The 1,040,405-nt window shown below is 44.1% G+C and overlaps 3 protein-coding genes and 1 long non-coding RNA gene across 6 annotated transcripts; 2 read left to right on the forward strand and 2 right to left on the reverse strand.

Annotated features, from left to right (window-relative positions):
• Positions 1–619: 619 nt before the first annotated feature.
• TERT (telomerase reverse transcriptase) lies at positions 620–154,148 on the reverse strand. 2 transcript variants are annotated; one of them, XM_040432957.1, is made up of 16 exons: positions 153,908–154,148; positions 137,479–139,075; positions 112,165–112,360; positions 109,980–110,166; positions 94,316–94,498; positions 89,299–89,460; positions 64,045–64,140; positions 63,625–63,710; positions 51,028–51,141; positions 27,424–27,495; positions 26,331–26,516; positions 21,384–21,510; positions 21,221–21,282; positions 20,238–20,362; positions 5,215–5,352; positions 620–761 (listed from the first exon to the last, which is right to left on the reverse strand). In XM_040432957.1, exons 1-16 carry the CDS (start codon positions 154,118–154,120, stop codon positions 658–660), a joined length of 3,648 nt encoding a protein of 1,215 aa, XP_040288891.1. In that variant the 5' UTR covers positions 154,121–154,148; the 3' UTR covers positions 620–657. The 2 variants fall into 2 exon arrangements, with proteins under 2 accessions (XP_040288891.1, XP_040288892.1); XM_040432958.1 differs by lacking the exon at positions 64,045–64,140.
• LOC121001755 lies at positions 71,825–72,052 on the reverse strand. The gene is made up of 2 exons (XR_005779129.1): positions 72,012–72,052; positions 71,825–71,954 (listed from the first exon to the last, which is right to left on the reverse strand). It is a non-coding gene; the product is annotated as an uncharacterized LOC121001755 (long non-coding RNA).
• A 394-nt stretch (positions 154,149–154,542) lies between the features above and the next one.
• Positions 154,543–257,302, forward strand: CLPTM1L (CLPTM1 like). The gene is made up of 18 exons (XM_040432482.1): positions 154,543–154,642; positions 157,898–158,125; positions 160,477–160,577; positions 171,066–171,255; positions 189,334–189,479; positions 202,997–203,075; positions 203,585–203,702; positions 204,251–204,345; positions 210,702–210,786; positions 222,714–222,817; positions 228,844–228,909; positions 235,908–235,958; positions 238,388–238,470; positions 240,439–240,473; positions 243,251–243,306; positions 245,700–245,744; positions 248,415–248,530; positions 256,492–257,302. The coding sequence occupies exons 2-18, from the start codon at positions 157,964–157,966 to the stop codon at positions 256,574–256,576; spliced, it is 1,617 nt and encodes a 538-aa protein (XP_040288416.1). The 5' UTR covers positions 154,543–154,642; positions 157,898–157,963; the 3' UTR covers positions 256,577–257,302.
• A 32,057-nt stretch (positions 257,303–289,359) lies between these two features.
• On the forward strand, positions 289,360–781,781 carry PKD1L1 (polycystin 1 like 1, transient receptor potential channel interacting). Of its 2 annotated transcripts, none has more exons than XM_040432599.1 (65): positions 289,360–289,441; positions 340,723–340,843; positions 370,601–370,753; positions 373,118–373,299; positions 400,531–400,689; positions 405,655–405,938; positions 406,703–406,756; positions 412,363–412,705; positions 413,943–414,196; positions 417,570–417,670; positions 423,631–423,780; positions 425,044–425,161; positions 431,193–431,725; positions 433,178–433,509; positions 433,593–433,814; positions 433,903–434,022; positions 435,213–435,381; positions 442,552–442,791; positions 443,647–443,779; positions 458,636–458,842; positions 459,010–459,191; positions 459,599–459,823; positions 460,969–461,129; positions 461,321–461,701; positions 472,342–472,434; positions 474,260–474,325; positions 476,809–476,961; positions 478,783–478,860; positions 484,837–484,979; positions 488,722–488,842; positions 489,223–489,346; positions 489,420–489,615; positions 490,349–490,405; positions 504,488–504,712; positions 507,330–507,569; positions 512,964–513,074; positions 513,401–513,558; positions 544,359–544,459; positions 573,512–573,704; positions 576,630–576,713; positions 585,308–585,515; positions 587,667–587,773; positions 590,859–591,075; positions 617,836–618,009; positions 621,042–621,161; positions 621,378–621,450; positions 626,293–626,390; positions 633,592–633,775; positions 641,766–641,898; positions 642,954–643,038; positions 656,330–656,497; positions 656,694–656,812; positions 658,613–658,723; positions 666,655–666,778; positions 673,941–674,024; positions 685,208–685,377; positions 685,493–685,727; positions 700,998–701,102; positions 710,502–710,642; positions 719,668–719,802; positions 726,964–727,203; positions 730,753–730,917; positions 739,032–739,208; positions 757,056–757,123; positions 781,037–781,781. In XM_040432599.1, the coding sequence occupies exons 3-65, from the start codon at positions 370,638–370,640 to the stop codon at positions 781,710–781,712; spliced, it is 10,926 nt and encodes a 3,641-aa protein (XP_040288533.1). In that variant the 5' UTR covers positions 289,360–289,441; positions 340,723–340,843; positions 370,601–370,637; the 3' UTR covers positions 781,713–781,781. The 2 variants fall into 2 exon arrangements, with proteins under 2 accessions (XP_040288533.1, XP_040288532.1); XM_040432598.1 differs by lacking the exon at positions 289,360–289,441 and adding an exon at positions 298,451–298,568.
• Positions 781,782–1,040,405: the final 258,624 nt, after the last annotated feature.

Below are 1,040,405 nucleotides of genomic sequence, written 5' to 3' on the forward strand. Positions count from 1 at the left end.
AAAATAATAAACTCAAATATTTACCTACATTCTGTGCCTTGAGCTCTATGCAGCCTGGCTCAGTTAGCGCGATAATGACACCGGCATCTGATAGGCTACAGGAACTAGGACTAAAGCCTACTACAGGAAACAGTGGGCCAGGGAGACATCGCTCCTGTTCCCTGTCGCAGCATTCAACTGTATTACTGTCCTGATTACAGCAATGCAGTTGAATATGTAGAAATGAGTGTTTCCACAATGAAAGCGCTAATTGCCCGAAGCTCTTCTGCTGCCCCCCTCTTGCCCCTACCTCGTGCTGCCTGAGGCAGTTGCCTCACCTGGCCTCATTGGTGGTGCACCCCTGTAGGTAACCAGTGAAATATATTTAACAATTGATTTTATAAGAGTTTTACATTTTTGTGTATTTTGACCTGTGTATTGATTTGTACATTGAGGTTTTACACCGGTTTAATAACACTACCTTTATATAAAAAATGTTTATTGCCTTGCTCTGCAAGGCCTCAAATAACACACCATGAACTGTTTCTAAACACACATTCTTAAAAAACAAAATAAGGACATATCAAGAGACAAAAACTTTATTTACACATTTGCTTCAAAATCCATTTAGGTTCAAAACAGTAAAAAAAAATTGTATCTTTATAAATATTGCAGTAATTAGTCCATTATAGTTGAAAAATCTTTATGGAGGGATGTATCAGTCACTTCTTTTAGAAGGCTAATTGTTTCATATGGCAAGCTTCTAGAAAGCTGCTTTTTGCCTAAAGAAAAAAAAAACCTTTGTCAATTTTAAACTTTTAGGTTAAAATTAATCATTATTCCAATACGAAACATTGGCACAAAAAAATTCACTAGTGACAAATTTAAGTAAAAATTATTACACTGGCCTCTTCTGAGAATTTAATTCAAATACAATTTCAAATTTTTCTCTATATTGTAAGCTAGTACTAGTTGTGCTATCATTCCTTGCGACAGGTCAGTGTGTCTCAGTATTTTTAATACACGTATCCGCTAGTAAAACTTAAAAATCACATCAGTTGGAAAGTCTTCAGACCCATTCACTATTTTCACAATTTGTTATGATGTGGTCTTGTGTTGCCTACAATAATAAAAAAAATTCTAGTTTTCCCCCATCAAATCTGAATTCAATATCCCATAATGAGAAAGTGAAAACAGAATGTTCAAAATCTTTGCTAATTTATAAAAAAAAAAAAATATATAGCATTGATGTAACTATTCAGACCCTTTACTCGGTACTTAGTTGAAGTACCTTTGGCAGCGATCCAGCCTTCTTAGGTATGATGCCACAAGGTTTGAACACCTAGATTTGGGAATTCTCTGACGTTCTTCCATGAAGATGCCCTCAAGCTCTATCATGATGGATGGGGACCGTCAGTGGAAGATATTTTCAGAGATGTTCTATTGCAGGGATCAGCAACCTCCAGCACTCCAGCTGTGGTGAAATTACCACTCCCAGCATGCACTCTTGCTTGACTGATGTCAGAACACCAATAGAAGTAAATGGAGCATGCTGGGAGTTGAAGATTCACCACAGCTGGAGTGCTGGAAGTTGCCGTTCCCTGCCACAGTGCTCTGGCTGGGTCACTCAAGTACATTCATGAGTTGTCTCTAAGCCATTCCTGTGTTGTCTTTGCTGTGTGCTTAGGGTCACTATCTTGTTTGAAAGTGAACCTTCAGCTCGGTCTGAAGTCTAGAGCACCCTGGATCAGGTTTTAATTGGTCTTCTATATACACTCAAGTAACGATAAATTGAACTTGGTCTCTTCTTGTGTACTGTAATATGTATCTTATTGGGATATAATGTGTGTACGATTTCTTAACCAGTTCAGTTATACCTATGTACTGGAGTATTTTATTATTATTATCTGAATGCCTGTGTAACCCTGTAATTATGCATTTCCTGTTTGTTTAATAAAATTCAAGATTATTTTGAAAAGAAAAAAGAAGATCTCATTCAGCATTCCCTCAAGCCTGACCAGTCTCCCTGTCTCAGCCGCTGAAAAACACCTACACAGCATGATGCTGCCACCAGCCTGCTTCACTGTAGGTATGGTACTGGGCAGGTGATGAGCAGTGTCTGGTTTCCTCCAGACATGATGCTTAGATTTAAGGCCATAAAGTTCAATCTTGGTTTCATAAGACCAGAGAATCTTTTTTGTCGCAGTCCTGTTTGTTCCAAACTTATTCCATTTAAGAATTATGAAACGCACTGTGACCTTGGGACTCTCAGTTCAGCGGATATTTTTTGTACTCTTTTCCAGATCTGTGCCTCCACATCCTGTCTCTGAGCTGTACAAGCAGTTCTTTCCTCTTCATGGCTCGTTTTTTTGCTCTGATATGCATTATCAGCTGTGAGACCTTATATAAACAGGGGTGTACCTTTCCAAAATCAAATCCAGTCAACTAAATTCATTATGGAGTATTGAGTGCAGAATGATGTGGGCGAAAATTTGAATTTTTAAAAATTATAGCACAAGAGTGCAAAATAAAAAAATGTTAAAAAAGACTTTTCAAATGCATTGTAAGTACTCAAAGGCTATTCCTGCACTGTGCTGCATATTTAATGCACAGCATAAAGACAGAGCAGGTACACCTAGAGCAGGGGTGCACAACCTGCAGCCCCCAGAGCCATGGTTTGCGGCCCCCCGCCCTGCTGGGCAGAAACACAGCTGATCCTGCAATAAGCTGTGTTTCTGCACAGAGAGCCGCACAGCAGATGGATCACAGGTTTTGCTTCTTCACTGTAGCAAAAGCGGAAAAGGGTATTAGTGAGAGTGGGGAAGCCGAGGAGAAGACAGAAGCGCTTTATTAGCGCTTCTGCCTTCTCCTCTATGAGCGCTCTGCAGTGTGGACCCGGCGATCACGTAATCGCTGGGTGTCTCGGGAACAGAGGAGCGCTGCCCTGGTACAAAGCCCCCGCAGCAGGCTGGTTTCCCTGTAACTGGGGCTCCAAAGGGAGACAAATTATGTGGTAAAAATATATTTAAAAAAAGTTAAAAAAATTATTTTTAAAAAAATTTGAAAACTAAATAAAAATATAATAAAATATAGATAAAAGAAAAGACAAATAAAATATTATGTGGCACAAAAAAATAGAACATTATTTAAAAAATAAATACAATAAAAAGGAAAAAGTGCTAAATAAAAGTGTTCACTGTCCCATAGCAGTCTTTTTATGACCCCTTTGGGGACATATTATGTGGCAAAAATATATAAAAAAAATTTATAGAAAATTATAAAAAAAAATAAAAAATTATAAAATTATAAAAAAATAATACTATAAAATATTAATAAAATTCAAATAGAAGTAAAAAATAAAAATTAAAAAGTGCAAAATTTTTAAAAGTGACAGTGTCCCCAAGGTCTGTTTATGACCTCTTGGGGGACATATTATGTAGCAGAAATATATTAAGTTAAAAAAAAATACATAAAAGAAAAAACACCCACACCAATCAAAACCGTCACCATTACTGCCCCATTCACGTGAACAAAATGACAACTAAATGACAAAAAAGTGTCTGATCATTAAGGCCTTTTCGGGCCTGGTCATTCAAGCGTTAACCAATAGGCGCCTTCCCCACCAGCAAGATAAAGTGCTTACTGGTTACTGCAGGGTGCCTATAACTGGATTGACAGGAGATGGTAATAACCAGTGAGCTCTGCCCTCTGCAGTGAAGGAAAACGCTGATTTATAATTAGGAGGCAGGATGGAAGGAAATGTCGCAATTTTTCTGGTAAAAATAATTTTTAACAAGTTCCTGCAGCATGGCCTCTGAAATCGAAGATTCATAATTACCTGCTCCACTCTGCTCCTCTGCGCTGCCCCCATCTTCTGGTTCCAGCGCTGTTTACACCTAGCAGTGCATGGACATGGTCACTTGCACGGCTCCAGTCAATGACTGGCTTCAGCAGTGACACGCTGCTTGTGGCCACATCACCGCCTAAGCCAGTCATTGGCTGGAGTGGTGTATGACTATGTCCATGCACTGCCAGGTGTAAACAGCGGGGGCAGTGCGAACGACTGGAGCGGTGGGGAGCAGGTAAGTATAACTCTTCGGTTTCAGGGGCTATGCTGCAGCATGATATTTGGGACAATTACTGGGAACAAGTGTTCATAGGAGCGCTCATATCTTATATCTGGCCGGTATAATCGTGCAGCTGATCAGTCGATAAACAAGGAATTGCTCATTTGTCGGCTGATTTGCATATTTTATCAAGATGAAAGATGTACGATTATCTGCAGCACATCTCCCTGTGTAATCTAAATGAAGGCGGAATGACTGTGGCAGCGATCACTCCTCCCCAGTCACTTTGCACTGGCTTGTGTAATAGGCAGATGAGCGCCAATCAATATTTTTTTTTATTTTCGACCCCTTGAAATAGATCGATGTGACAATGCGGCCCCCAGACAAAAAAAGGTTGTGCACCCCTGACCTAGAGACAGTGTCGGACTGGGATACCTGGGGCCCACCAGTAAAATGTATTTTGGGGGCCCACCGTACGGATACATTTGAATATAATAAATAATCTAACAAGATTTTTATGTGAACATCGGCTGGTGGAGGAGCTGTACCCTGAATATGTGTATGTAGTGCAGCAAGTCTAATGTTATGTGCTAAGTGTGCAGGGGATGGGGGGCTAGGGGCCCACCTTCCTCAGGGGCCCACCGGGGGATTCCCCTGTACCCCTGTGGGCCAGTCTGAGCCTGCCTAGAGAAATGAGTGAGAATTCATCATGCCCTGCTCTCCAGAAATCTTGCTTTAAAAAGTCACAAAACAGTGACTTTGCAACTTTTTTTTTGCATTTTTACACCACTAATTCCAGTTTTGAAAAGTTGGTGGAAAAGTGGGTGTGGTTAGTTAGTTAATGAGTTTCACTCCAGGTTTATCACTGAGACTTTTTAAAGTCACAAAAAAGTTTCAAACTCACTCCAGAACAAGGGTAGTGTATGAAAACTGGAGTATCATCTTTAGAGAAAAGTGTTAGATTTAAAGACGCAATAAATTTAACAAAACACCATGCGATATTTGATACATTTGGTGCAAAATACGCCAAAGCAGAATACTGCAAAGCTGACTTCAAATATTACCCTCATAATAAATTCCCTCCATGGTGTGTACCCCTGGGATACATATACCACAAGTAAAGAACAAGTAAAGAACCTAGGCTGTACATCACATACCACCTACTTACAATGGTGAAGAGGGACAAGCAGGGTCTTGTACAATATATTATAAATAGACAGCTTTGTAATAAATGCATGACAAGTGAGCCATTGGGCTGATTCAAAAGGAAATGGTCCAGATGCATCTTTGGCTCCAAGAGTAAAATCTGCAGAAAAATTCATATTTAACATTATATGCAGTATCTATAATATATGCAGCATAAATACCATACTGTATAAAGTAAACAAAAGAGAAAATATAAAATGTACATAGCAGCAAGACACTCATGCTAGGACTATGAAGCTGCGTGATAATTATGGTGCTTACACAACTTCAGTTGTTCCCCAACAGTGAAAAAAGATTTGAAATCCTGTATGACTACGATCAGAAATTTTGTGATACTCAAAAACACAGGAACAAACCTTGTATTATGCTAGGTAACATGAAGTTGGAAACGAATAGCTCTTCTGCTGTTGTTATGTCATGCATGGGAATGGATTAGTATTCTTTTTGCAGGCTGTTTATACACAGATTACTTCCCTTGACTTGAGCCAAAAGACCTTCTGTTCCAGATGGAACTTAGAGAGTTTGTCAGCAGTTTTGACACCTTAAAGATGCCAAAAGTGCCACATAGGTGAGGTGTTAAAACATACTGAGGTGGCTGGTCATATTAGCATATGATCAAAGAAAGGAGTTTGAAACCACAATCCAAGTGTTGTGTGGGAAGTCCTATACTGTGAAATGACCTGTGATCACTGAACTGAACGTCCCCCTACAGCTGTGTCATCATCCATCCAGGTGACTGTTCTAGTTGTAACTCAAGAGCAGAGGGGAGGAGTTCAAAAGCATTAGGGAACACGGTGTGAGATGGATTAAAATTCCTTTTATTTTGTCCTAAAACGACCAGCCACCTAGGCATGGCAATTTTGCTTTGCTGGCTGCCTTAAAGAGGACCTTTCATCAGTTAAGCTAATTATGGTATTACCTTGTAGGGCGGCCCCCACTGATTTTTTTTTTCAACCCAGTTCATCCGCTGGGGCCCCCCGATGACGCGCTGTATTATAGTGAGCATTAACCACCTCAGCCCCCAGTGCTTAAACACCCTGAAAGACCAGGCCACTTTTTACACTTCTGACCTACACTACTTTCACCGTTTATTGCTCGGTCATGCAACTTACCACCCAAATGAATTTTACCTCCTTTTCTTCTCACTAATAGAGCTTTCATTTGGTGGTATTTTATTGCTGCTGACATTTTTACTTTTTTTGTTATTAATCGAAATTTAACGATTTTTTTGCAAAAAAATGACATTTTTCACTTTCAGTTGTAAAATTTTGCAAAAAAAACGAGATCCATATATAAATTTTGCTCTAAATTTATTGTTCTACATGTCTTTGATAAAAAAAAAAATGTTTGGGTAAAAAAAAAAATGGTTTGGGTTAAAGTTATAGCGTTTACAAACTATGGTACAAAAATGTGAATTTCCGCTTTTTGCAGCAGCTCTGACTTTCTGAGCACCTGTCATGTTTCCTGAGGTTCTACAATGCCCAGACAGTACAAACACCCCACAAATGACCCCATTTCGGAAAGTAGACACCCTAAGGTATTCGCTGATGGGCATAGTGAGTTCATAGAACTTTTTATTTTTTGTCACAAGTTAGCGGAAAATGATGATTTTTATTTATTTTTTCTTACAAAGTCTCATATTCCACTAACTTGTGACAAAAAATAAAAAATTCTAGGAACTCGCCATGCCCCTCACGGAATACCTTGGGGTGTCTTCTTTCCAAAATGGGGTCACTTGTGGGGTAGTTATACTGCCCTGGCATTCTAGGGGCCCAAATGTGTGGTAAGGAGTTTGAAATCAAATTCTGTAAAAAATGGCCAGTGAAATCCGAAAGGTGCTCTTTGGAATATGGGCCCCTTTGCACACCTAGGCTGCAAAAAAGTGTCATACATCTGGTATCTCCGTATTCAGGAGAAGTTGGGGAATGTGTTTTGGGGTGTCATTTTACATATACCCATGCTGGGTGAGAGAAATATCTTGGCAAAAGACAACTTTTACCATTTTTTTATACAAAGTTGGCATTTGACCAAGATATTTATCTCACCCAGTGTCGGGATTCGAACCCGTGACCAGCCACATCCCAGGCGGTAGCCCTGCTTACTAGGCTACCGTCCTCTCTGGACATTCCTCCCTGAAGCCTATTAGTTAACCTCAGTCTTGCCTAGCCTTGCTCATTACCCTTGATTCCCCACACCTGGTACTTCCCTATATAGTCCAGCCCCTTGCACTCCAGTTTGCTGATTATTGAGCTCCTGAGCCTTGATCAAGCTTCTCCTCATCTGTTGCTCCTGCTACTGCTGGAAGTCCACTGCTGACCAGGAATTGCCTACCGACTACTCTTCTGCCTTATCCCTACCTACTGAACTGCTACCACCGTTGCCATCCGGATTGTCTGACCACGCTTACTGCCGCCTGCCCTGACCCACCGCCTGCCTACCGACTACTCTTCTGCCTTATCCCTACCTACTGAACTGCTACCACCGTTGCCATCCGGATTGTCTGATCACGCTTACTACAGTAGGTGTTTGTGACATTGTGTTTTCAGCACGACAGCGTCGCGCTGATACTCGGCGACGTGGTGCCGAGATCTCGCACTCACTGGGATAGCGACAGCACATCCCAGCAAGCGCGTCATAGAAGAGGCGGGAGATCCGACTTGGATTCCCGCCAATTCTACACGTGTGCGGCGTTTGTTATGAATCCTGAGGGGGAAGTCCCCGCCGGATTTTAAATAAAAATCCGGCCTGGGTCCCGCCCTCAGGAGCATACCGGGCCCTTAGGTCTGTTATGGGTTGTAAGGAGAGCCCCCCCTACGCCGAAAAAAACGGCGTAGGGGGTCCCCCTACAATCCATACCAGACCCGTATCCAAAGCACGCTACCCGGCCAGCCAGGAAGGGAGTGGGGACGAGCGAGCGCCCCCCCCCCCCCCTCCTGAGCCGTACCAGGCTGCATGCCCTCAACATGGGGGGTTGGGTGCTCTGGGGCAGGGGGCGCACTGCGGCCCCCCCACCTCAGAGCACCCTGTCCCCATGTTGATGAGGACAGGGCCCCTTCCCGACAACCCTGGCCGTTGGTTGTCGGGGTATGCGGGCGGGAGGCTTAACGGAATCTGGGAGCCCCCTTTAATAAGGGGGGCCCCCAGATACCGGCCCCCCACCCTAAGTGAATGAGTATGGGGTACATCGTACCCCTACCCATTCACCTGCAAGAAAAGTGGTAAAAACACAAATAAACCACACAGTGTATTAAAATATTTTATTTTTCTGCTCCGGAGGCCGCCCCCTGTCTTCTTTATTAGCTCTTTTACCAGGGGGGGCTCTTCTTCTTCCGATATCCCGACGGGTCTTCTCCGCTATCCGGGGGGTCTTCTCAACTCTCCGGGGTTCTCCTTCTGTCTTCTCCTTCTGTCTTGTTGTCTCCTTCTGTCTTCTGTCTCCGGGGGGGGGCTCTTCTTCTTCCGATATCCCGACGGGTCTTCTCCGCTATCCGGGGGGGTCTTCTCAACTCTTCGGGGTTCTCCTTCTGTCTTCTCCTTCTGTTCTTCTTCTGTCTTCTCCTTCCTTCTTGTTGTCTCGGCGCACCCCGATTCTTCTCTCTGTTGTTGACTCGGCGCACCCCGGTTCTTCATCTCGCGAGACGAAGAATCGGGGTGCGCCGAGTCTCGCGAGACGAAGAACCGGGGTGCGCCGAGTCAACAACAGAGAGAAGAATCGGGGTGCGCCGAGTCTCGCGAGACGAAGAACCGGGGTGCGCCGAGACAACAAGAAGGAAGGAGAAGACAGAAGAAGAACAGAAGGAGAAGACAGAAGGAGAACCCCGAAGAGTTGAGAAGACCCCCCCGGATAGCGGAGAAGACCCGTCGGGATATCGGAAGAAGAAGAGCCCCCCCCGGAGACAGAAGACAGAAGGAGACAACAAGACAGAAGGAGAAGACAGAAGGAGAACCCCGGAGAGTTGAGAAGACCCCCCCGGATAGCGGAGAAGACCCGTCGGGATATCGGAAGAAGAAGAGCCCCCCCCGGAGACAGAAGACAGAAGGAGACAACAAGACAGAAGGAGAAGACAGAAGGAGAACCCCGGAGAGTTGAGAAGACCCCCCCGGATAGCGGAGAAGACCCGTCGGGATATCGGAAGAAGAAGAGCCCCCCCCGGAGACAGAAGACAGAAGGAGACAACAAGACAGAAGGAGAAGACAGAAGGAGAACCCCGGAGAGTTGAGAAGACCCCCCCCGGATAGCGGAGAAGACCCGTCGGGATATCGGAAGAAGAAGAGCCCCCCCTGGTAAAAGAGCTAATAAAGAAGACAGGGGGCGGCCTCCGGAGCAGAAAAATAAAATATTTTAATACACTGTGTGGTTTATTTGTGTTTTTACCACTTTTCTTGCAGGTGAATGGGTAGGGGTACGATGTACCCCATACTCATTCACTTAGGGTGGGGGGCCGGTATCTGGGGGCCCCCCTTATTAAAGGGGGCTCCCAGATTCCGTTAAGCCTCCCGCCCGCATACCCCGACAACCAACGGCCAGGGTTGTCGGGAAGGGGCCCTGTCCTCATCAACATGGGGACAGGGTGCTCTGAGGTGGGGGGGCCGCAGTGCGCCCCCTGCCCCAGAGCACCCAACCCCCCATGTTGAGGGCATGCAGCCTGGTACGGCTCAGGAGGGGGGGGGGGCGCTCGCTCGTCCCCACTCCCTTCCTGGCTGGCCGGGTAGCGTGCTTTGGATACGGGTCTGGTATGGATTGTAGGGGGACCCCCTACGCCGTTTTTTTCGGCGTAGGGGGGGCTCTCCTTACAACCCATAACAGACCTAAGGGCCCGGTATGCTCCTGAGGGCGGGACCCAGGCCGGATTTTTATTTAAAATCCGGCGGGGACTTCCCCCTCAGGATTCATAACAAACGCCGCACACGTGTAGAATTGGCGGGAATCCAAGTCGGATCTCCCGCCTCTTCTATGACGCGCTTGCTCTCCATCGCGGCAAGCCAGCTCGGCGCTGGCTCCCGCGATGGGGCTCGTATGTGCTCAATCTCGCCGAGAAATACGGCGAGATTGACACAAAATCGGGTTCACCTACTGTACCTGCCTGCGGTCCTTGCCACTGGGCTCCACTCCTACCTCCAGCCAGCGGTCCTCTGACTCAGGTGAGCCTGTAGGACTGTTACAGAATAATCAGCCACACTATGGAGTCCGCAATGGCCACTTTGCGTAAGCAGGTCTCCGAACTTCAAGAATTTGGTACTACATATCAGGAGAAATTTGCCCAGCTCCAAGGCGTAGTCCAAAGCCAGCAAAGGGAGATTATTGAACTACAGAGGCAACACCTGGACGTCCGCGGCGCGGCCGCAGACACCCGCATGCCACTCCCATCAAGATTCGGCGGCGACAGACGCCAGTATCGGGGGTTTCTAAACCAATGCCGCATCTATTTTCAGATGTACCCGGCCCCCTTCACCACCGAGAAAAAGAAGGTGCTATTCATGGTCAATCTCCTGACGGAAGAAGCATTAGCATGGGCATCACCTTACGTGGAGACTAACAGTCAGCTCCTGGACGACCTAAGCAACTTCATCACCGCCATGAGCCAAGTCTTCGACGACCCCAACCGCTGTGCGACAGCTGAGGCGCGACTACATGGTCTGCGGCAAGGGAGACGCTCCGTCGCCGAATACACCGCCGAGTTTCGCCGTTGGGTCACGGACACCACCTGGAACCCAGCGGCACAGAGGAGCCAATTCCGGCGAGGCCTGTCAGAATTAATAAAGGACGAACTCGCCAGAGTTGAGGCCCCGGACGTTCTGGATGACTTCATTCAGTTATGCATCCGGATAGATCAAAGACTCTCCGAGAGGAAGAGAGAAAGACTCTGGTCCTCGGACCACAGACCCACTTACTCCTTCTCTTCCAACGCCCAGCGCGACCCCCAATCAGCAACTGAACCTATGCAGGTCGACGCTCTACGTAGGTCTCTATCTACAGCTGAGAAGGAGAGACGGCTGGCCGAAAACCTCTGCCTCTACTGTGGGGAGCCGGGTCATTTTGCCATCAAATGTCCTCATAAGATCCGAAAGACTATTGCCGTCACGGAACTAAAGGAGCAACCACAGACTCCAACCCCGTCAGCAGCCCCGGAAAATAACAATACGGCGGCTCATGGATCCCATTTCATCATTCCCATCCTCATCGACATTGAGGGGCGACAACTCCCCTGTTCAGCGATGTTAGACTCCGGGGCGGGAGGCAACTTCATGGACTTAACCTTCGCCCGCGAAAAGAAGATTCCACTGACAATCAAGGCAGCCCCCGTTGACCTGGAAACCGTCGACGGATCCCCACTCTCCTCGGGGCCGGCCACTCACGAGACCACCGAACTACAACTCCTCATAGAACCCGATCACCGCGAAAAGATCCACTTCTCGCTGATCGCTTCCCCGAAGTTCCCGGTGATCTTGGGCATCCCTTGGTTGGCCACCCACAACCCCTCGGTAGACTGGGAAACCCGCTGCATACGATTCCCGTCCGAGTTCTGCTCGCTAAATTGCTCCCACAGACCCGTCCTTCCACCCGAAGACACCACCATCTCAAAGCTATCCGTCAAGGATCTGCTACCCCCTCAATACAGCGAGTTCCAGGATGTCTGCGACAAGAAAAACGCAGACAAGCTGCCACCACACCGACCCTACGACTGCCCTATAGAACTGTTGCCCGGGGCCGAAATACCCTTTGGCAGTATCTACTCCCTCTCAGAGCCTGAACACAAGGCTCTGAAAGAGTACCTGGACGAGGACCTGAGGAAGGGGTTCATCCGGCCCTCCACCTCCCCCGCGGGAGCCCCCTTTTTCTTCGTAGAGAAAAAAGACTCCTCCCTGCGTCCCTGCATAGACTACAGAAAGCTTAATGACATAACCGTAAAAAACCGGTACCCGCTCCCACTGATTTCCGAACTCCTTGAGAGACTCCGGGAAGCGAAGATCTTCACCAAACTCGACCTTCGAGGGGCCTACAACCTCGTCCGAATCCGCCCTGGGGACGAATGGAAGAACGCCTTCCGGACACGTTATGGTCATTTCGAGTACCTGGTCATGCCTTTCGGACTCTGCAATGCTCCCGCCACCTTCCAGCACTTCATTAACGACGTCCTCAGGGACATGCTGGATCTGTTTGTAGTTGTTTACCTGGACGACATCTTGATCTTCTCTGAAGACCTCGAGCAGCACCGCGAACACGTCCGCAGGGTACTGCAGAGGCTCAGACAGAACTCTCTCTATATTAAGCTAGAGAAATGCGAGTTTGAGCGAACCACCACTCAGTTCCTCGGATACATCATCTCCCCAGCGGGCCTAAGTATGGACCCGGGGAAGGTCCAAGCTGTGATGAACTGGCCCGTTCCGAAAAACGAGAAGGAGATACAAAGATTCATTGGCTTCGCCAACTTCTATCGGAAGTTTATCCGGAACTTCTCCAAGGTCAGAGCACCAATCACCCAACTCACCAAGAAGGCAGTCCCCTTCTCCTGGACACCCGAGGCCCAGGAGGCCTTCACCAAGTTGAAACTCCTCTTCACTTCTGCCCCAATCCTAATCCACCCGAACCCCGAGCTCCCATTTACAGTCGAAGTGGATGCATCAGACTCTGCGGTGGGGGCAGTTTTGTCACAACGGACAGGGGAGAGGATGCTATTACACCCGTGCGCATATTTCTCCCGCCAGATGTCCCCCTCCGAGAAGAACTATGACATCGGTAACAAAGAACTACTGGCGATCAAGGATGCCTTCTCCGAGTGGAGACACCTGCTGGAGGGAGCCACCAACCCCATAATCGTACTAACTGACCACAAGAACCTCGAGTTCATCCGCAGCGCTAAGAGACTCTCAGCCAGACAGGCCAGATGGAGCCTATTCTTTTCCCGCTTCAACTATCTCATCACCTATCGCCCTGGATCAAAAAACGGCAAGGCTGACGCCCTCTCCAGAATGTTTTCCGAGCCCTCACAGAGTAACAAGGGCCAAAATAACATCTTACCCGAGAGAAGGGTCGTAGGGGCCACCTACTCTAAAGAACTCCTGGGCACAATCAAAGAAGGATATGAAAATGACCCCTTCCTCTCCCACCCCACAGACAATGTCAGCCTTACGTTTAAGAACGGTCATTGGTTTCATCAGGACCTACAACTATATGTACCAGAAATCGCACGGCTCGAAGTGCTCAAACTCAACCATGACTCCAAGGTGGCCGGCCATTTTGGCACAAAAAAAGACCCAGGAGCTTCTCTCCCGCTCCTTCTGGTGGCCAACATACAAGGAGGACATCAAGAGGTACATCTCCTTGTGCACGGTCTGTGCCCGCAATAAGACTCCTCGTTCCTCTCCCGTGGGTCTGTTACAACCCCTCCCGATTCCCTCCCACCCCTGGGGCTCGATCTCCATGGACTTTGTGGTAGACCTTCCTCCTTCAAAAGGGATGAACACCATCCTGGTCGTGGTCGACCGTCTCACCAAGATGGCCCATTTCATCCCCTACAAAGGCCTACCCACAGCCAAACAGACGGCCGATCTTATTCTCAGAGAGGTCTTCAGGCTGCATGGGATCCCGGACGACGTGGTCTCCGACCGAGGCGTACAATTTGCCTCAAAGTTCTGGAAGAACTTCTGCCTGGCGCTCGGGGTTAAAGTGAACCTGTCCTCTGCTTTCCACCCTCAGTCAAACGGGCAGACGGAGAGAACTAATCAGACCCTAGAGCAATACCTACGCTGATTCAGCTCCCACCTGCAGGATGACTGGCTTGATCATCTCCCCACGGCCGAGTTCGCCTACAACAATGCTGAGCACAGCTCAACCAAGCACAGCCCCTTCTTTGCTAACACAGGCTCGCACCCGGTGTTCATTCCCCACCTACCCGTTGCCTCCACCCTCCCAGCAGTGGCCGAACGCCTAACAACCCTACAGGAGGCACAAGAGAACATTATAGACAACCTCCAGCTTGCCCAGAGGCGCTTTAAACAGGGAGCAGACAGACGTCGCAAACCCACCCCGGGCTTCCATGTGGGAGACAAGGTGTGGCTGTCCACCAGGAACCTCAGATTGAAGGTCCCCTCCAAAAAATTTGCCCAAAGATACATGGGTCCGTTCCGGATCACCGCACAAATCAACGAGGTCACGTTCCGGCTCGACCTCCCGGACTCCATTAGGGTGCACCCTGTCTTCCATTGCTCTCTCCTCAAGCCATACGTGGAGAACACCTTCACAGGCCGCCACTCGCCCCCTCCACCACCTGTGAGGGTACAGGGTGAAGAAGAATACGTTGTCGCAAAGATTCTCGACTCCAGGATCCACCGGGGAAGACTACAATACCTAATTGGGTGGGAGGGTTACCCTCCCGAGGATAACTCCTGGGAGCGAGAAGAAAATGTCCACGCCCCCAGACTGGTAAAAGAGTTCCACCAACGGCACCCCGGTAAGCCTGCCCCTGCGGTGCCCGGAGGTCACCTTGGAAGGGGGGGAAGTACTGTCGGGATTCGAACCCGTGACCAGCCACATCCCAGGCGGTAGCCCTGCTTACTAGGCTACCGTCCTCTCTGGACATTCCTCCCTGAAGCCTATTAGTTAACCTCAGTCTTGCCTAGCCTTGCTCATTACCCTTGATTCCCCACACCTGGTACTTCCCTATATAGTCCAGCCCCTTGCACTCCAGTTTGCTGATTATTGAGCTCCTGAGCCTTGATCAAGCTTCTCCTCATCTGTTGCTCCTGCTACTGCTGGAAGTCCACTGCTGACCAGGAATTGCCTACCGACTACTCTTCTGCCTTATCCCTACCTACTGAACTGCTACCACCGTTGCCATCCGGATTGTCTGACCACGCTTACTGCCGCCTGCCCTGACCCACCGCCTGCCTACCGACTACTCTTCTGCCTTATCCCTACCTACTGAACTGCTACCACCGTTGCCATCCGGATTGTCTGACCACGCTTACTACCTGCCTGCAGTCCTTGCCACTGGGCTCCACTCCTACCTCCAGCCAGCGGTCCTCTGACTCAGGTGAGCCTGTAGGACTGTTACACCCAGCATGGGTATATGTAAAATGACACCCCAAAACACATTCCCCAACTTCTCCTGAATACGGAGATACCACATGTGTGACACTTTTTTACAGCCTAGGTGGGCAAAGGGGCCCATATTCCAAAGAGCACCTTTCGGATTTCACTGGTCATTTTTTACAGAATTTGATTTCAAACTCCTTACCACACATTTGGGCCCCTAGAATGCCAGGGCAGTATAACTACCCCACAAGTGACCCCATTTTGGAAAGAAGACACCCCAAGGTATTCCGTGAGGGGCATGGCGAGTTCCTAGAATTTTTTATTTTTTGTCACAAGTTAGTGGAAAATGATGATTTTTTTTTCTTTTTTTTCTTACAAAGTCTCATATTCCACTAACTTGTGACAAAAAATAAAAAATTCTAGGAACTCGCCATGCCCCTCACGGAATACCTTGGGGTGTCTTCTTTCCAAAATGGGGTCACTTGTGGGGTAGTTATACTGCCCTGGCATTCTAGGGGCCCAAATGTGTGGTAAGGAGTTTGAAATCAAATTCTGTAAAAAATGACCAGTGAAATCCGAAAGGTGCTCTTTGGAATATGGGCCCCTTTGCCCACCTAGGCTGCAAAAAAGTGTCACACATGTGGTATCTCCGTATTCAGGAGAAGTTGGGGAATGTGTTTTGGGGTGTCATTTTACATATACCCATGCTGGGTGAGATAAATATCTTGGTCAAATGCCAACTTTGTATAAAAAAATGGTAAAAGTTGTCTTTTGCCAAGATATTTCTCTCACCCAGCATGGGTATATGTAAAATGACACCCCAAAACACATTCCCCAACTTCTCCTGAATACGGAGATACCAGATGTGTGACACTTTTTTGCAGCCTAGGTGGGCAAAGGGGCCCATATTCCAAAGAGCACCTTTCGGATTTCACTGGTCATTTTTTACAGAATTTGATTTCAAACTCCTTACCACACATTTGGGCCCCTAGAATGCCAGGGCAGTATAACTACCCCACAAGTGACCCCATTTTGGAAAGAAGACACCCCAAGGTATTCCGTGAGGGGCATGGCGAGTTCCTAGAATTTTTTATTTTTTGTCACAAGTTAGTGGAATATGAGACTTTGTAAGAAAGAAAAAATCATCATTTTCCACTAACTTGTGACAAAAAATAAAAAATTCTAGGAACTCGCCATGCCCCTCACGGAATACCTTGGGGTGTCTTCTTTCCAAAATTGGGTCACTTGTGGGGTAGTTATACTGCCCTGGCATTTTCCAGGGGCCCTAATGTGTGGTAAGTAGGTAAATGAACTGTGAAATCCTAAAGGTGCTCTTTGGAATGTGGGCCCCTTTGCCCACCTAGGCTGCAAAAAAGTGTCACACATGTGGTATCGCCGTATTCAGGAGAAGTTGGGGAATGTGTTTTGGGGTGTCATTTTACATATACCCATGCTGGGTGAGAGAAATATCTTGGCAAAAGACACCTTTTCCAATTTTTTTATACAAAGTTGGCATTTGACCAAGATATTTCTCTCACCCAGCATGGGTATATGTAAAATGACACCCCAAAACACATTCCCCAACTTCTCCTGAGTACGGAGATACCACATGTGTGACACTTTTTTGCAGCCTAGATGCGCAAAGGTGCCCAAATTCCTTTTAGGAGGGCATTTTTAGACATTTGGATACCAGACTGCCAGGGCAGTATAAATACCCCACATGTGACCCCATTTTGGAAAGAAGACACCCCAAGGTATTCAATGAGGGGCATGGCGAGTTCATAGAAATTTTTTTTTTTGGCACAAGTTAGCGGAAATTGATATTTTTTCTTTTTTTCTCACAAAGTCTCCCTTTCCGCTAACTTGGGACAAAAATTTCAATCTTTCATGGACTCAATATGCCCCTCACGGAATACCTGGGGGTGTCTTCTTTCCGAAATGGGGTCACATGTGGGGTATTTATACTGCCCTGGCATTCTAGGGGCCCTAAAGCATGAGAAGAAGTCTGGAATATAAATGTCTAAAAAATTTTACGCATTTGGATTCCGTGAGGGGTATGGTGAGTTCATGTGAGATTTTATTTTTTGACACAAGTTAGTGGAATATGAGACTTTGTAAGAAAAAAAAAAAATAATTCCGCTAACTTGGGCCAAAAAAATGTCTGAATGGAGCCTTACAGAGGGGTGATCAATGACAGGGGGGGTGATCAATGACAGGCGGGTGATCAGAGAGTCTATATGGGGTGATCACCCCCCTGTCATTGATCACCCCCCTGTAAGGCTCCATTCAGATGTCCGTATGTGTTTTGCGGATCCGATCCATGTATCCGTGGATCCGTAAAAATCATACGGACATCTGAATGCAGCCTGACAGGGGGGTGATCAATGACAGGGGGGGGTGATCAATGACATGGGGGTGATCAGGGAGTCTATATGGGGTGATCACCCCCCCCTGGAAGGCTCCAGGGAGACGCCTGTATGTGTTTTGCGGATCCGATCCATCTATCAGTGGATCCGTAAAAATCATGCGGACATCTGAATGGAGCTTTACAGGGGGTTGATCAATGACAGGGGGGTAATCAATGACAGGGGGGTGATCAGGGAGTCTATATCGGGTGATCACCACAGTCATTGATCACGCCCCTGTAAGGCTCCATTCAGACGTCCGTATGCGTTTTGCGGATCCGATCCATCTATCAGTGGATCCGTAAAAATCATGCGGACATCTGAATGGAGCTTTACAGGGGGTTGATCAATGACAGGGGGGTAATCAATGACAGGGGGGTGATCAGGGAGTCTATATGGGGTGATCACCACAGTCATTGATCACGCCCCTGTAAGGCTCCATTCAGACGTCCGTATGCGTTTTGCGGATCCGATCCATCTATCAGTGAATCCGTAAAAATCATGCGGACATCTGAATGGAGCTTTACAGGGGGGTGATCAATGACAGGGGGGTAATCAATGACAGGGGGGTGATCAGGGAGTCTATATGGGGTGATCACCACAGTCATTGATCACGCCCCTGTAAGGCTCCATTCAGACGTCCGTATGCGTTTTGCGGATCCGATCCATCTATCAGTGGATCCGTAAAAATAATGCGGACATCTGAATGGAGCTTTACAGGGGGTTGATCAATGACAGGGGGGTAATCAATGACAGGGGGGTGATCAGGGAGTCTATATGGGGTGATCACCACAGTCATTGATCATGCCCCTGTAAGGCTCCATTCAGACGTCCGTATGCGTTTTGCGGATCCGATCCATCTATCAGTGGATCCGTAAAAATCATGCGGACATCTGAATGGAGCTTTACAGGGGGTTGATCAATGACAGGGGTGTAATCAATGACAGGGGGGTGATCAGGGAGTCTATATGGGGTGATCACCACAGTCATTGATCATGCCCCTGTAAGGCTCCATTCAGACGTCCGTATGCGTTTTGCGGATCCGATCCATCTATCAGTGGATCCGTAAAAATCATGCGGACATCTGAATGGAGCTTTACAGGGGGTTATCAATGACAGGGGGGTGATCAGGGAGTCTATATGGGGTGATCACCTCCGTCATTGATCACTCCCCTGTAAGGCTGCATTCAGACGTCCGTATGTGTTTTGCGGATCCGATCCATCTATCAGTGGATCCGTAAAATTCATACGGACCTCTGAATGGAGCCTTACAGGGGGTTATCAATGACAGGGGGGTGATCAGGGAGTCTATATAGGATGATCACCTCCGTCATTGATCACTCCCCTGTAAGGCTGCATTCAGAAGTCCGTATGTGTTTTGCGGATCCGATCCATCTATCAGTGGATCAGTGGATCCGTAAAATTCATACGGACCTCTGAATGCAGCCTTACAGGGGGTTATCAATGACAGGGGGGTGATCAATGACAGGGGGGTGACCAGGGAGTCTATATGGGGTGATCAGGGGTGATCAAGGGTGAATAAGTGACAGGGGGAGGGGGGGGTGTAGTGTAGTGGTGCTTGGTGCAACATATTACTGAGCTACCTGTGTCCTCTGGTGGTCGATCCAAACAAAGGGGACCACCAGAGGACCAGGTAGCAGGTATATTAGACGCTGTTATCAAAACAGCGTCTAATATACCTGTTAGGGGTTAAAAAAAACACATCTCCAGCCTGCCAGTGAACGATCGCCGCTGGCAGGCTGGAGATCAACTCTCTTACCTTCCGTTCCTGTGAGCGCGCGCGCCTGTGTGCGCGCGTTCACAGGAAATCTCGCGTCTCGCGAGATGACGCGTATATGCGTGATTGTGCGCAGCGCTGCCACCTCCGGAACGCGAATCTGCGTTAGGCGGTCCGGAGGTGGTTAAACTAGCAACGGGGAGGAGACGCAGTCTTCTGCTGTGGGCGTCTCCTTTTCCCAGGCTGTGAGCGCGATCCAATCAGAGCGGACCGCTCACAACCAGGGAGAAGGAGCGAGATTCCTTCTCCCTGGCTGTGAGCGGTCTGCTCTGATTGGATTGCGCTCACAGCCAGGGAGGAGGAGACTGTGTCTCCTCCCCGTTGCAAGTTTAATACTCATTATAATATAGCGCACCAAATCATGGGGGGGCCACAGCGGACGAACCAGGGAGTTTTAGTTGGGGGTTAAAAAAAAATAATAATACACAAATGGCATCAGTGGGGGCCGCCCTACAAGGTAATACCATAATTAGCTTATGTCAAAACTGATGAAAGGTCCTCTTTAAACATACTTTAGGGCTGTAGTTTAATAAAATCTCTTGTTTTTTACAGGACAAGCCTTCATATAGCTTTGTGAAGTTATGGCTCCAAGAAGGCAGGGAGTAAAAAATGAAAACACAAAAACGGAAAATCGCTCTGACAGGAAGGGGTTAAACAATTGAAACTGTACGGAACTATAAAATTATAAGACAGAATGTGAAGCACACAGAAAAAGTTAGTGTTTTTCAGTTCATGAAATAACATACCTTTATTTTTATATTTTAAAATCGTGTAGAAACATGGTGCCATATCAGAAATTACAGTAAGAAAGAACTGTGGATTATTCTTTATGCTCTGACCAAATGGAAGCTGTATAACACAGGCATGGAACCTACGACAATAACCACAATATTGAGTATTTTAAGCAGACAATGCATAAAGCCTGTATTCTAAAATATTTGTATTCCCAAGCTTAGAAGAATCAAATAGCTGATTGAGGAACAGCCGAAAAGAGATTTAGGCTGAGATTTATCAAAACTGGTGCAAAGGATAACCGGCTTAGTTGCCCATAGCAACCAATCAGATTGATCCTTTCATTTTCCAAAGTAGCTCTGAAAAATGATTGGTTGCTATGGGCAACTACGTCGATTTTCCCTTGCACCAGTTTTGATAAATCTCCTTAGTGCTGTTCTTCGATCTGTTGCTGAGCTGCAGCAGGTTGGTCTGAGCCTCCACAATCCTATCAGGCTGACTGAGCATATTGCTCTTGTCCAGTCAGCCCTACCAGGAAGATATATTACAGCTTCCCTCTTCACAGCTGATAATAGAACTGTCTCCCTTCCCACACACACAGGTTGCAAGTGCCCTACTATTTAGATTCTAAGACAGGTCTCTTACTGTGTAAAACAAGGTGGCAGCCATTTTAATTCACTATATTGATTACCCCTTATTAGAAAATGAGCACTTTTTGAAAAATAAATGTATTTGTAATATTTATGTCCCCCCCCCTTCCCCGTGAAGAACCCCTTCATGTCCTATATGCCAAAAGAAGCAGAGGAACTAGATCTATAACCGCAGGAGCAGTCTACTGATCACTCAATAAACCATGAATGTTTGCATTGGGAAAACCTGTTAGATTTTATTTTTGTAATAATGTCAATAATCCAGTATAAATTGCTTTTCAATACCAGTTACACAGTTGTTTTTGAAATATACTGTGTTATCATAGTTATTAGACTCTGCTACATACCTGTATGCCTGAAGTAACAGAATCTTGTAGGCATTAATGTACACAGTTCGCAGACTGTTAACCTACAGATACAAAAGAAAATGTTTCCATGCTCTAACGCACAGTAAAAAAACAATCTACCAATTTTATTGATCCCCCAGACATTTAGAGAAATAAAAAGTACCTGAAGGTCAAGGAAAAGACTGTGGCATTTCAGTTGTAGGACATTCAACAGTTTATGTCTCAAATTTTCCCCAGCTTTAGAACTGTGGCAAAACGACAGACTGGAACGAACAGACGTACAGGAAAAGCTGTGGACACAAATAATGTGACTTAACATTGAAACAAGTTATAGGTCTTTCTGTTGCTCAGCATATATGTAAAGTCGTGGGAAAAGAAAGCAAATCCTCCCACCTTGCTTCTGAATGTTGGTTTGCTTTTTTGAAAAAACACGACGGCATATGCTTATAGAAGTCGGCGAGCATCACACAACAAAAAATGCAGAACTGATGGAGGGTGCGCCTTCTTCACATTATTTATGGAATTTCAGTCCCTTAAAGGGGTATTCCCATAACAGACAATGGAGGCCTATTGCTAGGCTATGCCCCCATTGTCTGATAGGTGCGGGTCCCACCACTGGGACCCGCACCTACAATGTAGAACAAAGCAGGGAAATGAACGGAGGGGGCGCACTGCGCATGCACAGCCGCCCTCCATTCATTTCTATGGGGCCGAGAGCTGACTTGGCTATTTCCGTCTGCCCCAAATAAATGAATAGTAGCAGTGGCTGCGCATGCGCTCCCATTCACTTCTATGGGAGCAGCGCTTGGTGGTGGACGGACCCCGGGAAATTACAGCTCTCCCCTCTCCGTTCCTGTTGTAGGCGCGGGTCTGAGAGATCCCTAGCGATATCCCCCCATTGTCTGTGATGGGAATACCCCTTTAAATAGTATGCACCCCCATATAATGGGAAAAAGATGCAATGTGTTTCTGCACCTTGTGCTTTTATTTAATAGGCAAAAAGAAAAAAAAGGGAAACAATGCTAGTTCTTCACTTTTTTATGTTTTTCATAGCACAAAGTGCAACTACAATACTTTATTTAAATAGTGCCCCTTTCCATTACAGTCTTTCCTATATAAAAGATACATAATTTGTAGTTGTCGAGGCAGGGCTAGAAGCTGTGTTGCGTCCTAGTTGTGAAATTTTTCTTTAAAGGGGTTTTACCATCTCAGAAAATGGGGCATATCGCTAGGATATGCCCCTATTGTCTGATAGGTGCGGGTCCCACCTCTGGGACCCGCACCTACAATGAGAACGGAGCGGGGAAATGAACACAGGGCGCACTGCGCATGCGCAGCCGCCCTCCATTCATTTCTATGGGGACGTCGAAAATAGCCAAGAGCTGGCTCGGCTATTTCTGTCTTCCCCATAGAAATGAATGGGAGCAGGGGCCGGGCGTGTGCGGTGCGCTCTCATTCACTTCTATGGGAGCAGCGGGCAGCAGCGCTTTGTGGTGGACGGACCCTGGGAAATACGGGTCCTCCAGCCACAGCTCTCCCCGCTCCGTTCTTGTTGTAGGTGCAGGTCCCAGAGGTGTGACCCGCACCTATTAAACAATGGGGGCATATCCTAGCGATATGCCCCCATTATCTATGATGGGAATACCCATTTAATTTAGTTTTTGTCTTTCTATATTTTTTAAGATCTTTGGGGAGGGGGGCATTATACTGAGTACTGAGATAACAGCCTCATCTAGACTGTCAGCTCCACTGGGACAGAGAGTGTTGATAATTTCTGTAAAAGACTGTGGTATATGTTAGTGCTATATAAGCAACTAAAATAAATAAAAAAATTGAGCATCAAATATACAGTGATCAATAAGGCAGGAATGGTAATAAAAAGTTGCTGCCTTCCCCAATGGGAGTCTGTCTGTCACCGAAAACTAGCTCCTGTGAGAAAAGGTAAGAATAAGGCCTCATGCACAGGGCCATTGTTTTCGTCCGCATCCGAGTTCTGGCGGCTCGGGTGCGGACCCATTCACTTTAATGGGGCCGCAAAAGATGTTTACAGCACTCTGTGTGCTGTCCGCATCCATTGCTCCGTTCCGTGGCCCCGCAAAAAAAATATAGAATGTCCTGTTCTTGTCCGTTTTTCAGACAAGAATAGGCATTTCTACAATGGGCTTACGTTTTTTTCACACAGTGATCATGTTTAGTTCGTAGACCACACAAGGTGCTCCTCATGTGAAAACTATTTTGGCTTTGACAAAAACAACTACACTTTTGCAGGAATTTTTGGCTTTAAAAAAGTCACAATTTGTGCAAATTTTTTTTTTAGCTGTGCTTGACAAAAGTTGAAAAGGTGTGCAAGGCTTAGGTGTGCGTGGTTTTAACTTTTAGACATTGTGATCTAATCAGGAATAACCCTATACAACCAGGCATATAGCCTGGTAGAATTGATTAAGCTGAGTAAATCGTTACCTTTCTTTTGATTGTCAGTGCTGGCGTTCAAGAGAGATTAACACTTTTATTTTTATGCAAAGAGCTATTGGAGCACCAGGAAGCGGGCTTATGCGGCTTACGCACTGCTCTAGCGACGCCCCTGGTGCTCCATACTGATGCCTCCATTCTTATAAACATGACCCACCCTAGATTGACAGTAATAGATGTGAGTCTAGCGCTGATCTCTTACACGCCTTTGCACTGGTTCCCTAGAATGGCTCATGTGCACCATGTCTTTTGCTGCTTGCCGAGCAGTGAAGATAATTAGTGTGCATGCGCCGGTGACATTGCTGAACCTGGAAATAGAGGTGACTGCATATGTAGGGGACGGCACCTTCACTTCCGAGTTCAGTGATGTCACCGGCGCATCTGCACTAATCATCTTCGATGCTCGGCACGCTCCATGCAAAGGAACCAGTGCACAGACATGAGAGATCAACACTAGACTCACGTCTAGAGCTGTCAATCTAAAGGGGGGGGCGTACTTATAAGGATGGAGGTGTCATTATGGAGCACCAGCGGCGGCGCTGGAGCAGTGCTCAAACTCCATAAGCCCACTTCCTGGTGCACCAGTGCCTCATTTGCATAAAAATAAAAGCGCTAATTTCGTTTGAATGTCGGCACCTACACGGCAAAGAAAAGTAATGTTTTACTTAGCTTCATCAACCCTACCAGGCTATATGCCTGGTTGTATAGGGTTGATTCTGGTGACAGAGCCTCATTAAAACCAGTGAAATTAGATAACTCTTATTCCCTGCATTCTGGCAGGCATAAACTGTTAAATCAATGTAGCAGTGTATATACAAATGCCAACCTATGGTCGTGTCAATGGACCCATATTCTTCTTCAAATATAGTTATTGTACTTTAATTCTCATTTTATTTTTTTATTTTTAAAGGGAATCTATCACCTCCCTAAAGAACTAATAAATAGTCACTGTAATTTCACAAATCAATCTTATAACAGAAAAATGCACGCCTTGCAGTTATCAGCCCCACCCAAAATAATTGTTTCTGAGCAGTAGATTGTACTCTGTAAACTGTACAGAGATGAGCAATCACAATAGCAATCGTTTGTTCCCCTACAGCGAGGACGATTGCTGCACATAAATCACCACTGCCCACAATCAGGAAATTACTGGGAACGTTTGGTTTGTTCCCGATAATTGCCTTTGAATCAGCCAGTGTAAAAGGGAGCAGAATCTCCTGTCCATTTGAACTAATTGGCAAACATTATAGCGGTTTATCTCTACCCACCTCTCAGCAACAACTGAGAATAACAGATCAAGCCTGTATGTCATACATAAGTCATACAATGGTCAGATACAGTGTTATCACACATGGCCGCTTATTCTGCTAAATAACGTTCTTTTTTCCATATCCTCACCACAATGAAGGGGTTAAAGAGACCAGTATAAAAGAAATCCAACACAATTCCATAGCAGATTCATTAAGATGAAGCTTTAAGATCCTTTACTATGCATCACTGCTGGTATCATATGTTTGACCTTCTTGCCTTTTAGATATAAGTTTCATTTTTACCTTCTTCCTATTAGTATCTTGATGTGTTCCTGCCCAAACATGTATTTAAAACTCAATTTTTTATCTTGACTATTTCTACCGGAAAAAGACAGCAGTTTGGCTATGTAATGCAAGGTATTTAATAAAAGACCTTAACCATCATCTTCATGTAACTTCCTGTGTACTTCTACTTGTGTTGAAACTGTCCTTGACCATTCTTTAGATTGTAACTTAATACAACCCCAGGGAATGGGCCAAGCAGCGGTGGAAACAGGATTATTTAAATATCAAGCCTACGGCAGGATTGTGCGTGCACTATGCAATATCATAAAAAGATTACATAGTGCATGCACAATCCTTTAGAAACATAGTGTGCACCACGGAACACCATACTCTTTTCTTTTACATATCATTAAAGTGAATCTGTCATATAAGTATAAGTTGCGATCACATTCTGTGCAGTGACTTTACATGGTACAGATGCATCCAGAGCTTTATAAGGGTTGTCGCACTTCAGCAAATGACATTTATCATGTAGAGAAAGTTAATACAAGGCACTTACTAATGTATTGTTGCTTCCTTTGCTGGCTGGATTAATTTTTCCATTGCATTATTCACTGCTCGTATCCAGGGGTGATGACCACCCTGCAATCACACAGCGGTGGCCATACTTGCTCACTATAGGAAAAAGGCGACAGCCTCTCTGGTGGCCTGGACTGCAGGGGTGCACATAGACTGGAGATTTTTTTTATAGTGTCAAGCACGGCCATTGCTGCTGGATTTGCAGGGTGGTCGTAAAGCCTGAATACAAGCAGTGTACAATGTGGTGGAAAAATGAATCAAGCTGTCAAAGGAAGCAATATGGACAATCACAATACATTAGTATGTGCCTTATATTAACTTTCTCTACATGATAAATGCCAGTTGCTGAACTGAGACAACCCCTTTAAGCTCACTGGGGCAGTTACTAATCCCATCTAATATTTAGACAGTGTAAATTTAGACAGGAATAAAAGAACATAAACTCACTTAGAATAATTGCATCTGATAAAGCAAACTTGGAACAAGACTTTCAATGTATAAAACGGGGCAACATCATTAAATTTTACCTAGAGTAATCACAGAAAACTTCCAAAGTTTTAGTGTCAAGCAGAAGACCGCACCAACGCAACAAGGAGTGGCCTGGTAACTGCTCTACTGTTGAGCACTCTGAAATGTCATCAATAGGGAAATTCACGACAGTCTTGTCGAGGCTTATTGAGCAGCCATAATCAGGAAGCCCTTCTGCCAGAGTTCTTAAGAAAGGATCAGAGCAGAACATTAGTACAATTAACAGAAACACAAACCATGCTTTAAAAGAATTTATTTGGTATTAGTGAACATAATGAAAATGTTACTTTTTATTAAACTGTAATTTAAATAACCATTTTTTTTCCAATACAGGAATAGAAAAACAATCATACCATGACCACATGCAAATCATAGTTATTGCAAAAACCAAATAACAAGCAGAGATGTGAGGGGTAATATCTGAAACAATTTAAAATAGGTTCTATTAAGCTGAACTAGAAAAATTCCTAATATCAGTTATGTAGTAACATTAGACATTAAGTGAATGATATGCAATTGGAACAGACAGTAAAAACAAAGGCAATAAATATTAGAAACACGAGGGAAACAAATAGTAGATGAGGGAAGCACTCCATCAATATAAGAAATCAACATCAAGTGTGCGAGATCTCTCAAGGAGGGGGCATCATGTTGAGTCCAGGACGATGCAGTGACAAATTTTGCTGCCATTGTCAAATGGAGGAGCAGTCTGCCCGGAGCTTTGGGTACGGTGTTAAGGGACATTCAGCAGGTATTTCCATCCAGAGGACGACGTGCATATAGCACCTGTTGTACAAAATTGACTTCTTTCCAAAAAGGGGCAATTATTGGGCAGTCCTAAAAACCATGCTGCAGAGTGCCCTCAGATCTGCAGCGTCTCCAACAAAGCAAGAAAACAATGTGTAACAATGTGGGAGTATTCCAATGCATTAAAATTGGTAAACTTCCATGCTATTACACATTCTCTTTTCCTGCTGTTACACAGTCTTTTTCCTTAAGGGTTGTCCATAATGAGGTCTTGGTTGCTCACGACCAAATGATTAGCTTAAGAGCGGCAATGATAATTTAGCATTATTTACTAAAAAGATTTACCTTAAAAATCGTTTTGCTTGTTCTAAGTGAGGTGTTACCAGCAAGAAATCATCGATAAGTCGCATGAAAACTCTGCAATAAATGAAAAGCTTACATGAAATAGATGCAAAATATCATCCACTGGCATGTTTATAGTCAGGGTCTGTAAACATTCAGATTTTATTATGTACTATTTCTAGTTAAAAAAACTAAAAACAGGAGACACAGTTTACATGTTATTAAATGGGTTGTCTCAATGTCAGATAAACTAAAATCTTGCATTGACATAAGTATTCAGTATTTAGCTTAACCACTTTTGGCTGCCTCCAGTCTTCTTGGGTATGATGCCACAAGGTTTGCACACCTGTATTTGGAGATGTTCTACCATTTTTCTCTGCAGAGCCTCTCAAGACCTGACAGGTTGCATTGGGACCATCGGTGGATAGCCATTTTGAGGTCTCTCCAGAAATGTTATAGTTGGTTTAAGTCAGGGCTCTGGTTGGGCACTTAAGGACATTCACAGAGTTGTTCCTAAGCCTTTCCTGTGTTTTCTTGTCTGTGTGCTTTTCTTGTTGGACAGTGAACCCAATCTGAGGTCCAGAACACTCTGATCAGAATATCTTTGTACTTTGCTCTATTCAGCTTTCCTTGAACCCTGACCAGTTTCCCTGTCCCAGCCACAGCATTATGCTGCCATCACCATGCTTCACCAGTATTGGTCGAGTGATGAGCAGTGCCTGGTTTCCTCCAGACATGACGCTTAGAATTTAGGCAAAAAAATTCAATCTCTGCTTTTTGCAAACTCCAGGAGGGTTTTTGTGTGTCTTTTACTGATTATAGGCTTCTTTCTGGCCACTCTACCAAAAAACCTGCAGTGATGGTTGACCTTCCACACACAGGTTATTTGGAGCTCTGCCACAATGACCATTGGGTTTTTGGTCACCTCTCTTACCAAGGCCCTTCTCCACAGATTACTTAGTTTAGTGGGGCCGCCAGCTCTAGGAAGAATCCTGGATATTTCCAAATGTCTTCCATTTAGTAATTAAGGAGGCCACTGTACTTTTGGGAACTTTCACTGAAGCAAAAAAATGTGTACCCTTCTCCAGATTGGTGCCTCCACACAATCCTGTCTCTGAGCCCTACAGGCAGTTCTTTCCATGTCATGGCTTGATTTTTGCTCTAATGTGCATTGTCAACTGTGAGACCTTATATGGACAGGGGTGTGTCTTTCCAAATCATGTTCAATCAATTTAATTTAGAACAGGTCCAATCAAGCTGTAGAAACATCTCAAATATCAAGAGAAATGGGAGGCTCCCAGAGCTAGATTTCAAGCATCATAGCAAAGGATCTGAATACTTATGTCCATACAAAATTTTAGTTTTTCTTTTTTAATAAATTTGCAAACATTTCTAAAATTCAGTTTTCATTTCTGATTATGGGGTATTGATGGGGCAAAACTTTAGATTTTTTTAATTTTAGTACAAGGATGCAAAATAACAAAATGTGAAAAAGTGAAAGGGTCTGAAGACTTTCTGAATGCACTGTATCATCTTCACTTATACTACTGAGTTATGAAAAAAACTGAAAAATGTACTCTTTAACTCTATCCATATAGAGGGGATTTGGCTTACTGTAGGGCTGGGCAATTAATCAAATTCATTTGATTAAATGCCATTTCAGTGAATGTCAATTCAGATTCTATCAGAATTGTGAAATCGATATAAGCCTCACTGCTGCAGGCAGGGCTAATATTGGATCAGAATAACAGCACACACGCATTGAAGCTGGGTTCGCACTGTAACTACTATCTACTGGATTCCCACTGTAACGTCCAGTATCAGAGATAATTCTGATTCCAGCTTTTTAAATCACTAGATGCAGCAGTCAATAGCAACAGCGGAATCCAGGCAATTAGTTAAGGGAGGGGGCTCCTTTTGTACCCATTAGCAACCAGAAATGCAATGGCAGGATGCTAATACATTACTGTGGCAGCCTGGAGGGCTTTGTTGGGCACCATGGCCTGCCATGACTGTGTACCGCAGGCTCACCCTAACAGACAACCTGTCAACCTTATATTGATAGACTATAATGCACTGGTATACAATGCATCATAAAAGCAATTGAATGACTGATTTGTTAGGTCCCTTAGTGAGACAAAAAAAAAAAAATCATTAAATGGTCACTAACTTTTCATACCACTTTGCATAAATCTATGTAATATATCCTATCAGAGAAAATGTCTTACTCTCCTGTTAGCAGCTCTTTTCCTCCCCTCTCCGCTTCCTGAACACTTTTTCTCTGAAATTTCTCCTGAATCCATCTGGAAATAAACCAGCTCAAAGAAGTATTTGATTACACAATAGTGCAAGTCTATGCAGAGTAGAGGGGGAGAAGTGAGCTGAGTGAGACAGAAGAGCCAGATAGACTGCACAGGCTAAATAGACAGTTTCTCTCTTAGCCCAAGTGCTTTATTTACATCAGTACAGAACAGTACTTCTCTATAATGCCTGAGTGATAACATTTTAGGAAGCAGATTCTCCTCTACTTTTTCTGTGAGCTGGATGGGAGCTTGTCTGTGCCCACCAGCTTTGGGAGAACTGCAAACTATAGATATAGCATACAGATAGGAAAACTACAAACAAATGCCGGGTACAAGTCATTTAATGGCAAGAAATAGTGTTATTTTTCATGTACACACTCTGTACTATTGATTAATGCAAATTGTGTCAAAAGGTTAAGTAAGCTTTAATAACGATTTCCATCGTTTTATTATATAATTGGTAAAAAACAAACAAACACATACACATGTATACTATCAACTAATTTGTAACAACCTGTATAATATAGATAACATGTTGTTAGGGAAATTTGGAAAAGATATATTGTAATATATGTGGATGTCAGAATAGAAAAATGTTGAACTATGGATATTAAGAACTTTTATATGGTGGGCATATTGAGTGATAATTCAAAAGCATCTATTTAGTTAGGGAAACTGCAGTCACCGTCCAGACTAGTGTGCCCAAAACCTGCTATCAACCTTCTGAAATCTCTCCAGGTAGTATGAAACTAAGGCTACCCCTTAGGTGTTCAACAGAGCCCGTCGCGAGGCAGGATGGACGTGCTGCTAAGGACCCAGGATACATCTGCGGAACCAGATTACTGGTGCAGGCACACTGATAGCAGAACTCTCAGAATAACTAGTTAAGTAAAAGAAGTGTCAGCAGGCAGGGTCAGGGTCAGCAAACTAAAGGAAATCCAGGTACAAGCCAGAGTCAATGCCAGGAGGGTCGATATGAGCAAAATCAGCAGCAAAGGATAATCCAAAAACAAGTTACTAATCAAAACCAGAGAAAGCAATAGTATTCACGCAGTACAGAGCCTAGACAAACAAAATACCAGACACTGATGATTGGGACCAAATGATTTAACCCCTTAATACATATGCCGACCATGTATGGCATATGTACGGCATTATGTGCCAGGAATTGTATAAAGTGGGCTGCTGTGGTGAAAAAAAAAATCATAAAAATATTAAAAGTTTAAATCATATCCGGTATCGCGACATCAAAAACTTTTCCTGCACGGTGAACGCCATAATGGAAAAAAAAACAAAATCATGAGATTCACCATTTTTTTGTCACCTTGTCCCCCCCAAAAAAGTTGAATAACAGTGATTAAGAAGTTGTATGTTGGCAAAAAATGGTACCAATAAAAACTACACTTTGTCCAGCAAAAAACAAGCTGTCATACAGAATTGTAGAACAAAATATTAAGTTATGGATAGTGGGGCTGCCGGAGTCCATTCCGCCAAATCAACTCTCTCAGATATGCGCCATTGAAATACCGCAGGCACTGGGCCTGCAGGGCGTATTTACGGTGGAGAGGGCGCACAGACTGGGCCCCCAAAGGGCACAAAGCCAAGAGGCGGGCAAATTCAACTCCCACGTTGAGGCCTAGAAACTCGATAGCGCGATACCTGAATTACGCGGCAAAAGAGGAGATCCTCGCTCCCCTCAACTCCTGCTCTTTGGGTACTATTCGGCAGAGGTGGCTAGGCGCAGGAGAGCTTTTTCAGATATTTGCTCCACCCTAGCAAAGAAAAAAGTCAAGTTTTCGCTCCAGTATCCTGCACTGCTAAGAGTGTTTCGAGAGGATGGTACCGTCCTGACTTTCCAGACACTGAAAGAGGTGCAAGAAGAACTGTGGGTCGAAGATGACACCGGCAACGCGCGCTCCAGACCATCTGGGAGGTTTCAAGGAACAGGTCGGGGACGAAGAGAAGGCAGACCTCCTCGAAGAGGATCTCCGCGAGAAACTGGAGTTTCTGGAAGCCAGGAGACTTTTTCATCTCGGAACCAGGATCCTTCCTGGGGATGACGAAGCGGCTTTTGGCCTTCTTCTTTTTCGGGACACGTGAGAGTAATGCTACACAGAACATTTTTAGAGCCGCTAGGCTAGTGATACATTGGGGATGGTTAGATGGGTAGGGAGGCTAAAGGTGAGCTGAGATTTTTTTGCAAAGGGTGAAGTGGGCACATGCTCGGGGTTATGTTGTCTAGCAAGCCAGATAGTAGCAACGGCTATGCAGATGTAGTGAAAAAAGAGAAGTCAAAATGTTTTGTTATAACGTTGCATTGGAGGGTAACGGGTGGGGTTCGTATGAGAGAGGGGAGGGAGGGGGGGCGGGTGCTTCTGATCATTCCAAGATCCTTTGGTTCGCTCAGCAAACTAATATCAAGTGAAGCAGGGATTCCTAATATGGGACAGCCTCTGTCTCCACGGGATGTGTCTCTGTTAGATCGAAATCACTATCCCATATCACGCGGATAGTAACATGGAATGTAAAGGGATTGAGGTCCCCATTAAAGCGGACTTCTATTCTCCGCCACCTTAAAAAATTGGATGTGGATGTGGCCCTGCTGCAGGAGACGCATCTTGAGGAGACGGATCTTTGGAAATTGAAAAAATTGTCGGTGGGAAAGGTAGTTGGCTCTTCTTCGGTAGGGAGAAAGGCGGGGGTTCTCATGCTTCTCCACAAATGACTAAATACTACCATAACCTCAGTTGACACACTAGTAGAAGGGAGGATTCTAAGGTTGACATTACAGTCGCAGTGAAGTACCCTAACGATCTACAATGTGTATGCCCCAAACTCCTGTCAAGCCAAGTTTTATAAGAAATTGGGTTACAGTATTTTGCAAGAGGGCCCAGGACCTCTAATAGTGGCAGGCGACTTTAATAGAGTTCATAGAGTAAAGGAAGACAGATGCCAGAGTACAGTGAAAGGAAACCACGGCACTCGTTTAGGTAGTTTTGAAAATTTATATTTTCATTTCATTTCATTATTCATTTCATCATTTATCATATCATGTTTGTCAGCATCCAGGAATGAAATATGCACAAACTGGCCAACGTTTCGGTCCTAATATGGGACCTTGGTCACGGCCTGGAGTAAGGTAAATACAAAGCAATACATTAGGGTATTTTTACATGATAAATAGATGCATGGTCAATTCATAATATTTACAACAAAATAATGTCCAGTGTCTAATGTACAGAGACACAGAGGGTAGGTACAACATTGTGAGGCGAAGCAATTTCCATTAGAGAAATATATAGACCTACATAGCTATAAGTCTCAGTAGATGACAAAATAGAAAACAGTAGAAAAAAGCAGAATAATCTGTAGTAGCTGGGCAGTCGATAAGCTTGGTTCAGAGTTAGCAAATGTTGAGAATGATAGATAGAAAATGTGATGTATCTAATAGGAAGGAACGTGTCTTTTTCACTAGTGGAGTCAGAATTTTTTCAAGAAGGATGGACAGAGGGGAGAGTATGGAATCTGTGGAGGCTACGATGGGTCTACCTGGTGGGTTGGATAAGTTCTTGTGTATTTTGGGTAGTGTGTAGAAAACTGGGGTGACTGGATTTTCGTTGGTGAGGAACGTGTAAGTGGCCTTGTCAATGGTGCCTATCTGGAGGTGGTGATCAAGGAAGCTACCGATTTCTTTTTTGATGCGGAAGAGGGGGTTAAGTGTCACCTTTTTGTAAGTGGAGACATCTGCCAATTGCCGTCGAATTTCGGCTATGTAGGCTGTGGTGTCCATTACCACAATGGCTCCCCCTTTGTCTGCTGGTTTGATGGTTATTGATTTGTCATCTTGGAGAAATCTAAGTGCCATATGTTCCTCACTTTTCAAATTTTGGGGAGTATGTATAGCACCTGTTTTAAGGTCATTTATGTTCTTGTTAATCTCATTCTGTACCAGATTAATAAATGTTTCTGCAGCGTGATAGTATTTAGGGGGCATGAATTTACTTTTATTGCTAAGGTTTAAAGATTTAAGGGAAAGTTCTGAGGTGGTAGTAGGTATTGGAGCCGGTGACGGTACTGGTAACTGTGTAGAGAAATGTGCCTTGAGTCGTATAGACCTGTAAAATCTTTGCAGTTCCTGTTCAAGTGTGAAGCGGCGTAGGTTACCATAGGGGCAAAAGGATAAACTTTTTGAGAGTGTGTTGAGTTCAGCAGGGGATAATGTGCGTGAGGAAATGTTCACAATCATGTTCCTACCTGTGAGCGAGTCTGGATGCCCGTCTGATTGCGGTCGGTGGGAACCTCGTCCTCTGCGTATGCGGCGGGTCTTCTTCTCCCGGGTCGGTATCCTCGTTTGTGAAAATAACGTTGATTGCGGTAGTTGGTTTGTCTGTCGCTTCCTGAAGAAGAGGATGCGTATCCTAGGAAGGAGGAGTAGTCGGAGCCCTTGGAGGTACTTTGCCATTGCCAACGGTAGATCTTTTGTAGATGGTAATCCTCAGAGTCACGGATAAATTTATTACGCTTGGTATTTTCTAGGAATTTCCGGTGTTCTTCTAAAATGTTGTCAGTCTTCTTCTTGAGCTCGGACCACTCATCGGATGAGATTGTAGAGACCAGTTGAGTTTCAATAGCTGTTAGTTTTTCTTGTGATTCTTTAATTGATTGCTGTAGAAATTCTATGCTTAGAACAATGATGTCCAAAGAACATTTGTTAATGATGGACTCGAATTTTGCGCAGTATTCAGTGTTTGAAGGGAAGAGAGTCGGGCGGAGATGGACTCGTAGGCCCCTTGGGATTTTCTTTTGCCTGTGGTACTCTGCCAATGTTGTGCAGTGTAGTTCAGCGGAAAGTAGTTTTTTAGATTCGCGTTCCCAGTCACGTGATTTTAATTCACTATGTGAAACGTGTAGGAAATTGCTAGAAGCGTTCACCCGGGAAACGATCTCCTCTGCGATTGCGTTATCGTACGAGAAGGTGGTTGAAGACATTTGGAGGGTGCTCAGTCACAAAATTCATATAATCTTGTAATAGCTTGGGTTGGACGGCACTCCTCTGGTGTCGTTTGGTACGGTGCTCAATGGTAATTGAGGTAATACAGTGAAAGGAAACCACGGCACTCGTTTAGGTAGTTTTGAAAATTTATATTTTCATTTCATTTCATTATTCATTTCATCATTTATCATATCATGTTTGTCAGCATCCAGGAATGTGCAAGCTAGCGCATCCCACAGGCAACATGCAAGATACGACTAAGGTAATTATGAAACCCTTCTAAGTACCCGCACACCGCCGTTCTACCTGCAGCTTTGATGTTCTCTTTATAACTGGCACCGTTAGACAGATCTCTATAGATGATTGGGCTACGACTCTGCTGACCCTTACATACTGTATATTTACCTTTGTCTCTATATACCTATCTTCATCATTACCCATCATGCAGTTACCGATATATGCTATAATCTGTGTCACACTCCACAGGCCACATTACCCTTGAGACGCTCTATTGACCTGCACCTCTCTGCATTTGACTGCATTTGCTAACTCTGAACCAAGCTTATCGACTGCCCAGCTACTACAGATTATTCTGCTTTTTTCTACTGTTTTCTATTTTGTCATCTACTGAGACTTATAGCTATGTAGGTCTATATATTTCTCTAATGGAAATTGCTTCGCCTCACAATGTTGTACCTACCCTCTGTGTCTCTGTACATTAGACACTGGACATTATTTTGTTGTAAATATTATGAATTGACCATGCATCTATTTATCATGTAAAAATACCCTAATGTATTGCTTTGTATTTACCTTACTCCAGGCCGTGACCAAGGTCCCATATTAGGACCGAAACGTTGGCCAGTTTGTGCATATTTCATTCCTGGATGCTGACAAACATGATATGATAAATGATGAAATGAATAATGAAATGAAATGAAAATATAAATTTTCAAAACTACCTAAACGAGTGCCGTGGTTTCCTTTCACTGTATTACCTCAATTACCATTGAGCACCGTACCAAACGACACCAGAGGAGTGCCGTCCAACCCAAGCTATTACAAGATGCCAGAGTACCACGCGAGGGGCTCCAAAGGGGTGTGAGTCTTCCACTCTCCTACCGCTACTGCAGGACATGAGTTTGGTGGATGTCTGGAGACATCGACATCCGATGGAAAGGGAGTATACGCACTACTCACACTCACAAATGTCCTGGTTGCAAATAGATTATATATTGATCTCCCTAAACATGCTATTAAAAGTCCAGAAGGTGGCGATATCAGACATGGTCATTTCCGACCATGCTCCGGTTCTGTTACGTCTGGTTGACGAGGTGCCACGTGGACCGGATTATATATGGAGACTCCCCCAGCACCTCCTATTAGATGAAGACTTCACTAACAGACTTAAGGGGTGGTGGTGGGAATATCTCCAGGACAACAGGGAGCATGCCCCTCAATACGCCCTGCTATGGGACGCGACTAAGGCAGTACTGAGAGGACGTGTCATGTCATACACCGTGGGTAAAAAGAAGGAAGCTAAAATAAAATTTGACAAAGCCACTAAAAGCCTCCGAGAGGCATACACGGCCTTCCTAGACCATCCCTCAGAACAAAATAAAACATTTTGGGTAACGGCCAAACACTCCTTTGATTACAGTTTAGAGAAGATAGCCAAATGGCACGAAGATCGCAAACGGGCAGATTTATTCCAACACGGCAATAAAGCAGGCAAGCTACTTTCAAATTGAATCAAACCTTTTGCTCCACAAACCCATAACCAACCCCTGAAAGACAATAAAGGGAAGCTCTGTACCCAACCGAAGAACATAGCGGGGATCTTGGGAGACTATTTCCAGACCTTATACTCGCGAGATGCTTTCGATGGAAGGTAAGGCCGACGACCTCCTGGATCAAATTCAGTTACCAACGTTGACTGACGAAGCTAGGACATTACTCAATAAGGAAATATCGGAAGAGGAGCTAGAAACGACGATAAAATCCCTCCCAAACGGTAAAGCCCCAGGAGCCGATGGTTTCTCGGCAGGATTTTACAAAATTCTGCGAGATGAAATAACTCTGACACTTGTCCCTTTATTCAATAATATACTAGAGGGTGGTAACCTGCCAACGTCGGGACACCTGGATTATAATAAGGTCATACCCAAACCTGGTAGGGACTTGACACACCCAGGCTCTTATAAGACCATATCGCTAATTAATCAGGACATTAAATTACTAGCAAAGCTCCTAGCCACCAGGCTGGCCTCAGTGTTACCGGCAATAATCGGGGATCATCAGGTAGGCTTTATGAAAGGCAGGTCCGCCGTCACTAATATAAGAAGGGTTCTAGCAGTGCAGGACAGCCTGAGGGGGCAATCAGCAATGGGAAATCCGGCTCTTTTGGCAGTGGATGCCGAAAAGGCTTTTGACAATGTGAGTTGGGAATGGCTTGCAAAAGTTCTAGACATTATAGGCCTAACAGGAGAATTTCGGAACTGCATAAGTGCCTTGTACTCCCAGCCCCAAGCAAAAGTGTCCATTCCAGGTTTTCTTTCAAATACAATCCGCCTAGAGAAGGAGACACGGCAGGGATGCCCTCTATCCCCCCCTACTTTTTAACTTAGCAATAGAGCCATTGGTGCTCTTTCTCAAAGAGACTAACCTGTTCCGGGGAATCAAAATAGGCCAGGAGGAGGTAAAACTTACATGTTTCGTGGACGACTTACTGTTGTTCATTGATTCCCCGGACACCCAGCTTCAGGGAATTTTAGGCTCCTTGGCACAATATGGCTCAGTCACGTGATACAAAATAAATGTGTCCAAAAGCCAACTTCTTTTTCTAACCCGCACACCATCTAACACATCACACCATAATGGTGTGGAGGTCCGAAAGGACTACATGACATACCTGGGAATTAAGGTGGGGCGGGATTCGGGGAAACTTTATTCCCTGAATTATGCACCTTTGATACAAAGGATAGTACAGGACTTGACCAAATGGAGGGACCTCCCACTATCCTTGAGCGGTAGGGCTCATTTAATCAAAATGGCTTGCTTCTCACGACTATTGTACCCTCTGCAGACTATCCCCCTATTATTGAAACACACAGACATTATGAGGTTGCAGTCAGCTTTCACGGCTTTTCTTTGGAAGCACAAAAGACCCCGGATAGCATACAGCAAACTCACAATGCTGAAGTGGGAGGGAGGGCTTCAGCTGCCAAACATTAGGCACTATAATTTAGCGGCCCTATTCCGCCATGTGAGGGACTGGATATGGGGATCCTCTCACTTCTCGGCATCAACATTAGAGAGGGAATTGGCACATCCATGGCACCTGGGAGCGCTTCTTCACTTGAGGTTACGGGACATCCCTCCCCGAATTAAACATAGCATACTATTGAGAGACACGATGATGGCATGGAAAGCTACAAGGAAAATATATAGACTCCCATTCTATGTGTCACTGCAAATGCCCCTGTGCACATTGCCGGCATTCCCCCAGGGTAGGGACAATAAGATGTTTAAAATATGGAGACACAAGGGGATACATCGATTACGCTATATTTTAGATTCATCAGGTCAGGCCTTACTTCCTTGGGAAGATTTAAAAACCAAATATCAACTGACGAATTCTCATTTTCTCTCGCACCATCAGGTAAAATCTTATTGCAACTCACAGGCAACTAAACTGGGAGAGGTGGACAAGCTGTTATGGTTTGAGGCACTTTTGGGGGGAGAAACGGCACCGATATCCCTGTCAGAATTATACTTTAAGATTCATAATACACAAATGATAGGATTGGTGGAGAGAGCTTTTCAAGTCTGGGAGAGAGAGCTGGGTGACCAGAACATAACGAAAAAGAGACGGTCTTGAATTCGTCAGAAAAGCCATCCAAAACAAGCAGTGGAGGGAGACCCAACTATGTATACTCCATACGGCCACCTACGCTTTCAACTTGTCTTATAGGGATGCCCCAGCCCATTATCTTAGCCAAATGTACCTTGTCCAAAGCTGGTCTGACCCATAGTCTCCTAACCTGCCCGCGACTACAGTCTCTTTGGTCAAAAGCAGCAGAATTTGTGCGTCAGGTATGGGGGGTCGAAGTAGTTGTCAATCCACAACAGTGTATCTTTCAATACATCCCCAAAGATCAATTAGATGATCAGGGGATAGGAGTGTCAGACGGAGGTATTCATATCTTGCTTATGTCTGTCAAGAAATCAATCTTGAGGAAGTGGCTACAAACGGAGACACCCGAATGGGAGGAGGTCATAGACACAATGAAACATGTGCTTTACATGGAAAGGTTGGAGATTAAGAGACATAAGGAAAACACCATAGGCAGGTTCATGAAAAAATGGAAACAGTTTATAATTGCAGTTCGGTCTGATTCAGAAATAGAGGAACTGATGTCACCTTTCCGACAGACAAAATGGTACCTCACATCTCAACTAAGAGGTGATCTGGGCAGACTAGGTATTGGGAAAGATTGAGAAGGCACCAGTCCAGAGCGACAACTTGTGCACTAATCTGATAGACGAGCCATTTATTTGATAAAGAGGAAATTGATGGTCAGTAAATGGTGATGCAATATTTATTTATTTTTTACAGGTTTTTATATATTTTTAAATAATAAAAGAAAATAAAAACTATACAAATTTGGCATCGCTGTTATCATATTGAGCCGCAGAATAAGGACGTAGTCATTCTTAGCGCACAAGGAACGCCATAATGTCAAAACCCCAAAAACCTTGGCAGAATTGTGTTTTTGTTTTTCAATTTTACCCCCACAAAGAATTTCTTTCTCGTTTTCCATGGTAAATTAAATGGTGCTTCTAAAAAAAAACGCATCTTGTCCCGCAAATAATAAGCCCTCATATGGCTTTGTAAATTGAAAAATAAAAAAGTTATGACTATTGTAATGTGGCGAGGAAAAATAAAAAATGAAAATAGGTTCAGTCCTTAAAGGGTTAAACTCACTCTATGATTGGACCCAAATTGTCTCGGTTTCCAGTCATACTGACAGGTCCAGCAGCTAAGGCTTGTCTGGTCAGCACAGCAATGCTCCCAGACTGACCCTGCACAGCAATACAAGAAGAGCTCCTGATAACTTCATTCTAGAATTTTGGTTTGTCAAAGACGCAAAATAGGGCTTTTGCTACTTTTTGTGCTCACTTGCAAAAAAATTTGGTGACTTTTTGCATTTTTACACCACTTACTCCAGTTGTGAAATATGAGTGGAAAGTGGGTTTGGTTAGACATGTTAATGACCTTCAATCCGGATTAATCACTGAGACTTTTTTTAAAAGTCATAATTTAACTCCAGTAGGAGTGTGGAATAAGAAAACTGTAGGAGCTTTTCTAGACAGTGTTAGGTTTAAGGTCAAACAACATGCAACATTTGATAAATGTAGCATAAAGTACGCCAATACAGACTAAAGCAAAACTGACTTCAAATATTCTCCTCATGATAAATTACCCGAATTGTTTGAGTGGTGAGGCATTTTTATATAAATTTATTTAAAATGACAACATAAAAAAAGCACAAATTAACAATGGAATTACTTTTTTTTCCCCATTCCCCTGCACCACCCCAAATAATAATAAAGTGTTAATCAACTCCAAAATGATACCAATGAAAACTACGTCTCAGTCCACAAAATACAAGCCCATACAGTCAGGTCCATAAATATTGGGACATCGACACAATTCTAAAATTTTTGGCTCTATATACAACCACAATGGATTTGAAATGAAACAAACAAGATGTGCTTTAACTGCAGACTGTCAGCTTTAATTTGAGGGTATTTACATCCAAATCAGGTGAACGGTGTAGGAATCACAGAGGTTTGCATATGTGCCTCCCACTTGTTAAGGGACCATAAGTAATGGGACATAATAATAATTATAAATTAAACTTTCACTTTTTAATACTTGGTTGCAAATCTTTTGCGGTCAATTACAGCCTGAAGTCTGGAACGCATAGACATCACCAGACGCTGGGTTTCATCCCTGGTGATGCTCTGCCAGGCCTCTACTGCAACTATCTTCAGTTCCTGCTTGTTCTTGGGGCATTTTCTCTTCAGTTTTGTCTCCATCAAGTGAAATGCATGCTCAATCGGATTCAGGTCAGGTGACTGACTTGGCCATTGCATAACATTCAACTTCTTTCCCTTAAAAAAACTTTTTGGTTGCTTTGCAGTATGCTTTGGCTCATTGTCCATCTGCACTGTGAAGCGCCGTCCAATGAGTTCTGAAGCATTTGGCTGAATATGAGCAGATAATATTGCCCGAAACACTTCAGAATTCATCCTGCTGTTTTTGTCAGCAGTCACATCAATAAATACAAGAGAACCAGTTCCATTGCAGCCATACATGCCCACGCCATGACACTACCACCACCATGCTTCACTGATGAGGTGGTATGCTTAGGATCATGAGCAGTTCCTTTCCTTCTCCATACTCTTCTCTTCCCATCACTCTGGTACAAGTTGATCTTGGTCTCATCTGTCCATAAGATGTTGTTTCAGAACTGTGAAGGCTTTTTTAGATGTCGTTTGGCAAACTCCAATCTGGCCTTCCTGTTTTTGAGGCTCACCAATGGTTTACATCTTGGGGGGAACCCTCTATATTCACTCTGGTGAAGTCTTCTCTTGATTGTTGACTTTGACACACATACACCTACCTCCTGGAGAGTGTTCTTGATCTGGCCAACTGTTGTGAAGGGTGTTTTCTTCACCAGGGAAAGAATTCTTTGGTCATCCACCACAGTTGTTTTCCGTGGTCTTCAGGGTCTTTTGGTGTTGCTGAGCTCAGCGGTGCGTTCCTTCTTTTTAAGAACCTTCCAAACAGTTGTTTTGGCCACGCCTAATGTTTTTGCTATCTCTCTGATGGGTTTGTTTTGTTTTTTCAGCCCAATGATGGCTTGCTTTACTGATAGTGACAGCTCTTTGGATCTCATCTTGAGAGTTGACAGCAACAGATTCCAAATGCAAATAGCACACTTGAAATGAACTCTGGACCTTTTATCTGCTCATTGTAATTGGGATAACGAGGGAATAACACACACCTGGCCATGGAGCAGCTGAGAAGCCAATTGTCCCATTACTTTTGGTCCATTAACATGTGGGAGGCACATATGCAATCTGTTGTAATTCCTACACCGTTCACCTGATTTGGATGTAAATACCCTCAAATTAAAGATGACAGTCTGCAGTTAAAGCACATCTTGTTCATTTCATTTCAAATCCATTGTGGTGGTGTATAGAGCCCACATTTTTAGAATTGTATTGGTGTTCCAATATTTATGGACCTCACTGTTCATGGCTTTATTGGCAGAAAAAGAAATAAAAACTTTTCTCAAGAGATGTGATATTGTGCAGTACTGAAAATAAAAACAACAAAACTATAAATATTTGGTATCACTGTAGTCTTAGGGCTCTTTCACACCTGCGTTCTTTTCTTCCGGCATAGAGTTCCGTCGTCGGGGCTCTATGCCGGAAGAATCCTGATCAGGATTATCCCCATGCATTCTGAATGGAGTGAAATCCGTTCAGGATGCATCAGGATGTCTTCAGTTCCGGAACGGAACGTTTTTTGGCCGGAGAAAATACTGCAGCATGCTGCGCTTTTTGCTCCGGCCAAAAATCCGGAACACTTGCCGCAATGCCGGATCCGGAATTAATGCCCATTGAAAGGCATTGATCCGGATCCGGCCTTAAGCTAAACGTCGTTTCGGCGCATTGCCGGAGCCGACTGTCACGGGGTTCCGAAGGTGCACTCGGTCCCCCATTGCCCGCAGAACTGTTGCTTAGCTTTTGGAATGAGGTTCTGTGTTTGACCTCATTCCCAGGGCGGCTTTACTAGCTGGGTGGCTCCTTGCTCCTAAGTCTGCCTTGAGCGCCGAGCTGATCACTCGGTGCTCGACTGGTTGGTCTGTCGGTCATGTGACGCTGGCCACGTCACATGACCCTCACTCCCCACTATAAATACAGGCAGCCTGCTGGCTACAGGTTGCCTGTTAATTTCTAGGTTCCTGGTATTTGTTGGACTGCTGAATACTTACCTGATCCTGTTCCTTGACCATCCTTTTGCCTGATCCTCCTGTACTGCGCATTCGTCCTGGTATTGTGACCTCGGCTCCCACCTGACTACTCTCTTGGGACTCCTCTTGTACTTCTCTGCTCTCCTGGTATTTATGACCCCGGCTTCTCCTGACAATTCTCTGCTTGCTCCATTTGTACTTTGCAGCTTTCCTGGTATTGACTCGGTCCGTTCACGTCCTGTTGTTTGTCTGTCTGTCATCCCTGCACTTACTCCAAGTTAGGGATTGCCGTCCAGTTGTCCCCTGTCATTAGGACTCGCGAGGCAAGTAGGCAGGGCCAGGGGTAAGGGTGGAGCACAGTGGTCACTTCCCCCCCCCCTGTGTGTGTGTGTACGCGACCGTTACAGATTAACAGGCCCAATAACCACTGTATTATGAATCCTCTGGTGACCCTGACTGACTATGTCTCTAATCTGACGCAGATGGTGCAGGAGTTAGGGGAAAAACTCAGCTCTTTTGAGTTAGGGCAAGGCTCTTCCACTCCTCAGGCCTCCAGTCCGCATTTTGAGCCCCAGATTAAGCTCCCAGAAACCTTTTCTGGAGACCGGAAGAAGTTTCTCTCTTTTAAGGAGAGTTGCAAACTTTACTTCCGTTTGCGCCCCGTGTCCTCTGGCCCCGAGAGTCAACGCGTGGGCATTATCATTTCCCGATTACAGGGTGATCCCCAGGACTGGGCGTTCTCTTTACCTGCTGGCGCCAGTTGTTTATATTCTGTGGAGGGGTTCTTTCAGGCCCTAGGTACCCTCTATGATGAACCAGACAGGGCTCTAGTAGCCGAGACGGCTCTAAAGGCACTGGTTCAGGGCAATTTACTAGCGGAGGATTATTGCACCCAATTCAGAAGGTGGTGTGTCCCATCAGGATAGAAAGAACCAGCCCTGAAGAGTCAGTTCAGGTCAGGTCTGTCTGATAAATTAAAGGATCTTCTGGTCAGTTATCAACTTCCAGAGACCTTAGAGGAGATGATGACCCTTGTTGTCCGACTTGACCGACGGGTTAGAGAGAGACGACAGGAACAACAGTTCTCTTCCCAGATGGTGGTCCAGCCAGAGGCCTATCCCAGAGACAATGCTGAGGTCTCCACCGAGGAACCCATGCAGGTTGGCATGACCCGAGGGAATCTTCACCGCAGACGTGGAGAATGCTTTTACTGTGGAGATTCTGACCATTGGATCAACCAGTGTCCTAAGAAGGTCCTCTCTGTCAAGTCTCCTAAGGCAAGGCAACCTAAAGACCAGGTACACCCTGAATTTTCTAAATGTAAGCTTTCGGTACCCATTACGATTTCTCTGGGAGTAGATAAATGGGCGGGTAAGGCCTTTATTGATTCTGGCTCAGCGGCTAGCTTTATTGACTCTGAGTATGCTGTTAGATTGGGTATTCCTATGTTTGCCTTACCAACTCCTATCCATGTCATGGCTATTGATGCTACTCCTCTTATTGGTGGTACGGTGAGCTTATGTACCTCGGAGATTTCTCTAACCGTGGGTGTGTGCCACTCAGAGAGATGTTCGCTTCTAGTCCTGGAGAACCTACCTGCTGAGGTGGTACTAGGGTTGCCTTGGCTCCGACTACATAATCCCACTATAGATTGGTCCAATGGGGAGTTGGTGAGATGGGGGCCTAAGTGTGACTCGTGCCTGTCCGTGGTACAGGCTGGGGTCTCCGTAAAGTCTGATACTTTACCCTCTGTTGTTAGAGAATATTCTGATGTATTCTCATCACCAACCCCAGAGGTTCTACCCCCCCATAGACCTTATGATTGTACCATAGAGCTAGTAGAGGGGGCCAAGTTTCCTAAAGGACGAATTTATAATCTTTCTATGCCCGAACGCAAGGCCATGGAAGATTATATTAAGGAGAGCCTTGGTAAAGGGCATATTAGACCTTCTGTCTCTCCTATGGGGGCGGGGTTTTTCTTCGTTAAGAAAAAAGATGGTGGTCTTAGGCCATGTATCGATTACCGGAGATTAAATAAAATCACTGTCCAGAATAGATACTCCCTCCCATTGATTCCGGATTTATTTAACCAGGTCCTGGGGGCAACCTGGTTTTCCAAAATTGACCTGAAAGGGGCATACAATCTAATCCGAATCAAGGAAGGAGACGAATGGAAGACGGCGTTAAATACTCCGGTAGGACACTTTGAATATCAGGTGATGCCTTTTGGACTCAGCAATGCCCCAGCTGTGTTCCAAAACTTCATGAATGACATTCTTAGGGAATTCTTAGGTAAATTTGTTATTGTCTATCTTGACGACATTTTGATATTCTCTCCTGACTTCGAATCCCATGTGTCTCATGTTAGACAAGTATTAGAGGTGTTGAGGGAGAATCAGCTATCCGCTAAACAAGAGAAATGTGTCTTTGGTGTGCAGGAGATTCTGTTTCTAGGGCATGTTCTGACTCCTCACGCCTTCAAGATGGATCCTGGTAAGGTACTAGCAATTAAGGAATGGGTAAGACCTTCATCCTTAAAGGCCTTACAACGGTTCTTAGGTTTCGCCAATTACTATCGCAAATTTATTATGAATTTTTCCGTAATTGCTAAACCGTTGACCGACCTTACTAAGAAAGGGGCGGATTTGGAGAATTGGTCTACTGAGGCCATTTCTTCATTTGAAAAATTAAAAAAGGCATTCAGTAGCGCTCCCATTCTGATCCAGCCTGATCAGGAGAAACCTTTTATTGTGGAGGTGGATGCGTCCGAGGACGGCGCAGGAGCAGTCCTTTCACAAGGTCCTGCCAGCCTCACTAATCTGAGACCATGTGCCTTCTTCTCCAGGAAATTCTCTCCCACGGAGAGAAACTACGACATAGGGAATAGGGAGCTGCTGGCCATTAAATGGGCATTTGAGGAGTGGAGGCATTTTCTGGAGGGGGCAAGGCATTGTGTAACTGTTGTCACTGACCATAAAAACCTTATGTTTCTCGAGTCTGCTAAGAGGTTGAATCCCCGTCAAGCCAGATGGGCTCTGTTTTTTACTCGTTTTGATTTTTCCATCACGTTCAGGCCGGGAAGTAAAAATGTGAAGGCGGACGCATTATCTCGGAGCTTCCAGGCTTTTCAACCTACTGAGGTACCACCTGAATCCATCCTACCAGCAAAAATCTTCTTAGCAGCTCTTACCCAGGATATCTCGGCTCGCATTAGGTCGGAACAACATCTGGCACCGGTATCCACCCCAACAGATAAGTTGTTTGTTCCCGTACAATTTCGTCTCCAGCTGTTGGGTGAGTGTCACGATTCTGCCTTTTGTGGACATCCGGGTGTTGAGGGCACTAAGGATCTGGTTTCTAGATCTTATTGGTGGCCCACTCTAACTAGGGATGTCAAGTCCTATGTGTCAGCCTGTGAGGTTTGTGCCAGGTCCAAGACACCTAGGACTCGCACTGCTGGTAACCTACGACCCCTACCCATTCCCAGTAGACCCTGGTCCCATATCTCGATGGACTTTATAACTGACCTACCGCTGGCGGAGGGTAAGACTGTAGTGTGGGTAGTGGTGGATAGGTTTAGCAAGATGGTCCATTTCATTCCCCTGTCTAAACTCCCGAATGCCAAAACCCTGGCGTCTATTTTTGTGAAAGAAATTGTTCGATTGCATGGTATCCCGGAAAATATTGTTTCGGACAGGGGTGTGCAGTTTGTGTCCAAATTCTGGAGGGCCTTCTGTCAAAGATGTAAAATTTTGTTGTCTTTTTCTTCCGCCTACCATCCTGAGAGTAATGGGCAGACTGAACGCCTTAATCAGTCTGTGGAACAATTTCTGAGGTTGTATGTTGCTGATGACCAGCAATTATGGGTCAAATTCCTTCCGTTGGCTGAATTTGCTCTGAATACCCGTGTCAATTCTTCTGCTGGGGTCTCCCCTTTCTTTTGTAACCATGGTTTTCATCCCCGTTTTCATTCTGGGTCGTCCGTCTCCTCCTCTAACCCTGAAGCTGATAAACTCTCCTCCGAACTGTGCACAGTTTGGGCCCGGGTTCAATCGAACCTAGAAAAGGCTCAATGTTCTCAAAAACTCAAGGCCGATAGGAGACGTTTAAGGGGGGTAAACTTTCAGGTTGGGGATAAAGTATGGTTGTCCTCCAAGAATCTATCTCTCAAGGTAACTTCTAAAAAATTTGCTCCTCGTTTTATTGGACCATATAAGATCACGGAAGTGATTAACCCGGTATCTTTTAGGTTGGAGCTGCCTGAGTCATTCCACATTCATAATGTGTTCCATAAATCTCTGCTTAAAAAATATTTTGAACCGGTAGTACCATCAAAAGCCTCGCCTCCGCCAGTTCTTGTTAATGATGCTGTCGAGTATGTGGTGTCTAAAATAGTGGACGTCAGGAAGGTGCGTAATTCCTTGCAGTACCTGATTCACTGGAAGGGGTATGGACCTGAAGAGAGATCTTGGGTACCTGCCAGGGAGGTTCATGCTCCTAGACTTGTTCGTAAATTTCATTTAGAACACCCTGAAAAGCCATCGCCTGAAGTCTTGGGTCCGGTGGCCCCTCGTAAAAGGGGGGGTACTGTCACGGGGTTCCGAAGGTGCACTCGGTCCCCCATTGCCCGCAGAACTGTTGCTTAGCTTTTGGAATGAGGTTCTGTGTTTGACCTCATTCCCAGGGCGGCTTTACTAGCTGGGTGGCTCCTTGCTCCTAAGTCTGCCTTGAGCGCCGAGCTGATCACTCGGTGCTCGACTGGTTGGTCTGTCGGTCATGTGACGCTGGCCACGTCACATGACCCTCACTCCCCACTATAAATACAGGCAGCCTGCTGGCTACAGGTTTCCTGTTAATTTCTAGGTTCCTGGTATTTGTTGGACTGCTGAATACTTACCTGATCCTGTTACTTGACCATCCTTTTGCCTGATCCTCCTGTACTGCGCATCCGTCCTGGTATTGTGACCTCGGCTCCCACCTGACTACTCTCTTGGGACTCCTCTTGTACTTCTCTGCTCTCCTGGTATTTATGACCCCGGCTTCTCCTGACAATTCTCTGCTTGCTCCATTTGTACTTTGCAGCTTTCCTGGTATTGACTTGGTCCGTTCACGTCCTGTTGTTTGTCTGTCTGTCATCCCTGCACTTACTCCAAGTTAGGGATTGCCGTCCAGTTGTCCCCTGTCATTAGGACTCGCGAGGCAAGTAGGCAGGGCCAGGGGTAAGGGTGGAGCGCAGTGGTCACTTCCCTCCCCCCTGTGTGTGTGTGTACGCGACCGTTACACCGAGCTTTTTCTGAATGGTTACCATGGCTGCCGGGACGCTAAAGTCCTGGCAGCCGTGGTAAAGTGTAGCGGGGAGCGGGGGAGCAGTATACTTACCGTCCGTGCGGCTCCCGGGGTGCTCCAGAGTGACGTCAGGGCGCCCCAAGCGCATGGATCATGTGATCGCATTGGACACGTCATCCATGCGCTTGGGGCGCTCTGACGTCATTCTGGAGCGCCCCGGGAGCCGCACGGACTGTAAGTATACTGCTCCCCCGCTCCCCACTACTACTATGGCAACCAGGACTTTAATAGCGTCCTGGCTGCCATAGTAACACTGAAAGCATTTTGAAGACGGTTCCGTCTTCAAATGCTTTCAGTACACTTGCGTTTTTCCAGATCCGGAGTGTAATTCCGGCAAGTGGAGTACAAGCCGGATCCGGACAACGCAAGTGTGAAAGAGCCCTTACTGACCCACAGATTTTACATTGTAAAATGAAAGTGCAAAAAACCATGTCGGAAAAAAATAATTGTCCCTAAATTGGAAACAAATGAAGATTTTAATCCTAGCCTACCTCAGTGTATTAGAACAAACCACCATATTAACCTCCTAACAGTCACGTTAAAATTGGAAAAACCCTCCCAAAAATGTCACTTTTTTATTGTAGCTTTTTAATGTGTGTCTACAGTAAAGCTTGTTGGTGCACAACTCAGGGAACACTATTGCATTTTTAACCCCTTAGTGACATAATTAATTTTAGCCTTAAGGACCAATAATATTTCCCCCCTTTGTGTTCTATCTAGCAGTCATAACTTTTTAATTTTTTCTTAAAATTTTTTATTTTATTTAGTGGGATTAGTTGTAGGTTTTTTAGGAACCATTTTGGGTTATATAGCGTATTAACCCGTAGGATACCAGTGCCGTACATGTACGGCGCTGGGAACAGGGTCACAAATCCCAGCGCCGTACAGCTACGGCGCTCTTATCGGGCAGGAAATTGGGATGCTGTGAATGCAGCTGAAAATGAAAGTAAAAGCAGATTTTACATGCGATTATTCCTGACTCGATTTCTAAGGCCCCTTTCACACGGGTGAGTATTCCGCGCAGATGCGATGCGGGAGGTGAACGCATTGCACCCGCACTGAATACTGACCCATTAATTTCTATGGGGCTGTGCACACGAGCAGTGATTTTCACGCATCACTTGTGCGTTGCGTGAAAATCGCAGCATGCTCCTCTTTGTGCGTTTTTCACGCAACGCAGGCCCCATAGAAGTGAATGGGGTTGCGTGAAAATCGCAAGCATCCGCAAGCAAGTGCGGATGCGGTGGGATTTTCACGCATGGTTGCTAGGTGACAGTCTATAAACTGTATTACTTTCCCTTATACCATGGTTATAAGGGAAAATAATAGCATTCTGAATACAGAATGCTTAGTAGGTGGTCAATTGAGGGTTAAAAAAAAATAAAAAAATTAACTCACCTTCTCTTGTTCGCGTAGCTCCCGGTCTCTTCTTTACTTCTCAAAAGATGAACTATCGGCTAAAGGACCTTTGGTGACGTCAGATCACATACTCCAATCACATGGTACATCACCGTGGTGATGTACCATGTGATCTGACGTCACCACAGGTCCTAGCCGATAGTTCATCTTTTGAGAAGTAAAGAATAGACCGGGAGCTTCGCGAACAAGAGGAGAAGGTGAGTTAATTTTTTTATTTTTTTTTAACCCTCAATTGATCACCTACTAAGCATTCTGTATTCAGAATGCTATTATTTTCCCTTATAACCATGTTATAAGGGAAAATAATAAAATCTACACAACACCTAACCCAAACCTGAACTTCTGTGAAGAAGTTCGGGTTTGGGTACCAAACATGCGTGATTTTTCTCACGCGAGTGCAAAACGCATTACAATGTTTTGCACTCGCGCGGAAAAATCGCGGGTGTTCCCGCAACGCACACGCACCATTTCCCGCAACGCCCGTGTGAAAGAGGCCTAACAGTGATTTCTCCTCTGTTGCTTGGACTAATGCTGTCATTAGCTGGAATGTCGACTTTCAAACACAACATGTTTCTAGCTGCTACCATTCAGGAGATAGCAGCATCTAAAGCAGCCCTCCCCCCTCCATTTTCTGCCTGAGCCCAGCTCTGGCAGAGCCGTTAGGGTCCATTCACACGTCCGTATGTGTTTTGAGGATCCGCAAAACACGGACACTGGAAATATGCGTTCCGCATTTTGCGGACCGCACATCGCCGGCAGACACTCTCATAGGAAATGCCTTTTCTTGTCCGCAATTGCGGCAAGAATAGGACATGTTCTATTTTTCGGTGGAACAGAAATGCGGATCCGGAAGTGCGGATGCGGAAAACCTATTCCAGCCCCATTGAAAATGAATGGGTCCGCAACTGTTTAGCAAAATTGCGGAATGGAAGCGGACCCATTTTGCGGATGTGGACCCTTAGCTACTTTTCCCACTGCCCGAGCTGGACTCGGGCAAAACAGTTAGGTGGTTAAAGAGAATCTGCCACCCTGATTTTGGACTATTACCTGTAGTAATACACGAGTAGTACTGAAGATATGGAGTCTAGATCATGCATTACTGTAGATAATAGTACAAAGTTGGACTATTAAGAAATTAATGAACACAAACCTTTGGGACTAATTAAATTAAAAAAATGCAGCGATATAGCAAACCATATAAAGCACATATTCACAACTACATTCCTGATATAATTACTTATTCACTGAATTCACTGCTTGCTAAGTGGCGATCCACTCATGTAGAGGTCTCATGTGCCATCATTTGCATTTAAGTAACTCCTGGGTGGATGGTTGCAAAATAATTCTAATCAGTAGCTGGCAGACACTACTCTTACTACATGTAGGTACTACTTTAAGTCAACAAGGACATTATTACCTACCCATGCTTTTGTATTCCACAAAGACATTATTACCTACCCATGCTTTTATATTTCACAAGGACATTTTTACCTACCCATGCTCTTGTATTCCACAGAACAATTTATTTTCCATATCACCATAGCATAAACTACAGAGTAATGCTGACAACATTGAGCCCTGAGGTATTCCACAACACTGCATATAATATCTGAAAAGAGAAACAATTCATTTAAATTACATCGATTGCTTAAAGGGGTTCTCCGGGAATTAAGAAAATGAAAATACATAAATATTACTTTATTAAAAATATATTCCCAAATACCTTAAATTAGTTATAATGGCTCGTTTTGTCTATGGAGCAATGATAAGGAGAAACAAAATGGCCGCCGTCCTATTAGTACACGCAAAACCTGTCCTAATCACACAGGAGGACAAGTTACTTCACAACACTGAGGTAAAGAGCTGCCTCAGCCTCCTCTCTTACTTGTCAGGAATTATGATCCTGAATACAGATGATAAGATCTTCAGCTGAATCTCTGTAGGAATGGAGTTCATGAGGAAGCATGAAGTACAGAAAGGATGGACAGGACAGACTGTGGTAATGGAGACTGCATACAAGTGCTGCTACTCATTAGCCACATCTGCTCACGAACTCCATTCCTGCAGAGATTCAGCTAAAGAACGTATAAGCTGTATTCAGGATCATAATCCCTGACAAGCAGAGGAGAGAGGAGGATGAGACAGATCTTTAGCTCAGTGTTGTGAAGTAACTTGTCCTGCTGTGAATTAGGACAGGTTTTGTGTGTACTAATAGGACAGCTGACATTTTGTTTCTCCTAATCATTGCTCCCTAGACAAAACAAGCCATTATTACTAATGAAAGATGTTTGGGAATATTTTTATCATGAAGTAATATTTAAAGGGGTTGTCCAAGTTATATTTATTGATGACCTATCCTCAGGAGAGGTCATCAATATCAGATCGGCGGGGGTCTATACAGCGATCCGTACCATTGAAATGAATGGGAACGCTTGGGTGTAATTACACCTGCTCACCGCTGCAGATGCAACGGCTAGAAGGTAAACAGTGAAGGGGAGGCAGCGCTGGCTGCTGATCGGTGGGGGTGCCGGGTGTCGGATCCCCGCCAATCTGGTATTGATGACCTATCCTGAGGATAGGTCATCAATAAATATAACTGGGACAACCCCTTTAAAGGGAACCTGTCACCGGGATTTTGTGTATAGAGCTGAGGATATGGGTTGCTAGATGGCCGCTAGCACATCCGCAATACCCAGTCCCCATAGCTCTGTGTGCTTTTATTGTGTAAAAAAACCGATTTGATACATATGCAAATTAACATAAAAGAGTCATATCTTACTTGTGTGACCAGAGAAGAGTCATATTTTCAAGCTCTGACTCATCTCAGGTTAATTTGCATATGTATCAAATCAGTTTTTTATATACAATAAAAGCACACAGAGCTATGGGGACTGGGTATTGCGGATGTGCTAGCGGCGATCTAGCAACCCATGTCCTCAGCTCTATACACAAAATCCCGGTGACAGGTTCCCTTTAAGTATTTTCATTTTCTTAATTCCCAGAGAACCCCTTTAAAGGGGTTGGCCACTTTTTGACCAATGTTTTTGTAAGATGATTTTATGGTTCTTTTGCACTTTTCACACAGATGTCTTGGAGGTTCATATGATCTGGCAGATCACTCAGTCTCCTCTCCTCTGTTCAAATACACTGCACCTGCCATCTGTACTTGCACTGTTGCAAGCTTAGTGCAGGTGCAGTGTGTCTGAATGGAGGAAGCTGATTGATGTGTCTGGTCATCTGACCTCCTTCAGCGGTCATCTTATGGACAGGATCTCTATGCAGACAGCACAGAAGATTTGCCTAACAAGGGAGCATACCTTATGAAATATAGCAAACTGCACAGAATATCAACAAAGGCTATATTAGTAAGTGGCATACAGTCATCTTACATATACATTGGTCAGAAAGTGGCCAACCGCTTTAATGCTATTTATTTACCTGAGAATAATGCAACTTCTATTCTATATTCATTACTGAACACAAATAAAGCAGAAAACCTAATATACATATTTATGTTCAAAGGAATTCAACATTTAGAAACCTTAATCATATAACAATATGTTTTGTTCCATCAAAATAAGACCCTTCATTTATCGAGAAACATAATTAGAGCATATTTGAGGTCATCCATGAAGGAGGATCGGACCAAGGTAAGAGCAAATTACTCTAACCTGGTAATTGGATTTTCCAATAACCTCCACAATGGCAGTTACATGAGAGGAGTCCCCGCCCAAGGACAGGAAACAACGTAGAAGCCCACATTTAAAAGCCTCATTCCCTTTACCTGCTTCAGTTAATTACAAAGAACACGGAGTGAAAGAAAATATGCTTGTATTAGACAAAATAATAACCAAAATGAAATCATTAGGGAGGGAATACCAGCGCCATTGTGGAGGCTATTGGAAAATTCAATTACCAGGTAAGAGTAATTTGCTCTTTTCTCCGACGCCTCCACAATGGCAATTACATTATGTCCAAAGGATAGATCCTGGTTGGAGATTACATCTTGTTTATAATGTTCAAAAAAGTCATTGGCTTGGCCCAGGTGGCTGCTTTGCAGCTGAGGCTGCTTCAGCCCAAGATGCGGAAATGACAGGAGTGAAGTGAGCTTTAAGTCCTGATGGAGGAATAAGGTCCCTATGTTTGTAGAAAAAGAAAAAAGTGTGGCTTTAATCCAACCAGCAACAGTAGTTTTACTGGCTTTTTGGTCTTTTTCTTTCCTTGGAACTGGAGGAGGAGATAATCTGACTTCCTAAAGGATTTGGTTACCTCCATATAGGTAAGGGTACATCTACGGACATTAATATTATGATATTTTACTTCTTGGGCCGAAGACGGATTTGGGCAAAAGGAGGGTAAGGAAATTTCTTCCCCACAATGAATCTGGACTTGTTTTTCTAGCAACAGGCCCACCTCCAATTCCAAAGCAAACTAATGCTAAGGAGGGGACAAAAGAATGTTTGACATGAACCGATTAGGAGGAGGGGAGGCAAACTCAATAAAATAAAAATTTTTAAGTGTATTTAGGACCCATGGGGAAGAAGTAATAGATTCCCAGACTCTGCCTCTTACCTGAATTCTGGCGTCATTGTGAGGGTCGTATAACAAATTGAGAAAAAAAGCTGCTCTCACCTGCTCCTTCTCTGCTGTGAGCACGGAAAAAAACACACCTGGATGCGGGTAACTTGAAGTCCAAACGAAAAGCAAAATCCAGCTCAGTCTCGCAGAGGTAAAATCGATATTTTATTGACGCGGTATAAAAATACTAGGGATCGACCGATATAGATTTTTTAGGGCCAATACCGATACTTTTCAGGCCGATAGTCGATAATTTATACCGATATTCTGGGAATTTTCATTTTTGAAAAAAAAAACATTTCCTACACAAATCTGCTGAAAATTAATATGTTTATTGTTAACGTGTATTTATTAATTTTTTGTAAATCTTTCTTTTTCATTTATACTTAATATTTTTTATCTTTTAACTCTAACTTTTAGCCCCCTTAGGGACTAGAACCCTTGTCCTATTCACCCTGATAGATCTCTATCAGGGTAAATAGAATCTCACACTGTCCCTGCTGCTCTGTGCTTTGTGCACACAGCAGCATGGAGCTGAACATGGAAGCCAGGGCTTTAGTACCGTCCTGGCTGCCATGGTAACCGATCGGATCCCCAGGATTACACAGCTGGAGCTCCGATCGGAGGAGCAGGGGAGAGGGGATCCCGTGGCCACTGCCACCAATGATTAATACTGGGGGGGGGGGGGCTTGGGGGGGGGGGCGCACTGCGCCACCAACGTTTTTAATACTGGGATGGGGTCGGGGGCGCACTGCGCCACCAATGATTAATACTGGGGGGCGCACTGTGCCACCACTGAAGAGAAATCTCTCATTAATTCATATACAGGAGGCGGGAGCTGGCTGCAGAATCACATAGCCGGCTCCCGACCTCTATGAGCGGTAGCTGCGATCCGCGGCACCTAAGGGGTTAACTACTGCAGATCGCAGCTACCGCTCATAGAGGTCGGGAGCCGGCTATGTGATTCTGCAGCCAGCCCCCGCCTCCTGTATATGAATTAATGAAAGACTTATCTTCATTGGTGGAGCGGTGGCCACAACCCCTCCCCTTCTTTTGTCCTCTCTCCTCTAATTGGCGGCAGCAGCAGCAGCAGCAGCACAGGGGGAGGGAGACACTGCTTCCTTCTCCCCTGTGCTGCTGAGGGAACACGGAGAGCGCTGAGAGCAGCACGTTCTGTGTTCCCAATACGTTATCGGTATATCGGCAAAATAGATGCCGATACCGATAACTGTCAAAATCCTGAATATCGGCCGATAATATCGGTAAAACCGATAATCGGTCGATCCCTAAAAAATACATCCAGGAAAAACAAACAATCTTAGTCTACATGTTTCGGGCTACTTAGAATGCGAGCCCTTACTAATGACATAGTAAGATACAAATGAATGCAGTAGATATAGTGGACTCCCACCTGTGCTCTTAATTGGGTTATCACATGGCCTAAATTCCATGCTGCCATTCACATGTGTCAATCTTCAAATAAAAAAGCAGTTTACATTGTGTTAAAAACATAACATTATTCAACCATATATCGGCGATGGAAAGAATATTCTACATATTTATTATCTTACAATTGCAGGATTAAATCCAATCTTTTGTTAAGTCCCTCAGGGTGACGGGTGCTCAGCTGAAATATCCAGAAGGATTCCCTGTTCAGGAGTTTTCTCCTGTGATTGCCTCCTCTCGTGGGTACTTTAACCCTCTCAATGCCTTGAATCAACATGCCGGATGTGTCCCCATCATGGAAAACCGCAAAGTGCAAGCTCGCCGCAGACACTCCGCGGCTTCCATGATGCGGCACATCCGAGATGTGGTTACGTATTCTCACCTTGATGGGATTTGTAGTGCAGCCTACATATTGCAAGCTGCAAATTCGACATGTGATTAGATATACTGCATAAGTGGTGTTGCAATTGAGATAAGATTTCACTGGGAAGACCTTGTTATTAGTTGTGGACCTAAAGGTCCTAGCTACCACGGTATGGTCACAGCATATACATTTGTCATGTCCACATTTGTAGCTGCCCTTTGTCTTTAACCAATTAGGTTGTGATGTCTTCTATGCTGAAAAAGGCTTGGACTAACATAGGTTGCTACCGTGGGGGCTCTGCGGGCCGCACATCCTACACCCCCCCTGCTATTTTTGCCCATTGTTTATCGAATGCCAGGACCGGAAAATGTTGCTTAATGATCTTACAGATCTCAGGAAACTCCACGCTTGTGAGGGTCGTGTACTGTTTTCGGGATTAAAAAGAAACCCTTTCCCTCTGCCTTTAGACTGTTGCCATCTTGAACAATTTTCCTTCTTTTTGAGGTCCTGTCTTGGTCTTCTTTGATTACGAAAATTCCTCCTGGAGTTGTAAAGCCTTGTCTCTTGGGGAAATCTCTTCTTTTTATCTGAGGCTTTGTCAAGGATGTCATCAAGAGTGAAGCCAAACAGATGGTAACCTTCACAGGGAATGGAGCAAAGACTTTTTCTTGATCCAGCATCTCCTGACCAGGAATGGAGCCAAACAGCATGGCAGGTAGCATTTAAGAGAGCCACAGATCTAACGGATAACCTAACCTAAAGTCAGCAAAGGCATCAGATGCTTGTTTGAGGGTAGGAATGGAAGCCAAAATTATATCCCTAGGAGTACCTGAGGCCAGTTGTTTTTCTACAAACCGGATTCCAAAAAAGTTGGGACACTAAACAAATTGTGAATAAAAACTGAATGCAACTGAATGCGTTGTTATCAACGCTCAGTTCAGAAGCCTGCATCTCTGATGGTATGGGGTTGCATGAGTGCGTGTGGCATGGGCAGCTTGCATGTCTGGAAAGGCACCATCAATGCAGAAAAATATATTCAGGTTCTAGAACAACATATGCTCCAATCCAGACGTCATCTGGGAAGACCCTGCATTTTTCAACAAGATAATGCCAGACCACATTCTGCATCAATCACAACATCATGACTGCGTAGGAGAAGGATCCAGGTACTGAAATGGCCAGTCTGCAGTCCAGATCTTTCACCTATAGAGAACATTTGGCGCATCATAAAGAGGAAGGTGCAACAAAGAAGGCCCAAGACGATTGAACAGTTAGAGGCCTGTATTAGACAAGAATGGGAGAGCATTCCTATTTCTAAACTTGAGAAACTGGTCTCCTCGGTCTCCAGACGTCTGTTGAGTGTTGTAAGAAGAAGGGGAGATGCCACACAGTGGTGAAAACTGTTGTATATTTTCATACGTATACAATATTATCTAATGACATTATGATCAAAATGAATGCTCATATCATTGCCTTTAAGAATAAAATCAGCCTGAACCAAAGGTTTGTTATATGGCTGAGGAAGCCAAGATGAGTTCATGGCAAGTTCAGTTTATATAAAAAAAAAATAATTGTGAACATAAACGGACATTGTATTTAAAAGCTATTACTAAAGATATGGGACCATCTGTAAGGAGTATGCCAACTCCCTAAAACATGTCTGTCTGGAGGGAACAAGGTTACTTGATAAGGACTTATGTCCGTATCACACACCTGCTGTATGAGGTTCAATTTATATATTCATAATTATATTATATATATCTTTGCATGGTATATTTAGTTTACAACATATGTTAATCAATAATTCATATAATGTGTTATCTATGTGTAACAATGTATCGATTTATATATATATGTTATACCATGTATTTACCATTTAGAAGGTACAGAAACAAGTAAGTTTAAGTTAATTGGATTTCAAAACAATAGTTATTCATGGACGTAGATAAGTGAAATGTACAAGTTACGATGCCAAGCATCAAAGCCGCTATATAAAATTTTCATCAAGTCAACCTATATTTTAAAAAGATAGGAGAAGACAGTCTACTCCAACAAGTCCAGGATATAGGTAATTAAAAGTGTCAAGGAAAGACCTTCCTCAATGATTTATATAGAAAGGTCAACGAAGTCATGAGAACGTATTATTAGATATTTAATTTTAATGCTTAAAAGTTGGGATGCTCACCTACAATACCGCAGTGCCATCTGGAGACAGATGGACATCATTATTTGTTCTATACCATATTACCCAGTTGATATAACGTCATGATGTTATTAGCATGCGAATACACCCACCCTACCTGATTGGGAATCCCTAATCTAAGGGGATGATTCTTAGATAAGGGGGGGAATAATTACTCGTGTGCAGAGTAGCATGAAAAAAGTTAGCAAGAGAAAGAAAGGCGAGAGCTGGAGATTAAGGGAGGAAGAGAGAGAAGTGGAGCTCTCTAGAGGGGTCTATCAAGATGAAAGCCATAATGAGATGCGCTATGATGGACCACCCAGCTTTCCTAGGAGCAGAAGTGAGATTCCTACTAGGACTTGGTAAGAGATACAGAAAAATGATATTTCATTTTATTAAGACTAATTTGATAGTGTGGGTGAAATTATACCATCTAGATTGGCGAATAAATAAATGATTAAATAAATTGATCATCTCCATATTGAGATGTAGTCTTAGGATATTGTGAGGCTTCATTCTACCTGCAGAAGAATCTAGGCTCATAATCTAGCAAAGCATTAAATGATTGCTTTTATATATATATATATATATATATATATATATATATATATATATATATATTGATAGAAAATTCTTCGCCAAGCTAAGTGATGGATTCCCACAGGAAAGATTTATTTCAAATCCTTCCCATTTAAGATCCTAGATACCTGTTATTTGTCTTAATAGTCTTACCAAAGTTATATATGTGAAAATAGTCCAGGATGGGGCGGAAGGATACAATTGTCTCTTCTAAGTTATATCCTTGGATGGAAGTGCCCATCTTGAAGCCATATGATGTGTAGTTGGTTAGGGGGGGCAGAATGTATTTAGCATTCTATATTGATGTCTAGGATTAGTCATGCCCATCCTGATATCATGTGGTTTTCTCTGAACAGAAGTAATGTGTATAACTTATGTTCCTACTTTGATATCCTAACCTAATAATAGCTTGGTTATAATGTGACAAGTTATTTCCACTCACATGTATTGTTAAGCTTGTAATGCTTTATATTAACGCTATATATATTTATTTGCATGTATCATTGTGTTTATTTACTTATATATGTTTATAACCTTGTAACCAATAAATCTGCATATTTTTATAATACCTGTGTATTATTGTATAATGTAGAACTACATTTTATCATTAACGTCATCTCACGTCAAAAAGAACTTATTTATCTGAGGAAATAGTCGGACTCAGATGTGAATTGTATCAATTAGGTTGTCTACAATTCACCAGGTCATGATTTTAAGAATTTATGACAAATTTAATAAATTTAATTTTTTTTATGGTTAATTATTTTTATGACCATAATAAATAATTCTTAATTGAATTATTACCCCCCGACAAAATGGCCTTGTCCCAACTTTTTGGGGATTTGTTGACACCATGAAATTCTGATTCAACATATTTTTCCCTTAAAATGGTACATTTTCTCAGTTTAAACTTTTGTTCCATGATTCATGTTCTATTCTGAATAAAATATTAGAAGTTGGCACCTCCACATCATTGCATTCAGTTTTTATTCACGATTTGTATAGTGTCCCAACTTTTTTGGAATCCGGTTTGTAATTACCCAAGCCAAACCGACAGAGATCTTGCTGTACAGGTGATGGCAATGCTGGGCTTCAGCACGACTGTGTTGATTTCCCACGAGCGTTTTAGGAGACTTTCACATTTTTTATCCATGTTATCTTTGAGGAGGCCCATGTCATCAAAGGGTAATGAGGATTTTTCGGAGATACAGGCTACAGAGGAATCAATTTTCCATGTTTTATCCCAGAGCGCAGAATCCTGATCCGTAAAAGGGTATTTTCTTTTGAATGATCCAGAGATGGCTGTTGTTTTCTCAGAGTCCTTCCATTATTTAGATATTAGGGTTTTAATATTGTTATGGATTGGGAAAACTCTTCTTTTTATTTCACCTAGCCCCTGAAACATGTGATCCTGGATAGAATGAGGCTCCTTAATGTCTTCAATTTGCATCGTTGCTCTAGCTGTTTTTAATAAAGAGTCTGTTTCTTCAGGTAGACAAAAGGGTCGACCTGAACCATATTCAGAGGAATCTGAGTCTGGTTCAGATAACACTTCCCAGTCTACATCTCCTGTGATTTCAGGTATAGCAGTACTAGAGGTAGACGGATGTGCCGACACTGTAGGCAATCTTAAATCTATTGCAGAGTTAACTTCTTCTTTAATCAGGGACCTCATTGAATCCAGGAGGGACGGTGTCTCCTCTGATACAACTTTTTCAGTACATTTGGTACATGGTGGTTTCCTATAGCGAGGAGGTAGGGCTTTTTTGCAGATACCACATTTTTTCTTTGAGACTATTGCTGCTGACTTACAGGCCAATTCTTTCCCCTAGAACAGATTTAATATAGGGTAAGGTACTATGCAGGATTCATAGCTATGGACCCACTAGGTGATTCAAATTGCACACAACACCCTGAAGTGAGATACAGTCCTGTTCAAAAGTTTAAGACCACTTGAAAAATGGCAAAAAAATCATATTTAGCATGGCTGGATCTTAACAAGGTTCCAAGTAGAGCTTCAACATGCAACAAGAAGAAATGGGAGTGAGACAAAACATTTTTTGAGCATTCATTTTAATGAAAACAAGAAATAAACTAAAACAGGCTGTTTTTCAGCTGATCAAAAGTTTAGGACCACACCTCCAAAAAAAACTAAACCCCCCCAAAACAGAAATCCAACTTCCAAACATGAACTCAGTAATGAGTAGCTCCGCCGTTATTGTTTATCACTTCAAAAATTCGTTTCGGCATGCTTGATGCAAGCGTTTCCATGAGGTGAGTGGGAACATTTCTCCAAGTGGTGAAGACGGCCGCACGAAGGCCATCTACTGTCTGGAACTGTTGTCCATTTTTGTAAACTTCCCTTGCCATCATCCCCAAAGGTTCTCAATTGGATTTAGATCAGGGGAACACGCAGGATGGGCCAAAAGAGTGTTGTTATTCTTCTGGAAAAAAAAGTCCCTTGTCCTGCGGGCATTGTGTACTGTAGCGTTGTCCTGTTGAAAAACCCAGTCGTTACCACACAGACGAAGGCCCTCAGTCATGAGGAATGCTCTCTGCAACATCTGCACATAGCCAGCGGCCGTTTGATGCCCCTGCACTTCCTGAAGCTCCATTGTTCCACTGAAGGAAAAAGCACCCCAGACCATTATGGCGCCCCCTCCACTGTGATGCGTAGAAAAGATCTCAGGTAGGATCTGCTTGTCATGCCAGTAACGTTGGAAACCATCAGGACCATCAAGGTTAAATTTTTTCTCATCAGAGAATAAAACTTTCTTCCACCTTTGAATGTCCCATGTTTGGTGCTCTCTTGCAAAGTCCAAACAAGCAGTTCTGTGGCGTTCAAGGAGACGAGGTCTTTGAAGACGTTTTTTGTTTTTGAAGCCCTTCAGTCTCAGATGCCGTCTGATGGTTATGGGGCTGCAGTCAGCACCAGTAAGGGCCTTAATTTGGGTCGAGGATCGTCCAGTGTCTTGACGGACAGTCAATTTGATCCTCCGGCTCAGTGCTGATGAAATTTTTTTGGGTCTTCCACTTGAATTTTTTGTTCCATAACCCTCAGGATCATTTAAGAAATTCCAAATGACTGTCTTACTGCGTCCCACCTCAGCAGCGATGGCGCGCTGTGAGAGACCCTGCTTATGCAGTTAAAAAACCCGACCACGTTCAAAAAGGGAGAGTTTTTGCCTGACAGAAAATGACAATGAATCCACATCTTTGAACAGATTTGGCCTTTTAAAGGCATGTGGTCCTAAACTTTTGATCAGCTGAAAAACAGTCTGTTTCAGTTTATTCGTTGTTTTCATTAAATTGAATGCTCAAAAAATGTTTTGTCTCCCTTCAATTTCTTCTAGTTGCATGTTGAAGCTCTACTTGGAACCTTGTTAAGATCCAGCCATGCTAAATATGATTTTTTGCCATTTTTCAAGTGGTCTTAAACTTTTGATCAGGACTGTATATGGAGGAGGCTTACCGAGCTAAGGGCTGAACCAGGATCCCAGGACCTGTGAGGAGTATCAGTATCACCAGATGCAGACATGATGCAGGAACGCTGCGAACTGCATGCTAGTGGTGCCATGAATGAGCTCCTGTGCCCCTTATATCCAGTTCCCGGCCTTGCCTGTGATGAAACCAGAAGCAGTAAGGCTGGGATTCTCTTGCCCAAGGAGAATCCCGTCTGAAGTCTCGCGATGAGACGAATCCCGCTTGGTCCCCGCCGGACCCGCATGGAAAAACCCGGGGCTGCCTACATAGTAAAGAAACCAGAGGGGGAGGCAAATGCAACCCTGCTCCCTGCAACAGCCCTCCCGATCGGGGTTAATATCCAGACTGTTGTGGACCTGATGTTGAGAAGAGGACTTCCACGCCTCCCCTGAGGACAGGAAACAACAAATTGAAGCAAGTAAAGGGGAGGAGGCTTTTAAATGTGGGCTTCCGCGTTGTTTACTGTCCTCAGGAGGTGGGGGACTCCTCTCATGTAACTGTCATTGTGGAGGTGACGGGGAAAATACTATTTCCGAGGACAATTTAATACACTTTTTAAAAATATTAAGTGCATGATAATGTTGAGGTTCTTTGTTATTATGCTGTGCATAAGTTTCTTTACCAGTTGTGGATTGCCCACAGACTAAAAACCTTCAGGCAATCTGCATTTAACTCTGCAAGGATGTTTCTAAATGTCCTTGCAGAGTTTGCAGCTGCATGAATATTGGTCAAGTTAGGGAGCGGAGACCCGGTTGTTCATTTCTGCCAGGCTCCTCATAGAGAAAGCAGAGAGGTTTTATTACTGTCCCTTCATTCAATAAAAAGGATTATTATTAATGTTGAGCCATATTTAACATTTTGAAAAGTTTTTTCTTACATAGTGTATTTCGATAAATTAATAAATTAATGTTCTAAGTAGCTTGATTATTTACATGATGCTGATGAAATGTCTAATGTCACCATTTGACTATAGTAAATTTGCCTTCAAATGTAGCAGAAAAATCCACCTGAAAATACGCCACATAAAGACTTCCCCTAAGTGTCAACACCCCTGCCCTGTGTTCCACTGCAGAATAATATTATGTAGCATAATCATGTGTAGCAGAATGTCTCCATTCATTTAAACTGGGGATGTAATCCGTACAGAAATACAAAAAGAATATTTACAAAGGAATCTGCATCCTAATCAGTGAGTAAAAATCCACACCACTGTAAAAACCTGCACCTGCGTATTTTCTGGAGGAATTTTCTGCCAAGTGTGAAGGCATCTTAAGAGGGAGGTAGAAATATACTTTCTAACACCAAAAGGGTGTAACAAAATCTACCTGCCTCATATGACAATACTTATCACTGCTAGATATGTTGGTGACCTAAAGACGATGCCTCAGCTCAGTTTTACCATATTACCAAGTATACAAGGAATATTTCCCAAAAAATAGGAAAGCGAAAAGCACACTTACTGATCATTAAGTCTCAGAATATGGTTAAAGATGATTTGCTGGGAGAAGGCTAGCAGTTTGCTTGAGTTCTGATTCAAAGAAAGGTTCTACAAATATGGAAGAAGGTAAATTAGTCACTAAGCAGGGGGTAGCAGAGGGTTTTCTGTAATCAAAAACAGGCAACAAGTAAGGCCACATTCTTCAGCAAAATCCACTGGTGTCACAAGAGGGTTTTGCTGTGGATTTCACCCATATATTTTGAACGGGTGATATCCTTGGTGAATTTTGGTGACATTTCCAAAACAGAATGAGAATGCTGGGGATTTCAAAATCCACTGCATTCAAGTTTCAAGATTTTTGCATGAAAATCTCCAACTTTTCTGAACCTACCCAACAAGTTATTCAATGAAAGGATTCCAGAAAATAGAGAATAAATAATACCTGTTCCACGAGGATGGAATTCTGAATCAAATCAACCTCCTGAACATGTTTTAAAAAACATTTCATATTAGGAATAAAATCAACAAAATTCGAAACCTACCAAAAATGAAATAAAAATAAATTATATATCACTTCAGTACAACTGAAATAAGTGACAAAATACAGCAAAATTAATTGTCCAGCATCCCACAAATCCTGATAATCTGGCACTTTAGCGCAGAACTACAAGATCTTGATTCCCAAAGACTAAAACAGAAGAATGAAAGGAGACTCAATGACAAGAATTCAATGGTTACGAATTAAAAGGATAGTGAAAAGGTAGACATTGAGGGTCATTTGCCATGGCCATACGCATGATTTTGCTTGTTTGAGACTTTTTAAACACACCTGCCACTAAATTTAAGTGCAACTGGCATTTTAATGAACCCCCACCACATTTCAAAAAGTGGAAGTGGCAGGGGCGTGGTGTCAGTGGCACCAATGACACATTTACCATCATGTACTCAAGTTTACTGATGTAAATGATGACCGAAATGTACGAGCTGAAGTAGAGTTTAATTCTAGGAACAAGAACTTGAGGAAGATGTGCTTAATTTATGCACCTCATGAAAAATTTAATGCATCCTCCAGCGCCGTAGGGGAATATCAAGACAGGCGTAGAAATGCCGGTCTTTATAAATGACCCCCGTTATCTCAAATATTTATTTTAATGTTACATTAAAGGGGTTCTCGGGGGGGGGGGGGGGGGGGGCGTGGCTTGTGAGTGCATGGAGTAAGACGCACTGTTCACTGCTCCTGCTAGAATCCTGCTCATTTACACTGGAAGCGAACTCAAACTGCCTGAAAATACTTTACCTGGGGAGAGGAAGGTGTCCGGTGATTGTGGTGACAAAATCGGGAGCCTGAAAATGCCGAGGAAATCGTCCAAACTGGCGAAACAAGACCGCCTGGAGAAGGGCCAAGATGGCGCCGGAAGTGGAGAGGTGTCGGCGCTGCAGGAGACGGTGAGCCAGAGCGCGGCTGCTAAACTCAGCAAATATGCCAGACTGGACGGTGGAGTGGGCGATTCGGCTAGCGATAAAGGGACTGATATACCTACCTCCTCTGATCAGGAGGACGGATCCATGGACGGTGAGGACCGGTTTTTGCCGGTCAGCCGGTACTCAAATCTGCAGCCCCTGCAATAGTTCCAGTAGACCTGCGGATTGATTCTACAAGGGAGCCCACATTGAAAGATATAATGGTGGCTGTGGCAAGCTGCAACAGTACCCTTAAAGTGCTCACAGTACAAGTTGGCAGCCTGCGATCAGATGTGTCCATAATCAGGCACGACCTGCACAAGATTTCTGAGCGCACTTCTGATTTGGAAAAGAGAGTGTCCTCACTGGAAGACGTTATTCAACCTCTGCAAATGGCGTCAAAAATGAATGGGAAAGATATAGCTGCCTTATACGCCAAAGCGGATGATTTAGAGAACAGATCGCGGAGAAATAATCTGCGAATTGTTGGAATGCCAGAAAAAACAGAAGGGGCCAATGCTACAGAGTTTGTGGAGAAATGGTTGCACCAGTTATTCCATGAGAAGGGCCTATCTTCCCTGTACGCGGTTGAGCGGGCGCACAGAGTCCCTTCGCGGCCGCTCCCGCCAGGCAGGCCTCCTCGCCCCATACTGGCGAAGATTCTACACTTTAAAGATCGGGACACTATCCTACGCCAGTCAAGGGACAATGATGAGATGGTCCTGAATGGGGTCAGAGTGTCCATTTTTCCGGATTATTCCAATGAGGTGCAGCGGAGGAGGAGCAGATTTATAGATATAAAGAAAAGGCTCAGAGTGCTACAAGTTCCGTACGCCATGTTGTTCCCGGCTAGATTGCGAGTGGTGGCATTGGGATCCACCAGATTTTTTGAGGACCCTGAAGAAGCAACACAGTGGCTGGACGTCCATGAGCGGCAACTGAGAAGTGGAGCCCTGGACACTTGAAGGAAATAGTTTGCAGTTTGTGTTCACTTTATATGCATAGGATTGCACCCTAATGTCACTTTAATGTTATACCAGTTATAAAGTGTATTGAGTGTTGCTACCACATGGTAGATCCTGATGCAGGAGTAGGAAGTTGGGATAAGAAATGTATTTCCCAGTTGTGGAGAGGATTCTCTACCTGAGGGAGAGTGTTGGAATCAGAAATGATTTTTGTTCAGCATTGGGCATGGTGCTTACAGATTGCCCTGAGTTAGAGTTGGATGTTTGGGAGTGGGGGGTTGGGGTTACTGTTCAAAGTAGCCTGATCACTGGGGAGGGGGAGGGATGGGGGGGGAGGGTGACGGGTCAGAGATGGGTGAGGGGCGTGAATTATGAGAGAGTGACATTAGTATGGGGTGTGAGATTCAAACATGCCGTAATCTTTCATCATGACACAGGTGATTAAAGTGTTGAGCTGGAATGTGAGGGGAATGGCTGATGCACGAAAACGACAATGTATATTTCAATATTTGGGTCGGTTTCAGCCAGCTATCTGCTGCCTGCAGGAAACGCATTTGTCCAATGATAATGTGCAGTGGCTGAACAAAAATTGGGTAGGTCATGTGGTACATGCAATCCATTCCTCTCACTCCAGGGGCGTAAGTGTGATTGTGCATAAAAGTATAAGGTATGAACATCTGAAGCAATGTGTGGATGCTGAGGGCAGGTATGTGTGTGTAGTGTGCAAGATTGATGGGATCCAGGTGGTGTTGGTGTCAGTGTATGTGCCTCCACCGTTTGCTTCCCCTTTAATACGGGATATTATGACCTTTGTGGCGGACTTCCCTGGACTGCCGTGGCTGCTAGTGGGGGACTTCAATTGTACATTGAATGACTCCATAGATAGATGTCGGGTAGAAGGTGCCCGTGGATCACCGGGGAGTGTGGCTCTTAAGAATATTATGAGGGAAACTGGTTTACTTGATGCTTGGAGGCTGCGCAACCCGGATAAGCGGGTGTTTTCATGTAGATCTGCTACGCATCATTCATTATCACGCATAGATCTGGCTTTGGTTAATGATGTTATGCTGCCATTGATAAGAGATGTTGTTTATCACCCTCGGTCGTTGTCTGACCATTCCTTGGTGCAGGTTGATTTGTGCCTGGGCGTGCTTAGGCAGGGATCGAGGTTGTGGAAATGTAACCCGCATTGGTTGAATGTACTTGGTGATTTGTCTGAGATTACTCTGGAGGTCAGGGAGTACTTTATTAATGGGGGGACGGCTTCAATTCACGGAGTCTGGGATGCCATGAAAGCGTTTTTGAGAGGGGTACTGATCAAAGAAATTAGTAAACATAAATCTAAAACCAGAGAGGCAGATGTTAAAGCTCATGTACAAGTAACTGAGGCTGAAAGGGAGTTTGGTAGAATCCCCACCATGGCTAATAGTGAGGCGCTGGAGGTAGCTCAGGAACAACTGAGGTGTCACCTACTACAGGCTGCAGAGAGGAAGCGTAGTTTTTACCGCCAAAGATCTTTTGAGGAGGGAGAGAAAGTTGGGCATCTGCTCTCAGTGGTTTCTCAGGCACAGAGGGGTTCTTCTTGTATACAAGAGCTAATGGATGGAAATGGGAATAGTAGCCAGGTTACAAAAGGGATATTAGATATTCTAAAAGGTTTTTATGTCTCTCTCTATGCTTCCAAGGCGTCTGGCTCTGAGGAGGCCTTGTCCGCCTTTCTGGCTGAGTCTCAGCTATCAGTGTTATCAGAGGAGGATAGAGAGAGACTGGAAGAGCCGATCACGCTGGAGGAGTTAGAGGTTGCTCTTGGGGGGATGGCGAACGGTAAGGCGCCGGGGGCAGACGGCATACCAGTGGAGGTGTATAAAAAGTTGCAAGGGGTACTTCTTCCTGAATTACTTAAGGTTCTTGAACATTCTCTGGAGACGGGTTCGCTACCACATTCTATGCAGGAGGCTATCATAGTAGTTATTCCTAAGCCTGGGAAAGATCCCAAAGTTCCTGATTCCTATAGACCAATTTCGCTATTAACAGCAGATGTGAAGCTCCTGGCGAAGGTGTTGGCGAACAGGCTGTCCAGGGTAATACTAACTATAGTGCACCCGGATCAAACGGGCTTTATGCCTGGGAAATCGACTGCTATAAATATCCGTAGAGTATATGCCAGTCTGAATATTCCAGCAGATAATGGAGGAGATAGGGCCTTACTTGCGTTAGACGCCGCCAAGGCGTTCGACAGTGTCGAATGGAACTACCTATGGGAAACCTTGAGAGTCATGGGCTTTGGTGCTCGATTTATTCAGTGGGTGAAAGTGTTGTATTCAAGTCCAAAGGCATGGATCAGAGCTAATGGGGGGCTGTCAGATAGCTTTTCTTTGACCAGAGGCACCAGACAGGGGTGCCCATTGTCAGCCTTGTTGTTTGCGTTAGCAATTGAACCACTTGCAGCCCTTATCCGCCTGTCACCTCATATTGTGGGGTTTAGATATGGTGAGACGCAAAATAAAGTGGCAATGTATGCTGATGACACTATGTTATTTTTGGGTGACACTGGGGGCTCTTTGGAGGCGGCCATGGCTTTAATAGATAGATTTGGTGGCTTCTCTGGGCTTCGGATAAATTGGCAGAAGTCTGCCTTGATGCCGGTAGACGGACAGGCACTCTCTGGTGTGCAGGCAGATAGTTTGATACCCTGGGTGGGCAAGTTTAAATATTTGGGGCTATATATAACACCTAGACTGCTGGATTTTGAAGAACTTAATTTAACTCCTTTGCTAAATACTTTTAGGCTGAAGGCAAGGACATGGGGTAGACTCTTTTTGTCGGTGGTGGGCAGAGTGAATCTCTTAAAAATGGTAATGATGCCTCAGTTACTATACATATTGAATAATGCCCCTGTATGGATCCCAGTTGAGAGATTTAGGAAAATACATTCGATATTCAGAGATCTTATCTGGAAATATGGTCAAGCTAGGATTAAGCTAGAGACGCTGCAATATCCCAAGTCTGAAGGTGGCTTGGCTGTCTCTAACGCCTGGATTTATTTCTTAGCCTCTCAGTGTCAACATTTTAAGGGTTGGATGGAATTTCAGCTACCAGTTGTGACGGGGAAGATACTGCAACACTGGTTGGGTAGTAGGGACCTTATGGGTATTCTGGAGGGTGCAGGGATGCATGGGGGGAGAGAGAAAGTATCGCTTATAGAGCTTATGAAAAAAGTGTGGACAAAGGTGAAATTGATCAGGGGTGTTGGTGGGGTAGGTGAGCTTTCCCCAATATGGAACAATAACTTGATGCCAGAGTTCATTTCTCTATCAGGAGTCCGAAATTGGGAATCCCATGGAGTAATGAGGATAGGTCAATTGATCGAGACTAATGTATTTAAATCATTTCAAGGCCTACAGCAGGAATTCAACATTCCTAAAGTGTGGTTCTATCAATACTTGCAACTGAGACACGCCTATGATGTCACGATGAGGAAGGGTTGCATTATTGCAAAAATGGATGTGGTCCATAAACTGGTTCTTCCAGCTGGAGGAAAGAGAGGTTTGATATCACAGGTGTATACTCTGCTTTTAGACAAATTTTTGATAGGATTCCCTCTTACAAGGATGAGGAAATGGGAAAAGGATCTGGGGGACATCCCTAAGGAACAGTGGGAAGATATATTGGAGGCAGTCCCGAGAGTGTCTGTAAGTGAACAGGGCAAGTTGTCACAACTGTTTATCATCCACAGAGTCTACAAAACTCCAGTGTTTTTACGGAAAATTGGGGTTAGAACTGATGACAATTGTCCAAAATGTATGGCGGAAGGTGCAGATCTGTTTCATATGCTTTGGTCTTGTCCAGTGCTAAGTAGTTTTTGGGATGAGGTGTTGACTTTGATTAATCGTAACCTGGAGTTGAGGGTGCTGAAGGACCCAAAGATCTGTGTGCTGGGATATGTGAAGGAGATTGGTGGGGGAGAGGCGGTCAAGGTGGCAGTTGGGAGACTATTGTATGTGGCCAGGAAGTTGATTGCTTTTAGGTGGATCCAGGGGAGTCCGCCAACAGTGGAGGAATTTGTGAGAAAGGTGCATGATATGTTGACTTTAGAGAGGGGAGTGTTTGTTAGGAGAGGATGTCCTCAGAAGTTTGAAAAGTTGTGGAATGAATGGTTGTCTCACACTCATGTCGTAATATAAAAAGGTCTTGAAAATTCATGCTCTGATCTGGGGGGGGGGGTTGGTAGTTGGGGGAGGGGGGGGTGGGGGTTGTTGGGTTTTAACAGTCAAATAACCTTGTAACTGTTTTTTCTTTGTATTGGTATATTCATTATGTACAATGACTGTGGGAGATGTATCAAATATTTGGATATGTGATAATGTTTTATACAATTCTGTGTATATGAGATGTGGAGGGGAGAAAATTACAGAAAAATTGTAGACGCAAACTGTCTTGTAATATGCCAATTTTATTTGAATAATAAAAACGATTTGATTGAAAAAAAAAAAAGGGGTTCTCGGGGAATTAAGAAAAAGAAAAAATACTTAAAGGGTTTCTGTCACCCCATTAAACCGTTTTTTTTTTTTTTCTTTACTAATAATCCCTATAGTGCGATCTCATGATACATAAGCAAATTAATCATTTTGGTTCAGTAGAATTTGCTAAAAATCGATTTTTTAAATATGTTAATTACCTTGCTACCAGCAAGTAGTGCGGCTACTTGCTGGTAGCAGCCGCATCCTCCGATGGTAATGACGCCCCCTCGGCATGCTGATTGACAGGGCCAGGGAAGGGAATTGTTCTCTGCTGGCGCTGTTAGAATTTGAAATCTCGCGCCTGCGCCGTACCTGTCTTCAATCGGCGCAGGCGCACTGAGAGGCGGCCGCTCTCTCGACCGCTCCATCCTCAATGCGCCTGCGTCGATGACGTCATCAAGTACACCCGGAAGAGATTTATTTTTAATAATCGTTGGTGGTATAGTGTTAATAACGGTCATTTTTATAAAATTATTTATTCCCATTTCGTTGGTGGTTTTTGTGGCAGCATGCTTATTATGTACATACTTACCTGATTCGAGCATCCAGCGACGTCACCAGACTCTCCGCCTCCTTCCAGCGATGCCGGCGTCTTCTCTTCCGGGTGTACTTGATGACGTCATCGACGCAGGCGCATTGAGGATGGAGCGGTCGAGCGAGCGGCCGCCTCTCAGTGCGCCTGCGCCGATTGAAGACAGGTACGGCGCAGGCGCAAGATTTCAAATTCTAACAGCGCCAGCAGAGAACGATTCCCTTCCCTGGCCCTGTCAATCAGCATGCCGAGGGGGCGTCATTACCATCGGAGGATGCGGCTGCTACCAGCAAGTAGCCGCCCTACTTGCTGGTAGCAAGGTAATTAGCATATTTTGAAAATCGATTTTTAGCAAATTCTACTGAACCAAAATGATTAATTTGCTTATGTATCATGAGATCGCACTATAGGGATTATTAGTAAAGAAAAAAAAAAAACGTTTTAATGGGGTGACAGAAACCCTTTAAATATTACTTTATTATAAATATATTTCCAAATACCTTTCATTAGTTATAATGGCTCGTTTTGAGCATACATCAGGGGAAATAAAATGGCTACCATCCTATTAGCACACACAAAACCTGTCCTAATCACACAGCAGGACAAGTTACTTCACAACACTGAGCTAAAGATCTGCCTAATCCTCCTCTCTGCTCTACTTGTCAGGGATTATAATCCTGAATATAATTTAATATGATCTTCAGCTGAATCTCTGTAGGAAAGAAGTTCATGAGGAGACAAGAAGTACAGAGAGGATGGACAGGACAGACTGTGGTAATGTGGGTCTGTGGTAATGAAGACTGCATACAAGTGCTACTGCTCATTAGCAACATCCCCACCCTCCTTTCAGTACTTCATGTCTCCTCATGAATTCCTACAGAGATTCAGCGGAAGATCTTACTAAACTGTATTCAGGACCATAATCCCTGACAAGTAGAGCAGAGAGGAGGATGAGGCAGCTCTTTACCTCAGTGTTGTGAAGTGATGTGTCCTGCTGTGTGATTAGGACAGGTTTTGTGTGTACTAATAGGACGCCGGCCATTTTATTTCCCCTGATGATTGCTTCCTAGACAAAATGAGCCGTTATAACTAATGAAAGGTATTTGGGAATATAGTTATAATAAAATAATAAAGTATTTTCAGTAATTTTATTTTCTTAATTCCAAGAGAACCCCTTTAATGAAAGCAAGTGGGAAATGATTGCTATGGTGGAATATGGTTCTCCCCTAGATTTCTCTTTTTCACTTTTGCAGCTGTGATGGTTAGTGTATGTTAAAACAGATAGTGGATATGCGCAAAAAACATTACATTATCTTAACCCTTTAAAAGTTATGTACAACTTTGGGGGCATTTTTTTTTTTTTGCATTGTACTCATTTTGAGCTAAAAATCTTTTTTTAAATGGTCTTTATTAAAATATGGATTCCTTTTTTCTGTACAGAGTTGAGATGCTTTAGTAGCAGCCTGTGGGTTTTCTGTCTTTTCCATCATTTGGGGAGCTGACGGGAACCTTATCTCTGCTCTCTGACAATAGAAACACACATTATAGCTTAGTTCTTATCTTACTGATAAGAAAGTGGCTTAGAGAAGTGTTTAAGTGAAAATACCAGTCACACAGTTAAAAAAAACAGTTAACCTTTTGTTACACAGTGGCTCAAAATTTTTAACAAAGGCCAACTTAAAATATGATTTTTAGACAAAAATGAGTAAAATGCTTCAGAATGTGTACATAGCCTTTAAAGGGAACCTGTCATCGTGATTTTGTGTATAGAGCTGAGGACATGGGTTGCTAGATGGCCGCTAGCACATCCGCAATACCCAGTCCCCATAGCTCTGTATGCTTTTATTGTGTAAAAAAATCGATTTGATACATATGCAAATTAACCTGAGATGAGTCCTGTCCCTGAGATGAGTCAGATGTTCATATATGAGGGCTTATTTTTAGCGGGACAAGATGCATTTTTTAATGGCACCATTTAATATACCATGTCTGTTATTGGAAAACGAGAAAAAAAATGTATTTAGGGGTTAAAATGAAAAAAATAAATAAAAACTATTCCTCCAAGGTTTTTGGGGTTTTGACATCACTGTGTTCACAAAGCTTGTATACTTTTGCATAAAAATAAAAACCTTTGGAAAAATCTACACTTTCTTTGCATCACCATTTTCAGACAGCCATAAGTTTTTTATATTTCCTTCCACACATCTGTATGAGGGCTTGTATGAGAACGAACTATAGTTTTTATTGGTACCATTTTTGTGGTACGTACAACTTTATGATCACTGTTATTCAATTTTTTAAGGGCTCTTTCACACTTGCGTTGTTCTGTTCCGGCATAGAGTTCCGTCGTCGGGGCTCTATGCCGGAAGAATCCTGATCAGGATTATCCCCATGCATTCTGAATGGAGAGAAATCCGTTCAGGATGCATCAGGATGTCTTCAGTTCCGGACCGGAACGTTTTTTGGCCGGAGAAAATACCGCAGCATGCTGCGCTTTTTGCTCCGGCCAAAAATCCTGAACACTTGCCGCAAGGCCGGATCCGGAATTCATGCCCATTGAAAGGCATTAATCAGGATCCGGCCTTAAGCTAAACATCGTTTCGGCGCATTACCGGATCCTTTTTCTGAATGGTTACCATGGCTGCCAGGACGCTAAAGTCCTGTTTGCCATGGTAAAGTGTAGTGGGGAGCAGTATACTTACCGTCCGTGCGGCTCCCGGGGCGCTTCAGAGTGACGTCAGGGCGCCCCACGCGCCACGTCATCCATGCGCATGGGGCGCTCTGACGTCATTCTGGAGCGCTCCGGGAGCCGCACAGACTTTAAGTATACAGCTCCCCACTACTACTATGGCAATCAGGACTTTAATAGAGTCCTGGGTGCCATAGTAACACTGAACGCATTTTGAAGACGGATCAGTCTTCAAATGCTTTCAGTTCACTTGCGGTGTTACAGATCCGGCGGGCACCTCCGGCAGTACACGACAGATCTGGACAACGCAAGTGTGAAAGAGCCCTTAGGGGGAAAGGTGACTAAAAATGGTGACTCGTGTTTTTCATTTTGTTTCGATTACAGCGTTTACTGCACAGGAATTTTTAAAAAATATTTCAATATTTCAGACACACTGATACCTGATATGTTTATTTTTTATTGTTAATATATTCTTATATGTAAAATTGGGAACGAGGCCAATTTAAATCTTTTATATAAAAAAAATTTAAAAAAGTTTTTTTCTCTCTTTATTTAATAACTATTAGTCCACTTAGAGGGCTACAACATGGGATCTTTTGATCCCTTGTCCTATTCACCCTACTAGATATCTATTAGGGTGAATAGTATTTTTAAACTGTCCCTGCTGAGCTGTGCTTCGTGCAAAGAGCAGCAGAGAACTTAACATGGAAGCCTGGAAGGCTTCAGCAGCGTCCAGGCTGCCATGGTAACCAATTGGAGTCTTGGGGTTTCACTGTTGGGGCTCCGATCGCAAAGCAGAGGGAGACGCATCCCTCTGCCTTACCTCACAGCTGCCGTTATAAGTGTTGATCGCCGCACCTGAGGGGTTAAATTATGCGGTTCAGTGGGATCGTCGTTTCCTGTCATTGTAGCCGGGTTTCGGCTGTGAAATAGAGCCGGCACCCGCTGTCTATAGATGGGCTCACCGCAGCAGTCCGCTCCGTACGTTCCCACTGTGGCATATGGGTAGGTCATGGTGGTTGAAGGGGTTAAAGCATCACCAAGATCAACCCTATCAAACCAGGAATACTGGTTGTTCGGACTCATCATGCTGATTAAAACAATATCTTTCTTTTGTCTGGATGCTAAATAGCTGCAGAGATATCTGCATTTTATTCATATGTAAATGAGAACTTTGAGCACCAGGAGGCGTGCTGAATCCTCTGAGCACCGCTTTGTAACACCCCCTGTGCTCTGCACGCTCTCCCCTCCACTTGATTTACAGGGCTAGACATGCTGAGGGCTAACTGTGTCCTAGCATGTAAATATCATATACTCTATGTATTATATCTTCAACCCATTAACATCTGCTCAGAAAGCCAATATGCATATTACAGGCCTCATGCACACGGCCGTTGTTGTGGTCCGCATCTGAGCCGCATTTTTTGTGGCTCGGGTGCGGATCATTCACTTCAATGGGGCCCAAAAAGATGCAAACAGCCCTCCGTGTGCTGTCCGCATCCGTTGCCCTGTTCCATATATATAGCATGTCCTATATACAATGGGCCGTCCGTTCCGTAAATTGCGGAAGGCACACGGGCGGCTTCCGTTTTTTGCGGATCTGAGGTTTGCAGACCGCAAAAAATGGAACGTTCGTGTGCATGAGGCCTTAGGCTACCTTCACACCTGCGTTGTTAATTCTGGTATTGAGATCCGGCAGTGGAACTCAATACAGGAATTAAATGGATCTGTTTTTAATTTTGAACATCAGGATGCATCGGTTCCGTTAGGATACGGTTGTGTGAAATCAAAACAAAACAAAAAATGGATCACTAAATACATTGACAAATCAGTTTTTTTATGCTCCTAAAAACGGATCCGTCACTATTGACGTACTGTCACGAGAGGCAGACGGCGGGCTTCTTGTCCCCCGCGCCTTGTTCTCGCGGCAGCCAGGACATTCACGTCGTCTGGCTGCGCTCTCCTGTCTGCGGCGTCCCGGTTGTCATGGTGATGGGGAGGCGGGACGTTCGGCCGCACTCCTCCTGCAGGAGCGGCCGACGCTCCCTGTCACCATGGGGGCCAGCTGGGGCTGAGCACCGAGCTAGGTACTCGGCTACTGTCAGAGAGGAGGGATCATGTGACGCTGGCCACGTCACATGACCCCTTCCCTCCACTATTTAAACAGGCAACCTGCTGGCCACAGGATGCCTGTGATTTTCGTCCCTTAGGCTGGGGGACCGGATGGCAGCTCAGGGGGTGCACTTCCGCTCTATCTTGCTACCCGTGACACTACCCCTTGTGACAGAATCAAAGGCCCATTATTAAGCATGGACCCTCTACAGAGCCTCACCGAACATGTGCAGGGTCTTGCTCAAATAGTACAGGAACTTGGGGAGAGGCTACAGGTACAGGAGACCATCCGAACTCCGAGGGTTGGTATTATCATCTCCCTGCTTCAAGGGGACCCCCAGGAGTGGGCCTTTTCTTTGCCACAGGATTCCCCTTGTCTTAATTCTGTGGACCTCTTTTTCCAGGCCTTAGGGGTTCTTTATGATGAACCCGACCGAGCCTCTGTTGCAGAATCTAAATTAAGGCCCTCACAGTTATGCAAGTGGTGCGTTCCCTCGAGCTGGAACGAATCAGCGCTCAAATGTCAATTTAGGGCAGGCTTGACTGAGAAGTTAAAAGACATGTTGGTTTGTTATCCCTGTCCTGACTCTTTTTTTTTTTTTAAACCAAATTTTATTTATTTTGATTTATCAAAAAGTTCTTTTACAGAATCCAATGTTTACAAAGTAGTGTTACATACATTTCTTGATAAAAATTTATACTGGTTTGACAAAATGTCATGTTCAATGAAACTTCAGTTCAAACTCCCCCCCCCTCAGCTTCAAGAGGATCAGGTCCAATCCTATCAACAAGGTATTAGATATTAGATAATCTATTGTTCCAATTTGCCTAAAGTACCCTTTAATTGTTCCTGTAAGTACCAGCTGTCCTGACTCTTTAGAGGAGACCATGACGCTAGCCATCAGACTAGATAGACGGATCTTCTTCAATCTGAGGCTTCCCCCATTGAACCCAAGATGGAGGCCCACTCGGACGAGCCCATGCAGCTCGGGATGACGCGAAGAGTACTACGCCGTCGTCGGGGCTCTTGTTTCCTAAAGCTCCGCCTTCTGGAAAAGGATCCAAGGACAAGGTACTCCCGGAGGTGGTAAGAAGTAAATTATTGCTGCCGGTTTCAATTGCCTTTGGGGTCTTAAAGGGGTCAGGAAATGCCTTTGTGGATTCAGGGTCAGCTTTTAGTTTTATTGATTGCAAATTTGTTGAACAGATGGGAATTCCTATACTAGAATTGTCCACCCCGATCCAGGTAGTCGCCATCGATTTTACCCCCCTGCTAGGGGGCACAGTAAAACTCTGTACTCCGGAGGTTACCCTGTCTGTAGGGATCTGCCACTCAGAGAAATGTTCTTTCTTTGTTTTAGAGAATCTTCCTGTTCAGGTAGTCCTTGGTATGCCCTGGCTTCAGCAGCACAATCTGGTCATTAACTGGAGTTCGGGCGAGTTAGAGAGATGGGGGCCTAACTGTAGTTCTTGCTTAACCGTAGTTCAAGCTGGGGTTTAATCAGATATTATTCCTCATTTTATTGCTGATTATTCTGATGTTTTTTCCACCACTGAGACCGATACTCTCCCTCCCCATAGGTCTTATGACTGTGTTATTGACTTGGTTCCTGAGTCCAAATTTCCTGAGCGCAAGGCCATGAAAGACTATATCCAGGAGAGTCTCAAGAAGGGACATATTAGGCCCTCCACCTCTCCCCTCGGAGCAGGATTCTTTTTCGTTAAAAAGAAGGACGGTGGTCTCAGGCCCTGCATTGACTATAGAAATTTGAATAAAATCACTATTAGGAATCAGTATTCCATCCCGTTGATTCCTGATTTGTTTAACCAGATTTTGGGTGCTTCGTGGTTTTCTAAATTTGATTTGAGAGGGGCTTATAACCTTGTTCGTATTAAGGAGGGAGATGAATGGAAAACTGCTTTTAATACTCCAGAGGGACACTTTGAGTATCTTGTTATGCCATTCGGTCTTTGCAATGCCCCAGCTGTATTTCAGAATTTCATGAATGACATTTTTAGAGAACTTATCGGCAAAGTTATGATTGCTTATCTCGATGATATTCTTGTCTTTTCACCTGACTGGGATTCTCATGTGTCTCACATCAGAGTGGTTCTTAAAATCCTCAGGGAGAATCATCTGTCTGTTAAATTAGAAAAATGTGTGTTTGGAGTTCAAGAGATTCCCTTTCTCAGCTATATTCTTACTCCTCATTCATTTAAAATGGATCCCAGTAAGGTTCAGGCTATCCAAGACTGGGTAAGACCATCCTCCTTAAAGGCACTCCAATGATTTTTAGGATTAGCCAATTTTTACCGTAAATTCCTAAAAAAAATCTGTTATTGCCAAGGCCCTTACGGATTTAACTAAAAAAGGTTCTGATTTGGTTAACTGGTCGTTGGAGGCCTGTCGGGCTTTTGATACTCTAAAAAATTGATTTCAAATGGCCCCAGTCTTGGTTCAGCCCGATACCGAGGAACCTTTTGTGGTGGAGGTTGATGCCTCAGAGGATGGTGTGGGGGCCATCCTTTCTCAGGAGTCTTCTAACCTCATTAATTTAAGGTCATGCACCTTCTTCTCTCGCAAGTTGTCTCCTTCGGAGAGAAATTACGATATTGGAAACCGCGAATTACTGGCCATAAAATGGGCATTTGAGGAATGGAGGCATTTTTTAGAAGGGGTTATACACCGTATTACTGTCCTCACCGATCATAAGAACTTAGTGTTTCTCGAGGCGGCCAAACGCCTTAATCCTGGACAAGCCAGATGGGCCCTGTTTTTTACTTGTTTTAACTTTTCTGTTACTTTCAGACCCGGAAGTAAAAATATTAAGGCAGATGCCTTGTCCCGGAGTTTTAATGCCGTCCAACCTCCTGACACCCCCCCGGAACCCATCTTGCCGGCAAGCATCTTTGTGGCAGCAGTTTCTGTGGATCTTTCCTCTGAGATTCAACGGGCTCAGAAACTTGCTCTTCCACAAACACCGGCAGATAAGTTGTTCGTTCCTGAGTGCTTTCGTTTTCAATTATTGTGTGAATGTCATGACTCCGTGCTGTGTGGTCATCCAGGTATCGCTGCCACTAAGGATTTGCTGCTGAGGTCTTTCTGGTGGCCCACTTTGTCTAAAGATGTACGGTCTTATGTTTTAGCTTGCGATGTATGTGCCAGGTCTAAGACCCCGAGAACACATCCCACTGGTGAACTACAACCACTACCCATTCCCTGCAAGCCATGGTCTCACATTTACATGGATTTTATTTCTGATCTGCCTCCTCTGAGGGGAAGTCAGTGGTGTGGGTAGTGGTTGACCGTTTTAGCAAGATGGTGCACTTTGTTCCCTTAAGTAAGCTCCCTGATGCGAAGACCTTAGCATCCTTGTTCATTGAACATGTGGTACGTCTGCATGGTGTCCCTGAGAATATCGTCTCTGATAGAGGCGTTCAGTTTGTTTCTAGTTTCTGGAGGGCTTTTTGTCGAAGACGCGACATCTCTTTGTCCTTTTCGTCTGCTTTCCATCCACAGACCAATGGGCAGACGGAACGGTTAAATCAGGCAGTGGAGCTTTTTCTAAGGTGCTATGTATCACATAATCAACTCTTATGGGTGAGATACCTCCCGTTGGCAGAATTCGCCATCAACAATCGGGTTTAATTCTTCCACGGGGGTGTCTCCTTTTTTTTGTAACAGTGGTTTGCATCCTCGCTTTAGTTCTAATCCCTCCGCATCCTCACTCAACCCGCAGGCAGATTCTTTTACCTCTAGACTGTGCACTGTGAACCTGGAAAAGGCCCAGGAAACTCAGTGGAAACATGCCAATAAGAGACGTTCCAAGGGGGTAAATTTTGTACTCGGCGATAAGGTGTGGTTGTCGACTAAGAATCTTGCTTTGAAACAGTGTTCTAGGAAATTCTCTCCGCGTTTCATTGGACCATACAATATTATTGAGGTTATTAACCCAGTGTCTTTTAGACTTAAGCTACCCGATTCCCTTCGTATACATGATGTGTTTCATAAGTCGTTACTTAAGAGATGTGTCACCAGTGGTTCCAGTTAAAGAACTTCCTCCACCTGTGGAGGTTGAGGGTCAGGAGGAATTCATTATTTCTAAAATAATAGATGTCAGAAAGGTTAGAAATTCCTTTCAATACCTGGTCCACTGGAAAGGTTTTGGACCTGAGGAGAGGTCCTGGATGCCTATGTCTAGTATGCATGCTTCCAGGTTAATTGCTAAATTTCACCGGGAACACCCTGAGAAACCCTGTCCGCAATTGTTGGGTCCGGATGCCCCTCGTGGAAGGGGGGGGTACTGTCACGAAAGGCAGACGGCGGGCTTCTTGTTCCCTGCGCCGCCGTTGGCCTCCGATCTCGCGGCAGCCAGGACATTAACGTCGTCTGGCTGCGCTCTCCTGTCTGCGGCGTCCCGGTTGTCATGGTGACGGGGGAGGCGGGACGTTCGGCCGCACTCCTCCTGCAGGAGCGGCCGACGCTCCCTGTCACCATGGGGACCAGCTGGGGCTGAGCGCCGAGCTAGGCACTCGGCTACTGTCAGGGAGGAGGGATCATGTGACGCTGGCCACGTCACATGACCCCTTCCCTCCACTATTTAAACAGGCAACCTGCTGGCCACAGGTTGCCTGTGATTTTCGTCCCTTAGGCTGTGTATTGTTATTATTAGCTGACCTCTGGTATTGACCCTTGATCTGCTTTCTGACACCTCTTCTGCCTGCTCCTTGGACCTTGACGCTACCTCCCGGATTTTGACCTCGGCTTGCTTTCGGATTTTGTCTTTGCCTCTTCCCTGGTACTGACGTGACCTCCCGGATTTTGACCTCGGCTCGCTCTCGGATTTGTCTCTGTCTCCTCCCTTGTACTGACGTGACCTCCTGGACTGACCTCGTCTAGTTGACCCGCCTTGCCCTTCCGTTTTTGGAGGTACCTTGTTTGCTCTACCTCTCTGTCCGCTCGAGTGCTACTTCTCGTTGGCTGTCCGCTTTCCTGCTGTCTCTATCTCTCTGCTTGCACTTACGCAGGTCAGGGACCGTTGCCCAGTTGCGCCCCGTCACCTAGGGCGGGTGGTGCAAGTAGGCAGGGACAGGGGACCGGGTGGCAGCTCAGGGGGTGCACTTCCGCTCTATCTTGCTACCCGTGACACTACCCCTTGTGACACTTACATTGTTTTCAGTGACTGATCCGTTTTTATGACCGGACACAAAACCGCAGCTTGCAGCGGTTTTGTGTCCGGTCAAGAAACAGAATGTTTATGGAATGGAAGACATCCTAATGCATCCCAAGCAGATCTAATTCCGTTCAGAATACGTGAAACGTTTTTTTCCAGTATTGAGATCCTCTGCCGGAAAACAACAACGCAAGTGTGAAAGTAGCCTTATTCACAAGCACAATATATAATATGTGTTAGCTTAGAACTATATTAAAAGGATGCATCTCTATGTGGTAATGCTATAGTTTTGTGATAAGTGCATAGCTTTGCATGTAGAGATCCTAGGTTTGAATCCTTGGAAAGATTTACATAAACTTGTTTTTCTGTTATTTTTTTCTCTCTCTCTCATTTAACGCATAATTAAAGGCTATACTACAATAAATGATATAAAATCATATAATAACAATAAAATGCCTTGCTATATTGAGAATAGTGTTTTTTTGCTTAGAAACCTGAATAATATTACTGGTTTATTTACAGGTCCAATATATGATTATAAAGAAACCAGAAATAGGCCTAAGCTTTTTAGGCCTAAAAACATTATTTTCAATATGGTAAAGATATATGAGGTAATTTATCAAACTGGTGTAAAGTAGAACTGGCTTAGTTGTCCATAGCAACCAACCAGATTCCACCTTTCATTTTCCAAATGAGCTGAATCTGTTTGGTTGCTATGGGCAACTAAGCCAGTTCTACTTTACACCAGTTTGATAAATTACCACAATAGACTTTTATTATGGGTAAAGGGAACCTGTCACCTGGATTTTGGGTATAGAGCTGAGGACATGGGCTGCTAGATCACCTCTAGCACATCCACAATATCCATTCCCCATAGCTCTCTGTGCTTTTATTGTGTCAAAAAAAGATTTTACATATATGTAAATGAGGCTACTAACGTTTCCGGAGCCCAGCCACGCCAACTATGCCCCTTAACACTGACCATAGGTTACAGTCTCCTTAACTGACCTCCACCATTCCCGGACCCCTTAACCACTTGCCATCTGGGCCATTTGCCCCCTTCCTGACCAGGCCTAATTTTGCAAAACTGACATATCTCACTTTATGTGGTAATAACTTTGGAACGCCTTTATTTATCCAAGTCATTCAGAGATTGTTTTCTCGTGACACATTGTACTTCATGATAGTCATAAATTTGAGTCAAAATATTTCACCTTTATTTATGAAAAAACCCCAAATTTACCCAAAATTTTGAGAAATTCGCAATTTTCTAAATTTCAATTTCTCTGCTTTTAAAACAGAAAGTGATACCTCATAAAATATTTATTACGTAACATTCCCCATATGTCTACTTTATGTTGGCATCATTTTGGAAATGTCATTTGATTTTTTTAGGACGTTAGAAGGCTTAGAAGTTTAGAAGCAATTCTTCAAATTTTTAAGAAAATTGCCAAAACCCACTTTTTAAGGACCAGTTCAGGTCTGAAGTCACTTTGTGGGGCCTACATAGTGGATACCTCCATAAATGACCCCATTGTAGAAACTACACCCCTCAAGGTATTCAAAACCAATTTTACAAACTTTGTTAACCCTTTATGAGTTCCACAAGAATTAAAGGAAAATGGAGATCAAATTTTTTAATTTCACTTTTTTGGCAGATTTTCTATTTTAATCCAATTTTTTCTTTAACACATAGATGGTTAACAGCCAAACAAAACTCAATATTTATTACCCAGATTCTGCGGTTTACAGAAACACCCCACATGTGGTCATAAACTGCTGTATGGGCACACGGCAGGGCGCAGAAGAAAAGGAACTCCACATGGTTTTTAGATGCCATGTCCCATTTGAAGCCCCCTGATGTACCCTTACAGTAGAAACTCCCAAGAAGTGACCCCATTTTGGAAACTAGGGGATAAGGTGCCAGCTTTATTAGTACTATTTTTGGGTACATAGGATTTTTTGATCATTCATTATAACACTTTATGGGGCAAGGTGACCAAAAAATTGGTTGTTTTAGCACAGTTTCTATTTATTTATTTATTTTTACAGCGTTCATCTGAGGGGTTCAGTCAAGTGACATTTTTATAGAGCAGATTGTTACGGACGTGGCGATACCTAATATGTATACTTTTTCTCATTTATTAAAGTTTTACACAATAATAGCATTTTTGAAACAAAAAAATTATGTTTCCATGTTCTGAGAGCTATAGTTTTTTTATTTTTTGAGAGATTTTCTTATGTAGGGGCTCATTTTTTGCGGGACGAGGTTACGGTTTTATTGGTACCATTTTGTGGAACATACGCGTTTTTGATCACTTGGTGTTGCACCTTTTGTGATGTAAGGTGACAAAAATTGCTTGTTTTGACACAGTTTTTTTTTTTTTTTTTTACGGTGTTCACCCAAGGGGTTAGGTCATGTGATATTTTTATAGAGCTGGTTTTTACGGACGCGGCAATACCAAATATGTCTATTTTATTTTATTTTTTCTATTTTTTTAAAAAAAAATATATTCCTTACTTGGGGACTTTTTTTTATTTTATTTTTTCAACCCTTTATTTTTATTTTTTTTTATTTTACACTTTTCGTCCCCCATAAGGTCATACAAGACCTCTGGGGGACATTTGCTTCACTTTTTCTTTTTTTTTTCACTGTTGATTTCTCCTGTAACTGGGGCTGACATAGTAGCCCCAGTTACAGAAGAAATGCACCCCCCAGAGAGGCTGTACAGCATAATTCTGCGCTGTACAGCCTCACAGCAGGGCTGATCGAGGTCTGTGGATGACCTCACACAGCCACTGCACTCTCCGGTCACGGCGGTCACATGACCGCCGGGCCGGAACAGGAAGCGCACAGCGCTTCCTGCTCTGCATACACAGCGCTCGGTGAGCGCTGTGTCTGCAGCGATCCAGAAGGCAGGGACACCTGGGAACTGTCCCTGCCTTCTCTCTGGGTTGCCCTGCTGTCACTGACAGCGGGCAACCCGATCAGCAGCTGCACGATTAGCGTGCAGCTGCGATTTCTGAAAGGACGTTTTAAAACCTGCTTTCAGAAATAGAGGTTCACCCATAGGACGTTTATATCCTATGGGCGGACGGAAAGTGGTTAACAGAGACCTCCACATTGACTGCCCCCATAATAGTGACTGCCACAGTACCACGCTCCCTTAACAGTGACCTCCACTGTACCCTGCTCCCTTAACAGTGACCTCACAGTACCCCGCTGCCTTAACAGTGACCTCACAGTACCCCACTGCCTTAACAGTGACCTCACAGTACCCCGCTGCCCCTTTAATAGTGGCCTCCACAGTCCCCTCCTCCCTTAACAGTGACCTCCACAGCGGCATGCCCCCTTAACAGTAACATCTGCAGCGCCATTCCCTTTAACAGTGACCTCCACAGCGGCCGCTCCTTTATTAGTGACCTCCACAGTACCCTGTCTCGTTAACATTGATTTCCACAATAACTCGCCCCCTCCACAGAGCTCCGTTCCCTTAAGATTTGACTTCCACGGTTTTAGGCCGGACAGTCCGGCTTTCAGACTCCCTGTGCTCCGTGCGGTGCAGGTCCTTGACAGACACAGCTCACTCTCAGACAGCAGCACTGTGCTATCTGAGCATGAGCTGCAGGGAGAAAGTCACCCTCCCTCCCAATTCTGCAGCTGCCAGAAGTTGATTTTTACCTTTGTTTTTTCAATCCCTGTCGGGTGCGGAGTGGGAGGGGCATGGCCTAAACGGGGCGGAGGCGGGGTTTTTAAGTCCGTCTTTTCGGGGTGGCTTGAATGGCCACCCTACCTGCCCCCTGAACTGTGACCTCCACAGCACTCCACTCCCTTAACATGAATGGCCACTCCCGTGTCATTCACAGCGCCCTGCCCCTTTAAAGCTGACCTGCAGCAGTGAAGAAAAACTGCTGGGTTGTTATGGAAACCTGGTGTAAAACGGTGTGTATGAGGAGACTAAGGGCCTGCCAGCTTCTATTGGCTAATAAGGGACATGTGACCGTGGCCATGTCAGTTGGGATATGACGAGAAAGACCTGCAGGCTTCTATTGGCTAATGTAGGTCATGTGATGTGCCATATTTGCATTTGTTGGGAATATCTCAGGAACTAGAGAGCTAGAGAGCTGAGACCTGGTCTAAAACCTTCCCGGACACCTGATGTACCCGTGTGCCAAATATCGTGATTGTAAATGCGACGGTGCAGATTCCTTTAGTGGACATACACACATACATTTAGCTTTATATATTAGATATTGTGACTGTGAACACAGCAGTAAAATGTATATTAGCTTTCTGTATATTAGCCCTCACAGGATTCAGCCCCGCCTCCTGGTGCTCGAACTTCTCATTTGCATATGAATAAAAACACAGATATCTCTGCAGCTGTTTAGCACAGACAAAAGAAAGAAAGGTATTGTTTTAGTCAGCACGATGAGCCCTACCAGTTCATCCTGGTGACAGAACCCCTTTAATTCACCTCTATTATCAGGGTTGTTCCAGAAGGACAACTATAGGACAACCTATCCACAGATAGGACAACCTATCCACAGGACAGCTGATAAGTGTCTGGTGGGAATGTCTGACTACCAAGAATCCCACCAATTATAAGAAATAGAGTCTTCTATTCACCATGTCAATGAGCAGTGATTGAGTATGTGCACTAGCACTATATTCAAACTGTATGAGTCTGCTGGAGATAGCCAAGCACTGCAGTCTGCCATCTTCAATAATACCACAGACCGTGAATGTAGCTTCAGTGTGCATGCTCGAGCAACAACCCATTCAACCTGAGTCTAGTGGTCAGATGATCATTTTGGAACAACCACTTTAACCTACGATGTTTCCTTGTCTTAGCACTCATTAACAGGGCTGTCCATATGCCCCAAAGCATATCCATAAACTAAAAGGTTAAATGTTATGGCAAAATACTATTGCCCCGGCCTAGGGGTTGCCAACTATTTACTTTGGGTGAAATTCAAACTGTTATGAATTAATATTAAAAATAAGTTGACAAGAATTTCACAAGACTCTGCTCAATTTGATGAACTTTGTCTCTGTGGATACCTAATTAAAGGGGTTGTCTGGGTGTGTGATGCCCTATCCTTGTACATGTACGGCGCTGGTAGCGAAAGGGTTAAAGGTTCTTGTTGGAAAAAAGTAGTAAAAATGTAAAAAGCAAGAAAGAATAAAGTTATGTTATTTATGACAAAATGTGAAAAAATAAAATTCGGTTCATTCCCCTCAGAAAGTTATTAACAATAAGTATTGTATACCCCAAAATGGTGCCATTAAAAACTACAATTTATCCTGCAAAAAATAAGCCCTCATTCATCGATGGAAAAAGAAAACAGTTATAGCTCTTTGATTGCGACATCTAAAAAAAAAAATGCTTGGCCATTAAGGTGCAAAACTAAGGGGTCACTAAGGCTGGTTTCACACGGGCGTTGCGGGAAAATGTGCGGGTGCGTTGCGGGAACACGCGCGATTTTTCCGCGCGAGTGCAAAACATTGTAATGCGTTTTCCACTCGCGTGAGAAAAATCACGCATGTTTGGTAACTAAACCCGAACTTCTTCACAGAAGTTCGGGCTTGGGATCGGTGTTCTGTAGATTGTATTATTTTCCATTATAACATTGTTATAAGGGAAAATAATAGTATTCTGAATACAGAATGCATAGTAAAATAGGGCTGGAGGGGTTAAAAAAAATAATAATAATTTAACTCACCTTAATCCACTTGCTCGCGCAGCCCGGCATCTCCTTCTGTCTCCTTCTTTGCTGATTGTAGGAACAGGAGCTGTGGTGACGTCACTCCGGTAATCACATGGTCCATCACATGATCCATCACCATGGTAAAAGATCATGTGATGGATCATGTGATGACCGGAGTGACGTCACCACAGGTCCTGTTGCTGCACACAGCTAAAATGAAAACAGAAGGAGATGCCGGGCTTCGCGATCAAGTGGATTAAGGTGAGTTAAAAAAATTTTTAAAAAAATTTAACCCCTCCAGCTCAATTTTACTATGCATTCTGTATTCAGAATGCTATTATTTTCCCTTATAACCATGTTATAAGGGAAAATAATAATGATCGGGTCTCCATCCCGATCGTCTCCTAGCAACCGTGCGTGAAAATCGCACCGCATCCGCACTTGCTTGCGGATGCTTGCGATTTTTACGCAACCCCATTCACTTCTATGGGGCCTGCGTTGCGTGAAAAACGCAGAATATAGAGCATGCTGCGATTTTCACGCAACGCACAAGTGATGCGTGAAAATCACCGCTCATGTGAACAGCCCCATAGAAATGAATGGGTCGGGATTCAGTGCGGGTGCAATGCGTTCAACTCACGCATCGCATCCGCGCGGAATACTCGCCAGTGTGAAAGGGGCCTAAGGGGTTAATGCTAATTGCTTTTTATTTTACTCAGTCTTGCTCACAACAGTCCTCTGCTATTTCATTCTTTTTTTGGTTAGAGCACAGAGCTTTTACAGAAATGTCTATCATAGAAGTGACATACAATAAAACTGCAGATAAGGGCCCATTCACACGACCGTATGAACGGATCCGCATCCGTTCCGCATTTTTGCGGATGGTATGCGGATCCATTCATTTCTATGGGCTCTGAAAAGATGCGGACAGCAGACCGTGTGCTGTCCGCATCCGTAGTTCCGTTCCGCGGATCTGCAAAAATAAACTTACATGTCCTATAGTTGTCCGCATTACGTTCCGTATCCCCATTCAAGTCTATGGTTCCGCAAAAATGCGAATCATGCGGAAGTGCAGAATCACGGAAGAACGGATCCGCATATTTGCGGATCCGCAAAACACATACGGTCGTCTGAATGAGGCCTTAAAATTGCAACAAATACAGTACATTTGTGGACACATCCATTAAATATGCCATCAATGTTTGAATGGAATAGGTCCAATCTTTCAGAACCTGCACTGGTTCAAAAAACAGAACTGCAGTTCTTGTGCCTTTTCTCACTACAGCCCACTCCCAACAATGCTCTGTTTTGTGAATTGCAATACGGCCCCATAAATGAATTAGTACACAGTGCCAGGTCTGGTGATTTGCCAAGCACTACAGCTCCTGCATTCTTGGGGATGATGGGGGTCCCTAGCACTGGTATTGGTGAGAAAACAACTTTAAAGAGGACCTTTCACTAGATTAAAAAATCGAAACTGACTATACAGACATGGAGAGCGGCGCCCAGGGTTCCCCCTGCACTTACTATTATCCCTGGGCGCCGCTCCGTTCGCCTGGTATAGGCTCCGGTATCTTCATATGTTAGGCTCCACCCAGTGGAACCTGCCGGCGTCTCTTTCTCCCATGCTGTAGCGCTGGCCAATCGCAGCGCTCAGCTCATAGCCTGAGAGAAAAAAAAACCTCTCAGGCTATGAGCTGAGCGCTGCGATTGGCCAGCGCTACAGCATGGGAGAAAGAGACGCCGGCAGGTTCCACTGGGTGGAGCCTAACTATGAAGATACCGGAGGCTATACCGGGCGAACGGAGCGGCGCCCAGGGATAATAGTAAGTGCAGGGGATCCCTGGGCGCCGCTCTCCATGTCTGTATAGTTAGTTTAGATTTTTTAATCTAGTGAAAGGTCCTCTTTAAAGGAGACCTGTCACTATGAAAATGCACAGCCGTGGATGGAAGGCCGCCACTGATAGGACCGCCTCCTTGACTTCACAGCCCAGAATGAGCAGGAATATACATGAATGAAATGCAAATTATACTGAATCTTTTCCCATAAAACAATATATCAATCAGCCTGCAGCTCAAACACCATATTCAGTATGGTAGATTCCCTGTAAATGGCATCTGTCAGCAGATTTGTACCTATGAAACTGGCTGACCTGTTACATGTGCGCTTTGCAGCTGAAGGCATCTGTGTTGGTCCCATGTTCTTATGTTCCCAGATTGCTGAGAAAAATGAAGTTTTAATATATTCAAATGACCCTCTAGGAGCAACAAGGGCGTTGCCGTTACACCTAGAGGATCTGCTCTCTTCAGCTGCTGCACATTCTGCAGCCCCCATTGCTCTTAGAGGCTCATTTGCATATATTAAAACATTATTTCTCTCAGCAATGGGGGCACATATGAACATAGGACATCATAGATGCCTTCAGCTGCCAGGCGCACATTCAACAGGTCAGCCAGTTTCATAGGCACAAATCTGCTGACAGATGCCCTTGAACACAAATAAAACCATACTTCAATGAAACAATTCTTACATGTCTTTTAAAAGATTTCCTAATACGGCCACACGAATCCATCCACAACACGGCATAGCGTCGTATGCAATAAACTTCTTCATTATCTGGTTTTATTACTTTTGAGATTACTTCCTCAAGTTTTGGATGAGGAATTGTGTCATATGCCTCCTTTATATCAGTCTACAAATAAAACACAAATAAAGATCATTTCTCAACCACAGAGCAAAGCGAACAGAAAACACAGACACAAAGTACGATTGTTTACTTCACTTCCCCAGAATTCAACTCACCAAGAAAACCTCGGTGCAGACATTTAAACTAGCAAGGAAAAGTTCTGAAAGTTTAGGTCTATAGCCTGCAACACTGTCAATGGGATTATCATACAGGCTGAAACCGAATACAAGATAAGTAATGCAAAGCATTTACACAATTACATTTTTTTCTTCCAATATCTAAACTGGTGTCAGAAGGTAGACATGTGCTTTATAGTTCAATGTTAGAAAAGTCTTGAGAATAGTGCCAGTGGCAAATACACCAGCAAATGCTTGAAAAAATTGATGCAAACCAACTATCTAGCCACAAATTGCTTAACGGGGTTGTCTGAGATACTGTATTTTCTGATACATAAGAGTGGGGGAAAAATGTCAGTGCATCTTATAAAGCAAATACTAGCGAATGATTTCATTTTAAAAGTGCTTGCTGGTATGCAGGAGGCACGGGGAGTGGTGACTGTAGCGCTGTACTGGCCTTACCGCATACAGCGTCAGGAAGCAGTGCGTGCACTATGACGTGATGTGGTAGGCAGTCAGGTCACAGAGCAGCGCAGGCTCAAAAATGAAAAGGGAGTGGCGAGTGCTGGAGAGAGCTCTGGATATGCAGAGTGGTGGTGGAGCAGGAGAAGTAAGTTACCGTATTTTTATAAGACGCACTTTTTTCTCCTCAAAGGTGGGGGGGAAATGGCCGTGCGTCTTATGAAGCGAATACTAGTGAGCGCTTCCTTTATGGAAGCGCTCACTAGTATACATTAGGTGCCAGGAGCGGGGAAGAAGTGCAGCAAGCGCTTTTGGCACTCACCCTCCTCATGTCACGGATGGTGTTGCAGAAAACTAGAAGTCACAAATAAAGATCCAACTGACTTGATCCCAAACTAAGGAACATATGGGTGAGCCCTACAAAAGCCCTAGAGCTCTCCCTGACTGCTCAGCCCATGCAAAGATCTTTATGATAGAAAGTTGCATGCCCCCGTACCTAGACTGAGTGACACCTGAAAACCCTATAATAGTGAGGGGACACAACCACCGGCTCCCTGCACTCAATACAGAGGGAGTCAGGGTCACCTAGAATCAAGCCAACAGGAATACACAAATAAAGGAATAGACTTATCTGAGGAACCAACAGTTGCAGGATCTAGCAGTGAGCACAATCCAGGAAGTGGTATAAACCGCAAAGTGAAGCAGTATGGGAGGGGATATAAAGGGAGGCGATCACTGCTAATAGATGACAGCTGGGAGAGGGAGGAGAGATGACAAAACGAAACCAAAACAAAAGAACATCATGCAAGAGGTACTGAAGAACGTCTGTCAGAACTTCTCAGAGATCTGGCGGTGACACCTCAGTCTTTTTTGCTGCTGCCAGCGCTGCACTGTCCTGACCCTGTACAGCGTCAGAACGTAGTGTGCGCACTATGACCTGACGCTGCACGCTGTCAGGTGACAGTGCAGCGTGGGCCGGAGATGATGGGGGAGCGAGACGCCGGACCCGGAGCGGAGCCATGGCGCAGGAGAGGTAAGGAAGTTTTTCATTTTATTATGTGAGGTCTGATAGGGGTTAATAATAAAGGGCTGATTTAAGGTCTGATGGGGTTCTGACATGGAGGGCTGATATGATGTCCTGATATGGGGGTCTGATCTGAGGATCTGATATGAGGTTTGATGAAAAATATTTTTTTCTTATTTTCCTCCTCTAAAATCTGGGGTGCGTCTTATCATTTGGTGCGTCCTATAAAGTGAAAAATACGGTAATTTATTTAATCTGTAATGAGAATCTGATCTTCGACAAGGGGGTCTGATCTGAAATCGAATGTAGGGGTCTGATATGAAGTCTGATGAAAAATAATTACTTTTCTTATTTTCCTCCTCTAAAACCTAGGTGCATCTTATCATCAGATGTGTCTTAAAACTCAAACAAGTCCTGCAATTGCCTAAAATAAAAAAATAAAATAAAACATCTTAACTTATCGTACCCCATTCTTCACCTCTGTTCCGTGCAGTACTGATGCAGTCTTCCTTGCTGCTACTTATTTTGCAAACCAAAGCGGTTATGTGCAAGTATATAGAACATCGCTGCTGCAGCAGTCAGTTGCTGTATGGAAGCAGCAGGAGGACACCAGTGCCGCAGATGCTGGTTTAATCCTGGTCTAGGGGAAAGAGGCTAGTATAAGATGATTTTTGTTTTAGGCTATTGCAGGGCTTGTTTGAAATTTGAATTGTACCACACATCCCCTTTAAGAATCCATACACACACAAATTATGTCTGGTGCTTTTAGCACTAAAAAAAAAAAGCGCCATACAAATCGCTTTTGTTTTTTTACCATCTCATGCATTACCTATGGTGTCCTGTATTTCATATTTGCCATAAACTTTCAGGTAACATCTGGAGCTGGAGTTTATGCAACAAAACCACATAAACAAATGCAGGTTAAAAAAAGCCACCAAAAAGTAAAAGTGCTGAAAAACACCATAAAATAACTACGCGAGAAACAGTGAATTCTGGGGTTGTCTGGCCAAATATATACAGTACAGACCAAAAGTTTGGACACACCTTCTCATTCAAAGAATTTTCTTTATTTTCATGACTATGAAAATTGTAGATTCACACTGAAGGCATCAAAACTATGAATTAACACATGTGGAATTATATACATAACAAACAAGTGTGAAACAACTGAAAATATGTCATATTCTAGGTTCTTCAAAGTAGCCACCTTTTGCTTTGATTACTGCTTTGCACACTCTTGGCATTCTCTTGATGAGCTTCAAGAGGTAGTCCCCTGAAATGGTTTTCACTTCACAGGTGTGCCCTGTCAGGTTTAATAGGTGGGATTTCTTGCCTTATAAATGGGGTTTGGACCATCAGTTGGGTTGAGTAGAAGTCAGGTGGATACACAGCTGATAGTCCTACTGAATAGACTGTTAGAATTTGTATTATGGCAAGAAAAAAGCAGCTAAGTAAAGAAAAATGAGTGGCCATCATTACTTTAAGAAATGAAGGTCAGTCAGTCAGCCGAAAAATTGGGAAAACTTTGAAAGTAAGGGCTATTTGACCATGAAGGAGAGTGATGGGGTGCTGCGCCAGATGACCTGGCCTCAACAGTCACCGGACCTGAACCCAATCGAGATGGTTTGGGGTGAGCTGGACAGCAGAGTGAAGGCAAAAGGGCTAACAAGTGCTAAGCATCTCTGAAAAATCCTTCAAGACTGTTGGAAGACCATTTCAGGGGACTACCTCTTGAAGCTCATCAAGAGAACGCCAAGAGTGTGCAAAGCAGTAATCAAAGCAAAAGGTGGCTACTTTGAAGAACCTAGAATATGACATATTTTCAGTTGTTTCACACTTGTTTGTTATGTGTAACGGTCGCGTACACACACACACAGGGGGGAGGGAAGTGACCACTGCGCTCCACCCTTACCCCTGGCCCTGCCTACTTGCCTCGCGAGTCCTAATGACAGGGGACAACTGGACGGCAATCCCTAACTTGGAGTAAGTGCAGGGATGACAGACAGACAAACAACAGGACGTGAACGGACCGAGTCAATACCAGGAAAGCTGCAAAGTACAAATGGAGCAAGCAGAGAATTGTCAGGAGAAGCCGGGGTCATAAATACCAGGAGAGCAGAGAAGTACAAGAGGAGTCCTAAGAGAGTAGTCAGGTGGGAGCCGAGGTCACAATACCAGGACGGATGCGCAGTACAGGAGGATCAGGCAAAAGGATGGTCAAGGAACAGGATCAGGTAAGTATTCAGCAGTCCAACAAATACCAGGAACCTAGAAATTAACAGGCAACCTGTAAGCCAGCAGGCTGCCTGTATTTATAGTGGGGAGTGAGGGTCATGTGACGTGGCCAGCGTCACATGACCGACAGACCAACCAGTCGAGCACCGAGTGATCAGCTCGGCGCTCAAGGCAGACTTAGGAGCAAGGAGCCACCCAGCTAGTAAAGCCGCCCTGGGAATGAGGTCAAACACAGAACCTCATTCCAAAAGCTAAGCAACAGTTCTGCGGGCAATGGGGGACCGAGTGCACCTTCGGAACCCCGTGACATTATGTATATAATTCCACATGTGTTAATTCATAGTTGTGATGCCTTCATAGTCATGAAAATAAAGAAAACTCTTTGAATAGGAAGGTGTGTCCAAACTTTTGGTCTGTACTGTATATCTATAAAAAAATGTTTTAAAAAAAACTACAAAAAAACTAAATACCTTTCAAAATTCCCCCTGTTCCATTGTCACATCTCCCTAGTCCTCCCTAGACCAGAAGTGACAGGGACCTCCTCTTGTTTATGAGACCACTGCAGCCACTCACTGACCTCAGCATCATGTGTGCAAGAATGGTATGTCATTGCCATTTTAATTTGGTCTTTTGTCATAAAGGTTCTCTAAACTTAAAAGGGTGCACCTTTGTTTGTTTTTTTGGAAAACTGCCTCTCTTGGGCAAAACTGCAAAAGGAAGCATATTTATCAGTTTCCCAGTGCTGGGTCTCCGCTTCTCTCCCTGCCTCAGCTACTATTTTTTAAACACATTCCAAAGAAGGAGCGGGTTCCTGGCACCAGGAAGCAGGTAAAATAAGTAAGCTACTCTTCGCACTTCTGCCCAAGGAGACACAACCCTTTTAAAAGTATATTAAATATTTGATATTTTTCCATGACTTCAACTTTCTAGCACCTATCAGATATTAATCATCATGGGTTTAGGGAATTTTACAGTATCATAAACTGCAATAATGCATTTCCCATTATAATAACACTGTACTAACCTTTACAAAGTAAAACTTGACATTTTCAGAATTTGATTCTTTAAGCCACAGCACATATGTTTTCCATTTCTTATATATGTCATCAAGTCCAAATACAGAGGAGCCAATCAAGTTGGAAGACTTGTTTCTTTCATAATTGAGAATACTGAAGAGGTTTCTGACTTGAGTGTTAAAATATAGAATCTGTAAAAATATGAAAAATAGCAAGGGAAATAAATCTTCGCAGTTCACTAGCACTAATATCAGTTGCTGGTGATGAGTGCACTGGCAGTTTTAGATCACCGCAAAAAACAAAATGACAGCTGAAAAAACAGTCTACCTAGCCATCAATATAAAAATGAATACACCCTACCATAATATTCAAAATAAATATACAGCATACTCGGAAAGTCTGCAGACGCTTTTACCTTTTTCACATTTTGTTATGTTGCGGCCTTGGGCTAAAATTTTTAAAAAATCAAGTCCCCCCCATTAATCTTCACTTAAAGGGGTTAACCTGTCCTATAAAATGCCCCCCCCCTATATGCCGGGCCCCTCACATTGAATCTACTTACCTGGATCCTGGTCCCCGCACCTCCACAGCTGCAGGGACCAGGAGCAGCGCAGGGAGCCAGGTAAGTATATTCAATGTGAAAGGCCCGGCATATGGGGGGCATTTTATAGGATTGGATAATCCCTTTAATACTCCATAATGAAAAAGTGAAAATAGAATTTTACAGTTTTTGCAAATGTATTAAATACATATTGCATGGACATAAGTATTCAGACCCTTTGTATGACACTTGAAATTTTGCTCTGGGTGCCTCCCATTTCTCTTCATCATGTTTTATTATTTTTTATGTTTCTAGACCTTAACTGGAGTCTACCTGTGGTAAATTCAGTTGAAACTGTATATGATGGGGGGCGGAGCCTGACTGCACTGCTGCATAAGTCTGAACTCCTCGTGAGAACTAGCAATTTCACCCCTAAAATAAGCACTCCTTAGGTTTTGAGGATTCTATTCTACTAACTCAATTGGGTTACTACTGTATACTGTAAGCTTCAGCAGTTAGGGAAGGGGGGAGGATAGGGGTTTGTGTTGTATACCTGAATGATCTGTACTACACGATTGTCTTGATCACATGAATATATGTAATCTTATGCAAGCTATGTATTACTGATAATTTTATGGAAAATTTATAAAAAGTATGTTTAAAAAAAATAAAAATAAGCACTCCATCTGAACTGCAATGGGAAATGTAACGGAACGCCTAGCACCCCGACCGGGTACCTCCGTTGATAGATGCTCCTAGTGCTTCCAGAGGACTCCAAGCACTCCACTTGACACCATCAGCACTGCAGACCCCACGAACCGCCGAAGCTTGGTGGAGGTCTCGCCGTCTCCTACCCACCCTGGACCTACGACAAGGCTCCAGGCTCCAGTGGGTGAACCTCTCCTAAATGCAGAGACAGGAACCAGGAACAAGCTCTTACAAGAGCTTATACTCAAGGGAGTATTATGATATAGCAATCCCCAAGAGTGTAGTTATCCCATCCCCCAAACATGAGCCAAGACTTCATAAAGGGGCAAAGCAGGAACTCTTTAATGGGTTATTTTTCAGCCTTTTATGCAGGTCTCCTAGCAAGGGACACTCCCCCTGGGGCCCTTGTAAAAGACTGTGACAGTTTATATTTTAGCCAATCACATGCATTTACAGTATTGAAACCCTCCCAGCAATTGTACACAAAATCCCCTTCCCTCTGTCTGTAACGCAATCAACAAAATACAATGAGCATTGTCTGAGACGCAATTAACTAACACACTGGCATTGTCTGAGACGCAATCCACAAAATACAATTACCAAACGTAATGGGCTAACTTAATCACTACCAGACAGAAAACACACATTTTTCCCAACACACAGAAAACACCTCAAAACCCCACAGATCCCCATAATGTATACATCCATGGATAGCTCTGATCTAGGTGAACAACATATCCAAAAATCACCCAGATCCGAGCAGGGGTTCCCGAATTCCATGGAAGTCACATTTGGCCGGCCGCAAGCATGGCTTTCCTGCCCAAAACAGTTCCACAGATTTAAGCTGTGTGGCCGGTCTGTCTTCTCCTTCAAAGTTAGTATGGGCCATAATCCTGGGGCAGGAGGCTGGCAATCAGCCCCCTCCAAAACACCGTGGCGAGGTTGATTTCGCCACAGGAAAGATCGGCAAAGAAAAGCAGGGGGACATTGTTGAGGCAACTCCGGTCTGCTCAAGACAACCGGAGAAATTCCTGAAAAAAAACTCTAAACCAGCCACATCTAGCGGGACCAAGATAGCGCCGAGCACCACACGCGACTCTGAGGAGGAAGAGCTCTCCGATGCAGGTAGAGCTCCAGACATACCGGAACGCAGATATGCCCAGAGAGAACCCCCAATATAAAAAACAGCCCTCAGAGATGTGTTAGAAGCCGCTCTGTCACCACTAAAGAAGGACTTAACAGATATAAAGGAAGACCTACGCCACATAGGTCACAAAGTGGTAGCATTAGAGAACACTCAGGATGCCATATTGTCCTATGGCGAGAAAACCAGTGAAGCGCTAGCAGCACACAAAGCCCTACTAAATGAAGCTCTCCTCAAATTAGAGGATCAGGAGAATCGCAGACGCCGGCGCAATTTGCGGATACGTGGAATCCTTGAATCAGTGGCAACTGAAACGCTACCAAAAGTCGCCAGGGAATTATTCGCTTCATTATTAGGCCCGGAAAGGGCAGCTCAAATTATCATTGAAAGAATCCACAGGGCCTTGCGCCCTAGGCCCAAGACGAATGAGGCGCCACGCGACACGATATGCCGCTTGCTAAGCTATGTCGATACTTCAGACATCCTGAAAAGCTGCAGAGAATCCAACTCACTCAAATATGAGGAAGCCGACATCTTAATGTTTCAAGATCTGGCCCCCTCTACCCTGGCCAAACGCCGAATCCTCAGACCCCTTCTAGATGTGCTGAAAGCTTTACCAGTTTGGCCTCGCAATCACAAAAAAATGGCAAACAAATAACGATCAGGTCGCCACAAAACTTTACAGCTGCCTGGAGCACTTTGTGACTTACCCCCATAGAGATCCCCTCCTGGATGCCTGTGGACCAAGGTGAACCGCGCTGCCATGCCCACCTCGCTCAGACCCTTGGAAACTTGTGTCGCCAGGGAAGATGGATAAAACCCAGAAGGGCCGCACACCCAGAAACACGACCTGATCCTCCCGCTTCACCTCAAGAGACTCCCATATCCACGCTGCGAGAAAAGTCTGCGGTAACCCTCCAATACTCTGTCATTCTAACCTGGACCTACCACGGGGCTCTTTCCGCTAAGGTATCATACAGCTGCCCGTGTGCCACCAGACCACTTCGACGACCTACCATTTTACCAGTCCCCCATTGCGGTTGTGACACCCAGATGTACACATATCTTTTATATTTTCTCACTTTTTCTTTACTTTTCCTTACTTTATAGTTGTTATATTACTTGCACTATGTTGATATACATGATCTAAGGGAGTATAGCCAGTCTACCTCCAGTTCTGGTCCCACCATTACTTTACTGGTCCATAAGAGACCACAGGGCACTCTACGGGGCCCCCCACCTGAGAACATTTCTACACTCGCCTCAAAAGCAGTGTTACCGTATGCTCCCAGGTGCTTAGTAGGGCGCTCACCTACCCCAGTTATGTGGTTGATTGCCAATATTGTTAAGGTTTAAAAATTTTCTCCCCCTCGTCCTCCCCAATTATCATTCTCCAACTACCATTACTGAACCCTATCCCTTGGAGATCTCACTGAATATGCAATCGAGTGTGTTGTTATCATGGTATCTATTGTAGTGTCATCTTTCAATGCACAGGGTCTGAACGAGCCACTCCTTCACAAAGACAAAGTCTCCATAGCTTTCATCCAAGAATCTCATTTTAAAACGGGTAAGATTCCTAACTTACCTCACAGATGAATCTCCCAATGGTTTCATAGCACATATTCATCAGCAAACAGAGGAGTTAGCATTGCCATTCATAACTTCCATTCAAACACCGTCTCCGTTGCTGACCCTGAGGGTCGCTATATGTTTATCAAGGGCTCAATCGCAGGCACCTGGGTCACACTGGCAAACTTATATGCCCCTAACAAGGGCCAAACACAGTGGCTCGTTCGGACCCTCAAACTACTTAGCACCCTGAAAAAAGGTGTGGTTATTTTGGGGGGTGATTTTAATGTCTTACTAGAACCAGAACTAGACTCCTCCACTAAACGCACACATATCTCCTACAAACTCCTTGGCCAATTAAGAGCAGCCCTGAAAAATTTATGAGTTACGGACGTCTGGCGTACCCTCAACCCTTTTATGCCACGATTACACATTTTACTCCCATGTGAAATCTTCTTACCACAGAATAGACTACCTATCCACTGCCCATGCCTCACTTATTATGAAAGCCAGTATTGGTAAGATTACCCTTTCGGACCATGCCCCGATCTTACTCCACATTTTCCTAAAAGACCTACTCAAGAGAGAATGGAATTGGCGAATAAATGATACGCTGATAGCGGACCCATTAACCTCTTGGGGACACAGGGCGTACAGGTACGCACTGATGTCCCGGTACTTAAGGACACAGTCAATCATTCAGCAGGCACTCTGTGACAATGCCGAGGGGGGTCCCGTGACCCCCCTCCCCCCCCCCGTATCGGCAATCGCTGCAAACCGCAAGTCAATTCAGACCTGCGGTTTGCAATGCTTTCGGAATTTTCTGATCCCTGCGGTCCGTGACCGTGGGGATCAGAAACTTCAAAATGACAGATATTTTCATTTTAACTATACTATAGTGTAAATATTGTATTATACAGACATCAAACCCACTGGATCTTCAAGAACCAAGTGGGTCTGGGTCAAAAAAAAGTAAAAAAAAAAAGTGAAAAAAAAAAAGGAAAAATAAAAAAAACACATTTATCACTGATTAAAAAAAATAAAATAAAAAATGCACTACACATGTTTGATATCACCGCATCCGTAATGACCTGATCTATGAAACGGTCATGTTAATTTCCCCGCACGGTGAACGCCATAAAAATAAAAAATAAAAACTATGATGAAATTGAAATTTTGCCCACCTTAGTTCCACAAAAAGGTAATAAAAGTTATCAAAAATGTCGTATGTACGCCAAAATGGTATCATTTAAATCGGCACCTCATTCCGCAAAAAATGAGCCCCTACATGAGACAATCGCCCAAAAAGTAAAAAACAATATGGCTCTCAGACTATGGAGACACTAAAACATAATATTTTTTTTTGTAAAAGGCTGTTATTGTGTAAGTAAAATAAATAAAAAAAAACTATACATATGAGGTATCGCCGCGTCCGTAAGAACCTGCTCTATAAAAATATCACATGACGTAACCCCTCAGGTAAAAAAATATCACATGACAATATGTCTCTCAGACTATGGAGACACTAAAACATTATTATTTTTTTCTAAAATGCTGTTATTGTGTTAAAGTAAAATAAATAAAAAAAACTATACATATTAGGTATCGCCGCGTCCGTAAGAACCTGCTCTATAAAAATATCACATGACCTAACCCCTCAGGTAAATCCCGTAATTTAAAAAAAAAAAAAAAAACAGTGTAAAAAAAACCATTTTTGTCACCTCACATCACAAAAAGTGTAATAGCAAGCAATCAAAAAGTTATATGCCTCCCAAAATAGTACCAATCAAACCGCCATCTCATCCCGCAAAAAATGAGCCCCTACATAGGACAATCGCCTAAAAAAATATGGCTCTCAGACTATGGAGACATTAAGGCTCCATTCACACGTCCGCAATTTCATTCCGCATTCCGGGTCCGCACTTCCGTTCCGCAAAAAAATAGAACATGTCCTATTCTTGTCCGCAATTGCGGACAAGAACAGGCATATACTATTAGTGCCCGCAAAATGCGGAACGCACATTGCCGCTGTCCGTGTTTTGCGGATCCGCAAAACACGTTGCGGACGTGTGAATGGAGCCTTAAACATGATTTTTTTTTTTGTTTGTTTCAAAAATTATATTATTGTGTTAAACTTAAATAAATAAAAAAAGTATACATATTAGGTATCGCCGCGTCCGTAAAAACCTGCTCTATAAAAATAACACATGACCTAACCCCTCAGGTGAACACAACAAAAAATATATAGATAAATACGGTGTCAAAAGCCATTTTTGTCACCTTACATCACAAAAAATGTAATAGCAAGCGACCAAAATGTTATATGCACCCCAAGATAGTGCCAATCAAACCAACATCTCATCCCGCAAAATGGGGTCACTTTTTGGGAGTTTCTACTGTAGGGGTGCATCAGTTGGGCTTCAAATGGGACATGGTGTAAATAAACCAGTCAAGCAAAATCTGCCTTTCAAAAAACATATGGTGTTCCCTTCCTTCTGTGCCCTACCGTGTGCCCGTACAGCAGTTTATGACCACATATGGGGTGTTTCTGCAAACTACAGAATCAGGGCAATAAATAGGGCAATAAATATTGAGTTTTGTTTGGCTGTTAACCCTTACTTTGTTACTGGAAAAATTGGATTAAAATGGAAAATTTGCCCAAAAATTTAAATTCTGAAGTTTTATGTCCATTTGCCATTAACTCTTATGGAACACCTAAAGGGTTAACAACGTTTGTAAAATCAGTTTTGAATACCTTGAGGGGTGTAGTTTCGAGAATGGTGTCATTTTTGGGTGGTTTCTATTATGTAAGCCTCACAAAGTGACTTCAGACCTGAACAGGTCCTAAAAAAGTGGGTTCTGAAAAATGTGGTAAATTTGGTATTTTTTTATAAATACATTTTTTTAACTCCATTTTACCAGTGTCATGAAGTACAATATATGACGAAAAAACTATCTCAGAATGGCCTGGATAAGTAAAAGAGTTTTAAAGTTATTCACACATAAAGTGACACTGGTCAGATTTGCAAAAAATGGCCTGGTCCTTAAGGTGAAAATGAGCCTGGTCCTTAAGGGGTTAAATATATTGAAGCTTAAGTTCTCCCTGGAAGAGTACTTTAGACTCAAGCAGACTGATCAGACTTCGCCATCCATACTATGCGATGCGCACAGTAATTAGGGGTGAGCTTATTGCCCTAGGCTCCCTAACAAAAAAGAAACGCCTATGACCCTTGACACCCTAATGTCCCAGATTTACAAACTAGAAAATCTCACATAAGCAATCCAGAGCCAAAATAGCAGCTCAGGAGCTTCTAAAGCTACGCACAGAGCTGAAGAACCTTCTGAATGTAACTTCAGCAAAGATCCTCCTCTGCTCCAGACTCAAGGCTTATGCACATGGAGACAAGGGTAACAAATTAATGTCGGCAATGATTAAACGACAACAATCTGACTCCTTCATACACTCCATTAGGGACATGAAGGGAACTCAACACAACACCACCCCAGAGATTCAAAAGCCTTCTGTGCCTTTTACGCCGAGCTATATAATTTGCCCCCCTCTGACCACCCACTCCCGTCCACTATCCCGGAAGCCACCACAGCATTCTTTTCCTCCCCTGACTTACCATCCATCTCAATCCCCCAATCTGAACAATTACTTGCCCCATCACAGAATTAGAAGCACGTCAAATACTATCCTCTCTCCCTTCTGGGAAAAGCCCAGGACCCGATGGGCTTTCTATCCAATACTATAAAACCTTCCGTGACAACTTGGTCCCCCACTTTACAACGCTCTGTAACCACCTCCTTAAAGGAGGTTCCCTCCCAAGCCAAGCATTAGAAGCCCACATCACAGTAATATATAAAGGCAAAAAGGATCCATTAGAATGCGGCAGTTACCACCCTATCTCCCTATTGAACACAGATGTTAAGTGGTGGTCGAACATATTGGCACAGCGCCTCCAATCAATCCTGCCCAAAATAATTAATAGGGAGCAGGTGGGATTTGTCTCTGGCAGACAGGGTAAAGAGAACACAATACGTTTACTGCGCCTGATTACTTGGGCACAAAACTCTCAGACCCCTCTAGCGCTTTTCAACACCGATGCTGAGAAAACTTTTTTTTTGAATCAAATCATTTTTATTGAATCAATAAATACATAGTGTTACAAAAATCAATACGTTGTTTTTTCTTTCTTGCTTTATCCACCATGTGGAGTCAGAGTACAACAGTAACCGTACAAATAACGACACACAGTTTTATCCAGTATCAGTACATAACGTGTATACATGTTAAAACAAATATTTGAAACAAAGGATTATACATATCTAAATCCCCCCAAATCCCTCCCCCCCCCACCTTGCCTAACGCCCCCCTCCCTGATAACTAGTCTTGATCTTGACGAGCCTATATAACCACGTGAGTATGAGATAACCAATCACTCCACAATTTATCAAACTTTTGCGGACACCCTCTCTTCACATACACCCCTTTTTCAAGTATCATCATGTCATGCACCTTCCGTTCAAACTCACCCAGTGTAGGCGGACTTCCCTGGATCCACCTCATAGCAATCAGTTTCCTGGCCACATATAGCAACCTCCCCACAGCTACCTTGACCGATTCAGTCCCTCCAATCTCAGACACATATCCCAGTACACACACCTTTGGGTCTTTTTGGATTCTCAATGTCATTCTGCTATTAATCATATTTCTTACCTCCTCCCAATAATTACCAATTACTGGGCAAGACCACAGCATATGTAACAAATCCGCACCCTCTTCCATACACTTTGGACACCTGTCATCAATTCTTACTCCAACCTTTTTTAGAAACACCGGTGTTTTGTACACTCTATGTATAATAAATAGCTGGGATAGTTTGCCCTGTTTGCTCAAGGACACCTTGGGGACCCCTTCCAATATATCTTCCCACTTATCTTTAGACATAACCCCCACGTCAGCCTCCCATTTTTTCATTCTTGAGAGCGGAAACCACTCCAGGAATTTTTCCAATAAAAGAGCATACAACTGTGATATCAGCCCTCTTTTACCTCCCCCTGTCGGGAGAACAAGCTTATGAACCACCTCCATCTGAGCTATCACACATCCTTTCCGCAGTGTGACCTCAAGGGCATGCCTCATTTGGAGATATTTATAGAACCACCCCCTAGGAATATTAAATTCCTGCTGCAGGTTTTGAAATGACTTACATATCTTGTCCTCAATTAATTGGCCAATTCTCGTCACTCCATAAGTTTCCCAGTTCCTAAGTCCTGGTATGGCAAAAAATTCGGGCAACAGATGATTCTTTCCAATAGGGGAAAGTTCACTAATTCCACCTACACCTCTTAGCTGCTTCACCTTTGCCCAAACTTTTTTCATAAGTTCAATAAGAGGGAGTTTTTCTCTCCCAGCATGCGTTCTGAGAAAACTTTTGACCGGGTTAGCTGGCAATATATGTCGGCTGCTCTGTCAAGATTCGGCACACCAGACCAGTTCATACGGTCAATTTTCACACTTTATTCGGCCCCCTCTGCCAGGGTCAAAATAATGGTACCCTATCTCCCCCCTTCCACATACTCAATGGCATGAGACAGGGTTGCCTACTATCACCGGCCTTATTCGTACTAGTTATGAAAACTCTGCTCTGTAAAATTAGACAGGACCCACTGATCCAAGGACTTACGGCTGGACCTCACAATCACCTTACAGCCGCCTTTGCGGATAAGTTCGGCTTCATTTCCAATTTTAAAATAAATGATAGTAAATCAATTGCCTTCAACATTTCCTGTCAAAACTCCACTGTCAATGCACTGAAACGTTCCACCCCCTTCTCCTGGGCATCTAAAAGCGTACAATATCTGGGAATTCATATTTCAGCAAACACCAAGGAACTTTTCGCCCTCAATTACACACCGCTCTAAGGCTGGGTTCAGACCTGAGCGTATTTGATATGCGCGTTTAAGTCGCACGTTTTTGTCCATAGTCAACGCACGTATTACGCGCGTTTGTGTGATTAACAGCAGTGTCCTATGGCTGCAAACGCGCGACAAAACGCCCCAAAGAAGCTCAAGAACTTTTTTGAGCGTAGGGCGTTTTTCAGCGCGTTCAAACGCGCTGTAAAACGCTCAAGTGAGAACCAGGGCCATAGGGAAGCATTGGTTTTCATGTGTTGAGCGTTTTACAGCGCGTTTGAACGCGCTGTAAAACGCTCAAGTGTGAACCCAGCCTTAAAGTCAAAACGCTCACACCGCAAGTCCTTAAAAATCCTGTTCATTTCCTGGATAGGTAGAAAAAACTACCGTAAGACATACATAGTGCCAACATTTACATACCTACTCCAGAGGTCCCCCAGAATCGCATATTCCCTTCTGATGAGGGAGAAAAGGTTTGGTGAATTTGGGCTCCCAGACATCCACCAATATTACAAAGCAGAACAACTGAGTAGAAGCCTAATCTTACTCTCTCCACATCCTTCAAGCCTATGCTCACAACTGGAGAGGTACCTCCTGACTAACAAGGAGAAGCTTGCACTTTGGGGGATCCAAAGCCACTCACACAACGACTCTTCCTCGACAATTTTGATGCGGGGCATGTTAGCTGAGTGGTCCAAGATCTATAAGACACAGGAGATCAGGTTACCCCATCCGAACCTTCCCCTGAATCTTTTGCAACCATATATTTATACCAATATGACGGAGCCCTCCGGTGTGTAGTCTCCCCTAACCAACCACACATTCTGTGAGGTCTCTATGCTAGATGTCAGAACCGACTAGAACGGCATCCTCAACCTCCCCAGTGTGCAGAGAGCCTCTTTCATACATCTATCGGCCTTCAAAAGGGACATCAGACACCTTACTATACCCCCTGCTCACCAGGGAGAAGTGTCCTGGGGTTGACAAACTATTAGAAGCACCCCAGCTTCCTAAACGACTACTCTATCATATAAACTACTCCTATCAGCCTTACCACCTAAATTAACCTTCCTAAATGCGTGGGAGAGGGAGCTCTCGATCAAACTCACAGACCCGGAAAAGGCCTTTATTTTGTCCAACTCACATGGATTTAATAAAGTTTTTAAAATACAAGAAAACTCGTACAAATTGCTATCTAGGTGGTACAATACCCCAGAATACTTACATATGATCAACCCGAAAAAATATATTTTTTATGTTGGAGATGTGGTTTGGAAGTGGGCTCCCTCTCTCATATATGGTGGATTTGCCCAATCATGAAGCCCTTCTGGGAAGAGCTGAGCTCAACTATAAACAAAATTTGCTACTCACACATCACTAGATCCCAAACTGATACTACTATGGTGCCCAAATGAGACTATCACCCCACCCAAACATAACCTCCCCACTATGCTCATTACAGCAGCTCGCCTACTCATCCCATTCTTGTGGAGGAGCTGTTCTGCTCCCACCACTTCAGCATGGACCGAAAAAGTTGACCAAATCTACCGCTTTGAGGAACTCGCCCATTGGGAAATCCACTCACGCGATAAGTTCCTGAAAATATGGGGACCCTGGAAGGTGTACAGGGACTTCCACTAGCAGCTGTGTTCCTACCTTGGCTGATGCATAACCCTATGATATACCCAGGCCTCCACCCTGGTCTCTAGAACCAAAGACCAGCAGGTGATGAATACTCCTGACCATTCTGCCTAATATCTTTAAAACAAAGATGATACCATCATTCCCTACATATTATGCCTCCAATCACACCAGAAGGACTTTCTCTTTGAGTTGATATCTCCAACAGACATCCCCCCCTCCCACACCCACTCCCCTCACACCCGTCCCCCCTCACTGCTCCCCTGTTATGTGCAAATAGCATCCACCTTTCAGATCTACTATTATACTTGCATCCATCTAGGATGGGTTAATCTAAGATTTCAGTAGCCTTCTCCCACCTCCGAATCTACATTACACCCGGAGGGATGTAACAACACCCAGGAAAAAGCTTACTGAATACAAACATCTTTCCAACTGTTGTTGGATCCATAATTGTAAGTGTAACAAATTCCTATTTCAATAAAGAGAGATTTGGTAAAAGAAACTGTATATGATTTGGAAAGACACACCCCTATCTATATAAGGTCTCATAGCTATCAGAGCAAACTGCCTGTAGAGCTCAAAGACAGGATTGTGTGGAAGAACAGGTCTGGAGAAGGGTACAAACAATTTCTGTTGCACTGCAAATTCCCAAGAGCACAGTGGGCTCCATAATTCTTAAATGGAGGAAGTTTGGAACAAGTAGGACTCTTCCTAGAGGTGGCTACCCCATAAGAAACCATGTAATCTGGGTAGACGGCTTTGGTAAGAAAGGTGACCAAGAAACCAATGGTCACTCTGGCGGAGCTCAAAGATCCTGTGTAAAGACGGAATAACCTTCCAGAAAGTCAACCATCTCTGCAGCACTCCACCAATCTAGTATTTATGAGAAATTGACAAAGGGAAAATGGGAGCTTGTGGCGGCGCTGTTATGGATGACAACCCTGGGAGAGAATAAATTGTGGTTTAATTTAAAAACACCCCTGTGAGCTTTTATTCTACTGCCAAAATGTGCCATTAAACTTTGTGTATCAACTTATGGTGTATCTATAGTAACATATAGTTTGATCCAGAGGAAGGCAAAAAACAAAACAAAAAAACTGTGAGGTAGAAGCCAATTTTCCTCATTTTAGGGGAAGAAAATTCCTTTCCGACTCCCATCAGGCAATCAGAATAACTCCCTGGATCAATGACTTTTCTCCAGAAATCTAATAACTGTAACGTCTAATATTATTACACTCCAGAAATACATCCAGGCCCCTCTTGAACTCTTAGTGAACTCACCATTACCACCTCCTCAGGCAGAGAGTTCTATAGTCTCACTGCTCTTACCGCAAAGAATGCTCTTCTATATTGGTTTAGAAACCTTCTTTCCTCTAAACACAGAGGATGTCCCCTTGTCACAGTCCTGGGTATAAATAGATCATGGAAGAGATCTCTGTACTGATGAAGAATCAGTACGAATTTGAAACGCAGTGAAGAGAGCATTTTTTTTCTCCTATAGTTATCAATGTTATCAGCCCTGTCACCAGCTCCAGCTTTCCCTTCTTCAATTTCTAGTAGCAATAGTTTCGGATTCCACCCAGGACCAGACAGACGGCAAGCAGCAGTGGGGACAACTCTAACATACAGTGCTATAGGTTGTTGTACCCTGAGCACAACAACCAAAGTTGAGCGGCCACTTATCTAAGTGTTTTCTCCTAATTCTACCTGATGATGCTCTCCTTCCTTTTTCATATCTGACAATTCGGGCTTTAAAGCAGAGTGGTCATAAAGAAGCTTCTCCTTTGCAAAAAAACAAGCAAAAAAAAACAAACAAACATGTAAAGGGTACTCAGACGGTGAGAAACAAGATTCTCTGTTCTGATGAAACAAAGATTGAACTTTTTGGCATCAATTCTAAGCATGTCTAGAAGAAACCAAACACACCTCATTGCCTGCACAATAACATCCATGCAGTAAAGCATGGTAGTGGTTGCATCATGCTGTGGGAGTATTTTTCTGCAGTTTGGACAGGGAGATGGGTGAGGGAAAGCTGAATGGAGCAAAGTACAGAAACATTCTTAATGAAAACCTGATCCGGGGTGCTCTGTACCTCAGACTGGGCCAAAGGTTTACCCTCCAAGAAGACAATGACCCAAAGCACACAACCAAAACAACACAGGGCTAGCTAAGGAACAACGGTGAATGTCCTTGAGTGACCCAGCCAGATCCTTGACTTGAACCTAATTGAATATCTTTGGAGAGACCTGAAAATGACTGTCCACTGACAGTCTCCATCCAACCTGACAGAGCTTGAGAGAATCTGCAAAGAAGAATAGCAGAAAATCCTCAAATCCAGGTGTGCAAACCTTGAAGAAGATTGGAGTGCAAACTCCGTCTCCAAGAAGACTGGAGTACAGAACGATGGGGAAACACTTGCATTTTTTTTTTTTTAATTTTAGCAGATGGCCACAACAAAATGTAAAAAAAGTGAAAGGCTGGTTTCACACGAGCGAGTTAAACACAGCGTGTGTCTGCTGAAGCTCCAGTACTGACCTCCATAGCACTGAGGGGGTCACACAGCATCATAAATCAATATAATGCTATGTAACCCTTAGAGTTCTGGAACATACTGAATAACACTGACAGCATTATGTCAGTGTTATAAAATACATTCCAGAACTCTACGGGTTACATAGCATCGTAAATCAATATAATGCTATGCGATCCAATCAGGATCAGGACGGTACCTTCCGCAGACACACACTGCGACTTTGTGTGAACTCGCTCATGTGAAACCAGCTAAAGGGTCTGACTTTGTGAATGCACTGTACTTGAAATTAAGGATGTTACAGGTGTGATTTTCTACTACAGCATTACCCCAAATTCGAAATTTAGTATTATTATTTACCCTGCCCGGCCCTGTCAATTAAAGTGCAAAGGAAGCAGCAGTTACAGAGAAAGCTGATTCTCTTGGTGTAACGACAACGCCCCCATTGCTCCTAGTGTCTCATTTTCATATATTAAAACTAAATTTTTTTCAGTGGTACAGGAACATATGAACATGAGACCAATACAGATGCCTTCAGCTACCATGCATACATGTAGCAATTACATAGGTACAAATCTGCTGACCCTTGATGCCCTTTAACTTACTAGGAAATACATTATCTCCATTGTTGGATAATTAAACAGCCAAATAAATTGATGGGACTCATTTGGGACATAACAATTTGAACAACCTCAAAATAGACAGTAAAGTGAGGAATGATTTACCCTACGACACATTGCATTTTCATTTGTTTACAGGGCTGACTTGTAGTGGATTTAACACATATACTGTGAATCATGTCTAATTTCCATTTTTACATCAATCATGGCCTTGCAATAGCCAATGATAAGCCAGGGTGTGCGCCTCACGCTACCTGTAGACACTGTAACTAAACTGTAGTCACAAATTAATGCTCTGAACTAATAAAAAAGAAGCAGCTTGCCCCATCTTGACATGGAATCGGCAATGAATCTCCCCCTGAAATAAATGGGAAGTGGAAAAAACGCTACGTACACTTTGAGCAGATAACCTCTATAAACTGCAAGCAGAATTTCACATTTGCATTGAAGTATACACCCCCCAAAAAACGTGTCTTTAAAAATCCACTTTTTAAATCAGCGTGGATTTGATGCTTTTTTTCCAAATCCATCATGTGAACATACCCTTACTGGTTATGAATATAGTGTACTGAAGTTTTTTAACCATTTTGTGGCTGTAATATAGCCCCTTCGTTCACTAATGCTGTATACTTTTATATACACATCGTATTCTCTTTTGTATATATTGCATGCATTTCCTTGCCACCCACTAACCTCGTGGCCATAGGGTGCAGCAGTTCATGGCTGTGATATCTATCAGCACAGAATTCCGTTGACCACAACCATGTGGTATCTTTTAAACAGTTTTGGAGACATTTTAAGCAGCTTACATTCTGATCAGTTATAAAGCGACGGCAGCCATGTTTGTAGATTTGGCAACTTTTATACGTTCACATAGTAAACATCAGTTTTCTGCAGATACACTCTGTAAGTCACTTATAGTACTGACAAGGTGATTCTGTAAAGAGTTCAGAAAGAAATACAGTAGATACCGGCTACATACTACATCATTTACCTTTCTTTGCTTAATCTCTTTACTTTGTTGGGATCCCAAAGTATCACACATTTTCACAATTGGACGCAATCCATTTGTTTTTGGTATGAAACGTAACCTGGAGACCAAAGGGGTCTTCTTTTGCTGCTTCATATTCTCTATTTCATCAGTCGACATTAAGCGTAGCTTTACATTTGTCATGTGTTTCCTTTGAAAATAAAAATACAAGACATAGAAAGTGAATGTCTAAAGGCCACAAAGCTGTAAAAGCAACATAATAGGAAAAAGTGGCCGTACCTAACAGACACTTGGGTCATTTATCAAACTGGTGTAAAGTAGAACTGGCTTAGTTGCGCAACCAATCAATTTCGACCTTTCATTTTTCACAGTTCCTTTGGAAAATAAGAGGAAGAATCTGATTTGTTGCTTTGGGCAACTAAGCCAGTTCTACTTCATACCAGTTTGAAAATGACCCCAACCGTTTCTATGTATTATGTAATTCTTTTAGCCAAACGTAAAAAGATTGCATTGTACATGTCACTCACACCTAAACCACTCCTTCTCCTTCCATGCACTCCACCCCCACCTCTTAAATATTCATATTCTGTTTGACAAAGGCACAGTTTGTGCCGAAACGCATCACAGATATAGCTATGTGGCAATAAAAAGAATATTTGTAAAACTACGAACAGCGAGTGTCGGTCCTTTATTGCAATTTTTTCTGTGGGACGCCAACCCTAGGACACGTGCACCAGCACGCTACACCTGCAGTGTCGACTGATTCACAGAATATTCATAGTCAGCAGCTGCTGGGCTGGGACGGTGTATATCAGGGCATATGAGTGAGCCTGAGCACTGCCTATCTGTATAACAGAAATGTTGAGTCAATAGGAGGACTCATTGGGACTCGTCGGAGGAGAATAATTACATGATCAGTGGGGGTTAGAAGGTGAGTTTTACAAACATAATTAAAATCTTCAGAACCAGGGCTCTCCCAAATATTAAACAGTGGTATTAGCTGGGGGTGCCAAAATGTGGTGACAGTTCTCATGAGATGAACATTTAATATCAAACAGCTGAGAAACATGAAAATCATACAGCATACATACGAAAATCAATGCAGTTATTGCCTAAGTAGAATTTGACTGGTTGTTGCTTGAAGTAATGTGTTCACAGCGAATGTGAACGGGGGAAATATGGCATAGGCTGCCGAGCGGAGTCCCGCTAGATATGTGGCTGGTGTCAGCTGTGTTCCAATCCCGTTCATTTAACTACCCACTAATACCATGACTATAATGACTGTGGCACCTGGTTGTCTTGAGAGAGGTGAGAGGTTCCCTCTGTTGCCTGGCCTGCCATGTAAATATTTCTATTATACCCTACCAGGTTCCAGGTGTAATAGGATCATGGTAAAATTGACAATACACTGCAATATATTATAAGTACAAGTCGCTTAGATGGACTAATGAAAAAATAAATAAAAGTAAACCGTTAAATAAAAGTTTTCAAAAATATCTACTCCCCCAATATTAACATTTCTAAAATGAATGAAAAAAATCTTACTATTAAAAAAATAAACTATTTGCATGCTGCATTTTTAAATGTGTGAACTATTAAAATATAATTGTTATTTAGCCAATATAGTGAACACTGTAATGAAAATGCCCAAAGATTGAATTGATGTGTTTTAGTCACCTTTCCTCTGAAAATAATTAGAATAAGAATTGATCAAATAGTCACATGTTCCCCAAAATGGTAATAATAAAAACTACAGCACACCTCACAAAAAATACGGCACCACATCTGTGTCGACAAAAAATTGAAAGTTAAATGTCTTAAGATATGAAGACACAAAAATATTAGAATTTTTGAAAGTAATAAAACATAACAAAAACTAGAAAAATGTGGTACTGCCATATTTGTACTGATCCACAGAATAAAGGCAATGCAATAAAAAATGAAGCCCAAAAAACAATGCTGAAATTGTGGGGGTTTTCCCATTTCACCCCACAAATTTTTTCACAATAAATAATATGGTATAGTACATACAGTGATTCCAAATAAAAAGTACAACTCATCCCGCAAAAATCAAGGCCTCATACAATTATGTTGACAGAAAAATGAAAAAAGTTATTGAAAGCGAGGAGAAAAAACAAACAAAAAAGCTAAAATTGTCTGTGTTAAAAAGAAATTTTCACACTCCTACCGTACACCAATCTTTTGAAGCTGTCCCCAGATGCAGTTCCTATAAAAGAACAGTCTATTTTTCTGAAAGCTGGTTTCTGTGATGTAATAAAATGCTTTCAGTAACTGTATAACATAGGTATCCATAAGCCAAAATAAGAACTTAGAAAGTATTTTCTCTCGCAGCAAGTGCTCTGACGCAGGAACAAAGTGATTACCTACAATTATATAAAAAAGAAAAGAAAATGACTAATGACCGTCTAAACAGAAAAAACAACAGAGTTTTCAATCTGTTCTAGAATAAATCATTTTTAAATAATCGTGTAAATTCTTTCTCAGTAACTTAAAGGCTATAGAGACCATTGTACTGATTGTATTGTTCAGTTGCTTCCAAAATGTAAAATGAAAGAAGTATTCCATTTAGTTCCAGACTTACAAAGCCAGTGTACGCGATGTGTTATGCAGTTTCTAGGAAAGTGTAGTACAACCCACCACTGTTTCCAGAAATTGGGCCATCCTGGCTGCCACATAAGACAGGAATTCCAATCTCAGCAATGAATTGCTTACAACAGAATATCCCTTTAGAGTACAGCCAGACAGGCGTAAAGGGTGAAATCAGAGGTGGACATGCTGCAGATTACTCTGTGTGGATGCACCCTAAAGCAACACTCTAAATAGTCCCTTTATGCTAATTATTCTAATAAAAAATTCCCACTCATTTTGCTTCTGCAGAGAGGGTAATTAACCTAGCTGCTGGTGTTGCTGAACTGGACATGGAGCCATCAGAGCTCTCGCTCTCCTCTCAGTGTTCGGGCTTATGCACACGACCGTTTGTATTTTGCCGCCCACAAAGAACGGATCCACAAAAAATAGGAATGACGTCTGTGGGACATCTGTATTGCATTTTTTGAGGATCCATTGTAACAATGCCTATCCTTGTCCGCAAAAAAGACAAGAATAAAACATGTTCCATCTTTTTTGCGGAATGGCCATGTGGACATACGGAAACGGAATGCACACGGAGTAATTTCAGTTTTTTTTGTGGACCCACAAAAGTGAATGCACACAAACGTATTTGGTTTCCGTGTCCGTTCCATTTTTTTGTTTTTTTTTGCAGCCTGTATGCAGAACAATTTACTTCGATGGGACCGCAAAAAAAGGAAATTACTCCACAAAAAATAGAACATGTGCTATTATGTCCACATTACAGACAAGGATAGGACTGTTCAATTATGGGCCAGCTGTTCAGTTCCGCAAAATACGGAACGCACACGGCCATCATCCGTATTCTTTGCAGATCAGGGTTTTGCAGACCGCAAAATACATACGGTCACGCGTATGAGCCCTTTAATAGAGCAGCAGGGAGCAGAAATGTTGTATACAACAGGTCAGAGTGTGGAGTGGGGGCTAAAACATCAAAGATGGGCAGTTCTCACAAGCTGTAGATAGTATGGATAGCGCACACAAGGCATTTTGGAGGGGTAGAGTTGTGCATAAGTGTTGAAAGACATAGGAGCATCCATAGCAAACTCTGCAGGGTGGAGAGGAATACACTCTTAGGCATTAATGGCACTCAGTACAAGCAAGAAGAGATACTAGAAATGGAGTTGTGCTGACATATTTTTTTTTTATCAGAATTTTTTATTGATTGACTTATTTTTTCAAACAAAAAACAGGTACATACAAAAGTGTCAATATCATAGGCTACTTTCACACTAGCGATTTTGCTGAATCCGGCAGGGCTCAGCAAAAACGCTTCCGTTACTGATAATACAACCATCTGCATATGTTATGAACGGATCCGGTTGTATTATCTTTAACATAGCCAAGACGTGTCCATCATGAACTCCATTGAAAGTCAATAGGGGATGGATCCGTTTTCCATTGTGTCAGAGTTAAACGGATCCGTCCCCATTGACTTGCAATCTATCAGTGGTGGCCATGCGTGCACACTACAGAAAAAAGCACCAGCCTACGGTATGTCAGCTCCCATGGTCTCGGCCAACAAAGGCCAGCACTTTTTCCTATACTATGCAAGCACGGCCACCTATGCTGGGTGGTCGTAACCATGGAAACAAGCAATGTATAATGTGATGGAAAAATGAATCCAGCCAGCAAAGGAAGCAATATATATATAGATTATAACAATACATTAGTAAGTGGCTTGTATTAACCTTCTCTACATGATAAATGCCACGTGCTGAAGTGACACAACCCCTTTAAATGCCCTACTATAATATAACTGTAGCGTGAACTTTTTAAGTTTTCCATAAATTTCACCTGAAAGCCAGATATCTTTCTGCGAGTAGTGTATGAGAGCTAGTGAAGAGAACAGCATCCTGGACACATAGACCTCAAGTCTTGTATGTATAAAGCTGGGGTGGTATGTGCTGAACGGCAGCAAAACTCACAAAAGTTGGGTGACCAAATATATTTGTGCAACTTGTTGTTGCCTATTTTAGACTTGTGATTTGGCAGCGAAAAACACAGCCAAATAGCAAAAAAGTTGCAGGCAATTCAGAGTTCCATGTAACTTGCATTGTTGCAGTCAGTTTGTTCACCAATGTTCTGCTGACTCAATAACTGCAGGTTTCCAAACCTCCTCTGGTATTAACATCAGTGCAAAAACTGTGTGCTGGGACCTTTATAGCATGGGCATCCATAGTCGAGCAGCTACATGCAAACATTACATCACCAAGAACAATGCCAAGCATTGAACAGAGTGGTGTAAAGAATGCCGCCACTGGCTTCTGGTGATGTGGAAACGTGTTCTGTGGAGTGACAAATTTCTGTTCTCTATCTGGCAATCAAAGGCTAGTTTCACACTTGCGCTAAAATGGTCCGGTAGAGGAACAGCCTTCTGTAGTTTATCAATAGTGATGGACGAACATCGGCCGGGAATGCGATCAAGCAAGTTTGCGGCGATTCACTTTAATGGCAGGCGAACCTAAAAAACCTTCAGGTCATATTTGCAGCCACCAAATACTTACAAGAAGTGCACAAATCATCCCAAAACATGGACAGTGAAATAACAGAGGGGGATCAATGGCAAAAATTCCCCCCAAAAATATGTATTTTAATCAGGGGCCATTTTTAAGCGTCATAAAGGGAAATTCATAGAAATGTGCCCTGCTGGAGCCTAGAAATTTTTTATTTTAGGCCACGGGAGTACGGTCTTTAAAAATTAGGCATTCACCTGACATAAAAGAAATTGTGATTATGTGGCTCGAGGTACATTATGCGGTCAATGGATAAAAATATTAATGTAGGCCATTGGAGTACAGGCCCCAAACATTAGGCATTCACCAGACAGAAAAGAACAAGTAATTATGTGGCTGGAGGTATATTAGACAGTCATTGGATATCAATTTTACTGCAGGCCAGTGGACTACAAGCCCAAAACATTAGGCATTCACCGGACAGAAAAGAACAAGTAATTATGTTGTGGCTGGAAGTATATTAGACGGTCACCGTATAACAATGTTACTGTTGGCCAGTTAGATTACAGGCCCCAAAAATTATGCATTCACCGTACATAAAAGATCAAGTGATTATGTGGCCGGAGGTATATTAGACGGTCAATAAATATCAATTTTACTGCAGGCCAGTGGACTACAGGCCCCAAATTTTATTAATTCACCGTACAGAAAAGAACAATTGATAATGTGGCTGGAGGTACATTAGGCGGTCACCGTATAACAATTTTACTCTTGGCCAGTTAGATTACAGGCCCCAAAAATTATGCATTTAACGTAGATAAATGATCAAGTGATTATGTGTCTGGAGGTATGTTAGACGGCCATTCAATATCAATTTTACTGCAGGCCAGTGTAGAACAGGCCCCAAACATTAGGCATTCATTGGACAGAAAATAACAAATAATTATGTGGCTGGAGGTATATCAATTTTACTGCAGGCCAGTACAAATAGATGTCAAATACATATGTTTAAAAGAACAAAAAATATATAAAATTGGATTAAAAACAGCTAACGAAATCGCCCCCTCTTGAAAAAACTCCAAAATGATAATAGTTAAAATTTGATAACATGTGGTCGTCACAGGTGTTAAATTCCTTTGAGGTCCCAAACATTAGGCATTCACAGGACAGAAAAGGCCTTTTATGCCGCTGTATTTAACCAAGACAGGGACCATGAGGAAATTCAATTAAACGTGGTCGTTGAATTCCTCCGAGATCCATGCCTCATAAATTTTTAGAAATGTGAGGTAATCCACACTGTTGTGAGATAGGCGGGTGTGCTTATTGGTCACGATCCCCCCTGCTGCGCTGAACATCCTTTCGGACTGGACACTCGACTAGGGGCAAGCCAAGAGTTCCATGGATAATTGTGCCAGCTCTGGCAACAGGTAATCAAGGGGTTCTGCGCTTCTCAGAGCGTCCACATCAGCCGTTAACCCGATATAGTCGGACACGTGTCGGTCTAGGCTTTCCCTGAGGCTGGATCCGTACGGCGGCTGTCGATGGGTTGGCTGCAAGAATGATCTCATATCTGAAGTGACCAACACATCTTCAAACCGCCCTCTTCTTGCATGAGCTGTAGGATTTGTACTCGCAACTGTTTCTCTGTGGATGGAAATTCCTCTGCCAGCGCCCGCAACAGCAGAATGCATCATCTCTCGCAGCAAGGCCTGGAAATGCTGCATTCTGACAGCCCTCTGTGATGGTGGTAACATGTCCACCATTTTGTGTTTGTACCGGGGATCTAAGTACGTTGCCACCCAGTACAGGTCCTTGCCCTTTATGCTTTTTATACAGCGGTCCCTCTTCAAACACTGGAGCATGAAGGCCCCCATTTGCACTAAATTGAAAGAGGTGCAGCGGCCTGGCTCCTGCTCCTCGCCAATGATAATGTCATCCTCGGTCTCCTCCCCCCAACCACTGACAACACCAGGGATCCCCGAAAAGTTTAAAGCCTGCTCTTCTTGCTCCTCCTCCTCCCCCAGGCACCATCCTCCTCTGACTCCTCTTCAGACTCCTGCTGACTTGTCTCATATGGAGTAGCCCCCCTGGGAATTTAGTCAGCATTGGGACTTCCTCATCTTCCTGCTCCTCGACGGCTTGATCAATGCAACAACGCAATGCACACTCCAGAAAGAAGCATAAGGTACGATGTCACTGATGGCGCCCTGGCTGCCACTGACTAGTTTGGTGATCTCATCAAATAGCTGCAGAAGACTGCATGTGTCGCGCATGAGCAGCCACTGGCATGGTGGAAAAAAAGCTCCCCAGAACCTGTCCTGCCACAGAGTTCGTACAGGTAGTCGTTAACGGCACGTTTCTGCTGGAGAAGCCTTTCAAGCATATACAAGGTGGAGTTCCAGCGTGTTGGGCAGTCACAAATCAGACGTCTGACAGGCAAGTGGTGTCGCCGCTGAATGTCAGCAAGGAGAGCCATGGCCGTGTAAGATCTTCTAAAATGGCCAGAGATTTTCCTGGCTTGCAGCAAGATGTCCTGGACCCCAGGGTATTTGGCAACGAATCGCTGCATGACTAAGTTCAGGATGTGTGCCATGCACGGCACGTGTGTCATTTTGCCCTGTTTAAGCGAGCTCAGCAGATTGGCACCGTTGTCGCACACCACTTTACCAACTGTCAAATTGAGCGGGGTTAGGAACTGATCGGACTGTGACCGCAGAGCTGAAAGGAGTGTAGGAACGGTGTGGCTCTTGGCTTCCAGGCACAACAGCCGCAGCACACATGGCAACGTCTCATCTGGCATGTCGAATAGGTTCTGGAGGTGCAGCGGAAGAGGCGGTAGCAGTGGAAAACGAAGAGTCAGCCGAGGAGGAGACAGAAGATGGAGTAGGAGAAGGGGCAGGCCTGCATGCAATCCATGGCGGTAACATCAAATCCACACGGGTGCCACGGGTTACATGCTTGACTGCCGTCAGTAGGTTCACCAAGTGGGCAGTAAAAGTTATGTACCTTCCCTGCCCGTGTCTATGGTCAGATGTATCTTGGCACCGACACTGTGTGCCAGAGATATATTAACTTGCCGCTGAACTTGGCCATATAGTTCAGGGATGCATTTCTGGGAGAAATATTTCCTTCCGGGGACCTTCCATTGTATGCCAATGGCCACAAATATTCTAAAGGCCTCCGAGTTCACCAATTTATACGGCAGAAGTTGGCGGGCTAGCAGTTCCAACAAGCCAACAGTCAGCCGTTGGGCAAGGGGATTATCCGGCGTCATCATTTTATTATGCTCGAACATTTGGGCCATGGAAGCCTGTCTTGTGCCAGATGAACGCAACTATGGCATGCTGGAAAGTGCAGTGGAGGACAAATGCGAGCAGAGAAGATAAGGAGAAGAGGCAGGACGTGGAGCGCCGGGAGTGTGGCTTTGTGGGTTCTGACAGCGTTGCTCCCACTGGGCTCGGTGATGGGAGGCCAGGTGCCTTCTTAAGGTGGTCGTCGCTAGGTGAGTGTTGGGCTTACCGGGACTTATGCGTTGACAGCACAGGCTGCAGATGGCAACACTATTGTCAGCAGCTGACACGTTAAAAAAAGCCCACACTGCGGAGCCATGTGCCGGCGTCCTGTGAGCGCAAGATGTGACCGTGCATGGTGGATGACTTGCTCCAGATACATTTGCAGTCTGATTTTTGCCTCCTGTGCACTGCAAGTTCTGCCTGCTTCTCTTCCCTATCTGCTGCTCCGTCTCTCTCTCTGAACTCCCCTCCTCTTCCTCTCTTGTGGGCACCCACGTGACGTCCATCGACACGTCATCATCGTCACCTTCACCAACACTAACATTAGAGATCTCGGAGTAGACAGCAACAGCGGGGACCACCCTACTTGGGCTGATCTGGGTACTATCGTCAGACCAATGGGTGGTGGCCGTTGCTACCTCCTTATCCGATGCCAAGAATGGCTGCGCATCGTAAGGTCTGGAAATGGATAGGAGAAAAAAATACCTCTGACTCGAGTGGAGGGGCTATGGTGGTGGTGTCTTTGGGGGTGCACACAGCAGAGAGTGAGGAGGGTGCTAATACAGAGGATGAGGAGGGTGCAGAAGCGTAAGGGTGAGTGAGCCACTCAACCAAATCTGGTGCGTCCTCTGACGTAATCACACGCACCTTCTCCAACTTCCCACTTAGGCTCCGGCCTGGTGCACCTGCCCGTCCCCTACCACCCCTGCGGAACGCCGTGCCTCTTCCTCTGCCTGTCATTTTTAAAATAACCCTGTGCCAAAGTCCCTAGAGAAGAGCAGTATTTGTGGAAGCAGGTTGTAATGACCGGCGTCACGCACAGGGAGGAAAAAGGGAAAGCCCTGCCCAAGGGAGAGGGAAAGGTGGTGACCCCTAACTCACCTTGCGGCTGGCACCTGACTGCCCTGACGTCCCTAGACGGGTTCCTCACCCGTGCGGTGATCACGTGCCTAAACCCTGGCTTTCCCTAAAATGAGCCCTAGATAGTGAACGGGCCGGTGGGATCGCTAGTCCGCACCACTGTCACTAAGAGGGAAACACCAGGGAGAGGACAGACAAAACAGACAAACACATTCACCCAGGTGGGCGACCACAATAGACCACAAAGGTCCAACAGGGATCTGGAGGGTAGCGTTCTGGACCAACTACCAGAGAACGCAGCAACACAGCTCCAGAAGGTCAGAATAGATGTCCAGGCAGGAAGCTCTATATCTGGCAACCAGAGAAGTGTGAGAGGGGAATATAAGGAGGTTGGGAGTGCTGGACAAGGAACAGCTGAGGAGAAGGAGCTACGGATCCCTGAGTGAGCCAAAAGGGTTTGCAAAGCAAACCCAGAAAGCTACCATAAGGAAACAGTCCTATCTACATAGAGCGTGCAGCCAACCGCTGCGACTTCCTGACCCGGGGTATAACGGAGTCAGGCGTGGTTCTTGACACCCTCGTGACAGTACCCCCCTCTCTACGAGGGGCCTCCGGACACTCAGGACCAGGTCTCTCAGGATGAGAGGCATGAAAAACCCGAACTAGCCTGTCGGCGTTTACCTCAGACGCAGGAACCCACATTCTTTCCTCGGGACCGTAACCTCTCCAATGCACCAGATATTGAAGAGAGCGGCGGACCCGACAAGAATTAACAATTTTGGATATCTGAAATTCTAGATTACCATCCACGACAACAGGAGGGGGTGGCAGCGGTGACGGTTCTAGAGGTGGAACATATTTTTTGAGTAACGACTTATGAAAAACATTATGGATTTTAAAAGTCTGAGGTAACTCCAGGCGAAAAGCCACGGGGTTGATGATGGCTACAATTTTGTAAGGGCCAATAAACCTAGGACCCAGTTTCCAAGAGGGAACCTTCAATTTAATATTCCTAGTAGACAACCACACATAGTCATTCACTCCTAGGTCCGGACCTGGCGACCGTCTCTTATCAGCCATGCATTTGTATTTACCTCCCATATTTTTCAAGTTAGCTTGCACCTTGCCATACAGATGAAAGAGATGACGAAAACCGTTCCTCTTCGGGAACCCCAGAATTGGGGATGAAAACCATATGCACCAAGAAATGGTGACTTGCCAGTGGATTCCTGACGACGATTATTTATGGCAAACTCAGCTAATGGTAAATATGATGACCACAACTCTTGGTTTTCAGACACAAAACATCTTAGATATGTCTCCAGGTTTTGGTTGGTACGCTCAGTCTGTCCATTCGACTGAGGATGGAAAGCTGAGGAAAAGGACAAGTGTACCCCCAAACGGGAACAAAAAGCTTTCCAAAATTTAGAAATAAACTGGGTACCCCGATCCGAAACAACATCGGAGGGGACCCCGTGAAGCTTCACGATTTCACTGACGAATACCTGAGCAAGAGTCTTAGCATTAGGTAGTGCGGGTAACGCAATGAAGTGTACCATTTTGCTAAACCTGTCCACTACTACCAAAATAACTGTTTTACTCGCAGACAAAGGTAAGTCAGTGATAAAATCCATTGACAGATGTGTCCATGGTCTATTGGGAATGACGAGTGTTAATAGAGACTCTGCAGGACGTGTATGTGAAACTTTTGCGTGCGCACAGGTAGAACAAGAAGACACAAAATCCAATACATCCTGACGCAACCTTGGCCACCAAAAACGACGAGACAATAGCTCCAAGGTTGCTTTACTACCCGGGTGCCCAGCAAGTGCTGAATTATGATGTTCCTTTAATAATTCAAAACGTAGGTTCAACGGTACAAACAATTTCTCTGAGGGGCAAGAGACCGGGGCGTCCCCCTGGGCCTCTAACACCTTCCCCTCCAGAACAGAGTGTACCGCAGAAACAACCACTCCTCTTTGAAGAATGGGCACCGGATCACTCACATTACCCCCTCCAGGGAAACAACGAGATAGTGCATCAGCCTTGGTATTCTTTGCCCCAGGACGATAGGTAATCACAAAGTTAAACCTGGTAAAAAATAGCGACCACCTAGCCTGTCTAGGGGTGAGACGCTTAGCTGATTCAAGGTACAGAAGATTTTTGTGGTCCGTAATCACAGTGACGGGGTGGACTGCCCCCTCTAAAAAGTGACGCCACTCCTCAAACGCAAGTTTAATAGCTAATAGTTCCCTATTGCCAATATCGTAGTTCTTTTCTGCTGCAGATAGTTTTTTAGAACAGAAAGCACAAGGACGCCATTTGCCAGGAGACGGACCCTGAGACAGAACCGCCCCCACTCCCACCTCTGACGCATCGACTTCAACAATAAAAGGCTGAGAGACATCAGGTTGGACTAGTACAGGTGCTGAGGTAAACCTCTCTTTTAGAGAGGAAAAAGCAACTTTAGCGGCGTCAGACCATTTAGAAAAATCAGTCCCCTTCCTAGTCATGTCAGTAAGGGGTTTTACAATAAGTGAATAATTTTTAATGAATTTCCTATAGAAATTCGCGAAGCCCAAGAACCGTTGTAGTGCTTTGAGGTTCTCAGGAAAATCCCAATCTAAAATTGCCTGGACCTTCCTAGGATCCATACGGAAACCTGAAGCAGATAAAAAATAACCTAGGAATTGTATCTCCTGAACAGCGAAGACACATTTTTCAATTTTAGCATATAATTTATTCGTCCGTAGGACCTGCAGTACTTGTCTGACATGCACCTCATGTGTTCTCAGATCAGACGAATAAATTAAAATATCATCTAGGTATATTACCACAAACCTGCCGATTAGATGACTAAAAATGTCATTAACGAAATGTTGAAAGACGGCAGGAGCATTGGTCAGACCGAAAGGCATAACTAGATTTTCATAATGCCCCTCAGGGGTGTTAAAAGCTGTCTTCCACTCATCCCCCTCCTTAATACGAATCAGATTGTAGGCCCCCCTAAGATCAAGTTTGGAGAACCACCTAGCACACGCAATCTGGTTAAACAGGTCAGGAATGAGAGGAAGAGGGTATGGGTCTCAGATGGTTATCCGATTTAATTCGCGAAAATCTAGGCAAGGACGCAGGCCCCCATCTTTCTTTTTAACGAAGAAAAACCCTGCAGCCACGGGTGAAGAAGAGGGTCTGATGTGTTCCTTAGCCAAGCTCTCAGGGATATATTCTTTCATGGCTTGTCTCTCTGGACCCGAAAGATTATATAACCTGGTCTTGGGTCATTTTGCGCTTACCCCGGGTATAACGGAGTCAGGCGTGGTTCTTGACACCCTCGTGACACAGGTATATAGCAAGGCTGTGGAGTCAGAGTCGAGGAGTCAGAGGCAATTTTGGGTACCTGGAGTCGGAGTCGGCAAAAAATGAACCGACTCCGACTCCTACTAGATTTAAATTGGAATAAATTTTAAAAAAAGCAAGTTTAAATTCACAAAAAAGTTATAATTAATTTCGCCTATATAAGATGCACCTGCACATAAGACGCACCTAGGTTTTTGAGGAGGAAATAAGAAAAAAAATATTTTGAACCAAAAGGTGTGCTTTTGGTGGGTTTTGAACTAATGGTGGTCTGTGGATGACACTATTATGGGGGCATCTGTGGATGGCACTGTTATGGGGGCATCTGTGGATGGCACTGTTATGGGGCATCTGTGGATGGCACTGTTATGGGGGCATCTGTGGATGGCACTGTTATGGGGGCATCTGTGGATGGCACTGTTATGGGGGCATCTGTGGATGACACATATATAGCATCTTATCTTATGTGTCATCCACAGATTTCCCCCATAACAGTGTCCCTGTGTAGTGAATGGGGGCCATCTGTTTCCGTAATGGCAGCGGGGCCCGGTGCCTGCTTCATTCATAAAGTGGGCGGAGCAGGCGCGTGATGTAGTGAGCTACGCTACGAGCGCCCACCCGGCCTCCTGACTGCAAAGAAGTTAGTAGTAAGTAGTACAGCGCTAGATTTAAGATGATTGGAATACTTTAACAATACCACAAGTTAGATATGATTACCGTATACTACAGTGAGCGGGGCCCGGTGTAGTCGAATACAGTGACTGCACAGGGCCCCGCTGCCATTACAGAAACAGGTGCCCCCAGCCCCAACTCCCTCTCAGCCTATTCACCGGACGGTCGCAGCATTCGCACCATAAGACGCACTGCTATTTTCCCCCACTTTTGCGAAAAATACGGTACTTCTCTACTGTAAGAATAAAGGCCAATGCATGCAGTGCGTCACGTTACCGCAAAACGAACACGTTAAGTGACCATGAAGAAGCACGCTTTTCATATGCTTCACTATATGGCACGCAACGCACAGTTAAGGAGCGGCAATACTTATACTTTCCATTGTGTTGTGTTCCGCTGTTACAGGGAACGCAGCGCCCATGGTTAACCTAGCCTCTCACTGTCAACTGATTAGGTAAATATGTTTTTTGCAGGACTAGACACTTGTATAAGTGAAGGGAATGGATAGTCAATAGTTCAAGACTGAAGCTGTAAACCATTTGAAAAACTGCTGTCATTCAGCTAAGGCTATAAAAACTTGTAAACTCAGATTGTTATCTTAAACTTTAAACATGACTATGGGATTCTACTAGGGAAATCATGTTTTACAATAAATGCCCCTTCCCCTGCCCCTTCCTGGATCCTCCCACTGCCCTATCTTCAGCAGAAGATCAGCACACAAAGGAGAAGGCAGCAGCTTCCTAGACAGTAGTTCTGTGGTAATGACATGTATGTTGCCTTTCTTTCTTCAAGGAATGTATAAAAATACATTCGCATATTAAATACAGAGGAGTCGAAAGTACCAAAAACTGAGGAGTCGGAGTCGGACCATTTATCTACCGACTCCACAGCCCTGGTATATAGAACCCCTTAATTAGTTATTTTTGGGGGCAACTGGTATATCACACCAGTTGCAATTAGTTGTTTCAATGGCGTTTGACCCTCTGTATAGATGCCGTATCTCAGCAGAACTGCACACAAATGCTGCACTATACAAATGCACTATATAGAAATTAAAATATAGGCATATCACACCCCTGCCTCAGAATTTTTTTGGGGGCAACTGGTATATCACACCAGTTGCAATTAGTTGTTCCAATGGCATTTGTCTCTCTGGATGGCTGCGGTATCTTAGCAGAACCTCACACAAATGCTGCACTATACAAATGCACTATATAGAAATTATATTATAGGTATATCACACCCCTGCCTTAATCAGATTTTTTGGGGGGCAACTGGTATAGCACACCAGTTGCAATTAGTTGTTCCAATAGCGTTTGTCCCTCTGTATAGCCGTCACGGTAAGTAGGGATAAGAGGAACACCAAATAAACAAACAGCGACAGGAAAACAGACTAGGCCTCACAGCTAGGGAAGAAGGAATGGTAACCTCCTAATAATCCCTGAGCCTCTCCCTGACTTCTGACAGTATGAGCAAGTCCTGATGGTAAACAAACTCATACGCTGGAACCTATGCCCTGCTGATACTGTCGCAAACCCTAACTTAGGGAATGAGACAGCCGGTACCTTTCACCATGAAGGGACCAGCGTCTCCCTGAGACCTAGAAACAACACACACACCAAGGAGAAAGAGGAGAACTTAGCTTGAGACGAGAGGGAAGCAGATGATCCACAAACAACCAGCATAGAACTCCAGAAGGAAAATATCAACCGCAAAGTCAGCAGTAAGAGGTGGACTTAAATAGAGCCTCTTCACAGATAACGAGCAGAACCTGTGGAGAGGTGGGATCCTGCCAGCAACAACAAACAGAAAGGAAACACAGAAATACCTTTCAGATAGACTCACGTGCCGCAAGTCTATCCGATCTTCTCAGACCTCTCACAGAGGAGGCAGTGACAAAAGCTGCAGTATCGCAGCAGAACCGCACACAACTGCTGCACAATACAAATGCACTATAATATACACTTTCTATGTTAGAAAGTATATTATAAGTATATTACACCCCTCAGTATGTCGCACCTATCGATAGCACATCTATACCAGTCCTTAAAAGGACTTTTGTGGCCCTATTAGCTACCATTTGATGTCTCTAACAGTCTGTCCCTGCTCCACAAAGCAACCTCTCCCTACACTGGCAAAAAACTGAATGTAAAATGGCGGCCAGATTGGGTTTATAAATAGGGTAGGGGGTGTGTCCATGTGCTGAAACTTCTCAATTGGCTGTCCTGTCCCACCTGATGGATGTGTCATGGGTCAAAGTTCTGCACAATGCAAAGAATATGGCATCAGCGGACATCGCCATATGTTCGACGAACAGCGATTGAGCAAAGTTCGCAGCGAAACGACCACCGGGCAAACCGCAAGGCCATCTCTATTTATCACATCTTGCATAGCCAGAATGAGCCGGAGCACCACCAGGCCCCATTGACTATAATGTGACCCGGCCTGTTTCCGACATTAGTGCCAAGATTCGGACAAATACCGAGGCAAGCAGTGGTTATTGTCCTTCCAAATTCCGCAAAGAGGCCAGATCCCCGCCAGGTCCCATTATAGTTAATGGGCTCCAGCAGCGAAAGATAGTATCTGAAAATGACGGATACAATGAACTCTCGTACACTGTTCCTCTACCTGAAAAGCCTGACGAAACTAGCCTAACTGAATCTCGGTTTGGTTAATGCCAGTGTGGCAATGCTGGAGGGTGCTATATGTCAAGTTCCAAGATCCTTACTTTACATTCAGATGTTCCACAGAATATTTTTGTCTGACAGCACTGTTTTTCATTTTTTTCTTACAAAACTGTTGATTGGGTGTTGTTGAAGTGTTCTCTATGGCAGCTACATGAAGGCGTGCAAGATTTGTATGTTACGGCAGTGGTTGTTTTTTTTTTAACCATAATTTTACTCAGTCCATGGTAATCACTACATAGCCAGAGGAAGCCATCCTTTTTATTGAAGAAACCAGCGCCCGCCTTTGAAGAGGACATCTGAATGAAGCCCCTCTCAAGGTTCTTTTTAATATAGTCTGACATCGCTTGTGTTTAGGGCAGAGACAACGGTAAACTGAATCTCACCGCATGACAGGGACACAGGAAGTATTCGCCTTGGAGAGAACTTGAATTTGCATAGGGTCGTCTCTCCAATCAACCCTAGGCAGTGGAGTTTCATGCCTTGAGGGGACAGGTATGCACAAAGGGGGGGGGGGGGGTCATCATTCCCCTATAGCAGTTATAAGTAATAAATAAAATAAAATAAAAATGACAAAACCTAGTTTTGAAACATTTTACATGTCACTGCGACTTTATTAGTTGCAACTGTCGTTGTTACACTTCCCTCAACATTTTCTATAAAAAGGTTATGGTGAGTGTGGGGTGTCTATACCAGTACATTTATCATTAATTACACCACAAACTAGTGTAATGTGATGTACTGTGGTGTGCACAATGGTCAAAGGAGGGCTGGATTTTGGATTTTCGAGACAGCCATGTTAAGATGCATGCCAAGATCCTCATATAAGAAGAGCTGATGTATGTCAAAGAACAGTCACAGCATCACAAATTGGCTCTGCAGAAGCCCCTGCTGTGACTGCCTGGCGCATAAGAAACCATCTACTTGAAGTAGCACTGCATCCACGCACTCCAGCAGCTCATTTGCCACTGACCTCTCATCATCGTCAAGAGTGCCTGCAATGGTGCCGCAAGAGAGCCAATTGGAGGCATGAATGACAAACTATGGTGTTTAGTCATAAAAGCAGGTTCTGGGGGAAGGTGGATGGGTGATGCAGCCAATGCAGGCCGCGATGGGGATGAGCCTCTCTAGCATCGCGGGTTCCCGTTCTGGAGATAGAAGTCAGTCCCAGAGGGTGAACCTGCACCCATCTGACAGTGATGGCGTATCCTAGCGATATGCCATCAATGTCAAGGATATTTTAATATAATTCAGCATGAAAAACTATTTAATTTGGTAATTTACTTTCGCATCATTTTCTATATTGTGCATTTATTATTCTATATTGTGTGTTTCTCATGCAGCTCTGACTTCACAGACTTGAATGGGGCAGTGCGGTTATCACTGATTGCTGGGAGATGTTGTTATGCAGTGTTATTCTCCAGTTTTTCTACACACACGTGAAAAACGCATGAAAAACTGATCGCATCCACGTTGTGGGGATTCGCTCTGGTAGACAGGGTGTGCGGACACAGTACAGGAGGCAAACTGCCAGTTCTTAAATGAAACTTCCGTGTTTATTCACACATAAAGCCTAAACAAAACATCACTTTGTAGTCTTGGTGTTAGTTCACACACAATGGAAAGTCCACATAGCAAAAAAAATCACCTTATTGGCAGTTCTGCCTCAAGCAGTCCATAGCAGGCTTTTAGGGGGCCCATTTCCCTTACAGACAGGTCTCAGCCCTCCAGCACGGCACAAGCCTCAGATCCCAGCACACACACCTCCTGAGCTCCACTGTCAGACTGAGGTAATCCCCCTCACCTGGAAGTGCTGGCTGATTTTTAGGCCTGGAACATGGGGAGTAGTCAGCCACCCAGCACTTTGACTACTCCCAGTAAGAGCAGTCCCGGATCAGCTATACAGCCATACTAACTATTAAGGTGTCAAATAGCAACTGCTGCTCACACATAAAAACCGGCTCTTACTCCACTGAGGCCAAGAACCTCGGTGACACGTACCTATCATCCATGATGATTCCTTGTACCTTCTTACATACCTCTCCCCTTTGTTCAACCCTGAGGGGGTGAGCACTTGCCAGACAGTGTACCCGGGACAGGGCATCCGCGTTTCCCTGCAAGCGGCCTGCCCGGTGTTTCACTGAGAACTTGAAGTTCTGTAATGACAAGAACCATCTGGTGACCCGAGCATTCTTCTCTTTGGCCTGGCTCATCCACTTGAGAGTGGAGTGGTCGGTCACCAGACGGAACTTTCTCCCCAACAGATAATAGCATAGGGACTCGAGTGCCCACTTGATGGCCAGGCACTCTCTCTCCACTATACTGTACCTGGTCTCTGCTGTGGTGAGTTTGCGGCTCAAGAAAACAACGGGATGTTCCTCCCCATTGATTTCGTGAGAGAGTACAGCTCAGAGGCATCGGTCTGTACCACAAACTCCCTCTTGAAGTCGGGCATCACCAAATTGGTGACCCGCACAGGACCGACCATAACGCTGAAAAAGTCTCTTCCGCCTGGTCATTCCAGCGGACCATCATAGGCTTCAGTCCCTTCAAGAGCCCTGTCAACGGAGCCACTAAAGTGGCAAAATGGGGAACGAACCTCATATAATAGCCCACCATTCCCAGGAACTAATTTACTTGCCTTGAGGTGACAGGTCGGGGCCAATTCCGAATCGCCTCTATTTTATTCACTTGAGGTTTGATAACTCCACGTCCAATGACGCACCCCAGGTACTTAGTGTCCCTTAGTCTAACCCTATCGTGCATTTCTTTGGGTTAGCGGTCAGTCCAGCCTTTCTAAGGGAGTCCACTACAGCCTGCACTTTGGGTAGATGACTTTCCCAGTCGGTACTGTGGATGACAATATCGTCCAGGTAAGACGAAGCGTACCGACGATGTGGACGCAGCACAATGTCCATGAGCCATTGAAAAGTGGCGGGGGCACCATGCAGACCAAAGGGTAGCACCTTGTACTGATACAGCCCTTCAGGTGTGATGAAGGCAGTTTTCTCTTTGGCAGCCTCCGTTAAGGGCATCTGCCAGTACCCTTTTGTGAGGTCCAAAACATCGGGCTTGTCCTAACCTCTCAATGAGCTCATCCACCCGGGGCTTGGGATATGCATCGAATTTGGAAATCTCGTTCAGTTTACGAAAATCGTTACAGAACCGGAGTGTCCTGTCTGGCTTGGGTATTAGCACTATAGGACTAGCCCACTCACTTTTAGACTCCTCAATGACGTCTAGCCTCAGCATCATCTGCACTTCCTCTGAGATGGCTTGTCCCCGAGCCTTGGGTACCCGGTATGGTTTTAGCCGGACTTTCGCCTGAGGCTCAGTGACAATGTCATGCCGAATTGTGGAAGTGCGTCCATGGAGATCCAAAAACACATGTGTGCCGGCTAATAAACTCCCTGGCCTCCTGAGCCTGCTTAGAGGAGAGGCTGTCAGCAATTCTTACTGTGGCAGCCGCTTCCTTTGCTTCAGACAGAGGGGCCGAAACCGCTTCCCCTAGAAAACCTGGCCGTGGGCTGTCTTCAGTACAGGTTTCCCTATCTTTCCACGGTTTGAGTAGCTTTCGGCTCCCTGGCTGGTGTACCTTGCAATTTACCTCTCCAATTTTTTCAAGTACCTCGTTGGGCCCCTGCCACCTGGCCAGGAACTTAGTGTCCACGGTCGGCACCAGAACCAAAACCCGATCACCCGGGTTAAAGATCCAGACCCGATCCTGCCGATTATAGATCCGACTCTGGGCTCGCTGAGCGGCCTGCATATGCTCCCTGACAAGAGGCAAAATGGTCTCTATCTGCTGTTGCATCTTGGTAACATACTCAAGGACACTTTTATGCGGAGTGGGTTGCTGTTCCCACGCCTCTTTGGCTACGTCCAACAAAACGCGAGGATGTCTGCCATATAGCAATTCGAAGGGCGAGAACCCAGTAGAGGCCTAGAGCACCTCTCGCACAGCGAACATGAGATAGGGCAGAAGAACCCTTTTTAACATTGTTTTTAATGTATTATTAAAGCTTTCAACCAGACCGTCCGTTAGCGGATGGTAAACAGACGTCTGTAACTGTTTGATATGAAGCAACTTACAGAGCTCCCTCATGACCTTAGACATAAAAGGGGTCCCCTGGTAAGTCAGAACCTCTTTAGGCAGCCCCACTCGGGAGAAAATTTCCATTAGCTCCTTAGCTATCAGTTTAGCTGACGTATGTCGCAGTGGCGCCGCCTCCGGGTACCAAGTGGCGTAATCTAGGACGACCAGGATGTGTTGGTGTTCTCTAGCAGACTTCGGTACTGGGCCTACGAGGTCCAACGCGATTGGCTCAAACTGTACCTCGAAGATCGAGAGAAGTACCAAGGGACTGCAGAAAAGGTGCTGGGGGCAAGTTGCCTGGCAGGTCGGGCAAGACTTACAAAATTCGACCACCTATCTCAACACACTGGGCCAGTAAAACAGTTGTAGTATCCGGTCCTGTGTTTTCTGCATTCCCAGATGTCCCCCGAGAACATGTTGGTGGGCTAACTCTAACACGAGTTTGCGATAAGCCTGGGGCATCACTAACTGTTCAATATGTTCACCCGGCAGTTGGTTTACCCGATGCAACATATCCTGATGAACCACAAAATGGGGAAACACCGACTCTGCCCCTGGTTGTTGTGGTTCACCATCTACTATTAATACATTTCCCCAAGTTTGGGATAGGGTTGGGTCTTGGTGTTGTGCAGTACCAAAATTATACCCAGAGATATTAAAGTCGCCTGCTCAGGCCCCGGCGGCAAGTCCTCTACATCTCCCACCATTACATTCAGTGGGGTTGCCCCCCCTTTTCCACCGAAGTGGCGGTCACCCCTACCGCTGGCCCTCCCAGGGTTCTGGCCTCCCCCTGGAGCCTGGCCACTCTTCTGGGGTTACCCCTATCTCATAGGGATCAGTCACTCTCGTAGCAGGCTGTAGTGCCGGGAAGTCTCTCCCTATTATAAGTTCATAGTGTAAATTTGTGGCAACTGCCACTTCGTGAGTCCACCTGCTGGCCCCTGTGGTTAGAAATACCAAGGTGGTGGGATAGTCTTTTAAGTCTCCATGGATGCACATGACCCCCGACTTTCCGGCCAGTATACTCCATGGACCATACCAGGGGAGCCCTTACTAGGGACACCAGACTTCCTGAGTCCAGCAGAGCCTCTGCTGGAGTGTCTCCCACTTCCAACCGGCACAAGTGGTTTATAGTTTCTGGGGTACCTGCTGCACACAGCTTCCTGGCATATAACGACTGACGGTACCCATAGTTAGTATCCATGGGCTCCACTTGATGTGGACTGTCAGCTCTTACATGGCCAAGCTCCTGACATCGCCAACAGACTATTGGAGCCAGGTTCGTAGGGGGTACTTACCGGGTGGGTTTGGTTGGTACAAGTCGCCGGGTCTGGGATGGAGATTTATGGGGTTTGACTGCCCCCCTCCCAAAAGAACCCCCTGTAAGAGCAATCCACCAGGTCCACCATTTCCAGGGCATTGCCAGGAGACACCTGGCGGATCAGCCCTCCAAAACATATCAGCCAATAGTCTATCCAGCATAGCCGTAGGACTCAGCACATCAGAATGCAGCCACTTTTGCAAGAGGTGAAATAAATCATAATACTGGGGTCTCGCAGGCTCCGCCGGCTTAAACCCCCACTGATGTACCCGTTGGGCCCAGACCAACACATTCACCCCCAGTCTTGCCAAAATTTCACCCTTAACTTTTTGGTAGGTCGGACGCTTTATTGTCCAGCAAGTCAAAATATACTCTCTGGGAATCAGATGCCAGAAACGGAGTGATGACCTCAGCCCACTGGTCTCAGTGTAGCTTCTCCCTGATGGTCACTTTCTGGTACATCGCCAGGTAGGTTTCAATGTCGCCTGCGGGGGTCATCTTAGGAATCACGGCACGGAGTGCTTTCCGGGCATCGTGGACGTTCAGGGTTGCTCCTGCTGCCTGCAAAACCATCACATGTTGTAGCAGCAACTGGTTGGTCTCCTGCTGCTGCTCATTAGCCTCGCGTTGGTGTAGGTTTGTCTCTCGCTGCTGCAGATTAGCCTCCATGAGGGCATTCACAACAGCCTCCATTTTGTCGGGGGGCACTGGTTGTAATACAGCTGGTTTAATTTACGACATACAACAGTGCCTGGAAAAATGCAGAACCCAAAAATATCGGCATTTATGCCAGCCTCACTGCTCTTGCCTGCATCCTCCAACAATTGTGGGGATTCGCTCTGGTAGACAGGGTGTGCGGACGCAGTACAGAGGCAAATTACCATTCTTAAATCAAACTTCCGTGTTTATTCACACATAAAGCAAAACATCACTTTGCAGTCTTGGTGTTAGTTCACACACAATGGAAAGTCCACATAGCAAAAAAATCACTTTGTTGGCAGTTCTGCCTCCAGCAGTCCATAGCAGGCCTTTAGGGGGCCCGTTTCTCTTACAGACGGGTTTCAGCCCTCCAGCAAGCCTCAGATCCCAGCACACACACCTCCTGAGTTCTCAAACTGAGGTAATCCCCCTCACCTGGCAGTGCTGGCTGTTTTTTAGGCCACGGCGCACATGAGTATAATGCTGCTCACTAACATACCATGGCAGCCAAGACTTCAGTAGCGTGACTCCTGGCTGCCATGGTAACCGATCGGAGCCCCAGCATTACACTGCTGGGACTCCGATCGAAACTGCCCACTGCCACCAATGCAGACAAACATTCCCGGCACCCGACCTCTGACAGGCCGCTGTGATCCGCGCGATTAACCCCTCAACTGAGGGGTTAATCGGGTGGATCACAGCGTGCAGTCATAGGGGCAGGGATATGGCCGGCACATTGGTATTCAGGCATTCATTGGTGGCGCAGTGGCCACAGTCCCTCCCCTCCTGCCCACTGCCACCAATGATGGGGGAGAGGAGGGGGACCCTGTGGCCACTGCCACCAATGATTAATACTGAGGAGGGAGGGTGGGTGGGTTTGAGTTACCAGAGGGGGCTGATAAGAGGGAGAGGCTGGGGGGCACATGAGAGGCTGGGGGGCGGATCAGGGGCTGGGGGGCACATGAGTGGCTGGGGGGAGGATCAGAGGCTGGGGGGCACATGAGTGGCTGGGGGGGCACATGAGTGGCTGGGGGGCACATGAGTGGCTGGGGGGCAGATCAAAGGCTGGGGGGCACATGAGAGGCTGGCTGCCATGGTCAGCTCCCTGCAGCTTTTTTTGCAAAAAAATCGGTAAATTTCGATTAATAACAAAAAAAGTAAAAATGTCAGCAGCAATGAAATACCACCAAAGCTCTATTAGTGAGAAGAAAAGGAGGTAAAATTCATTTGGGTGGTAAGTTGCATGACCGAGCAATAAACGGTAAAAGTAGTGTAGGTCAGAAGTGTAAAAAGTAGCCGGGTCATTAAGGGTGTTTAAAGGGTTTCTACCACTTCGTTTTCACATAATTAGCTTTCAGACACTAGCGATCCGCTAGTGTCTGCTCTACCAAACAATCCTAATATAATAGCTTTTTGTGCAACCGTTTCGCTAAAAAACTAACTTATATTGATATGCTAATGAGCCTCTAGGTGCTATGGGGGCGTCATTAGCACCTAGAGGCTCGGTCTACCTTCACAAAATGCCGCAGCCCAGCGCGTCCCTCCAGCCCGCCCATCTCCTCCGGAATGCGATCCTCCCTGTGAGCCAGCGGACGAATTCTCGCGCATGCGCCGTGCGCGTCTGTATTTGGCGCAGGCGCAATTAATGTCTGACCGCTTTCTGCACAGACATCTCCACTGCGCCTGTTCCTCGGAGCACTATGACATCATCGGCGCAGTGGAGATGTCTGAGCAGGGAGCGGTCAGACATTCACTGCGCATGCGCCGAATACAGACGCGCACGGCACATGCGCGAGAATTCGTCCGCTGGCTCACAGGGAAGATCGCATTCCGGAGGAGATGGGTGGGCTGGAGGGACGCGCCGGGCAGCGGCATTTTGTGAAGGTAGACCGAGCCTCTAGGTGCTAATGACGCCCCCATAGCACCTAGAGGCTCATTAGCATATCAATATAAGTTAGTTTTTTTGCGAAACGGCTGCACAAAAAGCTATTATATTAGGATTGCTTGGTAGAGCAGACACTAGCGGATCGCTAGTGTCTGAAAGCTAATTATGTGACAACGAAGTGGTAGAAACCCTTTAAGCTAGGGGGGCTGAGGTGGTTAAGGTGGAAAATGGCAGGGTCCTGAAAGGGTTAAACTTGCAAGCAAAACTATCAGTATTTCCTTGAACAGACCCTGACTCATTCCGAATTGCTCATGTGACAGGGGCTTTACTGTCATTTATTTCTTTGAAATGTGTAGGGGAAATGAGAAGGAAAGTCATATCATTGTAATATACAGTCAGGTCCATAAATATTGGGACATCGACACAATTCTAACATTTTTGGCTCTATACACCACCACAATGGATTTGAAATGAAACGAACAAGATGTGCTTTAACTGCAGACTGTCAGCTTTAATTTGAGGGTATTTACATCCAAATCAGGTGAACGGTGTAGGAATTATAACAGTTTGCATATGTGCCTCCCATTTGTTAAGGGACCAAAAGTAATAGGACAATTGGCTTCTCAGCTGTTCCATGGCCAGGTGTGTGTTATTCCCTCATTATCCCAATTAGAATGAGCAGATTAAAAGGTCCAGAGTTCATTTCAAGTGTGCTATTTGGAATCTGTTGCTGTCAACTCTCAAGATGAGATCCAAAGAGCTGTCACTATCAGTGAAGCAAGCCATCATTAGGCTGAAAAAAAAAAAAACTCATCAGAGACATAGCAAAAACATTAGGAGTGGCCAGAAGAAGAAGAAGCTGAGCTCAGCAACACCAAAAGACCCGGAAAACCACGGAAAACAACTGTGGTGGATGACCGAAGAATTCTTTCCCTGGGGAAGAAAACACCTTTCACAACAGTTGGCCAGATCAAGAACACTCTCCAGGAGGTAGGTGTATGTGTGTCAAAGTCAACTATCAAGAGAAGACTTCACCAGAGTGAATACAGAGGGTTCACCAAAAGATGTAAACCATTGGTGAGCCTCAAAAACAGGAAGGCCAGATTAGAGTTTGCCAAACGACATCTAAAAAAGCCTTCACAGTTCTGGAACAACATCCTATGGACAGATGAGACCAAGATCAACTTGTACCAGAGTGATGGGAAGAGACGAGTATGGAGAAGGAAAGGAACTGCTCATGATCCTAAGCATGCCACCTCATCAGTGAAGCATGGTGGTGGTAGTGTCATGGCGTGGAGATGTATGGCTGCCAATGGAACTGGTTCTCTTGTATTTATTGATGTGACTGCTGACAAAAGAAGCAGGATGAATTCTGAAGTGTTTCGGGCAATATTATCTGCTCATATTCAGCCAAATGCTTCAGAACTCATTTGACGGCGCTTCACAGTGCAGATGGACAATGAGCCAAAGCATACTGCAAAGCAACCAAAGAGTTTTTTTAAGGGAAAGAAGTGGAATGTTATGCATCGGCCAAGTCAATCACCTGACCTGAATCCGATTGAGAATGCATTTCACTTGCTGAAGACAAAACTGAAGGGAAAATGCCCCAAGAACAAGCAGGAACTGAAGACAGTTGCAGTAGAGGCCTGGCAGAGCATCACCAGGGATGAAACCCAGCGTCTGGTGATGTCTATGCATTCCAGACTTCAGGCTGTAATTGACTGCAAAGGATTTGCAACCAAGTATTAAAAAGTGAAAGTTTGATTTATGATTATTATTCTGTCCCATTACTTTTGGTTCCTCAATAAGTGGGAGGCACATATGCAAACTGTTATAATTCCTACACCGTTCACCTGATTTGGCTGTAAATACCCTCAAATTAAAGCTGACAGTCTGCAGTTTAAGCACATCTTGTTTGTTTCATTTCAAATCCATTGTGTTGAATGTTAGAATTGTGTCAATGTCCCAATATTTATGGACCTGGCTGTACATTAAGTGAACTTTCGTTGTCACTTCCCCATCACATTTATACTTTAAACATATCCATTCACCCAGTGGAGGGAAAAAGCATGTCCTTTTGTCCTCCATCGGGCAGATACACCTTTTTTGCTGTAGGAAATGGCTTTGTATGCTGTGATATTCCATACAGAGGCAACCAGTAAAAATATGCATACCGTATGGCTAACTAGGCAGCCTATGGAGCAAATGCTTTTGTTTTAAAGGGTTTCTACCACCAGATTTTCACCTATTTAGCTGTCTGACAAATGAGCCTCTAGGTGCTGAAAAGACGCCCCCATAGCACCTAGAGGCTCATTTGCATATCAATAAAACTACGTTTTTAAGCTTAACCGCTCCAGACAAAGGTAATACATGAACACAGTTAGGTACAGAAGACACTAGCAGATCGCTAGTGTCAGACAGCTAAATAGGTGAAAATCTGGTGGTAGAAACCCTTTAAACCCCTTTCACATGACTTTCATTTCTTAATAAATCAGCTATAAAAACAAGCAGTTGCTGACCGCATCTTTTATGCTGGGATAAAAATGACTGCTTGTCAGGGGCTCATCTCTCTGTGTAATCTGGCATGTGCTGCCGATATTCTGCAAACTTTTCTGGAGACGAACTATGCTAATGATCTAAAACATTTAAATAGCATTTGTCAGCAGGATCAATCTTAATAAACTTAAGGACGGGTAGGGTTGATCCTGCAGTATGAAGAGATACCTCAATTATGTAACTCCATTCGGCCGTTCTTGAACAATATTGCTTTTTATTAATATGCTAAATTTGTTGTTCTGTGCACCAAGGGATGAGCTTGACTGACATCTCGGCTAGCTCTGTAATATCATGCCTGCCACGTAGATTACACTATCGGTGCGTGCACAATAGCCATCCGTGCTGCTGACGAATCAGAAGACTACTGCACATGTGCCTATAATGTAGTCTACTGTGCAAGCGCGAGATTACAGGGCAATGTGAAATGTCAATCAGGAGCAGGAGGAATGGAAGTGAGTAAAGACCATAGGAACTCTGCCCATCGTAATTTTCAAATTAACAAGGAGGAAAATTGCTCAAGAACGGTGCAACAGATCTACATAACTGAGGTGTCATTTTATTCAGCTGGATCCCCCCTACCAGGTCTGGTTGAATAGGGTTAATCCTGCAGACATGTGCTTTTTAAATGTACTACAAGATTGCAGATCATGCTATATCGCCGATCGTCTTTAGTTTATGGGCCAAGTTTCTGACCATGTAAAAGGACCTTTACTGACCCATCAGTTTCAACCAAACTGAACCCTGTTTAACTCACGTTTCTTGAGACGCAGCCAAGGACAGTCTTCTACCCTCATCTTGCACATCAGTTCTGACAAAGAAATTTTCTCATACTTGACGGATTTTATCAACATTTTGACGTTTCTGAAGAAGCGACACTTGTTGTGACTGGAGCCCCACAAGCCTTTAGGCACTACTATGTGCAGGCATTCCCTGACAAATGTATAGACTTGCCAGGCGCTGCTATGTTGCTTCAGTAACGCATATAGTTTATCTATGAGCCTCGTGTTCTCTTTTTCCTCCCAAACATTACTTTGGCGTCTAACAGTACAGTGCACAGCTGTGTTACTGGATTTCCAGTCAGTTTTGGCTGTGTCTCTATGGTCACGCTGTGTCTTGCTGCTTGGCAGACCATCTTCATTGCCTTTTCCTTCTATCATCTCAGTTCTATTCTTTACAGGAAGTTTGACAGGACAATGTTTCTTTAACAGTGACATGTAAGGACATCGTTTGTGGTTTTCTATCAGTTCCTGAAAAATGGGTATCAATTGCCAATAACGCTTGCAAACTTTTTTCTTTCTTTTGCCTTGAGAAGGAACCTGTAAGTCAATGTCTTGCTCGAACATACCGGTATTCAGAAATATCCTCTCAATAAGATTTAGACTGCCGCGGGTGTTACTGTCCAACATATTCAGTAGAAAACTTTCCAAAAAGCCTTCCTTAGAAATTGGATTTGTGCACAACATTTTACCAAAGTCGACAAAAACGTTAGACGGTGAAGTTCTGCCTGAAGGTGTACAAAGAGAATCGTAGGACGCTTTGTCTTGAGGCTCCACAAAATCACTTAACCTAAAGTTTCCAGTTGTTACAGCAGAATGCTTCTCGGATTCACTTTGACTGGCACACTGCCACACTATGTGATCCCCTGGTATTACGGAAGGTGCTTCTGCTGTCACACTAGCAGACGTGTGAACGTCAGTTTGTTTCAGTTCTGTTTTACGTCTTTTGGCCGGGATGTCACAATTTTCAATAAGAGGAGCTCTTTTTGTGTGCCTATCCTCAGTGGTAAACGTACCAACATTTTCCAAATGTTTCAATGGTCCAATGCTGGAGTGTATATCTCCTGCTTCCACCATAACCTCAGTGTGTACTTTTTTTACTTTAACGTTTCTTTGACTTTTGATTTTTTGCCTTAATGTGGTCATTTTCCGTGAACAAGTATTAGATGTGAAAGAACGTCTCTGAATATATTGAGATAAAACATTTCCTTTATAGATAGAACAGTCTTTTTTAAGCCAAGGTGATGGAAGAGTTTCCTCTTTGGTTACATTATAGATAGGCTGACCACACATTTGATAGCAATTGGGTGGCACCCTCATAAAAAGAGAACAGTTTTCCAACAAATGCATCATAACATCATCTCCCACCCTACTTAGCAGGGTTTCCCAGAGGACACTGGTGCTGACAGTTGCCGTTGTTGGATTTGGAAAGTAATTGCAAATACTTGGTGCAAATGTAACACGTAGTGAACTCTTTTCAGCAGCCAGTCCATATCCAAATGCTAGAACGTTCTTCTTGTTTTTTTCACAGATGCGTTGAATTACTCGAGCTACGACTTCTCTTTGAGTTGATAGCTAGAGAACCAAAAAGATTATGCATTAGGTACCAACCTTCTGAACACATATAGCAAGAATAAAATAGCAAAGGTACCATGGCAACTGTGCACAGAGTTTTCATGGACAGTTAAGAACCTAAAAGGGTTGTTCACATGTATGCCACCACAAAGTAACTGTAGGTTGATAAGCAGAGAATACATGGTGCGGACTTATGAGCCGAGTCCACTCCACACACGGTGGGTGTCGGCTGTGCAATACAGCTGACACCCAACCGCAGTGACAGATAACTCCAATCCCGGCCATTTATCCTCTCAGATGCCACAGCAAATACCACCATCTAGTTGGTTAAACAAAAGGAGGGGGCTTCTTCTGTCCACCAATCAGAGCCCCCCCAGTCAAATTGCAGGGCTTCAATAGGTTGCTTTGACAGCATGGGGCCTTGTAACGGTTTCCAGGCATGCCATAGCAATCTGCCTGTTAACCCTTGCCTGAAGCAGGCCTTAACAGGAAGCCAGTAAAAATTCCATAGGCAAAGCTTTTAATATTTTTCCAGTTTTCCAATACAAACTGGATCCACACTATATATATATATATATATATATATACATACACTGTATACCCCCACTATGCTTATACTGTATACCTCACTTTCTCCTCCACTCTATATACTGTACAACCTCACTGTCTGCCATCACCCCCACTCTGCATATACTGTATACCTCACTATCTCCACTCTATATACTGTATACTCTCACTATCTCCTATCACCTCCACTCTATATACTGTATATTCTCACTGTCCACCATCACCCCCACTCTGCATACTGTATAAATCACCACTCTATATATGGTATACCCTCACTGTTTGACATCACCCCCACTCTGCATATACTGCATACCTTACTATCGCCTATCATCTCCACTCTATATACTCTCACTATCACCTCCACTCTATATACTGTATACCCTTACTGTCCACCATCACCTCCACTGTGCATATATCCACTCTATATACCCTCACTGTCCACCATCACCCCCACTCTACATACCTTACTATCTCCTATCATCTCCACTCTATATACTCTCACTATCACCTCCACTCTATATACCCTTACTGTCCACCATCACCCCCACTCTGCATATACTGCATACCTTACTATCTCCTATCATCTCCACTCTACATACGGTATACCCTCACTGTCCACCATCACCCCCACTCTGCATATACTGTACTGCATACCTCACTATCTCCTATCATCTCCACTCTATATACCCTATCTCTTATTACCTCCACACACAGTGGGTGTCGGCTAGGGGTGGGCGATATGGCCTAAAATCTATATTGCAATATAATTTATAATTTTAAGCATGTGCGATATGCGATATATATATCGCGATATATTGTTTTCTATATTTGGGGGGGGGGGTGTTTAAACTTTATTTTTTTTTACTTTTTATTTAATAACTATTAGCCTCCTTAAGGACTAGAACCCTTGTCATATTCACCCTAATAGAGCTCTATTAGGGTGAATAGGACTTTACACTCTCCCTGCTGCCCTGTGCTTTGGCAGCCAGCCTCTCATGTGCCCCCCAGCCTCTGATCAGCCCCTCCGGCCTCTCATGTGCCCCCCCGCCTCTGATCTGCCCCCCAGCCTCTCATGTGCCCCCCGCCTCTGATCAGCCTCTCCCTCTTATCAGCCCCCTCTGGTAACAAAGCCACCCCCCCTCCCTCCCCAGTATTAATCATTGGTGGCAGTGGCCACAGGGTCCCCCTCATCATTGGTGGCAGTGGGCAGTTCCGATCGGAGTCCCAGCAGTGTAATGCTGGGGCTCCAATCGGTTACCATGGCAGCCAGGACATCCTGGCTGCGATGGTATGTTAGTGAGCAGCATTATACTCACGTGCGCCGTGGCCGCCGCGTGCTCCTTCTTCTCATAGGTCTGTGCGGCGCATTGCTAATGCTATAAGCATTAGCAATGAGCCGCACAGACAGAAGAAGGAGCGACCGGCGGCCACGGCACACATGAGTATAATGCTGCTCACTAACATACCATCGCAGCCAGGACTTCAGTAACGTGACTCCTGGCTGCCATGGTAACCTATCGGAGCCCCAGCATTACACTGCTGGGACTCCGATCGGAACTGCCCACTGCCACCAATGCAGACAAACATTCCCGGCACCCGACCTCGGACAGGACGCTGTGATCCGCGCGATTAACCCCTCAACTGAGGGGTTAATCAGGTGGATCACAGCGTGCAGTCATAGGGGCAGGGATATGGCCGGCACATTGGTATTCAGGCATTCATTGGTGGCGCAGTGGCCACAGTCCCTCCCCTCCTCCTCTGTTCTTAGTGGCCAGCGGTAGCCGCGCACAGTGGGGAGGGAGGGACTCCCTCCTTCTCTACTGTGCCGGCTCAGAAAACCATGGTGCGCGCCGAGAGCGCGATCATATCGCGGTCTGGCGATATGCGCAAAATCCATATCGTGGCACAAATTTATATCGCATATCGCCCACCCCTAGTGTCGGCTATGTAATACAGCTGACTCCCGGCCCCTTACTGTCCACCAGCACCTCCACTGTGCATATACTGTATGGACATCCTCAATGTCCGCGATTACCTCCACTTTGTATATACTGCATACCTTCACTGTCCCCACTGTACTGGATCTGCTCAAGCAAGCTACGCATACAGTACAAAGTCTTTTATTTTTTTTCATTTCTGACTAGAAAGGTCATGGGATGGAGTGCTTCACATGACTGTGACTGGTAGAATAACTGGCAAAGAGAGCTGTCAATGTGCTGCTAACAGTCAGGAAAGGGGACAATGCTGCTGCCAGTGGAGAGTGGCACAAGGTTGCAAATACGCTCCTGTAACCTGCTTGGCACTGCTAGAGCACTGCTGTAACCTGCTTGGCACTTTTGTTGCCAGAAGTTTAGACATTAAAGGCTGTGTGTTGAGTTATTTTGAGGGCACACCAAATTTACACTGTTATACAAGATGTATACTGACTACTGTACATCAAAGTGTCATATCTTCAGTGTTGTCCCATAAAAAGATATAATAAAATATTTACAAAAATGTGAGTGGTGTACTCACTTTCGTAAGATACTATATATACACTACTCACCAGAAGTTAGAGATATTTGGCTTTCGGTTGAAATTTATAGAAAATGTAAAAAGTTCACTCTACTTTGTACACTGCTCAAAAAAATAAAGGGAACACTTAAACAACACAATGTAACTCCAAGTCAATCACACTTCTGTGAAATCAAACTGTCCACTTAGGAAGCAACACTGAGTGACAATCAATTTCACATGCTGTTGTGCAAATGGGATAGACAACAGGTGGAAATTATAGGCAATTAGCAAGACATCCCCAATAAAGGAGTGGTTCTGCAGGTGGTCACCACAGACCACTTCTCAGTTCCTATGCTTCCTGGCTGATGTTTTGGTCACTTTTGAATGCTGGCAGTGCTTTCACTCTAGTGGTAGCATGAGAAGGAGTCTACAACCCACACAAGTGGCTCAGGTAGTGCAGCTTATCCAGGATGGCAAATCAATGCGAGCTGTGGCAAGAAGGTTTGCTGTGTCTGTCAGCGTAGTGTCAAGAGCATGGAGGCGCTACCAAGAGACAGGCCAGTACATCAGGAGACGTGGAGGAGGCCATAGGAGAGCAACAACCCAGCAGCAGGACCGCTACCTCCGCCTTTGTGCAAGGAGGAACAGGAGGAGCACTGCCAGAGCCCTGCAAAATGACCTCCAGCAGGCCACAAATGTGCATGTGTCTGCTCAAACGGTCAGAAACAGACTCCATGAGGGTGATATGAGGGCCCGACGTCCACAGGTGGGGGTTGTGCTTACAGCCCAACACCGTGCAGGACGTTTGGCATTTGCCAGAGAACACCAAGATTGGCAAATTCGCCACTGGCGCCCTGTGCTCTTCACAGATGAAAGCAGGTTCACACTGAGCACATGTGACAGAGTCTGGAGACGCCGTGGAGAACATTCTGCTGCCTGCAACATCCTTCAGCATGACCGGTTTGGCATTGGGTCAGTAATGGTGTGGGGTGGCATTTCTTTGGTGGGCCGCACAGCCCTCCATGTGCTCGCCAGAGGTAGCCTGACTGCAATTAGGTACCGAGATGAGATCCTCAGACCCCTTGTGAGACCATATGCTAGTGCGGTTGGCCCTGGGTTCCTCCTAATGCAAGACAATGCTAGACCTCATGTGGCTGGAGTGTGTCAGCAGTTCCTGCAAGACGAAGGCATTGATGCTATGGACTGGCCCGCCCGTTCCCCAGACTAGAGTTGTTGCGATACCAAATTTTTGATTCGGTTTCGATACCATGAAAAAGTATTGCGATACTCGATACCATTCGATACCACGCGAAAAAAATAAACAAAAAAAGCCACGTGCATTCCTCATTTTTAAAAATGGCGAATCGCGCAGTTTTTATTTTATTTTTTCTGTTCCGGCATTCACCACCTAGATTTTTTTTTTATATTTTAATAGTTTGGACTTTTCTGACGTGGCGATGTAATATGTTTATTTATATATTTTATATGTGAAATTGGGAAAAGGGGGGTGATTTATACTTCATATTTTAGTGTTTTTTTTTTTTCACTTTTTATTTAATAACTATTTCCCCCCTTAGGGGCTAGAACCTGGGATCTTTCATCCCTTTTCCTATTCACCCTGATAGATCTCTATCAGGGTGAATAGGACTCCACACTGTCCCTGCTGCTCTGTGCTTTGTGAACACAGCATCAGGGATGTTACCATGGCAACCAGGGCTTCTGTAGCGTCCTGGCTGCCATGGTAACCGATCGGAGCCCCAGGCTTACACAGCTGGGGCTTGAATCAGAAGCTGCCACTGCACCACCAATGAGGGGGAGTGGAGAGGTCCCTGTGGCCACTGCCACCAATGATTTTAATACTGGAGGGTTGAGAGGGGCCGGCGCACTGTGCCACCAATGATTTTAATGGGATGGGGGGATTGAGGGGGGGGGGGCACACTGCACCACCAATGATTTTACCCCTTTATACAGGAGGCGGGTACTAGCAGATCAGCGGCAGTTAACTGCCGCTGATCGCAGCTCCCTGTCAGGGGCAGGGTGCCGGCAATGCGATTCTGCTGCCGGCACCCGCCTCCTGTATGTGTTAAAGACTGACTACTGTATATGAGTCCAGACTTTCACTATTAGGCCACACAGAGCGGCGCCCAGCGATGTCTCAGCACTCACCATTTAGTCCTGGGCGCCGCTCCGTTCGCCCGCAGTGCCCCATTACTGTCTCCTCTCTTGCTCCACATGCTGCTGATTACTATCGGAGCGATGGGAGGAGACATCAGCTTCACTAGTGGGCGTTCCTTCTCCCTGGCTGTAGCGCTGTCCAATCGCAGCGCAGGGAAAAGGAACGCCCACTAGTGAAGCTGATGTCTCCTCCCATCGCTCCGATAGTAATCCTATCATTGGTGGCGCAGTGCGCCCGCCCCTCCTCCGCCCCTCTCTTCTCATTGCCGCCCCTCCTCCACCCCCTCTCTTCTCATTGCCGCCCCTCCTCCGCCCCTCTCTTCTCATTGCCGCCCCTCTCTTCTCATTGCCGCCCCTCCTCCGCCCCTCTCTTCTCATTGCCGCCCCTCCTCCGCCCCTCTCTTCTCATTGGTGGCAGCGGCAGCAGCACAGGGGGAGGGAGGACAGCTTCCTTCTCCCCGTGCTGCTGAGAGAGAACATGAGCGCGCCTATAGCAGCGCGCTCATGTTCAGAGATACTAGACTGCGCAGAAGCGCAGCCCAGTATCGAAAAAACGGAAATCCCGGTATCGTATCGATACCGGGACAAAAGTATCGATTGGGTATCGAAATTTCGATACCCGCAACAACCCTACCCCAGACCTGAATCCAATTGAGCACATCTGGGACATCATGTCTCGCTCTATACACCAACGTCACGTTGCACCACAGACTGTCCAGGAGTTGGCAGATGCTTTAGTCCAGGTCTGGGAGGAGATCCCTCAGGAGACCGTCCGCCACCTCATCAGGAGTATGCACAGGCGTTGTAGGGAGATCATACAGGCACGTGGAGGCCACACACACTACTGAGCCTCATTTTGACTTGTTTTAAGGACATTACATCAAAGTTGGATCCGCCTGTAGTGTGTTTTTCCACTTTAATTTTGAGTGTGACTCCAAATCCAGACCTCCATGGGTTGAAAAATTTGATTTCCATTTTTTTTTTTTTTGTGATTTTGTTGTCAGCACATTCAACTATGTAAAGAACAAAGTATTTCAGAAGAATATTTAATTAACTCAGATCTAGGATGTGTTATTTTTGTGTTCCCTTTATTTTTTTGAGCAGTGTATATACTGCATACCACTTTGTATATACTGCATACCTTCACTGTCCCCACTGTACTGGATCTGCTCAAGCAAGCTACGCATACAGTACAAAGTCTTTTATTTTTTTTTTCATTTCTGACTAGAAAGGTCATGGGATGGAGTGCTTCACATGACTGTGACTGGTAGAATAACTGGCAAAGAGAGCTGTCAATGTGCTGCTAACAGTCAGGAAAGGGGACAATGCTGCTGCCAGTGGAGAGTGGCACAAGGTTGCAAATACGCTCCTGTAACCTGCTTGGCACTGCTAGAGTACTCACTTTTGTTGCCAGAAGTTTAGACATTAAAGGCTGTGTGTTGAGTTATTTTGAGGGCACACCAAATTTACACTGTTATACAAGCTGTACACTGACTACTGTACATCAAAGTGTCATATCTTCAGTGTTGTCCCATAAAAAGATATAATAAAATATTTACAAAAATGTGAGTGGTGTACTCACTTTCGTGAGATACTATATATACACTACTCACCAGAAGTTAGAGATATTTGGCTTTCGGGTGAAATTTATAGAAAATGTAAAAAGTTCACTCTATAGTGATATTATATCATGAAAGTACAGCATTTAATTTAAGTAGAAGCATGCCATGGTGATTTCCTTATCTATAACAATTTATTGAAACAAAAGCCAACAACAGTGGTGGGTATACCCCCACAAAAAATGTCAATGTCTCAATAACTTGTCATGTGGCCTTCAGCATCAATTACAGCCTGACAATGTCTCATGCTGTTCACAAGTCGACTTATTGTCTGCTGAGGCATGGCATCACACTCAGGTCATTAAGGTACAGAGTTACGAGTCTCTATAGAGCGACTCAGTTGATCCCATAGGTTTTCAATGGGGTTCAGGTCTGGAGAAAGTACAGGCCACTCCATTTGAGGTACCCCAGTCTCCAGCAGCAGTTTCCTAATGATGCGACCTCGATGAGCTGGCGCATTGTCGTCCAAGAAGATGAAATTCGGCCTGTGTTGTTCATGCAGAGGCACAATGACTGGGTTAATGATGTTATTCAAGCGGTATGGGCTTGTCACTGTACCATTCACAAAGTGTAGGGCAGTTCTGTATTGACTAGACACACCTGCCCACACTGTAACAACACCACCATCACAAAAGGCTCGTTAGGTGTCAACAGTAGCTGATTCATAGCGCTCTCCTTCACGTCTCGAACATCGTTGGTGGCCATAATTTCTGCTCAGCGTGAATCGACTTTCATCAGTGAACAGCACTGAGGCCCACTGGTCCCTCGTCCAGCGTAGATGCTCCCTGGCCCATGCAAAACGATGACGCCTGTGGTCAGGTACTCCTGCAGGTCATCTAGCACGCAGACCACACTGATGTAAATGGTTTCTAATGTTCTGACGTAATACTTGGGTGCCTCTCACCTCCCTTAAATGTGCCTGGAGATGTGTGGCATTCATCATCCAGTTCCATAGGACACTGTTCACAATGAAACGGTCATCAGTGTGGCATGTGGCCAAAGGACGTCCACTTCTATGCCTTTCTATGACTCTTCCAGTCTTTCTGTTGCAACCTTCTCATGACACTAAGCCCATTGACCACTTCCGTCTGAGAACATCCTGCTTCAAACATTGAACAGTTGGACATGTGTATTCAAAAGTTTAGAGGTCACATTAAGTTCACCTGTAAAGGTTAGAGTGTATTTAGGTTCATCCTGAAATTTCACTCACAAGCCAAATATCCCTAACTTTTAGTGAGTAGTATGTATGTATGTATATATATATATATATATATATATATATATATACACACACTGCTCAAAAAAATAAAGGGAACACAAAAATAACACATCCTAGATCTGAATTAATTAAATATTTTTCTGAAATACTTTGTTCTTTACATAGTTGAATGTGCTGACAACAAAATCACACAAAAATAAAAAAAATGGAAATCAAATTTTTTAACCCATGGAGGTCTGGATTTGGAGTCACACTCAAAATTAAAGTGGAAAAACACACTACAGGCTGATCCAACTTTGATTTAATGTCCTTAAAACAAGTCAAAATGAGGCTCAGTAGTGTGTGTGGCCTCCACGTGCCTATATGACCTCCCTACAACGCCTGCGCATGCTCCTGATGAGGTGGCGGACGGTCTCCTGAGGGATCTCCTCCCAGACCTGGACTAAAGCATCTGCCAACTCCTGGACCGTCTGTGGTGCAACGTGACGTTGGTGGATAGAGCGAGACATGATGTCCCAGATGTGCTCAATTGGATTCAGGTCTGGGGAACGGGCGGGCCAGTCCATAGCATCAATGCCTTCGTCTTGCAGGAACTGCTGACACACTCCAGCCACATGAGGTCTAGCATTGTCTAGCATTAGGAGGAACCCAGGGCCAACCGCACCAGCATATGGTCTCACAAGGGGTCTGAGGATCTCATCTCGGTACCTAATGGCAGTCAGGCTACCTCTGGCGAGCACATGGAGGGCTGTGCGGCCCTCCAAAGAAATGCCACCCCACACCATTACTGACCCAATGCCAAACCGGTCATGCTGGAGGATGTTGCAGGCAGCAGAACGTTCTCCACGGCGTCTCCAGACTCTGTCACGTCTGTCACATGTGCTCAGTGTGAATCTGCTTTCATCTGTGAAGAGCACAGGGCGCCAGTGGCGAATTTGCCAATCTTGGTGTTCTCTGGCAAATGCCAAACGTCCTGCACGGTGTTGGGCTGTAAGCACAACCCCCACCTGTGGACGTCGGGCCCTCATATCACCCTCATGGAGTCTGTTTCTAACCATTTGAGCAGACACATGCACATTTGTGGCCTGCTGGAGGTCATTTTGCAGGGCTCTGCTAAAGGCGGAGGTAGCGGTCCTGCATTTTGCAGGGCTCTAGGCGGAGGTAGCGGTCCTGCTGCTGGGTTGTTGCTCTCCTATGGCCTCCTCCACGTCTCCTGATGTACTGGCCTGTCTCTTGGTAGCGCCTCCATGCTCTTGACACTACGCTGACAGACACAGCAAACCTTCTTGCCACAGCTCGCATTGATTTGCCATCCAGGATAAGCTGCACTACCTGAGCCACTTGTGTGGGTTGTAGACTCCTTCTCATGCTACCACTAGAGTGAAAGCACTGCCAGCATTCAAAAGTGACCAAAACATCAGCCAGGAAGCATAGGAACTGAGAAGTGGTCTGTGGTGACCACCTGCAGAACCACTCCTTTATTGGGGATGTCTTGCTAATTGCCTATAATTTCCACCTGTTGTCTATCCCATTTGCACAACAGCATGTGAAATTGATTGTCACTCAGTGTTGCTTCCTAAGTGGACAGTTTGATTTCACAGAAGTGTGATTGACTTGGAGTTACATTGTGTTGTTTAAGTGTTCACTTAATTTTTTTGAGCAGTGTATATATATATATATATATATATATATATGTATCTAAAGTTTGGACACACCTTCTCATTCAAAGAGTTTTCTTTATTTTCATGACTATGAAAATTGTAGATTCACACTGAAGGCATCAAAACTATGAATTAACACATGTGGAATTATATACATAACAAACAAGTGTGAAACAACTGAAAATAGGTCATATTCTAGGTTCTTCAAAGTAGCCACCTTTTGCTTTGATTACTGCTTTGCACACTCTTGGCATTCTCTTGATGAGCTTCAAGAGGTAGTCCCCTAAAATGGTTTTCACTTCACAGGTGTGCCCTGTCAGGTTTAATAAATGGTATTACTTACCGATAATTTTATTTTACGGAGCCCATGACAGCACCACCAGAGAGAAGGATCCGCCCCCTCGAGACAGGAAACCTGCAGAATAAAAAGGGCGGACACTCTCCTCCCCTTCAGTGAGTTTTCCAAGTATCGGAGGAAGGCCGCCAACATATATTAGACGTGTAAATAACCTTTGAGGATTGAATTCTCTGAAGGGAATTCCAACGGCCCTGACAGGAAGAACCTTGAATGTGGGGCCCCCCACCCCCAAGGACTTGCATCCGTAGTCAGGCAAACCAAATTTTCGATCTTCCACGGGGCCCCCTTTGTGAGATTTTCTTTTTCTAGCCACCAGGCTAGTTCCTGGATAGTCTGGGAAGAGACTTCCAAACTGGCGTCCAGTGATTTGCTCTTCTCCCAACTGGCCAGAATCTCCCACTGTAAGGCCATGGAATGAAATTGTGCCCACCTTACTGCTGGAATACAGGACGTGAGGGAGCCCAGGGCTGACATTGCCTTCCTTATGGATGTCACTGGTCTTTGGGTTAGACTTGTAATCTTGCTTTGAACGGTCTGTATCTTCTCTATAGGCAAAAAACATCTCTGGAGAGAAGAGTCCAAAATTAAGCCCAGGAACACCTGTTTCTTTAGTGGACGGGATCTTGATTTCTCCTCGTTTATCATCCAACCCAGCTTTCCTAAAATGGTACGGACCTCTAGAACTGCTAGACTGCAAGCCTCTTCTGACTGATCTATGATTAAGAAATCGTCTAGGTAAGGGATAAAAAGAATATCCCTTTCCCTTATGTGGGCCGACATCTCTGCCACCAATTTTGTGAACACTCTCGGAGCCATGGAAAGCCCGAAAGGGAGAGCCTGGTATTGAAAATGTTGAAGATGACCGTCTAAAAAAACTGCTACCCTTAGGAACTTCTGATGTTCTACAGCAATGGGGATGTGGTGGTATGCGTCTTTTAGGTCGATAACTGCCATAAAGCACTGAGGGTATAAGAGATTGATCGCTGATTTTATCGTTTCCATCTTGAATTTCTTTGGCTGAAGAGGTTTAGCTTCTTTAGATTTATGATAGTTCTCCAGGAACCGTCTGGTTTTTTGACAAGAAAAAGCGGTGAATAGAACCCTTTTCCTCTTTCCTCTTCCAATACCGGGATTAAAATGGATTTTTCTACTAATTTCAACACCTCTTTTTCCATGATGGATCTTCCCTGCATGGAACAAGGAACTATGGTGGGTAAGAATCAGGCAGGAGGAGACTGAAGGAATTCCAGATAAAGGCCTCTGGATATGGTATCGAGTACCCAAGGGCTCAAGGAAAACTTCCTCCATTCTAATGCGAAATCCTTCAGTCTGCCCCCTACCGGAGTGCTGGCGTCATTGTAGGTCTGACTTCTTTTTATCCGAGGAGGGCTGGCTAAAGAAAAAATTCCTGCTCTTCCTTTGACCCCTAAACCGGTCTTCTCTAGGTTTTCTATCTTGTTCCTGGTTTCCCTTAAAGGGACGAAAGGAGCGACTAAACCTGCTTTTACTGGGGAAGAGCTCTGAAATCCGGGAAACTTTCTCTTTTTGTCAGCCGCCTTATCCAGGAGGTCATCTAAACTAGGACCAAAGAGGTACTCCCCCTCACACGGAACTCCGCAGAGCTTTGTCTTGGAGGCAGTATCGCCACTCCAATTTTTTATCCACAGTGCTCTCCAAGCCGAATTGGATAGGGCTGCTGACTTAGCGGCTAGTCTGACCGAGTCAGCAGACGCATCCGCCAAAAAGTCAGCTGCTTTTTTAATCGTAGGGAGGGAGGCCAGAATCTCCTCACGGGGACTCCTGTTTTTTAGTTGAGTTTCTAATTCAGACAGCCAAACAATTAAGGAACGGGCAGTACAGGTGGAGGCTATACTGGGTCTAAAAGATGAAGTTGATGCCTCCCAAGCTCCCTTAAGGAAAGCGTCTGCTTTTTTATCTAGAGGATCTTTCAATATACCGGTATCCTCAAATGGCAGGGCCATCTTTCTTGAGATCCTGGAGATGGCCACATCAATACGGGGAGCCTTATCCCAGGAGGCAGAGTCCTCGTCTTTGAAGGGGTATTTGAGATTTTTGGAAATAAACACTCTCTTATTGGGTTTCTTCCACTCCCCTTTAATCAAAGCTGCTACATTTTTGTGTACTGGAAAAGTACCATGTTGTCTGGCCTCTAACCCCTCGAACATAATGTCCTGAAAGGATAGGGGCTCCCGGGTCTCTTCTATGCCCATAGTAGAACGAACGGCCTTTAAAAGCTTCTCCGTATTTTCCACAGGGAAACACGGTCTCTGCCCTTGACCTTCTTCCTCATCAGGAGAGGATTGATATGAGATATCAGAAAGTTCAATTATTGAAGAAGGAAAATCCTCCTCTTCTGAAAAAATGGGATTTCGCCGGGTCTCTATACGAATAGGCCTCTGTTCCTTTTTAGCGGTTAAGGAGGAGTTAACCTCTGACCGAACCAAAGCCTGTAGACATTTATGAAAGGAAGGAGATTCTTCTGCAACCGTTTTGTCTATACAGGTCTGGCACATCTTTTTATCCCAGCCAGAGGGAAAATCTACTTTACACAAAACACATTCTCTATTCTTCTTTTTGGCCACCACTTTCCTAGGCTTAACCTGTAAATAAACAGTAATGCCTATCAGTACAAGAGTATCTAGGTCATAAGACCCACACTCACCCCTTCAGAGGTACCGGAGCAGGAGGGACAGCAGGCTCCTCAGAGGGCTTGTCTTCCTCCATGATGCAGGCAGCTCAGCCAGGTCGTAAACAGACACCGGCAACGACCATCGCGCTCCTTCTCCTAGGGCGCATGCAGATGACGTCACTGCTGACGCTTACGCCGGTCACATGACTACAGGAGCGCTATCCGGCACTCACTGCCGAAGCCCCTCCTCTTCCTCCCCCGGTGGCCGGCGTTCCATCTTCGCGGCACCTCCATGGAGGTGCCGGCTTTCCCCAGCTCCAGCACACTGAGTACCCCCTCCGGAGTTCAGCTGTGCCTCTGCTCGGCCCTCAGCGCATCTCGATGCCGCCAACTTCCAGGGACCGCAGGTCAGTAGCGGAGCGCCACCAGAGAGAAGGATCTTGTTGCATCCATGCTGCAGGCTTCCCACCAGAGACAGGAAACCACACTGAAGGGGAGGAGAGTGTCCGCCCTTTTTATTCTGCAGGTTTCCTGTCTCGAGGGGGCGGATCCTTCTCTCTGGTGGTGCTGTCATGGGCGACAGGAAAAAGTGGGATTTCTTGCCTTATAAATGGGGTTGGGACCATCAGTTGCGTTGAGGAGAAGTCAGGTGGATACACAGCTGATAGTCCTACTGAATAGACTGTTAGAATTTGTATTATGGCAAGAAAAAAGCAGCTAAGTAAAGAAAAACGAGTGGCCATCATTACTTTAAGAAATGAAGGTCAGTCAGTCAGCCGAAAAATTGGGAAAACTTTGAAAGTAAGGGCTATTTGACCATGAAGGAGAGTGATGGGGTGCTGCGCCAGATGACCTGGCCTCCACAGTCACCGGACCTGAACCCAATCGAGATGGTTTGGGGTGAGCTGGACCGCAGAGTGAAGGCAAAAGGGCCAACAAGTGCTAAGCATCTCTGGGAACTCCTTCAAGACTGTTGGAAGACCATTTCAGGGGACTACCTCTTGAAGCTCATCAAGAGAATGCCAAGAGTGTGCAAAGCAGTAATCAAGGCAAAAGGTGGCTACTTTGAAGAACCTAGAATATGACATATTTTCAGTTGTTTCACACTTGTTTGTTATGTATATAATTCCACATGTGTTAATTCATAGTTTTGATGCAGTCATGAAAATAAAGAAAACTCTTTGAATGAGAAGGTGTGTCCAAACTTTTGGTCTGTACTGTATATATATATATATATATATATATATATATATATATATTTTATACACACACTCCTAATTACTGATATACTTCACTTTGTGTGGAGCAGTAAATAAATGGCCAAATTCAGTTTTACTTATTCGGGGTTTGATTGATTAGATTGGGGAATTTGGGTGTGTGGCAGAGATAATATATTGGGGAATATGTCAGTGAAAATTCTAGTTGTCCAGATATAATTGAAGAGGAGGTAGGTGACCCTGCAGGTCCAGACTAAAATGCCTTCACACATGGCAGATTTTTGCTACAGAACATTTCTGTGACTCACAATCAGTTCCATTCATTTGAATGGGGTTGTTTTGGTGGGACGCACATGCAGGAATGGGATTCAGCCAGTTCCCTCAGGTTCTCCAGATCCAGTCGTCAAAATTACAGCGGCAGCTGAGCATTTCCATTCCATAGTTTTGCTCCTTAGGCTTATTAAAAGTTGGGTGGTATGTGTATATATGGTGTCTTTATGTGTGTGTACCATGTACATATGGTGCATTTATGTGTGTTGCATATATATGGTGTATGTATATGTAAACGCTGCGCGTCCGCTGTTGAGTAGGGAACCTGTTAAAAATTTGAATCCCACCCCTGCGCACACGGATTTCTGCAAGGCCCATAGAGTTGAATATAGCTGTTTTTCAGTTGCGGAAGTTTTCTAGAACAAAATCTGCACCATGTGAATGCGACCTACGAATCCTACTCCATGCCACATTCATAAAAAATGGTGGATGAGGTACAATGATAAATACCTCAGGTCGCAACCCCAATCAGTTTGGGTTTATGGGGTCAGGCTTCACAGGACATGAGCCAGGGCCATCATGTCACTTCTCTTGGCTTACCTGCAGGAAAGAAATGGGGGAGCAGATTTTCTTGGCCTTTCGCGGTATACAGACCAGCAGCTCCGACAGGAACGTCTTATATCTGCCAATATCCCCCTCCTGCAGCAGAGAAAGCTTTGGCTCGCTGCCCGTCTGCAGGACGTAGACATAGTCACTGATAGTGAACACCTTCCAGTACACGGCCTGCAGGAGATGAACCCCCGCAGCAGCCATGTCATACCGCGCGCCAACCTCAAGCTCTCACCCAGCGGCGCACGGCAGTATCTCTCTCTCACACCAGAGGGCGCTCTCCTATCACCGGTATTGTAGTGACGTGCGGTGAAATGGAGTGAACCTGCTACTAGTATTGAGAAAAAACTGCCCCAGAAAGATTGCAATGATAAGCTGCTGCCAGACAAAGAACTTATCACCCGGGGAAACAATGTGAAAATGTAACATGCCCAATATTTGTTTTGGCCAGAATCACTGCGGAGAGTCTAAAGCCAGTAGGACAGCTTGTACGGTGTACATGAAGATACTACACTTCGTCTCCCACAGATTTCCGTAAAGCAGCCATCATTCCCAGCACTGACTGGGAACCACCATGCCTGCCGCCTAGTTATGACAGCGCAGCTCTAAACAGCATCACGTGGTCTTTATCGCTGACACGCCTTACGTCACTTCCGGGCCCGGCTGATTTCCCGGTTTCTGCGCTGTCCCTCTCGGTTAGAGAGAGATGCTATATACCGGCGATAGGTGAGCCCGCCCGCTTATTGCAGACGTATCTGTGGTGACACGGCAAACCCGGGGATCGGGCAGAGCCGGTCCCTTAGTGAATAGCGCGTGGGCCAGTATGTTCTGCCCGGGGTGGTCGGACTCCCCGGATCTGATGAGTGCATTATATGGCAGTGTGGCCTTAGTGTCTCCTGTCCTCCTCAGAGACAGGGCTTTCTACATATGGTATGTCCTGTGTACATGGCTGCTGCAGCTGTCACTCAGGGTTCTATACATATGGTATGTCCTGTGTACATGGCTGCTGCAGCTGTCACTCAGGGACAGGGTTCTATACATATGGTATGTCCTGTGTACATGGCTGCTGCAGCTATCACTCAGGGCTTTATACATATGGTATGTCCTGTGTACATGGCTGCTGCAGCTATGACTCGGGGACAAGCCTTTATATATGGTATGTCCTGTGTACATGGCTGCTGCAGCTATCACTCAGGGACAGGGTTCTATACATATGGTATATCCTGTGTACATGGCTGCTGCAGCTATCACTCAGGGACAGGGTTCTATACATATGGTATATCCTGTGTACATGGCTGCTGCAGCTATCACTCAGGGACACGGCTTTACATATGGTACCTCCTCTGTACATGGCTGCTGCAGTTGTCACTCAGGGACAGGGCTTTACATATGGTATGTCCTGTGTACATGGCTGCTGCAGCTATCACTCAGGGACAAGGCTTTACATATGGTATGTCCTCTTTACATGGCTGCTGCATCTATCACTCAGGGACAGGGCTTTATACATATGGTATGTCCTGTGTACATGGCTGCTGCAGCTATCACTCAGGGACAGGGTTCTATACATATGGTATGTCCTGTGTACATGGCTGCTGCAGCTATCACTCAGGGACAAGGCTTTACATATGGTATGTCCTCTGTACATTGCTGCTGCAGTTGTCACTCAGGGACATGGTTCTATACATATGGTATGTCCTGTGTACATGGCTGCTGCAGCTATCACTCAGGGACACGGCTTTACATGTGGTACGTCCTCTGTACATGGCTGCTGCAGCTATCACTAATGGACAAGGCTTTACATATGGTATGTCCTGTGTACACGTCTGCTACAGTTATCACTCAGGGACAGGGTTCTATACATATGGTATGTCCTGTGTACATGGCTGCTGCAGCTATCACTCAGGGACAGGGCTTTACATATGGTACCTCCTCTGTACATGGCTGCTGCAGCTATCACTCAGGGGTAGGGCTTTCTACCTATATTACCTCCCCTGTACATGGCTGCTGCAGCTATCACTCAGTGACATGGTTTTTCATATGGTATGTCCTCTGTAAATGGCTGCTGCAGCTATCACTCAGGGACAAGGCTTTATACATATGGTATGTCCTGTGTACATGGCTGCTGCAGCTATTACTCGGGGACAAGGTTTTACATATGGTACCTCCTCTGTAAATGGCTGCTGCAGCTATCACTCAGGGACAGGGCTTTATACATATGGTATGTCCTGTGTACATGACTGTAGCAGCTATCACTCACGGACAGAGCTTTATACATTTGGTGTGTCCTCTGTAAATGGCTGCTGCAGCTATCACTCGGGGACAGAGCTTTATACATTTGGTGTGTCCTCTGTACATGGCTGCTGCAGCTATCACTCAGGGACAGGGTTCTATACATATGGTACGTCCTGTGTACATCGCTGCTGCAGCTATCACTCGGGGACAAGGTTTTACATATGGTACCTCCTCTGTAAATGGCTGCTGCAGCTATCACTCGGGGACAAGGCTTTATACATATGGTATGTCCTGTGTACATGACTGTAGCAGCTATCACTCAGGGACAGGGTTCTATACATATGGTACGTCCTGTGTACATCGCTGCTGCACCTATCACTCAGGGATAGGGTTTTATCCATATGGTATTTCCTGTGTACATTGCTGCTGCAGCTATCACTCGGGGACAAGGTTTTACATATGGTACCTCCTCTGTAAATGGCTGCTGCAGCTATCACTCAGGGACAAGGCTTTATACATATGGTATGTCCTGTGTACATGACTGTAGCAGCTATCACTCAGGGACATGGCTTTACATATGGTACCCACTCTGTACATGGCTGCTGCAGCTATCACTCGGGGACAGAGCTTTATACATATGGTGTGTCCTCTGTAAATGGCTGCTGCAGCTATCACTCACGGACAGAGCTTTATACATATGGTATGTCCTCTGTAAATGGCTGCTGCAGCTATCACTCACGGACAGAGCTTTATACATTTAGTGTGTCCTCTGTAAATGGCTGCTGCAGCTATCACTCTGGGACAGAGCTTTATACATATGGTGTGTCCTCTGTACATGGCTGCTGCAGCTATCACTCGGGGACAGAGCTTTATACATATGGTGTGTCCTCTGTACATGGCTGCTGCAGCTATCACTCGGGGACAGAGCTTTATACATATGGTGTGTCCTCTGTACATGGCTGCTGCAGCTATCACTCGGGGACAGAGCTTTATACATATGGTGTGTCCTCTGTACATGGCTGCTGCAGCTGTCAATCATGACAAGGCTTCATACATATAGTACGTCCTCTGTACTTGGCTGCTAGGATATGCCCCCATTGTCTTATAGGTGCAGGTCCCACCTCTCTGACCGGCACCTACAACGAGAACGGAGCGCTTGCTCGGCTATTTCCGTCTGCCCCATAGAAATGAATGGGAGCAGGGGCCGCACGTGCGCTGTGCGCTCCCATTCACTTGTATGGGAGCAGTGCTTGGTGGTGGACATATACCAGGAAACCCGGGGTCCTCCAGCCACAGCTCTCCCCGCTCTGTTCTCGTTGTAGGTGCGGGTCCCAGAGGTGGGTCCTGCACGTATCAGGCAATGGGAGCATATCCTAGCAATATGCCCCCATTGTATGTGATGATAATACCCCTTTAAGCCATAAAACGTGTGTGACGGCCAAATTTGCTGTGTGGCCCTAGCCTTACGAAAACTGTATTAAAGTAAAAACCACCCCATGAATGATTGTTCTCTTCTCCGCCCGCAAACAGGACTAAAATAGTCCCATTCTCGGGATTAGTGGGGAGACCCCATAGCAGTCAGTGTTTTCTGAACTATGTAGAGGTGAGGAAGCCCCTCAGAGGACTAGGTTTAGTTCAGTAACTGTAGTTGTGCATTTCTGCTTCTGTGTTTGGATGTTCCTGCTGATGCTACATTCAATGTAATTTATAGGTATCCCGGGCAGATTCATGCTTTGTTTTTCCCTACAGATCTTTCCTTCCTCTACCAGTTTTGGATCCCAAATTGCTTTTGTGCTGCACTTTTCTCCATCTACGATGCTGAACAGAAGCTCCTTCACTACCCTGGTGGTTGGCGTGTTCATTGTATATGTAGTGCATACCTGCTGGGTAATGTATGGCATCGTCTACACAAAACCCTGTGAAAGCCACAGTGACAACTGTATCAAGCCATACCTATCTAAGAGACCGAAGCTTCAGGTATGCATATATTATGTACACATATGTATATTATGTGTCTGGAGATACACTATGTAGACACCCCTCCTAGCTTCAGCGGTGGAAAGCACACCACCGCTGGGCTCTGGGCTGAGGAATCTACCAGACTATCACAAAGCCCAGTGCCTACTGTCAAATTTAGTTAAGGAATAATTTGATAGAGTTGTCTATCAGTATTTGGGCTAGGCTTGTTATTTTAGTGAAGAGTAATGTATGGGTTTATCCCACAAATAATGTGAAAATATAAATAAGACATCATATAGTACATGGCGATCTCTTTCTAAGAACCTTAGAATCAGCCCTGTATCTCAAATGGATCCAGAGATTTGCCCATTCATTGCTGCAATTGATCTGCTAGAATTATTTCAAGCTGGCAGCTTGGGTGGAGGGGGTGTTTGGGTGCAATATCTCAGGGGCGTTACCTTTCTGCTCTATCTGGTGGCATTTGAGTAATGGAACTGAGCATGTAAGTCAACCTCAATGAGCTGGACAGAGAATTAAAAAAAAATAAAAAGGACAAACAGCAGGTGGCACTATACATATAGTTATCAACAAGGTCCCTTTTAGGTACCCTCGGGCTATTATTTAATTATATTCTAATGGTCTGTAGGACCATAAATCCCTGTAGGGGTCCCTAACTAATATTTAAAATCTTATCTTTATTATTTAACTACAAAAAAACATATAAGAAATGTAGGGGAAAAAAGAACACAATTAAAATTGTCAGTTATCAATGGAATGTGAGATAATTATTGTTTCTGCTGGTTGCTTGCTACAACCATTATAGCATATTATTAACTGTGGATTACAGAGTGCGTGGGGATGTCTGTTCCATATATGTATTAACATTTATCCTCTGGGGGTCACAGGTTGGTGTTTAGCATCCAAACCGTCCTAGGGTTGACATAGACGCGAGTATTCCAGTTTTATTTGTGCACCAAGGCGTTACCTATTCACAAGGTCACACTTTCAGAGTACTTGTGTCAAAAGGATGCAGAGAGCTACCACTGTCTAGCCCAAACACTAAGGGCAACAATTTAGTTGACAGTGTTGCCACCCCTTAGGGCTGACACTATTATAGCAATCCGCAATTGGACACACTTTGCTAGTGTAGTTATACTGTTACCTCCATTTATATTTATGGAGGTCAGTGTGACATCGCTCTATGTCCACTCCCTTTTTGTATGCGGCTCGGTCTGTATGCAATTCTGTCTCAGCTCTATACTATTGCTAGAGCGCAGCTCGGTTTGTATGCAAATCTGTCTCGGCTCTATACTGTTGCTAGAGCACTGTGAGTCAGTTGTACACCACTCTGTATTAATTACCTCACTATTATACAGCTCGAGGTCCCTACGCTACTCATGAACTCTCCACTAAACTTTTCTCACTTGCTCCGTAACTGTCTAAAAATAGATCGCACTATACAACCCCTCCCGACATGTTTCGCCACAGACTGTGGCTTCGTCAGGGGATATGGGGTATGGAACGCCTTGGTGCACAAATAAAACTGGAATACTCGCGTCTATGTCAACCCTAGGACGGTTTGGATGCTAAACACCAACCTGTGACCCCCAGAGGATAAATGTTAATACATATATGGAACAGACATCCCCACGCACTCTGTAATCCACAGTTAATAATATGCTATAATGGTTGTAGCAAGCAACCAGCAGAAACAATAATTATCTCACATTCCATTGATAACTGACAATTTTAATTGTGTTCTTTTTTCCCCTACATTTCTTATATGTTTTTTTGTAGTTAAATAATAAAGATTTTAAATATTAGTTAGGGACCCCTACAGGGATTTATGGTCCTACAGACCATTAGAATATAACTATACATATAGATTACAAAAGTATTCGGATCCAGGTCCTGGTTTGAAAAATGTAGAATATTTTTCAGGGGACAAATCCTTTAAAGGTGTTATCTGAGATGATTAAATATCTGAGATAGGCCCCCAAATGGCGTAAAAAAAAAATTCAAAAAAAAATGAATGTATAGCTATCTCTTTCTCTAATGCCACTCCCTGTGCTGCTGGTTCTGCCCTCCTGGCTTGTCACTAGGCCTTCTGTGGAGCTCAGTCCTATTGAAGGGAATGGGATTGAGCATCAGCACTAAGCACACACAGTGCTGATCTTGATATGGTAGGCAGAGGATGCAGCGCTCATCAAATCACTGCGGCACCTTCAAACAGCTCGTCGTCAGGGGTGCTGGGAGATGGACTCCCACCAGTCTAATATTGATCACTTGTCCTGAGGATAGGTTACCAGTCTGTAAGTCCTGGAAACCCCCTTTAACACCACATGCATTTCTCTTCTCTTCCCTTTCAGTTGAGTGTATATACTACTACAAGGACTAGTATTAGCGCGGAGAATAACGTTGATTTGGTTTTGAATGTTGACAACTTTGATGTGGAGACAAGATTTGAAAGGTAAGTTCTAACAGCATAACTTACACATTAGTACTGTTTTATTTACTTTTACATTGGTAAAACGAAAAGACATCAACAGAGAAATCGAAAAAAAGGAGCAATGATACGGAATTGCCAATTACTGTTTTAGAGTGCACTCACAAGGTGTGGATTTTGCTGCAGAATTTTTCCCTTCGTCCTATGACAGCACCAGGAGAGAGGATCCTCCGCCCAGGACTGGAAATCCACAGATATTTAGGAAGGAGGTGCCTCTCTATTCCTCAGTGGTTTTACTGTGCTAGGAGAGGATTCCTACGAGCATCTGCTGGGGCGTAGTTTCTCTCCAAGTTAATTCGCCGGCTGGGCTGGCGAGCGTGCCGGGTGAGTTCCCCGCTATGCGCTCCTTTGAAGACTGTGGAGGAGGTGACATACCTTGGAGCCTTCTGGGGATCCTTTTTTTATTTTTTTTTATTTCTTGCTTGACGCAAGTTGGGCTTCGGTGATCATGATAGCGGGCACAATCGGGCAAGAGGACGGGAGCGCGGGTGTTTGGAGAGGAAGCATCTCCCGTACGTAGTATCGCGAGACCGCGGTGAGCAGGAAGTGAGATCCTTTGTCTCCTAGTACGCTGGAGATTTGAATTCCGGATGCATTTAAGCCCACCTAGAGGGGCCTGTGGATCCTTGTCGTGAAGGACCAGATCCAAGGCGTGCATTGGACCTCTGGCAGTATGGAGAGGCACAGAAGGACCCGTCTGCACCTTTGGTATGGTTGGAGGTTGGAGGGTATTTACTGCAGGATGTTCTTTCCCCCTTTTGGTTTCCTTGACATGTGAGTTTATTATGGCATATTGTCTTTTAGGATAAACCCAGGAAGGTATCTGCTAAGACAAAGCATAAGAAATGTGGAAAGCCAAATTACCCCCATCCTATGTTAAACTACTCTGTTGTTCCTGCATAGAAAACACTATGGGCCAGATTTATCATTAGCTCAAGTCAAAATAATGGAGGGAAAAAGTCACAAATTTTTTCGCAATCGTTAAAAGTGCGCAAAATTTTGTGACTTTTATTGGCTCTGCGTTATGCTCGCCAGTTTTCTGAAAGTGGGCATGTTTTCTTATGTAAATAAATCTCTAGACAGATTTACTATTGCAACAATTTTAAAAGTCGCAAAAAATTGCGCAATATTACTCCAGTTAGGACCATGCTTATCTTATGCAACTTTTTAATAGGACACGTGACTTTTTCGTAAAGACGTGCGATTTTTGTAAAGCCCCTTACTGAAGGATAAACTGCTACCGTCAAACCTCATTTATCACAGTATTAAAGGACCATTAATAAATCTGACTTTGGACATATGTAAAAGTGGAGTAAGATGTAAGTGTAATGATAAATCTGGCCCAATAGTCGAATGTGGACCCAATAGTAGTAACTGCAGATGCCAGTCCAGTTGGCTGGGGAGCTCACGTCCAGGGCAGGGTTCTGCAGGGCACCTGGGACGGATCGATATGTGCAGCTTCTTCAAATGTAAAAGAGTTGATGGCGGTTCTAGCCTTGCAGGAGATTTTGCCCTTGCTCGAGAATCGTCATCTAAAAGTTTTTTCAGACAATGGTTCCATTGTAGCTTATCTGAATCATCAGGGAGGGACCAGGTCCATAGATTTAACTCAAATAGCTGCTCCGATTTTTTTCCTTACTAGAAGGAAGAGTCCTGTCTTTGTCAGCCATTCCTATCAGAGGAGTGGACAACCGACAGTTGGATTTTTTGAGTTGCCACAAGCTAGACCAGAGAGAGTGGTCTTTGAATCAAGGGGTTTTCTTCCAGCTAGTACACCTTTCTACCTTTCTGTTGGATCTCTTTGCTACAAGATCCAACAGAAAGGTAGAAATGTTTTTTTCCCACTCTCCTTTTGGCGGTGGATGCCTTTCTACAGCCGTGGGACCAGGGTCTTCTCTATGCATTTTGTCCTCTTCAGTTAATCTCCAGGGTTCTCAAGAAGATAAGGGAGGACAGGGCTGCGGTGATCATGATAGCACCTTTTTGGCCCCGTCGTGCTTGGTTCACTTGGCTGAGACTTCTTTCAGTAGGGGAGCCTTGGGTGCTACCAGAGATCCCGGACTTATTAAGCCCGGGGCCAGTCATCCACCCTCCGGTAAAAGGCCTTCACTCGACAGCCTGGTTTTTGAAAGGTCATTGCTAATGCATAGAGGTTTGTCTGAATCCGTTATTTCCACCTTGCTTAAAAGTAGGAAACCGGTAACCACCAAGATCTATGCAAGAACCTGGGCGGCTTTCTTTGCTTTCCTGGGAATTGATCCTGTCCCGCAGTGTAGTCTCTCTGTTCCCAGGATTTTGCATTTTCTTCTGAAGGGTCTAGAGAAGGGTCTTTCCCTTAGTACTATAAAGGTCCAGATTTCGGCTTTGAGGGTTTTGTTTGACGTTAGATTAGCTGTTCATCCTCTTATCATGGGGTTTTGTAAAACAATTGCTAGGGAGATTCCAGCTAGGATTTTGCAAGTTCTTCCCTGGGACTTAAATCTAGTGTTGCAATGTTTGATGATAGGACCCTTTTGAACCGATTTCTGAGATCTCTATCAGGATGTTGACTCATAAATGTGCTTTTTAGTAGCAATCACATCAGCTAGAAGGATCTGGGAGATCCAGGCCTTGTCCATCAATCCCCCATATAGTTCCATCCAGAAGGATAGAATTGTCCTTAGACCAGACCCAGCCTTCCTTCCTGCAGTAGTGTCGAACTTCCATAAGTCTCAGCAGGTGGTGCTTCTGTCCTTTGGTACCAATCCCAGGTGTCAAAAAGAGTTGGAGTTTAGTTGCTTAGATGTCAGGAGATCTGTTCTAGCTTACCTGGATGCTACTAGGGAATGGAGGAAGTCTTGTTCATTCAGTATTCAGGTCCTAATAAGGGAAAGGCTGCTAGCAAAAGTTCCATAGCCAGGTGGATTAAGCAGGCTATCTGTCTAGCTTATGTTTCCTTACAGAAACCAGTACCTATGGGTTGGACAGCACACTCCACAATAGTGGTATCTACTTCATGGGCAGAGAGAGCGGATGTGTCTATCCACGATATTTGCAAAGCGGCTACCTGGTCTTCTGCTCTAACCTTTTATAGGCACTATAGACTGGACCTCTCTTCTGTCTCTGACCTTTCTTTTGGTCGTAAGGTCTTTCAAGCTGTTGTCCCACCCTAAGGCCTCATGCACTCGACTGTATGTATTTTGCAGTCCACATAAAACGGATCTGCAAAAAATAAGGATGACGTCCGTGTGCATTCCATATTTTGTGGAACAGAACAGCTGGTCCCTAATAGAACCGTACTATCGATGTCCGTAATGCGGACATTAATAGGACATGTTCTAGTTTTTGCGGAACGGGAATATGGAAACAGAATGCACACGGAGTAACTTCCATATTTTTTTGCGGACCCATTGAAATAAATGGTTCCGTATACGGTCCGCAAAAAAAAAAAAATGCAGGAGGCCTAACTCTCTATCTCTGTTATCTCTGGGAAAAAATTATGATTACACTTACCGGTAATTAGATTTTTCAGAGTCCATGACAGCACCCTTATATTCCCTCCCTTGCTTGTTGGTGGTGGATCTTGGTTATGGTGCACAGGGTATGCAAGAAAAAAAAAAAAATATATATATATATATATATATATATATATATATATATATATATATAATAAAGTTCGAGGAACTAAACTCAATGGATTCGGGTGAATCAGAAGAATGGATATCGGGGATGCTCTCTTTTGTCTCCGAAGACCACTGAGGAATGGAGAGGCCCCTCCTTCTTAAATATCTGTGGGTTTCCTGTCCTGGGCAGAGGATCCTCTCTCCTGGTGCTGTCATGGACTCTGGAAAATCTAATTACTGGTAAGCGTAATCATCATTTTCCATCACATTAGGGTACTTTCACACTAGCGTTAAAGTTCTCCGGTATCGAGTTTCGTCATAGGGGCTCAATACCGGAAAAAAAAGCTTCAGTTTTATCCTAATGCATTCTGAATGGAGAGCATTCCATTCAGTATGCATCAGGATGTCTTCAGTTCAGTTACTCTTACGGTATTTGGCCTGAGAAAATACAGCATCATGCTGTGTATTTTCTCCGGCCCAAATTCCGTAACACTTGCTGGAATGCCGGATCCGGCATTAATTTCTATTAAAATGTATTAATGCCGGATCTGGTACTGTGTTCCGGTGATCTGCGCGGACCTTTAAGAATGAGAAGAAAAAAAAATACCGGATCCGTTTTTCTGGATGACACCGGAGAGACAGATCCTGTGTTTCAATGCATTTGTCAGCCAGATCCGGAAACAAATGCTATCCGTTTGCATACGGATTTCTGGATCCGTCAGGCAGTTCCGGATTCGGAACTACCTGCCGGAATACAACAACGCAAGTGTGAAAGTACCCTAATACACTGCTTATATCCAGGGGTTATGACCACGCTGCAGTCGGTGGCCGTACTTGGACACTGTAAGAAGAAGCACTGGCCTCTCTGGTGGCCAGGATCCTTGGAGAGCACATAGGCATGTATATGCAGCAGCTCCTGTCCCGGCCGGCCCACATCTGCACTGGAAAAGAGCAGTGTATAATGCGATATCAATATGGACAATCACAGTACATTAGTAATTGCCTTGTATTAACTTTCTCTACATGATAAATGTCATTTGCTGAAATGAGACATCTCCTTTAAGGTCACAGCAGAGGTGACCGGAGTGTACATGCCTAAAAGTCCAGAATCCACTTTGCTTTTCATGTTCAGTGTGGCTCAGTCTTCCTATAAATGAAGGGGTTTTCCCATTATCAGAAGTTGTCTAAATAGTATGTGTGCCTTATAAGCTGTTCAGAGTTCTGCTAATGGGCTGATTTTGGGGGGAATAAACTTCTATTTCCCTATGAGATCCTGTCACTTCCACAACCTGTATAGGATTGTGTGTGGAAGGTGCATGGTTCAGCGTACAGCAACGCTCCCACAACTGAACAAAACCTGTCCCCTGAATTGTTGGTAGAACCTTTCCTCTTCTTTTATTATTATCCTTGGAAAACACATGGTTAATACCCTTTTTTCCACTTGTTTTCTTGGTCTTTTAGGGCCCCCCCCCCCCCACAATAGCCTTCTCCTTCATTCTTTCTTACTTTTTCTTCCCTCCTTAACTTTTTTCCTTCTTATCTTGTCCCCTTTCTCCTGTTTTCATCATTGTCTCCTCTGAACCTCCTTCCTACCTCTTCTACTTCTCTACTTCCTTCTGTTTCATTCTGCCCTTTTCCTTTCCCTCTCTTTGTATGATTTTATGTTTTTCTTCCAGGGCACCTTTAGGAATCTTAAAACTTAATGATGGTCTTAATTCATATGTGAATACTTTCTCGTTGATCCGTTCTACTTTGTTTTATTCTCTTGGAATTTTTTTTCCCCAAAATTCTATTAGAAACGCCAACAGTACAATTCAATGCAAACAACAAAATTATATTCTTTTTTCCCCCCTATTCATACCCAAGCAACCCTTGCGATGCGTCTCCCGCCCCCCAATCGATAAACGTAAAAAAAGGGGGATAATGAGGGAATAGAGACAGGAAAACCTTAAAACTTCAATTCTCCCCAAATTTTAATCAATTTTTCCTCAGGGTTTCTGTTTTTATACAGAATATTTTCATATCTCTTAATCTTATTAACAAGGTTTAGCCATGTGGTAATACTTGGAGTATTTCGAGAAAACCAATCCCGAGTAATCAAAAGTCTTGCCCCCCCCCCAATATTGTTTCAGCTCTGTACATAACCCAAACATATGCAAGTGATCCGCGCCCGGTAAATCGCACCGTGGATAGTTAGCAGTAACCCTTAAGCCACATTTATTTAGCCATAGCAGTGTGATATCAATTTGGTGCAAGATATTATATTCAAGCAAAACGTGATTAAAGTTATGAGCAGGGTGGATTCGATTTAAATCAAAATGATTTAAATCACTAGTCAGTAAGGCTTGATTTAAATCATAGTTTTCTACATAAAGACTAATTCTTGCTGGTATAACTTATAATATGTAAGTAGATGAAGATTTAAACAACTTTTCATATTAGTTTGATTAGGTTGATTCTGCATTCATAGGTTTGTAGAAGTTAGGATTAAGGTACTTTTCTCAACTCTGTTCATGTTATAACATTTTTGCTGTGAAGAAGAGGCATGTGATCTCTGCTGAGTCAAAAGTAAACCAAGCATCTGTGATAATATCTTGTAGGCAGAGAAACTGCCCAATAATCTTACAAAAACCTCTGGAAGAGTATGACATTGTGAATGGATTAATGGAATTTATTTACCCAAAAAATTACACATATAGAAACATAGAATGTGTCAGCAGATAAGAACCATTCGGCCCATCTAGTCTGCCCAATATACTGAATACTATGGCCCTATCTTATATGAAGGATGGCCTTATGCCTATCCCATGCATGCTTAAACTCCTTCACTGTATTTGCAGCTACCACTTCTGCAGGAAGGCTATTCCATGCATCCACTACTCTCTCAGTAAAGTAATACTTCCTGCTATTACTTTTAAACCTTTGCCCCTCTAATTTAAAACTATGTCCTCTTGTAGCAGTTTTTCTTCTTTTAAATATTCTCTCCTCTTTTACCTTGTTGATTCCCTTTATGTATTTAAAAGTTTCTATCATATCCCCTTCTGTCTCGCCTTTCTTCCAAGCTATACATGTTAAGGTCCTTTAATCTTTCCTGGTAAGTTTTGTCCTGCAATCCATGTACTAGTTTAGTAGCTCTTCTCTGAACTCTCTCCAAAGTATCAATATCCTTCTGGAGATATGGTCTCCATGGCTGAGCACAATACTCCAAATGAGGTCTCACTAGTGCTCTGTAGAGCGGCATGAGCACCTCCCTCTTTCTACTGGTAATGCCTCTCCCTATACACCCAAGCATTCTGCTAGCATTTCCTGCTGCTCTATGACATTGTCTGCCTACCTTTAAGTCTTCTGAAATAATGACCCCTAAATCCCTTTCCCCAGATACTGAGGTTAGGACTGTATCACTGATTTTATATTCTGCTCTTGGGTTTTTATGCCCCAGGTGCATTATCTTGCACTTATCAACATAAAATTTTAGTTGCCAGATTTTTGACCATTCCTCTAGTTTTCCTAAATCCTTTTCCATTTGGTGTATCCCTCCAGGAACATCAACCCTGTTACAAATCTTTGTGTCATCATAAAAAAGACACACCTTACCATCGAGGCCTTCTGCAATATACACTGCTCAAAAAAATAAAGGGAACACAAAAATAACACATCCTAGATCTGAATTAATAAAATATTTTTCTGAAATACTTTGTTCTTTACATAGTTGAATGTGCTGACAACAAAATCACACAAAAATAAAAAAAATGGAAATCAAATTTTTTAACCCATGGAGGTCTGGATTTGGAGTCACACTCAAAATTAAAGTGGAAAAACACTCTACAGGCTGATCCAACTTTGATGTAATGTCCTTAAAACAAGTCAAAATGAGGCTCAGTAGTGTGTGTGGCCTCCACGTGCCTGTATGACCTCCCTACAACGCCTGTGCATGCTTAGTGGTGAGCTGGCAAAACCGCTAACAGATTTATTTAACCAATCATTAGTAACAGGAGTCGTCCCGGAAGATTGGAAATTGACAAATGTCGTGCCCATTCACAAGAAAGGTAGTAGGGAGGAATGGAGCAACTATAGACCAGTGAGTCTGACATCAATAGTAGGCAAATTAATGGAAACCCTATTAAAGGATAGGATTGTGGAACATCTAAAATCCCATGGATTGCAAGATGAAAAACAACATGGGTTTACTTCAGGGAGATCATGTCAAACAAATCTTATTGGTTTTTTGTTTGACTGGGTGACTAAAATAATAGACGGTGGAGGTGCAGTAGACATCGCATATCTAGATTTTAGTAAGGCTTTTGACACTGTCCCACATAGAAGACTTATCAATAAACTGCAGTCATTGAGCATGGACTCCCATATTGAGTGGATTAGGCAGTGGCTGAGTGACAGACAACAGAGGGTTGTAGTCCATGGAGAACATTCAAAACAAGGTCATGTTACCAGTGGGGTTCCACAGGGATCTGTACTGGGACCAATTTTGTTTAATATCTTCATAAGTGATATTGCAAAAGGCCTCGATGGGAAGGTTTGTCTTTTTGCTGATGACACAAAGATATGTAACAGGGTTGATGTTCCTGGAGGGAAACGCCAAATGGAAAAGGATTTAGGAAAACTAGAAGAATGGTCAGAACTCTGGCAACTGAAATTTTATGTGGATAAGTGCAAGATAATGCACCTGGGGCATAAAAACCCAAGGGCAGAATATAGAATATTTGACACAGTCCTGACCTCAGTATCTGAGGAAAGGGATTTAGGAGTAATTATTTCAGAAGACTTAAAGGTGGGAAGACAATGTAATAGGGCAGCACGAAATGCCAGCAGAATGCTTGGATGTATAGGGAGAGGTATAAGCAGTAGAAAGAGTGAAGTGCTTATGCCGCTGTACAGAACACTGGTGAGACCTCACTTGGAGTATTGTGCGCAGTACTGGGGGCCATATCTCCAGAAGGATATAGATACTCTAGAGAGAGTTCAGAGAAGAGCTACTAAACTAGTACATGGATTGCAGGATAAAACTTACCAGGAAAGGTTAAAGGACCTTAACATGTATAGCTTGGAAGAAAGAAGAGACAGAGGGGATATGATAGAAACTTTTAAATACATAAAGGGAATCAACTCGGTAAAGGAGGAGAGCATATTTAAAAGAAGAAAAACTACCACAAGAGGACACAGTTTTAAATTAGAGGGGCAAAGGTTTAAAAGTAATATAAGGAAGTATTACTTTACTGAGAGAGTAGTGGATGCATGGAATAGCCTTCCTGCAGAAGTGGTAGCTGCAAATACAGTGAAGTGGTTTAAGCATGCATGGGATAGGCATATGGCTATCCTTCATATAAGATAGGGCCAGGGGCTATCCATAGTATTCAGATATATTGGGCAGACTAGATGGGCCAAATGGTTCTTATCTGCCGACACATTCTATGTTTCTATGTTTCCTGATGAGGTGGCGGACGGTCTCCTGAGGGATCTCCTCCCAGACCTGGACTAAAGCATCTGCCAACTCCTGGACAGTCTGTGGTGCAACGTGACGTTGGTGGATAGAGCGAGACATGATGTCTCAGATGTGCTCAATTGGATTCAGGTCTGGGGAACGGGCGGGCCAGTCCATAGCATCAATGCCTTCGTCTTGCAGGAACTGCTGACACACTCTAGCCACATGAGGTCTAGCATTGTCTTGCATTAGGAGAAACCCAGGGCCAACCGCACCAACATATGGTCTCACAAGGGGTCTGAGGATCTCATCTCGGTACCTAATGGCAGTCAGGCTACCTCTGGCGAGCACATGGAGGGCTGTGCGACCCTCCAAAGAAATGCCACCCCACACCATTACTGACCCAATGCCAAACTGGTCATGCTGGAGGATGTTGCAGGCAGCAGAATGTTCACCACGGCGTCTCCAGACTCTGTCACATGTGCTCAGTGTGAACCTGCTTTCATCTGTGAAGAGCACAGGGTGCCAGTGGCGAATTTGCCAATCTTGGTGTTCTCTGGCAAATGCCAAACGTCCTGCACGGTGTTGGGCTGTAAGCACAACCCCCACCTGTGGACGTCGGGCCCTCATATCACCCTCATGGAGTCTGTTTCTGACCGTTTGAGCAGACACATGCACATTTGTGGCCTGCTGGAGGTCATTTTGCAGGGCTCTGGCAGTGCTCCTCCTGTTCCTCTTTGCACAAAGGCGGAGGTAGCGGTCCTGCTGCTGGGTTGTTGCCCTCCTACGGCCTCCTCCACGTCTCCTGATGTACTGTCCTGTCTCCTGGTAGCGCCTCCATGCTCTGAACACTACACTGACAGACACAGCAAACCTTCTTGCCACAGTTCGCATTGATGTGCCATCCTGGATAAGCTGCACTACCTGAGCCACTTGTGTGGGTTGTAGACTCCGTCTCATGCTACCACTAGAGTGAAAGCACCGCCAGCTTTCAAAAGTGACCAAAACATCAGCCAGGAAGCATAGGAACTGAGAAATGGTCTGTGGTCACCACCTGCAGAACCACTCCTTTATTGGGGGTGTCTTGCTAACTGCCTATAATTTCCACCTGTTGTCTATCCCATTTGCACAACAGCATGTGAAATTGATTGTCACTCAGTGTTGCTTCCTAAGTGGACAGTTTGATTTCACAGAAGTGTGATTGACTTGGCGTTACATTGTGTTGTTTAAGTGTTCCCTTTATAAAGCAGTGTGTATGTATGTGTGTGTGTGTGTGTGTATATATATATATATATATATATATATATCTCCCGCAGCACAATCAGAGCCAAAATTCGCTTGTCACTATATTAAATACACTTATGTTAAATAAAACCTTGTCATTGTAAAGTTTATTTTGATGTTTTATTGCAGAACTGTGAATGTAACTGTTCCAAAGAAAACCAGAAATAATGGGACGCTGTATGCATATATATTTCTGCACCACGCTGGAGTTTTACCCTGGCATGATGGTAAACAGGTGCACATAGTGAGCCCATTAACTACTTACATGATTCCCAGGCCTGAAGAGGTAAATCTCATCACAGGGGAAACTGGCACCCAGGTAAGGAATTGGGCAATTCTGTTGTGTTCAGCTAAGGCTACTTTCACACCTGTGTTAGGTGCGGATACGTCTGGTATCTGCACAGACGGATCCGCAACCATAACGCAAACGATTGTATCTGTTCAGAACGGATCCGTTTGCATTACCATGAAAAACGGATGATGTTCATGATAATGCAAACGGATCAGTTTTGACTTACATTGAAAGTCAATGGGAGGCGGATCCGTTTTCAATCGTCAGGCGGACATCAAAATGTTGCAAGCAGCGTTTTGGTGTCAGCCTCCAGAGCGGAATGGAGACTGAACGGAGCCAAACTGATGCATTCTGAACGGATCCTTATCCATTCAGAATGCATTGGGGCTAAACTGATCCGTTTTGGGCCGCTTGTGAGAGCCCTGAAACGGATCTCACAAGCGGACCCAGAAACGCCAGTGTGAAAGTAGCCTAACAATGCTTAATATTAATGTTTTGTAAAATAGCGTTCAGTTCACTGCTGCTAATCTCCTTTTTCCCTCTATTGTAACACCTGTCATTCTGAAATGTAACTACATACAGTGAGGAACAGAAGTATTTAACCCTTTCACGACTGCAATCTGTATATATATGTGATAGCTGCACATGCCCCGTGCAGCTACCACGTGTATAGACGTCAAGCCAGCTCTTTAATCCAAGCACTGCAAAGCGCTTGGATTAAAGCTTCTGCCCCTGCCCTGGTGCTGTCACGGACAGCATACAGGCCAGTAATGCCAGCAAGGGGCCAATCAGAGTGGCCCCTTGCCGGCAATCGATCCGATTGGTTAGTCTGTGCAGACTAACCAATCGGATCGCGGCAGTGTTAAAATGCCGGTTTCAGGCTCTGATCTGCGCTCTGCAGATCAGAGCCTGAAAGCCGATAGTGTTCCTCATGCCCCCCCCCCCCGATCTGTGCCCCTCCAAGCCCTTAGTGCCCCTCTGTGCCCCGACGATCTGTGCCCCTCTCCTGCGCTGATGGCATGCGGTCCGCCCCCTGCATTATCTAGCCGCCCCTCCTGCCCCAGCCTTCCTCGATATTGTGGGCAGCCTCCCGAACCCCCCCCCCCCCTTTCCAGCGCTGCCCCCCCCCCGCTGTTGCGGCATCCATGGGGTTAACAGAGGGAGGGAGCTCCCTCTCTCCACCATCGGGGCTGCAGCGCTGTGATTGCAGCACCCGATGGTTGCCATGGCAACCGGACGCTTTGCAAAAGCGTCCGGTTGCCATGGCAAAGGCGTCCAGTGCTGCCACCTACAGGCAATCTGGAAGTACTATACTTTGGAATGCAAGAGCATTGCAAAGTATAGTACAACTATCAGCCCCACTGGATCTTCAAGATCCAAGAGGGAACTGATAAAAAAAAAAGTGAAAATAATAAAAGTAAAAATAAATAAATAAAAATGTAAAATTAGAAAAAAGAAAATTGCCTTTTCCTATAAAAAAATGAAAAAATAAAATACACATATTAGGTGTCACCGCGTCCGTAACGACCATCTCTATAAATATATCACATGATAGACCCCGTCCGATAAACACCATAAAAATAAAATTAAAAAAACAGTGCACAAAAAGCTATTTTTGTCACCTTACATCACAAAAAGTGCAACAGCAAGCGATCAAAAAGGCTTATGACCCCCAAAATAGTACCAATCAAACCGTCACCTCGTCCCGCAAAAAATGATACCCTATTTAAGACAATCGCCCAAAAAATAAAAAAGCTATGGCTCTCAGACTATAAAGACACTAAAACATCATTTTTTGGGTTTCAAAAATGCTATTATTGTGTAAAACTTAAATAAATAAGAAAAAGTATACATATTAGGTATTGCCACGTCCGTAACGATCTTCTCTATAAAACTATCACATGACCTAACTCCTCAGATGAACGCTGTAAAAATAAATAAATGAAAATTGTTCCAAAACAGCCAATTTTTGGGTCACCTTGCCCCATAAAGTGTAATAATGAATGATCAAAAAATCCTATGTACCCAAAAATGGTACCAATAAAAACCTCAACACTTTCTGCAAAAAACGAGCCCCTGCACAAGACGATCGGCACAAAAATAAAAAACATATGGCGTTCAGAAAACCAATCCAGCACAATCTACCTTCCAAAAACCGTATGGCATTCCTTTCCTGCCGTGTGCCCGTACAGCAGTTTACGACCACATGTGGGGTGTTTCTGTAAACCGCGGAATCAGGGTAATAAATATTGAGTTTTGTTTGGCTGTTAACTCTCAATGTGTTAAAGAAAAAAAATTATAAAATGGAAAATCTGCCAAAAAAGTGAAATTTAGAAATTTCATCTCCATTTTCCTTTAATTCTTGTGGAACGCCTAAAGGGTTAACAAAGTTTTTAAAATCAGTTTTGAGTAACTTGAGGGGTGTAGTTTCTACAATGGGGTCATTTATGGGGGTATCCACTATGTAAGCCCCACAAAGGGACTTCAGACCTGAACTGGTCCTTAAAAAGTGGGTTTTGGAAATTTTCGTAAAAATTTTATGACTTGCTTCTAAACTTCTAAGCCTTCTAACGTCCTAAAAAAATAAAATGACATTTCCAAAATGATGCCAACATAAAGTAGACATGTGGGGAATGTTAAGTAATAAATATTTTATTAGGTATGACTTTCTGTTTTAGAAGCAGAGAAATTGAAATTTGGAAAATTGTGAATTTTTCAAAATTTTTGGTAAATTTGGGATTTTTTCATAAATAAAGGAGAAATATATTGACTCAAATATATGACTATCATGAAGTACAATGTGTCACGAGAAAACAATCTCAGAATGGCGTGGATAAGTAAAAGTGTTCCAAAGCTATTACCACATAAAGTGACGCATGTCAGATTTGTAAATTTTGACCTGGACACTGGGGCATCAATGACCCTTGGTCATGAAAGGGTTAAACACCCTGCGATTTTGCAAGTTCTCCCACTTTGCATTCCCACTCTGAGAGACAGAATAAAAAATAAAAAAAATTCAGGAAATCACATTTTATGATTTTTTTTAAAGAATTTATTTGTCTTGCACTGCTGAACAGAAATATTTGAACACCTGAGAAACAGCAAGAATTCTGTCTCTCAAAGACCTGTTACTGTGCCTTTAACCCCTTAGGCCTCTTTCACACGGGCGTTGCGGGAAAATGTGTGGGTGCGTTGTGGGAACACCAGCGATTTTTCAGCGCGAGTGCAAAACATTGTAATGCGTTTTGCACTCGCGTGAGAAAAATCGTGCATGTTTGGTACCCAAACCCGAACTTCTTCACAGAAGTTCGGGCTTGGGATCAGTGTTCTGTAGATTGTATTATTTTCCCTTATAACATGGTTATAAGGGAATATAATAGCATTCTGAATACAGAATGCATAGTAAAACAGCGCTGGAGGGGTTAAAAAAAATAAAATAATGTTTAACTCACCTTAGTCCAATTGATCGCGTAGCCCGCCATCTCCTTCTGTCTCCTTTGTTGAATAGGACCTGTGGTGAGCATTAATTACAGGAACAGGACCTTTGATGACGTCACTCCGGTCATCACATGATCCATCACCATGTTAAAAGATCATGTGACGTACCATGTGATGACTGGAGTGACGTAATCAAAGGTCCTGTTCCTGTATTTAATGCTCACCACAGGTCCTATTCAACAAAGGAGACAGAAGGAGATGCCGGGCTACGCGATCAAGTGGACTAAGGTGAGTTAAATTATTTATTATTATTTTTTAACCCCTCCAGCGCTTTTACTATGCATTCTGTATTCAGAATGCTATTATTTTCCCTTATAACCATGTTATAAGGGAAAATAATAATGATCGGGTCTCCATCCCGATCGTCTCCTAGCAACCGTGCGTGAAAATCGCACCGCATCCGCACTTGCTTGCGGATGCTTGCGATTTTCACGCAACCCCATTCACTTCTATGGGGCCTGCGTTGCGTGAAAAACGCAGAATATAGAGCATGCTGCGATTTTCACGCAACGCATAAGTGATGCGTGAAAATCACCGCTCATGTGAACAGCCCCATAGAAATGAATGGGTCGGTATTCGGTGCGGGTGCAATGCGTTCACCTCACGCATCGCATCCGCGCGGAATACTCGCCCGTGTGAAAGGGGCCTTAGGGACGCATGACGTACCGGTACGGCATGTTTCCCGAGTCCTTAAGGACCCATGACGTACTGGTACGTCATGGGTTTAAACCGCAATTGCGCCGCGGCAGGGGTTAATCGGGACAGGAAGCCCGCTGAAATCATTCAGCGGGCATCCAGTCACAACGCCGGGTGAGGGTCATGTGACCCCCCGTATCGGCAATCGCGCAAACCGCAGCTCAATTCAGACCTGCGGTTTGTGGCTTTACCTGCGGTTGCGGCGGCGATCGGGCAGTGCCATCGGGTCCCCATGCGGCTGTAGCGGGGACCCGATGGCATGGAAGGCAGCGCGATGTCTAAGGAAGGCATCGCGCTGCCTTCCGGTGAAGAGCCTGTGAGATCCAGCCCCCTGGATCTCACAGGCCGGAAGCTGTATGAGTAATACACACAGTATTACTCATACAGCCAGTGCATTCCAATACAGAAGTATTGGAATGCATTGTAAAGGAATATACCCCCCAAAGTTCAAGTCCCAAAGTGGGACAAAAAATAAAGTAAAAAAAAAGTTTTCCCCACAAAAAATTAAAGTTTCAAGTAAAAATAAACAAAAACGTCATTATCCCCAAATAAAGTTAAAAAAAAAAATGGTAAAAAATAGGGGGGGGGGGGGGAGAAAGTATACATATTAGGTATCGCCACGTCCTTATCGACCGGCTCTATAAACATATCACATGACCTAACCCCTCAGATAAACACCGTAAAAAATAAAAATTGTGCTAAATAAACAATTTTTTTGTAACCTTACATCACAAAAAGTACAACAGCAAGCGATCAAAAAGGCGTTTGCCCACCAAAATAGTACCAATCTAACCGTAACCTCATCCCGCAAAAAATGAGACAATCGCCCAAAAAATAAAAAAAACTATGGCTCAGAATATGAAGACACTAAAACATCATTTTTTTTTTTTTTGAAAAAAGCTGTTCTTGTGTAAAGCTTACATAAATAAAAAAAAAAGTATACATATTTGGTATCGCTGCGTTCATATCGACTGGCTCTATAAAAATATCACATGACCTAACCTCTCAGATGAACACTGTAAAAAATAAAAACTGTGCTAAATAAACCATTTTTTGTCACCTTACATCACAAAAAGTGTAATAGCAAGCGATCAAAAAGTCACACGCACCCCAAAATAGTGCCAATAAAACTGTCATCTCATCCCGCAAAAATCATACCCTACCCAAGGTAATTGCCCAAAAACTGAAAAAATTATGGCTCTCAGACTATGGAAACACTTAAACATGATTTTTTTTTTGCTTCAAAAATGAAATGATTGTGTAAAACTTACATAAATAAAAAAAAAGTATACATATTAGGTGTTGCCGCATCCGTGACAACCTGGTCTATAAAAATATCACGTGATCTAACCTGTCAGATGAATGTTGTAAATAACAAAAAATAAAAACGGTGCCAAAACAGCTATTTCTTGTTATCTTGCCTCACTAAAAGTGTAATATAGAGCAACCAAAAATCATATGTACCGTAAACTAGTACCAACAATACTGCTACCCTATCCCATAGTTTCTAAAATGGGGCCACTTTTTTGGAGTTTCTACTCTAGGGGTGCATCAGGGGGGCTTCAAATGGGACATGGTGTAAAAAAAAAAAAAAACAGTCCAGCAAAACCTGCCTTCCAAAAACCGTATGGCATTCCTTTCCTTCTGCGCCCTGCCATGTGCCCATACAGCGGTTTATGACCACATATGGGGTGTTTCTGTAAACTACAGAATCAGGGCCATAAATATTGAGTTTGGTTTGGCTGTTAACCCTTGCTTTGTAACTGGAAAAAAAAATTATTAAAATGGAAAATCTGCCAAAAAAGTGAAATTTTGAAATTGTATCTCTATTTTCCATTAATTCTTGTGGAACACCTAAAGGGTTAACAAAGTTTGTAAAATCAGTTTTGAATACCTTGAGGGGTGTAGTTTATAGAATGGGGTCATTTTTGGGTGGTTTCTATTATGTAAGCCTCGCAAAGTGACTTCAGACCTGAACTGGTCCCTAAAAATTGGGTTTTTGAAATTTTCTGAAAAATTTCAAGATTTGCTTCTAAACTTCTAAGCCTTGTAACATCCCCAAAAAATAAAATATCATTCCCAAAATGATCCAAACATGAAGTAGACATATGGGGAATGTAAAGTAATAACTATTTTTGGAGGTATTACTATGTATTATAGAAGTAGAGAAATTGAAACTTGGAAATTTGCAATCTTTTAAACATTTTTGGTAAATTTGGTATTTTTTTATAAATAAAAAAGAAATTTTTTTACTTCATTTTACCAGTGTCATGAGGTACAATATGTGACGAAAAAACAATCTCAGAATAGCCTGGATAAGTCAAAGCGTTTTAAAGTTATCAGCACTTAAAGTGACACTGGTCAGATTTGCAAAAACTGGCCAAGTCTTTAAGGTGAAATAGGGCTGAGTCCTTAAGGGGTTAAAAAGTCCACCTCTACTCCACTCATTAATCTAACTTAGTAGCACCTGTCTGAGCTCTTTAACTGCCTCCCGACCACGTAACGCAGGGATGCGTCCTGGCAGTGGTCGATTCATTCCTCCTAGACGCATATACGCGTCATCTTGCGAGACGCGAGATTTCCTGTGAACGCGCGCACACAGGCACTGCAGGTAAGCGAGTGGATCTAAAGCCTGCCAGCGGCGATCGTTCGCTGGCAGGCTGTAGATGCGATTTTTTTTTTTTAACCCCTAACAGGTATATTAGACGCTGTTTTGATAACAGCGTCTAATATACCTGGTCCTCTGGTGGTCCCTTTTGCTTGGATCGACCACCAGAGGACACAGGCAGCTGTGTAATAAGTAGCACCACTACACTACACCCCCCCCCCCTGTCACTTATTAACCCCTGATCACCCCATATAGACTCCCTGATCATCCCCCTGTCATTGATCACCCCCCTGTCATTGATCACCCCCCTGTAAGGCTCCATTCAGACGTCCGTATGTGTTTTGCGGGTCCGATCCATTGATCCACAAAACACACACGGACCTCTGAATGGAGCCTTACAGGGGGTGATCAATGACAGGGGGGGTGATCAGGGAGTCTATGTGGGGTGATCACCCCCCGTCATTGATCACCCCCCTGTAAGGCTCCATTCAGACGTCCGTATGTGTTTTGCAGATCCGATCCATTGATCCGCAAAACACATACAGACCTCTGAATGGAGCCTTACAGGGGGGTGATCAGGGAGTCTATGTGGGGTGATCACCCCCCCGTCATTGATCACCCCCCTGTAAGGCTTCATTCAGACGTCCGTATGTGTTTTGCGGATCCGTGTATCCGCAAAACACGGATACCGCGGATCCGCAAAACGCATACAGACGTCTGAATGGAGCCTTACAGGGGGGTGATCACCCCATATAGACTCCCTGATCACCCCCCTGTCATTGATCACCCCCCTGTAAGGCTCCATTCAGACATTTTTTTGGCACAAGTTAGCGGAAATTGATTTATTTTAATTTTTTTTTCTTACATAGTCTCATATTCCACTAACTTGTGACAAAAAATAAAATCTCACATGAACTGAATGGAGTCTTTTTACATATACCCATGCTGGGTGAGAGAAATATCTCGGCAAAAGACAACTTTTCCCATTTTTTTTATACAAAGTTGGCATTTGACCGAGATATTTATCTCACCCAGCATGGGTATATGTAAAAAGACACCCCAAAACACATTGCCCATTTTCTCCTGAGTACGGCGATACCACATGTGTGACACTTTTTTACAGCCTAGGTGGGCGAAGGGGCCCACATTCCAAAGAGCACCTTTAGGATTACACAGGGCATTTTTTACACATTTTGATTTCAAACTACTTCGCACGCATTAGGGCCCCTAAAATGCCAGGGCAGTATAACTACCCCACAAGTGACCCCATTTTGGAAAGAAGACACCCCAAGTTATTTCGTGATGGGCATAGTGAGTTCATGGAAGTTTTTATTTTTTGTCACAAGTTAGTGGAATATGAGACTTTGTAAGGGAAAAAAAAAAATCATTTTCCGTTAACTTGTGACAAAAAATAAAAAGTTCTATGAACTCACTATGCCCATCAGCGAATACCTTATGGTGTCTACTTTCTGAAATGGTGTCATTTGTGGGGTTTTTCTACTGTCTGGGAATTGTAGAACCTCAGGAAACATGACAGGTGCTCAGAAAGTCAGAGCTGCTTCAAAAAGTGGAAATTCACATTTTTGTTCCATAGTTTGTAAACGCTATAACTTTTACCCAAACAATTTTTTTTTACCCAAACAATTTTTTTTTATCAAAGACATGTAGAACAATAAATTTAGAGAAAAATTGAAATAGAAATGACTGAAAGTGAAAAATGACATTTTTTTGAAAAAAAATCGGTAAATTTCGATTAATAACAAAACAAATAAAAATGTCAGCAGCAATGAAATACCACCAAATGAAAGCTCTATTAGTGAGAAGAAAAGAAAGTAAAATTCATTTGGGTAGTAAGTTGCATGACCGAGCAATAAACCGTGAAAGTAGTGTAGTGCAGAATTGTAAAAAGTGGTCTGGTCATTAAGGGTGTTTAAGCCTGGGGAGCTGAGGTGGTTAAAGACACCTGTCCACCCCACAGTCAGTCAGACGCCAACTACTACCATAGGCAAGACCAAAGAGCTGTCGAAAGACACCAGAGACAAAATTGTGGACTTTTCACAAGGCTTGACAGGGCTACGGGGCAATTGCCAAGCAGCTTGGTGAAAATAGATCAACTGTTGGAGCAATTGTTAAAAAATAGAAGAGGCTAAAGAAGACTGTCAGTCTCCCTCAGACTAGGGCTCCATGCAAGATCTCACCTCGTGGGGTATCACTGATGATAAGAAAGGTGAGGAATCGGCCCAGAACTACAAGGGAGGAGCTGGTCAATGACATGAAGAGAACTGGGACCACAGTTTCAAAGGTCACTGTCGGTAGAACACTACGCTGTCACGGTTTCAAATCATGCATTGCACGGAAGGCCCTGCTCAAGTCATCACATGTCCAGGCCGTCTGAAGTTTGCTAATGACCATCTGGATGATCCAGAGGAGGCATGGGAGAAAGTCATGTGGTCAGATGAGACCAAAGTAGAACCTTTTGGGCTAAACTTCACTTGTCGTGTTTGGAGGAAAAAGGATGAGTTGCATCTAGGGTTGAGCGATATACCGCGGTATTAAAATGGGGCGCTGACCGCTTCTAAATCTGCGGCCGCCCGCCCCAGCATGAACCGATACGGGACATTTGCAGAGTACTTGTACTCGTGCAAATGTCCCCGATACCTGCTGGCCGCTTGCGGCGGCTCTCTCAGCAGTTCGGCCAGCGTGGGGGAGGGAAGGAATTCTGTGACTCGCATTTCCTGCACCCGACCTCTGAGAGGACGTTGTGATCCACGCAATTAACCCCTCAGGTGATCACAGCGTCCTCTCAGAGGTCGGGTGCCGGGAATGTGGGTAGTGCCCCCCTCCTCCCTCCCTCCCCAGTATTAATCATTGGAGGCCACAGGGTCGTCCGCCCATCATTGGTGGCAGTTTTCAGTTCCGATCGGAGTCCCAGCAGTGTAATGCTGGGGCTCCGATCAGTTACCATGGCAGCCAGGACGCTACTGGAGCCCTGGCTGCCATGGTATCTTAGTGAGCAGCATTATACTCACGTGCGTCGTGGCCGCCGGGCGCTCCTTCTCATAGGTCTGTGCAGCGCATTGCTAATGCTATAAGCCTTAGCAATGCGCCGCACAGACAGAAGAAGGAGCGCCCGGCGGCCACGACGCACGTTAGTATAATGCTGCTCACTAAGATACCATCACAGCCAGAGCTTCAGTAGCGTGACTCCTGGCTGCCATGGTAACCGATCGGAGCCCCAGCATTACACTGCTGGGACTCCGATCGGAACTGCCCACTGCCACCAATGATGGGGACGACGACCCTGTGGCCTCCAATGATTAATACTGGGGAAGGAGGGGGGGGGGGGACCCGGGCCCACTGCCACCAATGATTGGGGGGATGACCCTGTGGCCTCCAATGATTAATACTGGGGAGGGGGGGGGCCCCACTGCCACCAATGATGGGAGGGGGACCCTGTGGCCACTGCCACCAATGATTAATACTGGGGGGGGGGCGCACTGCCCACTGCCACCAATGATGGGGGGGGGGGAGACCCGGTGGCGACTGCCAGCAATGATTAATACTGGGGGGAAGGGGCACTGCCACTAATGATGGGGAGGGGGACCCTGTGGCCACTGCCACCAATGATTAATACTAGGGGGGGGAGGTTACCAGAGGGGGCTGATAAGAGGGAGAGGCTGGGAGGCACATGAGGGGCTGATCAGAGGCTGGGGAACTGCCCGTCTGCCCCCATACAGTGTAACGTCTCCTTGTGGCTGCCCCCATACAGTGTAACGTCTCCTTGTGGCTGCCCCCATACAGTGTAACGTCTCCTTGTGGCTGCCCGGTTGCCCCCATACAGTGTAACGTCTCCTTGTGGCTGCCCCCATACAGTGTAACGTCTCCTTGTGGCTGCCCCCATACAGTGTAACGTCTCCTTGTGGCTGCCCCCATACAGTGTAACGTCTCCTTGTGGCTGCCCCCATACAGTGTAACGTCTCCTTGTGGCTGCCCCCATACAGTGTAACGTCTCCTTGTGGCTGCCCCCATACAGTGTAACGTCTCCTTGTGGCTGCCCCCATACAGTGTAACGTCTCCTTGTGGCTGCCCCCATACAGTGTAACGTCTCCTTGTGGCTGCCCCCATACAGTGTAACGTCTCCTTGTGGCTGCCCCCATACAGTGTAACGTCTCCTTGTGGCTGCCCCCATACAGTGTAACGTCTCCTTGTGGCTGCCCCCATACAGTGTAACGTTCTCCTTGTGGCTGCCCCCATACAGTGTAACGTCTCCTTGTGGCTGCCCAGCTGCCCCCATACAGTATAACGTCTCCTTGTGGCTGCCCCGCTGCCCCCATACAGTATAACGTCTCCTTGTGGCTGCCCCATACAGTATAACGTCTCCTTGTGGCTGCCCTCATACAGTGTAACGTCTCCTTGTGGCTGTCCAGCTGCCCCCATACAGTATAATGTCTCCTTGTGGCTGCCCCATACAGTGTAACGTCTCCTTGTGGCTGCCCCCATACAGTGTAACGTCTCCTTGTGCCCCCCCCCCCATACAGTGTAACGTCTTCTTGTTGCCCCCCAAACAGTATAATGTCTCCTTGTGGCCCCAAGTGTTTTTTCCTTCTAAATGGGCATTTATCGCGATATATATCGTTATATATATGATGGGGGGGGAGACCCGGTGGCGACTGCCAGCAATGATTAATACTGGGGGGAAGGGGCACTGCCACCAATGATGGGGATGGGGACCCTGTGGCCACTGCCACCAATGATTAATACTAGGGGGGGGGGGGGTTACCAGAGGGGGCTGATAAGAGGGAGAGGCTGGGAGGCACATGAGGGGCTGATCAGAGGCTGGGGGGGCTGATCAGAGGTTGGGGAACTGCCCGTCTGCCCCCATACAGTGTAATGTCTCCTTGTGGCTGCCCCCATACAGTGTAACGTCTCCTTGTGGCTGCCCCCATACAGTGTAACGTCTCCTTGTGGCTGCCCCCATACAGTGTAACGTCTCCTTGTGGCTGCCCCCATACAGTGTAACGTCTCCTTGTGGCTGCCCCCATACAGAGTAACGTCTCCTTGTGGCTGCCCCCATACAGTATAACGTCTCCTTGTGGCTGCCCATATACAGTATAACGTCTTCTTGTGGCTGCCCCCATACAGTATAACGTCTCCTTGTGGCTGCCCCCATACAGTATAACGTCTCCTTGTGGCTGCCCCCATACAGTATAACGTCTCCTTGTGGCTGCCCCCATACAGTATAATGTCTCCTTGTGGCTGCCCCCATACAGTGTAACGTCTCCTTGTGGCTGCCCCCATACAGTGTAACGTCTCCTTGTGGCTGCCCTCATACAGTGTAACGTCTCCTTGTGGCTGCCCCCATACAGTGTAACGTCTCCTTGTGGCTGCCCGGCTGCCCCCATACAGTATAACGTCTCCTTGTGGCTGCCCGGCTGCCCCCATACAGTATAACGTCTCCTTGTGGCTGCCCCCATACAGTATAACGTCTCCTTGTGGCTGCCCCCATACAGTATAACGTCTCCTTGTGGCTGCCCCTATACAGTATAACGTCTCCTTGTGGCTGCCCCCATACAGTGTAACGTCTCCTTGTGGCTGCCCCCATACAGTGTAACGTCTCCTTGTGGCTGCCCCCATACAGTGTAACGTCTCCTTGTGGCTGCCCCCATACAGTATAACGTCTCCTTGTGGCTGCCCCCATACAGTATAATGTCTCCTTGTGGCTGCCCGGCTGCCCCCATACAGTGTAACGTCTCCTTGTGGCTGCCCGGCTGCCCCCATACAGTATAATGTCTCCTTGTGGCTGCCCCCATACAGTATAACGTCTCCTTGTGGCTGCCCCTATACAGTATAACGTCTCCTTGTGGCTGCCCCCATACAGTATAACGTCTCCTTGTGGCTTCCCCCATACAGTGTAACGTCTCCTTGTGGCTGCCCAGCTGCCCCCATACAGTATAATGTCTCCTTGTGGCTGCCCCATACAGTATAATGTCTCCTTGTGGCTGCCCCCATACAGTGTAACGTCTCCTTGTGCCCCCCCCCCCATACAGTGTAACGTCTTCTTGTTGCCCCCCATACAGTATAATGTCTCCTTGTGGCCCCAAGTGTTTTTTTCTTCTAAATGGGCATTTATCGCGATATATATATCGTTATCGCGATAAATTTCTTAATATCGTTATCGTGGGAATATTTTTGATATCGTCCAACCCTAGTTGCATCCCAAGAACACCATCCCTACTGTGAAGCATGGGGGTGGTAACATCATGCTTTGGGGGTGCTTTTCTGCGTAGGTGACAGGACGACTGCACTGTATTAAGGAGAGGATGAATGGGGCCATTTATTGTGAGATTTTGAGCAACAACCTCCTTCCCTCAGTCAGAGCATTGAAGATGGGTTGAGGCTGGGTCTTCCAACATGACAACGACCCGAAGCACAGCCAGGATAACCAAGGAGTGGCTCCGTAAGAAGCATATCAAGGTTCTGGAGTGGCCTAATCCGTCTCCAGACCTAAATCCAATAGAACATCTTTGGAGGGAGCTGAAACTCTGTGTTGCTCAGCGACAGCCCCGAAACCTGACAGATCTAGAGGAGATCTGTGTGGAGGAGTGGGCCAAAATCCCTGTTGCAGTGTGTGCAAACCTGGTCAAGAACTACAGGAAACGTTTGACCTCTGTAATTGCAAACAAAGCCTTCTGTACCAAATATTACCACTGATTTTCTCAGGTGTTCAAATACTTATGTTCAGCAGTGCAAGACAAATACATTCTTTAAAAATCATACAATGTGATTTCCTGAAATTTATTTTTTATTTTTTTATTCTCTCAAGTGGTAATGCACCTACAATGTGAATTTCAGACCCCTCCATGATTTCTAAGTGGGAGAACTTGCAAAATCGCAGGGTGTTCAAATACTTCTGTTCCTCACTGTATGGATTAAAAGCCTCATAAACTGAACACAACTAGATATAATATGGCTCATGTATAAATAGTAGTCAATGATGGGAAACACAAAAAAAATGATGTTCTGGTGGGACTGGAGATCAAATCAATTTGATTAATATACTCTTTTAGTGTGTCTGATGATATTGTTTTAAAAAAAAATTAAATAATGAAATTTTTTAGTGCGGAGCAGTAGCCTGTGTTCGGTTCCTGCTGCCCATGCCATTAATCCTGTTGTAGGCAGCAGGGACTGAAGATACCCCACTTGGGTTGTGCTGATACACTGCTCCAGTTCGCTGCAGGAGCCTGATACCGACTGAAGCAGCGCACCTGCTGTAGGAGATAACTCCTATCATGGCTGCTTACCCCCCTAGATGCCGTGGTTATTAGGTCTGACAGCATCTAGGCATTTAGACTAAGGGATTGGGCTCCCTATGTTATCATCGACTCCCCCTTGGGAACACAATCGTGGGGTGCTGATGCATTTCCATAGCAGCCAATGTCTGAAATTGCCACTGGCTAGCAGAAGCAGCTGCCTGTCACTCTGACAGAGATAAGCTATAATGCATTGGTATAAAAGGTACACCATGTCTCCTAGTGGGACTAAAAGCATTAATCAATGGTTTATAAAGTTCGTTTGAAAAAAAATAAATCATAAAGTAGTAAAAAGAGAGTACACTTTACCTCCACAAGATAAATTATTTGAACCACCCTGTGAACAACATAAAAAAATAAATACATTAGATTTTTTTTCTAGCCCCCAGAAAATAATAAATGTTTATCAAAATGGTATTAATGAAAACCAGATCTTGTCCTGCAACAAAACTAGCCCTTGTACAGCTACATTGGCAGAAAAATAAATAAGTTATGGCTCATGGAATGCTGTGACAGAAAACTATTGTGTTTTTTTATTTATTTATTTTTTATGAGACCTGCAATGATTTGTGCAAAAACAGTAAAAAAAAACAAATAAATCTATACAAATTTAGTACCGTCGTAATCGTACTTCCCCCTTAGCATAAATGTAACAAGCTGGTTATGCCGCGCGATGAACATTGTAAATTTAAAATCGAAAAAGAAAATTGTGGAATCACTTTTTTTTTTTTTCATTAGCCCCCCCAAAAAGTTATAGATACCTCAAAATGCTGTTTCTTATAAAAAATAAATACATATGGCTACTAAAAACAAGCTCTCTTACGGCTACATTGTCCAAACAGTTTTAAAAAAAGTGGACAAGGAAAAAAATAAAACAAGAAAATAAATCAATAAACTAGCCCAAAATGACCCCATTTCAGAAACTACACCTCTCAAGGTATTCAAAACAGATTTTACTAACTTTGTTATGCCTTTAGGTGTTCTACAAGAATTAAAGGAAAATGGAGATAGAATTTCACTTTTTTAGCAGATTGTACCAATAAAATCGTCATCTCATCCCGCAAAAAATGAGACCCTACATAAGAGCCACCAATGAAGATTACTCGGCCATTAATTCAAATACAGGAGGTGGGTTCTGGCTGCAAAAAGCGCACCCGACCTCTATGAGCGGTAGCTGCGATCTGCGGCCGTTAACCGCTCAGGTGCGGCAGGGGTTAACTGCCACGGATGGCAGCTACTTGTCATAGGTCGGGTGCGTCTATATGATTCTGCAGCCAGCTCCCACCTCCTGTTGAATTTGAATGAGTGAGTTAAAATCATTGGTGGCACAGTGACCACAGCCCCCCCCCCCCCCTCCTGTCTCTTTTCATTGGTGGCAGCAGCGGCACAATGGGGAGAGAGACACTGCTTCCTTCTCCCCTGCGCTGCTGAGGGAACACTGATCGCGCTGACAGCAGCAGCAAAATAGATGGCAAAACCGATAACTTTGAAAATCCTGAATATGCCGATATTATCGTTAAAACGGATAATTGGTTGATCCCTACTTGGTATTACACTTTTTGTGATGTAAAGTGGCAAAAATTTCTTTTTTTTTTTTTTTTTTTTTTTTTTTTACGGTGTTCATCTGAGGGGTTAAATCATGTAAAATTTTTATAATGCAGGTCGTTACGGACGTGGCAATACCTCATGTCTACTTTTTTATTTATTTATTAAAGTTTTATACACTAATATTTTTGAAACATAGTTTTTTTTGGGCGATTGTTTTAGGTAGGGGCTCATTTTTTGCGGGATGAGGTGAGATTGGTACTATTTTGGGGGGCATACACCTTTTTGATCACTTAGTATTGCACTTTTAGTGATGTAGTGACAAATTTTTTATTTTTTTTATTTTTTAGCACATTTTTTATTTTTAACTTTTTTGACAGTGTTCACCTGAGGGGTTAGGCTACTTTCACACTTGCGGCAGAGTGATCCGGCAAGCAGTTCCATCGCCGGCAAAACGTATGCCAACTGATGGCATTTGTAAGACTGATCAGGATCCTGATCAGTCTTAAAAATGCCTCATCAGTCAGAAAAATGCATTGAAGTGCCGGATCCGTCTTTCCGGTGTCATCTGGCAAAACGGATCCGGCGTTTTTTTTTTTCACCTTTTTTTTTTCGGTCTGCATTCCGGTATTTTGAATGCCGGATCCAGCACTAATACATTCCTATCGGGGAAAAAATGCCGGATCCTGCATTCAGGCAAGTTTTTTGGGCCGGAGATAAAACCGTAGCATGCTGCGATTTTATCTTTTTGCTGATCAGTCAAAATGACTGAACGGAAGACATCCTGATCCTGATGCATCCTGAACGGATTGCTCTCCATTCAGAATGCATGGGGATATACCTGATCAGTTCTTTTCCGGCATTTAGCCCTTTTGCTGGAAAAGATAAACGCTAGTGTGAAAGTACCCTTAGGTGGTGTGATATTTTTATAGAGCCGGTTGGGGGACAGCGCTCATCAAATAGCAAACGCTACCTGACATAAGGAGTGAGCGCTGGTATCCAAACAGACCGTCCACACTGGGTCCCACACAGGGATTCTCCTTGGAATAGAGCCTTGGCAACATTTAGACTTAAGTCTGCTGTTTGTTAAGAATACAGTTTTTATTACTATTGCCATTTTTTTTATCTATTCTATCTATCACATTCATCGCTATTGTAGTTCTTTTATATCGTATTTTAGCATATATCAATAAATAAGGTTTTTATTTGAATGAAAGTACCAATCTCCATTTGATCTCCTGGTAATTGAGGCCCTCCAACTTCAAATTCTAACCACTTTTGTTCATTCTATTGGGCTTGGGGTGTGAGACACTGATATTTACTGAAATTGTAAACTAAATACATGGCAAAGGGCTGCCATGCGAACCTAGAGTCTAAAAAGACAACCAGGACTACTATGTATGTAGATGATCTTATTAGGCTGTGCTTAAAGGGAACCTGTCATCAACTTTATGCTGACCTGACTGAGGATAGCATAAAGTAGTGACAGAAATGCTGATTTCAGCGGTGTGTCACTCATGAGCTAATAGTAAGTGGTTGCTGAGAACCAGCATCATAATCATTGCAGCCCAGGCCTTGAAAAGAGTCAAATCTACCTGAGAAGAGTCCTGGTTATTCATATTCTCCTGCTATCCCTGCTGATGATTGGCAGTTCTCTCCTAGAGAGAAAGGGAGAAAACTAGGTGGAAGACTCAGTCATCAGCAGGTGGACAGTTATTTTTTTTTTTATAACCATGACTCTTTTCCAGGCCCAGTTTGCAATGATTGTGATGTTCGTTCTCGGCAACCACTTACTTTTAACTTTTAAATGACAGACTGCTGAAATCAACTCGCCTGTCTCTACTTTATTCTGCTGTTAGTATGGGCAGCACAAAGTTGATGACAGGTTCCCTTTAAAGGGATTCTACAGTTTGTTTTAACTGATAATGTATCCTCTGGATAGATCATCAGCATCTGACCGGCGGGGGTCCGACACCCGGGACCCCCGCCGATCAGCTGTTTGAGAAGGCAACGGCGCTCCAGGAGCATCACGGCCTTCTCACTGTTTACTGCAGGCCTAGTGACGTCACGACTTGTATCAATGGCCTGGGCGCGGCTAACCTCTGTTCACTTGAATGGAGCTTAGCCCCGCCCAGGCCATTGATACAATTCGTGACGTCACTGGGCCAGTGGTAAACATTGAGAAGGCCGCTGCCTTCTCAAACAGCTGATCGGCGGGGGTCCCAGGTGTTGGACCCCCGCCGGTCAGATGCTTATGATCTATCCAGAGGATAGATCATCCGTTTAAGCAAACTGCAGAACCCCTTTAAGGCAGAAACCCCTACTTATGCTGCAGAAATATTCCCATTTGGAATATAATTTCTGCAATGAATGTGCCATTTGTCAATGTACCTCTGAAATAATCTGTCCATTCTAAGAATCCAGTTCCCTTTCTTTTTGTCTCTTCAGCAAATTGATACAGAAAAGAAAGATTCCAATGCTTTGGATGAACCTGTCTCTCATTGGAGGTCACGGCTCACGTTGAACGTTATGGTGGACGATTTCATTTTTGATGGTTCCTCACTACCTGCTGATGTTCATAGATATATGAAAATGTAGGTATCTTTTGTGTCGCAATTAACATTTTTACACTACACTGAGACCTCTTATTTGCTGTACTTAGGAGTAGGAGTACAGTCGTGGCCATAAGTTTTGAGAATTACATAAATATTGGAAATTGGAAAAGTTGCTGCTTAAGTTTTTATAATAGCAATTTGCATATACTCCAGAATGTTATGAAGAGTGATCAGATGAATTGCATAGTCCTTCTTTGCCATGAAAATTAACTTAATCCCAAAAAACCTTTCCACTGCATTTCATTGCTGTCATTAAAGGACCTGCTGAGATCATTTCAGTAATCGTCTTGTTAACTCAGGTGAGAATGTTGACGAGCACAAGGCTGGAGATCATTATGTCAGGCTGATTGGGTTAAAATGGCAGACTTGACATGTTAAAAGGAGGATGATGCTTGAAATCATTGTTCTTCCATTGTTAACCATGGTGACCTGCAAAGAAACGCGTGCAGCCACCATTGCGTTGCATAAAAATGGCTTCACAGGCAAGGATATTGTGGCTACTAAGATTGCACCTCAATCAACAATTTATAGGATCATCAAGAACTTCATGGAAAGAGGTTAAATTCTTGTTAAGAAGGCTTCAGGGCGTCCAAGAAAGTCCAGCAAGCGCCAGGATCGTCTCCTAAAGAGGATTCAGCTGTGGGATCGGAGTGCCACCAGTGCAGAGCTTGCTCAGGAATGGCAGCAGGCAGGTGTGAGCGCATCTGCACGCACAGTGAGGCGAAGACTTTTGGAAGATGGCCTGGTGTCAAGAAGGGCAGCAAAGAAGCCACTTCACTTCTCTCCAAAAAAAACATCAGGTACAGATTGATCTTCTGCAGAAAGTATGGTGAATGGACTGCTGAGGACTGGGGCAAAGTCATATTCTCCGATGAAGCCTCTTTCCGATTGTTTGGGGCATCTGGAAAAAGGCTTGTCCGGAGAAGAAAATGTGAGCGCTACCATCAGTCCTGTGTCATGCCAACAGTAAAGCATATGAGACCATTCATGTGTGGGGTTGCTTCTCATCCAAGGGAGTGGGCTCACTCCCAATTTTGCCCAAAAACACAGCCATGAATAAAGAATGGTACCAAAACACCCTCCAACAGCAACTTCTTCCAACAATCCAACAACAGTTTGGTGAAGAACAATGCATTTTCCAGCACGATGGAGCACCGTGCCATAGGGCAAAAGTGATAACGAAGTGGCTCGGGGACCAAAACGTTGACATTTTGGGTCCATGGCCTGGAAACTCCCCAGATCTTAATCCCATTGAGAACTTGTGGTCAATCCTCAAGAGGCGGGTGGACAAGCAAAAACCCACTAATTCTGACAAACTCCAAGAAGTGATTATGAAAGAATGGGTTGCTATCAGTCAGGAATTGGCCCAGAAGTTGATTGAGAGCATGCCCAGTCGAATTGCAGAGGTCCTGAAAAAGAAGGGCCAACACTGCAAATACTGACTCTTTGCATAAATGTCATGTAATTGTCGATAAAAGCCTTTGAAACGTATGAAGTGCGTGTAATTATATTTCACTACATCACAGAAACAACTGAAACAAAGATCTAAAAGCAGCAAACTTTGTGAAAACTAATATTTGTGTCATTCTCAAAACTTTTGGCCACGACTGTACATTGAATGGCTTGAAGATCATAGATTTGAGCGATTTCAAACAGTAGTAGCTACGTTTTTAGTGTCTGTATTTTTTACATTCTGTGAGGTAGTTTTGTACTGTATCTGTTATAATATTGTCATGAAAAGAAAGTTGGGCCTTTTGGTGGTGCCTTAACCCTTAGGATACCAGAAGTTTTTCAGTTTTTGCATTTTGATTTATCTTACTAGAGCCATAACCTTTTTCATTTTTCCGTTCACATAGCTGTATGAGGGCTTATTTTTTGCGGGACAAGTATTTTCTATTGCCACCATTTAATATGCATTGCAGTGTAGTGGGAAGCGGGAAATACAATTCCAAATGGGGTGGAATTGGGGGGAAAAACGCAATTCCTCCACCGTTTTACGAGTTTTGCTCCCACGGTGTTCCGTTTGCGGCAAAACGGAACGCTGTAATGTGTCCTTCATTTTCTGGGTCAGTACAATTACAACCATACCACATATGTATAGGTTTTTATGTCTAAATGGTGTAAAAATTAATTTATACTTTGAAAAACAAAAATTATCACCATATTCTGACCCATATAACTTTTTTATAGTTATAGCTACTGAGCTGTGTGGGGGTTCATTTTTGTGGGACAATCTGTAGTTTTTATTGATACCATTTTGGAGTGTATGTGACTTTTTGATCACTTTTTTGGGGTAAGAGAAGCGATAAAAAATGACAAATTGGCTATTTTGATCCTTGTTTCTGTGTCTCCATTTGTCATATTGGAAACATACGTGGTTATACCCATGATGTTTGTTATTTGTGTATTTATTTTTTTATTCTAGGGAATCAATTATTTGTACAGAATTGCTCATTTCTTAATGTTGGCCTGCCACCTGCTGGCCAAAAAAAGAATTGCAGCCTCAATGCCCTGAGTCTCTTTAGAGAGACCCAGTGCATTGAAATCAATTACTGGCATCCTCATTGGCCGCAGAGGATGCCGTTGAGAAGCCCGGATGCGCAAGCTTCTGTGTTTTTTACCCTTTAGATGAAAAACTAAAGGCTTTAACGACCGCAGTTAAAGAGAATGTGTCATTAGTAAATAACCTATAACCTTATTCCAAGGAAAACACTCTGAAAACCCTTTTAACCACTTCACATCCGCCCATAGGATATAAGCGTCCTATGGGTGGATGTTTATCTCTGAATGGACGCTAACCATGCAGCTGCCGAGCGGGAGGCCGCTGTCAGTGACAGCAGGGCAACCCAGGGAGCGCGGTGCATACAGATCCGCCGGAGCCGGGAGAGTGCAGGAGCTGTCGGGTCTTCCACAGACCTCGATCAGCCCTGTACTGAGACGGTACAGCAGCTGTGTTATGCTGTACAGCCTCTCTGGGAGGTGTATTTCCCCTGTAACTGGGGCTACTATGTCAGCCCCAGTTACAGGAGAAAAAAAAAAAAAAAAAGTGAAGTTAAATGTCCCCCAGAGGTCTTGTATGACCTTAAGGGGGACGCAGAGTGTTAAATAAAAAAAAGGTTTCACATGTAAAAAAAAAAAAAATTCCCAATTAAGTAATTTAAAAAAATATTAAAAATAGAAAAAGAAAAAACATAGACATATATTTGGTATTCACGCGTCCGTAACGACCGGCTCTATAAATATATCACGTGATCCACCCCGTCCGATAAACACCATAAAAAAATAATAATAAAAACTGTCAAAAGCCATTTGGCTTTTTCTGCCACATTGTTTTTATTTTTTTACGGTGATCACCTGAGGAGTTAGGTCATGTGATATTTTTATAGAGCTGGTTGTTACGGACACGGCGATACCTAATATGTATACTTTTTTTATTTTATTTCACTTAAACTCACTTATAACACAATAATAGCATTTTTTAAACAAAAAAAATTATGTTTTAATGTCTCCATGTTCTGAGAGCTATAGTTTTTATTTTTTGAGAGAGTTTCTTATGTAGGGGCAAATTTTTTGCGGGATGAGGTGATGGTTTTATTAGTACCATTTTGTGGGACATACGCCTTTTTGATCACTTGGAGTTGCACTTTTTGTGATGTAAGGTGACAAAAATGGCTTTTGGAAAACAAATGAGTTGTCTCACCAGGAAAAGTAAGTGTGTATACACTTCTTTCTTGATACTGCTCAAGGATAGTCGACAAAATCAAAAGGAAGGTGAGCAGTTACATAATAAAACTTAGCTTTTAATATATTCAAAAAATACTCCCATAACCGGGAGTTAAAATACCCCTTACAACATATATAAACATACAGGTGCAGGACCTAAATTAGTGTGCCATCTAGAAAGCAGCGACACACCAGGCTAGGTGTATACCACCCAGGGCCTAATAACACGCCAAACTAGGTCCCTGAATCCAAGTCCCAAGATTAGATGCCGGGACGTTAGGGACACTATGTAAAAACACGGAATGGTCTTACCGGTTTAGTTGAGAACCTCACCATTCACAAAGTGTGGAATGTCCGTAGAGAAAATGGTCATTCCCTGCGGGCTTCTCGGTACCAGAAGTCCAGACAGTGGTGCAGGCATCCGGTTCTGAGGTCAATTGTAGCGGTGGGGAGACGTCAAATGAGAGAAACTGTCTCTATTACATGAACAGTTACACTTTGAGTGCTTCTTATGACCCCCCCCCCCCCCCCCCCCACCACTGTTTAGCCCTTTTACCATATCTTTGGGCTAGCGATATATGTACATCACTTTTTCATCATTATTTTTCATTATTATTCACTAAGGTCTGGTCTATAGATACAGTAATTTCCCTATTTTGGTAGGTGCGTCTTTACCCCTGCCAATAATGTCCCTTTTCTCGCCGATATTCATTGGGGGACACAGAAACCGTGGGTATAGCTATGTCTTCTATGAGCCGTTGACACTAGATAAAGTTGTTAGCTCCTCCCCTGGCAGCTATACCCCCTCCAGCCTGGAGAGAGAGCTTCAGTTTTTTCTAGTGTCAATAGGAGGCAAGACCTCCCTGCTCTGCAGGGAATCTCCTGAAGATTTTTTATTGTAGTTTATTTTTTTCCTTCTTTTTCAGATGGGAAAACAGTGGACGCCTCGCCTCCCTGTTCTCCCGGGGTCGAGTTGCGCCAGTGCCGGTCACCCGCACTGCTGCCTCCCCCACAGAAGACAAGGTGGACCAGGGCAGCCTCGCTCCCCTGCATCCCGCCAGCCAAGGGGTCACCCATGAGGTGAGTACACGGGACTAGGTGAGTATTAACCCCCTCCCTCCCTTCCTCTTGGCATGGTTCTCCCCTGGTGTTTCTCCCTCTAGGCATAGTTTTCTCCTTCTATGGGGACTCCTTCCATTGGTCTGGGTGTACTAACAGTATCCACACGAAAGCTCCCCACCTTCTCTCCCGAGCAGGAGTTCTGAAAACATACGACATGGATGCCCTGACATCTCCTTGGCGGGAGTTTTCCCTCCTTACGTGTTTCTTCTCTCCTACCCAGGGTTCTACGGAGGATCAGATGGAGGGAATTCCGACAAATTCTAGTCGCTCCGGATTGGCCCCGTTGCGCGGGTACGCCGATCTCGTTCTCCTTCTGGAGATGTCCCTTGTCACTGCCACTTAGGGACGACCTTCTTTTAGGTTCCGGTCTTACATCCGCAGTTAGGGTCTTGGTTGACGACGTGGCTTCCCCTGGTGCCCATGGTAACCTTCCTTCAGGGAGTGGCACATATAATTCCTCCGTACCGTCCTTTACCGCCTTGGGATCTGAATGTAGTTCTCTCATCGTTCCAGTCTTCTCCCTTTGATCACTTGGGGAGATATCTCTCCAGCTCCTGTCCTAGAAGGTAGTTTTTTCTTGTGGCTCTCACATCCATCAGACAGGTGTTCGAGTTGGCGGCGCTCTCTTGCACAGAACCCTTCCTGGGTCTTCACAAGGATAAGGCGTTTCTCCGGCCCATTCCTTGGAACCCCTTTTTTTTGTCATCCGGAGCTTCCACGAAAAGGAATGGCGGCATCCGAAGTGGCAATTGCACGATGGATTCGGTCTGCAAATGCTGTACCTTTCCGCACCGGTGCGGGGTTCCGCCCTTAGGTGTCACGGCTCGCTCCATTGAGCTGTGGACGCTTCTTAGTCTCTGAGACATCGCGCCTCGGCTGCGCAGTTGTGTAACGCAGCTATCAGTCCTCCTTACACACATTCACAAAAGCTTTCCAGGTGCATTCTTATACATCGGCGGCCGCTGCTTAGCCCGCAAGGTCTTGCAGGCAGCAGTTTCTTAGCTACCAGCAGGGATGCTTGCTTCCATGGGTCTGTGGTTTTTCCCTCCCTGTGGTCTGCTCTTGAACGTCCCACGGTTTCTGTATCCCCCAATGAATATGGGCGAGAAAAGGAGATTTTTGTATAACTTACCAGTAAAATCTCTTTCTCGCTCTTCATTGGGGGACAGAGCACCCACCCAGTATTGTCGTTCGGCCACAGTGTGGCAGTTGCTGGTTAGAACCCTGTTGGGTCTTTTGGCATGGTTGGTGTTCCATGTTTTTTCGTTGGTTTACTTGCTTCTCCTACTGCTTCTCACAAACTGAAGCTCTCTCTCCAGGCTGGAGGGGGTATAGCTGCCAGGGGAGGAGCTAACAGCTTTATCTAGTGTCAACGCCTCCTAGAGGACATAGCTATACCCACGGTTTCTGTGTCCCCCAATGAAGAGCGAGAAAGAGATTTTACTGGTAAGTTATACAAAAATCTCCTTTTGTCATGTACTGGTGGGTTTTTACCTATTTCCCCTGGTACCTTAGGGTGGCAGTGTAGCAGCTGTGGGTTTTGACATTTTATCCCAACAGCTCCACCCCCCTACCGGCAGCTTCAGGACTCTGACAGGTATTGGTACGCATACCTTGGTGACGTGGCTACGTCCACACGTCACTGAGGCTGCGTCTGTTGTTGGCAGTCCTGGTGCCGCCCGGCCGCATGCGCCTGCGCACTGGAGCTGAGCGCCGAACCTCCGCTGACCCGATCACCTGATCTGGCGTGGTCACGTGGGTCGGCGTCGCTCATGTGTTTATATGCTCTTTGCAGGTGATACTGTCGAATAACGCCATACGCCTCACTACAGTAGTACTTTGTCTTGCCCTATGTTGTGGGGCTGTGCCATACGCGTTGGGACACGCGAACATATTGTGGCCAATTTTACTTTATGTACCACTCCATTACCATGATTGGGCACCCAGTTTAGCCTCTGGACACTTTGTGGAGGGCTTGATCGGGACCCTTGATCAGGGTGAGGTTACGGACGGGGCCACCCCTTGCGGGGCACGGACCCCGTGTTAGGTCACTAGGGCTGAATAGGTCAAGTAGGGTGTAATAGGGACAGTTTCTCTCATTTGAGGTCTCCCCACCGCTACGATTGACCTCAGAACCGGATGCCTGCACCACTGTCTGGACATCTGGTACCGAGAAGCCCGCAGGGAATGACCATTTTCTCTACGGACATTCCACACCTTATGAATAGTGAGGTTCTCAACTAAACCGGTAAAACCATTCTGTGTTTTTACATAGTGTCCCTAACGTCCCAGCATCTAATCTTGGGATTTGGATTCAGAGACCTTATGCCCTGGGCTTCATGCACTAGTTTGGCGTGTTATTAGGCCCTGGGTGGTATACACCTAGCCTGGTGTGTCACTGCTTTTTAGATGGCACACTAATTTAGGTCCTGCACCTATGGGAGTATTTTTTTAATATATTAAAAGCTATGTTTTATTATGTAACTTTTGACTTTGTTGACTATCCTTGAGCAGTATCCAGGAAGAAGTGTATACGCACTTACTTTTCCTGGTGAGACAACTCATTTGTTTTCCAAAAGCCATTTTTGTCACCTTACATCACAAAAAGTGCAACTCCAAGTGATCAAAAAGGCGTATGTCCCACAAAATGGTACCAATAAAACCGTCACCTCATCCAGCAAAAAATGAGCCCCTACATAAGAAAATCTCTCAAAAAAAAATAAAATAATATATAGCTCTCAGAACATGGAGACATTAAAACATCATTTTTTTTTGTTTCAAAAATGCTATTATTGTGTTAAAGTGAAATAAATAAAAAAAGGGATACATATTAGGTATCGCTGCGTCCCTAACAACCAGCTCTATAAAAATATCACATGACCTAATTCCTCAGGTGAACACCGTAAAAAAATTAAAACAGTGCCAGAAAAAGCAATTTTTTGTCACCTTACATCACAAAAATTGCAACACCAAGCAATCAAAAAGGCGTATGGCCCCCAAAGTAGTACCAATCAAGCAGTCACCTCATCCTGCAAGAAATGAGACCCCCTAACTGACAATCGGTTAAAAAATAAAAAAAGCTATGGCTCTTAGACTATGGAGACACTAAACCATCATTATTTTGGTTTAAAAAATGCTATTATTGTGTAAAACTTAAATAAATAATAAAAAGTATACATATTAGGTATTGTCACATCCTTAATGATCTGCTCTGTCACCTTGCCCCATAAAGTGTAATAATGAATGATCAAAAAATCATATGTACCCAAAAATGGTACCAATAAAAACGTCAACTCTTCCTGCAAAAAACCGAGCCCCTGCACAAGACGAAAAAAATAAATAAATATGGCGTTCAGAATATGGAGACACAAAATTATTATTTTTTTCCCAAAAATGCTTTATTCACTCCTATAGGACGCCTCTGTAGTGTTCAATTGAACAAACAGAGGCGTCCTATAGGAGTGAATGGAGACACCATACTTGTAAACTACAGCTGCTCACCAATGCAATTGCTGCGACCAGCAGGTAAACACAGCAGAGAAGGCAGTGCTCGTACGAGCGATGTATTCTACTCAAACAGCTGATCGTCTGGGGTGTCGGACCCCCGACGATCTGATATTGATGACCTAACCTGAGGACAACCCCTTTAAGTGCTACAGTTGAGAGGGTCATTTTGAGGTGCTTTTTATCTCCTTTTTTTGAAGTTGTTGAGGTGGGCAAAAATTGTTTATCTGTCATTGTCTTTTTTATTTTTATTTTTTTATTGGGTTCACCATGTGGTATAATAATGTTGTTCTTTAGGTTGATACATTTAAGACAATGCAAAGTTTATAAAGTTTTGTTTTTTTTGTGTTTAAAACTATTAAGCCTAAAGCTGGGTTCAAATCACGTTTTTGTCTTGCGTTTAACATATACAGTGGTCCCTCAAGATACAATGCCTTAGGATACAATATTTTCTACATATAGTGGTCTTTTCTGACACATTGTAAGTTGAAACTAGACTCAACATACAATGCCTCGGATCCAACCAATCAAGGCCACTTCTCTGGTACAATATCTGTTTTAGTTGCTAGTTATCCGCTATTCCCGACTGTTACGTGTAAGGATCTGTCTTGGTTATCTGCTTATTTTTCATAAATCTTAATTTTTTCTAATCTTGGATGACATTTTGCGACTTTGGAACCGATTACTCAGTTTTTAACTGGACTCTGTAGGAAGGAAAAGTATAGTGTACTAAGCTTTTGTATTCTTGTTTTTCCAAGCTTATGTGTTAAAAGGTAAAAACGGGATGTGAACCCAGCCTTAAAATCACTTTATTAAAAAAATATCCTATATCCATATTCTTACATCCATAACATTTAATTTTTTCATCGAGGCAGCTGTATGAGGTCTTGTTTTTTGTAGGATGGGATGTAGTTTTTATTGGTATCATATTAGGGTACATGTGATTTCTCAATCGTTTTAAAAAAAAAAAATTGGGGTGAGTTGAGCAAAAAAAAACTATCCTGTCAGTGTTGAATTTTTTTATGGCATTCACTTTGCAATATACATATCATGATAAATTTAATTTGCTGTTTGATACGATTATGGTGAAGGTTCCCCGGAAGAAGCTTGTGTGGCGAAACGGCGTTGGTAGGAGGCGAGTCAGATGTACAGATGGTACTGACATGAATTAACTTTGTATCCTGCCCTCATATAGGTATTGTGAGTGACCCATATGTGGCCACTGTGCCCTGGGTGCTAGTAATGTTTTCTGTGGGCATATTGTGATAGTGTTATCATTGCTGGATTATATTCTGAGGCTGACGGACTCTGCAGTTTCCTCTTTGCCCTCTCTTGGGGTCCCACCTGCTGCTATTTTATCTAGTACTCTATGAATTCAATAAAGTATATATATTTTTGATGGAAGAAACTTTTCTTTGGTGGGACGATTATGGTGATACCAAATTTTATAGATTTTTTTTTTTTTTTACATGTTTTACTACTTTTGCATCATAAAATCACTTTTATTAAAAAAGCTGTTTTTTGCATCTCTGTATATTTTTCATCGAGGCAGCTGTATGAGGGCTTGCATTTTGTGAGATGGACTGTATTTGTATTGGAACCATTTTGGGTTGTATATAGCATGTCTATCACTTTTTATTCCATATTTTTGGAGGCAAGGTGGCCAAATAATAGTGATTCTGTTATACTAAAATCTTTAAAAAGTATTAAAAAGTGTGTAAAACATAAAAATTGTCAGTCTATTTGATAGGTAATCCTGGTCTGGTAGTAGCCAAGCAGTGCCCTTACATATATGGCTACTAATCAGTATAACTGCATGAGATGAGGCTTAAAACACGGGAAGTAATGTGTAATAACGATGTATGATAAGTTAGTTGTACTGCAGAACAACACTGTATTTACTGTAGGTGCTTAGCAGTGGAATCCGCTCCACTAGTAGTAGTACAATGCTGTACATAACCATGCGCTGGTTAAAGTTTCTCATCTATGCTGGTGATGCAGTCCGTACTACTATTTAATTGAAAGATCTGCATTGACAGTGTAATATGCGCTAGTTGCATGGTAGAACAACACTATGGGGGTCATTTATTAAGCTATATTAGACGTATTTCAGGCTCAGATTCTCCCTGCTCACACCAGGTCTAAAAAAGTGGGCAGGGAAAGAGACGTGCTGGGAGGCCCGTCTCATTTACCATTTTCTATGCCTGTTTTAGGCGTAGAAAAAGGTCTAAATGTAAGACAACTCGGAAGCGGTCTTACATTTAGAACTGGGGGAGATTCCGCTGAAGTTATGGAGAGGCCGGCACTTCTTCATAACTCCGGCAGATCCACCGCCACATAGGGCTTTATTAAGACCGGTGTCTAAAACGCTGGTCTTAATAAATGTGCCCCTGGTATGCAGATCAACCCTTCTCAGTAATGGAGTCCGCATCACTAGTGGTAGAAAGCTGTACATGAACATGCGCTGCTTAAGGCTTCTTGTCCGTACTTGGTGATACAGTTTGTACTATTATTTAAATGGAAGATAGCTGCACAGCAAAATGTGTTGTAAGTATATGTGTGCTAGTTGGCTCTTATTACCCACTCCTTGTTATCTTGGTTACAGGCCGGCCTGTGTATGGTGTATATGTGGCTCTACTTGTCATGCCATTCATTTACGGCCTGGTATGGGATGGTATTCACAACAGCCCAGATAAGCTGGTTGCCCTATTATAATATATGGAAAATAACAGTTTAGAAAAAAAAAGAAATCGCCATTTGTTTTTGGTTGCCAGAAAAAGTATAGGTGACACATTCTCTTGAATGAAATAATCTAAGGCCTCATGCACACGACTGTATGTACAGTATTTTGCGGTCAACAATTTGCGGATACCGTCTGTGTTTTTTTGCGGACCCATTTACTTCAGTAGGTTCTTAGTCTGCACTTTGCAGCCTAGCATAGGACATGTTCTATCTTTTTGCGGAACGGACATACAGATGTGGAATGCACACGGATCATCCATGTGCCTTCCGCATCTTTATGTCCATACATCAAAAAAGAGAATAGGTCCGCAAAATGCTTACCACAGATTCATTAAAGTCAATCAGTCCTCAAAAAAATATAAATAATGCGAACGACACACAGAGTACCAGAGTCCATGTATTAAAAAAATAAATAAAAATAATGCTTCATTGGATAGTGTTTATGGATAATTTTTTATTTTTTTTTAATCTCTAGAAGCTTTAGGCGTTATTTATTAATACCTGCGTTTTAGACACCAGTCTTAATAACCCCTATAGCTGGTGATGGATCCTCCGGAGTTATGGAGACGCAGGCCTCTATACAGGGAGTGCAGAATTATTAGGCAAGTTGTATTTTTGAGGATTAATTTTATTATTGAACAACAACCATGTTCTCAATGAACCCAAAAAACTCATTAATATCAAAGCTGAATATTTTTGGAAGTAGTTTTTAGTTTGTTTTTAGTTTTAGCTATTTTAGGGGGATATCTGTGTGTGCAGGTGACTATTACTGTGCATAATTATTAGGCAACTTAACAAAAAACAAATATATACCCATTTCAATTATTTATTTTTACCAGTGAAACCAATATAACATCTCAACATGCACAAATATACATTTCTGACATTCAAAAACAAAAACAAATCAGTGACCAATATAGCCACCTTTCTTCGCAAGGACACTCAAAAGTCTGCCATCCATGGATTCTGTCAGTGTTTTGATCTGTTCACCATCAACATTGCGTGCAGCAGCAACCACAGCCTCCCAGACACTGTTCAGAGAGGTGTACTGTTTTCCCTCCTTGTAAATCTCACATTTGATGATGGACCACAGGTTCTCAATGGGGTTCAGATCAGGTGAACAAGGAGGCCATGTCATTAGATTTTCTTCTTTTATACCCTTTCTTGCCAGCCACGCTGTGGAGTACTTGGACGCGTGTGATGGAGCATTGTCCTGCATGAAAATCATGTTTTTCTTGAAGGATGCAGACTTCTTCCTGTACCACTGCTTGAAGAAGGTGTCTTCCAGAAACTGGCAGTAGGACTGGCAGTTGAGCTTGACTCCATCCTCAACTCGAAAAGTCCCCACAAGCTCATCTTTGATGATACCAGCCCAAACCAGTACTCCACCTCCACCTTGCTGGCGTCTGAGTCGGACTGGAGCTCTCTGCCCTTTACCAATCCAGCCACGGGCCCATCCATCTGGCCCATCAAGACTCACTCTCATTTCATCAGTCCATAAAACCTTAGAAAAATCAGTCTTGAGATATTTCTTGGCCCAGTCTTGACGTTTCAGCTTGTGTGTCTTGTTCAGTGGTGGTCGTCTTTCAGCCTTTCTTACCTTGGCCATGTCTCTGAGTATTGCACACCTTGTGCTTTTGGGCACACCAGTGATGTTGCAGCTCTGAAATATGGCCAAACTGGTGGCAAGTGGCATCTTGGCAGCTGCACGCTTGACTTTTCTCAGTTCATGGGCAGTTATTTTGCGCCTTGGTTTTTCCACACGCTTCTTGCGACCCTGTTGACTATTTTGAATGAAACGCTTGATTGTTCGATGATCACGCTTCAGAAGCTTTGCAATTTTAAGAGTGCTGCATCCCTCTGCAAGATATCTCACTATTTTTGACTTTTCTGAGCCTGTCAAGTCCTTCTTTTGAACCATTTTGCCAAAGGAAAGGAAGTTGCCTAATAATTATGCACACCTAATATAGGGTGTTCATGTCATTAGACCACACCCCTTCTCATTACAGAGATGCACATCACCTAATATGCTTAATTGGTAGTAGGCTTTCGAGCCTATACAGCTTGGAGTAAGACAACATGCATAAAGAGGATGATGTGGTCAAAATACTCATTTGCCTAATAATTCTGCACGCAGTGTATAACTTCAGCGCCAGTCTAAGTGTAAATCAGCTTCCTAGCTGTCTTACATTTAGACCATTTTTTTGCAATCTGCACCAGAAATATGCCTATATAGTAAATGACCCCCTTTCTTTTCACTGAACTATACAGCCCCCAGTCTGGTTCTATGGGCTGAAAAGCACAATGGTCGTTTGTATGAGAACTAAGATGTTTATTTATTGCTGTATGTTGATTTATTTTACAGTGAGTGTATTTGACTTACATGCATATTTTATCACTTGTAGGATACAGCTGGGGAAATCTGTTCATTACCTTCCCATATTATTTATCGATCAGCTAAGTAATCGAGTAAAGGATTTAATGGTAGGTTACTTTTCTGCTTTGCAGTGGTTTGGGTTGCAAAATGTTATTTCTAATTTCCAAGGTGTACATTGTGCGTTTCTTGAATTAACTGTAGCCTCATTCATTGGTTGTGGTATACAGTCACCTGAACATGTATACCATTAGCAGGTTAGTTTTGATAGTGAGCATGTACATAGCAAGAAAAGTAAAGATTTAGCTGAAAGTGTTCATGGGTTTTAAAAATGGAATATTAAACATGTCTTTTCCCACATGGACATCATAGCTTGTGTTTTTACAGGATGCCTATCTTCAATAGGCTGCCCATATCTACTGCTCAGTTATGGTCATGTTTTTACACTACATTTGTTGTACATGCTGGGAATGATGTCTGGAGGGCGGGAACCAAAATCTGAATAACTATCCAATAATGTGATGCTTCTGGAAGAATTACTAGGATGTACTGTTTGCCATTGTATTGTGTTTCCTGTCGCTCATTGCAGGTGTACAATCTCATACTCTTCTCCTTTTAGATGATAAACCGCTCCACAACAGAACTTCCTCTGACCGTTTCTTATGATAAGATATCATTGGGAAAACTTCGCTTTTGGATTCATATGCAAGATGCCGTTTACTCTTTACAGCAGTTTGGTATGTGAAAAACCCCACCCTAGTCATTCTGATATGTTGCTATAACCCTTGCAGTTTAAATCTGCCCCTTAATTTTATTTGTCTCACTTATGATTAAGGCCGGGTTCACATCACTGTTTCGTTTTCCGTTCCGATTCGTCAGAAGAACAGAGAAATAAATAAAAACGGATCCTGTATTTTAAGCATCCGCTACTTATATTTTGCATCTGTTTTAGCCATTTCTGTCTGAAATCCGTTATTTTAGATGGAAAAAAAGACCTACACAAAGTTTTTTTTCTTCCATCTAAAATAACAGATCTCAGACAGAAATTGGTAAAACAGATGCAAAATGTGCATAAATGAGCATAACGGATGTTTAAAATACAGGATCCGTTTTTTGTTTATTTTTCTGTTCTTTTGACGGATCAGAAGAACGGAAAACTGAACTGTCATGTGAACCCGGCCTAAATTTTAACCTTGCCGTATCCACTAGAAGTCTTCCTGCACTGATTTGTACATTTCTGCTTATGTGGTGTGCATAGAATATGACATCTTTTTTCTTTTGGCAGGTTTTTCTGAAAAAGATGCAGATGAAGTAAAGGGGATATTTGTTGACACCAACCTTTATTTTTTAGCACTCACTTTTTTTGTTGCTGCTTTTCATGTAAGTCTTTTGTCAATGCAAATAATATATAAGATTTATCAGAACTGGCAGGATAGCTCGTGTTTAACCACTTCACATCTGCCCATAGGATATAAACGTCCTATGGGTGGATGTTTATCTCTGAATGGACGTTCTGGAACGTCCATTAAGAGATGGCAGCTGCACTCTAATCATGCAGCTACCGAGCGGGGGGGGGGGTTGGCTGTCAATGACAGCAAGGCAACCCAGAGAGAAGGCAGGGACAGTTCCCAGGTGTCCCTGCCTTCTAGATCGCTGTATACACATCGCTCAACAAGCGCTGTATATACAGATCAGGAAGCTAGGCGCTTCCTGTTCCGTAACGGCGATCATGTGACCGCCGGGGCCGGGTAAATGCAGGAGCTGTCGGGTCTTACATAGACCTCGATCAGCCCTGCACTGAGGCTGTACAGCGCTGTATAGCCTCTCTGGGGGCTGTATTTCCTCTGTAACTGGGGCTACTATGTCAGCCCCAGTTACAGGAGAAATCAATAGTGAAAGGGAAAAAAAAGTGAAGTTAAATGTCCCCCAGAGGCCTTGTATGACCTTATGGGGGACGAAGAGTGTGAAATAAAAAAAAAAAGTGTAAAAAAAAAATCCCCAATTAAGTTAAAAAAAAAAAGTTAAAAATAGAAAAAATAAAATAGACCTATTTGGTATTTCTGCGTCCGTAACGACCGGCTCTATAAATATATCACATGATCCACCGAGTCCGATAAACATCATAAAAAAAAAAAGTTAATAAAAACTCAAAAAAAGCCATTTGTCACCTTACATCACAAAAATTGCAACTCCAAGTGATCAAAAAGGCATATGTCCCACAAAATGGTACCAATAAAACCGTCACCTCATCCCACAAAAAATGAGCCCCTACACAAGAATATCGCTCAAAAAATAAAAAATAAATATAGCTCTCAGAACATGGAGACATTAAAACATTATTTTTTTGTTTCAAAAATGCTATTATGTTAAAGTGAAATAAAAAAGGTATACATATTAGGTATTGCCGCATCCGTAACAACCAGCTCTATAAAAATATCACATGACCTAACCCCTCAGGTGAACACTGTAAAAAAATAAAAACAGTGCCAAAAAAGCAATTTTTTGTTGCCTAACATAACATAAAGTGCAACACCAAGTGATCAAAAAAGTCGTATGCCCCCCCAAAATAGCACCAATAAAACCGTCACCTCATCCCACAAAAAATGAGACCCTAACTAAGACATTCGGTCAGAAAATAATTAAGCTATGGCTCTGACTATGGAGACACAAGAACATTTTTTTGGTTTCAAAAAATGCTTTTATTGTGTAAAGCTTCTATAAATAAGAAAAAGTATACATATTAGGTATTGCCACATCCGTAACAATCTGCTCTAGAAAAATGTCACATGACCTAACCCCTCAGGTGAACGCTGTAAAAATAAATAAATAAATAAAAACTGTGCTAAAACAACCAATTTTTTGGTCACCTTGCCCTATAAAGTGTTATAATGAATGATCCAAGAATCATATGTACCCAAAAATTGTACCAATAAAAACATCAACTGCAAAAAAACATGCCCCTGCACAAGACGATCGGCAGAAAAATATAAAAAAATTGGCGTTCAGAATATGTAGACACAAAAACATTTTTTTTTTCTTCAAAAATGCTTTCTTATGTAAAACTCAAACAAACACATAAAGTAGACATATTTGATATAATTGCGTCCGTAACAACCTGCTCTATAACAATAGCAGAGATCTACTCTGTCAGATGAATGTTGTAAAAAATAAAAACAGTGCCAAAAGAGCTATTTTTTTGTTACCTTGCTTCACTAAAAGCATAATTTAGAGCAATTAAAAATCATACCCCAAAATGGTACGAATAAAACTGTCACCTTATCCCCTAGTTTCCAAAATGGGGTCTCTTTTTGGGAGTTTCTACTGTAAGGGTACATCAGTGGGGCTATAAATGGGACATGGCATCTAAAAACCAGTTTAGCTAAATCTGCCTTCCAAAAACCATATTGTGCTCCTCCTACGCCCTGCCGTGTGCCCTTACATCAGTTTACGACCACATCTGGGGTGTTTTTTGTAAACCGCAGGATCAGGGTAATAAATATTGAGTTTTGGTTTGGCTGTTAACCCTCGATGTGTTAAAGTAAAAAATTGATTAAAATGGAAAATCTGCCAAAAAAGTGAAATTTAGATATGTAATCTACATTTTCCTTTAATTCTTGTGGAACACCTAAAGGGTTAACAAAGTTTATAAAATTAGTTTTGAGCATCTTGAGGGGTGTAGTTTCTATAATGGGGTCATTTATTGGGGGTTTCCACTATGTAAGCCCCACAAATTAGACATATGCGGAATGTTAAGTAATAAATATTTTATGAGGTATCACTTTCTGTTTTAAAAGCAGAGAAATCGAAATTTTAATATAGAATTTTTCAAAATGTTTGGTAAATTTTGGATTATTTTATAAATAAAGGTGAAATATATCGACTCAAATATACCACTGTCATGAAGTACAATGTGTCACGAGAAAACAGTCTCAGAATGGCTTTGATAAGTAAAAGCATTCCAGCGTTATTACCACATAAAGTGACACATGTCAGATTTGCAAATTTAGGCTCTGTCAGGAAGGGGTTAACACTTTATTTTTTTATTTTACACTTTTCATCCCCCATAAGGTCATACTAGACCTCTGGGAGACATTTAACTTATTTTTTTCTTTTCACCATTGATTTCTCCTGTAACTGGGGCTGACATAGTAGCTGCGATATCTGAATGGACGTTCAGAAACGTCCATTCAGAGATGGAGAACCACCTGCCGGACATTTATGTTCAACGGGCGGACAGGAGGTGGTTAAAATAAAAAAATGTAAAAAAGGTTTCACATGTAAAAACGAAAAATTCCCCAAGTAAGGAATAAAAAAAAAAAAAATTGAAAAAAAAAAATAAAATAGACATATTTGGTATTGCCGCGTCCGTGATGGTCGGCTCTATAAATATATCACATGATCCACCCAGTCCGATAAACACCATACATTTTTTTTATTTTTTATAACTGTGTTTAAAAAAAGCCATTTTTGTCACCTTACATTATAAAAAGTGCAACACCAAGTGATCAAAAAGGTGTATGTCCCACAAAATGGTACCAATAAAACAGTCACCTCATTTGGCAAAAAATGAGCCTCTACATAAGAAAATAGCTCAAAAAATAAGAAAACTATAGCTCTCAGAACATGGACACATTAAAACATAATTATTTTGTTTCAAAAATGCTATTATTGTGTAAAACTTAAATAAGAAAAAGTATACATATTCGGTATCGCCACATCCGTAACGATCTGCTTTATAAAAATGTCACATGACCTAACCCCTCAGGTGAACGCTGTAAAAAAATAAAAACTGTGCTAAAACAATCAATTTTTGGGTCACCTTGCCCCATAAAGTGTTATAATGAATGATCAAAAAATCATATGTACCCAAAAATAGTACCAATAAACCTGGCACCTTATCCCCTAGTTTCCAAAATGGGGTCACTTTTTGGGAGTTTCTGCTGTAAGGGTGCATCAGGGGGGCTTCAAATGGGACATGGCATCTAAAAAGCATTGCCATTTTGACAGTTTTTTACAGTTACACCATTCTTTTTATGGGATAAAATTTGTAATCTTTAAATAGTGCAGGCGTTTTTGGACGTGGCGATGCTGATGATGATGATTTTTTTTTATTATGGGGAAAGGGAGGTGATTTGAATATTTTTATTTTTTATATTTTGAATCTTTTTATTTTTTTTATTTTTTATTTTTAAACTTTTTTTAAGTCACCCTAGATGACTATAAGAAACCAACCGACAGCTCCGACAGCATCTGAGGGATTGAATGTCTGCAATCGGCATTAGTCCTGGGTGTCTGCTGTGTGAAACTGCAAACATTAGTAAATTGCAAACATTAGTCCTGGGTGTCTGCTGTGTGAAACAGTAGTCTCTCGGCAGCTATGGCGCCCCCTCAGGACTGGAGTGGGCACTTTCTTTAAAGTCCCTACTGCCAATGTATATAGTCATGCAGTAGGAAAGTGGTTAAACAAACCATAACAGGGCTCGACAAATCCCAGGTCGCCATGGCGATCAGGAATTTTGTCCTGGCGCCTGGGTATTTGCCCTTACATGGCTGCCCCCCAGTAATCCGGGGCGCTCCCGGCACTCCGCCGCCGCCTCTAAGTGGACTTCTCGGACAGTCTGGCAGGGAAGGAGTTACCCGGATCCGCCCCGCCAGCTCACTAGATGCTGCTCCTAGCTAGAGACATCAGCTTCTCTAGTGGGCGTTCCTTCTCCCTGGCTGTAGCGCTGTCCAATCGCAGCGCAGAGAGAAGGAACACCTAGGAGAGAAGCGGATTTCTCCTCCCCATTGCTCCGATAGTAATTAACATATGGAGCAGAAGACAGTAATGTGGCACGGCGGGCGAACGGAGCGGCGCCCAGGAATAATAGTAAGTGCTGGGACATCTCTGGGCGCCGCTCTGTGTAGACTGGTACTGTAAATCTGGACCCATATAAGGTCGTCTTTACACATAATACAGGAGGCAGGTGCCGGCAGCAGAATCGCATAGCCGGCACCCTGCCTCTGATAGGGAGCTGCGATCAGCTGCAGTTAACCCCTCAGGTGCGGCACCTGAGGGGTTAACTGCCGCTGATCTTCTGCCAGTACCCGCCTCCTGTATTAAGGGTTAATTATCATTGGTGGCGCAGTGCTCCCTCCCCCCCCATCCCATTAAAATCATTGGTGGCACAGTGCGCCCGCCCCTCTCAACCCCCCAGTATTAAAATCATTGGTGGCAGTGGCCACAGGGTCCCCTCCGCTCCTCTTCATTGGTGGCAGTGGCAGCTTCTGATCGGAGCCCCAGCTGGGTAATCCTGGGGCTCCGATCAGTTACCATGGCAGCCAGGACGCTACTGAAGCCTTGGCTGCCATAGTAAGCTTCCTGCTGCTATGTGCACAAAGCACAGGGCAGCAGGGACAGTGTGAGGTCGGTCCTATTCACCCTGATAGATCTCTATTAGGGTGAATAGGACAAGGGATGAAAAGATCCCAGGTTCTGGCCCCTAAGGTGAGAAATAGTTATTAAATAAAAAGTGTAAAAAAAAAAAAATGTAAAAAAATACCAAAATATAGTATAAATGACCCCCTTTCCCAATTTCGCATATAAAATATATAAACAATAAATAAACATATCACATGTTGCCATGTCAGAAAAGTCCAAACTATTAAAATATAAAAAAAATCTATGCGGTGAACTCCGGAACAGAAAAAAAAATAATAAAGCTACGCGATTCTCCATTTAAAAAAAAAATCGGAATGCACGTGGCTTTTTTTGTTTATTTTTTCGCGTGGTATCGAATGGTATAGAGCAGTGATAGGCAACCTGCTGCTCTCCAGCTGTTGCAGAACTACAACTCCCAGCATGCAAAGACTGCCTACAGCTTTCAGCCTACAGCAGTGCATGGTGGGAGTTGTAGTTTTGCAACAGCTGGAGAGCCGCAGTTTGCCTATCACTGGTATAGAGTATCGCAATACTTTTTTATTCGAAATCAAATCAAAAATTTGTTATCGCAACAATTCTACCCTGTACACTGCCACTGTATATGTGTGTGCGGTTCTGTACACTGCCGCTGTATATTTGTGAGCGATTCTGTACACTGCCACTGTATATGTGTGTGCGGTTCTGTACACTGCCGCTGTATATTTGTGAGCGATTCTGTACACTGCCACTGTATATGTGTGTGCGGTTCTGTACACTGCCACTGTATATGTGTGTGCGGTTTTGTACACTTCCACTGTATATGTGTGTGCGGTTTTGTACACTTCCACTGTATATGTGTGTGCTGTTCTGTACACTGCCACTGTATATGTGTGCGGGGTTTTGTACACTGCCACTGTATATGTGTGCGGGGTTTTGTACACTGCCACTGTATATGCGTGTGCGATTCTGTACACTGCCACTGTATATGTGTGCGGGGTTTTGTACACTGCCACTGTATATGCGTGTGCGATTCTGTACACTGCCACTGTATATGCGTGTGCGATTCTGTACACTGCCACTGTATATGTGTTTGCGGTTCTGTACACTGCCACTGTATATGTTGTTAATGCCCATGTTTGGTTCTAGACTTCTTTATATGTTAATTTAAGAGGTGTTATTTTTGTCGCTGAAAATAAGGCTTTATAAGCAAAAAAAAACGTCTCCTAGATTCCAAGGAAATTTGTCAAGCCCTGCCATAATAGCCTATTGAAATGATGCCAATCTTGAAATATGATGTAATTTAATATCTGCAATATGTTTGTTTTCTACATTGCAGCTTTTATTTGATTTTCTTGCATTTAAAAATGACATTAGTTTTTGGAAAAAGAAGAAGAATATGGTTGGGATGTCAACAAAAGCAGGTATGGTCACTATTTCTGTTAAAGTGGTTAATTTCTGATAAAATACCATAAAAAAATCAATGGGTTTTTCATCATTAAAGTTAGTAAATAATTAAAATGCTATATTAGGATTCCAGGGCTTGTCAAGAGTCTAATGAGATTTGACTTCTGTCACCGGGTCTGTGATGTCTGCTTTATTAGATAATTGTATTCTCTATGAAATAACAATTCTGGAGCATCTTTTGTTTTAACTGCTAATCCTCCTGAATATTTATTAATAATTTGACAGCAGGGTGTTACTAAAGGGTGTGTCCCTGTGAAGTCTGAATGGACAGTGTGAGAGTATGCTGTGAGACACCCCCAACTGGTCACATCCAGTTATCAGTGTATTTGGAAACATGTAGCACAAGTAGCAAGTCTGGCCGAAATCAGCTACTGCAGTCTGAATGTTCTCCTGCCTGCAGCAGGCGTCATGGCCGGCAAGCCTCTGCTGTTTCAATAATGCCGATCGCGATATTTAAAGGCTTTAGATGCCGTGATCGCGGCATCTAAGGCTACTTTCACACTAGAGATTTTGTTTTCCTGTATTGAGATCCGTCATAGGGGCTCAATACCGGGGAAAAAACGCTTCAGTGAACTGAACAGAACGGAATGCTCCAAAATGCATACCATTCCGTTTAGTTGCGTTCCCATACCGGAGAGAAAACAGCAAGATGATGTAGTTTGCTTTCCGTCCCGGGGACGGATCCGTTTTCTCTGCCACAATAGAAAACGGATCTGTCCCCCATTGACTTTCAATGGAGTTCATGACTGATCCGTCTTGGGTATGTTAAAGATAATACAACCGGATCCGTTCATAACGGATGCAGGCGGTTGTCTTATCAGTAACTGAAGTGTTTTTGCTGAACCCTGCCCGATTCAGTTAAAATGCTAGTGTTAAAAGTAGCCTAAAGTGTTCGCGCTTCCGGGCATCCTACCAACATCCCCTGCGGCCAATGAGGATGTCAGTAGTTGCTTTGAATGTGCTGGGTGTCGCATAAGAGACCTCGAACATTCATGCTGCGATTCTTATTTTGGCCACCAGATGGCAGGCCAACATAAGAAATGAGCAATAGACAGTAATAAACAAATTTTAAAAATACATGATTGGTCAAAAATAAAACAGATTTTGTAGGCTCATATATGAGCTTCAAAATCATTACAAAAAATTAAAAAAGTTAAAACATATATAAAAAATGTAAAAAATATAAACGTTTAAATCACACCACCCTTTCCGTATAATAAAAAAGAAATACCTAAATAACAAAAAATCAAAACATCATGTGTATCACTGCGACCGAAAACGCCCGTACTATTAAAATTTAAAAATATTTTTTCAATACATCGAATGTCAACGGAAAAAAGGGTCAAAATGGCCAATTTGCCATTTTTTCATTGTTTCTCTTACCCAAAAAAATATAATAAAGTGTGATCAAAAAGTCACACACACTTTTGATCAATAAAAACTACAGATTGTCCTGCAAAAAAATGAGCCCAGACACAGCTCAGTAGACATAACTATAAAAAAGTCATGGGGGTCAGAATATGGTGATGTAAAAGAAAAATAATTTTTTCAACGTTTAGGCCTCTTTCACATGGGCGAGTTTTCCGCGCGGGTGCAATGCGTGAGGTGAACGCATTGCACCTGCACTGAATCCGGACCCATTCATTTCTACGGGGCTGTGCACATGAGCTGTGATTTTCACGCATCACTTATGCGTTGCGTGAAAATCGCAGCATGCTCTATATTGTGCTTTTTTCACGTAACGCGGGCCCCATAGAAGTGAATGGAGCTGCGTGAAAATCGCAAGCATCCGCAAGCAAGTGCAGATGCGGTGCGATTTTCACGCACGGTTGCTAGGAGACGATCGGGATGGAGACCCTTTACACATAATACAGGAGGCAGGTGCTGGCAGCAGAATCGCATAGCCGGCACCCTGCCTCTGATAGGGAGCTGCGATCAGCTGCAGTTAACCCCTCAGGTGCGGCACCTGAGGGGTTAACTGCCGCTGATCTTCTGCCAGTACCCGCCTCCTGTATTAAGGGTTAATTATCATTGGTGGCGCAGTGCTCCCTCCCGCCCATCCCATTAAAATCATTGGTGGCACAGTGTGCCCGCCCCTCTCAACCCCCCAGTATTAAAATCATTGGTGGCAGTGGCCACAGGGTCACCTCCACTCCTCTTCATTGGTGGCAGTGGCAGCTTCTGATCGGAGCCCCAGCTGTGTAATCCTGGGGCTCCGATCAGTTACCATGGCAGCCAGGACGCTACTGAAGCCTTGGCTGCCATAGTAAGCTTCCTGCTGCTATGTGCACAAAGCACAGGGCAGCAGGGACAGTGTGAGGTCGGTCCTATTCACCCTGATAGATCTCTATTAGGGTGAATAGGACAAGGGTTGAAAAGATCCCAGGTTCTGGCCCCTAAGGGGGGAAATAGTTATTAAATAAAAAGTGTAAAAAAAAAAAATTTAAAAAAATACCAAAATATAGTATAAATGACCCCCTTTCCCAATTTCGCATATAAAATATATAAACAATAAATAAACATATCACATGTTGCCATGTCAGAAAAGTCCAAACTATTAAAATATAAAAAAAATCTATGCGGTGAACTCCGGAACAGAAAAAAAAATAATAAAGCTGCGCGATTCTCCATTTAAAAAAAAAATCGGAATGCACGTGGCTTTTTTTGTTTATTTTTTCGCGTGGTATCGAATGGTATAGAGCAGTGATAGGCAAACTGCGGCTCTCCAGCTGTTGCAGAACTACAACTCCCAACATGCAAAGACTGCCTACAGCTTTCAGCCTACAGCAGTGCATGGTGGGAGTTGTAGTTTTGCAACAGCTGGAGAGCCGCAGTTTGCCTATCACTGGTATAGAGTATCGCAATACTTTTTTATTCGAAATCAAATCAAAAATTTGTTATCGCAACAATTCTACCCTGTACACTGCCACTGTATATGTGTGTGCGGTTCTGTACACTGCCGCTGTATATTTGTGAGCGATTCTGTACACTGCCACTGTATATATGTGTGCGGTTCTGTACACTGCCACTGTATGTGTGTGCGGTTTTGTACACTTCAACTGTATATGTGTGTGCTGTTCTGTACACTGCCACTGTATATGTGTGCGGGGTTTTGTACACTGCCACTGTATATGCGTGTGCGAAAAATACATGATTGGTCAAAAATAAAACAGATTTTGTAGGCTCATATATGAGCTTCAAAATCATTACAAAAAATTAAAAAGTTAAAACATATATAAAAAATGTAAAAAATATAAACGTTTAAATCACACCACCCTTTCCGTATAATAAAAAAGAAATACCTAAATAACAAAAAATCAAAACATCATGTGTATCACTGCGACCGAAAACGCCCGTACTATTAAAATTTAAAAATATTTTTTCAATACATCGAATGTCAACGGAAAAAAGGGTCAAAATGGCCAATTTGCCATTTTTTCATTGTTTCTCTTACCCAAAAAAAATACACTGCTCAAAAAAATAAAGGGAACACAAAAATAACACATCCTAGATCTGAATTAATTAAATATTCTTCTGAAATACTTTGTTCTTTACATAGTTGAATGTGCTGACAACAAATTCACACAAAAAATAAATATGGAAATCACATTTTTTAACCCATGGAGGTCTGGATTTGGAGTCACCCTCAAAATTAAAGTGGAAAAACACACTACAGGCTGATCCAACTTTGATGTAATGTCCTTAAAACAAGTCAAAATGAGGCTCAGTAGTGTGTGTGGCCTCCACGTGCCTGTATGACCTCCCTACAATGCCTGTGCATGCTCCTGATGAGGTGGCGGACGGTCTCCTGAGGGATCTCCTCCCAGACCTGGACTAAAGCATCTGCCAACTCCTGGACAGTCTGTGGTGCAACGTGACGTTGGTGGATAGAGCGAGACGTGATGTCCCAGATGTGCTCAATTGGATTCAGGTCTGGGGAACGGGCAGGCCAGTCCATAGCATCAATGCCTTCATCTTGCAGGAACTGCTGACACACTCCAGCCACATGAGGTCTAGCATTGTCTTGCATTAGGAGGAACCCAGGGCCAACCGCACCAGCATCTGGTCTCACAAGGGGTCTGAGGATCTCATCTCGGTACCTAGTGGCAGTCAGGCTACCTCTGGCGAGCACATGGAGGGCTGTGCAGCCCTCCAAAGAAATGCCACCCCACACCATTACTGACCCAATGCCAAACTGGTCATGCTGGAGGATGTTGCAGGCAGCAGAACGTTCTCCACGGCGTCTCCAGACTCTGTCACGTCTGTCACATGTGCTCAGTGTGAACCTGCTTTCATCTGTGAAGAGCACAGGGCGCCAGTGGCGAATTTGCCAATCTTGGTGTTTTCTGGCAAATGCCAAACGTCCTTCACGGTGTTGGGCTGTAAGCACAACCCCCACCTGTGGACGTCGGGCCCTCATATCACCCTCATGGAGTCTGTTTCTGACCGTTTGAGCAGACACATGCACATTTGTGGCCTGCTGGAGGTCATTTTGCAGGGCTCTGGCAGTGCTCCTCCTGTTCCTCCTTGCACAAAGGCGGAGGTAGCGGTCCTGCTGCTGGGTTGTTGCCCTCCTACGGCCTCCTCCACGTCTCCTGATGTACTGGCCTGTCTCCTGGTAGCGCCTCCATGCTCTGGACACTACGCTGACAGACACAGCAAACCTTCTTGCCACAGCTCGCATTGATGTGCCATCCTGGATAAGCTGCACTACCTGAGCCACTTGTGTGGGTTGTAGACTCCGTCTCATGCTACCACTAGAGTGAAAGCACCGGCAGCATTCAAAAGTGACCAAAACATCAGCCAGGAAGCATAGGAACTGAGAAGTGGTCAGGTCACCACCTGCAGAACCACTCCTTTATTGGGGGTGTCTTGCTAATTGCCTATAATTTCCACCTGTTGTCTATCCCATTTGCACAACAGCATGTGAAATTGATTGTCACTTAGTGTTGCTTCCTAAGTGGACAGTTTGATTTCACAGAAGAGTGATTGACTTGGAGTTACATTGTGTTGTTTAAGTGTTCCCTTTATTTTTTTGAGCAGTGTATAATAAAGTGTGATCAAAAAGTCACACACACTTTTGATCAATAAAAACTACAGATTGTCCTGCAAAAAAATTAGCCCAAACACAGCTCAGTAGACATAACTATAAAAAAGTCATGGGGGTCAGAATATGGTGATTTAAAAGAAAAAAAAAAATTTCAACGTTTAGGCCTCTTTCACATGGGCGAGTTTTCCGCGCGGGTGCAATGCGTGAGGTGAACGCATTGCACCCGCACTGAATCCGGACCCATTCATTTCTACGGGGCTGTGCACATGAGCTGTGATTTTCACGCATCACTTATGCGTTGCGTGAAAATCGCAGCATGCTCTATATTGTGCGTTTTTCACGTAACGCAGGCCCCATAGAAGTGAATGGAGCTGCGTGAAAATCGCAAGCATCCGCAAGCAAGTGCAGATGCGGTGCGATTTTCACGCACGGTTGCTAGGAGACGATCGGGGTGGAGACCCGATCTTTATTATTTTCCCTTATAACATGGTTATAAGGGAAAATAATAGCATTCTTAATACAGAATGCATAGTACAATAGCGCTGGAGGGGTTAAAAAAATAAATTAGACTCGCCTTAATCCACTTGCTCGCGCAGCCCGCCTTCTTTTCTGTCGTCTTGTTTGCTGTGTACAGGAAAAGTACCTGTGGTGACGTCACTCCGGTCATCACATGGTCCATCACATGATCCATCACCATGGTAAAAGATCATGTGATGACCGGAGTGACGTCACTACAGATCCTTTTCCTGTACACAGCAAAGATGAAGACAGAAGAGAAGCCGGGCTGCGTGAGCAAGTGGATTAAGGTGAGTTAAATTATATTTTTTTTTTTTAACCCCTCCAGCGCTATTGTACTTTGCATTCTGTATTAAGAATGCTATTATTTTCCCTTATAACCATGTTATAAGGGAAAATAATACAATCTACACATCCCCGATCCCAAACCCGATCTTCTGTGAAACCAGCCTTACATTTATTTTTACACTATTTGGACATAAAAACTTGTACATATGGGGTATTTTTGTAATCGTACTGACCCAGACAATGAAGGGCATGGGTCAGTTTTGCCACAGACGAAACACCTTAGGAACAAAACCCGTAAAATAGTGGCAGAATAGCGTTTGGAATTTTTTTCACTACTTCCTACTGCATTGTATGCCATAATTAATGGTGACATTAGAAAGTACAACTTGTCCCGCAAAAAATAAGCTCTTATACAGCTATGTGAACGGAAATATAAAAAAGTTATGGCTCAAGGAAGATAGGGAAGTAAAATGTAAACGCAAAAATCAAAAAAACCTCCGGTAGTGAAAGGGTTCAAGAGTAACTAAACCAACAATGTTTAATATAATATCCCCAATGCCCTAAAAAAAACTATTTCTAGTGTACTTTATTAATTTAGTTTTTTTCTTACTCTTCTCTGTACCTAAAGCGCACCATACCCTGCGCTTAAACTCAGTCCTGCATGTCAGCTCTTAGCTTAGTCAAGCAGGCAGAAGCAGGAGCCCGTTCCGCTCAACTAATCCTGGCATAGTACATGGGTACAGAGTTCCCATGTGCTATGCCAGGAGTTAGTAAACCTCCATCGGACAGGAGCAGCAATATGTGCTCCTGCCCGTACTCATAGCGCTGCCGCGGCCCCTTTCATAAATTTCACAGCCAGTAATCCGTACCCACTGAGCTGTCAGCGGTGTACGGAGAACTGACTTTTAAGCACACAGTGAATGGTGAGCGTTAGGTAGTGAAAAGAGTAAATAAAATACAAAATTAATTAATAAACTATATTAGAAATAGTTTTATTAGGGACATCAAATAAAAAATTGTTACAAATGTTTAGTTACTCTTTAAAAAAAAAAAAAAAAAAACAATCTCTGGAGTACTGACAGGTCTTCATTAAAGGGTTTGTCCCTCACGTTTTCCATAGGCCCCCAGGTGGCCGTACTTGGGACATGTTCGCATCTGTGGCATGGCTAATCTGGCACAAATGAAGCTGTCAGATGTATAAAAATCATTGCATTCAACCGTTTTTGTCTGTCCAAAACCCAGCATTTATGCTGGAAAGCGGCAAGATCACCGCCAGACCTCATTATAGTCCATGGGGATCCAGCCGTGGACTGTAGAATCTGGCAAAACAGTCTGCCGGATCCACTGCCGCATATGCTAATGTGCCCTTATGAAAACAGCCTAGTGGACCTTCGCTCTGCTATTTCCATAACACCCATTTTAGTGAATGATAACTACACAAACAGCATAGCAGAACAAGCTTTGCTGTTTCCTTAAGTCCAGGAGATGGGACACCCCCTTTAACTGGGTCCCACTGAGTACTGTGCTATTACGGTTTGATAATAGGCACTGAGATGGTGCAGACTTGGAAGCTGTGATACGCTGGCACCCTGCTCTCACTGATTTGATAGGGGATGACTCCTATCCCGGCAGTTTAACTGTCCTGATGCCAGGGTTAGTCAGAGGGGACGAACGTAGTTATGCAGTGCCAAGTAGTTGTTATGGCAACTGAGGGGCTACTGAGAGTCCCACCCCTTCCATGTCACAGCACCTATTACATCCTCCTCTGGAAGGATTTAATAGACTGTTGGTTTTATCCCTATACACTATAATACAGTATAAGGGTCCATTCACATGTCCGCAAAATGGGTCCGGATCTGTTCCGCAGATCCGGACCCATTCATTTTCAATGGGGCCGCAAAAGATGCGGACAGCACACAGTGTGCTGTCCGCATCCGCACTTCCGTTCTGCAAAAAAATAGAACATGTCCTATTATTGTCTGCAGACACGGACAAGAAAAGGCATTTGCGGACCGCAAAACACTTACAGACGTGTGAATAGACCCTTATACTGTATAGTTCAAGTAAACAAGCCGGTTCAAAAGGCGATTAAAAGAGAGTGTCCAAACTATTTAAATATATTGTTATTTATTATGCAGTGTGAACTCCGTAAAAAAAATCCCTAAAGTTAGAATTGTTGTTTTTTCAATCCCTTTGACTCTCAAAAATAATTGAATTACAAATGGTTGCATGTCTGATAAGATTGTAGGATTTCCCTGTGGGACCTGGGAGGAGAGGGTGTCCCTATATGCTGATGACATGTTAATATATTTGGGCAATGTGGAACAGTCCTTAGGTCCTGTCATGACACTTGTACGGGAGTTTGGAGATAGGTCTGGTCTCCGTATAAACTGGGATAAGTCCACTCTCCTACCGTTAGATGAATCTGCTATGACTCTCCTCCCAAAATCTAGCCCATTGCAAATTGCGCATCAGGTCAAGTATTTGGGGATAATAGTTACAGCAAACCCTAACAGTTATATTAAACTTAATATAGAGCCGCTTTTGATCACAATGTTGGATAAGATTAAGGCTTGGTGCAAACTGCCGCTATCTGAAATTGGGAGGAGTAACCTTCTTAAAATGATTCTCATGCCCAAACTCATGTATCTCTTGCATAATTCCCCGGTATGGATTCCTCGCAGGATATTTATAAAAATCGATAGGTTATTTAGGAATCTGATTTGGCGCCATAAAAAAGCACGGATTAGACTAGACACTCTGCAGAGAGGGAAAGAGGAGGGTGGGCTCTCAGTCCCGAATGCATGGTTCTACTACATTTCGGCCCAATTGCAACAGCTGAGGGGATGGGGGAGGATACCGGGGGACGTTGCCTCAGCCAGACTGGTGGCACACATTATTGGTCCCAATTCTCCGGTGGCTTTATTGGAAAATAGTGGAATTGTTGGCAAGCTGACAGGGCATCCCACACTTTTCATGATGCACAAGGTTTGGCAGAAATGTCGGGAGCTGTTATCAGTAAAAGGGTTTACACAGTTTTCCCCTATATGGAAAAATCCGCACCTTCCTGAACTATTCCAATTAGATGGCTTTTCACCCTGGGAGCGCAAAGGAGTGAGGTATTTATGTCAACTACAGAGTGTTGGTGTCTTTAAGTCCTTTGAACAGTTTAGGCTACTTTCACACTTGCGGCAGTGTGATCCGGCGGGCAGTTCCGTCGTCGGAACTGCCCGCCGGATCTGCCGCTGACTGAAAGCATTTGTGAGACGGATCCGGGTGCGGATCCGTCTCACAAATGCATTGCAAGGACGGAATCGTCTCTCCGCTTGTCATGCGGACCGACGGATCCGTCTTGTACATTTTTTCACATTTTTACCGATCTGCGCATGCCGGAACGACGGATCCGGCATTCCGGTATTCTGAATGCCGGATCCGGCGCCAATTCATTCCTATGGGAAAAAATGCCGGATCCGGCATTCAGACAAGTCTTCAGTTTTTTTTCGCCGGAGAGAAAACCGTAGCATGCTGCGGTTTCCTCTTTTGCCTGATCAGTCAAAACGACTGAACTGAAGACATCCTGATGCAAACTGAACGGATTACTCTCCATTCAGAATGCATGGGGATAAAACTGATCAGTTCTTTTCCGGTATAGAGCCCCTGTGACGGAACTCTATGCCGGAAAAGAAAAACGCAAGTGTGAAAGTAGCCTAAGAAACGAATTTGGTCTCCCACACACGGCCTTCTATCAATTTCTGCAACTACGGCATGCCTTTCAGACACAGGCTAACTCTGTATCATTGAAATGTACTATGGTTCCGTTGTTTCAGCAACTTCTTACAAACAGCTCCTCGAGCGGTCTGATATTATCTACCTACAGGAACTTGTATGTGAAATCACTGAAACAAGACGTTTTAGCAGTTAAATCTAAATGGGAAAGTGAGGTAGGGCCGATCACAGAAGAGCAGTGGAAAGCGCTTTTAGCGCTCACTCCGCAATTGTCAGTCTGCGAGGGGCAGCGTATGTCCCAGCTGTTTTTAATACACCGGGTGTATAGGACTCCAGAGTTTTTATGCCGGATAGGTGTTCGGGAAGATGCGGATTGTACTAGATGTGGCAGGGGCCCTGCATCCTTGTTACACATGTTCTGGGATTGTGCGGAGCTCCGGAGCTTCTGGACCGCGGTTCTGGCCTCAATAAAAGAAGCATTTAATATTACGGTTCCGCCTGGACCGAGAACATGTATAGTCGGGATATTAGACATCAAAAATCGCCATCATGGTCTGGGAGTACAGCGTCTGTTATTTCAAGCTAGGAAATTGATAGCCAGATATTGGCTTAGACCTCAATCTCCGACTAGGGGAGAATTTCTCAATAGGATGTCAGATATACTACACTTGGAAAAAGGTGTATATGTTAAAAGACAACATGTAATGAAGTTTAACAAAATATGGGAAAATTGGGAGAAATTTAGGATACAGTGTCCGGACTAGCTTCCTTTCTTAATTGGGCTTTGTGGTGGGTAGAAGCAAAGTCCTTGTTTGTTTGTGCTTTCTTTCTCCTTTATTCTGTCTAGTTTTGGATGTATGCTGTCTGAAGGTGTTTAGTACGATATAGGATGGCAGTGTACTGGCATGTCAAACAGATAGGAGAAGTACACCAATGGCTATTCTTTTGAAATATTAATAAGGTAACAGATTTTGGAGATCAGACCCGTTCCATCGCTCGGGTAGTGGGGGGGGGGGGGGGGAATTGGGCTTTAGTTGGGTAGGGAGGGATGGTCTTTTGTCTATAAACTATATTGGATGGGAAATTTGATTTGTACAAGGTATGCTGTATAACTATAGTACTTGATCTCATATACGTCTTCTACTATGCTTGATGATACATAGTGTACTCATGGAATTAACTATATGACCGATCATGTAAGGCTTTGGTACTACTTTTATTATCTGTTACATGTATACTGTGCAGACTATTTTCTTTATCTGTATTTTTTGTGATTTTCAAAAAAAAGTCAAATAAAAATTATCTGATTTAAAAAAAACAAATGGTTGTATGGATCCCAAAGTATCAATCAAATTTGTAGATTGTGCTGAAAAAAATTAGCCCCCACACAGCTCCAGCAGCAGAAAAATTAAAAAGTTTTGGGTGTCTTAAAATGGCGACGGCAACGAAACAGAACAAAAACTATATAAATTTGATATTTCCGTAATTGTACTTGCAGAATAAAGTTATACGTTAGAGACTCCCCCTCTCCCCCCCAAAAAATAAATACATCTAGTCACACAAATATTACTGTTTGTACGGCTATGCTGATAGGAAAATAAAGTTTTGGCTTTTAAAATGCGGAGATGAAAAAAAAGACCAGCAAAGTGAATGAGAGCCAACTGCGCAGGTGCTGCTGCCCTCTATTCACTTCTATGGGAGTTCTGAAAATGGCATCCGGTGGGTTTCCGGCATAAATGGCAGATTTCTCCCGGAATAATGCAGCCGTGTTTTTCCAACAGAAAGCTGGAACACATTACCAGCATTACAAAACAGTCATAATGCATTATCCCCTCTTAGCAAATATGTAATTGTCATCTTGTTTGGTAAGCGGCAGGTGATGAGAAGCCTGGGGGGGTTCACAGCTGCACACTGTCTCTAGGGTGTACATACTAGCGGGTACAATTGCACTCAGTAAATGCCCCCTTAGGGGGACGTACACACAGTTGATTTTATAGAGGAATTTTGGCGCCGACAGCTGTGACAAAAATTTCACAGAAAACCCACCAGCAGCCACATCCTTTCTGCCTTTCTATTCATTTCAGTGGCAGGAGCGGTGGCTTAAAGTGGCCCTAAGAAGGCCCTCTGTAGTTCCATGGATTGTTCCACACATAGTCAATCTTACACATTGTCTGATATATCTGTTTGGATATGTCCCTTTCCTAATAGGCATATTGACTCAAAAACCTTCCAGTGAGTCTCTGTGCCTCTATGGGGTGAACTGTATTTTACTAATCACTGAGTCATTTTCGTTTTCTTTGGCAGTATTGTGGCGTTGCTTTAGTACTGTGGTAATCTTCCTTTTCCTTCTGGATGAACAAACCAGTTTATTGGTATTAATTCCCGCTGGCATTGGAGCTGTAATAGAGGTCAGTATTAATCTTTAACATATTTCTTTAAGCTAATAACATGGTCATTTTTGTTGAATGTTTTCATGTGATTTAGTGAAGTATGACAATTTTGAAAATCTTGGTAAACGCAGTTTAAGGAGCCTTAAATGCTATGGACACCTTCAGAGGCAATTTATGATTGCATTTTACTCATTTTTGGCAAAAAAAAAAATTGTCAAAGGGTTAACAGTTTTTCCAGCTGTGTTACTGGTACTTTCACTTTGTGCTGGTCATCTAATAAACCTTATCTCTAAACTAATAAGAGGTCATAAACACTTATTTAAGCCACGTTATTATCAGTAAGATAAGAACTGAGCTATAATCGTGTTCATGAGGTCAGAGAGCATAGATGTGAAGTCCGTCTGCTCCTGGTCTGACAGAAAATCCAAAGGGTGCTAGTAGACCATGTCAGCTCTGTACAAAAAAAGTACACCATATTTTTAATAAAGACCAATTAAAAAAATATATATTTATTAGCTCAAAATGAGTATAATGCTATAATAAAAAATTTCCCCCAAAGGTGTACATTTAAAGAGGACCTTTCAGATTAAAAATGAAGTCCAATTTGCAGGCACCACCTTACAGAGCAGGAGGAGCTGAGCAGATTGATATATACAGTTATAATGTGGGAAAAGATTCACTATAGCTGCTAATTATTTTTATATAAATCCTTGCTAACTGAGGGCTTAGGAGTCCAGAGGTTGGTATTACTTGGCGATTGACTGCTATCTTTGCATGCACAGTTATACAGGAAAGGCTGCCAGTAACGGAATAGAACTACCTGGCTTGGCTTCTGAGCCCAAAATGAGGAGATTTAAATAAATTACAAGTTATACTGAATCTTTTCCCACAAAATTATGTATCAATCTGCTCAGCTCCTCCTGCGTTATAACCTGCTGTCGGCAGATTTCGATGGGTTTTCTTTAAAATATTCTTCAAGGGATATTCTGATTAGAACAAGTTATCCCCCATCCATTGGATGAGGGTCAACTGCTGGGACCCCTCAACTTATCATGAGAATGGAGAGTCCCATGCCCCCTGTTTAAAGGGTAACTGTCATATTTTCTGTAATTGCTAGTTTATTAGAGCTAGGCATGTACACCTGAGTTAGTCTGTCACTGTCAAAAGATCTGTAATTACCTTATAATAACAGCTTTCATTAATGTCCTCTGTCCCTTTCCACTGCTTCCTTAAAAGACGGTTGCTATGTCTTGTCTGTCTCTGGCTAAGAAGACAGGAAGATGGAGGGGCTGTCCTTCACATTGCATGCCTGCATTAGGCTTCACTGTGAGGAGGCATGTCTCTCAATAATCCAATCTTATTGGCTGGCAGGGAGCTGCTGGCTACAGCAAGTGTGTATGGGAAGTGAGGGAAAGCAGGTTTGGCCTCAGAGAACTGGCAGAGGAGCCATCTTGAGAAGGTCCTTATATTGTAAATGTTTAAACAGACGTAACTAAGGGAAAAACTCAAAGAAAACAGTGGTATGTGAAGAAACTAAAGATTGCTTTATGCATAATGCTGCTGCAGCAGTAATATATGCTAAAATAGATTATTTTTATGAAAACATGACAGTTACCCTTTAAATGGACCAATGGTCTACCATGCTCACCACCACAGTTCCATTCAATGCCTATGGTACTGCTGGAGACAGCTGAATACAGCTGAATACAGTGCTGTGCTATCTTCGACAGTCCCATTGAGACTAAAGGAGTGCCACTGCACATGCCCGACCTGCCGCTTCATTCATACAGCATTCTCGTGATTGGTAAGGGTTCCAGCGATCAGACCCCTACTGATCTAATAGTTAAAGAGGACCTTTTACCTCTCCTGACATGTCTGTTTTAATAGTTTCATGCATTTCCCATGTAATACAAATTATGGAACATCTATTCTTATGACTCTATGATGGGCCATTCCTTTATTATTTCTACTAGAAGTTATAAATGAATTGCTATTAGCCTTCAGTAAGGGTACAGAGGGGAGGTTACCAGTTGGGGGTGTGTACCTGTGCAGCAAAAAAAATGCACCACACGGATATGCCACTGACTATACTGGCTAGTCATAAATGCAGATATTAAAAGCTGAGACTTTCGCCAATATATTCCTGTCAGTAAAATATCGGAGCCCTTCATGGACCGCGCCGACATCCTCCACCGTATGCATTTTTTGCTGGGGATAGTCGTTTGCTGCGGTCCACATGCGGTGGGGCTGCTCCCCCAATGAAAAACACGCTACAGTGTTAGGGGTTGAGCAGCTCCTCCAGTATTGCCACTATATTTCTGTGTTTTTGTCGTGTGTACCTGTGCAGTCTGAAAATGGCAGCACTGATTGGATAGAGTCAGTATGTGCAGGTTCACACCTCCAACTGGTTGCCTCCCCTCTGTACCCTTACTGAAGGCTAATAGCAATTAATTCATAACTTCTAGTAGAAATAATAAAGGAATAGCACAACATAGAGCCATAAGAATAGATGTTCCAGAATTGTTATTACATGGGGAATATATGACACTATTAAAACAGGGATGTCAGGAGTGGTGAAAGGTCCTCTTAAACTTATATCCAGTGGATAGAGGATAGCTTGTTCTCACTGGAATACTGCTAGTCTCAATTCTTGTTTCTTGTAGCACATGTCATATTTTTTGTCACTGAGAATGACTGACAGTAATTTATTTTTAGATTTAATCATATTGGCATTTTTCATTTTCCTCTTGGGTTTTAGTATTTTCGAATGCAAGAATAGTGTAGTCTGCTGCACGGTCTTGCCTTCCAAAATGTCAGAACTCTTTTGGAACGCTAAGGACCCCATTTAAAGTCAGATGGATCCATCAGAATTAGTTGGGATTGTTTGGGCCTCCGGACCGCCTAACGCAGGATTGCGTTCCGGAGGCGGCAGCTCCAGGCAGAGTCACGCATATATGCGTCATCTCGCGAGACGCGAGTTTTCCTGTGAACGCGCGCACACAGGAACTGCAGGTAAGCAAGTGGATCTCCAGCCTGCCAGCGGCGATCGTTCGCTGGCAGGCTGTAGATGCGATTTTTTTAACCCTTAACAGGTATATTAGACGCTGTTTTGATAACAGCGTCTAATATACCTGGTCCTCTGGTGGTCCCTTTTGCTTGGATCGACCACCAGAGGACACAGGCAGCTCTGTAATAAGTAGCACCACACTACACTACACCCCCCCCCCCCCCCCGTCACTTATTAACCCCTAATTAACCCCTGGTCAACCCATATAGACTCCCTGATCATCCCCCTGTCATTGATCACCCCCCTGTCATTGATCCATTCAGACGTCCATATGTGTTTTGCGGATCCGATCCATGGATCCGTAAAACACATACGGACCTCTGAATGGAGCCTTACAGGGGGGTGATCAATGACAGGGGGGTGATCACCCCATATAGACTCCCTGATCACCCCCCTGTCATTGATCACCCCCCTGGTAAGGCTCCATTCAGACGTCCGTATGTGTTTTACGGATCCATGGATCGGATCCGCAAAACATACGGACATCTGAATGGAGCCTTACAAGGGGGGTGATCACCCCATATAGACTCCCTGATCATCCCCCTGTGATTGATCACCCCCCTGTAAGGCTCCATTCAGACGTCCGTATGTGTTTTGCGGATCCGATCCATGGATCCGTAAAACGCATACGGACCTCTGAATGGAGCCTTACAGGGGGGTGATCAATGACAGGAGGGTGATCACCCCATATAGACTCCCTGATCATCCCCCTGTGATTGATCACCCCCCTGTAAGGCTCCATTCAGACGTCCGTATGTGTTTTGCGGATCCGATCCATGGATCCGCAAAACACATACGGACCTCTGAATGGAGCCTTACAGGGGAGTGATCACCCCATATAGACTCCCTGATCACCCCCCTGTCATTGATCACCCCCCTGTAAGGCTCCATTCAGACGTCCGTATGTGTTTTGCGGATCAGATCCATGGATCCGCAAAACACATACGGACCTCTGAATGGAGCCTTACAGGGGGGTGATCAATGACAGGGGGGTGATCACCCCATATAGACTCCCTGATCACCCCCCTGTCATTGATCACCCCCCTGTAAGGCTCCATTCAGTCGTCCGTATATGTTTTGCGGATCCATGGATCCGCAAAACACGGACACCGCGGATCCGCAAAACACATACGGACGTCTGAATGGAGCCTTACAGGGTGGTGATCACCCCATATAGACTCCCTGATCGCCCCCCTGTCATTGATCACCCTCCTGTAAGGCTCCATTCAGAATTTTTTTGGGCACAAGTTAGCGGAAATAGATTTTTTTAGTTTTTTTGTTTTTTCTTACAAAGTCTCATATTCCACTAACTTGTGACAAAAAATAAAATCTCACATGAACTCACCATACCCCTCACGGAATCCAAATGCGTAAATTTTTTTAGACATTTATATTCCAGACTTCTTCTCACGCTTTAGGGCCCCTAAAATGCCAGGGCAGTATAAATACCCCACATGTGACCCCATTTCGGAAAGAAGACACCCCAAGGTATTTGCTGAGGGGCATATTGAGTCAGTGAAAAATTGAACTTTTTGTCCCAAGTTAGCGGAAAGGGAGACTTTGTGAGAAAAAAAAAAAAAAAATCAATTTCCGCTAACTCGTGCCAAAAAAAAAAAAATTCTATGAACTCGCCATGCCCCTCATTGAATACCTTGGGGTGTCTTCTTTCCAAAATGGTGTCACATGTGTGGTATTTATACTGCCCTGGCATTTTAGGGGCCCTAAAGCGTGAGAAGTCTGGGATCCAAATGTCTAAAAAATGCCCTCCTAAAAGGAATTTGGGCCCCTTTGCGCATCTAGGCTGCAAAAAAGTGTCACACATGTGGTATCGCCGTACTCAGGATAAGTTGGGGAATGTGTTTTGGGGTTTCATTTTACATATACCCGTGCTGGGTGAGATAAATATCTTGGTCAAATGCCAACTTTGTATAAGAAAATGGGAAAAGTTGTCTTTTGCCGAGATATTTATCTCATCCAGCATGGGTATATGTAAAATGACACCCCAAAACACATTCCCCAACTTCTCCTGAGTACGGCGATACCAGATGTGTGACACTTTTTTGCAGCCTAGGTGGGCAAAGGGGCCCACATTCCAAAGAGCACCTTTAGGATTTCACAGGGCATTTTTTACACATTTTGATTTCAAACTACTTTCCACAGATTAGGGCCCCTAAAATGCCAGGGCAGTATAACTACCCCACAAGTGACCCCATTTTGGAAAGAAGACACCCCAAGGTATTTCGTGATGGGCATAGTGAGTTCATGGAAGTTTTTATTTTTTGTCACAAGTTAGTGGAATATGAGACTTTGTAAGGGAAAATAAATAAACAATCATCATATTCCGCTAACTTGTGACAAAAAATAAAAAGTTCTATGAACTCACTATGCCCATCAGCGAATACCTTAGGGTGTCTACTTTCCAAAATGGGGTTATTTGTGGGGTTTTTCTACTGTCTGGGCATTGTAGAACCTCAGGAAACATGACAGGTTCTCAGAAAATCAGAGCTGCTTCAAAAAAGCGGAAATTCACATTTTTGTACCATAGTTTGTAAACGCTATAACTTTTACCCAAACCATTTTTTTTTATCAAAGACATGTAGAACAATAAATTTAGAGAAAAATTTATATATAGATGTCGTTTTAAAAAAAAAAAATTACAACTGAAAGTGAAAAATGTCATTTTTTTGCAAAAATTTTGTTAAATTTCTATTAATAACAAAAAAAGTAAAAATGTCAGCAGCAATGAAATACCACCAAATGAAAGCTCTATTAATGAGAAGAAAAGGAGGTAAAATTCATTTGGGTGGTAAGTTTCATGACCGAGCAATAAATGGTGAAAGTAGTGTAGTGCAGAAGTGTAAAAAGTGGCCTGATCATTAAGGGTGTTTAAGCTAGGGGAGCTGAGGTGGTTAAGCTGTCTATACATCTAGAATAGCAGCTTGGATTAAGATCAGTGAATTCTCTGTTCTGATTTCAGGTGTGGAAGGTTAAGAAAGCCTTGAAAATCACATTCCAGTGGAGGGGTCTGATGCCACTAATCAAGGTAAACTATTATGAGCTGGGCGCAGTATACATGGTACATGGTTCAACTGTGGCCAATTTCTCCCACACTAATTGCATGTATGTTGAACTATCACATGATAGACCATGTCAGTCAAATGCAGCATTGTTCACATACAAGAGCTGATGTACAGGCCTGTGGTAGGCATAGTAGAGTACCCGTAAGGGTGTATGGGCCCTCTATTATACTTTTGCTCATAAGAAGGCATGCAAAGGCATTTTTTTCAGATTCTATATGAATCTGACAGGGTAAAAATTGTGCCATTGCATTCTGTATTATGGAGGTATTTTCACCAAGCAGGCATTGCATGAAACCCAAGCATAATTAAATCTGAAATGAATCAGATAATTAAATCAGTGTGACAAGCTTGTCAATAAGATCTTTCAGCTTTTGATCCTTAAAGGGGTTGTCCCATCTAGACATTTATGGCATAACCACAGATTATACCATAAATGTCCAATAGATGTGGGTCCCACTTATGGCACCCGATCCTGTTTCAAGATGGGTCCCATCTCTCGCTGTTGGGAATGGCCACATCTATCGGACATTTATGGCATCCCTTTTTAAGGCTTCATGCGTGCAGATGTGTCCCTGTTTCGGTCTAGAAAACATGGATACCGTTCATGTGCATTCCATATTTTTCTCACTTCCATTAATAGACAATTTATGTCAGCAATACAGACCAGAATACGACATATAATAAAATTGCAGAATGTCCGCACGATCTGCAAAAAATATATATGTATGCATGGCACATAGAATTAAATCGGTCAGTATGCTATAAGACCCTTTTCTCGCCCAATTCCTTGGGGGACACAGGAAACCTTGGGTATAGCTCAACTCCCTAGGAGGCGTGACACTAAGTGAAAACTGTTAAGCCCCTCCTCCAGCAGCTATACCCTCAGCCTGGAGAGAGAGACTACCAGTTTTTGCTTAGTGTCCAAGGAGGCAAGACACTCCCTGCTCTGCAGGGCTGTTTTTTTTCCTTCATTTGAAAATTTTAATTTTTATTTTTATTGTTCTACTTTTCACAGGGACAACAGAGACGCCTGAACCTCTGTTTCTCCCGGGGTCGAGCTGCACCAGTGCCGGCCATTCGCACTGCTGCCTCCGCCACAGAAGACAAGGAGGACCAGGGCAGCCTAGCTCCCCTGCATCCCGCCAGCGCAAGGGTCGCCCGCACGCCAAGTCCCTCTTCCAGCGTCCTGCCACTACGGTGCCAGTAGCTGAAGGGGCGACCCTGCTGGAACGGACAAAGGGTGAAGTCATCAGGTTGGTGAGAGTGGCTGTTCCAGCCCTGCTCTTTCCCCCTTCTCCCTCCCTCCCCCCCCCTTCCTGCACCCAATGCCTCCTTCCCTGACGCTGGGGCAGATGTTCTGGGGCTACAGGGACCCCCACTCCCTGAAGTGGGGCGATATACAGGGGGGTTGAGGGGAATGAATGGGAGAAGCCACATTCCTTCTGCACTGTGATGCAGAAGCTATGAGTTTGAGTCCCCCGCTCTCCAGGCTCCTTCTGCAGCGGGACTAAAGGGGTTATCACTGAGATCCCCAGAGCAACCGCAGGGGGATAGTGAAGACCGGCACCCCTTAACTGCTGGCTGGCAGCGCGACGGCTGCACAGAGATCGCGGTGTCGCTCTTGTGCTGGTACAGCCAGTACCTCTCTACGGCCATACCATTCTAGATAACCTGTCCAATCCCTCAGGGGCCTCTGGGCCCTGGTATCACGCCTGCACCGCCTGTGATGCACCCTTCCCACGGGGGCAATCAGACCCGCATTGCTCTGCATGCCAGGTCCCAATACAGGGTCCACCACTTGCTGTGCCGCCCCCTGTCCTCTTGGATCCTCCTGAATGGGCAAGATCCCTGTCCCAGGCCGTGGAAAGCCTCACTAATGTCGTGGGCCGCCTTGCGAATACACAGCCTGCCACGCAGCCTGATACACCCCCTGCCGTACCCTCCGGGTCCGCTACTTCGGCTGATCCGTCTGGGTCTCTCGCTCCCAGAAGCGGTCTAGGGCGGAGTGCGTGTCATCCTCGGATGCATCCCTGTCACCTCCAAGAGTGCGGTCTCAGTCGGGCCCCTCCTCCTCACAGGACATGCCCTCAGAGGGAGAATTAGTGGATTCGGATTGGGATATGGACTCTGCTTTACCGTCCAAGCTGGCCTCTGCTGTGGGCCATCTCATTACCAACATTCGTGACACCTTTAAAATTCACGATGACCCTCCCAGCTCTGACAAGGCCGGTGTGTCCTTTTTCCGCCCCAAGCAGGCATCCACCGTTTTCCCTCTCCATGCCGACTTCTCGTCGGTAGTTTCTAAGGCCTGGTCTCGCCCTGATGCCCGTTTTACCCCCTCTAAGAAGTTGGATATCTGTTATCCCTTCCCAGCGGATTGCATCTCCACTTGGGCGTCTCCGCCTAAGGTTGACCCTCCCGTGGCCCGCTTGTCCAAAAGTACGGTCCTGTGGCGGACGGCTCCTCTCTTCAGTCCGCTGAGGACCGGCACATGGAATCCCTTACAAAGGCCATATTTGCCGCCTCCGGTTCAGCCCTCAGGCCGGTCTTTGCTTCCGCCTGGGCTGGGAAAGCGGTCTCGGAATGGGCTTCCCAGCTGGATCAGGAACTTGATTCGGACGTCTCCATTCAGGACCTCCGTGCTTTAGCCCAGCTCATTGTTCAGGCAGGAAAATTCATTTGTGAGGCCTCCCTTGATTCAGGGGCCCTCATGGCTCGTTCCTCTGCTCTGGCCATTTCAGCTAGAAGAGACCTTTTGGCTAAAGGTTTGGACGGCGGATGCCGCTTCCAAACGGTCACTTGCTCGCTTTCCCTTCACGGGCTCCCGCGTATTCGGGTCCCGCCTGGACGAGATCATTTCTGAAGCCACGGGGGGGGGAAGAGCACCCATCTTCCCCAGCCTAGGACCAAGAGCGCCATTAGAGGGCGTCCTGGTTTCTCTCGCTTTAGGTCCTCTCGCAGGGCCGCCGGTCCTCAATCCACGTCCGGTCCGTCATCTAACTCTTCCCAGGATAGGCGTAAAAAGCCTTTTTTTCAGACTCAACCCTCCTGGCGTAAGTCCCAGCCTGCTCGCCCTCCCACGGCCAAGCAGACCCCCGCCTGAAGGTGCGCCCCCACCCACCCGGGTGGGGGGACGACGACTCCTGTTCAGGGACATCTGGCAGGCGCACGTCTCCGACGCCTGGGCTCTCAAAGTTGTATCTTCCGGATATAAAATCGAATTCGCGTCCCTCCCTCCGGTTCGTTTTTTTCGCTCCCGTGTCCCGAGGGACCCCCAGTGTGCGGCCGACTTCTCCGAAGCCATTCGCACCCTTCTGGAAAAAGGAGTGATCACTCCCGTTCCTCTAAGGGACCGGTTCAAGGGGTTCTACTCAAACCTTTTTGTGGTCCCCAAAAAAGAAGATCGGTAAGACCAATATTGGACCTCAAGCGGTTAAACCGTTTCCTCCGTCTCTCTGGAGAGAGGGGAGTTTCTGTCTATCGACATCCAGGACGCTTACCTCCACGTCCCGATCGCTCAGTGTCACCAGCGTTTCCTTCGCTTTGCGGTGGGGAACGATTATTATCAATTTGTCGCCCTCCCCTTCGGCCTGGCGACGGCTCCTCGGGTGTTCACCAAGATCCTTGCCCCTGTCCTGGCCTTGCTCCGCTCCAGGGGTGTTTTTCTACTTCCCTACTTGGACGATCTGCTCATCAAGGCACCCTCCTGTTCCCAGACGTCCACCAGCGTGACCCTCACGCTGCAAACCTTGGAGCGGTTCGGTTGGATTATCAACCTTCACAAGTCCTCGCTTACCCCATCCAGACAACTCGTCTTTCTGGGGATGTTACTGGATACAGAAGCGGCGGAGGTTCGGCTCCCACCGGAAAAGCGTCAGCTCCTTCACCGTTCGGTTCGGACCCTGCTTCTCCACCGCCGTCAGTCCTTCCGGTCCAGCATGCGAGTATTGGGACAGATGGTGTCCTGTTTCGAAGCGATTCCTTTCGCGCAATATCACTCCCGCACCTTCCAGATGGCAATTCTGTCTGCCTGGGACAAGTCTCCGAGGAGTCTGGACCGGCCCTTCCCCCTTCCTCCCCATGCTCGGACCTCCCTCCTCTGGTGGTTACGGACCCCCCTTCTGGGAAAATCCTTTCTGCCAATGACCTGGCTGGTGGTTACCACCGATGCCAGTCTGCAGGGTGGGGGGGTGTTTCCTCCCCGGTCCGTCCAGGGCACTTGGTCTCCATCGGAACATTCTGGAACTGAGGGCGATTCTCCTATCGCTCCGGCATTGGACTCCACTACTTCGGGGTCATCCCGTCCTTGTCCAGTTGGACAACGCCACGGCTGTGGCGTATATAAATCATGTGTTTCCGCCCCTCCCTCTTCTGCCATGGGTCCTCCAAAAAATCGCGTCGGAGGGCGTGCCTACGGTTCTCATAGCCCCGGATTGGCCTCGCCGGCCTTGGTACGCCGACCTAATGCTGCTCCTGGGAGACGCGCCTTGGCCGCTGCCTCTAAGAGAAGACCTCCTCTCTCAAGGGCCGATCTTCCACCAGCATTTAGGGTCGCTACGTTTAACGGCATGGCTATTGAGAGGTTTTTCAGCAGATGTGGTTCGTACCATGATCCACGCACGAAAGCAGGCCTCGTCCAGGATTTATTACCGGACCTGGCGGTCTTACCTGGGTTTTTGCGAAACTCTGGATGTTCATCCCCTTCGTTTTTCCCTTCCCACGATCTTGTCCTTCTTGCAGTCTGGTCTGGACCTGGTTTGGGTCTCAGCTCAGTAAAGGGTCAAGATCTTGGTGCTTTCCATCCTCTTCCAGCGTCCTCTGGCCCCTCTCGGGCCTGTCAAAACCTTTATCCAGGGAGTCGCTCACTCTGTTCCCCCGTATCGCTCTCCCATTCCACCCTGGGACCTTAATGTTGTGCTAACGGCACTCCAATCTACCTCCTTCGAGCCTTTGCGGAGGGTTTCTCTTCGCCTTTTGTCCTGCAAGGTCATGTTCCTTGTGGCCATCACGTCCCTTCGACGGGTGTCTGAATTGGCGGCACTTTTGTGCGCGGAGCCCCTTTTGGTCTTCCACCAGGATAAGGCGGTTCTCCGTCCGGTTCCTTCCTTCCGAAGGTGGTCTCCGCCTTTCACCTCAATGAGGACATCGTCCTCCCTTCCCTTTGTCCGTCTCCTTCTTATCCTTGAGAACGGGAGCTTCACCGCCTGGATGTTGTTAGGGCCCTGAAGATTTACCTGGAAGTCACCGGACCCTTTCGGCGCACGGACTCTCTCTTTGTGGTTCCGGAAGGTCCGCGCAAGTGGTTGGCGGCGTCCCAGGTGTCTATGGCCCCTTCATCAAGATGGCTATTGTCGAGGCTTACCGCGCTAAAGGCAAGGAGACGCCTTTTGGTGTTACCGCTCACTCTACCAGAGCGGTCGGTGCTTCTTGGGCTCAGAGGCATCGGGCTTCGGCTGACCAACTATGTAAGGCGGCCACCTGGTCTTCCTTGCACACCTTCACCAAGTTCTACAGGGTGAACACCTATGCATCGGCGGATGCTGCTTTGGGCCGCCTGGTCTTGCAGGCGGCGGTTTCTTGATGCCTCCGGTGGTTTTTGCCTTGGGCTGTAGTCCCTCCCCTCTTGGACTGCTCTTGAACGTCCCAAGGTTCCCTGTGTCCCCCAAGGAATTGGGCGAGAAAACAAGATTTTTGTATAACTTACCAGTAAAATCTCTTTCTCGCTCTTCCTTGGGGGACACAGCACCCACCCATTGTTCTGGTTTACCGTTACGGTTTAGTTGCCCCTGTCGGGTAGTTGACTTGTTTGGTTTTATATGGTTGGTCATTACCTTTCTTTCACTACTTGGACACGCAACTGGTAGTCTCTCTCTCCAGGCTGAGGGTATAGCTGCTGGAGGAGGGGCTTAACAGTTTTCACTTAGTGTCACGCATCCTAGGGAGTTGAGCTATACCCAAGGTTTCCTGTGTCCCCCAAAGAAAGGCGAGAAAGAGATTTTACTGGTAAGTTATACAAAAATCTCGTTTTACATGGGCTGAGGATCAGATCAGTTACAGTTCCTACAAATACTCATTCACAATAATTAGATTTTAAGCTCTCGCGTGCATGTACATGTACATGTACAAACAATTATAAGCACTGCGGAGTATGTTGGCTATATATATATATATATATATATATATATATATATATATATATTAAGATGATGATTGTTATTAATAGTTGCCGCATGTAAATGTGCCACCGATCATCCGACAAAAGAAGAAAAAACCCTTGTTTTTTGGGAGATCCGATTGTTTATATGGCACCTAAAATCACAACTTGTCAGCAGTGCATCTCCCTGTGTAAACTGCTGCCAAACAATGAATTAGTTTTAGGCCACATTCACACGGCGACATACCGCAGGTTTGCCATGTGAAATCCAGATCGCAATGCGGAGCCATTAACTGCAATGGGTCTGCGATCCACAAGACGTGCGGCACGGCAGCACAGACTGGGAAGCCCACAGGAACACACAAGGGCTTCCAGGTCCATGCCTCCGCAGCAAAAGATAAAACATGTCTTGTGTTGTGGACCCATTGAAGTCACATGGCTGGTGCCTCTGTTTTGGGCCTAATGATGAGGGATCATAATAGTGATCATCATGCCCATACAAAGGCGATAATTGCTAGATGTAAATACAGCTCACACAAGTGGGCCATGATCAAGAAGAAAAGAGTTCCCAATTATTGATGATGGGCCCTTAAGACCAGTCATTGTTATCTGTGTATAGAAGTTTATAGGTTTGCATTTTTATGCTCTTTTGAATCTTCTCTTATATATTTAATTTCTTCTCCCTGTACTTCGATACAAGATTGTCTCCTGTTAGCCCTGTGCTGTAGTCAAGTACATTTAGGACTTGTTAATTTCTTTGAAGATGTTCTTTATATTTCTTCATTGTGAAACTGTTTCTTTTCATAGTTCGGAGCCTGCAGTGAATCCGAAAAGAAGACTGAAGAGTATGATACCCAGGTACGTATATGGAATGCATGGTTTTGTTGAAGTTTTAGATTACTGTCTCGAAATATAAAGCAAGGCCATATGCTGGAGGTTTTGAACAGCTAAATAGGTCAACTTAGGGGGGTCATTTATCAAACTGGTGTAAAGTAGAACTGGCTTAGTTGCCCATAGCAACCAATCAGATTCCACCTTTCATTTTTGACAGCCCCTTTGGAAAATAAAAGGTGGAATCTGATTGGTTACTATGGCCAACTAAGGCAGTTCTACTTTACACCAGTTTGATAAATCTCCCCCTTAGTCCATTTCCTGACAACCGTCAATGCCTTGTTGTGAGACAGAAGCCACTGATGGGCAGATATATTATTTGTTGTTTGTGGTTTGAAAGTGGTTCATCCTTAAAAGGGTTTTCCAGTAATAATTACTTTTATGTAATACCTGCTTCCTGAAATCCATACTTAGGCTATTTTCACACTAGCATTAGTGTGATCCAGCAGGCAGTTCCATCGTCAGAGCTGCCTGCCGGATCCGCCGATCAGTGTGACAATTGACAGCATTTGTAGACTGATCCGGGTGCGGATCCGTCTACAAATGCATTGCAAGAACGGATCCGTCTCTCCGCTTGTCATGCGGATGGACGGATCCGTCTTGCAGTCTTTTTCACAGTTTTCCCGGTCTGCGCATGCGCAGACTGGAAGGACCGATCCGTCCTTCAGTTTTATTTGCAATGCCGGCACTAATGCAAGTCAATGGGAATTAATGCCAGATCCGGCATTCCGGCGACTGATCAGGCATTTTGAACGGACATAATACCGCAGCATGCTACGGTATTATGTCCGGCCAAAACGTCTGACAGTGACTGAACGGAAGGCATACTGTTGCAAACTGAAAGGATTTCTATCCATTCAGAATGCATTGGGATATACCTGATCAGTTATTTTCCGGCATAGAGCCGTTTTGACGGAACTCTATGCCGGAAAAGAATAACGCTAGTGTGAAAGTACCCTGACCTGCTCCCCTCTTTGCTTATGCTGTGTCCATATTCCGGTCCCAGGAGTGTTTTACGTCCGCCACTGCATGGACATGGTCAAATTCGCCATTGCAGCTAATCACTGGCTTTAGAGGTGATGTGCTGCTTGTGGCCACATCACCACTGGAGCCATACCGATCCACTGCCAGATGTAAACACTCCATCTACCAGAACATGGACGCAGCAGAGAACAGGAGTGGTGGGTAGCAGGTAAGTATGAATTTAGTTTTTCAGGAGGTAGACTGCTTACATTATACAAAAAGTAATTATTATCGGAAAACCCATTTAATGACATATCTACAACCCATTTAATGACATATCTACATCCCATCAGTGGAAGCCCATACTAGGCTACAGGCCACGTTAGAGATTGGTTAATTTTCATTTTAACATTTGTCATCCACAATGACAGTCTTCACATACCAAAGATAAATGACAAGTTATTTAGAAAATAGTTCTCTGAAACCTCTGGATATTGGCCACTTTCTGGTTACTGTTGAGCAATGTGTTTTTAAGATGACTTTATGGTACTTGCTAATGTAGCCTTTGTTGATATTATGACATTTTCTATATTTCATAAGGTATGACCCCTTTATGTGCTAAAAATGGCAAAAGTCACAGCAGCATGTCCGGTGCGTCTTGTTTATTGGAAGCCATGAGTGCACACACAAACAAAGTACTTTGTTTGTGTGTGCACTCATGGCTTCCAATAAACAAGACGCATCGGACATGCTGCTGTGACTTTTGCCATTTATTGCTGTTCCTTGGACTGCTGTGGATCTGCGGTCCCATCGCGGCTGTTGCATTCCGGTTTGGTCAAGAGGTCCGGTTGTGCTGCTCTACTACTTTGTTTATGCCCTTTATGTGCTGTCCACATCCATAAAATGGCTGCTGATGGAGGGTCATGTGACCAACCACATCAGTCAGCCTCCTCCATTCATATACACTGCGCCTGTCTTCTGAACTTCCATTGTTGGGGGTTTAGTGCAGGTGTAGTTTGCTACAATGGAGAAAGCTGATTGATGTGTCTGGTCACATGACCCACCATCTTATGGACAGGACCTCTGTGTGGACAGCACAGAAGATTTGTACAATAGGACATGACTTATGAAATATAGCATACGGCACAGAATATCAACAAAGGCTATATTAGTAGGTGCCATATACTGTAGCCATCTTCCATAATAAATGATTAACAGTAGCCAGAAAGTGGCCAACCACTAAGTATGCACAAATAAAGTCAACAGTTTGCTAGTGGGTTTGTCTGTGTTATGGGCTACAGTGGATTACGTTGTAAGCTGTGTGCTTCGTTATTTATTCAGACCCTGACCATTTCTTTTGGTAGAGCAAGCTGTTGTATGTCATATATGAATGCTCAGAAATCGTATAAGAAAACATTCTTCTTTCTTTTAAGGCCATGAAATACCTGTCATACTTGTTATACCCTCTGTGTGTGGGGGGAGCCGTTTATTCGCTCCTAAATATAAAATACAAAAGGTAAGATCCTTGGCTTTGTTTTTTTTAAATCAGATCATTTTTATTGAACATTTTACAGTGTAAATACACGTTTTATCACATTACGTACAAGGATGACATAGAGACATACTGTCCATAGGGCTAATAACAAAAAGGACACCAAACTATGTGTAGTAAACAAGTTTCAATCCCACTCCCCCACCCCTCCCATCCCACCCCACCCTAACCTGCAAAATACAAAGGCACATTGTTAAACATTTCTATTCAGACGTCGAAACGACAGCCATGGATCCTACAATTTTTCAAATTTCGCTGGGCATCCACGCTTCTGGTACACCATCCGTTCATAACTCAGCATCGTGTCAACCGCACTTAGGAATTCGCCTAGGGTTGGCGGCGCTGTCTGTATCCAATGTAGGGCGATTAACTTCCTAGCGACATATAACATTCTACCTATAGCTATTTTTTGCACCTGACCGGTTGCCAATTCAGAGACCTATCCTTACACACACACACTTTCGGGTCAGAGGGTATTCGTACTTTGTAAACGTCCTGTGTTGTCTGACGTACCAACTCCCAGTATCTCCCTAACCTCTCGCACGTCCACATCATATGCAACAAATCTGCAGACACCACAGAGCATCTTGGACATTCATCCGTGGGTCTAAACCCTATACGGAACAAAAAAAACGGTGTTTTGTAGACTCTATGGACAATAAACAGCTGCGAGAGTCTACGTCCTTCACTCAAGGAAGAGAGAGTTATCGCCTCCAGTATGTCAGACCATTGGTCATCAGTTAGTTCGCCCACATCTTTCTCCCATTTACTTTTAGCCGCAAGCGGATGTGACATTAGAAACTTATCAAGCAACAGCTTGTATATACAGGAAATCATACCTCTCCTCGCCCCCCTGGACAGGATCTGGTGCAATGCAGCATCTCTCCCCGCCACCATAGTCGTACCTTTAAATGTGGAGTTGTATGCGTGTCTCACCTGAAGGTACTTATAAAAGTGAGTTCTAGGCAGTTCATACTTCTCCTGAAATCTGGTAAATGACATGAACTTCTTTTCCTCCAAAAGATGGCCCAACCTCAGAATACCCTTCCTTTTCCATGCCCCAAACTCAGACAGGGAGAGGAATTCCGGCAGCACGGGATTGTCCCACAGTGGAGTGTATTCTGTATTGCCGAAAACCCCCCCTCAGGAGCTTGACCTTATTCCACACGGACTGCATCAAGTGTCCCAAATCACCCATCGGACCACTCTTTCCAGCCCCCTTAGTCTCAAGGATCAGCAGTAGGTCATTAGAGGACAAGCAATGCTTAAAGGGACACTGACAGGCCAAAACAGCATATATAGTTAGATATATGACATTACAGGTCTTATACAGTCTTTTAAAAGCATATAAGTATCCCCCCTGTCCACCTTATAAAGAGCGAAATATAAAGTTTTATAACCTGCTTCTTCGGTCAGCAATCTGCCCAAGGGGCGGCGTTTCATGTGAAAATGCGCCCAGCCAGCCTTCCCAACTGCCGTTCTTAAGCCCCGCCCAGCTCATCATTATTCACTTCGCTGGGCGGCGGCTAGAACTCTCCCCAGTCCCGATCCTGCGCAATTCAATCCTCCGGGCATCTGTTAATAGTCAGACCCGACAGATCCCTGAAGCAATCAATGATTTTCATAGCCGCTTCCAACGATGGACCAGTATCCCCCAGAAAAAGCAAAGTGTCCTCTGCATACATCGCCACTTTATTATTAACTGTCCCATATTGGAACCCCCGAATGTCCGTTGATTTACGAATCGCTGCGGCTAATGGCTCAATCGCAACTGCAAATAGCAGAGGCGACAACGGGCACCCCTGTCTAGTACCCCGGCCCAGACAGAACTTGGGGGACCCTTGGCTTTGTTAGTACACCTCTGCTTATGGCAGCCATCTTGCCATTTTATTCGCTGATATGCCTTTAACTTTTTACATGTTTTATTTACAGCTGGTATTCTTGGCTAATAAACAGCTTTGTGAACGGTAGGTGATCTTTTTATTTTCCCTCCACATTCAAATAATGGCCCCGTTTTACTGATGTGTTTGGCCCTAAAATCTGTCTAAAAAGATATCTCAAATTGGTGTAGTTTGGAGCAACTAGAGTGTCTACACTATTTTGCAACTTGCCGGAAAGCAGGAGGGGGCTAAGATGTGCAAAACAATTCTGGTGTAAAAATCTTTCTCAAAGTAAGCCTGCTAATTTTTGGTATACAACAAGAGGCACTGTGATAAACCTGGTGCAGGTCTAGACAGCCTATCTAAGCTTGCACCATCTGTAGGATTAGTAAATCTGGACCATTATATCTAGAAATGTTAAAGGTGTTCCATGTTTGTTCTAAATATGGAAATAAGGGTGGGTTCACATCATGTTTTTTCCATCTGTTTAACGTATGTAAAAAAAAAAAAGGATGCATTAAACGGATACCTCAGACTGATGATGTTCAGTGGCATCCGTCCACCATGGTAAATAAAACGTATGTTTTTTTACCGGACTGTGCAGAATACAGGAACGTGGTGTGCTGCGTATTTGTATCCTTTTTTTTGTAAGGTAAACGTCAAACCGAGGCAGTAAACGTTATGTGAACCCACCCTAAAAGGGAAGACTTTCTTAGCAGTTGCATAAAATTTTATTATATTTTTGGCAATAAATTTGACCTGTCTTGTCCCTTTTTATAATAGTCAAGAGAAAGGGTCATGCCCAAATTGTATAATCTGACAAATTATGTAAAACTTTCCAAAATTATCACTGTACACGTACACCAACCATGAGGTGGCATAAGAAAGAAGTGTGTCTAACATGACTTGATATGTTCATGCATCTTAAACCTATATTAATCTTTTGCAATGTGCAAGCGCTAACGCATACATTTGATAAATCAAATTTAACATTCTAATTTTGGCTAAATACGCAGATAACAGAAACGCAAGCCAACATGATCCTGCTGTTCATATGTAGTTCACACTTGTTTTTCTTCTTCAGATGTAGTGCTGTATCTGTTCTGTTAGCTGTAATTCCCAAAATTTTGCCACATACAGTGGAGGAAATAATTATTTGACCCCTCACTGATTTTGTAAGTTTGTCCAATGACAAAGAAATGAAAAGTCTCAGAACAGTATCATTTCAATGGTAGGTTTATTGTAACAGTGGCAGATAGCACATCAAAAGGAAAATCGAAAAAATAACTTTAAATAAAAGATAGCAACTGATTTGCATTTCATTGAGTGAAATAAGTATTTGAACCCCTACCAACCATTAAGAGTTCTGGCTCCCACAGAGTGGTTAGACACTTCTACTCAATTAGTCACCCTCATTAAGGACACCTGTCTTAACTAGTCACCTGTATAAAAGACACCTGTCCACAGAATCAATCAATCAAGCAGACTCCAAACTCTCCAACATGGGAAAGACCAAAGAGCTGTCCAAGGATGTCAGAGACAAAATTGTAGACCTGCACAAGGCTGGAATGGGCTACAAAACCATTAGCAAGAAGCTGGGAGAGAAGGTGACAACTGTTGGTGCGATTGTTCGAAAATGGAAGGAGCACAAAATGACCATCAATCGACCTCGCTCTGGGGCTCCACGCAAGATCTCACCTCGTGGGGTGTCAATGGTTCTGAGAAAGGTGAAAAAGCATCCTAGAACTACACGGGAGGAGTTAGTTAATGACCTCAAATTAGCAGGGACCACAGTCACCAAGAAAACCATTGGAAACACATTACACCGCAATGGATTAAAATCCTGCAGGGCTCGCAAGGTCCCCCTGCTCAGGAAGGCACATGTGCAGGCCCGTCTGAAGTTTGCCAATGAACACCTGAATGATTCAGAGAGTGACTGGGAGAAGGTGCTGTGGTCTGATGAGACCAAAATAGAGCTCTTTGGCATTAACTCAACTCGCTGTGTTTGGAGGAAGAAAAATGCTGCCTATGACCCCCAAAACACCGTCCCCACCGTCAAGCATGGGGGTGGAAACATTTTGCTTTGGGGGTGTTTTTCTGCTAAGGGCACAGGACAACTTATTCGCATAAACGGGAAAATGGACGGAGCCATGTATCGTGAAATCCTGAGCGACAACCTCCTTCCCTCTGCCAGGAAACTGAAAATGGGTCGTGGATGGGTGTTCCAGCACGACAATGACCCAAAACATACAGCAAAGGCAACAAAGGAGTGGCTCAAGAAGAAGCACATTAAGGTCATGGAGTGGCCTAGTCAGTCTCCGGACCTTAATCCAATCGAAAACCTATGGAGGGAGCTCAAGCTCAGAGTTGCACAGAGACAGCCTCGAAACCTTAGGGATTTAGAGATGATCTGCAAAGAGGAGTGGACCAACATTCCTCCTAAAATGTGCGCAAACTTGGTCATCAATTACAAGAAACGTTTGACCTCTGTGCTTGCAAACAAGGGTTTTTCCACCAAGTATTAAGTCTTTTTTTGTTAGAGGGTTCAAATACTTATTTCACTCAATGAAATGCAAATCAGTTGCTATCTTTTATTTAAAGTTATTTTTTCGATTTTCCTTTTGATGTGCTATCTGCCACTGTTACAATAAACCTACCATTGAAATGATACTGTTCTGAGACTTTTCATTTCTTTGTCATTGGACAAACTTACAAAATCAGTGAGGGGTCAAATAATTATTTCCTCCACTGTATATATAGTTTTCTTTTAAGTAATTTGTAGAGATAAGATCTTTGGAATACATTTATTTTGTATGTATACATACATTTTGCATCCAATTTAGTTAATGTCTTGTTTTTTACAGGTGTTTATGCATTCGGATTCCTCTTCATGTTGCCTCAGTTATTTGTAAATTATAAGGTAAACATCTATTATATGTATGTGTGTGCATATAGACTGAATGGCCACATTATTAGAGACTCCTGCCCTTTCGTGATTGGGGCTTTCCTGTATGGAAATAAGATGTGTAACCCCAAGATACACCATAAAACTAAGTGAGCACATCAGTTTCAGTAAAAATCCACGTTAGAAATGGAAAATTGAGCAATGTCAGAGGCTTTAAACGGAGCATGGTCATCGGTGCTAGGTTAGCCAGGGCCGGTAGCGGACCTTCAGGATGTAAATAACTTGACAGATTAAGGGGGTCAGAGGAGGTCAAGAATTGTTCTGATGAACAGGCAGTGCAGAGTCAGGCATATAGCATCCAAATCCAATGCTGGTGCTCCAACTAATATGTCCGAGAGCACAGCATGACTACATCAGCAGACAAGCAGTTCGAGTGTCGTTGCTACCTAAGGGAAACAGAGAAAGGTAAGGCTCCTGTGGGCACAACAGCATCAACTGACGAATCCTTGCTGTCCAACGTTAGCAGTTTAGGCTGGTGGAGGTGGATTAATGGTATAGACAGTAGGGTTGTTGCGGGTATCGAAATTTCGATACCCAATCGATACTTTTGTCCCGGTATCGATACGATACCGGGATTTCCATTTTTTTTCGATACTGGGCTGCGGCACCTGAGGGGTTAACTGCCGCTGATCTGCCAGTACCCGCCTCCTGTATTAAGGGGTAATTATCATTGGTGGTGCAGTTTGCCCCCCTCCCCCCCATTAACATCATTGGTGGTGCAGTGCGCCGGTCTTATTCACCCTGATAGAGATCTATCAGGGTGAATAGGACAAGGGATGAAAGATCCCAGGTTCTGGCCCCTAAGGGGGGAAATAGTTATTAAATAAAAAGTGTAAAAAAAAATGAAACCCCCCCCCCCCCACCAAAATATTAAGTATGAATCACCCCCTTTTCCCAATTTCACATATAAAATGTATAAATAATAAACATATTACATATCGCCACATCAGAAAAGTCCAAACTATTAAAATATTAAAAAAAATCTATGCGGTGAACGCCGGAACAGAAAAAATAAATAAAAACTGCGCGAATCGCCATTTTTTAAAATGCGGAAGGCACGTGGCTTTTTTTTTTTTTCGTGTGGTATCGAATGGTATCGAGTATCGCAATACTTTTCATGGTATCGAAACCGAATCAAAAATTGGTATCGCAACAACTCTAATAGACAGTGTTTTCTAGTGACACCCTGGATCCTCTGATACCTGTGCATGGACTTTTGAACATTAGAGCTTACCTAAGTATTTTGGCCAACCAGGTTCATCCCTTAACTTTATCTGTTTACCCTATGGCAGAAGGACACCTTCAACAGGATGCACTGTGCCAACAGGGTTGTATAGTCATGGATTAGATACAGGCACTTGACAGCAAGTTCTCTTTGCTTAAAGGGGTATTCCTGACTTGCTATTTCATCCTCACCTGCAGCCAGCTCTGCTGTTCACTTCCTGGTTACCTGCTTCTAAGGCTGGATGGGCTTAGGCAGTTTGAGTGAAGGCCGGCCACGCCTCTGTATGACATCACTGACCACTCAGTCCTTGCGTGCTTGTTCGAGGGGATTATATGAGTCGTCATATTGCAGAGGAACCCCTTTATTGTCATATATTGTAAAATTGTTGGTGGATTTGGTGGTGCACTTATTCATGTAAGAATAATGCTCACCTATTTTGAACTTGTCCCGGTCCTCTCATCCTTGTATGGCACGTCCTCAGTCTTTCATGTATGAAGACTTCAGGCGGCCGCGCATGCGCTGATCTATATTCTTTTGTGCCGCGTCTAAAATGGAGCTGCGCATGCGCGGCTCTGTTTTAGACGCGGCACTTATGAATAAAGATCAGCGCATGCGCGGCCGCCCAGCGCTCTGCTTGTTCACGATGGCAAGGAGAGGCCGGCCACTGGTCTCATCTGCACAAGTGCAGCCCATGGATGCGAGAGGTGGCCGTATCTATGGGAAACCAAAAATAACGAATTTTATGAGGAAGGGTTGGCATTTGTTGATAAAAAATATATACAGAAATGATCAATGGGACATCCTTATCAAAATAAACTATGATCAATGAGATGGGAATACCCCTTTAACTGACCTCACAGTTCCATGAGTCTATATCTCAGTACCGTCATCTAATTTACGACAACCGCGAGAACCTATCCTGTCCGCATGGGTCAATACTTCTGCACCTAGGGAAATATATGACATGATGACTGGAGGCCTAAAAGAGGTCCAACACACTACTAGATGTTTCTCTCTAAAAATTCAAAAGTGGCCATTCGGTGTGTATTGCTTATTATGTAATACTGTATGTATGTAATATCGCTTCTTTATGGAGACATTGCTATTGCTTGCTTTTTTACAGATGAAATCTGTGGCACATTTACCATGGAAGGCATTCACCTATAAAGTGAGTAGCACATAATTGCCTAATATGTAAAGTTTACCGAATAGTTAAACCTATTTGAAAAGTTACCAGTAACATCAAGAAGAGTATTGTCTCTTGTAGACTGTATTTATGTGAACAGTTGTTTGTGCCTTTAATGCATAGAGTGAAGCTAACATTGCCATTTAACCATTTATCAATTCACTTTTACCAGTTATCCCACATATACGTGCTGCATGAATAGCTCGTGTTAGGCTTTAGAGACTGAACCATTTTTGTATTGCTTTTATCCATAAAAGTCATGAAACGTTGCACATTAACTCCATGGGTCTCCACGGCTACATATTACAAACAAACTCGATGTGTAATCTAATCCTGCTTTCTGCTCCCTTACATCTGTCCCCTACTTCTGGCTTATCGAATTTAAGTCTGCAACTAATAGAGGACAGATTAAAAGGAGTATGACTGGGGGGTCTGACCACGCACAGGGTTTATCATTAGTCTGTAATCATAGAGAGGTGTTTTCAAAGGATCTGTACTCTTAGGCTACTTTCACACTAGCGTTCGGGGCTCCGCTTGTGAGCTCCGTTTGAAGGCTCTCACAAGCGGCCCCGAACGGATCCGTCCAGTCCTAATGCATTCTGAGTGGATGCGGATCTGCTCAGAATGCATCAGTCTGGCTCCGCTTGGCCTCCGTTCCGCTCAGCAGACGGACACCTGAACGCTGCTTGCAGCGTTCGGGTGTCCGCCTGGCCGTGCGGAGGCAAACGGATCCGTCCAGACTTACAATGTAATTCAATGGGGACGGATCCGTTTGAAGTTGACACAATATGGCTCAATTTTCAAACGGATCCGTCCCCCATTGACTTTCAATGTAAAGTCAAAACGGATCAGTTTGCATTATCATGAACAAAATAAAAAATTATTTTTTTGTTCATGGTAATGCAAACGGATCCGTTCTGAACGGATCTAAGCGTTTGCATTATAGGAGCGGATCCGTCTGTGCAGATACCAGACGGACCTGCTCTGAACGCAAGTGTGAAAGTAGCCTTAAATAAGTACATTTTTAATCATGGGAATTTACAAAGATGCTTAATTTTATTTTATTTTTTATGCATATATACAAAAATTGGTTGCAATGGGTGACATACCCTTTACAGTGCCTTGCAAAAGTGTTCACTTCCTTGCATTATAACCTGGATTTAAAGAGGATTTTAATTTAGAATTTATGTAATGGAGCTTACAAAATAGTCCAAATTGTTAGAATGGAAAGACCAAAAAAATAACTTTGCTTAAAACAATAAATGCAAACTAGAAAGTTGTGGGTGCATATGCATTCACTCCCTTTTCAATGAAACCTTGAACTATTGTCTGGTCTAGCCAATTCCAAACTCATATGATTAATTGAATAAAGTCCCCTTGTATGGTATGTCACATGATGTGAGTATAAACGCACCTGTTCTGAAAGATCACAATACTACTAATCCTAACCAAAAGAAAGATCAATGGGACTATGACTATAAAATGTATAATAATCTTTATTAGTCAAAATATATAATTTAAATACAATAATAAGGAGAAAGAGGTACAATGGAAAGTGATCCAGAATAGATATACAGATGCTGTATCTGATCTACGTACCCCATGTATATATTTTCTGGATTACTTTCCATCGTACCTATTTCTCCTTATTGTATTTAAATGATATATTTTGACTAATAAAGATTATTATACATTTTATAGTCATAGTCCCATTGAGCTTTCTTTTGGTTAGGATCTATGTTGCGTTTTGATCTGGGGACAACTTGGATAATATGAGGTGGTTGTAGGTTTTGATCACAGTACTACTAAGTAAGCATCATGAAAACCAAGGTGAGATCAGGGTTGAACATGGAATAAAATTAAATCCATTCTAACAAAATGCAAAGTATATGGCACAACTACTGACAAGAGAAGGCCAACCACCATACTTGTGGTCCAAGCGGGGGGGGGGGGCAGGGCATTAATTAGGTTCAACAGCAGTAACACTAAAGGGGCTCTGAGATCCTCAGTGGACATGAAAGTTACTGTCTATAGGACCACTAAGGCCTCATGCACACGACCGTTGTTTTTCTCAGCCTCCGTTCCGTTGTTTTTTTTTGCGGATAGGATGGGGACCCATTTATTTCAATGGGTCAGCAAAAAAATGCTGATAGTTCATCCGTTTGTGTTCCGCGTCCGTTGTCAGTGTTTCCCTTCAGCAAAAATAATAGTGCATGTCCTACTTTTTTCACATTTGCGGACAAGGATAGGCATTTATTACAAGGGATCTCGTGTGCATGACGCCTAAGTCATACACAGAGAGGGGCTTTATGGAAGAGTGGCCAGAAAAATATAGCCATTGTTGGTGGCAGCATTATGTTGTGAGGGTGCTTTTCATCCTCGGGGACTGGAAAACTGGTCAGGACTGAAGGAAAGATGTGCCAAGCTAATGGAGACATGCCCTAAGGGAATTGCATCTATAATTGCAGAAAGATGGCTGTATATTATTTTTAGTTTTTTTGTCTTATTGTTTGTGTACAAATATATTTAGCATCTTCAAAGTGGTAGGCATGCTGTGTAAATCAAATGGGGTAGCCCACAAAAATCCAGTTCAGTCTCCTGATGGTAAGATGTTTATCTGTGCCTCATAACATTGTATTTTTTTCCTAACAGGCATTTAACACCTTTATTGATGATATCTTCGCTTTTATTATAACCATGCCAACCTCACACAGATTAGCATGTTTTAGAGATGATGTGGTCTTTCTAATTTATTTGTACCAAAGATGGTAAGTAAAAAAAAAATTTTTTTATCATTTTAACATGTTTCCTTATATAGTTGTCATATAATTTTACTCCAAAACTCACAGGGTAGGTGATAAGTTCCGCATCAGTGGCAGTCTGACCACACTGATCACAAGAAGGGTGGTCCTGTGTCCTCATGTATGATGGGAGCAGTGGTCAAGCATCTGTTCTGGTGCTCCATTTTACTCCATGGGACTGATGGAGATAATCAAGCGCTGTACTTGGCTTCACTTTAGAAGTCCCATAGAGATGATTACAATGGTAGCGAGGTACTTGATATAAGGCCTCCGCTGATCAGAAACTTATCACATATCCTATGTTTAAATCTTGGAGCAGCCCCTTTAACCACCTCAGCTCCCCTAGCTTAAACCCCCTTAATGACCAGACCACTTTTTACAATTCTGCACTACACTACTTTCGCGGTTTATTGCTCGGTCATACAACTTACCACCCAAATGAATTTTACCTCCTTTTCTTCTCACTAATAGAGCTTTCATTTGGTGGTATTTCATTGCTGCTGACATTTTAACTTTTTTTGATATTAATCAAAATTGACGGAAATTTTTCACTTTCTGTTGTAAATTTTTTCAAATAAAACTACCTTTCTATATAAATTTTTCTCTAAATTTATTGTTCTACATGTCTTTGATAAAAAAAATGCAATAAGTTTATATTTATTGGTTTGGGTAAAAGTTATAGCGTTTACAAGCTATGGTGCAAAAAATTTAATTTACGCACTTTGACTTTCTGAGCACCTGTCATGTTTCCTGAGGTTCTACAATGCCCAGACAGTAGAAACACCCCACAAATGACCCCATTTCGGGAAGTAGACACCCTAAGGTATTCGCTGATGGGCATAGTGAGTTCATGGAAGTTTTTATTTTTTGTCACAAGTTAGCGGAAAATGATTTTTTTTTTATCTTAAGTCTCATATTCCACTAACTTGTGACAAAAACTAAAATTTTACATGAACTCGCCATGCCCCACACGAAATACCTTGGGGTGTCTTCTTTCCAAAATGGGGTCACTTGTGGGGTATTTATACTGCCCTGGCATTTTAGGGGCCCTAAAGCGTGAGAAATAGTTTGGAATCCAAATGCGTAAAAAATGCCCTGTGAAATCGTAAAGGTACTCATTGGAATTTGGGCCCCTTTGCGCACCTAGGCTGCAAAAAAGTGTCACACGTGGTATCGCCGTACTCAGGAGAAGTACGGCAATGTGTTTTGGGGTGTATTTTTACATATACCCATGCTGGGTGAGATAAATATCTCCTGAGTACGGCGATACCACATGTGTGACACTTTTTTGCAGCCAAGATGCGCAAAGGGGCCGAAAACTAGTACCTTTTTAGGAGGGCATTTTTAGGCATTTGGATTCCAGACTTCTTCTCACGCTTTAGGGCCCCTAAAATGCAAGGGCAGTATAAATACCCCACATGTGACCCCATTTTGGAAAGAAGACACCCCAAGGTATTCCGTGAGGGGAATGGCGAGTTCATAGAAGATTTTTTTTTTTTTGGCACAAGTTAGCGGAAATTGTTTTTTTTTTTGTTTTTTTCTCAAAGTCTCCCTTTCCGCTAACTTGTGACAAAAAGTTCAATCTTTAATGGACTTAGTATGCCCCTCAGCGAATACTTTGGGGTGTCTTCTTTCCAAAATGGGGTCATTTGTGGGGTGTTTGTACTGCCCTGGCATTTGAGGGTCTCCGCAATCATTACATGTATGGCCAGCATTAGGAGTTTCTGTTATTCTCCTTAGGCCTCATGCACACGACCGTTGTTTGGGTCCGCATCTGAGCCAGACAAGAAGGACAAGAATAGGCATTTATATTACCGGCGCCCGTTCCGCAAATTGCGGAAGGCGCCTTCCGTTTTTTTTTTTTTTGCATCCGCGGACCGCAAAAAACGGCACGGTCGTGTGCATGAGGCCTTATATTGAGCATACGGGTAATAAGATTTTTTTTTTTCGTTCAGCCTCTGGGCTGAAAGAAAAAATGAACGGCACAGATTTCTTCATTCGCATCGATCAATGTGGATGAAAAAATCTCTGCCAAGAAATGTGCAAAAAAAAAAAAAGCTGCGATCGCTAATAAAGTTCCAAAAAGCTCAAAAGTGATCTTTATAGCGCCGCAGCAATTTTACTGTGTTTTTGCAGTGATCAGAAAAAAAAAACATTTCTGTCACTGCGGTGGGGCGGACTGAACGCAAGTTTGCGCACAAGATCAGGCCTGATCGGGCGAACACTGTGTTTTTTGTAGAGCCTAATGTGACCCTAATATACTGATATAGATCTGATTGCGATCAGTCTTGATCACTTAGGCTACTTTCACACTAGCGTTCGGGGCTCCGCTTGTGAGCTCCGTTTGAAGGGGCTCACAAGCGGCCCCGAACGCATCCGTCCAGCCCTAATGCATTCTGAGTGGATGCGGATCCGAAGATGACACTATATGGCTCAATCTTCAAACGGATCCGCCCCCATTGACTTTCAATGTAAAGTCTGGACGGATCCATTCAGGCTACTTTCACACTTAGAAATTTTTCAAAGTTATAATGCAGACGGATCCGTTCTGAACGGATACAAATGTCTGCATTATAGGAGCGGATCCGTCTGATGAAACATCAGACGGACCCGCTCTGAACGCTAGTGTGAAAGTAGCCTTACAGATACTATATAGTACTAGTGCTGATTAGCGACAGCGATGAGGCTAATCAGCGACTGCGGTGCGGTGGGCGCTAACTACCTAACAAGTGGCTAACTAACTGGCGGTGATAAGGGACCCTTAGGCCCCATTCACACGTCCACAATTCTGTTCCGCATTTTGCGGAACAGAATTGCGGACCCATTCATTTCTATGGGGACAGACTTTGTCCCGCTCGGATCCGGAATTGCGGATCTGCACTTCCGGGTCCGCACTTCCGTTCCGCAAAAATATAGAACATGTCCTATTCTTGTCCGCAATTGCGGACAAGAAAAGGCATTTTCTATATAGTTCTGGCAATGTGCGGATCCGCAAAATGCGGAAAGCACATTGCCGGTGTCCGTGTTTTGCGGATCCGCAAAACACATACGGACGTCTGAATGGAGCCTTACAAGGAGGGTGATCAATGACAGGGGGGTGATCAGGGAGTCTATATGTGGTGATCAGGGGTCAATAAGGGGTTAATAAGTGACAGGGGGGGTGTAGTGTAGTGTGGTGCTTGGTGCTACTTACAGAGGTGCCTGTGTCCTCTGGTGGTCGATCCAAGCAAAAGGGACCACCAGAGGACCAGGTATATCAGATGCTGTTAACAAAACAGCGTCTGATATACCTTTCTGGGGTTAAAAAAATCGCATCTACAGCCTGCCAGCGAATGATCACTGCTGGCAGGCTGTAGATCAACTTGTTTACCTTGCGATCCTGTGAACGCGTGCTCCTGTGTGCGCGTACACAGGAAGTCTCGCGAGATGACGCGCCAATGCGTCAAGGAGGAATAACCCGGCCGCCCGCAGGACGCATCCCTGCGTTAGGCGGTCGGGAGCTGGTTAAAGGGAACCTTTCACCTGGATTTTGGGTAGGGGTGGGCGATATGGCCTAAAATTTATATTGCGATATAATTTTAAGCATGTGCGATATGCGATATATATTGCGATATATTGTTTTCTATATTGGGGGGGTGTTTAAACTTTTTTTTTTTTTTACTTTTTATTTAATAACTATTAGCCTCCTTAAGGGCTAGAACCCTTGTCATATTCACCCTAATAGAGCTCTATTAGGGTGAATAGGACTTTACACTCTCCCTGCTGCCCTGTGCTTTGTGCACACAACAGCAGGGAGCTGACCATGGCAGCCAGCCTCTCATGTGCCCCCCCCCAGCCTCTCATGTGCCCCCCCAGCCTCTCATGTGCCCCCCCAGCCTCTGATCTGCCCCCCCCCAGCCTCTTATCTGCCCCCCCAGCCTCTTATCTGCCCCCCTATGGTAACTCAAACCCCCCCCCCCTCCCTCCCCAGTATTAATCATTGGTGGCAGTGGCCACAGGGTCCCCCTCCTCCCCCTATCATTGGTGGCAGTGGGCAGTTCCGATCGGAGTCCCAGCAGTGTAATGCTGGGGCTCCGATCGGTTACCATGGCAGCCAGGACGCTACTAAAGTCCTGGCTGCGATGGTATGTTAGTGAGCAGCATTATACTCACGTGCGCCGTGGCCGCCGGTCGCTCCTTCTTCTCATAGGTCTGTGCGGCGCATTGCTAATGCTATAAGCATTAGCAATGCGCCGCACAGACAGAAGAAGGAGCGACTGGTGGCCACTGCGCACGTGAGTATAATGCTGCTCACTAACATACCATCGCAGCCAGGACTTCAGTAGCGTGACTCCTGGCTGCCATGGTAACCGATCGGAACCCCAGCATTACACTGCTGGGACTCCGATCGGAACTGCCCACTGCCACCAATGATGGGGGGAGGAGGGGGACCCTGTGGGATATGGCCGGCACATTCATTGGCCCTCCCCTCCTCCTCCTACTCTGTCCTCATTGGTGTTCAGCGGCAGCAGCGCACAGTGGAGAGGGAGGGACTCCCTCCTTCTCCCTCCACTGTGCCTGCCGGCGGTCTCGGGAGAAAATGGTGCGCGCAGAGAGCGCGATCATATCGCGGTCCGGCGATATGGCGAAAATCCATATCGTGGCCCAAATTTATATCGCATATCGCCTATATCACCTATACCGCCCACCCCTAATTTTGGGTATAGAGCTGAGGACATGGGCTGCTAGATCCCCGCTAGCACATCTGCAATATCCATTCCCCATAACTCTCTGTGCTTTTATTGTGTAAAAAAAAACGATTTTATATATATATATATATATATATATATATATATATGTAAATAAGGCAAGTAAAAAGCCCAAGGAGCTGTTACTAACATTTCCGGAGCCCAGCACTGCCCCGCATACCTTGAATCTCCTCCTTGCTCCCCGACGTCACAAAGCTAGAGCGCCGTAATCTAGCGATGCGCGAGCTAGCGCAAGCGCAGTGTCGGCATAGTGTTCCTTTCCTGTGCTGGCATCAGCCTCAGGAAACGAACTGCGCATGCGCTAGCTCGCGCATCGCAAGATTACGGAACTCTAGCTTTGTGACGTCGGGGAGCAAGGAGGAGATTCGGAGTATGCGGGGCGGTGCTGGGCTCCTTCACAGTGGTTGTGGCTGGGCTCAGAGTCGGAGAACGCTGGACTCATCTCTGAAGCATGGAGGAGACAGGACTCATCTAAGGTTCATTTACATATCTATAAAATCGTTTTTTTGACATAATAAAAGCACAGAGAGCTATGGGGACTGGATATTGTGGATGTGCTAGTGGCGCTCTAGCAGCCCATGTCCTCAGCTCTATACCCAAAATCCAGGTGACAGGTTCTCTTTAACTTCCTTCCATTGCCAGTTTGTACACATGTCCTAACTGTCAGTGCCCAATGCAGCTAACCTATGTGGAACAATTCAAATACTGTTCCCAGTTTTGCATGTGGGTTGCAGTGTGAACGACGGCTTGCATATAAAACTGCATATGTATCTTTTGAAAGTGTAGTGTAAACAGCGACTTATATGCAGACTGCATATGTATCTTTTGAAAGTGCAGTGTGAATACCGGTTTACATGTAAAACTGCATATGTATCTTTTGAAATTGTAAAACATACATTTTCATAATATATAAAGACAATGCAGAACAAAATATTATCTCCAGTGACAAAGCTCGATTAGTATGTGGTAGTAGAATATTTGTTCTTATGTTATTTTGTTTTTCACCAGTAACGCCTGTATTAGGCTGGGTTCACACGAGCGTGTCCGGATTAGTTCCGGATGCGTCCCGGTGTGTTGCGGCAAACCCGCGCGAGTAGGAATGCAATTGCAGTCAGTTTTGACTGCGATTGCGTTCCGATGTTCAGTTTTTATCGCGCGTGTGCAATGTGTTTTGCACGCGCGTGATAAAAAACCGACTGTGGTACCCAGACCCGAACTTCTTCACAGAAGTTCAGGTTTGGGTTCGGTGTTGTGTAGATGTTATTATTTTCCCTTATAACATGGTTATAAGGGAAAATAATAGCATTCTGAATACAGAATGCTTAGTAGGTGATCAGTTGAGGGTTAAAAAAAATAAAAAAAATTAACTCACCTTCTCCGTTTGTTCGCGTAAGTCCCGGTCTCTTCTTTACTTCTCAAAAGATGAACTATGGGCTAAAGGACCTTTGATGACGTCAGATCACATGCTCCAATCACAGGGTCCATCATTAACCCTCAACTGATCACCTACTAAGCATTCTGTATTCAGAATGCTATTATTTTCCCTTATAACCATGTTATAAGGGAAAATAATACAGTGTATAGACAGTCACCTAGCTACCGTGCGTGAAAATCGCACCGCATCCGCACTTGCTTGCGGATGCATGCGATTTTCACGCAACCCCATTCACTTCTATGGGGCCTGCGTTGCGTAAAAAACGCAGAATATAGAGCATGCTGCGATTTTCACGCAACGCATAAGTGATGCGTGAAAATCATCGCTCATCTGAACAGCCCCATTGAAATGAATGGGTCCAGATTCAGTGCGGGTGCAATGCGTTCACCTACCGCATTGCACCCGCGCGGAAATCTCGCCCGTGTGAACGCAGCCTTACACAGGCCAATTATGCAAGTGATTGTCGGGAGGGATCGCTAGCGGAGGAGACCGCTGCTATTACAGGCAACGATCTCTTCCACAGCATGGGGATGACCAATTGTTAAGCGTGCCTAAAAATAACTTGTTCATCGGGCAATCGACCGCAGTATTACACTGCAAGATGATTGCTAACGAGCGTTCATACGAATACTCGTTGGCGATCATCTGACAAAAAAATGGCAGGTGTAATACAGCCTTAGGGCTCATGCACATGACCATATATATTTTGCGATCCGCAAAAAATACGCATGTGATGCACGTTTTTAATGTACTTGAGAGCTCATTAATCCATGGATACCAGTGTAGCATGGGGTTGTACATTTTTTATTTTGATTTTTTGATTTTACTAAAGAGCTGAGAGCCTCGTGATAAAATAGAAAACTTTTTACCCTTCCTGCACCCACTCCAATCCAGCTCCTGTGCTCTGTCATCTTTCCCAGACTGCAACAGTGACATTCTGTATACCGCTGAGGCCAGTATCCAAACAATACGTTACTGGTTGCAACCTTGGGAAAACATGACATATTCATGTGTTCCTACTGCTTATTCAGTCGAGTACTTGTAGTTGAGAGCCCTTCCGTACTACACCTTGTGATAGAAATTTATTTCCAATGAAATCAATATAAATTGTAGGCATATGGTGATGCAGTATAGCAGCCATGAGAATGACGCCTAAATACTAACTAGGCACACGTAGGTGCAGCTTTACTTTAATTTACATTAGCTTTTTCTCTCTTTCGGTCTACGCACTTTGTCATGGTTTTTAAATGTTCTAGTTCTATAACTTGGTGAACTGGACCAAAGTAAAATCAAATAATATGAAATTTGTCATTTTTTAAATCAAATTCATACATTTTAGCCACTTTTAGATAAGCAAGTTGCAGCATGAGTATGTGACAGCTACCGTCCTAACCTCCCAGCACTGACGGAGGTCGCATAGCATTATATTGGTTTTTAGTTCTTTGTAACCCGTAGAGTTCTGGAATGTATTGGATAACACTGACATAATGCTGTCTGTGTTATCCAATACATTCCAGAACTGTAAGGGTTACATAGCATCATAAATCAATATAATGCTATGAGACACTCCCCCCTCCCCCCGCCCCCCCCCCCCACCCCACCCCCACGTCTCGTACGAACGCAATGAGTCTGGAGTGTGGAACTCACTTGGCTAAAGTGACCTTTAAAGCACTGTCCTAAAAATCACATAGTTATGTGAACCTGTATTCTCAGTCAGTTAATTCTATCGTTTGTCTCCCATCCAGGCTTTATCCTGTGGATAAGACTAGAGTAAATGAATATGGCGAATCCTACGAAGAAAAACCGAAACGCAAGCCACATATAAACTAGATTTCATTCATATGGACTACCTTATCTCTTACTTGAAAGATATGGTGTGCAATGAAGAAAACCGTGAAATTATCAATGAGTATTTTGAATGCTGTGGCAAACCTATCTGGACATTGCACTGTCCGTGTTGCCAAAATCTTAAAATGTGTTTCATTAACAAAACGTTTCCCACAGCTTTCCTTTCACTTTTATCTTTAATTTATTTTATACCAGTCAAAATGGAGTTACCATAAGAAAGCAGTAATGCTGTTTAGTTTACTTTTTTAAGAAGGAATACATTCCATTTACATGCAGAGACTATGTGCATTCCTCAATATTTGGGACTCTGGTACTCTGAAGCTCTGGCTGACTGTATATAATACTTACAAGTAATGTTTCGTAAGGTAGCACATGGTGTCATCCACATTCCGTTGCTCTTATTTACATGAGATGTCTAAAACATTGCTATAATCAAAATCGGATATGTCAAGAAATGAACAACGGGGCCCAAGCTTGAAGAGTAATATGCATTTATTACGGCACTTTGCATTTTTGTTGAAATGATGTGCACCCGATTCAGGTTTCATAAGCATGTTTTGACCAGAGCAGCATGTTTTGGGATATATGTTTTGGTCATCAATGTCAAAGTTGAGTAACTGTCATTTACTGTTCTGTTTCTTTAAAAGGGACCGTTTTATGTTTCTTTTCTGTTTTATCTGGTTTAAATAAAATCTAAATTGCATAGACCAAAAAAAAAAAAACACTTGACATTATGTAAAATAAAGGCTATAGGGTTTAATGAATCAAAAATACAAACACATCAGTCCACCTGAGAACCTGAATGTTTGGCTGTTTTGGTTGCAGAGCATTCAGTGACAGCGCACAGACACTCTTAGGGTACTGGAGTACGGGATATATCTAATAGGTAAATTAACATTTCAGCACCCCAACATTTTTTATTCTCCTATCTTTATTGATTCAAATACATAGATTAGTGCACATTTGCTTACTCGTTTTGGACAGTTCTTGTCCTTGAGTAAGAACATGAACTGTCTGAAATGCGTAAGCAAACATGCACTGATCTATGTATTTTAATTCGAATCAATAAAGATGGCAGATTTTAACTTTTGATGTGCTGGAATTTAAATGTACTTGTTTAATTTATAGAGCTTCATGACAGACTTTCCGAAGTGCAACTAGAGTGGTATTTTAAAAGGGGTATTCTGGTATACAAATATGATTTCTGTTGAAAATACAAAGTAAAAGTGCTCAGTCTATAGAGATTTAGGGGGAGATTTATCAAACTGGTGTAAAGTAGAACTGGCTTAGTTGGCCTTAGTAACCAGATTCCACCTTTTTATTTTTCATAGGAGATGTGAAAATTTAAGGTGGAATCTGATTTATTGCTATGAGTCAGTTCTACTTTACACCAGTTTGATCAATCTCCCCCTTAGCTAGCATTCACACGACCGTGTTGGTTTTGCGGTCCGCAAATCACGGATCAGTGGGTTCCGTATGTCTTCAGTTATCTTTCCATTCCGTAAGTCCGTATAATACGGACGTGGTGCTTCCGTGTGTCATCCGTTTTTCACGGTCCGCAAAAAACTGAAATGGGGTTTCCTAGAATGTTATCAGTCCAGGGGTCCGCAAAAAACGGATGACATACGGATGCATTTCCGTGTGCTATCCATTTTTTACGGACCTATTGACTTTCTATGGGGCCAAGGACTGCAATTTGCGCCCAAGTATAGGACATGTTCTAAAATAAAAGGAACGAACACACGGAACGGACAGCACATGGATGACAATGAAAGGCATTCTGCAATTTTTGCGGACCCATAGAAATGAATGGGTCCGTGCATTGTCCGCAAAAATTGCTGAACGCATGCGGAAGAAAAACACGGTCGTGTGAATGCTCCCTTAATCTTTTCAGCCCAAAAAGTGGTGGCCTACGGTTACGACCTGTAGTTCAGCGTGATGGTCTAGCATACTCTTTTCCAGCTCTAGAAGTTATAAGGAGGCTGTAACTGGAAACTAATGTAAAAGGCTCAACCGCGAGAGAGGACAATATGAAATACACAAGAGCCAGGAGAAAACAAGGAAAGAAGAACAGCCTGGAATAGATGTCAGCAATACATGATATGAACTGTAGCCTGTTACCCACATGGGGCGGCAGAAGCCAAGCTTTCTGCAACAAGGAGGGGGTGTTATACTGTTACTGCTCTTAGAGTGATGTAGAATGTACTGTTGCTGTGTGTGTAATGACCCTGCAGCCTTCTTTCAAGTTTTTTGTCCAAACATCAGTATACCGCTTTAAGGTTGTCTTAGATGTGTCTGACGGTTGTACCCATATCTGTCAGTTATGGTTGTGCCTCCTGCAAGATATACTGTGGAGCCTCTATGATATGTTAACATGGCGCATTACTGCAAGTGACCAACTGATGTCTTACATTTATAGCAGACACTATGCTGCTATGCCAAGATGTTTGTCTGTTCCTGACCAAAATCAAACATGGGAGATTCTACATTGTAATGACTCAAGCTGAATGCTTAGTCTCATGATGGTACCACTAGATATTTTGTGTCAGTTAAAATATTTTATGTTTTAATGTTCTGACAAATTGTTGCTTTTGAACAGAAATATAAATGATATGCTTGAGCGTGTTGTGTTTTATATAAAATCTTTAGCCTTGTTCATTCATATTTGTACTTAAACGATTCCCGTGTGTTCTGTTAGGGAATTCCTTTTGTTAGTCTCATACTGTAACTGTTCTTTTCTTGCTGCGTCTATCACTAGATATCAGTTTTCCTGCATTCGGTAACATGCTGTCTCTTCATGAATCAGTTTCACTCATGTAGGCACCAGAACGTCCTGCATGATGTTAATCACACAGGCTCTCCCTAGGGGTGGGACGTAGAAACTTCTATCACAGTTACTGAAATGGATAAAACAGACTCCTGGCACACTGTTATAATAATGAGCACATTTCAGCCTCTTTATCTGAATACTAATGATCTCTTATATTATTTAGGAGAGTGTAGCGGTTAAGTATAATTGCACTGTCCTACACAGCAGGCTGAGATGGTACTAACTGCTCATGTGTGGCCATGCTGAGGAAGATAGAAGAAAATCAAGATCGCTTCTAGTGAAGAGACTGGACTGTAACATAGTAATCAAGGTTCTTCACCAGAAGAGCGGTCAGGATGCATAGGGCCAAAAGATGAGACTGAGCATAGCCAGGGGTCAGACAAAGCAGGAGCATAGCCCAGGACCAAGATCAGAATCAGGAGTCAAAATACACCGGAACAATAGCCAATGAAAGCATAGTGGCCTGGAATGTGCAGGACTTGAGGTCATCTTCGGGCACTGGCTGTCTTGGGCAACCCAATGCAGACAGAGGAGAGCCACTGTCTGATCCTGCAGAGCTGCAACGAGAGACATCTGATTATCTGGCAAGCAGATGTGGTAGGCTGTTGCCGTGACCATATATGGGGTCAGGTATGACCTTTTATACCAGCAGTGATTGTTAATACAGCGACATTTTGCCATTGTACAAATATGAAACATAGGATGGGCACCACCAGCTAACAATACATATGGGTGCTATCAGCATGTATGAATAGTCAGTGACAATTTAAGAACCATTAAACACCACAAAAGACCTGGCGGTCTTAAAGCTACATATGTATGAGAACCCTCCCCCACAGCACCTTTCTCAGGTTTTATTGTAAACTGTGCTGTGGGGGAGGTTTTCACACGTGCATATTTTTAGACCTCCATGTGTTTTGTGGAGTTTTTAATTGTTTTTCAATTTTCCAATTAAGCTTTATATGGGTGCATCCGTTTTGGCAGGTTTCCTTCCTTTTCTGTATGTCTGTGACATTTCATCATATGGTTTGTTGCTGGAGACTAGTATTTAGGAGTGTAGTGACCACAGTTATGAAGGATAACAATATCATGTGATAAAAGCAGGAAAACTGACACCTACAATGTGCCATCTACCAGTCTAATGGCAGTGTCTCTTGACCGCTGGCAACACCTGCTCCCACGCGACTGTCATCGACACTAGCACGCCTACAGTAGGAAGCGGCACTCCTCCAAATCTGGGCTGGCCAGTAGCTGCTGACTGTCCTCAATAATCTCTTCCTCGCTGAAAAGCAGTGCAGAGCTGGTGGCATACATTACGTGCCTGGCAGAAGGAGCAGCAAAGGAAAGAGGCAGGTTCAGAACAGGTGAGGGCACAGAGCTTGTTCCTGGGCCATGCCAACGAAGTGTGATGACACCTGGCTATGGGTGTCTGATGTTAGTTGACATGATATTTAGGAGGGCTTTGGCAACTGGCTGCCAGACATACTGTACTGTAATACTAACTGTAGTGTACGGGAGCTGTAATGCCCGTCACTGCAGAAAGGTCACTTGGTGTGCTGTCATTCCCCTTTGTTTATGGGGAGGTTGGTATGAGTCATCTTTATAAAATATAACGTAATGTAATGCTATGTACTTCCCTGTTACTGTAAAATGTGCATGTACAGGCCTGCTAGGGGTGTCATTCCAGCTCTTAGTCACTAGAGGGAGCTAGGGAGCCCTAGGTTATATAAGGCCCAGTCAGGGAAGGGAAAGAGAGTCGGTAGTCTAGTCTAACCAGAGTGAGAACCAAGTTGGAGACTAGACAATGTCAGAGTCAAGCCCAGGCCTGAAGCCTGCAGACCAGGAGAGGGTATTGCAGTCCCTGTAACCGGGTCCCTGTTCCAAGGAGAAGGTTCCCCTCCTGAGTTCATATATGCAGAAGCAGGAACACCACAGTTAACCAGCCTGAGGAAACTGGGAGAGACAGAGGCAAGACCAGCAAAGCAAAAGGTACTAAGGACAACAGAGGAGGTACTTGAGGATTAAAAAGCCAAGGATATACGCCAGAGCTAGGGCATTGGGCCTTGGAGAAGAGTTTCTATGTTCCAGGATCAGTCAAGAATAGAGTGCAAGCCGCCTGTACTGCAAGTCCTGTGTTTAACACTCTGAAGTCACCTTGCTATATATGTATTGCCTGTATCAACCGTATTGAGATCAACTGTCTTCAAGGGAACTGTGCTTCCATGGATGTTCATGTATGATGACTACTAAAGTTTGAGTTCTGTTTTAACATCACGTGGTTCCTCAGTTATTCCTGCTATCAGCAAACGGCGTGCCACCGTTTAATTGGCACTGGCGTCACGAACATTACTTATCATCACCTGCCCTTGCAGAGCGTCAGCTGTCTCAGGTTAGTGTCATGATTGCACTACAACACCCAGGAACACTTTTAAACCTAACTTGAGTACGCTGCACTAACTGTATATGTAAAATAAGTTATTTATTGTCAATGTGAACACCCCACTAACATTAATTTGAGAATCGAGGAGTAGTATAATTGTTTATCTATTAAACAAGGTGGGCACGCCAATAACCGTACAATTAGACAGCTTATTCACCCCAATGTAAGAATCAAGGTCTAATAGAACTGCTTATCTATTAACCTCCTAACACTCACGTTAAAGTGCTTCTGTCACCCCAATAAAGTAACAATTTTTTTTTGGGCTAGTTAAATTCCTTATACTGCGATATATGAAAATATAATGGTGTTACTTACTTTCCTTCAGCAGTTTCTTATAAAAACGAACTTTTATAATTTGTAAATTAGGTCTCTACCAGCAAGTAGGGCGTCTACTTGCTGGTAGCCGCCGCAAAAAAACGCCTCCTCGTCGTGTTGATTGACAGGGCCAGCCGGGATCTCCTCCTCCGGCCGGCCCTGTCAGCATTTCAAAAATCGCGCGCCTGTGTTCATTCGGCGCAGGCACTCTGAGATGAGGAGGCTTTCCTCCTCAGCATGCCCTCAGTGCACCTGCGCCGATGATGTCTTCTCTTTCGGTGATGTCATCGCTGCAGGCGCACTGAGTGAGTTCTGAGGAGGCGAGCCTCCTCATCTCAGAGCGCCTGCGCCGAATGAACACAGGCTCACGATTTTTGAAATGCTGACAGGGCCGGCCGGAGGAGGAGATCGTGGCTGGCCCTGTCAATCATCACAACGAGGGGGCGGTTTTTTGCAGCGGCTACCAGCAAGTAGACGCCCTACAGTTACAGTTTTTTCTCTCCTCCTGCAGCCTGTCAGTTGCTCTCTCATTCTCCTCCAGACTGAAGAGGAGGGGGGACTGCTTTAACAGCTCATATCTCTGACAGCAATACATTCAGTACAGGGGAAGATATCACTGATAGAAATCGGGAAGCTGTGAATGCAGCTGAAAGTGAAAACAGATTTTACCCGTGATTATTCCAGACTCTATTTCTAACAGTGATTTCTCCTCTGTTTCCTGGGTTAATGCTGCAATTTTGGTCTTGTATGAAAGCCTGGAATGTCAGCTAGCTTCTACCATTCAGGAGACAGCAGCATCTTAAGCAGCCCTCCCCCATCCACTTTCTCCCCGAACTGGACTCCGGGAAAACAGGTGGTTAAACAAGGGGGACACTGTTTAATTAGATAGCGCTGTACCCTACACATGGATTGATGCAAACTGCGCTGTCTCCTGTGGATCCCTTCAGCTTCAGATTACAGTCCCTGAAGTCTCCCTATGCTCTCCCTACAGTTGTATAAAATTCACCCTTCAATCTCCCTGCACTCTCCCTATCCAATATTCCATAATTAAAAGCTTTTAGCAACAGTCTCTAGCGCTTTTCACGTTTCTCCCTATTCTCAGCTCATAGTGAAATGGCGGAGACCGAGCAGGATGAGGCTTTTAAAGGGCTGTGACATCACGAGGCTGGCCAGCTTCTGATTGGCTGTCTGCATGGCATTCTGGGTGATCTCGCATTCCAGGCTTCTTACTTTTACTTTGCAACTTGTGTAGTCACCATTTTAGGGTAAAAAAATGATTCGTTACCACAAAGCGCAAGAAAATTTGAATTTGTTATAAATCTAATTTTTTCCTAAAGTTTGGATCAAATTCCACTTCAGATGCTTTGATTTGCTCAACACTAGTCATTATAGATAATTATGGAATATGAAGGAATAAAAAAAGGGAAGGGAAAAACAAGTGCACACCTTAGCTACTATTATAATAATGCTGAAATGTTCACACGTAAAGGAATTAAGCTCACATACCTGGGTGGAAATAACTGATCAAATAACTGAAGTGTGAAATAAGCCTTACTTTTATAAACCAACAACGGATCTACCTGTCAACAGTTGGAACCACATCAATAAACAGAAAATGACCAGACTAATTCCACAACAACTGGGGACATATACCCACTCGTCTCTAGTATCAGTACCCACAGATGTGAGTCAAGCCCAGAACACTTGGAGATGTTATATAGGGCCAGTTCCAGGTTCATGTGGGCGATGAAGTCTCAGTGGGACCCCTTACACTTTAATAAATTTCTGAGTACAGATAATATAGTAGATGTCCCCTGCAGTCCTATGTAACAGCACAGGTAACAGTGATGGCTATGTGAGTACAGAAAATGTAGTAGTGTTACCTGCAGTACTATGTAAAACCACAGATAACACTAGTGTAGATAATGTGGTAGTGTTACCTACATCCTTAGGGAACCTCCCTGTGGCTCTGCCACAGAACTCCATGCTGGCGGCAATACCTCCAATTCCTTCTTGCCCCGCACAGAACGTCCTGATGCAGCTGTGTCAAGACATAGGAACACTGGGTATGGTGATGGTGACACACACATACAAGGACAGACACACACAGCTAGGCCTCACTACATTCCAGTCTGGCTTCTCCACGTACAGGAACACAGCTCTCTGCTCCTCCCCCACTGGTCACATGGGCTGATGACATCAGGAAGGTCCTTTACCCCCGTATCCTGTTCTGAGTCCTGGGACTGCCCACCCCAGCAGTGCCTTCGGCGAAAATTGTCTGCATTGCTGGGGTAAGCTGCCCTAGAATTCAGAAAAGGCAGTTTGATGAAGTCCAGGACGCGGCTGCAGGAGTGAGTGGGCACAGTGGGCCCCCTCAGGAGCACTGGGCCCTGGCACTTGCCCGGGTGCTGATGCAAGTCCTGGTTATACCGGTAACCTGGAAGACAGTGGCGTTACTAGAAATGACTGGGTCCCACAGCAACTTTTTTGCAATCTTCTGCAGTGCAGCCTCTACTCCTATGGCTAGTCAAGATTGCTGTCTTAGACAAGGCCCATCAGCCGCTCTCTCCATTTCCTATACGTACAGTATATACTGTATGAAATGTCACTGTATATAATGTAATTGTATAGTACTACTGAGGGGGCTTTAACAATAAAATCTTTTGAGGCCCCTTCTGATTTCAGGCCCCAAAGCAGTTGCTTCCCCTGCTTCACCTATAGCTACACCCCTGCTTGAAGATGTTAACATAACCATACAGGGTCACATATTCAACAGGTGTGGTTCAAGGCCCAGGTCCAGGTGCTTGAGCCTTCAAAAACTCTGCATGATAGGCAGGAAGAACTAGCCCTGCTAGTCCCTAAGGCCCCTTTCACACGGGCGATATTTCCGCGCGGGTGTGATAGGAAATCTCAACGTCCCACTTGGTACCCCTGGTACCGAACTTCTAGTATCGGCTTGGTTTGAGTCTTGTTCTGACGTCAGGAGAGCGCTTCACTCAGTAGGGAATAACAGACACAACAAAGATGTACTGAATGAACGCTCTGAAGTTTATTATTAGTGCACACAGGTTATATAGAGGGGGTTTTCCCCTCTTTATTAGCATATCAACGTAAGTTATTTATTCAACCTATCATATATTAACACGTTCTATTCTACAGGCAAATAGAGCAAAAAGCGGAACTTCCATATTTGGGGTATTGTCCGGGAGTAGTGCCAAAGAGATAAGATTCATGGTTACAGAGAACAGATACTTAGCAGAAAACAGAATTAGTTTTAACATATAAAAACATGGATTCCTTTCAAATCCCCTCTTAGAACCTTTAGTGTGTCACACTACATGGTTCTTTCCTTTCTTGTCCTTTTTCTCTCTATATGATATTAGGTAATTTTTATACCCATCTGGGCTTCGATCCTCCTGGGGTAGAGTAGTCTGATATAATGACATATTAGAGATCCCCTTTTCTAGCATTCGTCTCACACAGGGAATAACACATAATGCTACTACACCTATTGCTACAATTACTATTAGTATGACAATCCCTAGTTGCATGAGACCTCGTTTCCAACTTGTGAACCACCCAAAGTATTGATCCCATGGATTATTTATACCTGAGTTCTTTTTCAGTTCTATTGACAGATCTTCAAGCTTTTTTATAGCTATTGTGACCTTACCAGTGGGACCAGTATTATTTGGTATGTATGTGCAACAGGAGGTTGGATCAGTCAATACTCGGCACACTCCGCCCTTCTCTGCGAGAATCATGTCCAACACCATTCGATTCTGGAATGTCATGATTGAGTCCGCTTGTAGTTCTTCTGCTACCCCTTGTAATGCATCTCTGGTATAGTTTACAAACCTTTGCTGATTGTAGTATATGTAATTTATCCAATCCACATTTTTATTCACAGTAATAATGGGAAATATTGATTCAAATCCGGCGGCTACTTGATCTCTAGCTTTGAACTCATCCTGGGACCCCTCTTGGAACACCTATTGCATCTATATACACATGGGGATCAAAACTTGAAAGGGGGCTGCTTCTTTTGTTTATCTTTAGCACCCCTTTGTCTGTAATATCTGATTCAGTAGAAATGTGCATGTTCATTATAACTTTGGCAAGCGCACATTCACCTTTCCAGGCACCTTCCAATCTGGATCTTATTTTTCCATCTCCACAGATCCAGTACACATCTCCTATGGAGTATACTTGGTTCTGAGTGAGGGATATATTCAGATTGCTGTATTTATAACAATAACCTTTGGTGAAATTCTGTACATTCCTCCCATGTGTACTCCCTTTGTAACATGTGTATTTACCTGGATATACCTGGATACCTGCTCCTGGGCGAGGAGTTTTTAACAACAGGGGGTATTTTGACTTCCACTCTATACATGCACTGTGGTTCTAAGACATATTAACAAAAAGAGTCAAAAAGCATTCTTCAACACTTTCTGGTAACACTAGGGGTACGGTACCTAGGTGTGGTTTGGCAGCACCGCATATGTAACAGTTACTTTTATTCACAGAGGCTGCACTATACTTCATCCACTCTAGCCACAAATTAGCATCAGAAAAACCAGTCTCCATGGCTAAAGTATCCTCATATGTGGGATCAGATATGGCCTTTAGGTTTTTTAGAGAAACTATATGTGGGGCCAGTGGGTTTTTAGGGACATTCGTAATGGGTTGATATTCTTTGGATTTATACATATCTCTAAGTCTGAACATTTGTGTTTATGGAAGTACCACCCTAGTACATAATCTCCTTTATCCAGGGTTTTCTATGGTTAGTATAAGTTTAATTTCCTGTGATTTTTTTTTGGGCAATATCCTACACCGGAGAATGACGAAGTGTCAATATAGCATGTCCCTCCCTCAAGGAGTGTCATTCTAGTTAGAAGGGACTTAGAATTTCTATCCTTTTTCTTGAGGGCGCTTTCTGGTTTATATCCCCATTCTGTCCCTGTATTCCATCCCACCGACTCCCAGTATCCACAATTTTTTCCCCAATATGAGTCTGTTACGCAAACATAGGCCTGTCCTTGTATATAGGCTTTAGAGCAGTACTCATAGTAAAAACATGTTTTTAGTATATCATAAAGACAAAAGGTGTAGGTAGCTACGTGGGTGTTAGATGAATTATACCAAAAGGTGATGACGCCGCCCTTACTAGTTGCGGCTACTTCTCCCATACTACTAATTGGTAAAATCAAAAAGATTATTAAAGCAATCTTAGTCAGTACATTCAACCATTTCCCAGAAAAGAGTGAGGAGCTCATCATGTTGGAGGTCAGGGCTGTCTGCCCCCGTTAGTACCTCTTGTCCGTCTTCAAGGCCAAGGCTATCTGCCTCCATTCCTGCCTCCTCTCTTGCTCTCACAAGCTTCACTCGGGTGGCGTGGATCCAAGTTGAAGATTGTTCAGTCAACACAGCTGTTCTGGTTACTGCAACCACGGTAGTGGGTGGGCCATATGCGAAGTCACCTTGGGATTTTCCTTTCTTCAGTGTTTTGACCACTACCTCATCCCCCACCCTGTATGGGTGGGTGGGTTCCTGTGGAAGAGAGGGAGACTTACAAGCAACTTTTTCCTCAGTTTTATCAAGTACCTGTATCAACCTGGTAACATATTCTTCCCTTATTAAATCAAGGTCCCCTTTCTGCACTATCACTGGGCGTCTTGCCCAGGGGGTGGGGAAAGGCCTTCCCATGAGTATCTCGAATGGTGATAACCCTAACTTCTTATTAGGTGTCATCCTTATTTCTGCAAGTATTATGGGTAGGATCTCTTTCCATTTTTCAAAGGTACCTGCAGTGGCCTTCCTCAATTTATCTTTGATAGTCCTGTTCATGCGTTCCACAATGCCTGAGCTTTGTGGGTGATATGGAATGTGAAATTTCCATTCTATCTGTAATGATTTAGCAATTTTCTTGTTGAGTTTGGAGGTGAATGCTGGCCCTTGGTCAGATTCAATCATCAGAGGGCATCCCCATCTAGGGATAATTTGTTGAGTAATTATTGTTGCTGTTGTTTTTGCATCCTCTGATTTGGTGGGGAATTCTTCAGGCCATCTGGAGAACATGTCAACAATCACCAAGGCATATTCCTGTCTACCATGAGTTTTGGGAATATGTGTGAAATCTACCTGTAGGTGGGTGAATGGAGTAGTGGGATAGTCAAGGTGTTGATGGACTACCTTCAAGTGGTTGTTGGGGTTGTTCCTCAAACATGTAATGCACCTGTGTACATATTCTGTTACTAACTTTCTGATGTCAATAATGTAAAAATTTTGACTCAATAATGACTGAGTTGTCTGTATGCTGTTATGTCCTACTCCTTGGAAATGTGCTATAAAGATGGAAGCACTGTGTTGGGGAATGCATGGCTTCCCCTCTTTGCAGACTAATCCTGTCTTAGGATTTTTCTGCAATACTGGATAACACCAGTCTTGCCGTTCCTGTTCAGTGGCGTATCTTTGAAGATCAGTAAGCATTTGTGACATCTCAGGGGTTGGAGGTGCCAGACATGGCATCTCCCAATGGTTACATGGACCTGTGGGGTTGCATTTGGCCACTCGTTTCGCCTCCTTATCTGCCAGCGCATTGCCCTGTGAGACATGATCCTTACCATTGGTGTGTGCCTTGCAGTGGACAATTGCTAATTGTGAGGGTAATCTGATGGCTTCAAGTAGATCTGCAACCAACTGTGAGTGTGAGATGCGTTTACCATCTGCTACCGTGAAACCTCTCCTGTGCCAAATCATTCCATGATCCCAAACTACACCATGTGCGTATCTACTGTCAGTATAGATGGTGACAGGTTTGTCAGCATGTAGAATACATGCCCTAGTAAGGGCGATGAGTTCAGCTGCCTGTGCAGACTGAAACTTTATGGGCTTTGCTTCTAGTACAACATCTGGGAGCATGACAATGGCGTAGCCTGTACAGTATCTGGTGTCATTTGGTCTGGTGCATGACCCATCCACAAAAACCTCTGGAGCACCTTCAATGGGTGTGGATGACAAATCATGTCTTGGAGAAGTTTCGTGTTCCAAGACCTGTAAGCAATCATGTGTGTCTGTGAGGCAATCTTCTTGTCCTTTAAGGCCTAAGAGAGCATTTAGTATTGGTGCTGGACCTGAGGTGTGGGAAGCATATTTGATTTTGAGTGAGGGGTCACTGAGCAGTATTACCTCATATCCTGAAAGCCTTTGTGCAGACATGTGTTGTGTGTGGATGCCCTTGAGTAGGCCTACAACATCATGGGTGGTGTGCAAAATGGTGTAATGTCCCATTGTGAAAGGAGTTGCCAACTCTACCATCATAGCACAGGCTGCAAGAGAACGCAGACATGCCGGCATCCCTTAGACAGAGGTGGGCATTACCTTCGAGAAAAATGCACATTGGCGCAACTTGCCTCCATGTTCTTGTGTCAGTACGCCCGCCATGGTTTTACAATTTTGTCGTGCAAACATGTGGAATGGCAGTTTGTAGTCAGAGAGGCCCAATCCTGGACTTGACATTAATGAACATTTCAGATAATCAAATGCATTGTACATTTCTGAAGACCATCTTATTAAATCTGGTTTGTCCTCCAATGTTGCCTGCCTCAAGATATTGTCATAGTAGGAACAGTCTGGGATCCATTGTCTGCAGTAGTTTATCATTCCAAGGAAGGATAGCATTTCCTTCTTGGAGTGCGGGATGACCAGGCCCGCTACAGACTGGACTCTCTCTGGACTGATCCTCCTTTCCCCCTTTGTGAGGACAAACCCCAAGTATTCGACTTGCTGATTACACCATTGCATTTTCCCTAATGACACTTTGTGTCCACATTCAAACAACCATTGTAACCGTGATATACCATCCTCAATGTTGGCCTCCACTGACATACTGCATAACAGTAGATCATCCACATATTGCAACAACACGGAACCTTGGGGGGGTGCCATGGTTTTAAAGTCATTTGGAGGACGATGCTGAACACTACAGGTGAGTCAGCATATCCCTGTGGCATTCTTGCCCAGGTTAGTTGTCACCCCTCGAAAGAAAAAGCAAAAAGTAATCTGGTCTTCTTGTCAACTGGGATAGAAAAGAATGCATTTTTCAGATCTATCACACTGAACCAAACAGCGTCTGCTGGAATGGCAGATAGTAATTGAGTGACATCAGGTACAATGGGGGCTATAGGCACAATGATACTGTTGATGGCCCTTAAATCCTGCACAAAGCGAACCGAACCATCTGCTTTTGCCACAGGATTTATGGGGGTGCTGAAGGGTGAAATCACCTCTTCTAAAATGCCCTTCTTCAAAAATTCCTCGATCATTGGCCTTAAACCCTCAATTTTCTCTGTGGACAACGGGTACTGTTTCTGGAACACTGAGATGACACCTGGTTTCACAGTAGCCTTGTAAGGTGTGCAATCTATGAGCCCCGTGTCATATTCATTTGAAGACCATAATGCAGGATTAATGTTGTTAAGCTCTGAATGGTCCTGTATGTTTGCAAGAATCAGTGGCACGGGTGTAGAGATTGGAATAAGGTCTGAGTGTACTCTTATGCCCTGATTTTTGGCTGACACTTGTAAGTCAAGTTTAATGAACAAATCTCTCCCTAACAGGCTGACTGGGCAATCTGGTATAATGCTGAAAGCATGGTCTGTGATGTACTCCCTTTCCATGGTCTCAAGGGGTAGTGAGTCAGTTTTGAAAGTTTTTGTCAAAACCCCATTAATTCCCATAGAGGGCTCAGATTTTCTCAATGGTCCTTTGTACAAATCTTTACCTAACACACTTGAAGTTGCACCGCTATCTACCATAAAACCTACTCTCCTTCCTCCCACTCTCAGTAGAATAACAGGTGTGTCTTTCCAGTGTGTGGTGACCTGTGTGAAAATCGGGGTACCTCCCTCCTGGCAGCATCAGTATGATTGTTGTTGCTGATTCCAGTCAATGGGGAATCTTGGTTGTTGGCCTGTCTGTTGGGGTCTTTGTTGAGGGAGATTAAAAGGCTGTGTATTGGTGTTTGGTACCTGACCCTGACCCTGTCTACCCTGGTTCCTCTTGGGTTGTGTACACTGTCTTGCCCAATGTCCTTCTTTTCCACAGTTATCACAACAGTTGTTAGGTATCTGTTCTTGTGGTGGTCTCTGTTGCCACTGTGTGTTCTGGTTATAACTAGTACGACCTCCTCTTCTCCTTCCCCGCCCCCTTCCCTGTTGTTGGCATAGGCATGTGTGCGTGTGATTTTCCACACTTCAAAACATCCTGCTGATTCCTTTTCATAAAGGTGTTTTTCAAAGGTGACAATATCATCTGAGGTCCATGAGGATACACCTTGTTTCACTGGAAGGGTTAATTTGTCCGACAGATTGTTAATGAATGTGGAGATAATCAGGCTGTCGTTTTGGAGGTTAGGGAGTCCCGCCTCCAGTCTCCAACAGTCCATGAATCTCTTCCAAAACTCAGTAACAGACTCTGTGGGTTTTTGTTTACAAGCTACAGCAATAGGCAGAGATGAATTTTGTTTGAATACCTTTTTCATGTGACTCTCGACTTGTGTCCAAATCCTCTCCATTCCTCCTTCTGTATTGCATATGTACTGGCTGGCATCAACAGCTCCATCTACTATTGTAGAAATGGATGGGACTTCATCCCAATCCCAAGTAGTGTGTGTCCCTATGATGCCATCTATTATGAGCCTCAAATCTTCTTGTGTACAATTCCTGCCCTTGCAAGTCTTTTTAAGATAGGTGATGGTTCCTAAAGGCACCACTGTGGGTTTGGGGCAGTGTTTGATAATTTTATTAAGGTCCTCGATGTCCATAGGTTTCTTCATTAAGTGTTTTCCTATTGTTATGAAGGGTGCACTGAGTTCTACCTGTTCTTCTTTGGCTTCTATTCTCTTGCTGCGTGTATTGTACTTATGTTGTTCTGCAGCTTTCTGTTGTTCTAAACTGTATTTTGTTTTCTCTAAGTCGTCATGGATCTGCGTAAATGTAGCACCTATATCTTCGTCCTGCATACTTGGATATATGTGTACAGGGTTTAGTGTCAGATGGGGTGTAGGGGCGGACGGGACAGTGTAAGATGGTGGGTTTGCCTTCTCGGGCACGTCCTTTAATTCTCTTCTTTTCTCCATTTTATGTAACTGACTGTCATCCTTTGGGGTCTTATTAGTTTTCCCTTTCTTCTTATTTGATTCTACATTATACCAATGTGGGGCTATCTCCAACCACTGTTTTCCCCCTTGTATCATGTAATCCATATCCCAGGACGGGTCATGGTCAAAATGTGGCCATGCTTCTTTGTCTCCCAAACAAAGACCCTTTATCATGTCCATGTGGTACGGGCTATTATCGCCGTCCCTGGCAAAGAGGCTAGCAGCTTGCATGAACTCAGTCCATCCAGCTAAGTTATCTACCCATGGATTAACTAAGAAGTAATTTGTGGGACTACACCGTGCAACATAAACTTTGCATGTTTTTCCCGTCTCAGGTTTGGGGTAATCTGTTTTAGACCCTTGTGCCACCATTCCGTCTGATATTTTAATGATGCTGCTTTCCTAGGACTGGCTGTACTGAACTGTAAAGGCTCCGAGAAATCCTGTCAACTAGGCAAAGGACTCAGGTCTGATCACAAAATATCAGAGAGTTTCATCAAACATATAATTTGTTGTTTTGGTCCGCCACTTGCGTTCACCTATCCCCGAGTCAACGGATTTCTCCTAGCCGGGGGGGTGGGGCGTCTTGCAGACCTCCGCAACACAGTAAACAACAATACAATGTCCTTAAAACTCTATGCAAATAGTGAACTTCAGTCCGTACACTTACCACCCGGACATCAGTATCCTTATATCAACTCTAATATTTTTATATTTTAAAACAACTTTAAAAAGAGTCAAACCAAGCTTCGTCCTTGTCTCCCTGAGACAATATTTTCTAGTGCGCACTATATTTTCTCTGAGTGATCCTCACGGCGGACTCCCGGAGTCCCCGGGTCACTCCGCCAGACTCCCGGAGTCTGTTCCCTGTATCCCTGATACAGTAATTATACTAGAAGTTGTAGGTTCTACTTACTAGATCGAGACGTGGTCCTCGGATCGGTCAGAGGACAATAACAGATGTCTTTCTTACCGGACCCGAGGATGACCTTCTCGATCACGGACACGAGCCCCCAAACTGATAGGAAATCTCAACGTCCCACTTGGTACCCTTGGTAACGAACTTCTAGTATCGGCTTGGTTTGAGTCTTGTTCTGACGTCAGGAGAGCGCTTCACTAAGTAGGGAATAACAGACACAACAAAGATGTACTGAATGAACGCTCTGAAGTTTATTATTAGTGCATACAGGTTATATAGAGGGGGTTTTACCCCCTTTATTAGCATATCAACGTAAGTTATTTATTCAACCTATCATATATTAACACGTTCTATTCTACAGGCAAATAGAGCAAAAAGCGGAACTTCCATATTTGGGGTATTGTCCGGGAGTAGTGCCAAAGAGATAAGATTCATGGTTACAGAGAACAGAAACTTAGCAGAAAACAGAATTAGTTTTAACATATAAAAACATGGATTCCTTTCAGGGTGCAATGCGTGAGTTGAACGCATTGAACCAGCACTGAATCCTGACCCATTCATTTCTATAAGGGCTGTGCACACGAGCGGTGTGCAAGCAAGTGCGGATGTGGTGCGATTTTCACTCACGGTTGCTAGGTGGCGATCGGGATGGGGACCCAATCATTATTATTTTCCCTTATAACATGGTTATAAGGGAAAATAATAGCATTCTGAATACAGAATGCTTAGTACAATAGAGCTGGAGGGGTTAATAAAAAAAAAATTTAACTCACCTTAATCCACTTGTTTGCGCAGCCGGCATCTCTTCTGTCTTCTTTTGTGAAGAATAGGACCTTTGATGACGTCACTACGTTCATCACATGGTCCGTCACATGATCCGTCACATGATCCATCACCATAGTGATGGATCATGTGATGGACCATGTGATGAGCGTAGTGACGTCATCAAAGGTCCTATTCCTCACAGAACAAGACAGAAGAGATGCCGGCTGCGCGAACAAGTGGATTAAGGTGAGTTAAAAAAAAAAATCTTTTTTTTTAACCCCTCCATTCTATTGTACTATGCATTCTGTATTCAGTATGCTATTATCTTCCCTTATAACCATGTTATAAGGAAAAATAATACAATCTACACTACACAGTCAGTTTTTTATCACGCGTGTGCAAAACACATTGCACCCGCGCGATAAAAACTGAACATCGGAACGCAATCGCAGTCAAAACTGACTGCAATTGCGTTCCTACTCGCGCGGGTTTGCCGCAATACACCGGGACGCATCCGGACCTAATCCGGACACGCCTCCGTGTGAAAGAGGCCTAACAGTTTGTAGGGAACCCTAGTATACCCTATCTATCCTAAACACAGAACATCCGCCCTAAGAAGGGTGACTCCATCTTTAACTGCATCTAGAATGGCCACTGTAACTGTAAACTGCACACCTGGGGTGATATGTATCTTTAGGACTTAACGGGGGATTAGGAAAATTAAGGGGATGCAGCCAAAAGATTATAAAAGTGGTCAGTGGGAAGCCACTTCTCAATAAGTTAGTAAGAGGGGAAGATAGAAGATAAGACTATTCACCTAGCTACAATATATGAGGCGATACAGACCAAACAGCAAAGAGGCTCGCTGCCAAATCTATGACAGGCCCCTGCCCACTGCGTCCTGACATCAGTGGCATATGATGGGGCCCTGTAACGGGGTTCCGAAGGTGCACTCGGTCCCCCATTAGCCGCAGACCTGCTGCTTACCTTCGGGAGCAAGGATCTGTGTTTGACCTAGTTCCCAGGGCAGCTTTACTAGCTGAGTGGCTCCCTGCTCCTAAGTCTGCCTTGAGCGCCGAGCTGATCACTCGGTGCTCAACTGGTTGGTCTGTCGGTCATGTGACGCTGGCCACGTCACATGACCCTCACTCCCCACTATAAATACAGGCAGCCTGCTGGCCACATGTTGCCTGTTAATTCAGGTTCCACCTGTGGTTTTGTCTTTCCTGGCGTACTTACCTCCTGCTGAATTCCTGACGATCCTCTGCCTGCTCCTTGTGTACTTTGCTGCTCTCCTGGTATTCTGACCCCGGCCTCCTCCTGACGATCCTCTGCTGACTTCTTTGGTACTACACGACTCTCCTGGTATTTATGACCCCGGCTTCTCCTGACAATTCTCTGCTTGCTCCATTTGTACTTTGTAGCTTTCCTGGTATTGACTCGGTCCGTTCTCTTTCTGTTGTTTGTCTGTCTGTCATCCCGCCTTCCAGTTGCCGTCCAGTTGTCCCCTGTCATTAGGACTCGCGAGGCAAGTAGGCAGGGCCAGGGGTAAGGGTGGAGCGCAGTGGTCACTTCCCTCCCCCCTGTGTGTGTGTGTACGCGACCGTTACAGATTAACAGGCCCAATAACCACTGTATAATGAATCCTCTGGTGACCCTGACTGACCATGTCTCTAATCTGACGCAGATGGTGCAGGAGTTAGGGGAAAAACTCAGTTCTTTTGAGTTAGGGCAAGGTTCTTTCACTCCTCAGGCCTCCAGCCCGCATTTTGAGCCCCAGATTAAGCTCCCAGAACCCTTTTCTGGAGACTGGAAGAAGTCTCTCTCTTTTAAGGAGAATTGCAAACTTTACTTCCGTTTGCGCCCAGTGTCCTCTGGCCCCGAGAGTCAACGCGTGGGCATTATCATTTCCCGACTACAGGGTGATCCCCAGGACTGGGCGTTCTCTTTACCTGCTGGCGCCAGTTGTTTATCTTCCGTGGAGGGGTTCTTTCAGGCCCTAGGTACCCTCTATGATGAACCAGACAGGGCTCTAGTAGCCGAGATGGCTCTAAAGGCACTGGTTCAGGGCAATCTACCTGCGGAGGGTTATTGCACCCAATTCAGAAGGTGGTGTGTCCCCTCAGGGTGGAACGAACCAGCCCTGAAGAGTCAGTTTAGGTCAGGTCTGTCTGATAATTTAAAGGATCTTCTGGTCAGTTATCAACTTCCAGAGACCTTAGAGGAGATGATGAGCCTTGTTGTCCGACTTGACCAACGGGTTAGAGAGAGACGACAGGAACAACAGTTCTCTTCCCAGATGGTGGTCCAGCCAGAGGCCTATCCCAGAGACAATGCTGAGGTCTCCACCGAGGAACCCATGCAGGTTGGCATGACCCGAGGGAATCTTCGCCGCAGACGTGGAGAATGCTTTTACTGTGGAGATCCTGACCATTGGATAAACCAGTGTCCTAAGAAGGTCCTCTCTGTCAAGGCTCCTAAGGCAAGGCAACCTAAAGACCAGGTACACCCTGAATTTTCTAAATGTAAGCTTTTGGTACCCATTACGATTTCTCTGTGAGTAGACAAATGGCCGGGTAAGGCCTTTATTGATTCTGGCTCAGCGGCTAGCTTTATTGACTCTGAGTATGCTGTAAGATTGGGTATTCCTATGTTTGCCTTACCAACTCCTATCCATGTCATGGCTATTGATGCTACTCCTCTTATTGGTGGTACGGTGAGCTCATGTACCTCTGAGATTTCTCTAACCGTGGGTGTGTGCCACTCAGAGAGATGTTCCCTTTTAGTCCTGGAGAACCTACCGGCTGAGGTGGTACTAGGGTTGCCTTGGCTCCGACTACATAACCCCACTATAGAATGGTCCAGTGGGGAGTTGGTGAGATGGGGGCCTAAGTGTGACTCGTGCTTGTCCGTGGTACAGGCTGGGGTCTCAGTAAAGTCTGATACCTTACCCACTGTTGTTAGGGAATATTCTGATGTATTCTCATCACCAACCCCGGAGGTTCTACCCCCCCATAGACCTTATGATTGTACCATAGAGCTAGTAGAGGGGGCCAAGTTTCCTAAGGGGTGAATTTATAATCTTTCTAAGCCCGAACGCAAGGCCATGGAAGATTATATTAAGGAGAGCCTTGGTAAAGGGCATATTAGACCTTCTGTCTCTCCTATGGGGGCGGGGGTTTTCTTCGTTAAGAAAAAAGATGGTGGTCTTAGGCCATGTATCGATTACCGGAGATTATATAAAATCACTGTCCAAAATAGATACTCCCTCCCATTGATTCCGGATTTATTTAACCAGGTTCTGGGGGCAACCTGGTTTTCCAAAATTGACCTGAAAGGGGCATATAATCTAATCCGAATCAAGGAGGGAGACAAATGGAAGACGGCGTTCAATACTCCGGTAGGACACTTTGAATATCAGGTGATGCCTTTTGGACTCAGCAATGCCCCAGCTGTGTTCCAAAACTTCATGAATGACATTCTTAGGGAGTTCTTAGGTAAATTTGTTATTGTCTATCTTGACGACATTTTGATATTCTCTCCTGACTTCGAATCCCATGTGTCTCATGTTAAACAAGTATTAGAGGTCTTGAGGGAGAATCAGCTATCCGCTAAGCAAGAGAAATGTGTCTTTGGTGTACAGGAGATTCTGTTTCTAGGGCATGTTCTGACTCCTCACGCCTTCAAGATGGATCCTGGTAAGGTACTAGCAATTAAGGAATGGGTAAGACCTTCATCCTTAAAGGCCTTACAACGGTTCCTAGGTTTCGCCAATTACTATCGTAAATTTATTATGAATTTTTCCGTAATTGCTAAACCGTTGACCAACCTTACTAAAAATGGGCGGATTTGGAGAATTGGTCTACTGAGGCCATTTCTTCATTTGAAAAATTAAAAAAGGCATTCAGTAGCGCTCCCATTCTGATCCAGCCTGATCAGGAGAGACCTTTTATTGTGGAGGTGGATGCGTCCGAGGACGGCGCAGGAGCAGTCCTTTCACAAGGTCCTGCTGCCCTCACTAACCTGAGACCATGTGCCTTCTTCTCCAGGAAATTCTCTCCCACGGAGAGAAACTACGACATAGGGAATAGGGAGCTGCTGGCCATTAAATGGGCATTTGAGGAGTGGAGGCATTTTCTGGAGGGGGCAAGGCATTGTGTAACTGTTGTCACTGACCATAAAAACCTTATGTTTCTCGAGTCTGCTAAGAGGTTGAATCCCCGTCAAGCCAGATGGGCTCTGTTTTTTACTCGTTTTGATTTTTCCATTACGTTCAGGCCGGGAAGTAAAAATGTGAAGGCGGACGCATTATCTCTGAGCTTCCATGCTTTTCAACCTACTGAGGTACCACCTGAATCCATCCTACCAGCAAAAATCTTCATAGCAGCTCTTACCCAGGTTATCTCGGCTCGCATTAGGTCTGAACAACATCTGGCACCGGTATCCACCCCAACAGATAAGTTGTTTGTTCCCGTACAATTTCGTCTCCAGCTGTTGGGTGAGTGTCACGATTCTGCCTTTTGTGGATATCCGGGTGTTGAGGGCACTAAGGATCTGGTTTCTAGATCTTATTGGTGGCCCACTCTAACTAGGGATGTCAAGTCCTACGTGTCAGCCTGTGAGGTTTGTGCCAGGTCCAAGACACCTAGGACTCGCCCTGCTGGTAACCTACGACCCCTACCCATTCCCAGTAGAACCTGGTCCCATATCTCGATGGACTTTATAACTGACCTACCGCCGGCAGAGGGTAAGACTGTAGTTTGGGTAGTGGTCGATAGGTTTAGCAAGATGGTCCATTTCATTCCCCTGTCTAAACTCCCGAATGCCAAAACTCTGGCATCTATTTTTGTGAAAGAAATTGTTCGATTGCATGGTAGTAGTAAGAGGGTATATGTTTCGTCAAAGTGACAGGTACCACGCCCCCTTTTATACGCCCCCTTTTATATCGCTTGATATTAATTTTATATCGCTTGATATTAGGTTTATATCGCATGATATTAGGTTTATATCGCGTGATATTACCGGTAGGTTTATATTGGTTATCACTTCTCAGATTCCTGCTAATATCAGTCAGTTCACAAATGCATGTAAAAGCACATTGCTTAAATCAAGACTTTCTCAGACCCGTCACAGGATGTGCTCTACAAGGTCATGACATCTTACTACAAAGGCCGTGTTCTACAAGGTCGTGACAGCTGTTTAGACTTTCTACAGACAGGCTCGTGAAACCGTCTGGACATGCCACAGGCTGTATTCTTGTAATCGAGACACTTCTAATGCAAAGGTCATGACATCTTACTACAAAAGCTGTGTTCTACAAGGTCATTTTATCTATCTATGTATCTATACATCCATATACCCCATCTATCTAAATTATATCTATCCTTCTATCTATTATCTATCTATCAATTATCTATCTATCTCTCTATCTACCTATCTATAGTCTATCTAGCCATCTACCTGTTTTCTATCTACAAACCGGATTCCAAAAAAGTTGGGACACTATACAAATCGTGAATAAAAACTGAATGCAATGATGTGGAGGTGCCAACTTCTAATATTTTATTCAGAATAGAACATAAATCACGGAACAAAAGTTTAAACTGAGAAAATGTACCATTTTAAGGGAAATATATGTTGAATCTGAATTTCATGGTGTCAACAAATCCCCAAAATGTTGGGACAAGGCCATTTTCACCACTGTGTGGCATCTCCCCTTCTTCTTACAACACTCAACAGACGTCTAGGGACCGAGGAGACCAGTTTCTCAAGTTTAGAAATAGGAATGCTCTCCCATTCTTGTCTAATACAGGCCTCTAACTGTTCAATCGTCTTGGGCCTTCTTTGTTGCACCTTCCTCTTTATGATGTGCCAAATGTTCTCTATAGGTGAAAGATCTGGACTGCAGACTGGCCATTTCAGTACCCGGATCCTTCTCCTACGCAGCCATGATGTTGTGATTGATGCAGAATGTGGTCTGGCATTATCTTGTTGAAAAATGCAGGGTCTTCCCTGAAAGAGATGACGTCTGGATGGGAGCATATGTTGTTCTAGAACCTGAATATATTTTTCTGCATTGATGGTGCCTTTGCAGACATGCAAGCTGCCCATGCCACACGCACTCATGCAACCCCATACCATCAGAGATGCAGGCTTCTGAACTGAGCGTTGATAACAACTTGGGTTGTCCTTGTCCTCTTTGGTCCGGATGACATGGCGTCCCAGATTTCCAAAAAGAACTTCGAATCGTGACTCGTCTGACCACAGAACAGTCTTCCATTTTGCCACACTCCATTTTAAATGATCCCTGGCCCAGTGAAAACGCCTGAGCTTGTGGATCTTGCTTAGAAATGGCTTATCTTTGCACTGTAGAGTTTCAGCTGGCAACAGCGGATGGCACGGTGGATTGTGTTCACTGACAATGGTTTCTGGAAGTATTCCTGAGCCCATTCTGTGATTTCCTTCACAGTAGCATTCCTGTTTGTGGTGCAGTGTCGTTTAAGGGCCCGGAGATCACTGGCATCCAGTATGGTTTTACGGCCTTGACCCTTACGCACAGAGATTGTTCCAGATTCTCTGAATCTTCGGATGATGTTATGCACAGTTCATGATGATAGATGCAAAGTCTTTGCAATTTTTCGCTGGGTAACACCTTTCTGATATTGCTCCACAATCTTTCTGCGCAACATTGTGGGAATTGGTGATCCTCTACCCATCTTGGCTTCTGAGAGACACTGCCACTCTGAGAAGCTCTTTTTATACCCAATCATGTTGCCAATTGACCTAATTAGTGTTAATTGGTCTTCCAGCTCTTCGTTATGCTCAAATTTACTTTTTCTAGCCTCTTATTGCTACTTGTCCCAACTTTTTTGGGATTTGTTGACACCGTGAAATTTTGAATCAACGTATTTTTCCTTTAAAATGATACATTTACTCGGATTAAACGTTTGATCTGTCATCTACGTTCTATTACAAATAAAATATTGCCATTTGCCATCTCCACATCATTGCATTCAGTTTTTATTCACAATTTGTTTAGTGTCCCAACTTTTTTGGAATCTGGTTTGTATCTATCAATTTATCTACAGCTCTATCCTTCTATCTATCAATTATCTATCTATCTATCTATCTATCTATCTACCTATCTATAGTCTATCTTTCCATCTATCTGTTAGCTATCTATCTATCCCTTTATCTATCTATCTATCTATCTATCTCTGTTTCTATACATCCATATACCTCATCTATCTAAATTCTATCAATTTATCTATTTATCTATCTATATTTCTATCTACATATCTATGTATCAATTACCTATCTATCTATCTATCCTGTCTATCTACAGACATGTCAGGACATGTCCTAATATAAAGTCTATACATATATCTATCCATCTATCTGTTATCTATCTATGTAGCTAAACAACCATATACCCCATCTATCTAAAATGTATCTATCAATCTATCTATCTATCTATCAATTACCTATCTATCTTTCTATCTACCTATCTATAGTCTATCTATCCATCTACCTGTTTTCTATCTATCTATCAATTATCTATCTATCTACTTATCTGTAGTCTATCTTTCCAGCTATCTATATTTATAGTGCTTGATATTAAAATGTTATATTGCTTGATATTAAAATGTTATATTGCTTGATATTCAATTTATATTGCTTGATATAAAATGTATATACTATTGTGCACTGTCACAGATGTCCTAAGACATATCCTACACAACCAACCCCCAACACTCTGTGTCAATACACACCTTAGTATTTCTCTGTGCCAACCATCCCCACCACTCTGTGGCAATACACATTGCAATGTTGCAAAGTTGTATTCATTTAAAATGTTTACACAATACAAAATTTCAAAAATGTTGTACAATATGCTGTAAAAATGGCAAAATGATAAATTTATCCGTATATCTATCTATCACAATCTAACGTTTCAATAGATAAATATTTTATCTATTTATCTATCAATCTATCTAACAATTTATCCATTTATACATCTATCTTTCTATCTATTTCTAACCATCTAGCTACTATAACATGGTTATCTATCAAACATCTATCTATTTACATTTCTATCTATCAAACATCTATTTATCTTTCTATCTATCTAACTGGCTGTCTTTCTATCTTTCTTTCTATCTATCTATTATCTATCTTTCTATCTATCTATCTATCTATCTATCCATTTTATCTAACAATTTATCCATTTATCTATCTTTCTATCAATCTTTCTATCTATCCATCTATCTAACAATTTATAATTTTTTTTGTCTAGCTACCACATATCTATTTATCTAATTATCTACCAATCTATTTTATCTATCGATTTATCTAGCTGCTAATATCTATCTAACGTCCAATCATTCTATCTATTTTCCTATCAATCTATCCATTTATCTAACAATTTATCCATTTATCTATCTATCTTTCTATCTATTTCTAACCATCTAGCTATGAAAATGATCAATTTATCCGTATATCTATCTACCCCAATCGAACGTTTCAATAGATAAATATTTTATCTATCTACCTATCAATCAATCTAACAATTTATCCATTTATCTATCTATCTTTCTATCTATCTATTTCTAACCATCTAGCTACTATAACATGGCTATCTATCAAACATCTATCTATTTACCTTTCTATCTATCAAACATCTATTTATCTTTCTATCTATCTAACTGGCTGTCTTTCTATCTTTATTTACAGTGGGATGCGAAAGTTTGGGCAACCTTGTTAATCGTCATGATTTTCCTGTATAAATCGTTGGTTGTTACGATAAAATAAAATGTCAGTTAAATATATCATATAGGAGAGACACACAGTGATATTTGAGAAGTGAAATGAAGTTTATTGGATTTACAGAAAGTGTGCTATAATTGTTTAAACAAAATTAGGCAGGTGCATAAATTTGGGCACTGTTGTCATTTTATTGATTCCAAAACCTTTAGAACTAATTATTGGAACTCAAATAGGCTTGGTAAGCTCAGTGACCCCTGACCTACATACACAGGTGAATCCAATTATGAGAAAGAGTATTTAAGGGGGTCAATTGTAAGTTTCCCTCCTCTTTTAATTTTCTCTGAAGAGTAGCAACATGGGGGTCTCAAAACAACTCTCAAATGACCTGAAGACAAAGATTGTTCACCATCATGGTTTAGGGGAAGGATACAGAAATCTATCTCAGAGATTTCAGCTGTCTGTTTCCACAGTTAGGAACATATTGAGGAAATGGAAGACCACAGACTCAGTTCAAGTTAAGGCTCGAAGTGGCAGACCAAGAGAAATCTCGGATAGACAGAAGTGACGAATGGTGAGAATAGTCAGAGTCAACCCACAGACCAGCACCATACCCTAAAACATCAACTTGCTGCAGATGGTGTCACTGTGCATCGTTCAACCATTCGCGCACATTACACAAGGAGATGCTGTATGCGAGAGTGATGCAGAGGAAGCCTTTTCTCCGCCCACAGCACAAAAAGTGCCGCTTGAGGTGGGCTAAAGCACATTTGGACAAGCCAGCTTCATTTTGGAATAAGGTGCTGTGGACTGATGAAACTAAAATTTTGTTATTTGGCCATAACAAGGGGCGTTATGCATGGAGGAAAAAGAACACAGCATTCCAAGAAAAACACCTGCTACCTACAGTAAAATATGGTGGTGGTTCTATCATGCTGTGGGGCTGTGTGGCCAGTGCAGGGACTGGGAATCTTGTCAAAGTTGAGGGACGCATGGATTCCACTCAGTATCAGAAGATTCTGGAGACCAATGTCCAGGAATCAGTGACAAAGCTGAAGCTGCGCCGGGGCTGGATCTTTCAACAAGACAACGACCCTAAACACTGCTCAAAATCCACTAAGGCATTTATGCAGAGGAACAAGTACAACGTTCTGGAATGGCCATCTCAGTCCCCAGACCTGAATATAATTGAAAATCTGTGGTGTGACTTAAAGAGAGCTGTCCATGCTCGGAAGCCATCAAACCTGAATGAACTAAAGATGTTTTGTAAAGAGGAATGGTCCAAAATACCTTCAACCAGAATCCAGACTCTCATTGGAACCTACAGGAAGCGTTTAGAGGCTGTAAATTCTGCAAAAGGAGGATCTACAAAATATTGATTTCATTTATTTTTTGTGGTGCCCAAATTGATGCACCTGCCTAATTTTGTTTAAACAATTATAGCACACTTTCTGTAAATCCAATAAACTTAATTTCACTTCTCAAATATCACTGTGTCTGTCTCCTATATCAGTGGTCCCCAACCTTTTTTGCACCAAGGACCGGTTTCATGCAAGACAATTTTCCCAGGGACCAGGTGGGGGGGAAGGGGGTTCTGGGGCGGGGCTTAGGGGGTGGGTGGGGCTGACTGATTCACGCGCATAACAAAACACAAGGTGCATATTAAAATATATAACACTATATAATAACTATATAAACTGTCTATGGTCTCTGCTGCACTGGTCTCTTCTGCACTGGTCTCTGCTGCACTGTACCGTATTTTTCGCCCTATAAGATGCACCTAGTTTTAGAGGAGAACAATAAGAAAAATATATTTTTCATTACACCTCAGGTCAGACCAGCAATCAGACCCCCAATGTTAATCAGACCTCAGATCAGACCCCCAATGGCTCAGATCAACCCCCAAACCTTTAGCCATCTATCAGCCCCCAATGTCAGGCATAACCCCCCCAATGTCAGCCATAAACCCCCCCCAATGTCAGCCATAAACCCCCCCCAATGTCAGCCATAAACCCCCCCCAATGTCAGCCATAACCCCCCCCAATGTCAGCCATAAACCCCCCCCAATGTCAGCCATAAACCCCCCCAATGTCAGCCATAAACCCCCCCAATGTCAGCCATAAACCCCCCCAATGTCAGCCATAAACCCCCCCAATGTCAGCCATAAACCCCCCAATGTCAGCCATAAACCCCCCCAATGTCAGCCATAAGCCCCCCAATGTCAGCCATAAGCCCCCCCAATGTCAGCCATAAGCCCCCCAATATCAGCCATAAGCCCCCCATTAGCCCCTCATGTCAGCCATAAGCCCCCATTAGCCCCTCATGTCAGCCATAAGCCCCCCATTAGCCCCTCATGTCAGCCATAAGCCCCCCATTAGCCCTTCATGTCAGCCATAAGCCCCCATTAGCCCCTCATGTCAGCCATAAGCCCCCCATTAGCCCCTCATGTCAGCCATAAGCCCCCCATTAGCCCCTCATGTCAGCCATAAGCCCCCCATTAGCCCCTCATGTCAGCCATAAGCCCCCATTAGCCCCCCATGTCAGCCATAAGCCCCCCATGTCAGCCATAAGCCCCCATTAGCCCCTCATTTCAGCCATAAGCCCCCCATTAGCCCCTCATGTCAGCCATAAGCCCCCCATGTCAGCCATAAGCCCCCATTAGCCCCTCATGTCAGCCATTAGCCCCTCATGTCAGCCATAAGCCCCCATTAGCCCCTCATGTCAGCCATAAGCCCCCCATTAGCCCCTCATGTCAGCCATTAGCCCCCCATTAGCCCCTCATGTCAGCCATTAACCCCTCATTAGCCCCTCATGTCAGCCATAAGCCCCCATTAGCCCCTCATGTCAGCCATAAGCCCCCCATTAGCCCCTCATGTCAGCCATATCTCCCCCAGGTCAGCCATCAGCCCCTAGTGCAAATAAAATAAAAAAAACACTTACCTCTCCTGCTCCTGGTCACCATCGCGATCCTCTTCATTCTGCTGTCGGCTGGCTGTGTATAGCGGCGCACAGGTCTCTCTGTGACCTCACGCTGTGCGCAGCCCTGCACTGCCGATAGCCGAGCCGAGGACCAGGAAGTGGTGAGTACAGATCCTTCACCGCTTCCTGGTCCTTCTGTACTAATGAAGCGCTTCCATAATGGAATCGCTTCATTAGTACAGAGTTAAAGACTGCCCTGATCGCCGCGGCCCGGCTAACAATCCTCCACGGCCCGGTCCTGGGCCGCGGCCCGGCGGTTGTGGACCTCTGTCCTATATGATATATTTAACTGACATTTTTTATCGTAACAACCAACGATTTATACAGGAAAATCATGACGATTAACAAGGTTGCCCAAACTTTCGCATCCCACTGTATATCTATTATCTATCTTTCTATCTTTCTATCCATTTATCTAACAATTTATCCATTTTTTTTGTCTAGCTACCACATATCTATTTATCTAATTATCTACCAATCTATTTTATCTATCTATTTATCTAGCTTCTAATATCTATCTAACGTCCAATCTTTCTATCTATTTTCCTATCAATCTATCCATTTATCTAACAATGTATCCATTTATCTGTCTTTCTATCTTTCTATCTATCTTTCTATCAATTTTTCTATCTATCCAGCTATCTAACAATTTATCCATTTATCTATCTATGATCAATTTATCTGTACATCTGTGCCAATATAGACTGTTGTACAATATGCTGTAAAAATGTCAAAATGATCAATTTATCCGTATAGCTATCTATCTTTCTATCCTTCTATCAATCTATCTATTTATCTTTCTATCAAACATCTATTTATCTTTCTATCTAACCGTCTATCTTGCCACGATCTTTCTAGCTATCACATATCTATTTATCTATCAATTTATCTATCTATTCATCTATTTGCCTATTTATCTAACAATTTATCTAGGCATCTATCTATCTATCTATCTATCTATCTATCAATTTATCTATGAACAATCTAACTATCTACCAATCTATCTATTTTATCTATCTATCCATTCTATCTGTCTTTCCATCTATCTTTCTATCTATTATCTATCTTTCCATTATCTTTCTATCTATAACATATCTATTTATCTATCTATCAATTTATCAATCAACAACCTATCTATCTATACAACTATTTATCTAGCTTCCAACAGCTATCAATTTATCTATCTATCTATTTATGCATATATCTATGTATACGTATATCTATATCTTTCTAACAACATATCTTTCTATCTAGCGATCTATCTATAACACGGTTATCTATCAAACATCTATTTATCTTTCTATCTATCAAACATCTATTTATCTTTCTATCTAACTGTCTATCTTTCCACTATCTTTCTATCTATCACATATCTATTTATCTAACAATTTATCTATCAACAATCTATCTAAATATCTGCCAATTTATTTATCTAGCTTCTAATATCTATCTAACAGCCTATCTTTCTATCTATCTTTCTATCAATCTATCTACATATCGACCTATCTATTTTAGCTGTCTTTCTATCTATCTTTCTATTATCTATCTTTCCATTATCTTTCTATCACATATCTATTTATCTATCTATCTATCTATCTATCTATCAATTTATCTATCCATTTATCTTTATATCTAGCTTGCCATTAAGCTGTCTATATATCTACCTATCTTTCCACTTTCTATCTATCCAGCTATCTAACAATTTAGCTATCTATCAAACTATCTATTTATTTATCTAGTATCTATCAGGTTTATTTGAAGTACACAGTTTTCCCGAAGCTATTAAATCCCAGCAAGTTATTAAAAGCCTATGAAGCCATTAATAAAAACGTATGAATCGCACGAATCTCCAATTTTTACAGCGTATTTTCTTATTCCAAATTTTGCACTGCTCTGAATAAGGTTCAACGACTCCATAAGAACCGATAGTGGCTGACTATACATTGGGGACGTGTAAACTTGGCAGGTGTTTGTACAAAATGATCTCCAGATCTTTTAAAGATTCTAAGAGATTCGTGCGATTCATACGTTTTTATTAATGGCTTTTAATAACTTGCTGGGATTTAATAGCTTCGGGAAAACTGTGTACTTCAAATAAACCTGATAGATACTAGATAAATAGATAGATAATTTGATAGATAGATAGCTAAATTGTTAGATAGCTGGATAGATAGAAAGTGGAAAGATAGGTAGATATATAGACAGCTTAATGGCAAGATAGATAGAAAGATAAATGGATAGATAAATTGATAGATAGATAAATAGATATGTGATAGAAAGATAATGGAAAGATAGATAATAGAAAGATAGATAGAAAGACAGCTAAAATAGATTGGACGTTAGATAGATATTAGAAGCTAGATAAATAGATAGATAAAATAGATTGGTAGATAATTAGATAAATAGATATGTGGTAGCTAGACAAAAAAAAAAAGGATAAATTGTTAGATAAATGGATAGAAAGATAGAAAGATAGATAATAGATATACACTCACCTAAAGAATTATTAGGAACACCTGTTCTATTTCTCATTAATGCAATTATCTAGTCAACCAATCACATGGCAGTTGCTTCAATGCATTTAGGGGGGTGGTCCTGGTCAAGACAATCTCCTGAACTCCAAACTGAATGTCAGAATGGGAAAGAAAGGTGATTTAAGCAATTTTGAGCGTGGCATTGTTGTTGGTGCCAGACGGGCCGGTCTGAGTATTTCACAATCTGCTCAGTTACTGGGATTTTCACGCACAACCATTTCTAGGGTTTACAAAGAATGGTGTGAAAAGGGAAAAACATCCAGTATGCGGCAGTCCTGTGGGCAAAAATGCCTTGTGGATGCTAGAGGTCAGAGGAGAATGGGCCGACTGATTCAAGCTGATAGAAGAGCAACGTTGACTGAAATAACCACTCGTTACTCGTTACAACCGAGGTATGCATCACTAATGGAGATCCTGTGCCCCATGAAGCTCCCAAAAACGAACGGACAGCTGTTTTTATTTCCATGGGAGTTTTGGAGATAGTCGAATCCAGCATTCGGCTATGTCCAGCATTCCCATAGAATGAATGGAGCGGCCGCACGCATGCACGACCGGCCGCTACGGGTTCCCTTTTCTCATAATTGGTGGGGGTCACAGCGGTAGGACCCCCACATATCAAATAGTTATCCTCCCTTATGTGGATAGGGAATAACGTCACACAACTGGAATGCCGCTTTATGCTTACAGGAACTTTGTTTCACCTACAATTTATATAACCTTATAAAAAGGTTTCATCAGCTATTCATTTTTTTTAGCATTAGAGGCATAGTAAGCACATACTACACTGCAGTGCTTGCAATGAAATATAACATGGCAATTGATATCTAATAATGAGATTCTGTGAATAAATACTACTGCAGTATAGAAAGCTGACATGCTAGGTGATAGTGCTGCATAATCAGTGAGTAGCAGCACACAGCCCTGGGAAGAGGATCCTGAGGCTCCAGGTGTCAGTAAGGGGAGGGGCCTGACCCGTCCCTGCATCCCGGGTATCAGTGTGAGGTGAGCGCTCGCTGTGCTCACACTCTCTCCAGCCTGAGATGGCGGCAGCACTCTTCCAGCAGCGGGGAACCCGAGACGTCCATTTCTTGTTATTCCACTTACTTCTCTGTGTCGTCCCATGGAGCTCGCAGACGGGTGAGTGCAGCTATGTCCGCCTTTCTCTAGTATCTGTGCTCCCGTAATATAAGGTGTAGATATCATTACATGCAGCATCTGTGCGCGCAGCAGGGAGCTTTCCCCGGTAGACATGGCCTTGCGGTTCGCGGCAAACTTTGCGCGTTCGCGATTCGCCTAACATGACAACATATGGAGATATTCGCGTCCGCTATATTCTTTTACATTGTGAACAACTTTGACCCATGACACATCCATCAGGTGGGACAGGACAGCCAATTGAGACGTTTCAGCACATGGACATACTCCCTACCTTATAAATAGACCTGATCTGGCTGCCATTTTACATTCAGTGTTTTGCCAGTGTAGGGAAAGGTTGCTGTGGAGCAGAGACAGGCTGTTAGGGACAGAAACGCTATCAAATAGGTCCACAAAAGTCCTTTTAAGGACTGGTATAGGTGTACTATTGATAGGTGTGCAGTACTGAGGGGTGTAATACACTTATATTATACTTTCTAACATAGAAAGCATATTATAGTGCATTTGTATTGTGCAGCAGTTGTGTGCGGTTGTGTGCCAAACGCAATTAGAAAAAATAATTTCTACTGGTGTGATATACCAGTCGCCCCCCAAAAAAACTGATTGAAGCGAGGTGTTATATACCAGTAATATACTTTCTTTATAGTGCATTTGGGTACTGCAGCATTTGTTTGCTGTTCTGCTGCGTTCCCTCTGCTACACACAGTGACAAACGGTATTGGAAAAAATAATTATAACTGGTGTGATATACCAGTCGCCCCCCCAAAACAGCTGATTGAAGCGGGTGTTATATACCAATATACTTTCTTTATAGTGCATTTGCGTGCGCAAAAATTATATTACCAATATTTTGCATTGAAAAAAATAATGAATGGAGGTCACAAATTCGAATAATACATCTGGTATGTCACTGTCCATGTTGTGGGACTATTTGTGCATTTCTAGTAATTATTTCTTGGCTGCAAATATGAGCTGAAGGTTTTTCAGGTTCGCCTGCCATTAAAATGAATGGGACCCGCCGCAAACTTGCGGTTCGCGAACATTTGATCGCGTTTGCGAACCGTCCCGGCAGATGTTGGTCCATCACTATTCCCCGGGCTGGAAGGTATCTGAGGTGGAAGTGGTTACACTGGAGGAATGACCTGCACATGCTCCACCAGTGATACTGCCACTTAACGAGGTGTGAGGTGAAACTTGGACTATGCTAATGGTGTCCCTTGGCCACTTCTGTGGGTGACATTTCTACAAGGTCAGCTTTTACTGCCAGGCAAATGGTGCAAATGATTATAATTCTGCTTCTTTTATTATTACACACTGCTCCTGCCAAGAAGAGTCCCCCAGAGCAGGACAGAGGACGCCCCTTTCCAGTACTGGGGGCCACTGCAATGTGGGAGAGCCATGGCAGTCCCTCAGGGTTTGTTGGCTGCAGAATTTCAGTTGTGATTCACATTTTTCAATGTGACCGTAAAAACAGGGCGAAGAATCCCGCAGATGTTGGTGTGGCTTTCCAGGCTGCTCCACAGTCCACGGTGACATTTGTATTAGGGCCAGTTCACACCACTAAAAAAACATACTTAAAAAATTAACCATGGATTTTAAAGCATTTTTGATGCGTTTTTGCAATGTCTTTTTTTTAACCAGTGGGTGTTCACTTCAACACAAAACTGCATTTCAGCTTGAGGTTTTTGACGCAGATCTGCGGCAAAAAACGTACAGTAAATGCATGAACTTACATGGAATGTTTTTTTTATGCTTCCCATTCATTTTGATGGGAGTCTCAGCGATGATTCTTCTCCAAGATCGAGCATGCTGCTTTATTTTTACAAGTGCAGAAAACGCATGAACTAAGGCTACTTTCACACTAGCGGCAGCCTTCTCCGGTAGGCTGTTTCGGTGGGGGAACAGCCTGCTGGATCTGTGCTGCCGCACTCTATCCTGTGGATGGGGAATAACGTCGCACAACTGGAATACCGCTTTAAAGGGGTTGTCTCACTTCAGCAAATAGCATTTATTATGTAGAGAAAGTTAATAGGAGACACTTACTAATGTATTGTTATTGTCCATATTGCTTACTTTGCTGGTTTAATTCATTTTTCCATCACATTATACACTGCTCGTTTCCATGGTTACAACCACCCTGCAATCCATCAGTGGTGGTTGTGCTTCCACACTATAGGAGAATGCGTCGGCCTCTCTGGTCGCCGGGACCATGTCACCGCACATAGACAGTGCAGTGATGGCTAACCTTCGGCACTCCAACTGTGGTAAAACTATGACTCCCAGCATGCTCCATTGATTTCTGTGGAGATCTCAGGACAGCCAAGCAAGTGGGAGTCGTAGTTTTACCATAGCAGGAGTGGCAGAGGTTAGCCATCACAGGACTAGTGCTTTTTCTTATAGCGTGCAAGCACGACCACCTCTGATGGATTGCAGGGTGGTCATAACCATGGAAACGAGGAGTTTATAACGTGATGGAAAAATGAATCCAGCCAGCAAAGGAGGCAATATGGATAACAATACATTAGTAAGTGCCTTGTATTAACTTCTACATAATAAAAGCTATTTGCTCAAGTGAGACAACCCCTTTAGGCCCCTTTCACACGGGCGAGTATTCCGCGCGGATGCGATGCGTGAGTTGAACGCATTGCACCCGCACTGAATCATGACCCATTCATTTCTATGGGGCTGTGCACACGAGCGGTGATTTTCACTCATCACTTGTGCATTGTGTGAAAATCGCAGCATGCTCCTCTTTGTGCGTTCTTCACGTAACGCAGGCCCCATAGAAATGAATGAGGTTGCGTGAAAATCACAAGCATCCGCAAGCAAGTGCGGATGCGGTGCGATTTTCACGCACGGTTGCTAGGAGACGATCGGGATGGAGACCCGATCATTATTATTTTCCCTTATAACATGGTTATAAGGGAAAATAATAGCATTCTGAATACAGAATGCATAGTACAATAGCACTGGAGGGGTTAAAAAAAATAAAAAAATAATTAAACTCACCTTAATCCATTTGATCGCGCAGCCGGCATCTCTTCTATCTCCTTCTTTGCTGATTGCAGGAAAAGGACCTGTGGTGACGTCACTCCGGTCATCACATGATCCATCACATGATCTTTTACCATGGTGATGGATCATGTGATGGACCATGTGATGACCGGAGTGACACAGGTCCTTTTCCTGCAATCAGCAAAGAAGGAGACAGAAGAGATGCCGGCTGCGCGATCAAGTGGATTAAGGTGAGTTTAATTTTTTTTTTTTTTTTAAACCCCTCCAGCCCTATTTTTGTCATGCCCCACTCTGACGATGTGCGGAGGTCAGCCAGGATAGCAGCACGAGTTTAGTATTTGTTTTGATGCCGTGCTGGATCCGCCTCTCATCAGGTGCACTGGGTGGAGTCATTAGTTTAAATGGTCTCCAGCTAAGTGCTCTGAGCGGATTATACTGATCATTTTGGTCTGGGAAGGTTGGCTGTCAGTTCCTGCTCTCAGAAGATAAGTGTCATTTCTTGTTTGGTTGTTGTTGTCATCTATCCCATCCAGGTTCTGTGCGAGCAGGCTGCTCCTATCTCCCCACTTCACCATCTCAGGGAGTTCAGGGTTTTGTCAGTTCAGGTTGGAGGACACAGCACACCTACCTTCAAGGTCTGCCTGTGGGCTGAGCAGTGCAGGGAAAGAGGTCAAGGATAAACTAGGAGGTGACCCTTCCCCTGTCTCTCGTCCAGAGCCTGGTTGGTGTGTTATCTTTTATACTGTGCACGTCCGCCGTGACAATTTTACTAAGCATTCTGTATTAAGAATGCTATTATTTTCCCTTATAACCATGTTATAAGGGAAAATAATACAATCTACAGAACACCGATCCCAAGCCCGAAATTCTGTGAAGAAGTTCGGGTTTGGGTACCAAACATGCACGATTTTTCTCACGCGAGTGCAAAACGCATTACAATGTTTTGCACTCGCGCGGAAAAATCGTGCATGTTCCCGCAATGCACCCGCACCTTTTCCCGCAACGCCCATGTAAAAGAGGCCTTAGGCTGGTTTCACACGGGGGCGTTGCGGGAAAAGGTGCGGGTGCGTTGCGGGAACATGCGCGATTTTTCCGCGCGAGTGCAAAACATTGTAATGCGTTTTGCACTCGCGTGAGAAAAATCACGCATGTTTGGTACCCAAACCCGAACTTCTTCACAGAAGTTCGGGCTTGGGATCGGTGTTCTGTAGATTGTATTATTTTCCCTTATAACATGGTTATAAGGGAAAATAATAGCCTTCTGAATACAGAATGCATAGTAAAATGGCGCTGGAGGGGTTAAAAAAAAATATTATTTAACTCACCTTAGCCACTTTAGGACCACAGGTTTATACCCCCCTAGGCCCTTTTTTACAAATCGGCACTTCACAACTTTAACGGTTTATTGCTCGGTCATGCAACTTGGCACCCAAATGAATTTTACCTCCTTTTCTTCTCACAAATACAGCTTTCTTTTGGTGGTATTTGATTGCTGCTGAGATTTTTCGTTTTTCTGATACTAATCAAAATAGACCGCAATTTTCTCAAAAAATGTGTATTTTTAACTTTTTCTGGTAAAATTGTTCAAATATAATTACATTTCTATACAAGTTTGTGTCAGAATTTATTGTGCTACATGTCTTTGATAAAAAAAAATCCAATAAGTGTATATTTATTGGTTTACGCAAAAGTTATAGCGTTTACAAACTATGGTACAAAAATGTGAATTTCCGCATTTTGAAGCAGCTCTGACTTTCTGAGCACCTGTCATGTTTCTTGAGGTGCTAGAATGCCACGATAGTATAAATACCCCCCAAATGACCCCATTTTAGAAATAAGACACCCCAAAGTATTCGCGGAGGGGCATGGTGAGTTCATGTATGATTTAATTTTTTTTCACAAGTTACCGGAAAATGACACTTTCGGAGGAAAAATTTTTTTTTATAAAGTTTCCATTTCTGCTAACTTCTGGCAAAAAAATAAAAATCTCCCACGGACTCACTATGCCCCTCAGTGAATACCTTGGGGTGTCTACTTTCCAAAATGGGGTCATTTGGGGGGTGTGTTTACTGTTCTGGCATTTTGGGCAGGGCTAAATTGTGAGCAACCCTATAAAGCCTAAAGGTACTCGTTGGACTTTCGGCCCCTTTACGCACCTAGGCTGCAAAAAAGTGTCACACATGTGGTATCGCCGTACTCAGAAGACGTAGGGCAATGTGTTTTGGGGTGTATTTTTATATATAGCCATGCTGGGTGAGAGAAATATCTCTGTAAATTGACAACTTTGTAAAAAAATTTTTTGAAAGTTGTCATTTACAGAGATATTTCTCACACACAGTATGGATATATGTAAAAATACACCCCAAAACACATTGCCCTACTTCTTCTGAGTACGGCGATACCACATGTGTGACACTTTTTTGCAGCCTAGGTGCGCAAAGGGGCCCAAATTCCAATGAGTACCTTTAGGATTTCACAGGGCATTTTTACGCATTTGGATTCCAAACTACTTCTCACGCTTTAGGGCCCCTAAAATGCCAGGGCAGTATAAATACCCGACAAGTGACCCCATTTTGGAAAGAAGACACCCCAAGGTATTCCGTGAGGGACATGGCGAGTTCATAGAAGATTTTTTTTTGGCACAAGTTAGTGGAAATTGTTTTTTATATTTTTTTTCTTACAAAGTCTCATATTCCACTAACTTGTGACAAAAAATAAAATTTTACATGAACTCGCCATGCCCCTCACGGAATACCTTGGGGTGTCTTCTTTCCAAAATGGAGTCACTTGTGGGGTATTTATACTGCCTGGCATTTTAGGGGCCCTAAAGCGTGAGAAGTAGTTTGGAATCCAAATGCGTAAAAATGCCCTGTGAAATCCTAAAAGTACTCATTGGAATTTGGGCCCCTTTGCGCACCTAGGCTGCAAAAAAGTGTCACACATGTGGTATCGCCGTACTCAGGAGAAGTTGGGCAATGTGTTTTGGGGTGTCTTTTTACATATACCCATACCGTGTGTGAGAAATATCTCTGTAAATGACAACTTTAAAAAAAAATTTATACAAAGTTGTCAATTTACAGAGATATTTATCTCACCCAGCATGGGTATATGTAAAAATACACCCCAAAACACATTGCCCTACTTCTCCTGAGTATGGGGATACCACATGCGTGACACTTTTTTGCAGCCAAGATGCGCAAAGGGGCCGAAAGTCCAACGAGTACCTTTTAGGAGGGCATTTTTAGTCATTTGGATTCCAGACTTCTTCTCACGCTTTAGGGCCCCTAAAATGCCGGAGCAGTATAAATACCCCACATGTGACCCCATTTTGGAAAGAAGACACCCCAAGGTATTCCGTGAGGGGCATGGTGAGTTCATAGAAGATTTTTTTTTTTTGGCACAAGTTAGCGGAAATTGTTTTTTATTTTTTATTTTCTCACAAAGTCTCCCTTTCCGCTAACTTGTGACAAAAAGTTCAATCTTTCATGGACTCAATATGCCCCTCAGCGAATACCTTGGGGTGTATTCTTTCCAAAATGGGGTCATTTGTGGGGTGTTTGTACTGCCCTGGCATTTGAGGGTCTCCGCAATCATTACATGTATGGCCAGCATTAGGAGTTTCTGCTATTCTCCCTAGGCCTCATGCACAGGACCGTTGTTTGGGTCCGCATCCGAGCCGCCGTTTTGGCGGCTCTGATGCGGACCCATTCATTTCACACTCTGTGTGCTGTCCGCATCCGTGGGTCCGTTCCGCGGCCCCGCTAAAAAAAATATAACATGTCCTATTCTTGTCCGCGCTTTGCGGACAAGAATAGGCATTTATATTGCCGGCGCCCGTTCCGTTCCGCAAATTGCGGAAGGCAACACGGGCGCCTTCCGTTTTTTGCTGATCCGGGGTTTGCATACCGCAAAAAACGGCACGGTCGTGTGCATGAGGCCTTATATTTAGCATACGGGTAATGAGATTTTTTTTTTTCGTTCAGCCTCTGGGCTGAAAGAAAAAATTAACGGCACAGATTTCTTCATTCGCATCGATCAATGTGGATGAAAAATTCTCTGCCAAAAAATGTGCAAAAAAAAAAAAAGCTGCGATCGCTAATAAAGATCCAAAAAGCTCAAAAGTGATCTTTATAGCGCAGCAGCAATTTTATGGTGTTTTTGCAGTGATCAGAAAAAAAACATTTCTGTCACTGCGGTGGGGCGGACTGAACGCAAGTGTGCGCAGAAGATCAGGCCTGATCGGGCGAACACTGCGTTTTTTGTAGAGCCTAAGGTGACCCTAATGTACTGATATAGATCTGATTGCGATCAGTCTTGATCACTTACAGATACTATATAGTACTAGTGCTGATTAGCGACAGCGATGACGCTAATCAGTAACTGCGGTGCGGTGGGCGCTAACTACCTAACAAATAGCTAACTAACTGGCGGTGATAAGGGACCCTTAGGCCCCATTCACACGTCCGCAATTCTGTTCCGCATTTGCGGACAAGAAAAGGCATTTTCTATATAGTTCTGGCAATGTGCGGATCCTCAAAATGCAGAAAGCACATTGCCGGTGTCCGTGTTTTGCGGATCCGCGGATCCGCAAAACACATACGGACGTCTGAATGGAGCCTTACAGGGGGGTGATCAATGACAGGGGGTGCTCAGGGAGTCTATATGGGGTGATCAGGGGTTAATAAGTGACGGGGGGGGGGGGTAGTGTAGTGTGGTGCTTGGTGCTACTTACAGAGTTGCCTGTGTCCTCTGGTGGTCGATCCAAGCAAAAGGGACCAACAGAGGACCAGGTAGCAGGTATATCAGATGCTGTTAACAAAACAGCGTCTAATATACTTTTCTGATGTTAAAAAAATCGCATCTACAGCCTGCCAGCGAATGATCGCTGCTGGCAGGCTGTAGATCAACTTGTTTACTTCGCGCGTTCACAGGAAATCTCGGGTCTCACGAGATGACGCCTATTGGCATCATCGAGACCTGAGAGAGCCGCCGCACTGACGCACTGGCATTAGTGTGACGGAAAGAGGTTAATCCACTTGCTCGCGCAGCCCGCCATCTCTTCTGTCTTCATCTTAGCTGTGTGCAGGAAAAGGACCTGTGGTGACGTCACTCCGGTCATCACATGGTCCGTCACATGATCTTTTACCATGGTGATGGATCATGTGATGACCGGAGTGACGTCACCACAGGTCCTTTTCCTGCACACAGCTAAGATGAAGACAGAAGAAGATGCCGGGCTGCGCGAGCAAGTGGATTAAGGTGAGTTAAATTATTTATTTATTTTTTAAACCCCTCCAGTGCTATTTTACTATGCATTCTGTATTCAGAATGCTATTTTCCCTTATAACCATGTTATAAGGGAAAATAATAATGATCGGGTCTCCATCCCGATCGTCTCCTAGCAACCGTGCGTGAAAATCGCACCGCATCCGCACTTGCTTGCGGATGCTTGCGATTTTCACGCAGCCCCATTCACTTCTATGGGCCCTGCGTTGCGTGAAAAACGCTGAATATAGAACATGCTGCGATTTTCACGCAACGCACAAGTGCACAGCCCCATAGAAATGAATGGGTCAGGATTCAGTGCGGGTGCAATGCGTTCAACTCACGCATCGCATCCGCGCGGAATACTCGCCCGTGTGAAAGGGGCCTTAGGCTTACAGGAACTTTGTTTCACCTACAATTTATATAACCTTCTAAAAAGGTTTCATCAGCTATTCATTTTATTAGCACATACTACACTGCAGTGCTTGCAATGAAATATAACATGGCAATAGATATCTAATAATGAGATTCTGTGAATAAATACTACTGCAGTATAGAAAGCTGACATGCTAGGTGATAGTGCTGCATAATCAGTGAGTAGCAGCACACAGCCCTGGGAAGAGGATCCTGAGGCTCCAGGTGTCAGTAAGGGGAGGGGCCTGACCCGTCCCTGCATCCCGGGTATCAGTGTGAGGTGAGCGCTCGCTGTGCTCACACTCTCTCCAGCCTGAGATGGCGGTAGCACGCTTCCAGCAGCGGGGAACCCGAGACGTCCATTTCTTGTTATTCCACTTACTTCTCTGTGTCGTCCCATGGAGCTCGCAGACCGGTGAGTGCAGCTATGTCCGCCTTTCTCTAGTATCTGTGCTCCCGTAATATAAGGTGTAGATATCATTGCATGCAGCAGCAGGGAGCTTTCCCCGGGCTGGAAGGTATCTGAGGTGGAAGTGGTTACACTGGAGGAATGACCTGCACATGCTCCACCAGTGATACTGCCACTTAACGAGGTGTGAGGTGAAACTTGGACTATGCTAATGGTGTCCCTTGGCCACTTCTGTGGGTGACATTTCTACAAGGTCAGCTTTTACTGCCAGGCAAATGGTGCAAATGATTATAATTCTGCTTCTTTTATTATTACACACTGCTCCTGCCAAGAAGAGTCCCCCAGAGCAGGACAGAGGACGCCCCTTTCCAGTACTGGGGGCCACTGCAATGTGGGAGAGCCATGGCAGTCCCTCAGGGTTTGTTGGCTGCAGAATTTCAGTTGTGATTCACATTTTTCAATGTGACCGTAAAAACAGGGCGAAGAATCCCGCAGATGTTGGTGTGGCTTTCCAGGCTGCTCCACAGTCCACGGTGACATTTGTATTAGGGCCAGTTCACACCACTGATTTTAAAAAAACACACTTAAAAAATTAACCATGGATTTTAAAGCATTTTTGATGCGTTTTTGCAATGTCTTTTTTTAACCAGTGGGTGTTCACTTCAACACAAAACTGCATTTCAGCTTGAGGTTTTTGACGCAGATCTGCGGCAAAAAACGTACAGTAAATGCATGAACTTACATGGAATGTTTTTTTTATGCTTCCCATTCATTTTGATGGGAAACTCAGCGCTGATTCTGCTCCAAGATCGAGCATGCTGCTTTATTTTTACAAGAGCTGCTTCCCATTGAAGTGAATGGCAGGGTGTTTTGAGGTGTTTTTGGATGTATATGGGAGAGTTATAAAAACTAGTGTTAAGTAAAACTGGTTTAGCTGCCCATGACAACCAATCAGATTAGACCTTTCAAATTGTAAAGGAGCTCTGAAAAGTGAAATGTGGAATCTGATTGGTTGCTATGGGCAACTAAGCCAGTTTTACTTTACACCAGTTTGATAAATGACCCCAATTGTACCTGGAGAGACTATAAAATGTCTTTATAATGCAACCCAAATTTCTTTTTATTTTCTGTCAAAAACTTAAAGAGAGTCTGTAATATCATTTCCACCAATATAAGGCTCCATTCACACATCTGCAATTCCGTTCCGCAAAATTGCAGAACCATTCATTTTTATGGGCCGCACGATGTGCAGCCCCAATCCGGAAATTTGGACCCGCGCTTCCAAGTCCGCATTTCCGTTCCCGAAAAAAATAGAACATGCCCTATTCTTGTCCGCAATTGCGGACAAGAATAGGCATATTCTATTAGTGCCAGCGATGTGCGGTCCGCAAAATGCGGAACGCACATTGCCAGTGTCCGTGTTTTGCGGATCTGTGGATCCGCAAAACACACACGGATGTGTGAATGGACCTTTGCTAGGAGCTCTGCCCCACAGAAGACTGCAGACACAATCCAGACGTACCTGTGTGCACTTTGTGGGGCACATTTATCAAGCGTGCCTGTGTTTAGACATAAAATTAGACTGGCATTTTTGATTTGGCTGTCAACCTTTTGCCTAGTACTTATTAAAAGTCGCACAGCCGTTGATGAATTTGGCTGGGTTCACATCTCCGGTTTTGTCACAGCCGGATACAACCGTGCACCGCTGAATCCCCATTTACTGTAATAGGATCCGGTGGCGATTCGGCTGGACAAAAATTGTTGCATGTACCCTAAATACAGTCAATTCAGTCTGTTCCGGAATTAAGGATGCAGATGTAAACACAGCCTTAGGCCTCATGCACACTAACGTATATTGTTTCCGTGTCCGTTCAATTTATTTTGCAGATAGGATGTGGACCAATTCATTTCAATGGGTCTGCAAAAAATGCGGATGTCCGTTCCATAGTCCCACAAAAAATATAGAGCATGTCCTATTCTTTCCCTTTTTGCGGAAAAGGCTAGGCATTGTTACAATGGATCCTCAAAAAAATGGATGCAATACAGATGCCAAAAGGATGTCAGCCGTATTTTTTGTGCATCAGTATTTTGCGGACCGCAAAACACATACGGTCGTGTGAATGTAGCCTTAGACTAAGGTCGCTTTCACACTAGCATATTGAAATCCGTCAGTATTCTGGCTTTGGATTATGCACAGATTCGAGATGATTTATCATTAGTATTGTTTCAGTATTTCATCAGGATTTACAGTACAGCCCAAAAGTTTGGACACACCTTCTCATTCAAAGAGTTTTCTTTATTTTCATGACTATAAAAATTGTAGATTCACACTGAAGGCATCAAAACTATGAATTAACACATGTGGAATTCTATACATAACAAACAAGTGTGAAACAACTGAAAATATGTCATATTCTAGGTTCTTCAAAGTAGCCACCTTTTGCTTTGATTACTGCTTTGCACACTATTGGCATTCTCTTGATGAGCTTCAAGAGGTAGTCACCTGAAATGGTTTTAACTTCACAGGTGTGCCCTGTCAGGTTTAATAAGTGGGATTTCTTGCCTTATAAATGGGGTTGGGACCATCAGTTGCGTTGAGGAGAAGTCAGGTGGATACACAGCTGATACTCCTACTGAATAGACTGTTAGAATTTGTATTATGGCAAGAAAAAAGCAGCTAAGTAAAGAAAAACGAGTGGCCATCATTACTTTAAGAAATGAAGGTCAGTCAGTCAGCCGAAAAATTGGGAAAACTTTGAAAGTAAGGGCTATTTGACCATGAAGGAGAGTGATGGGGTGCTGCGCCAGATGACCTGGTCTCCACAGTCACCGGACCTGAACCCAATCGAGATGGTTTGGGGTGAGCTGGACCGCAGAGTGAAGGCAAAAGGGCCAACAAGTGCTAAGCATCTCTGGGAACTCCTTCAAGACTGTTGGAAGACCATTTCAGGGGACTACCTCTTGAAGCTCATCAAGAGAATGCCAAGAGTGTGCAAAGCAGTAATCAAAGCAAAAGGTGGCTACTTTGAAGAACCTAGAATATGACATATTTTCAGTTGTTTCACACTTGTTTGTTATGTATATAATTCCACATGTGTTAATTCATAGTTTTGATGCCTTCATAGTCATGAAAATAAAGAAAACTCTTTGAATGAGAAGGTGTGTCCAAACTTTTGGTCTGTACTGTACATGCTTTTTCTTTCCTCCCTGAATTTGTGATGCCCTCCCATAGACTGTGATGTGTATATTTGTAAGCCAATCCATACAAATTCGGACATGCTGCGGATTTCAAATACTGATAGAAATTATACGCCCATGTGAATACATAAAATCCAACATATATGGATTGCAAATGCGCTCGTGTGAAAGCGGCCCAATCATCTGTTTGTTAGTCTGGTGCTTCTTTTCAGTTAGACAGGATCATATTCACTTAAGACTCATGCACACGGCCGTAGCCATTTTTGTGGCCCGAAAATTGTGGATCCACAAAACACGGATATCTGCCAAAAGCCTGCAGACATTTTTATCCTTGTTCACAAAACGGACAAGAATAGAGCATGTTCTATTTTAGAAGTGAATGGGTCCGCATCTGATCGCAAAAAATGCAGATTGGATGCGGGCAAAAACCATAGTAGTGTGCATGAGACCTTAGACTGGTCTAATTTGTTTGCGCATGAAAAATAGTCGCTTCTGTGCAAGAAAAAGTCACATTTCTCCCTGAAAGTGTGACTTTTAATGCAAAAAAAGTTGCGCTTTACCACTCAAAACTGTCAAAGCCAGCCCTGGAGGGGAGTAAAGATTATTTATGATTATTTATGAGTAAAAAAGGCGCACCTACATAAATAGATAAAAAAAAAAAAGTAGCAAAAATTAGAGAACTCTTGAATTATTCTAAAACATCAAAATAGTCGAACGAGGCTCAAAAGCCTCCAAAGCAGGGGCAATTTCAGTAGTAAATGCGACAAATAAAATCAGGCGCAAACACTATACTAGATAAGCGTTGGGCTTGGGCACGTGGAACAGCTAAGCCCACTCCAACTTGGGCACGTGGAACAGCTAAGCCCCCTCCAACTTGGGCACGTGGAACAGCTAAGCCCCCTCCAACTTGGGCACGTGGAACAGCTAAGCCCCCTCCAACTTGGGCACGTGGAACAGCTAAGCCCCCTCCAACTTGGGCACGTGGAACAGCTAAGCCCCCTCCAACTTGGGCACGTGGAACAGCTAAGCCCCCTCCAACTTGGGCACGTGGAACAGCTAAGCCCCCTCCAACTTGGGCACGTGGAACAGCTAAGCCCCCTCCAACTTGGGCACGTGGAACAGCTAAGCCCCCTCCAACTTGGGCACGTGGAACAGCTAAGCCCCCTCCAACTTGGGCACGTGGAACAGCTAAGCCCCCTCCAACTTGGGCACGTGGAACAGCTAAGCCCCCTCCAACTTGGGCACTTGGGAGCTGCTTTTTAGCAGAATAAAGGCACTTTTTCTAGACACTGAATAAATACACGAAGTACACACACATGTCTGGAATGGGTTTACAATCTTCTGCGTGGCAGGGCGTTAGATTTGTGAAAATGACATTACAGACTCCCTGTAAACTAATCAATATTAGACCACTGTGCAACTGGGGGTCATTTATCAAACTGGTGTAAAGTAGAACTGGCTTAGTTGCCCATAGCTCCAAAGGAGCTGTGAAAAATGAAAGGTGGAATCTGATTGGCTGCTATGGGCAACTAAGCCAGTTCTATTTTACACCAGTTTGATAAATCTCCCCCCTGTTTACTCCAAACCAGCTTCATATCTATCATTCCCCCACAGGGGAGTAAATTTCCATCCTTAGGGCTCATGCACATGAACGTATTTTTGGTCCACATCCAATTTGCATTGTTTGCAGGTCGGATGTGGGCCCATTTACTTCAATGGGGCCACAAAAGATGCGGACAGTGTGTATGTCTGCATGTCTGTTCCTCAGCACTGCAAAAAAAAAATAGAACACGTCCTATTCTTGGCCGTTTTATGGACAAGGATAGGACAGTTCTACAAAGGGCAGGACGTTCTGTTCCGCAAAATGCGGAATGCACAGTGCCCTACGGTTGTCTGCATGAGCTCTTACTCTATTCCCTTACGTCCTAACCAGCAGCACAAGTGGGGAGTTCTCCCCTGTGAAACTAGTAGGACAGGTGGAATTTTTGATGACAATAAATTTCCTACCAAGCACTAATTTAATAATTAGTAAAAACCCACCCCTATAAAGGGCAGACTGCCCATATTCCAGTGCTTTTTTTCTCTATCCCTGTGGACAGTAGGACGGGTCAGGCTGCGGCCTCTTACCTTATAGAATATTCTCTTTCTCTTTTCCTACCACATTAATCTTTGTTCCGTCCTCACCAACTTCCTCCAGCCTTACTGCGTCGCTGGTCCGTGCGATCGCCGCCTTGCTCGGCGGTCCGCGCTGGAGGGGCGGAGCCTAACGCGGCGCTCTGTCTCCTGCTTGCGGGGCCGGCGTCGGGGCGCTGGCGTCCCAACGCCGACTCCTTCTGTGCTGCGATCGGTGCGTGGCCCGGCAGGAAGTACGTCAGTGGACGATTTCCGGGTCTCGCGCCGGTCCTATTTCTAAAGTGATGAGTATAACTAGAAAGTGTGTCCCGGGTGCTACTTTGTTTTAATACATATTTATTTATATGTGTATAATGACCTAATATTCCTGTGGGATCAAGAGAAAATGTAGGTTTTGAGGCAGGGCTATCGGCGAGCGGAGCTAAGGAGGAAGGTGGAGTATGTCCACCCATATAAACCCACAACAAGAGAAACGCTTCCTCTTTCTGAGCAGAGAGCTATTGCTACACTTCTGTGGCTACTGCTACTACTACTACTAAAACTGTTTAAAGTTTTCTTTTCTAGATGGCGTCTCCTAATGGTGATCACGTGGGAAAGCTTCCCACAAGCAGAGACATCTAGTCTGCGCTTCTTGCGAGATGCCAATGCCGGACTCCTATGAGTATAATAGGTGTCCGCTGTGTCGTCCTCCTCAGTCACAGCCCACCATAAGCGACATGTTTGGCTGGATGAAAGACTTTATGGGAAATTCCATTTCCGAAATCAAGAGTGCCCTCGCCTCCAAGAGAGCAATAGTATCTTCACCGGGTTCGGTGCCTATGGCGGAGGACGTTATCTCAGTGGACGACCATTCCTCCTCTTCCTCGGATGATGAAGACTCGCTGTACTCGTTTCCAGCCAAAAAAAACAAAGGCTTTTGCGCTCCATCCGGTCAAGGGATCGTGATGTTGAGCAAGGGGAAGCTCCGCCGTCCACCTCTAGGGGGTTAAGGACCTTCAAAGTGGACGAGAACCTTAAGCGATTCATGCTAACCGAGTGGAAGCATCCGGAAAAGGGTCTAGTCCTCAACAAGAGGTTTGTTTAAACCAATGTTTCCCCTCCAGGAGTCGGAGTCAGACCTTTGGGTACCGCCTCCAAAGGTCAACATGGCGATTCCCAAATTGTCTAAAAGGACCCTAGTCCCGTTAGATGACGGTAGTAACCTCCAGGACCCGTTAGATCGGAGGGTTGAATGCACCCTAAGGCGCAATTACTCCACTGCGGCAGCCTCCTCGTCGGTGGCTGTTGCCTCTTCTGAGACCGCGGATCAATTTAAAACCCTCCTGCTAGGAGCAGACTTTTTATGCGACGCTTCAGCGCAGCATTTAAAGCTGGCTGAGAAAAGTATGGCGCTTTCTTCTGCCAGCCGTAGACCCCTCTGGCTGAACGCCTCCAAGTTTAATCTATGCGGCCTGCCCTATGAGCCAGGGAGGCTATTTGGTTCTGAGCTGGACAAGCTCATGGAGAGCATGGCAGACAAAAAAGGGAAAAATCTCCCTCAACAGTCCTTTTGGGGCCGCAGCAGGTCCGGGAACACAAGACCCTAGGGCCTCTCTAGGTCCCAGAGACGTCAGGGGTCCTCCAGACGCGGTCGTGGTCGGGGCAGAGATCGCAAGGCGGACCTATGACTCTCCCGCTAACCTTCCCCCTTCCCCTCCAGGCCCTCCGTGCGATGCACAACTTCTAAGTTCTCCGGTCGGTGGTCGTTTAAGTTTTTTTCAGCAAGCCTGGCTGCAAGAAATTCCGGATCAGTGGGTCCTAAATATAATTTTGTCAGAAGTTTGTGTTAACCCGGCCTCTACCTCAAACCAAACAGATCCTGGAGGACGCGGTCCTCCTTTACCTTCACAAAAGAGCCCTAGAGGAGGTTCCCTCCCACGAACGAGGGGGGGGGGTATATTCCCCCATTTTTCTAGTCCCAAAGCCTTCCGGAGACTGGCGCATGATAATAGATCTGTGCTACCTGAATCGCTTCATAAGGCAAAAGCGCTTCAGAATGGAGACCATCCGCTCCTTAATCAACATTCTTAATCCCGGAGACCTTATGGTCACCATAGATCTAAAGGACGCTTATCTTCATGTCCCTATTCATCCAACTCACTGAAAGTTCCTAAGAGTTGCGGTCTCCATAAAGGGTGTTGTAAAGCATTACCAGTTTGCTGTTCTACCCTTTGGCATCTCTTCCGCTCCCCACACCTTTACCAAGGTTGTGGCTCCGGTTGTTGCCAAGCTCAGGCTTCAAGGACTAGAAATCGTGCCATATCTAGATGACTGGCTTTTAAAAGCCGCGTCTCTAGACGTTCTTCAAATCCATCTTCAGCTGGCTCTTCAGACTCTCCAGCGGTTAGGCTGGTTGATAAATTGGGAAAAGTCCCAGATCCTGCCTTCCACTTCCAGGGTATTCCTGGGGTTCATAGTAGATTCTCAAAGAATGACGCTCTCTCTCTCACCAGAGAGGAAAGATCGAGTTATGAGAGCCGCTCGGTTCCTCATGGCACCTCGTTGAGTGTCCATCAGAACACCTATGAAGATGTTGGGCCACATGTCAGCATCTGCGGAAGCAGTTCCTTGGACCCTTTGGCACCTTCGTCCACTTCAAGAAGAAGTGTTAGCAGTCTGGAACCACAACCCCAAGGGGTTGGACAAGACTCACTCCCTGTCTGCCAAAGTCCGGTCCTCACTCAAATAGTGGGAGGTCCTTGATTCAACCTCGTTGGATCACGTTGACCACAGACGCCTCCCTTCTAGGTTGGGAAGCCCATCTGGAAGGCAGTCCAGTACAGGGTACCTGGACTCCACAGGAGAGGCTTCTCTCATCCAATATGAGAGAACTAAGAGCCGTATGTCTAGCTCTTTATTATTTTGCTCCTCTCATCCGCGGGAAGGCGGTGAGAGTCCGTTCGGACAGCACGACTGTTGTCGCTTATATCAACAGACAGGGAGGTACGAGATCTCGACCTCTTCTCCAGGAAGTTGGTCTAATCCTCTCTTGGGCAGAGCTCAGTCTATCCCACCTTTCCGCGGTTCACATCAGGGGAGATCTCAACATAGTTGCGGATCGACTCAGTCGGGGTCTACCAGTTCCAGGCGAATGGTCACTGAACAGAGACATCTTCTCCCAGATCACTCTACGTTGGGGCACTCCAGAGATCGACTTGATGGCGACCCGGTTGAACGCGAAGGTGGACAAGTTCTGCTCCCTCTACAAGGAGGACAACCCTTTGGTGATAGACGCCCTGTCCATTCCATGGAGGTTTAGGCTGGCATACATATTCCCTCCACTTTCCATGATACCAAGGGTATTGACGAAAATCAAACAAGACCAGACCCCGGTCATTGCAATAATACCATTTTGGCCAAAGAGGTCTTGGTTCACCCAGCTCATGAAGATGAGTCAGGGCACATATTGGAGACTTCCCCTAACACAAGACCTTGTGTATCAGGACACAGGCCCCTGCCTAGATCTGAGGAAACTCAATCTGACAGCCTGGAGATTGACAGGTCCCTACTAGAAGCTAGAGGGCTTTCTGCGGAGGTCTTGAGAACTATTTCACACTCCCGTGCGGAGTCTACAAACAAGGCATACTCAATTCACAAGATCTTTCTTCAGTGGTGTGCTGTAAAAGAGGTAGTACCCTCAGATCCTCCTCTTAACGCTATTTTACAATTTCTGCAGGACGGCCTGGACAAGGGTCTAAGCCCGTCTACTCTCAGAGTCCATACCAGTGCTCTCTCTGCCTTTTTAGGTAGACCACTATCTCAAGACCCCCTACTCAGGAGGTTCCTCAAGGGAGACGAAAGATTAAAACCTAGAATCCTGAGACCTATCCCTGAATGGGATTTATCCATTGTTCTAAAGGGGCTATCCTCTTCCCCCCCTTTGAACCCCTAGAGAATGTAGACCTTAGATTCCTGTCTTTAAAGGTCACATTTCTACTGGCCATAACATCGGCCAAAAGGATTGGAGAGTTACAGGCCTTAGCGGCCACTGAGCCTTATACCCTCTTTCTCCATGACTGTGTCCTGTTGAGATTTTTGCCGACCTTTGCTCTCAAAGTTCCTTCTTTCAGTAACCGAAATCAGACCATCTCCTTGCCGGTCCTATGTCCCACTCCGTCATCTCCTGAAGAGGAAGCTCTTCACTCCTTGGACATTTCCAGGAATCTCAAAATCTACCTGAGCAGGATTGCGGACTTTAGAAAATCAGAGCACCTACTGCTCTCCTTCTCCGGTAAAAGCAAAGGTCTAAAAGCCTCCAAAGTCCAAACCCTCTCTAAGTAGATGCGTAAAAGAGGCAATCCGGGAAGCCTTTCTAACCCAGGAATTGGCTCCTCCATCCTTTGTCACCGCCCACTCCATGAGGGCAATAGCGACTTCCTTCGCGGAAAAAGGTCTAGTTCCGCCCTTGTTTTAGTTTCTACTTGATATAAAGCACTGGAATATGGGCAGTCTGTCCTTTTTATAGGGGTGCGTTTTTACTAATTATTTAATTAGTGCTTGGTAGGAAATTTATTGTCATCAAAAATTCCACCTGTCCTACTAGTTTCACAGGGGAGAACTCCCCACTTGTGCTGCTGTTAGGACTAAGGGAAAACAAATTTACGTTAAAAATTAACGCTTCCATACTCTCTGCAACTATCTCCCTGTCAAACAGAGCTTCCATCTTCTCTTAGAAAAACCCTGTAGTTCAAGTGCACTAATTGCATTAACCATATCCCCAGTCTCTTGAAGAACCAACTTTATTCTCACTGTAGAATGATATGAGCATTATGGTGCATACATAAAAATATACATACTGATTGGAGCCAGGCCTCATGTACATGATCGTAGTTTTGGCATGCGTCCAATCCACATTTTTTGCAGATCATTCGCAGAACTTTAGGTCCATAAAAAATGCAGAAAGTACATGGATATCATCCAAGTGGTTGTCCTATTCTTGTCCGTTTTGTGGACACGAGTAGCCAGCTCTAGTAGAAAAATGTTTTGTGCACATGGTCAGTATCCGTATTTTGCTGATCTGCTGTTGGCGGCCCCCACAATGTATTTTTAATATATAAGAACAACATTTTTCTTTCAATATATGAATTGTTCTGTATTTTATATGTATATAAATTTTGGTCACGCTATTCACTATGACGTTTTATGTATTCACTTATTTATAATATAACCTTACAGGTTTATTAGTGATTTCATGCATTTCCATGATCATATTCAATTCACTTTTATATAATATAAATTTATGATATGATTTTTTACCAATTTTATTAATATTTAATATTTAATTTTCAGTTTTTCCATTCACTTTTTCCACTCACTCTTTTGTTCCCTCTCTATATTCACCCTTGTCACCACTTTTCACTCACTTTGCACCTTTGCACGACTATTGGTCTTAATTATACTTCATGCAATCCTGTGGTTTGTGCTGTTCGGTATACGTGGGAGGTCACTTGCATGTTGATGTTCCGATCACGTGATCTACGGACTCGGCACGGCATCACCCCCCCCCCCCCCTCTTTTGTATTTAGGGATGTCCGCGTCCAATATTATATTTTAGAGAGAGCCTCCCTCTTAAGCGGACTTGAAAATTATTATTATGATTACTGCTATTGCCGCTTTTGTTATTTATTCAAACATGACATTTGAGTGGCCTATCAGTATGCATTATCTGTGTGCTGGTAGGTGTGGCCGACGTGACGTTGTGCTTACGTATTGGTCACGTGTGCTTCACGTGACCTGTGTGTCATGCTGACCGCGTGCCGAACTTTATACTACTGTGATCAATTGACTTCCCCTCTTTGACCACCTGACCCACGATGTGAGTTCCCATTGGACAGTTAAGCTCCATGACACACCTAACGATGATAATGTTACCAATCTGCACCTGTGAGGACGATATAAAAAAGTGGAGTTTTTATGAGTTTCTCATCCCCGGAAGAAGCCAGTTCACTGGCGAAACGACGTTGGGAGGAGGAGACTGAGGGATCGGCGCGCACTTTGGGGTATTTTATCATATTCCTTGATTTCCACATTTTGCCTACCTAAATTCCTATCGGATGTTTATGTCCGGGACCTCTTGTTCCTGGTCTTCATGTGGCTTCTCTTGTGTTCCTGTATACCCTTGTGTGTCGATCCCCCCAGTCCCCTCCAGGGTTCTTTTCTCGCCAAAGTATGCCTGTTTACTGCTGTTTTTATATGTGACAATAACTGTCCAAATGTTTATTCAATAAAGATTTTTCTTATTATCTATATGGTGGAGCCGTAGTTCTAATTTTTGGCTGTTAGCCCAAAATGGATATGGTCAAGTGCATGAGGCCTTAGGCATACATGTTTCATCCGTGAAGGATCCCGTTTTTATCATCCGTGTGTCATCTGTAATTCACAGACGTTGCTCCAAAGAATCTCCTATTAATCTTCAGTAAAAGACGGACAGAACAGGGATGCCATCCCGGATCAAAGTAGTGCATGTCCCCTTGATTTTTTTACAAAAAAAATACTGAAATGTGAACAGACAAATTTAAATCAATGAGTACATGTGCTGTCCACAGAAAATGCGGACAGCACACATCAGGGAAAAACGGAAATGTGAACGAGGCCATAGGCTGCTTTCACACATGCAGTGTTTGATCTGTAATTTCCATTAGTGATTGCGAGTCAAAACCAGGAGTGGAGCCTCCACAAATAAAATATAATGGAAAGATTTGCTCTTATTCTGTGATTTTGATGCACACCTGGTTTTGGCTCACAATCACTGATGGAAATCAGCGACAAAGGCCTCTTTCACGCGAACGTAAGGGCTCCGTGCTGCGGACCTCATACGGCGGTTCCGCAATACACGGGTCACCAGCTGTGTGCATTCCGCATCACGGATGCGGACCAATTCACTTGAATAGGTCTGCAAATCCGGAGATACGGAACAGAACCCCACGGAAGCACTACGGAGTGCTTCTGTGCTGTTCCGTAAAAAAATATAAGTTCTCTCTTTTTGCGGAGCGGACGGATTGCGGACCCCATTCAAGTGAATGGGTCTGCGATCCGCATGCGGCTTCTCCACGGTCAGTGCCCGTGCATTGGGGACCGCAATTTGCGGTCCGCAGCACGGGCACGGAGCCCTTATGTTCGTGGGCAAGAGGCCTAAAACACTGACTACATGCAGGTCTTTTTTTCCATCTAAAATAATGGATCAAAAATTGCTAAAACGGATGCCAAATGTGTATAAATGAGCATAGCGAATGCTTCAAATACAGGATCCGTTTTTCTCTTTATTTTTCAGTTTTTCTGACGAATCACAAGAACAGAAAAATAAACAGTAATGTGAATCTGGCCGAAGAGTGCTGCCACAAGTGGTGGCGGTGCTGCATTTTCTGATGCAACAATGCATCAACAAACCCTGTGAGGTTTTTGAAACATATGTGTTTATACTGCACTTTCTTCCAGTAATAGATTAATTAGGGAGTTAATGCAACTAAATTTTGTGATTAATGGAGTTCCGTTTTGCTTATGCGATCTTACTTATTTATTTTTTTACATTCAGGTTTTTGAGGCAGTTTTTAAAGCCTAAATAAACCAGGAGTGCTTAATATTTCTTCTCTAGATCCACACCTGATTTTGGCTTCAAAAACTGCATAAAAAAACCTGAACATGTGGCAGCACCCTTCCTTCTCTGCAAGGAAATGCAGTATAAGGGCTCAGTCACATGACCGTGGTTTGGTTTTGCATCCGAACCAAATTTTTTGCTGCTCGGGTGTGGACCCATTCAATTCAATGGGGCCGCAAAAGATGCGGACAGCACTCCGTGCGCTGTCCGCATCCGTTGCTCCGTTCCATGGCCCCGCAAAAAAAAATTGCGGACAAGAATATGTATTTCTAGAAAGGGCTGTCCATTCCGTTCCGCAAATTGCGTAAAGGCACACGGGCGGCATCCGTGTTTTGTGGATCCGCACTTTGTGGACTGCAAAAGGGCTCATGCACACGGCCATTGCGCGGCTGTGACTGTATTACGGCCCACAAACAGCGGGTCCGCAATACACGGGCATCGGCCATGTGCACCCCGCATCACGGATGTGGACCCATTCACTTGAATGGGTCCGCAATCCGGGAGATGTGGTGCGGTGCAGAACGGAGGCACGGATCGTAAGCCCACAGAAGCACTAAGTGCTGCCGTGGGTTTTCTGTCCATGCCTCTGCACCACAAAAAAATAGTTCATGCACTACTTTTTTGCGGTGCGGACAGTCGGATGTGGATCGCAGACCCAATTCAAGTGAATGGCTCCACGATCTGCATGCGGCGGCCCCACAGTCGGTGCCCGTGCATTGCGGACCACAACCTGCGGTCCGCAGCACGAGCCCGGCCTGCACACGTTCGTGTGCATGAAACCTAAATGTGGATATGTTGCAAAAACACATACTTTTTTGGTACATTTCTTTTGCCACATCCAAGACGCAGCACTGCCGCTAATAATAGAGGTCGAATAAGTTTATGGCTACTTTGTACCTTTGACGTTGGCATCACTTAAGGCTCATGCACACAAACGTATTTTGTTTCCATGTCCGTTCCGGGTTTTTTTGCAGACCGCATGCGGAACCATTCACTTCAATGGGTCCCCCAAAAAACTGAAATTTACTGTTCCATTAGGGGCCAGCTGTTCGATTCCGCAAAATATGGAATTAAAACGGACGTCATCTGTATTTTTTGCGTATCCGTATTTTGCGGTGTGCAAAATACATCCGGTCGTGTGAATGAGCCCTTAAGCTCATGATTGAAGTCACATGTCGGGAGCTGGCTTGGTGGGTATATAATTGTGTGATAGGCTGTCTGCACAGATATTCCTTCTTGATGTCATGAGTAAAAGAGGCGATTTATCAGAGTTGTAAAAAGAGATGATTATTATTGGTTTTCGGGCCAAGGGGGGGCAGTATTTCTGAAACTGCGCAGTTTGAACTGTTCACATGCTGCTGTGGTGAAAGTGTATCATGAGTGGACAATTGGTGCCAATGTGGAAACTGCCACCTCTCTGACATCACATGACATTGATGTGAGAGGTGAACATCAGCTATGAAGGTGCACGAGGGTGGATCAACACACTACAGTGGAGCAGCTCACCACCAAAATGAACCAGGGGGGTACCAGACATGTCTAAGGGCTCGTTCACACGACCGTTGGTGTCCCGTTCCCGTATTGCGGACCCTCAATACACGGGCACTGTTCCGTTGTCATTCTGCATCCGTGGAAAATGGAACGGATACGGAAGACATACGGAGTACATTCCGTGATTTGCAGGCAATAATAGGACATGTTCTATCTTTCAACGGAAATATGGAAACGGAATGCACACGGAGACACCAGTTTTTTTTGCTGACCCATTGAAATGAATGGTTCAGTATAAGTCAACTCAAAAAACGGCGAGTATACTGAACGCTAAAAATGTTCGTGTGCATGAGCCCTTACTAATATATCTTCTTAGAACTCCTGCACACGACCGTAGGTGTCCCGTTGCCGTGTTGCGAACCGCAATACACGGGCACCGTTCCGTGTGCATTCCGCATCACGGATGCGGACCCATTCATTTCAATGGGTCCGCAAATCCGAAGTTGAAGAACGGAACATTACGGAAGCACTACGGAGTGCTTTCTGGTGTTCCGTTCCGTGCCTCCGCACCGCAAAAAGAACATGCTCTATCTTTTTGTGTAACGGAGGGATCGCGGACCCATTCAAGTGAATGGGTCTGCGATGCCCGTGCATTGCGGACCGCAATTTGCGGTCCACAGCACGGGCTTCACACGTTCGTGTGAACGAGCCCTAAAACAACAGTACAGTGAATCCTGCTACATAGGGGGCTCTGAAGCAGACAGATGGTCTCTGCACCTCTGCTAACAAAATTGCAGTATCTGAATAGGATCTCCACTGATTAGCAAAACATTGCCTTCTCCAATGAGTCACGTTTTTTTAGCTTCATTGAACAGGTGGACGTTGTCCTGTCAGGTGAGAAACATCTAGTACATACATCCTGCAACCATTGCTGGAAGAACACAAGCTGGTGATGGCAGCGTTATGGTGTGGCGAATGTTTTTTTTTTTACATTTTCTGGGCTCACTCATCCATGTGAAAAGCACTCTGTCTCAACCGATTTGGGTATGAATCCATCCTTGCAGATCACGTACATACATACGTGTTGATTGTCTTCTCTGGGGCAGATGGGATCTTCCAGCAAGACAATGTGACATGTCACGCTGCTAGAAATGTCCGAAATTGGTTGGAAGAGCATGACCAAGACTTCCAAGTACCACTCTAGCCCACTAGTTCCCCAGACTTCAATCCAATTGAGCTTCTCCTGGACCACCTCAAACATTGTGTTTGCTGTATGGATCCTCTGCCACACACCCTCCAGTAGCTGTGGGAAGCACTGCAGTCAGCATGGCTCTAAATACCTGAGACAACCTACCAGGACCTTATTGAGCCCGTCTAGCTGATATCTGTCTGCACATGGCGGTTAGTCTGGATATTAGCTAGTGGTCCTAATAATGTGACTATGTATAATCACATTTATCATAGTCAGTGGCTTTTTAATCACAGCATGCAGGAGTTTATGCAGTTGAGTTTCGCCATAGGCCTCATAGAATTTTTAAGTCAGGTGGAAAAATGCTTGTAGAAAATGACACAAATATAAAATTCTTTAAAATTTCACCATTCTTTGTTAAAAAAAAAAAAAAAGAGACTCAAAAATTAAAGGGCTTCTTTGGGATACAGATATTGATAACATATCATCTGGACATGTCAGCAATATCAAATGAGTTGGGGTCTGACTTCCGGCAAGCCTAAAATCAACTGCATAGCAGGACTTTTTCTCCCTTCTAAAAATGATGGAACTGTCAAAAATGGATGCTAAATGAGCACAACGGATGCTCAAAATAAATGATCCGTTTTTTCTTTTTCTGTTCTTCTGATGGATCAGATGAACAAAAAACAAATGCTGATGTGAACCCTGCCTTAGGCCTCTTGCACACGACCGTATGGCTTTTTCAGTATTTTGCGGTCCGCCAAAAAACGGATCCGCAAAAAATACGATTGACGTCCGTGTGCATTACGTTTTTTTACGGAACAGCTGGCCCCTGATAGAACAGTACTATCCTTGTCCGTTATGCGGATAATAATAGGACATGTTCTATCTTTGAATGGAACGGAAAAATGGAAATACTGAAACGGAATGCATACAGAGTACATTCCATTTTTTTTGCGGACCCATTGAAATGAATGGTTCCGTATACGGACTGTATGTGGAACGCAAAAAACGGAACGTAAATTGAAAAAAAAAAAGGCCGTTGTGCAGCCGTTCCGTGCATTGGGGACCGCAATTTGCGGTCCCCAATGCACGGGTAACGTCCATGTGGCAGACGAGATGGATCAAGACCCATTCAACTTGAATGGTTCCGTGATCCGTCCGCACCCCAAAAAAAATAGAACATGTTCGTGCATTCCAGCCCGCAATTTGTGGCCCGCAGCACGACCACGGGGCGCACACGTTCGTGTGCAGGAGGCCTAATAATGTTGTGTGTCCCTGTTAGACCTGTATTACTGAATCAGGGCTCATGCACATGACCGTTGTTGGCCGGTGCCCGTAGTGCGGCCCGCAAACAGCGGGTCCGCAATTTACGGGCACTGGCCGTTTGTGCTCCACATCACGGATGCGGACCATTCACTTCAATAGGTCCATAATCTGGAAGGTGTGGTCCAGAACGGAGGCACGGAACCCCAAGGAAGCACTACTTGTTCTATTTTTTTTGCGGTGCGGACAAACCACGGATGGGTCTGCGTCTGTCTGCGCCAGGCAGGTAGACGGTGCCCATGCATTGCAGTCCCCAATGCCCAGAACGGGCGGCACACTTTGTGCGCATAAGCCCTCATACTGACAGAATTATACCAGTTTAATTTAATAGATTCCAGGTCTCACAGGGACATACAGTCTTATAAATCATTATAAAGGCTCATGCACATGGTGCGCCCCATGCCTGTGCTGTGGACCACAAATAGCTGTCCGCAATGCACGGGCACCATGCTTGTGCATGCTGTTTGCGGATGCGGACCCATTGATTTGAATGGGTCAGTGATCTGCAAGAGACGGTCCGCACCACAAAAAAATAGGACATGTTATAATTTTTGCAGCGTGGAGACTGAAATCCCGATTCATAGTGCTTCCGTAGGTTTCCGATCCATGCCTCCGCTCTGCACTGTACCGCTCTGTATCTTGAGGATTGCAGACCCATTCAAGTCAATACGGTCCACAATACAGGCATGGGGCACACACATTTGTGTGCATGATCCTTAATGCTTTGCGATCCTGTCAAAGGAGCAGAGGTCGGAATGGGAACTCGCAGTACCACAGGCAGCAAGTTTATTGCACTGAACTTGCTCGTCTGGCCTAAGGCCCCTTTCACACGAGCGAGTATTCCGTGCGGGCGCAATGCGTGATGCGAACGCTTTGCGCCTGTACGGAATCCGGACCCATTCATTTCAATGGGGCTGTGTACATGTGCGTTGGTTTTCACGCATCACTTGTGCGCTGCGTGAAAATCGCAGCATGTTCTATATTCTGCGATTTTCACACAACGCAGACCCCATAGAAGTGAATGGAGCTGCGTGAAAATCGCATCGCATCTGCAAGCAAGTGCGGATGCAGTGCGATTTTCACGGATGGTTGCTAAGAGATGTTGTTTGTAAACATTCAGTTTTTTATCATGCGAGTGCAAAACGCATTATATCGCATTGCACCATTCTGAGGGCGTGGCCTAGCGGAGTATGTGAGCGGACGTGCGGCACAGAGCTCCTCTGCTACCTCGGCTATTTATCCTGATAGACTCCTGATTTCGGCTGATTCTGGTTATACCCTGTCGGTAGAACTGCGGAGGATTCATCTGCGTTGGTGGGGAGGCAAAACCCGAGCACTATGACCCGCAGAAAAGATCAGAAAAGTTTGGAGAAGGAGAGCCAAGATGGCGCCGGCGCCACTCCTGGACGCTCTGGCCGCGTCACAGAACTCCAGAAAGGTGCGGCTAAACTAGAGAAATATGCTCGGCTGTCATCCGCGACCCCTGTGAAAGACACCCCGAGAAAGCCTGCAACTAAAGGTGGGCTGTCTGATGAAGACTCTGATATTGAGGAACCTGATCCAGAGGATATTCTGACGACGCGGTCTAACCGATTTGGCGCTCTGGCTACTGTGAGTGACCCCCTACCCTTAGCAGCGCCTGATTCTGATACAGAGGAACCTACTCTGAAGGATGTCATGCAGGCTATATCCAGGTGTGGCAGGTCGCTCAACACCCTTACCATGCAGGTGGGGGCCATTAAGGAGGATGTCTCCATAGTGCGGCACGATATGCGAAAGTTGGCAGACCGCACGACTGCCCTGGAAGGCCGGATGGGTGAAATGGAAGACGCCATGACACCTCTGACCGCAAGTATGAGGAATTATTCCATGAGATTGGATACCATTGCTGCGAAACAAGATGATCTTGAAAACAGATCCCGACGGAACAATGTGCGTGTGGTGGGGGCACCGGAGAAAGCGGAAGGGGGAAACCCGTCTGAATTTTTCGAATCCTGGCTGAGGGACAACTTTGGCGCAGATGTTCTAACCCCCTTATTTGCTGTGGAGAGGGCTCACAGGGTCCCTATGCGTCCGTTGCCACCAGGTGCCCCACCTAGGACAGTCCTGATCAAAATCCTGCATTTTAGAGACCGGGACATTATTCTGAGGAAAGCGCGGGATAAACCTGATCTGTCGGTTGATGGACATAAAGTAGCACTCTTCCCAGATTACTCCTAAGATGTTCAGAAACGGAGGGCTAAATTCGCGGATGTGAAGAGGCGTTTAAGGGCACAAGGGGTGTCATACTCTATGATGTACCCGGCCAAGTTACGAGTAGCTGCAATGGGGACCACACATTTTTTCGAGGATCCTAAAGAGGCGGCAAGGTGGATAGACCGACATGAGAGGCAGCTGGCGGCGGATCATGAGTGACCCACGTATTGAGGGGTGCCGTGGTGTTTACTGAATCAGGTCGTATGATTGATGTGGCCTGGTTGTGTCTGGGTGTGAGTGCTCAGGAATGCTATTCTGTGGGATGTGGGTATGCGAATGGAGATCCTGTTGTAATGTCATTGGAAAGCATAGTGTTAGGGGTATAACCAGCACTTACTCTGTTCTCACTTATGTTTGTCCGAGGAGCAAGGAGAGGGGAGGTTCTGTGCACCCGTTTAGTGTGCTCACTGTATAGTAATTGTATACCCACGTTCTGTTCTATTGGGTATGAATTACTCTTTTCTATCTGAGACAAGAGAAGAGAGTTTGGGCACTCGTCTGCCTTTAATGGCGGGTACGGTGTTTTCTTCCCACAGGCCTTTTTTAGGTGATATAGTGTGACCCGTTATAGAGGTGGCCGCAGTGTTAAGTATTAATGTTTACACTGTTGGGGGGTACTTTTCAGGGAGGGGGGTAGGGGGGTGGTTATGTTTCACCTGAATGCACACACTGTATATAAACATGAAGGTATTGGTCTACTGTCTGCATGCATTATGAGCTGCCGCTGTATCTGTTCACCGGATGCTAGCAGTCTAATTGCTGTATTTGTGTATTTCCTGATATCTAAGTATGGCGGGGAGGGTTAATGTGCTTAGTTGGAATGTACGCGGGGTTAAGGATGTCATAAAAAAACGAGCGGTTATGGATTGTTTGAATCAGCATCAGCCGTTGGTTTGCTGCATGCAGGAGACTCATCTCACCTCTGACCAGATTCAATTGCTTACTCCTAAGTGGGCAGGACATTTCTATCATTCTACTTTCTCGTCCTATGCAAGGGGGGTGAGTCTCCTGATACACAGATCAATTGCATTCTCCTGCATCACTAAAAAGGTGGACAAAGAAGGGAGGTACGTGTGTTTACACTGTGTGATATATGCAACTACCTGTGTTCTGGTGGGTGTATACATCCCGCCGCCGTATTCACCTGGGGTGCTTAGAGAGATATTGCAGTTTATTGCGGATGTGCCTGACGCTCCTGTTTTATTAATGGGGGACTTTAATAATGTCCTTGATTACAATCTGGATAGGATGGGGGTGGGTCAGATTCCTCCTGCAAATGGAATGTCGCCTTTTGGAGTCTTGATGCAGGAAGCTATGATGTTAGATTTTTGGAGGCTAAAAAATCCGTCTGTGAGGCAATTTTCTTGCTGTTCAAGTACTTATAATTCCTTATCTAGGATTGACCTCATTGTTGGGAATGCTCTTATGGGACAGTATATAGGAGACATACAATATTTGCCGCGCAGGGTTTCAGATCACTCCCCGGTGGTGGCGGTGCTGGACTTTAGTGCATCACGTAAACATGGTGGTGGGGGTTGGAAGTTTAATCCTTATTGGCTGCCTCTCCTGCCGGATGCTGGGGGAATTGGTGTAAGACTTGCGGAATTCTTCCAGATTAATCTTCCGTCTGCGTCTAGATTGGTGGTATGGGAGACTATGAAGGCGTTTTTGAGGGGTCTGCTTATTGCAGAAGTTAATAAAAAGAAAAGTGAGTCTAGGGCGCGCACGCAGAAGTTAATTGCGGAAATGGAGGGGGCGGAGGCAGAATATATTTTGAGACCGCAGGAGGAGACTAGGGATAAATGGAAGGAGGCCCAGCAGAAATTAAATGACCGGTTGTTAGAGCAGGCAAAAAATAAAAGTTTTTTCCAGAAGCAGACCTTCTATGAGGAAGGGGAGAGGGCAGGTAGACTTTTGGCATTGGTGTCTAAGGCTCAGATGCAATCTACGTACATCGCGGCCCTGAGGGATGTGCATGGTGTTATCCAGAAGGAACCGCCCAATTTGCTCCAGGTCATGTACTCATTTTATTCCACACTTTATAAATCCCGGCTGCGTGTTTTGGACACAGAAATTGATCTTTTTCTGCAACCCCTAAAATTGGGCACTTTATCAAACGAACATAAGGCGCGGTTGGATGGCCCAATTACCATTCAGGAGTTGGAAGTCGCATTAAGAACAATGTCCAATAACAAAGCCCCGGGCAGGGATGGCTTGCCGGCTGAGGTATACAAGCGATATTCTGACATTTTGCTTCCCCAGCTACTTGAGGTCTGTAATGAGGCTAAGCAGAGGGGACGGCTCCCTGACTCCATGAATGAAGCGGTCATTGCCCTCCTGCCTAAACCAGGTAAAGATATACTTGAAGCTGAATCCTACAGGCCCATTTCTTTACTTCCAGTTGATGTTAAACTTTTAGCAAAGGTGTTAGCGAATCGTCTGAATTCAGTGATAATTACTTTAATATGTCAGGATCAAGCAGGCTTTATGCCTAATATGTCGACAGCGGTTAATATCAGTCGTCTGTTTCTGAATATTCAAGCGGCTCATGTCCACACCTCGACCGCGGCGGTCGCATCTCTTGATGCGGCCAAAGCGTTCGACAGTGTGGAATGGCGTTATTTATGGTTGGTGCTCTAGAAAATGGGTTTTGGAACCGAATTTATTTCCTGGGTCCAATTGTTATATGCATGTCCCAGAGCGGCTGTGAGGGTTAATGGTGATTTGTCTGACCCATTTATGCTCTTTAGAGGTACGAGACAGGGGTGTCCACTGTCGCCGCTGCTTTTTGCGGTGGCGGTGGAGCCCTTGGCGGAGGCGTTGAGAATGTCAGTTGTAGTCAAGGGTCTCCAATACAGACCTAGAACAGAAAAAGTGGCGTTGTACGCTGATGACTTGCTTCTATTCATGGATGACTGGGAAAGTTCCCTTCCTGCCGCAATGGAAATCATTAATCGATTTGGGACTATGTCAGGATTGGTCATCAATTGGTCAAAATCCGCCCTATTACCCTTAGATAGCGAGAGTATTAGGCCCTTACCTGATACAGGAGGGTTGCAAGTAGTGTCATCCCTAAAGTATTTAGGAGTGTGGGTTACTACGAATCTAAGTGACTATGAACGTTTGAACTTAGTGCCCATGCTAGGTGAGTTTCGAATGAAGATACGGGCCTCGAGCAAGTTGCCTTTGTCAGTCATTGGTCGAGCCAATCTCTTTAAATGATACTAATGCCGAAACTTCTATATCTCCTCCATAATGCGCCGGTTTGGATCCCGCTTAGGTTCTTTCATACTGTAAATGCAATTTTCAGAGATTTAATTTGGAGGGGAGGTGTGCCGAGGATTGAACTTTCAACCCTGCAGAGACTTAAAACACAGGGAGGTTTGGCGGTGCCAGATCCATGGTCTTACTATATTGCAGCCCAGTTGCAGCATCTTAGGGAATGGGGAGATGAGTCCAGATTGAATAATTCAGGTCGTATTATTCAACATTTAATACTACGCACTTGCTTATTGTCTGCTTTGGAGGATGGATCTTTTCGTTCTCATGGCGCTCAATATCCTGTGCTATCCATGATGCACAAAATCTGGTGGAAAGCTAAAGAGAAATTGAGTATTACGGGGTATACTGCCACACACCTATATGGCCAAACTATTTGTACCCTGAACTGGATAAGGTTAGTGGAGAGCAGCAGTGGAATCAATATGGGCTGGGTAAGATGGCTCAATTGTTTCTGGGCGGGGCATTAAAAAGTTTTGAAGTGTTGAGGCAGGAATTCAATATCCCTCATAGGTACTTTTATGTGTATCTACAGCTACGACATGCTGTTCAGACTCAAGAGAGGAGGGGGAAGATACGGCAGGCAGCTAGATGCGTTCTCATTGAGTATACTGCACGGGCAGGGACCACTGGTGGGGTGATTTCCCTTTACTACAGCACGCTCAGGGAGGAAATTGATAAATCCAATCCACTGCAGTTGTATGACAAATTGAAGATGGACATTGAGGGCCTGACGGAGGAGAATTGGGAGAAGACTCTCACTGATTTGCCAACGCTGTCGCTAAGCGAATCTTCTAGGATTTCTCAATTGTATCTCCTACATAGGGTCTATAGAACGCCTACATTGCTGTTAAAAATGGGCTATAGGAAGGATAAGTGTCCACGTTGTAATGTATCGGGTGCGAACTTGATCCATTTAATGTGGAACTGCCCGCGTTTAAGGAGGTATTGGGTGGAGGTGTTGGAATTCATCAATAGAGTTTTTCAGGTGAGCTTGGAGGTTAACCCACTAATTTGTTTACTGGGCCTTGTGGAAGTGCCTAGGACCATGGGGAAAAGGAAAATGGCTATTATGAGAGTACTATACCAGGCAAGAAAGTGCATAGCGTTTCATTGGATAGATGCGGTGGCCCCCACTAGCCAAGAAGTAGTGAGTAGGGTGCATGCATTGGTTAAATTGGAGGAATATGTTTACCTGAAAAGGGATTCGAAGAAGAAATTTGAAGCAATTTGGTCTTCATGGATCTCGTATTATGAGCTATCTTAGATATGGCTGTACACTTTGACTGGAATGAAGGACTTGAGGGATGTTGATGTGGGTGAATGGTGGAATGCTGGATGATGGTTGATGTCTGAATGCTTGTGCCTTAAAGTTACGTGAGGAATATGGAAATCCATGAAGTTGGATGCCCTGCCCTAGAAGATTGGACGGTGATACCTTCAGAAGAATACCACGAACTTACAACTACGGACCGTACCTGACTTCTTCTTCTAAGTGACTGTGCTTTGGGAAAGGGGGGAGGGATGGAGGGGGGGGGATGAGGGGAGGGGGGGAGGGGTTATAGTTGTGTATTTGTTAATGCACTTACTTGTAAAAACAAAATAAAAATTATTTGATCAAAAAAAAAAAATCACATTGCACCCGCGCGATAAAAACTGAACAACTGAATCGCAAACAAAACTGAATGGACTTGCTTACGAAATTGCGCATTTTTCACTGAATGCATCCGGGCCTAATCCGGACACGCTCGTCTGCAAGGGGCCTTAATGCTTTGCGATCCTGTCAGAGGAGCAGAGGTCGGAACGGGAACTCTCACTACCACAGACGAGCAAGTTTATTGCACTGAACTTGCTCGTCTGTGTCTGGCCTAAGGGTGCTTAGTGTAAGTCTTCCTGGCTTTTTTTGGCTTGTGAAAAACACCCATGAAATTCACGGGGTTTTTTGCCAACAATTTTTGGGGTGACGTTTAGGCCTCATGCACACGACCGTTGTTGTGTTCCGTTCCGCAAAATGGGGTTCCGTTGTTCCGGGTTCCGTTTCCGTTTTTGTTTCCGTGTGTCTCCTTTTATTTTTTTGGAGGACCACCAGACATAAAGGAATGTAAAAAAAAGTCTAAGACAGGTTTGCCATGCAAATGATAGGAAAAAAACGGACGCGGATGACAATCTTGTGTGCCTCCATGTTTTTTAGCGGTCCCATTGATTTGAATGGGTCCGCAAACCAATTTCCGCGAAAATATTAGGACAGGTTATATTTTTTTGACGGACTGGAACCACGGATCACGGACGCGGATGGCAAACGGTGCATTAGCCGAGTTTTCAACGACTCATTGAAAATCAATGGGTCCGCAGAAAATCACGAAAAACGGCGCAACGGACACGGAATAAAACAACGGTCGTGTGCATGAGGCCTTATAGTTACACAACATTTTTTCAGGCTTCTTTTTTACAGAGAAGTTGATGGTAAAACGTAAAAGTTCGGTTTCAGATAAATGCCAATGAGGCAAAAATGCAAGAAAACTATCTTGGCCAGCATGTAACATCTTTTGCTAAGAAAAAAAAATGCTGACAAAAAAAGTTGTAGTGTGAAACCACCCCAAAGGCTGATATCACACACAGGTTTTCTTGGGTATTTTAGATTTATTTAAATTCTTTTGCTGCAGTGCATTTTTTGCTGGTATTTTGGACAAAAAAAAATCTACTTCTTGATGTTTTTGTAGCAGTGTTTTTACACCCTTGAGGTGTGTTTTTTTTTTTTTTTTTTTTTTTTTTTTTCAATTTGCAGCAACTAAGGGCTCATGCACACGACCGTGCCGTTTTTTGCAGTCCGCAAATTAGGGATCCGCAAAAACGGATGCCGCCCGTGTGCCTTCCGCAATTTGCGGAACGGAACAGGAGGCCCATTATAGAGATGCCTATTCTTGTCCGCAAAACGGACAAGAATAGGACATGTCTCATAATTTTTGCGGGGTAACGGAATAGAGCAACGGATGCGGACAGCACACAGAGTGCTGTCTGCATCTTTTGCGGACCCATTGAAATGAATGGTTCCGTATACGGACCGTATACAGAAGCAAAATACGGTCCGTATACGGAACGCAAAAAACATTCGTGTGCATGAGCCCTAAGTATGGTGTTTTTTCCCTTATTGCTAGGCAGTTTTCTCCCATAGAAATTTTTTATTTTTTTTTGCTCCTTCAAAACAAAGAAAACAAACAAATATGCAATTGGTGTTTGTGATTTTTATTGCCATTTTTGCAATCAAAACAATCTGGCGATGGATGGAGCAGCCAATAGCAGGCTGCGACAGTGATCAGCCTCCCTCTCGCTAGCGTCACCTGTGCTTATTTTTAAAAAGAAGCCAGAAAGACAAAAAAATTCCACCTGATTAACAAAAACACCAGTGGCAAAAAAAAAACAACAACTTTTATTATCCCGCGTTTCATATTTCTCATAGACCTTCAGCTAAAAACTGTAGCTGGTGCAAGAAACACACCAAAATACATTTGCAAAAAACTTGAAAATTCATAAAAACACCAACAAAAATCTTTGCGTCAACCCACCCTTATCAAGGAAGGACTTAGGCTGGGTTCACATGGGCTTCACGTTTTGACTCCGGATGTGTCCCGGGTGCATTGCGGCAAACCCGTGCAAGTAGGTACGCAATTACAGTCAGTTTTGACTGCGATTGCGTTCCGTTCAGTTTTTATCGCGCAGGTGTAATGCGTTTTGCACGCGCGTGATAAAACAATGAATGTGGTACCCAGACCCGAACTTCTTCACTGAAGTTCAGGTTTGGGTTCAAGGTTGTGTAGATGTAATTATTTTCCCTTATAACATGGTTATAAGAGAAAATAATAGCATTCTTAATACAAAATGCTTAGTAGAAGGTCAATTAAGGGTTAAAAAAAATAAAATAAAATTAACTCACCTCCCATAATTGATCGCGTAGGTGCCGGTCTCCTGTTCTTTCTTCAGGACCTGTCAAAGGACCTGTGGTGACGTCACTGAGCTCATCACATGGTCCATCACCACGGTGATGGACCATGTGATTGGACCATGTGATGTGATGTCACCACAGGTCCTTTAGCCGACAGCTCATGGTTAAAGAAGTAAGAAGAGATCGGCAACTACGCGATCAAGAGGAGGAGGTGAGTTAATTATTTTTTTTTAACCCTAAATTGACCTTTTACTAAGCATTCTGTATTAACCACCTCAGCCCCCTTAGCTTAAACACCATTAATGACCAGGCCACTTTTTACACTTCTGACCTACACTACTTCACCGTTTATTGCTCGGTCATGCAACTTACCACCCAAATGAATTTTACCTCCTTTTCTTCTCACTAATAGAGCTTTCATTTGGTGGTATTTCATTGCTGCTGACATTTTTACTTTTTTTTGTGATTAATCGAAATTTAACTATTTTTTTGCAAAAAAATGACATTTTTCACTTTCAGTTGTAAAATTTTGCAAAAAAAAACCGACATCCATATATAAATTTTTCTCTAAATTTATTGTTCTACATGTCTTTGATTAAAAAAAAATGTTTGGGTAAAAAAAAAAATGGTTTGGGTAAAAGTTATAGCGTTTACAAACTATGGTACAAAAATGTGAATTTCCGCTTTGACTTTCTGAGCACCTGTCATGTTTCCTGAGGTTCTACAATGGCCAGACAGTACAAACACCCCAGAAATGACCCCATTTCGGAAAGTAGACACCCTAAGGTATTCGCTGATGGGCATAGTGAGTTCATAGAACTTTTTTTATTTTTTGTCACAAGTTAGCGGAAAATGAGGCTTTTTTTTTTTTTCTTACAAAGTCTCATATTCCACTAACTTGTGACAAAAAAATAAAAACTTCCATGAACTCTCTATGCCCATCAGCGAATACCTGGGGGTGTCTTCTTTCCAAAACGGGGTCACTTGTGGGGTAGTTATACTGCCCTGGCATTCTAGGGGCCCAAATGTGTGGTAAGTAGTTTGAAATCAAAATCTGTAAAAAATGGCCGGTGAAATCCGAAAGGTGCTCTTTGGAATGTGGGCCCCTTTGCCCACCTAAGCTGCAAAAAAGTGTCACACATGTGGTATCTCCGTACTCAGGAGAAGTTGGGCAATGCCAACTTTTATACAAAGTTGGCATTTGACCAAGATATTTCTCACCCAGCATGGGTATATGTAAAATGACACCCCAAAACACATTGCCCAACTTCTCCTGAGTACGGCGATACCAGATGTGTGACACTTTTTTGCAGCCTAGATGCGCAAAGGGGCCCACATTCCTTTTATGAGGGCATTTTTAGACATTTGGATCCCAGACTTCTTCTCACGCTTTAGGGCCCCTAGAATGCCAGGGCAGTATAAATACCCCACATGTGACCCCATTTTGGAAAGAAGACACCCCAAGGTATTCAATGAGGGGCATGGCGAGTTCATCAAATTTTTTTTTTTTTTGGCACAAGTTAGCGGAAAAAATTTTTTATCACAAAGTTTCCCTTTCCGCTAACTTGGGACAAAAATTTCAATCTTTCATGGACTCAATATGCCCCTCACGGAATACCTTGGGGTGTCTTCTTTCCGAAATGGGGTCACATGTGGGGTATTTATACTGCCCTGGCATTCTAGGGGCCCTAAAGCGTGAGAAGTAGTCTGGAATATAAATGTCTAAAAATTTTTACGCATTTGGATTCCGTGAGGGGTATGGTGAGTTCATGTGAGATTTTATTTTTTGACACAAGTTAGTGGAATATGAGACTTTGTAAGAGAAAAAATAATAATTTCCGCTAACTTGGGCCAAAAAAATGTCTGAATGGAGCCTTACAGGGGGGTGATCAATGACAGGGGGGTGATCAGGGAGTCTATATGGGGTGATCACCCCCCTGTCATTGATCACCCCCCTATAAGGCTCCATTCAGATGTCCGTATGTGTTTTGCGGATCCGATCCCTGTATCCGTGGATCCGTAAAAAACATACGGACATCTGAATGCAGCCTTACAGGGGGGTGATCAATGACAGGGGGGTGATCAATGACAGGGGGTGATCAGGGAGTCTATATGGGGTGATCACCCCCCTGTAAGGCTCCATTCAGATGTCCGTATGTGTTTTGCAGATCCGATCCATGTATCAGTGGATCCGTAAAAATCATACAGACATCTGAATGCAGCCTTACAGGGGGGTGATCAATGACAGGGGGGTGATCAGGGAGTCTATATGGGGTGATCACCCCCCTGTAAGGCTCCGTTCAGATGTCCGTATGTGTTTTGCGGATCCGATCCATGTATCAGTGGATCCGTAAAAATCATACGGACATCTGAATGCAGCCTTACAGGGGGGTGATCAATGACAGGGGGGTGATCAGGGAGTCTATATGGGGTGATCAGGGGTTCATAAGGGGTTAATAAGTGACAGGGGGGGTGTAGTGTAGTGTAGTGTAGTGGTGTTTGGTGCTACTTCACTGAGCTACCTGTGTCCTCTGGTGGTCGATCCAAACAAAAGGGACCACCAGAGGACCAGGTAGCAGGTATATTAGACGCTGTTATCAAAACAGCGTCTAATATACCTGTTAGGGGTTAAAAAAAATCACATCTCCAGCCTGCCAGCGAACGATCGCCGCTGGCAGGCTGGAGATCCACTCGCTTGCCTACCGATCCTGTGAACGCGCGCGCCTGTGTGCGCGCGTTCACAGGAAATCTCGCGTCTCGCGAGATGACGCGTAGATGCGTGACTCTGCGCAGGGCTGCCGCCTCCGGAACGCGATCCTGCGTTAGGCGGTCCGGAGGCGGTTAAGAATGCTATTATTTTCCCTTATAACCATGTTATAAGGGAAAATAATACAGTGAATAGACTTTCATCTGAGCAACCATGCGTGAAAATCGCAACGCATCCGCACTTGCTTGCGGATGCTTGCGATTTTCACACAGCCCCATTTTCTTCTATAGGGCCTGCGTTGCGTGAAAAATGTACAGTATAGAGCATGCTGCGATTTTAAGTGATGCGTGAAAATGACCGCTAATGTGAACAGCTCCATAGAAGTGAATGGGTCCGGATTCAGTGCTGGTGCAATTTGTTCACCTCACGCATTGCACCCGCTCGGAAATCTCGCCCGTGTGAATCCAGCCTTAAACTTCTTCTTGATCCACCTCTGGCTTTTGGTCAAAAAAGTCATGTGTGAAGAGGGCTCAGGGCAGTGTCACCTGTCTGCATACAGGGATCAACAACCTCCAGCACGCCAGCTGTTCTGAAACTCCAATTTCCAGCATGCTCCATTCACTTCTATGGGAGATACAAAAACAGCTAAGCAAGTGTGCATGCTGGGAGTTGTAGTTTCATAGCAACTGGAGTGCTGAAGGTTGCTGACCCTGTGCTAGAAGATACGCTATATGGGAATTTCTCTAGATTCATTTTAGATGTACCCTTTGTAAATAAATCCTCAACTTTGTAAGACAGTATACTTTTTCTGTTTGTGCTTTTTCTATTCAGTTTTATTACTTTAATTTAATGTAATTTTTATTTAACCACCTCAGCCCCTATAGCTTAAACACCCTAAATGACCAGGCCACTTTTTACACTTCTGACCTACACTACTTTGACCGTTTATTGCTCGGTCATGCAACTTACCACCCAAATGAATTTTACCTCCTTTTCTTCTCACTAATAGAGCTTTCATTTGGTGGTATTTCATTGCTGCTGACATTTTTACTTTTTTTGTTATTAATCGAAATTTAACTATTTTTTTGCAAAAAAATTTCATTTTTCACTTTCAGTTGTAAAATTTTGCAAAAAAAATGACATCCATATATAAATTTTTCTCTAAATTTATTGTTCTACATGTCTTTGATAAAAAAAAAATGTTTGGGTAAAAAAAAAAAATGGTTTGGGTAAAAGTTATAGAGTTTACAAACTATGGTACAAAAATGTGAATTTCCGCTTTTTGAAGCAGCTCTGACTTTCTGAGCACCTGTCATGTTTCCTGAGGTTCTACAATGCCCAGACAGTACAAACACCCCACAAATGACCCCATTTCGGAAAGTAGACACCCTAAGGTATTCGCTGATGGGCATAGTGAGTTCATAGAACTTTTTATTTTTTGTCACAAGTTAGTGGAAAATTATGATTTTTTTTATTTATTTTATTTTTTTCTTACAAAGTCTCATATTCCACTAACTTGTGACAAAAAATAAAAACTTCTATAAACTCACTATGCCCATCAGCGAATACCTTGAGGTGTCTTCTTTCCAAAATGGGGTCACTTGTGGGGTAGTTATACTGCCCTGGCATTCTAGGGGCCCAAATGTGTGGTAAGTAGTTTGAAATCAAAATCTGTAAAAAATGGCCGGTGAAATCCGAAAGGTGCTCTTTGGAATGTGGGCCCCTTTGCCCACCTAGGCTGCAAAAAAGTGTCACACATGTGGTATCTCCGTACTCAGGAGAAGTTGGGCAATGTGTTTTGGGGAGTCATTTTACATATACCCATGCTGGGTGAGAGAAATATCTTGGCAAAAGACAACTTTTCCCATTTTTTTTTTTATACAAAATTGGCATTTGACCAAGATATTTCTCTCACCCAGCATGGGTATATGTAAAATGACACCCCAAAACACATTCCCCAACTTCTCCTGAGTACGGCGATACCACATGTGTGACACTTTTTTGCAGCCTAGATGCGCAAAGGTGCCCAAATTCCTTTTAGGAGGGCATTTTTAGACATTTGGATCCCAGACTTCTTCTCACGCTTTAGGGCCCCTAGAATGCCAGGGCAGTATAAATACCCCACATGTGACCCCATTTTGGAAAGAAGACACCCCAAGGTATTCAATGAGGGGTATGGCGAGTTCATAAAAAAAAAAAATTTTGGCACAAGTTAGCGGAAATTGATTTTTTGTTTTTTTTTTCTCACAAAGTCTCTCTTTCCGCTAACTTGAGACAAAAATTTCAATCTTTCATGGACTCAATATGCCCCTCAGAGAATACCTTGGGGTGTCTTCTTTCCAAAATGGTGTTATTTGTGGGGTGTTTGTACTGCCCTGGCATTTGAGGGTCTCCGCAATCATTACATGTATGGCCAGCATTAAGAGTTTCTGCTATTCTCCTTATATTGAGCATACGGGTAATGAGATTTTTTTTTTTCCGTTCAGCCTCTGGGCTGAAAGAAAAAAATGAACGGCACAGATTTCTTCATTCGCATCGATCAATGTGGATGAAAAAATCTCTGCCAAAAAAAGAAAAAGGAGGGGAAAGGCGTCTGCCAGGACATAGGAGCTCCGCCCAACATCCATACCCACTTAGCTCGTATGCCCTGGCAAACCAGACTTATCCATTCACATCAATCGATGTGGATGAATAAATCATTGCCGGGATTTTTTTTTTTTTTATATATATACAAAGTGTTTGCCAAAGCATATGAACACCGCCACCTCCTCAGCTCATATGCCTCGGCAAACGTATCTTTTACTGCAGAGGAGAAATCTCGTCTTGCAGCGCCGCATACACCGACTTGTGTCTAATCTGACAGCAGCACAATGCTTCAGTGCTGCAGCTGGTTCATCGGTTGGTCCACCTGGAAGGTAAAAAAAACAAAACAAAAAAGAAAAAACCAGGCCGCAACACAATAAATTTTATTAACTTTATAATAACTTTTGAACAGAACATATAAACTTTTTTTTAACTTTTTGAACTGAAGTTAACTTTTTTGCCTACCTTTTTTTTTTTTTTTTTTTACCTTTTTATAGGACAAACCTCTCCTTCCCCATGGGACAATGTGCAAAGCGCAAATCGCCCAAAGATGTGGCGAAGTACATTATGCACTTTATCCCAGGTGAAAGGAGAGGTTTGCAGTAGCTGTGAGTGTAAGGGCCCTAATAGCCCTGTGTGCCTGTCCTGTGAGATGCAATCCCTATGCTAAGTGTACCTGTGTGTGGTACTTCCGGAAACACTCTCCAAAGCATAGGGCAGGGTAGTCAGGACAGAAATAGCGGGTGTCACGCCTTATTCTACTCCTGCTACCGACACAACATCTTTTTCGGGGTGACGGTTGGGTTGAGGTACCAGGAACGACACTGGGGAAATGTCGCTCGTGTAGACGGCTAACTACACTGGTGGATGGGGCCACGGAACCTTCTGGATACAGGAGGTTCTCGATGATCTCTTCCTGAAATTTGAGGAAGGATCGTGTACTCCCAGCCTTACTGTAGAGAACAAAACTATTGTACAGAGCGAATTGAATTAAATATACAGACACCTTCTTATACCAGCATCTGGTGCGTCGGGAAACTAAATACGGAGACAACATCTGGTCATTGAAGTCCACCCCTCCCATGAGCAAATTATAGTCGTGGACACAGAGGGGCTTTTCAATGACACGGGTTGCTCGCTCAATTTGGATTGTCGTGTCTGCGTGAATGGAGGAGAGCATGTAAACGTCACGCTTGTCTCTCCATTTCACCGCGAGCAGTTCTTCGTTACACAAGGTAGCCCTCTCCCCCCTTGCAAGACGGGTGGTAACGAGCCGTTGGGGGAAGCCCACGCGACTAGTTCACGCGGTGCCACAGGCACCAATCTGTTTTAGAAACAAATGCCTAAAGAGGGCCACACTTGTGTAGAAATTGTCCACATAAAGATGGTACCCCTTGCCAAATGAGGGTGACACCAAGTCCCAGACTGTCTTCCCACTGCTCCCCAGGTAGTCAGGGCAACCGACCGGCTCCAGGTTCTGATCTTTTCCCTCATAGATCCGAAATTTGTGGGTATAGCCTGTGGCCCTTTCACAGAGCTTATACAATTTGACCCCATACCGGGCACGCTTGCTTGGGATGTATTGTTTGAAGCCAAGGTGCCCGGTAAAATGTATTAGGGACTCGTCTACGCAGATGTTTTGCTCTGGGGTATACAAATCTGCAAATTTCTGGTTGAAGTGGTCTATGAGGGGCCAAATTTTGTGGAGCCGGTCAAAAGTTGGGTGGCCTCTGGGACGGGAGGTGGTGTTGTTGCTAAAATGCAGGAAACGCAGGATGGCTTCAAATCGTGCCCTGGACATAGCAGCAGAGAACATGGGCATGTGATGAATCGGGTTCGTGGACCAATATGACCGCAATTCATGCTATTTGGTTAGACCCATGTTGAGGAGAAGGCCCAGAAAAATTTTAATTTCGGAAACTTGGACTGGTTTCCACCGGAAAGGCTGGGCATAATAGCTTCCCGGGTTGGCGGATATAAATTGTGTGGCATACCGGTTTGTCTCTGTCACGACTAAGTCCAAGAGCTCCGCAGTCAAGAACAGCTCAAAAAATCCCAGGGCCGAACCGATCTGAGCCGTCTCAACCCGAACTCCAGACTGGGCGGTGAAAGGGGGAACTAATGGTGCGGCTGAAGTTGGTGACTGCCAATCAGGATTTGCCAGCACCTCAGGGACTCTAGGGGCTCTACGGGCCTGTCTGTGCGGTGGCTGCGACGGGGTAACTACTGCACGTGCCACCGTACCAGCTTCAACTGCCCTTCTGGTGCTCGCCATTTCACCATGTTGTACGGCAGTGCTGGTACTAGGTCCAGGGAGGGCTGCGCTGCTGGTGTATGCCTCACCACGTGATCCGACAGCGCCAGCCCCACTCTGCTGCTCTTGAAGCAGATTTTGCGTAACCTGTGGTCTAGCGACACGGGGCCGGGTACGCCTGGTGCTATCAGGGACCTCCACCTCCTCGTCCGAACTTTGGGTCAGAGTGCCACTGCTTTCTACAGGTTCATATTCTGACCCGCTAGATTCGTCAGATGAGGGTTCCCATTCCTCATCCGACTGGGTCAGAATCCTGTAGGCCTCTTCAGAAGAATACCCCCTGTTTGACATTTGGACTACTAAATTTAGGGGTATTCCCTGAGACTACCCAAGATAAAAAGCAAGCCTGTCTTACAAAGGGGAGGCTAGCGAAGTACCGGAGGCCGCTGCGGTTGATAAAAAATTTCAAAACTGATTTTTTTATCGCCGCAGCGCTTGGAAAGTGATTGTGCAGTGATCAAAAAAATATATATTTTTTGTCACTGCGGTGGGGCGGGTGTGGGTGAACGCACGTGTGGGCGACCGATCAGGCCTGATCGGGCAAACACTGCGTTTTGGGTGGAGGGCGAACTAAGGTGACACTAATACAATTATAGATCTGACTGTGATCAGTTTTGATCACTTACAGATACTATAAAAGTACAAATGCTGATTAGCGATACGCTAAACAGCGAATAAGTGACTGCGGTGCGGTGGGCTGGGCGCTAAACAATCGCTAAACTACCTAACCAAGGGGCCTAAACTATCCTAAAACCTAACAGTCAATACCAGTGGAAAAAAAAAGTGTCAGTTTACACTGATCTCTTTTTTTCCTTTCACTAGGTGATTGACAGGGGCGATCAAGGGGTGATCAAGGGGTTAATTCGGGTGATGGGGGTGATCTGGGGCTAAGGTGTAGTGTTGGTGGGTACTCACAGTGATCTCTGCTCCTCTGCTGGAACCAACCGACGAAAAGGACCAGCAGAGGAGCAGACAAGCCATTTAACACATCATATTTACTAATATGATGTGTTATCTGGCTTGTGATTCGTTTTTTTGAAAATCGCCAACCTGCCAGCCAATGATCGTGGCTGGCAGGCTGGTGACGAACTTGTCCTCTAACTTTTGCCGGCCCGCGATGCGCATGCGCGGGCCGGCTTTGAGCGAAATCTCGCGTCTCGCGAGATGGCGCGTATATGCGTGACTCTGCGCAGCGCTGCCGCCTCCGGAACGCGATCCTGCGTTATGCGGTCCGGAGGCGGTTAAAGGGGTATTCCAGTTATTAATTTTTAGAGGATAGGGGATAACTATAAGGCTAGGGCTGCACAGCGACATGTGTCGCTGAAAAGTCATGGAACATTTTTGTATAATGATCGTCAATGGTATCACACTGCGACATAGGGTTAAAAATGCACCAAAAAACAAATAAGCTTCTTATTTATATTTCTCTATCAAAAATACTTCACATTATAGTGCATACATAAATGACTCACATATTGACACATATTATCACAAAGTCCATACTTAGCAATAATGTCCTGTGTGCATAGGGTCCTTCTGAGGTTCAGCATATATAGTGCTTAGCAAACATCCAAGCATTGGATTATTGTGTGACTGTCACGTCACACAAAAAATGTTGTACACGTCGCAGTGTAGTTGTTCCCTATTTGTCACATGACATTTCGCCGTGTAGCCCTAACCTAAGGGTATGGTATTTACGCCGATCATCTCTTTGAAGCTTTTGACAGTTTACTAAACACAGTGCTGTATATACAGTATAGCGGCTGTGCTAGGTACAGTCAGGTCCATAAATATTGGGACATTGACGCAATTCTAACATTTTTGGCTCTATACACCACCACAATGGATTTGAAATGAAACAAACAAGATGTTTACTGCAGACAGCCAGCTTTAATTTGAGGGTATTTACATCCAAATCAGGTGAACGGTGTAGGAATTACAACAGTTTGCATATATGCCTCCCACTTGTTAAGGAACCAAAAGCAATGGGACAATTGGCTTCTCAGCTGTTCTATGGCCAGATGTGTGTTATTCCCTCATTATCCCAATTACAATGAGCAGATAAAAGGTATAGAGTTCATTTCAAGTGTGCTATTTGCATTTGAACTCTCAAGATGAAATCCAAAGAGGTGAAGGAAGCTATCATTAGGCTGAAAAAACAAAACAAACCCATCAGAGGGATAGCAAAAACATTAGGCGTGGCCAAAACAACTGTTTGGAACATTCTTAAAAAGAAGGAACGCACCGGTGAGCTCAGCAACACCAAAAGACCCGGAAGACCACAGAAAACACCTGTGGTGGATGACCAAAGAATTCTTTCCCTGGCGAAGAAAACACCCTTCACAACAGTTGGCCAGATCAAGAACACTCTCCAGGAGGTAGGTGTATGTGTGTCAAAGTCAACAATCAAGAGAAGACTTCACCAGAGTGAATACAGAGGGTTCACCACAAGATGTAAACCATTGGTGAGCCTCAAAAACAGGAAGGCCAGATTAGAGTTTGTCAAACGACATCTAAAAAAGCCTTCACAGTTCTGGAACAACATCCTATGGACAGATGAGACTTGCACTAGAGTGATGGGAAGAGAAGAGTATGGAGAAGGAAAGGAACTGCTCATGATCCTAAGACTACCACCTCATCAGTGAAGCATGGTGGTGTGGTAGTGTCATGGTGTGGGCATGTATGGCTGCAAATGGAACTGGTTCTCTTGTATTTATTGATGATGTGACTGCTGACAAAAGCAGCAGGATGAATTCTGAAGTGTTTTGAGCAATATTATCTGCTCATATAAAGCCAAATGCTTCAGAACTCATTGGACGGCACTTCACAGTGGAGATGGATAATGACCCAAAGCATACTGCAAAAGCAACCAAAGAGTTTTTTTAAGGGAAAGAAGTGGAATGTTATGCAATGACCAAGTCAATCACCTGACCTGAATCCGATTTGAGCATGCATTTCACTTGCTGAAGACAAAACTGAAGGGAAAATGCCCCAAGAACAAGTAGGAACTGAAGACAGTTGCAGTAGAGGCCTGGCAGAGCATCACCAGGGATGAAACCCAGCGTCTGGTGATGTCTATACATTCCAGACTTCAGGCTGTAATTGACTGCAAATGATTTGCAACCAAGTATTAAAAAGTGAAAGTTTGATTTATGATTATTATTTTGTCCCATTACTTTTAGTCCCTTAACAAGTGGGAGGCACATATGCAAACTTTTGTAATTCTTACACCGTGTTCACCTGATTTGGATGTAAATACCCTCAAATTAAAGCTGACAGTCTGCAGGTAAAGCACATCTTGTTCGTTTCATTTCAAATCCATTGTGGTGGTGTATAGAGCCAAAAATTTTAGAATTGTGTCGATGTCCCAATATTTATGGACCTGGCTGTATTGCAGCCCAGTCCTATTCACTTGAATGGGACTGAGCTTCAAAAAGGCCATGTGACTGGCCCCTTCAAAGAGCTAATCCCCTGGGGTTCCTGAGGATGAGGATACGCACACCATGTGACTATATCCTGATTGGTAGGACAAGTAGAAAAGTTTTATAATTCAGCTTGTAGTTTTGCTTTGTGAACATGTCCTAAGGACTCTTTCTCTGCTATATAACTGCTATACTGAGTGCTATATAACTGCTATATTGAGTGCTATATAGCTGCTATACTGAGTGCTATATAGCTGCTATACTGAGTGCTATATAACTGCTATACTGAGTGCTATATAACGGCTATACTGAATTCTATTTAACGTCTACACTGATTGCTATATAACAGCTATATTGAGTGCTATATAACGGCTATATTGAGTGCTATATAACTGCTATACTGAGTTCTATATAACAGCTATATTGAGTGCTATATAACGGCTATATTGAGTGCTATATAACTGCTATATTGAGTGCTATATAACTGCTATACTGAGTGCTATATAGCTGCTATACTGAGTGCTATATAGCTGCTATACTGAGTGCTATATAACTGCTATACTGAGTGCTATATAACTGCTATACTGAGTGCTATATAGCTGCTATACTGAGTGCTATATAACTGCTATACTGAGTGCTATATAACTGCTATACTGAGTGCTATATAGCTGCTATACTGAGTGCTATATAGCTGCTATACTGAGTGCTATATAACTGCTATACTGAGTGCTATATAACTGCTATACTGAGTGCTATATAACTGCTATACTGAGTGCTATATAACTGCTATACTGAGTGCTATATAGCTGCTATACTGAGTGCTATATAGCTGCTATACTGAGTGCTATATAACTGCTATACTGAGTGCTATATAGCTGCTATACTGAGTGCTATATAGCTGCTATACTGAGTGCTATATAGCTGCTATACTGAGTGCTATATAGCTGCTATACTGAGTGCTATATAACTGCTATACTGAGTGCTATATAACTGCTATACTGAGTGCTATATAACTGCTATACTGAGTGCTATATAACTGCTATACTGAGTGCTATATAACTGCTATACTGAGTGCTATATAACTGCTATACTGAGTGCTATATAACTGCTATACTGAGTGCTATATAACTGCTATACTGAGTGCTATATAACTGCTATACTGAGTGCTATATAACTGCTATATAACTGCTATATTGAGTGCTATATAACTGCTATATAACTGCTATACTGAGTGCTATATAACTGCTATACTGAGTGCTATATAACTGCTATACTGAGTGCTATATAACTGCTATACTGAGTGCTATATAACTGCTATATAACTGCTATACTGAGTGCTATATAACTGCTATACTGAGTGCTATATAACTGCTATACTGAGTGCTATATAACTGCTATACTGAGTGCTATATAACTGCTATATATGGGACATTTTTCCACTACCTCGTTTGCTAAAAGTTGTTTCTTTAGAGGGTAGAGTCCTGACCAAGTTTTCACCCCCAGTAGAAGAAGAGATGAACCCAACTAGGCCCCCTCTTGCCCTGGGCCCCATAGCAGTCGCATGGTCTGCCGCTATGGTAGTTACTCCCCTGGATACTGCAGATATAACAAGAGAGATGTAAAGATGTCTATCTACCTAAAGACAAGAATATCCTTTTATCAGAATCATACATCATAGCAGGAGCATGTAAGATGCACATCACTAGTTATTTGGTCAACAGTCATCTGTCATTATGACAAGTGACTAGAATACCAGCCTGTTGTAACATGTTTTCTTAATCCAGATCTTATGTGATCATGTAAGCAGCCGTGACAGTATTGTGCTAGGTTGGCCGCTCTCCTAGGAGATACATTCCCAAACCCTAATGAGAAACTAATCATCAAGCAGAACACAGAGTTAAACAGTGTCTAGGTACAGTGGGAGGTGAATGTCTTTACTACAGATTATCTCTGATTTTATATCGCTGTAATAAGACTGATACGAATAATTAACTTTGCTTTTACATCTGTTTTTATCTAAATGTCAGACTGCTTCAATTAAGGTAATAAGAAAATGGTATCTATTAACTACTCTTTTAAGGGCTCGTTCACACGAACTTAAGGGCTCTGTGCCTGTGCTGTGGACAAGCCGTGTGAATGGGTCTGCAAATCCGGAGATGCGGAACGTAAGCACAAAACGGAACCCCACGGAAGCATTATAGAGTGCTTCTGTGGTGTTCCATTCCGTGCTTCCGTTCCTCAAAAAGATAGAACTTGTTCTATATTTTTGCGGAACAAACGGATCGCGGACCCCATTCAAGTGAATGGGTCTGCAATCCGCATGTGGCTGCCCCACAGTCAGTGCCCGTGCATTGCGGACCGCAATTTGCAGTCCGCAGGATGGGCACGGAGCCCTTATGTTCGTCTGAACAAGTCCTAAAAGAGATATAGGGCATTTGTCACACCCTGTACTCCAGAATTGTAGGTTGAAACAGTGACAAAATAGGGTTTTTGCAATTTTGGGTATTTACTTGCACAAAATATTTTGACTTTTTGCACTTTACACTCACTCCAGTTTTGAAAATTGGGTAGGAAAATGGTGTTGTTAGCTATGTCAATGAGTTTAATTCCAGATTTATCAGTTGGACTTTTTAAAAAGTAAAAAAAAAAAAAAATATCTCAGACTCACTCCATTAGGCAAGGGCTACACAGGGACACTGGTCGCAGCCAGGATCGCTGAGTAGCGGTGATCTCGTAGAAATGAATGGGATCACCTTGGCAGGATTTCTTGCGACTGCCTTGGCAATCCCATTCATTTCTATGGAACCACCGCTGCTCAGCGATCCTGGCTGCGACCAGTGTCCCCGTGTAGCCCTTGCCTTAAGGGGGGAGGGGCGGGGGTTGTACAAAAGCTGGAGTAGCTTTTCTAAATAAAAGTTTCAGGCTTCAAAACAAGCCAAATAAATTACATCCAAAGAACAACAACACAGACTTAAGCAAAATGGACTTTAAGTATTGCCTTCATGATCGATTTCCCCTATATAGCAGTGTAGATGGACAGTCGACACAGTTTCAAAATGTCACAAAGTGTCAAAGTGTAATTTTTCATAAATATTGCAAAAAAGTTGATATTAATGGGTAAAAGTTTATGGCCTCTTACACACGGCCATAGTGCTCCCGTGGTCGTATTGCGGGCCGCATACGGCAGTTCCAGAAAACACGGGGCACCGACCGTGTGCATTCAGCATCATGAATGCAGACCCATTCACTTGAATGGGTCCACAAATTCGACAGTGTGGAACGGAAGCACAGAACGGAACCCCACGGAAGCACCACGGAGTACAGTCACACAGGGAGAGAGAAGGCTCTGTGTGTCCCTCTGTCTAGCCTGTCAACATATAGCCCACTGCTCTTCCCCCTCCTCCACCACCCTGGCTGACACCTCAGCTGGCTGAAAGGGGAGGATGGCTGCTTTCTGTTGGCACATCTTGGGCTGTGTGACAGCTAGAGATTCATGCCAGTTTTTGTTTTAAAGCTGAAAATCTCAGTGAGTTAGAAATTGGGTTGGGAATGAAAGCTGCAGATATAGGGCTGTTTCACACGAGCGAGTCCTTTGCGGGGCTCACGCTCCGGGTGTGAGTGTGATCCTCCGCTCTGGACTTGCAGGAGCGCACGGCATTATCATGATTTATAATGCTATGTGTCTCTGCATGGCCTTTTTTCCACAGAATAGTGACATAAAGCTGTCAGTATGATTCTGTAGAGATAAGGTCAAGCAGAGGCACATAGCATTATAAATCATAATAATGCCGTACGCTCCTGCAAGTCCAGAGAGGAGGATCACACTCGCACCCGGAGCATGATTCCCGCAATGGACTCGCTCGTGTGAAACAGCCCATATGCTTCTTTTCACCGAGACACATTTCAAAGGCCTCTCGATATATCCTCGATCTTCATCTTGTTTTACAGCTGAGACTGTCAACTCTAAAACAAGACCTGGCTTGAATCTCAAGCTGTTGCCGAGCCCTCAGTACTAATAACTCCTACACCAGCATATCACTGTTTTAGTCCCTAAATTCCAGAGGTACTGTGGCTTGTGGCACTGTACACAAAAATCAGAGAGGCCTCCCTAGGTCTCTGCTTGGGCAGCCATTTAGGAAGGGCAACAGCAGGGGTCTCCGCAAAGAGAACATGTTGGTTAACTACAAGGACAAGAGGGATGACGTTGTACTGATAACAGTTCACGGTAACAGCAGCTCACTGCCCCTGTATGATGTGTCACTACAACTACCCCCTAAGCAGGGCTGCATCCAGGACTACCATACGTACATGGGAGGGGTTGATTCTTCAAATCAAGTTTTGGGGCCATTTATTAAGACCAGCGATTTAAACACCGGTCTTAATACCCCTGCACTGGCACTTGATATACCTAAGTTATGTAGAGACACCTTAAATCTACTACATGTACTACACTACTACACAAAAACTGGCGTAGAAAATGATAAATGAGATGGGCCTGCTGGCCTGCACTCTTCTCCGCCCACGCCATGACCATTTTTTTTTAGAGTTGGCGTACATGCCGTGGAAGGGGAAGAAGTAAAATCTGCGAAAAAGTGGTGTGTATCTAATCATAAATGACCCCTTTGTTTTTTAAACAATGTTAATTTACTATGGCTTGAAGTAATCCATCAATTTATTTAATTTTTTTAGATCTCTGGTATATCGGATGCTACAATCGCAGCTTGCTCAGTTTTCAAGAAAAGGGATACAGGACTTTGTTTCTTCATCAGGGAGATTTACCAGCTTGTTCCAAATTTTGTCTGCAGAATAAGTAAGTTTTCTTGTTCAGTTATAAAAATACATCATATTAGAGAGCTAGAAAAGGTTAAAAAATGCTACCAGACTGCTAGAGAGTGGCATCGAAGGGTCTTCTCCTAATAAGAGGCTGCTTAGAGCAGAAATTGGCTCTCCTTAAGGGGGTCATCCATTATAATGTAAAAAAATATATAATCAGGCATCATATAGTACATGACAATCTGTCTCCCCATTCATTGATCCAGTTGTACTGCTAGGTTTATATAGAGCTGGCAGCTCAGGGGATGTGTCCTTTCTGCTGCAGCGCTCTCCATGTTATCCATCTATCCACAGATAGCTATTTTGGGTTACTTGTCCCTACTATATGATGTCAGTACAGAGCAGGATTCTGTCTGGATTACCAAGATGCCTTGGATGCAGCTTAGGGCTTGTTCACACGAACGTGTGATGCCTGTTTTTGTATTGTGGACCGCAGTTGCAGATCTGCAATACACGGGCACCGTTCCGTGGCCACTCCGCATCACGGATGCGGACCCATTCATTTCAATGGGTCCGTAAATCCGGAGATGCGTAACGGAGGAACGGAATGGAACACTACGGAGTGCTTTCTGGGGTTTTGTTCCGTGCTTCCGCACGACAAAAAGATAGAACTTGCTCTATCTTTTTGCGGAACGGAAGGATCGTGGACCCATTCAAGTGGATCCCCATGCGCCTGCCCCAGAGACGGTGTCCGTGCATTGCGGACTGCAATTTGCGGTCCACAGCACGGGCACGGCCTTCACACGTTCGTGTGAACGAGCTCTTAGGGAAGGTTCTAACTCTCCTTAAGGCCTCATGCACACGACTGTTGTGTGTTTTGCGGTCCGCAAATTGCGGATCTGCAAAACACGGATGGCGTCAGTGTGTGTTCCGCAATTGGTGGAAGGGCACAGACAGCCATTAATATAACTGCCTATTCTTCTTCGCAAAACGGACAAGAATAGAATAGGTTATATTTTTTTGGCGGACCACGCAATGGAGCAACAGATGCGGAGAGCACACGGAGGGAAGGTCCACATCCTTTGCGGCCCCATTGAAGTGAATGGGTCCGCATCCAAGCCACATAAACTGCGGCTCGGATGCGGACCAAAACAACGGTCGTGTGCATGAGGCCTAAGGAGACAGCTGTCTGTGGATAGATACTGAATATGCTTGTGTATTATTTACCACCACACAAAACACCCAATTGCATGGGGCCCCCTGACTGGCGAGTCAAACAGCGTCACAACGAGGGCCGCATCCTGCCTCAGCGGCCATCCACTCTCATAGGCCTCAGGCTGCTATGTAATTTGTAATCCCACAAATGATATGAAAATTGGTTGTCAATTTACAGTTCATGTCATGATGATGGTGCACATATAAATTACTTATGCCAACCACACTGGAACAGATTAACTAGTGAAACTGAGTCAGAATTCTGAGGAGACATTTGAAACAGCAGTAGTAGAATATTGTATCATCATTAACCATCTATTCCAGACGTTGATCAAACAACTTGAAGCTGTATAAATGGTCTTTGTCTAAAAAATCACTGCCTGTCAGGTCATTGCTGCAGCCAATGATTGGTTGAGCAGGAAGCACTCCCAGCCATTTCCTGTCATGTCACATACTGAAGTGGGAAGCAAAGCAAATTCAAGTATAATTAGAATGGCCGTGATGGGGAATGGATGAGGTGAGTATAAGATTTTTTTATTTCTTTGTAACCATTTGCAGCAGATAGAACAGCATTTTGTTTGAGCTGGAATACCCCTTTAACTCTAGTAATAACCTGGGCGTATTTTGGGTAATTATAATGTTTTACTTTACAATGTTCCTGTGGTGACTGAACTTGGGTCACATGTTTTAGGCCTGGGGTGTCACCCCACAAAGGAAATGACACACCATAACAGTATTTCACAGTATTGACGGCACAGTCTTTTACAGTAAAAAGGGTACATTCTTACCCACTAAATTATGGATACGGTCACATGAAGCTTGCAAGAGAAGGGAATGATGTCTTTCTGTAGGGTGCATTGCTTCCCCGGGTATTTTTTATAAATTTTTTTGTCCATACTGATATTTCTTTAGTAAGATATGACTTAACCCTTTTGTTCCCGGGGGTGTTTGAACATTTCACACCTTTGGTAGCCAGGACAATTTTCACTGTTTTTACTTCTACAACTAAAACATAAATGACATTACAAAAATCAAACTAACATCCCCCTTCCCCAACACCGATATATTTTCTGAAAGTAAACACCCAGCACATTGTGAAAATGCCACTGAGCACTTTATACACATAGACACCTTTATGACATTTTGCATCAACGTGTAATTTTTCATAAAAATTGCATGAAAGTTAATATTAGTGGGTAATTAGTGACCCAAGCAGAAAGTGATATGGACCACACTTCTTAAAAGTAACAAACATTTATTATGTGCAGCGTTCCCACATGGCAGTTAGTCCTAAAGTTACATGCACATATCTTCATAAAATCACCAGAACTGGAAAGACCAAAAATCGGGTTTCAAGTTGAAACTTACTTTTTATGTAACTTTATTTCAAAAAAATGCATCAAAACAAAGCATTTGCAATTTGGCACCTAAAACACACATCCAAGCAGAAGTTTATACATAAAAGCAAATTAAGTGTGACATATAAAGGTGTGCAAATTATATATATAATATATTATATATATATATATATATATATATATATATATATATATATACACACACACACTGCTCAAAAAAATAAACACTTAAACAACACAATGTAACTTCAAGTCAATCACACTTCTGTGAAATCAAACTGTCCACTTAGGAAGCAACACTGAGTGACAATCAATTTCACATGCTGTTGTGCAAATGGGATAGACCAGTGTTTCCCAACCAGTGTGCCTCCAGCTGTTGCAAAACTACAACTCCCAGCATGCCCGGACAGCCTTTGGCTGTGCGGGCATGCTGGAAGTTGTAGTTTTGCAACAGCTGGAGGCACACTGGTTGGGAAACACTGGGATAGACAACAGGTGGAAATTATAGGCAATTAGCAAGACACCCCCAATAAAGGAGTGGTTCTGCAGGTGGTGATCACAGACCACTTCTCAGTTCCTATGCTTCCTGGCTGATGTTTTGGTCACTTTTGAATGCTGGCGGTGCTTTCACTCTAGTGGTAGCATGAGACGGAGTCTACAACCCACACAAGTGGCTCAGGTAGTGCAGCTTATCCAGGATGGCACATCAATGCGAGCTGTGGCAAGAAGGTTTGCTGTGTCTGTCAGCGTAGTGTCCAGAGCATGGAGGCGCTACCAGGAGCAGGCCAGTACATCAGGAGACGTGGAGGAGGCCGTAGGAGGGCAACAACCCAGCAGCAGGACCGCTACCTCCGCCTTTGTGCAAGGAGGAACAGGAGGAGCACTGCCAGAGCCCTGCAAAATGACCTCCAGCAGGCCACAAATGTGCATGTGTCTGCTCAAACGGTCAGAAACAGACTCCATGAGGGTGATATGAGGGCCCAACGTCCACAGGTGGGGGTTGTGCTTACATCCCAACACCGTGCAGGACGTTTGGCATTTGCCAGAGAACACCAAGATTGGCAAATTCGCCACTGGCGCCCTGTGCTCTTCACAGATGAAAACAGGTTCACACTGAGCACATGTGACAGACGTGAAAAAGTCTGGAGATGCTGTGGAGAACGTTCTGCTGCCTGCAACATCCTCCAGCATGACCGGTTTGGCATTGGGTCAGTAATGGTGTGGGGTGGCATTTCTTTCGAGGGCCGCACAGCCCTCCATGTGCTCGCCAGAGGTAGCCTGACTGCCATTAGGTACCGAGATGAGATCCTCAGACCTCTTGTGAGACCATATGCTGGTGCGGTTGGCCCTGGGTTCCTCCTAATGCAAGACAATGCTAGACCTCATGTGGCTGGAGTGTGTCAGCAGTTCCTGCAAGACGAAGGCATTGATGCTATGGACTGGCCCGCCCGTTCCCCAGACCTGAGTCCAATTGAGCACATCTGGGACATCATGTCTCGCTCTATCCACCAACGTCACGTTGCACCACAGACTGTCCAGGAGTTGGCAGATGCTTTAGTCCAGGTCTGGGAGGAGATCCCTCAGGAGACCACCTCATCAGGAGCATGCACAGGCGTTGTAGGGAGGTCATACAGGCACGTGGAGGCCACACACACTACTGAGCCTCATTTTGACTTGTTTTAAGGACATTACATCAAAGTTGGATCAGCCTGTAGTGTGTTTTTCCACTTGAATTTTGAGTGTGACTCCAAATCCAGATCTCCATGGGTTGAAAAATTTGATTTCCATATTTTAATTTTTGTGTGATTTTTGTTGTCAGCACATTCAACTATGTAAAGAACAAAGTATTTCAGAAGAATATTTAATTAACTCAGATCTAGGATGTGTTATTTTTGTGTTCCCTTTATTTTTTTGAGCAGTGTATATATATATATATATATATATATATATATATCTATATCTATATATCTATCACAAGCATATATACCATAACATGTATCAACAAGAGCTTGTACTCTTAAAAACTCCAGAACAGGGGCCAAGCAATACAGTGGTCATCATCCACATATGTGTTAAAGATGTATAGTGCACACGGCAAACCGCTTGTAGATGACCAAACTCTACATTTTATGAGCGAGCAAAACATACTGGGGGTTATTTATCAAACTTTTGGAAAGTAGAACTGGCTTAGTTGCCCATAGCAACCAATCAGATTCCGCCTTTCATTTTTGACTGCTCCTTTGGAAAATGAAAGGTGGAATCTGATTGGTTGCTATGGGCAACGAAGCCAATTGTACTTTACACCAGTTTGATAAATCTCCCCAACTGTGTATAAAAATCTACCCTAATAATGAATACACAAACACCTTCATGCTACTTTGTAGCAAGGAATGATTATTGACAAATATTCAAAAATTGTAGTTTACGACTAAAATACATATTGTACCAGAGTCTGCAACAAACTGTAATAGATGAGGACTTCATATATGCCACATCTACATTTAATGCTGCATGTGTTAAATAAAAAAACACAGGAATGCACCAAAAATGTATGTAGTTATTGGGAATTATGTAGGATATAATTTTCAGTCTCCTATACAAAACTATAATCCTAAATAACAATGATAAATCCCTGAGCCTCACATTATGCATTTACTAAGGCCACTTTTAGAAATGTACAAAATAGGTGCTTTATTATTTCTGTATTATAGACACAATACCGGAACCTCCTGTACCTTAGAAAATTAGTTGTATCGTCATACCACTGGTTCTGATGAATGGTGGGAGTTCCAAGTATTGCATCTATATTATAGACACAAAAAAATCCCTGTATTACACCTAAAAATCGTTTGAATACTGTTAAAAAAAAAAAAACACTACAGTAATTAAAAACAATCATTTATGGCGACTGACTTGTGAAAATCTTTTCCATCTGTCAGAAATATATCAGATCATCCTGTCTAGTGATAATCGTTATCACTATTACTGCAGCATGTAACAGACATCGCTAGAGAAGTGGTCTGTCTATTTTACGCTAAAGATCAGGTATGGACAGGACAGGGACTGTGTAAACTTTATTGACGTTTGTAGTGTGTTTTGTGCACCCTGATCTGGATGCTGATCAATGTCTTGGTCATGGCGTTAAAATGCACTTTAATTAATGATAAGATGTGTAAGTGCTAATCTTCACTCTCACTCTTGCTGGAAAAAAAAGACACGCCGTCTGTGACAATCCGAAAGCAAGTATTCTCCTGGGGACATTAAGGGTACCTCTACACACAGGTGGGGGTTTAGAAACCGAGTATCCACTCGGATACTCTCTCCGTACCAAAACCGCATATGTTTCTTGCGGATTTTGACACAATTTCCTGCCAAAAAAAGCTAAGTGTACATGAGATTTGTAAAATCTCATTCACTTTGCTGGAACTGTATTACGCTGCGGATTTTCCACATGAAAATCTGCATGGAGAGACAGTGCGTAATCTGCAACGTATTCAGGTAGCCTTACAGTTACACAGAGGAGAGGAAGGCTCCGTGTGTGTCTGTCTTTCCCTGTGTAGCCCGTCAGCACTCTTCCTCCATGCTGGTTGACATCTCCGGTCTTTCTGCTGACATATCTTGGGCTGTGTAACAGCGTGTTTTAAAGCTGCCATTTTCACCTTTTCAGTCACATTGTATCATGAGCACAGCCTGAGATTCACCCATCACTATCAAGGACGTCCTTGGCTACTGAACTGACTCTCTGAAAGGAAATATGACATATGCCCTTGGCCGGGAAAGGGAAATACAATATTGCTAACCTTTCCTCAGGATATGTCATCGATATCTGATGGGTGGCGATTTGACTCACACCACCCCTGCTTATTGGCTGTTGGAAGAGGCACCCCAGTGAGTGCTGCGGCTTCTTCCTAGTCCAGTGACATCACGTTCATCAGTCACAGCCCATTTGTAAGTGGACCTGTGATACAATAGCAAGCACAGCCGCCTGTCACGGATCAGTGTGGGAGAGGAACTCCACACTGAACCATAAGTAAACGGGAAGAGAAACTAGGCCTGCACACCAAGGTAAAGGGAGCAGGTCACCTCCTAAAGCATCCCTAATCCTCGCCTCCTATCCATATGAGCGGACCCAGATGGTAGGAGGGCTCATACACAGGAACCTGGGCCCTAGCTTACCCTGAATATCCCTGGAATAAAGTGAGGACTGAGACGCCCTGTTCGTCCACAACAATGATGAACAGGAGTCTCTACAGGCCTAGCAGCAAGAAGAGGAGAAGACAGTGAACAGCAACTGGATCGGCAGGTAAGAACCCAGTGATACAACAACACACCAGAACAACTAGCACTTACCTGCCGCAGCAACAGGATGGAACACTGAAACCAATAACTATCTGGACCCCCATGCGGACAGGATGCATGATGGCACCAGGCAAAGCTGCTCACTGACTTTTGTTTCCCCCCCTGGGGAACCCACTAACCGAAGGCACAGACAGACACTGGAAATGTCTAGCAACCATGGTGGACTACAAACACTAAACAGACCAGACATGGAACACCAAACTAGACATAACACACCCTGAACATAATCCACACCAAACAAAACAACAGGTGAGGATGGGTAAAGGACATAGAAACAAGGGAAAGAAATAGAGACATTGATGTCAAACTATGCTCCAGCACAGGAGCATAACTCCAGCACACACCAAGGCTGGAGTACAACTAAACTGCTACTACCAGCCACATTCAATATAAGCACCTAGTGACCACACCAAGCCAGGTAGTTAACCCCACACACACCAGACAGGGAAGGGAAACCAACTATAAAGGGGAAGAGTACACACATGCTGCAAACAACACGTTGCCCCAGGCAACCAGCATGCATGGCAATCGTGTCACGGCGAACAACAACACGACCGTGACACAGCCGTGACACCGCCATACACTTTGTGTGTACACCATGTGCTGATTATGGTAGGCTGTAAGAAGGCTTCAGCTTTCCCCAGAGTGCCACAACCTCTTCAAACAGCTGCTCAATGCTGGGTCCTCTTAGAATTCCCCCAAAATTTGTCTTACAAATGCGATTCCATTTATATAAATCACTCAAAATAGCATCTACCGTTTTATATCACAATACAGTAGTGAGCACAAGTGGTCACAGAAGATGAAGATGGAGGATCAGCTGACCCCAGGTGGGTTCCTGGTTGGTGGACTTGCCCATAATGCCTTGCAGTGAGCCTCAGCTAATCAGTAGGAATGATATAGACGTGTCATAGGCACTAACAAGGAAATTACCATATTTTTTCTTACTCCATAAGATGCACCAGACCATAAGACGCACCTAGAATTTAGAGGAGGCAAATAGACCTCAGATTGGACCTGCAATCTTCATCAGACCTCAAATTAGACCCCCAGTCTTCATCAGACCTCAGATCAGAACCCCATCAGACCTCAGATCAGACATAAAATAAGTATTGAACTTGCCTCTCCTGCTCTGGACAGTGGTACTACTCATGAGATCCAGAGCACTCTTTTTGCACTCACTGCTCCCTGATCTGCCAGCACGGCGCTGCACTGTGACCTGCCATTACACATCATATAAAATGACTGTATAATAGATTTTTTTAACAACATTGTGGAGGTTGGCAGAAATTTTTAATTATCTCATCCGTTATCCTTTAAGGACAAAGTTGACCTCCCTCTGTTGATATCAGGTGATTTCAACAGTGTAATATCTGAAGTGATAGGAAAAGGGAAAATAATCCTTAAAGGGGTTGGTCACTTTCCGGCTATTTGTTACGAATATGTAGGTAAGATGATTATATGGCACTTACTAATATAGCCTTTGTTGAAATGCTGTGCAATTTTCTATATTTCATAAGATATGACCCCTTGGTTATCACATCTTTTGTTGTGTCAACACAGAGGTCCTATCCACAAGATGGACGCTGATGGAGAATCATGTGACCAGGCAAATCATTTCCATGTGATGTCTGCTTCATTCAAACACAGTACACCTGCACCAAACTCCTACCAGTGCAAGTGCAGGTGGCAGGGGCAGTGTGTTTAGATGGAGGAGACATTACATGAGGTGATTTGCGTGATCACATGACCCTTCATCAGCAGCCGTGTTATGGACAGACAGAACAAAAGAAGTGGGGCAACCAAGGGGAAGTGGTTTATGAAATATAGCAAATGACACAAAATTTCCACAAAGGCTAAATTACTAAGTGCCATATAATAATGTTACATACACATTGATAAACAGTAACCAGAAAGTGGCCAACCCCTTTAATAATAATAATTAGCCCACTCTCCTCACCCAGTCCCTGAATGGTACATCTCTTGGTGCAACGGGCAGCTTCCCCCTAGGGCCCTATATATAAAGTGTCCCAGGTGTAAGAAAGGCCGCACTATACCACTCGGCAATCTGTGTGTTTATGTGTATCACGGTGGTCCTACCTGGATGCCGCTGGACCCCAGGCTTTGGCTCCGAAGCAATAAATAGGGGGAATAATGGAGGGATTTGAAAGAAAGATTGAGTCCAGACCTTGTATGTAGTTGAACAGCAGCTTTACTTGAGTAAATGTTTCTCTAAAACAGATTTCAGACTTTGTCTTGGTCCCAGCAGGCTTTAGCATGAAACTGGCAGGCAAACTCGACTCTGTTACATCAGTTTCTCTCTGGCTCTGCTGTACTGACAGGCTGACTGTATAACTTTGCTTCTTCTTGTATGCTGCACTTCTCTTTGTATGGTCTGTCTCTAGATTAGGCCAGGGAACTTTCCTCCTGGCTCCTGAGGCTCTAAGCTTTGGCCTCCATGGCCAGCAGAGCTGAGGGTGCTCTGGCTGGCTTGGGCATGTCCAGCAGAGACGTGCCCCAGTACACCCTTCCCCTAGCAGGGGGTAAGCTAGACTGACTCTAACCTGTCCCCATCCTTCCTGCAGGAAGTGGGACTCGCCCACTTCTCTCCAGAGGGGGGTTAGAATGGAATGGTAAGTTCCATTCTATCTAAGTATAGCTCTGCCGTGTTTGCTGCCACCTGCTGGTGAACCAGGCACATTACATATTAACATAACAGTTGTATAACAAAATAGGAATGCTCATTGTGGAGGACATGGAATAAAAACACAAGATGACGTGAGGTTAGACCAATAAAGACAGAAGCAGGGTGCAGGAGTGGTAACACCACTCTGGGGTGTTACATTGGCACATCATCAGCAGTCTGTCCAGCATCTCTATAGCAGCTCCCATACTTCCTCTGCCTATGACAGTCATGGCAGTTTCTCAGTCTGGTAATCCTGCAGGTACAGCATGTAATGCAGCTGCAGAAATTCAGTCATTTCTCCTTACTGTATTCCTCACAGGCTCCCTCCAACATCGCTCCACAACAGGGGTAAATCTCTACTCCCCGCTGGATTGGACGCTCAGCAGTAGCCATAGTTCACTCTCCCTGCACTCACCTGTAGCATCCCACCATTCTTCTTTGCCTCATCACCAGTCCTCATCCCTAGCAGGGGTGTGCTCGTACAAATCAGCATATATCCAAACTAACTGCTGTGCTGCCCAAACCTACATATATACAGGTCCTACCACCAGCTATAAGCAATGCGGCGCTGCACTCTAGTGTCTACAGACTCATGTGTCCTACTACACACCAGGTCATCTCCATTGTGCCCCATGACTTTATCTATAATTAACACATGACATGTCAGACACCAACATAATACACAGCAATAATCTTAGTGGTCTTAAAGGGATTCTGTCATGAGATTTGAGCCCTATAAGCTAAACATATGGCCAGGTCCGTACTAATTACATGAATCCTAAACTGCCCTTATTAAACCTGCTTGTGGCTCTATTAGCCCAAAAAACAGGTTTTTATAAGCTGTCACTCACCTACCTAAGGTGCCCAAGGGGTTTTACGTTAACCCAGGGTGCCCGCCCGCACCCCTCGCCGTCTGGTGCCCAGCGACGCCTTCCTCACCTCAGCCCTGCCTCCGCAATCCTCCCGTCCCTCTGCTAGATCTGGCGCCTGCGCACTAGGCTCAGCCTGATGCGCCGCGGACTCCTGGCAGCGGCTTCGTTGAGCGAAGTGAGCATGCGCATCAGGCCGGCGCATGCGCACTTCGCTCAACGAAGCCGCTGCCAGGAGTCCGCGGCACCTCAGGCTGAGCCTAGTGCGCAGGCGCCAGATCTAGCAGAGGGACGGGAGGATTGCGGAGGCAGGGCTGAGGTGAGGAAGGCAGCGCTGGGCACCAGACGGCGAGGGGTGCGGGCGGGCACCCTGGGTTAACGTAAAACCCCTTGGGCACCTTAGGTAGGTGAGTGACAGCTTATAAAAAACAGTTTTTTGGGCTAATAGAGCCACAAGCAGGTTTAATAAGGGCAGTTTAGGATTCATGTAATTAGTACGGACCTGGCCATATGTTTAGCTTATAGGGCTCAAATCTCATGACAGAATCCCTTTAAAGTGTAACTAATTTTTTTTTGTAATGTGTAGGGGCAGTGATACTGACAATTTTTTTTATATATATTTTAATTTGTGAAATTGTATATTTCTATTAGAAAATAAACTGGCCAAGTTTGTGCCTTAGGGTACTTTCACACTAGCGGCAGGACGGATCCAACAGGCTGTTCACCCTGTCGGATCCGTCCTGCCGCTATTTCGCCGTGCCTCCGGACCGCCACTCCGTCCTCATTGACTATAATGGGGACGGGGGCGGAGCCCTAAGTGTAATATCTCCCTACTTTCTTTATAGTTTTAATAAGTGCTAACAGAGTGGCCAACCCCTTTAAGTAAACAGAAGACAGGGAGTATTGCTAAGGCTATTTTCACACTAGCGGCAGGACGGATCCGACAGGCTGTTCACCCTGTCGAATCAGTCCTGCCGCTATTTCGGCGTGCCGCCGGACCGCTGCTCCGTCCCCATTGACTATAATGGGGACGGGGCGGAGCTCTGGCGCAGCACGGCAGTTCGCGGTGAGAGGCCGCCGGACTAAAAAGTCGGACATGCAGTACTTTTAGTCCGGCGGCCTTTCGCCGTGCACTGCCATGCTGCGCCGGAGCTCTGCCCCCGTCCCCATTATAGTCAATGGGGACGGAGCGGCAGTCTGGTGGCAGGGCAAAATAGCGGCAGGATGGATCAGACAGGGTGAACAGCCTGTCGGATCCGTCCTGCCGCTAGTGTGAAAATAGCCTTAGCAATACTCCCTGTCTTCTGTTTACTTAAAGGGGTTGGCCACTCTGTTAGCACTTATTAAAACTATAAAGAAAGTAGGGAGATATTACACTTAGGGCTCATGCACATGACCATATGGCTTTTTCAATGTTTTGCGGGCCATTTTTAACAGATCCGTTTTTTGCTTCAGTAGTGTTTCTGGTTCCGTTCCATTTTTCTATTCCGTTTTTCCGTATGGCATATACAGATAGAGTAATTACATAGAAAAAATTGGGCTGGGCATAAAATTTCCAAGAGATGGTTCCGCTAAAACGCTACGGATACAGAAGACATACAGAGTACATTCCGTATGTGTTCTGTTTTTTTTTTTTTGCGGACCCATTGACTTGAATGGAGCCACGGAACGTGATTTGCGGGCAATAATAGGACATGTTCTATCTTTCAACGGAACGGAAAAACGGAAATATGGAAACTGAATGCACACGGAGACACTTCAGTTTTTTTTTGCTGACCCATTGAAATGAATGGTTCAGTATAAGTAATCCATACTGAACTAAAAAAAACGGCCAGTATACTGAATGCAAAAAACATTTGTGTGCATGAGCCCTTACTAATATATCTTCTTAGGCCTCCTGCACACGGCCGTAGGTGTCCCGTTACCGTATTGCGGACCAATACACGGGCACCGTTCTGTGTGCATTCCGCATCACTGATGTGGACCCATTCACTTCAATGGGTCTGCAAATCCGGAGATGCGGAATGGTGCGGAACGGAAGCACGGAACTGAACTACGGGGTGCTTCCGTGGGGTTATGTCCCGTACTTCCGTTCCACAAAAAGATAGAACATGTCACATCTTTTTGTGGAACGGCCGGATCGCGGACCCATTAAAGTGAAAGGGTCCGCGATCCGCTGCGGCTGCCCTACGGTCGTTGTTCGTGCATTGCGGCCTGCATTTTGCGGCCACGGTTCGCGTTCAGGAGGCCTTAAGCAGATCTGGCTATTGGCAGTCACGCCCCCTCCTGTCCTGCTCCTACCACGCCCCCTCCTGTCCTGCTTTCACCACGCCCCCTCCTGTCCTGCTGTAACAGTCACGTCCACACACACACAGGGGGAGGGATAGTGACCACTGCGCTCCACCCTCACCCCTGCCTACTTGCCTCATGAGTCCTGATGACAGGGGACAACTGGACGACAGTCCCTAACTTAGGATACGTGCAGGGAAGACAGACAAGACAAAATACGGAACATGAACGGACCGGGTCAGAACCAAGAGAGCTACGCAGTACAAAGGGTTAAGCAAAGAATGGTCAGGAAAAGCCGGGGTCAAATACCAGGAGAGCAGAGAAGTACCAGAGGAGACCTAAGAGAGTAGTCAGGTGGGAGCCGAGGTCACAATACCAGGACGGATGCGCAGTACAGGAGGAGCAGGCAAAGGATCGCCAGGAAACGGAATCAGGTGAGTAATCAGTAGTCCAACAAATAGCCAGGAACCTAGAAATTAACAGGCAACCTGTGACTAGCAGGCTGCCTGTATTTATAGTGGGGAGGGAGGGTCATGTGACGTGGCCAGCGTCACATGACCGACAGACCAACCAGTTGAGCACCGAGTGATCAGCTCTGCGCTCAAGGCAGACTTAGGAGCAGGGAGCCACCCAGCAGTAAAGCCGCCCTGGGAATGAGGTCAAACACAGATCCACATTCCCAAAGCTAAGCAACAGGTCTGCGGGTAATGGGGGACCGAGTGCACCTTCGGAACCCCGTTACAGTAACCCCCCTTTTACGAGGGGCCACCGGACCCAAGACTTCAGGCGATGGCTTTTCAGGGTGTTCTAAATAAAATTTACGAACCAGTCTAGGATCATGAACCTCCCTGGCAGGTACCCAAGATCTCTCTTCAGGTCCATACCCCTTCCAGTGAATCAGGTACTGCAAGGAATTACGCACCTTCCTGACATCCACTATTTTAGACATGACATACTCGACAGCATCATTAACAAGAACCGGCGGAGGCGAGGCTTTCGATGGTACTACCGGTTCAAAATATTTTTTAAGTAGAGATTTATGGAACACATTATGAATGTGGAATGACTCGGGCAGCTCCAACCTAAATGATACCGGGTTAATCACCTCCGTGATCTTATATGGTCCAATAAAACGAGGAGCAAATTTTGTAGAAGCTACCTTGAGAGATAGATTCTTGGAGGACAACCATACTTTTATCCCTAACCTGAAAGTTCACCCCCCTTGAACGTCTCCTATCAGCCTTGAGTTTTTGAGAACTTTGAGCCTTTTCTAGGTTCGATTGAACCCGGGCCCAAACTGTGCACAGTTCGGAGGAGAGTTTATCAGCTTCAGGGTTAGAGGAGGAGACGGACGACCCAGAATGAAAACGGGGATGAAAACCATGGTTACAAAAGAAAGGGGAGACCCCAGCAGAAGAATTGACACGGTTATTCAAAGCAAATTCAGCCAACGGAAGGAATTTGACTCATAATTGCTGGTCATCAGCAACATACAACCTCAGGAATTGTTCCACAGACTGATTAAGGCGTTCAGTCTGCCCATTACTCTCAGGATGGTAGGCATAGGAAAAATAAATTTTACATCTTTGACAGAGGGCCCTCCAGAATTTGGACACAAACTGCACACCCCTGTCAGAAACAATATTTTCCGGGATGCCATGTAAACGAACAATCTCTCTCACAAAAATAGACGCCAGGGTTTTAGCATTCGGAAGTTTAGACGGGAATGAAATGAACCATCTTGCTAAACCTATTGACCACTACCCAAACCACAGTCTTACCCTCCGCCAGCGGTAGGTCAGTTATAAAGTCCATCGAGATATGGGACCAGGGTCTACTGGGAATGGGTAGGGGTCGTAGGTTACCAGCAGGGAGAGTCCTAGGTGTCTTAGACCTGGCACAAATCTCACATGCTGACACGTAGGACTTGACATCCCTGGTCAGAGTGGGCCACCAATAGGATCTAGAAACCAGATCCTTAGTGCCCTCAACACCCGGATGTCCACAAAAGGCAGAATCGTGACACTCACCCAACAGCTGGAGACGAAATTGTACGGGGACAAACAACTTATCTGTTGGGGTGGATGCCGGTGCCAGATGTTGTTCAGCCTTAATGCGAGCCGAGAAATCCTGGGTTAGAGCTGCTAAGAAGATGTTTGCTGGTAGGATGGATTCAGGCGGCGTCTCAGTGGGTTGAAAAGCATGGAAGCTCCGAGATAATGCGTCTGCCTTCACATTTTTACTTCCCGGCCTGAACGTAATGGAGAAATCAAAACGGGATAAAAACAGAGCCCATCGGGCTTGTCGGGGATTCAACCTCTTAGCAGACTCGAAACATTAGGTTTTTATGATCAGTGACAACAGTTACTCGATGCCTTGCCCCCTCCAAAAAATGCCTCCACTCCTCAAATGCCCATTTAATAGCCAGCAGCTCCCTATTCCCTATGTCGTAGTTTCTCTCCGTGGGAGAGAATTTCCTAGAGAAGAAGGCACACTGTCTCAGGTTAGTGAGGCTAGCAGGACCTTGTGAAAGGACTGCTCCTGCGCCGTCCTCGGACGCATCCACCTCCACAATAAAGGGTCTCTCCTGATCAGGCTGGATCAGAATGGGAGCGGTACTAAAAGCCTTTTTTAATGTTTCAAATGAAGAAATGGCCTTGGTAGACCAATTCTCAAAATCCGCCCCTTTCTTAGTAAGGTCAGTCAATGGCTTAGCAATTACAGAAAAATTCATGATAAATTTACGGTAGTAATTAGCAAAACCCAAAAACAGTTGTAAAGCCTTTAAGGATGAAGGCCTTACCCATTCCTTAATTGCTAAAACCTTACCAGGATCCATCTTAAAGGCATGAGGAGTCAAAACGTGCCCTAGAAACAGTATCTCCTGTACACCAAAGACACATTTCTCTTGCTTAGCGGATAGCTGGTTCTCCCTCAACATCTCTAATACTTGTTTGACATGAGACACATGAGATTCGAAATCAGGAGAGAATATCAAAATGTCGTCAAGATAGACAATAATAAATTTCCCTAAGAACTCCCTAAGAATATTGTTCATTAAGTTTTGGAACACAGCTGGGGCATTGCTGAGTCCAAAAGGCATCACCTGATATTCAAAGTGTCCTATCGGAGTATTGAACGCTGTCTTCCATTCATCTCCCTCCTTGATTCGGATTAGATTGAATGCCACTTTCAGGTCAATCTTGGAAAACCAGGTTGCCCCCAAAACCTGGTTAAATAAATCCAGAATCAATGGGAGAGAGTATCTATTTTGGACAGTGATTTTATTCAATCTCCGGTAATCAATACAAGGCCTAAGACCACCATCCTTCTCTTTAACAAAGAAAAACCCTGCTCCCATAGGAGAGACTGAAGGTCTAATATGCCCTTTAGCAAGGCTCTCCTTAATATAATCTTCCATAGCCTTGCGTTCGGGCCCTGAAAGATTATAAATTCGCCCTTTAGGGAATTCGGCACCCTCTATTAGCTCTATGGCGCAATCATAAGGTCTATGGGGGGGTAGAACCTCTGGAGTAGGGGACGAGAACACATCAGAATATTCTTTAATAACAGAGGGTAATGTATTAGACCTTACTGAAACCACAGCCTGGACCACGGACAAGCATGAGTCACACTTAGGTCCCCATTTCACCAACTCTCCTTTGGACCAATCAATTGTGGGGTTATGTAAACGGAGCCAAGGCAACCCTAGTACCACCTCAACCGGTAGGTTCTCCAGGACTAGAAGAGAACATCTCTCAGAGTGGCACACACCCACGGTCAGAGAAATTTCAGAGGTACATGACCTCACCGTACCACCAATCAGGGGAGTAGCATCAATAGCCATGACATGGATAGGTGTAGGTAAAGCAAACATTGGAATACCCAATTTACTAGCAAACTCAAAGTCAATAGAGCTGGCCGCTGAACCGGAATCAATAAAGGCCTTACCCGGCCACTTATTAACCCCCAGAGAAATTGTTATGGGTACCAAAAGCTTACATTTAGAAAAATCAGGGTGTACCTGGTCTTTAGGTTGTCTTGCCTTAGGAGACTTGTCGGAGAGGACCCTCTTAGGACAGGATCTCCACAGTAGAAGCATTCTCCGCGTCTGCGACGAAGATTACCCCGGGTCATGCCTACCTGCATGGGTTGCTCGGTGGAGACCTCAGTGTTGTCCCTTGAAAAGGCCTCTGGCTGGACCACCATCTGAGAACAGAACTGTCGTTCTTGTCGTCTCTCTCTAACTCGTCTGTCAAGTCGGACAACTAGGGTCATCATCTCCTCTAAGGTCTCAGGAATTTGATAATTGACTAATAGATCTTTTAAATTATCAGATAGACCAGACCTAAACTGACTCTTCAGGGCTGGTTCATTCCATCTTGAGGGGACACACCACCGTCTGAATTGGGTGCAATACTCCTCCGCAGGGAGATGGCCCTGAACCAGTGCCCTAAGAGCCGTCTCGGCTACCAGGGCCCTGTCTGGTTCGTCATAGAGGGTACCCAGGGCCTGAAAAAAAACCTCCACCGAAGTTAGACAACTGGCCCCAGGAGGTAACGAAAATGCCCAGTCCTGGGGATCACCCTGTAGCAGAGAAATGATAATCCCCACGCATTGGCTCTCGGGACCGGAGGACACGGGGCGCAAACGGAAGTAGAGTTTGCAACTCTCCTTAAAGGAGAGAAAGCTCTTCCGGTCTCCTGAAAAAGGTTCTGGGAGCTTGATCTGGGGTTCAAAATGTGGACTGGAGGGCAGAGGAGTGGAAGAACCTTGCCCTAACTCAAAAGAACGGAGTTTCTCTCCTAGCTCCTGCACCCTCTGTGTCAAGTTAGAGACATGGTCAGTCAGGGTAGTAAGAGGATTCATGATACAGTGGTTATTGGGCCTGTTAATCTGTAACGGTCACGTCCACATACACACAGTGGGAGGGATAGTGACCACTGCGCTCCACCCTCACCCCTGGCCCTGCCTACTTGCCTCACGAGTTCTGATGACAGGGGACAACTGGACGACAGTCCCTAACTTAGGATACGTGCAGGGAAGACAGACAAGACAAAATACGGAACATGAATGGACCGGGTCAGAACCAAGAGAGCTACGCAGTACAAAGGGTTAAGCAAAGAATGGTCAGGAGAAGTCGGGGTCAAATACCAGGAGAGCAGAGAAGTACCAGAGGAGTCCTAAGAGAGTAGTCAGGTGGGAGCCGAGGTCACAATACCAGGACGGATGCGCAGTACAGGAGGAGCAGGCAAAGGATCGTCAGGGAACGGAATCAGGTGAGTAATCAGTAGTCCAACAAATAGCCAGGAACCTAGAAATTAACAGGCAACCTGTGACTAGCAGGCTGCCTGTATTTATAGTGGGGAGTGAGGGTCATGTGACGTGGCCAGCGTCACATGACCGACAGACCAACCAGTTGAGCACCGAGTGATCAGCTCGGCGCTCAAGGCAGACTTAGGAGCAGGGAGCCATCCAGCAGTAAAGCCGCCCTGGGAATGAGGTCAAACACAGATCCACATTCCCAAAGCTAAGCAACAGGTCTGCGGGTAATGGGGGACCGAGTGCACCTTCGGAACCCCGTTACACCTCCTCTCACCACGCCCCCTCCTGTCCTGCTCTCACCACGCCCCCTCCTGTCCTGCTCTCACCACGCCCCCTCCTGTCCTGCTCTCACCACGCCCCCTCCTGTCCTGCTCTCACCACGCCCCCTCCTGTCCTGCTCTCACCACGCCCCCTCCTGTCCTGCTCTCACCACGCCCCCTCCTGTCCTGCTCTCACCACGCCCCCTCCTGTCCTGCTCTCACCACGCCCTCCTGTCCTGCTCTCACCACGCCCCCTCCTGTCCTGCTCTCACCACGCCCCCTCCTGTCCTGCTCTCACCACGCCCCCTCCTGTCCTGCTTTCACCACGCCCCCTCCTGTCCTGCTCTCACCACGCCCCCTCCTGTCCTGCTCTCACATCTCCCCTGCAGGTGCCATGGAGGAGCTACCTCGTCCATACCTGAAGGAGTGTGCTGCTGTCTGGGTCCTAAAGCACCCTGCTTGTATCAGAGGTGCTTTCCTTCTGTGACTGTGTGCCCTCTCCTTCCTGCACTCTGTATATGGTGATATGTGACCCCCACCACTGCATATAGAGATCCGTGATCCCCTGTACACTGTAATACAGTGGTCCGTGCTAATGGTAGCCCACGATGTCCGCTCCGGCCCCATTCACTTTAATGGGGACAGGTCAGAGATGCGGCAACAGCATGGCAAACATGCCGAGAGGCGGCCAAATAAAAAATGCAGCGTGCTAGGCATCAGTGAATGTGAATGGGGCCGGAGCGGACTTCTGACGGCACTTGCAGGATAGCGTTAGCACGGATCCGGCAGGGGAACAGCTGCCGGACCGTGCTAACGCCAGTGTGAAAGTTGCCTTAGTCGTGATGATAGACAGGATGCTCCTCTATGTGAGCAGATCAATTTGTACAAATGTATTCATCAGAGCTCTTGTGCACCAAAGATCTGTCCCCCCGCTCAACAGCCCCCCTCCTATGGCAGTCCATGCACCTAAACGGAAATCTATGACAGCTCAAAGCTGCCGTGGAGTTCTGGCTTCATTTGAGTCAGAAAACTGGTGAAAATTAACATAAATTTGTTGGGGCGACTGGTTACGCCCATCCCGGCCATTGTCACGCCCCCCCCTTTTTTTTAAGGCACAGTTAAAAAGTCGCAAACACATAGTTACTTTTTTTCTAGATACAAGGGAAATGATAAATCTCCCCCTCTATTCAATTTTTTCATGGCTTAAATCTAATGGTGCAACTAGAAATGACTAGGCCCTACAGCAAGTTTATGAACAGCCCCCCCCCCCCCCCCCCCCAGTAACATATGTATGATATATAAGCATCATATTCCTGTGTGCTGCTGGGACTGGGGCGTATTTCCAATTGCTATATCTGTACAGCAGTTATTCACTGATGACTGAGTTATTGATATTATCTGAGGGGCTCTTGTCTCTATGGAAACACAGGTGGGCGGGGATGTCATGTGATTGCTCTTGTGAACATGCTTGTTGCAATGCATGCTGGGATTTTTACTTTCACTTTACAGCTGCTCCTCCCACACAGCTGGTCTGAGGAGCTCCTCCAGGGAGGCATGTCATGGTGAACAGATTAGAAAAATGATATATAGCCAGTACATGTTACATGATATAAATACTTCATGGTTTTGGCTATTGTCTAGGGCACTTTGGATTTTTGATACCTAGTGTGGCCAACCCCTTTAACTGTGGAGACATGCTCCACACTGACTGCTGCTGCCCTCACTGCCTCTCTCCACATTTATATATAAATACAGTACATACATGGAGAGAGGCAGTGAGGGCAGCAGCAGTCAGTGTGGAGCGTGTCTCCACAGTTAAGTAAACAGAAGACAGGGAGTATTGCTAAGGCACAAACTTGGCCAGTTTATTTTCTAATAGAAATATACAATTTCACTAATTAAAGTATATTACAAAAATGGTCAGTATCACTGCACCTATACATTACAAAAAAAAACTAAAAGTCCCGTCCGCAGGTTGACTATAATCGTCCGGGAGGTGGATCGCTGTCTCTATCTCTGAATGGACGTTTCTGAACGTCCATTCAGAGATCGCAGCTGCACACTAATTGTGCAGCTGCAGAGCGGGTTGCCCGCTGTCAGTGACAGCAAGGCAACCGTGGGAGAAGGCAGGGACAGTTCCCAGGTGTCTCTGCCTTCTAGATCGCTGTATACACAGCGCTCAGTGAGCGCTGTTTACACAGAGCAGGAAGCGTTATGCGCTTCCTGTCCTAGCCCGGCGGTCAAGTGACCGGTGGGGCCGGGAGAGTGCAGGAGCTGTCGGCTCTTCTACAAACCTTGATCAGCCCTGCACTGAGGCTGTACAGCGCTGTATTCTGCTGTACAGCTTCTCTGGGGGGAAGGGGGGTATTTTCCCTGTAACTGGGGCTACTATGTAAGCCCCAGTTACAGGAGAAATCAATAGTGGGAAGAAAAAAAAAGAAGGTAAAGTTAAATGTCCCCAGAGGTCTTGTATGACCTTATGAGGGACGCAAAGTGTAAAATAAAAAAGAAAGTGTTAAAATAGGTTTCACAAGTGTAAAAAAAAATCCTCACGTAAGGAATAAAAAAAAAAAAAGTTTAAAATAGAAAAAAAAAAATACATATTTGGTATTGCCGCGTCCGTGACGGTCGGCTCTATCACATGATCCACCCAGTCCAAAAAACAACATAAAAAATAAAAACAGTGTAAAAAAAAAAAGAAGCCATTTTTGGCACCTTACATCACAAAAAGTGCAACACCATATGTCCCACAAAATGGTACCAATAAAACCGTCACCTCATCCCGCAAAAAATGAGCCCCTACATAAGAAAATCGTTTGAAAAGTAAAAAAAAACTATAGCTCTCAGAACATGGACACATTAAAACATATTTATTTTTGTTTAAAAAATGCTATTATTGTGTTTAAAGTGAAATCAATTTTAAAAAGTATACATATTAGGTATCGCCGCGTCCGTAACAACCAGCTCTATAAAAATATCACATGACCTAACCTCTCGGGTGAACACTGTAAAAAAAAAAAAAAAAAAAACACGGTGCCAAAAAAGCTATTTTTTGTCACCTAACATCACATAAAGTGCAACACCAAGCGATCAAACAGGCGTATGCCCCCAAAAATAGTACCAATTAAACTGTCACCTCATCCTGCAAAAAATGACTCTAACTAAGACAATCGGTCAAAAAATAAAAAAGCTATGGAGTCAAAAATGCTTTATTATATAAAACTGAAACAAACAAACAAAGAAGGTAGACATATTTGTTATCATTGTGTCCGTAACAACCTGCTCTATAAAAATAGCACATGATCTAACCTGTCAGATGAATGTTGTAAAAAATAAAAACAGTGCCAAATCAGCCATTTTTTGGTTACCTACCTTGCCTCACAAAAAACTTAATATAGCACAATTAAAAATCATATGTACCCCAAAATAGTACCAATAAAACTGGCACCTTATCCCCTAATTTCTAAAATGGGGTCACTTTTTGGGAGTTTCTACTGTAAGGGTGCATCATGGGGGCTTCAAATGGGACATGGCATCTAAAAAGCAGCTCAGCAAAATCTGCCTTCCAAAAACCATATGGCCTTTTCTTCTGCGCCCTGCCGTGTGCCCTTACATCAGTTTACAACTACATGTGGGGTGTTTTTGTAAACCGCAGAATCAGGGTAATAAATATTGAGTTTTGTTTGGCTGTTAACACTCGATGTGTTAAAGAAAACAAATTGATTAAAATGGAAAATCTGCCAAAAAAGTGAAATTTTAAAATTTTGATCTCCATTTTCCTTTAATTCTTGTGGAACACCTAAAGGGTTAACAAGGTTTGTAAAATCAGTCTTGAGTAACTTGAGGGGTGTAGTTTCTTCAATGGGGTCATTTATGGGGGAATCCACTATGTAAGCCCCACAAAGTGACTTCAGACTTGAACTGGTCCTTAAAAAGTGGGTTTTGGCAATTTTCCTAAAAATTGTAAGAATTGCTTCTAAAATTCTAAGCCTTCTAACGTCCTAAAAAAATAAAATGACATTTCATGATGCCAACATCAATGGATTAAAATGGAAAAGCTGCCAAAAAAGTGAAATTTTGAAAAAATAAAGTGAGATTTCCAAAATGATGCCAACATAAAGTAGACATATGGTGAATGTTAAGTAATAAATATTTTATGAGGTATCACTTTCTGTTTTAAAAGCAGAGAAATGAAAATTTTGAAAATTGCAAATTTTTTTAAAATTTTTGGTAAATTTGTGATTTTTTTTCATAAATACAGGTGAAATATATTGACTCAAATATATTCATAAAGTACAATGTGTCACGAGAAAACAATCTCTGAATGGCTTGGATAATTAAAAGCGTTCCAAAGCTATTACTACATAAAGTGACATACACTCAGCTAAAGAATTATTAGGAACACCATACTAATACGGTGTTGGACCCCCTTTTGCCTTCAGAACTGCCCTTAATTCTACGTGGCATTGATTCAACAAGGTGCTGATAGCATTCTTTAGAAATGTTGGCCCATATTGATAGGATAGCATCTTGCAGTTGATGGAGATTTGAGGGATGCACATCCAGGGCACAAAGCTCCTGTTCCACCACATCCCAAAGATGCTCTATTGGGTTGAGATCTGGTGAATGTGGGGGCCATTTTAGTACAGTGAACTCCTTGTCCTGTTCAAGAAACCAATTTGAAATGATTCGAGCTTTGTGACATGGTGCATTATCCTGCTGGAAGTAGCCATCAGAGGATGGATACATGTTCTCATTCTGTTTACGCCAAATTCGGACTCTACCATTTGAATGTTTTAACAGAAATCGAGACTCATCAGACCAGGCAACATTTTTCCAGTCTTCAACAGTCCAATTTTGGTGAGCTCGTGCAAATTGTAGCCTCTGTTTCCTATTTGTAGTGGAGATGAGTGGTACCCGGTGGGGTCTTTTGCTGTTGTAGCCTATCCGCCTCAAGGTTGTGCGTGTTGTGGCTTCACAAATGCTTTGCTGCATACCTCGGTTGTAACGAGTGGTTATTTCAGTCAACGTTGCTCTTCTATCAGCTTGAATCAGTCGGCCCATTCTCCTCTGACCTCTAGCATCCACAAGGCATTTTTGCCCACAGGACTGCCGCATACTGGATGTTTTTCCCTTTTCACACCATTCTTTGTAAACCCTAGAAATGGTTGTGCGTGAAAATCCCAGTAACTGAGCAGATTGTGAAATATTCAGACCGGCCCGTCTGGCACCAACAACCATGCCACTCTCAAAATTGCTTAAATCACCTTACTTTCCAATTCTGACATTCAGTTTGGAGTTCAGGAGATTGTCTTGACCAGAACCAGACCCCTAAATGCATTGAAGCAACTGCCATGTGATTGGTTGACTAGATAATTGCCTTAATGAGAAATAGAACAGGTGTTCCTAATAATTCTTTAGGTGAGTGTTAGATTTGCAAAATTAGGTCTGGTCAGGAAGGGGACAAATGGCCCAAATGTAAAGTGGTTAATAAACAGAAACCTATACAAAAATAACTACGCAAAATAACAACATGGTCCATGGGACATGGTCAGTCCCAATCTTTAACCCTTAGTCCTCTTGTAGACGAGAGTTCCTCCCGCAGTGAGTCCGCATCGCAAGGGAAAATAATAGCATTCTGAATGCAGAATGCATAGTAAAACAGCGCTGGAGGCGTTAAAAAAAAATAAAAAATCATTTAACTCACCTTAGTCCACTTGTTCGCGATGCCGGCATCTCCTTCTGTCCCCTTTACTGAATAGGACCTGTGGTGAGCATTAATTATAGGTCAAGGACCTTTGATGACGTCACTCCGGTCATCACATGGTACGTCACATGATCTTTTACGATGGTGAATCACCATGGTAAAAGATCATGTGACGTACCATGTGATGACCGGAATGACGTCACCACAGGTCCTGTTGCTGCACAGAGATCAGATGAAGCCAGAAGGAGATGCCGGGCCGCGAACAAGTGGACTTAGGTGAGTTAAATTTATTTTTAATTTTTTAACCCCTCCAGCGATGTTTTACTATGCATTCTGTATTCAGAATGCTATTATTTTCCCTTATAACCATGTTATAAGGGAAAATAATACTATTTACAGAACACCGATCCCAAGCCCGAACTTCTGTGAAGAAGTTCGGTCTGGGTACCAAACAAGCGCGATTTTTCTCACTCGAGTGCAAAACGCATTACAATGTTTTGCACTCGCGCGGAAAAATCGCGGGTGTTCCCGCAAAGCACCCGCACATTTTCCCGACACGCCCGTGTGAAAGAGGCCTTGCAGTTCTGGAATGTACTGGATAACACTGGCAGCGTTTATTGTTACTATGACATCGATCTACTAATAAAGATTTATATTTACTAATACGTATTGTCAGAAGCCACTAAAAGTGTAGCACATAACAATACATTGCGCAACGTAGTTCAGGGCCACTTCTTACACAATAATACCATTACTTTCCTCTGTATTCTCTGCCATACACAACAGACGTAAATGCTTTTGTAATCCTTAAAGCACTAAAAGGATAAAGCTTATCAAATTTAGTTACTAGTTAAAACAAAAAATAATGAAACAAAACCTTTCTGGATTAAGACAGTTTTGAATATTTTCCTTGTTAAATGTTCTACAGGGTAAAGTTGCACATGATGGATGTACATATCAATGTAATACCAACACAAAAAAGATATTCACAAGATGTCGTGAAACAATGCATCTCTTCAGGTACACAGTTCAGGGAGCAAGGATGTGCATATTATTTTCTCCTCTTTGCAACTTAAACCTTATTGGAATAATGATAACATTACGTTTTTAACTTGGTTTTAGGGCAATTAAGATGGCATTTAGTAAAATACAATCTCCATGAACTCTAGTGGCATTTTAAGAGGTCTGGGAGAACTGCATTCTGCTAATAAAGATGTTATATCCTGAATTGTAAGCTATATAAGTTATATCTGAGAAGGAACCAGTAGTCTCATTCCCTGCCACCATTCCTAGGGCCTTCCACGGTCTTCGGGACCTAGGTATCACGACCGGCGTGCTTATCACATACGTGACGCAAAGGGAGGGAAAAGGGAAGGCCCTATCCAAGGGAGAGGGAAAGATGGTGACCCCTAACTCACCTAGAGGCTGGCACCTGACTGCCCTGACATCCCTAGACGAGTTTCTCACCCGTACGCCGATCACGTGCCTAAACCCTGGCTTTCCCTAAGATGAGCCCTAAGTAGTGAATAGGGCGGTGGGCACACTAGTCCGCACCACTAACACTAAAGGGAAACACCAGGGAGAGGACAGACAATACTGACAAAACATATAATCCCAGGTGGGCAACAACAGTGGACAACAAAAAACCAACAGGGATCCGGAGAGTAATGCTCTGGTACGACAACCAGGAATACCAACGACGCAGCTCCAGTGGGTCAGTATAGAAGTCCAGGCAGGAAGCTCTATATCTGGCAACCAGAGATGTGGGAGAGGGGAATATAAAGAGGTTGGGAGTGCCGGACAAGAAACAGCTGAGGAGAAGAAGCTACGGATCCATGAGTGAGACAAAAAGGATTGTAAGGCAAACACAGAAAGCTACCATTGAGTAACAGCACGATCTTTAGACATAGAGCGAGCAGCCACCCGCTGCGACTTCCTGACCCCGGGTATAACTGAGTCAGACGTGGCTCTTGACACCTTCGTGACAGTACCCCCCCTTTCCACGAGGGGCCTCCGGACACTCAGGACCAGGTCTCTCAGGATGAGAGGCATGAAACGCCCGAACTAACCTGTTGGCGTTTACCTCTGACGCTGGAACCCACATTCTCTCCTCGGGTCCGTAACACCTACAGTGCACCAGATATTGAAGAGAGCGGTGGACACGACGAGAATCAACAATTTTGGATATTTGAAACTCTAGATTACCATCAATAATAACAGGAGGGGGTGGCAGCGGTGACTGTTCTAGAGGTGGAACATACTTTTTGAGTAACGACTTATGGAAGACGTTATCAATTTTAAAAGTTTGAGGTAGCTCCAGGCGAAAAGCCACGGGGTTAAGGATGGCTACTATTTTGTAACGACCAATGAACCTAGGACCCAGTTTCCAAGAGGGAACCTTTACCTTAATATTCCTAGTAGATAACCACACATAGTCATTCACTCCTAGGTCCGGACCTGGTGACCGTTTCTTATCAGCCATGCATTTATACACTGCTCAAAAAAAATAAAGGGAACACAAAAATAACACATCCTAGATCTGAATTAATTAAATATTCTTCTGAAATACTTTGTTCTTTACATAGTTGAATGTGCTGACAACAATATCACACAAAAATAAAAAAATGGAAATCTAATTTTTCAACCCATGGAGGTCTGGATTTGGAGTCACACTCAAAATTAAAGTGGAAAAACACACTACAGGCTGATCCAACTTTGATATAATGTCCTTAAAACAAGTCAAAATGAGGCTCAGTAGTGTGTGTGGCCTCCACGTGCCTGTATGACCTCCCTACAACGCCTGTGCATGCTCCTGATGAGGTGGCGGACGGTTTCCTGAGGGATCTCCTCCCAGACCTGGACTAAAGCATCTGCCAACTCCTGGACAGTCTGTGGTGCAACGTGACGTTGGTGGATAGAGCGAGACATGATGTCCCAGATGTGCTCAATTGGATTCAGGTCTGGGGAACGGGCGGGCCAGTCCATAGCATCAATGCCTTCGTCTTGCAGGAACTGCTGACACACTCCAGCCACATGAGGTCTAGCATTGTCTTGCATTAGGAGGAACCCAGGGCCAACCGCACCAGCATATGGTCTCACAAGGGGTCTGAGGATCTCATCTCGGTACCTAATGGCAGTCAGGCTACCTCTGGCGAGCACATGGAGGGCTGTGCGACCCTCCAAAGAAATGCCACCCCACACCATTACTGACCCAATGCCAAACCGGTCATGCTGGAGGATGTTGCAGGCACTAGAACATTCTCCATAGCGTCTCCAGACTCTGTCACGTCTGTCACTTGTGCTCAGTGTGAACCTGCTTTCATCTGTGAAGAGCACAGGGCGCCAGTGGCGAATTTGCCAATCTTGGTGTTCTCTGGCAAATGCCAAACGTCCTGCACAGTGTTGAGCTGTAAGCACAACCCCCACCTGTGGACGTCGGGCCCTCATATCACCCTCATGGAGTCTGTTTCTGACCGTTTGAGCAGACACATGCACATTTGTGGCCTGCTGGAGGTCATTTTGCAGGTCTCTGGCAGTGCTCCTCCTGTTCCTCCTTGCACAAAGGCGGAGGTAGCGGTCATGCTGCTGGGTTGTTGCCCTCCTACGGCCTCCTCCACATCTCCTGATGTACTGGCCTGTCTCCTGGAAGTGCCTCCATGCTCTGGACACTACGCTGACAGACACAGCAAACCTTCTTGCCACAGCTCGCATTGATGTGCCATCCTGGATAAGCTGCACTACCTGAGCCACTTGTGTGGGTTGTAGACTCCGTCTCATGCTACCACTAGAGTGAAAGCACCGCCAGCATTCAAAAGTGACCAAAACATCAGCCAGGAAGCATAGGAACTGAGAAATGGTCTGTGGTCACCACCTGCAGAACCACTCCTTTATTGGGGGTGTCTTGCTAATTGCCTATAATTTCCACCTGTTGTCTATCCCATTTGCACAACAGCATGTGAAATTGATTTGTCACTCAGTGTTGCTTCCTAAGTGGACAGTTTGATTTCACAGAAGTGTGATTGACTTGGAGTTACATTGTGTTGTTTAAGTGTTCCCTTTAATTTTTGAGCAGTGTATTTCATAAACCAAGTCCCTTTGATGTGGAGGTCACACATGTATTCCAATATAAAAGTAAAAATAGGAATATTTTTTTTAAATTAATATAAGACACAATTTCCTCATTAGTTGTTACGCTCCAGACGTGTGATTGATGGTTTTAGTTGTTATTTGATAGTATAATCACATGCACACAGTTCGTTAGGTTGGATAATGCACTGTAGTACTTTGTAAATATCAATGGTAACGTGAACCACGTACTGCCCCATATTAAATGGCTCGTTTCTCATTTAGATATAAGACCATAAATGTGAAGCTTTCAACTCAGTTTGTTTATCCGGCGTGTGGTATAGCTGTTACTCACTATATCCACAATAGGTCGGCATTGTTGTGCTCTCACCCGGTCTCTGGTTACGTTGCTCTCAATTGTATCACTCCTTCACTGAGCGTCTCTTCGCGTATGCGCATTGAGTTCACTGGGACGCCAATTTGTTTTCCAACTGTGTGCTGTGTTCTGGATGGATGTTCATTCACACTGTCTGAAGCGGTAATGCCACCAGACGTGTTTTGGAACACGTAGTTCCTTCCTCAGTGGTAAAAAGGCACTATAGACTTACACTTGCATTGTTGGATTCCGGCAAGCAGTTCCGTCGCCGGAACTGCCTGGCGGATCCGGCAATCTGTATGCAAACGGATACCATTTTTAGACGGATCCGGATGCTAATCAGTCTCACAAATGCATTGCGATACTTTATCCGTCTTTCCGGTTGTCATCCGGAAAAACGTATCCGGTATTTATCTTTTTCAAATTTTTAAAGGTCTGCGCATGCTCAGACCGCAAAACCGGATCCGTTTGTCTGGAAAACTTGGGGCCGGATCGGGCATTAATGCATTTCAATATAAAATAATGCCGGATCCGGCATTCCGGCAAGTGTTCCAGAATTCCGCATGCTGCTGTATTTTCTCCATCCAAAAACTGTACAGTGACTGAACTGAAGACATCCTGATGCATACTGAATGGATTGCTCTAGATTCAGAATGCATTAAGATAAATCTGATCAGTTTTTTTCCGGTATTGAGCCCCTAGGACGGAACGCAATACCGGAAAAGTTTAACGCAAGTGTGAAAGTACCCTTAGGATGGGATGTTATAAAAGTTCCTGCAGGTATAATGTGCAGGTGTCCTGATACGTTTTTTCATATACTTTATGTGTAAAAGTACCTTTTTAATGATTTGCAAATACTTACATTTCACTCGCATTATTCAATAAACTAAGGCTACTTTCACACCTGCGCTTTCCCTTTCCGATATTGAGATCCATCATAGGATCTCAAAGCCTGAGGAAAACGCTTCAGTTTTCTCCCCATTCATTGTCAATGGTAACAAAACTGAACTGGAGGGAACGGAGGGCACCAGAATTCCATTTTGTTGTGTATCCTTACCGCACACAAAAGGGCTGCAGGCAGCAAGTGCTTGTTCATTTGGGAGATAATACAACCGGATCCGTTCTGAACGGATGCAGACAGTTGTATTATATACTGGATGCGTTTTTGCAGATCACCATACGGATCCAGCAAAGACGCAAATGTGAAAGTGACCTAATGTACTTTAAAGTAAGAGTGATGTTGTTTCGTAATATTCATGTATCATGTTCTCTTTTTATATTTTAGGTTTGATTTGACCATCCGGATAGATGAAATAGATTGCATGTGTGCCAACATGAGTATTTTTGATGAATCCTTCTATGGCTCAGTTATATCACGTGTTAATGCTACAAAAATTAATGGAACATGGAAGAGTCCAGAAAGGAAATGTGCACCTAGGTATTTCCCTTTTATTGTCCTATGCATAGAATTATGTGTAAATATAAATCGTTTCCTTCTTTATGGATTTGTTTATTTCAATATGTATTGTACTAATACATATACATTTTACCAACTTTTATAGCTCATTTATATATTTAAGTTGAATTACTTATAATAGTTTGCATGTGAGATTGTCACATGTAGTATGTCAGCTTACTACAAAGGGGTTGTCTGAGGCTGAGAATTTAATTTGCAGGGGGTAAAAAATTACCTGGTCAAAGTATCGTGGTTCTAGTGCCATGACTCCCATTACCAAAGCTTCAGGTCGCTACTGTATTGGAAGTGTGACTTACCATATACATGCAAGACACTGGCCAATCAATAGCCTCAGTGATGATATTTGCAGGAACAGCATATGACCACTGAGTTGCTTTGCGGCACCCTGATGCTTTGACCAGGTGAGTTTCTTTATTTTATCTTTTTTCTTTTATTACTCCCTGTACCTTGTAAATATTTTTCTCTTTCCAAGACAAGCACTTTAATTATTGGACTATGGTAAGTAGCCATTTATGTAATGGATGAAGGAGCCAAAATACAACATACAGTACAGTTAAAATCGGGGGTAGGCTTGGGACCATAAAGTGGCCCTGGAAATAAATGCAAATAGTGCCCCCATGTTGTAGGTGGATCCAAATTAACAAAAGGCAAGGGAAAACACAAGTAGGCCTGACCAACACAAGTAGGTGGGTCTAGCAATACCACGATCATACAGGAGAATATACAGGTAGCACTACCTACATCCAGTGATGTCTCCTCTAATATAGACATTCTCCTCCCCATCTTCTCCGTTAAGACCAGACTCCTGTGCCACACTGTGTTCTCTGTGCTCCCTATTGTCCCCAAATAGTGACATAGTAACAGTTTATAAGGCTGAAAAAAAGACATTTGTCCATCCAGTTTCGCCTGCTATCCTGCAAATTGATCCAGAGGAAGGCAACAAAAAAAAAACCTGTGAGGTAGAAGCCATTTTTCCTCTCTTTAGGGGGAAAAAATTCCTTCCCAACTCCAATCAGGCAATCAAAATAACTCCCTGAATCAACGATCCATCTCTAGTAACTATAGCATGTAATATTATTACACTCCAGAAATACATCCAGGCCCTTCTTGAACTCTTTTAGTGAATTCCCCATCACCACCTCCTCAGGCAGAGAGTTCCATAGTCTCAATGCTCTTACCGTAAAGAATCCTCTTCTATGTTTGTGTACAAACCTTCTTTCCTCTAGATGCAGAGGATGTCCCATCATCACAGTCCTGCAGAACAAATAGTGCCCACAAAATGTCCCCCAGTAATACTAATGCCCCCTATAGGCCCCCCATATTAATAATGCTCTATATAGTGCCCTCTATAATGAAAAATTATTACCTCATCTTATTTCCCTAGTAATAGTGTCCCTATAGTGCCACAAGTATTAATAATTCCCCTATAGCATCTCCAGCAATAGTTATGTCCCCTATTGCTCCCCCAGTAATAAAAATTCCCCCATAGTCTCTCCAGTATAAAAAATGCCTCCAGGAACAATAATGCCAACCTAGTGGGCCCCCCGGTAATAATAATGTCACCTATAGTGCCTCCACCAATAATAATGCCTCCACCAATAATAATGCCCCAAATAATGATCTGCAATGTGTCCAGTATTAAACATGTCCCCAGAGTGACCTCAGTGCTGCCCCATAGTTCCCCCAGTAATGGGCAATATAGTGCCTCCAATACTAGACATGGGCCCCATAGTGCCCCAGTAATATCCTATATTGTCACCAGTATTAAACATGTTCCCATAGTGCCCACATGCACCTATGATCCCTTCTGGTCTCTTCCAGTCTGCGGCCTAAGATGCATGTGTCCCTGTACATGACATCATCACAGCTTCTGCATCTGAGCTCAAGTGGTCACTATGAGGTCTTTAGGCCACCTGAGACCCAGCACAGGTGGTTGTGATAATATTATTGCTTCATGACCATATTCGCTGTTCTGCTGCCTCGTTGGCTTTAGGCCTAGGAGCCTGAGACTTATGAGGCATATGATACCTAGGCAGAGAGCCATCTACTCCCATTCCCCGCTACAGTGTTCAATTGTTTCACCGTCCTGAAGATGGCCATACAGTCAAATCTAGGAGGGAACCTGCAGCCAGCAGCCAGGTAAATCAGTAAGAGTTAATAAATGCCTGAGGCATTAGAATGTTATGTAGCCGTCTGGTGGCCTAAGGAGGGCTTGGATGGCCCAATGGGCATCAGCCTGGGAATAGGGTCTATGTCCAGTCCACCCCTGGTGAAAAGGTACATATGATTCTATGTGTTTTTTTTATGTTTTGTATATATCTTCAGGTGCGCAGAACTTATGTGCTTGCCCCATGGAGATGGAAATGAAACGCTGGCTATTTTCACCAGTGCTGGTCCTTATATCAGTGATGTCAGCATGCGTTTTCGCAATGACCAAATTCAAATAGGGAAGACTATCATTTTACAGATATCTGGATATTTGTCAGCTTCATTGGAGAGGATAACAGGTAAACTACAATGAGATAATCCTGTTTATATTTTGCAATAAAGTGAAGCTTATTAACCCTTTAATGGCCAGGCCTGAAAAGGCCTTAATGACCAATCCAGATCCAGAAAATGCGTGACTATATGGGCTCACTTTTTGGGCTCATGCACACGAATGTGTGCCACCCGTGCTGTGTCGTGTCCCCAATGGGTCCGCGATCCATTTACACCACAAAATAATAGAGCATGTTCTATTTTTTTTTGCGGTGCGGAGGCATGGACCGAAATGAATCACTCCATAGTGCTTCCATGGCCTTCTGCTCTGTGCCTCCGGCCCATATCTTCCGGATTGCTGACCCTTTCAAGTGAATGGGTCCGCATCTATGAAACGCAATACAGGCACGGTCGGCACACGTTCTTGTTTATGAGCCCTATCAGAGAATAACTTATTAAAGGTATTACACATCAAAGTAATTCTGACATTTTTTTTTTCTCACATATTGTACTTTATTTAGGTGGTAAAAGTATACCTGTACTATTTGCATATATTTACTATATATGGTGATTTTTTAAAATGCATTTTTCTCTATTTTTAACTGCAATATGTCACATATATACATACATACAAAAATGTTTTCAGATATATATTTCCATATATATCTGAAGACGCACTTTTTTCCTCCAAAAGTAGAGGGAAAATGGCCGTGCGTCTTATAAAGCGAATACTAGTGAGCGCTTCCATTATGGAAGCGCTCACTAGTATGCATTAGGTGCCAGGAGCAGGGAAAAAGCGATGCAAGCTCTTCCGATACTCACCCTACCTGGTCTTTTTGCTAGGGCCCACGCTCCACTGTCCTGACCCCGTACAGCGTCAGGACATAGTGCGCACACTATGACCTGCCGCTGCATGCAGTCAGGTGACAGTGCAGCGCGGGCCGGATAAGACAGGGGAGCGCAACGCCGGACCCAGAGCTGCAGCGCAGGAGTGGTAAGAGAAGTTTTTTATTTCAGTCTGATGGGGGTCTGAAAGAAAAGGGCTGATCTGAGGTCTGATGTAGGTCTAAAAGAAAAGGACTGATCTGAGGTCTGATGTAGGTCTAAAAGAAAAGGACTGATCTGAGGTCTGATGGGGGTCTAAAAGAAAAAGGGCTGATCTGAGGTCTGATGGGGGTCTGAAAGAAAAGGGCTGATCTGAGGTCTGGTGGGGGTCAGAAATAAAAGGACTGATGGAGGCCTAAAATAAAAGGGCTGATCTGAAGTCTGAAAGAAAAGGGCTGTTCTGAGGTCTGTTAGGGGTCTGACATGGAGGGCTGATGGGGTTCTGACATGGAGGGCTGATATTGGGGTTTCATGTGATGTCCTTATATTTCTCGGGGTCTGATATGAGGTCTGATGAAAAAAAATTTTTTCTTATTTTCCTTCTCTAAAATCTGGGGTGCGTCTTATCATCGGAGGCATCTTATAAAGCGAAAAATACGGTACTTTATTTTAAAAGCCCCAACAAACAAAGTTTTTGGGGCACACAGGTGTCAGAATGATTGAAAACCATCAAAGTGACAACATTTTGAATACTAGACCCATTAGTATACTCATCTAGGGGTGCAGTGAGCTTTTTGGTCCCAAAGTTTTTTTGGTAGAAATTAATGAAAAGAAAGTGAAAAAAATGTAAATAGCACTTTTTTCCACAAATGTATCAATTTAAAGACAGATGTTTTGCACAGTGCACATACAAATGAAGTAATACACCCCATATTTTATTACCCTAAAATATGGCAGGGCCCAAATGGCAAGGTGCATCCAGTTTTTCTCAAGGTACAGATTTTGCTTAAAAATATTTCAGGGCCCATTGCACACTTATAAAGTCATAGTGCTGCTAAAACAATAAAAAAAAACTAAACAAAACATAAAACTGTGGCAGAATTGTGTTAATTTTATAATTCTACCCCTTTTGGAATTTTTTTCCTGCCTCCCACTACATTGTATAAAACCGTAAATGGTGCCATTAGAAAGTACAACTTATCCCGCAAAAAACAAGCCATTATATGGCTTTGTGAATGGAAAAAGTTATGGCTTTGGGAAGGCTGGGATTAAAAAACGAAAATGAAAAGAGAAAAACAAATATGGCCTGATCCTGAAGGGGTTAAGTGATTTTGTAATATACTTTATTAGGGAAATATGGAAACTTTTATTTAAAAAAATACCTTGTTGGGCAAAGAATTTGCCTGTAAAGTGTCTCATTTTTTGTGGGACGATCTTTTGTTTTTATTTATACTATTTTGGAGTGTGCATGACTTTTTGATATTTTTTTATTCATTTTTTTGGAGGGGAGGTGAAGTGACAAAAAAATGGCAAATCAGCTATATCTCTAACTTTATTTGACCCGGAGTCAACAGCAACAGGTAAAGACTACTCTTTATCGTAAACAAACTGCAACAAACAGTTTATTAAAGTGGGAAGCTTCCATCCTAAACCTCTTAGGAGAGGCATTCCTAAAGATCAGTTTTTAAGAATTCGACGTAACTGTTTGGAGGAATTTGAATAAGAAGCATCACAACTGTTCAATAGATTGAAACAGAGAGGCTACCCTGATAAGTATCTAAAAGAGTCATGGAATTTTGCACGTGAAAGTAATCGAGTGGCACTTTTTCAACCACGGGCAAAAAAGGAGGATAACTTACTGCAAATAATCGGGACTTTTGACTCCGGGTCGAATAACGTTAGAGATATCTTGAATCGGTATTGGTCCCTCTTAAAAACAGACACTGACCTTAAGGACTTTCTACCTGGAATATTGGTGATGCCCTTGTACATAGTAACTTTGAACCACCAAGGAAAGAAAGTTGGTTTCAGAACCGAAAAAATGGTACTTTGAAATGTGGTCACTGTAAAGCCTGTCCCTTTATAAAAGTTGGTGACACCTTTGGGGATAGCTCAGGAACACAAGTCTATCAGGCATGGAAATTTGCGGATTGAAATACTGGAGGTGTGGTTTATTTCATGTGTTGTCAATGTGGGTCCCTATATGTGGTTAAAACATGTAGGGAGTTTAAAATACGAATCTTGGAACATCTAGGTGATATTAGAAACGAACGAGATACACCGATAGCAAGACATATTCAGTTACAGCTTGGTGGAAATTTGGCCGTTATTTCCTTCTCAAGGATTGAGATTGTCCGTACATTGATCAGAGGAGGAAATATTGATCAGATATTAAAGGGAATCTGTCACCTGCTTTTACCATTTTAAGCTGTCACCATTGCCATGTTCACTAAAGTACCTTATTTCCTGCAGTCTTCTTCTTACTTTATTTCGTTTTGTCCTTTTGATTAAAAAAAAGCCCATTTTATTATATGCTAATGAAGCTCCAAGGTGCCTAGAGGGGCGTTTTTTTCCCTCTCTGGTGCCCAGTGACGCCCCCCTGCAGTGCCCAGCCCACCTTAATTTGAATCCCAAGAACGCCTCCTGATCCTGAAATAACCTCCCACAGCCCCGGCAAACGGTTCCGCCCCCTCCCCACGTCATCGTCTACCTTCTAGAAATGCCCCGTCCTTCCTGTCGGCGGCCAGAAAACTCGCATCAAGCTCCTGAGGGCAACAGCCTCAAAAGTCACACTGGGCATGCGCTGAGCCCAGTAATGTAATCTGAGCACTGTTGCCCTGAGGAGGTTGATGATCGCGCAGGCCGCAGGCGGTACTGTGCCTGCACGAGATTTCTGGCCGCCGACAGGAAGAAGGACGGGGCATTTCTAGAAGGTAGACGATTATGTGGGGAGGGGGCGGAGCCGTTTGCTGGGGCTGTGGGAGGTTATTTCAGGATCAGGAGGCGTTCTTGGGATTCCAATTAAGGGGGGCTGGGCACTGCAAGGGGGCATCACTGGGCACCAGAGAGGAAAAAAAACACCCCTCTGGGCACCTTGGAGCTTCATTAGCATATCATAAAAAGGGCTTTTTATCAAAAGAACAAAACAAAATAAAGTAAGAAGAAGACTGCAGGAAATAAGGTACTTTAGTGAACATGGCAATGGTGACAGCTTAAAATTGTAAAAGCAGGTGACAGATTCCCTTTAAAGGAAAAACAATCATGCTGGATATACTGTTTAAATACTGTTTCTCCCGTGGGATTAAATGAGAACATTGTCAGGCTCGTGCGTGGGAGGAAAACACCACACTGAGCATAGGAGGGTAAAGGGAATATCGGAATAAGGCCTGGAAACTAGGGAAGGAAAATGGACACCTCCTAGACAAAACCCTAACTCCAGTCCTGACAGACTACTAGTATGAACAGGCCCCAAAGGTATGCAAGTTCATACACCAGAGACTAAACAGGGGGTCGCTTCAGGGGCGTTCCGTGAATGCTAAGTGTAGCAGCAGCGGTATCACGGCAGAACCACACAGACTGCCGTACAAGGAAAGGTAATGTATTAAATACTTATGATACTGCGCTATGGGACGTGTTGTGATTAATATACAGGAATCACAGATGAGCTAAATTTATGCACATGGGATTACATCAATGTACAAGTATTCAACTGGCTTAACCAGTGTACCTGAAATGTAGACTCCTGTTTGTGCGCTCATGCTCCTCCTCGTGTTCCCGTACTTGGTGCAGAAGTTTTACTTTCCTGCAGTTAGTAATTGTCCATTCGGTGTGCGTTGTTCACCGGATCATCGATGCTTGAATCCAGAATCAATCCAGGTATTGTGTAGCTTGGCGTGCTGCCTCGTGCCCCGGCCGGTGGTGTGATGCTACAGCAGGTGGAGATTTCCACTGAAAGTGATTAGCGCTCGCTCTGAGCTGTGAGTGACGTCACTGCAGCGGTCATCAATGAACACCGGTGCCAGGTATCTCTGTACCACATAAAAGGTTAGTATATAAAATGAGAATGCTCGGACTGGGAGAAAACGTCTGTATGTGGGTAAGTAACTGGCTCAATGATAGAAAACAGAGGGTGGTTATTAACGGTACACACTCAGATTGGCCACAGATCCCCCATCAGTGTAATCCACAGATCCCCCATCAGTGTAATCCACAGATCCCCCATCAGTGTAATCCACAGATCCCCCATCAGTGTAATCCACAGATCCCCCATCAGTGTAATCCACAGATCCCCCATCAGTGTAATCCACAGATCCCCCATCAGTGTAATCCACAGATCCCCCATCAGTGTAATCCACAGATCCCCCATCAGTGTAATCCACAGATCCCCCATCAGTGTAATCCACAGATCCCCCCCCATAACAGTGCGTCATCCACAGATCCCCCCCCCCATAACAGTGCGTCATCCACAGATCCCCTCCCATAACAGTGCGTCATCCACAGACCCCCCCCCATAACAGTGCGTCATCCACAGATCCTCCCATAACAGTGCGTCATCCACAGATCCTCCCATAACAGTGCGTCATCCACAGATCCTCCCATAACAGTGCGTCATCCACAGATCCTCCCATAACAGTGCGTCATCCACAGATCCTCCCATAACAGTGCGTCATCCACAGATCCTCCCATAACAGTGCGTCATCCACAGATCCTCCCATAACAGTGCGTCATCCACAGATCCTCCCATAACAGTGCGTCATCCACAGATCCTCCCATAACAGTGCGTCATCCACAGATCCTCCCATAACAGTGCGTCATCCACAGATCCTCCCATAACAGTGCGTCATCCACAGATCCTCCCATAACAGTGCGTCATCCACAGATCCTCCCATAACAGTGCGTCATCCACAGATCCCCCATAACAGCGCGGCATCCACAGACCACCATTAGTTCAAAACCTACCAAAAGCACACCTTTTGGTTCAAAATATTTTTTTCTTATTTTCCTCCTCAAAACCTAGGTGCGTCTTATCAGGTGCATCTTATAAAGCGGAAAATACGATAATTGCAACTGGTGTGATATACCAGTTGAACCCCAAAAAAACTGATTGAGGCAGGGGTGTGATATACCTATTATATAAGTTCTATATAATGCATTTGTATTGTGCAGCAGTTGTGTGCATTTCTGCTGCGATACCGCAGCTATACAGAGGGACAAACGCTATTGGAACAACTAATTGCAACTGGTGTGATATACCAGCTGCCCCCCCAAAAAAACTGATTGAGGCAGGGTTGTGATATACCTATAATATACACTGCCTGTCCAAAAAAAAAAGTAGCCACCTGGATTTAACTAAGCAAATAAAAACATCCTAAAATCTCATTGTGAGAGGTACATACCATATGGGAATGAAAGGTTAAGGAACAAAAAGAAACAAATGTGGATAAATAGAACTGTAAAGAAAGCAATAAATGACAAAAAGAAAGCATATAAATCACTAAAACAGGAGGGTAGCACGGAAGCACTGAAAAACTATAAGGAAAAAAATAGAACATTTAAAAAACAGAGACCAAGAGATTAATTGCCAAAGAGAGTAAAACTAACCCTAAAATGTTCTTCAATTATATAAATGTTAAAAAGTATAAATCTGAAGGTGTCGGCCCTTTAAGTAATGAGGGGGGAGTCGCAGAGAGCGACGAGGAGAAAGCAAATCTGTTAAATATTTTTTTTCTCCAATGTATTCACTGAGGAAAATAAACTCTCAGAAGACATGCAGAATGTAAAAATAAATTCCCCATTAAAAGTGTCCTGTCTGACCCAGGAAGAAGTACATCAGCGACTTAAAAAGATTAAAATAGACAAATCGCCAGGCACGGATGGCATACACCCCCGTATCCTAAGGAAATTAAGTAATGTCATAGCCAGACCCTTATTTCTGATATTTGCGGACTCTATACTGACAGAGAATGTCCCACAGGATTGGCGCATGGCAAATGTGGTGCCAATATTAAAAAAGGGTCCAAAAACAGAGCCTGGAACTATAGGCCGGTAAGTTTAACATCTGTTGTGGGTAAACTGTTTGAAGGTTTTCTGAGAGATGCTATCTTAGAGCATCTCAACGGAAATACGCAAATAACGCCATATCAGCAGGGCTTCGTGAGGGATTGGTCATGCCAAACTAATTTAATCAGTTTCTATGAGGAGGTAAGTTCTAGACTTGACAGCGGCGAATCAATGGATGTCGTATATCTGGACTTCTCCAAAGCATTTGACACTGTACCACATAAAAGGTTAGTATATAAAATGAGAATGCTCGGACTGGGAGAAAACGTCTGTATGTGGGTAAGTAACTGGCTCAATGATAGAAAACAGAGGGTGGTTATTAACGGTACACACTCAGATTGGCTTACTGTCACTAGTGGGGTACCTCAGGGGTCAGTATTGGGCCCTATTCTCTTCAATATATTTATTAATGATCTTGTAGAAGGCTTGCATAGTAAAGTATCAATTTTCGCAGATGACACTAAACTGTGTAAAGTAATTTACACTGAAGAGGACAGTATACTACTACAGAGGGATCTGAATAGATTGGAGGCTTGGGCAGATAAGTGGCAGATGAGGTTTAACACTGACAAATGTAAAGTTATGCACATGGGAAGGAATAATGCAAGTCACCCGTACATACTAAATGATAAAACACTTGGTAACACTGACATGGAAAAGGATCTAGGAATTTTACTAAACAGCAAACTAAGCTGCAAAAACCAGTGCCAGGCAGCTGCTGCCAAGGCCAATAAGATAATGGGTTGCATCAGAAGGGGCATAGCTGCCCGTGATAAGAACATAGTCCTACCACTTTACAAATCGCTAGTCAGACCACATATGGAGTACTGTGTACAGTTTTGGGCTCCTGTAAACAAGGCAGACATAGCAGAGCTGGAGAAGGTCCAGAGGAGGGCAACTAAAGTAATAACTGGAATGGGGCAACTACAGTACCCTGAAAGATTATCAAAATTAGGGTTATTCACTTTAGAAAAAAGACGACTGAGGGGGGGATCTAATTAATATGTATAAATATATCAGGGGTCAGTACAGAGATCTATCCCATCATCTATTTATCCCCAGGACTGTGACTGTGACGAGGGGACATCCTCTGCGTCTGGAGGAAAGAAGGTTTGTACACAAACATAGAAAAGGATTCTTTACGGTAAGAGCAGTGAGACTATGGAACTCTCTGCCTGAGGAGGTGGTGATGGTGAGTACAATAAAGGAATTCAAGAGGGGCCTGGATGTATTTCTGGAGCGTAATAATATTACAGGCTATAGCTACTAGAGAAGGGGTCGTTGATCCAGGGAGTTATTCTGATTGCCTGATTGGAGTCGGGAAGGAATTTTTTATTCCCCTAAAGTGGGGAAAATTGGCTTCTACCTCACAGGGTTATTTTTTTGCCTTCCTCTGGATCAACTTGCAGGATAACAGGCCAAACTGGATGGACAAATGTCTTTTTTCGGCCTTATGTACTATGTTACTATGTAAATAGTTATGAGCCTCCTATTGGATAATTACTGCATGGGTGATTATCTTTCAGCTGACAATAAGTTATTTAACCCCAACTGGTGCAATGAGTTGCTTCTCATTTCTTAAACAATGGAAAAGATGTTAGTCTGTTTGAGAAGGGTCAAATCATTGGCATGCATCAAGCAGAGAAAACATTTAAGGAGATTGCAGAAACTACTAAAATTGGGTTAAGAACTGTCCAATGCATTATTAAAAACTGGAAGGATAGTGGGGACCCATTATATTCGAGGACGAAAAGTGGCGGGGAAAAAATCCTGAATGATCGTGATCGGTGATCACTTAAACGTTCTGTGAAATCAAATCGAAGAAAAACAGTAGAACTCAGGGCTATGTTTAATAGTGAAAGTAAGAGCATTTCCACACGCACAATGCGAAGGGAACTCAAGGGATTGGGACTGAACAGCTGTGTAGCCGTAAGAAAACCACAAATCAGTGAGGCAAACCAGAAAAAAAGGCTTCAATTTACTAGGGAGCATAAATATTGGACTCTGGAGAAATGGAAGAAGGTCATGTGATCTGAATCCAGATATACCCTGTTCCAGAGTGATGGGCGCATCAGGTTAAGAAGAGAGGCAGATGAAGTGATGCACCCATCATGCCTAGTGCCTACTGTACAAGTCTGTGGGGCAGTGCTATGATCTGGGGTTGCTGCAGTTGGTCAGGTCTAGGTTCAGCAACAGTATGTGCTCCAAGAATGAGGTCAGCTGACTTCCTGAACATACTGAATGGGCAGGTTATTCCATCAATTAATTTTTTCTTCCCTGATGGCACGGCATATTCCAAGATGACAATGCCCGGATTCATCGGACTCAAATTGTGAAATAGTGGTTCAGCGAGCGTGAGACATCATTTTCTTACATGGATTGGGCACCACAGAGTCCAGACCTTAACCCCATTGAGAATCTTTGGCATGTGCTTTGCGCAGCAGTCAGACTCTACATCATCAATGCAAGATATTAGTGAAAAATGAATGCAACACTGGATAGAAATAAATCTTGTGACATTGCAGAAGCTTATCGAAACAATGCCATAGCGAATGCATGCTGTAATCAAAGCTAAAGGATTTTTTTGGTGGCGACTTTTTTTTGGTCAGGCAGTGTAATTTCTATATAGTGCATTTGTATTGTGCAGCAGTTAGGTACGGTTCTGCTGAGATACCGCAGCTATACAGAGGGACTAACTAATTGCAACTGGTGTGATATACCTGTTGCCCCCCAAAAACTGATTAAGGGGTGTGATATACCTGCTTCCAGCAAATAATCATTAAGGGGTTCTATATACCTGCTTCCACAAATACTGCTCTTCTATAGGGACTTTGTCACAGGGTCATTTTAAAAATGACAGGCAGAAGAAGCGGCAGGCCATTCCGCAGGGATGGTAGGGGTCGGGCAGGTGCACCAGGCACCAGAAATTGGAGAAGGTGCGTGCAATTATGTCAAAGGACGCATCAGAGTTGGTTGAGTGGCTCACTCAGCCTTCTGCACCCTCCTCATCCTCTGTATCAGCACCCTCCTCACTCTCTGCTGTGTGCACCCCCAAATACACCACCACCATAGCCCCATCCATTCCCAGACCTTACCGATGCGCAGCCATTCTTGGAATCGGATGAGGAAGAGGAGGTAGCAACGGCTGCAACCCAGCGGTCTGTCAACAGAACCCAGATCAGCCCAAGGATGGTGGTCCCCGCTGTTGCTGCCTACTCCGAGATCTCTAATGTCAGTGGTGGTGAAGGTGACGATGATGACATGTCGATGGATGTCACGTGGGTGCCCACAAGAGAGAAAGAGGAGGGGAGTTCAGAGAAAGAGATGGAGCAGCAGATAGGGAGGAGAAGCAGGCAGAACTCGCAGTGCACAGGAGGCAAAAAGCTGACTGCAAATGTATCTGGAGCAAGCCATCCACCATGCACGGTCACATCTGGCGCTCCCAGGATGCCGTCACATGGCTCCTCAGTGTGGGCTTTTGTTAACATGTCGGCTGATGACAATAGTGTTGCCATCTGCAGCCTGTGCTGTCAATGCATAAGTCGCAGTACGCCCAAAACTCACCTAGGGATGACCGCTTTAAGAAGGCACCTGGCCTCCCATCACCAAGCCCAGTGGGAGCAACACCATCAGAATCCACAAAGCGACACTCCCGGCGCTCCACGTCCTGCCTCTTCTCCTCTCTCCACACATTTGTCCTCCACTCCACCGTGCTGTCGTCGCATTCATCTGGCAAAAGGCAGGCTTCCGTGGCCCAAATGTTCAAACGTAAAAAGTTGATGTTGCCGGATAACCCTCTTGCCCAACAGCTGACCACCGGCTTGTCGGAACTGCTAGCCCGCCAACTGCCGCCATATAAACTGGTGGACTCAGAGGCCTTTAGAAAATTTATGGCCATTGTTACACCGTAATGGAAGGTCCCCGGAAGGAAATATTTCTCCCAGAAGGGCATCCCAGAGCTATATGGCCATGTTCAGATGCAAGTGAATGTATCTCTGGCACAAAGTGTCGGTGCCAAGATACATCTGACCACAGACACTTGGTCTAGCAAACACGGGCAGGGAAGGTACATAACTTTTACTGCCCACTGGTTGAACCTTCTGACGGCTGTCAAGCATGCAACCCGTGGCACCCGTGTAGATTTGGTGTTACCGCCACGGATTGCATGCAGGCTTGCCTCTTCTTGTAACGCTCCAACGGGTGTGGACCCGCTGTGCCACTTACCGGTTTGGCTTTGGGCCAAACTTGGGAGCGGAATCTAAGTGTTCCCAAAGTCTTCACCCTTTATCCCACTCCAGAATGCGGAAGCTGGTCTTGTGACTGCCCTACATGCAGGAACTCCACCTTGTATATGCTTGATAGACTACTCCAGCAGAAACGTGCCGTTAACGACTACCTGTACGAACTCTGCGGCAGGACAGGTTATGGGGAGCTTGTTTGTTTTTCACTGCGCCAGTGACTGCTCACATGCGCTACGCATGCAGATTTCTGTGGCCATTTGATCACCAAACTGTTCAGTCGCAGCCAGGTCGCCATCAGTGACATCGTACCTTAGGCCTTCTTTCTGGAGCATTCATTGCGTCGTGTCATTGATCAAGCCGTCGAGGAGCAGGAAGATGAGGAAGTCGCAATGCTGAATAAATTCCCAGGGGGGGCTACTCCATCTGGGTCAAGTCAGCAGGAGTCTGATGAGGAGTCAGAGGAGGATGGTGCCTGGGGGAGGAGGAGCAAGAAGAGCAGGCTTTAAACTTTTCTGGGATCCCTGGTGTTGTCCGTGGATGCGGGGGAGGAGACCGAGGACGACATTCTCCTGGGCGATGAGCAGAAGCCAGGCCGCTCCACGGCTTCCAATTGAGTGCAAATGGGGGCCTTCATGCTCCAGTGTTTGAAGAGGGACCCCCGTATAAAAAGCATAAAGGGCAACGACCAGTACTGGGTGGCAACGTATTTCGACCTCCGGTACAACCAACAAAATAGCAGACACGTTACCGGCATCACAGAGGGCTGTAAGAATGCAGGCCTTGCTTCGAAAGATGCTGCATTCTGCTGTTGCGGGCGCTGGCAGAGGAATATCCACCCTTAGAGAAACAGTTGCGGGTACCAATCCTACCGCGCATGCAAGAAGAGGGTGGTTTGAAGATGTGTTGGTCACTTCGGATATGAGATCATACTTGAAGCCAACCCATCGACTGCCGCCCTCCAGATCCATCCTCAGGGAACGCCTAGTCCTACAGGTGTCCGACTACATCGGGTTAATGGCCGATGTGGACGCTCTGAGAAGCTCGGAACCCCTTGACTACTGGGTGTGCAGGCTTGACCTGTGGCCAGAGCTGGCACAATTTGCCATAGAACTCTTGACTTGCCCCTCGTCGAGTGTCCTGTCCGAAAGGACGTTCAGCGCAGCATGCGGGATCGTGACCGATAAGCGCACTCGCCTAGCTCACGACTACCTGACATTTCTAAAAATTAATAAGGCATGGATCTCGGAGGAATTCAACACCTGTGACGACCGTGTTTAATTGAATTTCACCTATTACCATTGTTTTTTTTTCGTTTTCGATTTCGTTAGCCATGTTTTTAATCCAATTTTATATTTTTAGTTCTTTTAAACATATGTATTTGACAGGAATTTGTACTGTAATGCAGTAAAATTGATATCCAGTGACCATCTAATATACCTTCAGCCACATAATCACTTGATGTTTTCTGTCCGGTGAATGCCTAATGTTTTGGGCCTGTACACCACTGGCCTTCAGTAAAATTGATATACAATGACCGTCTAATATACCTCCAGCCACATAATCACTTGATCTTTTCTGTACGTTGAATGCATAATTTTTGGGACTTTTAATGTAACTGGCTAACAGTAAAATTGTTATACGGTGACCGCCTAATGTATCTCCAGCCATATTATCAATTTTTATTTTCTATAGTGACCACCATTCACAGTAAATCCAGCTCCCCTGCCGCTGTATCTGGTAGCACTGACCCCAAACAAGACTGCATTCTGGACTACAACAGGCACATGGGAGGGGTTGATCTTTCAGATCGAGTTCTGAAGCCCTACAGTGCCACACGAAAAACATAAGTGTGGTACAAAAAGCTGGCCGTACACATTGTACAGACCGCAATGTACAATACGTATGTGCTATAGCGGACAACACAGGAAAATTTCACTTTCAAGAATTGTAGTGATCAAGGCCCTAATTCTCCCAAACCAAGCAGAAGATTGCCTCAGTACTTCTGTAAGTCACAGTGGCCGTGTTGTACCAGGACAACATTTCCCAGCTGAAGTCCCTCAGACAGCAAGAAAGGGAAGCACCCAAAAAAGATGCAGTGTGTTCAAAAAGGGGTATTAGGAAGCACATGATTTACCACTGCGAAACCTGCCCTGAAAAACCTGGCCTGCACATGAAGGAGTGTTTTAAAATATACCACACAACACATCCATGGAGCATTAATTTAATTTCATCCTTTATGTTCCCTGTAATATTTACACTTTATATCTCTGATTTAGTCCACCTCGCTTGCATATCGACTTTCCAACAACCACTACATATTTTCTGTGAGACAACCGTGCACTTTCCACCCCTTAAAAGGTTCGTATGGGGGTGCACGTTCCAAAAAGCGGTCACTTCTTGTTTTTTTTGTTACTTTATGGGGACCTCAGGAATTTTTTAAATGCAACATGGCACCTAAAATCCATGTTTGTTTATTCAGGCCTGCAAAAAACATATTTTGCACTTTGTCTCTAGAGCCCTGCTGTGCGCCCATACAGCAGGCTACAAGCACATATTGGGTGTTTACAAAAAGGGGAGAAAATAGGGAACATACACTGGGGTGCATTTTCTCTTTAACCCCTTGTGAAAGTTCAAAATTTGGGTGTGCTATTAATTTTTTATTTTTACAAATGTTTTCTTTGAAATCCTTTCTCTAGAATTTCTGCCTTCTGTGAGACACCTGTTTGCTGAAAAGTACCCTTTTCACCACTTAAAATGTTTGTACGGGGGTGCTCTTTCTGAAATGGGGGCACTTCTTGGGGTTTTTAATTTCTGGGGACCTCAGGAAATTTATTTAATGCGACATGGCAGATAAAATCCATGTCTGTTTATTCAGGCCTGCAAAAAACAGTTTTTGCACTTTGCCTCTAGAGACCTGTTGTGCGCCAATACAGCAGGCTACAAGCACATATCGGGTGTTTGCAAAAAGGTGAGAAAATGGGGAACATATACTGGGGTGCATTTTCTCCATTAAACCCTTGTGAAAGTGAAAAATTGGGGTCTGCTAGTAATTTTTCATTTTTACAAATGTGTGCTTTGAAATCCTTTCTCTACTTTTTCTGCCATCTGTGAGACACCTGTTTGCTCAAAAGTACCCTTTTCACCACTTAAAATGTTCGTATGGGGGTGCTCTTTCCGAAATGGTGTCACTTCTTGGGGTATTTCATTTCTGGGGACCTCAGGAAATGTATTTAATGCGACATGGCAGCTAAAATCCATTTCTGTTTATTCAGGCCTGTCAGCAAAATTCATATTTTGCCGTTTACCTGCTGTGCGCCCAGCAGGCTACAAGCACATATGGGGTGTTTCCTTAATGGGGAGAAAATGGGGAACACAACCTGGGGTGTGTTTTCTCCTTTAACCCCTTGTGGGAAAAAATTGGGGTCTGCTAGTAATTTTTCATTTTTACAAATGTGTGCTTTGAAATGCTTTCTCAAGTATTTCTGTCTTCTGTGAGACACCTGTTTGCTGAAAAGTACCCTTCCTACCACTTAAAATGTTCGTACGGGGGTGCTTTTTCCAAAATGGTCACTTGTTGGGGTTTTTCATTTCTGGGGACCTCAGGAATCTATTTAACGCGATATGGCACCTAAAATACATGTCTGCTAATTCAGGTCAGCAAAATCCATATTTAGCTGTTTGACTCTAGAGCTCTGCCATGCGCCCATTTTTCATTTTTTGAGCACATATGGGGTGTTGACATATTCGGGGGGAAATGGGGAACAAAATTTAGGGTGCATTTTGTCCTGTTACCTCTTGTGAAAGTGAAAAATGTGGGTGTAAAGCAACTTTTTCTGGAAAAAATGTTAATTTTTCATTTTCACATCCAAGCGTTTCCTAATTCTGTGAAACGCCCAATGGGTCAAAGTGCTCACTACACACCTTGAAATATTCCTTGAGGGGTGTAGTTTCCGGAATGGGTCACTTTTTTGGGGTTTCCACTGCAGGGCCACCTCAGGGTGTCTTCACATGCGACACAGCTCCCTATTACCATTCCAGCTACAGTGCCTTGCAAAAGTATTCACCCCCCTTGACTTTTTTTTGTGTTTTGTTACATTACAGCCTTAAGTTCAATATTTTGTTAATCTGAATTTTATGTGATGAACACAATAGTCTAAGTTGGTGAAGTGAAATGAGAAAAATATATAAATAAAACTATTGTTTAGAAATAGAAAACAGAAAATTGGCATGTGTGTATGTATTCACTCCCTTTGTTAGGAAGCCCATAAAAAGCTCTGGTGCAACCAATTACCTTCAGAAGTCACATAATTAGTGAAAGATGTCCACCTGTGTGCAAGTGTCACATGATCTGTCATTACATATACACACCTTTTTTTTAAAGGCCCCAGAGGCTTCAACACCTAAGCAAGAGGCATCACTAACCAAACACTGCCATAAAGACCAAGAAACTCTCTAAACAAGTAAGGGGAAATGTTGTTGAGAAGTAGAAGTCAGGGTTAGGTTATAAAAAATATCCAAATCTTTAATGATTCCCAGGAGCACCATCAAATCTATCATAACCAAATGGAAAGAACATGGCACAACAGAAAACCTGCCAAGAGACTGCTGCCCACCAAAACTCACAGACTGGGCAAGGAGGGCATTAATCAGAGAGGCAGCACAGAGACCTAAGTTAACCCTGGAGGAGCTGCAGAGTTCCACAGCAGACACTGGAGTATCTGTACATAGGATGACAATAAGCCGTACGCTCCATAGAGTTGGGCTTTATGGCAGAGTGGCCAAAAAAAAGCCATTACTTTCAGCAAAAAACAAAAAGGCACGCTGTGAGTTTGTGAAAAGGCATGTGGGAGACTCCCAAAATGTATGAAGGAAGGTGCTCTGGTCTGATGAGACTAAAATTAAACTTTTCGGACATCAAAGAAAACGCTATGTCTGGCGAAAACCCAACATATCACATCACCCAAAGAACACCAGCCCCACAGTGAAACATGGTGGTGGCAGCATCATGCTGTGTGTATGATTTTCAGCAGCCAGGACTGGAAAACTGGTCAGAGTTGAGGGAAAGATGGATGGTGCTAAATACAGGGATATTCTTGAGCAAAACCTGTACCACTCTGTGCGTGATTTGGGGTTAGGATAGAGGTTCACCTTCCAGCAGAACAATGACCCCAAACACACTGCTAAAGAAACACTTGAGTGGTTTAAGGAGAAACATGTAAATGTGTTGGAATGGCCTAGTCAAAGCCCAGATCTCAATCCAATAGAAAATCTGTGGTCAGGCTTAAATATTGCTGTTCACAAGAGCAAACCATCCAATTTGAAGGAGCTGGAGCAGTTTTGCAAGGAGGAATGGGCAAAAATCCCAGTGGCAAGCTCATAGAGACATATCCAAAGCGACTTGGAGCTGTGATTGCCGCAAAAGGTGGCTCTTCAAAGTATTGACTTAAGGGGGGTGAATAGTTATGGACACTGACTTTTTCTGTTATTTTGTCCAATATGTTGCTTCACAATAAAAAATAAATAAAAATCTTCAAAGTTGTGGGCATGTTCTGTAAATTAAATGATGCAAATCCTCAAACAATCCATGGTAATTCCAGGTTGTGAGGCACCAAAAAATGAAAAAAGTCAAGGGGATGAATACTTTTGCAAGGCACTGTAAATCCGCTCTCCTAATGCCATATGGTGCTCCTTCCACGCTGAAGCCTGCTGTGCGCCCATACATCACTTTTTGAGCACATATGGGGTGTTGGCGTATTTGGGGGGAAATGGGGAACAAAATGTGGGATGCATTTTGTCCTGTTAACCCTTGTGAAAGGGAAAAATGTGGGTGTAAAGCAACTTTTTCTGGAAAAAATTAAAATTTTCCATTTTCACAGCCAAGCGTTTCCTAATTCTGTGAGTGCTCACTACACACCTTGAAATATTCCTTGAGGGGTGTAGTTTCCAGAATAGGGTCACTTTTTGGGGGTTTCCACTCTAGGGGTACCTCAGGTTCTTTTCAATTGCAAGATGGCGCCTGTCAATTATTCCAGTGAAATCTGCCTTCCAGAAGCCATTTGGTGCTCCTTTCCTTCTGACCCCTGTGGTATGCCCATATAGCAGTATTCAAGCACATATTGGGTATTGCTGTAATAAGGAGAAAATGGGCAATAAATTATGGTGTACATTTTCCCCAGTTCCCCCTTGTGAAAGTGAAAAATTGGCCTAAAGTAAATTTTTCTGGAAAAAATTGAAATTTTTCATTTTCACAGCCAATTACATGAATCACCTTTTGAGGACAAAGTTCTCACTACACATCTTGAAAAATTCCTTGAGGGATGTAGTTTCCAGAATGGGGTCACTTTTTGGGGGTTTCTGTGACTAATACCGCACCTGGCTGCCCACCGGACGTCAACTACAGCGCTTTCTCAGCCTGGGTAGACTGCCACCAGTTTCTCGTTTGATATAGGCCCAATCCGCTAACAGGATTATATAGAGTGAGAAACCAACCCGCAGTAGCATATAACTAGGCCGAAACACAGACGTGGGAATTTGTGGATCGAGATACCACAACAGCACAAGATTAAATTATATAATTAATTGCCTTAAGGACACACTAGATATAACACTATACACACAGAGAATATATACAGTGGTCTAAGGTTACAAATACAGATGATGTGGTACAAACAGGGTTAAGCAGAACAAAAGTAAGTTTACCAGATGGATGAGTCCTTTGGGTGGAGAGGAATAATGGGTTGCTGTAAAGCTTGGCTGTAGTCACATGGTAGGCAGCGATGTCAGCAGTTTCCAGGTCCCTCCAAACACATTACACGACGTGATCCCTCCTCCAGAGAAAGGCGCTGGACTCTGCCTGTTTGGGTAGCTCCAGACCAGAAGGTCACAGGGAGATGGTTCTGGAACCAACAGATCCGCCTGGGTTACGGCTACAGGTAAAGCCCAAGCATGGTACCATTACTAGGTTTCTGTGGGGAGATCTGTGTATCTCCCCTTTCTGGCACCCTACTACCAACCTACGCCCAGGGACAGGTCAGTCTTGGCCCCGGGGTCGCAAATATATAACTGACTTGTGCCTGTGATGGACGGGCAATTCATAATTTTTTATGAATCGCCGATTCCATGATGTCTGAGGGATCTGATTGAACTGAATGGACTTCGCTCATGCCCAGCTGGCACTTTTCCGGCTTTATGGTCAAGCCTGCCTGGCGGATTCCACCCGAGCATCTGCGTCAGGTGCTCTAGGTGATCCTCCCATGTGGGAATGAAGATGGCAATGTCATCCGGGTACGCGGCCGCGTACTCTTCAAGTCCCTTAAGCAGAGTGTTGACCATTCGCTGAAAGGTGGCAGGGGCATACTTCATGCCGAACGGCATCACAGTGGACTCATACAATCCAAAGGTGTGATAAAGGCAGAGCGTTCCGTGCCTCACAGGTCAGGGGAATCTGCCAATACCCCCGGCTCAGATCCATGATGGTCAGTTACTGGGCCCCAGCCAACTGATCGAGCAGGTCATCGATGTGTGGCATTGAGTACATGTGCTGCTGCACCTCCAAGGAAACCAGATATGCTGAACGCTGGATTGGGGGGTGATCCACGGTGTCCACGTGATGGATGGCCAACTCTGTCCGTCCAGGTTTGTTGCTGAACAATTCCCGGAAGCGGTGAAGGGTGGCCCACAGCTGGGACTGTTGGCCCTTCAAGAGCTGTTGGCCTACCTCCACATCCTCAATGGACCCACCCACCTTAACCTGGGCGAGCATGTCCAAGAGGGGCTCCTTTCACTCTTCTGGAAAGTTGCACACAGGGAGGGCACATGCCTCCCTCTCATGATGTGCCTTTATCATGTTCACATGGAAGGCCTTCCGCCTTCCCCGGGCGTGGTCCAGGGTGACCAGGTACCAGGGCTGGGACAAGGCCATTTGGTGCCCAGGGCGAAGATGGCAAACTGCGCCCCCCCCCCCCCCCCCCGTTTTTAAGAAAGAATCAATGTTGTTTCAAAACAAGAATATACTTAAAGCAATAGAACAAAGGACTGTGGGACTTTGAAAGTATTCATTTTAAAACACGTGTGTAAACACGAATATGAACTTTGCCCCACGATAGCTCTTTTGTAGAACCCCCATAAAAACTTACAGTTACTTGACTTGGCCCTTGGGGATCTCGGACGCCACTTCAACACTTGGCCGGGGGCTCGGCGGAGCTGATGTTGTGCTTTATCCTAATGAGAAAGATTTCATAATAAGGATTTGGAGAAGGGGCAGAGGAATAGCAGAGCAGGGAGAGGCTGGTGCTGCTACTAGGGGGTCATACCATGGGGGAGTAATAAAGCCCACCATAATGCCCCCCCCCAGTAGTAATAATTCTCCTTATAATATGCAAAACATACCCCTTTGTAATGCCCCCAGTTGAGCTAATGTTCCCATAATGTGCCAACATAAAATACCCCTTCTCAGTGCCCCCGTAGATGACCCCCATAGTGCTCCCCCCTTCCCCATAGTACCCACCATAATGTGTCCCAGTATAAAATGCCCCTATACAGAGCCCCCCATATAAAATATCTTCTTTTTAGCCTCAGTAGATGCCCCTAAATAATCTGCAGTAAGATGTGCCCCCATAGATGCCCCCATATCATGTGCCAGTAGCCAGAGCCCCCCCCCATATCATGTGCCAGTAGCCAGAGCCCCCCCCCATATCATGTGCCAGTAGCCAGAGTGCCCCCATATCATGTGCCAGTAGCCAGAGCCCCCCCCCCCATATCATGTGCCAGTAGCCAGAGTGCCCCCATATCATGTGCCAGTAGCCAGAGTGCCCCCATATCATGTGCCAGTAGCCCCCCATATCATGTGCCAGTAGCCCCCCTTATTGCCAATAGCCCCCTTATGTGCCAATAGCCCCCCTTATGTGCCAGTAGCCCCCTTATGGGCCAGTAGCCCCCCTTATGTGCCAGTAGCCCCCCTTATCATGTGCCAGTAGCCCCCCTTATCATGTGCCAGCCCAGTAGTCCCCCCTTATCATGTGCCAGCCCAGTAGCCCCCCCTTATCATGTGCCAGCCCAGTAGCCCCCCTTATGTGCCAGCCCAGCCCAGTAGTCCCCCCTTATCATGTGCCAGCCCAGTAGGCAGCCCCCCTTATCATGTGCCAGCCCAGCCCAGTAGTCCCCCCTTATGTGCCAGCCCAGCCCAGTATTGTACCTATATAAATAAAAAAAATAATAAAAAAAACTTATACTTACCTCCAGCAATGTGATGCGATGCAGGCCGCCTCTTCCGTCTGTGTCCCTCGCTATACGGCAGTCAGGCGACGCGATGACGTCATCGCGCCGCCTGCACCGGCCTCTGATAGGCTGCCAGCATTAGGCCGGCAGCCTATCAGAGGAACAGGAGGGGACACACCTCTCCCTCCTCTGCCGCAGCGCAGGCATCTGTATTGCAGTCCTGAGGACTGCAATACAGATGACTATGGAGATGAGCGCTTCCGCAATGGAAGCGCTCATCTCCTGCTCTGCCCTGCCGCCGGCCGCGGCCGCCCCCACTTGTCACCAGGGCCGCGGCCTTGCGGCACTCAGGCTTGCCGGCCCACCTGCGCCCCCCTCCTTGTAGCGCCCAGGGCACCCGCTCCTTCGGCCCCTGCCTTGTACCGGCCCTGCCAGGTACGTTACGGCGTTGAGGCGCTGGTGCACAAGGTATGGGCCTTCCCAGGCCGCCTGAAGCTTGTCCTGAGGTACGGGGACCAGTACCCATACCTTTTGATCCACCTGGTAGGTCCTCTCACAAGCGTTCGTACCATAGTTTCTGGTCAGTACCATAGTTTCTGGTCAGCCAGGGCTCACTCCATATTATCGTGCACCAACTGTGACAAGGCCTGCATCTTGTCCCGGAAACGCACGACATACTCGACGACCGACACTCCAGGGGTGGCTACATCTCCCTCCCAGGCCTCTTTCACCAGAGCCAGGGGCCCTGGCTCGACCAACATCTTAAGCATCTGCTTTAAGGTGCCATTAAACCGTTCGCACAGGCCGTTAGTCTGTGGGTGGTAAGGGCTGGTCACCAGATGTTGCACCTGCGTCTGCCTACAGAGGGACTCCATCAATTGCCACATGAACTGGGTCCCCTGGTCGGTGAGCATTTTCTGGGGAAAACACACTCTGGAGATAATCTCCAGCAAGGCGGTGGCCTCCTTGTTGGCCCACATGGATGACAAGGCTACCGCTTCCAGGTACCAGGTGGCATAATCTACTACCATCAATATGAAGCGTTTCCCGGAGCTGCTGGGAATGGACAGCGGTCCAATCAGATCCACAGCCACCCTCCTGAAAGGCTCTTCAATTATGGGCAGCGTTACCAGTGGGGCTTTGGGGTGCGACCCCACCTTCCCCACCTGCTGGCAGGTGTCACATGAACGTCAGTAGGCAGTAGAAATGCTGGGATAATCTGGCCTTTGTCTTAGTGACCCCTAGGTGTTTGGCCATCGGAATCTCGTGCGCAACCCGCAACAACTACGTCCAGAATGGAGAGGGTACCACTAGCTGTCGATCCCTAGGCCACGCCTCCGGTGAGCCCTACTGGACCCTGACCCGGTACAGCCGTCCTTGGTCCCAGACCACCCGCTCGAGGTCTGATTCCGAGGGAGGCTGTGTCGCCTGCTCCTTGAAAGCGTTCAGGCTGGCGTCAGCCGCTATCGCCCCCTGAAACCCCTGACCGGACGTGGCCAGAATAGACAAGACTGTCCCCCCGGGAACTGTCTCCTGGCCTCTGTCTGACTCGGCAGCCACTTGGTCGGAAGTGGGAAAGCCATCAGACCCCTGAGGGGCCCCCAGGGCCCCAGCACTCTCACTGCGCGTGACAGCAGCTATGGCCACTGCCTGCTTCCCTTCAGCTTCCAACCAAGGCACCAGTCCAGACGGACTAACCTGGCCCTCTGACATCCCTGTTGTGGAGGAACCCTGCACTGACGCTTTACTTGGGAGCCCTACTTCTCCTGGGACAGCCCTGACCTCATTTGCATCCTCCTCCTCCGCAGCTGTCTGCCTCCTGCTTGTCCCCTCAGTAGCCACACCTGAGGACAACAGGTTCCAGCATGCTTGCTGGCCACACCCTGAGGTCTCAGCACAGCTGGCGGGAATGACCCCTCCCCACTGAGGGGAGAGGCACACATTACATCCCCCACATCTCCATCAACTGGCATGTTATGTACATTATCAGTACCAACAGGGGTGGACATGGCATCACATTCTGAGGGATTGGACCTTGGGGTGTCAGTGCCTACGTACTTAGACACAAGCCGCCCCAAGTCCGTCCCCAGCAAAACACTGGCAGGGATATTTGAGGATACCCCCACCTCCCTTACTCCTCGACCTGCGCCCCAGTCCAAATAGACCTTGGCGACGGGCAGCGGCGGTTCTACTCCTCCTATCCCAGAGACAGTAAGGGATCTCCCGGGTAATAAATATTGTGGTGCCACTAGTTCAGGCCATACCAGAGTCATCTCAGTGCCGGTGTCTCTAAGTCCCATGGACATGGCCTGGTCCACGGTGACTGGTGAAAAAATTGTCAAGGGACCTCCCACCACACCCACCCACACACAACACAGTAGACGGTTTCTGGGTCTATGACTGGGACGGGTCCCTCAGGCGCTGGGGACAAAAGGCTTTGAAGTTTCCTGGCTGCTTACATAGGTGGCAAAGTCGGGGTTCCCCAACCGACGTGGAAAGTGAAGCAAAGGGCCAGTGCCCACTTGGGCCTAGGGGCAGGGGTAACAGGTGCAGCGTATGTCTTATCCCTTTTCCACTTGACAGGTTTCAGGGCCTCTGAAGTCCTGTTGTTGGTGTACTCATCAGCCAGGGCTGCTTTTGCGGAGGCCCCCTTTGGCTTCCAGTCATGGAGGTACTGCTGGAGGTCCTCCGGGCAATTCCACAAAAACTGCTCTGTGACAATGAGCTCCTTCAGCTGCTGGACGGTGGTGAGCTCCAATCCCGTGGTCCATTGGTCGACCGCTCTCAGCAAGGCCCACATGTGATCGGCCCAGCTCTGGGTAGGGCCCCACTGCAAACTCCAGAGCTTTTTCCGGTACGTCTCAGGGGTTAAGTTGTACTGCTGGACCAGAGTCTGCTTGATGTCCTCATAGCTCAGGATGGTCTCGCTGGGCAGGTACCTCCCTCCTGGCCCTGGCAGCCAAACAACTCACAAAACCCATTAGGGCCCATAGCTCCAGACCAGAAGGTCACAGGGAGAGGGTTCTGGAACCAACGGATCCGCATGGGTTCTGGCTACAGGTAAAGCCCAAACATGTACCATTACTAGGTTTCTGTGGGGAGATCTCTGTATCTCCCCTTTCTGGTACCCTACTACCAACCTACGACCAGGGGCAGGTCAGTCTTGGCCCCGGGGTCGCAGATATATAAATGACTTATGCCTGTGATGGACGGGCGATTCATAATTTTTTATAAATCGCCGATTCCATGATGTCTGAGGGATCTGATTGAACTGGATACTAGCTGAGACCCCCTGCAGGGAAGTTTTCCTGTAGGATCCGTTCTGTCTAAGTGGAGGTGTGAAATGTAAACAAGTGTGGCCTGCTAGTACACAGGACCCCTGCAGAGTTTGGTCCCTCTGCTATCTGGTTGCGCTTTGAAGCAAGGACCCCTGTGGAGTTTGATTTCCTCTACCCACTCCTGGAGCAAATGGCAGGGATGAAACCATAACTCCATATTCCTCACAGTTTCCACTCTAGGGGTACCTCAGGGTGTCTTCATAAGAGCCAATCCTGCAAAATCTGTCCTCCAAAAGCCCTATGGCGCGACTTCCTTTTTGAACCCTGCCATGCACCCATACATCATTTTTGAGCACATATGGGGTATTGCGTATTTGGGGGGAAATTGGTAACAAAATGTGGGGTGCATTTTGTCCTGTTACCCCTTGTGAAAGTGAAAAATGTGGGAGTAAAACAAGTTTGGGGTCACTTTTTAGGAGTTTCCACTCTAGGGGTACCTAAGGGTGTGTTCAATTGCAAGATGGCGCCTGTGAATTATTCCGGTGAAATCTGCCTTCCAGAAACCATTTGGTGCTCCTTTGCTTCTGACCCCTGTGGTACGCCCATATAGCAGTTAACAAGCACACATGGAGTATTGCTGTAATAAGGAGAAAATGAGCAATAAATTAGGGGGTGCATTTTCTCCAGTTCCCCCTTGTGAAAGTTAAAATTTGGGCCTAAAGTCAATTTCTGGAAGAAATTGTAATTTTTCATTTTCACAGCCAATTCCATGAATCACCTTGGAGGACAAAGTTCTCACTACACATCTTGAAATATTCATTGAGGGGTGTAGTTTCCGGAATGGGGTCACTTTTTGGGGGTTTCAACTCTAGGGGTACATCAGGGTGTCTTCATATGCGACATAGCTCCCAAAAGCCAGTCCTGCAAAATCTGTCCTCCTAAAGCCCTATGGCGCTACTTCCCTTTTAAACCCTGCCATGCACCCATACATCATTTTTGAGCACATATGGGGTGTTGGCGTATTCGGGGGGAAATGGGTAACAAAATGTGGGGTGCATTTTGTCCTGTTACCCCTTGTGAAAGTGAAAAATGTGAGCGTAAAGCAACTTTTTCGGGAAAAAATTGTAATGTTTTATTTTCAAAGCCAAGCGTTTCCTAATTACATGAATCTCCTGATGGGTCAAAGTACTCACTACACACCTTGAAATATTCCTTGGGGGGTGTAGTTTGCAGAATGGGGTGACTTCTTGGGGGTGTCTATTTTAGGGCCACCTCAGGGTGTCTTCATATACGTCATAGCTTCCAATTACCATACCAGCTAAATCTGCTTTCCAAAAGCCATATGGTGGTCCTTCCACTCTGAAGCCTGCTGTGCGCCCATTCAGTTTTTGAGCGCACATGGGGTGTTTCTGTAAACTACAGATTCAGGGTAATAGATTTTGAGTTTTGTTTGGCTGATGTGTTTCAGAAAAAAAATAGATTAAAATTTAAAATCTGCTAAAAAAAAAGAAGTGAAATTTTGAAATTTCATTACCATTTTCCTTTAATTCTCGTGGGGCACCTAAAGGGTTAACAAAGTTTGTAAAATCAGTTTTGAATAGCTTGAGGGGTGTAGTTTCTAAAATGGGGTGATTTCTGGGTGGTTTCTAATATGTAAGCAGCAGAAAATGACATCATAACTGAACTGGTCCTGAAAAAATTTGGTTTTGGAAATGTTCTTAAAAATTTAAAGATTTGCTTCTAAACTTCTAAGCATTCTAACATCCCAAAAAAAAAAAAAATGTCATTTTCAAAATGATCCAAACATGAAGTAGACATATGTGGAATGTAAAGTAATGACTATTTTTGGAGTTATTACTATCTATTATAGAAGCAGAGAAATTGAAATTTTTGGAAATTTGCTAATTTTTCCTAATTTTTAGTAAATTTTGTATTTTTTTTATAAAAAAAAGAAAATTTTTGGACTCATTTTTACCACTGTCATGAAGTACAATATGTGACTAGAAAACATTCTCAGAATGGCCTGTATAAGTAAAAGCGTTTTAAAGTTATTGTCACATAAAGTGACACATGTCAGATTTGCAAAAAATGGACTGGGCAGGAAGGTGAAAATTGGCCCGGGGTTGAAAGGGTTAGTATGTTTGTACACATTAGGCCTCAATGTATGGGCACCATCTTTGTGGCTGGTGCAGACGGATCCAGACCTATTCAACTTGAATGGGTCCGTGATCCGTCCACATCTCAAAAAAATAGAACATGAAGTGAATGGGTCCGCATTTGTAATGTGGTGCACAAACGGCCAGTGCCCGTACATTGCGGACCCTCTATTTGCAGGCCGCAATATGGGCACGGCCGGGCAATGGCCGTGTGCATGAGGCCTTAATGTGATTGTTGGCAGTCCATGTGTCCACAAAAAATCCACAGATGCATCTACTACTTTCATCCATGCCCCGGACTGCACACATCCATTGAATTCTATGGGTCCATGAAAATCACGGAGACAACACGGATGGCATCCATAGTGTGTCCGTTTTTCACAGAAGCAAGATAGAAAATGCTCATGAAATTAATTTTCATCTGTGCAACGTCCGTGGATTACAGATGATACAGGGAGTGTAAAAGTCTTCAAAGATATGTTCACGGATTATATAGGGATGTTTTAATTCACTCATGTCATGCTGACATGGAAGTGTGGACGAGGCCTAACATGAAGTACAATGTGTCACGAGAAAATCTCAGAATGGCTTGGATAAGTAAAGTATTCCAGAGTTATTACCACATAAAGTGACACATCAAACTTGCAAAAATAGGCCTGGGAATTAAGGTGAAAAGTGGCTTGGTACTGAAGGAATTAGTAATATGGTGATTTTTGCATGGGTGATGCCTATGATGTTTATTTTTTTTTTAAATGTTGATTTTGATTTTAATTTTGGAGAACGGGTGGGTGATTCAAATTTTTTAATTTTTAAAAATTTTATATTTTTCATTTTTTTTTACACTTTTTTAAAAAAAATACTTCCCCTAGGGAACTTGATCGAGCATATAACACAATATAAATGAACACGCCTTATAATGTGTATAGTTTCTGTATAGCCCATCAGTAGCTTTTACACCACAGGATTAGTATAATCTATGTCTCTGAGTACAGGGCCCCATAGACATATGTTGTTTATGTTGGTTTACTAATTAACTGTTTGCTTATTCTTACAATCATGTAATTTTTGTATTTATTTTTTGGTAATTTAATCACCTAGGGCTCATGCACACGAATGCGTGCTAGCCGTGCCTATGCTATATAGGCACCAGCCTTGTGCGCACCTTGGATCCGCAAGATACGGAGCAGAGACACGGAGTAGAAGGCCACGAAAGCACTATTGAAGCACTTCTGTGGCATTTCGGTCCATGCTTCCGCACGGCAAAATAATAGAACATGCTCTATTTTTTTGCAGTGCAAACGGATTGCGGACCCATTGGGTCTGCATCCATCAGGCAGGCCACACAGACGGTGACTGTGCTTTGGGGATGGCAATTTGTGTGCATGAGCCCTTAGTATTAGTTCTTTTGTTTTTGTGAAGGGTATAAAATCATACAGCATTGTTAGATTATTGGAATTGTGTTCTATTGTCTGCTTCATTTCTAGGTGTTCAGAATTTGAACATAGAAAATCTTACAACAGTTACAGTGACAGTGCATTGGTCTAAACATAATACAAGCTCCTGTGTTGCACATGTTGGACATAATGGGTATTTTGAAACTACTTTTAGTTTTATGTATTCAGATCCAGGAAAGCATTCAATTGGTAAGTGTAAATTTATTTGTTAAACAGTTTTGCTCCGTTTACCCTGTATTACCTTGCACCAGTGAAATAAGACATCAAGTATGTGGAATTTTAATTGCTACAGGTAGTATCACTGCATAAAACATAACTTTTTTTAATCCATCTAATAACTATTCAAAGCAAAACCCCCTAATAAAATTTAATTAATACATGAATAAATGAAACTCAAACAAAATGCCAACTGATTCCAAATACCAGATAATACACAGTAGTCACTCCACCACAGCCGCATTTACAATTAGGCACCAAGGGGCATGTGCCTAGGTCACCGCCCAGTGAGGAAGTTGGTGCCAGAGAGGTTTTTGTTTTTTATTTTTTTTTCTCACTCCCCCCTGCCAACCTGGTCACTGGGGGTTGGATGGGGGGATTTGCTATGGCGCTCTGCTAATGGCCGATAACAGAGAACAAAAGTGCCTTGTCAAACAGCTGATCAGCAGGGGCCCATGTTTCTGATTCCCCCAAAGATCAGATAATGATGACCTGAGAACAGATCATCAGTTAGGCCCCTTGCAGACGAGCGTGTGCAGATTAGGTTCGGATGAGTTGCAAATGCGTTCAGTGAAAAATGTGCGATTTCGCAAACAAAGTCATTCAGTTTTGTCTGCGATCACATTCAGTTGTTCAGTTTTTATCGCATGGGTACAATGCGATATAATGAGTTTTGCACACGCGTGATAAAAAACTGAATGTATACAAACAACATCTCTTAGCAACCATCCGTGAAAAACGCATCGCATCCGCACTTGCTTGCGGATGCAATGAGATTTTCACACAGCTCCATTCACTTCTATGGGGCCAGCTTTGCGTAAAAATCACAGCATGTTCTATATTTCACTAAACGCACAAGTGATGTGTGAAAACCAACGCACATGTACACAGCCCCATTGAAATGAATGGGTCCGGATTCCATGCGGCCGCAATGCGTTCGCATCTCGCATTGCATCCGCGCGGAATACTCGTGCATGTGAAAGAGCTGAAAAGGCCATTAAAATTGTCAGCTCTAGGTATTCCACCTATATTTGATAGGTAGGGGTCCAAAACCCAGCACCTCTGTGTCCAAAATTGGGTAACTTCTGGGAGGTTCAATTTGATATTTCACCCTAGAGCCTCTACAGTTGACAGCACAAGATTTGTAAATTACCACGTTGGGCTTCAAATGCGCATGCTGTTCATTTACTCCTGAGCTCCGTTGTATGTTAGGGCCACATGTAGGGTGATTCTAAAACCAGGAAGTACAGCATAATAATAAGAGGTCTTACTTTTTACTCTGGCATACACTGGACACAGCATATTGGGCACTGATATTTGGCATGCCTCTGTAAAAAATTGTATCTTTTTTTACTTTGCACAATCTGCTGTGAATTAATGTTTTCAAAACACCTGTGGGGTCAAAATGTTCAGTTCACCCCTGTACTATGAGGGGTGTGGTTTCTAAAACAGGGTCACTTCTTGGGGGTTTCTTTTGTTTATTTAACCTCAGAACCTTTGCAGTTGTGTATAAAGGTGTAGTTTCCAAAATGGGGTCACATTGTTTTCATCCTGTTACCCCTGGGCTAAAACTCTGGGCTAAAGCAAAAATATTTTTTTTTAATGTCATTTTTCATTTTCACAACCAAGTGTTTCTAATTTCTATGAAACACCTATGGGGGCCAGAGCACTCGCTAAAACCCCCCCACACACAATACATTTCTTGAAGGGTGTAGTTTCCAAAATAGCGTCACTTTTTAGGGGGTTCCCCTGTAGCGGTACCTCAGGGTCTTTTCAAATGCGTCCTGGCAGCTCAAAACCATTCTAGCAAAATCTGCCCTCCAAAAACCATATAGCACTTCTTCACTTCTGATCCCTGCTTTGTGCCCATACAGCAGTTTATGACCACATATAGTGTCTTGCCATGTCCAGGAGAAAATAAATAAATTGAGGGCTTATGCAACATTTTATTGGAAGAAATTCAGGTGCCATTTGGTTATCAACTAGTTGGTTTGCTTGATGTTGGGTTGTTTTGATGTGCACCCTGGGAAAACTATACAAACTGTCCTTTTGGTTTAACCCCTTCAGTACCGAGACAATTTTAATCTTAAATCCCAAATCGATTTTTGCAAATCTGACATGTGTCACTTTTTGTTGGAATAACTTTCGGAAGCTTTTTCTCATCCAAGCCATTCTGAGAATGTTTTCTAGTGACATATTGTACTTCATGTTAGTGATAAATTTGAGTAAATATATATTACCTTTATTTATAAACAAAAAAAAAAAAAATTAGAAACAATTTGGAAAAATTCACTATTTTCTAAATATGAATTTCTTCTTTTATGGCAGATAGTGATACCTCAAAAAATAGTTATTACTTTACATTTTCCATATGTCTACTTTATGTTGGCATCATTTTGTAAATGACGTTAGAAGGCTTAAAATTTTAGAAGCAATTTTTCACATTTTCAAGAACATTTTCTAAACCATTTTTTAAAGGACCAATTCAGTTATAAAGTTATATTGAGGGGATAGAAACCACTGATAAATGACCCCATTTTAGAAACAACACCCCTCAAATTATTCAAAACTGATGTTACAAACTTTGTTAACCCTTGAAGTATTCCACAAGAATTAAAAGAAATGTCGGGCTGCCTTCCCAGTCATCCCAGACACTAAACAGATATCGCATGTGCCGTGGTCCGTGCTAACCGCAGCACAAAAAGGGTTAATGCGCCAGCATCAGTGTTTTCACCAATGCCGGAGCATACAGCAGCGGCAGGCTAATGGGAGCAGCCGGACCCCTGCTGCTGATTGGGCGGGAGCAGCTCCTGCACCCGCCCGATCAACACGCCGTAGCTGTACGGAGCTGGGATTTAAGTCCAAGTCCCCAGCGCCGTATAGTTACGGCGCTGGTATCCTACGGGTTAAACAAGCTATTAATGATACCAATGGAGAGCACAGTTGTGAGTGAGTATGACAGTTATTGTTTTGAAAGAAAAGAGAGAATAAAAACAATATCTCCATTATAAAGTTATTCAAAACACATTCTCAGTCCCTATAGGTATTTATAATGCAGAGCTCATGCATAAAACCTTTAAATATTGCAAAATGTGGCATTATGATCTTTATAGTTCCTTGTATCTATGTATCTAATGCTCATTTAATTGTATCTTATATAGATGTCTTAATATCCACTTTTGAATGTTCGGTAATCTAGCGCTTCTGCGCTCAGGCTGGGACTTGTTGTTCTAATATGTTGTGAAGGAATTGTCCCACTTTGATTAAATGTTCAATAGTCTAGCGCTCCTGCGCTCAAGCCGGGACCTGAAAATAATGCCCTGCTATGTCCCGCTTCAGCCGATCAATTTGTAAGTTTTATAGTGTCTCGTTCTATGTTAGTACTGATTAGTTACTCACGAGACCCACAGCGCTGTGTCCGTGTTGCCGACTCGTCTCGGCTGTGCGTCTTTCTGTATTAGATGGTCTTCTCGCGCATGCGCCCTTGTGTTGCAGGGATACCAAAACATTGTTGGATCTCCACATGTGGATTAGTTTAAGCTGTTATCGTGCGACTTGTATTTTTTCAGGCCATATATACCAATATACCAGATGCATTTCAGAACAGTGACGTTTTTTCCTCAGTGGTAACAAATAATGGTTGTTCTAGGCACTTCTTTCCTCGGTATTTAAAGAGGACCTTTCACCTGGATAGCTTTAATCTAATTATTATCCTACCTTACAGCGCGGCCCCCACTGATGTCTTGGTACATTTTTATTTTTTTCTAAAGAACCCCCCGTTCGTCCGCTGTGGTCCCCGTATCTTTTGGCGCCTCATATGCTAATGAGGCGACTCGGTTACACTATGCATGGATTTCTCCTGGGCGCTGTTATCTTCTCCCTGGCTGCGAGCGCATCCAATCAGAGCGCCCCGCTCTTGGCCAGGAAGAAGGAGCTTAAGTTCACACGAGAATCGGAGCAGCGCCATATTCTCGCGAGAAGTCAGCAAGAAGGCCGGAGAATACCTAAGTAATGGGTGGAGTTGTGGGTGTGATTGGGAATTCCTTTTTGGTATGTATGACTGTATATAGACAGCTAATTAGATACTTACTTTCTTTCTTACCTCTCACCTGTATGTTCCCTTTGTCCCTGTCCTTTAGGGCTCATGCACATGAGCATATCCCGGCCGTTCCAGTATTCCTGCCTGAAAACAGCAGGTCCGCAGTATATATGCACCGGCCGTGTGCACAGCGTATCATGGTTGCAGACCCATTCACTTGAATAGGTCTGCAATCATGAAGATACCGAGCGGAAGGCCACAGAAGTACTCCAGTTCAGTCCATGTCTCCATGCAGACCAATCATGGACCCATTCAAATTGTGAATGGGTCTGCATCTGCCAGGCGCAGGCCACATGGACGGTGCTATGCATTGGGGACTGCAATTTGCTGTCCCCAATTCATGGCACAGGCAGCACTCGTTTCGTTCATGTTCATGAGCCCTTAGTCAGATAGTTAACCTTCCATTATAACTAAGCAGATTCTACCTCTTCAAATGTCACATTTGCAAAATTAGGCTCTGTCTGGAGGGTGAATACTTCTTTGTTTATGTATAGAGTATATTTGGAAAGTCTTCAGACCCTTTCTCCTTTCGAGGTTATTACCACATAAAGCTATACATGTCAGATTTTGAAAATGAGGCTGTGTTAGGAAGGCAGAGTGAAACAGGGAGCCTAAGCTGCAGGCCCGGCTCAGCCGGCCCATCACATTTGTCATAATCTGTGCCAGGAAACTGGCATGGATTGTAGTGGAGACCTACACCAGCTCCCTTATTAGTTTATATTTCCACTTTGTCGCATGAACCTCTAAATAATTGTGCCGAATCTGACTCCTGTGAACACGGGTTTAGACCACATCTTCTGAAGGACAGATATAACTTATCTTTGATTTTTACTTTGCAGAAGCACATGTCAACAATATTATTTCAGAACAAGGATGTGAAATAGATGTAGAAATACTCAACAAGGTACCATGGTCTTTGGGAATCAGAAGTATAGAAGAACCCCAGACTTCGTCCAGCACTAATGATTTAGGAGCAGTGAATTCTATAATGATTGCTTTTCAAAACACACCCCACCAGTTTCATGCTTTTGTGTTGTGTGGATCAGATCTGAATTTTCCTTGGCATTTTATGGATGACAATTACACATCCACACAAAATCAGACTGAAATATCTTGTGATGTGGTAAGTGATTTGAATTGAGGAGTAAGGTACCATCTGCTATATTATAATATATACAGTATTTCTTTCCCCATAACCCCCCCACCCACCACCACCACTACCACTAGTATAGCCAAACAGCTGCTGGCTTGGGGCCACCTGATAATACTGGATGCCAAGGAACTGCACTGTACATGACAACAGTCTTTCAGCAGGCAGAGGCAATATCATATGGTATTGCTGCATAAGTGGCCATATAGTGTCTGAGAAGCTGTAGCAATGAGAGGAGAACTCTGTGGCCCTGCAAGCCACACTAGTATTCAAGAAGGTCATTCCAAGCTGATTGGGTTTTTCACATTGTTAATGGCCACATAGTTTCACAGGTTACTGCACAGCCATTGTGATCCGTGTGCTATCTACATCCGTGTAGCTGTTCTGAAAATTATAGAATAGACTTGCTAGTTCTAGTAGGAAAATGTCCCATGGACATGGCCGGAATCCATATTTTGCGGATCCACTGTTTGCTGTATTGTTGTGTGCTTGAGGTCTTAGGGTGCAGATTGCTCAGATGCAGATTTGTCAGACAAGAACTTAGGGCAGTTTCTAGTTAATTTTGCTAACATGTTGCAAAATTAAAAAAGCACCCTACCCCCAGCAGCATTCACATATGAAAGTCTTTGTGCAAGGGTGCTGAACCAAATTTTTCAGTAACACTCCAGATAAATTTATTACCTAAACCTTTGTAATATAATAAATGTAAGATGTGTAATACTATGTATACTTTACAGAATGACACGTTTACAAATGAAGACGCACATGAAGAGAATGCAAATGTTTATATGGTAAGCAGAAAATAGTTCTCAATATTTAATACATTTTTTTAATTTCAAGAGTAAATGGAAATCAATTATACCCATACCTGTATTTGTTGTATATCAATCTGAATGATCATATGCAAATATATACTGGATGAAGTGGCCATGGTCAACATGTTTTACTGTGTTACAATTAAAAAATGACATACCGTATTTTTCTCCCTATAAGATGCACCTGCCCATAAGACGCACCTGGGTTTTTGAGGAGGAAAATAAGAAAAAATATATTTTGAACCAAAAGGTGTGCTTTTGGTGGATTTTGAACTACTGTAATGGTGGTCTGTGGATGACACTATTATGGGGGATCTGTGGATGGCACTGTTATGGGGGCATATGTGGATGGCACTGTTATGGGCGATCATTGTGGGGGCATCTGTGGATGGCACTGTTATGGGGGGCATCTGTGGATGACAGATATATAGCATCTTATGTGTCATCCACAGATCCCCCATAACAGTGTCCCTGTGTAGTGAATGGGGGCCGGCATCTGTTTTTTGTAATAGCAGCGGGGCCCAGTGCAGTCACTGTATTCTACTACACCGTGCCCCGCTCTCTGTAGTATATGGTAATCATATCTAACTTGTGAGTATTGTTTAAAGTATTCCAATCATCTTAAATCTAGCGCTGTACTACTTACAACTAATTTCTTGGCAGTCAGGAGGCCGGGCGGGCGCTCATAGCATAGCTCACTACGCTCACTGCGCCTGCGCCGCCTGCTTCATTCATAAAGTGGGCAGCGCAGGCGCAGTGAGCGTAGTGAGCTACGCTACGAGCGCCCGCCCGGCCTCCTGACTGCCAAGAAATTAGTTGTAAGTAGTACAGCGCTAGATTTAAGATGATTGGAATACTTTAAACAATACCCACAAGTTAGATATGATTACCGTATACTACAGAGAGCGGGGCCCATTGTAGTAGAATACAGTGACTGCACCGGGCCCCGCTGCCATTACAGAAACAGATGCCGGCCCCCAGCCCCTCTTCCCTCTCAGCATATTCACCGGATGGTCGCAGCATTTTCCCCATAAGACGCACTGCTATTTTCCCCCCACTTTTGGGGGGGGGGGGGGGGGACGTGCATCTTATAGGGCGAAAAATACGGTAAACGTTTTAAAGAGAACCTGTCACCACAAAATGCAATGTAATGTGAAACCACTAAATGCTCCATGCTATAGAGCAGGAGGAGCTGAGCAGATTCAGTAAAACCTGCATTTTATATTTGTAACCTTTTTAGGACACAGCCTTATTTAATTTTTAGATTTTCGTTTTTCCTTCTCCACCTTCCAGTAGCCATGATTTTTTTTTTAATTTTCTGCTCAAATAGCCATATGAGCGCTTGTTTTTTTTGTGGGATAGGTTGTACTTGTTAATGGCAGTGTGTATTTAACCATAGCTGGTATTGAAAAACAGGAAAAAATTATTTGTGTTGTGAAATTGGAAAAAATGGCATTCTGGGTTTTGTTTCTATGATGTTCACTGTGCGCTAAAAATGAAATGAATTATACAGCCTTTTTCTGTGGGTCAGTTTGATTACAGTGATATTGAATTTATAGAGTTTTTATTATGTTTTACTACTTTAAAAAAATAAAAACCTTTGAAAAAAACATTTAGTTTTTATTGCCTTAGGGCTCATGCACACGACCGTGTGCCCCCCGTGGCCATATTGCGGCCCGCATACAGTGGGTTTACAATACACGGGCACCGGCCGTGTGCATTCCGCATCACAGATCGCAGACCAAGAAAATGTATTTCTAAACAGTGCCTGCGTCTTATAAATGGCAGTCAGGGAGATCCAGCATGGCCAGACCCCGTGACTGCTTCCTTAATGATCCGGCAGAGGGCACATTCAGTGCTTTGCCTGATCAGAGAGAGAGCTGTGCATCTGTACTCACCTCTCTCTCCCTGCTGACACAGATCTGTATGATCAGTGGCAGCAGGAGAACACATTGGGAGTAAGGTCCTACAGCTGTACTGAAAGGCAATGAGGACTCCAAGTACCGTTTAAGGACCTTTGGTGATGTCATCAATGGGAGGAACCAGAACAGAAAAACCATATAGCTGGCACTGGGGCAGGCAAAGAGTTTTTATTAAAGATAAGCGTGTGTGTGTGTATATGTATATGTGTGTAGCAGTGCTGTATAGATGTAGCAGAGCTGCATGTATGTAGCAGTGCTGTATAGATGTAGCAGAGCTGCATGTATGTAGCAGAGCTGTATAGGTTTAGCAGAGCTGTATGTGTGAAACAGAACTGTATGTGTGTAGCAGACTAAAAGATGTAAGTCCCCAACCAGCTTTGCCGCACCCAATGACTGGCTTCAGCAGTAATGTGTTACCCCTGCATCATGTCACCCACGTGATGCATGGGTGCATCAATGAGAATGAGGTACTAAGTTCCGCCTCCCATTTTATCATAAATCCTGCTTTGTGCATTATACTGTACCTAGTGTAGACAAAATCCAGACACCAAACGATGCCCAGCTGGCTGAGACCCAATAAAAAGAAAAAAAAAAAAAAAAAAAATCTTATTGAATGAACTGGCAAAATACAGAATTTGGGATGGCACACTCCTTATGAAACTTCTCAAATGTCACATAAAGAGAACACTCAGATGGTAGAACCTTTTTCAACATTCCTTAACGTACAAGTTAGGCCCCTTTCACACGAGCGTGACGGATTAGGTCCGGGTGCGTTCAGTGAAACTCGCACTACTTTGCAAGCAAGTTTAGTCAGTTATATCTGCGATTGCGTTCAGTTGTTCAGTTTTTTCCGCGCGGGTGCAATGCGTTTTGATGCGTTTTTCACGCGCTTGATAAAAAACTGAAGGTTTACAAACAACATCTCTTAGCAACCATCAGTGAAAAACGCATTGCACCCGCACTTGCTTGCGGATGCAATGCTTTTTTCACGCAGCCCCATTCACTTCTATGGGGCCAGGGCTGCGTGAAAAACACAGAATATAGAACATGCTGCGATTTTCACGCAACGCAGAACTGATGCGTGAAAAACAACACTCATGTACACAAACCCATTGAAATGAATGGGTCAGGATTCAGTGCGGGTGCTATGCGTTAACGTCACGCATTGCACCCGCGCGGAAAACTCGCTCGTGTGAAAGGGGCCTTAGGTATATGGTACTTTCATGCAGTTAGGCCCCTTTCACACGAGCGAGTATTCCGCGCGGATGCGATGCGGGAGGTGAACGCATTGCACCCGCACTGAATACCAACCCATTCATTTCTATGTGGCTGTTCACAGGAGCTGTGATTTTCACGCATCACTTATGCGTTGCGTGAAAATCACAGCATGTTCTATATTATGCGTTTTTCACGCAACGCAGGCCCCATAGAAGTGAATGGGGTTGCGTGAAAATCGCAAGCATCCGCAAACAAGTGCGGATGCGGTGCGATTTTCACGCGCGGTTGCTAGGAGACGATCGGGATGGAGACCCGATCGTTATTATTTTCCCTTATAACATGGTTTTAAGGGAAAATAATAGCATTCTGGATACAGAATGCAAAGTAAAATAGCACTGGAGGGGTTAAAAAATAAATAAATAATAATTTAACTCACCTTATCCACTTGCTCGCGTAGCCCGGCATCTCCTTGTGTCTCCTTTGTTGAAGGACCTGTGGTGAGCATTAATTATAGTTCAAGGACCTGTGATGACGTCACTCCGGTCATCACATGGTACGTCACATGATCTTTTACCATGGTGATTCACCATGGTAAAAGATCATGTGACGTACCATGTGATGACCGGAGTGACGTCATCACAGGTCCTTGAACTATAATTAATGCTCACCACAGGTCCTTCAACAAAGGAGACACAAGGAGATGCCGGGCTACGCGAGCAAGTGGATAAGGTGAGTTTAATAATTTTTTATTTTTTTTTAACCCCTCCAGTGCTATTTTACTTTGCATTCTGTATTCAGAATGCTATTATTTTCCCTTATAACCATGTTATAAGGGAAAATAATACAATCCACAGAACACCGATCCCAAGCCCGAACTTCTGTGAAGAAGTTCGGGTTTGGGTACCAAACACGCACGATTTTTCTCACGCGAGTGCAAAACGCATTACAATGTTTTGCACTCGTGCGGAAAAATCGTGGGTGTTCCCGCAACGCACCCGCACATTTTTCCGCAACGCCCGTGTGAAAGAGGCCTTAGAAGAATTTCTGAAAACTGTGAAACATACATCCTACGCTGATATAAAATAGTTCCACGGGCAGTATAAGTGGCAGCTTGCAAAGTCTCCAGTGGGAATGTAGGGACAAACTTGTTGAGATATTGTGCTGCCAAAAAGGCCCTAAGTTGAGGATTCTTTAATAGAAGCTTCCTCAATAGAAATCCATTTTTGTGGATTTAGCTGGAGCCCACCACTCCTTCACCTGGTAAATAAGGCTTGCTCTATGATATCTTGCTATATCTGGCACTAATCCACCATTTCTAAGGGATGGAAACAATGAAGATCTATAAATCCTGGGTCTCAGATTGCCCCAGATAAATTGTAGCAAATTCGGCATTAGTCGTTAGGCTACTTTCACACTGGCGTTTTTGGGTCCGCTTGTGACATCCGTTTCAGGGCTCTCACAAGTGGCCAAAACAGATCAGTTCAGCCCCAATGCATTCTGAATAGATAAGGATCAGTTCAGAATGCATCAGTTTGGCTGTGTTTGGTCTCCATTCCGCTTGCAGCGGTTTGGTGTCCAACTGACAATATGGAGCCAAACGGATCCGTCCTGACTTACAATTTAAGTCAATGGGGACGGATCCGTTTTCATTGACGCAATATAGTGCAATTGAAAACGGATCTGTCCCCCATTGACTTTTTTTTTAAAGAATAATGCAAACGGATCCGTTATAAATGGATACAAGCGTTTGCATTATCGGTGTGAGATCCGTCTGTGCAGATACAAGACGGATCCGCACCGAACGCAGATGTGAAAGTAGACTTAGTGATACACTGACAGAATTTTTTATGCCAATAAAAACTTCCCCCTTTTCCATACTGCTGGAGAGTGATGCAATATAGGAAATAATTGATTTGAACATGGATTGTTAACTTACATACAGTTTTAACAATGTACAGTAAAACCAAGTAGACACAGAGTTAAGGGCTCATGCACACGACCATGTGTATTTTGCGGTCCGCAAAAAAACGGATCTGAAAAAACACAGATGACGTCCATGTGCATTCCGTATTTTGCGGAACAGAACAGCTGGCCCCTAATTGAACATTACTATGCTTGTCTGCAATGTGCACAATAATATGACATGTTCTATATTTTTGCGGAACGAACATACGGAATACACACGGAGTAACTTCAGTTTTATTGTGGACCCACTGAAATGAATGGTTCCGTATATGGTCCACAAAAAAAAAACGGAACGGACACGGAAAGAATATACGTTTGTGTGCATGAGCCCTAATACCATATTACTCAGTGTTTTATGGATCTCCACTATTGGTAATACATTACAAAAACTTCATTCGAATGTGACTGACCACTTACTAGCATTATACACATTATGTATTTATTCAACTTTGAAACAGTTTTATTCTCTTATTACAGACTACTGTTGGACAAATCACCATTACATTACCAGACGATGCCTCTATTACTCTTAAAACTTCCATTAAACTTACTCTTGAATCTGGAAGAACCCTGTATATAGAAATGTTAGTCAATGACAAGATCACTGTGCAAAACCTAATATGTTTCCCTGATAATGCTGTAAAGGCCCATAATTTTACAATGACTGGAGATCTTGAAGCACCAGTAATAATTTCACTTGAAGAGTCTAAACGATCTCTCCAGTTATATGCAACTGATGTTGATGAGCTGTATGCCTCCATAAATATATTACACCAACCCACGCTTGGAGAAGAGGTTATACTGGTTGCTAGAATAAACGGTAAGATAAGATGTAAACTATTTTTACTACTTTTATTTTTGTTATAATTCTTATTAAAAAAATTATATTCTAGAAAAAATAGAGCAGCCAATTGACAATATTGGACTCTTACATTTTTAAGTGGAATTAATGGAGTTGAAAAAACCCTTTTAATATACTTTTATCATTCTACAGCAAGAGAGTGTAAAAGTGCTGCCTCCACTGCACTATATAAAGACTCTCAGAGGCTACCTGTGGGTAGTGTACTTTTTGTTGAGAGATCGTTGACTGCTAGACATGCCTCTTTGACACATTTGAAGACATTTTGCCCAGTTTACATTTTTAAGGGGGGGGGGGATATTATTGGTTTGAGAGCAGCAGGATGGTCTTTTCAACAAAATGCACACCATCTTGGCTGTTCTGACCTTGCTGTTAGGAGGGATTGGGAGCAGTGGTTACGTGAGGGCGCACACACAATGAACAGGCTCTGGGCTCCTCAGACAGACCACCAGTAAAAAGGATTGTTTTATCCACCTATAAGCACAACCAGCTCCCACAGTTTAATTGACCTCCATCCAGACACCTTTATCATGCACCCCTGTGATGGCTCAGACCATTTCCGAGCACTTAGTAGAAGGAAATTTAGTGTCATGATGCACATTATGCACATCTAGGTTTGGGTTTCCCATTGTTTGGGATTCGACAATGGTTGGGTTTTAGTATGGAGGCCTTGTGCTGAGCGCTTTAATCCTGCCTTTTCTGTAGAGCAACACACTGCCTCAACTGCTGGTGTGATGATCTGGGGAGCCATTGCATATGAGAGTCAGTCACCCCTAGTAGTGATACAAGGGTAACTAACAGCTCAGCTAAATGTGCAGAAAATACTTCAGCTATATATATTGACTCTCATGGCAGAGCATCTAGCTGCCATTTTTAAGCAGGATAATGCTCAACCACACACAGCAAGGGTTTCTTAGGAATGCCTCCACCTCATTGCATCACTTGGCCTGCCCAGTTGCCAATAGAGCATTTATAGCACCAGCTGGGATGCCATCTTTGGCAACCTACCTGTGCAGGATCTACGGGCCCAGCTGTAACATCTGTGGGCAAATGTGCTGCAAGATAACATAACAAAAAGTATCCTTTCACGCTAATAATCACATACAGTATATCATTATTACATAGAGAGAGAGAGAGAGAGAGAGAGAGAGAGATAGGACTAATTAAATACTTCATAATTACTTTTCTTTCTTTTCAGGCCAGGTTTCTTGGGATAAAGATTATGTCTACACATGGACCTTTGAGAACAATGTGTCATATTCATCTGGAAGTCCCCTGATAACTGTTACATGTACAAAATTAGGACTACATTTAGTTAGGCTTACTGTTACTAACTATGTAACCACTATAAACTGTTATATAGAGTATTATGTAGTAAAAGAGGAATGTGTTCCTCGGTTTAGCCACCCTTCAAATGCGTTGCTTGAAGAACCAATTCTGTTCCTACTGAAGGTAAGCTAGCCACTTTTTAAATAAGCACATGATTACTGTATCAACTGGACTAACCAAATGTATTATGTATGTTCTTTGCGGCATGTTTGCAGTTTGTGAAATCATGTTGTGGATTTGGATAGTCGTCATCTGGTATCTTTTTTATCTTTTTTTTTGTGTGTTTTAGATATAATTAGGGATGAGCGAATCAACTTCGGATGGTAAATGGTGGTGCCTTGGAACCACACCCGAGTTCGGGAAATGTTTTTTTACAGTACAAATTAATTTATAAAGTTATGGACTTCGAAAGCAATAACTTCGGCTCATCGGAGCCAATACATTCTAATACTGTATGGAGCTCCTGCTCCGTACAGTATTAGAACGGAGTTTTATGCGAATCAACTTCAGATGTTTCATCCACAGTCGATTCGCTCATCCCTAGTGTGGGGTTTTGCTCTGGTAGACAGGTTAGCGGACGCAGTATCGAGGCAATCATAAAGTCTTTAACTTAAACAGTTCGGTGTTTATTCGCACATAAGGAAAAACAAAATGACCGTTCACAGTCTTGGTGATTGTTCACACCATGCAATGTCTATAGAACAAAATCTTCACCTGGTTAGCAGTTTTTCATCCGCAATCCACAGCAGGCTTTAGGGGCCTGTTTGCCGGCTTGCGGCTCTCAGCCCTTTAGCACGGCACAAATTCATAGGTCCCAAAACACAGAGACTCCCCAGCTTCTCTGTCAGATGGAGGATAAACCACACCCAGCTGAGACTGCTGGCTGGGTTTTATATAGGCCAAAAAAGACCCGGCCTGGAGCGTGGGGAGAAGCCACCCACCCAGCACTTTGGCTACTCCCAGTAAGAGCCGGCCCAGATCGGCTTTACAGCCATACTAACAACAAAATAGTGTCAGTCGGCACTAGCTGCCGCTGACACTTAAAACTACTGGCTCTTACCTCACCAAGGCCAGGAATCTCGGTGACACATACCTTCCATCAATGATGGCCCCTTGTGCCTTCCTACACTAGATATAACCAAATGTAATATAAAAGACAAAAATAAAATATAAACAGTAACTTGACAGCCACAGTAAAGGTGGCCACTCAAAACAAACATTTATACATACAAATCAAATTTCGCATGTATAAATTTCACTGTATGTATAAAGTATCTTATAAAAGGGGAAATATAGGTTGTACATTGGTTGTACATAGGTTGTATCTGATGGCTTCCAGGCTACAATTAGTTTTATATGCATGATGTAACACAAAAGCTAAATAGTCTTTTGACGGGTACTAACTAATTTATCTAATATTTCTGAAAACACACTTGAGGGACAAAACTCTAGAAAATCCAAAGCAAAAAATAGATAATATTAGAAAAAGAAGCACATCAGATAAAAATGGTTCCATCCTGACAGATGTCCATACCACATTCAGAAAAGTACTCTGGGCCCCCGGCATTAAAGACATAGATCACTGTTAGTAATAATCACTGGGGACATTTATCAAAACCAGTGTTTTTCCCATGTGCCGCTGGAAGATGAGCCAAATTTATTTTGATGCACATGTCTCATAGATTTGGCACATCCTCCCGCTGGCCATGCAACAGACTAAAATCTATGGCAGCCATCTTTCTGCCAAAGATTTGTCTTTGTTCATGCTAGAAAACTGACATAAATAAAGATAAATATGGCAAGCCTGGGGCAACGCCCCGTGCCCACTCTACCTATGACCCCTTTTCTCTCCACTTCTAAAAAGTGCGTTGTGAAGTGGGGAAAGTCACAGATTTTACGGCAAATATGGCGTGCAACAAAATCTGCTTGTTTATTATGCCAAAAAAGTGGCATATGTAGAATGTCCTCTATTGTTTTTAACCTGATGATACCTTACACTCTATGAAGGACTTTGAGTGGATCAATAAATTCTGGCATTAATCACTAAAGAAATGAAATGTCAACTACTTCCTCCTAATCATTTCAAGAAAGACTGTGTTAATTTGTAAAGGTCTCTCTTTATCAAACAGCTTGGTGTTACTAATTTGTAGTGAATTATAAATGCATGTTAGGAGCTAAGGGCTTACACCAACAGATTATCTGACCAAGTTCTGTCCAATCAGACCAATAGTTAGTGTGTATAACAAAAGATCTAATCTAAATGGCCATCTGACCAATGATTGGTCAGAAAATGTGCCAGATAATCTATTGGTGTAATAAGGCCCTTATGTTGGTTGATTTTTTTTGGGCTTTCAACTTGGACCTAGATAAAGAGACTTATAAAGTCACAAACTGAGATTGTAAGTATCTACAAAAAACAGAATTGGGTAAATTAATTTGTTGCCTACAATTTATGTATAAAGCGAAGCAGTAAAGGGTATATTAGACGGCCAGATTTTCTGCCCGATAATGACAGCGTTCATAGTAACACTCGTTAGTGATCATCTGGCAGTCTAAGGCCTCATGCACACCGCCGTTGTTTTGGTCCGCATCCGAGCCGCAGTTTCACTTCAATGGGGTCGCAAAAGATGCGGACAGCACTCCGTGTGCTGTCCACATCCGTTGCTCCGTTCCGTGGTCCTCAAAAAAAAAAAAAATAACATGTCCTATTCTTGTCCGTGTTTTGCGGACAAGAATAGGCAGTTATATTAAAGGCTGTCCGTGTCGTTCCGCAAATTGTGGAACGCACACGGACGCCATCCGTGTTTTGCGGATCCGCGAACGGTTGTGTGCATGTAGCCTAATACTGCCTCCGGTTGCCGATGAACGAGCAAACACTCGTTCATCAAGCAATTTAGATTTGTCAACGGCAGATTGTGCTGTGTAATCACGATCTGCGGCCGGCACACCACTATCCTGCATGGGGACGAGTGATGGCATAGCGATCGCTCCTTCTCATGCTGCGGAGGACATTGCTGCATGTAATAGCAGTGGTGTCTTGTGCTAGCTACCTGGCGACTGCTGGGAGGGAACGCTTCCCTCCCAACAGTCGCTTGCAGCATCGAGGTGCCTAATACAACCTTAAAGGGGTTATACAAACATGCCCCTCATATAGATTTTACTCGCTCCCTGGCACCCACACCGCTCCTGATCCCTGCACGGCCGGCGCTGCATCATTCCTGTTGATCCACGTGACGGGAGTGGGGTATAAGTATAATCTATATGAGGGGTCCATGCATTGGGGGGCATGTTTATATACTTTGGATAACCCCTTTAAGTGTCAGGGAAACAAGAAAGGTCAAGATAGAGGTGCCCTGAGTGCATTAAACTCTTCTCCTCAAAGGTTTAATTTGCTATCTTTATATACTCTATGATGCATGGACATCAGTTTTGCTCTGAAGCAGTTATAAATTCAACTTGACCTTATATAAACCAATTTTCTATTTCTTTTTCTAAGCCTCCACTCGGACCAGCCTTACAACAAGATGAAAGGATAACATTTCATTTTGGTGATAATACAAGCATTTGCTTAACTGGACCTTATTTGGAGAAGTATGGGTATGTATGGATTAAACAAGAAAGGATATGAGTTATCGACTTTTATCATACAAAATGTTAATTTGTATATCACTGAGGTACAGGAACGCTATGAAAATCAGTTAAAACTAATACTTTATTGGTACACAAAAACTTGGGGAAGAAAGGAAACCTACAAACTATAACTAAAATTCTAGTGATCTAGCCACAATTCTGAACAGGTATCAGATGAGACCGCACAAAGCGGTACCACTCAGGTGTGGTTAGAATCACTAAAAAAGCCACTATTGGTGCACTACTAGTGCCTGCACCACCAAGCCAATCGGCCGTAGTGAACTCGTGCAGCGCAGGTGTACACCTTGGCACGGCGAGGTGCTATGCTCAAAAGAACCCAGCTTGTAGGACCCTGGACTAAGTTTAACAAACTAATCCATTGATAGACATCTGCCCATAGAGACCGACCTGCTGAGGCACCTGTTCGTGAATGAACCAGGTGTCCGAGTGTCGGTCCTACGAACACGAATCAAGGGACACTGCACTAGCTGGGTATGAGCAGAAAGATGCTTGATGGCGACTGCTCACATACTACAGAGGGCTGGACGGACACAGACCACTACTGAAGTGTGAGCGCATGGCAAGCAACATATACAAGCAACAGTTTGCCCCCACTAGCGCTCGACGCGTTTCGCCATAGATGGCTCGTCAGGAGCATATAGTGTGGGTGACGACAAACAGCAAAGTGAGCTGCTAGCCTCCGTGACAGAGGCTGCAGCTGTCAGCACTAAGTGGCCGGCATTTTGGAATTTCCGACCAAGACCGCTAGAACCCTTGAGGTTGAGACAGAACCGTCATCTTCAGAGGGAGAAACGGAATTAGAGGGTACCTCCTATCAGAATAGTCAATATTCCATCTTTCAACCTTCCAATAGAGGACCTAGAGGCAGAGGTGCAAGGGGTAGGAGTCCCCGATCACGGGGGGGGGGGGGTTTTAGGAAGCCAGGCCTCATACAGTTTGAGGGACAGAAAGAAACGGTAACACACCATCAAAGGATGGGTGTAAACTGTCCCCAACCTCCTGCTACCACAGCCGAGGTTATGTCTATGGATAAACTGCAAATTATTAACGTATCGGATAGGACCCTTACAGAAACTTAGGTGGAACTCCTCAGTAAGGGTCTATCTTTTGTTCCTACTTGTTCATTTAGCTCCTTTGAGTGGGTAAAGGATTTGACCCTATTCATAAGGAGACTTAAATGGAAAAAGTTTTTTGCAACACACAATCAGCGACAATGCAGTGAGCTTGGAATTGATATCCAGGACCTGCCTGACATCCAATTATTGGTTGACCTGATGGAGGAGGGAGATAGGGATCCGGGAGAGGGTCCTTTTACGGACCTCAAGTTGCCCTCTACAAAAAATCCACCCTTGGGTGATGGTACACCCCCTGACTTTTTTCTTAATGTTGTGACTGATCAACTGAGAATGCTAGATAAAACTAGAGGGACTGCGTCAAATCTCCGGAGAAGAGAGATTGATGCACTACTCTCTCTGGAACGTGATACCTCCCTTGTCATTAAACCATCTGACAAGGGAGGGAACACTGTTATAATCACGACCAGTATAGGACCATGTGTCTCAGTATTCTCAGTGATACCCTATGCTATCGTGTGCTAGAGACCAATCCAACTGAATTATTTAGGAAAAAACTGAAGAAACTCTTGGACACAGCACAGGATCATGGTTTGATCAGCCGAACTGAATTTGAATTTCTGTTCCCCAAACACCCCCCGATCCCATGCTTTTATGGGTTGCCCAAGGTACATAAGGGCCTTTCACCGCTGAAGGGGCGTCCCATAGTGTGTGGGATTGGGAGCTTGACACATCCGATCAGTACATACGTGGATAGGATTTTGCGACCATTTGCGGTGGCCCTATCCTCGTATGTACGTGATTCCATGGATGTGATCAAGAAACTAGAGGGGATTCACATTGGTGAGAACATTATGCTGGCGAGTTTGGATGTGGAGGCCCTATACAGCTCTATACCTCATGAAAAGGGGTGTGGAGTTTTGGCCTCATTCCTTTTACAATGTGGCATCCATCTCTGGCAGCATAACGAATTTGTTCTGGAACTAATGAAATTTATTTTGGAACACAATGTTTTCATCTTTGATCACCGTATATACCACCAGCTCAGGGGGGTGGCGATGGTGAGCCCGTGTGCCCCTACTTTCGCCAACCTCTACCTGGGCTGGTGGGAACGGGAAGTTGTGTTCTCTGATAACAACCAGAGATGGGCTGACCATATTAATTTATGGTTACGCTACATCGATGATGTGCTGATTCTATGGTCAGGAAGTGTAGATGAATTTAACAGCTTTGTCACGGACCTGAACAACAATACGATGGGCCTGTTCTTTACATCTGAGATCGAGGAGTCACAAATTACTTTCCTCGACCTCACCATCTTTAGGGACAGGGATGGCAATATTGGCACACGGTTATACCGTAAGAAGACTGCCACCAATAGTCTCCTCAGGTGGGACAGTTGCCATCCTCTGCCTCTGAAGAGAGGAATACCAAAAGGACAATACCTGAGGATGAGGCGCAATTGTTCGAGGATGTCTGATTTCAAGACTGCATCTAATGACTTACAGTCAAGATTCAGAAGCAGGGGGTACCCGCAACATGTGTTAGCCAAGGCTTACCAACACTCCTTGGCCCTGAATCGGGACACCCTGTTGACACCTAAACCGATATCATCAAATCCTGAACAATTGCGCATCGTAGCCACTTACGATGAGGCCCACAATACTGTAAGAGAGCTGCTCACCAGTTATTGGGGGATTCTTAAATCTGACCCCGATATTGGGCATCTGGTAGGAGATACACCTCTCATCACATATAGGCTTGGACGAAACTTGAGAGATCGTTTGGTCCACAGTTTTTTTCCAGGCCCCCACTACCACCACTTGGCTGAGCACCAACCTTAAAGGGACCTTCCGTTGTGGAGGCTGTGTGGCATGTCCTGCTATTCAACTGGGTGCAGCATTTACCTGCAGCATTACTGAGCGGACATTCACTATCAGATCCTTTGTGAATTGTAAGACCAAAGGGTTGGTATATTTGGCGACTTGTATGTGTAGAAAACAGTATGTGGGCAAAACTGTCAGAGAATTCCGCAGAAGAATCGCAGAACATCTGAATGACATCCGTAAGGGCGCTGATACCCCTATTGCGAGGCACATATCCACCCTACATGGTGGTAATGTGGAGGCGATCAAATTTCAGGCCGTTGAAGTGGTGAGAAGATCCCCAAGAGGAGGTGACTTTGACAAGCGGTTACTGCAAAAGGAGACACAGTGGATTTATCGTCTGCATGCACTCCAACCACAGGGACTTAATGAGTACAATTCTTTTGTTTGTTTTCTTTGAGCCCCGTTATACATATGACGTTCCTTATAGGTCTGCGGGGGGTTAACCAGTCGGCATATGAGTAAGGGTATGATCTAAATTGAATTGCCTAGTATTCATGATGCCTGCCCCTCCGCAGTCACTTGTGGAATTTAGCGTGGTCATATAAGTACAGTCATGATATGTAACATCTCGTGCAGTTAACCGCTATGGCATTGTTAATATCACCCCCTACGTGATCTTTTGTAGGACCTTCTCGCCCCTGCTGTATTTGTATTTGATCTATAGCTGACAATACAGTAAGTCAACACTGTAATCATCACACTAGTTACCATCAGAAGATTCTCATTCCGGGTCCCTCAACACCATGCTGTCATATTTATGTAAGCCGCTGTATGATCACTCTTACATTTGAATATACGAATGTTTTGACATTCGTCTGAGATCGCCTCATAGAGGAGGCGGGTAGATGGGGCGGGTTGGATGACGGCGCCTCCTGCCTCTCTATTGGCCGCTCCAGGGGCTGGATCCAGCGAAGGGGAGGGGTTTCCTCCTTATATAGCGCGCGTCCTCGCGGCCGCGTACGGCCACTTAAAGCCGGCCACTTAGTGCTGACAGCTGCAGCCTCTGTCACGGAGGCTAGCAGCTCACTTTGCTGTTTGTCGTCACCCACACTATATGCTCCTGACGAGCCATCTATGGCGAAACGCGTCGAGCGCTAGTGGGGGCAAACTGTTGCTTGTATATGTTGCTTGCCATGCGCTCACACTTCAGTAGTGGTCTGTGTCAATCCAGCCCTCTGTAGTATGTGAGCAGTCGCCATCAAGCATCTTTCTGCTCATACCCAGCTAGTGCAGTGTCCCTTGATTCGTGTTCGTAGGACCGACACTCGGACACCTGGTTCATTCACGAACAGGTGCCTCAGCAGGTCGGTCTCTATGGGCAGATGTCTATCAATGGATTAGTTTGTTAAACTTAGTCCAGGGTCCTACAAGCTGGGTTCTTTTGAGCATAGCACCTCGCCGTGCCAAGGTGTACACCTGTGCTGCACGAGTTCACTACGGCCGATTGGCTTGGTGGTGCAGGCACTAGTAGTGCACCAATAGTGGATTTTTTAGTGATTCTAACCACACCTGAGTGGTACCGCTTTGTGCGGTCTCATCTGACACCTGTTCAGAATTGTGGCTAGATCACTAGAATTTTAGTTATAGTTTGTAGGTTTCCTTTCTTCCCCAAGTTTTTGTATACCAATAAAGTATTAGTTTTAACTGATTTTCATAGCGTTCCTGTACCTCAGTGATATACAATAATTGTTCAAGGTGGAACGTATACCTTTATACCAGTTTTTTCAGTGATTTGAAAATGTTAATTTGACTTGAAAGAACAGGGGCACTTTGCAGTAAAATACAGCCTAATGTGAAACAAATATGATTTGAGCATTTAATATATATATATTTCATTCATAGCTTCATTTAGATTATAGTATGTCAATTGCTTACCTATCATGCTATAAATCTTGCAATCTACAATACATTGAGGTTCTTGGTTCATAGAGATTTTACTGCTATTTAAGGGGTTGTCTGGTAATACTCTCCTTACCGATTCCCCTCCACCCCTATTCCGACACTTCCCAGTTATCTGCAGATCTCTGTACTGCCTTGTACCTGACAACACAGGTCACTGCTGTTGGAACTATAATGAAAACAAGAGAATAATGCTCTAAAAAGGTAATAAGAAGACTAATTGTTGTTGTACTCACCTTAATAGATTGTGCATTGCATGTGCAATCCTGCTATAGGCTTGATATTATAATCTTCCTGATTTCACCACTGCTTGGCCCATTAAGTGGAGTCATAGTAAATTACTTTTGTGCTCAGTATAGTATAAAACTGTATTCCCGCTGTAACGGTGGCTAATATACCAGCCCCAGTTGCAGAAAAAATCAGCAAATAAAAAATGTTAAATACACCCCAAAGGTTTTGTACGACTTTATTGGTGACACAAAGGTTACAAAATGAAAACAAAAAACAAAAACATACACCATGTTGCAGCTTGTAGCCTTGCCCCTGTGAACATAATCCATATATCCCTTATATAAAAACAACCATTGTGGAAGGGGACCATAATTTAAAAACTAATATTGGTTGCACATTGTGTTATTGACAAAAAATATGAAAAGCAGAATGTTTTTCATATTACTGAAAAAAAGCTTAAAATGGTTTACATAACCAAACAGAAAAAAGGTATGGCTTTCACGAAACATGTACTAAAAATAATGGAAAATGCACCTATTTAGCAAGGGGGTAAATGAGCCAGTTTTAAACCGGTTGAGGAAAGTTAATTTTTTTAACAATACTATGTGAATGTAATATCTATATCTTATTCACTAAACTGTAATATCTGGCAGCTGTAGTCATTTTCTAAGTTGTTTCCTAAATATATGGATTCACATAGAGTACAATAATTACAGAATGTTTTACCTTTCAGATAAGAAAGGGAATATTATATATTCTTAAAGTTAATACTGCTTTCAACTTTTAACTGATTTATATAATTTTTTTTCATTAGGATTAATTTCACACATAGCTATAAAAAAGCAGGTCTCTACAACCCAACTTTAATTATGGAGAAAACTGAAATAGAACTCTCTTCACTTCTACTAATCAAAATATCTCTTCAACGTTTAATACTTTATGGATCTACTATACATCGTTTAAGGTATGTAGGATAAGTAAACCATTATACAGTACTAAGGTACTGTAACCTTATGGATCATATCCATAAGTACTGAATATCTGAATATACAGTACAGACCAAAAGTTTGGACACACCTCATTCAAAGAGTTTTCTTTCTTTTCATGACTATGAAGGCATCAAAACTATGAATTAACACATGTGGAATTATATACATAACAAACAAGTGTGAAACAACTGAAAATATGTCATATTCTAGGTTCTTCAAAGTAGCCACCTTTTGCTTTGATTACTGCTTTGCACACTCTTGGCATTCTCTTGATGAGCTTCAAGAGGTAGTCCCCTGAAATGGTCTTCCAACAGTCTTGAAGGAGTTCCCAGAGATGCTTAGCACTTGTTGGCCCTTTTGCCTTCACTCTGCGGTCCAGCTCACCCCAAACCATCTCGATTGGGTTCAGGTCCGGTGACTGTGGAGGCCAGGTCATCTGGCGCAGCACCCCATCACTCTCCTTCATGGTCAAATAGCCCTTACTTTCAAAGTTTTCCCAATTTTTCGGCTGACTGACTGACCTTCATTTCTTAAAGTAATGATGGCCACTCGTTTTTCTTTACTTAGCTGCTTTTTTCTTGCCATAATACCGATTCTAACAGTTTATTCAGTAGGACTATCAGCTGTGTATCCACCTGACTTCTCCTCAACGCAACTGATGGTCCCAACCCCATTTATAAGGCAAGAAATCCCACTTATTAAACCTGACAGGGCACACCTGTGAAGTGAAAACCATTTCAGGGGACTACCTCTTGAAGCTCATCAAGAGAATGCCAAGAGTGTGCAAAGCAGTAATCAAAGCAAAAGGTGGCTACTTTGAAGAACCTAGAATATGACATATTTTCAGTTGTTTCACACTTGTTTGTTATGTATATAATTCCACATGTGTTAATTCATAGTTTTGATGCCTTCAGTGTGAATCTACAATTTTCATAGTCATGAAAATAAAGAAAACTCTTTGAATGAGAAGGTGTGTCCAAACTTTTGGTCTGTACTGTATATAAGTATCGAGTACTTTTTTTTAAAAGTATACTCAAGGTTGTGAGTTCAGGTACTATTCATGTATTTCCTGTAATAAATTGTTGTTTTTACTTTAGTTGGATACTGGATCATGTATGGGATGGGATATATGTAGTTATGCTATAACAGTCTCCAATTAAACATTGCTAATTCATTGACAACTTGAATTGCCTTTATTTAATCAAACATAATTTTAACTGTCTTTCTTTTTTCTTAAGTCGTGATGTTCCATCACTTCTGACCTATATTGCTAGGACTAACAGTGATTCCAATGGAATATATCGCTGGTTCTTCTCAGATGGTAAAATTAATAAAACTATAATCAGCAAACCTAAGGTAATTTATTTATCTAACATTTGTATTCTAAATATCAGTTTGTTTATTATCTGTTCATATTGAAATGTTTGCTACATTGATGAAGAATTGCATATAGACTCTAGACATGGTGTCAACAACCGTCATGAGCACAAGTTGTATCAATATAGCAGTCAAAAGAGAAGCATGAGGCAGATGTACATGAAAGCATAAAACCAGAGCAATAGTATTTGACACTATAAACATACTTATACTGTTTTTCATGTTTTGTACCCACTCCAATATGAAAAGCTGTGAAGGAGTATATTAGTGATGTGATATAACAGCCTGTGTGACACACAGAAAGTCAAGCTACCTGTACCAATGGATAGTGGTTTACAGCTGCATTCTTGTGCACTAAATGCTGCTTCCAGGCATTCCATATTATATAACATAAGATATGTATAATAGCTGGAAAGGAGGGTTAAAGAGCCTGGAAATATTGTCCATTTTTCAAATATCATATCCATCTGAAACATGTTTTAATGACTTAAAGCATACCCGACTTTTCAACAGACTCTTCATAAATCAATAGTATAGTGTGTGTACATGAGCTAAAACAGTATACCCTGTCATAATATGACTTGTATCCTTCATTTTTACCAGTTTTCTCCTGTGCATGCTATACATCTAGTTTGCAATTCTCCCACAGCTGGAGAATGAAGACTTCCATACACTGCACACTGAAAGTAGAAATATTCACTTTGCAACCCCATATCATAAAAGACATTATAGACATTATAGAGAAATGCTGTCCTGTTCAGATGTTAATAAATCACTTGACCCGAAATATAAACTGTGGGGGACATTTATCAAGACGCCGGTCTTGATTCCCTCTATGCTGCTGAAGTATGGGCCAAATTTTTAGAGAGGTGCTTCCCCACCTGCTCCCTGACATGCTACCTTTTCTTGTCACTTCTGAAAAGTCGAATATGGCAAAAAAATATGGGAAGGCTCTCATAGGATAGTATGATTATTAGAAAATATTTAAAAGTAAGACATCAATGGTTGTGCTCACCTTTTGGTGTTGTGCATACGCAGGCACAACACTCGTGAGGACAAGGGGTCGGTGCAGCCGGTATCTCTCAATCCTCGTAGGTGGAGTAGCCAGTTCTCCAGAGGAATGATATGAAACACAATTGGGGGTGTGTGTACTGTGACAGTACACAAAAAGTGATACCTTCTGGCGCAAAGACACGACCTCAGTAGATATGTATAGGATCTTTTATTAATAAATGACAACTCGTTTCGGAGTCAATGTACTCCATTTTCAAATCTAAAAAATCACAAAGTTAATAAAAAGGAAAAATTGGTAACCAAAAAGGAAGATATGTAGAAAAAAGTTGTATATAACAATACATAAATACGTAATTAAAAGGATTTAAAAGTATATAGATACATATCGCAGTATGGAGGAGGAGAATAAATAATTAAAATGCTGTCAATAAAATACTATATGTCCAGATATGATAAAAGATAATATAATATATTCAAATGTTTTATATTATATTCTCTTTTATCATATCTGACCATATTATAGTATTTTATTGACAGCATTTTAATTATTTATTCTCCTCCTCCATACTGCGATATGTATCTATATACTTTTAAATCCTTTTAATTACGCATTTATGTATTGTTATATACAACTTTTTTCATACATATCTTCCTTTTTGGTTATTAATTTTTCCTTTTTATTAACTTTGTGATTTTTTTTTTGATTTTTTTTGATTTTCTACATACCTTCCTTTTTGGTTACCAATTTTTCCTTTTTATTAACTTTCAGATTTTTTAGACTTGGGAGTACTGAGGTTGTGTCTTTGCACCAGAAGGTATTACTTTTTGTGTACTGTCACATAACACACACCCCCAATTGTGTTTCATATCATTCCTCTGGAAAACTGGCTACTACCCCCCCCCCCCCCCCAATTGTACATCTGAAAAGTGGCCTGAAGGGAGGAAATGTCCCGCATTTTGCCACACAAATGGAACCTATTTATGCCATCCCATCTCCATATATTTCTGTTGATTTGTAATTAATACTTCTGTGAGCTGCTCCATTTTGAGAAGGATTCAGCATACATTTTTAGAGAAGAAGTTAGTTTAGGAAGTGGGAGTGGGAGGGACATCTGATTAAAGGAGAACAAGACATTTTTCTCTGCTAAGATATGTTACAAAGTTTCTTATAGTCCCTTGTGCTATTAATTTATACAAAGTTGTGTGAAAGGTTAGTGTCCATTTAAGAGTTTTTGAAATTAAAGGGGTTTTCCGGTACTTAGATATTGATGGCCTATCCTCAATATCACATCAGTGGGGGCCGACACCTGGCACTTCCATCAGCTGTTTCAGGTAGCCGTCAAAACTGCAAACTATACAGTGAATGGAACAGGAAGTACACGGTTCTGTTCACTGTATAGTGGCCTTGTTGGCGTAGTTCAATTCAACTCAACTCTATGGAAGCTAGTCTGCAGAATGCCAGCGCCAAATACGACATAGTGGACAGAGTACGTCTTGGGCAACCCCTTTAAGCAAATGATATAGTTGATTTCCTAAAAATAACAATTATATAATGGAATAGAGTCTCCCTCAGTCCACCAGTGTAGACATTCTATATTCCTAATATCATTCTTTCACCTGATCTTCTTAGATTATGCAATATTTTGTTTTGAACAAAGGTAAGCTGTAATAAATTATGACATATTGCTTTTACTAGACCTCTACTAACTCAAAAATTGCGCTCAAAGTATCAAGGATTTTGTCTTGAGAAATTGGCATTGGTTATGTTGGTGTATGAGTACTGTAGTAACAAAATAGGCAGAGAAATTATGAATGGACTGGGATGTAATGGAAAATAATGCCAGATCCTGTACAGCAGGGATGGTCAACCTGCGGCCCTCCATTTGTTGCAAAACTACAACTCCCAGAATGCCCTAATAGCTGTAGGCTGTCCAGGCATGCTGGGAGTTTTAGTTTTGCAACAGTTGGGCATCGCTGCTGTACAGTATACTGTATCCTTTAGATTGTGAAACTACTGAATGTGTTGGTCAGCGGGCCCTGGTTCACATGCACATCTGGACCCAGGAGCATCATGCTATATGTATGCCTATGTGTGAAATAAACACTCTATAAAGAAGTCTATCTGTATATATACAGTACAGACCAAAAGTTTGGACACACCTTCTCATTCAAAGAATTTTCTTTCTTTTCATGACTATGAAAATTGTAGATTCACACTGAAGGCATCAAAACTATGAACAACACATGTGGAATTATATACATAACAAACAAGTGTGAAACAACTGAAAATATGTCATTTTCTAGGTTCTTCAAAGTAGCCACCTTTTGCCTTGATTACTGCTTTGCACACTCTTGGCATTCTCTTAATGAGCTTCAAGAGGTAGTCCCCTGAAATGGTTTTCACTTCACAGGTGTGCCCTGTCAGGTTTAATAAGTGGGATTTCTTGCCTTATAAATGGGGCTGGGACCATCAGTTGCGTTGAGAAGTCAGGTGGATACACAGCTGATAGTCCTACTGAATAGACTGTTAGAATTGGTATTATGGCAAGAAAAAAGCAGCTAAGTAAAGAAAAACGAGTGGCCATCATTACTTTAAGAAATGAAGGTCAGTCAGTCAGCCGAAAAATTGGGAAAACTTTGAAAATAAGGGCTATTTGACCATGAAGGAGAGTGATGGGGTGCTGCGCCAGATGACCTGGCCTCCACAGTCACCGGACCTGAACCCAATCGAGATGGTTTGGGGTGAGCTGGACCGCAGAGTGAAGGCAAAAGGGCCAACAAGTGCTAAGCATCTCTGGGAACTCCTTCAAGACTGTTGGAAGACCATTTCAGGGGACTACCTCTTGAAGCTCATCAAGAGAATGCCAAGAGTGTGCAAAGCAGTAATCAAAGCAAAAGGTGGCTACTTTGAAGAACCTAGAATATGACATATTTTCAGTTGTTTCACACTTGTTTGTTATGTATATAATTCCACATGTGTTAATTCATAGTTTTGATGCCTTCATAGTCATGAAAAGAAAGAAAACTCTTTGAATGAGAAGGTGTGTCCAAACTTTTGGTCTGTACTGTGTGTGTGTGTATATATATATATATATATATATATATATATATATATCCCCACTGCTCAAAAAAATAAAGGGAACACTTAAACAACACAATGTAACTCCAAGTCAATCACACTTCTGCAAAATCAAACTGTCCACTTAGGAAGCAACACTGAGTGACAATCAATTTCACATGCTGTTGTGAAAATGGGATAGACAACAGGTGGAAATTATAGGCAATTAGCAAGACACCCCCAATAAAGGAGTGGTTCTGCAGGTGGTGAAGACAGACCACTTCTCAGTTCCTATGCTTCCTGGCTGATGTTTTGGTCACTTTTGAATGCTGGCGGTGCTTTCACTCTAGTGGTAGCATGAGACTGAGTCTACAACCCACACAAGTGGCTCAGGTAGTGCAGCTTATCCAGGATGGCACATCAATGCGAGCTGTGGCAAGAAGGTTTGCTGTGTCTGTCAGCGTAGTGTCCAGAGCATGGAGGCGCTACCAGGAGACAGGCCAGTACATCAGGAGATGTGGAGGAGGCCGTAGGAGGGCAACAACCCAGCAGCAGGACCGCTACCTCCGCCTTTGTGCAAGGAGGAACAGGAGGAGCACTGCCAGAGCCCTGCAAAATGACCTCCAGCAGGCCACAAATGTGCATGTGTCTGCTCAAACGGTCAGAAACAGACTCCATGAGGGTGATATGAGGGCCCAACGTCCACAGGTGGAGGTTGTGCTTACAGCCCAACACCGTGCAGAACGTTTGGCATTTGCCAGAGAACACCAAGATTGGCAGATTCGCCACTGGCCCCCTGTGCTCTTCACAGATGAAAGCAGGTTCACACTGAGCACATGTGACAGACGTGACAGAGTCTGGAGACGCCGTGGAGAACGTTCTGCTGCCTGCAACATCCTCCAGCATGACCGGTTTGGCATTGGGTCAGTAATGGTGTGGGGTGGCATTTCTTTGGAGGGCCGCACAGCCCTCCATGTGCTCGCCAGAGGTAGCCTGACTGCCATTAGGTACCGAGATGAGATCCTCAGACCCCTTGTGAGACCATATGCTGGTGCGGTTGGCCCTGGGTTCCTCCTAATGCAAGACAATGCTAGACCTCATGTGGCTGGAGTGTGTCAGCAGTTCCTGCAAGACGAAGGCATTGATGCTATGGACTGGCCCGCCCGTTCCCCAGACCTGAATCCAATTGAGCACATCTGGGACATCATGTCTCGCTCTATCCACCAACGTCACGTTGCACCACAGACTGTCCAGGAGTTGGCAGATGCTTTAGTCCAGGTCTGGGAGGAGATCCCTCAGGAGACCGTCCGCCACCTCATCAGGAGCATGCACAGGCGTTGTAAGGAGGTCATACAGGCACGTGGAGGCCACACACACTACTGAGCCTCATTTTGACTTGTTTTAAGGACATTACATCAAAGTTGGATCAGCCTGTAGTGTGTTTTTCCACTTTAATTTTGAGTGTGACTCCAAATCCAGACCTCCATGGGTTGAAAAATTTGATTTCCATTTTTTTATTTTTGTGTGATTTTGTTGTCAGCACATTCAACTATGTAAAGAACAAAGTATTTCAGAAGAATATTTAATTAATTCAGATCTAGGATGTGTTATTTTTGTGTTCCCTTTATTTTTTTGAGCAGTGTATATATATATATATATATATATATATATATATATATATATATATATATATATATATTCACAGGCAATTTAATATTACTTGTAGAAAAAGTGTATGTTATAAAGAGTATATAGGAGTTTTTATTATTTATAACTTCTTCTCTCTGAGGTACACATTTTTTATAATTTAGCATGTTCTTGGTAATTTCCGAAGGAAAGAAGTGAAACTAATTTAAGGCAAAACAGATATTTCCATCTTATTTAGCTAGGACTAGATTTATAATGATTAATATTTTTGTTCTTTATTTTTAAATTCAGTTGACTCTAGATATTGAAGCTCCTTGTTCTTTGACTGTGAAAATTGAAGTTGAAAACCATGCAGGATGCCTCTCAGCAAGCATGAAAACGGTTGTCCAATACCCCATATTTGATGTTACAGTGACTTTACAGGAGGCCTTTGTGGGCCATTTTACCAGATTCATTGTTACTGTGGAGCCCTTCCAGCAGTATGCAGTGCTAATGAATTTTGGAGATGGTGAAAGCATCCAGGTCCAATCACAAGAAATGGCTAAGGGCTGCTTGGATAAGCAACATTTCTGCTCTGTTTTTATTCACCTCCACAGATATAGTCACATGGCGGTCTACAATGTGTCAGTGGAGGTCTCCAATTTAGTCAGCACAGTTAGGAAGAAGGCAGAAGCTATGATAGAAGAAGCTATTGAGATTATATTGTTCACTCCACCTATAATAAAAGTAGGCGACTTCATCAATGCTACTTTATCTCTGAATTCAAGGGCCTTATATTTATGGACTGTCTATAGTCCATTAAATAACCATTCTCTCCTGGGAAGGTAAGAAGATGAATACATTTGAAAGTGATCATAAGTGTATAAAATGGAGTCTCATGTGCAGTAAGTGTTATCTGTACCTCAGTAAAGTTAAGGCCCTATTACACGGGCAGATTATCTTTAAGATGATAGCTAATAAGCGTTCGTATGAACGCTCGTTAGTGATCATCTGGCAGTGTAATACTGCCACACGAGCGTTGGCTCGTTCATCGGGTAATTGGGATCTTCTAACATTTAAAAAAATCCTGGTTTGCCAAATCGGGCCGTGTAAAAGGCACTCTGCTGCCGGCAAACAATGACACAGTATAGCGATGAGCGATGCATTAGTGATCACTCGTCCTTATACTGAGGACGAGATTGCTGCATATAATAGCAGCGGTCTCCTCTTCTAGCGAGCTTCGCTCCCTACAATCTCCTGCTCTATCTGCCAGTGTAATAGGGCACTTAAACCATCCTGTAATAGTTTAAACTTTTTTCAGTCTGGCAGAAAAAGATAACCTTATTTTTATTAGGTTACTTTCACATTAGCGTTTTCAATTCCGCTATTGAGATCCGTCATAGGATCTCAATAGCGGAAGAAAAAGCTTCAGTTTTGTCCCTATTCATTGTCAATGGGGACAAAACTGAACTAAACAAAACTGAGTGCACCAAAATGCATTCCTTCCATTTGGTTGCGCTCCCATCACGGACAGAATAACGCTGCAAGCAGCGGCTTTCTGTCCGCGATGTGGTGCTGAGCAAAACGGATCCGTCCTGACACACCATCTAAGTCAGTGGTGACGGATCCGTTTTCTCTGACACAAGAGAAAACAGATCCGTCCCCCATTGATTTTTAGTGGTGTTCATGACGGCTATAGAAGACATAATACAACCGGATCATGACGTATGCATTTGGTTGTATTATGGTAACGTAAGTGTTTTAACAGATCCGTGATTGATCCGCAAAAACGCTAATGTGAAAGTAGCCTAACAGAAAAAGATGTAATGAATGATTAAATGAATAATAAAGTACTTATCTCCCATAACACTTGTTTTACTGAAAACGGATTTATCTCACCTCCTCTATAAACATGTTTTGTTCACAGAGGAGAGGGAAAAAGCTGTTGCCACATCTCTCTGGAGGTGACATATGTCAACCAGGGAAAATGAATCCTACATGTTCAAATTCAGCTTGCTGGCCTATCTTTGTTTCCCCTGACATTTGTCATTAGATAAGAGCCATTAGGATTCCATGCACAACAGGTTGCCGATCATGTTGATCCCAAAAACAAAAATTTAAAGTAAAATAAATAAACTTTTTTTGTAGAATCCTTATTGTTCTACATATAAAATTTACTGCCTAATTATTCAGACAAATACAGATATCAAAACTATTGATATTTGAATATAATTAATTATGATGTGAAAGTTCTGGATTTGCATTTTATTCATGTATGCTTCCATTTTGTTTTTCAGCTCTCTAAGTGTAATTACAAATGTTTCTGGGACGCATTACATAACTGCATCAGGAAATAGTAGCCCATGGACCCAGTCACCTGGCAAACATATTAAAGTCTTAGATGCCATAGACAATGTCACAGTCTTTATTGCGACTGGAATTGATTATGCTAATCTTGTAGAAAATGCTAATGGGTCTTACTCAACGGAACTCATAGAGTTTAAAGCACTTACTGATACTGAGGCCAATTTCATATTTGATTTTGGTGATGGGACCCACATTGTGCCTGTTAATGGAAGTGTGGAGGAATCTGGATATGGTGCCTCTGCTTTTCACAGATACAGTAAAGGTAACGTTCGGCATACTGCTGAAATACTGTATATCATACTAAATTACTCTGGGTGTTTATATTATTATTATTATCTCTTCTAGCTGGTGATTACATTATTAAAGTGATGGCATATAATGAGCTGTTTAATGCCACAGATGAGATTGCGTCTTACTGTGTACTGGAAGCTCCAGCAGGTTTGTCAATAGTGATGAATTCCAATAGTGTATATAAAGATGACACCATATTATTCAGCGCTACACTCAGTAGGGGCACAAATGTGTTATATCTGTGGAATTTAGGTGATCAAACAACCTATAACAAAGGTAAGTTTCCACATATCATTTCTCCGGTTTATAAATTATTTAATTTGATTCACTTTTTGCGTTAAAATATTTTCTCTCATTTCTTCAGGGCCAGAGATTAATGCAACATTTTCCAGGATATCATTTTATAATCTAACCGTCACTGCTTGCAATAAAGTGGGAATACAAAAAGCTTGGAAAGTTGTTAATGTTTTGCCAAGGAAGAAATGTATGTATTGTAAATATATTTGTTTTATTTTTATTGTGTACATTTTATTGATGTATGCAAGAAATAAAGAAATGTCTAATCTTGCCCCTAACTCTAGGAAGTCATATAGATTGTAATATCTCTCTGTCTATCTCTATTTGTCTGTCTGTCTACAGCAGGGACCAGCAACCTCCGGCACTCCAGCTGTTCTGCAACTACAACTCCCAGAATCCTCCTTTTACTTATGTGGGAGTTACAAGAACAGCCAAGTTTGTGTGCATACTGGGAGTTGTAGTTTCACAGCAACTGGAGTGCCGAAGGTTGCTGATCCCTGGTCTACAGTATCTATCTATCTATCTATCTATCTATCTATCTCACAATATATTTATTTAAACGGCAAACACATTTTGGCATGTCATAGATCACTGGAATAAAGGGGCAGAGGACCTTACTTTTGTGCTTTACCCATTGCTTGCTAATCAACTTCATTGATTTCTCCTAGGAGAGTCAGTGTTATGCCTCATTCACACATCAATGTTTGGTCAGTGATTTCCATCATTGATTTTGAGGCAAAACCAGGTGCGGCTCTAAACACAACAGGTGCAGATCTTTCCCTTATACCTTATGTCTGTGGAGGCTCCACTCCTGGTTTTGGCCCATAGTCACTGATGGTAATCACTGACCAAAACACTGACGTGTGAATGAGGCTTTAATGGTGTATAAACCACAGAGTCTGTACAGAGCTCCACAGTAAATGCGGAAGGGAGACACTACTGAGCCCTTCTTGACCCAGAAGTCTAACAGCACCCCTGATGTCAGGCCATGCCACTTTCATTCTGTGCCACACCACTAAGCACAACAGTAACAACAGTCACCAATCTAACACATTTTCCCTACATTTACAAACATGCTTTCATGGTGCTGCACTGGTACTGTATCTAATGACTTGAAGAAATGCATAACTCATTTGAGGGCGTGGTATACAGTTTCTCTATTGTTCTCATGCTGATACACAGTAGTTGCCTATGAGGTACAGTGGTCATCTGATCAGAATAAACTGGCAAATAAGGAACTAATGATAGCACACTGTTTCTGTTTCTTTAGGAGAATATATGCAGATTGGGAAAAAAATTTACTAATAGTGATATTATACAAAAGATATTTACATATTGTAAACGATAATAACATGATATTTGCAAACTGTTTTTCAGCTATATACATTTATACTAATGGGACAATTTTCTCAACGGAAACATACATCACGTTTACAGCAAAGATAGAGGAGACTGGACCATTGGAGTTTATCTGGCACTTTGGAGACAGATCACCTGAAAGAACAGTCCGAAGAACTATAACTAAAAGATTCACTGTACCAAACAGGCATGTAACACATTGGCCTATATATTATGCATAAGTAATCATAGTCATGTTTAGTGTTGAGCAAATCGAAGTATCCAAAGTGGACTTTGATTCGAATTTCAGGGAAAATTCGATTCGCTGGAAAGCCGAATTTATTTGTGCTTTGTGGTAACAAAGTAATTTTCAAATGGCAGTAAAAAGTAAAAAAAAAATCATACCCATCTCAACCTTTTCACTGCGAAGAACCCGCTGCCATCTTGATTGAAGATCCCACGCAAAATCTCATGCGAGGTGATGTATGACGTCACCACACAGAATCAAGATGGCTGCGGCAACCACTTTGCACTCAAATGGATAAGGTGAGTATTTTATGATTAACCCCTGAATGCCCTAATTTTTCATCGCAGGTGGCGCAATCAGTGATGAACGCGGCATCTGAGGGGTTCAATGAAGGTATAATCGGCATTTCCCATCATTGTGTCCACTACTTACAAAGAAATGTGCTTCGTGACTAAGTAATTTGTCACGAAGCAAATTTCTTTGTGAAATTCAGCGAAGCAGCCGAATGGAATTTTTGTAATCTTGGCTCATCTCTAGTCATGTTATTTAAAATGAAATAAACATTCATTCTATCACAAATGGTCTGGAGATTCTAGTTTTCCAACATTGGACTATTTTAGCAGATGGTCTTGTGGCTTGGTGTCCCCTAAAGTACTGCTATGCAATGAACTGGGCATTTTAAGTTAAGTATTTTTTCAATATACATGCAAATTGAATTTTTTTATTTAAAATAATAACGTGCAGGGGCGTGGCCTTCTGCCAGCATGAACGCGCACACTTGAGAGCTGCTCCGTTCCCCGCACAGAATCCTGCAATATACTGGCATACTAGCCACTTCAAACACAGAGTGACAAGTGCACAGAGGGAAAAGGGGACCTGGGAAGTCGGCGATGGGCTCCAGCAAGGCACAGTCAGCGGCTGAAAAGCTAAAAGAATATGTGAGGCAGGATCCTAAAAATGGCGCCGCCGCTCCTGCTACACCGCGGGCGGCAGTCACGCGAGGTCAAACAGTGCAGCAGTCAGAGGCAGAAGGTACGGGGGAGCCTGAGATAACCTTAAAAACTGTCTCTCATCAACTTCTTACAGCGATATCCACATGTCAGACCTCACTCACCTGCAAAATCGAGGAGGTGAAGGTGGACCTGGGCCTGCTGAGGCAAGACGTGCAGCAGCTCAGGGAGCGGGTGCGTCACACAGAAGACAGGGTCTCGGCTTTAGAAGACCACACTAGACCACTTGTTGTGAAAGTGCATGATGTGGAAAGGTCTGTGAGCCTATGGCAACAAAAGTGTGATGACCTTGAGAACGGAGCCAGGCGCAACAATGTCAGGATCCTGGGATTACCAGGGAGAGCGGAAGGCTCGGATCCGGCTACATTCCTGGAACTTTAGTTTAAGGCGCAATTTCCTGAAGCGCCATTTTCTGCCACCTACGCTGTTGAAAGAGCGCATCAAGTTCCTGCCAGGAATCCCCCTCCAGGGGCACCTCCAAGACCCCTTTTGGCGCGGATGCTTAACTGGAAAGATAGAGATCTCATCCTGAGTCAAGCAAGAAACAAGCGTGACATCAAACATGAAAACGCGAATATATCGCTATTTCCCGATTTTTCGGCTGAGCTGCAAAAGAAGAGGGCCACCTTTATTTCAGTCAAGAGACAACTACGTGATTTAAACCTACAATACTCCATGGCTTATCCGGTGCGTCTTCGGTTGGTAGATGGCGAAAAGACCGTATTCTTCGTTGATCCAAAGGAAGCGGAGGAATGGATCTCTAAGAGACCAAGTCGCCTAGGACCTCATTGATGCTACCGTCTTCGCAGATGTCGCAAGTATCATGATCACACTGTTAGGCCCCTTTCACACGGGCGAGTATTCCGCGCGGATGCGATGCGTGAGTTGAACGCATTGCACCCGCACTGAATCATGACCCATTCATTTCTATGGGGCTGTGCACACGAGCGGTGATTTTCACGCATCACTTGTGCGTTGCGTGAAAATCGCAGCATGTTCCTCTTTGTGCGTTTTTCACGTAACTCAGGCCCCATAGAAATGAATGGGGTTGCGTGAAAATCGCAAGCATCCGCAAGTAAGTGCGGATGCGGTGCGATTTTCACGCACGGTTGCTAGGTGACGATCGGGATGGGGACCCGATCAATATTATTTCCCATTATAACATGGTTATAAGGGAAAATAATAGCATTCTGAATACAGAATGCATAGTAAAATATGGCTGGAGGGGTTAAAATATATATTTTTTTAAATGTAACTCACCTTAATCCACTTGTTCGCGCAGCCAGCATCTCTTCTGTCTTTAACTGTGAGCAATAGGACCTTTGATGACGTCACTACGCTTATCACATGATCCATCACCATGGTGATGGATCATGCGCTGGACCATGTGATGAACGCAGTGGCTCAATGCGTAAAGAACTAGAATTACATACTAATTGTAAGGAGGCTTAAGTCTGATCCCTCTGAGGCGAATAGACAAGAATGGATGCTTAAAGGTAGGCTTTATATGATGCATCTCAGGGAAAATAATAACGTGCTTTTTTTTGTGTGATAATGTCTTTATTTACAGCAGACCTCTGCTATAGAAACATATGCTTCATGGTTGTCACTGTGTTAGCGCCAATTTAACCCCTTCCCGACCTATGACGTACTATTACGTCATGGGAACCACTGCGTTCCCGCAATTTGACGTAATAGTAAGTCATAGTGATTGCGTGGGCATCGGAGCGGTGCGCGCGCGATCACTGCAGGGGCCCGGCAGTCCATGGTAGCCGGGCCCCTGTTGTATCCACCGGCATCACTGTAAAAGCTGATGCCGGCGGATTAACCCCTTCTATGCCGCGGTCCGCACTGACCGCGACTAAGGAAAGGGTTTGTGTCAGGTGAGTGATCACATTGAGTCCCCGCGCTGCTGTGGCGGGGACCCGATGTGTCACAAGGCAGCCCGATGCCGTGCAGAGGCTGCCCAATGCCTTGCACGGCATCGGGAACTGCCTTCTACGGATGCCGAGGAGATCCAGACTCAGTGTCATACACTAGCAGGCAATGCAATACAATACAGATGTATTGTAATGCATTGCAGAGGTGATCAGACCCCCAAAAGTGAACATCATAAATAAAGTAAAGAAAAAGTTAAAAAAGTGTTTTTAATAAAATTTATAAAGTAATTAAATGAATAAAGTAAAAAAGAAAAAACGCCCCTTTCCCCTTATTTTATAATAAAAAACAAACAAAACCCACACATATTAGATATCTGCCCGTCCGTAATGACCGGCTCTATAAATATATCACATGATCCACCCTGTCCTATAAACACAGTAAAAAATAAAAATAAAAACGGTGTAAAAAAAAAGCCATTTTTGTCACCTTACATCACAAAAAGTGCAACACCAAGCGATCAAAAAGGAGTATGTCCCAGAAAATGGTATCAATAAAACCGTCACCTCATCCCGCAAAACATGAGCCCCTACCTAAGACAATTGCCCAAAAAATAAAAAAAACTATAGCTCTCAGAACATGGAGACACTAAAACATAATTTCTTTTGTTTCAAAACTGCTATTATTGTGCTAAAGTGAATTTTTTAAAAAAAAAAGTATGTATATTAGGTATCGCCACGTCCGTAACAGCCAGCTCTGTAAAAATATCGCATGACCTAACCACTCAGGTGAACACCGTAAAAAACAAACAAAAAAAAATCAACTGTGTAAAAAAAAAAAAAGCAATTTTTGTCACATTACATCACAAAAATTGCAACAGCAAATGATCAAAAAGGTGTATGCCCCCCAAGATAGTACAAATCAGACCATCACCTCATCCCGCAAAAAATTAGACCTACCTAAGAGAATCGGTCAAAAAATAAAAAAGCTATGTCTCTCAGACTATGGATACACTAAAATATCACTATTTCGGTTTCAAAAATGCTATTATTGTGTAAAACTTAAATAAATAAGTTACCTTACGTAATATAAAGCAATTAAAAATCATATGTGCCCCAAAATAGTACCAATAAAACTGGCACCTTATCCCGTAGTTACCAAAATGTGGTCACTTTTTTGAGTTTCTACTGTACTCAGGGGGGCTTCAAATGGGACATGGCATCTAAAAACCAGTTCAGCTAAATCTGCCTTCCAAAAACCATATGGCGTTCCTTTCCTACTGCGCCCTGCCGTGTGCCTGTACAGCAGTTTACGAGCACATGTGGGGTGTCTCTATAAACCGCCTTGCTTTGCTACAGTAAAAAAATTATTAAAATGTAAAATCTGCCAAAAAAGTGAAATTCTGAAATGTCATCTCCATTTTCCATTAATTCTTGTGGAACACCTAAAGGGTTAACAAAGTTTGTAAAATCAGTGTTGTATACCTTGAGGGGTGTAGTTTCAAAAATGAGGTCATTTTTGGGTGGTTTCTATTATGTAAGCCTCACAAAGTGACTTTAGACCGGAACTGGTCCTTAAAAAGTGGGTTTTGGAAATTTTCCGAAAAATTTCAAGATTTGCTTCCAAACTTCTAAGCCTTCTAATGTCCCCCAAAAATAAAATGTCATTTTCAAAATGATCCAAACATGAAGTAGACGTATAGGGAATGTAAAGTAATTACTATTTTTGGAGGTATTACTATCTATTATAAAAGAAGAGAAATAGAAATTTGGAAATTTTTCTAAATATTTGGTAAATTTGGTATTTTTTTAATGAATAAAAATGATTTTTTTTTACTCATTTTTACCACTGTCATGAAGTACGATATGTGACGAGAAAACAATCTCAGAATGGCCTGTATAAGTAAAAGCGTTTTAAAGTTATTAACACATAAAGTGAACACATGTCAGATTTGCAAAAAATGGCTTGGGCAGAAAGGTGAAAACAGGCCCGGCGTTGAAGGGGTTAAACAAGTTTGTAGTAGTTAATATAGGCCTCTGCATATTTATTTACATATATATACAAACCGGATTCCAAAAAAGTTGGGACACTAAACAAATTGTGAATAAAAACTGAATGCCATGATGTGGAGATGGCAAATGTCAATATTTTATTTGTAATAGAACGTAGATGACAGATCAAACGTTTAATCCGAGTAAATGTATCATTTTAAAGGAAAAATACGTTGATTCAAAATTTCACGGTATCAACAAATCCCAAAAAAGTTGGGACAAATAGCAATAAGAGGCTGGAAAAATTAAATTTGAGCATAACGAAGAGCTGGAAGACCAATTAACACTAATTAGGTCAATTGGCAACATGATTGGGTATAAAAAGAGCTTCTCAGAGTGGCAGTGTCTCTCAGAAGCCAAGATGGGTAGAGGATCACCAATTCCCACAATATTGCACAGAAAGATAGTGGAGCAATATCAGAAAGGTGTTACCCAGCGAAAAATTGCAAAGACTTTGCATTTATCATCATCAACTGTGCATAACATCATCCGAAGATTCTGAGAATCTGGAACAATCTCTGTGCGTAAGGGTCAAGGCCGTAAAACCATACTGGATGCCCGTGATCTCCGGGCCCTTAAACGACACTGCACCACAAACAGGAATGCTACTTTAAAGGAAATAACAGAATGGGCTCAGGAATACTTCCAGAAACCATTGTCAGTGAACACAATCCACCGTGCCATCCGCCGTTGCCACCTGAAACTCTACAGTGCAAAGAAGAATCCATTTCTAAGCAAGATCCACAAGCTCAGGCGTTTTCACTGGGCCAGGGATCATTTAAAATGGAGTGTGGCAAAATGGTTCTGTGGTCAGACGAGTCACGATTCGAAGTTCTTTTTGGAAATCTGGGACGCCATGTCATCCGGACCAAAGAGGACAAGGACAACCCAAGTTGTTATCAACGCTCAGTTCAGAAGCCTGCATCTCTGATGGTATGGGGTTGCATGAGTGCGTGTGGCATGGGCAGCTTGCATGTCTGGAAAGGCACCATCAATGCAGAAAAATATATTCAGGTTCTAGAACAACATATGCTCCCATCCAGACGTCATCTCTTTCAGGGAAGACCCTGCATTTTTCAACAAGATAATGCCAGACCACATTCTGCATCAATAACAACATCATGGCTGCGTAGGAGAAGGATCCGGGTACTGAAATGGCCAGTCTGCAGTCCAGACCTTTCACCTATAGAGAATATTTGGCGCATCATAAAGAGGAAGGTGCAACAAAGAAGGCCCAAGACAATTGAACAGTTAGAGGCCTGTATTAGACAAGAATGGGAGAGCATTCCTATTTCTAAATTTGAGAAACTGGTCTCCTTGGTCCCCAGACGTCTGTTGAGTGTTGTAAGAAGAAGGGGAGATGCCACACAGTGGTGAAAATGGCCTTGTCCCAACTTTTTTGGGATTTGTTGACACCATGAAATTCTGATTCAACATATTTTTCCCTTAAAGTGGTACATTTTCTCAGTTTAAACTTTTGTTCCGTGATTTATGTTCTATTCTGAATAAAATATTAGAAGTTGGCACCTCCACATCATTGCATTCAGTTTTTATTCACGATTTATATAGTGTCCCAACTTTTTTGGAATCCGGTTTGTATAATTAAATAGATATTATGGTTTCAGCAAATTAAAGATATTGTATAATCAAAAATTATTTAGTTTCCTGACATGCTTTCTGTATAGTCAAGCATATTCAATAATCTGGCACCTTGTTTGTACTGATGATGCTAACCTACGGAAGACTCTTTGCGGTACCATAAGTAGTAAAGACCCTTAAAGAAAGTGGCATTGTCTCACATCACATCTGATCATTGTTCTGTTTTCACATTCTACACCATAAAAGTGATATGTGGATGTGAATTCAATAGTGGATATACCATATATGCAACCTGATATATGGGTCCACTGCCTCCTTAAAAGTAACTTCCTACTGTCTATTAGATTTCAAGGGAATGAGCTCATAATTACCTGTGGATTGTTTGAGCCCCATAATTAGTTATTGGAAAGCAAAGGGCCTATAAAATATTATTGCACAGGGGCCCCTGCAGCCTGTGTCCGGAGCTGCACAGATTTATTAATTATTCATGTCTTGTATCAGTGACAATGATGTTAAATGTATGCTCATACTAAAATGCTGAATATTTTTCTGAAACAAAATACATAATTAATGTGTTTGTTTCCTTTAACCAGATATGATGTTACCGTTAAGGCTTCAAATCAACGTATCTCCTTCACATCTGATACGCACACTATATTTGTGCAGAGAAAAGTAATTCCGAATCGTCTTGTTGCTAGTTCCTCAGTACTGATGAACTCTAGTTCGAACTTTAATTGCAGAATCAATTCGGGAACAAATGTTAGTTATTTTTGGAATTTTGGAGATGGTATAGAAAGACTTGGAAATAACAATGATACACATGTATACATAAGGTAAGCATAGCTTTTACAACTGATTGTATTCCTCTGTGTCTATACAGTATCTGCTGTGCCTACTATTTATATTTTGCACACAAGCACTTCTGCCTAAAACTCTGTTACTCCTCCGTTCTTATAGCATATCATTCATATTTAACCATGAATCTCTCTTTTGTGGGTTTCTCTATTAAATGTCAGTGTCTTACACTACTGTACATTAGATGGGAACTTGAGGCCTCTATATTTGTGTCCTCAAAATCAAAAACAATAGGGGGTGCTCCCTCGTGAAATACCTTAGGGTTCCCAGATAAGGACTCAAGGTGAGAATACTTTATCGAATAATGTTGTGCAAATCCAGGCACAACACTAGGAAATGGCGGGGTCTCTCCTGTAGAGAGGATAGGTCAGGCTGCTGCACTTGTTCGCTGGGATCCTCCAGATGGAATCCAGAATATACATAGGAACATGTTCACTCAACAAGGAGCAGAAAAAGAAAAACAAAAGAGCGCTGCTCTGCTATGTATAAAATTATTTATTAAAAACATACATAAAACACTATAAATACATTTATTTATAGTGTTTATGTATGTTTTTAATAAATAAGGTGTTTGCGTATGTTTTTTATAAATAATTTTATAGATAGCATAGCAACGTGCTTTTGTTTTCCTTTTTCTGCTCCTTGTTGAGTGAACATGTTCCTATATTTGTGTCTTGTCCCCACATATTTTTCTCTTGCTCCTGCCACCCAAATAATAAGTCAAACATGAATTTGGGCTTTTCAAATTCATCATCAAGACACTGATCAATATGAACATTTTAGGGTATGTGTAAGTAATTAACTTATGAAAACTAACTCTTGTTTTATTTTAGAGAAGGAGAGTACACAGTGAAAGTTTTAGTTTTTAACAATGTTAGCTCTGCGTTCTTGACCAAGCAAATATTTGTTGTAAAGGAGCATTGTCAACCCCCACCAGTAAAAAATATGGGACCACCAAAAATACAGGTTTGATTTTATTTTTTATTCAGCTTTAATCCTTAGTTCTCTTAAATGAAAATGCAGCAAAATTTTGTATATCATTATTAATGTAATAATGCATTTGTATATGTTAGTGTAGATGACATATAAATGTAAAGTGCAATTCCCAGTAAATTGACAAGAGTTATTTAATGTACAAAGAAAATTAATTCTTCAAGGTATTGAAAAGCTGCTCCTGACAGAAAACTGCTCTGCCCAGCATGCCACTCAAGGATGGAAAAGTGACTCACATTGACACTGCAATGTTTCTCTGAAAATTCATTTATAAACCTCTAGACATTTTTGAATGGATTTAAAGCTGTCTGCAATAAACGTCCATCTGGTTACCACAATCTGGGAGTGTGTCCCTGCACAGTCTGACATTGGCAGCACTGACTGGATAGTGTCAGACTTTGCTGGGACAAACCCCCAACTGGTAACACAGATATGAGTAGCACAACATAGAGTCATAAGAATACATACCGAATTATCATTACATGAAGAATGCAACTAGTTACTAAAACAGATATGTCAGGAAATGTTAAATGACTCTAGTAGCTTTTATTTTATGAATTATGAAAATGTATTCACTGCAAAAAATGCAGTACTAAATATTAACATTGAGGCATATAACTATAGAACAAGTTCTGTTCTATGATCACATTAGAATTCTTAAACTGCTGAAACATGGAGGGAGACATACTTATTTGTGAATACTGGTGTACTGCACTGTAGTGTTCAATATATTCTAAAACATGACACACACTTGTTGAGAATACGACATACCGTATAATCAGGGGCGGACATATAGCCTGTGCAGCTGGTTCAGCTGCAGAAGGGCCCAGAGAGGGAGGGGGGTCATTCCCAGTGCCAGCTGAGGTGTTTTTTTTAAATTTATTTTATTATTTTTGTCCCTCCATTCCTCTGCCAGGGTAACCTGGTCGCCTTGGGTTGGAGGGGGCGTTTGGGGGGGCTCTGATTAGGACTTACTTTGTATCTGCTGTAGGTTCTGCCTATACTCCATAGCTGAAGGACCTGAGATGACATCATAGTCATGTGATCTTTTCAGCACTGGAAGTGGTGGTAGGACCTGTGATGAGGTCACCATCATGTGACCAGTGCAGAAAAAGGCAGCACTCAGCAGTGGAGACCAGTGACGCCATGGAATGAATGTAAGTGCCAGAGAAATGTTGGGAGATGTGGTTCTTCAGTATTATACCTCCTCTCTGCTTAGTGGGAGGGAAATATGTTATTTAACTGGGACTGTATGTTAAAGGGGCTGAAGGGGGGGATGGGTGTTAGTTACATGGAACTGTATGTTAATAAAGATTGGGGGGAGATGACTAGTGTTATTTACATGGGACTGGATATTATAGAAGACTGGAGGGTAAGGAGTAATGTTATTTACATGGGACTATGTGTTGGAGGGGCTGAAGGAGGGGATTTAAGTTATTTACATGGGACTATATGTTATAGAAGACTGTAAGGAAGAGAAGTTATTTACATGGGACTGTATCATATAGAAGACTGGTGGGAGAAGACTGGTGTTATTTACATGGGACTGCATGGTGTAGAAGACTGGAAGGAGAGGAGTGATTTTATTTACATGTGACTGTATTGTATAGAAGACTGTAGGGAGAAGACAGGCAATATAATATATGGGGGCACGACAGAGAAGATTATAACTCCAGGGGGTACTGCAGGGGGCATTATAATTACAGGGGGCACTGCAGGTAACATTATAAATACTGTGGGCAGTGGTGGTGGGCATTACTACTGAGGGCTCCATAAGAGTGCCTTATAGATTGGCCTTATTTCTATTAGGGGTGCCTTTTTAGTACTGAGGGCACTGTAGGGGTACTATGGTTGGGGGGCCATTTCCCCTAGCAGTGAGCCCGATGACGTCACCGACACTAATGGACGGGCTTTAGAGCTGTCTTAGCCTGTAAAGCCACCCATCAGTGCCTGTGACATCACCGGGAACATTGCTAGGGTTATAAACAAAACAGCCCTTGCCCTATGCTTTACAGCACAGGCCAAGGGAGAGCATCAGAGTATGAAATGTCAGAGGGGCTGAGGGGGGAGAGTTAAAGGGCATCTGTCAGCAGTTTTGAACCTATGAAACTGGCTTACCTGTTACATGTGCGCTTGGCAGCTGAAGACATCTGCGTTGGTCCCATGTTCATATGTGCCCACATTGCTAAATAAAATGATGTTTTAATTTATGCAAATTAGCCTCTAGGAGAAACAGGGGCGTTGCCATTACACCTAGAGGCTCCAGATTCTTTGCAACTGCGGCTCCCTGTCTACTTTGACAGGGCGTGGCAGTGAAAATGTCATCACACCTGGCTATGTCAAAGTGCGGAGCCTTTAGGAGTAATCATAACGTCCCATTTGCATATACTAAAACATCATTTTTCTCAGCAATGCAGGCACATATGAACATGTGACCAACATAGATGTCATCAGCTGCCAAGCAAACATGGACCAGGTCAGCCCTTTAATTGTGCAAGCGTATGAGGGAGTCCTCAAGGATAGCTGAAAGCGTAGAGAGCATTTTACAGTCAGCTATCTAAAAAATATGGACTTCAGTGGGGGGGGGGGGGGGGGAACCCAGGACTAAATTGCCTAGGGTAGCATAAAATCTAAATACGACCCTGGCTCCAGCAGCAAAATGTAGTGTCAGACATCACACTGCTAATGTGAAGGGGGGACAATATCTGGGCATAGCTACTGTGAAGGGGGCACATATCTGGACAGAACTACTGCGAGGGGCAAATATCTGGACATAACTACTGTTAGAGGCACATATCTGGGCATAGCTACTGTGAAGTGGGCACATATCTGGGCAATAACTACTGTAAAGGGGCACATATCTGGACATAACTACTGTTAGAGGCACATATCTGGGCATAACTACTGTGAAGTGGGCACATATCTGGTCATAACTACTGTAAAGGGGGCACATATCTGGGCATAGCTACTGTGAAGGGGGCACATATCTGGACAGAACTACTGCGAGGGGCAAATATCTGGACATAACTACTGTTAGAGGCACATATCTGGGCATAGCTACTGTGAAGTGGGCACATATCTGGGCAATAACTACTGTAAAGGGGCACATATCTGGACATAACTACTGTTAGAGGCACATATCTGGTCATTACTGTAAAGGGGGCACATATCCGGGCATAACTATTGTGAAGGGGGCACATATCTGGACATAACTACTGTTAGAGGCACATATCTGGCCATAACTACTGTGAAGGGGGCACATATCTGGGCAATAACTACTGTAAAGGGGCACATATCTGGACATAACTACTGTTAGAGGCACATATCTGGTCATAACTACTGTAAAGGGGGCACATATCCGGGCATAACTATTGTGAAGGGGGCACATATCTGGACATAACTACTGTTAGAGGCACATATCTGGCCATAACTACTGTGAAGGGGGCACATATCTGGACATAACTATTGTGAAGGGGCAGATATCTGGCATAGCTACTGTGAGGGGGCACATATCTGGACATAACTACTGTGAGGGGGCACATATCTGGCCATAACTACTGTGAAGGGGGCACATATCTGGCCATAACTACTGTGAAGGGGGCACATATATGGGCATAGCTACTGTGAAGGGGGCACATATCTGGCATAGCTACTGGGAGGGGGCACATATCTGGACATAACTACTGTGAAGGGGGCACATATCTGGACATAACTATTGTGAAGGGGGCAGATATCTGGCATAGCTACTGTGAGGGGGCACATATCTGGACATAACTACTGTGAGGGGGCACATATCTGGCCATAACTACTGTGAAGGGGGCACATATCTGGCCATAGCTACTGTGAAGGGGGCACATATCTGGCCATAGCTACTGTGAAGGGGGCACATATCTGGCCATAGCTACTGTGAAGGGGGAACATATCTGGCATAACTTCTGTGAAGGGGCAATATCTGGGCATAACTACTTTGAACGGGCAATATCTGGGCACAACTACTTTGAAGTGGCACATATCTGGGCATAGCTACTGTGAAGGGGCACATATCTGGGTATAAGTGCAATGAAGGGGGCACATATCTGGACATAACTACTGTGAGGGGGCACATATCTGGGCATAACTACTGTGAAGGGGGCACATATATGGGCATAACTACTGTGAAGGGGGCACATATATGGGCATAGCTACTGTGAGGGGGCACATATCTGGGCATAGCTACTGTGAAGGGGGCACATATCTGGCCATAGCTACTGTGAAGGGGCACATATCTGGCCATAGCTACTGTGAAGGGGCACATATCTGGGTATAAGTGCTATGAAGGGGGCACATATCGGGACATAACTACTGTGAGGGGGCACATATCTGGGCATAACTACTGTGAAGGGGGCACATATATGGGCATAGCTACTGTGAAGGGGCACATATCTGGCATAGCTACTGGGAGGGGGCACATATCTGGACATAACTACTGTGAAGGGCCAATATCTGGGCATAACTACTGTGAAGTGGCACATATCTGGGCATAACTACTGTGAAGGGGCACATATCTGGGTATAAGTGCTATGAAGGGGGCACATATCTGGGCATAACTGGTGTGAAGGGGCACATCTGGGTATAGCTACTGTGAAGGAGGCAGAGTGAGGGCATTACTACTATGTGCTGGTACAAAGAGGGAATAATTACTATGTGGGGGCATTAAGGGGACTGGGTGTTTGTTGTTATGCTTTGGGCGGAGTAAGAGGAGTGGCCTAGTATGAAAAAAAAAATGTACTGTACATACTGTTAACATATTGACCCATATTCACATGTTTTGATGTTTTGTATTTGCACGTAGTAGTTTATATTAGTATGTGTGGTTGGGAGGGGGCGGTACATGCACAGGGGCCCTCTGCTTTCTGTGTCCGCCCCTGAATATATTAGATCAATATCAGATTGTACCTGACCAGAGGAGAATAGAGGATTGTATACCTGGTGGGGAGATAATGGCTTTGGAATAATAGTGGAATCCAAACGTGGCATGGCATTTGGTCACGAATATATATTTTCTGGGACAGGTGTATGCTACCACTATACAAGCACCAATATAGCTAATAATCATAGAGTGATCATATATTTGTCAGTTATTCACATTGCAGGCATTTATGGCATATTAATAGAAGTGAATGAATAAAGCTGTGTATATAGAGTACTTTACTCTTCACTCCTCTAAAAGTATTTACAATAATACGGAGGCTGGAAGTGGCCAATGTTCAGCTCTGTGTATAGTGTGTCATCAGTAGTGTTGGGCGCGAATATTCGAAATGCGAATTTTAATCGCGAACATCACCACTTCAAGAATTTGTGAAGATTTAGAATATAGTGCTATATATTCGTATTCACGAATATTCAAATATTTTTTTCATCACTAACCTCCCTTCTTGCTTGTGGGCCAATGAGAAGGCTGCAATGTCTTTGTCTGAGCATAGCAACATCCCTAGCAACCAATAGGAAAGTTGCCTACCCCTTACTATATAAGAACCTCCCCAGCAGCCATTTTTACTGTTTAATTACATTAGATAGTTAGTTAGCTTATATATATAATACAGATAGTGGGAGATAGTCAGTGTAGGTTAGGCTACTTTCACACTCACGTTTGGTGCGGATCCGTCATGGATCTGCACAAACGCATCCGTCCCCTATTGACTTACATTGTGTGTCAGGACGGATCCATTTGGCTCAGTTTCGTCAAAGCGGAAAGGAGGCGGAACGGAGTCAAACTGAGCCAAACTGATGAGCGGATCCTTATCCATTCAGAATGCATTAAGGGCCAAACTGATCCATTTTGCAAATTTTTGAACAGGCCCCCCCCCCCCCCCCGAGCAACTTCTATGCAACCCCCTCCTCCCATGTAACCCCCTACTCCTGTGGCCTGTCAAGTACACTATCTCAAATGAGGCCCGGCAACTGCTCCGTCCGTTTCCTACAGTGTCTCTGTATATAATGTAATTTTATAATACTGTTGAGGGGGCCTTGACAATAAAATCTTTTTAGTCTTTCTCCTGGATGGGCCCCTTCTGAGTTGGGGCCGCAAAGCAGCCGCTTCCCCTACCATCCCTATAGCTACGCCTTTGACCAAATCCTACCATTATATACCTGCTGTGCCACTAGCCCCAGAATCAGACCATCATACCTCAAGTCTCATGCAACCTCTCACAGTCATATGTCACCAGTCTCTAGTAAGATGTCTCTCCTGTCCCATCAGCATTATGCCACCCTATCACATTAGCTTCCAACACTTGAGCGCCCCATTACTTGGCAACTCAGCGATGTAGACAGGATCACTGTCTGAGTGAGTGAGGACTTCCAGCTGTGGCTACGTGCCATGGATGTCAGATGTTGGCCTTTTCCACATAGATGTGTGTTGAGTAGATGTTGTGTAGATATTGGAGAAGTGAATGCGACCTTTTTCTTTATGCTGAGCCACAGCTGTTAGTCTGCTGAATCTGGAACATGCACTCAGCATACAGTATACCGGAGAAGAAAAGGATAAGAGAAAAAATGTCATGCCTACTATTCCTCTCAAACATGATAGGGATAAGGGGAGTAGTGGAGATTGCTGCTATGTGCTTTGCCAGGTTAAAAACATCTATTGCTGGAACAAAGGCACATCTTGAAATAAGGTACTATTAGGCCATGTCTTTACTTCAATAGCAATTATCCTTGTGACAGATTTCCTTTAACCACTTCAGCCCCCCTACCTTAAACACCCTTAATGACCAGGCCACTTTTTACACTTCTGACCTACAGTACTTTTACCATTTATTGCTCGGTCATGCAACTTACCACCCAAATGAATTTTACCTCCTTTTCTTCTCACTAATAGAGCTTTCATTTGGTGGTATTTCATTGCTGCTGACATTTTTACTTTTTTGTTATTAATCGAAATTTCACTTTCAGTTGTAAAATTTTGCAAAAAAAACGACATCCATATATACATTTTTCTCTAAATGTATTGTTCTACATGTCTTTGATTAAAAAAAAAATGTTTGGGTAAAAACAAAATGGTTTGGATAAAAGTTATAGCGTTTACAAACTATGGTACAAAAATGTGAATTTCCGCTTTTTGAAGCAGCTCTGACTTTCTGAGCACCTGTCATGTTTCCTGAGGTTCTACAATGCCCAGACAGTAGAAAAACCCCACAAATGACCCCATTTCGGAAAGTAGACACCCTAAGGCAGCGGTTCTCAACCTAGGGGTCGCGACCCCTTTGGGGGTCGATCGGCCCTTTCCGGGGGGTCGCCTGAGGCTTCCTTGTGGGTCCAGGCCTGTCGCTAACAGACAGTCAAAACAAGCAATTGCTTGGGGCCCCGAGCTGGTTGGGGCCCTGAGCTGGCCCGGGGCCAAGCAGAGCCGGTGTTTGTTTTGCGGCTGAGTAACTCAGAAGATCCGATGGTATATTCTAACCCCCCGGCGTTCCCATGGTGACGGGGACGCTTGCCTGGGGGTTAGAATATACCATCGGATCTGAGTTTTACAAGCTCAGTGAGATCGTAAAAACTCAAATCCGATGGTATATTCTAACCCCCAGGCGTTCCCATGGTGACAGGGACGCTTGCCTGGGGGTTAGAATATACAGGGCCACGCCGCTCACAGCAGTATATTTATAAACTAATCAGTAACTACTTTAACTTTAATCATTGCTCATTGCTGAGCTCTTTACTTGGATTATTTGGATATCTTACTTTGTCTTAGCTCCGGTAATAGCAGGCCGTGCGGGGGGCGGCGCTCACTCACTGACGTCACGCGCCTGCTCCTCCCACTAGGCGGCGCAGGCGCGTGACGTCAGTGAGTGAGCGCCGCCCCCCGCACTGCCTGCTATTACCGGAGCTAAGACAAAGTAAGATATCCCATATCCAAATAAATTATAATCCAAGTAAAGAGCTCAGCAATGAGCAATGATTAAAGTTGAAGTAGTTACTGATTAGTTTATAAATATACTGCTGTGAGCGTCGGGGAGGGAGATCTGTGGATGGCACTGTAGGGGGATCTGTGGATGGCAGTGCCATCCACAGATCCACCTACAGTGCAATCCACAGATCCCCCCTCCCCTAAACAGGGCCATCCACAGATCTCCCCCCTAAACAGTGCCATCCACAGATTCCCCCCTAAACAGTGCCATCCACAGATCCCACCCTAAACAGTGCCATCCACAGATCCCCCTCCCCTAAACAGTGCCATCATGGCACTGTTTAGGGGAGGGGGGATCTGTGGATGGCACTGTTTAGGGGGGATCTGTGGATGGCACTGTTTAGGGGGGATCTGTGGATGGCACTGTTTAGGGGGGAGATCTAAGGATGGCACTGTTTAGGGGAGGGGGGATCTGTGGATGGCACTGTTTAGGGGGGGATCTGTGGATAGCACTGTTTAGGGGGGATCTGTGGATGGCACTGATTACGGGGGATCTGTGGATGGCACTGTTTAGGGGGGAGATCTGTGGATGGCACTGTTTAGGGGAGGGGGGATCTGTGGATGGCACTGTTTAGGGGGGGATCTGTGGATGGCACTGTTTAGGGGAGGGGATCTGTGGATGGCACTGTTTAGGGGAGGGGATCTGTGGATGGCACTGTTTAGGGGAGGGGATCTGTGGATGGCACTGTTTAGGGGAGGAGGGATCTGTGGATGGCATTGTTTAGGGGTGAGATCTGTGGATGGCACTGTTTAGGGGGGAGATCTGTGGATGACACTGTTTAGGGGAGGGGGATCTGTGGATGGCACTGTTTAGGGGGGGATCTGTGGATGTCTTTGTGATTAATTACTCTGCTTTAATTATGTTCAATTTGTAGCAATAAAAATACATCCTGCATATCAGATATTTACATTACAATTCATAACAGTAGCAAAATTAGTTATGACGTAGCAAGGAAAAAAATGTAATGGTTGGGGGTCACCACAACATGCGGAACTGTATTAAGGGGTCACGGCTTTAGAAAGGTTGAGAACCACTGCCCTAAGGTATTCGCTGATGGGCATAGTGAGTTCATAGAACTTTTTATTTTTTGTCACAAGTTAGCGGAAAATGATATATTTATTTTTTTTCTTACAAAGTCTCATATTCCACTAACTTGTGACAAAAAATAAAAACGTCCATGAACTCACTATGCCCATAACGAAATACCTTGGGGTGTCTTCTTTCCAAAATGGGGTCACTTGTGGGGTAGTTATACTGCCCTGGCATTTTAGGGGCCCAAATGCGTGCGAAGTAGTTTGAAATCAAAATCTGTAAAAAATGGCCGGTGAAATCCGAAAGGTGCTCTTTGGAATGTGGGCCCCTTTGCCCACCTAGGCTGCAAAAAAAGTCACACATCTGGCATTGCTGTACTCAGGAGAAGATGGGCAATGTGTTTTGGGGTGTCATTTTGCATATACCCATGCTGGGTGAGATAAATATCTCGGTCAAATGCCAACTTTGTATAAAAAAATGGGAAAAGTTGTCTTTTGCCAAGATATTTCTCTCACCCAGCATGGGTATATGTAAAAAGACACCCCAAAACACATTGCCCAACTTCTCCTGAGTACGGGGATACCAGATGTGTGACACTTTTTTGCAGCCTAGGTGGGCAAAGGGGCACACATTCCAAAGAGCACCTTTCGGATTTCACCGGCCATTTTTTACAGATTTTGATTTTAAACCACTTCTCACGCATTCGGCCCCTAAAATGCCAGGGCAGTATAACTACCGCACAAGTGACCCCATTTTGGAAAGAAGACACCCCAAGGTATTTCGTGATGGGCATAGTGAGTTCATGGAAGTTTTTATTTTTTGTCACAAGTTAGTGGAATATGAGACCTTGTAAGGAAAAAATAAATAAAAAATCATCATTTTCCGCTAACTTGTGACAAAAAATAAAAAATTCTGAGAACTCGCCATGCCCCTCACGGAATACCTTGGGGTGTCTTCTTTCCAAAATGGGGTAACTTGTGGGGTAGTTATACTGCCCTGGCATTCTAGGGGCCCTAATGTGTGGTAAGTAGGTAAATGACCTGTGAAATCCGAAAGGTGCTCTTTGGAATGTGGGCCTCTTTGCCCACCTAGGCTGCAAAAAAGTGTCACACATGTGGTATTGCCGTATTCAGGAGAAGTTGGGCGATGTGTTTAGGGGTGTCTTTTTACATATACTCATGCTGGGTGAGAGAAATATCTCGGCAAAAGACAACTTTTCCCATTTTTTATACAAAGTTGGCATTTGACCAAGATATTTATCTCACCCAGCATGGGTATATGTAAAATGACACCCCAAAACACATTGCCCAACTTCTCCTGAGTACGGCGATACCAGATGTGTGACACTTTTTTGCAGCCTAGATGCGCAAAGTGGCCCACATTCCTTTTATGAGGGCATTTTTAGACATTTGGATCCCAGACTTCTTCTCACGCTTTAGGGCCCCTAAAATGCCAGGGCAGTATAAATACCCCACATGTGACCCCATTTTGGAAAGAAGACACCCCAAGGTATTCAATGAGGGGCATGGCGAGTTCATAGAAATTATATTTTTTTTAGGCACAAGTTAGCGGAAATTGATTTATTTCTTTTTTCTCACAAAGTCTCCCTTTCCGCTAACTTGGGACAAAAATTTCAATCTCTCATGGACTCAATATGCCCCTCAGCGAATACCTTGGGGTGTCTTCTTTCCGAAATGGGGTCACATGTGGGGTATTTATACTGCCCTGGCATTCTAGGGGCCCTAAAGCGTGTGAAGAAGTCTGGAATTTAAATGTCAAAAATTTTTTACGCATTTGGATTCCGCAAGGGGTATGGTGAGTTCATGTGAGATTTTATTTTTTGACACAAGTTAGTGGAATATGAGACTTTTTAAGAAAAAATAAATAAAATTTCCGCTAACTTGGGCCAAAAAAATGTCTGAATGGAGCCTTACAGGGGGGTGATCAATGACAGGGGGGTGATCAATGACAGGGTGGTGATCAGGGAGTCTATATGGGGTGATCACCCCCCTGTAAGGCTCCATTCAGACGTCCGTATGTGTTTTGCGGATCCGATCCATGTATCAGTGGATCCGTAAGAATCATACGGACGTCTGAATGGAGCCTTACAAGGGGGTGATCAATGACAGGGGGGTGATCAGGGAGTCTATATGGGGTGATCAACCCCCTGTAAGGCTCCATTCAGTGTCACGGCCACGGTTATGGCCGTGACTCCTTGGGAGCCGCATACTGTTGCCCGCGGTTTTGGGTTGTAGTGTCAACCGCAGCTTGAGGCATAATGTAGTTGGCCTCAGGTGCGGTTGCCGCGGACAACAGCTATGTGTGCGGTTCCCTTGGAGTTATGTGCACGTTTGTAGCACTTTTGTATGTCTGTGTGCACTTTGTTTATGTTTGGTGTGCACTGACATTTTCCCTGCACTGTGGCTGTCCGTGGCAACGTTTGGTTGTATGATGTACATGTGGTGGCAGTGTCCCGGCCTTCGGGCTGACTCCCAGGACACGCTTGCCACCCATGTCGTTGCCTGCGGCAACAGCCACAGTGTGTTTATTGTTTGGACACTTCCCCTTTAAGTTATGTTTTCCCTTCTGTGGTTTTGGAAGGGTTAACTCCCTTTCAGTGTGTGTGAGTCACGGGGTGTGTCTGATTGTTGGGTGTGGCCTCTTGGCCCTATATAGCCTCAGTTGTAGGCAGTAGCCAGAGAGGGTGTTTCAGCCATGCTGGCTGTAGACATCCTCCTGGTTACTTACCAACTGCCAGTGGGGGCCAACCTTCTGGTCATAAGCAATTATATATGTCCTTTGGTGTCTTTTTATGTTTCTTTATTGCACATACGTGTGTTGTATGTTTGTGTGCTGAGTCCTGCTGTCTGTGGGCATTACACCCACATGGGTTCCAGGCTTGGTTGTCTGTGGCAGGTCAGTGTGATGTTTGTGGCAAGTACCTGCCACTGCCATAGGTTGCACTTGTTCTCCCTTCATAGCAGCTTGGCCAGTGAGACTCCTGTTCCTCCGTATCCAGAAGGAACAGGATGTCTTACTTTGACTCCTAGCCTAGGGACCGGCGGAGGGCGAGTAGGGATCCGAGGTTCCTGCGCATGGGTCCTCCTACCTTCAAGGTCGGCCCATGCAGGTAGGAGTTAGGGTCAGGTTAGGGACGCTGTAGGAGGTGACCTGCTCCCTAATCCTGTTTGTCCTGGTCAAGCAGCGACCATCTTCCTTCCGGCACACGGCTGAGGGTTTCCCCCATTCTCAGCCGTGACATTCAGACGTCTGTATGTGTTTTGCGGATCCGATCCATGTATCCGGGATCCGTAAAAAACATACAGACATCTGAATGCAGCCTTACAGGGGGTGATCAATGACAGGGGGGTGATCAGGGAGTCTATATGGGGTGATCACCCCCGTCATTGATCACCCCCCTGTAAGGCTCCATTCAGACGTCCGTATGTGTTTTGCGGATCCGATCCATGTATCAGTGGATCCGTAAAAATCATACGGACGTCTGAATAGAGCCTTACAGGGGGGTGATCAATGACAGGGGGGTGATCAATGACAGGTGGGTGATCAGGGGTGAATATGGGGTTAATAAGTGACAGTAGGGGGGGGTGTAGTGTAGTGTGGTGTTTTGTGCTACTTATTACTGAGCTACCTGTGTCCTCTGGTGGTCGATCCAAACAAAAGGGACCACCAGAGGACCAGGTAGCAGGTATATTAGACGCTGTTATCAAAACAACGTCTAATATACCTGTTAGGGGTTAAAAAAAATCGCATCTCCAGTCTGCCAGCGAACGATCGCCGCTGGCAGGCTGGAGATCCACTCGCTTACCTTCCGATCCTGTGAACGCACGCGCCTGTGTGCGCGCGTTCACAGGAAATCTCGGCTATCGCGAGAGGACGCGTATATGTGTCCACCCAGAAGAGCAGGGCCGCCGCCAGGACGCAATCCTGCGTACGGCGGTCCTGAGGCGGTTAAAGGTGACCTACAGCAGTGAAGATAGATGGCTGGGTTGTTATGGAAACCTGATAAGGGTCATGTGACCAAGCTTCTATTGGCTAATGCATTTTTGGGGAATTTCTCAGGAATGGTACGTCCTAGAGAGCTTAAACCCAATCTAAAATCTTTCCGGACACCTGATTTACCTGTGTGCCAAATTTCGTGAATGTAAATGCGACGGTGCGGATTCCTTTAGCGGACATACAGTACAGACCAAAAGTTTGGGCACACCTTCTCATTCAAAGAGTTTTCTTTATTTTCATGACTATGAAGGCATCAAAACTATGAATTAACACATGTGGAATTATATACATAACAAACAAGTGTGAAACAACTGAAAATATGTCATATTCTAGGTTCTTCAAAGTAGCCACCTTTTGCTTTGATTACTGCTTTGCACACTCTTGGCATTCTCTTGATGAGCTTCAAGAGGTAGTCCCCTGAAATGGTCTTCCAACAGTCTTGAAGGAGTTCCCAGAGATGCTTAGCACTTGTTGGCCCTTTTGCCTTCACTCTGCGGTCCAGCTCATCCCAAACCATCTCGATTGGGTTCAGGTCCGCTGACTGTGGAGGCCAGGTCATCTGGCGCAGCACCCCATCACTCTCCTTCATGGTCAAATAGCCCTTACTTTCAAAGTTTTCCCAATTTTTTGGCTGACTGACTGACCTTCATTTCTTAAAGTAATGATGGCCACTCGTTTTTCTTTACTTAGCTGCTTTTTTCTTGCCATAATACAAATTCTAATAGTCTATTCAGTAGGACTGTGTATCCACCTGACTTCTCCTCAACGCAACTGATGGTCCCAACCCCATTTATAAGGCAAGAAATCCCACTTATTAAACCTGACAGGGCACACCTACTGTATGAAGTGAAAACCATTTCAGGGGACTACCTCTTGAAGCTCATCAAGAGAATGCCAATAGTGTGCAAAGCAGTAATCAAAGCAAAAGGTGGCTACTTTGAAGAACCTAGAATATGACATATTTTCAGTTGTTTCCCACTTGTTTGTTATGTATATAATTCCACATGTGTTAATTCATAGTTTTGATGCCTTCAGTGTGAATCTACAATTTTCATAGTCATGAAAATAAAGAAAACTCTTTGAATGAGAAGATGTGTCCAAACTTTTGGTCTGTACTGTACATACACTCAGCTTTATATATTAGATGAGGTATCTCTATAGCCCCAACATTCTATACAATAATTATACACTAATTGGTGAAAAAAAGTTTAAAAAAATTTGTGTTGTCCCACCTCAAGAACTATCCACAGGAAAGGAGATAAGGATCTGATTAGTGAGGTTCCAATCCTTGGAACCCCCATCAGTCACAAGAATGGGGTCGCATGTGCACTGCCATGACTTGCATTTCTGTGGTACCTCGAGAGGTAACCACACACTGTCTTCGGCAGTCCCATAGAGTTAAATGATGCATTCATGACCATTGCATCATTCATTCTGGAGACTCGGAGATTCCATATGTGTTTATTAGTAGTCTTCCCAGTGTTCGGTGGATAGTTTTTCATGGTGGAACAACCCCTTAAAAACAATGGCAAATATTATTACTTCTGCATTTCTTCCATAATATGAATTAATAGTAATTAATCTCCAACGGATATGTACCCCAGAATTGTGCCTAGAAAGTACAGAGTGGTCCACACAAAACAAAGTATTATATGCTGGAGCAAAATATTAAAAAGTTTTGTGTCAGAATGTGAGGAAACAAAATGTCCTCGAAATCAGCCCTGTTCATCACTAGTGCCTTCTGACTTTTTCTCTGTACTGTATAATTTTGTGAGTATGTGGAAAGTAACAGAATACGTTCTGCACTGAACAAATATCCATTCTACTGTTTTAGATTAGAAGAAACGAAGAACTACATCTTGGAGTGACATTTGAAGCAGGAATACTATGCAATATTTCTCTCGGACTTTATTACCTCTGGTCATTTGTAAAATCCAATGGCGCTGTTATTCCATTAACACCTCATATTGACAACAGAAAGCAAACAATTACATTGCCAGCATTCTCCCTAGATTATGGGAACTACATAGCTCTAGCTCGGGTAAGTACACAATATACCTGCTTAATATTCCACCAGTGACATGAAGCTCCTTTCTGGCTGACTGAATTTAACAGCAGAGCACTTAGTATATAATGCATAAATAACAACCTTAATGTGCAGACATGATGCATTTTATCTATCAAATTAATTGCAGTTTTATCTTTCAGGTTCAAATAGTTGGAACTGTGGTGTACAGCAATTACACAGTGCCAGTGGAAGTTCAACCTAGTGATCCAGTGAGCGTGATTGCAAATGGGCATCATTTTTTCATCGATAAAACCACAGTTAAATATTTCACACTAAATGGGACGCCATCTTTTGATCCAGATAATCCTGGAGCTTACTTAAGGTGAACAAATAAATGCAGTTCTAAATATAGAAAATACCTGGACACTTCATTTATACAATAAGCTCCACATTATGTTTGTTCACAGCCTTAATTTCATTCATACTGTATGTGTTTATATTCTCTTAAGAAGTTTGGACTGTTTTTCTGTACTATTAGTCTACTACTAGTTTGTACTCTACCTCCAAGAACCACATAAACCTGCTAGAAAATCCCAGATGAAATTCATAACTTTAAACACACTCATGTCAAAGAATCAAATGGGGCACTGGAATTTCATGAACTGGAATTCAAAGCTAAAATCCACACCATAAGATTTCACTAAATGAAAAATTGTTAGGTATAAGAGATAAGCCTGAATTTATCATTCATTTTATTTATTTCTGATAAATAAATATTCTTGTTTTCAGGTTCCATTGGGACTGTACTGCAGTGTCTATCCAGGAGCATTTATGCTTTGACTCAAATGTGCCAAATCCTCTTCATGAAAATAATGATTCGGTTATCACCTTCCCTACTGCTCTGCTTAATGACAGATGTGATCAGTTTCACTTCACTTTAACTGTGTCTAATGGAGATCGCAAGTCTTTAAAAGCTGAAACATTTGTATCCATCAGTCCCAACACAAACTTTAGGTAAGTGTAACGGCAATGTGTGGAACCACTGTGTCAACAGATTTGGCTTTGGGCTAATCATAAAGGTGTTATACTGGCAGTCCCCAGGTATTCACCCTTTAACCCCTGTACAGGGATCTGGTCTTTGCAGCAGGGGAACCACCAGACTACTATCTTCTGGAGTACTCACTGTAAGGTTGACAGCTGACCCACCAAGGGGTCAGGCACAATAGTAGTCAAGTTCAGGGCAGGCAGAGCTTATGCAATACGGTCAGTGATCCAAGGAGAGGGCAGGTATCGAAGGGTCAATATGGAGGTCAAGATCAGGTCATGTCAGGCAGCGAAGGGTCAGAATCCAGTAAACAGGCAGAAAGTTGGTACATGGGCAGACAACAGAATAGACATCTTCGCAGCATGCTAGAACGCCCATTGCTCAGGCACTCTCCCACAGAGAAAGGTGCCTTAAGTTTCCCAAGGTTGCTAAGATGCGTGGAAGGCTGGCCCTGGAGCTCGAAGATCGCTGATGCACCCTACGGGCAGACGAGGAAAGGCCTTAATGGCATGTAGAGCCTGTGTAGAGGGACAGAGTGTACCCTGTGGCAAGACCCGCCAGGTAGAAGACAGTAGGAGCGGGTTTGGCCATGAGCTACCACTGTGACAGTAATGCTGATTTTCTTTGTAGACACTGAAGGGGTCATATATACGCCCCTTTTTGTGTATATCTGTCGCAGATTCAGTCACAAAGAGGATTTGTGGCCGAATCTGCGACTTCCATGCCAGGTAGGCCAGCTCTAAAAAAGGGAGCGTGGGTGGGGAAGAGGACAGGCCAGAAGGCCTGTCTCATTTATCATTTTCTACTCAATTTTTTGGTGTAGAAAATTATCTATATCTTTGCCAGCAAGGCGCTGGCGTTGGATGCACCTAGGTTGGTGCTTCTACATGACTTAGGCGCATCAAACGCTAGTGCAGGGGTATAAAGATTGGCGTCTAAAATTCCAGTCTTAATAAATTATCCCATTAGTGACTAAAGACTGGTCTAATGTACATCCCGTAACTGGTGTCAAAGATGTCAATTATGATTCACTTCTACCCATTCATGTTGTTATAGACGTTTTCACTTTATAGATTTCATAAGGGTATAAACTCATTATCTTTGTTTATTTTAGGTCTGTTCACATGACATGCATTGAATGTAGAGGACTTTCGATTAACTGGAATCAACAATTTTCAGTGCAAGCTGTTTGTGCAGATTGCGGAGACGCAAATGATATCTCTTATCAATGGAACCTATACTGGATTAATGCAACAGAAAGCAGCTCAACAGATGGTAGGACTGTGCCTCCAGCCCCTAATTATTTTTAGTAGGCAAAACTACGGTTAACTACCAAAAGTTTTGTGGGGTGGTACTGTGCTCAATTTGTTCTGTGTGGCATAATACAATGTGTAATGTAATACATGCAAGCTCTGGTATGAATAAATGAACTGGGCTGTAATGAACATAAAATATTTTTTTTTCAGTTCCATTTTGTCGATTAAAAGAAAGCATGGGAGCTCCAAGTGCACTTAGTGAAAACGTTCTCTACAATGGAACTTCTAAAAAAGTCCCAACATTACAGATTACATCAACTACAGTTTCTCCTGCGTCATTTACATCAAGTACAGTTTCTCCTGCATCAGTTTATACAGAAAAGCAAGTTGCTGAACATTTGTTTGAATCAGCTGACTCACAGAGAAGGGTTTATGGTAATGCTGAAAACACAGAATCATCACATGATTTCTACTCCATGGAGTTCTCGGAATCATATGTGGATATCCTAGATGAAGGGTCTCCAGGTGATAGAGATGTAAGTCGTGTGTCAACAATGGACATTTCAAGTGATTCAGATCTCAATTACAAAGGTAATTTACTAAATTATTAGAAAATTATATACCATTGTTATTATGTTCAAGCCATTGTTTTAAAGTGCATTTTCAGGATCCCTGCCTTATTAAGCCCTCCAGAGCGAGTTCCTATCTATGTAGTGTCTCTCTGCTCTAATACAGGAGGATTCTAAGCCGGAATGTCAATGAGAGGCATAGCTTGGATTTCCTGAATTCTGGTGGCCAAACATTACACTCCCCCCCCCCCCCCCTCCTCAAACAAATCTGAAATGTAACACGTAATTGCTGTAACATAATCTTTTTAAAATTAAAAATACATCATTGTTCATATCTGTCAAGTTCTAATGAATAAAAAGGAGACATCAGGCATTGCTCTCCATGACAGATTTTATTTTCTCTAACCATGCCTAATCCCCATATAATAGTCAGTCATGCTCAGTAAGGGATGGTACAGCTATGGTTTTTAATACCTCATAAGGCTCTAGATGTTAGGCTAGGAGACCTTTGTCTTGTAAGAGGGACATTTGGGTTACAAACTAACACAAGAAAGTGGAAACAGGTAATACAGCACCGTGTTCCTTATAGCCTTCAACATCCTAAGAAAATTATTACTGGTGCAGCAGTCACCAAATTTTTACTATCCAGCTGCATCAATTGAATAAAATACCTGCCACACAAAGCCACCCTCGCCCAGCACACAGAACACTTCTGTGAGTTGAAAAAGACAGCGTATTACTGCTGACATAAGAGTTCTGTGTGTCTGACAGCTTCCAAAACAATCTTCAGCAGAAACCAGGTTTACAAAGATTTGCTTACAATATACATACTTTGAAGTATTTTTATCATCTTGAACTTGGTCTTTAAATTTCTTCACACTTTTGCATTAATTCTGTGAGAGCACAATATATTATGATTAGAGATGAGCGAATTTCTCAAAAATTCAATTTGACCGGTTCACGGCGAATCACGTTAAAAAACAGCTATTTCCTGGCTGCAGAGAGCCTGTGTAGTGGTGTAGAACACTGTGCCTTACAGTAACATGCTCAGGGAGTCTGCTGTGATAGTGAAACAGTATTGTGAGTCAGTATGACACGCACATGACAGGCGTTGCTCTTAGAATCACTGCACACTTCACTTATTTGGGCAGTTATGGGCCCAAAACTGACCAAATAACTCAAGTGTTACAGGTCGATATTAGCGCCAGGTATAAAGAACCATGCTGAGTGTTGAGTTAGCAGCAGCATGAGGAGGCCACAGACTGGCAAGGTGACATAGTGTGCAGGTGACAGCAGCAGCAGCATGAGGAGGCCACATAGTGGCCCAGTGACATAGTGAGTTAGCAGCAGCATGAGGACACCACAGAGTGGCAAGGTGACATAGTGTGGAGGTGGCAGCAGCAGAATGTGGAGGCCACATAGTGGCCCAGTGACATAGTGAGTTAGCAGCAGCATGAGGAGACCACAGAGTGCCAAGGTGACATAGTGTGGAGGTGGCAGTAGCAGCAGCAGCATGAGGAGGCCACAGAGTGGCACAATGACAGAGTGTGGAGGTGGCAGCAGCAGCATGAAGAGGCCACAGACTGGCAAGGTGACATATTGTGGAGATGGCAGCAGCAGCATGAGGAGACCTGAGTGGTCAGGTGGCAGCAGCATCAGGAGACCACAGAGTGACCGGGTAAGATAGTGGGGAGGTGGGTGGCATAAAACGCTGCTGATGGTGGGTGTAATTAGGAGCACTTGGCATCAGATTTGTGGCATCAGGCGGGTGGCAGCATCAGAATAGTAGCTGAGGCAGGTAGCCAGAAGAAACCGGTCTCTTTTGTCAAGGTTTGGGTGAGGCAGCATGGATGATCTAATCTGATGCATCAGGCATTGGTGGGTCGAAATCCTGGCTGATCCACACCTGATTCATCTTGACAAAGGTCAGGTGCTCCACATTTTGGGTGGACAGGCGAATTCTCCTTGCGGTAACTATGGCCCCCGCTGCACTAAACACCCGCTCTGATGCCACACTACCGGCCGGGCAGGACAGCTTTTCCAGGGCAGACTCGGCCAGTTGCGGCCACAAAACCAGTTTGGCTGCCTAATAGTCCAGCGGATCTTCAATGCGGGATGGTAGGGTGCTTTCCAAGTACAAACCGGATTCCAAAAAAGTTGGGACACTATACAAATCGTGAATAAAAACTGAATGCAATGATGTGGAGGTGCCAACTTCTAATATTTTATTCAGAATAGAACATAAATCACGGAACAAAAGTTTAAACTGAGAAAATGTACCATTTTAAGGGAAAAATATGTTGAATCAGAATTTCATGGTGTCAACAAATCCCCAAAAAGTTGGGACAAGGCCATTTTCACCACTGTGTGGCATCTCCCCTTCTTCTTACAACACTCAACAGACGTCTGGGGACCGAGGAGACCAGTTTCTCAAGTTTAGAAATAGGAATGCTCTCCCATTCTTGTCTAATACAGGCCTCTAACTGTTCAATCGTCTTGGGCCTTCTTTGTTGCACCTTCCTCTTTATGATGCGCCAAATATTCTCTATAGGTGAAAGATCTGGACTGCAGACTGGCCATTTCAGTACCCGGATCCTTCTCCTACGCAGCCATGATGTTGTGATTGATGCAGAATGTGGTCTGGCATTATCTTGTTGAAAAATGCAGGGTCTTCCCTGAAAGAGATGACGTCTGGATGGGAGCATATGTTCTAGAACCTGAATATATTTTTCTGCATTGATGGTGCCTTTCCAGACATGCAAGCTGCCCATGCCACACGCACTCATGCAACCCCATACCATCAGAGATGCAGGCTTCTGAACTGAGCGTTGATAACAACTTGGGTTGTCCTTGTCCTCTTTGGTCCGGATGACATGGCGTCCCAGATTTCCAAAAAGAACTTCGAATCGTGACTCGTCTGACCACAGAACAGTCTTCCATTTTGCCACACTCCATTTTAAATGATCCCTGGCCCAGTGAAAACGCCTGAGCTTGTGGATCTTGCTTAGAAATGGCTTCTTCTTTGCACTGTAGAGTTTCAGCTGGCAACGGCGGATGGCACGGTGGATTGTGTTCACTGACAATGGTTTCTGGAAGTATTCCTGAGCCCATTCTGTGATTTCCTTTAAAGTAGCATTCCTGTTTGTGGTGCAGTGTCGTTTAAGGGCCCGGAGATCACGGGCATCCAGTATGGTTTTACGGCCTTGACCCTTACGCACAGAGATTGTTCCAGATTCTCTGAATCTTCGGATGATGTTATGCACAGTTGATGATGATAGATGCAAAGTCTTTGCAATTTTTCGCTGGGTAACACCTTTCTGATATTGCTCCACTATCTTTCTGCGCAACATTGTGGGAATTGGTGATCCTCTACCCATCTTGGCTTCTGAGAGACACTGCCACTCTGAGAAGCTCTTTTTATACCCAATCATGTTGCCAATTGACCTAATTAGTGTTAATTGGTCTTCCAGCTCTTTGTTATGCTCAAATTTACTTTTTCCAGCCTCTTATTGCTACTTGTCCCAACTTTTTGGGGATTTGTTGACACCGTGAAAATTGGAATCAACGTATTTTTCCTTTAAAATGATACATTTACTCGGATTAAACATTTGATCTGTCATCTACGTTCTATTACAAATAAAATATTGACATTTGCCATCTCCACAACATTGCATTCAGTTTTTATTCACAATTTGTTTAGTGTCCCAACTTTTTTGGAATCCGGTTTGTATGCCACCACCTCCTGGTTCAGGTTCTGCTCCAGGTCTAGCTGCTGCTGGTGGTGAATAGTTTTGTTCACTAGGCTGGTTAAGTAAGCTGCTCATCATCGACTCTAGACTCATACTGCTGCTGATGGAGCTGGTACTGCTCCTATCCCCCACCCTGCCACAGCAGCCATGGCAGTCTAACGAGAGTGCAGAGTGCCCCCCTGGTAAGACCTGTGAGAGGATGGACAATGGTGCAGTTAGGCAGCGCCAACTGACTACATAGGATGTCTATATAGTTGTTCAGTTTGACCTCCCTCTAAGCAGGTGTCCCCATTTTAGCGAGGGTCCAACAAGGTGGAGAGCTAGAAGTCATCCCTCTGCCGAATGGTGACAATTAAGCGGTCACTACCCAAGCAAGTGAGCATGCAGCGGGCCATTTGCGCAAGTGACAAGGGACTCCCTGCCTCCATCTCCACTGCATACTGCCACGGTGTGCCTGGGTCATCTGCCTCATCTTCCTCATTTCCCTCTTGCTCCTCAGGCTGCTCCTGCTCCTCCTCTCCTGTCACCTGTGTAGAAAAACCACCCATTTCACTACACATTGCTTGTGCTCCAATGTCCTCCTCCAGTTCATCCCCCACAAGGCTCATGTGGCCATGAGATGTAGGCGCCATGCCTCCAGTCCCCCTGACCAGCCAGATTTACCAGCATCTGTTCCAGGATATGAAGCATTGGAATGACGTTCATCCCGTAGTCCTGGCGACTGACAAATAACGTGGCATCCTCAAAGGGCCTGAGCAAACGGCAAGTGTCACGCATGAGCTGCCTCTGGCTGACATCGAAGTTACACAGGAGAGTGCTAATGTCCGCTTGGATCATCAAGAAATCGTTTATGGCCTTTCTTTGTTCATATAGTCGGTCGAACATATGGAAGGTGGAATTCCAACGGTTGGAAACATTGCATATAAGCCTATGTTGGGGGACGCCGTTCTGCTGATGCAGCTCAAGGAGGGTGTGCTTGGCGGTGTACGAATGGCTGAAGTGTATGCAAAGTTTCCTGCCCATTTTTAGGATGTCTTGCAGATGGTGGAAGACTGCTTGACAACCAGATTGAACACATGTATGGCGCATGGATCAGCCCTCCTTGATGCAGCGCTGACACCATGTTCTTCCCGTTGTCGGTCACCATGGTTTTGATTTTGAGCTGTCGTGGAGAAAGCCAGGATTCGATTTCTTGATGATGGACATGGAGGCGTTCCTCCCTTGTATAACTCCGTTCGCCCAGGTAAACGAGGTGTAGAACAGCATGACACCGCCGTGCCCTGCACATGTGGTATGCTGGAGGAGCACTGTGAATTGTCCCTGCAGTGGAGGCTGAGGACAAGGTGGTGGATGAGGAGGCAGAGGCGGACATTGTCGCAGGACCAACGGCGTGAGAACGTGGAGGCGGCAGCGGCGTCACCTGGCCAAGTTGCTGGTTTGGCTTGGCAGGAACCACATTTACCCAGTGCACTGTAAAGGACATATATTGTCCTTGACCGTTGTTACAGCTCCACACGTCGGCGCTGCCATGCACTTTGGCAGACACTGACAGGCCCAAGGACTGCTCCATCTTCTGTTCTATATATTTGTGCAGGGCTGGTACTGCCTTTTTGGCAAAGAAATGATGACTTGGAACTCTCCAAATTGGCTCGGCACAAGCCATCAGTTCTCTGAAAGATGCAGAGTCCACCACTTAGAAAGGGGGGGGGGACTGCAGGCACCAGCAACTTGGCCAGGAGCACGTTCAGCTCCTGCGCGGTTGGATGAGTGTATGCATTCTGTTGTCTCTTGGCAATCGCTTCGGTGATCGATTGCTGATGGAATGACTGACAAGGAGTAGGAGGGCAAGGAGAAGGAGCATCAGGACCGGTAGATGATGGGAAGGACAGACAGCTCCATTCGGCTGAGGTGGTGGAGCCTTGACTGCCTGAAACCGCGTGCGTGCCACTGGGTGAGGCAGCGGTTGCTGCTACAGGCTGGACCACCACATTGGAGCCACGGTTCTTCCAAGCAACTTTATGGTGACGCTGCATATGTTGACGCAGGGCCGTGGTGCCAACATTGGCACCCTGGCCACGCTTCACCTTCTGCCCAAACATTCGGCAAATCGCCATGTTCACCTCCTCTGGCGGCTTAACAAAAACCTGCCACACCGCTGAGTAGGTGATTTTACCCCCAACACTCCGCACTGACTGACTGCTACCGCCACAGCCTCTGTAAACCCCTGCACCCAGTGGCGTAGCGTGGGTTGCCAGCGCCCGGGGCGAGCCAAATATTGTGCTCCCCCAACCTGTGACCACGCCCCTTTTTACAAATGATGCAGTAGATGTCACCTGCAGTCCTATGTAACACTACAGATAGCACAGTGATAACTCTCTGAGTACAGATAATGTAGTAGATGGGTGTGAGGCCACAGAATTCAGAACATGTGTGACCTGAAGTCTGGAGCCAAGCTTCGGCAGTCTGGCCCAAAACAGATATTTGAATGGACATTACATACATTGCTATGAAATATACAGGAGAATACAACACCATACCTGTTAGATCCAGTGACATCTCCTGTGATGTAGACTTTCCTCAGCGTCTTTATTCGGAGATAGGACCGTCATGATAACTTTTTTCAGCTGCGTCTCGTCTCTGTAGAGTTTCCCAGATTTTTTTTTAGATTTCTCACTTTACTATCATCCTCAGATAACAGACCGACCCTTCCCCCGTAGTGCCCATAACTATAATGCCCTCTGTATAATTATAATATATCCTGGCCCCTCTGTATTATTATTTCCCCCTCTGTATTATTATTATTAGTATTAATAATATTATAATGGCCCCCTCTGTAGTATTATAGTAATAATTATGCCCCCCTTCAGCCCCTCCAGCATACAGTCCAATGTAAGATACAACCTTCCCCCTGCCTTCAGCCCCTCCAGCATACAGTCCCATGTAAGACACATCACTCCCCGCCTTTAGCCCCTCCAACATACCAACATACAGTCTCATGTAAATAATATCACACTCCCTCTCTTTGTCGTCTGCCTTCAGCCTCTCCAGCATACAGTCCCATGTAAAATACATCACTTTCCCTGCCTTCAGCCCCTCCAGCATACAGTCCCAATGTAAGATACCTCACTCTCCTGCCTTCAGCACCTCCAGCATATAGTCCCATGTAAGATACAACTCCCCCTGCCTTCAGCCCCTCCAGCATACAGTCCAATGTAAGACACATCGCTTCCCTGCCTTAGCCCCTACAGCATACAGTCCCATGTAAAATACATTACTCCGCGCCTTCAGCCCCTCCAACATACAGTCCCATGTAAAATACAAAACTCCCCTGCCTTCAGCCCCTGCAGCATACAGCCCATATAAATAATATCGCCCTCCCTCTCTTCGCCACTGGCCTTCAGCCCCTCCAGCATACAGTCCCATAAGATAGATCACTCCCCCTGCCTTCCAGCCCTTCTCGCAAACAGTCCCATGTAAAATTCACCACCAAAATACAAAACTCCCCTGCCTTCAGCCCCTCCAGCATACAGTCCCATGTAAATTATATCACCCCCACTACCCCTACTTCAGACCCCTCTAACATACAGTCTCCAGTACAAGGATTATTCTTCCTCCCTTCAGCCCCTGCAAAAAAAGCCCTCCAAGTAAACATATCAGTCAATATTCTCCTCCACACACTGACCTGCAGCCTCTGCTCTTCTCTCCAACAATGTGCTCTGTAGAATCTCCTGCAAATATTGAGGCCCGGCCCCCGGATGACACGACCCTGCCTCTTCCCCCGACATCATACCTTCTAGGAGCAACTCCATTCTAGCCACTACGGTCACTCTACTGCCTCTTAGGCTTCAGGCCACTAGCCTGAAGCCTACGAGGAAGAATGGAGGGGACGGGAGCCATAGGCTTCTGTGGCCCTCATTAAAGTGCTTGCTGCCTGACGCCCCCTGCAATTTTACGCCCGGGGCAATGGCCCCCACGTTCCCCCCCCCACGCTACGCCACTTACTGCACCACTACTTTCCGGGCAGATAAGCTCCTGCAAAGTGGGTGGTCTACCCCGGGCACGTTTGGCTCTCGACCTCCCACTGCTGTCACCCTGCTGACTCCCGGCCATGCTACCGACTTGCTGGCTCCACCTCTGCCTCACGTGCAAGCTGCCACCCTCTTCTCCCGATGATGATGAAGCCCCTTCGTGACCTGGCTCCTAATTGCGATCGAATAAATCATCATCGAGTACTGTCTGCACGTCACTGATGTCCTCCTCAGCGGTCTCTGAGCCAGAAGCCTGACCACTCGCAACACCAGCTCCCACTCCACTCTCCTCATCACTACTTGCCCGCCTACCGGAGGAAGCGGCGGATGTCTCCTCCAGATCTTGGCTGGGCAGTAGCTGCTGACTGTCCTCTAGTAGCTTGTTTTCGCTGTGTAGTGGAGCTGAGCTCACAGCATATAATACTTGTCTGGCTGAGGGAACAGAAAAGGACAGAGGCAGGTTGAGGACAGGTGAGGGTACAGAGCCTGCTCCCGGGCCATGCCAACTAAGGGTTGTGTCTGACGAACCCACCAACTTTTGGCTGGGGGTTTCTGATGTCACTTGGGATGAAGTGGATGACCGAGACAACGATTAAAAAACTGCTGGGTTGCTGGTCAAGACACGACCGCTAGATGACACTGGGAGCTCAGGCCTCTCAAAGTGCCTCTGCCCCCCCCCCCCCCCTTTGTGCAGGGCCTGTCACTTCTCTGTCTGGCATACTGTTAGAGCAAATAAGTAAATAAAAAGAAAATTAATACACCCCAAAAAAGGCTGTAATTTTGCCACTTCACCACACAATGGCAAATAATACTTTTTTGCCACTAATACACGCCAAAAAGGCTTTAGAATATATAACTGCACCGCTGAATGGCAAATACTTTTTTGCCACTAATAAATGCCAAAAAGGGCTGTAATTTTCTCATTTCACCACACAACGGCTAATAAGTTCTTTTTTTCCCCAGTTATACACGCCAAAAAAGCTTTAGAACATATAACTGCACCGTTGAGCGGCAAATAATACTTTTTTTTGCCACTAATACACGCCACAAAGGGCTGTAATTTTCTCACTTCACCACCATACTTTAGAACATATAACTGCACCGCTGAACGGTAAATAATGCTTTTTTTTGCCACTTATACATAACAAAAAAGGCTTTAGAACATATGCAGTAACTGCACCACTGAACTGCAAATAAGCTCTTTTTCCACTAATACACACCAAAAAAGGCTTAGAACATATAACTGAACGGCAAAAAATATATTTTTTTGCCACTAATACACCCCAAAAAAGGCTGTAATTTTCTCACTTCACCGCACAACGGCTAATAAGCCCTTTTTTGCCACTAATACACGCCAAAAAAGGCTTTAGAACATATAGCTAATACACGCCAAAAAGGGTTGTCATTTTGTCACTTCACCACACAACGGCTAATAAGCCCTTTTTTCCCACTAATACACGCCAAAAAAGCTTTAGAACATATAAGTGCACCGCTGAACGGCAAATAATACTTTTTTTATGCCACTAATACATACCAAAAAAGGATTTAGAACATATAACTGCACCGCTGAACGGCAACCAATACTTTTGTTTTGTCACTAATACATGACAAAAAAGGCTTTAGAACATATAACTGCACCGCACAAGAGCTAATAAGATGTAGAAATATTTCCTAGTAATACACCCTGTTAATGGCTGCATCACAAAGCACTTGCACCCCAATAAAAAGAACGGTTTGCTGGAATTACAGAGGTATCATCTATTGCAAACCTTAAAGCAGCAGTATAATGGCAATTTGGAGCCGCAGTCAGTGCAGCAAGGTGCAATATGATTTGTTCCTATTACCGAGGCTGTAAACTCCCCTACTGAACCCTGTTCTGCTTCAATACTGTGGAATAATTCCTCCCTATCCTTTTCCTACACTTCTAATGCTCTTTCCCTGAAGTTCTATACAGCAAAATAAAAGTTTTGAAATCTTTCCTAGCACTTTCCCTAGCGCCTGCTGATGTCTCTCCCTGCACTAAGCACACCGGAAAATGTCTGAATCCAAGATGGCTGAGGCTATTTATAGAGCTGTGACATCACAGAGCTGGCTGAATGCTGATTGGCTGCATGCATGGATGCATGGCATTGTGGGTGATACCTTGTTCCCAGAGTTCTTTGCTCCATGTCCTAACACGTGCAGCAGCCATTTTTCCTGAAATTCGGATCGAATTCCCCTTCGTAATCTTCAATTCGTTCATCTCTAATTATGATCAAAACATGGGTATATTTGTCTGTATGACTGAAGCTGATGCCATGCATTACCCCCTTCAGGACCCTGCCATTTTTCACCTTAAGGACCAGGCATTTTTTTTTGGTAAATCTGACATGTGTGACTCTATGTGGTAACTTGACTTATCCATGCGATGCAAAGTAGGCTCGACCCCATCCCCGTCTGCCATTGGCTGCTCCCCTCCGACACCGGATGTTTTCATCCGCGCAAGGGGGGAGAAGCAGCAGCGGCGATGCGGGGACCAGGAGTGGAGCAGGGAGTGGGGTAAGTATATTCCATGTGAGGGCCCGGCATATGGGGGGGCAGTTTATAGTATTGGATAATCCCTTTAAGAGCACCACAAGAAATCCCAGTAAAGAATGAACAATATCCCCTCCCCCTTCCCCGATATTTCAGATCAATCAGTAAGTATCTTTGCCCGGCAATAGCAGAAACAGTGGGACATCTAATCACCATTTAAAGTATATATGTGCATCTTTTATCATCAATATCAGGGTTTTATACTATATTTAGGACATGTTTAACAATAATCTGCTAATCATTATGTAATTACTATTTGTGCGTCATTATCATTACATAAGTATATATATATATTTTATATTAAAACCCAGAACTACATACATATGAATCAAGTGGCTTCATAAGTGGAGATGGAGAAGGAGGAAATCTGTTATTGAATGCTACCAAAGGCCAGACATCTAACGGTAAGTTAAGGCACATTTGACAAAACCACATCTAGTGAAGATGATTGGACCACAAGGATTCACCTTCATCATAGAATTAGTTTTTTCTATAGTGCTACTTGCACATGATGCATGTTGCGGAAGAGATCATCAGTGAATGGAAACCCACATGTAAATACTTGCAGTTTTTGTTGTAGTTATGCAACAGATTTTTTAAAGGAACAGTTCTAATAAAATATTTCTAAAACGGTCTTTGTGGAATATTGCATTGTGTTACTGCACATAAAAACTTGCGATCACAAGCAGTTTGGTATATTGAAATAAACGGGGAATTGTGGGACAAAACCACAAAAAAGCAGCGTAATTATTTGTGTTAATCATTCATAATATAATCATATTATTATTCATAAGTCATTCATCAACAGAGCAAATTTATAGTAAATTACAGCAGCGCCAGAAATAACTTCTCAGTTGTATCCTAAAAAAGCACCATAAGAGCAGTGAGACTAAGGGAATTTATTTTCTTTCCGTGTCCGTTACGTTTTTTTGCGGACTGTGTGTGGAACCATTCATTTTAATGGGTCCTCAAAAAAAAACATTATTTACTCCGTGAACATTCCTTTTCCATATGTCCGTATTCCCGTTCCGCAAAAAAAATAGAACATGTCCTATTATTGTCTGCATTACGGACAAGGATAGGACTGTTCTATTAGGCTGGGTTCACACTTGAGCGTTTTACAGCGCGTTCAAACGCGCTGTAAAACGCTCAACACATGAAAACCAATGCTTCCCTATGGCCCTGGTTCTCACTTGAGCGTTTTACAGCGCGTTTGAACGCGCTGAAAAACGCCCTACGCTCAAACAAGTTCTTGAGCTTCTTTGGGGCGTTTTGACGCGCGTTTGTGGCCATAGGACACTGCAGTCAATCACACAAACGCACGTCAAACGCGCGTTTACTATTGCAAAAAACGCGCATAAAAACGCGCGACAAAAACGCGTGAACCCAGCCTTAGGGGACAGCTGTTCCGTTCCGCAAAATATGGAATGCTCTCCGGCGTCATCTGTTTTTTTTTGCGGGATCGTGTTTTACAGACTGCAAACTACATATGGTTGTGTGCATGAGCCCTAAAGGACAAAGTATTGTAATTGTTGCTTCTTTGAGAGATTGTAAAAGGGGTTGAATGCCTTTATACAAAGATATAGGGGCACATTTATAAACCATACACATCAGTATGCCTGCTTGCAAAATAATCTGCAACTTTCTGATTGGTTCTAGATTATGAAACTGCCAAGCTGCACCACAATTATGAAGAAGTATGTTCCTCTTAATAATTATGGGGCATCTCATGCCAGCCGGACACATTTTTACACACTCCTGTAGAATTGTACAACCCTTGCCTGCAAAATGGACAAGTATAGGACATATTCTATCTTTTTTTTTGCGGGGCCACAATAGCGCTGACCTAATACATACCAAAAAAGGTATGTATTAGGCTGTTTTGGAGGTAGGTACTATGCAAAGTAGCATAGTACCTGCCTCCAAAACAGCCTCCGTTAGTGCTATACACCGCCCATCTGTGCCGCTAATGTCACCAGGCTCACTGATAGGCGGAAGTCTCCGCTTAGCATAGTGATGTGAGCCTTGTGCGGCATGATGCAGCATGACAAGGGGGAGCATCGGAGCAAGGAAATGCTCCGTTGCTCCATTCATATATAGTAAAAGAATAAAGAAGATTTTATATCAGCCCAGAACCCAGAGAACCCCTTTAAGCATTATTGGAAGTATAAACCACTGCTGTTGCCTGTATTTTATCAATAATATAAATTATATCACATTTCTAAACAGATTTTTTCACGCATTTCTATGGTAATATTATGGAAGGTATGGGAGGCTCTGGAACAAGGACAGACAGTAAGTCCACATTTTTTTTTACAATTCAATAACACAACTCGTTGATTTTAAAACTCAGCTTGACTGTAAAATATTGCAGAAAGACCTAGATAAGCTGGAAGCATGAAGAAGAGGGCATATGAATTTAAATAATGATAAATGTGAAGTAATACATCAAGGCCTCACTAATCATATTACTTCATGTACATTAGATAGAATACATCTGGGGATAATGGAACAAGAGAAGCAGTTTTGGTTACAAGTAACTAAGCAGCAATACTCAGTGCCAATCCATTCCTCTATAATTCCCTTGTAAAGCCACATCTTCAATATGAGATTGAGTTTTGGGCTTCACATTCTAAAAATGACATACAGGTGAAACTCGAAAAATTTGAATATGGTGCAAAGTTCATTTATTTCAGTAATGCAACATAAAAGGTGAAACTAACATATGAGATAGACTCATTACATGCAAAGCGAGATATTTCAAGCCTTTATTTGGTATAATTTGGATGATTATGGCTTACAGTTTATAAAACTCCAAAGTCTCAATTTTGAGGTACGGTACCCTTTGCTCAGGGGTATGGATTAGCTGACTAGAGTGTGACACTTTGAGCCTGGAATATTGAACCTTTTCACAAAATTAAAATTTTAAGCTGCATTAATGCAATTCCTTTTAATTTGCATTACTGAAATAAATGGACTTTTGCATGATAATCAAATTTTTCGAGTTTCACCTGTATATGAAAGGATTGACCTTAGAAGTGATCTTATGAACATGCAAAAGTCAATTTATTTCAGTAATGCAAATTAAAAGGAATTGCATTAATGCAGCTTAAAATTAGAATTTTGTGAAAAGGTTCAATATTCTAGGCTCAAAGTGTCACACTCTAGTCAGCTAATTAATCCATACCCCCTGAGGGTACCTCAAAATTGTGACTTTGGGCTTTCATAAGCTGTAAGCCATAGTCATCCAAATTATAACAAATAAAGGCTGGGAATATCTTGCTTTGCATATAATGAGTCTATCTCATATGTTAGTTTCACCTTTTAAAGGGAACCTGTCGCCAGCAGTACCTCGTAGCAGCCTGTTAATAATCCTATATTTCTTCCTGTAGTCCGATGCTGCGTAAGTTAAAAAAACACAGTTTATTTCTCCATCAGCACTATAGTGCCGGCCAGCTTGAAGTCAAGGGGGCAGCGGTCTCCTTGCTTCAAGTCAAGGTAACCACGCCCCCTAACTGTCCCCTATTGCCTGAGAGTGACAGCCTGCAGTGCGGCTGCGATTCCCCAAGTCTCGCGCATGCGCATTGCGCCGCTGAAGTAATCCGGTGAGTAATCTGGCTGTGCAAGAACTGGGATGTTTTCCGATTCCAGAAATTGTGTACAGATCCGTGCAATATGGGACTGTGCATTATCATGCTGCAACATGAGGTGATGGTCGTGGATGAATGGCACAACAATGGGCCTCAGGATCTCGTCACGGTATCTCTGTGCATTCAAAATGCCATCAATAAAATGCACCTGTGTTCGTTGTCCAAAACATATGCCTTCCCATACCCTAACCCCACTGCCACAATGGGCCACTCGATCCACAACGTTAATGTCGGCAAACCGCTCACCCACACGACGCCACACACGCTGTCTGCCATCTGCCCTGAACAGTGAAAACCGGGACTCATCCATGAACAGAACACCTCTCCAACGTGCATGACGCCATCGAATGTGAGCATTTGCCCACACAAGTCGGTTACGACGACGGACTGCAGTCAGGTCCAGACCCCGATGAGGACGACGAGCATGAAGATGAGCTTCTCTGAGACGGTTTCTGACAGTTTGTGCAGAAATTCTTTGGTTATGCAAACCGATTGTTGCTGCAGCTGTCTGTGTGGCTGGATGTGGAGGTCCTGGGCTGGTGTGGTTACACGTGGACTGCGGTTGTGAGGCCAGTTGGATGTACTGCAAAATTCTCTGAAACGCCTTTGGAGATGGCTTATGGTAGAGAAATGAACATTCATTGCACGGGCAACAGCTCTGGTAGACATTCCTGCAGTCAGCATGCCAATTGCACGCCCCCTCAAATGTTGCGACATCTGTGGCATTGTCCTGTGTGATCAAACTGCACATTTCAGAGTGGACTTTTGTTGTGGGCAGTCTAAGGCACACCTGTGCAATATTCATGCTGTCTAATCAGCACCTTGATATGCCACACCTGTGAGGTGGGATAGATTATCTCGGCAAAGGAGAAGTGCTCACTAACACAGATTGTGAACAATATTTGAGTGTAATGGGTCTTTTGTGTATGTAGAAAATGTTTCAGATCTTTGAGTTCAGCTCATGCAAAATGGGAGCAAAACTGAAAGTGTTGCGTTTATATATTTTTGGTCAGTGTAATTACTCTAATGTATAATTTATCTGGGAAAGTTTGAACTTAATGAATCTGTGTAATTTTTTTACCTCATATAAAAATATATTTTTATTTAATTTTTTATATCTTTTCCAAGGTGAATCTGATGTTGCATATGGCTTTTCAAATGAATATACAGCTGGTGATAACTTTGTGGATCTGTTATTTCCAGCACCAAATATTTCACCTATGATTAACTGGTTAAAACTTCCAATTAGTCATGACATATTTAGCAGTTATACTACATCAGGTATGCTGTTTTACGTACTTGAAATGTAAATGTTTTTTCTATTATAAATCAGAAATCTACTTTGTGTTAACTAAAAGCTTGTTTTAGGGTTTAGTGTACATACCAGCAATGGTCTGTAGATCTCTTCCTTTCTGTTGATGATGCAGTGTGCCCTTATTTTTGGGTGATCACTTATAAATGTACATTCACAGATATTTGTGAATAGAGATGAGCAAATCTGTGACAATTTGCTTGGTGAGTGTTCTCCCAATCGTGCAGGCACACATATGGGTCCTTTCACACTTGCATCAAAGTTTTCCGGTATTGAATTCCGTCCTAGGGGCTCAATACTGAAAAAAAATGATCATTTTAATCCTAATGCATTTTGAATGGAAAGTAATCCGTTCAGGATGCATCAGGATGTCTTCATTTCAGTCCTTTTACGGTATCTGGACAGAGAAAAAACCGCAGCATGCTGCATTTTTCTCTCCGGCCAAAAATCCTGAACACTTGGATCCGGCATTTTTTTCCATTGGAATGTATTAGTGCCAGATCTGGCATTAAAATTGCCGCATTGACGGATCCAGTCTTCCGGTCTGTGCATACGACTACCTTTAACAATGTAAATGTAAAATAAATAATTTCCGGATCCGTTTTTCCAGATGACACCGGAGAGACGGATCCGGTATTGCAATGCATTTGTGAGACGGATCCGCATCCGGATCCGTCTACAAATAGTGTCCATTTGCATACAGATTGCCTGATCCGGCAGGCAGTTCTGGCGACGGAACTGCTTGCCGGAATCCAGCAACGCAAGTGTGAAAGTACCCTTACTTTATGTGCATGCACCACCTGTGATCTTCTGTTGCCAGCGGCTTCGTTAGGCTACTTTCACACTAGCGTTCGGAGCGGATCCGTCTGATGTGTCATCAGACGGATCCGCTCCGATAATGCAGACGTTCGCATCCGTTCAGAACGGATGCGTCTGCATTAAAACTTAGAAAATTTTCTAAGTGTGAAAGTTGTCTGAGCGGATCCGTTCAGACTTTACATTGTAAGTCAATGGGGAACGGATCCGCTTGAAGATTGAGCCATATGGTGTCATCTTCAAGCGGATCCGCCCCCATTGACTTACATTGTAAGTCTGGACGGATCCGCTCGCCTCCGCACGGCCAGGCGGACACCCGAACGCTGCAAGCAGCGTTCAGGTGTCCGCTCACTGAGCGGAGCGGAGGCTGAACGCTGCCAGGCGGATGCATTCTCAGTGGATCCGCCTCCACTGAGAATGCATTAGGGCCAGACGGATGCGTTCAGGGCCGCTCGTGAGCCCCTTCAAACGGTGCGCACGAGCGGACACCCGAACGCTAGTGGGAAAGTAGCCTTAGCTGAATTGCTCATGCTGCTGGTTAGAAACATTTTATATAATAAATGGTTACCATATGTCTTTTCACTTAGATTAATTACAGTATGTACTGTACCTATGAGGCCCCATATACATAAGAAAAACATTGGCAGAACCTGCTGATTTCTGTGGGACTGGCTAATGATGTCAGGGCAAAAATGGAATTTCAATTCAGATCCATCTAATAGGATATAAATTACTACCTACTGGTTTCTGGCTACCACTTACTCTCCAGAATGCAGTTAGTTGAACCAAACATGTATGTGTATGAGGGAGTCACGAGAGATGCTTGTTTGGCTGATAGCTGTTGAAGGTGTATAGGTACCTTACACAATTTCTAAATGCCCTTTAATAACATTTTATAAAAATAAAAAAAAGACCTGAATAGACGTTTTGTTTCACTGAGCTTTTGTAACAATTATTAATCATTCTTTTATCAGGTATTTCTTCTCAGATTATTAAACTCAGACCCTTTATTTTGAAGCCTAGCAAGATGTATATGCTGGATGTTACTTTGGGTGAGTGTCTTCCTCAATCATTGTCTTTAAGCCTGACATTTATCAGGTAATCAATAGAAGTATAATTTCTTTAGTAATGCCATCATATATGTCCCTGTCAATCAAGGGGAAGTGCCCAGATCAGAGGGGTGTTACAAAAGTGGTTCTCAAAGGGTTTCATCCAGCCCCTTGATGCTCAAAATCGGCTAATTTACATATTGGCAAAAAAAAAGCAGATATCTTGAGAACCGTTCTACGCAGGAGCGGACTGGCCCACAGGGGAATCCCACGGTGGGCCCCTGAGAAAGGCGGGCCCCCTGTCCTCCAGCATAGCATCTCAAATAACCTATATCAATAAATGTGAAGTGACCCACGCCTATTTTGCGAGCATTACGCGAATATTACATTGCCGATTTTTCGCAATCAAGAAAATAATCTCGAATTCCCGAATATATGACGAATATTCACCCAAAAATTTGTGAAATATCGCAAATTCTAATATAGCCCCTGCCGCTCATCACTATTTTGAAGTTGTTGCAGAGACTTCCATAATGAATCATCTTGTAGCGTCTTGTTGCTGTCTGCCTCTGTGTGGGCAGGTAATATTTGCATGTCGCTGTACAGTGGGCCCCCAGAATGAATTTTACTGGTGGGCCCTAGGCATTCCAGTCCGACACTGGCTCTACCTATAGTGGGGACGAAAGTATTGTTTTGATCAGCGTGCTCAACCCTACCAAGCAATGTGCCTGGTTTAATATAGTTGATCATGCTGACAGATGATCTTTAATCTCTTAAACTCCACTTTTATACTTTCTGTGCCTGCCCTCGGTTACCTCCTGTGCAGAAATATTTGCATAAAAACCTCCATAACCTAGGAATTCAGCAGTCTTCAGAACCATTGTTCTGACCTCACATTCTAGCCCTAGAACAGCAGGAGGGAACCATACACACTGCCATAAACCAATAGCTGAATGGATTTTGTTGCCCATCCTACAGATATATCCCCTCATCATGCCAGAAAACCTTGGCACATACAGCAGACTAAAACCTACTATACACATGAGAGAATGGTCGCATTGCAGCAACATGTCAGACCAAAATAGGTGACCAGGGAGTCCGTTTTTAAAACAAACATATTCCCTGGTTCCCTCTAACAGTAATGACAAGCATTATCACGGCTAAAAGAAAGGAAAGAAGTAATTATAAAGATGGCATAGAAGGAGGGCATTTGTTATAATGGATGGATGAAGAATTGCTCCTAGATAGTGGCTATGATGGATGATTCGGATACATATCTAAACTTGGTAGCTAATTCCACCTTCAGATTTCAACTAGCATTGTCATCATGACTGTTAGATGAGTTTTCCATAGGTGTTATAACACAAAAAGAGAATATCTTTGTTTAGGACCCAATAGCCCACATACAACATGCCCTTCCTAAAATTCATATGAGAATTTTTCCCCCTCTTCGATGTGTCCCATAGTGTCTGGGATTGGCTGTGAGAGTGGCCTGATTCCCACTTACAGCCTCTTTTACAGAGGTTACCTGGGCACACAGGACACATGGGAAACATTTTGTGTGTTTTTTATAATATGTAATGGTTAGAACAATCATTGGTTAAAAGAGTTGTTGAGTCTTTTAAAACATAATTAAAGCAGTGGTACTGCTGGTTTATTGTTTTATATCACTGTTGTTATATTTTTATGTTTGTTCAGTAAAAATGTATATTTACTAATAGCTGTCAAATCCAAATAGATAATCTTGCATACACATGTTTAATATGTTTGAAACAGTACCTGATGTGGGACTGAGGTTCCCTCCTCTTGGAAAACATAAGGGGCAGTTATTGGTAAAGTGTTTTTAAGTATGTAAGAAGTAGATACATTTACCGTTAAGAATGTGTCCTACGTTTGAAATGTACCCAGGGTCTTCAGCCACTATGGACTTGTTTCTGTGGATTTTAATTCTGATTAAATAAAAATTGGCAACTGCCTTTTATCATATGCTGGATCATGTTACATTTTTAAATATTGTATTAATAGTTTAACCCTTAGGATACCTGAGGTTTGTGCGTTTTCATTTTTCATCCCTGTCTTCCTGGAGCCATAGCTTTTGTTTTATTTTTCCATTCACATATCCTTATGAGGGTTTGTTTTTTGAGGGACAAGTTATACTTGGTTTTTTTTTCCGACTCCTTGGGCTCGCTTGTGAACAAATTTGTACTTTCTGCATTTTTACACCACTCACTCAAGTTTGAATTATGGGTGGGAAAATTGGTGTGGTTATCTATGTTAATGAGTTTTTTTAACCCCTTTGCAACCTCCAGCATATATGTACGCTGAAAGTGCGTCTTTAAACATGGCGTCCACTAACGTATGCAGCGGATACCATAGCTGCTAGGTTTATGCTGTTTCAAACAGCAAAGACCCTCAGTACATGTATGTGATCAGCCATAATGCTGATCTCATACATTTCACCTCTCGGATGCCATGGTCAAATGTGACCACAGCATCTGAACAATCCGGAAGCAGGAGCCACCCGCTTCTGCTCCCGTAACAACGTTCCCCGTCTGAGATCGGGGAACCTGTTATGCTGAACTAATAGACTGAAGCCTCAAGCAGGCTTTCGCAGTTGTTAGTGAAATATACCAATACAGGCCACTAGGTGACAGCACTGTATTGTTATATTGAAAATTAGGTGTTGAATGATGGCTATATAGCCATCAATGAACACAATGGGCAATCTAATGATTACCAGTTATAGTCACCCAGGGTAAAAAAAAGTATATACAGTAAATTTATATATGCAAGTTCAAATCCGCCCTTTCCACTAAATAAAAATACTTAAAGGGTTTCTATCACTTCGTATGCCATAATTAGCTCTCAGACACTAGCGATCCGCTAGTGTCTGCTCTGGCCAACCATCCTAATATAAGAGCTTTTTGGGCAGCCGTTTTGCTAAAAAAATAACTTTTATAAATATGCTAATGAGCCTCTAGGTGCTATGTGGGCGTCATTAGCACCTAGAGGCTCCGTCTACCTTCATACACAGCCACCGCCCAGCGCGTCCCTCCAGCCCGCCCATCTCCTGATGAATGCGATCCTCCGTGTGACGCAACGGACGAATTCTCGCGCATGCGCCGTGCGCGGCTGTATTCGGCGCATGCGCAGAGAATGTCTGACCGCTTCCCTGCTCAGACATCTCCACTGCGCCTGCGCCGATGATGCACTATGACATCATCGGCGCAGGCGCAGTGGAGATGTCTGAGCAGGGAAGCGGTCAGACATTCTCTGCGCATGCGCCGAATACAGCCGCGCACGGCGCATGCGCGAGAATTCGTCCGTTGCGTCACACGGAGGATCGCATTCATCAGGAGATGGGCGGGCTGGAGGGACGCGCTGGGCGGTGGCTGTGTATGAAGGTAGACGGAGCCTCTAGGTGCTAATGACGCCCAAATAGCACCTAGAGGCTCATTAGCATATTTATAAAAGTTATTTTTTTAGCAAAACGGCTGCCCAAAAAGCTCTTATATTAGGATGGTTGGCCAGAGCAGACACTAGCGGATCGCTAGTGTCTGAGAGCTAATTATGGCATACGAAGTGATAGAAACCCTTTAACCAGTAAAAAAAAATACATATCATGGGCATTGCCATGTGCAAAAACGTCCGTACTATTAAAATATAACAATATTAATCCCATACAACGAATAACATAACGGAAAAAAAAAGTGCCCAATTCACTAATTTTTGTCACTGCAACTCCTCAATTTTTTTTAATAAAAAGTTAGGAAAAAGTCACACTTACTTCAAAATGTTATCAGTAAAAAGTACAGATTGCCCCGCACAAAATTAGCCCTCACACAGCTCCATACGCATAAATGTAAAAAAGTTATAGCGGTCAGACTACAGTGATAAAAGAAGGCATTATTTTTCCAATTCCACCCCATCTGGATTTTTTCCCCCACTTCCCACTATATTGTATGCAACCATAAATGGTGTCATTAGAAATTACAACGTGTCCCGCAAATAATAAACCTTCATAAAGCTATGTGAATGGAAAAATAAAGCGGGGAGTGAAAAACAAAAATGTTAAAACGGAAAATCGTCCAGTTCTCTAAGGGTTAAAGAGAACTTTTCTAGACAAAAGTGTTAGGTTTAAGGCCTCATGCACATGACCGTTGTTGGGTTCCGTGTCCGTTGTTCCGTTCTCCGTCATTTTCTGCGGACCCATTGACTTTCAATGGGTCCGTTGAAAACTCGGAAAATGCACCGTTTGTCATCCGCGTCCGTGATCCGTGTTTCAAGTCTGTCAAAAAAATATGACCTGTCCTATTTTTTTCACGGACAATGGTTCGTGGACCCATTCAAGTCAATGGGTCCGTGAAAAAACAGAGGCACACAAGATTGTCATCGGAACCCTGTTTTGCGGACCGTGAAAAAATACTGTCGTGTGCATGAGGCCTAAAGATAAGCCAAATTTATTAAACACCATGCAGTTTTTGATAAATGTGATATAAAGTATGCCAAAAGAGAGCTTATTTTGAGATGCAAACTACTGGTAGCACTCGAACAGAAAAGCAAGATTAAACTTTGCTAAAAAAATTCAAAAAAAGCTCGGGAACAAAACTCTTTGGACAGATGAAACCAAGAATAACTTGTAGCAGAATGATGGGAAGAGGACAGTTATAAAGAGGGAAAGAAGAGCACATGATACAAAGCATACCCCATAATCTGTTGAGGTTGAGGCAGCATTATGCCATGGATGTATATGGCTGCCAATGAAACTGAGTCATTGGTGTTAATTGATGATGTGACTGAATATTGATATAGTAGGATGGATTCTGAAATGAAAAAAAATAATAATACTGATGGATAGCATACAGCTAAAGCAACCCAATATGGAAGACTCTTTAATGGTCAAGTCAATCAATTGATTTCAATCTGATTGAGAATACATTTCAATACCTGAAGACAAAATTGAAAACAGAAAGACATACAGTAAATAGCAACTGAAGATGGCAGTAGTAAAGGCCTGGCAAAGCATCTCAAGGGGAAAAAATAAGCATTTGGTGATTTCCATGCTTTTCTGGCTTCAGGCAGTCCTTAACTGCAAAGAATTAGCATCAGAGTGTTAAAAATAAATGTTAGTGTTAAAATTAAATATTATATCTTTATAATTATATTAATGTACTTTTTTTTTTAAATGGCGGTACGATGTAAAAATGTCTATAATTCCTAAAGAGTTAATGCAATATGTTTGTAAAACCTTTTGAACTAAAGCTGAAAGTGTGCACTTCAATCAAATTTGATAGCTTAAAGAGGACCTTTCATCAGTCCAAACATTGTGAACTAAGTGTCATGATATATACAGCGGCACCCAGGGATCTCACTGCACTTACTATTATCCCTTGGCGCTGCTCCGTTCTCCCGCTATGCCCTTCGGTATGTTCGGTCACTTGGTTATAGTAGGAGGAGACTGCCCTTGTTCTCCTGGGCGTCTCCTTCTCCCAGGCTGTAGCGCTGGCGAATCGCAGCGCAGAGCTCACAGCCTGGGAGAAAAAAACCTCCCAGGCTGTGAGCTCTGTGCTGCGATTGGCCAGCGCTACAGCCTGGGAGAAGAAGACGCCCAGGAGAACAAGGGCAGTCTCCTCCTACTATAACCAAGTCCCCTAAGTCTCCGCCTACTAAAACCAAGTGATCAAAGATACCGGAGGGCATAGCAGGAGAATGGAGCGGTGCCCAGGGATAATAGTAAGTGCAGTGAGATCCCTGGGCGCCGCTGTACAGATCATGACACTTAGTTCACAATGTTTGGACCGATGAAAGGTCCTCTTTAAGTTTCATATCCACTGTGGTCGAGTATAGAGGCTAAATTCAGAGAATTCTGTCACTATCAAAAAAATTCTAAATCCGACTGCATTGCATCTAAGTAGTTTCAATTTTTTTTTAGGCCACATGGCCCTGCTGAAGAATGACTTGTTTTTCTAACTTTTTTAGAATCACGTGGACACAAGATGGGAAGGTCACAATTATACTTTACAGTAAACGAAATGTCACACAAAATGACTTGTCAGGTGCAACCCAAAAGCGGTATTGAGGTGTTCACAGTTTTTAGCATCTTCTGCACATCGGGAAAAGAGGTATATGACTTGAATGTATATAGAGGTGTATGCCAGTACATTAGTCTGTTTACTAATAGTACACATTCAGGTGTTAGGGCATAGCCAAATAGGTATAACAACAGGAAATCTAGTCAGAAGGGTCTCCTTTAATTCTCATGGTAGATATGGGTCTCAATTGGATTATGGGGTTCCCACTTAAAGGGGTATTCTGGTAAGTTCAAGTTTCCTCCTTTCCACAGGATAGGGGATAACTTTAAGATCGGTGGGGGTCCTACAGTTGTTTTTGCAGTGTTCAGTGTGAGCTAAAAATGAAAAATGGCAACCTTATTCTGCAGTCCAGTATGATTATGATGATACCAAATTTAGATTGTTTTTTTTATAGTTCTCTACTATTTTTAAAATATCATTTTATGACTTTTTAATCACTTTTTATTCAGTTTTTTTTAGGGGGTGAGGTGCCTAAAAGCAGCCTCGACGCCTTCACAAGGTTAGAACCCTGTGATTTTGCTGCAGGGACTACGATTGAAAGATAGAATGAGCCCCCTCCCACTGTGTGACCACTCAGGTGCTGAGGTCACTATTGACCATGGCAATCTGAGGAAATGGCTGGGTTCTGAGTTAGAGATCATGATCCTTGTAGCTGACAAATGACCTTTGAGCTATTTGGTTGTTGCTAATAAATGTTGTGATTGTAGCATTTAATCAGCTAATAATAAAAAATGCATATGCAGCAAAGTACCCAAAAAATGATTGCAGCAAAATCATTCCTACTTTTGTATGCAAGCACATACAGTATGTATAGTAATGAGCCTGTAAACAGTAATAAAAGTACAGTGGTGTTTGAATTGTAACTATGCTTGTTTGTAAAGTTCAGTATTCAGGAGTATTAAAGTAGTGCATGGAAGTTTGTGAACCCTTCAGAACTTTCTGTATTTCTGCATAGATTTGACCAAAAGCTACAGCACATTTTCACAGAAGTTAGACTTGGTCATTTATTTATTGAAGAAAAAGATTAGAGATGAGTTAATTTCATATTTTGAAATTCGTTCACGCTTCCTTTACTGGTAAAAGGTGAATTGCGTTATGGATTCAATTCTATGACTGAATGCATAACGGAATGCCTTTAGAGGAATTTCATTATTCATGCCGTCATAATAGAAGTCTATGGGCTGCATAACGGATCAATCCCGTTTCCGTTATGCAGGGGAGTCCTCTCCTGCATAACGGGACGGATCCGTTATGCAGCCCATAGACTTCTATTATGACGGCATGAATAATGAAATGCCTCTAAAGGCATTCCGTTATGCATTCAGTCATAGAATTGAATCCATAACGCAATTCACCTTTTACCAGTAAATGAAGCGTGAATGAAATTTGCTCATCTCTAAAAATGATCCAATATCACATGTACGTAAGTGGCCATTCTAAAACATTAACTTTATTATTCTTTATTAATTCTTTGGTAGATTGTGTTCTCTTGAGATTTAGCTCACGAACAGATGTCTTGACATTTTCCTTTAACCCCTTAGTGACCAGCCTGTTTTGGGCCTTACTGACCAAACATTTTTCTTCCTTTTTTCATTGTCGCGTTCCAAGAGCTATAACTTTTTTTTTTCCGTCTATATAGCTTGTTTAGAGCTTATTTTTTGCGGACCATTTTGGGGTACACATAACTTTTAGATTATTTTTTATTAACGCTTTCTGGGAGGGAGATGGGAAAAACAGCAATACTGCCACTGCGTTTTTGCATTATAAATTTTATGGCGTTCATTTTTCAGTATAAATACCATAATATCTTTATTCTCTGAGTCAGTACGGTTACAGTGATACCAAATACATATAGATTTTTTTTACGTTTTACTACTTTTTTGCAATAAAACCCCCTTTTTTTTTAAAGAAAAAAATGTTTTTGCAATTCCACATCCCAAGACCCATAACTTTTTTATTTTTCTTTATATGGAGTTGTGTGAGGGCTTGATTTTTGGGGGACGACTTGTATTTGTTATTGGTATCATTTTGGAGTAAATGGCGCTTTTATCGCTTGTTATTAAATTTTTTCGGTGGCAACTAAGAATAAATTAGCAATTCTGTCTTTTTTTTTTTTTTTACAGCGGTCACCGTAGGGGATAATTTACATGATATTTATGTAGTCTGGGCTGTTACGGACACAGCAATACCAAACATATGGGGATTTTTTGTTTGCAATTTTTTTTCATTGAAAAGCGTATTTTCAATGGAAAAAAAGCTTAATTTTTTAATGGAATTTTTGAATTTAGTTTTTTTTTTTAACCTTTTTTACCACTTAATAGTCCCTTAAGTCCCACAAGGACAGCTTTTTAATTACTTTTAAAATGCAATGCACTATCCATATAGTGCATTACATTTTAATGGCAATGCTATTCTGACATTGACCAGCAGGCTGCGCTGTAAATTACTGAAGGCTGGTCTGGGGCCTATATCAGACCCCAGGCAGCCTTCACACACATCAGCACCCCGCGATCGCATTTGCGGGGTACCGATGGAAGACAGAGGGAGTCCGCTCCCTCTGTCAGCACTTTACATGCGGCGGGCGCCATTGCCCACTACATGTAAAGTGTTAAACAGCCCGGATTAGCACTCCTGCTGGTCCAGGCTGTTAGAGCAGGGCCGCGGCTATCTTGTGAGAGCTGGGTCCCCACTCCCCGCTGCACGGGGGACCCGTGAAGCGCTTAGACTGGGCCAACGTAAAAAGCATAGGCCTAGCCTAAGGCCCTTAGTGACCACCATTAAAAAGGCATATGGGTGATCACTAAGGGGTTAAAGTTTGCTGGTATAATTGAGAATTAATTGTTCCATCAATGGTGGCAAACCTTTCTCAGCCAAGATGCAGCATAATAGGCCACCCTATAATACCACCACTGTGTTTCATAGATGGGATGATTTTTTAATGCTGGAATGCAATGTTTTCCTTTCTCCAAACATAATGCTTCTCAGTTAACAAAAATATATTTTTTTTTTCTCATTTGTCCACAAAGCATTGTGCCAATTGCCTACTGGCTTGTCCAGTGATCTTTAGCAAACAGCACATGAATATTAACATTACCTGAAGCGAGAGAGGCTTTTAGTTGCTTAGAGGTTACCTTGGCTTCTTTTGCGAACTTGCGGACTATCACACCCCTTGCTTTTGGCTTAATATTTGTTAGTTGACCACTCCTGGGAAGGTAATAATGGTCTTGATTTGTACACAATCTGTCTGACTGTGGATTGGTGAAATCCAAACTTTTAAGAGATTATTTTGTAACCTTTCTAAGCAAAATGATCATCAACCCGCTCATACCTGATTGTCATCCCATTGATTAAAAAACAGCTGACTCTAATTGCACATTCAAATCATCTGCTAATCCTAATGGTTCACATACCTTTGCCACTCTCCGACATGTGATATTGGATCATTTTCCTCAATACCGGTAAATGACCATTCTAATACTTTGACACATTTGTTATCTTCATCTACTTTTAGGACTTGTGTGAAAATCTGATATCGTTTTCAGTCAAATTTATGTAGGAATATAGAAAATTCTGAAGGGTTCACAAACTTTCAAGCACCACTGTATTCATTGTTTTGCCTCCAAGCTATAAGGACGTATAACAGTTTAGACCTTCTCACTTTTACCACACCAGTAATAGCATTGCCAGAAGAAAAAAAATTATATTTGATGTGTAAAATAAGGAGTATCAATAACATGGTGATGATGCATATCTTCTTGCTATTTCTGTTTAGGATCTCAACTATGAATTTAGTTACCAAGTAGGGGAATTATCAAGAAAGACTCTGTATAAAGGAAGAGACATTCAGTATTATTTTAATTTGCCCTCTGGTGATCCGTCTAGTGGATACCAAGGTAATAATTTTTATAATTCAATATATATTATGTATTTCCATCGAATGTTCAACCTGTTCTTTACAGCCTAAAATATCATGGTTTATATGGGGTGAGAGTGAGGACTGAAAATATAGTATGCCATCAAGGAAGTGTCTTATCATTTAAAACATAAAAACAAACATACAGTTGTACACTTTTGCATGATTTTTTTTAATAACATTATCTTTTTTATATAATGGCAAACATAAGCCAGTTGCGCACCCTTCCAAAAAATTAGAGACTTTAATATATCAAGAATATCAAGTATAAGGTGTTATGTAATTCAAGTAGATCTTTTTTTTTCAAAATTACCCCCATATACCTGATTTGTCCTTTTTTAAATGTGTCTTGTTTTTCAGTTACTGTTTTCACACAAATAACAAATATATATGGATCTCAAACACAGCAATGCCCAGTAAACGTGTCTGTGCTACCTATTGTCTTCAGCAACACATCTGATAACCTGTTGCCACAGCTGGAACTGTAAGTCTCTCGGAAGTTGTAAGAGGAAGTATCAAAGTTTGCTATTATCTTAACTTTGTTTTTCTTTGCATAGATTTCAAGAGAGCTTGACAAATCTTTCTACACTTGTGTTAATGGGAAATCACATTGAGATTCGAAACTATGTTGTATTGTTAACCACAGTCCTTAATCGACTTTATGAAGAGAACAGTAAAATGGCTTTTGAGCTACAATCAAAAATTAGAAACAAACTAATTTTCGTTGTTGAAGGCTTATCTTTTAGCAACCAGGTAAAGTGTTCTAATCTAGCTCTATAAATATATATGTATAGAACATAACAAGTATTGTGGAATTTCAAAATATTAAATGAATATATATTAATTCAACAAAATAGATAATTTTATTGTAACATTATAATTCTGATACCTTAAAGGGACTCTGTCACTAGGTAATTCATTGTTAAACCAGACCCAATACTCTGTAGGACTGGCTCAGCTGAAAGTAATGATACTTTTCAATTATCAATCCATTGCATCATTCTGGGGAAAAAGTACTAATATTTTAATTCATATGCAAGTGAGCAGTTACATACACCGTAGATGGGCCCAAGCCACCCTGTACAGGTTTGCTCCACTTACCTCTTCTGCCTGCCCCTCCCTCTCTTTCTGGATTGACAGGGCCAGGGGAGATGGCTATCGAGGAACCTGGTCGTTTAAATCAGTAAGGAGAGGAAGGGGCTGGCAGATTAAGCAGGAGAAGCAAAGGTACACAGGGTCTTGGACGTGCTCTCAGTGCACTTTTTCTCCAGAATGAAACAATGGATTAGAGAGTGAAAAGTATAATTACATCAATGAAATTCCCTACAGGTATACTTTAAAAAATTATGTGTTTTTAACAGAGATTATTTATTGGTACTGAACATATAAATCCCCAAAATAAGTAATCATAGTGAGTACTACTATATTGTAATAATTTAATTACAAACAAAACATCTTAATTTTTTGTTCAACATTTCCATTGTAGGATGAACTAAATGATATTGTCTCAATGCTGAGAGATCTCCTTAATACTACAAACCAGGTGCGTCTAACATTATAGCAAAAAAATTAAAATATGGGCTATCATAATATGGTGCCACCAAGGTCATTTCTGTGACAGTTGCTTCTCACAACAGCTGAGCCAAGATATACTCATGCTGGTGATGCTACGGAGGTTCGTCCCTGTCCCCGCCTGCCATTGGCTGCTCACACCGACACCGGATGTTTTCATCCGTGTGCAGGGAGAAGCAACAGCGGCAGTGCGAGGACCAGGAGGCAGCGCTGGGAGTGGGGACCGGGGTAAGTATATTCCGTGAGGGGACATTTTATACTCTTGGAGAACCCCTTTAATTCTGGTTACTCAATTCTCCAGGCTCCAACACTGTTCTGGCAATAATTTCCTGTTTCCATCAGCCCTGCTCATTACAGGGGTATTCTGGTTGTTAAACTGTGAGATCGGTGGGGGTCCTACTGTTGGGACCACACCAATTCCAAGAATGGGGTCCCCTGAAAGCCCCCTGAAATGAATGGAGCGGCAGGTTGGACATGCAAACATCTTTATAGGAGTTCCGGAAATAGCAGAGTACTGTACTCGGCTGTCTCCAAAACTCCTGTAAAGATAAATGGAAAGGCACGAGTGGCAGTGCACATGCTCAACCTGCCACTCCATTCATTTTGAGGGGTTCAGAGGCATAAGACGTTTCCATTTGAATTGTCATGATTGGTGGGAGTCCCAGTTGTAGGACCCAAACCAATGTACTAGTTATCCTCTAATTTTTAGCAACCGAATATGGAAAGTGTGCATGCTGTGATATCTATGACTAGGCCACTGTATATATACGTAGATAGATATAGATACATATCTCTCTCTCTCTACCTACATGTCCATATGAACAAAATGCTGGAATATGATACACACTACTCACAAAAATGCTTTTTACCAGTCGACTTATTGTCTGGTGAGGCCTGGCATCCCACTCTTCTTGAAGGGTGTCGCTCAGGTCATTGAGGTTCTGGGGTACAGAGTTATGAGCCTTTACCTGGTGACTCAGCTGATCCCCCAGGTTTTCAATGGGATTCAGGTCTGAAGAAAGTGCAGGTGACTCCATTTAAGGTACCCCAGTCTCCATCAGCTGTTCCCTAATGATACGACCTCGATAAGCTGGCACATTGTTGTCCAAGAAATTAGGCCTGTGTTGTTCATGCAGAGGCACAATGAATGGATTAATTATGTTATTTAAGTAGTATGGGCTTATCACACCACCAAAGGCTCGTCTGGTGACAATAGTTAGCACTCTCCTTGACATCTCCAATATTGTTGGCGGCCATAATTTCTGATCAGCGTGCATCAACTTTCATCAGTGAACAGCACTGAGGCCCCTGGTCCCTCATCCATTGTAGATTCTCCCTAGCCCATGCAAGATGATGACTCCTGTGGTCAGGTCGTCTAGCACGCAGACCATGCTGATGTAAACGGTTTCAAAAAGTCTGACATGACACTTGGGTGCCTTGAGTTGTGTGGCATTTATCCTCCGGTTTTGCAAGGTATTGTTCACGATGAAGCGGTCATCAGTCTGGGATGTGGCCAAAGGATGTCCACTTCTATGCCTTTCTGTGACTCTTCCAGTCTTACAGTAACTCTGTTGCAATGTGCTCATGACACTCTGTGACACTCTAAGCTCAATGTGTCACGGATGCGGTGTGGGTGGGAAACTCCACACCGAGCACAGGAGGAAAGAGGATAGGAACTAGGCCTGGAAACTAGGGTAAAGGAGAAGGTCACCTCCTAGAACAACTCTAATCCAAGTCCTGACTAACTATCAGTATGAACTGACCTCGTTGGTAGGAAAGTTCATACACAGGAACCTAGAGCCCTAACACACCCTGTAGGGCCCTGGTATAGTGACAGGACTTGAGACAACCTATTACTCCACCAGAAGGATGAACAGAAGTTTACCTCAGGCCAAGATCCAAAAGACAGGGAAATACAACAAACAAAATACAAATAGGGAAGACGACACTTAACTTCACGAGAAGCAAAGGCAGCGCCAATAGCTCAACCGAGATCCAACAACTAGATAGCCCAGAGTCCATAAACTGAAGCTAGCAGTAAAAAATAGGGGAAGTTAAATGACAAAACCAACGACACCTGCCAAAGGTGTGGTCATTAGAGATGGCCTTGCGGTTTGCCTAACGGTAGTTTTGCGGCGAACTTTGCTCGTTCACGATTCGGCGAACATATGGCAGTCTGCCGGCGCCATATTCTTTTGCATTGCGCCAAAATTTGACCCATGAAACATCCATGAGGTGGGACAGGACAGCCAATTGAGACGTTTCAGCACATGGATACACACCCTACCCTATAAATAAACCTGATCTGGCTGCCATTTTACATTCAGTCTTTTGCCAGTGTAGAGAGAGATTGCTGTGTGGAGCAGGGACAGACTGTTAGGGACAGCAAATGCTAGATAATAGGGCCACAAACATCCTTTTAAGGACTGGTATAGGTAGGTGTGCTATCAATAGGTGTGAAATACAGAGGGGTGTGATATACTTATTATACACTTTCTAACATAGAAGGTATATTATAGTGCATTTGTATTGTGCAGCAGTTGTGTGCAGTTCTGCTGCAATACTGCAGCTATACAGAGGGACAAACGCTATTGGAATAACTAATTGCAACTGGTATGATATACCAGTTGCCCCACAAAAAAACTGATTGAGGCAGGGGTGTGATATACCCATAATATAATTTCTATATAGTGAATTTGTATTGTGCAGCAGTTGTGTGCGGTTCTGCTGCAATACCGCAGCTATACAGAGGGACAAACGCTATTGGAACAACTAATTGCAACTGGTGTGATATACCAGTTGCCCCACAAAAAAACTGATTGAGGCAGGGGAGTGATATGCCTATAATATAATTTCTATATAGTGCATTTGTATTGTGCAGCAGTTGTGTGCGGTTCTGCTGAGATACCGCAGCTATACAGAGGGACAAATGCTATTGGAACAACTAATTGCAACTGGTGTGATATACCAGTTGCCCTCCAAAAAAACTGATTGAGGCAGGGGAGTGATATACCTATAATATAATTTCTATATAGTGCATTTGTATTGTGCAGCAGTTGTGTGCGGTTCTGCAGCGATACTGCAGCTATACAGAGGGACAAACGCTATTGGAACAACTAATTGCAACTGGTGTGATATACCAGTTGCCCCCCAAAAAACGGATTAAGGGGTGCGATATATACCTGCTTTCACAAAATACTGATTGAGTGGTGTGATACACCGGCTTCCACAAAATATTGATTGAGGGGTGTGATACACCAGCTATCACCAAATATAGATTGAGGCCTGCGATACACCAGCTTCCACCAAATATTGATTAAGGGATTTAATTTACCGGCTTCCAGCAAATACTCATTATTGGGTTCTATATACCTGTTTCCACAAAATACTGATAGAGGGGATTGATATACTGGCTTCCGCAAAATATTGATTGAGGCCTGCGATATACCTGCTTCCACAACTACTGCTCTTCTATAGGAACTTTGTCACAGGATCATTTTGAAAATTACAGGCAGAGGAAGAGGCAGGCCATTCTGCAGGGGTTGTAGGGGTCGGGCAGGTGCACCAGGCCGGAGCCTAAGTGGGAAGTTGGAGAAGGTGCGTGTGATTACGTCAAAGGATGCACTAGAGTTGGTTGAGTGGCTCAGTCAGCCTTCTGCTTCGGCACCCTCCTCATCCTCTGTATCAGCACCCTCCTCACTCTGCTGTGTGCACCCCCAAAGACACCACCACCACCACCACCATAGTCTCTCCACTCGAATCAGAGGAATTATTTTCCCATCCATTCCCAGACCTTACCGATGCGCAGCCATTCTTGGCATCGGATGAGGAAGAAGAGTTAGCAACGGTCGCCACCCAGCGGTCTGACGACAGTACCCAGATCAGCCCAAGGAGGGTGGTCCCCGCTGTTGCTGCCTACTCCGAGATCTCTAGTGTCAGTGGTGGTGAAGGTGACGATGATGACCTGTCGATGGACGTCACGTGGGTGCCCACAAGAGAGGAAGAGGAGGGGAGTTCAGAGGAAGAGAAAGAGCAGCAGATAGGGAGGAGAAGGAGGCAGAACTTGCAGTGCACAGGAGGCAAAAAGCAGACCGCAATTGTATCTGGAGCGAGCTTTCCAACATGCACGGTCACATCTTGTGCTCCCAGGATGCGGGCACATGGCTCCGTAGTGTGGGCTTTTTTTAACGTGTCAGCTGCTGAAAATAGTGTTGCCATCTGCAGTCTGTGCTGTCAACGCATAAGTTGCGGTAAGCTCAACACTCACCTAGGGACGAAGAAGGAACCTGGCCTCCCATCACTGAGCCCATTAGGAGCAACACCGTCAGAACCCACAAAGCCACACTCCCGGCACTCCACTTCCTGCCAAGAAGAGCAGGCTTTAAACTTTACTGGGATCCCTGGTGTTGTCCGTGGATGGGGGGGGGGGGGGGGGGAGACCAAGGACGACATTCTCCTGGGTGATGAGCAGGAGCCAGGTCGCTCCACCGCTTCCAATTTAGTGCAAATGGAGGACTTCATACTCCAGTGTTTGAAGAGGGACCACCGTATAAAAAGCATAAAGGGCAAGGACCAGTACTAGGTGACAATGTAAGACCCCGGTACAAACACAAAATGGCGGACATGTTACCAGCATCACAGAGGGCTGTCAGAATGCAGCATTTCCAGGCCTTGCTTCAAGAGATGCTGGATTCTGCTGTTGCGGCGCTGGCAGAGGAATTTCCACCCACAGAGAAACAGTTGCGGGTACCAATCCTACCGCGCATGCAAGAAGATGGCAGTTTGAAGATGTGTTGGACACTTCGGATATGAGATCATTCTTGCAGCCAACCCATCGACAGCAGCCCTCCGGATCCAGCCTCAGGGAACGCCTAGCCCGATAATGTCTGACTACATCTGGTTAACGGTTGATATGGACGCTCTGAGAAGCGAGGAACCCCTTTGACTACTGGATGTGCAGGCTTGACCTGTGGCCAGACCTGGCACAATTTGCCATGGAACTCTTGGCTTGACCCTCGTCACAGCAGGGGGGATCGTGACTGATAAGCGCACTCGCCTAGCTCACGACAGTGTGGACTACCTCACATTTCTAAAAATGAATGAGGCATGGATCTCGGAGGAATTCAACACCTGTGACGACCAGGTTTAATTGAATTTCACCTATTACCATTGTTATATTTTTTTGTAGGGATTTCGTTAGCCATGTTTTTAATCCAATTTTATATTTTTAGTTTTTTTAAACATATGTATTTGACATGTATTTGTACTGGCCTGCAGTAAAATTGATATCCAATGACCGTCTAATATACCTTCAGCCACATAATCACTTGATGTTTTCTGTCCTGTGAATGCCTAATGTTTGGGGCCTGTACTCCACTGGCCTGCAGTAAAATTGATATACAATGACTGTCTAATATACCTCCAGCCACATAATCACTTGATGTTTTCTGTCCGGTGAATGCCTAATGTTTGGGGCCTGTACTCCCGTGGCCTAAAATAACATCTTTCTAGGCTCCAGCAGGGCACATTTTTGAGAGTTTCCCTTTAAAACGCATAAAAAATGGCCCCTGATTAAAAATACATCTTTTTTGTGGGAATTTTTGCCATTGATCCCCCTCTGGTATGTCACTGTCCATGTTGTGGGATGATTTGTGCACTAAGTATTTGGTGGCTGCAAATATGACCTGATGGTTTTTCAGGTTCGCCTGCCATTAAATGTTAGAAAAGTAGAGCACCGCACACCGTTGTTGCCAGTGCCAGCAAGGACTTGTCAGTCGTAGCAAATTAAATAGAGAATTGCGGCACACGGCTTTTCATTTGCAATTTAAGGCATTTTATTCACGTCACATTACACAGAATTTATGATCCAGTAATTTCTCAGAAGCGCAATTGATTATGGGTATTAGATTACGTGACCGTAATCTAATACCCATAATCAATTGCGCTTCTGAGAAAACATTTGATCGCGTTCGCGCATCGTCCCGGCCGATGTTCGTCCATCACTAGTAGTCATTACCAAAACAACACAGGCACAAATGATCCACAAGGAACCATTCAGATTAACCCACATGTTGCCATTCTCTCTGATCTCCTGGCACCTGTCACGGGAGTGTCCATGACACAGAGTCTGATTACATCCTGCTTGAAGCAAGGCAAGGTACTGTTGATCAATTGTTAAGTGGCATCTTGGTCTCATCATGTCAAAATGTGAACAGCATGATGAAGAGGACTATTTAAATACCAATTTTAGGTGAACCAGGAAATTTATTGGACGATTCATGGATCAAACACCTGTTGTGAATATTGACAGCAAGCTCCTTGTTAAAAAAAACATCAAGTTGTGCAAAAATTACTGAAGCATTGAACAGTTGGACATGTGCATTAAAAAGTTTAGAGAGGGTCATATTAAGTTCATCTGTAAAGGTTAGAGTGCATTTTAGATTCATCCTGAAATTTCACCCACAAGTCAAATATCCCTAACTTTTTGTGAGTAATATATATATATATATATATATATATATATATATACATACACTGCTCAAAAAAATAAAGGGAACACAAAAATAACACATCCTAGATCTGAGTTAATTAAATATTCTTCTGAAATACTTTGTTCTTTACATAGTTGAATGTGCTGACAACAAAATCACACAAAAATAAAAAAATGGAAATCAAATTTTTCAACCCATGGAGGTCTGGATTTGGAGTCACACTCAAAATTAAAGTGGAAAAACACACTACAGGATGATCCAACTTTGATGTAATGTCCTTAAAACAAGTCAAAATGAGGCTCAGTAGTGTGTGTGGCCTCCACATGCCTGTATGACCTCCCTACAACGCCTGTGCATGCTCCTGATGAGGTGGCGGATGGTCTCCTGAGGGATCTCCTCCCAGACCTGGACTAAAGCATCTTCCAACTCCTGGACAGTCTGTGGTGCAACGTGACGTTGGTGGATAGAGCGAGACATGATGTCCCAGATGTGCTCAATTGGATTCAGGTCTGGGGAACGGGCGGGCCAGTCCATAGCATCAATGCCTTCGTCTTGCAGGAACTGCTGACACACTCCAGCCACAAGAGGTCTAGCATTGTCTTGCATTAGGAGGAACCCAGGGCCAACCGCACCAGCATATGGTCTCACAAGGGGTCTGAGGATCTCATCTCGGTACCTAATGGCAGTCAGGCTACCTCTGGCGAGCACATGGAGGGCTGTGTGGCCCTCCAAAGAAATGCCACCCCACACCATTACTGACCCAATGCCAAACCGGTCATGCTGGAGGATGTTGCAGGCAGCAGAACGTTCTCCACGGCGTCTCCAGACTCTGTCACGTCTGTCACATGTGCTCAGTGTGAACCTGCTTTCATCTGTGAAGAGCACAGGGTGCCAGTGGCGAATTTGCCAATCTTGGTGTTCTCTGGCAAATGCCAAACGTCCTGCACGGTGTTGGGCTGTAAGCACAATCCCCACCTGTGGATGTCGGGCCCTCATATCACCCTCATGGAGTCTGTTTCTGACCGTTTGAGCAGACACATGCACATTTGTGGCCTGCTGGAGGTCATTTTGCAGGGCTCTGGCAGTGCTCCTCCTGTTCCTCCTTGCACAAAGGCGGAGGTAGCCGTCCTGCTGCTGGGTTGTTGCCCTCCTACGGCCTCCTCCACGTCTCCTGATGTACTGGCCTGTCTCCTGGTAGCGCCTCCATGCTCTGGACACTACGCTGACAGACACAGCAAACCTTCTTGCCACAGCTCGCATTGATGTGCCATCCTGGATAAGCTGCACTACCTGAGCCACTTGTGTGGGTTGTAGACTCCGTCTCATGCTACCACTAGAGTGAAAGCACCGCCAGCATTCAAAAGTGACCAAAACATCAGCCAGGAAGCATAGGAACTCAGAAGTGGTCTGTGGTCACCACCTGCAGAACCACTCCTTTATTGGGGGTGTCTTGCTAATTGCCTATAATTTCCACCTGTTGTCTATCCCATTTGCACAACAGCATGTGAAATTGATTGTCACTCAGTGTTGCTTCCTAAGTGGACAGTTTGATTTCACAGAAGTGTGATTGACTTGGAGTTACATTGTGTTGTTTAAATGTTCCCTTTATTTTTTTGAGCAGTGTGTATATATATATATATATATATATGAGATATGGAAATCCAGGGCAGCACACCAAGTGAAGTAACCTGTAGCAGGGGGTGCCAGCCGTATTGCACCTTACCAAGGTGATAATCAATAAAAAATAAATACACCGCAGCACTTCCAGTAGGTGAAAATAGTGGGATCCTTTTATTCACCTGTGAAATGTTTCGTTCCACTTGCTGGGACCATTTTCAAGCAATGCATCTCAGTACAATGTGCGTATTTATGAGGTCACAACATATTTGCATAAATAGGTGTCAGTTAAATATACATAGAAAAATATACTGGAAAAAAACTTGTATGTACGTATGAAAACATAGTGCTATATAACCAATATCATTCTGCACATAGACAAATACAAAAGAACTTCCCATATACTTTAGTATTGAAAAAACGCCAACATTTTTCATAAGTGATAATTAATAGTGATTGGTAGTCACCTGTGTGTTCTGAAAAGGAGGGCCAGGGATGGAGTTTTTTTTAATTATTTTTTATATATATATATATATATATATATATATATATATATATATATACACTCACCTAAAGAATTATTAGGAACACCTGCTTCAATGCATTTAGGGGGGGTGGTCCTGGTCAAGACAATCTCCTGAACTCCAAACTAAATGTCAGAATGGGAAAGAAAGGTGATTTAAGCAATTTTGAGCGTGGCATGGTTGTTGGTCCCAGACGGGCCGGTCTGAGTATTTCACAATCTGCTCAGTTACTGGGATTTTCACGCACAACCATTTCTAGGGTTTACAAAGAATGGTGTGAAAAGGGAAAAACATCCAGTATGCGGCAGTCCTGTGGGCAAAAATGCCTTGTGGATGCTAGAGGTCAGAGGAGAATGGGCCGACTGATTCAAGCTGATAGAAGAGCAATGTTGACTGAAATAACCACTCGTTACAACCGAGGTATGCAGCAAAGCATTTGTGAAGCCACAACACGCACAACCTTGAGGCGGATGGGCTACAACAGCAGAAGACCCCACCGGGTACCACTCATCTCCACTACAAATAGGAAAAAGAGGCTACAATTTGCACGAGCTCACCAAAATTGGACTGTTGAAGACTGGAAAAATGTTGCCTGGTCTGATGAGTCTCGATTTCTGTTGAGACATTCAAATGGTAGAGTCCGAATTTGGCGTAAACAGAATGAGAACACATATCCATCCTCTAATGGCTACTTCCAGCAGGATAATGCACCATGTCACAAAGCTCGAATCATTTCAAATTGGTTTCTTGAACATGACAATGAGTTCACTGTACTAAAATGGCCCCCACAGTCACCAGATCTCAACCCAATAGAGCATCTTTGGGATGTGGTGGAACGGGAGCTTCGTGCCCTGGATGTGCATCCCTCAAATCTCCATCAACTGCAAGATGCTATCCTATCAATATGGGCCAACATTTCTAAAGAATGCTATCAGCACCTTGTTGAATCAATGCCACGCAGAATTAAGGCAGTTCTGAAGGCAAAAGGGGGTCCAATATATATACACTCACCTAAAGAATTATTAGGAACACCATACTAATATAGTGTTGGATCCCCTTTTGCCTTCAGAACTGCCTTAATTCTATATGGCATTGATTCAACAAGGTGCTGATAGCATTCTTTAGAAATATTGGCCCATATTGATAGGATAGCATCTTGCAGTTGATGGAGATTTGAGGGATGCACATCCAGGGCACGAAGCTCCCGTTCCACCACATCCCAAAGATGCTCTCTTTTTACACCATTCTTTGTAAACCCTAGAAATGGTTGTGCGTGAAAATCCCAGTAACTGAGCAGATTGTGAAATACTCAGTCCAGCCCGTCTGGCACCAACAACCACGCCACGCTCAAAATTGCTTAAATCACCTTTCTTTCCCATTCTGACATTCAGTTTGGAGTTCAGGAGATTGTCTTGACCAGGACCACCCCCCTAAATGCATTGAAGCAACTGCCATGTGATTGGTTGACTAGATAATTGCATTAATGAGAAATAGAACAGGTGTTCCTAATAATTCTTTAGGTGAGTGTGTATATATATATATATATATATATATATATATATATATATATATATATAATTATATATATTTTTTTGGTATTGATGTAATTGTACTGACCTAGAGAGTAAAGTTATCATGTTATTGCTAAAAAATGAACACTGCTAAATTTGTAATGTAAAAATTCAGTGTTGATATTGCTGTTCTCCCCCCCAAAAAAGAGTTTATAAAAGTTAATCTATAAGCTATGTGTACCCCAAAGTAATGCCATTAAAAATTACAACTTGTCCCGTAAGCCGTCAAATGGCTACATCAATGGAAAAATAAAAACATGATAGCTCTTGGAATGTGACAAAGAAAAAATAAAATAAAAATTAAAAAAAAGATGCTTGGTTACTAAGGCCCAAAACGGGCTTGTGACTAAGGGGTTAATAGCAATCAAAAAAGCAAAAATGTATTAATTTGTGTTACTAGTCAAGCTTAACATCATTAGCTTAATATCTAGATCATGAGGTGATTAATCCAGATCAGTGCTGAGGACTTCAAATAAGGGAGTTGGCCAAGAGAAAAAAAATACAATAAGGCCGAATGCACGGTCCGTGGTATGCCGGCCTGGATTCCTGCTGACAGCAGGAGCGCACGGCGTCATTGGTTGCTATGACGCCGTGCGCTTCATGCCGCCGCTGCACTACAGTAATACACTTGTATGATCTATATGAGTGTATTACAGTAGTGCAGCGGCGGCATGAAGCTGTCAGCGGGAATCCAGGTCGGCATAATATTTTTGGAAGTAGTTTTTAGTTTGTTTTTAGTTTTAGCTATTTTAGTGGGATATCTGTGTGTGCAGGTGACTATTACTGTGCATAATTATTAGGCAACTTAACAAAAAACAAATATATACCCATTTCAATTATTTATTTTTACCAGTGAAACCAATATAACATCTCAACATTCACAAATATACATTTCTGACATTCAAAAACAAAACAAAAACAAATCAGTGACCAATATAGCCACCTTTCTTTGCAAGGACACTCAAAAGCCTGCCATCCATGGATTCTGTCAGTGTTTTGATCTGTTCACCATCAACATTGCGTGCAGTAGCAACCACAGCCTCCCAGACACTGTTCAGAGAGGTGTACTGTTTTCCCTTCTTGTAAATCTCACATTTGATGATGGACCACAGGTTCTCAATGGGGTTCAGATCAGGTGAACAAGGAGGCCATGTCATTAGATTTTCTTCTTTTATACCCTTTCTTGCCAGCCACGCTGTGGAGTACTTGGACGCGTGTGATGGAGCATTGTCCTGCATGAAAATCATGTTTTTCTTGAAGGATGCAGACTTCTTCCTGTACCACTGCTTGAAGAAGGTGTCTTCCAGAAACTGGCAGTAGGACTGGCAGTTGAGCTTGACTCCATCCTCAACCCGAAAAGGCCCCACAAGCTCATCTTTGATGATACCAGCCCAAACCAGTACTCCACCTCCACCTTGCTGGCGTCTGAGTCGGACTGGAGCTCTCTGCCCTTTACCAATCCAGCCACGGGCCCATCCATCTGGCCCATCAAGACTCACTCTCATTTTATCAGTCCATAAAACCTTAGAAAAATCAGTCTTGAGATATTTCTTGGCCCAGTCTTGACGTTTCAGCTTGTGTGTCTTGTTCAGTGGTGGTCGTCTTTCAGCCTTTCTTACCTTGGCCATGTCTCTGAGTATTGAACACCTTGTGCTTTTGGGCACTCCAGTGATGTTGCAGCTCTGAAATATGGCCAAACTGGTGGCAAGTGGCATCTTGGCAGCTGCACGCTTGACTTTTCTCAGTTCATGGGCAGTTATTTTGCGCCTTGGTTTTTCCACACGCTTCTTGCGACCCTGTTGACTATTTTGAATGAAACGCTTGATTGTTCGATGATCACGCTTCAGAAGCTTTGCAATTTTAAGAGTGCTGCATCCCTCTGCAAGATATCTCACTATTTTTGACTTTTCTGAGCCTGTCAAGTCCTTCTTTTGACCCATTTTGCCAAAGGAAAGGAAGTTGCCTGATAATTATGCACACCTAATATAATGTGTTGATGTCATTAGACCACACCCCTTCTCATTACAGAGATGCACATCACCTAATATGCTTACTTGGTAGTAGGCTTTCGAGCCTATACAGCTTGGAGTAAGACAACATGCATAAAGAGGATGATGTGGTCAAAATCCCCCTTTGCCGAATAATTCTGCACACAGTGTATAACCAGTTAACCTAGTATGTTTGTTTACAGATTTTTTTCAGGGTGTACAGGGCTTCATTTGCGACTGTACCGCTGTGCTCCTGCGCAGCCTACGTTCTCTTCACTTGCACAGTGGAGAAGGAAGGAGTCCCTCCCTCTCCACTGTGACGCGACTGCCACTACCACCAATGGGGAGATAACAGGGAGGAGGAGAGGAGGAGCTGTGGCCACTGTGCTACCAATGAATGTGAAACATATTAATACAAGTGTCTACAGCGGTATCACAGACCCGGCACCCGGTCTCAATAACAGGGCATGCGATCCGCGGCAATTAACCCCTCAGGTGCCACATCTGAGGGGTTAATTACCTCAGATCGCATGCCCTGTTATTGAGGCCGGGTCTGTGATACCGCTGCCGACACTTGTATAAATGAGTTAAAGAGGACCTTTCATGGGTCCAAAGAATATGAACTTAGTAGCAGGCTACATAGAGCGGCGCCCAGGGATCTAAGTGCACTTACTATTATTCCTGGGCGCCGCTCCGTTCGCCCGCTGTGGCCCCTGGTATTTTCAACATTCAGAGCAAAGAAGGAGGAGACGCCAGTGTCTCTTCTTCTCCCTGACAGCAGCGCTGTCCAATCACAGCGCAGAGCTCAGAGCCAGGGAGAGAAAAAAACTCCCTGGCTCTGAGCTGTGATTGGACAGCGCTGTTGTCAGGGAGAAGCAGAGACACTGGCGTCTCCTCCTTCTTTGCTCTGAATGTTGAAAATACTAGGGGCCACAGCGGGTGAACGGAGCGGCGCCCAGGAATAATAGTAAGTGCACTTAGATTCCTGGGCGCCGCTCTATGTACCCTGCTACTAAGTTCATATTCTTTGGACCCATGAAAGGTCCTCTTTAATTACATTCATTGGTGGTGCAGTGCGCCCTCCCAAAGCCTCCTCGCCCCCCATTATCACTGGCCACAAGCCCCCCCCCCCCCCCAATGTTATATGGTGGCCACAGGGTCCCCTCCCCTCTATTGCTGGCAGTGTCAGATTACACTTGTTACCATGGCAGCCAGGACACTACTGAAGTCCTGGCTGCCATGTTCAGCTCCCTGCTGCTGTGTGCACAAACCACAGGGCAGCAGGGAGAGTGTGCTATCAGGGTGAATAGGGCAAGGGATGAAAAGATCCAGGTTCTAGTCCCTAAGGGAAGAAATGGTTATTAAATAAAAAGTTAAAAACAGAATACTAAAAGTTTAAATCACCCTTTTTCCCAATTTTACATATAAAATTTACAAACAATAAAGAATAAACATATTACATATTGCCACGTCCGAAATAGTGTGAGCTATTAAAATATAATAAAATATTTTCGCTCGGTGAAGGCCGTAAAAGAAAAAAAAATCAAAACTGTGCAATTCGCCATTTTTAGTCACCTTGTGCCCCAGAAGATATAATTGAATGTGAGAGGTATGTAGTGCTATATTCTCCTATATGTAGTGCTGGCTCACTACTCTGACCTGCGTCTCATCTTCTCCAAGTCCTTTTTTTTTTTATTATATGCATTTTAAATTTGGCGACTAAAAAATTTAATTTGGGTCCTAAAGTTTTTAGATTAGGAGCCAATGGCTCCTGGTTATTTTTTTTTGTCTGGAGCACTGGTGTATATGCAGAAAATGTGACTATTTTGTTAATTAACAGGACTTTACTTCATGCACAATAGGTAACCGCTGAGAGTGCCATGCTTATTATGAATTATACACGATCAATAGTCAAAAAGAAATTTGAGCACACAGAGCCTGGAAGTGCAGAAGAGCCTGTAGTGCAGAAGAAACTGGTAGAAAATATAATATTTTTGATATCTAGTGCAATGGAGATATATTCCAGATGTCCTGAACTGAAAACTCTATTTGAAGATGGACTGGAATGCATAAGTGATTTGGTTGTGGTAAGTTTGATTAAACATATAGGCTCTGATTTATCATTCCTTCACTCCAGGCGTCAAAAAGTTGCAAAAATAGGGTCTTTGCGACTTTTTACACTTTTTACACCCTTTTTTTTTTTTGTAGTTTTACACCACTCACTCAGTTTTGAAATATAGGTGGAAAAGTGGGTGTGGTTACTATGTTAATGAGTTCCACTCCAGATTTATCATTGAGACTTTTTAAAAATACAAATTTGTCAAACAACATGAAACATTTGATAAATGTGGTATACAGTACTCCAACGCAGACCAAAAAAAAAAACTGACTTCAAATATTCTCTTTATGATAAATTCCCTTTCCAAGCACAGTGTTAAAGGCATGAGCTCATGAATATGAATATGAGGACTTCCTGGCTCGTGCGCTGTTTTGAGCGAACTCCAGTGCTTAGGAGTTCCTACAGCTGATCAATACCGATTTTAGCTCCACTGGCTGGGTCAGTTAAAGTGATTGACTTAGCATTTGGCTTATGTTATCTGTCACCAGTTTATGCTGCCCTCAAAAAGGGAAACTTCCCAGTGGGTCAATGCCCAATAAGGTATTGCTGGCTCCTCCTACTTGTGTTCACCCTGCTTTCTGTCAGTTTGGGCTACACTACAAAACTTTGTTTTTTCCAGGGCCATTTTAAAGGGAACCTGTCACCAGTTTTATGGTGTCCTAACTAACGGCAACATAAATAAGTGACTGATTCTCTTAGCAAAATTCTGGGTCACTTTCTTTAATTGACCCAGTCAATCTGCCAACATCTTGTATTGAAAAGCTCCAGCTCATAATGATGAGTCCTGAATATTCATGAGATCCTGACTCTCCCTGCCTACCTGCTGCTGATTGACAGTTATTTTCCATATGAATCAGCAGCAGGTGGGCAGGGGAGTGGCTATAGCTCTGAATTAAAAAAACGCTGGACTCACTGACATCACGCTGGACTCAAATCAGCTCATTAGCATGCGGCATCTTTTGTGTGTATATTATGAGATAACCATCTGTCACACCGGTAAGTGAATACATCTAAGGTACTTTTTAGTAGTTAATGATTGTATTAGTTAGATTATAATCAAATATCCACATGACAGGTTCCCTTTAAGTTCCAATCCACTCCTGGCCAAGTCTATGAGATAGATAGTCTATGATAGAAACAAATGCCATTCTGATTGGTGATTGCAGAGTTTTTTTTTATTATTACTACTCATATGGATATGGATACTTGGCAGCAGACTCATGGCAGCATCACTTTCAGAGACATTCTAATTACAGGGACATTTCCATCTATAAACACCCTTACACCCCCACCTCCACCCTTGTCCAACCTGTATGAGCCGGCTTTGCTAGCTACATGGTTTCTGTTGCTCACATTATTTTTTAGTGTTGCGCCAAGTTTTGAAAAATTTTATTCAGCTGCTTCGCCGAATTTCACAAAGAAATTCACTTCAAGACGAATAACCTTGTCATGAAACTCATTTCTTTGTAAGTAGCGGACGCAATGACTGGGAACGGCAGGGAATACTCACCTTATCCGTTTGAGTGCAAAGAGGCCGCCGTGGCCATCTTGATTGAAGACTCCACGTAAAATCTTGTGCGGTGCGTGACAACGTCATCATAGTGGACGACGTGGTCACATCATATGTCACCGCATACGAGATTTTGCGCAGGATTTCCAATCATGGTGGCTGTGTGGGCCTCTTCACGCACAAATGTTTGAGGTGAATATATTTTTTTTACCGCCATTTTAAGGAAAATCAATTAGTTTCCACAAAGCGCGAGTTCAGATTAAAGTCCACTTTGGGTTCTTTGTTTCCCTCAACCCTAATTATTTTCATAATTTGTGAGATGCAAAAACAGCATACCTCGCTGCGCTGTGCTATTTCAGTAATTCCCATTCACTTGTATAGGAGCTATGAAAAGCACAGCCCTTAAGGCTGTTTCTGCAGTTGCAACCACCTCTAACTGCCACAACCAGGCACATCGATGGGGAATGCCGCATTTTAGAGTTTAGTGCCATAAATATTTGCTATTGATAAAGTAAATTATGTTTTCAAACACGTCTCTGTGTAGAGAAAGGCTCATTTGACTATATTCTGCTGTCTGCAGTAGTTTCAAACCTTTATAAAGTAGTTGTACTTTCTGTTAGGCAAATTTATATTTTGCATAGGCTATTGCAGTGAACATTGATTTTGTACTACACGTACTACACGTACAACAACTACAACTATAAAACAAAAAAAATCACTATGTTCTAATCCAGGGATCCGCAATCTCCATCTGTTCTGAAACTACAACTCCTAGAATCCTCCTTTCACTTCTGTGGGAGTTACAAGAACAGCCAAGTAAGTTTGTATGCTGGGAGTTGTAGTTTCACAGCAGCTGGAGTGCAGAAAGTTGCTGATCCCTGTTCAAATATGTACCTTTTGGCCGCAGCGTAAAATCGTCACAGCATTTCACTTTCCAAATTTGTCCTGCTGTTTGTTTTTGTTTTTTTATTAATTTAGCATTTTATTTATTCCAATTTGCAACATCTTAATTCTTGGAATTTTGGATGCTAATTTTTTTTTTATTTCTTTTTTTTTTTTTTTATCTTGTTCTCAGAAATTCATTACATTAAATTATGAACGTCATTTTACGATTAACACACATTTCTTGGAACTACAGACCAGTGTGCATGAAAATGTGGTCAATAACATTCAAAAGATTGGTTCTTCAACATTTTACTTGCCAGAAATACGAGATAGTCAGAACAGAAAACAGAACACTAGCATGAAATGTTACATTAGCCAGCTGAAATCTTTCAAGAAAAATCCTTACTTTTGGGCCAAATTGTCATCTGAGGTAAGTGCATGTGTATTCAGCTTCTTATCTGTGGATCATAATTAAAGTCCAAGGGTGGTATCGCTAATCAAAACTAAGAATACTGCAAAAGATTTTTGACAAGCACTGAACCACCCATAGATTTAAAATCTGAGAGATTCAGATGTATCTGTCCAAGAATGTATCTGAAGTTCCTTGCATAGATGGCAGCTAGCTGCAGATTGCGCAGCTGCAGGAACTGGGACCTGGTTGTCAGTGACAGTCGGGTTCTCATACAAAAAGGCAAAGACTTTTTTTTGCTGTTCCTGCCTTTCCCATTGCTCTATATACAGTGCTCAATGAGTGCTGTGTACTACAGTTCAGTAGGCAGCAATGCTGGGTAACTGCAGTTATAAGGGACGCAAAGTGTAAAATATAAAATAAGTGAAGATAAAACTAATAATTAAATATAAAATGCAATACATGCGACCACTAGCCCACACCGCAGCTTCTAGCCCTGCCCCTAGTGACTATAAACTATTGTAACGGAAAAAGGACACCTTTTAATCATGTATTTTCACTATACTTTGTGCTATTAACAAAAAATGAAGACATTTGTAAAATGGGCAGATTTTTTTTACATTTTCCTGGGTAAACAAAATTCCCACTAAGTAAAAAATTTACAAAAAATATTTAACTGACGAACCGAAAAAAAGTTATGGCTTTCAAAGCACTTAAAAGAGACTTAAACTAAAATGTGTCTGGTTATGTAAGGGGGTAACTGGAACTGGTTATGTAGGGGGGAAACTTGGCCAGTCTTTAGGGTGGTTTCACACACTGCATTTTATTTTATTTTTTTGAAAAAAGCCACTGCAGTTTTTTGAGTCAAAGCCAATAGTGCCTTAAGAGAAATGGAAAACATAATGCAAGGACCTTTACTTTTCTTTCCTGTTTGAACCACTTCTGGGCTTTGCATCAAAAACTGTAGAGGCGAATTTCTTAACAAAAAAAATGGTGTGGTGAACCCACCTTAATTGTTAGCACTGCATTTATAGTGATGATTTATGTGTTTTTCTTTCTTCCATTTTTAAATGTATTAAAAATATTACATACTATGTTATAGGTAATTTATTCTCTAGGCTGGGATGGGGGTTAAAGTGGCAATAAATGTCATGCTTTCTAGGGAAAAAACAAACATTATGGAGTTAGTTTCACTACATGGGGTTACTATGCAGTACCTATGTTTTCCAGAATGTAAATAAACATGCTGTGAGAAACTGCAGTTCTGCACTGTAATACAGGCTATTGCTCACCGCCTAGGAGACGTAGGAGATGGGATATCTTATAGCAGTGTCCTGTTCTTATTATCACCCCTCTATATGACCTGATTCCCACTTACATGGGTGAAAAGAGGCAGTGAGTGGCCAGTTTAAAGGGGATGTCCAAAATAATTAAAAATCCCCAGAATTGCTGAAAATAAAAATTTATGGTAAACTCACCACTTTCTCTGGCACTGTTCTCTGCAGTGCTGGTCTGGTCCTGCTAATCATCAATATTGTGACACACACAGTGACGTACGGGTGTATGGTCATATACTAGCCTAATGGCAAACAAGCAGCAGGATAGGACCATTGCTGCAGAGACCACCGCTGGTGAACTGATTTTTCAGCAAGAGCCCACATCCTGCTTCTGTAAACAGAAGGTTCATACTTACCTGCTCTGGACTTTTCTGAAAGGCTCACCAAGCTGCTACCTTTTTGAGTAGTCCCCATGCAAGAGACACTGGTGCAGGGCACCAAGGAGACAAGCAAGAGTCAGGACATGCAGAGTTTGTGTAGTATGGTAGTCAGGCAGTACATCAGTGCAGGTAGCACAGGGGGTTAGTTGTCACACTTGTGTGTGGGAGGAAAACACAACTCTGAGCATAGGAGAGAAAGGGGATAACGGAATAAGGCCTGAAAACTGGGGACGAAGATGGACACCTCCTAGTGAAGACCCTAACTCCAGTCCTGACAGACTACTAGTATGAACAGGCCCCAAAGGTAGGCAAAATACAAAAGGGAAAGGAAACACTTATCTTCAATGAAGCTTTGGTAGCACCAGGAACTCAGCCGAGAACCTAACACAAGTTAACCACAAGTCCAACAGAAGCTATAAACCGCATAGCATAGTGGGAGAAACAACAATAAATAGAGACCAAAATAGCCACACCTGGGGAAAGAAGGTATGGCAAGCACCAGAAACAACACAGACGTCATTTGATCTAAAAGGAAAACATGTCAGATCAAACCACATGTTGCCAGTCTCACAGGTCTCCTGCCACCTGTCGCGGGAACGTCTGTATGTCTCGGTACGTCCGTGACATTAGTATGGTCAATACAGTGATCAGCAGTGGCGCACCTACAGGGGGGGTCCAGCGGGTCTGGACCCCCCCCCCCTAGAACAACCAGCCCAATTTTTTTTTTTTTTAAATCCTTCAGGGCCGCACCGCCGATCACCACAGGCGGCGCGGCCCTGGATGTAATTGCGGCGGCCGCGGCGGTGGTGGGGGGGGGGGCAGTGGGAGTACTAGGAGATGAGCGCTTCCATTGTGGAAGCGCTCATCTCCATATATAATCCATCTGTATCGCCGTCCTTAGGACAGCGATACAGATGCCTGTGCTGTGCTGCGGCAGGGGAGGGAGAGGTGTGTCCCTCCCCTGTTCTTCTGATAGGCCGCAGGCACTAATGCCTGCAGCCTATCAGAGGCCAGCTCAGGCGAGATGACGTCATCATCACGCGCCTGAGCCGGGCAGCACACAGCAGGGACACAGACCACAAGAGCCTGCATCGCATCGCTGCTGATGGAGGTAAGTATCAGTGTATTTTTTTTTTGTTTTGTTTTTTTGGAGGGGGGGGAGCTGGCACTATGGGGGCACTAAAGGGGAGAACGGCACTATGGGGCATCTGGTGGTACTTTTTACTGGCACATTATGGGGGGGGGGACCATGGGGGAGAGGAGCACTATGGGGGCTCTAAAGGGGCTTTTTTTTTTTACACATTATGGGGGGCACTATAGGGGAGAACGGCACTAGGGGGCATCTGGTGGCACTATAGGGGCATTATTTGGGGGCACCATGGGGGAGAGGAGCACTATGGGGGATCTAAAGGGGCTTTTTTTTTTTACACATTATGGGGGGCACTATAGGGGAGAGCGGCACTATGGGGCATCTGGTGGCACTATAGGGGCATTATTTGGGGGCACTATAGGGAAGTGGGGGTTCTAAAGGGGCTTTTTTTCTTATTGGCACATGGGGGCATTATGGCATCTGGTGGCACTAAGGGGGCATTTTTTACTGGCACATTATGGGAGGCACTATAGGGGAGGGCGGCACTATGGAGGAGTGGAGCACTATTAAGGCATATGGTGGCACTTTGAAGGGGCATTTTTTACTGGCACATTATGGGGCGGCACCATGGGGGAGAGGAGCACTATGGGGGCATCTGGGGGGTCTAAAGGGGCTTTTTTTATTGACATATTATAGGGGAGAATGGCACTATAGGGGCATTATTTGGGGGCACTAAGGGGAAGTGGGGGCTCTAAAGGGGCCTTTATTCTTATTGGCACATTATGGGGGCATTATGGCATCTGGTGGCACTAAGGGGGCATTTTTTTACTGGCACATTATGGTAGGCACTATAGGGGAGGGCGGCACTATGGAGGAGTGGAGCACTATTAGGGCATATGGTGGCACTTAGAAGGGGTATTTTTTACTGGCACATTATGGGGGACACTATGGGGAAGGGGGAGAGGAGCACTATGAGGGCATTTACTGGGGCACTATATAGGGGTATTTTATACTGGCATACATTATGGGGACATTAGCTCAACAGCGGGCACTAAGCGGGGGTATTTCATGTACTGTCATATTGTAGGGAGAATTATTAGTACTAGGAGGTATTATGCGGAGCTTTGCTAATACTGGGGGGCTATGAGGAACATAATTACTAGTATGGGCACTATAGGGGCATTATTACTACTAAGTGTGCTCTGGCAGAGAATTATTTCTATTTTGGGGAGCCCTGTTACTTTGGGGGGCACCCTGCCACAGTATCAGCTTAGCACAATAATTTTTGGGGGACATTATCTTTATACTATTAGTGTCTGGGCGCAGTTATTTTTTTAGAGCACTGTGTGCCAATAATTGTTGAGGGGGGCACTATCTGTGTGGTAGTAGTATTTCCAGGGGGACTGTTTCTGCAGTATAGTATTGGGGGCACAGCGGGCACAGTATTGGGGGTGGCAGGAAAGGGTGTTCAGAAGATGATGGAAATGTGGGAAACTAATGTCTGTTTGTTAATCTCTGCAGAGATGGGAGATGGCTGAAAAATCATCATGGCGGTCTGGTCTGAATGGAGAAGATGAGGAAAGAGAACGTCTACAACAAAGGTGACATCACTGGATGTAAGAGGTATGTGGTGCTATGTAGGAGAGGAGATGCTCCGGCTCCTCCCCCTGCCATTTGCAGAAGGAGGATTCAGAGCTTGGGTGAGGACGGTCAAGGGGGGCAGCAGGCCACGGGCGGGTGGCAGATGATGGGGGGGAACCACAGGCCTTGAGCAGGATCAGGGGAGGGAGGAGAGTGGAGGAGCTTCCTGGCTGTAGCTTGTTATATAAGCAGGCAGTGCAGCCAGGACAGACCCTCCCCTCTCCATATGATGTGTAGAGACAGGCCGCAACTATAGAATGTCAGCTGTACAGTGTTTGTTGGGAGTGGCCTATTATATGTAGGAGGGGCTTTTAATAATGGGCGGGGCCAAAAAATTTGCCACATTGTTATTTTCCTGCAGGGCTTTTAGAATCGCCAAGTAAAAGAATCAGCGCAACACACTACATCCTTCCCCCTGCATTTTTAAATATAAAGGGGGCTTTGAAAAATTTAATTAGCACAGCGCACTACATATGCCACATTTTTTTGCCTTTCGGACCCCCCCTAAACAAAATTCCTGGGTGCTCCCCTGGTGATCAGTCAGTGGTCATGGCAGGCAATACAGGGTCAGTCTGGTAAACAGGCAGAGGTCAGGTATGGAAGGCCAGAATCACACAATAGTAAACATTTACAGGGCTATACAAGCTAGAATGCGATACCTCAATCACCTACCCATAAATGAAGGTACCCTATATACCTCTGGTAGCGCTGTCATTGGATGGGGACATATTAGCCCGTGAGGAGAGTGTGCATGGCACCAAGGGGACAAGCAAGAAGCTGCAAGCTGGCATGTACGGCCTGCAACAGGAAACGACAAGGAGCAATGGGAAGGGTAACTACTATGGTGGCTGTGCCCACCATGAGATAGGAGATGCTGACTGACATCACAGTTGCATTCTCTGTATGACTACAAATTGACATTGCTTGCAAGTGAAAATAATGTATTTTTCTGTTCATGATTTCTTAGGTTAATGGTGATTTCACAAGCCTTAGCCTTTTTGATTGCACTACTAGAAAAAAAATGAGTGCTCGAGATATTATAACACCAGTTACCATAGGAATTGGAAACAAACATCAGGTCAGATTTTTCTTGTCTCAGAAAACTGTAATTGAACTTCAGTTGTGAAGAATGTGTTAATGCTGTAATGCCTTAAAAATAGTGTTGGGTTTTAGAGGGTGTATCCTACAAAAGGCATGTACTCAGTCAGACCCATAGAGAATGGAGACGAACATGTGTAACCACCACTCATTGATCTCCACAATGGAGGCTAGTTACAATGAAATCAGTTAGAATAGTAGATCATCATTGTGTTGGGTTGCTTAATTGTGAGAATTTGTATATCATGCAAATTACTACTGTAATATGTTATTTTTACCTCTATTAACAACATTATTATTTTACAGAGTGTAAATTTTAATAAGACTCAGTATACTTTATCTCGGGACAAAATAAATTTCCACCGGTTAAATATGATTTCTGACAATAAACAATCAGCGCTGAAGATAACAGTTAGCTTCTCCAAGCCCCAAACCAGGACTTTTCCTGTGATGCTTTTAATTGGGTATGTATATAGTTTTCTATATTCTGAATTAGGTACCACTGTACTACTATGACAGTATTACCACTACTATGTCATTTTCATTATAGATTTGCTGAATATTTTAAATAATATAATTTCTTAACTGACATTTAAAATTCAGGTTATTCACTATACTCTATTTTCTTACACATATTTTAATCTTAGTAATAGTTCTGCCAACAAAATACTTAGCATGACAAATGAAAAATAGCAATTATATTTAATTAAAATGGGCAGCATAGTGGCTCATTGGTTAGCACTGGTGCCTTGCTGCTAGGTTTGAATCCCACCAAGGACAACATCTGTTTAGAGTTTGTATGTTATCCCCTTGTTTGCGTGGGTTTCCTCCAGGTACTCTGGTTTTCTTCCCTACTCCTAAGTTATACTGATAGGGAACTTAGATTCTGAGCCCTATTGGGGACGGCATATGATTATAATGCCTGTAAAGCACTATGGAATATGTCAGCACTATTTGAATGAGTAAATTAAATAGATGTCCTTTACATTGTGTACTGAATATGGCACACATGTAAATTTTTACTAATATAGGGTTCCTTTAAAATGACCAGTGAGTGATAGTAATAGATGTGCATATGGATCTCTCTGTATTACATACAATCTTGATTACCATATTTTAATTTAAGAGAGGGGTTGCATGATGAATACAACCCATTTCCGTATGTCCTTTTAGGGCATATGGAAATCATAGAGAGGTGTCTATAAGCCAGAATGGAGAGTAGCTCTTAGTCAGGCAGACCATAATTGGCCTTCGTTTACTACAAGGCTTCCCACTGAAAATAACAGCTAATCACATCATGACTAGTGATGAGCGAGCATGCTCGGCTGAATACCTGTTCAGCAGCCAATAAACGTGCAGGTAAGTACTGCCATCACTGTAATGCCAGTAGCCATGTTGGCTACTGGCTTACAGTGATTGGCTGGCCGAAACGCGTCATCGGATGCTTTATAGCACCCGATGACGTGGGTTCGGCTCATTGCGAGTCAGGGAGAGCTGCGCTTAGGAAGGGACAGATAGTGTAGTGTACCTTTGAATAACATTTCAAAGACCCAAAAGTTAAGGACTATTGTGTGTGGTGGCAGCAATTTAATTGTTCAAAGTTGTACTTGAATTATTTTTTTTATACTTTTCGAAATAGCGATTATTTTGCTATATAGAAGGTGTCTGCAGTGACTTGTGACATCTGTGCAGCAATACCTTCTATGTGTCAGGGGCAGAGATAGGAAGAATATTAGTGAAAACAATAATTTTTTTCCCATAATCCACATTTTTGCTGTCAACAGTGTAATCCGTGAATTGTGTGATCTGCGCTTCAATACCTTGTGTGGTTGTCAGGCCCATATATAGGGAAAAATTGAAAATACAGAAAAATTTTCTCCCATAATCTGTCCAAATTTTTGCTGTCAACGGTGTAATCCGTGAATTGTGTGATCTGCGCTTCAACACCTTGTGTGGTTGTCAGGCCCAGATATAGTGAAAAATATAAATATAAACTACATCAGAAAACAGTGTCTGTACCACAGATTCCAATAATCTGGGCCTAAAATAGTGTCCATATTCTGTGGTGTTCTGTGACATATACAGTACGCCATCCGAAAACTGTTTCTTTAGCGTAATTTAAATAATCAGGGGCCAGTCCTCATCTACTGTCTCTGTAGTGTGTGAGTGTAATACACATCCGTGACATATACAGTACTCCATCTGAAAACTGTTTCTTTAGTGTAAATTTAAATAATCTGGGCCTAATCTAGTGTCCATAGAGTGTGGCTTTCTGTGACATATACAGTACGCCATCCGAAAACTGTTTCTTTAGGGCAAATGTAACTAATCTGGGCCCAATATAGTGTCCATATTCTGTGTGTTTCTGTGACATATACTGTCCTGCATCCGAAAACTATTTCTTTAGGGCAAATTCCAATAATCTGGGCCTAATATAGTGTCCATATTCTGTGGGTTTCTGTGACATATACTGTCCTGCATCAGAAAACTGTGTCTTTAGCGGACTGTAAAACAATCTGCGCCACATCTAGTGACAAAACCATTAATATGAAGAAGGCGAGCACTAAGGGACGGGGAAGTGGGCGTGATGCTGATGGTGCGCACAGAGGCCGTGGCCCTGGGCGCAATGAAACTAAACTGTGCCTGCTGCCAGTGCACCAGAAAAAAAAAAAACATCCCCCGTACCCAGCTTCATGTCCAACTTAGCTGGGCGGCGTAGGACAACACTGTCTAAGTCGGAACAGTGCAAACAGTTGGTCGGTTGGATTGCTGAAGATAATGCTTCCAGTCGGTTAAGCACCACCCTCTCTTCCACCAAGTCCAGTCTCTGTAGCCAAGAGTCTGGTCAACCAAATCCTTACTTTGATCATCTTTCCTCCCACCATGGAGAGGCTTGCCAAACGAGTGATCCCACACACTGATATTCCGAGGAGCTCTTTCCAGCACCACTATTACATTTGGCCCTCACGCCTGGCACGCTTGAAGAGGGACTTGAGATATTGTGCTCTGATTCCCAACCTCTTGAGCCTTCACAGTCTGAAGAAGATGACGGTGGTGAACTGCAATCATTCGTTCATGAGGTGGATAATGATGAGACACAGTTGTCAATCACTGATGTTGTGGTTAGGTCAAGTCAGGAGGATGAGCAGAGTGAGGAAGTGGAAGAGTTGGTGGTTGATGATGAGGTCACTGACCCAACATGGGAAGGTAAAAAGCCGAGCAAGGACCGCAGTACAGAGGGGGAGGGATCCGCAGCACCGCAACAGGCTGGAAGAGGCAGTGGGGTTGCAAAAGGGAGAAGTCGGCCCACAACAAACAGGCCCGCAACCGTTACAATGAGCACCCCTATGTGTAAATCTAACTTGCCAAGGGGTAAGTGTTCCGCAGTATGGCGCGGTTTTGATGAAAGTGCAGATGACAAAAGTGGTAGTTTGCAACCTGTGCCGTACTAAAATCAGCCGCGGCGTGAACACTAGCAACCTCACCACCAGCAGCATGATCCGCCACATGGCATTCAAGCACCATAATAAGTGGGCCGAACGCCTGGTTCACAATCTAGGTCTGCGGGTCACACCACTGCCTCCTCTTCCCCTGTGTTACGCACTGCTGGCCAATCTTCTGTCGGAGGCGCAGGCCCGGAAGCCCCTAACCCTGCACCTGGACCTTCGCATGAACCATAAGCAACAACATCCTCTTCCCTGTCCCAGCGCAGCATCCAAATGTCCATAACACAGTCATTTGAACGCAAGCGCAAATTCCCATCCACAGGCCATAGCACTAAATGCACAACTTTCAAAATTACTGGCCCTTGAAATGTTGCCATTTAGGCTTGTGGAAACTGAGGCCTTTCCTCAGCCTGATGTCGGAGGCCGTCCCTCAGTACGCAGTTCCCAGCCGCCACTATTTTTCACGGTGTGCCAAGCCCGCCTTACACCAACATGTGTCCCAGAACATCACCCGTGCCCTGACCAATGCAGTTACTGGGAAGGTCCACTTAACCACGGACACATGGACAAGTGCTGGTGGCCAGGGACGCTACATTTCCCTGACAGCACATCTGGGTCAATTTTGTGGGGGCCGGGAGTCAGTCGTACCCTGGGATGGCACAGGTGCTACCCATGCCCAGGATTGCGGGCCCTACGTCCATCAGGGTCTCTGCTAGCAGCTATGTTACTGTCTCCAACCCCCACTTCTCCTCCACTTCCTCCTCCTCCACTTCCACCTTCAGCAGCAGTCAGCCATCAGTCGTTAGCTGAGCGTCAACAGGCTGTGCTGAAGTTGATCTGCTTAGGGGACAAACAGCACACCGCGGCAGAGCTGTGGCAGGGTATAAGGGACCAGACCGAGCTGTGGCTGTCGCCACTCAACCTACGACGAGGCATGGTTGTGTCTGACAATGGCCGTAACTTGGTGGCGGCTTTGGAACTTGGCAACCTGACACACATCCCATACCTAGCCCACATCTTAAACTTAGTGGTTTAGCGGTTTATCAAAACCTACCCCAATTTGCCAGAGCTACTAGTGTGCCCAATTCCGCAAGTCGTCCACAGCTTCAGCCGGTCTGTCAACACTGCAGCAGCGCTTGCGGCTTCCAGCTCACCAACTGTTATGTAACTTGAGCACGCTCTGCAACTCTACGTTCCACATGTTGGCCAGGCTTTGTGAGCAGCAGAGGGCAGTTGTGGAATAGCAGCTGCAACATGGTCGTCACCTTTCGAGTCAACTGCCACTATTCACAAGCGAGGAGTGGGCATTGATGTCAGACCTCTGTGAGGTTTTAAAAAACTTTGATGAATCCACACAGATGGTTAGTGGTGATAACGCTATTATCAGCGTAACCATCCCACTGCAGTGTCTACTCAAACGATTGCTGCTCACAATTAAGGACGACGAATGTGGCAGACGAGGAAATGGGGAGGACATTGCACAGGGTGATAGCCAGCCCACCCTCAGTTCATCTTCTCAGTGCGAATTGCACCATGAAGAGGAGGAGGAGCTGGAGACAGTTGCCTCTGCTACAGAGGCTAGTACCCATAGAACTTTAATTCCATCTGTTCAGCGTGGATGGGCAGAAGAGGAGGAGATGGAGAGTCATCCTGATGTTGACATCGACATCTTGCCAGTTGGCTGACTTCATGTTAGGCTGACCCTCGCGTTACACACATTTTAGATAACACGGATTACTGGGTGTTCACCCTTCTCGACCCCCGCTACAAAGATAACTTCTCATCTCTCATTCATCTGGTGGAGAGGACGAGCAAAACGGTGCAATACCAGAAGATCCTTGTTGGAAAATTGCTCCAAAATTTCCCATCTGACAACGTTGGTGGCAGAGACTATACTTCCTTGGCCAACCAAGGAGGGGGAGACAAGGGGAACACACAGCAGTTCCAACAGAGGCAGGGCAACACTCTCCAAAGCCTGGGACGGTTTCATGAAACCCCGCCAGCACCCTCACCCTGATGTGCGGCCTACTGCCACAAGGAGAGAAACATTTTGGAAGATGGTGAAGGAGTACATAACAGACCGCTTCAGCGTCCTCAATGATCCCTCAGTGCCTTACAACTACTGTGTGTCCAAGCGGGCACAAACTGGCGCTCTACGCTTTGGAGTTGCTGGCCTGCCCTGCCGCCAGTGTTTTGTCTGAGCGTGTATTTAGTGCTGCTGGTGGCATTGTAACAGATAAGCGTATCCGCCTGTCAACTGAAAATGCTGACAGGTTGACTCATATAAAAATGAACAAGGCCTGGATTGACTATGCCTTCTTGACTCCACCAGAGGAATGCTGATGAACATAAAGGCACTTTACATGTGTTGTTTTTAATGTAGTTAATAGACTGTATTCCCATGCACCCCTTTCACCACTAACAAGGGTATATGATTGAACCTTCCTTTTCTCATCCTCCTCCTCCTCTTCCGTCATATCAACATGCATTGCTTATTCGTCACATAAAATGCCCTCACATATATGGCCTTCGAATATAATTTTTTAGCGGGTCCGTTTAATGTGAATGAGGCCCTCCTTTATGTGATATACAGGTTGTATGGGAGTGCCTCTCCCTTGTAATTTTTGGCAGCACTTGCACTTTATATACAAGTAAATATACAGGAAAGAATGTTTTCAATCATTTTTACCTATAAAATCAATTTTTTACTTTGGTTTTGTGCGTAAAACCTTAATTCCTTAATTAGATTGTGGGCCTGGTGATCACTTTAAGCCTGTTTAAGCTGCATCAGCAGCAGCATAGTGATAAAAATGAGTGGCAAGGTGACATGTTGTGGAGATGGCAGCATGAGGAGGCCACATAGTGGCACAATGACTAAGTCTGGATAAAAGGCTAAGGCCACAGATTGTTTAGAAAGAGGCAGATGGAAACAATCTGTGGAGCTGTATCACGGTCACGTGCAGATTGATGCAGACCAGGGCCGTAGCTATAGGGGAAGCTGCAGCTTTGGGGCCCTGACCACGAAGGGGCCCATCCAGGAGGAGGAGGACTAAAGGATATGGTCAGGGCCGCCTCAACAGTATTACACAATTAAGTTAATTAAAGTGACAGTATAGACAGTGTATAAAACGGATGGAACAGCTGCCGGCCCTGGTCTGAGAGAGCGATCTTTACTAGCCACAGGACTGGGGGTGGCATGAAAGGAAGGGGTCGCTAAAAAATTACTGTGGGATGGAGCCCCATTCAAAAATTTGGTGTGCTGCCCAGTTATTTCTAGCTACGCCACTGATGCAGCCCACAAAAGCAAGTTGGGTTTATCGATTGCAAAACCATGATTAAATTGTTGGCCTGGTGATCACTTTAAGCCCTTTTAAGCTACATTAGCAGCAGCATGGGGATAAAAATGAGTGGCAAGGTGACATGGTGTGAAGATGGCAGCATGAGGAGGCCACATAGTGGCACAATGACAGAGTCTGGATAAAAGACTAAGGCCACAGATTGTTTAGAAAGATGCAGGTGGAAACAAATCTGTAGAGCTGTATGACGGTCACCTGCAGATTAATGCAGCCATCAAAATCAAGTTGGGTTTGTCGGTTCCACCTCAGCTCACCAGCAGGCCCGCACCTAAAATCTTTTACAGGGTCAGCTCACATGCAGGCCCTCGCATAGAACTTTTTAGAGGGTCAGCTCAGCTGTAGGCCCTTGCAAATAATGTTTTACAGGGTCAGCTCACCCACAGACACTAGCATATAATGTTTTACAGGGTCAGCTCACTAGCAGGCCCGCAACTCCAAATCTTTTACAGGGTCAGCTCACCTGCAGGCCCGCAACTCATGCTGCCTTGCTTTGAAGTAGTAGCCGTAGCCGTTTATCAGGCTCCCTCTCCGAAATCGAACAATGATTCCCCATTACCGGTGGTCACCATGTTAGCGCATAAAAGAACATCGAAAGTTGATAGGAAAGATATCCAAATGGATCGTGGACGTCACGGGGACGTGCGATCAGGCAGAAGTTATCTAGAGTCAACAAAGCGGCAGCAGGGCCTCTCCTGTATAACGTTTCCTCATCCAAAATACTGCAGTGACATTTCCCGTCATTTTTTTATTACTCATTCCAATAACAGGGCAGCTTAAGAGTTATTTATCGTCACTACTTCCACGAGTCGGGAGTATGTGATTTGAGCGACACCCGCTTGCCTTCCTTGGATATGTTAGCCGTTTCTCAGGCTCCCTCTCCAGCATCGAACCCTTATTCCCCGTTACCCGTGATCACCATGGTAGGCGCAGAAAAGAACATCGAAAGTTGATAGGGCAGACATCTAAAGGGATCGTCGCCATCACGGGGACATGCAATCGCCCAGAGGTCATCTAGAGTCACCAATGCAGCAGCAGGCCCTTGCCCGTAAGGTTTTAGATGGTCAGATCAGCAGACCCTTGCTCCAAATGTTTTTGAGGGTTACCAGCAGGCCTTCAATCATAATTTTTCAAGGGTGTGTATGATGCCCTCCTTTATGTGTAACAAAGGGTGTTTTGGAGTGCCGGTTCCTTGTAATTTTTGGTAGCCCTTTAACCTGTTTGGGACACATGACGTATCGGTACGGCATGTTGTCCCAATACTTAAGGACACATGACGTACCGGTACGTCATGTGTAGTTCCGATCACCGCCGCCCGACGGGCGGTGATCGGAACTGGGTGCCTGCTCAAATCATTGAGCAGGCACCCGGGGACAATGCGCCGGGGGGTCCTGTGACCCCCGATGTCGGCGATCGCAGCAAACCGCAGGTCAATTCAGACCTGCGGTTTGCTGCGTTTCTGGGTTATTCGGGTCTCTGGGGACCCGATAACCGGGAACAGGATGGTGATCGGTGGTGTGATAATACACCACCAATCACCATCCTGCGATCCTGAGAGGTGATGGTGACATCACCTCTCAGGATCACCTCTCATTGGTCGGCTGGGCGGGCGGCAGAATAAATTACAGCTGCACATCGATCACCAGAGCCAGCACCCCCATCTGTGCAAGGATCATCAGCCAGCACCCCCATCTGTGCACCAGCGCCCCCAAGGTATTTAGGGAAATGTTCGGTTAGGCAGGGATATTCAGGGAAAGTTAGTGAACTGTGTGACCCTAGACCCCCCAGGGGTGCTGCACCTTTTCCCCCTGCCCCTCCCCCCACAACTTTTTTTGGGGCGCAAGCATTTTTATTTTATTTTTTCTGCGTATGCTGACTGTGGCCGGAACTCTTAGCGTCCGGCCATTGTTAGCGCATCGCACGCCCCACCGCTGGTCAACTTCGGACGGTTGATCAGCGAGTTAGAATTTTTTTTCACATTTTTTGTCCTTTTTTTATTTCGTTTTTTTTTGTCTGTTAGGTTTAGGGTAAGTTCGTGAACACCCTTGCCCCCACACACACTCACACCAAATATAGTTTAACACGCACACACACACTCCCCTATGGCCCGCCAGATGTTCTCGGCCGAGAAGGCATACGCCCAGCTTGCCTCCGAGTCCGAGAGCCCCAGTGAGGACGAGTCATCCACGTCCTCCTCATCATCTAGCGATGATGAGCCCCCAAGGCGGCGGAGACGCCGCCAGGCGGAGCAAGGGGACCGCCAGACGCCCTGTGGCCCACACTAGTACGAGCAGCTCTGGGGCTCGTACTAGTTTTCCGGCCCACCAGTTAAGTCCACCTGAGCCCCCTGCTGGTGAACGAACTTGTGTGGTGTACCCCAGAGCATTTTGAGCCCGCGATTCCTGATTTTGTAGGCCAACCAGGAATCCAGATTTCCACAGTGGGCTTCACTGTATATGACTATTCTAGTCTTTTTTTCAGTGACCACTTTGTAAATCTGATGGTGGAGCAAACAAACCTGTACGCCTAACAGTTAGTTGCTCAACACCAGGGCTCCTTTTTGGCTAGGGCCGGTGGCTGGACTCCGGTCAGTGCAGCCGAGATGAGGACGTTTTGGGGCCTCGTTCTGCACATGGGCCTAGTCAAAAAACCTAGTGTCAGGCATTACTGGAGTGGGGACGTCCTCTACCAGACCCCACTTTACAGTAAGGCCATGACACGCTCCCGGTTTGAGGCCATCTGGAAATGCCTCCATTATGCAGATAATGCAGCATGTTCCCCCCCAAGTTGATCCTGCCTATGACCGCCTGTACAAAATCAGGCCGGTCATCGATCACTTTGGGGTCAAATTTGCGCAGGCCTATGTACCTGGAAGGGAGGTCGCAGTTGATGAGTCTCTCATTGCTTTCAAGGGGAGACTCATTTTCCGCCAGTATGTTCCCTCTAAGCGGGCGAGGTATGGCGTGAAACTGTACAAACTTTGTGAGAGTACCTCAGGGTACACTTACAAGTTTCATGTGTACGAGGGGCGAGATTCCCGTATTCAACCCCCAGAATGTCCCCCCACTCTGGGTGTTAGCGGGAAACTTGTGTGGGACCTTATGCACCCACTGCTAGATAAGGGTTACCACCTGTACGGTGGCTAACTTTTATACTAGTATCCCCTTGTTCCAGTCCCTCGCCGCCAGATCCATGTCCGCTTGTGGGACCGTGCGGAAAAATCAACGTGGCCTCCCTACCCACCCCCTCAAGGTACCTATCCCCAGGGGTGAGACCCGTGCCCTTACCAGTGGAAACCTGTTGCTGGTCAGATATAAGGACAAGAGGGATGTCCTTGTACTGTCCACAATTCACGGTAATGGCATCACCCCTGTCCCTGTGCGAGGTACCGCAGCAATGGTCGTCAAGCCCGATTGTGTCGTCGACTACAATCGGTATATGGGAGGAGTTGATCTCTCTGATCAAGTCCTCAAGCTATATAATGCCATGCGCAAAACCCGGGCATGGTACAAAAAAGTTGCGGTCTTCTTGGTGCAGGTTGCCTTGTACAACTCTTTTGTGCTGTCCTGGAGCGCTGGCAACACAGGGTTTCTTCAGTTCTATGAGTCAATCCTCAAGGACCTGATCTTTTCTGACCGGGAAAGAGCAGGCCGGAGTACCTCGGGTACCCCGGATCGTCCCTGGCCAACACTTTCCAGGTGTGGTCCCCCATACTGGAAAGAAGGGACGGACCCAAAAAAGGTGCAGAGTGTGTCACAGGAGGGGGATACGGAAGGACACCACTATTCAGTGTGACATGTGCCCCAATCATCCGGGCCTCTGCATTATTGGTTGCTTCAGGGAGTACCACACTTCCATGGAGTATTAAATTTATATTCCTCTTCCCCAATTTAGCCACTGACAATCGGATAAAAAACAATGGTTCTCACACTTAAGACACTAATACAAAAAAAAAAAAGGTTTTCAAAAATATTAGTTAGTAAAACTAAAATAAATAAAAAAAGTTTTAATAGCAAGCGATCAAAAAGTCTTATGCCCCCCCAAAATAGTGCCAATAAAACTGTCCTCTCATCCCACAAAAAATGAGCCCCTACCTAAAATAATCGGCTAAAAACAAAAAAAAAATGACTCTTAGACTATGGAGATACTAAAATGTTTTTTTTTGTTTATAAAAAGATAATATAGTGTAAAACATAAATAAATAAAAAGTAGACATATTAGGTATCGCCGCGTCCGTAAGAATCTGCTCTATAAAAATACCCCATGACCTAACCCCTCAGATGAACACGGTCAAAAAAATAAAATAAAAACTGTGCCAAGACAGCAATTTTTAGGCAAATTTTCCATTTTAATCAGTTTTTTTTCCAGTAACAAAGCAAGGGTTAACAGCCAAACAAAACTAAATATTTATTACCCTGATTCTGCAGTTTACAGAAACACCCCATATGTGGTCGTAAACTGCTGTATGACCAAACGGCAGGGCGCAGAAGGAAAGGAACGCCGTATGGTTTCTGGAAGGCAGATTTTGATGGCCTTTTTTTTTTGGCACTATGTCCCATTTGAAGCCCCCCTGATGCACCCCTAGAGTAGAAACTCCATAAAAGCGACCCCATCTAAGAAACTTCACCCCCAAAGGTATTCAAATCTGATTTTACAAACTTTATTAACCCTTTAGGTGTTCCTCAACAGTTTATGGCAAATGGAGATGAAATTTCAGAATTTCGATTTTTGGTAACTTTGCCTTGTAATATAGATAAACCAAAAATCATATGTACCCTAAAAATAGTCCCAACATAACTGCCACCTTATCCCGTAGTTTCCAAAATGGGGTCACTTTTATGGAGTTTCTACTCTAGGGGTGCATCAGGAGGGCTTCAAATGGGACATGGTGTAAATAAACCAGTCCAGCAAAATCTGCCTAAAAAATGGATTAAAATGGAAAATTTGCCAAAAAATTGAAATTCTCAAATTCCATCTCCATTTGCCAATAACTCTTGTGCAACACCTAAAGGGTTAACAAAGTTTTAAATACCTTGAGGGGTGCAGTTTCTTAGATGGGGTCACTTTTATGGAGTTTCTACTCTAGGGGTGCATCAGGGGGGCTTCAAATGGGACATGGTGTAAATAAACCAGTCCAGCAAAATCTGCCTTCTAAAAACCACACGGCGCACCTTTCCCTCTACGCCCTACCGTATGCCCGTACAGTAGTTTACGGCCACATATGGGGTGTTTCTGCAAACTACAGAATCAGGGCAATAAAATTTGATATTTGTTTGGCTGTTAACCCTTGCTTTGTTACTGGAAAAAATTGATTAAAATTGAAAATTTGCCCAAAAATCTAAATTCTGAAATTTTATCTTCATCTGCCATTAACTCTTGTGGAACACCTAAAGGGTTAATGATGTTTGTAAAATCAGTTTGGAATACCTTGAGGGGTGTAGTTTCTAGAATGGGGTCATTTTTGGGTGGTTTCTATTATGTAAGCCTCACAAAGTGACTTCAGACCTGAACTGGTCCCTAAAAATTGGGTTTTTTAAAATTTCAGAAAAATTTCAAGATTTGCTTCTAAACTTCTAAGCCTTGTAACGTCCCCAAAAAATAAAATATCATTCCCAAAATGATCCAAACATGAAGTAGACATATGGGGAATGTAAAGTAATAACTATTTTTGGAGATATTACTATGTATTATAGAAGTAGAGAAGTTGAAACTTAAAAATTTGCTAATTTTTTGTACATTTGGTATATTTTTATAAATAAAAATGAATTTTTTTGACTCCATTTTACCAGTGTCATGAAGTACAATATGTGCCGAAAAAAAACTATCTCAGAATGGCCTGGATAAGTCAAAGCGTTTTAAAGTTATCACCACATAAAGTGACACTGGTCAGATTTTGGTCCTTAAGGTGAAAATGAGCCCGGTCCCTAAGGGGTTAACTTAGTGCATAGGCTTTATGAGTGTAGGAGTCCCCCTGCCTGAACAATTGTACCACAATGTGAATGAGGCCCTCCTTTATGTGATATACAGGCTGTTTCGGAGTGCCTCTTGCTTGTAATTTTTTGCAGCAATTGAACTTTATATACAGTTGAATATACAGGAAAGAATGTTTCCGAACAATTTTTCATGTAAAATAAAAAAATTTTGTTAGGGGTTTTGTGCTTATTTTTGTCAGTCTGTAAAAGTGGCGTACGACTTGGACAACATGGTTCCCAGCAGCGACCTGGGAGTCCAAGATGCATCCAGACATCGTCCCCATGGTGTTCCTGATCCATTTTGGTGGTGTTTCTGTCACTTTCTGACCTTTTTTAATGGACCAGGCACCCTCCCCTCTTCAGAGCAGGGGGTGCCTGGTAGTCTCCCATTTACTTCCATTATACTCGTGTGCTCGGCTGAGCACACGAATAAAGCAATGTGTTTGGGCCGAACACCCGAATACTTTGGTGCTCGATCATCAATAATCAGGACATCATTCTTTTAGCCACTTTCAGCTGTTCCAACTCATGAAATCATAGTGATCTATGATAGTGATCTATGGATGCTTTGCATTCCAGTCTGTCCATTGGTCTACTGTGATTTTCCTGTGCTAAAATGATGCTATGACTACCAGACAATCGACCCACAGTTAGGCCGTAACTAACAGCATTAGTGAATCTCTGTTATATAGTGAGCTAGGGTCAGCCAAATCATGGGTGGTGTGAGCAGTATGTCCTTTATATGGTCCTGTTTTCCTGGATCACACAAGGCAATCTGAAACAGGCCTAAAAGCTGTTATCTTATCACAATATAATTATATTCCCCCTAAACTATAAGAAGCAAACTCTGTCAGGCAAAGCAAAGACACAGAAATTTAAAAAGGCTAATTTCCCTGGGTTGAGGGCAGCATTTCAGGGCATAAACTGGGAGCAGCTACTGTCACATAATAATACTGAGGATAAATGGGAGAGCTTTAAATCCACATGAGTAATTGCACAAAAAATGTGTTCCTTTAGGTAACAAGCATAAATGGCTAAAATTAAACCCCCCATGGTTTACAGCTACTGAAAAAAGGGCATTAAAAGACAAAAAAAAGGGCATTTAAAAAATTCTAATCTGAGGGGTCAGCTGTAGCCTTTGAAGTTTGCAAAGGGCTTAAAAAATCTGTAAAAAGGAGATAAAATTAGCAAAAATACTAAACGAACAGCAGGTAGCAAAAGAGATCAACACAAATCCCCAAAAATTATTTAAATATATAAATGCTATAAAACCAAGGTCTGAGCAGGTAGGTCCCCTAAATAATAGTAAAGGGGGGGTTAGTTGCTGAAGATAAGGAAAAAGGCAGAGTTACTAAATATTTTTTTTAGCTCTGTTTATACAAAAGAAGAGAAAGGAGCTGATATCTGTGGTGCTGGGGCTGTTAGTACATCCAGTAATATACTTAATTGGCTAACTGTAGTTCTGGTCCAAGATAAGTTAAATAAGGTAAATGTTAACAAGGCTCCGGGTCCAGATGAATTACACCCAAGAGTGCTTAATGAGCTCAGTTCAGTCATTGCTGTGCCCCGTTTATAATTTTTTTAAGATTCTCTAGGTACTAGTACAGTGCCAAGTGATTGGCGCAAGGCAAATGTGGTGCCCATACTGAAAAAGATCTATGTCCTCCACAGGTAATTATAGACCAGTTAGTTTAACTTCTGTTGTGGGAAAAATGTTTGAAGGACTCTTAAGGGACTATATACAGGAGTATGTGACTGTAAATAATATTATAAGTGATAACCAACATGGGTTTACCAAGGACAGAAGTTGTCAGACTAACCTGATTTGTTTTTATGAGGAGGTGAGTAGTCGCCTGGACAGAGGGGCGGCTGTGGATGTAGTGTTTCTGGATTTTGCAAAGGCTTTTGATACTGTCCCTCATAGATGTTTAATAGGTAAAGTAAGGTCTATAGGCTTGGAAAGTATAGTTTGTAATTGGATTGAGAACTGGATAAAGGACCGAGTCCTGAGAGTTGTGGTCCATGATTCCTATTCAGAATGGTCCCGGGTTATAAGTGGTATACCCCAAGGTTCAGTGCTGGGTCCTCTATTATTTTATTTATTTATTAATTATATCAAGGACAGGATTAATAGCATCATTTATATTGTTGCAGATGACACTAAGTGTAGTACTGTACAGTCTATGGAAGATGTCCATAAACTACAAGCTAACTTGAACACTGAGTGATTGGGCATCAACTTGGCAAATGAGGTTCATTGTGGATAAATGTAAAGTTATGCATCTTGGTAGTAATCTATGTGCTTCATATGTCCTAGGGGATGTAACACTGGGGGAGTCACTAATAGAGAAGGATTTGGGTGTCCTTGTAGATCATAGATTGAATAACAGCATACAATGTCAATTAGCTGCTTCTAAGGCCACCAGGATATTGTCATGCATTAAACGAGACATGGACTCGCGGGGCAAGGATGTAATATTACCACTTTACAAAGCGTTGGTGCGGCCTCATCTGGAATATGTAGTTCAGTCCTGGGCACCAGTCCATAAAAAAGACGCTCTGCAGCTGGAAAAATTACAGAGGAGAGTGACTAAACTGATAAGGAACATGGAGGGTCTTAGTTATGACAAAAGATTTAAAGAATTTAATTTATTTAGTCTTGAGAAGAGACGTCTAAGGGGGCACATGATTAACCTATACAAATATAAATAGGCCATACAAAAAATAAGGTGAAAAACTGTTCCATGTAAAATGCCCTCAAAAGACAAGGGGCACTGCCTCCGACTGGTGAAGAAAAAGTTCAGTCTCCAGAAGCGTCAAAGCTTCTTTACTGTAAGAACTGTGAATTTCAGGAATAGACTTCCTCCGGACGTGGTCACAGCAGGAACAATGGACAGTTTTAAAAAGGGTTTAGATGAATTCTTAAACATAAACAACAATGCTTATGAAAATGTGTAGAAATCTTAATTCCATTTCCTTCTGGGATTCGCGTCCCCACCTATCCCTTGGTTAAACTTGATGGACTTATGCCTTTTTTCAACTGTATTAACTATGTAACTATCTTGGCGTGACAACCCCTGTAAATTTAACAGCGGTCAACATCATGGCGGTCAACATCATGGCGTGGACACCAATTATAGTGAGGAACAGAAGTATTTGAACACCCTGCGATTTTGCAAGGTCTCCCACTTAGAAATCATGGAGGGGTCTAAAATTCAAATTGTAGGTGCATTTCCACTTTGAGAGACAGAATAATAAAAAAAAATCAGGAAATCACATTGTATGATCTTTAAAGAATTTATTTGTCTTGCACTGCTGAACATAAGTATTTGAACACCTGAGAAACAGCAAGAATTCTGGCTCTAAAAGACTTGTTACTGTGCCTTTAAAAAGTCCACCTCTACTCCACTCATTAATCTAACTTAGTAGCACCTGTCTGAGCTCTTTAAAGACACCTGTCCACTCCACAGTCAGTCAGATGCCAACTACTACCGTAGGCGAGACCAAAGAGCTGTCGAAAGACACCTGAGACAAAATTGTGGACCTCCACATGGCTGGAAAGGGCTACGGGGCAATTGCAAAGCAGCTTGGTGAAAATAGATTAACTGTTGGAGCAATTGTTAGAAAATGGAAGAGGCTAAAGACGACTGTCAGTCTCCCTCGGACTGGGGCTCCATGCAAGATCTCACCTCGTGGGGTATCTCTGATGATAAGAAAGATGAGGAATCAGCCCAGAACTACAAGGGAGGAGCTGGTCAATGACATGAAGAGAGCTGGGATCACAGTTTCAAAGGTCACTGTCAGTAGAACACTACACTGTCATGGTTTCAAATCATGCATTGCACAGAAGGTTCCCCTGCTCAAGTCATCACATGTCCAGGCCTGTCTGAAGTTTGCCAATGACTATCTGGATGATCCAGAGGAGGCATGGGAGAAAGTCATGTGGTCAGATGAGACCAAAGTGTTTGGAGGAAAAAGAAGGATGAGTTGCACCCCAAGAACACCATCCCTACTGTGAAGCATGGGGGTGGTAACATCATGCTTTGGAGTGCTTTTCTGCGAAGGGGACAGAACGACTGAACTGTATTAAGGAGAGGATGAATGGAACCATTTATTGTGAGATTTTGAGCAACAACCTCCTTCCCTCAGTCAGAGCATTGAAGATGGGTTGTGGCTGGGTTTTCCAACATGATATTAACACTGATTTTCTCAGGTGTTCAAATACTTATGTTCAACAGTGCAAGACAAATAAATTCTTTAAAAATCATACAATGTGATTTCCTGAATTTTTTGGGGAATGCAGCTACAATGTAAATTTCAGACCCCCCTATGATTTCTAAGTGGGAGAACTTGCAAAATCACAGGGTGTTCAAATACTTCTGTTCCTCACTGTATAAAGAAGAGTCTACTTAAATTTAAATTTATTCAGGGAAAATGACATGCATGCACAGAAGTGAAAGTGATGCCAGAATACATCTGGTATAGCGTAATATAATTGTCTTACTGCTTTTATATTTTTAGCTTCATTCAGAGCTTTCTTTAGCAATCTATAAAGCACCTCTCCTCCATGAAGAAATAAACTGCCACAGTTGTGCTCCTTATTGTCTAGGTACTAGAGAGATAGTTTTTTCTTTGCCCATTGTCACTCTATTTCAGCTAGATCTCTGAAAGGAGAATCTATACTTTGCAAGACGTATTAGTCTACTTTCACACTCGCGTTTTGGCTTTCCGTTTGTGAGATCTGTTCAGGGCTCTCACAACTGGTCCAAAACGGATCAGTTTGCATTCTAATGCATTCTGAATGGAAAAGGATTTGCTCAGAATGCATCAGTTTGCATCAGTTCAGTCTCCATTCCGCTTTGGAGACGGACACCAAAAAGCTGCTTGCAGCGTTTTGGTGTCCGTCTGATAAAACTGAGCCAAACTGATCCGTCCTGGCACACAATGTACACAATGTTTTCACTGACACAATCTGGCACAATAGAAAACGGATCCGTCCTCCATTGACTTTCAATGGTGTTCAAGACAAATCCGTCTTGGCTATGTTAAAGATAATACAAACGGATCCATTCAGAACGGATGCAGACGGTTGTAATATCTGAACAGATCCGTCCATGACGGATCCACACAAAACGCGAGTGTGAAAGTAGCCTTAGAGAGTAGAATTGAAACGACTCTGCTCTAAATGCTAAATCAACTTAACCATCTCAGCTCCCCTAGCTTAAACACCCTTAATGACCAGGCCACTTTTTACACTTCAGCACTACACTACTTTCACTGTTTATTGCTCGGTCATGCAACTTACCACCCAAATGAATTTTACCTCCTTTTCTTCCCACTAATAGAGCTTTCATTTGGTGGTATTTCATTGCTGCTGACATTTTTACTTTTTTTGTTATTAATCGAAATTTAACAAAATTTTTGCAAAAAAATGACATTTTTCACTTTCAGTTGTAAAATTTTGCAAAAAAAACGACATCCATATATAAATTTTTCTCTAAACTTATTGTTCTACATGTCTTTGATAAAAAAAAAATGTTTGGGTAAAAAAAAAATGGTTTGGGTAAAAGTTATAGCGTTTACAAACTATGGTACAAAAAAGTGAATTTCTGCTTTTTGAAGTAGCTCTGACTTTCTGAGCACCTGTCATGTTTCCTGAGGTTCTACAATGCCCAGACAGTAGAAAACCCCCACAAATAACCCCATTTCGGAAAGTAGACACCCTAAGGCAGGCATCTCAAACTCGCGGCCCTCCAGCAGTTGTAAAACTACAACTCCCACAATGCCCTGCTGTAGGCTGATACCTGTAGGCTGTCCGGGCATGCTGGGAGTTGTAGTTTTGCAACAGCTGGAGGGCCGCGAGTTTGAGATGCCTGCCCTAAGGTATTCGCTGATGGGCATAGTGAGTTCATAGAACTTTTTATTTTTTGTCACAAGTTAGCGGAAAATGATGATTTTTTTTTTCATACAAAGTCTCATATTCCACTAACTTGTGACAAAAAATAAAAACTTCCATGAACTCACTATGCCCATCACGAAATACCTTGGGGTGTCTTCTTTCCAAAATGGGGTCACTTGTGGGGTAGTTATACTGCCCTGGCATTTTAGGGGCCCTAATGTGTGGGAAGTAGTTTGAAATCAAAATGTGTAAAAAATGCCCTGTGAAATCCGAAAGGTGCTCTTTGGAATGTGGGCCCCTTTGCCCACCTAGGCTGCAAAAAAGTGTCACACATCTGGTATCGCCGTACTCAGGAGAAGTTGGGCAATGTGTTTTGGGGTTTTATTTTACATATACCCATGCTGGATGAGATAAATATCTCGGTCAAATGCCAACTTTGTATAAAAAAATTGGAAAAGTTGTCTTTTGCCGAGATATTTCTCTCACCCAGCATGGGTATATGTAAAATGACACCCGAAAACACATTGCCCAACTTCTCCTGAGTACGGCGATACCAGATGTGTGACACTTTTTTGCAGCCTAGGTGGGCAAATGGGCCCACATTCTAAAGAGCACCTTTCAGGTTTCACAGGGCATTTTTGACACATTTTGATTTCAAACTACTTCTCACACATTAGGGCCCCTAGAATGCCAGGGCAGTATAACTACACCACAAGTGACCCCATTTTGGAAAGAAGACACCCCAAGGTATTTCGTGATGTGCATAGTGAGTTCATGGAAGTTTTTATTTTTTGTCACAAGTTAGTGGAATATGAGACTTTGTAAGAAAAATAAAAATAAAAAAAAATCATCATTTTCCGCTAACTTGTGACAAAAAAATAAAAAATTCTAGGAACTCGCCATGCACCTCATGGAATACCTTGGGGTGTCTTCTTTCCAAAATGGGGTCACTTGTGGGGTAGTTATACTGCCCTGGCCTTTTAGGGGCCCTAATGTGTGAGAAGTAGTTTGAAATCAAAATGTGTAAAAAATGCCCTGTGAAATCCGAAAGGTGCTCTTTGGAATGTGGGCCCATTTGCCCACCTAGGCTGCAAAAAAGTGTCACATATCTGGTATCGCTGTACTCAAAAGAAGTAGGGCAATGTGTTTTGGGGTGTCTTTTTACATATACCCATGCTGGGTGAGAGAAATATCTCAGCAAAAGACAACTTTTCCCATTTATTTATACAAAGTTGGCATTTGACCAAGATATTTATCTCACCCAGCATGGGTATATGTAAAATGACACCCCAAAACACATTCCCCAACTTCTCCTGAGTACAGCGATACCACATGTGTGACACTTTTTTGCAGCCTAGATGCGCAAAGGGGCCCATATTCCTTTTAGGAGGGCATTTTTAGACATTGAGATTCCAGACTTCTTCTCACGCTTTAGGGCCCCTAAAATGCCAGGGCAGTATAAATACCCCACATGTGACCCCATTTTGGAAAGAAGACACCCCAAGGTATTCAATGAGGAGTAAGGGGAATTCATAGAAATTTTTTTTTTTTGGCACAAGTTAGCGGAAATTTATTTATTTTTTGTTTTTTCTCACAAAGTCTCCCTTTCCGCTAACTTGGGACAAAAATTTAAATCTTTCATGGACTCAATATGCCCCTCACGGAATACCTTGGGGTGTTTTCTTTCCGAAATGGGGTCACATGTGGGGTATTTATACTGCCCTGGCATTTTAGGGGCCCTAAAGCGTGAGAAGAAGTCTGGAATATAAATGTTTAAAAAAATTTACGCATTTGGATTCCGTGATGGGTATGGTGAGTTCATGTGAGATTTTATTTTTTGACACAAGTTAGCGGAATATGAGACTTTGTAAGAAAAATAAATAAATAAATAATTTCCGCTAACTTGGGCCAAAAAAATGTCTGAATGGAACCTTACAGGGGGGTGATAAATGACAGGGGGGTGATCAGGGAGTGTATATGGGGTTATCACCCCCCTGTCATTGATCACCCCCCTGTAAGGCTCCATTCAGACGTCCGTATGTGTTTTGCGGATCCGCGGTGTCTGTGTTTTGCGGATCCACGGATCCGCAAAACACATACGGACGTCTGAATGGAGCCTTACAGGGGGTGATCAATGACAGGGGCGTGATCAATGACAGGGGGGTGATCAGGGAGTCTATATGGGGTGATCACCCCCTGTCATTGATCACCCCCCTGTACGGCTCCAGACGTCCGTATGTGTTTTGCGGATCCGATCCATGTATCCGTGGATCCGCAAAACACATACGGACCTCTGAATGGAGCCAGCCTTACAAGGGGGTGATCAATGACACTGGGGTGATCAGGGAGTCTATATTGGGTGATCACCCCCCTGTAAGGCTCCATTCAGACGTCTGTATGTGTTTTGCGGATCCGATCCATGTATCCGTGGATCCGTAAAAAACATACGGACGTCTGAATGGAGCCTTACAGGGGGGTGATCAATGACAGGGGGGTGATCAGGGAGTCTATATGGGGTGATCAGGGGTTAATAAGGGGTTAAAAAGTGACAGTGGGGGTTGGTGTACTGTAGTGGTGTTTGGTGCTACTTATTACAGGGCTGCCTGTGTCCTCTGGTGGTCGATCCAAGCAAAAGGGACCACCAGAGGACCAGGTAGCAGGTATATTAGACGCTGTTATCAAAACAGCGTCTAATATACATGTTAGGGGTTAAAAAAAATCGCATCTATAGCCTGCCAGCGAACGATCGCCGCTGGCAGGCTGTAGATCCACTCGCTTACCTTCCGATCCTGTTCACAGGAAATCTCGCGTCTCGCGAGATGACGCATAGATGCGTGACTCCGCCTGGAGCTGCCGCCTCCGGAACGCGATCCTGCGTTAGGCGGTCCGGAGGCGGTTAAACCAAACTCTTCATGGAACTCATCCTTATTGAGAAGTTAAATAATGGTAATGAAACCAATAATGGGTGTATTTATTTAACAGGAATCGTTCTTAACAAGTTCAAGACCAGGCCATTTACCCCCTTCCTGACTAGACGCATTTCCTTTTTTTTGTTATTTAACCCTTTGGCTACCAGCGCCGCACATGTTCGGCGCAGGTGCGATGTGTAAAGATGACGCCCGTTCGCATGTCCAGCGGGTGCCATGAACGGCAGATCTCTGCTGTTTCATACAGCAGAGACCTGCGGCTAATTACCGTGATGCCGATCGTGGTAATTAAATGCTTTAGATGCCGTGATCAAGTGAGATCACGGCACCTAAATGCACAAGAACCCGGAAGCTTGCGCTTCCGGGCTTCCTACCGATACCCTGTGTGTCCAATCTGGGCATAGGCCGTTGCACTGAATACTGTAAGCATTACCGATAAGGCGAACAGTAATCAAGCTGCAATTCTTATTTTGGCCACCAGATGGCAGGCCAGGATAAGAAATGAGCAAAAGTACCGTATTTTTCGCCCTATAAGACGCACCTGCCCATAAGACGCACCTAGGTTTTTGAGGAGGAAAATAAGAAAAAAAATATTTTTAACAAAAAGGTATGCTTTCGGTGGGTTTTGAACTAATGGTGGTCTGTGGATGACACTATTATGGGGGATCTGTTGAGGACACTGTTATGGGGGATCTGTGGGTGACACTTTTATGGGGGATCTGTGGGTGACACTGTTATGGGGATCTCTGGATGGCTCTTATTGGGGTCTCTGGATGGCACTGTTATGGGGATCTGTGGATGACACTGTTATGGGGGATCTGTGGATGACACATATATGTGTCATCCACAGATCCCCTCCATAACAGTGTCCCTGTAGTGTGAATGACCCCCAATACAGGGGGTGGGGGTCGCATCTGGTTTTATGACAGCGTGGCCCATGCAGTGACTGTATTCTACTACACGGACCCCGCTCACTGTATATACCGTAATCTTATCTATAATTGTAGGCATTGTTAATATATACAAATTCAGGGTAATCAGCGCCTGTATTACTTACAACAAGCGCTCGGTAGCAGAGAGGAGGGAGGAGGCAGGCCGGGAGGATTGGCGCTGGCAGCGTGAGTCACTACGTCATGCGCCCACGCCACCTGCTTCATTCATAAAGTGGGCGGCGCAGGCGTGTGACGTAGTGACTCACGCTGCCAGCGCCCGTCCTCCCGTCCTGCCTCCTCTTTGCTACCGAGCGCTTGTTGTAAGTAATACAGGTGCTGATTACCCTGAATTTGTATATATTAACAATGCCTACAATTATAGATAAGATTACGGTATATACAGTGAGCGGGGCCCGTGTAGTAGAATACAGTCACTGCACGGGCCCCGCTGTCATTATAAAACCAGATGCCGACCCCCAGCCCCTCCTCCCTCTCAGCTGATACACCCGCGGCGCGGCGTATCATTGACAGTTCGGCAAAATGCAGCATTCGCCCCATAAGACGCACTGCTATTTCCCCCCCCACTTTTGGAAGGGGGGGAAAGTGCGTCTTATAGGGCGAAAAATATGTAAGCAAAATAAGCTAATAAAATATTTCTGATAGACCAAAATTAAAAATTTAAAAAACTAAATGTAATAAACTCATACACTCACCTAAAGAATTATTAGGAACACCATACTAATACGGTGTTTGGACCCCCTTTTGCCTTCAGAACTGCCTTAATTCTACGTGGCATTGATTCAACAAGGTGCTGATAGCATTCTTTAGAAATGTTGGCCCATATTGATAGGATAGCATCTTGCAGTTGATGGAGATTTGAGGGATGCACATCCAGGGCACGAAGCTCCCGTTCCACCACATCCCAAAGATGCTCTATTGGGTTGAGATCTGGTGACTGGGGGCCATTTTAGTACAGTGAACTCATTGTCATGTTCAAGAAACCAATTTGAAATGATTCGAGCTTTGTGACATGGTGCATTATCCTGCTGGAAGTAGCCATCAGAGGATGGATACATGTTCTCATTCTGTTTACGCCAAATTCGGACTCTACCATTTGAATGTCTCAACAGAAATCGAGACTCATCAGACCAGGCAACATTTTTCCAGTCTTCAACAGTCCAATTTTGGTGAGCTCGTGCAAATTGTAGCCTCTTTTTCCTATTTGTAATGGAGATGAGTGGTACCCGGTGGGGTCTTCTGCTGTTGTAGCCCATCCGCCTCAAGGTTGTGCGTGTTGTGGCTTCACAAATGCTTTGCTGCATACCTCGGTTGTAACGAGTGGTTATTTCAGTCAACGTTGCTCTTCTATCAGCTTGAATCAGTCGGCCCATTCTCCTCTGACCTCTAGCATCCACAAGGCATTTTTGCCCACAGGACTGCCGCATACTGAATGTTTTTCCCTTTTCACACCATTCTTTGTAAACCCTAGAAATGGTTGTGCGTGAAAATCCCAGTAACTGAGCAGATTGTGAAATACTCAGACCGGCCCGTCTGGCACCAACAACCATGCCACGCTCAAAATTGCTTAAATCACCTTTCTTTCCCATTCTGACATTCAGTTTGGAGTTCAGGAGATTGTCTTGACCAGGACCACACCCCTAAATGCATTGAAGCAACTGCCATGTGATTGGTTGACTAGATAATTGCATTAATGAGAAATAGAACAGGAGTTCCTAATAATTCTTTAGGTGAGTGTATATGAGGCACATAATGATCACAAAAAAAAAAGTTACATTTGCACACACTATAGGGAAAAAAAAGGAGGCTAGGAAAAAATACGAGGAGGCCACTACATTGGTGCGTAAGGCATATACAAGTTTTTTACAGAATCCCACAGAATTTAATAAAATTCTTTGGGTGACTGCTAAACATAATTTTGACTACTGCCTGGAAAGGCAGGAAAGATGGTTCGGAGACTACCAAAGGGCAAATTTTTTCGTCATGGTAATAAGGCAGGGCGGTTGCTAGCCAACTTAACTCGCCCGTTTAATAAGCAGGCACTATTACATCCTCTAAGGGATAAAACAGGACAATTGTGTACTCAGCCGAACGACATAATGGAGACTTTGGGAGAATTTTTCCAGACGTTGTATACGAGGGACCCCTTTGATACCCAGAGAGCATATTATCTCCTGAGAAAGGTTAAACTGCCCCAGCTTTCGACGGAAGTGCTAGAAACGCTTAATAGGGAGGAGGAATTAGTAACAACCATAAAAACCCTTTCAAATAACAAGGCGCCGGGCCCCGACGGGTTTCCCGCAGAGTTTTATAAGGCATTAATACAAAAGCTGTCACCGACGTTAACTAGTCTATTTAACGCCATTATGAAGGGAGGGAGCTTACCAGAGGCTGGCAAAGTGGCCTATATAAAGATACTCCCAAAACCAGGAAGAGATTTGACTCAGCCGGGCTCATATAGGCCGATATCTTTGATCAACCAAGATATTAAGATCCTGTCCAAAATCTTAGCAAATAGACTGGCTCTCTGTGTGTCTGAGTTAATAGGCCCCCACCAAGTAGGATTTATGCGGGGTAGATCGGCGGTGACCAATATTCGCAAGGTTCTAGCGGTTTTAAATAGCAGCGGGAGCAGTGGTCAGGAGTATAAATCAGCGCTGTTAGCAATTGATGCCGAGAAGGCTTTCGATAATGTAAGCTGGCAGTGGCTGGACATGGTGCTAGACAAGGTCAATATTAAAGGCAACTTTAGAAACTATTTAGGGGCGTTATATGAAGATCCTCAAGCGAGAGTGTATGTACCGGGCTTTTTATCGAAAAAATTATACTCAGCAAGGGCACGCGACAAGGGTGCCCTTTGTCCCCCTTACTTTTTAACCTGGCAGTCGAACCCCTAGCTCGATTGTTGGTAAACTCTGATACCTTTAAGGGAATAAAAGTGGGTAAAAATGAGTTGAAAGTGACTTGTTTCGCAGACGACATCCTGATATACCTAGAGTCTCCGGAACTTCATTTAGACCAGGTGCTGGAGACATTGATCTCATATGGGAAATTAACCGGCTACAAAATCAATGTGGCCAAGAGCCAGCTTTTGCTCCTGGGCCAGGGGACATATCAAGATAATCAAAATCAATTTAGGGTTGAAATCCGAAAAGATTATCTAACTTATCTGGGGATCAAAATAAGGGTCACACCGAAATCGGTGTATACGTTGAACTGCCCCCCTCTTTTCTCAAAGATAGAGAGGGAATTGGAAAAATGGCAGGATTTACCCTTGTCTCTGTGCGGAATGGCGCACCTAATAAAAATGGTCAGCTTCCCAAAATTGCTTTACCCGCTACAAACGATCCCATTGCTATTGAAGCACACAGACACTTTGCGGATGCAAAAGGCATTTAACCGCTTCCTGTGGAAATCTAAAAGGCCCCGCATTGCATATGCAAAACTGATGATGCTGAAATGGGAGGGAGGGTTACAACTGCCAAATATTCGCCATTATAACCTAGCGGCTCTTTTTCGCCATGTAAGAGATTGGGTGTGGGGGACAGGACATCACTCGGCAATTAAGATAGAACAGGAATTAGCCGGCTTGTGGAACCTGGAGGCCTTGCTGCATACAAAATTGAGAGATGTTCCTGCATCAGCCAGACAATCTATTCTGTTAAAAGACACCATAATGGTGTGGAAGTCGGTTAGGAAGATATATGGGCTCCCTTTCTATATATCGCCCATGATGCCATTATGGACACTGCCTTCCTTCCCGCAAGGTAGAGAGAACATGTTGTTTCGGGAATGGAGGAATAAAGGGATTACCAAACTTAGGGACTTGCTGGGAACCTGTGGCCAGGAATTGCTGACATGTGAACAGCTGAAAGAAAAATATGACTTGGCTGATGCAGACTATCTCCCTTTCCAACAAATTAAGAGCTACTGTAAAGCTCAGTCAGGTTCGTTAGGTGACTCTGAAAAACGTACGTGGTTCGTGGCTATACTGGGCAGAGATGGCACATTTATGTCCCTCTCAGAGATGTACTGAAAACTACATACCATACAAACGATAGGCTTAGTGAAAGGAGCTTTCAAAACATGGAAAAAGGGAATTAAATGATCAAAACAAATCAAAAATGAGGGAAGGTCTTGACCTAGTAAGGCGAGCGGTGTACAATGAGCAATGGAGGGAGACACAACTAAGGATTATCCACAGGGCGACGTACGCCTTTAATTTGTCATATCGTGATGCCCCGGCCCATTACCTGCGACATTGCCCCAAGTGCGACCTCTCAGGGGCTGGTCTTCTACATGCTTTGTAGGAGTGCCCGAGGGTGCAACTGCTATGGCAATGGTCGGTAGAAGCAGTGAAAGAGATATGGGGAGAGACAGTGGGACTAACACCACAATTTTTCATTACATACCTAAGAATCAGGAAGAAGAAATAGGGACAGTAGTGGCGACAAGAGGGATACATATCTTATTGATGTCAGTGAAAAAATCCCTTTTACGACACTGGCTGCAAACAGAAATACCGTTATGGGAAGAGTTGGTTGGTACTATGAAGAATGTGCTATATCTAGAAAGACTGGAGATAGAGCCGGATAAGGAAGGATTGATCGAGAAATACCTCAAGAAGTGGAGGGAATTCATTGAGAAGCAATTGTCTACTTGTGAAATCAAGGAACTTATGGCCCCCTTCAAGTTGACTAAATGGTACTTGTAGGCACAACTGGCGAATAGATTGGGGAAGTTGGCAGTATAGAGTAATACAGGATAGGTCTAAGCTGAAGACAGGATGTAGTATAAGACAGAAAGGATAAGAGATTACCACAGACTCAGACTAGTGTTCACGGTGTTGGGCAAAGTTGGGGGAGAGGGGTTTATGGGGGGGGGGGGAGCAACAAATTGAAAAATTGTGAATTGAGAAACATAAAGGATACCCTGTTGTATTGTTATAAGCTGATATTTGCTGGAAAACGCTAACTTTGTATGTTGTTATATGCTTATAATATACCGAATATATGAAAGATTCTCAATTCAATAAAGAGAATAAAAAATAAATAAAAAAAGTAAAAAAATTATATAAAAATTCAAATCACCCTCTTTCCGTATAATTAAAAAATAAATACCTAAATAACAATAAATATAAACATTATGGGTATCAACGTGACAAAAAAATGCCCATACTAATAAAATAGAAAAATGTATTCCAATACGCCAAATGGTGTAACTGAAAAAAGAGTCAAAATGGCCTATTTGCCATTTTTTCATTGCTTCTCTTACCCGAAAAATGAATAAAAATGTGATCAAAAAGTCACGCATACTCCCAAATGGTATCAATTAAAAGTACAGATTGTCCTGCAAAAAATTTGCCCCTAAACAGCTCAGTAGACATAAGTATAAAAAAGTTATGGGGTCAAAATATGGTGATGTAAAAAAAAGTTTAAATTTATTTTGACACTATTTAGTCATAAAGAATCTATACATATGGGGTATTGTTGTAATCGTACTGACCCAGAGAATGAAGGGCATGGGTCAGTTTTTCCGTAAACAAAACGCTGTTGGAATAAAACCTGTAAAACGGTGGAGGGATTTATTTATTTTTTTTCCAATTCCACCCATTTGGAATTTTTTCCCCACTTCCCACTACATTTTATGCCATAATTAATGGTCACAAAAAATATGCCCTCATACAGCTATGTGACCGAAAAGATAAAAAAGTTATGACTCACGGAAAATAGGGAAGAAAAATTAAAACGCGAGAACGAAAAAACCTCCGGTAGCCAAAGGTTTAAATAATTGTTGCTGTTTTTATGATGATAAATGGGACTTTTAGCAGACATTTTGGGAGATTCTGAGTTAGGGTACTTTTACACTTGCGTTGTTTGATTCCGGCAGGCAGTTCCGTTGCCTGAACTGACTGCCTGATCAGGCAAACTGTATGCAAACGGATGTAATTTTTTCTGACTGATCAGGCATTTTTCAGACTGATCAGGATCCTGATCAGTCTGAAAAATGCCTGATCAGTCAGAAAAATGCATTGCAATACCGGATCCGTTTTTCCGGTGTCATCAGGCAAAACGGATCCGGTATTTTTTTTCTTCTCATTTTTAAAGGTCTGCGCATGTGCAGACCGGAAGGACGGATCTGGCATTCCGGTATTTTGAATGCCGGATCCGGCACTAACACATTCCTATGGAAAAAAATGCTGGATCCAGCATTCAGGCAAGTTTTCAGTCTTTTTCGCCGGAGATAAAACCGTAGCATGCTACGGTTTTCTCTTTTGCCTGATCAGTCAAAAGGACTGAACTGAAGGCATCCTGATGCATCCTGAACGGATTGCTCTCCATTCAGAATGCATGGGGATATGCCTGATCAGTTCTTTTCTGGTATAGAGCCCCTGTGACGGAACTCTATGCCGGAAAAGAAAAACGCTAATGTGAAAGTAGCCTAACCCAGTTGTGCTTGGTTCTGTTATTTTCAACTCAGTTACTTTGGTAGTAAGGCTACCACTAATGAAAACCTGTCTAGAGTCTTTACTCCCTTTGAGGTTTTATGTTTGTAATCATCTGCTCCATTTGGGGATATCTTTGCACTTATGGGCTGTCGCTTGAGGAGATAGTGGAAACTCTTCTACCTTATATTTCAGCTTTACAGCAGAATGTAGTGAAGTAACTATCCTCCACTGATTGGGTAAGGGCCCTCCACTTGACACAAAATTCTTACCAGATGTCGCTAGAATCCAGTCTGGTTGCATTTGCTATTCCCTTCTTATTGGCATCTATGCTGGAGATGAAGGAATGATAACAGGGACATATTTGGTGTAGTTGTTTCAAAACTGTTCTGAAATGATGTTTGTTCTCTATTCACACTGTTCAACTTATGTTTGCTTCATTGACTATTATACCTGACCCTTGAAGTCAGACATACTATACTTTGCTGCTACCTGGTTAATGAGCTGTAGGGCTTGGAAGGCCTGATTTCCCTCCCTCCAGGGCCCACTTGCCTGCAGAGTTTAACTGCATTATGTTTGTGGAGGACATGATTGCAACAGAGATGACCAGTTATTCTGCTCTGACTCAGTAGCAGTCTTGGGTTAGTTTCATGCTTGGCTCTCCTATGTTTTGGTACCTAGAAGTTCTTTCTAGACAAACCTCTACAATTTGAGCTCATGAAGTATCGTTGTATTTGTCACCTGATTATGCTCCTTCATGTTCTCTTTCCTTATTTTATGTTGTCTGTATTGTTGTCACAGCCTCTGTTGTGTGCGCCGTGACACCATTGCCGTGCATGCTTGTTGCAGCATGTAGGTGGCTCCTCCTTTCCCCTGGGTCCTTCCCTGTCTGGTGCCAGAGGGGTTAATTATCTGGCTGGTTTGGTTTTAGGTGTGCCTTGGGTGTGGCCTTTTGGCTCTTTATATGTTGTGTTGTGAGCTTGAGATCAGTTGCCCTTCAGCCTTTGCGAGAGCTGGAGTGCTGCTCCTATCCTGGATATACCATCTGTCCAGTGGGAGGGCCTCCTAGCTAGACATCGATATCACCATGATGTCTCCCCTATGTTCCCTCTGTCCTTTTCCCATCCTCACCTGTTTGTCTTGTTTGGTGTGGTTGGTGTTTTCGGTGTGTGTTTATGTCTAGTTTGGTGTTCCATGTCTGGGATGTTTGGTGTTGAATTCCAGCATGGTTGCTAGACATTTCCACTGTCTATCTGTCGTTCCTCCGGAATGTGGTTTCTGGGTTCCCCGGAGGGGGAATCACAAGTAGGTCAGCAGCTTTGCCTGGGGCCGCCATGCTTCCTGTCTGCATGGGGGTCCGGTGGTTGTTGTGGCCGCGGTGATAAGTGCATGTTGTTTCTTGGCTCTTACCTGCCGATCCAGTGGCTGTTCACTGGCTGTCCCTTTCCTTGTAGCTAGGTCAGTGGAGACTCATGTTCATCTGCGTCTGGGATGAACAGGTCGTCTCCTGCTCCTAGCCTCATTGCAGGGATCTTCAGGGTGACTCAGGGTCTGAGGTTCCTGTGTATGAGCCCACCTACCATCTGGGTTTGCTCAAACGGTTAGGCGTGAGGGCCAGGATTAGGGCGGCATTAGGAGGTGACCTGCTCCCTTTTCCTGGTGTCCAGGCCTAACTGCTTCCTCGTTCTCCTCACTTTACGGTGGGGAGTTTCCCCCCACTCCCCACCGTGACAATTGTCTTGTCGTGTATTTTCTTGTGTTTATAATTTTTGTTTTTTATGTATTCGGAAAGGTTGTTACTCAGGTTCTTTTTTCATGGGATTGGGTTCTATAAATCATGTACAATCACTTTCCTTGCCGTTTCTCTCTATGTATTTAATATACTTTTGCTGCATAAGCTTGTACTCTTGACTTTCAATAAAACTTGATTTAACAAAAAAAAAACAAACACATGGTACCCCAAGAATTAAATATAATGATTACACTATCCTGGCAATTAGATTAAAATCAGTTTTACACAATTGGAATGATTCCAATAGTAGTAATCGAAATTGTGAAAGCTCTTGGCTAGAATATAATGATGTAAATCAAGGTAGTACATGATATGTAAAGAAAAATATATGCACATATTTTTTTTTTTATGAAGATCATACATCTAGATGTAAAATAAAGAAACAGAATACAAACAATATGAGAAAAGTATGATAAATGAATTTCCTGAGTAATACATTTACAGTTCTTACCTTACCTCTTCTTACCTTAATGTGCACAGGCATTCCAAGAAACCCTCTCCATCTAGCTTCAACATAAAGCAAATCCACTCATTCAATGAACTTTCTACACAAGTATTTATTCCTGTGGATTCCTTAAGAGGTTTGTTATTTATTTCAAATTGATATTTATTGTCCTGCCATGAGAGATTTTGTTTGCCAGCATTTTCTGCAATATAATTGTTCTAATTATTCTTAGGGATATATTTCTTCTTTTTTTTTTTTTTTATGGAAAGAATATTAATGTGTGTCCTGGTCCTAGTCAAAGCCATGATATTGCTTTTAATTCGAAAAGTTTCACATCTGTATCATGGCCATATGTTAGCATCTGCATTGATGACCGTAACGCCAGACCCTAGTGAAGTTCTACTAGACCAAAAAGATCAACAACATATTGAACAATATCTTTTGATCTATTATGCAACTAGTTTTGTGTTTAATGTATTTAACTAGATGGCCAAATTCATTGAATTGTACAATCTTCCATATTTCAATGATCACAAACAAGATGCTGACAGATTTATCTTTATTATGTAATATTTAATTTATTGCTGACATTTTATTGCTTAGTTTACAATTTTATTCTGTTTTATGCATTACACTAAAATGGGTACTGGAGGAACATTTAAAGGGAATCTGTCACCAGCGACCACCTTATTCAAGTGTTTGCATAGACACATAGCTGTGATTCACCGGATTTAAAATGCTATTTTTATTTTGTTGATCCAAGGCTCCATTCCCAAGTTAAGATGCTTTTTCTTAACTTGCAAATTAGACCTTTGGTGCAATGAGGATGTCACTGTTGCTCTTGTTACACCCAAGCTCCACCCACGCTCCACTTATTTCTATGGCCAGCCCCTAACTGGCTGCTTTGATTGACAGGGCCAAGCAGTGAAAAAGCAAGGGAGGGGCTGTCAACAGAAAGGAATAGAGCTTGTGTACAACAAGGACCAGGGGCAGATTAAGTGCATGATAGGCCCGGGGCTGTCTACCCAACTTGGGCCCCCCCCCCCCCCCTCCATTTTAGTTTAGTTTTTTTTTTTTGTATGAAGAGGCTGTGGTGCTTCATGGGCGCCACAGTCTCTTCTTAGGCCATATGACATCTTCAGACCCCAAAATACCCCAAATTGGGTCCTAAACTGAAAAATTTGGTCGCCAAATTTAAAATACATATAATTGTAATAAAAAAGACATGGAGGAGAATACAGCACCACATACCTCTTACATCCAGTGACATCTCCTGTCATGTAGACCTTCTCTTTCCTCTTCTCCTCCATTTGACCCAGACCACCATGGCAAATTCTTTTAGCCGCATCTCGTCTCTACAGTTTGTAACACAGACACGTTAGATTTCTAAATTTTTCCATCAACCTTCTCATCCTGGTGTCCCCACAATGTCATCCTGCCACCCCCAATACTGTGCCCGTTGTGCCCCCCAATGCCCCAGGAACTATACTGCTGAAAAAATAGTGACCCTAATAGACATAATTGGGGTAATTTATCAAACTGGTGTAAAGTAGAACTGGATTTCCAAAAGAGCTGTCAAATATGAAAGGTGGAATCTGATTGGCTGCTATGGGCAACTAAGCCAGTTCTGCGGTACACCAGTTTGATAAATTACCCCAAATGTTCCTATAGTGTCCACAGCAGCTATAATGTCCCCTAGAGTGCCCCGAGTAATAATACCACCCTCTATTGTCCTCCAGGCAATAATCCCTGTATAGTGTCCCCAGAAATAATAGAATTGCCCCTACAGTGCCTCCCCAATAGCAATACCCCCATATAGTAATTTCCACCACACTGCCCCCACATAGTAATCCCCCCATAGTAATTTGCCCCCACAGTAATTTTCCCCCACACAGTAATTTGCCCCCACACAGTAATTTCCCCCAAACTGCCCCCATATAGTAGTTTGCCCCCACACAGTAATTTGCCTTAAACTGCCCCCACATAGTCATTTTCACCACACTGCCCCCACATAGTAATTTTCACCACACTGCCCCCACATAGTAATTTTCCCCCACACTGCCCCCACATAGTAATTTTCCCCCACACTGCCCCCACATAGTAATTTTCCCCCACACTGCCCCATATAGTAATTTTCCCCCACACTGCCCCCACATAGTAATTTGCCCCCACACTGCCCCATCTAGTAATTTTCCCCCACATAGTAGTCCCTCTCATAATTATTTGCCCCACATAATAATTTGCCCCCACATAGTATTCCCTCCCATAATAATTTGCCCCCACACTGCATCCACATAGCAATTTGCCCCCACACTGCCCCCACATAGCAATTTGCCCCCACACTGCCCCATCTAGTAATTTGCCCCCACATAGTATTCCCTCCCATAATAATTTGGTCCCACACTGCCCCCACATAGCAATTTGCCCCCACACTGCCCCCACATAGCAATTTGCCCCCCACACTGCCCCATCTAGTAATTTGCCCCCACATAGTATTCCCTCCCATAATAATTTGGCCCCACACATAGCAATTTGCCCCCACACTGCCCCCACATAGCAATTTGCCCCCACACTGCCCCATCTAGTAATTTGCCCCCACATAGTATTCCCTCCCATAATAATTTGGCCCCCACATAGCAATTTGCCCCCACACTGCCCCCACATAGCAATTTGCCCCCACACTGCCCCATCTAGTAATTTGCCCCCACATAGTATTCCCTCCCATAATAATTTGGCCCCACACATAGCAATTTGCCCCCACACTGCCCCCACATAGCAATTTGCCCCCACACTGCCCCATCTAGTAATTTGCCCCCACATAGTATTCCCTCCCATAATAATTTGGCGCCATACAGCCCCCACATTCTCCCCCCCTGTACTCAATTTATCTTCCCTAATATGTCATCCTGTGTGTCCCCCCCAAAGTAGGCACATGAAATAAAAAAATAAAAAATGAACAAAAAATTAAAAGATAAATACTCACCTATGTCCAGGGCCAGGCACTTGCTCGCAGAAGAAGGCAGGATGAGTCAGGCGCGTCACAGTGCTGCGTCCCGGCACAGGCGCGCGATGACGTCATCACGCACGCCTGCGCCGGGATTTCACTACCGCATAGGCCTCAGGCCTACAAGGCCTGAAGCCTATGGCGGTGATCGGCGACGGGACAGGGAGCTATGTGCTCCCGTGCCCCGCCGCAGTATGTGGGCGTTCGGGTCAGCGTTGGGCCCCCCAGCGGTGCTGGGCCCGGGGCTGCCGACCCGAACGTCCCTATTGTAATCCGCCACTGACAAGGACCTAATTTGCATATTACGGGAAAAAGTATCATAACTTTGGAACAGAATCTCAGATCAACAAAAGAAAACCAGTGTTTAACCAGGTGAACTATTGGGGTCATTTATTAAGACCAGTGTTTTAGACTTAATAACCCTGTGCGGGTGCTTGTTGTGCCAGCCTCTACATAACTTAGGCTACTTTCACACTTGTACTTTCCCTTTCCGCTATTGAGATCCATCATAGGATCTGAATAGCGGGGGAAAACGCGTCCGTTTTGTCCCCATTCATTGTCAATGGGGACAAAACTGAACTGAACGAGACGGAATACACGAGAATGCATTCTGTTCCGTTTGGTTGCATCCCCATCGCAGACAGAATAACGCTGCAAGCAGTGTTTTTTTGTCTGCGATGTGGTGCGGAGCAAGACGGATCCGTGCTGACACACAATGTAAGTCAATGGGGACGGATCCGTTTTCTCTGACACAAATAGAAAACGGATCCATCCCCCATTGACTTTCAGTGGTGTTCATGACAGATCCGTCCTTGTTATGTTAAAGATAACGGATGCAGATGGTTGCATTATCAGAACAGAAGCGTTTTTGCTGATCCATGACTGATCAAGCAAAAACACTTGTGTGAAAGTAGCCTTAGGCTACTTCCACACTTGTGTTTTTGCCTGATCCGGCAGGGGTCACCAAAATGCTTCCGTTACTGATAATACAACTATCTGCATCTGTTATGAACGGAAAGTCAATGGGGAACGGATCAATGTTCTATTTGTGTCAGAGAATACGGATCCGTCCCGTATGGGAACGCAACCAAACGAAACGGAATGCTTTTTGGAGCATTCCGTTTTGTTCAGGTATGCTTTGTTCCCATTGACAATGAATGGGTCCAAACTGAAGCGTTTTTCTCCGGTATTGAGATCCTATGACAGATCTTAATACCAGAAAAGAGAAACGCTAGTGTAAAAGTAGCCTTAGTTGCTGGCTGTGCGACTTGCTTAAATCTACGCCAGCTACCTTGCTGGCGTAGATTTAGAAATCATAGAAAAATATGCCCAATTGCATAGATAGGTTTAGAGTAGGTCCTGCCTGACTAAGACCACCTTGGCGCTGGTAGGTGGGCACAGATGTGTTTTGATCAAAAAATTTCTTAGCTGAGGGTCTCAGATTTTATAATATCAGAATGAGGGCTTAGTCCAGATGTTTGCATCTATTGTGTTAGTGCATTATTTTCTGTGATTTTTCTTTTATAAATGTAGCCATGCACATTCGCATATTTATTGATTAGATGGTGCAGGATGTTTTTTTTTTTTTATCTTTGATTTTTGATTATTTTCTAGTATACACTTGAGGGAGTGGCACCTTTAAGTGTGAATGCGCTTCTATTTTATCTTGGGAGTAGCATTTTTGTGCACTTTTGCCCTGCTTATCCCACAGATGACCTTGATTAGGTGGTACATATAGCTGTGAGTGCTCTTCCTCTCATTGGTTGCTTGGTGCACACAGAGGTAACAAGAAATAGCACACTGTATGTGCAGGGTCTGCTCTCCTGAATGTACAGTAGATGCCCAACGGCATAGATAGGTTTAGAGTAGGACCTGCCTGACTTTGATAGGCGGTCACAGATGTGTTTTGATCAAAATATATTGGCTAAGAGTCTCAGATTTTATGAATTGAATAGAATGAGGGCTTAGTCTATACATAATGTTTGCATCTATTGTGTTAGTGCATTATTTTCTGTGATTTTGGTGTAGTCATTTTCTATGCAAAGAACAGGCGTAGAATATGATAAATGAGACGTGCAAGCCGGCCTGCCCCCTTCTCCGCCCATGCCACGACCCTTTTCTCCACCATCTCGAAAAAATGGCGTGAGTGGGGTAAAGTCAAAGATTTAGCAGCAAATCCCTTTTGTGACCAAATCTACAACAAAAGTATGCCAAAAAGTGTTGTACTTCTCATCATAAATGACCCTCTATGTGTCTATGAAGAGTCCTTAGTAGGGAGGATGCTGGTGACAGATTTGCTTTAAAATGGTATCACTAAAGTATAATGCAGGGCTGGGACAAGGTCCACCACCAACAGATGCTGATCTGCGCAAGTGCGCCCCCCCCCCCCCCCCCCCCCCCCCCCCGTCTACCCCACCAGACATTTAGATGTTATTTATTCCTGCAGCTCTGATGATCACTGATCAGTAGATGACTCAAGTCAAGCTTTCCCCCCGCCATTTAGATATGTATGTTTGTTATTAATCAGACATCCACCCCAACCTCCCGGGGCGTTCCTTGTAATTTTACCCCATCCAGAACCCCATCAGACCTCAGATCAGACGGAAAAGAATATTATCTTTATTTAAGAACTATCTTACTTCACTTCAGGGCAGACTCTCACGCTCTATCCCTGCTGGGGCCTGGGCTGGGTCGTGACAGAGTGCTGTGCTGCTGCCCGCGCTGCTCCTGGTCTCCAGAGGGCACACATGTGACCTGACTGCATACATCGCGTCAGGTCAAAGTGCGCGCTGTACGCAGCCAGTCAGGCAAGTGACTGAGCAGAGACCAGAGCAGCAGAGCGGCCGAGCCAGGAGGCGGAGTGGGGAGGGAGCACGTAAGTCAGTGCCAAGTGCTCACTACTCCCTCCGTCCTCCAGCGCGGCCCGCAGGCGTGGCAGCAGCAGCGACGTGGTTAGTGGCCTGCCTGCCGCCCAGAGGCTGGGAGCTGGCCTGCGCCCTGAGGCTGGAGCCTCCCCAGCCTCTGTGTCGGCCCGGCCCTGGTATAATGACATACTTTTATTTAGAGATTACATTTTTTTATGTCTAATTCCTAAAAAAAAAAAAAAAATTCTGAATCAATTCTACTCAAATCAGATACACTCCAATTGGCCCGAAAATTGGTATATAACACACTGAGGTCTCTTAGGCTTTTCTTTATCTTTTTTTAAATTTTTTATTATGAATTCTTTCTCTCCCCTCCTCTCCCCCCTTTAAGTTTTTGAACGCAAATACATCAATAGCAAGTAATGTCAGAGTGCACTGGCATAACTATAGGGGTCGCAGTTATAAGATGCACTGCATTCTATAAAGGGAATACTAGTGAGCGCTTCCATAAAGAAATCTCTCACTAGTCTGCAGGAGGAGGGGCGAGAGAAGCACTGTGAGCGCTGTACAGTACTTACCCCTCCTCCTGCTCGCTCTTCCCGGGGCCGGTGCTGCTGTGTCCTGGCTGCCTGCAGCGTCAGGACGTACATAGCGCACTCTGACCTGATGCTGCAGGAGGTCAGGTGACTGCAGCGCAGGACCTGAGAAAAGATGAGAGCCCAGGAGACAGCCTGACCGGAAGAGGAGCGGCACAGCAGGAGAGGTAAGTTTGTTTATTTATTTTATAGTCAGATCTGAGGTCTGATATGGGGGTCTGAAGAGTCTGATTGGGGGTCTGAAGAGTCTGATTGGGGGTCTGATTATGGGGTCTGAAGGGTCTGATTATGGGGTCTGAAGGGTCTGAGTGGGGGGTCTAAAGGGTCTGATTGGGTGTCTGAAGGGTCTGATTGGGGGTCTAAAGGGTCTGATTGGGGTCTAAAGGGTCTGATTGGGGGGCTGAAGGGTCTGACTGGGGGTCTAGAGAAGTTTAATGGGGATCTGGAGGTCTAATGGGGGTCCGATTGGGGGTTTGGAGGTCTAATGGGGGTCTAGAGATCTAGTAGGGGTCAGATATGGGAGTTTTTGAGGTCAAATGGGGGTCTGGAGGTCTGGTCTGAGGTCTAATGAGGGTCTGGAGGTCTAATAAGGGTCTTATATGGGGGTCTGGAGGTCTAATGGGGTCTTATCTGAGGTGTAATAATGGGGCTGGGTCTGACATTGAGGTCTAATGGGGGTCTTATATGGGGGTCTGGAGGTCTAATAGGGGTCTTATCTGAGGTCTATTATTGGGGCTGGGGCTGACATTGAGGTCTGATATGGGGTCTGACAGAGGTCTAAAGGGGGTCTGGTCTGAGATGGGGGGGTCTCATCTGGGGTTTGATATGGGGGTCTGATCTGAAAGGTAAGGGGGTATTTTTTTGTACTGGCACATTATCTGAAACGAGACACAGCTGAAAGAAGTCACCATGGCAGTCTGGTCTGAAGGAGAAGATAAGGAAAGAGAATATCTACATCAGAGGAGACATCACTGGATGGAAGAGGTACATATGTGGGGCTGTATTACCCTGTATGTTTTGAAGCACTGTATGTAATGTTTTCCAAGTATGTCTTTAAAGGGGTTGTCCACTTTATTTTTCGTACGAGCGCTGCCTTCTCTGCTCTGTTTACCTGCTTACCACTGCAGTTGCTGCGGTGAGCAGGTGAACAGAGTAGAGAGTGCAGCTCTCATATCAGCACTGCCCTCTCTTCAAACAGCTGATCTCCCGGCACCCCTGCCGGTCTGATATTAATGTACGGCATACATATTAGGACATCATCAGACATCATCCTCAACTCCATCCTCCGTCAGGCAAAACTCCATCAGACCTCAGACAAAACTCCGTCCTCCCTCAGACATCAGCCAAAACTCCGTCGTCCCTCAGCCAAAACTCCGTCGTCCCTCATCCAAAACTCCGTCGTCCCTCATCCAAAACTCCGTCGTCCCTCAGACATCAGCCAAAACTCCATCAGACCTCAGACATCAGCCAAAACTCCGTCAGACATCAGCCAATACTCCGTCAGACATCAGCCAATACTCCGTCAGACATCAGCCAAAACTCCGTCAGACATCAGCCAAAACTCCGTCAGACATCAGCCAAAACTCCGTCAGACATCAGCCAAAACTCCGTCGTCCCTCAGCCAAAACTCCGTCGTCCCTCAGCCAAAACTCCGTCAGACATCAGCCAAAACTCCGTCAGACATCAGCCAAAACTCCGTCAGACATCAGCCAATACTCCGTCAGACATCAGCCAATACTCCGTCAGACATCAGCCAATACTCCGTCAGACATCAGCCAAAACTCCGTCAGACATCAGCCAAAACTCCGTCAGACATCAGCCAAAACTCCGTCAGACATCAGCCAAAACTCCGTCAGACATCAGCCAAAACTCCGTCAGACATCAGCCAAAACTCCGTCAGACATCAGCCAAAACTCCGTCAGACATCAGCCAAAACTCCGTCAGACATCAGCCAAAACTCCGTCAGACATCAGCCAATACTCCGTCAGACATCAGCCAAAACTCCGTCAGACATCAGCCAAAACTCCATCCTCCCTAACTGAAAATATGCCCTACTACACACACTCTTCACCTGACAGAGCTGCTAGCTGCTGGAAAGGCAAAGGACCTGTGATGATGTCATGACCATGTGACGAGTCACGTGTGTGGGAGGGGTCAGATGTGCACAGCAGCTGGTAGAGTGTACAGAACTGTAGCCATCAAATAGAGCTCTGTACTAGAGATGTGTGTGTAACCTGCATGTAGCAGTGTTGTGTATTGTGTAGCAGAGCTGTATGTGTAACCTGCATGTAGCAGAGCTGTGTACTGTGTAGCAGAGCTGTATGTGTAACCTGCATGTAGCAGAGCTGTATGTGTAACCTGCATGTAGCAGAGCTCTGTCCTGTGTAGCAGAGCTGTATTTGTAACCTGCATGTAGCACAGCTGTATGTGTAACCTGCATGTAGCAGAGCTGTGTACTGTGTAGCAGAGCTGTATGTGTAACCTGCATGTAGCAGAGCTGTATGTGTAACCTGCATGTAGCAGAGCTCTGCACTGTGTAGCAGAGCTGTATTTGTAACCTGCATGTAGCACAGCTGTATGTGTAACCTGCATGTAGCAGAGCTGTATGTGTAACCTGCATGTAGCAGAGCTCTGTACTGTGTAGCAGAGCTGTATTTGTAACCTGCATGTAGCACAGCTGTATGTGTAACCTGCATGTAGCAGTGCTGTGTACTGTGTAGCAGAGCTGTATGTATAACCTGCATGTAGCAGTGCTGTGTACTGTGTAGCAGAGCTGTATGTATAACCTGCATGTAGCAGTGCTGTGTACTGTGTAGCAGTACTGTATGTGTAATCTGCATGTAGCAGAGCTGTATGTGTAACCTGCATGTAGCAGAGCTGTGTACTGTGTAGCAGAGCTGTATGTATAACCTGCATGTAGCAGTGCTGTGTACTGTGTAGCAGTGCTGTATGTGTAATCTGCATGTAGCAGAGCTGTATGTGTATCCTGCATGTAGCAGAGCTGTATGTGTATCCTGCATGTAGCAGAGCTGTGTACTGTGTAGCAGAGCTGTATGTGTAACCTGCATGTAGCAGAGCTGGTTACTGTGTAGTAGAGCTGTATGTGTAACCTGGATGTAGCAGTGCTGTGTACTGTGTAGCAGATCTGTATGTGTACCCTGCATGTAGCAGAGCTGTGTACTGTGTAGCAGAGCTGTATGTGTAACCTGCATGTAGCAGGCTGTATGTGTAACCTGCATGTAGGAGAGCTGTATGTGTGCCCTGCATGTAGCAGAGCTGTGTACTGTGTATCAGAGCTGTATGTGTAACCTGAATGTAGCAGAGCTGTGTACTGTGTAGCAGGGCTGTATGTGTAACCTGCATGTAGCAGAGATGTGTACTGTGTAGCAGAGCTGTATGTGTAACCTGCATGTAGCAGAGCTGTATGTGTAACTTGCATGTAGCAGAGCTGTGTACTGTGTAGCAGAGCTGTATGTGTAACCTGCAGGTAGCAGTGCTGTGTACTGTGTAGCAGAGATGTGTACTGTGTTACAGAGATGTGTATGTAACCTGCTTGTAGCAGAGCTGTGTACTGTGTTACAGAGATGTGTGTGTAACCTGGGAACTATAAAAAAGTGTAAAAAAAATAATAATAATTAGATCACCCCCCTTTTCCCAAAATGAAAATGAAAGAACTGAAAAAATACACATCATGGGTGTCGCAATGTGTAAAAACACCCATTGTATAAAAATATATTCCCCATACGGCAAACAGCAAAACAGAAAAAAAAAAGAGTCCAAATGTCCGATTCGTCGTTTTTGGTCGCTTCATTTGCTACAATTTTTTTTATAAAAAGTGATCAAAAAGTCTTAAACACCCCTGAATGGTATGAGTGAAAAGTTCAGATTGCCCTGCAAAAAATGAGCCCTACTCAGCTCCGTACACATAATTACAAAAAAGTTATAGGGGTTAAAATAAAAATTAAATAAATCAGATTCTGGAAATCTCCTGTCACTCCGAGTTACTCAGAATTGGTAGCCCTAATTAATAAATACATGCAACATGAATGCATATATGCCGCTTCACACAAAACTAGATCACAACTGTTAAGCCTCTTGCACATAAACGTTGTTGGTCCATTCCGTGCATTAGGGACAGCAATTTGCAGTCCCCAATGCACGGGCAACGTGCGTGCAGCAGCCGGGACAGATCCAGACCCATTCAACTTGAATGGGTCCGTGAACATGTTCTACTTTTTTGCTGTGCGGAGGGACGGCCAGAAACACCACGGAAGCACTCTGTAGTGCTTCTATAATGATCCGATCCATGTTTCCATTCCGTTCAAGTGAATGGCTCCACATCACGGATGCGGGATGCACACGGCTGGTGCCCTGTGTATTGCGGAACTGCCGTATGTGGTCCACAATACAACCACAGGCACACAGCGGCCATGTGCAAGAGGCCTTACAAAGATGGGATTTATGGTGCACATCCTCTTATGCTTCCCATATTCCACAGATTTATATCACACAGCTACTTACAGTTGTGCTGATAAGTTTACATACCCTTGCAGAATTTATGATTTCTTAAAGGGGTATTCTCATCTTCCCTTTTTTATACTTGCCTTTCTTGAGCGCGACGTTCACTTCCTGGATTCTTCTCCCGGCCGGGCCGTGCTTGCGCAGAAGACTGAAGATTTTCTCCCGGCCGGGGCGCTCAATGTCCTGAACACGCACGCCGCCACGCATGTGCCATGGTGACTTATTCCTGGCCTGTATAGTATAGAGTCGGCGTGCGCGTTCGCGGCTCTGTACTATACTGGCCAGGAAGAAGTCATCATGGCGCATGCGCGGTGGCATGCGTGTTCAGGACATTGCGCGGCCCGGCGGGATTCGACAGGAGAGGTGGCCGTAACCAGGGGAGACCAAAGACAACATCAGGTAAGAGGTGACTTACTTTCTAAAAAAGGGTGGGAATTGGGTAATAAAATGTATTTAGAAAAATGATCACTGTCAAATCATTAACAGATTTAACAGTGATCAATGTGATGGGAATACCCCTTTAACCATTGTTCAGAGAATATGAATGATAACACGGACACTTTTCTCTCGCTCATGGTTAGTGGTCGGCTGAAGCCATTTATGTCAAACAACTGTGTTTACTCTTTATAAATCATAATCACAACACAAACTCCCCAAATGACCCTGATCAGAAGTTTACACACCCCAGCTCTTAATACCATGTATTGCCCCCTTTAACATCAATGACAGCTTGAAATCTTTTGTGGTAGTTGTGGATGAGGCTCTTTATTTTCTCAGATGGTAAAACTGCCGTTTCTTCCTGTTGAAAATAAAATAGCAATTCCACCACAGTTTTACAGGATTTTTATTTACGACATTCGATGTGCGATAAAACTGACTGGTTACTTTTATTCTACAGGTCAGATCGAATCCGGCGATACCTTATATGTATAGTTTTTCTTGCGTTTTAATAGTGATAAAAAAATAAAATAAAAATCCGATTTTTTTTTTTGTCGCCATATTTTGAGCCCTATAACTTTTTTGCAATTATGTGTACGGAGCTGGGTGGGGGCTCATTATTTGCGGGGCAATCTGAACTTTTCACTGATACCATTCTGGGGTGTTTAAGACTTTTTGATCACTTTTTATTTAAATTTTTGTAGCAAATGGGCGAATCGGACATTTGGACTCTTTTTTTGCTGTTTGCCTTATGGGGAATATATTTTTATACAATGGGTGTTTATACACATTGTGAAACCCATGATGTGTATTTTTTTAGTTCTTTTATCTTCATTTTGGGAAAAGGGGGGTGATCTGAATTTTTATGTTTATTTTTTTTTTTACACTTTTTTATAGTTCCCAGGTTACACACACATCTCTGTAACACAGTACACAGCCCTGCTACATGCGGTTAGACACACTGCTCTATATACACAGTACACAGCTCTGCTACATGCAGGTTACACATACAGCTCTGCTACACAGTACACAGCTCTGCTACATGCAGGGTACACATACAGATCTGCTACACAGTACACAGCACTGCTACATGCAGGTTACACATACAGCTCTGCTACACAGTACACAGCTCTGCTACAGCCAGGGTACACATACAGCTCTGCTACATGCAGGGTACACATACAGCTCTGCTACACAGTACACAGCACTGCTACATGCAGGTTAAACATACAGCTCTGCTACATGCAGGTTACACATACAGCTCTGCTACACAGTACACAGCTCTGCTACATGCAGGGTACACATACAGATCTGCTACACAGTACACAGCACTGCTACATGCAGGTTATACATACAGCTCTGCTACACAGTACACAGCTCTGCTACAGCCAGGGTACACATACAGCTCTGCTACATGCAGGTTACACATACAGCTCTGCTACACAGTACACAGCACTGCTACATGCAGGTTATACATACAGCTCTGCTACATGCAGTTTACACATACAGCTCTGCTACACAGTACAGAGCTCTGCTACATGCAGGTTAGACATACAGCTCTGCTACATGCAGGTTACACATACAGCTCTGCTACACAGTACACAGCACTGCTACATGCAGGTTACACATACAGCTCTGCTACATGCAGTTTACACATACAGCTCTGCTACACAGTACACAGCTCTGCTACATGCAGGTTAGACATACAGCTCTGCTACATGCAGGTTACACATACAGCTCTGCTACACAGTACACAGCACTGCTACATGCAGGTTACACATACAGCTCTGCTACATGCAGTTTACACATACAGCTCTGCTACACAGTACACAGCTCTGCTACATGCAGGGTACACATACAGCTCAGCTACATAGTACACAGCTCTGCTACATGCAGGTTACACATACAGCTCTGCTACACAGTACACAGCTCTGCTACATCCAGGGTACACATACAGCTCTGCTACATGCAGGTTACACATACAGCTCTGCTACACAATACACAGCACTGCTACATGCAGGTTACACATACAGCTCTGCTACATGCAGGATACACATACAGCTCTGCTACATGCAGATTACACATACAGCACTGCTACACAGTACACAGCACTGCTACATGCAGGTTATACATACAGCTCTGCTACACAGTACACAGCTCTGCTACATGCAGGTTACACATGCAGGTTACACATACAGCTCTGCTACATGCAGATTACACATACAGTACTGCTACACAGTACACAGCACTGCTACATGCAGGTTATACATACAGCTCTGCTACACAGTACACAGCACTGCTACATGCAGGTTACACATACAGCTCTGCTACATGCAGATTACACATACATCTCTGCTACACAGTACACAGCTCTGCTACATGCAGGTTACAAATACAGCTCTGCTACATGCAGGTTACACATACAGCACTGCTACACAGTACACAGCACTGCTACATGCCAGTTACACATACAGCTCTGCTACATGCAGGTTACACATACAGCTCTGCTACATGCAGATTACACATACAGCTCTGCTACATGCAGGTTACACATACAGCTCTGCTACACAGTACACAGCCCTGCTACATGCAGGTTACACATACAGCTCTGCTACACAGTACACAGCTCTGCTACATGCAGGTTACACATACAGCTCTGCTACATGCAGGTTACAAATATAGCTCTGCTACACAATACACAGCTGTGCTACATGCAGGTTACACATACAGCTGTGCTACATGCAGGTTACAAATACAGCTCTGCTACACAGTACACAGCTCTGCTACATGCAGGGTACACATACAGCTCTGCTACACAGTACACAGCTCTGCTACATGCAAGTTACACATACAGCTCTGCTACACAGTACACAGCACTGCTACATGCAGGTTACACATACAGCTCTGCTACACAGTACACAGCACTGCTACATGCAGGTTACACATACAGCTCTGCTACACAGTACACAGCTCTGCTACATGCAGGTTACACATACAGCTCTGCTACACAATACACAACACTGCTACATGCAGGTTACACACACATCTCTAGTACAGAGCTCTATTTGATGGCTACAGTTCTGTACACTCTACCAGCTGCTGTGCACATCTGACCCCTCCCACACACGTGACTCGTCACATGGTCATGACATCATCACAGGTCCTTTGCCTTTCCAGCAGCTAGCAGCTCTGTCAGGTGAAGAGTGTGTGTAGTAGGGCATATTTTGAGTTAGGGAGGACAGAGTTTTGGCTGATGTCTGACGGAGTTTTGGCTGATGTCTGACGGAGTTTTGGCTGAGGGACGACAGAGTTTTGGCTGAGGGACGACGGAGTTTTGGCTGAGGGACGACGGAGTTTTGGCTGATGTCTGACGGAGTTTTGGCTGATGTCTGACGGAGTTTTGGCTGATGTCTGACGGAGTTTTGGCTGATGTCTGACGGAGTTTTGGCTGATGTCTGACGGAGTTTTGGCTGATGTCTGACGGAGTTTTGGCTGATGTCTGACGGAGTTTTGGCTGATGTCTGACGGAGTTTTGGCTGATGTCTGACGGAGTTTTGGCTGATGTGTGACGGAGTTTTGGCTGATGTGTGACGGAGTTTTGGCTGATGTCTGATGGAGTTTTGGCTGAGGGACGACGGAGTTTTGGCTGATGTCTGACGGAGTTTTGGCTGATGTGTGACGGAGTTTTGGCTGATGTGTGACGGAGTTTTGGCTGAGGGACGACAGAGTTTTGGCTGAGGGACGACAGAGTTTTGGCTGAGGGACGACAGAGTTTTGGCTGAGGGACGACAGAGTTTTGGCTGAGGGACGACAGAGTTTTGGCTGAGGGACGACGGAGTTTTGGCTGAGGGACGACGGAGTTTTGGCTGAGGGACGACGGAGTTTTGGATGAGGGACGACGGAGTTTTGGATGAGGGACGACGGAGTTTTGGATGAGGGACGACGGAGTTTTGGATGAGGGACGACGGAGTTTTGGATGAGGGACGACGGAGTTTTGGATGAGGGACGACGGAGTTTTGGCTGATGTCTGATGGAGTTTTGGCTGATGTCTGAGGGAGGACGGAGTTTTGGATGAGGGAGGACGGAGTTTTGTCTGAGGTCTGATGGAGTTTTGCCTGACGGAGGATGGAGTTGTGGATGATGTCTGATGATGTCCTAATATGTATGCCGTATTAATGACCTATCTTTAGGATAGGTCATCAGTAGTAAAAAGAGGACAACCCCTTTAACAGTAAGACTGGAGGGAATGGGTTAGGTTGAGAATTTGGCATGGGGGGGTGTTTAAATATTTGCCTCAGGCCCCAGAAAGGCTAGGTGCACCCCTGCCCCTTGCCATAAAGCACTTGAGGGAAGGTGGTGGTGGGGGGCCCAAGCTGAACTCCTGCACCAGAGCCCATGAGCCTTTAGCTACGCCCCTGTCAGAGTGACATATATAGCTATGGGTAAATGCATGGTTGATGTTGTTCACAAACGGTGTGTTTAACCCCTTAATGGCTGGGCCATTTTGCACTTTCATGACCAGGCTTATTTTTGAAAATCTGACATGTATCACTTTATGTGGTAATAACCTTGGAACACTTTTACTTATCCAAGCCATTCTGAGATTGTTTTCTTGTGACAGATTGTACTTCATGACAGTCATAAATTTGAGTCAATATATTTTATTTATGAAAAAATCCCAAATTTACCCAAAATTTAAAAAAAATTTAAATTTTCAAAATGTAAATTTCTCTGCTTATAAAACAGAAATGATACCTCATAAAATATTTATTAATTAACCCCTTAGGGATCGGGTTCATTTTCACCTTAAGGACCAGGCCATTTTTTGCAAATCTGACCAGTGTCACTTTATGTAGTGATAACTTTAAAACGCTTTGACTTATCCAGGCCATTCTGAGATTGTTTTTTCGTCACATATTGTACTTCATGACACTGGTAAAATGGAGTAAAAAAAATTAATTTTTATTTATAAAAAAATACCAAATTTGCCAAAATTTTTTAGAAATTAGCAAATTTCCACGTTTCAATTTCTCTACTTCTATAATACATAGTAATACCTACAAACATAGTTATTACTTTACATTCCCCATATGTCTACTTCATGTTTGGATCATTTTGGGAATGACATAAAATTTTTTAGTGATGTTACAAGGCTTAGAAGTTTAGAAGCAAATCTTGAAATTTTCAAAACCCACTTTTAAAGGACCAGTTCAGATCTGAAGTCACTTTGTGAGGCTTACATAATAGAAACCACCCAAAAATGACCCCATTCTAGAAACTACACCCCTCAAGGTATTCAAAACTGATTTTACAAACTTTGTTAACCCTTTAGGTGTTCCACAAGAATTAATGGAAAATAGAGATACAATTTCCAAATTTCACTTTTTTGGCAGATTTTCCATTTTAATATTTTTTTTCCAGTTACAAAGCAAGGGTTAACAGCCAAACAAAACTCAATATTTATGGCTCTGATTCTGTAGTTTACAGAAACACCCCATATGTGGTCGTAAACCGCTGTATGGGCACACGGCAGGGCGCAGAAGGAAAGGAATGTCATACGGTTTTTGGAAGGCAGATTTTGCTGGACAGTTTTTTTTACATCATGTCCCGTTTGAAGCCCCCCTGATGCACCCCTAAGGTAGAAACTCCAAAAAAGTGACCCCATTTTAGAAACTACGGGATAGGGTGGTAGTTTTGTTGGTACTATTTTAGGGTACATATGATTTTTGGTTGCTCTATATTACACGTTTTTTGAGGCAAGGTAACAAGAAATAGCTGTTTTGGCACCGTGTTTTTTTTTTTTTGTTATTTACAACATTCATCTGACAGGTTAGATCATGTGGTATTTTTATAGACCAGGTTGTCACGGACACGGCGCTACCTAATATGTATACTTTTTATTTATTTATGTAAGTTTTACACAATGATTTAATTTTTTAAACAAAAATAATCATGTTTTAGTGTTTCCATAGTCTGAGAGCCATAGTTTTTTCAGTTTTTGGGTGATTATCTTGGGTAGGGTATGATTTTTGCGGGATGAGATGACGGTTTGATTGGCACTATTTTGATCGGCACTATTTTGATCGCTTGCTATTACACTTTTTGTGATGTAAGGTGACAAAAAATTGTTTATTTAGCACAGTTTTTATTTTTTATTTTTTACGGTGTTCATCTGAGGGGTTAGGTCATGTGATATTTTTATAGAGCCGGTCGATACGGACGCGGCGATACCTAGTATGTATACTTTTTTTTATTTATGTAAGTTTTACACAATAACAGATTTTTTTTCCCTCCATATTCTGAGCCATAGTTTTTTTTATTTTTTGGCCGATTGTCTCAGGTAGGGGCTAATTTTTTGCGGGATGAGGTGACGGTTAGATTGGTACTATTTTGGTGGGCATACGCCTTTTTGATCGCTTGCTGTTGTACTTTTTGTGATGTAAGGTAACAAAAAATGGTGTATTTAGCACAGTTTTTATTTTTATTTTTTATGGTGTTCATCTGAGGGGTTAGGTCATGTGATATGTTTATAGAGACGGTCGATACGGATGCGGCGATACCCAATATGTCTCCTTTTTTCTTTTCCCCTATTTTTTACCAATAGTTTTTTAACTTTATTTGGGGGAAATTACGTTTTTGTTTATTTTTACTTGAAACTTTTAATTTTTTGGGGGGGGGGCGACTTTATTTTTTCAACTTTTTTTTTCACTTTATTTTTTGTCACACTTTGGGACTTCAACTTTTGGGGGTCTAATCCTTTACAATGCATTCCAATACTTCTGTATTGGAATGCATTAGCTGTATGAGTAATACTGTGAGTATTACTCATACAGCTTCCGGCCTGTGAGATCCAGGGGGCTGGATCTCACAGGCTCGTCACCGGAAGGCAGCGCAGATGCCTAAGGAAGGCATCGCGCTGCCTTCCATGCCATCGGGTCCCCCCTACAGCCACATGGGGACCCGATGGCACCGTCGCTCCCTACCGGTAAAAGCCGCAAACCGCAGGTCTGAATTGACCTGCGGTTTACGGCGATCGCCGACATGGGAGGGGGTCACGGAACCCCCCCGCGCATTTACCCAAGGTGCCTGCTCAATGATTTGAGCAGGCACCTTGTTCCTATCACCGCCCGCCAGCGGTGGCACGGCAGGGCGCAGAAGGAAAGGAATGCCATACGGTTTTTGGAAGGCAGATTTTGCTGGACTGTTTTTTTGGACACCATGTCCCATTTGAAGCCCCCCTGATGCACCCCTAGAGTAGAAACTCCAAAAAAGTGACCCCATTTTATAAACTACGGGATAGGGTGGAAGTTTTGTTGGTACTAGTTTAGGGTACATATGATTTTTGGTTGCTCTATATTACACTTTTTGTGAGGCAAGATAACAAGAAATAGCTGTTTTGGCACAGTTTTTATTTTTTGTTATTTACAACATTCATCTGACAGGTTAGATCATGTGGTATTTTTATAGACCAGGTTGTCACGGACGCGGCGATACCTAATATGTATACTTTTTTTTTTTATTTATGTAAGTTTTACACAATGATATGGTTTTAGTGTTTCCATAGTCTGAGAGACTAATGCCAACCTGTCTTCTTAGTTTGTATACATAGTCTGAGAGACATAATTTTTTCAGTTTTTGGGTGATTACCTTGGGTAGGGTATGATTTTTGCGGGATGAGATAACGGTTTTATTGGCACTATTTTGGGGTGCGTGTGACTTTTTGATCGCTTGCTATTACACTTTTTGTGATGTAAGGTGACAAAAAATTGCTTTTTTTACACCGTTTTTATTTTTATTTTTTTACGGTGGTCACCTGAGGGGTTAGGTCATGTGATATTTTTATAGAGCCGGTCGATACGGACGCGGCGATACCTAATATGTATACTTTTTTTTAAATTTATTTAAGTTTTACACAATGATTTCATTTTTGAAACAAAAAAAAACATGTTTTAGTGTTTCCATAGTCTAAGAGCCATAGTTTTTTCAGTTTTTGGGCGATTATCTTGGGTAGGGTATGATTTTTGTGGGATGAGATGACGGTTTGATTGTTACAATTTTGGCGTACATGCGACTTTTTTGATCACTTTTATTGCCTTTTTTTGGGAAGTGAGGTGGGCAAAATTTCAATTTTATCATAGTTTTTAATTTTTTTTTCAAACATGTGTAGAAAATTTTATTTTTTCATTTTTAATCAGTGATAAATGTGTTTTTTGATTTTTACTTTTTTTTACTTTTTTTTTTTTTACCCAGACCCACTTGGTTCTTGAAGATCCAGTGGGTCTGATGTCTGTATAATACAGTACAGTACACTATATAGGGTACTGCACTGTATTTTACTTTGTCTGAACAGATCTCTGCCTTTAGCACAGATCTGTTCAGCACCATGGACAGCAGGATGCCTGAGAAAGCATCCTGTTGCCATGGGAACCTTCCCCGTCTGCCACAACTTCGCAGACGGGGAAGGGTAAGGACGGGTCTGTCGGGGGGCTGTCTGGGGGCTCTCTCCATCGGGGGGCTGCAAAGGCACAGCAGCCCCCCCGATGGGAGAGGGAGGGAGCTCCCTGCGCTGTTAACCTTTTCCATACAGCGGTCCGTACGGACCGCGGTATGGAAAGGTTTAAACGGCTGACATCGCAGCACAGATGTCAGCCGTTTATACCAGGGTGCCAGCAATGTGCTGGCACCCTGGTATACCCACTAGCCACCAACGATTATTCAAGGGGAGGCGGGCGGGGGATCGCGATCCCTCCTGCCGCACCGCCCGCAACCCTCCCCCTGCACCTCACACTGGGCTAAAATCATTCAGCGGTGCAGGGGGAGGTGAAATATATATATTTTGGGCGGGGATCCGCGGGGATCAGAAACTGCAAAAAGCACATCAAACCGCAGGTCTGAATTGACCTGCGGTTTGTTGCAATCGCCGACATGGGGGGGGTCACGTGCATTTAGCCTAGGTGCCTGCTCAATGATTTGAGCAGGCACCTTGTTCCGATCACCGCCGGCCGGGCGGCAGTGATCAGAACAACACATGACGTACCGGTACGTCATGTGTCCTTAAGGACTCGGGAAACATGCCGTACCGATACGTCATGTGTCCTTAAGGGGTTAAGAGGTTAACATTCCCCATATGTCCACTTTATGTTGGCATCATTTTGGAAATGTTATTTTATTTTTTTGGGACGTTAGAAGGTTTAGAATTTTAGAAGAAATTCTTAAAATTTTAAAGAAAATTTCCAAAAACCCACTTTTTAAGGACAATGTCAGGTCTGAAGTCACTTTGTGGGGCTTAAATAGTAGAAACCCCCGATAAATGATCCCATTTTGGAAACTACACCCCTCAAGTTACTCGAAACTGATTTTACAAACGTTGTTAACCCTTTAGGTATTCCACAAGAATTAAAAGAAAATGGAGATGAAATTGTCTAAATTTCACTTTTGTGGCAGATTTTCCATTTTAATCCATTTTTTTTCTTTACACATCGAGGGTTAACAGCCAAACAAAATTCAATATTTATTACCCTGATTCTGCAGTTTACAAAAACACCCCACATGTGGTGGTGAACTGATGTAAGGGCACACGGCAGGGCGCAGAAGAAAGGGAGCACCGTATGGTTTTTGGAAGGCAGATTTTGCTGAACTGGTTTTTAGATGCCATTTGAAGCCTCCCTGATGCACCCTTATAGTAGAAACTCCCCAAAAGTGACCCCATTTTGAAAACTAGGGGATAATGTGGCAGTTTTATTGGTACCATTTTTGGGTACATATGATTTTTTGATCATTTATTATTACACTTTATAGGGCAAGGTGACCAAAATTTTTTTAATTTTAGCACAGTTTTTGTTTATTTATTTTATTTTTACAGTGTTCACCTGAGGGGTTAGGTCATGTGATATTTTTTTATAGAGTAGATCATTACAGATGTGGCAATTCCTAATATATATACTTTTTCTTATTTAAAGGGAGTCTGTCACCAGTATTTCACTTTTTTAACCCTTCCCACATCTCCCTAGCATGCTTACAGTTAATAAAAACGTTACCTCTGGCATCAATCCTGGACTTATAGAACCCTCAAAAACGATCTTTATAAGATATGCAAATGAGGGCTCGCAAGTGCCCAGGGCGGCGTTACTCTCTTAGGTGCCCTGCTTGCTCAGCCTTCTCATTGCGTCCCCCTGCCCCTTCATACCCTCTGCCTGCCCATCCTTTCCCTCTGACCGCCTTTGTACTAACTTGTTATGCTGCCGATATCCCGCGCCGGTGCACTCATTCCTTTGGCCGGCGCATGCGCACTGCGATGCCCATTCCTTGTACGGTATCACAGTATTGCGCATGCGCCGGCTAACGACGCGAAAATCGGCGTCGTTAGCCGGCGCATGCGCAATAGTTACTGTGATGCCGTACAAGGAATGGGCATCGCAGTGCGCATGCGCCGGCCAGAGGAATGAGTGCACCGGCGCGGGATATCGGCAGCATAACAAGTTAGTACAAAGGCGGTCAGAGGGAAAGGATGGGCGGGCAGAGGGTAGGAAGGGGCGGGGGGACATAATGAGAAGGCTGAGCAAGCAGGGCACCTAAGAGAGTAACGCCATCCTGGGCACTTGCGAGCCCTCATTTGCATATCTTATAAAGATCGTTTTTGAGGGTTCTATAAGTCCAGGATTGATGCCAGAGGCGTATGTCTCCAAAAATGGTACCAATAAAACAGTCACCTCATCCCGCAAAAAGTTAGATCTAAGGGTCCATTCACACGTCCGTTGTTTCTTTCCTGATCTGTTCCGTTTTTTTGCGGAACAGATCTGGACCCATTCATTTTCAATGGGTCCTGAAAAAAAAAAATCTGACATTGAGCTGTCCGTTTTTTTTCAGGACCCATTGAAAATGAATGGGTCCAGATCTGGTCCAGATCTGTTCCGCAAAAAACGGAACAGATCAGGAAAGAAACAACGGACATGTGAATGGACCCTTAGACTATCGGTCAAAAAAAAAAAAAAAAAGCTATGGCTCTCAAATTATGGAGATACTAAAACATCATTTTTTGGTTTTAAAAAATGCTATTATTGTGTAAAACTTAAAGGGAGTCTGTCACCAGCATTTCACTTTTTTAACCCTTCCCACAGCTCCCTAGCATGCTTACAGTTAATAAAAACGTTTTATTAACTGTAAGCATGCTAGGGAGCTGTGGGAAGGGTTAAAAAAGTGAAATGCTGGTGACAGACTCCCTTTAAGTTTTACACAATAATAGCATTTTTTTAAACCAAATAATGATGTTTTAGTATCTCCATAGTCTGAGAGCCATAGCTTTTTTTTTTTTTTTGACCGATTGTCTAAGATCTAACTTTTTGCGGGATGAGGTGACGGTTTTATTGGTACCATTTTTGGGGACATACGCCTTTTTTATCGCTTGGTGTTGCACTTTTTGTGATGTAAGGTGTTCACCTGAGGGGTTAGGTCATGTGATATTTTTATAGAGCTGGTTGTTTCGGACGCGGCAATACCTAATATGTATGCTTTTTTTTTACATTTATTTCACTTTAACACAATAATAGCATATTTAAAAGAAAAAAATGATGTTTTAGTGTCTCCATGTTTTTTTATTTTTTGAGCGATTTTATTATGTAGAGTCTCATTTTTTGCGGCATGAGGTGAAGGTTTTATTGGTACCATTTTGTTCGACATACATTTTTTTGATCCCTTGGTGTTGCACTTTTTGTGATGTAAGGTGACAAAAATGGCATTTTTTTTACACAGGTTTTATTTTATTTTCTATTGTTTATCAGACTGGGTGGATCATGTGATACATTTATAGATACATTTATAGAGCCGGTCATTACAGATGCGGTGATACCTAATATGTGTGTTTTTCCTTTTTTTCCCTATTTTTTATTATGAAATCTGGGGAAAGGGGCGTTTTTTTTTTTATTATGAAAACACTTTTTTTTTTTTTACTTTATTTAGGTCCCTCTCTGGGACTTCAACTTTTGGGGGTCTGATCCCCTCTGCAATGCATTACAATACACCCGCAGCAAACCACTTCTATGTCACGGTCAGCGCTGACCGCGGCACAGAAGGGGTTAATCTGTTTACAGCGATGGTGGTGGATACATCAGGGGCCCAGCTATCAGGGACTGCCAGACCCCTGCAGTGATCGGGCGCGCACTGCTCCTGTGCCCGCCCGATCACCATGGCATACTATTTCGTCAAAATGCGGGAAGTCACTGACTTCCATGACGTAATAGTCCGTCACATGTCGGGAAGGAGTTAAACACACACAATGTTGAGGGGAAAAGAACAGTGGCTTGTTGGGACCAAGGGTGCCACACAGCGAGAATTGCAAGGAGTGAACCATGTTCTCTGCCACTTGAGAGTATAAGGCAGGGATGTTTTAGTTTTTTTTAGAAATATTGGCAGCTAGGTATCTTCTTGCGAGGTTAAGCACTCGCCACCAGCTCCTTAAAGTCCACTGTGGTACAATAGCAACTGTCCCACCATCGATTTGGCTAGGTGGAAGTTAAGTTTGCACACCAACAGATTGCTAGGCAAGTAAAGTTGTTTCCTGGCCACACGTTTCATTACTGATGGCTAAGAATGGAGCTTAGGAGGAAGAGAAAGAGAAGTAGTCTGAGCAGGAGAAGAAACAAATGATGATGATGACAAGTACTGCATGTGGATGTGGCTTGATTGCTGCAAAGGAGATCAGGAGAACCCTTTAATTTAGCACTAGCTGGCGGTCACTTCTATTTTTCCACAGTGACTTTTGATGCTGCTCCATGTGCTGCAATGGATCTGTGGTGCCTGCATTTGTATTTGAACACTCACGTCTTTTTTATTCCTACAGATCTTACACATGGGAATGCTTTTGTCTTCTGGCACTGTGGAGAAAAACTGCCAGACAGGACACACTAGAAAACTGCACAGAACCAGCGGCAGTCAAATTTGGCTTAGCTCTGGCATGTTTTCAGCCTGCGTCCACAGTATCAGCCACCCCACCAGTTCCCGGGTGCCTATACTTTTTATTGCTGCCACTGCCACTGCCACCACCCTCGTCCTCTGATGTTGCCTCCTCCTTAACACCCCAATCCAGCTCCCAGGTCCTGTTCAACACATTATTATCATCCTAACCCTCCATGCCACTTTTATCAGACTGTGATATGTCATTGTGGGCTCCTTTGCCACCCTTCTGATTACCTGATCTGTATTTGTCCCAACCAGTACCAGCTATTGGGGTGCTGGCAATAAGCCTGTAGAAACATGAGGTTTTTTTAAAATATGTTTTTCTTTATATACAGAAAAAAAATAGTTTATTTTTCTTGCAGAGGGTTTTGTAATGCGGAACTAGCTGACTAGCTGTATTAAACACACAACTGGATGACCAGTCCCTCACTCCCTCAAAGCTTTCCCTGATCAGATTTCCTGAAATCTACCCAATTATATCTTTTTTTTTTCTCCCTATACTCTGCTTACAGTGTACCTTTCACACTAGTGTCTTGTTTCAGTAATAGCCTATTGTCAGACACTGCTACATGACACCCTTCCACATTAAATGTTGAACACAGAATGGCGTTCTATGACGTTCTCAGCTAAGGACATTGCTAAATTCTGCCGCTAATTGTCAGCCTCTGAGCCAATCCCAGCCCTCCCCTCCACTTCCTCCCAGTGTCATATGATCCTCAATCTCTTTTCTTACTTGTGGTTTTCCCCACCAAGTGTTGTTTTTATGCAATTCATCTGAAATTAAAAAGCTTCAGATTCTTTTGGCAGATGATATTTTGTTAAATTTGTAACAAATCTGTAATAGGTCCCGGCACTGTTACTGTACTTCATGCCGGGCGCCCTCAGAGCACTCCTCTCAACTGCATCACATGCGGTCCAGGATCTATCATATCTAACAGATGTTAGTCAGGTTCTGCCCAACTGCTTCATTTGTGAATAATACTAGAAGGGCAGCGCTGGGGCCTGATAGATCTTGGACCACATTGGATGCAGCTGAGATGAGCGCCCTGGCAGGACCCGACATCAAGTACAGTGCCAGACCTGTTACATGTGAGTAAAACTGGGGCAGTGGGGGACATTACTGGGGACAGTGAGGGACATTGCTGGGGCAGTGAAGGGACATTACTGGGGGCAGTGAGGAACATTACTGGGGGCAGTGGAAGGGCACTACTGGGAGCACTATATGGATATTACTGTAGGAACTATAGGTACATTAGTGGGGCGATATTATTGTTACCAGAGACCAGGGGTGTTACGATCGTGGTAATTTTTGGACCCGTTCCAAAGTTTGCCCTGGAGCCCATGAACTCTAGTTATGCCACTGCAAGTCTAGATTAGGTATTTTCTATCTTGGTTTTACTGAAACCCTCTACAAAATGCTAGAGGGCATCCAGTTCCTTTTTCACTTACTATGGACTACCCTGAAATCAGATGTTGTTGGAGTACTGTTTGTCATTACAGAGACATAGCAGTGTATGGTGAATTATATTTCAGGCAGTGCTCCATGGGTAAAAGTATGCTAAACAGATCATACGAGCCAAACCTAAGACACCCATCTGTAGGCAGCTGTTTTGGGGTTATTGTCCATGATCAGTACAGTAATGGTTGGCTGGATAAAATGCCCTAAGTTATAGCTAAGAAATTTCATGCAACCATCTGATCAAGAACTCTGGTATTTCTGATACTTCTTTAAATAACAATCTCTTGTTTCGTTGAGATGTAAGTTTTAAGAAAGTTTATTTCGTTTAAGAGATCTTTAAAGATATTTAAGAGATTTTTGAAAAATAGAAATAAATAGAAATGTGCTGCAGGGAGAACCTCAATCAAAGACAGATGGTCAGAGGTTTGGCTCATTGCCTCAAACAAGGGGCTTCTAATACACTTTTCTGGCCACCTGCCATTTGGGCATTTCCTTACAATTTGTACACTCACAGTGAAAGTTAACCTAATGTTAATATATTAACAAGAATGTTATTGTCTAACAGCAGCATAACTGTCTCTGATAGGCCTCATGCACACGACCGTTGTGTGCATCCGCGTCCGTGGTTCCGTTTTCATTTTTTTTTCGCGGACCCATTAACTTTCAATGGGTCTGTGGAAAAATCGGAAAATGCACCGTTTGGCAGCCGCATCCGTGATCCGTGTTTCCTGGCCGTGAAAAAAATAGGACCTGTCCTATTTTTTTCACGGTCAACGGTTCGCGGACCCATTCAAGTCAATGGGTCCGTAAAAAATCATGGATGCACACAAGATTGTCATCCGCGTCCATGATCCGTGTCCGTTTTTTCCTATCATTTCAATGGCAAACTTGACTTAGATTTTTTTTTCATTTTTCATGTCCGTGGATCCTCCAAAAATCAAGGAAGACCCACGGAAGAAAAAACGGACACGGATCACGGAACAACGGAAACCGTTTTTTCAGACCGCAAAAAAAAACATCCGTGTGCATGAGGCCATATTTTGACTAATTTCCCTGAAACTGGACTTTCCTCGGCTGCCTTTCTGCATTGGAGAGTGTAGTGGCTGTCACACCACAACAAATTCTATTCTAGCGCAGCCAGATACAGTATGTGAAGACCTCCCTTTTAATAGGTCAAAGGTGTCTGAATGGAATATAACTCCTTAGTGAGCAACCGGCTTTGGCCTTTAGTGACCAGTCCAAGATCTATAATTTTTTTCTATTTTTCCGTGGTTGCCGAATGTGGAATTGTTTTTTGCAGAATAATGCCTCATTCAAATGTTGATGTTTTGGTCAGTGATTTCCATCAGTGATTGTGAGTAGAGATGAGTGAAGTTTTAAAAAATTAGATCCGAATTTATTTGCGACAAAGTGTGTTAAAAATCAGCTATTTCCCAGCTGCAGAGAGCCTAGCCTATATATTGGTGTACAACACTGTGCATTGCAGAAACATGCATAGCTAGTCCGCTGTGGTAGTGAAACTGTTACTTTGCGTCAGTATGACAGGCAGTTAACAGGCATCACTCTTAGAATCACTTCACATTTCACTTATTTGGTCAGTTGTGGGGCCAATTGTGACTTTATCCTTACAGGTCAATGTTAGCGTCGGGTATAAAGAATGTGCAGTAGCCCAAGATTGTACTATAGAGTAAAAGAGCGCACTCCTTTTACACAGTCAGCTAATTTCATATAGATTTCTACAGAACCTGCTCTGGTACACACTGATACAAGTAGTGGCCCCATGCCACAGTGGAGAGGGTGTCAGCAGTAAGTTTGTGTTGACATCACTGTTTATTTTTTCCTTTCTTCTGATCCATCATAGGAACAACCCCCAAAAAATTGATCCTGTCTTTTGAGCCTCTGCCTCCACACGAGGCCAAAAAAAAAACAGGAGAGAATCTAAAACAGAGATGACATGTGACATATCATGACAAATCATGAGCATATCCTGATGCAATATAGGAACCATGTGATACAGGCCATAAGGATGCTCCAAAGACATGATCCGTTGTGTTTTTTATTTTGCCGTCCTTCTGACGGATCAGAAGAAGGGTAAAATAAATAGTGATGTCAACAAGGTCAAACAGGGACACTAGTGGCCCCATCACAGAGTGGAGAGGGTGTCAACCACATGAAGAGTGAACATAGACGCCCAGTAACAAAGTAGGGAGGGTGGCAACTGCATGAGGAATCAACATAATGGGCCAGTCACAGAGTGGGGAGGGTTGCAATTGCATGAGGAGTCAAAATAGTGGTCAGTCAGAGTGGGGAGGTGGCAACCACATGAGGAGTCAACATAATGGCCCAGTCACAGAGTGAGGAGGTTTGTAATAGCATGAGGAGTCAATATAGTGGCCCAATCATAGAGTGCTGAGGTGGCAAGAAGCAGATCTCTCCCCAACATCTTGGCTGGGCAGTAGCTGCTGACTCTCCTATAAGCTTGTCCTCTCTGAAAAGTGGAAAATGTGGTAAATGTTTAAACAGCCATAACTAAGGGAAAAACTTAAGGAAAACAGTGGTATGTGAAGAAACTAAATATTGCTTTATGCATAATGCTGCTGCTGCATTAATATATGCTAAATTGATTTTTTGATGAAAACATGACAGTTACCCTTTAAAGTCGTTATCCGAGGGTGGAAATGCCCTCCCATATGCCCGGTCCCTTCACACTAATTCTACTTACCTGGTCCCCGCACTGCCGCAGCTGCTTATCCCTGTGCACGGATGAAAACATCCGGTGTCGGGGGGGGAGGGAGCAGCCAATGGCAGGCGGTGACGGGGGACGAGCCTCCCTAGCGTCACCTGCAAAATCTGTAGTATCAGACCGCAGTTCACACACTTTTTGTGACCACTCTTTAACCCCAATTAGTGCAGCAAGGTGTAATAGAATAGCTCCTATTAGCCAAACTTTACCCTGTTCAGTTTATCCCTGCTCTCTTCCCTATAGTGTGGATAATGCCTCCCTAATATATTATATATATATATTATATTGTTGTATGTCATTTGGAGAACACTTTGTTGATAAATTATATATTTGCTTTTTGATGTATGATGTTGATGTTTGATGTTGGTTCTTACTCTGTTTAGGAGGTTAAAACTGGTAAAACTTTTAGTTTAGTATAAAATAATTAACATTTATAACATTTCTAATTTCTTGAAAAATTACCAACATATATGATTGTGTGCAAAATGACTTTTAAGATGATTTTATCATGATTTTATTTACAGTGGATTAAAAAAAAATGTCTAAATCTATTTTTTCAGTGTGATATGTCAGTATTTAGATATATACATGACCTTAACTTTTTGAATATAGATGCAGAATACAGTTACATGGCATTGATGGATGCAGACTACAAAAGACACCCTAAAAATAAATATATTTCCAATATGATTAATTATACTGTGGATGTGCAATGGACACAGTGCCTATATTGGCATAATAAACAGTGGAATTCAGAAGACTGTTCTCCTCAGAAAGGAACCAAAACCTCTGTGTTTACCTGCAGGTAAGGCACTTTATTGAAAACCCATGTAGATGTACTGTACATGTAGCAACATTTTTGGCATTCAACAATTCTGTAAGTGCCAAAATGTTTATATTTTCTTTTATAATTACTATGTTTCAAATCTGTTCTTTAAACATTATACTGTCTGTTTCTGTGGAGCCAGTGAATTCCATCGATTTAGGCCTCATGCACACGACCGTTTTTCTTTAAGGTCCGCAAAAACGGGGTCCGTAGGTCCGTGATCCGTGACCGTTTTTTCGTCTGTGGGTCTTCCTTGATTTTTGGAGAATCCACGGACATGAAAAAAAAGTCGTTTTGGTGTCCGCCTGGCCGTGCGGAACCAAACGGATCCGTCCTGAATTACAATGCAAGTCAATGGGGACGGATCCGTTTGACGTTGACACAATTTGGTGCAATTGCAAACGGATCCGTTCCCCTTTGACTTTCAATGTAAAGTCAGGAGCACTTTTATACCATCGGATCGGAGTTTTCTCCAATCCGATGGTATATTTTAACTTGAAGCGTCCCCATCACCATGGGAACGCCTCTATGTTAGAATATACCATCGGATTTGAGTTAGATCGTGAAACTCAGATCCGACAGTATATTCTAACACAGAGGCGTTCCCATAGTGATGGGGACGCTTCAAGTTAGAATATCCTACGAACTGTGTACATGATTGCACCCTGCTGCCTGGCAGCACCCGATCTCTTACAGGGGGCTGTGATCCGCACAATTAACCCCTCAGGTGCCGCACCTGAGGGGTTAATTGTGCGTATCATAGCCCCCTGTAAGAGATTAGGTGCTGCCAGGCAGGAGGGGGCAGACCCCCCCTCCATCCCCTGTATTACATTCATTGGTGGCCAGTGCGGCCTCCCCTCTCCCCGCCCCAATTAAAATCACGTTTCGAATCCCCCATCATTGGTGGCCAGTGCAGCCTCACCTCTCCCCCCCCAGTTAAAATCACGTTCCGAATCCCCCATCATTGGTGGCCAGTGCGGCCTCACCTCTCCCCCCCCCCAGTTAAAATCACGTTCCGAATCCCCCATCATTGGTGGCCAGTGCGGCCTCACCTCCCCCCCCCCTTGTTAAAATCACGTTCCGAATCCCCCATCATTGGTGGCCAGTGCGGCCTCACCTCTCCCCCCCCCCTAGTTAAAATCACGTTCCGAATCCCCCATCATTGGTGGCCAGTGCGGCCTCACCTCTCCCCCCCCTAGTTAAAATCACGTTCCGAATCCCCCATCATTGGTGGCCAGTGCAGCCTCACATCTCCCCCCCCCCTCCCTTGTTAAAATCACGTTCCCCCATCATTGGTGGCAGTGGAGAGTTCCGATCGGAGTCCCAGTTTAATCGCTGGGGCTCCGATCGGTAACCATGGCAACCAGGACGCTACTGCAGTCCTGGTTGCCATGGTTACTTGGCAGTTTTTAGAAGCATTATACTTACCTGCGAGCTGCGATGTCTGTGACCGGCCGGGCGCTCCTCCTACTGGTAAGTGAAAGGTCTGTGCGGCGCATTGCTTATAGCACAGACCTGTCACTTACCAGTAGGAGGAGCGCCGGCCGGTCACAGACATCGCAGGTAAGTATAATGCTTCTAAAAATTGCTAAGTAACCATGGCACCCAGGACTGCAGTAGCGTCCTGGTTGCCATGGTTACCGATCGGAGCCCTAGCGATTAAACTGGGACTCCGATCGGAACTCTCCACTGCCACCAATGATGGGGGAACGTGATTTTAACTAGGGGGTGGGAGATGTGAGGCCGCACTGGCCACCAATGATGGGGGATTCGGAACGTGATTTTAACTGGGGGGGGGGGGGGGAGAGGTGAGGCCGCACTGGCCACCAATGATGGGGGATTCGAAACGTGATTTTAACAAGGGGGGGGGGGAGATGTGAGGCTGCACTGGCCATCAATGATGGGGAATTCGGAACGTGATTTTAACAAGGGGGGGGGGAGATGTGAGGCCGCACTGGTCACCAATGATGGGGGATTCGGAACATGATTTTAACAAGGGGGGGGAGAGGTGAGGCCGCACTGGCCACCAATGATGGGCGATTCGGAACGTGATTTTAACAAGGAGGGGGGGAGATGTGAGGCCGCACTGGCCACCGATGATGGGGAATTCGGAACGTGATTTTAACTAGGGGGGAAGGATGTGAGGCCGCACTGGCCACCAATGATGGGGGATTCGGAACGTGATTTTAACTGGGGGGGGGGGAGAGAGAGGGGAGGCCGCACTGGCCACCAATGAATATAATATTGGGGAGGGAGGGGGTCTGCCCCCTCCTGCCTGGCAGCACCTGATCTCTTACAGGGGGCTATGATACGCACAATTAACCCTTTAGGTGCGGCACCTGAGGGGTTAATTGTGCGGATCACAGCCCCCTGTAAAAGATCGGGTGCTGCCAGGCAGCAGGGGGCAGTCATGTACACAGTTCTCAGTATATTCTAACTTGAAGCATCCCCATCACTATGGGAACGCCTCTGTGTTAGAATATACCGTCTGTGTGAGAGTTGCCAACGGCCACGGATCACGGACGCGGATGCCAATCTTGTGTGCATCCGTGTTTTTTCACGGAACCATTGACTTGAATGGGTCCTTGAACCGTTGTCCGTCAAAAAAATAGGACAGGTCATATTTTTTTGACGGACAGGAAACACGGATCACGGCCGCAGATGAACAACGGTGCATTTTCCGAGTTTTCAATGGACCCATTGAAAGTCAATGGGTCCGCAGAAAATCACGAAAAACGGAACAACGGCCACGGATGCACACAACGGTCGTGTGCATGAGGCCTTAGAGAGTTTTGGTTAGTGGTATATGCAGTAATAAGGCATGTACCACTAATTAATTGTTTTCAAAATGGATTTGTATAATTTGAAATGACAACCCATAACAAGTTTTTTTTCTGTTTTAAGCTGTGCACGCCTAGGTTTGTACACCACTGCAAATAGACATGCATCATCTCATTTTAGCATGGAAGATATCTCACAGTTTTTAAGGTAAATAATATGTATTTAAAACTGAATAAACCCTTTTATACCCTATAAACTTTATGGCGCGCATTTATTTAGGCCGGCGTTTTAGACGCTGGTCTTAAAGGGATTCTGTCACCTCTTTTTACCCTATAGAGATGCGGACGGAGCCCTGTGAAGGAGCCCAGCACCGCCTGTATCCACGAATCTCCTCCTTGCTCACAAAGTCAGATCGCCGTAATATCGCGATTCGCGAGCTCGCGCATGCGCAGTGCCGGCATAGTGTTTCTTCCCTGTGCTGGCATCAGCCTCAGGGAAGGAACTGCGCATTCGCGAGCTCGCGCATCACAAGATTACGGCGATCTGACTTTGTGAGCAAGGAGGAGATTCCTGGATACAGGCTGTGCTGGGCTCCTTCACAGGGGGTGTGTGGCTGGGCTCCAGAACGGTTAGTACAGCCCCTTGGGCTCCATACCAGGCAGATTTACATATATATCAAATCATTTTTTACACTCAATAAAACCACTCAGAGATATGGGACAGGTATATTGCGGATATGCTAGCGGTGATCTAGCTGTGCATGTCCGTATCTCTATAGGGTAAAAAGAGGTGACAGAATCCCTTTAAGTCCTATAACTGACGCCAGCGTCTACATAACTTCGGCGCATTCAGTGCTGATTCTAAATGTAAGACAGCTTCCTAGCTATCTTACATTTAGACCATTTTCTACGCCAAAACCAGGTGTAGAAAATGATGAATAAGACGGGCCTGCCGGCCCGCCCAAGCCGCGCACATGCCACTTCCACTTTTGTAGACCTTGGCGACAGAATCTGTGCCAGATATTCGCCACAAAAGTGGCGTATATCTGGGTATAAATGACCCCCTATGTTTTTTTCTTTTATATGCAAATAGGTCTATGCAAGAAGGAGCACAATTTTCTCTTTTATAGGCTCTTGATTATTTTCTCACTCATAGGGAGTCTTTGAGTACCTCCATATTGAAAAATACAGTGGAAAAGTCTGCTATGAATTTTGCCACTGATCCGCAGTAAAGATATATGGGTGTACCCTGGCAGATGTAAGAGTAACTGGGAATTTTGGATTTCAGCATATCAGATCCTTTGTTACTGTGAGAGGCAAGGTGCTGCCAGAGGTGTCTGACAATGGCTTAGTCTACTCTCCCTATTAAAGGAAACCTGCAATCTGCAGGCAGCTTGTTATAGAGCAGGTGGACCTGAGTAGATTGATATATAATTTTGTGGAAAAATATTCAGCAAAACTTGCAGAACCGTGTTTGTAATACACAGGTTTGGTCCTGCTTTGATAAGAGACCAAAGAAAGTTCAGATTTTTTTTTGTTTAACCCCTTGTATGTTGAAAGATAGTTGTGGCATACAAGGGTAAAACAATGGAGGGATCACCTTTTGATCACACCACAAGGATTCCCAGACACAATTCATACCCATACCTTCATAAATGGACCCTAGAGCTGTGTGTTTGAGGCCCTACCACAGCCTTTGTACTTAACCACCTCCCGTCTGCCCGTTGACTATAAACGTCCGGGAGGTTTCTGAACGTCCATTCAGAGATGGCAGCTGCACGCTAATCGTGCAGCTCCAGAGCGGGTTTCCCCCTGTAAGTGACAGCAGGGCAACCCAGAGAGAACTCAGGGACAGTTCACAGGTGTCCCTGCCTTATAGATAGCTGTATACGCTTCCTGTCCCGGCGGTCATGTGAGTGCAGGAGCTGTCGGGTCTTCTACAGACCTCGATCAGCCCTGCACTGAGGCTGTACAGTGTTGTATAGTGCTGTACAGCCTCTCTGGGGGGGTGTATATCCCTGTAACTGAGGCTACTATGTCATCCCGTTACAGGAGAAATCAATAGTGGGGGGAAAAAAAGTGAAGTTAAATATTCCCCAGAGGTCTTGTATGACCTTATGGGGCACGCAAAGTGTAAAATAAAAAAATAAACAAAGGTTTCACATGTAAAAAAAAAAATTCCCCAAGTAAGGAATTAAAAAAAAATCTTAAAAATAGAAAAAAATTACTAAATAATTAAATAGACATACTTGGTATTGCTGCGTCCATGACGGTCGGCTCTATAAATATATCACATGATCCACCCAGTCCGATAAACACCATAAAAAAAAAATTATAAACTGTGTCAAAAAAAGCAATTTTTGTCACCTTACATCACAAAAAGTGCAACTCCAAGTGATCAAAAAGGCACCAATAAAACGCCACCTCATCCAGCAAAAAATGAGTCCCTACATAAGAAAAAAAATAAAAATATAGCTCTCAGAACATGGACACATTAAAACATCATTTTTTGGTTTCGAAAATGCTATTGTGTTAAAGTGAAATAAGTAAAAAAAAGTATACATATTAGGTTTTGCCGGGTCTGTAACAACCAGCTCTATAAAAATATCACATAACTGAACTCCTCGGGTGAACACCGTAAAAAAAAAAAAAAAAACTGTGCCAAAAAAGCCATTTTTTTGTCACCTAACATCACATAAAGTGCAACACAAAGCGATCGAAAAGGCGTATGGCCCCCAAAATAGTACCAATCAAACTGTCACCTCATCCCGCAAAAAATTTGACCCTAACTAAGACAATCAGTTAAAAAATAAAAAAAAACTATGGCTCTTAGACTATGGAGACACTAAAACATCATATTTTTTTGTTTCAAAAATGCTATTATTGTGTAAAACTTAAATAAGAAAAAGTATATATATTAGGTATCGCCACGTCCTTAACAATCTGCTCTATAAAAATGTCACATGACCTAACCCCTCAGGTGAACACTGTAAATTAAAAGTACAACTAGAGACAAAACGGACGGCACTCACCATTTTGCTCTATAACAATCTTCTCTTTATTTTCGGTGGGTATACAAGAGTGTACCAGCTGAATAGGCGACGGCCGTTTCGCACCTTAGTGCTTCTTCTGGCCCTTAATCAAGTGATCCCTTCACCTGCTCTTTTGAAAGAGTCAGCCTGTGTCGCGGTATTACCTGCGCCCAACAGGTACTACACCGGCCCGGCGCCTGCCCCTGTGCGTCAGCGTAAGCCGCGTCACAACTGAAAGACAACACAATAAAACACAACTTTAAAATAGTACCATTATTTTTCAATTCTACATGCAACATGTTAGCAAGAGAAATTGGGTCCCTATAGGAATATCCCCATTGCGTCTGCAGGGGTCCCATTGCGTCTGCAACTTGCAGAGAAAGAGGTCCGCCTATATTGGACTATCAGCTCTTTAAGATCATACCAAGAGAGCAGGCGGGTCCCAAGAGGGCTCAGAATATACAAAGAGATGTCGCAATTTCAAGACGACACGGATTTTGCTCTGGAATGGCAGAATATGCATCTGGAGTTCTCTCTGAAGATACAAGATACAGTATTAAAAAGAAATGAAAAAGAATATCAAAACATCAAGATGGAGCTAGATAAAGCTAAGGTAGAGCTGGCAACCCGCCTCACTGAAAAGCAGTTCAGCGCCTTTGAAAAACGCCTGGAGACCAGACTGATTACCACACAGAGTGATGTCAAAGAAAAGAAAAGGGACAAGTTCCTGCGAGACAAACAGGACTTTGACGGAGATAGGGTGTTTAATTGGAATCCCAATAACCGCACAAAGAATCGCAGGCAGCCGCGGAGGAGGAGTGACTACTGGACCACTGACTCGGACTCTAGTCACTCTGATGACACTATGACACAGGCTCCCACAGTGCGGAGTAATAGTCAAGGGGCCCAGTCCCCTTTGGGTCACACACAAGAAGGGGGAGGAGCAAAGGGAAAAACATACAAAAAACAGGGACACAAAAGAAAGCAGGTGTCCTGGAGGAACTAGGAGATCCATCACCCCCACATGCTTCACAGAACCTGGTGATCAACCTGACCGGCTCCGTGCTTCCACCAGTCCTCAATCGGGGGCTCAACTACAGCCTGGTGGAGCAGTTTGACCCGGTCGGGTTTGAGATAGACCTGTACAAGGCAGTTAGAAAGCTCACTTTGAATAAGTTATTCAGCAGGATCCCACCTACTAAGAAGGAAGTAAGGGAGGGGGAGTCGCCAGCAGTGATAGGACCCCTGGGGTTTAGTACCACGGCCAATTTTAACCCTACAGAGGTAGAGTGTCTGGAATGGATGACGGGATCATCACTTGACACCCCTGCTCCACAACAGGAGAGAGAAAGGGTTGATTTTCGGGGAGGCATCAGGTCCACATTTAATCCCCCCTTGTCGGCTGGCAGTTCTATTGACGTGTTCCAACAAAAGGTCCTAGAAGGGGTGAAGGCTTTAGTATACCCGAGGGCAGCCAAAAATTTGGATGTTGGAGAAGAAAAGGCCTTAAAATGGCTACAAACACGTGAAGACATCATTATAAAGCCAGCAGACAAGGGGGGTAATGTGGTCCTGATGACGAAAGAATACTATGTGACAGAGGCTCAGCGGCAGTTGCACAATAAGGAGGTTTATGAGGTGGTACAAGTAGACCCCATACATCAGATGCAGGGACTGTTGAGGAGGTTACTCCACAAACATTGCGAGTGCAATACCCTGTCGCAAAAAATGGCAGAAAAATTACTGCCACTCTTCCCCTCGAAGCCATCATGGTATTTTGTGCCCAAGGTCCACAAGTCACTGACCCAGCCTCCTGGCAGACCCATTGTGTCCGGGGTTGGGTCAGTGACTGAACCCCTGTCCAAGTACGTGGATTGGCTGCTTAGACCCATGGTGAGCAACATACCCTCATACGTCAGGGACACGTTGGACCTCCTCCAGATGCTAAGGTCTATACCTTGGCAGGAGGGTTTCCGACTGGTGTCCCTAGACGCTGAGAGCCTGTATACGCGCATCCCCCAGGATGAAGGCATCGGAGTAGTCACGGACATTTTGTCCAGGACGGGCAAAAGTGAGAAGTTTTCCAGTTTCATTCGTGATGCACTGGGATTCATCCTCAAGCACAATGCCTTCAGGTTTGGGGATGCGTGGTACAGGCAAAAGTTCGGGACCGCCATGGGTACGCCGGTATCATGTACTTTTGCGAATTTGTATTTAGCAAAATTCGAGGACAGGTACGTGTATGCACTCTCTAATCCCTTTCTTTCATGTATCCACACATACTTGAGATACATCGATGATGTGCTCATAGTGTGGACAGGGACAGAGCTGGAGTTTACCAATTTTGTACAGTATCTTAACCAGGTGAACGACATGAACATGTTGTTCACGCATAAGTTTGGTGGTGACCGACTGGAATTTCTAGACGTTGAGATCTCCGTGAGGGATGGCGAGCCAACGGCCACCAACTCGCTTTTACATTTCTCCAGTTACCATGCACCCAGTGTCAAGAGGGCGGTACCCTATGGCCAGTTTGTCCGTTTAAAACGGATTAATAGGTTTTAGGTTGATTACAACCGTCAGGCCTTGGAGCTAAAGAATAGACTTCTGGCCAAGGGGTATCCCCTTAGACTACTGAATCAGGCCATGAAGAAGGCCGACCACATCAAACCCCAAATCTGCCCTGTACCCATTGGGAATGTGCAGATAGAGAGAGCAAGGCCTGATGAGGGCTCCCACCCCTTTGTCTTCTCTTTCAAGTATGGACCCATGGCCTCTCTTATTAAAAGGTCATAAAGGACAACTGGTCCATACTTGAAAGAGACGAATCATTAAGGGGGATAAATAACGTGGCACCGATCATAGCGTTCAGAAGATGTCACACTTTGAGGGACAAGTTAGTCCACAGCAGGTTCCTAGAGAAGAAACCTACCACATGGTTAGAGAATTGGGGACCAAAAGGAAACCGCAGGTGCGGACATTGTTCGTGCTGTAGGTTTAATCCCCAATGGAGCACTTTAAGGTTTGGAGGGATACAGTATAAAGTGAATACCCTCATCACCTGTAAAAGCAAATACGTGGTGTACCTTATTAAGTGTGCATGTGGTAGGTTTTATATAGGCAAAACGATCAGGTGTTTCCAGGAGAAGATTAGGGAACACATAAACTCACTGTCCACGGGAAAAGGTTGCATACGACTGATAGATCATGTGAGGGAGGAGCAAGCAGGTAACCATCTCACCCTTAGCTTTGCCGGTATAGAAGTAATACAGAGTCTACCACAGGGGGGCGATAGACACAAGGAACTCCTCAGAAGAGAGAGTAAATGGATCCTACGTGCAGACGCAATGGGACCCCTGGGGTTAAACGATAAAATCGACATGGGGATATTCCTATAGGGACCCGATTTCTCTTGCTAACATGTTGCATGTAAAATTGAAAAATAATGGTACTATTTTAAAGTTGTGTTTTATTGTGTTGTTTTTCAGTTGTGACGCGGCTTACGCTGACGCACAGGGGCAGGCGCCGGGCCGGTGCAGTACCTGTTGGGCGCAGGTAATTACCGCGTCACAGGCTGAATCTCTCAAAAGAGCAGGTGAAGGGATCACTTGATTAAGGGCCAGAAGAAGCACTAAGGTGCGAAACGGCCGTTGCCTATTCAGCTGGTACACTCTTGTATATATTGTCCGCTACCCACCGAAAATAAAGAGAAGATTGTTATAGCGCAAAATGGTGAGTGCCGTCCGTTTTGTCTATAGTTGTACTTGAAATTATTGATTCGTAACTGTCTTGTTACACGTGGGACAGAGCACCACCGGTAGCACGATCTTAAAGGTTTCTATCACTTCGTTTCACCTATTTAGCTTTCAGACACTAGCGATCCGCTAGTGTCTGCTTTATCTAACCATCCTAATATAAGAGCTTATTGTCCTGCCGTTTAGCTAAAAAAAGAACTTATATAGATATGCAAATGAGCCTCTAGGTGCTATGGGGGCGTGATTCCGGAGCATTGCATTCCGGAGGAGATGGGCGGGCTGGAGGGACGTGCTGGGCGGCGGCAGTTTGTTAAGGTAGACGGAGCCTCTAGGTGCTAATCACGCCCCCATAGCACCTAGAGGCTCATTTGCATATCTATATAAGTTATTTTTTTAGCTAAACGGCAGGACAATAAGCTCTTATATTAGGATGGTTAGATAAAGCAGACACTAGCGGATCGCTAGTGTCTGAAAGCTAAATAGGTGAAACGAAGTGATAGAAACCTTTAAGATCGTGCAGACTCACCTGCTTATTTCCCAATTGACGAGCTGCTGCTACAGGAAAAGGGGCGTATCTTACTCACATGCAGTGCCACTCTGTCTTTTTCTACAGCCTTTATTGAACACTGTAAATTAAATAAATAAAAACTGTGCTAAAACAACAAATTTTTTGGTCACCTTGCCCCATAAAGTGTTATAATGAATGATCAAAAAATCATATGTACCCATAAATGGTACCAATAAAAATGTCAACTCTTCCTGAAAAAAACGAGCCCCTGCACAAGACGATCGGCATAAAAATAAAATGTAGATTTTAAACAAAAAATGCTTTATTATGTAAAACTGAAACAAACGAAAGTAGACATATTTAATATCATTGCGTCCGTAACAACCTGCTCTATAAAAATAGTACATGATCTACCCTATCAGATGAATGTTGTAAAAAATAAAAACAGTGCCAAAACAGTCCTTTTTTGGTTACCTTGCCTCACAAAAAATGTAATATAGAGCAATTAAAGGGTTAACAAAGTATGTAAAATCAGTTTTAAGTAACCTTAAGGCTTCATGCACACGGCCGTGTTCCGCGGCCGAGAGTGGTCCGTGGTAACCCGGCCGGGATTCCGTCTGACAGCAGGAGCGCACAGCGTCATTGGTTGCTATGACACCGTGCGCTTCATGCCGCCGCTGCTGTACAGTGATACACTCGTATAGATCATACGAGTGTATCACTGTACAGCAGCGGCGGCATGAAGCGCATGGTGTCATAGCAACCAATGACGCCGTGCGCTCCTGCTGTCAGAAGAAATCCTGGCCAGGTTACCACGGACCGCTCTCGGCCGCGGAACACGGCTGTGTGCATGAGGCCTAAGTGTGTAGTTTCTACAATGGGGTCATTTATGGGAGGTATCCACTATGTAAGCCCCACAAAATTACTTCAGACCTGAACTGGTCCTTAAAAAGTGGGTTTTGGAAATTTTCTTAAAAACTTTAAGAATTGCTTCTAAAATTCTAAGCCTTCTAACGTCCTAAAAAAATAAAATGACATTTACAAAATGATGCCAACATAAAGTAGACATATGGGGAATGTTAAGTAATAAATATTTTATGAGGAAGTGTAGTAGCCAGCTACATTTGTACTCTGCTCAGAAATGAGCCTTTAGTTACGCCCCTGTCAGAAGCCCAAGGCAGATGGGCGTTGCTCAGTCTAAAAGAAGCGCTACCCTCAATATATACTACAAGAAAATTTAGACTAGCACATTCATATACATAGTCACAGGTGCATATCTATAAAGCAAACATGGTTGAAGTAAATGGGGCAAAAGAGTGCATCTAAGTGAAGAGTGAGATTCACAGGTGCCAGTACCGGGAAATGACGGGTTGTATCGATGCAATCTCTCTGTTGTTTGATCTTTGCCTATACAACAGCGAAGTCAGACTGTGAGAAAAAGGATAATGTGCAAACACACAAACATCTGTATGAATAGGAGCTAACAATTTGTATTTCTCTTTTTCAGTACAAGTAAAAATGTGGTCCCAACCATCGTTGTTGTAATTTGTACTTTGCTCTACATTGTACTGATGTTTTTTGGTAAAATTAAGGACCAACATGAAGATCAAAAAGATGGCTTTGTGTTTCTTCAGGATAATTCTCCAAACGACCAACAGCAGTATGCAATTATGGTTGATGTAGGTTTTAGATCTAGACCGAAGACTACAGCTAAGGTAATGTGATATTGATACTGAAGCTCTAGGGATCCGATGTTGCAGGTTTTTCTTAAACCCAGGTCTAGCAGTTTAAGGCCTCATGCACGCGACCGATCCGCAAAAAACGGAAGCCGCCCGTGTGCCTTCCGCAATTTGCGGAACGGAACGGGCGGCCGTCAATATAAATGCCTATTCTTGTCCGCAAAGCGCGGACAAAAATAGGACATGTTATATGTTTTTTAGCGGGGCCGCGGAATGGAGCAACGGATGCGGACAGCACACGGAGTGCTGTCCGCATCTTTTGCGGCCCCATTGAAGTGAATGTAATTGTCCAGCTAAATCAATATAAATCAATAAAGAAGGATCACAGAGTCAATATAATGTCCAGCAGTATTGATCCCTTTAAAACATAACTTTTACTATTCAAATTATAAAATAATACCACCGTAGTGGTTCACCAGTGAACAATGATAAGACGAACAACAATAATCAAGGATACAGAGTGTTCCTGGGAGCCAGCCGTGGATACACCTATAGAGTGGTGAGTGAACACAAGGCAGCTAAGGGGAGCAGTGGGCAAAACTATACTCTCCCTATGCTCACCCTGGCTAAGACCTCAGCCCAGGGACGTCCCCTGATGGTGGAGACTCCCTGTTCTCGTTCCTGGGCTGACTGCCCTGCGTTTACCCTCCTCTCCAAAAATAACAAAATGTGCTCCCCAGGAAGCTGACGGGTGTAGTAATGCGTCCCTGGTAACTAAATACCCTCAGGGACACCAATAGATAAAGACCAGATCAATATGCAGGTGAATTGGATAGATATCACCTATATATATAAGGGACCAAGCACAGGGGCATCATAACGGTGCGTTCCCAGGCTGGTTCCACAAAAGCCCCTACGCGTTTCCCCTATTGCTAGGTTCATCAGGGGGCATTCATGGTCAAAGATACAACCATCAATCAAATGATAAATCAAAGATACTTAGGATATAGTTGAGGCAACAGGACCAGAGACGCAGATGATATTAAGCATAGGACCAAGGGACCCGTTTGATATGTCCCACTTAATATCCTGTGCAGTCAGGAGGCTAGAGGGCCCACAAGATAAGGGCCAGCACTTCACCCAGGAAGCTGTGAGCAAAAAATTGTATGCAGTATGAAACACACTACATGCCATGATGTAGTGGCGGCTCGGATGCGGACCCAAACAATGGCCGTGTGCATGAGGCCTAATAAAAAGAACCATTGCGGACCCATTCATTTCTATGGGGCCGCACTATGTGCTGCCCGGATCCGGAATTGCGGACCCGCACTTCCAGATCCGCAATTCCGTTCCTGAAAAAAATAGAACATGTCCTATTCTTGTCCGAAATTGTGGACAAAAATAGGCATTTTCTATTAAGTGCCGGCGATGTGCGGTCCGCAAAATGCGGAACGCACATTGCCGGTGTCCGTGTTTTGCGGATCCGTGGATCCGCAAAACACTTATGGACGTGTAAATGGACCCTTAATGCTGTATGCACTCCAGATGCATTCAAGTTTCCCAGAATAATGGTTATATGCAAGTCCACTTTCACGCTCGCGTTTTGGCTTTCGAGATCCGTACAGGGCTCTCACAAGCAGTCCAAAACGGATAAGTTTGCATTCTAATGCATTCTGAGTGGAAAATGCATCAGAATGCATCGGTTTGCATCAGTTCAGTCTCCAAACGCTTGCAGCGTTTTGGTGTCCGTCTGATGAAACTGAGCCAAACGGATCAGTTCTGACACACAATGTAAGTCAATGGAGACGGATCCGTTTTCATTGACACAATCTGGCACAATAGAAAACGGATCCGTCCTCCGTTGACTTTCAATGGTGTTCAAGACGGATCCGTCTTGGCTATGTTAAAGATAATACAAACTGATCCGTTCTGAAGGATGCAGATGGTTGTATTATCTGAACGGATCCACCATGACGGATCCGCACAAAACACGAGAGTGAAAGTAGCCATAGTACAATGTGTAATGAATTAAAAGTTATATAAATCATATGAAGTTACACACATTGGATTATAACAATAGAGGAGCAGTTTGACAAATATTAAGCTGTGCAATGTTTAACATTTTATATTACTACCTGAATGGACACTTAGTAAGGAATACTCACTTATTCAATAATCTTATTATAGGTTCACATTATTTTACATGGTGAGGATGGTGTTTCTGAAACTCGTGAACTGTATTGTCCAGATAAGCCTCTGTTTGAAAGAAATTCACGACATATATTTATAATGAGGTAAATAAATATATAGTCATGTTATATTACTGTACCTTTGCAGTAGTGATATTTATTACATATTGCTCTATGTTGTACAGATGTAGCAGGGTTTACACACAAACTCTTAACTCATTGCGTTATCTTGAAACAAAAGCCATTGAAAAGCTATTGAAGGTGTTTACTTAATGCATTTAGTTTAGATAACACGTCTCATAAAGCATGTGTGTTAACTCTACTACATCTTTAAATCTCAATTTTTTTTATTAAGTGTTCTTGCATGGCAAGACCACTTACTGTTATCTCACATATATATTCTTATTATAGCCAAATTTACCACCCTAACTCCTCCCACAGTTTTTACACTACATAGACAGTAATATACCGAAACATGCAGATTGTTCCCGATTGGTGTGCTATTACTTTGTGGAAAGCTTCGCTGAATGGTTCACGAAATATCAGCGTTTTTGTGACAAAATTGGTCCCATAGGTATGAATGGCATAATGTTCAAAACTAGAGTGGGAGCGGACAAAAACTGAGCTGAAAAATCAGGGCATGATTTCTAAACTGCCACCACTCCCTCATTTTCAAGCCCACCTACACAAATCTTATATCAAAACGTTCAGCTATCCCTGCTGCCACTAACTACGACTAACCCATAGTCCTGATAGTTTTCACAATATGACCATTTGTTTGCAACTCACGCCACCCATCGACATTCATTGAAACTCCACTCTAGCCACCTCAAATTTGAAGGGCAATTTCTAAACTGCAACTGTGCCTTCATTTTTAATACTTCAGAGGTCTGGGTCTTGTGATTCTCACAATATAAAGCTCTTCGCTGTAGGATTTATAATTTTTAAACTACAACCGTTTGAAGATGGCAACCGCCAGTGAAGTGAGCACGTTGGAGCAGTTTGTTTTTAACCGCTCTTCTCTGCCCTTGCTGTAGAGTGAGTTGCCATAGGAACCTAGGTGTGTGAGCAGCCAGCAGAGTGGCAAAAGCTAGAGTGTGAGCTGAAAAATCAGGACATGATTTCTAAACTGCCACCACTCCCTCATTTTCAAGCCCACCTACACAAATCGGCTGCTAATGTTTTTATAAATTTATGTTTTAATGTAACTGTGAAGCACTTTGGGCAACAACATTGCCATTAAATGTGCTATATATATACACTGCTCAAAAAAATAAAGGGAACACTTAAACAACACAATGTAACTCCAAGTCAATCACACTTCTGTGAAATCAAACTGTCCACTTAGGAAGCAACACTGAGTGACAAATCAATTTCACATGCTGTTGTGCAAATGGGATAGACAACAGGTGGAAATTATAGGCAATTAGCAAGACACCCCCAATAAAGAAGTGGTTCTGCAGGTGGTAACCACAGACCACTTCTCAGTTCCTATGCTTCCTGGCTGATGTTTTGGTCACTTTTGAATGCTGGCGGTGCTTTCACTCTAGTGGTAGCATGAGACGGAGTCTACAACCCACACAAGTGGCTCAGGTAGTGCAGCTTATCCAGGATGGCACATCAATGCGAGCTGTGGCAAGAAGGTTTGCTGTGTCTGTCAGCGTAGTGTCCAGAGCATGGAGGCGCTACCAGGAGACAGGCCAGTACATCAGGAGACATGGAGGAGGCCGTAGGAGGGCAACAACCCAGCAGCAGGACCGCTACCTCCACCTTTGTGCAAGGAGGAACAGGAGGAGCACTGCCAGAGGCCTGCAAAATGACCTCCAGCAGACCACAAATGTGCATGTGTCTGCTCAAACGGTCAGAAACAGATTACATGAGGGTGATATGAGGGCCCGACGTCCACAGGTGGGGGTTGTGCTCACAGCCAAACACCGTGCAGGACGTTTGGCATTTGCCAGAGAACACCAAAATTGGAAATTCGCCACTGGCGCCCTGTGCTCTTCAAAGATGAAAGCAGGTTCACACTGAGCATATGTGACAGACGTGACAGAGTCTGGAGACGCCGTGGAGAACGTTCTGCTGCCTGCAACATCCTCCAGCATGACCAGTTTGGCATTGGGCCGCACAGCCCTCCATGTGCTCGCCAGAGGTAGCCTGACTGCCATTAGGTACCGAGATGAGATCCTCAGACCCCTTGTGAGACCATATGTTGGTGCGGTTGGCCCTGGGTTCCTCCTAATGCAAGACAATGCTAAACCTCATGTGGCTGGAGTGTGTCAGCAGTTCCTGCAAGACGAAGGCATTGATGCTATGGACTGGTCCGCCCATTCCCCAGACCTGAATCCAATTGAGCAAATCTGGGACATCATGTCTCGCTCTATCCACCAACGTCACGTTGCACCACAGACTGTCCAGGAGTTGGCAGATGCTTTAGTCCAGGTCTGGGAGGAGATCCCTCAGGAGACCGTCCGCCACCTCATCAGGAGCATGCACAGGCGTTGTAGGGAGGTCATACAGGCACGTGGAGGCCACACACACTACTGAACCTCATTTTGACTTGTTTTAAGGACATTACATCAAAGTTGGATCAGCCTGTAGTGTGTTTTTCCACTTTAATTTTGAGTGTGACTCCAAATCCAGACCTCCATGGGTTGAAAAATTTGATTTCCATTTTTTTTATTGTTGTGGGATTTTGTTGTCAGCACATTCAACTATGTAAAGAACAAAGTATTTCAGAAGAATATTTAATTAACTCAGATCTAGGATGTGTTATTTTTGTGTTCCCTTTATTTTTTTGAGCAGTGTGTATATATATATATATATATATATATAAGTTGAAATGCATTTCTCACTCTATCAAGCTTGCCATGTGCAATTTTTAAATTTGATCAATCAATTGGTTAGTGTAATGTTTACTATCTTTACTCACTCCAAACACTCCACACAGTTACTCTGCCCACTCCATAAAGTTACTCTGCCCAGTCCAACCTTTCCACAGTTACTCCAGCTACTCCAAACACACAACAGTTACTCCGCCCACTCCAGTTGTAGACTACTGGTGGAGGCAAAACACTTCACACAATTTCCCCAGAAATTGTAGCTTTTCTAGTTACTATTAAAATACTATTGGATGAACATTTACAGTGATCTATATGTTTTGCTAGCAGATGTTATTTATTTTTCCCAGTGTATCGGAAAGTCTTGGGCCATTGTGGAAGATTCATATTTGGCATAACAACAATGGTTACTCTCCTAGCTTATACCTTAGCCATGTGATTGTCAAAGACCTGCAGAGTGGAACCATTTGGTTTTTCTATGCAGAATGTTGGCTGGCCATTGACGAAGGAGATGGGAAAGTTGAGCGTGAACTGACATCTGTAGGATATGGATTAGGATTCAGAAGGGTATGTGTGCATTAATCACTCGCAAATTCAAATAAGATTGTTTTCCTTTGCACTGTCTAAGAAAAAATAAAATGTACCAGAAGGTGTAAGTAACATGCATAGTATGTTAGAATCATATGAGCACTCAGTGTTGGTTACAACAGTTTTAGAAATGGTGAATACATTGGGTGTACACAGTTCTTGCACCAGATTTCATATAGACATGTATTAACCCCTTAACTCAAACTGCTGTGCATGTACGGCGGGGGATGCATTGACAGAATGCATTCCGCCGTAAATGCACGGTGGGCTGATCGGGCGGGCACTGGATTGGTGCGCGCCCTATCACTGCAAGGGTCCAGTGTCATACACTAACAGGCAATGCATTACAATACAGATGTATTGTAATGCATTGCAGAGGGGATTAGACCCCCAAAAGTCCCAGAGTGGGACAGAAATAAAGTTTAAAAAAAGTTTCAAGTTAAAAAAAGAAAAAAAAAAACGCCCCTTTCCCCTGATTTTATGATCAAAAATCAAAAAAAAAATAATCTATAAATATATCACATGATCCACCCCGTCCGATAGAAACAAAAAAAATAAAAACGGTGTCCAAAAAAGCAATTTTTGTCACCTTACATCGCTAAAAGTGCAACACCAAGCGATTAAAAAGGCGTATCCCCCCAAAAATAGTACTAATCTAACCGTCACCTCATCCCGAAAAAATTTGTCACCTCATCCCCAAAAAATAAAAAAAACTATGGCTCTGACTATGGAGACACTAAAACATGATTTTTTTTTGTTTCAAAAATGCTTTTATTGTGTTAAATGTAAATTTTTTTTTTTAAAAGTATACATATTAGGTATCGCCGTGTCTGTAACAACCTGCTGTATAAAAATACCACATGACCTAACCCTTCAGGTGAACACCTTAAAAAAATAAAACTGTCAAAAAGCAATTACATCACAAAACGTGTAATAGCAAGCGATCAAAAAGTCATATGCACCCCAAAATTGTACCAATCAAACAGTCATCTCATACTGAAAAAAATGAGCCCCTACATAAGACAGTCGCCCAAAAAAACAAAAACCTATGGCTTTCAAAATATGGAGATACTAAAAAATATTTTTTTTTAAAATGCTTTATGTAAAACTAAAACAAACAACCAAAATAAGTTGTCATATTTTGTATTGTCTCGTCCATAACAACCTGCTCTATAAAAATAGCTCATGATCTAACCTGTCAGGTGAACGTTGTAAATAACAAAACTATTAACTATAACTATTTTTTTGTTACCTTGCCTCAAAAAAAGTGTTATACAGAGCAACCAAAAATCATCTGTACCCTAAAATAGTACCAACAAAACTGACACCTTATCCCGTAGTTTCCAAAATGGGGTCACTTTTTGTAGTTTCTACTCTAGGGGTGCATCAAGGGGTCTTCAAATGTGACATGGCAAGTTAAAATTATCCCTGTGAAATCTGCCCTTCAAAAATCATATGGTGTTCCTTTCCTTCTGCGCCCTGCCGTGTGCCCGTACAGCAGTTTACGACCACATATGGGGTGTTTCTGTAAACTACAGAATCAGGGCAATAAATATTGAGTTTTGTTTGGCTGTTAATCCTGGCTTTGTTAGCGGAAAAAAAATATTAAAATGGAAAATCGGCCCAAATAAGTGAAATTCTGAAATTTCATATCCATTTTCAATTAATTCTTGTGGAACACCTAAAGGGTTAATAAAGTTTGTAAAATCAGTCTTGAATACATACCTTGAGGGGTGTAGTTTCTAAAATGCGGTCACTTTTTTGGAGTTTCTACTCTATGGGTGCATCAGGGGGGCTTCAATTGGGACATGGTGTCAAAAAACCAGTCCATCAAAATCTGCCTTCCAAAAACCATATGGCATTCCTTTCATTCTGCGCTCTGCTGTGTGGCCACCCACATGGAAGAAAAATATATTTTAAATATATGTAAAAAAAAACTAATATATTTTTTAAAAGTATATTGACATATATTTTTATTTGAAATACTACAATTTTGGCGGTTTTCAATATATTTCAAAAATATATTACAATATATTTGTGGATATATTTTTCAATACATGTTCCAATGCATGCTGAAACATATTTTAAAAATATATTTAGGCATGCATTGTGAAATATGCTGTGAATATATAATAGAATATATATCACATGCATTTATAAATGTATTTAGTAATATATTACTTTGGCCATAAATATATATCAAAATGTATTTTGGAATGTACTGTGAATATGTTCTGGAATATTATGTTAAATGTACTTCTGAATGCAAAATATGTGAGGAAGAAATAAAAAAACACTTTACTATTATATTCTGAAATGCATTTGTAATGTATTTTATATATCATAGGCCTATAAAATTGTCAAGTATTAGGCCCCTTTCACACGGGAGAGAATTCCGCAATGGTGCAATGCGTGAAGTGAACGCATTGCACCCACACTGAATCCGGACCCATTCACTTCAATGGGGCTGTGCAGATGAGCGGTGATTTTCATGCATCACTTGTACATTGCATGAAAATCGCATCATATTCTATATTTTGCGTTTTTCACGCAACGCAGGCCCCCTAGAAATGAATGGGGCTGCGTGAAAATCGCATAGCATCTGCAAGCAAGTGCAGATGCAATGCGATTTGCACACATGGTTGCTAAGGAGATGAAGCATTAATGACCCGGGACCCCATTTACTTTATTATTTTCCCTTAAAACATGGTTATAAGGGAACATAATAACATTCTTAATACAGAATGCTTACTAAAAAGTGCCTTGAGTGGTTAAAAAAAAATTAACTCACCTCATCCAATTGTTTGCGCACCTGTGATCCTCTTCTTTGTTCTTCTTAAAGGACCTGCAAAAGGACCTTTGATGACGTAATCGTGCTCACCACGTGGTGAGCGAGGTGACATCAGCGCAGGTCCTGCTGAATGAAGATAGAAGGACCTTACGTCATTAAAAGGTCCTTTTGAAGGTCCTCAAAGAAGAAGAAAGAAGACAATGCCTGGCTGTGTGATCAAGTGGATGAGTTAATTTTATTTATTTTATTAACCCCTCAAGGCATATTTTAGTAAGCATTGTGTATTAAGAATGTTTTTATTTTCCATTATAACCATGTTATAAGGGAAAATAATAAAATCTACACAACACCGAATCCAAACCCGAACTTCAGTGAAGAAGTTCGGGTCTGGGTACCACATTCAGTTTTTTCCTCACGCGCGTGCAAAATACATTGCACTCGCACTGAAAAAACTGAACAACGCAATCGCAGTCAAAACTGAATTGTGTACGCACTCGCACCCGGGATGCATCCAGAGCAAATCCGGAACACCCGTGTGAAAGAGACCTTTCTGGTAGTTTTTATAATATATTTCCAATGCATTTCAAATATAATCCACTATGTTAAAAAATGTATAGTATTCAATTCCAAAACATTTTTTGAATGAAGACAAAAAACAGTACAATAAACTAATCTTGTATTATATTATTATCATGTAAAAATGCAATAGAAAAACACTTGTACAACACTCTGTTAACATTCTTGAAACTTAATTGCATTATAAAAATTATTTCTGTAAATCTGCTGAGGTCTTCACTGTTTCCTTCCGTCGATATTTTAATTCTGCAATTCTCCTGTTAACGGCATCACTTATGACACTTTTTGAAGTCCCCGGAAATTTTTCTAAAGTTGCAGCTTTAAGAAGTAAATGGAAAATAATAAACTTATTAGATATTCAAAAGCACTGTAACAGATGCAAAAGTAAAGTAAACTAACAATTAGGGATGCACCGATACCACTGGTTCTAGACCAAGTACGAGTACAGATACTTTACGATGCCAATTACTAATACTTTTCATACTTTGTTTATAAACAATGCAGACTAATGATTTTAGAACAGTGATGGAGCACCAGGGACCAGTCCTAGCTGCAAATGTTGCACCACTAGTAGTTCGCCACTGACTCCAACCTGTAGGGGGACTACAAATCCCAGCAATGCATTATACATTAATGCAGAGTAATATGAAACTACATACTATGTGTTCCAGGATGCTTGCCTGATATCCCAGGAGGCTAGGACTCAGGAGGGCTCTGTGGGATCTTAGTGGGCTGTGCAGGGTCTCCGGACCAAGGGTGTTGAATTTCTACCATCCAACATCAGGTTAACAGCAGGCTAAATGTTCAGCAAGCAGCAGCCAGGTCCATGCTCATCTGGAGGACCTGGGAGCATGGCAAACATTTCAGGATGGAGAGCGGCGGGCAGAGCAGAGAATGTCTGTTCTCCTTGCTGCTCTCTGTGATCAGTGAGTGCTGTGCTCATAGTGCCAACTCCCTCCTATATTCCTTTGATGCTATGTTAACCGATTGCCATCTGCCCACTGTAAATTCTGCAGACACTTCCCAGCGGGTGGACTGCAGACACTTCCCAGCGGGTGGATGTGCCTGTATGTCATTTCTTTTCTGTAGGCGCGCAAGCAGAATTCCGCCGGGCATGTAAACAGCCGGTACTGACTGTTACATACACTGGCGTAACTATAGGGGTCGCACCCCTGGTCCCTAAGCCATGAGGGCCCAGAGGGCCCCCTTGCCAGTGGTGCTGTATATTTCCCTTTATAAGATGCAATGCACTGTATAAAGGGAATACTAGTGAGCGCTTTCATTATGGAAGCGCTAACTAGTCTGCAGGAGGAGGGGGAGAGAAGTTCTGTGAGCGCTGTCCAGTACTTACCCCTCCTTCTGCTCGCTCTTCTCAGGACCCTGAGAAGAGAAGACAGCCGGGAGACCGCCGGACCTGGAGAGTGGCTGCAGAGCAGGAGAGGTAAGTTAATTTCTTTATTTTTAAGTCTGATCTGAGGTCTGCTATGTGGAGGCACACAAGGGGGCATTATACTTTGTGGAGACACACAAGGAGGAATTATACTAGGTGGAGGCACATAAGGGGGCATTATACTATGTGGAGGCACATAAGGGGGCATTATGGGGGGGGTTTGGAGGTCTGCTATGGGGGTCTGGAGGTCTAATTGGGGGTCTGAAGGTCTGGTCTGAGGGCTAATGGGGTCTGGTCTGAGGTCTGATATGGGGTCTGGAGGTCTGGTCTGAGGTCTGATATGGGGTCTGGAGGTCTGGTCTGAGGTCTGATATGGGGTCTGGAGGTCTAATGGGGGTCAGGTCTGAGAGGTCTAATGGGGGTCTTATCTGAGGTCTGATATTTGGGGCAGGGTCTGATCTGAGGTCAAAAACTGGGGTCTGATATGGGGTCTAACATAGAGGTCTAAAGGGGGTCTGATCTGAGATGGAGGGGTGTCTCATCTGGGGTTTTATATGGGGGTCTGATCTGAAAGGAGTTTGTTTTTGTACTGGCGCACAATAAAGGGGTATTTTTGTACTGGCACACTGTGTGGTACCAGAATTTTCATGGGGACTGTTTCTGCAGGATAGTATTGGGTGGCACAGTATTGAGGGGGGGCAGGTTGGGGTGTTGAGAAGGTGGAAGGATGATGGAAAAGTAGGAAACTAAGCTACTTTCACACTAGCGTTCGGGTGTCCGCTCGTGAGCTCCGTTTGAAGGGGCTCACAAACGGCCCCGAACGCATCCGCAATGCCCTAATGCATTCTCAGTGGACGCGGATCCACTGAGAATGCATCAGTCTGGCAGCGTTCAGCCTCCGCTCAGCGAGCGGACACCTGAACGCTGCTTGCAGCGTTCGGGTGTCCGCCTGGCCGTGCGGAGGCAAGCGGATCCGTCCAGACTTACAATGTAAGTCAATGGGGACGGATCCGCTTGAAGATGACACTATATGGCTCAATCTTCAAACGGATCCGCCCCCATTGACTTTCAATGTAAAGTCTGGACGGATCCGTTCAGACTACTTTCACACTTAGAAATTTTTCTAAGTTATAATGCAGACGGATCCGTTCTGAACGGATGCAAACGTCTGCATTATAGGAGCGGATCCGTCTGATGAAACATCAGACGGACCCGCTCCGAACGCTAGTGTGAAAGTAGCTAGATGTGTTTGTTAAAGGGATTCTGTCACCTCGTTTTACCCTATAGAGCTGCGGACATGCACGGCTAGATCGCCGCTAGCATGTCCGCAATATACCTGTCCTATATCTCTGAGTGGTTTTATTGAGTGTAAAAAATGATTTTATATATATGCAAATCATCCTGGTAAGGTGCCCAAGGGGCTGTACTAACTGTTCTGGAGCCCAGCCACACCCCCCTGGGAAGGAGCCCAACCACGCCCCCTGTGAAGGAGCCCAGCACCGCCTGCGTCCGCCAAAACTCCTTCTTGCTCGCGCATGCACAGTGCCGGCATAGTGTTCCTTCCCTGTGCTGGCATCAGCCTCAGGGAAGGAGCTGCGCACCGCGAGATTACGGCGATCTGACTTTGTGAGCAAGGAGGAGATTCGTGGATGCAGGCGTTGCTGGGCTTCTTCTCAGGGGGGCGTGGCTGGGCTCCAGAACGGTTAGTACAGCCCCTTGGGCACCTTACCAGGCTGATTTGCATATATATAAAATAATTTTTTACACTCAATAAAAGCACTCAGAGATATGGGACAGGTATATTGCGGACATGCTAGCGGTGATCTAGCTGTGCATGTCCGCAGCTCTATAGGCTAAAACGAGGTGATAGAATCCCTTTAAACTTTGCAGAGACGAGACACAGCTGGAAGAAGTCACTATGGCTGTCTGGTCTGAAAGGACAAGATGAGGAAAGAGAATATCAGAGGAGACATCACTGGATGTAAGAGGGGCTGTGGGGCTGTATTAATCTGTATATTCTGTAGCGCTGTATGTAATGTTTTCCAAGTATGTCTTTAACCACTTACCGTCACGCTAACGCCGAAAGGCGTCATTTCTGCGGCGCTCCCAGGTCACACTAACGCCAATAGGCGTCATCTCGCGATGGCCGAGATTTCCTGTGAACGCGCGCACACAGGCGCGCGCGCTCACAGGAACGGAAGGTAAGAGAGTTGATCTCCAGCCTGCCAGCGGCGATCGTTCGCTGGCAGGCTGGAGATGTGTTTTTTTTAACCCCTAACAGGTATATTAGACGCTGTTTTGATAACAGCGTCTAATATATCTGCTACCTGGTCCTCTGGTGGTCCCCTTTGTTTGGATCGACCACCAGAGGACACAGGTAGCTCAGTAAAGTAGCACCAAGCACCACTACACTACACCCCCCCCCCCCCGTCACTTATTAACCCCTTATTAGCCCCTGATCACCCCATATAGACTCCCTGATCACCCCCCTGTCATTGATTACCCCCCTGTCATTGATCACCCCCCTGTAAAGCTCCATTCAGACGTCCGCATGATTTTTACGGATCCACTGATAGATGGATCGGATCCGCAAAACGCATCCGGACGTCTGAATGAAGCCTTACAGGGGCGTGATCAATGACTGTGGTGATCACCCCATATAGACTCCCTGATCACCCCCCTGTCATTGATTACACCCCTGTCATTGATTACCCCCCTGTAAAGCTCCATTCAGACGTCCGCATGATTTTTACGGATCCACTGATAGATGGATCGGATCCGCAAAACGCATACGGACGTCTGAATGGAGCCTTACAGGGGCATGATCAATGACTGTGGTGATCACCCCCTATAAATACTCCCTGATCACCCCCTGTCATTGATCAACCCCCTGTAAAGCTCCATTCAGATGTCCGCATGATTTTTACGGATGCACTGATAGATGGATCGGATCCGCAAAACGCATCCGGACGTCTGAATGAAGCCTTACAGGGGCATGATCAATGACTGTGGTGATCACCCCATATAGACTCCCTGATCACCCCCCTGTAAAGCTCCATTCAGATGTCCGCATGATTTTTACGGATGCACTGATAGATGGATCGGATCCGCAAAACGCATCCGGACGTCTGAATGAAGCCTTACAGGGGCATGATCAATGACTGTGGTGATCACCCCCCTGTCATTGATTACCCCCCTGTAAAGCTCCATTCAGATGTCCGCATGATTTTTACGGATGCACTGATAGATGGATCGTATCCGCAAAACGCATCCGGACGTCTGAATGAAGCCTTACAGGGGCGTGATCAATGACTGTGGTGATCACCCCATATAGACTCCCTGATCACCCCCCTGTCATTGATTACCCCCTGTCATTGATTACCCCCCTGTAAAGCTCCATTCAGACGTCTGCATGATTTTTACGGATCCACTGATAGATGGATCGGATCCGCAAAACGCATCCGGACGTCTGAATGAAGCCTTACAGGGGCGTGATCAATGACTGTGGTGATCACCCCATAGACTCCCTGATCACCCCCCTGTCATTGATTACCCCCCTGTCATTGATTACCCCCCTGTAAAGCTCCATTCAGACGTCCGCATGATTTTTACGGATCCACTGATAGATGGATCGGATCCGCAAAACGCATCCGGACGTCTGAATGAAGCCTTACAGGGGCATGATCAATGACTGTGGTGATCACCCCATATAGACTCCCTGATCACCCCCCTGTCATTGATTACCCCCCTGTCATTGATTACCCCCCTGTAAAGCTCCATTCAGACGTCTGCATGATTTTTACGGATCCACTGATAGATGGATCGGATCCGCAAAACGCATCCGGACGTCTGAATGAAGCCTTACAGGGACATGATCAATGACTGTGGTGATCACCCCATATAGACTCCCTGATCACCCCCCTGTCATTGATTACCCCCCTGTAAAGCTCCATTCAGATGTCCGCATGATTTTTACGGATGCACTGATAGATGGATCGGATCCGCAAAACGCATACTCACGTCTGAATGAAGCCTTACACGGGCGTGATCAATGACTGTGGTGATCACCCCATATAGACTCCCTGATCACCCCCCTGTCATTGATCAACCCCCTGTCATTGATCACCCCCCCTGTCATTGATCACCCCTCTGTAAGGCTCCATTCAGACATTTTTTTGGCCCAAATTAGCGGAATTATTATTATTTTTTTTTCTTACAAAGTCTCATATTCCACTAACTTGTGTCAAAAAATAAAATCTCACATGAACTCCCCATACCCCTCACGGAAACCAAATGCGTAAAATTTTTTAGACATTTATATTCCAGACTTCTTCTCACGCTTTAGGGCCCCTAGAATGCCAGGGCAGTATAAATACCCCACATGTGACCCCATTTCGGAAAGAAGACACCCCCAGGTATTCCGTGAGGGGCATATTGAGTCCATGAAAGATTGAAATTTTTGTCCCAAGTTAGCGGAACGGGAGACTTTGTGAGAAAAAAATTAAAAATATCAATTTCCGCTAACTTGTGCCAAAAAAAAAAAAAATTCTATGAACTCGCCATGCCCCTCATTGAATACCTTGGGGTGTCTTCTTTCCAAAATGGGGTCACATGTGGGGTATTTATACTGCCCTGGCATTCTAGGGGCCCCAAAGCGTGAGAAGAAGTCTGGTATCCAAATGTCTAAAAATGCCCTCCTAAAAGGAATTTGGGCACCTTTGCGCATCTAGGCTGCAAAAAAGTGTCACACATCTGGTATCGCCGTACTCAGGAGAAGTTGGGGAATGTGTTTTGGGGTGTCATTTTACATATACCCATGCTGGGTGAGAGAAATATCTTGGTCAAATGCCAACTTTGTATAAAAAAATGGGAAAAGTTGTCTTTTGCCAAGATATTTCTCTCACCCAGCAAGGGTATATGTAAAATGACACCCCAAAACACATTCCCCAACTTCTCCTGAATACGGCGATACCACATGTGTGACACTTTTTTGCAGCCTAGGTGGGCAAAGGGGCCCATATTCCAAAGAGCACCTTTAGGATTTCACAGGTCATTTACCTACTTACCACACATTAGGGCCCCTGGAAAATGCCAGGGCAGTATAACTACCCCACAAGTGACCCCATTTTGGAAAGAAGACATCCCAAGGTATTCGCTGATGGGCATAGTGAGTTCATGGAAGTTTTTATTTTTTGTCACAAGTTAGTGGAAAATGATGATTTTTTTTTTTTTTTTTTTTTTCATACAAAGTCTCATATTCCACTAACTTGTGACAAAAAATAAAAACTTCCATGAACTCACTATGCCCATCAGCGAATACCTTGGGGTGTCTTCTTTCCAAAATGGGGTCACTTGTGGGGTAGTTATACTGCCCTGGCATTCTAGGGGCCCAAATGTGTGGTAAGGAGTTTGAAATCAAATTCTGTAAAAAATGACCTGTGAAATCCGAAAGGTGCTCTTTGGAATATGGGCCCCTTTGCCCACCTAGGCTGCAAAAAAGTGTCACACATCTGGTATCTCCGTACTCAGGAGAAGGTGGGGAATGTGTTTTGGGGTGTCATTTTACATATACCCCTGCTGGGTGAGAGAAATATCTTGGCAAAAGACAACTTTTCCCATTTTTTTATACAAAGTTGGCATTTGACCAAGATATTTATCTCACCCAGCATGGGTATATGTGAAAAGACACCCCAAAACACATTCCTCGACTTCTCCTGAATACAGAGATACCAGATGTGTGACACTTTTTTGCAGCCTAGGTGGGCAAAGGGGCCCATATTCCAAAGAGCACCTTTCGAATTTCACAGGTCATTTTTTACAGAATTTGATTTCAAACTCCTTACCACACATTCGGGCCCCTAGAATGCCAGGGCAGTCTAACTACCCCACAAGTGACCCCATTTTGGAAAGAAGAGACCCCAAGGTATTCGCTGATGGGCATAGTGAGTTCATGGAAGTTTTTATTTTTTGTCACAAGTTAGTGGAATATGAGACTTTGTATGAAAAAAAAAAAAAAAATCATCATTTTCCACTAACTTGTGACAAAAAATTAAAAATTCTAGAAACTTGCCATGCCCCTCACGGAATACCTTGGGGTGTCTTCTTTCCAAAATGGGGTCACTTGTGGGGTAGTTATACTGCCCTGGCATTCTAGCGGCCCGAATGTGTGGTAAGGAGTTTGAAATCAAATTCTGTAAAAAATGACCTGTGAAATCCGAAAGGTGCTCTTTGGAATATGGGCCCCTTTGCCCACCTAGGCTGCAAAAAAGTGTCACACATCTGGTATTGCCGTACTCAGGAGAAGGTGGGGAATGTGTTTTGGGGTGTCATTTTACATATACCCATGCTGGGTGAGAGAAATATCTTGGCAAAAGACAACTTTTCCCATTTTTTTATACAAAGTTGGCATTTGACCAAGATATTTATCTCACCCAGCATGGGTATATGTAAAAAGACACCCCAAAACACATTCCTCAACTTCTCCTGAATACAGAGATACCAGATGTGTGACACTTTTTTGCAGCCTAGGTGGGCAAAGGGGCCCATATTCCAAAGATCACCTTTCGGATTTCACAGGTCATTTTTTACAGAATTTGATTTCAAACTCCTTACCACACATTTGGGCCCCTAGAATGCCAGGGCAGTATAACTACCCCACAAGTGACCCCATTTTGGAAAGAAGAGACCCCAAGGTATTTCGTGATGGGCATAGTGAGTTCATAGAAGTTTTTATTTTTTGTCACAAGTTAGTGGAATATGAGACTTTGTAAGAAAAAAAAAAAAAAAAAAAAAAATCATCATTTTCCGCTAACTTGTGACAAAAAATAAAAAGTTCTATGAACTCACTATGCCCATCAGCGAATACCTTAGGGTGTGTACTTTCCGAAATGGGGTCATTTGTGGGGTGTTTGTACTGTCTGGCCATTGTAGAACCTCAGGAAACATGACAGGTGCTCAGAAAGTCAGAGCTGCTTCAAAAAGCGGAAATTCACATTTTTGTACCATAGTTTGTAAACGCTATAACTTTTACCCAAACCATTTTTTTTTTTTACCCAAACATTTTTTTTTTATCAAAGACATGTAGAACAATAAATTTAGAGCAAAATTTATATATGGATGTCGTTTTTTTTGCAAAATTTTACAACTGAAAGTGAAAAATGTCATTTTTTTGCAAAAAAAATCGTTAAATTTCGATTAATAACAAAAAAAGTAAAAATGTCAGCAGCAATAAAATACCACCAAATGAAAGCTCTATTAGTGAGAAGAAAAGGAGGTAAAATTCATTTGGGTGGTAAGTTGCATGACCGAGCAATAAACGGTGAAAGTAGTGTAGTGCCGATTTGTAAAAAAGGGCCTGGTCTTTAGGGGGGTATAAACCTGTGGTCCTTAAGTGGTTAAAGGGGTTGTCCGCTTTTTTTCTGTACGAGCGCTGCCTTCTCTGCTGTGTTTACCTGAGTAGGTAAACAGAGCAGAGAAAACAGCTCTCATATGAGCGCTACCCTCTCTTCAGACCCCTGCCGATCTTATATTGATGACCTATCCTGAGGATAGGTAATCAGTATTAAAAGCAGGACAACTCCTTTAACAGTAGGACTAGAGGGAATGGGTTAGGTTGCGAATTTGGCATGGGGGGTGTTTTAATTTTTACCTTAGGCAGCCGAAAGGTTATGCCATACCCCTTGCCACAAAACACTGAGGGAAGGGGGGAACCAAGCTGAACTCTTGCACCAGGGCCCATGAGCCATTAACTATGCCCCTGGTTACATAGAAGTGTTTGGCCAGCTCTACAGCCAGCCAATCACTTGTATTACATTGTAGAGTGTGCCAACCCTCTGCTCCCATGGCCCCCCTTCACGATCAGTTACCAGCACAGCGACTTTCTATACAGAGAACGGAGGAGAGATCAACATTCCCCTACTGCGGATCACTCTTCTCTCCCTGAAGAGGGAAGCAATGTGTATTATATCAATTCCTCCTTTAGCTATCATCATCATGGCTGCTATAGCCAGAGAAGAAGCGGATGGAGCAGATCTCTGCTTCATCAGCTTCTTTGGGGGTCCCAAGGTTACATAGGTGTCTTAGAGAACCTTATCTCCATAAAGAGGACCTGTCGGTGTATATTGGCTATCACATAGGGGGCTGGTTAAAAAAAACCATTTAGGTTCATATAAAAAAAAAGGGTATTCTCATCTTAGACAATGGGGGCATATCACTAGGATATGCCCCCATTATCTGATAGGTGCAGGTCCCACCTCTGGGACCCACACCTATATCGAGAAAGGAGCAGGGAATGCTGTGGCTGGAGGACCCCAGATTTCCCGGGGTCCGTCCACCACCCAGCGCTTCTCCCCGCCTCTCCCATAGAAGTGAATGGGAATGTACCGCGCATGCGCAGCCCATGCTCCCATTCATTTCTATGAGGCCGATGGAAATAGCCAAGTCAGTGCTCGGCTATTTTCGGCGGCCCCATAGAAATGAATGGAGGGTGGCTACGCATGCGCAGTGTGCCCTCCTTCACTTTCAGGGCTCCGTTCTTGATATAGGTGCGGGTCCTAGCGTTGGGACCCGCTCCTATCAGACAATGGGGGCATATCCTAGCAATATGCCCCCATTGTCTGAGATGGGAAAACCCCTTTAAGTAAAAACACACCCCAAAAAATTTATTCCCCCACCCCTGCATATAAAAACGTAAATATGCGTTTAGTGTGCCAATGTGTGGTGATTAAATACCACCAAAAGAAAGCTCTATCTGTCCCCAAAAAATGAATCAAATTAATTTCAGTAAGGCTACATGCACGCAATTGTGTGCCCCCCGTGGCCATATTGCTGCCCGCATACGGCAGGTCCGCAATACATGAGTACCGGCTGTGTGCAGCCCGCATCACAGATCACAGACCCCTTCACTTCAATGGGTCTGTGATCCGGGAGATGCAGTGCAGAAGGACGGAGCGGAACACCACGGAAGCACTACAGAGCGCTTCCGTGGTGTTTCTGGCCATGCCTCCGCCCTGCAAAAAAGTAGTGCATACACTACTTTTTTGTGGAACGGATGGATCGTGGACCCATTCAAGTTGAATGAGGCAGGATCCGTCTGTGGCAGCCACACGGATGTTCCAGTGCATTGGGGACCGCAAATTGCACGGAACGGTCATGTGCATGAGACCTTAAGCGTTATCTGACTGAATAAATGTCAAAGCACCGCAGTGCTGAATACTGAAAAATGACCGGGAAAAGTCAGTAAGTGGTTAAGGCTACTTTCACACTGCCGTTTCTGGGTCCGCCTGTGAGATCCGTTTCAAGGCTCTCACAAGCAGCCCCAAAAGGATCAGTTTAGCCCCAATGCATTCTGAATGGATAAGGATCCGTTCAGAATGCATCAGTTTGCCTCCAATCAGTCTCCATTCCGCTTTGGAGGCGGACACCAAAACGCTGCTTGCAGCTTGCAAACGCTGCTTGTAAGTCAGGACGGATCCGTTTGACTTACACTTAGACTTAGACTTTTTTTTTTTTACTTAGTTATGCAGACGGATCCGTACTGGACGGATACCAGATGGATCCGCACCTAACGCAGGTGTGAAAGTAGCTTTAGATTTATTTTTCTTTCAAAATGTCTGCTGGGAGGGGATGAGTGACTAAATCCTACCTGGGCACCAGTTTGTATTATAACAATATGTGTGATGCACCAGTCCCCCTGCCCTTTCATAACCTCTCTACATACAGTATAATGCATTCACTCTATTGAGATAAAGTCTGTACTATATACATATGAGGCTATTGACTAAACTGTTAGAAGGGCGAGGGATAAATATTACACCACTGGAACACACTATATACTAGCACTTAGGGAGATGGAATCACTAGACTGAACTGGGAGCAGGGCAGAGAATAATATATACATTAGGGAGACTGTGTGCACAGCTCATGCTGTATGGTGACTGGAGGGACGCCATCTTACAGGACTGTGTGCACAGCTCATGCTGTATGGTGACTGGAGGGACGCCATCTTACAGGACTGTGTGCACAGCTCATGCTCTATGGTGACTGGAGGGACGCCATCTTACAGGACTGTGTGCACAGCTCATGCTGTATGGTGACTGGAGGGACGCCATCTTACAGGACTGTGTGCACAGCTCATGCTGTATGGTGACTGGAGGGACGCCATCTTACAGGACTGTGTGCACAGCTCATGCTGTATGGTGACTGGAGGGACGCCATCTTACAGGACTGTGTGCACAGCTCATGCTGTATGGTGACTGGAGGGACGCCATCTTACAGGACTGTGTGCACAGCTCATGCTGTATGGTGACTGGAGGGACGCCATCTTACAGGACTGTGTGCACAGCTCATGCTGTATGGTGACTGGAGGGACGCCATCTTGCAGGACTGTGTGCACAGCTCATGCTGTATTATGGTGACTGGAGGGAAGCCATCTTGCAGGACTGTGTGCACAGCTCATGCTGTATGGTGACTGGAGGGACGCCATCTTACAGGACTGTGTGCACAGCTCATGCTGTATGGTGACTGGAGGGACGCCATCTTACAGGACTGTGTGAACAGCTCATGCTGTATGGTGACTGGCTGTGATAGGGAGGTGAATTAACTACTGAGCAGGGAATAAACACATTTTCATAAAACTTTAATCATTCACCTCCCTTCTACCATTCTAATATAAGACAAAGTGTTACCTTTGATCCAGGAGAATGGAGGATTTTGACAACAGAGTGAGAGCTCTCAGCCATGCAGTGCAGATGAAACACAGGAAGTGAGAGGTGACAGTTTTCCCTCTCTTGCCTGGTAAGCTGAGCTCCTCCCACAGAGCTGCTGAGCTCCTCCCACAGAGCTTCTGAGCTCCTCCCACAGAGCTGCGGAGCTCCTCCCACAGAGCTGCTGTACTCTGTCTGAAGTCTGTGCTGTTTTTATGCACTGTGGGAATTGTGCAGCCAGGGGGGATTTTATATTATAAGAGATTGTCTGAAGGCACAGAAATCTGATCTCCCCCCACCACACACAGTAAAACTAGTATAAAAAGAAATTATTTTATATCTACTGTATATAAGTGATATGGGAGATGCATTTTTGATCTCTCTTTCTCTTTCTCTCGCTCATATTTATATACTGCATCTATCTATCTATAATTTATCTATGTGTGTGTGTGTGTATATACTGTATCTTCTATCTATCTATCTATCTATCTATCTGTGTCTCCTCTCTCTCAATTTAATATATATATATATATATATATAAAGCTGAGTGTATGTATATGTGTATGTCCGCTAAAGGAATCTGCACCGTCACATTTACAATCATGTATCCATTTTGCGATCCACATTTTTTGCAGTCCCATTGAGTTCTATGGATTTGAGGTCCTCATTTTGAGGACCAGAATAGGACATGTTCTGTTTTTACTGGAACTAACATACGGATGTAGAAAACACACTGACGTCCATGTGCTTTCCACATCCATATGTCAGTTCTGCAAAAGATAAAACATGTCCTATTCTGGTCCTCAAAATGCAGATTGAAAACCCATAGAACTGCAAAAAAATGTGAATCGCACATGGACAGTAACCTCATTTAGTGGATCCGCGACTTGCAGACCGCAAAACAGATACGGTTCTGTGCACAAGCCCTATCACTTATACTGAGCGCCCATAACAGTGACATCCACAGTGCCCCCATAACAGTGACGTCCACAGTGCCCCCATAACAGTGACGTCCACAGTGCCCCCATAACAGTGACGTCCACAGTGCCCCCATAACAGTGACGTCCACAGTGCCCCCATAACAGTGACATCCACAGTGCCCCCATAACAGTGACATCCACAGTGCCCCCATAACAGTGACATCCACAGCGCCCCCATAACAGTAACATCCACAGCGCCCCCATAACAGTGACATCCATAGCGCCCCCATAACAGTGACATCCACAGCGCCCCCATAACAGTGACATCCACAGCGCCCCCATAACAGTGACATCCACAGCGCCCCCATAACAGTGACATCCACAGCGCCCCCATAACAGTGACATCCACAGCGCCCCCATAACAGTGACATCCACAGCGCCCCCATAACAGTGACATCAATAGCACTGCCATAACAGTGAACTCCACAGTGCCGCCATAACAGTGAACTCCACAGTGCCGCCATAACAGTGAACTCCACAGTGCCGCCATAACAGTGAACTCCACAGTGCCGCCATAACAGTGAACTCCACAGTGCCCCCATAACAGTGAACTCCACAGTGCCCCCATAACAGTGAACTCCACAGTGCCCCCATAACAGTGAACTCCACAGATGCCCCCATAACAGTGAACTCCACAGTGCCCCCATAACATTGAACTCCACAGTGCCCCCATAACAGTGTTATCCACAGCACCGCCATAAAACTGATGTCCACAGCACCCCAATAACAGGGACCTCCACATCGCCCCAATAACAGGGACCTCCACATCGCCCCAATAACAGGGACCTCCACATCGCCCCAATAACAGGAACATCCACATCGCCCAATAACAGTGACATCCACATCGCCCAATAACAGTGACATCCACAGCGCCCCTCTTGTGCCATTCTGTGCAATCTTACATTTTTGGAATGCATTCCCAAATACAATTCAAAATATATGTTGAAATGTCTTTTTTTACATGTTAAAAAATCTAAGTACATTTTAATTACATTTTTGGAATGCATTCTCAAATACATTTCACAATATATCTTGAAATGTCTTTTTTTACATGTTAAAGAATCTCAAAAAATATTTTAAAAATATATTTTCAAATATATGTCTTTGGAAAATACATTTGAAATACATTTTGGAATACATTCCCAAATACATTTCGAAATGTGTGCTAAAATGTGTTATTTTCCATGTTAAAAAATTCCTTAAAAATATATTTTTTAAATATATTTCCAAAGATATGTCTTTCCCAAATACATTTCAAAATATATGCTTACATTTATTTTATTCCATGTTAAAAAATAGCTACAAAATATATTTTCTAAATATATTTTCAAATATATAACTTTGGAAAATATATTTTCATTTAAATTTTTTTAAATATATCTTAAAATATATTTGAGTCAGACAATATATTGTAAATATATGTCACATATATAAATTATTTTGATAAATATATTTGAAATATATTTCTCTTCCATATGGGCATATAGCAGTTTATGACCGCATATGGGGTGTTTCTGTAAACGACAGAATCAGGGCAATAAATATTGAGTTTTGTTTGGCTGTTAACCTTTGATTTGTTAGAGTAAAAAAATTATTAAAATGGAAAATCTGCCAAAAAAAGTGAAATTCTAAAATTTCATCTCCATTCTCCATTAATTCTTGTTGAACACCTAAAGGGTTAACAACGTTTGTAAAATCAGTTTTTAATAACTTGAGGGGTGTAGTTTCTAAAATGGGGTCATTTTTGGGTGGTTTCTATTATGTAAGCCTCACAAAGTGACTTCAGACCTGAACTGGTCCTTAACCCCTTTGGGACACAGCCTTATTTCACCTTAAGGACCAGGCCATTTTTTGCAAATCTGACCAGTGTCACTTTAAGTGGTGATAACTTTAAAACGCTTTGATTTATCCAAGCCATTCTGAGATAGTTTTTTCGTCACATATTGTACTTCATGACACTGGTAAAATGAAGTCAAAAAATTTTATTTTTATTTATAAAAAAAATACCAAATTTAGCAAAAAATTGTAAAAACTAGCAAATTTCCAAGTTTCAATTTCTCTACTTCTATAATACATAGTAATACCTCCAAAAATAGTGATTACTTTACATTCCCCATATGTCTACTTCATGTTTGGATCATTTTGGGAATGATATTTTATTTTTTGGGGATGTTACAAGGCTTAGAAGTTTAGAAGCAAATCTTGAAGTTTTTCAGAAATTTTCAAAAACCCAATCTTCATGGACCAGTTCAGGTCTGAAGTCACTTTGCGAGGCTTACATAATAGAAACCACCCAAAAATGACCATATTCTAGAAACTACACCCCTCAAGGTATTCAAAACTGATTTTACAAACTTTGTTAACCCTTTAGGTGTTGCACAAGAGTTATTGGCAAATGGGGATGAAATTTGAGAATTTTTTATTTTTTTGCCAAATTTTCAATTTTAACCCATTTTTTCCACTAACAAAGCAAGGGTTAATAGCCAAACAAGACTCTATCTTTATTGCCCTGACTCTGCCGTTTACAGAAACACCCCATATGTGGTCGTACACTACAGTACGGCCACACAGTAGGGCGTAGAGGGAAAGGTGCGCCATATGGATTTTGGAAGGCAGATTTTGGTGGACTGGATTATTTACACCATGTCCCATTTGAAGCCCCCCTGATGCACCCCTAGAGTAGAAACTCCCTAAAAGTGACCCCATCTAAGAAACTACACCCCTCAAGGTATTTAAAACTGATTGTACAAACGTCGTTAACCCTTTAGGTGTTGCACAAGAGTTATTGGCAAATGGGGATGAAATTTGAGAATTTAATTTTTTTGCCAAATTTCCATTTTAACCCATTTTTTCCGCTAACAAAGCAAGGGTTAACAGCCAAACAAGACTGTATCTTTATTGCCCTGACTCTTCCGTTTACAGAAACACCCGATATGTGGTCGTACACTACTGTACGGCCACACGACGGGGCGTAGAGGGAAAGGAGCGCCGTGTGGTTTTTGGATGGCTGATTTTTATGGACCGGTTTATTTACACCGTGTCCTGTTTCAACCCCCCTGATGAACCCCTGGAGTAGAAACTCCCTAAAAGTGACCCCATCTAAGAAACTACACCCCTCAAGGTATTCAAAACTGATTTTACAAATGTCGTTAACCCTTTAGGTGTTGCACAAGAGTTATTGGCAAATGGGGATGAAATTTGAGAATTTAATTTTTTTGCCAAATTTTCCATTTTAACCCATTTTTTCCACTAACAAAGCAAGGGTTAACAGACAACCAAGACTGTATCTTTATTGTCCTGACTCTGCCGTTTACAGAAACACCCAATATGTGGTCGTACACTACTGTACGGCCACACGGCAGGGCGTAGAGGGAAAGGAGCGCTGTGTGGTTTTTGGATGGCTGATTTTTATGGACCGTTTTTTTTACACCGTGTCCTGTTTCAACCCCCCTAAAGCACTCCTGGAGTAGAAACTCCCTAAAAGTGACCCCATTTTGGAAACTACGGGATAAGGTGGCGGTTTTGTTGGGACTATATTTAGGGTACATATGATTTTTGGTTGCTCTATATTACATTTTTGTGAGGCAAGGTTACCAAAAATTTTAATTCTGAAATTTCATCTCCATTTGCCATTAACTGTTGAGGAACACCTAAAGGGTTAATAAATCAGTTTTGAATACCTTGAGGGGTGTAGTTTCTTAGATGGGGTCACTTTTAGGGAGTTTTCACTCTAGGGGGGCATCAAGGGGGCTTCAAAATGGACATGGTGTAAATAAGAAAGGCCATCAAAATCTGCCTTCCAGACACCATGTCGGTCCTTTCCTTTTGCGCCCTGCCTTTTAGTGATACAGCAGTTTACGACCACAAATGTGGCGTTTCTGTAAACTGCAGTATCAGGGTAATAAATATTGAGTTTGTTTGGTTGTTAACCCTTTCTTTGTTACCGGAAAAAACTAATTGAAATGGAAAAGTGGCAAAAATAGCTGTTTTGGAACCGTTTTTAAAATAAATTTTTGGGACCGTGTTAATCTTGGGGGTTGGGTCATGGGGTATTTTTATAGAGGAGATTCTTACGGATGAGGTGATACCTAATAAGTCTACTTTTTTTACAATTATTTAGGTTTTAGACTATATTATCCTTTTTGATACCAAAAAAATTGTTTTGTATCTCTAAAGTCTGTCATTTTTGTTTTATTTTTTTTAGCCGATTATCTTATGTGGGGGCTCATTTTTTGCGGGATGAGAGGATGGTTTTATTGGCACTATTTTGGGAGCTATATGACTTTTTGATCGCTTGCTAATAAACTTTTTGTTATGTAATGTGACAAAAAAAAAACTTTTTTTGCACGTTTTTTTTTTTTTTTGGACCGTGTTAATCTGGGGGGTTAGGTCATGGGGTATTTTTATAGAGGAGATTATTACCGATGCGGAGATACCTAATTTGTATACTTTTATTAAATTATTTTCGTTTTTACAATTTTTTGGGGTGTCTCAAGTCTGAGAACCATTTTTTTTATCCGATGTCAGTGGCTAAATTGGGATATAAATTTAGTACTCCATGGAAGTGTGATACTCCCTGAAGCAACCAATAATGCAGAGGCCCGGATTATCGGGGCATGTGTCACATTGAGTAGTGGTTCGTCCCTTCTTTCCAGTATGGGGGACCACACCTGGAAAGTGTTGGCCAGGGATGATCCGGGCGCCTCCAGTTCCCGAGGTACTCCGGCCTGCTCTTTCCTGGTTCGAAAAGATCAGGGCCTTGAGGACTGCTTCATAGAACTGAAGGAATGTCCCTGTGTTGCCAGCGCTCCGGGACAGCACAAAAGAGTTGTACATGGCAACCTGTACCAAGTAGACCGCAACTTTTTTGTACCATGCCCGGGTTTTGCGCATGGCATTATATGGCTTGAGGACTTGATCAGAGAGATCAACTCCTCCCATATACCGATTGTAGTCGACGATACAATCGGGCTTGAGGACCGTTGCCGCGGTACCTCGCACAGGGACAGGGGTGATGCCGTTACCATGAATTGTGGACAGTACAAGGACATCCCTCTTGTCCTTATACCTGACCAGCAACAGGTTTCCAGTGGTAAGGGCACGGGTCTCACCCCTGGGGATAGGTACCTGGAGGGGGAGAGTAGGGAGGCCGCGTTGATTTTTCCGCACGGTCCCACAAGCGGACGTGGATCTGGCAGCAAAAACTGGAACAAGAGGATACTAGTATACAAGTTATCCACGTAAAGGTGGTAACCCTTATCTAGCAGTGGGTGCATAAGGTCCCACACAAGTTTCCCGCTAACACCCAGAGTGGGGGGACATTCTGGGGGTTGAATACGGGAATCTCGCCCCTCGTACACACGAAACTTGTAAGTGTACCCTGAGGTACTCTCACAAAGTTTGTATAGCTTCACGCCATTCCTCGCCCACTTTGAGGGAACATATTGGCGGAAAATGAGTCTCCCCTTGAACGCAATGAGAGACTCATTAACCGCGACCTCCCTTCCAGGTACATAGGCCTGTACAAATTTGGCCCCAAAGTGATCGATGACCGGCCGTATCTTATACAGACAGTCATGGGCAGGATCACCTCGGGGGGGACATGCTGCATTATCTGAATAATGCAGACATTTCCGGATGGCCTCAAACCGGGAGCGTGTCATGGCCATACTGTAAAGTGGGGTCTGGTAGAGGACGTCCCCACTCCAGTAATGCCTGACACTAGGTTTCTTGACTAGGCCCATATGCAGCACAAGGCCCCAAAATGTCCTCATCTCGGCTGCACTGACCGGCGTCCAGCCACCTGGCCTAGCCAAAAAGGAGCCCGGGTGTTGAGCAACGAACTGTTGGGCGTACAGGTTCGTCTGCTCCACCATTAGATTTACCAGTTGGTCACTGAAAAAATGACAAAAAAAGTCATATTCAGTGAAGCCCACTGTGGAAATCTGGATTCCTGGTTGGCCTACAAAATCAGGAATCACGGGCTCATATCGCTCTGGGGTAAACCAGACAAGTTCACTGGCAGGGGGCTCCGGTGGATTTAACTGGTGGGCCGGACAACTAGTACGAGCCCCAGAGCTGCTCGTACTAGGGTGGGCCACAGGGTCCCTAACATGGCGGTCCCCTTGCTCCGCCTGGTGGCGTCTCCGCCGCCTTGGGGGCTCATCATCATCGCTAGAAGATGAGGAGGACGCGGATGACAACAGGAAAGTGGGGTCATCCTCGTCCTCACTGGGACTCTCGGAGACAAGCTGGGCGTATGCCTCCTCGGCCGCGAACATCCGGCGTGCCATAGGGGAGTGTGTGTATGTGCGTGCGTGTAAATCTTTATTTGGTGTGCGTGTGTGTGGGGGCACGGGTGTTCGCGAACTCACCCTAAAAAAATAAATAAAAAAAAGACTAACTAAAAAAAAAGGGCAAAAAATGTGAATTTTTTTTTTCGAAACCGTTGATCAACCGTCCGAAGTTGATCAGTGGTGGGGTGTGCGATGCGCTAACAGTGGCCGGACGCTAAGAGTGCCGGCCACAGTCAGCGTACGCACAAAAAAATTTAAATAAAATAATCTTGCGCCCCAAAAAAGTTGGGGGGGGGGGGCAAGCGGCAGCATCCCTGGGGGATCTAGGGTCACACAGCTGTGCTAATTTGTCTGATACATTGTTGGGTGACATATCCCAAATTTTCTGCTCTGCATTGTGGACAGGGAAATACATTTCACTAATTTGTTGTGTTACATTGTCGGGTGAAATTCCCAAATTTTTGGCTGTGATATGCCCCTGCTCTACATAGTGGACAGGGAAATACATTTCACTAATTTGTCTGTTACATTGTTGGGTGAAATTCACCAATTTTTGTCTGTGATATACCCCTGCTCTACCTAGTGGACAAGGAAATACATTTCACTAATTCATCTGTTACATTGTTGGGTGACAAATGCTTATGTTTTGCGCTGGAAAGTACATTTGCGGCCTACACTGCATTTGAGACAGTACGAATGGTGAGGCCAGAACAAGTACAGACGATAGTAGATTGGGGTGCTGACAGTGCCTACAGTTCCTTCGCATTGTCTCCCACCCAGTCCCCTGCTGAAAGATCAGAGTTGGCACCTACAGCCAATGGCCATCTGTCTGTCAACTCACCCCCTTGCAAATCAGGCAAGCAGTCTGAGCCCCAAGTCATGCAGCAGTCTCTTATGCTTTTTGATAACTCTGCTGGCAGGGTTTGCATGGGCCATCCACATAACCCTGCACCAGAAGTGGAAGAGATTGAGTGCACTGATGGCCAACCACTTATGTTTCAGGATGACATGGGAAGACCACTGCAGCACGTCTCTGATGATGACAAAACACAGGTGCCAATTGCTGCGGCTTTCTACAGTGTGCACACCGACAAGGAGGTAAAGAATGGGTGGAAGATGATGTGGAGGATGATGAGGTACTAGACCCCACAAGGAATCAAGGTCATGCGAGTGACCTGTCTAGTTCGGAGGAAGAGGCGGTGGTCGCACAGAGGCACCAGCACAGCAAAAGAGGGAGCAGGGTGCAAAAGCGTCTGTTATATTATTGGGTGACATTTTACCATTTTTGCCGTGAATAAACCCCTGCCCTGCATAGTTGACAGGGACCGAGCTTTTTAAAAATCGTCTGTTCCATTGGTGGGTGACATTAATCCATTTTTGCAGATGAAAAACCCCTGCTCTGCATAGGTGACAGGGACTTAAATTTCTAAAATTCATCTTTAATTGACGCGCGCCCCCTCCTTTCATTCGATACTTTCGCTTTAATAACTTGTCCCACATTTCCGCTCGATCACATTTCATCCCTTTCTCAAGCTACCTCTCCGGCCTGGAACCCTGATTCCCCGCTACCTGTGATCACCATGGTAGGCGCACAAAAGAACATTGAAAGTTGATAGGGAAGATATCCAATTAGATCAAGGCTGGGAACGTGCGACATGGTTGAGCATTATGTGTGCACACGCCTACACGTACTGACTGATGGGTCTGCAAATTCAACTTCTGGGTCTCCAAATTGGGCACATGGCCTGAGCTTGCCTTTTACGCCTGGGAGGTGCTGGCCTGCCCTGCAGCCAGTGTATTGTCTGAACGTGTGTTTAGCACGGCAGGAGGGGGTTATCACAGACAAGCGCAGCCGCCTTTCCACAGCCAATGTAGACAAGCTCACGTTCATTAAAATGAACCAGGCAGGGATCCCACAGGACTTTTCTGTACCTTGTGCAGAATAGACATGTATACCTGCCTCACCCAGCGATTGTTGAACTCCAGCACACTTTCTCTTTGTTTTATTTTTTATATTTCCCAATGTTTTGGAGTCTACCAAAATTTGAAGAAAAAAAAAGCCCTCTAGCCCATTCCATGACTTTTTTTAGAGCCATTTTAGTGCTCCAAAGTACGGGTCCCCATTGACTTCAATAGGGCTCGGGGTCAAGTTAGGGTCCCGAACTTGAACTTTTTTGGGAAGTTTGGCCGAACCTGTCGAACCCGAACATCCAGGTGTCCGCTCAACTCTAGTGGCTAACAATGGCTACATTTTTTGTTCCTTTCAGAATGAAATCTACAGTATATTTGCATACCCAGAGGAGGCTTATCTAGCCTACAAGACTTCTCATGCAGCTGAATCTCTCTCTCTCTCTCTCTCTCACTCACCATCCAAACAAATGTAAAGACATTCTGATTCTATCAAATCAGCTTTTTTCAGGTTGAATTTTGATTCTAATGAATCAGTTCACTTATCTCTAATTCATTTGAATTTGATAAGTCCTTGATGGAATGGGAAGTAAAAACACCAGTAGTTATGAGCCTGCTTAGTAAGCAATGTACTTTAATCCAAATGTAAATTTAAAGTAAAAAATATATATAAATGTATAGATTTCTGCTTAGTATAATCATGTAGCTTCTGAAGTGTTGTATGTTACAGATTACTTTATAAAGTGATTGTGCAAACCCATCAGTAAAATATATGCAAGTTTGAAAGACATCAGTGTGAAGTATGTGCTCAAAGGGAACCTGTCATGTGGATATTTGATTATAATCTAACTAATTATATACAATCATTAACTACTAAAAAGTACTTTAGATGTATTCACTTACTGGTGTGACAGATGGTTAGCTCATAATATACACACAAAGATGCTGCATGCTAATGAGCTGATTTGAGTCCGGCGTGATGTCATTGAGTCCAGCGTATATTTAATTCAGAGCTATAGCCACTCCCCTGCCCACCTGCTGCTGATTCATATGGAAACAAACTGTCATTAAGCAGCAGGTGGGCGGGGAGAGTCAGGAGCTCATGAATATTCATGACTCATCATTATCAGCTGGAGCTTTTCAATACAAGATGTAGGCAGATTGACTGGGTCAATTAAAGAAAGTGACCCAGCATCTTGCTAAGAGAATCAGTCACTTATTTATGTTGCCCTTAGTTAGGACACCATAAAACTGGTGACAGGTTCCCTTTAAAGAAAACCTCTCACCACAATAAGCAGTGCAACCTACAAGAAGCATGTTACAGAGCAGAAGGAGTTGACCAGATAGTTTTGTAGGAAAAGATTCAGCAAAACTTGTAATTTATTCATTTAAATCTCTGCTATTTCTTAGCTCAGTCAGGGCCGGATTGGCCATAGACCTTACAGGGAAATATCCTGGTGAGACGATGCCCAGGGGGCCGGACAGTGGAAGTTTTTGGGGATATATGATAGACTGTGGTATTTGGCTCTTTTGGGGTGGTATAATGCGTCACAATATGATATTGCTGGTCCTGCCTTCCATCAATTTGGACCCAACTACAAAACGGGGCCACTTTTAGTATTTTTTCCAGGGCAACTTTAAGTTCCCAGTCCACCCCTGAGCTTAGTTGTACACGGGGTCCGTCTTATCAGTGACTGACGGCTCGCATCAGAGAATGCGAGCAATTACTGAGCTCAGTTGCTTAATAGCTGAATAAACAGCTTAATAGCTGAACAGAGATTTAAATTTATAATTTACAATAAATTACAAGTTTTTTTCCAAATCTTTCCCTAAAAACTTATATATCAAACTGCTCAGCTTCTCTGTTTGTCGGATTCAGTTTGGGGATGAAAAATCTGATCGGAAGTGCTCTAATTGTCTAGAAAACTCTCTTTTTCTAACCTCTCTCTTGAATCTCTCAAAACAAATCACAAAAAATCAATTTCTTTTGGACCTAACCTTTTTGGAAAATAACCAAATTTTAGAATCAGTGCTCTCACCTCTAGTAGTTTAACATGTATATCTGTTACATGATGTCTTTTTTTTTGTGTACCAGCTCTTCTACTGCAAATTTACTGAATATCTGGAGGACTTCCATTTCTGGGGTTCTGTTTTTAGCCAGCCTTCTTACAGTTGGTTTTCCAATACACAACGTATAACGACATGTTTTGTCTTATTATTGGGATACATGTGCTTGAATGCTTTACTTATTCACTTGGAAGAAGATCAGGTATGTAACTAATCTATACAGTCCTATATACTGTTTTAAGATGTATGAAGTTACAGTATGTGAAGTTTTTCTTCAAACAATGCCTTTTTGCCTTTTTACAGAATGCTATTTCAATAATATTTACAAATAAGTGTTTTTTACATTATGTGACATACATGTTACATAAAAAAACACGAACATTTGGGAAGGATATACTTTGATATATTGCTTATGTAATATAGTATGCCTTCAGTGTTGCAGTTTCCTAAATAAATGTTCACAATGCTGTAAATGTTTGGATGTCAAAAAGTAATGTTGTCACATGTATGGTGGCAAGCTAGTAAACAGCTTTGAGACACATACAGTTGCAGGAAAAAGTAAGTGAACCTTTTGCAATTACCTGGATTTCTGTATTGATTACTAAATAAATGTGGTCTGATTGTTATGTTAAGCTTAGATGGGCAGATAACTTTGCAGATCATCGCTAACAAGTGTTCGCATGAATGCTCGTTAGGGCTGCAGCTAGCGATTATTTTAGTAATAAAACTAATTAAAAGGACATTTTCTATTAAAAAAAATCATCCGTCCCCCATGACATCAGTCCTCAGAGCCATCAGCCTCCCAGTGCCATCAGCACCCCCCAGTTCCACAGTTCCATCGGTTCCTCTGCTAGTGCCACCAGCTACCCCCAGTGCCATGAACTCCCTCATGCCATCAGTTCCCCCAGTCCCCTCCTAGCCATCAATCCCCAGTGCCAGTCAAATCAAATACTTACCTTTCCTGCTAGGGGTGCCACCGACACTCCAGAGCTCTTCCGCTGTCCTCTTCATGCGATGCACTGGGACCTGACGTCACACACCATCAGGTCATAGTGCGTGCTTAGGTGCACTACATCCTGACAATGTGTGTTTCCTGCTAGCGGTGCTACCAACACACCACAGCTCTTCCACTGTCCTCTTCATGAGATGCACTGAGACCCTATCACACTGCCTGATATTTGGCCAGTATAAGGGCTGATGGAAAAGAAACGCATCTAATGGTGCTCGTTTACACAGGCCTATTAAAGCTTTTTCAGACGAGCAAGTCCATTGTGGGAATCACGCTCCGTGTGTTAGCGCGATCCTCTGTTCTGGACTTGTAGGAGCGCATGGCATTACCATGATTTATAATGCCATGTGCCTCTGCTTGACCTTACAGATACACAATCATAGTGACATAAAGCTGTCAGTATGATCCTGTAGAAGTAAGGTCAAGCAGAGGCATATAGTATTATAAATCATGATAATGCCCTGCACTCCTGCAAGTCCAGAACAGAGGATTGCGCTTATACACATAGCGTGATTCCCACAATAGACTCGCTCATGTGCAACAGCCCTAACACAGGTCAATGCAAAGTGAATGTGGGAGGGAAGATAGGTACTGCAGGCATTCCTCCCTCATTCAGTTCTACTGATTACAGCAGTATGTTTCTGATTGCAAAGGGAGATGTGCTGCCGATATGCATTTATATCTATCATCGTGATGAAAGATGCCAATAAACAGACAAAAGAGCATTTGCTCATTCATTGACTAATCGGCCACATGATTATACAGGCCAATTACACTTCCCAATGAATGGCATGAACATTGTTCAGTCTTATGAACTCTGCAGGATGAAAAAGCGTGTACTATGCTTTTGCATCCTTCCCCCCCCCCCCCCAATGTGTATGTTAAACGCAGGACAAAAACATGGTGTGAACAGCCCCTTATAGAAATGCATGAAGCTGGAAAAAGATCTGTGTGTACAGTACATCAGTACAACAAGACAGTGACCCAAAGAACACAGGTAAGTCAACTAAGAATGGTTGAAAAATAAGATTTGTATTGGAATGACCAAGTCAGAATCCAGACTTTAACCCTATTGACATGCTGTGGCATGACCAGGCTTTTTTTTTTTTTTTTTACACAAGGCATCCCAGAAATATTGATGAACTGAAACACATTTGCAGGGAGGAATTGTCCAAAATTCCTCTTCAATGTTGGCCAAATCTTATATCCAGTTACAGAATAAATTTGATGGATATATTGCTGCTAAAGGGCGATCTATAGGTTATTATATTCAATGGTTCACTTACTCTTTCCCCCTGTGGATGTTTACTCAATGTGTCCAACAAATCACATGAAAGGTACAACTTTTTGTGTGTTATTAGTGTAGTAAGATTATGTTCACAATTGTAACATGTTCTCAAAGCTTTACACAATTTGATATGTACCGGCTGGAAATAAGTACAATTTTCAGAAGAGAAATGTAATGAGATGATGAGGGCCACCCTCAGTGCTAAAAAGAACTAAAAAAAACATGACCTTAAATGAGTTCTACACCCTGCTGCACTGAGCATCATGTGTGTGCTTTATCCAGACCTCTAAATCCTTTCTTCATTTGACATGTTGTGACCAGTGTCCTGGCCGGACCGAAATATACATTTTATTCAGTCACCGTGCAGACACTCTGAATTGTTTATGAATTTATGAATGGTCAATTTTGCTAATTAATTGTGGATAAATAAATTGTTACTGAATTGCATTTGAACTTGGAGAGTGCTGTGGGTCTTCTATCAAGTATTAGGGTATGGCCACACGGTCAGGTTTTTGCATGCAGTTTTACTACTGTAAAATCAGGAGTGGATCATAAAAGGAGAGAAAGTATAGATATGACAGAAAGGACAGATATGATCTCTCTTTTTTGAATTGACTCTTGGTTTTGATTTTCAAAACTGCATTTATAAACCTGACTGTGTAGCTGTACCCTTATGGAAATATATCAGCTACTTATTTTACACACAATCATGTATTTGCATAATAGCAGATAATACTTTTCCCTCAGAGCAACAGTAAAATAACATTGAGACCCCAACTATATAGGAGTTTTATCTCTCTGTGCTGACTGATCGAGTGACAATATTTTGCCTTTAATTTTTAATGATCTATATATATATACATACTCTGGAAGTTATTAGTGACTTTGGATGACAGTTTTTAATTGTTCACTTTTTTCTTTTTTGTGCAATTACAAGTATACTGTTGAGATCGGCCTTATTGAAATTTCTACCATTTCTATGGCATGTGGACTGAAAGTTACTCTTGCTGTATATCCTGTTATCGTAGTATTATCTCTTCTGTTTAGATTTAGTCAGGTAAGATACAAATTTTACAGAAACGTTTTGATGATGGTGATGATTTGTAGTAATAGTAGTAATATGTTATAAATTATACAACTACTAATATTAATCACATTAATGTATGTTTGTTCCCGTTAATAAAAAAAAATCAGTATATAAAACTTTTGCAGAATGTATTACATGTATATGTTTGCCATGATTTTTTTTTATTTCTTTTTCATTTTCTTATAGAAAAAGTTCACCAAAGATTCTGGAGAAAACCAATTTAAAATGGTAAAAGGCTCTCAAATAGACACTACTGAAGGTGAGAGGAAAAAAATCTCTGGGATGCTTAGTAGCTTCCTTATTTTTTAGTTCTGCTTGGCAGCTAGCTAAAAGAAATGAGTATGGCATAGCCCTTTATTAGGGCTGTCAGTGTGATCACTTCAAAGCACACTGTTTCTCCATATGCAAAAAGAGCTTTTATTGTACATTTTGGAGCAAGAGTGGGAAGGCGACAACACCAAGGAAGGAAGCCTTTCACACAGAGTCACCAGTGAAGCCTCCGACATCCAGCTCTCTGCATTGAATCTGTACGTCAGTGCTCACTAGGCAGACAACATACTTGAGATATATGTGCAGCTGCTGGCTTATGTGTCTGGGTGGGAGTAAGCAGTGGTATACACTAGGTGAATGGAGCAGGGCATCACTCTTCCATTTGTGGCAGTGGAATCAGTAGTATGTCAGTATGAGGTAGATGAGGAAGTCTTCTCAAGTCTGGAGATATAGCTTTGAGGAGCAGGCTGCATATGAAGTGGAAGCTGCACCGTATACTGTATAGGTAGGAAGTTCTCATGTATGCCTGGATTGCACAGATGGCTAACTGGGTTGGCTTTTCTGAAGATGAGCTCAGGAAAGTAAGATCTCGGAAGGTACAGACAGACCAGTGTGGATGTGAAAGATTATCTGGGGCTCAGAAGTATAAGCATATTTACTGTCTACTGTATATACATTCTCAGTCTATGCGTTTCTCCCTTTCATCACACTTTGCAAATCCTGAAGCCTTACAGTATAGCATCTTTTGGAGCATACACCCAGAGCCCTGAAGAGGTTTATACTTGTCATGTGATAACAACATACTGTATGTAGCTTTGCCCACATAACAAGCGCATCAGGGGAACAAGAAGTAGAAAGGCAGCTGAAGAAAATACTGAAGTGGGAGATGGGAATATCCCTTTAAAGGGGTTTTCTAGGTTTTTAATATTGACAGCCTATCCTCAGGTTGGGTTATCAATGTCAGGTCAGCTGGGGTCTGACACCCTGGACACCCACCAATCAGCTGTTCCAGAGTAGCTCAAGTGAATAGGAACACTGCATTAATCAGCTCCATCCACTACACAGGGGATGAAGCTATATAGTACTGGTGCTGAAGCTACTCAGGACCAGCTGATCTGTGGGAGTGCAGGGTGTCTGACCCCCACCAGTCCAATCTTGAAGATGTATCCTGAGGATAGTTTTTGTTTTTTATAATTCCACCCAGTTTGACATTTTTTTCCAGCTTCCCATTACATTGCATCTAATAGTAAATGGTGCCATTAGACTGTACAGCTTGTCCAACAAAAAACTAAAGAACTAAGAATAATAAAAACATTATGCCTATGGGGTGGCTGTGATTAAAAATGAAAAGTGGCCTAGTCCTGAAGGAGTTAAAGGGATTTTCAAGTGGGTGCTATCCTATGCATGTTGTACATACAGTAAGTAAGGCTCCCAAACTTAATAAAGGAGTGTTGGAGACAGCAATTATCACACACAATGCAGCAGGGACGCTAAGAAGCCCAATTACTATAGCTTGTAATTGAAGAATCCAATAAGCAGCTACAGTGAAGTTAGTGAACCCTTCAGAATTGTCTATATTTCGCCATAAATGAGATTTTCACAGAAGTCCAAAAATAGATGTAGATAACTATATAAAATTAATGAGTCAAAAATATTAGACTTGGTTATTTATTTATTGAGGAAAACGATGCAATATGACATGTCTGTGAGTGGCAAACGTATGTGAACTTTTAGGATTAGCAGATAATTTGAAGGTGAAATTAGAGTCAGGTGTTTTCAATCAATAGAATGAGTGGGCAACCAGGTTTATCGAAAGAACAGGGAGCTTTCACAGTCTGATCTTCACAACACATGTTTGTGAAAGTGTATCATGGCACAAACAAAGGAGATTTCTGAAGACCTCAGAAGAAGTGTTGTTGATTCTCTCTAGAGATTAGAGAAGTTTTTAAAATTTTAATTTGTCAGCTTCGCCAACGTTCGACAAGAATTAGATTTGTTACAAATTAATTAATTGCGAATTGCTATAAATCCTGTATACACAGGCCAATCTGCTTAAAAGTAACAATGGCTTGTAATACTGATACACAGTAAATCTACAGTTAACAGAACCGATTAACTATGACTCTTGGTGCACTGCACAGTTATGTACACGGTGATAAATTGTGATCCATGGGAGTGCAGGGTGTCTGACCCCTGCCAGTCTGATCTTGAAGGCGTATCCTGAGGATAGGCCATCAATATAAAAATCCTGAAACTCATTACCACGAAGTGCAACGAAATTTTCATTTGTGTAGAATTGAAGTTTTCCTGAACTTTGCACCGAATTCCGCTTTGGATGTTTCGCTTCGCTCTGCACTAATTCTCTCTGTAAAACTCTCAACTCCTCACACAGAATGAGGCTATTGAATACTGAAGCGCATATTGTCTGTTCTCTGTTGCATAACCAATGGACTGGAGCAATGCATAGATGTTTTCTGCAGTGATAAGTAACATTTCACTTTATGGCACTCTGAACCAATAAGTTTTTATTGTGTACTGGAATGTACAGTATAATGCCTGGTATGGGACTGTTTTAACGGTTTGGACAGTTTTTTTTCCAGTGAAGGGTATTGTTAGTGGTATGCTTGAGTGAAAAGGGGTCGAATTTCTCTATCTGGACCCAATCTGTTTCAAAAATTCGTTTACAATATCTCCTCCATAGTGCGCTAAAATTCATGGGCTCCGCTGCGGCCTGGAAAATCTTGCTGCAAATAACACAAGACTTCAGTTGTATGCACATAAATTACTGTTCCAAAATCCGAAGCTTCTCTAATGAGATTTTGAAACAGTAAATTAAATAATTTATATGCGTAAACCTGAAGTAACGTCAAAGATTTTCCAGGCCTCAGGAGAGCCGATACATTTTAGTGCAGTACATAGGAGATATTTAGGAGATAAAATTTTCAAATGAATCAGGTTCGGATAGAGGAATCCGATTAGCTCAAGCCTAGATAGTGGTAAAACAGACATACAGATGCATTTTAGGTAATTGTAGGTTTCCAACTTTCTGCCAAATGCTTGGGAAAGACCGTATATAGAAAAAAATGAACATCAAAGCACACCTGAAAATAGTGCAGTTTTATTGAATGCACCTCAAATATGCAACAAAAACTGACAAAGGGTTAAAAAGACTTAATACAAAAAGCAATACTATGGAGAGGTGCAGGCAATAATCACAAACAAGGCAACCCGGTCACCCATTTAGAGCATGGACAATGTAAAATTGAGACAAATAATTTAATGTCCCCTCTATAGAAACCTTGACAATTAGCAATAATGTGTGGCAAAATTATTATTTCATAATTGTTGGACTTTATACATGTACTAGCAGAAGGACCCGGCTTTGCACGGGTATATTTCATCTATTTTTTAATTTAATGTTTATGTGTGTCGTTAAAAGATATCGACAGTATCCACTATAACAGTTACATCTGCAGTACCCCGCCCCTTTAACAGTGACCTCCACAGCGGCCTGCCCCCTTAACAGTAACATCCACAGCACCCTCCCCTTAAACAGTGACCTCAACAGCGGCCGCCCCTTTATTAGTGACCTCCACAGTACCCCGTCTCATTAACAGTGATTTCCATAATAACTCGCCCCCTTAAAGGATAACTCGTATTATATTTTTTTTTGGAGTATTGGATTGTGGTGATTAATATCACCTTGGTGGCCCTATTTCAACTTTTCACTGTGTATTCAATTACCTCTTAATTCCAGATTTTTGTTCCCTGTACTGCCTACTTTTACCTATGCTTAAAATAGGGTTGCTAGGCATGGTCCGTCTATCTGTTGATGCAGCGTGCAGGCTCACATTACTGACAGCCAGGGACTGTAAGTAAATGATTAAAGGGAACCTGTCACCTGCAAAACGCATATTAAACCGACGACAGTACCTTACAGTATCCCCCAGTGTGTTGCTAATCATATTTTTCTTTGCGTTTCTTCATACTTGTTAAAAACGCTGTTTTAATGTCGGTTGGCGCTGTCTCCGAGTCAGGCTTGAAGTCAAGGGGGCAGCGGCCTCCTTGCTTCAAGTAAAGCTAAGCCCGCCCCTTACCCCTCCTCTACAATTAGATGGACGTGCTGCCGGAATCCGCCTACATTTTGCTGACTGTGGATGCTCCGGACAGTTTGATTGCGCGCGCGCCCGGCCGTCACGCTGTAACAGGCAGCGTACCGCGCATGCGCTAGAAGAGCGCGATCCTGGCAGCATGTCCATCTAAGCATGTCCATGGTAATAACTCAGGAACGGTACGTGCTAGAGAGCTGAGACTCAGTCTAAAACCTTAAAACCTTCCCGGATACCTGATGTACCTGTGTGCTAAATTTTGTGATTGTAAGTGCGGATTCCTTTAGGGGACATATATACATACACTCAGCTTTATATATTAGATGTACTTTTGTGAATCTTTGATATATTCATTTTTGTTGTTGTGCTAATGGGCAGGTTGTAGAAATTCAAAGGAAGACCAGGAAGTGTACACTATACTGCTATTCATCAACAAATTACAAAGTCTTCGGAAGAGATATAAGAATAGTATTGTAGGCCTAATCAGTGAATTCTTGGGAAGAGGACTTTTTAATTATCCCATTTGAATATTTGTACAGTATGTACATTACATGCAAAGTTTTTTCTAAAATGCAGTATCAACAATATATTTTCCAGGGAATTCTAAAAACTATTGTTTTAAAAGTTGTACAGTGTTTTGTGTTCATTTAGATTTTTTCAGTGAAGACCGAATTTTACAGCTAATTCTTGCAACCCATTTACCATGTCTTTGCAAATTGTAGGTCATCAAGTTTCTATATCAGCAGCAGATACCATGTTTGAATCCAACTGGCAGCATTTCCAGTATTGGGCATATGATGCTTGGAAAAAGAAATATGAGGTACAGATGATAAACAAGGACTAATTAATCTGCATACTTAGACGATGCCTATGTCACTGTCTCAAGAAACATATTAGATATTAACACTGGCCACATAACAACTGCAAGGGCTATCATTATTGAAGTATAGGTCCCTATTCACACTAATGATCAACTGGAAAAACTAGTAGAGAGGCACATCGTCTATTAGTAAGGATATATTTGTTTTAGAAATATGCATGTAACAAAATGTCACACATTTATTAAAGTGGCTCTGCCACCAGGATCAACCCTATTAAACCAGATATACTACCTGTTAGGGATCATCATGCTGATTAAAACTCTACCTTTCTTTTGTCTGTATGTTAAACGGCTGCAGAGATATCTATGTTTTTATTCATTTGCAAATGAGCAATTTGAGCACTAAGAGGCGGGGCTGAATATTCTGAGCACTGCTATGTAACACCCCCTGTGCTCTGCACACTCCCCCCTCCCCTTGATGAGCATGATGAGCCCTACCAGCCAGTATCCTGGTTTAATAGGGTTGATCCTGGTGACAGAGCCTATTTAACTGTGACAGGTATATTATTTATTGATTTATGTAGTATATGGAAATAGTTACATGTTATGTATGGTAGGTGCTGGTGGTGTATATATTTGATTAAAAATGTATTACCATTTATTTAACCCCAGGCAAATAAGCATATATTAATCAGGGATCCAGCTGACAATGTATAGGTTAATTTAACTTGCAGGAAACAATCATTTTAATATCTATGAGCAACTTTTGCATTTTTTATATGCTATTAGAGGATATATATGACTTGAGAAAGGTTCTGTGAGAGAACCGAAACGTTGTCACTTGACATGTGTGAATAAAGAGCACATTTTATCTTTTAAGGAGTGCTGCGGACTTTCATTGTCTATATATATATATATATATATACACTGCTCAAAAAAATAAAGGGAACACTTAAACAACACAATGTAACTCCAAGTCAATCACACTTCTGTGAAATCAAACTGTACACTTAGGAAGCAACACTGAGTGACAATCAATTTCACATGCTGTTGTGCAAATGGGATAGACGACAGGTGGAAATTATAGGCAATTAGCAAGACACCCCCAATAAAGGAGTGGTTCTGCAGGTGGTGACCTGACCACTTCTCAGTTCCTATGCTTCCTGGCTGATGTTTTGGTCACTTTTGAATGCTGCCGGTGCTTTCACTCTACTGGTAGCATGAGATGGAGTTTACAACCCACACAAGTGGCTCAGGTAGTGCAGCTTATCCAGGATGGCACATCAATGCGAGCTGTGGCAAGAAGGTTTGCTGTGTATGTCAGCGTAGTGTCCAGAGCATGGAGGCGCTACCAGGAGACAGGCCAGTACATCAGGAGACGTGGAAGAGGCCGTAGGAGGGCAACAACCCAGCAGCAGGACCGCTACCTCCGCCTTTGTGCAAGGAGGAACAGGAGGAGCACTGCCAGAGCCCTGCAAAATGACCTCCAGCAGGCCACAAATGTGCATGTGTCTGCTCAAACGGTCAGAAACAGACTCCATGAGGGTGATATGAGGGCCCGACGTCCACAGGTGGGGGTTGTGCTTACAGCCCAACACCGTGCAGGACGTTTGGCATTTGCCAGAGAACACCATGATTGGCAAATTCGCCACTGGCGCCCTGTGCTCTTCACAGATGAAATCAGGTTCACACTGAGCACATGTGACAGACATGACAGAGTCTGGAGACGCCGTGGAGAACGTTCTGCTGCCTGCAACATCCTCCTGCATGACCGGTTTGGCATTGGGTCTGTAATGGTGTGGGGTGGCATTTCTTTGCAGGGCCGCACAGCCCTCCATGTGCTCGCCAGAGGTAGCCTGACTGCCATTAGGTACCGAGATGAGATCCTCAGACCCCTTGTGAGACCATATGCTGGTGCGGTTGGCCCTGGGTTCCTCCTAATGCAAGACAATGCTAGACCTCATGTGGCTGGAGTGTGTCAGTAGTTCCTGCAAGACGAAGGCATTGATGCTATGGACTGGCCCGCCCGTTCCCCCGACCTGAATCCAATTGAGCACATCTGGGACATCACGTCTCGCTCTATCCACCAACGTCACGTTGCACCACAGACTGTCCAGGAGTTGGCAGATGCTTTAGTCCAGGTCTGGGAGGAGATCCCTCATGAGACCGTCCGCCACCTCATCAGGAGCATGCACAGGCGTTGTAGGGAGGTCATACAGGCACGTGGAGGCCACACACACTACTGAGCCTCATTTTGACTTGTTTTAAGGACATTACATCAAAGTTGGATCAGCCTGTAGTGTGTTTTTCCACTTTCATTTTGAGTGTGACTCCAAATCCAGACCTCCATGGGTTAAAAAATGTGATTTCCATTTTTTTTTTTTGTGTGATTTTGTTGTCAGCACATTCAACTATGTAAAGAACAAAGTATTTCAGAAGAATATTTAATTATTTCAGATCTAGGATGTGTTATTTTTGTGTTCCCTTTATTTTTTTGAGCAGTGTATATATATATATATATATATATATATATATATATATATATATAAAGAAAAATGGCGGCACTGGCTCCGGAGGAGAAGTACGGGTGCACGTCTCAAAGGGAATGGACTAGTAACCCCAATGAATAAATCCAGAAAAAAGAGCGGCACTCCGGTAGGTGAAAGCAAGTGAGCCCTTTATTCACCCAGGTGGTGCAACGTTTCGGCTCCAATCATGAGCCTTCCTCAAGCAAAGGTTTGAGGAAGGCTCATGATTGGAGCCGAAAAGTTGCACCACCTGGGTGAATAAAGGGTTCACTTGCTTTTACCTACCGGAGTGCCGCTCTTTTTTCTGGATTTATATATATATATATATATATATATATATATATATATTTATATATTATACCTGGAATGCAGCTATACAATGATAACTATACAGTAATTACAGTAATTAGCCCTTTCTTGACCGTCCACCTTAAATTTACAGTGGAAGTCGGAGATTAAAATATTGTGCCTGCTCATGAGTGCAATGGGTGCCATTGTCGCTGGGTGCCTGCTTAAATAGCAGACACCTGGGGCTAATGTATGCAATTGACAATTAGGTTGATAGTACACATTTAACCCCATCAGATGCTGTGGTCAAACGTGACCACGACATCTGGCAGCTCAAAAAGTCGGGAGCGCACGCTCCCCGCCATGCAGGGGCTCCTGTTAGCGGAGATAGAGGGACCTGGATGGTGTGTGCGGCAGTCTCGGTCTGAATGATCCAAGGCTGCCGCAGATAAGTTCCTATGGAGACCTTGCCTGTGACAGGGCTCCATAGTATCATAGTGAAATTCTCATAGACGTCAAGGTAACAGGTCACTATTACAGCATAGGAAATGCTGTAAGAACAAAATCCATAAAACTGTGGCGGAATTGTGGGTTCTTTTTTATAATTCCACCCTATTTAAAAAAAAATTCTAGCGTCCCACTACATTGTATGTAACAGTAAATGGTGCCTTTAGAAAGTAAATCTTGTCCCGCAAAAAACAAGCCATCATACTCCTAAGTGAATGGAGAAATAAAAATGTTATGGCTCTGGGAAGCCTGGGAATAAAAAATGAAAAATGACCCAGTCCTTAAGGGGTTAAAGAGTTTATCCTATGCAAGTTGTACATAAGTAAGGCTCTCAGACCTAATAAAGGAGTGTTGGAGATAGCAATTATCATTCCATGTAGCAGGACCCTAAGAAGCCCAACTACTATAGCTTGTAATTGAAGAATCCAATAAGCAACTACAGTGAAGATTGAAAGTTAGTGAACTCTACAGAATTTTCTATAATGCCCCATAAATTTGACCTAAAACTACATCAGATTTTCACAGAAGTCCTAAAATAGATGAACCTTATAAAACTAATAAGTCAAAAATATTAGACTTGGTTATTTATTGAGGAAAATGATCCAATATCACGTCTGTGAGTGGCAAACGTATGTGAATCTTTAGGATTAGCAGATAATTTGAAGATGAAATTAGAGTCAGGTGTTCAATCAATGGGATGAGTGAGCAACCAAGTTTCGGCCTCTTTCACATGACATTATGGCTTTTTCAGTGTTTTGCGGTCCGTTTTAAATGGATCCGTTGTTCCGTTTTTTTGTTTCCGTTGTGTTACCTTTTCCATTCCGTTTGTCTGTTCCGTTTGGCATATACAGTATAGAGTAATTACATAGAAAAAATTTAGCTGGGCATAACATTTTCAATAGATGGTCCCGCAAAAACGGAACGGATACGGAAGACATACGGATGCATTTCTTGACATTGACTTCAATGGAGCCACGGAACGTGATTTGCGGGCAATAATAGGATATGTTCTATCTTTCAATGAAACGGAAATACGGAAATGGAATGCATACGGAGTGCATTCAGGGTTTTTTGCGGAACCATTGAAATGAATAGTACCGTATACGGCCCGTAAACATGAAAAAAAACGGTCGTGTGAAAGAGGCCTAATCGAAAGAACAGGGAACTTTCACGGTCTGATCTTCACAACACGTTTGTGGAAGTGTATCATGGCACAAAGGAGATTTCTGATGCCCTCAGAGAAAAAGTTGTTGATGCTCATAAAACTGGAAAAGGTCACAAAACCATCTGTAAACCAATTCATAGTCAGACAGATTATGTACAAAAGTGGGAAATTTAAGACCATTATTATCCTGTCAAGGAATGGTTGAGCATTTAAGGCATTTACTAGTCTGCAAGCTAGCAAAGGAACTAGGGATCGACCAATTATCGGAGTTACTGATATTATCGGCTGATATTCATGATTTTCAAAGTTATCGGTATCAGCATCTAACCTTGCCGATAATGCGTCCAGTGCGCTATCACAGAACATGAGCGCGCTGCTGTCAGTACGCCATGTTCCCTCAGCAGCACAGTGGAGAAGGAGTCACTCTCTCCCTCCCCCTGTGCCGTGCTGCCAATGAGGAGAGACGGGAGGAGGAGGAGGGACGGGCTCACTGTGTCAACAATGAAAGTTAACGTCTAATACAAATACAGGAAGCGGTGCCCAGCCTATATGACAGGAAGCTGCGATCAGCGGCAGTTAACCCCTCAGGTGCCGCACCTGAGGGGTTAACTGCTGCTGATTGCAGCTTCCTGTCAGAGGCAGGGTGCCGGCTATGCGATTCTGTCGCCGACACACCCGCTTCCTGTATTAAAGGTTAATTATCATTGGTAGGCGCAGTGCACCCTCCCCAGTATTAAAAACATTGGTGGCGCAGTGCACCCTCCCCCCAGTATTAAAATCATTGGTGGTGCAGTGCGCCCCCCCCAACCCCTTCCCCCCGGTATTAAAATCATTGGTGGCAGTGACCACAAGGTGCCCTCCCCTCCTCTTCATTGGTGGCAGTGGCAACTTGTGATTGGAGCCCCAACAGTGTAATTCTGGGGCTCCGATCGGTTACCATGGCAGCCAGGACGCTACTGAAGCCCTGGCTGCCATGGTCAGCTCCCTACTGCTGTGTGCACTATGCACAGGGCAGCAGGGAGAGTGTGAGATCCTATTCACCCTAATAGAGCTCTAGTAGGGTGAATAAGACAAGGGATTAAAAGATCCCAGGTTCTAGTCCCTAAGGGGGAAATAATCATTAAATAAAAAGTTTATAAAAAAATACAAATATTAAGTATAAATCACCCACTTTCCCAATTTTACATATAAAATATATAAACAATAAATAAATAAACATATCACATATTGTTAAGTCCAAAAAGTTCAAATTATTAAAATATAGTTAAAAAAAACTCCTATGTGGTGAACGCCGTAACAGAATTTTATTAAAATTTTTTCAAAAATGAAAATGCACAGAATATCCGTATAAGTTATCGGCTATCGGCCTGAAAGTTCACAGGTTATCGGTATCGACTCTAAAAAATCTATATCGGTCGATCCCTAAAAGGAACCCAAGGAAACCTCTAAGCAACAAAAGGCCTTTCTCATATTTGCTGTGGTTGGGTCACACCAGATTCTGAAAGCAAAGGTTTACATACTTTTACCAGTCTCAGACGTGATATTGAAGCATTTTTTGATGCATTTGTTTGATTTAGTTATCCTTATTTACTTTGAGGAATTCTTTGAAAATCTGATATAGTTTTAGGTCAAATTAAGAAGAAATATAGAAAATTCAAGCACCACTATATATATTGAGGAATGGAACAGTTTTGTAAATGTATTGCCTACATTTACATTTTTTTTTGCAAATATGAGGTACATTTAAAGTGATAATTTCCCTTCAGCAAGTTACATTTATCATATACAAAACGTTAATATAATCAACTGTCTAATGTATTGTTATTGTCCATATTGCTTTCCTTGCTGGCTTAATTCATTTTTCCATCTCAATATACACTGCTCGTTTCCATGGTTATGACCACCTTGCAATCCAGCAGTGGTGGCCATGCTTGTATACAGGTGAAACTCAAAAAATTTGAATATCGTGCAAAGTTCATTTATTTCAGTAATGCAACTTAAAGGGTGAAACTAACATATGAGATAGACTCATTACATGCAAAGCGAGATATTTCAAGCCTTTATTTGTTATAATTAGGATGTTTATGGCTTACAGCTTATGAAAACCCCAAAGTCACAATTTTGAGGTACCCTTTGCTCAGGGGGTATGGATTAATTAGCTGACTAGAGTGTGACACTTTGAGCCTAGAATATTGAACCTTTTCACAAAATTCAAATTTTAAGCTGCATTAATGCAATTCTTTTTAATTTGCATTACTGAAATAAATTGACTTTTGCACGATATTCTAATTTTTCGAGTTTCACCTGTACTATAGGAAAAAGCACCAGTCTATGCACACTCTCAAGGTCCCAGCCACCAGAGAGGCTTGCGCTTTTTCGTATAATGTGCAAGCACGGCCACCACTGATGGATAACAGGATGGCCGTAACCATGGAAACAGAGTATAATGTGATGAAAAATTGAATCAAGTCAGCAAGGGGAACAATATGGACAATAAAAGTGCATTAGAAAGTGACTAGTATTAACTTTTTCTACATGATAAATGTCACTTGCTGAAGTTAGACAACCCCTTTAAGTACAGTTTATGCAATTGGTTTCTGTGAAATGTTGGTCCTTTACATGTTTCCGAATACAGTATGTGTTTTGAGTCCTCAATGTCCTTCTAAGACCTACATAATTTAAAACACCACACACTTTCTTTTCCTATGCACAGAGAGATTTTTCTACTTCAAGTATTAACTTTGGAAATGGGAGCAGGAGATATAAAAGTGAATGCCCATCAGTTACTACCGAAAGCTCAAGTGGATTTGAAGACTGTAATTCCAATAATGGAGATAAGACTGGTCTAAAAGAATTCAAGGATTGTGAAAATAGCTCTTGTTCACAATATTCATCAGGTACAAAATGAATTGTATCTAGACTGTCGAGTGATGAAATCTCTCTGTGTATGTGACTTTGATTGTGACATCAAGATAATTCCATTTTATTAGTTTGTTACTTTTTCTGATCGCGGTTTCTGTGTTTCTCATCACCTATGGTATATTTGCTGGCTGCATAATCCATAGTTTAATTTCCTTAAAAATGTATCACTATGTTTGGCTACTGAAGCATGTGCCACAGATACTTGGTGGAACGGGGACACCAACAATCTATTTTGCTTTAGTCATGTTATTCAGATGTTACTTATGAACTACATTGTCCCATATACTCTCCAGAAACATGAACTCTCTGCAGGTTAAAAATTTCGATTGTGGTCACTATTTTCATAAAGTAATGCTTGATGTTTTCCCTTTTGTATGTGTAGAGGCAGAGATATGGAACTTTTTTTTGTAATATACTTTATTTAGAGAACCCGTACATTTATACTAGAAAATTTGCCCAGAAATGTCCCTTGGCAGTGGTCTCTTAAATGCTAAGGCATATCTGTCTCCCTAATACAGTATAGTGCAGCACTGATTGGGATGACGGGCTGGGCTGAAAGCTGCTGACCACACTGCTCCCTCACATAGAGGTCTGGGAGTAAAAAATGGAAAATGGTCCAGTCTTGAAGGGGTTAAATAGTTTTTCAAATGGGTGCTATCCTCTGTAATATAGCAGTTTGATTCAATGCATTGTATTGCATCAAGATACCGTGCAGTTTTAGTGAATGCTTTGTACTGCAGCAACTGCATTAATATAGCAGTTTCATTCCACACATTGTATTACCATTGTGAATTGTCAATTCCAATGTGCAGTGTGTTTGTAGAAGGGGAGGGATGTTTAAATGCACCGCTCTCTACCATAAGGAGGAATTTCAGACAGAGGCGGGGGACCCCATGCATGACTGTGATGTGGTGGTGGTAGTAGTAATACTAGCACTTGTAGCCATGGTAGTGGCAGTAGGGGCAGTGGTGGTGACAGTGGAATGGACCAAATACAGAGGAGGGAAGGTAGGGGGGGCAAGGAGCCCAGGATAATAAATAACTGTCTGCTAAAAGTCGCAGGGAGGGTAAGGACTATGATGATGATTTTGTGTTGGACAGGACCTGGGAGTCGGATCGGGGTGTTGACGAAGAGGTGGAGGAGGGCGGTGGCCGTAAAGAGCAGATGCAACTTACAACCAAACCCTCCAAAAAGAAAAACAGGGCCAGGTCTGCTTCTATTATGGTCACCTCAGCAACTGCTGATGATGCCGATACTGTGGGCACAGGCTCAAAACATGCCACACCTAGGCCAAGCTTGGCCACTGCTAGTTCTGTGGGAGTATCTTCCATATGGTGTTTTTCTCTCCACAAGGCTAGCACATAAAATCTCTGACGTGTGCAAGATCTGAAGGATGAAAATAATCTGGGGACATTCAAACACAATCTTAGGTACCAAGACGGCACATAAGCTGGCATCACTGTTATCCTGTGGGGAAAAAAGAACTGGCTAGCATTCGGAACAAGTCTGTCCTCCTTTTCCCGGTGTTCTTTGTGGCAACGAGGCCGCATGACTAAGCAGTACAGTGTCCTTGTCGTCATCATCAGCTGCTTCTTCTCATGCTCAGATTCCATCTCTTCTTTGTCCTCTGCTCCATCATGGGACATCTATAATGGAATGTGTAGCCATAAGAAAACTATTCGCGACAAGCAATTAGCTTTTGTGCAAGCTGACCTCCCACCTGACCAAGTTGCTGGTGGTGCAGTTGTTGGCTGCTGTACCACTTAGTCGTGGTAATTGTGTTGCAGTTCCATGCTTTTCCCAAAGTTGAGTTCAGCAGACATTGCTGTTGGTAAAATTTGTCTTGCCGTCATGGAAATGTGGTGCATTCCTGACCCTCACCAAAAAAAAATTATTCTCTATGTCATCAACCGCAGTTTTTGCCATATGCCATCAGCTGGACTTTTTGCCAGGTGTCCATAAAATTGTCTCGTTATCTACAAAATGTAATTCTTCTCTATGCCATCAATTTATTGTCAGATTAACATTCAGCATGTGATACATTTTGACTCTATCAAGAGCCTTTTTCAAACATGCACATGTTGGATGCTGATCTGACAATAAATTGATACAGTTTTGCAAGATACAGTGAGTGCTGGTCTTTTTCCTGGCACATACCCATTTCCCTGACCCTATGGACATGGTTTGCTTTCGCTGTACTGTCTTGTCCAGCCTTCAGTGTCATCTTAGAGAGGGTTTTCAGGAGGCATCATCACACCCAAATGGACATAATTGTCCCCTCAAGTGTACAAAACATCACTTTTGTCAGACTGAATGAGGCATGGATCCGTGAAGATTTTCACACACCTCTAGCTGAGGCTGATTTATCGCTGGCCCCATCGTGTCACTGCCACCTACCATCGTGTTCTGTACTGTATGTCATCTGCTGCTGCCAACACTGCAGCTGCTACACCCCCTTCTACCAGTAACCCTACCCAGCCGGCACTATAACTACTACTATTACCTCTACACAGCCACACAGGTCTCTAATACCTTGTTGGTTCCATGCTACTGCAGCGTCTAATGTTACTACCAAATGCCGCTATTACCCCTACCCACGTTATCCTTTACACATCCACACTGTACTACTACTGTTTCTTCCAAATAAAAGGGGAGATTTTTACAGGCTTGCTCAGAACAAGCCACTGTTTCTTCCTACATTAACACTTGTGTGTCTATGAACAGTGGCAGGCATCTGCCTCTGTTAAGGCATAATGTATGGATGTTTAGTACCAACAAGACACAGTTTTTTTGTGATAACACCATGTATTTAAACACTATCTGCCCCCAATAGGGACAGTTTTTGTAATGTTTCTAATATTAAATAGCATAACAAATGCGACAGTGCAGGGTACTTTTAAACATGCTGTTTTTTAATACCGTCAACCATGTGTTTACGCAATATCACCCTGACATGATTTGCTATTATTGCATTAAAGAGCTTAAGGGGGAGGGAGAGAGAGCAAAAATGTGAAAAAAAAGTTAAAACATAGAATGCCAATTAAGGCACTTATCATTTGGCTAGAATCAATTCAGGCCTGAATGAATTTTTTTTCAAGATTTCACGAATTGGACATGAAACTAATTTCAAGAAATTTGGTCATCTCTGTCTCAGATAAACTACATAAAGATTCCAAGAAGACTACAAGAAAATAGTATATTTCAATAGTGCTTACTATATCTTATGTGGTAAGATGAATATATGGAAATATCTATCTCTATAAACATGTAAATCTTTCTATGAATTGCAAATATGCAATATACCGTATTTTTCACTTTATAAGATTCACCTGATGATAAGACGCACCTAGGTTTTTGAGGAGGAAAATAAGAAGAAAAATATTTTTAACCAAAAGGTGCGATTTTGGTGGGTTTTGAACTAATGGTGGTCTGTGGATGACACACTTATGGGGGATCTGTGGATGACTCACTGTTATGAGGGATTTGTGGCTGTGATTATAACCCCATCATCCTAAAGAATACACTGATGTACTGTAGGTACTGTACATTGGTCTATTTTCAAGGATGAGGGGAGTTATAGTCAGATTAAATATAAACACTATCCAGGGACTGTTCTGTAATTGGCATGGGTTTATATTAAATAGGACTATAACCCCCCCCCCCCTCATCCAGAGGAATCCACTCATATACTGCAGTACATGGGTGGATACCTATGGATGAGGGGGGTTATAGTTATATATGACACATTTAGGCTCCATTCACACGTCCGTTGTGTGTTGCGGACCCACAAATTGTGGATTCGCAATACACCCGCCCGGCACCCCTATAGAAATGCCTATTCTTGTCCGCAAGCTGCGGACAAGAATAGGACATGTTCTATCTTTTGCGGAGCTGCGGACCTGAAGATCGGTGCCGCGCTCCGCAAATGCGGATGCTGACAGAAAATGAATGGGTCCGCACCCGTTCCGCAAAATTGCGGAACGGATGCGGACCTATTTGCGGACGTGTGTATGGAGCCTTAAAGTAATTTTTATATTGCCGTGAGCTCCACTCACCCAGGGACTGGGTCCACAAAACCGCTGTACATAGCAGGAGCAGAGCTGGTACAGCGGGAAATTGGAAGGAAGCTGTTTGGAGGTGTGGGCAGCACCAGTACGCTCACCACCAATCAGCAGGACTAATGAAGTACGGGCTGGTGGCAGCAGAACGCATTCATTGAAGCTGCCAGCCCGCCCAACGATGGGCTCAAGAGAGCCTTCAATAAGTATGATGGATGTGCGGGCTGGCGGCAGAAGTACGCAGTAAGAAACCGCCAGCCCGCCCAACAGTTTACTATAATAGCTGAGCCCCCCTCAATATGGACGCGCAGGCTGGCGGCAGCGGAGCACAATAAGTGAAGCTGCCAGCCTTGCTGTGAAGCGCCCATCCCTGCTGCGGTCTTGTTAAGGAAACGCGGGCTGGCGGCAGAAGCCTTCAGTGAAGCAGCCAGCCACTTTGGAGGGGAAAAAGTGCGTCTTATAAAACGAAAAATATGGTAGATATGAAATCAATTTACATATATGATACATAACCATACTTAATTTCTATAGGTACCAATAAAACCTGCTAAATTTTAATCAAAGAATTTTAACTTTCATGATAATAGATTCCAGCAATTTTCTACTGCCAACTTCCTGATCTAAAAACATACATTTGGTTAATGCATGCATATTCCAAAATGCATTTATTTATGCTTACATTTTGATTCCAGGGTTCTCCAAAGTTGAGTTTCACTTAAAGTGTACCTAAACTTCTGAATAACTTTATTAAAAACTATAATATACTTTATTTTTTATGTGATATACTTTTTTATGTGCTATGACAGGCTTTGGCAGAGTAAAGTTAGGAGTTTGTGATGTGTGCTCCTATCTATACATCACTCACAGCGGCCCCACAGTGGGATCCATACACCCATAAACCGCTGACTTGTCAGTGGTGTACGATTCTACGGATTTCAAAGCACTAAAGGCATCTGAACTTTAGAAACCATGAAAAAAAGTATATTACAAAAATTCATTTTACTGCATTTAGAATAGTTTTAAATAAAGTTATTTAAAAGTTTAGGTACACTATAACCAGTTTAAGATCGGCCAATTAACCCCCACCCTCCCCGACCAGACACATTTTCCGTTTTTAAGTACATGCGTCTCCAAAAGCCATAACTTTTGTTCCAGTCAGTTATATAGATACTTTTTGTGCCTTTTTTCAGCAATATATATATGGTTTTATTTTTACATCATCTTTATTTTAGTGACCTCGGATATTATCACATAATTTGACAGCAAAAATGAGGATTTAGGCCTGTTTCACATTTGAGGCAGGCTGTTCCGGCAGAGAGGAGCTCTCTGGATACTGGGATGTGCAATGGCTCCATTGACTGTAATGGGATGTGAAAGAGATCCGGTCGCAACCCGGCAAATATGCCAGGATTTGGCCAGACAGATTTTTGTCTGGCCGATTTACTGCATATTTGCCAGGTAGCAACCGGATCTCCGCTAGACCCCGTTAAAGTTAATGGGGCCGGCAGGCATTCCGGTACTGTCTGGCAATGCCGGATGCAGGAATAGCCTGCCAGATCTCTTGCCGCATATGTGGAACTAACCTAAGATTAATCATTTACGAATGTACTGTCAGTAGCTAAGATTCCACTGTAAGCTAGTCTAGCATGCAGTCATATGACTATGCTTCTGCTGTTTATCTTCAGCTTAGGTGAAGTTCTGTACCCTTAAAGGGAATGTGTCATCAGAAAATAACCTATTGTTTAAATCACATTAAGGGTCCATTCACACGTCCGTAGTGTATTGCGGATCCACAATACACCCGGCCTGCACCCCCATAGAACTGCCTATTCTTGGACGTTCTATTTTTTTCCAGAGCTGTGGACCAGAAGATCGGAGGCGCGCTCCGGAAATGAGGATGCGGACAGCACACTGTGTGCTGTCCACATCCATTCCTGCCCCATAGAGAATGAATGGGTCCGCACCAGTTCCGCAATCTGCGGAACGGGTGCGGACACATTCACGGACGTGTGAATGGACCCTTATGAGAACATAAGTTTTTCAAATATCATTGTAATATGGCTGGGTCGAGTCTCTTAGAACCAATTGTTACATAGAGCAGTGTCACTGTGCACCTTCAACCACCTCTCAGTGTATAGAATCCTTGATCGGCCTCAGCGTGCACTTGCAGTGTCACCTGTTATTCCCCCTCTGCCTGCTTGCCTATTGGTCTACATACACCACTCTCCTTCAGCTGGGGCATACAGGCATCATCTCCTTCAGACAGCGGATTGCTGTACAATAGCTCAATAGGGATATAAAAATCTTGTATGCAGGGTAGATCAATTAAAATACGGGTGTCTGATGTGACTGGATCGCATTTCATGGTCTTAGCCTCTTCCTCAGTGGCTATATAGTAAATGTAGTTCACCCTCAAATATATACAATATAATGTGAATCACTTAAAAGATCTGGCTATAGATCACTAAGCGCATGCTAGTAATGGTTAATTGGAAAATCTGTCCTGGATGATTGATAACATCAAAAAGATGTCAAAAAATAAGTAAATCCCTAAATAACACAAAAAAAAAACTATTCCTCAATTATACAAATAATATAAACCAAACACATCGACCATCACACGTTTACTCACTATTCATTATGCAGACCATAATGAAATTCCCTGCTTCATATCAAATCCCATAAGAATAGCAAGATTATACTTTTACAACATAATTATATATATATATATATATATATATATATGTTTTAATCATCTTTCAAAACACAGTCTAAATATATCATTATAATCTATAATCCCTTTCCAATGCTTCCTGAAATTGTGATGCATTTTCAATTAGTTTTTTGTGCTGTTCAGTTGCTATTTTATTTTTATACTTAAATAATCAATTTTTTTGCCTTAAACCAGTGTCATATTTATAAAAATAAAAATTCTACTGTAATATATAATTTCAAGTTCAAAAGTTCAGATTTCAAGTATTATAACAAAGGGTCTGAATACTTATGTCCATGTGAAATTTTTTTTTTTCCTTTTTAATAAATTTGCTAAAATTTCTAAAATTCTGTTTTTACTCATTATGGTGCCGATTGGTGCAAGAAAACTTTTTCACATTTTATTTCACATGTTGCAGCCTTGTGCTAAAATTAAAAAAAAATTTAAGAGGTTTTCTGAGACATTATAACTGATGACCCTCTCCATCAGTATATGATCGACGGGGGTCCGACACCTGGGATTTGCACTTGCAGTAGCACCGCCGCCTTCTCACAGCTTATTCTAGGCCAGTGGTGACATGTTCATCAGTCACGTGGCCTAGGCGCAGCATAGCCCCATTCAAGTGAATGGGGCTCAGTGCAATACCAAGCACAACTGCTATACAATGTAAGGCACTGTGCTTGGTGAGCTGCAAGAAGGCAGCAGCGCTCACCCTTTTAAAGGGTCTGAAGACATTCCGAATGCATTGTATAGTGGCCATATATGTGAAAGGGTAGAAGAATCATGGGAACTGTAGTGCTTCACATTTATAATCCAACCACAGCAAGTCCTAATAGCATCAAAACAAAGGTGATATCCAGAACTGAGCAAGAAAATGAAAAAGAACCATAATTAGTCCTGAGCTAGTGTGGTGTCATCTGGTGAGCAGTCAGATTTAGGTACTTTCCTATATATTTATAAGATCGGAAAACCCCTAGAATATTGTAAAACTCTTGTACTCTTGTACTAAAAGATCCAGGTCCTCAGATGGTCAGTCATCCATAAATAGTATTAGTTATCTAGAATTTTTAGGATTCTAGCTTTCTTGTGAATTATAAAAATATCATATAGGTTAAAACAGGTATTTCAAAATGTTTCTGCTGTTCTTCCATGGAATGATTAAAATATACAGATATTTTGGTTTTGTTTCTTCAGATCACAGCTTGTTTGGAAATTCTGTCCTACATGGGAACAAAGTTTTGCCTCCTTGGTGTGTCTATGTGGCTTGGACCATGTGTGCTACATTCAGCTTGACTTTTATGACCATCATTGTAGTATTTGGTTTAAGGTATTTTTTAACTTGATACATGCTTCTTTTTCACTGCTTGCTGATTATCTAATGACCATACATATTGGGCTGGTCTGAATATAGCTCTGCAGCAACACTTAGCATTGAAGCTGTTGAATTTGCAGATACAGAGGGAATAGTGCAGATGCAAGAGGGTGTAAGAAAACAAGACTTTCCATATAACAAGCTGAGCTGCTTGCTCAATACAGGACATTCACTCAGTCTTTTATAGAATACTGAGAATGGCAATACCACATGACGCAAGGGGATCTGATGCCAAACCAGATGTTTTCAGTGAGTATGCCCAGCAGAGCAGCCTAGGCCTGGAAGAGAAGGAACTGGGTGCCAGTGCTGGGAAGCAGCTAAGGCTACTTTCACACTGGCGGCACTTCGATCCGGCAGACAATGCCGGCAATCGGCCAGACACAAACCGCAGCATGCAGCGGTTTGTGTCCGGCAGATTCTTGTCATTTTTTCTACACTGAACGGAATCTCCATCGAACCCCATTATACTTAATCGGTCCAGCTGCCATTCCGGTTGCATTCGGAAGTGCCAGATCTAGAGAATTCCGGCAAGCTGTTCTCTGCCGAAACTGCCTGCCAGAACTCATACTACAGGTGTGAAAGTTGCCTCAGTAAGCTTCCCTCCCTGGCCAAGTAGGGTGGTTTGCCAACCCTCCCCCCATCCTCATGCTTGCACAACCTCATTAAAGGTTTAAAAACATAGATGGCCATAAAGTTTTGTTCTGCTTGCTTGGAGTAAACAAAGCACAATAGCATTTTAATTTATCTACATAGAAAGCTCCTTACTGCGCTTTCTAAATAGGTAAGACTGGTGGATACTGATAGTATTCTGCTTTGTTATCTGTATTTGCTATTTGTTTGCTGTAAATCATAATGGTGTAATTGTCTTTCTTTATGATATACAATAGTGGCAACTAAAACCACATTAGTATTTAGCCAGGCCTTGTAACTAGAGACCTCATACTCAAGTTACTCAACAGTTGCATATGAAAATGTAAATAGTTACGGTATGCTTTTCTCTTACTTTTTAGGTTTGGTCCCACAAAATGTGTGCTGTGGTTACATGCAGTATTTTTCTCACTGATCTACTGCATTTTTATCATCCAGCCCTGTGTGGTAAGACAAACTTATGTTACGTATGTTAACTTTTATTAGCTTTTTTAAATTTAATACAGGTAAAGCAAGTGAAAGAAAGTTCAACTTTATGTACAGTTGTTTAAAGCAGATTTTCTGTTCTGTTCTGCTATTTCTTTGCTTAAAGGGGTTCTATCACTTCAGCAAGTGGCATTTATCATGTACAGAAACTTAATACAAGGCACTTACCAATGTATTGTGATTATCCATATTGCTTCCTTTGCTGTCTGGATTCATTTTTCCATCGCATTATACACTGTTCGTTACAATGGTTATGACCACACTGCAATCCATCAGCAATGTCCGTGCTTCAATACTATAGGCAAAAGCGCCAGCCTGTCTGGTGGCTGAGTGCTTTTTTCTTTTTTGTCTGGATTGCAGGGTGGTTGTAACCATGGAAACGATATGTGTATATTGCGATGGAAAAATTAATGTAGCCAGCAAAGGAAACAATATGGATAATAACAATACATTAGTAAGTTCCTTGTATTAAGTTTCTCTACATGATAAATGCTATTTGCTGAAGTGACACAACCCCGTTAAGGGCTCATGCACACAACCGTATGTATTTTGTGGTCCGCCCAAAAATGGATCCGCAAAAAATACGAGTGACGTCCGTGTGCATTCCGTATTTTGCGGAACGGAACAGCTGGCCCCTAATAAAACAATACTATCCTTGTCCGTAATGTCGACAATAATAGGACATGTTTTATTATTTTGCGGACCGGAAATAGACATACGGAAACGGAAGGCACACGGAGTAACTTTTTTTTTTTTGCGGACCTATTGAAATGAATGGTACCGCATATGGTGTGCAAAAAAAAACAAACAAACAACGGACACAGGAAGAAAATACGTTTTTGTGCATGAGGCCTAAAAGGGTATTCCAGTAACAAGAAGCTCTCATGGAGCAAAAGTAAATAGTTTCCAAGCAGCTAATATTTAAAAGGGTTTCCCAGTTAAATGCTACTGATCCATTCATCTATATGGGACTGTTATCTCTGACATTCCCATAAAGGTTAATTGGAGCGTCAGTATGCATGCTCGACTGCCACTCCAATATAGAACTGACAACTGCATTGACAACTGTCAAAGTGCTGCTTAATTCTTTGCTATCATAATGTTCATGTAAATATATATACAGTCAGGTCCATAAATATTGGGACATCGACACTCTATACACCACCACAATGGATTTGAAATGAAACGAACAAGATGTGTTTTAACTGCAGACTGTCAGCTTTAATTTGAGGGTATTTACATCCAAATCAGGTGAACGGTATAGGAATTACAACAATTTGCATATGTGCCTCCCACTTGTTAAGGAACCAAAAGTAATGGGACAGAATAATAATCATAAATCAAACTTTCACTTTTTAACCTCTTGCCGCAACTGTAACGCCGAAAGGCGTCATTGTGGCGGCTCCCCCAGGCTACGCTAACGCCAATAGGCGTCATCTCGCGTGAGCCGAGATTTCCTGTGAACGCGCGCACACAGGCGCGCGCGCTCACAGGAACGGAAGGTAAGAGAGTTGATCTCCAGCCTGCCAGCGGCGATCGTTCGCTGGCAGGCTGGAGATGTGATTTTTTTAACCCCTAACAGGTATATTAGACGCTGTTTTGATAACAGCGTCTAATATACCTGCTACCTGGTCCTCTGGTGGTCCCCTTTGTTTGGATCGACCACCAGAGGACACAGGTAGCTCAGTAAAGTAGCACCAAGCACCACTACACTACACTACACCCCCCCGTCACTTATTAGCCCCTGATCACCCCATATAGACTCCCTGATCACCCCCCTGTCATTGATTACCCCCCTGTCATTGATCAACCCCCTGTAAAGCTCCATTCAGACGTCCGCATGATTTTTACGGATCCACTGATAGATGGATCGGATCCGCAAAACGCACACGGACGTCTGAATGGAGCCTTACAGGGGCGTGATCAATGACTGTGGTGATCACCCCATATAGACTCCCTGATCACCCCCCTGTCATTGATTACCCCCCTGTCATTGATCACACCCCTGTAAAGCTCCATTCAGACGTCCGCATGATTTTTACGAATCCACTGATAGATGGATCGGATCCGCAAAACGCACACGGACGTTTGAATGGAGCCTTACAGGGGCGTGATCAATGACTGTGGTGATCACCCCATATAGACTCCCTGATCACCCCCCTGTCATTGATTACACCCCTGTCATTGATCACACCCCTGTAAAGCTCCATTCAGACGTCCGCATGATTTTTACGGATCCACTGATAGATGGATCGGATCCGCAAAACGCACACGGACGTCTGAATGGAGCCTTACAGGGGCGTGATCAATGACTGTGGTGATCACCCTATATAGACTCCCTCATCACCCCCCTGTCATTGATCACACCCCTGTAAAGCTCCATTCAGACGTCCGCATGATTTTGACGGATCCACTGATAGATGGATCGGATCCGCAAAACACATACGGACATCTGAATGGAGCCTTATAGGGGGGTGATCAATGACAGGGGGGTGATCACCCCATATAGACTCCCTGATCACCCCCCCTGTCATTGATCACCCCCCCCCTGTCATTGATCACCCCCCTGTCATTGATCACCCCCCTGTCAGGCTCCATTCAGACATTTTTTTGGCCCAAGTTAGCGGAAATATATATTTTTTTTTTCTTACAAAGTCTCATATTCCACTAACTTGTGTCAAAAAATTAAATCTCACATGAACTCACCATACCCCTCACGGAATCCAAATGCGTAAAATTTTTTAGACATTTATATTCCAGACTTCTTCTCACGCTTTAGGGCCCCTAGAATGCCAGGGCAGTATAAATACCCCACATGTGACCCCATTTCGGAAAGAAGACACCCCCAGGTATTCCGTGAGGGGCATATTGAGTCCATGAAAGATTGAAATTTTTGTCCCAAGTTAGCGGAAAGGGAGACTTTGTGAGAAAAAAATAAAAAATATCAATTTCCGCTAACTTGTGCCAAAAAAAAATAAATTCTATGAACTCGCCATGCCCCTCATTGAATACCTTGGGGTGTCTTCTTTCCAAAATGGGGTCACATGTGGGGTATTTATACTGCCCTGGCATTCTAGGGGCCCCAAAGCGTGAGAAGAAGTCTGGTATCCAAATGTCTAAAAATGCCCTCCTAAAAGGAATTTGGGCACCTTTGCGCATCTAGGCTGCAAAAAAAGTGTCACACATCTGGTATCGCCGTACTCAGGATAAGTTGGGGAATGTGTTTTGGGGTGTCATTTTACATATACCCATGCTGGGTGAGAGAAATATCTTGGCAAAAGACAACTTTTCCCATTTTTTTTTAAACAAAGTTGGCATTTGACCAAGATATTTATCTCACCCAGCATGGGTATATGTAAAATGACACCCCAAAACACATTTCCCAACTTCTCCCGAGTACGGAGATACCACATGTGTGGCACTTTTTTGCAGCCTAGGTGGGCAAAGGGGCCCACATTCCAAAGAGCACCTTTCGGATTTCACAGGTCATTTACCTACTTACCACACATTAGGGCCCCTGGAAAATGCCAGGGCAGTATAACTACCCCACAAGTGACCCCATTTTGGAAAGAAGACATCCCAAGGTATTCGCTGATGGGCATAGTGAGTTCATGGAAGTTTTTATTTTTTGTCACAAGTTAGTGGAAAATGATGATTTTTTTTTTTTTTTTTTCATACAAAGTCTCATATTCCACTAACTTGTGACAAAAAATAAAAACTTCCATGAACTCACTATGCCCATCAGCGAATACCTTGGGGTGTCTTCTTTCCAAAATGGGGTCACTTGTGGGGTAGTTATACTGCCCTGGCATTCTAGGGGCCCAAATGTGTGGTAAGGAGTTTGAAATCAAATTCTGTAAAAAATGACCATTGAAATCCGAAAGGTGCTCTTTGGAATATGGGCCCCTTTGCCCACCTAGGCTGCAAAAAAGTGTCACACATGTGGTATATCCTTATTCAGGAGAAGTTGGGGAATGTGTTTTGGGGTGTCATTTTACATATACCCATGCTGGGTGAGAGAAATATCTTGGCAAAAGACAACTTTTACCATTTTTTTATACAAAGTTGTCTTTTGCCAAGATATTTCTCTCACCCAGCATGGGTATATGTAAAATGACACCCCAAAACACATTCCCCAACTTCTCCTGAGTACGGAGATACCAGATGAGTGACACTTTTTTGCAGCCTAGGTGGGCAAAGGGGCCCACATTCCAAAGAGCACCTTTCGGATTTCACCAGCCATTTTTTACAGAATTTGATTTCAAACTCCTTACCACACATTTGGGCCCCTAGAATGCCAGGGGAGTATAACTACCCCACAAGTGACCCCATTTTGGAAAGAAGACATCCCAAGGTATTTGCTGATGGGCATAGTGAGTTCATGGAAGCTTTTATTTTTTGTCAGAAGTTAGTGGAATATGAGACTTTGTAAGAAAAAAAAAATCAAAAAAAAAATCATCATTTTCCGCTAACTTGTGACAAAAAATAAAAAGTTCTATGAACTCACTATGCCCATCAGCGAATACCTTAGGGTGTCTACTTTCCGAAATGGGGTCATTTGTGGGGTGTTTGTACTGTCTGGGCATTGTAGAACCTCAGGAAACATGACAGGTACTCACATTCACTCAAATTCACATTTTTGTACCATAGTTTGTAAACGCTATAACTTTTACCCAAACCATTTTTTTTTTTACCCAAACATTTTTTTTTTTATCAAAGACATGTAGAACAATAAATTTAGAGCAAAATTTATATATGGATCTCGGTTTTTTTTTGCTAAATTTTACAACTGAAAGTGAAAAATGTCATTTTTTTGCAAAAAAAATCGTTAAATTTCGATTAATAACAAAAAAAAGTAAAAATGTCAGCAGCAATGAAATACCACCAAATTAAAGCTCTATTAGTGAGAAGAAAAGGAGGTAAAATTCATTTGGGTGGTAAGTTGCATGACCGAGCAATAATCCGCTAAAGTTGTGGAGTGCCGATTTGTAAAAAAGGGCCTGGTCTTTAGGGGGGTATAAACCTGTGGTCCTTAAGTGGTTAATACTTGGTTGCAAACCCTTTGCAGTCAATTACAGCCTGAAGTCTGGAACGCATAGACATCACCAGACACTGGGTTTCATCCCTGGTGATGCTCTGCCAGGCCTCTACTGCAACTGTCTTCAGTTCCTGCTTGTTCTTGGGGCATTTTCCCTTCAGTTTTGTCTTCAGCAAGTGAAATGCATTCTCAATCGGATTCAGGTCAGGTGATTGACTTGGCCATTGCATAACATTCCACTTCTTTCCCTTAAAAACTTCTTTGGTTGCTTTTCTCAGTATGCTTTGGGTCATTGTCCAGCTGCACTGTGAAGCTCCGTCCAATCTTTCTAAGAATGTTCCAAACAGTGGTTTTGGCCACTCCTAATGTTTTTGTTATCTCTCTGATGGGTTTGTTTTGTTTTTTCAGCCTAATGATGGCTTGCTTCACTGATAGTGACAGCTCTTTGGATCTGATCTTGAGAGTTGACAGCAACAGATTCCAAATGCAAATGGCACACTTGAAATGAACTCTGGAACTTTTATCTGCTCATTCTAATTGGGATAATGAGGGAATAACACACACCTGGCCATGGAACAGCTGAGAAGCCATTTGTCCCATTACTTTTGGTCCCTTAACAAGTGGGAGGCACATATGCAAACTGTTGTAATTCCTACACTGTTCACCTGATTTGGATGTAAACACCCTCAAATTAAAGCTTACAGTCTGCAGTTAAAGCACATCTTGTTTTGTTTTATTTCAAATCCATTGTAGTGGTGTACAGAGCCAAAAATGTTACTATTGTGTCGATGTCCCAATATTTATGGACCTGACTGTATATATATTTGTCTCTGATAAACTGAAATGAATATTGTTGCATATTTTTCACAATACTGGAAATACAACACCTGAAATTATGTAGTAACAACAGCCATGTATTTTTAAAGGCAAAACTCCCTTTAATATACCAATGATATGTTGGTAAGTATGTTGGTAAGGCTACTTTCACACCTGCGTTTAGGTGCGGATCCGTCTGGTATCTGCACAGACGGATCCGCGCCTATAATGCAAACGCTTGTATCCGTTCAGAACGGATCCGTTTGCATTACCATGAACAACAACAAAAAAATAAAATAAAAATTTTGTTCATGATAATGCAAACGGATCCGTTTTGACTTACATTGAAAGTCAATGGGAGGCGGATCCGTTTTCAATTGCACCATATTGTGTCAGTAAAAACGGATCCGTCCCCATTGACTTACATTGTAAGTCAGGACGGATCCGTTTGGCTCAGTTTCGTCAGACGGACATCAAAATGCTGCAAGCAGCGTTTTGGTGTCCGCCTCCAGAGTGGAATGGAGGCTGAACGGAGGCAAACTGATGCATTCTGAACGGATACTTATCCATTCAGAATGCATTGGGGCTGAACTGATCAGTTTTGGGCCGCTTGTGAGAGCCTTGAAACGGATCTCACAGGCGGACCCAGAAACGGCAGTGTGAAAGTAGCCTAAGTTCACCACAATTCACCACTAGAAAAACAGAACAAAATAAAAGGTAAAAATATTTTAAAAAAAACATTGAAACATTGAAAAAAATGAAATACATTCAATCAGTCATTAAAAAGCTCGGTAATTCTAAGGCACCTGGTCCAGATGGCTTTACCGGGGAATATTACAAGGCCCTGATATGTCAAGTCTCCCCAGGTTTGTTAAAACTGTTTAGCGAAGTGCTAAAAGGTACCACATCCCCAGATAAGGAAAACGTCACGTACATCAAATTACTGCCCAAACCCGGTAAAGACTCCCTCTCGCCAGGTTCTTACCGACCCATTTCGCTCATTAATGTGGACACTAAGATCATTTAAAAAATTATGGCGGACCGTCTGGCACTCATATTACCTTCCCTGATCAGGAAAGAACAGGTCGGGTTCGTGCAGGGGCGTTCAGCGATAATGAACATCCGCACGGTACTAACGGTGTTGGATAGGGTATATCACCAGCCTAGGGTGGGAGAGACTCCAGCCATGCTCACTCTGGATGCTGCGAAAGCGTTTGACAGTGTTCGGTGGGCATGGCTGGAGGCAGTCTTGGACAGGATGGGCTTCTCAGGCGCATTTGGGTCTATTTATAGCAGTTATATGCACATCACAATGCAAGGGTTTATACACAGGGATTTCTATCTCGACCCTTCAGACTCCAGAAGGGGACTCGTCAAGGTTGTCCGCTTTCGCCCCTTTTGTTTAACCTTTCCCTCGAACCGTTAGCAAGATACTTGTGTCACTCAGACCTTTACGAAGGGATAGAGATTGGAAGCAAGCAAATGAAAGTCGCACTATTCGCAGATGATGTAGTGTTGTTTTTAGCCAAGCCACAGGAACACATTGAGCGAATATTGCAGGCTCTGGCCCTTTTCGGGACGTACTCGGGTTATAAAATAAATACATCAAAATGTGAGCTATTGACCTTAACCCGGAAAGGTGAGGGAAGGTTTCATCTACCCCTTCACTTGGGAATTGCTAAGGCTCAAAGCTTTATCACATATCTAGGAATAAAAATAGGCAGAGAACCGCATTCACTGTACCATCTGAATTTCCCCCCACTTATCACCAAAATAATAAATAAGCTGGATAGATGGCAGGGACTCCCATTATCTTTAGCGGGCAGGTGTCACCTGGTCAAAATGATGAGCATGTCCAAGCTTCTTTATCCCCTTCAGACGATCCCACTCCTTATCCGACATGCGGATATTAAAATGTTGGAAAGCAGGTTCACTCGTTTCATCTGGCAGGGGAAGAAGCCCAGACAATCACTAGACAAACTAAAACTCAGACGGGAAATGGGAGGCTTTAATTTCCCGAATATTAGAGGCTATAACCTGACCTGTTTTAGTAGACATATCCTGGATTGGGTCAATGGGACGTCGTTTTACTCGAATCTGCTTCTTGAACGGCAGTTGGTGCGACCCGGGACCTGGTGGCTCTATTACATTCTAAGAGATCTATGTTAGCCGCGCCTGTCAAACACTCTCTTGTGGTGAGAGATACCACTATAGCTTGGAAGGTTCTCAGAAATCACTTTCAACTTCCTTATCAAATTTCCAAACATCTTCCCTTTCGGGGTAATCCCTCCTTTGAACCGGGTAGAAGTAGCGCACTATTCAAGGATTGGTCTCTCAAAGGGGTTAATAAAGTAAGCGACCTTTTCCATGGGACGGAGGGTAGATGGGCTACATTGCAAGAACTCAAAGATAGACTGGGGCTGGGTAAATCGTCACATCTTCAATATACTCAGGCTAGGAATTATTGTAGATGTTTAGCCAGGGATTTGACCAAAGAATGGTTTCCTAATGACTTTGATTCATTTTTGAGCATTAAAACAAAAAGATCCTTGTCTATGTTACACCATGTGTTGAGAGATAGGTGGAATACCAAAGACCCTAAAGGGATCTTCAAAAAGTGGGGCCAAAAATTGGGTGTAGCGGAGATACATAACCAGGTATGGACAGGGATCTCAGCTATGCGCAAGGCCATTATAAATGAAAAGTAGAGGGAGACCCATGTAAAAATATTACATCATGCCATTTATGGGTTCAACTTGCCTAAATCCACGTCCAATCCTGGGAGGCTGACGGCGTTCCCAAAACACTCAACTCCCAAGACCGACTTATATCACGGCTTGTGGGAATGCTCGAAGCTGGTCAAGTTTTGGGGAGAGATTAACCAGCTTCTAGGCAAGATTAGTAATTATCGTAGTGACATTACACCATCACTAGCAATATTACATTCTGACAAAGAAACGGAAACGGTTAACCAATGGTCAATAGAGAGGAGGACTGGTCCCCCCGTTTTACCCCAGGTGGGACATAGACTGATCATGGTAGCCAAGAGGAGCCTGCTGCAGTTATGGATCTCGCCAGAGATGGTGATTGCCCAAATGCGTCACTTATTTCACCTAGAATGGTTAGAACCGCTTAAAGGGTTTCTATCACTTCGTATGACATATTTAGGTGTCAGACACTAGCGATCCGCTAGTGTCTGCTCTGCCCAACCATCCTAATATGATAGGTTTTGGGGCAGCCGTTTTGCTAAAATAACAACTTATATCTATATGCTAATGAGCCTCTAGGTGCTATGGGGGCGTCATTAGCACCTAGAGGCTCCGTCTACCTTCACAAACTGCCGCCGCCCAGCGCGTCCCTCCAGCCCGCCCATCTCCTGCTGAATGCGATCCTCTCCGTGCGCGTCTCTGTTCTGCGCATGCGCAATGAATGTCTGACCGCTTCCCTGCTCAGACATCTCCACTGCGCCTGCGCCGATGACATCATAGTGCTCCGAGGAACAGGCGCAGTGGAGATGTCTGAGCAGGGAAGCGGTCAGACATTCATTGCGCATGCGCAGAACAGAGACGCGCACGGAGAGGATAGCATTCAGCAGGAGATGGGCGGGCTGGAGGGACGCGCTGGGCGGCGACAGTTTATGAAGGTAGACGGAGCCTCTAGGTGCTAATGACGCCCCCATAGCACCTAGAGGCTCATTAGCATATAGATATAAGTTGTTATTTTAGCAAAACGGCTGCCCCAAAACCTATCATATTAGGATGGTTGGGCAGAGCAGACAATAGCGGATCGCTAGTGTCTGACACCTAAATATGTCAAACGAAGTGATAGAAACCCTTTAAGCAAAAAGAGTCATTGGGAAAGCATCTATACCATACATGGAAATTATTTTTGCTGGCGTATATGCCGAGCTCAGAATATGGACAAATAATGGGTCCCTTCAACTTAACTACTTGGTATCTGCTAGAGGATGTGAAGGGCAGCCTGGGTCAGCTGAAAGTGGTCTAACCTAGCCTTGATACTACTTTTTTTTTTTTCTCGTTCCTCCCAGCTGGATATGTAAGGTAGCCAGGATTATTCAAGTTAGGGAGATGATTTTGTGATCTTATTTGTGTATACAGATCTACACCAGATGGAAGGGGAGGGGAGGGAAAGGAGTTGGGGGGAGGGGGTTGGGGAGAAGGGATGTTTTGGAGATAACATAATATCTCAGTTATGCTGATCTTGATTTGATTCCTCAATGGAAGACTATTGTACAATCTTCACTTATCTCGATGTATGTTGTCTCCTTTTGTAAAGTATAAAATTTAACAAAACTCAATAAAAAAGATATTGAAAAAACAAACCCAAAAAACTGAAATAAATAAATCAGAAACCTCTTTATATTTTTATTGAATCTATACTGCTGCACAAAGAACAGAGTGTGCCGAATGCATGCATTCCCTAAGTAGTCTAGGTCTGCTTTAGGGAATAGCAAGAATGTTTAGCATGGTAGCCATGTTAAAACTTTTCATACACTTACAGATTTGTAGGCCCAAAATAGTTAAGAGACCTCCCCAATCTATATACATGTTAAACTAGACGTCCCCTGCTTAAAATGTTTATCGAATGATAATATAGCATTGAAATTGAGTAGAAAACACTCATTTTGACAAAAACAACACAAAAAAACAAGAAAGTTCAGGAGAAAAGGTCCTCAAGTGTGTGGACTGTAGCAATCCACCAAATCTAAAATAACAGACTATCAGTGTGCCAAATTCATAGATACCCCACATGCAGATATGTTTTCTTGGCTAACTCCAATAATCCCATAATCCCAGCAAAAATGAAAAATTCAGCTTTTGGGTATAGTCATGGATCTGTACGTGCTCCGAAAGTTTCATTTATCTGAATGATTTGCTGGGATTGATTGCATGCAGCAAACTGTACCACCTATTAGGAGACAGCAAGGGATTTCTGTAGCAGCAGTACTACACTAAGCATTAATAAGTACTAATTATCCCACAGCATTATTTTTGCAATCAGCTAGTTGCAATTTCAAGTCCTCTTCGGAGTCTTACAAAGAAGAGGGCTTGGAACTGCAATCAGTTGATCGCAAACAGTGTTGAGCGAATCGAAGCATCCAAAGTGGAGTTCAAAAAATTTAGAGTTTAGGAAAAATTGGATTCACAGTGAATATGAATTTCCTTGTGCCTCGTGGTAAAAGGTGGTTTCTAAAAAGGTGGCTAAATGTCTTACAAAGTGAAAGTAAGAAGCCTGAGAACGAGAAATCACTCATAATACCATACAGACAGCCAATCAGCAGCTAGCCAGCTCCTGTGATGTCCAATCCCTTTAAAAGCCTCATCCCATGAGCTGAACTTAAGGAGAGATGTGACAATCGCTAGAGACAGTGTTGCTAAAAGCTTTTAATTGTGAAATATTGGATAGGGACAGTGTAGGGAAATCATAGGGAGAGTTTTTACACACTGTAGGTAGAGAATAGGGAGACTACAGGGACAGTGTAGGGACTGTAATCTGAAGCTGAAGGGATGCATAGGAGACAGCGCAGTTTGCATCAATCCCTGTGTAGAGCACAGAGCTATCTAATTAAACAGTGTCCTTCTCGTTTAATAGCTAAGCAATTCTATTACGCCCTGATTCTCAAATTGGGGTAAATTAGCTGTCTAATTTTACTGTTAGTGGGTTGTCCACATTGTTTAAGGCCCCTTTCACAAGAATGATACGGATTGGATCCAGAGTGTTTTCAGTGAAACTTGCACCATTTTGCAAGCAAGTTCAGTCAGTTTATCTGCGATTGCGTTTAGTTTTAAATTTTTTCCATGCGGGTGCAATGCATTTTGATGCATTTTTCACACTCCTCATAAAAAACTGAAGGTTTACAAACAACATCTCTTAGCAACCATCAGTGAAAAACGCATTGCATCCGGACTTGCTTCCAGATGCAATGCATTCTTCACTGAAGCCCCATTCAATTCTATGGGACCAGGGCTGCATGAAAAACGCAGAATATATAGCATGCTGCTTTTTTCATGCAACGCAGAACTGATGCGTGAAAAAAAACGCTCACGTACACAGACACATTGAAATCAGGATTGCGGGTGCTATGCGTTCACGTCACGCATTGCACCCGCCCGGAAAACTCGCTCGTGTAAAAGGGGCCTAAAAGATAAACAATTCAATTAGGCCTTGATTCTCAAATTGGGGTGAATAACCTGTCTTGTTCTGCTGTTAGTGTGGTGATATTGAATAACTTATTTTACATATACAGTTAGTGTTACTGTATAGTATGTCCAACAGACAGTTGCCAAGGCCCCCCAAAGGAACGGCAGTGGCAAAAATGTTGCTGGAGCCGGCAGAAGTAGCAGCAGAAGAAGGGGGTGGTAGCAGCAGCCACAGAAACAGGCCAGAACTGCTAGCATCATCCAGCGGCGTGTTTTTCTTTTGGTTTAGTTGGAGTTGGTGGCCTGCACGACGATGTGCATGTCCATATACAGTATGAGACCTGCCTATCTTACTGACACACAGGAACTGTTTTACGATCAGAAAGGAATGCACAGTAATGCACAGCAATGCAATGCTGTAATGCACAGTAATGCAATGCACAGTAATGTACACCGAGATACACTCTCCCTGCAGGCCGGGAAATAGCAGATGTTATGCGCTTTGTGATGAATGAATTCGGAACGAAGTAAATTTCTTGAATAGATTCAGGGAAGCGTCTGAATCAAATTTTTTTAAACTTTGCTCATCTCTAATCGCAAACATAATGATTTAGAATAATTGGTACTTACTAATTCCTAGTGTATTACTGCTGTTACCGAGATCTCTTGCTGTCTCCTACTGAGTGGTGCTGTAAAATGCTGCGGATTAGCTTTATGCAGATCTGTGACAGCAAATCTCATGTTTACATTTGAAGATTTTTACAAATGTATACAAACAGATTTATGCAGAATATTAGAATATATTAGTATATTTGATATTTGAAATACGGCTATTCTAACCAGTCCAGGCTCGCATAGAAGACGATAATAACTAATGTAATTGGTTACCATTTGCATACAGCTCATTTTTAATATGCTGATGTCGGTGCTGTACAAATAATGCACAGTAATAAAATTAGTTATGTTTCTATGATCTGTCAAAACTTGTAATTAGAGATTAGTGAATTTATGTAAATTCTATTTGGCTCCGATTTGACTGAATTGACTGTCAACTTCCCTGGAAAGCTCTTTCTCTCTGTCTCTCACTCTCTCTCTCTCCACCAAAAGTTTTCTGAATCGAATCATCTAATATTCTGATTCTATAGACCTTACATTTTTCAAAAGATTTGGGTCGAATTCTGATGCTATAGAATCAGTAACAGTGGCGTTTATAAGCAGTGTGAATAATGTTTTGCAGATTCTCCTTATCGCACTGTTTGTTGCATGGCATAAAAGAGGAAAGGCTGACTTTTTGAAAGCATTAAATGAAGATGTGAAATACATTGTTGGTGAATCATGTTTGTCTTTGAAGAATTTAAGAGCTTACTCTCGACAGACCAGTCACGAAACTTCAAACTTTGAAAAGGTATCATGTAAAATATACCAAGGATGAACGCTTTAAGATTTTTTTTGTTGCTGACATTTTTTTACTTAGAATTATTTGATAGTAAACTCATTAATCAGCATTATCTGTAAGCTTTTTAGGATATGGAATCCTGAAATATATACAGATTATAAGTGTGGCGTATTGTACATTTAGATTTTTCTCATACTTTCCACAGATTCTTGCTGCGCGTAAAAGAGCTCGATATTTACGCTTGGCTCGTCCACCCACTCCAGCTCAATTAAAACTATCCAAAGAGAAACTGAGAAGAAGAACAATTATTGGAAAACTATTTAGGTAACACCTAAACTTCCTTCCTTCCCAACCCTAAGGCCTCTTTTACACGGGCGTCGCGTGTGACGGCCGGATAAGATGCGGGTGCGTCGCGGGAGAAATCGAGGCAAAGCGTTTTAATGCGTTTTTCACTCGCATGAGAAAAATCGGCATGTTTGGTACCCGAACCCGAACCTGGACTTCTTCACAGAAGTTTGGGTTTGGGTTAGGTGTTGTGTAGATTTTATTATTTTCCCTTAAAACATGGTTATAAGGGAAAATAATAGCATTCTTAATACAGAATGCTTAGTAAAATAGGGATGGAGGGGTTAAAAAATATATATAATAATTTAACTCCTTATCCACATGTTTGCGCAGCCCGTCTTCTCTTCTGTCTTCTTCTTTGATGACCAGGAGGAAAAGGACCTGTGGTGACGTCACTGCACTCATCACATGGTCCGTCACATGATCCATCACCTCTGTCTTCTTCTTTGATGACCAGGAGGAAAAGGACCTGTGGTGATGTCACAGAGCTCATCACATGGTTCATCACATGGGGCCTGCGTTGCGTGAAAAACGCACAATATAGAGCATGCTGCGATTTTCACGCAACGCACAATTGATGCATGAAAATCACCGCTCATGTGCACAGCCCCATAGAAATGAATGGGTCCGGATTCAGTGCGGGTGCAATGCGTTCTCCTCACGCATTGCACCCGCGCGGAAAACTCAACCGTGTGAAAGAGGCCTAAGGCCTCATGCACATGGCCGTTGTGCAGCCGTTCTGTGCATTGGGGACCGCAATTTGCAGTCCCCAATGCATGGGCAACATCCGTGCGGCGGCCAGGAGAGATAGAGAGAGACCCATTCAACTTGAATGGGTCCGTGATCCATCCGCACTGTAAAAAAATAGAACATGTTCTATTTTTTAGCGGTCCGGAAGTTCGGACAGAAACACCACTAAGGCTACTTTCACACCTGCGTTCAGGTGTCCGCTCGTGAGCTCCGTTTGAAGGGGCTCACAAGCGGCCCTGAACGCAGCCGTCCGGCCCTAATGCATTCTCAGTGGAGGCGGATCCACTGAGAATGCATCCGCCTGCCAGCGCTCAGCCTCCGCTCCGCTCAGTGAGCGGACACCTGAACGCTGCTTGCAGCGTTCGGGTGTCCGCCTGGCCGTGCGGAGGCGAGCGGATCCGTCCAGACTTATAATGGAAGTCAATGGGGACGGATCCGCTTGAAGATGACACTATATGGCTCAATCTTCAAGCGGATCCGTCCCCATTGACTTTCAATGTAAAGTCTGGACGGATCCGTTCAGGCTACTTTCACACTTAGAAATTTTTCTAAGTTATAATGCAGACGGATCCGTTCTGAACGGATACAAACGTCTGCATTATAGGAGCGGATCCGTCTGATGAAACATCAGACGGACCCGCTCCGAACGCTAGTGTGAAAGAAGCCTAAAGCACTCCGTAGTGCTTCCGCGGCCTTCCGATCCGTGCTTCCTTTCCACACTGCACCGCATCTCCCGGATTGCGGACCCATTTAAGTGAATAGGTCTGCATCCTTGATGCGGGGGGCACACGGCTGGTGCCCGTATATTGCGGACCCGCTGTATGCGGGCCGCAATGCGGCCAGGCAACGGCATGAGGCCTAACCTTTTCCTTCCTTTTCTTTTAATTAAAAAATTTTCATTCAGTACTTATTGTTTTATTATAGTTCTTAGAAACATATCTGGTCAGGTTTTTTAATATACTTTTTTAATATTGTTATTTCTGTATTTATTAGTCGTCATATAGTAACATATATTTTGTATTTTTTCAGGGAACTTGCAGTGTACATTATCATGGCATCTATGTTAATTTTTATTATAATTGAGAAATATTCTCACAATGAATATTATGTAAACTATTCAGTGAGAAATGAATTTACGAGGTAAGCAAAACTACATGGATTTATGTTTTCAAAGACTTCAATATTTATATCACTGTTGTATTGTGAACAGAAACCACCATGCAGTGTCAGATCCTATGCACAATGGACATCGGAGACTGGTGCCATTTTAGCTATTCTTTTGTACAGATATGCTGCATGCTCAGAGCACATTTGTGGCAGAAATATGCCTCCCCCTCAGATTTCTCCTATTAAAATACATGTGAACATACCTTAACATTTGTTCTAAGAAAGCGTTAAAAATAAACTCCTATTGTCAAAAAAAAATACAGTTGCAAGAAAAAGTATGTAAACCCTTTGGAATGATATGGATTTCTGCACAAATTGGTCATAAAATGTGATCTGATCTTCATCTAAGTCACAACAATAGACAATCACAGTCTGCTTAAACTAATAACAATGTTACCATGTTTTTATTGAACACACCATGTAAACATTCACAGTGCAGGTGGAAAAAGTATGTGAACCCTTGGATTTAATAACTGGTTGAACCTCCTTTGGCAGCAATAACTTCAACCAAACGTTTCCTGTAGTTGCAGATCAGACGCGCACAACGGTCAGGAGTAATTCTTGACCATTTCTCTTTACAGAACTGTTTCAGTTCAGCAATATTCTTGGGATGTCTGGTGTGAATCGCTTTCTTGAGGTCATGCCACAGCATCTGTCGGGTTGAGGTCAGGACTCTGACTGGGCCAGTCCAGAAGGCGTATTTTCTTCTGTTTAAGCCATTCAGTTGTTGATTTACTTCTATGCTTTTGGTCGTTTTTCCTGTTGCAACACCCATCTTCTGTTGAGCTTCAGCTGGTGGACAGATGGCCTTAAGTTCTCCTGCAAAATGTCTTGATAAACTTGGGAATTAATTTTTCCTTCGATTATAGCAATCCGTCCAGGCCCTGACGCAGCAAAGCAGCCCCAAACCATGATGCCCCCACCACCATACTTCACAGTTGGGATGAGGTTTTGATGTTGGTGTGCTGTGCCTCTTTTTCTCCACACATAGTGTTGTGTGTTTCTTCCAAACAACTCAACTTTGGTTTCATCTGTCCACAGAATATTTTGCCAGTACTGCTGTGGAACATCCAGGTGCTCTTGTGCAAACTGTAAACGTGCAGCAATTTTTTTTTTGGACAGCAGTGGCTTCCTCTGTGGTATCCTCCCATGAAATCCATTCTTGTTTAGTGTTTTACGTATTGTAGATTCGCTAACAGGGATGTTAGCATATGCCAGATACTTTTGTAAGTCTTTAGCTGACACTCTAGGATTCTTCTTCACCTCATTGAGCAGTCTGCGCTGTGCTCTTGCAGTCATCTTTACACGACGGCCACTCTTAGGGAGAGTAGCAGTAGTGCTGAACTTTCTCCATTTATAGACAATTTGTCTTACCGTGGACTGATGAACAGCAAGGCTTTTGGAGATACTTTTATAACCCTTTCCAGCTTTATGCAAGTCAACAATTCTTAATTGTAGATCTTCTGAGAGCTCTTTGGTGCGAGGCATCATTCACATCAGGCAATGCTTCTTGTGAAAAGCAAACCCAGAACTGGTGTGTGTTTTTTGCAGGGCAGCTGTAACCAACACCTCCAATCTCATCCCATTGATTGGACTCCAGTTGGCTGACACCTCACTCCAATTAGCTCTTGGAAATGTCATTAGTCTAGGGGTTCACATACTTTTTCCACCTGCACTGTAAATGTTTACATGGTGTGTTTAATAAAAACATGATAACATTTAATTCTGTGTGTTATTAGTTTAAGCAGACTGTGATTGTCTATTGTTGTGACTTAGATGAAGATCAGATCACATTTTATGACCAATTTGTGCAGAAATCCATATTATTCCAAAGGGTTCACATACTTTTTCTTGCAACTGTATATTACGTAATGAATGCAAATCAGACGTTTAATTCTCAGCTGCTTAAAGTTGTATTGTGGCTTCAGTAAATGTGTGTTATTTTACTATATGCGTAATGTCAAGTTATACAACTGTCCAATACTTTCTATAATAATTCCTTAGGCCTCTTTCACACAGGCGAGATTTCCGTGCGGGTGCAATGCGTGAGGTGAATGCATTGCACCCGCTCTGAATCCGGACCCATTCATTTCTATGGGGCTGTGCACATGAGCGGTGATTTTCACGCATCACTTGTGCGTTGTGTGAAAATCGCAGCATGCTCCATATTGTGCGTTTTTCACGCAACGCAGGCCCCATAGAAGTGGTTGCTAGGAGACGATCGGGATAGGGACCCGATCATTATTATTTTCCCTTATAACATGGTTATAAGGGAAGATAATAGCATTCTTAATACAGATTGCTTAGTAAAATAGGGATGGAGGTGTTAAAAAAAAAAAAAAAAAAGAAAAAATTAAACTCAGCTTAATCCACTTGTTTGCGCAGCCCGGCTTCTCTTCTTTCTTCTTCTTTGAGGAAAAGTTCCTTTGGTGAAGTCACTGCGCTCATCACATGATCCATCACCATAGTCCTTTTCCTCGAAGAAGAAGAAAGAAGAGAAGCCGGACTGCGCGAACAAGTGGATTAAGATGAGTATAATTAGAATTTTTTTTTTTTTAACCCCTCCATCCCTATTTTACTAAGCATTCTGTATTTTCCCTTATAACCATGTTATGTGAAGAAGTCCGGGTTCGGGTCTGGGTACCAAACATGCCGATTTTTCTCACGCGCGTGCAAAACGCATTAAAGCGCTTTGCACTCGCGGGAAAATTCGCACAGTTTGCCGCAACGCACCCGCATCTGTTCCCGCACGTCACCCGCAACCCCCGTGTGAACCCAGCCTTACTGTTGTCAAGATCAGTTCTGAACTTCTTCTCTCATTTTGTATGAACCTTAACCCGTTCCTGACTGCCTTATGTATGTATGTATGTATGTATATATGTATGTATATACAGTACAGACCAAAAGTTTGGACACACCTTCTCATTCAAAGAGTTTTCTTTATTTTCATGACTATGAAAATTGTAGATTCACACTGAAGGCATCAAAACTATGAATTAACACATGAGGAATTATATACATAACAAACAAGTGTGAAACAACTGAAAATATGTCATATTCTAGGTTCTTCAAAGTAGCCACCTTTTGCTTTGATTACTGCTTTGCACACTCTTGGCATTCTCTTGATGAGCTTCAAGAGGTAGTCCCCTGAAATGGTTTTCACTTCACAGGTGTGCCCTGTCAGGTTTAATAAGTGGGATTTCTTGCCTTATAAATGGGGTTGGGACCATCAGTTGCGTTGAGGAGAAGTCAGGTGGATACACAGCTGATAGTCCTACTGAATAGACTGTTAGAATTTGTATTATGGCAAGAAAAAAGTAGCTAAGTAAAAAAAAACGAGTGGCCATCATTACTTTAAGAAATGAAGGTCAGTCAGTCAGCCAAAAAATTGGGAAAACTTTGAAAGTAAGGGCTATTTGACCATGAAGGAGAGTGATGGGGTGCTGCGCCAGATGACCTGGCCTCCACAGTCACCGGACCTGAACCCAATCAAGATGGTTTGGGGTGAGCTGGACCGCAGAGTGAAGGCAAAAGGGCCAACAAGTGCTAAGCATCTCTGGGAACTCCTTCAAGACTGTTGGAAGACCATTTCAGGGGACTACCTCTTGAAGCTCATCAAGAGAATGCCAAGAGTGTGAAAAGCAGTAATCAAAGCAAAAGGTGGCTACTTTGAAGAACCTAGAATATGACATATTTTCAGTTGATTCACACTTCTTTGTTATGTATATAATTCCACATGTGTTAATTCATAGTTTTGATGCCTTCATAGTCATGAAAATAAAGAAAACTCTTTGAATGAGAAGGTGTGTCCAAACTTTTGGTCTGTACTGTATATATATATATATATATATATATATATATAAATATAAATATACGTTGATGGTCGGGACTTTAAATATGGCGCCCGCTCACATGGGACTAATGCCGATCGCGGTCTTTCAGCCCTTCAGATGCCATGGTCAATTGTGACCACGGCATCTGGGATGATAAAAACTGAGAGCAAGCGCTCCAGGCTGTGCTTCGGCTTCCCCGGGCAGCTGCACATTAGTTCCTATGGAACGCCCGTACTATTAAAATATAAAAATATGAATCCCATATGGCAAACAGCTATATAAAATAAAACACATAAAAATTAAAAAGTTATGGGGTAAGAATATGATGATGAAAATAAAATTATAATTTTTTTCTACAAAGTTTTTAATTATTTTCAGTATTAAAACACAAAAAAATATATACATATGTGTTAACTTTCTAATTGTAGTGACCCGGAGAATGAAAGTAACAGGTCAGTTTTACTACATAGAAAACGCTGTAAAAACCAAACCCATAAAACTGTGGTGGAATTGTTTTTTTGTTTTTTTTATAATTCCACACCATTTGGAATTTTTTCCCACTTCCCACTACATTGTATGCAACTGTAAATGGTGCCATTAGAAAGTACAACTTGTCCCGCAAACAAAAGCCCTCATCGGGCTAAGTGAATAGAAAAATAAAAGAAGTTATGGCTTTCTGTCCCTGCTGCACTGAAATCAACATCCGTCGATGGGGGGACACCTGACCACTACAGCCAAACTTAGGCTACATTTGTGACCTGTTCCCCTTGTATCACATGGCCACATTCACCACAGCAGCACGCAAACTGCGTTCAGAAACTGCAGTTTCGAAAACACTGCGACCCTTGGCCCAAAAGCCAATAATCTTCCATTTTTGCAACTCTGATAAATCCCCCGTTTTACCCATGATACCAATGTGTGCAGACAGCCTATCACATACCTTTAGGCTGGGTTCACACTCGAGCGTTTTACAGCGCGTTCCTACGCGCTGTAAAACGCTCAACAGGCAAAAACCAATGATTCCCTACGGGCATGGTTCTCACCTGAGCGTTTTACAGCGCGTACGAACGTGCTGTAAAACGCCCTACGCCCCAACTAGTACAGGAGCTTCTTTGGGGCATATTGTCGCGCGTTCCCGCACATAGACTTAGCGGGAACGCGCCTAAATGGGTGTTTGCTTGTTTCCTCGCGCGTATGTAAACGCCCGATAAAAACGCCTGTAAAAAGCACATACAGAGTACGCTCAGATGTTAACCCAGCCTTATATACCCACCAAGCTAGCTCACAACACGTAACTTGCTTCATGAACTATCAACTATCAAGTATGAAGTGATCATAATGATGTGACTCTACCGTGTACGTCTCTCTCTATTCAAGTGGACTACCACCTATTGCACTAATATGCAGTTACTGGGAAGCAGATATCATCTGGTGGACAACACTGTGAATACACAGAAGCTGACACAACAAAATCCAGGGAGGAAATACTGATAAGCACCTAGCCACTTTTTTACACTCTTTTCCTCTCTCCCATTGCCCATTTTAGGTCCCTTTCACACGAGCGAGTTTTCCGCGCGGGTGCAATGCGTGACGTGAACGCATGGCACCCGCACTGATTCCTGACCCATTCATTTCAATGGGTCTGTGTACAGGAGTGTTGTTTTTCACGCATCAGTTCTGCGTTGCGTGAAAATTGCAGCATGTTCTATATTTGCGTTTTTCACGCAACGCAGGCCCCATAGAAGTGAATGGGGTTGCGTGAAAATCGCAAGCATCCGCAAGCAAGTGCAGATGCGGTGCGATTTTCACGCACGGTTGCTAGGTGACGATCGGGATGGGGACCCGATCATTATTATTTCCCCTTATAACATGGTTATAAGGGAAAATAATAGCATTCTGAATACAGAATGCTTAGTAAAATAGGGCTGGAGGGGTTAAAAAAAAATAAAAAAATGTTTTACTCACCTTAATCCACTTGTTCGCGCAGCCGGCATCTCTTCTGTCTTTAACTGTGAGCAATAGGACCTTTGATGATGTCACTACGCTCATCACATGATCCATCACCATGGTGATGGATCATGTGATGGACCATGTGATAAACGCAGTGACATCATCAAAGGTCCTATTGCTCACAGATAAAGACAGAAGAGATGCCGGCTGCGCGAACAAGTGGATTAAGGTGAGTTAAATTTTATTTTTATTTTTTAACCCCTCCAGCCCTATTCTACTAAGCATTCTGTATTCAGAATGCTATTATTTTCCCTTATAACCATGTTATAAGGGGAAATAATACAATCTACAGAACACCGATCCCAAGCCCGAACTTCTGTGAAGAAGTTCGGGTTTGGGTACCACATATGCGCGATTTTTCTCACACGAGTGCAAAACGCATTACAATGTTTTGCACTCGCGCGGAAAAATCGTGCATGTTCCCGCAACGCACCCGCTCCTTTTCCCGCAACGCCTGTGTGAAACCAGCCTTAGTGTTTTACATATTGTGGGGTTTCCTGCAATATTTTTCAGCTATTCCTCATTATGAACCCTCTCAGCCCTGAAGTATTTTTTTTTTTTTTTTTTTTACTTCCTGCCTTTCCAGGGCCATAACTTTTTTATTTTTCCTTTTCAAAAAGCATTATGATGGACAAGTTTTTAGTTTTCTCCTGTCACCATTTAATATTGCATATGATGTAGTGGGAAGCTGGGAAAAAATTCCACAGCGGAATTGGAAAAAACACAGTTCTGACACAGTTTTATTGTTTTTGCTTTCATGGTATTCCCTATGCAGTAAAACTGACCTGTTATCTTCATTCTCTGGTGAGTATGATTATAGTGATGCCACATTTTTTATTTATTTTTTCTAGTGTTTAGTACGGGAAAAAAAAAACTTTGGAATTTTTTTTTTCTTTTCATTTCCATATTCTGACCTCTATAACTTTTTTGTAGTTATGTGTACGGACATATGTGGGGGATCATTTTTTGCAGGGTGATCTGTACTTTTCATTTATACCTTTTCTGGGTTGTGTATGACTTTTTGATCACTTTTTATAAAAAAAATTTGGGGCAGGTGAAGAGACCAGAAAATGGCAAATCGGCCATTTAGATTTTTCGGCGTTTGCCACATGGGATAAATTATTTATACATATATATATATATATATATATATACCGTAATATATATAATTTTAATTTTGTACTTTTTTTTACACTTTTTTTAACTGCAGTGATGCTGTCCTGTATTGATAAAAAAAAATAAGCTGTAAATTAAGCTGTAATTTTAACTCATTATAAGGCTGTTGTGGGGGAAAAAAACTTCTACCTCCCAGACAATTCCTTTAAGGTTTTTAGCCTGTGTTCTTTATCAGACATCTGTGTGGCATCTGTACATGACACTAAAGTTGTTGACTGTAATATGATATTGTTTAGCTAAGTTTAAGAGCAGACAGGGATTATTTTGGTGGGTTTGGGGGTCTTCTACTCTATCTTTCTAGGACGCATGATAAATGTGTACCTGGATGGATAAGTATATAGCAATGATTATTTTTATTATTTTTTATTAATATTTTCTCATGTGTATATGCATTATTATATGTGATAGTTCTCAAAATTAGACTCAGATTTTAATGCTTATTTACATTAAAGGGGTTTTCAGGTACTTATATACTAATTGCCTGTCCTCAGAATAGGCCTTCAATACCAGCTTGGGTGGCCCAACCTCCGACACCCCCACTAGAACTCATACAGGGAATGGAGCCAGAAGGAGAAGGCTCTGTCCACTCTTTAGTGGTCGTACCAGGGTGCTTCCACTCATGTCCTATTCAAGTGAATGGGAACTGAGCTGCGGTGTGCCGGCTCTGGAAACTACACAGTGGAAGCAGCCTTCAGTCTACTGTAAAGTTTCTGGCACAAATGGCTGCCCGAAACAGCTATTCAGTGGGGGTGCCAGGTGTTGAATCTCCACCAATTTAAATACCAGAAAACCCTTTCATTTGATTTTATTACTTTAAATTAAATGTGTTATATTTCTTGGAATTTGGAACACCTAGAAGAGATTTACCTATATGTTTTCTCTTAGAAATGCTAAACAACTGTTTAGTGAAATCAAAACAGAGGACCATTGGTGGAATTATTGTTTCAATGTATTACTTGATGGTCTGTACTCAAATAGATGGTATCTTGAGGAGGCTTCACATAATAAGGTAATTTATCATAAACTCTGAGGTACATGACATTCCAGAGTGACACATTCAACGATCGGCAATTGTTTAGGTTGTACCATGGAGTAAAACCATTTTATTGTGATGAGATCATGATGCTGTACATTGTTTTTAGATGGTTTTAATTTGTTTGACCATGTGTATTTTATGAAGATATGATTTGGATATAGTATATTAGTTTGTACCTGTTCTTTTCATATCTTTTTCATACATACATGAAGTTGCAGGGGACTTCTTATCTTGCCTTGCTTTATTCAGTATTCATAGGGGCACACTGTGGCCCTGAAATATCACGCCTTTACTCCAGAATTCTGGTTTAAAAAAGTGGCAAAATAGGAGTTTTGCGACTTTTTGCACTCACTTGTAAAAAATGTTGTGACTTTTTGGACTTTTACACCACTCACTCCAGTTTTGAAATGTGAGTGGATAGATAGGTGTGGTTAGCTTCAAATATTTCACTCATGATTTCCACCAAACCACCAGTGACGTCAATTTTTAAACATATTTTATTACATTTTCTGTGTATCATCCAAAATAGCCTAAATACATATAAGTATCCTTTATCCTCCCCACTTCCACTTCCTAGGTGCCACTCTCATACCCTTATTAATTGATGTAAAATGTACAGAGCTTAAAGGGGTTGTCTCAACTTGCAATTTGAGCACAGCCCGGATCTTTAGCTGTGCGCTTTCAGTGCATTCTGGGGGTGGTCACACTTCACTTGACTGATGGTACAGGCAGTGCTGTAATCACAACCGCAGCTTGCCTGCTTCCTCCTCCGGCTGCGAGTGAAAGGGCATGCTTTATTATAAAGTTAAAAGCAGACCGAAACAGCTGACAGCCCAGATCCTGCACATGTAATAGCCCCCCCCCCCATGCCTGGAGATACTTTTTCTTGTGCTGAACAGCAATGAGGCTTCTGACATTGCCGGGAGCTGTTCAACACGGCATATACAAGGTGGCTGGGACTGGAGGGAGCTAGTGCGCATGTGCAGCTATGAGCTCACTTCCACGATCCCGGCCACCATACAAGCCAGCGCTTTAATTCCCAGTGAGCAGATGCGGCCAGCGCTGCTGGATTGCAGCTGTAGCCATAACCCCTGACAACGAGCATGCTCTAAAGAACTACAAGATGAGAATTAGGCCTCATGCACACAAACGTATTTTCTTTCCATGTCCGTTCGTTTTTTTTTGCGCACCTTATATGGACCCAAAAAAACGGAAGTTACTCCGTGTGCATTTCGTTTCCGCATTTCCGTATTTCTGTTCCGCAAAAAATAGAACATGTCCTATTATTGTCCGCATTACGGACAAGGATAGTACTGTTCTATAAGGGGCCAGCTGTTCCATTCCGCAAAATACGTAATGCACACGGACGTCATCCGTATATTTTTCGGATCCATTTTTGCAGACCGCAAAATACATATGGTTGTGTGCCTGAGGCCTTACCTAGAAGAGGTGTCAGTTTTAAAACATGAAATATATTAGTAAGTTGTTTATTATGGGGTTATATTAAACATGACTATCATTGTGTCAAGTGAGACAACTCCTTAAAAGGGTTATCCAATCTGGACATTTATCGCATATTGTTAGAGTATGCCATGAACAGTGTCGAACTGGGGTGCTTAGGGCCCACCAGTGGAATAGATTCCTAGGGGCCCACCGCCCACCTAGGTTTGCCACCTAACTAGTAAACAAACTGTCCTGCTGATATTCACTTCTGGTGGCTGGTTGCGGTAAATATTTTTTGCTGAAAATATTAATTGCAGGTATTGTGCAGCGGCACCTATTTCAACTGTATTCGCATGCTCACAACGCGGATACTGTTGAATACAATGGTGAAGCAGGATGAAGCTCCCTGCTCCACTATACACCCTGAGACCAATGGTTTGACGCAGCCAGGCACAATGTGGTGTTATATTGTGTGAGGGACACAGCAAGGGACATTATATTATGTGAGGGGCAGAGCAGGAGGAATTATACAATGCTTGGGACACATCAGGGGGCATAATACTTCATGGGGGCATATAAGGTGCATCATATCGTGTTGAAGGCGCATAAGGAGGCATTATACTGTGTGGTGGCACATAAGGGGACATATTTCTGTGTTGGAGGCACATAAGGGTACTTTCACACTAGCGTTTTTCTTTTCCCGCACTGAGTTCCGTCAAAAGGGCTCAATGCTGGAAAATAACTGATCAGTTATATCCCTATGCATTCTGAATGGAGAGCATTCCGTTCAGGATGCATCAGGATGTCTTCAGTTCAGTCTTTTTGACTGATCAGGCAAAAGATAAAACCGCAGCATCTCCGGCCAAAAAAACTGAAGACTTAGAAACATAGAATGTGTCGGCAGATAAGAACCATTTGGCCCATCTAGTCTGCCCTGAATGCCAGGATTTTTTTTCATAGGAATGTATTAGTGCATTAAAAATACCGGAATGCTGGATCCGTCCCACGCGCAGACCGAAAAAAAGGTGAAAAAAATAAATGCCGGATCCGTTTTGCCGCATGACACCGGAAAAACGGATCCGGCATTTCAATGCATTTTTCTGACTGATCAGGAATTTTTAAGACTGATCAGGATCCTGATCTGTCTTACCAATGCCATCAGTTAGCATACGTTTTGCCGGATACGGCAGGCAGTTCCGGCGACGGGACTGCTTGCCGGATCACTCTGCCGCAAGTGTGAAAGTAGCCTAAGGCCTCTTTCACACTACCGTTTTTTTTTTCCGTTTTGCGGGCCGTTTTTTGCGTTCCGTATACGGTCCGTATACGGAACCATTCATTTCAATGGTTCCGCAAAAAAAACGGAATGTACTCCGTATGCATTCCGTTTCCGTATTTCCGATTTTCCGTTCCGTTGAAAGATAGAACATGTCCTATATTTGGCCACAAATCACGTTCCGTGGCTCCATTAAAGTCAATGGGTCCGCAAAAAAAACGGAACACATACGGAAATGCATCCGTATGTCTTCCGTATCCGTTCCGTTTTTTGCGGAACCATCAATTGAAAATGTTATGCCCAGCCCAATTTTCTCTATGTAATTACTGTATACTGTATATGCCATACAGAAAAACGGAACGGAAAAACGGAACCGAAACGGAAGCACAACGGAAACAAAAAAATGGAAAAACGGAACCGTGAAAAACGGAACGCAAAACACTGAAATCGACATACTGTAGTGTGAAAGAGGCCTAAGAGAGTATTACATAGTGTAGGGACACAAATGGGGGCCTCATAGTGTACTGGAGGCACATAAGTTGGCAATATACTGTGCAGGGGTATACATGAGGCCGTTACAATTTGAGGATGCACATAAGTGGACATTCTACTGGGGCGTAATGGGGCATTATACTGTGTGGGGAACAGAAGTGGGATTTATAGTGTGTGGGGAGAAATAATGTGGCATTATACTGTGTGGGACCACATACTGTAAAGAGGCATTGTATTGTAGGAGTACTATGTTTGGGACGGGGGCACATAAGGAAATCATGCTGTGTTGATGGAACATAAAGAGACATTGTAGTGTGTGTGGAGCACATAAGGGGGTATTACACTGTTTAGAGGCACATAAGTGGGCGTTATACTGTGTGAGAACACATAGGGGGCATGATGCTGTGTGGGAGCATATAAAGGAGCATTATACTGTGTGGGGGCACACAACGGGCATAGTACTGTTTGTAAAAATGCATAAAATATAATATATAATAAAATTAATTTTATTTTAAAACTGACAGGAATTTTTTTTTATAAAAAAACACAAAGCATGGAGAAACCATTGGTGCACGATAAGTCAGATTTCAGGCATAGCCACAATAATAATTGTGGGCTAGTGTATCTGTGAGCCAACACAATGCAGGAAGTCTTGTCATAGAGACCAAAAGCAAATCTGATTTTGTGTCAGCAGGAAGAGAGAGTTGAGTAAAGATGCACAGCTTGCTCACTGATCGGGCAAAGCACTTGTATGTGCCCTCTGCCAGATCTTTAAGGAAGCAGTCAGGGGGTTCAGATCTCCCTGACTGCCGTTTTTTCTTGCTAAAAAGTGCATCCTTTAAAGAAAAAATATGGTATGTTAAAGATTATTTTCAGATTTGTAATCTACAGTAAGAGCCTATATTTTTACACATGTATCTTATAATGTCTTTAAAGGTCTAATCCGGTACTTTTATATTGATGACCTACTGTATTCCTAGGATAGGTCATCAGTATAAAATCGGGCCAGACTCCCAGATTCCTGCCGATCAACTGTTCTGCAGTACGGCTGGTACAAAAAAACAGGCTTCAGAACTTCACAGCTCCATCCATTGTGTGGTGGACAGAGCTCTTTACTGCAGCACTGCACTCTTGGCTAGGGACATGCCCTCAACCTAAATGGTGCTTCTGATGTTGCAGATTTTAAGGCTGGGGCTACATGTTATATGAAAGTTAGGCCTCATGCACACGACAGTATTTTTTCACGGTCCGCAAAACGGGGTTCCGTATTTCCGTGATCCGTGACCGTTTTTTCGTCCGTGGGTCTTCCTTGATTTTTGGTGTCCGCCTGGCCGTACGGAGCCAAACGGATCCGTCCTGACTTACAATGCAAGTCAATGTGGACGGATCCGTTTGACGTTGACACAATATGGTGCAATTACAAACGGATCCGTCCCCCATTGACTTTCAATGTAAAGTCAGGAGTTAATATACCATAGGATCGGAGTTTTTTCCAATCCGATGGTATATTTTAACTTGAAGTGTCCCCATCACCATGGGAACGCCTCTATGTTAGAATATGCCATCGGATTTGAGTTAGATCGTGAAACTCATATCCGACAGTATATTCTAACACAGAGGCGTTCCCATAGTGATGGGGACGCTTCAAGTTAGAATATCCTACGAACTGTGTACATGACTGCCCCCTGCTGCCTGGCAGCACCCGATCTTTTACAGGGTGCTGTGATCCGCACAATTAACCCCTCAGGTGCCGCACCTAAAGGGTTAATTGTGCGTATCATAGCCCCCTGTAAGAGATCAGGTGCTGCCAGGCAGGAGGGGGCAGACCCCCTCCCTCCCCAATATTATATTCATTGGTGGCCAGTGCGGCCTCCCCTCTCCCCCCCCCCCCGGTTAAAATCACGTTCCGAATCCCCCATCATTGGTGGCCAGTGCGGCCTCACATCTCCCCCCCCTTGTTAAAATCACGTTCCGAATCCCCCATCATTGGTGGCCAGTGCGGCCTCACAGCTCCCCTCCCCCCCCAGTTAAAATCACGTTCCCCCATCGTTGGTGGCAGTGGAGAGTTCCGATCGGAGTCTCAGTTTAATCGCTGGGGCTCCGATTGGTAACCATGGCAACCAGGACGCTACTGCAGTCCTGGTTGCCATGGTTACTTAGCAATTTTTAGAAGCATTATACTTACCTGCGAGCTGCGATGTCTGTGACCGGCCGGGCGCTCCTCCTACTGGTAAGTGAAAGGTCTGTGCGGCGCATTGCCTATAGCACAGACCTGTCACTTATCAGTAGGAGGAGCGCCCGGCCGGTCACAGACGTCGCAGCTCGCAGGTAAGTATAATGCTTCTAAAAATTGCTAAGTAACCATGGCAACCAGGACTGCAGTAGCGTCCTGGTTGCCATGGTTACCGATCGGAGCCCCAGCGATTAAACTGGGACTCTGATCGGAACTCTCCACTGCCACCAATGATGGGGGATTCGGAACGTGATTTTAACAAGGGGGGGGGAGATGTGAGGCTGCACTGGCCACCAATGATGGGGGATTCGGAACGTGATTTTAACTGGGGGGGGGGGAGATGTGAGGCGGCACTGGCCACCAATGATGGGGGATTCTGAACGTGATTTTAACTAGAGGGGGGGGAGATGTGAGGCCGCACTGGCCACCAATGATGGGGGATTCGGAACGTGATTTTAACTAGGGGGGGGAGAGGGGAGGCCGCACTGGCCACCAATGAATAGAATATTGGGGAGGGAGGGGGTCTGCATGAGGCCTAAGTCTCACAAAAGTGACCAACCTAAAATATTTGTGCGACCTTCTGTTATGCATCTTTAAAAACACAGCACTGTGTTTTTAAAATCACAGAAAAACTGGCAGGCAAGTCGCAGACTCATGAGACCTGCATTATAGTCGTTAATGGCAAAGTCCCATATGACCTGTGACCAAAAATCTAACAGAAATGGTGTTGGAGTTTATGCAACTGTCACGTCACTGTTGCTCAAAAGTAGCTTGTAACCCAGTGTTGTGCCGCTTGGGGGACACGTCACTGCTCTGGCCAGTTACCTCCATTCCGTTAGTTGATTAGCGGAAAATGAAGCGTGGTAAACACAGCAGTGGAGTGAAGGAGTTGGAATAGAGCAGAGGGGAGCAGGTAAGTATGTTTCTCTTCAAAACTACGGCAGGGGGTGACCATAAAACGGTTAAAAAGTTTGACAACCCCTTTTAAATCTAACACTTTTATATAGAAATACTACTCCAGTTTTTATGTCACCCCCCTACAGGAGTTAGTTTGTGACTATCGTAGTGACATAGCTAACCTAGTCCACGTTCCAACCCTCTTTTTAAAACTAGGGTGGTATAAAATGCAAAAAGTCCAAATATTTGTGCAAATAAGGCCTTGTTCACATTTCCATGTCTGTTTGAATCAGTCTGTGATTCATCCGTCAAGATGTACATGAAGGATCAGTGTTTGGTCCGTGTGTCTGTTTTTTATCCTCTGTGTGTCATCTATATTTCACGGATGCTTCTCAGCTGAAACTAAAGCATCTCCTACCAGTGGTCAGTGAAAAACGGACGTAATACAGAGATGCCATCCATGTTGCGTCTGTGTTTTTTCGCAGACCCATAGACTATAATGGGCGTGTTTGGTCTGCATCACAGACCAAAGTAGTTCATGCATCTGTGATTTTTTCACTGAAAAAAATAATGATATGTGAATAGACATTAAAATAAATGGGTACATGTGCTGTCGTGGAAAATGCTGACAGCACACACTTCAGTGAAAAATGGAAATGTGAACGAGACCTTAGCCCAAAAGGCTGCATAAACCCCATTTTGAAGCTCAAATTCTGGAGTGCAGAGCGTGATAAATTCCCTTTATAGACTTTGCAAAGTTTGAATCGTTCTTAATTATTTGTTTCATGAATTTGCAGGGTGGACCAATTGATGGGAAGTTCTATATAATAGGAGCTCCAGTAATGAGAAAAGTAGACATTGCAAATTATTCTGTATGTATGGTAAGTAACTAGAGATGGCTTTTAAATAAACAAAATCTGGAACAATAATACCAAATGCATTAGCCCCTTCCCGATCAGCGACGTACCACATGTATAGCGCAGCAGGACATGACTTGCAGTAAATGTACAGCGCTCTGATCTGGCGGCTGCAGGAGCGGCGCCCACTGGATTAGCAGCCGGGGCCTGGCTATTACTGACAACCGAGCCCCTGCTGTATATCACATGATCTACCCTGTCAGGTGAAAGCTGTAAAAAATAAAAACTGTGCCAAAAAAGCCAAATAAGGGCACTAGAAAGTACATACATGTTTGTGTCAAACACTGACTTCTTGATGTAGCCCCAAAGAAAAAAGTCACAAGGTGTTAGATATGGTGATCATCAAGGTCAGTACAACTTTGCTGTGGTAGCCTGAGGCTTTCTGAATGCTCTGATGACTGCCATAGCAATGTTCAATTGCCAGGGCTCAATGGAATATAATGAAACTCCCACAGGCTGCAATGTTAAGTCATTGCAGTCTGTGCGAGAAGCGATCAGATAATTACATGTTCAAGTACCCTACTGGGGACTATAAAAAACATGTAAAATGTTTAAAAAAAGTTTTAAGAATATAAAAATAAATATAAAAATGAATTCTCCCCCTTTTCCCAGTATTCAAAATAAAAATACACAATATAAAAAAAGATTATAGGCATCATTGCGTCCCAGAATAACCATACTATTCAAATATAAGTGTATTTATCCAGTACAATGAATGCCGAAACAAAAAAAACGAAATCATTGATTCACCATTAGGGATGAGCGAACCCGAACTGTATAGTTCGGGTTCGTACCGAATTTTGGGGTGTCCGTGACACGGACCCGAACCCGAACATTTTCGTAAAAGTTCGGGTTCGGTGTTCGGCGCTTTCTTGGCGCTTTTTGAAAGGCTGCAAAGCAGCCAATCAACAAGCGTCATACTACTTGGCCCAAGAAGCAATCACAGCCATGCCTACTATTGGCATGGCTGTGATTGGCCAGTGCACCATGTGACCCAGCCTCTATTTAAGCTGGAGTCACGTAGCGCCGCTCGTCACTCTGCTATGATCAGTATAGGGAGAGGTTGCAGCTGCGACGTTAGGGCGAGATTAGGCAGATTACCTCCTCCAAAAGACTTCATTCTGTGATCGATCTGCAGCTGTGGATCATTGAAGTGCTATTATTGACTTGCTCACTTTTTTGAGGCTGCCCAGAGCGTTTTTAGATCACTTTTTTTCTGGGGTGATCGGCGGCCATTTTGTGACTTGTGGTGCGCCAGCACGAGCTATCACCAAGTGTATTTAACCATCGATAGTGTGGTTATTTTGTGCTATATCCTACATCAGCTGCAGGCTGAGCCTGTGTCACCGAAGTGCATTTAACCATCAACAGTCTGGTTATTTTTTGGCCATATACTACATCAGCTGCAGGCTGAGCCTGTGTCACCATAGTGCATTTAACCATCAACAGTCTGATTATTTTTTGGCCATATACTACATCAGCTGCAGGCTGAGCCTATGTCACCCAAGTGTATTTAACCATCGATAGTGTGGTTATTTTGTGCTATATCCTACATCAGCTGCAGGCTGAGCCTGTGTCACCCAAGTGCATTTAACCATCAACAGTCTGATTATTTTTTGGCCATATACTACATCAGCTGCAGGCTGAGCCTGTGTCACCCAAGTGTATTTAACCATCGATAGTGTGGTTATTTTGTGCTATATCCTACATCAGCTGCAGGCTGAGCCTGTGTCACCCAAGTGCATTTAACCATCAACAGTCTGATTATTTTTTGGCAATATACTACATCTGGTGCAGGCTGAGCCTGTGTCACCCAAGTGCATTTAACCATCAACAGTCTGATTATTTTTTGGCCATATACTACATCTGGTGCAGGCTGAGCCTGTGTCACCCAAGTGCATTTAACCATCAACAGTGTGGTTATTTTTTGGCCATATATTACATCAGGGGCAAGTTGAGCCTGTCACCCAGCGCCTAAAAAATAGACCTGACATTTCTATTCAACCAAATCTGTACTGTTTTAGCTGGTCAAGTTATTTGTATTGACCGTAAAAGCACACTTTTTTTTCTGGGTTGAAAAAGCATTCCCAAATTTGCCATTCTCAAAATAACTAGTTTCTGGTATTTGAGGCCTACTTGAAATCTATCCCAAAAAGAAAATCTTACATTGAAGGTATTGATAGTGTCATTCAGAAAAACCTAAGACACACGTTAGCGTGCTGATAGAAGTGTGATTCTGTGATTAAACCTATACCTGTCACACAGCGCAAAAAAAAAAACAGGTCTCACATCTCTATTCAACCAAATCTGCACTGTTATAGCTGGTCAAGTTATTTGTAGTGACCGTAAAAGCAGACTTTTTGTTCTGGGTTGAAAAAGCATTCCCAAATTTGCCATTCTCAAAATAACTAGTTTCTGGTATTTGAGGCCTACTTGAAATCTATCCCAAAAAGAAAATCTTACATTGAAGGTATTGATAGTGTCATTCAGAAAAACCTAAGACACACGCTAGCGTGCTGATAGAAGTGTGATTCTGTGATTAAACCTATACCTGTCACACAGCGCAAAAAAAACAGGTCTCACATCTCTATTCAACCAAATCTGCACTGTTATAGCTGGTCAAGTTATTTGTAGTGACCGTAAAAGCAGACTCTTTGTTCTGGGTTGAAAAAGCATTCCCAAATTTGCCATTCTCAAAATTGTGGTGAACGGGAACAATGAGGAAAACATCTAATAAGGGACGCGGACGCGGACATGGTCGTGGTGGTTTAATATAAGAACTGTGAAAGAGTTCCACCACACAAAAACAAAAGTTTTAGATTTTAGAAAAACAGACTTTTCAAAAATGAAATTAGTCATAAATGAGTCCTTATCAGACTGGAACGGATTACATGGAGTCCAGGAGAAATGGGACTACTTAAAAGGTGCATTATTGAAGGCAACAGAAAATTGCATTAGACTTGTCAGTAAAAGCAAAAAAAGGAGGAGACCACTGTGGTACTCAGCAGAAGTGGCCCAAATCATTAAAAATAAAAAGCTAGCATTTTGTAATTATAAAAAAAACCAGAGCAATGAAGATAAGGAAATCTACAAGATTAGGCAGAGAGAGGCCAAGCAAGTTATAAGAACTTCTAAAGCGCAGGCAGAAGAAAAACTAGCTCAGTCTATGAAAAAAGGGGATAAGACATTCTTCAGATATATAAATGAAAAAAGGAAATTAAAACAAGGAATAACTAAATTAAAAACAAAGGACGGAAGGTATGTAGAAGAGAATAAAGGGCTAGCCGACTGCCTTAATGAATACTTCTGTTCAGTTTTTACAAAAGAAAAAGGAGAAGGACCTCCACTAGAAAGAATGACTAATAAATCGTTTGATGCATGTATCTTTACAGAGGAAGATGTTCTAAGTTTGCTGTCTAAGGTGAAGACAAATAAGTCACAGGGGCCTGATGAGATACACCCAAAATTATTAAAAGAGCTTAGTGGTGAGCTGGCAAAACCGTTAACAGATTTATTTAACCAATCATTAGTAACAGGAGTCGTCCCGGAAGATTGGAAATTGGCAAATGTCGTGCCCATTCACAAGAAAGGTAGTAGGGAGGAATCGAGCAACTATAGACCAGTGAGTCTGACATCAATAGTAGGCAAATTAATGGAAACCCTATTAAAGGATAGGATTGTGGAACATCTAAAATCCCATGGATTGCAAGATGAAAAACAACATGGGTTTACTTCAGGGAGATCATGTCAAACAAATCTTATAGATTTTTTTGACTGGGTGAATAAAATAATAGACGGTGGAGGTGCAGTAGACATCGCATATCTAGATTTTAGTAAGGCTTTTGACACTGTCCCACATAGAAGACTTATCAATAAACTGCAGTCATTGAGCATGGACTCCCATATTGTTGAGTGGATTAGGCAGTGGCTGAGTGACAGACAACAGAGGGTTGTATTCAATGGAGAACATTCAAAACAAGGTCATGTTACCAGTGGGGTTCCACAGGGATCTGTACTGGGACCGATTTTGTTTAATATCTTCATAAGTGATATTGCAAAAGGCCTCGCTGGTAAGGTTTGTCTTTTTGCTGATGACACAAAGATATGTAACAGGGTTGATGTTCCTGGAGGGAAACGCCAAATGGAAAAGGATTTAGGAAAACTAGAAGAATGGTCAGAACTCTGGAAACTGAAATTTAATGTAGATAAGTGCAAGATAATGCACCTGGGGCGTAAAAACCCAAGGGCAGAATATAGAATATTTGACACAGTCCTGACCTCAGTATCTGAGGAAAGGGATTTAGGAGTAATTATTTCAGAAGACTTAAAGGTGGGAAGACAATGTAATAGAGCAGCACGAAATGCCAGCAGAATGCTTGGATGTATAGGGAGAGGTATAAGCAGTAGAAAGAGTGAAGTGCTTATGCCGCTGTACAGAACACTGGTGAGACCTCACTTGGAGTATTGTGCGCAGTACTGGAGGCCATATCTCCAGAAGGATATAGATACTCTAGAGAGAGTTCAGAGAAGAGCTACTAAACTAGTACATGGATTGCAGGATAAAACTTACCAGGAAAGGTTAAAGGACCTTAATATGTATAGCTTGGAAGAAAGAAGAGACAGAGGGGATATGATAGAAACTTTTAAATACATAAAGGGAATCAACTCGGTAAAGGAGGAGAGCATATTTAAAAGAAGAAAAACTACCACAAGAGGACACAGTTTTAAATTAGAGGGGCAAAGGTTTAAAAGTAATATAAGGAAGTATTACTTTACTGAGAGAGTAGTGGATGCATGGAATAGCCTTCCTGCAGAAGTGGTAGCTGCAAATACAGTGAAGGGGTTTAAGCATGCATGGGATAGGCATAAGGCCATCCTTCATATAAGATAGGGCCGGGGGCTATCCATAGTATTCAGTATATTGGGCAGACTAGATGGGCCAAATGGTTCTTATCTGCCGACACATTCTATGTCTATGTTTCTATGGTGTTAGTGGACCCTCTGGTGCTGGGAGAGGACGTGGCCGTTCTGCCACAGCCACACGTCCTAGTGAACCAACTACCTCAGGTCCCAGTAGCCAGCAGAATTTACAACGATATTTGGTGGGGCCCAATGCCGTTCTAAGGATGGTAAGGCCTGAGCAGGTACAGGCATTAGTCAATTGGGTGGCCGACAGTGGATCCAGCACGTTCACATTATCTCCCACCCAGTCTTCTGCAGAAAGCGCACAGATGGCGCATGAAAACCAAGCCCATCGGTCTGTCACATCACCCCCATGCATATCAGGGAAACTGTCTGAGCCTCAAGTTATGCAGCAGTCTCTTATGCTGTTTGAAGACTCTGCTGCCAGGGTTTCCCAAGGGCATCCACCTAGCCCTTCCCCAGGGGTGGAAGAGATAGAATGCATTAACGCACAACCACTTATTTTTCCTGATGATGAGGACATGGGAATACCACCTCAGCACGTCTCTGATGATGACGAAACACAGGTGCCAACTGCTGCATCTTTCTGCAGTGTGCAGACTGAACAGGAGGTCAAGGATCAAGACTGGGTGGAAGACGATGCAGGGGACGATGAGGTCCTAGACCCCATATGGAATGAAGGTCGTGCCACTGACTTTCACAGTTCGGAGGAAGAGGCAGTGGTGAGACCGAGCCAACAGCGTAGCAAAAGAGGGAGCAGTGGGCAAAATCAGAACACCCGCCGCCAAGAGACTCCGCCTGCTACTGACCGCCGCCATCTGGGACCGAGCACCCCAAAGGCAGCTTCAAGGAGTTCCCTGGCATGGCACTTCTTCAAACAATGTGCTGACGACAAGACCCGAGTGGTTTGCACGCTGTGCCATCAGAGCCTGAAGCGAGGCATTAACGTTCTGAACCTTAGCACAACCTGCATGACCAGGCACCTGCATGCAAAGCATGAACTGCAGTGGAGTAAACACCTTAAAAACAAGGAAGTCACTCAGGCTCCCCCTGCTACCTCTTCTGCTGCCGCCTCGGCCTCTTCTGCTGCTGCGGCCGCCTCGGCCTCTTCTGCTGCTGCCGCCGCCTCGGCCTCTTCCTCCGCCTCTGGAGGAACGTTGGCACCTGCCGCCCAGCAAACATGGGATGTACCACCAACACCACCACCTGCGTCACCAAGCATCTCAACCATGTCACACGGCAGCGTTCAGCTCTCCATCTCACAAACATTTGAGAGAAAGCGTAAATTACCACCTAGCCACCCTCGATCCCTGGCCCTGAATGCCAGCATTTCTAAACTACTGGCCTATGAAATGCTGTCATTTAGGCTGGTGGACACACACAGCTTCAAACAGCTCATGTCACTTGCTGTCCCACAGTATGTTGTTCCCAGCCGCCACTACTTCTCCAAGAGAGCCGTGCCTTCCCTGCACAAACAAGTGTCCGATAAAATCAAGTGTGCACTGCTCAACGCCATCTGTGGCAAGGTCCACCTAACCACAGATACGTGGACCAGTAAGCACGGCCAGGGACGCTATATCTCCCTAACTGCATACTGGGTAAATGTAGTGGCGGCTGGGCCCCAGGCGGAGAGCTGTTTGGCGCACGTCCTTCCGCCGCCAAGGATCGCAGGGCAACATTCTTTGCCTCCTGTCTCCTCCTCCTCCTACTCAGCTTCCTCCTCCTCTTCTTCCACCTGCTCATCCAGTCAGCCACACACCTTCACCACCAACTTCAGCACAGCACGGCGTAAACGTCAGCAGGCCATTCTGAAACTCATATGTTTGGGGGACAGGCCCCACACCGCACAGGAGTTGTGGCGGGGTATAGAACAACAGACCGACGAGTGGTTGCTGCCGGTGAGCCTCAAGCCCGGCCTGGTGGTGTGCGATAATGGGCGAAATCTCGTTGCAGCTCTGGGACTAGCCGGTTTGACGCACATCCCTTGCCTGGCGCATGTGCTGAATTTGGTGGTGCAGAAGTTCATTCGCAACTACCCCGACATGTCAGAGCTGCTGCCGTCTGTTCGCGCTTCCGGCGTTCACACCCTGCCGCTGCTTGCCTGTCTGCGCTACAGCGTAACTTCGGCCTTCCCGCTCACCGCCTCATATGCGACGTGCCCACCAGGTGGAACTCCACCTTGCATATGCTGGACAGACTGTGCGAGCAGCAGCAGGCCATAGTGGAGTTTCAGCTGCAGCACGCACGGGTCAGTCGCACTGTGGATCAGACCCACTTCACCACCAATGACTGGGCCTCCATGCGAGACCTGTGTGCCCTGTTGCGCTGTTTCGAGTACTCCACCAACATGGCCAGTGGCGATGACGCCGTTATCAGCGTTACAATACCACTTCTATGTCTCCTTGAGAAAACACTTAGGGCGATGATGGAAGAGGAGGTGGCCCAGGAGAAAGAGGGGTCATTTTTAGCACTTTCAGGCCAGTCTCTTCGAAGTGACTCAGAGGGAGGTTTTTTGCAACAGCAGAGGCCAGGTACAAATGTGGCCAGACAGGGCCCACTACTGGAGGACGAGGAGGACGAGGATGAGGAGGAGGTGGAGGAGGATGAGGATGAAGCATGTTCACAGCGGGGTGGCACCCAAAGCAGCTCGGGCCCATCACTGGTGCGTGGCTGGGGGGAAACACAGGACGATGACGATACGCCTCCCACAGAGGACAGCTTGTCCTTACCTCTGGCCAGCCTGGCACACATGAGCGACTACATGCTGCAGTGCCTGCGCAACGACAGCAGAGTTGCCCACATTTTAACGTGTGCGGAATACTGGGTTGCCACCCTGCTGGATCCCCGGTACAAAGACAATGTGCCCACCTTACTTCCTACACTGGAGCGTGATAGGAAGATGCGCGAGTACAAGCGCACGTTGGTAGACGCGCTACTGAGAGCATTCCCAAATGTCACAGGGGAACCAGTGGAAGCCCAAGGCGTAGGCAGAGGAGGAGCAAGAGGTCGCCAACGCAGCTGTGTCACGGCCAGCTCCTCTGAGGGCAGGGTTAGCATGGCAGAGATGTGGAAAAGTTTTGTCACCACGCCACAGCTAACTGCACCACCACCTGATACGGAACGTGTTAGCAGGAGGCAACATTTCACTAACATGGTGGAACAGTACCTGTGCACACCCCTCCACGTACTGACTGATGGTTCGGCCCCATTCAACTTCTGGGTCTCCAAATTGTCCACGTGGCCAGAGCTAGCCTTTTATGCCTTGGAGGTGCTGGCCTGCCCGGCGGCCAGCGTTTTGTCTGAACGTGTATTCAGCACGGCAGGGGGCGTCATTACAGACAAACGCAGCCGCCTGTCTACAGCCAATGTGGACAAGCTGACGTTCATAAAAATGAACCAGGCATGGATCCCACAGGACCTGTCCATCCCTTGTGCAGATTAGATATTAACTACCTCCCCTTAACAATATATTATTCTACTCCAGGGCACTTCCTCATTCAATACTATTTTTAATTTCATTTTACCATTATATTGCGGGGCAACCCAAAGTTGAATGAACCTCTCCTCTGTCTGGGTGCCGGGGCCTAAATGTGTGACAGTGGCCTGTTCCAGTGGTGGGTGACGTGAAGCCTGATTCTCTGCTATGACATAAATACAGATTCTGCGCTGACATCAGGCCAGATTCTCTGTTACGGGACCTCTCTCCTCTGCCTGGGTGCCTGGGCCTAAATGTGTGACAGTGGCCTGTTCCAGTGGTGGGTGACGTGAAGCCTGATTCTCTGCTATGACATGAAGACAGATTCTGCGCTGACATAAGGCCAGATTCTCTGTTACGGGACCTCTCTCCTCTGCCTGGGTGCCTGGGCCTAAATGTGTGACAGTGGCCTGTTCCAGTGGTGGGTGACGTGAAGCCTGATTCTCTGCTATGACATGAAGACAGATTCTGCGCTGACATAAGGCCAGATTCTCTGTTACGGGACCGCTCTCCTCTGTCTGGGTGCCTGGGCCTAAATGTGTGACAGTGGCCTGTTCCAGTGGTGGGTGATGTGAAGCCTGATTCTCTGCTATGACATGAATACAGATTCTGCGCTGACATAAGGCCAGATTCTCTGTTACGGGACCTCTCTCCTCTGCCTGGGTGCCTGGGCCTAAATGTGTGACAGTGGCCTGTTCCAGTGGTGGGTGGCGTGAAGCCTGATTCTCTGCTATGACATGAAGACAGATTCTGCACTGACATAAGGCCAGATTCTCTGTTACGGGACCTCTCTCCTCTGCCTGGGTGCCTGGGCCTAAATGTGTGACAGTGGCCTGTTCCAGTGGTGGGTGACGTGAAGCCTGATTCTCTGCTATGACATGAAGACAGATTCTGCGCTGACATAAGGCCAGATTCTCTGTTACGGGACCGCTCTCCTCTGTCTGGGTGCCGGGGCCTAAATGTGTGACAGTTGCCTGTTCCAGTGGTGGGTGACGTGAAGCCTGATTCTCTGCTATGACATGAAGACAGATTCTGCGCTGACATAAGGCCAGATTCTCTGTTACGGGACCGCTCTCCTCTGCCTGGGTGCCTGGGCCCAAATGTGTGACAGTGGCCTGTTCCAGTGGTGGGTGACGTGAAGCCTGATTCTCTGCTATGACATGAAGACTGATTCTGCGCTGACATAAGGCCAGATTCTCTGTTACGGGACCGCTCTCCTCTGTCTGGGTGCCGGGGCCTAAATGTGTGACAGTGGCCTGTTCCAGTGGTGGGTGACATGAAGCCTGATTCTCTGCTATGACATGAAGACAGATTCTGTGCTGACATCAGGCCAGATTCTCTGTTACGGGACCTCTCTCCTCTGCCTGGGTGCCGGGGCCTAAATGTGTGACAGTGGCCTGTTCCAGTGGTGGGTGACGTGAAGCCTGATTCTCTGCTATGACATGAAGACTGATTCTGCGCTGACATGAAGCCAGATTCTTTGCTATGGCATGAAGAGACTGATTCTCTGCTGACGTGAAGCCAGATTCTCTGCTATGGGACCTCTGTCCAATTGATATTGGTTCATTTTAATTTTTTAAATTTTTATTTTAATTCATTTCCCTGTCCACATTTGTTTGCAGGGGATTTACCTACATGTTGCTGCCTTTTGCAGTCCTCTAGCTCTTTCCTGGGCTGTTTTACAGCCTTTTTAGTGCCGAAAAGTTCGGGTCCCCATTGACTTCAATGGGGTTCGGATCGGGTTCGGATCCCGAACCCGAACATTTCCGGGAAGTTCGGCCGAACTTCTCGAACCCGAACATCGAGGTGTTCGCTCAACTCTATTCACCATCTTATGTCACTTTACCGCCAATTTTTTTTTTTATAAACAATGACCAAAAATTCATACGGTATCAATAAAACTACAAATTGCCCACAAACAATGAGTTTTACATAGCTCCATAGATGTAATTATATAATATTAAAAATGATGGGTGTCAGAATATGGGGATGCAAAGAAAAAAAAATCTGTTTTTCCACAGGTTTTTTTATTCTTACAGAAGAAAAACTATATATATATATATATATATATATATATATATATATATATATATGGTATCGCTGTAATTGTACTTACCTGCAGAATGAAGGAAACAGGTTAGTTTTACCGCTTAGGGAATGCTGTAAAAACAAAACCCATAAAACTGTGACGGAATTGCATTCTTTCCAATTCTACCCCATTTGGAATTATTTTTCCGGCTTCCCATTACATCATGTGCAATATAAAATGGATCCATTAAAAAGTACAGCTTGCCCCCCGCCTTCCCCCCCCAAAAAAATAAATAAATAAAAACAAGCCCTCACAGCACAGCTATGTGAACAGAAAAATAAAAAAGTTATGGCTTTGGCAAGGCAGGAATTAAAAAAACGAAAATGCAAAAATAGAATCCTAGAGGGATTAACTACACACCTACACAGTACAGACCTTCACTTTTTGAATCCTGATAAATGAAAAGAAGTCCTGTACTATTTCATGACTGCGTTTACACTGCTTCAATAAATCTTGCATTCATTTGAAGAAAACACCGGATCTTTTCTTCATCCTTTTTGAATCACCCTGTATTATAGCACTGAGCATTAACTCACTTCCAACAGCATCTTTATTTCAAGGTGTAGTACAAAAATAAAAAAAATATAAATAGTAGAGCTCATTGTGTCCTAAAAAAAAAAGTGGTGATTACAATCCTATTCTCATTTTGTTTATCTACAGATTTCTTCATTATCAAGGTCAGACATTTCTGACTGTACTCTCCCATATCTGTCCAATGATTCAAAGGAAATATGTGATACCATGAAGATCCAACATAACAAGCTCCAACAATGTGGAAAGATTCACTGCTATGAAGAAAGAGGCCCAGTTATTAGTCTGGGCAGGTCAAGGTAGGGGTTACTACAATTCAGCTAACAATACTAATTAGTATTGATTAAATTATTTATTTTTCTTTAGTCTTTAATGTCTGCATTTTATACTATTACTTTTTTTTTGTAATGATAGGACCGAGGCCTACTCAGCACTGTGGAATATACGGAACCAACAATGGATAGATAGAAGAACAAGAGCATTTGTTGTAAAATTTCTTCTATATAACCCTCCAACAAATCTATTTACTATGGTATCACTGCTCATAGAACTACCTTTTTCAGGGGATATTATTACTTCAACACATATAGATTCCGTTAGAATCTACCAAATCACTGCACTCATGGATTATTTTATTATGGCGTTTGAGGTATTGTAATTCTTTTTATATATCATGTTACTAAATATCTCTATGAATGTGCTTTACATATTAGATTGTATGCAAAAATTATATTGAACATAAAGAAGTTTTACAACAATTAACATTTAGGACATTTTGTTTTACCATACCAAACTTGTCTACATGGTGGAAATTTGGCTGCAATAGAGATATTCCTCTATGTGAGGTATGGGAACATTTTTGTCAAATTGATATATTATAAATGGTAATAGCTGGGAAAACACTTAGCTCTGATAATCTTTTTCTAATGCTAAAAAGACTGTAAAAAGAGTTGAATTATTGGGAAAAAGGAAATAACATAATAAAATGCAATAAAAGCTGTTCTTAAAAAAATTATTTTTTAAATGGAAATGTAAAAAGAAAAAATCATAGACATCAAATGTTTTTTTTTTAGTTTTATTTTTAGAAGTAATGAAAACGTGCCTCTAGGAGCAATAGGGGGTTGATGTTACACCTAGAGGCTAAACTTTCTCTGCCACACCCTCTGAACTTTGACAGGGCCAGGCAGTGTTAACTTCGTCATGCCTGACCCTGACTTCTCCTAAAGTCAATCAATGTGGAGAGGGTGGGGTAGTTGCAGAGAAAGCAGAGCCTGTAGGTGTAAGGCCTCTTTCACTAGGACGTCACGTGTGAGGTGCGTCATGGGAAAATGTGAGATTTTTCTGCGTGAGTGCAAAACGTTTTAATGCGTTTTGCACGCGCGTGAGAATAAAAGGCATGTTTGGTACCCGAACCCGGACTTCTTCACAGAAGTTCGGTTTTGGCTTAGGTTTTGTGTAGATTTTATTATTTTCCCTTATAACATGGTTATAAGGGAAAATAATAGCATTCTTAATACAGAATGCTTAGTAAAATAGGGATGGAGGGGTTAAAAAATTTAATAAAAAATTAACTCGCCTCATCCACTTGTTCGCGCAGCCCGGCTTCTCTTCTTTCTTCTTTGATGACCTGGGAGGAAAAGGACCTGTGGTGACGACACTGCGCTCATCACATGGTCCATCACCATGGTGATGGATCATGTGATGGACCATGTGATGAGCGCAGTGACGTCACCAAAGGTCCTTTTCCTCCCAGGTCATCAAAGAAGAGAAGCCGTACTGCAAATTTCTCATTTTTTTTCCTCAGCCAGTTTCATGCGTACAAGTCTACTGACATATGTCCTTTAAAGTCTGAACTAGAGATGAGCTACTTAAAATTTATTTTGTGCCTGAGTTTTCGAATTTGTCCCAAAAATTTTATTAGTTTCCAAATAGTTTCTGCACAAATCAAAAATGCTCAAATTGGCCTGAAAATGGTATATGACACTCTGAGGTCTACTAGGACTTTTGTATCTCTCGTCATCTCTTTTTAATTTTCTTTACAATTTTTGCTCCCCCCAATGACAGCAATAGCAAATAATGTCAGAGTGATGCTGACATATATGACTATGGGTAAATGCTCTGTTGATAGTGTTAACAAACAGTGTGTTTAAAATTGCATGTGTTATGTTTTTTTAAAATAATTGAAACCCTCCATAAATTGTCCCTTATTGGGGGCAGGTGGTGTTAAAGCACACAGTGTTATGGTAAACAGTGACCTGCAGAATCTCATCCTCTTTGGCCTCAATAATATTGTTGCACCTATCGGAAGCCAGGGAGAACTTTGGCCTACTATGACAACTGGCCAGATGGCTGGTGCTGCTGCTACTATGCACATTCTGATTCTCGGATGATGAGGCATGGGACTTTTGTTTTTTATTCTTCCATCTTCCAGGCTTTTTATTATGAGGCCTATAAATTAAAATTCACGGGTTATCTATAAATGAAATGTCATGGTTTGGTACATAGATTATTAAATGGTACTAGCAAAATTGCTAAGTTTGTTTTTGTAATTTAAAGACAAAGGAGCAATTAAATGTGCTTCCCTTTCTACAATCACGCTGCACGCTGGTGTTAACAATTTACTTTTGTTTGGTAGTAATGTAATTTTTGCAGTAAAATGTGTTTGAACTACATGGTATACTAAAGTAATAAAATGTTTTCCGTAACATGGGCATAATAATGCAATTTTTGCAGTTAATGTATTTGAACCACGCAGTTAATGCATTCACTAACACGGGTATAACAATAAAAATATTGCAGTAAAATGCCTTTGAACTACAGGGTATGATGCAGTAATGCGTTCAATAACACGGATATAAGAATGCAACTTTTGCAGCAAAATGAGTTCACTAGCACAGGTATAAGAATATAACTTATGCAGTAAAATGTCTTTTAACTTCACGGTATGATGCAGTAATGCGACTAACACTGGTATAAGAATGGATTATTTGCAGTAAAATGTCTTTAAACTACACGGTCTGATGCAGTCATGAGTGACAGATAAGTAATGCCTGCTCCCGGCCTTCTCCTCCCTCTTTCCCCCCTATAAGCGGCACTCTCTGGTCTCCTGCGTTACTCGGCCGGAGGGGGGTGATCTTTATTAGAGAACTCTTGGAGCCATCCACCGCTCGGTGAACAGGCGGAGAGCATTCGGGTTGGGAGGGGGCGAGACCTGTCTCTGGGCACTCCGGTCTCCTGCTTACAGGACGAGCGGCACTCCACTCGGCTCTCCAGGGCCAGCCAGCTAGCGGAGCGCCATCGCATACTACCACACAGCGCTGCGGGGGTTGCAGTATGGGCGGTGCTGCGGGGGTTACTGAACGGCGCAAGCGTGCGCTGAGGTGGAGCGGGACCTGAGGGGGCGGGACCTTCTCTTCCCCCCACAGCGCTCAGGAAGCTCTTCTTAGGGGACATCCTCCTACGGTGGCGCTCGCTCCTGGCTCTGGTAGGAACTCTTGTCTCCTCTCCTCAGGTCACTGTACCCTCTCCAGCCTCGAGGTGTGTTTTTTCCTAGCCATCATGTCTGATCCCACAGGTGCTCATCCTAAGCTGCCCATAGCTGTCCATTATGCTTGCTCCATGTGTCAGGCTAAATTCCCTTGTGGGCAACCAGATTCGGTCTGCACTGCTTGTCCGACACCCAGGCAGGGGTCCCCCCTTCAGCCCGTACTTTTGCCTTCCCCTCTGGCATCTGAGTTGCCGGATTGGGCCAGAACCCTCTCTCAGGTGGTAGAAAACCTCTCTAAAATCTCCCAATCCACCCTATCTATAGTGGGTCGCTTGTTTGAGAATCCGCCACCAGCGCAGGCTGCACCTCCCTCGGATGCACCCTTCAGAGCTTCTTGCTCGGGTGACCCCCCTAGGTCACTTCCCTCTGGTAAATCAGTCAGTGACGGCAATCACAAAAGCGTCCCAGAGTAGAACACGTTTCCTCCTCAGACGCATCTCCCTCTCCACCCCGTGTAAGATCTCACTCAGGTTTTTCTTCTCCTGAGGACATGCCGTCTGAAGGAGAGGTAGAGAATTCTGATTTGGACATGGATACGGAGCAGCCTTCCAAGTTGGCCTCCACTGTAGATAGCCTCATTGCTGCCATCCGTGACACCTTCCAGGTGCAGGATGATCCCCTTCCCCCCCACTGACCAACAGGAGGTATCTTTTTTCCATCTAAAACAGGCCTCGAAGGTGTTTCCTCGCCATAATAATGGTGGTTTCTAAGGCTTGGGATCATCTGGACATGCGTTTTTCCACCCCTAAAAAGCTGGATGTTCTTTATCCATTCCCAGCGGGTTGTGTGTCCACGTGGGCATCCCCTCCTAAGGTCGACCCACCAGTGGCACGGCTAGCCAAAAATACGGCTATTCCTGTAGCCGATGGATCCTCCCTTCAGACCCCTGAAGACCGTCGGATGGAATCCTGGACGAAGTCCCTCTTTGCAGCTACAGGGTCAGCCCTTAGGCCCGTGTTCGCCTCCTCGTGGGTGGCAATCTCTGAGTGGGGCAGCCAGCTGGACCAGGACCTGGTATCTGAAGTCCCTGCTCAGAATCTCCGATCCTTGGCACAGCTGATCACCCAGGCGGGGAAGTTCCTCTGCAAAGCGTCCATGGACGCAGGCACCCTCATTGCGCGCTATTCAGCGCTTGCAGTCACCTTACGCCGCAAGCTCTGGCTAAAGGTGTGGGCAGCGGACGCGACTTCCAACCGTTCTCTAACCGGACGTCCCTTTTGCCGGGGCCCGTCTCTTTGGTTCCCGGTTGGACGAAATTATTTCCGAGGCCACGGGAGGTAAGAGCACCCATCTCCCACAACCTAGAGCGAAGCGTGCCTCTCACGCTAGGTCAGGTTCCTCATGTGGTAGGCCCTTTCGTCGATTTGCTAGTTCCTGCCCCCCGGCGAGCTCTTCCGCAGTGGGGGCGAGTTTACTTCCCAGGATCGGGGCAAAAAGCCGTTCTTTCGGGCGCAGCCATCCTGGTGTCCCAGGACTCAGGCCGCTCGACCTTCCGCGGCTAAACAATCCTCAGCCTGAAGGACGTCTGGCGGGCGCACGTCTCCGATGCTTGGGCACTCGAGATTGTATCCTCAGGGTACTCGATCGAGTTCTCGTCCCTCCCCCCAGACAAGTTTTTTTTAATCCCGTCCTCCACGGGACCCCGAGCTTCTGGTTGTCCTTTCCCAGGCCATTCAGTCCCTCCTGGACCGAGGAGTCATCTCTCCTGTTCCCCCAGCAGAGAGGTTCAAGGGGTTCTACTCAAACCTTTTTGTGGTCCCCAAAAAGGGGGGCTCTGTGCGCCCAATCCTGGACCTCAAACTGCTGAACAGGTCTGTTTCTCCAGCGGTTTTGCTTCTCTAGAACGGGGGGAATTCCTTTCGGCTGTAGATATCCAGGATGCATATCTTCACGTCCCCATCGTGCGGAGTCATCAGCACTTCCTGAGGTTTGCAATTGGGGACTATCATTACCAGTTTGTCGCCCTCCCGTTCGGGCTGGCAACTGCGCCTCGGGTCTTCACAAAAATTCTGGCCCCTTTTCTCGCCCTGCTTTGTTCCAGAGGCATCTTCCTTATGCCTTATCTGGACGACATCCTCATCAAGGCTCCCTCTTTCGCTCACACGTCGAGCAGCGTAAAGATCACCCTCGAAGCTCTTGCACGTTTCGGGTGGCTGGTCAATCTTCAGAAATCATCTCTCACTCCCTCCAGGCCACTGGTGTTTCTGGGTATGCTTCTGGACACGGAAGCGGCACAAGTTCGCCTTCCTCCGGACAAGCGACTTACCGCTCAGAGTTCTTCTCAACTGCAGTCCATTCGCCTCTGCATGAAGACGTTAGGGAAGATGGTTGCCTGTTTCGAGGCGATTCCCTTTGCCCAGTTCCAATCTCGCACGTTCCAGGGAGCGATCCTGTCCTCCTGGGACTGGACTATCCCATCCGCCTCTCTCCTCAGATAAGGTCGTCCCTCTGTTGGTGGCTGTCGGTTCCAGTTCTGGGAAGGTCCTTCTTTCCAATATCCTGGATGGTTGTTACCACCGACGCCAGTCTGAAAGGTTGGGGAGGAGTTTTCCCTCCTAGGACAGTCCAAGGCACATGGTCTTGGTCGGAGTCCAATCTTCCGATCAATGTCCTGGAGCTCAGGGCGATTCTTCTATCCCTCCGGCACTGGACCCATCTCCTGAGGGGTCACCTGGTCATAGTCCAGTCGGACAACGCCACGGCGGTGGCATACATCAACCACCAGGGGGGAACAGGCAGCTTTGCGGTGATGCAGGAATCTGCCAAGATCATGCGGTGGGCGGAAGCCCACGTACCGGCAATTTCAGCAATCTACATCCCGGGTGTGGAGAACTGGACTGCGGACTTCCTCAGCAAGACAACAATAGATGCGGGCGAGTGGTCCCTGCACCTGGAGGTGTTCGAGGCGATCTGTCTACGTTGGGGTCGTCCGGACGTGGACTTGATGGCCTCAAGACTCAATCGAAAACTTCCCACCTTCCTCTTCCGAGCAAGAGATCCGGAAGCTTGCGGCGTGGACGCCCTAATCTCCCCTTGGAAGGGGTTCTCCCTCCTTTACGTGTTTCCCCCCTTCCCCCTCCTACCCAGGGTTCTACAGAAGATCAGGATGGAGGGCATTCCGACAATCCTAGTCACCCCGGATTGGCCCCGTCGCGTGTGGTACGCCGACCTCGTTCTCCTTCTAGGAGACGTCCCTTGGTCACTGCCACTCAGAGACGACCTTCTTTCGCAGGGTCCGGTCTTCCATCAGAATTTAAGGTCTCTTTGTTTGACGACGTGGCTATTGAAACCTCCGTTCAGACGCGAAGAGGGTTTCCGGCGGATGTCATCTGCACTATGATTCAGGCCAGGGAGCCTGCATCGTCCAGTATCTATTACAGGACCAGGAGGTCCTTCCTGGGTTTCTGTGAAAGCCGGAACATTCCCTCACTTCGTTTTTCTCTCCCCACGGTTCTGTCCTTTCTACAATCAGGGTTGGACCTTGGTCTAGCCCTTAGTTCTTTGAAGAGGCAGGTATCGGCGCTTTCTATCTTTTTCCAACGCCTTCTGGCCCCCCCCCCCCCCCCCCCCCGGGGCCTGTTAAAACCTTCCTTCAGGGAGTGGCACATACGGTTCCTCCGTACCATCCTCCTTTACCCTCTTGGGATCTGAATTTAGTCCTCTCAGCACTCCAGGCTTCTCCCTTTGAGCCGTTGCTGGAGATTTCACTCCGACTCCTGTCCTGGAAGGTAGTCTTTCTTGTAGCTATCACATCCATCAGACGGGTGTCCGAGTTGGCGGCGCTCTCTTGCAGAGAACCCTTCCTGGTTCTTCATAAGGATAAAATGGTTCTCCGACCCGTTCCTTCCTTTCTCCCGAAGGTAGTCACTGACTTCCATATCAACAAAGAAATTGTCCTTCCCTCCCTGTGTCCCTCTCTTGCACACCCTAAGGAAAGGGAGTTACACCATTTGGATGTTGTCAGGGCTCTGAAGATTTATTTAGCAGCTGCCCTTCCGGCGTACAGACTCTCTTTTTGTCATTCCAGAGGGTCCTCGCATGGGATTGGTGGCCTCCAAGGTGGCAATCACACGTTGGATTCGGTCTGCAATTGCGGAGGCATACCGCGCCCGAGGCAGGGTTCCGCCCTTAGTGTCACGGCCTATGGTGTGCGCTGTGACACGGTTGCCATGCATGTTGTTGCCTGCGGCAACGTGTAGCTTTCTATGCTTGTGTGTGCATTTCCCCTTTAAGTGGCTTCCTTCCTTTGTCTGGTGTTGGAAGGGTTAACTCCCTTCCTAGTGTTTTGTGAACACTGGGTTTATGTGTGTGTGGGTGTGGCTGCTTGGGCTATTTAGCCTCCGCTAGAGGCCAGGAGTCAGTGATACTCCAGCCATGGTGTGTGCTGGAGCTATACTCCTGGTCTTCATATTACATCTGTCCAGTGAGGGCCAACCTTGTGATCATCAATGTTATTCCGGTGTCTCCTTCCCTTCGTGTATGGAGTGGGTTTTGATCAGGGTGTTGGTATGTCTATTTTTGGTGTTACATGTCTGGTAGTGTTTGGTGTCCAGCAAATGAAGACATTCCCCTGTCTCACATTTATTGCAGCTATGAGTGTCCTGGGTCCCTGTGTGGTTCGTGGTGTGTGCTGTGTCCTTTAATGTTGGTGTGGACACTAGCACTTGTGCACGGGTTCCAGTCAGTGTGTCTGTGGCAGGTAAGTGTGTTACTGGTTTCGCTTACCTGCCATCTCCATATGCTGTATGTGTTCCCCTCTCCTTGCAGCCTGGCCTCAGATAGACTCCTGTTCCTCCATGACTGGGATGAACAGGTCGTCTCTCCCCTGCTCCTAAGTGAGGGATTTTCAGGGTGACTCAGGATATTAGGTATCCAGGGTATGAGCCGTCCCACCATCAGGGTCCGTTCATACGGTGAGGAGTCAGGGAGAGGATTAGGGATGTTGTAGGAGGTGACCTGCTCCCTTATTACTCCTTTTGGCCAGGCTGATCCCCTTTACCCTTTGTCACCGCACGGTGGGGGGTTTCCCCCACTCCCCACCGTGACACTTGGGTGTCACGGCTCACTCCAATAGAGCGGTGGGCACATCTTGGGCTCGGAGGAATCGCGCTTCTGCCGTGCAGTTGTGTAAGGTGGCTACTTGGTCCTCCTTACACACATTCACAAAATTTTACCAGGTGCATACTTATGCATCGGCGGACGCTGCCTTGGGCCACATGGTCTTGCAGGCGGCAGTTTCTTAGATGCCTGCAGGAACGCTTGCTTCCATGGGTTTGCAAGGCCTAGATTGCTCCTGACTACTCTACTCCACCAGAGGAAAGCGGCTGAACATAAAGGCACTTTAAATGTGGCTTTTATGGTGTATTGAATACACTGTATTGCCATGCACCCCTTCCACCACAAAAAAGGGTGTATGGTTCAATCTTCCTTTTCTCGTCCTCCTCCTCCATCATATCCACATGGATATTCGGCTGCCCTCGCTCCTAATGTTTTAAAGGGCCAGCTCAGCAGCAGGCCCTCACCCCTAATGTTTTAGAGGGTCAGATCAGCAGCAGGCCCTCACCCCTAATGTTTTAGAGGGTCAGATCAGCAGCAGGCCATCAATCATAATTTTTCACGGGTGTGTATGATGCCCTCCTTTATGTGTAATAAAGGGAGTATTGGAGTGCCAGTTCCTTGTAATTTTTGGCAGCCCTTTCACTACCTGAAAAATTGTACCACAATAAATGAGGCCCTCCATTATGTGATAAACAAGTGTTATCGGAGTGCCTCTTCCTTGTAATTTTTAGCAGCACTTGCACTTTATATACAAGTAAATATACAGGAAAGAATGTTTCCTAACAATTTTTGCTCTAAAATCGATTTTATCTTAGGTTTTGTGCATATTATTGTCAGTCTGTAAAAGTGGCGTACTACTCGGACAACATCGTTCTAGCAGCGACCTGGGAGTCCAAGATGCATCCAGACATCCTCCCCATGCTGTTCCCAAACCATTTCAGTGGTGTTTCCATCAATTTCTGACCTTTTCCTGTGAACCAGACACCCTCCCCTCTTCAGAACAGGAGGTGTCTGGTTTAATGCTCTGGTTCTCCTATTGACTTCCATTGTTCTCTGGTGCTCTGTAGCGCATCCCAAAGTGTTCTACTTGAGCACCCGAGCACTTTGGTGCTTGATCAACACTAGTCGGGAATAATCGCGGGTAAAACCTGTTTTTACTTTCACTTTTAGCTGCATTCACAGCATCCCGATTTCTATCAGCGATATCTTCCCCTGTACTGAACATATTGCTGTCATTCTGGTATGTTTCTAGCTGCTACCATTCAGGAGATAGCAGCATCTAAAGCAGCCTACCCCCTCCAGTTAGCTACTTTTCCCACTGCTGGACTGGGGCAAAACAGTTAGGGGTTAATATTCTGTATAACAAGTTGAGAAACCAGGACCGGGATAGGGTGAAGGGGCAGGTGGTTTCATAGTCAAGTAACCAGGTCAAAGCCAAAGTAATAAGTAGAGCACCAAATCATTAGGGGGGAAAAACATGAGGGAGGGAGAAGATGAAGGGTCATATGACACTGGGAGGAAGTGGTGTGGAGGACTGGTCCTGATTGGCTCAGAAACTGAAGGAAAGCTTGATCAGCCAATTAGGGGGCAGAAGGCAGGCATATTTCTACAGCTCATAGTGTTATTGCCAGCACCCCAGTAGCATACAATCAGCTCCAATCACTGAGCAATTGCACTGTTAGTAATTGGGCATTTCAGTGCATTAGACCAGTATTACTGAATGCGTTACATATTACTGCAGGATAATAACACTAGTTTCATACCCGTGTTATTAAACATGTTGCATATTACTCCAAGATAACAGGTAGTTACAGTAAAGCAATACTGCAATAACGCTATTTTTATACCCGTTATTAAACACATTGCATATTACTGTAAGATAACTGGTAGTTACAGCAAAAGCAATACTGCAATAATGAAATTTTTATACCCATATTATTAAACGCATTGCATATTATTTCAAGATAATCTGTAGTTACAACAAAAGTAATACTACAATAAAGCCATTTTAATACCCATTTTATTTTTACTGCAAAAAACTTGTTGTATTACTCCAAGATACTGTGTAGTTGAAAATGAGATTTTTGTAAAACTTACCAGTAAAATCTCTTTCTCGCTCTTCATTGGGGGACACAGGAACCGTGGGTATAGCTATGTCCTCTAGGAGGCGTTGACACTAAGTAGAAGCGGTTAGCCCCTCCCCTGGCAGCTATACCCCCCTCCAGCCTGAAGAGAGAGCTTCAGTTTGTGCACAAGCAGTAGTAGAAGCAAGCCAACGAACGAAAAAAACGTGGAACACCAAACCATGCCAAGGACCCAACAGGGATCACTAAGGATGCTGACACATTCTGCTACGTACTCCTTCACCATCTTCCAATACTTTTTCCTCCTTGTGACACTAGGCCGCGACACCAGTGACACCAGTTGAGGGTGCTGGCGGGGTGTCCTAAAACTGTCCCAGGCCTTGGAGAGTGTTGCCCTGCCTCTGTTGGAACTGCTTTGTGTTCCCCTCGTCTCCCCTCCTTGGTTGCCCAAGGAACTATGTACTCTGCTGCCAGCATTGCCAGCTGGAAATTTTTGAAGCAATTTTTTCCACAAGGACCTTCTGGTATTGCACCATTTTGCTAGTCCTCTCCACCACAGGAATGAGAGATGAGAAGTTCTCTTTGTAGCGGGGGTTGAGAAGGGTGAACAACCAGTAATCGGTGTTGGCCAAAATGCATATAACGCGTCACTGGAAAGGCAGCATAACAAAGTCAGTTATGTGTGCCAGAGTCCCAACAGACAAGACTTCACTGTCCTCATCAGGAGGATGACTCTCCTCATTCTCTTCCTCCTGTTCTGCCCATTCACGCTGAACAGATGGAATAAACCTGCTATGGGTACTACCCTCTGTAGCGGAGGCACCCGTCGCCTGCTCCTCCTCATCATCCAATTCGTGCTGAGAAGACGAACTGAGTGGGTCTGTCTATCACCCTGTGTACTGTCTTCCTCATTTCCACCATTCCACATGCAAAGCGTCCGCCTTCATTGTGAGCTGCGAGCGTTTCAGTAGACACAGAAGTGGGATGTTACGCTGATAATAGCGGCATCGCCGCTCACCATCTGTGTTGATTCCTCAAAGTTTCTTAAAACCTCACAGAGGTCAGACATCCATGCCCACTCCTCGCTTGTGAATAGCGGAAGCTGACTGGAAAGGCGACGACCATGTTGCAGCTGGTATTCCCCTACTGCCCTCTGCTGCTCATAAAGCCTGGCCAACATGTGGAACGTGGAGTTTCAGCCCGTGCTCACGTCGCACAACAGTCGGTGAGCTGGCAATTGCAAGTGCTGCTGCAGTGTTGCCAGACAGGCGGCAGTTGTAGATTACTTTTGGAAATGGGAACACACGCAGCGCACCTTCACCAGTAGCTCAGGCAAATTGGGGGTAGGTTTTGAGAAACCACTGAACCACTAAGTTGAACACATGGGCTAGGCATGGTATGTGTGTGAGCTTGCCGAGCTCCAAAGCCACCACCAAGTTACGGCCATTATCAGGCACAACCATGCCTGGTTGTAGGTTGAGTGGCGAGAGCCACAGCTCAGTCTGGTCCCTTATACTCTGCCACAGCTCTGCGGCGGTGTGCTGTTTGTCACCTAAGCAAATTAGTTTCAGCACGGCCTGATGCCGCTTCCCCACAGCAGTGCTACACTGCTTCCATCTACTGACTGATGGCTGACTGGTGCTGCAAGATGAGAATTCAGAGGTGGAAGTGGAGGAGGAGGTGGAGGAGGAGAAGGGGGGGTTACAGCCATTAATGTAGGTGATGGCGGAAATCCAGATGGAAGTAGGGCCCGCAATCCTTGGCATCAGTAGCACCTGTGCCATCCCAGGACACATGCTGGTGTAAGGCGGGGACTGCACACTGGGAAAAATAATGGCGGCTGGGGACTGAGTAACGAGGCACAGCTGCCGCCATCAGGCGTCGGAAAGCCTCAGTGTCCACAAGTCTAAATGGCAACATTTTCAGGACCAGCAATTTGGATAGGTGCGCATTTAGTGTAATGGCCTGTGGGTGGCTGGGTATTTGCACTTTGGTTCAATAACCTGGGGTATGGACATCTGTACACTGCGCTGGGACACAGAAGTGGATGTGCTAGCTGATGGTGCTTGTGAAGGTCCAGGTGCAGGGCGGGAGGAATCCGAGCCTGAGTCTTGGACAGGGGATTGGCCAGCAGGTAACACAGGGGAAGAGTAGGCAGTGGTGTGACCCGCAGACACTGATTGTGGACCCAGGCGTTCGGCCCACCTATTAGGGTGCTTTGATGCCATGTGGCGGCTCATGCTGGTGAGGTTGCTAGTGTTCATGCCCCTGCTCATTTTGGTACGGCACAGGTTGCAAATTACCAATTTTTTTTATAGTCTGCACTTTCCTCAAAAAAGCGCCAGACTGCAGAACACCTACCCCTTGGCAAGGGAGATTGCCGCAAGGGGGTTTCCCCCGGGGAACAGTTGCGGCCTGTTTGGTGTGGCCCACCTTCTACCTTTTGCCACCCCACTGCCTCTTCCAGCCTGTTGCGGTGCTGTGGATCCCTCCCCCTCTGTACTGCTGTCCTCGCTCGGCTTGCCACCTTCCCAGGCTGGGTCAGTGATTTCATTGTCCACCACCTCCTCTTTCACTTCCTCACTCTGGTCATCCTCCTGACTTGACCTAACAACAAACTCACTTATTGACAACTGTGTCTCATCCTCATCATCAACCTCTTGAGACACTAATTGCCGTAGACTTATTGGCAACTGTGTCTCATCATCGTCATCATCCACCTCGTGAAACACTAATTGCCATTCCCCACTGTCATCTTATTCTGACTGTGGATGCTCAAGAGTTTGGGAATCGGTGCACAAGATCTCCTCATGTCCCTCTTCAAGCGGGGTTGGCGAGAGGCTCAAATCAAGGAATGGCGCTGAAAAGAGCTCCTCTGAATATCAGAGTGTGGAATCACTTGTTTGCCAAGACTCTCCATGGTGGGAGGAAGGAGGATCAGGGTGAGGATTTTGTTGACCAGACTCTTGGCTACTGAGACTCGACTTTGTGGAAGTTAGGGTGTTGCTTAACCGACTGGAAGCATTATCTGCTGCAATCCAACTGACCACCTGGTCGCACTGGTCTGACTTTGAGAGTGGTGTCCTGCGCCGCCCTGCAAACTGTGACATGAAGCTAGGTATCGTGGATGAGGGTGTTTCTTGTGCTCTGGCAGCAGGCACAGTTTTACCGCGCCCAGGGCCTCTGCGTGCACCATCAGCAGCACGGCCACTTCCCCGTCCCTTACAGCTCGCCTTGAGCATATTAAATGGTATATATGCTTTCAAGTATGTCACACGTACAATAGCGCAGGTTTTGTAAGTGTATGAGCAAATAAATTACACTGAATATCACAGATATTTAGGATGCGCAAATGTTATACAGGAGATGTAGTGCAGGTAATGTCGCTGTCACCAGCGGCTAAGAAAAAATTACACTGAATGTCACAGATATTTAGGATGCACATACGATATACAGGAAATGTAGCGCGTGTAATGTCGCTGTCACCAGCGGCTAAGAAAAAATTATATTGAATGTCACAGATATTTAGGATGCGCAAACATTATGCAGGAGATGTAGAACAGGTAATGTCGCTGTCACTAGCGGCTAAGAAAAAATTAAACTGAATGTCACATATATTTAGGATGCGCAAACGTTATAAAGGAGATGTAGTGCAGGTAATGTCGCTGTCACCAGCGGCCAAACAATTGCGCTAAATATCAGATATTTAGGATGCACAAATGTAACACAACAGATGTAGCAGAGGTTGTATCATAGTCAGCAGCAGCCAAATAATTGCACGGAATTTAGCGCAGGTTGCGCTAATAATGTATATTGCAGCCAGATAAAACAATAGTCCTTAAAAGGACTTTTGGGTCTCTAACACCTTTCAACAGTAAACTCTGCCTGAAAAATAAAAACTATTCCTGTCCCTACACTATCTGTCCCTTCTGCTGCAGCTCTCCCTGACTAAGACTGAGCCGAACCACGTGTCATCGGGTGCTTTATAGTGCCCGATAACGTGTTCCGGCCAACCAATCACTGTAATGCCAGTAACCAACATGGCAACTGCATTTCAGTTAGTGCCAGTACTACCCCGCACGTTTATTGGCTGCGTAGCAGCCAACAAACGTGCAGGGAGGAGACTCGAGCAGCATGCTCGCCCAACACTATTCCCGACTCTATTTCTAACATTTCCCCTCTGTTGCTTGGACTTTAGCTGTCATTTAGCTGCTACCATTCAGGAGATAGCACCATCTCAAGCAGCCCTCCCCCTCCAGTTAGCCACTTTTCTCACTGCCCGAGCTGGACTCGGGCAAAACAGTTAGGTGGTTAAAGGAGTTGTCTCACTTCCGCAAACGGCAGTTATCATGTAGACAAAGTTAATACAAGGCATCTGCTAATATATTGTGATTATCCATATTTCCTCTTTGCTGTCGATTCATTTTTTTCATGACATTATACACTGCTCATATCCAGGGGTTTGCGTCCACTGCTGCTGTTTGCACACTTTATGAAAAAGTGTCGGTCTCTCTGGTGGCCAGGAGAGTGGGAGTGCACATAGGCATGCATGCGTGGCAGCCACTATACCTGCCACCTCATATCTGCAGCCCCTGGAAACGAGCAGTGTATAATGCAGTGGAAAAAATCAAGTCAGCAAAGGAGGCAATATGGACAATCACAATACATTAGTAAGTTCCTTTTAACTTTCTCTACATGATAAATGCTATTTTCTGAGGTGAGACAACTCCTTCCTCTAAGGCCCCATGCACTCGACCATATTTTTTGTCCACTTCCGATCCGCATTTTTTGCAGATCCGATGCAGACCTATCCAGTTCTATGGGGCCACAAAAGAGGTGAGCAGCACACAGTATGCTGTCCGCATCTGTGTGTTCGTTCTGCGGCCCTGCAAAAAAGATATAACATATCCTATTCTCCTAATTTTTGTGGACAAGGATAGGACATTTCTACAGGGTTTAGAAAAAATGGCTGCATGCACATGGCCTGAGTCCATGTTTTGCGGATCCACGGTTTGCAGACCACAAAGCGGATACAGTCATGTGCAGGAGGCCTTAATATTGGAAAAGAAAACACATTAATGTTGATTTGAAGATTTGTAAATTCCTCATTTATGGTGTACAAATCTGTCTCTTAAACATGTATGGGGCCTCTATTTTACATGTTAAGGTATTTTAAGAAATTACATGAATGAGTCACATTAATATGTATGGATTCTGTATTTTTTGACAGCTGATGTACCTTGGAATGATTCTTATTATTTTTTATCTACAAATGAATATTATGATTCAGAGGGGTATCAGAAACTATTGGCAAGAACCATGGAACTGGGTAGAGGTATGTCATACTAATTATTTTTGTGAATTCAAATTTTTCAGGTTTACTTTTGAGATAACTTTGGCCCAATTCACATCTCCATTTAAGAGATCCAGCTGCCTGATCCGGCACAAATGCTGCCTGTTGGCTGGACAAAACACCATTGCATGCAATGATTTTTGTGCGGCTGAAACACAGCATTTATGGCAAAAATCGTCTGCAGTCAATGAGGATCCAGTGGTGAAGTTGAGTATCCGGCAGACTGTTCCAGCTCAGAGCAGCCTGCCGGATCTCGCAAAGATGTGAACAAGGCCTTAATTTCTTTCATAATAAGTTCAACTCACATTTGCTAAAATACATCTTTTGGGATGAGTTGAAAATAGTGAATTGAAAGTGATGTTTTCAAAGACATAGGTCATGTTAAAGGGGTTGTGCAGGCCATATATATTGATGAGAGGAGGTGGCACTCCATGCGAGCGCTGCTTCCTGTTCACTACACTGTGCGTCATCCCAGAGGTTTCAACGATGCAGTGTAATGACAAGTACTCACTCCATTCGCTTGAATGAGGCAAGTACTTGTAATTACACTATGCTACTGCACTTCAAACAGCTGATTGGCGGGGGTGCTTGGTGTTGGACCCCCGCCGATCAGATATTGATCACCTATCCTGACGATAGGTCATCAATATAAATGGCCTGCACAACCGCTTTAAATCTGGCACAAAGCTAACAACTTTACACCAAGAATAAAACTGGGGGAGGTAGAATGATGATGTTTTCTGCTTTTCTGTCCATGATCGATATGACTCTCAAGCACAATTTGTGTATGCATTGCTTTTAAATTGATTATCTCTTGTCAAGGGTAGGATAAAATAGGCAGCAAGCAAGTGAACAGTCAGTTTTTGAAAGTGATTTGTTGGAAGCAGAAAAAAATGGGCAAATGTAAGGATCTCAGCGCACTTTGTTAAGGGTTAAAGTGTTACTGTCTTTTTTTTGTTAAATGTGTAGGGAAAGAAATAATGAACATTTCAACATACATTATTTATTGATTTAGCAAACCTATTTATTGTTTGTAAACCATCAGTTTTTTATCACGAGCGTGAAAAACGCATCAAAATGCATTGCACCCGTGTGGAAAAAACTGAACAACTGAACGCAATTGCAGACAAAACTGACTGAACTTTGCTTGCAAAATGGTGCGAGTTTACTGAATGCACCCTGAACGCATCCGGACCTAATCCGTCACGCTCGTGTGAAAGAGGCCTAACAACTCTTTCACACGGGCGTCTCGGATTTGCTCCGGATGCGTCGCGAGTGCATTGTGGGAAACCCGTGCGAGTGCGCATGCAATTTCGGTCAGTTTTGACTGCAATTGCGTTGTTCAGTTTTTATCACGTGGGTGCAATGCGTTTTGCACGCGCGTGATAAAAAACTGAATGTGGTACCCAGACCCGAACCCGGACTTCACTGAAGTTCGGGTTTGGGGTAGATGTCCTGTAGATCTTATTATTTTCCCTTATAACATGGTTATAAGGGAAAATAATAGCGTTCTTAATACGGAATGCTAACTAAAATGTGGATTGAGGGGTTAAAATAAATAAATAAATGAACTCACCTTATCCACTTGATCGCGCAGCCGGCATAGTCTTCTTTCGGGACCTGCAAAAGGACCTTTGATGACGTAATCACGCTCACCACGTGGTGAGTGCGGTGACGTCAGCGCAGGTCCTCCTGAATGAAGATAGAAGATCTTTAAATCAGATCATTTCTATTGAACATTTTACAGTGTAAATACACGTTTTAACACATTACGTACAAGGATGACATAGAGACATACTGTCCATAAGGCTAATAACAAAAAGGTTACCAAACTATGTGTAGTAATCAAGTTTCAATCCAACCCCCCCACCCCTCCCATCCCACCCCACCCCACCCTAACCTGCAAAATACAAAGGCACATTGTTAAACATTTCTATTCAGACGTCGAAACGACAGCCATGGATCCCACAATTTTTCAAATTTCGCTGGGCATCCTCGCTTCTGGTACACCATCCGTTCATAACTCAGCATCGTGTCAACCACACTTAGGAATTCGCCTAGGGTTGGCGGTGCTGTCTGTATCCAATGTAGGGCGATTAACTTTCTAGCAACATATAACATTCTACCTATAGCTATTTTATGCACCTGACCGATGGCCAATTCAGAGACATATCCTAACACACACACTTTAGGGTCAGAGGGTATTCGTACCTTGTAAACGTCCTGTATTGTCTGAAGTACCAACTCCCAGTATCTCCCTAACCTCTCACACGTCCACATCATATGCAACAAATCTGCAGAAACCACAGAGCATCTTGGACATTCATCCGTGGGTCTAAACCCTATACGGAACCAAAAAAAACGGTGTTTTGTAGACTCTATGGACAATAAACAGCTGCGAGAGTTTACGTCCTTCACTCAAGGAAGAGAGAGGTATCGCCTCCAGTATGTCAGACCATTGGTCATCAGTTAATTCGCCCACATCTTTCTCCCATTTACTTTTAGCCGCAAGCGGATGTGACATTAGAAACTTATCAAGCAACAGCTTATATATACAGGATATCATACCTCTCCTCGCCCTCCTGGACAGGATCTGGTGCAATGCAGCATCTCTCCCTGCCACCTCAGTCGTACCTTTAAATGTGGAGTTGTATGCGTGTCTCACCTGAAGGTACTTATAAAAGTGAGTTCTAGGCAATTCATACTTCTCCTGAAATCTGGTAAATGACATGAATTTCTTTTCCTCCAAAAGGTGGCCCAACCTCAGAATACCCTTTCTTTTCCATGCCCCAAACTCAGACAGGGAGAGGAATTCCGGCAGCACGGGATTGTCCCACAGTGGAGTGTATTCCGTATTGCCGATAACCCCCCTCAGGAGCTTGACCTTATTCCACACGAACTGCATCAAGTATCGCAAATCACCCATCGGACCACTCTTCCCAGCCCCCTTAGTCTCAAGGATCAGCAGTAGGTCATTAGCGGACAAGCAATGTTTAAACAACTGACACGACATCTCACTCTACTCCAGTTCTATCCACCCTTTAAAATGTTGGCATTGTGCAGCCAGGAAGTACACCCAGGGGTTTGGCACTGCAAGGCCCCCTTCTGTTTTAGGATATTGCAACGTTTCAAGCCTAATTCTCGGTTGCCCCTTCCGCCATATGAGCTCCCTGAAAGTAGCATTGATTGGAACAAATTTGGACTTTGACAGCCAGACCGGGGAGTTATGTAGAACATAGAGTAGCTGAGGCATCAACACCATTTTAATGAGATTAGCTCTTCCCGCCACCGACAGGTATAGTTTACACCATGCCTTAGTTTTATTACGAAATTTAATAACCAGCGGGTCAAAGTTAAGGCGCCCAAAGTCTCGGATTCTCGGGGATATATGGATACCCAAATACTTAAAGGTCGCTACACATGGAATACTTCTGTCTCGCACTGTCTGCGATTGCACTAGCCCGTCAAGCAGCATAATCGCCGACTTACTCCAGTTAATAGTCAGACCCGACAGGTCCCTGAAGCAATCAATGATTTTCATAGCCGCTTCCAAAGATGGACCAGTATCCCCCAGAAAAAGCAAAGTGTCATCTGCATACATCGCCACTTTATTATTAACTGTCCCATATTGGAACCCCCGAATGTCCGTTGACTTACGAATCGCTGCAGCTAATGGCTCAATCGCAACTGCAAATAGCAGAGGCGACAGCGGGCACCCCTGTCTAGTACCCCGGCCCAGACAGAACTTGGGGGACACCCCTCCATTCGCCCTGACACATGCTTTGGGTTTAGAGTATAGCACCCGGACCCAGGATATATACTCATCTCCAAATCCCATATACGCCATAACTCTCCACAGGAATCGCCACTCAATGCTGTCAAAGGCCTAGCTCTATCTAGAAAGGATAGCTCTATCTCCAACATTATCAGCTGGAAGTTGAATACTGGCAAACACTCTTCTAATATTAATTGACGTTGATTTCTGAGGCATGAAGCCAGTCTGGTCAGAGTGTATGATAGACAGAATCACTTTAGACAGACGCATGGCCAAGACCTTTGCAAGCAACTTAACATCAGTGGAGAGTAACGATATCGGTCTATATGAGTCAGGGAGAGAGTGATCCTTGTCCGGCTTAGGAATGACTACTATTACCGCCTCCTGCATAGACGGAGGTAGCACCCCCCCTCTCCTTGGAATAATTGAATACCTTCAGAAGTTCCGGGAGCAACAATTCCGCAAAGGACTTATATACTTCCGCCGGAAGCCCATCCAAACCTGGAGCCTTGTCGTTAGCCATAGCAGCTAGTGCCGCCCTCAATTCTTCTAACTCAATCAGTTCCTCTGACCGCATACTGTCTTCCCTGGAAAGCTTAGGGAGATTTAATGTGGCTAAAAAGGCGTCAATCTCCTCATCCGAACATGTCACCTTAGAAGCATACAGAGAGGAATAAAAATTATTCAGTATATTCAAAATGTTATCAGTATCGCGCCTGAGGACGCCACCAGCATCTAACAGGCCAGATATACATTGTGACCCTTGCTGCGCTTTTGCGATAACCGAGAGCATATGGCCTACACTCTCACCTTCAGTAAAAAATTGCTGCTTGTAAAACAGTCGTTTCCTCTCTGCTACCTCCAAGAGGTGACACCTCAACTCCTCCTGCCTAGTCTTTAAGGTATTGCTTGTTATAATAGAAGGATTCAACACAAAAGCTTCCTCCGCTAGCTTCATGTTATCATGTTTCTGCAGATCAAGCTCTCTAGATTTAGATTTAATCCGACTGACTGTTTTAATAAAGGATCCTCTGAGGAAGGCCTTCATCGCTTCCCAGACGACTAACGGAGACGCAGTCCCTTCATTTATACAAAAATATTCCCTAAGGGATTGAAGCATATCGGACGGGTCACCCATCAGTTTTAACCAAAAGGCATTTAGTCGCCAGTATCTAACCCCGGCCTGGCTGTCACAGAGATATCAAGGGCGATGCTAAATAAGGAGTGGTCAGATAGGGTCCTAGAGAGATATTCTTAGTTCTGTACAAACGGGAACATATGAGCATTTACCAGACCCAGATCTATACGCGACAGGGAGCCATAGGTCGAGGAGCAACACGAGTATTTCCTGTCCAGGGGGTGGGTCTCTCTCCATACATCCATCAGACCTACTTCCCTCAGTATTCTTGCAAACGAGGTTTCACCCGTATTACTACCGCTAGGTGTGATCTGGCATCTATCAAGCGAACTGTCAAGTACATTATTAAAATCTCCCACTATTAACATTGGAAGTTCAGAAAATTCTGCCATAAACTCCATAAGCTTCCTTAAAGGCACCGAGGAAAATGGTGGGGGTATATATATTGTCGCTAACACCATTCTCATCCCTTGCATTCCTATAAACCTTCCCTCTTCATCCACACATACCCTGAGGCATTCAAATATGATATTCTTATGAACTAGGATACTAACCCCCCTGGAATGCGAGGAGAAGACGGAATGCACCGAATAACCCAGCCACGGCTTTTGCATGACATTTATAGATTGTTTGGTCATATGCGTTTCTTGCAAGCATATTATTGCCGGCTGATATCTAGATAGGTAACGGAACAGACCGTGTCTCTTCGTAGCATCCGCCATTCCCCTGACATTCCAGCTAAGTATTCTCGTAACAGGTCCCATAAGAATGCATACATACATAAAAGTACATTTGAGATTTACACCTCTCCACCTCCCAACAGCTGCGGGGAAAAACGGCGGCAAAGTCCTGGTGGGGACCCTATGAGCTCGTTCAATAGCATACAGTGCAGAGAGTCCTCTATCACGGAATTTTTCCGCAAGCCATTTCTCAATAAAATCAGTAGCCTCTGGGCCCTCAGATTTCTCAGGAATGCCCACCTGCCTAATATTATTGCGGCGAGAGCGGTTTTCAAGATCGTCAGTTTTAGCATAGAGCGCCGCTATATCCTTTGACGCAGCCCGGCTCTCTCTCTCATCTTCCCCCATCTTCCAGATCCGAGACCCTCCTCTCTACTTCTGAGGTGCGTTCAGCCACCTTGTGCAGGTCATGCCGGATAATGGATATGTCCGCTTTTAGGCTTCCAATGTTAATATTCATATTCTGGAGGGTGACGTTACAGCTAGCAATAGCTGCCATCACATCTTTCAAGGTGGGCTCAGGGGCATTGATCACTGGCAGACACTTTTCAATGCTGCACATGCTAGAACTCGCCCCCCCCCCCCCTCATGCTGAACTGGGGAATGCTGGTCATCATTACAGGGGCCATCTTGCTCCCCTAAGCCTTCCTCCACTTGTGCCAGGGTGCCCTCTCCTTCTCCCCATACATGGCTGGGGGACTGGTGTGACTTGTGAGCGAAGCGCTCTAGCCGCGCTGCCGCTCCCTGACTCACCACAGCCCTCAGGTCAGGCCATTCCTCCTCCTCAGCGCCATCTTGGGATCGTGCCTCTCTGTCCTGCCGGCTCGGCGTTTTGCCTCTTTTCGCAGGCATAGTGATATTTCTCTGCACCGGACCGCTTCCTGGCTATGTCCCCCGCTCCTTGAGGTTTTCTATGGATATATCGCCACCGTTTTGGGTATTGTATACAGGATACTTGCCGGAGCTATTGCGGCGTGCGTCCTACTCCATGCGCCGCTAGGCTCCGCCCCCCGGTGCAATGCGATTTAATGTGTTTTGCACGCGCATGATAACAAACTGAATGTTTACAAACAACATCTCTTAGCAACCATCCATGAAAAATGCATTGCATCTGTACTTGCTTGCGGATGCGATTTTCACGCAGCCCCATTCACTGCGATTTTCACGCAACGCACAAGTGATGCGTGAAAACCAATGCTCATGTACACAGACCCATTGAAATGAATGGGTCCGGATTCCGTGCGGGCGCAATGCGTTCGCATCACGCATTGCACCCGCGAGGAATACTCGCTCGTGTGAAAGGGGCCCAAAGGCCTATTTAACACAAGCGAGTTTTCCGTTCAGATGCAATCAATGCATGTAGCAAACACATGAATCCTGATCCATTAATTTCAATGGGTATACCCATTGTTATTTTTCACACATCATCTTGTGCGTTCAGGAGAAATCGCAGCATGTTCTGTATTTCCCCTTTCACACGGGTGAGAATTCAGCACTGAATCCTTACCCATTCACTTCAATAGGGCTGTGCAGATGAGCGGTGATTTTCATGCATCACTTGTGCGTTGCGTGAAAATCGCAGCATGTTCTATATTCTAAATTTTTCACGCAACGCAGGCCCCATAGAAATGAATGGGGCTGCATGAAAATCGCAAGCATCCGCAAGCAAGTGCGGATGCTGTGCGATATTCACGCATGGTTGCTAGGAGATGATGGGGATGAGCAACCCCGGACCCCATTAAAGTAAATTCACTGTATTATTTTTCCTTATAACATGGTTATAAGGGAAAATAATAGCATTCTTAATACAGAATGCTTACTAAAATGTCAATTGAGGGGTCAAAAAAATAAATATAATTAACTCACCTTATCCACTTGATCGCGCAGCCGGCATCGTCTTCTTTCAGGACCTGCAAAAGGACCTTTTGATGACGTAATCACACTCATGACGTGGTGAGCGCGGTGACGTCAGCGCAGGTCCTGCTGAATGAAGATAAAAGGATCTTCTATCTTCATTCAGCAGGACCTGCTCTGACGTCACCACGTGGTGAGCGCGATTACGTCATCAAAGGTCCTTTTGCAGGTCCTGAAAGAAGAAAAAAGAAGATGTCTGCTGCGCGATCAAGTGGATAAGATGAATTCATTTATTTATTTTAACCTCTCAATCCACATTTTAGTAAGCATTCTGTATTAAGAATGCTATTAATATCCCTTATAACCATGTTATAAGGGAAAATAATAAGATCTACAGGACACCTATCCATAACCCGAACTTCACTGAAGTCCGGGTTCGGGTCTGGGTACCACATTCAGTTTTTTATCACACGCGTGCAAAATGCATTACACCCACGTGATAAAAACTGAACAACGCAATGCAATCGCAGTCAAAACTGACCGAAACTGTGTGCGCACTCTCGCAGGTTTCTCGCAATGCACACGCGACGCATCCGGAGCAAATCCGGGCCAGGGTGTGAAAGAGGCCTAACGCCCTGGCTCCACATAGGGCTTGCATGGAAAATGGAAGGCGACCGGATGCAATCCATTTTTCACTGATGGTTGCTAGGAGATGTAGATTGTTATGCTTCAGTGTTTCTACATGTGTGTGAGAAAGGCATCCAATCTAGATGCAATCCAGGCGGAACAAAATGAAACACTGATCGCAATCACAGAGAAAACTGATTCAATTTGCATGCAAAACCATAATTTTTTTCCTGAACAGATCCTGACACAATCCATATCACTTGTGTGAACTAAGCTTAAGGTCTCATGCACACAGCCATTGTGCGGCTGTTCCGTGCATTGGGGACTGCAATTTGCCATGATCCATCCGCACCGTAAAAAAATAGAACATGTTTTTTTGCGGTGCGGAGGCACGGACAGAAACACCACGGACCCACTCCGTGGTGCTTCCATGGGGTTCAATGCCGCTGTTCCGCACCGCAGGCCCGGATAGCGGACCCATTTAAGTGAATGGGCCCGCATCCATGATGCGGGGAGCACACGGCCGGTGCCCACATATTGCAGACCCGCTGTTTGCGGGCTGCAATACAACTACGGCCGGGCAACGGCATGAGGCCTAAAGCTGGTTTCACATCACGTTTTCGCCCTCCGTTTAACGTATAGTTTGGGGGGGAAAAGGATTCAAAAGCGCAGCACAACACATTTTTATATCCTGTAGTGTCCGGCAAAAAACATTTTGTTTGCAATGCAACTCTATAGTAGTGGATGCCACTGTATGGCATCCGTCCGATGCATCCGTTTAACGTTTGTTTTTTGTATGCTTTAAATGTAACACAGAAACGTGATGTCAACTCAGCCTAATACCTCATTCACACGTCAGTGATTTCCATCAGTGATTGTGAGCCAAAACCAGGCGTAAAGCCTACACACAGATCTGTTCTGTGTTTAGAGCCGCACCTGGTTTTGGCTCAAAATCACTGATAAAATCACTGACCAAAGACTGATGTGCGAATGTTGCATAAGAATGACAAATATGCAAATATAGAACACATCAGGATGAAATACATCTTCACTGCACTGTTAAAACTGTTCTGATGGCAAAGTGCTAAAACAAAAGGTGATCTAATCAGATGTCATAATTTAGCTGCTTATTGTTGTAATTTAATTTATAATTTCAGATAGTAATCAGTCCATATCTGCATTTCAATTTTATTCTTTCTGGTAAAACTTGGCAATTGTGCCATATTTGATTTTTTTTTCAACTACAGGCTTCTATAATTGTGCTCAGTCTGTGTTACTACATCTGCCAAATCTTCCATTTCATGCTTACCGTGGATATAATGGATCATCTTCAAAGAGGATTTTTTAAAGTATTCATAGACGTCAGCTTCATTGTTGCTGTGGAAAAGGTATCTTTTTCTTGTTGTTTATAGGACTGCTTTTGTGAGGAACCACATTGTGGTAAAATTACTGCCAAAATGTGCAAAATCCAATATGTTTGAAAGTACTGCTAGAGGTGCATTCACACGACTGTATGTATTTTCCGGTAAGCAAAACATGGATCCGCAAAAATACGGATGGCATGAGTGTGACGTCCATGTTGCATCCATTTTTTTTCGGACCTATTTTAACAATATCTATTTTTGTCCGGGACTGTGGACAGACATACAGATGTGGACAGCACACAGTGTGCAGTCTGCATTTTTTGCGAACCCATTGAAATGAATGCGTCCGCATCCAATCGGCAAAAAATGCGGATCGGATGCGGACCAAATTTACAATCGTGTGAATGGAGCCTTGGGCTAAGAATAAAGTGTGTGGGTTTTTAGTTTTTTTTTAAACTGGTCTTGTTGTTTATATCAAATAATCAAAGTTCAGGTTTAATTTTTAAAGGGCTATTTCATGGTTCCAGGGTAGGACATCAATATCAGATCATAGGTGTTTAACACCCCACACCTCCACCGTTCAGCTATTGCCTTGTAGTTCTGGCACCAAAAGTTATAGCTGGAACTACACAGCTCTGTCCATTGTACAGTAGATGGAGCTGGGAGCTGGTTTCCATTCTGCACACCAAGATGACTAAGTTTTTATTTTTTATTTTTACTTTTCCATTCACATAGCTGTATGAGAGCTTGCTTTTAGCATGACAAGTTGTGTTTTTTAAAAGCAGCATTTAATTTACCATATCTTATATTGAAATATGTAAAAGGAAAAAATCTTTGTGGACTGAAATCGAAAAAAAATAATTCGGCCATTGGTTTTGGGGTTTTGCTTTTATGGAATTAACCCCTTAAGGACCCATGACGTACATGTATGTCATCTCTGGCCGTGACTTACGGACCAGAGAAGTGCATGTACATGTACGTCATGGTAATCGGGCGGGTGCAGGAGCTGCGCCCACCTGATCAGCTGCAGGGGTCCGGCAGTCACTGATAGTCGGACCGCTGTTGCATCGGTGAAATCACCGATGTTGGCGCATTAACCCCTGCACAGCCGCGGTCAGCGCTGACCGCGGCACGTGTGATGTCTGTGCAGGGTGAAAGAAGTGGGTCCCCGTGCTGCTGTGACGGGGACCTGATGGCATGTAAGGCAGGATGAGGCCTTCCTTAGGCATCGTGGCTGCCTTCCGTGACTGCCTGTGAGATCCAGCCCCATGTATTTCACAGGCAGGAAGACTGTAAGTGTATTAAAGTGTGTAATACACTTACATCCAATGCATGACAATACAGAAGTATTCCCCAAAAAATTAAAAGTTTCAAGTAAAAAAAAATCAAATATATCCTTTTGCCGAAATAAAGGGGAAAAAAATTGTGAAAAATAAGGAAAAAAAGAAAAGTACACATTAGTTATCGCCGCGTCACTATCGACCAGCTCTATAAAACTATCACATGACCTAACCCCTCAGGTGAACACCGTCAAAAAATAAAAACTGTGCTAAATAAACAATTTTTTTGTCACCTTGCATCACTAAATGTGCAACACCAAGCGGTCAAAAAGGTGTATAACCCTCAAGATAGTACCAATCTAACCATCACCTCATCCCACAAAAAATTACCCCTACCTAAGACAATCGCCCAAAAAAAAAAACTATGGCTCAGAATATGGAGACACTAAAACATTTTTTTTTTTTGTTTCAAAAATGCTGTTATTGTGTAAAACTTAAGTAAATAAAAAAAGTGTATGTATTAGGTATTGCCACGTCCGTAACAACCTGCTCTATAAAAATACCACATCACCTAAGCCATTTTTTTGTCACCTTACATCACAAAAAGTGTAATAGCAAGCGATCAAAAAGTCATATGCACCCCAAAATAGTGCCAATCAGTCATCTCATCCCGCAAAAATCATACCCTACCTAAGACAATCGCCCAAATACTGAAAAAACTATGGCTCTCAGACTACGGAGACACTAAAACATGATTTTTTTTTTGTTTAAAAAATGTAATCCTTGTGTAAAACTTACATAAATAAAAAAAAGTTGACATATTAGGTATTGCCGTATCCGTAATAACCTGCTCTATAAAAATATCACATGACCTAACTCAGGTGAATACCGTAAAAAAAATTAAAATAAAAACGGTGTAAAAAAAAGCAATTTTCTGTTCTCCTTACATCACAAAAAGTTTAATAGCAAGCAATCAAAAAGTAATATGCACCCTATAATAGTACCAATCAAACCGTCATCTCATCCCGAAAAAAATTAGCCCCTACACAAAACAGCCACCCAAAAAATAAATAAAACTACGGCTTTCAGAATGTGCAGACACTAAAAAATCCTTTTTTTTTCAAAAATGCTTTATGTAAAACTGAAACACACAACCATATTTGGTATTGTCACGTCTGTAACAACCTGCTCTATAAAAATAGCACATGATCTAACCTGTCAGATGAATGTTGTAAATAACCAAAAAATTTAAACGGTGCCAAAACGGCTATTTCTTGTTACCTTGCCTCACAAAAAGTGTAATATAGAGCAACCAAAAATCATATGTACCCTAAAATAGTACCAACAAAACTGCCACCTTATCTCGTAGCTCCAAAATGGGGTCACTTTTTTGGAGTTTCTACTCTAGGGGTGCATTAGGGGGGTTTCAAATGGGACATGGTGTCAAAAAAACTCAAAAAAACAGTCCAGCAAAATCTGCCTTCCAAAAACCATATGGTGTTCCTTTCCTTCCGCGCAATGCCGTGTGCCCGTACATCAGTTTACGACCACATATGGGGTGATTCTGTAAATTACAGAATCAGGGCCATAAATATTGAGTCTTGTTTGGCTGTTGACCCTTGCTTTGTAACTGGAAAAAATTATTTAAAATGGAAAATCTGCCAAAAAAGTGAAATTCTGAAATTTCATCTCTATTTTCCATTAGTTCTTGTGGAACACCTAAAGGGTTAACAAAGTTTGTAAAATCTGTTTTGTATACCTTGAGGGGTGTAATTTCTAAAATCGGGTCACTTTTTTGGAGTTTCTACTGTAGGGGTGCATCAGGGGGTCTTCAAATGTGACATGGCAGCTTAAAATTATCCCAGTGAAATCTGCTTTCCAAAAACCACATGGCGTTCCTTTCCTTCTGTGCAATGCCGTGTGCCCGTACAGCAGTTTACGACCACATATAGGGTGTTTCTGTAAACTACAGAATCAGGGCAATAAATATTGAGTTTTTTTGGCTGTTAACCCTTGCTTTGTTAGTGGCAAAAAAAAATGATTAAAATGGAACATCTGCCAAAAAAGTCAAATTCTGTAATTTCATCTCCATTTTCCATTAATTCTTGTGGAACACCTAAAGGGTTAACAAAGTTTGTAAAATCAGTTTTGAATACCTTGAGGGGTGTAGTTTCTAAAATGGGGTCATTTTTGGGTGGTTTCTATTATGTAAGCCTCACAAAGTTACTTTAGAACTGGTCCTTAAAAAGTGGGTATTGGAAATTTTCTGAAAAATTTCAAGATTTGCTTCTAAACTTCTAAGCTTAATAACGTCCCCAAAAAATAAAATGGCATTCACAAAATGATCCAGACATGTAGTAGACATATGGAAAATGTAAAGTAATAACTATTTTTGGAGGTATTACTATCTATTATAAAAGTAGAGAAATTGAAATTTGCTAATTTAAAAAAAAAATTGGTACATTTTATATTTTTTTATAAATAAAAAATTTTGACTCAATTTTACCACTGTCATGAAGTACAATATGTGACGAGAAAACAATCTCAGAATGGCCTAGATAAGTAAAAGCGTTTTAAAGTTATTACCACATAAAGTGTCAGATTTGCAAAAAATTGCCTGGTCCTTAAGTTGAAATATGGCAGGGTCCTTAAGGGGTTAAAAGGGTTCTCTGGAAATTAAGAAAATGAAAATACTTAATATTGCTTTTTCTCTAATATATATATATATATAATCTATAGCTATCATATATATATATATATATATATATATATATATATAAATGAGTTTCTGTCTAGACGTTCTTTATGCGCGACCAAACGACTGGACCGATCTTCACCAAATTTGGCACACAGGTACATCAGGTGTCCGGGAAGGTTTTATACCAGGTCTCAGCTCTCTAGGATGTACCGTAAGGCTGCATTCACACGTCCGTGGTGTGTTGCAGACCCGCAAATTGCGGGTCCGCAACACACCAACCAGTCACCCCCATAGAAATGCCTATTCTTGTCCGCAAGCTGCGGACAAGAATAGGACATGCTCTCTTTTTGCGGAGCTGCGGACCCAAAATCGGGGCCGCGCTCCGCAATTGCGGCTGCAGACAGCACACTGTGTGCTGTCCGCATCCATTCCGTCCCCATAGAGAATGAATGGGTCCGCACCCATTCCGCAAAATTGCGGAAAGGATGCGGACCCATTTTGCGGACGTGTGAATGGAGCCTTACTGAGATATTCCCAAAAAATTACCCCCCCAAATACAAGCCTGCAATTCTTTCTCTTCAAAGCCCAACTGCCATAAACACAGTTTTACTCCAGGTTTCCATAACAACCCAGCCATATTTCTTTACTGCTTAAAGGGGCGGTCACAGTGAAAGTCACAGTTAAAGGGGCGGTCACAGTGAAAGCCACAGTTAAAGGGGCGGTCACAGTGAAAGCCACAGTTAAAGGGGCGGTCACAGTGAAAGTCACAGTTAAAGGGGCGGTCACAGTGAAAGTCACAGTTAAAGGGGCGGTCACAGTTAAAGGGGCGGTCACTGTGAAAGTCACAGTTAAAGGAGCGGTCACTGTGAAAGTCACAGTTAAAGGGGCGGTCACTGTGAAAGTCACAGTTAAAGGGGCGGTCACAGTAGGGCTGAAACCATTGCTCGATTAAATCGAGTAATTCGACACAAAAAAATCCTCGATGCAAATTTTTTGCATCGAAGATTCGTTTGTGTCATGTGACCACGGAGCGGGAGTGAAGCGCTTGCTATTACTCCCGCTCCGTGGTCTCCCGCTGCGCTTGGAATACTCACCTTTCCAGCAGGGGACCTCCGGACACTTCACAGCACGTCCATTGTCCCGCGCTGCTCTGACCTCCTGACGTACACGCGCCGTGACCTGACGCACTGTGTGACGTCAGACGCAGAGCAACGCGGAACGATGGTGTGTCCGCAGCGCCCCTGCTGGAAAGGTAAGTTAGTGAAACCGAGGGGGTGGGGGCATGACTAAGGCCGGGTGCCTGGTGTGCACAGCGTCATAGTAACCAATGACACTGTGCAATCCGGGTGTAAGGAGGAGCATGGCAGCAGAGCTGATGGCACAATGGGGGGGAGAGCTGATGGCACAATGGGGGGAGAGCTGATGGCACAATGGGGGGGAGAGCTGATGGCACAATGGGGGGAGAGCTGATGGCACAATGGGGGGAGAGCTGATGGCACAATGGGGGGAGAGCTGATGGCACAATGGGGGAGAGCTGATGACACAGTGGCGGGAGAGCTGATGGCACAAGGGGGAGAGATGATGGCACAAGGGGGGAGTAAAGCTGATGGCACAAGGGGGGACAGATGATGGCACAATGGGGGGGAGAGCTGATGGCACAAGGGGGTTAATGATGTCACAAGGGGGTTAATGATGATGGCACAAGGGGTGAGAGATGATGGCACTGGGGGAGTAAAGCTGATGGCACAAGGGAGGGGAGTGATGGCACAAGGGGCAGAGCTGATGGCACAAGGGGGCAAAGCTGATGGCACAAGGGGGAGAGATAATGGCACTGGGGGAGCAGAACTGATTGCTCTGGGGTGGGGAGAGCTGATGGCACTGGGGTGGGGGAGAGCTGATGGCACTGGGGTGGGGGAGAGCTGATGGCACTGGGGTGGGAAAGAGCTGATGGCACTGGGGTGGGGGAGAGCTGATGGCACGGGGGTGAAGGAGAGCTGATGGCACTGGGGTGAAGGAGAGCTGATGGCACTGGGGTGAAGGAGAGCTGATGGCACTGGGGTGGGGGAGAGCTGATGGCACTGGGGTGGGGGAGAGCTGATGGCACTGGGGTGAAGGAGAGCTGATGACACTTGTTGGGAGAGAGCTGATGGCACTGGGGGAACGGACCTGATGGCACTGGGGGAACGGACCTGATGGCACTGGGGGATAGTGGAGCTGATCGCACTGGGGGGAACTGATGCACTTGGGCTGATCGCACAGTGGGGAACGAAGGGTGTTGGGGACTAATGGCAGGGGGTCTGATGAGTTTTTATAAAGGAAAACAGTCTATTAATTATTTTTTTCTTATTAGATTACTTGATTAATCGTAAAAAAATAATCGATAGAATACTCGATTACTAAAATAATCGTTTACTGCAGCCCTAGGTCACAGTGAAAGTCACAGTTAAAGGGGCGGTCACAGTGAAAGTCAAAGTTAAAGGGGCGGTCACTGTGAAAGTCACGGTTAAAGGGGCGGTCACAGTTAAAGGGGCGGTCACTGTGAAAGTCACAGTTAAAGGGGCGGTCACTGTGAAAGTCACAGTTAAAGGGGCGGTCACTGTGAAAGTCACAGTTAAAGGGGCGGTCACTGTGAAAGTCACAGTTAAAGGGGCGGTCACTGTGAAAGTCACAGTTAAAGGGGCGGTCACTGTGAAAGTCACACTTAAAGGGGCGGTCACTGTGAAAGTCACAGTTAAAGGGGCGGTCACTGTGAAAGTCACAGTTAAAGGGGCGGTCACTGTGAAAGTCACAGTTAAAGGGGCGGTCACTGTGAAAGCCACAGTTGAAGGGGCGGTCACTGTGTGAAAGTCACAGTTAAAGGGGCGGGCACTGTAGAGGTCACTGTTATTAGGGAAACTGTTGATATTTTTTTACGACACACGGAAACATAAAATGAAATAGATGAAATATACCCGTGCGAAGCCGGGTCCTTCTGCTAGTGTGTATGTATGTGTGTATATATATATATATATATATATATATATATATGAGTTTCTGTCTGTCTGTCTGTCGGTCTGGACGTTCTTTATGCGCTACCAAATAACTTGACCGATCTTCACCAAATTTGGCACACAGGTACATCAGGTGTCCGGGAAGGTCTTAGACCGGGTCTCAGCTCTCTAGGACTTACCGTTAAAGAGGAGGGCACTGTTAATGGGGCGGACACTGTGGAGGTCACTGTTAAAGGGGCAGACACTGTGCAGGTCACTGTTAAAGATGCGGGCACTGTTAAAGGTACGGGCACTCTGGAGGTTAATGTTAAAAGGGCGGCCACTGTGGAGGTCAATGTTAAAGGGGCAGGCACTGGGGAGATCACTGTTAAAGCGGTGGGCACTGCAGAGGACATTGTTAAAGGGGCGGGTACTGTAGATGTCACTGTTATGGGGGATACTGTTGATATCTTTTTACAACACACGGAAACATGAAATGAAATAGATGAAATATACCCGTGTCCTTCTGCTAGTCTCATATATATATATATATATATATATCAGTTTCTGTCTGTCTGTTCTTTATGTGCGACCAAACGACTGAACCGATCTTCACCAAACTTGGCACACAGGTACATCAGGTGTAAACTCTCTAGGACGTACCGTTTTCTGAGATATTCCCAAAAAATTACCTGCATCAGCCAATACAAGCCTGCAAGTCTTTCTTTTCAAATCCCAATCATAATCCCTGACAAGCAGAGCAGAGAGGAGGATGAGGCAGCTCTTTAGATCAGTTGTCTGAAGTAACAAGTCATCATGTGTGATTAGGACAGATTTTGTGTGTACTAAGATGGCGGCCATTTTATTTCTCACTATGATTGCTCCCTAGAAAAAACTAGCCATTATAACTAATGAAATAATATTTAAGTATTTTCAGTAATTTTATTTTCTTAATTAACAGAGAACCCCTTAAATTGTGGGAGGTTTGGGAGCCTTCACAAAGGCCCCAGGCTGCCGTAGCAACTGATCGGCACCTTGCAGTTTTACCATGAGGGTTTCGATCACAGGTCAGAGGGAGCCACCTCCCTAACATACCATGATCGCTATTGATTATGGCATTTCAGGGTTTAATTTCCCATGATCTGAGTTATCACTAATTCTAGTTATTTTGGTGGGTGTCAGCTGTATTACACAGCTGGCACCAGCTGCATATAGAGCAGCCTCAGAATGTGCTTCATACAACTTTTGTACACTTTTTAAAATAAAAAAAAATGAAGGTACTCTTACCAGGTTCTCCCTCACGGTTTTCCTCTGTGGCAGCTCCAGTCCTCCACGCCTGTGTATTGTATTGTATTTATTTTTTAAGGCCCCTTAGTGACCACCCATATGCCTTTTTACGGCTGTCATTAAGGGGCCTTCAGCTTGGCCGCTGCTTTTTAATGATGGCCCAGTCTAAGCGCTGCATGGGGGACTAACCGCTCTAACAGCCCGGACCAGCAGGAGTGATGATCCAGGCTGTTTAATGCTTTACATACCGCGAGCAATGGTGCCGGCTGCATGTAAAGCGCTGACAGAGGAAGCGGACTCCCTCTGTCTCCCATCGGCACCCCGAAAATGCGATCATGGGGTGCCGATGCGTGTAAAAGCTGGCTGGGGTCTGATGTAGGCCCCAAGCCTGCCTTGAGTAGTTTCCAGCAGGCTGTGCCTCTCTGGTGCAGCCTGCTGGTCAATGTCAGTATAGCACTGGCACTGACATTAAAATGCAATGTACTATATAGGGATAGTGCATTGTATTTCAAAAGCAATCAAAATGCTGTCTTTTTCAATTGAAAATACGCTTTTCAATGAAAAAATAGCAAAAAATAATATTTCCCCTTATGTTTGGTTTCGCCGCGTCTGTAACGACCTGGACTACATAAATATCATGTTTATTTTATATTCAGCTACAGCTAAAACATTCTTTTCTTTTTGAATCGAGATAAACATCACTCAAGAAAATCTTAGGGGAATAACAAATTGTTGCTACATATTAAATTGAAACTTCAACTAAATTATTACTATTAGCAAATTTGTAAACATTCATTTGTTTTCTTCTGTTTTAGTGGACTCGATGTTTGCATGGGACCATTTTATTCTTAATGATACTTAAATTTACAAAACTTCTCCGTTTTTACAAAATGATGTCTCCTTGTGTGGCAGTATTTCAGCATTCTTGCGCCAGATCAGTATTCATAGTGGTGGGTATTTTTATGTAACGCCATGTGTTTTTATAATGAAATCTGAATAATTAAAATGTTTTTTTATGTTGGCCATGTGGGTTTTGTATGTTGGCCATAAACTTCCTAACTGGCATGAATGGTATTAAATAATCATGTCTCATTATAGATGTAACATATTTTGATCATATTTTAATGTGCACTCTTTGTTTCTCCTTTACTTCTATATCTGCTATTAGATGTAAGCAGCTACTGTATGTACATATATAGATAAGTTAACTAAACTTACCACGTGTGGTAACACATACATTGACAGTGTCTCAGTTTTCACAGAATGGTCCAGATATTTAGCACCAAAGGGGTGCTAAAAGGAATCTGTCAGCATTTCTGACCATGCTTATCTGCCGATATCTCTAGGTACAGTAGATGCTGAGGAGAGCAGTACAAACGTGTCTTTTGGAGAGCTTTTCTAACCCAGAGTGGTGAGAATATGAACTTTTAGGGTGCTTTCATGCATGGCGGATTTTGTTGCAGAAATTTTATGCAACTGAATTCAGATGAATAAAACTGATTTTCTGTTGCATAAAGTTTTCTGTAACAAAATCTGCCACGTGTGAAGTCATCCTTATTTAGCCAGATTTTGCTGGATAGGCACCAAACTCTCCATCACCTGGCCACCACTGAACCACCAATGAATGGGTGCGTGACCCTGGTGACATTAGAGTCGGCACAAACATCTGCTTGGCACATCTTGCTGAGGCATGTTAGTGCATGCAAGTACACTTTTTCATGGGCAGGGGAGGATTAACTGCATGACAGACCCGGGGCTGTCTACCCAACTTGGGCCACTCCCTCTATTTTAGTTTAATGAGCACTACAGTCTCTTCCTAGGCCATATGACATCACATCCATCATTGACGTGGCCTAGGTGCAGCTCAATCCCATCTGAGTAATTGGGGCTGAGCTGCAATACCAACCACAGTGCTATCAAATGGACAGCGCTGTGCTTGGTAAGGAGAAAAGAGGTTTCAGCGCTCACTGGAACATTGCAGTCTCCTCAAACAGCTGATTGGAGGGGGTGCCAGGAGTCGGACCCCCACCATCTAATAACTCTGCCCCCCCTTAAGTAATTTGCCCCCACACTGCCCCCCTTAAGTAATTTGCTCCCACACTGCCCCATTAAGTAATTTTCCCCCATGATATCATTTTCCCCCATGTCCCTGCAGTAATATGACCTCCTTTGCCCCCCAAAGTTGGCGCACACACAAAAAAAAAACAATAACAAAAAACTAAAGCCTAATACTTACCTGTCCAGGATGATGAGGCAGGCGCGCATAAATCAAAGCCCTGTGCCGTCACAGGTGCGTGATGACGTCATCACGCACGTCAGCGCCGGGCTTTTATTACCACATAGGCCTACTAGGCCTGAAGCCTATGGTAGTGATTGGCGTCGGGGCTGGTAACTATGTGCTCCCGTGTCCCGCCACAGTATGTGGGCATTCGAATGCCCCTAATATAATCCGCCATTGTTCATGGGACATTGGGCAATTGTTATCATTGTATCATATTATCTATAGGCATGCCTAGGTATACTGTGAAGCCAAATATGTGCTGATTCAATCCCTAGCCTGATAAGATTGTATCATTATTCCAGGCTAAGGACCCCGTTGTGCCTTATATAACAGACCTACTTTTAGTGGTTTTTATTGTTTTCTGCTGTGCTCTTTATACTTATTAGCAAGCTATTCTGAACTTATCATACATTTCGTTTTTTGGGTTCATTGTGAAAATCATTCAATTAATCACTGTGAAGGTAGAAATTGAGCCTTCCCTCTTTGCTCATTGGTATTATCATATAACCAACTATTGTGTGGGTACAAATTGAGTCCCCTTGGGAACTGACACCTGAAATGGTGCAGGGAAACGCGTCGGGTCATGTGCCTGTGTCTGGGACACGTCTTAGTGTTTGGGACACATGACATCATTTTGATTATTATATCTGATTCTTTCCTTTAGGGTCCATTCACACGTCCGCAATTTTGTTCCGCATTTTGCAGACCCATTCTTTTCTGTGGGGCAGCACGATGTGCTGCCCGGATCCGGAATTGCGGATCCGCACTTCCGGGTCCGCAATTCCGATCCCGAAAAAAATTGAACATGTCCTATTCTTGTCCGCAATTGCGGACAAGAAAAGGCATTTTCTATAAGAATGCCGGTGAATGGACCTAATGTGAATGTGAATGGACCCTAATTCTGGAGAAATTAATTACTGTTGAGCTTGTTTACTATATTCTTTTTGGTTGTGGATTTCATTTGGGATATATTATCATCTATAAGTGATTATATGAGTTGTTAAAGGAATTGGGACTATTGACATGAATTATCAAGGCCATTGATGTATTGACATATTTCTTTGTTATATCTATCTGGTGGTGGTATCTATCCCTTGTCAGGGCTATCTGGGGTTTTCATGAGGTTCCTGACATGGGATCGCCCCTATCGGGCCAGCCATTCTGTTTTATAGGCAGGGCTTATAGTGTATAGGGGCAGTGATTAGGGTGAGTTATTTTCCCTTTCTGTATCAATAGCCCCCTTTATTCCCTAGCTGCAAGAATCTTGAATCACAATATTGGGAAATTTTTATGAATATTATTAAAGGTTACGTTTTACACTGGTGAAGGTGCTCTGTGATATATTTATTAGTTAAGTGACACTAGTGACTCATTAGGATCTCTAATGTCCTCATCTATCAGATCAGGGAGATTTTGCTCCAGCAAGTGCCCAGGAGATGGGTCTTCAAGTGTTCTCTTCTTCCTGCTTCACAGACTTTTCCCTCTGCTATGACTGGTGGCTGTGGTGATGTCCTACTACAACTGTTACTCAAGCAAATGGGATTGGCTTTGAAGCAGTATAAAGGCTCATGCACATGAACGTATTTTTCGTTTGCATCCGATTCGCATTTTGGCGGATGCACTTTATCAGGAAAACTTGTCTTTCATTCATTTAAAGAGGTGATAGAAAGCAAATTTTCCATTTGTACCCTGAAATGTTACATACAGATAAGGTCTCATATACATGGCCGTTGCTTGGCTGTTCCGTGCATTGGGGACTGCAATTTGCAGTCCCCAATGCACAGGCAACATCGGTGCGGCTGCCGCAGATGGATCCAGACCCATTCAACTTGAATCAGTCTGTGATCCATCTGTACAGCAAAAAAAATAGAACAAGTTCTATTTTTTTTGTGGTGCAGAGGCACAGAGAGAAACCCCACAGAAGCACTCTGTAGTGAATGGTCCGCATCCATTAAAGTAAATGGTTTGCATCCGTGGCGGTGCCCATATATCGTGGACCCGCTGTTCGTAGGTCACAATACGGGCAAAGCCAGGCAATGGTTGTGTGAATGAGGCCTAAATAAGTATTCCATCCTAAAACCCTGAACATTGTGCTATGTCAGACTTTAGCTGTCCAGCCTAAAACCACCGCCGCTCAGCTAAAGTCTGACATAGCACATCAGTGCAGGGTCTCCTATACCAATGTATAGGCTTAAGATGAGTGGATTAGGCACAGGCAGGAGCGGTGATGTATGCTTCTACCAGTATTGAGTTTGTTGCCGCCCCTATGCATGCAGTACTTTTTAATCCGTACACCTGTACACTGCATACATGTCAGCAGTGTACAGGTGCACTTATTCCAAGCACTATAGACACCCCTGAGTGCCTATTTTGTAATTAAAACAGTAAAATAAATAAAGTACACTACAAAAATGAATTATAGATCACTTTAAATAGTTTAAAATAAAGGAATAGAGAATAATTAAATGTAACTGTTCAGCATAGAGGCCATGTATCTTAGTTTGTGTGCTTTAGCTTCCACCTACTGTTTTTTAAAGCATATCTTCACCTCTGGACGCCATTTCATAATCTGCATGTATAGACAAAAAATTTGAATATTTTACTGATTCTGATTTATTACCCTTAAAGGGGTTGTCTCATCTCGGCATTATTAATGTGAGATGAGACACAGTCCCAACCATCTCCCAGTGTCACAGTGTAGGGGAGGGGAGGAACACCAGAATGACAACAGAAGAAAAATGACCAGGAACTAGGCCTCAAGGCTAGGGAAAGGGAAATGGTGACAACCTAAGGGAACCCTAAACCTATCCCTGACTCCTATCAGTATGAATAGACCCTGAAGGTGGGAGTATTCATACACCGTAAACCTAGGCCCTAGTAACCCTGAAAATCCCTAGGATTAGTGACAGGGTCTGAGACTTCCTTCCCAGATGAACAAACCAGCGTCTCCTTGAGGCCTAGTAAACAACGAGCAAATGGGAGCAACAAAATACCAAGAGAAGTACACTTATCTTCAATAGAAAATGGATGAGCAGGAACTCGGATGAGGACCACACACCAGCTCTTCCAACTCCAGGCAGAGAATATCAACTGCATGGTAGGAAGTGTGGGTCCAGACTAAATAGAGGAGCAGCAATGACCACAAGCTACACCTGAGACAAGAGGTGTGGTCATTACCAACAACAACACTGCAACAAGTAAAAACAGATAGGCTGTCAGATGCCCTATCGTACAGCCAGTCTTTCAGGTCTTCTAACCTCTGTCACTGGAGGGACCATGACACCCAGCCAGGAAAAAGGCGGAGCGCTCTGGCACTGTGCTGTTTCAGTACCTCTCATTTCTGTCGAGAGCTACAGAAACAGCAAAGCACTACAAGCAATGTTTTTTCTGAGTTTGGGAAACTGCATAGCTGGCTGTGCTACGCGGTTTCCATAGCTCTCATACACGGCAATGAGAGGTACTGAAACAGCAGAGTGCCAGAGCGCTCTGCTGTTTCCCAGCCAGCAGGTGGTCAGGACTGTCTCATATCGCCTTAGGAATAGCGAAATGAGACAACCCCTTTAATGCATTCACAATTCTCCTATAAAAACTGATTATTCAGGGACTGATGTAAACATTATTTTTGCAGTGCTGTGGAATGTGTTAGTGCTATATAAGTAGAAGGAAATAAATATTTTCTATTTATTTTGGTCTCAAAAATTGAAAAGCATTAACCTTAAACTGTACCTGTCATTTCAGAAAGGGCTGTGATATGTGTAGACATGAGTGATAGCACTACAACTGACCATAATATGACTTTTCCATTATTAGTTGCCCCATAGCTGGTGGCTGGAAGCTAGCAGCTGCAGATTCTGCTTCCGGTCACTTCAAATGACTCATAAGCAACATATAAGTTATTAATTTATATAGAAATACTGTGCAGTATAGATGTGAATAAAGCACTTGGGTGAGCTATAAGGCTTACTATTAGAGTCATAACTTTGCTTGTCTTTTTCACTGTGCTGCTCACTGCCCTCCCTCCTACTCGCCATCCATTGACTTCTAGGGGATGATTTAGGCCCCTTTCACACGGGCGAGTATTCTGTGCGGATGCGATGCGTGAGTTGAACGCATTGCCCGCACTGAATCATGACCCATTCATTTCTATAGGGCTGTGCACACGAGCAGTGATTTTCACGCATCACTTGTGCGTTGCGTGAAAATCGCAGCATGTTCTATATTCTGCGTTTTTCACGCAACGCAGGCCCCATAGAAGTAAATAGGGTTGCGGGAAAAGCAAGTGCGGATGCGGTTCGATTTTCACGCACAGTTGCTAGGTGACGATCGGGATGGGGACTCGATCATTATTATTTCCCCTTATAACATGGTTATAAGGGAAAATAATAGCATTCTGAATACAGAATGCTAAGTAAAATAGGGCTGGAGGGGTTAAAAAAATAATAATTTTTTTTTAACTCACCTTAATCCACTTGTTCGCGCAGCCGGCATCTCTTCTGTCTTTAACTGTGAGCAATAGGACCTTTGATGACGTCACTACGCTCATCACATGATCCATCATGTGATGAACCCAGTGACATCATCAAAGGTCCTATTTTTTTTTTAACCCCTCCAGCCCTATTTTACTTAGCATTCTGTATTCAGAATGCTATTATTTTCCCTTATAACCATGTTATGAGGGAAAATAATACAATCTACAGAACACCGATCCCAAGCCCGAACTTCTGTGAAAAAGTTCGGGTTTGGGTACCAAACATGCGCGATTTTTCTCACGCGAGTGCAAAACGCATTACAATGTTTTGCACTCGCGTGGAAAAATCGTGCATGTTCCCGCAACGCACCCGCACCTTTTCCCGCAACGCCCATGTGAAACCAGCCTTAGTCTGTTCTTTCAGGGAGCAAGCAGTTATGTTGTGTTTATCAAAGGGGTTTCTCACAAATTTCAGAGAGAAAGTTACAGGGTCATTTATCATTCTGAAATACACCTAAGGGTACTTTCACACTAGTGTTAAAAGAATCCGGCAGGCAGTTCGGATCAGTCTGACAAATGCATTGCAATGCCGGATCCATCTCTCCAGTATCATCCGGAAAAACGGATCGGGTATTTATTTTTTTCACAGATTTAAAGGTCTGCGCATGCGCAGACTGGGAAATTGGATCCGTTATTCCCGAACACTTTGTACCGGATCCGGAATTAATACATTTCAATGGAAAGTGTTCCGGAATTTTGGCCGGAGAAAATACCGTAAAAGGGACTGAACTGAAGACATCCTGATGCATACTGAACGGATTGCTTTCCATTCAGAATGCATTGGGATAAAACGGATGCGTTTTTTCCGGTACTGAGCCCCTATGACGAACTCATTACCGGAAAACTTTAACGCTAGTGTGAAAGTACCCTAAATTAGGTGTATTTCAGGCACAGACTGCGCAGAACTAGCTGTTACGCCACAATCTGCGATTTCTCCCTGCTCATGCCATTTAATATTTTCTACGCCTGTTTTAGGTGTAGAAAAAGGTCTAAATGTAAGACGGCTAGGAAGCTGTCTCACATTTAAAACTGACGGAGGCTCAGCTGAAGTTATGAAGAGGCCGGTGCCTCTTCATAACTTTGGTGGAACCACCGCCAGTTTAGGGCTTTATTAAGACCGGCGTCTAAAACGCCAGTGTTAATAAATGTGCCGCTCACTCTAGAACAAAGCATTTTTATCTCATAAGATAATCAATGTGTACTATAGACTTATGCAAAATGATGTGAAAGTAACCTTTTGACTATCTGATTGTGTAATTAAATTATTGTATGTGATTGACGTGTTACAAATTTGTTTTGCAGCTCATTGGAATTGTCTTCACCATGGCCTATTCTTCATTAGGATATATCATATTCTCCTCTGAAAGCTATTCGTTTTGTAGTGTGCTAAATTCAATCCAGACTATTTTCATACATTTACTAGGAGTTCCTGGTACCAAACATATCAAACTATTGCAAAATCAAATTAAATATAACAACATTTCAAAAACATGTTTTTATGGAGCACTCTTCATCGCATTTACCATTTTATGGACTGGAATGGTAAGCACAAAGTTCTACAAAGACAATATTACTAATATAAAAAGATGAATATGTTGCTGTACAATGTCTTGTGTCTCTTCCTGATATTTTTATATTGAGCCTTTTAATTACGTGTATTTAACCCTTGTCCCAGTATATACAGTATGTATGTATGTATATATAATATATATATATATAATATATATATAGATATATAAAAAGAAAAATGGCGGCACTGGCACAAGAGAGGGAATGCGGGTGCACGTCTCAGGGGGATTAGACTTACAGCCCCAATTAATGGATCCAGAAAAAAGAGCGGCACTCCGGTAGATAAAAGCAAAGTGAACCCTTTATTCACCCAGGTGGTGCAACGTTTCGGCTCCTGCTTGAAGCCGAAACGTTGCACCACCTGGGTGAATAAAGGGTTCACTTTGCTTTTATCTACCGGAGTGCCGCTCTTTTTTCTGGATCTATCTATATATATATATATATATATATATACACACACACACACAATAGATATATAATATGAGAAACAGTATGAGAAATAATAGTTAACACCTTTAAATTATTGATGTCAAACTTGTGCAAAAAAAATAGCAGCATTCCCTGATAGCTGTAGGCTGTCCGGGTATGATGGAAGTTGTAGTTTTGCAATAGCTGGAGGGCCAGGAGTTTGAAATCCCCTGCCTTAAAGGGCATCTGTCAGCAGATTTGTACCTATGAACCTGACTGACCTGTTACATGTGCACTTGGCAGCTGAAGGCATCTATGTTGGTCCCATGTTCAAATGTGCCCACATTGCTGAGAAAAATGATGTTTGAATATATACAAAGGAGCCTCTAGGAGCAACAGGGGTGTTGCTGTTACACCCAGAGGCTCAGCTTTCTTTGCTACTGCCGTGACCTCTCCATTTTGATTGAAGGGCTCAGGCAGTGAAAACATCATCATGTATGGCCCTGTCAATCAAAGTGCAGAGGGTATGAGTTGCACAGAGAGCTGAGCCTCTAAGTGTAACGGCATTCCTCCATTGCTCCTAGAGGCTCATTTGAATATATTAAAACATCATTTTCCTCAGCAATGGGGGCACATATGAACATGGGACCAACACAGATGCCTTCAGCTGCCAAATGCATATGCAACAGATCAGATCAGTTTAATCTGCTGACAGATGCCCTCTAAATGGTACCTAAACCTTTACTGACACCAGAAAAGTGCAGCAGCATTTCTCAGAATTTCATTGGCTCTGCTTTTCCAGAGTGTGGAGTACAGTTCCATAGAAAGCCAACAAGAGACAATTAGATGCAGAGCATTTTTAGAAGTGCTGCTGGACGTGGGGTTCCAGAAAATGTTTAGGTACACTACTGGAAATTGAAAAAAGAACACCTGGAAAACTTAGTGCGATTGAGTTAAGATTGGCCAAGCACTTGCAGTTTATACTTTGTCAACCAAGGTGGGTTCTGCAGCAAAGTATATGTTGAGGAAGGGTCGCATTAATACTGGGTGTCATCTCCCCTTGCTGCGATACAGTCTGCCATGCTGGTCATGCAGATCATACAGATTCTGGATATCCTCCTGGTTGTTGGCTGCTGTGCATGGGAGATTTGTTGCGCTATCCAGTCCCAGACATTGAGCTTGCCAGGGGAGCTGCTGAATACCTTGAAGAGTATGTTGTGCAGCACAGAGGGTGTGTGGGCGGGTGTTATTTTGTTGGAACACCATGCCTGCTAAGGCTACTTTCACACTACCGTTCAGAGCGGGTCCGTCTCATGTCTGCTCAGACGGATCCGCTCCTATAATGCAGACATTTGGATCCGTTCAGAACGGATCCGTCTGCATTATAGTTTAGAAAAATTTCTAAGTGTGAAAGTAGTTCAGACGGATCCGTCCAGACTTTACATTGAAAGTCAATTGGGGACGGATCTGTTTGAAAATTGAGCCATATTGTGTCAACTTCAAACGGATCCGTCCCCATTGACTTACATTGTAAGTCTGGACTGATCTGTTTGCCTCCGCACGGCCAGGCGGACACCAGAACGCTGCAAGCAGCGTTCAGGTGTCCGCTTGCTGAGCGGAGCGGAGGCTGAACGCTGCCAGACTGATGCATTCTGAGCGGATCCGCATCCACTCAGAATGCATTAGGGCAGTACGGATGCGTTTGGGGCCGCATGTGAGACCCTTCAAACGGAGCTCACAAGCAGAGCCCCGAACGCTAGTGTGAAAGTAGCTTAACTGAGAAAAAAAAGGCAGTAGGACTGGTTCCACGATATCCCAGACGTTCTGGTCAAACTTCCCTCCACAAATACCAGATGGAAACGGCCATGATAACTAATGACGCCCTACACCTGGTGTTGGTCCTGTGTATTTCCACACTATGCATGATGGCAGTAGGCTCTCTCTGCCCCCTCCCCACTTGCACACTATGATGAAGCCATCAATGGCAAACAATTGTGTTCAGTGATGAAAGCAGGTTCTGCATTGGTACTAATGATGGCCTCATCAGAGTTCACAGGAGTGCTTAGATGACATAGTTGCTGTTGACTGTGGCATCTGAGGTGTTAAGCTGCCGATATAACTCCAGTCTCAGCAGAGAGAGCAGGGTGCCAGCCATATTATACAACTGGCACCCACAAGCAATGGTTCAGGTCCAGCTCCTGAGCCAGTGCCATCACTGTGCTGTACTATTGTGCTGTATTATGTGGAAGGGGTTAAAGAGTGTTTGTGTATATATGTACGTTATATAATTTTAACATGCATGTTTCCTTCTGAAACTTATGTAAATTAGCTCATGACTAGTGTTGAGTGAACTTGTGTTTTAAGTTCGGCATCTAAAGTTCGAGTTCAGGTTATCGAAGAATCCCGTTATGGATTCTAAATTCCGTTATGGTCCGTGGTAGTGGAATCCATAACGGGATACTTCGATAACCCGAACTCGAACTTTAGACGCCAAACTTAAAACACAAGTTCGCTCAACACTACTCATGACACAAACATAAGTTGAACATTGCCTGAAAAGTAAGTTTCCATACACCTACCCACTGAAACTAAAGAAAGGCTGGGAGTGTGTCATTTCCGCATGCAGTCCAATTCATTTTCAAGAATGAAAAATCTTCGCCATACAAAAGAAAAAAAGAAATGGTCGGCACTATACAAAACCACCATTGAAGTCCAGATTAGCTGGGGCAACTGCATGGGTGGTGCACAGTGGTAAAAAGGAATACATAAAATTAAATTCCAAAAACAGATATAGATGTAATCCACGGCACTCACCCCACTTTGTAGAAAGTCCACTTTATTGAGCACAATGCACGATGCAGGGAGTAGTACTGGCTACATCTGTTGAGTACTACTCCGTGCATTGTGCTCAATAAAGTGAACTTTCTACAAAGTGGGGTGAGTGCCGTGGATTACATCTGTATCTGTTTTTGGATTATGAAAAATGTACCTAGATTTTTACTGGAGTACTTAGCTCCTGTGGCAGAATAATGCAGCCGACCACAGTAATTAAGCTACTTTTACCCTGATAAGTGTGATCATTATTATGATTTCAGTGTTTCTTTTTTTTAATAGCTCAAAGGAATTCTTACTTCTGTTGCCAAATGCTCAAAGAAGGCACAACGCAGCAAGCATCTCGTGACATTTAAAGAACTTGTAGGTCATGCAAGACGACTGGTGCTTTCAATAATTGGTCGACAAAAACAAAAGAGCACTGATGGCATCTGTGTAACTGGCAGTGTAAGTAACTAGCTTAGCTTCCTCGCAAGAAGGTGCTCTTTAAGGCCTCTTTCACATGAGCGTGACGGATTGGCTTCGGATGCGTTCAGGGAAACTTGCACTATTTTGCAAGCAAGTTCAGTCAGTTTTGTCTGCGATTGCGTTAAGTTTTTATCGCGTGAGTGCAATGCGTTTTGATGCGTTTTTCACACGTGTTATAAAAAACTGAAGGTTTACAAACAACATCTCTTAGCAACCGTCAGTGAAAAACGCATTGCATCCGGACTTTCTTCCAGGTGCAATGCGTTTTTCACTGAAGCTCTTCACTTCTATGTGGCCAGCGTTGCGTGAAAGACGCAGAATATAGAGCATGTTGTGTTTTTCCTGCAACGCAGAACTGATGTACATGAGCGTTGTTTTTCACACATCACTTGTGCGCTGCGTGGAAATCGCAGCATGTTCTATGGCCCCATAGAAGTGAATGGGGCTGCATGAAAATCGCATCGTATCCGCAAGCAAATGCGGGTGCGATGCATTTTTCACGGATGGTTGCCAAGAAAGGTTGTTTGTAAACCTTCAGTTTTTTATCATGCGCGTGAAAAACGCCTCAATGCGCACTTCACCCGCGCGATAAAAACTGAACGCGTTCGCAGGCAAAACTGAATGAACTTGCTTGCGCATTTTTAACTGAACGCATCCGGACCTAATACGTATCGCTCGTCTGCAAGGGGCCTAACATGGATTATGTGCCTTGCACAGGCACATGGGTGCTGCTGGCATCATAGATTGAGGTCACATATATTTTAGGCCTCATGCACACGACCGTTGTTGTGTTCCGTAAAATGGGGTTCCGTTGTTCCGTGATCCGTTTCCGTGTGTCTTCCTTTATTTTTGGAGGACCACCAGACATAAAGTAAAGTAAAAAAAAAGTCTAAGACAGGATTGCCATGCAAATGATAGGAAAAAAACGGACGTGGATGACAATCTTCTGTGCCTCCGCGTTTTTTAACGGTCCCATTGACTTGAATGGGTCCGCAAACCGTTTTCCGCGAAAGTAATAGGACAGGTTATATTTTTTTGACAGACTGGAACCACGGATCACGGACGGCAAACGGTGCATTAGCCGAGTTTTCAACGGACCCATTGAAAGTCAATGGGTCCGCAGAAAATCACGAAAAACGGCACAACGGATACGGAATAAAACAACAGTCGTGTGCATGAGGCCTTAGGCCTCATGCACACGACAGTTGTTTTTTGCGTCCGCAAATTGTGCGTCCGCTAAAAAAAACGGATGCGGCATCCGTTTTTTTTGGAGGATTCGTTTTTTTTCACAGATCCCTTGTAATAAATGCCTAACCTTGTCCGCAAATGTGAAAAAAGTAGGACATGCACTATTTTTTTTTTGCTGAAGGGAAACACGGAACACAAACGGATGAACTATCATAATTTTTTTGCTGACCCATTGAAATGAATAGGTCCCCATCCTATCCGCAAAAAAAACGGCCTTAGGCCTCATGCACACGACCGTTGTTTTATTCTGTGTCCGTTGTTCCATATTTCTGCGGACCCATTGACTTTCAATGGGTCCGTTGAAAACTCAGCTAATGCACCGTTTGTCATCCGCGTCCGTGATCCGTGGTTCCAGTCCGTCAAAAAAATATAACCTGTCCTATTTTTTTCGCGGACCCATTCAAGTCAATGGGACCGCGAAAAAATGCGGAGGCCCACAAGATTGTCGTCCCCGTCCGTTTTTTTCCTATGATTTGCATGGCAAACTTGACTTAGACTTTTTTTTTACTTTCCTTCATGTCTGGTGATCCTCCAAAAATAAAGGAAGACACAAGGAAAAGGATCACGGAACAACGGAACCCCATTTTGCGGAACGGAACACAACAACGGTCGTGTGCATGAGGCCTTAATCAGAGGATCCCTTTGTTGTGCAATACTCCGCTTTTTCTAGCTTGCTGGATTTAGCTAAGGAGGCTCTTGGGAAGGGTTTTTCAGATGGTCCCACACACCACAGGTGTTTTTCACAACCAGGCATTTTAACAGGGATACCAATAAGATTTATTTTTTTTCTTTAAGTAATGCTCATATTTAATAACACCCTCCAAAATGTTGGCACAATCAGTGGAATTTAACTTGTATGGTTTGGTATAGGTAGAGTTAGAGTTTGCCAAAATATATATTCATTCCACAATAAATTAGACCAAATCATTGGTAAAAAGTTATGTAAAAATCCAAATTCAGGCAGCCCTTCACAGTGCGACACCATTGACTACCATTATAAAAATTGCACATAGATTCCTGCAGCAGAATTAAACTCTGGTATTTGGGAAGGTGTGGCTGGTAAACAACTGATGTCAGACATTGTGTCATTCAAATCCTTAAGGCTAGGGCTACACGGCAACATGTGTTGCGCAACATATTTTGTAATGGTAGTCAATGGTGTCGCACTGAATCGATTTTTTGCGACTGTCGTGATGCAGTCGCAGCATGTCACAGTGCGACACCATTGACTACCATTATAAAAATTGTCGCGTGACTTTTGTGCTGTGTAGCCCTAGCCTAACACTAACTGGCCTGGGACAGTAAGGAGGCTCCTCACAATAACTTGAGGAGGAAGAGCGAACAAACTCTGGTTCTCTTTCACTCACTGTATCACTATTGGATGTGATCATTGTGTATATCTCTTCAGTGGTGTATACTCTATCTATCTATCTGACACGTGTAGTATATAAAAATCACTAAAGCACATCTGACTTAGTAACTACAGACTTCCAAACCTCCTCCAGCATTAAAGGGGTTATCCAACACTATAAAAATGTCCCCATATGCCGGGCCCCTCACAATGAATATGCTTACCTGACTCCCTGCGCTGCTCCTGGTTCCTGCACCACCTTCCAGCTTCTCCCTGTGCGTGCATCGCGAGTGTCGCTAGGGAGGCTCGTCCCTGTCCCTGTCTGCCATTAACTGCCCCCCCCCCCCTTCAACACAGGATGTTTTCATCCACACACGGGGAGAAGCTAGAAGCTGCAGTGTGGTGCGGGGCCAGGAGCGGCGCAGGAAGTCAGGTAAGTATATTTATTGTGAGGGGCCTGGCGTATGGGGGACATTTTTATAGTGTTGGATAACCCCTTTAACATCAGCAAAAAAATTGTGCTGGGAGCTTCATAGCATGGGTTTCCGTATGCATACAAGTCTTTGGCAATCACATTACCAAGCATGGGAGCCTCCGGAGCAGTAGAAACGTGTTCTGTGGATTGACGAATTACACTGCTGTGTCTAGCAGCAAATGCCAGAAGAACATTACCTGCCTGACTGCATTGTCCCAAATGTAAGATTTGGTGGAGGGATAATGCTATGAGATTATTTATCAAGATTTAGCCCAGGCCTCTTACTTCCAGTGAAGAGAAATCTTGCTATGGACACCTTTGGGCAATTGTTTTTATTGTATTTTACTAGTTTTGGGCAAAAAACAAAACAAAGCATTTTTTCAATGTTATCTCTATTTTCAGTCATTTTCCCAGTATAACAGTATAAATAAACAGCTTCTGTGTATTTGCAGAGCAGCAGGCTTTCTGTTTACATTGAGTCCTGTCATCTGATGACTCATGTGAAAGTGAAGAATATGGCTCAGAGGGGTTTTGTCAGTTCAGTAAATAGCATTTATTATGTAGAGAAAGTTAATTCAAGTCACTTACTAATGTATTGTGATTTTCCATATTTCTTCCTTTGCTGGCTGGATTTATTTTTCCATCACATTATACACTGCTCGTTTCCGTGGTTACAACCACCTTGCAATCCAGCAGTGTGGCTGTGCTTGCATACTATAAAAAAAAATCACCAGCCTATGTGAGCTCCCACGGTCCTGGCCACCAAATAGGCCGGCATTTTTTCCTATAGTGTGCAAAGCACGGCCACTAAGGTTAACTCCTTAGCGCTATTTGATGTGTATACTAGTCATGGAGCACTGCTACTTGAGGGAACCAATGAGGGCGGTCCCAGGTCGGCAATCGCTCTGACTGGCTAGTCTGTACAGACTAGCCAATCAGAGGATTCTAATGCCGGCTGTCAGGTTCTGATGCTCACAGTCCGTGACTGTGGGCATCAGTACCTTGATATATAAAATAAATTATGCCCCCCTAATTTCCAGATGGCGGAGCGTGCAGGCGGGCGCACGATCCCCCGCCCCCCCTCCCCCCCTCCCCCATTGTGTGCGGTTAGCAGAGTGTCAGCACACAGCTGACACTTTTCTTGAAACGACTGACATCGGTGCTGGCACCGATGGCAGCCGTTTAACCCCTTCCATGCCGCGGTCCATAGTGACCGCTGTATGGTAAGGGTTAACAGGGAGCTCCCTCCCTCCCTCTCCTGTGCCGTTGCAGTGACCCATGCTTGACGGGTTCACAGAGGGAGGGGGCTCCCTCCTCCATCAGGCGCTGCACTGATGTGGCAGCGGTCCCGATGGTTACCATGGCAACCGGACGCCTTCACAGGCTTCTGGCTTGCCATGGTATAGCTAAGCCTGATCAGCCTGCTGCTAAAGGCAGGAGACTGATCAAGCTGTGTAAAGTCACAACACACTGCAGTACACTATATAGTGTACTGCAGTGTATTATAGAGGCATCAGACCCACTGGATCTGCAAGAACCAAGTGGGTTGGGGTAAAAAAAGTAAAAATAAATAGATCTAATTTCTTCTTATAGCCACACATTAACAATTTAATAAACATTTTAAAAATAAAATATTCTACATATGTTTGATACCTTCATTCGTAACGACCTGATCTATGAAAGGGTCATGTTACTTGCCTATAGGGTGAACCCCTTAAAAAAAGAAAAACTATGATTGAATTGAAATTTTTGCCCACCTCACTTCCCCAAAAAAAAGTATTAAAAGTGCCAATTGCCCAAAAAATTAAAAAGATATGGCTTTCAGAAAATGGCTTTTTTTCTAAAATTCTATTATTGTGTTAAAGTGAAATAAATAAAAAAAAGTATACATATTAGGTATCGCCGTGTCCGTAACAACCAGCTCTATAAAAATATCACATGGCCTAACCCCTAAGGTGAACACCGTAAAAAAAAAAGTGTCAAAAAAGCCATTTTTTGTCACCTTACATCACAAAAAGTGTAATTACAAGCGATCAAAAAGTCATACACCCCCAAAATCAAACCAATCAAACAGTTATCTCATCCCACCAAAAATTAGACTCTAAGACAATCGCCCAAAAAATAAAAAAAACTATGGCTCTCAGAATATAGAGACACTAAAACATAATTTTTTTTGTTAAAAAAATGCTGTTATTGTGTAAAACTTAAATAAAGAAAAGTATACATATTAGGTATTGCCGCGTCTGTAAGAAACTGCTGTATAGAAATATCACATGAACATCATAGAAAAAAAGTGTAAAAAAAAAAAGATTTTTTTTGTCACTTTACATCACAAAAAGTGTAATACCAAGCAATCAAAAAGTCATATGCACCCCAAATTAGTGCCAATCAAACTGTCATCACATACAGAAAAAAATGAGCCCCTACATATGACAGTCGCCCAAAAATCTAACAAAAAATATGACTTTCAGAATATGGAGACACTAAAAAATATTCTTTTTTTAAATGCTTTATTATGTAAAACTGAAGCAAACAACCAAAAAAGTATTCATATTTGGTATTGTAGCGTCCGTAACATCCTGCTCTATAAAATACCACATGATCTAACCTGTCAGATGAACACTGTACATAACAAAAAATAAAAACTGGATTGCGGCTGATGTAATAGCATTGTATCCCTCCATTCCCCATAGGGTCGCCGTGTTAGCCATGGAGTGTCATCTCCATAGACATACAGGATTCAGTTCTGAGTTTATAGATTATGCATGTGAAGTTGCGGATTTTTTTATTAACACATAATTATTTTATGTTTGATAGTGCCTACTTTCTACAAATACGTGGAGTGTCAATGGGGGCGAAATTCTCGCCCTCATTGGCAAATCGAACCATGGCATACTGGGAAGACAAATATGTCTACAGTGTTCACAATCCATTTTTGTCTGGATTGGTCTGGTATGGCAGATACATCGATGACCTGCTCATGATCTGGGCGGGCGATGTATCTGCCGTCCCGGACCTCCAGACCTATTTGAATGCCAATGATTATAATTTGCGCTTCACATGCGTGACAAGTGAATCCAGTATTGACTTCTTGGATTTGACACTCCATGGCTACCCAGATGAGACTGTGCATACTCGAACATATAGGAAAAAAGTGGCAGGGAATTCGATTCTGAATGCCAGAAGCCACCATCCTTTACACACCATAAAAGCGATCCCGGTAGGAGAATACATCCGGACTGCGAGAAATTGCAGCTTACCAATGTACCTGGAAGAGGAATTTAGTTTAGTGGACAAAAGCGAGAAACTACCCTGATTGGATGTTGTTGAGGGCTGCAGAAAAGCAGATTTGACATGCTCTTTGCGCCTAGAAAGGAGTAAATTTAGAAATCCAGGAAGGGGGATGGGGGTACATGGGGACAAAGACCAGGACAAGGTTCCGATCTTATCTATCAAATACAGTAAGGAATTTAATAAAATCTGCTCTGTGGTCAAAGGATGTTTGCCGATATTATATGATGACGACATCCTATATAATGCTTTGAAATCTGGCTGCAGAATAGTTCCCAGAAGGGCCGCGACATTGTCCTGCTCTCTGTCCCCATCTCTATACACCTCCAACAGACAGCATCCAAATAAAAAACAGAACTGGCTCAGTTACAAGGGGTTCACTGGGTGCGGGGGTAATCCATGCAAAACCTGCAACTATGTGACTCCCCTGCAATCCTTTGAAAATTCTGACCACTCCTGTATTTTTCCAATTAAAAGCTATATTAATTGTAACACTCTAGGGGTGGTTTATATCATCTGTTGCACCGAATGTGACTTGCTGTATGTGGGGATTACAATGCGAAAATTTTGAAATAGTCTATTGGAGCATCTGAATTATATTAGCAATCCAAACGCATTGAATATCTCCAATGCAGCAAGACATTTTGTGCAGATGCACGCCCGTAAAGTTAAAAGCTTTAATGCATTTTCAATTGAAAAGGTAATTGCACCCCCAAGAGGTGGAGACCACCGGAAAAAACTCCTTTTGCGGGAGGCATTCTGGATTTTCAGATTAAATACCAGAGTTCCGGTTGGATTAAACCTAAAAAGGGAGCTAATGTACATCTACCAGTAAAATTGCTGAAAGGAGATAATGTTCCCATATTTATATTTATATTTATTTTTATCTATATATACCTTTCTCCCAGGGGCAACAAACAGATCCCTTTTGTCGAGAATCCATTGGCAGGAATAAGGTCATCTTAGTAATGTCATCATATGTTTTTATATGTAGTACATCATTCACATTGTGCGGTTTTTCTTCTTTCCATTGTTTAGCCAAATACAACTAGGCTCACCCCATACAGGGTTAATGGGTCTGAGAGCTTCAGCACAATGTGAAGGACATCTATTCTGTGATTAGCAGTCTAGATGATGGGTGTTCATTGCAGTGAAATAACCAATGAAAAGGTGCTCTCCTCCCCAGAAATTTGGAGGGGTGGGCTCAATATCCATTTAAATTTCAGAGTTTCACTGTGTTGTATTGTTACGACTAAGGGTCTAGTACCCGAAACGCGTCAACTTGTCTTGTGTACAAAGTGGCTGTCTGCTGTAAATGAATGTCAAATAAAGAAGGAGTTTTAAAGAGGACCTCTATTTGAATCTGGAATCATTCCTTTTCAAGTTTCTTGCTGATTGCAAAGGGGACCCACCCCAAAGGTTTCAGGAGTCGGGCGAACACATTTGACCAGGAAGGTGAGCTGGATAAAGTGCTTCAAATTTACCACTGTCATGAAGTACAATATGTGACGAGAAAAAGAAGTCTCAGAATGGCCTGGATAAGTAAAATTGTTCCAAAGTTATTACCACATAAAGTGACACGTCAGATTTCCAAAATTTGGCCTGATCCTTAAGGTGAAAAATGTTAGTTATGCTGTTTTATAGGAAGGAGTTATATTCATGATAATAAATGATTGTAACGATCTTGAGTCTAGTTTAAAGTTTTTTTTTTCTTTCTGCTACTGACAGAATTACTACTTGGATGAATTTGAGGACCTGATAGATGAGCTACTGTTTCGACTTAATGCTATATCCAACAGCCTCCATCACTCCCTTCCAGCAAAATCGCTGTGTTACACAGAAGAGGGAGACATGAATCACCTTGACACCAGCTCTAATTTTTCATTTAAGCAAACCGTGACAGAGGTACAGTAAGACTTTTTTTCAATTATTTTTATTGAGAAAGGAAAAAAAGGACATGTACAAGTTAAGATATTTCTGCAACAGTAAAATATTTCTGCTGCTTGACATGTATACATTATATAAATTGAGTACAAAGCATGAGTTAAAAAAAAATAAACATATTGTATAGTATGCACAAATATACACTTTCTGTATGTGAAAGTAATTCAGGTTATTGCCTCACAAATTTGCAACACCCCAATTTCTCAATCACAAACTGACCTAAATACACATAGTTCTTCATTGAGTTATAATTTTACCGTAAAAATGTTCTAAATAAATTTTTTATAAAACCCCAATATCTACGGTATGTTGCTAAGGTTGCAGTTAGTGTTACATAGCAGAAAAATATATTCCACTTGTAGGCCAAATGTAACTAATGTAAGTGGAGTAATGTATGACCTATTGACTATTTAGATCTGTATGGTTCTGTCTACAGTATTTTCTGCCACTCAAAGGAATTCCACTGAGATCCAGAGACCACTATTTCATACAGAATATCGTAAATTTCTGGGTCAATTTGAATTTCCCTATAACAAATATTCCCAAAAATTAGAGAGAATACAGGAAAGCCCTTCACCTTGAGAACTTTCCCCACCACTTTCCAGATCTTCTGGGTCATGTGGACAAATGTTAGAGAAACAGAAACATAGAACTTCTTCCTTCCAAAATATTTGATTATGTAAAACAGTCCCAATTACTAAATTTTGGGGCATGTTCATGTACAAGAAAATTTGATACATGAAATATCTGCTGTCTCCCTGAAAGTTAGTTGTACTTTTCAACATTTTAAACCATGAGTTCTTCAACCAAACTGGTGAAATATGTAATACTGTACATAAAGACGTTGTGGTAAAACAATCATCTACAAAAATTAGTTGTAGCCCATAACTGGTAAAAAAAAACTTCTTCCAGAACTTTGCTTCTTCTTACTCAATTTGACACTTGTTATTGGTAAGTCATAATCATGTATGTGAAATACCTAAACCAAAAAACCACGGTGCCTCCAAGTGTATTGGGGCCAGCCAGAGGAAGAGCAGTGTTGTCTAACTGGTACTTAGCTTCTCAATGTGCAGCGGTTCAAGGTCCACTCCTCCTGCGTATGGCAGTGAGTGCCCATACCGGTGTTCTTTTAAACCAGCGCGGGCCCAGATAGGTCCGCCCCTCAGTACATTACATGCTCTGATCACGCGGGTCGTGACGTCACTGGTCACGAGTGCGCCGCTTCACAGAAAGGAGTCACATGACCGGAACTCCGACTATAGGTGTGTCAGAGTAATCCCATGTCTGTCCCCTACAATTAAGTAGCGGTGATTCGGATAGCACTAGGGGGGGCGGAGATATGGAGATGAGGGGCTGGGAGATGGGCTAACTCAACCAGCCCCACTTATCCATATAGACATAGTGGCCTGAAAAGCCAGATAAGGTGCGTCATTCCTATTGAGTCATAGAGAAGCACTACCTAGGTATTTAAACAGCAGGATCATTGGGCAGGTCAGATTGGAACAATGGATAGGTATACTACCCAGTAGTCTCTGGTACAGCTGAATACACATAGTGGCAGCAGAAGATTAAAGTAAGGGGACCTGGTGGAGCCCCCTTAGAAAACTAGACAGGTGGATTGGTCCCTATATGTGATACAAGGCATGAACGGTACATACAGTGCATCAAGCGTATGGGAACGGTCGGGGGTGGAAATTGAAGGAGGCAAATGGACAGCTATCAATCATCAACGGGAAGACCTGGTCTCCTCAATAAAGCACCCAAAAGAGAGTTGTTCATTTAAACCGTTTGGTTGTGAGTAGAGATGTCTCGAACATAAAATTTTCCATTCGAACGGCGAACGCGAATTTCCGCAAATGTTCGCGAACCGCCATAGACTTCAATAGACAGGCGAATTTTAAAACCCACAGGGACTCTTTCTGGCCACAATAGTGATGGAAAAGTTGTTTCAAGGGGACTAACACCTGGACTGTGGCATGCCGGAGGGGGACCCATGGCAAAACTCCCATGGAAAATTACGTAGTTGACGCAGAGTGTGGTAAGTTAAATTCGTAATGCGATTTATATAACCTGTATTAATCGCATTGCGATTACAACTTAGATCTGAGTTCCTAATGGTTGTATTGCTAGAATTGACAAATATAACGAATATAGCACTATATTCTCAATCTTTGTTATATTCTAGCAATACAACCATTAGGAACCCAGCTCTAAGTTGAATTCGCAATGCGATTAATATAACCTGTATTAATTGCATTGCGATTACAACTTAGTCAAATTTGTGACACTGCAGCTTCAGAATGAATTGAAGATGGATGTTGTCCTTGCTTTTTGATAGGAAGTGGGAGGGTCTGGGAGGGAGGGTATGCTGATTGGCTGGAATGTGTCTGCTGACTGTGAGGTACAGGGTCAAAGTTTGCTCAATGATGATGTATAGGGAACGGACTGAACATCGCATATGTTCGCCCTCCGCGGCAAACGCGAACAAGCTATGTTCGCCGGGAACTGTTCGCCGGCGAATAGTTCGGGACATCTCTAGTTGTGAGGTCTTTAATTCAAATATCCACCAGGTCTCCCTTTTGAGGATTTTTCTGTCCCAGTTGCCTCCTCTTTTCAACGGAGGAACGAGTTCAATGGCCCTCCATTCTCCCGTTGTGGCTAGCTTCTACATGTTTAGCCAGTGGGGTGTCCCGACCGTTTCTGATGTCACTGAGGTGTTCTCTCACCCGTCTACGAAATTCCCGGGTGGTTTTGCCTATGTATTCTAGGCCACAGTGACATGTTGCCTTGTAGATCACACACCTTGATCTACAATTGAGAAAGCACTTGATGGAATACATTTTACCTGTAACATTACTGCAATAGTCCTACCCCTCATGATAAAGGGGCAGGCGACACATCCACTGCAACGAAAACAGCCAGATAGTGGTTTAAGCCATGTACCCGTATTTACACAGTCACCAAACAGTGTGTGTAGATATTAAACTTATCATCTAGACAACTTGGACAGGCTGAAATGGCAATACTTAACAAAGGCTTATCCTTCGTACCCACTTCATCTTTCAACCTGTTTAATTGGACCAAGGACTTGAGCCTTTTTTGTAGGAAATTGAAATGGCATAAACATTTTGCCCTGGCCAATAGGCGGGAGAGTAGAGAGATGGGGATTCCGTCAGATATTTTACAGGATGTTAAACTTCTATTGAGCCTAAGTGATAGCACCGTGCAGGAGGGGAAAAGGCCTTTTACTACACTCAAAAACAGGAGTACTAGGTTACCACCAGTGGGCGACCCCTCTTGGAACATCTTACTTTTGATAAACATAGGTTTAACTGTACCAAAGATGAATATAAGGCATTGGAGAACTTGGAACGTGACAGTAAGGTGTAGTCATCTTAGATACCTACAAATATAAAAAACTTTGCCTGGACCTCCTGGAAGATAAGGCTACCTACGAAATAATCAAGACTGACCCCACTGCCAAATACCAAAAAATACTGAAAACCATCATCTGTGAAGGCAAATCAGAGGGTCTAATTTCGGGGGATGAATTTGACTTCCTATACAACAAACACCCGACTATACCGACCTTTTATTGTCTCCCAAAAATTCATAAGGGGGTCACAACCCTCAAAGGAAGGCCTATAGTCTCTGGGGTTAATAGCCTAGGGCAAAATATAGGGGTATACATCGACCACATTCTGGCCCCCTTTGTTAAAACACTACCCTCGTACATCAGAGACACAGGGGACCTTTTGGGTCGTCTAGAAGGTGTCTTTGTTGAAGGTGACACCTGGCTGGCCTCCATTGACGTGGAGGCGCTCTACTCCTCCATCCCTCACAATTGTGGGATGAAGGCAGTTGAGACATTCTTGATGACCAGAGGTTGCCAATTTCGTGCACACAATTGCTTGATCTTGAGACTCCTGGAATTTACACTCACCTGTAACTATTTCCTTTTTAAAGGGGGTCTTCTACCACTAGCTCAGGGGCACAGCGATGGGGAGCCCATGTGCCCCATCGTATGCAAACCTGTTCCTGGGCTGGTCTTCGGTGACCCTCTGGCCCATGTGACAGAGTGTGGTCACATGGGTCAGATTCATTGATGACATTTTCCTACTATGGAAGGGGGAGGCTGAGGACCTACATCAATTTGTGGGTATCCTCAATGTCAATGAGATTGGCCTGTGATTTACCTTCGAGGTGACAAAAGATGCCCTCCCCTTCCTGGATATTGTCATCATGAGAGGGAATCAGGGAGAATTGGTGAAAACCCACCTCTACCAATTATTTGTTGAATTGGAACAGCCACCATCCCCTTCCCCTCAAAAGGGGAATCCCCACCGGGCAATATCTAAGGATGAGGAGAAACTGCTCCACTGTGAACGATTATAAACAAGCAGGGGACTTACGAGTTAGATTCAAAGAAAAGGGTTATCCTGACTCTGTCCTTAAGCAGGCTTATCAAAGAGCCCGAGTATAAAGTCGAACAGAACATCTGCACCCCAAAAAAACGAAAACTGCAGAGAACACTATACGACTGATTGGTACTTATGATGGTGCCGCAGGAGAAGTGAGAAGTGTCATCTCAAAACATTGGGGTATCCTTCTCCTGGACCCCGATATCTGACAATTTGTTGCACCATATGCACAAATCACGTATCGCAAGGGCCGCAGCCTCCGGGATCGCTTGGTGCATAGTCACTTTAGCGAAACCGGTGTAAATACGGGTACATGGCTTAAACCACTATCTGGCTGTTTTCGTTGCAGTGGATGTGTCGCCTGCCCCTTTATCATGAGGGGTAGGGACTTTTGCAGTAATGTTACAGGTAAAATGTATTCCATCAAGTGCTTTCTCAATTGTAGATCAAGGGGTGTGATCTACAAGGCAACATGTCACTGTGGCCTAGAATACATAGGCAAAACCACCCGGGAATTTCGTAGATGGGTGGGAGAACACCTCGGTGACATCAGAAACGGTCGGGACACCCCACATGTAGAAGCTAGCCACAACGGGAGAATGGAGGGCATGACATTCATGGCCATTGAACTCGTTCCTCCGTTGAAAAGAGGAGGCAACTGGGACAGAAAAATACTCCAAAGGGAGACCTGGTGGATATTTGAATTAAAGACCTCACAACCAAACGGTTTAAATGAACAACTCTCTTTTGGGTGCTTTATTGAGGAGACCAGGTCTTCCCGTTGACGATTGATAGCTGTCCATTTGCCTCCTTCAATTTCCACCCCCGACCGTTCCCATACGCTTGATGCACTGTATGTACCGTTCATGCCTTGTATCACATATAGGGACCAATCCACCTGTCTAGTTTTCTCTAAGGGGGCTCCACCAGGTCCCCTTACTTTAATCTTCTGCTGCCACTATGTGTATTCAGCTGTACCAGAGACTACTGGGTAGTTTACCTATCCATTGTTCCAATCTGACCTGTCCAATGATCCTGCTGTTTAAAGGTAGTGCTTCTCTATGACTCAATAGGAATGATGCACCTTATCTGGCTTTTCAGGCCACTATGTCTATATGGATAAGTGGGGCTGGTTGAGTTAGCCCATCTCCCAGCCCCTCATCTCCATATCTCCGCCCCCCCCTAATGCTATCCGAATCACCGCTACTTAATTGTAGGGGACAGACATGGGATTACTCTGACACAGCTATAGTCAGAGTCCCGGTCATGTGACTCCTTTCTGTGACGCGGTGCACTCGTGACCAGTGACGTCACGACCCGCGTGATCTGAGCATGTGATGTACTGAGGGGCGGACCTATCTGGGCCCGCGCTGGTTTAAAAGAACGCCGGTATGGGCACTCACTGCCATCGCTGCCATACGCAGGAGGAGTGGACCTTGAACCGCTGCACATTGAGAAGCTAAGTACCAGTTAGACAACACTGCTCTTCCTCTGGCTGGCCCCAATACACTTGAAGGCGCCGTGGAGACTTCTCTATTTTGTGCATATGTGTATACTCTGTTTTGTTTTGCATATAAGTCCCCTGATGACCTGACTGCCATTGAAACGCGTCGGGACTATGTCTTTGCTTGATGCTAATTGATTTGTATGTTCTTGGATGTGTGATACCTTTGCATTTCTGACGAAGCTGGGCAGTCACTGTCATTGCCTGCAAGGGACACTAAGGGACATATATTGAGGGTATCATTTTGAGTCAGAACCAGGGGCTACACTAGGGGAAGAGACCCAGTATCTGTCTCCCTCTTTATTTGTATCCCTTTGTTTCGTACTCGCCCTCCCAGCAAGTGTTTACATTTCACACCTGCTTCTCCTCTCTACCTAATTTGATTGGTGGTGTCTGACTACTAATGTATGTAGTCTCCAATTAATCCATTGGGCCTATTATTTTAACTATTGACTAATAAAAGTTATTTTTAAGGTAATCCCACCTTTCAATTATACTTACAATACTCATGGGTGCCATATACTTTATTATAATTTGACTGGTCGCAACTCCAGTTAAGTGATCACTTTAGAACTGACTGGGCCCCACACTAAATTATTGAATGCGCCCCCCCCTCCTCATGGGCAACTTCTTCACAACCCCCCCCCCTCCCCCTATGCAAGCCCCAGTCCTGCAGCTAGTCAAAATCACTCACTCAGACCAGGCCCTGCTGCGACTTCGTCCGTTTCCAACACATATACTGCATATCATGTACTGTATATAATACTATTGTGGGGGCCCTTTTACAATTTTGTCCTCATCTTGGGTGGGCCCCTTTTGAGTTCAGGCCCCGCAGTAGCTGCGTCCCCTGCTTCCACTATAGGTACGCTCCTGCCTTTCACAATATTACAGCTATACACACTATACAATGCCAATAAAAGGTCTGTTACCATAATTACAAGAAAAATGCAAAAAAAAGTACTCAAAACAAATATAATTTGGGAGAGTTTACATTTCCATTTCATTTTCCCTTCTTCTGATCCGTCAGAAGAACAGAAAAAAAGGATCCTGTAAACAAAAGGATCCTGCTGCATCCTTTATGCACATTTGGCATCCGTTTGAGCCATTTTTGAGATCTGTTCTATCAGACAGAAAAAAGTACTGCGTACAGACTTTCTGTCTAAAAAACAGATCTCAGGTAGAAATGGCTCAAACGGATCCCAAATGTGCATAACGGATGCAACAGGATCTATTTGTTTACAGGATCCTTTTTTTCTGTTCTTCTGACGGATCAGAAGAACCGAAAATGAAATGGAGATGTGAACTCTTGCTTACTTGAATACACAGAATAAAATAACATAACCAATTTCAAGCAAGTACAGGAATAGCATTCACTGGGCAGTGTATTTCCCCTATGCATCCTCAGTATGGGGCTGAATGTATAAATATACACAGGCATTCATTATATAGTCTTAGGCCTGTTTCTCATTTCACATATGCATTTTATGCATTGAAATTTCTACCAAATGCCTCCACTGGTGAGATAACTAGGTTCTGTTACATATATGTAGTTTAAGGCTGACACGTCAGCCTGCATTTGTGGGAGGGGCGTAGGCCATCCACGGCCTGTTCCGCCCAGGCGTCCGCTCCTTCTTCCTTCATTGGCCTGACACTTTCAGACTCACGTTTTGTTGACTTTTCAGCCTGTCACGCTCCAGGCTTACGTTCACGTCCCACCATGTCGCGTGCCTGCCACGGTTCAGGCTCACGTTTGTTCAAGTGTATCATCTGTTGCCTGTCACGTTCAAGCTCACATCAATATCTCATCTGTTGCCAGTCACGCTTCAAGCGGCTCACATATTGCAATATATCATCTGTTGCCTGTTACGCTTCAGGCTTACGTTTTTTATTTTTTCATCATCTGTTGCCTGTTACGTTTCATGTTTACGTTTTAATTTATCATCTGGTGCCTGTTACGCTTCAGGCTTACGTATTATTTGTATTATCTGTTGCCTGTTACATTTCAGGCTTACGTCTTTAAACTGTTCAAGCTACGTTGTGGTTGGTCATCTGCTGTTCGTCACGCTTCAGGCGTACGTTCATGTCACGCCGTGTCCACCACCGGCTGCACGTTGATGTACGTTTCCGGTTCTGTTGATTCTTACGTTTAGAGTGCACTTTCGTTACTTCTCATGCGATGGTCGATCGCGCTCAGGCGTACGTAGATCATTTATCTCTTCCAGTGCCCATATCACTGAAGGTCTTACGTTGTATTATTTATTTTCTGTTGCCTGTCACATTGCAGATTCACACTGTTAATTTACTGCTTCTGTCGCCTGTCATGTTTCAGACTCGATTCAGTATTCCCTTCTTCGGTACGATTTCAGGTTTGATGTTTGTTTTTTCAGTGTCATTTCCCTGTCCGGGGCCAAGTCCGGTTAGCCTTCTCACGTCACTTCACGCTTAGTCCACGGCCCTGCCGTTCAGAGCACTAGACACTCGCTCTCGCTAGTCCTCCTTTAATCACCATTCACGACTCGGGTGTCGCTTGCAAAGTACGAGGCTTCCTGGTCAAATGTTATTTTCTATTTGTCGCTTCGCAGCTGCAGTATGTCGCATATGTCAAACATCGAGGAGGCCCTGTCGGTACCAGAAACCCCCGCATCCGAGCGGCCCAGCTCCTCATCTTTAAGGAGTTGGACAATTCCGAAGTTGATTGCGGAGCTCAACCGGAGAGGGATCCAATACCCTGCCTCCGCCCGTAAAGCTGAGCTGTATAGACTGCTAATGGCTGAACCAGCAGCCCCGGACTTGGAGCAAGTCCCCATGTCCACCCTTCAGGTGTCCCTCACACAATTACATGCCATGATGAACTCCATCGCCTCCTCGGTTTCGGACGTCCAGTCCAGACTCTTGGCCGTCGAGTCCTACCAGGGGCTGCCACCTGACCGGTCCGCTCTAGCCTTGCCTGTAACCTCCACCCCAGGGCCCGTCCCCCCAGGTAGGGTTCCATACGCTCCCGAGGTTGCTCCCTCGCATTTTATTCCCTGCCACATCAAGAAAGACATTTTAGAGGGGAAGGATGTTAATTTAGCATCCATCCTGATAGCCACCCACGACACAGTTGACAGCAAAACTATAGCTTACGGCGATGTGTCCATTGTTCTCAAGGCCAGGGATCCCCGCCTAAACAAAAAGCTCACAATAACGGAATTCGTCCTCGCGTTCAGTCTATTCAGGGACGTCATCTGCTCGGTTCATCCTGAGAGGCAGGAGGAGTTGGACACGTACCTGTATAGGGTCACGGACTTGGGCCACAAGTACGGCGGTCAGGCGTTCTACGACTATCATCGCTCCTTTTCAGCCAAAGCCGCAGCCGCACTGGTCCAATACCAGCACATTACAAACTGGGCAGCCATGGATATGGAGCTTTTCTGCTGGCATTTCGCGGGGCTCAAGGCCCCGGCGTGTGCCTCATGCCAGTCCATCGCCCACTCCGCAGATTGGTGCCCCAATGCAGGTCCCTCCACGTCCCAGGGTAGATCCCTTCCCAGTAGCTCCGAGTCCCTTCAACGGTCTGGCCCAGCCACGGACAAACTAGGGCGGCCAATAGTTTTCCTGGGCAACAGCCAGGTTTGTAATAACTTTAACCAGAATGTTTGTTATTACAACAAATGCAGGGCCCTTCATGTGTGTGCAGGCTGTTTCAGGGCTCACCCCCAGATGGCGTGTCCACAAAGATCCAGGCCATCCTGACTAACCGGGGTCAATGTGGTTCTACTAGAATCCCTGTTGCGGAATCATCACAACCCACAGTTTGTACAGTTCCTGGTCTCCGGGTTCACCACTGGGTTCCACACAGGTCTGGTAGCTCTCCCACAAGCCTCTTGGGAGGGGCCCAATCTTCTGTCGGCAACCAGGGATCCCGAGCCGGTGGGGACTCTGATCAGGTCAGAATTGGAGGGGTTCCTCATCGGCCCCTTTCCCTTCGTGCCGTTTGACCTCTGGAGGATAAACCCCATTGGTATTGTGTCCAAACAGTTTACCAATAAACGTCTCATTTATGACTTGTCTGCACCTCATGGCTCCAGCACACCCAGTCTAAACTCCTTAGTGCCCTCCGAGGAGTTTTCCATGAGTTACGCCACCATAGACGAGGCCATCCAACTGATTCTCCATGTAGGTCGGGGGGCATGGTTGGCCAAGGCGGACATCGCCGATGCCTTTAAATTGCTGCCCATTCATCCACAGCTTTGGAGGTTCTATGGCATCAAGTGGCAAGACCAGTATTTCTTTGCCAACCGCCTGACGTTCGGGTCCAAGAGCAGCCCCTGGCTGTTCGACCAGTTCGCTCAGGCATTGCATTGGATCCTGGTCAACCACTGCGATTGCCCTCTGGTCATCCATTACTTGGATGACTTTCTTCTAATCGAAAGCCCAGACTGCCAGCCGAGCAAGCTCCAGGCTCTGCTTCAGCTGTTTGCCCAACTCAATGTTCCGGTGGCGCCCTCAAAAACAGAAGGCCCCGCAACGGTAATCGCCTTCCTGGGCATAAACCTGGACACAGGGAAGATGGAGGCCAGGTTGCCAGCTGAGAAATTAGCAAAGATCAAGGAGGCCATCTCAAAGGCAGCAGGCAGCAGGACGTGCGCCAAGGTTGAGTTGCAGTCCCTACTAGGCATGCTCAATTTTGCCACCAGAGTCATGCCCCAGGGCAGGGCCTTCATGTCCAGACTCCTTCAGCTACTCCCCTCAGCCCCCGAGCAAGACAGCCTCATCACTTTGGACGCCCAAGCCATGGCCGATTTGGCCATGTGGAAGGACTTCATAGCCTCTTGGAATGGAGTCTCTTTGTTTGTACCTCAGCTGGGACCAGCATCCACCTTGGTTTTTTCGGACGCCGCCGCCTCCGGAGGTTTCGCGGCGATCTGTGGAAACCATGGGTTTGCGGGCCCCTGGCCAGCGGAGGTTTCATCAGCCAGAGTTCTTTAAAATCATCCCCCTTGTTGGAATTCTATCCAATTGTAGCGGCGGCCCAGGTTTGGGGCAGCCTGTGGGCCAACTCTTCCGTGGCGTTCGTCACTGACAACCAGACAGTGGTGGACATCATCACCAAGGGCAGATCGCAGTCACCCCAGATCATGTCTTTTGTCCGCAGGCTGGTCTGGCTCTCGCTGGAATACAACTTCCATGTGGCATGCAGGCACATTCAAGGAGTTCATAATGTGGCCGCAGACGCCTTGTCTCGCTTTAATTTCAAAACTTTCTTTCAGGTCATGCCAGAGGCAGACCGAGTGGGGCTACCTCCTCCGATGTATCAAAATCTGGTGATGGATTAAACCTTTTCATTGATTCAGCAAAGTCTTTGATGCAGAAGTCTTTATCTTGTAACACTGCCAGGAACTACAGGACCGCTTGGAACACCTTTAACAAGTTCAGGGGCCTACATCCGAGACAAGACACTGACAAGACCACTTACATCACAGCTTTCATAGCCTACTGTCATATTGACCTTAAGCTATCCTTCAATACCATCAAATTGTATTTGGCCGGAGTCCAACATTTCTACATGTTGGAGGACCCCGAAAGTAGGTCGGTTTTTCTGTCCCAAGCAGTCAGGGCAACACTCAGGGGTGTTCAGAAAAGTGCTCACGCAGCCATCCCGAGCAGGCAGCCTGTGTCAGGGGAATTATTTAGAAAGCTTTCAACCTCCCTAGATGGTCTTCCTTTTGGGCTCCTTTCCAGCACGGTCATCAAGGCTGCAATGTACCTTAGTTTCTACAGGTTTTTAAGACCCGGCGAATTTATCCGCAGTTCAGCCAGGTCCAAGGGTTTAACCAGGGGTCAGCTGTTATGGCATGACGACCAAGTTCTACCAGTCCGCCAACGCTTGGTGCCCGGTCCAGGTACTCAGGAGTTTGCTGGCAGCTCTGGGGGACTCCGCCCCAGACAGCCCGTTGCTCCCGTTCCAGGCCTTGGCCCTCACGGCCACGCAGTTCATCTCGCACGTTCGCACCCTGGCATCGGGCTTGGGTTTCGACCCCAAGGCCATTTCAGGGCACTCCTTCCGCATTGGAGCAGCATCCGCGGCTTCAAAAGCATAACGTCCCCGGCCACGTCATACGTAAAATGGGTCGCTGGCGCTCCTCGTGCTTCACACGCTACATACCGACCCCTCAAGCCGAGATATCCCAGGCGTTTCACAGTTTGGTATTGTAACTTGGTCCGCTGCAATAAAGGTTTTTCTCTCCCTACTCGTGTGTGTTTTTGCCCCCTTTTAGGCCTACCCACGGCATGGCTAAGGGCACCCCTCCAGCCATATTAGTTAGGCAGGTAAGGTTTTCTCTGTTAGGTCCCGGCACTTCGTGGCGCCAGCTCTCTGCCGTAGCCATGACCACAAGTAGTTTAAGGCTGACATGTCAGCCTGCATTTGTGGGGGGGGCGTAGGCGCGCTTAAAAGGAGGCACGCCCTCTCCTCATTTGCGTGCGTTTCGGTGCCCCACCCTCCCTCCCCTTTTCTTTCCATACTCCTCAGCGTATGCCCCCTTTTAGGCCTACCCACGGCATGGCTAAGGGCACCCCTGCAGCCATATTAGTTAGGCAGGTAGGGTTTTCTCTCTGTTAGGTCCCGGCACTTCGTGGCGCCAGCTCTCTGCCGTAGCCATGACCACAAATAAATATATATATATATATATATATATATATATATATATATATATATATATATACACAGTATAATAGATAGATAGGAGATAGATAGATAATCACACACACACCTTTCACATACATACACTTGCCTTTTATGCAGGCTAGATGGATTTGTCAGGCTGTGGAGGATCCAGAAGAGTTTCTAACCCCCCCCGAGCACATGGCTGGGTGTCTCCTCCTCAGAGAGCAGTGCAGGCCCCCACCCCCCCACTCTGTCCCGACTAGACACTGACAGCAGAGCAAAGAGCACTACTGCCCTGCCGTAATATGACAGTAAGTGAAGAGGAGGGGGGGAAAGGGGTTCTTAAGGAAGCTCCAGGGAGATTTTTTTAAGGTAGCAGCATAAGCTGCTGCTGACAAGAGCTGCTGTTATCTTCAGTGCGGCCCTCCACTATATGCTGCCTGCTGCCTGTGAGGCCAGAAGTTTACATCATAGTACATGCAACCCTGCCCTGCTGACACCCCTGCTACTGCTCCCGGGCCCCTTCTAAGCTCGGGGCCCGGAAGCAGCTGCTTCCCCTGCTTCCTTGATAGTTACGCCCCTGAGTGCTATGATTTGTTTGCTATAGGCAAGAAACGGTTCATCTTTTAGACAGCACATGTAAGGGGATGAGAGGCAGACTGAAATGCAGGGGAGATGAGAGGCAGTGAGCAAAAGTGCCTTAGCAGTTAGTTACATTAGGCTACATACACATAAAAATGGGCGTGTGATGGCCATTTAAGTAACGGCCATCACACAGCCATGTTTAGCACCAATTAAAGTCTATGGGGCTATTCACATGGTCGTTTTAGAATGGCAGTAGTCAAAAAATAGGACATGTCCAATTTTTGGCTGTTTTCACGGTCAGACTGACCCCATTGAAATCGGGAGTGCACCCATCTAACAGCCATTAAAAACAGGTATGCTAGTTTAAAAATCACTCACCTCATCCACTTGCACGGGCAGAGGCAGTTGCTCCGCTCTTGATTGTGAAGGACCTGCGCTCAACATGATGATGTCACCATGCAATCATTCTTGGAGCGTGTGGTGAAGGAGTGACTACCCCTGCACATGCAAATGGATGAGGTGAGTGAGTGAAACTGGATGCCAAAGCCATTAAAAATGGCCAGAGGGCCAGAAAATGGATGCACAAGTGGTTGAAAAATGGCCAGGAAAAACTGATAGTGTGTCAGTTTTTTGACTACCATTTTGTAGTTTGTCGTTTGCATGTACACTTAGTGTATACATTTTTAATGCACGCTACATAGAAAATCTATTACTTTATTAGAACCTTCCAAAACCCTGTCAGATGGACTTGACAACCTCTCCAGTATTTTAAGTTGGATCATGAAGAGTATATGTACCAGTTTTGGCTGAGATCCATCAAGGCATGTAGGAGCCTATAAGGCCTCTTTCACACGAACGATAAGGATTAGGTCCGGATGCGTTCAGGGTGCGGTCAGGAAAATTCGCACCATTTCACAAGTTCAGTCAGTTTTGTTTGTGATTGCGTTCAGTTGTTCAGTTTTTATTGCGCAGGTAAAATGCGCATTGATGCATTGATAAATGTTTACAAACAACATCTCTAAGCAACCATCAGTGAAAAACACAGCTTTATTCACTTCTCTGGGGCCAACGTTGCGTGAAAAACACAGAATATAGAACATGCTGCGATTTTCACGCAACGCACAAGTGATGCGTGAAAAACAACGCTCATGTACGCAGACCCATTGAAATGAATGGGTCCGGATTCAGTGTGGGTGCAATGTGTTTGCATTACGCATTGCACCCACATGGAAAACTCGCTCTTCTGAAAGGGGCCTAAAGAACATATACACTAGAAAAAGTACCTGGTGCTGCCTGTGTATGAAGTGTTGGTCTGTTTGTGTGTTTATTAGATTTGTTCCAAGGGTGCCCAGGAGGCCGTTCCATGCCCTATTTTTATTTTTTTTAACGGGGTAATTGCTAGTAGGCACTGTATACTTTTATTTTTAACTGTCCCCTATAAGAGTGACCTCCACAGCACCCTGCCCCCTTAACAGTGACCTCCACAACACCCTGCCCCCTTAACAGTGACCTCCACAGCACCCTGCCCCCTTAACAGTGACCTCCACAGCACCCTGCCCCCTTAACAGTGACATCCACAGCACCCTGCCCCCTTAACAGTGATCTCCACAGCACCCTGCGCCCTCAACAGTGATCTCCACAGTGACCTGTGACCTATAATAGTGGAGTTGTTATGGAAACCTAGTGTAAATCTGTGTATGTCAGTTAGGATATGAGTGAAGGCGAGCTTCTATTGGCTAATATGGGTCATGTGATGGTGCCATATTTTTATGGGAATATCTCAAGAATGGTACATCTTAGTCTACTTTTAACACTCTCGTTTTGGTTTTCCGTTTGTGAGATCCGTTCAGGGCTCTCACAAGCAGTCCAAAATGGATCAGTTTGCATTCTAATGCATTCTGAATGGAAAAGGATCCGCTCAGAATGCATCAGTTTGCCTCCGTTCAATCTCCATTCCGCTTTGGAGGCGGACACCAAAACGCTGCCTGATGAAACTGAGCCAAACGGATCCGTCCTGGCACACAATATAAGACAATGGGGACGGATCCGTTTTCACTGACACAATCTGAAAACGGATCCGTTCCCTATTGACTTTCAATGGTGTTCAAGACGGATCTGTCTTGGCTATGTTAAAGATAATACAAACGGATCCGTTCTGAACGGATGCAGACGATTGTATTATCTGTACGGATCCGTCCATGACGGATCTGCATAAAACTTGAGTGTGAAAGTAGCCTTAGGCCTCTTTCACACAACCGTTTTTTTTTTTCCCCCGTTTACGGGCCGTTTTTTGCATTCCGTATACGGTCCGTATACGGAACCATTCATTTCAATGGTTCCGCAAAAAAACTGAATGTACAGGGTGGGCCATTTATATGGATACACCTTAATAAAATGGGAATGGTTGGTGATATTAATTTCCTGTTTGTGGCACATTAGTATATGTGAGGGGGGAAACTTTTCAAGATGGGTGGTGACCATGGCGGCCATTTTGAAGTCGGACATTTTGAATCCAACTTTAGTTTTTTCAATAGGAAGAGGGTCATGTGACACATCAAACTTTTTGGGAATTTCACAAGAAAAACAATGGTGTGCTTGGTTTTAACGTATGAGTTATTTACAAGTTTCTGACCACTTATAAAATGTGTTCAATGTGCTGCCTATTGTGTTGGATTGTCAATGCAACCCTCTTCTCCCACTCTTCACACACTGATAGCAGCACCGCAGGAGAAATGCTAGCACAGGCTTCCAGTATCCGTAGTTTCAGGTGCTGCACATCTCGTATCTTCACAGCATAGACAATTGCCTTCAGATGACCCCAAAGATAAAAGTCTAAGGGGGTCAGATCGGGAGACCTTGGGGGCCATTGAACTGGCCCACGACGACCAATCCACTTTCCAGGAAACTGTTCATCTAGGAATGCTCGGACCTGACACCCATAATGTGGTGGTGCACCATCTTGCTGGAAAAACTCAGGGAACGTGCCAGCTTCAGTGCATAAAGAGGGAAACACATCATCATGTAGCAAATTTCGCATATCCAGTGGCCTTGAGGTTTCCATTGATGAAGAATTGCCCCACTATCTTTGTACCCCATATACCACACCATACCATAAATTTTTTTGTTCCAACAGTCTTGGAGGGATCTATCCAATGTGGGTTAGTGTCAGACCAATAGCGGTGGTTTTGTTTGTTAACTTCACCATTCACATAAAAGTTTGCCTCATCACTGAACAAAATCTTCTGCGTAAACTGAGGGTCCTGTTCCAATTTTTGTTTGGCCCATTCTGCAAACTCAGTGCGCCGATCTGGGTCATCCTCGTTAAGATGCAGCAGTAGCTGGAGTTTGTAAGGGTGCCATTTGTGAGTAGCTAATATCCGCCGAAGGGATGTTCGACTAATGCCACTCTCCAGTGACATGCGGCGAGTGCTACGCTGTAGGCTCTTGCTGAATGAAGCTAGGACAGCCACTGATGTTTCTTCATTAGAGACAGATTTTGCGCAAATCCAACACTGAACCAGTTTCACGAAACTTAGCAAGCAGTTTGCTAACTGTAGCATGGGAGATGGGTGGTCTCGTAGGGTGCATTAAAATCTGCTGCAATGACCCGGTTACTGCGTTCACCAGACATCAACACAATTTCTATCCGCTCCTTACGTGTTAACCTCGGCGACATGTCAATGGCTGTAAACAAAGAGAAACTTGTAAATAACTCATGAAAGATAAAAGTTACGTTAAAACCAAGCGCACCATTGTTTTTTGTGTGAAATTCCCAATAGGTTTGATGTGTCACATGACCCTCTTCCTATTGAAAAAACAAAAGTTGGATTCAAAATGGCCGACTTCAAAATGGCCGCCATGGTCACCACCCATCTTGAAAAGTTCCCCCCTCACATATACTAATGTGCCACAAACAGGAAGTTAATATCACCAACCATTCCCATTTTATTAAGGTGTATCCATATAAATGGCCCACCCTGTACTTCGCATCCATTCAGTTTCCGTATTTCCGTTCCGTTGAAAGATAGAACATGTCCTATTATTGGCCACAAATCACGTTCCGTGGCTCCATTCAAGTCGTGTGGGTCCGCAAAAAAAAACAGAACAGATACAGAAATGCATCCGTATGTCTTCCGTATTCGTTACGTTTTTGTGGAACCATCTATTGAAATTTTTTTTGCCCAGCCCCATTTTTTCTATGTAATTACTGTATACTGTTTATGCCATACGGAAAAACGAAACAACGGATCTGTGAAGAACGCACCGCAAAACACTGAAAAAGCCATACGGTTGTGTGAAAGAGGCCTTAGAGAGCTGAGACATTTACAAAAACCTTCCCTGACAACTGATTTACATATGTCCCAAATTTGGTGTCCAACGGTTCAGGCGTTTGGATTTCTATAGAGGACAGACAGACATAGATTTTTATAATATAGAAATGGCTACATATTGTCCAGCAAACATTTTTTTTTTTGTGAATACAAAGTTGATAAGTCTGACCTTACCTTTTAATGTTGTTTAATGTTGAATGTTAACCTAGATTATAAATTCAATTCTATTTTGTTAGTTTTATGCTTGTGTAACAAAAAGGTAATGTGTGGAAACATAAAGCTAGCCATTGTTTAATGTTTTGTTTTATTTTTTTCAAGACTGAAGAATGCCCTCCAAAAGAAAAACTAAAAGAGGACTTCATGATGGTGCAGAGTAAATTGCATCGGTAAAACAGTTCACATGTTTTATAAAATACTGTAGAACTTTACCCACAAAATTATATATATCAATGTGTCATATAAGATAATAGCGGTAATACAGCAGATCTTTAAGAGATTAATTACACTTTGATTCATCATGCTTTATAGTTCTATGTACGTAATCCACATTTGCAAGTCCCAATACGATAGCCAGAATAATCAGGTTATGAGTAAGGCTACTTTCACACGAATACGAAGACCTCTTTCACACGGGCGTCATGTTTTTTGCCTGGATAAGATGCGGGTGCGTTGCGGGAAAATGCGCAATTTTTCCGCGCGAGTGCAAAACATTGTAATGCGTTTTGCACACCCGTGAGAAAAATCGGCATGTTTGGTACCCAAACCCGAACTTCTTCACAGAAGTTTGGGTTAGGTGTTCTGTAGATTGTATTTTTTTTCCCTTATAACATGGTTATAAGGAAAATAATAGCATTCTTAATACAGAATGCATAGTACAATAGGGCTGGAGGGGTTAAAAAAAATAAAAAATTATTTAACTCGCCTTAATCCACTTGTTCGCGCCGCCCGGCTTCTCTTCTGTCTTCAGGACCTGGGTAAAGGACCTGTGGTGACGTCACTGCACTCATCACATGGTCCATCACATGATCTTTTACCATGGTGATGGATCATGTGACAGGCCATGTGATGAGCGCAGTGACGTCACCACAGGTCCTTTACCCAGGTCCTGAAGAAAGAAGACAGAAGAGAAGCCGGGCTACGCGAACAAGTGATTAAGGTGAGTTAAATTATTTTTTCTTTTTTTTTAACCCCTCCAGCCCTATTGTACTATTCATTCTGTATTCAGAATGCTACTTTCCCTTATAACCATGTTATATGGGAAAATAAAAATGATCGGGTCTCCATCCCGATCGTCTCCCAGCAACCGTGCATGAAAATCGCATCGCATCCACACTTGCTTGCGGATGCTTGAGATTTTCACGCAGTCCCATTCACTTCTATGAGGCCTGCGTTGCGTAAAAAGCGCAGAAAATAGAGCTTGCTGCGATTTTCACGCAACGCACAAGTGATGCGTGAAAATCACTGCTCATGCGCACAGCCCCATAGAAATGAATGGGTCTGGATTCAGTGCGGGTGCAATGCGTTCACCTCACGCATTGCACCCGCACGGAAATCTCGCCCGTGTGAAAGGGGCCTAAATATGGCATAGCCGGATACTACCTTTCCCCAACGGAGCCCATTGACTATAGTGGGACTCGCTGGAGATCCGGCCTGTTTCTGCCATTAGTGGGATTCGACTAGACAAAAACAATCTGCTTGCAGCAATTTTTGTCCGTCCGGATCCACACTAGATCCCATTATAGTCAATGGGGCTTGGCGGTGCTCCTGCAGTTTCTAGCAATGTCGGGTGCACTAGCCTAAGGCAAATAGCTGAAATGCGTAAGCCATGTGAATCTTCGCTGTACGTGGACTTTTTATATGGATTAAATCAAAGTTATATTTTAACCCTTTCATGACCAAGGGTCATTGATGCCCCAGTGTCCAGGTCAAAATTTACAAATCTGACATGCGTCACTTTATGTGGTAATAGCTTTGGAACACTTTTACTTATCCACGCCATTCTGAGATTGTTTTCTCGTGACACATTGTACTTCATGATAGTCATATATTTGAGTCAATATATTTCACCTTTATTTATGAAAAAATCCCAAATTTACCAAAAATTTTGAAAAATTCACAATTTTCCAAATTTCAATTTCTCTGCTTCTAAAACAGAAAGTCATACCTAATAAAATATTTATTACTTAACATTCCCCACATGTCTACTTTATGTTTGCATCATTTTGGAAATGTCATTTTATTTTTTTAGGACGTTAGAAGGCTTAGAAGTTTAGAAGCCATTCTTACAATTTTTAAGAAAATTTCCAAAACCCACTTTTTAAGGACCAGTTCAGGTCTGAAGTCCCTTTGTGGGGCTTACATAGTGGAAACCCCCATAAATGACTCCATTGTAGAAACTACACCCCTCAACTTACTCAAAACTGATTTTAAAAACTTTGTTAACCCTTTAGGCGTTCCACAAGAATTAAAGGAAAATGGAGATGAAATTTCTAAATTTCACTTTTTTGGCAGATTTTCCATTTTATAATTTTTTTTTCTTTAACACATTGAGAGTTAACAGCCAAACAAAACTCAATATTTATTACCCTGATTCCGCGGTTTACAGAAACACCCCACATGTGGTCGTAAACTGCTGTACGGGCACACGGCAGGGCGCAGAAGGAAAGGAATGCCATACGGTTTTTGGAAGGTAGATTGTGCTGGATTGGTTTTCTGAACGCCATATGTTTTTTATTTTTGTGCCGATCGTCTTGTGCAGGGGCTCGTTTTTTGCAGAAAGTGTTGAGGTTTTTATTGGTACCATTTTTGGGTACATAGGATTTTTTGATCATTCATTATTACACTTTATGGGGCAAGGTGACCCAAAAATTGGCTGTTTTGGAACAATTTTCATTTATTTATTTTTACAGCGTTCATCTGAGGAGTTAGGTCATGTGATAGTTTTATAGAGAAGATCGTTACGGACGTGGCAATACCTAATATGTATACTTTTTCTTATTTATTTAAGTTTTACACAATAATAGCATTTTTGAAACCCAAAAAATGATGTTTTAGTGTCTTTATAGTCTGAGAGCCATAGCTTTTTTATTTTTTGGGCGATTGTCTTAAATAGGGTATAATTTTTTGCGGGACGAGGTGACGGTTTGATTGGTACTATTTTGGGGGTCATAAGCCTTTTTGATCGCTTGCTGTTGCACTTTTTGTGATGTAAGGTGACAAAAATAGCTTTTTGGGCACAGTTTTTTTAATTTTATTTTTATGGTGTTTATCGGACGGGGTCTATCATGTGATATATTTATAGAGATGGTCATTACGGACGCGGTGACACCTAATATGTGTATTTTATTTTTTCATTTTTTTATAGGAAAAGGCAATTTTCTTTTTTCTAATTTTACATTTTTATTTATTTATTTTTACTTTTATTATTTTCACTTTTTTTTTTTTATCAGTTCCCTCTTGGATCTTGAAGATCCAGTGGGGCTGATAGTTGTACTATACTTTGCAATGCTCTTGCATTCCAAAGTATAGTACTTCCAGATTGCCTGTAGGTGGCAGCACTGGACGCCTTTGCCATGGCAACCATCGGGTGCTGCAATCACAGCGCTGCAGCCCCGATGGTGGAGAGAGGGCGCTCCCTCCCTCTGTTAACCCCATGGATGCCGCAACCGCGGCATCTATAGGGGTTACAGGAGAGTGTCAGCATAGAGCTGACACTCTCTGCTGATGGCGGCGGCTCAGTAATGGAGCCGCCGCCATCGCACACAGCAGGGGGATCGGGGGGGGGGGGCAGCGCTGGAAAGGGGGGGGGTTCGGGAGGCTGCCCACAATATCGAGGAAGGCTGGGGCAGGAGGGGCGGCTAGAAAATTAATGCAGGGGGCGGACCGCATGCCATCAGCGCAGGAGAGGGGCACAGATCGTCGGGGCACAGATTGTCGGGGCACAGAGGGGCACTAAGGGCTTGGAGGGGCACAGATCGGGGGGGGCATGAGGAACACTATCGGCTTTCAGGCTCTGATCTGCAGAGCGCAGATCAGAGCCTGAAACCGGCATTTTAACACTGCCGCGATCCGATTGGTTAGTCTGCACAGACTAACCAATCGGATCGATTGCCGGCAAGGGGCCACTCTGATTGGCCCCTTGCTGGCATTACTAGACTGTATGCTGTCCGTGACAGCACCAGGGCAGGGGCAGAAGCTTTAATCCAAGCGCTTTGCAGCGCTTGGATTAAAGAGCTGGCTTGACGTCTATACACGTGGTAGCTGCACGGGGCATGTGCAGCTATCACGTATATATACAGATTGCAGTCGTGAAGAGGTTAATCTAGTAAAAAAGAAAAGATATTTAGTCACCAGTCCGCAAAAATGTTCCGCTGCAGGTCCGAGGAGTGTTGTGGGGTCAATCACACTTTCATGGAGTATACATATAGGGTTCGGACCGCGCGTGTCATAAATAGATGGTATACAAACAGTTTTTTTCTCCTTCTCCTTTTAGAAAAAGTACCGAGGTCTGCAGATGTCCTATTTGTAGATATCCTCCGTACGGATTTACACTATTATAATTTTTATAAGTTGCAGGATATCTACAAATAGGACATCTGCAGACCTCTGTACTTTTTCTAAAAGGAGAAGGAGAAAAAAACTGTTTGTATACCATTTATATTTTAATCTGGCTGTTATACTGGGACTTGCAATTGTTGATTTGGACATGACTGAGTGGTGAGCTGACCTTCTTTATGTGAGTTCCATGTATCAGTCACTAGACTACACACTCATTTTCCTTCAAGAATTCAGCCTTAATTTAACAATCATCAGAAAGGGCCACATACAGTATTAGTGTTTCATATGAGCAGCACTTGGGTTACTATCACACTAGCGTTCGGGGCTCCGCTTGTGAGCTCCGTTTGAAGGCTCTCACAAGCGGCCCCGAACGCATCCGTAGAGCCCCAATGCATTCTGAGTGGATGCGGATCCGCTCAGAATGCATCAGTCTGACAGCGTTCAGCCTCCGCTCCGCTCAGCAGGCGGACACCCGAACGCCTGGCCGTGCGGAGGCAAACGGATCCGTCCAGACTTACAATGTAAGTCAATGGGGACGGATCCGTTTGAAGTTGACACAATATGGCCCAATTTTCAAACAGATCCGTCCCCATTGACTTTCAATGTAAAGTCTGGACGGATCCGTCTGAACAACTTTCACACTTAGAATTTTTTCTAAACTATTCTGAACAGATCCAAACGTCTGCATTATAGGAGCGGATCCGTCTGTGCAGACACCAGACGGATCCGCTCTGAACGCAAGTGTGAAAGTAGCCTAAGAGAGCTGAACAGATGTGATATATAGTTTTCTGGGAAAAGGGTCAGAAAACCTTGTAATGTATACATTTAAATTCCTGCTTTTTCATAGTTCACTTGTACAAAGGGGCCATCTTATTGGTGTCTGAAAGCTATCATTGTATAAACTCTAACGATTCATGTTGGGCAATAATCGTGTAGTGTAAGAGCGTGTGGCAACTGATCGATTGTACTGAAAACGCTTGTTCAATACTTGTACAATCGCTTATGTCAGGGCTTGACAAATTTCCTTGGAATCTAGGAGCCAGCTAAAAAAGTTAGGAGCCAGGCGGAGCCGCGTCATAAAATCTATATTGCGATCTAATTTTAAGCATGTGCGATATGCGATATATTGTTTTCTATATTTGGGGGGGGGGGGTGTTTAAACTTTTTTTTTTTACTTTTTATCTATTAGCCTCCTTAATAGAACCCTTGTCATATTCACCCTAATAGAGCTCTATTAGGGTGAATAGGACTTTACACTCTCCCTGCTGCCCTGGGCTTTGTGCACACAACAGCAGGGAGCTGACCATGGCAGCCAGCCTATCATGTGCCCCTCAGCCTCTGATCAGCCTCTGATCAGCCCCCCCAGCCTCTGATCAGCCCCCCCAGCCTCTGATCAGCCCCCCAGCCTCTGATCAGCCCCTCCAGCCTCTGATCAGCCCCCCCAGCCTCTGATCAGCCCCTCCAACCTCTGATCAGCCCCTCCAGCCTCTCCCTCTTATCAGCCCCCCCTCCCTTCCCAGTATTAATCATTGGTGGCAGTGGGCAGTTCCGATCGGAGTCCCAGCAGTGTAATGCTGGGGCTCCGATCGGTTACCATGGCAGCCAGGACGCTACTGAAGTCCTGGCTGCGATGGTATGTTAGTGAGCAGCATTATACTCACGTGCGCCGTGATCGCCAGGAGCTCCTTCTTCTCATAGGTCTGTGCGGCGCATTGCTAATGCTATAAGCATTAGCAATGAGCCGCACAGACAGAAGAAGGAGCGCCCGGCGGCCACGGCGCACGTGAGTATAATGCTGCTCACTAACATACCATCGCAGCCAGGACTTCAGTAGCGTGACTCCTGGCTGCCATGGTAACCGATCGGAGCCCCAGCATTACACTGCTGGGACTCCGATCGGAACTGCCCACTGCCACCAATGCAGACAAACATTCCTGGCACCCGACCTCTGACAGGCCGCTGTGATCCGCGCGATTAACCCCTCAACTGAGGGGTTAATCGCGCGGATCACAGCGTGCAGTCATAGGGGCAGGGATATGGCCGGCACATTGGTATTCACGCATTCATTGGTGGCGCAGTGGCCACAGTCCCTCCCCTCCTCCTCCTACTCTGTTCTCATTGGTGGTCAGCGGCAGCCGCGCACAGTAAGGAGGGAGGGACTCCTCTCCTTCTCCACTGTGCCGGCTCAGGAGAACATGGTGCGCGCAGAGAGCGCGTCTTTGAAAACGTGCTGACAAATACCCAAGCGCCAGGACCAAATTCCTGGTCGCCATGGCGACCTGGCGCCTGGGATTTGTCGAGCCCTGGCTTATGTGAATGAATACATTGTTTGTTGTAATTGAACTGTGGTAATGTAAAAGTGCATAATGTGATCTTTTGGCAATGTGAATGATGTAAAAACAGGTGTGTTTCATGTAAATAGTTGCTGCCATGTACGGAAACCTATGAGGCCTTATAAAACATTTTTTAAGAATGAAAAAAAAAAATTTGTTTTAAGTGCCCCTTTTCCCCTCGTCAAGCTAATTTTCTATAAAAAAACATATTCGGTATTGCGGCATCCATAACGATCTGCTCTCTAAAAAATAACGCATGATCTACCCCATCAGGTGAACGCCATAAAAAAAAATTAATCGGTGCCCATTTTTTTGTCACCTCACAAAAAGCATAAGTGATCAAAAAGTCATACTGTATGTATTCGAAAATGGTACCAATGAAAATGTCAACTCATTCCGCTCGGTGTATGCCACAATAACAAAACCCAAAAATCAATAGGACAGTTGCTGTCTCTTCTCTATCCTGTTTCCCAAAAAAAACAAATAGATAATGAAAAAGCCTCATGTACCGCAAAATAGTACCAATAATGATGGCAACTCATCCCACAAAAAAGTAAGCCCTCACACTGCTCCTTTGATCAAAAAATTAAAAAAGTATGATTCTCACAAAATGTAATTGGCTATTCAAAAGAAACAGAGCGCCCATAAACCAATTTATCAAAATTTGTGCTGCAAAAGTTAAAAGGTGGTCTTTCCCTTCTGAATCATGCAGAGTACCCAAACAGCAGTTTACATAAACATTTATGGCATTTCGGTACCCAAAAATGAATTTGCCTAACAATTTAAAAGGTTTAGTGTCAGTCTCTGATGGTATCACGTCTGGTATGGCAGGTACCAGACGTGCAGCACAGAGGGAAGGGAAACTGGGTGCCCTAACACAAGGGAGAGGGAGGAGTGGTGACCCCTAACTCGCCTACCACTGGCACCTGGCTATCCTGACATCCCTAGACGGGCTGCTCACCCGTACGCCGATCATTCCTCGTCCCTGACTTACCCTGGAAGAAGACCTAGGTAGTGAGTAGGGCAGTGGGAGCACTAGTCCTCACCACTGACACCTAGGGTAACAACAGGGAGTGGACAAACACCACATAAAACCCCGAAGGGAGACAACAAACACTATACAACAAACTGATGAGGACCGCAGATCCAACCGCACTGGTTCCAACTGCTCCAGCAACTCCACAGAAACACCACCTGAGGTCAGAATAGATAACCTGAAGGGAAGGTCTATATCTTGCAACAAGGGAAGTAGGAAGAGAGACTAAATAGTGGCTGGGAGAAGTGGCAGACCCAGAACAGCTGTAAGGAAAACTACCGATACCTAGATAGGACAAAAAGGATAGTAAATCAAAACGGGAAAACCTGGACCGGAATCCATTACCACAACTAGGTCATGGAGCAATCCCTTGAAATCAGGCGAGTAGCCACCTGCTGCGACCTTCTGACCCCAGGCACCACAGGGTCAGCGATAGGTCGTGACACCCGCGTGAGAGTACCCCTCTTTCTACAAGGGCCACCGGACACTTAGGACCAGATCTCTCTGGATGAGAGATGTGAAAAGAAGGGATTAATCTGCTGACGTTTACGTCCGATGCTGGCACCCACATTCTTTCCTCCGAGCCATAACCCTTCCAATGCACTATATATTGAAGGGAGCGACGGACAAAACAAGAATCAACAAGTTTTGCTACCTGAAATTCCAAATTGCCATCGAGAGGGGGCGGTAACGGTGATGGTTCTGGAGATGCAACATACTTTTTGAGCAACGATTTCTGAAATACGTTATGAATTTTCAATGTTTGAGGTAGCTCTAAGCGAAAAGCCACATGGTTAATGACGGCGACTATTTTATAAGGACCAATAAACCTAGGACCCAGTTTCCAAGAGGGAACTTTTAACTTAATATTTCTAGTCGACAACCACACATAGTCATTCACCCCTAGGTCCGGACCTGGCGACCATTTCTTATCAGCCATACGTTTATATCTGCCTCCCATATTTTCAAATTGCTTTGAATCTTCTGCCATACAGAGGAGAGTGACAACGTAAACCGTTCTTCTTCAGGAATCCCAGACGAAAGTCTCCTCACTGAAAGTACAAAATTGAGGATGAAAACCATATGCACCAAAAAATGGTGACTTACCAGTTGATTCTTGACGGCGATCATTTATAGCAAACTCTGCTAAAGGTAAGTACGATGACCATTCCTCCTGATTTTCAGACACAAAACACCTAAGGTAAGTCTCTAGGTTTTGGTTGGTGCGTTCAGTCTGGCCGTTTGACTGCGGATGGAAGGCTGAGGAAAAAGCGCGAGCAAAGGTTGTACAGGTGGACACAAAATCAACTACATCCTGATGCAACCTCGGCCACCAAAAATGACAAGACAATAGCTCCGAGGTTGCCCTACTACCTGGGTGCCCAGCGAGTGCAGAGTTATGATGTTCTCTTAATATTTTAAGGCGCAAGTTCAAAGGCACAAACAACTTTCCTGGGGGGCAGGAGACCGGCGCGTCCCCCTGAGCCTCCAACACCCTCCTCTCCCGGTCTGAGTGTAACGCAGAGACAACCACCCCCTTTTGTAAAATCGGCACCGGATCAGCAACCTCACCCCCTCCAGGAAAACTTCAGGATAACGCATCAGCTTTGGTATTTTTTGCCCCCGGACGATAGGTGATAACAAAATTAAACCTGGTAAAAAACAAAGACCACCTAGCTTGTCTAGGGGTAAGACGTTTAGCAGACTCAAGGTACGACAGGTTTTTATGATCTGTAATCACCATGACGCGATGAGCTGCCCCCTCCAAAAAGTGACGCCATTCCTCAAATGCTAATTTAATAGCTAAAAGTTCCCTGTTGCCTATATCATAATTTCACTCAGCTGTAGATAATTTCTAAGAAAAGAAAGCACAAGGACACCATTTAGGCTACTTTCACACTAGCGTTCGGAGCGGATCCGTCTGATGTTTCATCAGACGGATCCGCTCCGATAATGCAGACGTTCGCATCCGTTCAGAACGGATCCGTCTGCATTAAAACTTAGAAAATTTTCTAAGTATGAAAGTAGCCTGAGCGGATCCGTTCAGACTTTACATTGTAAGTCAATGGGGAACGGATCCGCTTGAAGATTGAGCCATATGGTGTCATCTTCAAGCGGATCCGTCCCCATTGACTTACATTGTAAGTGTGGACGGATCCGCTCGCCTCCGCACGGCCAGGCGGACACCCGAACGCTGCAAGCAGCGTTCAGGTGTCCGCTCACTGAGCGGAGCGGAGGCTGAGCGCTGGCAGGCGGATGCATTCTCAGTGGATCCGCCTCCACTGAGAATGCATTGGGGCCAGACGGATGCGTTCGGGGCCGCTCGTGAGCCCCTTCAAACGGAGCGCTCGAGCGGACACCCGAACGCTAGTGTGAAAGTAGCCTTACTTGGAGACAGACCCTGACACAGTACAGCCCCCACCCCCCACCTCTGATGCATCAACCTCCACAATAAAAGGTTGAGAAACATCTGGCTGGACCAGTATGGGTGCCGTGGTGAACCTCTCCTTCAGAGAAGAAAAAGCCAGTTTAGCAGCGTCAGACCATTTAGAAAAATCAGCCCCCTTTTTAGTCTAGTCATTAAAGGGGTTATCCGAGTTATGGGAAAAAAAATTAAAACCTCATAAAATTCATCAGGACATACATATACATTGGTTAAGCTTGATTTCTTAAGAGAGAAACCCATATGTCCACCTTCTCATGGTTCTGTTATTGCTGTGTTTACATGCTGAGGAGGCGTATAACAACAATGCCTGAGTTCTCCCTCATGAATATTTGTGGGCGTGAACAACCTGACCTTCCCCTCACCCTGCTCTGCACAACCTAAGTTTGCATTTTAAAAAGTCACATGATCATCTCCTAGCTCACACAGGCAGATCTTCCTGTCACATTGCAGATGCAGCTACGGCTCGGATGCAGCTACGGCTCGGATGCAGCTACGGCTCAGATGCAGCTACGGCTCGGATGCAGCTACGGCTAGGATACAGCTACGGATAGGATGCAGCTACGGCTAGGATGCAGCTACGGCTCTATCTATAAGATGGACATATAGCTGTATCTAAGCTATCACTGATTCTAAGCCACCGCTGTATCTAAGCTACAGCTGTATCTAAGCTATCACTGTATCTAAGCTATCGCTGTATCTAAGCTATCGCTGTATCTAAGCTACAGCTGTATCTAAGCTACAGCTGTATCTAAGCTACAGCTGTATCTAAGCTATCGCTGTATCTAAGCTATCGCTGTATCTAAGCTATCGCTGTATCTAAGCTATCGCTGTATCTAAGCTATCGCTGATTCTAAGCTATCGCTGTATCTCAGCTACAGCTGTATCTAAGCTGTAGCTGTATCTAAGCTGTAGCTGTATCTAAGCTATCGCTGTATCTAAGCTACAGCTGTATCTAAGCTATTACTGTATCTAAGCTATTACTGTATCTAAGCTACTGCTGATTCTAAACTATCGCTGTATCTAAGCTACCGCTGTATCTAAGCTATTGCTGTATCTAAGCTACCTCTTTATCTAAGCTTTCGCTGTATCTAAGCTACAGCTGTATCTAAGCTATTACTGTATCTAAGCTATAGATTAGATAAAGATATATCTTGGATGCAGATATAGATATAGCTATAGCTATATCTAAGCTATATGATGGACAATTATTTCCTTTTTTCCCCGGGGGGGTATTAACATTATAATGGGGACTTGATGAGGGGGCCAGGGCTGTAATAACCATCCCCAGAAGCGGGAGGGGAACGTGTAAACTGGCCCAAGTGAGGGAAGGAGCCAGACACATACCCTGCTGCTGCTGCTGGTGCTGCTGCTGGAGAAAATCTATCACCTTTGCTCTGGTAAGTATCGCACATGAGCGATCGCTTACCATCACCGAGGCTGTGTGAGGAGAGGGAGAGAGGGGCGGGCACCAAAGGCTCTGACGTCTCGTTTACAGAGCCGGGCCACTCCCTCAAGCAGGGAGACGGCTGTAAACGAAACGTCATCAGCAGAGCAGAGCCGAGGCAGTGTGAGGAGAGCTGGAGGGGGGAGGGCACCAGAGGCTCTGACGTTTCGTTTACAGAGCCTGGACACTCCCTCAAGCAGGGAGAAGCTTGTAAACGAGACGTCAGTGCCTGAGCAGGGTTGATGACGTCGGGGGTCACATGACCCAAATGTGAACTGGCTAAACAGAGCAAAATAGCTAATGTAAGTGATTTACAAAATAGTTTCATATAATACTATAAGAGTTATTAACATAAATGTATTTAACTCGGATAACCCCTTTAAGGGGTTTGACGATCACCAAATAGTTCTGAATACATTTTCTATAGAAATTGGCAAAACCCAAAAAACGCTGCAGCTCTTTCAGGTTCTCCGGAACATCCCATTCTAGAATCGCACGGACCTTCTCTGGATCCATACAGAACCCCGAAGCCGATAGCAGATACCCCAGGAATTGTACCTCCTGTACGGCGAATACACATTTTTCCAATTTAGCATATAACTTATTCGTCCGTAAAATCTGCAACACCTGCCTGACATGTATCTTGTGGGTCTCCAGATCGGGAGAATAAATCGAAATATCGTCAAGATATATTACAAAAAATCTGCCGATAAGATGACAAAAAATATCGTTGACAAAGTGTTGAAAGACAGCAGGAGCATTAGTCAGGCCAAAAGGCAAGACCAGGTTTTCATAAAGCCCCTCAGGAGTGTTAAACGCAGTCTTCTACTCACCCCCCTCTTTAATGCAAATCAGATTGTAGGCTCCCCTCAAATCCATCTTGGAAAACCACTTCGCACCAGCAATCTGATTAAATAGGTCGGGAATGAGAGGGAGGGGATAGGGGTCTCTGGTAGTTATCCGATTTAGCTCGCGAAAATCTAGGCAAGGACGCAGGCCCCCATCTTTCTTCTTCACAAAGAAGAACCCTGCAGCCATGGGTGAAGAAGAGGGTCCGATATGTTCTTTAGCCAGACTCTCGGAAATATAATCCTTCATGGCTTGTCTTTCAGGTTCAGAAAGATTATATAACCTGGTCTTAGGTAACTTTGCTCCAGGGAGCAGGTTAACCGGGCAATTATACGGACGATGGGGTGGTAACTCTTGACAACCTTTCTCAGAGAAAACATCTTCAAAATTGTTCACGAATGTTGGTCAGGTTGTAATGGAGGTGGCGGAGCAACTGCTACTTAAGCAATTGTCCCTACAATGCTCACTCCACTCCAATATCTCTCTGGCCTGCCAATCAACAACAGGATTGTGTGCTACCAACCAGGGAAGACTTAATACCATAGGAGTAGGAAGCCCTTCCAGGACATAGCAAGAAAAACCCTCATTATGGAGGGCCCCCTCCCGAAGACCAATGTTATGTAAAATGTGTGTCAGGTTCCCCTGAGTAAGAGGAGCAGAGTCGATAGCAAATATGGTGATAGCTCTAAGTAATGGACTAAAAGAAAAACCAAAGTCCGAGCAAACTGAGTGTCCACCAAATTGACCCCCACCCCACTGTCTAAGAACACAGAAATCTTCTCAGTTTTATTACCTGAAACTACCGTAGCAGGCAAAACAAACTGAGACGTACGTATGGAGGAAATGTATACACTCAGGTTTTCATCCTCCGCACAACCTGGGGTCAGTAGTTTTCCGATGGTTGTTTCCTTTTCTTAGGTACAGATGGACAAACACCAATGAAATGACATAGAAAAAACAAGCCCCAGATTTACGATGAGCCCCAGGAGGACCAACTGTCACCGCCAGATCTCTAAAAAGTTCTGACAGACGTTTTTCAGTACCTCTTGCATGATGTTCTTTTGTTTTGGTTTAGTTTTGTCATCTCTCCTCCCTCTCCCAGCTGTCATCTATTAGCAGTGATCGCCTCCCTTTATATCCCCTCCCATACTGCTTCACTTTGCGGTTTATACCACTTCCTGTATTGTGCTCACTGCTAGATGCTGCAACTGCTGGTTCCTCAGATAAGTCTATTCCTTTATTTGTGTTTTCCTGTTGGCTTGATTCTAGGTGACCCTGACTCCCTCCGTATTGAGTGCAGGGAGCCGGTGGTCGTGTCCCCTCACTATTATAGGGTTTTCATGTGTTACTCAGTCTAGGTACGGGGGCATGCAACTTTCTATCATTAAGATCTTTGCATGGGCTGAGCAGTCAGGGAGAGCTCTAGGGCTTTTGTAGGGCTCACCCATATGTTCCTTAGTTTGGGATCAAGTCAGTTGGATCTTTATTTGTGACTTCTAGTTTTCTGCAACACCATCTGTGACACCAACCTGACGAGTGGCTCCCCCTGTTTGCATAGGTTCGTCTGAGTCAGGACCAGCTGACTCCTGATTGAGAAAAGACGGTGGGGGACGAGAACTCCTCAGCCTACCCCTAAGGCATCTATCAATTCTTATAGATAGTGACATAGCGGCCTCCAGGGATATTGGAGTCTTGTACAGCGCAAGCGCATCTTTTACCTTTTCTGACAATCCTTGGCAAAACTGACTCCTGAGAGCTGGGTCATTCCACTTAGTATCCATGGCCCACCTTCAAAATTCAGAACAATAAACCTCTGCTGACCGATCTCCCTGCTGAAGCCGCCGTCTGGCCTCAGCTAGAGAGACTCGGTCAGGGTCATCATCGTATGTGAGACGCAGGGCCTCAAAAAAAACCTTTACCAACCGGAGGGCCTGGGTACCAGATGGCAGCGAAAAAGCCCAGCATTGAGGGTCCCCTTGAAGAAGGGAGATAACAATTCCCACCCGCTGTTCCTCATTACCTGAGGAATTTGGGAGCAGCCTGAAATGCAATTTTCAGGCTTCACAGAACACCACAAATTTGTCTCTTCCTCCAGAAAATCTGTCAGGGAGAGCAACCTTAGATTTCGGATTAACCTGGTTACTCATGGCAACCACTGGGCTCAAGGATTGCTACAGTTGCTGCTGCTGAAGGACCAAAACAGCAATAGGATCCATAGTGGATCTTAAAAATAAGGGCCAGATATAATATCACGTCTGGTATGGCAGGTACCAGACATGCGGCTCAGAGGGAAGGGAAACAGGGTGCCCTAACACAAGGGAGAGGGAGGAGTGGTGACTCCCTAACTCACCTACCACTGGCACCTGGCTACCTTGATGTCTCTAGACGGGTTGCTTACCCGTACGCCGATCACATGCCTCGTCCCGGACTTACCCTGGAAGAAACCCTAGGTAGTGAGTAGGGCGGTGGGAGCACTAGTCCTCACCACTGACACCTAGGGTAACAACAGGGAGTGGACAAACACCACATATAACCCTGAAGGGAGACAATAATCAGTGTACAACAAACTGAAGAGGACCGCAGATCCAACCGCACTGTTTCCAACTGCTCCAGCAACTCCACAGCAACACCACCTGAGGTCAGAATAGATAACCTGAAAGGAAGGTCTATATCTTGCAACAAGGGAAGTAGGAAGAGAGACTAAATAGAAGCTGGGAGTGGCAGACCCAGAACAGTTGAAAGGAAAACTACCAATACCTAGATAGGACAAAATGGATAGTAAACCAAAACAGGAAAACCTGGAACGGAATCCATTCCCACAACTAGGTCATGGATTGATCCCTTGAAATCAGGCGAGTAGCCACCCGCGGCGACCTTCTGACCCCAGGCACCACCGGGTCAGCGATAGGTCGTGCCACCCTCGTGACAGATGGCTACAGCTGGGCACAACATATTGGGTGCTGAAATGCTATAGATGTGTAAAACTTGCAATTTTCACTTTGCGTGGTCTGCTGCACGTTAATTTCTGCAAAATATGCAAAATGCTCACTTAATAACTACCTTAACCCCTTATGGACCGGGCTCATTTTCACCTTAAGGACCAGGCCATTTTTTGCAAATCTGACCACTGTCAATTTATGTGTGAATAACTTTAAAACGGTTTTACTTATCCAGGCTATTCTGAGATTGTTTTTTCGTCACGTGTTGTACTTCATGACACTGGTAAAATGGAGTTAAAAATTTGCAAGTTTCAATTTCTCTACTTCTATAAATCATAGTAATATCTCCAAAAATAGTTATTCATTTACATTCCCCATATGTCTAATTCATGTTTGGATCATTTTGGTAATGCCATTTTTTTTTTTTGGGGACGTTACAAGGCTTAGTAGTTTAGAAACAAATCTTGAAATTTTTCAGAAATTTTCCCAAACCTACTTTTTAAGGACCAGTTCAGGTCTGAAGTCACTTTGTGAGGCTTACATAATAGAAATATAATTATAATAATAGACCCCAATTTGGAAACTACACCCCTCAAGGTATTCAAAACTGATTTTACAAACGTTGTTAACCCTTTAGGTGTTCCACAAGAGTTATAGGCAAATGGAAATGAAATTTCCTAATTTAAATTTTTGGGCAAATTTTTCATTTTAATCCATTTTATCCAGTAACAAAGCAAGGGTTAACAGCCAAACAAAGCTCTATTTATTGCCCTGATTTTGTAGTTTATAGAAACACCCCATATGTGGTCGTAAACTACTGTACGGGCACACGGCAGGGCGCAGAAGGAAAGGAACACCATATGGTTTCTGGAAGGCAGATTTTGCTGGACTGGTTTATTTACACCATGTCCCATTTAAACCCCCCCCCCCCCCCCTTTTACACCCCTAGAGTAGAAACTCCACAAAAGTGACCCCATTTTGGAAACTACACCCCTCAAGGTATTCAAAACTGATTTTACAAACTTTGGTAACCCTTTAGGTGTTCCACAAGAGTTATTGGCAAATGGAGATGAAATTTCTGAATTTAATTTTTTTTTTCAAATTTTCAATTTTAATCTATTTTATCCAGTAACAAAGCAAGGGTTAACAGCCAAACAAAGCTCTATTTATTGCCCTGATTCTGTAGTTTATAGAAACACCCCATATGTGGTTGTAAACTACTGTACGGGCACACGGTAGGGCGCTGAAGGAAAGGAACACCGTATGGTTTCTGGAAGGCAGATTTTGCTGGACTGGTTTATTTACACCATGTCCCATTTGAAGCCCCCCTGATGCACCCCTAGACTAGAAACTCCCAAAAAGTGACCCCATTTTGGAAACTACGGGATAAGGTGGCAGTTTAGTTGGGACTAATTTTAGGGTACATATGATTTTTGGTTGCTCTTCATTAAATTTTTGTGAGGCAAGGTTACAAAAAATTGAAATTCTGAAATTTCATCTCCATTTGCCAATAACTCTTGTGGAACACCTAAAGGGTTAAAAAAAAGTTAGTAAAATTAAGTTTTGAATACCTTGAGGGGTGTTGTTTCTTAGATAAGGTCACTTTTATGGAGTTTCTACTCTAGGGGTGCATCAGGGGGGCTTCAAATGGGACATGGTGTAAAAAAAAACAGTCCAGCAAAATCTGTGTTCCAAAAAGCATATGACGCTCCTTTCCTTCTGCGCCCTGCCGTTTGGCCATACAGAATTTTACGACCACATATGGGGTGTTTCTGAAAACTACAGAATCAGGGCAATAAATATTGAGTTTTGTTTGACTGTTAACCCTTGCTTTGTTAACAGTAAAAATGGATTAAAATGGAAAATTTGGCAAAAAATAGCTGTTTTGGCACCATTCTTTTTAATTTTTTTTGACTGTTCATTTGAGGGGTTAGGTCATGTGTTATTTTTATAGAGCAGATTCTTACTGATGCGGCAATACCTAATGTCTTCTTTTTAAAATGTATTTAGGTTTTACACTATAATATCCTTATATCCTAATATCCTAAACATTTTAGTATCTCCATAGTCAGTTTTTAGCTTATTGTCTTAAATAGGGGCTCATTTTTTGCGGGATGAGAGGACGGTTTTATTGGCACTATTTTGGGGTGCATATAACTTTTTGATTGCTTGTGTAGGAGAGTCCCCGGAATAATAATGGACGGACGATACGTGCCACCAGAGGTCCTGGCCTCGGTGGAGTAAGAACCGGATCATTGCGGTTACAGCGGCGAATGCTGCTGGCGCAGCGTGTCCGGGCCGGTTTTTACTGGGAACAGGTAAAGAGTTGGGGGGGTGCCTGTTCCCCACGGCCAGCCCAGGTTTTTGGTGGAGCTGGGCCTTTAAAGAACCCAGCCTGCTGATGATGGGGGTGGGGTGTGTCTTGCTGTGCTGGAGATTTCCACAGACAGAGTGAGTGCTGGAGAAGGAGAGTCTGGGCGCAGCACACATTGAAGGATAATCCTGGGACCTGTGGTGCTACGAGCCGAAGTGGCTCTGGCCTGAGGGAGACAAAGGCAGGTAGCCTACAAGCCTGCAGAAACTGCTGTGGTCTGTCCAAAACAAGGTGACTCAAACCTGCTGTTTATTTTCTATGGAAGGACTTTTGTTTTATGCACTATGTGGATATGCACCTGTGTGGTCTGCACATTGCCTGTTATGCCTTTGGTGTGAATAAAGTCACGGTGAACCACAAAGACTGTCTGTGATTGCCTCAATACTGCCGCCGCTACCGTAGCCTACCACGAGCACATCCCCACACTTGCTATTACACTTTTTGTTATGTAAGATGACAAAAAAAAGCCCCTACTTAAGACAATCGGCTACAAATAAAAAATAAACTGATTCTCAGACTATGGAGATACTAAAATGTTTTTTTTTTGTTTTTGTTTAAAAAAAGAATATTATAGTGTAAAACCTAAATACATTTTAAAAGGTAGACATATTAGGTATTGCCGCGTCCGTAAGAATCTGCTCTATAAAAATAACACATGACCTAACCCCACAAATGAACACAGTCAAAAAAATAAAATAGAAACGGTGTAAAAAAAGCCATTTTTTACACCGTTTTTATTTCATTTTTTTTTACTGTGTTCATCTGAGGGGATTAAGGCATGAGAGCCATATTTATTTTTTATTTTTTTCTGGGCGATTGTCAGTGGCTAAATCAAATTAAAATTGGGGAAGGCAATTATAAATTTAGTACTCCATGGAAGTGTGGTACTCCCTGAAGCAACCGTCAATGCAGAGGCCCGGATGATCAGGGCACGTGTCACACTGAGTGGTGGTGTCCTTCCGTATCCCCCTCCTGTGACACACTCTGCACTTTGTTTGGGACCGCCCCGTCTTTCCAGTATGGGGGACCACACCTGGAAAGTGTTGACCAGGGACGATCCGGGCGCCTCCAGTTCCCGAGGTACTCCGGCCTGCTCTTTCCTGGTCAGAAAAGATCAGGGCCTTGAGGACTGCCTCATAGAACTGGAGGAATTTCCCTGTGTTGCCAGCGCTCCGGGACAGCACAAAAGATTTGTACATGGAAACCTGTACCAAGTAGACTGCAACTTTTTTGTACCATGCCCGGGTTTTGCGCATGGCATTATATGGCTTGAGGACTTGATCAGAGAGATCAACTCCTCCCATATACCGATTGGAGTTGACGATACAATCGAGCTTTAGAACCGTTGCCGCGGTACCTCGCACAGGGACAGGGGTGATGCCGTTACTGTGAATTGTGGACAGTACAAGGACATCCCTCTTGTCCTTATATCTGACCAGCAACAGGTTTCCACTGGTAAGGGCACGGGTCTCACCCCTGGGGATTTTTCCGCACAGTCCCACAAGCGGACGTGGATCTGGCGGCGAGGGACTGGAACAAGGGGATACTAGTATAAAAGTTATCCACGTACAGGTTGTAACCCTTATCTAGCAGTGGGTGCATAAGGTCCCACACAAGTTTCCCACTAACACCCAGAGTGGGGGGACATTTTGGGGGTTGAATACAGGAATCTCGCCCCTCGTACACACAAAACTTGTATGTGTACCCTGAGGTACTCACAAAGTTTGTACAGATTCACGCCATACCTCGCCCGCTTAGAGGGAACATACTGGCGGAAAATGAGTCAACCCTTGAAAGCAATGAGAGAATCCTCAACAGCGACCTCCCTTCCAGGTACATAGGCCTCCTAAACTTTGGCCCTGAAGTGATCGATGACCGGCCTGATTTTGTACAGGCGGTCATAGGCAGGATCACCTTGGGGGGAACATGCTGCATTATCTGCATAATGCAGGCATTTCCGAATGGCCTCAAAACGGGAGCGTGTCATGGCTGTACTGTAAAGTGGGGTCTGGTAGAGGACGTCCCCACTCCAGTACAGCCTGACACTGGGTTTTTTGACTATGCTCATGTGCAGCACGAGGCCCCAAAATGTCATCATCTCGGCTGCACTGACCGGAGTCCAGCCACCGACCCTAGCCAAAAAGGAGCCCGGGTGTTGAGCAATGAACTGTTGGGCGTACAAGTTCGTTTGCTCCACCATCAGATTCACTAAGTGGTCACTGAAAAAAAGACAAAAATAGTCATATTCAGTGAAGCCCACTGTGGGAATCTGAATTCCTGGTTGGCCAACAAAATCAGGAATCACAGGCTCAAAATCCTCTAGGGTACACCATGCAAGTTCACCAGTAAGAGCTCGGGTGGACTTATCTGGTGGGCCGGAAAGCGGTCCCCTTGCTCCGCTTGGCGGCGTCTCCTCTGCCTTACGGGCTCATCATCATCGCTAGGTGATGAGGAGGACGCGGATGACAAGAGGAAAGTGGGGTCATCGTCATCCTCGTCCTCACTGGGGCTCTCGAAGTCGGAGGCAAGCAGGGCTTATGCCTCCTCGGCCGAGAACATCTGGCAGGCCATAGGGGAGTGTGTGTGTGCGGGTGTGTGTGCTGAAAACTTTATTTAGTGTGCGTGTGTGTGGGGGCGCGGGTGTTCGCGTACTTATCCCTAAACCTAACAGGAAAAAAACTAATTAAAAAAAAGCCCCAAAAATGTGAAAAAAAAAATTCTAACTCGCTGATCAGTGGTCCAAAGCTGATCAGCGGTGGGGTGGGCGATGCACTAACAGTGGCCGGACACTAAGAGTGCCGGCCACAGTCAGCACACGCACGCAAAAAAAAGTGCTTGCGCCCCAAAAAATGTGTGTGGAGTGGGTGGGGGCAAGCCTCAGCACCCCTAGAAGGGTCTAGGGTCACACAGCTGAGTGTGCTGTGGACCCCAGACACCCGATCAGGGTGATGCAAAAATACAACTTTCCCCCCCCCCCCCTAAACTTTCCCTGACTATCCCTACCTATCTAAGCTCTCCCTAACCTGTCCCTATTGTACCTTTTTAGTGCCAGATGCACTATGGTGGCTCAGCTGGGGTGCTGGGCTCCGGAGCTAGACGCTGCTCCTCTCTCCACGGCTCTGGACACAGAAAGGAGGAGGAGAGCAGAGCTGCAGTAAGTTAAACCTCCCACCTGCCCTGCAGCTAATCGGAAGCGATCCTGAGAGGTGATGTCACCATCACCTCTCAGGATCGCAGGATGGTGATTGGGGGTGTATTATCACACCACCGATCACCATCCTATTCCGGGTTATCGGGTCACCAGAGACCCGAATAACCCGGAAACGTGGCAAACCGCAGGTCTGAATTGACCTGCGGTTTGCTGCGAACGCCGATACGGGGGGGGGGGTCACAGGACCCCCCTCGGCATTGTCCCAGGGTGCCTGCTGATTGATTTCAACAGGCACCTAGTTCCGATCACCGCCCGCCGCCACAACAGGTTAAGGGGTGTAGCTACCAAAATGGGGTCACTTCTTGGGGGTTCCATATATTATTTCACTTAAAAGCATCTACAGTTGTAAGCACAAGCGGCATAAACCACCACATGGGCCTTTAATGCACATGGTTCTCTTTTACTCCTGAGCCCTATGTTATGTCCAGGCAAAAGATTAGGTCCACATGTAGGGTGTTTCTAAAAGCAGCAATCACAGTATATGAATAAGTGGGCTTGATTTTCACACTGACTTATGACGGGCACAAAATATTGGGGACTGAAATGGCATATTTGTGTAAAAATTGCAATTTTCACTTTGTACAATGTGCTGAGTATAAATTTTTGAAAAATAACCGAGGGGTCAAAATGCTCACTACACCCATTGGTAAATTCTGTAAGGGAAGTGGTTTCTAAAATGGGCTCACTTCTTGGGGGTTTCTTTTTTTTTACTTAACCTCAGAGCATCTGTATTTGTTGGCCAGTGCTGTATAAATAACCAAAGTAGGCCTCAAATGCACATGGTGCTCTTTTTCTTTTGAATCCTGCAGTGGGGGCAAACAGCAGTGTGCAACCAGATTTGGGGTGTTGCCATATTCAAGAGAACCTCCTGTGACCACTTGTGAAAATTGGAAAAAATTAAATGTGTCACAACTCCTGTGTGGTTTAAGCACTCACTACATGCCTCAATAAATTCCTTGAGTGGTGTAGTTTCCAAAATAGGGTCACTTTTTGAGGTTTTCCACTGTAGGGGTACCTCAGGGTATCTTCAAATGCAACATGACACCCGAAAACCATTCAAATAAAATCTGCCATCCAAAAGCCATATGGAACTCCTTCCCTTCTAAGACCTCTGGTGTGCCCACACAGTAGTTAAGACCACATGTGAGGTGTTGCCATATTCAGGAGAAATAGGGCAACAAATTGTGGGATGTTACTGCTTGTGTAAATGAGAAATCTGGAGCTAAAGCAACATTTTACTGGAAATTTTTTTTTTTCTAATTTTCACAGCCAAATGTTTCTAAATTCTATGAAATGCATGTGGAGTCAAAGCTGTTGATACACCTCTCAATAAATTCCTTGAGGGGTGTCGTTTCCAAAATGAGGAAACTTTTTTGAGTTTTCTATTATAGGGGTACCTTGGGGCCTCTTCAAATATGACATGGTGCCCAAAACCAGTACAGCAAAATCTTCCCTCCAAAAACCATATGATGCTCTTTCCCTTCTGAGCACTTCCTTCCCTGCCATTTGCCCATACAGCAATTAACAACCACATATGGGTGTTTCTGCAAACTGAAGAAATCAGGGTAATAAATAGGGAAGTTTGTTTTGCTGTTAACCCTTGCTATGTTACAGAACAAAATGGATTAAAATGAAAAATCTGCAAAAAAAGTTAAACTTTGAAATTTCCTTTAATTCTTGTAGAACGTCTAAGGGTTTAAAATGTTTGTAAAATCAGTTTTGAATAATTTGAGGGGTGTAGTTTCAAAAATGGGGTGGCTTCTAATATGGAAGCTCCACAAATGGCTTCATAACTGAATTGGTACTTAAAAAAATGGGTTTTGGAAATTTTCTTAAAACTTTTAAAAATTTCTTCTCAAATTCTAAGCCTTGTAATGTCCTAAAAAAATTTTATATTTACAAAATAATGCCAACATAAAGTAGACACATAGGGAATATTAATGATTCTTTTATGAGGTATCACTATCCGTCAAATTTAGAAAATTGTGAATATTTTCCAACTCTGTAAATGTGGGATTTTTTTTATAAATAAAGTTAAACCATATCATCTGAAATTCATCACTAGCATGAAGTACAATGTGCCGCGAGAAAAAAAAAATCTCTGAATGGCTTGGATAAGTAAAAGCATTCCAAAGTTGTTACCACATAAAGTGACACATGCCGGATCTGGAAAATTTGGCTTTGTCAGGAAGGTCAAAAATAGCTGTCAGGAAAGGGTTAAGCCAGTAAACAATGACATGAGAACAAATTTGTACCCTATAATCTCTGCATGAAAATGCTTGTCTGTCATCGGCTTTACATGACTAAATGTGATTTGTGTTATTAATTGCCTAAATGATTATCTACTAGTCTAGATGCACCTTTATACAGAGAATGCTTTCAGTCACTGATAACTGAAGCTCAGTAAGATCAGAGATTTAAAATGTATAAAATTGCAAGTTTTATTGAATCTTTTCACACAAAACTATCAAAAACTGCCCAGCTTTCGCTGTATAACACACTGCCTACAGATTGCACTGCATTTTATGGTGACAGGTTCTCTTCTATGGGTGTATGTGTTTTACAATAATCTTTTATAGTTATATGTGGGTGGAATGTTATTATACCGTATATCACTTCAGTATCAAGCATTCATTTAGCAGTCAACTATGGTTAGAGCAGCTTTTAGGATAAAATGTTCATCTGGAAGGACTCCATCAGCTCTTGTATTTTCACCAGATAGCCCGTGACCATTACTGCCTTGGGATGAAGCACACTGCATATTTTCTACCTCAATGAGAATATTCTTTTTGTTTCTTCCCATTGACATATCACACTGTTCATGATGAAACCCATGGAAAAGTAATAAACGTTTTTACAGGTTTCCTTGCTATAATTTGTGCAAATAGAGATTACTGTAGGAACTGACAGCTAGGTTGTGTGATCACTGGGATGGTTGTGACATTAAAGTATCACAATTAGTCACTTGGGGCGGAGTTGAACACATTCAAGCAAGTAATAACACGTCTTGCATCTCTTAGCTGTTGGCAATGGAAACACATCAATGATGGTCAACATGGCATCACTGACATTTTATAAATGTGCTAATAGTATTGTATTTGTTCTTTTAGTGCTTGTTCTCTTGTACCTGGTATAAATCTGAACTGTCTGCCACAGCAACAAGGCTTGGAGAATGCCTGCAGAAATGGTGTTCCAGAGGATGATCTAGCAAAGCCCAAGTATTCTGAAGACAACATGGATCACACATTACATAATAAGCAATGCTTTGAAGATGGACATGGACCCTCAGCTGGAAATGAAAAACTTTGCTTAGATGCTTCCCAACATGGGAATGCTCCAAAGTATAATGATAAGAAAGCTATTTTGCCCCCTCTTTTTTATATACACCCATGTCATAATGCTGTTGACATTGAATACAATAAAACAGACAGTGGAAACAGATGCACCTCAGCTAACATACAAAACAGAAACTACAGACCTCTGAGGCGTTCACATACCACAGTTATTGAACCTTTGCACAGCGGCTCTACAGGTATCTGCAGGAAAACTAATAGATATGGAAACAAGGTATCAGGGAACCTCAACAACGAAGTCTCAGAACAACCACTGTGCAATATCTTTCATCAACGTTTTTGTGATATTATAAATGTGAAGGAAAGTTCACAGACATATGTAGAAACAGGATCCCAACAGCAGAACCTGAATAATGGAATCCAAAGAGATGATATGAATCCTCTTGATACAAATGCCTGTGTGATTCCTGGTTCTGTGAAGCAATGTTGGTAAAGTCATAGGCATTGGCATAAATTTTTGTATATTTCAGTCTCAATTGTAAAATATTTTAAATGGCACCTCTTATATAAATGTTAAAATAAGCTACATATTGACTCTACCATTATTTTTCCATCTATATATTTTTGTGTGAAAAATGTCCTAGAAATTAGAGATGAGTGAACCACTCAAGATTTGTTTCGGGTCCGGTTCGCCGACTTTATGAAAAAGTTCTGTTCGGACCTGAATTGATTCGGGCCAAACTAAAGTTGCTCCGATTGTCATGAAAGTTGCTCTATAACCCCCTGTAGCCTCCTAGGACTCTTTTTCCCCCTTCCCCTCCAAGCTCTGTCACGCAATGACAGCAATAATGATGTCTTAGTGACACTGACATATATAGCTATGAGTAAATGCGTATTTGATCTACATTTAACATACAGCGTGTTTAAAAACACACTGTGCCGGCACATGTCTCATGCTTTTTCAGATTCCAAAGCTTCTAAAAATTGTCCTTTATCAGGGGCAGATGATGTTTAAACACACACGGTGTTATGGGTTAAAAAAAAAAAAGTGGTTTGGGAGGGACTAAGCATCCAAAAATTACACAATGTCAGAATGAAAAGTGGCTCCCTTTTAATTGGGAGTAGCAGCAGTGCAGTGTGGATATGAAACGAGTATGGTATGGATATAGTGGCAAGTGGCAGCAGTAGGAGCAGTATAGCATGAAACATAAAAGGCTATCTATGGGTAGTAGTAGCAATAGTAGTAGAGATAGTGGCGGCAGATGCTTTGCGTTAATGGTGGTGGCAGTAGGGGATTAACAGCGAGGAGCAGCAGAAGCATATGGCAGAAAGGCAGGAGCATGATGGAGGCAGCAGCAGCCTTACGGAAGATGATGGTCGTCAGGTCGCAGCGATGGTATGATGGAGGCTGTAAGGAACATGATGGTTGTCAATTGGCATTAGTGGTATGATGCAGACCGCAGCAGCAGACTTGCAGAATGTGATGGTTGGAAAGTAGCATAAGTGGCATGATGCAGGCCGCAGCAGCAGAATGTGATGGTTAGAAAGTGGCATGATGCAGGCCACACCAGCAGCTGTACGGAACCTGCAGGTAAACAGACAGCAGTGGCATGATGCCGGTGGTAGCAGCAGCCATACAGAATTTGATGATTGGAAAGTGGCATAACTGGCATGATGCAGGCCACAGCAGCAGCTGTACAGAACGTGATGGTTCGAAAGTGGCATGATGCAGGTCTCAGCAGTAGTCGTACACAACGTGATGGTTGGATAGGGGCATAAGTGGCATGATGCAAACCGCAGCAGCAGCTGTACAGAATGTGCAGGTAAACAGACAGACAGCGACAGTGGCAAGATGGGGCACCACCAGCAAGCCAATGTCTACTCATTGAAAACAGCCAGAAGAGTATGAAAATCCTCCTGAATCCAGTGATGTTTTGGACAACTTGGTCATGAACCCAATTCAATATCTGTGAAGTTAAAATCTCCCATTATAGCCACTGCCAGCCTATACAGCCCACTCTGTTTGGTTATACAACTGAACTTCTATCTCATCTGTGATGTTAGGAGGTCTGTAGATTACACCACCACCTTTTCTATTGGCCCTGTCTTTCGTAAACAGTGTAAAACTCTGAATATTAACATCCCAGTTGTGTAAAGAGTCCTGCCATGTCTCAGCCACACCAACTACTATGTGTTTCTCTAGTACCATGGACTCCAGCTCCCCCATTTTGCTTGCTATACATGAACATTTAAGATTTTTAGGGCACCTTATTTTATATTGTTGGTTGTAAGAGGTTTATGTTACCAGCAACTCTGTTTTTCATGTACAGTTATGCCCAGTCACCTCCATACTTTCCTCGCTAACCCCAAACCCACTAAATACCCACTGTCCCCCTCCTATATCCCCTTCTCATATACTCTTTTTACTCCTTTATTGGTATGACCACCCACCCTCCCCCAGATCCTAGTTTAAAAGCTCATCCAGCCATCTAACCATTCCTTCCCCCAGCACAGCAGCACGCTGTAGGTGCAGCCCGTCCCTAATGTAGAGCCTGTAGCCGACAGAGAAATGAGTCCAGTTCTCCATGAATCCAAACCCTTCCTTTCTGCAACAGATTTGGAGCCACTTATTTAACTCCCTTGTGGCACTGTGAGTATTTCTGAAACCACTACTTTCGAGGTCTTGGACTTGAGCTTCTCTATTAGTTCCCTAAAATCATTTTAAGGTCCTTCCATCACTCGCTGAATTTGTCATTGGTAGCAATGTGTACCATGAACGCCAGTTCTTTGCTGCACTCCTCTTTCCATCCTTCCTTCAGCAATCATCCTCCTGGTTGCTTGGAGCGACGCCCTGCGTCAGTGTTTCTGGCCCTGGGCTTGCATCCCTAATATTAGCCAAACAGGCATACCTTATTTACTAGGGTGTGCCAGCTCAGGACTATCCTCCCTGGTACTTTTCCCCCTACCCCTTCTCGTAAATGTTACCCAGCTGCTGACGCCATAGTCCTGTTCTTTCCCTCCTCCACTCACCTCCATTTCACTGACTCCAGCCAGCGCCTGCACAGTGAGGTCTAAATCTTTCTCCAGGTTTTCAACGGTTCTGTGTGTTGCAAGCTGCACATTTAGATCCAGAATCTGGACTTCCAAATATTTATCATGCTTGCATCTAGTGCAAATGTATTCACCCTCAAACGGCTGTTCAAGGCATGCATACATTTACGCAGGTCAAACACTTAGCGTTGTCTATGGAGCACATGATTAAATGTAAGAGAACAGTAAGAGTAAACATTTAAGTGGTTGTCTCACTTCAGCAAATGGCATTTATCATGTAGACAAAGTTAATACAATGTATTTTGATTGCGTCCTTTGCTAGCTTGATTCATTTTTCCATCGTATTATACACTTCTCTCTTCCATGGTTGCAATCACCCCGTAATCCAGCAGCGGTGGTCGTGCTTGCACCCTATTGGAAAAAGCATCAATCTCTCTGGTGGCCGGGAACATTGGTGTGCACATAGGATGGCGCGTTTCCTAAAGTGTGCAAGCACGCCCACTATTACTGGATTGCAGAGTGGTTGTAACCATGGAAACGAGGCATGTGTAATACAATGGAAAAAAAGAATCAAGCCAGCAGAGAAGACAATATGGACAATCAATACAGAAAGTGTCTTGTCTACATGATAAATGACATTTGCTGAAGTGAGACAACATTCAGAAAGTGGGTAATCTAAAATATAACATTTATTAATAATGCAGATAAAATATTTTCCAAAATAAAGTGTGCATAAGACAAACCTTAGGATAGAAAATGTATATGGACCCTAGAAATCACCTAGGTGTCTATCCCAAATGAAAATAACAAAAATACACTAGAATAGTGCACGGCGGCACCAGTTACCATTTGTCCTACCGGTACCGCGGAACAGGATACGGATCGTTCACCACCGACAAGCCTCCGATTGAGGTTTCTCCAAATAAATGTAAAAGATGAAAAAATGTCAGGCAGTGATGCACATGTGTGCAGGGTCCCTGTAAAGGCCCTATGGCTGACTGATGTGAGTGTCCCTAATACTAGATATAGGTAGCAGCCTCACCACAGGGCACTCGTCCTTACAAGGACGACCCCGTCCGGAACCTGTCCCTTACAAAGAATAAACTATATGTCCCTAAAGGATCTAAAAAGAACTCCCTACACGCATGTTTCACTGCCTAAAAAAACAAATTAAAGGCAATTCATCAGGGGAGATGAGGGAAAATGTACTAGGGATAGGTATAAGCTAGGCCCTTCAGCCCTAGAGACCAGCCTGACTAGATACGTCAGCCAGTAATGGGGGTATAACCAGATAGTAGATACCTCCTAGGGCGGTCTCTATAGATAAAGAGACTATGGAACATGCAGTAATATGAATCAAGAAGAACTGCACATGGGACGCCAACCTGTGTGGCGTTCCCACCATGTTTAAATAGTAACCTGGCTGCCGCCTCTGCCGCCCACAATGTAGCAAGGCCAATGGGCGCATTCGTCCGCTCGCACGTCAGCGCCGCGCATGCGCCCATTGCAGAGACAGGCGCGAGGTCTGAAGCGCACGGAAGTGCCCTGGATGCCGGCTCCTTCCTGCGCATGCGCGGCATCGTTTGTGCTCGCGATGCCGCGGCTGCCAGCTGAGTTGACAGCGGCACTGTAGACAAGGATTGATAACAATTGTCTATTGATGCTGCAAGGTGGCAGGGCGATCGGAACTCACCCCGCCATCACAGCATATTAGCCCAGAATCGGACCGTCAGTAAAGTACAGTATTTGGGCTACTAGTCAGATAAAGACTAAGATTAAATCTCTGGACTTTGACAAAAACAAATACAATGATATTATGACTAGTAGATATATTGTTGACACAGAAAAATAGAAAGAGTCATATTCCTAATGATTAGAGAAAAGTCAAAGTATAATGGAAAAAAACATAGACAAGGTCTGTACCTATACGTAGGTAGGGGCATAGCTGAATCCATCACAGAAAACAGCTGTAATTCAACTGTTCGTTTAAGCCCGTTGGTGTGACTGTTCGTAAAAGAAAGATCCAGCGGGCTTCACGCTGTAGAAGGATCTTGTGAGACAACCCCTTAAATTTAAATTTAAACCACTTACTGCTGTAATTGGGGGAATTAGAATCAAGCAAACAATGCACAAGGAAAATCTATGAAACCTTGGTTCCTGTGTCCTTGTGTTGAATTATAGCCTATTGTTAACCTCTTCCCGACCAGCGACATACTAGTACCACGGGGTACCTGCGGACCTTTAACACTTCAGATGCCGTGGTCAAATGTGACCACGGCATCTGAGCATGTGCAAACCCGGAAACATGCGCTTCCAGGTATGCTCCGGCTCCCAGCAGAGGAGTCGGAGCTTGTATGCAGCAGCCCGTCATAAAGAATGGCAGGAGGTTGCTGCATAGTATTTCCTATAGAGCCCGTGTCTCATGCATTGGAGTCTATAAGAATAGCAATCCTTATGGGAACTATAAAAAAGTGTATAAAAATATATAAAAATTCAAATCACCTCCCTTTCCCCCCAAAAAAATAAAAAAATATTAAAAATACACATCATGGGTATCATCACATGCAGAAATGCCCATACTATAAAAATATTTTCCCCATACAGCAAAATGGGAAAAAGTCTAAATGGCTGATTCGCCGTTTTTTGGTTGCTTCATTTTCCACAAAAACTTAAATAAGTGATCAAAAAGTTGTACACAGTCATATCAATGAAAAGTACAGATTGCCCTGCAAAAAATGAACCCTCATACAGCTCCACACACACAAAAATAAAAAGTTATGGGGGTAAGAATATGGTGATGCAAAGAAATTTTTATTTTTTTTTCCAAAATTTTATTTATTTTTTCAGTATTAAAATGCAAGAAAACTATACATATGTGGTATCATTGTAATCGTACTGACTCTTAAAATGAAAATAACAGGTCAGTTTTACCACATAGGCAACGCTGTAAAAACAAAACCCATATACAGGTGAAACTTGAAAAATTAGAATATCGTGCAAAGTTCATTTATTTCAGTAATGCAACTTAAAAGGTGAAACTAACATATGAAATAGACTCATTACATGCAAAGCGAGATATTTCAAGCCTTTATTTGTTATAATTTGGATGATTATGGCTTATAGCTTATGAAAACCCAAAATCAAAGTCAGTAATTAGCTGACTAGAGTGTGACACTTTGAGCCTAGAATATTGAACCTTTTCAAAAAATTCTAATTTTAAGCTGCATTAATGCAATTCCTTTTAATTTGCATTACTGAAATAAATGGACTTTTGCACGATATTCTAATTTTTCGAGTTTCACCTGTAACTATTGCCGAATTTATTTATTTTTAAAATAATTGCTCCATATTTGGAATATTTTCCCACTTCCCACTACATTGTATGCAACTGTAAATGGTGTCATTAGTGCAACTTGTCCTGCAAAAAATATATATATATATATATATATTTTCGGCTATGTGAATGGAAAAATAAAAAAGTTATGAGTTTGGGAAGGCTGGGAGTAAAAAACAAAAATGAAAAAATTGAAATTGCCCGGTCATTAAGCGGTTAAAACTCATGATTATGCTTATTATAGTTAAAAGAATGGATTATACATGAAATTATAATGATAAAAGATCAGTCTGCAGGAAAACCATAAATGTAAGAAATTACACACTGTCACATTCCCAATCTACAGTACATTTTTCTTAGTTATACATCTTTATCTTTATAGTTACAGTGGCCCATTTGGCCCTAAAAGGGTTATTACTCTGAATTATATGAAGTATGGTGTTTTTTTTAGCTGCCGGATGTCAGTAGTATGCAATCTACATACATAGTAATAGAGCTATAGGGTTGTAATCTGAGATTTGGCCACATGAGGTCAGTATAACAAAGATTATTTTTCTATGGGGGAAATCTAAATTTGTTTTTATACTGGACTAGCTGAAGGACCCGGCTTCACTCGGGTATATTTAATCTTTTTCATTTAATGTTTGTCTGTGTCGTTAAAAGATATCAACACTATCCACTATAACAGTGACATCTACAGCACCCCCCCAAAACAGTGACCTCCACAGCCCCCCAACCCTTAACACTGACCCCCCAACAGTGCCCCGTCCCTTAAAATTGGACCTCTACAGCAGCCCACCCCCTTAACTTTGATCTTTACAGCCGCCTTCCCCTTTAACAGTGACTTTCACAGCATACCACCCCCTTGATGGTGACCTCCACAGGGGCCTTCCCCCTTAACAGTGGCCTTTACTGAATTGGGGGCGTGTTCTTTTGAACAGCTCACTCTAAGACAGCAGCACTGTACTGTCTGAGTGTGAGCTACAGGGAGAAAGTCACCCTTCTTCCCACCTCTGCAGCTGACAAAAGTAGATTTTTACCTTAATTTATTCAATCTCTGTCGGCTGAGTGGAGGGGGCTTAGCCTAACCAGGTCGGAACGTGGCTTAGCGCGACCTAGAAGTTGATTTTTAACTTCATTTTTTCAATCTCAGTCGCCTGAGGAGTAGGAGGGGGCATGGCCTAACCGGGTCGGGGGGGGGGGGGTGTCCTTTTGAACAGCACTGTGCTGTCTGAGTGTGAGCTGCAGGGAGAAAGTCACCCTGCCGCTGACAGAAGTTGATTTTTACCTTCATTTGTTCAATCCACGTCGGCTCGGGAGTCGGAGGGGCGTGGCCTAACCAGATCAAGGGGGTGGCTTCACAGGACCTGGGGGCGGGTTTTAAGTCTTTTGAGGGTGGACACATTGTGACAAGGGGTGTGTCTGGGCTCCTTCCTGCAAGAGTGACGCCCCTCTGGGCACCTTACTGGCTCATTTGCATACCAAATAAACTGGATTTTCAGAGGATAAAAACATCTATTGCTGGAACAATGGCACATCTTGAAATAAGGTACTAAGTGCTATTAGGCCATGGCTTTACTTTAATAGCGATTATCCTTGTGACAGATTTCCTTTAAAGCTCTCCTACAGCAGTGAAGAAAAATGGCTGGGTTGTTATGGAAACCTGGAGTAAAACTGTGTATGTGGTGGCTGGAGGACCTGCGAGTTTCTATTGGCTGATAAGGGTCATATGACCAAGCTTCTATTGGCTAATGCATTTTTTGGGAATATCTCAGGAACGGTACATCATAGAGAGCTGAGACCTGGTCTAAAACCTTCCCGGACACCTGATGTACCTGTGTGCCAAATTTCGTGATTGTAAATGCGACGGTACTGATTCCTTTAGCGGACATACACACACACATACACTGAGCTTTATATATTAGAATGACCACAAGATGTCCGTCTTAGAATTATCATAGCCATTATATGAATAACCACTAGATGTCACTATTATTGAGTATGTGAGAATTATGACAACACTAGAGGATCATGAGAACTTGATACTGTATGACGATAACATATTTTTATACAAAATAAAACAATTCGTTAAATAGAGGAACTGTCTCTAAACGTATTTCCTTGGTAAATGCAATTGGCAGCGCTGTTAAGTACTGTAGAGAACGATGACATTTTTAAAACAGTTTATATTATGATTTCCTTAAAGGGGTTATCCAATTTTTCAAACAGCCCCCCATGTGCTGGGTCCCTCACAGGTAATATATTTACCCCGCTCCCTGCGCCGCTCCTGGTCCCCGCACCGCCGCTGCTGGTCCCCGCACCGCCGCTGCTGCTTCTCAGGATGTTTTCATCAGTGTACAGGGAGAAGCAGCGGTGCAGGGACCAGGAGCAGGGTAAGTATATTACCTGTGAGGGGCCCAGCACATGGGGGGCTGTTTGAGAAATTGGATAACCCCTTTAAGGCCATATGGCGATAATGCATTTGATCTGTACATCCAATATATCTTACCATTTTTAGGGGTTCAAAGTGTTCATTCGTAGATTTTTATTTATTTATTTTATTCACTTGCACATAGCACTGACATATTCCGCAGCCCTTTACAGGCATTGGCATCCTGAATAAGGTCTATGCAGGTAATGTTTATAGGTTGTTTCTCTTTTTCATGTTTTAAACAACAGTGCCTTTTGGTGTAAACTGTGCTACAAAGTGTTGCAAGTAAGTTTTTGTTAAATAATCCAAAAAGTGGGATAGGTTTATCAGAAAAGGTGCATTGTTTCATATTTTGGACCATAATTCTATGTCAATCAATATATGGTGTAAAGTTAAAGTATCTAGCCCTGCACAGAATTTTTCATCCAACATAAGCCACTGTGATAACTGTGGTGCAAGACTACACAACCTGTCTAAGTTTACAAAATCTATAGGATTAGTAAATCTGCCTCACTGTGTTTGAAGGGGTTGTGCCACAAAAAATACTCTACATTTTTCAAACCAGCAGCTGGATCTGAATACTTTTGTAATTGTATATAATTAAAAATGTTGCATAGCCAACAATATATTCACTAAAATCTATCTTTATAGCGCAGCTACTGTTTGCTCTTTTTCTTATTTCTTTGTCCTGCTGAGATGACAAGAAAGGACACTCTCCTAAGAAAGGACACACAGCCTGAGCTGCCAGCTTAAATCTAGCAGAGCAATTGGCACAATGAATGGTGAGATCTCTGGATCCATGTGAGGCACAGGGCTGGTTCTAAGTATGTTAGAAAGGTATTTCCATGTTCTATATGATATGTTTTATTTTTTAGATTACTCATTGGATAACCCCTTTACAGAAGTGGTTATTTATATTGGAATGTTGTTGACCGAGTCTGCAGTGTAAAGTGAGGTGGTTGTGCATCCTACATGCTGTTGATGACACCCATATTCAATAAAAGTATACCACTAGTGTTGAGCGAACCCGAACTGTAAACTTTGCCAGTTTGGGGACCAGGACCCGAAGCAGGCAGGGACAGGAAGCAGGCAGCTGAAGCGAGGGAAGTGTTAGGAATCTGGCTATTTGTTTTGTGGGTGACCTATAATGATTTTTTGTGGGTGCAATACACCAGCTTTGCACCCCTGATACAGAAATATAATAATAAATCTGGCTGTTAATTCTGTGGGTGACCTACAGTGATTTTTTTGGGGGTGCAATGCACCATTTTTGTACCCCCTGAAAAATACAATACTTAATCCGTCTGTTAGTTTGATGGGTGACAAACAGGCGAAACTCGAAAAATTTGAATATCGTGCAAAAGTTCATTTATTTCAGTAATGCAACTTAAAATTAGAATATTGTGAAAAGGTTCAATATTCTAAGCTCAAAGTGTCACACTTTAGTCGGCTAATTAATCCATAACACCTGCACAGGGTACCTGAGATTGTGACTTTGGGATTTTCATAAACTGTAAACCGTAATCATCCAAATTATAACAAAGGCTTGAAATATCTCGCTTTGCATGTAATGAGTCTATCTCCTATATTAGTTTCACCTTTTAAGGCCTCATGCACACGACCGTTGTTGGGTTCCGTTTTCCGTGATTTTCTGCGGACCCATTGACTTTCAATGGGTCCGTTGAAAACTCGGAAAATGCACCGTTTGGCATCCGCGTCCGTGATTCATTTTCCAGTCCGTGAAAAAAATATGACCTGTCCTATTTTTTTCACGGACAACGGTTCGCGGACCCATTCAAGTCAATGGGTCCGTGAAAAAACACGGAGGCACACAAGATTGTCATCCGCGTCCGTGATCCGTGTCCGTTTTTTTCCTATCATTTTCAAGGCAAACTTGACTTAGATTTTTTTTTCACTTTTCATGTCTGGTGATCCTCCAAAAATCAAGGAAGACACGGACAAAAAAACGGAAACGGAACAACGGAACCCCGTTTTTCAGACCGTGAAAAAATACTGTCGTGTGCATGAGGCCTTAGTTGCATTACTGAAATAAATGAACTTTGCACGATATTAAAATTTTTCAAGTTTCACCTGTATACCCATTTTTTTTTGCACTTTATACGTAACAGGGAAATTAATATTGTTAATCTGACTGTTAGTTCAGTGGGTGACATATTCCCATTTTTGGTGTGAGATACTGATGCACTGCATATGTGACAGGGAAATTAAAGGAGTATTCCCATCATCAGTTTTTTTACTTGCCTGTGGCGAGCGCGACGTTCACTTCCTGGATTCGGCTGGGCTTGATTGGCGTCCTCTCCCGGCCGGGCCGCGCTTGCGCAGAAGACTGAAGATTTTCTCCCGGCCGGGGCGCGCAATGTCCTGAACACGCACGCCACCGCGCATGCGACCTATTCCTGGCCTGTATAGTACAGAGCCGGCGTGCACGTTTTGTACTATACTGGCCAGGAAGAAGTCATCATGGCGCATGCGCGTTCAGGACATTGCGTGGCCTGGCCGGGAGAAAATCTTCAGTTTTCTGCACGAGCGCAGCCACAGGATTTGACAGGCGAGAGGTGGCCATAACCAGGGGAGACGAAAGACAACAATCAGGTAAGACGGGACTTATTTTCTCAAAAAGGGTGGGAATTGGGTAATAAAATGTATTTACAAAAATGATCACTGTCAAATCATTAACAGATTTAACAGTGATCATTGTGATGGGAATACCCCTTTAATATAGTTAATCTGACTGTTAGTTCGGTCGGTGACCTATTTCCATTTTTGGTGTGAGGTACACCTGCACTGCATACATGACAGGGAAATTAATATAGTTAATCTGTCTGTTAGTTCGGTGGGTGACCTCAAAGAATGAGGAGAGCATCAAATAAGGGACATGGCCCTGGTCGTGGTGCTGCTGGTGCTGGTGGAGCTCCTGTTGCAGAGAGAGGATGTGATCGATCTGTGACAGCTACACGCCCAAATGAAACACCTTCCTCAGGTGCACGTAGGTGACAGGACGTTTAGCGTCATTTTGTAGTCCCAAATAATGGTGTACGAATGGTAAGGCCAGAACAAGTAGAGGTGGTAGTAGATTGGGTGGCTGACAGTGCCTCCAGTTCCTTCACATTGTCTCCCACCCGGTCCCCTGCTGAAACTGCAGAGTTTGCACCTGCAGCCCATGGGCATCTGTCTTTCACCTCACCCCCTTGCAAATCAACCAAGTAGTATGAGCCCCAAGTCATGCAGCAGTCTCTTATGCTTTTTGATGACTCTGCTAGGGGTTTACATGGTCCATCCACCTAGCCCTGCCCCAGAAGAGGAAGAGATTGAGTGCACTGATGCCCAACCACTTATGTTTCAGGATGTGGACATGGGAGGACCACCGCAGCACGTCATGATGACGAAACACAGATGCCAACAGCTGCGGCTTTCTGCCATGTGCAGACCAACAAGGAGGGCCGGGGTGAAGAGTGGGAGGAAGATGATGTGGAGGATGATGAGGTCCTGGACCCCCACATGGAATCAAGGTCATGCAAGTGACGTGTGTGCAGCGTACTCAAGTTAGGGTTAATAGTGTTCCTGGGTGTTGTAGTGCAATTGTGACCACTAACCTGAGACAGCTGACTCTCTGCAAGTGCACGTAGTGAAAGGTAGTGTTCGTGACGCCAGTGCCAAGTAACGGTGGCACACCGTTTGCTGATAGCAGGAATAACTGAGGAACCACGTGATGATAAAACAGAACTTGAATTTTACTTGATCTTAAGTAGTCATCATACATGGATATAGATGGAAGCGCAGTTCCTTTGAAGACAGTTGGTTTCGGTACAAAAATGCAGGCAATATGTAGCAAGGTGATCTCAGAGGGTTAAACACAGGACTTGCAGTACAGGCGGCTTGCACTCTATTCCTGACTGATCCTGGAACATGGAAACTATTCCCCAAGGCCCAATGCCCTAGCTCTGGCGTATATCCTTGGGTCTGTAATAATCAAGTACCTCCTCTGCTGTCTTTAGTACCTCTTGCTTTCCCAGACTTGCCTCTGCCTCTCTCAGTTTCCTCAGGCTGGTTAACCGTGGTGTTCCTGCTTCTGCAAATATGGACTCAGGAGGGGAACCTTCTCCTTGGATCTGGAACCCGGTTACAGGGACTGCAATACCCTCTCCTAGTCTGCAAGCTCCAGGCCTGCTCTGCTTTCACAGGCTCATGGCCTGGACTTAACTCAGACATGGTCTGATCTCCTACACAGTCTAAAATTCCCCTATTCCTCTCCCTGACTGGGCCTTATATAACCTAGGGCTCCCTAGCTCCCTCTAGTGACTCAGAGCTGGAATGACACCCCTAGCTGGCCTGCACGTGCACATTTCACAGTAACAGGGAAGTACATAGCATTACATTACATTATATTTTATGAAGATGACTTATACCAACCTCACCATAAATAAGGAGAAACGACAGCACACAAGTGACCCTTCTGTAGTGACGGGCATTACAGCTCCCGTACACTACATACCCCGCTGCTTTAAGCTGAGTACGACCTCGTACTCCATCAGGGCCCGCCCAACTGGAATTTTTCCTGAAATAGAAAAAGACACATGCAGGCATACATATATGTAATTCATCTGCATATACATTCATATCAGGTCCAATTGGCAAAGGTGAAGTGTGGTGACAAGGGGCGTCGTTCTCTTCTCTCAGGATAGTGAGTGGAACTGGGGCGCTGACCTGGCACAGCGGATGTTTAAGGAACCAGGATAGTCCATGACAATGAATAAGTCCATAATAAAAGCAATATCTCAGAGGCTCGCACATAGGAAGTCCATCTCTGGGCACATTTCTTTAAAAGAGCAAAAATCTCAGAGGCTCAGGTACTTTTGAGTCTATCACTGGGCACATATCCTTGGAATCCAGTTGCACAATAGAATGACAGCACATAAAATAGCCCACATTTTTCAAATGGCATCATATAAAAAAAACAAGTGCTGTAATACCCTTAATCAACCTGAAAAGGGGGTTAAAGGGTTTAAAGGTGCAACGTAGGAACAGGCACAACTTGGTGTGAGATCGTAAAAGCAGGCAGGAGGTCCTGTAAACAAGATGGTTTTTGCTGACATCTTTATTTCAGTGGGTGACTACTACCACTGAGCCGTGGATAACTGGCAGCAGCAACAAAGGACCATAACAAAGGACTCCTGTCCTCAAAGGGTTAAATTTCCGGAAATAATCCCTTGGCAAAGCAAATCAAAGGCCTAGCAGGCTAATTCACAGGGGCTTATCATAATCACCCGGCTCTGCTGGCAAATAAGGCCTGTAGTAATCCTCCACAGGCGGATGTGCCCACATTACAGTATTAGGGGGCAGCTGCAGCATGAAGGGACCCCTAATAGGTATTGGCCCCATAGGCCTAGGGGTAAGGACAGTTGTGGACCGCACCGGTCCAGGCATGACTATTGTGGGCTGTGCTGGATTAGATACCGCCGCCGCAAGCGGTCCGGTGGGCTTTGGAATAACTGACTCTGCGCAGCAATTCACAGGGTTAGAGGGCCTTCTTGGGAGCCCCGACGGAGCGGTGGTAGCAGAAGGTGGCCTACGGGTGGAGACAGGCACCCTTACCCTTTCCCTCTTAGGCGGCGTCTGGATCCTGGCGGTGGCAATCTTGCGCAGCTCCCGCAACTTCTCTTCCAGACGGACGATCTGGTCACCCAGGCTCTCGGTCTCAGAATCGCTGTCTTCTGCTGTCGCCGCCGGCGCAGGTACAGTGTAGGATGCATGGGACGCGGCCGCTGCAGGCTCCGGTGGCGCATCAGGTCTCCTACCCTTCCGGATATTCTCCAGGGTAACGCGGAGTCCTTTCAAATTCTCCATGTCTTGGATGGTTTTCTCCCGGCGAGGCAGCTCGGGGGATGGATAGGGACTCACCCATTTCTCTAGCACGGTTGGCTGCCAAAATACGTTAGGGCCAATGAAAGAGCCCCGCTCTTGGAATGCGTGATGGGCCGGTTCTGAGGGGGGGCGCACGGGTTTGCACTCGCAGCCAGAGTAGTCCTCATCTGCCTCCCAGTCCTCCGGTTCTTTCTTAGGACGGGTCACGGCAGTAGCATATGGGCCTCGCAGGCTCTCGGCAGGGGTGAATTCCACTTCCTCTCCCTCGCGGAGGTTATGCAGATGCTCGGGGAGGTAACCTCTCTTGACAGACCTCCGGTTGACATATAAGTCTCTGCCAGTGATGTAGTCTTGTATGAACCCGTAGCCACGGGTCTTATTAAAGGACACAACCAACCCCTTTCTCCTTTCCAGGCGGGTTGGGTATTAGTGTGACGTTCGTGAATGGACTTGGTCAGTTCTTCATAGTATATTTTAGTTTTAGTATTCCTCTTTATAGCGGCCTCCCGGATCTCTGCCATTAGTGCTGACCACTTGAATGAGGGCTGAAAGAAGTCTCTCCAGGAGCCGTAGTAGTGCTCCGGTTCTTTCCCCAGTGGCGGGCAGGCGGGTCTCTCCGGTCCCGGAGAGTAGGCCGGTGGAGTCTCCTCTGGCTCTACACCCATGTCATCCTCATCCGTCTTTAATAGAGCAGGCGCGGACATCCCAGCAGAGCAGTCCTTACTCTCCAACATGCTCGATCCTTCTCTGGAGAGCGACAGGGTGGCGCCAATAAGTTCAGACAGATCCTCCCATTGCACTGGGAGGCCGCCCCCCAGGTACTCCAGTAAGGGGGAGGCGGAGTCCATATCCGCAGACATGCAAATGTCCAGACAGGCGGTGGCGCTGACCTTGAGCTTTTTCCCTCTCTTTTCAGCAAGAAGGCGCCAACTTTTACCGCCAATTCAGGATGAAGATGACGCAGCAGTAAACTCAAACAAGCTCAGTGGCCATCTTTAGCAAAACGCTGTCTATTCACTGACAGCAAGCAGGATGATAAAAAGTCCATGAAGACACACTCTGATGTGACGATTTTCTTCCTCTTGATAGCGCAACACTGCACAGCGCTTTTTGGAGGTTTTAGGGACACTTTTTTGTATGTTTTTCAGTCCACAAAGTCCACTTCAAATAAACAGGCAATTTGTCACTTTGGTCACAGGGCAAACTGGATAAGGCACAAAGTTCACGCTTCTTGCACTAGAAAGCGTGCGCATCCTGTTCGTGACGCCAAAAGAGAGCTGCAGCGTACTCAAGTTAGGGTTAATAGTGTTCCTGGGTGTTGTAGTGCAATTGTGACCACTAACCTGAGACAGCTGACTGTCACAGCCACTATCTCTGGCTGTGACCTTCCGTTCTTGCTTGTTCGGCGCTCCTCGCTGAAGTTCTGTTCCTGTGTGTTATTTGTGGTTCTGTATGGGTTAACTCCCCTGTGTTCCTATTAGGAGTTAATCCTCTGTCTGCTCCATGGGTGTGGTCTCTCTGCTGCACCCATGGAACCTGTATATAAGGCTGAGGTTTCCTCAGTTCTGGGTCAGCTCTCCTGGTGTGTGTTGTCTTGTCCTGCTTTGCTCCTGGTTTGTACTTTCTCTCCCATGCTGCTGACCCATGGGATCTGTGTCTGTCTGTCTGTGCTATGTGAGTTTCCCTACTTGTTCATTTGCGTCCTTTTCCCTGTCTTTCTGTTCTGCCAGTTATGTTTTAGTTACTTTGTGTTTATTCTGATGTCTGTGTTCAGCAAGCTTTTGCAGCAGAGTGGCATGACAAGGCCATGCAGTTTAATACTGGTGGAGCAAGTCCTTCTCTGCTCATTGCCACTCCTGCTCCCTTGCATGAACTCCTGCTTGTGTTATTATTTGCTCTGTTTTGTATTCATATGTCTGTGTTCAGCAAGCCTTTGAAGCAGAGTGGCATGACAAGGCCATGCAGTTTACTTCTGGTGGAGCAAGTCCTTCTCTGCTCATTGCCACTCCTGCTCCCTTGCATGAACTCCTGCTTGTGTTATTATTTGTCTGTTATGTTTGCCTATGTGCCGTCGGTACCTTCTGGTACCTGTAGTCCATTCGCTCCTGCTGTCACTGTCTAGGTCACGCTCCAGAGTGGACCCTGGCAACTTTCTGCGGCTAAGTCTAACCCTACCATCTAGGACTCTAGTGAAAACCAGGAGTTGCTTAGTTACGCCCCTCTGGGTTTTCTCCCACTGTGCTGACGGTACATAGAGCTCATGTTTTATCTGTGCTGCTTTCTATGTTTCTGTTTGTGCAATAAACTCTTATGTGTCTGTACCTGATTTCCGTTTATTGCTTGACGACGCGGTGGTCTCTCCTGGGACCTCCAACTCGTGACACTGACTCTCTGCAAGTGCACGTAGTGAAAGGTAGTGTTTGTGACGCCAGTGCCAAGTAACGGTGGCACACCGTTTGCTGATAGCAGGAATAACTGAGGAACCACGTGATGATAAAACAGAACTTAAATTTTACTTGATCTTAAGTAGTCATCATACATGGATATAGATGGAAGCGCAGTTCCTTTGAAGACAGTTGGTTTCGGTACAAAAATGCAGGCAATATGTAGCAAGGTGATCTCAGAGGGTTAAACACAGGACTTGCAGTACAGGCGGCTTGCACTCTATTCCTGACTGATCCTGGAACATGGAAACTATTCCCCAAGGCCCAATGCCCTAGCTCTGGCGTATATCCTTGGGTCTGTAATAATCAAGTACCTCCTCTGCTGTCTTTAGTACCTCTTGCTTTCCCAGACTTGCCTCTGCCTCTCTCAGTTTCCTCAGGCTGGTTAACCGTGGTGTTCCTGCTTCTGCAAATATGGACTCAGGAGGGGAACCTTCTCCTTGGATCTGGAACCCGGTTACAGGGACTGCAATACCCTCTCCTAGTCTGCAAGCTCCAGGCCTGCTCTGCTTTCACAGGCTCATGGCCTGGACTTAACTCAGACATGGTCTGATCTCCTACACAGTCTAAAATTCCCCTATTCCTCTCCCTGACTGGGCCTTATATAACCTAGGGCTCCCTAGCTCCCTCTAGTGACTCAGAGCTGGAATGACACCCCTAGCTGGCCTGCACGTGCACATTTCACAGTAACAGGGAAGTACATAGCATTACATTACATTATATTTTATGAAGATGACTTATACCAACCTCCCCATAAATACACTACATGTGCAGTTCGGAAGAAGAGATGGTGGTCACAGAGCGCCAGCCGTACAGCAAAAGAGGGAGCAGGGTGCAAAAGCAGAGTGGCCGTCCCCTAGCCAGTATGCCTGCTACTGCCCACCGCACCCAGGGACTGAGCACACCAAAGCCAGCTCCAAGGAGTTCCCTGGTGTGGCAATTCTTTAAACAATGTGCTGATGACAAGGCATGAGTGGATTGCACGCAGTGCAATCAGAGCCTGAAGCGAGGCATGAATGTTCTAAACTTGAGCACCACCTGCATGACTAGGCATCTAAATGCAAAGCACGAGCTGCAGTGGAGTACACATCTGAAAAAACACAAAAGATCTCAAGCTCCTCTTGCTCCCTCTTCTGCTGCAGTCTTGGCCTCTTCCTCCCCCTCTGGAGTGACAGTGGCACCTGCCACCCCGCAAACAGAGGATGTGGCAGCAACACCTCCATCAACGTCACCCAGCATGTCCACACTGTCCCATTGAAGCGTTCAGCTGTCCATCCCCCAAATAGAGAAAGAAAGAGGAAGTACTCCCTCTACCTACCCTTCCCTGGCCCTTGAAAGCTTTTCTGGCCTTTGAAATGCTGTCATTCCATCCGGTGGAGACAGATACTTTTAAAAACCTTATGGCGGTGGATGTCCTACAGTACATGGTTCCCAGCCGCCACTACTTTTCCAGGCGAGCGATCCCTGCCCTGCACAACCAAGTGGCGGACAAAATCAGGTGTGCACTGCGCAGCGCCATCTGTGGCAAGGTCCACATAACTACTGATACGTGGACCAGTAAGCACGGGCAGGAACGTTATATCTCCCTAACTGCAGACTGGGTAAATGCAGTGGCGGCTGGGTCTGAGGCGGCTAGCAGTTTGGCGCTTGTCTTACCACCACCGAGGATTGCAGGACACTTCTCATTGCTGCCTCCTCCTCTACCGCCTCCTCATCTGGTCAGCGTAACACCTTCACCCCCAACTTCAGCACAGCCAGGGGGAAGTGACAGCAGGCTGTATTAAAACTTATCTGTTTGGGGGAAAAAACGCAAACCGCACAGGAGCTGTGGACGGGCATGGAACAACAGACCAATGAGTGGTTGATGCCGCTGAGCCTCAAGCCCGGCCTGGTGGTGTGTGATAACAGGCGAAATCTCCTAGCAGCTCTCGGCCTAGCCGGTTTGACGCACATCCCTTGTCTGGAGCATGTGCTGAATTTGGTGGTGCAGAGGTTCCTGAAAAATTACCCCGATATGTCAGAGCTGCTGTGGAAAGTGCAGGCCGTCTGTGCACGCTTTCAGCGTTCTCACCCTGCTGCTGCTCGTCTGTAACTTCGGCCTTCCTGTTCACCGCCTCATATGCGACGTACCCACAAGGTGAAACTCCACCTTGCACATGTTGGAGAGACTGTGCAAACAGCAGCAGGCGATTGTGGAGTTTCAGCTGCAGCATGCACAGGCGAGTCGCTCTGCGGAACAGCACCACTTCACCACCAATAAGCGATCCTCCATGCGGGACATGTGTGCAGTGTTGCGCTGTTTCGAGTACTCTACCAACATGACCAGTGCCGATGACGCAGTCCTCAGTGTTACTATCCCACTTCTATGTTTCCTTGAAAAAACACATTTCGGACGATGATGGAAGAGGATGTAGCACAGGAGGAAGAGGAGGAGAAAGAGGGATCATTTTCATTGTTATCAGGCCAGTCATTCACAAGTGGCTCGGAGGGTGGGTTCCTGCACCAACAGAGGCTAGGTACACAATTGTCCAGCCAGGGCACAGTTCTGCAGGATGAGGAGGAGGATGATGATGATGAGGTGGAACCGTGTTCACAGCAGGGTGGCACCCAAAGCAGCTTATGGACATTAATGGAGTGTAGCTGGGGGGATACAGAGGTAATCAGTGCTGATTACGGGGTGGCCACCCTGCTGGCTCCCTGCTACAAGGACAATATGCTGTCCTTAATTCCGTCACTGGAGCGTGATCGTAAGATGCTCGAGTACAAGCTCACGCTGGTAGACAGGCTGCTAATGACATTCACACCTGACAGCGGGGGCTCAGTGGAAGCACAAGGCGAAGGCAGAGGAGGAGGAAGAAGTCACCAACGCAGCTGGGGCACCGCCAGCACCTCAGAAGGGAGGGTTAGCTTGGCCAAAATGTGGAAAAGCTTTGTCAGCATGCCACAACCACAACCACCACCAGTTGATATGGAACGTCTTAGCAGGAGGCAGCATTTCAGCAACATGGTGGAACAGTGCATGTGCACATGTATGCACGTACTGACTGATGGCCCGGCCCCATTCAACTTCTGGGTCTCCAAATTGGGCACATGGTCTGAGCTTACCCTTTACACCTTGGAGGTGCTGGCCTGCCTGTATTATCCAAACGTGTGTTTAGCACGGCAGGGGGGGTAATCACAGACAAGCGCAGCCGCCTGTCCACAGCCAACGTGGACAAGCTCACGTTCATTAAAATGAACCAGGCATGGATCCCACAGGACTTGTCCGTACCTTGTGCTGAGTAGACAAGTATACCGGCCGCACCCAGCGCACTTTCCCTTTACATTCTCTTTTCTATTTCTCAATGTTTTGGGGCCTTCCTAAATTTATAAAAATACATAAATAGATACAGGGAAAAAAATAAAAACAACAAAAACTGTGTTGGCTACAACCTCCTCCTCCTCCACTGCCGCTTCCACCTACACCGCCACGTCCACCGCCTCCTCAACCTCCCACTCCACTTTGACTTTCGCCTCCTAGTTCAAGATTATTATATATATTTTTTCTATTCTATGTTTTTTTAAGTCATTTCCCTGTCCACATTTGTTTGCAGGGCAATTGTCCTGCTCTTACCCCCATTTTGCTTCCTTTTGCAGCCCTCTAGCCCCTACTACGACTATTTTACAGCCCATTTTAGTGCACCAAAGTTCAGGTCCCCATTGACTTTAAGGGGGTTCGAGTTCGGATCCCGAACCTGAACTTTGACCCGAAGTTCGGGCGAACCCGAACATCCACGGGTATACTCATCCCTATATACCACTTGTTCTCCTTAAATCTTTTCTTTCTAGGATGCGTGATGGTTCTGGAAAGGTTTTCATGTCTGAGAAATCTTTTGTATGTTTGAGTTGACTGTGTTGAAAAGTGATTTTTTTTGTAGGCAATAGTCTTAAAAATTGTAGCTCCAGATGGGGAGACCACACTGAATGGCATTGCAGGCCACACATGACCCCTGAGTTGCAAGTATTACCAGCAGTAGGCTGGTGCCGGTATTTAATTTGTCCACAGTGTATTCTGTGACATAAAATACAGTGCCCTACCCTGCCATCTGTAGGGTAGGACACTGGGTTTCAATGGTGCCGCCGTGCAACTTATGATATAGGTGTAGCTGTGCATGTTTGTTGCACGTTTTTTTCTTTTTACACCCAATCATTGTATGTTTTCTGTTGTTTTGTTGTATGTCGTTGTGCATTATGTATACACTGCTAAATGCTCTTGTCTGCATTATTGCCTGAATTGTGCACATAAGTTGTCAGTATACATTGATTGCTACTACCTTGTCTTTGTGCACCCTAGGTACCAGTGCATACCAGCTCTTGTTACCTCCTAGTGTCCGACACTGATTGTATAAGTGTGGACACAGCTGTCACTGTTTCCAAAAGGAGTCCCCTTGAGTGTGGGGCAGTGGAAAACTGTATTGTGTACTCAGCTTCTAGTTATTTTGAGGGATATATCTCATTTATTTTATATTGTATCAAAAGTAAAAGTTAATTCTTAAATAATCCAGATCACTATCCACTACTTCTTATGACTCATGCGAGTGATCATTTATGAACATCATTTTTTCTGACTTACAGAATGAATTCTGCATCAGAAAATGACATTCTTTGCAACAAAATGATATTCTGTGCCGCAAAATGAATTCTGTGTGATAAAATGGCATTCTGTGCCACAAATGAATTGTGTGACAAAATTCTGTGCCACAAAATGACATTATGTGAGAATTATCTGGATGTGATGTATGACATTCACTTTATTACTCACTGCTGGGCAGAGAGATTGCTATTGGACATAAGAGTGGGGAGGTATAAGAGGAGAGGACTACAACTCCCAGCATGCCCAGTTATGTGATATCAGAAGACAATACATAGATGAGGTATAAGAGGAGTGAACTCCAACTCCCAGCATGTCCAGGCTTATTAGATGATATCAAAGGACAATACAGGAAGGAGGTATAAGAAAGGGCTACAACTCCCAGTCTGTCCACACCATTATTAGGTAATATCACAGGATGTTACAGGGAGGAGGAGAAATAAGAGAACTCCCAGCATGTCTAAGCTATTAGGTAATTTCAGAGGGCATTACAGGAAGGTGGAATAAAGGGAAAGGACTACAACTCCCAGCATTTTTCTAACTGTCACACTGAATCCATCACCACCCCAAGCTCCCCAATGTCACATGATATGCTTACAGGTCCTACCTGTCTATTTTTGCTCTTCATGACTGAGCTTCATCACAGGTCCTTTACCACAATTTCTGGTCTGCACTAGTCACAAGACAGTAACATCATCATAGGTCCTTCACCACCCCTTCTACTGTACACTATTGGGCCCTGACCCCTTCTGATGTCATTGCAGGTCCTATTCTTTCTGCTCTGGAGGGGGAAATACATGCCCTGTGGTGCCTAAATATAACTACAGTCCTGCCTGTGATGTAATCCCATCATGTGAATGCATTGCCCCATATATCAAACAAAATGCTCCCCAAAACAGCATGATCTGGAAATGTAGACACCCCAATAACATGGCTCTGACAGGAGGGGAAAGGGTGGGATCTGAACAGTACTGCAGAGGGAAATTCATTTCAGTTTTCACTGTAAGGCAAACATAGAACCTGTCTTTAATGCTCACAGTGCTGTTCTGGCTGGAGAAGAGCGAAGGATGTCATTCAGGAGGTGTGGCTTACAGCTCTAATACTTGCTCAGTAAGATATGATTGATGAGAGCATAAGATTGACTAGTTTGTTTGACAGATATTTCTCACAGAATGTCATTTTGTGGCAATTCATTTTGTTGCACAGAATCCATTTGGTCACACAGAATGTCATTGTGTGGCAGAAAATTAATTTAGTTGAACAGAATGTCATTTTGTCACATAGAATTCATTTTGTGGCACAGAATAAATTTTTTACGCATAATTTATTTTGTCTTACAGAATGTCATGTTGTGAAACAATTCATTTTGTCTTACAGAATGTCATTTTGTTGCACATAATTCATTTTGTCATGCAGAATGTCCTTTTATCTTACAGAATGTAATTTTGTCACGCAGAATTCATTTTGTTGCATAACATGTCATGTTGTGACAAAATTAATTTAGTCTCACAGAATTCATTTTGTCACAGAATTCATTTTGCCGCATAGAATGTCATGTTACAAAATTCATTTTGTCGCACAGAATTCATTTTGTCACACAGAATTCTACAAAATGAATTTTGTCTATACAAAATGCATTTTGTTTCACAAAATGCACTGTGTAAAAATGGCACCCCATAGCCAAGGAGGTATGAGGTACCTTCCTCTAAAGGCTATATCTCAGGCTGTATAGCACATAGAAATAAGAAATATGAGCCAGATTCAGGAAAGAATCTTTAAAATACGACCAGAATCATGGTTCTAGTCCCCATACAGCCCAAAATATAATTCTTAATAATTGGGTTAGGAGTGAGATCTGTAAGTATTACAGACCCACTTCTGCTGGCCAGTATGGAGGAGAGGTGTTCCAGTGGGAGACATTCTGACAAACTGCAGGCAGAGGAGAGATATAGGGGGTAATTTATTAAGCTGAAATACGCCTATATTAGGCATATTTCAGGCACAGATTGCGGCGCAACAGCTAGTTACTATCTGTTACTTCTCCCCGCTCACGCCAGGTCTAAAAAAGTGGGCGTGGTGTGGGCCGGTCCTGCAGGTCCATCTCATTTACCATATTATAAGGCTGTTTCAGGCAAAAAAAAAGGTCTAAATGTAATTTAGAATTGGAGGAGGATCCGCCAAAGTTATGAAGATGCCTGTGCCTCTAAATAACTTCAGCAGAACCACCGCCATCTTAGGGGTTTATTAAGACCAGTGTCTAAAATACTGGTCTTAATAATTGTGCCCCATAGATTGTGCTTTCTCTTTGTAACTTGTACATGACCCCAGGAGAGGGTAAGGCTGGGTTCACACGCATTTTTTTTTTCTGTTGTTCTGCTCTAATGTAGGAGCATCACAAAGAAAATAATAAAAGCAATGTTTCTGTCACATGAAATGTACACCACCTCGTGGACAACATTGCTTCACTATTTTGTCTTGTATTTCTGATGGAGTCTCCAAAGAAGATGTGAATTAAGCCTGTTCTGAACTTACGTGCATTTAAATCGTGACTAGGTTTACAGGTTAATTGTTTGATGGTCTGTTCCATTAAAGAAAAACAGAAAAAACATTTCCACTATTATTAAGATTGATTTCAATGGTGTAATAACAACATTAGTTTATAGTTTCTTTTATTTTTGATGGGAGAAAAAGTACTGTCTGCAGGACTTTTTCTATCCTAAATAATGAAACATGGCAGAAAAGTGCCTTTTTATTTTGCTTTAACATTAAAGTCAATGAATTCGAAATTAGTTAGAAATGGAACACCAACAAATACAACAAGGTTTATATTTCACGTTGTTCCTCCTGGCCAAACTGGATCTTTAGTGTAAAACATGTTGACTAGTGTTGATCGAGCACCAAAGTTCTCGGGTGCTCGAGTAGAACACTTTGCCATGCTCTAGAACACCCGAGCACAATGGAAGTCAATGGGAGAAACTGAGCATTAAACCAGGCACCCCCTGCTCTGAAGAGGGGAGGGTGCCGGGTCCCACTGAGTTCTATGCAGAAGATCGCTGTACAGTGAAGGAATCCCCCACTGTGGGTCTGCGGCTTAGGAGTCCCTGCTTTGACTCCATATATAGCTATGTCCATATATGGAGTCAGTGCTTGGGGATACCTAAGTGTATTTAAATCTAATTTACAGAAAGGAAAAGGATAAGCAGGCACACTCTAATTTGGGTACAATGTATTAATTTATTTGTATTCTAGTGGTTGTGAGATCTGGTAGATGGATATTATATAATAAAATGAAATGAGCTAAAAATTAGAGCGGAATGATGTCCTTTTTAATAAATAATAAGTAATAAAATGTAAAAAATTTAAAAAAATTGTAGAATAATAGGTGATCACCACTGGGTAGGAAGTGATGGATATCCTGGAAAAATACCTAGATAAAAATGTTCATAAAGTCTTTCATAAACAGTTTTTCATATAATGGTGGCCACTGGTCAGAAGATAAAATCAAGTAAAAGATGTGTAGGATAGTCCTTCATAAAAAATAATCGCTGTACAGAGGATTAATATCGAATGGTACCCCTTTGTGTGCTTGAGGCTCCGTTCGTGGGGTATTTTATAGATATCAATCGCCGCTCAGCAGAGGATAGATAGTGTGCCTTTTCAATATGTTTTAGTAAAAAAGCAGGCAAGTACATATAGTTGCAATTCAGAGCTAGTGACAATATGTAACTGTTAGTAGTTATATTCCATATGTCAAGCTGTGGAGGAAAGGGATGCTCTGTGCCTGAGTGCGGCGTCCCGCACTGTCTCTGGCTACAGAGGTCACTTACCCTTCCCGGCGCTAATTGTGTTGGATCCTCTGGTAGTAGTCTGCTGTTCCTGGGAGGCTGTTTCAATCCAGTCCGGTTCTCAGGAGTCGGCGGCGTGCCTCGTGTTGCCTAGGACGCCGGGGGGCGTGGTTCGCGCGTCTGGAGGGTGACGTAAGCGGTCACGTGATCGCGAACTTTTTTCAAGCTTGTTCACAGTGTTCCTCCTGCTCTATTTCGAGTGTAGAGCAGGAGGAACACTGTGAACAAGCTTGAAAAAAGTTCGCAATCACGTGACCGCTTACGTCACCCTCCAGATGCGCGAACCACGCCCTCCGGCGTCCTAGGCAACATGAGGCACGCCGTCGACTCCTGAGAACCGCAGCCACGCTATAGACCGGACAACACCACTAAGCGTGAGTACTACTACAAACAGCAGCGACCGCTAACCTCTTGTATTGCATTTTTTCTCCTCTGGTCGACTGTGGAGAGTGTATAACATTGACTCAAACAATTGAGACCATACTATTGGAATAAATAGCTATACCCAGAGGAATCGGCTACAGTTGCGGAACTGCCATTATAGAGCTCCTGTTGAATACGGGCAGTATATGCATTTTAACTAGTGACTGATCACTATCTATTTTAAGCACAGCAACACTATATACTTTAAATGGATTTTTTGCACGATTAATGAGCGACCACAAGTATTCTCTTTCTTTTCCTTTTTACCCTTGGATCTTTTCTGGACTATATTTCACCTGGAATATTTAGCAATATTGTATTTCACGCTTTATATTTATTTTGATTAGTGTATGAGAAACACATTGACACTTGGGGATTATATATATTATCGGCAGGTGCCTATTGATTACTATCCCGACCTATTCAACCATTGCAACAGAAGTTTGCCTATATTTGCAGATAGGCTGGATTTGAACAGACAGTCCAATACCAGCTCTATCCATTTCGCAACAATCTAACGTTTATTTTCAGCGGCTATTATATATATTTTATATCAGATATTAGCTTTATTATATTTATTTTATAGAGTATTTAGGCCTATTTTAGATATTGGATTTATTGTTTTTGTTTTATGACATTGATGCTATTTATACTATTGATTTTATTTTGAATAAACAGTATGATTATACTACCTGTTGGTTCCGGATATTAGAGTGCCCATCTTTACTTTTGATACATAGTAGAAACCACCTGCTCTCACGCCAACAAGGTAGCAGGCCTTTACCCAGGCCCAAACTCCAAGGTCCCAACACAGAGACTAACAGAGCTTCACTGTCAGAGAGGAGTTAATTCTCACCACCTGACAATGCTGCCTGTGTTTTATAGCCCAAACCAAAACCTGGCCTGGAACTTGGGGAGAAGCCACCCACCCTGTACTTTGGCTGCTCCCAGTAAGAGTCGGCCGGGATCGAGGGATCGGCTTTACAGCCATACTAAATAGCAAAACCATGTCAGCCAGCACTAGCTGCCGCTGACACATGAAATTGCTGGCTCTTACCTCACCGAGGCCAGGAATCTCGGCGACACATACCTTCCGTCAATGATGGACCCTTGTGCCTTCCTACAATATATCTGTGAAGGTTCTCATTTATCCAGGTCATGGTATATCTGTAAAGAATAAATCAAGGCAACTGGACGTACTGTAGATTTCTTGAAAACGTTTCACTCATTCTTCCAACGAGCTTTCTCAATTCACTAAGAATTGAGAAAGCTCGTTGGAAGAACGAGTGAAACGTTTTCAAGAAATCTACAGTACGTCCAGTTGCCTTGATTTATTCTTTACAGATATTTCCTACAATATATATATTTATATATATATATATATATATATATATATATATATATATACATATATATATAGAAGAAAAAAGAAAAGAAGCAGCACACAAAGAACTGTATGTGGGTGCAAAAAATCCTCCTGAGGGACCTGAGACCAAGGCCCCAAGTGTAGATAAAAGGCAAAAAAAGAAGGCAGCACTCCAAGTAGTGAAAAAGGTGGACGGTTTATTCACCCAACCAGCAGCAACGTTTCAGCTCTCTCTATGGAGCCTTTGTCTAGCTGAGTAACATGTGCAAGGTAACACATAAATAGTGGCAGTGATTGACAAAGTTGTGAATTAAGTCATAATACAATAAAGTGCAGGTACATAAGAAATACAATCACATTAGTAGTATAATTCATCCATAGTCATAGTGTAAATCTGCTAAAGCATAAATATCGTCATAAAATTCCATAATAGAATTCATGCAGTGTAAAAATCATCAAATATTACATGATTGGTAATCAGTGTAAGGGTGAACAGGTGTAATAAAAACATACTTGAATAGAAGATCAAATTAAAAACCTTTGAACGGATCAATGCTGGTTGAAAAGACATGGTGGAAACTGCTGGCGTCCGGAAAGGGCAACGGCACATGCGCCGCTCTATCTATTATCGCGAGATTCATACTAATCCTGAGCAGCCTTGAAGACCATAACAAAGATGGCCGCTATGGCAACATTTCATCTGGGCGCATGCGCAGGCCAGCGCTGTCGCCCATGTAGAATTGACGACACGTAGAGTGTCAGAAAGGCACCGCAGTACATAGCAGAAGGGGCTGGTCCATGTATCGGGGGCCAGCAGTTCAATGGCGGTCACCAAAAGGACATCTGTATGAGCATGGGGGTACGGCTGTCACACCGCCACCACCCCGCTCCCCAGAATAATCAGCAAATCCGCTCCGTGTCACGTATCACCAGAGCATGAATGGGATCCACATTAGTGAATCAACCACACACGGTGGTGGGAAGTGCACGGATACACTGCTTAAGTGATCATAATATCAAAATTAATAGACAATTAATAAACATGGCAACCAGCCCGTCTGACAGATGCCACCCGAGTCCCAAAGGGGGGGCTGGAGTCGCATCAGATTCAGACAGGGGCTGCCACAATCCTGCTCAGCAAAATGTAATAATACAATTATATATAGAGGGATCGCCGACACAGTTCCTCCAGTCTTCACCATATGTGTCCATTCATGATATATAATCATAGTATTGTCCTATACAGGAGAAGACAAAAAAAAGCAATTAATATATAGCACATGTTGTTTTTCATATACATAATCCGAAAAGAAAAGGGCACGCATGACCGGCAATTAGACAACCCTAAATTCCACATTCAAGCCCTGTGGCTTCAGAGTACCAAGGGTATAAATCCAATAGAGCTCACGTCTCTTTAATAGTTTCGTTCGATCACCACCTCGTCTTGGGGGGGATATTTGTTCCAGAATTCTAAACCTTAAATCATTTTGTGTGTGTTTCGCCTCTGTGAAGTGTTTAGACACAGGAAGATCCATTTTTTGTTTTCTAATAGAACATCGATGTTGATTGAGACGGGTTTTGACATCCTGTTGAGGAACGGTTGAGACGTGTGCATATATATCCATGCATGCCTGCAAACACGTGCGGGCATGTATGGTATATATATGCATACATTAACCACCGCATCATGGGGTGATGCCCATGGTGATCCCCAGGGGCTCATGGTGGCCCCTGTGGGAAATATGTGGTCCCTGGAAGCTGTGCCCCCTTATAATCCCCCTTATATTATTATATATATGTGCCCCCTTATATATGTCCCCTGGATGCCCCAGATATATGCGAGGATGTGTGTATATATAGATATGTGTGTATGTATTTGCACACGTGTCTATGTATATACACTTATGTCAGCATGACAGTATGTATGTGGGCTTATTTCTGCCCATTCATACCCCCGGTTTTGTATGTGTTTATAGATGAGCCCCCAAGCATCTGTGGATATATATATGCATATATGCAATTCCAACTGTTATCTACAGAGTTGTTACAGCCTGTAGGATAACAGCTGATTAGCATCTAGTCCCCTTTTGTTCAGGCCCAAAGCAATCAGACGCTTTGGCACCATTTGTGAGGGGACCTTCTAATCAGAGAACCTGTTTTCCACACCTCTGCCCATGGCTAAAACTCCATCCCACTACTCCCAGCATCTTTGGGACTAGGGGGGGGGGGACTCTGGAGATTGTAGGCAGGCATACGTCACAGTGACACTATGATGTCACATCCCTGAGGAAGGAGGAGGGGTTGCTTTTGGGCTATAAAACCCCGAACCGGCCAGAGGTGCGCCCTCTTGTAACCAGACTAGATTCAGAGACGCATAGGAGAGAGGAGCTCCATGATGACCTCCTGGATAAGGCCTAAGTATCACCCCTGGTCCTGTAACCCCTATATTTGTGTCCTTGATGTGACCCTGGGCCCTGATTTACCCTTGCCGTGTTACTGGACACCCTGATCCCCAAACCCTTGCCTTATTGTATTCCCCTGTTGTACCCCTGATCCTGTGGCCCTATTAGTACCCCTGATTACCCCCACTCCCTGCTGTGTCCCTGATCCCTGCTGTACACCCCTGGTCTCCCCTGGTTACCCCTGGTTCACCCCCCATAGACCCCTGAACCCTGAATAACCCCTGTTTCCCTGCCTTGGTTCCTTTGTAGAGCATGCTTCTGCTCTGCAAACAAATCCTTATAACCCTTCGTCATACCCCGTAGGGACAGTGTATAGTCAGGTGGGGTGGATTGTTATATACTTGTATGTGTGAATTGTCTAGTTAGTTTATGGGTGGAAGATGGGAATGTGTTAGGGTAGTTAGTACCGTAATAGTGTATTGTTACTTATATTGTTGTGTGCTGCTATAAATATATATATCTATTCCATTGATATAGATATATATAATTATAAGCAAATAGTAGACTGTGACAGATAGTGGGTGAATAAATCCCTGCAGAACATTAACCTCTGCATTGCCCTGTCCCTGCAGAGTCCTGACCATTAACCTCTTCAATGCCTGATCCCTGCTACCACTGTCCTGATAACTTAACTCCTTGTACCCCTTAGGGACAGTGATTAGTCAGGCGGGTGGGTTGCTGATATTTGTGTGTATGCAAATGTATTATTGTATTATATAGATAGTGTGTGGGGTGGAATTTGGGATTGTGCTGTGTAGTGTAGTTTAGGATTGTATATTTAGTGCTGTATTGTTAGTATTGCGTGCGTAGTGTATTGTTAGTAATAAATACTGTGTTTGGTTTATAACTATCTGTGTGGCGTGTGGTTATTGGCGATAGTTAGTTTAGTAAGGCGCATGCAGCTAGCATAGCGAAGGTATTATTGTTATTGTTATATAAAGGCATAAATGGGCGGAGTTATCACTAGATGGCTCCTCCCATTTAGGAATATTAATTATCGATATTTGCATAAATATTGGTGATTAACATCCCCCCTCTACACATCCCATGTGGTCTCACCGATGTAAAGAAGATTGCAGGGGCAAACCAGCAAATAGACAACATACGAAGAATCGCACGTTAAATATTGTCTGATTTTAACCCTCTGTCCTGACACCGGATGGACGAATGAATCACCTCTCAACATCAACTTGCAATTAACGCAATTGTAACAAGGGTAACAACCCTTCCTGGTCGACCCAAAATATGTCTCGCACGTCTCTCTGGATGTACCTATGTCAGACTTCACCAATCTATCACCAAGATTGCGGCTGCGTCGATATGAACAGAGGGGTGGGGATTTGAATTTCTCAACCCTCTCAAAATTACTGGTTAAAATTCGCCAATGTTTTTTAATTATGGCTGCAATACTCACACTGTTAGTGCTGAATTCTGAGACAAATGGGATCCGAGACTGGGACCGTTTAGGGTCACCTAGTCCCCCCTTGATAATCTCTTTAGTAAGAGGTTTAACTGTATTAATATGTTCTCGGATAAGTTTTTTTGGGTATCAGCGTGTCTGGAATTTGAAACCCATTTCTTGCAATCTATCATCTATTTTTGCAGGGTCTTGCACAATTAATACTAATGTGATTGTATTTCTTATGTACCTGCACTTTATTGTATTATGAATTAATTCACAACTTTGTCAATCACTGCCACTATTTATGTATGTTACCTTGCACATGTTACTCAGCTAGACAAAGGCTCCATAGAGAGAGCTGAAACGTTGCTGATGTTTGGGTGAATAAACCGTCCACCTTTTTCACTACTTGGAGTGCTGCCTTCTTTTTTGCCTTTTATATATATATATATATATATATATATATATATACAGTACAGACCAAAAGTTTGGACACACCTTCTCATTCAAAGAGTTTTCTTTATTTTCATGACTATGAAGGCATCAAAACTATGAATTAACACATGTGGAATTATATACATAACAAACAAGTGTGAAACAACTGAAAATATGTCATATTCTAGGTTCTTCAAAGTAGCCACCTTTTGCTTTGATTACTGCTTTGCACACTCTTGGCATTCTCTTGATGAGCTTCAAGAGGTAGTCCCCTGAAATGGTCTTCCAACAGTCTTGAAGGAGTTCCCAGAGATGCCTAGCACTTTTTGGCCCTTTTGCCTTCACTCTGCAGTCCAGCTCACCCCAAACCATATCGATTGGGTTCAAGTCCGGTGACTGTGGAGGCCAGGTCATCTGGCGCAGCACCCCATCACTCTCCTTCATGGTCAAATAGCCCTTACTTTCAAAGTTTTCCCAATTTTTCGGCTGACTGACTGACCTTCATTTCTTAAAGTAATGATGGCCACTCGTTTTTCTTTACTTAGCTGCTTTTTTCTTGCCATAATACCAATTCTAACAGTCTATTCAATAGGACTATCAGCTGTGTATCCACCTGACTTCTCCTCAACGCCACTGATGGTCCCAACCCCATTTATAAGGCAAGAAATCCCATTTATTAAACCTGACAGGGCACACCTGTGAAGTGAAAACCATTTCAGGGGACTACCTCTTGAAGCTCATCAAGAGAATGCCAAGAGTGTGCAAAGCAGTAATCAAAGCAAAAGGTGGCTACTTTGAAGAACCTAGAATATGACATATTTTCAGTTGTTTCCCACTTGTTTGTTATGTATATAATTCCACATGTGTTAATTCATAGTTTTGATGCCTTCAGTGTGAATCTACAATTTTCATAGTCATGAAAATAAAGAAAACTCTTTGAATGAGAAGGTGTGTCCAAACTTTTGGTCTGTACTGTGTATATATATATATATATATATATAAAATCATACTTCTGATATATACAGTCAGGTCCATAAATATTGGGACATCAACACAGTTCTAACATTTTTGGCTCTATACACCACCACAATGGATTTGAAATGAATGCAGACTGTCAGCTTTAATTTGATGGTGTTTACATCCAAATTAGGTGAACGGGGTAGAAATTACAACAGTTTGCATATGTGCCTCCCACTTGTTAAGGGACCAAAAGTAATGGGACAGAATTATAATCACAAATCAAACTTTGACTTTTTAATACTTGGTTGCAAATCCTTTGCAGTCAATTACAGCCTGAAGTCTGGAATGCATAGACATCACCAGTCACCGGGTTTCATCCCTGGTGATTCTCTGCCAGGCCTCTACTGCAACTGTCTTCAGTTCCTGCTTGTTCTTGGGGCATTTTCCCTTCAGTTTTGTCTTCAGCAAGTGAAATGCATGCTCAATCGGATTCAGGTCAGGTGATTGACTTGGCCATTGCATAACATTCCACTTCTTTCCCTTAAAAAACTCTTTGGTTGCTTTTGCAGTATGCTTTGGGTCATTGTCCATCTGCACTGTGAAGCGCCGTCCAATAAGTTTTGAAGCATTTGGCTGAATATAGATAATATTGCCCAAAACACTTCAGAATTCATCCTACTGCTTTTGTCAGCAGTCACATCATCAATAAATACAAGAGAACCAGTTCTATTGGCAGCCATACATGCCCACGCCATCACACTACCACCACCATGCTTCACTGATGAGGTGGTATGCTTAGGATCATAAGCAGTTTCTTTCCTTCTCCATACTCTTCTCTTCCCATCACTCTGGTACAAGTTGATCTTGGTCTTATATGTCCATAGGATGTTGTTCCAGAACTGTGAAGGCTTTTTAGATGATGTTTGGCAGACTCTAATCTGGCCTTCCTGTTTTTGAGGCTCACCAATGGTTTACATCTTGTGGTGAACCCTCTGTATTCACTCTGGTGAAGTCTTCTCTTGATTGTTGACTTTGACACACATACACCTAACTCCTGGAGAGTGTTCTTGATCTGGCCAACTGTTGTGAAGGGTGTTTTCTTCACCAGGGAAAGAATTCTTCCACAGTTGTTTTGGTAAGCACCCGACTGTATAAGGAGGGTGATTAGGGACTGATGGTCCCCCCTCCCCTTTCCCCCCTTAGGGCGTTTAGGGAGCTGGCCCCATTACATTAGTGCTTAAGAAGGTGGTTGTTTAGGGCCATTAAGGGTTAATGCACTGGGGAGCCTTCTTAGACAGGATGTGGGCAGTTCAGGGGATCCTGGAGATACATATACTCCCTCCCGGTTCTTGCACTTCGTCTTGCCAGTGGAAGCAGATTGGTATGTACATACCCCTTTGCTCTGTCCACACCAAGAGTCCACAGGTGGTTCTGCCCTTTTGGCTGCTTCCTGGTAAGTCACATGAGGAGGGGAGGGTTAGCTGTGCTCTGTTAGAGCAGCTTGAGCTCTACCCTGCCACCCTCCTCCCCTTTGGAGCTGCTGCTGCGGTATGCATGCAGCTCCAGCGCTTCAGCGAAGGTCCGGCGGTCTGCTCGTCGTTCCTCCTAACCCCCCCCCGACTCTTATTATCCCCCAGCTGCCTGCGTGTGTGTGCTGTGCGGGCCGTTTCTTTCGACCCATCCTGGTGATGTCTGTGGCGCTGCGCTGTGGCTCCGCCCCCCCTTCCCAGCTTCCATTCCATGGCGTTAGGGCTAAGCATGTCGGGCGGGATTGTTTGCTCCCTGGTAATGTAGTGCAATAGGGGGTCCTCACCCCTCCCCCTGCTGCTTTGGACGGGCTCCTTTAGCTCCCATGACGCTAGCTAGGTCGCTTCGCCTAGTCCCGCCCCCTTCCCCTGCAGCGTTTACCGGGTCCCGTACCGGGCACCGCTGGGCAGGCGAGTTTTTATATGTGGTGCTTGTTGTAGCTCCCCCCAGTCTCCTGTCCAGTATTATAGATTAACCCCTTGTGCTTGCCATGTCTGATTGTGGTGCACCTGTGCCTATGGCTTCTGAGGGGTATTCCTACTGTCCCGGCTTTGAGAGTAGAGCCCCTTTCGTACAATGAGACTCTCTGGGTCTTATTTGTAGTCCATTATGGCGACACCCCCACCCCCCCTTCCTCCCCTTCACGCAGGCGCAGGTGCGTTTTCTTCTTCCCTTAGGTTGCCAGGAGGCATGGCCGTAATGGATTCCGCATGCGCCAGTCCCGTCGCCGTTCCTGGGTTTCCGGGAGAAATGGGCTCTCCAGATCATCAGGTGGCGCTTACCATCGTCTTTAGGACGGAATGTCAGGCGCATCGGAGGAGTCTGGTTATACAAACACCGTATGAGGCTGTTGCCTGACCGTCACTCCAGGGCTCGGCCTGGTCGCTGCAGCCCGTACCCGCTCCTTTGGAGGTGCCGTCCCTTTCTGTGACTGGTGAGTACTGCGGGAAGGGGCCCTGCTTAATAGCAAAAAAAAAACGACGATCTCGGTGGATGCTCAGTGGCTTCAGGGTGGGTTTACAGAGCCTGTAGGTTACCCACACATATTTTCCTGGAGATTGGGCAACTCAGGTGCAGCCCTGAGCAACGGGATATCATTAGCATTAAGGGAGGTTTTCTCTGTTTATACGTTAATTAATAAAAAATAAAAATAAAATAATAACCAAATTAATATATTATAGGCATTAAAATAAACAAATGAATAACAAAGGGTATTAATAAAAAATAAAAAAAATGGAACTGAGTATATATATCTATGTATTAAAAAAAAAAAGAAAATTTAAATAAAACGTGATTAAAAAGAATAAAATGATACTAATAATAAATAATTTAACAAAGTAATTTTATGGGTGATAAAAAAAAAAAGGAATATATATATTACAATAAATGTAAAAAAGAAATACATATATAAATAAATACACAGGTTTGATCTACAGTACAGACCAAAAGTTTGGACACACCTTCTCATTCAAAGAGTTTTCTTTATTTTTTATGACTATGAAGGCATCAAAACTATGAATTAACACATGTGGAATTATATACATAACAAACAAGTGTGAAACAACTGAAAATATGTCATATTTTAGGTTCTTCAAAGTAGCCACCTTATGCTTATGTTTAAATTAAATTTAGCCTCTATTTCTCAAAAGTTTCTGCTGGGATTTGAACTCACAACCTTACACATTAGAGCCAAGAATCTTAAAGGGTTTCTGTCACCCCACAAAACTCATATTTTTTTTTTTTGGATAGTTATATTCCTTATAGCGCGATATAGGAGAATATAATAGTCTTACTTACTTTCATGCGGCCGATTCTTTAGAAAACGAAGTTTTATAATATGTAAATCAGGGCTCTACCAGCAAGTAGGGCGTCTACTTGCTGGTAGCCGCAGCAGAAAACCGCCCCCTCGCCGTGTTGATTGACAGGGCCAGCCGTGATCTCCTCCTCCGGCCGGCCCTGTCAGTATTTCAAAAATCGCGCACCTCTGTTCATTCGGCGCAGGCGCTCTGAGATGAGGAGGCTCGTCTCCTCAGAACTCCCTCAGTGAGCCTGCGCCGATGACATCACCGAAAGAGAAGACGTCATCGGCGCAGGCGCACTGAGGGAGTGCTGAGGAGACGAGCCTCCTCATCTCAGAGCGCCTGCGCCGAATGACCAGAGGCGCGCGATTTTTGAAATACTGACAGGGCCGGCCGGAGGAGGAGATCATGGCTGGCCCTGTCAATCAACACGGCGAGGGGGCGGTTTTCTGCTGCGGCTACCAGCAAGTAGACGCCCTACTTGCTGGTAGAGCCCTGATTTACATATTATAAAACTTCGTTTTCTAAAGAATCGGCCGCATGAAAGTAAGTAAGACTATAATATTCTCCTATATCGCGCTATAAGGAATATAACTATCCAAAAAAAATAAAAAGAGTTTTGTGGGGTGACAGAAACCCTTTAACCACTACGCTATACAGCTACATGTTAACCTGCACTGAAATATAAAATGACACAGTTTATCATTCAGCTTTATAGCTGAGCGGTTAAAGTCCTTGCCTCTAATGTAGAAGGTCGTGAGTTCAAATCCCAACAAGAACTTTTCAGAAATGGAGGCTAAATTGGATTTAAATACACTGACTTGAGCATCGCGCTCAAGCACACAAGGTATTCGGCCGAGCATCTCGATGCTCGAGCCGAACTGGTGTTCAGCCGAGCATGCTCGCTCAACATTAATGTTGACCACTGGTGGGTGACAAATAACACCATGTGTTAAGCCATGTTCTAAAACCAACCCATTTTTACCCATATAAACGTGGCCGGTATAGCTTGACCTCCCTATGTCTCTAGTTGTATAGAGATGTGCAGGAACACAGAGGAAGTACAGCCTTAGATTATGGTAACATATAGGTGATGTGCTGAGATTTGGGTGATAGGTTGAAATCATATACTAGGTGTGACTGGGAGAGGGTGGAGAATAGTGGAGGCTTAGATTAGGAGAGCGAAGAAGGGGACACAGATTTGGGAGGGACAGTGTAGAAGACTTGACTAGGAGTTAGAGGGAACGGGGGACAGATTTTGACAGGGTAGAAGGTTAGACTATCGATGAGAGAGAGAGGAGTAGCAGACTTGGGGAAGCCATGGTAGAGGAGACAGGTAGTTGTCTTATATTTGAAGAGACAGGGTGGAATGCTTAGACTAGGGGTGGCATGGAAAGAGCTGAGAGTAAGGGCTCATGCACACGACCGTATGTATTTTGCGGTCCGCAAAACACTGATGCGGCAAAAATACGGATGACGTCCACGTGCATTCCGTATTTTGCGGAACGGAACAGCTGGCCCCTACTAGAACAGTCCTATCCTTGTCCGTGATGCGGACAATAATAAAACATGTTCTATTTTTTTGCAGAACAGAAATATGGACATACATACATGAAATAAATGGTTCCGCATACGGTCCACAAAAAAAACAGAACGGGCACGAAAAGAAAATGCGTTCGTGTCCATGAGCCCTAAGGGTGTTGGTGATGGGGCTGAAGGGTTTAATATAGATATGTTAGGGAGCTAAGTTAATTAATACAAAAAGTTGTCAGCAAGTCATAAAAACTTAACTACTAAGCACAATTACAATCTCAAAATCATCCCAATTTACCCGTCAAGTGGCAGATAAAACTCGCGCACATCCCTGGACTCCATGGAAACAGGATTGTATTGTGGGGATATCTGGTCACAGTGCTTTCCAGTCACTAGTTACTATATGGCAGTGTTATTTAGTCTCTGTATTTAGTATTAATTGTGTTTGGGCTAATCTATGCATACAGATTCAAGTGTAATTAAAACTTTAAAAGGCATTTACATATATCAGTCATCAATAAACAATAGTTTTATCATGCATCTCCTTAACACCGACCAGTTATCACCACGATTTATCATAACTGCTTTCAGCACCTGCGCAGACAGAAGCACAATCTTTGAAAGGATATGGATTATGGGTGGTGCGTGCTAACACTATATGTGCTAAGTTAAAACTTTATGTGATTAAGCAGGTTCTTATGCTTAATGTAGTGTATGCCATTATTGACATTTATTTACAAAGGGGACAGCCCCTTTAATATGTTATCTTAGGCTACTTTCACATTAGCGCTTTTTACAGATCCGTCATGGATCTGCAAAAACGCTTCCATAACCATAATACAGCCACATACATCCGCCATGAACGGATCCGGTTTTATTATGTCTTCTATAGCCATGACGGATCCGTCATGAACACCATTAAAAGGGCCCCATAGACTTGAATGGCAGGCGAACTTGAAAACCTCCAGGTCATATTTGCAGCCACAAAATACTTACTAGATGTACACACATAGTCCCACAACATGGACACTGACATACCAAAAGTATTAAGCGAATCTGCGATCTACAAGCATTATTTTTTATATGCGAAATTTCGGCAAAGTATTAATCGCAAGAGCACATGCGCTAGGAAGGCGTGGCCTACAGCAACTGGTTTGCACCAACTAGCAATTAGATGGATGCGATGGTTGGAAACAAGTTCAGCGACGAAGAGGAAGAACTCCTGGTGACTGTAAGTAATCTTACATTAAAGTAGTGTATTTGATTACATTTCACCTGCATGTCTGAACAATCATTTTATATGCATAAAGAGTGTTATATAAAAATAAAAATAAATCGCCAGTGCGACCTTCTGCGATTTTATTTTCGCAAGTGCACACAAATTCACATTTTATAAGGTCTCACTAGATATTAGTGATTGTTGCACTAAGTACTCCTGTGACATCACACCCACTATGTTAGTAGCATATTTGTATGGAAAGCATAGAAATATATTTCACATGCACATTGCACATCCATTGTCATGACACACACTATATACCACACACACACACAATTTATAGATTATAATTTGTGTCCTATTGGTCAGGACTCAGGAGAAGCTTTCTTTGTCAGACCGCCAGTATTTACTAGTTCATTTAGAGTTACCCAGGGTGCACCACGGGGAGGCGAACAAGCTGTACACCCCATACCGTACCGTCACTTCACTAGACAGGTACATCTCTGCTTAGCTGGACAATATCTGATAGCTCAGACCCCACCCACATGCAGTCGTAATACAATCCCATCTTCTAACCGTAACAGTAAGGCCGCATGCACACTCGCGTGTTTTTTCACAACTACGGACCGTAAAAACCTGGGCTGCTTTCCTGTGGACGAGCACACGGCGTCATTGGTTGCTATGACGCCGTGCGTTTCTTGCCGCCACCGCTGTACAGTAATACATTTGTATAGATCATACAAGTGTATCACAGTCCAGCGGCGATGGCCGGAAGCGCACAGCGTCATAGCAACCAATGACGCCGTGCGCTCGTCCACTCTGCAGGATAGCAGGCCGGGTTTTTACAGTCTGTAGTTGTGAAAAAACACGCCCGCGTTCAGGCGGCCTAAATCTAATATTTCCACTTCAAAAACTTAAATACTTTTTGCAGTTAACTTGAGTAAATTATTTTCAATACTATTATGTTTAAAAATTGGGATTATATGCTTGCATTTTATCTTGCGGATGTTGGGGCGGGGATAGGACCGCACCCGGTCCCACGCCGAGAAGCAGCGGATAGTGGGGCAGCTGTCATTTCAGCTCTGGTGCAAAACAGGTGTGAAACACCGACGTCTGGCCATCATAAAAAAATGGTCAGACATGAAGTGAAGACACGCCGGTTTTATAAGAAGAATCCGGGACGAAAAATGCCGAGGTAGATGTATAAATAACTTTTGTATATTTTGCCAACACTCTGTAATGTATACAGTGCTAAGCAAGAGTATTCACCCCCTCCCTTGACTTTTTTTGTTGCCTCACCACCTGGAATTAACATGGATTGTTTGAGGATTTGCATCATTTAATTTGTAGAACATGCCCACAACTTAGAACTTTTTTTTAAATGTGTTAATTGTAAAGCATACAACAAATAGGACAAAATAACAAAAAAGGTCAATGTGCATAACTTTTCACCCCCCTAAGTCAATACTTTGTAGAGCCACTTTTTGCAGCAATTACTGCTCCAAGTCGCCTTGGATAAGTCTCTATAAGTTTGCCACATCTTACCACTGGGTTTTTTGCCCATTCCTCCTTGAAAAACTGCTCCAGCTCCTTCAAGTTGGATGGTTTGCACTTGTGAACAGCAATCTTTAAGTCTGACCACAGATTTTCTATTGGATTGAGATCTGGGATTTGACTAGGCCATTCCAACACATTTACATGTCTCCCCTTAAACCATTCAAGTGTTGCTTTAGCAGTGTGTTTGGGGTCATTGTCCAGCTGGAAGGTGAACCTCCGTCCTAGCCTCAGATCACGCTCAGAGTGGTACAGGTTTTGCTCAAGAATATCCCTGTATTTAGCATTATCTTTCCCTCAACTCTGACCAGTTTCCCAGTCCCGGCTGCTGAAAAACATCCCCACAGCATGATGCTGCCACCACCATGTTTCATTGTGGGGATGGTGTTCTTTGGGTGATGTGATGTGTTGGGTTTGCGCCTGACATAGCATTATCTTTGATTGTCGAAAAGTTCAATTTTAGTCTCATCAGACTAGAGCACCTTCCTCCATACATTTTTGTAGTCTCCCACATGCCTTTTCGCAAACTCACAATGTGCCTTTTTGTTTTTAGCTGAAAGTAATGGCTTTCTTCTGGCCACTCTGCCATAAAATCAAACTCTATGGAGTGTACGGCTTATTGTCGTCCTATGTACAGTACAGAAACTCAAGTCTCTGCTGTGGAACTCTGCTGCTCCTCCAGGGTTAACTTAGGTCTCTGTGCTGCCTCTCTGATTAATGCCCTCCTTGCCCTGTTTTGGTGGGCGGCCGTCTCTTGGCAGGTTTGCTGTTGTGTCATGTTCTTTCCATTTGGATATGATAGATTTGATGGTGCTCCTGGGGATCATCTAAGATTTGGATATTTTTTTATAACCTAACCCTGCCTTGTACTTCTCAACAACATTGTCCCTTACTTGTTTGGAGAGCTCCTTGTTCTTCATGTCATTGATTGGTTAGTGATGCTTCTTGCTTAGGTGTTGCAGCCTCTGGGGCCTTTCAAAATAGGTGTGTATATATAATGTCAGATCATGTGACACTTAGATTGCACACAGGTGGACATCATTTCACTAACTATGTGACTTCTGAAAGTAATAGGTATAGGTAGCACCAGAGCTTTTTATGGGCTTCCGAACAAAGGGGTTGAATACATGCCAATTTTCTATTTCTAAACAATAATTTTATTTATATATTTTTCTCATTTCACTTCACCGACTTAGACTATTGTGTTCTGATCCATCACATAAAATTCAGATTAACAAAACATTGAACAGAAGGCTGTAATGTACCAAAATAAGCAAAAAGTCAAGGGGGGGGGGGGTGAATACTTTTCGAAGGTACTGTATATACAGTAATGCAAATAAGTGTTTCATCCCTTTACAACTGATTAATTAGTACCTGGTGGGACACGCCCCAAATTAACCAAATTACATCAAACATCTCAACCTAGCTGTGGTTGTATTGTATATGATTTCGGATGTAACCAGCTGATTTCATACAAGTGACGGACTAAACCATCACTGGGTCTGCAGTAGAAGCCTGAGGGCTAGCCTCCTTCCTACGGACTATGGATCCAGGACTATGGAGACCCCCACTCTGACCTATTTGGGTTAGAGGGAACTATAAACCATGATTTTTTGGTTGAGTTTATCGGCCACATCTTTCCTATTCCCCATTAAAGTTGCATGGTGTGAATCCATAAACGCAATAAGGTTTAACTCTGCATTGAGACTCCCAATGAATGTGTTAGTTTATTTGTCCCTTTGTTCTATTGTGTTAGTGATGGGATTAAGAAGTAGCCGACTCTGGTGTAGAGAAGTAGATCAGCCTATGATACACTCAGGAGATAATCCCATCACATGGGTCTCCTCTCTCCCTATTGTTTCATCAAGACACTGTGGAGGGGATGTCTGTTTGCATGCTGTTAATTTTTTATTGAGTTATGCGGCATAACGCTGGCAGCCACTGCAATTATATATAGATCCCTCCATATTGGAATTTCTTGATATGTAAAGTTGTTAAGATTTCAGAGTTGTTTCTCTAAAATCTGAACATTCTGTAATTACAGAAGTTCCTATTCCCTTCATTCGGAGAAGGCCATCAGCGGAGGGCATGGAGGTGGTGGAGGTTGAGGAGGAAAAGGAGGAGGAGGCCGGACCCTCCCAGCCTATTGAGCCACCCCCACCAAATGTGGGAGAAGTTAAAGAGGTGGAGGTGGAAAGTGCTGGACCCGCCCCATCTCAGGAGGAGGAAGAGAAGGAGATCACCAGCCCTCGACAGGAGGGTAAATATGTGCACATAGCAATATGATTATGTATCCATAACATGTACATAAACATTAAAAGGGCCAACAATGAGGGGACAACATACACTACAGTAATACAAAACAAGAACACTGGACAATAACTCTTTAATCTACATAAAAACCATTAACTTAACAAATAAATAATATTAAACTCTATTGAACTATCACTAACAAACAAAATAAAATTATACTCTAGTGAAATATTACAAACTATATAATCATCATAAATATAATTAACTAACGTAATGAGATTTAAATCGTCAATGTGTATAAACACTTAAAAGAAAAAAAGAAAAGGTAAAAAATAGAAAAACAGACATACTTGGTACCGCCGTGTCCATAACGACAGTCTCTATAAAAATATCATATGACCTAAACCCTCAGGTAAACACTGTAAAAATAAAAAAAAATTAAACATTTAAAAAATATATATAATTTTGTCACCTTACATCACTAAAAGTGTGTAAAGGGGGAATATTAATCACCAATATTTATGCAAATATCAATAATTAATCATAAATAGGAGGAGCCGTCTATTGATGACTCCGCCTATTTATACCTTTTATATAATAATAACACAATACTTTCGCTATGCTTTACACTAATCAATACGCTAGCTGCATGCGCCTTACTAACTCGCTACCGCTAACAAGTACATGCTACACAAAGAGTACAAATATAACGGTATTTATTAAAACCTAATACACTAAGCACGCAATACACAGCACTACAAATATACAATCCTAAACTACACTACACGTTCCCAATTCCACCCATTAACTAACTATACAGTTCACACATACAAGTATATAACAACCCACCCCACCTGACTACTCACTGTCCCTACGGGGTACGACGAGGGTTACACGGTGGCACTACAGGAGTGTATGTACTCCACAGACACTAATACAGTAATAGGGGTGAGATACAGTGGGGGTCATCAGGGGGGTGTAACCACAAATACAATCAGGGGCACAGGATCAGGGAATCAGGGACAAGAGTTAACCAGTGGCACAGGATCAGGGGTACAAACAAGGATACAATAAGGCAAGGGTTTGGGGGATCAGGGTGTCCAGTAACACGGAATCAGGGCCCAGGGTACACATCAGGGGCAAGGGTTAATCAGGGCCCAAGGTGCACATCAGGGATACAAATATAGGGGTTACAGGACCAGGGGTGATAGGGTTAACCAGGGGAGAGATATAGCGGTAGGGGGTCAGGGGATATAGGGTTAATAAGGGGATGTGAGGGGTAGGTAGGGGCTACACAGGTAGATACTTAATCCTTCCAGCGTTCCCGGTGGTCATCATGGAGCTGCTCTCTCCCATGTGTCTCTGATTCTAGTCTGGTTGCAAGAGGCCGCACCTCTGTCCGGTTTGGGGTTTTATAGCCCAAAAGCAACCCCCTCCTCCTTCCTCAGGCATGTGACATCATAGTGTGCCTTAGTAGTTTAGCCATGGGGCAGAGGTGTGGAAAACAGGTTATGATGTCTCTGGTTAGAAGGCCCCCTCACAAACGGTGCCAAAGAGTCTGATTGTATGGGGCCTGAACAAAAGGGGATTAGATGCTAATCAGCTGTTATCCTACAGGCTATCTTTTTCTCTAAACAACTCTGTTGATAAGAGTTGGAATAGCATATATACATATATATATCCACAGATGCTTGAGGCACATCTATAAACACATACACATACAAAACCGGGGGTATGAATGGGCAGCAATAAGCCCACATACATACTGTCATGCTGACATAAGTATATATACATAGACACGTGTGCAAATACAAACACACATATCTATATATACACACACCCTCGCATATATCTGGGGCATCACATACAGGGGACATGCATATGTCCCCACTTGCCATACAGGGCCAATATATACACGGTCATACAGGAAATATATACTAACTATAAGGGGACACATATAAGGGGGCACATATATATATACTAATATAAGGGGGATTATAAGGGGGCACAGCTTCCAGGGACCACATATTTCCCACAGGGGCCACCATGAGCCCCTGGGGATCACCATGGGCAGACGTGCGCAGATGCTGGGCACATCTGCGCACATCACCCCATGATGCGGTGGTTAATGTATGCATATATATACCATACATGCCCGCACGTGTTTGCAGGCATGCATGGATATATATGCATACGTCTCAACCCTCCCTCAACAAAGTGCAACACCAAGCTATCAAAAAAGGCATATGCCCGCTAAAATAGTACCAATCTGTCATTTCAATCGGCCAAAAATTTGCCCCTATCATTAGACAATCAGCGAATACAAAAAAATATGGCTCTCAAACTATGGAGACACTAAAACATGAATTGTTTTTGTTTCAACAATGCTTTTATTGTGTAAAACGGAAATAACTAAATAATAAGGAAACATATTAGCTCTTGCCGCATTTGTAACAACCAGCTGTATAAAAATATCACACGAAGTAACCCCTCAGGTGGACACCTTCAAAAACAAAAAATAAAAACTCTCAAAAAAGGCTTTTTTTTTCCAGAACTTTTAGCACAAAAAGGTGCAATAGCAATCAATCAAAAAGTCATATGCACCACAAAATACCACAACTCAAAATGTCATCTCATCTAGACTGAAAATGAGCCCCTACATAAGACAGTGGCCCAAAAAAATTAAAATAAATGGCATTCAGAATATAGAGACACAAAAAAAACCTTTTTGTTTTAAAATGCTTGTTTATGTAAAACTGAACCAAACAACGTAAAAAAGTAGACATATTTTTTATTGTCACCTCCGTAACAACCTGCTCTATAAAAATAGCCCATCATCTAACCTTAGCGACGTTTCAACTTAAGGAAGTCTTTATCAAGCAGTGCAATAGTGTACGTTATCATCCTTAACCCCTTAACCCCCAGCGCCGTACATTCCCAGCGCAACTGGACGTGACTTAACGCCCAGCGCCGTACATGTAGGAGGTATTAATATCTATTATAAAAGTAGACATTGAAATTTGGAAATTTGTGAATTTTTCAACATTTTTGGTAAATTTGGTATTTGTTTATAAATATAAATGAAATATTTTGACTCAATTTTACGATTGTCATGAAGTACAATATGTGACGAGAAAACACTGTCAGAATGGCCTGGATAAGTATAAGTGTTTTAAAGTTATTACCACATAAAGTGACACATCTCAGATTAGCAAAAAATGGCCTTGGCACAAAGGAGAAAAATTGCCCGGTCCTTAAAGGTTTAATAGGAATTGCAAATAATCTTCATTTTTTTTTTTTTTTTTTAACAACAGTAATGAAGACATTGAAGGCTACTGTAGCAAAAATGGTGAAGGAGCACCTCCAGGATATATGGGCCATTCAGGAGCGGATGAAGGTCATGGAGGAGAGGCACCACAAAGCCATGAAGGGGGTGCAGGAGATGCTCCTGCTATTGGAAAAGTTGCCTTAAAATTATTATTTTTTCTAATATGTTATATAAATAGTTTATACAGTTATAACGTGTATTTTAGTTTTTGTAATATTGCTCTCTTTTAGTGTAACTGGGTAGTATAAGTCCACACATAGCTCGGCCTAAATCAGCCAGAACTGAGGGCAGCCGGTAAATACATGTCAAATACATATGTTTAATGGTTCTTTCACACATCCGTTATGGTTTTTCGGATCTGCACATGGCCACAATCATAATATAAATGCCTATTGTTAGTAAATGTTCTATTTTTTACCGGAGCCACGGTGCTGACCTATTTATTTTAAAATTTCTGCAAAATTGCTGAATGGATGCGGACCCATTTTAGGGACGTGTGAATGGACCCTAAGGGTCCATTCACACGTCTGTAAAATGGGTTCGCATCTGTTCCGCAATTTAGCGGAACGGTTACAGACCCATTGATTTTTAATTACAGTCAGCAAAATTAGGCGTTCACAGGAAAATTAATTAAGTGTCGGCCAGTACAGGCCCCAAAAATTAGCCAATAGGCGTTCACCTGACAGCAAAGAACTTTGTATTCTGTGGCTGGAGGTACATTAGCCGTTCTCAGGATAAATAAGTAAGTGTCAGGCACTATAGGCCCCAAAAATTAGCCAATAGGCGTTCACCTGACAGCAAAGAACTTTGTATTCTGTGGCTGGAGGTACATTAGCCGTTCACAGGATAAATAACTGTCGGCCAGTACAGGTGCAGCGTCCCACTACCCTCGTGGGTACTGCAAAGTTGTTGTATTGTACTTTTATGCCTTATATAGCCTGTTGTTAAGCTGCAATATGTCCTTATGCATCATCCCTGCTAACAGGTGTATTAGCATACATTTACACTGAGCTCACCACTGGGGGGAGATAACACCTCCCATATATATAGTACAGCTCAGGCCTAGCCAGTGAGATCAGGTTTCAGAACTAGTTCCAGTGGCAGTTGAGAGAGACCAGTTGTGTCAACTGTAGCCTGTTATCCTCATTTTTCACAGCCATAATCTCGGCCCAGAGCTGAAGTGATTTACCTAATCAGCGAATACTACAGAAAGGAGACCCCCAAAGGGTATTGGACACATCTTCTGAGTGCCTCAGGACCTTTGGACAGCCACCGTGAAGGATATCTCAGCCTTTGGCAACTTCACAAGCCTGAACCAGGACCATTCCTGAGCTCTACTAACAGTAAGGCTACCATCTCCATATCTCATATCTAGAGAGGGATCTACACCTGTCAGCAGAGGACTAGCAGCAGGTTTATCTCTGTATTGAGACTGTTAAATGCTTTGGATGAACTGTTACCAAAAGTCACTCTTTTAATCCAAATGCCACATTGTGCCTGTTTCAGGATTCCCTACTGAACACTACAGTATTCATCATCACCGTTGTGCCTGTTTATTCTTGCATATTTTTCCCTTTTTACCCCCTTTTCAGGTTGATTAGGGATTTTTGCAATGGACCATGTTTTATAATGTTTTAAGCCATATGCCCAGAAAGACATTTTCTGTGATCATTGCACTATACTATTTCTTAAAAAGTTTTATATGCTATCATATTATATTTGCACTTTGATATATACCAATGCTAATTGGGACTCATTACTTGCCATGGACTCGTTATTGCCCTTACTGATGAACTTCGCCCATATTTCCCTGTCAAGCACTGAACAATGTCCACGCCCACTATTCACCCAAACCACTACTGATATATATATTATATGTGACATATTTGCCCAAAATGTATTTGTATTACATTGCAAAGTCCATATTTATATTTGCTCTTTTTGGAGGTGATTGTATCTGGCGTATGTAATGGTGTTTTTCAGATGACCGTTTTCCTACTACTGGATGTGTCGGGGGCGACCCATGTCATACTACGGGGTAAGCAGTGTCCCACTCAAGTAACCATGGGCCCCGCAAACGTGCTTTTATCATGTATTAATATCATGTGATATGCCTGTATTTTGTATTTTATCTTCTGTCATATTCTCCATGTCACAAAGTGATTTTACATGCAAGTATCCTTTATACAGGCCTAGTCAGGGTGCACTACACTTGTTTCTCCACTAGATGGAGCAGTGTCAGTGTGTATAAATAGTTTAGCTCAGACCTAAGTTAGGCTGTGCAGTGCAGTCATGTGTCCTGTGCAGTTGTGTGCTGTGCAGTTCAGTTCAGTTCCTAATTTAGGTGAATCCAAACCAGTGCAGATGAGCTCAGGTAAATCCAAGTGGGAGTTCAGTTGAATGCAGTTCTCTCATGAGCCTACAAGAAAGCAACAGCCATGTAGCTGAATATCTGGAGGGAGGCCCCTTCCTAGCCTCTCTACTCTGTCCCTGTCAGTTCCATAGCCTAGGGTTAAGGCCTGCAAGCATTCTTCCTAGAGGTGAGCAATCCACTACCATAGATCGGTCTTCCAGGGTGACCAATGTCTAAACTGTATACAGCCGAGTATTTGAGGAATTATCACGTTTATGCAAGACAAAGGATTAGCAAGATAGTCATAACTTGAGGACTTATTAAGCACCTTTGTATTTGGTGTAGGAGATAGCTTGAAGCATCTACATCTCCAGTTTAAATCCTGAGGACAGTCAGGCCAACTGTCAGAACAGCATTGGAATAGCAGTTTCAGGATTCAGAAAAACACCTTTTTATTCAAGGATTAGAATCAAGCCGGAGTTGTTACCAGTGTAAGACTTTCATTATTACCAGCCTAGTCTGAGCAGTAGTTTTCTCATGTATTACAATACCCTGTACTTCATTGAGGATTTGCATTTCCCTATCCCCATATGCATAGGAGATTGTGCTTAATGCCGGATTGTATCAAGAGACTGTTTAATGCCTATGGATGTATTGTAATCAAGAGTGATCATCAGTAAAGTGCCATTTGGAGTTTCACCCTGCTTGCCTCAGACTCAGTTCCTCTATTAACACTATAGTAAATGGATGTATCTCCATACAAAAGGTACTGGCGTCACGATTACAAGGGACATTGCCACTGGCACATTAATACAGACCACCAAGGGCACCTCAAACCACCATCTGGCCAGTGTCCCTTACACCAGAGTGTGCCCCAGAGAATCCTTGTGCCATTCTCCTTTTCACTTATGCGAGCCTGCCCAGGGACGACATAACCGTGAGTAACCATAACTGTATTTACCTTGGCCCACCTATTGCTCACACCGTGACCTCACACATAATTCCCCTGCAAGGTCTGGCATACAGCACAGGCCCCAAAAATTAGCCAATAGGCGTTCACCTGACAGCAAAGAACTTTGTATTCTGTGGCTGAAGGTACATTAGCCATTCACAGGATAAATAAGTAAGTGTTGGCCAGTACAGGCCCCAAAAATTAGGCATTCAACGGACATAAAAGGCCTTTTATGCCTCTGTATTTACCTAAGATAGGGACCATGATTTGTCATTAAGAATTTCAATCAAACATGGTCTACTCGTCACATGTGTTGAATTCCTCCGAGATCCATGCCTCATTAATTTTTTGAAATGTGAGGTAGTCCACACTCTCGTGAGCTAGGCGAGTGCACTTATCTGTCACGATCCCTCCTGCTGCGCTGAACATCCTTTCGGACAGGACACTGGACGAGGGGCAAGCCAACAGTTCCATGGCAAATTGTGCCAGCTCTGGCCACAGGTCAAACCTGCCCACCCAGTAGTCCAGGGGTTCATCGCTTCTCAGAGCGTCCACATCGGCCGTTAACCCGATGTCTAGGAGCTCCCTGAGGCTGGATCCGGAGGACACCTGACGATGGGTTGGCTGCAAGAATGATCTCATATCCGAAGTAACTAACACATCTTCAAACCGCCCTTTCCTTGCAGGCGCTGTTGGATTAGTACCCACAACTGTTTCTCTGTGAGTGGAAATTCCTCTGCTAGCGCCCGCAAAAGAAGAATGCAGCATTTCTCGAAGCAAGGCCTGGAAGTGCTGCATTCTGACAGCCCTCTGTGATGGTGGTAACATTTCCGCCATTTTTTTTTTGTACCGGGGGACTAAGTACGTTGCCACCCAGTACTGGGTGGCAACGTACTTAGTCCCCCGGTACTGGTCCTTGCCCTTTATGCTTTTTTTACGGGGGTCCCTCTTAAAACACTGGAGCATGAAGGCCCCCATTTGCACTAAACTGTAAGCGGTGTAGTGGCCTGGCTCCTGCCCATCATCCAGGATAATGTCATCCTCTTTCTCCTCCCCCCATCCATGGACAACACCAGGGATCCTAGAAACATTTAAAGCATGCTCCTATTGCTCCTCCTCCGCCCCGGCACCATCCTCCTGTGACTCCTCTTCAGACTCCTGTTCTTGACTTGTCTCAGATGGAGTAGCCCCTCCTGGAAATTCATCCAGCATTGCTACTTCCTCGTCTTCCAGCTCCTGCTCCTCGACGGCTTGATCAATGACACAACGCAAAGCACGCTCCAGAAAGAAGGCGTAAGGTACGATGTCACTGATGGCGCCCTGGCTGCGACTGACCAGTTTGGTGATCTCATCAAATGGCCGCAGAAGTCTGCATGCGTCACGCATGAGCAGCCATTGGCGCAGTGAAAAAAACCAAGCTCCCCAGAACCTGTCCTGCTGCAGAGTTTTTACAGGTAGTCATTAACTGCACGGTTCTGTTGGAGCAGCCTATCAAGCATATACAAGGTGGAGTTCCATCGCGTCGGGCAGTCACAAATCAGACTTCTGACGGGCAGGTTGGGTCGCCGCTGAATGTCAGCAAGGTGAGCCATGGCCGTGTAAAATCTTCTCAAATGGCCAGAGATTTTCCTGGCCTGCCACAAGACGTCCTGGACCATGGGGTATTTGGCAACTAATCGCTGCACGACTAAGTTCAGGATGTGTGCCATGCACAGCACGGGTGTCATTTTGCCCTGTTTCAACGCGCTCAGCAGATTGGCACCGTTGTCGCCCACCACTTTACCAACTGTCAAATTGAGCGGGGTAGCCACTGATCTGCCTGTGAACGCAAAGCTGAAAGTAGTGCAGGACCCGTGTGGCTCTTGGCTTCCAGGCACAACAGACGCAGCACAGCATGGCAACATCTCACCTGGCACATCGAATAGGTTCTGGGGATCTTGGTTGGCGCAGCGGAAGAGATGGTAGCAGCGGAAAAGGAGGAGTCAGCCAAGGAGGAGAGGGAGGATGGAGTAGGAGGAGGAGAAGAAGAGGCAGGCCTGCATGCAATCCGTGGCGGTAACACCAAATCTACACGGGTGCCACAGGTTGCATGCTTAACGGCCGTCAGAAGGTTCACCCAGTGGGCAGTAAAAGTTATGTACCTTCCCTGCCCGTGTTTTCTAGACCACGTGTCTGTGGTCAGATGTATCTTGGCACCGACACTGTGTGCCAGAGATACATTCACTTGCCACTGAACGTGGCCATATAGCTCTGGGATGCCCTTCTGGGAGAAATATTTCCTTCCTTGGACCTTCCATTGCAGTGTTCCAATTGCCACAAATTTTCTAAAGGCCTCCGAGTCCACCAATTTATATGGCAGTAGTTGGCGGGCTATCAGTTCCGACAAGCCAGCGGTCAACCGTTGGGCAAGAGGGTTATCCGCCGTCATCATCTTTTTACGCTCGAACATTTGGGCCACGGAAGCCTGCCTTTTGCCAGATAAACGTGAGGACGGCATGGTGGAAGGTGGAGTGGAGGACAATTGGGAGGAGAGAGGAGAAGGAGAAGAGGCAGGACGTGGAGCGCCAGGAGTGTGGCTTTGTGGGTTCTGATGGCGTTGCTCCCACTGGGCTTGGTGATGGGAGGTCAGGTGCCTTCTTAAGGCAGTCGTCCCTAGGTGAGTGTTTGGCTTACCGCGACTTATGTGTTGACAACAAAGGCTGCATATGGCAACACTTATGTCAGCAGTGGACACGTTAAAAAAAGCCCACACTGTGGAGCCATGTGCTGGCGTCCTGGGAGCGCCAGATGTGACCGTGCATGGTAGATGGCTCGCTCCTGATACATTTGCAGTCTGCTTTTTGCCTCCTGTAAGTTCTGCCTGCTTCTCCTCCCTATCTGCTGCCCCGTCTCTCCCTCTAAACTCCCCTCCTCTTCCGCTCTTGTGGGCACCAATGTGACGTCCATCGACACGTCATCATCAATTTCACCTTCCCCACCACTAACATTAGAGATCTCGGAGTAGGCAGCAAGAGCGGGGACCAACCTCCTAGGGCTGATCTGGGTACTGTTGTCAGACTGCTGAGTGGCGGCTGTTGCACTTGCTACCTCCTCTTCCTGATCCGATGCCAAGAATGGCTGCGCATCAGAAATATCTTGTAATGGATCAGAATCATTCCTGTGACTCGAGCGGAGGGGATATGGTGGTGGTGGTGTTGGTGGTGGTGTCTTTGGGGGTGCACACAGCAGAGAGTGAAGAGGGTGCAGATAGAGAGGATGAGGAGGGTGCAGAAGCGGAAGGCTGAGTGAGCCACTCAACCAAGTCTGGTGCGTCCTTTGACGTAATCCGACGCACCTGCTGCAACTTCCCACTTAGGCTCGGCCTGGTGCTTCTGCCCGACCCCTACCACCCCTGCGGAAGGGCCTGCCTCTTCCTCTGCCTGTAATTTTTTTTAATGACCCTGTGACAAAAGTCTCTATAGAAGCGCAGTATTTGTGGAAGAAGGTATATAACACCCCACTTCAATCAGCTGTTTTGGGGGGCGACGGGTATATCACACCAGTTATAAATATTTTTTCCAGTACCGTTTGTCACTTTGTGTAGCAGAGGGAACAAAGCAAAACAGCAAACAAATGCTGCAGTACCCAAATACACTATAAAGAAAGTATATTGGTATATAACACCCCGCTTCAATCAATCGTTTTGGGGGGTGACTGGTATATCACACCAGTTATAATTATTTTTTCCAGTACCGTTTGTCACTGTGTGTAGCAGAGAGAACAAAGCAAAACAGCAAACAAATGCTGCAGTACCCAAATACACTATAAAGAAAGTATATTGGTATATAACACCACGCTTCAATCAGTCGTTTTGGGGGGGCGACTGGTATATCACACCAGTTATAATAATTTTTTGTTATTGCGTTTGTCACTCTGTGTAGCTGCAGAATCCCTGCAGAGTACATACATATGGGTCCGCGCTAAACTGGAATGGGGAGTTTTTTCACAAACAGGCAGTCTTCACAGAGATTTTGCAGCTTCACAGATGCATCCCCGGTATATGGTCTCGATATCAACCAGCAAAGCGACTTCCTTTAAGAGGAACAGATCATAGTGCAATACCCGAATCTTCTTTAAAAGGTATAATTTATTGTACAGGGTGGGCCATTTATATGGATAGCAGAGAAAAAAAAGGGGGTCAGTCAGCACATCCCAAAGCGTAGGGACACGTTGCTATTAGGGATGAGCAAACCCGAACTGTATAGTTCGGGTTCGTACCGAATTTTGGGGTGTCCGTGACACGGACCCGAACCCGAACATTTTCGTAAAAGTCTGGGTTCGGGTTCGGTGTTCGGCGCTTTCTTGGCGCTTTTTGAAAGGCTGCAAAGCAGCCAATCAACAAGCGTCATACTACTTGCCCCAAGAGGCCATCACAGCCTTGCCTACTATTGGCATGGCTGTGATTGGCCAGTGCAGCCTCTATATAAGCTTGGGTCACGTAGCGCTGCACGTCACTCTGCTGATTCAAGCATAGGGAGAGGTTGCTGCTGCGACGTTAGGGCGAGATTAGGCAGATTAACTCCTCCAAAAGACTTAATTCAGTGATCGATCTCCAGCTGTGGATCATTGAAGTGCTGATATTGAATTGCTCACTTTTTTTAGGCTGCCCAGAGCGTTTTTATATCACTTTTTTCTGGGGTGATCGGCGGCCATTTTGTGGCTTGTGGTGCGCCAGCACAAGCTACCACCAAGTGCATTTAACCATCAATAGTGTGGTTATTTTTTGCTATATCCTACATCAGGTGCAGGCTGAGCCTGTGTCACCCAAGTGCATTTAACCATCAATAGTGTGGTTATTTTTTGGCCATATACTACATCAGGTGCAGGCTGAGCCTGTGTCACCCAAGTGCATTTAACCATCAATAGTGTGGTTATTTTTTGGCCATATACTACATCAGGGGCAAATTGAGCCTGTCACCCAGCGCCTAAAAAATAGCCCTGACATTTATATTCCTCCAAATCAGTACTGTTTTAGCTGGTCAAGTTATTTGTAGTGACCGTAAAAGCACAGTTTTTGTTCTGGGTTGAAAAACTATTCCCAAATTTGCCATTCTCAAAATTAGTAGTTTCTGCTATATCAGGCCTACTTTAAATCTATCCCAAAAAGGGTATATTAGATTCAAGGTGCTGATAGTGTCATTCTGAAAAACTTAACACACACGCTACAGTGCAGATACAAGTCTAATTCTGTGATTAAAGGTATATCTGTCACACAGCGCCTAAAAAATAGCCCTGACATTTATATTCCTCCAAATCAGTACTGTTTTAGCTGGTCAAAATATTTGTAGTGACTGTAAAAGCACAGTTTTTGTTCTGGGTTGAAAAATTATTCCCAGATTTGCCATTCTCAAAATTAGTAGTTTCTGCTATATCAGGCCTACTTTAAATCTATCCCAAAAAGGGTATATTAGATTCAAGGTGCTGATAGTGTCATTCTGAAAAACTTAACACACACGCTACAGTGCAGATACAAATCTAATTCTGTGATTAAAGGTATACCTGTCACACAGCGCCTAAAAAATAGGCCTGACATTTATATTCCTCCAAATCAGTACTGTTTTAGCTGGTCAAATTATTTGTAGTGACCGTAAAAGCACAGTTTTTGTTCTGGGTTGAAAAACTATTCCCAAATTTGCCATTTTCAAAATTGTGGTGAACGGGAACAATGAGGAAAACATCTAGTAAGGGACGCGGACGTGGACATGGTCGTGGTGGTGTTAGTGGACCCTCTGGTGCTGGGAGAGGACGTGGCCGTTCTGCCACAGCCACACGTCCTAGTGTACCAACTACCTCAGGTCCCAGTAGCCGCCAGAATTTACAGGGATATTTGGTGGGGCCCAATGCCGTTCTAAGGATGGTAAGGCCTGAGCAGGTACAGGCATTAGTCAATTGGGTGGCCGACAGTGCATCCAGCACGTTCACATTATCTCCCACCCAGTCTTCTGCAGAAAGCGCACAGATGGCGCATGAAAACCAAGCCCATCAGTCTGTCACATCACCCCCATGCATATCAGGGAAACTGTCTGAGCCTCAATTTATGCAGCAGTCTCTTATGCTGTTTGAAGACTCTGCTGCCAGGGTTTCCCAAGGGCATCCACCTAGCCCTTCCCCAGCGGTGGAAGAGATAGAATGCACTAATGCACAACCACTTATGTTTCCTGATGATGAGGACATGGGAATACCACCTCAGCACGTCTCTGATGATGACGAAACACAGATGCCAACTGCTGCGTCTTTCTGCAGTGTGCAGACTGAACAGGAGGTCAGGGATCAAGACTGGGTGGAAGACGATGCAGGGGACGATGATGTCCTAGACCCCACATGGAATGAAGGTCATTCCACTGACTTTCAGAGTTCGGAGGAAGAGGCAGTGGTGAGACCGAGCCAACAGCGTAGCAAAAGAGGGAGCAGTGGGCAAAAGCAGAACACCCGCCGCCAAGAGACTCCGCCTGCTACTGACCGCCGCCATCTGGGACCGAGCACCCCAAAGGCAGCTTCAAGGAGTTCCCTGGCATGGCACTTCTTCAAACAATGTGCTGACGACAAGACCCGAGTGGTTTGCACGCTGTGCCATCAGAGCCTGAAGCGAGGCATTAACGTTCTGAACCTTAGCACAACCTGCATGACCAGGCACCTGCATGCAAAGCATGAACTGCAGTGGAGTAAACACCTTAAAAACAAGGAAGTCACTCAGGCTCCCCCTGCTACCTCTTCTGCTGCTGCCGCCTCGGCCTCTTCTGCTGCTGCAGCCTCGGCCTCTTCCTCCGCCTCTGGAGGAACGTTGGCACCTGCCGCCCAGCAAACATGGGATGTACCACCAACAGCACCACCTGCGTCACCAAGCATCTCAACCATGTCACATGGCAGCGTTCAGCTCTCCATCTCACAAACATTTGAGAGAAAGCGTAAATTCCCACCTAGCCACCCTCGATCCCTGGCCCTGAATGCCAGCATTTCTAAACTACTGGCCTATGAAATGCTGTCATTTAGGCTGGTGGACACAGACAGCTTCAAACAGCTCATGTCGCTTGCTGTCCCACAGTATGTTGTTCCCAGCCGCCACTACTTCTCCAAGAGAGCTGTGCCTTCCCTGCACAACCAAGTGTCCGATAAAATCAAGTGTGCACTGCGCAACGCCATCTGTGGCAAGGTCCACCTAACCACAGATACGTGGACCAGTAAGCACGGCCAGGGACGCTATATCTCCCTAACTGCACACTGGGTAAATGTAGTGGCGGCTGGGCCCCAGGCGGAGAGCTGTTTGGCGCACGTCCTTCCGCCGCCAAGGATCGCAGGGCAACATTCTTTGCCTCCTGTCTCCTCCTCCTCCTACTCAGCTTCCTCCTCCTCTTCTTCCACCTGCTCATCCAGTCAGCCACACACCTTCACCACCAACTTCAGCACAGCCCGGGGTAAACGTCAGCAGGCCGTTCTGAAACTCATATGTTTGGGGGACAGGCCCCACACCGCACAGGAGTTGTGGCGGGGTATAGAACAACAGACCGACGAGTGGTTGCTGCCGGTGAGCCTCAAGCCCGGCCTGGTGGTGTGCGATAATGGGCGAAATCTCGTTGCATTTCTGGGACTAGCCGGTTTGACGCACATCCCTTGCCTGGCGCATGTGCTGAATTTGGTGGTGCAGAAGTTCATTCGCAACTACCCCGACATGTCAGAGCTGCTGCATAAAGTGCGGGCCGTCTGTTCGCGCTTCCGGCGTTCACACCCTGCCGCTGCTCGCCTGTCTGCGCTACAGCGTAACTTCGGCCTTCCGCTCACCGCCTCATATGCGACGTGCCCACCAGGTGGAACTCCACCTTGCACATGCTGGACAGACTGTGCGAGCAGCAGCAGGCCATAGTGGAGTTTCAGCTGCAGCACGCACGGGTCAGTCGCACTGCGGAACAGCACCACTTCACTACCAATGACTGGGCCTCCATGCGAGACCTGTGTGCCCTGTTGCGCTGTTTCGAGTACTCCACCAACATGGCCAGTGGCGATGACGCCGTTATCAGCGTTACAATACCACTTCTATGTCTCCTTGAGAAAACACTTAGGGCGATGATGGAAGAGGAGGTTGCCCAGGAGGAAGAGGAGGAAGAGGGGTCATTTTTAGCACTTTCAGGCCAGTCTCTTCGAAGTGACTCAGAGGGAGGTTTTTTGCAACAGCAGAGGCCAGGTACAAATGTGGCCAGACAGGGCCCACTACTGGAGGACGAGGAGGACGAGGATGAGGAGGAGGTGGAGGAGGATGAGGATAAAGCATGTTCACAGCGGGGTGGCACCCAAAGCAGCTCGGGCCCATCACTGGTGCGTGGCTGGGGGGAAACACAGGACGATGACGATACGCCTCCCACAGAGGACAGCTTGTCCTTACCTCTGGGCAGCCTGGCACACATGAGCGACTACATGCTGCAGTACCTGCGCAACAACAGCAGAGTTGCCCACATTTTAACGTGTGCGGACTACTGGGTTGCCACCCTGCTGGATCCCTGGTACAAAGACAATGTGCCCACCTTACTACCTACACTGGAGCGTGATAGGAAGATGCGCGAGTACACGCGCACGTTGGTAGACGCGCTACTGAGAGCATTCCCAAATGTCACAGGGGAACCAGTGGAAGCCCAAGGCGAAGGCAGAGGAGGAGCAAGAGGTCGCCAACGCAGCTGTGTCATGGCCAGCTCCTCTGAGGGCAGGGTTAGCATGGCAGAGATGTGGAAAAGTTTTGTCACCACGCCACAGCTAACTGCACCACCACCTGATACGGAACGTGTTAGCAGGAGGCAACATTTCACTAACATGGTGGAACAGTACCTGTGCACACCCCTCCACGTACTGACTGATGGTTCGGCCCCATTCAACTTCTGGGTCTCCAAATTGTCCACGTGGCCAGAGCTAGCCTTTTATGCCTTGGAGGTGCTGGCCTGCCCGGCGGCCAACGTTTTGTCTGAACGTGTATTCAGCACGGCAGGGGGCCTCATTACAGACAAACGCAGCCGCCTGTCTACAGCCAATGTGGACAAGCTGACGTTCATAAAAATGAACCAGGCATGGATCCCACAGGACCTGTCCATCCCTTGTGCAGATTAGACATTAACTACCTCCCCTTAACCATATATTATTATACTCCAGGGCACTTCCTCATTCAATCCTATTTTTATTTTCATTTTACCATTATATTGCGGGGCAACCCAAAGTTGAATGAACCTCTCCTCTGTCTGGGTGCCGGGGCCTAAATATGTGACAGTGGCCTGTTCCAGTGGTGGGTGACGTGAAGCCTGATTCTCTGCTATAACATGAAGACTGATTCTGTGCTGACATGAAGCCAGATTCTCTGTTACGGGACCTCTCTCCTCTGCCTGGGTGCCTGGGCCTAAATATGTGACAGTGGCCTGTTCCAATGGTGGGTAACGTGAAGCCTGATTCTCTGCTATGACATGAAGACTGATTCTGTGCTGACATGAAGCCAGATTCTCTGTTACAGGACCTCTCTCCTCTCTCTGGGTGCCGGGGCCTAAATGTGTGACAGTGGCCTGTTCCAGTGGTGGGTGACGTGAAGCCTGATTCTCTGCTATGACATGAAGACTGATTCTGTACTGACATGAAGCCAGATTCTCTGTTACGGGACCTCTCTCCTCTGTCTGGGTGCCAGAGCCTAAATGTGTGACAGTGGCCTCTTCCAGTGGTGGGTGACGTGAAGCCTGATTCTCTGCTATGACATGAAGACTGATTCTGTGCTGACATGAAGCCAGATTCTCTGTTACGGGACCTCTCTCCTCTGTCTGGGTGCCGGGGCCTAAATATGTGACAGTGGCCTGTTCCAGTGGTGGGTGACGTGAAGCCTGATTCTCTGCTATGACATGAAGACTGATTCTGTGCTGACATGAAGCCAGATTCTCTGTTACGGGACCTCTCTCCTCTGTCTGGGTGCCAGGGCCTAAATATGTGACAGTGGCCTGTTCCAGTGGTGGGTGACGTGAAGCCTGATTCTCTGCTATGACATGAAGACTGATTCTCTGCTGACATGAAGCCAGATTCTCTGCTATGGCATGAAGAGACTGATTCTCTGCTGACATGAAGCCAGATTCTCTGCTATGGCATGAAGAGACTGATTCTCTGCTGACGTGAAGCCAGATTCTCTGCTATGGGACCTCTGTCCAATTGATATGCAGGATTTAAAGGGCCAGAAGCCAGTGAGAGAGACTGACCTGTTTGGAAGGACTGTCAGTTGATATGGGTTGGATGGAGGATTTCACCAAGCAGCTTATGCGGGCCAATCTGAAGGCTAGCCAAAGGCAAATGTTGTGGCAACAGGAGCAGGAAAAGCTCATGTGCGGGTTGGACAAACCAAGAGACGTCCTAACCCAAGGCGCTTCCCATGGTAACCGCTGTGCGGAGGAACTGGGCAGTGACCTCATGACTAGGAGCCAAGAACTGCAGGTTCTCGGGATGCGGTTGGATGCAGAGGTGGTGTATGCCGTTGCAAAGGGCAACCGATGGGAAAAGAGTGAGATAGAGAGCAGTGCGGCTCTCAAAAGTTCAAGTGTTTTCTGCCAAGGTGTACAGAGTCCTAGAGAGGATGTGCGAAGATGCCGTAATGCTGTTGCTAAGAGCAACCAACCACGACAGCTGGCAGCTGTCCGGCAACAGAGAGAGTGCTGCTGGAGATGTCGCCAAGTGGGAAGGTGTGCACCTGATTGTCCTATGACCAGAAACCAAGGGCTGGAGGTTCCCAACATCCCGGAGAAGGAAGATGACTGCTGGGGAAATGTGCGTACAACACTGGGGAGCGCCAAACCCGTGACGGCTGTGAGTAAGAGCGTTCCAGTTGTTTATTATACAGCAGTTAAAGTGACAGGCAGCGGGGCTCTGGAGGTGGGGCATTAAACTCCCCTGAATGATTTTATGCCGGCGGGTGATGCGGAGGGGGGGGATGCAGGCGGTGCAGGAGGCGGGCGGTGCGGCAGGCGGGATCGCGATCCCCCGCCCACCTCCTCTTGAAAATCCATTGGCGTCCAGTGGTTATACCAGAGTGTCAGCACATTGCTGACACTCTGGTATAAACGGCTGACATCTGTGCTGTGATGTCAGCCGTTTAACCCTTTCCATACCGCGGTCCGTACGGACCGCTGTATGGAAAAGGTTAACAGTCAGGGAGCTCCCTCCCTCTAGCATCGGGGGGCTGCTGTGCCTTTGCAGCCCCCAGACAGGATGGGGTCACAGAGGGAGGGAGCCCCCCTCCTTCCCCTTCCCCGTCTGCTCAGTTGTGGCCCCAACTGAGCAGACGGGGAAGGTTCCCATGGCAACAGGACGCCTTCTCAGGCATCCTGCTGTCCATGGTGCTGAACAGATCTGTGCTAAAGGCATAGATCTGTTCAGACAATGTGTAAGTAAAATACAGTACAATACACTATATAGTGTACTGTACTGTATTATAAAGACATCAGACCCACTGGATCTTCAAGAACCAAGTGGGTCTGGGTCAAAATAATGTAAAAAAAAAGTAAAGATAAAAAAAAAAAACATTTATCACTGAATAAAAAAATAAAAAATAAAATGCACTACACATATTAGGTATCGCCGCGTCCGTAACGACCTGGAAGAGGAGGAAGAGGAGGTGATCACCAGCCCCCGGCAGGAGGGTAAATATGTGCACATAGCAATATGATTATGTATCCATAACATGTACATAAACATTAAAAGGGCCGACAATGAGGCGACAACATACACTCTAGTAATCCAAAAAAAGAACACTGGACAATAACTCTTTAATCTACATAATAAAAATTGATTTTACAAATAAATAATATTAAACTCAATTGAACTATCATTAACTAACAAACAAAATAAAATTATAATGTACTGAAATATCACTAACTAATAAACCATATAATGATCATAAAGATCACTAACTAACGTATTGAGATTTAAATCGTCAACGTGTATAAAGAGTTTAACCCCTTAAGGACACATGACGTACCTGTATGGCATGTTTCCCGAGTCCTTAAGGACACATGACGTACCGGTACGTCATGTGTTGTTCCGATCACCGCTGCCCAGCGGGAGGTGATCGGACCAAGGTGCCTGCTCAAATTATTGAGCAGGCACCTCGGCTAAATGCGCGGGGGGGTCCCGTGACCCCCCGTGTCGGCGATCGCAGCAAACCGCAGGTCAATTCAGACCTGCGGTTTGCTGCGCTTTCTGCAGTTTCTGATCCGCGGGGATCAGAAACTTTAATATGCTGAAAATATATATTTTTCACCCCCCCTGCACCCCTGAATGATTTTATGCCGGCCGGTGATGCGGGGGGGGGGGGGGGGGATGCAGGCGGTGCAGGAGGCGGGCGGTGCGGCAGGCGGGATCGCGATCCCCCGCCCACCTCCTCTTGAAAATCCATTGGCGTCCAGTGGTTATACCAGAGTGTCAGCACATTGCTGACACTCTGGTATAAACGGCTGACATCTGTGCTGTGATGTCAGCCGTTTAACCCTTTCCATACCGCGGTCCGTACGGACCGCTGTATGGAAAAGGTTAACAGTCAGGGAGCTCCCTCCCTCTAGCATCTGGGGGCTGCTGTGCCTTTGCAGCCCCCAGACAGGATGGGGTCACAGAAGGAGGGAGCCCCCCTCCTTCCCCTTCCCCGTCTGCTCAGTTGTGGCCCCAACTGAGCAGACGGGGAAGGTTCCCATGGCAACAGGACGCCTTCTCAAGCATCCTGCTGTCCATGGTGCTGAACAGATCTGTGCTAAAGGCATAGATCTGTTCAGACAATGTGTAAGTAAAATACAGTACAATACACTATATAGTGTACTGTACTGTATTATACAGACATCAGACCCACTGGATCTTCAAGAACCAAGTGGGTCTGGGTCAAAAAAAAGTAAAAAAAAGTAAAAAAAGTAAAGATAAAAAAAAACACATTTATCACTGAATAAAAAAAAATAAAAAAAATACACTACACATATTAGGTATCGCCGTGTCCGTAACGACCTGATCTATAAAACGGTCATGTTACTTTCCCCGCACGGTGAACACCATAAAAATAAAAAAATAAAAACTATGAGGAAATTGAAATTTTGCCCACCTTACTTCCCAAAAAAGGTAATAAAAGTGATCCAAAAAGTCGCATGTATGCCAAAATAGTACCAATCAAACCGTCATCTCATCCCGCAAAAATCATACCTTACCCAAGATAATCGATCAAAAACTGAAAAAACTATGGCTCTTAGACTATGGAAACACTAAAACATGATTTTTTTTTGTTTCAAAAATGAAATCATTGTGTAAAACTTACATAAATAAAAAAAAGTATACATATTAGGTATTTCCGCGTCCGTATCGACCGGCTCTATAAAAATATCACATGACCTAACCCCTCAGATGACCACCGTAAAAAAATAAAAATAAAAACAGTGTAAAAAAAGGCATTTTATTTTCATCTTGCGTCACAAAAAGTGTAATAGCAAGCGATCAAAAAGTCATATGCACCCCAAAATAGTGCCAATCAAACCGTCATCTCATCCCACAAAAAATGAGACCCTACCTAAGATAATCGCCCAAAAACTGAAAAAACTATGGCTCTCAGACTATGGAGACACTAAAACATGATTTTTTTTGTTTCAAAAATGAAATCATTGTGTAAAACTTACATAAATAACATTTTTTTATACATATTAGGTATCGCCGCGTCCGTGACAACCTGCTCTATAAAAATACCACATGATCTAACCTGTCAGATGAATGTTTTAAATAACAAAAAAAAAAAACGGTGCCAAAAAAGCTATTTCTTGTTACCTTGCCTCACAAAAAGTGTAATATAGAGCAACCAAAAATCATATGTACCCTAAACTAGTACCAACAAAACTGCCACCCTATCCCGTAGTTTCTAAAATGGGGTCAATTTTTTGGCGTTTCTAATCTAGGGGTGCATCAGGGGGGCTTCAATTGGGACATGGTGTCAAAAAAAGGTAAACAATAGACAAACAGACAGATTTTGTACCGTCTCTATAAAAATCTCCTATGATATAACCCCTCCGGTGAACAATTTTAATAAAAAAAAAAAATTTAAAGAAAATATGAATTTATTCAACCTAACATCACTAAAAGTGCAACACCAAGCTATCAAAATAGGCATATGCCCCCAGAAATAGTAACAGTCAGTGCATTCTGCTAAAAATGAGACCCTACCGTTATACAATTGCCACATAAAATCAATAATTTGGCTCTCAAAATATGGAGACAGTCAAACATGAATTTTTTTTGGTTTAACAATGCTTTTATTGTGTAAAAGACAATTAACTATAAAATAAGGAAAAATAGTAAGTTTGGCCGCACCTGTAACAACCAGCTGTCTAAAAATATCATACCAAATAACCCCTTAAAAGAAAACATGCAATGGGACAGCTCTCTGCAAACCAAATAAAGTACAAAAATGCATAATAATTGCTAGTGCTATACTTATAAATTAGAGATGCTTGGCAATTCATTTTGTACAAAATTATTTGAGCCTGTCTGCCGCACGTCAAGGCGATCTCTGTAAGACGGGTTCCTAACACTGAATTCTACCTGTTATGTGCCATGACGGCTACCATACAATTCAGGGAGTGTATTTCTGTCATTTTTGGTGCCAAAATGGCCTCCATTATATCCAAGGAATGCAGGTACCAACATGCATGCCGGGCCCACTCCACACCACTCCTGGTGTCAAATGGCCACCAAAGAATGCAATGAGAGTCCACAACTATATCTCTCCTGGTGCCATATGGCTTCCAGTGAGTGAGGGGGAGCAGGCCAAGCCCCTTAGTTGGACACCTTTTTAAACAGAAATTTAAAACTGTTAAAAAAGGCAATTTTATGGACAGCTTTTCTCACAAAAAGGTGTAATAGCAAGCGATCATAAAGTCATATGCACCACAAATTAAAGTTGTTTTTTTTTTTTCAAACAGGAGTGAAGACATTGAAGGCCAAATTGGGCAAAATGCAAAGGGCGCATCTCAATGATATGCGGGTGGTTCATGAGCACTTGAAGGCCATGGAGGAGAGGCAACGCCAGGCCATGAAGGGGGTGCATGAGATGATCATGCTTTTGGAAAAGTTGCCATAATTTTTTATTTTTTTTCTACTAAGTTATATAAATCGTTTGTACAGTTATAACGTGTATTGTGTTTTTTTTTTAACATTGCTCGGTTTTATTGTAGCTCGGCCTAAATAAGCCAGAACTGACAGCAGCCGGTAAATACATGTCAAATACATATAGGGTCCATTCACACGTCTGTTAAATGTGTCGGCATATCACAATTGGGATGAACGTTTACAGACCCATTGATTTTAAATTCCAGTTCAAAAGATTAGGCATTCACAGGATACAGAAGTAAGTGTCAGCCATTACAGGCCCCAAAAATTAGCCGACAAGCGTTCCCCTGACAGCAAATAACTTTGTATTCTATTGCTGGTGGTACATTAGGCATTCACAGGATACAGAAGTAAGTGTCGGCCATTACAGGCCCCAAAAATTAGCCGACAGGCGTTCCCCTGAAAGCAAATAACTTTGTATTCTATTGCTGGTGGTACATTAGGCATTCACATGATACAGAAGTAAGTGTCGGCCATTACAGGCCCCAAAAATTAGCCGACAGGCGTTCCCCTGAAAGCAAATTATTTTGTATTCCGTTGCTGGTGGTACATTAGGCATTCACAGGATACATAAGTAAGTGTCGGCCATTACAGGCCCCAAAAATTAGCCGACAGGCGTTCCCCTGACAGCAAATAACTTTGTATTATGTTGCTTGTGGTACATTAGGCATTCACAGGATACAGAAGTAAGTGTCTGCCATTACAGGCCCCAAAAATTAGCCAACAGGCGTTCCACTGACAGCAAATTACTTTGTATTATGTTGCTGGTGGTACATTAGGCATTCACAGGATACAGAAGTAAGTGTCGGCCATTACAGGCCACAAAAATTAGGCATTCAACGGACATAAAAGGCATTTTATGCCGCTGTATTTACCGAAGACAGGGACCATAAATTGTTATGGGTGGTGGCGGATATGGGCTGTCATGAGGAATTTTAAACAAACATGGTCTACTGTTCACATGTGTTGAATTCCTCCGAGATCAATGCCTCATTCATCTTTAGAAATGTGAGGTAGTCAACACGTCGGTCACGATCCCCCCAGCTGCGCTGAACGTCCTTTTGGTCAGGACACTTGATGAGGGGCAAGCCAACAGTTCCATTGCAAATTGTGCAAGTTCTGGCCAGAGGCCAAGCCTGCCCACCTAGTAGTCCAGGGGTTCATCACTTCTCAGAGCGTCCAAATTGGCCGTTAACCCGATGTAGTCGGACACCTGCCGGTCTAGGCGTTCCCTGAGGCTGGATCCAGAGGACACCTGTCGATGGGTCGGCTGAAAGAATGTTCTCATATCATAAGTGACCAACACATCTTCAAACCGCCCTCTTCTTGCAGGCGCTGTTGGATTGGTACCCACATCTGTTTCTCTGTGAGTGGCCTAAAAACTCTGAATGCAGCATTTCTCGAAGCAAGGCCTGGAAGTGCTGCATTCTGACAGCCCTCTGTGATGGTGGTAACATTTCCGCCATTTTTTGTTTGTACCGGGGGTCTAAATACGTTGCCACCCAGTACTGGTCCTTGCCCTTGATGCTTTTTATACGGGGGTCCCTCCTAAAAGACTGGAGCATGAAGGCCCCCATTTGCACTAAACTGGAAGCGGTGGAGTGGCCTGGCTCCTGCTCATCATCCAGGATAATGTCGTCCTCGTTCTCCTCCCCCCATCCACGGACAACACAAGGGATCCAAGAAAGGTTTAAAGCATGCTCTTCTTGATCCTCCTCCTCCCCGGCACCATCCTCCTCTGACTCCTCTTCAGACTCCTGTTGTTGACTTGTCTCAGATGGCACAGCTTCCCCTGGGAATTTATCCAGCATTGCTACTTCCTCATCTTCCAGCTCATGCTCCTCGACAGCTTGATCAATCACACGACGCAATGCACGATCCAGAAAGAAGGCGCAAGGTACGATGTCACTGATGGCACCCTGGCTGCGACTGACCATTTTGGTGATCTCTTCAAATGGCCGCAGAAGTCAAAAGCTCCCCAGAACGCGGTGAAAAAAAAACAAGCTCCCCAGAACCTGTCCTGCCGCAGAGTTCGTACAGGTAGACGTTAACTGCACGTTTCTGCTGGAGCAGCCTATCGAGCATATACAAGGTTGAGTTCCATCGCGTCGGGCAGTCACAAATAAGAGGTATGACGGGCAGGTTGTGTCGCCGCTGGATTTCAGCAAGGCGAGCCATGGCCGTGTAAGATTTTCCTGGCCTGCCGCAAGACGTCCTGGACCCCGGGGTATTTGGCAACGAATTGCTGCACAACCAAGTTCAGGACGTGTTCCATACATGACACGTGTGTCATTTTGCCCTGTTTTAGCGCGCTCAGCAGATTGGCACCGTTGTCGCACACCACATTACCAACTGTCAAATTGAGCGGTGTTAGCCACTGATCTGCCTGTGAACGCACAGCTGATAGGAGTTCAGGAACGGTGTGGCTCTTGGCTAACAGGCACAACAGACGCAGCACAGCATGGCAATGTCTAACCTGGCATGTCAAATAGGTTCTGGGGATCTTGGTTGGTGCAGCGGAAGAGACGGTAGCAGCGGAAAAGGAGGAGTCAGCCAAGGAGGAGAGGGAGGATGGAGTGGGAGGAGGAGAAGAAGAGGCAGGCCTGCATGCAATCCGTGGCGGTAAAACCAAATCTAAACGGGTGCCACGGGTTACATGCTTGACGGCCGTCAGAAGGTTCACCCAGTGGGCAGTAAAAGTTATATACCTTCCCTGCCCGTGTTTGCTAGGCCACGTGTCTGTGGTAAGATGTATCTTGGCACCGACACTGTGTACCAGAGATACATTCACTTGCCGCTGAACGTGACCATATAGCTCTGGGATGCACTTCTGCGAGAAATATTTCCTTCCTGGGACCTTCCATTGTGGTGTTCCAATGGCCACAAATTTTCGAAAGGCCTCAGAGTCCACAAGTTTATATGGCAGTAGTTGATGGGCTATCAGTTCCGACAAGCCAGCGGTCAACCGTTGGGCAAGAGGGTTATCCGCCGTCATCATCTATTTACGCTCGAACATTTGGGCCACGGAAGCCTGCCTTTTGCCAGATAAACGTGAGGACGGCATGATCGAAGGTGGAGTGGAGGACAATTGGGAGGAGAGAGGAGAAGGAGAAGAGGCAGGACGGTGAGAGCCTGGAGTGTGGCTGTGTGGGTTCTGATGACGTTGCTCCCACTGGGCTCGGTGATGTGAGGCCAGGTGCCTTCTTAAGGTGCGTATTGGGCTTACCGCGACTTATGCGTTGACTGCAAAGGCTGCAGATGGCAACACTATTGTCAGCCGCTTACACATTAAAAAAAGCCCACACTGCGGAGCCATGTGCCGGCGTCCTGGGAGCGCCAGATGTGACCGTACATCTTTGATGGCTCGCTCCTGATACATTAGTAGTCTGGTTTGTCCCTCCTGTGCAATGTAAGTTCGGCCTGCTTCTCCTCCCTATATGCTGGTCCATCTCTCCCTCTGAACTCCCCTCCTCTTCCTCTCTTGTGGGCACCCACGTTACGTCCATAGACACGTCATCATCGACGTCACCTTCCCCACCACTAACATTAGAGATCTCGGAGTAGGCAGCAACAGCGGGGACCAACCTCCTTGGGCTTATCTGGGTACTGTCGTCAGACTGCTGAGTGGCGGCTGTTGCACTTGCTACCTCCTCTTCCTGATCCGATGCCAAGAATGGCTGCGCATCGGAAATGTCTTGTGATGGATCGGAAAATAATTCCTGTGACTCAAGTGGAGGGTATATGGTGGTGGTGTTGGTGGTGGTGTCTTTGGGGGTGCACACAGCAGAGAGTGAAGAGGGTGCAGATAGAGAGGATGAGAAGGGTACAGAAGTGGAAGGCTGAGTGAGCCACTCAACCAAGTCTGGTGCGTCCTTTGACAAAATGGAACGCACCTTCTGCAACTTTCCACTTTGGCTCCGGCCTGGTGCTCCTGCCCTACCCCTACCACCCCTGCGGAAGGGCTTGCCTCTTCCTCTGCCTGTCATTTTTTAAATGACCCCGTGACAAAAGTCTATAGAGAAGCGCAGTGTATGTGGAAGAAGGTATATAACACCCTGCTTCAATATGTGGTTTTGCTGTCAACTGGTCTATAATCACACCCGTTCAAAAAAAAAAATTCTTTTAAATTTATAAAAGTTATAAAAATGTTTTCCTTTAAATTCTATCACTGTGTGTAGCAGAGGTATCGCAGTGAAAGCAGATACATTTCTGCAGCACCCAAATACACTATTTGAGTAGTATATTCTTAGATAACACCCCAATTCTATATATTGTTTTGGTGCCCACTGGTTCACACCAGTTTAGGTTTTCCTTAAAATTTTCTCACTGTGTGTAGCAAAGGTAAAGCAGTGAAAGCGGATAAATTTCTGCAGCACCCAAATACACTATTTGAGTAGTATATTCTTAGATAACACCCCGCTTCTATATGTTGTGTTGGGGGCCACTGGTCTTTCACACCAGTTATAAAAATGTTTTCCTTTAAATTCTATCACTGTGTGTAGCAGAGGTAACGCATTGAAAGCGGATACATTTCTGCAGCACACAAATACATTATTTGAGTAGTATATTCTTAGATAACACCCCACTTCAATATGTTGTTTTGGGGGCCACTGGTCTATCACACCAGTTATAATAATTTTTTCTAATTGCGTTTGTCACTCTTTGTAGTTGTAGTATCGCTGCAGAACCGATCACAAGTCACAAATCTGCACAATGCAAATCCACTATAATATGCTTTCTATTTTATAAAGTATATTATAAGTGTATTACACCCCTATATACTGCACACCAATCGATAGCACACCTTTACCAGTCCTTAAAAGGACTTTTTGTCGACCTATTATCTAGCGATTTGTGTCACTATTAACACTCTAACCTCCTGTCCCTGCTCCACACAGCAACCTCTCCCTACACTGACAAAAGACAGAATGTAAAATGGCAGCCAGATCAGGTCTATTTATAAGGTAGAGGGTATGTCCATGTGCTGAAATGTCTCAATTGGCTGTCCTGTACCACCTGATGGATGTGTCATGGGTCAAAGTTCTCACAATGTAAAAAAATATGGCGCCGGTGAATATCTCCATATGTTCGGCGAACCGCGAATGTGTAAAGTTCGCCGCGAACCGACCGCCGGGCGAACCGCAAGGCCATCTCTACTTACAATAAGACAACTTGCATATAGCGTGTAAACATGCCCGACCCGGGTTTCGCCTTCGCTTCGTCTGGGGCGTCACAATCAAATCCACCCGAACTCTGATTTAAGTAATCACTGATCACATGAGCTTAAGATAACATGTCATTTCCGGTTTTCCCGAATACAAATTGATAAAATCACAAAATGTTCTCATATATAAAAATTTAATGAAATAAAAAAGCCCACGGCATATATTCAAAACTTACAGCGATAAATGTAGAAAATCCTGTATCCCTGCAGAACCGCTCACCATTCACCACCTCTGCTTCACAATACAAATCCACTACAATATGCTTTCTATGTTAGAAAGTATATTATAAGTGTATTACACCCCTCTGTACTGCACACCTATCAATAGTACACCTATACCAGTCCTTAAAAGGACAATTCTGGTCCTATTAGCTAGCGATTTGGGTCCCTAACAGTCTGTCCCTGCTCCACACTGTAACTTCTCCCTACACTGACAAAAGACAGAATGTAAAATGGCTGCCAGATCAGGTCTATTTATAAGGTAGGGGGTATGTCCATGTGCTGAAACTTTTCAATTGGCTGTCCTGTACCACCTGATGGATGTGTCATGGGTCAAAGTTCTTCACAATGCAAAAGAATATGTTCGCATGTTCGGCGAATCGCGAACACGCAAAGTTCACTGCTGGGCGAACCGCAAGGCCGTCTCTAGTGCTGATTGACACTTTTGCTATTGTAGTATGGCTGTATAGCTGATCTGGGATGACTCTTACTGAGAGTAGTCAAAAGTACTGGGTGGGTGACTACTCCCCATGTTCCAGGCCAGGTCTTGACTGGCCTATATCAAACCCAGCCAGCAGTGTCAGCTGTGTGTGGATTACTTCTCTCTGACAGTGGAGCTCTGTGTTTTGGATCTGAGGCTTTGTGCTGTGCTGGAGGGCTGAGAGCTGCACGCTGGGAAACAGGCCCCCTAAAGCCTGCTGTGGACCACTGGAGATAAAACTGCAAGCAAGGTGATTTTTTTGTTCTGTGGACTTTCCATTGTGTGAACTAACATCAAGACTGAAAAGTTTTGTTTTGTTTTGGCCTTATGTGTGAATAAACACTGAAGTTTTGCTTTCAAACTGTTTTTTTTGCCTCTGTACTGCATCCGCTTATCCTGTCCACCAGAGCGAATCCCCACACTGTGTATGGCAGACTCGCCGTATGCGGGCCACAATACAGCCACGGGCACACAACGTTCGTGTGCAAGAGACCTTATTCTCACATTCTGCTTATGTTCTCAATTGGTTTTGAGACATTTTCATTATATAGTATATATAGATATAGTGGCTCACTTAGCTCATTTATTAATGGTAGGGGTGCTTAGTTTAAAAGTGGCTCACCCAGTCACTGGTGTATTAAAATATGGTAAAATTCAATAAATATAAACAAGCACTCACCATCCAAAATACATCTAAAACCAAAGATTTATGGTAGGTAAATTAAAATTGTTTAATTCGAATAAATGCTAAAATCGATGAGTTGACCATATATAAACTAATAAGTGCACCATATATAAAATCGCAACAATAAATAAGGATACTAAAATCACAACAATAAATTATATAATGAGAAATGTTCAAACAACTTCCACTAAGACCTTGATCTTGCTAAAATGCATAAAACGTCCAGAAATTAGAGTCCAATCCTTTAAATTCTAAATATCTTACTTTACTTGCAATTATTCATGAATGGATCTACAAGGTCTTAGTGGAAGTTGTTTGAACATTTCTCATTATATTATTTATTGTTGTGATTTTAGTATCCTTATTTATTGTTGTGATTTGAGTATCCTTATATATGGTGAACTTATTCGTTTATATATGGTCAACTCATCGATTTTAGCATTTATTCGAAATAAACAATTAAAATTTGCCTACCATAAATCTTTGGTTTTAGATGTATTTTGGATGGTGAGTGCTTGTTTATAGTTATTGAATTTTCATTATATGATTAATTATCTTTGTCTAGTCGTAAATCTCTTCTTGTGTATTCAATTTGATAAACAGAGAAATGAAAGCCATTTTGCATTTTCCTTTTCCAGTATTTTTTCTTAAGAAGGTCAAAGCAAGTGACACCTTACATAACACTGCCTTTATTTGGTCTGAAGTTTATTTTGCTACTGACTTGTCTTTTTGGAAATGAGACAATGCAAACCTCAAGTTCTCTTTGGAATGTTAAAAAAGTGGAGGTCTGAGAAAAGTTGAGCTGAAAAATAAATAAAAACCTTTTTAGAGTTTGGCTAATCAATCAGCTCCCAGCTGTCATTAGTAGAATATCTTTCATATGGATTACCCTCTTGTTTATACTGTGTTGAGTTTAAAGGTTTCTCAGAGCTAATATGAAATGTTTTATTAACATGTTAAGGACCTTGGACGAATTCTCGTCCTAACTGGCCGGTACTTCAGGCACTAGGAAGAACATTCTCCTAGGGTTAACACTCTGCCCTACATGCGCTGCCGCGATCAGCAGCAGGGGCCCAGCTAATACTGATAGCCGGGCCCCTGCTGTATATGCCAGCATCAGTGAAAACACAGATGCCGGCAGATTAACCCCCTGTATTCCACGGTCACGCTCATATTAGACATATTAAGTATCGCCGCATCCGTAACAACCTGCTCTATAAAAATACCACATGACCTAACCCCTCAGGTGAACACCATAAAAAATTAATAAAGTAAAAACGGTGTCAAAAAAGCCGAAAGTCATACGCACCCCAAAATAGTGCCAATCAAACCGTCATCTCATCCCGCACTAAATGATATTATTGTGTAAAACTTAAATAAATAAATAAAAGTATATATATATATATATATATATATATATATATTAGGTATTGATACATCCACAATGACCTACTCTATAAAAATATCACATGACCTAACCCCTCAGGTGAACACCATAAAAAAAAAAAAAACATGTCAAAAAAGCAATTTTTTTGTCACTTTACATCGCAAAAAGTGTAATAGCAAGCGATCAAAAAGTCATACACACCCCAAAATTGTACCAATAAAACCGTCATCTCATCCCACAAAAAATTAGACCCTAATTAAGACAATTGCCCAAAAATTCAAAAACTATGGCACTCAGAATATGGAGACACTAAAACATGATATTTTTTTTATTTTTTTTAAATGCTGTATAAAACATAAATAAATAAATAAAAGTATACATATTAGGTATCACCGCATCCATAAGAACCTGCTGTATAAAGTGTAATACCAAGTGATCAAAAAGTCATATGCACCCTAAAATAGTACCAAACTGTCATCTCCTACTGAAAAAATTTAGCTCCTACATAGGACAATTGCCCCAGAAAAAAAAACTATGGCTTTCATAATATGGAGAAAAATGCTTTATGTAAAACTGAAACAACCAAAAAAAGAACCTTCTCTATAAAAATACCACATGATCTAACCTGTCAGATGAACATTGTAAATAGCAAAAAATAAAAACGGTGCCAAAACAGCTATTTTTTGTTACTTTGCCTCACAAAAAGTGTAATATAGAGCAACCAAAAACCATATGTACCCTAAATAGTACCAACAAAACTGGCACCTTATCCAGTAGTTTATAAAAAAAAATTTTTGGGGGAGTTTCTACTCTAGGGGTGCATCAGGGGATCTTCAAATGTGACTTGGCAGCTTAAAATTATCACAGTGAAATCTGCCTTCCAAAAACCATACAGTGTTCCTTTCCTTCTGCACCCTGCCATGTGCCTGTACAGCAGTTTACGACCACATATGGGGTGTTTCTGTAAACTACAGAATCAGGGCAATAAATATTGAGTTTTGTTTGGCTGTTAACCCTTGCTTTGTTAATGGAAAAAAAATGTATTAAAATGGAAAAGCTTGTAAAATCAGTTTCTAAAATGGGGTCATTTTTGGGTGGTTTCTACTATGTAGACCTCACAAAGTGACTTCACACCTGAACTGATAGTAAAAGAGTGATAGGCACACATCATATGGAATCACATACGACGTAAGGTGTTCAGATATCAAACTGATTTTATTTGTATATAACACACTAATAAAAGTCATAAAAAGTTTAAAATATATAAAATAAAATAAAAATATAAATGCAATAAAAATAATGATATGTGAGTCTGTTCCGTCGATGTTCCTATTATGGGCAGTCTATATAAATTAAGGACGTATTGTACCTAGAAAAAAACAAATTATATACATACAGATCCAAATGTTGTTATGTTTTTACATTAATGCCGTGCAGTAAACCATAGGAATGGATATCGGATAAATAGAATAAGTTTATTTCATAGGAGTCCTGGTGTCACGGAACCATGAACCAGACGTACAACCAGAGATAAGTGAAAATAAGAAGGCTTTATTAAAAATAAAGCTGTAAAGCAAAAGTCCAAACGGATGGTGAAACCGAAGCAGAGTCTTTGAGAGGCCAGAGGTCAGGAACCAGAAGGGTAGTCAGACGGAGCCAGGATCAGGAACCAGCAGGGTAGTCAGACGAAGCCAGGATCAGGAACCAGCAGGGTAGTCAGACGAAGCCAGGATCAGGAACCAGAAGCAGCAGCAGTCTTAGAAGCATGTGAACACAGGAGGACCAAGCAAGGAACTGAAGCCACAGACCTCCTATATATATGAGCTAGGCATCCAGCTCCTCCCAGTGGGAAGGAGGAGCCGCCGGGTGGAAGGCTACAAGAAACCCAGAAACCAAGATGGCCGCCAGCACATGTCAAACGAAGGAGAGCAGCAAGAAGGTAAGACCATGACACCTGGATCACATATAATGTTAAGCTATTTATAAAACGATCCACTATTGGTTATAATTAGTGATGGACGAACATCGGCCGGGACACAACATGGACAGTGACATACCAGAGGGGGATCATTGGCAAAAATTCCCACAAAATATATGTATTTTAATTAGGGGCCATTTTTATGCGTCTTAAAGGGAAACTCTCAAAAATGTGCCCTGCTGGAGCCTAGAAAGATTATATTTTAGGCCTCGGGAGTACAAGCCCCAAAAATTAGGCATTCATCTGACAGAAAAGAACTTGTGATGATGTGACTAGAGGTACATTAGGCGGTCACTGGATAAAAATTTTACTGTAGGCCACTGGAGTACAGGCCCCAAATATTAGGCATTCACCTGACAGAAAAGGCCTTTTATGCTGCTGTATATGCATAAGACAAGGACTATTCTTTGTTCAGGGTGGTGGCAGATATGTGTGGGCTGGCATGAGGAAATTCAATTACACGTGGTCGTCACAGGTGTTGAATTCCTCCGAGATCCATGCCTCATTCATTTTTAGAAATGTGAGGTAGTCCACACTGTCGTGAGCTAGGCGAGTGCACTTAACAGTCATGATCCCCCCTGCTGCGCTGAACGTCCTTTCAGACAGGACACTCAATGAAGGGCAAGCCAAGAGTTCCATGGCAAATTGTGCCAGATCTGGCCACAGGTCAAGCCTGCACACCCAGTAGTACAGGGGTTCCTCGCTTCTCAGAGTGTCCACATCGGCCGTGTAGTCGGACACCTTTCGGTCTAGGCGTTCCCTGAGGCTGGATCCAGAGGGCAGCTGTCGATGGGTTGGTTGCAAGAATGATCTCATATCCGAAGTGACCAACACATCTTCAAACCGCCCTCTTCTTGCAAGCGTGGTAGGATTGGTACCCGCACCCATTTTGCTGTGGGTAGAAATTCCTCTGCCAGCGCCCGCAACAGCAGAATGCAGCATCTCTCGCAGCAAGGGCTGGAAATGCTGCATTCTGCCAGCCCTGTTTGATGCTGGTAACATGTCCGCCATTTTGTGATTGTACCGGGGGTATAAGTACATTGCCACCCAGTACTGGTCCTTGTCCTCTATGCTTTTTATACGGGGGTCCCTATTCAAACACTGGAGCATGAATGCACTAAATTGGAAGCGGTGGAGCACCCTGGCTCCTTCTCAACGCCCAGGAGAATGTCGTCCTCGGTCTCCTCCACCCAGCCACGGACAACACCAGGGATCCCAGAAAAGTTTAACCCCTTAAGGACCAGGCCATTTTTTGCAAATCTGACCAGTGACACTTTATGTGTGAATAACTTTAAAATGCTTTTACTTATCCAGGCCATTCTGAGATATTTTTTTTCCGTCACATGTTGTACTTCATGACACTGGCAAAATGGAGTAAAAAAAATGAATTTTTATTTATAAAAAATACCAGATTTACCAAAACTTTGGAAAAATTTGCAAATTTCCAAGTTTAAATTTCTCTACTTTTATAATACATAGTAATACCTCCAAAAATTGTTATTAATTTACATTCTCTATATGTCTACTTCATGTTTGGATCATTTTGGGAATGCCATTTTATTTTTTGGGGACGTTACAAGTCTTAGAAGTTTAGAAGCAAATCTTTAAATTTTTCAGAAATTTTCCAAAACCCACTTTCTAAGGACCAGTTCAGGTCTGAAGTCACTTTGTGAGGCTTACATAATAGAAACCACCCAAAAATGACCCCATTTTGGAAACTACACCCCTCAAGGTATTCAAAACTGATTTTACAAACTTTGTTAACCCTTTAGGTGTTCCACAAGAGTTATTGGCAAATGGAGATGACATTTCAGAATTTACAATAAATATATACACCAAACTATACTGTGCATATCGCATATGGATGTATATTGGTTCAGAGGTGCAGAAAATAGGTGGATATATATCTGCTAGTTCATCTATTGTGAGTTGTAAAAATGCAAGTGACAGTTCGACCATGCGGTCAGTATTACAGACTACTCGCTGGTAAGCTTCGCTTCTATGTCCATTTGTTACTCACGGTTAGGTGCTGGGATAAGGAATTTAGTGTCTACCGTGGGAACGTGGTCTCCGGCACATGCAGATCCTCCCTCGCTTTTAAATAAAGCGCAGCTAGATGTAGCGCAACTTCCTGTTCTTGCTGCTCACTTCTTATTTTATGGTGTATCGCAGCTGGCTGGGTTTTGTGTGTTGGTGCAGCAGTTCAGCACAGGTTTCACACATAGGGTTGGAAGTGAATCAAAAACCTTATCCACATGATGATTGCACTTGCTTAAATGGCAATTTCTCAAATGGCGATTCTTATGGAGCGCTCCATATAGTTTCAAATGGGTACATCAGGCATAAGGGTCCCCCGAAACCAATCGCATTTCGGAGCTTTTAGCTTGCTCCTTCCTCAGTGGTTGGTGTCCCTCAAATGCCAGTACCCTTAAATACTTGTTTCCCCTCCATGACTAATGTCATGCCAAAAGTCCCGAGTGGATTTTATCTGTCCACCACATGTTTATATTGGTAATTAGATACTTGGGATTTGCTTGCAGTATTTGTGCGTTTTTTTCGGATAGAAATAACATAGTGTATACTCAAAATAAATCGCAGGATTCTTCAGGTAATCAGTACACTTCTAAAACATCCATATATGTATGTGTACAATACTTTGAAAAAAAATCCCCAAAGCATTTATTTTAAATTTTTTCCCCCAAAAACTTTTTTCAAAAATTTCTACAGGTGTACACCTATTGTACTATGCATTGTACCTGTCTGTTACTTTAATCCATGCAATAACATTTTGTGCTGGCACACGAATTCAATCCTGAGTTATAAAAATATATCTAATGACACAAAAGCATATCGTTTTTCTATAAAAAAAATTAATAATGATTTTTGCATATTCGATTTAAGAAATTGCCATTTAAGCAAGTGCAATCATCATGTGGATAAGGTTTTTGATTCACTTCCAACCCTATGTGTGGAACCTGTGCTGAACTGCTGCACCAACACACAAAACCCAGCCAGCTGCGATACACCATAAAATAAGAAGTGAGCAGCAAGACTGAGAAGTTGCGCTACATCTAGCTGACAAGGAGGCATACATACATTTCTATGTATACACCTACACCACCTGGACTGGCCCATGCAAAAGGGCCAACATATATATCCATATATGTAAGGGCATATATACATATATATTTAAATCTAACACTTCACTCAACAGGCTGTAAAACCATCTTAATTAACTTGATTAATTTTGGTCCACAATTAATATTTATTTTATAGTCGCTATATATTTCAGTGGCTATACATTATAACCAATAGTGGATAATTTTATCAATAGCTAAACATTATATGCGATTCAGGACTCCTATGAAATAACCTTATTCTATTCGTCTGATATACATGGTTTACTGCACCGCATTAATGTAAAAACATAACATTTGGATCTCTATGTATATAATATGTTTTTTTCTAGGTACAATACATCCTTAATTTATATAGACTGCCCATAATAGGAGCATCGACGGAACAGACTCACATATCTCATTATTTTTATTGTATTCATATTCCATTTTCAATTAAATTTTATATATTTTTAAACAAATAAAATCTGTTTGATATATGAACACCTTACGTCCTATGTGATTCCATATGGTGTGTGACTATCACTCCTTTACTATAAATTCTTTAACGTCGAATTGATTGGAGCACCTATTCCATTGCAGTGTTTGGGAGAGCCACCTTACTATTTTTTTTTTTTTAGACCTGAGCTGGTCCTTAAAAAGTGGGTTTTTAAAAAAAATCTGAAAATTTCCAGATTTGCTTCTAAACTTCTAAGCCTTCTAACGTCGCCAAAAAATAAAATGGCATTCACAAAATGAAGTAGACATATATGGAATGTAAAGTAATAACTATTTTTGGAGTTATTACTATTATAAAAGTAGAGAAATTAAAATTTGCACATTTTTCTAATTTTTTTTTGTAAATTTGGTATTTTTTTTTTATAAATAAAAATTACTTTTTTTGACTCAATTTTATCACTGTCATGAAGTACAATATGTGACGAGAAAACAATCTCAGAATGGCCTGGATAAGTAAAAGCGTTTTAAAGTTATCACCACATAAAGTGACATGTCAGATTTGCTAAAAATGGTATGGTCCTTAAGGTAAAAAATGGCTGGGTCCTTAAGGGGTTAAATGCGACTTAAATGGGTCTCCAAAAAGACGAGCATCACTCAGAAATTAATGTCTAATCCAAGATAAATTAAAAATAACACGTGCCAATATGGATAATTTTTTTTATTTTTTTTTTATAATTTTTATTTTCAGTGTACAACTCTGAACAAACTACAGTACAAAAAGTACTATAAAAGTAAATAAAAAGAAAATAGATATGAGGGTATTAAACATAAAGCATTAAACCTAGCACATGTGAGCAACCATTACACCATTCCTGCCAACAGAGGGTGTTCAAGACCTCTAAGAAGGCCCAGGAGGTCTGGGAAGCAAACGGCCCAGTGTTCCTCTCAGTTGACGCACTAGGTGCCATTCAGTAAGTGTGAAAGCTTTTATAATTTGCTTTATCTCCACATCCGACATGTAATGTATAATAAATGGTTTCCATTTTTGAAACAAAAATTTCGCCTGCCATTCATTGGCAGCCAAACTATTCAACCTTTCCAGGTAGAACACATTTTTTAATCGCTCTACTATGAACTGCATACCTGGTACTTCTCCCTGCAACCAGTTCAGCAGGATACTTTGTTTGATCACCAGGCAAATGGTATGAAATAAGCGAGGTGGGACCCCCCAGCCAGCTTCGCCGTCTTCATGGTGGAACAGAAAGAGTTGAGGGGTTAGTTTTACCTCCCGTCCCCATAGCTTCTGGATCATACCCCCAACCTCCTCCCAAAGCCTCCTACTGGACGGGCAGGTCCACATACCATGATACAGATCTGTGTAACCTATCCCACACTTCGGACAATTTGTTTTACGCTCTGGCTTATCTGGATGTGGGGGAATGTTAAAGCCGTATATGGCCCTGTGCATAAATCTCAACTGGGTGTCCCTCCATGACTCATTAATGACATGTTTCCTGACCTTATCCCAGCCTTTCAATATCTTTTGTTCAATGTCATCGTCTCCCACCTGTTCATCCCATTTCTTAAAACTCTTTCTTCTGTCACCTTTCCCATCTTCACTCCGCATATCCTTGTAAATCACGGATATAGAAATCTTCCCCCCCACCCAAATCCAGAATTTTGTCCAGCACATTTCTGTGAACTTCCTTCTTCACCAATATCAGCTGACTCATCACAGCCCCCTTAATCTGGGACCATTGAATTGTCTGGAAAGGTGTCAAAGAAAATCTCTCAATCAGTTCCCTTCCCATTAGCTACGTGGGTTCCGTGTCATGAAGTAAGTGTTTCACTCGCGTAATCGCCTTCAACCTCCATTCCTCAAATGGATCATTTTAATTAAAAATAGGAACATGGCAGTTTTGTTTTTATTGAATTCGGATATTTAGTAAATATCAAAACTTACAGTAGGTTCACAATTACATGCAAAAGGTAATTTAAAGTAGCAAGAAAAAGTTAAATCACCTGGATTTATGCATTTATATACAAACACAATTTAACAACTAATAATGCACAAACTGTTGTAAAGTTCTTGTCTTTCATTGACCATTTTCAGTAAGCATCCACAGCATAGGGGAAAAAAAAGTTTATAGAGGCCACAGGTCAGGCAGGTCCTACTCTATACCTACCTATGAAGTTGTGCATCTATGTTCAGGAGAGCAGACCCTGCACATATAGTGTGTTGCTCCTCGTTACCTCTGTGTGCATCAGCAACCAATAAGAGGAGGAGCACACATAGCTATGTGTACCACCTTAATCAAGGTCCCCTATTAGATAGATGGGGGAAAAGTGCACATGAATGCTACTCCCAGGATAGAAGCGCATTCACACCTGAAGGTGCCACTCCTTAAAGACAAAAAAAAATCACTGAAAAAAGATACAAAACATCCTGCACGATATAATAGTAAATATGTGCATATGCATGGCTACATTTATTGGCCCCTTTACAGAGGCCAATGATCTGGCAATAATAATCTTTGTATAGTGCCAACATACAGTATTTCACATCACTTTACAATCAGAGGGAACATGAACAAACAAAATCAGATATTACATAGTGACAAATCAGTCAACAATTAAAACAAGATGAGTGCGGTCCCTACTAGTGACAGCTTACAGTCCATGAGGAAATATGGGTGGCACCAAAGGTAAAAAGTGTTTGCTTTGTACAATGGTTCAGCAAATTTAATAAAATGGAGGAATTCCTAAAAAGCTGCATGAGCAGGTCACAAGCCAGTATCTGTGGTGCTTCTGAGTACATGGGGTGTGGTGGATACTGTTGGATGAAAGGATCAGGTTCTGAGGAATAATGTTCAAGAGAGGTGAATGGAGAAGAGACAGAATAGGGGATGTAATGTGCTTTTAGGCTGTGTTTATTACTATGGGAATTAGAAATTAACCTAATTGTCTTGGGTTCCAGAAAAGTGGTGCAGTTCGAGAAAAGTCTTGGAGACAGAATTGAGAGGTTCGGATTATAGATGGTGTTAATCATAAATCATTGACAAACTGGAGAGCATGTTTAGGGCTGTAGACAGAGATAAGGGAGAAGATGTAAGGTACTGTAGTACTGTTGGCACCAGACATCCTGGATATTCCACAATGCTTCTGGGAATATGTTCTATGGACAGATGAGACAAAAATGGGATTTTTTTTTAGCACAAATGCACAATGCTATGTTTACACACCAACCAGCACCAATCTCATCCCAGCTGTGAAGTATAGCATAGGAGACATTATGGCTGCTTTGAGGGAACAATGACTTTTAGGCCTCTTTCACACTACCGTTTTTTTTTTTCCGTTTTGTGGGCCATTTTTTTGCGCTCCGTATACAGTCCGTGTACGGAACCATTCATTTCAATGGTTCCGCAAAAAAAACAGAATGTATTCCGTGTGCATTCCGTTTCCGTATTTCCATTTTTCCGTTCCGTTGAAAGATAGAACATGTCCTATTATTGCCCGCAAATCACGTTCCATGGCTCCATTCAAGTCAATGGGTCCGCAAAAAAACAGAACACATAAGGAAATGCATCCGTATGTCTTCCTTATCCGTTCCGTTTTTGCGGAACCATCTACTGAAAATGTTATACCCAGCCCAATTTTTTCGATGTAATTACTGTATATTGTATATACCATACGGAAAAACGGAACGGAAAAATGGAAAGGAAACGGAAACACAACGGAAATAAAAAAAACTGAACAACGGATCCGTAAAAAACGGACCGCAAAACACTGAAATAGCCATACAGTAGTGTGATAGAGGCCTTAAGGTGTATTAAAACACTTTACACAATGACTGCAAGCTGAAGAGATGGGTGGTGCAACAGACAATGACTCAAAACACACAAGTGAATGAAAAATGGTATAAAAAGAAAATTTATGTTTTGGAATGATCAAGTCAGAGTATTAAACCCTAAAGGGATTGGCTAATGTTGATTTTTTTTTTTATTCCACTCCACCAGACCTGTGAAGGGAAGCATACGTATCTGCTGCCTGTCATTTGGTTCTGAATCTGTTGGTCCCTACTCCTTACCTATCCTTACAGCATGTCCGGTTCCTGCATGTAAACCTCCTACTGCTGCAGTCAATGACTGGCCTCATTGATCAAATGTCCCCAAGCAGCACATCACTGCTGGGTCATTTGGGGACACTTCACTGCTGAGGTCAGTTATTGAATGTAGAGGCACACGTCCGTGCTGGAAGTTTACATGTGAGAACTGGAAGTACTGTGAAAATAGGCCAGGACCAGTGTTCCCTCTAAGCCTTGGCGGCTGCTGAGCGGGGTCGGCTCAGAGCTGGGCACAGCGCCATTAAAGGTGGGCGATAGGAAAACCTAGGATAATTGTCACATCAAAGAGCATACTGTGTAACCCCTGTGCCATCCCGTACAATACAGTGTAACCCCTGCACCATGCTGTGTAATATACAGTATAATTCCTGCACCATGCTATACAGAATACATTATAATCCCTGCACCATGCCGTACAATATATAGTATAGTTAATACACCATGCTGTACAATATACAGTATAACCCCTACACCATGCTGTGTAATATATATTATAATCCATACACCATGGTGTACAGTATACAGTATAATCCCTGCACCATGCAGTACAGAATGCATTATAAAATCCCTGCCCCATGCCGTACGATATACAGTATAGTTCATACACCAGTGGGCTTATGCCTTTTGATCAAAATGTACCCTAATGCCTTTTGTACAGCATGTAGTATGGGGGGCTGTACACTTTATTATTGCACTGAGAATCGAGTTTAATTAGCTCTAAGCATAGCATTGTGGATGTGCGATCCAGTTCTGTTTCTCCCCTTGGTATGCACCATGCTGTACAATATACAGTATAATCCATACACCATTCTGTACAATATACATTATAAGCCCTGTACCATGCTGTACAATATACATTATAATCCCTGCACCATGCTGTACAATATACAGTATAATCCATACACTATGCCGTACAATATACACAATAACCCCACAGTGTAGGTGTTATACTGTATATTATACAGAATGGTGTATGGATTATACTGTATATTGTACAGCATGGTGCAGGGATTATAATGTATATTGTACAGCATGGTACAGGGCTTATAATGTATATTGTACGGCATGGTGTATGGATTATAATGCATATTGTACGGCATGGTGTATGGATTATAATGCATATTGTACGGCATGGTGTATGGATTATAATGCATATTGTACGGCATGGTGTATGGATTATACTGTAAATTGTACAGCATGGTACAGGGCATATAATGTATACTGTAGTCATCTATAGTGCTATTAGTTTTAGCACGGTAATCTATAGCGCCATCACGCTGTTGTTCTTGGCAAGATTAAATTACATGGTAGATGGTAATGCTATAGGTGATGGCCCTGTGGATTAAGGTGATATAGGTGATGGCACTGTGGATGAGGGTGCTATAGGTGATGGCACTGTATATGGGGTGCTATAGGTGATGGCACTGTAGATGATGGTGCTATAGGCGATGGCGCTGTAGATGAGGGTGCTATAGGCGATGGCGCTGTAGATGAGGGTGCTATAGGTGATGGCGCTGTAGATGAGGGTGCTATAGGTGATGGCACTGTAGATGGGTGTGCTATAGGTGATGGCACTGTGGATGAGGGTGCTATAGGTGATGGCACTGTATATGGGGTGCTATGGGTGATGGCACTGTAGATGATGGTGCTATAGGCGATGGCGCTGTAGATGAGGGTGCTATAGGCGATGGCGCTGTAGATGAGGGTGCTATAGGCGATGGCACTGTAGATGGGGGTGCTATAGGTGATGGCACTGTAGATGAGGGTCCTATAGGTGATGGCACTGTAGATGAGGGTCCTTTAGGTGAGGGCATCATAGCGGAGGGCAGCACCAGGAACCAAAAGGATGAAACAAGTGTAACCTGCTGTAAATGTAACGCAGCCACAGCTGTGGACATGTTTGAGTGTATCAGCTAAACTAAATAACAAGAGTCTGTGAGAAGAAAAGCTAAGAAGTGTGAGGGGTTAATGTCTGACAACCCTTTGTGATCTGGGGTATCCCAGGGTATTATATTGCTGCAGTATGTGGGGTCCCAGACTCCCAGGGGGCCCCTGGACCCCGAGCCTCAGATGGATACATTCCTGTGCAGTCTATTATGCCCTTTTGAAAACCCATGAGTTCAAATATCTTTGCTGAGCTTTTACCAATGGGTTACCCTGACAGTAAAACCACTCTAGCCTCAGGCTCTAAGATGACGCCGCTGACGTTACCTCGCCTGGCTGCTGCGTGCTCAGTCCAGTCAGTCCTCCTCTCCTCTTCCGGTCAGAAAAAGGAGGAGCCGCAGCAGTAGAGCGGTAATATGTGTAGGCGGCGCCACGCTGAGCCGCACAGGTCGCATCATCTTGAGTGTGGGCATTAGTGTGGGCATTAGTGTAGGCATTTTGCCGGCGGCAGGGTGAGCGGGTGCTGAGCGGACATGAGCGGGGGCACAATAATTGCTGCGCGGTCGCGCACCCGCGCAGCTTAGAGGGAACACTGGCCAGGACCCATGAAGTTGGAATTGAGTGGTGATGAGCAGGTACAGTTGCAAGAAAAAGTATGTGAACCCTTTGGAATGATATGGATTTCTGCACAAATTGGTCATAAAATGTGATCTGATCTTCATCTAAGTCACAATAGACAATCACAGTCTGCTTAAACTATTAACACACAAAGAATTAAATGTTACCATGTTTTTATTGAACACACCATGTAAACATTCACAGTGTAGGTGGAAAAAGTATGTGAACCATTGGATTTAATAACTGGTTGAACCTCCTTTGGCAGCAATAACTTCAACCAAGCGTTTCCTGTAGTTTCAGATCAGACGTGCACAACGGTCAGGAGTAATTCTTGACCATTCCTCTTTACAGAACTGTTTCAGTTCAGCAATATTCTTGGGATGTCTGGTGTGAATCGCTTTCTTGAGGTCATGCCACAGCATCTCAATCGGGTTGAGGTCAGGACTCATGACTGGGCCACTCCAGAAGGCGTATTTTCTTCTGTTTAAGCCATTCTGTTGTTGATTTACTTCTATGCTTTGGGTTGTTGTCCTGTTGCAACACCCATCTTCTGTTGAGGTTGAGCTGGTGGACAGATGGCCTTATGTTCTCCTGCAAAATGTCTTGATAAACTTGGGAATTAATTTTTCCTTCGATAATAGCAATCCGTCCAGGCCCTAATGCAGAAAAGCAGCCCCAAACCGTGATGCCCCCACCACCATACTTCACAGTTGGGATGAGGTTTTGATGTTGGTGTGCTGTGCCTCTTTTTTTCCCCACATAGTGTTGTGTGTTTATTCCAAACAACTCAACTTTGGTTTCATCTGTCCACAGAATATATTGCCAGTACTGCTGTGGAACATTCAGGTGCTCTTGTGCATACTGTAAACGTGCAGCAATGTTTTTTTTGGACAGCAGTGGCTTCCTCTGTGGTATCCTCCCATGAAATCCATTCTTGTTTAGTGTTTTACGTATCGTAGATTCGCTAACAGGGACTTTTGTAAGTCTTTAGCTGACACTCTAAGATTCTTCTTCAGCTCATTGAGCAATCTGCGCTGTGTTCTTGCAGTCATCTTTACAGGACAGCCACTCCTAGGGAGAGTAGCAGCAGAGAACTTTCTCCATTTATGGACAATTTGTCTTACCATGGACTGATGAACAGCAAGGCTTTTAGAGATACTTTTATAACCCTTTCCAGCTTTATGCAAGTCAACAATTCTTAATCGTAGGTCTTCTGAGAGCTCTTTTGTGTGAGGCATCATTCACATCAGGCAATGCTTCTTGTGAAAAGCAAACCCAGAACTTTTGTGTGTTTTTTTATAGGGCAGGGCAGCTGTAACCAACACCTCCAATCTCATCTCATTGATTGGACTCCAGTTGGCTGACACCTCACTTCAATTAGCTCTTGGAGATGTCATTAGTCTAGGGGTTCACATACTTTTTCCACCTGCACTGTGAATGTTTACATGGTGTGTTCAATAAAAACATGGCAACATTTAATTATTTGTGTGTTATTAGTTTAAGCAGACTGTGATTGTATATTGTTGTGACTTAGATGAAGATCAGATCACATTTTATGACCAATTTGTGCAGAAATCCATATCATTCAAAAGGGTTCACATACTTTTTCTTGCAACTGTAAGTATACTATTCTTCACAGGTCTGGCAGGGTAGGGGAGGAATTAAAAAGAATAGTCAACATCAGGGGCATAGCTATAGGGGGTGCAGAGGTATCAGTCCCTACCAGGCCCAGAAGCCTGAGGGGGCCCAAAGACCCTTGTGCCGTATAAGAAGACACCAGTATTATAGAAAGTGCATACAGGTCAAGTTATACCTCTGGCTGGAGAGAAGGGGTTTGGTCAAGAATTAGGTATGAAGGGGGGAGGGGGTGTTTCAATTTTTGCCTCAGGCAGCACAAAGGCTATGTGCTTCCCTGCCCTTGACCACTAAGCACTGAGGAATGGGATGGCCCAACCTGAACTCTTGTATCAGAGCCCTTGGTATCTACACCCCTTGTCAACATCATCATTGGAGAAAGTCCAAGCAGCATGCCAAAAGCTGGCTTGGTGCCATGGCCCACATCTCAACTCATGTGAACCCTGCTCCATATCTTAATTAGAGACAATTGCAGATGGAGGAGGACAGAATGTGGCAGCTGTTGATGGCCACCACAGAGGAACAGCCTCTGGGGAGGTATTTTGTACTGCATTTTGGTATTTAGTTCCATGGGGTGGTATTCTGTGCTGCACTAATGTATTGCTGACCCTGTCAATTGTATTGGCCCCATTTACTTTCTTTCCCCGCCTTCTGTCAATTTGGACCCACCTACAACATTGGGGCCACTTTTAGTTTTTTTTTCCAAGGCCACTTTAAGTCCACCCTACTTATTTGCAGGAAATATTTGATGGAGGTGATTGTTGCTAAAGTAGGATCTGTTATGTTATTAATTTCAAGTATTTATTTGCACTGTAGATGGACAGAGTAAACTAGAGTAAATACTCTAACTAATTTGCCCCTTAAAGGGGTTGTCCAAGTTATATTTATATTTATTGATGACCTATCCTCAGGATAGGTCATTAATATCAGATCGGCTGGGGTCCGACAGCCAGGCACCCCCGCCGATCAGCTGTTTGAAGAGAAGGCGCATGCCGTGCCAGCGCTGCCTCCTCTTCACTGTTTAGCTTCTAGCCGTTGCATCTGCAGCGGTGAGCAGGTGTAATTACACCTAACCGTCCCATTAGAAAAATACATCAGAAAAATCAGAAATGAAAGTCGGTACAGCTTTAGTGGTTTTCCATGCAATAATCACACCAATCGAGAATCTGTCTCGCTTGCCAGTCAATGGTAGGATTATGTTTACTTAACCAAGGTAAACCCAGAACCAACGGAGCAGGCAGACCCTCCAACACAAAACACAAAATGGATTCCTGATGAAAATCACCTACTCTCAAACTAATGTCCTGCACCATTTGTGACAAACATTTCTGAGTATGTGGTGCAGAGTCAATTGCAAACACCGAAATATTTTTTTGTTAGAAGCTCCTCTTATTCAGACATTCTCATTCCTCTTATCCATTTGGTCCAGACCAAATGTAATAATGACCACCTTAACATCCCACAATATTGATAAAGCTCCTATAGTGGCCCCCAGTAATAATAATGCCCCCTACAGTGGTCCAATAGTATGCTCCCAACAAGTGGCAAAGGAAAATAACAAAATCAAATACCTCACCCCCGTTCCATGCTGCTCTCTGCAATGTGGTACAGAATAGAGACTTCTTATGGCCTGCATCTTGAGAGCCACCTACACCATCCTCTGAAAGGCTTCAGGCCTTGTGACCTGTGATCTATGAGAGTGAACAGCTGGGCAGGAAGACATCAGCTTCTATACCCCGCTGCACTATTCAACTGTATTGCTGTCCTGAGATTGATATACAGTTTCGCATATGAATTTTGTAAAAAAAAATGTTTTCTTCACATTTGCTGAGATCAGTATCACTCAGTTAATGCTCTGAGCCAACATATGTTCAAGCATATGGGTTAGTGCATTGGGGGGTCAGTCTATAGGAATGAGTTTATCACAGTAAAGGTAACCAATGCAATTCTGTACCACATTGAATGGCAAAACAATATAAGAATTAATAAGAGTGCTAGGCTTGGACCTCATGACTAACAATGGCGAGAACTACAATTGTTGTGTGGCTAAATTATATTAAATAAATAGTCATACATATTGTCTACAATTGCCTTCCTCTTGATTAAACTGATATTGGATATGACTTGATGGACCTGCTTTAATCTAAATATGTAACAATAAGAGAATTACATCAAATTAATTCAATGCCCATAGAAAAGTGTTATATCACAAAAAATATTCAATACTTGTTTCCATAGAAGCATATGCCGCAAGCCCCAGAGGAGTTTTGGATTGGTAGTGGCTCTGGCTGCAACATTTATTTACAGTGGCAATCCTCACACTGATGCTCCCTAGGGCCAGGCAGTGACAAGAGGGGTGAGCTTCCCTCGGGGCACACAGATGTTGAGGCTCCTGCTTGATGGTAGTTGGGGTGCCCTTGAGGTTATACGTGTTGCAGGGTGCAAGACAAGAGATTAAGGTTCTTGCAAACTTGTCTGTAATTCTCAGCTGAGGGGTACAGAATTAAGATACTGTAGGCCAGGAGCGTGTCAAAGCATGGAAGGGTGTATTAGCAATGTCCCTCTTTATCAGCCTTAAACAATGAATACCCTACTGACCAACTTCAATGCTCAGAAATACATACTCTGGACCTTGTAGTTCTTTCTTTCTCTCTCTTTGTAGTACTGTAAAGTAGAGATGGCTTTCTTGATGCAAAGCTCCAAGGAATGAGCACATACAGTTGCAAGAAAAAGTATGTGAACCCTTTGGAATAATATGGATTTCTGCACAAATTGGGCATAAAATGTGATCTGATCTTCATCTAAGTCACAACAATAGACAATCACAGTCTGCTTAAACTAATAACACACAAAGAATTAAATGTTACCATGTTTTTATTGAACATACCATGTAAACATTCACAGTGCAGGTGGAAAAAGTATGTGAACCCCTAGACTAAGGAAATCTCCAAGAGCTAATTGGAGTGAGGTGTCAGCCAACTGGAGTCCAATCAATGAGATGAAATTGGAGGTGTTGGTTACAGCTGCCCTGCCCTATAAAAAAACACACCAGTTCTGGGTTTGCTTTTCACAAGAAGCATTGCCTGATGTGAATGTTGCCTCACACAAAAGAGCTCTCAGAAGACCTACGATTAAGAATTGTTGACTTGCATAAAGCTGGAAAGGGTTATAAAAGTATCTCCAAAAGCCTTGCTGTTCATCAGTCCATGGTAAGACAAATTGTCTATAAATGGAGAAAGTTCAGCACTGCTGCTACTCTCCCTATGAGTGGCCGCCCTGTAAAGATGACTGCAAGAGCACAGCACAGACTGCTCAATGAGGTGAAGAAGAATCCTAGAGTGTCAGCTAAAGACTTACAAAAGTCTCTGGCATAAATATTCTGTGGACAGATGAAACCAAAGTTGAGTTGTTTGGAAGAAACACACAACACTATTCGTGGAGAAAAAGAGGCACAGCACACCAATATCAAAACCTTATCCCAACTGTGAAGTATGGTGGTGGGGGCATCATGGTTTGGTGCTGCTTTGCTGCGTCAGGGTCTGGACAGATTGCTATCATCGAAGGGAAAATGAATTCCCAAGTTTATCAAGACATTTTGCAGGATAACTTAAAGGGGTTATCCGAGTTAATAAAAAAAAAAAAAAAAAAAACTCTTAAAACCCATCAGAATATACATATAAGGCTACTTTCACACTAGCGTTCGGAGCGGATCCGTCTGATGTTTCATCAGACGGATCCGCTCCGATAATGCAGACGTTCGCATCCGTTCAGAACGGATCCGTCTGCATTAAAACTTAGAAAATTTTCTAAGTATGAAAGTAGCCTGAGCGGATCCGTTCAGACTTTACATTGTAAGTCAATGGGGAACGGATCCGCTTGAAGATTGAGCCATTTGGTGTCATCTTCAAGCGGATCCGTCCCCATTGACTTACATTGTAAGTCTGGACGGATCCGCTCGCCCCCGCACGGCCAGGCGGACACCCGAACGCTGCAAGCAGCGTTCAGGTGTCCGCTCACTGAGCGGAGCGGAGGCTGAGCGCTGGCAGGCGGATGCATTCTCAGTGGATCCGCCTCCATTGAGAATGCATTGCGGCCGGGCGGCTGCGTTCAGGACCGCTCGTGAGCTCCTTCAAACGGAGCTCACGAGCGGACACCTGAACGCAGGTGTGAAAGTAGCCTAATTTGGTTAAGCTAGATTTCATCAAGTTAAAATCCATATGTACACCTTTTCATGGTTCTGTCATTGCTTTGTTTACATGCTGAGGGGGCGTATAACAACAAAGCCTGAGCTCTGCCTCATGAATATTTGTGGGCGTGAACAATCTGACCTTCCCCTCACCCTGCTCTGCACATCCTTACTTTGCATAAACCAGTCACATGATCATCTCCTAGCTCACACAGGCAGATCATCCTGTCACATTGCAGAAACACAGGCTCTATGTATCTAAGCTCTATGGCAGCTCTGTGTATCTAAGCTCTATGGCAGCTCTGTGTATCTAAGCTCTATGGCAGCTATGTGTATCTAAGCTTTATGTATCTAAGCTCTATGGCAGCTCTGTGTATCTAAGCTCTATGGCAGCTCTGTGTATCTAAGCTCTATGGCAGTTCTGTGTATCTAAGCTCTATGGCAGCTCTGTGTATCTAAGCTCTATGGCAGCTCTGTGTATCTAAGCTCTATGGCAGCTCTGTGTATCTAAGCTCTATGGCAGCTCTGTGTATCTAAGCTCTATGGCAGCTCTGTGTATCTAAGCTCTATGTCAGCTCTGTGTATCTAAGCTCTATGGCAGCTCTGTGTATCTAAGCTCTATGGCAGCTCTGTGTATCTAAGCTCTATGGCAGCTCTGTGTATCTAAGCTCTATGGCAGCTCTGTGTATCTAAGCTCTATGGCAGCTCTGTGTATCTAAGCTCTATGGCAGCTCTGTGTATCTAAGCTCTATGGCAGCTATGTGTATCTAAGCTCTATGGCAGCTGTGTATCTAAGCTCTATGTATCTAATCTATATGGCAGCTCTGTGTATCTAAGCTCTATATGGCAGCTCTGTGTATCTAAGCTCTATAGCAGCTCTGTGTATCTAAGCTCTATGGCAGCTCTGTGTATCTAAGCTCTATGGCAGCTCTGTGTATCTAAGCTCTATGGCAGCTATGTGTATCTAAGCTCTATGTATCTAAGCTCTATGGCAGCTCTGTGTATCTAAGCTATATGGCAGCTCTGTGTATCTAAGCTCTATGGCAGCTCTGTGTATCTAAGCTCTATGGTAACTCTGTGTATCTAAGCTCTATGGCATCTCTGTGTATCTAAGCTCTATGGCAGCTATGTGTATCTAAGCTCTATGTATCTAAGCTCTATGGCAGCTCTGTGTATCTAAGCTCTATGGCACCTCTGTGTATCTAAGCTCTATGGCAGCTCTGTGTATCTAAGCTCTATGGCAACTCTGTGTATCTAAGCTCTATGGCATCTCTATGTATCTAAGCTCTGAGGCAAAGCGTGTGGTTTATTGACCCAAAAAATGAAGCGACGTTTCAACAGCTCATTGCTGTCTTTCTCAAGCCTAATGCACATGTGATACAGGCGTGTGGTATATAGGGACATTGATCAACAGTAGATTAACATCAATTAAAGATATATAAGTAGAAAAGGCATACATATAGTGATTTCTGTGAATGTACAAATACATATAAAAAACGATCGCTTAAAGACAAAGATAATGCATATAAATACAGAAATATATAATATAGTGTTCCTGTATTACATAAAAAAGAACTTAATAAGTGCAGGTGAACCCAATGAATGAGTGAAATTAAAAAACTTGCCGTCAGGTGTGTGACTGTATGTAATCCACATCGCATGTTCTGCGGCGTTCCAATTGACCCACCGCGCATGCGCGGGAGGAGTAAATATCGCGATCCTGGCGGCATCCGGACATTGACCAGAAACCACAACAAAGATGGCCGGAATAGCATCACACACAATGTGCGCATGCCCAGACCGCAATAGAGGCTGCAAATCAGTCGCTGCACCCTCATAGTCCAGTGCATAGATACCAGATGGATATACGGAATCAAATGTTTATAGAAACAAATATCAAAGAGTAAATATATGTATAAATAGGGTCTAGGACACTGTAGCGCTGCAACCGCATTGAATATATATAAAAAAGGTCACATAATTCAGCGCCTTATCAACCCAATGAAACAGGCTATAAGGAGAATATATGAACGGTGAGAAAAGCTGTTACCCAACAATGACGGATCATGTTGATGATCAGTCGATGCTAGGGATGGGGGAGAGAATGGTGTCGCCAGGATAACCCCTCGAACCACCTTCAGTCACCCATATTATAACAACACCATATCACCGAAACAATAAAATCTCCAGGCCAAAACTTAGGGAAGTAAATATTCATATTTCCGTACATTGGTGCAAAAAACCATGGTTGTAACGACTGTTGTAGGCAGACATCTAGTACAGCATAGGGTACACTCAACATTGACTTTGCAACAGCGGTCCGGACATCATGTGTGCAGATAATGAATGTAAAATGTGGATAGTCGACTGGAACTGCGACAAACTTCATGTCATACAGCAACACAATCAAGACGGCAAGAATGTTGTAAATCTAAAAACAAAAAGAGAGAACAATATTAAAGAAAGACTCTCATACAAATAACGCCTAATTAAATACTATGCATGTGCATTCACCATACAGAAGGGAATATGGATACAGCAAATGACAGAGTGAGGCAGTACTAATCTACCCTAAAATCCACATTTAACCCATTGGGTCTTAGAGTTTTCAAGGTAAATATCCAGTATAATTCACGTTTTTTGAGCAGAGCCTGCCTATCTCCGCCCCTTCTCCCTAGTTCAATCTGTTCCAAGATGCGGAATCTCAGGTCATTCTGTGTGTGTCCAGCCTCTTTAAAGTGCTTGGACACAGGCAAATCCATTTTCTCTTTCCTGATGGAATACCGGTGCTGGTTAAGCCGTGTTTTTACATCCCACGTGGTCTCACCAATATACCACTTCCCACAGGGGCAGGTAAGTTGGTAGACCACGTAGGATGAGTCACAGGTCAGAAATTGTTTTATTTTAATTACACCTTTAGTAACCGGATTATGAAACATGTCACCCTTGAGCATGAGTTTGCAATTGATGCAATGATAACATGGATAGCATCCAGTGCGGGTGGAACCACACATGGCCCTCACATTAGTCTTAGTACTACCCACATCCGCCCTAATCAATCTGTCTCCCAGATTACGCCCTCTGCGATAAGAAAACAAAGGGGGGGTGTGGAATTCTGGAATGTGGGGGAAACTGTTCCCAATCAAACTCCAATGTTTCCGAACAACAGTGGCAATGTGCACACTGTTAATGGAAAAATGGGAGATGAATGGAATCCGAGGATTTTTTGGGGCAGCCTTTGGTCTAGCTGTGTTGAAAAGATTCTTAGCTTTACTGATGGAATCATGGACCAACTTTCTAGGGTACCCTCGAATGGCAAATTTGTGACTCATTTCATCAAATCTGATTGATTTCATCTCTTCATCCTTAACTATCCTCTGAACGCGAAGGAACTGGCTATATGGCAAAGAACGGATCATGGAACGAGGGTGATGGCTATCATACCGTAGCAAGGTGTTCTTGTCAGTAGGTTTTACAAATAAGTCTGTGCTCAGCCCTCGTCCCATGATCCGAACCTCGGTGTCAAGGAACTGAAGCCTCTCCGTGGAATGAACCACGGTAAATTTAACAGTCGGATCGACTTCATTGAGGTATGAGTGGAATGCGAGGAGGCCCAACGTATCGCCCGTCCACACCAAGAAGATATCGTCGATATAGCGCCACCACCCCAGAACATGTCTGAAGTGGTGGCTACCATAAATCGACGACTCCTCAAGGTGGGCCATATAGATGTTTGCATAAGTGGGCGCCACGTTGGACCCCATCGCGGTACCACGCAACTGAACAAAGAAGTCGTCCTGGAATAAAAAGTAATTTTTTGTCAGAACGAATCTCAATAGTGAGAGCAAAAATACCTGGCAAGCATGGGAATATTCAGACTTGGAAAGACAGGCTTCAACTGCCTGTAGACCCAGCTCCTGATCGATGGACGTATATAAGCTACATACGTCGAACGAGACAAGAACCGCGCCCACAGGGACCTCAAGATCATTGATCTTAGACAGAAAGTCACCTGTATCTCTGATAAAGGATTTGGTGGAAATAGCAAAACAGCGTAGCATTTTATCAAGAAAGATGGCCACATTGTAAAAAAGGGACTCTCTACCCGAAACTATGGGTCGGCCAGGGGGGGGCATCACCCCTTTATGTACTTTAGGCAGTGTGTACAAAATAGGCGTACTGGGTTTATCACGATATAGGTAATTAAACAATTTTTCATCAATGAGATCAGCCTCTCGGGCTTGATTTAGCATATCTCTCAGTTCCCTTAATAAACCAAATTTGGGATCATGTAATACACGTTTGTACACTTGTGTGTCCTCAAGTTGGCCATGGATCTCCCGAATGTACTCACTGGTGTCCATGACCACAACCCCACCACCCTTGTCAGCTGACTTGATGGTGAGGCTATGGTCGGAGGCCAGAGAGCACACCGCAGAGATCTCTTCAGAGGTTATATTTCCAAATCTGAGATTGTTATTCTCAGAGACACATTTTAATGCATCAAGGTCCCTGCGTATAGCTAGCATAAATGCTTCAACTGCAGGGTGATCAATGATTGGGTTAAAATTACTCTTAACATAAAGCCCTGTATTATACAATGATAATTCTGTGGGTCTAACAATTTCATCTCTTGAGGCTTGACTTTGTGCAGAAAACCAGATCTTGAGTTTGACACTCCGAAAAAATCTATAAAGGTCCAGTTCCAAATTAAACCAATTCGTTCTTGACACAGGGCAAAAAGATAGCCCTTTGTCCAAAACGGATTGTTGTGCATCATTGAGAATAGTGGACGAGATATTTACCACTATGTTCTCTTTCGGTTCACAATTTTCTGACGTTGTGGTCTGTGATTCTTGTTTCTTTCCTCGCCATTTGTGGTGGCGCTTGCCGCCCCTCCTGGTTCTGTTAGATCCGTATCCAGTCCTAAAAAAGACTTCTGGATTGTTGCTGTGGTATTCGCCTCTCCTCTTTCCTGACTCTTACTGCCGGGTTGAGATCTAGTAAATCTTCTATCAGATGGGTGGGTTTGTCTCCTATCACCCCCCCTGGGATTTTTCGGGTCACGTTGCCATACGTAAATGAATCCGCGTGTATAGTCCTCCGTATCACGTGACCCTTTTTGGCGTTTTTTATCTTGCAATTCTGATCTTAATTTGTCAAAGTGTGGTACACACGATGCAGTATATATTTCAAAATCTTCCCCTGACATTAACTCTTTCAGTGACAGCGTCGTTCTCTGTAAAGCTGTCACAACCAGACAGTTGAGAAGCTCTGACAGGAGCCGTCCAGATCCGCCTCCTTGAGTTTCTTTGTTTTGGTTTCTGTTCCTCACCTCGTTAGTCTATCTCAGCTGTCATGCAGTCGGACTGATTACTTCCCTTTAAATCCCTCCCCATAAGGCAGTAGTGTGCGGCTGATACAACTTCCTGGAATGAGTGTGCATGCTGTCTTCAGCTCCCAGCTCCCAACTACCAGTTCTCAGTTCGTCTGCAGATAAGTGTTGTTTTAGTATTTATGATTTTCTGTTGTCTGGATCCAGGTGACCCTGACTCCCTCCGTGTCTGTGTAGGGAGCCGGTGGTCGTGTCCCCTCACTATTGTAGGGCCTTCAGGTTCAGATAGCCGAGGTACGTGGATATGCGCCCATTCACCTTTAGAGTGGTCGCATAGGCTGAGCAATAAGGGAGAGCGGCAGGTCGATTGCAGGGGTCTCCCTTTTTGTTCCTTAGTTGTGGATCCAGTGAGTCATCGTACGTTATTTGTATCATCTTGTTTCCTGTACACCATCCGTGACATTATCAGCCGCCTAAACCGTCTAAAGCATGGATCCGGTTACACTTTTGGCTGAACGCTTTCAGGGTCTTTCTTTGGAGGTAGCTGACCTCCGTAAGACTTTTTCTCAGTTTCAAGTGACCGGTTCAGCTTGCGTTCATGGAGTTTGTGCTGAGCCTAAGATTTCGCTCCCGGATACGTTTTCCGGGGGTAGTGAGAATTTTGTACGTTTTAGAGAGGCTTGCAAACTCCATTTTCGCCTTCTTCCCCATTCTTCTGGTGATGAAGAACGAAGAGTGGGTATCATTATATCGCTGCTCAGGGGTAACGCTCAGTCCTGGGCCTTTTCGCTGCCGGGGTGGGCACGGCCCCTCCGTTCAGTGGATGAATTCTTTTTAGCCCTGGGTCAGATATATGATGATCCGGATCGTATTGCTCTGGCTGAGTCTAAACTACGTCTGTTATGCCAGGGTAAACAATCCGCAGAGATTTACTGCTCAGAATTTCGGAGATGGGCAGCAGATACGGGTTGGAATGATGCTGCACTCCGAAGTCAATTTTGCTATGGTCTTTCAGAGGGATTGAGAGATGCATTTGCCTTTCATGAAAGACCTACCTCCTTGAATTCTGCTATGTCTCAGGCTGTTCGTATTGACAGGCGTCTTAGAGAGAGAGGAGAGATCTCTCCTTCCTGTCATACTCAGTCCCGGGACAGTGCAGCGGTCTCATTCTGTGCACAGGGGTCTCAGTCGCTGTCAGCCCCTTCTGAGCAGGAGCCCATGCAGCTGGGGTTGATTGCCTCTGGCAATAGAAGATTCAGCCCGCAGGGGAGGGTTTGCTTTTGTTGTGGAGGTATAAATCATCTGGCAAATGTTTGTCCCTCTAGGAGATTCAGGCAGTTTTCTGGGAGTAATAAAGAGACAAAAAGGAAGAAATCTTTTAAGAATGTTCCGTCTGTTACTATTCGCAGGGTTGAGGCGGAAATTGAAGGTTTTCCTTTTGCTTGTAGTTCCCGTTTTGTCCTGCCTGCTAGGGTGGCGCTAGAGAGCAAGAGCATTTTTTGTGAGATTTTTGTGGATAGTGGAGCAGCTGTCAACCTCATTGATAATCAATTTGCAATAACTCATGGTTTCCAGGTATGCACTTTGGGAAGAGATATTCCTGTTTTTGCTATTGATTCAGCTCCACTTTCTCAGAGATCATTAAAGGGCATAGTTCACAATATCCGTTTAATTGTGAATGATGCTCATGTTGAGGATGTGTCATGTTTCGTCCTTAGCGGTTTGCCTACTCCTCTAGTGTTGGGGCTACCCTGGCTCACTAAACATAACCCCACCATTGATTGGCAAGCGAGGCAAATAAATGGTTGGAGTAACTTTTGCAGAGAGAATTGCCTCATAACATCTGTTTCTGAGGTATCTACTAAGACTGTACCACCTTTCCTCTCTGAATTTTTGGATGTTTTCTCTGAGAGTGGAGTTCAGGGTTTACCTCCGCACAGGGAGTATGATTGCCCTATTGATCTCATCCCAGGCGCCAAGCTGCCTAAATCTCGTTTATACAATCTTTCCCAACCTGAGAGGGTCGCTATGCGTGCTTATATCTCTGAGAGTCTGAGAAAAGGACACATACGTCCCTCGAAGTCACCTGTTGCCGCTGGTTTTTTCTTTGTTAAGAAGAAAGATGGTTCTTTAAGACCTTGTCTGGATTTCAGGGAGCTGAACAGTATCACTATTCGTGATCCTTATCCGCTTCCTCTGATCCCGGACTTGTTTAACCAGGTTGTTGGGGCGAAAGTCTTTTCCAAATTAGACCTAAGAGGGGCATACAACCTGGTTAGGGTCAGAGAAGGAGATGAATGGAAGACGGCTTTCAATACCCCTGAGGGCCATTTTGAGAATTTAGTTATGCCTTTTGGTTTGATGAATGCCCCAGCCGTTTTTCAGCATTTCGTCAACAGCATTTTTTATCATTTGATGGGAAAATTTGTATTAGTGTATTTGGATGACATTTTGATTTTTTCTCCTGATTTCAAGACTCATAAGGAACACTTATGTCAGGTCTTACTCATCCTGCGGGAGAATAAATTATTCGCGAAACTGGAAAAATGTGTGTTTGCGGTTCCAGAGATCCAATTTCTGGGGTTTCTTGTCTCCGCTTCTGGTTTTCGCATGGACCCCGAGAAGGTTCGCGCTGTGCTTGAGTGGGAGCTTCCTGAGAATCAGAAGGCGCTGATGCGTTTTTTGGGCTTTGCTAATTATTACAGGAAATTTATTTTGAATTATTCCTCTGTTGTTAAACCACTCACTGATATGACCAGAAAGGGGGTAGATTTTTCTTCCTGGTCGGTAGAGGCGCGTAAGGCCTTTTCTAATATCAAGGAGAGTTTTGCTTCCGCTCCCATCCTAGTACAACCTGATGTTTCGTTACCCTTCATAGTTGAGGTTGATGCTTCTGAGGTTGGGGTGGGTGCGGTCTTGTCTCAGGGTTCCTCTCCTGCCAAATGGCAACCGTGTGCCTTTTTCTCAAAGAAGCTCTCCTCCGCAGAGAGAAATTATGATGTGGGAGATAGGGAATTGTTGGCCATCAAGTTGGCTTTTGAGGAATGGCGCCATTGGCTAGAGGGAGCCAGACACCCTATTACCGTGTTTACTGACCATAAAAATCTGGCCTACTTGGAGTCAGCCAAGCGTCTGAACCCGAGACAGGCCAGATGGTCTCTGTTGTTTTCAAGGTTTAATTTTGTTGTTACGTTCCGCCCTGGGGTTAAGAATGTGAAGGCAGATGCCCTATCACGTTGTTTCCCGGGAGGTGGGAATTTTGAAGACCCGGGTCCCATTTTGGCTGAAGGTGTGGTGGTCTCTGCTCTTTTTCCTGAATTGGAGGCAGAGGTGCAGGCAGCCCAGTCAGAAGCTCCTGATCTTTGTCCTCCTGGGAGGTTGTTTGTGCCTCTCGCTTTGAGACACAAGATTTTTAAAGAACATCACGATACGGTCCTTGCTGGGCACCCGGGGACAAGAGCCACACTGGATCTCATTGCTCGGAGATTCTGGTGGCCTGCGCTTCGTAAGTCGGTTGAGGGTTTTGTGGCAGCTTGCGAGACTTGCGCTCGTGCCAAGGTCCCTCATTCACGGCCATCAGGTCCTCTCCTTCCTTTGCCCATTCCTTCCCGTCCTTGGACACATCTGTCCATGGACTTCATAACGGACTTGCCTCGTTCCTCGGGGAAGTCTGTGATTCTGGTGGTGGTGGACCGTTTTAGCAAAATGGTGCATTTTATCCCTTTTCCTGGTTTGCCCAATGCTAAGACGCTGGCGCAGGCATTTGTTGACCACATTGTCAAATTGCATGGGATTCCTTCAGACATTGTCTCTGATAGGGGCACGCAGTTTGTTTCCAGATTCTGGAAGGCCTTCTGTTCTCGTTTGGGGGTTCGCTTGTCATTCTCTTCTGCTTTCCATCCGCAGTCGAATGGCCAGACAGAGCGTGTCAATCAGAATCTGGAGACATATCTGCGCTGTTTTGTGGCGGAGAATCAGGAGGATTGGTGTTCTTTTTTGTCCCTTGCTGAGTTTGCTTTAAATAACCGTCGTCAGGAGTCCTCTGATAAGTCACCATTTTTTGGTGCATATGGGTTTCATCCGCAGTTTGGGACTTTCTCTGGAGAGGGCTCTTCTGGTTTGCCTGATGAGGACAGATTCTCCTCGTCTTTGTCATCTATTTGGCAAAAGATTCAGGATAATCTAAAGAACATGAGTGAGAGATATAAGCGTGTGGCGGATAGGAGACGTGTGCCTGGTCCGGACCTGAATGTTGGTGATTTGGTGTGGCTGTCTACCAAGAATATCAAATTGAAGGTTCCCTCCTGGAAGTTGGGTCCTAGGTTTATTGGGCCTTACAAGATCCTGTCTGTCATCAATCCTGTTGCCTACCGTCTTGATCTTCCTCAGACTTGGAAGATCCATAATGTTTTCCATAAGTCCTTATTGAAACCTTATGTTCAACCTATTGTACCCTCGCCTTTGCCTCCTCCTCCGATTATTGTTGATGGAAATCTTGAATTTCAGGTCTCTAGGATTGTGGATTCTCGTCTTGTCCGCGGTTCCCTCCAGTACCTCGTTCATTGGGAGGGTTATGGTCCTGAGGAGAGGATGTGGGTCCCAGTGACGGACATTAAGGCCTCTCGTCTCATCAGGGCTTTCCATAGGTCCCATCCTGAGAAGGTGGGCCCTGAGTGTCCGGAGTCCACTCCTAGAGGGAGGGGTACTGTCACAACCAGACAGTTGAGAAGCTCTGACAGGAGCCGTCCAGATCCGCCTCCTTGAGTTTCTTTGTTTTGGTTTCTGTTCCTCACCTCGTTAGTCTATCTCAGCTGTCATGCAGTCGGACTGATTACTTCCCTTTAAATCCCTCCCCATAAGGCAGTAGTGTGCGGCTGATACAACTTCCTGGAATGAGTGTGCATGCTGTCTTCAGCTCCCAGCTCCCAACTACCAGTTCTCAGTTCGTCTGCAGATAAGTGTTGTTTTAGTATTTATGATTTTCTGTTGTCTGGATCCAGGTGACCCTGACTCCCTCCGTGTCTGTGTAGGGAGCCGGTGGTCGTGTCCCCTCACTATTGTAGGGCCTTCAGGTTCAGATAGCCGAGGTACGTGGATATGCGCCCATTCACCTTTAGAGTGGTCGCATAGGCTGAGCAATAAGGGAGAGCGGCAGGTCGATTGCAGGGGTCTCCCTTTTTGTTCCTTAGTTGTGGATCCAGTGAGTCATCGTACGTTATTTGTATCATCTTGTTTCCTGTACACCATCCGTGACAAAAGCATCCTGTATCAACGTTATCTCATTTTGTAAAAATTCAATGTTAAGCAAAATCATGTCAAATGAAAACTTGTTACAAATTTGTGAAAATCGGGATGCCACGGGATTCCACGCGGCATGCGGTCACAGTTGAGACCTGACCTGTTTCCCATTAATGTGGAATTTTGCACCCGATTTTCACAAATTTGTAACAAGTTTTCCTTTGACATGATTTTGCTTAACATTGAATTTTTACAAAAAGAGATAACTGTGGCAAAACCAACCTCGCCACTGGGTTTTGGAGAGGACTGACTGCTGGCCTCTTGCCCCTGGATTATGGGCCATATACTAACTTTTAAACCCCTGAACCTATTCAAGTGAATTTTGGATAGGTTTGTCACAAAGTTATACTGTTTGAATTGATGTAAGTTCTATGTATGGCCAATGTAAACTCACAAAGTTGTAACAATTTATAATAAGTGTAACTTGTCAGCTTGGGAGGAATATGCGGGTGTGTTTCTATTGTGCCATTGTCCCATTGTGTGTTTAAATGGTGATGTCTGTTCTGTTGTCCTCACATGTGTATTGGCGATCTCCCTTTGTCCTCAGAGATAATTGGATTGCTCTTCAGGTTGTCTGGACAGAGAGGAGGAAACCATGATGCATTGTGGGGATATGTTGTCCTATGTCAGTCTTCATTCTGGTCCTCTGGGGGCGTGAACGATTGGTTGCTGTTGTATCATTGTATGTGTTGTAAATTACTGATTGGTTGTATTTCAAACCCCTGTGGGCAGTACTATGTTTGTGGTTTATGAATAAAAGAGGCTGTACGTGAAGTACAGTCAGACCACTGCTTGACCCTCAAAACGGAGCCTTGTCTCGTTATTGGGGGGATTCGCTGTATGCTGTTAGAAGACCGATTGCCAGGATTGTATGCTTTTCCTGTTCGTCTGCTAGCAGCTAATCGTGAGGTTCCAGTTTGGAGTGCTATTTTGTATCCAGTTCGGGAGTTGGTGTTCTGCAGTAGCTGTGCCTGTCTCTCAGAAAGGGGCTTATCGCCTAAACGGATTTTAACCCCTTGTCTGCTGAAACGGTCCGTTACATTGGTGGCAGCAGTGGGATCGTTCCTACAGCCAGAAGGACAGCTACAAAGAAACATCATTCCATGGAATTACAATTTGAGGGCAACGCATGTCCCAGTACAGCGACTCTGACAGCACCAGAATGGAAACAGCAGTGGAGTACGATGAGGGTGTCATGGATGACCGAGATGCAGTCCGCAAAGGCATCTGGTACCAGGTACTGGGTATTGTGGAGTATATGCAGGACGAGAGACTCCCCACGGAAGACCAGCGGTTGCAGAAGCGAGTAGCCCTGCGGATGCCCTTCCTGGGAGAGCAGCCCCGGGAGGAATGGGTAAAGGAATTGGAACTCCTAGCATGGCGAGAGCTGTGGCTGGAAGATGCCTACCAGGCGCTCTGGTGGTATGGGGCACAGTACCTACCCAGGACAGCTGAGCATGACAAGCCGGAGGGAGAGGAGTTTGATGGTCCTGGCTTGTTATGGGAGACCTTTTCAGAGCTGGAGTTTGGGAGCCCTACACAAGCCCGGTTCCATGATCTCTTGGAATGGAGGGAGAGCAGGTATGACTGGGACGACACTCATGAGATTGAGCAGGACCTGGTCCACCTGGTGACCCGGGAGATGGAGCTGGAACAGGGCTACCAGCAGCTGTTCCACGCCAGTGAGAAGGCTCAGCAGGACAGTAAGGTGACAGACCCAGTCTCCATTCCCCAGCGGCAGTGTGAATTGCAGGGAATTGGGAGCCCAGTCTCCATTCCCCAGCGGCAGTGTGAAGTGCAGGGAGAGGAGAGCAGCGTCCTCCCTCCTCAGCGGCAGGCGGAGTTACAGGGGGCAGAGGTAGTTGTTCCTGCCCCCCAGCAGCAGCATGATTTTTTGGGAATTGGGAGCCCAGTCTCCATTCCCCAGCGGCAGGCGGAGTTCCAGGGGGCAGAGACAGTCGGTCCTGTCCCCCAGCGGCAGAGTGTCCAGCAGGGAATAGAGAGCCCAGTCTCCTTTCCCCAGCAGCAGGACACTGTATTGGGAGCGGAGACGGTCGGTCGCCCTCCCCAGCGGCTGGAAGTATGTATGGGAGAGGAGCTCATTACCCCCTCTCCCCAGCGGCAGCTTAACGCACCAGGGGGACAAAGTAAGCCCCACAACAGTGCAGATGGGACCGTGGTCTCTGCACTTACAGTACAGGGGGTAGAGACAGTCGGTCTCCCCCTCCAACAACCAGGCTCCAACCAGGCTTCTTCCGTGGTAGCGCTGGCACCAGGGCAGAGTACCGCTGATCCCTGCCCACAAAGCAACCTCCACTCCAAGCCAGGGAGCAACACAGAGACCGGGAGTACCAACTACCAACATAACCTTGGTGGACTCACTGGACAGAGACAGGCTACTAAAGTCAACAGGTCCAGTATTGGGTTGTGGGTGGGCTGCCAGACTAACTCAGGTACCGACCGGCGTGAGGTCAGGTATCTGGTTAGTCTTCCCTGGGGGGGGGAGATGTGTGGCAAAACCAACCTCGCCACTGGGTTTTGGAGAGGACTGACTGCTGGCCTCTTGCCCCTGGATTATGGGCCATATACTAACTTTTAAACCCCTGAACCTATTCAAGTGAATTTTGGATAGGTTTGTCACAAAGTTATACTGTTTGAATTGATGTAAGTTATATGTATGGCCAATGTAAACTCACAAAGTTGTAACAATTTATAATAAGTGTAACTTGTCAGCTTGGGAGGAATATGCGGGTGTGTTTCTATTGTGCCATTGTCCCATTGTGTGTTTAAATGGTGATGTCTGTTCTGTTGTCCTCACATGTGTATTGGCGATCTCCCTTTGTCCTCAGAGATAATTGGATTGCTCTTCAGGTTGTCTGGACAGAGAGGAGGAAACCATGATGCATTGTGGGGATATGTTGTCCTATGTCAGTCTTCATTCTGGTCCTCTGGGGGCGTGAACGATTGGTTGCTGTTGTATCATTGTATGTGTTGTAAATTACTGATTGGTTGTATTTCAAACCCCTGTGGGCAGTACTATGTTTGTGGTTTATGAATAAAAGAGGCTGTACGTGAAGTACAGTCAGACCACTGCTTGACCCTCAAAACGGAGCCTTGTCTCGTTATTGGGGGGATTCGCTGTATGCTGTTAGAAGACCGATTGCCAGGATTGTATGCTTTTCCTGTTCGTCTGCTAGCAGCTAATCGTGAGGTTCCAGTTTGGAGTGCTATTTTGTATCCAGTTCGGGAGTTGGTGTTCTGCAGTAGCTGTGCCTGTCTCTCAGAAAGGGGCTTATCGCCTAAACGGATTTTAACCCCTTGTCTGCTGAAACGGTCCGTTACAATAACGTTGATACAGGATGCTTTACAGAGAACGACGCTGTCACTGAAAGAGTTAATGTCAGCGGAAGATTTTGAAATATATACTGCATCGTGTGTACCACACTTTGACAAATTAAGATCAGAATTGCAAGATAAAAAACGCCAAAAAGGGTCACGTGATACGGAGGACTATACACGCGGATTCATTTACGTATGGCAACGTGACCCGAAAAATCCCAGGGGGGGTGATAGGAGACAAACCCACCCATCTGATAGAAGATTTACTAGATCTCAACCCGGCAGTAAGAGTCAGGAAAGAGGAGAGGCGAATACCACAGCAACAATCCAGAAGTCTTTTTTAGGACTGGATACGGATCTAACAGAACCAGGAGGGGCGGCAAGCGCCACCACAAATGGCGAGGAAAGAAACAAGAATCACAGACCACAACGTCAGAAAATTGTGAACCGAAAGAGAACATAGTGGTAAATATCTCGTCCACTATTCTCAATGATGCACAACAATCCGTTTTGGACAAAGGGCTATCTTTTTGCCCTGTGTCAAGAACGAATTGGTTTAATTTGGAACTGGACCTTTATAGATTTTTTCGGAGTGTCAAACTCAAGATCTGGTTTTCTGCACAAAGTCAAGCCTCAAGAGATGAAATTGTTAGACCCACAGAATTATCATTGTATAATACAGGGCTTTATGTTAAGAGTAATTTTAACCCAATCATTGATCACCCTGCAGTTGAAGCATTTATGCTAGCTATACGCAGGGACCTTGATGCATTAAAATGTGTCTCTGAGAATAACAATCTCAGATTTGGAAATATAACCTCTGAAGAGATCTCTGCGGTGTGCTCTCTGGCCTCCGACCACAGCCTCACCATCAAGTCAGCTGACAAGGGTGGTGGGGTTGTGGTCATGGACACCAGTGAGTACATTCGGGAGATCCATGGCCAACTTGAGGACACACAAGTGTACAAACGTGTATTACATGATCCCAAATTTGGTTTATTAAGGGAACTGAGAGATATGCTAAATCAAGCCCGAGAGGCTGATCTCATTGATGAAAAATTGTTTAATTACCTATATCGTGATAAACCCAGTACGCCTATTTTGTACACACTGCCTAAAGTACATAAAGGGGTGATGCCCCCCCCTGGCCGACCCATAGTTTCGGGTAGAGAGTCCCTTTTTTACAATGTGGCCATCTTTCTTGATAAAATGCTACGCTGTTTTGCTATTTCCACCAAATCCTTTATCAGAGATACAGGTGACTTTCTGTCTAAGATCAATGATCTTGAGGTCCCTGTGGGCGCGGTTCTTGTCTCGTTCGACGTATGTAGCTTATATACGTCCATCGATCATGAGCTGGGTCTACAGGCAGTTGAAGCCTGTCTTTCCAAGTCTGAATATTCCCATGCTTGCCAGGTATTTTTGCTCTCACTATTGAGATTCGTTCTGACAAAAAATTACTTTTTATTCCAGGACGACTTCTTTGTTCAGTTGCGTGGTACCGCGATGGGGTCCAACGTGGCGCCCACTTATGCAAACATCTATATGGCCCACCTTGAGGAGTCGTCGATTTATGGTAGCCACCACTTCAGACATGTTCTGGGGTGGTGGCGCTATATCGACGATATCTTCTTGGTGTGGACGGGCGATACGTTGGGCCTCCTCGCATTCCACTCATACCTCAATGAAGTCGATCCGACTGTTAAATTTACCGTGGTTCATTCCACGGAGAGGCTTCAGTTCCTTGACACCGAGGTTCGGATCATGGGACGAGGGCTGAGCACAGACTTATTTGTAAAACCTACTGACATGAACACCTTGCTACGGTATGATAGCCATCACCCTCGTTCCATGATCCGTTCTTTGCCATATAGCCAGTTCCTTCGCGTTCAGAGGATAGTTAAGGATGAAGAGATGAAATCAATCAGATTTGATGAAATGAGTCACAAATTTGCCATTCGAGGGTACCCTAGAAAGTTGGTCCATGATTCCATTAGTAAAGCTAAGAATCTTTTCAACACAGCTAGACCAAAGGCTGCCCCAAAAAATCCTCGGATTCCATTCATCTCCCATTTTTCCATTAACAGTGTGCACATTGCCACTGTTGTTCGGAAACATTGGAGTTTGATTGGGAACAGTTTCCCCCACATTCCAGAATTCCACACCCCCCCTTTGTTTTCTTATCGCAGAGGGCGTAATCTGGGAGACAGATTGATTAGGGCGGATGTGGGTAGTACTAAGACTAATGTGAGGGCCATGTGTGGTTCCACCCGCACTGGATGCTATCCATGTTATCATTGCATCAATTGCAAACTCATGCTCAAGGGTGACATGTTTCATAATCCGGTTACTAAAGGTGTAATTAAAATAAAACAATTTCTGACCTGTGACTCATCCTACGTGGTCTACCAACTTACCTGCCCCTGTGGGAAGTGGTATATTGGTGAGACCACGTGGGATGTAAAAACACGGCTTAACCAGCACCGGTATTCCATCAGGAAAGAGAAAATGGATTTGCCTGTGTCCAAGCACTTTAAAGAGGCTGGACACACACAGAATGACCTGAGATTCCGCATCTTGGAACAGATTGAACTAGGGAGAAGGGGCGGAGATAGGCAGGCTCTGCTCAAAAAACGTGAATTATACTGGATATTTACCTTGAAAACTCTAAGACCCAATGGGTTAAATGTGGATTTTAGGGTAGATTAGTACTGCCTCACTCTGTCATTTGCTGTATCCATATTCCCTTCTGTATGGTGAATGCACATGCATAGTATTTAATTAGGCGTTATTTGTATGAGAGTCTTTCTTTAATATTGTTCTCTCTTTTTGTTTTTAGATTTACAACATTCTTGCCGTCTTGATTGTGTTGCTGTATGACATGAAGTTTGTCGCAGTTCCAGTCGACTATCCACATTTTACATTCATTATCTGCACACATGATGTCCGGACCGCTGTTGCAAAGTCAATGTTGAGTGTACCCTATGCTGTACTAGATGTCTGCCTACAACAGTCGTTACAACCATGGTTTTTTGCACCAATGTACGGAAATATGAATATTTACTTCCCTAAGTTTTGGCCTGGAGATTTTATTGTTTCGGTGATATGGTGTTGTTATAATATGGGTGACTGAAGGTGGTTCGAGGGGTTATCCTGGCGACACCATTCTCTCCCCCATCCCTAGCATCGACTGATCATCAACATGATCCGTCAATGTTGGGTAACAGCTTTTCTCACCGTTCATATATTCTCCTTATAGCCTGTTTCATTGGGTTGATAAGGCGCTGAATTATGTGACCTTTTTTATATATATTCAATGCGGTTGCAGCGCTACAGTGTCCTAGACCCTATTTATACATATATTTACTCTTTGATATTTGTTTCTATAAACATTTGATTCCGTATATCCATCTGGTATCTATGCACTGGACTATGAGGGTGCAGCGACTGATTTGCAGCCTCTATTGCGGTCTGGGCATGCGCACATTGTGTGTGATGCTATTCCGGCCATCTTTGTTGTGGTTTCTGGTCAATGTCCGGATGCCGCCAGGATCGCGATATTTACTCCTCCCGCGCATGCGCGGTGGGTCAATTGGAACGGCGCAGAACATGCGATGTGGATTACATACAGTCACACACCTGACGGCAAGTTTTTTAATTTCACTCATTCATTGGGTTCACCTGCACTTATTAAGTTCTTTTTTATGTAATACAGGAACACTATATTATATATTTCTGTATTTATATGCATTATCTTTGTCTTTAAGCGATCGTTTTTTATATGTATTTGTACATTCACAGAAATCACTATATGTATGCCTTTTCTACTTATATATCTTTAATTGATGTTAATCTACTGTTGATCAATGTCCCTATATACCACACGCCTGTATCACATGTGCATTAGGCTTGAGAAAGACAGCAATGAGCTGTTGAAACGTCGCTTCATTTTTTGGGTCAATAAACCACACGCTTTTCCTCAATTATTTGGAGTGCTGCTGGCTTATTTTTCTTCCATTTGTTGGACCCAGGTGCTGGTCCATATTGGTCGGCTGTGCACCCTTTTGTCTACAGTGTGCTGCTTCCTCATTTTCCCACAGTTTAAGCTCTGAGGCAGCTCTGTGTATCTAAGCTCTGAGGCAGCTTTGTGTATGTATCTAATATAGCTTAGATAGATATAGGGGTCATATATGACACCTATATCTATCTAAGCTATATTACAGCCATATCTATGTTGACTATATACTATGTAGTCATTGTCCCCCCTCCCCCATACACAATGCAGTGTCCCCCACCCCTCCATACACACAATATACACAATGCAGGGTCCCCCACCACTCTATACACACACAATATACACAATGCAGTGTCCCCCACCCCTCCATACACACAATATACACAATGCAGTGTCCCCCACCCCTCCATACACACAATATACACAATGCAGTGTCCCCCTCCCCCACCCCATACACCCAATGCAGTGTCCCACACCCCTCCTTACACACAATGCAGTGTCCCCCACCCCTCCATACACACAATGCAGTGTCCCCCACCCCTCCATACACACAATACACACAATGCAGTGTCCCACACCGCTCCATACACACAATGCAGTGTCCCCCTCCCCCACCCCTCCATACACACAATGCAGTGTCCCCCACCCCTCCATACAAACAATGCAGTGTCCCCCTCCCCCACCCCTCCATACACACAATGCAGTGTCCCCCACCCCTCCATACACACAATGCAGTGTCCCCCACCCCTCCATACACACAATGCAGTGTCCCCCACCCCTCCATACACACAATGCAGTGTCCCCCATCCCTCCATACACACAATGCAGTGTCCCCCACCTTCCTCTCCCCGGGAAATCTAAGAGCCCAGGCAGAAGCACATGTCTTTACTCTCCAGTGTAAACAGCAGGGAGGGCGGGTCTTTCATCTGATTGGCTGTCCTGACTTGCCTTCTCCCTTTTATTGGCTGAGCTGCTTGTCCTTTATTCCTGCTCCAGGATCACAGCAATACAGCGACTGGCAGCACCTGGGTAACCCTTTCCTTATCAGAGCTCTCCTGTACATTCTTTCAGTGCAACACAGGAGCTTCTGTTTTGCACAGTAATGACAGCCCTGCTGCTCTATTGATATGCTAATGAGATCGCGGCAGCCAGATACAGGAGAGAGGGGGCGGGCACCAAAGGCTCTGACGTCTCGTTTACAGAGCTGGGCCACTCCCTCAAGCAGGGAGAAGCTTGTAAACGAGACGTCAGCACCAGAGAAGGGTTGATGACGTCGGGGGTCACATGACCCAAATCAGCAGTGTGGAAACAGAGCAAAATCAATAAAGTGAGTACATTAGAAATGTATCTTTAATGATGTATAAAGCAGCCCTAACACATATTTTTTTAAGTCGGATAACCCCTTTAAGGCCATCTGTCCACCAGCTGAAGCTCAACAGAAGATGGGTGTTGCAACAGGACAACGACCCAAAGCATAGAAGTAATCAACAACAGAATGGCTTAAACAGAAGAAAATACGCCTTCTAGAGTGGCCCAGTCAGAGTCCTGACTTCAACCTGATTGAGATGCTGTGGCATGACCTCAAGAAAGCGATTCACACCAGACATCCCAAGAATATTGCTGAACTGAAACAGTTCTGTAAAGAGGAATGGTCAAGAATTACTCCTGACAGTTCTGCACGTCTGATCTGCAACTACAGGAAACGTTTGGTTGAAGTTATTGCTGCTAAAGGAGGTTTAACCAGTTATTAAATCCAAGGGTTCACATACTTTTTCCACCTGCACTGTGAATATTTACATGGTGTGTTCAAAAAAACATGGTAACATTTAATTATTTGTGTGTTAGTAGTTTAAGCAGACTGTGATTGTCTATTGTTGTGACTTAGATGAAGATCAGATCACATTTTATGACCAATTTGTGCAGAAATCCATATCATTCCAAAGGGTTCACATACTTTTTCTTGCAACTGTATACATGGCTCCTTTCACTTCCTCAGCTAATAATAGACTAAAGCTAAAACTAGGGGCAGGCCCAGGTTAAAGACTTGTTAACCCTACCTGATCCATATAAATCTATACTGGTTTATACAATATGTCAGAACATTATACAGCACAAAATAATTTGCTATTATGGAGTACTGCACATACATCAAATTTGAAATGGGTATAAGATAAAACAAGTAAAACAACAAATAGCGATACACCATATACAAAATGGCAGTCGCAATTAGCCTTTGTTTAGATTAGAAATAGTGATATTTATAGCCTACTTGTTCCAGGTCTTTAGCTTTTCCGGTTGGCTAATTCACAAATACTCAGCAACTAAAGATATATATTAATTATTTACCAGATCTATGCCTGAATTGCTAGATTAAAGTCGTATCACCCTGAGAGTCAGGGCCGTCTTTAATATTGATTGGACCCTGGGCAAAAATTTACTTGGGCCCCATGGATCCCGCCTTCCCACACCTTAGCAGGCAATCACGCCCTCCACCACAACAGACACACAAAAAATCCACACATCTGGTAGAGTACAGTGAATGACTGTAAATACTTCCAGTTCTGAAGACTCCAGCGGCTCAGGATCAGTGCTCTGGGCAGCTGGGCTCAGGCTGGAAGTGGGCACCGCTCTGCAGGAAGGAGACCAGGGCTTGGCTCACCCTAGTGTTACAGTGCACCCCAGCACCCCACAGTATGCAGTATAGCACCCTATAGTATACAGCAACCCACAGTATGCAGTATAGCACCCTATAGTATACAGCACCACACAGTATGCAGTATAGCACCCCACACTATACAGTACCCCACAGTATATAGTAGAGCAGTATAGCAGCCCACAGTATACAGCACGCCACAGTATACAACACCTCACAGTATACAGTAGAGCAGTATAGCACCTCACCGTATACAGCACCCCAAACTATACATGATACAGCACCCCACACTATACAGCCCCCCACACTATACAGTACAGCAGTATAGCACTCCACACTATACAGCACCCACAGTATACAGGCCCCCACACTATACAGGCCCCCCCACAATATACAGCCCCCCCACAGTATACAGGCCCCCACAGTATACAGGCCCCCACACAGTATACAGCACCCCACTATACAGTAGTTTACAGTATATTAGCATAACAGCCCCTGTCACCTTTTTCTGATGTAATCTTCACAAAAAAAGCTGCACAGTTAAGGCAAACTTCTCCTGCAACACTCCTGGTAGGACCTGTGATGACCTCATAGCCATGTGACCAGTAATATTGCTAGGTTACTGGTCACATGGTGATGATGACATCTAAGGTCCTAGATCACAGCTCTCACAGTACGCTGCCTGGACTCGGTGCCGGCAGGCATGGCATGGCAGCACCCCCTGTGTAGCTGACAGCCTGACACCCGGGGCAGTGGCTAGCAGGGCTCTAGAGGCAGCTGCCTTGGGCCCCTCAGGAGCAACTGGACCCGGGGCAGCTGCCCCTTTTGCCCCTTGGTAAAGACGGCCCTGCTGAGAGTGATGCAGTCCATTCATAGCTTGTAGACACCAGTAAATGGCTTAGTAACACAATATATGTAGGAGAGGACATCAACATTGTCTCTGTCTGACACTTGCCAGTTTTAGGCTACTTTCACACTAGCGTTCGGGTGTCCGCTCGTGCGCTCCGTTTGAAGGGGCTCACGAGCGGCCCCGAACGCATCCGTCTGGCCCTAATGCATTCTCAGTGGAGGCGGATCCACTGAGAATGCATCCGCCTGCCAGCGCTCAGCCTTCGCTCCGCTCAGTGAGCGGACACCTGAACGCTGCTTGCAGCGTTCGGGTGTCCGCCTGGCCGTGCGGAGGCGAGCGGATCCGTCCAGACTTACAATGTAAGTCAATGGGGACGGATCCGCTTGAATATGACACCATATGGCTCAATCTTCAAGTGGATCCGTTCCCCATTGACTTACAATGTAAAGTCTGAACGGATCCGCTCAGGCTACTTTCAGACTTAGAAAATTTTCTAAGTAATAATGCAGACGGATCCGTTCTGAACGGATGCAAACGTCTGCATTATCGGAGCGGATCCGTCTGATGAAACATCAGACGGATCCGCTCCGAACGCTAGTGTGAAAGTAGCCTTATATGGGCCATTACCTTTTATTGTTATTAAATATAGTTGATGTTCGGTATATTCAGATTTTGCTAGCTCCTACGACTGACAGTGCTGCAAGGGATTTTACATTCATGGAATGTGTTTTGTTGGTTGCAGTCCGTATGTCTCTGCAATAAGATAATCTCTGCTTTTATGAATGAACGTTTCAGTAATACCAAGCCCTCTTACAACTGTTTACTTTGTCTCTTCATGTAAGCTTTACAAAGTGCACTGTCAAGTGGAAGTGACAAAGGAGGATGTTTTCTTTGGGGGATGGTATGCAAAGTAAACTCAGTATTATCATCATTCAACTTCCCCAAATGGGGTGACAGGGCAGGAGTGGAGCCAAGGACCTCATGAAAAGTAAAACAGTAAAGCCAGCTCATGTATTCTGGTTGACTATTTGACCCCTTGTGTCAGCAGATGTGTGTATTATTAATGTGCTGTTTAGAGTTTCTATTCTCTTAAAGGAGTTCTTCAGCTTTGAAAAAAAAATTGGCTTGTCAACGTCTGGAGTGGATGTGGGTCATGTGTACCTCTGCAGCCAATGACTGGCTGCAGCATTGACATGTACCGCAAGTGGCACATCACTGGGTCACACAGCTGTACTCTAAGGCCTCTTTCACACGGGCGTTGCGGAAAAATGTACGGGTGCGTTCCGGGAACACCCGCGATTTTTCCAAGCGAGTGCAAAACATTGTAATGCATTTTGCACTCGCGTGAGAAAAATCGTACGTGTTTGGTACCCAAACCCGAACTTCTTCACAGAAGTTCGGGCTTGGGATCGGTGTTCTGTAAATAGTATTATTTTCCCTTATAACATGGTTATAAGGGAAAATAATAGCATTCTGAATACAGAATGCATAGTAAAACATCGCTGGAGGGGTTAAAAAAAAATAAAAACATTTTTAACTCACCTTAGTCCACTTGTTCGTGGCCCGGCATCTCCTTCTGGCTTCATCTAATCTCTGTGCAGCAACAGGACCTGGGGTAACGTCATTCCGGTCATCACATGGTACGTCACATGATCTTTTACCATGGTGATTACCATGGTAAAAGATCATGTGACGTACCATGTGAAGACCAGAGTGACGTCATCAAAGGTCCTTGACCTATAATTAATGCTCACCACAGGTCCTATTCAGTAAAGGGGACAGAAGGAGATGCCGACATTGCGATCAAGTGGATTAAGGTGAGTTAAATGATTTTTATTTTTTTTTAACCCCTCCAGCGCTGTTTTACTTTGCATTCTGTATTCAGAATGCTATTATTTTCCCTTATAACCATGTTATAAGGCCTCATGCACACGACCGTTGTGTGCACCCGTGGCCGTTGTGCCGTTTTCCGTTTTTTTTCGCGGACCCATTGACTTTCAATGGGTCAGTGGAAAAGTCGGAAAATGCACCGTTTTGCAGCCGCATCCGTGATCCGTGTTTCCTGGCCGTGAAAAAAATATGACCTGTCCTATTTTTTTCACAGCCAACGGTTCACGGACCCATTCAAGTCAATGGGTCCGTGAAAGAACACGGATGCACACAAGATTGGCATCCGCGTCCGTGATCCTTGGCCGTAGGTTAGTTTTTATACAGACGGATCCGAAGATCCGTCTGCATAAAAGCTTTTTCAAAGCTGAGTTTTCACTTCGTGAAAACTCAGAACCGACAGTATATTCTAACACAGAAGCGTTCCCATGGTGATGGGGACGCTTCTAGTTAGAATACACTACAAACTGTGTACAAGACTGCCCCCTGCTGCCTGGCAGCACCCGATCTCTTACAGGGGGCCGTGATCAGCACAATTAACCCCACAGTGTGCGCCCCCCCCCTCCCTCTATTGTAATAATTCGTTGGTGGCACAGTGTGCGCCCCCCATCGGCCCCCCCTCCCTCTATAGCATTAACAACATTGGTGGCCAGTGTGCGGCCTCCCATCTCCCCCCCCCATCATTGGTGACAGCGGAGTTCCGATCGGAGTCCCAGTTTAATCGCTAGGGCTCCTATCGGTAACCATGGCAACCAGGACGCTACTACAGTCCTGGTTGCCATGGTTACTTAGCAATAGTACAATAGTAGAAGATTCATACTTACCGGCTGCTGCGATGTTCGTGTCCGGCCGGGAGCTCCACCTACTGGTAAGTGACAGGTCTGTGCGGCGCATTGCTAAATGAACTGTCACTTACCAGTAGGAGGAGCTCCCGGCCGGAAGCAGACATCGCAGCTCCCAGGTAAGTATGAATCTTTTACTATTGTACTATTGCTAGTAACCCGCTGCCACCAATGATCGGGGGGGGGGGGGAGATGGGGGATGTTGTTAATGCTATAGAGGGAGGGGGGGCCGATGGGGGGCGCACACTGTGCCACCAACGATTTATTACAATAGAGGGAGGAAGGGGGGGGGGTCGCACACTGTGCCACCAACGATTTATTACAATAGAGGGAGGAAGGGGGGGGCGCACACTGTGCCACCAATGATTTATTACAATAGAGGGAGGAAGGGGGGGGGGCGCACACTGTGCCACCAACGATTTATTACAATAGAGGGAGGAAGGGGGGGGGCGCACACTGTGCCACCAACAAATTATTACAATAGAGGGAGAAAGGGGGGGAGGGGCCGCACTGGCCACCAATGATATTCAAACTGGGGAGGGGGGGGGTCTGCCCCCTGCTGCCTGGCAGCCCTGATCTCTTACAGGGGGATATGATAGTACAATTAACCCCTTCAGGTGCGGCACCTGAGGGGTTAATTGTGCTGATCACGGCCCCCTGTAAGAGATCGGATGCTGCTAGGCAGCAGGGGGCAGTCATGTACACAGTTTGTAGTATATTCTAACTAGAAGCGTCCCCATCACCATGGGAACGCCTCTGTGTTAGAATATACTGTCGGAAATGAGGTTTCACGATCTAACTCATATCCGACAGTATATTCTAACATAGAGGCGTTCCCATGGTGATGGGGACGCTTCAAGTTAAAATATACCATCGGATTGGAGAAAACTCCGATCCGATGGTATAAAAGGGACTCCAGACTTTACATTGAAAGTCAATGAGACGGATCCGTTTGAAATGGCACCATATTGTGTCAACGTCAAACGGATCCGTCCCCATTGACTTGCATTGTAATTCAGGACGGATCCGTTTGGCTCCGCACGGCCAGGCGGACACCAAAACGACTTTTTTTTCATGTCCGTGGATCCTCCAAAAATCAAGGAAGACCCACGGACGAAAAAACGGTCACAGATCACGGACCTACGGACCCCGTTTTTGCGGACCGTGAAAAAAAACGTTCGTGTGCATGAGGCCTAAGGGAAGATAATAATGATCGGGTCTCCATCCCGATCGTCTCCTAGCAACCATGCGTGAAATTCGCACCGCATCCGCACTTGCTTGCGGATGCTTGCGATTTTCACGCAACCCCATTCATTTCTATGGGGCTTGCGTTACGTGAAAAACGCACAAAGAGGAGCATGCTGCGATTTTTACGCAACGCACAAGTGATGCGTGAAAATCACCACTCATGTGAACAGCCCCATAGAAATGAATCGGTCAGGATTCCGTGCGGATGCAATGCGTTCACCTCCCGCAACGCATCCGCGCGGAAAACTCGCTCGTGTGAAAGGGGCCTAACTTGCTGTGCTCCACACACTACTTCCCCCTTCTGAACTGGGTTTAAACCAGGCATCCTCAAACTGCGGCCCTCCAGCTGTTGCAAAACTACAACTCCCAGCATGCCCAAATAGCCTACAGGTATCAGCCTACAGCAGGGCATTGTGGGAGTTGTAGTTTTACAACAGCTGGAGGGCCGCAGTTTGAGGATGCCTGGTTTAAACTCTTTCCTTGGACACTGTACGGAGTGCAGCTCTAAGCACCCTCTGCTGTCTATTACAGTGATCTAAACCAGGAAAATGGACCTATAATTTAAATGTATTTATTCTACATAGAGTTAGAATTGTGTTGTTCTTCTTATACAGAACTCCAAATCCTTTGCTTTTAAGGGCATTTATCCACAGGACCAACCCTATTAAACCTGGCATGATGTCTGATAGGGCTGACCTTGCTGATTAAGACCATACCTTACTTTGGAGAAATCCTTGATTTTAAAGCATATGGAAGTTAGCACTTGATTGCATTGAGAACGGGTGCTAATCACTCAGTGCACCTTAGCTCCTCCGATTTGTTATCTCGTCTGGCCCTGTAGTTCTGAACCTGAGTTGTTCAGCTTATTTTCGGAATATGAGCAGTACTTCCTTTGTTCCTGGCATCTCACTTGGCCCTATTAATCAAGCAGACGGGAGAGTGTCTTGAGAAGCAGAGAAGAGGAGGTAAGGTGCACTAAGTGGCTAGGTCGTGCTCTTGGTGCACTTATACCCTAATTTGCATATCATTTAAAACAAGGACTTCTCTAAAATGCTACAACTGATTGGGTTAAGAAAAGTATGGTTTTAATCAGCAGGGTTAGCCCTACCAGGCATTATATCTGGTTTAATAGGGTTGATCCTGCGGACAGATTTCCTTTAAAAGCCATCCAGTAAAAATTTTTAATTATGCCCTTCTGTAGCCACAACTAGATTTACATTTCTATAGTTCCCGCTGAAATTGCTGAGAAAAATGAAATTTTAATATATGCAAATGAGTCTCTCTCTGCAACTGCAGTACCCTCTGCACTTTAATTGACAGAGCCAGGCAGTGAAAGATCTCATCACGCATGGCTCTGTCAAAGTGCAGAGGGCACAGCAGTTGCAAAGAGAGAAGAGCCTCTAGGTATAATGGCAATGCCCTCATTGCTCCTAGAGGCTCATTTGAATATATTAAAACACCATTTCTCAGCAATGTGGGCACATATGACCATGGGACCAACACAGATGCTTTCAACTCTAAAATGCACATGCAACAGAAGAGACACTTTCATAGGTACAAATCTGTTGACAGATGCCCTTTAAAAGGGTTATTTCACAAAAGGTATTACTGTGCAATGAATAGGACATTTTATTGCAACATACACGCAATACAAATATTGCATTTGGGGGAAATAACACATGCCCCCTACATGGTGCACGTGATTAATTTGGTCATGCAATGCATCTTGCAGGCAGGCTGCCCTGTAGCTGTTGGGGTCCCACAAGGAGAAAGAAATCTCATGCAGAAGGAAGTGCAGGATGAGGATACTTCCTTTCTTGCTTATGTAATAGCAGGTGTATAATCAAACAAAATGGGATAATGTTTTCCTGTTGCCGAAAGGCCATATTCAGTGATGGCCAGTTCGCAGTGTTCGCCAGCGAACACATGCGATCTGCCATCTTAACTGACAAGTCCGGCGAGGCACAGGTTAGGCTACTTTCACACCAGCGTTTCGGTGTCCACCTGTGAGATCCGTTTCAAGGCTCTCACAAGCGGCCCCAAATGGATCAGTTAAGCCCCAATGCATTCTGAATGGATGCGGATCCGTTCAGAATGCTTCAGTTTGGCTCCGGTCCGCCTCCATTACGCTCTGGAGGCGGACACCAAAACGCTGCTTGCAGCATTTTGGTGTCCGCCTGGCCGTGCGGAGCCAAACGGATCTGTCCTGACTTACAATGTAAGTCAATGGGGACGGATCCGTTTGACGTTGACACAATATTGGTGCAATTGCAAACGGTCCCCCATTGACTTTCAATGTAAAGTCAGGACGGATCTGTAGTATACGGGAGTTGTAATACCCGTTACTACCAAAGGTCACTTGGTGTGCTGTTGTCCCTTCTTAATTATGGAAAGTTGTTGTATGTCAGTTTTGTAAAATGCAATGTAATGTGTGTATTTCCCTGTCACTGAAGCTTGCATGCACAGGCCTGCTAGGGGTGTTATTACAGGTTCTAGTCCATAGAGGGAGCTAGAGAGCCCTAGTTTATATAAGGCCAGACAGGGAAGTGCAAGGCAGACGGAGTCTAGTGTCTGTAATCTACAGATGGAGATTAGATAATGTCTGAGACAAGTCCAGGCCTGAAGCCTGCTGTTCAGGAGAAGATTCCCTCCTGAATTCCTACATGCTGAAGCAGGAATACCTTAGCCTGAGGAACCATTCAGAAGCTAGGAGAGACTGAGGCAAATATCAGAGGAGCCAGAGGTATTGAGGAAACAGAGGAGGTACTTATGAAAGCCATAATCAAGGATATAAAGCCAGTATTAGGTTAATGGGCCTTGGTGAAGAATTGCTACATTCCAGGATCAGACAGAATTAGAGTGCTAGCTCCTGTGCTGAGAATCCTGCGTTTTACACTCTGTAATTACCCTGCTGTACTGAATTGCCTGCATCGACCGAATTGCAAAATCGACTGTATGCTGAGGAACTGCGTTTCCAATATTGTCTCTGCCTGCAACCTACTAAAGTTGAAGTTCTGTTTAACACCGCGTTTCCTCAAATTATTTCCTGCATCCGCAAACGGCGTGCCACCGTTTACTTGGCACTGGCGTCACGAACTATTCCTACCTATACCTGCCCTTGCAGAGAGTCAGCTGTACCAGGTTAGTGTATATTGCACTACTACACTCAGAAACACCTACTACGCACAACTTGAGTACACTGCACCTCTCTTTTGGCGTCACGAACAGGATACGCACGCTTTCTAGTGCAAGAAGCGTGTACTTTGTGCCTTATACAAGTGCCCTGTGACCTAAGTGACAATTTTCCTGTTTTATTCAAGTGGACTTTGTGGACTGAAAATCGTACCCAAAGTGTTCCAAAAACCTCTAAAAAGCGCTGTGCAGGGTTGCGCTACCCAGAGGAAGAAAATCGCCGCATTGGATTGTGGTTTTGTGGACTTTAAACATTCCTGCTTGCTGTCAGTGAACAGACAGCGTTTGTACCTAAAGATGGCCGCTGAGCTGGCTGAATTTACTGCTGCGTCACCTTCATCCCGAAAAGGCGGGAAAAATTGGCGCCTTTCTGAGGAAAAAGCGGGAAGAAGGTCAAGGGCAGGCGCCACGGCTTATCTGGACATTTGCATGTCTGCCAGCATGGACACCGCCCTCCATATACTGGAATACCTGGGGGGCGGCTCCCCAGTGCAGTGGGAGGAGCTGGCTACTCTAATTGACGCGACCCTATCGCTCTCCTCAGTAGGATCGAGCATGTTGGATTGTGAGCAGAGTGTTGCTGCAGCGTCCGCACCTATGATCGGAAAAATGACCGACACCGGTGTAGAGCCAGAGGAGGCTCCACCGGCCTACGCTCCGGGACCGGAGCAACCCGCCTGCCGCACCAGGGAAAAGGAACCCGAGCCCTACTATGGCTCATGGAGGGACTTTTTTCAGCCATCGTTCAAATGGTCTTCCCTGATGGCGGAGATTCGAGAGGCCGCTATCAAGCGGAATACCAAGACTAAGATCGTGTATGAGGAATTAACTAAGTCCATACATGAAAGACATACGCACACCCAACCTCGCCTGGAAAGGAGAAAGGGAGTGGTGCTGTCGTTTGACAAATCCCGTGGCTACAGGTTTATTCAGGACTATCTTACTGGCAGAGACCTCTATGTCAATCGAAGGTCTGTCAAGAGAGACTACCTCCCTTCGTACCAGCACAGCCTCCGCGAGGGAGAGGAAGTGGAGTACACCCCTGCCGAGAGCCTGCGAGGCCCCTATGCGACTGCTGTGACCCGTCCGAAGCGAGGACCTGAGGATTGGGAGGCAGAAGAAGAAGACCACTCTGGCTGCGAGCGAGAACCGGAACGCTCTCCAGAGCCGGCCCATCACGCCTTTCAGGAGCGGAGCTCCTTCATCGGGCCGAACGTCTTCTGGCAGCCAACCGTGTTGGAGAAATGGGTGAGCCCCTACCCTTCCCCCGAGCTGCCACGTCGGGAGAAGACACTATCTGAGCTGGAGCAGCAAAAAGGACTGAGTGCTACCTTCCAGAACATCCGGATGGGACGGAGACCAGAGGCAAGTCCAGGACCTGAAGAGGCCGAGTCTGCATCAGCGGTGACTGTACCTGCGCCGGCGGCGCCAGCAGAGAACAGCGACTCCGACACCGAGAGTATCGGTGAGCAGATCGTCCGGCTGGAGGAGAAGTTGCGGGAGTTGCGTAAGACCTACACCGCCAGGATCCAGACGCCGCCGAGGAAGGATGAGGTAAGGGTGCCTGTCACCACCCGCCGACCGCCTTCTGTTGTCACCGCTCCGTCAGTGCCCCAGACCGGACCCGCGATTGCTGTGAATTGCTGCACCCAGAGCACCGGACCGCTTGCTGCGGCGGTACCAAGTATGTCACACCCTGCAGTGATTATGCCAGGGCCGGCACGGCCCACCAGAGGGTTCACCCCTAGGCCTATGGGGCCAATACCTATTAGGGGCCCCTTTACCCTGCAGCTACCCCCTGATACAGTCATGTGGGCCCATCCTCCTGTAGAGGAATACTACAGAAGATACCTCCCTGCAGAGCCAAGTAGCTACAATATGCCACTGTGATCAGCCTGCTAGGCCCTTGATTTATTTCTTCAGAAGGTGATGTTAACCCTTCCAGGACAGGAGTCCTATGTTGCTGGCCCTTTGTTGCAGCTGCCAGTTTGTCCACGGCCCAGTGGTAGGTGTTGACCACTGAAATCATAAAGTCAGCAAGGCCACGTTTGTTTCCAGGACCTCCTGCCTGCTTTTGTTACCCCACACCAAGTTGTGCCTGTTCCTTTGTTGCACCTTTTACCCTTCACCCCCTTTTCAGGTTGATCAGGGGTATTACAGCACTTGTCTTTGCTGTCCATTTTATTGTGCAACCTGTTACTAAGGAACCGTGCCCGGAGACAGACTCAAAAGATACCTGAGCCTCTGAGATTCTTACTCTTTTAAAGTATTGTGCCCAGAGATGGACTCCACCGCATGAGAGCCTCTGTGATTTAATAAGAAATAACCTGGGTACGGACTCATGTTTGTTATTTGAGCCTCCAAGAACTTTTATACCGTTTTCTACTGTTCTATTATGGACTTATTCATTGTCATGGACTATCCTGGTTATAATGTTACGCTGTGCCAGGTCAGCGCCCCCGTTCCATTCACTATCCTGAGAGAAGAGAACGACGCCCCTTGTCACTACCCTGCACCTTTGCCAATTGGACCTGATGTAAATGCAGTTGAATTGCATATATGTATGCCTGCATGTCTCTTTTTCTATTTCAGGTAGAGATTCCAGTTGGGCGACCCATGATGGAGTACGAGGGCGTACTCAGCTTAAAGCAGTGGGGTATGTAGTATACGGGAGTTGTAATACCCGTTACTACCAAAGGTCACTTGGTGTGCTGTTGTCCCTTCTTAATTATGGAAAGTTGTTGTATGTCAGTTTTGTAAAATGCAATGTAATGTGTGTATTTCCCTGTCACTGAAGCTTGCATGCACAGGCCTGCTAGGGGTGTTATTACAGGTTCTAGTCCATAGAGGGAGCTAGAGAGCCCTAGTTTATATAAGGCCAGACAGGGAAGTGCAAGGCAGACGGAGTCTAGTGTCTGTAATCTACAGATGGAGATTAGATAATGTCTGAGACAAGTCCAGGCCTGAAGCCTGCTGTTCAGGAGAAGATTCCCTCCTGAATTCCTACATGCTGAAGCAGGAATACCTTAGCCTGAGGAACCATTCAGAAGCTAGGAGAGACTGAGGCAAATATCAGAGGAGCCAGAGGTATTGAGGAAACAGAGGAGGTACTTATGAAAGCCATAATCAAGGATATAAAGCCAGTATTAGGTTAATGGGCCTTGGTGAAGAATTGCTACATTCCAGGATCAGACAGAATTAGAGTGCTAGCTCCTGTGCTGAGAATCCTGCGTTTTACACTCTGTAATTACCCTGCTGTACTGAATTGCCTGCATCGACCGAATTGCAAAATCGACTGTATGCTGAGGAACTGCGTTTCCAATATTGTCTCTGCCTGCAACCTACTAAAGTTGAAGTTCTGTTTAACACCGCGTTTCCTCAAATTATTTCCTGCATCCGCAAACGGCGTGCCACCGTTTACTTGGCACTGGCGTCACGAACTATTCCTACCTATACCTGCCCTTGCAGAGAGTCAGCTGTACCAGGTTAGTGTATATTGCACTACTACACTCAGAAACACCTACTACGCACAACTTGAGTACACTGCAGATCCGTCTGACTAACAATTAGACTTAGACTTTTTTTTTTACATAGAATGCAGACGGATCCGTTCTGAACGGATACCATCGTTTGCATTTATAGGTGCGGATCAGTCTGTGCAGATACCAGACGGATCCGTACCTAACGCAGGTGTGAAAGTAGCCTAAGTCCTTACCTGTGCCTGTGCGCGAGCCGGTCTGAAATGAAATGCCGTCTCCGGGAGCAGGTAGTTTCCGAGAACGGCCTCCGGGGGCCTTCATCGGGCTGTTCTCAGCCACGGTGTTCTTGCCATTGTCGCTAAACACCTGGCCCAGTTGGAGATGGCGGGGTGACAGCTAGTGGGATGTTTAATGCTTAATGCACTTTAGCAAGTGATCGGCTGTGTGGCTACTTTCACCTAGGCCAATTAGCTCTAACACGGCATGGCCACTCTTAATTTTACACATATGATAGGAGGTTTGGGGGAGTGGAAGCGACAGTCTGCCTTGCTTCTGTTGGGGGCGGGAGGATGTCCATGGAGGAGGCTGATAACCATCTGGTATGGGAACCAGATCAATGCAAATGTGGATGTGTCAATAGGACCTAACCTTGTTGCTGCGGTGCTGCCTCAGAACGGACCCGTTTGCATTATTCTTTTAAAAAAAAGTCGAAGTCAAAACGGATCCGTCCTGACTTACATTGAAAGTCAATGGGGGATAGATCCATTTTCAACTGCACCATATTGTGTCAGTGAAAACGGATCCGTCCCCATTGACTTACATTGTAAGTCAGGACGGATCCGTTTGGCTCTCCATCGTCAGGCGAACACCAAAACGCTGCAAGCAACGTTTTGGTGTCCGCATCCAGAGCGGAATGGAGGCGGAACGGAGCCAAACTGATGCATTCTGAACGGATCCTTATCCATTCAGAATGCATTGGGGCTGAACTAATCCGTTTTGAACCGTTTGTGAGATCCCTGAAACGGATCTCACAAACGGAATTCAAAACGCCAGTTTGAAAGTAGCCTTAACTACTAAGAGGTCATAAACACTTATTTAAGCCACATTCTTATCAGTAAGATAAGAACTGAGCTATAATGAGTGTTTTTAATGTCAGAGAGCAAAGATAATGAGCCCGTCAGCTCCCCAACTGATGGATAAGAGAGAAAATCTAGAGGCTGCTACTAGAGCATGTCAGCTCTGTACAGAAAAAAGAACATAATATTTTTAATAAAGACCAAAAAATTATTTATAGCTAAAAATGAGTACAGTGCAATAATAACATGAAACTGCCCCCAAAGATGTACATAGCCTTTAAGGATATGGACTAGCTACCACAATGAAGACCAGGAGAAGGAAGACAGACTCGTACTCATTCAGAATTCTGGACCGTTCTACTTTCCCACAGGATTCAATGATGCCACCTGATGTACTGCAATAGAGGCCTGGTACTTATGTTTGTGTTTAAATGCCCATTGCTTATTTTAATCCTGCAGATCTTGCATATGTCTGTGGTTTTAACCTCTTCCCACCCAGTGCCGTAATAGTACGGCACAGCGGGATGTGACTTGCCGCCCAGCTCTGTAAAATTACTGTGCGCTGATCGGGGGGTGCAGGAGCTTCACCCGCCCGATCAGCGGCGGGGTTCGGAAGTGACTAATAGCCGGACCCCTGCTGAATGCGCCGGAATCGGTGAAAATACCGATGCCAGCGCATTAACCCTTGATGTGCCGCGGTCAGCGCTGACCATGGCACATTCGATGTCCGTGTGGGGATCAGAGCAGCCATCAGGTCCCCGCACTGCTGTGACGGGGACCCGATGGCAGGGAAGGCAGCCCAATGCCTTCCTTAGGCATCGTGGCTGCCATCATTGTAACCCTGTGAGATCCAGCCCCCTAGATCTCACAGGAAGCAGGTTGTAAGTGTATTATTCTGGTAATACACTTACAGCCAATGCATCACAATACAGAAGTATTGTGATGCATTGTAAAGGGGATCAGACCCCCTAGAGTTAAAGTTCCAGAGTGGGAAAAAAAAAAAGTGAAAAAAAAAAATGTTTAACAAATAAAGTTTTCCCCCAAAAAATGAAAAGTTTCAAGTAAAAAAAAAAAGTGTCCTTTTCCCAAAATAAAGTAAAAAAAATTGTAAAATATAGGGAAAAAAGAAAAGTAGACATATTAGATATCGCCACGTCCGTATCAACCGGCTCTATAAAAATATCACATGACATAACCCCACAGATAAACACCATCAAATAATAAATAAAAATAAGCTAAAAAAAAAACTTTTTTTTGTCACCTTAGATCACTAAAAGTGCAACACCAAGCGATCAAAAAGGCATATGCCCCCCAAAATAGTACCAATCTAACTGTTCCCTCATCCCACAAAAAACTATGGCTCTCAGAATATGGAGACACGAAAACATGATTTTATTTGCTTCAAAACTGCTATTATTGTGTTAAAGTGAAATAAATAAAAAAGTAGACATATTAGGTATCGCCACGTCCGTAACAACCTGCTCTATAAAAATACCACATGATCTAACCTGTCAGAAGAATACTGTAAATAACAAAAAATAAAAACTGTTCCAAAGTTTGTAGCAACCAAAAATCATATGTACCCTAAAATAGTACCAACAAAACCGCCACCTTATCCCGTAGTTTCCAAAATGGAGTCTTTTTTTGGAGTTTCTACTCTAGGGGTGCATCAGGGGGTCTTCAAATGTGACATGGCAGCTTAAATTATCCCAGTGAAATCTGCCTTGCAAAACCCATATGGCGTTCCTTTCCTTCTGCGCCCTGCCGTGTGCCCGTACAACAGTTTACGACCACATATAGGGTGTTTCTGTAAAGTACAGAATCGAAGCAATAAATATTGAGTTTTATTTGGCTGTTAACCCTTGCTTTGTTATTGGAAAAAAATGGATTAAAATGGAAAATCTGGCAAAAAAATGAAATTCTGAACTTTCATCTCCATTTTCCATGAAATTTTGTGCAACACCTAAAGGGTTAAGAAAGTTTGTAAAATCAGTATTGAATTCCTTGAGGGGTGTAGTTTTTAAAATGGGGCCATTTATGGGTGGTTTCTATTATATAAGCCTCACAAAGTGACTTCAGACCTAAACTGGTCCTTAACCCCTTAAGGACACGGCTACATTTCACCTTAAAGGGGTATTCTCAACACGCTATTTGATACTTACCTGCTCCCGGCGCGCTATCCACTTCCTGGTTTCGGCACTCGGCAGGGGGCAGGCTCCATCTTGATTGAAGTCTTCTCCCGGCCGGGCCGCGCGCTGTACTGAATGTGCAAGCCGAGGCCGCGCATGCGCCCTGGTGACTTCTTCCTGGCTAGTATACTATACTGGCCAGGAAGAAATCACCATAGCGCATGCGCGGCCTCAGCGTGCGCGTTCAGTACAGCACGCGGCCGGCCGGGAGAAGAGAAGAAGTCGTCTGCGCACACGTGGCCACCGCGATTCCTGAGAAGAGCGGTGGCCGTAACCAGGTTAGACGGAAGACAACAGTCAGGTAAGTATATGTTTATTTACTTCTAAGGGGTGGGAATTTGTTAATTAAATATATTTAAGGCTTAGAAGTTTAGAAGCAAATCTTGAAATTTTTCAGAAATTTTCAAAAACCCACTTTTTAAAGACCAGTTCAGGTCTGAAGTCACTTTGTGAGGCTTACATAATAGAAACCACCCAAAAATGACCCCATTTTGGAAACTACACCCCTCAAGGTATTCAAAACTGATTTTACAAACTGTGTTAACCCTTTAGGCAGTGTCAGACTGGGGTACCTAGGGCCCACCAGTAAAATTAATTTTGGGGCCCACCGTACGGATACATTCAAATATAATAAATAATCTAACACGTTTTTGTATATGAACATCGGCTGGTTGAGGTGCAGTACATTGAATATATGTATGTAGCGCAGTAACTCTACTGTGTTATGTGCCACTTGTGCAGGGGTTTGGAGACTAGGGACCCACCTTGCTCAGGTTCCCCTGTACCCCTGTGGGCCAGTCCGAGCCTGCCTTTAGGTGTTCCGCAAGAATTAATGGAAAATAGAGATACAATTTCAAAATTTCACTTTTTTGGCAGATTTTCCTTTTTAATTTTTTTTTTCCAGTTACAAAGCAAGGGTTAACAGCCAAAAAAACCTGAATATTTATGGCTCTGATTCTGTAGTTTACAGAAACACACCATATGTAGTCGTAAACTACTGTACGGGCACACGGCATTGTGCAAAAGGAAAAGAATGCCATACGGTTTTTGGAAGGCAGATTTTGCTGGACTGGTTTTTTGACACCATGTCCCATTTAAAGCCCCCCTGATGCACCCCTAGAGTAGAAACTCCAAAAAAGTGACCCCATTTTAGAAACTACGGGATAGGGTGGCAGTTTTGTTGGTACTAATTTAGGGTACATATGATTTTTGGTTGCTCTATATTACACTTTTTGTGAGGCAAGGTAACAAGAAATAGCTGTTTTGGCACCGTTTAATTTTTTTTTGTTATTTACAACATTCATCTGACAGGTTAGATCATGTGATATTTTTATAGAGCAGGTTATCACGGACGCAACAATACCAAATATGACTACTTTCTTTGGTTGTTGGTTTCAGTTTTACATAACAAAGCATTCTTTTTTTTTTAAATGATTCTTTAGTGTCTCCACATTCTGAAAGCCATAGTTTAATTTATTTTTTGGGCAACTGTCTTGTGTAGGGGCTAATTTTTTTGGGATGAGATGACGGTTTGATTTTATTTATGTAAGTTTTACACAATGATTTCATTTTTGAAAAAAAAAAAATCATGTTTTAGTGTCTCCATAGTCTGAGAGCCATAGTTTTTTAAGTTTTGGGGCGATAATCTTGGGTAGGGTATGATTTTTGTGCGATGAGATGACGGTTTGATTGGCACTATTTTGGGGTGCATATGACTTTTTGATCGCTTACTATTACACTTTTTGTGATGTAAGGTGACAAAAAATGGCTTTTTTTACACCGTTTAATTTTTTTTTTTTTTACGGTGTTCATCTGAGGGGTTAGGTCATATGATATTTTTATAGAGCATGTTATTACGGACGCAGCGATACCTAATATGTATACTTTTTTAAATTTACTTAAGTTTTACACAATAACAGCTTTTTTAAAAACAAAAAAAATGATGTTTTAGTGTCTCCATATTCTGAGCCATAGTTTTTTTTTTTTTGGGTGATTGTCTTAGGTAGGGGCTCATTTTTTGCGGGATGAGGTGACGGTTAGATTGGTACTATTTTGGTGGGCATACGCCTTTTTGATCGCTTGCTGTTGTACTTTTAGTGAGGTAAGGTGACAAAAAAATGGTTTATTTAGCACAGTTTTTTACGGTGTTCATCTGAAGGGTTAGGTCATGTGATATGTTTATAGAGCTGGTCAATATGGACGCGGCAATACCTAATATGTCTACTTATTTTTTTTCCCTATTTTTTACAAATAAAAAATGACTTTATTTGCGGGAAATTACTTTTTTTTTTTTACTTGAAACTTTTTTTTTTTTTACTTTTTTTTTTAAACTTTTTTTTTTTACTTTATTTTTTATCCCACTTTGGGACTTTAACTTTTGGGGGTCTGATCCCCTTTACAATGCATTCCAATACTTCTGTATTGGAATGCATTGGCTGCATGAGAAATACAGTGTGTATTACTCATACATCTTCCTGTCTGTGAGATCCAGGGGGATGGATCTCACAGGCTCTTCACCGGAAGGCAGCGCCGATGCCTAAGGAAGGCATCGCGCTGCCTTCCATGCCATCGGGTCCCCATTACAGCCGATGGCACCGCCGACCGCCCGCCGCAAACCCGTAAAAGCCGCAAACCGCAGTTCTGAATTGGGGTCACAGGACCCCCCCGCGCATTGTCCCAGGGTGCCTGCTGATTGATTTTAGCAGGCACCCAGTTCCGATCACCGCCCACCGCGCGGCGGTGATCAGAACTACATATGACTTACCGGTACGTCATGTGTCTTTAAGTACCAGGACATCATGCCGTACCTTTACGTCATATGTCCCCAAGAGGTTAAAAAGTGGGTTTTGGAAATTTGGCAGATTTTTTTTTGCAGAATTTTGGAGATTTGCTTCTAAACTTCTATGCCTTCTAATGTCCCCAAAAAATAAAATGGCATTCACAAAATTATCCGAACATGAAGTAGACAAATGGGGAATGTCAATTAATAACTATTTTTGGAGTTATTACTATCTATTATAAAAGTAGAAAAATAGAAATTTGCAAATTTGCTAATTTTTCGAAATTTTGGGTAAATTTGGAATTTTTTTATAAATACATTTTTATTTATTTTACTCTGGTAAAATTGTCATGAAGTAAAATATGTGTCGAAAAAACTATCTCAGAATGGTTTGGATAAGAAAAAGCATTTTAAAGTTATTACCACATAAAGAGACACATGTTGGATTTGCAAAAAATGGCCTGGGCTGGAAAGTGAAAACTGACCCGGGGTAGAAAGGGTTAAGCACCGGCCTTGTGGAGAAAAACACCATACGGGAGTTGCTCACACAGAGCTAGAGGCAGTTGAGCTTGGTCTTGATCTGACACATTCTCAGCTTGTGCCCACAGTATCAGCCGGCATAAACATTTCCCGAGCTGACCACAATAGAAGCAGATCTGGCCCTGTACGTTTTTTGGGAGGTTCTGGACGTACAGTATCTTGCTGTGGCTCTTTATTGCTGTCACGGTTACCACCTGCCTCCTCTGATGTCACTTCACCTCAGCACCCAATCCGGTTCCCAGGTCCTGTCCAAAACATATTAATTGTCATAGTCTTCACCTTCCTCACCACTTTGATCAGACTGTGATTTAGTATCTCATTGTGGACACCTTGGCCCCCCTTCCAATCCCCTGCTTTCAATTTGTCCCGATTGTCACTGTTGCTACCACTGCCTCTACTGCCACCACAAGTGCCAGTACTACTATTACTACTACTACTACTACTACTACTACTACAACTTCTGGCCTTTCTGACTCTTGGATGAAGAGGCTTTGGTCTTTCAATTTACACTTTTCCATTTTTTTCCAGACATTTTATTATGAGAGCTATAAATAATAAGTCATGGGTTTCCTACAAATGAAAAGTCATGGGTTTGGTACACACAGATTATTAAACTTTACTAGCAGAATTGCAAGTGTGTTTTCTGTAATTTACGGTTCAATCTTTGTTTTATTAAGGCATAAAAGTATATGATACAACAAAGCATATCAAAGTACAAAGACATATGTAAGGTCCAATTATTGGCTACAGATAGGACTTAAAAGTACTAAAATATACAGCAACCCATATCGGATATGACACTACAGAAAATAGACTGTTGGAACCAGTCAAGGTGGTATAGATAGGGCACGTACCCTCAATTAATTGGCCAAACATTTACACTGACAAGGGGATAGGACAAGACGATACAAAGACAGGCAAAGACACAACATGTACATGAGGTGTAACGGGGTGCCGAAGGCACACTCTGTCTCCCATCAGCCGCAGACCTGCTGCTTAGCTTCGGGAGCGAGGATCTGTGTTTGACCTCGTTCCCAGGGCGGCTTTGCTAGCTGGGAGGCTCCTTGCTCCTAGGTCTGCCTTGAGCGCCGAGCTGATCACTCGGTGCTCGACTGGTCGGTCTGTCGGTCATGTGACGCTGGCCACGTCACATGACCCTCACTCCCCACTATAAATACAGGCAGGCTGCTGGCCACAGGTTGCCTGTTAATTTAGGTTCCTGGCAGTTGTTGGATACCTGTGTACTTACCTGATCCTGTTCCCTGACGATCCTTTGCCTGCTCCTCCTGTACTGCGCATCTTTCCTGGTATATTGACCTCGGCTTCCACCTGACTATTCTTTGCGGACTCCTTTGGTACTTCTCGACTCTCCTGGTATTTATGACCCCGGCTTCTCCTGACCTTTCTTTGCTTATCCCTCTGTACTGCGTTGTCCTCTTGGTTTTGACCCGGTCCGTTCACTATCCGTTATTTGTCTTGTCTGTCCTTCCCGCACGTATACAAAGTTAGGGACTGCCGTCCAGTTGTCCCCTGTCATCAGGACTCGTGAGGCAAGTAGGCAGGGCCAGGGGTGAGGGTGGAGCGCAGTGGTCACTATCCTCCCCCCTGTGTGTGTGTGTACGTGACCGTTACAGATTAACAGGCCCAATAACCACTGTATAATGAATCCTCTGGTGACCCTGACTGACCATGTCTCTAATCTGACGCAGATGGTGCAGGAGCTAGGGGAAAAACTCTGTTCTTTTGAGTTAGGGCAAGGTTCTTCCACTCCTCAGGCCTCTAGTCTGCATTTTGAGCCCCAGATTAAGCACCCAGAACCCTTTTCTGGAGACCGGAAGAAGTTTCTCTCTTTTAAGGAGAGTTGCAGACTTTACTTCCGTTTGCGCCCCGTGTCCTCTGGCCCTGAGAGTCAACGCGTGGGCATTATCATTTCCCGACTACAAGGTGATCCCCAGGACTGGGCGTTCTCTTTACCTGCTGGCGCCAGTTGTTTATCTTCTGTGGAGGGGTTCTTTCAGGCCCTGGGTACCCTCTATGATGAACCAAACAGGGCTCTAGTACCCGAGACGGCTCTAAAGGCACTGGTTCAGGGAGATCTACCTGCGGAGGATTATTGCACCCAATTCAGAAGGTGGTGTGTCCCCTCAGGATGGAACGAACCAGCCCTGAAGAGTCAGGTCAGGTCAGGTCTGTCTGATAATTTAAAGGATCTTCTGGTCAGTTATCAACTTCCAGAGACCTTAGAGGAGATGATGACCCTTGTTGTCCGACTTGACCGACGGGTTAGAGAGAGACGACAGGAACAACCGTTCTCTTCCCAGATGGTGGTCCAGCCAGAGGCCTATCCCAGAGACAATGCTGAGGTCTCCACCGCGGAACCCATGCAGGTTGGCATGACCTGAGGGAATCTTCGCCGCAGATGTGGAGAATGCTTTTACTGTGGAGATCCTGACCATTGGATCAACCAGTGTCCTAAGAAGATCCTCTCTGTCAAGTCTCCTAAGGCAAGGCAACCTAAAGACCAGGTACACCCTGATTTTTCTAAATGTAAGCATTTGGTACCCATTACGATTTCTCTGGGGGTAGATAAATGGCCGGGTAAGGCCTTTATTGATTCTGGCTCAGCGGCCAGCTTTATTGACTCTGAGTACGCTGTAAGATTGGGTATTCCAATGTTTGCTTTACCAACTCCTATCCATGTCATGGCTATTGATGCTACTCCTCTTATTGGTGGTACGGTGAGCTCATGTACCTCAGAGATTTCTCTAACCGTGGGTGTGTGCCATTCAGAAAGATGTTCCCTTTTAGTCCTGGAGAATCTACCGGCTGAGGTGGTACTAGGGTTGTCTTGGCTCCAACTACATAACCCCACTATAGATGGGGAGTTGGTGAGATAGGGGCCTAAGTGTGACTCGTGCTTGTCCGTGGTACAGGCTGGGGTCTCAGTAAAGTCTGATACTTTACCCACTGTTGTTAGGGAATATTCTGATGTATTCTCATCACCAACCCCGGAAATACTATCCCCCCCCCATAGACCTTATGATTGTACTATAGAGCTAGTAGAGGGGGCCAAGTTTCCTAAGGGGGCGAATTTATAATCTTTCTAAGCCCAAATGCAAGGCCATGGAAGATTATATTAAGGAGAGCCTTGGTAAAGGGCATATTAGACCTTCTGTCTCTCCTATGGGGGCGGGGTTTTTCTTCGTTAAAAAAAAAGATGGTGGTCTTAGGCCATGTATCGATTACCGGAGATTAAATAAGATCACTGTCCAGAATAGATACTCCCTCCCATTGATTCCGGATTTATTTAACCAGGTTCTGTGGGCAACCTGGTTTTCCAAGATTGACCTGAAAGGGGCATACAATCTAATCCGAATCAAGGAGGGAGACGAATGGAAGACGGCGTTCAATACTCCGGCAGGACACTTTGAATATCAGGTGATTCCTTTTCGACTCAGCAATGCCCCAGCTGTGTTCCAAAACTTCATGGATGACATTCTTAGGGAGTTCTTAGGTAAATTTGTTATTGTCTATCTTGACGACATTTTGATATTCTCTCCTGACTTCGAATCCCATGTGTCTCATGTTAAACAAGTATTAGAGGTGTTGAGGGAGAATCAGCTATCCGCTAAGCAAGAGAAATGTGTCTTTGGTGTACAGGAGATTCCGTTTCTAGGGCATGTTCTGACTCCTCACGCCTTCAAGATGGATCCTGGTAAGGTACTAGCAATTAAGGAATGGGTAAGACCTTCATCCTTAAAGGCCTTACAACGGTTCTTAGGTTTCACCAATTACTATCGTAAATTTATTATGAATTTTTCCGTAATTGTTAAACCGTTGACCGACCTTACTAAGAAAGGGGCGGATTTGGAGAATTGGTCTACTGAGGCCATTTCTTCATTTGAAAAATTTAAAATGGCATTCAGTAGCGCTCCCATTCTGATCCAGCCTGATCAGGAGAAACCTTTTATTGTGGAGGTGGATGCGTCCAAGGACGGCGCAGGAGCAGTCCTTTCACAAGGTCCTGCTAGCCTCACTAACCTGAGACCATGTGCCTTCTTCTCCAGGATATTCTCTCCCACGGAAAGAAACTACGACATAGGGGGGGGCTGCTGGCCATTAAATGGGCATTTGAGGAGTGGAGGCATTTTCTGGAGGGGGCAAGGCATTGTGTAACTGTTGTCACTGACCATAAAAACCTTATGTTTCTCGAGTCTGCTAAGAGGTTGAATCCCCGTCAAGCCAGATGGGCTCTGTTTTTTACTCGTTTAGATTTTTCCATTACGTTCAGTCCGGGAAGTAAAAATGTGAAAGCGGACGCATTATCTTGGAGCTTCCATGCTTTTCAACCTACTGAGGTACCACCTGAATCCATCCTACCAGCAAAAATCTTCATAGCAGCTCTAACCCAGGATATCTCGGCTCGCATTAGGTCTGAACAACATCTGGCACCGCTATCCACCCCAACAGATAAGTTGTTTGTTCCCGTACAATTTCGTCTCCAGCTGTTGGGTGAGTGTCACGATTCTGCCTTTTGTGGACATCCGGGTGTTGAGGGCACTAAGGATCTGGTTTCTAGATCTTATTGGTGGCCCTCTCTAACTAGGGATGTCAAGTCCTACGTGTCAGCCTGTGAGGTTTGTGCCAGGTCCAAGACACCTAGGACTCGCCCAGCTGGTAACCTACGACCCCTGCCCATTCCCAGACCCTGGTCCCATATCTCGATGGACTTTATAACTGACCTACTGCCGGCGGAGGGTAAGACTGTAGTTTGGGTAGTGGTCGATAGGTTTAGCAAGATGGTCCATTTCATTCCCCTGTCTAAACTCCCGAATGCCAAAACTCTGGCGTCTATTTTTGTGAAAGAAATTGTTCGATTGCATGGTATCCCGGAAAATATTGTTTCTGACAGGGGTGTGCAGTTTGTGTCCAAATTTCTTCCATTGGCTGAATTTGCTTTGAATAACCGTGTCAATTCTTCTGCTGGGGTTTCACCTTTCTTTTGTAACCATGGTTTCCATCCCCGTTTTCATTCTGGGTCATCCGTCTCATCCTCTAACCCTGAGACGGATAGGCTCTCCTCTGAACTGTGCACAGTTTGGGCCCGGGTTCAATCGAACTTAGAAAAGGCTCAAAGTTCTCAGAAACTCAAGGCCGATAGGAGACGTTCAAGGGGGGTGAATTTTCAGGTTGGGGATAAGGTATGGTTGCCCTCCAAGAATCTCTCTCTTAAGGTACATTCTAAAAAGTTTGCTCCTCGTTTTATAGGACCATATAAGATCACGGAGGTGATTAACCCGGTATCATTTAGGTTGGAGCTGCCTGAGTCATTCCACATTCATAATGTGTTCCATAAATCTCTACTTAAAAAATATTTTGAACCGGTAGTAACATCGAAAGCCTCGCCTCTGCCGGTTCTTGTTAATGATGCTGTCGAGTATGTGGTGTCTAAAATAGTGAATGTCAGGAAGGTGCGTAATTCCTTGCAGTACCTGATTCACTGGAAGGGGTATGGACCTGAAGAGAGATCTTGGGTACCTGCCAGGGAGGTTCATGCTCCTAGACTTGTTCGAAAATTTCATTTAGAACACCCTGAAAGGCCATCGCCTGAAGTCTTGGGTCCGGTGGCCCCTCGTAAAAGGGGGGGTACTGTAACGGGGTGCCGAAGGCACACTCGGTCTCCCATCAGCCGCAGACCTGCTACTTAGCTTCGGGAGTGAGGATCTGTGTTTGACCTCGTTCCCAGGGCGGCTTTGCTAACTGGGAGGCTCCCTGCTCCTAGGTCTGCCTTGAGCGCCGAGCTGATCAGTCGGTGCTCGACTGGTCGGTCTGTCGGTCATGTGAGGCTGGCCACATCACATGACCCTCACTCCCCACTATAAATACAGGCAGGCTGCTGGCCACAGGTTGCCTGTTAATTTAGGTTCCTGGCAGTTGTTGGATACCTGTGTACTTACCTGATCCTGTTCCCTGACGATCCTTTGCCTGCTCCTCGTGTACTGCACATCCTTCCTGGTATATTGACCTCAGCTTCCACCTGACTATTCTTTGCGGACTCCTTTGGTACTTCTCGACTCTCCTGGTTTTTATGACCCCGGCTTCTCCTGACCTTTCTTTGCTTATCCCTCTGTACTGCATTGTCCTCTTAGTGAACGGACCGGGTCAAAACCATCTGTTATTTGTCTTGTCTGTCCTTCCCGCACATATACTAAGTTAGGGACTGCCGTCCAGTTGTCCCCTGTCATCAGGACTCGTGAGGCAAGTAAGCAGGGCCAGGGGTGAGGGTGGAGTGCAGTGGTCACTATTTCCCCCCCTGTGTGTGTGTACGTGACCATTACATGAGGTAAGGGAAGGAAATGGTAAGAAAAGGGTAAAGGGGTGGTCTTAATGTATCAGAGTCAGCACATTAAGAGCTACTAACGGGAATGGTGCCAGTGGTCAACTAAGCTGAGAAAGAGGTAGAGGTGCGAAATTGGTTCCATGGGTCCTCCAGAATGCTGAGGTAGCGTCTCGCTCAGAGGCACCCAATTCCTCCATATAAACTAGAGCGTCCATAGAATTTGACCAGGTAACTCTTAAAAGACTCTCGGTTGATCGCCATTGACGGGAAATTATCTGTCTCATGGCTAAAATAAATAACCGTAAAGCCCCCTTCTTAACCTGGGAGATCCGACCTGGGAGTATGGATAGGAGAGCTAGAGTAGGATCTGGGGTGATAGCAGTTTTGTATAGGTGGTTGTATAGAGCAAAAACATCTTGCCATAGAGGAGCCACTCCTGGACAATCCCACCAGATATGTGTCATTGTACCCGTTGCTGCGAGACACCTCCAGCAAACATCTGTTACCGAGGGGTAGAACTGGTGTAATCGAACTGGGGTCCTATACCATCTGGTGAGAATTTTATAGTTGAGCTCCTGTAAATTACAGGACACAGACAGTTTGTGTGTAAAGATAAGAGATCGAGACCATTGGTCTACCGTGAAGGTGGAGCCCAGTTCTGATTCCCAGTCTGACATAAATTTAGGTTTAGCTTTGTGAGAACCCATAGAAGAGCCCTCAGTCTCCCCAGATTCAACATAGCATAAAAAAGAGATATAGCGAGTCCGGGTGCAGAGCTAGCCGTGCACAGCTTTTCAAACTCTGTTAAGGGTGGGCAGGACTGCAATCCAGGCATCAGGGAGTTGACATAGCTTCGTAACTGAAAATAAAGGAGCCAGCGCCCAGGAATCGATGGTATAATATGAGAGATGTCTTCTAAGGGGAGCAGACCGGACTGTGTGCATATGTCCTTCATTTAGATTGTGGGGCCACTTCAGGATCCGAATGCCGGAAGTTGGTTAAGGCCGACAGGTAAGCCTGGGTGACCTGTAAGAACTGTAAGGGGACCAGGAGCGTGTATCAGGTTGAGTTTAGTGGCAAATTTACTCCAAAGTCTAGCTAAAGAGTAAAGGAGCATCGGGGAATGCGAGTCAGGCAGTGAATTTAAGGAGGTAAGAGAGAGCCAAAAAATACCAGTAGCTAGGTGAGGAGCCAATTCATGCTCAATATCAACCCATAATTTAGAGGATCGGCTGTGGTGAATGTCTAGGACACAGTTCATAACTGCCGCTCTGTAATATGTGAGGAAATTTGGCAATCCTGTACCTCCTGAAGATTTAGAATGAGACAATAAACTATAGCCAAGCCTAGCCCTGGATGTCGTCCAAACAAAAACCGATATCATTCTCTTAAGTCTAGTGAAATAAGTGATGGGAATTTTGCACGGGATCGTCTGGAACAAATATAAAAGGCGCGGCAGGATATCCATTTTAATGACATTAATCCGTCCGAACCAGGAAATCTGAAGTGAAGCCCATTTCTGGATGCTGGACTCGATGGATTTAAGCATGGGTAAGTAGTTAAAGGGGTTATCCGAATTATTTTTTGTTCTTTCTTTGTTCCTAACTAAGCAAATGTGACAGCTTTCCAATTCACTCACTTTATCTCCAGTGTCTGATTTCTCAGAGTTCACTGAGGATCACATGACCTGTGATGTCAGCTTCTCTCCCTGCTCTGATAAAGGTCGTTTACAAGCCTGTAAACGAGACGTCACTGTGCTGGCCACGCCCCCTTCACTGCCGTCTATTCTCTGCTAGGATTCTTAACCCCTTCAGCTGCACACTCTGGGTAGTTCTGCAGGCAGTGAGGAGACAGTTCTGGGCACATGATCTGACATACTAGAGAGAGCATTACACAAAAAGGTAGGGGGAAGTTCCTGTGTGTATTAGCAGTGTCATTATACAGCTGGGACATGTAGTCCTACACATACAACATGCTGCAGAGTCTCCCAGCACTCAGGGCAGCTCTTGTATTCACTCTCTTAACAGTGTCATTATACAGCTGGGACTTGTAGTCCTACACTTACAACATGCTGCTCAGTATCCCAGCAGGCAGACATGTCACTCAGGGCAGCACTTGCATCCACTCCCTTAGCAGAGCAGGGGGAGGGGCAGAGATGGATTTTATTGCATGTAAACAAAGGGCCAGAAAAGAACCAGGGAAATGAGGAAAAATATATATATTTTTTTGTATAAAACTTGCTTAGCTCAGTTATATATCAGATTTTCAGTGCTATATATTTTTTTTTCATAACTCTGACAACCCCTTTAAGTTTAAACAGATGCGACAGGTTCGCCGGGATAAGAACACCCAGATATTTAATGTAATGAGAGGCCCACCTAAAGGAGAATGAGTCCCTAAGGTAAACCGTTTCTCGATGGCGTAGAGTGACATTTAGGATCTCCGATTTCTGTACATTAACTTTAAAATTGCTAAGGCGACCAAAAAGATTGAACTCCTGAAGGACCGAGGGGAGTCCTATTCTGGGGGAGGTTAAGTATAAAAGTAAGTCGTCTGCAAACAGGGATAATTTATGTTCTGTATTATCAAGTCTAACACCTGAAATGGAGGGATTCGAACGGAGGGCATTCGCCAAGGATTCCATCACTAATATGTATAGGAATGGCGATAGGGGACACCCCTGACGAGTACCGTTTCGGATATCGAAAGGAGCAGACAGAAGACCATTGACACAAACAAAGGCCGAGGGTGATGCATATAGAGCTAATATTCTATGTATCATTCTGTCTCCCAGACCAATGTGGCGCAGTGTTTCCTCAAGAAGCCGCCAGTTTACCCTGTCGAAAGCCTTTTCCGCATCTACAGTGAGAAGGCACAAGGGCATTTTGAGTAGTTGCGATCTCGCAATCAGCCCCAATGTTTTGAGTGTATTGTCGCGGGCTTCACGATTTGGGACGAATCCAACTTGTTCCTTATGGATACAACCCAGAATGTGAGGATGGAGTCTCAGGGCCAGGAGCTTGGCATACAGCTCGAGGTCCACATTGAGTAAGGAAATAGGTCTATAGTTGGAACATATCGTAGGGTCTCTACCTGGTTTAGGAATGACCGTGATGTGCGCCTGGAGAGCTTGGCGTGTGAAGGGGCTGTTGTAGAAATATTAATAGTTGTAATCAGCCCGCATCAAAGTTTGTGTAAGGAAAAAGGTAAATCCCTTTTCCCTCAGCCGCAGTCAGAGACAGACCCAGGTGCTACCATCTTGATTGAAATTCTGAGCAACTCCCCCTCCTCCCTGCTCAGCCTGTACCTTTTATTTACTCACAAAAGGTGTAAAAGGGGCTGGCCCAAGACAAGGATACAGGAAGTGATAACATACAGGAAGTGATGACATATCAAAGGACAGGGAGGGGCAATCAATGTGGCTGGACAGACAATGCACACACCCCATCCCTGTATAAGGAAGGATGAGTCATGTCCATTGTCTGACCAGCCAGGTGGCCGCCCACCCCCCATCACTGTCAGCATGGACCTCATTCAATACTGCTCAAAGGTGATCAGTATCTAATAAAGATCATTCTACTGGTCCCTATAGGTTTGAGATTATCTGCGAGACATTGCTAAGGCTATTGTCAGTATACGGTACGAGTATACCGACAAGGCAGATATGCATGTCTTAAAAGCAGATATCTCTCCAAGCCCATGAGAAGGTTTTCATACTGACGGTTTTACCACTCGTCCCGATTCAGCCAAAGTACCCTCTGCTAGAGCGCTCTTTGGCTAAATCTGACACAGGGAGACAGATTACAATCTATAAAAACATACACACACATCCTAAAGTAAAATGTCCTCATAATAAAATTTCCACAACAGAGCAATCCTGTGAGATGGAGTTAAATGTCTCAACGAGTATAGGGGTTAACTCTTCCCTGAGAATTTTGTAGAAACGTGAGGTCATCCAATCTGGTCCTGAGCATTTCCCATTTTTCAAATCCTTGATGACTGCTCCCAACTCAGAGGGGGTAAAATCGTCGTCTAACGTGGCAGTAACTGTGTCGGGCATGGGAGCGGGGCCGAATTGGGATAGGTAGTTGCAAATGTCATCTCTGTGCGAAGGCCCTTGTGCTGTACCCGTCGGCTGAAGATCATACAGGGAAGAATAGTAGGACCTGAATTCTGATGTGATATCTACAGGGTTAGGCCTCCTGCACACGACCGTTGTGTGCACCCGTGGCCGTTGTGCCGTTTTCCGTTTTTTTTCGTGGACCCATTGACTTTCAATGGGTCCGTGGAAAAAACGGAAAATGCACCGTTTTTCAGCCGCATCCGTGATCCGTGTTTCCTGGCCGTGAAAAAAATATGACCTGTCCTATTTTTTTCACGGCCAACGGTTCACGGACCCATTCAAGTCAATGGGTCCGTGAAAGAACACGGATGCACACAAGATTGGCATCCGTGTCCGTGATCCGTGGCCGTAGGTTAGTTTTTATACAGACGGATCCGAAGATCCGTCTGCATAAAGCTTTTTCAAAGCTGAGTTTTCACTTCGTGAAAACTCAGAACCGACAGTATATTCTAACACAGAAGCGTTCCCATGGTGATGGGGACGCTTCTAGTTAGAATACACTACAAACTGTATACAAGACTGCCCCCTGCTGCCTGGCAGCACCCGATCTCTTACAGGGGGCCGTGATCAGCACAATTAACCCCTTCAGGTGCGGCACCTGAAAGGGTTAATTGTACTATCATATCCCCCTGTAAGAGATCAGGGCTGCCAGGCAGACCCCCCCCTCCCCAGTTTGAATATCATTGATGGCCAGTGCGGCCCCCCCCCCCCTCTATTGTAATAATTCGTTGGTGGCACAGTGTGCGCCCCCCCCCCCTCTATTGTAATAATTCGTTGGTGGCACAGTGTGCGCCCCCCATCGGCCCCCCCTCCCTCTATAGCATTAACAACATTGGTGGCCAGTGTGCGCCCTCCCATCCCCCCCCCCCCATCATTGGTGGCAGCAGAGTTCCGATCGGAGTCCCAGTTTAATCGCTGGGGCTCCGATCGGTAACCATGGCAACCAGGACGCTACTACAGTCCTGGTTACCATGGTTACTTAGCAACAGTACAATAGTCAAAGATTCATACTTACCTGCTGCTGCGATGTTCGTGTCCGGCCGGGAGCTCCACCTACTGGTAAGTGACAGCCTCAGGTCTGTGCGGCGCATTGCTAAATGAACTGTCACTTACCAGTAGGAGGAGCTCCCGGCCGGACGCAGAGATCGCAGCTCCCAGGTAAGTATGAATCTTTTACTATTGTACTATTGCTAGTAACCCGCTGCCACCAATAATGATCGGGGGGAAGGGGGGGGGGGAGATGGGAGGCCGCACACTGGCCACCAATGTTGTTAATGCTATAGAGGGAGGGGGGGCCGATGGGGGGCGCACACTGTGCCACCAACGAATTATTACAATAGAGGGGGGGGGGCGCACACTGTGCCACCAACGATTTATTACAATAGAGGGAGGGGGGGGCGCACACTGTGCCACCAACGATTTATTACAATAGAGGGAGGAAGGGGGGGGGGGGCGCACACTGTGCCACCAACGATTTATTACAATAGAGGGAGGAAGGGGGGGGGCACACTGGCCACCAATGATATTCAAACTGGGGAGGGGGGGGGGTCTGCCCCCTGCTGCCTGGCAGCCCTGATCTCTTACAGGGGGATATGATAGTACAATTAACCCCTTCAGGTGCGGCACTTGAGGGGTTAATTGTGCTGATCACGGCCCCCTGTAAGAGATCGGATGCTGCCAGGCAGCAGGGGGCAGTCATGTACACAGTTTGTAGTATATTCTAACTAGAAGCGTCCCCATCACCATGGGAACGCCTCTGTGTTAGAATATACTGTCGGAAATGAGGTTTCACGATCTAACTCATATCCGACAGTATATTCTAACATAGAGGCGTTCCCATGGTGATGGGGACGCTTCAAGTTAAAATATACCATCGGATTGGAGAAAACTCCCATCCTATGGTATATTAACTCCTGACTTTACATTGAAAGTCAATGGGGACGGATCCGTTTGAAATGGCACCATATTGTGTCAACGTCAAACGGATCCGTCCCCATTGACTTGCATTGTAATTCAGGACGGATCCGTTTGGCTCCGCACGGCCAGGCGGACACCAAAACGACTTTTTTTTCATGTCCGTGGATCCTCCAAAAATCAAGGAAGACCCACGGACGAAAAAACGGTCACGGATCACGGACCAACGGGACCCGTTTTTGCGGACCGCAAAAAAATACGTTCGTGTGCAGGAGGCCTTATGTACGGAGCCCCCGGATTGTGTGCTAATTGAGGGTACATGGGTTAGCGACGTTCGAGGATGTAGTGCTCGGCTAGCCAGCTACCGCATTTATCTCCATACTTAAAATAACCATGCCTAATTTTGTCCCTAATACACAGTGATTTCTGGTTCAGAATTTGGAGTATTTGCTGTTGCACGAGGGAAATGTCTGACTTTAGGACATCTGATGGGGAGGTCTTATTTTGACTTTCCTTCTGAGCAAGATCTGATAAAAGAGATCTCAATTTATGAGAACGTTCTTTTTTTCAGCCTGGTACCATGGGAAATAAATATGCCTCGCAGTACGCATTTGAGAGTCTCCCATTTTACTGGGGGGGCCGTCAAATCCGCCCGATGGTCACTACCAAAATCGGAAATAGCTTTCCTAATGTCCGTCAAGCAAGTTAAATCCGATAGTAGATTATCATTCAATTTCCACGAGAAAGGGCAAGAGGGCTCAGGTGAAATAAGGCCATATACAGGGGCATGGTCAGACCATAAACGAGTGTCAATGGCGCATTTAGGATCAGAATCTAACAGCTGCTGTGAAATAAATATGTGATCAAGTCTGCCATAGCTATTGTGAATTGGAGAATGAAAGCTATAATCCCTGATACCTGGATGCAAGATACGCCACAGATCTACCAAAGTGCCATGAGATCAGATTTGAATCTGCGAAGAGAACTCGAGGAGATCGAGGACCTACCAGAGGAGGAATCCATCATCGGGTCCATCACCAGGTTGAAATCGCCCCCAAGAATAATCGGGGAGCCATCTGCAAATCTGGATAATTTTTTCAAGATCTTGGATCCAAAAGTAATCTGCCCCTGGTTAGGAAAATAAACGTTAGCAACAGTGATAACAGAGCGGTCAACCCAAAGCTTAAGAAAGAGAAACCTCCCTTTTGAGTCTACCTCAGAGGATAAGACCGTATGACGGAATGTTTTGTGCAGCCCTATTGAGACACCCCCAGACCTTGTGGTGGGATTGGGGACATGGAACCAGGTGTGATAATATCTATTAGTACATTTGGGCACTGCATCGGTCTTAAAATGAGTTTCCTGAATCATAGCAATCATAACTCTCTACTTGTGGAGACTGTATAATATCTGGCTGCGTTTCTCGGGTTTATTAAAACCCCGGACATTAAAGGTGCAAAACGATATGGGCGCCATTTTGTATAAAAAGTGTGGGGTCAAGGCATGAATCATGGAATCCATTCCCCGGCATCAGGAAGGTAATTAAGGGAGAGCTAGAGAAACACAAGGTAGGGGAGACGGAGAAGCAAACACACACAAACAAAGAGATGCACATATATTGAGAAAGAAGAAAAAAGGAGAATAAGGGAAAAAAGAAAAAGGAAAGAGGGAGAACCAACAATGTTGGCTCAAAAGGTATCGAGTAACGACCGTGGTCATTAACGGTGGTATACGCCGCAGTCCCTAAGTGGGGTAGGGAGAAGACAAGGACTGAGCCGCCTCCCTACTTAACTCCAGCTAGTTAAAGAAAAAGAATATCATTGCAATATATAACAGGACAAGTGTGCAAGCGGGTCAATAAGACCCAACAATGAAAGAAACACTATGCAAATACAGCAATAACAATGCAGAATGCTAAAGTGCGCAAAAGGGTGAAAAACCTCTCAAACGTGCGAACTATGTAGAATGGATATCGCCGACAGTCAATCGTCAGGATCAGGTGCGCGTCTAGAGGGCCTCTTCTGTTTAGGCGAAGTCGTCTGCCATCTTTCTCTCTGTGGAATGGAGACGGGTGGTCTGGAACATGGCCAGTCAGGTAGCTCCAGGCTTGGAAGATCAAAGGCGGCTCGGAAGCTAGGAAGGTCGTCTAAAGACTTGAACACCGCTGACTTCCCTTCTTTAGTTGCAGACAATTGGAATGGGTAACCCCATCTGTATGGTATGTCTTTAGCTTTAAGCACCGCCAAAAGCGGTTTCAGGGCTTTACGCAGCTGCAGAGTGCATCTCGCCAGATCTTGCAGTATTATGATCTCCTTTTCAGCATGCATGGTTTTCCCCGCGTTTCTGGATGCTTTAAGGATAGCCTCCTTGTCTTTGTAGAGATGTATCCGACAGATGACATCATTGGGGCGATTAGGGTCACTCAGTTAAGGCCCCAAAGCTCTATGTATGCGATCAATTTCAAGGGATTGTCCCAGATCCCTGGCCAATAGTGTATTAAGGAAGGAAACTGCCCACTTTTCCAGGTCTTGCGGCAGAATAGATTCAGGGAGTCCCCTAATGCGCAGGTTATTCCTCCTGTTTCTATTCTCAATATCGTCCAAATGAGTGAGGATATCTTGTATCTGGACCGAATGTGCCTGAATAGCTTGTTGGTGAGAGTCCAGGACCAGTAATACTTGGTCTTGTACAGTTTCCACCTCCTCCACACTCTGGCCTACCTGTTTAAGGTCATGCGCTGGGGAGCCTACTGACCCGGACATCGTGGCCTGGGAGCAGCGGTTCCTGGGAGAGTAGCTCTGCGCTGCGGCGGGGGTTGTCCCCATAAACGAGGTGTAACGGTCACGTACACACACACACACGGCAGAGGGAAGTGACCACTGCGCTCCACCCTCACCCCTGGCCCTGCCTACTTGCCTCGCGAATCCTAATGACAGGGGACAACTGGACGGCAATCCCTAGCTTGGAATAAGTGCAGGAATGACAGACAGACAAACAACAGAACGTGAACGGACCGAGTCAATACCAGGAAATCTACAAATTACAAATGGAGCAAGCAGAGAATAGTCAGGAGAAGCCGGGGTCATAAATACCAGGAGAGTCGTAAAGTACCAAAGGAGTCAGCAGAGGATCGTCAGGAGTTCAGCAGGGGGTCAGTACGCCAGGAAAGACAAAATCGCAGGTGGAACCTAAATAACAGGCAATCTGTGGCCAGCAGATTGCCTGTTTAAATAGGGAGCTAGAGGGGTCATGTGACGTGGCCAGCGTCACATGACTCCACACAGCCGAGCACCGAGTGATCAGCTCGGTGCTCAGCCCTAAAACCATTAGCATGAATGCAGATAGATGCACACATAGTATTATCAGGAGCGCGGGTGACGCTGGACGCACTGATGATGCGCGCGCGCTCTGGACGTGCCCGCCTCCTAGACGGCGCCGTGACAGTACCCCCCCCTTTTACGTGGGGCCACCGGACCCAAGGACTCAGGTGACGGCTTCTCGGGATGATCCTCATGAAATTTCTTAACCAGTCTAGGGACATGAACCTCCCTAGCTGGTACCCAAGACCTCTCCTCAGGTCCATAGCCCTTCCAGTGCACCAGATACTGCAAGGAATTACGCACTCTCCTGACATCCACAATTTTAGATACCACATACTCCACAGAATCCTTAACCAGAACAGGCAGAGGCGTGGCTTGTGATGGTACAATAGGTTTGATGTATTTTTTTAGTAGGGACTTGTGAAATACATCGTGAATGTGGAACGAGTTGGGCAATTCTAACCTAAATGATACAGGATTAATCACCTCTACGATTTTGTACGGCCCTACAAAGCGAGGAGCAAACTTTCTTGAAGCAACTTTGAGTGAAAGATTTTTAGAGGACAACCACTCCTGGTGCAACCCTCAGACTGGACCAGTACCTGAGAAGAGAACTGTCGTTCCTGTCGTCTTTCTCTCACACGTCGGTCGAGTCGGACTGCTAGGGTCATAGTCTCCTCAAGAGTCTCAGGGAGCTGATAACTCACTAGTAGGTCTTTTAGATTATCAGATAGGCCTGACCTGAATTGACACTTAAGAGCTGGCTCATTCCACCCTGAGGGAACACACCACCTTCTAAATTGGGTGCAATACTCCTCCGCAGAGAGGTTGACTTGAACCAATGCTTTCAGCGCAGTTTCGGCTACCAGGGCCCTGTCTGGTTCATCATACAGGGTACCCAGAGCCTAAAAAAAAACCTCTACCGTGGTTAAACAACTAGCATCAGGGGGTAAAGAAAAAGCCCACTCCTGGGGATCCCCCTGTAAGCGGGAAATAACAATGCCCACCCGTTGGCTTTCCGACCCGGAAGACAAGGGGCGTAAACTAAAATACAATTTACAGCTCTCCTTAAAGGAGTGAAACTTCCTCCGAACTCCAGAGAAGGGCACTGGAAGCTTGATCGGTGGCTCCATATGAGGGCTCAAGTTCAGACCAGAGGCCTTAGGAGCAGCGGCGTATTGTCCTATTTCTAGGGAAAGAATCTTCTCCCCTAGCTCCTGCACCATCTGCGTCAGGTTTGACACATGCTCAGTCAGGGTCACTAGAGGATTCATGGTACAGTGGTTTCAGTAGGCCTGTTATCCTGTAACGGTCACGTAAACACAGACACAGGGGGGAGGGAAGTGACCACTGCGCTCCACCCTCACCCCTGGCCCTGCCTACTTGCCTCGCGAGTCCTAATGACAGGGGACAACTGGACGGCAATCCCTAGCTTGGAATAAGTGCAGGGATGACAGACAGACAAACAACAGAACGTGAACGGACCGAGTCAATACCAGGAAATCTACAAATTACAAATGGAGCAAGCAGAGAATTGTCAGGAGAAGCCGGGGTCATAAATACCAGGAGAGTCGTGAAGTACCAAAGGAGTCAGCAGAGGATCGTCAGGAGTTCAGCAGGGGGTCAATACGCCAGGAAAGACAAAATCGCAGGTGGAACCTAAATAACAGGCAATCTGTGGCCAGCAGATTGCCTGTTTAAATAGGGAGCTAGAGGGGTCATGTGACGTGGCCAACGTCACATGACTCCATACAGACTACACAGCCAAGCACCGAGTGATCAGCTCGGTGCTCAGCCCTAAAACCATTAGCATGAATGCAGATAGATGCACACATAGTATTATCAGGAGCGCTGGTGACGCTGGACGCACTGATGATGCGCGCGCGCTCTGGACGTGCCCGCCTCCTAGACGGCGCCGTGACACGAGGGCGATGAAGCAGCCGACGAACCGGAGATGGCTGCCGCGGCATATGGGACCAGAGAGCTGACGAGGCACCCCTTGCTGGCTGTGGTGTGGCTGAGGCCTGTGGGTCTGGTCCCTTGTGGCGCGAAGGAGACGCCGTTCTGCGCTGTCTCGATGCCATCTTGGGAGATTCGCCTGGCTAGGCGAGGCGAAGAAGCGGGAGATAGCCCCCGATTTGCGCTGGGTCGGAGCAGGGGTAGATGAGGGTCTCCTCCTGCGTCCTTTCATGTAGCTGGTGAGGCCTGGAGTAGTTCGGGAGCCAAGGTAAGGCACGTCTCACTCCGCCATTGGCAAGCTCCGCCCCCTGTTTTCTGTAATTTAAAGACAGAGGTGCAATTAAATGTCCCTGTTTCCTCCTCTTTTACAAAAACACTGCTATTGACAATTTGCTTTGGCAATAATACAGTGTTTACAGTGAAATGTCTTTGAACTCTATGTTGAATATCACTTGATCAACAATTCAATTTTTGTACTATGAAACACATGGTGTGATGCAATAAAGGGTCTGCAAACACCAATATGTTAATGTGAGTGTTAACGTGAAATTGAGCATCAAGCCTCAATTGTCCGTCTCCGTGAATTGCATTTGTACACGGTAGCAATTTTAATTTCTTTTTTTTTGGGGGGGGTTCAATCCAATGAACCAGCATATATACGCGATTTTTGCAGCAAAACACATATTATAGCAGCAATCTACCTGTGAGTGTCAACTTTAAATTGAAAAAAATTCACAGAAAAAAAAGATACAAAGCATCCTGCACGATATGAATATGCGGATGTGCATGGCTACATTTATAAAGTCACGTAAAATAATGCACTAGAACAATAGATGCAAACATAATCCATGGTGTAAGTCCTCCCTCTAATGATAAACTTTGCGACTCCTAGCCAATATATTTTGATCAAATTACATCTGTGCCCACCTACCCAGCACCATGGTAGTCTCATGTCAGACAGGTCCTACTCTAAACCTACCTATGCCGTTGGGCATCTCTATTCAGGAGAACAGACTCTGCACATATAGGGTGTTGCTCCTAGTTACCTCTGTGTGCATCAGCAACCAATAAGAGGAGGAGCACACATAGCTATGTGTACCACCTTAATCAAGGTCCCCTATTAGATAGGTGGGACAAAAGTGCACATGAATGCTACTCGCAGAATAGAAGCGCATTCACACCTGAAGGTGCTACTCCTTCAAGACAAATTAAAAAAAATCACAGAAAAAAGATACAAAACATCCTGCATGATATGACAGTAAATATGCAGATGTCCATGGCTACATTTATAAAGTCACAGAAAATAATGCACTAGAACAATAGATGCAAACATAATACATGGAATAAGCCCTCACTATAATGATAAAATCTGAGACTCTTAACTTAACTAGAAGGAACACACTATATGTGCAGGGTCTGCTCTCCTGAATAGAGATGCCCAATGGCATAGGTAGGTTTAGAATAGGACCTGTCTGACCTGAGACCACCAAGGCGCTGGGTAGGTGGGCACATGTAATTTGCTAAAAATATATTGGCTAAGAGTTGCATATTTTATCGTTAGAGTGAGGACTTAGACCATGGATTATGTTTGCATCTATTGTTCTAGTGCATTATTTTCCTTGACTTTATCAATGTAAAATTGAGCGTCAAGCCTCAATTGTCCATTTATGTGAATTCCATTTCCACACGGTTGCAATTTAAGTTTTTTAGGTGGTTCAACTTAATTAACCATCATATATACATATGTGATTACAGCAGCAAAACACATGGCATAGAAGCAATCTACCTGTGAGTCTTAACGTGAAACTGAGCGTCAGGCCTCAATCGTCCGTTTCCGTGAATTCCATTTGCACACAGTTTAAATTTAATATAATTTTTTTAATATATATTTTATACTAGCTGAAGGGCTCTGCTTTGCACAGGTATATTTCATCTATTTAATTTAATGTTTGTGTGTGTCGTTAAAAGATATTGACAGTATCCACTATAACAGTGACATCTACAGTACCCCGCCATCTTAACAGTGACCTCCACAGCCCCCCACCCCTTAACACAGACCCCCACAGTGCGACGTCTCCTTAAAATGGGCCGTCCACAGCAGCCCACCCCTTTAACTTTGACCTTCACAGCAGTCTGCCCCTTTAACAGTGAGTTCCACAGAACCCCACCCCCTTGACAGTGACCTCCACAGGGGACCGCCCCCTTAACAATGACATCTACAGCACCCGCCCCTTAACACTGACCATAGGTTACAGTCCCCTTAACTGTGACCTCCACCTTTCCCAGCCCCCTTAAAGGGTTTCTACCACCAGATTTTGACATATTTAGCTGACTGACACTAGCGATCTGCTAGTGTCTGCAGTACCTAACAGTGTTCTTGTATAACCTTTGTCTGCTGCCGTTAAGCTTAAAAACGTACTTTTATTGATATGCAAATGAGCCTCTAGGTGCTATGTGGGCGTCTTTTCAGCACCTAGAGGCTTCGTCTACTCACTATTTCTGCCGCCCATCGCGTCCTCCAGCCCCCGCCCCGCTCCTCTTGATTGACAGCCAACCTCGCTCCACCTCGGACGAATTCCCGCGCCTGCGCCGTGCGCTTCTGTATTCGGCGCAGGCGCAGTGACTGTCGGACCACTTCCTGTGCTTGCATCTTCATTGCGCCTGCGCTGATTACGGCGCAGGGAGTGGTCCGACAGTCGCTGCACCTGCGCCGAATATCAGAAGCGTACGGCGCAGGCGTGGGAATTCATCCGAGATGGAGCAAGGTTGGCTGTCAATCAAGAGGAGCGGAGCGGGCTGGAGGGACGCGATGGGCGGCAGAAATAGTGAGTAGACGGAGCCTCTAAGCGCTGAAAAGACGCCCACATAGCACCTAGAGGCTCATTTGCATATCAATAAAAGTAATGTTTTTAAGCTTAGCGGCAGCAGACAAAGGTGATACAAGAACACAGCAGATCGCTAATGTCAGTCAGCTAAATATGTCAAAATCTGGTTGTAGAAACCCTTTAATAGAGACCTCCACAGCAACATCCCTTTAACAGTGACTGCCAAAGTATCCCGCTGCCTTAACAGTGACCTCACAGAACCCCGCTGCCTTAACAGTGACCTCACAGTACCCCGCTGCCCCTTTAATAGTGGCCTCCACAGTCCCCTCCTCCCTTAACAGTGACCTCCACAGTGCCCGCCCCTCTAACATTGACCTCCACAGCGGCCACCCCTTTATTAGTGACCTCCACAGTACCCCGTCTCCTTAAAAGTGAGGGCCTGGACGGACATAGGGATGTCCTTTTGAACAGCTCACTCTCAGACAGCGGCACTGTGCTGTCTGAACGTGAGCTGCAGGAAGAAAGTCACCCTCCCTTCCACCCCTGCAACTGACAGAAGGTGATTTTTACCTTCATTTTTCCAATCCCTGTAGGAGTGGGAGGGGGCGTGGCCTAACCATGTCAGGGGCGTGGCATCGCAGGACCTTGCGGCAGGGTTTTTAAGTCCATCTTTTGAGGGTGGCCTGAATGGCCAGCCTACCTGCCCACTGAACTGTGACCTCCACAGCACTTTACTCCCTTAACAGTGTCATCCACAGCACCCTGCCCCTTTAAAGGAAATCTGTCACCAGGATAATCGCTATTGAAGTAAAGCCATAGCCTAATAGCACTTAGTACCTTATTTCTAGATGTGTCTTTGTTTCAGCAATAGATGTTTTCTATCTTCTAAAAATCCAGTTTATTTGGTATGCAAATAAGCCACTAAGGTGCCCAGAGGGGCGTCACTCTTGCAGGAAGGAGCCCAGACATGCCTCCTGTTAGTGCCCAAGCCCGCCCTTATGCTGGGAGCAGGGAAAAGGGGGCAGAGTTATGGCTTGAATTTGATGTAAGAGGGGTGGGTGGACACATTGTGGCAGGAGACATGCCTGGGCTCCTTCCTGCCCTCGGGGCACCTTACTTCAATAGCGATTATCCTGGTGACAGATTTCCTTTAAAGCTGACCTACAGCAGTAAAGAAAAATGGCCAGGTTGTTATGGAAACCTGGTGTAAAACTAAGGGCCTGCAAGCTTCTATTGGCTGATAAGGGTCATGTGACCAGGCTTCTATTGGCAAAATTTTAAGATTGTAAATGCGACTTCCTTTAGCGGACATACATACATACACACACACACACACATACACTCAGCTTAGATATATGTGATTTCTGCAGCAAAAAAATAAGTATAGCAGCAATCTACCTGTGAGTGTTAACATAAAATTGAGCATCACGCTTCAATGATGTCATATGCCCCATTATATACCAATAAATAAATGAATCCTTACTCAATATAGATTTAAACAAGTATCTTTATTTTAATAGTTGGGTATTTAAAGGCCGCAATGCTTATTACTTTACCAAATAAATATTTACTGGTTAAATAATCAAACTTTTAACAACAATTATAATCAAATAAATATTTTAACCAGTCTCCATAACCACAAAGTCCACTCGTGAGAGTGACTTAACCCCTCGTCAATAAGCAGAGCGACAGAAAGAAATAGGGAAGGGAGGGAGGGATCTTGAAAGTATACTTACGCGAATGCGCTGAAACCGTTATTTTCTGTTCTTTTATAGGTTCCAGAAATTTCAGTTACTGAGATCTCCAATCAAAACTTCCCAAACCACACGAGCATTAGGGATAACCCATTCCTAAATCAGGTAAGTAATACAGATTTATTAAACTGTTAATAATTCAATGTTAGGTGCCATGACATCATGGCTCACCACATTGAATTTACAATATGGTTCGCTCCATGATGTCATATGCCCCATTATATACCAATAAATAAATGAATCCTTACTCAATATAGATTTAAACAAGTATCTTTATTTTAATAGTTGGGTATTTAAAGGCCGCAATGCTTATTACTTTACCAAATAAATATTTACTGGTTAAATAATCAAACTTTTAACAACAATTATAATCAAATAAATATTTTAACCAGTCTCCATAACCACAAAGTCCACTCGTGAGAGTGACTTAACCCCCACATCGCCACATCAGACACGAAGTGGCCCAATAAACATTGCAAGCCTTTAACTAAAACCAAAATCAATCATGTTCTGTAAATCAGAAATAAATATATCACAACCAATATCAGATAATTGATCATATTTATCCTGGTATAGTCCTCTAACAAATCCTTCTAATTCAACGTGTCTGTAGGAACTATGTCCTAATTCTTTCAAATAACTCTCCATTTTTTTATTAATTCTTTTTCTAATTGTTTCTAAAAAAGATAATTCATTTTTGGACCAAGAAAACTTGGGGATGATATCCGAAAATATAATGACAGTGTCATTAAGTAATTGACATATTTTCCCTAGCGAGTCTTTTAATTCGTAAATTAATAAATGCGTTTTTATTTTTCCCAAATCGTAAGTACCAATGTGTAAAATGAGTAGATCAGGTTTAGACATTTTTGAATACATGCTGACTTTCTCATAAATATTAGAAATCTTTAGACCTGGGAAAGAAAACCAAATTATAGAAAAGTCTTTGGGAAAACCTAAATTAATCGTAGAAAGTCTATGAGTAGATCTTCTCTCAGCCAATTGAATCAATTCGTCCCCAAAAATCCAAATAACTTTCGAAGATCCTAAAATTAATGAATAACAAGGTTAGGCCGAATATAATGTTTATAACAATTGGACCTCCATCTACCTATACGTTTTATAATAGAGCTATCTAAACCTAATTGATCAGCAAATGTAGCTGCACCAATTCGAAATGAATGTGCAGAAAATTTAAAATTTTTGTAACCTAAATCCTTGAGACATTTAAGAAAAATAAAGTTAAATTGAAATTTAGACAAATGGGAGCCATCAATATGGTTAAATAAAGCATTAGGATCAGGTTTCCTTACCTGAATCCATTTAATAATATTTTTGACCGGACAAATTGATTTAATAGGGTAACTTTTCAAAAACAGCCAATTTCCTTTGCTAAACTGATCAGTCTTGGATTTTTTAATAAGAAGCTTGAAATTATTGTTCCCTAATATTATGTCTGACCGCAAAATTGGAGGGTTAGAATTTTTATTGTCAGCAGCGATCTCACTTATCCTTAATGCAGCGAAAAAAGCTAATGAAAAAGCTGCTGAGAATAAAAATACCTCATACAAACAGACACTAACTTACTTAAAACTTTTTGTAATAATTCAATAGATAAAGATCTAGTTTTCTCATTAGGAACAGAATTTCTTTTAATTCCTTTAATAACTTGTTTAATAATAAAATTATTTAAAATGGAATTGTGACCATTAAGTTTAAAGAAAAAAGAAATGCCTGATAATTTTTTAGAAATAGAATCGGCTTGTAAACCATTTTTATAAAGATAAAGAATAAATTTCATGAAATTATCGAGATTAAATTCAACAAAGGAAAATTTTTGAGATAAACAGAAAAGCTTCCATTCAAGCCATGCGGCAGAATAAGCTGCCCATGTATTCTTGGCTAATGAACTAGAAATTAGTTCATCGATTATTTGTCTGTTATCTCCCAAAGCTGTGTAGGACATGGAATTTCCATTCGGGAAGCTCAAGGTGCCATTGAGAAGAATTCCTTGAAGCGCTGTCGGGACAAATAATCATCAAGATAATTAGCTTTTCCAGGAATAAATTTAGCTTTTATCCAAATATTCATATGTAGGCATTGTAAAACTAACTTGCGTAATAAAGATGAGACCAAAGGGGATTTTGAAGATAAGCAATTTATGGAAAAAACTACTCTCATATTGTCCGACCTTAAAAGAATTCTCTTATTCTTGAATTCCCTAGACCAAATTGTCAAGGAAACCAGAACAGGGAATATTTCTAGAAAAACTAAATTTTTTGAATACTTGGAATTAATAATCCAATTTTTTGGCCAACGTTCTGCAGACCAATAGTTGTTAAAATAAGCTCCATATCCTATGGCACCAGATGCGTCAGTATATAGTGAAAAAGTGTCAGAACCTATAAACTCTTCCTGCCAAATGGTATGACCATTAAATTCGCATAAAAATTGCGACCAAACATAAATGTCATCTTTTAGTTGTTTTGTTATACGAATATGAGATTTAGGTGAGGACTTACCTGAAGTGGCAGCATAAAGTCTTTCAGAAAAAACCCTTCCCATGGGAATCACCCTAGAAATAAAATTTAATGAACCCAAAAGTGACTGGAGTTGTTTAAGAGTAATTTTTTCTTTTTTGTAAATGCAAATTAACTGTTGACTTGTTTGTTGAATTTTATCCATTGGTATGCTAAATTCCATAGTTGTTGTGTTTATAAATATGCCCAAAAACTTCAGACTTGTAGTTGGATAAACAGTCTTATCCAAGGCTAATGGAATGTTGAAATAATTAGCGATACCAATGAATCTATTCAAAAGATTCAAACAATCATCAGAGTCTTTACGGCCAATAAATAAAAAGTCATCCAGATAGTGTATTATGAATCCACTACCTGAATGAATTTCTACAATCCAATGTAGAAAAGTAGAAAATGCCTCAAAATAAAAGCATGATAAAGTGAATCCCATGGGAAGGGCCATATCGTAAAAGAATCTATCCAGAAAATAAAAACCTAGTGAATTATATCCTATGGGGTTTAAAGGTAATAATCTAAAAGCTGATTTTATGTCGGCTTTAGCGAGAAGGGAATTTTGGCCTGCTTTATGTAGAAATGACAAAGCATGGTCAAAAGAAGAATATTTTACACTCGCTTTATTTTTATCAATTTCATCGTTTAAAGAACTGTATTTAGGGTAAGATAAATTATGAATAAGACGAAAAGAATTTGGTTCTTTTTTTTGGAACTAATGCTAAAGGAGATATGCGAAAATTTTTAAAAGGAGGAAAATTTAAATCCAGCGCCTTAGACCACTCGGCCACGCTACCACCTCATAAGTTAGCCATCAATTTGTTTGGATAGTGACCTAGCCACTGAATTAGTCTTGGTAAATTCAGTGGTGTCACCTTGCTTAGATGATTGAAATTCTTTGTTAGGAAAATGGATTCCCTGTTTTTTAAAACATTTTGTGGCTGAGTGAGAACCGGAACAGAAAGAACATTCATGTCGGTATTTGCAATTATGTTGCCATTTACATATTGATTCATTGAACGCGAAGCAAATACCTTTTTTGACGTTATGGAAATTGGATTGACGAAAAGTATGATTCTTATTAGGAAGCTTGAGGTTTAACCAAAGCCCAACATCTTTACTGCCCCAATTGAGATTTGGATAAACCGCAAGCTTTTGACGAAAAGATTCGTCATATAGACACCACCCTATACTGCCAAAATTTTTATATGCTTCTAAAATAGAGTCGACATGGTAAAATAAACCAGTACAGAAGTTAGGGTGTTTTTCACTTAAAACTGCTGCATATATGTTGAATGCCTGCAGCCAGTTGAAAAAAGATTTTTGAAAAGCTTTTCTTTTTTCCTCAGAATCAGATTTTTTATCTTTTGTAGATTCACTTTTTAAATTTTCGTTTGAAGATGGAAGTAAAGAAAATATATCGATGTATTCCTTTCTCTATATTTTTTCCTTTACACTTAAAGGTAAATGAAACCCTAATGGAGAAATTTGGCAAGCGAGAGCTTCATTCACAGATGTCTCTTTTATTCCCGAACTAAATTCAAGCTCAGGAATAACCGACACATCCGTGATACTATTAGAAAGTTTACACATGTTAGATGAGGGTTGATTGTTTGTAATTGCCTCATTTATACTATTCATTGCATTAACTTGGCTGACATTAATTACATCAGACCAAACGTTAGAAGGAGATTCTTCCTGTTTAGGTAAATATGATAAAAATTCATTAAACAAACGAATCTTCGGATGAGAAGAATCGATGTTAAATGAATTGGTCTCTTGTAGGATAGTGCCCTGCAATTTGCAATCACTTTTTAATGTGTTCAGCTCACCAGTAACGGATCTTGCATGCGGATGATCGGCAGTTGGAGCAGTAGCAGGAGATGGCTCTTGTGGGACCGTTGATTGAAGATGTCGCCGTTTGAAATTTCTGCCCACCCGGTTAGCCGATGAGTGAATCTTTTTATTTCTAGGTGGAGGCGCATATTGAGAAGGAGAATATGCCCTCTTGTCTTTTCTCTGTTGTTTTCTGGCCGGAGATACAGACGCTGTGTTACTGCGCATGCGCGCGCCAGTAACAGAAGAAGAATCGATGTGATCGGAGCTCGCGCCAGGTCCTACGCAGCAGACAGGATCTATGGATGTAAGAAGATCTTCTTGCTGTACCGGAGCAAATTGTAAGCATTTCTTCAGCCAGGCTTCCCCTCCTTGACTCTCCGCTTTGTAGATAAGTTGTTTTAGAAGGTCCTCCATCGCGATGAAGACTGCAGGTATGTATCTTGAAAGTATACTTACGCGAATGCGCTGAAACCGTTATTTTCTGTTCTTTTATAGGTTCCAGAAATTTCAGTTACTGAGATCTCCAATCAAAACTTCCCAAACCACACGAGCATTAGGGATAACCCATTCCTAAATCAGGTAAGTAATACAGATTTATTAAACTGTTAATAATTCAATGTTAGGTGCCATGACATCATGGCTCACCACATTGAATTTACAATATGGTTCGCTCCATCGTCCTTTTACGTTTATTCAGTTTCCACAGGGTTGCAATTAATTTGTTTGGGACTTGTTCAATTTAAATAAACCAGCATATAGGTCATCAGTACACAGGCTACGTTAACAATTTAACTGGGACTTTTACCGCAATATTAATTGTCAGGCCTCAATCGTCCATTTACGTATATTCAGTGGTGGACACATTGTGGCAGGAGACATGCCTGGGCTCCTTCCTGCCCTCTCGGCACCTTACTTCAATAGCGATTATCCTGGTGACAGATTTCCTTTAAAGCTGACCTACAGCAGTGAAGAAAAATGGCCAGGTTGTTATGGAAACCTGGTGTAAAACTAAGGGCCTGTAAACTTCTATTTGCTGATAAGAGTCATGTGACCAGGCTTCTATTGGCTAATGCATTTTTTGGGAATATCTCAGGAATGGTACGTGCTAGAGAGCTGAGACCTGGTCTAAAACCTTCCCGGACAAGTGATGTACCTGTGTGCAAAATTTCGAAATTGTAAATGCGACAGTGCGGATTCCTTTAGCGGACATACATACATACATACACACACACACACACACACACACATACACTCAGCTTTATATATTAGATATATGTGATTTCTGCAGCAAAAAAATAAGTATAGCAGCAATCTACCTGTGAGTGTTAACATAAAATTGAGCATCACGCTTCTATCGTCCTTTTATGTTTATTCAGTTTCCACAGGGTTGCAATTAATTTTTTTGGGACTTGTTCAATTTAAATAAACCAGCATATAGGTCATCAGTACACAGGCTACGTTAACAAGTTAACTCAGAGTTTTACCGCAATATTAATTGTCAGGCCTCAATCGTCCATTTACGTATATTCAGTTTCCACATGGTTGGAATAATATATTTTATCAGGCCTTGTTCAATTCAGTTAAACCAGCATATATACATGATTACTGCAGCAAAAACACAAGGTATAGCAGCAATCTACCTGTGAGTGTTAACTTGAAATTGAGCGCGAGGCCTCGCCCTTAACCATCTGTTAATGTTTATTTATTTCTACACACGGTTGAAATTAAATTTTTTTGAGAGTTCTTCAATTTAATTAACTCGTAGAGGACCCCTGCCATACATGTACGGCGCTGGTGGCCGTGACTTAATGACCAGCGCCATACATGTACTGCAGGCTGATCGAGCGGGTGCAGGAGCTACATACACCGGCATAGATGAAAACAACAATGCCGGTGTATTAACCCCATTGTATGCCGCAGCATGCAGGGGGTTTGCGGAGGGTAAGGGTTTCCTCTGCTTCCCCATCGGGTCCCCGCGGTGCAGTGACGGGGACCTGATGACAGAGAATGCAGCCCGATGCCTTCCATAGGCATCGGGGCTTGCCTTCTACGGATGCCTGTGAGATCCAGCCCCTTAAACTGGGTCTCACAGGCAGGCTGTCAGTGTAAAAGCTGACATGCAATGCATTACAAAACAGGATGTATTGTAATGCATTGCAGAGGGGATCAGACCCTCAGAAGTTGAAGTACCAGAGTGGGACAAAAATAAAAAGTAAAAAAAAAGTGTTTTTCATAATTAAAAAAAATAAAGTTTCAAGTAAAAAAAAAACTAAATCAAACCCTTTCCCATAAAAAAACAGAGGTCATATTTGCAGCCACCAAATACATACTAGAAGTGCACAAATCGTCCCACAACATGGAGAGTGACATACCAGAAGGGGATCAATGGCAAAAATTCCCACAAAAATTATGTTTTTTAATTAGGGGCCATTTTTATGCATCTTAAAGGGAAACTCTCAAAAATGTGCCGTGCTGAAGCCTAGAAAAATGTTACTTTAGGCCACGGAAGTACAGGCCCCAAACATTTGGCATTCACCGGACAGAAAACATCAAGTGATTATGTGGCTGGAGGTATATTAGACGATCATTGGATATCAATTTTAATGCAGGCCAGTGGAGTACAGGCCCCAAAAATTATTCATTCACCGTGCAGAAAAGAACAATTGATAATGTGGCTGGAGGTATATTAGGCAGGTATATTAGGCAGTCATTGGATATCAATTTTACTGCAGGCCAGTACAAATACATGTCAAATACATATGTTTAAAAGAACTAAAAATATAAAATTGGATTAAAAACACGGCTAACGAAATCCCTCCTCTTGAATAAACCCAAAATGATAATAGGTGAAATTCGATAACATGTGGTCGTCACAGGTGTTGAATTCCTCAGAGGCCCCAACAATTAGGCATTCACCTACAGAAAACATCAAATGATTATGTGGCTGGAGGTATATTAGACGGTCATTGGATATAAATTTTACTGCAGGCCAGTGGAGTACAGGCCCCAAACATTAGGCATTCAACGTATGGAAAAGATCTAGTCATTATGTGGCTGGAGCCTGCAGATACATTAGGCGGTCACCGTATAACAATTTTACTGTTGGCCAGTTACATTACAGGCCCCAACAATTATTTATTCACCGTACAGAAAAGATCAAGTCATTATGCGGCTGGAGGTATATTAGACGGTCATTGTATATCAATTTTACTGCAGGCCAGTGGAGTACAGGCCCAAAACATTAAGCATTCACCGGACAGAAAACATCAAATGATTATGTGGCTGGAGGTATATTAGACGGTTATTGGATATCAATTTTATATTACACCAGTTGCAATTAGTTGTTCAAATAGCATTTGTTCCTCGGTATATCTCAGCAGAACTGCACACAACTGCTGCACAATACAAATGCACTATATAGAAATTATATTATAGGTTTATCACACCCCTGCCTCAATCAGTTTTTTGGGGGGGCAACTGGTATATCACACCAGTTGCAATTAGTTGTTCCAATAATGTTTGTGCCTCTGTATAGCTGCGGTATCGCAGCAGAACAGCACACAACTGCTACACAATACAAATGCATTATACAGGGTGGGCCATTTATATGGATACACCTTAATAAAATGGGAATGGTTGGTGATATTAACTTCCTGTTTGTGGCACATTAGTATATGTGAGGGGGGAAACTTTTCAAGATGGGTGGTGACCATGGCGGCCATTTTGAATCCAACTTTTGTTTTTTCAATAGGAAGAGGGTCATGTGACACATCAAACTTATTGGGAATTTCACAAGAAAAACAATGGTGTGCTTGGTTTTAACGTAACTTTATTCTTTCATGAGTTATTTACAAGTTTCTGACCACTTATAAAATGTGTTCAATGTGCTGCCCATTGTGTTGGATTGTCAATGCAACACTCTTCTCCCACTCTTCAAACACTGATAGCAACACCGCAGGAGAAATGCTAGCACAGGCTTCCAGTATCCGTAGTTTCAGGTGCTGCACATCTCGTATCTTCACAGCATAGACGATTGCCTTCAGAAGAAATCATGTGTTCGGCGCTTTCTTGGCGCTTTTTGAAAGGCTGCAAAGCAGCCAATCAACAAGCGTCATACTACTTGCCCCAAGAGGCCATCACAGCCATGCCTACTATTGGCATGGCTGTGATTGGCCAGTGCAGCATGTGACCCAGCCTCTATATAAGCTTGGGTCACGTAGCGCTGCACGTCACTCTGCTGTTACAAGTGTAGGGAGAGGTTGCAGCTGCGACGTTAGGGCGAGATTAGGCAGTGATTAACTCCTCCAAAACACTTAAGACAGTGATCGATCTACAGCTGTGGATCATTGAACTGCTGCTATTCAATTGCTCACTGTTTTTAGACTGCCCAGAGCGTTTTTCAGTCACTTTTTTCTGGGGTGATCGGCGGCCATTTTGTGGCTTGTGGTGCGCCAGCACAAGCTGCCACCAAGTCCATTTAACCATCAATAGTGTGGTTATTTTTTGCTATATCCTACATCAGGGGCAAGCTGTCACCAAGTCCATTTAACCATCAATAGTGTGGTTATTTTTGGGCTATATCCTACATCAAGGGCAAGCTGCCACCAAGTCCATTTAACCATCAATAGTGTGGTTATTTTTTGGCTATATCCTACATCAGGGGCAAGCTGCCACCAAGTCCATTTAACCATCAATAGTGTGGTTATTTAAATCTATCCCTAAAAGGGTATATTAGATTCAAGGTGCTGATAGGGTCATTCTCAATAACTTCACACATACGCTACTGTGCATATCCAAGTCTAATTCTGTCCGTAAACGTATACCTGTCACCCAGCGCCTAAATAATAGGCCTCAAATTTATATTCAGCTAAATCTGTGGCTGTTTCTGTAGCTGTTCAAGTTATTTGTGTCCGTCAAAGCACAGTTTTTGTTCTGGGTTGAAATACAATTCCCAACCTAGCAATTTTCTAAATTAGTGGTTTCTGCTGTATCAGGCCTACTTTAAATCTATCCCTAAAAGGGTATATTAGATTCAAGGTGCTGATAGGGTCATTCTCAATAACTTCACACACACGCTACTGTGCATATCCAAGTCTAATTCTGTCCGTAAACGTATACCTGTCACCCAGCGCCTAAATAATAGGCCTCAAATGTATATTCAGCTAAATCTGTGGCTATTGCTGTAGCTGCTCAAGTTATTTTGTGTCCGTCAAAGCACAGTTTTTGTTCTGGGTTGAAATACAATTCCCAACCTAGCAATTTTCTAAATTAGTGGTTTCTGCTGTATCAGGCCTACTTTAAATCTATCCCTAAAAGGGTATATTAGATTCAAGGTGCTGATAGGGTCATTCTCAATAACTTCACACACACGCTACTGTGCATATCCAAGTCTAATTCTGTCCGTAAACGTATACCTGTCACCCAGCGCCTAAATAATAGGCCTCAAATTTATATTCAGCTAAATCTGTCATTACTGCTGTGCCTGTATTAGTGTAATACGGTACCTAAATAGATAGCCAGATAGTGTTAGGTGTCTGTAAAAAAAAAAGGCCTGAATTTGAATTCAATACATTGGGCCAAATAATATTTTTCTTATTGTGGTGAACGGTAACAATGAGGAAAACATCTAGTAAGGGACGCAGACGCGGACATGGTCGTGGTGGTGTTAGTGGACCCTCTGGTGCTGGGAGAGGACGTGGCCGTTCTGCCACAGCCACACGTCCTAGTGTACCAACTACCTCAGGTCCCAGTAGCCGCCAGAATTTACAGGGATATTTGGTGGGGCCCAATGCCGTTCTATGGATGGTAAGGCCTGAGCAGGTACAGGCATTAGTCAATTGGGTGGCCGACAGTGGATCCAGCACGTTCACATTATCTCCCACCCAGTCTTCTGCAGAAAGCGCACAGATGGCGCATGAAAACCAAGCCCATCAGTCTGTCACATCACCCCCATGCATACCAGGGAAACTGTCTGAGCCTCAAGTTATGCAGCAGTCTCTTATGCTGTTTGAAGACTCTGCTGGCAGGGTTTCCCAAGGGCATCCACCTAGCCCTTCCCCAGCGGTGGAAGACATAGAATGCACTAACGCACAACCACTTATGTTTCCTGATGATGAGGACATGGGAATACCACCTCAGCACGTCTCTGATGATGACGAAACACAGGTGCCAACTGCTGAGTCTTCCTGCAGTTTGCAGACTGAACAGGAGGTCAGGGATGAAGACGATGCAGGGGACGATGAGGTCCTAGACCCCACATGGAATGAAGGTCGTGCCACTGACTTTCACAGTTCGGAGGAAGAGGCAGTGGTGAGACCGAGCCAACAGCGTAGCAAAAGACAAAGAGGGAGCAGTGGGCAAAATCAGAACACCCGCCGCCAAGAGACTCCGCCTGCTACTGACCGCCGCCATCTGGGACCGAGCACCCCAAAGGCAGCTTCAAGGAGTTCCCTGGCATGGCACTTCTTCAAACAATGTGCTGACGACAAGACCCGAGTGGTTTGCACGCTGTGCCATCAGAGCCTGAAGCGAGGCATTAACGTTCTGAACCTTAGCATAACCTGCATGACCAGGCACCTGCATGCAAAGCATGAACTGCAGTGGAGTAAACACCTTAAAAACAAGGAAGTCACTCAGACTCCCCCTGCTACCTCTTCTGCTGCTGCCACCTCGGCCTCTTCTGCTGCTGCCGCCTCGGCCTCTTCCTCCGCCTCTGGAGGAACGTTGGCACCTGCCGCCCAGCAAACATGGGATGTACCACCAACACCACCACCTGCGTCACCAAGCATCTCAACCATGTCACACGGCAGCGTTCAGCTCTCCATCTCACAAACATTTGAGAGAAAGCGTAAATTCCCACCTAGCCACCCTCGATCCCTGGCCCTGAATGCCAGCATTTCTAAACTACTGGCCTATGAAATGCTGTCATTTAGGCTGGTGGACACAGACAGCTTCAAACAGCTCATGTCGCTTGCTGTCCCACAGTATGTTGTTCCCAGCCGGCACTACTTCTCCAAGACAGCCGTGCCTTCCCTGCACAACCAAGTATCCAATAAAATCAAGTGTGCACTGCGCAACGCCATCTGTGGCAAGGTCCACCTAACCACAGATACATGGACCAGTAAGCACTGCCAGGGACGCTATATCTCCCTAACTGCACACTGGGTAAATGTAGTGGCGGCTGGGCCCCAGGCGGAGAGCTGTTTGGCGCACGTCCTTCCGCCGCCAAGGATCGCAGGCCAACATTCTTTGCCTCCTGTCTCCTCCTACTCAGCTTCCTCCTCCTCTTCTTCCACCTGCTCATCCAGTCAGCCACACACCTTCACCACCAACTTCAGCACAGCCCGGGGTAAACGTCAGCAGGCCATTCTGAAACTCATATGTTTGGGGGACAGGCCCCACACCGCACAGGAGTTGTGGCGGGGTATAGAACAACAGACCGACGAGTGGTTGCTGCCGGTGAGCCTCAAGCCCGGCCTGGTGGTGTGCGATAATGGGCGAAATCTCGTTGCAGCTCTGGGACTAGCCGGTTTGACGCACATCCCTTGCCTGGCGCATGTGCTGAATTTGGTGGTGCAGAAGTTCATTCACAACTACCCCGACATGTCAGAGCTGCTGCATAAAGTGCGGGCCGTCTGTGCGCGCTTCCGGGGTTCACATCCTGCCGCTGCTCGCCTGTCTGCGCTACAGCGTAACTTCGGCCTTCCCGCTCACTGCCTCATATGCGACGTGCCCACCAGGTGGAACTCCACCTTGCACATGCTGAACAGACTGTGCGAGCAGCAGCAGGCCATAGTGGAGTTTCAGCTGCAGCACGCACGGGTCAGTCGCACTGTGGAACAGCACCACTTCACCACCAATGACTGGGCCTCCATGCGAGACCTGTGTGCCCTGTTGCGCTGTTTCGAGTACTCCACCAACATGGCCAGTGGCGATGACGCCGTTATCAGCGTTACAATACCACTTCTATGTCTCCTTGAGAAAGCACTTAGGGCGATGATGGAAGAGGAGGTGGCCCAGGAGGAGGAGGAGGAAGAGGGGTCATTTTTAGCACTTTCAGGCCAGTCTCTTCGAAGTGACTCAGAGGGAGGTTTTTTGCAACAGCAGAGGCCAGGTACAAATGTGGCCAGACAGGGCCCACTACTGGAGGATGAGGAGGACGAGGATGAGGAGGAGGTGGAGGAGGATGAGGATGAAGCATGTTCACAGCGGGGTGGCACCCAACGCAGCTCGGGCCCATCACTGGTGCGTGGCTGGGGGGAAACGCAGGACGATGACGATACGCCTCCCACAGAGAACAGATTGTCCTTACCTCTGGGCAGCCTGGCACACATGAGCGACTACATGCTGCAGTGCCTGTGCAACGACAGCAGAGTTGCCCACATTTTAACGTGTGCGGACTACTGGGTTGCCACCCTGCTGGATCCCCGATACAAAGACAATGTGCCCACCTTACTTCCTGCACTGGAGCGTGATAGGAAGATTCGTGAGTACAAGCGCACATTGGAAGACGCGCTACTGAGAGCATTCCTAAATGTCACAGGGGAACAAGTGGAAGCCCGAGGCGAAGGCAGAGTAGGAGCAAGAGGTCGCCAATGCAGCTGTGTCACGGCCAGCTCCTCTGAGGGCAGGGTTAGCATGGCAGAGATGTGGAAAAGTTTTGTCACCACGCCACAGCTAACTGGACCACCACCTGATACGGAACGTGTTAGCAGGAGGCAACATTTCACTAACATGGTGGAACAGTACCTGTGCACACCCCTCCACGTACTGACTGATGGTTCGGCCCCATTCAACTTCTGGGTCTCCAAATTGTCCACGTGGCCAGAGCTAGCCTTTTATGCCTTGGAGGTGCTGGCCTGCCCGGCGGCCAGCGTTTTGTCTGAACGTGTATTCAGCACGGCAGGGGGCGTCATTACAGACAAACGCAGCCGCCTGAATGAACCAGGCATGGATCCCACAGGATCTGTCCATCCCTTGTGCAGATTAGACATTAACTACCTCCCCTTAACCATATATTATTGTACTCCAGGGCACTTCCTCATTCAATCCTATTTTTATTTTCATTTTACCATTATATTGCGGGCAATACACCTCTCCTCTGTCTGGGTGCCGGGGCCTAAAAATATCTGACAGTGGCCTGTTCCAGTGGTGGGTGACATGAAGCCTGATTCTCTGCTATGACATGAAGACTGATTCTCTGCTGAGTCGCGCTGACATGAAGCCAGATTCTGTTATGGGACCTCTCTCCTCTGTCTGGGTGCCGGGGCCTAAATTATATGACAATGGACTGTTCCAACGTTGGGTGACGTGAAGCATGATTCTCTGCTATGACATGAAGACTGAATCTCTGCTATGGGACCTCTCTCCTCTGCCTGGGTGCCTGGGCCTAAATATCTGACAATGGACTGTTCCAGTGGTGGGTGACGTGAAGCCTGATTGTCTGCTATGACATGAAGACTGATTCTCTGCTGACATGAAGCCAGATTCTATGTTATGGGACCTCTCTCCTCTGCCTGGGTGCCGGGGCCTAAATATCTGACAATGGACTGTTCCAGTTTTGGGTGACGTGAAGCCTGATTCTCTGCTATGACATGAAGACTGATTCTCTGCTGACATGAAGCCTGATTCTCTGCTATGGGACCTCTCTCCAATTGATATTGGTTAATTTTTATTTATTTTATTTATATTTTAATTCATTTCCCTATCCACATTTGTTTGCAGGGGATTTAACTACATTTTGCTGCCTTTTGCAGCCCTCTAGCCCTTTCCTGGGCTGTTTTACAGCCTTTTTAGTGCCGAAAAGTTCGGGTCCCCATTGACTGCATTGGGGTTCGGGACGAAGTTCGGGTCGGGTTCGGATCCCGAACCCGAACATTTCCGGGAAGTTCGGCCGAACTTCTCGAACCCGAACATCCATGTGTTTGCTCAACTCTAAATATAGCGAATATATTCGTTATTTAGAATATTCGTCTTTTTTTTCCACCAATCTGTACAGTTGTTCGCATACTCCTCCCCGACAAGCGTCCCAGTCACCATGGGAACGCCTGTGGGTTAGAATATACTATCGGATATGAGTTTTCTCTGAGATCGTGACAACTCAGATCCTATGGTATATTCTAACCCACAGGCGTTCCCATAGTGACGGGGACGCTTGTCGGGGAGGAGTATGCCAAAGTGGAATAACAGTGCAGATTTTTAAAAAAGACGAATATTCTAAATAACGAATATATTCGCTATATTGCTATAACTTTGTTTTTTAGAATATTCGTCATATTCTAAAACAAGAATATATAGCAATATAGCGAATAAAAATACACATATAGACTGCAATTTGGCTAATATAGTGCTATAAACTTTTTTTTCATAGTCGTAATTTTTTTTCTCTTATGAACTTCAGATTTGAAATAAAATTACAACTATGAAAAAAAAAAAAAAAGGTTATAGCATTATATTAGCTAAATTGCAGTCTATATGTGTATTTTACGAATATTCGCTATATTGCTATATATTCTTGTTTTAGAATATGACGAATATTCTTCAAATGAATATATAGCACTATTTATTTACTGCTACATATTCTTTTTTGATCAACTTCGCATTACGCGATTTTTACATCTTAGATCAATCGCGAAAATAATTTTGAATATGAATATTCACGAATATAAAACGAATATTCTAGCGAATATTCACGAAATATCGCAAATTCGAATATTGGACCTGCTGCTCATTACTACCCGTGACATCAGGGAAGAAAAAATGCATTGATGGAATAACCTGGTCATTCAGTATGTTCAGGTAGTCAGCTGACCTCATTCTTGGAGCACATACTGTTGCTGAACCTAGACCTGACCAACTGCAGCAACCCCAGATCATAGCACTGCCCCCACAGGCTTGTAAAGTAGGAACTAGGCATGATGGGTGCATCACTTCATCTGCCTCTCTTCTTACCCTGATGCGCCCATCACTCTGGATCTGGGTAAATTTGGACCACATGACCTTCTTCCATTGCTCCAGAGTCCAATCTTTATGCTCCCTAGCAAATTAAAGCCTTTTTTTCTGGTTAGCGTCACTGATTAGTGGTTTTCTTACAGCTACACAGCTGTTCAGTCCCAATCCCTTGAGTTCCCTTCGCATTGTGTGTGTGGAAAGGCTCTTACTTTCACTATTAAACATAGCCCTAAGTTCTACTGTTATTTTTCTTCGATTTGATTTCACCAAACGTTTAAGTGATCGCCGATCATGATCATTCAGGATTTTTTTCTTGCCACATTTCTTCCTCGAATACGATGGGTCTATCCTTCCAGTTTTTAATAATGCGTTGGACAGTTCTTAACCCAATGTTAGTAGTTTCTGCAATCTCCTTAGATGTTTTCTCTGCTTGATGCATGCCAATGATTTGACCCTTCTCAAACAGACTAACATCTTTTCCACGACCACGAGATGTGTCTTTCGACATGGTTGTTTAAGAATAGAGAAGCAACTCATTGCACCAGTTGGGGTTAAATAACTTGTTGCCAGCTGAAAGATAATTGCCCATGCAGTAATTATCCAATAGGAGGCTCTTAACTATTTGTTTAGTTAAATCCAGGTGGCGATTTTTTGGGGGGACAAACAGTGTATCTGAGAGGCAAAAAATTGTCACGGCCACAGAAGAGTTCCAAACAAAAAACCCAGAGCCAAAATGTTGGTAGTAGTACCAACTATCTGGCTAGAAGTAGTTGTAGTAGCAGTAGTAGGCCGTAGTCATCCCTGCTGGCTTCGGAAAAGCGCAATATTATAGTTGAGGAGAAAGAGGATGAGATTGTGGATTGGATGGCTCACTCCGCCTCTCAATTGCAGCAGAATGACATGGAGGTGACTTCAGAATCCGACACCATGCAGTGGAGCCAGGGGTCACAATTTTACTCCTGCATTTCCTCTTTGCACCCCCAAACAGGCTTTCAGTGGAGTCCACTCAGTCTTCACTGCCCATTCCTAGGGGGTGCCTTCCTTTTTCCTAAGTGGCAAGAAAACCCCACCATGCCCTATGGCAGATAGTCCAGAGAGTCTCTCTGTTGACTTGTGTGAGAGCCCTCACTATTTGGGCTGCACTGAAGAGGAGATTGGGGAGGACATTGGTGACCCCATGTATACCTGTGTTGATAGAGGTGGTAATAGTGATACCTCTAGCCACGGCATTGGCAGTGGGGGCAGCAGCAGTTGGGGAAAATGCAGAACAGGAGAGGTGGACCCAGGAGCGCACCATCATATCTCACAGTCTGATAAAAGCGTCATGGAGGGTAGGATGATTGTTTGCTGGTTAGGACCTAAAAAAACAGCCAGGGCCACATCTGCTTCAAAATCTGGTGATGCCACTTATGCTTTGGATGGGTTAGGTCCAAAATGTGCCAGAGATAAGCCTAGCTTGGTTGCCTGTAGCTCTGTGCAAGCAACTCCCGTATGGTGCTTTATCTCCACAAGGCAGGCACACAAAACCACAGAGGTGTGCAAGATCTGAAGGATTAAATTGTGCACGATTCAAGCACAATTGTAGGCACCAGAGGTCTATTGCAGGACATGAGGCGACATCATCGGATCCTTTGGGAAAATACAACTGGCCAGCATTCCCAATGAGAACAAGTCTGTCCTTCTCCTAGTTCTCTTTGTTGCAGCCAACCCGCATCCCCAAGCAGTAAAGAATCTTTGTCATCATCATCGCCTTCTTCTTCTCCTGCTAAGACTCCTCCTTGTCCTTGGCTCTATCATGAGACATCTCTAACGGAACGTTTGACCATGAAAAAACTTTTCTCCATCAGCCATTGTAGCTTGTCTATGAGCTAAACTCCCTTCTGGTCACATTGCTGGAGATACAGTTGCTGTCGTACCATTGTAGCAAAGCCTTGTGTTCTTACGTGGCAGAGAATGCTGTTCACTCCTTGCGATTCTCACTGTGCATTAAGCTGCACTTCACAGTGCACACCTGGAGCAGCGGCTACGGGCAGAGAGAGTACACGGCCCACTGGGTCAATGTTTTTCATGGCAGTGGAGAGGCAGCACCCCAGCAACATGGCCAGATCATTTTGACCCCCTCCAGCCATATTATGGGGCTGGCTCTCCTGTTGAGGAACGCGTCAGAATGGTATGCAGCTACCACTTAATCTGTGACATTCCAACTCGCTGGAATTCAACATTGCACATGTCACAGCAGCAGTAGCAACATCAGTCATTTCTGTCTCCCCAACATGATCTAGAAGTTTTTCCACGTGCCAGGCCAGGCTAAGGCCAGTCAGCAAGTTGCCAGCTCCCGCCTCAATACCCAGGCTTAACTAAACTATGGGTAGTCTGTCGTATATCCTGTTCCCTGTCCCTGACCCCATTGGGCAGGCAGACTGGAACAAGGTGCCCCAACTGGCACAGCACGCTGTCTTTGTTCTTTCTTGCCTAGCCTCCAGCATCATCTCAGAGAGGGTTTTCAGCACTGCTGTGGGTGTGGTGACACCCAAATGGACCAAGTTGTTCTCTGCCAGTGTCGAAAACGTCACATTTAAAAAAAAAACATTTTTTATTGAATGCATCAATATAGAACGCAAAGTACAAGTACAGCAAGTAAGTAATACAGGGTATATCCAGATGCATCATTTTTTTAATTTATTTTTTAATATAAAGACCATATCAACAGGATGTCAAAACCATCCCGCCCCTCCCTCCCTCCCCCTAACCTAGAGCCTCGGAGTCGTGCCCACCACCGTCCCTTGAGTCCAACATTGTGAAATCCTTAACTTTTGCAAATCAATTCCCGACTGTTCTTGGGTCTCTCAAGACACTACATGTTATATTCTGATCCTACCTTCAGCTTCCCCAATTTTGAAAACGTCACTTTTGTCAAAATGAACCAAGACTGGTTTCAGGAAGATTTTCACACTTCTCCGGCTGATTCCGAAGAATAGATCTAGCCTTGCTGGCTGTGGCCCATCTTGCCACTGTTGCTGTCTGTCTTCCTACCATCACATTATCTATGGCTGCTGCTGCCACCAGCATTATGCCAATGATGTGACCTACTAACCATCATGTTCTTGCAGAAATAGGTTACAAAAGAATGGCGTAAGAGAACAATAAAGCCCCTGACTGGAGCTTAACTCAGAAGATAACTAAATAACCTACAGAGAAACACTGAGAACTATTAAGCTAAAAAATATTATTTTATTAAGCATACAGGGAGTGCAGAATTATTAGGCAAGTTGTATTTTTGAGGATTAATTTTATTATTGAACAACAACCATGTTCTCAATGAACCCAAAAAACTCATTAATATCAAAGCTGAATATTTTTGGAAGTAGTTTTTAGTTTGTTTTTAGTTTTAGCTATTTTAGGGGGATATCTGTGTGTGCAGGTGACTATTACTGTGCATAATTATTAGGCAACTTAACAAAAAACAAATATATACCCATTTCAATTATTTATTTTTACCAGTGAAACCAATATAACATCTCAACATTCACAAATATACATTTCTGACATTCAAAAACAAAACAAAAACAAATCAGTGACCAATATAGCCACCTTTCTTTGCAAGGACACTCAAAAGCCTGCCATCCATGGATTCTGTCAGTGTTTTGATCTGTTCACCATCAACATTGCGTGCAGCAGCAACCACAGCCTCCCAGACACTGTTCAGAGAGGTGTACTGTTTTCCCTCCTTGTAAATCTCACATTTGATGATGGACCACAGGTTCTCAATGGGGTTCAGATCAGGTGAACAAGGAGGCCATGTCATTAGATTTTCTTCTTTTATACCCTTTCTTGCCAGCCACGCTGTGGAGTACTTGGACGCGTGTGATGGAGCATTGTCCTGCATGAAAATCATGTTTTTCTTGAAGGATGCAGACTTCTTCCTGTACCACTTCTTGAAGAAGGTGTCTTCCAGAAACTGGCAGTAGGACTGGGAGTTGAGCTTGACTCCATCTTCAACCCGAAAAGGCCCCACAAGCTCATCTTTGATGATACCAGCCCAAACCAGTACTCCACCTCCACCTTGCTGGCGTCTGAGTCGGACTGGAGCTCTCTGCCCTTTACCAATCCAGCAACGGGCCCATCCATCTGGCCCATCAAGACTCACTCTCATTTCATCAGTCCATAAAACCTTAGAAAAATCAGTCTTGAGATATTTCTTGGCCCAGTCTTGACGTCTCAGCTTGTGTGTCTTGTTCAGTGGTGGTCGTCTTTCAGCCTTTCTTACCTTGGCCATGTCTCTGAGTATTGCACACCTTGTGCTTTTGGGCACTCCAGTGATGTTGCAGCTCTGAAATATGGCCAAACTGGTGGCAAGTGGCATCTTGGCAGCTGCACGTTTGACTTTTCTCAGTTCATGGGCAGTTATTTTGCGCCTTGGTTTTTCCACACGCTTCTTGCGACCCTGTTGACTATTTTGAATGAAACGCTTGATTGTTCGATGATCACGCTTCAGAAGCTTTGCAATTTTAAGAGTGCTGGATCCCTCTGCAAGATATCTCACTATTTTTGACTTTTCTGAGCCTGTCAAGTCCTTCTTTTGACCCATTTTGCCAAAGGAAAGGAAGTTGCCTAATAATTATGCACACCTAATATAGGGTGTTGATGTCATTAGACCACACCCCTTCTCATTACAGAGATGCACATCACCTAATATGCTTAATTGGTAGTAGGCTTTCGAGCCTATACAGCTTGGAGTAAGACAACATGCATAAAGAGGATGATGTGGTCAAAATACTCATTTGCCTAATAATTCTGCACGCAGTGTATAGTTAAAAACATATACAAAGAGATGACGAACAAATGCAGAAAGTGCAGTACAGTCCTGGGAGAGTTTATCCAGTATGACAAAGTAATGAGGCAAGTGACCAAAGATGTAAGCGCCTATACATAAAAAAGCTCCTATACAACATATACACTAAAAAGAGTATTCACTGTTAGTGAGAGTGCAAAAAATTGCATCAAATATAAAGTGCAAGTGCAAATAATCTTTTATAAATAAAAGGGGAAGAATGTCAACCCTCAAATATGGATCTTTTTAGATGTATAATTATATCTATGCAGCCAAATATAACGAGCAGTAAAGTGCATGTGCAAGCTGCAGAAAATAATAGATAAATAACATGACCAAAGTTGGTTCAAGAGGCAGAGAACCGCAGCAGGAAACGTCAAACATGCGGTCCAAACAAAACAAGGTCACATACCGTATATAAGAAGTATACAGGTCCACAGGAAGACTGCACACCCCGACGTGCGTTTCGATTTGAAACCTTTCTCTGGGGGTACACTCATGTTCTGTATGGTAACCATCATGTTCTGTATGGCTGCTGCTTCTGCCTCCATCATGCTAATGCTGCGACCTGCCAACCATAAGCTTCTGCAAGGATGCTGCCACCACCTCCATCATGCTACTGCTGTCTGTCTGTTTACCATCACTTTCTGAAAGGCTGCTGCTGCCTCTATCATGCCACTAATGCGACCTGCCAGCCATCATGTTCTGTACGGCGGCTGCCGCCGCCTCCATCTGTCATGGTCTCTCCTGTGACAGAGGTCAGAAGATGTAAGAGACTGGCTGCATGTGATGGGATCTGTGTTGTTGCTTGGTATGACCACACCTCTGGTCTCAGGTGTAGCTTAAGTGGTCATTCCAACTCCTCTATTTAGTCTGGCCGCACTCATCATCCTATGCATCCTTTTGGATGTTGGAAGTGCTGGTTCTCCTCTGAGTTTCCGCTCATCCGCATACTTCGGCATTAAGTGTCTTTCCTTTATTTCTTGTTTGTTGTTTTCCCCTACCTTTTGGTATTAGGCCTGAAGGAGTCTCCTGTTCCTTCAGCCGGAAAGGAACAGGTCATCTCTTGTCCTGACACTATTTTCAGGGCCCTTTAGGGTCAGATAGGGCCCTAGGTTCTAGCGCATGAACATTCCTACCTTCTAGGTCTATTCATACTAATAGTAGTCAGGGCTCGGTTTAGGGATACACTAGGTGGTCCCCTTTTCTCCTTTTCCTTAGTTTCCAGGCCTAGTACCCTTTCCCTTCCCTCTTGTGGTTGGTATGGAGTTATCTATCCACACTGTGCCGTGACACCATCAGGCCAACACTGCAACCTGCCAACCATCAAATTCTGTACGGCTGCTGCTGCCACCTCCATTATGCCAACTCTGTGTCCTGCCAACCATGACATTGTGTATGGCTGCTGCTGTAGCCTCCATGTCACGGCTGTCTGTCTGTTTACCATCACTTTCTGAAAGGCTTCAGATTCACTATACCACTCAGCATTCCTACTAAACCTGGGTCGCAATATATAGAGGGCCCTGGGGGGGAGGCGTCCGTTGCAATTTTGGCATCACGAGATTTACTTTTGTGCCTTTATGCTACAGGCCTACAGATTTGACAGAAAACCCCATGATAAATGACTTTGCTGCATTTGTTCTGGATTAACAGGCGCCGGATTGTGCGCGCCGGCAACTGAGGGGTTAATCCGCCATATTTACCAGTGATGGCGTATGTTCTTCTTGTACCACAAGAGCGGGAAAACAGGGAACTTCCCAGTCCAAGAGCGGGAAATGACAGCCCTGCCCATCGGGAACAGCCCTGTCTAAGTGCAGAGAGGGAAGACTCCATCCTCAAGAATCCACCCCCTTCCCAGTGTGTCCCAGCCAGCAAGAGGAAGACAAAATGGCGCGTCCTCCCAGGCCTAACTGGGTAGAGATGGTGTGGGGCAGTAACCCCGAAGTAGAGATCACCCCTGAAGAAGTAAGGGTCTCGCAAGTGAAGTGGAACCCGGAAAGAAGGCCCGAGGTGTCCACTCCGACGCCCAGGAAGGAGTTCCACCGGAGGTCACAACCCACAATCAGATGATGTGGGACTGCAAAAAGGCGATCGAGGACTGGGTGATCCAGTTTCTAGACCATCTACGGCCGGGGGATCCGTAACTGGAGAGATGACGGGGGACCGTCCTATGGTTCTCTATCGAGCGCGGAAGTGGCTTCCTAGCAGATAATGAAGACGGCGAGGAGCTGTTCATAGGCCGCAGGTCTGTAAAACGCCCCTACCTGCCCCAGGCCCGCCATAGTCTGTACGCAGGGGATCATGTTGAGTCCACCCCCAGTAGAAGTACAGCGCCCGCGTCACACAGGACATGTGACACATCCGCAACCAAGGACCTTCCACTCCAGCTCCGCCCCATCACATGGTGAACTTAATCAAGCCACTATTGGTTGAAACGTGACACATGATGAGATCATGTGAGAACATGTGATCTAAAGGTCCTAGAGTAAGTAGTAAACAGATAACTACCATAATATAATAATAGTAATAAAAAGGTGTCATAAAATGTGACATGAACAAAAAAAAAAACATATCATATTATTCATGTGTCAATATCGCTTTTATGCATTATGTATGTCATAGTTTTTTTTTGTTCATGTCACATTTTATGGCACCTTTTTATTACTATTATTATATTATGGTAGTTATCTGTTTACTACTTACTCTAGGACCTTTAGCTCACATGTTCTCACATGATCTCATGTGTCACGTTTCAACCAATAGTGGCTTGATTAAGTTCACCATGTGATGGGGCGGAGCTGGAGTGGAAGGTCCTTGGTTGCGGATGTGTCACATATCCTGTGTGACGCAGGCGCTCCGGGGCGAACATACGCGGCTCCGACTCCTTGAGGTTGTGGACAGGTGTCTTTTATATTGATAACAAGTTCAAACAGGTGCCATTAATACAGGTAACGAGTGGAGGACAGAGAAGCCTCTGAAAGAAGAAGTTACAGGTCTGTGAGAGCCAGAAATCTTGCTTGTTTGTAGGTGACCAAATACTTATTTTACCGAGGAATTTACCAATTAATTCATTAGAAATCCTTCAATGTGATTTCCTGTATTCTTTCCCCCCATTCTGTCTCTCATAGTTGAGGTGTACCTATGAAGAAAATTACAGGCCTCTTTAATCTTTTTAAGTGGGAGAACTTGCACAATTGGTGGCTGACTAAATACTTTTTTGCCCCACTGTATTTATTGACAAAGTTTATGTAGTCATTGTTTTTTGTCCTGTCTGTATAGCCACATATACATGAATTTTATTATATTTGGTAATTGTACAATAAACTCGTTTTCTACTATTAGTAGCTGTGTAGTGTATTTTTAGGGGTTATCTGCTTTGTAGCTACCTCACAGCCATTACTTTAGGGCCAGTGCTCTTATAGTGGTGTTGTGTGACTGTGCATTTACAATATATGCAACTGTTCATGTAATGTGCCTGGTTCACCAGCAGTTGGTAGCAAACACGGCAGAGCTGTATGTAGGTAGAATGGAGCGTTCCATTCCATTTTAACCCCCTCTGTAGGGAAATGGGCTAACCCTATTTCCTGAAGGAAGGGTGGGGACCAGTTAGTGTGTAGTTCACCCCTACAAGGTGAAGGGTGAGCAGGGGCACATTTCTGCTGGACGTGCCCATGCCAGCCAGAGCACCTTAAGCTCTGCTGGCCAGGGAGGCTGAAGCATAGAAGCCTCAGGAGCCAGGAGATTAGTTCCTCTGCTGTTATTTGTATATAGAAAAAATGGGAGTAAATGAAAATAAAACTTAAACCTTTAATATAGCAAATAAAAAAATTGATCACTTGACACACTGAGTATAAATAAATAAAAACACTGAAACAGTCTTACCGGTACGGTGATTGTTTCTGTGGAGTACCACACGACTGGATGATTGATATCTCGTTGATAACTCACTTGGTGTCTAAATGGTTGGGTATTACCATTAGGGATGAGCGAACCCGAACTGTATAGTTCGGGTTCGTACTGAATTTTGGGGTGTCCGTGACACGGACCCGAACCCGAACATTTTCGTAAAAGTTCGGGTTCGGGGTTCGGTGCTTTCTTGGCGCTTTTTGAAAGGCTGCAAAGCAGCCAATCAACAAGCGTCATACTACTTGCCCCAAGAGGCCATCACAGCCTTGCCTACTATTGGCATGGCTGTGATTGGCCAGTGCAGCATGTGACCCAGCCTCTATATAAGCTTGGGTCACGTAGCGCTGCACGTCACTCTGCTGATTCAAGCATAGGGAGAGGTTGCTGCTGCGACATTAGGGCGAGATTAGGCAGATTAACTCCTCCAAAAGACTTAATTCAGTGATCGATCTCCAGCTGTGGATCATTGAAGTGCTGATATTGAATTGCTCACTGTTTTTAGGCTGCCCAGAGCGTTTTTATATCACTTTTTTCTGGGGTGATCGGCGGCCATTTTGTGGCTTGTCGTGCGCCAGCACAAGCTACCACCAAGTGAATTTAACCATCAATAGTGTGGTTATTTTTTGCTATATCCTACATCAGGTGCAGGCTGAGCCTGTGTCACCCAAGTGCATTTAACCATCAACAGTGTGGTTATTTTTTGGCCATATACTACATCAGGTGCAGGCTGAGCCTGTGTCACCCAAGTGCATTTAACCATCAACAGTGTGGTTATTTTTTGGCCATATACTACATCAGGTGCAGGCTGAGCCTGTGTCACCCAAGTGCATTTAACCATCAACAGTGTGGTTATTTTTTGGCCATATACTACATCAGGTGCAGGCTGAGCCTGTGTCACCAAAGTGCATTTAACCATCAACAGTGTGGTTATTTTTTGGCCATATACTACATCAGGTGCAGGCTGCGCCTGTGTCACCAAAGTGCATTTAACCATCAACAGTGTGGTTATTTTTTAGCCATATACTACATCAGGGGCAAGTTGAGCCTGTCACCCAGCGCCTAAAAAATAGCCCTGACATTTATATTCCTCCAAATCAGTACAGTTTTAGCTGGTCAAGTTATTTGTAGTGACCGTAAAAGCACAGTTTTTGTTCTGGGTTGAAAAACTATTCCCAAATTTGCCATTCTCAAAATTAGTAGTTTCTGCTATATCAGGCCTACTTTAAATCTATCCCAAAAAGGGTATATTAGATTCAAGGTGCTGATAGTGTCATTCTGAAAAACTTAACACACACGCTAGAGTGCAGATACAAGTCTAATTCTGTGATTAAAGGTATACCTGTCACCCAGCGCCTAAAAAATAGCCCTGACATTTATATTCCTCCAAATCAGTACTGTTTTAGCTGGTCAAGTTATTTGTAGTGACCGTAACAGCACAGTTTTTGTTCTGGGTTGAAAAAGTATTCCCAAATTTGCCATTTTCAAAATTAGTAGTTTCTGCTATATCAGGCCTACTTTAAATCTATCCCAAAAAGGGTATATTAGATTCAAGGTGCTGATAGTGTCATTCTGAAAAACTTAACACACACGCTAGAGTGCAGATACAAGTCTAATTCTGTGATTAAAGGTATACCTGTCACCCAGCGCCTAAAAAATAGCCCTGACATTTATATTCCTCCAAATCAGTACTGTTTTAGCTGGTCAAGTTATTTGTAGTGACCGTAAAAGCACAGTTTTTGTTCTGGGTTGAAAAACTATTCCCAAATTTGCCATTTTCAAAATTGTGGTGAACGGGAACAATGAGGAAAACATCTAGTAAGGGACGCGGACGTGGACATGGTCGTGGTGGTGTTAGTGGACCCTCTGGTGTTGGGAGAGGACGTGGCCGTTCTGCCACAGCCACACGTCCTAGTGTACCAACTACCTCAGGTCCCAGTAGCCGCCAGAATTTACAGGGATATTTGGTGGGGCCCAATGCCGTTCTAAGGATGGTAAGGCCTGAGCAGGTACAGGCATTAGTCAATTAGGTGGCCGACAGTGCATCCAGCACGTTCACATTATCTCCCACCCAGTCTTCTGCAGAAAGCGTACAGATGGCGCATGAAAACTAAGCCCATCAGTCTGTCACATCACCCCCATGCATATCAGGGAAACTGTCTGAGCCTCAAGTTATGCAGCAGTCTCTTATGCTGTTTGAAGACTCTGCTGCCAGGGTTTCCCAAGGGCATCCACCTAGCCCTTCCCCAGGGGTGGAAGAGATAGAATGCACAAACGCACAACCACTTATGTTTCCTGATGATGAGGACATGGGAATACCACCTCAGCACGTCTCTGATGATGACGAAACACAGGTGCCAACTGCTGCGTCTTTCTGCAGTGTGCAGATTGAACAGGAGGTCAGGGATCAAGACTGGGTGGAAGACGATGCAGAGGACGATGAGGTCCTAGACCCCACATGGAATGAAGGTCGTGCCACTCACTTTCAGAGTTCGGAGGAAGAGGCAGTGGTGAGACCGAGCCAACAGCGTAGCAAAAGAGGGAGCAGTGGGCAAAATCAGAACACCCGCCGCCAAGAGACTCCGCCTGCTACTGACCGCCGCCATCTGGGACTGAGCACCCCAAAACCAGCTTCAAGGAGTTCCCTGGCATGGCACTTCTTCAAACAATGTGCTGACGACAAGACCCGAGTGGTTTGCACGCTGTGCCATCAGAGCCTGAAGCGAGGCATTAACGTTCTGAACCTTAGCACAACCTGCATGACCAGGCACCTGCATGCAAAGCATGAACTGCAGTGGAGTAAACACCTTAAAAACAAGGAAGTCACTCAGGCTCCCCCTGCTACCTCTTCTGCTGCTGCCGCCTCGGCCTCTTCTGCTGCTGCAGCCTCGGCCTCTTCCTCTGCCTCTGGAGGAACGTTGGCACCTGCCGCCCAGCAAACATGGGATGTGCCACCAACACCACCACTTGCGTCACCAAGCATCTCAACCATGTCACACGGCAGCGTTCAGCTCTCCATCTCACAAACATTTGAGAGAAAGCGTAAATTCCCACCTAGCCACCCTCGATCCCTGGCCCTGAATGCCAGCATTTCTAAACTACTGGCCTATGAAATGCTGTCATTTAGGCTGATGGACACAGACAGCTTCAAACAGCTCATGTCGCTTGCTGTCCCACAGTATGTTGTTCCCAACCGCCACTACTTCTCCAAGAGAGCTGTGCCTTCCCTGCACAACCAAGTGTCCGATAAAATCAAGTGTGCACTGCGCAACGCCATCTGTGGCAAGGTCCACCTAACCACAGATACGTGGACCAGTAAGCACAGCCAGGGACGCTATATCTCCCTAACTGCACACTGGGTAAATGTAGTGGCGGCTGGGCCCCAGGCGGAGAGCTGTTTGGCGCACGTCCTTCCGCCGCCAAGGATCGCAGGGCAACATTCTTTGCCTCCTGTCTCCTCCTCCTCCTACTCAGCTTCCTCCTCCTCTTCTTCCACCTGCTCATCCAGTCAGCCACACACCTTCACCACCAACTTCAGCACAGCCCGGGGTAAACGTCAGCAGGCCGTTCTGAAACTCATATGTTTGGGGGACAGGCCCCACACCGCACAGGAGTTGTGGCGTGGTATAGAACAACAGACCGACGAGTGGTTGCTGCCGGTGAGCCTCAAGCCCGGCCTGGTGGTGTGCGATAATGGGCGAAATCTCGTTGCAGCTCTGGGACTAGCCGGTTTGACGCACATCCCTTGCCTGGCGCATGTGCTGAATTTGGTGGTGCAGAAGTTCATTCGCAACTACCCCGACATGTCAGAGCTGCTGCATAAAGTGCGGGCCGTCTGTTCACGCTTCCGGCGTTCACACCCTGCCGCTGCTCGCCTGTCTGCGCTACAGCGTAACTTCGGCCTTCCCGGTCACCGCCTCATATGCGACGTGCCCACCAGGTGGAACTCCACCTTGCACATGCTGGACAGACAGCAGGCTGTGCGAGCAGCAGCAGGCCATAGTGGAGTTTCAGCTGCAGCACGCACGGGTCAGTCGCACTGCGGAACAGCACCACTTCACCACCAATGACTGGGCCTCCATGCGAGACCTGTGTGCCCTGTTGCGCTGTTTCGAGTACTCCACCAACATGGCCAGTGGCAATGACGCCGTTATCAGCGTTACAATACCACTTCTATGTCTCCTTGAGAAAACACTTAGGGCGATGATGGAAGAGGAGGTGGCCCAGGAGGAGGAGGAGGAAGAGGGGTCATTTTTAGCACTTTCAGGCCAGTCTCTTCGAAGTGACTCAGAGGGAGGTTTTTTGCAACAGCAGAGGCCAGGTACAAATGTGGGGCCCACTACTGGAGGACGAGGAGGACGGGGTGTCACTTGTGGGGTATTTATACTGCCTGCTACTGTCTATAAGTACTCATGGGAATTTAGGCCCCTTTGCGCACCTAGGCTGCAAAAAAGTGTCACACATGTGGTATCGCCGTACTCAGGAGAAGTACGGCAATGTGTTTTGGGATGTATTTGTACATATACCCATGCTGGGTGAGAGAAATATCTCTGTAAATGACAACTTTTCCCATTTTTTTATACAAAGTTGTCAATTTACAGAGATATTTCTCTCACCCAGCATGGGTATATGTAAAAAGACACCCCAAAACACATTGCCCTACTTCTCCTGAGTACGGCGATACCACATGTGTGACACTTTTTTGCAGTCAAGATGCGCAAAGAAGCTGAAAGTACCTTTTAGGAGGGCATTTTTAGGCATTTGGATTCCAGACTTCTTCTCACGCTTTAAAATGCCAGGGCAGTATAAATACCCCACATGTGACCCCGTTTTGGAAAGAAGACACCCCAAGGTATTCCGTGAGGGGCATGGCGAGTTCCTAGAATATATATTTTTTGGGCACAAGTTAGCGGAAATTGATTTATTTTTGTTTTTTCTCACAAAGTCTCCCTTTCCGCTAACTTGTGACAAAAAGTTCAATCTTTCATGGACTCAATATGCCCCTCAGCGAATACCTTAGGGTGTCTTCTTTCCAAAATGGGGTCATTTGTGGGGTGTTTGTACTGCCCTGGCATTTGAGGGTCTCCGCAATCATTACATGTATGGCCAGCATTAGGAGTTTCTGCTATTCTCCTTAAGCCTCATGCACACGACCGTTGTTTGGGTCCGCATCCGAGCCGCCGTTTTGGGGGCTCTGATGCGGACCCATTCATTTCAATGGGGCAGCAAAAGATGCAGACAGCACTCCGTGTGCTGTCCGCATCCGTGGCTCCGTTCCGCGGCCCCGCTAAAAAAATATAACATGTCCTATTCTTGTCCGCGCTTTACGGACAAGAATAGGCATTTAAATTGCCGGCGCCCGTTCTGTTCCGCAAATTGCGGAAGTCAACACGGGCGCCTTCTGTTTTTTGCGCATCCGCGGTTTTTGGACCGCAAAAAACGGCACGGTCGTGTGCATGAGGCCTTATATTGAGCATACGGGTAATGAGATTTTTATATTTTTTTTTCGTTCAGCCTCTGGGCTGAAAGAAAAAATGAACGGCACAGATTTCTTCATTCACATCGATCAATGTGGATGAAAAAATCTCTGCCCAAAAATGTGCAAAAAAAAAAAAGCTGCAATCGCTAATAAAGATCCAAAAAGCTCAAAAGTGATCTTTATAGCGCCGCAGCGATTTTACAGTGTTTATGCAGTGATCAGAAAAAAAACATTTCTGTCACTGCGGTGGGGCGGACTGAACGCAAGTGTGCGCACAAGATCAGGCCTGATCGGGCGAACACTGCGTTTTTTGTAGAGCCTAAGGTGACCCTAATGTACTGATATAGATCTGATTGCGATCAGTCTTGATCACTTACAGAAACTATATAGTACTAGTGCTGATTAGCGACAGTGATGACGCTAATCAGCGACTAATCAGTGACTGCGGTGCGGTGGGCGCTAACTACCTAACAAGTGGCTAACTAACTGGCGGTGATAAGGGACCCTTAGGCCCCATTCACACGTCAGCAATTCTGTTCCGCATTTTGCGGAACGTAATTGCGGACCCATTCATTTCTATGGGGACAGACTTTGTCCCGCTCGGATCCGGAATTGCGGATCTGCACTTCCGGGTCCGCACTTCCATTCTGCAAACATATAGAACATGTCCTATTCTTGTCCGCAATTGCGGACAAGAAAAGGCATTTTCTATATAGTTCTGGCAATGTGCGGATCCGCAAAATGCGGAAAGCACATTGCCGGTGTCTGTGTTTTGCGGATCCGCAGATCCGTGGATCTGCAAAACACATACGGACGTCTGAATGGAGCCTTACAGGGGGGTGATCAGGGAGTCTATATGGGGTGATCAGGGGTTAATAAGTGACAGGGGGGGTGTAGTGTAGTGTAGTGTAGTGTAGTGTAGTGTGGTGCTTGGTGCTACTTACAGAGCTGCCTGTGTCCTCTGGTGGTCGATCCAAGCAAAAGGGACCACCAGAGGACCAGGTAGCAGGTATATCAGACTCTGTTAACAAAACAGCGTCTAATATACCTTTCTGGGGTTAAAAAAAAATCGCATCTATAGCCTGCCAGCGAATGATCACCGCTGGCAGGCTGTAGATCAACTCGTTTACCTTGCGATCCTGTGAACGCGCGCTCACAGGAAATCTCGGCTCACGCGAGATGACGCGCCAATGCGTCAAGGAGGAATAACCCGGCCGCCCGCAGGATGCATCCCTGCGTTAGGCAGTCGGGAGGTGGTTAAAGCACACTACACACTATTAGCGGGCACATAAAAAACAATGGAAGGGTGAAAATGGGAACAATCTCACCAGTCCAGACGTAGCAGGTACATAGGGAGATGTGGATAATTCACGAACCACAACAACAAAGTGGTGCCGTGGTGTGCTCAGTGCTCACTTGGATACGTTGTATCTATACAGATGGGTGGTTTAGATATTCTTAGTTGCAAAACAGGCAAGCGGGCGGGTGGCTCTAAATTTCTTGCGTCAAGATAGCAACAGGAACAACCAGCCCTATATCACCCTACAGTTTAGGTGATTATTTACATAACTGTGATTTGTATGTCTATTTGGTGTAGCATGATTTTTATTGTAGCATGAGTAAAAGTTAAGTTTTAATTCCCTTTGCCCCCTTCTTTTTGGGGTTCCTATATTTCATTAAAAACACATAGGCCCACATTTACTAATGTGAATGCACTTAACAGGGTTGTATCACTTCAACAAATGGCATTTATCATGTAGACAAAGTTAATACAAGGCACTTACTAATGTATTGTGATTGTCCATATTTCCTCCTTTGCTGGCTTGATTCATTTTTCCATCACATTACACTCACCTAAAGAATTATTAGGAACACCATACTAATACGGTGTTGGACCCCCTTTTGCCTTCAGAACTGCCTTAATTCTACGTGGCATTGATTCATCAAGGTGCTGATAGCATTCTTTAGAAATGTTGGCCCATATTGATAGGATAGCATCTTGCAGTTGATGGAGATTTGAGGGATGCACATCCAGGGCACGAAGCTCCCGTTCCACCACATCCCAAAGATGCTCTATTGGGTTGAGATCTGATTACTGTGGGGGCCATTTTAGTACAGTGAACTCATTGTCATGTTCAAGAAACCAATTTGAAATGATTCGAGCTTTGTGACATGGTGCATTATCCTGCTGGAAGTAGCCATCAGAGGATGGATACATGTTCTCATTCTGTTTACGCCAAATTCGGACTCTACCATTTGAATGTCTCAACAGAAATCGAGACTCATCAGACCAGGCAACATTTTTCCAGTCTTCAACAGTCCAATTTTGGTGAGTTCGTGCAAATTGTAGCCTCTTTTTCCTATTTGTAGTGGAGATGAGTGGTACCCGGTAGGGTCTTCTGCTGTTGTAACCTATCCGCCTCAAGGTTGTGCGTGTTGTGGCTTCACAAATGCTTTGCTGCATACCTAGGTTGTAATGAGTGGTTATTTCAGTCAACGTTGCTCTTCTATCAGTTTGAATCAGTCGGCCCATTCTCCTCTGACTTCTAGCATCCACAAGGCATTTTTGCCCACAGGACTGCCGCATACTGGATGTTTTTCCCTTTTCACACCATTCTTTGTAAACCCTAGAAATGGTTGTGCGTGAAAATCCCAGTAACTGAGCAGATTGTGAAATACTCAGACCGGCCCGTCTGGCACCAACAACCATGCCACGCTCAAAATTGCTTAAATCCCCTTTCTTTCCCATTCTGACATTCAGTTTGGAGTTCAGGAGATTGTCTTGACCAGGACCACACCCCTAAATGCATTGAAGCAACTGCCATGTGATTGGTTGACTAGATAATTGCATTAATGAGAAATAGAACAGGTGTTCCTAATAATTTTTTAGGTGAGTGTATATACACTACAACCTGCTTCTTGTGTGTTAGATTAGGCTTTGTTCACATCACCGTTCAGCCTTTCCGTTCTCCTGCTCCCTTTAGGAGCAGGAGAACGGAAAGGATGGAAAAGGCACATAACTGACACCAAACTGAGTCAAACGGAGCCCTTAGGACCTGTAACGGTCGCGTACACACACACACACACAGGGGGGAGGGAAGTGACCAGTGCGCTCCACCCTTACCCCTGGCCCAGCCTACTTGCCTCGTGAGTCCTAATGACAGGGGACAACTGGACGGCAATCCCTAGCTTGGAATAAGTACAGGGATGACAGACAGACAAACAACAGAACGTGAACGGACCGAGTCAATACCAGGAAAGCTACAAAGTACAAATGGAGCAAGCAGAGAATTGTCAAGAGAAGCCGCGGTCATAAATACCAGGAGAGTCGTGAAGTACCAAAGGAGTCAGCAGAGGATCGTCAGGAGGAGGCCGGGGTCAGAATACCAGGAGAGCAGCAAAGTACACAAGGAGCAGGCAGAGGATCGTCAGGAATTCAGCAGGAGGTAAGTACGCCAGGAAAGACAAAGTCACAGGTGGAACCTAAATTAACAGGCAACCTGTGGCCAGCAGGCTGCCTGTATTTATAGTGGGGAGTGAGGGTCATGTGATCAGCTCGGCGCTCAAGGCAGACTTAGGAGCAGGGAGCCACCCAGCTAGTAAAGCCGCCCTGGGAACGATGTCAAACACAGATCCTCGCTCCCGAAGCTAAGCAGCAGGTCTGCGGCTAATGGGGGACCAAGTGCACCTTCGGAACCCCATTACAGTACCCCCCCCTTTTACGAGGGGCCACCGGACCCAAGACTTCAGGCGATGGCCTTTCAGTGTGTTCTAAATGAAATTTTCGAACAAGTCTAGGAGCATGAACCTCCCTGGCAGGTACCCAAGATCTCTCTTCAGGTCCATACCCCTTCCAGTGAATCAGGTACTGCAAGGAATTACGCACCTTCCTGACATTCACTATTTTAGACACCACATACTCGACAGCATCAACAAGAACCAGCGGAGGCGAGGCTTTCGATGGTACTACTGGTTCAAAATATTTTTTAAGTAGAGATTTATGGAACACATTATGAATGTGGAATGACTCGGGCAGCTCCAACCTAAATGATACCGGGTTAATCACCTCCGTGATCTTATATGGTCCAATAAAACGAGGAGCAAACTTTTTAGACTCTACCTTAAGAGAGAGATTCTTGGAGGACAACCATACTTTATCCCCAACCTGAAAATTCACCCCCCTTGAACGTCTTCTATCGGCCTTGAGTTTCTGAGAACTTTGAGCCTTTTCTAAGTTCGATTGAACCCGGGCCCAAACTGTGCATAGTTCAGAGGAGAGCCTATCCGCCTCAGGGTTAGAGGATGAGACGGATGACCCAGAATGAAAACGGGGATGGAAACCATGGTTACAAAAGAAAGGTGAAACCCCAGCAGAAGAATTGACACGGTTATTCAAAGCAAATTCAGCCAATGGAAGTAATTTCACCCATAATTGCTGGTCATCAGCAACATACAACCTCAAGAATTGTTCCACAGAATGATTAAGGCGTTCAGTCTGCCCATTACTCTCAGGGTGGTAGGCATAGGAAAAAGACAATGAAATTTTACATTTTTGACAGGAGACCCTCCAGAATTTGGACACAAACTGCACACCCCTGTCAGAAACAATATTTTCCGGGATACCATGCAATCGAACAATTTCTTTCACAAAAATAGACGCCAGAGTTTTGGCATTCGGGAGTTTAGACAGGGGAATGAAATGGACCATCTTGCTAAACCTATCGACCACTACCCAAACTACAGTCTTACCCTCCGTCGGCAGTAGGTCAGTTATAAAGTCCATCGAGATATGGGACCAGGGTCTACTGGGAATGGTTAGGGGTCGTAGGTTACCAGCAGGGCGAGTCCTAGGTGTCTTGGACCTGGCACAAACCTCACAGGCTGACACGTAGGACTTGACATCCCTAGTTAGAGTGGGCCACCAATAAGATCTCGAAACCAGATCCTTAGTGCCCTCAACACCCGGATGTCCACAAAAGGCAGAATCGTGACACTCACCCAACAGCTGGAGATGAAATTGTATGGTTGTGAACCGAGAGCAAGGCAGGTGGAATAATAGAAAGATTCAGACTCCAGCACTCACTTTTTTAGAAGTGTCAAGTTCTCCATCTTTATTGTAGCAATTGTGCACAGACAATACAGGACTCAAATTCTCTCTGGTGTAGGCTGTTGACGCGTTTCGAAAAATTCTTATTCGGAACAGTGGTGTGTGTCTGGTGTTCTCAGGTATAAATAAGAGCTCAAATGTGTATAATTAACATTATAGTCACTCCCACCCGTGACTATGCACAGGGTGGAGAGAGAAAACAGCATGGGGCAATTAGATTCCTCCCCTTTGCACAACACATGTCTCTAATGATTATCACCTGGAGCACCAGAACCATTCCAATTGAATATCTGACATACAGAGATTTACATAAAGTTACTTTAAAAACATACTTTTTTTCTATACATACAGATTTTCTCTTCTAACATATTAAAAATTTCATAACATACAAATAAAATATAAAAAGAAAAGAAACAAAAATGTGGAAAAAATCTGCTGGCAAATCCGCTGCGTTGGATAGGTATCCATTCACATTATATTCGCGTTACTTCTCAGTTTGATTTCTGACTTTTTCAAAGAGTGTTGCTGGATATTTTAATAGAAAATATATACATACATAAATATGCAGCATGTATGCCATAAGCGTATAGAAATATTCATAGATCCATACATTCATAAATTATAGGGCAATATTAATAAAAATGCATAATTTCCCTTCTTAGGTTGAGACCCTTTGGATATCTTGTCTCCAGTTTAAATATCCAAAAAGCCTCTCTCAGGTTTACTTGATGTCTTATGTCCCCTCCTCTGATAGAGGTTTTTACTTGTTCTATGGCATATGCTTTAAAATGTTTAGGGCTCCGGTTATGTTTTTCAATGAAATGTTTTGCTACATTTGATATGTTGGTGTAGGAAGGGTTGTCTATATAGTTCAGGTGTTCCAAAATCCGATTTTTTAATTTTTTTATAGTGCACCCTATATACATTTTGTCACAAAGTTCACACCAGATCACATAAACTACTGCTTTGGTATTGCAGTTGATATAGGACTTAATATTATAAGTTTGAGTGTGATCTGCATTACAAAAAGTTTTTTTATTTTGTGCATAAATGCAGGTGCGGCAGCGCTGACTACCGCAACGTGTGAACCCTTTGTATGTTAGCCATGTACTAGTTTGTGGGCAAGTTTCTCGTACGAACATAGACGGGGACAGAGAGTTTCCTTTTGTTTGCGGTCTTTTTGATACAATCCTGCAGCCCTCTTTGAGTACCGTATTAAGTATGTTGTCCTCATATAATACTGGCAGGTATTTTTAAATAATATTCTGAATTAGATTGTATTGGCGGCTGTACGTAAGTACCAGAGTGGGTTGTATTATTTTTTTGTTGTTATTTTTATTTTCCCTTGATTCCTCATCTGTATTAATTTGCGCAATATTGTAATTTTTTCCAACACTGTGTTTGGCTCTTTTATATATCATTTTATTTTTGTAGTTGTTTTTACCATCTTCATTAATGCTTTTGTTCTTATTTTTATTTTTAAAAAGCAATAATTCCCTGGGTTTATTTTTTGCTATTTGGAGGCCTCTTGAGATCATCCATTCAGGATATTTTCTATCTAAGAGGCGCCGCCATATAACATAACATTCCTGTTTGAACGCTTCCAATGTGTTGCAGTTTCTCCTGGCCCGTATAAATTCTCCCAATGGTCAGCCCGTAGAATTGTATTCCCTGCAATCTCCTTTCTATAAGTTTTTGTTTGAATGGTTTTGTTTGGGATACCCGTGAGCCTCAAATCCAAAAATTCAATCATACTCGAATCTTCATTGTATGTGAATTTAAGGTTATAATTATTATTTTGTAGGTACTGTATGAACTTGTGTATGGCAGGCACATCGCTACTCCAGATTATGAGCAGATCGTCGATGTACCTGCCATACCAGTTCAGACAGTGAGCAAATGGATTATTAACATTATATATGTATTTTTGCTCCCAATAAATCATTGTTAAATTAGCGAGGGCTGGGGAATATTTGGCCCCCATTGAAACACCCTGTGATTGAAGGTAAAACACATTGTCAAACAAAAATTAATTATGGCACATGAGGAAGCGGGTTACATCAAGGACATAATCAATGAATTCATCCCCGTATCCACTGCACCTATGGAGCTGATACTCTAATGCTTCTAGTGCAATGGAATGTGTTTTACCTTCAATCACAGGGTGTTTCAATGGGGGCCAAATATTCCCCAGCCCTCGCTAATTTAACAATGATTTATTGGGAGCAAAAATACATATATAATGTTAATAATCCATTTGCTCACTGTCTGAACTGGTATGGCAGGTACATCGACGATCTGCTCATAATCTGGAGTAGCGATGTGCCTGCCATACACAAGTTCATACAGTACCTACAAAATAATAATTATAACCTTAAATTCACATACAATGAAGATTCGAGTATGATTGAATTTTTGGATTTGAGGCTCACGGGTATCCCAAACAAAACCATTCAAACAAAAACTTATAGAAAGGAGATTGCAGGGAATACAATTCTACGGGCTGACAGTCATCACTGCCACCATACCATCAAATCTATCCCAGTGGGAGAATTTATACAGGCCAGGAGAAACTGCAACACATTGGAAGCGTTCAAACAGGAATGTTATGTTATATGGCGGCGCCTCTTAGATAGAAAATATCCTGAATGGATGATCTCAAGAGGCCTCCAAATAGCAAAAAATAAACCCAGGGAATTATTGCTTTTTAAAAATAAAAATAAGAACAAAAGCATTAATGAAGATGGTAAAAACAACTACAAAAATAAAATGATATATAAAAGAGCCAAACACAGTGTTGGAAAAAATTACAATATTGCGCAAATTAATACAGATGAGGAATCAAGGGAAAATAAAAATAACAACAAAAAAATAATACAACCCACTCTGGTACTTACGTACAGCCGCCAATACAATCTAATTCAGAATATTATTTAAAAATACCTGCCAGTATTATATGAGGACAACATACTTAATACGGTACTCAAAGAGGGCTGCAGGATTGTATCAAAAAGACCGCAAACAATAGGAAACTCTCTGTCCCCGTCTATGTTCGTACGAGAAACTTGCCCACAAACTAGTACATGGCTAACATACAAAGGGTTCACACGTTGCGGTAGTCAGCGCTGCCGCACCTGCATTTATGCACAAAATAAAAAAACTTTTTGTAATGCAGATCACACTCAAACTTATAATATTAAGTCCTACATCAACTGCAATACCAAAGCAGTAGTTTATGTGATCTGGTGTGAACATTGTGACAAAATGTATATAGGGTGCACTATAAGAAAATTCAAAAATCGGATTTTGGAACACCTGAACTATATAGACAACCCTTCCTACACCAACATATCAAATGTAGCAAAACATTTAATTGAAAAACATAACCGGAGCCCTAAACATTTTAAAGCATATGCCATAGAACAAGTAAAAACCTCTATCAGAGGAGGGGACATAAGACATCAAGTAAACCTGAGAGAGGCTTTTTGGATATTTAAACTGGAGACAAGATATCCAAAGGGTCTCAACCTAAGAAGGGAAATTATGCATTTTTATTAATATTGCCCTATAATTTATGAATGTATGGATCTATGAATATTTCTATACGCTTATGGCATACATGCTGAATATTTATGTATGTATATATTTTCTATTAAAATATCCAGCAACACTCTTTGAAAAAGTCAGAAATCAAACTGAGAAGTAATATAATGTGAATGGATACCTATCCAACGCAGCGGATTTGCCAGCAGATTTTTTCCACATTTTTGTTTCTTTTCTTTTTATATTTTATTTGTATGTTATGAAATTTTTAATATGTTAGAAGAGAAAATCTGTATGTATAGAAAAAAAGTATGTTTTTAAAGTAACTATGTAAATCTCTGTATGTCAGATATTCAATTGGAATGGTTCTGGTGCTCTAGGTGATAATCATTAGAGACATGTGTTGTGCAAAGGGGAGGAATCTAACTGCCCCATGCTGTTTTCTCTCTCCACCCTGTGCATAGTCACGGGTGGGAGTGACTATAACGTTAATTATACACATTTGAGCTCTTATTTATACCTGAGAACACCAGACACACACCACTGTTACGAATAAGAATTTTTCGAAACGCGTCAACAGCCTACACCAGAGAGAATTTGAGTCCTGTATTGTCTGTGCACAATTGCTACAATAAAGATGGAGAACTTGACACTTCTAAAAAAGTGAGTGCTGGAGTCTGAATCTTTCTATTATTTCTCTGTGCCTAACCAAGGAGGTTGAAAAACCAGGACACCGAGCACGCGGATACATCTCAACCGCAGACATAGTAAGCTGGTATATCTACTCTACATGTTTTAACCTAAGCAAGGCAGGTGGTTTGACTCCGCAACCAGAAAAGAGTGCAAGGGTACAAAGGTAAAGACAAGCAAAATATTCAAAACAGTATAAACAATACAAGTTAAACACTGCAACAATTTTCACCTTCGCTGTGTCCGTATTTGCAGTGCGGACACTAAGAAAGAGTAGTCCCAGAAACTATCCCTAACTGACCCTAACTTTCAAGCGGGTGCGCACCCCCCCCCCCCTTATCCCAGTGGTCCAAGTGAACCGCTTACAGTTTGTGGAAGTGCACGGTGGGGCCTGATATCGTCCTTTTCTTTAATCAGCGCAGGATCCGCAACAAAGAAGTCCTCCTCAGCAGGCCGGAACCAGTTGAATATAATCCAGGATTATTACAGTTACTGTCCGGTACCTCGACAGCACTGTGAGTCTCTTTACTGTTTGGGGCAATCCACACAGCCAAATGTCGGCTCCACAAGTTAGTTGCTGCACACAGTCCTTTTAACTTGGCTTCACTAAATGTACGGTTTCTTTGTACTCCATCCGTCTCTAGACCGAAGTTCACACAGCTTGGCTGTATAGGAAGGTCCTTTAGTATCTCCACACACGTCTTACACAACACAGAACTTGTTTTCTATCTTGCCAATATGGCGGCAGCTGCAGTTCCAGTCCCTCTTCCTCCTTCTTTCTGCTCACACTGAGGCAGGGTGACATCATAAGGGGCGTGTCACTTCAACACTTAGCTGCTGCCTTAAAGGACCAGTATCACATTAATACACTTTCTCTATGGTAACCTCCAATGCAAATTGGTCCTATGCTGCCATCTACTGACCAAACAAATACTGCAGGCATTTTACATTAAATTTTAACACAGTTTACCAGGATAATGAAACTTAGAGACATTACATGACTGTTTCTTACACGGTAACAAACAACTTATCTGTTGGGGTGGATACCGGTGCCAGATGTTGTTCAGACCTAATGCGAGCCGAGATATCCTGGGTAAGAGCTGCTAAGAAGATTTTTGCTGGTAGGATGGATTCAGGTGGTACCTCAGTTGGTTGAAAAGCATGGAAGCTCCGAGATAATGCGTCCGCCTTCACATTTTTACTTCCCGGCCTGAACGTAATGGAAAAATCAAAACGAGTAAAAAACAGAGCCCATCTGGCTTGACGGGGATTCAACCTCTTAGCAGACTCGAGAAACATAAGGTTTTTATGGTCAGTTACACAATGCGTTGCCCCCTCCAGAAAATGCCTCCACTCCTCAAATGCCCATTTAATGGCCAGCAGCTCCCTATTCCCTATGTCGTAGTTTCTCTCCGTGGGAGAGAATTTCCTGGAGAAGAAGGCACATGGTCTCAGGTTAGTGAGGGCAGCAGGACCTTGTGAAAGGACTGCTCCTGCGCCGTCCTCGGACGCATCCACCTCCACAATAAAAGGTCTCTCCTGATCAGGCTGGATCAGAATGGGAGCGCTACTGAATGCCTTTTTTCAAATGAAGAAATGGCCTCAGTAGACCAATTCTCCAAATCCGCCCCTTTTTAGTAAGGTCGGTCAACGGTTTAGCAATTACGGAAAAATTCATAATAAATTTACGATAGTAATTGGCGAAACCTAGGAACCGTTGTAAGGCCTTTAAGGCCATTTCTCTTGCTTAGCGGATAGCTGATTCTCCCTCAACACCTCTAATACTTGTTTAACATGAGATACATGGGATTCAAAGTCAGGAGAGAATATCAAAATCTCGTCAAGATAGACAATAACAAATTTACCTAAGAACTAAGGTCTAATATGCCCTTTACCAAGGCTCTCCTTAATATAATCTTCCATGGCCTTGCGTTCGAGCTTAGAAAGATTATAAATTCGCCCCTTAGGGAACTTGGCCCCCTCTACTAGCTCTATGGTACAATCATAAGGTCTATGGGGGGGTAGAACCTCCGGGGTTGGTGATGAGAATACATCAGAGTATTCCCTAACAACAGTGGGTAAGGTATCAGACTTTACTGAGACCCCAGCCTGTACCACGGACAGGCACGAGTCACACTTTGGCCCCCATCTCACCAACTCCCCACTGGACCAATCTATAGTGGGGTTATGTAGTCAGAGCCAAGGCAACCCTAGTACCACCTCAGCCGGTAGGTTCTCCAGGACTAAAAGGGAACATCTCTCTGAGTGGCACACACCCACGGTTAGAGAAATCTCCGAGGTACATGAGCTCATCGTACCACCAATAAGAGGAGTAGCATCAATAGCCATGACATGGATAGGAGTTGGTAAGGCAAACATAGGAATACCCGATCTTACAGCATACTCAGAGTCAATAAAGCTAGCCGCTGAGCCAGAATCAATAAAGGCTTTACCCGGCCATTTATCTACTCCCAGAGAAATTGTAATGGGTACCAAAAGCTTACATTTAGAAAATTCAGGGTGTACCTGGTCTTTAGGTTGCCTTGACTTAGGAGCCTTGACAGAGAGAACCTTCTTAGGACACTGGTTGATCCAATGGTCAGGAACTCCACAGTAAAAGCATTCTCCACGTCTGCGGCGAAGATTCCCTCGGGTCATGCCAACCTGCATGGGTTCCTCGGTGGAGACCTCAACATTGTCTTTGGGATAGGCCTCTGGCTGGGCCACCATCTGGGAAGAGAACTGTTGTTCCTGTCGTCTCTCTCTAACCCGTCGGTCAAGTCGGACAACAAGGGTCATCATCTCCTCTAAGGTTTCTGGAAGTTGATAACTGACCAGATGATCCTTTAAATTATCAGACAGACCTGACCTGAACTGACTCTTCAGGGCTGGTTCGTTCCATCCTGAGGGGACACACCACCTTCTGAATTGGGTGCAATAATCCTCCGCAGGTAGATTGACCTGAACCAGTGCCTTTCGAGCTGTCTCGGCTACTAGAGCCCTGTCTGGTTCATCATAGAGGGTACCTAGGGCCTGAAAGAACCCCTCCACAGAAGATAAACAACTGGCGCCAGCAGGTAAAGAGAACGCCCAGTCCTGGGGATCACCCTGTAGTCGGGAAATGATAATGCCCACGCGTTGACTCTCGGGGCCAGAGGACACGGGGCGCAAACGGAAGTAAAGTTTGCAATTCTCCTTAAAAGAGAGAAACTTCTTCCGGTCTCCAGAAAAGGGTTCTGGGAGCTTAATCTGGGGCTCAAAATGCGGACTGGAGGCCTGAGGAGTGAAAGAACCTTGCCCTAACTCAAAAGAACTAAGTTTTTCCCCTAACTCTTGCACCATCTGCGTCAGATTAGAGACATGGTCAGTCAGGGTCACCAGAGGATTCATTATGCAGTGGTTATTGGGCCTGTTAATCTATAACGGTCGCATACACACACACACACACAGGGGAGAGGGAAGTGACCACTGCGCTCCACCCTTACCCCTGGCCCTGCCTACTTGCCTCGTGAGTCCTAATGACAGGGGACAACTGGACGGCAATCCCTAGCTTGGAATAAGTGCAGGGATGACAGACAGACAAACAACAGAACGTGAACGGACCGAGTCAATACCAGGAAAGCTACAAAGTACAAATGGAGCAAGCAGAGAATTGTCAGGAGAAGCCGGGGTCATAAATACCAGGAGAGTCATGAAGTACACAAGGAGCAGGCAGAGGATCGTCAGGAATTCAGCAGGAGGTAAGTACACCAGGAAAGACAAAGTCACAGGTGGAACCTAAATTAACAGGCAACCTGTGGCCAGCAGGCTGCCTGTATTTATAGTGGGGCGTGAGGGTCATGTGACGTGGCAAGCGTCACATGACCGACAGACCAACCAGTCGAGCACCGAGTGATCAGCTCGGCGCTCAAGGCAGACTTAGGAGCAGGGAGCCACCCAGCTAGTAAAGCCGCCCTGGGAACGAGGTCAAACACAGATCCTCGCTCCCGAAGCTAAGCAGCAGATCTGCGGCTAATGGGGGACCAAGTGCACCTTCGGAACCCCATTACAGGACCCCATAGAATAGACTATAATGGGGTCCATTATGTTTCCGCTCAGAAGATGATTTTGAAGCGGAGACAAAAGTTGTGCATGCAGGACTTTTGTGTCATGACCGGCGTCACGCAAAGGGAGGGAAATGGGAAGGCCCTGTCCAAGGGAGAGGGAAAGGTGGTGACCCCTGACTCACCTTGAGGCTGGCACCTGACTGCCCTGACATCCCTAGACGGGTTCTTCACCCGTACGCCGATCATGTGCCTAAACCCTGGCTTTCCCTAAGATGAGCCCTACGTAGTGAACAGGGCGGTGGGATCACTAGTCCGCACCACTGACACTAAAGGAAAACACCAAGGAGAGGACAGACAATACAGACAAAAACATATAATCCCAGGTGGGCGAAAACAGCAGACAACAAAAGCCCAACAGGGATCCGAAGGGTAACTGTCACAGGGTTCCGAAGGTGCACTCGGTCCCCCATTGCCCGCAGAACTGTTGCTTAGCTTTTGGAATGAGGTTCTGTGTTTGACCTCATTCCCAGGGCGGCTTTACTAGCTGGGTGGCTCCTTGCTCATAAGTCTGCCTTGAGCGCCGAGCTGATCACTCGGTGCTCGACTGGTTGGTCTGTCGGTCATTTGACGCTTGCCACGTCACATGACCCTCACGCCCCACTATAAATACAGGCAGCCTGCTGGCCACAGGTTGCCTGTTAATTTAGGTTCTACCTGTGACTTTGTCTTTCCTGGTGTACTTACCTCCTGCGGATTTACTAGCTGGGTGGCTCCTTGCTCATAAGTCTGCCTTGAGCGCCGAGCTGATCACTCGGTGCTCGACTGGTTGGTCTGTCGGTCATGTGACGCTGGCCACGTCACATGACCCTCACTCCCCACTATAAATACAGGCAGCCTGCTGGCTACAGGTTGCCTGTTAATTTCTAGGTTCCTGGTATTTGTTGGACTGCTGAATACTTACCTGATCCTGTTCCTTGACCATCCTTTTGCCTGATCCTCCTGTACTGCGCATCCGTCCTGGTATTGTGACCTCGGCTCCCACCTGACTACTCTCTTAGGACTCCTCTTGTACTTCTCTGCTCTCCTGGTATTCATGACCCCGGCTTCTCCTGACAATTCTCTGCTTGCTCCATTTGTACTTTGCAGCTTTCCTGGTATTGACTCGGTCCGTTCACGTCCTGTTGTTTGTCTGTCTGTCATCCCTGCACTTACTCCAAGTTAGGGATTGCCGTCCAGTTGTCCCCTGTCATTAGGACTCGCGAGGCAAGTAGGCAGGGCCAGGGGTAAGGGTGGAGCGCAGTGGTCACTTCCCTCCCCCCTGTGTGTGTGTGTACGTGACCGTTACAGATTAACAGGCCCAATAACCACTGTATTATGAATCCTCTGGTGACCCTGACTGACTATGTCTCTAATCTGACGCAGATGGTGCAGGAGTTAGGGGAAAAACTCAGCTCTGTTGAGTTAGGGCAAGGCTCTTCCACTCCTCAGGCCTCCAGTCCGCATTTTGAGCCCCAGATTAAGCTCCCAGAAACCTTTTCTGGAGACCGGAAGAAGTTTCTCTCTTTTAAGGAGAGTTGTAAACTTTACTTCCGTTTGCGCCCCGTGTCCTCTGGCCCCGAGAGTCAACGCGTGGGCATTATCATTTCCCGATTACAGGGTGATCCCCAGGACTGGGCGTTCTCTTTACCTGCTGGCGCCAGTTGTTTATATTCTGTGGAGGGGTTCTTTCAGGCCCTAGGTACCCTCTATGATGAACCAGACAGGGCTCTAGTAGCCGAGACGGCTCTAAAGGCACTGGTTCAGGGCAATTTACCAGCGGAGGATTATTGCACCCAATTCAGAAGGTGGTGTGTCCCCTCAGGATGGAACGAACCAGCCCTAAAGAGTCAGTTCAGGTCAGGTCTGTCTGATAAATTAAAGGATCTTCTGGTCAGTTATCAACTTCCAGAGACCTTAGAGGAGATGATGACCCTTGTTGTCCGACTTGACCGACGGGTTAGAGAGAGACGACAGGAACAACAGTTCTCTTCTCAGATGGTGGTCCAGCCAGAGGCCTATCCCAGAGACAATGCTGAGGTCTCCACCGAGGAACCCATGCAGGTTGGCATGACCCGAGGGAATCTTCGCCGCAGACGTGGGGAATGCTTTTACTGTGGAGATTCTGACCATTGGATCAACCAGTGTCCTAAGAAGGTCCTCTCTGTCAAGTCTCCTAAGGCAAGGCAACCTAAAGACCAGGTACACCCTGAATTTTCTAAATGTAAGCTTTCGGTACCCATTACGATTTCTCTGGGAGTAGATAAATGGGCGGGTAAAGCCTTTATTGATTCTGGCTCAGCGGCTAGCTTTATTGACTCTGAGTATGCTGTTAGATTGGGTATTCCTATGTTTTCCTTACCAACTCCTATCCATGTCATGGCTATTGATGCTACTCCTCTTATTGGTGGTACGGTGAGCTTATGTACCTCGGAGATTTCTCTAACCGTGGGTGTGTGCCACTCAGAGAGATGTTCGCTTCTAGTCCTGGAGAACCTACCTGCTGAGGTGGTACTAGGGTTGCCTTGGCTCCGACTACATAACCCCACTATAGATTGGTCCAATGGGGAGTTGGTGAGATGGGGGCCTAAGTGTGACTCGTGCCTGTCCGTGGTACAGGCTGGGGTCTCAGTAAAGTCTGATACTTTACCCTCTGTTGTTAGAGAATATTCTGATGTATTCTCATCACCAACCCCAGAGGTTCTACCCCCCCATAGACCTTATGATTGTACCATAGAGCTAGTAGAGGGGGCCAAGTTTCCTAAAGGATGAATTTATAATCTTTCTATGCCCGAACGCAAGGCCATGGAAGATTATATTAAGGAGAGCCTTGGTAAAGGGCATATTAGACCTTCTGTCTCTCCTATGGGGGCGGGGTTTTTCTTCGTTAAGAAAAAAGATGGTGGTCTTAGGCCATGTATCGATTACCGGAGATTAAATAAAATCACTGTCCAAAATAGATACTCCCTCCCATTGATTCCGGATTTATTTAACCAGGTCCTGGGGGCAACCTGGTTTTCCAAAATTGACCTGAAAGGGGCATACAATCTAATCCGAATCAAGGAGGGAGACGAATGGAAGACGGCGTTCAATACTCCGGTAGGACACTTTGAATATCAGGTGATGCCTTTTGGACTCAGCAATGCCCCAGCTGTGTTCCAAAACTTCATGAATGACATTCTTAGGGAATTCTTAGGTAAATTTGTTATTGTCTATCTTGACGACATTTTGATATTCTCTCCTGACTTCGAATCCCATGTGTCTCATGTTAGACAAGTATTAGAGGTGTTGAGGGAGAATCAGCTATCCGCTAAACAAGAGAAATGTGTCTTTGGTGTGCAGGAGATTCTGTTTCTAGGGCATGTTCTGACTCCTCACGCCTTCAAGATGGATCCTGGTAAGGTACTAGCAATTAAGGAATGGGTAAGACCTTCATCCTTAAAGGCCTTACAACGGTTCTTAGGTTTCGCCAATTACTATCGTAAATTTATTATGAATTTTTCCGTAATTGCTAAACCTTTGACCGACCTTACTAAGAAAGGGGCGGATTTGGAGAATTGGTTTACTGAGGCCATTTCATCATTTGAAAAATTAAAAAAGCATTCAGTAGCGCTCCCATTCTGATCCAGCCTGATCAGGAGAAACCTTTTATTGTGGAGGTGGATGCGTCCGAGGTCGGCGCAGGAGCAGTCCTTTCACAAGGTCCTGCCAGCCTCACTAATCTGAGACCATGTGCCTTCTTCTCCAGGAAATTCTCTCCCACGGAGAGAAACTACGACATAGGGAATAGGGAGCTGCTGGCCATTAAATGGGCATTTGAGGAGTGGAGGCATTTTCTGGAGGGGGCAACGCATTGTGTAACTGTTGTCACTGACCATAAAAACCTTATGTTTCTCGAGTCTGCTAAGAGGTTGAATCCCCGTCAAGCCAGATGGGCTCTGTTTTTTACTCGTTTTGATTTTTCCATCACGTTCAGGCCGGGAAGTAAAAATGTGAAGGCGGACGCATTATCTCGGAGCTTCCAGGCTTTTCAACCTACTGAGGTACCACCTGAATCCATCCTACCGGCAAAAATCTTCTTAGCAGCTCTTACCCAGGATATCTCGGCTCGCATTAGGTCGGAACAACATCTGGCACCGGTATCCACCCCAACAGATAAGTTGTTTGTTCCCGTACAATTTCGTCTCCAGCTGTTGGGTGAGTGTCACGATTCTGCCTTTTGTGGACATCCGGGTGTTGAGGGCACTAAGGATCTGGTTTCTAGATCTTATTGGTGGCCCACTCTAACTAGGGATGTCAAGTCCTATGTGTCAGCCTGTGAGGTTTGTGCCAGGTCCAAAACACCTAGGACTCGCCCTGCTGGTAACCTACGACCCCTACCAATTCCCAGTAGACCCTGGTCCCATATCTCGATGGACTTTATAACTGACCTACCGCTGGCGGAGGGTAAGACTGTAGTGTGGGTAGTGGTGGATAGGTTTAGCAAGATGGTCCATTTCATTCCCCTGTCTAAACTCCCGAATGCCAAAACCCTGGCGTCTATTTTTGTGAAAGAAATTGTTCGATTGCATGGTATCCCGGAAAATATTGTTTCGGACAGGGGTGTGCAGTTTGTGTCCAAATTCTGGAGGGCCTTCTGTCAAAGATGTAAAATTTCGTTGTCTTTTTCTTCCGCCTACCATCCTGAGAGTAATGGGCAGACTGAACGCCTTAATCAGTCTGTGGAACAATTCCTGAGGTTGTATGTTGCTGATGACCAGCAATTATGGGTCAAATTCCTTCCGTTGGCTGAATTTGCTCTGAATAACCGTGTCAATTCTTCTGCTGGGGTCTCCCCTTTCTTTTGTAACCATGGTTTCCATCCCCGTTTTCATTCTGGGTCGTCCGTCTCCTCCTCTAACCCTGAAGCTGATAAACTCTCCTCCGAACTGTGCACAGTTTGGGCCCGGGTTCAATCGAACCTAGAAAAGGCTCAATGTTCTCAAAAACTCAAGGCCGATAGGAGACGTTCAAGGGGGGTAAACTTTCAGGTTGGGGATGAAGTATGGTTGTCCTCCAAGAATCTATCTCTCAAGGTAACTTCTAAAAAATTTGCTCCTCGTTTTATTGGACCATATAGTGGATGTCAGGAAGGTGCGTAATTCCTTGCAGTACCTGATTCACTGGAAGGGGTATGGACCTGAAGAGAGATCTTGGGTACCTGCCAGGGAGGTTCATGCTCCTAGACTTGTTCGTAAATTTCATTTAGAACACCCTGAAAAGCCATCGCCTGAAGTCTTGGGTCCGGTGGCCCCTCGTAAAAGGGGGGGTACTATCACGGGGTTCCGAAGGTGCACTCGGTCCCCCATTGCCCGCAGAACTGTTGCTTAGCTTTTGGAATGAGGTTCTGTGTTTGACCTCATTCCCAGGGCGGCTTTACTAGCTGGGTGGCTCCTTGCTCATAAGTCTGCCTTGAGCGTCGAGCTGATCACTCGGTGCTCGACTGGTTGGTCTGTCGGTCATGTGACGCTGGCCACGTCACATGACCCTCACTCCCCACTATAAATACAGGCAGCCTGCTGGCTACAGGTTGCCTGTTAATTTCTAGGTTCCTGGTATTTGTTGGACTGCTGAATACTTACCTGATCCTGTTCCTTGACCATCCTTTTGCCTGATCCTCCTGTACTGCGCATCCGTCCTGGTATTGTGACCTCGGCTCCCACCTGACTACTCTCTTAGGACTCCTCTTGTACTTCTCTGCTCTCCTGGTATTTATGACCCCGGCTTCTCCTGACAATTCTCTGCTTGCTCCATTTGTACTTTGCAGCTTTCCTGGTATTGACTCGGTCCGTTCACGTCCTGTTGTTTGTCTGTCTGTCATCCCTGCACTTACTCCAAGTTAGGGATTGCCGTCCAGTTGTCCCCTGTCATTAGGACTCGCGAGGCAAGTAGGCAGGGCCAGGGGTAAGGGTGGAGCGCAGTGGTCACTTCCCTCCCCCCTGTGTGTGTGTGTACGCGACCGTTACAGTAACGCTCTGGAACAACAACCAGGGATCACAGCGACTCAGCTCCAGTGGGTCAGTATAGAAGTCCAGGCAGGAAGCTCTATATCTGGCAACCAGAGAAGTGGGAGAGGGGAATATAAGGAGGTTGGGTGTGCTGGACAAGAAACAGCTGAGGAGAAGAAGCTACGGATCCCTGAGTGAGCAAAAAAGGGTTGCAAGGCAAACCCAGAAAGCTACCATTAAGAAACAGCACTATCTTTATACATAGAGCGCGCAGCCACCCGCTGCGACTTCCTGACCCCGGGTATAACGGAGTCAGACGTGGCTCTTGACACCCTCGTGACATTTTGTCTCCGCTTCAAAATCATCTTCTGAGCGGAAACATAACGGACCCCATTATAGTCTAGGGGGCCTAAGGGCTCCGTTTGGCTCAGTTTGGCATCAGTTATGTGCCTTTTCCGTCCTTTCCATTCTCCTGCTCCTAAACGGAGCAGGAGAACGGAAAGGTTAGACAGTGATGTGAACGAAGCCTTACTCTGTGCATTTTGTGAGTATTTTGCTTTAGACACAGCTTATTTACCCAATTACAGTATTCTTTGCATTCTCCTTGCTTACTACTGTGTTTGACTTTGAACCATTTCAGATGCCAACCTCTCCCAGCTCAACCAGGGTAAATATGCTGCATGCACTGACAGCTCAAACTTGGGGACACATCCTGCACCCACTCCTAGCTCAAACAGGGGACACGTGCTGCACAAACTGACAACTCAAACAGGGGACACATGCACACATAGTCTCAGTAACCACTGTGGACATATCCTGCACACTGTCCTAGCTCAAACAGGAGAAACATTCCGTGCACCCTGACAGCTCACACAGGGGACACATGCACACACAGTCACAGCAAACACTGTGGACACATACTGCACACAATGACAGCTGACAGAGGGGAAACATGCTGCACACAGGTGACACATGTGCAGTACGCAGCCCTGCAGGGTATTGCGATAGTGAGGTCACGGTTACTAGGCAAACGAAGGTTGCTCTTGGTTACTCACAGTTTATAGGATGACCCTGGGCAGGCGTACAGCAGTGATGGAGAGGCTGGCACAGAAGTCCTCTGGGGCACTCTCAATATATAGGGACCAGGCCGGTGGTAGGTGAGGTGCCCTAGGTGTTGCAGGTTTAATGTGCCTGTGGCAAGATCCCTTTAAGATTTGTGACGCCAGTGCCGGTGGCACACCGATTGATAGCAGTAATAAGTGAGGAACACAGTTTGCAGTGAACCAAAACTTTCTTTACTGGAACAGTTAACTATATACAGTTCTTTAGGTTCGGTTCCATATGACAGAAGCAGTTTCAAGCAGGTACAATAATGGCAAGCAACAATGTTCTTGCAAGATACTCAGAGGGTTAAACACACTCACAGATCAGGCTGCACCTCTTCCTCAGAAATCCTGTGCACTAATCCTCAGAACTCCTGTCTGTCTTGATCCCAAGGCCCGTATGCCCTATTGGTGGCTTTATCCTTGGTAAAGAAACTTCCTCAGGTATATATCTCCTTGCATGAAATAGACTCTTCTGCCCTTCAGCTCTCTTGTCTGGCTGGAAACACTTCTGCTCTGCTCTGTACTGTACTTTGTAGGAACTGCAGGTTTCTCAGGAGGTAACTCTTCCCCTGGTAACAAACTTCTGAGCTAACTCTGGCTCAAGAACCTCAGGCAGGCTAGACTGCACTCACTAGCCTCCTGGACTACACTGCCCTTTCCCTGTCTGGGCCTAAATATATATATTAGGGGTTCCCTAGCTCCCTCTACTGTCTAGGAGGAGGAATTACAGCCTAACAGGCCTGATACACAGATAAACAGGAAAATGCACATAAAACATCATATAAATTACAATGGTCATATTAGCTCTTGTGTAGTGCCCACATTTACCTAGTGGGACACTACATACACCGTTGCTTTAACGTTGCCCGCCCTCGGCGCAACATAAGTGCCCCGGCCAGCTGGAAACTGCAACCTGAAAGACAAAAACGAAAAACAGGCATATACAATAATCACCACTTTTGTAGTACAAATATATTAAGCAGTTCTGCTGGAAAGTGCGGTGAAAAGGGGCGCTGACCTGGTACAGCGTATCAAGAATAACCAGGATAGTCCATAATAATAAAATGCAACAATAATATAAGTTCCTGGTCGGAGTCTCAGAAGAACAAAATGAGTCCGTACCCGGGTCTTGTAGACAGTTAAACAGGGGTTTCCCAGGAGGGGCTACTCGGGCCCATAAGGTAGTCTCCAAATCTCACAAGTGGGTGCCCCTTAGTAGACCGTGTGAACCTTCTTACTGGCAGGGGTTCTTCCTGCCTTGGTTGAGGAGGGTCAGAGGAGTCCACAGGCTCTGGAGCTCTTTCAGGTACACTCTGGGACAAGTCCTCCTGGGGTTGAGGACTAGCAGGAACTGGAGCTGGTACCACCAAGTTCAACCAGGGGGTGAGAAACCAATGAAATGGCTCTTTGTCATGTATCAGGTTCTCAACAGCCTGCATAGGATCAGCAGGTTGGGCTGGCAACTCGGGCTCAGGAGACTCTGGCTCAATGTCCTCTGCTGCAATTTCTCCTTCTATGCAGGGTTTTAAACGATTCCTGTGTACAATTTGGGAGCCTTTATCTTCTCTGGAAATTTGATAAATGTGGGCCTCAGCATTAGGGATAGCAGATATTATGTAGGGAGTCCTTTCCCACTTACTGTCCAATTTACTGGTTCGGTGGTTATTTTTCAACCACACCATGTCTCCTAAAGCTAGAGGTTCCACATGAGCAGCCAGGTAATAGTCTCTCTGCTGTCGCTCTCGGGCACTTTCCATGCGCTCCTGAACAATCTCCTTAGCATTAAGGAGACGTCTTTGATGCTCCACCACCCAATCAGTCTTTGGTAGTAGATTGATTACATCAGGCACCTGTACGTCCAGGGAGTGGTCAGCAGGTAGCCTCCCTTGATGGCCGAACATCAGATAGAAGGGCGTGTACCCGGTGGAGCAGTGAATTGTATTGTTATAGGTATACATGAGTTGTGGCAGCAGAGTAGGCCAATTACCCCTTGTCTCAGGGGGTACTGCTCTCAGCATTTCAATGAGAGTTTGATTCATCTTTTCACAGAGTCAGTTACCTTGCGGATGATAGGTGGTGGTCCGGACTTTCTGGCAATTATGTAGCAGGCACAGCTCTTGGAACAACTGTGATTCAAACGCAGACCCCTGGTCGGTGAGGATCCTCGGTGAGGATCCTCTCTGGGCAGCCGTAGGGCAGGAGGAAATGCTTCCAGAACGCCTCCGCTGCAGTCTTGGCTGTCAGGTCTTTCACAGGCACTGCTACGACAAACTTAGTGAAGTGATCAATAATGGTCATGGCATAAGTATACCCTGAGCGACTTGGCTCCAACTTCACATGATCAATGGCAACAAGTTCTAAGGGAGTTTTACTCACGATAGGATGGAGAGGCCCTCTCTGGTAATGGCGTTCACTTCTCCCCACGGCACAGGCAGTACATTCCCGGCACCATTTCTCAATGTCTTCTCTCATCCCGATCCAATAGAACCTCCTGCGAATGGTAGCCTCAGTTTTCTGCACGCCGAAGTGTCCGGACTGGTTATGATACATCTCTAACACCAGACTGGCGTCTCGACGTGGTATGAGGATCTGGTATACCCTATCGCAGGACACTGGATCCAGGCTCCGTCTAAGCAAAAGGCCTTTTTGAAGGAAGAGTTGGTGGCGATGTCTCCACAGTCTCAATAGTTCTGGGTCTGCACTCTTCCTGCGGACTCTCTCAGGAGTTCTCCCACTAGTAAGGAAGTCGAGCAGTTCACCGAGGACTCTACTTTCTGACTGGAGCTTAATCCACCTTTCTTGTTCGCCCCTGGACTCAGGAATATTTGATGAAGAGGGATCGGCAGCTGAGTGATTTTCAGTGCGAACATTATCTTGCTGAGCAAATTTGTTGTAAAACGCCGGCATCTCCACTTCTTCCCAGGCATCCTTAGGTTCATCTGGTGCTTCTGTAGTGGGGAGCCGAGACAGGGCATCAGCATTATCATTGGAGCGGCCTGCCCGGTATTTCACAGTGAAGTCATAGTTGGCAAGGCAGGAGGCCCATCTTTGCTCCAGCGCCCCTAACTTGGCTGTATTCAGATGCGCCAGGGGGTTGTTGTCTGTGAAGGCGACAAACGGAGTGGCAGCAAGATAGTCTTTGAATTTTTCAGTCACAGCCCACACTAAGGCAAGGAACTCCAGCTTGAAGGAACTATAATTCTGATTGTTTTTCTCAGCTCCCCTCAGGGATCTGCTGGCGTAGGCAATCACCCTCTCTTTGTTGTCTTGCACCTGAGCCAACACGGCAGACAGGCCTCTTTTACTGGCATCCGTGTAGAGGTGAAACGGCTTCTGATAATCCGGGTAACCCAGGACAGGGGGTTCAGTCGGCTTCTTCTTTAGGAGCTGGAAGGCAATCTCCCGTTCTTCATTCCATTCAACATTCTTTGGATTCTTCTTGGGATGCCCTCTTAGGAGTTCCTGGATCGGATCTGCAATTTGTGCAAAATGCGGGATGAAGCGTCTATAATATCCTGCAAAGCTGAGGAAACTTCTCACCTCCTTCACGGTGGTGGGAGTAGGCCAATTATGGACAGCAGCAAGTTTATCAGGATCAGGCTGGACTCCTTCGGCACTAACAACGTGCCCTAGGTACTTTACTGCTGGTTTCAGCAGATGGCACTTGGACGGCTTGATTTTAAGGCCATATTTAACAAGGACTTGAAACACTTCAGTCAGGTGATCCTCATACATCTTGGAGTAGATAATGACGTCATCCAAGTATAGCAGTACAGTCTCAAAGTTCCTATGGCCCAAACAACGCTCCATCAACCGCTGGAACGTCCCTGGAGCGTTACACAGTCTGAAAGGCATATAATTAAATTCAAACAGACCCATAGGCGTAGTGAAAGCGGTCTTCTCCCGATCTTCTGGGGCCATAGGTACCTGCCAGTACCCACTAGTTAAGTCCAGAGTGGAGAAGTAGGCTGATGACCCCAGGGCAGTCAAGGACTCTTCAATGCGTGGCAATGGAAAAGCATCTTTATGAGTGATTTGATTGATTTTCCTATAGTCCACGCAGAACCTAATGCTGCCATCTTTTTTCCGAACAAGAACTAGTGGCGCAGCCCAGGGACTATGACTGTCCCGGATTATGTTAGTCTTTCATTTCCTGTATCATCTCTTTCACGGACTGATAGGTAGTAGGCGGTATGGGTCTGTATCTCTCCTTAATAGGAGGATGAGAGCAAGTAGTCCGTGGAATGCTTGCTGAAGGCCTTGTGGTGCTCTTTCACCAGACTCAGGACTCCCTCTCTTTGCTCCTTCGGGGTGGATTCGTTCCCCACATGAAGTTCCTCCCACCAGGATACCGAAGAGGCACTGACAGGTGCGCTGCTGCTCTGTGCGGTCTGGAACGTCTCCGTGGCAGGCAGACGGATAACATCCTGGAAGCATACCTGGAAAAGCTGAGCAACGGGGGCAGTGCTTAGAGAAAGTAACAGGGTGATCACCAAAATTAATCAAACGGACAGGCACTTTACCTTGGGATACGGTCACCAGGCTCTTGGCTGCTCGCATGAAGGGATGATTCTCAATTTGGATAGGCTCCACTAGGGCTTGATAGTCCAGGCCCTGGATCCCTAGCACAGCGCGGCACCATAAGATGATCTGGGAATTCGGTGGCAGGATTACCGGTCGGTTATCCCGGATCCGGGCAGTACAGATTTCTCCTTTTCCATTTGCGAATCTTTGCTGAGCACACAGCACACTGATAGTCTTTTGAATGACTCTTTTGGAAGCAGGTGAAGCTGAAGGTATGGATTGGTTCAATGCCTCCAGCACCTCGGAGTAACAATTATTAATGACATTAGTCCCTAGGATCACGGGGTGTCCCCCTTTATCTCCGGCTTGCACCACAATCACACCTTGCTGTGGTAAGGTGGCTTCTTCCACCTGAAGGGTAGGTTCCCAGTACCCATGAACTTTCACCGGCTTGCCGTTGCTGGCAATAATATCCAGCCAGGATTCTGGTGGCTGGGTGAGGAGACTTGAATCCCAGAATTTATCAAAGGCGGGTCGTTGGATGGTGGTGACCTGAGACCCAGTATCCAGCAGGGCTTCAAAAGGTATCCCGTTGATGCTTATGTTAATCTTTGGACGAGATTCTACGTATCTAGGCATCCAACTTGTATCCTTTGGACCTACTGTTCTACCTCCCGAGGGGCGGTCTTCGGCCTCGGGGGTGGCCCATTTAACTGCCAATATGTTGATTCAGTATGTCCATATTTTTTACAATAGTGGCAGACAGGTTGCTTGCGGTTCTTAGACCGGTAATTCGGTCGTCCATCCGGTTCTTTGGAGTATACCTCTTTATATGCAGGTGGGAGGAGTCTTTGAGGTAAGGGGCTCTCTTCTTCCAAGAACAATGGTCTTTCCCATTCCTCTATTTTCCTGCACACCTTTTCCAGGCATTTAGTGAGATGGTTAACTTGCTCCATTAATGCCGCCATCACATCTGTTACTGGAGCCTGGGTGGCTTGACTGGCTCCAGCCGGCCTCATATTAACAGTTTTTGACTGACCGGCCTGAGGTTCAAGGGAGGCCGCTGGCCCCGTGGGTGGGTTTTGGCCTAAGATACTGATGGCCAGCTCCTTAAAGTCCAAAAACGCACAATTGGGGTGTTGGGCCGACAGCATCCTCAGCTGGCCCTTTAAATGCTCAGTGTTTACACCTGCAAGGAACTGCACTCTTAGAGTCCGGTCCTGGTCCTCAGCCTCCCGGGGGTCCACTTGGACCACAGCCCTCAGGGTCTCTTGCAGGGACAAAGCAAAATCACGGAGTGACTCACCAGGCTGTTTTCTGCTGAAAAATCGCATCTTAACTTCAGACACCGTTCTGGCCTCAAACGTGGTGCCGAGGCGATCAAAGATCTGCTCCAGGCTATTTTTTTCAGAGCTGGGCCAAGACATGACTTCCCTGCGGGCGGCACCTTCTAACTGTGCTAAGAGGATCTCCATTTGTTGCTCAGTGGAGATGGGGTAGAGCCGAAACTAGGCCAGTATCTGGTCCCTAAAGTCTTTTAGCTTGTGGCCCTCCCCGGAATATCGCGGGAACCAGGGGGCCCCAAAATAATATGGCATGGTCAGTGGCATCAGGCTAGATGCTGCCGCAGTGGCGGGCGCCCTGTTATCAGTGCCGTGCATTTCAGGAGGCACATCGGGGACCGCCCGCTCCACTTCTTCAGGTGCGGACATTGTGTGGTCTCTGGTGGCCAGGACTATAGGCAGACACACGCTGGCCTTTGCTTGCTTAAACGTTGCTAAGGGCACCTATGGAGTTGGTATGGCCCTTTAAGGAGCGACGGAGCAGGTCAGATCTAAGTTGGGCGTACTTCCCCCCCCGGGTTAAGTCTTTTGCTGATAATGAGGGACCTCCCCCAGTCTCTTTGCAAGGATCGGAACCTCCCCGGTGCTGATATATAAAGGGTCCAGTGAATACGAAAGTTTTTACTTACTCCGGCGATGCTCGGTCCAAATCTCGCGAGGCACGGGATTACGTCGTGCGGAGGTCCCACGCGCAGCGTCAGGAGGTAGGCGCGGCCTCTCGAAGCTCCGGGATTCAAGGTAGGCGGTATCTTCTCTTCAGACAGGGTGGTACTTTTCTTTCACAGGCTGGGCAGTACCTTCTCTTCTCTTTTTCGCGCCAAACAGACACAACGAGGCGCACTGATAGTCCGGTTAACTCAAGCGGCCATCTTTGAGTAAAACGTTGTCTATTCACTGACAGCAAGCGGTGACTTAAGAAACAGCAAAACAGTCCACAAAATACGATTTTCACACTGCAGCTTTTACAGTTCTTTAACCCAGCAATTTTCCAAATAAAACGGATACGGCTTTATCACTTTATGGGCAATATTGGCACACAGTTTATATTCCACAATGGCGTAGGAATGATCCGTAAATCCTGTTCGTGACGCCAAAATATGCAGTACGCAGCCCTGCGGGGTATTGCGATAGTGAGGTCACGGTTACTAGGCAAACGAGGGTTGCTCTTTGTTACTCACAGTTTATAGGATGACCCTGGGCAGGCGTACAGCAGTGATGGAGAGGCTGGCACAGAAGTCCTCTGAGGCACTCTCAGTATATAGGGACCAGGCCGGTGGTAGGTGAGGTGCCCTAGGTGTTGCAGGTTTAATGTGCCTGTGGCAAGATCCCTTTAAGATTCGTGACGCCAGTACCGGTAGCGGTGGCACACCGATTGATAGCAGTAATAAGTGAGGAACACAGTTTGCAATAAACCAAAACTTTCTTTACTGAAGCTGTTAACTATATACAGTTCTTTAGGTTCAGTTCCATATGACAGAAGCCGTTTCAAGCTGGCTTTTACAATAATGGCAGGCAACAATGTTCTTGCAAGATACTCAGAGGGTTAAACACACTCACAGATCAGGCTGCACCTCTTCCTCAGAAATCCTGTGCACTATTCCTCAGAACTCCTGTTTGTCTTGATCCCAAGGCCCGTATGCCCTATTGGTGGTTTTATCCTTGGTAAAGAAACTTACTCAGGTATATATCTTCTGGCATTAAATAGACTATTCTGCCCTTCAGCTCTCTTGTCTGGCTGGAAACACTTCTGCTCTGCTCTGTACTGTACTTTGTAGGAACTGCAGGTTTCTCAGGAGGTAACTCTTCCCCTGGTAACAAACTTCTGAGCTAACTCTGGCTCAAGAACCTCAGGCAGGCTAGACTGCACTCACTAGCCTCCTGGAGTACACTGCCCTTTCCCAGTCTGGGCCTAACTATATATATTAGGGGTTCCCTAGCTCCCTCTACTGTCTAGGAGGAGAAACTACACCCTAACAGGCCTGATACACAGATAAACAGGAAAATGCACATAAAACATCATATAAATTACAATGGTCATATTAGCTCTTGTGTAGTGCCCACATTTACCTAGTGGGACACTACACATGCACACATACTTACAACTAACACTGTGGACACATGCTGAGCACAGTCAGCTAACCAACAGGAAACATGCTGCACACACACAACTCACATGGGGAACACAAACAGAGCTCACACAGGGTACACATGTGCACACTCACAGATAACACTGGGGACACATGCTGCACACAATTCACACAGGGGACACATGCTGCACACAATTCAAACAGGGGACACATGCACACACTCACAGATAACAAGGGGGACACATGCTGCACACAATTCACACAGGGGACACATGCTGCACACAATTCAAACAGGGGACACATGCACACACTCACAGATAACAAGGGGGACACATGCTGCACACAATTCAAACAGGGGACAAATGCACACACTCAGAGATAACACTGGGGACACATGCACACTCACAGATAACAAGGGCGACACATGCTGCACTAAACTCATACAGGGGACACATGCACATACAGATAACATGGGGGACACATGCTGCACACAACTCATACAGGGGATACCTGCACATACAGATAAGGGTACTTTCACACTTGCGTTAGAGGTTTCCGGCAGGCAGTTCCGACCTGATTTGGAAATCCGTATGCAAACCGATAGCATTTGTTTCCGGATCTGTCTGAAAAATGCATTGAAATACCGGATCCGATATTTATTTTTTTCACAGATTTAAAGGATCTGGTTTTCCGGAACACTTGGTACCGGATCTGGCATTAATACATCTCAATGGAAATTAATGCAGGATCTGGCATTCCAGCAAGTGTTCCGGAATTTTGGCCGGAGAAAATACTGCAGCATGCTGTGGTATATTCTACGGCCAAATACTGTAAGGGGACTGAACTAAAGACATCCTGATGCATACTAAATGCATTAGGATAAAACAGATTATTTTTTTCCGGTATTAAGCCCCTGTGACGGAACTCAATACCGGAAAACTTTAATGCTAGAGTAAAAGTACCCTAACATGGGGGACACATGCTGCACACAACTCATACAGGGGATACATGCACACACTCACAGATAACACTGGGACACATGCTGCACACAACTCATACAGGGGATACATGCACACACTCACAGATAACATGGGGGACACATGCTGCACACAACTCATACAGGGGATACATGCACACACTCACAGATAACATGGGGGACACATGCTGCACATAACTCATACAGGGGATACATGCACACACTCACAGATAACATAGGGGACACATGCTGCACACAACTCATACAGGGGATACATGCACACACTCACAGATAACATGGGGGACACATGCTGCACACAACTCATACAGGGGATACATGCACACACTCACAGATAACATGGGGGACACATGCTGCACACAACTCATACAGGGGATACATGCACACACTCACAGATAACATGGGGGACACATGCTGCACATAACTCATACAGGGGATACATGCACACACTCACAGATAACACTGGGGACACATGCTGCACACAACTTATACAGGGGATACATGCACACACTCACAGATAACATGGGGGACACATGCTGCACATAACTCATACAGGGGATACATGCACACACTCACAGATAACATAGGGGACACATGCTGCACACAACTCATACAGGGGATACATGCACACACATTCACAGATAACATGGGGGACACATGCTGCACATACAGTTGTGTTTAAAATTATTCAACCCCCAATGCTGTAAAAGGTTTTAGGGAATTTAGTGTACAGTCGTGGCCAAAAGTTTTGAGAATGACACAAATATTAGTTTTCACAAAGTTTGCTGCTAAACTGCTTTTAGATCTTTGTTTCAGTTTTCTGTGATGTAGTGAAATATAATTACACGCACTTCATACGTTTCAAAGGCTTTTATCGACAATTACATGACATTTATGCAAAGAGTCAGTATTTGCAGTGTTGGCCCTTCTTTTTCAGGACCTCTGCAATTCGACTGGGCATGCTCTCAATCAACTTCTGGGCCAATTCCTGACTGATAGCAACCCATTCTTTCATAATCACTTCTTGGAGTTTGTCAGAATTAGTGGGTTTTTGTTTGTCCACCCGCCTCTTGAGGATTGACCACAAGTTCTTAATGGGATTAAGATCTGGGGAGTTTCCAGGCCATGGACCCAAAATGTCAACGTTTTGGTCCCCGAGCCACTTAGTTATCACTTTTGCCTTATGGCACGGTGCTCCATCGTGCTGGAAAATGCATTGTTCTTCACCAAACTGTTGTTGGATTGTTGGAAGAAGTTGCTATTGGAGGGTGTTTTGGTACCATTCTTTATTCATGGCTGTGTTTTTGGGCAAAATTGTGAGTGAGCCCACTCCCTTGGATGAGAAGCAACCCCACACATGAATGGTCTCAGGATGCTTTACTGTTGGCATGACACAGGACTGATGGTAGCGCTCACCTTTTCTTCTCCGGACAAGCCTTTTTCCAGATGCCCCAAACAATCGGAAAGAGGCTTCATCGGAGAATATGACTTTGCACCAGTCCTCAGCAGTCCATTCACCAAACTTTCTGCAGAAGATCAATCTGTCCCTGAAGTTTTTTTTGGAGAGAAGTGGCTTCTTTGCTGCCCTTCTTGACACCAGGCCATCTTCCAAAAGTCTTCGCCTCACTGTGCGTGCAGATGCGCTCACACCTGCCTGATGCCATTCCTGAGCAAGCTCTGCACTGGTGGCACTCCGATCCCGCAGCTGAATCCTCTTTAGAAGACGATCCTGGCGCTTGCTGGACTTTCTTGGACGCCCTGAAGCCTTCTTAACAAGAATTGAACCTCTTTCCTTGAAGTTCTTGATGATCCTATAAATTGTTGATTGAGGTGCAATCTTAGTAGCCACAATATCCTTGCCTGTGAAGCCATTTTTATGCAACGCAATGATGGCTGCACGCGTTTCTTTGCAGGTCACCATGGTTAACAATTGAAGAAGAATGATTTCAAGCATCACCCTCCTTTTAACATGTCAACTCTGCCATTTTAACCCAATCAGCCTGACATAATGATCTCCAGCCTTTTGCTCGTCAACATTCTCACCTGAGTTAACAAGACGATTACTGAAATGATCTCAGCAAGTCCTTTAATGACAGCAATGAAATGCAGTGGAAAGTTTTTTTGGGGATTAAGTTAATTTTCATGGCAAAGAAGGAATATGCAATTCATCTGATCACTCTTCATAACATTCTGGAGTATATGCAATTTACTATTATAAAAACTTAAGCAGCAACTTTTCCAATTTCCAATATTTATGTAATTCTTAAAACTTTTGGCCACGACTGTACATTTGTAATTGTGTTCAAAATGAAATCTTACAAGGACTTTTTAAAGAACCAAATGCAACTAAAATGACATCAATTGTTTTTGTAATACAGTATTAAATGTGTTTTTTTTGTGATTTCTTCATTGACACAATTATTCAACCCCTTAAAGACTACCACTCTTAAGAACAGAGGTTCATTCAAGTGTTTTCGATCTGGTATTGAAAACACCTGTGGATGTCAAGGAGCAGTAATCAAGCATAATAAGCACCAATTAGGCAGATTTAAAAGGACTGTGATACTTAGCTCCTTCTAGACATTTACTGGTGTGTTTACAAACATGATGAAGTCAAGAGAATGGTCCAGGAAGACAAGAGAAGAGGTGATTTCTCTTCACAGGAAGGGCAATGGCTATAAGAAGATTGCAAAGATGTTAAACATACCAAGAGACACCATAGGAAGCATCATTTGCAAATTCAAGGCAAAGGGCACTGTTGAAACGCTACCTGGTCGTGGCAGAAAGAAGATGCTGACTTCGACTGCTGTGCGCTACCTGAAGCGCAAAGTGGAGAAAAGTCCCCGTGTGGCTGCTGAGGAACTGAAAAAAGATTTGTCAGATGTGGGTACTGAAGTTTCAGCTCAGACAATAAGGCGCACACTGCGTAATGAAGGCCTCCATGCCTCCAATAAGGCGCACCCCCTTGCTGTCTCCAAAGAATAAGAAGAGTCGACTGCAGTATGCCAAAAGTCATGTGGACAAACCACAAAAGTTTTGGGATAGTGTTCTGTGGACTGATGAAACAAAATTAGAACAGTTTGGGCCCGTGGATCAACGCTATGTTTGGAGGAGGAAGAACAAGGCCTATGAAGAAAAGAACACCTTGCCTACTGTGAAGCATGGCGGGGGGTCAATCATGCTTTGGGGCTGTTTTGCTTCTACAGGTACAGGGAAGCTTCAGCGTGTGCAAGGTACCATGAATTCTCTTCAGTACCAGGAGATATTGGATGAAAATGTGATGCAGTCCGTCACAAACCTGAGGCTTGGGAGACGTTGGACCTTTCAGCAGGACAATGATCCCAAGCATACCTCCAAGTCCACTAGAGCATGGTTGCAGATTAAAGGCTGGAACATTTTGAAGTGGCCATCGCAGTCACCAGACTTAAATCCGATTGAGAACCTCTGGTGGGACTTAAAGAAAGCAGTTGCAGCGCGCAAGCCTAAGAATGTGACTAAACTGGAGGCTTTTGCCCATGAAGAATGGGCGAAGATACCCGTAGATCGCTGCAAGACACTTGTGTCAAGCTATGCTTCACGTTTAAAAGCTGTTATAACTGGAAAAGGATGTTGTACTAAGTATTAAGATTGAATGTCACTTGGGGGTTGAATAAAACTGATAATGATGTGAGCACAGAAAAGACATTTGTGGTTATTTCATTATAAATGTTATGTTATATTTGTCTGACTTACAAGTGCCTCTTAGATTTAATTGTAAACAAGATGACTGAAATGATCAAAATCAATGTCAAACTGGCCAAAACACTCAATTTCAGTGGGGGTTGAATAATTTTGAACACAACTGTAACTCATACAGGGGATACATGCACACACATTCACATATAACATGGGGGACACATGCTGCACATAACTCATGTAACCCTGTGAAGTTACACAGGCTGCGTTATCTGAAATGCCCAGTAGATGGACTCAGTATGCTGTTAATAAGACATTGAGCATTGATCACATGACCGGCTGAAAGGAGTCACATGGTTTGTGACATCATCGCAGGTCCTGAAAGGACGCTTGCTACACAGCTCTAAGGAGGAAGTTTCTGGAAGTTACGATTTGCTCAGCCAGAGAGAGGACATGTGTCTGGCATTAAGAGACTGCAGCACAGAGATAGAACCTTGCTGAGAGAACTTGCTTCACCCAAGATCACACCTGCTGAGAGAGGGACCTGCTGGCAAAGACAAGCACTGAGTCCAGACATCTGGTGAATCCAGTGAAAGGAGATTGCTGCTGACTGGTCTGGTTAATGGTGTTGTGAGGGTAAGTCAAACCTCTCCCTGTATCACCACAGGGCACCTGTCTCCTCACCACAATAAAGACTCTGAGGTCCAGTGACGGACATTACACAGCTCAGGCTGCTTCAGTGACCCTGCGGAGCAGGACTTATAAGGGCCCCAACTCTCCTATGTGCACCAACGGCCATTAGGGCGAAGATAGGGGGGTGGGACGCAGGTGTGCTGGTGGGTGGGTGAGGAAGAATCCACATTACCCTGTTATTTGTGTTACTCTATTGTATTTTCCTATGTATGTTGGTTCATTTTGTTACGCACTATATAAAGTTAATTCCAGTTAGGCTGTGTCAGTCTCATTTGCACCAAGTATGTTCCCAGTGGAGCCTCACATCCCTACCCCGGATGTTCCACTGGGTGGAGGCACTGCCGCAGACATGTACCCCAACTCCCAGATAGCGGAGGCTCAGGATCCGCCTGTCAGGCATAGTGAGTTAACTAGGGTTAGGGACCCCAAAGACACTAGGGGGCGCCCCCAAAACCCCGTTACATATGGAGGCACTGCTGAGATGAATTGGGGTACAACCAGTGAGAATAGATTAAATCCTCAGGCCACTCCCTCCTTTGCAAAAGAGTGGGCCCAGCAAAGAAATGTACCATTGCAGCAAGCTGTGATGTTATGCAAAGTTCCATCCTGCTGTGAGATGAATCACGTCATCTTGTGTATAGAACTTCGATTGGGAATAGGAATGGCGACCGTCAGGGATATCATGCAGGATTCTGAAGGCCAAACTTAAATGTTAATATGTTGTCATACGGACTTGGGAGACCATGAGATGCCTACCAACATTCATTTATATGGAGCCCCGGAGGAAGGATGCTCTTTAGTGTACGCTCTCCTTGATAAGAAAGAAAGGGTCTCCCTGCAACAACCCTTTAAATTAGAACAGAGAGATTATGTCACAGAAAATTATTCTAAGCTCCTGACTCCCATCTCCGGAAAGGCCGGAGCCATTCCTAAACAAGCTGCCCATCCTCCTAGAGAACAGGGGATGATTACTCCTAAAGCAGAATTTCATCCATCTACAGCATTACTGAAACCAGACAACCCTGAAGTCCGCACCCCGCCTACAGGAGGTAGCGATGTATCGGACATACTCCAGAAACTCTCAGAAGCCATAGTGACGGCAAACCACACCCATAGTTACCGCAAACTAAAGGTGTTTTCTGGGAATCAGCCTGTTCCTTCAGGAGAGCCTTTTGAGGTCTGGAAGGATAATGCTATGCAGTTGTTGGAGGAATGGTCTTGTACGGATACCATAAAGAAACAGCGGTTGGTGGAGAGTCTTCGTTTTCCCGCTACAGACATGATAAGACTGTACAAGGGAGTAAATGGGCAAGCTACTGTGCACGACTATCTACAAGTTTTGCAGGATGCTTATGGGAAATCAGAAGATTTGGATGATCTGCTGGTTAAGTTCCTAGCAACTAAGCAGAAGGAGCATGAAAAAGCCACTGACTATATCAACCGGTTACAGCTATTGCTTGGAAAGTTATTCCATAAAGGAGCAGTTCCTGCCTCTGAGTTGGATGCTCGGCTATCTAAGCAAATTCAGAGAGGTGGTTTAATCAATAATCCAATTATGATTCTGCTGAGAGCCAAGTTGGATGATAAAGTCCTGCCTTATTCCACCTTAATAAATACAGCCAGGAGATTGGAAGACCAGATGTGTTCACCCCTACAGAAGGAGAAAGAGGATACAGAACTGTCAGCTCTTAGGAAGAAGGTGGCTGAATTGGAGTTCTTATGCAAGTCACCACCAGAGAGAGCAGATCCTCCCCCTGGAAGTGGGGGGCAACACAGGAAGACTCAGAAAAAACTGTTTCCTGAGGATTCACCCCGCCGAGGGGATTGCTTTAAATGTGGAAAGTCAGGGCATTTTCAGCGGGAGTGCCCTGAGAACTCCATGGAGGTGGATGTGGAGGTGCTGGCAACCGAGCTTGAGGAGACTCAAATGACCAGGTCTTACAAGCGAAGGAAGACCCGGCCTACATATGGTTTATCTGTAGGAGCCAAGATTGGGCCTAAATCTTTGATACACGTGCAAGTAGAAGGAATTCAGGCTTCAGCATTGCTAGATACAGGTTTTCAAGTCACCATTATATACCGAGACTTCTATGAACGTCATCTGAAACACATTCCTATGGAACCTGCAGGAGAGTTTCAGCTATGGGGCGTTGGTTCTCAAGCTCAACCTGTGGAGGGATGCATAAAAGTGACCATAACTATTCCCCAGTTAAACACTGGGATAATATGTCCTATGGAGCTGGAAGCTTTGATATGCCCTGCAGCCAGGAAAGTGTGTGCCCCAATAATATTGGGTACTAATGCAAAGATGGTACAGGATGTATTCAAGGCCTATCTGACAGAAGTGGGAGATGTCTCCTTAGACCGACTGATGGAGGTCAGCCCTGTCCTAGGGAAAGAGTGTAGACGACTAGCCCTTGAAACAAAACCAGGGTCGTGCCACTAATTAGGAACAGAACCTGCATTTGTGAAGCCTGGTGAGACCAAAACCTTACGAGCCATAGCCTCAATGCACCATGAAATGTTGGGGGGAACTGGACAATACCTTATTGAGTCTCTGCCTGAAGAGGATCAGAAGAAGGGGTGGACTCTCATACCTGAGGTAAAAGATTGGCGGAAAAGGTGGTGTCTGAGCTTTCCTGTGATGGTACAGAATTTAACCCCCACGGAAATCCAGATTGATCGTCATCAGAAGATTGGTGTGATACACCTTTTAGATCAAGTTTCGTCCATCATGTCTGTGAGTGCAGAACAGAAGGATCATGTGAAAGCACCTTTAGATTTTGATCTAGAAGATTCTCCTCTACCACAGGAGTGGAAAGACAGCCTTCGTTCAAAACTAGTCACCCGAGAGGGAGTGTTTTCCAGAGCAGAGATGGACGTGGGCTGTTCTAAGAGTGCCACCCATACTATAAGACTTGCTGATTCTACTCCTTTCAGAGAAAGGTCAAGAAGAATACCCCCTCGAGATGTGGAAGATGTCCGGGACATACTCCAGCAGATGGAAGGAGCAGGCATCATCACAGAGTCTCGGAGCCCCTATGCCTCACCTATTGTGGTAGTGAGGAAAAAGAATGGTTCAGTTCGGCTATGTGTGGACTACCGTACTTTGAACAAGAGGACTGTGCCAGATCAGTACACGTTGCCCCGGATAGAGGATCTTCTGAACGCCCTATCTGGCAGCCAGTGGTTCAGTGTGCTTGACTTGAGGTCTGGATATTATCAGGTACCCATGAAGAAGGAGGATCAGGAAAAGACAGCTTTCATCTGCCCTTTGGGGTTCTTCCAGTTTACCAGAATGCCACAGGGAGTCACAGGAGCTCCTGCTACTTTTCAGAGGCTGATGGAGAAAACTGTGGGGGATATGAATCCCAAAGAGTGTCTAGTGTATCTAGATGACCTAATTGTTTTCGGGAAGACACCAGAGGAGCATGAACAAAGATTGCTAAAGGTGTTGGATTGACTTCAAGCTGAAGGCCTGAAACTATCAGTGGACAAATGCCGATTTGCCCAGAACTGCTGAAGGAGTAGCCACAGATCCTGCTAAAATTGAAGCAGTGTTGAATTGGCCAAGACCAGATAACATCAGTGAGTTGCGGTCCTTTCTCGGATTCTGTGGTTACTACCGAAGGTTCGTGAAAGACTACTCAAAGATTGCTCGAGAGTTACATGACCTACTTAAGATTACCTCTGACGTAACGGGTGCTAAGGCACCATATCCTAAAGACCCCTTTGGAGAGAAATGGACTTCAGGATGTGAAGATGCCTTTCTGACATTGAAGAAGAGACTTACAGAAGCTCCTGTTTTAGCCTATGCAGACCCTGAGAAACCATATATCCTCCATGTGGATGCCAGTATGGAAGGTCTAGGGGGTGTACTGCACCAAAGTTATCCAGAAGGATTGAGGCCGGTGGCTTACATAAGTAGAAGTCTTACAGGTGCAGAGAAGAACTATCCAGTCCATAAATTGGAATTTCTGGCACTCAAGTGGGCAATCGTGGATAAGCTACATGACTATTTGTATGGAGCAACATTCGAAGTAAGGACTGACAACAATCCACTTACCTACATTCAGACTACAGCTAAGCTGGATGCCACAGGACATAGGTGGTTGGCTGCCTTGTCAAGCTACAGTTTCAGCCTGAAGTACAAGCCTGGGCCCAAGAATGTCAGCGCAGATGCCCTGTCCCGCAGACCTAGACTCCCTCCTCACCAAGAAGAAGAGGAGTGGGAAGAGATCCCTGGGCCGGGGGTAGGAGCCTTTTGTCAGATGTATGTGGTGGCCGAGAGTCAAGAAGAGTTTGCCGAGCTAAGGGGGATAGACTCCATTAGCCACTCTCCAGAAGCCGTGCCTGAGGTGTTCCATGCTCCAGTCATGCTTCAACAGTGGTCCAGTATAACCACAGAAGACAAGAAGAAGGCTCAAGCGCAGGACTGGTATATTGGGATAGTTATCAGAGCAATAAAGACTAAGAATCCTAAATTGCTGACTTCTCTACCTGTGAGTCAAAGAGAATTATACCGAAGAGAATGGAGCCGACTACATCTTGAAGATGGAGTACTCTATAGGGTCGTGAAGTATCATGATCACCCTGACAGAAAACAATTCGTACTACCCCACAGATACCGTGGCATGGCCCTGAGAGCTCTCCACGATCAACATGGGCATCTCGGGGTGGACAAGACCTATGGCCTAGTACAAGATCGGTTCTATTGGCCTCGCATGAGGGAACATGTCGAGCAACATGTAAAGACATGCAGGAGGTGTATCCAGAGGAAGACCCTGCCTGTGAGAGCTGCCCCTATGGGTCATCTGAAAAGTACGGGACCCATGGATCTTGTGTGCATGGACTATCTCGGCATTGAGAGCGATACAGCGGGAATTGGAAATGTGCTGGTGGTAACGGATCATTTCACCAGATATGCTCAAGCCTTCCCCACTAAAGATCAAAAAGCTGTGACTGTAGCCAAAGTCTTTTGGCAGAAGTATTTTATTCACTATGGACTACCCAATCGGATACACTCTGATCAAGGTAGAGACTTTGAGAGTAAGTTGATCAAGGAGCTGTTGGACATGTTGCAGGTGCAGAAGTCCAGAACCACACCTTATCATCCGGAGGGTGATGCACAGCCAGAACTGTTCAATAGGACCCTCCTAGATATGCTAGGGACTCTCAAGCAAGTCGAGAAGCGGTCTTGGAGTAAACATGTGGAAGCCATGGTCCACGCATACAACTGTACAAAGCATGAATCTACAGGGTTCTCACCCTATTTCCTAATGTTCGGAAGAGAAGCTCGATTACCGATAGATGTCCGTTTGGGAGTGTCTCCTGATGGAACAGATTCAACTTCACACTTTCGATATGTGAGGAACCTCAAACAAAACCTTCACCGGGCCTATGAGTTGGCCACCCAAGCTGCAGCAAAAATGGAAGAACGGAACAAAAGAAGGTATGATTCTAAGGTGAGATATCGGGAGATTCAAGCAGGGGATAAAGTTCTTCTCCGGAATCTAGGTGTGCCTGGAAAACACAAACTGGCTGACAGATGGAAAGATACCCTGTTTGAGGTTGTGTCCAAACTGGAAGGACTGCCAGTGTACAACATTAGGGGCCCGGAGGGCCGAATAAAGGCTTGGCATAGAAACCATTTGCTTCCAGTTGTGTATGCTGATGAAGAGGAAGAGAGTAGTGAAGAACTGGAGGAAACCCCAGCAGAGAATCCTGGAAATGGGGCAGAGGAGACCCCGGGAACTCCCAGTGCAGAAGATCAGTGGTGGTCATCAACCGCAGAAGAAACACAGCAATTGCCTCCTTTAACTCCGGTGGTTTCACAAAGTCCCGGAACCTCTCCTGGGTCACAAAGTTCTCCAAGGTTGAATCCAGAAAGTCCATGTTTTGTGCCTGGAACTTCCCTTAGAGACTCTACTTCGAGGGCAGGAGTCGAAGTCCCACAGTTGATGTCCCAAGATCCTCTCCCACAGCGAGAACTGAGACAGTACCAGAGTGCGGCAACCCCCTAGGGCCTTAGTTTATGATAATATAGGAGAGCCCAGTTATGCCCCGCTGACACAAGCAGCATCTAAAATGGCCACTTTCCTACATGCACTAGCTGAAGTGGTAAATGTTAGTGATTCTTTACCCTAAATAACTAGCTAGCTAGGATATTACTGTGCTAACTGTACTGTATGTATGCTAAACATTTTTCTGTTGAATTTTTGTTAAGCCCCCTGGCTAGGACTTGCCAGTGGAAGGCAAGTATTTTTTAAGGGGGAGCATGTAACCCTGTGAAGTTACACAGGCTGCGTTATCTGAAATGCCCAGTAGATGGACTCAGTATGCTGTTAATAAGACATTGAGCATTGATCACATGACCGGCTGAAAGGAGTCACATGGTTTGTGACATCATCGCAGGTCCTGAAAGGACGCTTGCTACACAGCTCTAAGGAGGAAGTTTCTGGAAGTTACGATTTGCTCAGCCAGAGAGAGGACATGTGTCTGGCATTAAGAGACTGCAGCACAGAGATAGAACCTGGCGGAGAGAACTTACTTACCCAAGATCACACCTGCTGAGAGAGGGACCGCTGGCAAAGACAAGCACTGAGTCCAGACGTCTGGTGAATCCAGTGAAAGGAGATTGCTGCTGACTGGCCTGGTTAATGGTGTTGTGAGGGTAAGTCAAACCTCTCCCTGTATCACCACAGGGCACCTGTCTCCTCACTCACAATAAAGACTCTGAGGTCCAGTGACGGACATTACACAGCTCAGGCTGCTTCAGTGACCCTGCGGAGCAGGACTTATAAGGGCCCCAACTCTCCTATGTGCACCAACGGCCATTAGGGCGAAGATAGGGGGGTGGGACGCAGGTGTGCTGGTGGGTGGGTGAGGAAAATCCACATTACCCTGTTATTTGTGTTACTCTATTGTATTTTCCTATGTATGTTGGTTCATTTTGTTACGCACTATATAAAGTTAATTCCAGTTAGGCTGTGTCAGTCTCATTTGCACCAAGTATGTTCCCAGTGGAGCCTCACATCCCTACCCCGGATGCTCCACTGGGTGGAGGCACTGCCGCAGACATGTACCCCAACTCCCAGATAGCGGAGGCTCAGGATCCGCCTGTCAGGCATAGTGAGTTAACTAGGGTTAGGGACCCCAAAGACACTAGGGGGCGCCCCCAAAACCCCGTTACACTCATACAGGGGATACATGCACACACTCACAGATAACATGGGGGACACATGCTGCACATAACTCATACAGGGGATACATGCACACACTCACAGATAACATGGGGGACACATGCTGCACATAACTCATACAGGGGATACATGCACAACTCATACAGGGGATACATGCACACACATTCACATATAACATGGGGGACACATGCTGCGCACAACTCATACAGGGGATACATGCACACACTCACAGATAACATGGGGGACACATGCTGCACACAACTCATACAGGGGATACATGCACACACTCACAGATAACATGGGGGACACATGCTGCACATAACTCATACAGGGGATACATGCACACACTCACAGATAACATGGGGGACACATGCTGCACATAACTCATACAGGGGATACATGCACACTCACAGATAACATGGGGGACACATGCTGCGCACAACTCATACAGGGGATACATGCACACACTCACAGATAACATGGGGGACACATGCTGCACACAACTCATACAGGGGATACATGCACACACATTCACATATAACATGGGGGACACATGCTGCACATAACTCATACAGGGGATACATGCACACACTCACAGATAACATGGGGGACACATGCTGCACATAACTCATACAGGGGATACATGCACAACTCATACAGGGGATACATGCACACACATTCACATATAACATGGGGGACACATGCTGCGCACAACTCATACAGGGGATACATGCACACACTCACAGATAACATGGGGGACACATGCTGCACACAACTCATACAGGGGATACATGCACACACTCACAGATAACATGGGGGACACATGCTGCACATAACTCATACAGGGGATACATGCACACACTCACAGATAACATGGGGGACACATGCTGCACATAACTCATACAGGGGATACATGCACAACTCATACAGGGGATACATGCACAACTCATACAGGGGATACATGCACACACTCACAGATAACATGGGGGACACATGCTGCACATGTAAACACACTGACAGCTGCCTGGCAAACCATCAGACAGCAGCTTAGTCCCTCAGACATGATGATGGTGGCTGGTGACTCCCAGGATTTCCGTGTGAGTTGACAGCTATCCTATTTAGTGACCAGCGTCTTTGAACCTTTGTCACTCTTGTTTTTGGCTTATGTTGTTGCTATTGGGTATGATTGGGTCTTTGACAATTGATTGCTCTATTTTTGTCCTCAGCCAGTTCGACTACTCGATCTGTCCTCAGTAAATGCAACTAAGATAGGATTCCATTCCACCCATATGAACCACCCAGCCTTAACTAGTTAGGTCCCGGAGCGGGATTGCCTCTATTGGGGTGGCGATTCTACAGTAGGCAGGACACATGTAGTTATAAGGTTGTTGCAGGGCAATTTTACCAGCTCTTGCTGAAACGGGTAGCTATCGCCTAGTTGACTGGCTAAGCACTAATTATGTCAGGGGATGCACAGTTTGCTGGACAGGCTACCTGTATCCCCTCAGGTCTGTCACATCCTGGTAGAATGCTGGTGCTGTAACTACTGTATCAAACTTTCTGGGTGAGACATGCTGTAGGTGCAATGATGCACGTATTCCAGCCCAACACAAGATGGCGCTTGGTCCAGTTGACAGTGTGTTGAATTGAGTAGGAAGGAACATTTATTTTTATTTTTATCAATTTTTCAGTTTTTTTCGCTGCTGTAACTACCAGCTCTCCCTTTGTGCTCTTGGTTATTCTCATTGAAGTTTATTTTGTTTTCTTTGTTGCGGTATATATGAACAGTCAAACCACATACAGTTGCAAGAAAAAGTATGTGAACCCTTTGGAATGATATGGATTTCTGCATAAATGGGTCATAAAATGTGATCTAATCTTCATTGAAGTCACAACAATAGACAATCACAGTCTGCTTAAACTAATAACACACAAAGAATAAAATGTTAACATGTTTTTATTGAACACACTATGTAAACATTCACAGTGCAGGTGGAAAAAGTATGTGAACCCTTGGATTTAATAACTGGTTGAACCTCTTTTGGCAGCAATAACTTCAACCAAACGTTTCCTTTAGTTGCAGATCAGACGTGCACAACTGTCAGGAGTAATTCTTGACCATTCCTCTTTACAGAACTATTTCAGTTCAGCAATGTTCTTGGAATGTCTGGTGTGAATCGCTTTCTTGAGGTTATGCCACAGCATCTCAATTGGGTTGAGGTCAGGACTCTGACTGGGCCACTCCAGAAGGCGTATTTTCTTCTGTTTAAGCCATTCTGTTGTTGATTTACTTCTATGCTTTGGGTCGTTGTCCTGTTGAAACACCCATCTTCTGTTGAGCTTCAGCTGGTGGACAGATGGCCTTAAGTTCTCCTGCAAAATGTCTTGATAAACTTGGGAATTAATTTTTCCTTCAATGATAGCAATCCGTCCAGGCCCTGACGCAGCAAAGCAGCCCCAAACCATGATGCCCCCACAACCATACTTCACAGTTGGGATGAGGTTTTGATGTTGGTGTGCTGTGCCTCTTTTTCTCCACACATAGTGTTGTGTGTTTCTTCCAAACAACTCAACTTTGGTTTCATCTGTCCACAGAATATTTTGGCAGTACTGCTGTGGAACATCCAGGTGATCTTGAGCAAACTGTAAACGTGCAGCAATGTTTTTTTTGACAGCAGTGGCTTCCTCTGTGGTATCCTCCCATGAAATCCATTCTTGTTTAGTGTTTTATGTATCATATATATGCGCTAACAGGGATGTTAGCATATGCCAGAGACTTTTGTAAGTCTTTAGCTGACACTCTAGGATTCTTCTTCACCTCATTGAGCAGTCTGCGCTGTGCTCTTGCAGTCATCTTTACAGGATGGCCACTCCTAGGGAGAGTAGCAGCAGTGCTGAACTTTCTCCATTTATAGACAATTTGTCTTACCGTGTACTGATGAACAGTAAGGCTTTTGGAGATACTTTTATAACCCTTTCCAGCTTTATGCAAGTCAACAATTATTAATCGTAAGTCTTCTGAGAGCTCTTTTGTGCGAGGCATCATTCACATCAGGCAATGCTTCTTGTTAAAAGCAAACCCAGAACTGGTGTGTGTTTTTTATAGGGCAGGGCAGCTGTAACCAACACCTCCAATCTCATCTCATTGATTGGACCCCAGTTGGCTGACACCTCACTCCAAATAGCTCTTGGAGATGTCATTCGTCTAGGGGTTCACATACTTTTTCCACCTGCACTGTGAATGTTTACATGGTAACATTTAATTCTTTGTGTGTTATTAGTTTAAGCAGACTGTGATTGTCTAGTGTTGTGACTTAGATGAAGATCAGATCACATTTTATGACCAATTTGTGCAGAAATCCATATAATTCCAAAGGGTTCACATACTTTTTCTTGCAACTGTATATTAGTTTTTACACCATTTGACATGTTTTCACATTATGAATTTTTCAAATTTCCACATTTTGAATGTTAATATTGTCTGGATTGGAAATAGCAATATTTACTATGACTTTACAAAGAGCTATTATGTTTCAAAATGACCATCTGGCTTTAATTACGAATGTATTTACTTAGTAGTGAATGGAGTCTGAAAAGGTTAAAAAAACACTCAAGACTGGAATATGAAACCACATGTACAATAGTACCAAAAGCAATTTAAAAACCCACCACTGCCAGCAAAAAAACTGCAGCATGAAGACGAGTAAGAGTTTGTAATAAAGAGAAATGTCCTATATTCTTGTATTTAGTCATAAAATTTCCTTAATCAGTGTACACTGCAGTCCCAATGGCTGATTGTAATGTGTTTTCCATATGAATATAAAGAAAGCAAGCAGTGATGGAGATGAGCATGTAGCATGTAGCACTGCAAATTAAAAAAAATTCAATTCAGAAGGTGAGCATATTGAAAAGTTATTTTGTTTAGTTTTAATGCTATTTCTGTTTGCTGGAAAACATTGTACCAGGGAGTGAAGAGGAATGTAGGAATGGAGATAGACGAGTATGTGCATGTCTGAGACTAATATAAAAGAGTTCTGGATTAAAGGGGCTCCGGTCTGGGGTCTGTAATATAAAGAGAGACTGGTTTAAGATCTTTATTAAGAGAGATCTGGTCAGTGGTCTGTATAAATCAAGTCTGGCAGGGGCAGACTAACAATAGCACTCCTTGGGTGCCATTGCATAGCAGACTGCCTTAATCCATAAGGACCTGAAGCTACCAGTGTGAGGAAATGGATCATGTTGGACTTTGTGTGCAGCTAAAATAAATTCTTGACTCTTGTTTCTTCTTGGAAAGGAAGTCATGTGTATTTGAGAAAATAAGCAGATTGAATACCCAGACTCAAAAATGAAACAGTAAAAAGATGTTGGATGTCAAAAATGACAATGGTAAACAATGAATTTTTATACTCCAGATGATGAAGGCATATCATTATTACAGCTCAAAATGCAACAGTTTACCATAGTACATAGGCATCAGTGTTTTTTCATACATTACATCATTGCTACATTAATATACATTCCCATGATAACCTCAGCACGTCACTATGCATAATGGAATCTACACCTCCTGTACAATTCTTAATTGAACAAAAGTTCTTATTATTACACTTTTACACTTTGCAAAAGAGGAAAAAAAAGACAGGAGGCAGCACCTTATGTGTGGTGCTGTTTAGTATTTAAGGAAATGACTTCCAAAGTACTTGTGAGTCACAACGGCTATGTCACACTTTGCTGATATTGCCCGATCATCGTACGGGATGCCTGCGCTGCTGCCTTGGTTCCTACCTGTGCCGGAGATGCGGTCGTCAGGATGAAATAATCAGTGAAGAAAAGGAGAAAAATTTGTAACCTCTGTATCGGTGCTGTCAGCAGGAGTACAGTACCAGGTAAGTATTGGTAAAAGCAGATAGTGATTTATTTTCAGTCAACGTGTTTCAAGAGCGGAAAGCCCCCTTCATCAGGACTGTCCTGATGAAGGTGGCTTTCTGTCCTTGAAACGCGTTGACTGAAAATAAATCACTATCTGCTTTTACCAATACTTACCTGGTACTGTACTCCTGCTGACAGCACCGATACAGAGGTTACAAATTTTCCTCCTTCTCTTCACTATTATTACACTTTAGAATTCTTAATTGGCCAAAATGTTTTCAGACATATGAACATTAATACCTAATATACTCTAACCTTTGATCCACCTTCTGCAGATCTCAACTTTATTAAAAACATGCATTGGTCATAAACTATAGAAGCTGACAAATATACAATCAAGGCCAATCATAAATGTGAAAAACACCATTCTAGAAGAATCAACGCAGTACATAAATTTATCACTAAGACTCCATGATCTCATGGCTATTCCTAATCAGAAACATATATTTTAATTGATCACCTACAGACCTCTGTTCTCTAACAAGAACACAGCATATCAGAATTATTCACTAACAACCAAGCCATTTCTTCATTTTAACTGTTTGGTAAACTTTGAGGTAGAAATCTAAGATAGAAATACAAGATGATCAACTGAAACAACATTAGCCTTCCAAGTGCCCGGTGCAGCGTGATTAATGGTTGCAGAAGACTAAGCCCGCCTCTTGCGAGTGCCCAAGCTGCTCAAACTCAACTGCTCTGCACATGTGTGATTTTGGAGAGATGCATGATGACCAGGTGGGGGGAGTTTTGTGCAAAACGTGACATCACAGAGGAGGGGGCAGACATGAAGGCGCAAGGGGCGGCACTGGGAACTTGAGTAGTGGCAGGCTTGGGCTCCTAATGGGGGAAGGCTTGGGCACTTGCAAGAGGTTGGCTTGCAAATGCCCAACTGTTAAGCACACCACTGTTAATCACACCCCTCCAGGCACTTTGAAGGCTAATTAGCATATCACAGAAACAGAGATATCCCTAACAAAGATATAGTTGTGATGATGGTAAACTGAACTAGAATGCATTGCCCATTTGTTACATACACTGGAAAGAGGTGACAAATTCCCTTTAAACTAAATCAGATTTTCACACCAGTCATAAAAGTAGATAAAGATAACTAAATCAAGCAAAAACGTCAAATATATTAGACTCAGCCATTGAGGAAAATGATCCAATATCACATACTGTATGTTCCTCTGTTTAAAACACCATCAACTCTGTTATGTTGGTGGATTTCTTCCCATGAAAATAATTTGTGTCATTAGTGCTGTTGTCTTGCTGCATGACCCATGTTCTCTCCTGACATTTTCCTTTAGAATTTGCCGGTATAATTATTGTTCCATCAATGATGGCAAGAAGCTAGATGCACAAAACAGGCTCAAACCATGATGCTATTACCACCACCATGTTTCACAGATGGGATGAGGTTTTAATGCTGGAATGCAATGTTGTCCTTTCTCCAAACATAAGGCTACTCATTCAAACCAAGAAGTTCTGTTTTGTTTCCATCTGTTCACAAAACATTGTTCCAATAACCTTCTGGTTTGGGGAGTGTAATAATAATCTAGAATTTCCTCCATTTGTACACAGTCTATTTGACTGGGGATTTGTGCGGTCCAAACATTTTTGAGACGGTTTTGTAACCTTTTCCAGCCTGATGTGCATCAATAACTCTTCTTCTGAGGTCCTCAGAAATCTTTGTTTGTGCGTTTAGTATAGCACTATCAGCATCTGATACAGCAGAGATAATATATTAGAAAGGCTGGTCCCACCAGAGAATTTCCCAGTCTCCTGGGATAGCCAGTCCAACCTTGGCAGCATTCTATGTTATTTTTTCCAGCAATGTTTTCAGAATTTGTTCCTAACAGAACCATTGACAGAGATATAAACTAAAGGGTGTATTACACCTGCCAATTTTTCTGCAGACGATCCCTAACGAGTGTTCGTAGTAACACTTTTTAGCGATTTATTTGGCAGTATAATGCTGCCACCAGACAATCCAAATCTTTTGACAGGTTAAAAAAACGATCATTTGCAGGAGTCAGATCGTGGTGTCTAATCACAATCTGCTGCTGGCAAACAATGATACTGAGGAGGATATCACTGCATGTAATAGGGGCGGTCTCACCCACTAGCGAGCAAACGATTGCCAGGAAGGAATTATTCCTTCCCAACAATCACCTGTTAAATCGGGCTGTCTAATTCACCCTTTAGCCTAAAACAGCAACATTTGTGATGGTATGACAACTTTTCTCACCTCTACCTACCTAGATGGATATGTCCTGTCAACACAATGTGATGTCTTATTCTGTAATCCATTAGCCTCTCCCAGCAGTTATGTGATTGCTAGGTTATAGTTGGTTGACCTATGATATTGGACACACCTTTTTATCCCATAGTAGAATTAAGCAGTAAACAAAATAAGTGTTAACTCTTTCCTGATACAGCAATTTTCTGTTTTTGCGGTTTCGTTTTTTACTCCCTGACTTCCTGGAGCCATATTTTTTTATTTTTGTGTTAACATAACCATAAAAAGGCTTGTTTGTAGGGTAAGTTGCACTTTCTAATGGCACCATTTAATATTGCATACTATGTAGTGGGAAGCTGTAAAAAAAAATTCAAATGGAGTGGAACTGGAAAAAAAAGCAATTGGGCCAGTTGTATGGGTTTTGTTTTTAAGTTGGTCAGTATGATTACAGCGATACCACCTTTATATAGTTTTTCTTTTCTTTTTTATAAATATTTTGGGAAAAACTTTTTCTTTACATTGCCATATTCTGACACCTATAACCTTTTTGCGGGACAATCTGTAGCTTTTATTGATACTATATTGTCGATGTGAAGCACCAAAAAAATGCAGATCAGCCATTTAGATTTTTTCCATGTTCACTGTACGAGATAAATATGGCTATATTTTAACAGTACGGGTGTTCTGGAACATGGTTGTAAAACTGATCTTTATTTTTTTTATTGTTTATTTATTTTATTTTTAAACTGGTGGGTGACTTGAATGTTTATACTGTATATAAACTTTTTTTTTTAACCTTTTTTAACTTATTTTTAAGCCCCCCTAGGGGAACTGAACAAGCAATCATTAGATTTTTTTCCCATACACTACTGTGCTTTAATACAGTAATAATTTGCAAGTTCACTATATTCCTATGGAGCACTATCGCCTGCAGGCCTCTAAAGGAATATACCATATACCCAAAAGAATAGGCCAGCTTGAGGGTGGGAAGTGGGCAGGGCCTATAGGTCCACCACATTTATCTTCTTTTGCTCCACCTGGCCAGTTGTAGAAAGTAAACATCTCTCTTTACTAAAATGCAAAATGGGAGTTGTAGTACATCCAGTGTTATCAAAACACAATTCTAGATAATTCACAGCAATGTATGGATTTGAGTAAGAAAGGGTCTTATAGTATTTTTTTTGCTCTATATTCCCAGAGTCTCTCTCTCTCTCTCTGCAGAATCGATGGCTGGCAACATTACTCTTGCAATGGTGGCTGTAATTTCCCAAACTGAGGGATACAGGGTTAAAGATACAACTAGCCAAACTGTGTACAAGTGTAAAGGGTGTCTCAGCAATGTCCCTCTCGCTGTAGTAAAGTCTGTCTTAAACAGCAAAACTCCTTACTAACTGACTATAATGCTCAGCCATGCAGATTCTGGACCTTTTTGATTCCTTTTCTTTCTCTCTCTCTCTCTCTCTCTCTCTCTCTCTTTCTCTCTCTTTCTCTCTCTTTCTTGAGTACTGCAAAAGTAGTGAGGTCTTTCACTTAAAGGGGTTGTTCCATGAAAATATTCTACAGTTGTTTTCAAACTAGCACCTGCTTCTGAATACTTTTGTAATTGCAATTAAAATTTTTGTATAGCCACTGAGCTATTTAAAAAAAGGTATTTGTATAGCGCCATCTGCACTTTGTTCTTTTTCTTATTTCTTTGACCTGCTCACTGAGATGGCCACACATGCTCAGTTTCATCCTTCAACTGGCTCCTGAGCTGTGGTAGGGAGAGAGCTGCAGCAGAATAGACACGCCTCCTGAGCTGTGATAGGGAGAGAGCTGCAGCAGAATAGACACGCCCCCTGAGCTGCAGCAGAAAAGACACTCTCCTTCAGTTGCCAGCTTGATATAAATCTAGTAGAGCAATGAATGGGGACATCTCTGGATCCATGTGAGGTACAGGGCTGGTTCTCGCTTTGTTAGAACGAGATTCTAATGTACTATATCAGGGATAGCCAACCTGAGGCTCTCCCAGATGTTGCAAAACTACAACTCCCATCATGCCCGGACATCATGCCCGGACAGTCTACAGCTATCAGCCTAACGCAGGGCATGGTGGGAGTTGTAGTTTTACAACAGCTGGAGAGCCGCAGGTTGGCCATGCCTGTACTATATGATGTCTGATGATTTTCATTTTTCACATTGATCATGGGAGAACCCCTTTAAGTAGGTAATCCTCAGAGAAGGTGATTCTCTGGAACTTTGGTATGGTCCTATGAGGAGCACATAGAGAATCCTCTCACTTCCTCCTCTAACTCTAGAAAACACTACACAGAGCTAGGGATGGATCCAGGATCCACACCTAACTTCCTGCAGGTGCTGAGCCAGGGTAATTAACCCCATCTTATCCATACAAAAGATATGCTATGTACATTACAAGGCATGAACATATAAAAAAGCATTAAGTAACATTACATAATATTATATGAGAAGTACCCTGTTCTGGAGTACAACGTATGTATGCATTTTTTATGTTATATAAGTATGTATGTACGTATGACACAGGATACAGAAACAAGGAGTATAACATAACTGAAATACTGAAGATACCAATTATTACTCAGTATAATAAACAGGAGGGACATTTCAGGCAAATTATTATTAGACATCATTTGGATATACTTAAACAGGACCAAATAGGGAATTATTGCCAAAATATTCTATTCTGAAAGCCCACTTAGGAAATTTGATTGTGCAACAGGGTAAGGGGAATACATGAAAAATCCCCCACAAAAATTTGAATGTTTTTTTCCATGCAGAATATATAGAGCCTGTTGCACTGTGGCATTTAAAAGTCCTATTAATTATGTAGAAAAACCCTGATACAAATTCTAATAGAACCCATTGTCTTGCCACTACAAAGAAAATCATGGAGGTCAATTTAGAGACTCAAGTTTTGGAAGGATTTAAAAAGGACAACCAGAAAAACGTGGGGGAAACTATAGTATATTAAACGTAGGTTACGGGCAGAAAGGAAATAGATTTATAATTTAAATAGACTAGAAGTCCAGGGATTTAAGAAAAAAGCTTTTGCCTTTTCAGAGACATAGTTGTCTGAATGGTTGTCACGGCCTATGAGGTACGCCGTAACACTGTTGCCATGCTTGCTGTTGCCGGTGGCAACATGTTGCTGTTTTGGCATGTTGTGGCAGTGTCACGGGTTTTGCTGTGTGCGCCGTGAATTGCTGGCCACGCATGCTGTTGTCTGCGGCAACCTGTTGCCTTTTGCCTGTGTGTGCAATACCCCTTTAAGTAGTGTCTCCCTGCTGTGCTGTGTGTGTGGGGTTAATACTCTGGCTGGAGCAAGGTGGTGAGTTGGGTGTGGTCTCAGGTCTCCTTATATTCTCTGGCTTGGAGACTGAGATCAGTTTGGTTTGTCTGCCTTGCATGTGAGATGCTTGATCTGTACTTGGATGAGATCTGAGGGCCATCCAGGTTTGACATCAAGTTTATTAGCGATGTCATCCTGAGTGTTTCCTCCTTGTCTTCCTTCCCCTCCTGGTGTGTCATTTACGGTGTGGGTTCAAGTTGGAGATTTGGTGTACGTCTTGTTTGTGGTTGCATGTCTGGGATGTTGTCCCTGCATGTGTGCAAGATGTCTCCCTTGTGTTTGTTACCTCCGAAAGGGGGTCCCATTGGTTTCCCGGAGGGGTAAACCTAAAGACATTAGCAGCCTTGCCTGGAGCCACCTTGCTTCGGTGTCCACATGAGGGTCCAGGTTGTTTTGGTGTGGTTATTCCATCTTTGCTGTGGCAGGTAAGTGTTTGATGTTCCGTTGTTACATTGTGTTCTTACCTGCCGTGCAGTTGCTGCATTGTCTTTCTCCCTGTCAGCTACTGGGCCGCTGGAGACGCCTTCCATCCGTGGTGATGGATAAACAGGAGGTCTCTGCCCTGTCACGATTTTGAGGGCGATGCAGGGATTCCTAGACTTCTAGGTTCGTGGGTATGAGCCCCCTTACCATTGAAGGCGGCTCATACAGCCAGGAGACTAGGGCTATTTTAGGGAAGCTTTAGGAGGCTACCAGCTCCCTTTTCCCTGCCTATGGCTTAGTACATGGTGACATTGTACGGTGGGGTCCCCACCGTGACAATGGTATTATTGAGACAGACTCATGAATGATGAGGGACACAAAGTGGAATGTATGAAAAGGACTGACATTTTATTTTAACCCCTTTATGACCGGGTGATTTTACTCCTAGCTTTCCCAAAGCCATAACTTCTTTTATTTTTGCATTCACACAGCCATATGAGGGCTTGTTGATTGTGGGACAAGTTGTACTTTCTAATGGCACCATTTACTGTTGCATACAATGTAGTGGGAAGCAGGAATAAAACATTCCAAATGGGGAATGGAAATTACTGACCTAAACACACAATTTCCCACATTTTGGCTTAACCAATGGCTTTCACTGTTGTTAATTTTAATAATATAACATTCATGCAAGGATAAAAGCTATATTTTTTCAGTGTACATCAGTTGCTTATGTTGCCATTATAGCTTTACCCCACAACCACCCCCTATTCTAACCGGTCCACACACATATGAACTTGGCTCTTCAATATTTTTCTTTTACCAGTAATAAAAAGCGAGACAAGCACATGTTACCACCTGCGGTTTTTGCAAACAGTGCATCTTCCACTACAGTTTTCTTCATGACATTTTTCCTATATAGAGTTTCCTCTATAGTGATGTGAAAGTGCCTAGAAAAAACTGAGAGCTACAGCATGCTGAAAATAAAGCCTAATTCACACGTCCGTGGAACACGGTCCGTGAGATACCGGACTGGCATCCTACTTAGTGCAGGAGCGCATGGTGTCATTGGTTGCTATGATGCCGTGCGCTTATAGATCATATGAGTGTATTACTGTACTGCGGCGGCAGAAAGCGCACGGCATCATAGCAACCAATGATGCTGTGCGCTCTTGCACTAAGCAGGATGCCAGTCCGGTATCTCACGGACCGTGTTCCACGGACGTGTGAATTAGGCTTAAGCCAGAAAGACAAAAACACTACCTAATTAGGAAAACCTCTAGTATCAAAAAAGTGCTTGCATGGTCTGCTTTTAATATACGCCTTAGACCAGTGATGGCGAACCTTTTAGAGACCGAGTGCCCAAACTGTAACCCAAAACCCACTTAGTTATCGTGAAGTGCCAACACGGCAATTTAACATGAATCCTACAGTCCAGTATAGCATGTCTTCCATGTACTTTATCATTTAGCTATAATATCCTGCCTACATTCAGTGCGCTGCCAGTGCTGTTCATAGTGCGCCCTGTGCAGATGAATGGCAGGAAAAGGCATATTGGTACACCACACCATAGACTTTTTCAAGGGTGCAGGTGCCCACAGAGAGGGCTCTGAGTGCCGCCTCTGGCACCCGTGCCATAGGTTTGCCATCACTGCCTTAGACCATCAGCAAACATCTTGAGCTGGCTTTCAAACAGTTTCAAAAAGCGATAGTGCAAAAAAAGTCATAAAAAATGGAAACTGCAGAAAAAACCTATGTGTGAGGGTGCCCTTTTATTATCCTGCAACAAGCCTGTAAATGGCCATGTGTAGTATGCTAATGTACCGATTAAAGAGCCCTGCTATACTATTTCTCTGAACTTAGGAGTCCTCAGTAGTGTTGAGCAAATCGAAGTATCTGAAGTGGACTTCAATCCGAATTTCAGGGAAAACTTTATCCGCCGCAAAGCTGAATTTCCTTGTGCTTTGTCGTAACAAATCAAATTTCCCTGAAATGGCAGTAAAAATAAATGTAAAAAAACATACAGATGTAGTAGAGTTAACACACATGTTTTTTGAGACGTGTTATCTAAACATAAATGCGTTACGCAAACACCTTTAATTGCTTTTCAATGGCTTTTGTTTCAAGATAACGCGATGAGTTAAGAAATTTGAGTTAAGAGTTTGTGTGTTAACCCTGCTACATCTGTACCTTGTCCATTTGCATACAAAGAGTCTGTTGAAGCCTTATTGATTGAAGATCCCATGCAAAATCATTGGTGAAGCAGCCAAATAAAAAATTTTGATAACTTCGCTCATCTATAGTCTTCAGTATGCATGAGCATGCAACATATGGTCTGTTTTCAGGCTTGAAAGGGAATGCAAGTGACCACGAAGATACAAAATTACAGATTTAGAATTCAGAAATATTACCTGTCCTGTCATTACAATAGTTTGGGAAGGGGGAGTTCTATGTTGTCAGATTCTCTTTAAAGGGATGCTTCCTTCAAAAAGGGGTATTTAAAAAAAAACCTTAATATTCATAGAAAACAATTTTTTTAAGAATTTTTGGCCATTTCAGTAGGTCTATACCAGTGGTCGGCAAAGTGCGGGTAGCGAGCCACAAACGGCTCTTTAGACCCTTGAATGCGGCTCTTTGGTGCGGGCTCCCACGGCGAAACCAACCCATCCTGCACTACAGAGGAATCTTGCCTGTGGGACGCATTTGCGTTCCACAAAGCAAGAGAGGGCGTGTTGCTCCTGCAGCGGGTCCAGAGTCCTGCCCTTGCACCTCTGTCACTGACCTGACATCAGTGACATTGCTCCGCCTCTCCCTCTCCTCAGTTGGACAGTGACCAGCAACTGGACGGCCGATGTGCGCGGAGCTATAATAGCCACGCCCCCTTTTCTACCCGCGATTCCTGAACCATCCAATCTTCCATGCCCAGCATGCTGAACATCAGTTGGATTGCCACAACTGCACCATTGATGTGAGTAGCTGGGGAATTACTGCGGTTATATTCAGCTTTCCCAGACTGTGCACATGTGACCTGCAGTACAGTAGGAAAGCTGGGTGAATTATATCATGAAATGTCATCCAGCTTCCCTGCTATCCTGTATGGCACAAGTGCAGAGGCATTAGAGTATGGGGGAGAGGCACAGCAGGAAAGCTGGGTGTCTATATATGTGTATTGTATATGTGTGCGTCCATGTATGTGGTGACTGTGTGTATAAGTGCGCCCCTGTATGTGAAGAGTATGTGTATGAGTGCGCCCCTGTATGTGAAGAGTATGTGTATGAGTGTGTCCATGTATGTGGAGAGTGTGTATGAGTGCATCTATGTATATGGTGAGCGCATGTATGAGTGCGTCCATGTATGTGGAGAGTGCGTGTATGAGTGCATCTATGTATATGGTGAGCGCATGTATGAGTGCATCCATGTATGTGGAGAGTGCGTGTATGAATGCATCTATGTATATGGTGAGCACATGTATGAATGCATCTATGTATATGTTGAGTGTGTGTATGAGTGCATCTATGTATGTGGAGAGTGCGTCCATATATGTGGAGAATGCGTGTATGACTGCGTCCATGTATGTGGAGACTGCGTCCATGTATGTGGAGAGTGTCTATCACTGCGTCCATGTATGTGGAGAGTGCATGTATGACTGCGTCCATGTATGTGGAGAGTGCATGTATGACTGCGTCCATGTATGTGGAGAGTGCATGTATGACTACGTCCATGTATGTGGAGAGTGCATGTATGACTACGTCCATGTATGTGGAGAGTGCGTGTATGACTGCGTCCATGTATGTGGAGAGTGTGTGTATGACTGCGTCCATGTATGTGGAGAGTGTGTGTATGACTGCATCCATGTATGTGGAGAGTGCGTGTATGACTGCGTCCATGGCTGCAGTATGAAAGGTACAGAGGCTAAAATACTTGTGGATATGTAGAGGTAAATCAGACATGTCTATTACAATTGCAGCGCATGCACTACTTTTTTGCGGTGCGGAGGCACAGCCAGAAGCACCACGGAAGCACTCTGTAGCACTCATATCCCGGATCCTGGGCCCATTGAAGTGAATGGGTCCATGATGCGGGCTACACATGGCCGTGTGCAGCCCGCATCATGGACCTATTCACTTCAGCATGCGCTTCCTTTATATATATTTTAGGTTTTAAAAATGTGGCTCTCCAAAAAAAATTCAATCGTGGTTTTGGCGATATTTGGCTCAGTTGACAAAAAAGTTTGCCCACCACTGGTCTATACCATTGAAAATACAAAATATTGTCCTTCTGTAGCAGCCAGAACAGAGATAAAAATCCTTTAGATATGTAATCCATTGTTAGTTTACTGCTGCTGCCAGGGAAAGGCATTATCTATTAGTAAAATATTAGATTATCAGAATTGGGATAACAGGTCTGTTTTTCTCTTGATAAGCCTAGATTAAGAAGCTCATGGAAGAGCATTGTACTTAGTGTTATGTGTGATGCTCTAATTGAGTCAATACAGGGGTAAGGTCTCTCCAACCACAGTGAATAGTCTGACTGAGAAAGTCATGCAAGGACAGGAAGTAGAATACATGGAGTGATTTCAAAAAAGTACAGTATATCCACTTTTTGTAAAAAGTAAATAAAAATACATAGAATATAGGTTTTAAATATGTCATTTACAAAAAGTTGCCGGTAAATTCCCTTTAAATATTATATGAGAAAATCATTTTGCCCAAGGATATGTTTACCTCACATTTTGCCCTGTGTCTAGTATATACAGACTCTATAAACATAAAGTTTGCAATTCAGCATATGATTAATTCAAACACATGAATAACAAATAGGACGATGGCACATTCTGCTTCCATCCATACACTATTGCTTTAGTGTAATTCAGGCACAACAATCTTTAGCTCGAATCACACCACATTTCTAGTATTACATTGAACTACAGTCGTGGCCAAAAGTTTTGAGAGACACAAATATTAGTTTTCACAAAGTTTGCTGCTAAACTGCTTTTAGATCTTTGTTTCAGTTGTTTCTGTGATGTAGTGAAATATAATTACACGAACTTCATACATTTCAAAGGCTTTTATCGACAATTACATGACATTTATGCAAAGAGTCAGTATTTGCAGTGTTGGCCCTTCTTTTTCAGGACCTCTGCAATTCGACTGGGCATGCTTTCAATCAACTTCTGGGCCAATTCCTGACTGATAGCAACCCATTTTTTCATAATCACTTCTTGGAGTTTGTCAGAATTAGTGGGTTTTTCTTTGTCCACCCGCCTCTTGAGGATTGACCACAAGTTCTCAATGGGATTAAGATCTGGGGAGTTTCCAGGCCATGGACCCAAAATGTAAACGTTTTGGTCCCCGAGCCACTTAGTTATCACTTTTGCCTTATGGCACGGCGCTCCATCGTGCTGGAAAATGCATTGTTCTTCACCAAACTGTTGTTGGATTGTTGGAAGAAGTTGCTGTTGGAGGGTGTTTTGGTACCATTCTTTATTCATGGCTGTGTTTTTGGGCAAAATTGTGAGTGAGCCCACTCCCTTGGATGAGAAGCAACCCCACACATGAATGGTCTCAGGATGCTTTACTGTTGGCATGACACAGGACTGATGGTAGCGCTCACCTTTTCTTCTCCGGACAAGCCTTTTTCCAGATGCCCCAAACAATCGGAAAGAGGCTTCATCGGAGAATATGACTTTGCCCCAGTCCTCAGCAGTCCAAACTTTCTGCAGAAGATCAATCTGTCCCTGAAGTTTTTTTTGGAGAGAAGTGGCTTCTTTGCTGCCCTTCTTGACACCAGGCCATCTTCCAAAAGTCTTCTCCTCACTGTGCGTGCAGATGCGCTCACACCTGCCTGCTGCCATTCCTGAGCAAGCTCTGCACTGGTGGCACTCCGATCCCGCAGCTGAATCCTCTTTAGGAGATGATCCTGGCACTTGCTGGACTTTCTTGGACGCCCTGAAGCCTTCTTAACAAGAATTGAACCTCTTTCCTTGAAGTTCTTGATGATCCTATAAATTGTTGATTGAGGTGCAATCTTAGTAGCCACAATATCCTTGCCTGTGAAGCCATTTTTATGCAACGCAATGATGGCTGCACGCGTTTCTTTGCAGGTCACCATGGTTAACAATGGAAGAACAATGATTTCAAGCATCACCCTCCTTTTAACATGTCAACTCTGCCATTTTAACCCAATCAGCCTGACATAATGATCTCCAGCCTTTTGCTCGTCAACATTCTCACCTGAGTTAACAAGACGATTACTGAAATGATCTCAGCAGGTCCTTTAATGACAGCAATGAAATGCAGTGGAAAGGTTTTTTTGGGATTAAGTTAATTTTCATGGCAAAGAAGGACTATGCAATTCATCTGATCACTCTTCATAACATTCTGGAGTATATGCAAATTGCTATTATAAAAACTTAAGCAGCAACTTTTCCAATTTCCAATATTTATGTAATTCTCAAAACTTTTGGCCACGACTGTACACTTCACACTTAGGACATGTACAGGTGAAACTCGAAAAATTTGAATTTTGTGCAAAGTTCATTTATTTCAGTAATTCCACTTAAAAGGTGAAACTAACATGTGAGATAGACTCATTACATGCAAAGCAAGGTATTTCAAGCCTTTATTTGTTATAATTTGGATGATTATGGCTTACAGCTTATGAAACCCCAAAGTCTCAATTTAAAGGTACCCTTTGCTCAGGGGGTATGGATTAATTAGCTGACTAGAGTGTGACACTTTGAGCCTAGAATATTGAACCTTTTCACAATATTCAAATTTTAAGCTGCATTCATGCAATTCCTTTTAATTTGCATTACTGAAATAAATGGACTTTTGCATGATATTCAAATTTTTCGAGTTTCACCTGTATATGGATGGTTTTGGTGAATGAAGCAAAGTTTACATGCATTAAGTGAGCATAATTAGTAAACTGTAATACTGAAATGATCTAATGATCCAGTAAAAAATGTCCCATTCATGGTTCACATACTTATGATGCTAGAATATGTGAGTACAGTACAGTAGACAGGCAGTCAGGCAAAAATTCACAGCATGTTAAGTCATTATGATGTTGTGAGCTCATATTAGAAGAGCAGCATTCGGTCCAGGAAATGCAGCCATCACACACAGCGTGTTACCCAGACTGAACACGGCAGTGTGAAACTGGCCTTGAAGGGGTTATCCTAGGAACTGAAAAAATATCCGAAGTAATGCATACTATTATTTTGACTATATCTAGGCTGAAAACATTGCTTTCCAGTGTAATTTTCACTACTTTTTGCTTCTTGCTTACCTGCAGCTCTTTTGTTTCTTTACTTTCTGTGGGAAGGCAAGCACCTGTAACTTCCAGGAAGGTACTGCAGTCAGCAGGGAAAAGTTCCTCTTACACAGTCCCATTTATACTACTAATAAACAAATCCATGGTCGGTATATAATGTAATGATCTTCTCCACTATCTAGAGAGAGAGAACTATATATCTTTATGAATTGAGAAGTAGGGATGAATAAATTAAAGTTGTTGGGGGAGTCACTTTTTGTGGCAAATTGGTTTCTAGAAATAATATTATCATTTATCCCCAGCCCCCTGCTCTCAATAACTACTGTTTGCTTCACATAAATTGGTAAATTGCATACATTGGTAGGAAAATCTTCGATCCCAAGAAGTGTAGTCAGCGTTTAAAACCACCAAGTACGCGTTTGCTAATTCATCAGCACATACCAACCAGGAGGCAGTGGAACCACAGGGCGCAGCACATTAGCTTAGGGGAGATGTTAGATCTTGAACTGTTACCTCCAGCGCTTTCTAATCACGCCTACATACATTTACGGCTAGTGGATGGTTAATATCAAGTCTAACTAAAGAAAAGTGCTAGTCCAGTTTCATACACAGTTGCAATATAGCAGTCATATTGGTTATGCCTTCTATAGAGCGCTAACTATTCACAGCATTTCTAAAAATTGCCAGACTTTTCCTATATTCACCATAAGTAGGAGGACATATATTTGTTATATATGAACTATACATTGTCTGGATGACAATCTTCTAACTAACACGACCAGCCACCTAATACTATTATTATCTTTTTACTATATCTGTTGTATCATCCAATTAAAGCAAATTGTGAATAGTTCAATATATGTGATATTCCACAAAGACTCACTAAATATACAAGGACACACATATAATATAGCACCAGAGTTTATTAGTCAATTATTCATACAAAACATAATAAATAACATCCTTAAATATTGTTCAAAAAATAAATAACATCCTTAAAAATAAGCAGCAATGCATGAAGTATTGTAGCAGCATGTACCCCCCAAAGTTCACCGGATCATGTACTGTAAACTCGGAAATGCTATGTCAGTTGGAGTCCGACAAAATTGTCAATGATTGACCTCACAAGACGGACAAACATCCACAACCCTGTACAAGAACTTGCATAACACAATGACTAATTGCTGAGGTATGGTGGTCATACGGCCAGTGCCCAGAGAATAATTCCCAATTATACCTGGAAGCATAAACCATACTAAACCAAACAAAAAAACTAATAATGAAAATACTCCAAGGTAAACAGAGTAACAAATACTGACCAGGGACCTGGTCAGTATTGGGGGGCCCAAGAGGAAGCGAGGCGAAACGCGCATCGGGGTTGGCGTCTCCTCCAGGTCCCTGGTCAGTATTTGTTACATTGTTTAACTTGCAGTATTTTCATTATTTGTTTTTTTGTTTGGTTTAGTAGGGTTTATGCTTTTAGGTCTAATTGGGAATTATTCTCTGGGCACTGGCCGTATGACCACCATACCTCGGCAATTAGTCATTGTGTTATGCAAGGTCTTGTACAGGGTTGTGGATGTTTGTCCATCTTGTGAGGTGAATCATTGACAATTTTGTTGGACCCCAACGGACATAGCATTTCCGAGTTTACAGTACATGATCCGGTGAACTTTTGGGGGGTACATGCTGCTACAGTACTTCATGCATTGCTGTTTATTTTTTAGGATGTTATTTATTATGTTTTGTATATATAATTGACTAATAAACTATGATGTTATATTATATGTGTGTCCTTGTATATTTGGTGGTGAGTGGTTATATCTGTTGTATGTTAGGGCTCCACATCACAGCATTTCAAGAGGCCGTGACTGCTACTGTATTGTGGTCTTTTATATATTAGTGCCACAATTATTTTATTGATTGTAATGATTATATTTGTCTATATTTGGTTTTGGCATTATATTGCTCATTGTACAGTCTTTGTTCCTGATAATTGTCTGCTCATCAGAGGAAGTGAAAGCTGCATTTACATGCCCCTGTATAGGGATATCCCATACAGTTTAACTGTTTCTGGGTAGCAAATTCCTGTTTACAAAGTATGTTTCACCCAATCGATGAGAATTTGTTCGTTGATCGGGGTGTTTGGCAGCGCCTTCATTCATTGTCTGAATCAGACATGCTCACTATATTTCCTGCTCCCTTTCTCCTCTTAATGCTGATGTACTGTCTTTATAGTGAAGAAGATGAAGTGGTCAGGCACCTTTCATTCATTTGTAGTTATATCTTTCTCTAGACAGTGAAGGAAATTGGAGGAATATTGCATATTATAGTGCTATTTATTACTGGAACCATCTGGTGCTGTGTGCAATGCAATTCTGGGGTTGCAGCTGCTTAATGAGCTGCTACCCTCCCACAGTAAGGGAAGAGAAAAGTATTCTAGATAATGTGAGTAAGGGTACATTCACACGACCATGGTCAACGCCATGTGTGCTTTACATCACAATATAGCTGTTAGAAATCACTTTGGGGTTGAAAGCAGCTGAAAGTGAAAGCAGATTTCAGCTGCTTTCACTCCCGACCTGATTTCAAACAGCTATATCTCCTGATGGAGTGGAAATAATAATGTGATTCTTTGTGTTGTTTTAAAGCCTGGAGTGTTCAAACAAGGCCAGGCCCATATCTGTAGCTCCTACCAATCCTGAGTTATGAGGGGTTAATGTAGCCCTTCCCTCACTCACTCAAACAGCTATATCTCCCGATATAGTGAAATAATAATGTGATTCTCGGTGTTATTTTAAAGCCTGGAGCGTTCAGACAAGACTAGGCCCATATCACTAGCTGCTACCAATCCTGAGATATGAGGTGTTAATGTAGCCCTCCATTCCTTCACTCTGCTGCCCTCACTCTGTGGGGGCTGTTAAGTCCTTTTCTTAAAGAGGACCTTTCATCGGTCCAAACATTGTGAATGAAGTATCATGAGCTGTACAGCGGCTCCCAGGGATCTCAGTGCACTTACTATTATCCCTTGGCGCTGCTCCGTTCTCCCGCTATGCCCTTCGGTATGTTCGATCACTTGGTTATAGTAGGAGGAGACTGCCCTTGTTCTCCTGGGCGTCTCCTTCTCTCAGGCTGTAGCGCTGGCCAAACGCAGAGCTCAAAGCTTGGGAGAAAAAAACTTCCCAGGCTGTGAGCTCTGTGCTGCGATTGGCCAGCGCTACAGCCTGGGAGAAGAATACGCCCAAGAGAACAAGGGCAGTTTCCTCCTACTATAACCAAGTCCCCTAAGTCTCTGCCTACTATAACCAAGTGACCGAAGATACCGGAGGGCATAGCAGGAGAATGGAGCAGCGCCCAGGGATAATAGTAAGTGCCGTGAGATCCCTGGGCGCTGCTGTACATATCATGATACTTAGTTCACAATGTTTGGACCGATGAAAGGTCCTCTTTAAAGCCCAAGCAGACCTTTGCCAAAACTGTTAAGTGGTTAATATCAGCAGGGATTTAATAATTTACCAGTATAAGGCCTCATGCACACGACCGTTGTGTGCATCCGTGGCCGTTGTGCCGTTTTCCGGGTTTTTTTTCGCGGACCCATTGACTTTCAATGGGTCCGTGGAAAAATCAGAAAGTGCACCGTTTTGCAGCCGCATCTGTGATCCGTGTTTCCTGTCCGTCAAAAAAATATGACCTGTCCTATTTTTTTGACAGACAACGGTTCACGGACCCATTCAAGTCAATGGGTCCGTGAAAGAACACGGATGCACACAAGATTGGCATCCGCGTCCGTGATCCGTGGCCGTAGGTTACTTTCATACAGACGGATCCGAAGCTTTTTCAGAGATGAGTTTTCACTTTGTGAAAACTCAAATCCGACAGTATGTTCTAACACAGAGGTGTTCCCATAGTGATGGGGACGCTTCTAGTTAGAATATACTACGAACTGTGTACATGACTGCCCCCTGCTGCCTGGCAGCACCCGATCTCTTACAGGGGGCTGTGATCCGCACAATTAACCTCTCAGGTGCTGCACTTTCTGGTAAGTGACAGATCATTAAGCAATGCGCCGCACAGACCTGTCACTTACCAGTAGGAGGAGCTCCCGGCCGGGCACAGACAGCGCAGCAGGTAAGTATGATGCTTCTAATATTATAATATTGCTAAGTAACCATGGCAACCAGGCCTGCAGTAGCGTCCTGGTTGCCATGGTTACTGATCGGAGCCCCAGCGATTAAACTGGGACTCCGATCGGAACTCTCCGCTGTCACCAATGATCGGGGGGGAGAGGGGAGGCCGCACACTGGCCACCAATGATAATACAATAAAGGGAGGGAGGGGGGGCCGGGGGAGGCCGCACACTGGCCACCAATGATATTACAATACAGGGAGGGAGGGGGGGCCAGGGGAGGCCGCACACTGGCCACCAATGATAATACAATAGAGGGAGGGAGGGGGGGCCGGGGGGGGCGCACACTGGCCACCAATGATAATACAATAGAGGGAGGGAGGGGGGCCGGGGGTGGGGGCCGCACACTGGCCACCAATGATATTCAAACTGGGGAGGGAGGGGGGTCTGCCCCCTGCTGCCTGGCAGCCCCTGATCTCTTACAGGGGGCTATGATATGCACAATTAAGCCCTCAGGTGCAGCACCTGAGTGGTTAATTGTGCGGATCACAGCCCCCTGTAAGAGATCGGGTACTGCCAGGCAGCAGGGGCAGTCATGTACACAGTTCATAGTATATTCTAACTAGAAGCGTCCCCATCACTATGGGAACGCCTCTGTGTTAGAATATACTGTCGGATATGAGTTTCACGATCTAACTCATATCCGACAGTATATTCTAACATAGAGGCGTTCCCATGGTGATGGGGACGCTTCAAGTTAAAATATACCATCGGATTGGAGAAAACTCCGATCCGATGGTATAATAGGGACTCCTGACTTTACATTGAAAGTCAATGGGGGACGGATCCGTTTGAAATTGCACCATATTGTGTCAACGTCAAACGGATCCGTCCCCATTGATTTGCATTGTAATTCAGGACGGATCCGTTTGGCTCTGCACGGCCAGGCGGACACCAAAACAACTTTTTTTTCATGTCCGTGGATCCTCCAAAAATCAAGGAAGACCCACGGACGAAAAAACGGTCACGGACCACGGACCAACGGAACCCCGTTTTGCGGTACGTGAAAAAATATGGTCGTGTGCATGAGGCCTAAAGAGAAGAGAGATGGCTGTTAGATAACTGTCATGATTAACTGCAAGACACTTTCTTATAGGTGACATGGTCTATGCCTGAGATCCTGAGTAACAAACTGAAAAATATTTATAATCGTCTTTAACAAAGAGTTACTCAAAATGGTCGCTAAATCGAGCTTGATAGCAAAAACTAAAATTTGACAAATCTATCAACTGAGAAAAGGCCTTAAGGAATATTTCTGACTGTTCTTTGGTAGTTTCTACTTCTACAGTCTACACTAGAACAGGTGTAAACGTATACTTTTTGTAAAGGTCCACATACTTGGGTCTGCCTCTTGGTAAATGTCTGAGCCGCAAAAAAAGTGAATAGGGACAACACAAGTGATGTGTAGCACTCTGTGGCAATTTTTTTTTTTTACAATAAGTAATGCCTCATACCACCCAATCCCCTTGGGGCTCCAACACAATAATAATGTCCCCTTAGTGCCACCTAACAATAGTGATAACCCTTAGTGCCCCTCTTAGACAGTAATGATTCCCCTTAGTTCCCCTCATACAGTATGATGCAACGGTAGAGTCCTCCCTACTGTGCCTTCCCACACAGTAGGATGCCTACTTTGTGCCTCCCCTTATAGTATGATTTTCCTAAGATGCTGCTAAGTGGCCTGCTTACAGTAGGATGTCCCTTAAGTACCCCCACACAGAAGTAGGCCCCCTTAAATGGCCCCATTAAAAAGTGATGCTGTCTAAGTACCTGCCACACAGTATTATGTCTCCTTAAGGGAACCCCACACAGTGATGCCCCCTTGAGTGCCTCCCTCACAGAGTGATGTCCCTAATCTGCCTCCCATGCAGTATGATGCCCTCTTAAGTGCTTCCTCACAGTGATGCCCCCTTGTGGCCCCTAACCGGTATGTTGCCCTCTTAAGTGTCCCCTCACGGTGATGTTCTCTCAAGTGCCCCCTGATGGGGATGCCCCCTTAAGTGACCCCCCACACAATATGATGCCCTCTTAAGTGCCCACTTAACTTCCCCTCTCAAAGAATGTAGAGTGTGACCCCCATGGAGTGATGCCCTGCATTTTCTCAACTTTATATAATCACCTTTCCCACACTCCCCTGCTGTCAGTTCCCTGCTTCACAATCAGTGATCTAGCACTGGCAGGCGCTATGCCATACTGACATGCTATGCCACAGAGAGCACAGTGCAGAGAATATCTTAGCTGTGTGCTGTGCGGTCTATGGTGCATATCGTTAGGGCACATATTCATAGTCAGAAAACGAGAGACAGACTGGAAGACTGTGTATATTACACACAGTTGGATTCAGTACTGAAGGCTGAAGACCATCTCCCCTTAGAAACACTGTTAGAGCTTTGCTAAAAAATACTTTTTACACCCAGTTTTCTAGAATAAAAAAAACATATTTTGAACACTCAGTTGAACACTCAGTATGTATTTTTTTTGCATTTTTGGCCCATAAAGTGATCCTGCAGCAAGTTGAGCTATTTTCTCCCCTGTAGAGATGAGGCAGAACTATGACCCCAGTCAATATCTGGGAAGTTAAAATGGTCTAACATGACCACTGTACCTGCCTGTACAGCCCACTGCATTTGTTCATACAGCTGATCATTTATCTCCTCATTGATGTTAGGAGGTCTACAGATTACACCAAGTATTTTTTTTTTTTTTACTGTTTACTTCCCTTTGTAATTCCACCCATAAGGTTTTAACATCCTTGCCATCTTCAGTCAATTCATCCACTTTCAGTTTCAGAATTGTGAATTCTCTAAATTTTGTGGGGACATTGGTCTTCAATATTAGTTTGTAACATGGCTCTTCTTACGCACTGACCTAATCCGCCTGTCATGGGGAAGCACGGGTATAAAGATAGAGCGAACCCCCTGAGCTGCCACCCGGTCCCCTGTCCCTGCCTACTTGCACCACCCGCCCTAGGTGACGGGGTGCAACTGGGCGACAGTCCCTGACCTGAGTAAGTGCAAGCAGAGAGATAGAGACAGCAGGGAAGCGGACAGCCAATGAGAGGTAGCACTCGAACGGACAGAGAGGGGGAACAAGCAAGGTACCACCAAAAACGGAAGGGCGAGGCGGGTCAACTAGCCGGGGTCAGTCCAGGAGGTCACGTCAGTATGAGGGAGGAGACAGAGACAGATCCGAGAGCGGGCCGAGGTCAAAATCCGGGAGGTCACGTCAGTACAAGAGAAGAGGCAAAGACAAAATCCAAAAGCAAGCTGAGGTCAAAATCCGAGAGGTAGCGTCAAGGTTCAGGGAGCAGACAGAAGAGGTGTCAGGAAGCAGATCAAGGGTCAAATCCAAAGGTAAGCTAAATAACAATAATAATACACAGTTTAAGGGACCAAAATCACAGGCAACCTGTAGCCAGCAGGTTGCCTGTATTTATAGTGGGGAGTGAGGGTCATGTGACGTGGCCAGCGTCACATGACCGACAGACAGGCAAGTCTCGATGCTCAAGGCAGACCTAGGAGCAGGGAGCCTCCCAGCTAGCAAAGCCACCCTGGGAACGAGGCCGAACACAGATCCTCACTCCCGCAGCTAAGCAGCAGGTCTGCGGCTGATGGGAGACCGAGTGCGCCTTTGGTGCCCGTTACACCGCCTCTTTATCCATTTTTACCTCTCTCTGACCAATCTACTACTTTTCTGGCTCCTCATTCCTACATAACCTTCTCCCTGCCAAGGACTTATTTCATACTTCTGTTCAGGGTGATACTTCAGTATCTAAGGATGTATCTCATATGTCTTTGCTACTAATGGGCTAGATCTCTGGTAATATAAGCTTTAAAACAAGACTGGGATTTAGATACTAGCTACCATACTTCTCAAGACAACTGTTATTAATGGGTCCCAATGAGAGTTGCATAAGCCTTTAACTCTCACTCTGTACTCTATTTCTAAAGGTTATATCTCTGGTTGTAGGACAGCTAGAATTGCAATCCCAGTCTTGTTCTAAATCTTAGCTTGTCAACTCACATCTCTAGCTTTTATAAAGCCTGAGACATCCAGGTTAAATAGCCCTACCCCTCTTAGCCAGCATGGAGGAGAAAGGGGAAGGGAGACAGTTGGAAACAGGCTTCAGGGAGAAGGAGACAGAATAAGATACTCCTCCCTTCCTGTATAACTGTAAATGACGCAAGGGAAAGAGTAACGTGGATTTCTGTGCATGTTATCAGTTCATAAAATATAATCACCTCTCCAGGCCTGAAGGACAATGAAAATGTATTAAATCTAAACAAACACAATTTACAACAAAAATAAAAACAATATAAAATATTATAAACCATGTATAGAAAAGCAGACCATATATTTACCCTCCAAGTTAATTGTAAATGTGACAAAAAAAATGGTTTATTTTGTTTATACTAAATACAGTTTTCATTGTCCCTTTAGGCCTAGAGTGGTGATTATATTTTATTTACCCATTTTTCTAGCTTTGTGAGCACTAAGAGCACATTTTCACTTACTTGGCCTAATAGGTTATTCATTGATCAAGGAGTGAGCCACTATATACATTTTATTGGCATGTTATCAATCCTCCTTCTCCCATCAATCAAGCACACTGAAGCATGCTTGCTCTCTGTGTAGTATACGGGAGTTGTAATACCCGTTACTACCAAAGGTCACTTGGTGTGCTGTCGTCCCTCCTTAATTATGGGGAGTTGTTGTATGTCAGTTTTATAAAATGTAATGTAATGTGTGTATTTCCCTGTCATTGAAACTTGCATGTACAGGCCTGCTAGGGGTGTTATTACAGCTTCTAGTCCATAGAGGGAGCTAGGGAGCCCTAGTTTATATAAGCCCAGACAGGGAAGTGCAAGGCAGACGGAGTCTAGTGTCTGTAATCTACAGTTGGAGATTAGATAATGTCTGAGACAAGTCCAGGCCTGAAGCCTGCTGTTCAGGAGAAGATTCCCTCCTGAATTCCTACATGCAGAAGCAGGAATACCTTAGCCTGAGGAACCATTCAGAAGCTAGGAGAGACTGAGGCAAATATCAGAGGAGCCAGAGGTATTGAGGAAACAGAGGAGGTACTTATGAAAGCCATAATCAAGGATATAAAGCCAGTATTAGGTTAATGGGCCTTGGTGAAGAATTGCTACATTCCAGGATCAGACAGAATTAGAGTGCTAGCTCCTGTGCTGAGAATCCTGCGTTTTACACTCTGTAATTACCCTGCTGTACTGAATTGCCTGCATCGACCGAATTGCAAAATCGACTGTATGCTGAGGAACTGCGTTTCCAATATTGTCTCTGCCTGCAACCTACTAAAGTTGAAGTTCTGTTTAACACCGCGTTTCCTCAAATTATTTCCTGCATCCGCAAACGGCGTGCCACCGTTTACTTGGCACTGGCGTCACGAACTATTCCTACCTATACCTGCCCTTGCAGAGAGTCAGCTGTACCAGGTTAGTGTATATTGCACTACTACACCCAGAAACACCTACTACGCACAACTTGAGTACACTGCACCTCTCTTTTGGCGTCACGAACAGGATACGCACGCTTTCTAGTGCAAGAAGCGTGTACTTTGTGCCTTATACAAGTGCCCTGTGACCAAAGTGACAATTTTCCTGTTTAATGAAAGTGGACTTTGTGGACTGAAAATCGTACCCAAAGTGTTCCAAAAACCTCTAAAAAGCGCTGTGCAGGGTTGCGCTACCCAGAGGAAGAAAATCGCCGCATTGGAGTGTGGTTTTGTGGACTTTAAACATTCCTGCTTGCTGTCAGTGAACAGACAGCGTTTGTACCTAAAGATGGCCGCTGAGCTGGCTGAATTTACTGCTGCGTCACCTTCATCCCGAAAAGGCGGGAAAAATTGGCGCCTTTCTGAGGAAAAAGCGGGAAGAAGGTCAAGGGCAGGCGCCACGGCTTATCTGGACATTTGCATGTCTGCCAGCATGGACACCGCCCTCCATATACTGGAATACCTGGGGGGCGGCTCCCCAGTGCAATGGGAGGAGCTGGCTACTCTAATTGACGCGACCCTATCGCTCTCCTCAGTAGGATCGAGCATGTTGGATTGTGAGCAGAGTGTTGCTGCAGCGTCCGCACCTATGATTGGAAAAATGACCGACACCGGTGTAGAGCCAGAGGAGGCTCCACCGGCCTACGCTCCGGGACCGGAGCAACCTGCCTGCCGCACCAGGGAGAAAGAACCCGAGCCCTACTATGGCTCATGGAGGGACTTTTTCCAGCCATCGTTCAAATGGTCTTCCCTGATGGCGGAGATCCGAGAGGCCGCTATCAAGCGGAATACCAAGACAAAGATCGTGTATGAGGAGCTAACCAAGACCATACATGAAAGACACACGCACACCCAACCCCGCCTGGAAAGGAGAAAGGGAGTGGTGCTGTCGTTTGACAAATCCCGTGGCTACGGGTTTATTCAGGACTATCTTACTGGCAGAGACCTCTATGTCAATCGAAGGTCTGTCAAGAGAGACTACCTCCCTTCGTACCAGCACAGCCTCCGCGAGGGAGAGGAAGTGGAGTACACCCCTGCCGAGGGCCTGCGAGGCCCCTATGCGACTGCTGTGACCCGTCCGAAGCGAGGACCTGAGGATTGGGAGGCAGAAGAAGAAGACCACTCTGGCTGCGAGCGAGAACCGGAACGCTCTCCAGAGCCGGCCCATCACGCCTTTCAGGAGCGGAGCTCCTTCATCGGGCCGAACGTCTTCTGGCAGCCAACCGTGTTGGAGAAATGGGTGAGCCCCTACCCTTCCCCCGAGCTGCCACGTCGGGAGAAGACACTATCTGAGCTGGAGCAGCAAAAAGGACTGAGTGCTACCTTCCAGAACATCCGGATGGGACGGAGACCAGAGGCAAGTCCAGGACCTGAAGAGGCCGAGTCTGCATCAGCGGTGACTGTACCTGCGCCGGCGGCGCCAGCAGAGGACAGCGACTCCGACACCGAGAGTATCGGTGAGCAGATCGTCCGGCTGGAGGAGAAGTTGCGGGAGTTGCGTAAGACCTACACCGCTAGGATCCAGACGCCGCCGAGGAAGGATGAGGTAAGGGTGCCTGTCACCACCCGCCGACCGCCTTCTGTTGTCACCGCTCCGTCAGTGCCCCAGACCGGACCCGCGATTGCTGTGAATTGCTGCACCCAGAGCACCGGACCGCTTGCTGCGGCGGTGCCAAGCACGTCACACCCTGCAGTGATCATGCCAGGGCCGGCACGGTCCATCAGAGGGTTCACCCCTAGGCCTAGGGGGCCAATACCTATTAGGGGCCCCTTTACCCTACAGCTGCCCCCTGACACTGTTATGTGGGCACATCCTCCTGTAGAAGAATACTACAGACGGTACTTGCCAGCGGAGCCAAGTGGATATGATGTGCCACTGTAATCAGCCTGCTAGGCCTTTGATTTATTTCCTAAGAAGTTAATGTTAACACTTCCAGGACAGGAGTCCTCCGTTTCCTGGTCCTTTGTTGCGGCTGCCAGTTTGTCCACGGCTCAGTGGTGGGTGTTGACCACTGAAATTACAAAGTCAGCAAGGCCAGGCTTGTTTCCAGGATCTCCTGCCTGCTTTTGCTACCCCACACCAAGTTGTGCCTGTTCCTTTGTTGCACCTTTTACCCTTCACCCCCTTTTCAGGTTGATCAGGGGTTTTACAGCGCTTTTCTTGCTGTCATTTTATTGTGCAACCTGATACTAAGGAACCGTGCCCGGAGACAGACTCAAAAGGACCTGAGCCTCTGAGATTCTTACTCTCTAAAAAGTATTGTGCCCAGAGATGGACTCCACCGCATGAGAGCCTCTGTGATTTGATAAGAAATAACCTGGGTACGGACTCATGTTTGTTATTTGAGCCTCCAAGAACTTTTATACCGTTTTCTACTGTTTTATCATGGACTTATTCATTGTCATGGACTATCCTGGTTATATTGTTACGCTGTGCCAGGTCAGCGCCCCCGTTCCATTCATTATCCTGAGAGAAGAGAACGACGCCCCTTGTCACTACCCTGCACCTTTGCCAATTGGACCTGATGTAAATGTAAATGCAGATGAATTACATGTATGTATGCCTGCATGTCTCTTTTTCTATTTCAGGTAGAGATTCCAGTTGGGAGACCCATGATGGAGTACGAGGTCGTACTCAGCTTAAAGCAGTGGGGTATGTAGTATACGGGAGTTGTAATACCCGTTACTACCAAAGGTCACTTGGTGTGCTGTCGTCCCTCCTTAATTATGGGGAGTTGTTGTATGTCAGTTTTATAAAATGTAATGTAATGTGTGTATTTCCCTGTCATTGAAACTTGCATGTACAGGCCTGCTAGGGGTGTTATTACAGCTTCTAGTCCATAGAGGGAGCTAGGGAGCCCTAGTTTATATAAGCCCAGACAGGGAAGTGCAAGGCAGACGGAGTCTAGTGTCTGTAATCTACAGTTGGGGATTAGATAATGTCTGAGACAAGTCCAGGCCTGAAGCCTGCTGTTCAGGAGAAGATTCCCTCCTGAATTCCTACATGCAGAAGCAGGAATACCTTAGCCTGAGGAACCATTCAGAAGCTAGGAGAGACTGAGGCAAATATCAGAGGAGCCAGAGGTATTGAGGAAACAGAGGAGGTACTTATGAAAGCCATAATCAAGGATATAAAGCCAGTATTAGGTTAATGGGCCTTGGTGAAGAATTGCTACATTCCAGGATCAGACAGAATTAGAGTGCTAGCTCCTGTGCTGAGAATCCTGCGTTTTACACTCTGTAATTACCCTGCTGTACTGAATTGCCTGCATCGACCGAATTGCAAAATCGACTGTATGCTGAGGAACTGCGTTTCCAATATTGTCTCTGCCTGCAACCTACTAAAGTTGAAGTTCTGTTTAACACCGCGTTTCCTCAAATTATTTCCTGCATCCGCAAACGGCGTGCCACCATTTACTTGGCACTGGCGTCACGAACTATTCCTACCTATACCTGCCCTTGCAGAGAGTCAGCTGTACCAGGTTAGTGTATATTGCACTACTACACCCAGAAACACCTACTACGCACAACTTGAGTACACTGCATCTGGCTGTCACATATGATCTTTTTTTCCAAAAAGGAGTGGAAGAAGAGTATTTGCTCATCTAATCACACCTCAGTGCTTCATTAGGACATTTACTGTTGCGATAACGCAGACATTTACCAATTTCTTGACCACAATGCTAGAGAAGTCAAACCGAATGCAAAAACATCAATAAAGTTTACATTTGTTCTTATCCTGTTCATACCCAGTCTTTAGAGTAAAATATGCTCTAGCGTCATCCATTACATGCTACAGCAATATTGATAATTCTTTCCAGAGAAGAATATCTAATGTACAGTGCATTCGGAAAGCCTTTAGACCCTTTCACTTTTTTCACATTTTGTTATGTTGTAGCCTTGTGCTAAAATAAAAATAAAAATTCAAGTTTTCCCCCATCAATCTGTACTCGATCACCCTTAATGAGGAAGTGAAAACAGAATTTTAGAAATGTCTGCAAACATATTAAAAAGGAAATGGAAATTTTTTGCATGGACATCAGTATTCAGACCCTTTGCTATAACACTTGAAATTAAGCTCTGGTGGCTTCCCATTTCTCAAAAATTTTAACTTCTTTTTATTTTAGCACAAGGCCATAATATAACAAATTGTGAAAAAAGTGAAAGAGTCCGATGATTTTCCAAATGCACTGTATTTCTGACATATTGTAAATATTTTACACAGTCATATATGATGCTCTCGTTCACTGATTGTCAACCTAAATGATTGTTTTCAATTGTTGTATTCAGCCACTTTTCAGGTGTAATACAGGAGCCTTTTTTGCCTGTATTATGGAGGCAACACGCAGACCTCTTGCAGTTCATCTGGACCAAAGTTATGACAGTGTAACTCATTTTGTGAGGAATTGCAAGAGGTGCATGACATACTGATAGGGAATTTAGATTGTGAGCTCCACTGTGGACAGCAAGTGATGATAATGTCTGTAAAGCACTGCAAAATGTTGGTGATATATAAGCAAGTAAAATAAATAAGGCATTATGTCCATAATATGGGAGCATTAAAGCACCCATATTGTACCTGGCTAAATGCATTATATTAAGTTTAGGAATTTATTGTTTATAATTAGGATTTCAGTTTGTATAAGGGGATAGAAAATGCAAAATTATAGAATTCCCAGTACTTACATGCAAAAGTTGGTTGATGCAATGACATGGTATGTATAAATCCCTCAAATCTTAACATTTTTTGGAGCGTATACTTAATTTCCATAAGGACTCTAGACTAGTCATTTTAATCGCACATTTTATTTTCATGCAATTTTGCTTATAATCACTGATTGAAGGTGGTGGTGTATTAATTATTAGGCTATAATTTTATACATAGTATGCTGTCTCTGAACATGTAGATTATAGTAATATGACAGTTGTTCATTATGGGCAGGATACATTTTAACACATTAGTAGATGCCAAATATTGCATGGTCTCTGTTTCAGTTTTTTTGAGAGCACAAGCACTTGTTGATGTGTACACTTCTGGTATATATGAGCCTTGAACACCTCAATATATTTTTACATTGTTTTTGTGTGTAAAATTCTGCTTTGATGTAAGTTTTACAAATGTTTGCTTTGATGCATTTTTTTTCAATTATTACTCTTTGTCACAAAGTTATAAGAGAGTGGACATGGTTGTCAACAGCCTATCAAGGCAACTGCGATCATCAGGTTGTCTGATTTTGGGAAATAAATAGGTTTTGGGAGTGCACTTTTTAACGAGAGTAATCTCTGCTTTTTTTAGGTTTTAAAAAAATTCCAGCTTAAAAACTGATTTTTGGTCTTTCAAGTTCTGGTGATTTTATGGAGATAGCTGCATGGCCTAAGTTCTATGTGTAAACTCTGCACTTTTAGTTTTACTTTTCGGTTTGGGTCTGTTGTAAACTAACCTAACCACAATTCTGTGGTGTCTGACCCCAGTAGTCGCCACTCTGGTCCATGCGATGGTGCTGGGGGAGATTAGGAGCATGTGTGCAGTAGTCTGTTTTGGAGGAGACGGCGCATGTAACAGGCGTGCAGCTGTTCATTTAGGATTGCTATGCAGACATGCCAAGCTTTGGCTGTTTGGTCAATCAGAGACTAGGGAGGCTGAGCCATTAAGGGCTCTGGTTAGGAGGGCAATCAGAGGTGTAGGTGGAATTTAAACCAGGCACTGACACAGCTCATAGTGCGTATAATGCCTTGGCTTTTGTTTGTGCTTCTATGTGTTGTGCCTGAACTCATGATCTGCTTGTTAACCCACTGTATACCGACCTTGGCTAGCTCCACTGATTAAACTTTCATCTATTAATTTTCCTACATCTGTACTCTCTAGGTTTGGACCTGGGGTTATGCAGTGCTATGATATTCATGACCTATTCTCAGGATAGGTCATCAATATCACATGGGTGGGTGTCCAACACCCAGCACCCCTGCTGATCAACTGCGCTGCATCCTCTTCAATGTTTACTTCCACACCATCTAGATTGTAATTACAGCTGTTCATGCCATTCAAGTGAAAGGGAGAGGAAGGTTTGACTGCATTGTCATTGTCACTACAATCTAGATGGCAGGCAGGTAAGTAATGAAGAGGAGTCTGCACTGGCATGAGTGATGTGGCCTCTTCAAACAGCTTATCGGTGGGGGTGCTCAGTGGGAGCAAGCTCAGAATGAGTCCTGCAGTTTAATTTAAAGTTTGATTTTAAGACAATGAACCTCTCCCCTATTAAGGGAAGAAAGAGTTTTAAATTATGACAGTATCTGCATCTGCACAAAATAAAAGAACCTTACCATATTCTATATACAGCCATTCAACCGGTTCACAGAATCCCACTCAGCACCAAATTCTATTTTTATCCTTGACTTATTCACAATTCCAATATTTTGAGTGCACCGCTAGCCATTTAAAGATTAGGATCAATAGACACTTGTTTCCAAATGCACCAATACTAGTATCTCTATGGTTTTAATGCACTCTGCCCAGGTGCACAATGGAGACAGCTCTCTGAGGATAATGCAAGGTATTGAAAAGGTTAACCCCAGTGTCCGAGGAGGAGATCACAAATATAAGCTTTTCAATATAGAAAGTTATTGGATCTTCCTGTTGGACACTCTAATACTTCACTGTAAGGGTATTTAGTTATGCAGTGCGCCAGTCCTGCAGGGTGAGCGAATATGAGGTCACAGGGGTAGTTAACAAACCGAGGGTTGCTCTTGGTACTCACAGTTTTTATTTACCCTGGGCAGGCGTACAGCAGTGATGGAGAGGCTGGCACATGAATCCTCTGGGACCAGGCCAGGTGGTAGGTGAGGTGCCCTGGGTGTTGGAAGTTTAATGTGCCGGTGGAAAAATCCCTTATAGTTCGTGACACCAGTGCCAGTAATGGTGGCACACCGATTTGTTGCAGGAATAATTGAGGTACACAAAGTTGCAGTGAACCAGAACTTCTTTTTACTGAACAGTTCAACTATTAACAGGTTTCAGTTAGTTCCACATGTACAATGTTGGTCACAGGCAGGCTTCACATAAGTGGCAGGCAAAGTCTTTGCAAGATACTCAGAGGGAATAACACTTACAGATCAGGCTGTATTTTCCTCAGATCCTGAAACAGTTAAATTTACTGAAAGGGTCCCTCAGCAATAGTGGCCTAGCAGGCCTACTCACAGGTATGTGTCCAGTTCATACTGATCGTCAGACGTGGTGCATCCTGGTTCCGCTCTGAGTCGTGGCCTGGGACATAGGCTGGCACTTGGCTGGGCCCACAAAATAGTATTAACAGGCAACTGCAGAACAAATGGGCCTGTCAATGGTATAGGCTCCGCAAGCCTGGGGGTTGATGATGCAGAAGGCTCCATAGGTCTGGGTGTCGCCGGCTTTATGCGACGGACCCGACTCCTGGTGTAACAATGTTTCTCAGGAACAGGGATGCTGGTGTCACGACTGTGACTGATCCAGACAGGTCTGGGAGGAGAAGGTCGCAGCGACTTGCTACTCGCGATAGCTTGTGAGTTTGCTCCGTGGTTCAGGGTATGTCATCTGGGTTTTGCCTTGTGAACCTTTTTGTCCTGACTGGGAGTTTGTAGGCATCCTTCTCAGGTGAGATCTGTCTGCTACTCCCAGCTACTATATTAGTTTCACTTTCACTTGCAGTCATTGCCAGATATAGTCCTTACTTCCAGTTCTATTCTGACCTTTGAAGGAGATCGTTTGATGGTGTTGCTGTGGAGCTCTTGTCCGGCGTGGACTGTCGTGATTGGGATCGCCTTCTCTGCTCATGACTGGATAAGTCTATCTCTGATATAGTTTGTTTGTTGCTGTCTTCCCCTGCTATTCTCCTAGACATGAGTGATGGTGACTAGTGCTCCCATCGGCCTTTCCCCACTCTAGGCTTTAGGGTGACTGAGGGTTTAGGCATCCTGCTCGCCGCATGGGTTCACACCCCGTCTAGGGTATCAGGGAAGACAGGTGCCAGCTTAGGGTTAGTCAGGGGTGGCCATACTATTCCCATCCGTAGATAAGGGTCCCCCTTCCCCTCCGTCTGGTGCGACACGACTGCTGCTGGGGTAGCAGTCGTGACAGCTGGTCGCCGAGCTGGTGGCGACGGGATCTTTCACTGCAGGCCCGGGGACATCAGAGTTCTTGGGTGAATCGCTATTGTCCGGTGGTATTGGTGCCACTCTGGTCGCAGCAAGTTGGCGCAGGCCATCAAGATGGATTTCTAGCCTGGCGATCTGGTCCTCCAGTCTCTCAGGTGATGCTCCACTGCAGGGATCCGGTACTGTCGCAGCAGGTTCAGGTGCTGAGTCACATCTCTTCCCTCGCTGCAGGGCATCAAGGGTCTCATGGAATTTCTGCATGTTTTCCATCTCCACTCGTATCTTCTCCCTGTGGGGCAACTCAGGTGAGGGATAGGGACTCACCCGCTTCTCTAGCACAGTAGGCTGCCAGAAGATATTGGGGCCGGTGAAGGAACCCCTCTCCTAGTAAGTATTGCGAGCAGGCTCCGCCGGACTCTCTGTCTTGCATTCTGGACTGGTGGGCTCTTCAGGCTCTTCCCAATCCTCTGGTCCCGGCTTGGGACGGGTTATTGCCGTGGCATAAGGACCCCTCAGGCCCTTGGCGGGGGTAAATTCCACTTCTTCTCCTTCGCAGAGATTATGCAAATGTTCGGGTAAGTAACTGCGTTTTACAGACCTCCGATTCACAAAAAAGGTCTTGGCCTGTGGAGAAGTCCTTGATGAACCCGAAACCCCGGCTTTTATCAAACGTTACCACCATCCCCATCCTTCTCTCAAGACGGGGCTGAGTATTTGCATGGTGCTCGTACACCGTCTTCGCGAGCTCCTCGAAGTAGATTTTTTTCTCGGTAGTCTTTCGTATTGCCGCGGCGCGTATCTCGGCCATCAGCAAGGGCCATTGCGCACTAGGCTGGGTAAATCCAGCCCGCGAGCCAGGGCACGGCTCGGGCTGCGACAGCAGGGGGAAGCAAGGTGGCCTCTCCGGTCCCGGAGTATAGGCGGGTGGTGCTTCTCCCTCCTTGATCATTGCAGGCTCTGTAGTCTTGACTGTAGGTGAAGCCATTCAGTTAGAGAAATCCTCACTCTCCAACATGCTCAATCCCTTTACTGTGTATGACAGGGCAGCTCTCAGTACTTCACACAAGACCTCCCACTGCTCTGGGAGGCCGCCCCCTACGTACTCCAACATGGGGAGGCGGAGTCCATCTTGGCAGACATGCAAATTAGATAATAAGGCGGTGGCGCGAACATACAGTCCTTCCCGCTCTTTCAGCAGAAGGCGCCAAATTCTTCCCGCCAACAAAATACAGAGATGGCGCAGCGATAATTC

This window comes from Bufo bufo, chromosome 5 (assembly GCF_905171765.1).
Source record: "Bufo bufo chromosome 5, aBufBuf1.1, whole genome shotgun sequence".
Lineage (NCBI taxonomy): Eukaryota > Metazoa > Chordata > Amphibia > Anura > Bufonidae > Bufo > Bufo bufo.

Bases quoted from the DNA above. Each gene is read 5' to 3' on its own strand.
- TERT (XM_040432957.1), bottom strand. From the start codon at position 154,120: ATGGCTGCTGCGGGGGTTCATCTCCTGCAGGCCGTGTACTGGAAGGTG. The intron at 94,499-109,979 runs GTAAATGATGTA...ATATTTTTACAG, and splicing joins AAGAGATTAAGCAAAGAAAG to ATTCTATATTTTAACACTCA. The intron at 21,283-21,383 runs GTACTTTTTATT...TTGTATCTGTAG, and splicing joins GTCTTTTCCTTGACCTTCAG to GTTAACAGTCTGCGAACTGT.
- CLPTM1L (XM_040432482.1), top strand. From the start codon at position 157,964: ATGCTGAACAGAAGCTCCTTCACTACCCTGGTGGTTGGCGTGTTCATT. The intron at 203,703-204,250 runs GTATGTGAAAAA...TTCTTTTGGCAG, and splicing joins TTACTCTTTACAGCAGTTTG to GTTTTTCTGAAAAAGATGCA. The intron at 235,959-238,387 runs GTACGTATATGG...CTTTCTTTTAAG, and splicing joins CTGAAGAGTATGATACCCAG to GCCATGAAATACCTGTCATA.
- PKD1L1 (XM_040432598.1), top strand. From the start codon at position 298,472: ATGGCGGTAGCACGCTTCCAGCAGCGGGGAACCCGAGACGTCCATTTC. The intron at 504,713-507,329 runs GTAAGTTTGATT...TCTTGTTCTCAG, and splicing joins GCATAAGTGATTTGGTTGTG to AAATTCATTACATTAAATTA. The intron at 573,705-576,629 runs GTAAGGCACTTT...TTCTGTTTTAAG, and splicing joins ACCTCTGTGTTTACCTGCAG to CTGTGCACGCCTAGGTTTGT.